Source organism: Triturus cristatus, chromosome 11, assembly GCF_964204655.1.
Source record: "Triturus cristatus chromosome 11, aTriCri1.1, whole genome shotgun sequence".
Classification (NCBI taxonomy): Eukaryota; Metazoa; Chordata; class Amphibia; order Caudata; family Salamandridae; genus Triturus; species Triturus cristatus.
The window spans coordinates 1,145,091,842-1,146,191,265 of NC_140594.1; the positions used below are offsets into that span (position 1 = coordinate 1,145,091,842).

Consider the following 1,099,424-nt stretch of genomic DNA (forward strand, 5'->3'; position numbering starts at 1 on the left):
GCAGACCTTCAGTTTATGAGCACACATTTGGTTTGCCTGCTGTTCTTATGACCTTGAGCGGTGGAGTTCAAGGTTATATTGGTGAGATGTATCAAAAAACAAGTCTGCACTACCTATCTGTTTTCAAACAAACGCAATTAAGTCGTCTAATATAATGCTCCAGCTATACCATGGGCTCAAGACAAGAAAAGGAGGATAGTTGTTTAATCAAAACATTTTATTTTGGTTTTGCTATTATCATCATAAAATATATCCAACGAAATGAGATTAATCCTCGAAAATGAAAATTCCCATGAACTACCTTGCATACCATTCATTCATACACACTAACACGCACATAACCCATTCTGACTGTGGAAACACATTTAACTTTCATCAAACATGATACACTAAATTAGTATCAATTCCCTATACAGATACAACGTAGCAGGAACTTTTTTTTAAAGTTTATCTGTATATATCCTTTTGTCAATCGATTAGATTTCTGATTCATGATCCACCATTGGTGCGTACTGACATCAAAGGTTACAAAAAGGCTAGAATAAATGGGTAAAAGAGGAGGTGATCAAATCAATGTGGATATATAATACTTGATTCAAACAATGAAATGCATAGGGAACAGGGGATTTTATTTCCCAGAGACACGCCGACGCGCGTTTCGGTGTTGCCACCCCCAAACTCGAGGTGTCACCTTCTTCAGGGCGTAACTGTGAAATCAGAGCAGGAGTCCATGGGGGTCTGGTGAATAAAGAAAGACCGAACAGGATATATTCGCCTGCTGGGATGGTTAAAGCTGTGTAAAAAGTTCGATGGAATGATCTGAATAGAAGTGATTATAAAGGGCAATCGGAGACAAAAATATTCAAAATAATACTCATGAATTAGAGTTCAAGCTTCATCCACCAGGTGGCATCGGCTACCTAAAAGCGAGCAGGGAACAGCCTTCCAGGTCATGGATCGACGTGAGCCAAGACTGTCAAAGAAAAACGTCAAACCAGCTGGTGCCTTGTGTTCAGCGGTGGCCTGTAATTCTAGATCTTTGATGTGAGACTGATAGAGGGACAATCCGATAGTAAAACCAGTCGGTATAACCGATTCAAATACTCCAAGAGGTCAGGATATTAGGTGTCAGTGCATCGATCAGCCAAAGACGGGAATCCCCGAACGCCCGCGGGAGATATTGGTGAGATGTGCTAGAAGTCTAGTCATTCTTGTTGGTGTGTGATTTCTCCCTAGTCACTTGATACCCTGGATCTTAGAGGAGGACTTGATTTTAGCAAGCTTCAGTTAGTAAGATTTGGCTAGCTCCGCCGCTTCACTCTGAGACATTGTGGTGCTCCTTCTTTTTGGAATCTGAGCTTTGTAGTTGAGGGGCATTGTGGTCCAGCTGACCGGTTGTGTCTTGGCTTTTCTTAGGAGTAGTGTGTTGGAACATGTGTGGGGGTATAAGGGTGGGGGCAGGGTATGGATGCATGTTTAGGTTCCTTGTTACAATTGTTAAAACCCTTTATAAACTTTTCTAGCTAGTTTTCCAAACAAATTAATCCCTTGTTTACTTTGGATATGGGTGTGTGATTTGAAGAGGGGTGAGTATGGGTGTTTTGCTTCAGATTGAATGGGGAATGCGATCCCGCGTCCGTGAGTGTTTGTCGGTGGGAATGAGATTCAGGATGTCGGTGGAAGTGCAATTAGAGATCTCAGTGGGTTCTTTATTTTCAATGGCGTGTCTGGGGGGTGAGTAGTGTAGGACCCTTTGAGATGGGGTCATCAGCATATTGATGAATGTGGAGGGTAGATAGTGGGAGTTTGGAGCCAGGGTGCCTCAGTCAATGTCCCTAGAGGTCTGTGAGGCAGGAGAGGAGGGTGTGATTTGTGTGGGAGGGTGTTCGCCAGGGGATTTGTTGTGTTAGGGGATGGAATTGGTATGGGTATTCTGAGCTGAACTGCTGTTCTGAGCTGTGTTAGTGAGAGTGTTGGTGTGTGAGTGGGCCATATTATGTGAACAGGAGTTAGTGGTGTGGATCAGTGGGCTACCAGGAATGTAGGTTTCGGCACCGGTAGTGGTGTGGACCTGTGGGCTACTGGGTCTGCTAGTTTCAGTATCGGCTGGGGTGAGGGCAAGGGGAGCTGTGAGTTAGGGAGTAGAGTTTGTGGTGTAACTAATGCTTGTTTCATTTTGTGTAGTGCCCTATGGGAGGAGTTGGTTGGGGGGTATGAGGTTAATGTCAATGATAGGGCACTTTTTAGTGTAAGGAAAATGGATTCCAACAAGCGTAGGTTTGCATCATTGGCTAGTAACATGATAGTTCCATTTCTGAAGATGGTAGTGGTAGTATTGTCTTTGAATGTGGGGAGTTGTAGATAGTATGTTTGTGTTGGTGCAGGATGTTGGTGGATTTAGTAATGTGAAGGTAGTTCGTTAGGAATGTGTTCCATTTCATAGAGCATGTAGTGTAAATGAAGGGATCTGTTCACTTTAGGCCTTTGGATGAATTGTAATGGATACCAGTGATAAGCAGGTATCATATAGTGACCCCTGATGAAGGGCGCTTCGCAGCCCGAAATGCATTGGGATTTTAAAAAAACACTGCTAGTAATGAACTTTGCATCATTCGTATTCTTTCAAGAAAACCTGGATGGGCACAGTTTGAATATTAGAAACCTGAAAATAGGCAATATTTTCCGAAAGTGGATTCAAATTACAAAAAGGAAATGAAGGTTAAAAGACGATTAATATAGAGTGAAATTATTACATGGATTAACTTAATAGGCATATATGATCGCCAAAGAAGGCGGTATTCAGCTGTGCGTCTGGTTAGGGGCAAGAGGTTGCCCCATTTCAAGTAGTCAGCCCAATGAGCCATGCTGCATTGCCGACAATCAGTCAGAGGGCTGTTGGCAGCCACCAAGTAGACCTGCAGCCATCCCTTGAGTCCTTTCAGTCCATAATACTGGCAATCAGTGAAAGGGCTGTTGTTAGTGGTCAAGCAACCCTGCAGCCACCTGAAAGACTCACTCCTGCTGTGTTCCATGAGAGTCGTAGCACAGCTTGACTCTGCGGCTCTTCCTCACACCATAGAAGCACTGTTGATCTCTTTGCTGGAGCAGCTTTGGATTGCTCATTTCATCGTAGCACCTGTGGAGTCTGCAGAAGTCAATTCTCACCGGCCATTGTCGGATCTGCTGCAGAACCATCTTATTGCATACAGCGCTCCTCCCAAAAAGACAGATTGGGGGGTTGCCCCCTATCTGTCCCCCCCATCCCCCAGAAGGTGGTGGAAAGCCCACCAGATGCCCACTGGTACTTACTGGGAGAAAACAAAGGGATGAGGTTAGACCGCTATGGTACAGGGCTATGCCTCACCCCAAAATGGAATGATACAGTGTTGTTGCCACCCCTAGGAGGCAGACTGGGTATTTGCCAACCAAAGCTAAAGAAAAGGGTGCCAGCATCCCACCCTGACATTGGGCCATACCCTTACCCCAAAATGGGCACACCAGTCTTTCTGCTCCACAGTTGGTGGGCCAGAGAGGAGGTTGCCCCCCAATTTGCCCTCAGGTGCACAAGGCCTACTAGACACCATTCTGGTGCCAAAACTAACAAATGTATGGCGGTTGCTTACCCTGGCATCGAGCCATACACTTACCCCAGAAGAGGAAAATTTGTATTTCTGCCCCCACCCCAGGGGGCAGACGGGAGATTTTTCCCAATTAGGGAGTGTGTCTCTAATCAGCCCCCTGGGGTAGTAAAAAGCCCACTGGACATCAGGGATTTGCTCTATGGGCAAAAGAAAGTGATACAAGTGTCACCCATTCTGCCATACCCCCCACCCCATAAGGGCCAAACAAGTCTTTCTGCCTACCCTGGGGGGAGGCAGAGTGTGGGTTTGCCCCAAGTTTCCTTCAGGAGTAAAACAACCAGTAGACACCAAGGATTTCAAAGTGGTGCCAAAACAAACAAAAGGATGTGGCTGGCCTCCCCTGACGTGTAGCTCAGCGCATTAGGGGTAATAGAGTCATTATTCTCCCCCAGGGACAGATAGGAGGTTTGTTCCCATTAGGAAGGTTGCCCCTAATCAACACCCATGGAGGAAACCACTAGACACACGGAATTGTACATTTGATCAAAATAAAGGGATGAGGGCATCCCACCCTGCCTCTTGGCCACACACTGAACCCGAAATGGAAAAACCAAGAGGCAGAGAGGTTGTGTTCCTCGATTGGCCTTATGGAGGGCAGAAAGCCCACTGGATGCCAAGAACCAATGGGCCAGAAGAGTGGGGTCAAATCCCAATATCGTCCCACTTGCCAGGCTACATTTCTGTACATTTCAGACTTGGGTCAGCCGCACACCTGGGAAAACCTACCAAACCAAACATTTCTGCAAACTAGGAACCAAGGGGTGTTGTGCTTCGCACGGATCCCACATCAGGATGTCCTGTAACTCTCAACCTTTGCCCAAAATCATGCATTAACATTGAATTTCTGTGATGTAAACTTCCAGGACCCACAGGTATCGACATACTTCCTACCACCCAGCATTTCCCCACTTATCCCAATAGAAATGTGGCCCTATTTGTGTTCCCGGACCTATGCCCGCCGCAGGAAGAGTTTAAACCAGGGACGATATGAGTCTTCTCAGAGAAAACACACTGTCCACAGTTTGACAGCTGCCTGGGAGAAGAGCCATTTCCTGTCAGGGGGACACTGCAAAAGGCCAGTTTGGCCGAGACAGAGTGAGACCTAGGAAGGTGGGGACAGAGTCAGCCTCAGAAGGATGAAACCTTACGCAGCCCTCCTCATTCAGATGCATCGTGCATTGACTACGGTGAAATCTCCCTGCTTTATCGTACACCATCCCCATCTGTGGATGGTGTATCATAACATTTGCCATGTGGCCTATTCCAGCGCAGTACCTTTTGCGCTTCGGTGTCAAAATTTGAATGTGAGATGCGGTAGGTAGACAGGTGAATCGTTTACACTTTGGGTGTTTAAATCCACTGAATAACAATAAAGACACGTAGTAACTTTAATCGAATTAGTTTTGGCGTTAAAACCATGGGATGGGCCTGGTGCAAGAAGAAACATCTCCGCGACGCGTCCGGAGCAGACTTATGCGCCAGAAACCAAGTTCCAAGAGCTTTGTCCTATAACGTAGCCATGTCACGGTCAACATCTGGCTTTTTCCAGCGGTGTCTGGTTCCCCAGAGGTGAGTGAGGCGGATGTACAGTGCTCGCTTGAATAGATGGCGGCGGGTGAAGTCGGCGTGCAAGTACAGGGACAGGCCGGTGCATTCCTGAGAGCGCAGGTGGACGGGCAGACTCCGCCTTTCAGCCGGGAGCCAGTTTCTCAGTTTCTAGAGCAGACTTTCAGGTTTGTGACCCGCATTCTGAGGTGGAAGCGAAGGAGGCGACGGGGCCCGGAGTGCGGAAGACGGACTCCCAGACCCCACTCCAGCACTGCAGGTAAGTGGCCGCAGGGTACATGCTTCCCGCCTCACTGACCGGTGTCGTTGGTCTGAATGGAATCGCCTCTCAGAAGTTGAACCTGACTTCTCTGCTGCCCCTCAAGTCTTTGTGATTATAACGCGCTCTGAAGCGACTGCGCGGCGACATCGTGGCGCCGTGCGCACAAGCTGTAAAAAAACATAGGAAACGATCGGGCCACAGGAGCACGGGGATGGGGTCTGTGTCACTGAACTAAAGTACATGGCACCGGGGATTGATGCTAAAAAGCCGCCAATGCCCCGGAAGTGCATCTTTTAATAGGTTGTGAAGAAACCTGAATTGTATTCGACGCTTCAAGCAAGGGCCGCTGACATATTTCGGATCCACACCCGTCTTTTTGTTATCAAAGAACATTTGAAATTCCTAATTTACCCGGGTTCACGTGATACTCAGGACGGAGCCCGGGTGACTGTTTGCAGTTCCCGAATTACCTTCGTGTTTTCTGTTTTACATTCAGCAGACACTTTTTAGAATCGGTTTTTGTTTGGATTAGACACGACCAGGATATGATTCATAGTTAGGATTAGTGTCTTTGAGAGCGATTAGTCGCGATAGTTTATTTTTAGCGAGCGTTGTCTAGTTTTCACGAATCGACTTTGCACTTTAAAGCTCCTGGCCTTGACTCCCTGTGACACTGCTTTCGTAATGTGTGTTCTTGGGCACCGAATGCATTTTAGCTCATGATCCACTTGGTCGGACTAGGAAGGGATATACTGCCAGTAGTTAATAAATTCCTTCTTGCCCTGGACTGGGTGCAAATGCTTTATCTCCCCATCTTTGCACTTCTAGGCACTAGGAGAGGTACTCAGTATCACACGCTCCTATGTGTTTTAGTGTCTGTCATCTTACTGTGGGGGCACACAAAATGTGGAAAATATATTGGTACTGGGTATGGGCCTGATCCATGGATTGGCAGAGAGGGGCTCCCTCCCCGCCAACACAGAGAGCCATCCGCCCGATTAGATGCAGGGGTGCCTTAAGTTTGGCTAGGGAGGAGACTGTTCCATCACCACTGTAGCCAAACTTCTCTGATGGCCCGGCTGAGCAAGGGCCGTCAAAGAACTGGGGGGCCGATTCACAGAACTAACTTAAGACAAAATCCTAAACTTACTACTTTTGGTATTCACAGAAGTTACGATTTTGTCTTAAGTTTGTCTTAAGACTTACTTAAGACAGACTTAAGACAGACTTAAGACAAAATCCTGTCTTAAGTCTGTCTTAAGTCTGTCTTAAGTCTGTCTTAAATCTGTCTTAAGTCAAACTTAAGACAAAATCGTAACTTCTGTGAATACCAAAAGTAGTAAGTTTAGGATTTTGTCTTAAGTTAGTTCTGTGAATCTGGCCCTGGCCATCTGTCTGCCTGCCCAATTAGGATAAGTGGACATGTAGCTGTTTAGGTCTCGCTGAGCCCAGCGCTTGCGCTGGGTCGGAGAGACATTTTGTAATGGATTTTTCAAAGTGCTACCGCTGGCATAGAGCTACAGTGCACGAGGCGTGCACGCGCGCAAAGCAGCCATATGGCTTTACGTAGCTCTCCCTCATTCCCACCTCTCCGCCCCCTTCCCTGCTGCTATTTCGCACCAGTTGCACAGAACTCCCGCTTCTCCCCCCCCCCCCCTTCCTCCCATCGCGTCTCGCGGCCGCTCGCGGGTCAATGCTTGTTTATTTGTTTTATTTCGCGGCCGCGCGGTGTTCCTGTTATGGCCGCGCATTGCACAGAACTCCCGCTTCTCCCCACCCCCTCCCCCCACTCCCTCCCATCGCGTCTCGCGGCCGCTCGCGGGTCAATGCTTGTTTATTTGTTTTATTTCGGGCCGCGCGGTGTTCCTGTTACGGCCAATGCTTGTTTCAATTAGTGCTCGTAATGTTCATCTATATTTACCAGTATCTAGGCTTCTTAGTTCCATGCTTATCTACAGAGCACTTCTGCTCAGCGGCTGCCAGGAAATAATAATCATAGCGACATCGAAAGATTTCATTGGATTGCACTTATGAAAGCAGCTTTTAAGGTACGGTAAATGTGCAACTCTTTCAAATAATATACTCTTTTACTTGTAGAGTAACAATGAACCCATTTTGATGTGCTTTGCTTACGGTTTTAAACATTAGGCTTTGCAATGTGGAGTTTGCACATGCCAACAAATGCATAACAAACGCACAGGAGGAGGGTGGGCAGGTGCCTTGTGTGTCAAAATGTCAGAAACAACAGAATGCCAGCTGAGAATGATGACAACGGGGTTTATTTGTGTAGCGCCTCGAACCCCTACTGCTCCAAAGTTCAATTTGCCAGAGCCTTACCAGCCAAGCCTTCTGATGTAACCTCTTTTTGGAGTGGAGGGGTCTTGGAGCAGTTCTTTTGTTTAAGTCCTCTGGAGTGTACACGCCACTTATGCTCTCATAATTTGTCTACGATACTGGGGCACCTTTTTACATGGTTAAAGTTGCTGTCACACCCCTTCAGTGAAAGAGAGCCGGGGAGAGGGATGCGCTGGTTTCACTCCTCTTGGACGCCGCAGGATTCTAGGTGCTAAGATGGACATTAGCGCCCCAAGGAGACGTTTCGGCAGTTGTCACTCTTGAGTGATGCCCTGTGCTCCCCTATTGGGCACTCTCCAGAGGCGCAACTAGAGCCAAATTTCGGGGGGGGGGCTAAGAAAAAAATTCGGGGGGGGGGGGCTGAATCTTTATGCCATAGGCAGAGTGGAGCTGCAGGGGCTCTTAGAAGGGGTGAAACACCAGCGAGGCCTCATTAACATGCAAATGGTCTTTTAAAGACCCGTGAAGTGCTCGGGTGCGGCTGTGTGTGCGCCGGGAAGCTGTCTCATCCCGGGCTGCCACACACGATGGGGGGGGGGGGGGCTGAAGCCCTGTGAGTCCAATGGGTGTTGCGCGCCTGGCACTCTCCGTTCCGCTCATCTCAGCTCCTCTTTCTTTCTTAAACGGCCCTGTCAGTGTGGAGATCTCAGACCGGCACAGGGAACAGTGAAAGCGCTTGATTCATCAGTGCACACTACCTCCCCCTGCACAGCTGCTAGTACACACCAGACTGCAGCCCTGTTAGCAGCATTCGTCTACTTGGCAAACTTCCCTATGGGCTTCCTGTGCTCACAGCATACAACCAAGGCCACAGGCAAGTACACTAACTCAGCTCCATGGCTACTGAAACAAGCATTTGCAATGCAATAGGTCTCGCATTACGCGAGTATGGGCTATTGACATTGCAAATAACAATGCCTTTTATTTTTGTTTTCGTTTTCGTTTCTAAAACAAATAAAAGGCATTGTCATTTACAATGCGAATAGCTTAAACTCGCGCAAATGCGAGACCTATTGCATTGCAAATGCTTGTTTTAGGTTTCGCCTTAGCGGTGTAAAACAGATGCATTAGCCTTCGAACGTTTGTGGCCTTCCCTATCCATGCCTCAGGACCTTTCATTGCACTTTGTGGGGATTGTCTGATTGTTTTTTTCAATGTAATCTATTTGGTCATTATGATCAAATTCTAATTATTGTAATAAACATTGCATGTTAAAAATAAAGTTAATATACAAGAGCTCTGCTATATTTTGCTACTAAACAAGCAGTCTCAATTGCAGTTACTTTGTAGTTAAAAGGGAATTGATTTGAATGGTGCAGCAGGTGCAGTGGCACCGGGGCCAAACGTTTTCAGAACTCCTCTAAGCACCTAATATTGCCAAGTCGCTGGGTTCAAAAGCTCTAGAAACCCCACTAAACCCATATTATTGCTAAAATGTAAAACAAAACAGGCCGTCACAACTGTAGTTACCTTGCAGACAACAAGGTCCTGATTTCAATGGTGCAGCAGGCGCAGTGACACCAAGACCAAAAAATTTAGGTATCCCAGTAAACACCTAAAATTGCTATATTTTACTACTAAACTGGCAGTCGCGACTCGCAAGTGGTTACCTTGCAGACAACAGGGTCATGATTTGTATGGTGCAGTGGCACCGAGCCCAAGAGTTGTCAGAACTCCTCTAAACACCCAATATTGCTAGATTTTACTACTATACAGGCAGTCACAATTGCAGTTGAAAGTGCCTTGATTGGTGCATCAGGTGCAATGGCACCAGGGCCAGAAGTTGTCATAACTCCACTAAATACCAAGTATTTATATATTTTACAACTAAACAGTCTGTTGCAAGTGCAGTTATTTTTCAGGCAACAATGTCATTATTTGAATGGTGCAGTGGCACCGGGCCCAAAAGTTGTCAGAACTCCTCTAAACACCCAATATTGCTGTATTTTACAACTAAACAGGCAGTTAAATAACCTTGCACTTGAAAGGAGCTTGATTTAAATGGTGCAGCAGGAGTAGAATCAGGGCCAAAAGTTGTCATAGCTCCCCTAAACACCAAATATTATTATCACTATTAGTAATGGCCCGGCATTTTTGAAGAACACTCAAGATAGTGCATCCAACGGACAAAAGCCTTGGGAGAACTCTCCCATACACGTGAGGGTAAGCAGGGCTGTGCCCTCCACTACATTTAAGATGCACTATCTTGAGTGTTCTTCCAAAATGCCGGGCCATTACTAATAGTGATAATGATTTTTAATTGAACAATCCAAGGTGGTTCTAGCACTGGTTACGTGTCGCACCTACGGAGTCCGCTCACATCCTCGACTCTTCCCGGGGTGTAACGCACACCAGACAGAACACCGGATTGTTCGCCTGGGTTCTCCTACGGCTGACAGACACAACCTTTTACAGCAATGATCACCAGGGGTGTGGGCAGGGGCCCGCAGACGCTAATCATACAACTGGAACACCGTTGATGGCATTATCTCCTGTGGTACCTCTGCACGCCTTATCTGGTGCTAGGCTGCATTTTGGTGTCGCAGCAATATCTGTGTAGTTGAATCACTCTGTTCAAATGTTTTTCTGGTCACATTATGCTGTTCTGGACGCTACCTCATGTGATGCACTAAGGTTAAATGGACAGATTTGCCATGCAACGTCAGACACATAAGTTCTATTCTTTTTTCTCCTTTTTAGGATTCGGCTAGCGAAGGCTGCACTTGCGCAGTCTCGCTCGCGAGATTTAATGACTTGGAGAAGAGGGGCTTGAACCCGCCCCTCTTCTCTCCTCTTCTCCATTGGCTGGCCTCTTAAATGCTGGCCAGCCACGTTACACATTCAGGCACGGGGAAATCCAAATCTCCCGTGCCTGAATGTGTAATGTAAATACGGGGTTATGTAAAGTGCTCCAATAACTTCCGGGCGAGTTTGCGCCATATAAATATATAACTCTGCCAGCTGGTGCTTTCGTTCTACTGCTGCCTACATGAATGGGTGACATAACCGGCGCTCATGTAAGGCGCTACTAATCTCCCCGTGCCGAGATGTGTAATGAAAAAACGGTGCTATGTGGCACGCTCCAAAACCTTCTGGTCGAGTTCACGCTATATCATTGCTTTGGCCGTCGACTAGACTGCCGACTTTTGTGCTGGAAGCCAGAGTTCGTCCCTCGGGGTCGCGTCCACATCCTTCCCCGTGCTTGAATATGTAACGTAGCCGGCACTCATGCGGTGCGCTCCAAATCTCCCGTGCCTGAATGTGTAATGTAAATACGGGGTTATGTAAAGCGCTCCAATAACTTCCGGGCGAGTTCGCGCCATATACATATATAACTCTGCCAGCTGGTGCTTTCGTTCTACTGCTGCCTACATCGGGAGAATAAAGGGGGTTAAGAGAGCTGGTTAAGTGTTGTGTTGAAGATTTGTGGTGGGGGTTATGAGCAATGCCAATAGCTCTAACTTTAACAATGCCGAGACCATTGCATTGTAAATGCTTGTTTTCTGTTTTGTCATCCCTGCTAGGTATCTTTGAGTCTTGGGTAGATCTACAAAGTCGAGAGTCACACCACACATTAGGCAATCTAGCTCTGTGGTCACACCCAAGTCACCTTACACTTATGTGGGTTACCAATTTCACTCCAGAACCCCACTTTTATCATGCACAACTATCACATCAGCTAGGTCCTGAAGAAACGCCATTGATCTCGCAGACTAACCAGGCGTGAAACATGTTGACCTTTTGTTAGTTACACGGGCACATCGAGCCCTACAGTAACTCACCAACCTTTTGGTTTTTTAATCTACCAGGGGCACTGCACTATTAAAATATTTCCTTTGGATACCCCCAGGTATTATTATTTACTCACTCCTGCACGCACTTCACTACCATCCATTTGGATCCACCCCACACACCCGCACTCACCTAACGGCTTTTCTCTTAAAAGATCTCAGCGAAAGTGACCCTTCAGGGGACTGTCGGGCATTGCAGCCACTGCCCGACGAGGAGCAAAAGCCCGATTGATTGAGTGATTGATGTGAAACTTATATAGCGCAACTGTCACCCTACGGGCATCCTGGCGCTTTAGACTGGAGAGACATACCAAGGGGATAGTGGGAGAATCAGGGGAAAGGCGCAGGTTTATACTTTGGGATACAGCCAGGTTTTAAGCCCCTTGCAAAATTCGAGTAGGGAATTGCACTGCCTCAGATTCTGAGGGAGTTTATTCCACATGCCAGAAGCCACTATGCTGAAAGCCCTTCCGCCCACCCTGGAGCGTTTAAATCTCGGGACTACCAGTAAACCAGCTGTGGAGGAACGGAGCTGCCTGATGGGTTGATGATGAGCAAACTTTGCCTGTAGGGGGACTGGACCCAGTCCATGCACTGCTCTAAAAACCAGACACAAGGACTTAAAGGAGACCCTTTCCTTCAGAGGTAGCCAATGTAGGTCCCTCAGTGCTCTAGTAGCCGAAGAGCTACGTCGCCTATCAAGAACCAATTTGGCTGCAGCTGACTGGATCCTTTGCAATCCCTGGAAGATATACTGCGGGGCCCCCAAATATAGGGAATTGCAATAGTCCAGCCTGCTTAGCACCGTACTGCGTACCACCGTAGCTCGCGACTCCCTAGGAAGTAAGGGTAGAATGCTGCGTAGCAGACGTAGAAGGGCAAAGCAAACGTTAGCGGTCTTATTGGCCTGGGATACCATCTGGAGGTCATCATCAATAATCACCCCGAGATTGCGTACCTTGCTGACCGGAATCAGAGGTTCTTCCTCTGGAGTAAGTCTGAACTCAGAGGGAAGATGTTTAGGTATCCTGGTTGGCGAGCAGAAGACCACCTCCGTTTTTCCACTATTGAACTGTAGAGAGTTCTTTCTTAGCCAGTCCGTGGTCTGCTGCATACATTGCTGGAATAAATCCATAGACAGTGCGTCATCCCCTTCTAAGGAGAAGGCCAGCTGCGTATCGTCAGCATAGTTCACCAGGCTGACTCCAAAGGATTTAATTAGAGGGAACAGGGGCCGCAAGTATATATTAAAAAGGATAGGACTAATCACAGATCCCTGCGGCACCCCGTGCACAACTGGAGACCTGCTGGAGGAGAAAGGTGTTAAGGTGACTACCTGCTGTCTGCCTTCTAGGTAGGATTGAAGCCATTGCAGCGCCCTGCCCTTAACACCTATCAACTTTAGTCTCTCCACTAGAACTGGGTGGCTCACCGTGTCGAACGCGGCCGCCATATCGAGAAGCACTAGGATCATGGCATTCCCGTTGTCGGCACGCATTCGAAGGTTGTTCAGCATGGTAGTCAGAGCCGTCTCAGTTCCATGGCCAGGACGAAAGCCAAACTGATCACTGTCAAGTAGGTGGTTCTCCTCCAGAAAGCAGGACAATGTCTTGCTCACAGTTTTTTCTAGGATTTTCGCCGGATATGGTAAAAGCGAAATAGGCCTAAAGTTAGCTGGTATCAAGGGGTCCATATTCGGTTTCTTAATCAGTGGGGTCACCACTGCTAGTTTCCAGCAATCCGGCACAGATCCAGCCTCCAAGGACTGGTTACAGATCAGCCTCAGCCATGGAAAGGTATTACGACCATATGATTTCTATATTTTGTGAGGGAAAGGATCTAAAGGGGAGCCAGAGGACACACTTTGTACCAGGTTGTCAAAGGCCACTTGAGATAGAGTTTGCATGACATCCTTCGGGGTGTGTGAGGGCAACTAAGAGGCAAGACTTGGCCCTCCCCTTCGGGACTGGATCCTTGATACCGGGGATAAACCTCTGCCTCTCTCTTTTTCATTCTTCTCTTGCTTTCTATTCTACTCTTAATCTCTCTATCTCCCCCGCTGAGCAGGTGAGATTTTCCACCCTCAACTCGGAACAATGTCCTTAATGATTTGACGGTACATTGTGGAGCACGGACATTGGACCTGAATAGGCTCCTGGTCCCCCCTCTTTTTTGTTGACTTAGCATTATTTGAATGTTACAACAGGTGCAGTGGCAACAGGCCCAAAAGCTTCAGGCACCCCACTAAACACCTAATATTGCTATATATTTTATTCCTAAACAGACAACCACATGTGCAGTTACCTTGCAGATAACAGGGTCATGATTTGAATGGGGCAGCAGGTGCTGTAGTACCTGGCCCAAAAGAGGTCAGAACGTCTCTAGACACATCATATTGCTATACTTGACCATTTCCTGAGTAATGTAATGAGTGAAGTCATAAGCAGTGCATTGCCGGGGGTGTAAGTTATAGTTATCTCAGCTAACAATAGCTGCTGAATTTTACTGGTTTTGAATGAGTGAACTCTGAACCTAACTATAACGTCCCTGAACCCTTGTTTTTTCCAGTCATATACACACACACCTACACACACACACATATATACTGGCGGCCGCCAGTAGCTAGTGATAGTTAGGACCTAGTTTCCATAGTTTTGAAACTTGTACTTTCTGATTGGCTGAGGCGGTGCCCAAGCCAGGCAGAACCAGGCCAGGCAGCACTCGTTCCTGAGGCGGAAGCCGGGAACAACTACGTTTCAGAGCTGGTATTCGATAGTTTTAACGATTGTTTTTACTTGTGTTGCTGCTAATTCTTGTTATAAACTTATGTGCTTTTAAATATAGTTGTGCCACTGATCTCTCACCGCATTACTGAAGCACCTCGGGGGACCCGCTATCCTTGGGAACCGGGGGTAGACCGGACTCCTCCTTGGGACAGCCGCCATCTTGGGGCTACAAGGAGGAGGCGGTCTAGTGGTTAGCCAATCAGTACAAAACGCCGACCCTGCAACGCTCGCGTAGCACTCGTTCCTGAGGCAGAAGCCGGGAACAACTACGTTTCAGAGCTGGTATTCGATAGTTTTAACGATTGTTTTTACTTGTGTTGCTGCTAATTCTTGTTATAAACTTATGTGCTTTTAAATATAGTTGTGCCACTTTTGTCTCACCGCATTCCTGAAGCACCTTGGGGGACCCGCTATCCCTGGGAACCGGGGGTAGACCGGACTCCTCCTTGGGACAGCCGCCATCTTGGGGCTACAAGGAGGAGGCGGTCTAGTGGTTAGCCAATCAGTAAAAAACGCCGACCCTGCAACGCTCGCGTAGCACTCGTTCCTGAGGCGGAAGCCGGGAACATCTACGTTTCAGAACTGGTATTCGATAGTTTTAACGATTGTTTTTACTTGTATTGCTGCTAATTCTTGTTATAAACTTATGTGCTTTTAAATATAGTTGTGCCACTGATCTCTCACTGCATTACTGAAGCATCTCGGGGGACCCGCTATCCTTGGGAACCGGGGGTAGACCGGACTCCTCCTTGGGACAGCCGCCATCTAGGGGCTACAAGGAGGAGGCGGTCTAGTGGTTAGCCAATCAGTACAAAACGCCGACCCTGCAACGCTCGTGTAGCACTCGTTCCTGAGGCGGAAGCCGGGAACAACTAAGTTTCAGAGCTGGTATTCGATAGTTTTAACGATTGTTTTTACTTGTGTTGCTGCTAATTCTTGTTATAAACTTATGTGCTTTTAAATATAGTTGTGCCACTGATCTCTCACCGCATTACTGAAGCACCTCGGGGGACCCGCTATCCTTGGGAACCGGGGGTAGACCGGACTCCTCCTTGGGACAGCCGCTATCTTGGGGCTACAAGGAGGAGGCGGTCTAGTGGTTAGCCAATCAGTACAAAATGCCGACCCTGCAGCGGACACGCGCAGCGGGCGCGCCACAGGCGCGCCAAAGGCGCGCACAAGGCAAGCCCGTCCGCGCCCGTCCACGCCTTGTACAGCCCCAGGCCCGAAACCTCTGCCCAATTCTCCGGCTTTCCCCCTTTGCCACCACGCCTGAGTTATTCCTCAAAGGTTCTAATGGACCATAGACTCTCATGCATGCTACAGTCTATGTGTAGAGATGCATGCCTGGAATCCTTCCCGCATAACCTGGAGGGTCCGGTATCATGCAAAGCGTGTTCCTTTAGTTGTAAACTAAACCTCTCAACCAGCCCGAAATGCGATGCCTTGCTAGACGCAAGCTGCCCAAGCCCAATTTTCATTCTATGCAACACCAGGTCTTTAGCCAAACACCCTATTGAAATTTGGGATATGCTCAACTCATACTCCCCAAACCTCTGTTTCTTTACGGAAACCTGGCTAAACCCATCCAACCACCCCCAGATCAGTTTAGCTATTCCAGACGGATATAAATTCATTCATTCAGACAGACAGGGGAAAACGGGGGGTGGAATTGCAATCGCTTTTAAAGATCACTTAAAAGTCCAGTGGACAGCCACCCACTTTTCGGCTACGCTAGAAGCAGGCTTTTTCAAGCTGATCATATCTCCATCTGAGACTTGGAATGGGGCCCTGATTTACCGCCCGCCGGGGCCTAGGACAAACTTTGCTAATGAACTAGTAGAGCTGATCGCTCTTCAAACAATAGCGTCCAGCAACTTCATCCTGCTCGGAGATTTCAACTTTCATGGGGAGGCCTCAGAAAACCCTGAGACCGATAATCTTCTAATAAGTCTAAAACAAATTGACCTCTCCCTTCTCTCAAACGCCCCTACGCATAGAGCAGGCCACGCTCTTGATTTGATCTTCTCTACTATGGCTAATCTCATCAACCCCCCCCCCCCCTAACATGGTATGACCATTTTATGGTCCCTTTCACTCTCCGACAACTGAACTCTACCAATCCACCCGAATCTGAACCTCGCTCCTCTCAATTTCGGAGACCCTGGAACAACCTATCGCTAGAAGCCTTTACGACTGCCTACGATGCCCTACCTCCGGCACCCCCTACATCAGGCTAAGACACGTCAGAGCTGCTGAAGTCTTTTTCGACCAAACTTACCACAGTCTTTGACTCTCTAATCCCTATAAAAAAGTTTGGTCCTTCCAAACAACGCAAATCTGCCCCATGGTATACAGAAGAACTTAGGTTTGAAAAATCAAGGTGCAAAGTCTTAGAGAGATACTGGAGAACCAGCCAAACTCCTTCGGATCGAAGGACGTATAAACTTTCTTTGACAAAATACCACCAGAATATAAAATCAGCAAGGAAAGCGTTTATACTAAAACAAATTGACCAAGCGTCCAACTCCTCAAAATCCCTTTTCACCATAGTTAAAGACTTTGTTAATCCTCAGGCGTGTAGATTGCCTCAAATCGAGTCACAAACCCTATGTGACTCATTAGCAACCCACTTTGAGGAAAAAATCAACCTGATCTACGCTAATCTCGTTCCTACACGAACTCACACCAATATCCCACTCACAAGCTATGCCGAACCTAATCCACAGTCTTCGAGCAAGCTCAGACAATTTGAACCGTTAACTGTCGCGGAAGTACACTCCTTGCTCTCATCGGCTAAATCAGGGTCACCTAGTGACCAGTGCCCTCCGAGGGTGATGGCCCTTATTGAACCATGCTGTGCCTCGGAAGTCCGAGCTATATTCAACAGCTCCCTAGAAACAGGCTCTATCCCCCTCAGCTGGAAGGAAGCCTTCGTCCGCCCTATTTTGAAAAAAACAACTGCAGACCCCCTCACGTTCGCTAACTACCGACCCGTATCACTGCTTCCTTTGTTGGCAAAATCACTGGAAGCAGCCATAAACAAACAGCTGAGCCATTATCTTGAAGCTAACGATCACTTAGATCCTTCGCAATCAGGTTTCAGACCAGGCTTCAGCACGGAAACTGCTATCCTTGCGGTCACAGACTCCCTGAGGCTAGAAATAGATGCGGGAGGATCAGCCATTCTGGTCCTCTTAGATCTTTCCGCTGCATTTGACACAATATCACACCCTAAGCTGCTAGAGAGACTGAGATATTGTGGCATTCAAGATCAAGCCCTGAAATGGCTTACAAATTTCCTGAGAGATAGAAACCAAACAACTATGCTTGGGCCATTTAGATCAAGCAAACATGGTCTCGATAAAGGTGTCCCTCAGGGTTCATGCTTCAGTCCTACCTTGTTTAATCTTTACATGTCCCCGTTAGCCAAAATTACTGAATCAAGCGGGTTTGAGATTATCTCATACGCGGACGATACCCAGCCTATTTTTAAAATCGACCCTAATGCCACGTCAGAAAACCTACGTTTCGCAGCAGGAATGTCTTTAATCTCAAACTGGATGACAGAGAATCTCCTCCAGCTGAACCCTAGCAAGACGGAGATCCTGTTAGTAGGGAAAGCCTCTCTTTCCTGGTCCATAGAATGGTGGCCTAAGGAACTTGGAACTGCCCCGGTCCCGAAGAAAATTGTGAAGAACCTAGGGTTCACACTAGACCAGGCACTCTCTATGAAAGACCATGTTGCCACTATCACTAGCTCCTGTTACTACAGCCTGCGACTGTTGCGGAAGATGCTCCCTTATCTCCCCATTAAGCACCGTAGAACGCTAGTGCAGGCTATGGTGATTTGTCGTCTCGACTACGGCAATGCGATGCTCGCAGAACTCGGTCCTTCTCTGCTAAGAAAATTGCAGGTCATCCAGAACACGGCTGCCCGAATGATTCTTCATCGTCCGGCTGGCTCACCTTCTGCCCCCATCCTATTAGAGCTCCATTGGCTTCCAATCAGGAAGCGCTCCCAGTTTAAGACCTGCTGTCTTACTTACAAAGCCCTGAACGGCTTGGGCCCCAAATACCTGGCTAACAAATTTATAAATAAGACCCCGATTTTTAACTTACGGTCCAATGACATGGAACTGCTAAAGACTCCTAGAATCCGCCGCGCCTGCTCATGGGCTAAGTCCTTCTCTTGTCTTGCGCCGCGCTACTGGAACTCGCTTCCTATCGCCATCAGGAAATGCCCCTCTCTCGCTGTTTTCAGGAAAAAACTGAAAACCTTCCTATTCCTAACTCCCTAATGCTGGACGTGGGCCTTTCCCTCCTTCCTCTCTCAGTGAACTACTAAGCAAGCGCCGAGATGCCCCCGGGTGATTCGCGCGCTATAGAAATTCTCATAACATAACATAACATAACAACCTACCACTCCTGTCAGGTTTAGGTGATTACACTCACTGTATAACCTACGCTCACCCTTGGTAGCTTGGCACTGAGCAGTCATGCTCATCACAGAGGAAATGTGTAAACCATTGGCACATCACTCACTCACAGTAAATATATTGTACATCACAAAAGAGACTTCACACATGGTGTATGTAAATAAAGATTGTATTCAACACACACATTACTTAACACAACATTAACATCATGTATTTCTGGGCATAAATCACACTTGGAAATATTAATAGCAGACCTAGGCCCAACAGTGTTAAAATGACATCAGTAACATGGACACTTGGGAAAGATCCTATTTTACTCCAGCACCCTTATGCGGCACGATATGTTGTCAGAACTGGGACCACCCTGGCAAATAACACAAATCAAATCCACACCTTTCTAGGGTACACCCCAGGTCATTACAATATTGGGCATGTGTGCACACAGGAATTTATAACACTTTTCAGCAGCACTGTGGGCCAAGGACGCTCAGGTAAAACTAATGTCAAAACAGAATATTCCCTGGGTAATGAACCAAGTAAAACAACACCTCTGTGTGGTGTCACTGTTAGCAGGCTGTTCTCATGCAGTACACTGTCCCACACTCACACAGCACCATAACAAAGTGCAAAGGATCTCTGCAAGTCCGTATGAAGCACACACACGCATACACTCTGCACCGTAATGCAGTGCAAATGATGTCCAGCAGGTCAGTTGCTAATATGATTGTAGACCCCGTAGCACAATCCGTCCCTCACCTCTCAGTTAACATCCACTACTCTGCCCACAGGTTAGAGTCAAAAACTCCCACACCTTACTATACCAGTTTAAGTCCAGAGTCACACTTAGGGCCTTATTTAGATGTTGGCAGACGGGTTACTCCGTCACAACAGTGATTGACATGCCATCTGTCGTAATATAAATCACATAGGCTAATGTGTCAGCTGAATTTAGTTCCATAGATTGTGATTTTTGTTACTTGGTGTAAATCCATTCAGTAGTTCTTGAGAAATGTAAGTTGAAAAATATAGTGATATCTGTGTTTGAGGATATTTGCGTGGCACTATTATGTATAATCTCAAATGCACACACCAACAGCAATGCTGTGATTGACTCACCTGAACGGAAAGTTGTGGCTGCCATTTTATCGATCAGGGAACATTTCCCGGAGCTGAAAATGTCTGTGACAGCTGACATAAGGGGTCAGGGTGGTGGTACTCTGATCCCCATATATCAGAAATAGGGTTGGTAATGACACAAGTTATGTGACCATAATAGATGTTTTTATTCACGAACGATATTTGTGACAATGACCTAACCACTAGCGCGGGTCCTGTATAATGTCACGGGGATATCGTGAAGATCATGGTGACGTGGTGAATGTTGATTAAAATAGGAAACATATATATATATATATATATATATATATATATATATATATATATATAATATATTATCTACTGGCGGTCCCCAGTAGATAGTTATAGTTAGGACCGTGTTTCCATAGGAAATCCGCAACATTCTATTTGGAATAACTTTGGCGCCGATTGATGAATCCTCGCGAAATTTTCAAAATAGGTGGGGCGCTCCGCTCCTACCCTGAAAGTCTCGGGGGGATTCGTCAAGCGGGGGCTGAGAAAAAAGGGGGGTCCCAAAACGCATTTTTCCCATGCATTTTTCCATAGGGACCTTTAGTCCAAGGTACAGCCCAAACGGCTGAACAGAATTACTTTAAATTTGGCAAAGAGGTAGTCCTCAGGTCAGGGATGTGCCTTTTGCAGGTCTGGAGTCAATCTGTTCATTAGTTCCTGAGAAAATAGCAGTTAAAAGTACATACATATCTATAGGTGCGCACCATGCGCGCACGGTGCGCGCACGGTGACGTGCACGAGCGCAATTCTGATTGGTTGTTATCTGACGTCATCAGCAGTGGATTTCGGTCGCGTGAGTTATAGTTGCTTGCACTAACTATAATGGGGGAATTTCATTTGTTTTTTACGAGGGAAATGTCCAGCTAACTATAACATGTGTGAAACCTATGGTTTTTTAAGTGAATATATATGTATATATATATATATATATATATATATATATATATATATATATATATATATATATATATATATATATATATATATATATATATACACACACACTCACAGGTCACAGTCGCAGACTCGTACCCACACACATACCCACTGAGACACTCAGACACCCACTCACAAACTCACTCAGAGACTCATGTGCCTACTCGCATACCCACTCAGAAACTCGTACACCCACTAACAGACCCATTCAGACATTTATGCACCCAGTCACAAACCTACTCAGAAAACTGATATACCAACTCAGCAACCCACTCAGACACTCATGCCCCCACTCACAGACCCACTCAGAGACTTATGCACCCACTCACAGACCCACTCAGAAACTCACACACCTATTCACAGACCCATGTAGAGACTTGTGCACCCACTCACAGACCCACTCAGACACTTATGCATACACTCAATCACCCAGTCAGAGACTCACACACTCACTTGCAGAGCTACTCTGAGATGCATGGCCCACTCTGAGACTCCTACACCCAGTCAGAGACCCAGTAAAAGCCTCGTACACCCATAGAAACAGTTAGGCACCCACTCATAGATCAAGTCACAAACTCATATATCCACTCACATACCCATTTGAACACTCATGCACCCACTCGCGCCAATATAGCTACTCATGCACCCACTTGCATACCCATTCATACACTCATGCACCCAGTCACATACCCACTCAGAGATTTTTGTACCCAATCGCAGACTCAATGAGAGACTCATACACTTACTTACAGACCCAGTCAGATATCTACACACCTAGTCACAGACCCACTGAAAGAGTTATGCACCCAGTGACAGTCACTTAAACCCTCATGCACCCATTCAAGGACCTACTCAGAGACTCAAGTAGCCAGTAATAGACCCACTCAGAGACTGATTTACCCAGTCACAGAACCACTCAGAAATGTATGGACCCACTCACATAACCCAGTAAATTATTAATACACACTGTTGTAGAGATATTGAGAGACTGATAAATGTTTTTGAGTTATTTAGATAGTGATATAGTTAGTGTGATTGTAATAATTATATAATTAAACATTTGTAATGTGGTGGTGGATATTGAATTCCTGCTTTTGCTTGGCATTTTTGTGATGTATTCGCGATCGTCGTGGTTACTGACATCTTCACAACTCCTGGCGTTACAGCTAAAACAGAAAAAAAGGTTTTAGAGGTGGTTTTTATAGAAACTCACTAGAAAAAATATGAGTGTGAACTGTAGAGTAATGAACCCGTAGTGTCCAAAATACTGTAAAATGTGTGCATATATGTGTTTACTTTTACACTGTATGAAAAAGGCGAGGTAGTCGCAGTTACCTATGTCATTGTGACTCCCAGTGTCACAGCGAAAACAGAAAATAGGTTTTAGAGATGGTTTTTATAGAAACTCACTAGAAAAACATGAGTTTCAACTGTATAGTAATAAGCCCCTAGTGCTTAAATACTATAATATGTGTGCATATATGTGTTATTATACGCCTGTAAAAAAGGTGAGATCGTTGGGCTTACCAATGTCATCGCACATCACACAAAGATGAAAAATTGGTTTCAATGTTGGTTTTTATGAAACGTAGTATAAAAACATGATTTTAAAAAAGGTTTTTAAACAGCCATGTATATAGTAATGTATGTAGTGCAATGCGTAAAATTATTTTTTTAAGTCCTATTTTTTGAATGTGCTCGTGGCCCTTGAAAGTTTGCAGCGAAAACGGAAAACAAGTTAACGTGTTTTCCTGGAAAAATTATTACAGAGATACAGCTTTAAAGAGCATATTACTAAACAACTAGTGTCAAAGATCAATTAAAATATGTCTATATATGTGTTTCAGGGAATCACACGCTCCTCGTGATGTTGCCGCAGAGACCACATAGACATGGCAACGATAAAAAAATGAAAACCTTTGTAAGACACACCTCCGGCATGTTCTCAAAAAATGTTGTTAGGTGTTCTTCATGGCTGCGAATACACCTGCACCACACAAACAAGCACTTACTTGTGCAAATAAGAAATCAGCAAGTGTGTTTTCATACCAGTACCATTTTGTACAGCTATTAGTTAGACGCTTGAGAAACAATCACAATAGCACACTTTCACACACAAAACCAATGGACACATTTAGTTAATTATCTCTACACTATTGTAGTGTAGGAGATACACTGTAGAATAAATGAGCTCAGTACCACTTAGTAATTAGCCATTAAAATTTAGTCTAGTTAGATTGAGGTGTTGTACAAAACAGTCAGCTGGTCTTCAATAAATATAGAGGCACTATTCATTAAGATACAATAATGATTTTACAGAAAATACATGTTAACAGATTACAGTTCGAAAATAAAATTTATGAAAAGGTTGACATTTGCTCAAAACAAGTAACAATTATATTGAGAATATAGATTTGAAAAAATACCTTTGAAATTGACTAAATAAATCATTGGTTACAAGGATCCCCTCTTTCTCCAACACTCTGCAAACATACCTCCTGGCATTCTTCTAGTTGGGGGATGGAGTCCCCTTGGTTGCTGGGGGTCCTTGGAGGCAAACAACCTCTTATGTTACCTCCCATAAGTCCCACACAGTGGGATTTCTAAGAGGTCTTCAGAGGCTATGCCCTCTTTCTCCACGATTCTGCAAACGTGCCTCCTGGTGCACTACTGGTTGGGAAATCAAGTCCTCTTGGATGCTGAGTGACCTTGGGGGCTAAGCAGCCCTTTTGGTACCTCCTGTGAGTCCTACACAGAGGGATTCCTCTGAGCTGATCAGAGGCCCTGCCCCTTTTCTCCACCACTCTGCAAACGTGATTACTACTAAAAAAAACTGCGAAATTCACTGAAAAAACCAAAGGTTACAGGGACATTATAGTTAAGAAATGGAATTAAAAAAAACATAGAAATTTACTGAAAAAAACCAAAGGTTACAGAGACATTATAGTTAGGCTCAGGTTTCACTTATACAAAACCAGAGAAATGTAGCAGTTATAGTTAGCTGAGATAACTATAACTTGCACACCCGCAATGCACTGATTATGACCTCACATATTACATCACTCAAGACATGGACAGTGTCCTCCCCGATAACATCATCCCCAGAATCTCTGACTCACCCACTCACACCCCAATATAACCTTTCATACCAATCCAACTTCCACACTACTATTCACAAAACCATTGACACACCCATACCAGTAGTTAAACACCCACTCACTGATTCATAGGTCTACACACACATCCACTCAGTCACCCATACAGCCACTAATACACCAACTTACTCACTAATACAGCCACTGATATATCCACTCATGCACCCATACAACCACTCACACACTGTCAGTCACCAATAGATCTACTCACACACCTACTCACTCATCCATAGAGTCAATCACACAGCCACTTACCTATACAGTTATATACACACACCAACTCACTTATTCACACAGATACTAACACATACTCACTCACCTATACTGTCAGTGATACAAGCACACACTCACCCATATAGCCACTCTCACAATCACTCACTCACACATACAGTGACCCATATTCTCCAAAACTCACCTATACTGCCTTTCACATATGCAGTTACTCACCCATATACCACTGACACACCCATTCACTCACTGACACAGCCATACACACACTCAGTCATCCACACAGCCCCTCACCAATGCACTCATTAACCCATACAGCCACTGCCTCACCCACTCACTCATCCATGCAGGCAGTTACACACCCCCTGACCCACCCACACAGACATTCATACACCCAAACAGGTACTCAGACAACCAATCAATCACTCATGCAGCCACTCATGTACTCACTAACTGACACATACAGCCACTTAGACACCAACTGACCGATTGATACAGACTGTCACACAACCTAGTCACTCACCCATACATTCATTGAGACACCTAATCACTCACTTATACAGCCTGTCATGCACCCACAGAATCATCCATACAGGCACTTATACACCTACTGATTCATCAATACACCTTGGTATATATATTTAACACTCAAACATTTTAAAAACACTCAGTCACTGGATAATGTAATCTGTAAAGTCATCAGTGATGTCATTTGAGATGTCATCAGTGATGTCATCAGTGGTGTTACTGACCATGTCATGTGTGATGTAATATGTGAGGTAATAATCAGTGTATTGCAAGGGTGCAAGTTATAGTTAGCTCAGCTAACTATAACTGCTGAATTTCACTGGTTTTGTATGAGTGAAAGCTGAGCCTAACTGTAACGTCTCTGTAACCTTTGTTTTTTACAGTGAATATATTGTCTCTTGTACACCTTGTTACAACTCACACAAATAAGACCGCTCTTGTTGAGAAGTTTCAGCCTTTATTCACATAAAGTGCTCATGCTATCCTGAAGCGTTTCGGCTACACTGATACATTTGGGCTATATCATAGCCTTGTTCACAGGAGAACCAGGCTATGAGGTAGCCAAAACATGTCAGGGTAGCAGGAACACATAATATTTTACATTTACTACTTTAAAGTGTATTCACATTTTAAAATAACAGTATTTACCTGTTTTTTGATGATATTACCTTTCACAATATTTTTGGGTATATATTTTTGTCAATTCCATTATATGGATAGGAAAACCATATTGTGGTTATTGATATTTTGGACACAATATTTTTGGCAACAATTTGTTTTCTCCATAATATTGCTTCAGTGAAGCCTTCCACTTGTAGTGCTCTCTCCCCTATTGAGTCTTTAGCTGCTTTCCTTGTCTGGCATGCCGCATAGTTGTTCAGCCACCTCCTTTAACAACTCATCTGTGCTGACACAAGTAAAAAGGAGATCAGTGAGCAGGATTCAGCAGAGCCTAGTCTTTTGAGCTTGATTGAAAGTACAGGCATCTTATTGTTGCTGTGACCCGGTACACACCCACGCTGATGCATCAAGAAAACATGAGGTGAGGGTGCCATTGAGCATACTGACATGAAGCCTAGCTTTTGGCCCTTTGGGCAGTCCTGTCATTCTCTTAAGGTGATGAGTGAGCTTGGCATATGGACAGCAGCATTTCTTTCAGTTGAGTTAGTTGGGATGACTCAATGGTGCCCACATCCCAAGACTTGTATGGCAAGCAAACTGCACCAGCAGTGACGAGGACTAGAACTGATAATGAAGCCATCGTTGCAGTGGATGAGGTTCAATATGCAATGGTGAAAGTTAAAAAGACATGGAGATGTTGGATTACTTACTATCACAGTTATAATTTGAACAATTGCAAATATACAACAACGTTAGGAATTAAGTCGATTATGGACTTCAATATAAAAATGAGATATGCCAATGCAATACTTTTGAGCCTAAATTACAATATGTAAGTGGCCAAGCAGGAACTGCAAAAAGCTTTCTTACCAAAGTAATTACTGCATCTGTGAGTAAAGCTACACATCCAAATTTATTGTGTGTAGTTACTGCTCCTATTGGATTTGCGGTGCATAACATAGAAGGAATTACATTGCACCACTTGCTGTTACTGCATGTGGAGCATTATAACAACTTAGAGTACTGGAAATTAAATACTGATACATGTCAGGAACTAGGTCATTTTGATCATAGATGAAGTCAGCATGGTTTCAAACTTAATGTTGGCTTTTGTTCATTTGTAAATGCAAGAAGGACGAAGAACATTACATGAACTCCTGGTTGAAGGGAAACACATTATTGTTTTTAAAGACTTATTACAACTTGCACGTGTAAAAGAGGAACCAATTTCTAAAAATACTTTGGAATAGCAAACTCAAAATTCATTGGGAAGTATAGGGAATGTCATAATTTGGTTGAATTTTACATACGTAGAACAAACACAAAATATGGGACAAGCTAATGGGGTACAATATGCTAAAATATTAGACTTTCCCTGTGGCATTCTCGCAAAAGGCACAAAAGTCATCCTAAAGCAACAAAGTACTAGTACATGTTTTCACACCTTCAGTTTCCTGCCGCAGTAATGCATTATCTTTTTTCACAATTGCAACTCATGGTTTGTTTAATGCCAACTCTTCAAAAATGTACTGAAATCAATAATGAGATGCTTCAAAAAATCGTAAATCTCTTATGTAAGGACAAACTTGAGAGACATGGACTAAGCATATCTAATAGCATATGTTTAGCTGCAAAATTACAAAATGTGGAAAACTCTGTCCCCCGTACAGGAGGATTAGAGAAAGATTTACATCTGTGTAAAATTGTTGTGTAATTTTACCTCCTAATTTACAGTTAGATGAAAAACTTATAAATGGAACCATGGATTTGCAGTAGACTTTTTAATGCCTGCAACAATTGAAAAAATTATTGTGATCAAAATTGATCACATTACAGAGCCGAACAAATGTTGCGCTGCACAGTAAGATTCTTACTTATCACAGACTTATATATTTGAAAAGAACAGTTTCTGGTTTATATGGCTTATCCGGTTTCAATACACATATCACAAGGACTAAGCTTGCACTATGAAATTATTAACATTGGTCTACAGTATTCAAGGATGGAATGGTATACGTTGCATTGTCTCGTAAAAAATTAATAAGCCTATATTGTATCGATTTAGATGACACAATGATTAATGCAACCCTGTTGGGCATATTTAGGATAGCTTTGCATCATGCATGTACCACACAATGTGATGCATGCATGACGCAACCCTCTAAGTCATATTTATGAAGCCAATACTTCTGTGGCTTTGAATGTTTTCAAAAGTATGGAGTAAAGCAACACAGCTCAAATCGATGCGTTGCACTGCTCTGTGCAAGGGAGGCATTCCATGTGCGTTGTGGTGGGTGTTCCCATGCAAATCCAATGGTTTGCGATCCATTCATAGATTTCCCAAACCTGGTAAACCAGGGAATGTGACAAAAACGTATGCCTCCCCAGGTGAGGCATAACGAGGAGAAATATCTTTATTTCTCCTTGTTGCCTCCTCTTTCTACGTGTGCAGCATTCTGCAGCACGCACTGAAAGAGTAAAAAAACCTCTCAGGACACAGACATCCTTGTACCTTAGTGCAAGGGTGCCTGTGTTGGCGCTAGGCTGACAAAATGGTTTCAGCGTGGGGGGAAAGAACAGGAATGTATTGTATTGGATAAACACTGCACATTCCTGCCCTTTCCCTGTGACACAGGGCAGCATAGCAAGGTAACCTGCTATGTTGCCCTGCTCCACAATTCTCCTTAAGCTCCTGGTCCTCCTTTGCGCATGTCCCATCTTCTAGAGTGCATGGACAACAGGTGTTGTTTCATGCTTGTTGCCAACAATAAATATTGCTGCCTTGTTCCATGGGAGATCACTTTCTGGCACAAGTTGCATGTTACCATGAAGGCAAACTTTCTTCTTCCCTGGTGACAAAATGAAAAACTGCCAGACCACCGACTTACGGAGCTTCCATTGCCTGTTCTCCTCTTACTCCTCTTGTGCCAGCACTTCTCCCTCTTCCTCTCCCTCCTCCTGGTCCTAATGGTGGTCAACATCATTTAACTCTGCCATTTCGAACAACTACTCCAACAGAGCCTCACAAAATATGAGCACAACACAGGACAGCACATTACCCTTTGAAGTACTCACTAAAATTGTTGAGTCAGGGTTAACAACATCCTGTTTTCTGTGGCTGGCTGTGTTTGTAGCCAATCACATTCTTATTTGCAATTAAAAAGTACAGCAGAAATACAACAAATATTTCTAGGTTGTACTGCGGTATCGACAAAATGTAAATAAAAATATTGGCTTCTATTTCGCACAAACATATTTTAGGAGCACTGCAACACAGCAAAAGTTACAAATAAGTAGCTTATGGTTACAATTTATAAACACCTTCTAAAGTTGAACTAACTTTTCATTTGCGCTACATAAAATGCCCCAGAAAATATAAAATTTATAGCACAATAAAACACAACCATACTGTACAAAATTCACTTCACTACCCTATTAACATAGCACTATAACATTATGTCATAGCAAAAAGCATACACATTGTCGCAATTACAAATTTAATATTATTTAAAATGTACTTTATAAAAAAATACCTATAGATGCATATTTATATGTATATATGTGTTGGACTTGGCCCTTTTTGCAGGGTCATCCCTGAACTTTTTGCCTTCCTTCTGTATTTTGTCTGACCTGTTTTTGTTGGTTTTAGGACTCTGGGCACTTTACTACTGCTGATCAGTGCTAAAGTGCATATGCTCTCCCTATTGTAAATTGATGTATGAATTAGTGAATCCCTGATTAGCTGGTTTGGTTTACTTGTCAGATCCTAGTACAGTGCACTGCATGTGCCCAGGGTGTGTAAATCAAATGCTGCTGGTGGGCTTGCAGCACTGGTTGTGCCACCCGCAGAAACAGCCTGTAAAGTGTGTCTCAGGCTTGCCATTGCATAGCCTGTGTGCAGTCCAGTACTGCCATGTTGACGGGCATGTGCACCCACTTGCCAGTCCCTAAACCTTCCCTTTTCTGCATATTAGTCACGCCTATGGTAGGCCCAAGGGCAGGATGCATTGTAGGTAAAAGGTAGGACATGCCCTGATGTGTGTGGCATGTCCTAATAGTGAATAACAGCCATTTTCGTTTTTCACTATTGCAAGGCTACCTGTTCCCAATAGGCCAGAATGGGCAGTTTGATTATTACATCTTATAATGCTAACTGACTCAGGGAACTAGGTAGAAATTCGAGTTTAGTATGCCTGAACTCAGAATGATAAAATGCATCTTTTACTGAAGTTGGTTTTAACATTCTGTGTTTGAAAATACCACTTTTAGAAAGTAGGTATTTTCTTGTCTAACCATCCAAGCCTGCCTCTCCTAGGTCGTGTATTCCTTGTTTGGAGTTTGAGTGACAGGGGCTGGGGGATTCCCGGAGACAGGATGAGTCAGCACAGGGCTGAATAGAGAGACCTGCATGCAGATGGTTGAGAGGAGTTGCACCTGGGACCTGAATAGGGCTGTGCCTTCCCTCCACAATTCTGGCTCCGCCACCTGTAGTGCGTCTGATGTCCCTGCCCTGCACTGTGAAAGGAAAGAAGCAGTCATGTAAACAAATTGCTCCAGGGCTGACCAGAACTGGTTTGGACTAGGCAAGGGCCTCACTGCCTTCAGAGAACAAAGAGAAAATGTGGATAAAAGGGGGGACCCAGACCCCAGAACTTTAGATCACTTGTGGGAAACAATAAGAAACCTTTGCTGAGGAGAGGAACCAGAGAGACTAAGGAGAGACTATCCCTAAGCGTGAGGGATTGGCCTGCAGTGGTTGCCTGACCGCCAAGAGAGGAGAAGGGACTTTTGTGCTACTTTCATTCCACTTGTGAAGTATCTCCAAGGGCTTGAGATAGAGCTTGCCTCCTGCAGAAGTTTCAGGGACCACAGACTTCCACATCCAGCTCCCCAAGAGTTCTTTGGAAGTGCCTGCTGTTGTGTTGGGCTCTCTGAGGGACTTCGTGTCGCAAGGAGCTGGAAGCGCAACTCACGAAGAAGAAGCGTGTCGCAGCCGCTGTCGTCGCATGACCGGAGAAGAGGATCGACATCGCATCAGACGCCGCCGCACCAATGGAGCAGCGTTTCGCCGCCGCTGCTGCTGTTGCATCATCTCCGAAGCACCTCGCATCGCAGGAGAAGAGGATCGATGTCGTCCCAGACGCCGCCACATCACTGGGAAGCATGTCGCAGGGCCTGTTGCAGCTCAGAAGAATCGTTGAGCCGCCGCACGGCCATCGGGCATTCACGCAACGTGTCGCATCAAGAAGAAGACGCCATCTTTGTTTCATTGCTGTTTTACAGACCTGCTGCAGCGTCAACCGGCACTGTGGCCGAAGGAACTGGTAGTTGCATCTTGGGGGAGATATTTGCGGGTGAAAGGAGGACTGATGTACTGCAACCCACTTGGGAACATTGGTGTTAATTGGTAGCACGAAACGCGTCGGGGAGCAGGACTATTTACAAGTGTGCCATTGCGAATTTCTGCATACAGCACCTCCAATAAAGATTTGTCAGCCATCAATTTCCAGTTGTGGGCTCTTTCCTCAGCAGGCACCTTGTGAATTAGATTTTAGCGTTCGCGCCTGGACCACGTTAAAGAACCCTGCTGTTTTACAGACCTGCCGCAGCGTCAACCGGCACTGTGGCTGAAGGAACTGGTAGCTGCATCTTGGGGGAGATATTTGCGGGTGCAAGGAGGACTGATGTACCTCAGCCCACTTGGTAACATTGGTGTTAATTGGTTTAGGAGACGGCATGCAACCCACTGTGGATGACGAAGACACCACAAGGACCAGGATGCCACTTGCTGTGGTGACGCCCACTGAGGTGGGGTCCTAGAATATTCAGGTGCTTCAAAACAATGCACGGCCGTCTCACTGAGCTACAAGCCTGCAGCCCATGATTAAGTGCAGGTAGCACAAAACGCGTCGAGGAGCAGGACTATTTGCAGGTGTGTCATTGCGAATTCCTGCATACAGCACCTCCAATAAAGATTTGTCAGCCATCAATTTATCAATTTCCAGTTGTGGGCTCTTTCCTCAGCAGGCACCTTGTGAATTGGATATCTATATCAATATATATATATATTATCTACTGGCGGTCGCCAGTAGATAGTTATAGTTAGGACCGTGTTTCCATAGGAAATCCGCAACATTCTATTTGGAATAACTTTGGCGCCGGTTGACAAATCCTTGCGAAATTTTCAATATAGGTGGGGCGCTCCGCTACGCTCCTACCCTGAAAGTCTCGGGGGGATTTGTCAAGCGGGGGCTGAGAAAAAAGGGGGGTCCCAAAACGCGTTTTCCCCATGCAATTTTCCATAGGGACATTTAGTCCAAGGTACAGCCCGAACGGCTGAACAGAATTACTTTAAATGTGGCAGAGAGGTAGTCCTCAGGTCAGGGAAGTGCCTTTTGCAGGTCTGGTGTCAATCTGTTCAGTAGTTCCTGAGAAAATCAAAAGTAAAATCATATATATATGTGGGCGGAGCCTAACCACACATCTCATCCTGAGATCTGATTGGCTGTCAGCACTTCATCCAAGAAGTGTTGGCAGCCATCTTGGGACCAATATACATGATAGCACCTCATTTAAAAGCATTGCAGTTAATAGAAGGTTTTAAGACTTTAGTTATATTATAAATCATTTGTTGATGGTACCATACTCATTTTAGGAATTGTGGTATGTTCTAAGGTGATTTCACCATGTGAAAAAGCCTTCTACTGGGATATCATGATTGAGAGAAAAATATTTTCTCATGCTTTTCCCACAGAGGTTTGGAAGGTGATCTATAAGCTAAACTGAGAGCTTATTTTCTGTAAATTCACATTATCTTTCTCAGTCATGTAAGAATGAAGTCTGACATTCTCAGTAAAACATGTACTTCCAACAAGGGCAGAGACTGTCAGTTGATTCCTTTGTGTTCTACTGCAGCTTCCCAGAGTGTTCCAAAGAACAACTAGAGCGCTAACAGTCCTACTTATGATAAACATATGGCACACCTGAAGCCATCTTGCTTGGATTGAAGTGGTAACTCTTAAAACATTTAATTTAAAAAGGAACAAAATGAGGGGGTTCATTTTTCCATAAAAAGTATGATTAGTGCTGCAGAAAGAAAAATGAGGGCACATTTTGAGTGACTTCTCAAATCCTCTTCTATTTCATTAAAAATTTCTGACATGCAGACTGAAACATGCACTTTCAATACCAGCAGCAGTTTTCCCTGGTGAGCAGTAGCTTTACTACAGTGATCTAATGAGCAAAAAGAGTGCTAACATTCTGAATTCATGGCAAATGTGTGACACATCTGAATGCCTTCTTGATGGAATCAAAGTAAAAAACTGAAAGTATTTCCTACTGAGGAGACTGCAGTAAATGAGGAAATTAGGAAACTTCATAACAAATAAGTCTCCCAAGATGGCCACCAGAGAGAAAAGAGCCCAAATGTAGCCCAAACATCACCCAGATGTAGCCCAAGTATAGCCCAATGACAGAATGTCACAGAGTGTTCTTAAAAACAACTAGAGCGCTTACTGTCTTCATTATGACAAAAGTATGGCACACCTGAAGCCATCTTGATTGGAATAAACTGGTAACACTTAAAACATTTAATTTAAAAAGGAACACAATGAGGGGTTTCATTTTGCCATAGAAATTATGATTAATGCTGAAGGATGAAAATGAGGGCACATTTTGAGTGACTTCTCAAATCCTCTTCTATTTCATTAAAAAATTCTGACATGCAGACTGAAACATGCACTTTTAATAACAGGAGCAGACTTCCATGGTGAACAGTAGTTTTACTACAGTGATCTAATGAGCAACTAGAGTGCTAACATTCAGAATTTATGGCAAATGTGTGACCTATCTGAATACCTTCATGATGGAATCAAAGTAAAAAACTGAAAGCATTTCCTACTGAGGAGAGTGCAGTACATGAGGAAATTAGGAAACTTCATAACAAATAAATCTCCCAAGATGGCCACCGGACACAAAAGAGCCCAAATGTAGCCCAAAATCACCCAGATGTAGCCCAAATATAGCCCAATGACAGAAGTGTGCAAAACACTTAATATTTTGTGTTTTTGCAGTGTTATATAGTGCAGACTTGTCAGGTATTGGAGTGCTTTACATGAGCATTGGTTACATCACACAAGAACAAATTCATTTTGGTTGTAGACATGGGGAGACTAAGTGATTTGACCAGAATCACAGAATGTCGAGCTGAAGCACAAACTCCAACCTGGTTCCCCAGTTGCAAAGTCTGCAGTTCTGGAAGTAACACCACATCCTCTCCCCTAAGTGCAACATTTAATCAAGTGGTCAACTGGATAAAAAAACATAAAGATAACAAATAATTTAAAAGTCCTTTGTCGCTATTTGAAAACTCAGAAAATATGTCCTTATTTTAGTCTTTTAGAGCACTAACCATAATTTTGATGCCAATAAGACCCTCTCATATATGTAATTTCTAAAGGAAATGCTCTAGGTATTACAGTTTTGATTACATCAAGATGACGTCAGGCGTTCCACACTTTTGTAATAAATATAGAATGTTAGCAATCTAGTTGTTCATTAGGATACTGTTGAGAGGCAGAGGCCAGGGGCACGGACTCTGAAAATTGAAGGCAGGTAGGAGGGTGCAAAGGCAACAATTTAACCACACTGAGCAGGCAGGAAGGGCCGTGGCAGCACAACAGACTATGGAGGGCAGTGGAAAGGGGGGCAAGGGCAACAAACCAACAATACAGGACTTGCAAGAGAGGCTGTGGCAATGTAATAGACCATTGTGGGCAGAAGGAAGAGGCAATGATAGTACAACCATACATGCCAACAGACCCGATTCAGCCAGGAAACGTCCAATGTTTTTAAGCTCAAACGGGCTTTATTTGATCTGTCTCCTGTCTACAATCTCCTCTTTTTCAATGTAACTCAAAGGGGAAAATCAATACCCCAGTTTTTTTTCAAAATCTCCCTCTTACCAAGTTAAAAATGTTCGCAAGTATGGTACATTGGATCATGGAAGGAAATGGGGTAGGGACATGGACTTGGATAACAGAGGACAGGAGGGACATGGAGAGGTGCACCAAACTGACCCTGCAGGGCAGGCATCAGGGTTTGCAGCAGCACAATACACCACACAGGGCATGCGGGACGGGAGTGCAGCACAACAATCCATAGAAAGCAAGAGGGAGGGGACAGGACCATGCACATGGACAACAGAGAACAGAGGGGCAAGAGGCAATGGTAGCTAGCTGACCATAATGGACAGACAGGAGAGAAAGCTGCAGCATAACAGACCATAAAGGGCAGGAGGGACGGATCAGGGGCATTACAATGGAACAGACAAGCAAGTAGGGAGGGAGTAGGGGTCTGCACATGTAAACAGAGGGCTGGGGGCAAGGGGGCAGGGCAGGAGCAGCAAGATAGCCATGGAGGTCAGGCAGGATGGGCACTAGAAGCAAGACACACCATGAAGAGCAACACTGAGACTGTGATGGCATACACACAGACCATGGAGGGAAGGTGGGAGGGGTTCAGGGGCAGCTAACCGACCACACAAGGAAGGTGGGAGGGGCCATGGCAGCACAGAAGACCAGGGAGGGTTAGTGGCAGCACAATGGCTATGATGGGCAAGAAGGAGGGTGCAGGGGCATGCACAAAGGACGATGGAGGATAGAAGGGAGGGTCAGGACCTGTGCACAGACAAGAAAGTTCAGGGGAAGGGGCCTCACAACAGACCGCACGGGGCAGGCAGGAGGAGCAGTTGCAGCACAACAGACCAGGGAGGGCAGAAGGGTGTGGCAGTACAATGGACCATGTAGGACAGGAGGAAGAGGATAGGGGCATGGCATGTGGACAGGCAGGGTGGAGGTGGCAGGGACAGGTTACAGTCATCTGACAATGCTAGGCAGGTGGAAGGGGAGTGGCAGCTCAACAGAACACTCAGAGTAGATAGGAGTGGCAGGTCCATGAAACATGGTGGGCAAAAAGGATGGAGCAGGGGCATGCACAACGACATCGGAGGGCAGGGGGAAGGAGAATAGGGGCAGCAAGCTAAGCACAGAGTTAAAGCAGGAGGTCAATGATGGGGCATAGAATTGGGCAATGGAGGGCAGGAGGAGTGGACTTGTACATCATACTAAATTGAGGGCAGTGGCAGCACATCAGACCATGCATGGCAGGAGGGAGGAGGCTAGTCCATGGATTCACACAACAGAGGATAGGGAGGAGGGGGATGGGGCAGCAAGCTAACTGTTCAGAGAAGGCGGGTATTAGGAACTTTATTGTTTTTAAAACGTGTGTCTGTGCGAACTACTTAAAATACGAACAAGTATGCAGCATAATCTCACTTTTATTCAGGAAGAAGAGGACGTTTGTGACTGTGACTCTGGGCTCACTTGGCAGAAACACCCCCTGACCCCCCACCCCCTATCGCAAAATGTAATGCCCGTGAAAAGGGTAGGTGAACATAGTGTTATATATAACATAGTCCTGAGAGCACGATTGAAAATGAAAACTAGATATAGTGTATATAAACTATGCACCAAAAAGTGTGATATAAGATGAACCAGGCGTGAAATATAATATGCAATACATTGTGCGCAATTACAGATTCATTGGAGAGCGCGAGATAGCACATGCACTAGCGCGTGCTATGCGATATGCGCCTTGGAGTGTAATATGCACAGGACAGTGTTGTGTAACCTAACTAGTCTCGAAAGTTGAAATATACAATATGTGCTGGGGAGTGTAACGTTGCATATGCACTGTGACAAAGATGTGGATCCCAGATTGTAATATGTATGGCATAGCACTGTGCGTTATAACATAGGCATCAAGGAAGGCACGTTAGATGGGGCAATATAACCCGTGCAAAGACAAGTGTGGCATGACATATTCACGGGGTGGTGTTACAGTGCACATGGGCTAGAGAGTGTCATAGCATATGCACTAGCTAGTGGAATACAACACAGAGGTGTGTGGCACTCAGCAGGCAATGGTGGGTGTAACACAGCATTGGGCTCTGCCAGGAGCGCGCTGTGACTCTCAAGTGATGTTCCTCCCCTTTCCAGAGAGTAAAATAAAAAGTATTACACATCCTGCAGTGGATGTGTGTTTTATTAACCGTGAGGGGGGTTTCTTGCATAGTTTTGGTTGAATTTTTGTCGAATCCCCTTTGAATGGCTTGGTGTGCATGTGTATTAAATGTGCCCGTCAATAGCTACCCATGTTTGTATAAATAAACGACAAGGGTGTCTATCGGGATTAGGCACTGTAGGGCATCAGACATGTCAGAGCTTCACTAGTGGTGTAAATACATTTCACGTGGATTCATTGTATGCATAGTCGCCTTTTAATGAATATCACGCAAATCGTCATGGTGATAGGTGCGTACAGTTTGTCCAGCATGTCCTAGGTGTGTCTATAAATATATATTTTTAAAAAATAATAAAAAACAGTGGCCGGCCCTGGGGATTGGGGTCAAAAAAATATAATTAGGAGACAGGCCCTGGGGGATGGGGTCATCAGGGCCAATAAATTAGAATAAGAAGGGGAACCACACAGCCCCCCTTCTTAAAAAATTAAAATAAATAAAAGACTGGCATCGTGCCGGAGGCCACGCCCCCTCCTTGCAGCAATCTGCAAACGCGCCCCCTGGCGAATTGTAAGTTGGGGAATTAATTCCTCTTCAATACTGAGGGACCCTGAGGGCCAACTAGCCCAACAGGCATCTCCAGTATGCGCCAGGGAGCTGCGCTGCAGACAGGTGTTCTGAGGCCAAGCCCCTTTTTACACCTCTCTGCAACGCAGCTCTGTGGCGCTTACTGGAGGTACCTAGTGGTCTAGTTTGACCCTAGGGACCCTCAGGATTCAAATGAACTTAATCTCCCAACTAAAAACGGACACAGGGCGTGTTTACACAGTGGTGAAGGGAGGGGACGGGGCCTGAGTTAACGTGTGCAAAAACACCCTGTGGCCTGTTTTAAGAGGTAGTTTTAATCCCCCTGCCCTATTATATACTAGGGGCTTACAGAGGAGGTCATGCTAATCACAGGGGGACCCCAACGCATAATGTTCCCTAGTGTATGTAGGTGTTTTCACTGTATTCTAAGTGTCTTTTAACATAGCACTGGCTCTAGGACTGGTTAGTCAGACTCAGTTACCACCAGTATCCGTCTGAAAAAGTTGAGGGTACAGGATGATTTTGCAACAAGGCTTCTTTCTGCTCTTCTTTTTGTTCTTTCTGCACGTTATCCTTCTTCCTGCACTTTTCTTGGTCTTTGAGGACTTCTGTTGCTTCTTTCTGCACTTCTTTTTTTTCTTTCTGTGCATTCTTTCTTCTTTCTTCACATGTCCTATCTCTGTAGGCATAGTTAGAAATTAGCATTTAAAAAACCTTTGAAATTCACAGAAAAAAACATAGGTTTCAGGCACGTTATAGTTAGGAATTAGCATTTAAAAAACCTCAGAAATTCACTGAAAAAACCATAGGTTTCAGGTGTGTTATAGTTAGCTGGACTTTTTACTTGTACAAAACCATTGAAATTCCCACGTTATAGTTAGTTCAGCTAACTATAACTCGCGCGCCCGCAATGCACTGCTGATGACGTCACATATTACATCACTCATGACATGGTCAGTGACATCACTCATGACATCACTGATGACATCTCAAATGACATCACTGATGACATCACTGATGACATCATCCTTGTGATAGAGTGGCAGACCTCCTCTCACCCTAATATAACCTTTGATACACACATTCAAAAATAGAGACTAACATTTTCAAAACAATGGACATACCAATACCAGTTACAACAACCTCTTCAGTAATTCTAAGATCCACATACACATCCACTCATTCACCAACAGTCCTATACAGTCACTCATACATGTACTCACTCATCATATGTACTCATACACCTATACATCCTGTTACACAATGCCACTCATCCATAGAGTTACTCACACACATAGTCACTCATGCTAATAAAGAATCAAACATACATTTACTTGCATATACAGTTATACACACACCACCACACTTACTTCTACGGAAACTTACACATACTTAGTCTTTTAAACAATCACTTATAGAAACACATACTTATTCATACAGGAACTCTTTCAATCTCTCACTGTTATGTTATGTTATGTTATGTTATTTATTCTTTTGTATAGCGCACGGCTACTCAAAAAGAGTGTCCCGGCGCTTTTTGGAAAAGGAGGGCTGCAACACAATAACATAACACCGTTAAAAAAAAAGGACAGAATGCCAGACAAATACATGCAGGAAAAACAGGCTACTGGGTAAACAGCCAGGTTTTAAGGCCTTTTCTAAAAACTAGTAGGCTGGTAGCTCCCCGTAGAGTGAACGGCAGAGAGTTCCACAACTGTGGCGCCAGTAGTCCAAAAGAGCGGCCTCCCAGGCGAGCTCTCTTCACACGCGGAACAACCGCCAAAAACAGGGATTCCGACCTCAAAGACCGGGTCGGCTGATAGAAGACCAGTCTCTTTTGAAGATACTTTGCTCCCACCGCGTGGAGAGCTTTGTAGGCCAGAGTCAGAGCCTTGAAGGCGATCCGTTTCCGGATAGGGAGCCAATGCAAGGTTTTCAACAGGCCCGATGCACTGGCCCGTCTATTTAATCCAAAGATTGCTCTCGCAGCAGCGTTCTGCACCACTTGGAGCCGCTGCAGCAAATACTCTAGCAGGCCCAGGTAAAGAATGTTAGAATAATCCAACCTGGACCCGATCAGAGCCTGCACTGTCAGTTTCCTATGCTCCTCAGACAGCAGGGGAAGGAACCTCCGCAGCATCCTAAGGATGCCGAAGCAGGTGCCCGACACCCCGAGGATCTGGGATTTCAATGTTAGCCCCTTATCCATCTTGACCCCCCAGATTCTTGGCGACTTGGGAGGAGCAAGACGGAGGAAACATATTAATCGGCCACCAGGCCTGCCAGTCTGGCTCTGTGTCGCACCCAAAGAAGAGTACCTCAGACTTATCGGAATTGCACTTGAGGCTGTTCAGTTGGAACCATTGGAAAACAGCCCCAAGGCAATCCCGGATACTCTCCCCGTCAAAGTCTTCTCCTCTCTTACACGAGAAGAGGAGCTGGGTGTCGTCGGCGTAGGATACGATCTGGGCCCCATACGACTCCGACAATGCCGCCAACGGGGTCATGAAGATGTTGAATAGGGTCGGGCTCAAGATAGAGCCCTGTGGGACCCCGACTCCCAGAGGCGGCATCACGGCGGAATCTGGCGAGGCCCAGACCGTTTGCCGGCGGCCGGCTAGAAAGGAGGAAAACCAGCCGAGCACCGTCCCCCGCAGACCTATCTCAAAGAGTCTTGCGAGAAGGCCATCATGGGGGACGGTGTCGAACGCTGCCGACAAGTCCAACATCACCAGCATGGCTTTGCCCCCAGAGTCCAGAACCCCTTTAATGGTTTCTGAGACCTCAAGGAGCGCAGTCTCTGTGCTGAGATGTGGACGAAAACCCGACTGGGTGGCGTGCAAGATCTCGTTGGTCTCAAGAAAATTGGAAAGCACAACCTGAACGTGCTTTTCCACAATCTTCGTGAGAGCCGGCAGCAGAGAGATGGGCCTATAATTGACCGGGGCCTTCGGGTCTAGGACTGGCTTTTTGAGCAATGGAATCACCATCGCCTGCTTCCAGGCGTGCGGGACCACTCCCTGACTCAGCGAAAGATTCAACAGCGGGTTCGCCAGTGGATTGATCACCTCCGCAACTTTCGCTAAAAATTTAGCAGGGCATGGGTCGAGGGGCGAGCCCGATTTGAGATTGCCCATTAGCGCTAAAGAGTCAGGGGCAGAGAGCGAAGGAAACACACTCAGCGTCACACCAGGCCAAGCCCGCGGGGATAAAATGGCCTCAGGATTAGTCTGGCCCGTGGGCCCAGGCGATGGAAAAGAATCCTGTATGCGTTGGATCTTGCTCGTAAAGAAATCAGCAAGGTCCGAAGCCCAGGTACCAGACGGTTTTTCGTCCGAGGTGTTAGACCATGGGGAAATAAATTCTCTCACAATGGAGAAAATCTCCTTGCAGGAGTTAGAAGCAGCTTCTATTCTCCTAGCTAGATATGCTTTTTTTTCCAGGCGAATGTCCCGGTGATAGGCCTTGACCACCGTTTTATAGGTCAGCTTGGCTACAGTATCATATTGTGCCCGCCAAGCTCTCTCGGCCACCTTACACTACTGCCGCGTAGCCGACAGTGCTGCGGTAAACCAAGGCGCAGAGACCCGTTTCGGTGTCAGGCGGGGTGTCAGTTCCGGGGCAAGATCATTCAGCCTGTCTAGGAGCCAAGCTTGCAGGGTCTCCAAGTCCCTATCCAGATCGCCAGAGAGGGAACATGGGTGATCCACAGCAGCCTGGACCAGCATCTCTGGGGTCACACGATGATATGCCCTATGGACACGACCCTGTTGCTGTGCCAAGGCAGCCACCGGTTTAACTGTGCCTTTGATCGTAAATTTGGCAAGCAAGTGGTCTGACCATAGTACTGGTATAATCTCAATCACCTCGAGAGGGGAAGACGAGAATACCTGGTCAAGAGTGTGCTCCTTCTCGTGCGTAGGCTCCTGCAAATGAGGAATCAGTCCCAGCGGGGCCATAGCCTCAGAAAGTTTGATGGCAGCAGGGTCAGACGGATCATCCATCCGAAAGTTAAAATCCCCTGCCACGATGCAATGTTCCGCTTTCAGGGCCAGCCCCAACAACACGGAGTCCAGATCTTCAAAGAACGTACCGGGTGAACCAGGTGGTCTATACACGAGTAATCCCTTAACAGATTGATGTGGAGACAAAGTGATAGAAAAAGCGAGGGTCTCCGAGCCTCGGATGTCCATCACTGGCAGGATCGCACAGGGCGTGCCTTTCTTGACCACCAATGCCACTCCACCACCCCTTCCCTTAGCTCTATCCTTCCTGAAGATGTTATAATCAGGCGGGATTGCCGTAGCGACATCTGGGTTGGAAAATTCACCCCACCACGTCTCAGTAAGCATAAGACATAGTGGCTTCACTGTATCTAGAAGCTCAAATATGTCTTGCGCATGTTTACACGCCGACCTGGTGTTTAATAGCATGCAGCGATAACCCACACAAAGGGTGTTATTGTTGGGACGTGATAACTGAGAGCGGTTAGGGCGCCAGCCACAGCCAGGGCAGCAGAGTTTCCCGCGATGGCGTCCGGGAAAGACAGTGCGACAGCCTGTGACCAGGGTGTCCAAAGAGCGAAGTACCCCAGGGGAATAATGCAGCACTGGTGTCCCTGGGGGACACATCCCTGGTGTTTAGAACCCTACCCGCCGCTCCGATCGCCTCCGGGACGCTGACGGGCGCAGACGGGCAGGACTCTGGCTTGACTCCGGCGCGAGTCCGGCGCTACCGCTGCGCGTCACCGCTGCGCGCAGAAAGCGAGCATTAAGTAGGGCTCACCTGTGGTCCTAGTGAGCGCTAGAGCGCTCAAACAAGTGGCACACTCGCTACTCGCCACCCCCAAGATGGCGACCAGGCGCCAAACACGAAGGCAAGAGGAAAGATGAAACAGATCCGCGAAAAGCGCGGTGGGGGGCCCAATTTAAGGTGCAAGTATGTGGGCACACAAAGATTGACTTAAAAGCAGGGGAAAATACCATTTTGAGCAAACGAAATACAAAAACGGTATTTTTAAAATATAAGCAGCGCTGTAGATTATAATTCCAGCAGCATAGCGCGCGTGCATGCTATTACCTTCTCACTCTCACATATACTCACTTATATACAGCAATAGTCACATATACACACACTCATCCACCCATACAGTCCTGTACACATGCTGTCTTCAACACATACAAACAGTGAGTCACTCATTCATGCACCTATGCACTACGTAATACCCCCCACCGAACCATGCAGACACTCAGACTGATACTCAAAAAACCAACTAATAACCTATATAAACACCCATGTAGCTACTCACCAGCCCATGCAGCCACTTATACACAAAGTGAGAGACTGATACATATATTTACATATTTAAACATTACTCACTAAGCCATGTATTCACTATGGTATACTTAATCAGTCAGTTACACAATCAATTTTTCAAAAACAAATCATCCATTTAGACACTTATATACCCATTTATTCTTCCATCGACCTAGAGATATACATATATAAAACATATTTAATTTTCAGAAAAACACACATTCGCTGGATGATGTCATCAGTGATGTCATCAGTGATGTCATTTGAGATGTCATCAGTGATGTCATGAGTGATGTCACTGACCATGTCATGAGTGATGTAATATGTGACGTCATCAGCAGTGCATTGCGGGCACACGAGTTATAGTTAGCTGAACTAACTATAACGGGGGAATTTCAATGGTTTTGTACAAGTGAAAAGTCCAGCTAACTATAACACCCCTGAAACCTATGTTTTTTTCAGTGAATTTCTGAGGTTTTTTAAATGCTAATTCCTAACTATAACGTGCCTGAAACCTATGGTTTTTTCTGTGAATCTATAAATATATATATATATATATATATATATATATATATATATATATATATATATTATCTACTGGCGGTCGCCAGTAGATAGTTATAGTTGGGACCGAGTTTCCATAGGAAATCTGAAAATTCTATTTTGAATAACTTTGGCGCCGGTTGACGAATCCTCGCGAAATTTTCAAAACTAATGGGGCACTCCGTTCAGCTCCTTCCCTGAAAGTCTCGGGGTGATTCGTCAAGCGGGGGCCGAGAAAAAAGGGGGTCCCAAAACGCATTTTCCCCAAGCATTTTTCCATAGGACCTTTAGTCGAAGGTACAGCCCGAACGGCTGAACAGAATTACTTGAAATTTGGCAGAGAGGTAGTCCTCAGGTCAGGGAAGTGCCTTTTGTAGGTCTGGTGTCAATCTGTTCAGTAGTTCCTGAGAAAATAGCATTTAAAAGCATATAAATAACTATAAATAACTATAGGTGCGCACCGTGCGCGCACTGTGCGAGCACCCTAACGTGCGCGAGCGTAATTCTGATTGGTGGTTACATGTTAGTCAACGTTCGAATCGGTCTAAATCAGGAAGTGTCGGCCGCCATTTTGTTTGTTTTCAGTGCGAGAGTGATAAAAAGGAAGGTGGCGAACGTGAAAAGGGGGCAGGGCAGAGAGTTCCTGACCCCCTAGCCTTTGTCAGGGGGTCCCTGAAGGACCCCGATGGCAGAAAATATTTTTTAAATTTTTTTTTTTTTTTAAATCACGGGGGTGCCCCCTCCCAAAAAAATAAAATAATTTAATACGTAGTTTATTGTAAAATAAATATATAAAAAAAATAATAATACATAAATAAATTAGCATTTAAAAAACCGTACAAATTCACAGAAAAAACCATAGGTTTCACACACGTTATAGTTAGGAATTAGCATTTAAAAAACCTTGCAAATTCACTTAAAAAACCATAGGTGTCACACATGTTATAGTTAGGTGGATATTTCACTCGTAAAAAACCAATGAAATTCCCCCCGTTATATTTAGTTCAGATAACTATAACTCACGCGACCGCCACTCTATCACAAGGATGATGTCCTCAGTGATGTCATGAGTGATGCCACTAACCATGTCATGAGCGATGTAATATGTGACGTCATGAGCAGTTGATTGCGGGCGCGCGAGTTATAGTTATCTGAACTAACTATAACGGGGGAATTTCATTGGTTTTTTTCGAGTGAAATGTCCAGCTAACTATAACATTTGTGAAACCTATGGTTTTTTAAGTGAATTTGCAAGGTTTTTTAAATGCTAATTCCTAACTATAACGTGTGTGAAACCTATGGTTTTTTCAGTGTATATATATATATATATATATATATATATATTGAGTGATTAGCTTAACTCATATTATTACAGCAGGGGATGACGAATATCAGCTGAATATGATTAGGCAGTTTGTGTATGCATATACTTTTTTCCTCGCTGTATTTTAATTTATGCACTTTAATCACGGTGAAACTTCTATGTCTATAAAAATGTTTGGTCACCATGGTAACCAAGGGTAAATGGTGGTTGTGCTTTTAAGTCTGACACTGACAGAACTGTTTATGCAGTGAACAAGGCGGTTTTGCCGCCGAAACGTGTCTGACCGGGTTTGGAATAAATCGTCCTCTATGTCAAAATTACTCACGGAGTTGGTGCCTGTTTGTTGAAGAGACTCTCAGGATGTTAATATATATTCTTTGATGTTTTACACATGAACAAACAATAAAAAAAATAGTTAAAGCTTAGTTATAGTCAGGAAAACATACTTTTAAAATTATAATAAAAACCAGAAATGTAAACGAACAAAACAATTGACAGTTGGAATTTTATTACACAATAACAATTTTTCACAATCACTATCAATCAATATATTCTTCATTTGATTTTAGAAGATAAAATAATAAAAGTCAAGCACAGTACAATACATTTCAGAAAAATAAAAAACACATAGGTTACAATTAGACTGACATTAAAATGCCAGAAAGACAGCGAGATAAAAAATAACACACAGTGGGGGTGGCTAAAAACTGATGGAACAATAATGCAGGTCCCACTTGGTTAAAATTCATAGTCTTCGGGAGCGGAAGTATATATTTAGAATGCAAATAATTATATTTCGGACAGATCATGACTATATGAAAGTTATCATTAATGGAAACATTATCGCAATCATCCACGGGCAGCCTCGAGTCATTAAAGAAACCATGATTAAAGGGCACAAGCTGTGGGAATGAATTAAATCTAACAAAATTCAGCAATCGTCGCAGGTGACGGTGCATGTCCAAGGTAAGGTATGGCTCCAAGCCACTTACAGTTCTCACTAAAAGTGCATGATGTGCTAAAAGCTTGATCAGTCCTGAAGCCTCACAATCTGCTACCATCTTATCTCTAAACTCTTCTTTAACCCATCCTATAAAAGTTTGGAGAATGCCACTTGGATCATGATAAAGTTCTGGTCTCCCTAAACTTTTCATGGTGGAGGAGACATAGGTCATCCAAGGGATCAGAGAAGAGTTATCCAGGTTCATGCAATCTTGCATGATCAAGTCTGTTGAGGCCTAGCTTCTCCTTGCACCAGACTGAAAGCCAAAGCAACAAGGGGCATATCCAGATAAAATCAATCACATGGCTCATGCACAACTCTTCATGAACAACCTCAGAAGGTGTACTTTGTGGGACCCCTAAGAGGCCCAAAGGAATTTGTTGTCTGCCCCTTGAATCAGAGTAACTGGCCCATATCCCCAAATACCGCACCCATAGCTAGCTATTGGGATGCACTTAGCCTTGAATATGTCCAAAACTGTTTTTATGTGGGTGCGTTCCAGCCGCTGGGAGAAGTCTCTAATACTAAAGATTACCCTATTGAAAGCCGCCACGTTATGGTTTATTAAAGGATGCCAATTGAGACCAGAGTCTAATTGGACACCCAAATAATAAAACTTATCAACCTGGCTAATATGGTGACCTTCTACTGTAAATGTTATAGTTTTTGTCTTGGGCGGGCCAATCTTCATCACGTGTGATTTAGAGAAATTGATGGACAGGTCAAGGTTGTTCATAAAATCAATAAATAGATTTAGAGGTTTCTGTAGCCCCCTGGCCGTACGAGCGATTGATACTGTGTCATCTGCATAAAGCAGAGCAGGGATCCAGCAGCCACCAGCCATAGGGGTGTCCAGGTGAGGCTCTGTGAGAACTGGTTCTAATTGATTGATATAAAAAATAAATAAAAATGGCGCAAGTATGCAACCATGAAGAACCCCATGCTTCAATTTAAAGTGCAGTGTGTATTCCCCATTGGGGCCATAACTGATAGATGTCGAAAGATCCCTGTGCAAATCACACAAAAAATAAACTAAGGCGGGCTCTATGTCCATCTGAGCCATCATTGACAACAACTTGGACAGGTTAACTCTATCGAAGGCTGAGCTGAGGTCCATGAAGGCCAGATGGATTGCCCTCCTCTATGCCTTGATATGCTTGCAAATCAGAAAATAGAGGTTTAATGGTGCCCTGTCCCAACCTGAACCCGTTTTGCAGGTAGGACAAGATTTTATGCTCCTCTGGCCAGTTTGAGAGCCGCTCCAACAGGATCCGGCCAATGATTTTCACCAACGAATCAATGAGGCCTTTAGCAGGCCGGATGTGACCTATTTCCCTTTTTAAAAATAGGGACTATAACGGATTGACGCCAAGTCGGTGGAAAGGAAACTCTGACAGCTGCATTCATATGCTGGGTTATTAAGGGAGCCCAGAGATCAAGAGAGAATATAAAACGATCCCCAGGGACTCTGTCAGGCCCTGGGCCTTGTTAGAGGAAAGATTAGAGATCGCAGAGGCCCCCTCAGTCAATTGAAATATAATAATATAATCCTCCTTGCTACCATCTGACAGGATGGCCTCTTCCTCTTGGCTGTAAATAGCCTTAAAGTGCTTAACCCAGGCTTTTGAAGTAATGGTTGACATTTGGATAGAAAGTTGGTTGCTTTTGAACAAGGGGAGATTAACCACACTCCAAAAGGCAGCACTATCCCTCAACATGCTAGCGATGAGCGATTTGTCCCAGACCTCATATTTCAGCTGGATCTTATGCTCCTTGCAAGACATACAATATACCGCCATGGCTCTCTTCACCTTTTCCTGACACTGAGGTGTTTCATGCAGGGATTTCAACAGATCCTTGTGAGCCTTCGAGCACGTTTTGTTGAACCATCTAACTAGTCGAGGCGTTGAAGGGACACCTGGTTTACTAAGGGCTGATTTGATAAACCTGCAAATATTTGAGAAGGACAGCATGGTACTATGAGTCGAGGTGTCCTCCGTAAGACATGGAAGGAAATCAGACTGCAATGCAAATTGGAAGGGTATTGAGGCAGAACAGATTGCACCTATCTTTTAGTGGAGTATTTTATATCAAAATACGCAAGGTGCTAGGGACCGGAGACTCAATACCCCTAAGCCTCCAGAGATGCACAAAATCTCCTAATTTCAAAGCAACACAATCGTCCAGCACACTTAATTCAGATTTATAAATTAATTAGCAGTAGTTTTTCAGAAGTGATCCTTGTTATAACTTAAACAATCATTGCACATGTTCAGATCTCGTAATTAAACAAAAGGGCAGTTCAGCAGAGTTGTTCAGTAAATTCTTTATTGAATACTTCTTTTTTCAGACAGGGTAAAAAACCGTTGCCAACACGTTTCGTCCTCATGGACTTCTTCAGGGCCAAAACAAAACACTCTGTTCTTATCCTTGGTTGGGTTGTAGCGTTGTGCACTTTTTCTTGCTATAGTTGGACAATTTGTGATTGCATCTGTTCTATTACTTGGTTTGTCTGACAAGTGTGAACACGAACATTAGTTACCGCGCTGTTCGGAACTCAACTTAGAATGTGACAAATGGAATCACATGGATGATACTCTCTATTGGACCCACGTGTCACTTGTATTTGGTTAATGATGAAAAACTGAATTGCCTCAATCACTTGTCAGACAAACCAAGTCATATAACAGATACAATCCCAAATTGTCCAGCTATAGCAGGAGAAACTGCACAACGTTACAACCCAACCAAGGATAAGAACATTGTGTTTTATTTTTGCCCTTTCCGCTTTGTCTTCAGCAAATAATTTAAAGAACAACTCTGCTGAGTTGCTCTTTGTTTAATTACGAGATCTGAACATGTGCAAAGATTGTTTAAGTTATAAAAAGGATCACTTCTGTAAAACTACTGCTAATTAGTTTATAAATCTGAATTAAGTGTGCTGGACCATTGTGTTGCTATGAAAGGAAATCAGCACTACAGGAGGTAACCAGGTTGGAGAAGAAATCAGAAGGGACAACTGAAGCTCACCACACCCATCGGCCCTGATCGACAAGGAGTACTGGTTCCTTGTAGGAATAGGCCACATCATTGGGCCTTTTATCTCACAAAAAGTGTGGCTGATAAAGGATTGTCCCATGTCACCTTGAAATTTACGAGGGCTAAGAATAAACAAAAGCTTACAAAAATATAGTCTATGGTTATACTGAAACCACTCCACTTGAACGTGGGAATTCTCTCAGTTGAACCCTCTGATCTTGGGTCCATTAAATTGACCACATTATACTCCGCAATTAAACTATTAACATTATCCCCTTGCTGTGTGTGAAGATAGTGCACCTGATCAATGCCTGGGTTGGCTTCCTCAAATACATCATTGACTTGACAAGACAAATAAGGATGCAAATTAAAATCCCCCACAGCATTATCGCAGTGAATAGGGATTCCAAGTGAAAAAAATCATCAATAATGTTTTATAAACTAGAAACAGCGTCTACTTTAGACCTGTGTATAGGTGCATAACATAATTTTATGACCAGGATTATTCATTTGTTTTTAAGGGTTAAAAGAGTACCCAGGACCTCCTTCGACTTAGACCTAACAGGTTCAACATTACAGTTAAGGCCTAAATTTACAAGTGTGTTGAGGTCACCGCTTGCATGTCCACTGGGCAATAAAGTGGCTAGTAGAGTGAATTAGGAAAAAACATTCAGCTGCAGACAGCCACCGGCATCCCACATCTCCTGTCGACATCCAATGTCCTAGGTAGCCAAAATGTTAATCCAACCAACATCGGCAAGCTTATCCCCCACAACAACAATGTTTCAACTGAGAGCTTTTAGGACCGAGAACTACTGAGTACCGTAGACTTGGGCAAGTCCTCGTCAACGGGGGCAGGACCCAGTCAGTCAGCATCTTCCAACTGCCTCATGGGTTTGAAGCGGTTACTGAGTGGTATGCTTGCGGTTTTACTGTGACATACGTAATTGACCGATCAGTCTTGTGATCTGTGCTGACCAGAATGCTATTCTCCCCATTCCAAAGGTCTTATTGTGTGAGTAGGATAAAAAAGTGCAAAGGGAGCACTGAAATGCGGTCCTTGGGGGAACCATTAAGACCCAAAGTATGAAGGATACGTCTAGCCAGTTCAATGTTATTAAAGTTGACGATGATACAATCATCTGGGAACATCTTCTGGGGGAGGCCAACCCAATCTATTCTACGTGCCATGATGATTTAATTTGACGAGAAATGGGCTACGGGCAGGGGCGAATAAGCCCTGAACAACAGGCAATGCACTATTTTGTTCTTCAGTTGACCGTAAGTTTCCTGAGTCTCCTTTCTTAAGGGGGACGTCAGTCATAATAAGAACATAGGGGGTTGCTGCTGGGGGCCGCTGGATTACATCGGGACAGGGGTAGACTTTAGGTGAAGGCTTATGTGCTGCTATTGGGCCATTGGTAGAGTTGTGATCAGGTGGCTGTGCAGAATGAGGAGACCACTGGTTTCGCTGGAGCATATGGATGGTGTCGTGAATCGTATCGGACAGACAGCCTCATATACAGGATCGTTATTAGCTGCATGGGACAGAAGGGGCTCCGGGCAGTTTAGGAGCCCTTAATAGGGCCTATTGTAGTGTCTGTAACTGTGAGAGTGCGAGAAATGGGGCCAGAAAAACAGGGCAATTTTTCAAAATATGTATGAATAGTGTCCAATGAGCAGTAAGCCGGGTTCCCAAAGCCTCAAGGGCTGAAAGAAACCTAAATTCCAAATTGTGGATCAACTCTATGAAATTGTTCTCAGTCTTGTTGGGTCCAGGAGTGATATGATTGTCGATGTTATTAACAATTGGGGGCTTTGAGAGAGCCTTCCTTGAGGCGGTGTCATACTTTCTGCTAATTGTTGGGGGGAGTAACTGCCCTGGATTTTTAGCTTTGATTCTGGCTCCTAGCCTCTGGGTGTCATCAAGCTCCTTGTCGGTGTGGGGTTCCTGAGTCTTGGAGTGAGCCACTTCGGTTGTAGAATTTGTGGGCTGATGTACGCAAAGGGGGGATGGATTAGGTAAAAGGTCAAGGGTTATAGTACTAGGGGTAGCTTCCCCCTCCTCATGGGCATCTCTAGATAAGATAATGGCTTGGTGGTTCGAGGCCAATTCAACCTGCTCATGAGATTTAATCTGAGAGCACACCTACTGCCTGATTAAGAAAGAACAGGATGGATTGTCTTGTTCTGGGTCTTTTGTCCAAGCCATTAGTGGATTCAGCTTTCATATTCCCCATACTCAAGGTAGCTTGCTGCTCCTGAGTATTAACTATTCAAGAACCTAATATAAAGCAGTCAGTGTCCAGTTGAAAAATCCACAAAAAGCCCACCAAAATAGATGTAAGCAACACTCACCAACTCCAGAGAAAGTTTCTATGGGAAAAGTATGCGGAGGTCCCAGCCCATCCTGCTCTGCGGGACCCGTGGCAATAATTTATGTGCCTCTTGGCGTGGAAATAATGCAGCAGGCGGCCGTGAAGCAGTCTCGGGGCTAGAGCCCTCGGCCCTCCTGTGTCTGGGTCCCGAGCTGAGGGACCCGCGACAATAATTCATGCACCTCCAGGCATGGAAATTATGTGGCAGGCAGCCGTGAAGCGATCTGGGGGCTGGAGTCCTCGCCCCTCCTGTGTCCGGGTCCCTACCATTATTATAAGTACTCACTCTTATGCTCAGTAACTACACAACTATTACTATAGCTCTCTATTGTAGTAGACACTAATTACACCCTCTACTATTATATCAGTCATACCATCTAAAAACATAACATATTTAATAAAACATATAATCTTTTACATAACATTCTAACCGATAACACACTATTTAGTGTTAGAGTTATAGTTGTGTGGCTACTGAGCAAAAGACAGTGAGTGTGGTTTTACAGTACTTGTGATAATGGTAGTGAGTGCTATCACTTTATCGTATATCAATTAATTACATGTGGAAAATGCACTGTTAACTGCAATTAATGTGCAGTTATTGGAAATGTAATACAATATTAATTTTCAATATTGTTGCATCAAAAAATCTCTTATAATGGATTTATTGTATGACATATGCTATATTTTCAAGAATACCTCTTGTAATGTTTGTAACTTTGTATGTTATTCCCAGTACAATCATGATTTTGTGAAGATTTAAACCAGCATTTGCAATGCAATCAGTCTCGCCTTTGGGACCTTATATATATTTAGCTATGCAGCACATTAGCCTGGGTGTTGAAACATCTACTGTTCTTTAACATGGAGGGAAAGTAAGCACCAAACTGTGTGACACACCAGGTATGGGGACACATGGAGAGAAATATTGCCCTTCAGCGGGAAATGGTATATTCCAAAGCTCTGTTTTTAATATAAAATCAGGGCCTTCGGTGGTCATATCACTGAAAATACGGGGGCTCGTGGAAGACAAGTTCTATGGACTGGAATCTAGGGAATGCTAAAGTGATTCTGGTATTTTACTGACCTATACTGGTCGTTTTCTATCAAGATAGTTAAATAGAGGCAGTTGAACAGAAAAAAAGTCCCTAAGCGGAAGCTGACAAGTCCTAGGGCTGATCTCCAGAGCCCACAATGTACATAGACATATAAGTTTATGCTATACCGGCTATTATAGGCCCGCTGCATCGTTAAAGGCCCAAGTCGAAGGCGAGGGACTTTAACAAGGCAGCGGGACTTTAATAGCCGGTATAGCCCTGTTACGAAGGGCTATAAGGCTATTAGAACATTCTGCCACAAGAGGGCAGAATGTTCTAACAACAACAAAAAAGGCTTCAGGTAGCGCAAGGGGATTGAAATCTCCTCAGGCTCTATGAAGCCTTTGTTCACAGCCACAAAGAAGCATTGGAATGTTGGCGCTCCAGGCTTATACCAGCCATTATAAGCCCGGAGCACTCAATGGAGCTTCCAACATTCCAATGTTCTAATATAGCCTTATAGCCCGCCGTAGCGGGCTATACCGGCTATTAAAGGCCCACTGCAGCGTTAAAGGCCTGAACCGAAGGCGAGGGACTTTAACAAAAGCTGCGGGACTTTAATAGCGGTATAGCCCTGCTACGAAGGGCTATAAGGCTATTAGAACATTCTGCCACTAGAGGGCAGAATGTTCTAACAAATTAAACAAAGGCTTCTCGAAGCTCGAGGGGATTTAAATCCCCTCGCGCTTCGAGAGGCTTTTGTAAAACATTGGAATGTTGCTCTGCGGGCCTTTACCGGCCCGTAGAAGCATGGAGCACTCCATTGTCTACAATGGAGTGCTCCACATTCCAATGTTCTAATACGGTATATACAAGAGGTCTTGAATGCTCGATCTAAAAATATTTTAGTGATGAATTGTGTCCTAAGAACAACATGATTCTATGGTTTGAAACTATCAGAGCCCTTGAATGTGTTGTTTATTGCATGCTTATCTTGTAAATTTAATCCTGTTAATTAAAAGCAGGATTTACAGTGTAACTAGAGATTATAATTTCTCAAATGAAAAATGATTATGGTTAGACTATGATTTGTTTATATTTGTATGAATGTTGAAATATTGTACAGTTGAAATAGTTGTCCTCATTTGTGAGTGTTTTGCTATTATTGGTCCCAAGTGTGCACAAAAGGTCCTCTGGCTAGTGCCATCTCGCCACCAGCCCTCATCACTCCTCTAGCTCCTTTTCTCTCTCTCCTCCTCCTTTGCCACTTCTCCATCCTCTGGCCTGCAGGCATAGTTGTGAGCAGGTCAACGCTGCTTCCTTCAACCTCCCAGTGGAATACCCCCACTTAGTTCCATATTTTCATCTGAGGAGCTAAGAGATACTCTGTGCTGCCTCCCTCAATACCACAATGGTCTTTTGCATCTGCACTGACAACCTCTTTTCTATATTACCCCTTACTCTGAACTTAACATTTGACACCTCAAAATCTAATCCTCTACCCCTTGGCTTTAGGGTCATACCATTCCACCAAATTGCCTGCGTGAGGTTGAGGGTCCCTTTTCTCCCTAAAACAAAAGGAGATCTTTAAGTTGATGGATATTTATTTGAGGGCGTGGATCCTGGAAAAGAAGTCACTGTCTCTAGATGGGTAGGCACTGTAATATTCTCCAGAGCAATTCTAATAATCTAATTAAGAATTTGGTGTTGATTATTGTGTTCTAACAGATTGGTGTATGAGCTGAAACCTTCAACATCGAAGCTCCCAAACCTCCAGTGCTTCTCAACAGTGACTGTTCCAATGCAGGAATCACAAGTTATGAACCTGCAGCAGAAAAATGTACGTATTTCTATTTATGTTTCGATGTGTCACAAATATGCACTTCTTTAAGGGGAGGCTAAAAGTGTGTAAGCATATCGTATTTAGGTCTGGCATTAGCCAAGACTTTTTGAAGTTGCAAAAATTATGTGGAAAATGTATGCACTTAAAGGAGCTTTCAGCCACATCTCCTCATCAATTGGTCAGTTATTGTCTCATTCACATTTTGCAGCCTCCCAGTACAGAATAAACCATGCAGGCAGTGTGTCAGCCTACTTCAGCCATTGGCTAATGTCACTTTCAGTGACTGCCTTTTGGCCTTTCATAAGGAGCACATCCGCACACAAGGTAGTTCCCCTCAGTGCCAGTGTTTTTGTTTTTCTTTAGTGATACCTTTGTATTTTATTTATTTATTTATTTATAAAGTTTTATATAGCACGTAGAGCCTTATGTGAGAGCAGGCCACTTCCTAACTCATTGGAGTGCATTCCAGCTTCATCAGTTCCTGGCTCTTGCTAATACTATTATAATTCCTTTTGGAATGGCCTTGGTTTATCTGACTGCTACTATTTCCCAGCATAACAAATGGTGTCCATTTCAAACAGCTCTTTATAAATGTTTCCTCTTTTTAGTGTGCCGCACTGAAGTGCATCTATAACTCTACAACTGAATGCCATTCTGTTGAGGACCACAGAACTACTTGTAAACCAATGTAGTTTGTATTTCCTTCTTGTATGACTTTCAATATTTTGGCATGTTGTGCTTAATATAGACATTTAACTAATATATGAATACTTGAAGTTGTCATTTATTCCAATTATCTATCTATCTATCTATCTATCTATCTATCTATCTATCTATCTATCTATCTATCTATCTATCTATCTATCTATCTATCTATCTATCTATCTATCTATCTATCTATCTATCTATCTATCTATCTATCTATCTATCTATCTATCTATCTATCTATCTATCTATCTTTGCCACCATTTCTATATTCTCAACCCTAGTTATTTACCTTTTCAAACCTCTTTACTATTTGTAATATAGATTCGCAAAACAAATTGCAAAGACAAGAGGCTGGCAGCGAATATAAGACTAATTGGCTTTTTTAGGGCTGCTATTTGCCAAGCCCTTTTGTTGTTACTAAAAGTGTGTGTATAACATAGTAACATGTAGGGGTTCTCAGTCAGATCACATCCATTAGTCTTTAGTTGAGTCATTTCAGATTTTTCTTGCACCCACTCGAGCATGCATCGTAGGCAATGGGTCAGTCCACTTCAGTTGTTGGCTGACTTCACTGTGAGTTATGGCATGCTGACCTTTCAAACGAAACACATGCACACACAAAATAGTTACTTTGAGTGGCAGAGACTATTATTGTAATTTGTGCTTTTTTTCTATAGCCAATGTTTTTGTTTAGATTGACAATGGGCTGGCAGCCTCCACACCAATAAAGTTTTGCAAAAACCATGACATAACAAAATAAGAATGGCAAAGCCACAAGACTGGTGGACAATGCCAGACCTATTGGCTTTGCCAATGCTTGTTATTATTTGAAGTTGCTAATTCTACAGAAATAAAAGTGTGATTTGAATATGCTGATATTAGTCTTTTAATGGACTTGAAATATGCTTGTTCTTCTTATATGAGGGTCTAAAGATGTATTATTAGAGGTGTATATGGAGGATTTCATTGGGAAGAGAATGTGGTCTAATGGCTAGGGCTGTCAACCTGAAAGCTGCGGAACGGGGTTCAAGTCTTGGCAGGGACGCTCAATATTCTGTGAATCTGGGTAAATCACAAATCTCCCCTTGCCTAACAAAAATGAATCTGTTTGTCTGTAACATACCTTGTGCTTATGTAAAGCACTGTGATACCTTTCAGTCTAATTCTCACTATATAAAACTCCGCAAAAAAAACTTGAATAAAAATAATGTGGTTGCATAGTTGCTGCATATGTTATTGTTGCCACTATTTTTAATTTCAGTGGCAAGATCTCATGTATCATGAAATTGTATTGCACCTCACCACCACTGCAAATAAAAAACATGTCATTGCACGGTAGGTGTAAAGAAGTGTAAAAAATATGGCAACTTTGATACCTTACATTATTCCTCAAAGGCCCTTACAACTGAAATACAGACATGGTATTATGGCAAGGTAATTAACAGTTCTGATGTTCTCCTGATTCTAAATGAAAGTTCAGTGACCTCCAGTGTGGTCTTTTCTAATATATTGCAATATACTCCGGGCCACTCGAACTATGCAGCAGCAGAGGACCAAATTTAGCAGTAGAGTTGACAAAATAATACAGCAAGAAAAGCCAAGTTATGCAGCATAATGTGGCACATTTTGTGATGGTATTACTTTATTATTTTGTCATTTTTAAACTAGGTTAGCACACATATACAGTCTATAAGCAATAGCAAGGTGAGCAATCAATGTGCAATTGCGTTGATTATATGAATATATAAAATGTTACTGCACCTATCCTATGGAGCATAGGGTGTGCAAGTCTGACAGAATACCTTAGAGAGGTCTAACTCCCCATTTACCTGTGGGTGTGTGTCAGCTGGGTGCCACTCTTGGTGTACAACAGGCCGCCGTCCTTCTCAGGATGGTAATGGGATTCAACTGGGCTAGAATTCTGGCAAGGGGCGACCTCTACAATCCCTTCAAAATGCTCCTCTGTCTAAAAAACGGCTGGGTACAGTTCAAATATTAATCTTGAACCATTCTCTCTATACCAGAGGTCTGGTCTGGCTGTCATTGCTGATTCTACCCACCCAGAGCTGTCACAGTACAGACAACAACAAGTAACAACATTTTGTACAGTCAAATTAGTCCTTTTACAGAATGTTCCAGGGTATGATAATGTGGCTGAAAGACGTGTAAGTGTAAGCAAACCATTTTCTGAGAACATTATCTAATACAGGCACGCAAGCAAATGTATGTTAAAAGTCATTTTAAAAGGATGTCAACTTTAAGGGTGAAGATGTAAACTGGAGGTGTTTTGTGCCCAAGTCTATGTAACCTCACAGCAAGACCTATGCGGAAATGGTGCAACAAAAAACACCTCCTAAGGCACATGCTCACTGTCAGCTTAGAGCATAGAGTAGTGATTTGTGAGACACACAAATCACTTGTGTGCTAAATTTGTACAAGAACCCTGAAATGTATAGTTTGATGCAGACACCCAGTGCATCTTTAAGGCAGCTTCAATTTCACCAAGGAAAAGGTGCGTTAGCACAGTCAAATTTGCCCAATTTAGAGGAGAGTGTGTACTAATCCTTTGCCCAAAACCTACTGTATTGCCATCTATATAATATACATCACCCTACCTTAATATGAGAGTGGGAGGAGGCTGCCTGTCCTATCGCAGAGCCTTTTGGTGCTTTATCTTCAGAAATGCGATGCCTACTAAAAATTGTGACATGAACTGGAGGTGGGCTGGCTGGAAAGAATGGCAGAAAGGTGTCCCGGATATGCAGGAAAAAAACAACATGTGGGGAAGACTAGCTATTTGGAAACTGGAAATCTCCCAGCATGTTGTGGCAGCGGTTCCAACAAGCTGCCAATGCATAGCGATGCGGCTCTTAACGCACTAGTGGAGGCCACCTGAAGGGAAAATACCCGCCTCTGTTGCTGTCATTTGAAAATAGGGTAGCCCTTCCTCTGCTGCTGTTGTGAAGTCTCCCTTCCCCCCAGTGCTAATGGATTGAATATCTGTTCCCAAATTATAATGTTATAAATGTGATTTCTGCTGAACTTGGACAGATTTTAGCAAGAAAACAGTGTGCCTCTGAAGCTGTTCCTACAGATCAGATATAGCCCTAATATCTATTGGAACCACAATCTATTGTGAACCCAGACACACACTTTACCTGGTATTGGGCTATTTTTTGAAAATAGTCACTGTCACACCAGGTAGGCTTTACCCAGACAGTGGACGCCCCCAGTAAAGCATGGGTCTTTAGTCATGTGCATCAATAGTTCAGATCGGCCCAGTGCATTGAACAATTACATTCCAATCAGTGGTGGGGACTCAAATTCATTTTCTCTCATCGTGAAAAATAAAAAAAGAGTCCATGCACATCTCTCGTACAATATATATGACACAGTTTCATACAGGAAATTAAGTGCGTCCTCCCACCCCCAGGCATTTTAAATGGTTTTCTTCCCATGCCTGCTGTCTTTTTTCTTGGGCGTCAATTCTTTGAATATAATTACTTTTTCTTTCTATCCTGCAGGGCAAATGAACGCAAGTAGCCATGCATGGGTGACCAGCTGGATGCTACAGTACTTCATGCTACCATTGTGAAACTTCTCACCACGACACTACACCAAACCGAAGTGGAATGGTGTGCACAATCAAGATGGACTGGGATGCGGCCAGAGTCATTGCCAGTGGTTTAGATGGATTTAAGCATTCTATCTACAACAAATGCCAATTTGTTTATACTTCAGTGTGACGCCCTAACTGGGATGGGATGCCCCAATGTGGGTCCTGTGCACACTGTGCAGTTGGAACCAAGCTACACTCAACTAAGGAACCCTAATAAGGGTGAATCCAGTTTTGGGGTGTTTAGGTTCTGTTTCAGGGTGGCATGGTCTGCAAAGTAATGATGAGCTGGGATGCAGCCCTGTGTAAGTATCAGTGGATGAGATTAATTCAAACATTCCACAAATCACTTTTTTGGCTACTTCACCACTATACCACGCAACACCTTCACACATGTTCGGTGAGCTGATCTATCTAAGAGCAATTCCTTTGCTTAGAGAAAACCTTATTCCCACTGCAGAGCACACACAACATGAAAGGAATAGGAGCAGAACTGTGTTGGTCAACAGTTCCTGTTGAATCAGTTGGTGCAACATCACAGCTTATTGCAATCAAGCTTCTGCGATTCGTTGTAGACCAGATGGGAAGTGTGTTTTTTGAACTCACTGTCATCAGCGGGATTAGAACTCTACAGCTCACACACCTGTTGCTCCGAAAACGGTAATCCCTGGAGGAATATAAGCTTTCATGGCTACCATGCTTTCCCTAGAATTTCAGATTCAGTAGGTCTACACGACTCCAAACGTAACTCTGAAAGTATACTTCTACCAATTCTCATGATTCTAATGATTTTCATTGTTACTATTGCTATCATGTACACTATTGGTATGCATATTGATGAGGGACCATTCTTTAATACTTTATATATAATTATAATTTACCCTGTCAACCGATGTAGATGGCACATCTTGAATTCCAGGATTCTTGTCCATTGCAAACATTTTGGATAAAATAACACAGTCTCTAAACAATCAGAAGGGCAGCTCATAGTTGAGGGCTCAGCAAGGCACCCAAAACATGGTTGTGATCGAATGCATTTCAGGTGTGGTGCGATGCATACACAGCCAAGGATCACGAGGTGGAGTCAAGTTGATAAAATGTAACATTATGCTCCAATAGTGGAGTGGACACCATTGACATCCTACACACGTTTGGATAAATGATATATAAAAAATTTAACAAAACATTACTTGAAATGTTTTATTGCATGATATACCTCCTCAGGAACAACAAGAAGATCAAGGGAGCACATGCTTCTGTTTCAAGACACTTCTCAAACCTGGGGAAATCAGCACCTCTTTAAAGTCAAACATAAAGGTAAGAGTCCAAGAGCACTATTATGAGTTGGTAGAAACAATCATTTGAATGGCAAGAACTTTTTCAATCACTTTGCCAAAGTAAAATCCATACAAGATATGTGAGCTACTTTACTGCTTTCTGTATATATTGTACGAATATCTTTGTAGATATGATTAATTTACAATTATTCTCTTTCTAGGTCTTTCTTTGATTCAGTGGAAAACATTGTTCAATACATTTTGATGTTAACCTTACTGGAATTATTCTTTGCCATTTGGGAAGTACAGATGGATCCACTTTTCAGTTTACTCATCAAGCCCAACCCTTCTGGTACTCCCAATGTATTGGAATGAAGCACATTGAAGTTCAAATGCTTCCCAGAGTTATGATGCTCAGGTATTGGTCTTCCTGCCTAACCTCCAGTTCATCACCATAGGATCAGTGCCAGCAGAGTGTGTATGGCTCCTTGTCAAGGTTCCAGTAAAGGCAGTACGCCGGTATTCAGGAGTTTTGCAAGAATGGGACAGATTTCATTGGTTGAAAACTTTATGCGGCCAAGCCATCTGCACTAAAAGGTGTTTAAGAAGAGGCCTTAATTGTGCTTGAATGGTATAATTGATAATATTCGGCTATCGCACAGCCGTCAAGTTGGTCAGTCTAACAAATCCTTCAACTTCCTTTAAATCCATTATATTCTTCCACCTGAAGACATCCTCCTGATTGTGAAGGCCAGCAATGTAAGGCAGCCTATAAAGCTTGCAGAATCTATCATAAAGGCTGAAAATCATCAATCTTTGATGAGCACTTTGGAAACTTACCTGCTGAAGAACTCCTTAACAACTGGAAAGTTGTGATAACCCTACCACTAAAGTACTCAAGAGCTCTGTTTCGGGAATGTAGTTAAAATCCATCCTGTTTCCCTTCTTTGTGCCTTTTACTCTATTACATTCTTCTTCTTATAACATCTGTTGCTGTAATACACATAGATGACATTAAGTGCATTACAGTAAGGTCTTTTCCTAAGCTGCTTAACCTCTGTCCACTCTAATTAAATAAAAGAGCAAACCAATAAATTTGGTGTGTGTCAGTTCTGTTGTTGAGCCAGTGTCTTGACTCAGATGTATGGGTTTGTACTTTTCCGAGAGGAAAAGGAGGGTCTCTGTGACCTCGCTGTACATAAGCAACATACATTCATACACTGGAGGGTTACAGGAAAATACATTATAAGGTCTGGGTGAATGAATGATTTAATTGGAAGCTTGTTCAGTGTGCATTGCATAGGATCTGCTGCTAAATGATATAGCTTTGATTTTTTGTAGTCACTGCTACTGCCACAAAGGATAGAACACAGGTGTTTCTATTATTACTATTAATATAGAGCATTTAGAAACCACAGATCCTTGCTCTTCAGGTGCAGAGTATTTGGAAATTAAATTTGTTTTACAAAGCCCTATGGTAATGAGTCTAAAAGAAGGAGTGGTCTACCAGCTAATTTATGCATCTTTATTCAATGAATAATACTTCACTGGGCCAAAAGATGTGCACAAGACACCAACCACACTGTGCAACAAATATGAAAACAATAGATGTACTAAAATACATACAAAAGTCTATGCCAAAGTTACCATAGATGTCCCAAATTAGTTACCGAAAGATGTCCCAAGATATGTATGAAAGTATCAAAAAGAACAATTGATGGACAGAATGCAAAACAATGTCATACATTCACCCCAGTACAGAGATCTGGGCCTAAATCCATCGTTTTTTTGCTCACCATGCCATTCCAGTTTGGACCCAGCCATATGCAAATCAGCCTTGACCCTGCACCCAATGGGAACAGTCCAGCCCGAAATGGCAGGCAAGGTCCTCCCTGGACTTTAAACAAGCATCCTAGGACAGGTTTCGGGGTTTCAGCAGCCCTCAACAGCCAGGATAGCTTGACCCCAGTGGCATGGAGAGTACGGGACCCACGTCTGGGCATACCCATCCCACTCGGGGTGACAAATGCAAAAACAACAATTGATGGACAGAATGCAGAACAATTTCATGCATTCACCACAGTACAGAGATCTGGGCCTAAATCTATCATTTTTTTGCTCACCATGCCATTCCAGTTTGGACCCAGCCATATGCAAATCAGTCTTGACCCTGCGACCAATGGGAACAGTCCAGCCCGAACTGCCATGCCAGGTCCTCCCTGGACAGGAAACAAGCATCCTTGGACCGGTTTTGGGCTTTCAGCCCTCATCAGCCAGGATAGCTTGACTCCAGTGGCATGGAGAGGATGGGACCCACGTCTGGGCATACCCGTCCCACTTGGGGTGACAAATGCAAAAAGATCAATTGATGGACAGAGTGCAGAACAATGTCATACATTCACCCCAGTACAGAGATGTGGGCCTAAATCCATTGTTTTTTTTTCTAACCATGCCATTCCAGTTTGAACCCAGCCATATGCAAATCAGTCTTGACCCTGCGCCCAATGGGAACAGTCTAGCCTGTACTGCCAGGCCAGGTCCTCCTTGGACTGGAATAAGCATCCTAGGACCGGTTTCGGGCTTTCAGCCCTCCTCAGCCAGTGTAGATTGACTCCAGTGGCATGGAGAGGATGGGACCCACGTCTGGGCATACCCGTCCCACTCGGGGTGACAAATGCAAAAAGAACAATTGATGGACAGAATGCAGAACAATGTCATGCATTCACCCCAGTACAGAGATCTGGGCCAAATCCATGGTTTTTTTGCTCACCATGCCATTCCAGTTTGGACCCAGGAATATGCAACTCAGTCTTGACTCTATGCCCAATGGGAACAGTCCAGCCTGAACTCCTTGTGTTTGCTTTGTTTGCCCTAAGTTGGCAGAGTATGCCCAGACGTGGGTCCCTTGCTCACTTTGCCACTGGATTCAAGCTAGCCTGACTGATGAAGGGTGTTACCCAGAAACCGCTCCCATGATGCTTGTTTCTGGTCTAGGGAAGACCTGGCTTGGCAGTTCAGGCTGAACTGTTCCCATGAGGCACAGGGTCAAGACTGAATTTCAGCTAGCTGTGTCTGAACTGAGGTGGCAAAGTGAGCTAAAGAATGATGATGGATTCAACCCAGATCTGTGACTGGGGGTGAGTGTCTGAAAAGTTTCAGCACTCCTTCCATCATCTCCTTGTGTTTGCTGTGTATGAAAGTATCAACATTATTATGAATTAACCAAAAAAACGTAACAAAAGGCATATCCACTGAGGCACCAAATGAACCAAATGAAATAGCAAAAGCAATACCACACAATGTAACAAAATGTGCACCACTTGCTGTACCAAACAACTTACTAAAGTATCTACTCAAAAGTGCCTACATATGCACCCAAAACTTTACTGATAGAAATATCAAGATGTATATCTAATGAGGTACCAAAAGATATGCAAAACAATGTTACCATAGTTGTACCTCTTGTTGTAGCAAATGATGCCCCAAATGGTGTCCCAAGACATGTTCCAGAAGATGTTCTAAAGTATCTAGCCAAAGTGTACCTATATATGTAGTCAAAGATGTACCAAAAGACTTAACCAATATACAGACTAGAAGATGTCGTAAAGTTTCCATTAGATATGTAGCAAAGGATGCACCAATGTAGGTACCAAGATTAGTACCAAAAAATGTGCTAAAAGTTCTCAAACATATACGATAAGTTTAACTAAGATACTTGCCAAAGGTTGTACTGATTACTGATCAATAATAGGTAACAAAGGATGCACAAAAAGACAAAGCAAAGAGAAAATGTTGTCGTCTGTAAAATCTGGAAAAAGGTTGTGATTGAAGTGTGGACTTGAGTCTGGGGTAGATCAGTAGAGAAAACAACATGCATACAGGAAGACTAACAGTGAAGAAACAGAAAAAGTTTTCCAAATGACAAATTTAATTGTTCAGAATGGGATGAATGTGAGAGCATAATAACATGTTAACAGGGCTGTTGTCATTCCAATGCATTTTCTGGACAAGCACATGACTGCACAAGTGTCTGAGACTGTTGTCATTCCAGTGTTTAAGGCTAATGTTATCATTGCAGCTGCACAGCCATTGCAGATAACTTGCTTGTTATTTTGATCATGACCAATCAGAAGTCGTGGTACTGCCAATGCTGAAATAACTAACCCTGTTGTCTTGTTTTTCCTCCAGTGTCAGGGCTTTGGATTTCATTGGCTGATTTCACCACTTGGGTCCCTGAAGGAAAGAGTGGGCTTTGGATCGACACCAATGGGCAACATTAGTAAACTTGATTAGATCAGAAACATGTTTGGAGAAAGAGCCTGGTGGCCCTTCGATGGAAGAGAGGCAAATACTAGGCAGAACAAATGCGATGCTGAAATGAAATGCATTATCTCCAGGGTGGCAATCATGAAGTATTGATGTAGGACTAAGAAGATCATATGCAGGTTTTTTTAGGAGTAGGTCTTGGTTCATAATTGTAGCCCACAAAAGGGTTTTGAATTCTGGTGGCAATGCCAGTAAAAGTTCTTCATATGTGATTAGTACAAATATGAAATTTCCATGAATATGTTCAGACTGGTACAATCATCTCAGAAAACGGTCTGGCTCTTCCATAACTTGGAATAGGTTCTGAATAAGCCATGACACAGAATAGGTTCTGATTCCTTCTTGACTCTAAATACATTCAAAATTATGACTCAGAATAAACAAACATGACCCATATTATGTAATGAATTAACCGTGACTCAAAACAAATTCTGACTGAGTCATGAACCAGACTAGGCTGAGAATAAACAAGACTGTGTCACTCTTTTGTTAGGTTCAAAGTATCCTGAATGTCCGGGCTTCCTCCTCAGAGAACCTCCTCCAATTATGTTTTCAAAAAAAGACACCGACCCCTTCCCCACACTTGGTGGCATGCTTCAACATAGGGATGAAGATTCACCAGCAACATTTGTTGCTATGCAGGCTCATCCACAGCTTTTATTGAGAGAGGTTGTAGGTACATATATCTCAGAAGAGTTGCATTAGTTAAATGTGTATTAAGTGGAAGATTGGACTTATTTATTGGTTGATTGTCCTCACTAAGGCAAGGCTAAAATGGTCAAGGATGGCGTAATGGGTGAATCAGGACTCATCCCTCATCACTTCAAGGCCTGCAGGTCAAAGCGGTTTCGGCAGGACCACAGTACCCTCCCCCGCAGCTCACCTAAATTTGATAATCGCACATATAGTGTCTTGTGGTAGGAACTGTACAATAAACCTATGTGTCAGGACAAAGCAATACATTTGGAATTGTCAGTATTTTATTCTGAAGAAATCAAACAGCCATACATTACTTCAAGCAACTGAGCCTGGCGCTTAATAGTAAGTGACATGTGGGTATCAGTGGCAATTACCTAATAAAATTCAGATGAGTTTTGAGACCCTCACAAGTTTGTGATTGTATTGTTAACACAGGTTGTTGTATTTTTTTGGTCATCAACATAAACAGGCACCAGGAGTATTAGTCCTGGATACAATTCTGTTGTAGTATTCCACCTATAAAATGTGGTACCGGCCTGCACTTTTGAAGGCTCAAATAAGTCAGGTCTCCGATTGTCGTAAAGATCTTAGGCCTCTGTTGACTTTATCATCACATTTTTTATCTCTTGTCAGCTGTATAGGCAAGGCTTCAAGTTACTCTGCTTTGAGGCGGTCAAACCCCAGATAAGCATAAAGCTTTGTAGTCTGTGCTGTGTTTTTCATTGAATCAGGCACCTCTTGTTGACTGTGGGGAAGAGCTCAGTTGAGTATGTGCCACTTTCACATGGCAAATCCCCGATAACCTTAGAGGTCTTTAGACGCTGATTATATTTCTCATTGTGTCAGTTAGCTGTGTGGGAGAGCTTCTCAGATCCTAGCCTGAGTCTGTGCTACCTTGAGACTGTCATGTCTCCTGTGGTCTTTGAAGTCTTTGGCAGGGCTTAATTTGAGAAATTGTTTGCAGGTGGGGCACACCGGCACTGATTATTGAGGACTGGCACTTATTTCTCCTCAACCAATATTGACTGTAAGCAGGAGAGAGAAAAATACAAAGGGAGGGAAGAAAGAGGAAAAGAAGATCGAAAGCCAGTGACAAACAAAAAATCAGAGATCAAAAAGATACTGTCGGAGTAAGATAAAAAGGCAGAGAGAGTCTGGTGGTGGATTGAAGAGGCAGGCATAACGTGGAATCAAGACTGAGCAGTCTTGAAATTCTGCACTCTTATATTTTATAGCACCAGCTGTGGGCTCCTGAGCGAATCGTTACACTCCAGCACTTACTATTTTACAAATTAAGTTCTGGTCTTTAGTTTATGCTGTATCTTTCCTCATATTTGGTCCTTTTTGTTGACTGGTGAGCCAGGACTTTAGGTTTCTTGGCAGGGCATGTGCAGCTATGAACAGCATGTCAGGTCCCAGTTAAACGTATGGATCTTTGCTGTTTGCTGAGGTTCTCTTCATATTTATACCTCTTTTTAAATGCAGATGACATCCAAGTATCTCAGCAGATTATGTGCTTATTTGTGCATGTCAAGTCTCAGGAAACTGCAGAGGTTTCTATTCTTTGATGTGCTTTTCATTGTGTTTGGTACCCCTGGATGACCTATTGGTGAGAGCTTTCAAGTGGCTCAGCTGACTGTACTTACATAAGAATTTAAAAACCTCCTCTTGAATGTGCCAATCAATACTTACACATTCTACCTCCCCACCTTCGGAGATGAAGGCATAGAAGCAATGGGAATGGAATTAATTATGATAGTGGCATGGAACATGTGAGGGTTCTAGCTCCCATTCATGAGGATCCTATTGGAGATGGGCAATTTTGTGCTATCCTAACACTTTAACCGAGAAGATAAAGCAAGTGCTATTACAATAATTGGTCAAGTATTCAGGGCATTAGGTTGTAGTGAAAAATAGGGTAGACAGCGTTTAGTTCGCAAGCGGAACAACGCATGCCATAACAACGTGGTCGTTACAACGACGGCGTTGTTATTTCGCATACCATTACAACGCAAGTCGGAAAAACGACTTGCGTTAACCCCTTCGATGCGGCGCCGATTCCCGCTGAGCGCTGACCGTTTCTTGCGCGGGCGTGGTCATGACGGAACGGTTCCGTCATGAGCACAGCTCAACCGACGCTCATGACGGAACCGTTCCGTCATGAGCGCCGAAGGGGTTAAAGGGGAAGAAGGTTTTGGATTCAAACACCTTCCCTAGTGTCCGCACAGACTGGAGTTGGAATAGTAAATTCTACTATTCCAACATTCAGTGCCCCCTACAGCAAGTCATTTTTCTGAGTTTCGTTGTAACGGTATGCGAAATAACAACGCGGCCATTGTAACGACCGCGTTGTTATGGCATGCTTTGTTAAACGCATGCGAAAAAAAGGTATATATTCGAAAAATAGTCCTTCAGTTAGACGCAACTTGCAAAAGAGTGTCCTTTAAAAAAAGAGTAATTTAAGATACATTGAAAAATCAAAGAGTCTCCACACTTGTGGCAGCGACCCCGCGGTCTTGCATGAGTCTCCGCACTTTGAGTGCAATCTCCGCAGTGAGAAATCACATTGCGGAGATTCCCCCTGACTGCTGAGACTACCTCACAACTGTGGGGCCTCTGCTACGAGTGCGGACGCCCTTTGTGAATAAGGTCCAAATTGTCCTGTGTGCATGGAAAGTGTGAATGCTGTTATTACTGCCTTTACTTTTCAGATATGTTCAGTGTGACACTGCTATATTTCTTCCAGATCCTGGCCTTGTCAGAAACCTAACTTTAAGCGAAGTGTCTAACACAACAGTGTTTATTGATTGGTCTGCACCAGAAGGAGGCGCAAGTTCCTACGTCGTGAAGGTTCGTGGTTTCCCTGCAGTGAACACGCAACTCACTACAGACAACGTCAATATTACAGGCCTGACGCCTGGGAACTACTACACTATCCAGGTGTTTGCACAAGATGGTGTACGTCTGGGGGAAGCCTCAACAATATCTGCTTTTACAGGCGAGTGACACAAAATTATTGAAAGTCTAGGATAAATTCTTTAGTAGTTCTTGTAACGCACGACATTGTTACTTTACAGTTTCTTCTGTGTGCCAAGGAAGTAGAACATGAACTTTGCAAAGGTCCTTTCTATCACTCTTCAGAATTATAGAAAATGTGCTTCATTTTTGCTTTCCTAACTGCTGATTGTGTGCTGTTTATTAAAATGTTGTTCTGTGTTACATCAATTGACATCCTACAGCCTTTCCTTTCACCCTCTCTGTACCCAAGGAAGATGGTCACATAAATCACTTTACTTTTTTTTCTCTGACTGCAAAGTGGCTGGACAGTTTTCAGAAGACATGGCCTGATATTTACCTCAGTCTTTGAAGTGCAGCAAAAATGACAAGATAAGTCTTGACTTTAAAGACGTCTTTAATTATTGCTTGGACTTTCGCGACTCACCAAAATTTGGCTTGGTTGCGACCTTTACTGTGGGAAACACTGTCCCATATCTCCTATTTTCATACAATAATCCTGTATTGCCAGCAGTGGTGTCTCCACAAGGGCAAAGGAGCATCGCTCCTCCGCTGAAAGTTAATTGAAACATGAAAAATAAAATGGTAATACAACATATTTATTATCATTTTCTTTTTCACCCTGGAAGCAGCTGAGTCTACGAGGGCTTGGCCGGCAGCAGGGAGGAACAGTGGGCACAGCGCACTTCAGTTTAAAGTGCGCATGTCACTTTGGCCAGCTGTCTTGCGATGGGCAGCCTGACGTGCACTTTAAACACTCTAAACTGAGCTGCCTTAGACAGCCGGTGGAGAATGAGTGCAGACCTGTAGAGCCTGAAGGAGCATCATACAAGGGTGCTCCAGCCAGTCTTTGAGACTCAGATCCTACCATATTCTGCCAGAGACAGCCTGCCTTGAAAGAGAGTCAGCCTGTCAAACATCTCCCCACCTCACTGTTTGATCGCACTGAAATACAGGAACTATTGAGGGAGGCATGGAACACGCTGCAGCATGGTCTGAGAAACCAGCTGGACAAGCACCACGGAGCAAGCATCGCTTGATGTTTGAATTACGCTCAGGGTTTCCCAGTAACAACGGGACTGGTGTGGCAGATTGAAGGACTGGGCTATTCTAAGGCCCAGCGGTGCCAGGGGACAACACCTGAAACCTTCGTGGGTTACCTGTTCCGGCGTACAAAACACAGAGACACGGGACACTTCCGGCGGCGTCAAAGATCAGCGTTTATTACTGCAGGGATACAGGAGTCGCAAGAAGTACACGATGTGTAGGTTCTGGGAGACTGCTTCAAATTGCACAAGTGGATCGGTCCTTTTATACACATTTTCGTCATTGCACAACATGACGAACAAAAGGTTACAACTCAGTTCCCACAATAAACTTCAAGAGGGTCGCATTCATGTTTCAGAAGCCCGGAACATAATTACAGCAGCATTGCCGGTTCCCAACTGTAAAAGCACACTATCCCCACATTAAGCACATTCCATTCTGGCTGTAAACGAATTAGGAGAAAGGACAGGAACAGATGCAAAGGAAAAACAAGGATGCACAACAGATTGGAAAAGAGTGTAAAGAGCAATATCGGAAACTCGATTGCAGGATCAAAGGACTCGTGCCTAATGCATGCATGACTGAAACAATACACTGGCACGGCAAGATGACCCTCGAGCGGAGCCATCTGCCTTTGCCGTGTCATCCCCCTCATCATAAAGACACCTTCAAAAGAACACTTGTCCTCCACGAAAGCTTGGGAATCCCAGGGTCACGAAGCGGACAGCGTCCGTTCGCTGGCTACTTGAGGGCAAGAAACAAAATGGATGCCGTATCTAAAATGGAACCCGAGGGTTCAGATGGTCATACCCAGAAATGAGATGAACCGTGCATAGTAGCGTAGCGAAAACGCGTACACCCACTAAACTCGTCATTTGCGGTTCGTAGATACCAAACTCGTCCATATTCGAACACACCCAAAAAGTGCCATTACGATTCTCACGGAACCTCAGACGCTCCTTTTGCCCTCATGTAGGCAAGCACTAGTCGAGATCAGAATTGATTTCGATATTCATCAAATCGTTTAGTTGTTGCTGGAACATCATTCTATCCATCAATGTCTCCTTGGTAACAGATGGCCGTCTTATACACGTTGTGGCACAGAGACCACATAAGGCAGGACCACACTGCACACAAAGACAACACGTGAACAGAAACGTTACAACAACCCCTACGATCATCAGAATCTTCCAACCCCAAGTTGATATCAGGCCCCAAAACCATCCTAGAAGTTTCCAACCACCTTCGTCCACGTGTATGGACTCGGAGATCTTATGTAACTTCGAGATGGCTTGGTAAACAGTTGGAGCATTGTCAGGAATGAAAATGCAAAAACTCGAATGGATCACTTTGCACACACCACCTCTATCTGCTAGAACAACGTCTAGAACCATACGGTTCTGCAACGTCATAAGTCTATCCGCCTGAAGTTCTGCTGTTAGATTACCAAGAGCACTCGCAGTTATGTTAGCAGTCGACTCTACCACACGGGTCAACTGTCTCAGGTTCCTACTATTAACCATAGGTCCCCAAAACGGCAAGAAACCCTTAAAGAAGTCTCCTGCTTCTTGAAAGGCAGTGTCCTCTTCACTAATAACGCCTCTCACAACTCTAGTCTTGTGATAGTCTGAGGCAACTGTAAAAGTTGGTGGCAAAAGGTTCGCAATATAACAGGTACCCGAGAAGTCACGGGGCAACCATGTATATGCACGCTCATAACATATGAAATAGGTACCCTTGGCAGTCAAGAAAACAGGGGAAGAGAGCGTTGGTAAAACATACGTATCAGTACAAGCACTCTCCCCAAGTTGTGCTCTCGGATTTCGACCAAGACCTTTCAAGCAGAAGTTACCGAGGTGGGGTACGATCCATATTGGAGATGAGCTCTTGAGCTGTCTATCACCCACTGACATACTATACTCAGCCTTACTCAGATCTCTATAGGCTTGCACCTCTTCCTCTGGAATAAGCGATGCATCAAAAATATCTCTATCTGGGGGGGCGTGGCTTGGATGCCGCGCAAGATGGCCGGCTAGGTACGGAGCTCCGCCGCATCGACCACCTCACGGCGTTTTTTCCCGATGTAAACGGGATCGCTACTGAGCACCGTTGCCGGATTTGGCTGGCGGAACATTAGCGAAATCGGCGGAGCAGCTTTTCATCGCTTATGGAGCCGTTTTTGCCCCTCTCCGCGATGGATTCCCTGCCCCTCACGGAGCCGCCATTTTGAAGCTCTTTCGAGCATCGGAGCCTCTGCTGACAGGAGCTGTCACTACACGACGTGCCACTGGACACCAATGAACTTTCAGACACCGACTTCACTTCAGGGGTGAGACTTATATATATTGTGCAAGACACCTTTACTGCGTTTTTTCTCTCCTCCTCCACATTAGAGGAAACGTCCAAATACGCAGTTTTACGGCGCTTCACCCCTGACAACTGGATGTTTCCCGCCCTAACATGCTCACTGCTCTGAAACACTTTTTATCCTAAATTTCCTCCTCATGGCGCTATGATAACAACGTTCTCTGAGACTTTTTGCCCGTTTCTCCTGCGCCTCAGCTACTTCAGGATGCTCCTTCCTGTGCTTCCATTTTAGTCATTCTCCCCTTTTTGTACTCGTTATTTAGCATACTCTAATTCCCTGTCGCCTTTTCCACTGAGTTACGTCTGGGTGCTTCTCCCTCTCTTTGGAGATATTTCTGGAACATTTCACATGCACCTTTAGTCGTCTCACAGGGAATTGAGACTATATTGTCGCACGTTCATTTCTTTCTATGGTCAACTTACGCAAACCTAAATTTGTCTTCATACCATCGAGGAGTACTTCAGGTGCATCTTCATCTGGTACAAATAGAGCCACTGCATCTGCGAAAATGACGACCCCAAAATCATCATTGGTTCATACTAACACCAGTAAGTCTTCCCCACCCGCTCCGGCGGGCAAGCGCCTCAAGCAAAATTCTCCTACGCCAGAAGACAATCCTTCTCATTCTTCTATTGACCAAATTCTAGAGGAATTGCGTGCGCTGCGCCCATTTATTGAAAAGACGAGTACAGATATGCAGCTTTTAAAAGATAAATGGGAAAATATGGATGCCCGTCTCTCTACTGTTGAACACCACCTTCCTGAAGTTCAGTCCAACACACAACGTATAGACTCTTTAGAAAAAACGGTCCTCTCACTCCAAAAGCATACAGAGGATTTGGAAAATCGAAATAGGAGGAATAACCTCCGTATTTACAATTTGCCGGAAAATCTTGAAGGGGATAATCCAGTAACTTTCTTCACCACTTTCTTGCCGAAACTTCTGGACCTACCACCTTCCTCCATTAGTATACAAAGAGCCCATAGACTAGGTGCCAGAACGGGCTCCTCCTCAAAACCTCGTGGAGTCATTATTTTATTTCTGAAATACACAGATCTTTTATTGATTCTCTCAGCCGCGAGGAGTAAAAAACAAGTGTCTTGGCAAGGTCAACGAGTATATCTTTCTCAGGATGTCTCTAATGTCACCGCCTCCAGACGTAAAGAATTTCTGGCTATGCGTCCCTCTCTGCGCGCCTTGGCTTGTTTCATCCTTGTACTCTCAGAGTCACCTATCGAGAAAAGACTTGGTCATTTCAGGAACCTGGAGAATTAAGGAACTTTCTTCTTCTACACAGTGGAGAAGGGATGGACGCCTCCTCTTCTGCTTCGACCAGTGGCTGAAATTGGACTTTTATTGTTTAACTTGTTTGTCTTCCTAATGGCTTGTCTTTGACTTCGTGTATTCTCCTTACTTCTCATCTCAGTTCTTACACTCTCTTTTCGCATCTCTTCTCTCCTTTATCTGTTTCTGGCATCTCCTATATATCCCTCTATTTTCTTTTCCTACTCTCTGGACTTCTATGTTTACGTCTACATGTTATGTATGTTAACATTTTTCCCTTTTTTCCTCCCCAGACGGATATGTATCGGATACTCCTCTCAACACCTTGTCCCATTCCATGTTCCTTTTGTGCGGTCTCGATGTGGTTCTCCTCCTGATCCTGGTCCGTACGTCTTGTAAAGCATCATCACCTCCCCACCTTCCCTATGTGTATTTTTTCTCTTTCAGGTATGTTTAATACAGTCATCCTTCTGGATTTGTACTGTCTTCTATGCATTCTCTCTTCTCTTCCTTCTTCCTTCCCCACTGGTCTCCCTTCCCTTTTCCCATCCCTCCCCTCCTCCCTTTTCCTTTTTCTTCTTCCTTTTCTACCTGTTCTTCCTTCTTCCTTTTTGAAGAGTTTTATGGTTAATACTTCTATACAGTTTGAATTATTATTACATGTACAGTATGTTTTTGCAAATCTTGATTTAGATCAGTTTAGTAAGCTTTCACCTTCAAAGTTGTTTCATGGAATGTGAAAGGATTTAATCACCCTATCAAAAGGCAAAGAGTACTCTCCCACCTTTCCTCTTACAATCCAGATATCGTCCTTATCCAAGAAACTCACCTATCTGACATCGAATCTTTAAAGCTAAAGCGATTATGGGTTGGAACTGTTTTATTTTCTTCTGCTCCCCAAAAAAAGAATGGAGTAGCCATTTTGATTCATAAGCGTCTCCAGTGTAAAGTAGTTCTAGAAGAAAAGGATGACGAGGGACGCTGGGTCTTAGCTAAACTACTAATTAACAATATCCCACTTACGATACTCAATGTTTACGGTCCCACATGTTTTGACTCCTCTTTTTGGCCCTCCATTACAGCAAAATGTATTCAGCGTAAAGGTGATGCTTTTCTATTGGGTGGAGACTGTAACCAGATCATTGACCCATTTTTAGACCGAAGATCCTCTGTTCGTTTTTCTCCTCATAAACCACATAAACAATTCCTTGACACTATCACCCAAACTCATCTGGTAGACTCATGGAGACTCACCCACCCAGACGTTATGGATTTTTCCTTCTTCTCTCCTCCTCATGCTTCCTTCTCCCGTTTAGACTATATCTTTCTCTCTTCATCTCTTTCTCAACACCTTATTTCTTCCTCTATTGAACCAATTGTTATCTCTGACCATGCTCCTATTATTACTGTTTTTGACCTTCTTCCTCCTACTCCTAATTCTTCTCGCTGGCGCTTCAACCCTTCTCTTCTTACTGATCCTCTTTTTTCCTCCTCTTTTCGTGCTTTTGCTTCTGAATTTTTTCATCTTAACTCTACGCCTGATACCCCACCTCATACTCTTTGGGATTCCTTCAAGGCCACAGCCCGAGGTTTTATTATTGATTTTGTCTCTAAAAAAAAGAAAAAATTCCTTCAAAAGCGTAAAGTCACCCTTGCACATATTAAATCTCTGGAACATCAATTCTATACTTCCTCTGATAAGATTATGTCTCCTGAATTGCTTAAGGCTAAGATTGCCTTTAACAAACTTACCACAGACTCTGCCTCCTCTTTTCTTCTCCGGAGCAGCGCGCGATTTTATGGAGGTCGAAATAAATCAGGTAAACTGTTAGCTAATTATTTAAAATCTCGTAAAGAACGTACTAATATTGATTCTATTTATTCCCCCTCTAATGTACTTCTTCATACCAATTCAGAAATTTTGGAACAATTCCACTCTTTTTATGAAACTTTATATACTCCGGAAAACCCTCCCACCCCAGAGCTTATTCAATCCTACTTTGACAACATACCTCAACCAGATACTTCCCACCTTAATATTTCGGCTGTTGATTCTGATCTTACGATTTCGGAACTGTCCTCTGCTCTATCCTCTCTCACTAAGGGGAAAACCCCAGGACCGGACGGCTTCCCAGTTGAATTCTACCTACATTTCTCAGACCTTCTTTTGCCCCACCTTCTATCTCTATTTCAATCTTTTTGTTCTACTGGATCAGCCCAAGGTTCTTTTCAGGACGCTACCATATGCCTTATCCCTAAAGATGGTAGAGACCCTAAGTTCTGTAAAAATTATCGACCTATATCTCTAGTTAATGTTGACTATAAAATTTTTGCGAAACTATTAGCTCTTCGCCTTGACCCGCTCCTACCACATCTTATAGGGAAAGAACAATGCGGCTTTGTTAAGGGCCGCCTGACCTCGGATAATTCTAGACTCTTCCTTAATGTTTTAAGTAAAGCCCCTTCACTATCGATTCCCCTTGCAGCCATTTCAGTAGATGCTGAGAAAGCCTTTGACCGGGTTGACTGGTTTTTTCTTCTGGCCTCCCTAAAATGGCACGGCTTTAACCCTAAATTCATTTCTTATATTTCTTTGATATATTCTATGCCCAAAGCGTCTGTTCTCGTTAATGGTCAACTCACTTCCCCATTCACACTTCAACGTGGTGTTCGTCAGGGCTGTCCCTTATCACCTCTTTTATTTATTTTAGCGCTTGAACCTTTTCTTACCTCCATACGCAATAATCCATCCATCTCTGGCTTCCCGTACGGTAAACGTCATCTTAAATTGTCTGCATATGCTGACGATATTCTTTTATTTATTTCTGACCCGCCTACCTCAGTCCCCGCATTACTAAACGAATTTCAGAAATTCTCCTTGGTCTCCGGTTACAAAATAAACTCGGACAAAACAGAGATTCTTCCTTTAACCAAACTTTGTCTCCCCCACTTTTTCACGGCTACTGGCTTTGCTTGGAATTCTACAAAAATTAAATATCTCGGCGTTCTTTTTTCTAGCTCCATATCCTCCTCCATTCAACTCAACATGAATGCAGTCATATCTAGGATAGACTCATTACTCACCTCTTGGAATCCACTATTTCTTTCCTGGTGGGGCCGTCTTGACTCCATCAGAATGATGATTGCCCCTATTTTGATCTACTTATTATCCATGCTCCCACTTCGTATCCCAAACTCCTATTTCCGTCGCATTGATTCTACGTTGTCCAAATTTCTTTGGAAGCAGAAAAAAGCCCGCATATCGCTTTCCAACTTACGTAAATCTAAACTTAATGGTGGTACCAACTTTCCAGACTTTCGCCTCTATCATAAGTCCTTTTCCCTTCGACAGGCTTCCCGCTGGTTATCTCAGGAACCCTCCCCTTTTTCTCCCCTCTGGCTTTCTGTTGAACAGGAACTACTGCTTCCGTACTCTTTTCAAGAAGTAATTCGTTTTACCTCTAAAGCCCCATGCCTTAATCCCCTTTTATTCAAACATACTTCTTCTCTTCTGCGCCCTTTAGTTTCACCTTCCTCAGTAACGCAGGAATCCTTCCTACTATTGCCTATATGGTACAATTCACTTCTATTAATTAACAACCGACCTATTGCATGGCCCTCATGGAGAGCAAAAGGTATCATTTGGATACGTCATCTTTTTGATGGGTCATCCCCTTGCTCATTTCCTGCATTTCGGTCTCAATTCCACTGCCCTCCTTCTTTTGTAAAGAAATTCCCTATCCTTATGGAAACCATTCTAGATCGTTATTACTCTCTCCCCTCTGAAGACCTACCTACCTCATCTTCCTCTCTACTCACTGTCCTTTCTACAACTCCTAAAGCTTCCATCATTTACCGGTACTTTTCAGCCCCCAATCCAGATCGTCTCAAATCAAAATTAGAATTGTCCTGGGAGACAGACTTACATTCTTCATGGCCGACTTCTCTCTGGGACAAAATATGGGCTCGATCCTTGAAGATTTCCCGTACTGCCTCTCTCACTCAATCCCTATTTTTCTTTTACCACAGACTATACCTTTCTCCTCTTTCTATCTCTCGCTTTCAACCTGATGCTGTATCTAACTGTTGGACCTGTAATGCCCCTTCTGCGGATCTTTTCCACCTCTTCTTCTTCTGTCCTTCAACTCGTATTTTCTGGTCTCAGCTATTCTCTCGCCTTTCTCGCATTTTCAACCTCTCTATTCAATTTTCTCCTTCTTTAGTATTTCTTGGTAGCCTTTCAGAGGATTTAGACCTCCCCCCACATTCTCGCGGTCTTTTTGACCTTATGCTGGCTCTGGCATTACAGCATACTGTCTCTAATTGGAAATCTCTGAACAAATTGTCTCTCAATTGTTGGTGGAATCTTGTATGTCACTCACACAGACTTGATGTTGCCTTTGCTTCCTCCTGTAAACCCTCCCGAAATGTTGAATTTTACTGGCTACCTCTTACTCTATACCTTGATCAATCCGCCAAAAAGAGTTACTCTCCACTATCTTCAGATAATTTCAAGCCCCCCTGAACACATGTACTCTTGCCTGCAGTTTTTCATGATATTTTTCAGTCTCAATATTGTTATTATTTAGCTTTATATTGACCTTCTTCATACTTCTTTTTCATTCATGCAATTACTCATATGATGGTCTTTTACTGTACTTTTTGATTGCCATTGACTGTATTTCCTATTATTGCTTACCCATCTTCTACGATCAATACCATGTTTTTGTTTTCTTCTCTCCTCCCTCCCCCCCCCTCCTTCCCTCCCCATCATTTAAAATGCTTTGTTTTTCATTGTGATATTGGCTGCTTCTATTTTCTTTGTCCCATCTTATACCTTTGTTCTCATATTGGCTGATGTCACCTTATTGTAATACTTATTTTTCTCTAATAAAGCTTTCAAACATAAAAAAAAAAAAAAATATCTCTATCTAAATCAGCAATCGCTATCGCCAAAGGCTTGTGGTACGGACCAGGACCAAAGGTTGCAGAACGTGGCTCTCGACTGGGGTAGGAATCTAGTGCACTACGAAACATAGTTTGGAATGCTCGAGCTGACCCTTTGGGAGCTATAAGGGAGAACCAAGTACGGAATACCCCTATCCATGGTATGTGGCATTAACCCACACACCCAACAATTGGTAGTATTCACCACCAACTGATGCTGATGTAGGAGTTGAACAAAGGAATTATTCATAAATTCCGCACGCCTAACCTGTTCATGTTGGGGCAGAGGATGAAAGGAATGTGGAGAAACAGTGGTGACAGCACTTAGTTTAGGAGAAAAAGTAGGTGAAATGGAAGGCAATAACGATTGTATTCCAAAATACACTCCACCCACCAACAACATAGATACAGTCAGAAACAGCAGGAATACCTGAAACAAAAAACATTTTGTCCGTATGATCTTATGCAATTTTGATCTTTGCGCCGACATCCTTTCTTCTTCCAACAGCTTAGAGAATGCCATCCTCTAGAAACCGTCCGTGACGTCCTTGACGCACTTCGTTCTGAGTAGCGATTATCAATTCCCAGGAGTTCCCAGGAGTCGACAAAAGTAACCAACCTAGTGTCAGGAACCTGCTAAACAGAAAGGAGTACCCGCACGGCCCTACGGTTAACCCGGATGATAGGTTTCCCTAAACAAACACTCAACTTTATAAGAAATCTCTCAGCTGTAAAGAGTACACATAAAAGGAACTCAAAAATCAGAAAAGGATGTAATTATTCATAATGTTCGTGGCAACAGTAAAGGAAAAGATGAGGAAAAATGTATTAGTCTTTGTTACGTGGGCGAAGAAAATATCGATTTCTTCCAGATCGAGTCTGCTCCTCAAATAATTGTTCAACCGGTGTAACAGTGTTCAGTCGATCAGATGACAATGCAGACCTTGAGTTCTCCAAAACTGATGACTCAACAGATGTGTCTGACCGCGATGAATTGTCTCTTATAGGTTGAGCATCACTGAACGGCACAAAGCATTGTGGGGTCTCAGTTTCCGTTGCCGCAATACCAGTTCTCACCCAACTGTCTGCTGGTAATGGGATCGGAACTTTCTTGGTATGAGTGGCGTGAACCCAGTTCTTTCTGCCTTCCAACCGAACTGCAGTCCTTGTCGCCAGCAGCACTTGGTAGGGTCCCACGAATCTCGGCTCCAGGTTACGCTTTCTGCCGAAATTACGGGTAACAACCCAGTCACCCGGTTGAAGCCGATGTCCAGGACCCTCTGTCTGTGCCGGTAAAGCTTCAAAGACCTGTTGATGAATTAACCTTAGTTTAGCAGTCAGATCATGAAGATAATCAATTAACATTGGATACTCAAGACTGTCAAAGGCCTTAGGCCTCGGGACTCCCCAAATGTTCGCAGGGCGGCCGAACACAATCTCATATGGGCTGAGCCCTACTCGAGAGTGCACAGTCGCTCTGGTCGATAAGAGAGCCAGAGGCAAGGCATCGGGCCATGACAAACCAGTCGTAGCTTGTATCTTCGCAAGTTTCAGCTTCAGAGTACCATTGTACCCCTCAACCAAACCCGCTGCCTGGGGATGATTGGCGCTATGGAATTTCTGTCGAATTCCAAGGCCCTTACACACAATCTGCATCACACTTCCCACAAACTCGCTTCCATTATCTGACCACACAATCCGTGGCATTCCATACTGAGGAAAGTATTCTTTCAATAGGACTTTCGCTGTGGACAGGGCAGTATTATCCTTAAGAGGATAGGCCTCGATCCATCTGGAGAACGCACAAACCACAACCAAAACGTACTTCAGATTATTGCATCTCTCCATATGGATGAAGTCCAGTTGGATAACCTCAAAGGGACAGGCAGGAGGAGCAAAATGACCAGGTGGAGTGGGGGTTCCCTTGCCAGGATTATGCATCAAACACACCATACAACTCTTAACCACCCTCTCAGCACATTTAGCAATACCATCGTTCTTCCATACAGGGGACAATAACTTACATATACCTTTCGCACTAATGTGTGACAAACCATGAGCCATAGTCACAACAGCTAGCACATATGCATCCGGTAACATCCACCTCTGATATTCTGACAAGTCAACCCAACATCCATGCGTGTCTAACTTCCCCGTGCTTTCTTTCCACTTAATCTTTTCAGTTTCAGTGGCCTCATTCTGAATTGCTTTCACGCTCTCAACAGTGTCTTCACACATACTAGTCTCCGTCGGCCACCTTACTGAACTCGTAACATACATTCGGGTTGCAAGGTTCTTAGCCGTTTCCTTAGCAATCTCGTCCGCAAATGCATTACCACGACCAACGTCATCCGTAACCTTTCGATGCGCACTACATTTAATGATCGCCACTTGTTTAGGCAATGTAAGTGCATCCAAAAGATCGCTCACGAGCTGTCCGTGTTGGATCTTCGTACCATGCAATGTCATAAATCCTCTTTCTCTCCACAATCGTCCAAAACTATGTGCAACACCAAAAGCATACTGACTATCGGTAAACACATTCACTCGCTTTCCCTTAGATAAAACACACGCTCTTGTCAACGCAATCAATTCTGCCGCTTGTGCTGAATTTTGGCTCAATCTCGCAGTTTCCACAACCGTGTTCAATGTCACTACAGCATACGCAGTCGTCACATCACCATTCGGCAACTTAAAACATGAACCATCAACATACAAAGTGCCATCAGGGTCCGTCAATGGAGTGTTTTTCAGGTCCACATGACCCTTCGTTTCTTCCTCAGTTCGTAAATAACAATCATGTGGTGGTACATCATCTGATTCCATATTAATCGGCAACAATGTCGCCGGATTCAGCACATTACAACGCTTGATCTGTATATGACTTGCCAAAAGCGTCAACTCATATCCGGACAACCTTGCACTCGTCAGATGTTGAGTCTTTGTCCGATTCAGAAGAGTGTCAACTGCATGCGGAACCATCACTATGAGCATATTATCCATGACCAGACCTGCGGATTGCCGAATAGACACCGCAGCTGCCGCTGTCGCTCTCAAGCAACTTGGCAACGCTCTAGCTACCGGGTCTAAGGTCGAGGAAAAATATGCACATGGACGCTGCTTACCACCAAAGTGTTGCGTCAAAACACTCAACGCACAACCTTCTCTCTCGTGAACGTATAATGTAAATGGCTTACTGTAATCAGGAGTACCTAACACAGGAGCCGAACACAGCGCATCACGCAGTTCAGAAAAACTTTTCTGACATTCTTCCGTCCATGGCAAAGGAGTCGAAACATCCTTGCACGTGAGAGCTATCAATGGCTTCGCTAACAGTGAAAAGTTCGGAATCCACTGCCTGCAGTATGACGTGATACCGAGAAAGGCACGCACATCTCTCTGAGTTGTTGGCACAGTCATTCGAGCAATTGCTGCGATTCTTTCAGGGGTCAACCTTCTTCCCGCCTTTGACAATAAGTGACCTAGATAGGTTACTTCTTGACAACAATATTGTAGTTTAGAAGGCGACACCTTGTGATGTAGGTCACATAGATGCTGTAACAGTGATACTGTAGCAGTTCTGCAAATCTGTTCAGTGTCAGTAGCTACTAACAGATCATCAACGTACTGAATCAAGGCCGCACCAGCCGGCAACACAAATGCATCAAGTTGACTCTTAAGAGCTTGGCTGTAGATCGATGGACTCTCACAGTAGCCCTGAGGTGTGCGTTTGAACCTGAAGCTGCGACCACCTAATGAGAAACCAAATAGATCTCTGCTTTCCTCAGCAATTGGAATGCTAAAGAAAGCATTCTTCAGATCAATTACCGAAAACCATGATGCAGAAGCTGGAATCAGAGTCAGCAAAGCCGTAATGTCAGGCACCACAGGAAACTGTGGAATAACAATTTTATTTACCTCCCGTAAATCAATAACAAAACGATACACAGGAGGCTTGGATGGATCAGTTAGTTTCAAAATAGGTAACACAGGACTATTACACACGTTACCCCGAGTTTCTTCAATGACATCTTTATCGATCAAATCATAAATGATCGCTAATAATGCTCGTTCTCCATCAAGAGAGATACGATACTGGGGAATGCGTGGCAGTCGCACGCTGGATTTCAATTGAACAACATAAGGTGGTATATCCAGCAGGCCCACATCATTGGGACCTGTCGCCCACAAAGACTCAGGAAGAGAACTCAATTCCGGTGGGAGCTTATCAGTCGACAAATACATAGGAGAGATCACTCTCTGACCCAACGTAAGCTCCACTCCCGCAGGAGAACAGTACAAAGTCGCATATAACCGCTTCAACAAATCCAGGCCCAAAAGATTCTCACCACAACCAGTAGTCAAAATCAAAGGAGCATCTAACTCACAAGACCCAATTGTAAGAGGCAAAGGGCTAGAAACTGGATTGCTAACGGGGGCGCCAGAGAATCCAACGGAAACATTCGTTAAGCCAGACAAAGGCGCGCCAGGGAGTTTCGAATGCATGATGGAACTTTTAGCTGCACCAGTGTCCAACAGAAAAGGCTCAATTACGCCCGATGTGGCAACTGCGACATAAGGCCCTCTCTGATCAACCGGAACTGATACTACTCCCCTTCTTTGTCCAAGGCTGTCCTAGTAATTACCGTCAGCATCAACATCATGCTCGACATAATAGTCGTCCACATGATACTGTGCAGATCTACCAGACGATGGATCGCGCCGATCAAAACAATTTTGCGAGTCTGATGAAGTGGCAAAACGCTCAGTCTGATTCTGAGTAACACCACGACCTCTACCCCGTGATGCCTGTTGAGGACCACTACGACCTCCTCGAGCCAAAACACCATTGTTTCGGTCACGCAAAACTGGACAATTAAACTTCAAATGGCCCTCACCCCTACAATATGCGCATTGAGTATACCCCAACACAGAGCGAGGTGTAGAAGAGTTAGTTCGCAACTGCGATCTCGAAAACTGCGATTGTAATCGATTTGGCTGTTGCGAGTCATTTTGATTCGAGCGCGGAGGATACGCTTGCTGCAACAAGACCTTAGTTTTAAGATCCTTCGTTTTCTTATCTGCGCGCTCGCTTTCTTCCTTCTCTCTATTTTCGTAGTACTGGGCCGTGGCTAATATCTGAGCAGTGGTAGAAACGGCCCACGAACTTTCGGAATGCTTCAACTTGTTGCTTAGTTCAGGCAACAAATTCGACACAAATTTATCAACAAACAATCGCTGACCTCCTTCAGAGCTCATATCCTGACCCCTATGATCGATAAATGCCTCCTCAAATCTCGTAAAGAAATCGGAGACACTCTCGTCCTTCTTTTGTTTGCACGCAGACAATTTGTCCCAATTAACGCGTATTGCTGGCATAAGTGTCTTCATAAGTGTAATTATCCTCTGGGGCAGATTCTCAATGATCTGTTCAGGTTTAGCCCCACCAATTTGCCGTCCGTCTGCCGCCGCAAGAGCAGCCCAATAACCGCCTAATTCAGCTGCGTGATTCTCTTGACGGATTTTCGCCCAAATCGGTTGAGGCACTACATTACCAAACAACATGTCAATATCGGCAAGGTTCATAATAGTAGCATCCACTAATTGGGACAACTCCTTGTAATAACCTGCAGGATTCTTGCGGGGTCAGGCAAAGTTTGCTTTACCTGCAAAACTTCTGATCGCTTCCACGGGAGGTGTATCCAGACTCTCTGAAAGTGCGGTAGAACAACAGGTTTGGCAGCAGGATCACCTGGCATCCATACTGGGGAAAATTCCTGCATAGGATACTGACCAGGTTGACCCAACCGCTCCTCAGTGTCGTCCTTAAACAATGTGCGAGGTTGCACTATAGATCGAAAAGATAGCAGACGCTCTAGAGCACGTCGGACATTACCACCCACAATCATACCAGTCGAAAACTGATTCTGAAGCTCAGTCATCTCGGGCGGGACATTGTCAACCTCCTCATTATCCCACTCTTCTCTCAAGAATTTACACATTTCCTCGAACACGAACCTTTGTGTGGGCTCATTGAACTGGGAAAATGTCTCAAAAACTATACGCGAAGTGTACTTCGCAGGATGCCTAACCCATTTACGCGCCAGTTTCACTAACGACTCACGTTCTCTACCATCAGGAATTTGACTGCGCCTCTGAGCGACATCAGAAAGATCAGACCCGAGTATTGGTCCGAAAAGTGGAGAATAGAGATTAGCGACAGCATTAAATATACGACTACGAACAGAAGGAGAAGAAGAAGGAAGCACAGGAGTAACGACATTCGGAGTAAACACAGAAGTAGTAGCTGTAGTCGGGGTAACGGGAGTAGTAGCAAGATTGGGCTGATGAGATACTGACAAAGGAGCAGTAGGAAAAAGAGCGGGTAAAGGAGGATGAACAATTTGTGGCACAAGGGGATTCGGAAGGACAGGAGGAACGACGGGCTGACCAGCAGCCGCCAGAACAACAGGTTGAGGAACAGGAGGAATCACAGGACCCACAGTATCTGGTGCATAAGGAGGTGGTGATTTCAATAGATAAGACAATATGGGATCTTCTATCGCGTCTTCTCCCGTCTTATCAGAACTAGGCGGTAAAACCGGATAACATTTATCCACCGCCATATGATGCAGTCTAGCACAAACTTCCTGCTCCTTCTCGTTTTTGTCTCGCTGATACTGTTCTGCATTTTGCATCACCGTAATAACACCTTCTCTCTTATTTTTCTTAATCTGTTTGATTTCTTTCTGCTTGGCCTCTTTACGCCATAACCGAAAGGAATCAAACATGGCCGGCCTAACCTTCTTTTTAAACAATTTAGCTTCAAGATTATCTAATATTGCAGTTTCGAAACTACCATGTGATGGCCAACTAAGAACACCATCATTTTTAGTATAACAAATCCAATAGTCATTGTATACAATAGGACCTACTCCATGATGACTATAGAGCTCATAAATTGGAGTTCCAACTGGAGGTATCGGACATGAATCCTCCAATCGGGAATCCGTGCTGCAACATTTAAGGAAACCAAACAAAGTACTACGGCCAGGCATCGTGCACACTAACCGAGTTTACAAACTTCAAGGGCTATCGAAGTACGATGTCCTCGCAAAAAAAATGCAAGACCCTCGGTTTTTGGCAATTGCAATCGTCAAATAAAACCCAACAACTAAGAACCAACAACTAAGAACCACAAATGCACTGGAACCATGCAAACAACCAGGTTGAACCAAAAACTCTGGGAGCGACCCACAAATACTTAACTGAAAGAGCAATGGCGTCACCAGGAAGGCCCGTCTATCGTCTCGCCGTACAAAGGACTACGCCAGGCGCCAAAACAGGTCGACAGTCAGGGCATCAGTCCGTCGCAGCCGTCAGGAGGCGGGAATCTTCGCGGGAAAAGTCTTCGGGCCACTTATTTCGACAACTGGATCGATGAAGCGGGGTGCACCTTCCCTCGGAGATTTCACACAAAAGTTCCTCACGATCGTTGGGCTTTGGACCGGTACCGCTGATGTCGCCCAACGTTGGGCGCCAACTGAAGGACTGGGCTATTCTAAGGCCCAGCGGTGCCAGGGGACAACACCTGAAACCTTCGTGGGTTACCTGTTCCGGCGTACAAAACACAGAGACACGGGACACTTCCGGCGGCGTCAAAGATCAGCGTTTATTACTGCAGAGATACAGAAGTCGCAAGAAGTACACAACGTGTAGGTTCTGGGAGACTGCTTCAAATTGCACAAGTGGATCGCTCCTTTTATACACATTTTCGTCATTGCACAACATGACGAACAAAAGGTTACAACTCAGTTCCCACAATAAACTTCAAGAGGGTCGCATTCATGTTTCAGAAGCCCGGAACATAATTACAGCAGCATTGCCGGTTCCCAACTGTAAAAGCACACTATCCCCACATTAAGCACATTCCATTCTGGCTGTAAACGAATTAGGAGAAAGGACAGGAACAGATGCAAAGGAAAAACAAGGATGCACAACAGATTGGAAAAGAGTGTAAAGAGCAATATCGGAAACTCGATTGCAGGATCAAAGGACTCGTGCCTAATGCATGCATGACTGAAACAATACACTGGCACGGCAAGATGACCCTCGAGCGGAGCCATCTGCCTTTGCCGTGTCATCCCCCTCATCATAAAGATACCTTCAAAAGAACACGTGTCCTCCACGAAAGCTTGGGAATCCCAGGGTCACGAAGCGGACAGCGTCCGTTCGCTGGCTACTTGAGGGCAAGAAACAAAATGGATGCCGTATCTAAAATGGAACCCGAGGGTTCAGATGGACATACCCAGAAATGAGATGAACCGTGCATAGTAGCGTAGCGAAAACGCGTACACCCACTAAACTCGTCATTTGCGGTTCGTAGATACCAAACTCGTCCATATTCGAACACACCCAAAAAGTGCCATTACGATTCTCACGGAACCTCAAGATGGAGCTATCACGAGGCCCCCCGGGCGGAAACCATGAATATTGCACTTACTGTGGAGACTGAGCGACATGGCCGATGCCCGGTGGAGCTGTTTAGGCAGCTATAGAGGAGTTTGGCTCTGGTTCACCCCCTCGGCCGTCACCTATCCAGCCGGACATTGGACATTGTTTTTTTACGTCTCCCCATTGTGTTTCCTTCCCTACACCACCTCTTCCCTCCGTGATCCTGTGGCTACCTCCCCTTTCCAGCTGATACGTTAATATCTCTCTTTACTGTGTAATCACTGTTTGTCTCCTTACATTTATTCTTGGCTCCTGTATCTGATGTAATTTTGTAACCTGTAACTCGCTGATACTCATGTAAAGCTCCGGTGCCTGAGCAACTTTGGCTGATGCTCGGTGGAGCTGTCATATGCAGCTAAAGAGGAGTTTGGCTCTGGTTCACCCCTCGGCCACCACCTACCCAGCCGGACATCGGAACATCGTTTTTCTCGCCTCCCCGTTGTGTTTTCCTACTTGCATTCCCTACCCCCGTTTACCATTCCCCCTCTACCTCTTCACTCCCCATAAGACATGTGTACGCGCTAATAATCTCATGTTTGTTCTTTTCTCCTATGTCTATACTGGTCTATATAATTATGGAGCCTGTAACTCACTGATCCTCATGTAAAGCTCTCTGATACCTTCGGGTCTAGCCTAGCCTAGAAATCTTGGTGCTTCTCTCATACTGCCTGGACAGTATGAGAGCAGTGCTAGGATTGGTAGAGGGGAGTAGGATGAGGCTCTGGGAGCCTGCTTCCTGTACTGCAGGAGCCACCAGCTGCCAAGAAGAAGAGGAGCAGTAGGTTTAATAATCATTTGATTCAACGCCCTGACAGGCACTGTGAGAAACTTGCAGTGCCTTCAGGTTCAAATCCAGAGCCCTCAATCGTGGCCCTGTTTAAAACAGACCTTACTGAGCTTAAGGGCACTGTTGTGTTTTTTAGCAATGCCTGTCAGTGGCTTAAATATCTGTGCCACCAGTTTTGTTTGCCTCTGGCCACTGTTTATTGCAACTTTTTCACCTGTATCGACAAAACGAATCGATCTTGCTTCAACATGATGAACAATGTTTGTACATGTTTGTGTTAGTATTTTAATCCACAACCACTGGCTTTGCCATTGCTTGTGGTAAATCATGAAAATTCATCTTGGTCATTGATGTCTTGGCAGATTGCAGAAAGCTCAACATTCTCTTAGATTTCAAACCACTCCCCTCTGGTATCCTCGCATCATATCAGGCTTGTCTTTATCTTCTGCTTTTTTTATTCTTCTTCACAGAAGCTTTGCAACTTACTAGAATAAAATCGCGATCAAATCAGCATGAGAGTTGATTATGCCATCTAGCGCAATCAAGGATCAAAAAGGATATGCTGTGTTTGCAATGCATACAATAAATGTACTGATATGTTGTAGAACAAAATTGACGTTTAGTAGATTAACCTTCAGGCAGCCTCTTCAATTCAGTTTCTTTCTCTAGCCTGACAAAACAGGGCATGGGTTTGTGTTTAGAGAATCACTTTGCCTTCCAAGGGCATTCTCTTTTTCCTCAAAAGAGCTTTTTCAGTTTTTGGCTACCTGTTGGAAAGACCTATTGTTCCCAACATGCATAGAGCAGGCTTTGGCTCAGCCCCTGGTTCATGATTGTTTAGCTTTTTTGTGTGTCTCAGGTTTCTCTTCTTTATTCAATGGCATGACTTCCCTGTTTTTGTGTTTGTGTTTGTCTTGCCCAGGAGCATTTTGCTCTCACACTGTTCTTTTTGGTTGAATTTAATTCTTCGTCTATTGATGTTTCATTCAGGGCTCAATTTTGGTATTTTTCTTAAGCACTCTCCATATTGCTCTCCTCCTTTCGCCATTGTGTACCCATTCCTTCCCCATCCCATAATTTTTATGTTTTTTTTAATATAGATCCACCTAATGTGTGCATTGTGACGCACGACAGCAATCTGAGAAGGGGTTTTCTTTAACAAGAAATGTTTTTAAGATTTTCATGCCAGCATGTGCATGTGTCTTGATGCGTGATTTTGCATTGCAGTTTGTACAAGCATTCGAAAAGCCAATATCTCTGGTATTTGAAGCTGAGGTATATTGGCTTACAATTATCTTACAATTCTTTCGTACTTTGTATGAGGAAAGCCTGCCTGCCCTTTTCTGCGTCCTCTGTGGCAAAAAGGACTTGGCAAGGACTTCACGTGGTGTTTCCAGAGAATATATAAGAAAAATATTGTGATGCAAAAATATTGTTAAAGGAATGTCTTGATGTCAAAAATATTGTGGACATAAATATCAAAGGATTTTAGTTATGTTTTTAATATTTTTATAAAATATATCATTTTTGAAAATATTATTGTCTATATTGTTGTTTATAACAACATTTGCATTAAATTGTGTTGGATTTTAAATGGATTATTTATAGTTAATTTAAAAATAAGTTGATGTTGCTCTAGCCCTTATCCGGAGGCGCGCCCACCTTAAAGTCGAGGTGCATCGTGCCCATAAAAGAAAACTGTTTCAAATACCTCGGTATCCATATAATGAGAGATGCCCAAGTCTTCTACCGCCAGAACATGTGCCGGCAGCTCGACAGACTCATGAGAGACACGAGGCATTGGCGGACCCTCCCTCTAACCATGATCGGTCGGGCGGCCATGTTTAAATTGTTGCCACTCCCTAGAATGCTAGATGCACTTCAGAGCACCCCATATGAGGTACCACCCTCATTTTTCAAGTAAGTAGACTCAGAACTCTGTGCATTGCTGTGGAGTGGAGTGGCCCCATAAATTGTGTTGACTAAACTGCAGAGAGGTATAAATGAAGGAGGCCTAGTGGTTCCAGATGTTCGTACTTATTATTAGGCGGCACAACCGGCCAATGTCAATGGGTGGATGCTTGACGACAGAGAAGACACGGCATATAGGGCTGATAGAGAGACCATGGGTGAGAAGGAGTCAAGGGCACTAATGTACACCAAACACATAGATAAAACGCTCCCGCATCACACGAAGACAGTAGTTAAAATAAGGGAAGCAGCAACAAAGTATTTGGGCTGGGAGAACAAACTCACGGGGATGGCACTCCTCTGGGCGGGAGACCAGCTAAAAGAAATAAACCAATTAGTGGACTTTGCCAAGTGGGATCTACTAGGGCTAGAGACGCTGGGAGATAAATGGAGAAAGTGGGCATACATAACGTTTGCCGATTTGCAGGCAAAAAACAACCTAGGGAAAGGGGAGTGGCTCAAATACCTCAAACTTGGTCAAGCCATAAGGAAATATATGAGAGGAGGGGACAGGCTGGAAGTCTCGTCACCGCTGGACGATAGGGTCCTGACAGAGCACATAGAGGCCAAAACTGTTTTCCTCTTTTATAAAAAAACTTTTAAAAAATGCCCCAGACCCACTAGGCACACTACGGGCGGCTTGGGAAGAAGACTTGGGCTCCCTGGAGGATGAAGAATGAATGGAGGTGCTCCAGGACCCAGGGGAGGTGGTAATAAGGTCTCGCTTTAGACTTATACAGCTGAAGGGCTGCACAGAGTGTATTACCATAGGACAGTCCTGCATCGGATGGGGAGATGCGAGCATGCATTGTGCCACAGGGAATGTGGTTCAGAGGGTTCCTTTTACCATCTTATATGGGAATGTCCACTCCTACAAGTATACTGGCAGTCGATCGCCAACACTTTGGCGACTGTGGTCGGCTCCGATGTCCCAATGGAGCCTAAGTGGTTCTTACTAGTAACCTTAGGGAATGAAGACTGGCAGAGGCATACAAATCGTTGGCTAGCCCTAGCAACGGTTGTGGCGAAATGGGGGGCGATCAATGTCCGGACATTGGAGGAGTGGGCAACAGACCTAGACTGGTTCTGGCAAGCAGAATGTGTGATTCATAAGAGCAGAGGGTGCCCCAATAAGGGGCGAAAATATGGGAGGCCAGGCAGGCTTACTGAGCAGTGTAATATTGAAAATGAAATAACATATGTTTGTCTTCATGAGTAAATGTAATGTAAAATTAAATGATTGCAGAATTGTAAAACAAAAAATGGCACAGATATACTTTCTCCATGTTGATCTCATCATCATACAAGTGCCAATAAAAAGAGTTTTAAAAAATAAAAAATAAGTTGATGTTACATTTATTTATTTTAAAAAGTAATCTTAATATTTATTGTATTTAATTTAAATATGTATTTGTTGAAAATTTTGTAAATAAAAAATAGCTTAATTAAATGTCTAATAACGGGATGTTGTGTTTACAGGGGAAAAGGGTGGGGAGACTTTTGACGTATGATTAGTTAAATATTTTATGTGCTGTGTTTGATTGAAATTACAGTTTTGTAATTAGTAATTATATATTTTATAAATTGTAGTTTTTATAAATTTATATGTAAAGTTTAAAAAATGTGTGCTGTTTTTGATAGTGTCTGAATTGTTTTTCATAATTTAAGTTAAAGCTTTTTTCAAATATCTTTTTAGATACATTTGGGGCATGATTACTATGTTGGGCGGACTCACGTCTGCCTGACACCGCAATTGGTGCAGTCACAGACTCTCATTTATCAATGGAAGCATGGGCTGCTGCCGTAAACCGGCCTTAGAACAAGCTCCCATAGAGAAATGGGAACCTGTGTAAATCCCTGCATCATGCGGCAGGCTCTGTGTGCCCATACGAAAATGAGGTGCTAGCTGAGGGAGGCAAAATGCTCACTTCAACAACTGAGGGCCTTATTATGATGTTGGTCAGAGTTGCCTCTGACCGACACCGTCTCAGTGCGGGAACTGGCCGACCATGGGTTGGCGATTCCGCACACCTAACTGGGATGCAACCACACATGATGCAGTCACAAACACCCATTTCTCTTTGGGAGCTTGTGTGGTGGGCAGTAACCACCTACAGCACAAGCTCCCATTGAGAAATGGGAGTTTGTGAAAATCCCTGCACCATATAGTAGCAGTCGGAGGCTTTCCAACTGACATTGTAATGAGACCCTTAGATCTCATAATCTTCTCAAGGCCCTACAATAAAAAATATGTGTGCAACTATAAATAATAGCAATTATATAGTTGAATCCCTGCATTTGCTAGAGGTATGCCGCAGTGCCACTATTTTCCAAATGTTTGTCTGCACCCTTTGCCTGATTTCAAAATGGGCCTGTAGCCAACCACACAGCATTAGTCATAGCTCCATATTTCTTCCTTTGCGTAACTGGAGAATTCCTGGATATGTTACTCATAATCAGAATTTTGGGGCAATTCTTGGGCAGATATATTTGAGCTTGACTACCAGTACCATTGTACACCTCCCGTAATCACTTGACTGACTTCTGTCTCACCAGATATATATATACAAGTGTAATTGCACCTTTTGTGTCTTTTCATTTTAGTGCCAGATGTAGTGAAGAATCTAAGTTTCTCCAATATCACCACCCAGTCTGTATTCCTGAGCTGGCTACCTCCAAAAGGAAACATGAGCTATTACGTGATAAAAGTCATGGGAAAACCATCAGGCACTATTGAGGTGCAATCAGAGTCCGTGCTCATCAACGCCCTAAAACCAGGAAATCTGTACACCTTTGTGGTCTCTGTCCTGGTGACAGACAACCCTTGGAGAGGGGAAAATGTGACAATTTCTGAATACACAGGTGAGGAGATGGGAGTCATTCATTTTACACCTCTGATTAATGATACTGTAGTTTTCAGTAATTTTCCTGAGTGTGTTAAAGCAGTGCAAGAGGTTAAATGTAAACGTCCCTCTTTCTGGAATGTCAGGACCCAACTGTGAGTGAAAACAACCTTAACAACGCGGTCAAAACACCGCAATACATTTACATCGCTGCTTTTACAACGACTTGCACTAGATGGCGCTATAGACTAAGGAATAGTGTGATTTACTATTCCAACACCTTCCCTGCTGTACATCGGCTGGAGTTGGAATAGTAAACCATACTGTTCCTAAGTACAGACGCTCTCTCTGGGTTTGCTATTGTATCGATACATTTCTGTAAATATTGTTACGGATTCATAAGAGAGTCCTTTTGTTAGCACAAGGAAGAAAAGTCATGAAAAGTTCTCATTGCGTCTAAAATAACTACTTCAGCTAGATTCTGCGTTTGAATTAGGAAAAAGAAGCATTTGAGGCCTACATGAAAACTTGCTTACTCATTGCCACATTATGGCTAATATAAAACACACATTAATATGAATTATTTCAATATTCTTAGTAAATGCAATCATTATTCTTCTTTCAAATGTTATATGTCAATATTAGGTACTACCGAAAAATGTTTCACATGTTATTTATTTTCAAGCAAATTAATCTATGTCTCACTTTTTGATTATACACCTTTGTATCACACAATAATAACTGTAAAAACTGCGAGTCTTCATATTATTAAGCATCTTTAAACTAAGCACTTTAATCGTTTCAAGTGTTTTATCATGAAAGCATTCATTTCTCTTTTCACCTTTTAATAGCCAACATCAGCACATTTTCTAGGTTAACTATGTTTAGTTTCTCAAACACATGACTACATTGCAAAAGCGAATAAGATTTTTCCGGCTATTTATTTACATTTTCACTTTTTCATGTTACAACATATTTCTGCATGCTTTTACGATGCAATAGGAAACTGCAACGTTTTCATCAAAAATTATTGTTGTAGATCTCTTTTAATGATGAGAATTGATAGAGGCAATCGTCATTAAACCTTTAGGCTCCATCAGTTCCCCCTTTTATGGAGAATCAAGCCATCACATAATCTTATCTTATCAATTGATCTTGATCTGATGTCACATTAGAAAGCAGTTGTCTTAACTTGTTTCAAACTTATTTATTCCAGACTTCTCTTTTCATAATAAAAAACACTCTTTCTATCTTCTAGTTAAACTTCTGCTCTATTTATTCATAACTTTTCTTGTGTTTACAATATCGATACATTAGTATTATAATTAGTAAGCCAATAGCAATTGTTATTAATGGTGTTGGTATTTTCCCTACTAAACAAGTGCTGCAAACCAATTTTCCACAGAAGAAAATCCTTTCCCAGTTTTCTCCCAAGCAAAATCTGCTTTTAGTTCAGTTAATTATTTTCCTAAACTAGTAATATTGCTTATAAATCTCTTCAAATCTTTATGTCCGGGATATAAGTGCAACATTGTTGGACTTTCAGCATGTGACAGACTCCACTTCTTTTGCTAAAAGTACATATAAAGCAAGTTGATTTAGCAAAACCATAGACCTAATACCTACCATTTCCTTAATAAATTTCTAGAAACCCACCAGCAGTATCTGTTGTTAATTGATCTACTACTGTTGAAAATTTTCAAATTTTATGAGAATTTAACATTACCCCAACTGAAGGTATTATAGCTCTAAAGATATTCCCAATAATTTCAGCAGCACTTTTTCCTCTTCTAAAGTGTATGTGTTTTTTTAACTGATTGCATTGTTTTCATCTACATCATCAAATTTGGGAAAACTATTCCCATATAACAACTCCATACCAATGTTTAGAACATTTGTAATACACTCCAGGAAATACTGGATTCAATCCTGCCAAATATAATCCCCATTCACCAATTAATGGTAAGGTATGTTCATATTCACTAGAACCAATTAATGTATTATTATGTTCTGCTTCTTAACCCCTTCCCCGCTCATGACGGAACCGTTCCGTCATGAGCCACGGTTGGCGTGTGCTCATGACGGAACGGTTCCGTCATGACAATCCTGTTGGCGGCCGCTCCGCCTGCGCGGCGCTGTTTCCCCGCCTGTGCGGGGCGACAACGCAAATGGGCGGAGTCATGACGGAACCGTTCCGTCATGAGCACAGCTCAACTGTGGCTCATGACGGAGCGGCTCCGTCATGAGCACAGGCCCACCGCGCTGCCCCCCTGACCCCCCCAGCGCTGCAGCGGAATGTCCGCAGCAGCGAAGGGGTTAATATGCAAACCTTTCCTTTGTGTTGCCAATCTAGAGTCATTGCAGCATATGTCTCTACTTTTTTATAATCACCCTCCCTATGTGCCCATTGGGGTATTCTCATCTGCTTTTCAGATTTATTCTTTATTTCCTCTCTACAATCTTCTACTGAATTTATAAACTATTTTTCTACACTATGTAAAGCACAGGTTAAATTATGTCGATGCGCATATACAGTATCTGTAGGTGATACAGGATGAAAAAATTCTCCCATTATCTCAGCATCTCGTGCATCTGGTACTATGTTAAATTTTTTCTTTACTGGGGCTTCTGAGAAAATCAAATCAAAATTTTAATATTAATATTGAAATTGCCCTTTGCCATAAAACAAACTTGTAAGTACACTACAAGATATACAATATATTAAAGGAAGGTGATGGTACGTCGCCCCTTAAGACACAGAAGTAGGTAATTGCATGCACACATAACAATCTCTTGTATCCATGGTATTTACATATTCATGAAGCAATTTAGTAAACACATTTACTGAAAAATTGTTAATTGAGTGATCATAATGTAACTCATCACTTGTTAAATCTTTAGCTACTACTACTCCTTGTACTTTAGTCACTTCAGTAGTCGTAGTCATATGCAAATTAGTATCTACTTAACTAAACATGATGAGGTAGATTTAGTATTATCAGTAAGAAGACACGGATTGGAGCAAAAGCAGTTCAGGAGCAAGCACACACAGGCTTACGTTTTAGTGAAACTAGATTTTGGTTTTCCATCTCCGGATTAGAGGCATTCATTTTTTATATTTTTTTATTACTAAACTATAGCAATTGGCTTTGTGTGGAGGCTTTTGAGCAGCGTCTGATCACACTTTTATCTCTTCATTTCTCCTTTGGCCTTTCGTTTCTCCTTTTTCACAACAGTTTTTTTATGGCGGTCTGTATGAATTGTAATTTTTAGAGCAAAACGTGTAGAACTCTTTCTCCCAGTTGTTTGCAGCAGCTAAATATGTCCACTCTGGAGCTGCATATCCTTGACTTGGTGTCCATGCTCTTTTTGTCTTCCGGACTGTAGATTCTTCTCCGTCTGTGTCACTTTGCGCAGATTGACTAGAGACTTCAATCACAGTAGTAGGTATTCTTCCTGCAGTCAGTATGTGTCTCAATCTTTACAATCTTTACAATTTTTTGAGCCAACAGTCTCCTTTTCATGCTCGTTTCTCTGGTACACTGTTCACATCATTCAAGTCGATGTTTCTCTTAGTTGGATCCCCTTCACTCTGACCATCGATACTAACTGGGAGCAACTCTCCCTTACAACAGTGTCCCAAGACCCAGTAGCTGGCTCCCTCTCTATCTGTGCTCAGTCTGAACAGGACATTTCTCTGTTACCACCAGTTCTTCCATCACAGACCCCACACTTTCAAGAGGACATGGGACTCGATGAGTGTGGGCTACATACACCCAACTAAGTAGACCACCAAATTTAACAGCATTTGTGGTTGCAAGTGATCCAGCGCGCATTCTTGGGTAACGGGGAAACAGGACAAGACCCGTACCTAATATCCTCCCTTCGTCACAGACGAAATATTACATTAACACATTCACTCCTACAATCATTGGTGGGGCCCATAACACCAACATTCCCACTTCATTTCTCATTGGCCTGTACTTGCAGGAGAGATATATGTTCCAAGCACTGACATGAAAGGAATACCTTATAACCTATAGAGAGAAATTTATTTACACATTTATACACTAATATCCTTACCCTTACAGATCTCAATCCTAAACATCCAGATACTCCTCCCATGTGATCAATGGATCATTTAGTTGGATTAGTAAGATGATTTAGGCCAGCTAAACACACATTTTACTATCTTGATATTTACCGCCCTCAATAAATGACAAAACGCATTTTCTTATTAATCAATATTTGTTTATCTAATTATTGCAAGGATTTAGTTCCATCTAATAAATTTATTAGATTTTACGCTAATCACAAAACACCATATTTACCTAATCTGGCTATTTGTCGTCCTCCAAGTCATCAAATTTAGCCGTCAATCAGTCGGATTTCGAAAGTTCTTCATGTAGCACGCTACAGTCCCAAAGATGGACAAGGACCAGAGACGTGCAAGCATCTATCTGTGCCCATAGATTTTATAAAGTTCGCAGTTCATCAAGGAAATGGGCAGCAATTCAGTCTGTCAAAGATTCAGGAATGCAGCCGTCACGTAGCGTCACCGTCGTCTTCGTCAGCAAAAGGAAAAGCACGCAATGCCCTCTCTATTACACAGTCATTTTTATAATAAAGTAACGTCAAAAAGTAAAACTTTGCAGGGTTTGGGCTTCTCTCATTGGTCAATTGGGATCGTCCGATGAGGTTTCACACAGTTCAGGAGGTTATGTCATCCAACATGATCTGTCCGGTTCCTTGTGTCTGTCCATTGTCAGTGCACTTGGCGGGCTTCCCACCGTGACCTTGCTTGGGTTATATGAGTAGGGTCATGTCGAGGCCACAGGAACAAGTCGTGGCACAGGCGCACTTCGCCCAAAACCTCGTGGAATGGTGGCCATCGCGTCGAGTTAGTCGGCGACCATCTTTACTTTAGGCCCAAAGGTCAACTTAAGCGAAACAAACACAAAAGAGTAATTAATACATAGAAATAATTAATAAAATGTTAAACCCTCACTAATTTCCATATGTGCTTGTAATTATCTAGCGTATAGCGACATTTAAAGCATTCATATTCACCCATTGATGTCATCTGGGGCGACATTACGAAAACATCACAAAAGCAACATATACCATGAACTATTCTATTTTCTACTGTTAGTATGCGTACATATGTTAATAATAACAATTATTCAGCCATGCAAAATGCAAATCCCACGTATATTTCATATATGAATAAGTTTGATTAATTAACATGCAAACACATTAATAGTATTATAATTAATAGATTATTCTAATTAGTATAGGCATGCAGATTAGGGGGGTATACAAAATTTTGTACTACCCGCTCCATCACAAGAATCACTTGATAAGGCTCATGCCAACGAGGTTCCAAACAAGGTTTTTGCACATGCTTCTTGACAAGTACTCAGTCTCCTGGGCACAGATAGTGGTACTGCTCCTGTTGAATGGTACTTGTGACTTCTCTAACCTGGTGAGACACGGAACGCACCACCTCAGCCAGTCCTTAACAGTAATCCAATACTAAGTCAACAGAAATTTTCACAAACTGATTTGCTGGGACTTTAGGCTGCCTCATAGCCCTCCCCATAATTATCTCGTGAAGGGACAGTCCAGTTCTTCTTTCTGGGATGTTTCACAAACTCATCAATACCAAAGGCAATGCATCAGGCCATTTCAGGGAAGTGGACGCACACATTTTTGCTAGTCTGGACTTAATGGTTCCATTCACCAGTACAACAACACCCGGTCGATATGCACAGTGTAGCCTTTGCTCAATTTGTAGTGCAGCACAAACATTCATATTACTTCAATATTAAAGTGAGTACCTCTATCTGATTCCAACGAGACTGACAAACCAAATCTCAGTACCAACTTGCTAAGCAGCAGTTTCGCTACAGTTAAGCTGTCATTGTGCCTTGTGGGTAAGCTTGCGACCTAAAGAGAAAACAAACAGACAATCACAAGGACATATTTCAGTCCGTTACACGGAGGCATCTCAATGAAGTCAAGCTGCATGGGGGTAAGGGGACCTCCTGATTTTACAATGTGACTCTAACTGACCACTGTCTTTCTCCCTGCATTTTGTTGTTGACAGATTACACATCTTTGACACAGACTCTCTGCATTGGCTTTAAATAGGGGATTGTACCAGGTTTGACAAAAGAGATGCAGTATAGCATCTCTACCTACATGTGCAGGTCCATGACAAATCCTTGCCATCGGAGACAGTAGGCTATCTGGCAATACAGGTCTCCCATCTGTAAACACCAAAACCTTATTTTCCTGTCTGTGATAATATCCTGTTTTCATCCACTCTTCTCTCTCTGCCTGTGGTAGTGAATCTTGTAATTCTCTGATTTCTTCACATGTCTCAACAACAGAAAAACATTAGCCTGCATTCTGTGTCATCCGACTGCTTCTTTAAATATTCCCTATTGAATGCATAAGAATTTAGGGCGCAATAACGCGCGGTCTCATCAGCGTAACAATTGCCAACTGTGACATAATCATGTCCACTTTGGTGGGTGGAACACTTTACCACCACAATCTAAGCCCATAGTTGTAGTACCATCAATAGGTTTTTTACACATTCTCCATTTCAGATAGGTGAACCCAAAGAGGTCATAAACCCACGTTGAGACCACAACTGCCTGAAATCATGCACCACCCCAAAACCATATTGACTGTCTGTGAATATGGTTACTCTCATTTGTTCGGTAATGCTGCAAACTCGGGTAAGTGTGATCAATTCAGCCACTTGTTCTAAATACACTCCTTTCAACCACAATGCTTCAACCACACCCACTACAGTACAGATCATATGTGCCGCTCGCAAGGTACCTCCTGAATCTCTCAAACATGCACAATCAGCACATTGTGTGACTCTGGTAATGGAATATCTTGTTTATCAGGACGCTGTTTGGTACATAACTCAGTCACATCAAGACAATCATGATCAGCTTCTTCCATAACAACTTCATGTCCTGGCAATGGCATCAAGGTAGCTGGCTTCAAACTTGTACATCTTGACACAGTTACATTCTCTGCACCCAAAACCATCTGCTCATACAGCTTTCCAACATCCAGTTAAAGCAGCAGCCAAAGGGTCCAATGTAGCTAAAAAATATGCAACTGTCACGATCTGCAGAACTCCTCAGGATCCGAGCGATGATATAGAGTTCCACCTCCCGATCTCCCCGGACTCCAACCAAAAGGTTACGGAGCCCAGAAGGGATCAGGCGAGGGAAAGGAAAGGGGTGGGGGTCAGCAGGGATTGGGTTCTGAAACGAGAAAACAAGTACAAACAAATATATAACAACAGTCTACTCTCTGTCGGTCTCGCTACCTGAAATCGGAAGCCTCTCCAAATACCAACTTATCATAGCATAACAACAGTCTACTCTCTGTCGGTCTCGCTACCTGAAAACGGAAGCTATCCAAATACAAACTTATCATAGCATCACAACAGTCTACTCTCTGTCGGTCTCGCTAATTGAAATCGGAAGTTCTCAGATGCACGGGTAGACTCTATTACTCCATAGGAAGCCACCCAGAACCCCTTTAGTCCTTTTCCACTTCACACAGTCACGGATACAGTCAACCTCGGATGATCGGCTTCCACGGTGACTACAACGCTGCCGTAAATACCTACGTTGCAGCGCTCCTTCCCACCGGGGAGATCAACACACTTTGACCTATACCCTTCTCCGTGGCCTGTTGATTGGCGCGCTCCCAGCGCTACCATGTACTAACGGTCGGATAACGTTGCTCCACGCTTATCTGCCTACCTTCACCTTATACCCAACTCGATACCCGCTCCCAGGAGCTGTACCACAATAACAAAGTTAACAGCTCATGGGTGGAGCCTCCTCTCGTCTAATCTCCCTCCGGAACTTTTCGAAATCAGGGAAGGAGGGTCTTGAGGTTTGCCAGGACCAAAACCTCTCACGGGTAGCTCAGCCGAGCTGCAAAACTCTCACCTGCTTCCTTCTACGGAAAAAGCCTCCGAAACCTGCAAAGCCTCTCCCCGCCTGGTCGCCAAGCTCCGAGGGACGGGGAAGAGAAATTTCTAGTCCTCTTTCCTGTTTCGCCGGGACGCCTAGCTCCGAGCGGCGAACAGGGTGTTCTCCATAGATTCAAAATAACGCACGTCGGGAGGCGTGCGTGACGGACTTAAGTAGCCGCCCACTTCCTGTTTCTGTGTTTGCTGGGACGTGTAGTCCTGCGACGCTCGGTAGGCGCCTTGGATCCTGAACCCTTACAGTAGGTCCCCTCCCCAAGCGCCTCCTAGAGCCTGGTTTCTCCGGATGTCTGTCATAAAACCTTCTCACTGCCGCAGGGGCATGCACCGCGTCCGAAGGTTCCCAGGAATCCTCCTCCATAGAGTACCCCTTCCAAGATACCAGGAACCATAACCGGCCCTTCCGTAGTCTGGCATCCCGTATGCTGCTCACCACATACTCCAAGCTCCCATCCACCCATACGGGCGGGGGAGGCCTACTGGCTGCTGACAACGCCGGTTTCAACAAACTGCAATGGAAGACGGGGTAAATGCGCATGGAGCTCGGCAGTTTGAGCTTGTATGCCACTGGGTTGATCCTCCGCAGTACTTGGTAAGGTCCTATGTATTTCGGGTGGAACACACTTCGTAGCTTAAAACGAATATATCTCGTGGAGAGCCACACACGATCGCCCACTCCATACTCCGGACCATCGCTCCTCCTCTTGTCCTCCCATTTTTTGTACTTCAATTTGGCTTCCCTCAATGCCCCTTGCGTTTGCTTGTGAAGCCGGTGTAGGGCTTGTAGTCTGGAGTGGACCGGTGGCTGATCCCCTAAGTTCTCGGGTAAGGTCACCGGTAGGGTTTTCGCCTCATACCCAAAGTTGGCCTTAAAAGGGGACATTTTGATAGAGCTATGCCACACCCCGTTATAAGCCAGTTCGGCCATCCATAGCATCGACACCAATGCCTGCTGCGAATGCGACACATAACACCTCAGATATTGTTTTAATGTTTGATTCAGGCGTTCGGTTTGTCCGTCCGATTGAGGGTGGAAACTGGTGGACGTAGCGGATTCGATCATCAGCGCCTTGCACCACGTCTTCCAAAAGCTGGCCACAAATTGGGGGCCTCTATCTGACACGATCACTCCGGGCAATCCATGTAAACGTACCACGTGGTTCAACAATAGTTGTGCAGTTTGTCCTGCCGTAGGCAGTGTGTGGCAAGGGATGAAATGACCCATTTTGGTCAGGCTGTCCACTACCACCAAGATAGCAGTATGCCCACTGTCTCTTGGAAGTCCCGTAATGAAATCGACGCAACAGGCTCTCAATTCCAATGGGGAATTGAGAGCCTGTTGTGATTATAGAAACTTAAACAAAAACACCGTAAGAAACAGATACCCGTTGCCCCTGATCAGTGTCCTGTTGGACCAAGTGCGAGAAGCAGTGGTTTACACCCGTTTAGACTTAAGGGGTGCTTACCATTTAGTAAGAGTAAGACAGGGGGATGAGTGGAAGACCGCGTTTAAAACCAGGTTTGGTTTATATGAATACTTGGTGATGCCGTTCAGCGCCAGATTCATCAGTGCCGCACATGTTGCGGGTTGGGGGTCTATCTGTGCGACTACATCTTTTAGCTCTTCGCAGAGCCCCTGATAAAACAAAGACATGCGTTTCTCTTCTGGCCAAGCGGATTCCGCCACTAACCTATTAAACGCCGTGAGGTAGGTCACTAAATCAGTCTTACCTTGTCGTAACGCCAGCAACTCCTTGTCTGCACTAAAGGTGGTTGTGCGTCGATCGAACACCCCCTCGAACGCTGTTCGAAACGCTTCCCAGTCTGAAAGAATAGCGTCATTATTCCGAACCAAGGGGACTGCCCAGGAAGCCGCATCGCCCACCAAGTACGAGGTTGTGAAAGCTACTCTCGAATGATTAGTGGGGAACGACGATGGTTTGCAGGAAAAATGTAACAATACTTGCGTGAGGAAAATTTGCACTTTTTGCGGATCTCCCGCATACCTTTCCGGGCTGGTCAACGGAATGGGTGGGGGTACCGTCACATGTATCTGTTGCCCTACGGGTGAGGATACATCAAACGGATTATGTGCCATCCTTTCCACCCTATCGCGTAAAGAGGCCGCCTCTACCCTAGAAGCCACCAGTTCTTGCTGAACCAATGCCAACGCCTGTACTACTTCCTCTAAGGTGGCCATACTTAATACCACCCACCCGGACCGGGAGGAGCACCAAACGTGGGTGCGTTATTCTGTCACGATCTGCAGAACTCCTCAGGATCTGAGCGATGATGTAGAGTTCCACCTCCCTATCTCCCCGGACTCCAACCAAAAGGTTACGGAGCCCAGAAGGGATCAGGCGAGGGAAAGGAAAGGGGTGATACCCGCTCCCAGGAGCTGTACCACAATAACAAAGTTAACGGCTCATGGGTGGAGCCTCCTCTCGTCTAATCTCCCTCCGGAACTTTTCGAAATCAGGGAAGGAGGGTCTTGAGGTTTGCCAGGACCAAAACCTCTCACGGGTAGCTCAGCCGAGCTGCAAAACTCTCACCTGCTTCCTTCTACAGAAAAAGCCTCCGAAACCTGCAAAGCCTCTCCCCGCCTGGTCGCCAAGCTCCGAGGGACGGGGAAGAGAAATTTCTAGTCCTCTTTCCTGTTTCGCCGGGACGCCTAGCTCCGAGCGGCGAACAGGGTGTTCTCCATAGATTCAAAATAACGCACGTCGGGAGGCGTGCGTGACGGACTTAAGTAGCCGCCCACTTCCTTTTTCTGTGTTTGCTGGGACGTGTAGTCCGGAGACGCTCGGTAGGCACCTTGGATCCTGAACCCTTACAGCAACAGGTCTGCGTGCAGTACCATGCACAACATTCACGCTCACTGCAAACTCTTAAAGTCCGAGCATTTCCAATGAAGGAGCTCGACACAAACTGTCCTGCAATTCAAGAAAAGAGCGCATGTCTTCTTCATCCCTTGGAACAGGATCTGACATGTCTTTGTGTGTCAATCTCTGTAGTGGCTTTGTTATCCGAGAAAAATTCAGTATGTACTGACTGCAGTTGCCAACCATTCCTCAAAACATTTGAACTTCCTTTTGTGTACTCTGTGGAATTCATCTGCGTTATAGTTGTGATTCGATCTTGTGACACTTTTCTGACTCCCTTTTCAGTGTGATTTCTCTGATAGAGAACTTCTCTCTTGCAAAACTGAAGTTTTGCTGGTGGCAACTTATGCTCACTTACTGCCAAATGATTCAGTAGGGCAACAGTATCCGAAACACAAACTTCTGTAGTTTCAGATGCAACCAATAAATTATCAATGTACTGCAACAGCACAGAATGATTCAGCATTTCTAATTACTCCAAATTTCTTCTAAATCTGATTAAAAATTGAGGGGCTTTCCGTATACCCTTGTGGATCTCAGCACCATGCCAAGACACAATTTCCGGACCGGAATACAAATAAATATTGGCTGTCCGGATGCAAGGGAATTGAGAAAAACACTTGACACAAGTCAATCAGCAAAAACCATTCAGCTTCACAAGGAATCTGATATAGAATTACAGCATGAGTTGGTACTATTCAACAACAAGGTATCACAATCTGATACATTTTCCTCAAATCCTGAACTATTCTATATTTTTCGTATGCCCATGAAAGGGGAATTACATGGATTGCCCAAAATCTCTACTGAAATTCCTTGTTCAATAAGAGTCTCAATCAATGGGGTTATTTCAGCAATAGTTTCAGGACCAAGGGCCAGATGTACGACCCTTACATTTTGCAACTCAAAAATTGTGTCACTTTGTGACTCGCAATTTGCGACTCGCAAAATGCAATGTACAGCAGTGTCACAGACACTGTTAGTGATTCCTAATGGGGTTTTCAAATTGCCTGCCTTAATGGAAAACTGGATGCATTTAAAAAAAATATGAAGCATCCCTGGGACCACTGCCTGCTCGCAAAAAATATTTTCGCACACACTCACAAAGGGTAAGGGGTCCCCTGGGGACCCCTTCTCGTTTGCGAATGGATTAGCACCTACAAGAAGTTGGTGGTAAACTGCAAGTGTCTTGTGACCGCAAATGCGGTTGCAAAATAATTATTAATTGCAGGTAGACTCGCTATTAGGAAGGGATGCCCTTGGCATGCCCCTTCCCAATAGCGAGTTGCAAACCATATTTTGTGAGTCAGTAATAGGTTACTGCCTCACAAAATAGGGTTTGTACATGGAGCAGACCAATTATGCAGCCGCAAACGGGCAGAATTCCTGTATGCGACCCCCAAGATTGTATGCTGTAGTTCACTTTGACTTGAATTGGAGCTGCTCCTTTCATTAACCCTATATCTTTTCCTAAAAAATCCTACACTTCAGGCAGGACCATCTCTCTCAACACAGGTAAATCCCCTTCAGTAGGTAAGGTATACAAACTCTTTACTTCTGTCTTTTGTCTAGCCATTTTAAACCCTACATCCTCATCTTTGGTATGGAATTCTATTCCCCCAGGTGCACAATAAATGGAACAATTCATTTTGCATAAGAAATCTCGTCCCAACAGATTTACTGGATTAGTGTCACACACCACAAATGTATGCATATTCTTAAATGTTCCAATCTGTACTTGCACAGGTCCTGTCACTGGGGTGGGGATCAATTGATATGATACTCCTACTACTTGGATTGTTTCTCCCAAGAGGGGTTGGTTGGGAATTTCACAGTTCTCACAGTGGATTGGGTGGCACCAGTATCAAGGAATGAAATAGGTGTTTCATTTACCTTGCCATCCACATATGTACCATTCCAATCTACCTCTAAGGATGTGCCAATCACAAATTCCTCATCCCCTCTCAGGCACCGTCATTGGATAGTATCTGAGTCACTGTTGTCCATCTGTAAAAGATATTGTGAGGCCACTTGCACATTTGGATTTACTTGATCATTGGTATGAAAACCCATATTCACATTGTATTTCTGCACTTGTCATTAAAATTTTGCATTGGAGCTCGAATCATATTCTGATTCTAACCCTGTACGTTTAATGTAGACTGATTCAACATATCACTGGTCACCTGTGATTGTATCAATCCATGTGCACCTGTCACAAATGCCTGTCCAGTCACCTGGCTACCAAATTGGACTTACACTTGCGCACCCAATGTCTGAACTTGCCGCAACATTGACAAGGGAAAGTCTTTTTCAATTATTCAATATTTAATCCACTCCCCTTCCTTGAGGCATCAAATTTGCCAAGGGATTCACCATCACACCTTTCATTCCAGTGGTAGTCGGACCATATCCTTGTATCATGCCTGTAAAATCTGAATGAAAACCCACATAGCCTTTCTTGGCTGCTCTCATCTGTGCCAACATCAATTTTTACTTCAACTTTTTGTGTCGCATCTCGATGTCGTTCCACAATACTTTGCCTAATGCAGTATTTCATCAGTTGACTTGCTCTGCCAACAAATCAAATGCTGTTGAATCATGGCACTAATCTCAAGCCTTAAACTATAAACAAATCGATACACAAAATGTCCCATATCTTTCTCCGACACATTTTCAATTCCTCTACACTGTTTAAATGCCTGCAAAACGCTCTCATAATAGGCATGTACTGATTCTTTTTATTCTTGGGTTAGTCCTATCTATTTTTACCCAATCTGTTTCTTTCAGCAAAATCTTTCCTTTTATATATGTAATAACCTGATTGTATTTTTGCATCAGTTCTGCTTATGGCGTGCCTGTTTTGGGATCTCTAACATGTTTTGTTTCTGGCCAATAAATCGCAATCTTACATTCCACCCACAAATCTGTAGGGACCACAATATCGAACAAAGCATTCAAATCCTTTAGCAAGACCTTTGAAACCTTCACAAACCTTTCCACGTGCCTATACCACTCAACTGGTTTCTCCCTTAACCTCGGGAAATCATTTGTAAAGGACAACATGTCTTGTCTACTCCAAGCAACATGTACATACCTTCCTCCTGGGACTTCTCTCATAGGAAAAGCCAATGCATCTGCCTCATTCTTTTCTTTTTCCATCATCGGGTACAGAGGCAGGACTACTGTAGTATTTTCTTTCTTTTTAGCCCATCTGCCTTTCTATTTCTCCCCATTGCTTCAGGGTTGTTATTAACTCTTTAATTTTCAGGTTTTTTTTCAGAGGGATTCAGACTCTCCAAATCTTTGTCACTAAAAACTAATCGATGTGTTTTCTGTAATGCCTTGGACTTTTCTACATCCACCCCATATTTCTGTGCTACTGCAGAACATTTCTCCTGCGTATTTCTCACTTTCTGGGCTATATCATTACGAATGAATAATAATTCCTCATCACGATATTTTGATAGTCTCTCCGGACTAATTTTTCCCAAAATCCTTTCTTTTAATTCTATCTTTAGTTTGCCAACATCTATATTCAGTTTTCAATTTGCATTATCCAATGCATTACCAGTAGAGGCTATGTCTCTAATCCAATCATCAAGTTCTTCTGGAGGTCGCCCTATTAAAGTACTCGTCTCCGAACTCTGCGTATCTCCTCTAGTCTCACCTGTCTTTAGCATTATTCGGGAATCTGTCTTCTGACCTGCCATCTGCAAAACTCTCCCAGTAATCATTTGCTTTCCTCTATTTGGTGTGTCAAGACTCTTCGCTGAAATACTTATTAATACCTCTATTCCCTCTTCCATGGTGGAATTCATTCTATTGCACCACTCTGCACTATTCTCATGAGTTTCCATTCTCACTTGTGTAAACATCATTACCCTGTCTCTCACAACCTCTCCCGCTCAAGGCAAAGAATGTATTTCTCCTATTGTTTCACTTGGGGCTGCTATTACAGGGATCAGTTAGGCTCCTTGCCGTGTCTGATAAAGAGGAACGATCGGACTAATAGTTACAGGAACTGATAATGCATCAGTATCATTTGTCATGACTTAATTTTAAAAAAGCTGCTCCCTCACGGGTCTGGGTTTCATCCAGGAAAATTCATATATTAGCCGGATTTAAATCTGCAGGTGGGGTTTCTGGTCTTAAACCTACAAATGGATTAATCTCTGGATTATTCTGTTCTTCATTAGAAGGTGGGGTGTCTATTCAGTAAAAGTTCAGTCAACAATTCATCATCTATGTCTTCTAGATTTTCATCTGCTACAGGAAGTACTAGAACCTTTAGTTCCTCTGCGTGTTTCCTTTTTGTCTTACATTTTTGTTTTGTTTTGCTAGCATTACTGGATACATTCGGGCTCCCAAAGCAACATTTTGCCTCCATAACGTTTTTGGGAATCCCATTTTGCCTGTTCATATCAATTTAATGTATTTCTATATCTTCCCTGATATTTCTCCTTTTCTCTCCAATTTCATGTTCCTACTCTTCAAGGGCTGTGTATTGCATGGGTCTAGGACTAGATTTCAAATCATTAATCTCGCTTCTCAAATATTCTAAAATTCTAACATTAAATGTCCTGTACTGTGGAAACGCTAAAGGGCCAACTTTCTTGGTGTATTTTACCCAGTTCGCTAACCAAGTACAAGTGTTATATGCTCTCTATAATGACATATACAAGGCAGGTGTACCTTCTGGAGCCACAGAAACTCCTTCCCTTGTTGGTATAGGCTCATCCTTGTGCATTAAAGCTTTTAGCAACTTAGAGAATCTCATGATTTCTTTCCTCTAACTCAATCTATTTTTTATACCTGTAAACTCTCTTCCGTATTATCATTTCTTCCTCCAATCACTGTTCGTCCTCGTCCACCAATACCAGCACAGCTTCATACCAACCACCAATACCAGTGCCGCACTTTTATCACTGTAACTGATCCTTCCCTCACAATTTGTTAATCGTTTTTTCTTTTGTCCTTTAAACAAGCTCCACAAAACAATACCACATAAAACAACTTTGTCTGCTCAACTAAAAGAATTTATAGATACCCACTCATTCAGAAAATTCCATTTGCTTCCTGTAAGAGCCTCGACCAGCACAATTCTACTTCCATTAAGTAGAAAGTCCTTAAGATCTCCTCTGGTGCGCTTCCTGAAAAACTCTCAACAATTCCCACTTGTCATGCAATAAGTTCCCTTTCTCAGGACTGGTAATGACGTGTCATGCACAGTACTCACAAAACAGCCGACAAACACAGTTAGGGGCCGATTCCGATGTCGTCCGGAATGGCTCTGTACGGCATCCGATTCGGTTGAATCTGAATCGAAAGCCTTGTTTCCGACGACTTGGACACATTTCTGGACAACCGATCAAGATGTCCAGAAACTGTTCGAACTGTCCAACTCGTACAGGTCTACGGGCCGCGTTTCCTAAGGAGTGGTTAGGATGGGCAGCTTTTCTGAACTGGGGTTTCTGACACAAAGCAGCTGCCAGAATCTGCATTGGGGGCCCGTTGCAGGCCTCCCTTCACCTGTGGACCTCCAAATTGGACCCGTTGGAATACCCATGGGTCCCCCCTTTCAATGCCTGCACAGTGTGGCAAGCACCATGGGGTACCTGCCACAGGGTGCACGGTTTTCCCCAACCAACCCTTTTTTCAATTGGAGCCTGTGCTCTCATTCGGGACACATGCTCCCATTGAAGTCAATAGGGGTCCGACCAACTGGTGTCCAGACACACCGTAATCGGTTGGTCGAACTCCCCGTATCCGAGTCATTCGGAAAGCATTCCAGAACTGATTTGGTAGGATTGTTTTCTGGACAACATCGTAATTAGCCCCTTAGTGTATACCTCACTAAGACTGCCATAGACTTATCCAGACCCATACTAACTTAGACCTCGACTGACCTAATTCAATACAACATAGACATACAATTTTCACAATTTTCACAATGCAACAATTTTCCGTGATCACAAGTCCATTTTAACTTTTCGTTAATGTCCCCCAATGGATCTTTTATGTGAGCTAACAGGGACTTGGATAATCAGAGAACGTGAGGCAATTCCTTACAGGGACCTGGAATAAGAAAATGCCAAATACATGCTAACAATCCAACATTTCTTCAAATATCATTAACTATTGAACTTACAACAAGAAGGTTCACTCCAAGAATGACTCAAATACGAGAAAGATTACTCATTCAAGCCATTTATCCAAGTCTCAATTTGAATTGTCAAGAACATAAATCACGTTTTATAATCTACCATTTAATAGGAATCGTTCAGTACAATTAGTCACACAATGCCATACAGATTCAAAAAGAAAGCAGTTGCAGGTTTCCTAGGGAAAGAAGTGAGAGAGAGAGAGACATAGGGAATAAACAAGTTTCAGCATTTAGTTTAAACAAACCAAAAATGATATACTGGGATAACAACTTTGACAATTGCTGAAATAAATTCTTAAGGTTGTTACTAAATTTACCCAAGAGTACCCCAATGCTCACACTGCTGTTGGACACGGGCATAAATCCAATTACGAGCAAGGCCAAATTATATGCCATTCTATACTGATGGAGTTTAAAGAATACCCCAGCTTTGGAAAATTATCTATGTGCCTTCAAGGAAATTGCAGACAAGGATAAAGGCAGGAAAACGAAATGGGTAACTGACCTAAAAGCATCCTTGACATTATTGGGCATAGAGGAGCACTAGGGTACTGAGATGCAATTGAAATCTTTAACTGGATCCTGTGTGATGGAATTATATTGGGCTCATATTTGGGCCTCGGATATAAGCAGAAAGAATTTAGGCACCCTCACTTCAGATTTTATGCATCGTATAAAACATAGTGGGTTTGAAGATTTTCTTGATTAGGTCCCACTTGCGAGACAACTGTACTTCAAGTTCCGACATGGTACCCTGTCCATTAAGAGTTTTTGTGCCCGAGGAAGCAGTGGATAGTCCGAATCTGAAGGCAACTGCGAACTAGACAATGTGACATGGCACTTACACTGTTGCGTGCAGAGACTTGCAAGTCTTATTTCTGTGCTGTAGCTAACGTTTTACCTTGGTGCTGGTGTATAAGAGCAAATATTATGAGCCAATTATAATGGAATTTGATGGGGTGTCTTTTGGTGTTCTCTGAATATACAGTAATTAATGCCATTCTGTTCTTTGGCCCAACCCCCTCGTTTCCCATGACTATACTAGGGGAAGGTACTTATAAAAGCTTCTACAGTCTCTTATTTTATATAACAATTCCTCTTTTTATGGTATGAAGTTATTTGCACTCTAGTCTTTGCACTTCATGATCATCTTTGGAATTTTACAAATTACCTAGGGTTTTTGAAACTCAATCCTTTTTGGGCTAGTTGCAATCCACCTCCAGCACTTTACGATGCCTTTTGTTTGTTTGTTATTACTTCTATGGTCTCTCAAAATCTATACTTTTGTGCAATCTGGAATTTTAATATGTGATAACATCGACCTGAAGGAGCATTATAGATATTGAACTGTTCATTCATCATGTGTTGGACTGATTCTTTTAATCTTTTATTGATTTTATCTGTGCTATTATGGTTTTTAACCAAAATAAAGTTTATTGATGTTGATTTCCAAAATGAAGCCATGTAAAGATGTATATCTGACTGGACATAAGCCTGCAGTTAAGGATTAGCTGGTGGTTCCCTGGCCGAACAGGTCAATGGAGACAAAGACCTCTGTTGCCCTGGTGAAGGACTAGCGCCTTGACACCCTTGGGCAACAGCTGCGCTTTATAAATTTCAAAACACAATAAAATCAATCAGTTACATGATTCAGAAACCCCTGCCTGGCTAGGATAATCTTTGAGCCTCTAGCCCACAGTGCAGCAGACCTAGTGACTCTACTGGTTACCACAAGGGGCACTGTTGAGTAGTCACTGGCTGCCCAGGTACCTGGAGAAATGTCTGACATCAGTGAGGCACATTGTGAATTGTTCAGTGTGGCTGTGATATTTAATTATGTATCTGTGATATTCAGCCTGGAATCATCTAATGGTAGACAGATCACTGTAAATATTTGCGCAAATAAATTGCTACAATCTAACTGTGTCCTTTCCTTTACAGTACCAAATGTTACCAACAATCTGATTATCAGCAGTTTCACCAACGATGCAGTGTCTCTGAGCTGGCTCCCACCAACAGGCAACAAAAGCCACTATTCGGTCCAGGTATTGGGGATCCCTGCCTCAAACTGGACAACAGTCGATGAATCTCTGACCATCACTATGCTGATACCCGGGAATGCCTACACTTTCCTGGTCTCTGCTGTGGCTGGAAATGGACTAAAAGGAGAGGACAGTTGGATCAGGTTTTTAAGTACGCATTTTCTAATCTTTTATTAACATATATGTTCAGGGTGTTTTGTTTTTGTTGGTTAATGCATATCAATTATACTCTAGGTGACAATGGAAATGTGCTTAATTTGACTTCCCTCTGCTGAGCAGGCACATGCTTACCACAAACTATGACAAGCTCACCAGACCTGGCCTTCTTAAAATGTGCATGTGTTTGTGAGTTTGGATGGATGAGAGTGGGGAGATGGATGTACAGAAACACAGAAGACTGATTAAGGCCTCAATTATGAGCAGGCAAAGAAAGGTTTGATTTTTCCTGCCTTACTCATCATCACCTTGTTCTGCAGATTCTTTGTAAATCAAGTTTTACCCATGAAAAGTATGAATTACCTGTGGAGTGTGACGTTTTCTACACTGAACTCTGAACTTATGGACAGGCTCCTGTATATATTAAGGAACGTTTGGAGCTCTACAGGCCCAAACGAGCTCTCAGATCTGGGAATGCTCAGTTGCTGGTTTGTCCTCGATACAAGCTATCAACTAAAGGAGGCAGATCCTTCTCGGTACTGGTCCCACAATTATGGAACAGACTACCGGAATCACTCCGGAGAGAAGGAAACCTCTTCTGCTTTAGGAAGCAGCTAAAAACACTCCTTCTTGAAGAGGCTTTCGGCCTACTTAAATAGTTTCTTGCAGGGTATCTCCCTCGCTTTTTATGCTTGAATTATAGTTGTTGGCTAGAGGTTCTAAGCGCCTAGAGACCTGTAGGTGAGTTGGCGCTATATAAACCGAAGGTAACATAACATAACATGCACCTGATTGTATGGTGTGTTTTTACTATGTAAATTTCAGCTTTTCCGACTAGCTAAACCTACCAAACTCCATAATAAAAAATCTGAGTATGGATATAAGGATGAATGGATGACTGACTGAAAGAGATTGGAGGGTTGTTTGAAAGAATAAATGACTGTGTATGGATGAATGGATAGACAGATTAATAAGTGGGTAATGATAGGTGTGAGAAGGAATCTGTGAATAAATGAATGACCCTTTGAGATTAACACCATGGACGGTTGGATGGATGTATTGATGCATAGATGAGCGGGAGAATTAGAGGATGTAAAAAAGTGCAAGCCGGTGAATCAGCTTTTGGGGATGGAGTTGGGTAGATGAGAGAATGAAAATGTGAGAATGAGTGGATGGATGAACAGTTGAGTATTGGGGGAGTAAAATTAAAAATGAGTTCACCTATGTGCTCTATTCCCAGAGACTGTGCATAAGTTTATAAAAGTCAAAGTTTAGCAATCTAAGTGCACAGCTGAGCTTAATCTGTGATTAATCATTAGCTTATTGTCCAAATTGCTTCTTCATTGTAAAACCTCCTTGAAACTATTTAAGGAAAAAAACTAGTTGATACCAAGACAGGGGGCTATGGAACAATTGTTGGAGGAGTAAAACAGTTAATTTCAATCATTGAGGCATTCGAACACCTGAACATAGGGGTTATGGGACATGGAGGGCATAGGAGCAGAAGGACAAAGATGAGATACCTAATTGATTACATTTCCAAAATAGCATGGTTTTTGGAACTGAAGTTCAAATTCAGTATATTTCAGGTAGTAACCACAGAGCTCTAAGAGTTACCTGGTAACTGGAAGAGATCAATTCACATGAATGATGTGGCCTGCTGTTATCTGCCCCCCCCCCCATTTTTAAAAAGGCAACACAGATCTAGCAAACCTGGTATAAACAATGCCACATAGTAGTGGTTTAAAAATGGAGGGGCCTGGGAGATGAACTACCTATTGAATCACACAGTCCAAGAAATACAGCCTCCTAAGATGGAAAGGAGCAAACTACCGGAGTGGACAAACATATTGTGGAATAACTGCCTACATTTGTACAACGGACAGCATTGTTTCTCTGAATACCTCCCAACATCTTGAGCTGTGTCAGAATAGCAACAACAAGAGCCTGCTCCTGTGACAGAGGTCTGGATGATGATAAGCAACAGCTCATAAACAAGCTAAACTGACACCATTGGCTCAGCAACCCACCAATTAGTTGTAGCAAGGACAAAAGGTAATCAAACATACACATCTCTGACAGGAAATACAGCCATGTAGTCCACAAGCCTTGGCTTTGTATGTGGATTAAGGGGGAATAGCGGATCCTAAATTACAACACAAAATAAGCCACATGGGAAATAAAGCCCTCGATGTTACTGCCAGATCATATTGCAATGAGAGAAGAAGGAACACATAAAGCAAATGTTTGCTATGCCAAGCATCACAATGTAACATCATGACCCCCTTTGGCAGAACACTGGCTGTCACAACTTGAACTGGACTAATATCCCCTAACAAATAGACTGCAAAGGGGAATGCAGACGGTAAGCAAGCAAAACGATTGTTTAATGCGAGATGAACAGGAGGGTTTTTAAATATGGAGTAATCACGTGGCTGTGAAGATTCCAGTGAAATAAAGGAGTGATGCAGAACATTCTGAGATGAAAATGCTGCCCCACACAATGCAGCAGAGGGTGCTGTCCATACATAGGAAACTGGGGGGGCATATTTACACCGGAGTGTCATTTTTTGTGACACTACAGTGGCGCAAACTGCCCAATCATATCGATGAGGTCATGCAAAGCCACTTTGCGTGGCTTTGAATGGCCTTAAGGATATAGAGCAAGGCAAGGCAGCTGAAATCACTGCATTGCCTTACTCTGCCCTCAAGAGGCGTTCCATGGGCATTGGGATTAGGTGTTCCCATGCAACACCCATGGATTTTTATGCTTCCCCAGATTTACAAGACCATGTAAACCTGGGATACACCAAAACCTTACGCTTCCCAAGGTGAGCCATAACGAGGAGAAATAACTTTATTTCTCCTCATTTATTCCTCTGTCAATGTATACTGCATTCTGCAGCACACATAAAAAGAGGAAATTCCTAACAGGATTTTCTTATGTGCAGGGAGGTGCCCCTTAATACACAAAAACAATCCTGCAAACAACACAGGCACCCTTGCAACATGGTGCAAGAGTGCCTGTGTTGGCGCTAGACTGCTGAAACAGCACTAGCTCTGGGGGAAAGGACATGAATGCACCGCACCATATTAGATCATTACAGTGCAATCCTGCCCTTTCACTTTGCTGTAGGGAAGTGCAGCAAGGTGACTTGCTGTGTGGTGCTGCCCTACATCAAATCCCCATAAATCAGGTCATGAATGTGCTGACTCCTTGGATGGACATCATGTCCCAAAATCTTGATAAGCAGGAAGGACAGAGCGGCAAGGCTGAGCAACGTATGCCCACCACAGAAGTTGACCTACATTTCACTTAAGATCAATTTCAAAATATGAACAAGGTCAATGCTATTAAAACAGCCAAAAAGGAAGATCTGGAAGCCAGATTATGGTATAACAATCTTAGAATACTAGGAATCACAGAATCAACCAACACAGGCTAAATGAAGACCAATGTAGAGGAGATGGCCTCATTATTTGGCGTGGACAAATTCTCCAAATGATTTATTGTTGAAAAAGTCCATAGAGCCTGCGCCTGGTGCCCACCGACCAGACCGATAATTACCAGACTTCTCAACATGGATGTAGCCCTCCAGCTGGTAAGAGAGAAAACAGACCTGCATTACCAAGGGAAAAACATCTCCTTGTATTTAAACTTCACGTTTACAGTCCAGGAAGCAAGATGAACCTACCTTAAAATGAATACATGTCTGCAACAAACCGGTATACAAAACACCAGGCTTTATTCAGCATGACTGCATATGTATTATCCACCTTAGGAAACAAACAATTTTCAATACCCTGCAAGAAGGATTGGCATTTGTTAAGAAAGTGAATGAGCCGTCTGAGAAAGTACTATGCAAGGGAGGTGAGACCGAGCTGGTCCAACTGCACAGGGGTTTGGACTTATCCACCATCTGCATGGCAGCCCCATAATGTATAGTCAATAGCAGCCCACATAAACAACTCTACTATGGCCTTTTTACAACAGAAACAGAATTTTAAGTAACCTGAAATGACCCCCTTATAGCAGCTGGTGTCTTCAGTGGCAAAAAGAGATCTGTGACTTGGGCTGAGTGTCTGAAAAGTTTCAGCACTCCATCCATCATCTCTTGTGTTTAAAAAGAGATAGTTCCCCACTTGTAGTTCTTGTAATATACTATCCAACTCTCTACTACAAAGATGCTGCTAGCTCCCTCCAGTTGGACGATAACACCATAACACCATCCCTGTCTCTGATCACTGGCCACTCATCTCTGGATGCTGAAATATCACTCCTTACCCTGAAAGACTTGCATCTATTGTTAACACCTGTGGTGGAGGAAGGTGAAAGGATGGTCTGTTCATTTGGTTGATTTCAGGCAACCAGAACTGGAGGTTCTGACACTATCAGGGTAGAGACTGAAACATACACTCAAAATGTTGTGATGCCTGGTCCCAGTAACTGAGGAGATGATTCCCCAGAGGCTTCAGCTGAAAATCCAGCCCTGGGAACTATTGCTGCGGCTGCAGCCATGAATCCTAGTCTGAGCTGCTGTTCAAACAAACTGAGTCATTTGGCTGAAGATATAGAGCTCTTTTCTGTGCAAGAAAGGCTTTAGCCTCTTGCATAGCGAAAACTGCTCCTATAAACGTGACCCACTGTACTGGAATCAAGTGAGACTTCTTCTGAAGGATAACCAGTCCCAAGTGATGAAGAAAGCTGCAGAATGTATGTCCTGCGTAGCCTTAGAATAGGGTGGAAGCACACAAGAGCCAATCATCAACATAGGGAAATACAGCAGTAACTCTTGGTGAAGTGCAAAGGCTGAACTGGAAAGCCTGAAATTGAAAGTGACTATTCAGGATCACTTACTTCAGATATTTCTGACTGGCTAGGTGAATCAGTACATGAAATACACATCCTGTTGTTGAGAGTTGCCAGAAAGATGCACTCTTTAAATCAATGGCATAATTTTCCACAGTGTTGCCATTCTAAAGGTCTTGGGAAGAGGAAAATTGTTTAGATTTTTGAGATCGAGCACTGGTCAACATGATTCATCTTGTTACAGGACTAAAACCTTTGAAAATGCTGGTCATGTGGAAACTGCAGTTATTAACGAATCTGTAAATGAAGTATCAGAGAACCTAACCAAAGGGAAGGGATTCCACTAAATGTGTGAAACAATGCCCCGAAATTAAGAAGAGAAAATTCTCTTCTTGAGTCCCCTCACTCACCAAGGGTTGCCCCTAGGTGACGCGCTTCATCATTGGGGCCATCCCAAACAGCTACTGTCTGGGGCGTGCTGCAACTTGCGGAACTACGTAGGACATTTTTGTAAAAAAATGTGTAGTGCAGTGTTTGGGGGAGTGGTGATGGTGATGCTAAAAATTCCTAGCTAGTGAGCGATTAATTTACTCCTGCTCCTAGTTGGTATGGATAAAAAGGGGTTAATAGTAGGGAGGAAGTGTAACTGTTATTTGTATACTATCCCTAGTATTTGGTCTACATGTTTCGAGGTATCCCCTAAACCTCTTCTTCAGGACCACATGGGGACCAGCCCCATGCGTACCACACCGTGAGAAAAAACAATCCTATACTAAAGAAATAATATAATAAAGAACACATGCACACCTAATGTGTGAGCACCAAAGTTAAATACATACGGTTGAAATTAGACTCATAGTATTTCTGTTTTGGCAACGCTGTGCCTCATGGACTGCCAGGGTGGAATAATATGCGGTCAGCCAGTGTACGAGTAAGTGTCATTGATGGTGAAGGAGAAGAGCTAAGGTTACTACAAGCCCCTTCCAGTCCAATGTGCTTCTGTGGGATTTTCACCATCCCATTAGGTGAAATCTGACAATTTTCCTATTTCTCTTCTCTGCCTACCCCTGCTTTTTTGATGCACACACGTCTCTGACCAGATAGCTAACTCTAACTCTGTTAAGAGATGAGAAAGAGAAATGGGAGGGGATGAAAGACAAACGAAGGAAGGAGAGATAACGAGAATGGTAAAGAAGAGGAAGAAAAGAGGTAGAGACAGAGCTGTGTTTATGGAGATAGAGAGAGACATAAGGTAAAGAGAGAGAGGTGAAATAGCCATAAATGCAGATACAAAGAGGTAGAAAGAAAAAGAGGTAGATAAAGCAAGAGAATAAGAGAGGTGGTTATTGTTTTTATAGTAACGTAAAGAGATAGAGAGAATAAAATCTAGAGAAGGCAGGTGGGGCACACTGAGTGAGAGCTAGTGAGAACACTGGAGGCAGTTGCAAGGTAGAGAGGGGTGATGTAGAGAGAGAGAGGGCAGCATGAGAAAATATTTTGAAAGACAGCCCAAGTATGGAGTCAAGAGGCAAAGCAAAAGTAAAATGCAGTCAGATAAACAAAGGTATAGGGATGAAGGGTAGAAAGATGAGATGTAGAGATAGATGAACTAGATAGACAGTGGTGGGTAGAGAAATGAAGGAAAGTTTGATAGGCAGGGAGAGAGGCTGAGGTAGGGAATGAGAGGGGTGAGGTAGAGAGGTGGAGACAGAGAGCAGACATTTAGAAATGCATTAGGAGAGACAAGTAGACGAGTGATAAGAGGATGTGAGATGGAATAAAGAGGGTGTACAGTGAGAGATGGGAGAGGGAGAGACAGGAGGTAATGACCAAGAACATGAATTAGAGGTAGTGGAAGATGGTAGGGTTTAGAGATAAGAACATGAGAGAGAGATAGCTAGCAACGTATGCTTGAGAGAAGTGTATTAAGAAACGTTAACATAGATGAGATATTGAGAACTGAGCTAGAAAGGGAGAAGTACATAGTGATGTAGGGAGAGCAGTAAAAAGAGAGAGGTGAAATAGATGAGGTGAAGTAAGGGCAACTATGTGACACAAAAAGAACCTTTTTTAACTGTTTTGCCACCAGCTGCTTCAAAGCTCAAGGTTCCTAGCGTGCATATTAAGATTCTGTGATCTATGCAAACTCTGATGTTACATTAAACAATAATCTGTGTTTATACTCACTGTTAGAAATGAGATTTCTGGTTGGCTAAGGCTTGCGCCAAAGCCAGACAGAAACCACCACTCTAGTCAGGGCAAGGGAGTGACACGCTGAATATAACCCCTGCTCACCCCCTTGGTAGCTTGGCACGAGCAGTCAGGCTTATCCCAGAGGCAATGTGTAAAGCGTTTGCGCAGCCAACTAGACACACTACAAAAGGAACTCCACACAAGGGTATATCAAAAATAGCCTTTGTATTGTCATAAACACATAGAATAGTAATCACACAATATACACTGTGCCAACTGACCCTGGGCAATATTTACAGGTGATTATATACACCTGACAGGGCCAATTGGACCACTGTCAGAACCATCACATGTGAAAATAGTAGATGTAGAACATATCATAAAAGTAGAACAAATGGTGGATGTAGAATACAACCAGTAATTACTGGCAAAACCTCGTACTCAGCATCATCCTGCAATCATAAATCATATTATGCAGTCATCATCACATTAGGCGTGAACTATATTCTGCGCCAACCTCCTGAGCCTAAACACATTAGACCCTAACCTCCTAAGCATAAATCACATTAGGCAGAAAACTACATTATGCGCCAACCTCATAAACCTAAATCACATGAGGTAATAAGCATTACCAGTATAAACACATTAGACCTCACATTAGGACCTTGCCCCCTAAAACTTGCACTTGGGATGCTTTTAAGCTGTGGGATAAAGGCGCCTCTTAAGTAAGCGTGATTAAAAAATTCCTCTTCTTAAGGCAGTGCAGTAGATGAGGGAAAGCACCCTGAGCCCTCCAGGTGGACCACAAAGGATCAAACTAATGAACTATATACCAGGCTACGCACACGCTATTACATTTCGTATACAATTATAAGTCAGTACATAATATTCAAAATCAAAATATCTTGAGCTCTTTAAATTAATACGGTCGTGATTTTATGATGTTCCTGGTTTCTTTAATAGATTTTGCTCAGCCAACACGTGTTTCGTCGAGGTGAATAATCCCACTTGACTTCTTCAGGGCTGTCCGCAAAATAAACAAATCTTGTGTGTTCTCCCTGCCGGTTCTACTTCCGTCCCGGCTAATGTGTAGTTCTCTCTTCCTCACGTCAAAGTTAATGACCTTGATAAGTTGACGAATCTTTACTTAGTGTCTCAGTGTTGAGACGCTTTATTCCTTTTCAATGGATACCTCTTAACAGTAAGTTACCCGATCCAGTAAGTACCGCAACTCTCGGATTCTTAGCGAGTACGCTTTCATCCTATTCCGTCTTCGCGAGCACCCGTATGACCCGGAAGGACCTTGCGCCATACCAACACTCAACTGACCCCCTGGCCAACTGACCTTCCAATGGAGCTCAAATGCCCTTTTGTCCAGAAGTGTCAGGGCGTAATCAGAGGACCTCTCAAGGGCCCTCGGGCTGCGTCAGCAGCGAAACCAATGGGCACAAAGCACTGTGCACGTGGGAGTCCCGCTCTGGGACTCTGAAAATAAACTATGCCCAAACGTTGCAGCCGCTTGTGTTCTCGCAGGGCGACTGGGAAATTAGCAATGGCACCCGTGGTGCCTCTGGAGCCCCACTCCGGGAATCCTATTATCAAAAATGCCCCCCTCTGTGCAGTTGCCCGCAACTGCGGCGCAGCTGTGAAACTGACTTGGGCACCACTGTGCCTCAGGGAACAATGATCACTGCGCAATGGAGGGGGGGCAAGCACCGAAAATGTGCCTCGAAACACCCCCTGAGAACAGGACTAGAGCCCCACTGACAGGGGCTCTGCAGGAATCCTCCGGACTCTGCAGACACACGTGGGGCTCTCCTCATGGTTACAGGAGCCCCGCCACCAGAAAGGCTGCTTTTCCCCTTTCGGCGCCACTCACCCGAGTTCTGCAGGACTCCACCGGACTCTGCCGTGGATGCGCAGGACTCCGTCTCCTGGAGCCCATGAGGCTTCGGACTCTGCAGCCACACACGGGCCCTCCCCGGCACGGAAGCGCCGCCTACCGACAGGCTGCTTCCTGACTCCGGCCGCGCTGCTTCTCTTTCTTCCGGCTGGCCTTGGCTTCCGTCTTGCGGCCCCGCCCACTGTCAGGCAGCCTGCCTTGCTTCCCACTTTCGCCGGTCTCGGCGGTGGGGATTCTTTGGTGCTTTTGAAAGTGTGGCGGCAATGCAGGGTGGGCACCTGCCAGTTAGCACCACATGCGGGGTGGCACCCGCATTCTAATATAACAGAAAATTGGCACAAATACGCGGGGTGGGCACCTGCTTCCTAATCATAATGAAAATGGGCACCAATACGCGGGGTGGGCACCCGCTTCCCCCGGCAGCTCGGGGGGAATCCCCACATCGGGATTCCCTCCAGAATCACGACAGCAGCGCTCTGCACGCAGCCAGCTCCTCACTCTCCTCTGGGGCAATAATAAAAACACTCACAAGGTGCTGGAGAGCCAGCACAGGCTGGGATAAAACTGTAGGCTCACGAGGCGCTAGAAGCTAGGAATTTTGGAGGGGCAAAGCTGGGCACAGGGGCCACCACGCAGAATCCTGCGGCGGTTCCTCTTGGCAGAGTGTCCCCTCCAAGTCAGCACAAGCACGCCTTCATGGGGTCACAACCCCTTCCTTTATAGGACACGTTTCTTTTGTCTGTAGGACAGGGCATGGGGGAACCAGATGCAACTGGTTCAGGGGGGAATTTGGAGCACTTTGTTTTTCAAGCTCCTCTTCCCCTTTGTCAGGTAGGGGCTAGGTGCTCAGACACACCACAGCGGGCGGAGCCAGCATTGTACAGGGCAGGCACACTTCTATTCAGTCAGGGGATTACTCCTCCCACTACTCCCAGCTCAGGTGTCCCATTCAGCTCAGCGCTGACTCACCCTGTTCCTCCTGGAGCCACACACATCTCCCTGCCCCTGTCACTCACAAGCCAGACATACAATTCACATCAGGCAGGCAGATACATAGCACACAGAAATTACAACTTCTAAACGTGGCATTTCTAAAATACCCACAATAAATCTGCGCACACCATTGCGCAGCATTTATTCTCACAATTTCATACATACCAGACTTGACTACACTAATCCTCTCTTAACAGGAATTACCACTGACACACACTGATCAGGGAATCCCTAATGCATTCCTATGGTAGGGCAGGCCAATCTCACTAATGTAACACAGTGAGCGCACGCACTTTACACTGGACCACAGTGCTAAAGTGCCAAGAGGCCAAAAACCACCAACACTACACAGAGAAAAGGCGAGGAGATAGGCAAAAAGTTTAGGGGTGAACCTGCCAAAAAGGGCGAAGTCCAACACTCACTATCATTATTGCTAGAACGTTTAGGACTCTCTCAACATGTTGCTTTGTGCCCCTTAGACGGAGGTGGCCCGAGCAATTACCTACTTTGTTCTACTTTAAAGTTTTTCTTCATATTTTTTGTCAACAACTTTGTCATCCCAGCTATTCAACAATAAATGGATGTTTTGACTGTCGCTTTGCACCCAATGGACAACCTGATCGGTGGAAACTCCTGCAGTGTCCAGTCTTGCTAGAAGCATTTCCATGCGTGTGTGCAGATACTTCAAATATACCTTTAATGACAAGGAACACTGCCAATATCAATACTTGTTATATTTATCTGATGTTAGCACCATTTTCCCACAGCAACCACTTTTGGTTGGGAATCCTTCATTAACCTAGAAGATTTTCAGCCCTCGATATAGCAGATTTGCCACCAACAAGTGTTTTGGTTCTATCTTTATTTAGGGAAAGAAGTACAAAGTACTCCATCAACCTCTAAATTTACCTCTAAATGAAGTTAATGTTTAAAAAAAAAGTGAGTGATCAAACTCTTCTAAGAGAACAAAACAGAGCTTAGGGCATGATTTTGAATCTTGTGGCTGCCAAACTTGTGGTGGCGTAGGCCCATCCGCTGTATTACGCTTTGAAAAGTCTTTGCGCCAGAGGACTACGGGCTGTGCCGGGGAACAGTCACTCCCTGGCATTGGCGCAGCACAATGTAAAATGCACAGCGGGGCTGGTGCGGTGTTTTCCAGGCACCGCCATGGGAAAGTTGTAGGACCGTCTGCCGTACATGAGTTCAACTCTTAATACGGCGGGTGGTCCTTGTGCGGGTTTGGCTCCGCTGTGCCGGCGGAGAGCCTGCACCAAACTCGTAATCATGCCCATTGTGTTTCTCACAAGGAAACTATTTTGAAGGTGAAAAAAATCCCTTCCTTGAGAAGCTCTTAAAATAAGTTGGTGGTTTGCAACACCTCTATTATGAATTTTACACACACTTGGAATACGTTTTGAGTAGCAATATGAGTAAAAGAGGCATTGCAAACATTTGTAAATCACAGATTTACAAATCTTGGTCACTGCCATGTTGTCTGCATCAACTCCAGAGAAGTTCTCATGAGATCAGCACAATTCCATCCATATCCAACCTAAAATACTCTCCTCACTGAGTGGGTTTTCTGAAGTTCTCCATTACCAGAAAATCCAGGCAATCCTTATTAAATTAACCGAATTCTGGGATTGTTTTGCGCCCATCATTTTTGCTTATGGGTGAAATTATTGACTGTATGTCAATAACCTGGGAACATATCATTTGATGAAGTCTGAAAGCAGTGACATTTAAAAGCCTGATGAATAGTTTTTGTGAAGTACAATCACATATGCTTCTAATGGCAATTCACAAAGGTGCATGCATAAATTACCTCTTATATAAGGATTAAACCGCACATTCAAACCTACGACTGAGGTATCAATGTGCCATTCATAAGTGGAGATGGCAGAAAAAATTTGGAATATCGACTCCAAAATGGTTAGGGCAATAAGGGATGGAAATGCAAACACAAGAAAAAACCAATATACATGTATGTGTCTAACACAATTCCAAATGTTACACTCAGAAGTAGTGCTACAGGCTAACCAGGCCCAAATCTACTCTATTCCAGACCTGAATTAAGTCATTCATTGTGCCAGGCTCTTCACAAGACTGGCAGTGGTACTTCTAGTAGCAATAATAACTTGTTTTGCTCCCTATTTACAGCAGTGAATGCTAGATAATTTAATATTTGAGTTGGGTCATATGAAGGAAAAATATACTAAGAGATGCATTTGGGTACACAGAGAGCCCTTAGCATGTAGACCTCCCATTGGCTATATCACCGCTTACATGCATAAGGCCAATTGTGGCTAAAGAGTTTAAATGAACAATGTAAATCATTATGTATTCTTTTTTTTTCAGTTACCGGGCGGCTCTTTCTGTCTTTGAACATTTCCACAAATCTCCCTGAAAATGAGAGCAAAGAATATATATTATCAAAGGTAAGGAAATCATTATGATGAATGTACACATATAAAGTGCTAAACCCACAATGAAGTGGCATTTTGTGAGTAGGTACCTTCGGATACAATAGCTTATGGAAGACTCAAACTTCATGTTTTTAGAAGTGCAGGGTGGAAGTATGTATGTAGCATTTCTATAGCTTGTACCTAACCAAAAGCCAGTGGAGCACTGTAAGGGATCAAATGCAAACATACAGTCAACACATGACAGAAGGTGTAGCAAGGTACTAGAAGCATAAGGGGCCTGTTACCACATTGTGATGTAATGTTCTTAAAAGAGCTCTCCCCTAAACTGGAGCAGGTTTGGGGTGGGTTGACATAATATAGAACTGCGAATTATGAAGGAAAAAAAAGCTACACAGCACATGCAAATGTACCTTTGTGACTCAGGCCCTCCGTAGTTATATGCCAAAATATTGTTTCCAATAATATCGTGATCCAAGAATATCATGTCAAAAATATTACCAACCAAAATTTAGAGTATACATACTTTGCATGCAAACCACCAAAATAATGTGCCAGAAATATTGTGAAACAGAAAATGGCAAAAAACTGTAGACAAAATATCAAAATATTTATATATATATATATATATATATATATATATATATATATATATGTATATGTATATACATATATCTATGTGTACAGAGCCCGATATTGGTAGAGGCTGTCTGTTAGGGCGGTCCTCGCTCAGGGTATCGACGCCCTGCAATATATAACACCCAATTTCGTTGTTTATGAAAAAATGCCAGGACACCTTAGAAATGCAGTGCAAATAATACTGACTGCACCAGCAACGCGTTTCAGCTTTCGCCTTGGTCACGCTGAGGGTCACGTAGTAACAAAATCTTTTTTATTTCTTTAGTGCAATGAACATAGTGAAAGGACAAATATATTCTACATTGAATTTCACTCAAAAATATTTCGGCCATCTTAGTACTGTCAAATCTTCATGGATAATGATTATGAACATCCGTACTTGTAAATGAAAAGAAAGACAAAGTGCATTCTAGCCCCAGTGGGCCAATAAATCTTGTATATATACTTCTTATACACATGCTCAACAAACGATTCCGGCCCAATGGGCATTAATTTCCACAGTACTGTTTTCAAATGTCTGGCCTGAATTTTGAGAGAACTACACCTCACCTAAAATGTGAAAAAAGAAATTTTAGTGATAATAAAACAGTTAAAAAGCAGACATTTTTCAGCAATAATTACAGTAACAATAAAAAGGGCTTTTTCTTTCCCCTTTGCTTTATAATTCATTTGCCATATTTATATACAAATTAAAGATAGCCACATTGCCAATTTATTCAATAATGGAGATGCACCGCTAGCTCTTCACTTGAATTCAATCCCAAAGGGGTCATAGTTTCCAGATCAATAATATATCTAGATTCTAGCCAGCATAATGCCAGTTGTCTATTTCCACCCCTTGCCTTGATTGGAACCGCATCAATAACCAGCATTCTCAAAAGCTTTTCGTCTTGAAAATGATGTTCAAAGAAATGTTGGGCGACTGGATATTGCCTATTGTTATGTCGTATCGCTCTGACATGTTCCAATACTCGTTTCTTTGCACAATGAATTGTACTGCCGATATAGGCCTTGGTGCAAGGACAAATCAATGCATAAATGCAATATGTGGTATTACATGTTAGGGCTTTTTTAATTTTAAATTCCTTCTCAATGCTAGCTATGATAAGTGTAGTGCAATCAATACTATTGCTGCACGCCTTGCATTTTTTACAGCATCGAAAGCCCAATCGGCTAGTGCAAATCTTCTCACCCTTGCTAGTCACATGATTAGAGCATATCTCATCTCGAAGTGATTTGCTTTTTTGAAAGGTAATCTGTGGACAACTGCTAAGATGTTTTTGAAGATTAACATCAGTTAGCAAGACATGCCAGTTCTTTTTAAGTATTTGGCGAATATCTTGAGCTTGCCCCCGAGTAAGTGGTAATAAACCTCAATGTTTCAGCATCGGTTTGCCGATTTTTTTGATGGAAGAGTTCTGTGCGAGTTACTGATTCCACTCTGGTACATGCCTCTGATATAGTTCTATTATTGTATCCTCTTGCTTTAAAGCGCTGGACCATTACTTCCTTCTCTTTTGTGTAGTAACTTTCTGGACAACAATTACGTTTAGCGCGTAATAGTTCTCTATAAGGGATACTATAAATGAGTTTCTGAGGATGAGCAATCGCAGCATTCAGAATACTGTTACCTGCAGTAATCTTTTGAAACAGTTGTGTCTGTATGGTATTATCCACAATATGTACCATCACATCCAAAAAATCTATTTCAGTCTCACTTATATGTTCCGTGAAAGCGATGTTGTACTGGTTTTCATTAAGTTTAATAATAAACCTTTTGGCTGATTCAACATCACCATTCCATATGAAGAAAATATTGTCAATAAACCAGACCCACAATGCACAGCGATCAAAATCTGGGATTGATGACACTACCTGCTCCTTCCACCAGCCCATCACCAAATCGGCATAGCTGGGGGCGAAGCAGGTTCCCATCGCTGTGCCCTGTGACTGCCGGTAAATGACATCATCAAACATGAAAAAATTATTTGTCAAGCAGAATTGAATCATAGCCAGAAGCATTTCAGAATGTGACCATAATGAAATCGAACGAGTTTTCAAATAATGTCTGATGAATGCATGTGTATAAATTGCATACATCAAGGGTAACCAAGATGTAATTAGGTTCCCAATGGATGCCATCAATGATTGTCAAAAAATGAGTTTTATCCCTCAAATAAGTTGGTAAGCTGACCACAAATGGTCTAAGATAATGGTCAATAAAACGGGAAGTATTTTCAAATAAGGATCCAATCGAAGAAACAATAGGTCTCCCCGGAGGGTTCACTCGGTCCTTATGCAGTTTCGGCAAAAGGTAGAGTATGGGGATTCGAGGATAGGGGCACCTAAGATAATTATACTCCTCCCATTCCAATAATCCTCGCTCTCTCCAATCCACAAGCAACTCTCCATATTCCATATTAGATATGGCTGTGGCTTTCCTGTCTGAAACACTGTAACAAACTTCATTGGTCAGCTGTCTATAACCCTCCATTAGGTAAGCTTGTTTATCCTGTAACACAACATTGCCGCCTTTGTCGGACTGGCGTATTACTATGTTGTTATCCTGTTTTAAGTTCTCTAATGCCCTGATCTGCTCTGGGTTTAAATTCTTCTTGCAAAATGGAGTTTTTTTGTGTCTGTGGGTATGAATCTTACTTGCTGGTGCGTAAAACGCTGCCTGACTCCGTGCGAATGTCACGTACGCGGTGTCCCGGATCGGAATTGTGGGTATATTTTAGCCGGTCGGTGTTTTTTACGATTCGTACGGAAATGGTGTTTCTGTACGAATCGTACTTGCGGGATTGTAAGGTGGTTTTCCTGGGTACGAGTCTGACGGAGAAAACGCTCCGTCCGACGATTCGTACCCGGTTTTTCCAGGATCGTAATCGGCCCCTAAATATACATGCACAGTTTGCAAAAAAAATACATATTTAACCATTGATAAAATGCATTTAAAAAAATACCAATAACTTAAAAACAATAAAAAAATAAAAACTGAACAACAGTGCAAAAGAAACAGCGCTATCAAAATGTGTGGTTTTGAAGCAGTCCTATTTAATATACTAATACTCCAATTTAAGCAAAAGTAGGGAAAGTGTTGCACTTTGGAGGGGTGGATTAAAATATTCCCTCTCCAACATAAGCAAAATTAGGAAAATAATTGGACTAGGAGTGGATAGATTTACTATTTCTACTCTAAACTTCAGCAACAGTATGAAAAGTGATGGAGTTTGGAGGGGGTACATCTCCAGGATACAATTGTATTTTCACCTGTTATTACTCAATGAGTTAAGACAGGAGGTGGACATGGATATTGCAAAGCAGGCAACAATGAGAGTGCAATGTGGCACTCAGAATTACATTTTGTGAGATTAACACTCCACAGTTCTAATCCTAATGTCAGCTGCACACACAAAAGGAAGGATCCATTCTGTACCTTGGCAGAGACAGACACACAAGTCTATTCCTTGAGCGTTTTTAGTAGCATGTCATGGTCCACAATGTCATGGGGTCTTCTCTGACCTTGGCAAGGGTGCCCATCACAAATTCAAAACTAAACTCAGGTTGTACAGGATGTGAGAAAATTCCACTTATTAACTCAGTTTCTATCAATTTTCTGGGATAGGTAAGATTGAAGATTAGCCGATAGTAAGTCAGACATTTGGGGAGCTTTTAGTTTCTTCAGAGGCCAGCACTGACTCCTTTGAAGAGGAAAACATTAAACATGAATGGAAGAGAGCAGTAAATGATGGAAGGAATTACTTCAAGTAAGCCACTGGGCATGGCTCTGTGGACAGTTTATTTTTATATTTTTTTTAAGAAACACCTGCTAACTTGTCCTTGGCCATAAGAAGGATTTTAGTGACTGTTTACTGAAGTCAGATTCTCAGATTGCATATTTACCTAATGGGGCCATATTGCACAATGTGTGTGCTCATGTTATGTGCCACAGGGCAATGTAGTATTACAGAAGAATATACAGACATATGTGTGCCCTCTACTGTAATAAGGGAAACACTTTGTTTCTGTGCTTGTGCCCTATTAAGGACAAAGGCACAAAAGCCATCAGTAGTCTCCAAACATGTAGTGCACAGTCAGTGTCCCCCAAATGCAACCTCAACAAAGGGTGAAAGGGGTCCCATAGACCACCCAGATAACCCACTTTAGGCAGGTCCAGTCACTTACTGCACTTGCCTGTAGGGAGATCTCAATTCCCTCTTAAAGTGCAGACGGGTGCTGCCTTCACAGAAAAAGACCCCCAGTGATTCAAACCACTGCTTTTTAGTTCACTAATGCACTCCCTCTGGGCAGCGCGAGTTCACGACTCCTCTGTGAGCTCCAAATTACTTGTAACAGGGTGCACTGACCCTGTTTGTGCACACACAGGGACAGTGTGCCAGTTACATAATACAGGCCCAGATGATTTATTGAGGAAACCTTCATTTCAGATAGGATGCTTTAGAATAGGGAAAAACAGCTTCCTGTTAGGTCATCCACTTGACTGAAATTGATTGGCCTTTTTGTAACAGATCATATAACATCAGCAATGATAGCTTTCTTCTCCCAGTCACCCAGGATTTTCCTGGTACTTAGTTTTGGCTGAATATGAACTCAGCTTCCTGCAAATGCTTCCTTCCTTCTTTCTGTCTCTCAAAACCAAGCGACAGATATCCCACCCCTTTCATCCTTCCAGGCAAATCTTATCTAGGCTCCGTAGCCTCTCTTAGTTCTATCAACAGTGAAGATACACCTTTTACCTGCTGTCTTCCTACATCTTCCTCTACATATTGGTAAAATTATAAACTAAAAACCTTTCCCTCCTTCTTTCTGAAGGAGATCTAATTCTTCAAAAAAGGGGAAGAATATGCTTCTTTTCTCAGCTAGCTAAAAATTATCATTAAAATATTCAAAAGATTATCTTAACACAGTTCTAGAATTATTACCTCAAGCTTATTTTAGTCCTCACTGCGCTCCCTGAACAAATACAAGATAAAATTGTGTTCCTAAGTCTAAATGCACAAAAGTCCAGATGTTCTTTCTTCCAGTTTGTCCTTTCTTTATTTTTCTAGTTTTAAATAGAGGATGTCAGAACTTACAAGCAGAATAGAGGTCCACAGATATAACAGCAGGCCAGAAACAAAGTTCCATTTAAGGTACACCATCAAGGGCTTTGATGACTATGGTAAGCAGAACATAATTGGAGCTCATGGTCAGCTTTTTCCCCTTCCAAGTTAGTCAGGCTTATTTATGGAGTCGTTGAGTGTTACAGCCCTAGCACCCAATCCATGATGGCACCCATAGCACAGGTCATGACAACAATTTCTCATCCGGGTCATTCTAGGCAATGGCACTACAGAAATCTGAATGAAGCAAACACACATTTGCTGACAAAGTTGGGTCTTTTTGGGTTCTCCCAAGTCTCGCCTTAGTTCACACCTGGGAAATATTTTTTGTGGGAAGAACTACAAGAGCATGATTTTTCCACTGTGAAAAATGCTTTTGCTACTGTACCAATATTTAACACCCTGCCATATTTCTATATTTTATCCTAGAAATAGAAGCTTCTGCCACACCTAGAGGAACAATGCTCTCGCAATGCCATCAGGACAATTAAGCACTACATCCCATTGTTTTCGATTCTAGAACTCTTAAGCCTATTAACCAACATAACACTATCCATGATCAAGAGTTGATAAATATGAAGGGTGGCTCTTTGCTCACCGGTAACATTATTTAAAAAGAGAATAACTTAAAACTATAGACTGGACTGATCATAAACATTTGAGATACTTGAGATCCATGAGATGTGAGGACCATAGTAATGCATGATGGACGTCTTCTCTTTTAGATAAATTATTGACCAGGAAATAGATACGGAAAAGCAGACAACCTTTCGAGATATAAAGATCATGTCAACAGTAAAATTTCTTCACCACATATATTATCTCTGACTGCTAGTGTACAATCAGTCTTAAATCTATTCATAATAAATATTTTTCAAGGTTGGCAGCATCATGTTTTTCAATAATGGTTACAAGCTGAACAAACACAAAGGCAAGAGATACAAGGACTTTTATTCAAAAGTAGAAAATTGTATTGGCACACTTCTAACTTATAAAATGAATTATTAAGGTGACATAGCAACGCACCTGCAGTAGGTACTTTAGGAACCCAGAGTGCAGAATAATTAGATGCAATATTGTAAATCATGTGAAATTCGGTATAGTATGTCTGCAATCAACTCATTGCGTACCTATGGCCCTTATGCTTTTCAAATCATCTTTGATCTGATATATCCATAGATTTCATTGTGAACTTAATTAAATCTTAATCCAGTGATACTATCTTGGTTGTCATTGACTTATTTACCAAATTAGGACATGACAGACCTTTGACAAACATACCTACATCCACAGCCCTAGCAGATATCTTTATAAAAGAGATTGTCAAGTTTTATGGTTTACCAATGAAGAGCATTGCTGATAGAGGAAAACAGTTTACATCAAAATTATGACCTTTGTTGTTACTGAATCTGGGCATTCAGGGTCAAAGAACCTGCAGCTACTACCCTTAGACCCATGGGCAGATTGAGAGAGTAAATCAGACTGTGGATCACCGATCTTTCCTAACTTAACGTTGTGAGGTGGCAATGTTAGCTGCCTGTTGCTGAGTCTGTGTACAGTAATCACCTGCACAGTTCTCTTAGATCTTTTTAGAGCGTCTTTTGTTTCTATGGTTTCCATCCACTTATACTACCCATTACATTTACTCACAGTCAGGTTCATTTTCTCTCTACAAATTGTATCCCATATTATGGCTAATGAAGCTGCTCAGAAAAGATAAGCCAAAGCCCATAGAACACCTGCTTTAAACTGTACGACTGGGGACACTGAATGAGGATCAACTAGATACTTATGTTTACCTGTGACCTATGCCAATTTTAAACCTTGAATTGTGGGTCCTTCCCAAATTGAATCTGCTGTAAACCCGGTGGCTGTTCATCTTTCATTACTTGATCATTTGCATATGCATTCTATTTCCTCATGTTTCTTTATTCTGATGATCTTCCACTGTACCTTTACATTCTTTACTAATTCATGCCCCAATAGTTGTGCATGAAAACCAAGAAAAGGAGGTTGAAGAGAGACTAGATTCCTTTTTTCCAGAGGGCAACTTCAATTCCTCATGGATTGAAAAGCCTATGGTCCTAAAGAAAGATCTTTGGAACCTTCTTAGTTTCTCCATATATTTAGTTTGATCTGGTACCTTTTAAAATGCCCCATTCCTAAACCAGGGCCATCTGAGATGAGTGGAGTACTGTCAGACTTAACAAGATGTCAGGGGTCTAATAACACCACAATATGCTATAGACATAGGTCAACATTTTCTAGTAAGAGTAAGACGCCAGGGGTATTGAAGGCTATGGCAACCAGGAGAAAGTCTTATGAATCATGGTCTGCTTGTTTCACATTCCTAGATGGTGGGGCTTATTTATGGAAAACTGACTGTGACCACACCATCACCCACTCCAAGATGGAGCCCAGCACTACACGTTGTGAGATTACTTTGTCTTCCATATCATCTAGGCATAGATGTACTATAAAAGTCAGCATAGGTATGCACTCATTGACTGGCAACTTTGCATATTGTTGAGTTCTCCATTTAGTTCTTAACCGGTTTCCCCCTCATTACACCTATGTTGTTTTTGTCTGATTCTCTTTTGGTTCCCCTGTGTTGAACAAATTCTGTGTTGGATCTATTGCATGTAGTCCTTCTGTAGGTGTTGAGACGGTTCCATCAATTGCCAGGTTATGGTGGAGGTAAATGTATTAACAATACTATTCTGAATGAAATATTTCTACTATCATGTAAATACATTGATATCAACCAGTTCATTCAGATGCGGGTTGGTCTCCAGTTTTTATACGCATACTTGCTTTTTTCCCTTGTCCCCTGCACAATTTAGCTACTTTATTGTATTCGTATTAGTACTCTTGAGGGGTTGGATTTAGGGACGTTGAGAGTTTGCAGCTTGAAATCCTTGTTACCACTGTTATTTGCTACAGAGCATGTTTGTCCCGGTTATTACATTCGTAAAGATTCTTCCACAAGGATTTGAGAGCTACATCAGTGTTTTATCATTAAAGCATAACAAGTGCATCATCTGTTAGGGCTAGCTTTATCAACATTTTTGCACACCTGTACAGGATGTATAAACACCTATATTAGTATAAATCACATTTGGTATACAACAAACTAGAATGTACGATAAATTGATGGGCTCACAAGCAATATTGTAGACATACATGACCAAATTTGCTCCAAAAGATGGCTTGTGGTATTTTTAAGGTGAATATGTGAGTTTTGTATACCACAGTTCCCCTGTGTCCATTATCACTACAAAGGCTGGGCTGAAATGAGGATGCGAGAAACATAATTAGTGGGAGTGTAAGAAAAGGGGTTTCTAAGAGGAAAAATATTTTCACAAATGAAGAAAATAGAAATAAAAAGTACATTGAACTCATGCTAGTACCTTGAAAATAATAACTGTGACTATCACAGCTTTGCAGTTGCACTCGTGCACAAAAGTAAAATATCAACCCTTTGGGGCTCATGACTGAATGGCTCATGACTGAAACTTAGTTTCAGTTTCTCAGTTTCGGTGCTTGTGGGGCAATCTCAGCCTCCTGAGCACCGACACAGATGGGAGAGGTATCAATGGAAAGGGGAGAATCTTCCCTTTCCAATGGTACCCTTCCCTAGTGGATCCCTGCTTAGGGATCGCCCCAGGAGGGCGATCCCCAAGCAGTGATCCACCCACTAGCCACCAGGGAGGGGGGTGCAGCCCAATGGGCAAGGGCCTTTGCTCCCCCCATTTAATTTCCCTAGACAGCCTTTCTGCCCCTCCTGGGAGGCAGATGGGGCAATATCCCCAATCTGCACCCGGGGGGCAGAAAGCACCCTAGATGCCAGGGATTCTTTTTTTATATGCCATGGGTGGAGGTTGCCCAGAATGGGCATTTCAAAGTACCCACCCTACCCCCCGAAGTAGTAGTAAGACTTTATGCCCCCCAGTAGGCAGATGGGGGTAATAGCCCCTAATATGCCCTCGGGAGGGAAGAAAGCCAACTAGGCTGCAGGGATTTTTTTTTTATATCTACGTAGGGGTGGGGGCTGCCCAGAATTGGCATGCAAATACCCCCACCCCAAAAAAATGCTACAGTCTTTCTGCCTCTCCTGGGAGGCAGATGGTGGCAATAGCCCCAATCTGCCCCCCGGGACGGCAGAAAGCACCCTACACACCAGGGAATTTTGTTTTTTGCCAGGGTGGGGGCTGCCCAGAATGGGCATGCCAAAGACCCCACCCTACCCCCTCAAAGAAGGAATAAGACTTTCTGCCCCCACATGAGGTACATGGTGGCAATAGCCCCTGATCTGCCCCCCCCGGGGGGAGCAGAAAGCCCACTAGGCCCCAGGGATTTTTTTCTATATATGTAGGGGTGGGGACAGCCCAGAATGGGCATTGCAATACCCCTACCCCAAAAAAATCTGCCCTCCCTGGGGGGCAGAAAGCACCCTAGACACCAGGGACTTTTTCATGCCAGGGGTGGGGGCTTCCCAGAATGGGCATGCCAAAACCCCCACACTACCCCCCAAAGTAGGAATACGACTTTATGCTCCCCCAGGAGGCAGATAGGGCAATAGCCCCTGATCTGCCCCCCCCCCCCCCCCCAGGGAGACAGAAATCCCACTACGCCCCAGGTATTTTCTTTTCTTCCAAAGTTCGGGGTGGGGACTGCCCAGAATGGGCATGCCAATGCCCCCACCCCCCCCAAAAAAATGCCAAAGTCTTTCTGCCCCCATTCAGTAGGCATATGGGGACAGTAGACCCTGCTCTTTCCCCTTGGGGGGCAGAAAGCTCACTAGGCCACAGGGATATGTTGTTTTTAAACGTAGAGGTTGGGGATGCCTGGAAAAGGCATGCCAATGCTCCACCCTCAAAAAATTGTCACAGTTTTTCTGCCCCCATGGGAGGCAGATGGGGGCAATATCCCCCTATCTGCCCCATCGGGGGGCAGAAAGCCACCTAGGCACCAGGGGTCAATGTTTTTCAAAAAGATACCACTGTCTTTATGTTCCCCCCAGGATGCAGATGGGGGCAGTAGCCCCTGCTCTGCCCCCGGGGGGGGGACAGAGAGCCCACGAGGCGCAAGTGATTATGCTGCCTTTTTTTATACATAGGGGTGGGGGCTGCCCAGAATGGGCATGCCAATGTCCCCACCAGCTCCATAAAAATAGCCACAGTCTTTATGCCCCCCTTGGGAGCATATCGGATCACTAGCCCCCAATTACCCCCCTCCCCAGGGCGGCAGAAAGCCCACTAGGCACAGACTTTGTTGCGGAATGTGCCTACCTCTGGATTTTGGGTCCTAGCGCAGCTGGCACACAAGGAAACCGAGCAAACCCATACATTTTTTAAAACTAGACACCCAGGGGAATACAGGATGTGGTGACGTGTGGCTCCCACTCGGTTCTGTTACCCAGAATCCCTTGCAATCCTCAAACTTTGTATAATTTCCACCGACCCCGCATTCCCCAAAGTCTTCCGATAAAAATTATACCTCACTTGTGTGGGTAGGCATAGTGTCCCCGACAAGAAATGGCCCAAACCGCAACATGGACACACCACATTTTTACTGTGAAAACTGACCCTTTGTTTGTAAAGTGCCTAGCTGCAGATTTTGAACCCTAGCTCTGCTGGCCCCAAGGGAAAACTAGCAAGTCTATACATTTTGAAAAGTAGACACCCGAGGAATTCAGGATGGGGCAACTGGTCTGGCTCTCACCAGGTTCTGTTACCCAGAATCCTTTGCAAGCCTCAAAGTTTGTCACAAAAACCACATTGTCCTCACATTTCTGTGGTAGAAAGTTCTGGAGCCTGCGTGGATCCACAAGATTCAACACACCCCGCATTTCCCAAACTCTTCTGAAAAAAATGGTACCTCACTTTGTTGTAAATTGAAACAGAATGTGATTAAGCATTTACTGAAGACATTAATGCTTTCCCTTTAGATCATGTTTTCTTCGTTATGTTGACCGAAGTCCGGACTCCATTTTGTATTGACATGCTGCCATGTGTTCACCACGAGGAGAGTCCGACCTCTGTGTTAGTTGCTCTTGTAATCTGTCTAGCAACAGTTTATAAATAGCTCTCTCTTGTCCGTCTGGCGCATGCCCAGACTTGACCACATCTGTTATAATTAGCCTTGCTTGACCATGTGTTTTCGCGGGCTCAAGGAGTGTGTTGGCTCCGCCCATGTATTGATTCAGTATTGAGAATGACCATAAATGGTAATGTTCTTCGGCCTCATGTTGTATCCACCCACTTATGAGCCCCTCTGTTGTGTATAAGAGGGGACTGTGTACGAATGTTCTGTGTGCTACTCCATGCAATACTGAAGAGTGTTGTGTGGATTGTAGGACCACCCTTAAGGGTTAATAAACGTTGTTTTTGTACTTTGCAGTTTCCGTGCCAACTTCCTTATAGATTCCGTTACAGGAGAGCGAACCCTTGTGCCTTGCGGGCCTAGCTGGGGCCTGTATTCATCAATTGGCGCCCGTCACGTGGGGCTCATCGGCGACTCGGATGCTCGAAGGACTGGTCGCGACGAAGGTGAGGAGTTTGGCCGGGGACGTGATCACTGCCAGCGGCGTCTTAGCCCTGGCATCCCGAGGTTTTTCTTCCTTCCCTTCCGAGCTGACCGTCTGGGTGGCGCCGGTCATTGACTGAGACCTCTTCTGTCGGTCCTGCCGTGAGAGCCGTTTGGGCGATTGTGGAGCTTGGCAGTTGGAACCTGGACTCTTGATTGGTAAGAACCGTTGTACGGTACTTGCTCCGAGTTTTTGAAGCCTGGGTTGGCTATTTGAGTTTGATTGTTGATGACTAGTCATATTTTGAATTTGTCTTTGTGAAAATATATGCGTTGCAACACATATAGGCAGGTAATGTGGAGAGATTTCTCCGGAGCTGTGTAAACTTTGAACGGCGCAACGATTAAGTGCCATTTTTTCCTTATAATATTGCATATTTTGCATTATTCCTAGCATGCCTGCTTTTAGCGCACTCCGTAAGTGGTGCTGCTGTTTTGGTAACCGGTTGAACCTCGAGGAATCTGCTCCGGCTCCCCCAGAGGGGACTCCTAATAGGGATATGTATGTGAAGCATGGTCTTTCTTCCATAATGTACAGCACGCTATGGAGGAAATACACGAAGAAGGATCCTGAGTTGCGATGGCCTTTGTATGGATCGTTTGATATACGTAAGATTGAGTATGTGGAACAGTGTATGTGTAAGCGACGTGCTCGTCAGGATATGTTTGAGTGTGTGCGATTATGGGTGAAGGAAGTGCGTGAGCGAGAGAAACGTGAGAAAGCGCTGTTTGATAAAGAGCAACGGAAGAATGATCATGTGCGAGCACAGGAAGCGAAGCGTCGGGAGGACAAAGAGCAAACGGATAGACAAGAGAAAGAGCGTAGGCTACAGGTCTCGGGTCAATATGTTGTTCGTCAGCCACTTTATCCTGTCCTTAATAATCCTGATGATGATTTTTATTTACTAGATCGCTCTCCGCCCCCTTATGTTGGCGCATCTGCTCCGCGGCCGCAAGATTCTGGCCCGGCTCCGGGTAAGGTCGACACACGGTCCATGTTATCGGCCGAGCATATGGCTGACCTTCGGCAAATTTCCTTCCGTGCGCTTAAGGGCAAGGTGTCCATGGAGGAATTATTCCGGACTTGGGGGTCATGGCAGGAGAGAGAGAGAGTGTATTTTCTGGGTCATTTCGCGGATGAAGTGATCACTGCTTTCCGAAAATATTCTAGTGTCTTTGAGCCTGACGAAGTGTCTTCGGACGCCACAGCATTACGTAATGGTGTTTTTTCTCCCCCTAAGGCTCCTGAGGCGGCTCGGCGGCTGTTCGCTTTGCGGGACGAGGTGCTGGCCCTTAGAGAGAAAGCACGCCAACAAACGGAGGAGGAGAAGCAGTCGGATTCGTCTGCAGCAGGGGGCCACCCATCCGCCTCCCAGTCAGATAAGGATGACATAGTGCATGCTAAACCAATGCGAGAGGCGGCGCCTTTGTATGTTCCTCCTAAGGGAGCAGGGACTAGCTCGGATATTAACTCCGCCGATGCAAGGGGATATTTTGTATATAATTGGGTTTACACTCCATGGCATAGGGCCGATGTTATGGCATTAAAAAATGCGCTGCCTGACCCCCGCAAGAATCCAGCGGCCTTCTATGAAGAAGTCGAGGGGGCCTTGAATTCTTGCATTATGACCTTAGCGGATATAGACCTGTTCTTTGGCCTTATCCTACCGCCGGATACGTGGCGCTCTGTCCGAAAGGTAGATGATGCGGTTGCCTTCAAGGCCCGGTGGTCTGACCTTGAGGATGAGGATAGGGAACGGAAGCCCGCACAGAAACCACCCCAGAATATTTTAGATCTCCCTGCGGCTATTGTGGCTAAGTTGAAGACGATTATCCCCCCTAAAAAGATTGACTGGAATATGTTAGCTGCATGTAAACAGAAAGTTGACGAGTCAGTTGCGGACTTCTTTACGCGCTTTGAGGAGACGTTTCATGATTTTAGTGGCCAGTCGCTTACTGACGACACGGGCCGCCACCTTTTCGCGGACAAATATGTGGCTAATCTGCTACCGGCAGTTGCGGCCCGGTTAAAAGCGAGCGAGAGTTCCTGGTCCTCCGCGACGCCGACGGCCCTTCTGACTATCGCTCAGTATTATGAGCGTCAGGAGCACGAGGCGAAGGGCCAGGAAGAGAAGAAATCGAAAGACCTCAAGACTAAGGTGATGTTAGCACAAGTATATGGCCCGCCCCGACGGGGTAATAATAGAGGAAGGGGCGGATCTTATGGTCCCCCTTCGGGCCGATCTGATTTGAATAGGAACCAGTGTGCGTATTGTAAGCAATTGGGCCATTGGGCCAGGGATTGCCCAGTGTTGCGTGCTTCACGTCAGGGGCATACTCCGGGTGGCCCGAGAGGTAGAGGGGGTTCCTCGAACTTTAGAGGGAATTCTAATGATAATGCCCGTTTCGATACTGCTGGGCAGCACCGAGATAGCTCAAATGTTTTCGATCGCCAGCACCAGTATCATGTATCGGACATCGATCGCTCGGGATATCACGATTCGCTGCATGCATAGGAATGCGTTGGATGGGGGTCTGAATCAGTTGAGGTGCCGGTCGATCAGACGGGTCCTTATTTATCGGCTGAGGTTTTAGGTTCTACTGATCAGTTCCTAGTAGATACAGGAGCGACACGTAGTGCATTGTCTAGGTACTTGGTTCCGGGGGCTCCCCCATCCGGCTCAGTGGTTACATCGGTAGGGTTTGACGGTACACTCTCCCGAAGCCCTCTTTCACAGCCCCTTACATTTAAGGTTGATTCTTTTTCTGCGCCCTGTCCGTTTCTGCTTGCTCCGTACACACCGGATAACATTATGGGCCTTGATATGTTAAAGTACTTTAGGGCTACAATCCGCTGCTCCCCTGAGGGTGTGAGGGTGATCTTAAATGACAACTACCCCCGGTCTGGGCGGATGTGTACGATATCAGAGGATGCGTTGTTGGCTACCCTCCCCCGAGCTTTATGGGCGACTTCGGACACAGATGTGGGACAAATGGTGATTCCTCCGGTCCACATTAGTGTCCAGGAGGGGGCGGTGTTACCACGCCTCCCGCAGTATCGTATTTCCCAGGAGGGCGAGGAGGCTCTCATACAGATTGTGCAAGACTTGATCGCAGTAGGGGTAGTGGAAGAAGTTCCCTATAATATCTGTAACAGTCCGATTCTCCCTATTCTGAAAAAGGACACGGATGCAAAGGTCTATCGGTTTATAATTGATTTGAGGGAGGTGAACAAGATCGTGATACCTCAGTACCCGGTGGTTTCTGATATCACGACGTTGCTTACCTTGGTCCCGCCTACGGCGACCATGTTCTCGGTGATTGATTTGAAAAATGCCTTCTTTTCTATTCCCATTCACCCTGATAGCCGATTTCTTTTTGGGTTCACATTAAACAACAGATCTTATCGTTTTTGTAGAATTCCCCAAGGCTATACAGAAAGCCCTAGTATTTACAGTCAGGCTTTGAAACGACAGTTGGACTCCTTTGTCTTACTCGAGGGGGTCGCCCTCATTCAATATGTCGATGACATCTTGTTGGCGGCTGACACCCTGGAGTTGTGTGAGAAAAGCACGTTATCCTTACTTTCCTTTTTAGCATCCCACAATCATAAGGTATCTAGGAAGAAATTGCAATTCTGTAGACCAAAGGTGACTTATTTGGGTCACCTTTTGTCTAAGGAGGGACGTGCACTCACATCAGATCGTATCCAAGTAATTTTGGACACACCGAGACCATCCACGCAGAAGGATGTGCGTGCATTTTTGGGTCTTGTTTCTTTTTGTAGACAGTGGATATTGGGGTTTTCACACATAGTTAAGCCATTACTAGCTCTTTTGACAAAAGACACGCCTATCCCAATCCCTTGGTCAGATGAGTGTGATGCTGCTTTTCAGCAACTGCGACAGGCCCTTTGTTCAGCACCAGTGTTGGGGACCCCTGATTATGCAAAACCCTTTTCGTTGTATGTGCATGAGAAAGATGGATGTGCATTGTCAGTTTTAGTGCAGATGCACGGCGATAAGCAGCGCCCTTGTGCATATTTTTCGGCTGTGCTTGATCCTGTCGCCCGAGCATTACCAGGGTGTTTTCGCTCGGTAGCGGCGACAGCTGTGTCAATACGCCAAAGTGAAGGAATTGTGTTGTCCCATAAATTGTTGGTGTTAGTTCCCCATGCTGTGGATGCCCTGCTCAATCAAACAAAGACGCAGCATTTGACAAGTGCCCGCTTAACGGGATATGAGTTGACGCTTTTGGCTCCTCATATTACGTTGAAAAGGTGCGTGACATTAAACCCGGCCACATTGTTGCCATACCCCGAGACCCAGCCGGAGGCACAGAAAGCGCATGACTGTATTCTTGTGACTGAGGAACAAACAAAGGGTCGTATTGATCTCCAGGATACGCCCTTTTCAGATGTAGATGGAGAGTTGTGGGTAGACGGATCATGCCTGAAGCTACCAGATGGTACGACTTCAGCAGCGTATGCAATTACCACATTCCACACGATAGTGGAGACGGCACGCATACCACAGAAATCAGCTCAAGCAGCGGAACTGATAGCATTAACACGAGCATGTGAGCTCAGTACAGGATTATGTGTGAATGTTTATACAGATAGCCGCTATGCCTTCGGAGTAGCGCATGACTTCGGCCTACTCTGGAAGGAGAGAGGGTTTTTAACGTCACATGGAGTACAGATAATGCATGGAGAGTTAGTTCATAATCTTTTAACTGCATTGACATACCCAAAGAAAATTGCTATCGTTAAGTGTAGCGCCCATAGGAAAGTGGTTGATAAAGTTGGAGAAGGGAATGCGTTAGCGGATCGAGTAGCACGGGAGACTGCGATGCAGCCCGGCGCTACTGCCATGTATGTAGTAAAATCACAGGTGGAGAGATGGCGTGATGCGAAGGAGGAAGTGCGAGAAATGCAAAGGACCGCTTCTGATAAAGAGCGGGAGAAATGGGCTAGCGAGGGAGAGTTGGATGATGAGGGTTGTTGGAGAAATAAACAGATGGATAGATGGAAGTTACCCACGGCTTTCGTACAACCTATGGTTCAGATGGCACATGGGCTAGCACATGTTGGAGCTTCCGCAATTGTGAAATTGCTTACCCAAGTCTGGGAGCATCCAGAGATTGCTAGCACGGCAAAGAGGGTGGTGCAGACCTGTATGATCTGTCTGAAGTATAATCCAGGGAAAGGCACTCGAACTCCAGCAGGAGGATTTGCGACACCCACTGCACCCTTTGAGGTTCTGCAGATGGATTACATCCAGCTTGAGCGCTGTAACAATTTGAAGTATGTTCTAGTAGTGGTTTGCGCTTTCAGTAAATGGGTTGAGGCGTACCCCACGAAAGATAATACTGCAATGACCACGGCGAAGCTACTGCTAAAAGAGTTTTTCCCTCGATACGGCGTCTGTAGACTTCTGTGGAGTGATAATGGCCCTCACTTTGTAGCGGATGTTATAAAGTATGTCTTGAAGGGCCTAGGCATCACCCAGAAGTTCCACGCCGTGTTCCACCCTCAGTCTGCAGGACTAGTCGAGAAATATAATGGTACACTGAAGCTTAAGATCGCCAAAATCCAAGCTTCAACGTCTTTGACTTGGCCAGACGCCCTGCCACTGGCGTTATTGTCAATTAGGTCAGTGCCACACTCTCGAACCGGCCTTACGCCATACGAAATAGTATTCGGACGCCCAATGAACATTTGGGGTCCACCAAGGCCTAAGGCTGTGTATGATGTACCTTGTGTAATGATGAGCGATTATCTGGCACAGTTAACGGATAACTTGGTTTCTATTCATCAACAGGTCCGAGAGGCGCTCCCTGATCGGTCTACCGGCGAAGGACATGGTCTCCGGCCTGGAGATCATGTTATGGTGAAAGTCTTCGACAGAACGAACAGTTTGGAGCCGAGATGGGTAGGACCTGAACAAGTCCTCCTTGCAACGAGGACGGCTGTGCGAGTCTCGAACCGAAAGAATTGGATCCATTCTTTGCACTGTCGAAAGGTACCGCCCGGATTGGTGGAGTCTGCCGTGCTGACCGATCAACGAGAAATCCTAGCAGCAGAGACAGGCCGTGCTGCTGAGCCACGAGACACTGAGGAGCTCTTTCCGGACCACACGACTTCTGGAGGAAGGCGATATCATCTTCGACCAAGGAAGTAAGGTTTCCAGTGCCGGGACATACTGTCAGAACGGCCCTTGGGTTAGTGAAACGGAGAGCCGATGAGGCAAGGGGGGGGGATCAGCCCTGCATTAGTGTAGTGACACCCGTCTTGGCCCGCTGGTGAAGAAATCAACCGCTGCCCAAGGGGAAGAGTTCTGACAGACTTTTTAGTTTCAGGAAGATATCAGGGTATTGTTTCTTTTGACATGGAGAAGAAGAAAATCCTTTGTGCGTTGGGGTTCATGCTAACAGTAGCTATTGTTGGGATAACCACATGGTTTGTGGAGGAGGTGACTCCTGCTCGGAAAACACTTGTGTTGACAACTCCGGTGCCCGAGGAGCACTACTTTTATACATTACCGTATCAAGAGTTGAAGCATCGACAGTCCTATTTGAATAACACTTTCATTCAGATGCTGCATCATACCCACGTTGCTACGAATGCTACGAACTGTTGGATATGTGGGATGATGCCAGCCCATCAGAAGAAAGGAGGAACGCCATTCATACCACTTCCTTTCTCTCATAATGGCTCTTGTAGAGCATGGTACACTTTGCTTTTTGCCACTCGGAAACCGACAGTGGGACGATTGCTTTTTAGACTTAATAAAGAATGCCATCAGGACAAGAATGGGTATCCACAAGCGAATGGGACAATTTGGGAATGGGAAGAGTACCGACCGGACAATGAATCCATTCCCTATATCTTCACGAACACCAGAGACACTGTGGGGAAGGACAAATTCGTAATCCAAGTAGCACAAGCTCAAGCGGACCTGTGTGTCCAGAGTGTGGGTTTTATCCCTGTTGGTGTCAGTGATTGCATAACCGTATTGAACATTGACGGGTTGAATAACAGTTTCTGGATGGTTTTGGGCGTTGGTTACTGCCTGGGGATGGAAGGTCTTAACTGGTCTCTGTATTATTATAGCAATTCTGTTCTTTTTCTGTATGTGTGTTCAATGTGGACCATTGTTCTGTTCTGTGTGCATTTCATTCTGCATTCCGGATAAGAAAGCTATTGCCGATGTTGCTCATCAGAAGCGTCTAGCTAAAGAGGTTAAAGGAATGATGATAATTGACATATATGATGATTTTTGGAGACCGGATGTCTTCAGTAAATGCTGAAAGGGTCGTCTGTTGTAAATTGAAACAGAATGTGATTAAGCATTTACTGAAGACATTAATGCTTTCCCTTTAGATCATGTTTTCTTCGTTATGTTGACCGAAGTCCGGACTCCATTTTGTATTGACATGCTGCCATGTGTTCACCACGAGGAGAGTCCGACCTCTGTGTTAGTTGCTCTTGTAATCTGTCTAGCAACAGTTTATAAATAGCTCTCTCTTGTCCGTCTGGCGCATGCCCAGACTTGACCACATCTGTTATAATTAGCCTTGCTTGACCATGTGTTTTCGCGGGCTCAAGGAGTGTGTTGGCTCCGCCCATGTATTGATTCAGTATTGAGAATGACCATAAATGGTAATGTTCTTCGGCCTCATGTTGTATCCACCCACTTATGAGCCCCTCTGTTGTGTATAAGAGGGGACTGTGTACGAATGTTCTGTGTGCTACTCCATGCAATACTGAAGAGTGTTGTGTGGATTGTAGGACCACCCTTAAGGGTTAATAAACGTTGTTTTTGTACTTTGCAGTTTCCGTGCCAACTTCCTTATAGATTCCGTTACAGGAGAGCGAACCCTTGTGCCTTGCGGGCCTAGCTGGGGCCTGTATTCATCAACTTGTGTGGGTAGGCATAGTGCATGCCACAGGAAAAGGCCCAAAACGCAACGTGGACACACCACTTTTTCACAGTGAAAACTGACCCTTTTTTTTGCAAAGTGCCTACCTGTAGATTTTGAACCCCAGGAAACCTAGCAAACCTATACATTTTTGAAAACTAGACACCCAGGGGAATCCAGGCTGGGGTGACTTGTCTGGCGCTCACCAGGTTCTGTTGCCCAGAATTCCTTGCAAACCTCAAACTTTGGGGAAAAAAACACATTTTCCTCAAATTTCTGTGGTGGAAAATTCTGGAATCTGTGTAGATCCACAAATTTCCTACCACCCAGCGTTCCCCCAAGTCTCCCGATAAAAATGGTACCTCACTCATGTGGGTGCCCCAAGTACCAGGAATAGGCAAGGGCCCAAAATGTATTGAGGAGATATCAAAATTATCACAAAACAACCTGGTTTTGCAAAGGGAGTCACCTGGGTTTTAGGCCCCAGGCTCGGCGGCCATCTTGGGAAATTTACCAAACCCACACATTTCCTAAAACTAGACACCCGGGGTAGTCCAGCAAGGTATGGCTTGTGTGGGTCCCCCAACGTTTTCCTACCCAGAATCCCCCGCAAACCTCAAATTTAGCTGAAAAAAATCACTTTTTTTTCAAATTTCTGTGTGGGAAAGTTCTGGAATCTGCGTGGATCCACAAATTTCCTATCACCAAGTGTTTTCCAAGTTCTCCCAATAAAAATGGTACCTCACTCGCGTGGGTGGGTCAAGTACCTGTGACGGACAAGGGCCCAAAACGTATTGAGGAGATTTCAAATGACCTTTCACAAAACAACCTGTTTTTCCAAGGGGGGTCACCTGGGCCATCGGCAGCCATCTTGGGAAGCCTACAAAACTCACACATTTTTTAAAACTAGACATCCGGGGGAGTCCAGTGAGGTATGGCTTGCGTGGGTCCCCAAACGTTTTCCTACCCAGAATCACTTGCAAACCTCTAATTTAGCTGAAAGAAATCCCTTTTTTCGTCTCAAATTTCTGTGTGGGAAAGTTCTAGAATCTGTTTGGATCCACAAATTTCCTACCATCCAGCGTTTTCCCAGGTCTTCCGATAAAAATGGTACCTCACTCGCATGAGTGGGTCGAGTACCCACGACAGGCAAGGGCCCAAAACGTATTGTGGAGACATCAAAATGACCTATCACACAACAACCTGGTTTTGCAAGGGGGGTCACCTGGGTTTTTGGCCTCGGGCTCGGCAGCCATCTTGGGAAACTACCAAACCCACACATTTCTGTACACTAGAAACACGGGGGAGTGCAGCGAGGTATGGCTTGTGTGGGTCCCCCAACGTTTTCCTACCCAGAATCCCCTGCAAACCTCAAATTTAGCTGAAAAATACACATTTAGCACATATTTTTGCATGCAATCACCGTCCCGGTACAAATAATAAAATGATGATTAAATTTAAAAACTCTCCATAAAAAGCCTTCCAAGGTGATAAAACAAATGAAATAACCTTAAGTATGTGTGGTGGACAGGAGATGGACAGGAGGTTGGGAATGTGCGACATTAGGTGGGGCCTCTCATTGAAGACATTCCATAAAACAGGTTTGATTGCCCGATGGGTTTTTGAGTAGCGTTTGGTCAAGAACCTCATATATGCATTGCCTACCAATTTCAACTTTGAGTTTAGCTACAGGCTTTTCATATTTGCTTCCTGGTTTGAGTGCAGGTGGGACCAGCCCTGCAGATGGAATCATAGCTTATGTTGTTGGTAGGGATGGCAGAATGTTCTGATCCAGCTTCAAGATGTTTTATCCAGGACACCCAAATTCAGCATTCTGACATCTTTTTAGCCACCAATGTCAAGAATTGTAACAGTTGGCAATTCAGCTTGTGGCAACCAGGTCAACACGGTCTGCCTCCGAGTCTGAATCCCTGTTTGATTTGAAATAAGCTTTGAACAGCTGCCTCCATTCCTTCAAGATCTCTTTACAGGCACTACGGAGGTGCAACAGAACTTCCCTGGTCATGCCCCATTAGCGGCAAGCCGTTTCTGTGCAATCTCTTTGCCAGTGCAGAAGGTGCTGGGTGCATGATAACAACCTCAAATGATATTTCAGAAATGTTTCCTTAATGGTTTTTGAATAATCTAGGCTGAAGTATTTTTGATGTGCCAGTGCGCTACAGGTGCTCAGTGTCATCAGGCCATGTGCCCTCTTTTCTAATGTGGCTTTGTCTTCCGCCAGCAACAGAGATTTAACAGATTGCCACAATATCTTTTTAAATACAGCATTGCTGATGGTTGATTCCCAAGGTGAGATAGCCCTACATAGTAGAAATATTCGCTGAGGTAAATCATAGTCAGTGATGAGTCTCTCTGTTGCAGCTCTAGCCATAGGTAGTGATTGAGATATCGGGGGGATCGTTTCGGATTTTGTCCCTGCTGATTATGAAGGCTCCTTGCCCTGCCAAGGTCTGCCTTTGTAGTCCAAACTCCAGCCTGATATATGCTCATTGAGATGTAATTTGGCAGGGTGAAGATTATTCTATACTCTCTTATTATGGTAGTGTCCAAGATTTTAGCATCCCTGTCCCTCTGTGGTTTACTGCCTTATGCAATTGTTGGTGTAAGTTTTGCTTGTATTACTCAAACTAAGGAGAGTCGTGTTGGCCTTTTCAATTTTACCTTGGGGTCCTTTAATGTGACTGCCAATGCAGGACCTCTTCTCTTAATTGATGCCCTCTGGCAAGCAAAACGGCCACCCTTATCTTTGATTACCCCTAGGTATTTGTATTCTGTCACTGCTCATACACGTGTTTTGCCCCATTGGTTTCTTGTACTTTTTGCCGATCGTCATGGTTCGTGTCTTTGCAAAATTGATGTTTAGGCCATTTGCCTCAGAGTATTCTTGTGCTGTGGGGAGAAGATGCTGTAGGTCGACCTATGTGTGACTGACCAGGACTGCATCATCAGCATAGGGGAAACTCGACAGCACTAGGCCTCAAAGCCTTGAGGCATGAGAGTTACAGGCATTAAGTGATGGTACCAAGTTTGCCAAGAAGAGATTGAATTGGGTCGGGCCAAGACACATCCCTGCTTGAGCCCCTTACTCTTTGCTATACATCTTGTTGAGAATGATCCATCATTAAGCCTTACCTATACCTGTGTGTCTGTTTGGAGGGTAATTAGTAGGTTTAGCATAGTCCGTGGAATCCCCTAGCTTGCCAGTTTACTCCAGAGTCTGACATGATTCACATTGTGGAAGTCTGCCTTGAAGTCAATAAAGCATAAATGTAATGGCATTTTTAATCCTTATCAATTAGCAATAACATAGCCAAGATGTTTGTACCGGCGTACTTTTGAAAACCCTGTTTGATTAAGCGGTATAATTGATCTCTTGTTGGCCCACAACAAGAGTTCCTCTAATAATGTTACTGCAAAGTATTTCACCTCATTGTCTTTAAGGTCAACTAGGCAGTAGTTTTTTGGCAGGGACTTGTCACTTTTGAATATGGGAGAGATTATTGAGCCCCTCCAGGAAGGTGAAATTGTACCAAATTCCCTTATTTTGGAGAGGATTGGCTACAATGCTTCAGGCCAAAATTATGCATTCTGTTTGAATAATGCCTGGGGGGATCCTGTTGGGCCCTGGGGCCCTATCTCTTTTACCTTTGCCTTCTAATCAGGTGGAATGGTGATTTTCATCAGGATTTTTCTGGTTCTAGGCTAATAGTTTGACGGGTGCAATCCTAGTAAAAGTGGTCCCCTGAGTATGTTACCCAAACTTCTTCAGAGAATCGAGAGTTAATCATCCCCCAAAATCTAGAGCTGTTGTTGTGCTTGATATCAGCAAAGAGCTTTGCCCAGACCTCTTCTTCTCTTTGTCTGTTGGAGGCCCATTTCAACCTCTTAAGATGGACTTTTTGGTGCCGCAGTAGTGTCTTAGAAGCGTTGTCCATTGGGTTGTGGTAGGGAGACCCTAGAATACGATCGATAATTCTTTTGGTGTGCTTGATTTGGATCCATTGCTTTTGGGGAATGCATTCCATCCGTTAGTAATTTGAAGCACCTTTGGTTTGAGTGGAGCTGCAAAGGTCCCGCCCATGTTGTCAATGAAGGACTCCCATCTCTTTCAAATAGAATCTCCTCCGCGGATAATAAGTCAAAGGAGGTCTTCAAAATCATGAACGAACTTACCTCAGACGACAGAACTCTCCCGGGTCAGACCCCCATCCAAGAGACCTGCGATGCTCTTAATCTTTTCTTTATCGAGAAAATCAATAAAATTAAGGACTCCATCCCCCCCTCCCTCAGATACTCCCCCCAGACACCCCTCCGAACAACTCATCGACCCTCACCCACTTTCCCACCCTCAACCCCAACTCACTAGCTGAACTCGCGACCCGGGTAAAATCAGGCTCTCCGAACGACTGTTGTCCTCCTTCGGTCCTACGGGACGTCTGTCTCAAACTACCCAACTGCATTTTACCCCTACTGAATGGCTCTCTCAGCACCGGTATTGTCCCCAGCTCCTGAAGAAACCTGGTGCAGACCCGGCAGAACTATCTAACTACCGTCCCATATCGCTTTTGCCCTACTTTTCCAAATTAATGGAGGCCCACGTCACCCAGTGTCTCTCCAACTTCATCGAGACCTCCTGCCACCTGCAGCCTAATCAGGCCGGCTTTAGGCCAGCCCATTCCACCGAGGCCGTCATCCTAGCAGTCTTGGACACGCTGAGGAGGAATGCTGACACAGGGATCCCCCAGGCCCTCGTACTCCTGGATCTGTCGGCCGCATTCGACACGGTTGACCACAACATCCTCCTTCACCGTGTCGAGCGGGCAGGCATCCAGGGTCCTGCCCTCAAATGGACCCAGTCCTTTCTGACCGGCTGAACACAAGCCGTCCGCTTGGGCCCCTATACAGCATCCAAAACCCCCACGACCTGTGGAGTCCCTCAGGGTTCTTCCCTGTCACCTCTATTATTCAACCTCTACCTTCGTCCCCTGATTCACTCGCTTCAGAGCTGGGACATCACAGTGTACAACTACGCTGACGACCTGCAGATCATCTTCCCACTCAACTCCTTGGATGCTGTGAACAACTTCCATTCCGCCATGATACACATCCAGGAGTGGATGAACTACAACCAATTAAAATTAAATCCTGGTAAAACTGAGCTCTTTCTCCCCGGCTCCAGCCCCTCCCACTGGGGTCCGCAGTTCTGGCCTAATAATCTAGGCCCCCCCCCCCCCCGGTCCCTGCGAAATCAGTAAAAAGTCTTGGTGTGACCATCGATACCGAACTCTCCCTCAGATCTCATGTGGGCACTGTGATCTCCTCATGTACGTTCCAGCTCCTCAAAATCCGTAAAGTCAGTCACCTATTACCACCAGCCGCTCTGGTCCAGGTTATCATCTCCCTGGTACTATCTCGCCTGGACTTTTCAAACTCCCTGTACTACGGACTCCCAAAATCACTGCTGCATCGCCTTCAGGTCGTGCAGAACCAAGCAGCCCGTCTCATCTACAAAACTCCCAAATGGCAATCGGCCAAACCTCTGATACACATACTGCACTGGCTACCTATTGAACAAAGGGCGGCCTTCAACCTGGGCTGCCTCACGTTCAAATCCCTCCACTGTTCCAGCCCCGCCTTCCTGACAACACTCATCAATCCACACCGTCCAACGCGCAATCTTCGTTCAGCTCTCCTCAACCTGCTTGCTGTCCCCAAAACCAAAACCAACAAATTCGGCAGCCGTCGGTTTGCCCACCTTGCCCCCAAATTTTGGAATCTTCTTCCCCTGACCATCAAATCTAGTAGCTCCCTCCTTCATTTCAGAAAACTGCTCAAAACCTTCCTTTTTCCCCCACTCGGCTAATCTCCGCTTCCTCTGACCCCAGACTCACCTCTGTCTTACAGCGCCAGGAAACCCACGGTGTCAGTGCGCTCTATAAATTCCACTTAACATAACATAACATAACAAATCTCTATTTCACTTGTTCTAGTCTGTGCCTGGAAAAGCAATACAGCAGACTGCAAGAGGTGCCCAATTATTGCCCGTCCAAATTTAATCTTCTTATAGTTGATAGTAAAGATCGACTCAGGTGCAGCCCATGACTGCTCGAAAATGGGCATAGTTGTTTTTATTGAAATCTCTTGGGGGCAGGATTCACCATCACCTTTGTCTCGGAACTGAAATGAAACCACTTGTTTGAACAATGAAAGTGAGACAATGGTAGATTCTATTGTTGTCCATGTTGGAGAATAGCAGGTGGCTGCCGGAGCGGTGTCTTCTGGGAACCTCTCATTGGTGGCTCTTAGATTAGTGGCTCAAGGTCCTCCAGTAAGCACATGCCTGTTCTAGTTAGGCAGCCCTGTGTGTTTTTTCCCTGTGTGGATATGTCCGAGAACAAAGTTTGAGGAGCCACAGCGTTTTCTGAAGTGGACCAGAGCATAAAAAGATTCAGGTCACAAGTGAAGATGTCACACCGTATGTGTGCCTCAAGCTGATCTATCAATTGCCGTAATGCCTTGATTTTTTTTTTAGGTGGATATAAACACTGATGAGTGTTATTTTAGAGGTCCTGTTCTGTGGTCCATGGATGCCAGTTTTATTTTTATTGCATTGATTTCTGATGAGGCAGAGCAAAGGAAGTGAGTCAAGGCTGTTCAAGCGATGGAAAAAGAAGTTGCCAGTCTGCCTTGTAGGTGGCCATATTTTGCTCCCTTGATTGCTGGTGTGGTGAAACACAAAAAACATTGGAGATGCGGTGGTTCTGTCTGCCAAGTTTCCTGCAGCTCAATGATGTAAAATGTTAATAAATAGTCAAATCTGGATCTGACAGCTTACTGGCTAAACCAATATTATTCCAAGAGCACAAATAAAGTAGATTGTTGCTTAGTATGCAACTGAAGTTTTTTTGCTCTTTTCATTTGCTGCCAGGTTGATTGTTAATTGTTCTAGAAATACACCTAAGGTCATTGTACGGCTAGTAGGGATCGGCTATCTCCTCACAATATCTGATTGAGTCTTGAGAAGTCTCCATCTTAGTCCGTGAATGCCCCTTTGCTCCTCTAAGCACAGAGCTAGTGGTGTTGTTTGAGCCAGCTGAGGGCTTGCCCCTGCACTGAGAGCACAGGTGCAGGATAGGCGGGTTTGGAAAAGGGGTAATGTTAATCCCTCAGTTTCCAAAGGCAAAGCTTTCCTGAAAGACTTTCTGTGCAGTATTCAGTATTCTCCAGGTTGTCTTTGTAACTTCTCCCATCAGCAGGGATTCAAAGCGGATACATTCTATCGACTCTAGATCTGTTTAGGACAGACCTGTCGAGGATGGACTGTTTGCCAGCAGCCAAAGTATATTCTCTCAGTTCAGGACCTCGGAATTTCCTCTGGATCTATATTCAGGTCTGAAGAATGGATGTTTGTGGCCCACTGTGAATTTACCACTGTCAGGGGCTGGTGTGTCATAGTTACAGATGGGCAGCAGGCTGAGTTTTGGCCTTCAGACGATGTTTGAGTCCTTTCAACCGTCCTTCTTCCTTTATCAGTTTGGTCAAGGGCATTAAAATCCACATGGGTCAGCTGAGCTTTGATACCTGGATAGTGCCATGTCTGGGCTCTTCAGGCTGAGTTTGGGCTGCCTCACCTTACCTTCCCTGGCATGGCAGTGGTTAAGTGAGTTTAGTGAGGTTTGTAATATTTTCTGGCCAGCTTCCCCGCTCGTCAGGTGGCCGAAGGCGCTGGCCTGTCACCCTTGGCTGGTGGTACCAAGACGCCCATGTTCATTGGCTGTGTCATTAGACAAGGCTCCTGTCCTAATGGCACTTGTTTCCGAGATCATTCCACCGATTTTGATTTCTTTGCTCCCTGCCTTAGGTGTTATGTGGGTCAGGTATCGGAGCCCCTCCTCTCACTGGAGTAACGAAACTTGAGGAGGCACCCCTGGAAGGTACGTGAAAGGGCCCCCCATGAGAAAATCAGGAGCTCTACAGCCAGAGTGTTGTGCTGAGGGGTCCTTTGGAGCTTGGGCCCCCCTCCCACACTGGGGGGGGGGCTTAAGGGGCCTGTGTTATACCATTTCCTCCTCTGCAGTGTGGCTTGGTGGGAGACTACTCTGATAAGCTGGTGGCTCAATGATTGTCCATCCCTCGCGGGTAAAGAGGGGGTAAACGTCTGCCTGGTTTAGGGCGGCCTTTCTGTTCCCACCTTTCCTCTTTTGGGCATTTCTTTGCCTTGCATTTGTTTTTAATTCAGGGCAATCTGGTGGCGAGATTGTTCCTGTCCTGGGGTCTGGAAGGGCCTTATTGTCTGGTTGGGTTGTAGCTGTTTTATGGCACACTTCATGACTAGGGACAAAATTCGTCAAATGTTCATTGAGGATTTGGTGCAGGCTGTTGGAAGGGCAAATTCCTGCAGAGGTTGCTCCCTCGGAAAAGTACTGTTGGTGCCTCAAATTTCTTTTTTTGAGTTTATTACAGGGATTGCCCAGCATTGAGGGGTGAGCGGATAGTTTATCCACTATCGGACCAAACCCACAGCTAGTTTTGGCTTCATACAGCCCAGTCTATGCACATTGGAGTAGTGAGTTTAAATCCCCTACCTTCCCATCGATGCCTGTGACAAAGATTGCCAGGGTTTTGAGAAGGGTCAAGTGTACATCCATTTTGTCCAATTGGTATTGGAGAGTCCCCACAAAGAGCTCCACTGTTTTTAGCAGACATTTCCCAGCGCATTCTGTATTGGTTTTGCCAAAGGCCCCTGCCCTATCCTGGTTTACGACTGCTTCAGGAATGCTGCCCGTGGATGTGTCCTGAGTCTCCTGAGTATAGCCTGTTAACATATCTTCCCATTCTTGTGTGCTGAGATATGAGAGCTGCCCAGGAGGTTCTGGTGGGTGTCCTTGAGCTCCTTCCAGGGGAAGGGAAAACAAAGGAAACAAGTGACTTGTGTTGTCACAGTTTTAATGCGAAGAAAGTGATGTAATTTGGAGAGCCTGGGGCCTTGAATCTTTGGAAGGATTGTGGTCCAGGTTTGGAGACATCGAGCTGTCCAGCTGTGATATAGATAGGGGTTTGTTTATTTTGCAGCTCTTCCACTTAGTACTGGTGTCTTTTCTCACCCACGTATTAGGTGGTTCTGTGCTTTAGTTTTGAGCCCACTGAAGGGGGCAGGCTGAGACTAATCCTGGATCTTGCAGGTGTGCTGCATTGACCTCCACTTTGATCACCTGGGCCGTGTGCCCTGTTTGCTGTAGTGTAGGTGCAGTGTGTCTCGTCGGTGCCAGACCCATGGCAGATACTTGCTTAGTCCCTACTCCTGTTTTCGGGTTTTACGGCGGTTAACTGCAGACTATCTTCTTCCATATGACTGCCGCCTTCTAGTGGTTGAAGGGGGGTTTGCAAGCCCCTAACCCCGGAGCTACTTGAAAAGATAGCAGATCCTGCATCTTTCAAAAAGCAGAATTTAGTGTATATTTTTGGTTAGAAGAGAGTGGTGCAACATATTTTGGCACTGTCTTTTCTCTCTCTTGGGGTGCTGATTAATGGGTCCTCCTTGTCAGAGTCAATATCAATGAGGGGGAGATCTAGTTAAGCTTGCACAGAAGGTTAAGCTGATTACAGCTTGATTTTGCACTTTTTTCCCTCTGTCTTATGCAAGGGGGGCCCCTTGTTCACCCAGACCTCATTTCTGAAGCTGTACTGGCTGAGGTTACCTAGCCATCCCTGATGATCCCTTCCTTGGCTCTAGGTTTGTGAGTGTAGCCTTCTGGTGGACAGTGCTGCTACACCCGCCTGTTGGTTTTGGTTTTTGACGGGGCTCACATCCCTTAAACAGCCCTCTTCCTGAGTTTGTAGTTTGGGACCGTAGCTTTCCCGCTAAACCTCTGCCTCTCGCCCACCCATAGAGGTAGTTACTTAGTAGGGGAGGAGGCATGAGTGCACATCTGACAGCGGTAGCAGAGGAGAGTTCCACCTTGCATGTGGCTTCATGCTATGCACTAGTCGCTCATTAATCTCTTTACCGACGATATGCCATTCTATTTGCCAGTATGCAATAGAAGGGAGGTTTTACCTGTGCTCCGCCACACCCTCCTATACAGAGGAGGTTCAAGCACGCTTTTAGTTTCCAATGTACAAGAGTGCCTACTGAGGACCGAATGCTGAAGAAAATCAGGTAAGTACAGTGAAAAGCAAGGCAAGGCCAGATATACCCCCTTATGTTATTTCAAAGGACAGCGGGTCAGAAGAATGTTCTGAATTTCAGTTTTTAAATTCCAAGTCTCATGTTTTCAATTGCCCTCCTTTTCCTTACCTCCCACTGTGGGGTAGCAAGGGAGCAGGGGGCGCTAGTTGCAAGAGTGTGCGAGGGTGTTGTCCCACAGATGAGGCAAGCTGTCCCGGCCTAACGCCATCTGCTTCTGTCCCAGAAGGGGTACCACAGCTCTAGCCTTACCCACTTCCAGTTGCACTGTCCTCCTGTTCTTTATCTGCTCTTTATATTCAAGCCTCCCCCTGGCTGCTTCTCCATCTGGGGTGAAGGGAGTTTAGTTAATGGTGTCTACGTTTGTGCCCACGGCTGCAGGTATCAGTGGAGGCAAAGGAAGTGGCAGTGGCGTTGTGGGGTGGCTGGGGCGTTTAACAATAGCTGCCATCAGGTTATCAGATTTCTTTCCTGGCTGCACTCCGACTCTGTTTGTAGCCAGCTCCAACTTGACTATGGCCCGACACGCCGGTTCACTTGGGCTGGTCAGACACAGCGGATGCGCCACCCCAGCTTTCACTTTCCTTTCCCTCGGGCCTTGGTGTGTGACATCACTTGGCATCGTGAAGAAAACAGCAATCAGAGAAAAGACCTCATAGACGGGTCTCCACTAAAAGCACAAGTAGCTAGTTCCTTGATTTAGAGCTTGGCCACCAAACTCTCATCTCATTTAGAGATAGGCAGACTGTATGGTTTCCTTGGGTGAAGCCCCCTTTTGGTCTGCCCACAGCCATTACATCATCCGCTCTATTTATAGCAGATGGTGTAAAAATGTTCCCTGTCCGTTACCGCCAAGAAAACCCTGGCAGTGAGGGATGGGAAAAACAATATTCCCAAAACCCAGGGAAAAAACACACAGGTTGTGGGCTGGAGGTCATCAGTTTTTGTTTTTTAAAGACTATCTCCTGTGCTGGGAATTTGTTTCTGGAAAATAAATGTTAAATGTTTGGTGAATTGTCAGCAAAACTAATGGTGACCATCCACCAAAGATTTTGTACCTAAAACTGAACCACATTGAAGACAGTCCCTTTCATGGTAGAACGCCAGCAAAAAGTCAGTAATAACACTAATTCACCGCACCAGTGAGTGTTATTTCAAATTACACAATTGCAGTGATTCTACCCTTGAGGCCCTCCCACCCGAGAACCCCCTTAATAGTTCAAAGGTTAGCACAGTAACAAGGGGAGCACTCACAAAATCATATAGACACACTTAAATTCATAACCATAGTAACACAACTATTATATCAAAAGTCAAAATGTGCATTTCTTCTCGAATCAGTCCATTGATTCAAGGAAGCCGATAAATGTTGTATTCAACCTAATTATTTGAAAGTCAGTTTTCAGCCCAGCCTTACAACAGGACTTCATCAGGGATCCTATTCTCAGAAGCCGGTTAAAAAATGACACTTCGTCATTATCTATCAATCCGTGTCTCTGACATGATCCAGTCCTCTTGTATTGAGCAACATAACGCCTGCAATGAAAGTGGGCACTCCAGTTATTTCTCCTCTTGGTTTATTGGGCTTGAACATAAGCAACTACATATTTCCTGGGGGCCAAAATTTAAATTGTCTTCTTTCTTTCAGTTCAACCATTGGATTCAGGACCATTTTCCAGATGAGAAATTCGCTTTACGGTGAAACAAAGAAATTGATATGGATGGACACCAAACTGTGATGGAATAGGCTCATGACTTCGCATTATCACTTGATGTCATTGTGTTGAACTGGAAGAAGATGTTGCTTAAAGAATATCGCACTCATAAGTGTTATGTAGTACCTTTTGGAGTGTCTTCAACCTTCATCCTTAGCCTATCTGTCCACACGCTACAATAGGTAGAACTGCAGAGTTCGACAAAGATCGCAAAAAGGAATCCAGTGGAAATGCTTTCTGTTAAATGACAATAGCATCAAACAAGGAAGACTGCTGTAATTCACTGCACTCACATGGGTGGTTATCAGGATGTAATGATTATAATTGTGTATTAGTGCCGCACTGACCAAGGAGAAGCATACATTACCTGACAAAACCCATCAGGAAGCTGAAATCCATCTGTATGTTCACATAATTTATACAAAATAAACAGCAGGATGTAAGGAGATAACAAAAGATGCAGAAGATTACTAAATGCACCCGTTATATCTGTGAAGATGCCAGACAGATGTAGATGTGGTAGTTAGAACTCAAGTCAGATAGATTTTCTTATTAAGCAAAGGAGAGTGAGGTGTGGAATATGTATGAATCCTAATAACCTTTCACATTGAGCATCCAAACAAAAGGGATGAGATTTTAAAGGGTCATAATAGCTTATAAGGGTGCCAAATATTTTACATAACATTTCCTCGAAGTTAATTGTCTTCTTCGCTCTTAAGGTGCGAGCAGCTCTTAAGGGTGAGTTTCTTTCAGGCTACTGTAGAGCAACCAATGATCCAGTAGTCAGTGAAGAAAAAAACATAAAATCATTGTATTTAATTGGAGCTGAGGTTTTAGTGTGTGTGCTGAAAGGGCTAAACTTTGCTCAAACTAAAAAGATATTTCTAACACTAAGCCCATATATCGATAAATCCCTGCTTAACATTTGGACAACAGCTGTATGAGGTAGGAGAGATTAGTCGTACACTGCTGGCCTGGTGATCTAGAACATGTAAGATTCAGAATATGGTTTCTAAAATTAAAGACATTAACTCTAGAAACCTACTTACAAAATGGCAACAAATTTAGACTACATTTTATGAAGATTTTTCTATAATTTATAAAGAAGCACATTGCTGTGGCATTGCTGAATCTCTAGCTCACGTCTAAATCACCTCACTGGGTCGAAGCAGTTGATAATCGTATCTGCCCTATGGAGCTGGATGAACTTGAATCAAGTCCCATCCTAAATGCAAATCTGCAGGCGAGGAGGATGGATTTTTGTCACAGTGATTTCAACTTCTGTTGCCTCAGCTAAAAATCCCCTTATTTGAACTTTTTGCCACATTTTGACGAGGAGTAGTATCCCACCCTGTAAATCTTGATAACATGAATAGCCTTAAGAACTGCAGGGGTAATGCTGAGTCTAATAAATGAGCATCCGAATGGCTTTATACCCATTCGCCAGCTGCATTTTATTATGCATTTCTTAGAGGAACCCATAGACCTTTCAACAAACTATAGTTCTGCAACAATATTGTTTATAGTCGCAGAGAATGCATTTGACCAGTGACCTGGTATTATTTACTTACATTTTTAGATAAAATGGGGTTTCCACTCCTGTTCATCTGGGTAATACCCACGATAGATGAGAGGTCATCCGCTTCTCTAGTTTGGAATTGCAGAGCTTCGGATCCAATAAAGAATACTTGATGTACCAGACAGGGGTGACCACTTTTACCAGCTCTTTTTGTGATGTTTCTTGAACCATTTGCCTGTTTTTTAAGGGTAAATTTGGTAATTAAAGCACCAATTCTTGAGGCTCTCAATTTAAGTTATATGCTGATGATCTGGCATTTTCCTTCAACGAGAAGCAAACATTTTTAATGAACTATGTGATATCTTTTCATGCTTTTTGGCTATCTCTGCATATCGGGTCTTTATTTCCAAAGCCGAAATCCTACTTTTTAACACTACAGTCATTTAATTACTCCTTTATTTACAGGCACCTTATCATAAAAAGTAAATAAAGTATTTAGGATTCAGAGTGTATGAGACCTATGATGAACTATATAGCTTAAAATACTCCTCTCTTATTTTTAAGATCACATTTGTGCTACAAAGGTAGGATAAGCTACTGAATTCCAATATTTGTGGCAATGATGTAAATGCAGATATATCCCCCTTTAAAATGTTTTGCCGCAGTCCCATGCTCTTTAATGAATACGTTTAAATTCATATTTATAATTATAAGACATTCACAAATGAATAGTTTCATAAGAAAAAACAACAAGATCGGATAAGCATTCTAAAACTAAATTGGACTTGTGAAGAAGGAGGACTCTCTCTCTGATTGGAAGATTTGTTATTCAGCAGCCTTCCTGAGATTTTATGCTAGATTGTATAACATTAATGCTTCTTCTAAGACTATTCCAACACTAAACCCATATTTTCCCAAATCTCTGCTGAGAAAATGGGAACTGCAGGGTGCCCCCACATCGTATGATTCCAAGTACTGACTTCCTGATGACACCTAGCATACATAGTGCTAGTTTCAGTTGCCATTTTGTGAATTTGGCAGCATTTTGAATTGATACGTAGATTGTGCATATGCCCGATTTAGTTTTCTGGTCAAATTCCTATAGCTTTATATTCCATGTTTGGTTGGAATTGTAACTAATTTCCTTTATTTAAGTGAAATAAATCCTTCTGCAGAGTTCATCAGAAGGCAAAGTTGAACAGAGATGAGTCATTTTATTGATGAGGCAAAGAAACTACAAAACTGTAAATATTTGAAGAATCCCCTCTAAAAAGTATTACAATTTATATCTCTGGCAGTTTCATGAAGGGGGAGAATCCTCATGGTCTAAAATGTTTCAACTCCCATAACCCTTTTTTTTCCAATTCTGATATTTACTGACACAGATCCAACCTCACAAGTACTCATTCATTTCCATGTAACCTCCAGAGATGGCCTGCAGAATCCTAAATCCTATATTTTCTAAATGTGGAATGTTATCATTTACAGCCAAAGCCTGACAGTTCATTCTCCTAGATAATTTTTTACAGTAGGCCTGGAAAGAATGACTATCTTCTTCACATCACTCTAGGGGACTTTCCTGTTCATATAAAGTATGAGATTAGAAAATGTATGATTATTAGAGGTTAGATCCATTGTGTTATAATTGTGACAATCATTTCATCGTTTGATATTATACGTGAATCTTTTTGTATTTACATGCTGTGTTAATCTTGATAAGAGGTTCACTCAGGTATTATCCTTTTTCTTTTCTGTTTTTGAAAAAACAATAAAGCATTTGAAATAAAAAAATAGTTGACTTTGCACACATAGAACACTCTGTGAGACAAAACTTTACTGCCTATACGTGACTATTTTAATTAGATTAATTATGCCAAATAAGGAAAGAGAAATGTGATACTTTTTAAACTATTCTTGTATTTTTTTAATAAGCAATCCTAATTTAGCTGATACATAAGGCAAATTCTGCCATGAACCTGAATCCCTAAATATCTCACTGCGCCATAATTCACCCTGGATTGAATTTCAGGGGTGAATTTCTCCTAATTCCCATTAATTATTATCTATTCTGTTGCAGCTCAATTACTTTTGTTGCCTGAAATGTTGACAAAATGATCAAAAATTTCAAATACCCCATACAAATTATTTTTATCTGCTTCTACGAAAAGGGCAAAATCATAAGCATAATGCAATAATTTATATGTTCCTTCTAAGTTCGGACTTGGATGCACTCTTGTACCTCTAGATATTAACCTCAACTATGGTTCACTAAAAAGCACAACAGTGAATTCAGATAGGGGGCAATCCTTACTTGTCCTATGTTCAATGTGCACTTAATCAACAGAATGACCTTCTAGCATTAAATCATTCTTAGCTCCTTCACTAAGTGCTCTTAACCATCTGGTAAATTTGACCGGAAGTTTTATTTTTTCCTCTGAATTTTGCCTTTGACTTTTGCGCAGTGAGGAACCAGACTGTTAATGAATATGATTCTGTCTCGTTTTAGCTTATTGCTTCCAAGTGATGATGGATATTCGTTTCCAAAAGTGTACCTGATATAAACCCCATATGGTTCAGAAGAATTGAGTGATGAACAAAGCTGGTCAACAATTTACAAAAATGTTCAGCAAAATGTTTCTAATCAGTATTTCATGGACTGATAGTTATTCATCTGAGGTCTTCTTTTCCCTTCTTAAAAAGGTCTGTTCCGGCTCCCCTACGGACAGCGGCCCCCCCCCACATCCTCCAGGAAGTCTTTCTTCACTGTCCCGAGCCCCCATTGTCGCTCCTTAACAATTCCCTCACCAAGGGTATTGTCCCCAATCTATTTAAGAGTGCAGAAGTCGTACCCATCCTGAAAAAAATCAGGCACTGATCCTTTAACACCTAGCAACTTCTGCCCTATATCGCTGCTGCCCTTCCTGGGAAAAATTCTAGAGGCCCATGTTGCAAACTGCCTTAGCACCTTTGTAGAGCATTCTCACTACCTAGACTCACACCAAGCAGGCTTTCGACCCGAACATTCTACAGAGTCCGTCATCTTAACAACTCTCGACGAATTAAGAGGGGCAGACCAGAACACCACGCAAGCCCTAGTGCTCCTTGATCTATCGGCCGCTTTCGACACGGTCGACCACCATCTGCTGGTCGACCGGGTCGAAAGGGCCGGGATCCGGGGCCTTTCACTGAAGTGGATCTCTTCTTTTTTCAGTGACCGCCATCAAGCAGTCCGCCTCGCCAGTTTTTCTGCTGAGAAAAGAATACTGACATGCGGGGTACCACAGGGCTCATCCCTTTCCCCTCTCCTCTTTAATCTGTATATCTTTCCCCTGATTCCGGCCCTTCGCAAGAGAGAGGTCGTTACCTTTAACTATGCTGACGATCTCCAGCTAGTGTTTAACATCGATTCATCGCCATCATCTAGGGAGAACTTTCAGTCTACAATGAATTTCATTAGCAACTGGATGAACATTAATCAGCTCAAACTAAATCCTGATAAAACCGAGCTGATTCTCACTGGGGGCTCAGACAAACCCCTGGAATTTCAATTTCTGGCCTCAAATCAAAGCCTGGGAATCTTGATCAGCAATGATCTTACCATGAAAGCCCAGATAAACTCAGTGGTCTCTGCTTGTTTCTTTCACTTGCGAAGAATTTGGAAAATAAGCAGATATCTAACCACTGAGGCCTTGATCCAAGTCATTCTTGCCCTGGTAATGTCGCATATTGATTACGCTAACTCTTTGTATACTGGCATTCCAGCCTACCAATTACGCCGGCTACAATTGGTGCTGAACCAAGCCGCAAGGCTTGTTTATGGTCAGCCAAAATCTCACCATGTGAAACCCTTGTTGAAGAGCCTCCATTGGCTCCCCGTGACTGAACACTGTCTTTTCAAACTAGGCTGTATGATTTACAAAGCTCTTTCGGATCGCGTCCTGGCCTTTATCTCCACCAAAATACAGCGCTATGTCCCCTCCCATGACCTACGCTCTTCAAACATGAACGTACTGACCCCCTGCCCATTCAAACGGAAAAAACACGGCGGTTTAAGATTCTCGACTCTTGCACCTACAATTAATTCCACTGCCTTTGTCCTAGTAACCGATCCCGCTCAGAGCCAAGAAACCGTCCGGTGAACGTGCGCTCAATAAATTATTTTAACATAACATCACATTCACCTGTGTTTTGGCCCATTATTTTAATGGCTAGTTTCCCCTCCCTATATGAGATGTGTGGAATTCCATCATCCATAAATGAAAATACTATTCACAGCAGAGGTGGCTCCTCCTTTATGGCGGAGGAGCGTCGTCCCACCTGCTATGAGAGTAGCAGGCACACACATTAATAAAATGGTAATAAATAGCATTTTATTAATGTGTCCCAGGCTCGCGCTGTTACAACGCAAGGGAAGGGGGCAGGGCTGATTAGTGAATTTGCACTATTAATGAGCCAGCACTCTGTCAGTGCGCATGTGAGATTGGTGGGATGCCTACAGTGGACCAATCTGACCAGCGTACTTCAGAGCTTGCAATCCCAATTATGAGAAACAGACAGCGAGGGACTGCAGCCTTAAAATGAGCACTGGGTGAGCTTGCTCCAACCAATCCTGGAGGTGATTAGTTGTTTTTGGGTTGTACAAGAGAGGAAGTTCCTCCCTTTCTGTCCGAGACAGCGCCTGGATGTTAGGACAGAGACCGCATTCAGACCCTGCGGCAGGCATACATGATTAGTGTTTTGGGCATCGCTCCCCACCATATTGTAATGTTGCCAGCTGCAGCAGATTTTCAGATGAGGTACACAAAAATCTGAAAATTATTTGTAAATGCCATCTCGTAGGCCATTAGACCTAAGTGCCATCCCAGTGGGATGAGATTTCAGAATCCCATCATGTTAGATGTGGGGACAGGATTTCCTGTTTTATTGAAAGTATCATACTGAATTTGTCCTTTTTGAAGAATGTAACTGTACACTTATATTATGAAGGACTGCAGAAAGATCAGGGCAATCTGTTCAGAATTATTCTTACCTAGGCCAAATATTGACCTATTATATTACCCTGTTCGTATGTCTGTTGATCATCATTTGCCTTTTAGATTTTTGATCTATCCTAATTCGCTTGACTTTTTCTAATACCTCCTAATTTGTAATATCTTTTAATGGGATAGTCTTTAAGCCACTTCCAACTGAGCACTTATTAATGCCCTGTTTTTTTCTTGTTGTATCTGAACTTCAGTTTGCCATTTATGTATGAATACTCCTTGATAAAATGCTTTACAACTATCTCAATTCATTGTTATACATTATAATATTATACAATTTGATTGATAATGAATACTCTACTAAACTTCCTTGATCTGCTAGTAGTTTTAAATCAGTTGACAAGAATCTGCTACTCAAATTCAAAGATCAGGGGACATATTCCTGTTCAATACATGAGGGATTGTGGACTAAGTACACCAGAGGACGCTTTCTTGAAGATGTAGGCTTTCGGGTTGAGGACACCAAAATATATCCTATGCATGCTTGGCTATATGCATTTTCTGAGTAACTGTGCTATCCTCCTGATGCTTCATTACTCACCAAACATTTTCTTAGTCATGATCTGAGGGGCTTTGCATGCCTCTCACATTCTGATCCCGTTTCTCATTGTGTGTGCTAGTATGCATTTTCTGTCCACTTCTTAAAAAGCAACTTTAACATACCATAGCATAAAGTGTATTTGTAAAGCACATGTACAGATTTTCTCTGTGAAGTATGAGTAATGAAAAATCCACCAGTTCTAGAACCATTTCCTAATGGTTGTGGATTATGTATCTGAAGGTGATAATGACTGACTATTTTACAGACATGTTGCTTCTGTCAAAGGTTTCCTTTAACCCATCACCCAATTTTATCCCTGGAGACTTTCACAATTGCCCAGTCAGAATTCATTCTGATTATGACTACCGCCTCCCTGATGGCCACTGAAGAGCTGGAATCAACAATGCAGACAGTGGGTCAGATTGGCCCTTATTAAAGTGGGTCTCTTGGAGAATAATAAATTCTGTTTTGGTTATCCTAATATATGCATGAAAGAATATATTTTTCTAATCTTACCTAAACCATTACAAATAACTGACATGATTTTACCCATAGTCCATTTCTAGGTTTAAGAAAGTGCCTCTTTTTGCATGCTAACCCCCAATTTTTTGGGCTGATGCGGCTGGTTTTTGTCTCTGCGATTGCACTGAGGCATGCTAACCAGACCTCCGTGCCAGTGCTTTACTTACTTATAAGTCCCTAGTATATGGTACCACGGGTACCCAGGGCCTGTGAGTCAACGTGTCCCATCAGGGACGCAGCACTGATTGTGCGCCCTGGATGTGACCGTGTGAAAACATGTCTCCCAGTCTGCCACTGCAGACTAGGAGAGCAGTTTTAATCTTCTCACTCAACGTTACCATTTAAACTAATGGAAAAGCTCAAACCTCCCTTTTTAATATATCTGTCACCCCAATAGCAGGCTTATCGACTCCCAAGACAGGATACTGAATATTAACAATCATTGGCAAAGCCAATAGGCCGCGCATTTGCAAGAGTTAGAGCTATTGCCGTTGCAAATTACAATGTCTTTTACCTATGTGTTTTGATTTGGAGTAGAGTGGATGTATGTGGTGTGGAGAGGAGTGGAATTATGTGGGTTGGATTGGAATTGTTAGTTGTTGAATTGTGTACTGTGGAATTCTGTGGTGTGGAGTAGAATTGTATAGTAGAAATATTTGGCATGGTGGATAGATGGGGGGAGAGCTGCACAGAACAGATAGCCCATATCAGAATGTCTAGACGCTAGTATATACTGATGTCAAGATAAGTTGATGTCAAGATACTCCTACATTAAGGTATGCCGATGTCAATATTGGCGTCAAAATATGGCAATATCAAGATATGCCAACTACAGCATAGAGCAACTTCAGAATATGCTGATGTCAAAGCCTGAAGAGGTTGTAGTGTTAGCGCCTGCATGTCACTTATCTTCAAGCCCCATTAGGTACGTATTTATATTTGAATATTATATATGGGAAATAGATGACGGACGGAGGTGGGTGTTGGATAGACAGTGGGTGGGTAAATGGACAGATGGCTGTAGATGCTTGCTGGAAGGACAGTGCATGGGTGGACCAATGGAGGGAGTTGGGTGTTTGAAGGACAGTGGGAGGGTGAATGGACAGAGGTGTTTGTTGGAAGGACAATGACTGGACAGACGGACAGGCAGAGATAGGTTTTGGAAGGACAGAGGATGGGTGGATGGATGAGAGGGTGAATGGATGGGTAACAAAGGTTGGAAATTGTAACATAAAGCATGTGTGTGTGTGTGTCTGCCTCAATATATGAGTCATTGAGAAAGTGAGAGCCAATTTGACACTCTTTCGTTGCACGCCACAGCACGTACTGCCTCTACTTCACATCTATTTACTATTCCGAGTTATCACACCTGCTTCTTTAGCTAGTAAGGTCTATACCCACAACGGTGTGTGCACTATATACATAAGATGCTGGGAGAAGAAGGAGCTCATGACGTATTGATCCAATCAGTACCGCTTGTCTCTCTAGAATCTGTGGGATCCACCACCAGCGTGTTGGCTCTGCGGACTCCTTGCTGCAGGGAGTGGAGATGTTCACTTTGTGTGCACATATTCCACCCTGAAAAGCCGGTCAGTCTACAGGTCCCTTTGACCCATGACGTGGGCCTTGTAAACCACTGCAGACGCCTAGCTGCTGTACTGTCACTTGCTAAGCATCCATATGCATTGTACATTAGCGCTGAGATACCCCTACGGGGTTGAGTTGTTTTGCTCTAAATGAAATGCCCATTAACATAACATAACATTACATCACATTGCCTTGTTTATGAAAAAAATCATTATTAAATATAAGACAAAACAAGTGATTCAGAGAGTTCTGCATCTCATCTCACAATACACTAACTGGGATGTTACAGAGCAACCAGATTTTTATGTAAAAACACAAAAGATGCTAGGAAGTTTATGATTTGGAACGCAGCATGTATCCGTGGTGATATTTTTTATCATGAAAACATAATATGAAGCAAGTGCCATTTAGACCCGCGCGGGCAGTGCAATCGCTCATCCGGTCATTGGAGGGTTTGGCCTCTGCTCCTATGGTGGAGAACCTGCGTGCCTTCAGTGGGCCCACCGCAGGCGCAGCACATTGTTGAGCGGCAGCCATGTTTGTTGCATCAAGTGAGAAAATAAGCTCCCTAAGTTGTAGTTTGTTTCTTGAAAACAAAAAAAGGCCCCAATGCATTGAGTCATCACTTGATTACTCTGCCCTGGACCACCATTCCTTGAACGACTGTCCACGACATGGAAATGTAGACCTGGTTGGCAGTAGGGAGAAGTGACCACCACAATGACCTTGCGGCTTAGTGGCTCAGCCCTGGTGACACTAAATGATACCCAAAGTGTCATAACAGTATTTGTTGGTTGTAAATCCCCTTGTATGAATAGAAGTATTATTCTGAATTGTATTATATTTTCATCTTTAGTCTGTCGACATGTTTAATTCTTGTCTTAACTGCAACTTTTAGATATTTAATGGATGATTTTATGTATTTTAGAGGAAATTGACTTGTGATACTTTTGTGTTTTTACATGTTTGTGTCTTGTATGAATTTTTTTTAAATTCGAATAAAGACTATGATGATAGTATTTATCAAGCGGAAATAATAATAATAATTGTGGGGCTGCTGAGTGATAAACTCTTCCTCCTCTATAGATCTGGTCAGTGGTTGAGCTTTCTTGATTATCTGTGTGATAGAAAGGGCACATTGGATGTTGACACCTTGACCTCTACCGGGTGCCCTGTCGCAGACCGTCATAGTGAAGGTGCTCAATATCCTTCAAGGGGCCCAGACACATGGGGATCCTGACCATCCAGATATTCTCTGAGGTGCTTGTTCATGGCGGACAAACAACAGCTTCATTAGTTGGGCATGAAATACATGCTGCTTTCCCCGCCAAGCTCTGGGTGGTGCACCATGACCAGTCCAGATTCTTCTCTAGCCTGGAGGATGTGTGGCTATTGCTGGATTTGGAGAGCCCGCAGGATGGGGATGGGGCACCTGAGAGACCTGCTGGCCCGTGAAGTAGCAGAAGGGTCAGACCTGGTGGCTCAGCTGAAAGGAGACGTTGGGGCATGAAGACTATTACTGACCCCCATGAGTGGATGTGCAGGGAGATTGAAAGTTGGGCATTTTAGGAGCAGATTCCTGGCTGGACGTTTTGGACAGCAGTGCTGAAGAAGAAGCCCAGTAGCAAACTGCTGCCCCCGATGCTTGTGCGACAAGGACCATAAAGGGGGCCCTTGTGCTCAGTGCCTCACCTGAATAAGGTTTTGTGAAGCGCTAAATATGCCCCTCACCACCAGGCTGCTTGGGCAGGTGTCTGCCTGTGATTGGACTCCTACCTGCTGAAGGGGTGTCATGCTTTTATTTGTGAATTACTACAGGGGTGTGGTAGGAACGCTAAGCTGGGCCACGCATTTTCACTAGTTAATTGTATTTTTATTTTTGCTGTTGCCTTGGTTTTCTTTTTTACTTATGGTTTACTATTAGGGACCCCTTATTGGGTTTGGCTTAGGCATTTTGGGGGATCTGGGATGCGGGTTCGCTGTTGTCCTAGACTGGCAGGTGTACTGTGCCCTTGTGGGGTCCCCAGTCTCCTACAGAGTTTTGCTTAGACACTCCAATGTTTTCCTGGCTGGATGGTGGGTTGGGATTATTCTGTTTTTATAATTGTTTTTGATTTAAACTGGTTACTGGATAGAGAGAGCTTACAGACACAACACATGCACAACAATGCCTTAGGAGAGGGCGGAGCAGCGGAAGATTGGATCCTCCACTGGAAGGGAAAATGGGAGCATGAATACATATGGCAGGAGAGTTAAAAAATTAGATGGGAATTAGTTAGAGGCCTGCAGGGCTACACAAAGCGATACAGGGTCCCCACCTACCTTAGACGGCATTGGGGAGGAATTGCACTTCTCCAGGAGACATCTCACACATTCTGAGGCAGATAAGTTGAGGAGGAAGTGGAGAGGGCAGTTGTACGCCAGCCGCAGCCCATAGAGGTAAGAGGGGTGGGGCGGTGGGGCCGGGTTGGGGGAGGGGGGAATCGACAGATGACCATGAGGGAAAATTCAATAAATAACATTCATTTAATTTTCCCTCATCGTCGTCTGTTGAATTCCCCCCCACCCGGCCCCACCGCTCTTACCTGCATGGGCCGTGGCTGTTGATCGCCTCCACCTATTCTTCCTATTTGAGGGGAGTTGCCATATGGATAGCTTCTGGGGTACATTTCAGAATGCCGGAGGTGTCCCAGATATTGAAGGTCGATAACCGTTCCATTCAGGGGCGCTGGATAAAAGGGATATTAGCTTCCTGGTTATATACGCTCCTAACAGTGATGATTGAGGAGGTTTTGGGCAGGTGTTAGACATACTTCTGCCGAGCCTGGAGAGACCCCTTCTTTCGGTCAGCAACTTTAACTGTATTCTGGATGGAGACATGGACAGGTGCCCCCCCCAAACATAACATAAAACCAGGCATTACGGAGACGCTGAAGAGGGTGATGAGTAAGGGTGGCCTGTATTGATGTGTGGAGAGCAACATATCATGGGAGTAAGGAGTATCATGCCGAAACGTATGGCACATTTAGCAGGTTGGACTAAATCCATATAGTGAGCAAACTGGCTGCGCTCCTGACCCTGGCGGACCATCTGGGGTGGTTTTTGTCGGCTCATGCTCCAGTGCTCTTGACATATTCGTGGAGACGTGATGTCCCACCTATGCCCACGTTGAGTCTGCTCCTTGAGGCATTGCTCAGTAGTGTATTCAGAGCAGAGATCCATGAGACCCTGGAGCTCTAGAGGGCAACTGGGGGTCCACTGCTACCAAATCTAATGAGTGGGGTGCCCTAAAATCTGTGTTGGGTGAAGAGTGTCTCTTTTGGGTTTATTGCACAAACAGACGACTGGAAAGAGAGTTCAAAGATCAAGAGAGTGTGCTGGCTGCTGCCAAATGGGGGGCTCAGGGGGATCTGTTATTGCAGGATAAACTGGTGGAGGCTAAGTGGGTAGTGGGGGAGACCTGGGACAGACGTATGCTGAAGGAATACAAGCGTTGGTCCATAAGGAGGGTGATAGTCCTGGCCGCCTCCTGGCTTTGCTACTCCACAGGGCGAGACAGAATTCCCTGATTCTGTCACTGAAGCTGGAGAATGGCAGAACTGTCATGACCCAAGCTGTGATTACTAGAGCGCTGCAGCAGTACCTTGCACAGTTATATCAGCGGTGGGGGGACTATGAAAAGAGGAGTTAATGGCAGGCTTAGGAATGCCAACATTGGAGACCGAACAACAGGAGATCTTGAATATGGCCCTGACCAAGGCGGAGGTTAAGGAAATGATCAAGGCTATGCCGAGATATAAAGCCCTGGGTTTGGATTGCTTCCCCACGAAGTTCTATGTCACCTATTCAGATATGCTGGCCGAGCATCTGCTTGAGATCTATAACGAGGCGGGCGAGAGGGGCGTACTACCCCAGACCATGCCGGTAGCTCTTATAATTATGCTCCCTAAGTCGGAATGTGACTCAGAGGAACTAGGCTCCTACATTCTGCTGTCCATAATCAATGTAGATTTGGAAATCCTCACCAAGATTTCAGCTAATAGACTGCGGGGGGGTCATTTGTCAGCTATTACATGAAGATCAATGTAGATTTATCCCCCAGAGAAGAATCCTTATGGCCATCCACAGGCTCACACATGTAGGACTCACAGACGAAGGTGGCAGCGGTAGCACTAGACATTGAGAAAGCATTTGACACAGTCGGTTGGAAATACCTGTGGGCAGTGTTCTCTCATGTTGGCTTTGGGGCACAAGTATTAAAATGGATAGCCTTACTGTACTCAGAGTCATCTTCCAAGGGTTCGCTCCAGACAGCTTGACTCCGACAGGTTGGAGCTACGAAGGGGAAGAAGCAGGGCTGCCCCCTGTCACCCCTCCGGTTTGCGCTGCCTAGAGAGCCATTGGTGCTATATCTACAAATGGTACGGCAGGGTTGGCAGGATGCATGTGGGTGACACTGAGCACATTGTATTCTTATACATGGATAATATCTTGGTGCACCTACAGAGCTGCCGCATGCTGTACCGCTCCAGCTGAATGCACTGCACACATTTGAGAAACTGCCAGGCCTCTGAGTGTATGTTCTTTCCTATTGTGGGATGGGTTGGGGACATTAGGGACCCTTTCCTGGAATTGGGTCTATGATGAGAGATGGAGAGCTTCAGCTACCTGGTCATCCAAGTGACGCACATGGCCGTGAAGCAGTATGGATACAATATGAGATGAGGTTTGACAGGCCTGGAGACTTCAGTGGGTTTGTGGAACAATTTACCGCTTTTGGTTGCAGGTAGGGTGGGGGTTGCCAAAATAGTGTTCCTGTTCCCCTGTCTGTATGTACTACAGAACATGCAATGCCCCATAGCCCATTGGACATTAAAAAAACTGGATAACCTCTTGGTGGCCCAAGTATGGACCAATAAAGGCAGTCGAATAGCGCTCTGGGTGCTTAAGCTGGACATAGAGAAGAGGGGGGCTGGTGTGATGAGGGCCCTAACGGTAAGAAGAGGATACTGGCAGGCACGGTGGCAGTGGCTAAACTGCCCCTGTGTCTTACGGAGGGGCCTTGTTATATTAACACTGCCCGTACATAGTGTGGCAGACCACACATGGGAGTCAGCGATCTTTTGGGTACTGCACCGGTACCCAATCTCTACGCGGTTACTGCTTTGGTGGTTGATTTAATTTTTGCAGATTGAAGAGGTCATGTCCATAACAAAATGGATTGAGGGCAGTTGTGAAACATTGGGGACCTGTACTCTTGAGAGAAGTGCATGATGTTTGCGAAGGCACAAAACATGTTTGGGAAGGGACCTGGCCAGTATTTACACTTTGCCAAACTTACTCAAATGGCCAGTGACATCTGGATTGACTTCCCACAGACCCCAAGGCCCACACTCACGTTGGAGGTGCTACTAGATGGTGGAGCTACCTGAAGGCTAATCTCCTACTTATATGGAGTGTTGCTGGCAACCAGGATGGTGGCTAGTCAAAGTTGGGTCGGAGACCTGGGAGACTCCTCAACTGGCAGGGACTGGATGAAGACTTGCGTACTATTGCGGGGAACCTCCAGTAATGCAAGATTCAAATCGATGCACATTTATGTCTTGCACCAAGCCTATCTCTCACCAAGGAGCATATAAAACCAGGTCGGTGCCTGCCCCAGGTGTGCGGTGGCTGGGGCAGACTACCTGCACATGGCATGGGGGTGTCCAGGTCTGATGGCTTACTGGAGAATCGTTACACGCAGTCTCAGGGAAGCGACTGACGTATATATTGAAGGAACAGTGCAACACTGTTTGCTACACTTAATACCGAGCTGGAATGGGAGTAGGCTGTACAGTAAGTTTGCATTGTTGGGGCTTGTGCTGGCTAATAGAAGAGTTGCTATTAGATGGATGTCTTCTCAGTGTCCTACCTATGAGCAATGAAGTAGAGATATGGGTGAATGGGCACTGGCAAAGCAACGTTGGATACAGGAGATCAGGACAAATGACAAGATGGAGGAATGTTTTTATTGGGCGGGGCTGTTGCATGAGTTGTTGGCCCCGCTCATGCAGCCTGATGGATGGAGCAGCAGTTCCATGGGCGTTATGGGCCTGGATAACTAATACGAAGTAATGAGGTCTCCTTGGTTGGGGGAGGAATGGGACCAGGGGTGATGTGTGGCTGTGCCCATACTAGACAGTTGTTTATTCTAACCCCAATATAACAAACATGGGGAAAGTGCATACATTTTATGTCAAATTTACTATCTTAAATTCTGTCTAACAAACAATGGGGAAAGTGCAGACATTTGGGTGTGTGGGAGGATCAAATTTACAATTGTAACTCCAGTCTGACAAACACTGGGGAAAGTGCATACACGGATGTGAGGAGGGAGATACTATTCTAAATGTGGTCTAACAAAATATTAGGTAAAGTTTAAACATTGAGGCGGTCAGGTTTAGTATATTCATGCTAATCCAATAAACATGCAAGTAAGTGCATACATGGGGTGGCCGATGTACTATTCAAAGACCAATATAATAAAAACTGAGACATGTGCAATGTGGGTTAGTTTCAATACACCCAAATAATAGTAAGTCATAATTATCATTTTAAAAATGCCCTTTGGAGTTAATAATAAAAAATGCACCTGCTCCATCATGCCTCTGTCCCTCTGACATTCAGTCAGCATAGACATGGAGAAGCCACTGCCTGGTGCTTGGCAAGCTGACCCCCTCAGAGGGCAAGAAAAGAAACTTATTCAAGCATATTCATTCACTCATGGACAGGTAGTAGGGCTTGACTGCAAGTACATCTGAATGTCATAAGCACAGGAGGAAAAGAATTGTTGAAGCTTTTTCAGAGGAGACATTTTAGAACTATTTCAGAGAAGACATGCTGGAGGTATTTCAGAGAATGCAAGAGATGGAACATATCTACAATATAACATGCCTAGTTCACACGGTATACAATGAATCTCCTCTGACTGCATATTATCCATTTTCAAGAAGAAGGGTTAGGTGAAAGCAAGATGTTTAAGATAACTTTAAACAAAAACAGTGGGCTAGACCGTCAGGTTGCCACTGGTTGCAGTAACTTAGTCAAAGATGAAAGTCCTTGATTTGAGTTGTTCACTCTGACTATGATGAATGACCTGATGATGGCACCTATGCTTGGTGTCTCCAGTAGAAATGTGTTGTCTCTGTATGAGGTTGTGGTAGGTGACATTACTTTAAATTATATTCTTTGTGTGCATCTTATTGTGCAAAATATGTGTTACCTTGTACCTTCACCTCTCATTCACCCCTGTCCACTCACATTACCCTCTTGCATTAACCATTCTCTCTGACATTTAGTCACCATTTCACACTAACCCATATTCTCCCATTGGCTCTTTCAATCCATGGTTTCACAAATTAGCATATTCATTTAACCCCACACAAACTTGCCCATTAATTACCAGGCACTTTCACTAATGAAGCCCAGTCCTATTTGCTTTGCAAATGCTTGCTTACTTTGCATTTTGTATTTGTAGTTTTCTCTTTCTAATAGGAAAAGTAAATCAAACATACAAATATCCTTTTTGTTAATATGTTTTTTAGCAAATAAATGTACAAAAATGCAGTCGCTGACACTGTTTACACATTTTCTTGATAAAGTGCACCCCACTGAGTTCTTCTTGAGATGGTCAAGCTCACTCATTTTGCTCGCTCACTATTCTTCAGCACAGATGTTGCTTCCCGCCTCTTTTGAAGGGGTAGATTTTCAAACATTTTGCACTGGGTTAGAGTCACAAAAGTGATGCTAACGAGTACAAAATGTTTTTTACCAATTTACTTTGCAGCTCAAGGCCTGTTTTCTGTTAGTAGTACCCTACAAGTAATGCAAGCAGCGCGAAGAACGCTTTGAGTTACTTAGGGCCAAGGGGGGACATTACATGGGTGGTACATGGGCATTCCCATGGAACCACCCATGCCTTTTGATGCAAACCCCTATCTATTAACAATTGCATACAGGGTTTAGTGCCAAAAGTTAATGCCAACTGATAGGAGGCGATAAGAGGAGAAATGTTTTCATTTCTCCTTTCTTTTCTTACTTTGCATGCTGCACTGTGCAGCACACATACAAAGTGGGGAAAGTGTTTGAACTTGTCTAGCCATGGTGTTTTGCACAGGAAGGGTACCCTTCCTGTTCAAAACCTATGCTCGATTCAGGCACGCACTTTAGCGCTTCATGCTAAGTTGTGTGCCTGGGGCACGGCAGCTGAAATCAGCACCATCGCTATGGAGAAGGGATGACAGAGCCATATCTCTGTAGATATGGTGCTCCTCTGCTCCCTCCCTGTTACGCAGCGCTGGATCTTTGGGGGCGGCGCTGCATTGCGAGCCTTTTTTGAAAATCTGGCCGCATGAGCACTAGCTAGTTGATGGAAGTGGGCTGCATTCGTGGTGAAAATGAGCAGCAATTACATATACAAATTTTGGACACGTACCCCTATTGATTTTTACCTTTTTACAAACTATGCACTGCTCCACCCCATAATTAACATTCCAATGAAATAGCTGTTTTCAGGTAATATGTCATAAATCATACTAGCCGCTCAGACTCCACCCTTACAGACATTTGCTCATTCAAAAAGTCATTTTATGTGTAAAACGCTCCAGCTACTAACAGAAGAACCTGCCATTGAATGCCTTTGGCTGTGCTCTCTGCATGTGACACTAGGCTCCAGGCTACAGTACCAGGAAGAATTCTTTCAGAAAAACCCCACCTGAGAAACGCCTCAGGTGAGGCTTTTTGACAAAATCTCACACTCCTGGCAGCCATCCCTTCCATGCCCTCTGCCCACACCATGCCACCCTTGTGAGAAGCAGATGAACTAAAGAGGTTTACGGAGGACTTGAACCAGAACTAGGCAGCTAGCTATGTAAAAGGTTTCCTCCCTCCTGAGGTTTCCGAACAGTTTGAGCCTCTGACCTGAGGTACCTGCAGGACGATGCCTTTCCCTCATACTTAGAGTTTCAGCCATTACCGCTGGTGTCCGGGCACTGCCTGTCACTCATCCTTGGTTCCCCCTCTCTCTGCTGTCCAGACACTGCCTGTCACCCATCATCAGGCCCCACCCTCTCTCTGGTGTCCAGGCACTGCCTGTCACCCATCCTTGCGTCCCACCTCTCTCTGGTGTCCAGGCACTACCTGGCACTCATCCTTGGGATCCCCTCTCTCTCTCTGGAGTCCAGGCACTGCCTGCCATGCATCCATGGGTGTGCCCTCTCTGGTGTCCAGGCACTGCCTGTCACCCATCCTTGGGCCCTTCTCTCTCTGGTGTCCAGACACTGCCTGTCACCCATCATTGGGCCCCACCCTCTCTCTGGTGTCCAGGTACTGCCTGTCACCCATCATTGGGTCCTCCCTCTCTCTGGTGTCCATGCACTGCCTGTCACCGATCCTTGGGCCCCCCTCTCTCTGCTGTCCAGACACTGCCTGTCGCCCATCCTCAGGCCCCGCCTTCTCTCTGGTGTTCATGCACTGTCTGTCACTCATCCTTGGGTCACCCCTCTCTCTGGTGTACGGGCAATGCCTGTCACCCATCCTCGGGCCCTGCCCTCTCTATGGTGTCCAGGCACTGCCTGTCACCCATCCTCGGGCCCTCCTCTCTTTGGTGTACATACACTGCCTGTCACCTGTCCTTGGGTGCCGCCCTTGCTCTGGTGTCCACGCATTGCCTGTCACCTATCCTTGGGTCCCTCCTTTCTCTGGTGTCTGACACTGCCTGTCACCCGTCCTTGGGTCCTGCCCTCTCTTTGGTGTCCATGCACTGCCTGTCACCTGTCCATAGGTCCCCCCTCTCTCTGGTGTCCAGGCAGTGCCTGTCATCCATCCTTGGGTCCCCCTCTCTATGGTGTCCAGGCACTGCCTGTCACCCATTCTTGGGTCCTGCCCTCTCTCTGGTGTCCAGGACCTGCCTGTCACCCATTCTTGGGTCCTGCCCCCTCTCTGGTGTCCAGGCACTGCCTGTCACCCATCCTTGGGTCCTGCTCTCTCTCTGGTGTCCAGGACCTGCCTGTCACCCATTCTTGGGTCCTGCCCCCCTCTCTGGTGTCCAGGCACTGCCTTTCATCCATCTAGGGTAAAGCCCTCTCTCTGGTGTCAAGGCATTGACTGTCAACGATCCTTGGGTCCTGCCCTCTTTCTGGTGTCCAGGCACTGCCTGTCACCCATCCTTGGGTCCTGCCCTCTCTGTTGTGTCCAGGCACTGCCTGTCACCCATTCTTGTGTCTCCCTCTCTCTGGTGTCCAGACACTGCCTGTCACCCATCATTGGGCCCCACCCTCTCTTTGGTGTCCAGGTACTGCCTGTCACCCATCATTGGGTCCCCCCTCTCTCTGGTGTCCATGCACTGCCTGTCACCGATCCTTGGGCCCCCCTCTCTCTGCTGTCCAGACACTGCCTGTCGCCCATCCTCAGGCCCCGCCTTCTCTCTGGTGTTCATGCACTGTCTGTCACTCATCCTTGGGACACCCCTCTCTCTGGTGTACGGGCACTGCCTGTCACCCATCCTCGGGCCCTGCCCTCTCCTTGGTGTCCAGGCACTGCCTGTCACCCATCCTCGGGCCCTCCTCTCTTTGGTGTACAGACACTGCCTGTCACCTGTCCTTGGGTGCCGCCCTTGCTCTGGTGTCCACGCATTGCCTGTCACCTATCCTTGGGTCCCTCCTTTCTCTGGTGTCTGACACTGCCTGTCACCCGTCCTTGGGTCCTGCCCTCTCTTTGGTGTCTAGGCACTGCCTGTCCCCTGTCCATAGGTCCCCCCTCTCTCTGGTGTCCAGGCAGTGCCTGTCATCCCTCCTTGGGTCCCCCTCTCTATGGTGTTCAGGCACTGCCTGTCACCCATCCTTGGGTCCTGCCCTCTCTCTGGTGTCCAGGACCTGCCTGTCACCCATTCTTGGGTCCTGCCCCCTCTCTGGTGTCCAGGCACTGCCTGTCACCCATCCTTGGGTCCTGCCCTCTCTCTGGTGTCCAGGACCTGCCTGTCACCCATTCTTGGGTCCTGCCCCCTCTCTGGTGTCCAGGCACTGCCTTTCATCCATCTAGGGTAAAGCCCTCTCTCTGGTGTAAAGGCATTGACTGTCAACGATCCTTGGGTCCTGCCCTATTTCTGGTGTCCAGGCACTGCCTGTCACCCATCCTTGGGTCCTGCCCTCTCTGTTGTGTCCAGGCACTGCCTGTCACCCATTCTTGGGTCTCCCTCTCATTGGTGTCCGGGCACTGCCTGTCATCCATCTTGGTTCCTGCCCTCTCTCTGGTGTCCAGGCACTGTCAGTCACGCATCCTTGGCTCCTCCATCTCTCTGGTGTCTGGGCAATGCCTGTCACCCATCCTCGGGTCCCTCCCTCCCTCTGGTGTCTAGGCACTGCCTGTCACCCGTCCATGGGTCCCCCCTCTCACTGGTGTCCAGGCACAGCCTGTCACCCATCCTTGGGCACCCCCTCTCTCTCTGGTGTCCATGCACTGCCTGTCACCCATCCTTGGGTCCTCCCTCTCTCCAGTGTCCAGGCACTGCCTGGCACCCATCCTTGGCACCCCCTCTCTCTCTCTCTGCAGTCCAGGCACCTCCTGGCACCCATCCTCAGGCTCCTCACTCTCTCGGGTGTCCATGCACTGCCTGTCATCCATCTAGGGTAAAGCCCTCTCTCTGGTGTCAAGGCACTGCATGTCAACCATCCTTGGGTCCTGCCCTCTTTCTGGTGTCCAGGCACTGCCTGTCACCCATCCTTGGGTCCTGCCCTCTTTGTTGTGTCCAGGCACTGCCTGTCACCCATCCTTGGGTCTTCCCTCTCTCTGGTGTCCAGGCACTGCCTGTCACCCATCCTTGGGCCCCCCCTCTCTCTGGTGTCCATGCACTGCCTGTCACCCATCCTTGGCCCCCGTCTCTTTGGTGTCCAGGCACTGCCTGTCACCTGTGCTTGGCTCCCCTTCTCTTTGGTGTCCAGGCACTGCCTGTCACCCGTCCTTGGGTCTGCCCTCTCTCTGGAGTCAAGGCACTGCCTGTCACCTATCCTTGGGTCCCCCCTCTCTCTGGTCTCAGGCACTTCCTGTCACCCGTCCTTGGGTCCTGCCCTCTTTCTGGAGTCTGGGCACTGCCTGTTGTCTGTCCATAGGTCCCCCCTCTCTCTGGTGTCCTGACACTGCCTGTCACCCATCCTTGGGACACCCTCTCTTTGATGTCCATGCAATGCCTGGCATCCGTCCTTGGGTCCCCACTCTCTCTGGTGTCCAGGCACTGCCTGTCTGCAATCCTTGCCCCCTCCTCTCTCTGGTGTCCAGGCACTGCCTGTCGCCCATCCTTGGGTCCTCCTCTCACTGGTCTCCAGGCACTGCCTGTTACCGTCCTTGGTCCCCCCTCTCTCTCTGTAGTCAAGGCACTGCCTGTCACCCATCCTTGGGTCTGCCCTCTCTCTGGTGTCCTGGCACTGCCTGTCACCCATCCTTTGACCTCCTCTCTCTCTCTGGTGTCGAGGCACTGCTTGTCACCCACCCTTGGGTACCCCCTCTCTTTGGTGTCCAGGCACTCCTTGTCAACCATCCTCGGGCCCCGCCCTCTCTCTGGTGTCCTGGCACTACCTATCACCCATCCTTGGGTCCTCCCTCTCTCTGGTGTACAGGCATTGCCTGTCACCCATCCTCAGGCCCCGCCCTCTCTCTGTTGTCCAGACACTGCCTGTCACCTGTCCTTGGGTCCTCACTCTCTCCGGTGTCCAGGCACTGCCTGGCACCCATCCATGGGACCCCCCCTCTCTCTGGTGTCCATGCAATGCCTGTCACCCATCCTTGGGACTACCTCTCTCTGGTGGCCAGACACTGTCTGTCACCCATCCTTGGGCCCAGCCCTCTCTCTGGTGTCAGGCACTGCCTGTCATCCATCCTTGGGTCCTTCCCTCTCTCTGGTTTCCGGGCACTGCCTGCCACCCATCCTTCGGACCCCCTCACTTTCTCTGGAGTACAGGCACTGCCTGTCACCTATCCTTGGGACCACCTCTCTCTGGTGTCCAGACACTGCCTGTCACCCATCCTTGGGGCCGCCCTCTCTATGGTGTCCAGACCCTGCCTGTCACCAATCCTTGGTTACTTCCTCTCTCTGGAGTCCAGGCACTGCCTGTCTTCCATCCTTGGGTCCCTCCCTTGCTCGGATGTCCAGGCATTGCCTGTCACCCGTTCTTGGGTCCCCCCTATCTCTGGTGTCCAGGCACTGCCTGTCACTAGTCCTTGGGTCCCACCTCTCTCTGGTGTTCAGGCACTGCCTGTCACCCATTCTTGGCCCCCTCTCTCTCTCTCTCTCTCTCTCTGTTGTCAGGCTCTGCCTGTCACCCATCCTTGGGTCGGCTCTCTCTCTGGTGTCCAGGCACTGCCTGTCACCCATTCTTGGACCCCCCTCTCTCTGGTGTCCAGACACTGCCTGACACCCATCCTCGGGCCCGCCCTCTCTCTGGTTTTCAGACAGTGCCTGTCACCCATCCATGGACCCTGCCCTCTCTCTGGTGTCCAGGCACTGTGCATCACCCATCCTTGGTCCCCCCTCTCTCTGGTGTCCAGGCACTGCCTTCACCCGTCCTTGGGTCCCCCCAACTATCTGGTATCCGGACACTGCCTGTCACCCATCCCTGGGCCCCCCCTTGCTCTGGTGTCCTGGCACTGCCTGTCACCCATCCTTGGTACTGCCCTCCCTCTCTCTGCTGACAAGGCACTGCCTGTCACCTTTCCTTGGGTCCTCCTTCTCTCTGGTGTCAGGCACAAGCTGTCAGCATTCCTTGGGACCCCCTCTTTCTCTCTGGTGTCAGGGCACTACCTGTCACTCATCCTTGGGTCTACCCTCTCTCTGGTGTCCAGGCACTGCCTGTCATCCATCCTTGGGCCCCCCCTCTCTCTGGTGTCCAGACACTGCCTGTCATCCATCCTCTGGCCCCGCCCTCTCTCCGGTGTCTAGACACTGCATGTCACACATCCTCGGGCTCTGCCCTCTCTCTGGTGTCCAGGCACTGCCCATCACCCATCTTTGGGCCCCCTCTCTCTGGTGTCCAGGCACTGCCTGTCACCCGTCCTTGGGTCCCCCCCTCTCTCTGGTGTCACAGCACTGCCTGTCACTCATCCCTGGCAGCCCCTCGCTCTGGTATCCTGGCACTGCCTGTCACCCATCCTTGGTCCTGCCCTCCCTCTGGTGTCCAGGCACTGCCTGTCACCCATCCTTGGATCCTCCCTCTCTCTGGTGTCAAGGCACTGCCTGTCACCCATCCTTGGGTCCCCCTTCTCTCTGGTGTCAAGGCACTGCCTGTCACCTATCCTTGGGACCCCCCTATCTCTGGTGTCAGGTACTACCTGTCAACCTTCCTTGGGACCCACTCTCTCTCTCTCTGGTGTAGGGGCACTGCCTGTCACTCATCCTTGGGTCTGCCCTCTCTCTGGTGTCCTGGCACTCCCTGTCACCCGTCATTGGGTCCCCCCTCTCTCTGGTGTCCGGGCACTGCCTGTCACCCGTCCATGGTACCCCCTATCTCTCTCTGGTGTCAGGCTCCTGACACCCATCCTTGGGCCCTCTCTCTCTCTATGGTGTCCGGGCACTGCCTGTTGCCCATCCACAGACCCCGCCCTCTCTCTGGTGTCCTTGCACTGCCTGTCACCCATCCTTGAGTCCTGCTCTCTCTCCGGTGTCCAGGCACTGCCTGTCACCCATCCTTGGGTCCCCCTCTCTCTGGTGTCCAGGCACAGCCTGTCACCCGTCCTTGGGTCCCCCCTCTCTCTGGTGTCCAGGCTCTGCCTGTCATCTGTTCTTGGGTCCCCACTCTCGCTGGTGTCCAGGCACTGCTTGTCACCCATCCTTGGTCCTGCCCTCCCTCTGGTGTCCAGGCACTGCCTGTCACCCATCCTTGGATCCTCCCTCTCTCTGGTGTCAAGGCACTGCCTGTCACCCATCCTTGGGTCCCCCTTCTCTCTGGTGTCAAGGCACTGCCTGTCACCTATCCTTGGGACCCCCCTATCTCTGGTGTCAGGTACTACCTGTCAACCTTCCTTGGGACCCACTCTCTCTCTCTCTGGTGTAGGGGCACTGCCTGTCACTCATCCTTGGGTCTGCCCTCTCTCTGGTGTCCTGGCACTCCCTGTCACCCGTCATTGGGTCCCCCCTCTCTCTGGTGTCCGGGCACTGCCTGTCACCCGTCCATGGTACCCCCTATCTCTCTCTGGTGTCAGGCTCCTGACACCCATCCTTGGGCCCTCTCTCTCTCTATGGTGTCCGGGCACTGCCTGTTGCCCATCCACAGACCCCGCCCTCTCTCTGGTGTCCTTGCACTGCCTGTCACCCATCCTTGAGTCCTGCTCTCTCTCCGGTGTCCAGGCACTGCCTGTCACCCATCCTTGGGTCCCCCTCTCTCTGGTGTCCAGGCACAGCCTGTCACCCGTCCTTGGGTCCCCCCTCTCTCTGGTGTCCAGGCTCTGCCTGTCATCTGTTCTTGGGTCCCCACTCTCGCTGGTGTCCAGGCACTGCTTGTCACCCATCCTTGGGCCCCCCCTCTCTCTGGTGTCAAGGCACTGCCTGTCACCCATCCCTGGGTACTCCCTCGCTCTGGTGTCCTGACACTGCCTGTCACCCATCCTTGGTCCTGCCCTCCCTCCGGTGTCCAGGCACTGCCTGTCACCCATCCTTGGGTCCCCCTCTCTCTGGTTTCCAGGCACAGCCTGTCACCCGTACTTGGGTCCCCCTCTCTCTGGTGTCTGGGCAATGCCTGTCACCCATCTTTGGGCCCCACCCTCTCTCTGGTGTCCAGGCTCTGCCTGTCATCTGTTCTTGGGTCCCCGCTCTCGCTGGTGTCCAGGCACTGCTTGTCACCCATCCTTGGGCCCCCCTCTCTCTGGTGTCAAGGCACTGCCTGTCACCCATCCCTGGGTCCCCCCTCGCTCTGGTGTCCTGGCACTGCCTGTCACCCATCCTTGGTCCTGCCCTCCCTCTGGTGGTCAGGCACTGCCTGTCACCTATCCTTGGGTCCTCCTTCTCTCTGGTGTCAGGCCCTACCTGTCAACATTCCTTGGCACCCCCTCTTTCTCTCTGGTGTCAGGGCACTACCTGTCACTCATCCTTGGGTCTGCCCTCTCTCTGGTGTCCAGGCACTGCCTGTCATCCATCCTTGGCCCCCCTCTCTCTGCTGTCCAAACACTGCCAGTCATCCATCCTCTGGCCCCGCCCTCTCTCCGGTGTCTAGACACTGCATGTCACACATCCTCTGGCTCTGCCCTCTCTCTGGTGTCCAGGCACTGCCCATCACCCATCTTTGGGCCCCCTCTCTCTGGTGTCCAGGCACTGCCTGTCACCCGTCCTTGGGTCCCCCCCTCTCTCTTGTGTCACAGCACTGCCTGTCACTCATCCCTGGCACCCCCTCGCTCTGGTGTCCTGGCACTGCCTGTCACCCATCCTTGGTCCTGCCCTCCCTCTGGTGTCCACTCCAGGCACTGCCTGTCACCCATCCTTGGATCCTCCCTCTCTCTGGTGTCAAGGCACTGCCTGTCACCCATCCTTGGGTCCCCCTTCTCTCTGGTGTCAAGGCACTGCCTGTCACCTATCCTTGGGACCCCCCTATCTCTGGTGTCAGGTACTACCTGTCAACCTTCCTTGGGACCCACTCTCTCTCTCTCTGGTGTAGGGGCACTGCCTGTCACTCATCCTTGGGTCTGCCCTCTCTCTGGTGTCCTGGCACTCCCTGTCACCCGTCGTTGGGTCCCCCCTCTCTCTGGTGTCCGGGCACTGCCTGTCACCCGTCCATGGTACCCCCTATCTCTCTCTGGTGTCAGGCTCCTGACACCCATCCTTGGGCCCTCTCTCTCTCTATGGTGTCTGGGCACTGCCTGTTGCCCATTCACGGACCCCGCCCTCTCTCTGGTGTCCTTGCACTGCCTGTCACCCATCCTTGAGTCCTGCTCTCTCTCCGGTGTCAAGGCACTGCCTGTCACCCATCCTTGGGTCCCCCTCTGGTGTCCAGGCACAGCCTGTCACCCGTCCTTGGGTCCCCCCTCTCTCTGGTGTCTGGGCAATGCCTGTCACCCATCTTTGGGCCCCACCCTCTCTCTGGTGTCCAGGCTCTGCCTGTCATCTGTTCTTGGGTCCCGCTCTCGCTGGTGTCCAGGCACTGCTTGTCACCCATCCTTGGGCCCCCCTCTCTCTGGTGTCAAGGCACTGCCTGTCACCCATCCCTGGGTCCCCCCTCGCTCTGGTGTCCTGGCACTGCCTGTCACCCATCCTTGGTCCTGCCCTCCCTCTGGTGTCCAGGCACTGCCTGTCACCCATCCTTGGATGCTCCCTCTCTCTTGTGTCAAGGCACTGCCTGTCACCTATCCTTGGGACCCCCCTATCTCTGGTGTCAGGCACTACCTGTCAACCATCCTTGGGACCCACTCTCTCTCTCTGGTGTCTGGGCACTGCCTGTCACCCGTCCATGGTACCCCATCTCTCTCTCTGGTGTCAGGCTCCTGACACCCATCCCTGGGCCCTCTCTCTCTCTCTGGTGTCAGGCTCCTTGGACTTCCCCCTCTTTCTGGTGTCTGGGCACTGCCTGTCACCCATCCTCGGGCCCCACCCTCTCTCTGGTGTCCATGCACTGCCTGTCACCCATCCTTGGGTCCTCCCTCTCTCTGGTGTCGAGGCACTGCCTGTCACCCATCATTGGGTCCCCCTCTCTCTAGTGTCCAGGCACTGCCTGTCACCTGTACTTGGGTCCCCCCTCTCTCTGGTGTCTGGGTACTGCCTGTGACCCATCCTTGGGCCCCACCCTCTCTGGTGTCCAGGCACTGCCTGTCACCTATCCTTGAGACCCCCCTCTCTCTCAGGAGTCCAGGCACTGCCTGTCACCCATTCTTTAAACCCCCTCTCTGTGGTGTCAGGCACTGCCTGTCACCCATCCTTGGGCCCCGCCCTCTCTCTGGTGTCCAGGCACTGCCTGTCACTCGTCATTGGGTCCCCCCTCTCTCTGGTGTCTGTGCACTGCCTTTCACCTATCCTTGGGTCCCCCCTCTGGTGTTCAGGCACTGCCTATCACTTGTCCTTGAGTCCCGCCCTCTCTCCGTTGTCCAGGCGCTGCCTGTCATCCGTCCTTGGGTCCTCCCTCTCTCTGGTGTTCAGGCACTGCCTGTCTCCCATCCTTGGGCCTCCCCTCTCTCTGATGTCCAGTCACTGTCTGTTACCCATCCTCAGGCTCTGCCCTCTCTCTGGTGTCCTGGCACTGACTGTCACCTGTCCTTGGGTCCCCTTCTCTCTTGTGTCCTGGCACTGCCTGTTACCCATCCTTGGGCCCCTCTCTCTCTCTGGTGTTCAGGCACTGCCTGTCACCCGTCCTTGTGTCCCCCCTCTCTCTGGTGTCCATTCACTGCCTGTCACTTGTCCTTGAGTCCCACCCTCTCTCCGCTGTCCAGGCACTGCCTATCCTCCGTCCTTGGGTCCTCCCTCTCTCTGGTGTCCAGGCACTGCCTGTCGCCCATCCTTTGGTCCCCCTCTCTCTGGTGTCCTTGTACGACCTGTCACCCGGCCTTGATCCCCCACTCTCTTGTGTCCTGGCACTGCCTGTTACCCATCCTAGGGTCCCCCCTCTCTCTGGTGTCCATGCACTGCCTGTCACCTATCCTTGGTTTCCCCCTCTCCGGTGTTCAGGCACTGCCTGTGACACGTCCGTGGGTCCCCCCCTCTCTCTGGTGTCCGTGCACTGCCTGTCACCCGTCCTTGGGTCCCCCTATCTCTGGTGTCCAGGCACTGCCTGTCACTTGTCCTTGAGTCCCGCACTCTCTCAGGTGTCCAGGCACTGCCTATCACCCATACTCAGGCCCCGCCCTCTCTCTGGTGTCCAGGCACTGCCAGTCACCCGTCCTTGGGTCCCCCTCTCTCTGCTGTCCTGGCACTCCCTGTTACCCATCCTTGGGTTCCCCACTCTCTGAGTGTCCAGGCACTGCCTGTCACCCATCCTCAGGCCCCACCCTCTCTAGTGTTTAGGCACTGCCTGTTACCCATCCTCGGGCCCCGCCCTCTCTCTAGTGTCCATGCACTGCCTGTCACCCATCCTTGGGTCCCCCCTCTCTGGTGTTCAGGCTCTGCCTGTCACTTGTCCTTGGGTCCTCCCTCTCTCTGTTGTCCAGGCACTGCCTGTCACCCATCCTCGGGCCCCCCCTCTCTCCAGTGTCCAGGCACTGCCTATCACCCGTCCTTGGGTCCTCCCTCTCTCTGGTGTCCAGGCCCTGCCTGTCACCCATCCTTGCCCCCCCCTCTTTCTGATGTCCAGTCACTGCCTGTTATCCATCCTCATGCCCCGCCCTCTCTCTGGTGTCCAGGCACAGCCTGTCACCTATCCTTGAGTCCCGCCCTCTCTCCGGTGTCCAGGCACTGCCTATCACCCGTCCTTGGGTCCTCCCTCTCTCTGGTGTTCAGGCACTGCCTGTCACCCGTCCTTGTGTCACCCCTCTCTCTGGTGTCCATTCACTGCCTGTCACTTGTCCTTGAGTCCCACCCTCTCTCCGGTGTCCAGGCACTGCCTATCACCCGTCCTTGGGTCCTCCCTCTCTCTGGTGTCCAGGCACTGCCTGTCACCCATCCTTTGGTCCCCCTCTCTCTGGTGTCCTCGTACGACCTGTCTCCCGGCCTTGATCCCCCACTCTCTTGGTCCTGGCACTGCCTGTTACCCATCCTTGGGCCCCCCTCTCTCTCGTGTCCAGGCACTGCCTGTCACCCATCCTAGGGTCCCCCCTCTCTCTGGTGTCTGTGCACTGCCTGTCACCTATCCTTGGGTCCCCCCTCTCCGGTGTTCAGGCACTGCCTGTGTCCCGTCCTTGGGTCCCCCCTCTCTCTGGTGTCCAGGCACTGCCTGTCATTTGTCCTTGAGTCCCGCACTCTCTCAGGTGTCCAGGCACTACCTATCACCCATACTCAGGCCCCGCCCTCTCTCTGGTGTCCAGGCACTGCCAGTCAGCCGTCCTTGGGTCCCCCTCTCTCTGCTGTCCTGGCACTTCCTGTCACCCATCCTCGGGCCCGCCCTCTCTCTGGTGTCAAGGCACTGCCTGTCACCCATCCTCGGGCCCAACCCTCTCTCTGGTGTCCAGGCACTGCCTGTCACCCATCCTCGGGCCCCGCCCTCTCTCTGATATTCAGGCACTGCCTGTTAGCCATCCTCGGGCCCGCCCTCTCTCTGGTGTCCAGCCACTGGCTGTCACCCGTCCTTGGGTCCCACCTCTCTCTGGTGTCAGACACAGCCTGTTACCCATCCTTGGGCCCCCGTCTCTCTGGTGTCCATGCACTGCCTGTCACCCGTCTTTGGGTCCGCCCTCTCTCTGGTGTCCGTGCACTGCCTGTCACCTGTCGTTGGGCCCCGCCCTCTCTCTGGTGTCCATGCACTGCCTGTCACCCGTCCTTGGGTCCCCCTCTCTCTGGTTTTCAGGCACTGCCTGTCACCCATCCTAGGGTCCCCCCTCTCTCTGGTGTCTGTGCACTGCCTGCCACCTATCCTTGGGTCCCCCCCTCTTTCTGATGTCCAGTCACTGCCTGTTATCCATCCTCATGCCCCGCCCTCTCTCTGGTGTCCAGGCACAGCCTGTCACCTATCCTTGCCCCCCCTCTTTCTGATGTCCAGTCACTGCCTGTTATCCATCCTCATGCCCCGCCCTCTCTCTGGTGTCCAGGCACAGCCTGTCACCTATCCTTGCCCCCCCTCTTTCTGATGCCCAGTCACTACCTGTTATCCATCCTCATGCCCCGCCCTCTCTCTGGTGTCCAGGCACAGCCTGTCACCTATCCTTGAGTCCCGCCCTCTCTCCGGTGTCCAGGCACTGCTTATCACCCGTCCTTGGGTCCTCCCTCTCTCCGGTGTCCAGGCGCTGCCTGTTACCCATCCTCGGGCCCCGCCCTCTCTCTAGTGTCCATGCACTGCCTGTCACCCATCCTTGGGTCCCCCCTCTCTGGTGTTCAGGCTCTGCCTGTCACTTGTCCTTGGGTCCTCCCTCTCTCTGTTGTCCAGGCACTGCCTGTCACCCATCCTCGGGCCCCCCCTCTCTCCAGTGTCCAGGCACTGCCTATCACCTGTCCTTGGGTCCTCCCTCTCTCTGGTGTCCAGGCCCTGCCTGTCACCCATCCTTGCCCCCCCTCTTTCTGATGTCCAGTCACTGCCTGTTATCCATCCTCATGCCCCGCCCTCTCTCTGGTGTCCAGGCACAGCCTGTCACCTATCCTTGAGTCCCGCCCTGTCTCCGGTGTCCAGGCACTGCCTATCACCCGTCCTTGGGTCCTCCCTCTCTCTGGTGTTCAGGCACTGCCTGTCACCCGTCCATGTGTCCCCCCTCTCTCTGGTGTCCATTCACTGCCTGTCACTTGTCCTTGAGTCCCACCCTCTCTCCGGTGTCCAGGCACTGCCTATCACCCGTCCTTGGGTCCTCCCTCTCTCTGGTGTCTGGGCACTGCCTGTCACCCGTCCATGGTACCCCATCTCTCTCTCTGGTGTCTGGCTCCTGACACCCATCCTTGGGCCCTCTCTCTCTCTCTGGTGTCAGGCTCCTTGGACTTCCCCCTCTCTCTGGTGTCTGGGCACTGCCTGTCGCCCATCCTCGGGCCCCACCCTCTCTCTGGTGTCCATGCACTGCCTGTCACCCATCCTTGGGTCCTCCCTCTCTCTGGTGTCCATTCACTGCCTGTCACTTGTCCTTTAGTCCCACCCTCTCTCCGGTGTCCAGGCACTGCCTATCCTCCGTCCTTGGGTCCTCCCTCTCTCTGGTGTCCAGGCACTGCCTGTCACCCATCCTTTGGTCCCCCTCTCTCTGGTGTCCTCGTACGACCTGTCTCCCGGCCTTGATCCCCCACTCTCTTGTGTCCTGGCACTGCCTGTTACCCATCCTTGGGCCCCCCTCTCTCTCGTGTCCAGGCACTGCCTGTCACCCATCCTAGGGTCCCCCCTCTCTCTGGTGTCTGTGCACTGCCTGTCACCTATCCTTGGGTCCCCCCTCTCTGGTGTTCAGGCACTGCCTGTGACCCGTCCTTAGGTCCCCCCCTCTCTCTGGTGTCCGTGCACTGCCTGTCACCCGTCCTTGGGTCCCCCCTCTCTCTGGTGTCCAGGCAATGCCTGTCACCCATCCTTGGGTCCTGCCCTCTCTCTGGTGTCCAGGCAGTGCCTGTCATCCATCTTGGGTCCTGCCCTCTCTGGTGTCCAGGCACTGCCTGTCACCCATACTCAGGCCCCGTCCTCTCTCTGGTGTCCAGGCACTGCCTGTTACCCATCCTTGGGTTCCCCACTCTCTGAGTGTCCAGGCACTGCGTGTCACCCATCCTCGGGCCCCGCCCTCTCTGGTTTTCAGGCACTGCCTGTTACCCATCCTCGGGCCCCGCCCTGTCTCTAGTGTCCATGCACTGCCTGTCACCCATCCTTGGGTCCCCCCTCTCTGGTGTTCAGGCTCTGCCTGTCACTTGTCCTTGAGTCCCGGCCTCTCTCCGGTATCCAGGCACTGCCTGTCACATGTCCTTGGGTCCTCCCTCTCTCTGTTGTCCAGGCATTGCCTGTCACCCATCCTCGGGCCCTGCCCTCTCTCTAGTGTCCATGCACTGCCTGTCACCCATCCTTGGGTCCCCCCTCTCTGGTGTTCAGGCACTGCCTGTCACTTGTCCTTGAGTCCCACCCTCTCTCCGGTGTCCAGGTACTGCCTGTCACCCATCATTGGGTCCTCCCTCTCTCTGGTGTCCTGGCACTTCCTGTCACCCATCCTCGGGCCCGCCCTCTCTCTGGTGTCCAGCCACTGGCTGTCACCCGTCCTTGGGTCCCACCTCTCTCTGGTGTCAGACACTGCCTGTTACCCATCCTTGGGCCCCCGTCTCTCTGGTGTCCATGCACTGCCTGTCACCCGTCTTTGGGTCCGCCCTCTCTCTGGTGTCCGTGCACTGCCTGTCACCTGTCGTTGGGCCCCGCCCTCTCTCTGGTGTCCATGCACTGCCTGTCACCCGTCCTTGGGTCCCACCTCTCTCTGGTGTCCTGGCACTTCCTGTCATCCGTCCTTGGGCGCCGCTCTCTCTCTGGTGTCCATGCACTACCTGTCACCCATCCTTGGGTCCCCCCTCTCTCTGGTGACCATGCAGTGCCTGTCACCTGTCCTTGGGTCCCCCTCTCTCTGGTATCCAGGCACTGCCGTCACCCTTCCTTAGGTCCTACCTCTCTCTCTCTGGAGTCCAGGCACTGCCTGTTACCCATCCTTAGGCCCCCGTCTCTCTGGTGTCCAGGCCCTTCCTGTCACCCATCCTTGGACCCCGCCCTCTCTCTGGTGTCAAGGCACTGCCTGTCACCCATCCTTGGGTCCCCCCTCTCTTTGGCATCCTGGCACTGCCTGTCACCCATTCTCGGGCCCCGCCCTCTCTCTAGTGTCCATGCACTGCCTGTCACCCTTCCTTTGGTCCCCCCTCTCTCTCTGGTGTCCAGACAATGTGCGCAAAAACCAAAGCAACACCAACAAACCTGCGACGGTGAAGCCAGGAGGCGGCATCGGAAATGAACATGTGTGACTGGTAGTCATTCACAACCGAACTACAGGGAGAGGGCGAGCTTCGAAAACTGTCACAAATGCAGCGGGAGGGACAGAATTTTTAGGGACTTTACATCAAGGTGAACACTACAGGAGCCTTCTTGTAAACACAGGGTAGCTCCAATGCCTGCACCGCGTGATACAGGTGGACCCAGGGGGTGCTTGGTGGAGGAGTTAAAAAACAACTACAGCTCAAGGGTGAGACAGATTCAAGAGCACAAAGGGACGTGTACCGGTGGAACGGGCTCACGTGTGACTGCGACCCTTGTGATGAGACACGAGACAAAGCGGGGTCAGCTCCAGTGATGCATGGATGCATGCGGAGGGCGGTCAGCTCCAGTGATGCATGGACGCATGAGGAGAGGGGTCAGCTCCTGTGACGCATGGACGCATGAGGAGAGGGGTAAGCTCCTGTGACGCATGGACGCATGCGGAGAGGGGTCAGCTCCTGAAATGCATGGACGCATGCAGGAGGCATCAGATCACAGTCACCGTGAGAGGCAGCGTGTCCCAAAGTGCAGTGTCCGTCCTGGTTCTCATGGTCTTTGTGGCGCTGGTGACGCCCACGCTCACTCCCTGAGCTGCCGGCTCAGTGACAATCTGTCAAGGAGGAATTCTATGCATTTGAAAATCTGTCAAGGAGGAATTCTATGCATTTGACAAAACTCCACATCCATTGATGAACCAACATCTTTCCGCGCCACCATCAGAATCACAACATATTACAGCAACAGCAGATGCAGGCTATTTGTCATTTTTTTGCCACATAGCAGAGTCACATGGATCTGAGCGTTAAGAAGGAAGAACAGCTAAAGGATGCCAGCATCTGCTCCATTGAACTTGATTGTGGTGGGGGTAGAGCATATGAAGGAATGCATCTGCCCGCGGCCCACGCAGGGGGCCACCCTAAGTGGGCGGCCCCTTTTGTGCCATTTGGGCACCAATCCACCCCCTTGATGTTGGGACTCAGGGAGGAGTTCCCCTTTGCTAGGTACGTCACTTCCTGCGCGACAGAGAACTGGGGAGGGTATATATGCCCCCCCGGCCTTACTGGCATCCTCTGTTGCGTCAGGCACGCCGTTGCTTCGGGTGTAAGTGTCCATGTTGGCCAGGCAAGGTGTCAGTTAAAGGTTTTAATTCAATGTGAAGGAAGCCTCACTGTGCGCCCTCCAAATCATTAAGACATGGGGTGGCTTTATTAAGTATTTCAGCGTGCATGTGGCACATTTGATAATGGAGCAGGACACCTATTGTTTACTTTTTGAAACTGGGATCTTATGCCAAGGTTCTGTCTTGCTTTGCTGTTGGTCACCAGCCCAATGGTGGGAAAGTACAATTTTACACGTCCTCCGTTATGTGCCCCCCCCGGATGTTTGCCAGGTGGCCCTCCAGGGCGAGGGTTTCCATATTCCGTTTAGATGACTGTAGATTGTTGGAGGGGTCCCCAGGCCCAGAGGTACTACATCACACCACTATCACAAACTGAAGGAAGTCCACCATTCCTTTCGGATTGCTCACTTAATGTGTTACTCTTTCAAAATATTGGTAAAAGTTACACCCTATATGTCAGGCAACGAAGCCATAATGGGGGCTTCCTGATCTAAGGCAACTAACCAGAATCATCGAAGCCAGTATTATTAGCTTGCAGGTATAGGTATTTTGTGGATACAGCTGGGCAATATTCTTACCACGAAGTCACTAGCTGTGGCCTTTCCCTTAAGCAACTTACAAGGTCAACAGCCCTGGCTTGCTGTGGAAGTAATGTTTAGGGTTGATTACAATATAGGGATACATATTCAGAGTGAACCATGCGGGCCATAATCGTCAGGCCACCTGGTGGAATGACAAACTACTTTTATAGGGCACTGCTCAATATACCATCGGCACCTCGTGGCAGTCAAATGGGGAGGAAGTGTACAACAGGCAAGTTGGATGGCACGAATCATACTTGTTTCACTTAGAAGGGATGTTTTGCTTAAGTCATAGTTACCCCTGACAATTTTTCTTCGGCTTATAATTGGTTATTTAAGCAGAGTTGGGGCAGGTTAGCTACTTTGCCTTGTCTCTGCGGGATTGAGGTGTCTTTTGGGGTCGTTATGACCGGGTAGTTCATTATCGCTTTGTATTTCTGGGCATGAAAGAATGCCAGGCAAGAATACAGGGGACTCTACGGCACGATTTGCCTATTCCGTGCATAGTATATGCAGGCATGAGTAACGTTAATGGCCACCAGTTCAACTGTGCATCATTCTCCCTCAAGAGAGCAGTAATTTCCTGAAGCCCTCATCCATCGAAGGTGTATATTTAATTTTATACACTTCTTGATCTGATAAAAGTATCACGGGTAGGGGGCAGGGTAGTCTGCAAGCGGTTGTGGCCTCACACCCAAATCACATCAGGGCACCCAGTGGAAGAAGCATGATAGACATACATTCACACAAATTGAATAGTTTACACCGGTGGTATTTGTTTTAGGTAAAGGCGCCACAGAGAATGTTCACATATATAGTTGTCCAGAACTAAGTAATCAACGGTGCTAAAAGGTGAGAAGAACCACCCTACTTCCCAGAATCATGGGCCTTGACCCTGTACAATATAAAACAATCCTTAGCACACGTAATAATTTTCAATGCCAATACATATAGCGTGTTTCCACATAAACTTCAATCTTGATTGTAGCATTTAATAGGCCAAATGTGACGCCTGTCCATAGTCAGTGCTGAGCGCACTCGCCACTGACTATGGACAGGCGTCACATTTGGACTACCTTACCAGTCGAATAAGCACTGAAAGGTAAACTGAATTTACAAGGACAGGATTACAGATTCTTGTGGTTACGTGTGACGCCGCCACACCAGAAACCATTGGCAGTTTGGAATTATCACCGCCTATTAAATGCTACGATCAAGCAGGAAATAGCCTTGAAAAAGTCGCGGGACAACATTCCCCAGTAGCGACGAAACACGTGTTGGCTTGTGGCTGTTTTGAATAACTGAGAAGACTTGCAATTAATAAAAGAACAACCAAGAAGAAGAAAGACAAATTCATTCTTATGTTCATTTGATTGAAGCTTATGTGGAAACACGCTATATGTATTGGCATTGAAAATTATTACGTGTTGTTTTATACATTCACACAAACCAGAGGGACACCATTCATTTGTTTGCCACAGTTCAACAACAAAACTGCCTGTGCAAATGTGTGGCCGATGCAGCAGAGGAGCTGCACTCTATATACAAGGGCATGTTACCAGTTGCTCATTTGAGGCAAAAAACACCCGCTCTATAGCCACGGCAGCCAGGCATGTTGTGGAAGTTGTCATCTAACAAGTGGGTTGCGGTGCAATAAGCTGGGAGGAACATGGGGTCAGAGCAAACATCGGCTACAATGTATTGAAGAACATTTGTCATTCCCACTACTCAAGAAAGGGCAGGTATTCGTACATGTTGTTCCCCTCTTATACGTCAGGTACACAAGGACACCTGTGCTTAATGTCACATATCCCATGGCAGGATAGTCATCAAGGGGGGACAGGTTAATGGCATGCCTTGCCAGGACAGTGATAGACACTGCACACTAACTGGAGCCTCTAGGGAGGATAAATGCTGGAAACACAGACTGGGGTGTGCTGGGCCCAAAATCCCCTCACCAAAGCTGTGGGGGCATCATGCTGCTAGGTGTCTATGAGGGACGGGCAAGGGCATTAAAGGGCTCTATTTCATGACAAGGCATTTGCAGGGATGCAGAAGGGTCCCAGCGGATCCACCAAAGGTTGTCTGCAGCGAAACAGGTAACTAGGAATCTTGGAGTCCAGCACTATTACTGGTGTAAGTATCAAGGGTCACAGGTGGATAGCAGGGACTGTGCAGCTGTGACCGGATGACAGTTCAGCAAGCATGATGCGCTGCGTAAATTGTCACTCCACGAAAGGGTGCGGTGTCTCTAATAACGGGCACCATACACATATTCTCTCAAACCAGTTTTGACACCATTACTGTGTTCGCCAAGGTTTAGCAATCAGAAAGGTCTGTGAAATTGTCTGGTCAATGTGGCGAACTAAGTGCACCCTAGAACCAAGGGTAAGTTGCATGATGCTCAAGTTAATGCTGATGCCCCGCCCAGATAGCGGTAGTAGCCAGGATCGTGGGGGTCACGTCGGCCAACATAGGGTGCCGCTACCCCATGAACTGGGGAAGCAAGGTGCAAAGCACATTGGCTACCATGTGAGAAGAACATTTCCACGTCCAATATCCAAGGAATTTGACAATCTAATGGAGCAGGTAATTCTCTACTCCTGAGGCCGTACACGGTTGGCAATGTGAACCCCAATTTTGGGAATAATCTACTACGGGGGTAATCAGGGACTTTGTCAATCCTGAATGTTATGGCACCTTTTGCAGACAGTCCAAACTGTTCACCATCAGGCAGAATCACATACTGGAAGGCCCAGAGGGTTTCACAGGACAGGTGGATTTCCCATAAGGGATAAGGGATACATGGCAAGCGCATAAGCACACACTCCAGCATTGTCACATAGTCCTAGTTATGGACATCCCTGTTCGTCATGATTTAGCAAGCAAGGTCTGGGTGTATGCTGGTTCACCCTCAACAGAGCATGTGCACTCTTGTCCATGGGCAGATTACAGGTGCCCCAGTAAAGCATAAAATGCTTCGCCCTGATAGCCAAAGTAGACAGGCTGGTTGCGAGTGCAGTCACCCAACAAGTGCGCTGCGGTTCCGCAAAATTGGGGACACAGGTGTTAAGGCATGAGCATTGGATAATCTATTCTGGTCCTGATGAGAATCCCCACATTTGGAGGGGTTCGAAACGCGTAGACCACTGTGCTCAGGCCAATCAAAGACCAAATTTGTACATGCCTTTGATTTAGAGACTCTATGTTGCTAATGGCCTTGTTGTTTATTGCTTATTTCTTTTCTGTGATCTTCTGTTCATATCTTTGAAATCAGTTTGGGTATGTGTATGTCGGTATGTGAAGAGTGTGTTTTGATGGAATGAGTGAGGTGGTGAATCTGATAGATTAAATGGAGTGTGGAGAGTGTGCTTAAGTGAGGTTTGTATGGAAGCAAAGGTGTCTTATTCTTTTTTTTCTGTGAGGGTAAAGGGTGTTCGGAGATATATGTGTTTCTAAACATTCAAAGATGTTTGTATTGTGTTGTTGATAAATCTTTAATGTGAATTGTGTGTAAAAAAATTGTGATTAAATCAATGGGAAAAGTGGTTGATGTGACATTGTTCCTTTTCAATGCACTGCGAATAGAATTTGAGTGCAGTAGCAGCACTGGCATTTTCTTTGTTATTTGATTGAAGTAGGCTCGGCCTTACTGTTTGGGAGCCAAACCCTTCATTGGTCTCTTGTAGAGAAGTCTGCAGCATGCTGAAAAGTTATACTAAAGAAGTGTCAGAAGCATTTTTGTTACCTTAGATATGACCAAGAAAGCATTATGTACAACTGAACTACAATATCAAAAAAGTATTACAAATAATTAACGTCTCGAGTTTTTTTTGTCCTTTCAATGCTGGCAACTTGAATCTGCCTGTACCAATGGTTGCTTGTTATGGTTTTTAATGTTATGGGGGGGGGGGGCATAAATAACAGGAGGGTGAAGGTCAGTTAGTGAGAGTGAGAGACTCAGTCAGTCAGTCAGTCAGTGAGAGACAGTGATGGAGTCAGTTAATCCGTGAGAGAGTCAGTCAGTTAGTGTGAGAGAGAGTCAGTCAGTGAAAGTGAGAGTCAGTCAGTGAGAGTATGAGTCAGTCAGTGAGAGTGAGTCAGTCAGTTAGTGAGAGAGTCAGTCAGTGAGAGTGAGAGTCAGTCAGTGAGAGTGAATCAGTGATAGTGTGAGTCAGTCAGTGAGAGTGAGAGAGTCAGTCAGTGAGAGTGACAGTCCGTCAGTCAGTGAGAGTGAGAGTCACTCAGTGAGAGTGAGAGTCAGTCAACGCTTTATGTGGCGATAGACTGAACTACTAATTAACCAGGCTATATATAATATTTTTCAATTCATAGCACTATCTTCTATTTCCCAAAGCTCAACTGGTACTCGGCCACCGTCGCATGATATATGTATTTCTGTTTATCAAACAAACCAGTTTTTGATCTTAGTGCTGTAAACACATCAAGTCCAGCAGTCACAAATAAGTAAAATACATATCTATAAGCACATAACCCCAATTTACATAATATTTGTTAAAGTTGTTTGTTTTTTTGCTTTGGATATAGCTCAGATTTGAGCATGAGGAATGAAGCCATCCACAGAAATAAAAAGTTGTACATCCATTATGGGGTTGGCCTTGTGATAACCATTCAGTCCTGGCTCTGGTGGAGAAGCCAGTATGAAGCTTGACTCACTCAGTAAGTTGTAGTCTACCTATAACTGGACTACAAATAAGCAATGCCTTTTACCCCCCCCCCCCCCAGCCTTACCATAGAGTGTGCAACGACAGTCTCTTAAAGTCCTGGGCTAACTCAAGACTATACAAGGGCGTGTCCTGGGAGGTTAGTCCAGCTAAGGCGAAAAGGGCAGCAAGCATGGCGCTGTGTCTTAGCAGACAGCTGAGCACTGCCTGAGGAAAGATGGTTCTGTTAGTGCTGTACAGAGAACTAAGCATGTGATCCGTGAGCAGTCACAGAGGTTTACCCATTTCATCTCCGATAGTGCTCAACGCCACTTCCCCTTTGTGAGTAGAGTTTGGGGCTTGCAGACCCAACTCATCAAATGCATCAACGTCAACTGGCAACAGCTGACACACTAGCGATTACAACTGAGAATACGTGTATTGAGAACTCTCCTGTATCTCTTTCTTTCCTTCACAGCCCGTTACTAGATGCCTCTGCATGCCCTCGCTCTGCCAATCTAAGTCACTCTATCCCTACCTCCCCTCCAAACCCCGCGACACGCCTGTTCTCCGCTGTAACTTGGCATTCGTGGCGCCCTCTATCTGCCCAATGCACACCAAGACCTATATCTGGATAGATTGGCTATAGAGTGCCCATCTTTTGGCATTCATGGCGCCCTCTATCTGCTCATTGCACACCAGGACCTATATCTGGATAGATTGGCTATAGAGTGCCCATTTTTTGGCATTCATGGCGCCCTCTATCTGCCCCAATGCGCACCAGGACGTATATCTGGATAGATTGGCTATAGAGTGCCCATTTTTTGGCATTCATGGCACCCTCTATCTGCTCCAATGCACACCAGGACCAATATCTGGATAGATTGGCTATAGAGTGCCCATCTTTTGGCATTCATGGCGGCCTCTATCTGCCCAATACACACCAGGACCTATATCTAGATAGATTGGCTATAGAGTGCCCATCTTTTGGCATTCATGGCGCCCTCTATCTGCTCAATGCACACCAAGACCTATATCTGGATAGATTGACTATAGAGTGCCCATCTTTCGAATACCCCAATGCATTTGAATTGCGCTCAGTTGGTTTTTGTCTGCACATTTCATTGCTGAACCGTTGCGTCCATCTCCCCAGCGGTCTCTCCATACGGAATGCCACATCAACTACCATTATAACAACAAATAAAACAAACACAAAGAAAAAATATCTCTATTAAAATATTATTCATTAGCCTGTTAATATTTTAGTTTAGTCATTAATACTTCAAACGTAAACATTTACAGTTTTTGGTTGTCTATTTTGTTTTCATTCAGAGGTGAAATTTTAAAATGGTTTGGAAAAGATAACATTTCAGTGTTAAGTGGAAAACAAACTTGTTTTTGCCTTTATGAAGGATTTTCAGAAATAATCAAATATGATACGTGTTTACATTGTCATTGTTACTCATACTTTGAACACATCTGCCAAGTTATTATAGAAAGCAATAAAAAACTTTTTTTAAAAATGTTGTAAACTATATTATATAAACTCGTCTTAATTTATTGGTCTCCCCCGAATACTGGGTGCTGCATCCACCATTCCCTGTGAATGAGGAACTACCTTTAATTATCAGCTTACTTGCAAAATATGGGGGCTTTGAAAGTTAAAGAGCACAATGCCAGAAAATACTGTTAAAAACAGTCTTCGGGGGGGCGTGGCTTGAGCCGCTACTAAGATGGCCGCCCTTTGCTAGAGCTCCGTGACGCCGTCGGAGTTCCGAGACTTTTTTCAGTCTCATTTGACACCATGGACTCCAAATTCCTCAGTACTTAAAAGGCGGGCGCGGTGGGAGCAGGTAGCTACTTTCATTTCTCTATTTTTTTGCTGCATTTCGCTCTGTCCCCGCCGTGCTCCGACCTCCGTATCTACTCGGCGGCGCCCGCCATTTTGAATCGGCGGAGCGCTGCCTTTCCCCTCAGTTTTTCCCGCGTCGCATGGGCAGCAGCGCGGGACTCTGTGGCAAATTCTTCTCATCTTCTTGAGTGGGAGATGAGTGTTTGACTTCTTTTTTTTTTTTTTATGTTTATGAGAGAATATTTTTCACTCAATGCGCAATGCCTAACGTTTTTTTCAACCTGCCTCCACACAGCCATATGTGCAGCAGCTGGCTTTGGTCCTTGCCCTCGTTTTTTATATAATCCTATTGCTCATGTGGGGGAACGTACTAATTTTTCCAATGCTGCTCTAGACTATTAACTCACCTTTGGTTATTATATAATACAAAGCAGCCTTCCTTCTGTTTTGGTTTTGCACTTTTTTCAACCTCTGCGAGCTATAGCTGCGAGTTTGTCTGTTGCTTATTGCTGCCCATTTCTTAATTCCCTTTCTTATGGAACCTACTTCAACAGCTGGGCGGACAGACTATAGCAGTATGTCGTCCTCTCGCAAAGAATCTAACTCTAATAATACTCTTAAGCGCAATAAGAAGGAGCCTACTTCCCCCACTAAATCTCCTCTGCCCATCACGCTAGAGGACCTCATGGAGGAAATAAAGGCCATGAAACCTTTTGTAATGGAAACTAACGCTACTCTTCAGAAAATGGATGAAAAATGGTCAAACCTTGATACTAAAATGTCTGCGGTGGAACAGAAAGTTAGCGACGTCCAGGATGTTCTACCTCAGGTTGCAGAAATCTCTAAGGAAATTGCACTTCTTAAGTCTCAAACAGAGGATTTAGAAAATCGAAATCGCCGCAACAAATTTCGCATTTTTGGCATTTCTGAGGGTGAGGAGGGGTCCGATATGCTAGACTTTTTAAGAACTCACATTCCTAAAATGGTCGGACTGAAAGATGGCACAATTTTAAACCTACAACGCGCTCATCGCATTGGTTCTAAATCTGCTGTTTCGGCTGCCTCGACATCTTCTATTCGTCCCAGATGGATCATTGTTCTATTTTTAGAATATACTGACTTGTTACTTGTTCTTTCGGCAGCGTAACAAAGAAAACAGATATTATGGTCTGGACATAAGGGTTTTTTTTCACAGGATGTCGCTCGTGCTACAGCCGCGCGCCTCAAGGAGTTTCTGTCTCTTCGACCGGCTCTTCGCTCCATGAACGCACGATATGGTCTAGTTCATCCTTGTTTCTTCAAGATCACCTTCAAGGGAAGATCCTACTCCTTTGATCGTCCGGAGGATTTACGTCAGTTTATTCCTCATCATAAAGGGGAGGAGATGGACTTTGGAGGGGCCTGAATTGCTTTTACCATTTAAGATGCTGATTCCTTAATTCATTGCCCTTTGCTTGCCATTTGGTTGTTTGTTTCGATTTGTTGCAGTTCGTTCTCTCCAGGTCCTTTGTAGTTTATGTTCGCACTGTTCAGATGTTTCTTACTTATGTTCCTTTTTGCTTCTTCTCGCAGCTGTGTTTTTCCCTCCTGTTATATCCTTACCCCAGAGCCCCCATCTTCCCTACATGTTTATCTCATCCCTACTCATCTGTTGGTAAGTGATTTGTACGTAATTTGTAATGTTCTCTTACTTTTGAGTCAATGTATTTTTGCGATCTGTTTTCTTTTCTCTTTATATTTCCATGGTGTTTAATCTTTCCCAGGTTTTTTTTTTCTGTTTATACTATGGTTTAACTCGTTTGTCTAACCTCATTAGCTCTGATCGTTCTCGTTGCTCTGGCTTGTCTGGCCATCTTTCCCTTTCTTGCGGCTTCCCGCTTCCTGGTATGTATTTTTCATCTTTCTTTTAATATACCTTGTCATCCTTGACTAAAGTCATTTGGTTTTTTGGCAACTTTTTTTTATCTCTAGTGTCTTTTCCTTCTCGGCCCTTCTTTCCCTTTTTTCTCTCTTTTGGTTTCTCTATTCTATTTTTATTTCCTCTAATGTCATTCGATTTTTGCTCTTCTGCACTGTGGGTCGCAACCTGCATTGTTTCTTTCTTTATTTTGTGCATCCTTTATTTCTTGTTCCTTTCTTTATTCGTTGCTATAGCTATTCTGCTTTCCTTCTTTCTCCGGTGTTCGCTACACTTCTCTCGTCTTTCTTATTCCTCTTATGCTTATTTTGCTGCTTTATTATGTTACTTTCTGCTTGCTATGACTGAAAATGTTCGCATAATTTCAAGGAAAGTGAAAAGTTTGCGTAACCCTGTGAAAAAACAGAGAGTTCTTACACATCTATCCAGGCTCAAGTGTAAAATAGTGTTGCTCCAGGAGATGCGTCTTAATGACTCGGAGATTAATTCCCTTAAAAAACAATGGGTTGGCCATGTCTTTTGCTCCCCAACTAAGGACAGGAAGAATGGTGTTATTACCTTGATACATAAATCACTCTCACTTGTTCTTGAAGGGGAGGAGAAAGATGCAGAAGGTTGTTGGCTTTTATTGCACCTACTTATCAATGGTTCCCCCATTTCCCTACTCAATATTTATGACCCTACTGGTGTGGATTTCCTCTTTTGGAAGGATATGTCACGTACACTTCACTCCTGTCCTGATATCAATTTTGTGGTGGGTGGGGATTGTAATCAGATAATGGACCCTTTCATAGATAGGAAATCAAATGTGAGATATATTCCACACAGAATGCAAAAAACTTGTTACACTACTATTCACAAGAGAGGTTTAGTAGATGCTTGGAGAATTCAACACCCGGACACGCTAGAGTACACTTTTTACTCCCCATCTCATAAATCCACTTCTAGAATTGATTACATTTTTCTAAGCCCTCCACTCGCTACCAACCTGACATATTCTGATATTGGCTCTATCCTTATCTCTGATCATGCTCCAGTTCCTATTAATCTAGATCTTCCCTCTGATGTCCCTAGATCACGCAGATGGCGCTTTAATAATTTCCTGCTTAAAGATAATACCTTCATAGAACGCTTCAAAGCTTTCTTGACAGACTTCTTTTCTAGGAATACTTCCCCTGACATCTCCTTTTGTACCAATTGGGAGACCTTTAAGGCTACGGCAAGAGGGTTTATTATAGATTATGTGGCGGCTAAAAAGAAACAACTCTCCAAAGAATCTGCTGACTTACTTGCTTCCATTAAGCTTCTGGAACATACATATTTTACATCCCACACCGAAGACAACTTAAAAAAGCTGATTCGGGCAAAGCTGTCTTTCAACAAGAAATCCACTGAAGAAGCCTCCGGTACATTGCTTAAAATTAATTCCAAATTCAATGGGGGGCGTAACAAAGCTGGTAAGCTATTAGCTAACTATTTCAAAGTTAAATCCCAACGCTCTAGGGTCGTTAAAATCACAGACTCTAATGGGGTAGACCATTTTAAAGATGATGAAATATTAACTTGTTTTACAGATTTTTATAAGACACTATATACCCCGGAATCCTCCCCATCTGAGACAGAACTTGATTCATTCTTTGACTGTCTTCCTCCCCGATCCTCTGACCCTCCTGACTGTTCATTCTTAGAGGCTGATTTATCACTCTCTGAACTCAAGTCCGCTTTGCGTCTTTTGCCTAAGGATAAATCTCCTGGCCCTGATGGCTTCACTGCTGAATTTTATTCTTGTTTCTCGCAGTTATTACTCTCTTACCTTTTGTGTTTATTTCAGCATTTCTTGTCCCGCAAGGAAGCTCGTGGCTCCTTTTTGGAGGCTATGATATGTTTAATTCCAAAGAAGGGCAAAGACCCTTCTTTCTGTGCTAATTATTGTTCCATTTCCTTGATTAATTTAAGATTGTAAAATTTTTGCTATGGTTCTTGCTCTTCGCATTAATAATGTCATTCCTGAGTTGGTGGGATATGAGCAAACCGGCTTTGTTAAGGGTAGGACTATAACAGATAACTCTATAACTTTTCTGAATATTATACACCTCGTCTCTAAAAGCTCTACTCACTTAGCCGCTATTACTTTAGATGCGGAGAAGGCTTTTGATCGGGTTCACTGGCTTTTTATGATGCGTGCCCTTAAATGGCATGGTTTTGGCCCTGCTATTCTCTCCCTTATTAGTCTATTATATTCTTCGCCTTCTACCTCAGTTTTTGTTAACGGATCTCAATCTTCATATTTTACTCTTCAACGTGGTACCCGTCAAGGTTGCCCCCTCTCGCCCCTGCTCTTTATTTTATCTTTGGAGCCTTTCCTTCATTCCCTTAGACATTCCCCCACTTTCCGTGGCTTCACTCACAGATCCGTCGAAATTAAGTTTACTGCTTATGCAGATGATATTCTTTTATATGTTTCTAATCCTTCTGCATCTTTGCCCGCCTTTATTGATCTTTTATCCTCGTACGCTTCTATCTCTGGGTATAAGTTAAATTTTTCCAAATCTGAAATCCTCCCCTTAAATAATTATTGTCAGAAAAGCATGTTTGAGGGAATGGACTTTGCGTGGAACACTAGTTGCATCACTTGTTTAGGGATTAAATAGTCTGCTTCTATTGCCAAAACCGTTCAGCTAAATTTAGATGATGTCATATCAAAAATTTCTGCAATGTCGGAGAAATGGTCCCCTTTATTTCTGTCTTGGTGGGGTAGGTTAGACACCTCTAAAATGATGATGTTGCCGGTAATTAATTTTTACCTTTCTATGTTACCGGTTAGACTCCCTGCTAAATTTTTCAAAAAGCTTAATAGTATTATAAGTAAGTTCCTCTGGTGCAATCGCAAAGCTCGCATTTCTCTTTCTGTTCTTTCAGCCCCTAAGGGCAGAAGTGGTGTTCATTTTCCCAATTTTCGTCAATACCACTCTGCATTTCTACTACGTCAAGCTATCCCCTTTCTCTCATCTACCGAACACCGTCCTCTGTCAATTTGGCAAAGGTTAGAGGAATGCATCATTTATCCCTTTCCTTACTCCTCGTTAGAGAATTTTCTTCACCCTCCCCGCTCCTTTAATTCCCCCACGATTTCATATCTTATTTCTATTCTTCACCCGATTTGCAGCAAATTATGTTCTCCTTTTCAGTCTTTTTTAGATTCTTCTATCTGGCACAATAAATCTATTAAACTCTCTAATCGTACCATCTTCTGGAAGGATTGGATTTCCAAAGGAGTGTTGCAGGTTAAACACTTATTGCTTGATAAGCAATTTCTTTCTATTCAGGAATTTCAGTCTAAATATAATATCCTGGTTGCTTCTCCTTCAAAATTCGAGTCTCTGAGACAGACCGTATCACAACAAATCTCTATTCTTGTGGATTCTTCTTCTTCTGCCTCTGATTCCTATCCTCAAGCTTTCCCCTTTTCCCCTGTTCTTAGGGCATCTCATATTTATAAATTCCTCTTTTTCCCTCTCTCCCCTCGCCCTAAGACCAGGGTTGAACTTTTATGGGAGACAGACATTCAACATACTTTTCATACTCACACTTGGGACTCTCTCTGGACTCGGATTCATCGCACTTCCTACAATGCTAGCACCACTTAAACACTCTATTACTTCTATCAGAGACTTTTTCTCACCCCGCTAACTTTATCCAAATTCAGTTCTGCCCTGTCTCCTAATTGCTGGTCATGTCAAAACTCTCTTGGTACATTTCTACATGTTTTTTTATCTGCCCTAATATTTCCGCTTTCTGGACAAAAGTTTGTAGTTCTATTGCCTCAATTTGTTTTTTAATTTTTCCCTTTGATATCATCTCAATTTTTTGGGCAGTTCCTCCATGCGTTTGGTTGGTAATCGACATGTAGGCAGTTTCATAGATTTAGCTATTGCAATTGCGCTACAAGTTATAACATCAAACTGGAAGGATGCCTCCAAAGTTTCTTTCACAGCTTGGTGGAATCTACTCTGCCAACACCATAGGTTAGATAGAGCTTTTGTGACTACATCTCAGCAGCTTATTCGCAAGGAGACGTTTTGGTCTCCTCTCACTAATTATGTTTCCACTTCTGCATTACATGCTTCTGCTAGTAGTTTTGTTTTTAAGCCTCCTTGAATAGAGTTGTTTTTTTTTCCACATTTGCCTTTTATAATTATGCATTACTTATTTTTTATTGCATTGTGCGATCCTATGTACTATTAGTTACTGGAATAGCCTCATTTTAAGTATTCCTTTTCTGAATGACATTACTCATCTCATTTTCTTATCTTTTATTTTCTTCTCTTCTACTGCTGCTTTCTTTTCCCTCTTCCTTCTTTTCTTCCTCTCTCTTCTTTTTTTTTTGTTTACTCTTATCTTTCTTGCTTCTCCTCACCCCACATACAAGTAAAATCAAAAATGCTATGTTCAATATGGTACTCTGCGATTAAGTTCTCCTTTTGTATTTATCACTTTTCAGTATGTCAAGATGTATTAGCTTGATACTTCTTTCTTCTTCATCAGTCGATTTATTTGTTATTTGATGGATTTGCTCATATTCTCAGCATTATGTCTTTGTACCATGCTTTCTTTCTTGCTTAGTAAAGCTTTCTAAACTAAAAAAAAATATACAATATAATGCATGATATAAGACAGGTATTTCTGTTCTGTCGCTCATTGCGGTTGTATACACACCCTTTCATAAATGAGTTCAGTTTAGATGTATAGACGTCACATAAAAGCTTGGTGCATCGCAAATGTACTTTGGCCTTCACTGCAAGCCTCCCGAATTACGCGGGAGACTCCCGAACATGGACCTTACCGCCTGTCTCCTGACAGAAGATGTTGATCATTCGATTGCCTCTACCTCTTTCCACTGGAAGCAAAGTTAAAATGCGGAGCCGATAGGTATTTGGGAAGCAGATTTTAAACTGATTGACAGACTACAGGGTGGTACTACAAGAGACTATGTGGCTGGGCATCCCGTTGAGCACTTCGATTGGTTAGAACATTGATGCCCGGAGGAGACTACCTCTCCTACTGCACCGGAAGAAAAGTTCCATCTGCTGTGCTCCGGAATGCATGCATCAGCAGCAAGTGAGCCGGTGTTGTCTGATCATTGGTATTCCAAGAAAACTTGTTTAGTTTTCTCTTCGGCTCTTTTTGGAGTTCTTGCCCCATTGCACACCTCCAATGGCTCATCTGACAGACCGCCCGCCAACCCAAGGAGAGGCAAACGAGCCAAAGCCCTGCTTCGGTAGGTGGAGACAGAAGCAGCGCCCCAACAAGAAGACACCCCAACAAGGAGCACTGAACGGATTCCATTTGCATACCGTTCCCGCAGCGCTGACTACAAGCGCCGACGACATTCGTGATACTCTCGCAAAAATAAATACATGCAAAAAAAACAAAGAAATCAAACAGATCTGGAATGTGAAAATAAAATATAAGGGTTAACGAGAGCGGAGGAGACAAGTGGACCGCGGGACTGCTTCTCCCTGACCGACCCCTACAGGCCTTTGCCACTCCCAGAAGCACTGTGTAGTCAGGCAGGTGATCTGTGGGTGGGGAGGATGGAGTGGAACCCGGCCGCGCTTCACCTCGTCCTGCTTCACTGCTTGTGCTGTCTCTGCCTCCCTTTGTCTAGCATGGGCACGATGTAAGGAATTACGCGCATGCCAGACAAAGAGTGCGAATTCGCCCACTAATGAGACGGCAAACAAGCACTGAAAATGCAATAGGGCTCGTATTTACGCGAGCCCTTATTGCATTTTACACGAAAGTGCAGGGGTAAAAGAAGGCACGAACGGGAGGAGATGAGGGGGTGGTTGTTGTGTAAGAAGTTACACACTACAGGAGGGAATGGGGAGAGGCAGGGGAACAAAACTGTTTTTCTAGTAAAGGGGCTGATAGCCTCCTAAGGATAAAAATGATGACATGGCAGTCATAAGGCAGGGGAACAAAACTGTTTTTCTAGTAAAGGGGCTGATAGCCTTCTAAGGATAAAAATTATGACATGGCCGTCATGAGGCGGGATTAAGAAGCCAAGCACCAATGAGAATGCAGGAATTATGATTCAGGCCAATTAAAAATAAGGCTGGAAAGTGGGTGGAGCTTCCCACACTATAATGTATACAGCATCTCTAGACGAGACTGCGCATGTGCTGCCTAGCCGAGACCTAAAAATGAGGTACAATCAAGGAAAAAGCACTCAAAGATGGGGAAAGTATAGAGAAGACAGGAGCAAGAGCGATGCAGCAGCAGGGGGAGAGATGGGCCTGGGTCCTGCTCCCATGTAGACAGCTATGTCATCCAGGTAGGCATCAACCTGAACTGAAAGTGTCCCTCTGGGGTTGAGAATGCAGACCTTTGTTTTTGTCCCCTCAGTCAGAGTGATCTGCGAGTATCCTGATGTTAAATCAAAGGTACTGAGAAATTTGGCAGCACTCAGCCTGTCTATGGCTCATCCTCTCCGAGGATGGGATGGCACCAGTATTCGTGATGGAATTGAGATCCTATAGTGGCACCTGGTGGGACGCCCTTGGGTAACAGCACTACAGGGCGGGTCCAGGGACAATTGGAGAGCTCAATCATCCCTAATGTTAGCATCTTGGAGGCCTCCTCCTTATACTGGCCCTCACTCTGTCTGACAACCTGCAAATCCTATTTTTAACAGGTGGGCTGTCTCTAGTCTCTGTGTCATTGATGCACAGATGGGTGAGTTCAGGGGTGAGGGAGAACAGAGAGGTGAACTGCCCCAGTAACTGGAGACAGTCCCTCTGCTTTTCAGGGGTCGGAGTAGGTGAGAACTTGACACCTTCTACTGACCCATTGCATTCCTAGGCAGACAGGAGGTCAGAGAGAGGCTCACTCTCCTCTTCCACTCCCTCATTAGTCACAAGCAGCTCTTAAAGTGTGGTTTGAGGCGGTTCACATGGAGTACCCTTTAGGGATTTCTAGGGGTCTGGAGATGAACCAGGTAAGTGAACTCCCTTTTCTGCTTCCTCACCTCATTTGGTCCTGTCCAGCACTCCTAGAGAGCTCTGGGCTCCACAGACTACATAATCCACACCTCTGGCCAGATTGAAACTCTACCAGAGTGGCCTTCTGGTCATACCAGAGTTTCATAGCTTCTTAACTGGCCTTAAGAATGCTTTTTGACTTTTTTCAGAAGTGGTGCATCTGGTTGCGGAGGGCCAGCATGTAGCTGACCACACCCTGAGGAGGTTTTCAGGGAGCTTGCTTCCACCCCTCTCTCACAAGGCTAAGAGGTCCCCTAACAGGGTGGCCATAGAGGAGTTTACACAGGCTAAACCCCCCTCCATTCTGTGGAATCCCAAATGGGTAAAAAATCCCCATCAGGCCCTGGCCACCGCAGGTGCAGCTACCAACCTCAGAGGGATGGCCTCTGGGTAGCAAGTGGCATGGTCCACCAAGACCAGCATGACCCTATTGCCTAAAGCTGAATTGGGGTCAAGGGACAAATAATGTCTATGTCTAGCCTCTTAAAGGAAGTGCCATCAACAAGTAATGGGGCCAGGGGAGCCTTGAGCCTTTTCCCCAACTTCCTATTGGCCTGGCAGGTGGGGCAGGACCTACAGAATGCATCTGTGGCTGTCTTCATCCGTGGCCAATAGGAGCAGGCAACAAGCTTGACAAAGGTATTTTCTGGTCCTGCCAGAGCTATGTCATGAGCCAAACCCAGTAGGAAGGTCCTGTCACACTGGGGAACCACCAGCACATGGGCTGCCTCAGTGCCAGGATCCTTAGACTCGCTATATAGGAGGTCATTCTCCCAGTAGATCAGAAGCTCTCCAGAGGTGTCACCCGCTACCTGGGCCTCAGCTTGCCGCTTCAAGCCTTCTTGAGTAAGGCACTAATTTTGGACCTTGCAGAATTCCTCCCTGGTGGGTCCACCATCAACTTGCCAGCCAGCAAGCTCAGGCAGGTCACTCAGGACTGCAGTGTCCTTGCTGGTTGGCTCAGTGGCATCATCATCAGGCTCCCCATCAACCTTGAACACAGGGACTTTAGGGGCTAATTTCCCACACCCCCTGCCCCTCTCCTTCTTGGCAGCTGTCTAGGCCATTGTCCAATGCTTCAGACACCCTTGACTCCCTTCCAGGGCAGCCATGGATGTTGTGGTCATACAGACTCATTCAGGCATTCACAACATCTCCAAGTGGGACCTGAGCTCTACCTCCCTCCAGATAGTGTGCTCCAGATTGTTGCCCAACAGAAAAACCACAGGCATGGCAGGGTTCACAGCAACTTTCAGAGAACCTGAGACTCCCCTCACCCAAAGGGAACCAGAGCCACTGATTGTCAGCGACCATGACTTGGTGGAATGTGTTAGGGAGAACCTGCTCTGAGGACACCAGCTGACACCTCACAGTAGTCATGCTGGCTCCTGTGTCCCTCAGAGCCTCCACCCATTGCCCATTGATGGTGACCCACTGCCTGTACTTATAGGCATTGGCAGGCATATGGGCTTTGGCACCATATCCTTTGCCCCTAGAAACACTAGGACCACCTCTGTCTGCTCTCCAAAGCTATCTGGAACTACCTCCTCTACGACCGCTACACTCGATAACCCAGGTGTCTGCCCATGGGTGAGGGGCTGTGCCCTCTTGGGACATTTGAAGTTGCCCTTGGAGTGTCCATACTTGCAGCACTCTGTGCCTTAGGGTGCAAACCTCCCTGTCTGCTTGTCAAAGAACTCCTTCTTTTTAGGCTCAGATAGGTGCTGGTTACCACTGTTGCCTTGGGAATTATTTTGGGGGCTTTCTGATAACTTTTTATTTTTTAAGTTTTTCTTCTGCTGGAGCCCCTGACCACCCTTGTGGGAGTCACCCCAGATACCTTTTTGGACACTCTGGGGCTGGCACAGAGGCCCACATCCAGAGCAAGCTTCCTGGGGTCAGTCCGCTTGCTGTCCACCAGGTGCTGGCACTGGTCTGGAAAACAATCACTGAGCATGTGATCTCCCAAATTTAGATTGTACAGCCCATTGTAATCATTACCTTTCCTGTCCCATTCCCAACCTTTCAGTGCTTTCCTATCAATTCATTCTGTCCATGAAACTGCTGTCACAGCTAGCAGTAAAGTCACACACAGGCTTGGTCTTACAAGAGGAATTGCCCTGTAAATACCTGACAAAGGGTTGCAAGATCCAAGGTCTGCTTGCAAGGCTGGGCTGCAGAGTATCTCTTAAAATTAACCACTCCATCTAAGCAATTGCTGCTGCACAGGACTCTCTGCAAACAGGTGCATCCCACAGTGACTGAATCATGAATCCCCAACCAGTCAATCCTATCCTACGCAGACGATGAGCACTATGGACAAAGCCTCCCTGCCACTCACGGAGGTAATTTTGGCCCACAATGTGTCAGGTCATGGTGCCCCGAAAAGACCTGCATGAAAGTCAGACTCCCTCAGCTATACATGCAGATGAATCTGGTGGATCTCGCACACAAACTCCTTAACTCTCATAGGTAAGATGCCTTTGCATATTTGGTGTTGGAATTCTTTTGCTTTGGAATGGGGAAGGGATACTAAGGCTTGTGTGTGTGTGGGGGGGTGTGTTTACACAATTTGAGCTCAGTTGTTAACAGCGAGTCATCCCATACTGTCACCCGTACATTTCTATCGGTTAGACTTCAGTCCTCTGCTGAAGATCATAGATCAACAACATCCGCTATGATCCTGGACAGTTTGGAGTTGAGGGACCTGAGGATTGAGGCTTCTGTGGGTGGAGCACATTACACCACATACCTTTAGCAAAGACAAAAACCTTAATTCTGCAGAGGGCGTCATATAAGTCACAATCACTGCCATAGATTGCAGGCAACGCAGGAATAGTGGCACACAATCCCTGCATGCTCAAGCATATTCCAAACTACAACCAAGGAACTTTGGAAAGCTCAAACCCAGGAGACTGCTGCCTAGAGGATGAGCATGACTGAGAAATGTATGACCACTCCTAGGACCCAAGAAGGACAGAAAACTGTCTGGGCAAAGTAAGGAGTCAAACCTGATATAGCAGAACTAGTATTCCCAAACACACAGTCAAGACCAGACCAATGCAACTCTGGGAAGCAAACACCCAACCTCATGGAACTATAAATGCCCTTCATATGGGCACACAAGGAAACTACGTATGATTACAAAAACAGTAATCCAGCCATCACAGGTGAAGAGTGCCTCACATTGTCAAGGATGTCCAGATGTCCATCTAATCTTCAACTCGAGTAGCACGAGCACAAGGGTGGAACATCAACAAGGGAAGGCGGGCATAGAACTGGGACCTGCAGCACAGCTACCCATTCAGGAAGTTGAAGGCATCAATCAATGCAAACAATTGGAAACTTTGCAAATGACAAATAGTGAATATGCATCCCAAGAGGTGGGTATACAGTCAGATCTCCACACTCCAGCCAAACCATGAGCAGTATCTCACATTTTTGTTAGTAGACCAGTAACCAAACTTCAAGATAAACACCACCAGAGGAACATATGTAAAATTATTATGAACTGGATTGCACAACTCTTGATACTGTAACCTGTAACAGCCCTCTTTTATTGACAATGCTGAAACATGTTAACCAGAGGTTCCTACCACTAATCCCAGAAGCAGGGGGGGCGGCTGGGCACGTGGTGCAACATTCTTCATAAACCACTGGTAACCTAGAGACTCTACATGTATGTTGATACTGTTAAAGTTTGTATATTCTTACTCTCATGAGCTCACCATTGCACTTGCTCATTAATGACATGTGACAAGCTCTACACAGTTCAGCATTAGGGTATAATCGTCCACTTCACCTCTTCTTTGGGTGCTTCACTTCTTGACTGATGTCGAGGGATCTCCCTAATACATTTTTCTGTGATTCATAATTTTTTTATGGATATATTTTAATACTCCAACAAAAGTTGGAGCCTAAGAGTCAAATTTATCAAGGGTTGCATCGCTTTTGCACCACGCAATGGGGTGCAAAGAAGCGGCAACCCTTGAGAAGCGATTTATCTTACGTGGCTCTGAGTGGCTTGAGAAATTCAAAGTAAAGCACAATCGCCGCGTTGCATAACTCTGCCCTAGCGAGGCATTCCATGAGTGGAGCGTGGGTTCCCCATGCAAGCAGGGGCGGCTCCTTCACTAGGACGGAGGAGCATGGCCCTACTGCTCTTTGAGCAGGAAAAATAAAATGATGATAACGTAGTTATTATCATTTTATTTTTCGCAGTTTCTGGGGTGGGATGGGCCTAGAGGCACAGGGAGAGGAGTGGTTTGCGCACACTATGTGCACATGACTGCTTTTCGGCAGTCTGGGACAGGCCAAACAGTCATGCGCACTTAGTATGTTCCTACCAGGCTGCATTACACAGTCTGGTGGGGAACACTTCCAGGATCCCAGGCCCCCAGTGCCCATCTGAGCACCAATCCACGGCACTCAGACCAATCACAACCCTGCATTGCAGCATTGCGATTGGCTATGGGGAGTCTGGGTGCTTCCTGGTTCCCGGACTCTGGAGAAGCGAGGAGAGATGGTCGGCGGAAGAAGTAAGTGGTAGTTTTTTATGTGTCATGTCCCCCCCCCTCTACCCCTTCCTCTCACCCCTCCACCCTCATTACCTGCCAGCCGCTACTGCTTGCAAGACCCATACATTTTGACGCATACCCAGATTTGCCATAAGTGGTAGACATGGGAAAACATCAAAACTGCAACGCATCCCCAGGTGAGGCGTAACCAGGAGAAATATCTTCAGTTCTCCTTGTTCCCCCTCTTTCTGCATTGTACAGCACACATAGAAAGAGGAACATGCCTCAGGGGGTGTTTTTGTGTCGGAAATAGTGCCTTCCTGCGCAAATAAATCCTGCTTACAATGCAGGCACTCTTGCACCATTGTGCAAGAGGGCCTGCGTTGGCACTAGGCAGCAGATTGTGCACCAACGCTAGGAAAAGGCAGAAATGCGCCATATTATTTAAAATATGGCGCATTACTGCTCTTTATCTGTGACACAATGCAGCGACACAAGCTGGCTTGCTGCATTACGTGAGATATTGGTACATATGCCCCTGGGTTTTCTTCCACACCTGAATTTGAGAAGTGCATGCATCAGAGAAACCAGCTGCAATTGGAAAGACTGCTAAGGCAGGAGGCGGCACATGGGGGCCAATGACCCAACGGACCCCAAGGGCCCCTGTGACCGCAAGGGTCCAACCATCCACTCCAGACCCTGTGTTCCGAAGCGCTGCACCACGGGCACCCCACATGACGTCATCAGAAGTCCCACATTAGCTGGTTACTTCTCAATTTGCCAACGCTGGATGAATGAAAGGAAGAGGCGTCCCCTATGGAGACCACCAGATTAGTCCTGTGTTAGGGGTGAGCAGGTACTGTCCGGAGGCCCCTGACTTGGCCATGACTTTGCATTTGTGGCTAGTGCAACTAGCAGAACACAGGCCAGTGGCAAGTGCAGCATGCAGAGGTGTGCCAAGGAGCCAGGTCAAAGGCCCTGGAGGAATGTAGGACAAGCAGTGCGGGTGGACACATGACGCAAAGTGGGCGACCATTAACTAGCGGGGTATGCCCAGATGAGGTCAGCCGCCCTGTGCCATAGGACGAAACTCACCCCACAGAGTTCCCTTTGGGGTAGTGCTGGTCCAGAGCTGCTTGTGGTCCCGCTGAGAAGGACCCTGAGCGGACACTCCAGGCCGGACTCGTCCCACTGAAGCAGGAGACGTGTCATGGTTCTGAGGTGGTCCTTGAGCGGACACTCCGGGCCAGACTCGTCCCACTGAAGCAGGAGACGTGTCATGGTTCTGAGGTGGTCCTTGAGCGGACACTTCGGGCCGGACTCGTCCCACTGAAGCAGGAGACGTGTCATGGTTCTGAGGTGGTCCTTGAGCGGACACTCCGGGCCGGACACGTCCCACTGAAGCAGGAGACGTGTCATGGTTCTGAGGTGGTCCTTGAGCGGACACTCCGGGCCGGACACGTCCCACTGAAGCAGGAGACGTGTCATGGTTCTGAGGTGGTCTTGAGCAGACACTCCGGGCCGGACTCGTCCCACTGAAGCAGGAGACGTGTCATGGTTCTAAGGTGGTCTTTGAGCGGACACTCCGGGCCGGACACGTCCCACTGAAGCAGGAGACGTGTCATGGTTCTGAGGTGGTCTTGAGCGGACACTCCGGGCCGGACTCGTCCCACTGAAGCAGGAGACTTGTCATGGTTCTGAGGTGGTCTTGAGCGGACACTCCGGGCCGGACTCTTCCCACTGAAGCAGGAGACGTGTCATGGTTCTGAGGTGGTCCTTGTCTGGAGAAGAGCTGGACCGCGCCCCCAGGAGCTGCCACTGGGCATTCTGTGAGCATTCCAGCCCTCTTTTGTTTATTTTTTGTGCTTTAGATTGAATATTCCTTTTACTTATATTTGCAACACATTGACTGAATGATTAGAAACATGCGGAAATTACTCACATAAAAATAAAAAAAGAGAAAGTCAGAGAGGAGCTTCTAGTTACATTTCTAGTAAATCTTTATGTTCGTAAAGCATTACATAACATGAAAAGACATTCCTGGATAATGAGTGAAGACACCTCTGCAGGCGCCGAACTCGAGAGTTTGTGACACACGATACGACACGAACATCTTTCAGGGATGTGAAACCCTGGCGAAGGCGCCTCGAACTATTCAAAGCAGCAGCGTGTGAGAGTGAATCTCGCCGAAAGCAGAAGTTCCGGTTTGGGCCGCACTGTCCCTTCAGTGAGGATGCGGGGCGTGCGCTGGAGCGCTCCGGTGTGCGGGGAGTCGCCCTCCTTTGCTGGGAGGAGAGGGGACTGCACACCTCCGGGAGGGGGTCGCCGGTTCCTGCACACGTCCAGGAGGGGTCGCCGGTTCCTGCACACGCCCAGGAGGGGTCGCCGGTTCCTGCACACGTCCGGGAGGGGTCGCAGGCTTCCCGGTGAGTGCTTCGTGTACTTTGATCCGCAGACCTGTGATAGAGGAGTGATGGAGAGTGTTTCTTGTCTGCTTCAAGCCCCCTCTAATGTCAGCCTCACTGTGGCCTTGGTTACGCCCTGCGGTTTGCGGTGCTTGGCAGACCCTGGGGTGGGCAGGCCGGGAGCGGTGTGCAGTGGGCTCTCTGCAGAGACCTCCCCAGGTTCCGTTGTGTTCGAGACGCCAGGGGTGTTGAAGGGATTCCGGCTTATAAGGCGCTCTCTTCATGGCGCTATGTTATGCGCTCACGATGGTGAAGGAACATGAAAATCCAGCCTTGTGGCGGCACTCTGATCTTTTCCTGGGAGGGCAGGCTGGCATTCTGAGGGCACACTGGAGGGTAAGGCTGTGCCCGTCCTTTCACTGCACTGCATGCCAGTTTGGTGTGTATATGTGTGTATGCAAGTATTCTTGTGTCAGTGTGTGTCGATGAATGTAAATCTTGTGTCATCATTGCATGTGTGCGTGTACCGATGTGTCCTCGTGCCTAGCCGTGTCTGTGTGAGTGCTTGTGCTAATGTGTGTGCGTGCCTGTGCGTCTACCTGTGTGTGTATCTGTGTCTGGTTTATTGCATACGCCTGTGTGCATGCCTGTGTGTTTATCAGTGTGGGTTTCTCTGTGAGCGCATGTATTTTCGTGTCTGTGTGTTGGCGTGCGCGTTTCTGCGCATCTGTGTGTGCGTGTGTTTATGTGTGTAGTGGTGTTTACACTCATCTGTGTGTGCCTGTGCACCTGTGAGTGCCTGTACAATGCATGTGGGGTGGTGAAGTTTGGTTCTGTACAATTCCCACGGGACTGCTGAGAGCCTTACATAGCTCCTAGAAGTACTCTGTGGAAAGCAGGGGAGGACATACAGCCGCGGTAGAAGTCCCTCTGGGGTGGGGGCTCGTGTTTGCTTTGCTGTTCCCCCTCACAGGGAGTTACCAGACTGTAATGGTCATGAGGCCGCTCGCGCACATGCCATCAGCGCTGCGGCCGTAATAATTGCCTGGGACACTCGTTCTGGTCTCAGCGTGGTCCCGACTGCTTTTCACTGGCCACGCCCCTTTATTTGTAGTAAGCGCGTGACGTCACACGCCAGCGCTAGCGCAACACCTCCGACGCGGGTAGACTGCACCGCTACCTCACGTCGGAGAATACTACATTCCCTCTAACCTTTATTAAACAACAAACAAACATTGATCATGTAGATCTGTTACCAGTCACTGGAATTCCAGTCCCAGGTCCATCACACCGTGAAGTCGGCCAGCCGGGAGGATGGAGCCGGGTTTCTTCTCAGGCCATATCTGGAGTGCTGTCCCCGTGATGACGGCAATGATGGGGTTATCCCCTGCGAGACTTCGCTCCCAGGGGATTTCACCGGGGAGCTTGGCAGACCTCCGATTGGTGTTCCCGGCAATGAAGGGGCGCCCTGGTCGGATCGATTCTCATCTTCGGTGGGGGTCGTCCCTTGATCACCTTCTGGGCCTTCCTCCACTGGCGGATGACGTGGTCTGGCGTCCAGGTGTTCTGACAATTGCAGGTCCGGAGTTCCAGCATGCACCTTTTTGAAGAAAGAGATGTTGCGTGTGACTTCCTCGGTTCCTCTTCTTGCTGTTATCATGGTGCCGGTTCGGCGGACGACTGTCCAGGGCCTATGTTCAAATGGGAGCCGGAATTTGCTCCGAGGGTACCTGTCCTTGATATAGACTCTATCTCTCACTTGAATGGCTGACATTCGGGCTCGTCAGTCGGTGCTGGCCTGGTCATTGGAGTTGGTCCTGTTGGCTAGGACCTTTCCGGCGTCAATCTGAGACGGATGTATGTTCATACATCGCACACGATTCCAACGCGTGCTTTTACCATGCGTGTAATACATCGCAAACACCATTACCCCCGCAATTTTCACAACGCACAGCGTTGCAATGCCAATGCAGTGTTTCCTATTGCCGAGTACATTACATCGCATAGTGCTAAAGCGCACGTCATTACAACGCATAATGTCCGTGTATACCCGTTGTTTGTGCGTTGGCCGTCCTACATGTAGAAGCTCTTTACTTTTATGCAGTCTGTCGTTTTTACTGATATCGGTACTGACGCCGGAACTGGAGTGGGGCTCCAGCTTACATCTTCAGTGTCTGGCACTTGGGGAACAGTCCTCTCTCAATCCTTTCCGGTTTATTTCTTCAGTCTGTAAACCCAGCCAGTCCGGCTGTGCCGCCATTATTCCAGGTTTGACATTTTTGTCTCTTAAGTGATCGGTGAGTCAGGAATTGTCCCTTTTGGATGGGGAATGCCTGGTGCAGGCTTGTGTATCTGCGTATGTTACCACTATCTAAAAGTTAACCTACTGCGTAAACCTTTGCTCTGGTCCGCGCAGCTGCACCCATTCACACCAGGTCTTTAAACCACCACAATGATATCGCCGGCGCGTTCTATCCTTGAGTATTTCAGACACTAATCTAGCATTATCAGAAACTGAATAAAACCTTTTCTGTGGTTTTCAGTGTAGCATATGGACTTCCCACAGACCTCTTACATGAATTGTTAAACTGAACTGGGAAATACAGAACGCTCAGGATATAAAGGGATTATAATTCTTGCGGACTGCGTCACTCTGCGCCAGCAGATAAGGCATAATTTGTGTAGAGGGATGCAAATGGTGGCACTAGGACACATTTTTGGGAACCAGGATTCGTAAACATATTTCGACCCATTTGGAAACGGAAGAAGACCGAACAGGTAGGTCACAGGAGGAAGAGAAAAGCAGTGACGTAGACAGAAAGCAGAGATGAAGACAACCTGCAAGAGAGAGAAAGTGGCAAGAAGGGTAGGGAGATGGAAGAAAGGGGCAGGAGATCTACTTCACATGCTCCTAAAAAGTTTTTTTCTTCTTTTTACCCGTGACTTTATCACTTTTCTTCCCGCCCACACACAGTTTATGCAGGTTACAATTTGCTGCCGAACAGAAACCGACCTGGTAAAACCTGACATTTCTGCTGGGGGCAGGGTGGGTCAAAGTTCATGGACAGCTTTTAAACTGTCATTATCCTTTCAACAGTCACCAAGGGTGCTCCTCCGTTGGAAGTGCTCAGCAGATCTCTATGTTTACACAACACCATTTAAACGCAGCTGAAGTAGCATCCTTTGGGACTAGCAGGTTCTCAAGCAGTTGAATAACTGCACTAAACATAATTAGGGACGTTATAAGAAAGGGATGCATGATCGGACATCGCAACTTACCCATGTTTGCGTTGTATTAGCATGCGATGTGCAAAACCCTGCGATGTAAGAGCATGCGCTGTAGAGCCATACTATGTAAACGTTCCCGCGATGTAAAATTTGCGTTGTAGTGCCACCGCGATCTGAGCCCATCGTTGTAATGGGTGTTCGCCATCTGAGACGGGGTCCAGCTTGGGTGATGCGGGATGGTGTCTCGCACTACTCGGCCCATGCTTGCCGGTCCTGGAGCTGACTCTGTCGTGAGATGAGGCGTCAAACGGTATTCTCTCAGGAAACTATAGATGGCTCTCTCGAGCGGTGATCCATCCGCATGCGCGATGCGTATTACTTTGTTGAGAGTACGCATGAACCTCTCTACTTCCCCATTTGCTTGAGGCCAGCGCGGGGTCACTTTCCGGTGTTGAATCCCCCAAGCCTTGAGATAATAAGCAAACTCTTGCCCTTGGAAGGGTGGGCCGTTGTCTGTTTTCACCACTTCGAATATTCTGTGGGTGGCGATGGTCTTTTCGAATTTTGTAATGACCTCTGCGGCTGTCTGACTTTCCACGACCTCGACCTCTGGGTACTTCGTGTAGTCATCGATGATCACTAGGGCATAGCGTTCATTGGGGAGGTGCCCAAAGTCTGCACTCACCCGCTCCCATGGCCGTTGGGGGTTTTCTTCGGTGATGAAGGGGGATAGGGTGATCCGGTTGACCCGACGCCTGGCACCACAGGCATGTTCTGACTGTTTGCTCAACCAGTGGGTCCATCCCTGGGAACCATACTTTAGCCCTCAGCCGACTCTTCGTCTTCACCATGACGTGATGTCCCCGGTGTGCGAGGTCCACCGCTTGTTGAGCCAGACTTGATGGGATCATCAGTCGCAGGCCTCGGAGCAGACAACCACTGTTGTCAACTGAGAGTCGAACCTTGACCCGCACAATTGACTCCAGGACGGTCTTTGCTTGCGGCATTTGTCTGGCCATGGTGGACTGAATGGGGCACCAGTCATTCGATTGGACCGCCGTTAGGGCCAGTTGCAGGCATTCATCCCTCCGGGTGGCTTCTACGATCGTCCCAAGGCTCATGGGAAGTGGTCGGGATCTTTCCGATACAAGCCGGACATATTCCTCTGTGTCTTTGGCGTCCTCTTCTTCTGCTTTGGTGGCCACCCTGGGATGCCTCGAAAGATAGTCCGCTGGATGAGCCTGGTTTGTATTCCACCCGATAGTCATACTCCTGTAGTTGAAGGATCCATTTTTCAATCCTCGGCGGAGGCTTAGACGCTAACCCTTGAAACAGGGGAATGAGGGGTTTGTGGTCTGTGGACACTGTGAAAGGATGGCCGTACACGTAGACGTGGAAATGCCGGCAGGCCCAGTGGATGGCGATCGCTTCTCGCTCTATCTGCGAGTATCTCTGTTCTATGTCCGTCAGGGAGCGGCTCGCATATGCTATTGGGGCCCACTCTCCATTTCCTTGCATTGTGTGAGCACAGCTCCTAGCCCATATGGGCTGGCGTCCACAGCGACATTGGTGGATCGGGCCGGGTCAAGGTATGATAGTGTTGTGTCTGCCGACAGGGCTGCCTTGGTATCTTTGAAGGCTTGTTCCTGTTCGGGCCCCATTGCCATGTAGTGGTGGATTTCGTCAGTTCCCTGAGGGGGTTTGTGAGGTTAGACAAATCCGGGACAAACCGCCCACAGAAGTTCACCATCCCTAGGAAACTCCTTATTTCCGAAATGTTGGAAGGTGCTGGGGGCTTCCTGGACATCTCTCACCTTGTCGGGGTCCGGGGCAACTCCTTGGTCGGAGAATGTTTAGCCAAAGAAACTGATCTTTCTCTTTAAGAACTGGCACTTCTCTCTGTGTAGGGTCAGTCCGGATTCTTTGATCCTCTGGAGGACCCCGCGAAGTCTCCGGTGGTGATCTTCTATCGACGATGCGTATACGTGTAGATCGTCGCAAACGTTCAAGACCCCTGGTAGCCCGCTAAGGACTTCACGAATGGTGTTTTGGAATACCTCCGCAGCACTTGAGATCCCGAAATTGAGGCGTCGGTAGCGCCTGAGGCCGACATGCGTAGAGAATGTGGTGATGTAGCGAGAGTCCGGGTGTAGCGGCAGTTGGTGATATCCGGACCGGAGGTCCATCTTCGAGAACCATTTTGCGCCGTTCAGTTCTCCCAAGATGTCGTCAATGGTGGGGGTTAGGTGACGTTCCCTTTTCACTGCGGCGTTTGGGAGTCGCATGTCAACGGCTGTTTCGGTTTCCGTGCCACTGCGACGGGGACACCCAAGAGGTGGGTCCACTGACCTTTTCTATAATCCCTTGCTTCTCCAGTGCCTCCAGCTCTTCTTCGACTTTCTTGCGCAAGTGGAACGCAATGCACTTGTGTCTCAGCGACACCGGTTGGACTGACTGGTCAATGTGGAGAGAGACTTCTTTCCCTTTCAGGCATCCGATGCCTTTGAAGACGTCTTCGAACTCCTCCATGATGGCCTCCAGTTCTTCCTCTTGTACCGCCATGGTGAATGATATCAGCCTCAGCTCTTCTGCTGATTGTCTGCTTATCAGCATACCGCTTCCTTCTGGAGTCACGTACACTGTGGTGGGGATCTTGAGGTCTTGGTGTCTCATCTCAGTCTTGAAACACCCCAAGAGCGGGATGGGTGTCTTTTGTCCGTAGGCGAATACCCTGATCCTTGCTTCGCATAATGGTGGACGTGGACTTAGTTTATTGTACACATTGGCAGCCATTAGCTCGATCGAAGCCCCAGTGTCCATGGTTGCTCTCACATCCTGGTGGTGGATCTTGATTCTGCACCTTGGATGTAGTCGTCTCTTCCGTCGTGGCTGATCTACTGCGAATACGTAGTGGACCGGGTAATCTCCCGCGTCATCATCCATGTCTTCACTGTCCCGCTCTTCAGCCACTGTCTGAGCTGCCTCCTTCCGTGACTTCGTGACATACCGCCGCGAAATGGTTCATCCACCCGCAGGCACTGCACCTCTTCCCTCTCGCCGGGCAGTCTTGCATGCGATGGGGTGTGCCTCCGCAGTAGCCACATCCCTTTTTCCTGTCTTGCGGTTTTCTCCCTGTGTTTTGGCGCACTTTGGGCCTCACCACGTTTGGAGAGCCGCCTCCATGTGGGATGCTCTGGCTTGCGACAGTTCATTTGACCGGCCCAGGGTGAGGATGTCCGCTAGAGATTTGCCATCCTCCTTAAGAATGTTAACCCTGAGTTTGGACGAGTAGCACCCTTGTATTGTTTGACCTTGGATTTCTTCCTGTTCGTCCCTAAATCCGCACGTGCTGGCCAGTTCTTTCAGGCGCCCGTGGAACGCGTCTAGCGATTCCTCTGCCTCTTGCTTGGACTGGCGAAAGATGAATCTTTCATAGTCCCTGTTCGCCATCGGCTCGAAGTGCGCATTTAGGGCGTTGAGAAGCGTGACATACGTTTTGGGTGTGGCCTCCACCAGGATCTTGTAAATGCGATGGAAGTCTTTGCCTCCGAGGTGGAGGAGTAGGGCTCTGCGCCTGTCCCGGGCTATGCCCGCCCCTTCAAAGTAGATCTGGAGGCGATCGGTCCAGTCTCTCCATCGCGGGGCAAGGGATGAGGGGGCCCCGTCCACCACAAAGGGCTCAATGGCGGGAAACAATGCCATCTTGGCGCAGCCGCAATCACACCTCGCAGCACGTGCGCTGCTTACCACCTGGGCGCAATAGCAGCCGCCCGGCGGAGGGCGATGAAAGTGCTGTCAGGGTCCTCTCCTGTGGCCTGTATGCCCTAGGCCTCACCGTAGGTCCCTCCCCAACCAGGATGCTGGGCACACTCCTCCGTGGGCTCCACCGGGTGTGTGGGAAAGGCCTCCCTTCCCTCCAGGCACTCTTTGGGGTTGCAGGGCTTCTCTAGGATGCAGCAGACTCGCTTGGGGGCACACAGCAGGTCAGCACAGGCCAGGCAGCACTTCGTGGGTTGTGGGCTGTGATCAAAGGCTCACTCGTCACCATTTAGCTTAGGCTCATTAAACTTCTCTGCATGCTACACAGACCACCCAATAGCAGCCATTTCAGAGACGTAAAAACAAAGGGGATTTTTCCAGGTCTCTCATAAAGAGGCCCTTAGGGGCTCGTGCTCTGCTTCACAAGTTCTCTCCGATGAAGCTGCTAACAAGAGCCCCCGATTCCACTGGGAGTCTGAGATCTGAAGAAAGATGACAGTCCTGTTTACTTTCACCCAGAGATTTAAGCTGCTGACAAACTGTGAATTACTGCAGGAATCAGAGGCAAAATGACCGTTTTTTCAAAATATCCTCATTTTTTAGCACACTCTTTGGGTCCAACTTGTAAGGAACTTAAAATAACATTTAATTTCTTAACTATTTATTGCCTGTTGACACGATTTAGCTTCAATCCTCTTCTGTCTCTTCACTGTCCTACAACTCTTGTCTCTTCTTAAATTCCAGTTTTTAAATGTTGATCCTCGGTTTTATGAAAACACGGTGGTACGCCCACCCTTTTATGATTTTAATGAAATCAAATAAAAGTATTATTGATTGATTGTAACGAATGGGATTTTTCCAACCCCTGGAGTTACCAGTACCCCGGTATTGGTGACTTCGATGCTGTGGAAATGCAGGCCATTTGCAGGTCCACTCATAAGGACCCGTGGGACGAGAAGCAGCGGAAGTCACTGCTTATGTGGGAAACATGTGTACAACTGATCATCACAGCGGACCGGCTGAGTTACCTTCCATTTCATCAGACGGGTGACTGGACCCTACTAGAGAAGCTAAAAGCGGCCCCCACCGAAGAGGACTGGGGTAGAAGAGGGCCACGAGGCGTCCATGGTTGGGTCATGACACCCCCTTCAGCTCTGGAAGGAGCCCCCTCGCCTGCAGCCCACCAGGGCAATGCCAGGGCGCCACCCATCTCCATTCACAGTACAGCTCCATGCCCCTCAGACTGCCAACTAGACAGGTGATGCTCCTAATGCAGTTACACACGCCTTAGGGACTCTGATGGAGCCTACGGGGGAGGGGGGGGCAGTGACATAATCGTGTAGGTTAAAGGCTTATGGCTAACCACTACTGAAGTGTGCACAAACTACGTAGGCCCTCACTCATTACGAGTAGCACGGCACTGAGGGAGAGTGTTATCAAACCCTTTAAAATCCGATACCACGTGGGTCACAATTTAAAAGGGGTGACAACTTTCACCTGTTACAAGTTGTGTTCTTTAAAATGGGGCCTAAAATGGATTTCGGTGCTTTGTGCACCGAATGCTGCATGTACCGTATTTATCGGATATTTCTCCCCAGGAAAATTCAGCAGAGCCTACCTGCTGGATTGTACCTGCGAAAAATGACAAGGCATGTGTCAACCATCACAAAACCCATAATTCAGAATCCTGTGCACACAGTAGTTTTCTCAGGGATCTAAAGAAAACGGGCCACTTGTACTGGGGGCCACAGACATTCATCCTTCAAAGCTTCTGATATGAAGTCACTTTAAAAAAGCAAATCTTAATAAAGTAACAAAGAAAACAACCTTAATAACCCAAGTGCTCTCAAGAGCGCTCAACAAGCCTCTCATTAAAATGTAGGAGGATCAGGGGAGGTGTTTACCAAATGTGGTAAATACTATTACTCCAAAATAAGGTGTTTACAACCTGTGTTAAAAATCTCTTATTCAAACTTTTTATCTTGAAAGTGAGGTATGATATGTGGAATAGGTATTTAACACACCAGATTGCATAAGTTTGACCTGCTGAAATTTATCAGGGGAAAACTGCAAGGCTGTGATGACTATCATATAAGTCATAATTCCGATCCTTGTGCATCCACGCGATTGCACAGGGATCAAGAGTTATCCCTGCATTTGTTCTTGGGGCCTAAATATTGAACATTGAGCTCAAGGCGGATTGTGCGTGAGGTTTGATTAATAGTTCATTTCACTTTGTTAGAACAATCCTCTACGGGGATTTATACTTTTGTGTTACTCCCTATTCTATGTTTGTTATATTATGTTTGATTCTTAGATTTAACCGGTTTGTTGCATCTTTGTTGGAAATGCCCCTCTCTACAGGGTCACCCCCAAACCTTTTGCCTTCTACCTCCTGTTTTTTTCTGGATTTTTGCTTGTTGACCGTAGGACTCTGTGCACTTTACCACTGCTCACCAGTGCTAGGGTGCTTGTGCTCTCTCCCTAAAACATGGAAACATTGGTTTACACCTGTTTGATTTATTTGATTTACTTATAAGTCCCTTGCAGAGTGGAATGCCATATAATCAGGGCCTGTAAATTAAATGCTACCAGTGGGCTTGCAGCAGTCAGTATGCCACCCACTTATGTAGCACCTTAAAACACGACCCAGGCCTGCAATTGCAGCCTGAATGCAGTGCCTCACTGCCATTTTGACTTGACATTTAAAACCTCTTGTTCCCTTTTATTACATATTTGTCACCCCTAAGGTAGGCACTAGGTAGCCCATAAGGCAGGGTGCTGGGTAATTATAAGGTAGGACATATACTTTTAAGCTTTGCAGGTCCTAGTAGTGAAACACTCCAAATTCGTTTTTTACTACTGTGAGGCCTACCCCTCCCATAACATAACACTAGAGATTCCTTATTACATTTAATAACGTGTAATTCCTTAATGAGAGCAGGTGATTGTATTATATTTGGTATCTATGAACGTGCGATGATAAACCCTTTTTAGTGGTAAAGTCAAATTTATCATTACCAGTTTAAAAATGCCACTTTTAGAAAGTCCGCATTTTCCTGCCCTTAGCCCTTCATGCCTGCAGCCTGTCTTGGGTCACATGACTTTGTGAATTCCCTCCGGACAGTCTCACAATAGTTGGATTAACAGAGCATGAATGGCCAATTAACTGGCTTGATGGGGCATGGCGGAGCTAAGCACAGCCACACTTGCACCTGATTAGACTATGCCCTGACTGTCAGTGTTGTCAGCTTGGAGCCAGGTCATGGGAGGCAGGAAACTCGCAGAACTTGAAGGAATTTTCCAGAAACTTCTCCCCCCTTCTGGGATCAGGACACTAGGGTTTAAAAATAGGGCTCTCAGCCCCGCTCTTCAGTTCACTACTCGACCTGTGGAAGGACTCTCAGAGGACTGCCTGCTGCTGTTATCTGCTGTGCACTCCATCAGACTGCTGTTGTACCTGGAAGGCCTGCTGAATCCTCAGAGGCCAGCCCTGCTGTTGAGCCATGCATCTTCACCAGGACTTCCAGAAGTGAGTTCGAGGGCTAGTTTGCTGTCCTCCTGTTCAGAGCCACAGGTACATAACAGGCTCCCACCTGGACCCAGCCTGAGTGAGTCCTGATCCTCCAGGAGGTCTCTATCCACTCCTGGACTTTTGGTTGTGTTGCTAAAGGTGGCCAGGTGACCAATGTTGCAAACTGAGGACCTAGCCAAAATTTGACCAAAAAGTGCTTTGAGACCCAGGAGGAGACTGGGACCAACCCTATTGCCTATCTGCCCAAGGTGCATCGCTGGTTGAATTGACTTTGCAGCTTTTCCCACTACGTTCTTCTCCACAGAAGCAAATCCGTTTCAGTGCTCATTCGCAAAGGGGTATCCGACCTAGTGGAACTATCTTCAGCTACAACCATCAGCTTCGTCCTGCTGCAAATTGTCAACTTCCATCTTGACGACTAAGTCTGAAGGTAAAAATCTTCATCATGGCTTCACTTCATGGCCTTCTGTTGATGACCTCCCTCCTCAGACACTCCTGCAGCCTTGCGCCGCTGAACTTCTACCTTCTCAGAGACTTTTTCTTCCAAAACGTTCTAAGGCCGAAGGTAAGCACTGACCGGGCCCTATCCACTTTGCGTATCTGAACCGTGCTCCATTGCGGTACACTTTAACTTTTAACTCTGGTCTAGCACAACCAGCTATCTGTAGTTGGCACTTTTTGCTTTATGCTCTATTTTGAACCTAAACTTTAAAAATTCATAACTCTGGTTCTACAGGTTGGATTTTTGTTGTTTTGGTGTCAATTAATTCATTAAAATGGACTCAATTGTTCTAAATTGGTTTAAGATTTTTATTGTGTTGTGTTTTCACTTTATTGCTGTTTGTGTACTGCATAAGTACTTTACAGATAGCCTCTAAGGGATCACACCCCAGCCAACCAACAACCCAATTTTTCACAATCATGTTTGCCTGTGCTTAAATGTGGTGTTTATGTAGCACACTTCTTCCATTTTATTGCCTTCTCTGCACAGGTAGCTGTCTGGGCAAGCAGAGATTTGACTGCTAGTTTTGGTTTCCTTAAGGAGGGACCAGTAGGCGATTGGGACTAGCAATCATCTCCTCCCACAAAACAGGGTAATTTATATGTTCTGAATTTCCAGAGTCGAAGTCAGACATGCATGTCTTCCTGTGACAGTGCAGGAGTAGCCTGTTAGTACTCTCTTTCCTGTGTGAGAGTTTTTCTGCTGAGGCATTTTAGAGACTGAAGTTCTATCTCTCACTGTCACTATCTGCGTTTATGAGATTCAGATTCTGTGACTTCCTTTTTCAGCTTTAGAGAATCCCTGTGTCAGTGGATTCCAAACAAACTGTCAGTGAATCCACGGCAGATGTCAGTAGGACAGTTTTCCTGTCATAGTACCACTCCCGGTGACGGCCAGACGCGGGTAGGTCCCGTGTCTCAGAGAACCTCAAATCGAGTACCTTTCCTCTCGCCATTTAGCGAGTATCCTGGACGTCACGGTTGGGGCCAATAGACCCCCCCTTTGGTGTTTCTCCAGGAGGTATACATCACTTTATCTCCTTTTAATTAATACATTTTTTCACTTTCAGACAGGACTACAGCCCAAGTCCAGATTGCAGGGGGTGTGACCTCTCTCACACATACCCATTCTGCCCCCTTGGAGTAGATGAGGATCCCCGGCCTGATGAAATGCCTAAATCCGCCTGGACAACATAGGGCATGAAACATGTCAACCTCCTGCACACCTTATACATCACTCTGAAGTAGGTATAATTTTACCTCTTCAGCCATGACTTTTTAGTCGTTTTTATTTACTCATAGCACAGGAACCCAGTGAATAAAATGATTTTTTGAGATTCCGGTAGCTATTTTCCACATTCTCCTACTTCTACTCATTACAGATAGGCCCAACTATTATTTTTTAGCTTCACGTCGGCAACCATAGAATACCTGTGGCACAGAGCCCACCTGCGGGGCCCCTTGGGCATTGCAGCTCCGGCCCAACAAGGTGCTGCCCAATGATGAAGCATGACAACCTCCAGGGTGTGTGAGGGCCCTTGCTCCTAATTTGAGCTATTCCTTTTTCACCCTCTTTTCCCCTTACAAACACCTGGTTTCATCTAATAGATACCCCCTTCCTCCCTTCCTTCTCCCTTTAGTACACCTGTCCTCTACATAAGGCCTGACCCACAAAGGTAAAGTTATACTTTTGTGTATGTTTACTTTTTTTTGGTATTCATAAACTACAAGTTTAATTTTGCTAATAATAATTTTACAACAGCAGAGACTCGCGCCTGAGGTTCGCTATCAACCATAGTGTCAGTGTATTTCTAATGCACCGTGAGTGCGGCTATGCTCAAATGTCAGTATGTCCCTATCTACGTATGTGTTTCCCCATCATAGTATCAATGAATACCTGACCCAGTGAGTGTGTTTATTATTAGAACATTGGAATGTTGGGAGCTCCATTGAAAACAATGGAGTAGCTCCGGGCTTATAATGGGTGGTATAAGCCCGGACTGCAACATTCCAATGTTTCTTTGTTCACAGCTCTGGCTGTGAAAAAAGGCTTCAGGGAGCCTGAGGGGATTTCAGTTCCCTTGCGCTCCCTGAAGCCTTGTTTATTTGTTAGAACATTCTGCCCTCTAGTGGCAGAATGTTCTAATAGCATTATAGCCCTTGGTAGTTGGGCTATACCGGCTATTAAAGTCCCGCTCCTTTGTTAAAGGCCCTCGCCGAATGCTGGAGCGGGCCTTTAATAGCCGGTATAGCTCGCTACGACGGGCTATAAGGCTATATTAGAACATTGGAATGTTGGGAGCTCCATTGAAGACAATGGAGTGCTCCTTGCTTTTACGGGCCGGTAAAGGCCCGCAAAGCAACATTCCAATGTTTTTTTCAAAGGCCTCTCGGAGCCCAACGGAATTTAAACCCCTCGAACTCCGAGAGGCCTTTGTTTTATTTGTTGGAACATTCGTCCCTCTAGTGGCAGAATGTTCTAGTAGCCTTATAGCCCTTTGTAGCTGGGCTATACCGGCTATTACAGTCCAGCTCCCATGTTAAAGTGCCTCACCTTCGGCGAGGGCCTTTAACGCTTGAGCGGGCCTTTAGTAGCCAATATAGCCCGCTACGGCGGGCTATAAGGCTATATTTTAACATTGGAATGTTGGGAGCTCCATTGAAGACAATGGAGTGCTCCATGCTTTTACGGGCCGGTAAAGGCCCGCAAAGCAACATTCCAATGTTGTTTTCAAAGGCCTCTCGGAGCCCGAGGGAATTTAAACCCCTCGAACTCCGAGAGACCTTTGTTTTATTTGTCGGAACATTCTTCCTTCTAGTGGCAGAATGTTCTAGTAGCCTTAAAGCCCTTTGTAGCTGGGCTATACCTGCTATTAATGTCCAGCTCCCATGTTAAAGTCCCTCGCCTTCGGCTAGGGTCTTTAACGCTTGAGCGGGCCTTTAATAGCCGGTATAGCCTGCTACGGCGGGCTATCAGGCTATATTAGAACATTGGAATGGTTAGAGCCCCATTGAAGACAATGAAGCAGCAGCAGCCTAAATAAACTGGTATAGGCCTGCTGCTCTCAACATTTCAATGTCCTAATACACAGCCCCTGCCTTTCTCTTTCCCCGCCTCTCAAAAAAGAAAGACAGTGGCCATTCAGGAGAACACATGCAGCTTTCACCCATCACTCCTCCTGTAGCTCACTGGTACTAGAGCTTGCGATGGTGAGAGGGGTGAATGCTGCTCAGCTCATTGTTCTCCTTGGCTTGGCTGAACTACAAAAAGCATTTCATCTAAGCCAGGGAGAACTAGGGGCTGCCTCCAGCCCCTTCTCAAAGCTTTTGCAGTGAATGTTCAAAAGCTAACAGCAGTGACCTTGCTCACAGATGTTAGCTGTAGAGCATTCACAGCAACAGTTGTGAGCAAAGGCTTCAGAGCCAGGGGGCTTTCAGTCCCCTCGGGCTCCGTGAAGCCTTTGGTTTACTGATTAGAACATTCTGCCCTGATGGGGTGGAATATTCTACTAGCATTATAGCCCGCCATAGCTGGGCTATATTGCCCATTAAAGGCCTGCTCCCTTGTTAAAGGCCTTTGCCTTTAGCTCAGACATTTAACGCTTGAGAGGGTCTTTAATTGCTGGTATAGCCCACTACAGCAGGCTATAAATGTATGTTATGGTGTCACCATTATCCACAAAGAAACAATCCACTCTTCCACCACCAAAGATGATGAAACGCTGATCATGGCTCACCTGGACCGACCATGCCATTGCCCACTTCACCACCTCAGAATCCCTGAGCACTGCGACAGGCCTCCCACCTCTACCCTCCATAACCGGAACAAAGTGACACAGACCCAATGGATGGACGCGCTCAACACCACCCAGCCTGGCAACGCAAACAACCTGGAACAGGCTGTCCAGAACTTCACCACCTGGATTACCAACTGCACCGACAGTCACCCCATCAACCCATCCAAGACCGACAGACCCACCAAACAAGCCAGCTGGTACACACTAGAACTCAGAACAATGAAATGCAGCTGCAACGACTGGAGAGAAGATGGCGCACCAGCAGAGACCCCATAGATTGAGCCACCTTTAAGTCGACCCTCAACAAATTCCACCAATGCCTCAAGGACATGAAAAAAGGCACCCCGCATCAGAGCAAGCGGCAACCACACCAAGGATTTCTTCAGCATTGTCAGAGAGTTCACCTTCCCAGCAGCCACTGAGATCATGATCTCCCCTTCTCAGGAACTCTGCGACAGACTAGTGAACTAATTCCACAACAAGATATCCACCAGCTATAGGAACTTCGAAGTCCAACCCACCTACCTCAACAGCCTCATCACACAAATGGATGCCACCCTTGACTAACCGTTCACCGCATGGGAACAGCTCACCACCCAGGAGACTAAAGCCATTATGAAGTCCATCCACTCTGGAGCACCCCTGGACTCCTGCCCTTACCACCTCTTCAACCTTGGAAGCAGGGAAATCAGCTGCCAACTCACCACCATTCTCAACACATCCATCATCACAGCCACTTTTCCCAATGTATGAAAACATGCAGAAGTCAGACCCCTCCTCAAGAAACCCTCCAACAAATCCCTGTGAACTCAAAAATGACTGCCTCATCTTGCTGTTCCCATTCCATGCCAAAGTTCTGGAGAAGGCCATCAACCGTCAGCTCACCGAACACCTGGAGAGAAACAACCTACTTGATACATTTCAATACAGTTTCCATGCCAACCACATCACCAAGACCACCCTGATTGCCACTACAACGACATCCGCACCCTCCTTGATAGGGGAGACTCAGCTGCCCTGATCCTACTCGACCATTCAGCAGTGTTCGACACCATATTTGACAGTCTGTGTAGTAGCAACGCGTCAGAGGAATAAGTAATCAGGACCCCCTGCGTAGGTGAGCCAGGGGTTCTGGCCGACGGCCCGAACTCTGCGCGGACGGGCGCAGACGGGCTTGCATTCATGAATAATATAAGATATGAAACAATGAGAAAGGAAACTAAAAACATTACTGTGGCATTAGTCAATGCGCGCTCTGTTGGAAGACACAGACAGGAAATAGCAGATTTAATTTTGGATCATAACATAGATATTTTATTCATGACAGAAACCTGGCTTAATGACTCCTCAGACCCAGATTTAATTATTGCAGTCCCACCAAACTACTCTATGCAGAGAATGGATAGGCAAGGAAGAAATGGGGGTGGTGTAGCAATAATATTGCGGTCACAGTTCCCTACTAGGACTAAACCTATTCAGTCCTCGTTCTGTGAAGCACTATACTTTAACATCTTGCTCACACCTACATTCAAACTCAAAGGTATACTCTTATACCGACCACCGGGCTCCCGTAATGATTTTTTATCTAATTTTAGCTCACTGCTGGAAACCCTAGCTATTGAGGATGAATGTATGATACTAGGGGATTGGAATTTCCATCTCGATAACATAAGTGATACAGACACGCAAATGCTATTGGCAGATCTCGATGCCTTTGGCCTCTCCTCGGAGATTACCACACCCACACACGAGGCTGGCCACACGTTGGATGCTATGTTTTCTAACATTAAGGAGCTAAAGATTTTCGATATTCTGCCACTGGAGTGGACTGATCACTATGTTATATTAGCTGGGATTGTTGTCAACATTGTGTATGGTAGGAAGCACGCGCCTACAACCCAAGAGTATTTCAAGAATTGGAAAGACTTAAATTATGTAGCCTTCCAACAACACCTAGAAAGATCACGTCCCGTGACTTCCTCTGAAGCTAATACAGCAGCCGTTCAATATACATCTTGGATTGGAAATGCGATCGACACTCTTGTGCCCATAAAATCAATATCTAGAAATAGATCTACACCATCTGCCCCTTGGTTCAACGAGGATTTGAGGAAAAAAAAGCAACAATGCAGAGTGCAGGAACGTTGTTGGCGCAGATCGTATGATAGTGAGAGCAGAGAAAAATCTAGAAATACTCTACATGACTATAAAAGGATGATTAATGAGGCAAAGAAAAAGTTCTATACACATCAAATAGAAAATGCAAAAAACTCCAGCAAACAATTGTTTGGAGTAGTACAGCAGTTGGCTGGTAAAGTGGTAGATTTAGCACCCCCGCCTCCCAGAGCTTTTGTGACTCCATAGCAACATTCTTCTTTACAAAAGTTAATGATATTTATTCAGAATTTACATCTAAAATTAATGCAGACCATAATATTGCTAATCAGGGATTGTTGCACTGCTCTCTAGATCAATTTACAGATATAGACACTGCATTTATGAGGACCATTATTCAGCAGATAAAATCAGGATCGGCCCTGGATCCTTGCCCTCCAAAGATTCTTCTCCCAGTTTTGGAAACAATTATAGAGACTATCACCACAGTTTGTAATACCACATTTAAAACTGGTATTTATCCTGACAGCCTTAAAAAAACGACAATCAAACCGTTGCTGAAGAAACCCTCTTTGGATAAAGAGGAACTTAAGAACTATAGACCTATTGCAGGCCTACCTTTCTTGGCAAAGGTACTCGAGAAAGCCATAAATTTCCAACTGGCAGAATATATAGAGCAAAATAAACTGCTTGATGACACTCAATTTGGTTTTCGGAAGCTACACGGTACGGAGACCGCCTTGATTAAAGCCGCTGATGAAATCAGAGTCATCAAAGATCAAGGGGGGACCGCAGTCTTAATACTACTGGACCTCTCGGCAGCATTCGACACGGTCAATCACTCTATTTTGATTGACCGTGTTGGAAATCTAGGCATTCAAGCAAAAGCCAAGGACCTGCTTACCTCTTTCTTATCGGGCAGAACACAGGTGGTAACAATAGGCCCTTTTAAATCTGTTAGCCTGGCGTTGCCTTGTGGGGTTCCGCAGGGCTCATCCCTTAGCCCGACACTATTTAATATCTATGTGTCTGATTTGGCTAGGGTTATTAAACAACATCGGATGAGCCTGACCTCTTATGCAGATGATACCCAGCTTGTGCTTGCCATTAAGAACGATGGGAAGGAGGTAGCAGGAAGGTTCCAGGAAGGTATGCTGGCAATCAGAGACTGGATGGCAGGAAATTGCCTCAAACTAAACTCGGAGAAAACAGGGGTGATCATTTTTGGAAAACTAGTGCCTGATTGGTCCTCCGTCTGGTGGCCTCCTTCTATGGGCACCCTACCGACTCCGGTATCTAAAGTTAGGAACTTGGGTATCATCTTTGATGATAAACTCAATTTTGCCTTACATGCAAATCAGACCGCTTCATCTGCTTTTCAGAAATTGAGGACTATTAAGAAGGTCATCCCGTTCCTACCTGAAAATGTGGCAAAAATAGTTGTGAGCACTTTAGTACTATCTTCCTTGGATTATTGCAATGGTCTTTTTGCTAATGCTCAATTCCGGGTGATAACAAAATTGCAATCAATTCAGAATGCAGCGGCAAGACTGCTTTCCAAAACATCTAAATTTGATCCCATTAGTCAAACTATTAGGGACTTTCACTGGCTTACTGTCAGGAATAGGATTAGATTCAATACCTTATGTCTCACGTTTAAAGCTTTAAATAAGCAAGGTCCACAAGTTTTTCAAGACCAATTGTTTCTATATCAACCCCCAAGATCCTTGAGATCAACAACAAGTTTCCAAATTTCGGTCCCGCGCACAAAAACCGTGTCTTGGGGAGATAGACGCTTTGTGGTAGCGGCCGCAAAAATGTGGAATGTGTTACCGTTACATATTAAATTAAGCCACACTCTGCTTCAGTTCAGAAAATTATTGAAAACATGGCTTTTTAATCAATAATCATTGTTAACCCCCTGCCTTCCTTTCCAGTAATGATAAGTCCTTTTATCTGGATTCTGTTAAAGTCTCAGCGCCAAGACGCCCAAGGGCATACGTACGCGCTTAATAAATTGCAAAAATAAATAAATAAATAAATATCCCACCACACACTCATTAAGAGACTTCACCACACCGGGATCCAAGGTGATGCCCTCAGATGGATTGCATCCTTCTTTGTAGGATGAACTCAGAGAATCTGCCTGCCACCCTTCACCTCGGAACCAAGAGCACCATCTACGGTGTCCCTTAAGGCTCATACCTCAGTCCTACCCTCTTTATTACGTAGATGTCAGAACCTATAACCTCAACATTATATCCTATGATGATGACACACAGCTCATTCTCTCAACAGACCCCTTCATCATGAGGACAACTTGCACAACTGCATGACGAACATTGCCAACTGGATGAAGACCATTTGTCTGAAGCTCAACACTGTGAAGACAGACATGCTCATATTTGGGAACAACGCCTCCCTGTGGTATGACATCTGGTAGCCCGCTGAACACGGACTACTCTCACACTGAGACCACGTCTACAACCTTGGCATCATTCTAGAAAACAAACTCACCATGAAATACAGATCAGGGCAGTCTCCTCCGCCTGCTTCCACACTCTCCGCTTGCTCTAAATGATAATCAAATGGCTTCCCATTGGCTCAAAGAAAACCATCACTCAAGCACTAGCCACCAGTTGACTGGACTATAGCAATGCACTGTACGCAGGAACCATCACCCAACTCATGAAGAGACTACAGATGATACAGAACTCAGCTGCCAGACTCATCTTAAACCTGCCCAAATGGACACACATCACCCCCCACCTCAGGAACTTCCACTAGCCCCCCATCCGGAAACAATGGCAATTGAAAATGCTGACACATGCCTACAAAGATCTCCACGACCAAGGACCGGCATATATCAACCTCTGCCTGTACTTAGTTCCACCAACCATCCAGAGACCTTCTCTCCGCCTCCCTCACACAGACACCGCATATTCGCCGAAGCTTCAGTGGAGGTCATTCCTTTTCCTACCTCACCGCCAAGTCCTGCAATGGCCTCCCTTTCCATCTCCTGTCAGCACCCTCTCTGGCAGAACTCAGGAAGACACTCAAGACCTGGCATTTTGACTGAGCCCAGCAACCTAGTCCCTGGATACCTTTGCAGGTGATTAGCTATGCTCTAAAAATACGGATTGATTGAAAGTTTGTTTCTAAAGTGTCAGTGAGGCTGTAACAACGTGCAGCAGTTGGCCAATCAAGAGAGCCTCCTGCATTCACCACTGAATCTCTGTGGAGACCACAGTGAGGAAAATGCAGATGATACCATCAGTGACCATTCTGAAGCATCACTCGGGTCCCTGGAGCCACAGGAGGAAGGGGAGTAGGGCACACTATGGAAGTGAGCATTTCCTCTGGAAACATCCCAGCAGTGACCAACTTGTTTGTGTTCCACTGCCCTGTGATCGTGGCAGTGAATAACTACATTTAGAATTCAGCATTCAAACAACTGCCTGTCAATAAGAGCCAATAATTCCTTTGACGTCACTGGAATCAGTCAGAAAAGAAAAATAATCACTTTCATCTGGCCTGACCAGACTTTAACCAGGCAATTATGTGAGCATCATCAGGAGAGAGGCTTTGGCTCCGCCCATATGTTTGGAGCCAGGTGTACAGTATTTGATCTGACAGAAGTTGTGTGCCTTCTCAGGGAAAAAAGTGCTTCTTGCACTCTCATTGGCTCTGAGGGAGCTTTCATCACCCAAGATGGCCCCCATTACAAATCAAATGACTGCGGCAACTTATTTAACAATGTTAATTGATTATTAATCACATCTGCTGACATTTATAAAAACAAAGAGTGAAAGTGTGCTTAAAGAATGTCACACACTTTCCTTAAATAAATGAGCTACACACAAACAAGGAAGGAATGCTGCAAATGAAGACAATTGTGTATTTACCTCAGTAAACCACCTCTGTCGGCCACCGCATGTGGCTGGATGCACACTGGCACACTTCCCATTGGCTAACGGAATGGGGGATGAGGAGGATGTTGTATGCATTAAGCCTGAAAGGTACTTCGTAAGGATAAGAACTTCCTTTACTTCCCGTGAACGTTTGCTATAGCACTCAGTGCTTAATCAAAAATAAGTGCCAGGGCTCTTGTCAGGAGACCACTGAAACTTGCACCACACATCACCCATGCTAGGCTGCCAATAATACTAACAACCCAACTACTAACCGTCACACTCCTACACATGTGACAATTCAGACTATTTCAGGCCCCCCAAAGCTATAAGAATGGTTTGGGTGGCAGGTAATAGTAATTTTTAAATGTATATTGAATTAATAATTAACTGTTGTTGTGGTCATCTCTAAATAAGCCTGAGAGCGCCACCTTGAGGCAGACTGTCACAAACCCCGGTGTTGATAAATAAGTGCAGTGCTGAGCACCAGAAACCACCGGCTCAAATTAAGCACTGAGAGCCCCCCAGTCAGCGTGGAAGACCAACTGCAATCTGCCTTCTGTTCTTTCCAATGTTACCCTGCATGCCCTCTTGCCACTCTGGATGCATTCTGCTGCGGATGTTCAGTGAGACTTTAAGAGCTTTTCCTCTTTGCCCTCACAAGCGCCAGGCAGGACCCCATTTTTCTCACCCAGCGGATGGCAGGCAATGCTAGTAAGTGGCCTCGGAATCTGGTTGCCTGGCTCGGGGACAATGACGGGCACTGCAGGTTGAGTACTGGGCACCCCGTGAACCGTAGCTTGTCTGCAGCTGTCGGTGCACACGATTGGCAGGTGTATAGACCTGCATGGAGATGTGTGGAGAGTGTGTGTGTCAAGGCTGAACTGGCCGCACTGGGCATCGGGTGGAAGGGTGGGGGCTGGTTTTGTTACTGGGAGGCTGTTTTGGCATCAATATCGGCCCCCAGTAACAAAATCAGCAGGTCAGCAGAATCCACTCAGCACTTACTTGAGTTTCCAGCCCCCCTGTGTTTTGAAGTATGTTATGGTTTTAAAAGTACCCACTGCTCAGTTCCTTGCATAGCCAGTAGGGTTCAGCAACATTGAGTGTCAAGATATCTCTGGCGATCAATGGTCCTGCTGGGGAGGAATCAGTGTTGTGTCTAGCGGCTGTTTTGACTCTTCTAAGGTAGCGCAGAGGGTTAATATGCTTGCTGCATAGAGCGTGTACCACGCAGATCACAGAACTGTATTTTATGTGCATAGCTCAGTGGGTCACTGCTTTTGTCACAGAGACACTTTCGTCGCTTTGAAATTCCTAATTTACAATCGTGATCGAGCGCAGAACTGCGATCAAAGAGAAGCGAACTGTGTGAAACAGGTGATGACGTTGTATTTTTCCCGGTCTTTCATTATCCTATTGTTGCTAAAAAGGATTTGTTTGGGTAGAAATGAATTCTTATGAGTAAAGCCAACCTTAAATCCCTGTGTTACATTCTGTCTTATGTAACAGTTTTTATCCACTGATTCACACATGTACGATTCATTGTCTCTGTGTGTTTGTGTGATGTAAAGTGCTCCAACACCCAACACTGGTATAAGAGGCGCTATAGAACATATGAAATACATGTGAGAGAGGAGCTATGGAGAGATGAGAGTCACTTTTGGAGGGTGATAGTGGGGGAATCATTGTAGATGCCCAACATAACCTAGTGCACTGTATGCAATTATTTACTATGCTTCAAAAGCTAATAAAAAATCCAGTGTAGAATGCCTAATGTTTGTCATTTTGTGTTGGGGGGGATGGTCCAAACAAGCCCTCCTTGTAGTGGTCAGGCTCACTTGCTGTGGAGTGTGTGAAAGCTGCTCTGGGGTGACTGCCATGCAGACACAGGGCTGTGAGCATACTAAGAGAACTCCCTCGTGACCTATATTTCTTTTCATACAATTCAATTGGATGCAGGGAAAAAGGGCCCTAAAAACAGTGATACACTACACAATCAAATTGATTATTATTTTTTAATTTTTATTTTCTATTTACTCCTTTTCTTAGATGATTCAATACATTTCTTTTAATTTTCAAAAATAATTTACTTTATAATTTCTTTATACATGACAGTCAATGATTGTATTCGTCACAATAATAGTGCATCATATCAATTTTTTTCAAACAGTAGTCCCTGGGACACACTAAAACAAATTGTAAAAAGATATATATTTTCTCACAAACTCATATCTATCCACACCAAATCACTCCACAATCATACCACTTTCATACACAGATAGAAAATTCACAAAAAAGGGGAAGAAAGTTTTTTGTAGTAAAGATAGGAGATATAAAAACAAGCAATGGGTTCACAGCCCTGTGTCTGCATGTGATGGGTCTGTGTGCATGGCAGTTCTGTATGTACATGCTGGTCTGAGTGTGTGTGATGGGTCTGTATGTGTACAGTGACAGGTCTGTGTCTTGATCTGATACATTTGTATGTGTTTGCTTTACATGTGCTCATTAATAACAAAGTGGCATGTGCAAAGAGAAATTAAACATTTTTACCTAAAAAAAAAACCTCCTACTCCTGTAAATACTAGAAAAAGTACACGTGTGTGTAAAACCTAGCGGGTTTCAAAGCAGTGGTGCTTGTTTTACAAGAATTTAGAAGCAAAATAGTTTTAGTTAAAGTTATTTAAAAAACTTGTAGCACATTTTTATTAGAATCTCTCGGCTAACCGAGGGTGAACTTTGAGGGACATTGGGCCATGTGCCATGAAGGTCACTGGTTGGGCTATGATGATTGCCACTGTCACTCATTTAATAGTTCTGCTCAGTTATTGTGGGTGTCCGGTTTTGTAATTGGCCCATTCTTTTCTACAATAATATCCCCCAGAGAGAACGAGATTTCCAGGGATATTAGATTTGCATATGGTCGATGAGTGGAACGCCAAAGTCCCTAGCTGGCCGAGCTCAACTCTTCCCAGTTCCTAGACTGATGGAAGCCATGTGATCAGTGGCAAATGGTAATTTTAGCAGGGAGGAGGGGTTTGGGGGGCCACACATGCATACATACACACTCACATGCATGCATTCACAGATGCTCACACACACCCATTCACAACACTCACTCACTCAAATACACATACATACATACATACATGCAGGCACACACCAAGCATAAACAAACAGAACTTACCTTCACTGCAGCTCTCCAAGAGGGAAGCTTCGAAGGTCCCAGGAGGGTTCCAAATGCTGCCTTAACTTAGGTCAGCCAATGAGGGAAGGCTGCAGTCCCTCACTGGTAACAGAGTTGGTTGGAGTCAGTGAGACTGCTGACCCCACCTGACTCTATGACAAAGTGTCACTGATTGACACTTGGCTCTGGGCACTCCAAGGGCTCTGGGCACATCAGGGGCCTAAAACTGTAGCTACCTGTGAATGCGGCAATCAGTGGCGTTCCACCTCATCACGAGGAGGAGGGTCTCAAAGCACTTTTTCCAGGTTGAGGAGGTTTACGCCCATAGGGCTGTCAAATCCTCAGCTGGCAAAGTTCAACTCAGGCAGCCAGGAGCCTGCACATTTAGCACATGTCTAGCTCTTGCCTTCCTGACCTTTGCAAGAAGAGTGTCTGTCAGGCTGAGAGGGTAGAAAGAATTCTGTGACACCTGTCACTAAAGACTCAATAGAAGTGCAGTGAGATTATGGTACATTAACTTTCAAGTGCCTTGTTTCACCCAGTATTTCACCAAGTGCCTTGTTTCACCCAGTATTTCACCAAGTGCCTTGTTTCACCCAGTATTTCACCAAGTGCCTTGTTTCACCCAGTATTTCACCAAGTGCCTTGTTTCACCCAGTATTTCACCAAGTGCCTTGTTCCACCCAGTATTTCACCTGATTTTCTGTAGCTATTGCAAATGTCTTCAGCACACTTTAAGACAGCGCATGCGTCTATATTCAAGAGTACTTCCAAAGCCACATTTTGGGTAAAAACCGAGGGGCATGTGTACAAGCCCCTATCACCACTACAACATCACTTTTACCGACGTTGTGGTGGCGATAACAGCTGCGCCTTATGTACTAGGCAGCGTTAAGCCACTTATCGTGACTTAACGCTGCCTAGTACATAAGGGCCCCTTTCACGCTATGGTTAGCGTGAAAGGGGCGTGCAGTGGGTGTTGTGGTGGGCGTTCCACCGCAACATCCAATGTATTTGACGCTGCCCCCTATGTAAAAGAGTGGCGTACGTAGGAGGAAGCGCCAAAATTAAGACCAGGAAAACCCTGGTCTTAAGTTGGCAAAACGAGGAGAAATGCATTTCATACATATTTTTGCTTTTGAGCAAAATACCATGGTTTGTTTATGTGCAGGAAAGTGTCCCTTCCTGTACATAAACAAACCTTTAAACAAAAAGCCATTGTGTCACTTTAATATGCGCTGCATGTAGCACCACACATGAAAGTGACAGAATAGCATCTTAGGATTGTTTATGTGCAGGAAGGGACACCTTCCTGCACATAAGCAATCCTACCCTGCACACAGACTCCCTTGCACTCTGGTGCAAAGGTGCCTGCGTTGGCGCTAAGTTGGTAAACTTAGCGCCATCGCAGGGGGAGACGCAAGGCTGCGCCACATTTTTGTAAATATGGTGCAGCCTTGCGTCTCAGAAGTGGCAGAGCATGTTGTTAAGTTAAGGAGGCTAAGGACACGCTCCACCACTTCCTTGTACATATCCCCCTGAGTTTTTGCACCCTATATCGGATGGGTGCCTTTTATTCCAGTACGGTTTCGAATATAACCTTTGAGCCAACATATATAGGATACAAAGCAAACAAACATAGTTTGATAATACCCTAGTGCCGTGAGACACACCGGTACAAAAGGGGGTGGTGATGGACGGAGCATCTGAACCAATCAAACACTCACACCCAGTCAACAGATCTGGGTTTGATCCATCACCGTTCTTTAGCCCACTCTGCCACCCCAGTTCATACATGGCCATATGCAAATCAGTCTGACCCTGTGCCTCATGGGAACAGTCCAGCCCGAACTGCCAAGCCATGCCTTCCCTGGATCGGAAACAAGCTTCCTAGGAACGGTTTCTGGCAATTCAGCCGTCTTCAGCCAGGCTTGCTTGAATCCAGTGGCAAAGTGAGCAAGGGACTCAACGTCTGAGCATACCCTGCCAACTTAGGGCGTTCAAAGCGGTACAAAAGGAGGTGGTGATGGACGGAGCATCTGAACCAATCAAACACTCACACCCAGTCAACAGATCTGGGTTTGATCCATCACCGTTCTTTAGCCCACTCTGCCACCCCAGTTCAGACATGGCCATATGCAAATCACTCTGACCCTGTGCCTCATGGGAACAGTCCAGCCCGAACTGTCAAGCCATGCCTTCCCTGGATCGGAAACAAGCTTCCTAGGACCGGTTTCTGGCATTTCAGCCGTCTTCAGCCAGGCTTGCTTGAATCCAGTGGCAAAGTGAGCAAGGGACTCAACGTCTGAGCATACCCTGCCAACTTAGGGCGAACAAAGCGGTACAAAAGGGGGTGGTGATGGACGGAGCATCTGAACCAATCAAACACTCACACCCAGTCAACAGATCTGGGTTTGATCCATCATCGTTCTTTAGCCCACTCTGCCACCCCAGTTCAGACATGGCCATATGCAAATCACTCTGACCCTGTGCCTCATGGGAACAGTCCAGCCTGAACTGCCAAGCCATGCCTTCCCTGGATAGGAAACAAGCTTCCTAGGACCGGTTCCTGGCATTTCAGCTGTCTTCAGCCAGGCTTGCTTGAACCCAGTGGCAAAGTGAGCAAGGGACTCAACGTCTGAGCATACCCTGCCAACTTATGGCGAACAAAGCGGTACAAAAGGGAGTGGTGATGGACGGAGCATCTGAACCAATCAAACACTCACACGCAGTCAACAGATCTGGGTTTGATCCATCACCGTTCTTTAGCCCACTCTGCCACCCCAGTTCAGACATGGCCATATGCAAATCACTCTGACCCTGTGCCTCATGGGAACAGTCCAGCCCGAGCTGCCAAGCCATGCCTTCCCTGGATAGGAAAAAAGCTTCCTAGGACCGGTTCCTGGCATTTCAGCCGTCTTCAGCCAGGCTTGCTTGAATCCAGTGGCAAAGTGAGCAAGGGACTCAACGTCTGAGCATACCCTGCCAACTTAGGGCGAACAAAGCGGTACAAAAGAGGGTGGTGATGGACGGAGCATCTGAACCAATCAAACACTCACACCCAGTCAACAGATCTGGGTTTGATCCATCACCGTTCTTTAGCCCACTCTACCACCCAATTTCAGACATGGCCATATGCAAATCACTCTGACCCTGTGCCTCATGGGAACAGTCCAGCCCGAACTGCCAAGCCATGCCTTCCCTGGATTGGAAACAAGCTTCCTAGGACCGGTTTCTGGCATTTCAGCCGTCTTCAGCCAGGCTTGCTTGAATCCAGTGGCAAAGTGAGCAAGGGACTCAACGTCTGAGCATACCCTGCCAAATTAGGGCGAACAAAGCGGTACAAAAGGGGGTGGTGATGGACGGAGCATCTGAACCAATCAAACACTCACACCCAGTCAACAGATCTGGGTTTGATCCATCACCGTTCTTTAGCCCACTCTGCCACCCCAGTTCAGACATGGCCATATGCAAATCACTCTGACCCTGTGCCTCATGGGAACAGTCCAGCCCGAACTGCCAAGCCATGCCTTCCCTGGATTGGAAACAAGCTTCCTAGGACCGGTTTCTGGCATTTCAGCCGTCTTCAGCCAGGCTTGCTTGAATCCAGTGGCAAAGTGAGCAAGGGACTCAACGTCTGAGCATACCCTGCCAACTTAGGGCGAACAAAGCGGTACAAAAGGAGGTGGTGATGGACGGAGCATCTGAACCAATCAAACACTCACAACCAGTCAACAGATCTGGGTTTGATCCATCACCGTTCTTTAGCCCACTCTGCCACCCCAGTTCAGACATGGTCATATGCAAATCACTCTGACCCTGTGCCTCATGGGAACAGTCCAGCCCGAACTGCCAAGCCATGCCTTCCCTGGATCGGAAACAAGCTTCCTAGGACCGGTTTCTGGCATTTCAGCCGTCTTCAGCCAGGCTTGCTTGAATCCAGTGGCAAAGTGAGCAAGGGACTCAACGTCTGAGCATACCCTGCCAACTTAGGGCGAACAAAGCGGTACAAAAGGAGGTGGTGATGGACGGAGCATCTGAACCAATCAAACACTCACAACCAGTCAACAGATCTGGGTTTGATCCATCACCGTTCTTTAGCCCACTCTGCCACCCCAGTTCAGACATGGCCATATGCAAATCACTCTGACCCTGTGCCTCATGGGAACAGTCCAGCCCGAACTGCCAAGCCATGCCTTTCCTGAGTGGGACGGGTATGCTCAAACGTGAGTCCCGTGCTCTCCATGCCACTGGAATCAAGCTATCCTGGCTGAAGAGGGGTGAAACCCCGAAACCAGTCCTAGGATGCTTGTTTCCAGTCCAGTGAGGACCTGGCTTGGCAGTTCGGGCTGGAATGTTCCCATGAGGCACAGGGTCAAGACTGATTTGTATATGGCTGGGTTCAAACTGTAATGGAAGGTGAGCAAAAAAACGATGGATTTAGGCCCAGATCTCTGTACTGGGGTGAATGTATGACATTGTTCTGCATTCTGTCCATCAATTGTTGTTTTTGCATTTGTCACCCCGAGTGGGACGGGTATGCTCAGACGTGAGTCCCATGCTCTCCATGCCACTGGAATCAAGCTATCCTGGCTGAAGAGGGGTGAAACCCCGAAACCGGTCCTAGGATGCTTATTTCCAGTCCAGTGAGGACCTGGCTTGGCAGTTTGTGCTGGACTGTTCCCATGAGGCACAGGGTCAAGACTGATTTGCATATGGCTGAGTTCAAACTGGAATGGCATGGTGAGAAAAAAAACGATGGATTTATGCCCAGATCTCTGTACTGGGGTGAATGTATGACATTGTTCCGCATTCTGTCCATCAATTGTTGTTTTTGCATTTGTCACCCCGAGTGGGACGGGTATGCTCAGACGTGAGTCCCGTGCTCTCCATGCCACTGGAATCAAGCTATCCTGGCTGAAGAGGGGTGAAACCCCGAAACCGGTCCTAGGATGCTTGTTTCCAGTCCAGTAAGGACCTGGCTTGGCAGTTCGGGCTGGACTGTTCCCATGAGGCACAGGGTCAAGACTGATTTGCATATGGCTGGGTTCAAACTGGAATGGCATGGTGAGCAAAAAAATGATGGATTTAGGCCCAGATCTCTGTACTGGGGTGAATGTATGACATTGTTCTGCATTTTGTCCATCAATTGTTGTTTTTGCATTTGTCACCCCGAGTGGGACGGGTATGCTCAGATGTGAGTCCCGTGCTCTCCATGCCACTGGAATCAAGCTATCCTGGCTGAAGAGGGGTGAAACCCCGAAACCGGTCCTAGGATGATTGTTTCCAGTCCAGTAAGGACCTGGCTTGGCAGTTAGGGCTGGACTGTTCCCATGAGGCACAGGGTCAAGACTGATTTGCATATGGCTGGGTTCAAACTGGAATGGCATGGTGAGCAAAAAAACGATGGATTTATGCCCAGATCTCTGTACTGGGGTGAATGTATGACATTGTTCCGCATTCTGTCCATCAATTGTTGTTTTTGCATTTGTCACCCCGAGTGGGACGGGTATGCTCAGACGTGAGTCCCGTGCTCTCCATGCCACTGGAATCAAGCTATCCTGGATGAAGAGGGGTGAAACCCCGAAACCGGTCCTAGGATGCTTGTTTCCAGTCCAGTAAGGACCGGGCTTGGCAGTTCGGGCTGGACTGTTCCAATGAGGCACAGGGTCAAGACTGATTTGCATATGGCTGGGTTCAAACTGGAATGGCATGGTGAGCAAAAAAATGATGGATTTAGGCCCAGATCTCTGTACTGGGGTGAATGTATGACATTGTTCTGCATTTTGTCCATCAATTGTTGTTTTTGCATTTGTCACCCCGAGTGGGACGGGTATGCTCAGATAAACACTCGCGCACATAAAAGCACCGTGATTTGAGTGCTCGCAAAGATAAAGGGTCGACTCCTGAGGCGGAAGCCGGGAGAAAGATCATTTGATTTTTTAAACTTGTGTGTCACCGAATAACTTGTTTTAAATTACTGTCACTGTATATTTGTGTGCCCAATCCACTTACCGGACAGAACTGCCGTGTACTCAGCGGAGCCAGCGCTGACGTCACACGCGTTCCCCCCCTCGCGACCTCCCGCCACGAGCCGAGGCCACGCCCCTTTTTCAGGCCACGCCCCCAACAAATAAACACTCGCGCACATAAAAGCGCCGTGATTTGAGTGCTCGCAAAGATAAAGGGTCGACTCCTGAGGCGGAAGCCGGGAGAAAGATCATTTGATTTTTTAAACTTGTGTGTCACCGAATAACTTGTTTTAAATTACTGTCACTGTATATTTGTGTGCCCAATCCACTTACCGGACAGAACTGCCGTGTACTCAGCGGAGCCAGCGCTGACGTCACACGCGTTCCCCCCCTCGCGACCTCCCGCCACGAGCCGAGGCCACGCCCCTTTTTCAGGCCACGCCCCCAACAAATAAACACTCGCGCACATAAAAGCGCCGTGATTTGAGTGCTCGCAAAGATAAAGGGTCGACTCCTGAGGCGGAAGCCGGGAGAAAGATCATTTGATTTTTTAAACTTGTGTGTCACCGAATAACTTGTTTTAAATTACTGTCACTGTATATTTGTGTGCCCAATCCACTTACCGGACAGAACTGCCGTGTACTCAGCGGAGCCAGCGCTGACGTCACACGCGTTCCCCCCCTCGCGACCTCCCGCCACGAGCCGAGGCCACGCCCCTTTTTCAGGCCACGCCCCCAACAAATAAACACTCGCGCACATAAAAGCGCCGTGATTTGAGTGCTCGCAAAGATAAAGGGTCGACTCCTGAGGCGGAAGCCGGGAGAAAGATCATTTGATTTTTTAAACTTGTGTGTCACCGAATAACTTGTTTTAAATTACTGTCACTGTATATTTGTGTGCCCAATCCACTTACCGGACAGAACTGCCGTGTACTCAGCGGAGCCAGCGCTGACGTCACACGCGTTCCCCCCCTCGCGACCTCCCGCCACGAGCCGAGGCCACGCCCCTTTTTCAGGCCACGCCCTCTATCCCACAACTCCAGGGCACTATAAAGTATGTGCAACCCCCGGTCGCGCAGCGGGCGGGCGCAGCGGGCGCGACGATGGCGCGCCGAAGGCGCGCCTAAGGCAAGCCCGTCTGCGCCCGTCCGCGACCGGACGGGACTAGGGGCTATACCCCCTACTGGTTCCAGCCCAGCCATGGCTGATATTATTCGCTATAACCGCAAGGAATTGCTAGCTCTTAACAAAACAACCATAGCGGTCAAACCGCTCCCATGCATTCAAACTGGCCCTGGCCTATCCTATGGACCTATCTCATGCCGCTCATGTCGATGGGCCAGCATGGGTCAACTTTCAATGGAACATCATACACTCTCCCCCAGTTACCAGCGGGAACTAAAATGCCTATATTTTAATGCCAGATCTCTACCCAAACATGCTTTAGACATCTGGGACATATTAACATCTAAGAGCCCGGATCTGGTTTTTGTCACAGAAACATGGCTAACCGACGCCAGTGCTCCAGACCTGGCCAACGCCCTCCCCCCTGAATATAAAATAATCACACAAAACAGACAAGGCAAAAAGAAAGGAGGTGGAGTTGCCGTGATTTTCAGAGACCACCTAACATGTCTCACGGATACAATTACTGTCCATCCCGAACATGAGCTACTATCATTTAAAATTCTCGCAGAGAATTCTATCATATTAGCAGGTGCAGTCGTCTATAATCCGCCAGGACAACAAACCAGCGTTAGCGCCAAATTACTGAACCAGCTGCTCCCATCGTGCCTGAAACACAAAAATTACATGGTCATTGGGGACTTCAACGTCCATTACGAAAACACCGATGCCCCTGGATCAACACAGCTAAAGTACGACATGGAAATCCTGCAACTTAAACAGCTGGTCGAGGGCCCTACGCACATAGCAGGGCATACCCTGGATCTCCTTTTCACTAACATTGAGTCCACCTGCATCAAAGAAATCCTCCCCCTGCCCTGGTCCGATCACTCCATGCTTTCATTCTCTTTTAAACTCCCCGGTAAACCCGCAAAGACTAGATTTACCCCCATCACCACCAACAGAGCCTGGAGATTGATCAATGACTCCAACTTCCAAAAACACTTCAGTGAAATAGAAGTCTCACTACCAGACGATTCACCTATCTGTAGCAACGTCGTTTTGCTAGAAACCGGCATCCGCCAAACGCTGGACAAACTAGCACCCCTGCGGGAAATAAGGACAAAAATATCCATCAATGAAAAATGGTACACCCCCATCCTCAAAAGCCTTAAAAGGGAATGTCAAAAAACAGAACACCAATGGAGACAAACTAAAGACTCCGAAACAAGAGCCAACTACATCACTAAGCGGAGACAATACATCTCTGCCATTCGAGATGCAAAAAAAGCATTCTTCACACAACGAATTTACGATAATCACAACTCCATTAAAGAGCTGTTCAAAATCGTAAAAGAGCTCAGCAATCCATCCAGCACCTCACAAACCCTCACCCCCTCAACTGAGGCATGCGAACGGATTAGCACCTTTTTTTCTGAAAAGGTTAACAAAATTTATTTTACCTTTACCTCCTCCCATATCATGACCCCATCGGACAGCCCTGACGAAAACTTGCCTACATCCGACAAAGATAACATCTATCTAGACGTAGGCAACTCCCCATGCCTAACCAACTTCCATCCACTCTCCGAAGAGGAGGTGTTAGCGGTTCTCAAAACAATTAAATCCGGTTCTCCTGCAGACCCCTGCCCATATTTTGTATTTTCAGAAATCGTACCAACACTCTGCCCCCTCATCACCAAACTTTTTAATCAGTCCCTCACCTCTGCGTCCTTTCCAGAATCCTGGAAACACGCATTTGTAACCCCCCTCTTGAAGAAAGCCGGATCCGACATTCTTAACCCAGAGAACTACAGGCCAATTTCCCAGCTCCCCTACCTCTCCAAGGCTTTGGAGAAAATGGTCAACTCACAACTGTCCAAATACTTGGAGGACAACTCACTCCTGGACCCCACCCAAACTGGCTTTAGAGCAAACAACAGCACCGAAGCAACGTTGCTGGCAGTGTCGGACAGTGTCAGATGCATCACAGACCAAGGAGGATCTGTGGCTCTGATACTGCTAGACCTGTCAGCGGCGTTTGACACGGTATCGCACAAATGCCTACTAAAAACCCTCCAGAGTAAAGGAATACAAGCCACAGCGTTAAAATGGATCAAATCATTTTTAAGTAACCGCACCCAAGCAGTGCATATGGGTCAATTTCATTCACAACTCCGTCCTATTGGCTGTGGGGTCCCACAAGGGTCCTCACTAAGCCCCACTCTCTTTAATGTCTATGTTTCATCTCTAGCCGACATTGGAAGAAAGTGGGGCATCGGCATATGTTCATATGCCGACGATACACAGCTGATAGTGACTATGGACGAAGGGCTGGAAACAACTAAGAAAAAACTACACAGTTGTCTCTCCGAAATGGCAGAATGGATGAGCAACCATTGCCTTAAACTCAATGCCGGAAAATCCGAAATATTACTGTTCGGAAGAGCCAAACTATCATGGAACGATACGTGGTGGCCATCGTCACTGGGAACAGCCCCCACCCCAAAACAGTACGCCAGAAACCTTGGCATCATGATGGACGACGCATTGTCCATGAAAGACCATGTACGCATACTCTGGGGCAAAGGCTTCGCAATCTTGAAACTCCTGGCCAAAATCTTCTCTTGGATCCCATTGGACTGCCGGCGCACAATCACCCAGGCCCTTCTGGTCAGTCGCCTGGATTATGGCAATGCCTTATTCGAAGGGATGAATGAGCAACTGTTCTCCCGCCTACAGGTCTTACAAAACCAGGCAGCCAAATTGGTATGCAACAAAGGCAAACGAGACTCGGCAACCGCATGCCTGAGAAAACTCCACTGGCTACCAATGCGTCAACGAGCCACCTTCAAAATACTTTGTCACGCGCATAAAGCCCTCCACAAAACAGGCCCCACAATCCTGCAAGGTAAAATCGAATTCTATATTCCAAACAGAAACCTAAGGTCCAATAACTCAGCCCTGGCAAAACCTAAGCGCATTTTCAGGGCAAGGACAGGTGGACGAGCCTTTTCATATCTGGCGGCTAAAAGATGGAACGAGCTACCCATGGATCTTAGACATACTACAAACCTTCTACAGTTCCGGCAAAAACTAAAAACCCACCTTTTTCCACAAAACTAACTCCCTCTGCATAAATCTCAATAGTCCCCCTTTTTTCTTATAGCGCCTTGATATCCTATGGGATGAGTGTCGCGCTTTATAAATACCAGAAATAAATAAATGTGAGTCCCGTGCTCTCCATGCCACTGGAATCAAGCTATCCTGGCTGACGAGGGCTGAAAGCCCGAAACCGGTCCTAGGATGCTTGTTTCCAGTCCAGGGAGGACCTGGCTTGGCAGTTCGGGCTGGACTGTTCCCATGGGGCACAGGGTCAAGACTGATTTGCATATGGCTGGGTTCAAACTGGAATGGCATGGTGAGCAAAAAAACGATGGATTTAGGCCCAGATCTCTGTACTGGGGTGAATGTATGACATTGTTCTGCATTCTATCCATCAATTGTTGTTTTTGCATTTGTCACCCCGAGTGGGAAGGGTATGCTCAGATGTGAGTCCCTTGCTCTCCATGCCACTGGAATCAAGCTATCCTGGCTGACGAGGGCTGAAAGCCCGAAACCGGTCCTAGGATGCTTGTTTCCAGTCCAGGGAGGACCTGGCTTGGCAGTTCGGGCTGGACTGTTCCCATGGGGCACAGGGTCAAGACTGATTTGCATATGGCTGGGTTCAAACTGGAATGGCATGGTGAGCAAAAAAACGATGGATTTAGGCCCAGATCTCTGTACTGGGGTGAATGTATGACATTGTTCTGCATTCTATCCATCAATTGTTGTTTTTGCATTTGTCACCCCGAGTGGGAAGGGTATGCTCAGACGTGAGTCCCTTGCTCTCCATGCCACTGGAATCAAGCTATCCTGGCTGACGAGGGCTGAAAGCCCGAAACCGGTCCTAGGATGCTTGTTTCCAGTCCAGGGAGGACCTGGCTTGGCAGTTCGGGCTGGACTGTTCCCATGGGGCACAGGGTCAAGACTGATTTGCATATGGCTGGGTTCAAACTGGAATGGCATGGTGAGCAAAAAAACGATGGATTTAGGCCCAGATCTCTGTACTGGGGTGAATGTATGACATTGTTCTGCATTCTATCCATCAATTGTTGTTTTTGCATTGGACTGTTCCCATGAGGCACAGGGTCAAGACTGATTTGCATATGGCTGGGTTCAAACTGGAATGGCATGGTGAGCAAAAAAACAATGGATTTAGGCCCAGATCTCTGTACTGGGGTGAATGTATGACATTGTTCTGCATTCTGTCCATCAATTGTTGTTTTTGCATTTGTCACCCCGAGTGGGACGGGTATGCTCAGATGTGAGTCCCGTGCTCTCCATGCCACTGGAATCAAGCTATCCTGGCTGAAGGGGGGTGAAACCCCGAAACCGGTCCTAGGATGCTTGTTTCCAGTCCAGGGAGGACCTGGCTTGGCAGTTTGGGCTGGACTGTTCCCATGAGGCACAGGGTCAAGACTGATTTGCATATGGCTGGGTTCAAACTGGAATGGCATAGTGAGCAGATCTCTGTACTGGGGTGAATGTATGACATTGTTCTGCATTCTGCCCATCAATTGTTGTTTTTGCGTGAGACACACAGCATAGTGTACCTGCTGTTTAAAAGACGAATAAACCTAACATTGGTGTACACTGCCTCAGTTTTCAAGGAATCCTGTAACTGACCAGCAAAGCAAAGCATGACAAACAAACAACATGGCAAAACATATGTTTTCTACTCATGGAAAATGGACATAAGGTTAGGCTCACATATGAAATGTTTGTTTTGTTACAGAAATCTCTTGAGGATCGCATGTACTTGTAAACTTCTGAAATATGATTCTCCAGTGCTGAAACATCTGTATGACTGTAATACAATGATTTGAAAATCACTTCGCTTTTTAGGTCGAAGCTGCGCTGTCTGGTTTGTTAAAGAAATCTTGGAGACACTCAGAAAGGTGACCTAGGATTGCATTCCGCCCGTTGCTTACCATTGGCTTTGTGGTTTGTTACTCACATTTCCTGGCTTTCCATCTGCTGCCTTTATTTGCTTTAGGCTGTCGAGCTTACATTAGTCCCTCCCGTTGCTCACACCTTGTTTACTGTCTTCTTCTCCAATTTCGCTCTGTAAACAGGTCTTTAAATCTTGTTCTTATCCTGTCACATTTGCTGTGCATTCAAAGACAGAGGTTAAATGTCAATCTCTCACTTTCAAGGGGGATTGGTGTTTTCTTTTCTTTCTCTGATGTTAAAGTGAGGTAATTTATGTGACAATCCTACTAAGTGTCCATATATGAGGAGAGGGTGTGGAATGTTTTTTGTTTTATAGCACACAACAAAAAAATGAACTGTACTGATGTTTCAGAATATGTCAGAATTAGTAAAAATGAAGCACACTTTTTTTTGTAATTCTGAAGTGTGGAGAAAACACATCAATACACTAGATGATGACATTTGCACACACGTGTGCAGTAAAGTGTATTTCGGTGCAAATGCAAAGGTCATTTCAATTGAAAATGTGTTGTCTGTAATGGCAGTGTGCTACCACATCATGCCTACTCCACACTACGCCACTCCACTTTATGCCTCACCACTCTATTCTATGACACTCCACTCCTGTCCACAACACAACAGGCCACTCCACTCTATGCCCCTCCACTCCACATCACTTACCCCACTCCACCCTACCCGATTCCAATCTTTCCCACTCCACTCAAATGTCACCCAACCTACCCTACCCCACCCCACTCCAGTTTGCTACAATCTACCACAATCTACTCCACTCCATCCAATATATTGCACTCCAATCTACCACATCTAATTAACCCCCCAAACTCCTCCCCAATCCAATTTACTCCACCCACTCCGATCTACCCAACTTCGATCTACCCCACTCTAACCCAGTCTACCCCACGCCACTCCAATCTACCCTAATCCACTCCCCTACTATATAATCTATCCCAATCCACTACAATCTACACCACTATACTACAGTCCACCCTACTTAATTCAACCCATTCAACCCCACCCCATTCAAATCTACCCCACTCCACCTCAGTCTACCCCACTCCACCCAAATCTATGTCACTCTGCTCCAATCTACCCCAGTCTGCCCACCCCACTCCAATCCACTCCAATTTACCCATCTCCAATCTACCCAAATCCACCCCACTTCAATCTAACCTAGACATGTTTATCCCACTCCGTTCCATTTTACCCCTCCACCTCAATCTATCCAACCCCTCTCCACTCTAATCTACCCCACTCCACTCCGATGTACCCCACTCCATCACAATCTACCCCACTCCAATCTACCACAATCTACCTCACTCCACTCCAATCTACCACAGTCCAATCCACTCGAGCTACCCCACTCCAATCTAATCTACCCCACTCCACATGACCACACTTCCCGCCAATCTACCCTACTTCAATCTACTCCCCACAATCTACCCCACCCCAATCTAGGACAATCTACTCCACCCAAATCTACCCCACTCCACCATACCCCACTGCAATCTACCCTACCCCACTCTAACCTACCCCAATACAACCAACTCCAATTTACTCCATTCTAACCCACTCCACTCCAATCTACCCCACTCCAAATTACACCACTCCAATCTTCCCTTTTTTGTCCTATTTTAATCTACCCCTCTCCATACCAATCTAAAATCCACCCAATCTACCCGACTCCACTCCACCCTAATCTACACCACTCCACTCTACCCCACTCCACTCCACTCTTCCATCATGGATCTCACTGCACTCCAATGTTGACTCTACTTCAATCTGTTAAACTCCACTCCACACCACCCCAATCGACCCAATCTACTCCACTTCACAGTACCTCAATCTACCAAACTCCATTCCACTCTACCCAATCTACCCCACTCCACTAAACTCCAATCTACCACATGCCCTCCGAATTTACCCTATTTCAGTCCGATCTACCCCACTCCACTAAACTCCAATCTACCACATGCCCTCCAAATTTACCCTATTTCAGTCCAATCTGACACACTCCACCCCAATCCACCCCACTCCATTCCATTCCAAATTACCCTACCCCACTCCACCCCAAACTACCCTACTCCAATCTACCCCACTCAACCCTCCTCACTCCAATCTACCCGAATCTATTCCACTCCAATCGACCCCACCCTAACCCAATCTACCCCACTTCAATTTACCCCACTGCAATCTACCCCACCCAATTCCAATATACCTCACACCACTCTATACAACTCCACTCCATTCTACCCTACTCCACTCCAATCTACCTCACTCCTATCTATCTCACTCAAATCTACCCCACTTCACTCCAAACTATCCCACTGTACTCAAATCAACCCTACCATATTCCACCCAATATATTCCACTCCAGTCTACCCTACTGCACTCTACCTCACTCCACCCTAATGTACCCCAGTTCAGTCTACCCCACTCTACTCCAATCTACCCCAAGATATCCTACTGCACTCAACCCCACTCTGATCTACCCCACTCCAATCTACCACACACCAATCTACCCCACTCCAATCTATCCCACTCCTCCCCAATTTACTCCATTTCACCATTATATACGCCAATCCAGTCTACCTTACTTCCCCACTCCAAGCTACTCCAATCTACTCCACTCCAATCTACCCCTCTCTGCCCAAACCTACCTCACTACACCCCACTCCAATCTACCCTACTCCATACCAATAAACTCCACACCACTCCAATCTACCCCAGACCACTACAATATACCTCAATCTACCCCACTCCACAAACTACTCCACTCCACTCTACCCAATACACCCCACTCCAACCTACTGCAATCTACATTGACTCCATTATATTATACCCTAATATATTCAGCCCAATCTACCCCAGTCCAATCTACCCAACTCCACACCAATGTATACTACTTCACTCATGACTAACCCACTACACTTCAATCTACCCCAATCCACTCTTTAGTAGAGTGGACAAAGATTACCAATAACAATTATATACGACAGCAGAATGGATTAAGTGCCATATGTACAACCATCCTGGTTTGAGGCTTGTAAAGTGAGTTTTTAGTGACTCGCAAATTGCAAGTCGCAAAACCTGATGTACAACAGAGTCTTAGACACTGTTTGCGATTCCGAGATGCGTCGCAAGGGACCTGCCTCTTTAATATTCATGAGGCAGGTATCAATTTGCAACCCATTAGGAATGGCCGGCACTCACCATGTCTGTCTAAAATTGGCACCCCCATTCACAAAGGCCATTTGCAAATGGAAAAATGTGTAGTTCATCTGGCCCTAAGAGTTTTGTAGAGTGGGAGGGAGGCTTGGTCAGGCAGGAAGAGTTCATGGGAATTTTGTCATTTGAATAAGGAGCTGACATAGCCTTGGCCTACTGCCCATGATGGACTGATGAATGTTACCTTCCTGGGAGGTCCCCCCACAGTGGGTTAGTGGATTGACTTTCTGGTTTTAAACTGCAGCTAGGATCTTCAGCTGAACTGAGAGAGTCCATACTCGACTGTATCCATAAACGCTGCACGAAGCTCAATAACTGGAATTTTAGTTTGCTGGCAATGTTACATCAGTCTTCCCCACTAGAGTGGGGGGTGAGTGGTCCATGGCCAGATCTAATTTGGTTGATTCAGAGGCAACTAGCAAGGTCAGTCAATAGCATCACTGGCCCATCCTTTGCTTCTATGAGATGGCTATGATCCAAGCTGGGGTTCAGGAATCTGGTAAAACCCAAACAAGGTTCTGCAGCTACAGCGGATCCTGACAATTGTAGAAAACATACGTCCTCATAATCGTAAATGGGTGGGATTCTATACTTTGTTCAGCCCTAACATATCTTCCCGAGCGCCCTTTATTTGGGAAACAAGCTAGGTTTGGAGTGATATCATGTGCATGCCTTGACAGTGACAGTGCTTGTTTGTGGCTAGAATGAGAAGAGGGAGCTGGCAGCCCATGGTCTGGACACCATTGCTCAGGGTCCTAGGAATGCACTCTGATAAGGCTCTTTTATTGGTTTTCTGAGGAGTCTACCTGGCTGCCCTTTGTTAGAAGGGACTGATGTAAACACATTGTTAATGATCCCTGTGAATAGGAGTGCAACCATTAGGTTAATTAAATCACTAGGTTGTTTGTATCGAAAGTATATTCTTCTTCTTGTAATAATGGTTTATATTGTTTATTTCAAACTGCAGATAAACCATAGTGACAATAATTAAAATAATTAAACAGCAACTAATATGTTTGTGTCTGCATGTCAAATTAACTTGTTTTATCATTTACTGCACACAAAGTATACATGGTAAATACATAAGTAAACAGTAGGTGTTATTGGTACTTAACTTTGTGGCCCTCATGCTATAATCCTAAAAGGGATAACATGCTGTGTCTTCTATGCTAAGAGGAAATCAGTGAGTGTCATGCAACACAGACATCTCTCCCATAGGAGCTTAACTCATTGTCCCATCTTGGCACTTTATGTTGAGTACAGTATATTACCTGTATTATTTTCATTAAGTTGCTTCCAGTTTAGCTGATACATTCAAAATATAAAATGCCATGTTTCGCTGTAAAGTAACATTGCAAAGAGCTAGCATTAATCGTTTTGCAGCATGCACCAATGGGGTAAATGATGCCAGCTATGTTTCAGTAACAGAGGGCCGTGCTCAAGGCGGTGAAAGTCCCATCACATATCCTGCCTTGCTTGTTTCCTACACCCCTGCAGAGTGCTGCCCTGCCACCTGCCACCTGCCACGGTGCCTATCTGCATGGGCTCAGTGATTCTGTTCATGCCAATCAAAGCATCTGCACTGGAAGGGACAGCAGCACTGTTTACTTTTGCCTGGGGATGATGGCAGAGCCATGCCAGTACAGACCACAAATGCTCAGCTGGTGGCCAGGCCCATGGGCATGGCCATTCTCAAAAGGAGACCCACCTAGCCCAGGTGTAGAGGCCAACCAGACAGGTCAAGTGAAACAGGCTAGCCAGAGTAGGAAGGTGGGCTGGGCACAAGGGAAGACAGCACCCGATTGGGCTGCAGCAACAGCCCACCGGGAACACCACTCATCAGGTGGTAGGATGGTACACGCAGCAGTCAGCGGCTACTAGCGAGCACACATCGGGCGGTGAGCAAGGAAGCAGCCTAAATGAGGCATCGAGGTAACAGATCCTAAAACGGCATGCTCTTGAAGGGTAGCACAGGCTCTTGCACCAAGCAAGCTGGCTTGCACATATGTGAGGCCATCCAAAGGGGACCCGCCCGCCTATGATAGCAAGAGAGACAGGGCTTTCCAAACTGGGCCTAATAGTGGTGAAGGAGAGGATATGGAGGAAAGAGTTCATAGATATCTTCTCGCTATTGGAGATCAGGTGGGGTGTTTTGGACCTGGTAACGCAGGAGAAGAATGAGGAGGACACGAAGGAGAGACGTACGTCAAGAATAGAGCGTTCCATCGAAAAATCTCTGGACACATTTAGGGCACTGGCATACGTAGTAGTAGAAAAGTTCCAACAGAGCACAACGTCGCTGTTTCTATATGAGCATCCATGATGTGCAGCGAACAGGTAGTGGATTTGGCTGCGGTGTGGGAAAGAGAAAGAGAAAAATGTAGGGATCCCACAGCCATCAGGGTGGCCAAACTTCAACAGTTGTTCAGTGGATATCATAGATAGGATGATGTCCAGCTGCCGGTGTAAGGATTTGAGGAGGCCTTCTTTATTCCCTACTTGGGCATGCAAGCCAGCAACATTAGCAAGAATCTGAAATCTAAGCATTTTTTTGGCTGTGTCTTGGTGCTACAGTGTATTATGTTTACTTTGTTTGCTTTACCTGCAGGAAAAAGAGTTATGAAAAAAGAATCTGACATCTATGGCCGAGACAAAAAGTGTCTAAGGAGGTGCTGTTAGGGCGAGTAGCAGGCCCTTTCCAGAGCCCCCCATAAAAACCTTCAGGGTTTCGCCCTTGGGCATGGTGCCCATGAAAGAGCCAAGGAAGTTCAGGCTGATTCACCACCTTTTGTACTCAGAATGAGGTGTGGTCAGTGATGGCCTAGGCCATGAATGGTGCTCAGTTGCATATGCTACCATAGAAGGGTTGTTGACCTCTTGAGGGTAGCTAATAGAGAGGCCCGATGCTAAGGGCGATATCAAATGGGCATTCAGGTTGTTGCTGGTACACCTGCAGAGCCTTCACCTGCTAGGCTTCAAGTTTGATGGTCAGTATTATTTTGACAAATGCCTTGCAATGGGTTGTGTTATATCTGTGCGTATTTGAGGCATTCAGCACATTCCTGGAATGGGCACTCAATGAACGCCATTTCGGGCGGTTAGCTGCATCACTTCCTGTTCATCTGCAATCTGCATTCTGACCAATGCCAAATGCTGTTAGGGCACTTTGTGCTGCTAACGGAGCAGCGGGATGTTCCACTGGCTCATGACAGAACAGCAGGACCCGTCACAGAGTTCACTTTCTTAGGCATAGAACTTGACTCTGTGGCAGAGGTGTGCAGGCTGTAAGTGGAAAGGGTACCGGATTTGAGGGCTGTACTACAAGGACTATGTGAAAAGAAGAAAGCCATGCTTGGTGAGCTATGACAGCTGCTTGGGAAATAGAACTTTGCAGGGATGGTAATCCCGGCTGAAAGGGCATTTGTCAGGTGGCTGACCTGGTTGATGAGGGAAATGACAAAGAAGCACCACAGAGTGTGGTTGTCCAGTAGGGTGAGGCAGCACATCCGAGCTATGGCTTGGTTTCTTGGCAATCTTTATCAGCAGGTTAATCTTGAGGGAGCTTTAGTTAACGGCAGGCATAGGTAGAGCTTTACACTGATGCAGCAGGGGAAAAAGGTTTAGGTGCAGTGCTAGGAACCGCATTGTGTGCAGTGCTTGGCCAGACAGCTGGCAGGATAGAGGCATACCAACGAACATAACACTGCTCGAGATGTTCCCCATAGTGGTAGCCTTCTCCTTGTGGGAGGACAGGTTAAGGAATAAGAGGGTGACACTATGGTCCAACAATATGGGATGGTGCAACTGGTGAATCACGTGGCAGCCTTCAGAGTCAGGGTCCTTGGTTTTCTGCAGCAGCTGGTTCATGCCATTTCAGTGGGAACGTGGCTTTACAGGTGGGGCATGCCCCAGATTGAGAGAACCGCATGGGTGATGCATTGTGTCGTTTTAAGTGGTCCAGGTTTCAGTAGTTGGCTCCATGGGCAGGTAGAGAAATGACACCGTTCCCACTAGATCTTTGGCAGCTGGTGGAGATGACCTAGGTATCCCACTAGGCAAGGCACTGGTTCCCACAATGGATAGTAAATATTGTAAGTCCTTTGGGGTATTCCAGCAGGTGACAGGAGTGGAGGTCCTTAGATGGAGTAGCGAGTCGGTCACAGTTGTAAGCTTCATCATGTAGGCATTCACCAACAAGAAGAGTAAGGCATGGGCCCAATCACACCTAGTGGCTACTGCTTACTTTGCAAAACTCTAAAATCGATGTGACTCGACCAATTCCTTCAGATGTAGGGCAGCGATGAAGGGCTAGGGGCGGTTACTAATAAACATACATAGAGCCCTTGCGGGATTATGCGGTGACCCCTTTAAAGTAGCCCTCTTCAAGGCAGTGCTTACACTGGCATTATTAGGGGCTGTTAGGGTCAGTAAGGTGGTTTCTCCTTCAAAAACAGACACCGGCACAACATGCCTGTGATGGACATTCTTGTTCCCAGGTCCAGCTGTGGAACCGCAGCTACAACATTCCAAGAGGGGTCAAGAAGCTAATGGAACTTGGTCATACATAGACATATCTGGGGCCTTATAATGCATTTTCATTGTTTGCGCTGGGTGCTCCTTTTAAGAAATGCGCTCTATTACAATGAATGCGCTGCCCCAGGGCAGTCGCAAACTCGCGCTGCCCTGGGGGCAGAGCATTCATGTGGAAACACAGAGCGGCAGCTTGCAGCCAGTCCATGTTTTCACAGTGCAGGCGGCAATCCCCCTGCACTTTTGAATGGGATTAGCAATCCCCTTGCAGGTGGGTGCAGTCAGTGACTGCATCTGTCTGCAAGGGGATGTCTGGGGAGTCCATAGGACCCCCTTTCCCCTCTCCAGTGGGCTGCTCTCAGGGGGCGCACTGTGAGTGCGCCCCCTGAGAGGTTCCTTGCCTCTACACCCGCGTCTCTAATATTGCACGGACGCAGAAGCAAAGGAATCCCCTCATTTGCATTGGACACACCCCTATGCAAAGGAGGGAACGCCCCCTGAAGGTAGCTCTGTTGTTTTAAGTGCAACAGTGCTATCAGTATTACTGAAGGGGACGCACAAACACCTGCGCACCCTTCTGTAATACCGAAGTGCCCCTGGGATGCACATAGCAGGCGCAAACACCTGTTATGCCCCTGGGGCACTTACTGTTATACGGTCCCTGGTGCGCAGAGCGTCTCCATCTGCCTAATGATCGACTAGGTGCAGCAGAAGCCACCTATTGAGACAGAGTTATTCAACCATAGGGACGGGACCTATTTGTGCAGTGTCCAGTGTACGGCCATGATGTGGAGGGTGCTGGGCAGCCCATGGAGGGCTTTGGAACAGACTCCTTCAGGATACGGGATGGCCACTGTAGCAGCGAAGCACGGGTTGGGCAAACAAGAGATAAAGAAGCTGGAGAGATTGAGGTCAAAAGCATACAAGGCTTATATCAGGGCTGACAGGTTTTTTTCTTTGTTTCTTTGCAGTTTTATATAGCACAAACCCGACCCGAAGGTATCAGAGCGCTTTACATGAGCACCAGTTGCATTACACATGGACACACTCATTTTGTTAGGCACAGGAAGATTAAGTGATTTGCCCAGCATCATAGGATGTTTGAGCCTCCCGCCAGACTCAAACCTGGTTCCCCAGCTTTAAAGTCAGCTGATCTAGCCGTTAAGCCACCTCATGTCCCCAGTTGCTAAGATCCTGTTAATTCTCTGTTCCAGGGATGACGAATGGCGCCCAGACTGTCTGGCTGGTCAGGCACTCCTACATAGCTAGGGCCCAACATTGGGAAAATGCCCAGAAACAATACAAAGGGCAGTGACTGAAGAAGACAAGTGCTGGTTGCTTGGGGAGGCCGGGGAGGAAATGGGCTTAGCTGCTGCCGCTGGTAACAACTATGGAGGCAGAGAGAGGGCTGCCGGATGCCTAGGTGGTACTCTTAGGGGACAACAACCTAATCACTCTGGGCATTGCTAGCTGACATGAAAGCAGATCAGGTCAAGGTGGCTAACCTGGTGCAACTCACTGGGGTGTTCTGGGCCTCAATTATTGTGCTCTATGAATGGCCTGGGGGCTAAGCACAGAGAAGGGGAGGGGTTTTGAAGTAAGCTAAACATTTCCATGAGTAAGTTCTGCAAAGGCATGGGATGGGAATTTGGCAGACGTAGCCTCATTAATTTGAGGAAGCCCAATTAATATGATGGAGATCGGGTACACCTCTCGGGGTTTTGGACAGATATGTTCCTGCTTAACATTGAATGGGCCTTCGAGTGCTAAAGGGAGCCATCATCGGTGGTTTAACCACCTGCACAGTACAGGGTTGGCACCATTTTAACCTACTCTAGGAAATCTTGAAGGGCCAAAGGTAGGCCAGCACAGGCAAGGAATTGCGAGCGAGGTGGTACTTGGGATGCCTCACAGCAGGGTCCCCAAGGAGCAACAACAGAGCCTCAGAGTAAGGCAAAGCCGGCACAGCACTTGCAGCCTCGGCATGGCCAGAGAAGACTGCCAATCCCGCACATCAGTAGCAAGGGAAGCCTAGACCTGCGCCACGGGAATCCTGAGCATCAAAATGATTTACAGTTGACAAACAGCTCCTAGCCGGGAGCAGCATACTATGTGTTTGCTGAGGTATATGAATAACAGTTATGTACAAATTATGACAAATTAGTGAATGACTAATGTCGTGATGTGTCCAATTGCACTTACTGGTTGTTGTCAATAAACTGCGGTCTTTTTCCGACACCCGTAGTCTTGTTGGTCTTACTATGGTGGGCTTGGGTAAAAGGGGTGGTGGTTACGCTCAGAGGCAGGGAGACGGGATAGCTCATCTGGGGCAAGTTGAGGAGAGGGCCGCTGATAACCGGCACCGAAGTGACCTGCAAGCAAGCAGATACAGCTTATAGGGGATGGAGGCAGGACAGGTAGTTTTCCTGCCTCAACCCAAGCAATCCCGCATAAGAGTTGGTATGCACAGGAAAGCCGACGTGCGATACTGGAGGAAGATCATTAGAGCAAGGTAGTGGTGGAGATGAGGGTAGGCCCTCATTTATGTTTTTAAAGGGGTGGGAAAGGGAGCATAGACAGATCTCACCACAATTATCACCACAGTTTTCCAATCCACTCAAGCTGACACAACAGGTGGGGGTGGCAGCAGCCGGACAGGGCTGGCACCATTTTCATCTGCGCTAGGAAATCTTGAAGGGTGGATGGTACGCCAGCAAGGGCAAGGAATTGCTAGCAAGGTGCTCCTTGTGATGCCTAATGGAAGGGACCTCAAGGGGTGGTGCAGGGATTCTGCTCAGGACCTCAGTGAATTGTGGTGCACCAAAAACTCACCTCAGTACCCAGAACCCCTATCCGACTAGCATCAGTGTCTCATTCATTCTCCGTACTACAGCGAAGCTACCAATGATTAGACAACTCAGAACAAGCGACTTAGGGTACTCTCAGGAATAGTGGGAATCAAGAACACTCTTTCGTTTTTATTCTCATACAAGTCCACAACGTGAGTAATCAGAGACACGGAAAAGTTTAAAATGTTTATTTTTATCTACGTGCTCTAAAATGCAGTATTTTGGCTAACATAAGCAGGCAAATGATTAGAAATAAAACAATCAGCATTGTTACAATTCCATTAAACACAAAGGGAGAAATCATGTTATAACGATAGTGGAAACAGGTCTTATAGCGCCCTGTGTACAACCCTCCCCTGGCTAGGAGCTAGTTTTATAATAATAGAAGGTCTCTAGGTTTGAATGGGGAACCCCATACTTTCAAGATCAGCTTAGGTGAATCACATCACAGGATCAGCAACGCTCTCTGTAGATGGAAAGGTTTTCTCCAAGTGCCAGCATCATGCATGCAATGCAATATCAAAGGCACCTGAGTTTCAGATATTTGCAGCTGTGTATGTGTTGTGTCTAGAGCGTGGGCCGATCAACCTGAAGCAACAGCATACATTTTATTTGACCTTGAAGACTTCTGCACACAGTGTACAGACTAAGGTTGCGGTGTAAGTCTAGGGATGTGAAAAACAGACCGTTCTCAGGTGAAGAAAAGCAAGCAGTTTAACTTACAGTAACAGATACACGTAGTGTCGTGTGCAAAAGCGACCAAGTGGCAAAATGACGTTTAAACTTCTAATATGCTTATGCTAACATAGCAATGTGTGCAAGGAGAACCCTGTCTTCACTACAGGGGCAACACAGCACTTGCAGCCTGGGCACATCTGGAGAGGGCTGTTTATGCCTCACATCGGTAGCACAGGAAGCCTAGAACTGCACCACTGGAATCATAAGGCTTCAAGATGATCTATGGTTAACAAACAGCTCCTAGCCAGTAAAATGCTATGCTTTTGCTGAGGTATATGAATGACAGTCATTTATGAATTATGGCGAATTAATGACCTATAAACTTCGTGATGTATTACATCCAACTCCACAAACTGGTTGTTTTTAACAAACTATGGCTTTTTTCCGTCAGCGGAGTCTTGTTGGTCTTTTTATGGTGGGCTTGATGGAAAGGGATGGTGGTTCCGCTCGGAGGCCCGGATCCCAGGGAGCAGGTATTGCTCACCTGGGGCAGGTTAGCACACACTGTTGGGAATGTAAGATTTAGAAACATGTGTGAAATGTAAACAGGAACTACAACACTGACAAAGATTACCTTAACGCTTTTTACAATCACTCATTTCAATGTCCTTTTTTTTGGTTTTATGTGCACAGTGGTTTCACTGTGCTTGCAAAATCTCTTGTATTTAAAAAAAAATCTTAAAAGGGGCTTGGAGCCCGCCATTACTTACCTTTACTTACCATTGGCTGGCTCCCATGTAGCTCTCATATCACTTTACTTATCATAGGCTGGTTCACACATGACTCCAGAGTCACTCTTGTTTCCTTGCTTCCTATTGGTCAGTGCCTCCTCCTTGCCTCAGTCTTCCTCCTGTCTTCGAGTCTTTGCATCTTCTTCCGTGGAGCTGAGACCAAGGACTGTGTCTGTGGCCTGTGTCATTCCACTGCAGGCTTGTACAGTGCTGCACTCTTTATCTGTTTACTTCTGACCTTTTTCCTTCCTGGGCACTGCAGATGTGAGTAGCAATGTCTTGAACTCAGAAAAACAGTCTCAAAGTGCAACTGTGTGGCTTCTGATATTTACGAAGACTACACCTTTGAGACCGCAGACAGCGCATGTAAACTGCACTTTTGCCATTACATATACTGTACATGGACTGGAATGAAAGGGTTTCCCATACTGCATTTTTTTGTATCTACATCCTGCAGCATGGGTACAGCTTCTAGGTTTGTGTACTCTGAGCAGGCTGCCCTTTCTCGGTGGCCACCAGGAAAATTACACAGGTGTTGAAGGTGTGATGGCGTTAAGGCCACCGTGTGTGCCATAAATGGCACACCTATTACATGGTATATGTGACCGCTAGCACGTGGACTTTAGACGTACAGTTGTACCATTTTTAAGACTGCACAGGAAGGTTGCAGTTAATGTTTTTTCCAGTAATGTCTATTTTTGTGACAGCATACGGCACAGATGTGCCAGGTGCAGAAGATGGACATCCTTTCACTTCCAGCACAGACTGAGGTTTTTGTGTGGATTTCGTTCCTCCCCTACACTTATTTATTTATTTTATTAATATTATACATAATACCTGGCAATGGTTATAGATAGTAGAGCCTTTTAAAAACAACAACCTTGCCCTTGGGGATATGCTTTATTAACAGTCTGTCACTGTTTTATTCAGTGTACGTTCTCGGTGGGACGCTGGGCCTCAAACAGCTTACATAGTACTGGCGGCCCAGAGTGTTTACTGAATTAAAACTATTTCCATTCTTTTCTCACTTTTTCATGCTGGCGACTTGGATATAATGTGTCTCCTTTGGGCTATTGGTGCCCTTCTTGGCCTGCCAACAATCTTTGGGGCATATTAACAAGGCGTCGATAAAAAATTATCGCCACTTTTGCGGCTGTTTTCGGCCGAAAAGCGGTGATAATTGTATTGCTATATCAGCAAGGTCACGCTATCACGTGAATCCTTGTCTTAGCACCCTTTCCCGTAACGCCCACCTTTGCATCTCTAATGAGATGCAAAGAGGGCGTTACAGCTAAAAATAACTGGAGAAATGTCGCTAACCGACATTTCTCCAATTATCAATGGGCACGCTAACAAGCATAGCGATAAGAAAAGTAGCGGTGACCTTGGTTATCGCTACTTTCCTTACGCCTGCTTTCAGGTTGACTCAGCCATGACATCCAATGGAAGGTGGATATCATGGCTGAGTCTGCCCTGCCCTATCAGCAAGCTGTCGCCAAACGTTGTGCGATTATCGCTGTATTTCCAGCGATAATAGCAGAATTGGCAGCTTGCGTCTGGAATTTTATCACTTCTGAGATAAGCGTTGCTAATAGCACGCTATCTCAGTGATAAAATTCGGCGATAGCCGGTGATAATTATCCTAGCGCTAAGTGCGCTTAGCGATAATTATCGCCGTTTGTTGCTGATATGCCGCTATGTTCCTCTTTCCAGGCTCTTACTTGTGCCTGTGGACACTACACGCAAAGAGCTCTGGAAATGGAGGGTTGTGTTTGAGAACATCAGCTCTGGAAGACGGTGCTAGGGGCAGTCTCCGGGTCACCCCACATCTCCATCGGTCCCTTTCTGGAGCAGCCTTCAGCTGTGACAGGTGTGTGGGTTGTCAGGGAGGCCTGGCTGATGGTTGGGGTGTTTTTCCTGCCCCCACATACCTCCAGTGGTGTTGAGGGGTCCCTTTCTTCATCTAGTAATCTCTGATGGAGCATATATGGCTTCCTGCACCACTCTCTTCTGCATGCCCTCCTTTGTGGGGCCGCCATGTTTGCTGCTCTGCTTCTATTGTTCCTGGCAGAGTGGTGTGTGCCCCATGCCTGTCTCCAGCACTTCGCTAAGGCAGAAGATGCGTTTCATGCACAGTTCAACATTAGCGTGAAGAGCCAAAAACCTACCAAAAAACCCTTCTTCCTTAAAAGTGGTGCAATTATATTAGCATTTTCAATTATTCAATTCACCTAATAAAAATGTTGTGGTAATGATAACATTAAAAAATTATATAAAATGTTAAGCTTGTGCATAGAATCGAGATGTCAGTTTTCATGAGTGATATATAAATAGTCATTACATTTAAATAGGAGACATTGGTGCACATGAAAGAGCAATACATTATAAGGCTGCAGAGTAGACATTAAGTAGCAGAACTGAACCCCATTATTTGAGCTTAAAGTGGTGTGAGCAGCCATCCCACTCGAAGGGGCATATCAACAAGGGCTTTATCTCTGCTTTTTTGGCTTTAAAAGCCAAAAAAGGAGCGATAAAACTAGCGCCCTATCAACAACAGGGTGCTAACATGCAAATTTGCATGTTAGCACCCTTTTACTCTACGCTTCCCCTTGCATCTCTAATGAGATGCAAAGGGGGCGTTCCAGAGTAAAATAATAAGAGAAATGTTGCTAAGCGACATTTCTCCTATTATCAAGAATGTCGCTAACCCTGTTAGAGACAAAAAAAGCAGCGCTAACCGCGGTTAACGCTGCTTTTTTACGTCTGGTATTTTTCTGACTTAGCCATGATATCCTATGGAAGGAGGATATCATGGCTAAGTTTGCCTGTCCCTATCAACAAGGTAACGTGAGATTATCGTTGGGTTTCCAGCGATAATCTCATGTTAGCCTGTTAGCGTGAGGATTTTTATCGCTATTGAGATAAGCGTTGCTAATAGCACGCTATCTCAGCGATAAAAATTCACGCTAGCCGGCGATAATTATCCTAGCGCTAAGTGCGCTTAGAGATAATTATCGCCGGTTGTTGTTGATATGCCCCGAAGTCTCTTCAGTGTGGTGCTGTGAAACACAGAGGTGCGAACCCGAAAGTGAAAGCACCGTCTGCGACTCCCGCTTCCCTCGGGCCACGAGTGTCTGTGTCCGCCATACAGGAGGCTGTTCAATGCACAGACACACCACCATCTAATCCCTGCCCTTCGGATCCTCTTAACTAGAGAATGAGTGCTTTGGGCAAGGAATCTGAAGAATGAGTGTGTGGGTGTATGCATGCGCGCGGATGCACACACACACACTCACACTCACACATCCTTTCAGATTCCTTGTCATTTTTGTGTGGGTATGTGCACACGCGCCTGCAGTAATAGCAACATTGCCATGCGAGAAACACTGTTTTACTACCTCACAAATTCCAGTTAACAGTTACCTTACACAGAGAAACACATATCTTAATAGGTGCATGGACTCTTCAATGTGATCTCGCTATAGTGCACATATTTAACCCCTTGAACCCTAGTTTTGGTTAAATATCTTTCCTTAACACCATGATCGGACTGACCTGTAAGGTAATCAAGCAATGTTAGAAGGGCTGGTCTGAAAGGTCAATGCGTGGGTTGTGTTTAGGTATAGCCTGCACAGCGCTTGCAGAATCTATTGTATTTTTTAAAAAGTCTTAGAAGGGGCTTCGAGCCTGCTTATTTTTAACCTTTACTTACCATTGTTTGGCTCCCCTGTCACTCTCCATTCTAGTCTTCCTATTGGTCAGCTGCTGCTTCTGGCCTCCCACTTCCTCCTGGGCTGCTGAGTCTTCGTCCATGCCGAGGAACATGGACCAAGTACTGCTTCCCGTGGCAAATTCCTTCCACTGGCTTTTGGCATGCACTTTAAAGAGAGTGCATGCATCGGCTTTAGAGTGCATGCATCTGCCAGTCCCTCTTCTTCACCTTGTCTCCCCGCTCCCTGTGGTTTCATCAAAACTCCCCTCACACTCTCCAATGTCTTCGTACCTGTACCTCCCTCATGTTGCTTGACCCCCCTTAACTCCCATTCAATTTCTAGGTTTCGGCTGCACAACTCTTGTGCTGTGCCTGTGAAATCTATTATATTAAATATATCTTACATCTTGCCCCATTGCTTACCTTGCTTTTCATTAGTTCTTGTGCTTGCCACTTACTTTTTCTTCATTTCTATTGGCTTTAACATACTGTTTCATGTTGTTCATGCATTGTTTCTACTCTTTCTCTCTTATCAGTTTCCTGGGGCCGAAGTAATGTTTCCATCCAATTTTGTTTAACTATTTTTGTTAAGGCTTTGCATGCACAGTACTTGTTCGATTTTTTGATTTATTTCAATTATTTAAATAATACTGCACTATATAGACCACTTCTATGTCTAATATTATCAGGACGATTACTTTTGTAAACCATCCTAGTCGTTATGCAAATTAAGGGGAACTTTTAGACCTTTTTCTCACGGTTAGCCTGTCCATACCTCACTCCAGATACCACTTCAGAAGTAATTATGCAGGGCTTAAATAGCAGCGATTTTCAACAACATGTTCTCTCTTTAGGACAGATGAGGATGATCTAGGTTGGTACGCCGAGGGCGCACAAATGACAAGTAAGTTATCAAACAGCAGAGACTTAGTCTCTTTCACTGTGTTTTTTACTACAGCTAGATCACCGTAATGCACTGCCTACAAGTGATCGCTATCATATAGAAATGAGAGTAGAATGCAATATATTTATGTTCTTCTTTTACACACACCATTACCTTATATGCCCCTTAATACAAAACGTAAAATTGACACATTACCAATGCATATAATAGTTGCCACTCACACATTGTGAAATCTATTGTATTAATCACTTAGGTGAAACCTAATGCATTTACCAATGCTTGTTTTAAATGTGTGTCACCCTTGCAGTAATTTCACTACACCCACCTGCCGCTTCCTGTGTTTTCCCCCAACTGCCCACTCCCCTCTGTCTTCCCGCCCTCCTCCTTCGTGTTGCTTTACCACCCCAAACTCCCACACAATTATTTTGGCATGTTGCACAGTAGCACAGGCGGCTGTGCAACATGCTTTAAGTAACAGAAAAAAGCCCTATGAGGTGGTTGATGCTGGCTACATCATAGTGTTTTTTTTTTTACTTTAAGCCATCTTGTACAGCAGCAGTTGCACAACAGCTCACACTGCTTGCAGCATGTACAAAAACTTTGACAAAGCGAAAAGAATGGGTATAGGCAAAACCTATTGGTTTTGCCAATGCTTGCAAATTATTGCCTGGTCTGCGATCCAGAGACACCTGACCCACTTAAAACGATGCTACATTTCTTCTTTAAATCCCAGCTGTGCCTCTTGCAATTATTGTCGGCCTAAAGAGAAAGCTACATACTTACTGGCCCTGGACCTTCAAAAATCAGCATCTGATTGGTCCAGCCCTGGCCCCCCTCCAGGGAAATGGCCGACGCCGTAAACGTTCAGGGCATCACTGCGTGAAAGCAGCAATGCGGCACCTCTCATTGCGTCCTCCTAGCGATACCAATGATGCGTCATATTTACTGTATGATGCATCACGTCGCAAGGAATGACAGATACATCAGTATTTCTGACACATCTGTAGTGCAAGAGTGGTGCATTGCTACAGTTGTGTTGAAAGTGTGATACAGCTCCAGCAATGTTCCTTTCACATGGAGCAAGCCCCATTTGAAAGGGCCTGCGTCACCCTTACGCCTGCTGTGAGGCAGGCATAAGGTTTTGACCCATTGGGGTCCTAGAAGTGGCGCAGCAAAATCTGTTTCTTGCGGGGGAGCGCCCCCCGCATACATTATGCCTGACACAGGTATCATGTAATGCAGGGGTTTACGAAGTGACGCATCTGCCTAGATGCTTCACTTCATAAATATGTCACAAAATGGCACATTATTTACGCCGCAACATGGCGCATTATTTACGCCGCCGTCCGGCCTCAGTCCGGCCCTGGAAATGTTTGCTTTGAAATGTTTGTAAGGTCAAACATGGTGGTGTAGTGACTGACCCTGTTAAGATATATAACCGCATTACTCTTGTTAAGTTAATTTTGACGCTCATGTTTTTGAATCTACCGTTTGTGCTGTTGCACCTTCAAAATATGAGCGTCAAAATTAATTTAATAGGAGTAAAACGGTTTTATTTCTTAACACCGACTTGAGATTCATAACGCCGCAATATGAAACTGAAACATTTGCAAGACGCCTCCTCAAGAATCTGCACTCAACAAGGCAAGCCTTCCGTGTTCGTCCCTGTCAAAGAAATACCAAATCTGCCTTTAAATTTAGCATCCAAGGTGATGCCCGGAAGTACCGCGGGTTTTTTGCTTGCATGCACACGGTGTCAAAACACCTGCTGCTTTGCATTGGCTCGGCTTGAACCCCCCCCCCCCCCCCCCCCTCCCAGGAAAGGTTGCACAAGAGGATCAGGAAGGCTTCTCCTGTGTTTGTCAGTAAACATCTCCCCTCGCAGGTATGTAACAGGAATCAGTGTTTCCGCATTTATAGGACTGCGGTCTACATTCCATCAACAAGGCTGCCTGCGATTAATTGAGTTGGGGCTCATGTAAAGCGCTTCGGGCCGAGTTAGCTCTATATAAAACTGCAAAAAAAGAATTGAGCCCCCCCCCCCCCCCCCCAACCCTCCACCTCGCCCCCGCTTCATAATCCTTGTTCTCAGGCAAGACGAACAGAAACAGCGCTGACCCACCTGACTTCTCGTTTATTTATATTTTTGTAGTTTTTTAAAGTGCCAATAAGGCCCAAAGGTATCAGAGCGCTTTACAATGAAAATTCTTAGATACATCAACAGCACAGTGCTAAGAAGCGAGAAACAATTGGTGAGCGAACATCAGCTTGAGAAGGAGCATCGAAAGTTAAACAAGCAGTAAGGTGATATCTAGAATTACTTTAGTGTGCATTTGTCACTTGACAGATGTTTTAAGTTCCCCTTGAACATCTGGAATGAGGGATCCATCGGCATCTCCGATGGGACTGAGTTCCAGGCTCTGGGAATGTTCCCCCAGAATGCCCGGGAGATGGTTCCTTTTGTTTTTAAATCTCGATGGTTCCAGAGGCAGAGGAGGGGGAGGGGCCCTCAGACAGGGTGAGATCTTGAGCAAGATATTGCAGTGCTCCCCAGGGCAGAGCTCTGTGTAGGATGAGGGCCAGGTCGAAAGGTCTTCTTGCTTCTATTGGGAGTCAGTTCAGAGAGACCAGTGCAGGTGTGATGAGGTCAAAACCCCAACTTCCCATCACCAACTGGACTTTCTGTTCTGAGCACGGCTCTCATTGGCATTAGATGTGTGCTTGGAGCTCACCCTGCTTGCAGCATGTCCTCTGAGTAAGGTAATTCTATAATATAATATAATTCCATAGTATAATCCAGAGATACCTACATATTGATCTATATTTATAAAGCTTAGTTCTGGAATGAAGGGTTTGATGTTTCTGAGGGGTTTACGGTGGTTTGGGGTATTTTTACTGGAGGAGTTTATGTGGGATTGAGCACGTGTTGGCGATAGGGGCTTTGATTTATTTACAAGGCAGTGTTAAGCCATTGAACCTGGATTAACGCTGCCTTACAAATAAGGCCCCCTTTCATGCTATACGTAGCGTGAAAGGGGAGGGCAATGGGTGTTGCGGCGGGCGTTCCACCGTAACACCCATTGATTTTGATGCTGCCCGCTATTTACAAGGGCGGCGTAAATAGGAGGCAGCGCCAAAATAAGGCCACGAAAAACCTGCTCTGAAGTTGTCGAAACGATTTTTGCTTTTTCCATGTGTGCTACCTTGTGCAGCACACATGGAAAAAAGCAAAGCACCTCGGAGTGTTTATGTGTCCCTTCCTGCACATAAACAGTCCTTTAAAAAAATGCCATTTTGTAACTCCCCTGTGTGCTGCATTAATCAGCTCCCATAGAAGTGGCGAAATGGCGTTTCAGGATTGTTTATGTGCAGGAAGGGGCACCTTTCTGCGCATAAACAATCCTCCCCTGCTAAGTGTATTTGCCGGCATAGGGGGAAACGCAGGGCTGCACCATATCCTTGTAAATATGGTGCAGCCGTGCGTTTCTGAAGCGGCGGAGAGAGGTGTTCAGCCATGACCGCTAATGCCTCTCTCCCTCACTTCATTGCAAATATGCCCGTTGAGTCTTGTCAAGGGAGGTTCTGTGTGATCTGGTGCATTCAATGGTTTTCATATCACAATTCAGAACATTGAGTGAATCCGCCGGTCTTGTATCGGGGTTGAACTGTCAGGGAGCGGGGTGGGGAGTTGGGGGGGGGGAACAATCCCGTCTTCAGTGGCCCTCATTACGGGTTAAGGGCTAAATTCCCGTCCCTGCGCAGGGACCGGAATTATGAGTTGTGTGATAATGATCACACCCACACAGGTTTCCCCTGAAAAATTTATTGGGGAAAAGGCCAGAAAAAAATGAGGAATTCGGTGTGTTAAAAAACAATTCCACGCTATGCCCCATTTTCTTTTTAAAAAACAACTAGTAAATACCTCACCCAGGGTATCAGGCTTTACCATAGGTGGCAAATACCCCACCATATTTACGTCACACCAGTGGTTGAATGCTTGAAGTGCATCAAAGAAAGTATGGGAATTGTGAGGCTATGCGCAAAGGGGGACGGGTGAGTGATCACGGGGTGGGTTCAAAGGTGTGGCTAAAAAAAAACATTCTGTAACTTTTTTCGATTTTTCACCTTCAGACAACTACACTTAAAGTAAGGCACAATTTAAATGAAAAATAAATGCAAGTTAAGTTAATCCGTGGGAAATGCACTTTCATCCATTGTGAAACCTCTATTAGTTAATGCACTGCAGAGCTAAGAGGCTGTAACCACAGAGCCTCAGAAATGAATCCTGGTTGGTGCAGTGGAGAAAACTGACTTGTGTATGTTGAGGGCTACGAGGTCCCAGTCTGTGACAGTAGGCACTGTGAATATGAAAGCCATTATGTTAAATTTGCATTACACACTATAAGATAGACTGCTACAAAATGTGCAAAAAGGTTTAAGATAAAAAAAGTGCTTCCAAAATATAGATTTTTGTAATATAATACCCATACTGTACATAGTGCAATTTTTTTGTAACTATCCTTTAAAAGCACACACTTCACAGCTCTGCTGGTAACTCCCTTGCAATACCTCTCAAAAGAAATTAGAGTTGTGGCGCAACGGCCAGAGTAGCTGACTCCGGAGCACCAGGTTCATGGTTCACTCTCCGGTGGCAGCTCAGCTCAGCATCATGTGACTCTGGGCAATAGGTCACTTGATCTCCCCAGGCCCCCCAGCGCCTGGATACCCTTAGGGGTGATACATTTGCTCTTTTCAAATGTGAAATTATTATTAAGACTCTTTAAGTGATTCCATCAGTTAAAGTCAATACCGGTTTCCAAGCACCCTTTATATTTGCAGATTATCTAGTTGTGTACATTTGCATTTCTTTAAGGCAAGCATGCTCCCTGGCAGGAAGACTTGTTTAGCTGCCTGCCCCTCCCTCTGTTTCACAGCACCGGAGACTTCCTGCCTTACACTTCAGCTGAAGCATTTTAAATTTCAGAATCAACCGTCCCGGGACAGCTGTCTCTTCACAAACAGTAGGGGAACTATTTTACTTAAATATAAAAGTATGGGCGTGTCGTGCCTCTCAGATTCTACCCACTTTGACCACTGCATCACACTTGGAATGAGGGCCAGTGTGTTTAGCTCAAGCGGGTTGACGGATAACCAGTACAGGGTCAGACTGGGACAGAAAATAGGCTGCGAGACATGGCGATAAGGTAAGTGTTTTTTTTAGGTATTTTTTACATTCCCCTTCCATCTCTCCATACCCCTCCCCCGCCCCTGGCCCATACCGGCTGCTGCTGTACATTAGGAAATATTGAAGGGTGATATTTGTATCATGCTGAAAGCAGTGGTTGGAAGTTGAAGGTTTGTGCTGAAGAGTTGAACATAATTTTGCGTTGGGTGGCATTAGAAAGAAAGGACAAGTGGCCAGATGTACCAAGGTAAGTGTTTGCGATTACGAAATAGCAAATGTTTGTGATTCGCTATTTGGTAATAGCAAACAGCAATGAACAAATGTGTGCTTAACACATTGCTATTCCCAGTGGGTTTGAAATAGACCTACATCATTAATATTCATAAGGTAGGTCTCGGTTTGTGGTCCATTGGGAATAGCAAAAATCCCCGGGATGGTGGCCTGCTGGGGTCAGAAGACCACCATGTCTGTGATTGCTTTTTAGCAAAGCATTTTTTTTCAAAGGCAGCCCGTTTTCCTTAAACAAAAACAGGATTTGTTTCAAAAAGAAAAATTATACATTTTATTTTGATTTTTTTAAGAATAGGCAGTGGTCCACTGAATGCTCCTAAAAATAAATGTTTTTACAAACCTTCACAAAGTGGAAGGTTTAGGACCCCTTCTCGTTTGCAAATGGGTCGCCACCTACTTGAAGTAGGTAGTGAAATGTAAATGTTTTGTGACCGCATTTCAATTGCGAAACATTCAGACATGCCACTACGATTCAGTATTAGGAAGGGGCATGTTTATGGCTTCCCTTCCTATACCGAATCGTAGTGGTATGTGTTAATGTTTCGGAAGGGAAGCCCTAAACATGCCCCTACCTAATAGTCAACCGCAAACCAAATTTGTGATTCGTTAATAGGTTACTGAATTGCAAATTGTGGCCTCGTACATTGAAAAATGCCTTTTTTTGTTCACAAAAGGACAGATTCTGCAAATCAAGCTGTTTTTTAATGAAAGAAAAGCTTTGTACACCTGGTCCAAGATGAAGAAAGGGCAGTTCGCAAACAAGTCAGTATTTTTGCCCACTGACTAGTTTACATCCTCTCTTTAACTTGTGATGCAACTGATGTACGAAACAGTTGTAATGCAAAATTAACAATCCCAGGAGGCCTGCAAACCTCCTGTCTTAACATGTATGAAGCTGGAGGTATTTTGCGACCTGCTGCAAATAAATACACATGAAGGGATGGAAGCCTTCAAGAGATAGCAGACCTCCACCCCTCCACTCATATTTCTTGCATTGTAACATCTTTATTTTTAAGATTTACCTTTGGCCCTTAGTGAGACAGTATGCTTTTTTAAAAACAAATTGTGATTCAGGGATGAGCTTTCTCTGTGGATGGGTTAATGTCTCATGTCAGGTGTCAGTAACCTGGAAAGCCCTGATATATCACTGATCCCCACAATGAGGAAGAAAATGTCAGTTTTTCAACCTCTTCTCTTTAGACCTGGGAATGAGTCGCAAAAACTGCTTCTTGAGCCACAAAGACTTTTCCAACTTGCAAAGTACCCCTGGTACATTGTGACTTGTGCCGCTGCAAGGCCTGTGATTTTGTGACTGGTAGGCTGTGCGACTGTTAAAGCAAATTGTACACCAGGCCCTAACTTTCTCCTGATGGAATTGGCAGCAATGTATGAATGTATTATGCATGTGGTACTGGTGTAGAGCAAACATAGGCAAAAGATAGTAGATATGGTCAAAGCCAAACAAAGTCAATGAGTGATTGGAGGGGAAGCTGGATTCTGAAAGCAAAGGTGGCCTGTCGCGTTACGGTGATGTAGTGCTTTTTGAAGAGACAGCATTAAGCTCTTTCCTCTACTGGAGAAGAGATGGGTCGGTTACGATGGATGCAGGTACCTGGCCACATAGGTCTAGTCCAGTTGCCTAGTTTTTTTGCTCTTCTTTATCTCCAGTTTGAGGTTGTTCTTGATATTTGTGTGCTGAGAACCACTGGAGGTGGTGCAGTAGTCAACCCCCTTCACGAGTTGTGGGTCATGATGGTTTTATTGATGACTCAGCTGATTTTGAAGCTGGTGTGTGCCGGCAGCTGGCACAATGGACTGACATTCGAGTGCGCTTGATGACGTTGTATTTCTTCAGACCCTTGATGGAGCATGCTGTGGCATGTAGGATGCTCTTTAGTGGCACATGTGTGGTGTGTAGGAGACCATGGAATAAGACATTGCCACAATCCAGATGGTGAAGGCTTGAATGGCGGGAAACATCGTTTACAATGCGGGGATTACATCGCGATGCCATTACATCGCGGTTTTTACAACGCAAGTCGTTACAACGACTTGCGCTAGATGGCGCTCTAGGACAAGGAATAGTATAATTTACTATCCAACACCTTCCCTACTGTACGTAGACTGGAGTTGGAATAGTAAATTATACTACTCCTAAGTCCTATTCCTTGTCCTAGAGCGCCATCTAGCGCAAGTCGTTGTAACGACTTGCGTTGTAAAAACCGCAATGTAATGTACCGCGATGTAAATGTATGCGTTGTAACGTCATACATCCTTGAATGGCAGTTCTAAGGTCACTTTCTGGGAGGAATGGTTTCACCTTCCCCAGCGGGGAAAACTGGTGCCATACCTTCTTGATTACCTAGGAGATGTATTCCTTGAGGGTCAAGTCAGTGTCCAGGGGTAAACGAGATTGGTTTCTAATCGGATTCTTTGTAAAACAAGGTTTGTACTAGTTGTTGCTTGTTATTCTTGTAAATAGCATGGATTCTGTCTTGGTTGTGTTGCTCCTCTAAAGGCAGAGATGTTGCCTACATGTCAGGGATGTCTAAATAAGGCAGCAGTTATCTGCCATGGAAGAGGGAAGGATACAGCCTCCAGTCACTTAGCAGGCCATCAGGTTGTACATCAGATTTTAACAGAACACTTCTGTTCCTATTGCTGTTTATCCTACAATCCATCAGGTGAACTCACCTTCATCTGCTGCATGTGATCTTATAAACATTTAGACAAACAGTGATACAGTTAGGGTAGAAATGCTCCAGGTTGGGAATAACCCTCCATCCTCTCATCCTGAGACCAGTGGTTCATAGACAGATCTCTGTTTCGGTGATTGAGAGTCAGGGACACAGGGAATGGTCTTACTGCAAGGGGTGACAACGCATGCTGTAAGCAATGGGAGATGCTTTCCAATACAATGAACACAGAATTGCAGGTGGGATGGCCAGCTGTGTCAATGGAAGCCCCTGAATTAACACTTTCTTTTTTACATCTCATAGGTAAATTGATGGAAAGGACTTCACACAATGGGACACAGGAATGGACTGCAGTTGGGGTCAAGGTAAGACATGGCCAAGTATATATGTAGGTGAATTATGATTCAGTTTCACATGCCTGGCTCCTATACTTACAGTTCTTTCAAGGTAGAGAATAACAGCCAATGAATCAAGGCCTATAAGAAATCGACGGTAAATGAATCTGTAGTTGGGCATCTAGATTCGGCTAACACGGAGAAGATCACTTACATATGTCATCCGGCAGTGGAGTGAAAGTTCTACAAGAACAGAGGAAAAAGCAGTAAGGTTGATTGGGTTGAAAAAATCATTTTAAAAAATAGGACCAAGGAAGCTAATAACAGGCCTAAACTCATTTTTCAAACCATCTAATTATACACTTGCCTGATCAGACAACTAATGATTCAAACTTTAGGGCATGATTACGATCTTGGCAGATGGGATACTCCATCACAAACGTGACAGATATCTCAGATATATTACAGGTTCCTTAGGTTATAATGGAATTGTAATATGGTGGACGGGATATCCACCACATTTGTGCCAGAGCAACCCTGTCCGCCGAGATCGTAAACACGCCCTTAGTAGACAAATCATGGGAGTAACAAAAGTCTTCAAAAATAAAATCCAGAACATACGTAAGAAATGAGTACAAAGACTCCTTCTCCCCTCCATACTGATAGACATGTAACTTGGCCTTACTTTTAAACTTTAAATACTGAAGAACTCCATAAAATCATTATTCCAAGCAATCAATCCACACATTCAGAAGAAGACATTCTAAGTATACAGATCATGCGCAGAACCATTACTGAAAAAACAGAGCCAACAGCCTGAAAATCATTCGAACCTTAGACCAGTCACAATTTTACACCTCCTTAGCAAATTTAAGTCTGGATTCAGGGTCAAATACAGCACAGAATGAGCTGAGTTTTGCATTATTGATGACATCCTCAAATTATTAGATGAAGGCGCCTGCTGTCTAATAGTGCATATAGACATAACAGCAGTCTTTGACATGGTAAAACAAGCAAACTTACCAAACATCCTCTCTACCAGAATGGACATTGAAGGCACTGTACTCATTTGTCTACAGCCCTTCCTGACAGTCCCAAAGCGATTCATTAAACTTGATGTAGTCAAATCACCTTTTTAGGCCTCGCCTACGCAGCCCGCATGCGATGCAGCGCTTGCGCTGCATAGGCAAAAAGACCTTTTGGAATGGCTTTGGCTTTTCAGCCAAAAACGTGCATGCGTTCCATTGCCTTCAATGGCAACGCGTGCACGTGTGGCGATTCCCTTGCGGGAGTGAGCTTGACACCATATGTTTGTAATTAACTTACAAACACATGGTGCCCGTGGCTCGCTCCTGCAAGGGAAACTCTTTGTGTGCTCTCGCACTCCCCCACCCCTCCCACTTTCAGCGCGAGGCACGCACTGGTTTTTCTTTTTTCCGTCAACAATGAGAAACGAGCGTTTAAAAATCAGGCCAGCTTGTAATCGAATCCCCTGCTCACCCTGACTGGTGGAGCCCATCTAAAAGATGCTTGAAACAAGAAGCTGCCTAGGCCTGCGGCACTCCGATGCCGCCCTATGCCAACAAAGGGGAGAAGCTGATCCAAGGGACTGGTCCAATTGTTTACAATTGTGTTTTAAACCCCCTTTTCAAGAACAAATGTCTTCATAAGAAGAGAGATCATGATTTTAAACCATTCTGTTTCTTGTAGGGGCGCAGAAAGTTGTTTTTCAGAAATGTCTGTAAAACTTAGCCTAGGTCGCAACTTTTTCACTTTCCTGCATTTGCTTAAAAACATGGGCCTTTGCAACAATTTACTTATTGTCAACTTCCGACATATTCTTTTCTAGGGGTCAGGCAGTTTTCTTTACATAGTTCTGCATTACTATTACTAACAATATACATTCCAGAAAGTTCCTTTGTTTGATGTCGGCTCGGGTTCTGAGATGTTTTGTGACATCACTCGCAGGGAGGCCCCTTTAACTCTGATTGCATTAGAGAAGCATGGAGGCAGATCTGAGCACAAGGTCCAACCCTGTGGAATGCTCTAAGCCCCCCTTTCAGTCTGAACCTAGTCACGTGCTTCAGGAAACGTTTCACGACTGAGCGAATCCGCCTCTTATTGAGCCTGAGCCCACGCATACTTCCTCTCCTGGGATTCTTCCAGCAGCTGTGCTTTATTCTCCTGCTTTTAAAGCTCTGATGTAACTGAAAGGACACACGAAGCACAACAATATCACTCCCAAATAAATACATATTCATAGCAGAAATGTCAGCCATCTCCTGTGCATTGTGCCTATACAGCTGCCTCAAAAGGCAGGTTCAGACATTTCTACATAAATGTACAAGAAATTACATTTCTATTCCACTAAAATGTACAGCTTAAAACAGCACATATTTGCAAACATAAAAGTAGAAACTTCGCAAAACATTGCCAGGGTAGTGGTGGGTGCAGTCCTTAATTTGTAAAATAATAAGTGCCAGGTCCCTGACCAGGAGGCCACTGCCGCTTGCCTCACCCACAGCTCCTGACATCGCTGCCAATGGCAGGACCAAAACAACTATTAACCATCTCTCTCGCCTGCAAGTGCGACAGTGCAGATTATTCCAGGCACCCAAAGCTAAAGGAATGGCTGGGGAGGCAGGTATTAGCAATTTTTAATGTGTATTGTATTCATAAGCAACCGTTGTTCTGCTCATCTCTAACTTTTATGAGCAGCGCCACCATGTGGCAGACTGTCATAAGTGTGGTGTTGACAATTAAGTGCCGGTGCCGAGCACCGGAAACCAATTAAGTGCTGGTGCTGAGCACTGCTAACCCACGGCTCAAATGAAGCACTGGATGAGTGGGTAAACTGCATACCCTTATCTTTCATAAAGCATGCAAGATATCAAAGTATTTGAGCAGTTGAGTAAGAAATAGCCAGCCTTTGTGTAGACGATGGTCTGTGATCCTGTTCCAATAACGTAAATTTCACTTGACTGCAAAGTACCAAAAATGTTAATAAAATAGTTGCTGAAATGTACTGCGGTAAAGAAACAAATCTGCATAAGGCTTTCTGGAGCTAAGTCTTTGGTTCCAATAAAATTATAGAAATATATTTACAGATAGGAGATGAAACGATTACATTGCAGACATTAACCTTGTAACATGGTAAATAGCTATAATATTAAAACACAATAGTAAACCAGTCAAAATGAAGCACGAGGATAAGAACTAGAAGTTCCTGGCACTGGGGTGTCCATTCTGAGTCCAGACGGGCTGGATCAAGGCCTCGTTTTCGGGATACATCAGATATCTTCACCTAAAATGAATCTAAAGGGAAGTCATTTACTGGGAAGTGGCTAGCCTGGATTTCTTACACTCCTCCAGCTTTCCTGGGTCTATGTCGGGCCCTCCTGCCTTGCATAAACATAAGAGAGCTAAATAATCTGTCAAAAATATAGGGTTCGGATTATAGGGCCCTATTTACAGAGGGACTTGCGGCTCGTAAAATTACGAGTACGGAGTCTCTGCATTTGGGGTGGAATCTCCACACTGCAGTGCTCAGTGCGAAAAATCCTGGCACGAGTGCTGAGAATCCACCCGAGTGCGCAGACTCCGCACTCGTAATTTAACGATCGTAAGTCCCTATGTGGTTATGGCCCACAAAGAGAAGTCGTTCCTAAGCTTAGCTACACCAACCACTCGGTTAGCCTTCATGTTCGAACAACAGTGGTTGTAGTGTATTGAAAAATGTCTGGGAACTATGATACTTATTCAAATGGGGGCGGGATCAAAGGCGTGGCTAAAGAACAAAATATTCTCACCCTCAAGTAACTGCATATGTAATAGAACACATATTAAACATAAAATAAATGCAGGTTAAATTAATCAGTGAGAGATACACTTTTTATATTGTTAAACCTGCATTACTTAATGCGATCGCTGCAGGTATCTATGTGTGTAGCCAGACAGGCACAGAACTGAATTCTGGTTGGTGTAGTGGGGAAATGTTTTTAGTGTTACATAGGCCCAGTCTGTGATAGAAAGCACTGTGAATATGTACGGCATTACACACAGGATCAGCTGCCACAAAGTGAAGAAAAAGATTTAGGCATAAGATTAAAAAACAAGTGCTTCCAAAATATAAATCTAAGTAATATCTAGATTATACTTAGTGCAAATGTTTTTAATAACAGTCCATTAAAAACACACACTCCACAGCTCATCTTGTCACCTTACAATACCTCACAAAAAGAATACTCTGGGAGTCATTCCATCAATTGAAGCCCATACCGGCTTCTAAGCAGCCTTTACATTTGCAGATTAACCAAATGCACACTTTTACATTTCTTTCAGGCAGCAGACACCCTGGCAAGAAGGCTTCCCATTTTGTGGCCACTGAGTTTCTTGCAAAAGAATGGATTTACCATATTTGTCACACAATACATCTGCTGCATAATCTGCAGATTTGTTTCTAGCTAAAAACGGATCAAAAGTTACTAAAAACACAGCGACACGTTGCTGTGCAGTGGAAAGTCCTTTGCAAAAGTTGACTGGTCCCCTTTTTGGTGCTTATTGTTTATTTAGGGGTTAAACTGGTACTTGACCACTTCTCTCATATTTCTGGAGCTCTGAGTGTGTCCTGGGTCTCTCACACCTATATGGTCAAACGTTTTCGATCTACTAAGCAGGTCTGTGTCACTGGATCTACTGGTCACTATCTCAAGGCATCTCAAGGGTGATTCCAGGGCTTCAGGGGTGCAAAGGATCCTGGGTGCAGAGAGGCTGAATCTGCCAATAGGGGTCACCGCTCAGGCCTCTCATCTGCATCGGTACATGGCGCAGCTGGTAAGCAAGTGTCCTCTGTGGCTGAGCAGACTGTCCTCATCTGCGCCTCTGCAGTATCAGAAGGCTGGCATTGCAGTCCCGGAATTGGGGCTGGTGTCTTCCTATGCTTGGGGTACTTTGTAGTCAGTGGTAATTTCATGCAGGCAGAACATGGTTTAGCAGATACCATTGTACAGCTTGGTCTCAGCTGGACTGGAAATGGGCATTATTTCGGTACATACTGAAGGAGGTGCTTGTCTGTTCCACATCGGTTATTGGAGTGATTCAACATACTAGCTGAAAGGATTCACTACTTATATTGTCCTGTGGAACTGGAAAATGGATGGCTCCCAGTCAAAGAGAAGCTTTATTTGAAATCTGGACATTTAGAGAAAGGAGCTTTTGCACAGGGTCCTTCCTGGAAAACAAGGGGTTGGTGGTTTGGTGCAGATGTTTGTGTATTCCAGCCAGCAGCTGTATGGAGAAAACCAACTCCATATAAGGCATGAAGGCTTTCCAGAAAGACTCAGTTTGGGGTGTGGTAGCACACAGATCACCTCCTACCTTTATGCTTTAGCAACCATAAGTAAAAGCAAGGAAGCCCCCTTGCAGTGATTTGATAAAGAAGAGTGAAAACACACATGGAGGGAGGAGTGATGCACAGATGTTCTGGTAAACAGGTTTTAGTATGAACTAGACAACATGGCTGTTACAGGTTCCAATAGTCCAACATTATTCAGGACAATCGGTGTTTGTTTTTCAGGAACTGAAAAGGTGCCATACAAGGAGGTCAGCAAGCTTAAACGTCATGGTACAATAAAAAGGCTGAACCCTAACTACTTAATAGACTGCCCCCAACCAGGTAGTTTCCTACAGCCTATCGTGGAAGAGTATTACACTGAGGAGTGAGAAGTGGGCACCACCAATACTGCAGAAATGCAGGCCTCAGCTGGGGAGCAATAGAGTCCCCTGCCCCCAGGGTCTCTGGTGACCACAGGGTGAAAAAAATCTAACCAAAGTAATTTCAATTAAAATAAACCAAGCATTGCATAGCCAATAGGTCTCGCCTTTGGGACCGTATAAGTGTTTAGCCATGCAGCAGTTGATGTTGTTGCACCAAGGATATTATGCTGCATAACTAAATACTTATAAGGTCCCAAAGGCGAGACCCATTGGCTATGCCAATGCTTGTTAAGTTACCTGGGGTGTCCTGCAAGGATCATCCCTATGTGGATCCCCTCTCTGAAATTTTACAAGGAGCAAACTTATCCTGTCTTCTCCCCTAAACAAAACCCAGACATGACTGAACTCTTATTTGTAGATCCAAACAATCCTCACCAGACAATACAAAGATGGCTGAATGCATTAGCCTCCTTAGTTATAACACCCAGCCTCCCATCAGAAGCCTAATCTCTTGGATCTTCCCTTGAGAGCTCTATGAACTTCGCCAGTCTTATAAAAAATGTCGCAATAGCATATGAGCACAATCAAGGGACACACGTAGAGTTTTGAACGTTGTATTCACGATCTGTTCCTTTACTTCTTCAAAGCATCTAGCCAACACGCTTTGTCTGGTATCATCGCGTAGACTTCCTCAGGACTTAGAAATAATAATTCTCACAAATATCTTTGATTTCATCGCAGAAGCCACGCTCCCACAGGAATTCAAAAGGATTACCAGTCTAAGAATTTTAATTTGCGATCAAAGGGTATTGGCAACGTCATAGTGTGAGCCAAAACCAAAGGATCCATTAAATATACGTACAGTGTGTGTCAGGTACAGTGTGGACAGTTTGTGTCAGGTACAGTGTGTACAGTGTGTGTGAAGTACAGTGTATGTCAGGATGGAGTGACTGGCAGCACGACTATAACTAATGGTACCCGCTTAGGGAATCAAATGGAAGGGTATGATCCCCAGGTGGTACAATTATCCAACATACCCACAACACAGGTAGTCGACACTCTAGAGATCCAAGAAAGAAGCCCCAGTGAATTAAACTCCTTAAGAACAAAGAATAACAAATCTGCAAATATGGTCTGTGGAATTTAGCAGGGTTAAAAAGTAAACTCCGTGACCCTGGATGGCACGAATATATAGAACACTTCAAACTTTGTCTTTTTCAACAGACATGGGCAATAGATGCCCCATAAAAGCTCAGATATAAGACCTATTGTGTTGAAACCATTCCTCATCAAGTGGTAGACCTTCAGGAGGATTGGTTATATGGATGACAATCACCTTAGATGTTGAAGTAAGAGTTCATCAAATAGATTCGCCTGATATCCTCGGAGTGATCCAAAATTCAAAGAATGGTAAATGTTTACATCTTTTTAATGTTTATATGAGGCCAAGAAGAAGTAATCTGGGGGCACTCATTGTAGAAATATTTGCCAACGCCCCAGGATGTGTAGCTCTAAACAATATAGTTATAGTGGTCGGTGATTTTAACTGTACATAGAAACCTATTATTGGATTGGAACTAGTCATGGAGGAGGAAGACATAGCCGTTGGGGTCTAACAATTGGTTACAGGGCCATCGGTCCCATGTTCTAAAGCAGCTATGCAACTGCTACTTCTTATGTTAGAACATTGGTTAAGGGCATGTAATGGCCGAAACATGCCCGAAAGTAAAGATGGGTCATCATTATATACCTTTAAAAGTGGGAACTAAGATAGATTACATCCTACATAGTACAGACAAATGGCATAGAATTACGGCCTCTAAAATTGATGATAAAGAATATACAGGCACATGCATCAAAAGAAAAACCAGTCGCAAACGGGCAGATTCTCAGAATCTGCCCCTTAGCGACCGGTATTTTTGCATTTGGGATGCATCATTCCAAATGCAAGAATCTTCGCAAATTAAGTAATCTCTAAATTGCGATTACTTAAATTGCGATTGCATTTAAGGAATCCCAAATTGAGAGTCCTTAAATGCAATGCATTAAAGTAAAAAAATCAGCGATTTCCCTAATAGGGTGCGCAAATTACCATGAAGTTGAACTTCATGGTAATTTGCAAAACCTTTGAAAAAGCACTTTTGTGCATTTTTCAAAGTTTCATGTTGTGCACACATATGCCCTTAGGGAATGTGTGTGCGCAACATATGTGCACAGGTGAATTCTCAACAATTGCAGTCATAACTCCCTGAAGTCTCCAGTTCCAGCACTTATTTTTGCTGAGGATACTGTTCTGGTCTCTCACACGTTGAGGAGTCTCCAAAACCTTTTAGATAGCTTCAATGGATACTGCGCTGGAATAGGACTGGAGATAAACATTAGCAAGACAAAATGTATTTTCTTAAAGCCTCATAGGTCCTGTAAGAAAAACACCCATGTTGGTAAGGAAAATCTTGAAATGATCTCACATTTTAATTATCTGGGTATTAAAATATATCTATCTATCTATATCTATATATATCTATATATGTATTCACTGAAAAAACCATGGGTTTCACACACGTTATAGTTAGGACTTAGCATTTAAAAAACCTTAGAAATTCAGTGAAAAAACCATAGGTTTCACACACGTTATAGTTAGGAATTAGCATTTAAAAAACCTTAGAAATTCAGTGAAAAAAACCATAGGTTTCACACATGTTATAGTTAACTGGACATTTTACTCGTAAAAAACCATTGAAATTGCCCCGTTATATTTAGTTCAGCTAACTATAACTCGCGCGCCCGCAATGCACTGCTGATGACGTCACATATTACATCACTCATGACATGGTCAGTGACATCACTCATGACATCACTGATGACATCTCAAATGACATCACTGATGACATCACTGATGACATCATCCTTGTGATAGAGTGGCAGACCTCCTCTTCCCCTAATATAACCTTTGATACACACAATCAAAAATAGAAATTAAAATTTTAAAAACAATGGACATACCAATACCAGTTACAACAACCTATACAGTAATTCTAAGATCCAAATACACATCCACTCATTCACCAACAGTCCTATACAGTCACTCATACATGTACTCACTCATCATATGTACTCATACACGTATACATCCTGTTACACAATGCCACTCATCCATAGAGGTACTCACACACATAGTTAGTCATGCTAATAAAGAATCAAACATACATTTACTTGCATATACAGTTATACACACACCACCACACTTACTTCTACGGAAACTTACACATACTTAGTCTTTTAAACAATCACTTATAGAAACACATACTTATTCATACAGGAACTCTTTCAATCTCTCACTCTCACATATACTCACATATATACACCAGTAGTCACATATACTAGTTTAAAACATATGTAGTTACACATAAAGACACTATTGAGACAGTCATTCACTCACTAACACACCCATACATACACTCATCCACCCATACAGTCCTGCACACATGCTGTCTTCAACACATACAAACAATGAGTCACTCATTCATGCACCCATGCACTACGTAATACCCCTCACCGAACCAGACACTCACACTCATACTGATACTCAAAAAAACAACTAATAACCTATTTAGACACTCATGTAGCTACACACCAACCCATGCAGCCACTTATACACAAAGTGAGAGACTGATACAGATATTTACATATTTAAACATTACTCACTAAGCCATGTATTCACTAAGATACACTTAATCAGTCAGTAATACAATCAATTTTTCAAAAACAATTCATCCATTTAGACACTTATATACCCATTTATTCTTCCATCGACCTTGAGATATACATATATAAAACATATTTAATTTTCAGAAAAACACACATTCACTGGATGATGTCATCAGTGATGTCATCAGTGATGTCATTTGAGATGTCATCAGTGATGTCATGAGTGATGTAATATGTGACGTCATCAGCAGTGCATTGCGGGCGCGCAAGTTATAGTTAGCTGAACTAACTATAACGGGGCAATTTCAATGGTTTTTTACGAGTAAAATGTCCAGTTAACTATAACATGTGTGAAACCTATGGTTTTTTTCACTGAATTTCTAAGGTTTTTTAAATGCTAATTCCTAACTATAACGTGTGTGAAACCTATGGTTTTTTCACTGAATTTCTAAGGTTTTTTAAATGCTAAGTCCTAACTATAACGTGTGTGAAACCCATGGTTTTTTCAGTGAATTTGCAAGGTTTTTTAAATGCTAATTTTGTTTTTTTTCTTCTATTTTTTTAAACATATTTTTATTTAAATTTTCTATCCTTTTTTAAAGACTATGGTTAAATTTTTAAAATTCTATAATATGTTTTTTTTAATATATTTTATAAAATAAACATGTAAAATTTATTAGCAATACATTTTTTCCTTTTTTTTAAATTTTTTTTTAGTACGCGTACCGTAAGCTTACGGTAAGCGTACGGTTTACGCAACGTCCGTAATTTATCTACGCTGTTTGCGTATAGTTACGCAATTTGCGTAGCCGCGCTTCCTCCGCGTGGGCTTACTGCTCTTTTTTTTGGGGCAAGTGAAAATCACTTTTACAGACTGTCACATTATGAAACCACTTTTTTCGATTTTCTTAAATGCACATGTCCAAACTTCTTTTTCAGACCACCTCCATGTGTAACCTGGGTGGCTGCCTACACTCCAGCAAGGGCAACCAGCCTTAGTGATGCTGAATGTATTTGCATTACAGACTGAAACCTGAAAACCCCACTCGCTTGTAAATACTGTGCATGATTATACATGGCAAGCACATGGGTGTGTGCTAAGAGTCTGCTTCTTCCCCCAAAAAATCGCTCCCCCTTTCCATCTAATGCAACTGTGAAATCACCAGAGCAAAACGCAATAAATCTCTGCCTATAATTCCTCTCTGCACACAGAGTCATGTTTTCACATTAGTCCCAAAACGAAATTTCTTTGCCAATTTGAAAGCACACTTACTGCTCTTTTTTTTTTGGGCAAGTGAAAATCACTTTTACAGACTGACACATTATGAAACCACTTTTTTCGATTTTCTTAAATGCACATGTCCAAACTTCTTTTTCAGACCACCTCCATGTGTAACCTGGGTGGCTGCCTACACTCCAGCAAGGGCAACCAGCCTTAGTGATGCTGAATGTATTTGCATTACAGACTGAAACCTGAAAACCCCACTCGCTTGTAAATACTGTGCATGATTATACATGGCAAGCACATGGGTGTGTGCTAAGAGTCTGCTTCTTCCCCCAAAAAATCGCTCCCCCTTTCCATCTAATGCAACTGTGAAATCACCAGAGCAAAACGCAATAAATCTCTGCCTATAATTCCTCTCTGCACACAGAGTCATGTTTTCACATTAGTCCCAAAACGAAATTTCTTTGCCAATTTGAAAGCACACTTACTGCTCTTTTTTTTTTTGGCAAGTGAAAATCACTTTTACAGACTGACACATTATGAAACCACTTTTTTCGATTTTCTTAAATGCACATGTCCAAACTTCTTTTTCAGACCACCTCCATGTGTAACCTGGGTGGCTGCCTACACTCCAGCAAGGGCAACCAGCCTTAGTGATGCTGAATGTATTTGCATTACAGACTGAAACCTGAAAACCCCACTCGCTTGTAAATACTGTGCATGATTATACATGGCAAGCACATGGGTGTGTGCTAAGAGTCTGCTTCTTCCCCCAAAAAATCGCTCCCCCTTTCCATCTAATGCAACTGTGAAATCACCAGAGCAATACGCAATAAATCTCTGCCTATAATTCCTCTCTGCACACAGAGTCATGTTTTCACATTAGTCCCAAAACGAAATTTCTTTGCCAATTTGAAAGCACACTTACTGCTCTTTTTTTTTTGGGCAAGTGAAAATCACTTTTACAGACTGACACATTATGAAACCACTTTTTTCGATTTTCTTAAATGCACATGTCCAAACTTCTTTTTCAGACCACCTCCATGTGTAACCTGGGTGGCTGCCTACACTCCAGCAAGGGCAACCAGCCTTAGTGATGCTGAATGTATTTGCATTACTGCGTCCAACCTCAAACCCTTAAACTATTCTGTTTTTTTTCCAGTACACCTTAATTTATTGTGAAAACATACTCCATATTATTTTACATGTTCCTCACATTTAAATTTCTCCCAAAACAGAAAATGATAAACGCAACTACAACAAAAAGAATTTCCATTTCTATTATTCATTTCTTAAGTTACCACATACATCCCCTCTCAAACTCTAAACTCACCTTTAAAATTAGTTAGTTGTGAAAGAAATGTGACACTCAAACAGCAGATTATCAGAGCCAGGATCTATGTTGTGTTCACCTCTCTCCTCTCAGCAGAACCAGATAATGGCAAACTTTCCCTCTATTTTTCCACACATATACATGTAAGTTTCAAATCTCAGTGCTTCCCCCTTTTTTTCAAATGTAATCACACATTTCTATTGGTTGAAAACCAACCCTTTTCCAAAAGTACCCTGCCCCCAACTTGACTTCTGCCTAGTACCCTTCCCCCAACTTGACTTCTGCCTGCTACCATAGCAACAGCTCATGGAACACTGCTGTGTGGAGTTAGGTCAGAAGTTCGCCACACAATGTTTCAATTCTACAGAGCAAGAGTGCTTGACTTTTCAAACCTAAAGAGAAAATCCATAGTACTGTTCTTTGGTAACACATTTTTTTGTACCAATACAAAACATGCTTCTATTAGTTTACACATACAGCCTAGTTTGTATTCTAGAATGGTATGAAACAGCCAATCAGTTCTTTTTGTTTTGAAAAAAATATGTATGCCTCCATTTCCAAACTGTCTTTCTTTTCATATTGCCATTCTACTGAAAGACACCTCCTGAGTGCATCCAGTTCTCCTTTGAAGATGTTCACAGTGTGGATTGTAGGGCACAGCTATGTCTTCTGGAGTGAAAAGTTTGCAGAGAAAACAGATATGGTGAGAGACCTTGCTTTGCCAAATGTAGACATTAAATGGATTGGTCAGAGAGGGTTAAAGTGGCACCAATTGATGCCATTGGTGAAATCCTTCATGCAAATCCAACACCCTGACCTCATAATAGTGCACTGTGGTGGCAATGACCTAGGCACTTTGACTGGGGTAGGTCTGGAAATGCTTATGAAGGACACCTTTGCACAACTGTTTTCACTTTTCCCTAAAACTGCCTTTGTGTTTTCCAACATATGCCAAAGGCAAAAATGGAACTGGTCCAATCATTTCTGTCCGCAGATTGACAAAGCAAGAAAGCACGTCAACAAATCTGTTTCTGCTTTCCTCCGTGACTATGGTATGGGTGCCATTTACCACAACAACTTGCGTTTTGACATGCAAGACATTTATAGAGGAGATGGTGTGCACTTCAATGATAAAGGGAACCGAGTCTTCCTCTTGAACCTTAGACTCTGCATCGGTACTTACTTGTAGGTACCACTAAAAAATCATTTCATAAACACAACGGCTCTTTTTAGAGCCCCCTAATATCTAAACACTTAAATCTGAATTTCATTTATTTTTTTATTTTTTTTCTACCGTACGCTTACCGTAAGCTTACCGTACGCGTACCCCGTGATTTTTTAAAAAAATCAATAAATGTTTTCTTTGTACTTTACAGTCCTTCTTTGACCCCCTCACAAATGTAAGGGGGTCTGTAACTCTCCTCATTGCCCCCTTTTCTTGTTTTCACTCTTTTTTTTCTGAGTGAAACACACAAAATGGCGGCCGCCGCTTCCTGGTTTCGGCCGATTTGAATGTTTACTAAGATCTAACAGCCAATCAGAATCGCGCTCGCGCACGCCACCGTACGCGTACCGTAAGCTTACCGTAAGCGTACGGTAAGCGTACCGTAAGCGGGCTCAGATATATATATTGATTTAAAGGCTATTTTCTCAGAATCTACTGAACAGATTTACACCAAACCTACAAAAGGCACTTCCTTGACATAGGGACTACCTCTCTGCCAAATTTCTAGTAATTCTGTTCAGCCGTTCGGGCTGTAGCTCGTTCTAAAGGTCCTGTGGAAAAATGCATGGGAAAAACGCGTTTTGGGACCCCCCTTTTATCTCAGCCCCCGCTTGACGTATCCCCCCGAGACTTTCAGGGTAGGAGCGGAGCGTAGCGCCCCACCTATTTTGAGAAATTCGCGAGGATTCATCGACCGGCACCAAAGTTATTCAAAATAGAATGTTGCGGATTTCCTATGGAAAAGGGGTCCTAACTATAACTACCTACTGGCGACCGCCAGTAGGTAATATATATATATTCTTACACATGGTGCAAGGGTGGTCTACTGTAAATATCATACGTTTACAATGCAAGCTGTTACACCAGCTCAAGAGACATACAAGTATTATGCCCAGGCTGCAGCGTTGTATAGGGCTGAGCTGTGGGGCATAGAAAATACGAATACACAAAAGGGGGGGAACAAGAGGCTATGGGGTAGGCAGGGTAAGCTGGCCTCCAACCAACAGATATCACCCTGACCCAGAGTCTGATTCCTAGTAGAAGATGAGGCACATTATGCCGATGAATTGGGTGGTGTAGGACATCTCAAAAAAATGTAAGGACTGGCCTCACACACCACCAGGTGTCATGCTTCATCATTGGCTGTCCTCACCCTTTAAAAATCACATTTGATAAAGGGCGGGCCTACACCTGACGACAGGGAGGCACTTCTACAACTAAGTGGGGGCTGTGCTGAAAAAGTGAGTGAGTGATGTTAAAAACCGATGCAGGGTCCTGCGGGAGACTTTAATAGTCCACCAAAAGGCTCAATCGCTCAACCATTCATCTCCATAAAGCTATTTGCGAGTGTGTTTTCTTTTAAACATCTCTACACTGGGGAGTGACAATCAAGGGACAGGTAGCTAACGGTGATGGATCAAACCCAGATCTGCTGGCTGGGTGTGAGTGTTTGATTGGTTCTGATGCTCCGTCCATCACCACCGCCTTTTGTACAGCTACACTACAGCATACTGCTTCCTGCCTGCACTCGTTTAGGGCTGTAAACACTTACGCTACACCCGGAACTCTCCGGTGTCTTCTGCGCATGCGTGGCTCATAAAATACTACTGGGCAACATAAGAGCGCACTATCTCTTAGCTCCGACTACAGCCTCACACAATTTTTTAGCTCCGACCACAGCCACACACTCATGACGCATAAGTCAGGCTGGTACATAAGGACAACGGACGCACTACGTATTTCCACAGCGCTCGGCACTGTTTCCTTTCGTGACACAGGTGTGGTTCATTTAGACATCAACAAGTCAATTAACCATCAGACCGCTCATATATAAGCTGCGCTGCCTCCCCAAGTCATTTACCAGTGGGGAAGCAGAGAGGAAGGTCCTTAGGAGCATCGCGAGGGACGCACCTTGGAGTAGTAAGATTGAAAATTAAAAATTAAAAAGGGGAAAAGAGAAATGCATACTATTCTTAATTGTGGTGGTTGCTGGGTCCACCAAAAGGCTTAATCACTCAACCATTCAGCTCCTTACTACTCCAAGGTGCGTCCCTCACGATGCTCCTAAGGATGTTCCTCTCTGCTTCCCCGCTGGTAAGTGACTTGGGTAACTCTAGCTGCACAGTTTTGGAACTTTTGTAATTTAGTCATGACCGCCGCTGACTTACAGCATAGTAACCAAAGGGCAGGCAGGTTAACCACACAATGTTTTGAAGTTTAACCTCGTCCAGGGATTGAGGAGTTGTTCGATGTTATTAATCCTCTCCTGGCAGCATATTTGAGGTTCCGTTATGGTACCCTTCAAATTAAATCCTATACAGTAAAATGGAATACGCATAATGGGCTAAACGCTGAATCCCTCTGCACTTTATGCCCTTCGGAAATGTAGAAAGTATTGCACATATGGCAAGATTAGGAAGAAGTGGATTCTCCCTCTCTGTCACAAGTCGGTCTGTAGAAAGCACCGGGGAGCTCTGTGAGTTTTGAGGTATGAAACGCGGTCTTATGTTGTTTTTAGCTTGAGCAGGTATTTATTCGAAGTTGCAATTGCACGGACAAAAATAGGTCTAACGTTTATTCATTTTTTCTCTTATTAAATAATGTATTAATTGTTTATCTGAATTTGTTTTTATTTTTTTCCTATTGTTTAAATGGAGAAATTTATTTTAATGTAACTTTTATGGTTAATAACCAAAATCAAGTTTGAAAGAAGGAAAGAAACCAATGGTGCCTTGGATGTTTTGCAGAAATAAATAAAGCAACAGATGACAAATATAGCGGACAAGACTCTACCTGTGCTCCTCGACTGAGCTGATAGAGACAGAACAGTAACGTACAAAGCTGCTTAGACAAGGATTACTTTATACCACACAGATAAACTGAACACACTGGGGGCCTAAGTGAAACAGGAGGGGAAGAAACACTAACCCTAGAGAATTTGATTATGCAAATAAAAAAGCAAACCAGACACGCCTTCTCTTGCCTAGCACCGAAACTATAGAAATAAATACTGGACAACATAAAAACCATCCCTAAGCTACTTACCTTCCAGAGCAGCACATAGCACAAGCTCCAGATTCCATGGCATCCCTCAGTCCTTCTAGGCACCCATACTCTTATGTTACTTAATGTTCTGATGTGTTAGGTATGTAGGGTGGTCTGTGCAAAGTCCCCCAGGGCACAAGTGGCCAGTGCTGTGCTAATACAATAAATAATTTAATACATTGGTGTGGGTATTTCTGGAAACCCTTACCCCCCTTAGCAGATCATTAAGGAAGCTGAACACTTCAATTATCACTTCACTTTTAGATATTAATCGGATTAAGAAGTTACCATAAGGGAGATCTGGGGTTAAAGAAAAGTCCCTACTGTTTGAAGATGATATTTGAATGCAGAAATTCCCTTCCTGCTCGCTGCCAGGGAGATGGCACTAAAGCTTTAAACAGAGCTGATCCCTCCATTGTGTGGCTTCTCTGCCACACATACTTTACCTGAGATGCTTTGCAAAGCTGGTATGAGTGAGTAAACAAAAGACTTGGCTGCTATTTGTGAACATGATGAAGGCTGCCTCCAGAGCAGAATCTGGATCTGAAATAGGAGCTGGCTCTGAGGGAGACACCTACAAACAAGCATTTGCAATGCAATCGCTAAACATTTTTCCAAATCTTCTACCAACAAACAAGCTTCATTGTTGAGCACTGAGAAAAATATGTCTGACAGTGGTTACCCCTGCATGCCTTGCACAACACACAGCAAAGGGCAACTTTCCACTAAACAAATCAGACCCACAGGCAGTGCTAGTCGCATCCAGGCATCACTTCAATATGGTTACCCTGAATGAACAGCACACACCAGTACATGGGAAAATGCGCTGATTGGCTGACGTACAGGGTCACATGGCGCTGCACACTGCATGCCAATTCCCTCGCCTTGTGTCCAATCAAAACCAAGTGACAATAACTACGTTGCCAGAATGTGGATATGAAATCCATTCCATTGATTTTAGAAGACAGACAGATTATGAAGCAAATGCCTCTTTAATGGCCCTTTTTCAAACACAGGAAAGCATAATATTGTCAGTAGCCTCTGGATATCTTATAATTAAGGGCCTGATTCCGATGTCGTTAGGAAGGCCTCCAAATCGGATTTGGCTTTCCCGGATCCAATTCGTAGCCTTTGTTTACGACCGAATCGTACACAGGTCTGAACGACCAAGTACGATGCGAAGATCACGTACGCGCCGGCCAAAACATTTCCGGACCTGCCCATACGACTCGTTCGCAGTCGAATTGTGTTACGCTATGGAGCCGAATTCGTACGGAGCAAATATGATTCACAAATCGGACAACTGCTTCACCTTGATTTCAGTGAGACACGGCTGTCGGAATCATTCTTTGGAGGGCCGTAGCAGGCCCCCCTTCACCCAGGGCCCTCCGAATCTGTCACAGGGTTGTGCCCATGGGTCCCCCCGGTCCAGACATGCACAGTGTGGTGGGCACCATGGGGTGCCCACCACAGGGTGTACACTTTTTCCCACCCACCCCTTTTTGCTATGGGAGCCTCTGTACGCGTCTGTACACAGGCTCCCATGGAGTTTAATGGGAGTCCGAGTGAACCGAGTCCGTAAGCATGCGGCTGCATCGTACTCGCTCTTCCGGACTCCCGGTGCATGTTTCCCTCAGAAAGCCCTCCAGATCCAGGTCGTACGCAGGGCTTTCCTAGCAAGATTGGAATCGGGCCCTAAGAGTAGAGGCTTCTCTAAACAGCTTTATGTGACAGGGAAGAATGGAATATCTGCCCCATTTCTAATATGACAAAATGCTCCTTTGCATTGCATTGCAAATGTACCCAGCAAGGCCAGTACTTTGGTGCCCCAGACCGACCCATTCTCCTTTCTTGCCCTCCGGTCAGCACACGACCCTTGAACCAGGAGAGAGGCGAGACCTCCGAATAGTAACAGCGGGCCACCCGGGCGCCGTTAATGAGCACTGAGAGCAGACACAGGAAGCCCGCTGGAATCGAGAAAATGACCATCATAATGGCATCTACGGCTCGTTTAAACTCCGCTGACCTGAAACTGTGACAAGTTAGTAGAGTCACTATCTATTTAGAAACCCATGAACTTGGTTGTTTGGTTGGTTTACATTTTAGAGAAAGTTCCATGATACGGTAGTACTTGCCAGTCAATTGGGCTTATAAAAGGCGATTGGGCCATTGTGATAAAAGAAGGACCTTAGTTAATTGGTGTTTACCACACAGCCCATTTCAAGCTCAAGGAAACCGTTTTAAATCGCAGCATAGCGAAAACCATTTTGCTTGCACATGTGCACTACCGCATGTGCTTCAAGAAAATGCATGAACGACATGAAATGAACATAACTTTGCCGGTATGCGTCAATAAAACCAATGTTTTTAAGATGTAGCTTACAATTCTTGTAATCATGATTTAATTAATCTATTTGATCATCTAGATTTGGTTCATATGTAAGCCAATCACTGTCTATATCTATGGTCTTAAGCCACTCACTTCACTTGTTGAAGCAGATGCTCCTTGTACAGTAGCATCTTCAACATTGGGAAAGCATGGCTTACAAAGGGATTTAGTTGAGGTTCATGAAGGAGGGAGACCAGGGAATCGAGCTTCCGAACTGCATGCGGATTTGTTCCACGGCGAAGAACCTCATTGAATATACGATGACTGTACCAGGTCTTGGAGGTAGTAAAGGAGCGCTACGCTGCAACAGACTGCCTCTCTCTCGATTTTCTGCAAGCATTCGACACATTGGGACGGGAATCTCTAATTTGACAGCCAGATAGCCAGTCTTGGCGGGGTCTGCTTTGGCATTTTAAAAATGATACGCACAATCTTAGGTCACCTCCCAGGAGCCTCCAGGAAGATGGTATTCCAGTCCCTTTTGTTTTTTAGACTGAACTACTGCAATGTGATATCTAGGGGCCACCCAAGGCAAATTAAGGATGCTTCAAAGGGTACAGAATGCTGCAGGACAAGTGCTGCTGAACATCCCTAGATGCTCTTCCCAGCCCTCACTAAACTCCACTGGCTCTCAATCAGGACAAGCATTGGCATAGCCAATAGGTCTCGCCTTTGAGACCATATAAGTGGTTAGCTATGCAGCACAGAAGCTGTGTGTTTACAAACATTAGAAAGAAGACAGAGCAACTAGTCACATTTCGTTTAACAGTGGTAGTTGCTCTGGAGAATATTTTACTATGTGTGCTTGAAGCTTTGCGCTTATAAATTGATCTTAATTTTAATTATAACATATTCAGCTATTTTTAAGGGCATTTATCTGAAATAGGGCATTGGTAACTTGTAAAGATGGCGCCTGTAAAAAGCAGCGGTGCACTATATTTATGACCTTAATGCAAAAGTATCGTCTTATGGAAGCCGGTCGCCCCTTTAATTATTTTGCAGACATATGAAGTAGAAGAGCTATGATTTAACCCCTTGCATGCCCTTGATGGAACCACTCCGTCATGGGCCAAGGGCGCCGTGTGCTCATGACGGAGTGGTTCCGTCATGCTGCAGCCGTTGGCGGCCGCTCCGCCCACGCGACGCTAATTCCCCGCCTGTGCGGGCGATTAGCGCAAGTGGGTGGAGTCATGACGGAACCACTCCGTCATGAGCACAGCTCGCCCGTGACTCATGACGGCATGGTTCCGTCATGAGCATAGCGGCGCCGCAAACCCCCCCAGCGCTGCGGCGGAATTCGCGCCGCAGCGAAGGGGTTAAATAGTTGATAGTAGGCCTTCCAAGTTTTTGCTTAGTCCACATATGTCTCGCTTTGAAAGGATTGAGAGTTCCACTAGACCACAGAGTTTTAACACGAATCAGTGGCTTTTAGCACAAACACAGTTTTCAACAGCAGGTATTATTTATGTGTATTCTGTTTCCTTATGTAGTTTTAAAAAGGCAAATAAATGAAGCCTGTAACTTTTACTTTTAGTCTAATAAGCATGGTGATGTGGAGTTGCGTCCATGCTGTAGATAGTGCAACCCCTGTGGAATTATAGCAGAGGGAGCAGCAAACGTATAAAGAAACATTGGGCAGTGAAATTATATCAGAGCAGCATAAACAACGCATCGTGAATGTAAGGCATAGCATTGAATTTATGACAGCAGAAGCAGACCCCTAAAGACATATTTTATATTTTGAGTGCACCGTGTGAGAAACGCAAACTTGTGGACTGCATACATTCAGAAAATGATTTAGTATTAGCAGAGGAAATTAAAAATATGTAAAACTGTTCCTGTTTTGAAAACATGTACTTAAACATCTAATTTTTATAATAGACCGAATGGAATATACATAGACATTTCTATGAGTTTTGAAAAAAGCATTGGTATAGCCAATAGGTGTTGCCTTTGGGCCCCTACAAGTGTTTAGCTCTAGATATCGAGTTTGCGTAAGTGTTAAAGCTGTCTAAATGCTTGTAAGTTGTATGTACCTGTGTGAATGTTTGCTTGTTATGGTTTTTATGTTATGGGGGGGTATGAATAATTGGAGGCTGAAGGTGTGTTTGTTAGTTAGTGAGAGTGAGAGAGTTATTAAGTCATTGAGAGAGAGTGAGAGTAAGTTAGTTAGTGAGAGAGTTAGTTAGTGAGAGAGTTAGTGAGTGAGAGAGTTAGTTAGTGTGAGAGAGTGCGAGAGTTAGTTAGTTTGTTAGCTAGAGAATTGAAATACAAAAAAGGATTTCACTATCAGATAGATGGCGGTTGTCTCAGACCTCAATGTTTGACCTTAAGAGGCTTTGCAGTTCGTTCCCGGGTCAGACCGGAGATGCCCCTATGTAGTCAAGCGCACAGATGTGAAGAGAAACGCAGCTCGTCATCCTGATTGCAATATGATGCTCGAAACCTAAATGTGAAATAATTCAATTTTTTGCGTTATGAAACTTAAAATGCAAAAATGGATGACATCGAAATTTCCCTTGTAATTTCATTTGACTTTGTGCGTCCATGTTATACAATTAAAACGATGAGTCCTGAAAGAGTTAATCACTGGCCTGTACGCAGAAGGGATGGTCATGTTGCAACTGACACGACCCTGCCGGGCCAACAGGTGAAAGTGTTTTGTTGTTCCGGGACACGGCAAATAAATAAAAGATTTCATGGAGTCGATAGCTGAGGAAATAGCTGGAAATCACGGAAGAAGGTCTGAAAAACAACATGTGATGGGAAGGGCAAAACAAGCACCTGGCTGGGACTAGGGTGGTACTAGCTGAACAGGGGGAAATGGAGACGACATGGAGAAAAGAGTTCGAAAAAAAGAGTGGAGTATTGAAACCGAAAAAGAGTAAAAGGAAGAGAAGCAATGTGTTGGGAGAGGCGGAAATGAAGTAAAATGAAGTGAGGAACAAGTTTTCCCTCTTTTCACAGTTTGGGGTATACCAAGATGTTTTCAAGCACTCATGCTTGTGCTGGCATTGCGGGAGCGAGCAGCGGCACGCTGGCCATCTGCTTTCAATTAGCTTGCAGGCCGCTGCTCGCTCCCGCAAGGCGGATGCCAGCACAAGCACGAGTGCTTAAAAAGAGCTGACCAATTTCTAAGGTCATCTCCTAGTGCAGCGTATGCGTGCTGCCTAGGTGAGACCTAAAAAGCGTATCCTTCAAAGCTCTATGCTTCTGTCAAAAAATCTTAAATTTGAAAGGCCCTCGTTATCTTCATCCCTTGATCAAGCTGTAGAAGTAGCACTCACTGTGAGTCCAAGGGTAGAAAGAGAACTTTTGGGAGGCTGTTCATACAGTTTTCTGGCCGCCAAGCTGTGGAACACCCTTCCTGCTGATTTGAGACAGGAACGCCCAGAGCTGTTTTTTAAAAAAAAAGCTCAAGACTTGGGCTCTAGGCTATTGTGGTTCTGAAATCCTAGCATGGGGACAATCCGAATGGTGTAACCAGGTGCTCTCCAAATTCCTTTATTATTAATATTATTATTATTTTTTATACCTGTGTGCAACACTAGTTCAATCCAATATTCCTCCCACCTTCATCAGATGATTCAGACTCTTATACACTAACCCCACTGTGAAAGCTACGACAGGAGCACATATGTTGTTACAATACCCGATATTTCGTGGGACCAGGCAAGAATGCCCCTTATCACCTCTCTCATTCATTTTAACAATGGAACCCCTGGGACAGATACTCAGGCAAATGGCTGGTGACTTGGGCATACCAGGAGGGGGTTAGCTTTATGCCGTCTCCATATATGCAGATATTATGATTGCGTACTTTTGTGACCTTCATATAGATTTAACACCCATTTACTTCACTCATTTGGTAACTTGTCTGACCTCCGGTCAATCACACTAAATCCCATTCATTTTCATTCCAGGAAGACATAGTCAGTAATTCATTTCTCTTGGGCATGCAGCATATACAAGTAGCACAGCATAAGATTGATACTTGGTAATCCAGATCTACAGAACCATCATGGATGGAATAGACCGAAACTTAATAAAAGCGATCACATCGCTAAAATCCCAAATATGTTTTTGGGTGACACTGCCTCTGTCGGTAACAGGCTAGTAAGTGATGCAGATTGGGGTTACAAAATCTCCCTACTTCCACGGATAGAGTAATTTCACAGTTACATGCACATACATTCACCATACACTAGGGCCCATTTCACTAACATACACTCAAATACTCTACCAGCATTGAACCTGTGGAAAGAAACCTCCTAAACTCCTAAACCCCACATCTACACCGAGGTCGATAAGACCTAGCTATTGCAATTGTCATAATCTAAACAATCTATACATTAATAATCAAATAGAGTACTCAATAATTGACAAGAAATAATCACCAACACCGTATTTAAAATTATGATTCTTTATCTAAAATTAGTCAAAAGAAATTAATCAGAATAAATCATTTTCTCATAATTACCTATTCTAGCTAAATGTCAGAATGGGTCATCAGGACAAGTCTCTCAGTAGAAATCTCCCAAGTCACCGTCCTCACAGCATCGATCCTCACCAACGCAGGTTTGGGAAGAAAATGGCAAAGTGGCAAAACGCAATGGAATGAAACCCTCTCTAGTCTAGTATATTTATAATAATTCAGACAAAGGAAAGAAACATTTAATATTACTTCATCCGCCGAACCGCTGAGCAGAGCGAGAAGGAAAGGATGTAGCATCGCTACATTTGGAAAAATCTCCGCTCAGAAAAAGTCACAAAAATAAAAAGACAGAACAGGAACTAAATCTTAAAATGTATCTTCTCAACTTCCACACATTTCCTCTGGTGAGCTCAGAGTTTAGAGTCTTTCTTTAAAGCTCCTTTGTTTTCCAAGGCTGCCAAGGCTGCTGTCCCAATGCATCTGGAGACATGCCCAGATCTGCTGCTGTCCTCACGGAAAGTTTTAACCAGGCAAGGACTGTGGACAGATGACTCGCGTCCATATTCAGCAAGGCCTTTTCCATCACAAATTCTCACTCGAAACCAGGCTTCAAAAGTCAGCCATCTTTTAGTAGGCCACAATAGGCCACAATAGACCATCTTAATTGAAAGAGACAAAACAACGTTCCCACAGCATAGTGATTAAACAGTGTTAACCCCACTAATACCCTTATGTGTAAGTAATTATCTAGCCTTAGCAACACAGAAAAGCATTAATTCAAAAGCGTTTCGTGCTTAAAATAAACAGCACTCAGCAACGTTTATTTAATAAAACATGCACATTGTTAATAGCAACACATAAGCGTTCCCTCGTGTCGGTTTTCTCTTGTTAATACATACATATTGATTAATAAAAAACATTTACACAAAACAAATAATTAATGATTAAAATTAGTAATTTTATTTTTACCACGTTTACAACTGAAGCTTCAAAACCCGATGAATTTTCAACAGAAAACTCTGCTCCAGCAATCCCCCCTTTGGTGATTTTATCACCAAATAATCCACACAAAAAAAATTTAGTGAAATTTAGTCCCATTTTAGGAGAAATTGGAAATGTCTTTTTCCTCCTTACACAACACTACACACCAGACATTCTTTCATCATCCCTCTTTGTTTCTAAGTAGACACTCTCCCTTAATTCTTCTAATTCAATTTCTTGTGGTTCTCTTTTCAACCTTTTATTTCTCTTTTCATTGTTTCTTTTAATTAACTTCTTTTTCCCTCCCCTGTTTTTACAACACAAACACACCAATCTCAATATCAATAAAGCAACAATTATACAAGTTAAAGGAAACAATATCTTACCTATAATAGTACTACCTATTTTTGCAATAAAACTCTTAACAGCTATCACCTTATTAGCTATTTTAGTCCAGATACTTTCAGCTTCAAGTGGTACTAATTCTTCATGCAAATCAGTAATATTTTTGATATAGACCTTCAGGTCTTTGCTTTGGTCTGGAATGTAAGTACAACAATGTTGAACTTTCAGCATTCCACAAACTCCACCCTCCTTAGCCAATAGAATATCAAGAGCAAGTCTATTTTGCATAGACATAGCACGCACGGCAATTAATTCCGTATTCACCAAAAGAAACCCTCCAGCGGTATTTGTCGATAAGCGATCCACCACTGTTGACAGTTTCCGAATCCCATTAGCATTTAAAGAAATTCCCACTGCTGGAATTAAAGCTCCAAAAATGTCACCCACAATTTCAGACCAAGTTTCCCTCTTGAAGCGCATTAGTAAATTAATATGTTCTACATCTTCTATTCTATCTATATGAAAAATCTTTGGAAAAACCAGGCCCACATAACACGTGCCATACCAATGGTCAGGCAACTTGTAATAAGCCTTGGTCCCACAAACATAATACACTCCTGGAAAAATTGTATCTTCTCCACCTCTGAAACCCCATCCTGTTGCAATGAAGTATGTATCATGACATTCACTAGTCCCAACAAAATATGTATCATATTGGGATTTCCCTCTTGTAATGCACAGCTTACCCTTCTGTGGTGCATCTAAAGCTAAAGTTGGACTAGCTCCATTTCTCAATTATTTTCCCATCTCAATGTCCCAAATTGTCTCACTCACTTTATATTTCCCTGCCTTTTCATGCATACTCAATCTCCTTTCCTCCACCATGTTCAGGAAAGCTTTCTCCTCTTCTTCCAAACTACAAGTTAAATTATTCTTAAAAATGTAATCTAATGTTAATTCTTCTTTTTCAATAAAAATCTCACCAAAAATGTTAGCTTCTTTAGCTGGATTCAGCTCTTTGTTCATTGGCAAATGCCCAAAAATACTATCTTTGTTAGACATCTTATAATCTATTTTCCCTAACAAATAAAAAACACTACTTAATACACTACAAGAAATTCCATACGTAGCTGGTAAATGGTGATAAGTAACACCCTCTGAAACGGATGCAGGTAATTGCATACAAACGGAGCAATCCCTTACTTCCATTGTTTTCACATATTCGTATAACAACTTTGAAAAAACATTACTAGAAAAATCATTAATTGACCTATCTTTATGCATGTAAGTATTACTAATTCTAGTTGGAACTACTTTTTGCGAATTCTTTTCTACATTTGTCTCATTCTCAGTATGTATTCCAAATGTACCTATTGAAACTCTAAATGTAACTAATAAAGCTAAAATACCCCATAGTAGCATTAATAATCCAGTACAGCAGCAGCACATTCTACACCATCTTTTTAAGAAGGCACATCTACTTTGATTATTCTCCATGTTAGCCATTTTACTACTTTGACCTTGTCTTTTGACTTAGCCTCTACTACTCCACTACTGTAATTTCTCAAACTTTGGATTACTTCAGACAGCTGAATTTCAGACTTTCTCCTTTTCACTTTTTCCAAGTGATTTCTTCAGTTCACTCAATTTGGATATTCATCACTTTTCACTCCTTCTTCTTCAGCAACATCAAATTGTATCAGATCATCAACAACATCCTGTGCATCTGACTCTTCTCCAATGTCAGTCAGGATAACTTTTAAGATTCCAACAGATTCTTCCTTTTCCTCAACCACTTTTCTCAAGATCCCCTCCGGATTATCTCGAGTCACTGTTTCTTCTTCTCCTTCTTCAGACAGTGTCACATAAGACCATTCCGGTGATCTGTACTTTTGGTTGGGTCTTCTTATTCTTTTTATTTCCTCAGGTTCTCTTGATTTTTCTTGCTCCTTTCTTTTTACTTCATTTTGACTCGATACTTCATTCACTTGTTCAGCTTTCGATGTATTTCCTCTTATCAGTCTGTATCTCAGCCTCTTTACTCAGTTATTAGGCCAAAAATCTCCTCTTATGACCTTTTTCGGTCTTATTTCTGTATTATTTCTTTCTCCAATCCAAGTTCTCTTTCTCAGAACTCGACCCTTTGATTTTTCACTTTCACTTTCATCCGATTCTGTTTCAAATGCCTCTTGTTCTTCAGCAGTTTTCTTTCGCTCTTGTTCTTCAGCAGTTTTCTTTCGCTCCACAGTCTTTTTCACCACTATTTGAGACTTCCCTACTTCTTTCCCTCCTCGGGTCTCCGACACGCAATCTTCTTGCTGTCTACTTGTCCCTTCACCTAGCTTATTAGAAGTGTTCCCTACACCTCCTCGGGGGTCTTCCGCAATCTGTCCCTCTCTATCTTCTTCTGACCCTACTTCTTCAGAAATAATCTCAAGTGGTTCTTCAATCTCCTCCTCTTCTGATTCAGGAGTAATTTCTGTGGAACTGTTCTTTTCTTTTCTTTTTCCTCCACTGCTTTTTGGAACTTCAGGCTCTCTCTCAGAATCAGATCTCCTTTCTGAAATTCTCAATGATTCTCTTGAACTTGAAGAAAAGACTTCTTTTCCTGAACCTTGATTCTTTCTCACTGGTTCTGGGTCTTCATCATCACTGGAATCTGACTCTTCAAAATACTCTCTACCAGTCCCATCCTTTGGGTTTGGAACTCTCAGAGTATGACTCGCATGCACCCAGTTTTTCACACCAGCACACTTCACTGCAGTTGTCGTAGTTAGAATGACTTGTCTTGGTCTTCCCCACCTTGGAACCAAGCAATTTCTTCTTCTGTGCACTTTAATCCTCACCCAGTCCCCTGGACTCAGATCATGAGCTTGCTTCTTCTCAAGTGTAGTAGCTTCTTCTCCAATCTGGTGAAACACAGAATGGACTGCGTCAGCCAGGCCTTTACAGTAATCCAAAATCATGTCATCAGTTATTGTCATCAACTTATTGACAGGTACATATGCATGTCGCATTGCACGTCCCATGATTATCTCGTGCGGACTTAAACCAGTAGTTCTATCTGGAGTAGATCTGATAGTCATCAGCACTAGAGGCAAAACATCGGGCCATTTCATGCCAGTGGCTAAGCACATCTTACCAATCCTGTTCTTAATTGTGCCGTTTATCTGCTCAACAACACCAGAAGCCTCTGGTCTCGATGCACAATGTAGCTTCTGCTGTATGCTTAATGCTTCACAAATCAAACTCATGAGTTCATTATAGAAGTGTCCACCTCTATCCGACTCAATCGTTACCGGAAATCCGTATCTAGGAATCAATTCTCTTAACAGTAATTTTGCCACTGTTACTCCATCATTTCTCCTAGTCGGATAGGCCTCAACCCATCTTGAAAACAAACAGACTACCACTAGTACATATCTCAGTCTGTTCACTTGGGGCATTTCAATGAAATCAATCTGCATTCTTGTAAAAGGACCTCCTTCTCTGCCTATTATTCCCAGACTCACCACTGTCTTCTTCCCAGTGTTAAATTGCTGGCAAATCAAACATCTTTGACAGATACTCTCTGCAATTGTCCTGAACTTTGCATTGTACCAAGTCTGTTTAAAAGACCTGATCATCGCATCCCTCCCCAAATGTCCCTGGCCATGATACATCCTTGCCATTGCTGACAGCATGGAGTTGGGCATTACTGGTCTGCCATCTCTATAGACCCAAACATGGTCTGTCTCTCTCGGGGCACAACCTGCCTTAATCCAATCTTTCTTTTCTTCCTCCTCTGCCTCATCCTGCAACTGTTTCACTTCATCCCATGTCTCTAAGACATTAGTAAACATCACAGAACAAAAAGACATTTCACTCTCTCGTTCCCGATTAATAGATTGATTATTCTTTGCACAATATTGTGCAATGTCGTTTGCGTATCTGTTGCCAACTGTCACAAAATCTTCTCCTTGTCCATGAGCAGCACATTTCACAACTGCTAATACTTTAGGCAGCTGTATCGCCTCAAGCAATTTCCCAATCACTTCAGCATTCTTTATTGGAGTCCCACTCGACGTCAAGAAACCTCTTTGTAGCCAAAGTTGGCCAAAGTCATGCACAACTCCAAATCCATACTGACTATCAGTCATCACAGTCGTTCTCAAATCTTTCCCAATTTCACAAGCTTTTGTCAATGCAATTAATTCAGCAACTTGCGCAGATTTCACTCCTTTCAATGATGATGCTTCCATTACTTCTGAAACCTTACACACTGCATATGCTGCACATAGCACACCCTCATCATTCCTCAGGCATGATCCATCCACAAACAACACATGATCACTCTCATGCAAGGGAAGATCCCTTATGTCTGGTCTCGGTTTTGTACAGTAATCAAGCACATCCAAACAATTGTGATCATCTTCTGTTTTCACACCCACATTTTCAATATCCGGCAACAATGTCGCTGGATTCACATTCACACATCTCTCAAGAGTCACATTTGATGCTCCCAGAATGACTTTTTCATATTTAGTCAACCGACTATGTGAAATGTACTGAGTTCTGCTTCTCGTCAAAAGAATTGCCACATTATGAGGTACGAATACCCTTACAGGATATCCCATTATGATTCCCTCACTCTGTTCTAGACTTCTGCATGTTGCAGCCACAGATTTCAGACAACCTGGTAAACCCACAGCTACAGGGTCAAGTGTCGATGAGAAGTACGCAATAGGCCTTCTCAGTAATCCATGCTTCTGAATTAACACTGAAAGTGCACATCCATTTCTCTCACTGCAGTACAATTCAAACTCCTTTTCATAATCAGGCATACCCAAAGCAGGGGCTTCACACATTCTGCTTTTCAGCTCTTCGAATGCTGCCATTTGTTCTCCATCTAGTTCCAATGGGTCTGTCATCTCACTTTTAGTCAGCTTAATCAGTGGCTTTGCTATCAGCGAAAAATTAATTATCCACTGACGACAATAACCCACCATTCCCAGGAACATTCTCACTTCCCTCTGGGTCTTTGGGGCTTTCATTTCCCTGATAATTTTGATCCTGTCATCAGTCACTTTTCTCAGACCTTTCTCAATATTGTGTCCAAGATAATGCACCTCTTTCTTGCAGAACTGCAATTTAGCTGGAGATACTTTTAACCCTCCATCTGCCAGATGATTCAGTAAAGCTATAGTATCTACTTCACAAGCTTCACGTGTCTTTGATGCCACAAGTAGGTCATCGATATACTGCACTAATACTGAGTTTTCAGGCATGATCAAACTCTCCAATGACTTTTTCAATAACTGATTGAATATTGAAGGACTCTCTGTATACCCCTGTGGGATACGACACCATGCTAAAATACGCTGGCCAAATCTAAATGCAAAAATCGGCTGGCTGTCATGATGCAATGGAATTGAAAAGAAAGCATGACACAAATCAATCACTGTATACCACTCAGCATCATGTGGAATCTGATACAAAATCACTGATGGATTTGGCACAATAGGACAACATGCCACCACAATTTGATTAACTTTTCTCAAATCCTGTACGATCCGGAATTTCCCATTAGGCTTCTTTAGCCCCATTATCGGTGAATTACACAGACTACTCAGTAGTTCTCTCAGAACTCCCTGCTGAATCATTTTCTCAATTATAGGAGTTATTCCCTCAATTATTTCTGGTGTCATTTTGTACTGAGGAATGTTAGGATAAGTAATTCCCTCTTTCACTGAAATTTTCACAGGATCTACATTATTCATCAATCCCACATCCTCTCCAGTAAAATCCCAAACTGTCCTTTTCACTGTGTCTCTCAGCTCTTGAGGCAAATCCTCTGGATCAAACACAGCATATGCACCAATTAACTCACTTTCTCTATTTTCTAGAGTCATTCGGTACAAAACATCCTCATCTGGTGTTTCAAAAGCTATTCCATCTGGTGTACAAAAAATTGTACAATTCATCTTACAGAGTAGATCCCTACCTAACAGGTTCACTGGACTTGTGTCACAGACGATAAATCTGTGCATGTCTGAAAATTTCCCTATTTGTACTCTTACTGGTTCAGTAAGACGTGTTCTGATTTGTGTATTGGCTACACCAACTACTTGGATTGCTTCATCCGAGAGAGGAAGATTTCTAATATCTGTTGACCTGACAGTTGATCTTGTCGCACCTGTGTCTACTAAAAAAGTAACACCTTCTTCATTTATTTTTCCATCCACAAATGGTCCTGCCTGGTCTATTTCTAGAGTTGCACCAAGTATGCACTCTTCCTCCTCTCTTCGGCACCGTCAATAATCACCCTCAGATTCACTCCCTTCATTCTTTAACAAGTACTGTTGTACCTGGTTAGAACGCCTTGGTTTGTTTACCTGCTCATCATTGTATAATCCCGAATCCGGATTATACTTTTGTGCTCCTCTATTCTGCGGCAAGGGCGGTTTTGGCTCTTGACTCTGCTGTCTCACAACTTTCTGCTGTTGCTGCTGTTGATTATTCCCCTCGTTCTGCACCTGTTGATTTAAGGATTTTCCCTCATTATTCACTAATGGTGAATTGGTACATTCTGATCTCCAATGTCCCAGTTGGCCACAGTTGTGACATGGGAACTTCTTCTTAGCTTCCTCAAGATTCCCCTTTCCTTTCCCTGCATACCTAGGTCTATTCCCTGCATTATTTCCTGCATTATTCGCCTGTTCCACCAACTGTGCTTCCTGTCTTTCCGCAACTTTCACCTGTGCCCACATTGCTTTCTATTTCAGCTTTCTTTGTTTTGCTTCAATCTCATCACTGAAGTATTTTGCATGTCTCAGAATCTCATCTATTTTCTTACTCTGCCAATCCACAGTATGCTCACGAATTCTTTCACTAATCTCAGGTCTCAGGCCATATACAAATCTGTATACAAAATGACTCAAATCCTTGTCACCCAGGTGTTCATCTCCACTGAATTGTTTAAATGCCAGTATCAGCCTCTCGTAAAAAGCATGAACTGATTCTTTTGCTTCCTGATGTGTTCGATCTATTTTAACCCAGTCTGTTTCTTTTGGAGGTACTTTATTTTTCAGATATACAATCACCTGCTCATACTTTCTCATTACTTCTGGATCTGGTGCTCCTGTTCTCTGATCCCTTGGATATTCCTCAGTAGGCCAACTCACAACTATTTTACACTCAGCCCACAAGTCTGCTGGAACAATTATATCAAACAGACTATTCAGGTCAATCCACAGCACTTTTGACAATTTCACAAACCTGTCTACCTGTCTGTACCACTCGACGGGCTTTTCTCTTAATCGAGGGAAATCATTCGTAAATGATAAAATATCCTGTCTGGTCCATGGAACATGTACATATCCTCCTCCAGGTATTTCTCTCATAGGATAAATATCCACTGGTTTTTCCTTTTCTCTCACAGGAAATGCTGAATAAGTCCTATCCCCTGATTCTTCTCTCTTTTTGTACCATCTATCCTTCCACTTTTCAACATCACCCCATTTCCGCAATAAAGCGATCATCTCTTTAATCTGTCCTGTTCTACCAGTACCATTCAAATTTTCAATCTCCTTGTCTGTGAAATCCATCCTGTAAGACTTCTGCAAAACTTTCACTTTATCAATATCAACTCCATAGTCATTTGCTATTGCTCTTAATCTGTCATGTGTATTTCTCGCTCTCCAGGTGATATTCTTGCACATGAATAATAATTCACCATCATGATGATTTTTTAGAATTTCTGTTGGAACTGTCCCTGCAACAAGCTCTTCTAATTCTACACGTAACCTAGCAACATCAATTGCTTGTGAATCTTTATCCCTCTTTTGAAGAACTTTCATCCATTCATTCAAATCCTCAGCTGTTATTTCAGTAGATTTTCTCACTGGAACCACTTTCTTCTGCGGTTCTAAAATCGGCATCCCTGAACAACTAGCTTCACCAGTATCCAGTCCTGAATTAGACTCCTCTAATCCTTCATTACAGGTGTCATGTCTCAATTTTCCTGCCCTTTTTCCTGAATCTCCTGAAGGACCAGCCAAACCTGTCAATCTATTCCCAACATATGGAATAACCAAACCATTCTCACCCTTCCTCTGCTTATCAAAAACAGGCATAACCGGACCTATGGTTACGGGTACCGTAACAGCGTCTAGATTTTTTGTCAGTTCTTTGATCTTTTCAGTCAACTCCGATGTAGTTCTGGCTAATTCTCTCGTATTTTCGCCACTGCTTCTATTCTCTCTCTCCCTGAAAGGATTACCACTTCTTAACTCAGGTGTCACATTTTCTGTCTCAATGATACGATGCGTATCTCTTATCGGAGAAACAATTGGTGTACTCTCTTCTGGTTCCGGTCTATATGGAGGTGGTCTTTTGTAAATCATGTCATTTAAAACCTCATCCTCATATTCATTAACTCCATATCTTCTCACTTCTGCCTCAGGAACCCTTTCTGCTCCCTCTTCAACTGTTCTCACAGGATATAATCCCTCTGACATACTAGCATCTCGCCATCTTGTCATTCGATCATGATGAGTTTCACGACCATGTCTTCTCCCGAACATATACCTATAGTTGCCTCCAGACCTCTGTTTCTCTCGCTCATGTACTTCCTCTTCCCATTCCACTAAAGCCTCGAATTGTGTCGGTCTTGGTCTTGGGTCAAGACATAACATCTTTTCCCGTAAATTTTTCAACACGGCCAGATTAAATGAACCATGTTCTGGAAATGCTAAAACTCCATCTTCTTTGGTATACCTAACCCAATTCTCCAACCATATACAGGTATGATACCCATATCTCGCAGCCATGAAGGATGCAGGCGTTTTCGATGGAGGTAACAATTCACCCTCTCTCGTTTTAACATCTTTATCCTTGTCGAACCAATTTTTAATCTTTCTGAACAAAGATTTTTTCTTTTTCTCCTCTTGGTAATACATTTTAACGCTTACCAAAACTTTCTAATCCCTTCCGTAATACAACTACACAATATGATTTTTCAACCAATAACAGCGCGACTCACACTAACGCACCAATCCTGGAACGTTAAGTCACTAGAATAGCTCCACCAATCCTTGCGTGGCTCACACCAATGCACCAATCTCAGCGCGAGCACTATCCTGATCTAATATCCAATGAGAGCGCGGTCTGTTTGACGTCACCAGTCGCTGCAGTTTCTCGCTCCTGTCTCCTGTCAGTCGTCTACCCCTCCTTTACAAAATTTCTCAGTAGACTTCGTGTCCAATTTCTACAAAATCTATTAGTAACAACATATAAACATCTCCATTGTCTGCTTCGCTAACCAAAGAATAATAAAGAAAATCTATTTCACAAGAAACCTCTCGTTGACACAGTAGCACATCCCTCTACTCTGCCCTTCTAACATACATTCATTAACTGTTTCCTCTAAGACTTGTCCAAAGAGTCTTACAATCAACTAAATGTATAAACATTCACGCACATTCATACAAGAAAATATAGTACATACACACAGAATCCTGCTTTTCCCGAGAACAGCGGACAATCTGCTCCACTACAGAATTATAACACACATCAACCAAGCAGCTTACTTCTACCCAGTTTCTCAAACAAGCTCAGAGAATACCTATTACTTCTCCCGCGATAAGCTTTAACGGCAAACCTTACGGATCCCTGGGACTTAAAACCAGAGTTTCATAGATAACCTTCACTACCATACGCACTCCTTATATTCCAGAAATATCTCTAATAGTAACATAACAATGTCACTGATTCCGAACCCAGACAATGTGAATTTTCCTGCATACGTACAGGACCAACAATCCCGTCTTTCCCGAGAGCAGCATATACTTCCCTCTGCCCTACTACGGAACTGCTACTAGCTCCCAAGTTCCAGAAGCAATACATATAACTCAACATGACGACTCCAACATATAGTATTAGTACATATACCAACATCAATCAATAATCAATAATCAATAAGCTAATGTACAAGCAATCTAATCAGATCAAGACAATCATCAATAACCATCATCACTCTGCTACCAGGAACTTGATGCAGATTGGGGTGTACAAAATCTCCCTACTTCCACGGATAGAGTAATTTCACAGTTACATGCACATACATTCACCATACACTAGGGCCCATTTCACTAACATACACTCAAATACTCTACCAGCATTGAACCTGTGGAAAGAAACCTCCTAAACTCCTAAACCCCACATCTACACCGAGGTTGATAAGACCTAGCTATTGCAATTGTCATAATCTAAACAATCTATACATTAATAATCAAATAGAGTACTCAATAATTGACAAGAAATAATCACCAACACCGTATTTAAAATTATGATTCTTTATCTAAAATTAGTCAAAAGAAATTAATCAGAATAAATCATTTTCTCATAATTACCTATTCTAGCTAAATGTCAGAATGGGTCATCAGGACAAGTCTCTCAGTAGAAATCTCCCAAGTCACCGTCCTCACAGCATCGATCCTCACCAACGCAGGTTTGGGAAGAAAATGGCAAAGTGGCAAAACGCAATGGAATGAAACCCTCTCTAGTCTAGTATATTTATAATAATTCAGACAAAGGAAAGAAACATTTAATATTACTTCACCCGCCGAACCGCTGAGCAGAGCGAGAAGGAAAGGATGTAGCATCGCTACATTTGGAAAAATCTCCGCTCAGAAAAAGTCACAAAAATAAAAAGACAGAACAGGAACTAAATCTTAAAATGTATCTTCTCAACTTCCACACATTTCCTCTGGTGAGCTCAGACTTTAGAGTCTTTCTTTAAAGCTCCTTTGTTTTCCAAGGCTGCCAAGGCTGCTGTCCCAATGCATCTGGAAACATGCCCAGATCTGCTGCTGTCCTCACGGAAAGTTTTAACCAGGCAAGGACTGTGGACAGATGACTCGCGTCCATATTCAGCAAGGCCTTTTCCATCACAAATTCTCACTCGAAACCAGGCTTCAAAAGTCAGCCATCTTTTAGTAGGCCACAATAGGCCACAATAGACCATCTTAATTGAAAGAGACAAAACAACGTTACCACAGCATAGTGATTAAACAGTGTTAACCCCACTAATACCCTTATGTGTAAGTAATTATCTAGCTTTAGCAACACAGAAAAGCATTAATTCAAAAGCATTTCGTGCTTAAAATAAACAGCACTCAGCAACGTTTATTTAATAAAACATGCACATTGTTAACCCCTTCCATGCTCATGACGGAATGGTTCCGTCATGACCCACGGTTGAGCTGTGCTCATGACGGAACCATTCCGTCATGAACCCGCCCGCGCAAGATTCCGCCAGCACAGCGGCGGAATCTGAGCAGCATCGAAGGGGTTAATAGCAACATATAAGCGTTCCCTCGTGTCGGTTTTCTCTTGTTAATACATACATATTGATTAATAAAAAACATTTACACAAAACAAATAATTAATGATTAAAATTAGTAATTTTATTTTTACCACGTTTAGACAACTGAAGCTTCAAAACCCGATGATTTTTCAACAGAAAACTCTGCTCCAGCATAAGCACTGGCTAAAATGGTATTGTTATCCCATCTGTTGTACTATTTTGATAATTTACCCATCGTCGTCCCCACAGCAAATTTCAAAACACACAATTCCTTACAGATTGAATTGATGTGGAGTGTGGGACGACGTAGGGTTGGCTTCCTTAAATGCAGTTGCCACCCAGAGAGTCCTTGCGACTATTCAGCTAGGACATATAAAATAAGTAATATGCCAGAATTCTGTCAGTTGCAGGGCGCTCAGGTTATCTATTTACGCTTCTCCCTAGTTTGGCATACGTTACATGCTTTACCAAGGTTCCAATGTAGTCTCTTAGCCTCTGTGACGGCTGCTTCAGGACGGACCTCCCCCCGCAGATTCAGCAGAACCTCTAATCAATTGCGGTGTCTGCTCCCCTTACTTGTTGCGCAAATATGAATCTGTCCAGGCAGGGTCCCCTTCCTTTGGCTGCAGTCAGGTTTGAGGTATCAAGCAGCTGCAATAGTGGCTCACCAAAATGTTGCTTGAACATGAATTACCTTGTAAAAACAAGAATCGTTTGGCAAAACAGGAACAGTTTGTTTAAATAAACAATGTGGCTGGGAGCACTGTCCCAGGCATAGGGTTTGCGAAGTGTCTCAATTTACAATCGATCTAACGCAGACCTTTACACAGTTCATTGAATGCAATAAAATAGTTCCAGCAATAACTTTTTGCTAAGGAATATGAACCTCTGTCTTTGGAGACTTAATTCAGTGCATTGGATGAGGAATCCAGGTGGGCCTCAACCTTGGTTGGACACAATGTGGACAGTGGGTAATGTGTCCAGATGTCCGGCATAAGAATCGCGTGATCACTGCATGTGCTGTGTGTGCTGTGTCCTTATTAGCTATATGTTCCTAACTTCATGTGGCATCTGACTTCATGGTGTTTTGAAAATGAGTGCATCCCTCCTGCCATGTGTGCTTTATTGGGGCCAATCTCCCTGGACCATTGTGGTGTCGCTGCGCCTATCTGTGATATTGATCTGCGGTTTCATGTTCACACGGTCGTCTACTGGGTAGGTGCCTCTCCACCTGTGACCTGTCAATCAGTGACCTCGGGCCTGGGCCTCAGGACCTGCCTAAATGCGTATTTCTTAGTCTGGGTTGCTGTGGAGTTCACAACGGGCAAATTAGTTAATAAAGATGAGATTTTGTTTTTATACATGAATGTTATTCATATTAACATTGACTTTTTCAATATTAACACTTGAGATGTGCTCTCTGGTATGCAAACTCACCCCTCAATTATGCCCCTTATATACCATTGAGGGGTCTGCCCACACCTGCGGGTACGCTAACATCAGTCGGGCTGGAACCCTGGGAAAACAAGGGGATTGCCGCATGGGGGGCCTGTTTACAGGTCTGAGTTACCTTTTCAGGGCTACTCATGTGGGTGGCACAATCAGTGCTGCAGCCCACTAGCAGCATTTGATTAACAGGCCCTGGCACACTCAGTGCACTGTACTAGAGACTGAATAGTAAATCAAATATGCCAATCATGGAAACACCAATCCATAAAACAAATTTCACAGAGAGCATATGCACTTTCACACTGAATAGCAGTGGTAAAGTGCGCAGAGTCCTTAAACCAACAACAGCAGGTCAGGGAAAAACAGGAGGAAGAAGCAAAATATTTGGGGATAACCCTTCAAAAAAGGCCATCTCCAACAATGACCCATCCAGATTTTACACAACTCCATGGTTTGCCAAATGCCCTTTTCTTATTGCATGCCAGTCTTCTTCGTTATGTCCGTAACCACTGGACACAGACGGGGTCGGAACCAAAGACACACACTCAGGCAGTATATGAGATCGGTACTGGCAGATACCTAGTCAGCTGGTTATACAATTGAGTACGTGCCCATTCACATACATCCTTGGCACCTTTACGAGGATTTAGGGCACCACTGAAACTTCTCTTTTTGTTACAGTTTTATATAGCGCGAACTTGAATCGGGTATCAGAGCGCTTTACATAGCACCAGTTGCTCTAGGTGAGGACACATTCATTTCTATTAGCCACGAGGAGATTAAGTGATTTGCCCAGAATCACAGGATGTTCAGTATCATTGCCGAGACTCGAACCCGGTCCCCCAGATTCGAGGTCGACCGGCCTAGCCGTTAAGCCAACTCCTCTCCCAGCTTAATAATTTATTTTCCACTGCATCACCTAATTGCACTTGATGTCAGGCAGACTCAGTGGATTTGCTACATATGTTGTGGGCATGCCCCTCACTAACATCTTACTGGACACAAATAAATAGAGCGCTTTCTGCGCTTACAGGAGTTTCCCACTGGGATAATGTTGAACACTGTACCCAAGGCCCAAGCATGTTAAAACCATGGCGCATTTTGTGGACTTGGCACTACTTTTAGCCAAGCGACAGATTACCTGACATTGGAAATCTCCTCGAGCGCCGGCACATCACACTGGGGAGATGAGGTCATACGTTGGGGTGTTACCGGAAGTTACACATTTGCAGGGAGGAATATCGAGGTTTACGTAACCAGCCTGTCGCACTAGTTTGGCCCTGTTGCAATCAATTTCTATCCCACAATGAGACTGAACCTTGGGAAGGTCAGATGGGATGACCATAGTAATTTCATATGTGATTTCTCTGCATGCCTAAGACAATGACCGGGGAGATTTTTGTAGGAGGAAGCGATGTGCACCTGTTTGTTAATTCCATGAATTGCCTGAAGTAACTTAGCATGTAATTTGAGAAACTGGCAGAGTAAGTGAGAAACTATTTATGTTGAGGCTGCCATTGTGTGTGTGTGTGTGTATGTGTGCAGAGTTTGTGATGTGACTGACAGAGCAGATTTAATAAATAGTGAGTTAAGAGGAACTTCTTCAGGGCTTTTTTTTCCAGTGACGTAGATCTTGTAGGGGGCACACAAATACCTGGTGGGGGCATTGTCTATAAACACATCACATATAGCGTAACATTTTCTTTTGTTTGAATCTTTCTTTATTGCTTTTCATTAACAAAGGAGACATACACATTGCAAATTACATTTCTAGTTTAGCCATCTTTTGCTGGGTATGCAACTCTTCAGATCACTTCTGGACTTAGTCAGAAGAAGGACTGCTCTGCTGTCCTGTTGCCATGCTGCAAGAAGGACTGCCCACCTGCTGTGCTGCTCTGCTGCAAGAGGGATTGCTCTGCTGTCTTATTGCCTGAGGAAACAGACTCAATCTACAAGTTGATCCCAGGACCACCAGTGTGTCTCCAAGGCCTAGTTAGCTGGCCTTCCGCTCTGAGCTACAGGGACATGAGCAGCTTTTCTGCACCAATGCAACCTCATATATCTCAATGCAAGTCCATGCATCTCAGTTCCACTTCGGCAGTCTTACAGCACCAACAGTGCAATGCATCTCAACACCGACAACCGGCCCAGCACGACGCGTCTTGATGTACCCTGATGCTGAATAGTGCATCTCCGCACTAGACTCTACATCACAAGCTTGCATCAATGGCTCCAGCGACCTCGACTCAGCATGACGCACCTTGACACAGGAGGCATCACGGCTTCCGACGATGGCTTCTCAACGCACGTGACAAACAGGCCAACGCAAGGACTTTGTATCTCGATGCACCAGCACACAAGGTACTTTTTACAGCAGACCATTCTCAGTCCTGCATCCAGCCCGCGTGCCATTGCAGTCGGCCTGAACTTGTGGCGTGGACCCAGTTAACTGTGACCAGATGTTCACAATTGGTGCTTCTTGCTTCTAAGCGCTAAGCTTCTTCAAGACCTTTAAAATTACATATCTCTGGTTCTACTTCTTAGTTTTTTTTATTTTGGTGTCCAAGAAGTTATTACATTTTACTCTATTTTTCCAAAATTGGTGTGGGATTTTTCTTGTGTTGTGTTTGTTTTCAATTTATTACTGTCTGTGTGCTCTATACATTCTTTATACATTGCCTCTAAGTTAAGCCCGACTGCTTTTGTGCCAAGCTATCAGAGAGTTAAGCACAGGTTCATTTAGTGACTTTTGTGATTCACACTGACAAGGATTGTGGCTGATGCGTGAGTGGGCTTCCCCCACTCAATCAGCCACCCGATTTCTCACAAATACACAATGTAAATACGCAGTGAAAAAAAGGAGTATTGAGTAATATTGAAATGCACTGTATTACTGTTCCATTTTTCTTTTAACAAAAATAGTGCATTTGTATGGTTGGTTCTAACACATTTCAGCAGCCTATAATAAAGAAATTTTTGATTTTACTGTATCAACTAGTGAATAAAAATGATATTGAACACCATGTATGCCCTTTAAACACATGACCCCCCCCCCCCCCGGTAGCACAGTTGAGTAGTCCGCATCTATTCAGGGAGGTGGTGTGGGATTAGAGAGCCAGAACTCAGTAAAACAGCCAATACAAATGAATAATTCAGTGTCCAGTGACCCAGTGCGCATGTTTGAAAAAGAAGTAGCACTCTGTAATATTGCATGAAATACACTTTTAAAATTTTAGGGCATGTTGTATATAATAGAGTTCAGGAGTGGGCCCAAGCGGAATCCATCTTGCATTCTTTCCAGCATGAGTTCAGAAAAAAGATTGGGACAATCAAGCAATGTGTAAATCTGAATTTGGTAATAGGCAAAAGCACCGTTGCAAATCAAAGGCCCTTGTATCTGGCGTTCATGGACTGCCACTTTCGATTGGGTCAAATGATCCAAATGACAACAAGCGAGGCTTGGGTGTTTCACTTGTTCATTTTCTTGCATATTTGCACATGCACATGAGATATTGGGTCAGAATTAGCAATATGACCAATGATATAGAGATCGGTAGGAGGGTAAGACAAGGGTGTGTGCTGGCCCCCATTTTGTTAATCTTATTTATTAATGATTTCCACCCCTTTTTGTCACCAGTGTTGTTCCCGTAATCAAGGGGGGTTCACCTACCCACACTCTTGTCTGTGGATGACGCTGTGCTTATGGCACGAACACCTAAAGCACTGCGTGTCCTAGTATTTGCCTTTATTGAATTTATGGCCAACCATGATTCATGTACTATTTTCTCGAAGTCTCACATTATGATGTGTAGCACACGATGTATCCATCTCTCCTCTTTGACTGGGTGAAAATCGTTTGACCAGTGTTAATAGCTTCTCTTATTTGGGAGTTATGTTATCTGCTTCTGGTGCTTGGACGCCTGGTATTGCACATCGCCAAATGCAGTTTTCTAAGGCAATCAGTTCTCTTCTTTGTCTCCCTCAACCATGGGGAGGGGGGCACTTGGCATCCGTGTTGCAGATTTACAAATCCCAATGTGTCCCTTTTGCCACTTATGGAGCGGAAACTGCAAAGTCATATAATTTGAATAAAATAGACTTCGCAAGCGCATTCTTGGAGTAGCAATATCTACCCCTCAGATCATCAGCCACAAAGAACTCAATTTACAATAAATCATTGATTACATAATGGTCTGACCTTTAATATCCAACTCACACAAAGAGAAGTAGGAGTAAGCTATAACTTGCTTCTAGAGGCTTGTGGCAAATATAATGTTTGAAAAACTGCCCTCACCCACAACATTGTGGCATGCGTCATCATTGAGCTGCTAAACAACACCCCTGCACAGACCAACTCATGGGGTGGAGCAATAGCAAGGGGGATACAATACAAACATAAAAAAGAGTAGGGACCAAGATAATATGTGAAGAAAATAGATTCTAAAACGAGCTCAGGGATATCCAATTTTCCTATTTTATTCCCGAATTCCCTGGCCAGGATGAAAATTTCAGAAAAGAGGATGGTGGCGACAGAATTGGTTATAAACCATTCACCCGTCCTCTCTGCATGTAAGTCGACATGTTTCTGCCGGTTATTGTGTCTTTTCCAGCTTTTGTCCCCTTTATAATACCATCCTTTCCAACCTTTATATTAGTAGATTGAGGACTGACCTTGTTTTTTCATACAGGATGTGTATTCACACTTCAAACATGATCTGTGGGTTGGAAATATAAACAAGTGAAAAATATGTTTTAAAAAACAGACGTACATATATTAAAAGAAACATATAACCATGCTGTTCTAGAATAAGTTAGCGAGTTTGGGGCTTAACCTATTGAAACAAAATTATCATTTTCACTCGTTCGCCGTATATCAGGACTATACCTTTATAGATTATTCCTACTTCTACACCCTCCCTTAGGTACACAAAACCACTAGACCGCCCCCGGGCAGACCAATTGTGTCTGGTATTGGATCCATTCTGGAACCACTGTCGCAGTTTTGCGATTTCTTTCTCAAGCCATTAGTTCAGAAAATGGAGCCCTATGTGAAGGACACGATGGGTATCCTGAATCTCGTCCAGGACATGCATTTTGACCCTACCAAAGAATTTCTAATGGGTTTGGACATTGAGTCCCTTTATACTAATATCCCCCTGATGGAAATATTAAGGGTGATAGATGAACTGCTCTACACACAGGATTGGACGTACTGCACCCTGAGGTCATTCATACTGCATCTGGTGGAAATTGTACATGTCTGTTTTTGCATTTTTTTCACTTGATTACATTTCCAACCTTTTGTTGTGCTATTCAATGACGTCATTCATCTGGGCTGCATTGAAGAAAAGGCGAGCCAAGACACTTTATGAAATCTGTTCTTAGAGGCTCTTCTATTCTTTTTTACGATATGTTAATCATTTACTTTTGAATGATTGCTTTTAGGGATGAGATAGTTCTAATAAAGCAAGATAACTGTTAAAGATATTTATTGTCAGCTATTATTAATGGTTGATAAATTTAATTGTATTTGTATTCTCATATGAATTTTCTAGTTATTGTACTTTATATGCTGAGAAATAAAGTGAAATAAAGGAAATTGACTGACTGAATAGGAAGGTGTGGCATTAATCACACCCTTCCATTAGGGAAGTTATAAAGAAGGTTGGGTTGCAAACAAATTTTTTTTAGTGTCCTTGTAAGCATCTAGGGCCATATGTATCAAGATTGGGAATAGCAATTCCCAAATAGCGAGTTTTACAAAATCGCTATTAGATAATCACAATTTCCAATGTAACATTGCAAGCAAAAAACCCCCAAAAAACCAATGGTCTTAACCGAGATCTGTGACGGGGGTAAATGTTTGATTTATTCAGCATTCCATCCATTATTTGTTCTTTTTGCATTTGTCGCCCTAAGTGGGAAGGGTATACTCAGAAATGGGTCCAGTGCTTGCGACGCCACCAGATTCAAGCTAACTTGGCTGATGAGGGGTGTTACCCTGAAACCGGTCCCAGGATGGTTGTTTCTGGTCCAGGGAAGACTTGGCCTGGCAGTTCTGGCTGGACTGTTCCCATGGGAAACCGGGTCAGACTGATTTGGATATGGCTGGATCTAAACTGGAATGGAGTGATGTGCAAAAAAACAATGGACTTGACCCAGATCTGTGACTGGGGGTGAATGTTTGATTACATTCAGCATTTCGTCCATTATTTGTTCTTATAACATTGCAAGCGACATCAATTTTGTGGTTCCCTAGGATCTGCAATCGCAGTTTTGAGATGACCAAATAGTGATTACCTAAATAGGTAATTACAAAATGTGAATGTCGCGTTTTGGAGCAGCTTGATGACATCACATTGAGGAAGTGAGCCAATTCATGCAGGTTCCAGAACCCAGAGCCAGAGGAAAAGGCAGGCTGTGGCATCAGAGTGGGTCAGACCTTGTTTGGAGCAATGACATGGAGGTGCTCACTGAGGATTGTGTAAGAACGAAGACAAGCTGTTTGGGAGGAGCTCACTTCGGATTCCAGAGAGTGAGAAACGCAACGTTTTGAATGACATCAGGACAAAGATCAGTGTGGTGGGTGTTACACAGCTGTCATGTGAGGAAATTTGCAAGAGCTGGTATGACCTACAGACATGGGCCAAGGAGAAGGTAGCAAGCAGGCTTGCGAGACACGGTAAACAGGTGGAGGATCATCCACTCAGCCACCGTCTACCCCTCTGGAGGACATGTTAGATTCAACGTTGCAGCCCGAAGCCGTTGTTAGGGGCACAGACATTGACACCAAAGCCACACACACTACCAGCAGAGGTAAGAAATACAATTTGCAAAATGTTGGAGGTCTACGTAAAAGGTTTGCTAATTAGGAAATCACTGTTAAATACAAACAAAATCCACTCCAGGCCACAGTCTTTTATCAACCCACCAATGCAAATGGGAGTTGTATTGTGAAGTGCACTAGTGAATGCATGTCCAATGATACTGCACCGTGCCGTCCCATCTAAAGTGACATAGCAAATGACAAGTCAAAACACAGTGTTAGGTTAATAATTTTATTTCAGATTTGGTAATGTAAACTGATACACACAACAGCATATATTGAACTGAACTCATTATTGTTCTTATCACAGAACTACCTGCACCAAATGCAGGAGAAAATGAATTGGTGGAAACTGAGGACATCCGGCCACAGTTAGAGGCTGAAAACATTTTGCCTCTAACACCCACAACACCTGCATCAACAAGACACGGGAGAACAGTGTCTCGACTGCCTGATTTTGATTCAGAGACTGATAATGTTGCAACAGACATGCCTACACCACCATCTGACGTTAGATCCTCCCACAGACGTCAGTCCCTTGTAATGCGCCAAACCCATCCCCTCAGAAGGCGTAGATTTGCTGTAAGACGTGCATCAGAGGAAGGTGATGATTCACCTGTATTCGGAGGTCTAGAGGCATCAATATTAAAGGTGGAGTGCCTACAATGCAAGCACATGAGGTCAATGCAAATACACAGTTGATGTCACTGTATAAAAACGTGTGGCATCAAAGATGGCATCAAGCAGCTGACCACAACAGTGAAGGAAGTCCAAAAAGCCACTGCAGACAATTTGATGGCGCTAACAAATGTCAATAAGGAATGTTGCCCAGTAATGCAGAGCAATCATGACACACACCAGCGGCGTCATCACCAACTGATGGGCAGATTGGATGGGTTTACAAGATCTGTCCATCGCCTGACAAATGCAACTGCAAGTGCAGATGGCACATTGTATTGGAGACGTCGCACGAGGGTTAATGCAAGTCACCAGTGGAATAGAGAATCGGATCGGAGAAAACAGTGACTTAGGTGGTGGGGAAAGTGAGGAGCTCTCCAGCCTCAGTAGTGTTACTGCCCCTGTAATGGAAAATAGTTGTTAGAGTTCTAGACACATGCAACCTCAGAGTCCAAGACAGTGCTGAGCCCACTAAATGGGCTAGTGAAGTGCATGGAAAGAAAGAATAATTATTGCCATGTATTTCTGTTTGTAGTTTTGGTCCATTTCTTCACATTTGTGATGTCTGAGGTGCATTTTTTATTCTGTTTGCATGTTTTAGCAAAACTTACCTAAAGTTAAGGTAATAAATATCACTATTGGCAAATACATTCCGAAATGCTTTTTTCCACCATTACTTACCTTTAAAAATAATTGCAGGTTATTGCTGCACGCCGTTCTCTGCCTTCTGCTGCCTTGATCCATCTGCTGGTTGATATGGTGGACATGGCTGCTCATTATCTGACGGGTCCAGGGGTATGCCTCTAGATGTTACAATATTGTGCAATATGGCACATGTAGCCATGATTTTGCAACAGGTTTCTTGACGGTATTGTAGTGCTCCTACACTCTTGTGTAGGCATCAAAATGGACTCTTCAGCAGCCCAAAGGTACTCTCTATCACATTTTGTGTAGTTTTATTTGCAGCATTGTAACGGTGTTCGCTTGTAATGGATGGGTTCAAATATGGTGTCAAAATAACCAACGAGAGCAAACAATGAATCACTGAGAAATATGAGTATGACACTAATATATACAGCAAAGTCTTATTTTTTTTATTTTTTATTGATTCTACCCCGTTTTTGTTTTGGTAAGGATAAACACAAACATCTTGAAGCAAGATTACAATACCTGAAATTAGATAAATATGATTAACATAAGTACAGCAAAAGAAATATACAGTCGAAACATATCTCATATACATCAATGGCAGACAAACCGAAAGAGAGAGATTTAACCATTTTCAGTTCAGGATTTAGTCATGCAGCATATGGTCAACCCAGATTACTCCTAGATCCATTCGGTTATGGAAGACCAGATCTTGGCTCCCATTGCACTCGTCCTTATACCTTTGGTTTTATATATTGAAAATTCCAAATTATACATAGCTAATAGCCTTGAGTGCCAGGTCACAAAGGTCGGGGGGTCAGGACTAATCCAATCCCTAGTTATGCAAGCCCGTAACACTGCCATACAAATAAACAAAAAGGATTTAATAGCTTGTGATCTTGTATGTGCTACTGTATCAGACCCCACGCCAATCAACACCAATTCCCCTGTTATACAAACGGAGGCTCCCGTGATTATGCCAAGAAACTGCTCAATTTCCCCAATAAATACCCCTAACTTGGGACATGAAAAAAACATATGAATCGAGTCAGCTGCAAAAAGGCCGCATCTATTACAGGTAATACCCACAGATGTGCCCCATTTAGAGATCTTGCTTGAGGTATAATGCAGATCGTACAGGGCCATATAATGCTGAGTGCGCATCATACCTGTCATCAAAAGTTGATTAGGAAGCCCTAAAGATTCCCTGATATTAACCTCCTCAACCCCTAATTTCCTTCCCCACTTCCCTTGACATAGATCTACATCATCTGGGAATATCTCTAATATATGAGCATAAAATTGGCCGATAGATGTTTTTCTCTTCATTTTTTCGATAAGCCCAATCTTAGCAAACTGATGTGCCAATCCAAACCCTTGTTTAGTTAGGAAACTTCGGATTTGGAGAAATTTGAAAAAATCTTGTTTGACTAGTCCATATTTCAGTTGTAAGTCCGCAAATGACATAAGTTGACCTTCTTTACATAAGTCACCCAACCAATAAATTCCCTTTAATCCCTATCTATAAACCACCTGATCACGGAAGATTAATGGGAGAAGCGTAGGAGCTCAAAATGGGGTGTACGCATTAAGCTTGGCAATACCTAATTTACGCTCCAAACAGAATAGGCTGCACTAAGGACTTTAAATTTGGTTTTCTTAAAATACCTTGGTTCTAAAATTTTTACTAGACAATCATTGGTCTCATCCTCCAGCCCAAATTCATATATTGATGGACTATGGCAAGGCAAAATTACTGCACGATCCCCTATTACCATAGGGCACATATACTGCATCATTGCTGCCCAGTAATACAGTATAAAGTGTGGGATACCCCAGCCACTACGGTCTTTTGGAAGTACCATTTTCTTATAGGCCCTTCTCTGCCGGCTGTACCCCCATAGGAATCTAGAACAAATCCTCTCTAACTGCTTAAAGCAAGATACAGGGAATTCTATCGGGATTGTTCTAAACATATACAAAAACTTAGGCAATACCAGCATTTTTAATACATTAGATCTCCCATAAAGAGATAAATGTAGTTGATCCAACCGCTCCAATGTTGAATTTACTTTAGCCAACACCGGATTGATGTTTAATTCTTGAATATTCCCAACTGACGTTGATCTTTTAATTCCTAAATATGTAACTTCTAACACAATGGGCACTTCAGCCGGAGGATCGGCACCCACATAAAGAACCTGGGTTTTAGAGATGTTTAATTTATAACCAGAAAAGCTTCCAAACTGACTTGCCAATGAATTAATTGCAGGTATTGCCGATACTATATCTTTTGTTATAACAACTATATCATCGGCATATGCCAATGCTCTATACCTCATAAGCCGTAATTGAACTGGTTCTATATCTGTATGTTGATTCAATTTATTCAGAAAAAAATCAATATATAAGACAAATAAAACAGGAGAGGAAGGGCAACCTTGCCGTGTGCCTCTACCTATCTTAAATGAACTGGAATCCTGACCGTAAATTCTAATACTTGCTTCCGGAGAGAGGTATAATGCCCTAATTGCTTGCCGAAACTTAGGACCAAACCCCTTTAAACTTAAAACTTCCCACATATAAGGCCAGAAAAACCTGTTGAATGCCTTCTCGGCATCCAACAGGATTACCCCTAATGTAGTCTCAGTTGCTTGTGCCCAATCCACAAAAGAAATCCCACGTCTCACGTGGTCTGTAGTTTCTCTACCAGGGATAAACCCATGTTGGAAGTTAGAAACCAATCCCGAAATAACACCAGCTAACCGTATAGCTATGATCTTAGAAAAGGCTTTACTATCAGAGTTGATTAATGATATCGGTTTATACGAAGTAGGCAACAGTTCGGGTTTATCCTTCTTCAGAAAAACGATAATAGTAGATTTACACCAGGACATAGGCACCATTCCTCTTTGGGCTGACAAAAATAAAGCCAAAAATTCAGATTTTAAAACTTGGCGAAAGGTCCGGTAAAATTCAAGGGGGATACCATCGGGTCCCACGGCCTTACCTACTGCCAGTGATGTTATTGCCGCTTCCACTTCATCCTAAGTGATATCCTCATCTAATGCTTCCATCTGATCATGTGTCAGTTTTTTAATCTTCATATTGGAACAAAACTCCTTTAGTTTTAGTCCTATAGTAGTATCCGGTGTATATAATTCATAATAAAATTTGCTGAACACATTAAGCACTTCAGCTGAGGTATCCTGTACCTGGCCAGTGGGATCCTGTATCCTATTAATCCTATTAGCTACTTCTTTCTGATGTAGTTTTTTTGCTAGCATTCGACCAGAGTTCTCACCAACCTCATACAATTCAGACTTATTGATTGCAATTTTAGAAGCTAATTTCTCAGCAAAATTCTGGTAAATCTTCATTTTTTGAGAGGCAATATCACTTACAACTTGTGCCGTGGACTTGACCCAGATCTGTGACTGGGGGTGAATGTTTGATTACATTCAGCATTTCGTCCATTATTTGTTCTTATAACATTGCAAGCAACATCAATTTTGTGGTTCCCTAGGATCTGCAATCGCAGTTTTGAGATGACCAAATAGTGATTACCTAAATAGGTAATTACAAAATGTGAATGTCGCGTTTTGGAGCAGCTTGATGACATCACATTGAGGAAGTGAGCCAATTCATGCAGGTTCCAGAACCCAGAGCCAGAGGAAAAGGCAGGCTGTGGCATCAGAGTGGGTCAGACCTTGTTTGGAGCAATGACATGGAGGTGCTCACTGAGGAGTGTGTAAGAACGAAGACAAGCTGTTTGGGAGGAGCTCACTTCGGATTCCAGAGAGTGAGAAACGCAACGTTTTGAATGACATCAGGACAAAGATCAGTGTGGTGGGTGTTACACAGCTGTCATGTGAGGAAATTTGCAAGAGCTGGTATGACCTACAGACATGGGCCAAGGAGAAGGTAGCAAGCAGGCTTGCAAGACACGGTAAACAGGTGGAGGATCATCCACTCAGCCACCGTCTACCCCTCTGGAGGACATGTTAGATTCAACGTTGCAGCCCGAAGCCGTTGTTAGGGGCACAGACATTGACACCAAAGCCACACACACTACCAGCAGAGGTAAGAAATACAATTTGCAAAATGTTGGAGGTCTACGTAAAAGGTTTGCTAATTAGGAAATCACTGTTAAATACAAACAAAATCCACTCCAGGCCACAGTCTTTTATCAACCCACCAATGCAAATGGGAGTTGTATTGTGAAGTGCACTAGTGAATGCATGTCCAATGATACTGCACCGTGCCGTCCCATCTAAAGTGACATAGCAAATGACAAGTCAAAACACAGTGTTAGGTTAATAATTTTATTTCAGATTTGGTAATGTAAACTGATACACACAACAGCATATATTGAACTGAACTCATTATTGTTCTTATCACAGAACTACCTGCACCAAATGCAGGAGAAAATGAATTGGTGGAAACTGAGGACATCCGGCCACAGTTAGAGGCTGAAAACATTTTGCCTCTAACACCCACAACACCTGCATCAACAAGACACGGGAGAACAGTGTCTCGACTGCCTGATTTTGATTCAGAGACTGATAATGTTGCAACAGACATGCCTACACCACCATCTGACGTTAGATCCTCCCACAGACGTCAGTCCCTTGTAATGCGCCAAACCCATCCCCTCAGAAGGCGTAGATTTGCTGTAAGACGTGCATCAGAGGAAGGTGATGATTCACCTGTATTCGGAGGTCTAGAGGCATCAATGTTAAAGGTGGAGTGCCTACAATGCAAGCACATGAGGTCAATGCAAATACACAGTTGATGTCACTGTATAAAAACGTGTGGCATCAAAGATGGCATCAAGCAGCTGACCACAACAGTGAAGGAAGGCCAAAAAGCCACTGCAGACAATTTGATGGTGCTAACAAATGTCAATAAGGAATGTTGCCCAGTAATGCAGAGCCATCATGACACACACCATAGGCGTCATCACCAACTGATGGGCAGATTGGATGGGTTTACAAGATCTGTCCATCGCCTGACAAATGCAACTGCAAGTGCAGATGGCACATTGTATTGGAGACGTCGCACGAGGGTTAATGCAAGTCACCAGTGGAATAGAGAATCGGATCGGAGAAAACAGTGACTTAGGTGGTGGGGAAAGTGAGGAGCTCTCCAGCCTCAGTAGTGTTACTGCCCCTGTAATGGAAAATAGTTGTTAGAGTTCTAGACACATGCAACCTCAGAGTCCAAGACAGTGCTGAGCCCACTAAATGGGCTAGTGAAGTGCATGGAAAGAAAGAATAATTATTGCCATGTATTTCTGTTTGTAGTTTTGGTCCATTTCTTCACATTTGTGATGTCTGAGGTGCATTTTTTATTCTGTTTGCATGTTTTAGCAAAACTTACCTAAAGTTAAGGTAATAAATATCACTATTGGCAAATACATTCCGAAATGCTTTTTTCCACCATTACTTACCTTTAAAAATAATTGCAGGTTATTGCTGCACGCCGTTCTCTGCCTTCTGCTGCCTTGATCCATCTGCTGGTTGATATGGTGGACATGGCTGCTCATTATCTGACGGGTCCAGGGGTATGCCTCTAGATGTTACAATATTGTGCAATATGGCACATGTAGCCATGATTTTGCAACAGGTTTCTTGACGGTATTGTAGTGCTCCTACACTCTTGTGTAGGCATCAAAATGGACTCTTCAGCAGCCCAAAGGTACTCTCTATCACATTTTGTGTAGTTTTATTTGCAGCATTGTAACGGTGTTCGCTTGTAATGGATGGGTTCAAATATGGTGTCAAAATAACCAACGAGAGCAAACAATGAATCACTGAGAAATATGAGTATGACACTAATATATACAGCAAAGTCTTATTTTTTTTATTTTTTATTGATTCTACCCCGTTTTTGTTTTGGTAAGGATAAACACAAACATCTTGAAGCAAGATTACAATACCTGAAATTAGATAAATATGATTAACATAAGTACAGCAAAAGAAATATACAGTCGAAACATATCTCATATACATCAATGGCAGACAAACCGAAAGAGAGAGATTTAACCATTTTCAGTTCAGGATTTAGTCATGCAGCATATGGTCAACCCAGATTACTCCTAGATCCATTCGGTTATGGGAGACCAGATCTTGGCTCCCATTGCACTCGTCCTTATACCTTTGGTTTTATATATTGAAAATTCCAAATTATACATAGCTAATAGCCTTGAGTGCCAGGTCACAAAGGTCGGGGGGTCAGGACTAATCCAATCCCTAGTTATGCAAGCCCGTAACACTGCCATACAAATAAACAAAAAGGATTTAATAGCTTGTGATCTTGTATGTGCTACTGTATCAGACCCCACGCCAATCAACACCAATTCCCCTGTTATACAAACGGAGGCTCCCGTGATTATGCCAAGAAACTGCTCAATTTCCCCAATAAATACCCCTAACTTGGGACATGAAAAAAACATATGAATCGAGTCAGCTGCAAAAAGGCCGCATCTATTACAGGTAATACCCACAGATGTGCCCCATTTAGAGATCTTGCTTGAGGTATAATGCAGATCGTACAGGGCCATATAATGCTGAGTGCGCATCATACCTGTCATCAAAAGTTGATTAGGAAGCCCTAAAGATTCCCTGATATTAACCTCCTCAACCCCTAATTTCCTTCCCCACTTCCCTTGACATAGATCTACATCATCTGGGAATATCTCTAATATATGAGCATAAAATTGGCCGATAGATGTTTTTCTCTTCATTTTTTCGATAAGCCCAATCTTAGCAAACTGATGTGCCAATCCAAACCCTTGTTTAGTTAGGAAACTTCGGATTTGGAGAAATTTGAAAAAATCTTGTTTGACTAGTCCATATTTCAGTTGTAAGTCCGCAAATGACATAAGTTGACCTTCTTTACATAAGTCACCCAACCAATAAATTCCCTTTAATCCCCATCTATAAACCACTTGATCACGGAAGATTAATGGGAGAAGCATAGGAGCTCAAAATGGGGTGTACGCATTAAGCTTGGCAATACCTAATTTACGCTCCAAACAGAATAGGCTGCACTAAGGACTTTAAATTTGGTTTTCTTAAAATACCTTGGTTCTAAAATTTTTACTAGACAATCATTGGTCTCATCCTCCAGCCCAAATTCATATATTGATGGACTATGGCAAGGCAAAATTACTGCACGATCCCCTATTACCATAGGGCACATATACTGCATCATTGCTGCCCAGTAATACAGTATAAAGTGTGGGATACCCCAGCCACCACGGTCTTTTGGAAGTACCATTTTCTTATAGGCCCTTCTCTGCCGGCTGTACCCCCATAGGAATCTAGAACAAATCCTCTCTAACTGCTTAAAGCAAGATACAGGGAATTCTATCGGGATTGTTCTAAACATATACAAAAACTTAGGCAATACCAGCATTTTTAATACATTAGATCTCCCATAAAGAGATAAATGTAGTTGATCCAACCGCTCCAATGTTGAATTTACTTTAGCCAACACCGGATTGATGTTTAATTCTTGAATATTCCCAACTGACGTTGATCTTTTAATTCCTAAATATGTAACTTCTAACACAATGGGCACTTCAGCCGGAGGATCGGCACCCACATAAAGAACCTGGGTTTTAGAGATGTTTAATTTATAACCAGAAAAGCTCCCAAACTGACTTGCCAATGAATTAATTGCAGGTATTGCCGATACTATATCTTTTGTTATAACAACTATATCATCGGCATATGCCAATGCTCTATACCTCATAAGCCGTAATTGAACTGGTTCTATATCTGTATGTTGATTCAATTTATTCAGAAAAAAATCAATATATAAGACAAATAAAACAGGAGAGGAAGGGCAACCTTGCCGTGTGCCTCTACCTATCTTAAATGAACTGGAATCCTGACCGTAAATTCTAATACTTGCTTCCGGAGAGAGGTATAATGCCCTAATTGCTTGCCGAAACTTAGGACCAAACCCCTTTAAACTTAAAACTTCCCACATATAAGGCCAGAAAAACCTGTTGAATGCCTTCTCGGCATCCAACAGGATTACCCCTAATGTAGTCTCAGTTGCTTGTGCCCAATCCACAAAAGAAATCCCACGTCTCACGTGGTCTGTAGTTTCTCTACCAGGGATAAACCCATGTTGGAAGTTAGAAACCAATCCCGAAATAACACCAGCTAACCGTATAGCTATGATCTTAGAAAAGACTTTACTATCAGAGTTGATTAATGATATCGGTTTATACGAAGTAGGCAACAGTTCGGGTTTATCCTTCTTCAGAAAAACGATAATAGTAGATTTACACCAGGACATAGGCACCATTCCTCTTTGGGCTGACAAAAATAAAGCCAAAAATTCAGATTTTAAAACTTGGCGAAAGGTCCGGTAAAATTCAAGGGGGATACCATCGGGTCCCACGGCCTTACCTACTGCCAGTGATGTTATTGCCGCTTCCACTTCATCCCAAGTGATATCCTCATCTAATGCTTCCATCTGATCATGTGTCAGTTTTTTAATCTTCATATCGGAACAAAACTCCTTTAGTTTTAGTCCTATAGTAGTATCCGGTGTATATAATTCATAATAAAATTTGCTGAACACATTAAGCACTTCAGCTGAGGTATCCTGTACCTGGCCAGTGGGATCCTGTATCCTATTAATCCTATTAGCTACTTCTTTCTGATGTAGTTTTTTTGCTAGCATTCGACCAGAGTTCTCACCAACCTCATACAATTCAGACTTATTGATTGCAATTTTAGAAGCTAATTTCTCAGCAAAATTCTGGTAAATCTTCATTTTTTGAGAGGCAATATCACTTACAACTTGTGCCGTGTTTTGACCTCTGGTTACCGCCCCCATAAGTTCAATTTCTAATACCTTTAACGTATTTATCCCCAACTGAATTTCATCACGAACCTTCCGCTGTTTATTAATGGAATAGCTTAACGTTTCCCCACAAACCCCAGCCTTAAATGCGTCCCAAACAATAGAGTCTGAGGTGGACCCCGATTATTTTTAAAAAATTCAGTGATCCATTTACTCATTTGTTCGCAGTATACGGAATCCAACAACAGTTTCCGATCAAAAGTCCAAGCTCATGGTAAACCTCTACTACTACTACAATCCAGATCTAACACAATGGGATTGTGATCTGATATAATTTTGGGCAGGATATGAAAGCTAGCATTTCTTGCTTTCTCAACTGTTAAGAAGAAATAATCTAGACGCAAATGTTTCCTATAGGGTGCAGAATAAAAGGTTTCAACCGTAGCTCCCCTCCCCATAACATACCATGCATCCACTAACCCAAATTCTTTAGCAACCCCTCTAGTAGCTTTAAACACTTTAGTCTTCTTCCCAATATATAATCGATCACTTGTTATGTCAAAGTTACCTTCCAAATGAAGGTTATAATCCCCACACATAAATAGCGGCGATGGCCATGTCGCTAACTAAATATTAAGAAAATGCAACATGTCGGGCCATAAATTGAGCATATCGTCATTGGGGACACCCCCTATCCAAAGTTCAATGATAACCCACCTTCCCGAAACATCTTCTTTAACACGCTTACAGATCCCCCAACCAAATTTTTGCAAAATCGCAACCCCTCTAGTATTCGAACTCTGTTGAGTACAGCCAAGTACTTCCATGCCTAAATCGTTTAAATATTTCCAGTTATTCCAAGCGATGTGGGTCTCCTGTATGCAAAGCAGATCCACCCGCATTGTAGTTAAGATTTGTGCCATAATCCCCCTTTTATTTCTGTCATTGAGGCCACAAACATTCCATGAACATATTGAAAGTTTACCCATCACAATAGAGCTGTAGACAAAAGGAACAGGTCAACTTTAACTTGCTCTCTATCCACCGCTTAAAACGTAATTCGACAATTGACAAAGAACAAATCAAAAATGTTATCGCCATAACCTTGATACCAAACACATAGCCTACCAGTACTGTACTTATCCTTACCCCACCCCCCAGCCACCTCAACCACCCCAGAACCATCCCACCCCCACCCAACACCCCACCCAAAAGAGGCATAAGGACTGAATAGTCCCTTTAGTGATGTAGAGAGAGGGTTATGAACACTCCCCCAGCCCCCCTGCCCCCCGACTTTGAACAAAAACCATAGAAATAGAAAAAAACAGTGAATTTAGAAAACAGACCACCTTCTGAGCAGCAGCAGCATCACTAACACTAACTCATACTAAATAGAAGTTAAAAACTCCTTTGCAGCATTCTCGGAGACAAAAAAAAGCGTTTTGTCTTTGTGGATGATTTTAAGTTTAGACGGGTTGAGGAGGAAGGCCTGTGCACCTTTAGCTTGAAAAAGTGGGATCAGTTGGCGAAGATGCCATCTTTGTTGAACCGTAGCTTGACAAAAATCAGGGCGAACAAAGAATTTGCAGCCCTTCCCACTTCTTTTACGATCGGGCCTTGCTAAATCATATAAAGACTCCCTAAGCAAAAAATTGTTCAGACAAATCAAGATAGCCTAGACTTTGCATCAGGACCCCCCATACCTCCCCGCATATGAAAAGGGAATCTATGGGCATGCTGCAGTTCCAAGTCCCACTTCCATTGACTCAAATCGGGAAAGGCCTCTGTAAATAGATCAATGACGATCTGCCGTATATCTTTGCCCTCCTTTCCTTCTGGAACGCCTAATATACATAGATTGTTCCTTCTTGCGCGATTCTCTAAGTCAGTGAGTTTCCAATTAATATCATCCTTTACAGTTTGTAATGAGGTTATACTTGTTTTCTGCTGCACTATCTCATCCTCAATTATAGATATTCTTGTCTCTGCTTCCCCTATCCGTGCGGATATTTCTGTACAGGACTTGATTACGCGACGCATGGTATTTTGGAGTTTGCGGACCGCGCCCTGTGTGCGCAGACCCTCTGCTTTGGTCTCTTCTCGATGAGTCATAACAGCTTGGTAAATAGTGCTCAGGGTAATTTCATTTTCAGCTGGCACATCGGTACCATTAATCTCTCGAGATGCATTGATGCCACTGCCACCTAAGCCACATAAACCACCATTAGTCTCCCCAAGTTGTGTTGAGAATGAATAATCCCAGACTAATGACCCAGTCTTGGTACACATTTCCTTAGACTTAGAGGCTAAATTAGAAGGATCTCTTGCTTTCCGTACAGTTCCAACGCCAGAGACATCCAAATTTTCTTCATCCTGCAAACCAAAGCTAGCCTCACTTCTATCATCAGCCCAATCTCCTCCCATACTCTCATTCTGGGAAGAGTTAGATGGCTCTGACATTGAATAAAATTTGCCACCAGATTCTCCAGAGTCCATACCTTTTATCAGCTCTTTACCCCCATTCACCCCACTGGGACCAACATCTAGTAATGTTCCTTGAGAATCATCGCAAGCCAAGTCTATAGGTAGTAGTGAGGCTATAGTATGTTGGGATTGCGCTGAATTGCACACACTAGGGGGTACTTTATTTTGAAGAATATTTGCTTCCATACATATGTTACTGTGCACTGAACCCGGTAAGCTAGAGATTTCCCCTTTAGCTGTTACTGCCGTCTCCCCTTGATGTGTCAAAGGTACAGGGGATTTTTCCTTCGCAGTGGACGCATCAGTAGAATTTGTTGGCATTACAGCTTTGTTACCTGGCTGAGTTTTCATTAAGGTCCCCTTTCGGAATATTCCCGGGACCTTAACTAACCTTCCAGAAATAGTATCTGTACTCCTCAATCCCCCGGGAGAAGGATTAGATTTCCCCTGTTCATGCCAAGCATCGAGAATACTGCCCCGTCCATTACCTGGAGGGGAGGTCGAGACCGCAGAAACTGCCAAAGCTGCCGCCCGGGTCTTGGAGCCTTTTGCGGCGTTCTTGAGAGGCATTGCTCTGTAAGTGCAGACACTCCGGTCCTGGATTTCCACCAGACCTTCAACCTGCACCGTCTGAGCCTGAGCTGAAACCTCACACCGCCCGATACTAGCCGCTCCCAAGCTTGCTCCCGAACTCCACCGGCATCCAAACAGTCCCCGGTGCTCGTGAAAGATAGCGCACCGAGACAAAGGAAACCCTTGAGGAAGCAGGTAACGGAGTAGCCACATGTGGTAAATATCCTTTTTACCTTGACTGAATTTCATACGGAATCTAAAATAAAGTAAAATAGCTCAGAATAACAAGAGGCAGAATCCGTGGTATAAGAGATTTTCTGAATGGGCTTTATTCCAAAATGGCCGACTCGAGTGGCGGCCTTCAGGTTCCGTCACCCCGAGGGTTCAGGAAGTGAAGTACAATACTTTATTGACAAGAAGTAACTTTTATAGCTCATACATTACAATGAAATGAATGCAAAAGGCGTAACAATTGATAAGAGAGATGACATAGTGGTACGTAATCGAAACTAGGCGTAATAAGGAGCAGAAAGAAACATGATTGGCTCTGATTATCATGCATAGGTGGATCTATAAGATAATACTTAACATAGATGCGCGCGCAACAGCATGACGTGTGATTGACGTGCAACTAGGGGGTGAAGGGGACTTGACATTTAGCTCTACATGTGGAGACGAGAAGTCTGGGGGGTCAAGTCAACCTAATCCCAAATCATATCTAACATCCTATGTTTAGAGAACTATGTTATCCACAAGAAAAGACTCTCGGACAGAATCTATTCTATACTGACTGTGTGTGCGTGTACAAGCGTCTAAGTGTCTATATGAGATGCGAGGGGCAGAAAACTTTCCATGGCAACAGGGCTATGAATTACTTGCAGGAGGACGGAAAGGCCGAGTCCTTTGCTTGTGAGCTTAGAGGAAATGTTTACCTAAATCACTGAACAGGAATGCATCGGCTGAAGAGCAAAGTAGATAATTCGAAGGTGAAATACAGCTTCTTGGCAGGCAGGCAAAACTGGCCGCGGCAGGCACCGTTAGCTGCACAGGGAGTAGGACAAAGTTCATGGATACAGATGCGAGCTCAAGCTGAAGCTGTCAGAGACAGAGAGCAGGGAAGGCTTTAAGGACAGGATCGGGCCTACTTGCCTGAACTGTAAAAATGGAGTAACTTAGCCATATAAAGTCGGTGGCCTTTCATACTTAGGAATCGAATATCCAGCCCATTGATGGCGGATCTGACAGAGAACATGTTGACGGTGGACGCACATATGTTTGCGTTTTGGAAACTGGAACTGGAGGGAACATACATGTACTTGTGACATGCACATAGAACCGTTGGGGTCCAAGATAGGGGACATAACTGATCAGGAAAATCCACACTTCCACATTCCCTCCTTGTCCCCTACTTGCCCTTCAAGAGATATCAATCTTCATCATTCCATCGATTTGCTCATGGAGCATCATTTCTTCTTCCTTCTTCTTCCGGCATTTTGAACGAGAACCTTGATATGGAATGCATGATGTGGCACACAGACCACAAATCGCTGGTCCACATTGCAGGCATAAACAACAACTGAAGAGCATAAGAAGGCCAATACCTAGGAAGGATAGAACTCTCCATCCCCAGGCTGATATCACACTCCAAAACCACCCGGACCACGTCCAAGTGCCTGGATTTTCGTGTATCTGGCTCACAATCTTATGAAGGCGTGTTATAGCTTTATATACAGATGGCGAATTTTCTGGTATGAATATGCAGCAGCTGGATCCGATGACCCTGCAAGCTCCGCCCCTATCGGCCAGGATGACGTCAAGGACAAGACGATTCTGGAGAACAACAATTCTCATTACTGATTGTTCCTCTGTCAGATTGCCTAGGGCAGCTATAGTCTCGTTTACTACAGCTTCGAGAGTCTTGGTTAGTTTACGTATCAGCTTACTATTTGATATTGTACCTATATAGGGAAAGATACCTTTATTGAAATCTACATACTTGTCCCATGCCGTCTCAGTATAATCGACAACTGGGAGATCTCTTCGCTCTCTATTGTGTACTAAATGAACATTCCGATAATAATCAGGTGGAGCTAGGAAAACAGGTGGCAGAAGGAATGCTATGTAACAGGTACCATCCCAATCTAGAGGCAGACGCATATATGCCGTCTGACCACATATAAAGTAAGAATGGCGAGAAGCTCTAAATGAAGATTTACCTTGATCACTATATTCTACTGTAGTAACGCATTGGCTATGGCCCATATGTATGGAACCAACTTTTCTTACACATAATTCACCCTTAACTGAAAATACTGACATAGTGGGCAGAATTAGTTCAACTTCGGATTTGACATTCAGAATCATAAGATTAGGTGTAAAATTACCTAATTTATACACTTCATTTTCTAGATCAGTTCCTGTTCTACTGGGGCGACCCTCCTTATTAGGATGACAGACTTTGAATAAAACTAGATTCAGATTTCCCCATATCCAATGTTGTTGATAAACTGCTGTGTCTGGGTCTATGGAATTTAGTAAACTAAACCATGCTCCACAGGAGCCATTGTGTGTGAACGGATGTGGAAAGAAAGGCAGAACTCCTTTGTTATTCTGATAGGGAGGGAGTCGGCCACACACCCAACAATTGGTGGCATTACTAGTCTGATGGGAATGATGTAACATACTAATGAAAGTGTTATTGCGCAGCGCAAGTCTATAAGATAATTCATGTGGCGGTAGGTCACTAAAAGAATGTTCAGCAGCAACATTATAAACATGTCTAGAAATAGGATGATATATGTGCAAAATCACACTCGTAATAATTACTAAAACACTCAATAAAAACAAAATTAATAATGTCCTCATACAGTAGCTACGCAGTGATTTACAATACGCCTGTCGTTTCAACATTTCTCGGGTATTTTCTCTACTCAGGTCCAAGGGATACATGTCGGAGACAATTCAACCGCTTCACCTTGGAGAGGACTTAAACAATCAAATTGCTCGACTGTTTGGGCCTAAGCTTTAATTTATAGCACTGAGAGTCATTCTGTTCAACAAAAGGAAGTTTTGAATCAGTCTGTGAGGGAGTGCAGGGCACAGTGTCTATATCCGAGGATAGTCCATGAAATTTCTTAATGTGGCTGGAATGTATCCAGCCCTTGCGGCCCTCAACTTTCACGGCTGTTCTTGTGGTCAGCAGGACTAGCTTCGGTGCTTTCCACCTGGGCTCCAACTGGGTCTTTCGATCAAAATTTCTCACAAACACCAGATCCCCCGGAGCAACGTCATGGGGTTTCACCTCAGTGTTGTCAGGAAAAGCTGCAGTTACCTGTGAACGACAAGATTGTAGTGCAGACATCAAGGAAGCCAAGTAATCTGTCAGCATATTACAATTAACATCAGTTATTTTACGTGGTATAGGCGTCCCCCACATATTTGGTGGTCTTCCGAAGATCACCTCATACGGGGATAGCCCTGTTCGAGAGTGTGCTACCATTCTTATGTAAAATAGTGCAACTGGTAATGCTACTATCCAGTCAACACCTTTCTCCTTACATATTTTAGACAATCTGATTTTCAAAATTTGATTATGTCGTTCCACGAGACCTGCTGCCTCGGGGTGTCGGACACAGTGGAATTTCCACTGATATCCCAACAAAAGTGAGACATGTTTCATTAATTCGGATGAGAAAGGCTGGCCGTTATCTGAATATACAACACGTGGTAAACCGTACCGCGGGAAGAATTCTCGAACTAACTGTTTGGCAGTAGTCGGGGCCGTGTAATCTGATACTGGGTACGCCTCAGTCCATCGGGAGAGAGCGCAGACAACTACCAGAACATATTTGAATCCTCGACATCGTTCCATCTGGATATAATCCATTTGGAGCACTTCAAAAGGATGATCAGGAGTCTGGAATCCACCCTGTTCTACGGGAACACTTTTTCCTGGGTTGAACTGACAACATATCATACAGGTACGGACTTTTTGTTTAGCTGCTGCTCGTAAATGTTTGTTGAACCAAATGTGTTGAATGCTATCTAGCATAGCTTTCTCTCCTAAATGCGCTGGGCTGTGAATTGTAGCTATAATGGCCTGGACCATAGAGTCAGGAAGAAACCATACAGATTTCTCCTTCGTCATCCATCCCTGATCTGTCTGGATCCCTCCTAGTTCAGTCCATTTCTTTAATTCCTCTGCAGTAGCATGTGTCTGTACGTCAATTACGTCAAGTGCGGGATCCTTAATTGTCATACACTGTGTTGGTGTCTGAACTATTGGCTTTGTCATGTCTAATGTGCGATTCTGAGCAGTCTGTTTAGCTGTTCTGTCAGCTAAATCATTGCCTTGAGAAATGATATCAGTAACCTTCGTGTGTGCTTTACATTTCATAATCGATATGGCAGTTGGTAGATGTATTGCGTCTAACAAGGCATGAATGAGGGTTCCGTGCTGAATGTGGGCACCATGGGAGGTTAAATAACCTCTCTCTCGCCACAGCACGCCGAAGTCGTGTACAACTCCGAATGCATAACGTGAGTCAGTGTATACATTAACTTTCTTATTTGTGGCTTGAATACAGGCTTGTGTTAGAGCAATAAGTTCTGCTGCTTGGGCTGACAAAGTATCTATACAATTTGTCTCAATAACTTCAGTGTCTGTTGTGACTGCATACGCGGCCACTAAGTCTCCTGTACTTGCTCTCATGCACGATCCATCTACATACAACGTCAGGTCTGGATCTAACAATGGAACGTCTGTCAAGTCTTGTCTAGGTTTCGTCTTTATTTCAATAATTTCAACACAATCATGAGCTAGTGGGTCTGTTCCAATTACAGGTAATAGTGTAGCAGGATTCAATGTATTACACCGTCGGATCTCTATGTGTGGCTGAAACAATGTCAGTTCATAACCGGTAAGTCTTGCTATGGTCAAGTGTTGTGTTTGTGTTCGGTTCACAAGAACTTCTACTGCATGTGGTACTTGTACTGTCAATGGATGTCCTAACACTATGGCATCGCTTTGTCTGATTGCTAAAGCTGTTGCTGCCACTGATTTCAGGCATGCGGGCAAAGCCTGAGCTACGGGATCTAATGTACTGGAAAAATAAGCACATGGCTTGCGTGATCCTGCTTGTTCCTGTGTGAGTACTGACAAAGCAGTACCTTCGCGTTCTGTGACAAAGAGTGTAAAATGTTTGCTATAACATGGTGTTGCTAAAACAGGTGCTTGACATAAAGCTTCCTTTAAGCTTTCAAAAGCTTGTGTATGTTCCTGAGTCCAAGGGAGAACAGTCGATGTGGCTGCCTCCTGTGTGGTTAACTGAATGAGTGGTTTTGCTAGAAATGCGTACTGAGGGATCCACTGCCTACAATATGAAGTGAGGCCTATGAAAGCCCGCACCTCCTTTTGTGTCTGGGGTATTGACATGTTAGCAATTAACTGGATGCGATCTGGTGTAAGCTGCCTTCCCTCCTTGGACAGCGAGTGACCAAGATAAATAACTCGCTGGGCACAGAATTGCAGCTTAGAGGGAGACACTTTGTGCCCCTTGTCGGCTAGAAAATGTAAAACTGTCAGAGAAGCCTTTTCACATTCAGGTTCGCTTCTCCCGGTGATCAGCAGATCATCGACATATTGAAGCAGTGCAGTATTGACTGGCATGTGGATACTGTCAAGTTCTCGTTTCAGTGCTTGGCTGTAGATGCTGGGGCTTTCTGTGAATCCTTGGGGAGCGCGTGAGAATTTAAAGCTGCGCCCATTTAAACTGAATCCGAACAAATATTGGCTTTCCGGATCTATTGGGACGCTAAAAAAGGCATTCTTGAGATCAATTACAGTAAAGAATGCTGCTTCGGAATCAATTGCTGTCAATAATGATGATATATCGGGGACCACAGGAAATTGTGGCACAATGCACTTGTTTAGTTCCCGCAAATCAATAACCAATCGGTATACTGGCGGAGCAGTAGGGTCAGTTCGTTTAAGAATCGGAATTATCGGTGAATTACATACATTGGAGTCTGTTTCTACAACTACTCCTTGGGCAATTAACTCATCAATGATTTTCAGCAAAGCCACTACAGCATCTTGCGGTAACTTGTATTGTCGCATTCGTGGTAATACCACTCCTGCCTTGAGTGTAACTCGGTATGGTGTAATGTTCATGCAACCAACATCAGTAGGGCCTTGTGCCCATAGATGTGCTGGTAAAGTCTGTAGTCGGGGATCCATGTCTCTAGACACATAGTGACCTTTAAAATCACGTAAAAACAACCTTATTCCTCCCGGAGAACAACATATTATGGCTCCTAGGGCTTTCAGAGTTTTAATTCCTAACAAATTTTCTGGGCATGATTTAGTAAGCAATAAATCTGTAGTTCGTGTCAAAGGTCCTATCGTAAGTGGAAGAGGTTGTGATACTTCGTTAACAATAGGTTTTCCTGAAAAACCAAGGGAAACATTTTGAGAGCCTGAGAGGGGTGCCCCTGGAACTTCACTACGTTTTATAGTTGTACGACTTGCCCCTGTATCGAGTAAGAATTTTCTATCTTGACCTAATAATTCACTATGTACATAAGGTCCTTCTTGATCTACAGGAATCTCGATAAGCGGTAAGTCAACTTCCCTCTCTAGGCTGGTTCATGCGTAACGCTGATACTCAGGATATTCATACTGTGCAGTCTGATACATTTGTCGTGTGGTGGTTTGTGTGGCAGTAACAGGCAACGGTGGTGCAGCTGGCACAAACTGTATTGGCTGTTGTGCGGCTGGCATGGCCTGGGAATGTGGCATAGCTCCTTGTTCATTCTGATCTTGTCTGAGTGGCCGTGATCTTTCTTGTGTTTTACCTATGGCGATATTGTGTTTTAAAACTGGACAATCGTGTACGTAATGACCTGGCTTTTTGCAATAATTGCATGTCCCTTTTACCGGTCCTGCTGAATCGGACTGTGTCATACCCTTTTTATGTCCTTCAGCCGGTACTGTCTGAGACACTAGCATTTTCATTTTTGTATCTTTCATACGTCTTTGTTCGTGTTCTTGTTCATCTCTAATTCTATTGTGATGATACTGTAACATTTGTAGCATTTGTGACGGAGTGTTACTTTGCCAGGTACTCTCGAATTTCAATATTCTATTCTTTACTGGAGGTAATGCATTTTCTACTAATTTTGTCACAAATAAATGTGGATACGACTCACTACTTGTTTTTATACCACTATTTATTCCAAAACATTTTTCAAATCGGGCATAATAGTCACTTGTGTCTTCATCATGCTTTTGTTTACAGGCCGTGATTGCACCCCAATCTTCCTTTTTCGTAGTTAACAAACGTGGCAGTACTTGTACTAGTAAACCTGGTAATGCTTTGACTTTATCCCCGAGCCCTGAACCTGCAGCTCGGGCCCTTTCTTCCGTTTCTAATGCTGTCCAATCTATCTTTTGGTCTCCCACTTCCCACTCTTTTTCTTTCAGTTTTTCATAAATACCAGCAGGTAAGAGCACCTTTAATATCGTCATAATATCAGGATAGGTATACTCTCCCATCAGCAACATGTCCTTAATTTCTCGGTGGAAACCCGCTGGGTCTTTGTCATGACTTGGTACTATTTTCTTCATTTCTAACAATTCAATTTTTGATATGGGTGTGTATACAAATACACGGTGAAACTCATTGTCTTCGCCTTTTATTGGGTGCACTTCTCGTAAGGGATTTTGTCTATCCATATAATACGGCGTTCTTTCTCTGCGGGGCAGCGGGAAAGAATCCGGATTTACAAAAAGGACATACTGTTTACGTGACACTAATATTTCTTTAATCAACTTGTTACTAGAACCTCTCCATCTGTTCGTGAGTAGTTCCGTTAATATATCAGGTAAAGGACCAGGGTCAGCATGTTGGCTTTTATATAATATAAGGAGTTGCTGAATCATATAGATTCCAGCTAAACGTTGTTCATCTGCACTAAGGTTAAAAAACGTGTGTGCTACGGTCTCATCACCGTATTTTTCAGGACTGTCAATCCAGTGAACGGCTGATCTGGCCAATTCTTGCTCATCCATGGAATCGAGGAGGTGGTAACCCCTTCGTTCTCGTAGTAGTTTATCTGCGGCTTGGAACAGATGTTCAGGAGACTTTAAATTTATTACAGGCGTCGGATACGTTCTGCTATTATTTGGACATACAGAGTGTATGGGATCAGAAAAGCATCTAGTATTATCACAGGATCTTCCTCTGCCTACGTATGCTATGGTTTCTGACTGTCTTGCGGAATTCCCTGATTCGGAGACTTCATCTTGCTCGAACTCGTCTGTTTCCAATCTTTCTTCGTGAATGCGTTCTATTTCTCTACGGATTTTTCGGCACATGGCTATTATACAGTTTTTCTTATCGTGTCTCCCTTCTGATATATTCTGGCTCCATCTTGTAAGAATAAGCATTGTATTCGGGTCTACCCCCGGACGGTCTTGATTTCTGATCACGCAGTTTATGAGGAAACGTAACAGTTCCCCCTGTATCTCTACTTTCTGGAATTCCATAGCTCTGTTAATACATTCTGGGTCTCGCCCTGTTTGGACAAAATGATATATGTTATCTAGATGCGTAGTCATTCCTGGTAACCTCGCTAAATACTCTGCAGCTCGTCTGATACGTAATGATGCCAGGACCATTTCGTCCTCTTTACCGACCACCGGGTCATATCTACAATCTATAAGGAGTTCCTTAAGCGTACGTTCACTTACGAATTTGGGTGTACGTGAATGCGCTGATTCTTGAAAAATAAGTTTATTTATTCTAGGTGGCGTAAAAGTATTGCTTGCACCTCCCGTGGCCCCTTCAGGGGCGTCGGGTGTGAATGGATTCGTCGAACGTGACACAGCAACTATAGGTGTCGATACCACTGTAGAATCGACTGCGGGGACAGATGCGGAAACAGACGTGCTTGCCGGAGCTCGCGTCGGGACTTGCTGTTGCACGGGGACAGATACCTGATCCTGACGTTGAACCCCTCCGCCAGACGGTCTATGTGGTGTGGGGTTAGCATACTCGGGAGCTGCGTCATCTAGATATGAGGAAAGAAAAACATCTTCTGCGGTTCTGGGATGCCCTTTTGGATGTACCTTAATTGGAAATAATGGGGGTGGCAAGTCTTTTGGCATCTCTGGAACAGCCTTAGGTAGTCCTTCGGCTAGGAGGGGATACATACCACTCATAAGAGCGTTTCTTTGTCTATCTACTTGTTCTGATTTTACTCGGATACCTTCCTCAATTAATATATTTTCTTGAACTTCCTTTGAACTCTCTTTACTCCTCTCTTCCTGTCTACGTGCTTTTTCTGTACGTCTATGAGATTCTTTACGCCATAACTCAACAGCGTCTTTCTGTGACTGTCTGACTTTTCTTTTCCATAACTCTTCCTCCACTTTCATGATGCACTCTGCATCCCAGGTTCCCGCTGCGGGCCACCTTTGACTTTCCGGCAATCCCTTGGTATAATCTACCCATAGATCAAGAAACAATATGGCATCTAAGCCATGCTTGTGATACATAAAATGCCCTGGGGTGTCCCTAGGAGGAATAGGAACTGCTTCTTCGAGCACCCCTTTTCTGGTAGTAATCTGTCTTAACTTCGAGAAGAGCGGCATCTCGACAACTGATCTGATACTTACTCTTGAATTCACTTAATACGGAAAACACAATAATGAACGGTGAACAATGAACAATCATTCATACCACAATATGCAAGACATTTGAACACTTTAAACATTTAAACATTAAACATTTAAAAAAATGACCGACGATGATGACAGTCTGCATGACTAATCACCAAGCTGAATTCTTGACAATAACTAGATACTTCGGAATACTTGATATACTGCTAAACAGTACATATACACTGCTAGACAGTGCAGACCGGATTTGTGTACCCAAATCCGTCTTGACCGGCACAACCTATGTGCGCGTCAACACGCCTCCCCGGCGATGGTACTCACCGAGTAGCTCCTTGAAACGGAAGGCCTCAGAGAATGAACGGGACTCGATGACTGCGGATAGCGGACCCTCTGGACATCGGGATTTCGAAAACCTGGTGGGCCTCTGTATACCTCGGATCTTGCTCTCTCAGCTAGGCTCTGGTCGGGATACTTCGCACTTCTCACCGCCTCGTCTGGGTTGATCGCAGCCTCAGTCGCCCCCGCTTGACCGGAGGGAGCTTACAGGAAATCCTGCTGGTACGCGTTTATGGTCCGTCCAGCTGTGGCAGGAGACCGGGCCTGCAACGCACCGCCGGCGCGTGAGATGAGAAAGTGTCCCTATTCGGGCGCCATTATGTGGTAAATATCCTTTTTACCTTGACTGAATTTCATACGGAATCTAAAATAAAGTAAAATAGCTCAGAATAACAAGAGGCAGAATCCGTGGTATAAGAGATTTTCTGAATGGGCTTTATTCCAAAATGGCCGACTCGAGTGGCGGCCTTCAGGTTCCGTCACCCCGAGGGTTCAGGAAGTGAAGTACAATACTTTATTGACAAGAAGTAACTTTTATAGCTCATACATTACAATGAAATGAATGCAAAAGGCGTAACAATTGATAAGAGAGATGACATAGTGGTACGTAATCGAAACTAGGCGTAATAAGGAGCAGAAAGAAACATGATTGGCTCTGATTATCATGCATAGGTGGATCTATAAGATAATACTTAACATAGATGCGCGCGCAACAGCATGACGTGTGATTGACGTGCAACTAGGGGGTGAAGGGGACTTGACATTTAGCTCTACATGTGGAGACGAGAAGCCTGGGGGGTCAAGTCAACCTAATCCCAAATCATATCTAACATCCTATGTTTAGAGAACTATGTTATCCACAAGAAAAGACTCTCGGACAGAATCTATTCTATACTGACTGTGTGTGCGTGTACAAGCGTCTAAGTGTCTATATGAGATGCGAGGGGCAGAAAACTTTCCATGGCAACAGGGCTATGAATTACTTGCAGGAGGACGGAAAGGCCGAGTCCTTTGCTTGTGAGCTTAGAGGAAATGTTTACCTAAATCACTGAACAGGAATGCATCGGCTGAAGAGCAAAGTAGATAATTCGAAGGTGAAATACAGCTTCTTGGCAGGCAGGCAAAACTGGCCGCGGCAGGCACCGTTAGCTGCACAGGGAGTAGGACAAAGTTCATGGATACAGATGCGAGCTCAAGCTGAAGCTGTCAGAGACAGAGAGCAGGGAAGGCTTTAAGGACAGGATCGGGCCTACTTGCCTGAACTGTAAAAATGGAGTAACTTAGCCATATAAAGTCGGTGGCCTTTCATACTTAGGAATCGAATATCCAGCCCATTGATGGCGGATCTGACAGAGAACATGTTGACGGTGGACGCACATATGTTTGCGTTTTGGAAACTGGAACTGGAGGGAACATACATGTACTTGTGACATGCACATAGAACCGTTGGGGTCCAAGATAGGGGACATAACTGATCAGGAAAATCCACACTTCCACACACAGCATGCCCAGAGAACTCAGCACTTTGATTCACGCTACATTCATCACCGTCAAAAGGTAGGACAGGGGAAGTAACGCCGAGGAGTGTTGAGCCCGCTCACACGATCGCTGCTGCGATCGCCATCTTGCCTCGCCTCTTACAGCAAAGTCTTAAAGAGGTTTATCGAGTAGATATCCTTCTCCAAACTCACCACCAAGTAGCCCTGTGTAACGTCCATTATGGTGAAATATGAAGGAATCATATGTACTACCAGGGAATCTGGCCACTATATCAGTTATCATATAAAAGGCATTGAATATGACTAGGATGTTCAAAGAATGGCTACATCTTCTATTTCTGAATATGCACTCATTTTCACATGGTGGACATATTGCAGCATGTGTCCCATCAATGCAGGCAATGACATGTGGGAATTGAGCTAACTGGCAACATTTCTATTTAGTGAGCTGCAAGTCCTGTAGTGTTTTCAGAATCTAATATATTCACTGATTTTCAATAACATTGCACCCAGGAATGCATGGAAAAAGCATAACAGTGCTCTTTAGGAAACACCGCCTGCCGCGGTGATCACCCCCCCGGTAGCCCTCTGAGGATAAGAGGTGCAGGGATCATAAAACCTGCACATGGGTGGGAATTGCATTTGCCCTGCGAGTATGTTGCTGCTGTTGTGGTTGGAGATCATCTATTAAATCTAAAATCATAGCGGAATTTAGTCAATACTTTTCAAATATTTTATCCTGTCTCTGATCAAACATGGTAATGCGCTCCTGTCTCCTCCTCCTTCTCCGCAAACCTGCCAGGATCCTCATCCTCTTCACCTTGACAGAGAAGGCAGCCATTCTGGGAACTGCAGGTGCACTCTGGGCCTGTTTATAAAGGTTGCACCTGGTTACCACCTGATTTGAGTTGGTGGTAAATTGCACATGCAAAATCCCCATTTGCGAATGGTTCATACATACATTTTGTGATTAACTATTTGTGAATCACAAATTGTAATTCTCCATTTGGAGTTGCAATTTTAGGTAATCGCAAAAATTGTGAATCCCTAAAAATGGTGCTGTGAATGCCTTCCATACATCAAAAAAGGCTATTTGGCATGTGGAAACAGTCAAATTTAGCGATTTGCACTGTTTGCAAATGCAGAATGGGTAGATACAACTGGCCCTTAGACTGGGAGGAGGCAAAGGGTCCATATGCAAACAGTGCTGTAATAATTCAACATTTTAGAGAGTGCTACAAGTTTTACAGTACAAAGTCCAACAGCCAAAACCCATTGATGCAGTATGAACTGTAATTGTGCTGCGGTTTACAAATCTGCCCCTGCTGGCAGCTTTGTGTGGTTGTCTTTGTATCCACTGAGCTTCTCTCTGTTGAGGAAGTAGTTCCGGAGAGCTGCTTTTGAGCCATCAGAGAGGCACACAACAGGCATGGGGCCTAACTCTCAGCTAAGCTAGTCTTGTAATTTAAGTTTTTAAACAAGCAATGTGAATAGTGAGGGTCTGCATGAGATAAAGCTTTATTAAACATGACCCTCTCGGACCAGTGAACAAGTGTCAACATCACTGGGCGGCATTCCTTTAATCCTCTTTATGTGCATGAGCAGAAGCAACCATAGATCAGGAAAGCTGTGGTGGGCAGAAGGCAGATGTTTCGAACATTTGGCTTCACCGCATATTTCCCAGAAATAAGGACCCCAGGATTAAACTCAAGAGCTGGGTGAAAATCGCTTCCACAGTCAGCATGAGAGACCAGGCTCAAGCAGACACCACCTGCTCCTCCTGGGCCAGCTCATTCAGCCCCCATGTGGCCTTCTCTGCCACAAGAAAGGGGAGCAGTAAGGCAGAAGACATTCAACTTCATTGTACCCAAGTCTGCTACCCATCAGAGTAGAAACACCACCACTAGTTTATGTAGCTGTCTAGCAGCTTACCAGAACACACAGTGATTTTTGTGGTGCAAGGCTGGAATCCGCAGTAGCATAGACATAGCTGATAGACAGGTTCTAACCCCTCCCAGACGGTCGAGCTCCCAGGCCGTTAACATGCACTCCACCTTCCCTTGTGGTAAGAGATGTGATGAGTCGTTGATGGTGCAAAAACAGCTGCAGCTTTTTTAAAATTACGATAAAATGATCTAACCCCACAGTTTAGGTTTTACCAAGCATAAACGTCATTATTGCCAAATTGTCTGTAGATCAAGTCCAGTTATTAAGTCAATTCCATCACCCTGAATGAATGCCCCATTTCAGCAATGGTATAGCACCCCCTGAGATCTCCGGGCTACATATTGCTGCCAAGTGTTGTGGGCAGCCCTTGGCCCTAACCTGGGCTTCAAGTGCTGTGCCTACCCTCTGCTGACCCCTTGCGAACCAATAGCCTGCTCCCCATGTCCCTGCAGTAAGAGATCCCAAGGGCACATGCTTGAGCGGCTCCTCTTCTGGCTATTGCACTCCCTCTACTGTCCCTTGGTGCTGTTCCCACCCTCCGCTGCCTGAGTCCATTTGGAATCCGCTGCTGCAATGCCAGCGTTACAGCCGTCGGTGGGTGGCACATGCTTCCTCGGGGGACCCTTCTCCCTTATAAACTAGTGGCATTCCCAGAGGGCCCCCACCGATTGGCCACTTCAAATCATGCAGACCAGTCGGCACCTGGCATTTTCCCGGGCTTCGCTCCTTCCAGCTTCCTGCTTCCGGGTTCCGCCACTCCAGTAGGGGTTTGTCATGGGCCCCTCAGTGGGCAGGCTGTGCCTCTTTACAGCTGGTGTGCTAACCCATCCCAGATGTGAGATCCCAGGCCGTTAACATGCACTCCATCTTCCCTATTAGTAAAAGATGAGATGAGTCTTTAATGGTGCAAAAACAGCTGACGCTGTTTTTTTATTCACATAAAATTATCAAACCACACAGTTCAAAGATTTACCAAGCATAAATGTCAAAGTGTCTGTAGATCAAGTCCAGTCATTAAGTCCATAACAGCACCCTGTGACAGCACCCTGAGCAAACGCCCCATTTCAGCTAGGTCTAGCACCTTCTGTGATCTCTAGGCTACACCTTGCTGCCAAGTGTTGTGGGTGGCCCTTGTGCCGAACCTGGGCTGCAAGTGCAGTGTCCACTCTCTGCTGACCCCTTACTGACTAATAGCCCGCTCCTTGTGCCCCTGCCATAAGGCAACCCAAAGGCAAGCACTTGAGTGGCTGCTCCTTTGACTATTGCACTCCATTGCTGTCCCTTTGTGTTGTCCCCGCCATGCTGCATGTGGTTTACTGACCTCAGGAAGGCACATACTTTCGCGGGGGCCCCCTCGCTCATATAACCCACTGACATCCCTGGGGGGCGCCCGGAGATTGGTCACTTCAAACCATGCTGACCACTCGGCACCCGCCATTTTGCCGGGCTTTGCTCATTCCCGCTCCCTGGTAGGGGTTGGTGTCAGGCCCCTCAGCGGTTTGGCTGCTCCTCCCCGGCCAGCGTGCTAATCCTTTCACTGTATCTGAACATCTGTGACACAAACAGACACGCAGTTTAAAAAGTTATTTCCCACATGCACATATCTATACACATGCTACAGCCCCTGTCAGTAACCAAGACAACCACCTCTCCTAGCATTCCATGCAGCAGCTTGAAACTCGTCAGCACAGGATTAAATTAACCCTTGAGTATCCAGTGCCGGCCTGCATCCACTCTCAAGAGCCTTTTACATGCTTGATAATTAAGTTAAGCGTTGGAATGCTGTCAAATGACTAAATTTGCATAAGTCTAACCCCTGATGAGTGGCACTTGGCAGGACTGACAGTAAACTCTGAGACCAACTCTAGGCAGTGCTAGCCATTTTGTATATTCCACTCAGAATGGTGCAGTCATACTTTGCTATTAGGTGCTAGCATAGCAAGAAAGTAGGGGGGAGTAATGAATCTCCTGTTAGGAGAGACTTTAAACAGACTGACAAGGAAAGGGGATGTCCCATGTAATCACAGTTTAACATGCAATGGTGGCCCTTCCAGCGAACAACGCCAGAAAAGGACAGAGGAAACGCTCTAAGCTTGAATGGGTTCCTCTGCCTGCTCTCCTTTACACCCAAACGCCTGGCCCAAAGGGTCCGTAAATATTTCAGAGTAGCCCTGCAAATCACACCTGCTGTCTGGGCTCTTTCCAACCTTTCGTCTTAGGTATTGCTTGAATGTTGGTAACATTAAAAGGATTTCAGTGTGTTGAATCACGCACACTCTGCACACCATCCTCTATACATGCGTCAAGGTATACATAGGGCACACCCATGTCCCACATAGGTGGACAAAGGATCCATTTGCAGAGGACTGACAGACCAGTAGGAGACCAGTAATGACTCTTCCTTGGCACAGACAGGTAACAAGGTCTGCCTTTCCACTCTATGCGTTATAGTTGCCTCCACTGTCAGTCCTCTACAGCCTGGCAGGCTGATAGTAGCACTGCACAGTAAGGAGGATGAACATTGCTGGCTCCTCCACTCCACATAACCCACTCTGGCTCTCAATTCCTTTCTCCAAAGTACCTCCAGAGCATTTCCATGATCATAATGTGTGCTGAGGAGGGGATCAAAAATCAACAGCTTGCGATGATGATCCCGAGACGGGGGTGCATACTCTCCAAATCCATGGAGGGGACCTCTCGCTCTCCCAATAGAACTGGATTTAGTTACCGCTTGATAGCAATGTCACCAAGGGATCAACAGACCATCTCATAATTTTAGCTACATTAATGATTTCAAGGTGCATATTAAAACAATAATTCGATACATCCTTGTAACAATAGGAGCATTAGAAATAAAAATCATACTTTCCATCATCTTGCTAACATTATTTCTTGAAAAACACCCAAAGTGGAAACAGACAACAGACTATTATTAGAGCGAGCCAGGTGAATGATAGTGAAATTAGGCCTTTATTTAATAATAAAAACATCTGAAGTAGAAATCAACCACAGAATAGTGCAGGCAAAATGAATAGCACATTAAGTCATGTATCTCTGGCTGAAATCTGGAATATATATATATTCACCCAACTGTTCTAAGACCATTGTTGCATCCCCCTGGTAGTCGTCCAGTTCATAAGTTCCAGAAGAATCTACATACATTAAGATCTCTTAACAGTAGCACATATGCTTGCAATTATCTAAAGGAACATGAACACACCACCCGTGGATTCAGTGTGTTCAAACAGTATTTCATAGCACCCGGGAAACTAGTAAATGCTATTTTATCTAATAACACTTATTAACTGTTTACAATTATTATCTACCAGTTTTCCACTAAGATCAATTTATGAATGCGTGATTAAAAGTTTTTACAATCTGGGTTACATAAGTCACCATAGAGACATTTGGGGGAAATTATAGATATTTAGAAAGTGTATTTTTAGGCTTGTGCAGACGCTCTCTTTTACCCTTGCATAAGATAGAATTGTCACTTTAATGTTGCTGTTGTTATTGCATGTACCCGGGTCCTAATGGGATTCTTTTTTTTTTTTTTGCAGAGCTGCAGAGATGCAAACAAGGTATTGTATCATTACTGTTGTCAACAGTTATTCTTTCTATGTCCTGTTGAAGTTCCAACCTAATCATGTTTTAAATACAAAGTGCTGATCCTCTTGGAAAGAATGCCCTGCATGCAAATGCATCAATACAGAAAGAAAGAAATTGTAACCCTGAAATATTTGTCTATTAATGCCGTGCAATAATCAAAGTATCGATGTCACAGATGCTGTTCAGGAAGAATATGAAATGTGAACAGTGGGTGGTAAAGATTTGAAAATATTGATTGAGAGTAACTATTGACTAAGGTCACCATTTTAGATAGAATCCTGGCAATTATTGAATTGGTATCAGTATAAAATGTAATTTGTAATTCCGGTGCATGAGAATACCCTCTCTACTTTTTTCACTTTCTCTGCACAGACTGTTTTTAAAGTCTGTGCTTTTTACGATGCTGGTGCTCACTGTCTCTCACATATACACTTTAGAAGAAGAGGGAGAGAAAGTTAAAGAGGACGCGAGCATCAGAGAGTGAGGAAGAGAGACTGTGAAAATTGAATTTGTGGATGATGGAAAAGAGATTCTTGAACCTCAAACTCCAGGTGCAATCATACAAACACCACCACTAGTCATATGGACCTCTTTTCATTGACATGGAGAGAAATCTTGGAGTAGTTATTTACATACATTTCCATATACAGTGAAGCCCAATTGGGTTTCAAAGGAAACAACAAAGATAATTAGAGTACGTTTTAAAGGATGTACTAACAAATTCAATTAAATTAAGGTAATTCATTCATTAGATATTTAGATTTAGGCATCATTATTACAGTTTTAAATGATCCATGGTCAACATAAGGAAAAACAGAACCTTCACAAGAACTACATAAACAATACAAAATATCTAAAAAGTTTGTTCCATAAGGGAAACCACTAATCTAAATTAAGCTGGTATAGGTCGGAAAAGGGCATTTGGTTAGGCAAATAAGATAAGGTGTCAGCTTCAGAAATCCAAATAAAGGTTTCTGAAGAGAGAATATGAATGCCTGGGCATGAAGTCTTAGACCTCGTAGAGTGGAGATCAATGGAGGTGAGAAGGAACTTCTGAGTTCGAAGTCAATATCCTCACTTGTCTAAGGAACACACACTATTATTATTCAACAATGCACTAGTGTGCAACATTACAGCTTGTTCTCACTCTTGGAAGTCAATCATATTACTCCAGACTTTGGGAGCAGGTAAACTCCCCTCTTTCTCAGGGCAACACAGTGGTCCATGCATGGCTATGTCCTTGAATTGTTACACTGACAGACTGTCAGGTAAGGTCAGCTTATCCCACGTGCCGCTTTCCCATCCTGGCACCTTCTTATTCTTTCGATGAGAAACTCACTGTTGGAAATGGGATTTCTGGTTGGCTGGGGTTTACGCCTAAGCCAGGCAGTAACCACCACTCTAGTCAGGGGAAGGGAGTTACACGCAGAAGATAACCTTCTCACCCCCTTGGTAGCTTGGCACGAGCAGTCAGGCTTATCCCAGAGGCAATGTGTAAAGCGTTTGCGCAACACACACACAGCACACCACAAAAGGAACTTCACACAAGGTTTTTCTTCTTTTGTTTTTTGTCTCCCCCCTGTCCCATACGCTCAGTTCAACACCGTGCTCCTTTTTCCATCAATAATCTGTCCCCTTTGTTATTCGCCTTCCATGCATTTTGTAAAAACACTACAAATGATGAATGTTACTTATTTTTCTGTCTACCGTTTTCCCGCTGAGTTTTGTTTTGTTTTTTATCCGCTTGGTTGATTGACCTGTCCCTTTCCTGTAATCGTTTATTTCCACGCAATAATATATCGCTCTCACATGTAAACCAATGTCACTTGAAATGTCTTTTGTCACGGTAATTAATCGCATCAAAACCTGTTCTTCACAAACGGCTCGTGTCACATAAATAACTGTAATGTTTATTTACTTTGAAAACCTTGTGCCTCTGTTTTCCATCCTTTGATTCAATTGGCTGCCTCACCCATCCTTTAATCCTGGAATGTTTTGATTCATGCCCATACGTTTTATCATGTTTTTATGATTTCTCACTTGCCTGTTACTATTGAAAAAACATTACCTACCATGATTGGATAACTCGCGATCAATCTCTGAACCGCCTATCCTGACTGCCTTTTGTCTCCTGTCTTGTTCCTTTGTTTTCTGCCTTTTTGATACAATTCCATATAAGGGTACTTTTCATTAATGCTCCATATGTTTCTTTACTTACGATGTTTATATGCAATTATGCTCCATATGCCCCTTGCCTCATATTATGCCCCCTTCTCCCATGTCTGTGTCTTTTCTCTCTTCCTTCTATGTGCCCTTTTTTCCCCCGTCTCTTCCGTCTGTCTTCTCTCCCTCCCACCTTGGTCAATGTACTCTAACTTTTATGTCTTATAAATTCATCATGATGTTAACATGTCTACATGATGCTCGTTGTGTTCCCGTCCTCCTCCTTCCCTTTTGTCTACTTATCTCACTTCCCTATCCTCCATTCCCAATGCCGCATCTTCCCTTTTTTTCCCCTCTTTTGTCTTCTTTTTTCTCTCAATTTTTCTTCTCATGCGCACCATAAATGTATGTACAGCCCTGAGGAAGCCCCAGGCCGGATGACCATTTAAAGGAGTGAAACACTTGTTAGCTGTTTTTCGCACCCACTCTCACCTTAAAATACTACCTACAAAATGATTTTTGTTTGACTGAAATTATTTCCTAAATCGAAAATCAAAAAATCAGTCTTGCAACCACTTTGAACTTTGTCTATATACTAGGGGGTTAGGGTTTTTTTTCCCCCTGTCAAGAGCAAGCACAACTACAAAATCTTTGCTCAACCTACGGTCAGCAAGGGATCGAGAACTTTTTACCCCTTTTCTCACGGAACTATATATAAAAATAGCCTTTCTATTATCATAAACACATTAGAATAGTAATCACACAATATACACTGTGTCAACTGGCACTAGGCAATATTTACAGGGGATTATATACTTGACAGGGCCAGTTTTGCCACTATCAGAACCATCACAAGCACAAATAGTAAATGTAGAACACAACCCGTAATGACTGGCAAAATACTGTACTCAGCATTATACCCTGCAACATAAATCATATTATGCAATCGGTATCACATCAGGGGTCAACCTCATTTTTTTTTTTTTTTGAACAAACAAGATCTTTATTGGTATCGTTGGTCATACAGCTCAACCACTGCCTACATCTCTTCGGGCCGGCAGGGCCAAAGTAACAGTGCTAGGTGGCATGTGGGGGGGGGCGGGGCAAAATACACAGCAAGCCGCCTACAACCCCATATGGGGCCGGCTGCGTCAGGGGGGGCAGCGGCAACTACACAGGGTGACTTAGATCTCGTTTTTATTAGGTTTTTTTCTGAAACAAACATATAACAGAGACAGAACTAGGGAAGGGGAAACCACAAACCTTGAAGTGTGTGCCAGGGTACGTGCACCGAGATAGGTCATGCTAGTATATGCCGTGGGGATGAAGACCGGGGGCGGGTCGGGGACGTCGTTGCTTGTGCAATCATATTGTGTCTAACCTGGTGGGTTTACTCTCCGCCTCAGCGCTAGGGGGGGGCGCACCCGGCCTGTCCAAAAGGATGAATGTGATACGTTGGGTGTTGTGGTCAGAGTATCAGAGTTCGTGGGAGCCATTACCTTCCAAAACCGGGTTGGAGGGGGTGGATGGGGGGGGTGTCCCTGGGCGGCAACAGTGGCACCACATGCGTTCCTGTGGGGGGCCAGGCTTGGGTGAACTGAAAGAGTAGTTGGGTCCATTCCATTGCTAGTGGGTACTTTCTCCGTCCCTGTGCCTCCTCCTCCCTGATTGCTTCCTCCTCCGTCGCCGCCCATTTCCTCCCCGCCCCCGCCCACGCCTCCCCAGTTGGTCCCTGGGGGTCTCGCTACTTCATGGCTATGGCTCTTTTAGCTAGCAACAGTGTGAGGGAAGCAAAGCGGGTGCGGGCTTTGAGTGGTTTAGGTTTGTGGAACAATCCCAGGGCCACCGCCTCCCAGGACTGCAGGTCTGGGAGCTTAGTTATCGCAGCGATCGATGTGAGGACTGCCGTCCAATACCGACCCAGTGACGGGCAGCTCATCAGGCGTCAACCTCATAAGCCTAAACACATTAGACCATAATATCCTCACCGGCATAAACACAGTATGCAATAACCCCACAAGCAAAAATCACATTAGGCAATAACCTCATATGCCTAAAACTCAGATTAGGGAATAACCTCCTAAAGATAAACACAGTATGCAAATATCCTCATAATCATAAATCACATTAGAGGCATAAATCAGGGTGCATAAATCACATTTCCTGGGCACCACATAAATCACATTAGCATATTAGCACATACATCTCATTAGGGCCTGTCACCCTACCCACCTACTGACCCCCTAGCCAACTGGCCTTCTCAAAGGGGCTCAATTGCCCTATGTCCATAATGTCAGGGCGCACTGCCAATGCAGCAGTATGCAAAGTGTGCAATTGCGCTGGCCTAATCGTTGCAGCTGCCACAAATTGCTGTTCAGCTGTGATGAAACAAAATGTGGGCATGGGCACTCACTGTGCCCTCTGGGTTGGTCCCCACGGGGACTAACTAAACCAATATGCCAATTGTTGCAGCTGCCCGCTCTGGTGCGGTGCAGCTGGGGATAAACAAAGAGGCCCTGCTCTGGGGCTCTCTGAACAAATCTGCGCAATGATGCAGCTGCCCGCTGTCAGGCGGGGCAGCTGTGAAAACTGAATCAAAGAGAAGGCACGGGCACCACTGTGCCCTCTGGACCCCACAAGGGCCCTGAAAATACTGTGCCCAGCGTTGGAGCGGCCCGCTACCCTGCAGGACCGCTCAGGTACCGACAATGTGCCTCGAAATGCACCCAAGCCCCACTCCGAGACTTGGTAAAACAAATGACCCCCATTGTAGGAGCGGCCCGCTTTCTTGCGGGTCCGCTCAGAACTAAGAGATAGCACTCTGCCTCGATCGGCACGCACAAAGGACAACTGAAAATCCCCACTCACCGGGGCTGCTGGGGAACTCCTCCACTGGTGCTCCTCTCCTTCGTGACAGGGGAAACTTGGCTCTTTACCCGGTCCCTCTCCTGGGAAATGGGTCTTCATGGTGGAGCCCGCGAGGCTCCGGACGGCCCTAGGTGGCGGGCGGGACTTCCTCCTTTTTGCGGTGGCATTATGGGGTAGGCTCCCATTTCCAATAAAGGACAAAAGCGGGGTGGGCACCCGTTCCCATCCATGGCACAAAGCGGGGTGGGCATCCGCCATCAAATAAAAGCAAAAAGAGGGGCGGGCACCCGCTCGGCGTGCAACAATGCGGGGTGGGCACATGCTTCAAGCAGCATCACAGGGGAGTCCCTAGGATGGTGATTTCCCCTGGAAAGACAGGCAGGTCAGCGCTGCGAAGCCCACAAGTCCCTCTGCTTTCATGGCAATTAAAGTGTAGCACTCAAGAGGCGCTAGAGGCAAGAAGTCCAAGGCAAAGTTCTAGGTCCATGGGGCATAGCTGGGCCCAAGTAGGCCAGCACTCAGGGCCCTCCAGCAAGGAGGCAAGCTCTCGTGGCGGTTCCTCCTGGGCCCCCAGCAGCAGCAAGCCCCCAGCAAGTCCAAAACAGCACAAAAATATGGGGTCACAGCCCCTATACTTATACTCATTTTCTCTTTTGTCTGCAGTACAGGGATTGGGGAACCAGCAAAAACTGGGGGGAATTGGAGCACTCTGTTTACCAGGCTCCTCTTCCCCTTTGTCAGGTGGGGGCTCGGTGATCAGACACACCACAGAGAAGAGCCAGCATTGTACAGGCTAGGCACAGACCTATTCAGGGTCAGGGGATTACTCCTCTCACTACTCCCAATACAGATGTCCCATTCAGCTTAGTGCTGACTCACCCTGCCCCTCCAGGAGCCACACACACCTCCTAGCCCCTTTCACTCAAAAGCCAGACATGCAATTCACATCAGGCAGACAGACACATAGCACACAGAAATGCCAACTTCTAAAAGTGGCATTTCTAAAATAGTTATAATAAATCTGCGCACACCATTGCACAGCATTTATTATTACCATTCCAAATATACTAAACTTGACCACGCTGCTCCTCTCATATATGGATTTACCACCGAAACACTTATCAGGGAATCCCCAATGCATTCCTATGGGAGGGCAGCCCCACTGTAGTGAGAAACCAAAATGGCTGATTGTCACTACCAGGACATGTCACACACTTAAGGTACATGTCCTATCTTTTACCTACAATGCACCCTGCCCATAGGGCTAGCTAGGGCCTACCTTAGGGATGACTGACATGCAGTACAAGGGGGGGGTCACAGACAAGGCACACACTTTAGGTGCCACGTCACAGCGGCAGTAACACTGCGCACACAGGCCTTGCAATGGCAGAGGCCTGAGCTAGGTTTGCAAGGCTACTTTGGTGGGTGGCACCATCAGCACTGCAAGGCCACCAGTAGCATTTATTCTACCAGCCCTGGGTATATGAGATACCACTTTACAAGGGACTGACAGGTAAATTAAATAGGCCATACAGGTGTAGACCAATCTTACCATATGTAACACAGAGAGCGCACGCAATTTACACTGGACAGCAGTGCTAAAGTGCCCAGAGGCCTAAAACCACCAACACCATGTCAGAGAAAAGGCTAGGAGAAAGGCAAAATGTTTAGGGATTACCCTGCAAAAAGGGCCAAGTCCAACACTCACTATCAGTCATCTCATACATAAGAATTAGCCACCTGATAGGTAGGAAAAGGTATCTGGAAAATGACAGCACCTGCAGTGGAAAAAACATAATCTGTGAAACAAACAGAAATAAAAAGTGTAGGCCTCTTAGCCTTAAACCTGTAAAATACGACATTCAAAATGACAATAAAATATCGTTAACTTAAGTTAGATAGCATATTTACTCGGGTGTTGCTCATAATAGCTAAATGCTCTCACCTGCTACAAATTACATGCTTAATATACACAAGTTATTTAGCAATGTAAATCACAATTTGCTAACAAATCCATTAATTATGCAAGTATAAAGTTGCGCTCCTCAAATTCTCACTCTGAGGTCCAGAATAGCCATTACATCAACCAAATGAATCTCCAAAGAACACTTTATCACTCTTCTGAGTCCTTTATCTTACTCTTGAAGTTTTGCAACTCCTCCATCCCTTTGTAAGCCTTACACTCTCTCTCTTACATTTCTATTTCCCCCTTCTTTTGCCTTCATCTTTCTTCCCTTTCTTTTCTTGCTTGCATACATCTAAATCCCTTATACAAAGTAAATAAACAAATCAAGCACTAGTTGCTTCTAAATCTCCTAATTCAGGTTTCAAGTCAGAAATGTTCTTTGCAAATTTCTCTTTGGTCTTAATCAGGATATAAGTACATCAGTGCTGCACTTTTAACATCTTACAGACTTCACCTTTCTCTGCTAATAATGGATCTAAAGCTAGTAGATCTTGCAAAACCATAGATCTAAGAGCTATTAATTCAGTGTCCACTGCTAGCAAAGCACCAGATGTACTAGTTGCTAATACATTTTTCCACTATTGTAGAAAGCTTTCTAATCTTCTCATCATTTAAGACTACTCCTACGACAGGAGTAATGCCTAGGGGTGGGCAGTGAACTCTGCTATGTCTGCGAGGTTCGCAGAGTTTACCGGTGCCCACCTCTATGCACCCCAACTAGTACATAGCAAAAGCTGCTGCTGGACGCGATCCCCAGACGTACAATTGCATGAGGGTCTAGATGGCTGCATCCATTTCATTAATGGTGCAGCACTCAAGGGCTCCTGTTGCACAATGATAGCAACATTCAGGGAGCTTGTTGCATTCATCCCCATGCATTACAACAGCAGTTCCCCTTTAACAGCGGCTTCCAGTGACTTAGAGAAGACAGTGTGGCCGATCCAACCCATAAAGTGATCGACTTAGGAGTCTCCCCTTCTGCTTACCGATTGTACTCTCGAATAGTCAGTGTCTCGCAAGAGGTAATGATCAATGACCCACCAACAGCAGCAATAGCTGGACCTGAACAGGAAAGGTGGGAACAGAGAGGGTAGCGGAGCAACTTTGGGCTATGGAGACTGGAGGCAGAGCCTCTGAGCAATAGAGCTCTGAAGAGACGCACTGCAGAGAGCGGACCCTGGGGCTTAATAAACACTGGTCCATGGAAAAAATGAGATTTGGGGTGGACATCACCAGGGAGCACCACTGGAGAGATACCAGGAGCAGCTTTGGGAGAAACCTGGCAATATGGGCCGCAGAGCTGTGCTATCCAGGGAAAGCTGCAGCGGAGGCGGTGACAGCAAGAGACCAGGGGATGCCCGCTGACAACTTCCGAACTGTGCGGCCGCAGGAGGTAAGCAGGGGTTCCAGCTCTTTGGACATCCTATAGTAGAGGCCATTCTGACAGATGCCCTCATGGGGGGACACATCTGCCCATTGGCAGACTCGGGCATCTAACTGTCACAATTAGGGGGAATATCCATTTATGACTTCTCACATGCTAGGACCTAGAAACTGCAGCCCGCACTTGCCTATCCCGCCTCTTGGCAGAATCTGTGTACCGTTATCTCATGAGAATTTCACTAAATCCTTCACTGTATTGTTCAGGCAGAGTAGACATTAGGGTTCTATACAATTTTAGTCAAGTTAACTTTTTAACAAGGTCCTGAGCATGTCCTCAAAATAGACGATACTCAGCACTGGCTATTTATCCAATGGCATCTTTTGCTCTGAGCATATAATGTGTAATGTGCTGAAGATTGAGGACTAATAAATCCATTAATTATACAAATTATGCAAATATAAAGTCGCTCTTGGGGACAGTGGTAGCTTCATTGAAAGAACACTTAAAAGGCTGCCAACTCAGTTTCACTTGTCTTCGTTAAATCCTCACTTGACCCACATCACTATGCCCTAATAGTATGTGTGGGGTAAAATTATACAAAAGCATCAAGAAAGACTGTTGCTAGATAGGCAGAGCAGCTCTGGTATGCAATCTCCTTCTGCTGTTTTCAACTGGATGTTGTTGACCTTTGTAAAGGGCTTTGTCATCCCCAAGGGCTACTGCTCACTCATAAAAGCTAGACAAAAACAAAAATCCTAATGGCATGTGATAGTACTACCGTAGGCACTCTCTGCAGTACTGGACTAGTCTCATTCCGCCTGCGTGCAGAACTCCACAGAATTTGCAGTTTTTCGTTAGCTCCGCGGTATTCCACGGAGTGAAACTCCGCGAGCTCTGCCCAGGCCTAGTAATGACACAAATCATATCTCCGAATAAATTTGAACCACCATTAGAACTACATCTAGATCTGTGAAGTGAATTCCTCTCAAAAACCTCTAAACTATTCAGATGATAGATTTTCAGGAATGCAAAAGCCAAGGAGCATCTGCCTTCCCAGTCAGCAGACAGTTGAAAATAGGCATTCTGTCCAAACATTAGTTTCACACACGCTGAGGGCTTACCGGCGTTTCTCTGTAGCTGTTGGACTTTTGCTCACAACTACCCGCACCCGCTCCGCGGGTGCCGCGTCGCAGTTCTGGGCTTGTGTTGCTGTTGGGAGCACGTTTGCTCACAGCCATCAGGAAGGTCTCGAGGAAGCAGGGATTGAGCCTGTACTATCAGCGCCGCCGCAGGGACTCATCTAACCAGGAGCCCCTGCTTTCCGGCACACCTGCTGACCTGCTGCCCCTCCCACCCCTCGCTTTACGCCCCCATAAAGGGACGCCCCCTCCCCGCTGTGCGGGAGCACGCGGGAGTATCCGGGAGAAGCCCGGGACAAGGGCGGGACCATCTTTGGCCATCAGTGGCCAGAAGAGGCCGGGCCGGGCCACATCTCTTGGCTCTGCTAAGTGGGTACGAGAAAAACGGGAGTATGGCCACAGGCACTAGAGCTAGTAAATCTAGGAAAGCTGCGGGAAACACAGTCATAGGCACAATGGACCAATTTATATCCCGGGCAGTCTCCATTGTAGAAAAGGAGATAGTTCTAGCTGAACGAAGACTATCCCGGGACCCTATGGGCCTGATACACAAGCGCTCATCTTTGGGCACCCTCGCCCTAGCCCCTAGCCCAGTAAACGTACCACCTACACCACTTGTGGTAGTCGACTCACCGGTCACTGTCGAGAGGATGAGTCGGAGTAGGGTAAGCTCTGAAACGGTAACGACTATTGCACCAGACATTGCTCATGACTCAACACATTCTAACCTACTCGACTCATGCAATCCCTTGCTGGGGGTCCAATACGACGACCCTGAATCTGAGATTAACAACGCCCAAAGCCCTCTTGTTACATCTAACAAGGCTTTACACCTTCCCTTTACAGCTGCACCTACCGAAGTTGGTACCTCCTTAGTAGCGGCTTTAGCGACTGTTCCATCTGGGAAACCAGTTTCAGGTTCTGCAGTACCCAGGAAAAGAAAGCGCCCTGTTAGCCCTTACAGGGGGGGTCCTCTAAAACCACGTAGTAAATTAAGCAGGCACAACGCGACCAAAGGGGGTATCTCTAAAACAACTAATGCTCATACTAGAGTCTCACTACCCAGGGGCCTGGTTTGTCCGCTAGGCACACCTGTCCCGCCAGCGTCTCCTGGCACCACCCCAGTTCCTCAGGTAGCGCACACTGATACTGTCCTCCGACCTCTAGACGTTGAGGGCCTACTTAGATCTGTGGTGATGCCCCTTGCAGACAAGATTGATTGTCTCACACGGAAATTAGCCACCCTTGAGCAATCAATGTTGGATAACTTCTATGCTGTGAAATCACTGGTTAAATTCCACTCCAAGAGGCAGGGAGAAGACAACGGAGGGTCAAGGTGTGGTACAGTAACACCAGTAACACTAGTACCCTCGGAGTCAATGTCTTGCCATACAGTACCTATACCTGGGAAGGCCCCACAGTCACTGCAACCAAATACAGGTATCAGTCCTGCTCCACAAACTTCTAATCTTATACCTAGTTTGGGCCCCCCAAGGAAAAAATCAAATAGTCAAGCAGCAAAGACCTCCAAAGTTAAAGTTAATTTTGCCCCTAACCCAGAGGATATAGCGTCAACCTCCAAGGTAGCTGAAAATACGCCAACCGTGCCGAATGGAAATATAATTGTACCTATTTCCATTTCCGGCAGTCAGGTTGTGCCTAAACCTCTAGCTAAACCCCCAGTTAAATTACCACCGGGTAGGACAAAAATTAGCACACCCAATGCTAGCCTCCCCCCTGGGTGCCAACCGTATGTGGTAATCCTCACGGGGGTCCCGGAGCTTGAAGAGGGTTCTTGCGAGTTGTACTCTGATCTCAAACACAAGACCCTGTCCTGGCTCAGATTAAATAGACCTCTCCCAGGGCATATTGATGGTAGGATAGCCCATGTCCGCCGTGTGGGGTGGATTGGAAATAGACGCAAGGACTTAACCGGGGACTGCGTGCTAATTAACTTCAGTGATCCCAGAGCAGCAGGTATGATCTGCAGTCAGCAGTCGCCACACAATTTTTGCGACATACAAACCAGGGACTTGGGGTATTTCTATCGTCCCCCTCCGTTATCTGGGTTTGAGAAGCCTTTGCCGGATGAGGGCAGAGGTGTATGGTATCCTCACTATCCAACCTTGGATGCCAGAGTAAGGGCAAGGACGCCGACTCAAGCGGCTCCACCCCATGGATGGGGTTGGTGACTCGATAATCAAGTTGCATTAAACGCCCCTCCACCCAAGGCAAATGGGTTGTACACAGCAGTGAGTGTCCCCTCGTCATTAGTTACCCCCCACACGTTCCAGCCAACATCCTTCACCACCATCTCCTCTCCTTCAGGCAGTCGATCTGAGTCTACTGAGCTCATGGAAGGAGTAGAATACTTGGGGTCCCCGAGCAGGGTTGCTGGATGTGCAGGGCCACTGATTCGTCCTATCCTGAAGGCTATCAGTTGGAATGTGGCAGGCCTGAATAACAAGTTGGACGCCCCGGACTGGGTGGCGCTTACAGAGCCCCACGCCGTCTGTGCCTTTCAAGAAACGTGGTGCGTGGAACCAAGGCACAGAGTAGGATATGCTTCCTTCTCTGTCCCGGCAGGTATACCAGTATCAGGAAGAGGGCGCCCATTTGGAGGTCTTTTAGTCTGGGTCGATATAACATTAGGTTGGCGAGTGTATCACCATCCCCAAAAATCACCAGATTTGATGTGGCTCACTGTAATATGTCCAAATAAAGTTGAGCAGCTGGAGATTTTTAACATTTATACACGAGGGGCTTCTGGGAGGGCCTCGTCACCAACCCTCCTGGCTCTAGAAGCAGCCCTGGGGGAGTGTCGTGGCGACTCATTAATTTTGGTGATGGGGGATCTTAACTGCACATTCGAGCCTTTGATGGCCGACGAATCCTTGGACCTGTTTGACGAAGATTCGAGGAGAGGCGTTCCGCCCCTCGATCTTCCAATTGTCAAAAGGTGGACACCCAGAATCGTCCAACTGAATTCCCTTACACTTGAGTTTGGCTTGAGAGCAGCAAACGGGAGAACACGGTCAGACCCAGAGGGTGCACATACGTATAATAGGGTGGGTCACTCATCTAGGATAGATTATATCCTCTTAAACTTTTCCTTGTGGGCCCACTTGGAGGATATGATAGTCTTGCCTTCCTTGGAAAGTGATCACAATGCACTCTCATTATCCTTAATACATTGGTGGAGGGCCAGTGGCTTACTAACTGGAGCTCCCGCGGCACTCGAGCAGAGGTCATTGGGGGGGGTGGTCCCTTCCAATTGTCTCAGACGTTTAAAATGGGACAAAGTGGCCATTGATGAAGAAAAACTATCTTGCATCAGAGCCGTTATTGCCGCAGCCTCTGAAACCCTGGAAAATCAACCTCCTAGCCCGCATAAGACAGCAGCCATGTTCAGTGAGGTTTCGACAGCGATAGGGGACTTGTTCCTGGTCAAACCAAATCCCAAGGTAAACAAAAACCATGTTAAGCGACAGGGCAAATTAGGCTGGTACTCACAGGCGTGCCGCGCTGGAAAAAGAGCTCTAATCATGGCAGTAAAGAGTGGTGATGCCCTAGCAATAGCTGCTAAACGTAAGTCCTACAAATCCTCAATTAATATAGCCAGGAGAGACTGGGAAGACACCTTCTGGCAGGAGCTTCGTGCAGCAAGCATAGAAAAAAATGCAAAAGGTTTTTGGGACCTGTTACGAAAAAAACATAGACCCCTGGACACCGTTATTACATGCAATATAACCGAGGACCAGTGGCACTCACACTTCTCGAAGCTGTATACTGCACCTGCTGCAGAAGCGATGGTCCTCCCTTTACCTCAGATTCTTCAAGGTGCCGGCAGCTATGAGGAGAGTCTATTTTCCAGGAAAGAGGCTGAAATTGCCATAAAATCCCTGGTTCCTCGCAAAGCAGCTGGACCTGATGGCCTACCTGGCGATCTTATCCGCATGGACATAAGCGAATGGGCTATGATGATTGCCTCGCTATTGAACGCAGTCATGGCAGGCGCCCCCCTCCCTGCTTCTTGGATGGCAGCTGAGGTGGTTCCCCTGCACAAGAAAGGTTCAAGAGATGACCCAGCTAATTATAGACCGATTAGCTTAATAGACTGTTCCCAAAAAGTGGCGGGCAAGGTCCTCTTATCTAGGGTCCAGCAGTGGGCTGACGAGAATAAGATACTCTCGGATTTTCAGGCTGGGTTCAGATCCGGGACAGGGACGATAGAACAATCGCTAAGGCTACTTATGATCTACTGGAAGGTCGTCACAATTGGAAAGGGTACCTTATATCTGGCCTTCATCGACCTCCGCACGGCCTTCGATTTGGTGCCTAGAAACAACTTGTGGAAAGTGTTGTGCGACCTGGGTATGCCACCCTACTTGCTTCATTTGATCATGAGATTCCACGAAAATAACTATGCCCAAATACGTTGGGGGTCAAATGGTCAAAAGACCTCAAGAATAGAGGTGAACAGAGGTGTACGACAAGGTTGCGTACTTGCCCCAACCCTGTTCTCCTTATACGTAAATGGAGTGGTGGATTTTTTGACTCAGACTCCAGCAGATGCACCCCGTCTGGCAGGTCGCCTAATTCCTACCTTACTCTTTGCTGACGATACTTTACTTTTGTCAAAATCTCCGATGGGCCTCCAGCAGCTTCTTTCTGGATTTGACACCTTCTGTAAGCAGCGAGGCCTTTGTATTAATACAGACAAAACTAAGTATCTCATTTTGAATCCCCCACACAAGCTTGGCCCCCCTCCAACATTGGGGCACGTTGCTCTAGAAAGAACTAAAACGTTTGACTATCTGGGCATTCGCTTGGTGGATACAATGAAATGGGACTGCCACTTGACCAAAATGTTGTTGAGCTTAAAAAGAGTGACTGGGGCCCTGTTGAAAGAACAGAGAGCAGCATCTACAAGACCAATAGTGGCAGTAATGGATATTTACTCCGCCAGAGGAGTAAGTGCAGCACTTTACGGGGCGGAGCTCTGGGGGATGTCAAATATGAAAGTGCTAACTCGAGCTGAGAATGCCTTCCAGAGAAGCCTAATGTCTCTCGGTCCTTCTGTTCCCATTTTACCCCTGCAATTGGACATGGGTTGCCGGGCGATTGAAGATCAAGCAAAACTACGCCCCCTGTTACTGTGGGCCCGCATCTGGAGAGTGCCAGAGCTCTCAAGTTATGCGGATGGCCTACGGGAGATAATTAATTGCCCCGGCTGGGCAAAAATAAAATGGCTAAGGGACGTCAAGGCTCTATTTATAAATCTGGGGCTGGAAGAAGCATGGCACCAACAGTCAGCCCCGCCCAAATCCATGCTAAAACAAATTTATTGGACATGGGTGGCAAGTAAAAGGAATTCTTCCTCAACGATCTGCAAATCCACCAGAAATTTTGTGGAGCATAAAGATGTCCCTATCAGAGAACTGTACCTGGACATTGTTACTGCCCCATGGGATAGATCTCTGTATTTCAAATTCAGAATAGGTCTTCTCCCGGTTATGGAACTCACATGCCACTGGAAAATACCACACCAGACTGCGCCATGGTGTCCATTTTGCCCTCAGCGTTATGAATCTGTCCCCCATCTGTTATTCGAGTGCCCCGCCTATAAGGTTCCCCGAATGAAATGGTTAAAACCGATGTGCCTTACTTTGGGCACTAGACATTGTAACGTGGCATTACGAATTTTACTTACAGACACCCGCCCATTCTTCGCATGCGCCACCTCGAAGTATTTAGGTTGGGCATGGCGAATACGGTCAAAAAGACTTAGGCAAATTGTTTAATCATGATTTTAATTCTTTTAGCTAATTTAAATAATTTTCCTTTTAGACAAATGTAGAAAAAATGTTGAATTTTAGAATATCTAGGGTTTTTATGTTTTCTATTTAGTAAATGCTCTAAATGACCTTTAATGTATGTACGCTTTTTAAGATATTTTATGTCGAAATAAAGCCTATTTGACTTGACTTGACTTGAGATATACTCCAGGAATAATGGAATCATCTCCAACCAGAATCTGAACAAGGCCTTGTAAGTGCGTAACTTTCCTTTCTGTCATCTGTCTAGTTACAATCTAGGATACACCCTTGCTTCTTTATATTCATCTTCCTTCTTTTCCCACACATTCTTTAAAACCTCTCCCATTTTTGTTGTCTTATAAAACACATGAGCTGTCCTTTCTTCAAACTCTGAATACATATCATCTTTAGGGGATATATGGATCATGTCAAATTGCTTTTGTATGTTTTAACAGTGTCTATTCTATTAGGTGACCTAAAGAAATACCAAACTATTTGCATTTCCTTAGTTTGTGAGTGAGGGTCCATTCTCTTATGAAGGGTAAATATGAAAGATTAAACCCATAATTGGAATATAATATTCAAAAAGTTACTTTCTATAAAATAAGCTATATGATAGGAAACAATGGTCCTTTAAGGGGGAAGTGCAAACCTCAATGTCCATGGTAACCTAGTGAATAACCATCAATAGGTTGGTTTTACTAGAACAAATACATTTTATTTGATCACTCAACACTTGGAGTCTCAGTAAAACTAACTCATTCAGCTCTGTAAACTTATACATTCAGAATTAAAGAGCTGCTCCAAAATGACACAGCGGCACAGTGGAAGTGAGGTAGGTGAGTAAAAGGTGCCCTTCTGCTAAACTGGATGTGCATAAATAGAGACTGTGGAGGATGCACAGCTGTATGTTCTAGACTCTAACACAGACTTGCAGGCTCCTGAATTACACAAACAGTACGCGTTCGGCCTGTCATCCTTTTTCCTTTCATTTTTGCTGATTCTTTTTGTTGGTACTTGTAACTAGTGCTAAAGGGCATGTGCTTCTCCCCTAACCATGATGACATTGGTATATACCTGATTGACATATTTGTTGTACTGGTAAGTCCCTTGTAAAGTGGTATACCATATCTCCAGGGCCTGTACTTCAAATGCTACTAGTGGGCAGCAGCACTGATTGTGCCATCCACAGAAGTAGCCTTTCAAACCTCTCTCAGGCGTACCACTGCAGTGCCTGTGTGTGCAGTTTATTGTCATTTCAATTTGACATTTAAAACTACATGCCAAGCCTCAAACTCCCGCTTTATTGCATACACATCACCCCTAAGGTAGGCCCTAAGTAACCCTAAGGGCAGAGTGCTACGTAAGTAAAAGGTAGGACATGTACCTACAACAGCCTATTTCGTTTTCAGTACTATGAGGTCTACTCCTCTCATAGGCTAGAAGTGGAAATTGCTAAAATACACTTTTAAGCTGTAATTCCTGATCAGAGAGGGGTAGCCTTTTCATGTTTTATATGTTTGGAATGGTAATAATAAATCCTCCTAACTGGTGAAGCTTGATTTAGCATTACTGTTTTAGAAATGCCACTTATAGAAAATTGTCATTTCTCTGTACTTACTGCTCTTTGTGCCTGACAGACTCACCAACATACGTCTGAGTTGCATGACAGCTACACTTTGTGCATTCCATCTAGACAGCCACAAACACAGAAAGGTGAGGTTTCAACTGTATTCCTGGGAGGGGCTGCCTCTTACACTTCAATAGGTAGGGTCCTATCCACACATAAAGTACTGATTGACCCCCACAGGTAGCTTGGCAGACAGGACTGGGCTGTAAGGGATACGTGTGCACTCCAGAGAGTTCCTTTGAAGTTACCCTCAAAAGGCCCTTTGGGTCAAAGTACTTGGTCTCTTATCCTCTAAAAGCCCAAACTTCTGGATCTTGAACTTAATCTCTGTCAGAAGGACTGTGGTGCTGCTTACAGGACTCAATTGTACCGTTTTCTGGAAGGATTGCTTTTTTGCTTGTTGTCTTGCTGCCTGCTGTTAGCTGCTCTCTGACTTTGCTGGAAGAACTCTGCCTTCCCTCCAAGTGATCTCCAAGGGCTGGCTGGCTTGCCTCCTGCTTTCTTGAAGTCTAAGGGACACAAATGACTTCCTATACATCTGCTGGTGTTGCTTTGTGAGACCTATCCTTGCCTGAGGTGCCTTCTGCAAGCTTCGGGCATCAGATGTGGGTTCTGCAGCTGTTTTAGTTAAAAACTGACGCATTGGGGGGCGTGGCTAACGCCCGAGAAGGTGGCGGCTCGACCGTGACTCTCCCGAGACGGCGGAGAGAAAGATGAACATGATGTAGCTATTGCCTGCATTTGGATCCCCAGAGTAGCGGTTTTTAACTCGGAGTTACTACAGCATCACCGGAGCTAGTTTTTATTACTCGTGGTGCCCCGTGACGACGACTACCTTTCAACCGCACTGTAACGCGCTTCTGTGACGGAGCACCCGCCATCTTGCATCGCGCCTGACGCACTTCGGCGCGCAACGAAGCTTCACCGGTAATTGCCCTATTCATGACCGGCAGTCACTTGACTTGAATGTCTGGAATAAGCGCTACTTGTTAACCAACTACTCCTTTCTGAATGCTTGTACTTGGAAGCGGCAATTTTCTTTCCTGTCATCATTTTTCTTTCTATGAGGAACTGTTTGACCTTCAAGGTTTTATATGCCGCCTACACTTTCTATACGGGCTAACTTCATGCAGACATTTGGTTTCTTCTGGGATTAATGCAATGTGAATATTATTTATTAACCAGCTTCTCTTCTTGCAAATAACTGTGCTTATTTCCTGCCTGTCATGCCGTGAACTTTCCTCAGCCTCTCTTAGCACATTTGAAACAGTTGTTTTGTTCCTCAAATTTTTCTATTTATATCATGCTGAGACATTATTTTAACACAAGGCGAGCATAACAATTATTACTTTTAAACATTGCCTGACTCTCAACATTACCTGAGGGAATGTTATTATGAAATATGGTTGAATCTTGCAGACGATGATTTGTGTGCCTGTAACTTTTGACGCATTAATATAGTGACGCTGAGAAGACGTGGTTGGCGTCCGAGGAGTATGGCGAAGTCGGAGTGACATCCCCGAAGCTGGAGCTGGCGCGACGAGCTTGAGTTTACAGGCTGTTTTGATATGTAGCTAATCAGTGACAGACTTCGCTGAAGTTTCACGCATCCTCAAGAATCATAGTTGGATGCTCCTCGAGACAATAATGTGTTGTTTCTGCAAGGCGTAAACACCATTTTGGAGAGAGTTTTTCACATTCAGGCACTTTGTGAGGGGAATTCACTTTCAAGGCTACAACCGTGTCTCCTCTCACACCTTTTATTATTTGAGTCTATTTTTGCATGACCAGGCTTGCTTTTGCTTCGGCTTAGCATTGCTCTGCCTTAGGGGACTTCAATCTATCTTCTGCGTTTGCCTGTTCTCTTTGGTCTCAGATCTCCTATATTTTTCATTATTGTCCTATTGCTTCCGTCCAACGGTTTCCTGACTCCTCATGGGAAAACTCCGGAATTTGGGACTGGCTGCTTCCTCTCAATTGCCTGTGGACTCGAATTCGGATCCTTCTCCTCAGGCCATGGTAGATACCACGGCACCAAAATCAGATTTAATACGAGGAGCCATCCCAAAAGCATGCAACAAAGGGAAGTTGCCATCCTCTCTAGCCTCCTCTAAGCGCCTGAAAAAGGATCCACCTTCTCCAGGAAGTAATTCCTCATCAACTTCCATGGATCTCATTCTGGAAGAAATTTGTGCGCCCAAACCTTTTATGGAAGCTACAACAAAGAGCATGCAGGCTATGCAGGAAAAATTGTCGTCTTTGGAGTCACGTGTTCAAACTCTGGAAACTTCCGCAGATTCTTTGCAATCCTCTTGCTCCCATATTCCGTCAATGGAGGCGGAGATACGTCTACTTAAACGTCAGACAGAGGATTTGGAAAATAGGAACCGTAGGAACAATCTTCGCCTTTATGGTCTTCCGGAACTCACAGAGGGGTCAAATCCCACCGTTTTCTTCCAATCCTTTCTTGCCAAGATCTTAGATGTTCTAGCCTTATCTTCTGTTAACATCCAAAGAGCCCATCATCTTGGCCCGAAGGTTGCCAGTAAGCCCAGAGGTGTCATTATGTTATTCCTGCAATTCACCGACCTCCTACAGGTCCTTTCAGCCGCCAAGCTCAAGAAGCAAATTATGTGGGAAGGTCATCGCCTCTTTCTTCCACAAGATGTCTCCAAGGCCACTGCGGATCGAAGGAAGAAGTTCTTGGACATGCGACCTCAACTACGGGCCCTGAATGCTAGATATGGACTACTACATCCTTGTCTCTTTAAGGTCACATATAAAGATAGAACAACCACGTATGAAGACCCGGCAGCCCTGCAAGCGTTTCTCCAACGGCATGGCCCAGATGTTATGGATGTATCCAGACCTGGTTGACAAGACTTACTATTTCTTCCTGGATCTCGTTGTGTTATGATTCTGTTGTTTTCTCCATTATCGCTGATGCTGGGAATCTCCTACTTTCTCTTCTTCTGACAGCAGGTTCCACTCTCATGTATCCCCTCTGTGGTTCATTTGTAGTTTGTTTTCTTCTGTTTTCTTATGACACATCTTTCCCTTTAATTGTTAATCTCTCTTGTTTTTACAGACATCTTCTTCCTCCCTCATATCCCGATATGATTTGCTACTTTCTTTCTGCTGCGTTTTTGGATCCCTGGTATTTGAGGTTTGATGTCTACTCTGGATGTCGTCGTCGTTGTCTCCTGGCGTCCTCACCCCATCCTCGTTCTTGAGTTTTCTTTTTCATTCCGTAAGTATGTTTCTCAGTCGTTCATTTCAAACGTGTACTGTCTCTTTGTTGGTTTTTGTCTCTGTCCTTTTTTCTACACCTGATCCCTTCCCTTTTGCTTTTTCCTCTCCTTTTCCACTTTTTTTCACTCTCTTTCACTGTCCCTTTCTTCCTCTTGTTCCTACCTTTCCTTGGATTCAGTATTATATTCATAGTGGTCCCTTCCTTCCTTTCCTTTCCTTTTCTTCCTCTTTATTCTCTCTCCTTCTGCCCTCTCTCCTTCATCAATTCGTTACAATTTCCTTAGTTTTCTCAAGTTATTTTTCTGTCATAATAAGCATGTTGCTATTAGTTGTTTTTCTTTGCTGTTCCATTCCGTGTTACATCGTGGAACGTTAAGGGTTTAAACAACCCCATTAAAGGCAAAGGGTTTTATCTCATTTAGCGAGACTTAAATCCGATGTTGCCCTCCTTCAGGAGACTCATCTCTCGGACACGGAGGGCCCGATTCACAGAACTAACTTAACCTCTTCTGTGCCCATGACGAGATAGTCTCGTCATGGAGCACGGTCGCGCTGTGCCCATGACGAGACTATCTCGTCATGAACCCCATCCGCGTGTGGAACGCCCGGCACAGGAGGGGGAAAGGGCGTGGCACAGAAGGGGTTAAGACAAAATCCTAAACTTACTACCATTTTCGTATTCACAGAAGGCACTTACTCATTTTGGTATTCACAGAAGACACTTACTCACTTCGGTGTTCACAGAAGTTAGGAGTGCTAACTTTAGGACTCCTAAATGCCTTCTGTGAATACCGAAAGTCTTAAAATTAGGATTTTTCTCAGTTTAGGAGTCCTAAAGTTAGGACTCCTAACTTTACTACTACTAAAACTGAGAAAAATCCTAATTTTAAGGCTTTCGGTATTCACAGAAGGCATTTAGGAGTCCTAAAGTTAGGAGTCCTAACTTTACTACTACTAAATTGAGAAAAATCCTAATTTTAAGACTTTCGGTATTCACAGAAGGCATTTAGGAGTCCTAAAGTTAGGAGTCCTAACTATACTACTACTAAACTGAGAAAAATCCTAATTTTAAGACTTTCGGTATTCACAGAAGGCATTTAGGAGTCCTAAAGTTAGGACTCCTAACTTCTGTGAATACCGAAATGAGTAAGTGCCTTCTGTGAATACCAAAATGGTAGTAAGTTTAGGATTTTGTCTTAAATTAGTTCTGTGAATCGGGCCCGAAGGCTCTGAAACTCAAGCGTTATTGGGTGGGTCATGTTTTCTGCTCCCCCACAGGTTCCAAGAAAAATGGTGTTGTGATTTTATTACATAAAAAGTTAAATGTTTCCTCAATTTCTTATGAATGTGATGATGATGGCCGATGGGTTATTGTTACACTGCTTATAGATAATATTCCTATCACTCTTTTTAACGTGTATGCCCCAACTGGAACTGACAGATTATTTTGGCCCTCTATTTCAACTAAGCTGTCTTCCCTTTCTGGAGATTACATACTCCTCGGGGGAGATTGTAACCAAGTTGTCGATCCCTTCCTCGACCGTCATTCCAATGTTAAATTTGTCCCTTCTAGGATGCACTCCCAGTTTGTTAACACCTTTCAAAACAATGCCTTGGTAGATATCTGGAGATTATGTAATCCCGATTTTAGAGAATACAGTTTTTATTCCTCTCCCCATCAATCACAATCCCGCATTGATCATATCTTCCTTAGCAAATCCCTTTCCCAACACGCCATTCGCTCTGATATTGGTTCCATCCTAATCTCGGACCATGCTCCAATTCATGTAGACCTTGACCTACTTCCTTTTTCCCCTCACACTGGCAGATGGCGTTTCAACAATGCTTTACTTTTGGAACCAACTTTTTGTTCCGAATTTAATGCCTTTGCCACTGAATTTTTCCTTCTTAACAATACCTCTGATTCCTCTTTTGTCACTGTCTGGGATTCTTTTAAAGCAGCCTCTATGGGTTTTATTATTAACTTTGTAGCCCGGCGGAAGAAACTTCGAGTAGCCGAGTCCGAACGCTTTTTAGCTACTATTAAGACTCTAGAGCTAGATTACCATGCTTCTAAATCTGAGATTTCTCTTAAAAAGCTGATTGATGCGAAACTTTCCTTCAATAAATTTACAATGGATGCAGCTTCAAACCTTTTGCTAAAATGTAATTCTAGGTACTATGGAGGTAGGAACAAGATGGGGAAACTTTTGGCCAATTACTTAAAGATAAGGAAGGAGCGAACAAAGATTGAGTCCAGTGGAGAGGTGTGGCTCACTGGTTAGAGGTGGCAGATCCGCAAGCAGAGAATTGGCCAGGGACCAGGGTTCAATTCCCGACGCGGCAGGGTTGTGGACCAGGGTCAAAACGGACTCGATAATTCTCGCCTCGGTACCTACTCTAACCAGGAACACACTCGGCAACTCTGGGCATTAGCTTGCCTCATCTCCACAACGGCCCCCCACATTCGCCGGGGATGCCTGCTTTCACCTTGGAGATACCCAGGAGGGACCATCTCACAGGGATAGCCAGGACGGGTTCCCCAGCGGTCTACAGCGCCACGACGCCTCAGGGCAGCAGTGCGCTTTACAAGACACATACATTTACATTAAGACTATCACTGGGAACTCTTGCTTTAAAGATAAAGACATTCTTTCGGAGTTTGTTAAATTCTATGACAATCTTTATACTCCCGAACATGTCCCGGAGGCCACGGATCTCCTCTCATATTTTCAATCGCTTCCCTCCCCCCCAGCCTCTCACGTTGATTTTATTGCCCTAGAACGCGACATTTCGCTTTCTGAAATCTCCCATGCTGTTTCTAAATTACGACATGGTAAATCTCCAGGTCCTGATGGCTTCACTATTGAATTTTACAGCCACTTCGCTTCTCTACTTCTTCCTAAACTATTACTATTATTCCAACCCTTCTCTACAGCGGGTTCTTCAAGTGGTTCCTTCCAACAAGCTTTAATCTGTTTCATTCCCAAAGAAGATAAGGACCACTCGTTATGCAAAAATTACAGACCAATTTCCCTGGTCAATACGGATTATAAAATTTTGGCTAAAATTCTGGCATTGCGCATGGATCCCCTCTTACCTGATCTCATTGGCCCTGAACAATAAGGTTTTATCAAAGGTCGTCTCTCATCTGACAATTCCCGTGTTTTTCTTAATATTCTTAGCAAGGCTTCCTCTATATCGCTTCCCTTCGCGGCTATTTCTTTAGACGCGGAGAAAGCCTTTGACAGGATTGGGTGGGATTTTATGTTTCAAGCTTTACGCTGGATCGGCTTTTCTTCCAAATTCATCTCTATTATTTCTTTACTCTATTCTAACCCCCAGGCTTCCATTTTTGTCAACGGGATGACCTCGGATTATTTTTCGTTACATAGGGGAGTGCGACAAGGCTGCCCCCTATCCCCCCTACTTTTTGTTTTAGCCCTGGAACCCTTTCTTACCAAAATTCGTCTGGACAACAGTATTTCTGGTTTTAAATTTGGTTCACATCAGGTTAAACTCTCGGTTTATGCTGATGATATTCTTCTTTATTGCTCTGATCCTGCCTCCTCTATTCCCTCTTTTCTCCAACAGGTGTCTTCCTTTTCCGCGGTCTCTGGTTATCGCCTAAATGCTGATAAGTGTGAGATTCTACCTTTAAATCCTATTTGTCAAAAACACCTTTTTTCCGAAACAGGTTTCTCATGGCAACCATCGAAGATCAAATATCTGGGTGTTTGGTTCGCTCCTCTCCTGTCCGATACGCTCAAATTTAATTTTTGATTATGTCTTCAAGAAAATGGACACGGCTATTCAACGTTGGGACCCGCTTTTTCTGTCCTGGTGGGGTCGGCTCAATTCTATAAAAATTATGTTATCTCCCCTTCTGCTTTATACCATTTCCATGCTTCCAATACACATTCCAGTTTCTTTTTTTAAACGGATTGATACTTTGCTGTTGAAATTTTTATGGAATGGCAAGAGGTCTCGGATAGCTTTGGTTTCATTGCGCAAGGATAAGTCCCAATCTGGTGTGCGCTTTCCGGATTTCAGAGAATATCATCGGGCTTTCACCTTGAAACAATCGACCCGTTGGCCCTCTTCTGATCTCCCGCGCTATCCGCCTGTCTGGTTAAATATGGAATCTTCCTTTTTATCCCCCTTTACCTTTCGCGAGTTCTTATCCTTCTCGTCTTCTTTAGTTCGCTTTCTTACGCCTGTTATCTCTCACTCCCGTACTCTTCTTCTCCCTTACATAACTTCATCTTACCCCTCCCTCCTTTCTATTCACAACCAACCGATATGGCACAACTCTCTTCTCAAAATCCGTAATCGCACCATATTTTGGAAGTCATGGCACTCTCGAGGACTATGTTGGATCTCTCAATTACTTTCCCAGGATACCCCACTTTCTTTCCAGGAACTTCAATCCGGTTTCTCACTGCCCTCTTCTGCTCGACCGCAATATCTTGCTCTTCTCCCAGTCCTGATCTCATACCTCCATTCCTTAGTGCCTCTTACCGATATCCCTTCGGACCGCAAAGCTACTTCTTTATTATTGGAAGCGTCTCCCTCAGCTTCTGCCATTTATAACTCTTTCCGTCACTCCACCGACAGACCAAAATCTAAAATTGAGAATACATGGGAACAGGATCTTTCTCGGGACTGGCCAATACCCCTCTGGGACAAACTATGGGCTAAGCTTCATAAGACTTCTAGAGCTGCTAACACTACCCAAACCTTATATTTCATTTATAATAGAACGTTATGTACTCCACTTACTTTATCCCGTTTTTCATCAAACACATCCCCTATTTGTTGGTCCTGCTCTTGTCCTATTGCAGATCTCAAACACATGTTGTTTGAATGCCCTCATATCTCCAAATTTTGGCACCTAGTATGGACGCAAATACAAAAGATATTCCAATTTCAAATCCCTTTTTCCCCTCCGCAAGTTTTTCTAGGTTCCCCATCACCATCCCTTCCACGATCTCCTTCCCATTATCTATTACTTGACCTTCTAATCGCTGTGGCTTTCCATACCATTACTTCTAATTGGAAGCAGGCTGCAAATGTCTCCTATCAATCTTGGTGGAATGCAGTTTGCTTCCATCATCGCCTAGATACTAATTACGTATCCCCCATTTCTCTAGCAATTAAACGCGACCTGATTTGGCTTCTTTTGGTATCCTATCTCTCCCCCTTTGCTCCAGCACACGTCCCTCCAGACCCTGACACAGTTGAGGTGCGTAAACCACCATGATCTCCTTGTTTCTTTATGGCCTTTTTGATATGATATTGCGTTCTACTATATTATATGGTATTTTTTGTTTCTATACAAAAGTTTGGTTATGTAGACTTCATGCTTGTTATGTTTGCTTTTAATGAGAGTTTTTATTGAACTGCTTATTCTTTGTACATGCTTATCAAGATGTCTTTACCCCTTTCCCTCCCCCCTCCTTTCCTTTCTTTATCTTTTCAATAAACTCAAACTTAAAAAAAAAAACTGACGCATTGCATCGACTGCGTGAGAAATTCCACCACATTGCCCTTTGACACCAACGCAGAGGATGCCCAACAGTGGTTCCACAATGTGTGCAGCTCAACTACGACAAACTGCGTAGCTCAACAACGCATTGCCTTCACTTCACTGAAGCTCTATGACGACACACAGATCCGACTGCGTGGAAAAGATCAACGCATCAAACCCTTAGAGTCGATGCTTTGCTTCATCCAGGGTAAATACTCAGCGGTCTTGCGTGGGTCCTGTAGCTGGACCACCCTCCATTGCAGTCGGCCTGATCAATGGATTTGCATTGGTCCCTTGCAACCTCAAGTAACCTTTTGAATGCTATCTTTAAAAAATCATATCTGGAATTCTACGGATTGGATGTTTGTAGTTTTGGTATTAGACTATTCAGATTAATATTCTCTATTTGTGTATGCCTGTGTGGAGTCTTTTTGTGCTGTATTCATTGTGTTACTTTGCACATTGCCTTTGTAGATAAGCCTGAATGCTCTGTGCCAAGCTACCAGATGGTGAGTACAGGTTATTTTATTGTGCATCTAGCTTACCCCGACTAGAGTGGTGGTTCCTTTTCCTAGAATTCCACTTCGAACAGTACACTATTATTGTGTCACCATTTTGACCCCTTGAGGTTATCATCAGCATGAGAAATGGAAGGAATGGAAGACACCTATAATGAGGAAACCACCTATCAGTGGTTTGGGATAATTTGCATGCATTGTCAATTTAAAAAGGGTGAAGAAAAATGTACCTATTAGATAGCACTCATGAGGCAAATTATAAAAAGTACATTCAGGATCTGGGTCCACAAATCATAGGTCTTAAAATCGAGATATCGAAAATAAATGAATTACTGACTGGACTAAGTTAGGGGTTAAACCTAGTTATAACACAATGTGGTGTATGCCTCACCTAGAGGAGTTAACTCAAGACCCCTACAAATATTGGAAGACTATATGATGCAGGGGTGAGCCAAGGTCCATAGACTGTAACGTGATCAACAGTCTCGTAAAATATCTTCTGGGGGTACTAAGAAGGAGATGGGATGAATGATTACAAGCCCCTAAACAAGAAATTTGAATAAGTACTACTGATCCTGATGTGCAGACTGACTGCATGAAAATCACAAACCCCCGAGAGGTGGGGTGTAGCTGGTGGATTCAGTCTATATTCCCCAGGAATAGTATCCCTAAATTAAGAAAGATACTGACATGTTGACTAAACAAAATTAAATTAAACATTTTCCTATTTTAAATAGAAGATATCCTTATTTAATCTATGATCTGTATTTAAGGACAATTATATGAATAAGGGAAAGGAAATCCTTAATTATGAATGGTATATAAAGTGAGAACAGTGTACATATCTGTTTCTGACATGTTGACCAAACAAAATGAAAAATGTTCCTTATTTTAGGTCGAAGACATTGTTAATCAATTGATGAGCTGTACTGAAGACCAATTATATGAACAAGGGACATATCACATAGATTACGTGGCAAAATAGGTAACCAAACTTGATTGAAAGTCTCACCCTAATACGCAAATGATCCAGTTTGACAAATGTTGTGTTGGGCAGGGCGCAAAACCTATGTTGTGGGGCGAATAGACATATGCATTAGGCTCAAAAATGCTCAAACTATTTGAGGTAATTCATTCATTGAAAGGACATCCAGGTACATGCATCAATGTAGGCTTTTGCGATTCCTTAATTGCGATTATTAAGGAATCGCAATTAAGGAATTTCAAAAGCCTATGCATGTAGGAATCGCTATAAAATTAGCGATTCCCAAACATTGCGAGTCGCAATTAAGGAATGTCTTCCCAGGCATTCCTATGGGCCTACAGGCCTATAGGAATGAATGGGAGATTGCATGGTCAATTTGCGAGTACCAATAGGTACTCGCAAATTGCGCATGCAATTTCAAGGGTGCAAGGGTCTCAAAAGGACACCCGGTTGCACCCCTGAAAATGATCTGTGCACACATGTTGTGCACTCACATGCCCCAAGGGCATGTGTGTGTGTAACCTACAACTTTGAAAAATGCACTTTAGTGCATTTTTCAAAGTTTTTACAAATTACCATGAAGTACAAATTGATGGTAATTTGCGCCCCCTATTAGCAAAATCACAATTTGCGATTCCATCATGCATTGCATTTAAGGAATCGCAAATTGCGATTCCTTAAATGCAATCGCAATTTAGGAAATCTCAGTAATTTGCGATTTCTTGAATTGCCAGAGGCTGACAGGTTGATGCATCGCAGAAGCCCTTTTTGCTGGCACAAACGGACGATTTTTGCGAATCACACCGTTTGCGCTCGCAAAAATGGTTGCTGAATGTGCCTGTTACTCCGCAAGGTCATGCTGCCACAGTGTCAGCCAATGAGAAACAGAGATTATTGACCTGACTATACATTGTATTGGTTTTAATAGTGTATCAAAACGTAAATTTGGTTCGCTGCATCAGTCTGTAAAAGTTCAATAAATGGAAAATGTCTGCTTAGCTTTATATATATATATAATTAAACAAAAACGCGTGCCATATATATGACCATGACTGGACTGAGAATGCAAACCAACCTGCCAATTAATTTGGACTGGCAGGGCGTCTGGTGGGAAACACTACTGCTGCAAAACCAGCCCCCAGTAACAAAACAAAACAAAAAAGTGAGGCACACATTTCAGAAACAAAGGAAGAACAGCATGGGAAGCAACAGGGCATGTTTTCTTAACTCCACAGTTACAGTGCAGGCAGCTACTGTGTACCTTCCCTCACACACAGACAAGTTAGTCAGAGCTCTAAGTGGGTGTCACACACAGAAGTAAGAAAAAAAATGACTTTGAGATGGGTACCTATTGGGCCATATATTCATGTCTTTAAATTTATAGTCAAAAGCTACCGATTTCTAAACAGTGACTTTAAAACCGGTCAGCTGATCCATGTCAGTGGTGCAGTTGTCTAGATTCCATGTTTAACTTCATCTTGCATTCCCTAAGAGTATTTGAATTTTCCCGGAGTTGTGTTACTGTAGGTTTTTTGTTCTGGCAACATATTACTCAGTAGAGCACATATGGTAAACTGTCACCTGTAAGTGACTGGTCAATGTCATGGTGTGAGTGGGATGTTTTGCTTACAATGGGGCATGAAGGAGAGCTCTTGGGTTGAGGCTGAATACAATGCAAGCTTCCACCACTGCCTCTCGGTTGGTTGTAAAGATGTTCAAACTAGATGCTCATGTAGTCATTGGTTTCTCTGTAAAGCCCACAAAGCAATTATCACACATGTGCCAACTGTAATTACCATTTTATGGGAAAGTGTATGAAGGAGAACAGCCATTACAACGCGGTTATTACCACGCTGTGCAGTTACATCGCATGCGTTACAACGCATGCGATGTTACAACGCTATGCCATTAGAACGCAAGTCTGTACATCGACTTGCGCTAGATGGCGTGCTAACATTACAAATAGTGTAGTTTACTATCCCAACACCTTCTCTACTGTTAAGTGGACTGGAGTTAATTTGTAAACAAATAAGTGCTGGGGCTCTCGTCAGGAGGCAGCTTGCACCAGCCCATTTCTCCTGTTAGCGCTGCCTAAAACACAACCAACTACTAACCATGAAAGTAGGGAGAGGATGTGGCATAATGGCCAGAGCTGCTGGCTTCAGAGCTGGGGAACTAGGTTCAAGTCTTGGTGTTGGCTCAACATCCTGTGATTCTGGGCGAATCACTTAATCTCCCCATCCCTACCATAAAGGAAGGTGTCCTTAACTGGTGATCATGAAAAGCGCCAGTGTTGATTAAGTGCCGATGTTGAGCACCAGGAACCACGAACTCAAATTAAGCACTGCCTTGAGCCAGTCTTGGATATTTTACCAATATCACGTTGTATCCCATAACTTTTTATTTTGCTTTTAAAACGATAATATCAACTTGAAACCAGCCGGCAGTGTGCAGTTGCTGAAAAATCAGGACTGCCTGCAGGGGTCACCCATAAAACGGACACACCTGACATCTGTGGTTTGATGCCCAAGTGTGCAGAATGTTCAGGGTGTCTGGGTGCTGGTGTACCCGTGTATTATTGGTGGTTTATGGTAAAGGGGATCGTAAGACAATATTGATTCTGCCAGACCTGCAGGTTGGGAGTAACGTCCTACCTCTGTTCTCAACTTCATTTGCTGGTTATTCACAGTTTGTGAAGATAGATTCTCATATGTCCTCTGCCTCCCACGTGATGGTTGTGGTACCTCATGGGTCTATTTCATCCGGTGTTGTTTTTTTAACTCTAATAGGTTGCTGCCTGGTGTAAGACATTTAGCCACCCAATAGCGAGCTGACTGTCAGTCTTTTTCTCCATGTCCCAGGCCAGTGGGGACACAAGGCAGCGCAACCGCTGTGTTTTGTGTTGTTCCTCTCCATGCTTGCAAAGGCTCTCCAGTCCTCCCTTAGTTCAATCGACTCTCCAGTGGTACCTGTTTTGAAGCAGTCAAGGCTTACTCTACAAAGTGGTTTGGGGCCAGCCCTCAGAAACCAAGGGGCACATGCATCAAGCCTGCAATTTGCAATTGACAAAAACACACACCTAAAGTTAATGACACAATTACCATAATTAATTACCAAATAATTAATTAATATTAATTAACAACTAATTATTACTAATTAATCACAGGGGTACCCCAACCCATAGTGTACCCTAGTGTATGTAGGTGTTTTCATTGTATTCTAAGTGTCTTTTAGCATAGCACTGGCTCAGGGCCTGGTTAATCAGAGTCAGTTACCACCAGTACCAACCAGCAAAAAGTTGGGGGCACAGAATGACTTTGCAACAAGGCCTCGTTCTGCACCTCTGTTGTTTCTTTCTGCATATCTCTTGCTTCTTTCTACACTTTTCTTCGTCTTTCTGGAGTTCTGTTGCCTCTTTCTGCATTTCTCTTGCTTCTTTCTGTGCCTTTCTTCCTCTTTCTGCACATGTCTATCCTCTGTAGGCATAGTTAGAAATGAGCATTTCAAAAACCTTTGACATTCACTGAAAAAAAACATAGGTTTCAGGGATGTTATAGTTAGTTGGGTATTTCACTCGTACAAAACCAGAGAAATTTGGCAGTTACAGTTAGTTCAGCTAACTATAACTCGCGCCCCTGCAATGCACTGCTGATGACGTCACATATTACATCATTCATGACATGGTCAGTGACATCACTGAGGACATCACCGATGAAAATTACATTCCGGGCTAAAAGAAAGTCCTAAAACTAATTTCTTTCTTTCATCTTCGCTCAGTCATGCGTTGGACAAATTGATCATTGTTTGGGAATCCATACCAGCTGTCTGCGTCATTACTTGTGTTGCCACTTGTTGTTTACTCGCTTTTCGTTGTTTGGCTTGCCGCTGGAGCCATCGCTGGTGTCTCGCCCGGCGCTTTTTGTTGTTTCTTTGTTCATACTTGCATTTTCCGCACGTGGAGGTAGCGTTTGCCTCCTATCCTGCCGCAGGTAATCCTCTTCTTGGGCTAGGGAAAGCTTCTGAAACCCCAACCTGCAACCAGATCTTGTTTGTTCGTTGTCCGATTCGCTCTCCAGCGCTGAACTAAGGTCTGATGCGGATGTGGACATTAATGCATTGCCGCTTATGCTGGGTTGTGCGCTGGGGAGGGAACCTCCCTTATTGGCTGCTTTCACTGAGTCATATTTTCTAGAAAAAGTGAAAACACGTCCTTGTTCATAATCCAACTTATCCCGTTGGAATTTGAAGGTTTTTTGTTTCTTTATGACTTCCTCCTCCCTCCTGTAAGCAAATCAACGTGTCTTCCCGATGTTTTTGGATCACAGCCGTGACTTCCAGGTGCCAATTTCTTCATTCAGCTCGTCAATTTTAACCTGGAGGGCTGCACGGTCACTTGCCGCGTATTTGGCAAGAATCTGAACCAATTTACAAGATGATTCCAAGTTACAGTCCGCCCACTCAGCAAGCATGTGAGGGTCAGGATTCTCATAACTCAGGGTCAAAATTATTCGTAACCCCCTGGGGATTCTCCCCACCTCCAGATATCTTGTCATGGATTTATGATCCCACCATTTTCACCGTTCTGATTTCATAAGCTTTTCCAGCTTTTTGAAAAGATCCTTAGTGCTCGAATTCCCTGGTTGTGACGTGCTAACCTGCGCATTAGTTGCTGTCTCCCCACTTAGAGAGTCATCGAACATCTCGCTGGCTGCTGCTTCGTGACTACGCAGCGCGTCAGCGGACATGGTGCCTTTGTTGGGGCCATATCACAGTTCGGAACAAGCAGTTAGATAAATGCCAGTGCTTGTGCCTGTCACACTCCTTCACCAGACTCTTGGTGAGTCCTTAACTTCGTGCGGTGCCTGGCGCCATTCGCGTCTTCTGATACGAGCTGTACCTTCCGCTCCAATTGCAGGACAATTCCGCTTTCCTGGGGGTAACTGGTAACTGGTGATTTCCGGTGTGAAACAGAAAGGTGCTTATACATATATAGTTTGAAGTGTGCAGTAATGAACCTCTAGTGTGTAAAATACTGTGAAGGGCTGTTGTTTAAAAAAGAAATGTAAGAAATGTAATACAAACATTGATATGCTTTTGAGTCTGTGGGGTAAACCACACCTGCTGTATATATAAATATATAATACACAATATCCAATTACAGAAAGAAAGTACGAAATCAAAGAGGTTCACTTACAAACATATGGACATTACAATTAAGAAATAGAATTTTTAAAAAACCTTAGAATTTGTAAAAACGAAAGGGTATAGGAATGTTATAGTTAATAATTAGCATTTAAGAAACCTTCGAAATTATATATATATATATATATGTGTATAAATATATATATATATATATTCACTGAAAACACCATAGGTTTTACCGATGTTATAGTTAGAAATTAGCATTTAAAAATAAAATTCCACTGTTATAGTTAGTTCAGCTAACTATAACTCGCGCCCCCGCAATGCACTGCTCATGACGTCACATATTACATCATTCATTGCATGGTCAGTGACATCACTGATGACATCACTGATGATATCTCAAATGACATCACTGATGACATCACCGATGACATCATTTAGTGACTGTGTGTTTCTGTAATTTTTAAATATGTTTTATATATATTCCTAAGTGAGTCATTTAACGTGTCTTACTGAATGCATGGTTTAGTGACTAAACTGTGTGAATGTCTGTATCAGTCTGTTGTTGTGTAAGCTGCTACATGGGTTGGTCAGTAGCTACATGAGTGTCTATATGGGTTATTGATTGTTTGTCTGAGTAGTTGTATGGGAGACTGGGTATGTGTTGGGGTAGGTTGGAGGTATGTGACTCTGTGCATAGATGTGTGAGTGGTTGATTCACTGGGTGTATGGGTTCAAGAGTGCATGTGGAAACAGCTGTATGGGTGGGTGTGTGTGTATATGGGTGTGTTGGTGAGTGAATGGATGCCTCAGTGGTACATGTGTGTCAGGTCTCAACTCCTCAGGATCGGTGTGATGCTCAAAAATGGTCCACCTCTCGACAGCTTCAAGTCTGTTTGCTGTTATAGCACAGATCAGTGAAGTGGTCGAGCGAGGGAAGGAAAGGATGGGGACAGCGGGGAGGGAGACCTGAAATGACAGTAACAATAATGCAAATATCTATAAAGAACTATTTATCGTATGCAATATACAACTACTCCTATAAGCTGTCTAAGTACCTGTAATGAAAAAGAACATGATCATGCATAAGAGTTGTTAGCGATGACCACAGTTCCTACTAATTCTGCATAGGACTTAGAACCATGCACCATCAAAGCAGAACTCTAAGCAGTGAATCTGAAGAATGAACAAAGCAAAAGACAACACCATAAATGCAACAATCATGTTTTCTTTTGTAGACATTCAATGACATTTCAATAAACAGCTATACACTAGAACCTACTTATCTAGTGCCAAGCTTGGCATCACAGGGTAATCAGAGAAACTGCCAACCGACTCTTCTATTATGCCCTGCTACAATATATGGCCTGAATTTAGGGAAGAAACAATACTCATTCAGAAATGCAATGTCAAAAACATGTTCAAATAACTCCCACACGTTTTGACTGAACCTTGCATATACTCTGTAACTGGAGCAGCCTGGTTACTTCACCAGGAGTAACCTTCTTAGACCATATGGCGTCTAATACATACACATGCAGGAGACATACAATAAACGCACGTACATATAACATCGAAAGAGGTGTGCTTGTTTGCACATAAGTAGACACAATAAACCCAGTTTGTAGTGAGCACCACGCTTTTCAAAATAAGTGGGTAGAAATGGCACACACAAAAGATATCCGGTATCCCTACAACCTGCAAGAGACAACAAACGTGTGTCTCACCAACTGGGAGGGACACCACAATGTTAACATGAGGTAGAACCCAATCTCCTCAAGACCATGTGAATATGGGCGAGGAACCACTCTGTAATCGTTTGTAGAAAAATAGAATGTTGCTTAAGGTGTACACGACGCCCTTACCAGATACCGGCTAACAAGAAACTTAGCCTCCGAGGACCATGTAGAAATGAGCGTGGACCCGCTCATTGAACCTCCGGGGGAAGTAACATGAAAACGCTCTACCAGCTGCCAAGAATCCAAGTGCCCAAATGAGGATTATCCAAGATACAATGCCGAGCGTTCAGAATTAGCAGTAGCGTTCTCCCGAAAGCGGAGTCCTTTTTATCTCTCCGCTTGCCTCCTCCTGGAAGGCGCAAGCACGTCCCGGCAACATGCGTGGCGCTCCAGGAATCATGGGAGTTGTAGTCTTTTGGTCTGTAGTGTCTAAATGCAGGAACGCAAGTAGCGCGCGTCTGTCTTACCGTCCTGGGGCTGTGCAGCGCGAGAGACAGGGTGACAGGAAGAGAACGGGGGTGAGTTGTGATAATGTGTGAGTAACTACATATGTAACAGGCAGTATATGTGAGTGATGGTGTATATAAATAACTATATGTGAGAGTGAGAGATTGTAAGAGTGCCTGTAAGGATGAGTGTGTACTTGTATCAGTGATTATATAAGAAAGTAAGTATACGTTAGTATCTGTATGAATTAGTGAGGTGGTGTGTGTGTAACTGTATAGGTGAGTAAATGGGAGTGTGATTGATTATTTGCATGACTGACTAGGTGTGTAAGTAACTCCATGGATGAATGGTGGTGTGTGAGTGTCTGAATAGGTGTCTGAGTGCATATGATAGTGTTGTATTGATGAGTGACTGCATGTATAAGTAATTGTATGGGTGAATAAGTTGATGTGTGTGTAGACCTAGGAATCAGTGAGTGTGTATGTAGTAACTGGTATTGGTGTCTCGATGGTTTCGAAAATGGTAGTCTGTATTTTACAGTGGGTGTATCAAAGGTTATATTAGACTTTGAGGAGGTGCATCAGATTTCCACGTGGATGATGTAATCAGTGATGTCAGATTTTTATGGCTTCGCTCTGAAAATAAACATGTAGAAATCCTTTTACTGATGAGATTACATAGCACATCACCATTACCACTTTGATAGAGATACTGTGAATATAGTGTGATTTATTGGTTTAGGTATGTGTTGATTTTTATTTACATTTTGCATGTAGGCATTATTATTTATTGTTGTAACTATTGATTCATAAACAATGAATTTGGTGTGTGAGGTATGGTTATCATGGATGTTGTGCATGTTATGGATTGTGGTTTTAAACATAACTTGTGAATATTCATGTTTTTTCATGTGCAGTTCATTTTTTGTGATCATACACCATGTAGAAGAGTGTTCTGAAACCCACCCTGAGCAGATGGCCAATCCCAGCTTTACACAGCCTTCGGCCATGTGCTGTGAGGGTTGGCCACAAGGCCTCGGGCCAGGGATCTGTCCAATCTGCTTCAGGCTTCAGCCATCATTTCACAAAGCTTTTTGCCATGCAGAGCGATGGGTTAGATAGCCAGGCCCTGTAAATCACTTTCGACATATGGCTGATCCCCGCCACATACATACAAAGGCAATGCTCAACAGGGGTTGGCTGCAGGGCCTGGTCTACTGCCGGCCCTGCTTGCTAAACCTCTTTAAAGGTTCCTAGCTCTGAAAATGGTATTTATTTATAGTCCCCATTGATGCACTATCTCCAAGGTGCCTGCAACAGTTGTAGTATATGAGCGGCATTGTTCTTTCTTTAGGGCAGCAACTATTTGTTTGTGCTTAAAGTTTGCTTTGGTTAGATGCGGTTTTCAAGACACATCTTTGATAAGTTTGATGCCCAAGTATTCAAAGCTCACCACCCTCTGTAGAGGAACATCACCTCGAGTCCGTCGCCCTCTAAATGATTTGTGCAGGTTTAGCTTCATTTTTTTTATTAATCTCAAGGCCTTGTAAGTCAGAAAAACTTTGAATTGATTTAAAAGCGTCTGGAGGCCCCCAGTAGGTTTTGATACGAAAAGGGTGTCATCCGCAAACAAAAGCATTATAATTGTTTCCTGCCCTAACATTGGTGCATTTGCTGGGATCGTAGGTAGATAGTCAACTTCTTGGTTAATGTAGAGCTAGAATAAGGTAGGTGCCAAAACGCATCCTTGGCGTACACCACTATTGATTTGAGTACCATTGGTGAGTAGACCTTGTTCGCCCCAGCTCACTTTAGCATAGTTACCCTCATGGAGGCAGATGATTTAAGTCAGAATTTCCATGGGCATCTCCATATCTCTTAGTACTTGCCAAAGGGTGTTTCAAGGCACAAGGTCAAAAGCTGTCTTCAAGACAATGAATGCAACATAAAGACTACCCTTGCCAATGGTCACTACATTCCAATATAGGTGAATGAACTGAAATACCTGGTCTGTTATCCCTGTCTTCTGATGAAACCCCGCTTGGAAAGGAGACAGGATGTTGGTGTCACATATCCATTCCTGAATCCTGGCCAGAAGGGTGTGACTGAATACCTTCTGTATGGAATCTATGAGGCTAATGGGCCTCAAGTTGTTCGGGAAGGCTCCTCTCACCTTTCTTAAAGATGGTAATAACTTCTGCTCCCTTCCATTAATCGGGGATTGGGGCGCCACCTGCAATGGCGTTTGAGAATGCCAATAGATAGTTGGACCAGTTATCTTTATCATATCGGAATAGATTGCCTGGGATTCCTTCATGGCCTGTGGCTTTTAATGAGACGATTGACTTAACTGAGGTCAAAATTTCAGTTTTGGTAAATAGGTCCACAGTTTAGTTATTTCTAGGTGGGTTGCCTGCGTGATGGAATAATGTGGGCTGGTATACAAGATATTGAAGTGTTCTTGTCAAGCGTCGGCTGAGATGTTATAGGCAAGCGGTTTTTGGGTCTCCAGATCTCCCCTTGCCACTAAGGTCCAAACTTGTTTTAATCTTTAAGGATACATGCTTCTCAAATTTGAGTCCATTTGGCCTCGTCCCATTCCCTCTTTGCTCTATTTATGTCTAGGACGTTCTTAGGACTCGCACAGCAACCGTGCTCTTTGTTCGAGTTGACGTAGCAAGTTGACTCCTTAGGAGTCTGAACTCTCTTGCGAACCAGGATTGCTGCTTCTCTTTCCCCAATCTACTCTTTGAGCAGTGTGAGCGAATGACACAATGTTGTGGCAACTGTTCAAAATAGTGAGCATACATGTCGCTAATCGCATCCCTCCCCCTCGGGTTCTCTAGTTGGGATTCGATCTCTGCTGCATAGGCTAGTAGGTCCTGCTTGATGATCTCAAGTTTACTTTTGTCCCCACATATGCTATGCCCATTGAGGCGACGTTCATCATCCGTTGGGTAAAGCTCTTTGGTTATAAGGTGATTCCTTGGCGCACTCAATGGGTTTCTCCAGGGGGATGCCAGGCTCAGACTTAGGGGGTTGTGGTCACTGTCGGTGCTTTTTCCCATGGGCATGTCCATTAGACTTGTTCAAAGCCTTAGGTTAAGTAAAATGTAGTCAATGCAACTTGTGTCTGTAAGGCCAATAAAGGTGTTCTCTCTTCCTTTGTCTGATTTTGACCTACCATTGGTAGCTCTCAGCCTATACTCTGGGACACAGACAGGCATTTAGTTGTAAGGCTGGCTCGGTGCAGTTCTTGATGGGGGTAAGTCGAGAGGTGGAACGGACCAGGGTTCAGCCTCCTTTTTGACTTCACAAATGTCAACCGTGTTTTAAGGTTACATTAAAGTTACCCGCCACAATCAACGGGTATGGGATCCCCTATTGTCAAGGAGCTCTTCGAGAGATTACAGGGTGGCTGATCTCCCCCCTCTAGTTCCTCTAGTATAGACTTTTTAGATATCAAAGGTATAGCCTTAGTCGCCATTCAATTGGACTGCAAGAATATCTGAACTGTCAGTAGGTGGCTCTAGAATTTTACATCAGAGTGTGATTCTAATCCATGTCAGTAATCTGCCTGAAGGGTGCCCAAGTTTGGAAGTAGTTGCTGGGTGATGGAATGTTACATAACCCAGCATATATACTGGAGTTACACTCCAAGTTTATTGAAGAATTCAAATGTTGAATGAATTGATGAAATCTACCCAGTCTGAGTGGCCCATTTTCCTTCTGACCCATGCCACATTTCATGAAACCAACTTGAGTGTGGGGGGCTTGCAAATGGTCCACGAATGAGGGGAAGAGGATCAGTGTAGAGGTCTCCTTGTAAAGGAAATGGGTTGGGGAGACCAATGGTGGATAATTTCGAGTGGGCCGCTGCTCCGTATTTCTCCCTTTGGCTGTCTCGCCATTTGCCATCCCCAATAATTTCCTGTACAAGTGGCCCACCTAGCGATTGAGTTTCTAGTTTTGGAGTAAGCATGGGTGCGTGAGACTCTACATCTATGGGAGCAGTTTAAGACTGTAGTCAATCAATGTCTGCCAGGGGGTGACATTCGGTCTGGCTTAGTAATAAGGGCATTACGGGTAAATAGGGATGAATTATAGACCACCTGGTATTTGTATTGTATATTAGATGTTGCGAGGGCAAGTTCTAGCATCTAAGGTTATTAGATTGTGCGCTAGCCTCCAAGCCACGGTATACCGTGAGAAAGAACATTTCTTGTTCGAAACGTTGGTGGGTGGTGAATGGATTTGTGCTTAAAATAAATTAAGCTATCACGATCATTTTCTGGAGTGCAGTGCATCTTTTTGTTTGAAGAATTACCTACGAGGTATTGTCTGACCTCGACACCGGCACACACAGGAGTGCATCAGCTACAGACTATTTGTTTTAAATATATATATATATATATATATATATATACACACACACACACATATCACCCTCAGCTCCTTTCTGGAAAGCTTGGGGTAATTGCTGAGGCCAAGAGGAGCTCCACAATGTCAGATGGGTGTCGGGCGAGGTCCCGGTGAAGTGGTTGAGTTTAGACAGGAAAGATCAGAGTGGAAGAATTTCAAAATTCATGCTTGAGGAAGGCCCCCTGCTGGCCATATACGTTTGGTGACTTTGTCTGGTGAAGATTTCTACTTTAGACTTTGAGGCTAGTAGGACTTCCAAACCCGCGGTGGTGTTGCATCTACCACCCCACATGCGGTCTGACCTCCGTATTCTGACTTTGGCAGGTCGGACCGCCATGAGACCGCTGCTATTGCTGGGGATCCCTTATCCCTCAGCGGTCTTGCAGCGGTCTGAGGCTGCAATATGATGGCAGTGCCCTGGGGCACCGCCAAGCATATTATAAGTTGCCTCAATGCCACAGTTTTCATGGTGGTGAGCCCGCCATGAAAAGTGTGGTAGTGAGAAAACTAAGGGGGCCCTACAGAGCCCCCTGGTGCCTCTGTGGACAGGAGTGCATTCAGGGGGGCACATGATGTGCCCCCACTGTCTGTGTGTACCCCCAGTTCCAGTACGGCACTGGACATCACAGTTCATGCCATACAAGAATGTGCTTTGGATGTCCAATGATGTTGCCTTTCTAAGGCTCTGCTATGAGCCTTCCAAAGGCACCACAGTGGACTGCCACTGGAGAACTACTCACCATATATTAACTGGTAATCCAGCAGGTGGTGTGTGGACAACTTTGGTGGTCTTGGAGTGGGGCACTGGCATGGCAGCCAGCTCCAAAATGACAATAGTTGTAATCAGGTCTTTAGCCACTTTTTCGGGGCTTGGATTCCTGCAGCTTGGCAAGGATGAATGCTGTAGCTAAACAGTACTTCAAAACTCCAGATAATCACTCCATTACATCCAATGAAAGGTATGTCTAAAGTTTTGGCACAGCAGCAAAACACCTTCATAGAAATGACTTGCCAGGTTTGTCCGGGTCTTCCAGAGGTCTTTTGGCTCAAAATATTTTCAAGTCCCAGGTTTCCCAGGCTGTTAGGCAGGGTCACCTTGACACAGCAAGGGTCTTGGGATTTCAGGCACAGCACTTGGGGGCAAGATTTACTCCAGCTGATGCCACCACCAGGATCTAGAACAAGTCCTGTTTGAACTGGTCAGCTGGGATCTTCAGAAAAAGGGCTCTAGCAACCTGTGTCCCTGTAGCTTAACAGAAGGTAAACCAATTGACCGTTGGATTCTACTTCTTTGTCCTGGGTAGAAGTGGGAGCAGGTCCAACCTTCCAGGTCTCCTAACTGACCTTAGCTGCAGGTGCAGTCCTTTTTCTGTTATCCTCATGTCTGATTAGGGTGCCTGGGGTATCATGTTTATGTCTGTCATGAGACTGTGGGTGGTGGTGACTCCTGGCCTCTCTATGACAAATGGAGAACAAATTATTAGGGGTAACTCTACCATCTTTTGCAGTAATTCCTGTGTGCCCTACTGCAAACAATTTCACAGTGCGCTCTGTACCTAAAACGAAGATGTCAGAACTTTCCCCAAGCAGAACTCCTGTGCCCACACTAGCGGTGTGGTCAGTTAAATGAGCAAACCTTCCCCAGTGGTCACCTAAAACTCGTCCTGGGAGCAGCTCCTCTGCCACTGGGATTAATGCTTGGCTAACTAGAGGGACCATAAATGGGGGGTGACTCTGGTGTGAGTTACATCTGCCTGTGGCAGGGCATGGCCCTTTGAAGATAATTAAGTTCATGGGCACAGCCCAGATGGTCATCCTGTCAGAAGTACATGACTTCTCCCCAAATCCAAGTCCTTTTTCTCAGCTCTAGAAGCCAATTCCCTCCTAATCCTGGAGCTATTGAGCTTCTAGCTGATGTTTGGAATCTAAGGCAAATGGGATTCTCTCTACTCCAAGCAGGCTAAACGTACGTTTTGATAAGTATCTTTGTGAAATGTTTGTTATAAATTAGACTTTACCAATAATTTGGATGTATAAAAAATAGTTTACCAAGTCTAAGAATGAAATTTATATCTAGTTTCTAGCCAGAAATAACATTATTAACTTTGATAAAGTTTTCCCAGTGCTTTCCTATGAAACACCCAATCTTGCTATAGGGAAAATAGGCTATAGGGTGTTGTCACTGTAAGGACATGTTTAACTTGACACTTTTACATGTCCTACTTTTAAATATCTTGTACCCTGACGTATGGGCATTTAAGGGCTTATTATTGGAGACTTATTAATATTTGTAAGGAACGTAGGCATGTTAAAAGTCGAAATTGCAGTTTAAACCTGCCTAACCAAGTTTGTTGCAGGCCACTGGTGACATTTAACTCACATTCCCTGGGTACACTCTATGCCATGTACTAGTGTCTGATATGCAAGTTAAGTTAATATGTCAATTAAGAGTATAGACAGTTTCAACAAAGTTTAGGATTCAGAGCATGTACACTAGGGTCTGGTTAGCGGAGTCCCAGTGCACAGTCAAAAAAAAAACAGCAGCATCAGTCTAACAAAAGGGGGTTATTTTGCTACACAAGCCTAATACTGTTAAACCCATCTTGATAATATGTTATATTACACTTCGGTGGGAAGAAGATTCTAACCTTTGTAAAGTTGAGACCTATTTTAAGAAATTGGCAAAATGATTTGGAAAGCACCCCAGGGTTGCCTTAAGTTTGGAGACCTGCATACTGTCTACATTGATAAGCATTAGATCCAAACTGAGACTTTGTTTGTTAAGTTAAATTTGGTCTCTATGATTAATACTTTTGGATTTTAGATTGAAAATGGCAGTAGAGGGAAACAAATATTGACCTTTATTATTCATGAGTGCTGAATTTGAGGTTGCCTATTGTGATGATTTGGCTGTGAGGGAAGGTAAAGGACGTTCTAAGACTGTTGTTTATTTTTGTATATTTAGAATTATAATTGTTTTGAAAACATGATGTTTAAAATTATTATTCTGATATTTTAAGAAAGTCAAGTAAAATTGTTAACATCCTTGTTGTTTTTTGGCACCCCAGCATCACAGAAGCATATCATCACTCAGCTATGCGACAGATTGCATTTACAACTCTGTTTAAAATATAAGTATCTTTGATGTCATCATGCCCGCAGTGCCGGCAAAACATATGGTTTTAAAATTTATTTCCAATGTTGTTTCTTTGAGCACGTATGAAGGCATCTACCGAAAGGGCATCAAAAAGGAGGGACATATCTGAAGTATTCAGGCATTGTGAGTTATTTGGTCCCTCATAAAAAGAGCTTGTCAAAAGAGTCCATTAGTGGCCCAATTTAATGAGTTATGACTTGTCACTACTGAAAAAATTCAAGTTGTATACTAATCATATTTCTTCAAAAGTTTCTGTATTTTCAGGGAAAGGTCTGCAGTGAACTGTTTGCACAGCGAACCCTCATGTAAGATCGGTTCTGATATCATCATAAAGTGCTTGGTGTAAGGGTAGCCAAGAAGGTAACACAGATACTTGAGCATGTCATTGGCCTGTCATGATAACCATATTATTTCATTTTAAATAAGGTACAGTATAATTTTATTACTTCTTTGAAATCTCTCTGCAGACAATCAGTTCAGTTTGGAATGAATACAAATTGCAGTCACAGAAGGGTTAAAGATAAGACTGGGTAGTGATATTACAGTTATGGCAGCCACTAAGGGTTGACAGACTGGTAGGCACATTGGGATGAGTGTTGCCTGCTTGAGTACCAACACTTACATGGCTGCCAGAACACCACATGTGACCATTGCTCACCTCACGTTTAGGGGTATATTCAGCTATTTATAATCTGTTGATGATGAATTACTTGCAAGTTTGTGATGTGATATGTTCCTTGTCATTAGACGTGTCCATTGATTTGCTGATGGCCCATCTAGAATGCAAAAGCACTGAGCGACTACCTTGTCTGGTTCCTTTCAGATCCTGGTCTGGTTAGAAATCTCACTGTCCTCCCTATATCCCTCACAACTTTGTTCATTAGCTGGTATCCACCTGAAGGTGGTGCTGGCTCCTACGTGGTAACAACTTTGGGCACTCCTTCACTGAATGCAACTGTTACCGAAGAGCATGTGAGCATAACAGACCTAGTCCCTGGAAACAGGTACACTGTTAAAGTGTCAGCACAAGATGGACCAAGACAAGGAGAAACAGTGTCTCTATCTGGTTTCACAGGTGAGCATATTTTCAATAGTCCAGCTAATGACAGCACTGTTTATGCATTACAATGAAATCATCATTAGTGACTTTGGATATATTGTGAACTTGAGCAAAATAATTTAAGTTTTTCAAGTATGGAGCTGTTTACTAATATTGGCTGAGGGAAAAAAACACAACTGTGCTTGTCTTTAACATTTGTTTAAGATTAAGACCAGTTTTTCTCTTGTTGGCAATTGTACAGTGTTGGGAAGTAGATTATGAAACACTTAAAACCATTAGATAATTCAACATTTTTAACCTTCTGGTTTTTATTGGAACGCTGCTGTGAATAAGACTCTCAACAAGGGGTGAGCAAAACATGTGTAATTTGCGGTAGCGTAGTGTTCTAAAATGAGTTTGGTATTATTATCTTCACGAGAATATACCTTTAGCTTTAAAATTGCTGAACACAATATCATGGTTGCAATTTAAATCTCTGTACATGTGATTATTTGAATCTCAACCCATATAGTATTAGCTTAGTGCACATTTGAAATGCAATGGAAAAACATTGTTTGCTGGTTTCATCATTATATGAAAAGTTAAACCTGTGATACTGTTGGAAATATCAACATGGATTCTAGTAATTATGACATAAGACAAAATATTTCTGTGAAAATGTTATGTAAATACAACACAGTATTTTCAATATTTAAAATTAATTAGCTGTAGTACTTAGTCACTTCTTGTTGAATGAAAATAGTTGTTGCATGCTTTCTTCAGAGAAATTAGGGAAAATGAAACTTCATATAATACCAAGTTATGAAAAAAACATCAATCATAGTTAATCTGCTATAAAGTAACAGAGCTGACATTTAAACAAACAAGCAAAATGTGTTTTGAGAACAAGTGATCAGAAATATCTAAAATCAAATCAATCCATTTTGATCCCAAATCTAAAATATAAGTTAACTAGTGAAAATGGATAAAAGCTATCATCTCACTGTTCCAAGAGTTCATTTGAACAAATAAAAGGCCATATAAAATGTGTGAACTGGATGCTATATATAGTTTTAGTAGTATACATATTAATAATATAATAGGAGTAGTTGAAACAATATGCTCGCCCTGCTTTGTAAAATTCCATCATATCTGAATATTACATCATACATAAAATCAAAATGTATGTGTACTCATTTTATTTAAGAATATAAGCTAATCTCTGATTAGCACATATTTTGCAATACAAGCTGTCTGTTAAGCTTATATTACAACTGTGCTTTAATACTGAATCTGTTATCAATTTTGGGAAACATTTTTTTAGAAATAATGAGATTAAGTTACATTTACTTACAGTTGAGTGTTGTGAATAAGTTATCATAACGGAAGAGATGACATTGGAAACCTTTTTATTTCTCTTTTGGGAATGTATATTTTTTAGTACAAGTCTTATTTTTCAAATCTCAAATCAAAGCGGCAATGGTGTTAGAAAGTATTTCATTCTATTAGAGAGCTATAATGCCAATTCTTTCCAATGACAGGTAACTTTTAAATGTTTTTTCTGTTAGGAAAAATATTTATGCCAATTATGTAAAATGTTCTGCGAGTGATACTTCACATTCTTTTTTCCTATTTTAGTACCCAATGTAACCAACAATCTAAGTGTGACAGACATCACGATTGATTCAATTTCTTTGAGATGGCTACCCCCGACTGGCAACAAAAGCTCCTATTTAGTGCAAGTTTTAGGAAATCCAGACTCAAGTGTGACAACATTGTATGAAAATGTGTCCATAACTTATTTAATACCTGGCAACCTGTACACCTTCAAAGTCTCTGCTGTGGGTGGAAATGGTGTACCTGGAAAATATAGTATATTATCGGAATTCACAGGTGAGTGTCTTCTATCTCAACTATGTATATTTTGATATATGTGGCATTATTACTTGTAATAACACTACTTTCAATTTTATAAAATGCCAGTGTTAGCTCCTTATATACCTGTAACTGCTGAGGATGATCTAACTTCAGCAAGCAGAGACAATGCCATCTCACTTTCTCAAAATAAGAGACAACAAATGTGCTATTTGTCTGCTAGCTTGAGGTTTTCAGTTTTTGAAATCTATCCTCAAGGAAATTCCCAGTTACATTTCTATACAACAGAGATTGACAGGCCACACAAACTGGACTTTTTAAGCAAGATTCTGTTTAGGCTTTGAGTTTAAGCTATTTGATGTAATTTCACAAGAAATGATCTTGCGTGATTGAGAAAGTTACCGATTTCCCAGGTATTCTAAAATAGTCCTTGTTGTGTGCCTGATTAATGTACAATATTAATAGATTTTAAGGAGTAATCAAAAGAATAATGTTTAACCACGAATTATACAGAGATATGTTATCTATGCTTCTTTCCTGGAAAACAAAGGGATCACAATCATGTCAGGAGTTCATTTTCATGCCTTCCCAACATGTGAATCTATTGATCTAAGTGAATGAGCACATATGTCTGAGAGTAGGAATATATTGTTCAATTTCAAACCCCTGAAGGCACACACACCTTCCCTGCTAGTATATTTGAACTCAGTCAGATAATCCACATTTGCAAGCCCCTTTACTGAAATGGACTTTTCACCAATTCTGGAGTTTATACTTTTAAATTATTTGTTTGGCCGACTGTGTTGAGTTTTTTATTATCATTTTCATGATAATACCTCTTTAGCTTTAAAATTGCTGAACACAAAGTCATGGTTGCAATGAATCTCTGTACATGTGGTTATTTGAATTTGAACCCACATAAGATTATCTCAGTGCACATTTGAAATTGAATAAAAAAACTGTTTTTACTGGTTTCATTATTATATGTAAATAACAACCTGGGATACTTCTGGAAATAGCATGTATTCTTCTAATTATGACATAGGATAAATGATTTCAGTGATAATATTTTGAATATGCTGCAATGTATTTCGTAATTCCTTAGCTATAGTACTTTGTCATTTCCTGTTGCATGCTGTTGCATGCTGTCTTCAGAGAAATCAGCAAAAATGAATAATCATATAATTCCTTTTTTTTTTAAATACCCAGAGAAACGTATTATAAGTTATACAGAATAAAGCCTGACATATACAAGTATCATGGATAAGACAATATGGTTACATATCATTCATAAATTAGCAATAAGAAAATAGCGATAAGAACATCATAAATAAAACATTTCATCCTTATTTATAACAGAATATATGCCAGTCGCTACTTATGAAGAGCTGAGGATAACTGCCAGAGAAAATATCCTAAATGTAGCTAACAACCCTTCCGGTGCCTGCTAGCTATCATTTAAAACAGTATTCTCCATTGGTAAATCGGAGCTAATAAAGATTATGGATGGTCAGCAAGTAAACTGATTACGCAGTCGGTGTTGTTCTTCCAATAAATAATAGGAAACCAAATTGTTTTTCCCACCTTCCTAGCCTCTCTGCCCCTACATTTATACAATGCCATCTCTTGATTATTGATACCCAACAGCCGGGCAAGCCAGGCTTGAAACGTCAGGGGTCTTGATCCTTCCATCTGGCAGCAATTAATATCCTAGCAACAGCTGCTGTAACAAATATAAAATACAACTGCGTGGTACCCATGCGGCTGTTGCTATCATGACCTAGAATCATCAAGGTTGGGATTGATCCTGAGCCCCCATAATCCTTCAAAGAAGAGCCTCAGCCTATTCTTAAGAGGCATTAACCTGGTGCAGTCATAAAACATGTGCTCCAGCATGGACGGGGCTTCCACACACCTAGGACACTATCATCCATTCTTTTGCCTCACTCAAACAATTTGGCAGTGGTAAAATACAGATTAAATAGCGTTTTATAATGCTGTGCCTGAAGGTTTGCTGACAAGAAGATCTTTGCAGCTAATTCTGTTGCCTTGTCTAAATCGACATCCGGGTAGCCTAGCTTCCTGGCCCAGTTTGCCTCTGTCTTCTCAAGTTCATCCAGGAGACTGTCCAGCAGCATACTATAGATATTTGTTATTTTGCAGTCGGCCTGGACAATTGCCTCAACAAGTGGTATTCTATTTAGGGATATTGCCGCCCTAAAACTGTTGAAGTGTTCCCTAATTTGCACGTATTTAAAATAATGATTGTTAGGGATGTCAAACCCTTGCTGCATATGGGTAAAAGGACATATCTGATCAAGGAGAAAGAGATCCCCTCTTACTGTCAGTCCAAGCTGCTTCCACTGTCTTCCCATAACATCAAAAAATAAAGGCGGAAAAAGAAAGGAATGCCACAGCGGTGTATATCTGCTATATTTCGGGATCTTTAAAGCTTTACGAGCCTTTCTCCAAGCATTAAGTAGTACCTTGAACCAAACGTTTTTATAAGGCTAGGCTCCAGCTGTCGCAGCAGGAGTCCCTCAGCCTTTCTCCCAGGAGTTAATTCCTAGATTGCAGGAAGTGCACTATGACTTTCCTGATCTGTCCTTTCACCATTATCTATAGTAAATAATATTTGCATTTGCTGTAGTAGCGTTGCCTAATAATGAAACATAATATTATGGACCAACAGCTCACCCCGTCCCAGTGAGAGAGACAGATACTTTAGCGATCGTCTCACCTTCCCATATTGCTAAATAAAATGTATAAAAATGGACTCAAGAGTTTTCAATATTGCTTCATCTACAGCCACTGGCAGCGACTGAAAGAGTTAGAGAATCTTTGGAAGCACAGTCATTTTCAAGATGTTGCCTCTACCAATGTTGTTAAATGAAGCCCATTTATGCGTTTCAAGTCTGTAGATATTTTTTAACCAGGGGATTAAAGTTGATCCTACCTATCGTGTCTACCTTGGGACTTATGTGAACATAGAGATACACAGCTGTATCCACCCGCCTTGGATTTGGAAAAAAATATTGTCAGTACATATAACTTCCCTTTATTCAAAGTGTAGCCTGAGGTTTGGCCAAACTCTCCAGCCACGACTTTGATTTCCCTGACTGTTCCTTCCGAGTCAGTGGTAGTGGTAGCAATGTCATCTGCTTATGCAAACACCTTAGATTCGTATCCTCCGCAGATGATCAGTTTTTTCCCCTGGTTATTTGAGATCTTTTCAATTAGTGGGTTTATATAAAGGGCAAACAAGATGGGTGACCAAGGGCACCCCTTCCTGGTCCCCCTTGACACATTTATGATTTCCGACTCTTCCCCCAGATGTTGGAGCCATGCATATGGTTTGGAGTAAATATTAATTCCGGTGATCATTCGGGGGCACAACCCTTTAATTAAAGTATCCCCCATAGAAACCCCATGCCACCCCATCAAAAGCCTTCTCGGCATCAAGGAGGACCATAGCCATCTGTCCCCCTGTTTCGGCTGTGATATCAAATAGGGTCATAGCCCGCCTTATATGGTCCGTTGTTCCTCTGCCTGGTATGAAACCATGCTGCCAGGGTGACACCAGATGGGCTATGACCATCTCCAGCGGCACACCAACATTTTAGAGTAGGTCTTAGTGTTGGAATTTATCACTGATATCGGCCTATATGAGGCTGGCTTGTCCAGAGGTTTGCCATTATTGGGAAATATAATAATATCAATGCCTTCCCAGGACTAAGGTAGAAACCCATTGTGCTGTACCCCCAGGAACTAATCTAATAAAATAGGAGTTAGCTGAGGTTGGAGTATCTTTTAGAATTCAAAGGGTATTTTATCAGGACCAGCAGCTTTCCCTGAAGGAAGATAGTTTAAAGCTGCTAAAACCTCTCCAAGTGTTATATCTTATTCCAGCTCATTCCTGTTGGTTTGATCTAATATGGCCCCAAGATCTGCCTCTGACACTACTCGAGAGTTATCCAGGGGTACCCCAACATTTCTTTTGAATAATGCCTGATAAAATTCCTGAAACACTCGGAGTAAGTCGCTAGTTTCTGAAAAAATTCTTCCATCCTTCCTAATAGAGTTTATCATACTTCTAGCTGCTTTCTGTTGAGTGCGCAGCGCAAGCCTTTTCCCAACAGATCCTCTGTACTTATATGTCTCGTTCTTATTAAGTCTGGGCATAATTCGCGGAGTTTTGCTAAGCAGAACTCGCGAAGTTAAAAAAAAAAAATCTGCGAAGTTCCACAAGTGGCAGAGTGTAGTGCGAACTGCTGTTCGTGCTGGTCTTCCTGCCGCTCGAGTAGAAATTAGTTCACGAGTTTGAGCGGGGAAAAAACTCCAATGCACTACGCAAAGGGGAGTTTTCTGAACTCCGCGAGCTCTGCGGAGCACGGAGTGCAGAAAACTCAGCGAACCAAGCAGAGTTCACCACCCAGGCCTAGTTCTTATGAGTTTGGAATTCGTCGGCCAATCTGTGGGTGAGCCAGCTGCTGATCTCCGCTTTTAAGGTGATAATTTTAAGCTGGGTTTGTGCCACCCCTTGTCCACGTGCAATATGATTCACATGCTCTTCTCTGCCTTAGCCAGTTCCCTCAGCAGCCTCTCGTTCTCAGCCTCGCACTGTTTTCTCTCGTGGGCAACAAAGCTAATAATCTCACCCCTCACAGGGGCCTTAGAGGCATACCAAACATTACCTTGTGACGCAATATACTTTTAATATCGGAAAACCTCTGCATCCAGTTCCTAATATACTCGACAAAGGATATATTCGCCAACAGTTTCCTATCGAATGTCCACCTATAGGGGCGCTTAGTGGCCGTTTGAACCTCAACCTCCAAAATCAGCGGACTATGGTCAGAGATTACCTTTAGGAGCTTCCTAATATCAGTTTTACTTCTCAAAAAATAATCAAGCTGAACCAATTTCTTATGAGGACAGGATGTCAGGAATCAGATTAGTGCTGTGTCCTTAGTTCAGTTTGGGTTGAGGAGAGGTCCGGGAAAAAGAAGAAGAATCTTAGTGAAACGCCCAGTGATTAATCACTGGGAGAATCTGCAAGTTTAGTTAAATTTGATACACTGCAAGATGGCTGCCGCATTGTTTAGATTCTTGCAGCCATGCTCTGAAGAACACTCTCGTGAGACTTCGGGAGTTCTAGTGGAGTGCGCACGTTCTACACGGCACACTTCAATTTGAACCTGACTCAAGAAAGAGCGTTCAGAGTCCGTTCCTCTCTCACGGACTCAGTGGTTTGGCAAACGTCTCAGGAAGCCTTAATTACAGTCCCTGTTGGGCTTCATTAATTTTCTGGTTCCCATTGGTGTGGAAAGAGTGACGTTAGTGCTACGTCTACCGTTAGCTCTGCCATTTAGTACGGAGCTCTTCCCACCTCTCAGTCTACGTTCCTGGCATGAATTCAGCAATTTAAAGTAGACTTTCAGCTCCTGCAGACATCGTCTCCTTGAATTCTGTCACAGCTGTTTGAGACTAATTCTTTGGCATTGGAGAAGTCAGTAAGATTTCGAACCTCCTTGGATATCATTCTAACTGTCTCCTCCTTGCCTCCCATTTGGTGTGCTCTCCCTTTCCTTTCCTCCCTATCTTACCTTCTCCTGTACCTTTTTGCATGCTTCAAGTGACTCAATTGACCCTCAAAGCTAGCTAACAATTACTCAAACTGAAAAAGTCATATGGAGATAAAGAAAAGACTTGACGCCTCTTCTCCATTGTTCAAAATGTTTGCTGGATGAACTGTTGTTCCTTATTACTGTGTGGGATTAGCACTGTTAGTCTCATGCAGTATACTTGACAAAAAGCTAAAGCTCCAATACGCCTTGGTAAGATTACCCACAGAGATAGATAGGGAAGAAGAGAGTAGAGTAGTGGGACTTACTTGTTATCTCCCTCTTCTGTGCATTAGGTGCTCCCTTTTCCTGGACTTGTTCCACAATACAGTGTTAGACTCACGTAGTATACTAGAAGAGAAGCTGTAACTCCAGTATGCCTTGGTAAGAATTCGCTTTAGAGATAGTTAGCAAAGAAAAAAGTAAAGTAGTGTGACTTATTTGTTATTTTCCTCTTCTGTGCATTATGTACTCCTTCCACCTGGGATTTATACGGGTTGCAAAGAAGACAAAATACCTAGTGTGGATCCTGGTCAGCAAGAAGGCAGTCACCAATACGGAGTTGTCTCTTCTCTGTCCCAATCCCCTTTCCCCCTCGCTGGTGATGTTACCCAATTCCATTGGTGAGGGCACTGGTGGGTAGGCATAGGGAAATATCGTCTATTCTGCATCCGTGGAGGGTCAGGTACTTCTTGAGACAGGAGTAGTAGGTATATCCTGGATCATTTGGATGCTTCATGTTCCATATGTCTACTACGCCATGACAATCCATAAGGAAAGACAAAGCTCCATTTACACAAGGTTTTTTCCCCTGATATTGATTGTGTCGTCAATTCTCAACTTCTTTGTGTATGTTGAGGTCTCCACATATAACCAACGGGTATTGCCAGGAAGCTAACTCAATCTCAAGATCTTCGAATATCGTCGGATCATCCTGATTTGATCCATATATTACACAGACTGTAAGTCCTAACTCGACCTCAACCAATGCCCACCTCCCCAGCGAGTCTGAGATCCTACTCCTAATCGGCCCTATTTAGTATTTTGGCTAATATTACTACCCCCCAAATATTGGAACTCTGAGAGGAACAGGACAACAAGTTATATCCCCATATTGCCATTAACTCCCTCTTATCCAATGGGATATGTGTCTCCTGCATACAAACAATATATGGGGCAATAGACCTCACAAATTCAGCCGCCCTTAATCATTTTGCCCTATCATTCAACCCTCCAACATTTACTGAGCCAATAACTATTTTACCCATCTATTCAATTCTAAAATAACCTGTCAGTCCTTAATCACAACTATACCAAATACTTGATACACTGTATTTATTTATTTTATTTATTTATTTAGAAGTTTTATATAGCGCTGGCCTGACCCGAGGGTATCGGAGCGCTTTACAGAGGATACATTGCAGGGATTAAAACAAACGAGACAGGAGAGTGACACAATAATAATGCAGGGCGATGTAGAGGGGTCTGCTTCGTAGTCCAGGGAACATCTGCTTCGTCGTCTTGCGGACATGATGTTGGAGCAATGCTGGGTGTCTGTTACCCCCATTCTGAGTGCTCCTATCTACTCCCTAGGGCACGATTAAGGAATAGGATTTTGAGTTGGCCTTTGAATTTTACAAAAGAGGGATTGGTTCTGATGTGAGGGGGAATGGAGTTCCAGATTTTGGGCACGCTTCCGGCGAAGGATCGAGCCGCAGTTTTTAGTTTTCGAGTTTTAGGCGGGATGAGAAGGAGAGAGTTTGAGCTTCTGAGGTTCCTGGCCTGACCAGCTTTTATGAGTTTGGCCGCCAGGTATTCGGGTTTGCCGGTATGTAGGGCTTTATGAGTGAGGCAGGCTGTTCTGAAGCTGATCCGCATTTCAACTGGGAGCCACTCAAGATCTCTGAGTGCAGGAGAGATGTGGTCAAATTTCTTGATTCCAGTGACCATTCTGGCTGCCGCATTCAGAGTTGTTCTGATGGGAGCTAGGTGTGACTTTGCAATTCCTGAGAGGACTGCGTTCCCATAATCCAGTCTTGACAGTACCAGTGTTTGAGTGGCCTGTTTGAGATCATTAGGCGGAATGAAGGGTTTTATTTTGTTCAGTAGTTTAAGGTTGAGGAAAGCGTTCTTGGCCGAATTCTTGATATGTCTGGTCATGTTTAGTTTCGGGTATAGTGTGATGCCTAGTGATTTGACAGAGTCAGCTAGGGTGAGAGTCCCGTTGAGCGCGTCCACGGCCTTTAGCCATTCAACAATTTGAGGGTTCTCCTCCTTGTTCGAAATGAGAAGTATCTCAGTTTTGTCGGGGTTTAGTTTAAGGTGATTCGATGACTGCCAGTGTTGGACATCTCTCAGCACGTCATTGAGTCTTTGAATGTCACTTAGGGAGGTGGTTTCCAGATATATCTGAGTATCGTCTGCATAGAGGTGGAAACTGATGTTGGCTGCTCTGAGTAGTTTGGTGAGAGGTTCCATGTAGATGTTAAAGAGTTGTGGGGAGAGCACTGAGCCTTGAGGGACTCCCTTGTTGACAGGGTGCAAGTCAGAAGCAAAGTTTTTAATTTTTATTTTTTGAGTGCGATTGTGTAGGAATGAGGAAAACCATTGGAGGACCGCCTCACCAAGACCTGATGAGGAGTTTGTGGTCTACTGTGTCGAATGCTGCCGATAGGTCAAGGAGAATGAGGAGGCAGCATTTATCAGAGTCAAGTGAGTGGTGGATATCGTCGATGATGTTGAGGATCGCGGTTTCTGTGCTACAGCCTTTTCTGAAGCCGGATTGGTGGGAGTCCAAGAGATTGATGTTATCCAGGTGTTGGGTTAGTTGTTGGAGTACGCACTTTTCTAGGATTTTGGACAGAAGGGGAAGGTTATATACAGATCCGTTGTGTCAAGGCCGGGTTTTTTCAACAGGGGTGTGACTTGACCTACTTTAAGGCAGTCTGGGACGTCTCCATTTTTCATGGAGCTGTTTATTATCGCGCACCAATGCGGTGCTATGGAGTGCTTCAGCTTTTTGGTTAGTAGGGGTGGATTGAGATCGAGGACATGGGAGGAGGGTTTGGAATTGGAAATCAGCGTGGTTATCTCATGTTCCTCAATAGGGCGGAAGCTTAGCCAAGAATTGGAGGAGGGGCAGGGCGTGACAACGACCGCCCCGGGCATGGAGCTCTTAGGGGATCGAGTGTTAGTGGTGTCCAGAGAGTGCTCGATCTTTGTAATCTTGTCGTTAAAGAAGTTGGCGAAGTTATCACAGAGATCTTTGGACGCCTGAATTGAGGAGGTCACGGGTTTGGAGGTTTGTTGCCTGATGATGCTATAGAGCTCTCTAGGTCTATTTTTTGCACTGTCCAGTGCAGAGCGGAAAAATGCAGATTTTTTGTTTTTGATGTGATTGTTGTATTTCCTGCGGGCTGTTTTGAGTTGTTCGCGGAGAGAGGAGGTAGGGTTCTTCCTCCAGTTTCTTTCTTTGGCTCTTAGGTTTCTCCTTTTGGTATTAGAGTCAGTGTTGAACCAAGACCTGGACGGAATGGCTCTGCTTTTTTTCAACTTTCGAGGAGCGAGTTGGTCTAGCATAGTCACCAAGTTAGCGTTGTACCGCATAGTGAGTTCGGTAGTGGAGAGGTGGTTGTTGGGGCAGGGAAGGAGCGAGCTTATCCTTTCTTCGAGGACTTCCATGGGAATCTGGGAGAGGTTTATGATCCATTTGGGGGGGTCTTGCAACGGGGGTTGAGAGAGAATTTGTTGGTTGATATGGAATAGGATCATGTGGTGGTCCGACCAGTCCACGGGGTATATGTGTTCGATTGAGATTGCATCTCGTTGGGTGATGATGGCATCTAAGGTAGCTCCTTTGTAGTGCATCTCCTCTGTGCAATGTTGGGTTAAGTTATTGTCACCGAGAAGATTGGATAGCGTTTGAATAAGCGGATTATGTGTTTCGTTCTATCGCAGGTTAAGATCACCAAGAATTAGGTTGTTGGAGTCTCCGAGAGCACAGTGAGCAATCAGGTCTGATAGTTGTTCCCCAAATGCTGAGGTGTTGCCTAGTGGGTGATAGAGAGGTGACAGAGAAGTGTTCCATTATCTTTGGTCTTTATGTTAGCGGTAAGACATTCAAAGGTGTTGTATTTGCATGAGTCTGCTTCCAGGATGGAGATGCTGTCCTTATGGATGATGGCTACGCCACCCCCTCGTTGGTCTTTTCTGTTTTTGTTAATAATGGAGTAACCTGGGGGCACAAGCATGTCTAAGCAAGGTGAGGAGAGCTCATTGAGCCAGGTCTCCGTGATGAACGCAATGTCAACGTCTTGCGAGAGAATGGCTTCTGCTAGTTCGGTAGCATGCATGGATGCCGAGCTGCAGTTGATTGGCATGCAGTTGGTGGAAAGCTCTTTTTTGCTAGGGCTCAATTCCTTGAGTGCCCTGGGAAGGGCAGTGAGGAAAGGTGGTCTGGGGAGTTTAGTTCACGGGGGGTCTCTTCCGAGACCTGTGATCACTTGGATCTTGGATTTTGGCTAGTCAAAGGGGGGTGCATCATACGAGGAGGCTAGATTTGCCGCTTCTTGGTCGGACATCGCGGCTTCAGTCCTGGTAGGTCTAGAGGAGACGGTCCCGATGTCGGTATATGAGAGACTCTGAGCTCTAGTGATGCAGGCTGTGTTTCTTAGGATTTTTTGAGACAAGTCCACCTTATTCCGATCTTGGGGGTCTCTGTACCTGTGTCATGGGGGATGCTACGGGCCTAGTGGGGCACTGGTGGTGGTTGGAGTTGAATGGAGATGGTGACTTGGAGGGGGATTGTTGGGGCCTTCGGTCCTTATCGAGGTTGGTGAGGATTTCTTTCAAGCCCCGGGAAATTGTTTCTAGTTGGTTTTCAAGTGAAGTGAGACGCTGCGCCATGGTGGTGTGGGAAGGGGTGAGGGCAACATGGGACGGGTCGAACTGTGTAGTGACGGTCGTGTTTATGATGCAATGTCTATTACTACTGGAGTAGAGCATGTTGTTCCCTTTTTTTACCCTGGGAGGAGGGTGCGTGTAATCGACCTTCTAAGATCTGGGTGAGTACTAGTGTTATTAGGGGACGATGGCGGCTGAGCGGGTTCAAGGAGATGTGGAGGGTGGATCAAATTAGGGAGTCGAGTTTGACGTTCTTTTGAGAGTTGGGGAACACTCTTAGTGGGGGCACTAGAGTGGGGGGTGGCTCGGAGGTGGCTGGAAGGGGAGGTGTGGTGCTAGGCGGGGACAGTTTGTGTTTCCTGTTGGGGTCGGTTATCTGTAGGTGGGAACTGGGTCGGGAAGGAATGAGGCATGTGCGGAAGAGTGGAGCAGAGTGTGGGGAAGAGGGAGTCGAAAGCCTCTAGGTTCTCATTATTTGCTTGGATCAGGACGGTACCATTCGTGTAGATGGTCACAGACGTGATCCCATCCCTTGACAAACGGTTAGGGAGTGAAGTGGTTAGTTTGCAGCTATGTGAGGTAGTTGTGGTTTTGGAGATGTAGAGTTGTGTTCTGAGGGAAGTGTTCCATTCCTCTGGTCTTTCAGTGTGAAAGATTAAGTCCATCTTAATCTGTCCTTTAGAGGGGCAGTGATATGTGTCCGTATATAGAATTTCTTTGTGTTGTCTGATCAATTTCTGCTTGAAATTTCATCTCGCTTTAGGAGAGAGGTTGGGGGGAAGCTAATCGTGAATGCGTTCGCGCTATGAGGTTTCAAATGGGTCGATGGGGGTTGGGTGAAGTGGTATGGCATGCCCGGAGCCATTGTGGGAATTTCTAAGAGAGGGGGGCTTAGTGTCAGAGAGGGAGTCAAGGCTGATTGAAGAGGTAGGGAGGATCAGCGTGAGTGAGATGAGTGTGGTTGCCTAGGTTCGTGCCAGGGTGGGAAAGAGTGGGATTGAGTGATCCCTTACTAGCCCGCCGGAGAAGATCAGGGGGGGATCACTGTGGTGACATGGGAGGTCATCATGGAGCAGGCGACGTGAATTGCATGCTGGGGAAAGGGAGGCTACGTGGAGCCAAGATACTCCGGAGTAATGGGCGGAGGCCCAACTAAAGCCCGGCTTAGTTAAGCGAGGGAGAGGGGCTCCGAGTGGGGCTAGGCGCTGAATTTGGCAACTCCTTTGGTTTGAGTGGGAGGTCGTAGGGAACTCCTTAGTAGGTGATCCTTGTAGCTGAAGTTAGAGATTAGAGATCCTATCTATCTCTTAGATGGGTCGGGGTCTGCCATCTTGAGGCCCAGTGGAGTCGGCTGAGTGAATGGGGCTCAATGTAGGAGAGGCGCGTTGTTGTTAATAGCTTTTTGTTGTGCAGAGGTACGTATGGCCCTTTAGACATGAAGATCCTTTCATCGTTGCAGTGTCGATATGGAGTCGGGGTTAAGTTAACAGTAGATCCCTAGGCATCGGGGATCGGCCATCTTGCAGCCAGGCAGAATCAAATGGTAGGGCGCTGCTCCGGTAGGGACTTGCGCGCTCTGTTTCGTAGCCCCAGGTACTCTGTGGACAGTTAACAGACGTGGGAGACCTCGCTCGGTATCGCTGGGGGCCCCGGTGCTTGGCGAGCCCTAGTAATCAATGTTAGAGGGGACCAGGGGGAAGAGCAGTGGCCATCTTGAAGTCAGGCTGAGTGCAAGGGGTTTAAAGTAGGAGGTGCACATAGCTATTAGCAGACTACTTGGTGGGCAGAAGAATGTTGGGTCCTATAGGTAATTTGACCCTTGCAGCGCTTCTGCATCATTGTAAAGTCAGAAGGTTATTTTTTTTAATTAAAAGCGGATTCCCGAGAGTCGGGGATCAGCCATCTTATAACCAGGCGCAGTGGAATGGAGGAGCGGGGCTCTGTTACGGTCTTGCAAGCTTAGTTGTGGATTCCAGGTCACCTATGTGCAATGGTAGAATGTGGGAGGCCTCACACGGTATCGCTGGGGGCCCCGGGGCTCGACGACCCCTAGCAATCTGAAGTAATAACAGAAGCGTGTGGTGAGTAAGATCTTCTTTATTCATTTACTAGAACAACTGCATCTTCAGCTTGCCGCAAACGCTTCGTGCTAGTCAAGATCTCTGTCAACGTTCCATGAGAGCCTTCCTTACAACATTCTAAGAAGGAACCATCTGGACAATAGGGGAGGGGGTGAGGGGATCAGACCAAGAGGGAAGGATACAACACATCTTCCTCTCCAAAGGAAAAGGACGGGGAGGGGGCAGAACTGGGAGAAGGTGGGGTGTGGGAATGACATGCCAGGGGGGATGAAGACAAGAAACCACCCCTCAACCAGGATGGCAGGCAAGCGATGAAGGGAATAATAACATAGGGTAAATGTTGCCCTTCAACACATCTTGTAGTCTTTGTGCCAAAGCGGAGAATTTCTGGGTCTTTGCCTTCTTCTCTCCTGCTCCTCCACAAGTCTGCTACCATGACCATGTGACTTGTCTGCCTCTCTAGTACTAGAACAAACGGGACCCGTGGCAACTCTATCCATACTCCACATTTTCCCATTCTCTAGTATGAACACATTACTCTTAACCTCTTTGATCTTTTCAGGAGGAAAGAATTTGTCACCTTTGTTGCCAACGCCATAGGGTTTTCTAATCCATACCCTTTGCCCTGGGACTAGTGACTTGTTCCTGGTACCCCACTTCTTGTCATACCACTCCTTGTATTTTTGTTGTTCATCTGAAACTTTCTTTCTGAATTCAACCGGATCGACAACCACTTCTTTTTTCTTAGGCAACCAACTGGGAGATAACTTTGAGCCCGTCTTCTTCCCCCTCAACAGCTCAAACGGGGAATACCGAGTGGCCAGGTTGGGAGAGGTATGGTATGACCATAGCATATCTCTAACAGCCGGTTCACTAGGCCTACGTGATGTGGCAGCCAACTGAATGCATCCTTTTAACAATCTATTAGCTCTCTCCACCTTTCCATTGGCTTTAGGGCAATATAAAGGTGTGCGTATGTGAGCAATAGACATGTCTGCAAGAAATTCCTTCATTTTGTCTGATGCAAACTGAACTCCATTATCTGTGACGATAGTGGTCGGAATACCCTCTTTGGAAAACACCTCTGTTAAGAACTCTATGAGCGACTTTGTGTTGATCTTATTCACAAATTTGTGTGTAATCCAGTTGGAATAATAATCAATTAGGACCAACAGATACATCTCCTGTGAACCGAACCCATACAGGGGGCCCGCTATGTCCAAGCCCAGTTTGTTCCAGGGATCCTCAGGTACCTCTACCGGTTTCAGAGGAATGCGCCTAGTAATCTTGCTTTTGTCACTCATGCTGCATGCCTCACATTCACTTACTTTCTCCTCCATCAGTTGATCCATGTATGGAAACCAAAAGTCTGATCTTAGTCTCGCTTTACACAGACTTTTCCCTAAGTGTCCCTCATGCGAGAGATCTATAATGTGGTTCCTGAGACCACCCGGGGGAACTAGCTTTGCTGACTTGAGAAGAACATTCCCTTCCACAGACAACTCATCTCTTACATTCCAAAAGGGATGTACTTCCTCAGGAAGTGTTTTGCATTCGGTTGGCCACCCCTTAATCACATAGTTTTTTACTGACTTAATGGTACCATCTTGTTCCATATGGAGATCCCATTGGCTTTGTGAAACTGCTTTAAGGGAAATCTCCAGAATGGCCTCTTTCAAATCTGGAACCCCTTCTTCTGATTCAATGGGAGACCTTGATAAAAAATCTGCCACATTATTCTGCGGACCTGGTATATACACCATTTTGAAATTGTAACCTTGGAGACCAAGCACCCATTTTGCAATTCGAGGTGTCATGTTCTCCATGTCTTTTTTTGTGAAAATGGCCAGTAGGGGTTTGTGATCAGTACACAATTCGAATGGTACACCCCACACAAAAAACTTGAAGTGTTGTATGGCCCAATAAACCGCTAACGCCTCCTTTTCCACAGTAGAATAGTTTGACTCCGCAGCTGTCAGGGTTCTAGAAGCAAATGCAACCACCCGTACTTTATTGTCAATCCTTTGAGCTAGGGTGGCCCCTATCCCCTTGCTACTAGCATCCATTGAGATTAAAGTATCCCTTGCCACCTCAAAGTTACCTATGAAAGGGGCCGAAATTATGGATTCCTTTATCTGCTTGAAGGCCTCTTCTTGATCTTTTCCCCAGGTGAAGGTGGAATTTTTCTTTACTAAATCCCTTAGGGGTTGAGACAACGTAGAAAAGTTCTTTATGTACTTTGACATGAATTCAGCCAAACCCAGAAATGACAAAACATCTTCCCTACAGGTGGGAGTAGGCGCTTTTCTAACCGCCTCCTCCAAATCAATTTTAGGCTTAATGCCTTCCTCCGATATTGTGTGCCCCAAATAGTCAACTGATGTTACACCCAATTTACATTTACTTTCTTTCGTAGTAAAACCTGCCTCCTTCAACTTGCTGAGTCCCATTTCTACATTTTTACCATGTTCATGCTCACTTGAACCATACACCAAAATGTCATCCCGAAAACACATTGTTTTCTTACAATCTTTCAGAATATGTTGCATTATCCTTTGGAATGCTGAGGCGGCAGACGCCAAACCAAAAGGCATCCTCAAGAACTTATAATTGCCAAATGGGGTGGTGAAGGCTGTCAAAAGCTGAGAATCTGGATGAAGATCCACCTGGTGGTAGGCCGATGAAAGGTCAAGCACACTAAAAAAAATTGCACCATGGACTGTGCTTAACATTTCATTTATCCTTGGTAAAGGATGTCTATCAACAAGGATATTTGCATTCAAGTCCCTCAAGTCCACACACAACCTGATACCGTCCCCCTTATCCTTGGTTGTGAGAACTATGGGTGCCAACCACTCTGAACTCTCTATTTCTTCTATAACACCCTGCTTTACCAATTTTTTGAGTTCCTCCTTTAAAGGTTCTCTCATGAGCAGTGGAATCGACCGGGTTTTGTGCACAACCGGGGTTGCTCCTTCCTTTAAGACAATTTTGTGCATGTAATTCTTTAACTTACCCAGTTTATCAGAAAACACCTCAGGGAATTCTTTAATGAAATTACTGCCCACCTCCTGTGGTTCTACCAACATGACCTGTTCTTCATTGTTTGGATCCAAAGTGATGCCCAAATCCTTCTGGTGCTTCCACCCTAGAAGACTCCACCCTTTTTTTGTGATGTATACCTTGCCTACCGTGTGTCTATCCTTAAAAGTAATTCTCATTCTCACCATCCCAACTAAAGGAATGGGTTCCTTGTTGTACCCTGAAGTACTGATGTCTGCACTTTCTAACTCTATTTGTTTTCCCTTGAACTTTTCCTTAAATACCCTCTCCTCAATGAGTGTGAATGGTGAACACAAGTCAGCATACATTTTAAATGTCTCCCCATCCAGGATAACATCGCAAGAGTGATATTGTACTTTCTCAACCATACTTCCTTGACCAATCTGAAAAATATACGTTTTACCTTCACCAATCTCAGCCTCTGCACAGCCAATTTCATGTACTTTAGGTATGAATGCTTTGCACACTTTTGACAGGTGTCCCCTCTTGTTACATTTCCTGCAAACAATGTTCCTAGCTGGGCATTTCCAATTATTTGCCAAGTGATTGGGACTACCACATCTAAAACACACCAAACCCTCCTTAATTCTGCTGGGAACATCTTTAATTCTATCCCCCACCTTACATACAGCCTCCTCAGCTTGGACAGGTTTGGTTTCACCTTTTTCTCTACTCTCCCCAGAGGATGCTCTCATCTCCTTCTTGCACATAGCTGTGTGTTCTAAACCCTTCGCAATGCTTATCGCCTCCTCTAGATCCGGGTTCCTGGTCAATAATTCCTCTTGAACCTTCATGTCATTTGTACACCTAACCAACTGGTCCCTGATAAGGGAATCCGTTAACCCACCAAATTCACAGGTTGCTGACAATCCCCTTAAAACCGCTACATATGATGAAACCTTCTCTTCCTTCCTCTGACTTCTTTTAAAAAATGTGTGCCTCTCCAAAACCACATTTATTTTATGTTTGAAGTGCTCTTCCAACTTCCTTAATGTATATTCGTATACGTCCCCTCCTACGTCTTCATCATCCGTTTCATCATCAACTAATCTTCCTGTGATGTCCTCAAAAACCTTCCTTCCCTGGACACCTAGATTGTGCAATAGAATGTGCTGCTTCCTCACATTTGAAAAATTTCCCCCACCAATGGCAATGAGATATGATTTAAAAATACCCTCCCACCGGTGCCACGGTATATCTGGTTCTCCTACTTCATTCAAGAACGCAGGTGGTTGACTCATGCCTGCTCCTGCCGTCTTCGCTGGAGGAAATGACAAAAAAAAAAAAAATAGAAAAAAAAATACACTTGTGGCTAAATTATACATTCCTCTCCATTTTATGCTATGCTACGTGCGAAAGCCCAGAGAAAGTACTTCTTTTAAACTGTGGAAAGACCCCTTTTATCAAACATATAGATGAAAACAAAACATTTCAATACTCTGCCCTGAATGTCCATCTGAAAAGCAAGGGGTAAATGCAACACACCACATGTATTAAATATGCTCTCCACATAGATTGAAATTACTCGTGAGTTTCACCAATCCCACATGAATACTTCAAATAACTGGCTGTTCAGTCCTCAGAGTAGCCACTGTATCTCTTGACACGAAGAATACCCTCTGCTGCCGGAATCACTCGTGGAGCATCAATACGAAAACAGTATTTTAAACTCAAAAGCCGATTGCTTCCACACAGAAAAAACGATGCGCAGCCTCCATAGCCATATTCAGTTCAGTGAATCTGCCGCTGAGCACAACAAACTTGGTTCCCTTGACGAACGCTTCCTCCGGAATCTCGTAGATCATATGGTTAATATTCACCAATTCCTCTTCCCACGGAGTTTCCTTTGGTCCCACACCAACGCTCCCCGCCAATGCACTGCGGAAAGCCCAGAAAGGACCTCGGGCAAAAGCTACCAACACTAGCACAAGGAACGCGACCGCCGAATCGCCCTAACTACACTCCGTGTCTCGTCAGTAGAGCACCAGCCCCGTCGTCACTTGAAGAATTCCGAAAGTGACAGGAGTCCTCAAAATACTTCCACACCAGCACCGGCGCTGCTTTAAAGCTCAGAACTTGACCGGAACCTTCGCCTTGCCTAACACATTCAGACTGCCAAAGGTGAAAGAGGCTTCGGGTAAGTGATAGATGCTGATTATTTTGAAGACGACTCACCCTCATTCAAATGAATCGGAAGTCCGTGCTGCGATAGCGGTTACAGGATTCTTATCTCCTTCTTGAGAATGGGGCTACCAACAGCTGGCAAGACGAATCTCACAGAGCAAGATGCAGAGCTGTCCCTGACACAGCATCCCGTCCTCGTCGCCAATAAATGAAGTAATAACAGAAGCGTGTGGTGAGTAAGATCTTTATTAATTTACTAGAACAACTGCATCTTCAGCTTGCCGCAAACGCTTCGTGCTAGTCAGGCTCTCTGTCAACATTCCATGAGAGCCTTCCTTACAACATTCTAAGAAGGAACCATCTGGACAATAGGGTAGGGGGTGAGGGGATCAGACCAAGAGGGTAGGATACAACACAATCATACTTGGAGGGGGCAGTGGCGGCCATTTTGGGGACAGGCATCGGTGTCGTACCTTAACAGAGGAGCTTTGCCGGTTTCTAACCCAGTTCTGGTTCTGCTGACCTTAGAAGACGCGCACCGACGTCAGGCTGGTCCGGGAGGTGCTGACTGGGTTCCTTCGTGAAGTGAGACCTGTCGGGGCAGCTTGCTGTCCTGAAGGTATCAGCGAGGGACGATCACTGAGCACTGCGATCTCCGCCGTTTGATCTGTTTCTCTCCGGTGAGTCCCGCTTTGCCACCATATGTTATCATCAAGCGGCAGCTGCGGCGGGGCTTGGCATCCGCTCCAGTCTAGAATCGGGGCGCATCGATCCCCACTTGAAACGGAGGTGGTCCCAGGGGAGCGTCGTCGTCGCAGAGGGTCTTCAGGTAGGTTTCACTTCTATTCTTTTTGCGGGGGTGTCGCGTGGACAGTTTCGTTGTAGACGAGTTTCTTTAAGCTGGGATGGCGAGTAGAAGGGTGGATGGGGACATGAGCTGGGATAATCACAAAAGAGAGATCCCTAGCCCCGGAGCTTCTATGTCGAACTCCAGCATGGCGGCCATCTTCAGATCTAAGTATTCACCCTAATTCCATCTCTGGGTAATTTTTCAAGTTTGCATGTGCCCCCCAACCTACCTCTCCTCTCCCCTCTTCACCCTCCCACCCCAGGTCTACCACTCAGAAGCCCTCTCCCTCCCCCCACCCCACCTCCTCTCCACCAACCCTGAGAAGGTAGCAGATTGCTGAGGTGTAGTCTGAGGTGAGATAGATGCAGCTTGTGTGACCCGTGGAGCATACTAACATTTCTTTCCAATGAATACAAACAAATTATGAATATAGCTAAGTAAAAAAGAGAAATAAAGGAAGGAAGAGAAAAAAGAAAAATAACAGATACCACCTCCTAATCCTAGCCCTAACTCTTATGTCTAATACCCATTAAAAGCGTACATTGGTTACAGGCATATCACTATTCTTACTGATCTTATGGTTTAATGCAATCTAGGAACTCCTTAGCCTTAATCTCAGAGACGAAAAATGGTATCTGCTTTCCCCAGGCCACTTTTAAATGTGCAGGATTAACCTAATAGGCCTGTGCATGTTTGTCCTGAAAAGGCTGCATTAGTTGCCGCAGCCACTATAGTCGCTCAACAGTTGTGTGGCAAAGGTCCGGTTGCACAAAAAACGAAACATCGCCACTGGAGCGCCTTGCTTTGGACCTCGCTTTCTTGAAGATTTCTTGGTTTAGAAGAAAGTTTCCAAAGTTGATGAGAATAGCCCGTGGTTTAAAAGCCCTCGTTAAGTGGTTGCCTCAACACAAATGGTACTCTATGGACCCGCTGAACTTCTTGTGACCAATTCCAGCCCGTTAGCTCGGGGAGGGCTGTACATAATAGTTCCACCACATTGCCCGAATGTCTAAACCCTCAAACCCTTTCTGGGACCCCTAACAATTATTGCGCCTCTGCCGGTTCTCCTGCTCTACCAGCTTCCATTGTATGTCTACCAGTTGGGATTCATGAGCCTCCGATTGCGCCCGAGTGGTGGCAAGATCTGCCTCAGTCCAGGTAATTCTTGTTTCTAAATTGGTCAGATAATCCTGAATGGCATTGCATGCCTTTGAGAGTTTTCTTACCACCCCTTGCACTTTCCTTAATGCAGACTGAGCCTTGCGGCTATCCTGGCGTATCTCATCATGAAGCATTAAAATTGCCTGCTAGATAACATTCAGTGTAGTGGAGTCAGAGCCGCCCATGCCTTGTGGAGTCCCAGAAGGTGAGCCGGTTAAATATTATGTCGGTGTATAATCCCAGGCTAGCTCCTTGCCCTCTGATACTCGTCGGCCAGCCTTCTTGCCTGCGTTACGGGCTGTCAAGGCTCACCCCCTTTGACCCTCCTCAGATGAGGAGTCAGACCTATCCACTGACCACTCAGCCCTTCAGACAAAGAGAAAAAGCAGTCACTGGGCTCCTTTTCCGGGTCACTTTCACCAGGTGTTTTCCCCCCTGATGCTGCTGCCCTCACTACATGGAGCTTAATTCTTGAGCATTCATAGCACACATTTTCTGTTCCTGGGAGCTATCATTTTGCAAAGCCTGTGGGGGTAAACTCAGGGGTGCAAAGTTCATAGCAGCCCTTGGAAGGGATTCAGCTGCATCTGTGACTCCCACTGGGCAATCCGAGCCCTCACTGGTTGCTAGGAGCCCAGCCCCAGAATTTTGCCCATTACGATCCTAGTTTTTAGCCTCATCACCCGTAGCAATGCCTGGTACAGTAAGGCCTCCTTCCCCTTAGTAAGGGTCATTGGCAAAAAGAGAAATGACGTAGGAGTACCTTCATCTTTATGAAGAGTGAAGAGCCCTGCTGCTTTTCATCCTGAGTCTCTGGCTTGAGTACATCCTTCAACATCTGAGGCACAATGAATGCAGTGTCTGGCTGATCCGATTAACTTGATTCCGGGAAATCCCACATTTGCTGGTCATGTCCCTTCTCAGCTACCCTCAGGAGATCACCCACAATAGGGCCGGCCGGACATGGATTGCCGGCAGTCCCACCTCTCACCCTACTCTCTGGCTCCACTTTGTAGGTCAGCAGGATGCATTGTCCACCTGGCCGTGGGATCGACCCTCCTGGATTCTCGCTCCCTTGTGCTCCCGAACCCGATGCAGCCTACGTGGGGGGGCGAGCGATGATCCCCTTCAGAGCTCCACCGGTACCTTTAGGCCCCACCTCTGCCATGGTAGCCACAAAAAAGCAAATAGAGTAGCCTGCGTATCTCAAAATGGCTGCCACAAGATATCTGAAGACGAAGAAGCTTCCCAGAATTAAAGCCACTTGGGAACGATTCCTGATCTGTGGTAAGAATCAAGGGCCATCAATGCATCAGATCAGTCCATCAGGTCATTTAGTTAGAAAACAACCATGGGTCAGCGTGCTGCTGTCAGCCACCTACGCGACCGCATCTTGCTTCTCCTCTGGAGCTCAGAATCATATAATTCCAACATAGAGAAAAACATCAATAACAGTTAAACTGCTATAAAGTAATGGAGTTGTCATTTAAAAAAAATAAAAGACTAGCAAGAGGTATTTTCAGAACAAGTGATCAAAAATGTTAGAAATCAAACCAGTTTCGATACCAAAATCAAAATATTTGTCAACTAGTGAAAATGAATGAAAGTATTAACTCATTAGAGTTCACTTGATAAAATAGAAGGCAATATAAAGTGTGCAAACTGCATTCTATGTAGGGATTTAGTAGAGTACAAATTTAGAAAATAACTGGAGCAGTTGGAACAATCTGCCCTCACTGATTGTTAAAATTTCAACGCTCGAAATATTACATCATGCATGAAATCACAATGTATATGTACTCATTTTATTGAAGAAAATGAGATAATCTCCTAATAACACTATTTTGCAAGGCAGGCTAAATGTTTGGTAAGTATAAATTACATCTCATCTTAATTACAGAATCAGTTATCAATTTTGGGAAACATTTTTCTAGAATGAATGGGATTAAGTTACAGTTGCTCACAGTTGGGGGTTGTGAATAAGTTATCATAACTGAAGAGATGTCATTGTTAAAAAATGTATTGCTCTTCTGAGAATTAATATTCTTTAGTACAAGTCTCATTTTTCAAATAAGAAATCAATGCGGCAAAGGTGTTAGAAAGAATCTCACTCTATTAGAGATCTATCATGGCAATTTTTTCCAATGACAGGTACATTTTCAATGTTTTTTCTGGAGTTTGTATGGTATGAAAAATATTTCTGACAAATATGTAAAAGGTTCTCTGAGTGATACTTCGCATTCTATTTTCCTATTTCAGTACCCAATGTAACTAACAATCTAAGTGTGACAGAAATCACCATTGATTCAATTTCTTTGAGGTGGCTACCACCTACTGGCAACAAAAGCTCCTATTTACTGCAAGTTTTAGGAAATCCAGCCTCAAATGTGACAACATTGTATGAAAATGTGTCCATCGCAAATTTAATACCTGGTAACCTGTACACCTTCAAAGTCTCTGCTGTGGGTGGAAATGGTGTGCTTGGAAAAGACCGTGTATTATCAGCATTCACAGGTGAGCGTCTTCTCTATAAACTATGTATATTTTGATAGATGTGCCATTATTAATTGTAATAATACTGTTCTAATTTTTTTTTAATTGCCAGTGTTAGATGCCTATATACCTGTAACTGCTGAGGATAATCCAACTTCAAGAAGCAGAGACAATGCTATCTCACCATCTCATAATAGGAGATACAAAAGGTGCTATTTGTCTGCTGCTTTGAGGTTTTTAATTTTTTTAATCTATTCTGAAGGAAATCCTCAGTTAAAATTCCATACAACAAAGATTGACAGGCCATACCAAACTGGAGCTTTTTAAGCAAAGTTCTGCTTATGATTTGAGTTCAAGCGATTTGTTGTAATTTCACAAGAAAAGATCTTGCGTGTTTGAGAAAGTTACTGATTTCTCAGGTATTCTAAAATAGTCCTTGTAGGGTGCCTGATTAATGTTCATTAGCAATAGATGTTCAGGAGTAATCAAAAGAATAATGTTTAACCACAACTAATATTTCCTATTTAGAAAGTTTTACATGAAGATATGTGATTATATGCTACATTGAAAAGCATCTCCTATGTTTTTTTACATTTTAGGCATCATTAAATTATACACAAAGATATGTTAGCTATGATTCTTTCCTGGAAACTAAAGGTTTCACAATCATGTCAGGAGTGCATTTTGATGTCTTCTCAACATGTGAATCTATCGACAAAAGTGAATGACCAGAAATGTCTGAGAGTAGGAATATATTGTTCAAGATCAAACTCATGAATGCATACACACCCTCTATGCTAGTATATTTGAACTCGGTCAGATAATCCACTTTGCAAGCCCCTTTCCTGAAATGGACTGGACTCCTCACCAATTTTGGAGTTTTTACTTTTAAATTATGTTTTTTTGAAGACTGTGTTGAGTTAGAAAGATTTATTTTTGGTAAGCTGGTTTCCTCAGCAGAAAAGTTCTAAAATGAGTTTGTTATTATTATTTTCATGATAATACCTCTTTAGCTTTAAAATTGCTGAACCCAAAGTCATGGTTGTAATTTGAATCTCTGTATATGTGGTTATTTGAATTTAAACCCATATAAATTTAGCTTAGTGCATATTTGAAAATCAATGAAAAAACATTGTTTACTAGTTTTATTAATATATGTAAATATCAACCTGGGATACTGCTGGAAATAGCATGTATTCTAATTATGACATAAGACAAAAGATGTTGGTGAGAATATTTTGTAAATACAGCAATTGTTAGAAATTGGATTTCTGGTTAGCTAGGGCAAGCGCCTAAGCCAGGCAGGAACCACTACTCTAGTCAGGGCAAGAGAGTTACACACCGAAGATAACCCCTGCTCACCCCCTTGGTAGCTTGGCACGAGCAGTCAGGCTTATCCTAGAGGCAATGTGTAAGGTGTTTGAGCAACACACTCACACAGCAGCGACACACTAGGCACACCACAAAAGAAGCTCACACAAGGTTATAAAAAATAGCCTTTGTATTACTCATAAAACACATTAGAGCGAATCACATATATGCACTGTGCCACCTGGCACTAGGTATTACTTTACAGAGGATTATATACAGGACAGGGCCAATCGGGCCACTGTCTTCACCATTAGCACTCACAAGTAGGGAAAATAAAACAACCAGTAACTACTGGCAATAGGGGATTCTGCATCAACACATTAGGCAGAAAACCATCAAATTAAATAGAATAGCCTATTATGCATCCAACATAATCACATCAGGCCCTCCTTAGACCTAAACCTCACCAGCAGTGGTGTACCCTATCATTATTACTGCACATGGGGGTATTCAGCTTAATACATTATGCCCTAGCATCAGGAACCATGCACTAAAGTAAACACTGGCAAAGTGCACACATTTTATCTCCACCAGCCAAAGCCAGCAGTACCCCACAGTACAACATAAGCCCCTTACCTAGTGCGGTACCTGTGCTCTATAACACGGGGCCCCTCAAATGGGGATCGGGCGCCACAGTATCTGTGTTCCCCCAACTGGGAATACCATATTCCCAGTGACTTTGTCCCCAATTCAGGACACTCTAAAGGGGGCCCTGTCCTGGGCTCCCTCCGCAAGGCCTCAAGAACAGTGCCCGTGATGTGAGGGGGCGGGGTGCAAATCACCCCTGTCTCCTTCCTTAGAGACTGTCCCCGACGTTGCAGCTGCCCACGAGCCTGCGGCACAATTGTGACAATATTTAGGCAGGAAACAAGTATGCCTCGCTGGTCCTACTCACCAGGGCCTCTTCAGTCTCCTCGGGTCACTCAAGGGAGACTGTCCGCTATGGGAGAAAGGCTACTTTGGTGGGTGGCACAATCAGCACTGCAAGCCCACCAGTAGCATTTAGTTTACTTACCCGGGTATATGAGATATCAGAGATACCACATTACTGGGGACTGATTGGTAAATTAAATTAGCCAAACAGATGCAGACTAAGCTTACCATGCTTCACCATAGAGAGCACATGCCCTTTACACTGGGCAGCAGTGATAAAGAGCCCGGAGTCCTAAAACCACCAATGCCATGTCAGAAAAAAAGACTAGGAGGAAGGCAAAAAGTTCAGGTATGACCCTACAAAAAGGGCCAAGTCCAACAGCAATGTATTTTAGATATATTTCTAATTCCTTAGCAATATTACTTTGTCACTTCCTGTTCAATGAAAATAGTTGTTGCATGCTGTCTTCGGCGAAATCAGTGAAAATTAAGAATTCTATCATTCCAATTTATGAGAAAAACATCAATAACAGTTAATCTGCTATAAAGTAACAGAGTTGATTTGATCAAATAGAAGGCCATATAAAGAGTGCAAACTGCGTGCTATATGGGGATTTAGTAGAGTACACATTTAGAAAATACCTTGAGCAGTTAGAACAATCTTCCCTCACTGATTTGTAAAATTTCATCACATTAAAATAGTATATCATGCATGAAATCCCACTGTATATGTCCTCATTTTATTTAAGAATATGAGATGATTTCTTATTAACACGTATTTTGCAAGGCAGGCTAAATGTCTGGTAAGTATAAATTACATCTCGACTTAAATACAGAATCAGTTATTAATTTTGGGAAAAGTTTTTCAAGAATTAATGGGATTAAGTTAGAGTTGGTTACAGTTGGGGGTTGTGAATAAGTTATCATAACTGAAGAGGTGTGATTGGAATTTTTTTTATTGCTCTTCTGGGAATTTATATTCTTTAGCACAAGTCTCAATTTTCAAATACGAAATCAATGTGGCAGAAATGTTAGAAAGTGTCTCACTCTATTGGAGATCTATCATGGTAATTCTTCCCAATGACAGGTAACTTTTAAAAAAAATTCTGTAGTTTGTCTGGTGTCAACAATATTTCTGACAAATATGTAAAGGGTTCTCTGAGTGATACTTCACATTCTATTTTTCTATTTCAGTGCCCAATGTAACCAACAATCTAAGTTTGACAGACATCACCATAGATTCAGGTGCCAATTCCGATCCGGTAAAAACCGGGTACGAACCGTCGGACGGAGCCTTTTCTCCGTCCGACTCGTACCCGGTGCGAAATCCATCCGAAAATGCAAGTACGATTCATACGGAAACACCATTTCCGTACGATTCGAACAAAACACCGACCGAACAGAAACTAAACACAATTCCGATCCTGAAAGGAGCCGACGTGACGTCGGTACGCATCCAGCCTACGTTTCACGAACCAGGAAGTACGATTCGAACCGACGTCATCCCGCACGGAAAATATTTACCGGCTGCCAAAAACTGCCGGGAAATCAGGACGACACACGCAAGGAGCAGCTGGACGCGACGAACAGACATGGACCCGAACCTACGTGCCATCCCTGCCCTCCTAGCAGTCCACCTGGCGTACAGGAACCGACGCAGACGCCGCAGAAGGTCAGCACAACAACCAGGGGCAAAGGGGGGGGCAGGGGCAGGACACACAACACCAACACATGGTACCAAATCACACATGGCCTGGACATACCTGACCATCAGGGCCTGGTCACTTCCAGGGGGTGGGGGCAAGGCCAGCAACGCAAGCGTCCGCCACAACGGAAGTGGATGGTCACGCGAACCGGTACGTACCCTACCCAGGCCGCAAGAGCGTGGGTACGGAACGTACCACGCGTCCCCCTACGTCACTCCAACAATAGCGGTACGGCCCGTACCCACGTCAGAAAGGCCTTGGTACAGCTCGTACCAGCATTGCTGGGGTCATGTAGGGGTACGCGTGGTACGACCCGTAGCCACGCCCCCAAGGCCTGTGTACGGTGCGGACCCCACGGCCCGCAACAATGGTGGGACGCACCGTACCCACACACCAAAGGCATGGGTACGGCCCGTACCCAGGCACGCAGAGCGTGGGCAGGGGTATGTACGGACCGTACCCCCACCCGTGGAAGTACGGCCCGTACCCCCACCCGTGCATGTACGCCCCGAACCCCCACTCGTGTATGTACGCCCCGAACCCCCACCCGTGTATGTACGCCCCGAACCGCCACCCGTGTATGTACGCACCCAAGCGCCACCCGTGTATGTACGCCCCGAACCCCCACCCCACCCTGGTATGTACGCCCCGAACCCCCACCCGTGTATGTACGCACCCAAGCGCCACCCGTGCATGTACGCCCCGAACCCCCACCCCACCCTGGTATGTACGCCCCGAACCCCCAGCCGTGTATGTACGCACCAAACCCCCACCCGTGTATGTACGCACCAAACCACCACACCAGCCGTGTATGTACGCACCAAACCCCCACCCCAGCCGTGTATGTACGCACCGAACCACCACCCGTGTATGTACGCACCGAACCACCACCCGTGTATGTACGCCCCCGAACCCCCACCCCAGCAGAGTATGTACGCCCCGAACCCCCACCCGTGTATGTACGGACCGAACCCCCACCCCAGCCGTGTATGTACGCCCCGAACCCCCACCCGTGTATGTACGGACCGAACCCCCACCCCAGCCGTGTATGTACGCACCAAACCACCACCCGTGTATGTACGCCCCCGAACCCCCACCCGTGTATGTACGCACCAAACCACCACCCCAGCCGTGTATGTACGCACCGAACCACCACCCGTGTATGTACGCACCGAACCACCACCCGTGTATGTACGCCCCCGAACCCCCCCCAGCCGTGTATGTACGCACCAAACCCCCACCCGTGTATGTACGCACCTAACACCCACCCCAGCCGTGTATGTACGCACCGAACCACCACCCGTGTATGTACGGACCGAACCCCCACCCCAGCAGAGTATGTACGCCCCGAACCCCCACCCGTGTATGTACGGACCTAACCCCCACCCCAGCCGTGTATGTACGCACCAAACCACCACCCGTGTATGTACGCACCAAACCCCCACCCGTGTATGTACGCACCAAACCACCACCCCAGCCGTGTATGTACGCACCAAACCACCACCCGTGTATGTACGCACCAAACGCCCACCCGTGTATGTACGCACCAAACCACCACACCAGCCGTGTATGTACGCACCAAACCCCCACCCCAGCCGTGTATGTACGCACCGAACCACCACCCGTGTATGTACGCACCGAACCCCCACCCCAGCAGAGTATGTACGCCCCGAACCCCCACCCGTGTATGTACGGACCGAACCCCCCCCCAGCCGTGTATGTACGCACCGAACCACCAGCCGTGTATGTACGCACCAAACCCCCACCCGTGTATGTACGCACCTAACACCCACCCCAGCCGTGTATGTACGCCCCGAACCCCCACCCGTGTATGTACGGACCGAACCCCCACCCCAGCAGAGTATGTACGCCCCGAACCCCCACCCGTGTATGTACGGACCGAACCCCCACCCCAGCCGTGTATGTACGCACCAAACCACCACCCGTGTATGTACGCCCCCGAACCCCCCCCCAGCCGTGTATGTACGCACCGAACCACCAGCCGTGTATGTACGCACCAAACCCCCACCCCAGCCGTGTATGTACGCACCGAACCACCACCCGTGTATGTACGCACCGAACCACCACCCGTGTATGTACGCCCCCGAACCCCCCCCAGCCGTGTATGTACGCACCAAACCCCCACCCGTGTATGTACGCACCAAACCCCCACCCCAGCCGTGTATGTACGCACCGAACCACCACCCGTGTATGTACGCACCGAACCCCCACCCCAGCAGAGTATGTACGCCCCGAACCCCCACCCGTGTATGTACGGACCGAACCCCCACCCGTGTATGTACGCACCAAACCCCCACCCGTGCATGTACGCACCGAACCTGCTATAAGAATGGGGTGTGCAAAACACCCCCAGCAGTGCCCAGACACAGGAGGGGTGGGTGCAGGGTCCTCCCAGCAGTGCCCAGACACAGGAGGGGTGTGTGCCTATCACTCCCAGCAGTGCCCAGACACAGGAGGGGTGTGTACCTATCACTCCCAGCAGTGCCCAGACATCGGACAATATACCCCATCAACAAGTTCAGTGACCTACAAGGGTGATACCCCAGATGCAGGCGGAGCCATCGCTGAGCCAGCATGGCTATATTGAAAGGCAACCCTCACACATCCAGGAAATGTAGACACAGCACAGCACAGCATTTGGGAGACACCCTGCAGGAAAAATGGCCTGGGCCACAGAGGACGGAACACACCTTGGGACAATGTCACCATACAGTGAGAGCAAACATGACCAAATACCATTTGCAGAGACCTTTGTGATGGCACGCAGATGGCAGGGTACACCCCATGAGCAGCACACTCCAACATTTCACAGACCCCTAACACATTATCACCACCCCAACGCAGGGAGCACCAGCACCAACAGCAAGTCCAGGAAAGCATCAGTGTGCAAAACAAAAAGAAAAGGCTTTATTCAGCAGGAAAATATATCAGAGAAAATGTCCACTATGTACAAGGGCCATGGGCCAGCCCAGCAGCAATGTCCGGGGGGGGGGTACACATCGGGACGTGTGTCCCCTAGCTTGCCTGCACAGTTCACAAGTCCATTTCATCCACAGAAGAGGGGGCATCAGGGGGGAGGGTGGAAACAGGCACCGCAGGGACAGGAGGGGAAAGGGTAGGTGTTGTGGGTGCAGGGAGGGATGAATCTGCCACAGGGGGGGTGCCAGCGCCAAAGGTGGAGGACAGAATGGCGCTGCACACGTCGGCAAGTTCCCCCAGCGACTCCCCCGTACCCAATCCAACCACAGGCCCCAAGGAGGGGGGGGGGGCAAAGGGATGGGTCGCAGCGCCACTGGGGGAGGGTGTGGACAGGGTGGGGGACTCAACTCCCCTGGCCGGGTCCCGCCTCCACCGCTTGCGGGGTGGTGTCATCCTGGGGCTGGGGGGCACACTCGCAGTGGATGATGCTGTCACTGACTGTTGGCCAGGAGAGCTAAGGGGAGTGGATTTGGAGGGAGTGGGTTGTGTGGAATGCGGACTCCCACTGTGGCTGCGTGTTCTACGTTTCCCCCCCGACCCAGTGGGTGTGCCTTCCTCACCCTGTGTGTGCGTGACAGGAGGTGTGCGCTTCGACTTCCCTGGTGGTGTGGTGCCTGTGTCTGTTGGGGTGCGTGCACGCTGACGTCTGGATGTGCGTGGGACAGGCACGGGAGTGGGAATTGTGGATGGGGCAGGGGTAGGGGGTGTTACGCAGCGCTGCAGGAGATCCAGTGCTGCAGTCAGTGTGGAGTCTATGGACCTCAGCAACTGCCGTTGGTCAGACTGCGCAGCCGACATGCCCTCCATGTATGCCTCCATCTGGGTCAGCACCTGGGTGTGGGCATGGAGGACATTTAGCATCGCAGTCTGACCAACCTGCAACTGCCTCAGGATGTCCACAGACTCCGCACTCACCGCAGCAGTGGTGACAGGGGCAGGGGGTGCGGTGCCTGGCAGGAAGGAGACATGTGGGGACCGAGCACGGAGGGAAGGGCCACGAGCATGTGGGAGGCCGGTGATGGAACCTGAGGTGGCGGGGGGATGTGGAGGGCTGCCATCAGCTGGGGGGGCAGACTCCGCCACCTCTGGGAGCTCAGCCTCGGACCCGTCTGCGTCATAGTCTGTGTTGGCAGTCAACAGGTCCTCCGCCTCACTCCCTTCGGCCTCCGTGCCACTCCATGTGCCAGACAGGACAGCACTGCTGGTACTGGTGCTCAATCTCTCCTCCCGGTCCGTGCTAGTGTCTCCTTCCGTGTCCCCCGGCGATGCTGTGGGCAAGGTGAAGAGACAGGAGAAAATCAGACACCTGTACACTTATGTCACATGAGTCAAATATACATAGGTCACATTGCATAGCCTGAAAAGCAACAGGAGTAACACCTACAAAACAATGTACACATGTAGGCCATGGAACACACAGTTTTTCTACCCACCATGCCACTGAGACACAATGGAGATCATGACACAACAGCAAATCACTGCACCTGAAATTTTAGAGAGGAGTCAGCCTCTGGGGACAAATGTGCACAGCACCTGCACCACACTGCGTCGTCAAAAAGGGATGAGCATGAATCATATCCATTTACTCTTGCCGCATGCTGCAAAGGCAATACATGAAACCAGGCCACACATGACAGGGTCACTGCACCTTGAGCGTATGTCCAGTCAAACATCACACACAGGCTAAACCCAGCAAGGAGGATGAAGCTTCTGACATGTAGGCCTTGTACGCACAAACCACCCACACCTGAGACAATCTCATTGAGACGGAGAAAGTATGTACACCTCTTACTCTGGGATGGAAACACATGGCCTCCACTAATTCATGACTGTAAACACACAGCCCCTGGTGGCCATGTCCACACATCATTGACAGGCAAACATCATCAGATTGTCTCAACAACACACACAGGTAATGCCCACTGTGAGTATGCACAAGCAAAATGGGTCCCCCTGTACAGTGGACACATGTAGCAACCTGTAGGTCCTAACAGTTGAGCCCAGGGTACAATGCCACCCTACGCAACCCATGGCAAAGACACAGTGAATGGCCATATTGTTGGATGACGCACATGATACCTAGGAAGAGGTGCCCCAGGGCACAGTAGTGCCCACACTCCTCCATGGTCCAGGATGGACATGACTGCAAATTAAGCAACCGTCCCTGCACTTAGCAGGCCTCCCACTCAGGCACATCATGTCAGAGGGCACACAATTGGACATGCATGCTGGAAGGCTGTACATTTTGGAGACACACCCCTATGTCGTGATTCACAATCAGTGCCAAGTGACATGGACACCACAATGACTGAAATTGGCCATGGCACACGCAAGGTCCCCATACCTGTGGCACATCACCCCCACACATGATGCTGATAGCATAGGGCACCTGCATGAACTGCCTGCATAAATAACCTTGTGCAAGAGTGGCGACAGACCAGGGAACACATTGCAAGGAGGGGAAGGGAGGGAGTGAGAACAGCACTGTGCTACTTTGTGGAGAAGTTGACGCACTGCACAATCAAACCCTGGCAGTGTATCCATGCAACTGCACACTTACATTGGCTGGGGACACACAACTGACACACATGTACCTACCCCCTTCCTGCTGCTGCCTCTCCTGTAGGCGCCTGTCCATATCGGGGAAGACCACCGCCAGCACACGCTTCTGGATGTGGGTCAGACGACGGCGGCCACGGTTCTTACGGCTCTCAGGTGAGTCCCCCAGCAGGAGCCGTGCAATCCTCCTCGTCCAGCACCGGATGTCCTGCCAGCGTTTCCTCACCTGAGACAGGCTCCGCCTCCGACCCTCTGTACCCCTCACGGCACTGACGGCTTCCCTCCAGATCTCCCCCTTGGCAATGGCGCCTACCTGTGAGGATGCAAAAGAGAGAATACATTAATCCACATGAGCAAAGACACAGAGACACACATATAGAACAATCCTCATTATGAACAGGCCATGGTATGCATGCAACTAATTGCACCTTTGTCATAGGGACATTATCCACTGTGGAAGGCCAAATGCACTACGTGCCAGTGGAAGCACACGGGTGGCATGAGGGGTACCACACACTCACTGACCAGGGATCACACTGTGCCTCACAGGCTACACCAGGATTATGTACAGCACCTCACAGCAGTCACCTGCCCCAGCACACTGATGCTACCTCAGCAGAGTACACAGACACACACAGGTACAGGACAATCACATGGCATTGCCAACTGCGGGTACACACCTCACTCTGCCCATGTGCCAGTAGACGGGGGTGTCACAGGTGTGGGGCTGGCTCAGCACGGCATGCACACAGCACTGCTCCCTGCTCACATCCGATGGCCAGGCCATATCCATCCCTCATGCTGCTTGTGTGCAACACTCCCCATATGCACTCACCCACATGACAGGGGACTAACACACACACCAATGTGCAGGGGACGAACACGGCCTTTGGACACTCACAGCACAGGTACACTGAACAAACACACATCCATGGGTACTGACACCTGTCACACTGGGGGGAACACAGGATCACATCAGGACTGTGGAAACAACATCCCCAGGAGGAGTATGCAGGCAGAATGTGCCATGCACCTTGCATTCATTGTCACAGTAGGCACTATGCAAGTGAGGAGTGCACACAGGAAACACAGCATGCTCTGCATGGGTGACATGAGGCCTTCCACACCCTGGGACCCACTCCAAACAACAGTGCATGTCTGTCACACATGGACACAATGCCAGAAGTCACTGTCACACAAAAGGGGCACAGTCTAAGCTAGTGGAGTCTGCACTCACCTGAACCCCTGGTCGACCATACAGGCTCTGGAACTGTGGGAGGATCACATCTATCAGGGCAAGGTTCTCCTCCTGGGTGAATGGCTGTGACCTCTCCACAGTCCTGGACATGGTGCCAGAGGAATCACTATCAGCAGCAGTGGTCATGGATGAATGGATGTGCAGGCAAGTGCTCTCTCATGGGACCTGGCTGCCTTATATATGCCTGGCTGGCCTGTTCATGTATAGGAGTACAGATTGATTGGTCAGTCACATTAGCATCCTACGTTTCATCCAATCCCTTCAAACCTACCCCAGTGTGTGGCTTTGCATGGTTTCAGTTTTGATAATGATGTCAAGTCAACATCCACATTGCAACAATGTAGATTCTTTCAAACTGACTTCTGCTGTGCACCTGGTGCTCAAATTCAAAAATTTAACTCAGTCTCCATGGCAACCATCAGGCATTTCGGCCCTTATACTTGTCCCTCATGTGTCCCCTATGTGTTTTCATACATTTACACACAGGTACGGTGCGTTCCACGCCCTAGGGCACCCCACAAGCAGTGATACCGACCGTACATGCGCTTGTACGGTCCGGATCACAATATTGCCGCTGGCGTATGCGTACGCCACAGTAGTACGGACTGTACACGCGCTTGTACGGTCCGGATCACAATATGGGCGCTGGCGTATGCGTACGCCACAGTAGTACGGACTGTACACGCGCTTGTACGGTCCGGATCACAATATGGGCGCTGGCGTATGCGTACGCCACAGTAGTACGGACTGTACACGCGCTTGTACGGTCCGGATCACAATATGGGCGCTGGCGTATGCGTACGCCACAGTAGTACGGACTGTACACGCGCTTGTACGGTCCGGATCACAATAAGGGCGCTGGCGTATGCGTACGCCACAGTAGTACGGACCGTACAAGCGCGTGTACAGTCCGTACTACTGTGGCGTACGCATACGCCAGCGCCCATATTGTGATCCGGACCGTACAAGCGCGTGTACAGTCCGTACTACTGTGGCGTACGCATACGCCAGCGCCCATATTGTGATCCGGACCGTACAAGCGCGTGTACAGTCCGTACTACTGTGGCGTACGCATACGCCAGCGCCCATATTGTGATCCGGACCGTACAAGCGCGTGTACAGTCCGTACTACTGTGGCGTACGCATACGCCAGCGCCCATATTGTGATCCGGACCGTACAAGCGCGTGTACAGTCCGTACTACTGTGGCGTACGCATACGCCAGCGCCCATATTGTGATCCGGACCGTACAAGCGCGTGTACAGTCCGTACTACTGTGGCGTACGCATACGCCAGCGCCCATATTGTGATCCGGACCGCACAAGCGCGTGTACAGTCCGTACTACTGTGGCGTACGCATACGCCAGCGGCAATATTGGCCCAGGGACCCTATACACGCGCTCCGAGCGTATGTACGGTGCGTATAACAACTGTCAGTGGTGACAGGCGGCACACAGACAGGAATGGAGCGGACAGGTATTGCCAAGGGTGGACACCAATGCATTGTCTGTGCAATACCACCTGTGTGTGACACAGGTGTGTCAGGATGTGATGTGGCACTTTACCCCTGAGGTGTGGGCAAAGCACATGTACGATGAGCTGTGTACACATGTCGTGTGTGATGGTGCGCATTGTACCACACATCCCCTGCACTCCTTTGACATGTGTGCATGTCGTACACACTAGTGGAGCCATGAGTCACTTGCATGTCCCAGTCACGGACACCCGCACCTGTCCCCTGATGCCAGGTACACGGAATATTACATATGACACGTGTATGGCTGCGTTGCATGCTGCAACCATGTCATGTGTGTGGCATGTCTTTCCATGATTTTGCTGTAGGTGTGTGATTCAATGTGTCAGCAGTTGCTGCTGCCAACATGTGTCTGTGTGTCGATGGGCATGGCACACTGTTCCGCACACCAGCCCACATATGTGATTTGCCATGAGGTGTGTATGTATCCAACTACACGGAGTATCAACACAAGTACATATCCACATGCTCCCTATGTATGTTCTGTCTCGACATGTACTCCTCAAAGGCAATGTGTGTGGCCTGTCCTATTCCTATGACATGTGACCAGTGCATATCGCATCCAACTACCTGTCTGTACCATACGCATACTACTTCTGCACATGTGTGGATGTCTGTGAATCCTGTGATGCGTGTGCATGTTCACTTACACTGGCCCACAGCTAGTCTCATGCCATGTCATCGTGATCTTGCCCCCCTCCGTTAGTGGCTGTCCCTTGGTAGGAGTGTAACCTGACTGGCGTTCGTGTCCAGGAACTGTGGCACAGACCTGACTCACAACGTGGCATATGTGTATTGGCTGTGTAACATGTGCTCAGTGCATTGACGATGTTGTTGTACAGTGCTCACTCTTAGGTGTTCCTTCCATTTCACTGCAGGGCTCCGCCTCTCCCTCGACGTATGCCAGACATTGCTGCCCTGCATGAACGGGACTGTATACGCCGCTACAGATTCAGCCAACGGTTGATTGATGAGTTGACTGGCCGGCTGGAAGCACAACTCCTCCCGCGCCACAGGTATCCAAGTGCACTGACACCCAAGTTGAAGGTGATGGCAGCCCTACATTTCCTTGCCACGGGTACGTTCCAACATACCATTGCTGATGTCGGGGGCATGTCCCAGACGATGTTCAGCCGTGTTCTGCATGATTTCTTAGAGGCCATGTTGGTTCACCTGGATGAGTACATTAAATTCCCAAATCGTGAGCAGTTGACAGATGTCAAGCGTGAGTTCTATGCCCTGGGAGGGATGCCCCATGTCATTGGGTCCATAGATGGGACACATGTTGCGTTGGTACCACCACAGGCACAGGAGGTGGTGTATAGGAATCGCAAACATTATCACTCCATTAATGCCCTTGTGGTGTGTCTGTCCAACATGGTGATTTCACATGTCTGTGTTCGCTTTCCAGGATCAGCACACGATGCCTTCATCATGAGGCGTAGCAGGGTGCCAGAAATGATGCTGCAGCTGCGGAACGAGCGAGCATGTATTGTTGGTGGGTAGACTCTGGCAGTTCAGTGTTTGGCGTCATCTTCCAATCTCACTGCCTGTGCTGACACACTTCTGTCCATGATGTTTCCTTGTAGGGGACGCTGGCTATCCCAACATGCCATGGCTGATGACGCCTGTCCGCAACCCCAGCACGGCTGCCGAGCACCTCTACAACAACGCACATGGGCGGACCAGGAGAGTCATTGAGAGGACGTTTGGACTTCTGAAGAGCCGATTCCGGTGCCTCCACAAGACCGGCGGAGCACTCCCATATGCCCCGGTGAAGGTGTGCAAGATCATCATCGTCTGCTGCATGCTGCACAACATGGCAGTGGAGGAAGCTGTTCCACTCATACTGGATCAAGATGACCAGGACCATCCACCCGTGGAGGATGAAGGGCTTGGTGACGGGGCAAGTGATGTGGAGGAGGAGGAGGCTGTGGAGGACATGCGGAGTCGGCTCATACGCAACTTCTTTGCTTAGTGGTGAGTTCCAGTGTCTGAGTGTGCACGCATTGGGCCGTGTGTGGCATGTGTTGCAATGTGTGTGTCCATCTGCATGTCTGCCAAGTGAGTCAGTGGTGTGTATTGAAGTGTCACTCAAGTGATGGCGCAATGGAAGGATGTTGTCTGAGGGTCATCATTGTCACCTGTCATGTTAACAACATGATACGTGTTAAGTACATGCTTGCGGATGTGCTCCTTTGTGCTGAATCCTTGTGTGTCTCTCTTCCACAGGTCCATGTGCATGCTGTCTGCTGGTGGCATTGTTGTGCTCCTGCTACTCCTCATGAACACAGCGACATGTGCTGATTCAGCGTCACATGCACGGGCAAGTGTTGAAATCTCCTCAGGGTAAGGGATGCCTCACGTCGTTTTGGGTGTGTGAATTGTTTGTAGTCTGTGTGCACTTCTCCGGTTCATGTGTGTTCCATTTGCATACATGGTGATCCTACATGGGGAACATGACATGGGGCAGGCTTCACCTGGAGCCATGCTCAGACTTGGTGACTGTCATGTGGCAGGGGATTGGGGATTGTGATGAGGCCATCATTGTGTGTAACACTGGCCTCGGAAACATACAGGTTGCACCGGGTTGACATGGTGTGTGATTGCCCCATCAGGGCCTCAATGGTGTATAGCGGCCTCTCCGTGGCAGCAGGGGGTGTTTAGCTGTTATCCGTCACTTGTGTGCCAGGTCAATGGGATGCCAGCATCTGTGTTGCAATGGGGGGTGCCAGTGTTGCTCCCACATGTACATCCACATGACCTGTGTATGTGTTGACAGAGTATCATTGTCATTCCAACACACATGACTAATAAATTTGTCCCTCTGTCTCCAAGGTGCCTCTTCCCTGTCAATGGTGCCCTGTTGCCACTGTGCGTGCCGCAGGTCTGGCATAGTTTTCATAGGTGGTGCATATGTGTCTATGTGTAGAGTGACAAGATGCTAGGGGTTTGTCAGGGAGTGGGAACTGTATTATGCACAAGATGCACAGTTCCATCCACCTCAAGGCAAGAGAGACCATCCCCCAGGGAAACTACAACATCTGTGTAGAATCCTACCCTGCAGTCTACGGACATGTGCCTCACGACTCCCATGGTACTTGTCCATATCCGGAGTGCATCTGCACAGCTCTGCTACTGCGTCGGGCAACCAGGCCACATCAACGTCCTAACGGGATGGGGGGAATGTTTCACAGCCAGCTGCAGGATGACCTTCTAGATCCACGCCCACACTCATGATGCAGCCCACAACCCCAACACAACCATGTGGCACAGTGATCCTAAACTGCATTCTGGCATCTCCATGCATCCAACCTTGGCCTAGCCACCATTCTCAACATCCGCCTGACGCAAGCATGCTGCACATTGTAGGGACACATGTCTAGACATACCTGGGAGCGGCAAGCCAGGTCACTCCACATGATCCCTGACCTCTGCGCATGACTGTTGCTCCCCTGAATGTGTCTGTAGCCACAGTTGTGCGGGAACCACTCAGCTGGTTGGGCCCAGCACAGGTGAGTTTGGTACTCCATGTCTGTATCAGATGAGACATTGGGACCCATGTGTGTCCTGGGCAAGACTGCGACCCCACGGTTTGGATGGTTGGAGTTAATTCTGAGATCAGGCATGCTTTGACTGTACGACACACACATGTATTGTAATAATGTAGAATCACGGCATCATCTTGTAAGTGTGATTAATTTATTTGTGGTGGGGTACGGGTTTGTGGGGATGACAAGAGGTGCACAGCGGGAGTGTAGAATCCAAAGTTCACTGGGGGAGTTGGTATCCTTGTCGTAGCAAAATGTCAGAGTCCATGCCACAGTCTTCGTCAACATAGGTCAGACAGTGACCAGCAAGTCCATGTGGCAGAGAATGTCATGTGCTGCTATTGGGCCAGAGGGCCAGGTGCCAGGCCAGGTGACCTGGGAGATGGTGATGTTCTGCTGACTCTCACAGTCTTTTTCGTGGACGACCCACCTTCCTGCGGGGACCCTCGGAAGCAGTCCGTGACGATGTCTGTGACGCTCCGTCGGATGAATCCTCCTCCTCCTGATCCCTCCCTGTGTCTGGTAATGGCCTTCGCCTGGTGCCACAGGGAGGGTTGCCCATGTTGTCGGCAATCCGACGGAGTACACCGGTCATTTGGGTTTGCACCGCCACGAGCTCAGCCTGTCTATCCTCCATCCTTCCTTGGTGTTGCAGTTGACAGGCATGTTGCTGGGACTGCAGGGTCTTCATCTCCTGGAGGGTCCCCTTGATGTCATTGAGGGTGGACGCAATCTGGTCCATGCCCCTGGTGTCACGCCGGTATGTATCCAGGATGTTGCTGACCTGGGACACTACCGGGTCCTGAGCTGCCTGGTCAGGTTCGCGCCTCCGCCGTCCTCCACTCCCGCCACCCCTGCCCACGTGCACCTGGCCTGCCGTTGTGGGTGCATCGGGTCTCCGGGACCCCTGAGGGATGGCATCTGCGTTGCCGCCTGCCTCCTCCTGGGTGCCCGGAGGACCGTGTCCCTCCTGGGCAGACTGGCTGGGTGGTCGTGTGCGGGCAGGGCTCCTGGACGTCTCCTGGGATGTGGCAGGAATGGGGGTGGTGGTTGGCACAGTTGTACCTGACGCAGGTGCTGCAGGTGGTTGGACACCAGAGGGGCCAGGTTGGTCTGGGTCATCCACGGAGTGGTGAGAGTCATCGCTGGCGGTGGGGTCATCATCCCGCGGAGCCTGGTCCTGTGTGACTTCCCCCCCAGTGTTGGGGGGTGTTCGTCGACGTTGACCTGTGTGTGAGAGAGACAATGTTAACAGTGTCACATGTGGCATCCATGTTGCATGCATTTCTGATTTGGCACTCTTCCTCTGGGTAGTTGGATCTGTCCTGCATTCCTCTCACAGTGCACTTGTGCATGGCTATGTCCCTTGGCCACAGCTGTCAGGGCTTTACGCATGTGTGAGACACAATCTTAGTTGATGCATCTATTTGGGTACACAGTCAGCAGTGTGGTGTGCGGGCGTAGCGAGCCATGCAGAGGCGCCTTACGTGTTGCACTGTACGTGGCCAAATGGTGTTTTGGCAAGGCAATTTGATGTTGCAGGTAGGGGACTGAAGCATTTGTGACAGGGTTCTTACCGACACGGTGGGTGGGTATACTGGGTGTGTGGTTAGGTCGGTGCCTGCAGCACGGATGGACTCGTGCACAGATTGACACATGGACCGGTCTTCATCTACGGAAGGGGGGGTTGAGGCACTGCCAGACCTGGTCTGCATGCACACAGTCCACCGGCTGACGAGTGGACATGGCCACACCACCCAAGGGTGATTTAGTCTCCCTGTGTCTCCCTTCCTCCCTCCCTCTGTCACCCTCCTCCCTCCCTCTGTCGGTCTCCCTCTGTCACCCTACTCCCTCCCTCTGTCTGTCTCCCTGTGTCCCCCCTCTGTCTCCTTCCCTCTCATTCCCCCTCTCCCTCCCTCTCTTTGTCACTCTCTGTCACCTCAGGCCAGCTTCCTGGGCACACACAGTTAGCCGGTCTTTGAATGGCCATTGGCTTGTTCATGTGAGTTAGTCCCTGTTCTCCGGGCACCCATTGGGCAGTGTGTCTGAGTGTAGGCTGCTGCTGTGGCGGTGTGTGCTGAGACTCTATCAGAGCGATGCATCTTCATTGTCTGCTGTTATGTGCAAATTGTGCCTTCAGACCCATGGCATCCTGCATGGCAGCCATCATTTGCAGGCAAGACAGTACTGTGTGGGTACACACAGTTTGTATGTATGGCTGTGCCCTGGGCCATATGGGCTGAGGGCATTGTTGTGTGCTTGTGAGTTGCTCAATGTTAGTTTTGCTGCCCCCACTCCCAGCATCGACCACATCCTGTGTTGTGTTGGTGTTTTGTGTGGCCTGTGACTTGGCATGGCCCTGATTGATGCATGGGGCATGGAGGTGCCAGTGGCATGTGTGTGTTTGTGGAGTGTTGTTGTGTCCGGTGGTGGCTTGGGGGGGTGGCATGCATGATTGATTGTGTATGGCATCCCCCCCATGTGAGGTGAGTTGTTTGTGTACTCACCAGGGTCTGGGAGTCCTGGCAGTCCGTGTAGTCCCTCCACCGCCAGCGTGGACATCACCTTCTCCTCCCAGGGATGGTATTGTACCGGTCTGGGGGGCGGCCCTCCTCCAGTGATGTTCCCCTGGTTGTGATTGTCAGTCATCTTCCTCTTGACCGTCCTCCGCAGATCGTACCACCTGGATTGGCACTCGTGCCTGGTCCTTCTGGTTGTCCCAACAGCATTCACAGAATCGACGATCCTCTGCCACATGGCGGTTTTTTCGGATATGCTGGTCTGTCTGACCAATGTCCCAAAGAGCTGTGGCTCGACTCTGAGGATTTCGTCGACAAGGATCTCCAGCTCCTCCTTTGTGAACTTTGGATTCTTGGTGGTGGACATGGCGTGGGGTGTGGTTGTGGGGGTGTGGGTGTGGATGGCTGTGGGTGTGTGGGTGTGGTAGTGGAGGTGTGTGTGTGAATGTGATGAGGGGGTGTTTGTGTAGGTGGTTGTGTGAAGGTATGCAAGTGTGAGGTTCAAGTATGGTGGTGTGGGTCGTCTGTGGGCTCTGGCAGCAGTGGGTCTGTTGCAAAGGCTCATGGTTTGTGTGTGTGGTCCATTTTTATTGGTCCATTTGTGGGTGTGGCTGTGTTTGAAATTTGTGTGGGTGTGTTATGAGGAGTGATTGAGTTTTGGGCCTCTGTTTGGCAGTTTGGCAGTTGCAGGTGAGTGTATGTGATGTTTGTGGGGTTGTTGGGCCTGTTTGGTGGTGTGGGGAAACTCTACTTGACTCTCCTTGTGTAAATATGGTTTGTCCGGGTTCAGTACGTGTTTTTTTGGCGTCAGTACGGTCCGTACATGCACTGGTGGGGGTGCGGTCCGTACATTCCCTGGTGGGGTGGTGGTTAGGTGCGTACATACACGGCTGGGGTGGGGGTTTGGTGCGTACATACACGGCTGGTGGTTCGGTGCGTACATACACGGCTGGGGGGGGTTCGGGGGCGTACATACACGGCTGGTGGTTCGGTGCGTACATACACGGCTGGGGGGGGGTTCGGGGGCGTACATACACGGGTGGGTGTTTGGTGCGTACATACACGGCTGGTGGTTCGGTGCGTACATACACGGCTGGGGTGGGGGTTTGGTGCGTACATACACGGCTGGTGGTTCGGTGCGTACATACACGGCTGGGGGGGGTTCGGGGGCGTACATACACGGCTGGTGGTTCGGTGCGTACATACACGGCTGGGGGGGGTTCGGGGGCGTACATACACGGGTGGGTGTTTGGTGCGTACATACACGGCTGGTGGTTCGGTGCGTACATACACGGCTGGGGGGGGGATTCGGGGGCGTACATACACGGGTGGGTGTTTGGTGCGTACATACACGGCTGGTGGTTCGGTGCGTACATACACGGCTGGGGTGGGGGTTTGGTGCGTACATACACGGCTGGTGGTTCGGTGCGTACATACACGGCTGGGGGGGGGTTCGGGGGCGTACATACACGGCTGGTGGTTCGGTGCGTACATACACGGCTGGGGGGGGGTTCGGGGGCGTACATACACGGGTGGGTGTTTGGTGCGTACATACACGGCTGGTGGTTCGGTGCGTACATACACGGCTGGGGGGGGTTCGGGGCGTACATACACGGGTGGGTGTTTGGTGCGTACATACACGGCTGGTGGTTCGGTCCGTACATACACGGCTGGGGGGGGTTCGGGGGCGTACATACACGGCTGGTGGTTCGGTGCGTACATACAGGGCTGGGGGGGGGGTTTGGTGCGTACATACACGGCTGGTGGTTCGGTGCGTACATACACGTGGGGGGGGTTCGGGGGCGTACATACACGGCTGGTGGTTCGGTGCGTACATACACGCTGGGGGGGGTTCGGGGGCGTACATACACGGGTGGGTGTTTGGTGCGTACATACACGGCTGGTGGTTCGGTGCGTACATACACGGCTGGGGGGGGTTCGGGGGCGTACATACACGGGTGGGTGTTTGGTGCGTACATACACGGCTGGTGGTTCGGTCCGTACATACACGGCTGGGGGGGTTCGGGGGCGTACATACACGGCTGGTGGTTCGGTGCGTACATACAGGGCTGGGGGGGGGGTTTGGTGCGTACATACACGGCTGGTGGTTCGGTGCGTACATACACGGCTGGGGGGGTTCGGGGGCGTACATACACGGCTGGTGGTTCGGTGCGTACATACACGGCTGGGGGGGGTTCGGGGGCGTACATACACGGGTGGGTGTTTGGTGCGTACATACACGGCTGGTGGTTCGGTGCGTACATACACGGCTGGGGGGGGGATTCGGGGGCGTACATACACGGGTGGGTGTTTGGTGCGTACATACACGGCTGGTGGTTCGGTGCGTACATACAGGGCTGGGGGGGGGGTTTGGTGCGTACATACACGGCTGGTGGTTCGGTGCGTACATACACGGCTGGTGGTTCGGTGCGTACATACACGGCTGGGGGGGGTTCGGGGGCGTACATACACGGCTGGTGGTTCGGTGCGTACATACAGGGCTGGGGGGGGGGTTTGGTGCGTACATACACGGCTGGTGGTTCGGTGCGTACATACACGGCTGGGGGGGGTTCGGGGGCGTACATACACGGCTGGTGGTTCGGTGCGTACATACACGGCTGGGGGGGGTTCGGGGGCGTACATACACGGGTGGGTGTTTGGTGCGTACATACACGGCTGGTGGTTCGGTGCGTACATACACGGCTGGGGGGGGGATTCGGGGGCGTACATACACGGGTGGGTGTTTGGTGCGTACATACACGGCTGGTGGTTCGGTGCGTACATACACGGCTGGGGTGGGGGTTTGGTGCGTACATACACGGCTGGTGGTTCGGTGCGTACATACACGGCTGGGGGGGGGTTCGGGGGCGTACATACACGGCTGGTGGTTCGGTGCGTACATACACGGCTGGGGGGGGGTTCGGGGGCGTACATACACGGGTGGGTGTTTGGTGCGTACATACACGGCTGGTGGGTCGGTGCGTACATACACGGCTGGGGGGGGTTCGGGGGCGTACATACACGGGTGGGTGTTTGGTGCGTACATACACGGCTGGTGGTTCGGTCCGTACATACACGGCTGGGGGGGGTTCGGGGGCGTACATACACGGCTGGTGGTTCGGTGCGTACATACAGGGCTGGGGGGGGGGTTTGGTGCGTACATACACGGCTGGTGGTTCGGTGCGTACATACACGGCTGGGGGGGGTTCGGGGGCGTACATACACGGCTGGTGGTTCGGTGCGTACATACACGGCTGGGGGGGGTTCGGGGGCGTACATACACGGGTGGGTGTTTGGTGCGTACATACACGGGTGGGGGTTCGGGGCGTACATACGCGGGCGGGGGGTGGTGGGGTGTTCGGCGCGTATGCGGGCACATGTCTCCATGGTTGCTATGGGAGTTCGGTTCGGACGGTGTTTTTTGCGTACGGTTGTGAAATGGGGAGGACGGGAGGGATCGTACTTGCGCAGTCGGACTTTATTTTTCCGCACGGTGGGTTTCTCGCCCGGGGACGTGTCGGTGACTTTTCCCGACCCGAGGACGTGTGGGGAAATCTTCCCAATGCGATTCGTATGGACTTTTTTCCGTTCGAATCGTACTTGGCAGTTTGTACGCTACTTTGACGATTCGGACGGAAAAAAATCCGGATACGAGTCGGACGGGGAATTTTTTTACCGGATCGGAATTGGCACCTCAATCTCTTTGAGCTGGCTACCACCGACTGGCAACAAAAGCACCTATTTAGTACAAGTTTTAGGGAATCCAGCATCAAATGTAACAACATTGTATGAAAATATGTCCATCACAAATTTAATACCTGGCAACCTGTACTCCTTCAAAGTCTCTGCTGTGGGTGGAAATGGTGTACTTGGAAAAGACAGTGTATTATCAGAATTCACTGGTAAGCGTCTTCTATGTAAACTATGTATATTTTGATAGATGTGCCATTATTAAATTTAATAACACAATTGTGAATGTTTTTAAATGCCAGTGTTAGCTGCCTATATACCTGTAACTGCTGAGGATAATCCAACTTCAACAAGCAGAGACAATGCCACCTCACCTTCTCAAAATAAGTGATACAATAGGTGCTATTTGTCTGCTGCTTTGAGGTTTTCAATTTTTGAAATCTATCCTCAAGAAAATTCCCAATTAAAATACTGCACCAGAAAGACTGACAGGCCACACCAAATTGGAGTTTTTTAAGCAAAGTTCTGCTTAGGCTTTGAGTTTAAGCTATTTGAAGTCATTTCACAAGAAAAGATCTTGCGTGTTTGAGAAAGTGACTGATTTCTCAGGAATTCTACAATAGTCCTTGTAGTGTGCCTGATTATGAACATTAGCAATCGATTTTCTGGAGTAATCAAAAGAATATTGTTTAACCACGAATAAAATTTCCTATATTGAATGTTTTACATGAAGATATGTGATGAAATGCTCAATTGAAAAGCATTTTCTATGTTTTTATAAATATTACGCATCATTGAATTATGCACAAAGATATGTTATCTATGCTTCTTCCTGGAAGCTTAAGTGATCACAATCATGTCAGGAGTGAATTTTCATGCTTTCCCAACATGCAAATCTATTGATCTAAGTGAATGACTACAAATGTCTGAGAGTAGGAATATATTGTTAACACATGGATGCATACACACCTTCCATGCTAGTATATTTGAACTCAGTCAGGTAATCCACATAAGCAAGCCTCTTTACTGAAATGGTCTCCTCACCACTTTTGGAGTTTTTACTTTTAAATTATTTTTTCTGCTGACTGTGTTGAGTTATAAAGATTTATTTTGGTAAGCTGCTTTGCTCAGCAAAAACTTTTTACAATGAGTTTGCTATTATTATTTTCATGAGAATACCTCTTTAGCTGTAAAATTGATGAACACAAAGTCATGGTTGCACTTTGAATCTCTATACATGTGGTTATTTGAATTTAAACCCACATAAGATTGGTTTAGTGCACATTTAAATACAATGAAAAAGCATTGTTTACTTGCTTCATTATTATGTGTAAATATCAACCTGGGATACTGCTGCAAATACCATGTATTCTTCTAATTATGACATAAGACAAAAGATTTCTGTGAGAATATTTTATAAATACAGCTATGTATTTTAAATATATTCGTAATTACTTATCTATAGTACTTTGTCAGTTTCTGTTGAATGAAAATAGTTATTGCATGCTGTCGTCTGCGAAATCAGTAAAAAAGGAAGAATCATATAATTCTTACTGATGAGAAAAACATCAATAACAGTTAATCAGCTATAAAGTAACAGAGTTGTCATTTTTAAAAAAAAGACTAGCAAAATGTATTTTCAGAACAAGTGATCAGAAATATCTGAAATCAAATCATTCCCATTCCAATACAAAAATCAAAATACAAAATATATGTCAACAAGTTAAAATGGATAAAATCATTAACTCATTATTCTAAGAGTTCATTTGATCAAATGCAAGGCCATATAAAGTGCATAAACTGCTAGCTAGAAAGGGATTTAGTAGAATAGACATTTAAAAAATAACCGGAGCAGTTGGAACAATCTGCACTCCTGATTTGAAACATTCCATCTCATCAACATTTTACATCACACGTGAAATCACAATGTATATGTACTCATTTTATTTAACAATATTAGATAGTCTCTGATTAACACATATTTTGCAAGGGAAGCTAAATGTCTGGTAAGTATACATTACATCTGTACCTAAATACAGTATCAGTTATAAATTGTGGGATTTTTTTTTCTAGAATTAATGGAATTAAGTTACAGTTGCTCACAGTTGGGGGTTGTGAAAACGTTATTATAACTGAAGAGATGTCATTTGAATTTTTTTTATTGCTCTTCTGGGAATTTATATTCTTTAGTACAAGTTTCAATTTTGAATACCAAATCAATGCACCAGAGGTGTTAGAAAGTGTCTCACTCTATTAGAGATCTATCATGGCAATTCTTCCCAATGACAGCTACATTTTAAAAAAAAATCTGTAGTTTGTCTGGTGTGAAAAATATTTCTGACAAATATGTAAAGGGTTCTCTGAGTGATACTTCACATTCTATTTTTCTATTTCAGTACCCAATGTAACCAACAATCTAAGTTTGACAGACATCACCATAGATTCAATTTCTTTGAGCTGGCTACCACCGACTGGCAACAAAAGCACCTATTTAGTACAAGTTTTAGGGAATCCAGCATCAAATGTAACAACATTGTATGAAAATGTGTCCATCACAAATTTAATACCTGGCAACCTGTACACCTTCAAAGTCTCTGCTGTGGGTGGAAATGGTGTACTGGGAAAAGACAGTGTATTATCGGACTTCACAGGTAAGCGTCTTCTATGTAAACTATGTATATTTTGATAGATGTGCCATTATTAAATGTAATAACACAATTGTGAATGTTTTTAAATGCCAGTGTTAGCTGCCTATATACCTGTAACTGCTGAGGATAATCCAACTTCAACAAGCAGAGACAATGCCACCTCACCTTCTCAAAATAAGTGATACAATAGGTGCTATTTGCCTGCTGCTATGAGGTTTTCAATTTTTGAAATCTATCCTCAAGAAAATTCCCAATTAAAATGCTACACCAGAAAGATTGACATGCCACACCAAATTGGAATTTTTTAAGCAAAGTTCTGCTTAGGCTTTGAGTTTAGGCTATTTGAAGTCATTTCACAAGAAAAGATCTTGCAAGTTTGAGAAAGTGATTGATTTCTCAGGTATTCTAAAATAGTCCTTGTAGTGTGCCTGATTATGTACATTAGCAATCGATTTTCTAGAGTAATCAAAAGAATATTGTTTAACCACAAATAACATTTCCTATATTGAATGTTTTACAAGAAGACATGTGATGAAATGCTCAATTGAAAAGCATTTTCTCTGTTTTTCTAAATATTAGGCATCATTGAATTATGCACAAAGATATGTTATCTATGCTTCTTCCTGGAAACTTAAGTGATCACAATCATTTCAGGAGTGCATTTTCATGCTTTCCCAACATGCAAATCTATTGATCTAAGTGAATGAGTACAAATGTCTGAGAGTAGGAATATATTGTTAAATTTCAAACACATGAATCCATACACACCTTCCATGCTAGTATATTTGAACTCAGTCAGGTAATCCACATTTGCAAGCCCCTTTACTGAAATTGTCTCCTCACCACTTTTGGAGTTTTTACTCTTAAATTATTTTTTCTGCTGACTGCGTTGAGTTATAAAGATTTATTTTTGGCAAGCTGCTTTCCTCAGCAGAAAAGTTTTACAATGAGTTTGTTATTATCATTTTCATGAGAATACCTCTTTAGCTGTAAAATTGATGAACACAAAGGTGGCGATCACGATCCGGTAAAAAAATTCCCCGTACGACTCGTATCCGGTCTTTTTACCGTACGAATCGTACAAGTGCCGTACAAACTGGCAATCACGATTCGCATGGGAAAAAGTCCATACGAATAGCATTGGGAATCATTCCCGACACGACCTCGGGTCGGAAAATGTGTCCGACACGTCCCTGGACGATTTACCGTACAAATGTGAAAAGTGAAGTCCGACCGCGGAATTACGATCCATCCCGTGCGTCCGATGTTACAACCGGATGGAAAAAACACCGTCCGCACCGAACTCCCATAGCAACCATGGAGACATGTGCCCGCATACGCGCCCAACACCCCCCCAGCCCTCCTATGTACGAGTCGTACCCCCCCCAGCCCCCGTGAGTATGCGCCGTACCCCCCCAGCCCCGTGAGTACATGCTGTACCCCCCCAGCCCCCGTGAGTATGCGCCGTACACCCCCAGCCCCCGTGAGTACGTGCCGTACCCCCCCAGCCCCCGTACGTTCGAGTCGTACCCCCGTGTATGTACACCCATGTACGTGTCGAACCCCCCGTGTATGTACACCCGTGTACGTGTCGAACCCCCGTGTATGTACACCCGTGTACATGTCGAACCCCCCGTGTATGTACACCCGTGTTCGTGTCGTACCCCCCGTGTATGTACACCCGTGTAGTGTCGAACCCCCCATGTATGTACACCCGTGTTCGTGTCGTACCCCCAGTGTATGTATACCTGTGTACGTGTCGAACCCCCGTGTATGTACACCCGTGTTCGTGTTGTACCCCCTGTGTATGTACACCCGTGTACGTTCGAGTCGTACCACCACCCGTGTATGTACGGTGCGTACCCCCAGCGCGTAGGGTGGGGGTACGACTCGAACGTACACGGGTGTACATACACGGGGGGTTCGACACGTACACGGGTGTACATACACGGGGATACGACTCGAACACGGGTGTACATACACGGGGGTACGACTCGAACACGGGTGTACATACACGGGGGGGTACGACTCGAACACGGGTGTACATACACGGGGGTATGATTTGAACACGGGTGTACATACACGGGGGTACGACTCGAACATGGGTGTACATACACGGGGAGTTCGACACGTACACGGGTGTACATATGCGGGGGTTCGACACGTACACGGGTGTACATACACGGGGGTACGACTCGAACACGGGTATACATACACGGGGGGGTACGACTCGAACACGGGTGTACATACACGGGGGGTACGACTCGAACGTACACAGGTGTACATACACAGTGGGTTTGACACGTACACGGGTGTACATACACGGGGGTACGACTCGAACGTACGGGGGCTGGGGGGGGTACGGCGCGTACTCACGGGGACTGGGGGGTACGACTTGAATGTACGGGGACTGGGGGGGTACGGCGCATACTCACGGGGGCTGGGGGGGGAACAGCGCGTACTCACGAGGGCTGGGGGGGGTACGGCGCGAACCGGGCCCCCTATTCTGGTCGTTTCGCGGCGTACTTCGCATTTCGGGCACTTTTTGGGTGCCGTGAAAATATTGCCGTCCGGACTGCTGTCGGTTCGAATCGTTCTTCCTGGGTCGTGAAACGCTGCCTGACAGCGTCCCGACGTCACGTCGGCGCATTCCCGGATCACATTGGTATGTATAATTTCATCGGGCGGTGTTTTTTACGATTCGTACGGAAATGGTGTTTCCGTGCGAATCGTACTTGCATGTTTGTAAAGTTTTACGACCGGGTAAGAGTCGGACGGAGAAAATGCTCCGACCTACGGTTCGTACCCGGTTTTTCCAGGATCGTAATCGGCACCAAAGTCGTGGTTGCACTTTGAATCTCTATACATGCGGTTATTTGAATTTAAACCCACATAAGATTGGTTTAGTGCACATTTAAATACAATGAAAAAGCATTGTTTACTTCCTTAATTATTATGTGTAAATATCAACATGGGATACTGCTGCAAATACCATGTATTCTTCTAATTATGACATAAGACAAAAGATTTCTGTGAGAATATTTTCTAAATACAGCTATGTATTTTAAATATATTCGTAATTACTTATCTATAGTACTTTGTCCGTGTCTGTTGAATGAAAATAGTTATTGCATGCTGTCGTCTGCGAAATCAGTAAAAAAGGAAGAATCATATAATTCCTACTTATGAGAAAAACATCAATAACAGTTAATCTGCTGTAAAGTAACAGAGCTGTCATTTTTTTTAAAAAAGACTAGCAAAAGGTATTTTCAGAACAAGTGATCACAAATATCTGAAATCAAATCATTCCCATTCCGATACAAAAATCTAAATATATGTTACCAAGTTAAACTGGATAAAATCATTAACTCATTATTCTAAGAGTTCATTTGATCAAATGCAAGGCCATATAAAGTGCATAAACTGCTAGCTATAAAGGGATTTAGTAGAATAGACATTAAAAAAATAACTGGAGCAGGTGGAACAATCTGCACTCCTGATTTGAAACATTCCATCTCATCAACATTTTACATCACACATGAAATCACAATGTATATGTACTCATTTTATTTAACAATATCAGATAGTCTCTGATTAACACATATTTTGCAAGGCAGGCTAAATGTCTGGTAAGTATAAATTACATCTGTACCTAAATACAGTATCAGTTATAAATTGTGGGATTTTTTTTCTAGAATTAATGGGATTAAGTTACAGTTGCTCACAGTTGGGGGTTATGAAAACGTTATTATAACTGAAGAGATGTCATTGGAAATATTTGTATTGCTCTTCTGGGAATTTATATTCTTTAGTACAAGTTTCAATTTTGAATACCAAATCAATGCACCAGAGGTGTTAGAAAGTGTCTCACTCTATTAGAGATCTATCATGGCAATTCTTCCCAATGACAGGTAATTTTTAAAAAAAAATCTGTAGTTTGTCTGGTGTGAAAAATATTTCTGACAAATATGTAAAGGGTTCTCTGAGTGATACTTCACATTCTATTTTTCTATTTCAGTACCCAATGTAACCAACAATCTAAGTTTGACAGACATCACCATAGATTCAATTTCTTTGAGCTGGCTACCACCGACTGGCAACAAAAGCACCTATTTAGTACAAGTTTTAGGGAATCCAGCATCAAATGTAACAACATTGTATGAAAATGTGTCCATCACAAATTTAATACCTAGCAACCTGTACACCTTCAAAGTCTCTGCTGTGGGTGGAAATGGTGTACTTGGAATAGACAGTGTATTATCGGAATTCACAGGTAAGCGTCTTCTATGTAAACTATGTATATTTTGATAGATGTGCCAATATTAAATGTAATAACACAATTGTGAATGTTTTTAAATGCCAGTGTTAGCTGCCTATATACCTGTAACTGCTTAGGATAATCCAACTTCAACATGCAGAGACAATGCCATCTCACCTTCTCAAAATAAGTGATCAAATAGGTGCTATTTGTCTGCTGCTATGAGGTTTTCAATTTTAGAAATCTATCCTCAAGAAAATTCCCAATTAAAATGCCACACCAGAAAGATTGACATGCCACACCAAATTGGAATTTTTTAAGCAAAGTTCTGCTTAGGCTTTGAGTTTAAGCTATTTGAAGTCATTTCACAAGAAAAGATATTGCGTGTTTGAGAAAGTAACTAATTTCTCAGGTATTCTAAAATAGTCCTTGTAGTGTGCCTGATTATGTACATTAGCAATCGATTTTCTGAAGTAATCAAAAGAATATTGTTTAAGCACGAATAACATTTTCTATATTGAATGTTTTACATGAAGATATGTGATGAAATGCTCAATTGAAAAGCATTTTCTCTGTTTTTATAAATATTAGGCATCATTGAATTATGCACAAAGATATGTTATCTATGCTTCTTCCGGGAAACTTAAGTGATCACAATCATATCAGGAGTGCATTTACATGCTTTCCCAACATGTGAATCTATTGCTCTAAGTGAATGAGTACAAATGTCTGAGAGTAGGAATATATTGTTAAATTTCAAACACATGAATGCATACACACCTTCCATGCTAGTATATTTGAACTCAGTCAGGTAATCCACATAAGCAAGCCCCTTTACTGAAATGGTCTCCTCACCACTTTTGGAGTTTTTACTTTTAAATTATTTTTTCTGCTGACTGTGTTGAGTTATAAAGATTTATTTTTGGTAAGCTGCTTTCCTCAGCAGAAACATTTTACAATGAGTTTGTTATCATCATTTTCATGAGAATACCTCTTTAGCTGTAAAATTGATGAACACAAAGTTATGGTTGCACTTTGAATCTCTATACATGTGGTTATTTGAATTTAAACCCACATAAGATTGGTTTAGTGCACATTTAAATACAATGAAAAAGCATTGTTTAATTGCTTCATTATTATGTGTAAATAACTACCTGGGATGCTGCTGAAAATACCATGTACTCTTCTAATTATGACATAAGACAAAAGATATCTGTGAGAATATTTTATAAATACAGCTATGTATTTTAAATATATTCGTAATTACTTATTTATAGTACTTTGTCAGTTTCTGTTGAATGAAAAAAGTTATTGCATGCTGTCGTCTGCGAAATCAGTAAAAAAGGAAGAATCATATAATTCCTACTTATGAGAAAAACATCAATAACAGTTAATCTGCTGTAAAGTAACAGAGCTGTCATTTTTTTAAAAAAAGACTAGCAAAAGGTATTTTCAGAACAAGTGATCACAAATATCTGAAATCAAATCATTCCCATTCCGATACAAAAATCTAAATATATGTTACCAAGTTAAACTGGATAAAATCATTAACTCATTATTCTAAGAGTTCATTTGATCAAATGCAAGGCCATATAAAGTGCATAAACTGCTAGCTATAAAGGGATTTAGTAGAATAGACATTTAAAAGATAACTGGAGCAGTTGGAACAATCTGCACTCCTGATTTGAAACATTCCATCTCATCAACATTTTACATCACACATGAAATCACAATGTATATGTACTCATTTTATTTAACAATATTAGATAGTCTCTGATTAACCCATATTTTGCAAGGCAGGCTAAATGTCTGGTAAGTATAAATTACATCTGTACCTAAATACAGTATCAGTTATAAATTGTGGGATTTGTTTTTCTAGAATTAATGGGATTAAGTTACAGTTGCTCACAGTTGGGGGTTGTGAAAACGTTATTATAACTGAAGAGATGTCATTGGAAATATTTGTATTGCTCTTCTGGGAATTTATATTCTTTAGTACAGGTTTCAATTTTTGAATACCAAATCAATGCACCAGAGGTGTTAGAAAGTGTCTCACTCTATTAGAGATCTATCATGGCAATTCTTCCCAATGACAGGTAACTTTTAAAAAAAAATCTGTAGTTTGTCTGGTGTGAAAAATATTTCTGACAAATATGTAAAGGGTTCTCTGAGTGATACTTCACATTCTATTTTTCTATTTTAGTACCCAATGTAACCAACAATCTAAGTTTGACAGACATCACCATAGATTCAATTTCTTTGAGCTGGCTACCACCGACTGGCAACAAAAGCACCTATTTAGTACAAGTTTTAGGGAATCCAGCATCAAATGTAACAACATTGTATGAAAATGTGTCCATCACAAATTTAATATCTGGCAACCTGTACACCTTCAAAGTCTCTGCTGTGGGTGGAAATGGTGTACTTGGAATAGACAGTGTATTATCGGAATTCACAGGTAAGCGTCTTCTATGTAAACTATGGATATTTTGATAGATGTGCCAATATTAAATGTAATAACACAATTGTGAATGTTTTTAAATGCCAGTGTTAGCTGCCTATTTACCTGTAACTGCTTAGGATAATCCAACTTCAACATGCAGAGACAATGCCATCTCACCTTCTCAAAATAAGTGATCAAATAGGTGCTATTTGTCTGCTGCTATGAGGTTTTCAATTTTAGAAATCTATCCTCAAGAAAATTCCCAATTAAAATGCCACACCAGAAAGATTGACATGCCACACCAAATTGGAATTTTTTAAGCAAAGTTCTGCTTAGGCTTTGAGTTTAAGCTATTTGAAGTCATTTCACAAGAAAAGATATTGCGTGTTTGAGAAAGTAACTAATTTCTCAGGTATTCTAAAATAGTCCTTGTAGTGTGCCTGATTATGTACATTAGCAATCGATTTTCTGAAGTAATCAAAAGAATATTGTTTAAGCACGAATAACATTTTCTATATTGAATGTTTTACATGAAGATATGTGATGAAATGCTCAATTGAAAAGCATTTTCTCTGTTTTTATAAATATTAGGCATCATTGAATTATGCACAAAGATATGTTATCTATGCTTCTTCCTGGAAACTTAAGTGATCACAATCATATCAGGAGTGCATTTACATGCTTTCCCAACATGTGAATCTATTGCTCTAAGTGAATGAGTACAAATGTCTGAGAGTAGGAATATATTGTTAAATTTCAAACACATGAATGCATACACACCTTCCATGCTAGTATATTTGAACTCAGTCAGGTAATCCACATACGCAAGCCCCTTTACTGAAATGGTCTCCTCACCACTTTTGGAGTTTTAACTTTTAAATTATTTTTTCTGCTGACTGTGTTGAGTTATAAAGATTTATTTTTGGTAAGCTGCTTTCCTCAGCAGAAACGTTTTACAATGAGTTTGTTATCATCATTTTCATGAGAATACCTCTTTAGCTGTAAAATTGATGAACACAAAGTTATGGTTGCACTTTGAATCTCTATACATGTGGTTATTTGAATTTAAACCCACATAAGATTGGTTTAGTGCACATTTAAATACAATGAAAAAGCATTGTTTAATTGCTTCATTATTATGTGTAAATATCAACCTGGGATGCTGCTGAAAATACCATGTACTCTTCTAATTATGACATAAGACAAAAGATATCTGTGAGAATATTTTATAAATACAGCTATGTATTTTAAATATATTCGTAATTACTTATTTATAGTACTTTGTCAGTTTCTGTTGAATGAAAATAGTTATTGAATGCTGTCGTCTGCGAAATCAGTAAAATGGGAAGAATCATATAATTCCTACTGATGAGAAAAACATCAATAACAGTTAATCGGCTATAAAGTAACAGAGATGTCATTTTTTTTAAAAAAAGACTAGCAAAAGGTATTTTCAGAACAAGTGATCAGTAATATCTGAAATCAAATCATTTCCATTCCAATACAAAAATCAAAATACAAAATATATGTCAACAAGTTAAAATGGATAAAATCATTAACTCATTATTCTAAGAGTTCATTTGATCAAATGCAAGGCCATATAAAGTGCATAAACTGCTAGCTATAAAGGGATTTAGTAGAATAGACATTTAAAAAATAACTGGAGCAGTTGGAACAATCTGCACTCCTGATTTGAAACATTCCATCTCATCAACATTTTACATCACACATGAAATCACAATGTATATGTACTCATTTTATTTAACAATATTAGATAGTCTCTGATTAACCCATATTTTGCAAGGCAGGCTAAATGTCTGGTAAGTATAAATTACATCTGTACCTAAATACAGTATCAGTTATAAATTGTGGGATTTGTTTTTCTAGAATTAATGGGATTAAGTTACAGTTGCTCACAGTTGGGGGTTGTGTAAACGTTATTATAACTGAAGAGATGTCATTGGAAATATTTGTATTGCTCTTCTGGGAATTTATATTCTTTAGTACAGGTTTCAATTTTTGAATACCAAATCAATGCACCAGAGGTGTTAGAAAGTGTCTCACTCTATTAGAGATCTATCATGGCAATTCTTCCCAATGACAGGTAACTTTAAAAAAAAAATCTGTAGTTTGTCTGGTGTGAAAAATATTTCTGACAAATATGTAAAGGGTTCTCTGAGTGATACTTCACATTCTATTTTTCTATTTCAGTACCCAATGTAACCAACAATCTAAGTTTGACAGACATCACCATAGATTCAATTTCTTTGAGCTGGCTACCACCGACTGGCAACAAAAGCACCTATTTAGTACAAGTTTTAGGGAATCCAGCATCAAATGTAACAACATTGTATGAAAATGTGTCCATAACATATTTAATACCTGGCAACCTGTACACCTTCAAAGTCTCTGCTGTGGGTGGAAATGGTGTACTTGGAAAAGACAGTGTATTATCGGAATTCACAGGTAAGCGTCTTCTATGTAAACTATGTATATTTTGTTAGATGTGCCAATATTAAATGTAATAACACAATTGTGAATGTTTTTAAATGCCAGTGTTAGCTGCCTATATACCTGTAACTGCTGAGGATAATCCAACTTCAACAAGCAGAGACAATGCCATCTCACCTTCTCAAAATAAGTGATACAATAGGTGCTATTTGTCTGCTGCTATGAGGTTTTCAATTTTTGAACTCTATCCTTAAGAAAATTCCCAATTAAAATGCTACACCAGACAGATTGACATGCCACACCAAATTGGAATTTTGTAAGCAAAGTTCTGCTTAGGCTTTGAGTTTAAGCTATTTGAAGTCATTTCACAAGAAAAGATCTTGTGTAATTGAGAAAGTGACTAATTTCTCAGGTATTCTAAAATAGTCCTTGTAGTGTGCCTGATTATGTACATTAGCAATCGATTTTCTGGAGTAATCAAAAGAATATTGTTTAAGCACGAATAACATTTTCTATATTGAATGTTTTACATGAAGATATGCGATGAAATGCTCAATTGAAAAGCATTTTCTCTGTTTTTATAAATATGAGGCATCATTGAATTATGCACAAAGATATGTTATCTATGCTTCTTCCTGGAAACTTAAGTGATCACAATCATGTCAGGAGTGCATTTACATGCTTTCCCTACATGTGAATCTATTGCTCTAAGTGAATGAGTACAAATGTCTGAGAGTAGGAATATATTGTTAAATTTCAAACACATGAATGCATACACATCTTCCATGCTAGTATATTTGAACTCAGTCAGGTAATCCACATAAGCAAGCCCCTTTACTGAAATGGTCTCCTCACCACTTTTGGAGTTTTTACTTTTAAATTATTTTTTCTGCTGACTGTGTTGAGTTATAAAGATTTATTTTTGGTAAGCTGCTTTCCTCAGCAGAAACGTTTTACAATGAGTTTGTTATCATCATTTTCATGAGAATACCTCTTTAGCTGTAAAATTGACGAACACAAAGTTATGGTTGCACTTTGAATCTCTATACATGTGGTTATTTGAATTTAAACCCACATAAGATTGGTTTAGTGCACATTTAAATACAATGAAAAAGCATTGTTTAATTGCTTCATTATTATGTGTAAATATCAACCTGGGATGCTGCTGAAAATACCATGTACTCTTCTAATTATGACATAAGACAAAAGATATCTGTGAGAATATTTTATAAATACAGCTATGTATTTTAAATATATTCGTAATTACTTATTTATAGTACTTTGTCAGTTTCTGTTGAATGAAAATAGTTATTGAATGCTGTCGTCTGCGAAATCAGTAAAATGGGAAGAATCATATAATTCCTACTGATGAGAAAAACATCAATAACAGTTAATCGGCTATAAAGTAACAGAGATGTCATTTTTTTTTTAAAAAGACTAGCAAAAGGTATTTTCAGAACAAGTGATCAGTAATATCTGAAATCAAATCATTTCCATTCCAATACAAAAATCAAAATACAAAATATATGTCAACAAGTTAAAATGGATAAAATCATTAACTCATTATTCTAAGAGTTCATTTGATCAAATGCAAGGCCATATAAAGTGCATAAACTGCTAGCTATAAAGGGATTTAGTAGAATAGACATTTAAAAAATAACTGGAGCAGTTGGAACAATCTGCACTCCTGATTTGAAACATTCCATCTCATCAACATTTTACATCACACATGAAATCACAATGTATATGTACTCATTTTATTTAACAATATTAGATAGTCTCTGATTAACCCATTTTTGCAAGGCAGGCTAAATGTCTGGTAAGTATAAATTACATCTGTACCTAAATACAGTATCAGTTATAAATTGTGGGGTTTGTTTTTCTAGAATTAATGGGATTAAGTTACAGTTGCTCACAGTTGGGGGTTGTGAAAACGTTATTATAACTGAAGAGATGTCATTGGAAATATTTGTATTGCTCTTCTGGGAATTTATATTCTTTAGTACAGGTTTCAATTTTTGAATACCAAATCAATGCACCAGAGGTGTTAGAAAGTGTCTCACTCTATTAGAGATCTATCATGGCAATTCTTCCCAATGACAGGTAACTTTAAAAAAAAAAATCTGTAGATTGTCTGGTGTGAAAAATATTTCTGACAAATATGTAAAGGGTTCTCTGAGTGATACTTCACATTCTATTTTTCTATTTCAGTACCCAATGTAACCAACAATCTAAGTTTGACAGACATCACCATAGATTCAATTTCTTTGAGCTGGCTACCACCGACTGGCAACAAAAGCACCTATTTAGTACAAGTTTTAGGGAATCCAGCATCAAATGTAACAACATTGTATGAAAATGTGTCCATAACATATTTAATACCTGGCAACCTGTACACCTTCAAAGTCTCTGCTGTGGGTGGAAATGGTGTACTTGGAAAAGACAGTGTATTATCGGAATTCACAGGTAAGCGTCTTCTATGTAAACTATGTATATTTTGTTAGATGTGCCAATATTAAATGTAATAACACAATTGTGAATGTTTTTAAATGCCAGTGTTAGCTGCCTATATACCTGTAACTGCTGAGGATAATCCAACTTCAACAAGCAGAGACAATGCCATCTCACCTTCTCAAAATAAGTGATACAATAGGTGCTATTTGTCTGCTGCTATGAGGTTTTCAATTTTTGAACTCTATCCTTAAGAAAATTCCCAATTAAAATGCTACACCAGACAGATTGACATGCCACACCAAATTGGAATTTTGTAAGCAAAGTTCTGCTTAGGCTTTGAGTTTAAGCTATTTGAAGTCATTTCACAAGAAAAGATCTTGTGTAATTGAGAAAGTGACTAATTTCTCAGGTATTCTAAAATAGTCCTTGTAGTGTGCCTGATTATGTACATTGGCAATCGATTTTCTGGAGTAATCAAAAGAATATTGTTTAAGCACGAATAACATTTTCTATATTGAATGTTTTACATGAAGATATGCGATGAAATGCTCAATTGAAAAGCATTTTCTCTGTTTTTATAAATATGAGGCATCATTGAATTATGCACAAAGATATGTTATCTATGCTTCTTCCTGGAAACTTAAGTGATCACAATCATGTCAGGAGTGCATTTACATGCTTTCCCTACATGTGAATCTATTGCTCTAAGTGAATGAGTACAAATGTCTGAGAGTAGGAATATATTGTTAAATTTCAAACACATGAATGCATACACACCTTCCATGCTAGTATATTTGAACTCAGTCAGGTAATCCACATAAGCAAGCCCCTTTACTGAAATGGTCTCCTCACCACTTTTGGAGTTTTTACTTTTAAATTATTTTTTCTGCTGACTGTGTTGAGTTATAAAGATTTATTTTTGGTAAGCTGCTTTCCTCAGCAGAAACGTTTTACAATGAGTTTGTTATCATCATTGTCATGAGAATACCTCTTTAGCTGTAAAATTGACGAACACAAAGTTATGGTTGCACTTTGAATCTCTATACATGTGGTTATTTGAATTTAAACCCACATAAGATTGGTTTAGTGCACATTTAAATACAATGAAAAAGCATTGTTTAATTGCTTCATTATTATGTGTAAATATCAACCTGGGATGCTGCTGAAAATACCATGTACTCTTCTAATTATGACATAAGACAAAAGATATCTGTGAGAATATTTTATAAATACAGCTATGTATTTTAAATATATTCGTAATTACTTATTTATAGTACTTTGTCAGTTTCTGTTGAATGAAAATAGTTATTGAATGCTGTCGTCTGCGAAATCAGTAAAATGGGAAGAATCATATAATTCCTACTGATGAGAAAAACATCAATAACAGTTAATCGGCTATAAAGTAACAGAGATGTCATTTTTTTTTAAAAAAGACTAGCAAAAGGTATTTTCAGAACAAGTGATCAGTAATATCTGAAATCAAATCATTTCCATTCCAATACAAAAATCAAAATACAAAATATATGTCAACAAGTTAAAATGGATAAAATCATTAACTCATTATTCTAAGAGTTCATTTGATCAAATGCAAGGCCATATAAAGTGCATAAACTGCTAGCTATAAAGGGATTTAGTAGAATAGACATTTAAAAAATAACTGGAGCAGTTGGAACAATCTGCACTCCTGATTTGAAACATTCCATCTCATCAACATTTTACATCACACATGAAATCACAATGTATATGTACTCATTTTATTTAACAATATTAGATAGTCTCTGATTAACCCATTTTTGCAAGGCAGGCTAAATGTCTGGTAAGTATAAATTACATCTGTACCTAAATACAGTATCAGTTATAAATTGTGGGGTTTGTTTTTCTAGAATTAATGGGATTAAGTTACAGTTGCTCACAGTTGGGGGTTGTGAAAACGTTATTATAACTGAAGAGATGTCATTGGAAATATTTGTATTGCTCTTCTGGGAATTTATATTCTTTAGTACAGGTTTCAATTTTTGAATACCAAATCAATGCACCAGAGGTGTTAGAAAGTGTCTCACTCTATTAGAGATCTATCATGGCAATTCTTCCCAATGACAGGTAACTTTAAAAAAAAAAATCTGTAGATTGTCTGGTGTGAAAAATATTTCTGACAAATATGTAAAGGGTTCTCTGAGTGATACTTCACATTCTATTTTTCTATTTCAGTACCCAATGTAACCAACAATCTAAGTTTGACAGACATCACCATAGATTCAATTTCTTTGAGCTGGCTACCACCGACTGGCAACAAAAGCACCTATTTAGTACAAGTTTTAGGGAATCCAGCATCAAATGTAACAACATTGTATGAAAATGTGTCCATAACATATTTAATACCTGGCAACCTGTACACCTTCAAAGTCTCTGCTGTGGGTGGAAATGGTGTACGTGGAAAAGACAGTGTATTATCGGAATTCACAGGTAAGCGTCTTCTATGTAAACTATGAATATTTTGTTAGATGTGCCATTATTAAATGTAATAACACAATTGTGAATGTTTTTAAATGCCAGTGTTAGCTGCCTATATACCTGTAACTGCTGAGGATAATCCAACTTCAACAAGCAGAGACAATGCCATCTCACCTTCTCAAAATAAGTGATACAATAGGTGCTATTTGTCTGCTGCTATGAGGTTTTCAATTTTTGAACTCTATCCTTAAGAAAATTCCCAATTAAAATGCTACACCAGACAGATTGACATGCCACACCAAATTGGAATTTTGTAAGCAAAGTTCTGCTTAGGCTTTGAGTTTAAGCTATTTGAAGTCATTTCACAAGAAAAGATCTTGTGTAATTGAGAAAGTGACTAATTTCTCAGGTATTCTAAAGAAGTCCTTGTAGTGTGCCTGATTATGTACATTAGCAATCGATTTTCTGGAGTAATCAAAAGAATATTGTTTAAGCACGAATAACATTTTCTATATTGAATGTTTTACATGAAGATATGCGATGAAATGCTCAATTGAAAAGCATTTTCTCTGTTTTTATAAATGTGAGGCATCATTGAATTATGCACAAAGATATGTTATCTATGCTTCTTCCTGGAAACTTAAGTGATCACAATCATGTCAGGAGTGCATTTACATGCTTTCCCAACATGCGAATCTATTGCTCTAAGTGAATGACTACAAATGTCTGAGAGTAGGAATATATTGTTAAATTTCAAACACATGAATGCATACACACCTTCCATGCTAGTATATTTGAACTCAGTCAGGTAATCCACATAAGCAAGCCCCTTTACTGAAATGGTCTCCTCACCACTTTTGGAGATTTTACTTTTAAATCATTTTTTCTGCTGAGTGTTGAGTTATAAAGATTTATTTTCGGTAAGCTGCTTTCCTCAGCAGAAACGTTTTACAATGAATTTGTTATTATCATTTTCATGAGAATACCTCTTTAGCTGTACAATTGATGAAAACAAACTCATGGTTGCACTTTGATTCTCTATACATGTGGTTATTTGAATTTAAACCCACATACGATTGGTTTAGTGCACATTTAAATACAATGAAAAAGCATTGTTTACTTGCTTAATTATTATGTGTAAATATCAACATGGGATACTGCTGCAAATACCATGTATTCTTCTAATTATGACATAAGACAAAAGATTTCTGTGAGAATATTTTCTAAATACAGCTATGTATTTTAAATATATTCGTAATTACTTATCTATAGTACTTTGTCCGTGTCTGTTGAATGAAAATAGTTATTGAATGCTGTCGTCTGCGAAATCAGTAAAATGGGAAGAATCATATAATTCCTACTGATGAGAAAAACATCAATAACAGTTAATCGGCTATAAAGTAACAGAGATGTCATTTTTTTTTAAAAAAGACTAGCAAAAGGTATTTTCAGAACAAGTGATCAGTAATATCTGAAATCAAATCATTTCCATTCCAATACAAAAATCAAAATACAAAATATATGTCAACAAGTTAAAATGGATAAAATCATTAACTCATTATTCTAAGAGTTCATTTGATCAAATGCACGGCCATATAAAGTGCATAAACTGCTAGCTATAAAGGGATTTAGTAGAATAGACATTTAAAAAATAACTGGAGCAGTTGGAACAATCTGCACTCCTGATTTGAAACATTCCATCTCATCAACATTTTACATCACACATGAAATCACAATGTATATGTACTCATTTTATTTAACAATATTAGATAGTCTCTGATTAACCCATATTTTGCAAGGCAGGCTAAATGTCTGGTAAGTATAAATTACATCTGTACCTAAATACAGTATCAGTTATAAATTGTGGGGTTTGTTTTTCTAGAATTAATGGGATTAAGTTACAGTTGCTCACAGTTGGGGGTTGTGAAAACGTTATTATAACTGAAGAGATGTCATTGGAAATATTTGTATTGCTCTTCTGGGAATTTATATTCTTTAGTACAGGTTTCAATTTTTGAATACCAAATCAATGCACCAGAGGTGTTAGAAAGTGTCTCACTCTATTAGAGATCTATCATGGCAATTCTTCCCAATGACAGGTAACTTTAAAAAAAAAAATCTGTAGATTGTCTGGTGTGAAAAATATTTCTGACAAATATGTAAAGGGTTCTCTGAGTGATACTTCACATTCTATTTTTCTATTTCAGTACCCAATGTAACCAACAATCTAAGTTTGACAGACATCACCATAGATTCAATTTCTTTGAGCTGGCTACCACCGACTGGCAACAAAAGCACCTATTTAGTACAAGTTTTAGGGAATCCAGCATCAAATGTAACAACATTGTATGAAAATGTGTCCATAACATATTTAATACCTGGCAACCTGTACACCTTCAAAGTCTCTGCTGTGGGTGGAAATGGTGTACTTGGAAAAGACAGTGTATTATCGGAATTCACAGGTAAGCGTCTTCTATGTAAACTATGAATATTTTGTTAGATGTGCCATTATTAAATGTAATAACACAATTGTGAATGTTTTTAAATGCCAGTGTTAGCTGCCTATATAACTGTAACTGCTGAGGATAATCCAACTTCAACAAGCAGAGACAATGCCATCTCACCTTCTCAAAATAAGTGATACAATAGCTGCTATTTGTCTGCTGCTATGAGGTTTTCAATTTTTGAACTCTATCCTTAAGAAAATTCCCAATTAAAATGCTACACCAGACAGATTGACATGCCACACCAAATTGGAATTTTGTAAGCAAAGTTCTGCTTAGGCTTTGAGTTTAAGCTATTTGAAGTCATTTCACAAGAAAAGATCTTGTGTAATTGAGAAAGTGACTAATTTCTCAGGTATTCTAAAATAGTCCTTGTAGTGTGCCTGATTATGTACATTAGCAATCGATTTTCTGGAGTAATCAAAAGAATATTGTTTAAGCACGAATAACATTTTCTATATTGAATGTCTTACATGAAGATATGCGATGAAATGCTCAATTGAAAAGCATTTTCTCTGTTTTTATAAATATGAGGCATCATTGAATTATGCACAAAGATATGTTATCTATGCTTCTTCCTGGAAACTTAAGTGATCACAATCATGTCAGGAGTGCATTTACATGCTTTCCCAACATGCGAATCTATTGCTCTAAGTGAATGACTACAAATGTCTGAGAGTAGGAATATATTGTTAAATTTCAAACACATGAATGCATACACACCTTCCATGCTAGTATATTTGAACTCAGTCAGGTAATCCACATAAGCAAGCCCCTTTACTGAAATGGTCTCCTCACCACTTTTGGAGATTTTACTTTTAAATCATTTTTTCTGCTGAGTGTTGAGTTATAAAGATTTATTTTCGGTAAGCTGCTTTCCTCAGCAGAAACGTTTTACAATGAATTTGTTATTATCATTTTCATGAGAATACCTCTTTAGCTGTACAATTGATGAAAACAAACTCATGGTTGCACTTTGATTCTCTATACATGTGGTTATTTGAATTTAAACCCACATACGATTGGTTTAGTGCACATTTAAATACAATGAAAAAGCATTGTTTACTTGCTTAATTATTATGTGTAAATATCAACATGGGATACTGCTGCAAATACCATGTATTCTTCTAATTATGACATAAGACAAAAGATTTCTGTGAGAATATTTTCTAAATACAGCTATGTATTTTAAATATATTCGTAATTACTTATCTATAGTACTTTGTCCGTGTCTGTTGAATGAAAATAGTTATTGCATGCTGTCGTCTGCGAAATCAGTAAAAAAGGAAGAATCATATAATTCCTACTTATGAGAAAAACATCAATAACAGTTAATCTGCTGTAAAGTAACAGAGCTGTCATTTTTTAAAAAAAAGACTAGCAAAAGGTATTTTCAGAACAAGTGATCACAAATATCTGAAATCAAATCATTCCCATTCCGATACAAAAATCTAAATATATGTTACCAAGTTAAACTGGATAAAATCATTAACTCATTATTCTAAGAGTTCATTTGATCAAATGCAAGGCCATATAAAGTGCATAAACTGCTAGCTATAAAGGGATTTAGTAGAATAGACATTAAAAAAACTAACTGGAGCAGGTGGAACAATCTGCACTCCTGATTTGAAACATTCCATCTCATCAACATTTTACATCACACATGAAATCACAATGTATATGTACTCATTTTATTTAACAATATCAGATAGTCTCTGATTAACACATATTTTGCAAGGCAGGCTAAATGTCTGGAAAGTATAAATTACATCTGTACCTAAATACAGTATCAGTTATGTATTGTGGGATTTTTTTTTCTAGAATTAATGGGATTAAGTTACAGTTGCTCACAGTTGGGGGTTATGAAAACGTTATTATAACTGAAGAGATGTCATTGGAAATATTTGTATTGCTCTTCTGGGAATTTATATTCTTTTGTACAAGTTTCAATTTTGAATACCAAATCTATGCACCAGAGGTGTTAGAAAGTGTCTCACTCTATTAGAGATCTATCATGGCAATTCTTCCCAATGACAGGTAACTTTTAAAAAAAAATCTGTAGTTTGTCTGGTGTGAAAAATATTTCTGACAAATATGTAAAGGGTTCTCTGAGTGATACTTCACATTCTATTTTTCTATTTCAGTACCCAATGTAACCAACAATCTAAGTTTGACAGACATCACCATAGATTCAATTTCTTTGAGCTGGCTACCACCGACTGGCAACAAAAGCACCTATTTAGTACAAGTTTTAGGGAATCCAGCATCAAATGTAACAACATTGTATGAAAATGTGTCCATCACAAATTTAATACCTGGCAACCTGTACACCTTCAAAGTCTCTGCTGTGGGTGGAAATGGTGTACTTGGAATAGACAGTGTATTATCGGAATTCACAGGTAAGCGTCTTCTATGTAAACTATGTATATTTTGATAGATGTGCCAATATTAAACGTAATAACACAATTGTGAATGTTTTTAAATGCCAGTGTTAGCTGCCTATATACCTGTAACTGCTGAGGATAATCCAACTTCAACATGCTGAGACAATGCCATCTCACCTTCTCAAAATAAGTGATCAAATAGGTGCTATTTGTCTGCTGCTATGAGGTTTTCAATTTTAGAAATCTATCCTCAAGAAAATTCCCAATTAAAATGCCACACCAGAAAGATTGACATGCCACACCAAATTGGAATTTTTTAAGCAAAGTTCTGCTTACGCTTTGAGTTTAAGCTATTTGAAATCATTTCACAAGAAAAGATATTGCGTGTTTGAGAAAGTACCTAATTTCTCAGGTATTCTAAAATAGTCCTTGTAGTGTGCCTGATTATGTACATTAGCAATCGATTTTCTGAAGTAATCAAAAGAATATTGTTTAAGCACGAATAACATTTTCTATATTGAATGTTTTACATGAAGATATGTGATGAAATGCTCAATTGAAAAGCATTTTCTCTGTTTTTATAAATATTAGGCATCATTGAATTATGCACAAAGATATGTTATCTATGCTTCTTCCTGGAAACTTAAGTGATCACAATCATATCAGGAGTGCATTTACATGCTTTCCCAACATGTGAATCTATTGCTCTAAGTGAATGAGTACAAATGTCTGAGAGTAGGAATATATTGTTAAATTTCAAACACATGAATGCATACACACCTTCCATGCTAGTATATTTGAACTCAGTCAGGTAATCCACATAAGCAAGCCCCTTTACTGAAATGGTCTCCTCACCACTTTTGGAGTTTTTACTTTTAAATTATTTTTTCTGCTGACTGTGTTGAGTTATAAAGATTTATTTTTGGTAAGCTGCTTTCCTCAGCAGAAACGTTTTACAATGAGTTTGTTATCATCATTTTCAAGAGAATACCTCTTTAGCTGTAAAATTGATGAACACAAAGTTATGGTTGCACTTTGAATCTCTATACATGTGGTTATTTGAATTTAAACCCACATAAGATTGGTTTAGTGCACATTTAAATACAATGAAAAAGCATTGTTTAATTGCTTCATTATTATGTGTAAATATCAACCTGGGATGCTGCTGAAAATACCATGTACTCTTCTAATTATGACATAAGACAAAAGATATCTGTGAGAATATTTTATAAATACAGCTATGTATTTTAAATATATTCGTAATTACTTATTTATAGTACTTTGTCAGTTTCTGTTGAATGAAAATAGTTATTGAATGCTGTCGTCTGCGAAATCAGTAAAATGGGAAGAATCATATAATTCCTACTGATGAGAAAAACATCAATAACAGTTAATCGGCTATAAAGTAACAGAGATGTCATTTTTTTTTAAAAAAGACTAGCAAAAGGTATTTTCAGAGCAAGTGATCAGTAATATCTGAAATCAAATCATTTCCATTCCAATACAAAAATCAAAATACAAAATATATGTCAACAAGTTAAAATGGATAAAATCATTAACTCATTATTCTAAGAGTTCATTTGATCAGATGCAAGGCCATATAAAGTGCATAAACTGCTAGCTATAAAGGGATTTAGTAGAATAGACATTTAAAAAATAACTGGAGCAGTTGAAACAATCTGCACTCCTGATTTGAAACATTCCATCTCATCAACATTTTACATCACACATGAAATCACAATGTATATGTACTCATTTTATTTAACAATATTAGATAGTCTCTGATTAACCCATTTTTGCAAGGCAGGCTAAATGTCTGGTAAGTATAAATTACATCTGTACCTAAATACAGTATCAGTTATAAATTGTGGGATTTGTTTTTCTAGAATTAATGGGATTAAGTTACAGTTGCTCACAGTTGGGGGTTGTGTAAACGTTATTATAACTGAAGAGATGTCATTGGAAATATTTGTATTGCTCTTCTGGGAATTTATATTCTTTAGTACAGGTTTCAATTTTTGAATACCAAATCAATGCACCAGAGGTGTTAGAAAGTGTCTCACTCTATTAGAGATCTATCATGGCAATTCTTCCCAATGACAGGTAACTTTAAAAAAAAAATCTGTAGTTTGTCTGGTGTGAAAAATATTTCTGACAAATATGTAAAGAGTTCTCTGAGTGATACTTCACATTCTATTTTTCTATTTCAGTACCCAATGTAACCAACAATCTAAGTTTGACAGACATCACCATAGATTCAATTTCTTTGAGCTGGCTACCACCGACTGGCAACAAAAGCACCTATTTAGTACAAGTTTTAGGGAATCCAGCATCAAATGTAACAACATTGTATGAAAATGTGTCCATAACATATTTAATACCTGGCAACCTGTACACCTTCAAAGTCTCTGCTGTGGGTGGAAATGGTGTACTTGGAAAAGACAGTGTATTATCGGAATTCACAGGTAAGCGTCTTCTATGTAAACTATGTATATTTTGTTAGATGTGCCATTATTAAATGTAATAACACAATTGTGAATGTTTTTAAATGCCAGTGTTAGCTGCCTATATACCTGTAACTGCTGAGGATAATCCAACTTCAACAAGCAGAGACAATGCCATCTCACCTTCTCAAAATAAGTGATACAATAGGTGCTATTTGTCTGCTGCTATGAGGTTTTCAATTTTTGAACTCTATCCTTAAGAAAATTCCCAATTAAAATGCTACACCAGACAGATTGACATGCCACACCAAATTGGAATTTTGTAAGCAAAGTTCTGCTTAGGCTTTGAGTTTAAGCTATTTGAAGTCATTTCACAAGAAAAGATCTTGTGTAATTGAGAAAGTGACTAATTTCTCAGGTATTCTAAAATAGTCCTTGTAGTGTGCCTGATTATGTACATTAGCAATCGATTTTCTGGAGTAATCAAAAGAATATTGTTTAAGCACGAATAACATTTTCTATATTGAATGTTTTACATGAAGATATGCGATGAAATGCTCAATTGAAAAGCATTTTCTCTGTTTTTATAAATATGAGGCATCATTGAATTATGCACAAAGATATGTTATCTATGCTTCTTCCTGGAAACTTAAGTGATCACAATCATGTCAGGAGTGCATTTACATGCTTTCCCAACATGCGAATCTATTGCTCTAAGTGAATGACTACAAATGTCTGAGAGTAGGAATATATTGTTAAATTTCAAACACATGAATGCATACACACCTTCCATGCTAGTATATTTGAACTCAGTCAGGTAATCCACATAAGCAAGCCCCTTTACTGAAATGGTCTCCTCACCACTTTTGGAGATTTTACTTTTAAATAATTTTTTCTGCTGAGTGTTGAGTTATAAAGATTTATTTTCGGTAAGCTGCTTTCCTCAGCAGAAACGTTTTACAATGAATTTGTTATTATCATTTTCATGAGAATACCTCTTTAGCTGTACAATTGATGAACACAAACTCATGGTTGCACTTTGATTCTCTATACATGTGGTTATTTGAATTTAAACCCACATAAGATTGGTTTAGTGCACATTTAAATACAATGAAAAAGCATTGTTTACTTGCTTAATTATTATGTGTAAATATCAACATGGGATACTGCTGCAAATACCATGTATTCTTCTAATTATGACATAAGACAAAAGATTTCTGTGAGAATATTTTCTAAATACAGCTATGTATTTTAAATATATTCGTAATTACTTATCTATAGTACTTTGTCCGTGTCTGTTGAATGAAAATAGTTATTGCATGCTGTCGTCTGCGAAATCAGTAAAAAAGGAAGAATCATATAATTCCTACTTATGAGAAAAACATCAATAACAGTTAATCTGCTGTAAAGTAACAGAGCTGTCATTTTTTTAAAAAAAGACTAGCAAAAGGTATTTTCAGAACAAGTGATCACAAATATCTGAAATCAAATCATTCCCATTCCGATACAAAAATCTAAATATATGTTACCAAGTTAAACTGGATAAAATCATTAACTCATTATTCTAAGAGTTCATTTGATCAAATGCAAGGCCATATAAAGTGCATAAACTGCTAGCTATAAAGGGATTTAGTAGAATAGACATTAAAAAAACTAACTGGAGCAGGTGGAACAATCTGCACTCCTGATTTGAAACATTCCATCTCATCAACATTTTACATCACACATGAAATCACAATGTATATGTACTCATTTTATTTAACAATATCAGATAGTCTCTGATTAACACATATTTTGCAAGGCAGGCTAAATGTCTGGTAAGTATAAATTACATCTGTACCTAAATACAGTATCAGTTATAAATTGTGGGGTTTTTTTTCTAGAATTAATGGGATTAAGTTACAGTTGCTCACAGTTGGGGGTTATGAAAACGTTATTATAACTGAAGAGATGTCATTGGAAATATTTGTATTGCTCTTCTGGGAATTTATATTCTTTAGTACAAGTTTCAATTTTGAATACCAAATCAATGCACCAGAGGTGTTAGAAAGTGTCTCACTCTATTAGAGATCTATCATGGCAATTCTTCCCAATGACAGGTAACTTTAAAAAAAAAAATCTGTAGTTTGTCTGGTGTGAAAAATATTTCTGACAAATATGTAAAGGGTTCTCTGAGTGATACTTCACATTCTATTTTTCTATTTCAGTACCCAATGTAACCAACAATCTAAGTTTGACAGACATCACCATAGATTCAATTTCTTTGAGCTGGCTACCACCGACTGGCAACAAAAGCACCTATTTAGTACAAGTTTTAGGGAATCCAGCATCAAATGTAACAACATTGTATGAAAATGTGTCCATCACAAATTTAATACCTGGCAACCTGTACACCTTCAAAGTCTCTGCTGTGGGTGGAAATGGTGTACTTGGAATAGACAGTGTATTATCGGAATTCACAGGTAAGCGTCTTCTATGTAAACTATGTATATTTTGATAGATGTGCCAATATTAAATGTAATAACACAATTGTGAATGTTTTTAAATGCCAGTGTTAGCTGCCTATATACCTGTAACTGCTGAGGATAATCCAACTTCAACATGCAGAGACAATGCCATCTCACCTTCTCAAAATAAGTGATCAAATAGGTGCTATTTGTCTGCTGCTATGAGGTTTTCAATTTTAGAAATCTATCCTCAAGAAAATTCCCAATTAAAATGCCACACCAGAAAGATTGACATGCCACACCAAATTGGAATTTTTTAAGCAAAGTTCTGCTTAGGCTTTGAGTTTAAGCTATTTGAAGTCATTTCACAAGAAAAGATATTGCGTGTTTGAGAAAGTAACTAATTTCTCAGGTATTCTAAGATAGTCCTTGTAGTGTGCCTGATTATGTACATTAGCAATCGATTTTCTGAAGTAATCAAAAGAATATTGTTTAAGCACGAATAACATTTTCTATATTGAATGTTTTACATGAAGATATGTGATGAAATGCTAAATTGAAAAGCATTTTCTCTGTTTTTATAAATATTAGGCATCATTGAATTATGCACAAAGATATGTTATCTATGCTTCTTCCTGGAAACTTAAGTGATCACAATCATATCAGGAGTGCATTTACATGCTTTCCCAACATGTGAATCTCTTGCTCTAAGTGAATGACTACAAATGTCTGAGAGTAGGAATATATTGTTAAATTTCAAACACATGAATGCATACACACCTTCCATGCTAGTATATTTGAACTCAGTCAGGTAATCCACATAAGCAAGCCCCTTTACTGAAATGGTCTCCTCACTACTTTTGGAGTTTTTACTTTTAAATTATTTTTTCTGCTGACTGTGTTGAGTTATAAAGATTTATTTTTGGTAAGCTGCTTTCCTCAGCAGAAACGTTTTACAATGAGTTTGTTATCATCATTTTCATGAGAATACCTCTTTAGCTGTAAAATTGATGAACACAAAGTTATGGTTGCACTTTGAATCTCTATACATGTGGTTATTTGAATTTAAACCCACATAAGATTGGTTTAGTGCACATTTAAATACAATGAAAAAGCATTGTTTCATTGCTTCGATATTATGTGTAAATATCAACCTGGGATGCTGCTGAAAATACCATGTACTCTTCTAATTATGACATAAGACAAAAGATATCTGTGAGAATATTTTATAAATACAGCTATGTATTTTAAATATATTCGTAATTACTTATTTATAGTACTTTGTCAGTTTCTGTTGAATGAAAATAGTTATTGAATGCTGTCGTCTGCGAAATCAGTAAAATGGGAAGAATCAAGTTAAAATGGATAAAATTATTAACTCATTATTCTAAGAGTTCATTTGATCAACTGCAAGGCCATATAAAGTGCATAAACTGCTAGCTATAAAGGGATTTAGTAGAATAGACATTTAAAAAATAACTGGAGCAGTTGGAATAATCTGCACTCCTGATTTGAAACATTCCATCTCATCAACATTTTACATCACACATGAAATCACAATGTATATGTACTCATTTTATTTAACAATATTAGATAGTCTCTGATTAACCCATATTTTGCAAGGCAGGCTAAATGTCTGGTAAGTATAAATTACATCTGTACCTAAATACAGTATCAGTTATAAATTGTGGGATTTGTTTTTCTAGAATTAATGGGATTAAGTTACAGTTGCTCACAGTTGGGGGTTGTGAAAACGTTATTATAACTGAAGAGATGTCATTGGAAATATTTGTATTGCTCTTCTGGGAATTTATATTCTTTAGTACAGGTTTCAATTTTTGAATACCAAATCAATGCACCAGAGGTGTTAGAAAGTGTCTCACTCTATTAGAGATCTATCATGGCAATTCTTCCCAATGACAGGTAACTTTAAAAAAAAAATCTGTAGTTTGTCTGGTGTGAAAAATATTTCTGACAAATATGTAAAGAGTTCTCTGAGTGATACTTCACATTCTATTTTTCTATTTCAGTACCCAATGTAACCAACAATCTAAGTTTGACAGACATCACCATAGATTCAATTTCTTTGAGCTGGCTACCACCGACTGGCAACAAAAGCACCTATTTAGTACAAGTTTTAGGGAATCCAGCATCAAATGTAACAACATTGTATGAAAATGTGTCCATAACATATTTAATACCTGGCAACCTGTACACCTTCAAAGTCTCTGCTGTGGGTGGAAATGGTGTACTTGGAAAAGACAGTGTATTATCGGAATTCACAGGTAAGCGTCTTCTATGTAAACTATGTATATTTTGTTAGATGTGCCATTATTAAATGTAATAACACAATTGTGAATGTTTTTAAATGCCAGTGTTAGCTGCCTATATACCTGTAACTGCTGAGGATAATCCAACTTCAACAAGCAGAGACAATGCCATCTCACCTTCTCAAAATAAGTGATACAATAGGTGCTATTTGTCTGCTGCTATGAGGTTTTCAATTTTTGAACTCTATCCTTAAGAAAATTCCCAATTAAAATGCTACACCAGACAGATTGACATGCCACACCAAATTGGAATTTTGTAAGCAAAGTTCTGCTTAGGCTTTGAGTTTAAGCTATTTGAAGTCATTTCACAAGAAAAGATCTTGTGTAATTGAGAAAGTGACTAATTTCTCAGGTATTCTAAAATAGTCCTTGTAGTGTGCCTGATTATGTACATTAGCAATCGATTTTCTGGAGTAATCAAAAGAATATTGTTTAAGCACGAATAACATTTTCTATATTGAATGTTTTACATGAAGATATGCGATGAAATGCTCAATTGAAAAGCATTTTCTCTGTTTTTATAAATATGAGGCATCATTGAATTATGCACAAAGATATGTTATCTATGCTTCTTCCTGGAAACTTAAGTGATCACAATCATGTCAGGAGTGCATTTACATGCTTTCCCAACATGCGAATCTATTGCTCTAAGTGAATGACTACAAATGTCTGAGAGTAGGAATATATTGTTAAATTTCAAACACATGAATGCATACACACCTTCCATGCTAGTATATTTGAACTCAGTCAGGTAATCCACATAAGCAAGCCCCTTTACTGAAATGGTCTCCTCACCACTTTTGGAGATTTTACTTTTAAATAATTTTTTCTGCTGAGTGTTGAGTTATAAAGATTTATTTTCGGTAAGCTGCTTTCCTCAGCAGAAACGTTTTACAATGAATTTGTTATTATCATTTTCATGAGAATACCTCTTTAGCTGTACAATTGATGAACACAAACTCATGGTTGCACTTTGATTCTCTATACATGTGGTTATTTGAATTTAAACCCACATAAGATTGGTTTAGTGCACATTTAAATACAATGAAAAAGCATTGTTTACTTGCTTAATTATTATGTGTAAATATCAACATGGGATACTGCTGCAAATACCATGTATTCTTCTAATTATGACATAAGACAAAAGATTTCTGTGAGAATATTTTCTAAATACAGCTATGTATTTGAAATATATTCGTAATTACTTATCTATAGTACTTTGTCCGTGTCTGTTGAATGAAAATAGTTATTGCATGCTGTCGTCTGCGAAATCAGTAAAAAAGGAAGAATCATATAATTCCTACTTATGAGAAAAACATCAATAACAGTTAATCTGCTGTAAAGTAACAGAGCTGTCATTTTTTTAAAAAAAGACTAGCAAAAGGTATTTTCAGAACAAGTGATCACAAATATCTGAAATCAAATCATTCCCATTCCGATACAAAAATCTAAATATATGTTACCAAGTTAAACTGGATAAAATCATTAACTCATTATTCTAAGAGTTCATTTGATCAAATGCAAGGCCATATAAAGTGCATAAACTGCTAGCTATAAAGGGATTTAGTAGAATAGACATTAAAAAAACTAACTGGAGCAGGTGGAACAATCTGCACTCCTGATTTGAAACATTCCATCTCATCAACATTTTACATCACACATGAAATCACAATGTATATGTACTCATTTTATTTAACAATATCAGATAGTCTCTGATTAACACATATTTTGCAAGGCAGGCTAAATGTCTGGTAAGTATAAATTACATCTGTACCTAAATACAGTATCAGTTATAAATTGTGGGTTTTTTTTTTCTAGAATTAATGGGATTAAGTTACAGTTGCTCACAGTTGGGGGTTATGAAAACGTTATTATAACTGAAGAGATGTCATTGGAAATATTTGTATTGCTCTTCTGGGAATTTATATTCTTTAGTACAAGTTTCAATTTTGAATACCAAATCAATGCACCAGAGGTGTTAGAAAGTGTCTCACTCTATTAGAGATCTATCATGGCAATTCTTCCCAATGACAGGTAACTTTTAAAAAAAAATCTGTAGTTTGTCTGGTGTGAAAAATATTTCTGACAAATATGTAAAGGGTTCTCTGAGTGATACTTCACATTCTATTTTTCTATTTCAGTACCCAATGTAACCAACAATCTAAGTTTGACAGACATCACCATAGATTCAATTTCTTTGAGCTGGCTACCACCGACTGGCAACAAAAGCACCTATTTAGTACAAGTTTTAGGGAATCCAGCATCAAATGTAACAACATTGTATGAAAATGTGTCCATCACAAATTTAATACCTGGCAACCTGTACACCTTCAAAGTCTCTGCTGTGGGTGGAAATGGTGTACTTGGAATAGACAGTGTATTATCGGAATTCACAGGTAAGCGTCTTCTATGTAAACTATGTATATTTTGATAGATGTGCCAATATTAAATGTAATAACACAATTGTGAATGTTTTTAAATGCCAGTGTTAGCTGCCTATATACCTGTAACTGCTTAGGATAATCCAACTTCAACATGCAGAGACAATGCCATCTCACCTTCTCAAAATAAGTGATCAAATAGGTGCTATTTGTCTGCTGCTATGAGGTTTTCAATTTTAGAAATCTATCCTCAAGAAAATTCCCAATTAAAATGCCACACCAGAAAGATTGACATGCCACACCAAATTGGAATTTTTTAAGCAAAGTTCTGCTTAGGCTTTGAGTTTAAGCTATTTGAAGTCATTTCACAAGAAAAGATATTGCGTGTTTGAGAAAGTAACTAATTTCTCAGGTATTCTAAAATAGTCCTTGTAGTGTGCCTGATTATGTACATTAGCAATCGATTTTCTGAAGTAATCAAAAGAATATTGTTTAAGCACGAATAACATTTTCTATATTGAATGTTTTACATGAAGATATGTGATGAAATGCTAAATTGAAAAGCATTTTCTCTGTTTTTATAAATATTAGGCATCATTGAATTATGCACAAAGATATGTTATCTATGCTTCTTCCTGGAAACTTAAGTGATCACAATCATATCAGGAGTGCATTTACATGCTTTCCCAACATGTGAATCTCTTGCTCTAAGTGAATGACTACAAATGTCTGAGAGTAGGAATATATTGTTAAATTTCAAACACATGAATGCATACACACCTTCCATGCTAGTATATTTGAACTCAGTCAGGTAATCCACATAAGCAAGCCCCTTTACTGAAATGGTCTCCTCACCACTTTTGGAGTTTTTACTTTTAAATTATTTTTTCTGCTGACTGTGTTGAGTTATAAAGATTTATTTTTGGTAAGCTGCTTTCCTCAGCAGAAACGTTTTACAATGAGTTTGTTATCATCATTTTCATGAGAATACCTCTTTAGCTGTAAAATTGATGAACACAAAGTTATGGTTGCACTTTGAATCTCTATACATGTGGTTATTTGAATTTAAACCCACATAAGATTGGTTTAGTGCACATTTAAATACAATGAAAAAGCATTGTTTCATTGCTTCGATATTATGTGTAAATATCAACCTGGGATGCTGCTGAAAATACCATGTACTCTTCTAATTATGACATAAGACAAAAGATATCTGTGAGAATATTTTATAAATACAGCTATGTATTTTAAATATATTCGTAATTACTTATTTATAGTACTTTGTCAGTTTCTGTTGAATGAAAATAGTTATTGAATGCTGTCGTCTGCGAAATCAGTAAAATGGGAAGAATCAAGTTAAAATGGATAAAATTATTAACTCATTATTCTAAGAGTTCATTTGATCAACTGCAAGGCCATATAAAGTGCATAAACTGCTAGCTATAAAGGGATTTAGTAGAATAGACATTTAAAAAATAACTGGAGCAGTTGGAATAATCTGCACTCCTGATTTGAAACATTCCATCTCATCAACATTTTACATCACACATGAAATCACAATGTATATGTACTCATTTTATTTAACAATATTAGATAGTCTCTGATTAACCCATATTTTGCAAGGCAGGCTAAATGTCTGGTAAGTATAAATTACATCTGTACCTAAATACAGTATCAGTTATAAATTGTGGGATTTGTTTTTCTAGAATTAATGGGATTAAGTTACAGTTGCTCACAGTTGGGGGTTGTGAAAACGTTATTATAACTGAAGAGATGTCATTGGAAATATTTGTATTGCTCTTCTGGGAATTTATATTCTTTAGTACAGGTTTCAATTTTTGAATACCAAATCAATGCACCAGAGGTGTTAGAAAGAGTCTCACTCTATTAGAGATCTATCATGGCAATTCTTCCCAATGACAGGTAACTTTAAAAAAAAAATCTGTAGTTTGTCTGGTGTGAAAAATATTTCTGACAAATATGTAAAGGGTTCTCTGAGTGATACTTCACATTCTATTTTTCTATTTCAGTACCCAATGTAACCAACAATCTAAGTTTGACAGACATCACCATAGATTCAATTTCTTTGAGCTGGCTACCACCGACTGGCAACAAAAGCACCTATTTAGTACAAGTTTTAGGGAATCCAGCATCAAATGTAACAACATTGTATGAAAATGTGTCCATAACATATTTAATACCTGGCAACCTGTACACCTTCAAAGTCTCTGCTGTGGGTGGAAATGGTGTACTTGGAAAAGACAGTGTATTATCGGAATTCACAGGTAAGCGTCTTCTATGTAAACTATGTATATTTTGTTAGATGTGCCATTATTAAATGTAATACCACAATTGTGAATGTTTTTAAATGCCAGTGTTAGCTGCCTATATACCTGTAACTGCTGAGGATAATCCAACTTCAACAAGCAGAGACAATGCCATCTCACCTTCTCAAAATAAGTGATACAATAGGTGCTATTTGTCTGCTGCTATGAGGTTTTCAATTTTTGAACTCCATCCTCAAGAAAATTCCCAATTAAAATGCTACACCAGACAGATTGACATGCCACACCCAATTGGAATTTTGTAAGCAAAGTTCTGCTTAGGCTTTGAGTTTAAGCTATTTGAAGTCATTTCACAAGAAAAGATCTTGTGTAATTGAGAAAGTGACTAATTTCTCAGGTATTCTAAAATAGTCCTTGTAGTGTGCCTGATTATGTACATTAGCAATCGATTTTCTGGAGTAATCAAAAGAATATTGTTTAAGCACGAATAACATTTTCTATATTGAATGTTTTACATGAAGATATGCGATGAAATGCTCAATTGAAAAGCATTTTCTCTGTTTTTATAAATATGAGGCATCATTGAATTATGCACAAAGATATGTTATCTATGCTTCTTCCTGGAAACTTAAGTGATCACAATCATGTCAGGAGTGCATTTACATGCTTTCCCAACATGCGAATCTATTGCTCTAAGTGAATGACTACAAATGTCTGAGAGTAGGAATATATTGTTAAATTTCAAACACATGAATGCATACACACCTTCCATGCTAGTATATTTGAACTCAGTCAGGTAATCCACATAAGCAAGCCCCTTTACTGAAATGGTCTCCTCACCACTTTTGGAGATTTTACTTTTAAATAATTTTTTCTGCTGAGTGTTGAGTTATAAAGATTTATTTTCGGTAAGCTGCTTTCCTCAGCAGAAACGTTTTACAATGAATTTGTTATTATCATTTTCATGAGAATACCTCTTTAGCTGTACAATTGATGAACACAAACTCATGGTTGCACTTTGATTCTCTATACATGTGGTTATTTGAATTTAAACCCACATAAGATTGGTTTAGTGCACATTTAAATACAATGAAAAAGCATTGTTTAATTGCTTCATTATTATGTGTAAATATCAACCTGGGATACTGCTGCAAATACCATGTACTCTTCTAATTATGACATACGACACAAGATATCTGTGAGAATATTTTATAAATACAGCTATGTATTTTAAATATAGTCGTAATTACTTATTTATAGTACTTTGTCAGTTTCTGAGAATGAAAATAGTTATTGCATGCTATCGTCTGCGAAATCAGTAAAATAGGAAGAATCATATAATTCCTACTTATGAGAAAAACATCAATAACAGTTAATCTGCTATAAAGTAACAGAGATGTCATTTTTTTTTAAAAAAAGACTAGCAAAAGGTATTTTCAGAACAAGTGATCAGTAATATCTGAAATCAAATCATTCCCATTCCAATACAAAAATCAAAATACAAAATATATGTCAACAAGTTAAAATGGATAAAATCATTAACTCATTATTCTAAGAATTCATTTGATCAAATGCAAGGCCATATGAAGTGCATAAACTGCTAGCTATAAAGGGATTTAGTAGAATAGATATTCAAAAAATAACTGGAGCAGTTGGATCAATCTGCACTCCTGATTTGAAACATTCCATCTCATCAACATTTTACATCACACATTAAATCACAATGTATATGTACTCATTTTATTTAACAATATTAGATGGTCTCTGATTAACACATATTTTGCAAGGCAGGCTAAATGTCTGGTAAGTATAAATTACATCTGTACCTAAATACAGTATCAGTTATAAATTGTGGGATTTTTTTTTCTAGAATTAATGGGATTAAGTTACAGTTGCTCACAGTTGGGGGTTGTGAAAACGTTATTATAACTGAAGAGATGTCATTGGAAATATTTTTTTGCTCTTCTGGGAATTTATATTCTTGGGTACAAGTTTCAATTTTGAATACCAAATCAATGAACCAGAGGTGTTAGAAAGTGTCTCACTCTATTAGAGATCTATCATGGCAATTCTTCCCAATGACAGGTAACTTTTAAAAAAAATTCTGTAGTTTGTCTGGTGTGAAAAAATATTTCTGATAAATATGTAAAGGGTTCTCTGAGTGATACTTCACATTCTATTTTTCTATTTCAGTACCCAATGTAACCAACAATCTAAGTTTGACAGACATCACCATAGATTCAATTTCTTTGAGCTGGCTACCACCGACTGGCAACAAAAGCACCTATTTAGTACAAGTTTTAGGGAATCCAGCATCAAATGTAACAACATTGTATGAAAATGTGTCCATCACAAATTTAGTACCTGGCAACCTGTACACCTTCAAAGTCTCTGCTGTGGGTGGAAATGGTGTACTTGGAAAAGAAAGTGTATTATCGGAATTCACAGGTAAGCGTCTTCTATGTAAACTATGTATATTTTGTTAGATGTGGATTATTAAATGTAATAACACAATTGTGAATGTTTTTAAATGCCAGTGTTAGCTGCCTATATACCTGTAACTGCTGAGGATAATCCAACTTCAACAAGCAGAGACAATGCCATCTCACCTTCTCAAAATAAGTGATACAATAGGTGCTATTTGTCTGCTGCTATGAGATTTTCAATTTTTGAACTCTATCCTCAAGAAAATTCCTAATTAAAATGCTACACCAGACAGATTGACATGCCACACCAAATTGGAATTTTTTAAGCAAAGTTCTGCTTAGGCTTTGAGTTTAAGCTATTTGAAGTCATTTCACAAGTAAAGATCTTGTGTAATTGAGAAAGTGACTAATTCCTCAGGTATTCTAAAATAGTCCTTGTAGTGTGCCTGATTATGTACATTAGCAATCGATTTTCTGGAGTAATCAAAAGAATATTGTTTAAGCACGAATAACATTTTCTATATTGAATGTTTTACATGAAGATATGTGATGAAATGCTCAATTGAAAAGCATTTTCTCTGTTTTTATAAATATTAGGCATCTTTGAATTATGCACAAAGATATGTTATCTATGCTTCTTCCTGGAAACTTAAGTGATCACAATCATGTCAGGAGTGCATTTACATGCTTTCCCAACATGCAAATCTATTGCTCTAAGTGAATGAGTACAAATGTCTGAGAGTAGGCATATATTGTTAAATTTCAAACACATAAATGCATACACACCTTCCATGCTAGTATATTTGAACTCAGTCAGGTAATCCACATAAGCAAGCCCCTTGACTGAAATGGTCTCCTCACCACTTTTGGAGTTTTTACTTTTAAAATATTTTTTCTGCTGACTGTGTTGATTTATAAAGATTTATTTTTGGGATGCTGCTTTCCTCAGCAGAAACGTTTTACAATGAGTTTGTTATTATCATTTTCATGAGAATACCTCTTTAGCTGTAAAATTGATGAACACAACGTCATGGTTGCACTGAATCTCTATACATGTGGTTATTTGAATTTAAACCCACATAAGATTGGTTTAGTGCACATTTAAATACAATGAAAAAGCATTGTTTAATTGCTTCATTATTATGTGTAAATATTAACCTGGGATACTGCTGCAAATGCCATGTACTCTTCTAATTATGACATAAGACAAAAGATATCTGTGAGAATATTTTATAAATACAGCTATGTATTTTAAATATATTCGTAAATACTTATTTATAGTACTTTGTCAGTTTCTGTTGAATGAAAATAGTTATTGCATGCTGTCGTCTGCGAAATCAGTAAAATAGGAAGAATCATATAATTCCTACTTATGAGAAAAACATCAATAATAGTTAATCTGCTATAAAGTAACAGAGATGTCCTTTTTTTTAAAAAAAGACTAGCAAAAGGTATTTTCAGAACAAGTGATCAGTAATATCTGAAATCAAATCATTCCCATTCCAATATAAAAATCAAAATACAAAATATATGTCAACAAGTTAAAATGGATAAAATCATTAACTCATTATTCTAAGAATTCATTTGATCAAATGCAAGGCCATATGAAGTGCATAAACTGCTAGCTATAAAGGGATTTATTAGAATAGACATTTATAAAATAACTGGAGCAGTTGCAACAATCTGCACTCCTGATTTGAAACATTCCATCTCATCAACATTTTACATCACACATTAAATCACAATGTATATGTACTCATTTTATTTAACAATATTAGATAGTCTCTGATTAACACATATTTTGCAAGGCAGGCTACATGTCTGGTAAGTATAAATAACATCTGTACCTAAATACAGTATCAGTTATACATTGTGGGATTCTTTTTTCTAGAATCCATGGGATTAAGTTACAGTTGCTCACAGTTGGGGGTTATGAAAACGTTATTATAACTGAAGAGATGTCATTGGAAAATTTTTTATTGCTCTTCTGGGAATTTATATTCTTTAGTACAAGTTTCAATTTTTGAATACCAAATCTATGTACCAGAGGTGTTAGAAAGTGTATCACTCTATAAGAGATCTATCATGGCAATTCTTCCCAATGACAGGTAACTTTTTAAAAAAATTGTGTAGTTTGTCTGGTGTGAAAAATATTTCTGACAAATATGTAAAGGGTTCTCTGAGTGATACTTCACATTCTATTTTTCTATTTCAGTACCCAATGTAACCAACAATCTAAGATTGACAGACATCACCATAGATTCAATTTCTTTGAGCTGGCTACCACCGACTGGCAACAAAAGCACCTATTTAGTACAAGTTTTAGGGAATCCAGCATCAAATGTAACAACATTGTATGAAAATGTGTCCATCACAAATTTAGTACCTGGCAACCTGTACACCTTCAAAGTCTCTGCTGTGGGTGGAAATGGTGTACTTGGAAAAGAAAGTGTATTATCGGAATTCACAGGTAAGCGTCTTCTATGTAAACTATGTATATTTTGATAGATGTGCCATTATTAAATGTAATAACACAATTGTGAATGTTTTTAAATGCCAGTGTTAGCTGCCTATATACCTGTAACTGCTGAGGATAATCCAACTTCAACAAGCAGAGACAATGCCATCTCACCTTCTCAAAATAAGTGATACAATAGGTGCTATTTGTCTGCTGCTATGAGGTTTTCAATTTTTGAAATCTAACCTCAAGAAAATTCCCAATTAAAATGCTACACCAGACAGATTGACATGCCACACCAAATTGGAATTTTTTAAGCAAAGTTCTGCTTAGGCTTTGAGTTTAAGCTATTTGAAGTCATTTCACAAGAAAAGATCTTGCGTGTTTGAGAAAGTGACTAATTTCTCAGGTATTCTAAAATAGTCCTTGTAGTGTGCCTGATTATGTACATTAGCAATCGATTTTCTGGAGTAATCAAAAGAATATTGTCTAAGCACGAATAACATTTTCTATATTGAATATTTTACATGAAGATATGTAATGAAATGCTCAATTGAAAAGCATTTTCTCTGTTTTTATAAATATTAGGCATCATTGAATTATGCACAAAGATATGTTATCTATGCTTCTTCCTTGAAACGTAAGTGATGACAATCATGTCAGGAGTGCATTTACATGCTTTCCCAACATGCAAATCTATTGCTCTAAGTGAATGACTACAAATGTTTGAGAGTAGGAATATATTGTTAAATTTCAAACACATGAATGCATACACACCTTCCATACTAGTATATTTGAACTCAGTCAGGTAATCCACATAAGCAAGCCCCTTTACTGAAATGGTCTCCTCACCACTTTTGGAGTTTTTACTTTTAAATTATTTTTTCTGCTGACTGTGTTGAGTTAATAAAATTTATTTTTGGTAAGCTGCTTTCCTCAGCAGAAGCGTTTTACAATGAGTTTGTTATTATCGTTTTAATGAGAATACCTCTTTAGCTGTAAAATTGATGAACACAAAGTCATGGTTGCACTTTGAATCTCTATACATGTGGTTATTTGAATTTAAACCCACATAAGATTGGTTTAGTGCACATTTAAATACAATGAAAAAGCATTGTTTAATTGCTTCATTATTATGTGTAAATATTAACCTGGGATACTGCTGCAAATACCATGTACTCTTCTAATTATGACATAAGACAAAAGATATCTGTGAGAATATTTTATAAATACAGCTTTGTATTTTAAATATATTCATAATTACTTATTTATAGTACTTTGTCAGTTTCTGTTGAATGAAAATAGTTATTGCATGCTGTCGTCTGCGTAATCAGTAAAATAGGAAGAATCATATAATTCCTACTTATGAGAAAAACATCAATAACAGTATGGTGGCGATTACGATCCTGTAAAATAATTCCCCGTACGACTCGTATCCGGTCTTTTTACCGTACGAATCGTACAAGTGCCGTACAAACTGCCAACTACGATTCGCATGGGAAAAAGTCCATACGAATCGCATTGGGAATAATTCCCCACATGTCCCCGGGTCGGAAAATGTGCCCGACACGTCTCCGGACGCATTACCGTACAAATGTGAAAAGTGAAGTCCGACCGCGGAAGTACGATCCATCCCGTGCGCCCGATGTTACAACCGGATGGGAAAAGCACGGTCCGCACCGAACTCCCATAGCAACCATGGAGACATGTGCCCGCATACGCGCACAACACTACCCCCAGCCCCCGCATGTACGCGCCCAACCACCCCCCCAGCCCTCCTATGTACGAGTCAAACCCCCACCCGTGTATGTACACCCGTGTACGTACGAGTCAAACCCCCACCCGTGTATGTACACCCGTGTACGTACAAGTCGAACCCCCACCCGTGTATGTACACCCGTGTATGTACGAGACGTACCCCCACCCGTGTATGTACACCCGTGTATGTACGAGACGTACGCCCACCCGTGTATGTACACCCGTGTATGTACACCCGTGTATGTACACCCGTATATGTACGAGACGTACACCCACCCGTGTATGTACACCCCCGTACGTACGGCCCGTACCCCCACTCGCGTATGTATGGAGCCTACCCCCACCCCAACCATGTATGTACGGCCCGTACCCTCACCCGCGAATGTATGGAGCGTACCCCCACCCCAACCGTGTATGTACAGCCCATACCCTCACCCGCGTATGTATGGAGCGTACCCCCACCCCAACAGTGTACGTACGGACCGTACCCCCACCCGCGTATGCATGGAGCGTACCCCCACCCCAACAGTGTACGTACGGACCGTAACACCACCCCCGTATGCATGGAGCGTACCCCCACCCCAACCGTGTATGTACGGCCCGTACCATAACCCGCGAATGTATGGAGCATACCCCCACCCAACCGTGTATGTACGGCCCGTACCCTCACCCGCGTATGTATGGAGCGTACCCCCACCCCAACAGTGTACGTACGGACCGTACCCCCACCCGCGTATGCATGGAGCGTACCCCCACCCCAACAGTGTACGTACGGACTGTAACACCACCCCCGTATGCATGGAGCGTACCCCCACCCCAACCGTGTATGTACGGCCCGTACCCTCACCCGCGTATGTATGGAGCGTACCCCCACCCCAACAGTGTACGTACGGACCATACCCCCACCCGCGTATGCATGGAGCGTACCACTACCCCAACAGTGTACGTACGGACCGTAACACCACCCCCGTATGCATGGAGCGTACCCCCACCCCAACCGTGTATGTACGGCCCGTACCCTCACCCGCGAATGTATGGAGCGTACCCCCACCCCAACTGTGTATGTACGGCCCGTACCCTCACCCGCGTATGTATGGAGCGTACTCCACCCCAACAGTGTACGTACGGACCGTACCCCCACCCGCGTATGCATGGAGCGTACCCCCACCCCAACAGTGTACGTATGGACCGTAACACCACCCCCGTATGCATGGAGCGTACCCCCACCCCACCCGTGCATGTACACCCGTGTACATACGAGTCGAACCCCCACCCGTGTATTTACACCCGTGTACGTACGAGTCGAACCCCCACCCGTGTATGTACACCCGTGTATGTACGAGTCGAACCCCCACCTGTTTATGTACACCCGTGTATGTACGAGACGTACCCCCACCCGTGTATGTACACCCCCGTACATACGGCCTGTACCCCCACCCGCATATGTGTGGAGCGTACCCCCACCCCAACCGTGTATGTACGGCCCGTACCCTCACTCGCGAATGTATGGAGCGTACCCCCACCCCAACCGTGTATGTACGGCCTGTACCCTCACCCGCGAATGTATGGAGCGTACCCCCACCCCAACCATGTATGTACGGCCCGTACCCTCACCCGCGAAAGTATGGAGCGTACCCCCACCCCAACCGTGTATGTACGGCCCGTACCCTCACCCGCGTATGTATGGAACGTACCCCCACCCCAACAGTGTACGTACGGACCGTACCCCCACCCGCGTATGCATGGAGTGTACCCCCACCCCAACAGTCTAAGTACGGAGCGCACCCCAGGCCCCAACACCAGCACCTTCACCCAACATCGCGCATGTACGAGTCGTACCAAGCCAGAGACAAGGACAGCACTGTACAACAAAATGGCCGATGTACACACCGTACACACGCTAAAAACACACGTACACAACCAGGACAAAGCAAAACAACACAAGAATACTCTATTCGAATCGCACAAAGCCACAAAACATGTCCAACAAGCACAAATACAACACATTCACTGACCTGCAACTGCCAAACTCCCAAACAGAGGCCCAAAACACAACCACTCCTTATAACACACCCACCCAAAGTTCAAACACAGCCACACCCACCAATGGACCAATAAAAAGGGCCCACACACACAAACCATGAGCCTTTGCAACAGACTCACTGCTGCCAGACCCTACAGACAACCCACAGCACCATACTTGAACCTTTACTACACCTTACACTTGCTCACCTTCACACAACCACCTTCACAAACACCCCCTCATCACATTCACACACACACCTGCACAACCACACCCACACACCCACAACCATCCACACCCACACCCCCCACAACCATCCACACCCACACCCCTCACCATGCCCACTAACAAGAATCCAAAGTTCACTAGCCAAGAGTTGGAGGTCCTTGTCGACGAAATCCTCAGAGTCGAGCCACACCTCTTTGGAACATTGGTCAGACAGACCAGCATTTCCGAAAAAACAGCCATGTGGCAGATGATTGTCGATGCTGTGAATGCTATTGCGTCCACCAGAAGGACCAGGCATGAAAGCCAAGCCAGGTGGTACGATCTGCGGAGGAGGGTCCGAGCCAAAATGACCGACGACCACAACCAGGCCAACATCACTGGAGGAGGGCCGCCCCGCAGACGCGTACAATACCATCCCTGGGAGGAGAGGGTGATGGCCATACTGCCGGTGGTGGCAGTGGACGGAGTAGAAGGACTCCGAGACGAGAGCCGGGTGAGTACACAAACAACTCACCTCAAATGGGGGGAATGTCATCCACAACCAAACTCACAATCATGCACGCAACCACCCCAAGCTATCGCATGACTCAACCACACTCCATGAACACGCACATGCCACAAGCGCCACCATGCCCCATGCACCCAGCTGGACAATGCCAAGTCACAGGCCACAGAAAACACCAACACAAGACACGGTAAGCCGGATGGCGGGAGTGTGGGCCCCAAAAATCACATAGTGCAACTCAGAAGCAGACAACAATGCCCTCTGCCCATATGGCCTAGGTCACAGCCAGACAAACAGTGTGTCCCCACACAGGAAAGACTTGCCAGCAAATGGCGGACGCCTTGCATTAAGACATGGGGGTGAAGGCACGTTTTTGCACATGACAGCAGCTAATGAACAGCCAACACTGTGAAAGAGTGGCAGCACACACCACCACAGCAGCAGCGCAGACACAGACACTACACCCAATGGGTGCCTGGAGATCAGAAACAAACTCACATGAACAAGCCAAGGGCCATTCAAAGATCTGCAAAAAGTGTGTGCCTAGGAAGCTGGGCTGAGGTGACAGAGGGTGACACACAGAGAGAGGGAGAGGGGGAGAGAGAGGGAGGGAGACACAGGGAGACGGACAGAGGGAGGAGGCTGACACAGGGAGGGAGGGAGAGGGGGACAGAGAGGGAGTGAGAAAGGGAGACACAGGGAGACCAATTCAGCCTTGGGTGGTGTGGGAATGTCTGCTCGTCAGCAGGTGGACTGCGTGCATGTAGACAAGGGTGGCCAGTGCCTGAATCCCCCTCTCTTCTCCATGGCAAAACACTGGGCCATTTCTCAACCTGTGCACGAGCACAACAACAGCTACCTGCATTATATAAGTGTGTGGAACAACTCCATGTGCCCACGTACAGTGCAACACGGAAGGCGCCAATGCATGGCTCACCACACCTGCTCAGTCCACTGCTGACTGCAGTCACAATTGACGCAGCAAGTAAGACTGTGTCACACATAGGTAAAGTCTCAAAAGCTGTGGCCAAGGGACATACCCATGCAAAAGTGCACTGTGAGTGGAATGCAAGACATATCCAAATACCCAGAGGAAATGTGCCAACTTAGAAACTAATGAAACATGGATGTTGCATGGAATAAAAATAACATTGTCTCTCTCACACACAGGTCAACGTCGTGGATCACCCCCAACACTGGGGGGGAAGACTCACAGGACCCGGCTCTGCAGGATGACGATCCCCCCGGCAGCGACGACTCTCACCACTCTGTGGACGACCCCGACCAACCTGGCCCCTCTGGTGTCCAACCACCTGCAGCACCTGCGTCAGGTACAACTGGGCCAACCACCACCCCCACTCCTGCCACATCCCAGGAGACACCCAGGATCCCTGCCCCACCACCACAATGCAGCCAGGCTGACCAGGAGGGACACGGTGTACCGGGCACCCAGTAGGAGGCAGGCGACAACGCTAATGTCACCCCTCAGGGGTCCCGGAGACCCGATGTGCCCACAAGGGCAGGCCAGGTGCAAGTGGGCAGGGGTGGTGGGAGTGGAGGACAGCAGAGGCACGAGCCTGACCAGTTGGCTGCGGAACCGGTATATTCCCATGTCAGAAACATCCTGGACACATACCGGCAGGACACCACGGGCATGGGCCAGGTTGTGTCCACCCTCAACGAGATGAAGGGGACCCTCGAGGAGATCAAGACCCAGCAGGCCCAGCAACATGCGGAGCAACATGCCTGTCTACTGCGACACCAAGGGCGGATGGAGGACAGACAGGCTGAGCTCGTGACGGTGTTCACGGGAATTCACCGTACACTCCGTCGGATGGCCGACAACATGGGCAACCCTCCCTGTGCCACCAGGCCAAGAACATCACCACCCACAGGGAGGGATCAGGAGGAGGAGGAGACATCCGACGGAGCATCCCAAACATCGTCACGGCCTGCTTCTGAGGGTTCCCGCAGTAGGGCGGGTCGTCCACAGAAAAGACCGTGAGGGTCGGCGCAACAGCACCATCTCCCAGGACACCTGGCCTGGCACCTGGCCCACTGGACCAACAGCAGCACATCAGCAAAAGACATTCTCTGCCACATGGACTTGCTGGTCACTGTCTGACCAATGTTGACAAAGACTGTGGCATGGACTCTGATGATTTCCAATGGCAAGGACACCAACTCCCCCAGTGAACTTTGGATTCCACACACCCGGAAAGCCCCTCTTGTCATACCCCCCCACGTACCACAACACAAATAAAAAGTTACACGATAAAGAGATGATGCCTACATTTTTCATTATTACCTTACATGTGTCTTGTAAAGTCTAACCATGCCTGAGTTCTCATATGACTTCAACCATCCATACCCTGGGGCCTGAGTCTGGCACAGGACACACACGGGTCACAATGTATTAGGCAAGACAGACATGGAGCACCATACACACCCGTGATGGGCCCAACCAGCTGAGGGGGTGGCCGCACAACCGTGCCGACAGACATATTGAGTACAGCAACAGTCATGCGCTGAGGTCAGGGATCATGTGGAGTGTCCTGGGGGGCACCCAGGTATGTGTAGACAGGTGGCAGAACCATGTCCTGCAAGCTTGAGTCAGGTGGATGCAGAGAATGGTGGCCTGGCCAACGTTGGATGCATGGGGATGGCACATGTCACAATACCCACACAGTCATGGACATCATGCACAATACAGAGTCTAATCCCACACAAACAGCTTGCATCTTGCTACTCTACACATAGACACATAGCCACTATCACGGAAAACCATGCCAGACATGCCGTATGCACCGTAGCAACACACCAGCATTCACTGAGAAGAGGCACCTTGGAGGCATAGGGACACCTTTATTAGTCATGTATTCGGGAATGCAGAGGCAACTCGGAGTAGACATACACAGGTCATGTGGAGTAACATGTGGGTCCAACACTGGAACCCCCCTTCTGCAGCACAAATGCGTGATAGCCATGGAACTGGCACACAAGTGTCGGGTAACAGCCAAACACCCCCTGCTGCTCACGGAGAGGCTGCCATACACCATTGATCCTCTGATGTGGAAGTCCCACACCATGTCTAGCCAATGCAAACCGTATGTGTCCGAGGGCAGTGTTACACACATTGATGCCATCATCACAATCCACTATCCCATCACAGATGACTGTCAACAAGTCTGACCACCTATTCAGGTGTACCCAGCTACATGTAATGTGTCCCATGGTGATGCGACATGTCTGCAGAGGAACCAAACATCGACAGGGGCAGTGTGCACACATCGTAAACAACTGCCACACCCAATACACCCCTGCTGCATCCCTTACCCTAAGGAGACTTCCAAACTTGTCCGTGCGTGTAACGCTGAGTCAGCACACGATGACGTGTCCATGAGGAATAGCAGTGCCACAACAATGCAACCAGCAGACGGCATGCGCAAGTACCTGGAGATGAGAGACACACAAGAAGTCAGCCACAAAAAGCACAGCCACTTGCATGTGCATGTACTCGACACATGTAAGGATGACAACATGCTAGGTCACAATTATGACTGGGGAAATACACTCATCACTGGCACCATCACTCGAGTGACACATCCACACACACCTCTGACTCACGTGGCATACATGCAGATGGACACACACATCGCAACACATGCCACACGGGGACCAATGCGTGCACACTCAGACACTGGTACTCACCACTAAGCAAAGAAGTCACGTATGAGCCGACTCCGAATGTCCTCTTGTGGAACCACATCCTCCACATCACTAGCCCCATTGCCAAGCCCTTCGTCCTCCACGGGTGGATGGTCCTGATCATCTTGATCCAGGATGAGTGGCACAGCTTTCTCAACTGCCATGTTGTGCAGCATGCAGCAGACCATGAAGATTTTGCAGACCTTCGCCGGGGCATATGGGAGGGCGCCGCCGGTCTTGTGGAGGCATCTGAATCGGCTCTTCAGGAGGCCAAATGTCCTCTCTATCACTCGCCTTGTCCGGCCATGGGCGGTGTTGTAGCGGAGCTGGGCTGGCGTGCTGGGGTTGCAGAGAGGTGTGATCAGCCATGGCATGTTGGGCTAGCCAGCGTCCCCTACATGGAAACCACATGGACATAAGTAGGACAGGAGAAGCGGTCGTGCTGGAAGTCTACGCAAAATACAGTACAGACAGAGTGTACCCACCAACAACACATGCTCGTTCGTTGCGCAGCTGCGTCATCATTTCAGGCACCCTGCTACGCCTCATGATGTAGGCATCGTGTGCTGATCCTGGAAAACGAGCACAGACATGTGAAATCACCATGTTGGACAGACACACCACAAGGGCATTGATGGAGTGGTAGTGTTTGCGATTCCTGTACGCTACCTCCTGTGCCTGTGGTGGTACCAAAGCCACATGTGTCCCATCTATGGACCCAATGACATGGGGCATCCCTCCCAGGGCATAGAATCCACGCTTGACCCCAGTCAACTGTTCAGGAGTTGGGAAATGGATGAACTCATCCAGGTGAAGCAACATGGCCTCTAAGAAATCATGCAGCACACGGCTGAACATGCTCTGGGACATGCCACCAACATGAGCTATGGTATATTGAAAGGTACCCGTGGCAAGAAAATGTAGGGCTGCGATTACCTTCAGCTTGGGTGTCAGTGCCGTAGGATACCTGTGCAGCGGTTGCAGGTGTGGTGCCAGCCTTGCCGTCAACTCCTCAATCAACGGTTGGGGGAAGCGGTAGCAGCGTATACAGTCATTCTCCCGCATGTTAGCCAAGTCCGGAATTGGTCGGGGAAGAGGCGGCGCTCTGCAGTAATTTGGAAGTGACAAGGAAGAGTGAGTGCACTACAACAACAATTTATATGTACTGAGCACATGTTAATCTGTCAATACACATATGCTACATACAGAGTCTGGTATGTGCTACATGCCCTGGACACGTATGGCTGCCAGGTGACACTCCTACCAAGACCCAGCTACACACGGAGATTGTGAACCTCCACATGCCATGTCATGGGACTAGCTGTGTCCCAGTGGAAGTGCACAGCCAGACGCAACACAGGAGTGACATACATCAACACATCAGCAGAAGTAGGATGTTGATTGCAGAGACAGGTAGCGGAACACTAGAGCCACAGGTCACATGAAATTACACTAGGACAGCCCGCACACTTTGCCATTAAGGTGTACATGTCATGACTCACCACACATACATTGAGAGGATGCAGACAGGTCCTTGTTACACTACTCCGTGTCCCATGCATACATACACACCTCACATCCGATACCACATGTGGCCTGGTGTGCGTAACAGTGTGCCATGTCCATCTACACACAGACACATGTTGGTTGCTGCAACAGCTGATGCTTTTGAGGGAACACCAACATCAAGCTAATGGGAACACACCACACATACATGACATAGACACATCATGCACCGTGGGTAGTCACATGTCTGGTGTGGTAACCCCTGTAGCGGGCATCAGGGGACACTTGCGTGTGTTGTTGACTGTGCCATGCCAGTGACGCTCATCCCAAGTGTGCAGTACGACATGCACACATGTCAAAGGAGTTAAGGGCATGCCTGGCACATATTGCACCGTCACACATAACATCTGTACACATCTCATCATACATCTATTGGCTTATCGACTCAGGAGTAATGTGCCACATCACAGCCTTTCACACCTGTGCCCCACACATGTGGTACTGCCCAGACAATGCCTTGATGTCCATCCATGGACAAGTATGTCAACTCTATTCCTTCCTGTGTGCTGCCTGTCACCACTGTGATGTGTGAAAGGCACCGTACATTCGCTCAGAGGGCCTGTGTATGTTCCCTATCACTATGGGAGTGCTGCCGTAGGCCTACCCATAGTGATAGTGAGCGTAGGCGTGCGTGTACGGTCCGTATCACTATGGGTACGCATACGCGAGCACACCCATAGTGATAGTGAGCGTACAGGCGTGTGTACGGTCCGTATCACTATGGGTACGCATACGCGAGCACACCCATAGTGATACGGAGTGTACACACGCGCGTACGCCCACTATCACTATGGGTGTGCTCGCGTATGCGTACCCATAGTGATACGGACCGTACACACGCCTGTACGGGCCGTTGCCATGCATTTGGGGTGCCCTAGGGCCCCGGAACGCACCATACCTGGGTGTGAATCTCCAAATTACATAGGGGACACATGAGGGACAAGTATAAAGGCCTACATGCATGCTGGTTGTCATGGAGACCAAGTTTAAAGTATGAGTTTTTTTCTGCAGGTGCACAGCAAAAGTCAGTTTGAATGAATCTACTTTGTTGCAATGTGGTTGTGGAGTTGACATCATGCTCAAGGAAAAAACAATAAGAACCCACTGACTGTGCTAGGTTTAAAGGGATTGGAGGAAACATAGGATGCAAATGTGAGTGACCAATCACTCTGTACTCCTGTGCATGAAACAGGCCAGCAAGGCAGATATAAGGCAGCCAGGTCCCATAAGAGAGCACTTGCCTGCACATCTTTGGATTCTAAGACCCAGCTGCTGCTCGTGATTCCCTGGAACCATGTCAAGGTCTGTGGAGAGGGCCCAGCCTTTCACCCTGGAGGAGAACCTGGCATTGCTGGATGTGATCCTCCCACAGTACCCCCTGCTGTATGGGCGACCAGGGTATCAGGTGAGTGCAGAGTCCACTAGCACAGACTGTGTCCCTTTTTTGTGACTGTGACTTCTGGCATTGTGTCCAGGTATGACACACATGCAATGTACTGTAGGGGGGTTCCGGGGGGGGAATGCCTGATGTCTCCCAGCCAGAGCATGCTGTGGTGCATGTCTGCCGTCCTCACTTGCATTGTGTTTACTGTGACAATCACTGCATGGTGCATGCCACATTCTGCCTGTCTTATCCTCCTGGGAATGTAGCCTCTACAGTCCTCATGTGATTATGTGGTCAGCCCAGTGTGACAGGTGACTGTACCCACAGATGTGTGTTAGTTCTGTGTACCTGTGCTGAGAGTGTCCACATGATGTGTTCGTACCCTGGACATGGGTGTGTGTGTAAGTCCCCTGTCATGTGGGTGGGTGCATATGTGGAGTGTAGCACCCAAGCTGCATGAGGGATGGATTTACCCTGCCCATCTGATGTGAGCAGGGAGCAGTGCTGTGTGTCTGACGTGCAGAGCCAGCCCCACACCTGTGAGCCCCCCCCCGTCTAGTGGCATATGTGCAGAGTGAGGTTTGTAGCTGCATTTGGCAATGGTACATGAATGTCCTGTGCCTGTGTGTGTCTGTGTACTCTGCTGAGGTAGCGTCAGTGGCCTGTGACTGCTTTGAGGTGCTGCACATAATCCTGGTGTAGCTTGTGATGCACAGTGTGAGCCTGGATCATTGATTGTGTCGTTGCCCTCATTCCACCTGTGTACTTTCAATGGCACGTACTGCTTTTGCCCTTCCCCAGAGGATAATGTCCCTTTGACAAATGTGCAATGCATTGGATGCATACTATGCCTTGTTGTAAACAGCAAAATTGTTCTAATATGTGTCTCTGTGACATGTGCCAGGTGTATTGATGTAGTGTCACTTGTTCATCCTCACAGGTAGGTGCCTCTGCCAAGAAGCAGATCTGGATGAATGCCGTCAGTGCCGTGAGGAGGATGGAGGGTCGCAAGCGGCGCCTGGCCCAGGTGAGAAAACGCTGGCAGGATATCCGGTGCTGGACGCGGAGGATCGCACGGGTCCTGCTGGGGGACTCACCTGAGACCCATAAGAACCGCAGGCGCCGCCGTCTGACTCACATCCACAAGCGTGTGCTGGCGGTGGTCTTTCCAGACTTTGACAGGCGCTTACAGGAGAAGCAGCAGCAGGAAGGGGGTAGGTACATGTGTGTTTGTTGTGTGTCACCAGCATTAGTAAGTGCGCAGTTGCATGGATACACTGCCAGGGTTTGAAGGTGCTGTGCAGATCCTGTTACCCACAGTATAGCGGTGCTCTCCTGCCTCCCTCCCCCTCCTTGCAATGTGTTCCCTGGTCTGTGTGTAGTCACTCCTTCACAAGGTTATCTAGGCTGGCAGTTTATCCATGTGAACAATGCCTGTAGCATCATGTGTGGGGGTGGTGTGTAACAGGTTTTGGGACCTTGCCTGTGCCCTGTCCAGTTCAGTACTTGTGGGTTCCATGTCAGTTGGAACTGATGCTGAGTCCAGACATGGGAGTTAGTCTCTCAAGTGTCATGCCTTACAGCACGCATGTCCTATGTTGTGGCCTGTTACATGATGTGCATGAGTGTGCGATATGCATAGTGCAGGGATGGTGGCATGTGTTGCAGTCATTCCCGTTCAGGACCATGGAGTTGTGTGGCCACTACTGTCCCCTGGGGCATATTTTCCTAGCTGTCATGTGTGTCATCACAAAATGTGGACACTCTCAGTGTCTACAGCATAGGTTGTGCTCTGTGCCATTGTCCCCTGGCACCATGTATATTGACGTAAAATGTAGTACAAGTGTCCACTGTACAGCCTGACCTGATTTTCCTTGTTTATACTCACGGTGGCCAGTGCCTGTGTGTCTTGTCACAATCATCTGATGATGACCATTTGTACATGATTATTTGGACAGGCGCACCTTGGGTATTTTGTGTCCAATATTGCATTTATCCAGCCCATGTGTATTTCACCCAGACTAAGAGATGCAAGTGCTTCCTGTGTCTCAACAAATTGTCTCATGTAGGGGGTGGTTGGTGCGGGCAAAGCCTACATGTCAAAACCTGATATCTCCTTGCTAGGTCTGGCCAGTGTGTGATGTTTGTCTGGACATACACTCAAGGTGCAGTGAGCCAGGCATGGTGGGCATGTTTTCAGTATTACCTATGCAGCTTGTGCCTAAAGTTCATGGATATGGTCCCTGCTCATCCCTATTTTTGGCAACGCTGTGTGGTGCAGATGCAGTGCTGGATTGTCCCCAGAGCCTGGCTCCTCTGTCAAAATCCATTTCATGTCATTTGCTATTGTGTCATGCTCTCCATAGTTTTTCAGTGGCATGGTGGGTCAACCAACTGTGTGTTGCGGGGCCTACATATGTACCTTCTTTTGTAGATGTTACTCATCTTTCTTTTCAGGCTATGCACTGTAACCTATGTAGATTGGACTCATGTGACATATGTATACAGGTGTATGATTAATTCCTGTCTCTTCACCTTGCCCACAGCATCGTCGGGGGACACGGAGGGAGACATCAGCACAGACCGAGCGGAGGGACCGAGCACCAGTGCCAGCGGTGACATCTTGGCTGGCACATCGAGTGGAACTGAGGCGGAGGGGAGTGAGGCGGAGGACCTGTCCACTGCCACCACAGAATATGAAGCTGACGGGTCCGAGGCTGAGCTCTCCGAGTGGGCGGAGGCTGCACCAGCAGCTGACAGCGGCACAACATCTCTCCCCGCCCCTCCAATGCCATCAGCCGCCTCCCACTTGCTTGTGTCCCTTCCCAGCGTGCCCGGTCACCACATGTCTCCTTCCTGCCAGGCACCGCACCCCCTGCCCCTGTCTCCACTGCTGCCGCCAATGCCGAGTCTGTGGACATCCAGCGGCAGTTGCAGGTTGGTCAGGCTGCAATGCTTAATGTCCTCCATGGCCACAGCCAAGTGCTGAACAACATGGAGGCATACTTGGAGGGCATTTTCTCATCGCAGGCTGACCAACGCAACTTGCTGAGGTCCATTGACTCGACACTGACTGCAGCAGTGGGTCTCCTGCAGCGCTTTGTCCAACCCCCTACCCCTGACCCATCCACTCCCATGCCTGTCCTACATACACCCAGACGTCAGCATGCACCCACCACAACAGACACAGGCACCACACCAGCAGGGAAGGTCAAACGCACACCTCCTGGCACGCACACACAGGGTGAAGTAAGCACACCCACTGGGTCGGGGGGCAAACGTAAGACACGCAACCAGAGTGGGAGTCCGCATTCCACAAAATCCACTCCCTCCAAATCCCCTCCCCTCAGCTCTCCTGGCCAAAAGTTGGATACCGGGTCAGTCCTGCCCAGTCTGTCCATCAGCCCCAGTGTGGCACCACCCTGCAAGCGGTGGAGGCAGGACACCGGCAGGGGAGTTGAGTCCCCCCCCTGTCCACACCCTCCCCCAGTGGCGCTGCAACCCATCCCTCCGACACCCCCCCCTCCTTGGGGCCTGTGGTTCCTTCGGGTGCAGGGGAGTCGCTGGAGGACCTTGCTAAGGTGTGCAGCGCCATCCTGACCTCCGCCTTTGGCGCTGCCCCACCCCCTGTGGTGGAGTCCTCCGTCCCTGCACCCACAACGCCTACCCTTCGCCCTCATGTCCCTGCGGTGCCTGGTCCTTCCCCCCCACATGATGCCCCCCCCTCTGGAAGACAAAGGAGTCTGACTGTGCAGGCAAGCTAGGGGACACGCATCCCACTGTGTTCCCCACCTGGATTTGAACTTTGGTTTGCCCTATGGGCATTGTACATTTTGAACTTTCAAGGGACAAACAGATTTTTGGATGCTGAATAAAGCAATTTATTTTTCCTTAGTACACTACTGTCTATCTGGTATTGCTGTTGGTGGAACTGCTCCATTATTTTGGGTGGTGATAATGTGTTGGGTGTGTGGGAATTGTCGTCTTGTGCTGGTCATAGGGTGGACCCTGGTATCTGTGTGCCATCACAAGCTGTTGGCTACATAACTGTGTTCATGTAAGCAGTTACTGCATGGTGACATCGTCCCAAGGTGTGTTCCTTCCTCTGTGTAACCTGCCATCTTCCCTGCAGGGTCATTCCAATATGTGGTGCTGAGCTGTGTCTACATTGGCTGGGTGTGTGACGGACTCGTTAGACTTTGGCCGTGCATGCTGAGCGATGTCTCCACCTGCATCATTCGTGGTGTCCTTGGTGGTCACTGTACTTGTGTATGTAGACTGTTGACATGACTTCATGAGGACATGTTTTCTTTTCGGCGCTATGCATGCTTATACTCCCAGCCTCGCACACATGTGGTACATGTACTGCAGGATCTTTGTGCACCTGACTGACATTGGTGGGCATTGGATCTGTGGGTACTCCACCCTTTTCTTTGCAGGGGCACTGCTGTGAGTGTTATGCACCCACCCCTCCTGTGTCTGGGCACTGCTGGGAGGACTCTGCACCCACCCCTCCTGTGTCTGGGCACTGCTGGGAGGACTCTGCACACACCCCTCCTGTGTCTGGGCACTGCTGGGAGTGTTAGGCACCCACCCCTCCTGTGTCTGGGCACTGATGGGAGGACTCTGCACACACCCCTCTTGTGTCTGGGCACTGCTGGGAGGACTCTGCACCCACCCCTCCTGTGTCTGGGCACTGCTGGGAGGACTCTGCACACACCCCTCTTATGTCTGGGCACTGCTGGGAGGACTCTGCACCCACCCCTCCTGTGTCTGGGCACTGCTGGGAGGACTCTGCACACACCCCTCCTGTGTCTGGGCACTGCTGGGAGGACTCTGCACCCAACCCTCCTATATCAGGATATGTACGCTTAGAACATACATGGGTGTGGGTTCGCTCCATGCATACGCGGGTGGGGGTACGGTCCGTACGTACACTGTTGGGGTGGGGGTACGCTCCATACATAAGCGGGTGAGGGTACGGGCCGTACATACACGGTTGGGGTGGGGGTACGCTCCATGCATACGGGGGTGGGGGTACGGTCCGTACGTACACTGTTGGGGTGGGGGGTACGCTTCATGCATACGGGGGTGGTGTTACGGTCCGTACGTACACTGTTGGGGTGGGGGTACGCTCCATACATACGCGGGTGAGGGTACGAGCCGTACATACACGATTGGGGTGGGGGTACGCTCCATGCATACGGGGGTGGGGGTACGGTCTGTACGTACACTGTTGGGGTGGGGGTACGCTCCATGCATACGGGGGTGGTGTTACGGTCCGTACATACTCTGTTGGGGTGGGGGTACGCTCCATGCATACGCAGGTGAGGGTACGAGCCGTACATACACGGTTGGGGTGGGGGTATGCTCCATGCGTACGGGGGTGGGGGTACGGTCCGTACGTACACTGTTGGGGTGGGGGTACGCTCCATACATGCGCGGGTGGGGGTACGGTCCGTACATACACTGTTGGGGTGGGAGTACGCTCCATACATATGCGGGTGGGGGTACGGTTCGTACATACACGAGTGGGGGTACGGTCTGTACATACACTGTTGGGGTGGGGGTACGCTCCATACATATGCGGGTGAGGATTCGGGCCGTACATACAGGGTTGGGGTGGGGGTACGCTCCATATATTCGCGGGTGAGGGTACGGGCCGTACATACACGGTTGGGGTGGGGGTACGCTCCATGCATACGGGGGTGGGGGTACTGTCCGTACATACACTGTTGGGGTGGGGGGTACGCTCCATGCATACGGGGGTGGTGTTACGGTCCGTACGTACACTGTTGGGGTGGGGGTACGCTCCATGCATACGGGGGTGGGGGTACGGTCCGTACATACACTGTTGGGGTGGGGGGTACGCTCCATGCATACGGGGGTGGTGTTACGGTCCGTACGTACACTGTTGGGGTGGGGGTACGCTCCATGCATACGCGGGTGGGGGTACGGTCCGTACGTACACTGTTGGGGTGGGGGTACGCTCCATGCATACGCGGGTGGGGGTACAGTCCGTGCATATCCATACCCACGCTGTGGAATGCTTGTGCGGGCCGTACCCAGGCCTTTGCCACGTGGGTACGAGCCGTCCCGCCATTGTTGGGGTGACGTAGGTGTGGGCGTGGTACAACTCGTACCCACGCTCTTAAGGCGTGGGTACGGGACGTACCTGTATTGTTGTGTTACCGGTTTGCGTCGTCATCCACTTCCATTGTGGCGGACGCTGGCTTTGCTGGACACGCCCCCACCCCCTCGTAGTGACCAGGGCCTGGGGGTCAGGTATGTCCAGGGCATGTGTGCTGTGTGTCTTGGGTGGGGGTTTAGTGGCCTGCCCCCGCTCCTGCCCCCCCCTTTCCACCTCCCTTTGTTGTTCTGACCTTCTGCGACGTCTGCGTCGGAACCTGTAAAGGAGGTCGACTGCTATGAGGGCCGGGATGACACGTAGGTTCGGGTCCATGTCTGTCCGTCGCGTGCAGGTACTCCTTGTTTGCGTCGTCCTGATTTCCCGGCAGTTTTTGGCTGCCGGAAAATATTCTCCGTGCGGGATGACGTCGGTGCGGATCGTACTTCCTGGTTCGTGAAAGGCAGGCTGCGTGCGTCCCGACGTCACGTCGGCGCTTTCCCGGATCAAATTTGTATGTATATTTTCGTCGGACGGTGTTTTGTACGACTCGTACGGAAATAGTATTTCCGTGCGAATCGTACTTCCATGTTTGTATATTGTTCCGACCGGGTACGCGTCGGACGGAGAATATGCTCCGTCCGACGGTTCGTACCCGGTTTTTACAGGATCGTAATCGGCACCTTAATCTGCTATAAAGTAATAGAGATGTCATTTTTTTTAAAAAAAGACTAGCAAAAGGTATTTTCAGAACAAGTGATCAGTAATATCTGAAATCAAATCATTCCCATTCCAATAAAAAAATCAAAATACAAAATATATGTCAACAAGTTAAAATGGATAAAATCATTAACTCATTATTCTAATAGTTCATTTGATCAAATGCAAGGCCATATAAAGTGCATAAACTGCTAGCTATAAAGGGATTTAGTAGAATAGACATTTAAAAAATAACTGGAGCAGTTGAAACAATCTGCACTCCTGATTTGAAACATTCCATCTCATCAACATTTTACATCACACATGAAATCACAATGTATATGTTCTCATTTTATTTAACAATATTAGATAGTCTCTGATTAACACATATTTTGCAAGGCAGGCTAAATGTCTGGTAAGTATAAATTACATCTGTACCTAAATACAGTATCAGTTATAAATTGTGGGATTTTTTTTTGTAGAATTAATGGGATTAAGTTACAGTTGCTCACAGTTGGGGTTGTGAACACATTATAGTAACTGAAGAGATGTCATTGGAAATATTTGTATTGCTCTTCTGGGAATTTATATTCTTTAGTACAAGTTTCAATTTTTGAATACCAAATCAATGCACCAGAGGTGTTAGAAAGTGTCTCACTCTATTAGAGATCTATCATGGCAATTCTTCCCAATGACAGGTAACTTTTAAAAAAAATTCTGTAGTTTGTCTGGTGTGAAAAATATTTCTGACAAATATGTAAAGGGTTCTCTGAGTGATACTTCACATTCTATTTTTCTATTTCAGTACCCAATGTAACCAACAATCTAAGTTTGACAGACGTCACCATAGATTCAATTTCTTTGAGCTGGCTACCACCGACTGGCAACGAAAGCACCTATTTAGTACAAGTTTTAGGGAATCCAGCATCAAATGTAACAACATTGTATGAAAATGTGTCCATCACAAATTTAATACCTGGCAACCTGTACACCTTCAAAGTCTCTGCTGTGGGTGGAAATGGTGTACTTGGAAAAGACAGTGTATTATCGGAATTCACAGGTAAGCTTCTTCTATGTAAACTATGTATATTTTGATAGATGTGCCATTATTAAATGTAATAAAACAATTGTGAATGTTTTTAATTGCCAGTGTTAGCTGCCTATATACCTGTAACTGCTGAGGATAATCCAACTTCAACAAGCAGAGACAATGCCATCTCACCTTCTCAAAATAAGTGATACAATAGGTGCTATTTGTCTACTGCTATGAGGTTTTCAATTTTTGAAATCTATCCTCAAGAAAATTCCCAATTAAAATACTACACCAGAAAGATTGACATGCCACACCAAATTGCAATTTTTTAAGCAAAGTTCTGCTTAGGCTTTGAGTTTAAGCTATTTGAAGTCATTTCACAAGAAAAGATATTGCGTGTTTGAGAAAGTGACTAATTTCTCAGGTATTCTAAAATAGTCCTTGTAGTGTGCCTGATTATGTACATTAGCAATCGATTTTCTGGAGTAATCAAAAGAATATTGTTTAAGCATGAATAACATTTTCTATATTGAATGTTTTACATGAAGATATGTGATGAAATGCTCAATTGAAAAGCATTTTCTCTGTTTTTATAAATATTAGGCATCATTGAATTATGCACAAAGATATGTTATCTATGCTTCTTCCTGGAAACTTAAGTGATCACAATCATGTCAGGAGTGTATTTACATGCTTTCCCAACATGCGGATCTATTGCTCTAAGTGAATGACTACAAATGTCTGAGAGTAGGAATATATTGTTAAATTTCAAGCACATGAATGCATACACACCTTCCATGCTAGTATATTTGAACTCAGTCAGGTAATCCACATAAGCAAGCCACTTTACTGAAATGGTCTCCTCACCACTTTTGGAGTTTTTACTTTTAAATTATTTTTTCTGCTGACTGTGTTGAGTTATAAAGATTTTTTTTTGGTTAGCTGCTTTCCTCAGCAGAAACGTTTTACAATGAGTTTGTTATTATAATTTTCATGAGAATACCTCTTTAGCTGTAAAATTGATGAACACAAAGTCATGGTTGCACTTTGAATCTCTATACATGTGGTTATTTGAATTTAAACCCACATAAGATTGATTTAGTGCACATTTAAATACAATGAAAAAAGCATTGTTTAATTGCTTCATTATTTTGTGTAAATGTCAACCTGGGATACTGCTGCAAATACCATGTACTCTTCTAATTATGACATAAGACAAAAGATATCTGTGAGAATATTTTATAAATACAGCTATGTATTTTAAATATATTCGTAATTACTTATTTATAGTACTTTGTCAGTTTCTGTTGAATGAAAATAGTTATTGCATGCTGTCGTCTGCAAAATCAGTAAAATAGGAAGAATCCTATAATTCCTACTTATGAGAAAAACATCAATAACAGTTCATCTGCTATAAAGTAACAGAGATGTCATTTTTTTAAAAAAAAGACTAGCAAAAGGTCTTTTCAGAACAAGTGATCAGTAATATCTGAAATCAAATCATTCCCATTCCAATACAAAAATCAAAATACAAAATATATGTCAACAAGTTAAAATGGATAAAATCATAAACTCATTATTCTAAGAGTTCATTTGATCAAATGCAAGGCCATATAAAGTGCATAAACTGCTAGCTATAAAGGGATTTAGTAGAATAGACATTTAAAAAATAACTGGAGCAGTTGAAACAATCTGCACTCCTGATTTGAAACATTCCATCTCATCAACATTTTACATCACACATGAAATCACAATGTATATGTTCTCATTTTATTTAACAATATTAGATAGTCTCTGATTAACACATATTTTACAAGGCAGGCTAAATGTCTGGTAAGTATAAATTACATCTGTATCTAAATACAGTATCAGTTATAAATTGTGGGATTTTTTTTCTAGAATTAATGGGATTAAGTTACAGTTGCTCACAGTTGGGGGTTGTGAAAACGTTATTATAACTGAAGAGATGTCATTAGAAATATTTGTATTGCTCTTCTGGGAATTTATATTCTTTAGTACAAGTTTCAAGTTTTTGAATACCAAATCAATGCACCAGAGGTGTTAGAAAGTGTCTCACTCTATTAGAGATCTATCATGGCAATTCTTCCCAATGACAGGTAACTTTTAAAAAAAATTCTGTAGTTTGTCTGGTGTGAAAAATATTTCTGACAAATATGTAAAGGGTTCTCTGAGTGATACTTCACATTCTATTTTTCGATTTCAGTACCCAATGTAACCAACAATCTAAGTTTGACAGACATCACCATAGATTCAATTTCTTTGAGCTGGCTACCACCGACTGGCAACAAAAGCACCTATTTAGTACAAGTTTTAGGGAATCCAGCATCAAATGTAACAACATTGTATGAAAATGTGTCCATCACAAATTTAATACCTGGCAACCTGTACACCTTCAAAGTCTCTGCTGTGGGTGGAAATGGTGTACTTGGAAAAGACAGTGTATTATCGGAATTCACAGGTAAGCGTCTTCTATGTAAACTATGTATATATTGATAGATGTGCCATTATTAAATGTAATAACACAATTGCAAATGTTTTTAAATGCCAGTGTTAGCTGCCTATATACCTGTAACTGCTGAGGATAATCCAACTTCAACAAGCAGAGACAATGCCATCTCACCTTCTCAAAATAAGTGATACAATAGGTGCTATTTGTCTACTGCTATGAGGCTTTCAATTTTTGAAATCTATCCTCAAGAAAATTCCCAATTAAAATGCTACACCAGAAAGATTGACATGCCACACCAAATTGGAATTTTTTAAGCAAAGTTCTGCTTAGGCTTTGAGTTTAAGCTATTTGAAGTCATTTCACAAGAAAAGATCTTGCGTGTTTGAGAAAGTGACTAATTTCTCAGGTATTCTAAAATAGTCCTTGTAGTGTGCCTGATTATGTACATTAGCAATCGATTTTCTGGAGTAATCAAAAGAATATTGTTTAAGCAGGAATAACATTTTCTATATTGAATGTTTTACATGAAGATATGTGATGAAATGCTCAATTGAAAAGCATTTTCTCTGTTTTTATAAATATTAGGCATCATTGAATTATGCACAAAGATATTTTATCTATGCTTCTTCCTGGAAACTTAAGGGATCACAATCATGTCAGGAGTGCATTTACATGCTTTCCCAACATGCAAATCTATTGCTCTAAGTGAATGACTACAAATGTCCGAGAGTAGGAATATATTGTTAAATTTCAAACACATGAATGCATACACACCTTCCATGCTAGTATATTTGAACTCAGTCAGGTAATCCACATAAGCAAGCCCCTTTACTGAAATGGTCTCCTCACCACTTTTGGAGTTTTTACTTTTAAATTATTTATCTGCTGACTGTGTTGAGTTATAAAGATTTATTTTTGGTAAGCTGCTTTCCTCAGCAGAAACGTTTTACAATGAGTTATTATCATTTTCATGAGAATACCTCTTTAGCTGTAAAATTGATGAACACAAAGTCATGGTTGCAATTTGAATCTCTATACATGTGGTTATTTGAATTTAAACCCACATAAAATTGGTTTAGTGCACATTTAAATACAATGAAAAAGCATTGTTTAATTGCTTCATTATTATGTGTAAATATCAACCTGGGATACTGCTGCAAATACCATGTACTCTTCTAATTATGACATAAGACAAAAGATATCTGTGAGAATATTTTATAAATACAGCTGTGTATTTTAAATTTATTCGTAATTACTTATTTATAGTACTTTGTCAGTTTCTGTTGAATGAAAATAGTTATTGCATGCTGTCGTCTGCGAAATCAGTAAAATAGGAAGAATCATATAATTCCTACTTATGAGAAAAACATCAATAACAGTTAATCTGCTATAAAGTAACAGAGATGTCATTTAAAAAAAAAAAAGACTAGCAAAAGGTATTTTCAGAACAAGTGATCAGTAATATCTGAAATCAAATCATTCCCATTCCAATACAAAAATCAAAATACAAAATATATGTCAACAAGTTAAAATGGATAAAATCATTAACTCCTTATTCTTAGAGTTCATTTGATCAAATGCAAGGCCATATAAAGTGCATAAACTGCTAGGTATAAAGGGATTTTGTAGAATAGACATTTAAAAAACTAACTGGAGCAGTTGGAACAATCTGCACTCCTGATTTGAAACATTCCATCTCATCAACATTTTACATCACACATTAAATCACAATGTATATGTACTCATTTTATTTAACAATATTAGATAGTCTCTGATTAACACATATTTTGCAAGGCAGGCTAAATGTCTGGTAAGTATAAATTACATCTGTACCTAAATACAGTATCAGTTATAAATTGTGGGATTTTTTTTCTAGAATTAATGGGATTAAGTTACAGATGCTCACAGTTGGGAATTGTGAAAACGTTATTATAACTGAAGAGATGTCTTTGGAAATATTTGTATTGCTCTTCTGGGAATTTATATTCTTTAGTACAAGTTTCAAGTTTCTGAATACCAAATCAATGCACCAGAGGTGTTAGAAAGTGTCTCACTCTATTAGAGATCTATCATGGCAATTCTTCCCAATGACAGGTAACTTTTAAAAAAAATTCTGTAGTTTGTCTGGTGTGAAAAATATTTCTGTCAAATATGTAAAGGGTTCTCTGAGTGATACTTCACATTTTATTTTTCTATTTCAGTACCCAATGTAACCAACAATCTAAGTTTGACAGACATCACCATAGATTCAATTTCTTTGAGCTGGCTACCACCGACTGGCAACAAAAGCACCTATTTAGTACAAGTTTTAGGGAATCCAGCATCAAATGTAACAACATGGTATGAAAATGTGTCCATCACAAATTTAATACCTGGCAACCTGTACACCTTCAAAATCTATGCTGTGGGTGGAAATGGTGTACTTGGAAAAGACAGTGTATTATCGGAATTCACAGGTAAGCGTCTTCTATGTAAACTATGTATATTTTGATAGATGTGCCATTATTAAATGTAATAACACAATTGTGAATGTTTTTAACTGCCAGTGTTAGCTGCCTATATACCTGTAACTGCTGAGGATAATCCAACTTCAACAAGCAGAGACAATGCCATCTCACCTTCTCAAAATAAGTGATACAATAGGTGCTATTTGTCTGCTGCTATGAGGTTTTCAATTTTTGAAATCTATCCTCAAGAAAATTACCAATTAAAATGCTAAAACCAGAAAGATTGACATGCCACACCAAATTGGAATTTTTTAAGCAAAGTTCTGCTTAGGCTTTGAGTTTAAGCTATTTGAAGTCATTTCACAAGAAAAGATCTTGCGTGTTTGAGAAATTGACTAATTTCTCAGGTATTCTAAAATAGTCCTTGTAGTGTGCCTGATTATGTACATTAGCAATCGATTTTTTTGGAGTAATCAAAAGAATATTGTTTAAGCACGAATAACATTTTCTATATTGAATGTTTTACATGAAGATATGTGATGAAATGCTCAATTAAAAAGCATTTTCTCTGTTTTTATAAATATTAGGCATCATTGAATTATGCACAAAGATATGTTATCTATGCTTCTTCCTGGAAACTTAAGTGATCACAATCATGTCAGGAGTGGATTTACATGCTTTCCCAACATGCGGATCTATTGCTCTAAGTGAATGACTACAAATGTCTGAGAGTAGGAATATATTGTTAAATTTCAAACACATGAATGCATACACACCTTTCATGCTAGTATATTTGAACTCAGTCAGGTAATCCACATAAGCAAGCCCCTTTACTGAAATGGTCTCCTCACCACTTTTGGAGTTTTTACTTTTAAATTATTTTTTCTGCTGACTGTGTTGAGTTATAAATATTTTTTTTTGGTAAGCTGCTTTCCTCAGCAGAAACGTTTTACAATGAGTTTGTTATTATCATTTACATGAGAATACCTCTTTAGCTGTACAACTGATGAACACAAAGTCATGGTTGCACTTTGAATCTCTATACATGTGGTTATTTGAATTTAAACCCACATAAGATTGGTTTAGTGCACATTTAAATACAATGAAAAAGCATTGTTTAATTGCTTCATTATTATGTGTAAATATCAACCTGGGATACTGCTGCAAATACCATGTACTCTTCTAATTATGACATAAGACAAAAGATATCTGTGAGAATATTTTATAAATACAGCTATGTATTATAAATGTATTCGTAATTACTTTTTTATAGTACTTTGTCAGTTTCTGTTGAATGAAAATAGTTATTGCATGCTGTCGTTTGCGAAATCAGTAAAATAGGAAGAATCATATAATTCCTACTTATGAGAAAAACATCAATAACAGTTAATCTGCTATGAAGTAACAGAGATGTCATTTTTTTTAAAAAAAGACTAGCAAAAGGTATTTTGAGAACAAGTGATCAGTAATATCTGAAATCAAATCATTCCCATTCCAATACAAAAATCAAAATACAAAATATATGTCAACAAGATAAAATGGATAAAATCATAAACTCATTATTCTAAGAGTTCATTTGATCAAATGCAAGGCCATATAAAGTGCATAAACTGCTAGCTATAAAGGGATTTAGTAGAATAGAGATTTAAAAAATAACTGGAGCAGTTGGAACAATCTGCACTCCTGATTTGAAACATTCCATATCATCAACATTTTACATCACACATTAAATCACAATGTATATGTACTCATTTTATTGAACAATATTAGATAGTCTCTGATTAACACATATTTTGCAAGGCAGGCTAAATGTCTGGTAAGTATAAATTACATCTGTACCTAAATACAGTATCAGTTATAAATTGTGGGATTTTTTTTCTAGAATTAATGGGATTAAGTTACAGTTGCTCACAGTTGGGGGTTGTGAAAACGTTATAATTACTGAAGAGATGTCATTGGAAATATTTTTATTGCTTCTCTGGGAATTTATATTCTTTAGTACAAGTTTCAAGTTTTTGAATACCAAATCAATGCAGCAGAGGTGTTAGAAAGTGTCTCACTCTATAAGAGATCTATCATGGCAATTCTTCCCAATGACAGGTAACTTTAAAAAAACATTCTTTAGTTTGTCTGGTGTGAAAAATATTTCTGACAAATATGTAAAGGGTTCTCTGAGTGATACTTCACATTCTATTTTTCTATTTCAGTACCCAATGTAACCAACAATCTAAGTTTGACAGACATCACCATAGATTCAATTTCTTTGAGCTGGCTACCACCGACTGGCAACAAAAGCACCTATTTAGTACAAGTTTTAGGGAATCCAGCATCAAATGTAACAACATTGTATGAAAATGTGTCCATCACAAATTTAATACCTGGCAACCTGTACACCTTCAAAGTCTCTGCTGTGGGTGGAAATGGTGTACTTGGAAAAGACAGTGTATTATCGAAATTCACAGGTAAGCGTCTTCTATGTAAACTATGTATATTTTGATAGATGTGCCATTATTAAATGTAATACCACAATTGCGAATGTCTTTAAATGCCAGTGTTAGCTGCCTATATACCTGTAACTGCTGAGGATAATCCAACTTCAACAAGCAGAGACAATGCCATCTCACCTTCTCAAAATAAGTGATACAATAGGTGCTATTTGTCTACTGCTATGAGGTTTTCAATTTTTGAAATCTATCCTCAAGAAAATTCCCAATTAAAATGCTACACCAGAAAGATTGACATGCCACACCAAATTGGAATTTTTAAGCAAAGTTCTGCTTAGGCTTTGAGTTTAAGCTATTTGAAGTCATTTCACAAGAAAAGATCTTGCGTGTTTGAGAAAGTGACTAATTTCTCAGGTATTCTAAAATAGTCCTTGTAGTGTGCCTGATTATGTACATTAGCAATCGATTTTCTGGAGTAATCAAAAGAATATTGTTTAAGCAGGAATAACATTTTCTATATTGAATGTTTTACATGAAGATATGTGATGAAATGCTCAATTGAAAAGCATTTTCTCTGTTTTTATAAATATTAGGCATCATTGAATTATGCACAAAGATATTTTATCTATGCTTCTTCCTGGAAACTTAAGGGATCACAATCATGTCAGGAGTGCATTTACATGCTTTCCCAACATGCGAATCTATTGCTCTAAGTGAATGACTACAAATGTCTGAGAGTAGGAATATATTGTTAAATTTCAAACACATGAATGCATACACACCTTCCATGCTAGTATATTTGAACTCAGTCAGGTAATCCACATAAGCAAGCCCCTTTACTGAAATGGTCTCCTCACCACTTTTGGAGTTTTTACTTTTAAATTATTTATCTGCTGACTGTGTTGAGTTATAAAGATTTATTTTTGGTAAGCTGCTTTCCTCAGCAGAAACGTTTTACAATGAGTTATTATCATTTTCATGAGAATACCTCTTTAGCTGTAAAATTGATGAACACAAAGTCATGGTTGCAATTTGAATCTCTATACATGTGGTTATTTGAATTTAAACCCACATAAAATTGGTTTAGTGCACATTTAAATACAATGAAAAAGCATTGTTTAATTGCTTCATTATTATGTGTAAATATCAACCTGGGATACTGCTGCAAATACCATGTACTCTTCTAATTATGACATAATACAAAAGATATCTGTGAGAATATTTTATAAATACAGCTCTGTATTTTAAATTTACATGTATAGAGATTCAAAGTGCAACCATGACTTTGTGTTCATCAGTTGTACAGCTAAAGAGGTATTCTCATGTAAATGATAATAACAAACTCATTGTAAAACTTTTCTGCTGAGGAAAGCAGCTTACCAAAAAAAAATCCTTACAACTCAACACAGTCAGCAGAAAAAATAATTTAAACGTAAAAACTCCAAAAGTGGTGAGGAGACCATTTCAGTAAAGGGGCTTGCTTACGTGGATTACCTGACTGAGTTCAAATATACTAGCATGGAAGGTGTGTATGCATTCATGTGTTTGAAATTTAACAATATATTCCTACTCTCAGACATTTGTAGTCATTCACTTAGAGCAATAGATCCGCATGTTGGGAAAGCATGTAAATGCACTCCTGACATGATTGTGATCACTTAAATTTCCAGGAAGAAGAATAGATAACATATCTTTGTGCATAATTCAATGATGCCTAATATTTATAAAAACAGAGAAAATGCTTTTCAATTGAGTATTTCATCACATATCTTCATGTAAAACATTCAATATAGAAAATGTTATTCGTGCTTAAACAATATTCTTTTGATTACTCCAAAAAAATCGATTGCTAATGTACATAATCAGGCACACTACAAGGACTATTTTAGAATACCTGAGAAATTAGTCACTTTCTCAAACACGCAAGATCTTTTCTTGTGAAATGACTTCAAATAGCTTAAACTCAAAGCCTAAGCAGAACTTTGCTTAAAAAATTCCAATTTGGTGTGGCATGTCAATCTTTCTGGTGTAGCATTTTAATTGGGAATTTTCTTGAGGATAGATTTCAAAAATTGAAAACCTCATAGCAGCAGACAAATAGCACCTATTGTATCACTTATTTTGAGAAGGTGAGGTGGCATTGTCTCTGCTTGTTGAAGTTGGATTATCCTCAGCAGTTACAGGTATATAGGCAGCTAACACTGGCATTTAAAAACATTCACAATTGTGTTATTACATTAAATAATGGCACATCTATCAAAATATACATAGTTTACATAGAAGACGCTTACCTGTGAATTCCGATAATACACTGTCTTTTCCAAGTACACCATTTCCACCCACAGCAGAGACTTTGAAGGTGTACAGGTTGCCAGGTATTAAATTTGTGATGGACACATTTTCATACAATGTTGTTACATTTGATGCTGGATTCCCTAAAACTTGTACTAAATAGGAACTTTTGTTGCCAGTCGGTGGTAGCCAGCTCAAAGAAATTGAATCTATGGTGATGTCTGTCAAACTTAGATTGTTGGTTACATTGGGTACTGAAATAGAAAAATAAAATGTGAAATATCACTCAGAGAACCCTTTACATATTTGACAGAAATATTTTTCACACCAGACAACCTAGAGAATTTTTTTAAAAAGTTACCTGTCATTGGGAAGAATTGCCATGATAGATCTCGAATAGAGTGAGACACTTTCTAACACCTCTGGTGCATTGATTTGGTATTCAGAAACTTGAAACTTGTACTAAAGAATATAAATTCCCAGAAGAGCAATAAAAATATTTCCAATGACATCTCTTCAGTTATAATAACGTTTTCACAACCCCCAACTGTGAGCATCTGTAACTTAATCCCATTAATTCTAGAAAAAAAATCCCACAATTTATAACTGATACTGTATTTAGGTACAGATGTAATTTATACTTACCAGACATTTAGCCTGCCTTGCAAAATATGTGTTAATCGGAGACTATCTAATATTGTTAAATAAAATGAGTACATATACATTGTGATTTAATGTGTGATTTAAAATGTTGATGTGTTGGAATGTTTCAAATCAGGAGTGCAGATTGTTCCAACTGCTCCAGTTATTTTTTAAATGTCTATTCTACAAAATCCCTTTATAGCTAGCAGTTTATGCACTTTATATGGCTTTGCATGTGATCAGATGAACTCTTAGAATAATGAGTTAATGATTTTATCCATTTTAAATTGATGACATATATTTTGTATTTTGATTTTTTTATTGGAATGGGAATGATATGATTTCAGATATTACTGATCACTTGTTCTGAAAATACCTTTTGCTAGTCTTTTTTTTTTTAAATGACATCTCTGTTACTTTATAGCAGATGAACTGTTATTGATGTTTTTCTCATAAGTAGGAATTATAGGATTCTTCCTATTTTACTGATTTCGCAGACGACAGCATGCAATAACTATTTTCATTCAACAGAAACTGACAAAGTACTATAAATAAGTAATTACGAATATATTTAAAATACACAGCTGTATTTATAAAATATTCTCACAGATATCTTTTGTCTTATGTCATAATTAGAAGAGTACATGGTATTTGCAGCAGTATCCCAGGTTGATATTTACACATAATAATGAAGCAATAAACAATGCTTTTTTCATTGTATTTAAATGTGCACTAAACCAATCTTATGTGGGTTTAAATTCAAATAACCACATGTATAGAGATTCAAAGTGCAACCATGACTTTGTGTTCATCAGTTGTACAGCTAAAGAGGTATTCTCATGAAAATGATAATAACAAACTCATTGTAAAACGTTTTTTGCTGAGAAAAGCAGCTTACCAAAAAAAAATCTTTATAACTCAACACAGTCAGCAGAAAAAATAATTTAAAAGTAAAAACTCCAAAAGTGGTGAGGAGACCATTTCAGTAAAGGGGCTTGCTTATGTGGATTACCTGACTGAGTTCAAATATACTAGAATGGAAGGTGTGTATGCATTCATGTGTTTGAAATTTAACAATATATTCCTACTCTCAGACATTTGTAGTTATTCACTTAGAGCAATAGATTCGCATGTTGGGAAAGCATGTAAAAGTTTGAATTTGGAGACCTGTCAATCGACGAGAGCCTGATTTGCGACGGGGAAACGGCTGGTGTCCTGCCCTCCCTTGCTCACCTCGGAGTTCCGCTGCTGCTTTGCCGTGTCCAACCCTGCCGTTGCTGTTGCCGCTGTGTCATCTTGCGGCCCCGGCGACAGGAGACTACAGCTCCCAGGCGCCCTAGCGCCCCACCGACGTCACACAAGCGCCCGGAGGCGCTCAAAAGAACGCCGCTCCCTCGGTGGAGCGGGAAGTTTGAATTTGGAGACCTGTCAATCGACGAGAGCCTGATTTGCGACGGGGAAACGGCTGGTGTCCTGCCCTCCCTTGCTCACCTCGGAGTTCCGCTGCTGCTTTGCTGTGTCCAACCCTGCCGTTGCCGCTGTGTCAACTTGCGGCCCCGGCGACAGGAGACTACAGCTCCCAGGCGCCCTAGCGCCCCACCGACGTCACACAAGCTCCCGGAGGCGCTCAAAAGAACGCCGCTCTCTCCGCGTCGCGGGACGCGCGCGGGTGGGCGCCGGACGAAGCCCGGACAAAGGGCGGGCCGTCTGAGGCCGTCAGGGGCCAAAGGAGGCCGGGCTGGGCCACCCCTCTTGCTCCCACAGCATACCCCTGACTGGTACGTTAACATTGCTGCTGGACATACCTGGTGTAGTGTTTTTATAACAGACTGGTTGTTTACATCTCCCGCTGTGATTATTCCTTTTACCTGGTAGCTATGGCTATGTTCACACGCTCGGGCAGGGGAAGCACACTGAGTGGAGGTTCTGTAAGTGGCACTCTTGACCACTTTATAATTCGTGCCTGCTCTGTATTAGAGAAGGAAATTGCAATTACAGAGCAATGACTTTCCCTGGACGCTATAAAAGATAAGCGTTCCTCAATGGGCGCATTTGCGCTAGCTGCTTCACCCGCACAAGCCAACACCCAAGCGGTCGACATCTTAACAGGGAATTTACCACACCTACTGATGAGTGTAGACACAAATTCTCCTGGTCCTAGCGATCCTGCCCCTGTGTCATTGCTGGACCTTTCATACTCTCCCCTGTTAGTTGCTTCTCAAGTTACACCTAATACTGCTAATACTGCCACTCCATCTCTTGCAACCCCTGCGATTACTGAGCCACCCACTGTAGTGGACCCAAAAATTGTTCCAAACAAAAGGAAAAGAGTGGGTAGCGGTAACAGGGAGGACCAGACAAAAGCTCATAAGAAAAGTAAAGGTAAATCACGTACTGGTACGGGTAAGAAAGTGGGCCACACAGCTTCACCTACACACCATCCTCTCAGGATAAGATCGTCCCCTGTTCACCTGGCTAATCTAACCACTGATACTGTTGCAGAACAACTCCCTCAACACTCTGCATCCCAAAATGACCTTGATCCTCAGCTTGCACTGATTGGTCAACTTGAAAAAACTATTAAATCCTTTTTACTTCCCATGATGGAAAGAGTAAAGTTATTGTCTGAGAGGCTCGAGAGATTTGAGCAGGCCTCTCTTGACAATTTCTTTTCTCTTAAATCCCTAATCAAGTTGCATTCAAAGCTTGGTAAGGATCATGATACTACTACTGATCCATCTTTAATTACCTCTAACGAACCTATACCCCAAGCTGTATTGTCGAAACCAAATGCTGCCTCAAATCTGGGCTCAAAGAATGGAGCTACTTCATCTAACTTAAGGCCTCCATTACCCACGCTATCCTCGGGTAGCTCTCCTCAAAATAAAAAATCAGCCTCTGGCTCGACCAATAGTTATCCAACCCCCGGGGAATTGGGAAACATTGCTGAATCTGCTCAGAATCTCCAAAAACCATCTACCAATGAATCCTTACAAATTCAATCTAAAACCCCCCCTACTGGTTTTGAACAGTCCCTACCTTGTATTGATCTTCCACCGGAGTGCCTACCATTTGTTGCCATTCTGACTGGAGTCCCGCGCCCTAAAGCCGCCAAGCCAGAATCCTACACTGAATTACATAATAAATCAATACACTGGCTGAATGCCAATAGGCCACTCCCAAAACACCTAAATGGGCAGGTTCTTCATGTCAGAAGGGTATCCTGGGTGGGCAAAAAACCGAAAAATATGTCTGGTGACTGTGTCATCATAAATTTTAGGGACCCCCGGGTCACAAGATTAATTTGTAATAGCCAACAACCCACTATGAGTGGCATAAGATGTCTAGACCTAAACCACTTTTATTCTGATATTTCTTACCCTCATTATTTGTACCCTTCTTTTTTCCAATCATCCTATGATGGTTATCTTAAGGGAGCTGGAAACGCCAACGAAAAAGCTTTTCCCATTTTTGCTCCCAGCAGATATTATGATACCTATAGCTGCTATGAGCACTATTGACATGGAATCCCAGCAGTGATAGCTACTCCTCCAGTTGCTGGAATTAATGCCATCTCAAGAGATCTCGAAGTAGTTTTTGATCCTGATAGGGATCCTTCTCAAACTGGTTCAAGTCCTCATACCCAACAGCACTGCCCCAATCACACCTTAACCTTCCAGGATACTAGCCACTCTCTACGGACTTCTTCTTGTACCCCGATCCTGGTTACTTCTAATTATTCCACCTCACCTGCATTGCAAGACACATCTACTATCTCTCCTTCTCTCAGGATCTTAAATTGGAATGTAGCTGGCCTTGCCAACACATTAGACCTCCCAGATTGGAACTCCTTCATAACAACTTACAGCATCTGTATCTTCCAGGAGACTTGGGCAATAGAGCCGCACCACATGATTGGCTACACCACCTTTTGCATACCAGCCACTCCCTCCCTGTCGGGAAGAGGACGCCCCTTGGGCGGCCTGTTGATTTGGGTTAGTACTTCACTTGGGTGCACCATTAGGCAGGCCCATATTGCCTCCCCAGACCTATTACGTCTAACCCTCAAGGGAGCCCAGGGGAATAAGTCTCTTGATATATTTAATATTTACGCAAGAGGCCTTAGTGGAGGAGCTTTATCACCCACACTTGTACTCCTAGAGGACGAACTGCGAAAGTGCCATCACGCATCTTACGTCCTGGTAGCAGGAGACTTCAATTGCTCCTTCGAGCCCCTAGCCTCAGTAGATCTTCCTGATCTACTAGAGGATGACGCTAAACGTGGCATTCCGTCATTAACGTTGCCTCCTATCAAGAGATGGACTAAGTCTGTTGTATTCTTGAAAACCATGTCCTTGGAATTCGGCCTAAGGGCGGCCAACGGGAGAACACCCTCTGACTCTCAGGGTGCGCACACCTACAACAGGCCTAATCATACCTCAAGGATCGATTATACATTTCTCGACCTTAAACTCTGGGCATTCATGGAGGACATGGAAATAATCCCCTCTCACGATAGCGACCATAATCAGCTATCTCTTTGTATTAAATCACTATGGGTAGATCAACAAGGGTCCTTGATTCTTCGAGCAGCCAGCTCTCTGCAAACCTCTGAGGTTTTCCCTGCCAACTGTGAGAGGCGCCTCAAATGGCACAAAGTCATGTTGAATGATGACAAGGTTGAACTAATAAGGTCAATCTTATATGCTTCACAGGTCGAGTTGGTTCAACCAAATACCCATCAGGTTGCCCTCGATAGGGCTCCCTTTGTCTTTCAAGATACTATTTCCAAACTGGGAAATATATTTCGAATACACAATATGGGTGGCCCATCGAAGGGAGGGCTTAAAGCTATCCCCAAGAACGGCTGGTATACGCAAAGTTGCAGAATTATGAAATCTGCTTTAATAGTGGCCCTAAAAAGTGGGATTGCATCTGCGATTCAAAAAGCTAGGAAAGACTATAAGACTTCCGTCTCTAATGCCAAAAAGTCCTGGGAGGAGCAGTACTGGCAGACCTTAAGAGAGGCCTCCCTCAAGCGCAATCCCGGTGTCTTCTGGGACGCAATTAGATTAAAGAACAGACCAGCCCACGATCTCTTGACATATAATATCACTGGTATAGCATGGTACGAGCATTTTCATAAACTATACTCTACTGGTTCTGAGAATGTGGCAAAGTTTCCGCCCGAGGACCTACTCCCCCTCGTGGACGCCTTGAATGCTGACCCCTTCACGGAAGGAGAGGTTCATAGTGCTATCAAGTCCATCATCCCGCAGAAAGCAGCTGGCCCGGACGGCATTCCTGGAGATGTCCTCAAGCTTGATCCATCTAACTGGGGGAAGCTACTTTCTACCCTTATCAATGCTATCCTAAATGGCGCCCCGGTCCCCGAATCTTGGAAGGGGGCCGAGGTCGTTCCCATTTTCAAAAAGGGTGCCCGTGACGATCCTGCTAATTACCGGCCAATTAGCCTGATCGACTCCTCCCAGAAGGTCATCGGGAAAGTGATACTGGAGAGGGTACTAGCTTGGGTGCATGATAATGGCATCCTCTCTGATTATCAAGCAGGTTTTAGGGCCGGAACAGGCACTATAGAACAGGTCTTTAGGTTGTTTCTTATCTATTGGAAGGTCGTCCTCCTCGGAAAGGGCAGTCTCTATCTAGCCTTCATAGATTTAAAAACAGCATTCGACCTTGTTCCCCGAGATAATCTTTGGCGTGTCCTGGCCTCTATGAACATCCCCTCTTATCTGTTGGCCCTGCTAATAAAACTCCATGATGGTAATTACGCCCAAGTACGCTGGGGTCCCCAGGGCCAGAAAACTGAGAGAATCCCAGTAAACAGGGGCGTCCGCCAGGGATGTGTTCTCGCTCCCACCCTTTTTTCACTTTATGTGAATGGGGTGGTGGACCATCTGCGGGAAGTTCCGGCTGATGCACCTTCCCTGGCGGGCGAACGTGTTCCAACTCTCCTGTTTGCTGACGATACCCTCCTTTTGTCTAAGACACCTATGGGCTTGCAAACTCTTCTCGACAGTTTTCAATCTTTCTGCAACGACAGAGGCCTTACTATTAATACCACCAAAACAAAATACCTAATTTTGAATCCTCCGAAGAAATTAGGTCGGCCTCCAGTCTTAAATGCAGTTCCTCTTGAAAGGGTCAAAGAGTTCGATTATTTGGGCATCCGCATTACAGACACCATGCGCTGGGTATCCCATGTACAAAAGATGCTCTTAACCCACAAGAGGGTCACTGGTGCCCTTCTTAGAGAGCACCGTTCCTCCTCAACTAGGCCAATAGCCCCAGCACTGGATATATACAAGGCAAAGGGCGTGAGCTCTGCACTCTACGGTGCTGAACTATGGGGCTCAAATAATATTGAGGCACTGGCTAAATCCGATTCCAGCTTCTACAAGGAACTGATGGCACTTCCACAGAGTACACCTATAGTGCCTTTATTGTCGGACTTAGGGTGCCATGCACTGTCAGACCTGGCAAAAGTACGCCCCCTACTTCTTTGGGCACGGCACTGGCGGACCACGGAGCTAACTAAGTATGCGGAGGGCCTGACTGAAATACTTTCTATGCCTTCTTGGAATAAAATTAAATGGCTGAAAGATGTCAAGACCCTTCTCTACGATCTTGGTCTTAAAGATGCTTGGATAAACAGAACTTCGCCCCCGAAAGCTGAGTTAAAGAAAATCTACTGGAGTTGGGTTATAGGTAAAAGGAACTCTAGCTCCCAACTAGGTAGATGCACCACTGAGTTCCTTCTTCTTAAAGATGTAGTTTGCTTCGAGCCTTACCTTGATATTATTCAGAAGCCATATGACCGTGCCCTCTACTTCAAATTTAGGGTTGGTACCCTCCCGGTGCGTGAGCTGACCGCTCGCTGGAAATTTCCCTCCCAAACTTCACCTTTCTGTCCTTTCTGTAAAACCAAAATTGAATCTATTGCACACGTGCTTTTCGCATGCCCAGAATATAAATTCCCCAGATCATATTGGCTCAAACCTCCAAGCAGAACCTTGGGCACACGTGACCACCTTACAGCGCTGCGTATCCTTAAATCAGACACGCGATCTATGTACGCTTGCGCTCTATCAAAATTTCTAAGGTGGGCCTGGCTCCTAAGATCCAAAGCTCTTGCAGTTCTTGGCTAAATAGCCTGGCTGTTTCTTTTACTTGTTTGCGCATGTTTTTTTAATATTGTCCTATTTATAATGTTTGCATGTTTTTTATAGAAAACCTCGTAAGATCTTGGGAATATGAAATATGATATGATGAGTTTATATGTATATGGTTCTTATATTGGTGTCACATGTCTGTACATTTTTATATTTGTATGTGCTTTTTAAGATATCCTTTATCGAAATAAAGCTTATTTCAAGTCACTCTATACATGTGGTTATTTGAATTTAAACCCACATAAGATTGGTTTAGTGCACATTTAAATACAATGAAAAAGCATTGTTTAATTGCTTCATTATTATGTGTAAATATCAACCTGGGATACTGCTGCAAATACCATGTACTCTTCTAATTATGACATAAGACAAAAGATATCTGTGAGAATATTTTACAAATACAGCTATGTATTTTAAATATATTCGTAATTACTTATTTATAGTACTTTGTCAGTTTCTGTTGAATGAAAATAGTTATTGCATGCTGTCGTCTGCGAAATCAGTAAAATAGGAAGAATCATATAATTCCTACTTATGAGAAAAACATCAATAACAGTTAATCTGCTATAAAGTAACAGAGATGTCATTTTTTTAAAAAAAAGATTAGCAAAAGGTATTTTCAGAACAAGTGATCAGTAATATCTGAAATCAAATCATTCCCATTCCAATACAAAAATCAAAATACAAAATATATGTCAACAAGTTAAAATGGATAAAATCATTAACTCATTATTCTAAGAGTTCATTTGATCAAATGCAAGGCCATATAAAGTGCATAAACTGCTAGCTATAAAGGGATTTAGTAGAATAGAGATTTAAAAAATAACTGGAGCAGTTGGAACAATCTGCACTCCTGATTTGAAACATTCCATATCATCAACATTTTACATCACACATTAAATCACAATGTATATGTACTCATTTTATTGAACAATATTAGATAGTCTCTGATTAACACATATTTTGCAAGGCAGGCTAAATGTCTGGTAAGTATAAATTACATCTGTACCTAAATACAGTATCAGTTATAAATTGTGGGATTTTTTTTCTAGAATTAACCCCTTGAGTGCCCGCCCCTTTCCCCGCCCTGTGCCGGCCGTTGCATTAGCGGGCGGGGTCTATGACGAGCTGGACTCGTCATGGGCACAGCGCCACCGCTGCCCATGACGAGTCCAGCTCGTCATGGGCACTCAAGGGGTTAATGGGATTAAGTTACAGTTGCTCACAGTTGGGGGTTGTGAAAACGTTATAATTACTGAAGAGATGTCATTGGAAATATTGTTATTGCTTCTCTGGGAATTTATATTCTTTAGTACAAGTTTCAAGTTTTTGAATACCAAATCAATGCAGCAGAGGTGTTAGAAAGTGTCTCACTCTATTAGAGATCTATCATGGCAATTCTTCCCAATGACAGGTAACTTTAAAAAAACATTCTTTAGTTTGTCTGGTGTGAAAAATATTTCTGACAAATATGTAAAGGGTTCTCTGAGTGATACTTCACATTCTATTTTTCTATTTCAGTACCCAATGTAACCAACAATCTAAGTTTGACAGACATCACCATAGATTCAATTTCTTTGAGCTGGCTACCACCGACTGGCAACAAAAGCACCTATTTAGTACAAGTTTTAGGGAATCCAGAATCAAATGTAACAACATTGTATGAAAATGTGTCCATCACAAATTTAATACCTGGCAACCTGTACACCTTCAAAGTCTCTGCTGTGGGTGGAAATGGTGTACTTGGAAAAGACAGTGTATTATCGAAATTCACAGGTAAGCGTCTTCTATGTAAACTATGTATATTTTGATAGATGTGCCATTATTAAATGTAATACCACAATTGTGAATGTCTTTAAATGCCAGTGTTAGCTGCCTATATACCTGTAACTGCTGAGGATAATCCAACTTCAACCAGCAGAGACAATGCCATCTCACCTTCTCAAAATAAGTGATACAATAGGTGCTATTTGTCTACTGCTATGAGGTTTTCAATTTTTGAAATCTATCCTCAAGAAAATTCCCAATTAAAATGCTACACCAGAAAGATTTACATGCCACACCAAATTGGAATTTTTTAAGCAAAGTTCTGCTTAGGCTTTGAGTTTAAGCTATTTGAAGTCATTTCACAAGAAAAGATCTTGCGTGTTTGAGAAAGTGACTAATTTCTCAGGTATTCTAAAATAGTCCTTGTAGTGTGCCTGATTATGTACATTAGCAATCGATTTTCTGGAGTAATCAAAAGAATATTGTTTAAGCAGGAATAACATTTTCTATATTGAATGTTTTACATGAAGATATGTGATGAAATGCTCAATTGAAAAGCATTTTCTCTGTTTTTATAAATATTAGGCATCATTGAATTATGCACAAAGATATGTTATCTATGCTTCTTCCTGGAAACTTAAGTGATCACAATCATGTCAGGAGTGGATTTACATGCTTTCCCAACATGCGCATCTATTGCTCTAAGTGAATGACTACAAATGTCTGAGAGTAGGAATATATTGTTAAATTTCAAACACATGAATGCATACACACCTTCCATGCTAGTATATTTGAACTCAGTCAGGTAATCCACATAAGCAAGCCCCTTTACTGAAATGGTCTCCTCACCACTTTTGGAGTTTTTACTTTTAATTTTTTTTTTCTGCTGACTGTGTTGAGTTATAAAGATTTTTTTTTGGTAAGCTGCTTTCCTCAGCAGAAACGTTTTAGAATGAGTTTGTTATTATCATTTTCATGAGAATACCTCTTTAGCTGTACAACTGATGAACACAAAGTCATGGTTGCACTTTGAATCTCTATACATGTGGTTATTTGAATTTAAACCCACATAAGATTGGTTTAGTGCACATTTAAATACAATGAAAAAAGCATTGTTTATTGCTTCATTATTATGTGTAAATATCAACCTGGGATACTGCTGCAAATACCATGTACTCTTCTAATTATGACATAAGACAAAAGATATCTGTGAGAATATTTTATAAATACAGCTGTGTATTTTAAATATATTCGTAATTACTTATTTATAGTACTTTGTCAGTTTCTGTTGAATGAAAATAGTTATTGCATGCTGTCGTCTGCGAAATCAGTAAAATAGGAAGAATCATATAATTCCTACTTATGAGAAAAACATCAATAACAGTTCATCTGCTATAAAGTAACAGAGATGTCATTTAAAAAAAAAAAGACTAGCAAAAGGTATTTTCAGAACAAGTGATCAGTAATATCTGAAATCATATCATTCCCATTCCAATAAAAAAATCAAAATACAAAATATATGTCAACAATTTAAAATGGATAAAATCATTAACTCATTATTCTAAGAGTTCATCTGATCACATGCAAGGCCATATAAAGTGCATAAACTGCTAGCTATAAAGGGATTTTGTAGAATAGACATTTAAAAAATAACTGGATCAGTTGGAACAATCTGCACTCCTGATTTGAAACATTCCATATCATCAACATTTTACATCACACATTAAATCACAATGTATATGTACTCATTTTATTGAACAATATTAGATAGTCTCTGATTAACACATATTTTGCAAGGCAGGCTAAATGTCTGGTAAGTATAAATTACATCTGTACCTAAATACAGTATCAGTTATAAATTGTGGGATTTTTTTTCTAGAATTAACCCCTTGAGTGCCCGCCCCTTTCCCCGCCCTGTGCCGGCCGTTGCATTAGCGGGCGGGGTCTATGACGAGCTGGACTCGTCATGGGCACAGCGCCACCGCTGCCCATGACGAGTCCAGCTCGTCATGGGCACTCAAGGGGTTAATGGGATTAAGTTACAGTTGCTCACAGTTGGGGGTTGTGAAAACGTTATAATTACTGAAGAGATGTCATTGGAAATATTGTTATTGCTTCTCTGGGAATTTATATTCTTTAGTACAAGTTTCAAGTTTTTGAATACCAAATCAATGCAGCAGAGGTGTTAGAAAGTGTCTCACTCTATTAGAGATCTATCATGGCAATTCTTCCCAATGACAGGTAACTTTAAAAAAACATTCTTTAGTTTGTCTGGTGTGAAAAATATTTCTGACAAATATGTAAAGGGTTCTCTGAGTGATACTTCACATTCTATTTTTCTATTTCAGTACCCAATGTAACCAACAATCTAAGTTTGACAGACATCACCATAGATTCAATTTCTTTGAGCTGGCTACCACCGACTGGCAACAAAAGCACCTATTTAGTACAAGTTTTAGGGAATCCAGAATCAAATGTAACAACATTGTATGAAAATGTGTCCATCACAAATTTAATACCTGGCAACCTGTACACCTTCAAAGTCTCTGCTGTGGGTGGAAATGGTGTACTTGGAAAAGACAGTGTATTATCGAAATTCACAGGTAAGCGTCTTCTATGTAAACTATGTATATTTTGATAGATGTGCCATTATTAAATGTAATACCACAATTGTGAATGTCTTTAAATGCCAGTGTTAGCTGCCTATATACCTGTAACTGCTGAGGATAATCCAACTTCAACCAGCAGAGACAATGCCATCTCACCTTCTCAAAATAAGTGATACAATAGGTGCTATTTGTCTACTGCTATGAGGTTTTCAATTTTTGAAATCTATCCTCAAGAAAATTCCCAATTAAAATGCTACACCAGAAAGATTTACATGCCACACCAAATTGGAATTTTTTAAGCAAAGTTCTGCTTAGGCTTTGAGTTTAAGCTATTTGAAGTCATTTCACAAGAAAAGATCTTGCGTGTTTGAGAAAGTGACTAATTTCTCAGGTATTCTAAAATAGTCCTTGTAGTGTGCCTGATTATGTACATTAGCAATCGATTTTCTGGAGTAATCAAAAGAATATTGTTTAAGCAGGAATAACATTTTCTATATTGAATGTTTTACATGAAGATATGTGATGAAATGCTCAATTGAAAAGCATTTTCTCTGTTTTTATAAATATTAGGCATCATTGAATTATGCACAAAGATATGTTATCTATGCTTCTTCCTGGAAACATTAGTGATCACAATCATGTCAGGAGTGCATTTACATGCTTTCCCAACATGCGAATCTATTGCTCTAAGTGAATGACTACAAATGTCTGAGAGTAGGAATATATTGTTAAATTTCAAACACATGAATGCATACACACCTTCCATGCTAGTATATTTGAACTCAGTCAGGTAATCCACATAAGCAAGCCCCTTTACTGAAATGGTCTCCTCACCACTTTTGGAGTTTTTACTTTTAATTTTTTTTTTCTGCTGACTGTGTTGAGTTATAAAGATTTTTTTTTGGTAAGCTGCTTTCCTCAGCAGAAACGTTTTAGAATGAGTTTGTTATTATCATTTTCATGAGAATACCTCTTTAGCTGTACAACTGATGAACACAAAGTCATGGTTGCACTTTGAATCTCTATACATGTGGTTATTTGAATTTAAACCCACATAAGATTGGTTTAGTGCACATTTAAATACAATGAAAAAAGCATTGTTTATTGCTTCATTATTATGTGTAAATATCAACCTGGGATACTGCTGCAAATACCATGTACTCTTCTAATTATGACATAAGACAAAAGATATCTGTGAGAATATTTTATAAATACAGCTGTGTATTTTAAATATATTCGTAATTACTTATTTATAGTACTTTGTCAGTTTCTGTTGAATGAAAATAGTTATTGCATGCTGTCGTCTGCGAAATCAGTAAAATAGGAAGAATCATATAATTCCTACTTATGAGAAAAACATCAATAACAGTTCATCTGCTATAAAGTAACAGAGATGTCATTTAAAAAAAAAAAAGACTAGCAAAAGGTATTTTCAGAACAAGTGATCAGTAATATCTGAAATCATATCATTCCCATTCCAATAAAAAAATCAAAATACAAAATATATGTCAACAATTTAAAATGGATAAAATCATTAACTCATTATTCTAAGAGTTCATCTGATCACATGCAAGGCCATATAAAGTGCATAAACTGCTAGCTATAAAGGGATTTTGTAGAATAGACATTTAAAAAATAACTGGATCAGTTGGAACAATCTGCACTCCTGATTTGAAACATTCCAACACATCAACATTTTAAATCACACATTAAATCACAATGTATATGTACTAATTTTATTTAACAATATTAGATAGTCTCTGATTAACACACATTTTGCAAGGCAGGCTAAATGTCTGGTAAGTATAAATTACATCTGTACCTAAATACAGTATCAGTTATAAATTGTGGGATTTTTTTTCTAGAATTAATGGGATTAAGTTACAGATGCTCACAGTTGGGGGTTGTGAAAACGTTATTATAACTGAAGAGATGTCATTGGAAATATTTTTATTGCTCTTCTGGGAATTTATATTCTTTAGTACAAGTTTCAAGTTTCTGAATACCAAATCAATGCACCAGAGGTGTTAGAAAGTATCTCACTCTATTCGAGATCTATCATGGCAATTCTTCCCAATGACAGGTAACTTTTTAAAAAAATTCTGTAGGTTGTCTGGTGTGAAAAATATTTCTGTCAAATATGTAAAGGGTTCTCTGAGTGATATTTCACATTTTATTTTTCTATTTCAGTACCCAATGTAACCAACAATCTAAGTTTGACAGACATCACCATAGATTCAATTTCTTTGAGCTGGCTACCACCGACTGGCAACAAAAGTTCCTATTTAGTACAAGTTTTAGGGAATCCAGCATCAAATGTAACAACATTGTATGAAAATGTGTCCATAACAAATTTAATACCTGGCAACCTGTACACCTTCAAAGTCTCTGCTGTGGGTGGAAATGGTGTACTTGGAAAAGACAGTGTATTATCAGAATTCACAGGTAAGCGTCTTCTATGTAAACTATGTATATTTTGATAGATGTGCCATTATTAAATGTAATAACACAATTGTGAATGTTTTTAAATGCCAGTGTTAGCTGCCTATATACCTGTAACTGCTGAGGATAATCCAACTTCAACAAGCAGAGACAATGCCATCTCACCTTCTCAAAATAAGTGATACAATAGGTGCTATTTGTCTGCTGCTATGAGGTTTTCAATTTTTGAAATCTATCCTCAAGAAAATTCCCAATTAAAATGCTACACCAGAAAGATTGACATGCCACACCAAATTGGAATTTTTTAAGCAAAGTTCTGCTTAGGCTTTGAGTTTAAGCTATTTGAAGTCATTTCACAAGAAAAGATCTTGCGTGTTTGAGAAAGTGACTAATTTCTCAGGTATTCTAAAATAGTCCTTGTAGTGTGCCTGATTATGTACATTAGCAATCGATTTTTTTGGAGTAATCAAAAGAATATTGTTTAAGCACGAATAACATTTTCTATATTGAATGTTTTACATGAAGATATGTGATGAAATACTCAATTGAAAAGCATTTTCTCTGTTTTTATAAATATTAGGCATCATTGAATTATGCACAAAGATATGTTATCTATTCTTCGTCCTGGAAACTTAAGTGATCACAATCATGTCAGGAGTGCATTTACATGCTTTCCCAACATGCGGATCTATTGCTCTAAGTGAATGACTACAAATGTCTGAGAGTAGGAATATATTGTTAAATTTCAAACACATGAATGCATACACACCTTCCATGCTAGTATATTTGAACTCAGTCAGGTAATCCATGTAAGCAAGCCCCTTTACTGAAATGGTCTCCTCACCACTTTTGGAGTTTTTACGTTTAAATTATTTTTTCTGCTGACTGTGTTGAGTTGTAAGGATTTTTTTTTGGTAAGCTGCTTTCCTCAGCAGAAACGTTTTACAATGAGTTTGTTATTATCATTTACATGAGAATACCTCTTTAGCTGTACAACTGATGAACACAAAGTCATGGTTGCACTTTGAAACTCTATACATGTGGTTATTTGAATTTAAACCCACATAAGATTGGTTTAGTGCACATTTAAATACAATGAAAAAGCATTGTTTAATTGCTTCATTATTATGTGTAAATATCAACCTGGGATACTGCTGCAAATACCATGTACTCTTCTAATTATGACATAAGACAAAAGATATCTGTGAGAATATTTTACAAATACAGCTATGTATTTTAAATATATTCGTAATTACTTATTTATAGTACTTTGTCAGTTTCTGTTGAATGAAAATAGTTATTGCATGCTGTCGTCTGCGAAATCAGTAAAATAGGAAGAATCATATAATTCCTACTTATGAGAAAAACATCAATAACAGTTAATCTGCTATAAAGTAACAGAGATGTCATTTTTAAAAAAAAAAAGATTAGCAAAAGGTATTTTCAGAACAAGTGATCAGTAATATCTGAAATCAAATCATTCCCATTCCAATACAAAAATCAAAATCCAAAATATATGTCAACAAGTTAAAATGGATAAAATCATTAACTCATTATTCTAAGAGTTCATTTGATCAAATGCAAGGCCATATAAAGTGCATAAACTGCTAGCTATAAAGGGATTTAGTAGAATAGAGATTTAAAAAATAACTGGAGCAGTTGGAACAATCTGCACTCCTGATTTGAAACATTCCATATCATCAACATTTTACATCACACATTAAATCACAATGTATATGTACTCATTTTATTGAACAATATTAGATAGTCTCTGATTAACACATATTTTGCAAGGCAGGCTAAATGTCTGGTAAGTATAAATTACATCTGTACCTAAATACAGTATCAGTTATAAATTGTGGGATTTTTTTTCTAGAATTAACCCCTTGAGTGCCCGCCCCTTTCCCCACCCTGTGCCGGCCGTTGCATTAGCGGGCGGGGTCTATGACGAGCTGGACTCGTCATGGGCACAGCGCCACCGCTGCCCATGACGAGTCCAGCTCGTCATGGGCACTCAAGGGGTTAATGGGATTAAGTTACAGTTGCTCACAGTTGGGGGTTGTGAAAACGTTATAATTACTGAAGAGATGTCATTGGAAATATTGTTATTGCTTCTCTGGGAATTTATATTCTTTAGTACAAGTTTCAAGTTTTTGAATACCAAATCAATGCAGCAGAGGTGTTAGAAAGTGTCTCACTCTATTAGAGATCTATCATGGCAATTCTTCCCAATGACAGGTAACTTTAAAAAAACATTCTTTAGTTTGTCTGGTGTGAAAAATATTTCTGACAAATATGTAAAGGGTTCTCTGAGTGATACTTCACATTCTATTTTTCTATTTCAGTACCCAATGTAACCAACAATCTAAGTTTGACAGACATCACCATAGATTCAATTTCTTTGAGCTGGCTACCACCGACTGGCAACAAAAGCACCTATTTAGTACAAGGTTTAGGGAATCCAGAATCAAATGTAACAACATTGTATGAAAATGTGTCCATCACAAATTTAATACCTGGCAACCTGTACACCTTCAAAGTCTCTGCTGTGGGTGGAAATGGTGTACTTGGAAAAGACAGTGTATTATCGAAATTCACAGGTAAGCGTCTTCTATGTAAACTATGTATATTTTGATAGATGTGCCATTATTAAATGTAATACCACAATTGCGAATGTCTTTAAATGCCAGTGTTAGCTGCCTATATACCTGTAACTGCTGAGGATAATCCAACTTCAACAAGCAGAGACAATGCCATCTCACCTTCTCAAAATAAGTGATACAATAGGTGCTATTTGTCTACTGCTATGAGGTTTTCAATTTTTGAAATCTATCCTCAAGAAAATTCCCAATTAAAATGCTACACCAGAAAGATTGACATGCCACACCAAATTGGAATTTTTAAGCAAAGTTCTGCTTAGGCTTTGAGTTTAAGCTATTTGAAGTCATTTCACAAGAAAAGATCTTGCGTGTTTGAGAAAGTGACTAATTTCTCAGGTATTCTAAAATAGTCCTTGTAGTGTGCCTGATTATGTACATTAGCAATCGATTTTCTGGAGTAATCAAAAGAATATTGTTTAAGCAGGAATAACATTTTCTATATTGAATGTTTTACATGAAGATATGTGATGAAATGCTCAATTGAAAAGCATTTTCTCTGTTTTTATAAATATTAGGCATCATTGAATTATGCACAAAGATATGTTATCTATGCTTCTTCCTGGAAACATTAGTGATCACAATCATGTCAGGAGTGCATTTACATGCTTTCCCAACATGCGAATCTATTGCTCTAAGTGAATGACTACAAATGTCTGAGAGTAGGAATATATTGTTAAATTTCAAACACATGAATGCATACACACCTTCCATGCTAGTATATTTGAACTCAGTCAGGTAATCCACATAAGCAAGCCCCTTTACTGAAATGGTCTCCTCACCACTTTTGGAGTTTTTACTTTTAAATTTTTTTTTCTGCTGACTGTGTTGAGTTATAAAGATTTTTTTTTGGTAAGCTGCTTTTCTCAGCAAAAAACGTTTTACAATGAGTTTGTTATTATCATTTTCATGAGAATACCTCTTTAGCTGTACAACTGATGAACACAAAGTCATGGTTGCACTTTGAATCTCTATACATGTGGTTATTTGAATTTAAACCCACATAAGATTGGTTTAGTGCACATTTAAATACAATGAAAAAAGCATTGTTTATTGCTTCATTATTATGTGTAAATATCAACCTGGGATACTGCTGCAAATACCATGTACTCTTCTAATTATGACATAAGACAAAAGATATCTGTGAGAATATTTTATAAATACAGCTATGTATTTTAAATATATTCGTAATTACTTATTTATAGTACTTTGTCAGTTTCTGTTGAATGAAAATAGTTATTGCATGCTGTCATCTGCAAAATCAGTAAAATAGGAAGAATCATATAATTCCTACTTTTGAGAAAAACATCAATAACAGTTAATCTGCTATAAAGTAACAGAGATGTCATTTTTTTTAAAAAAAGACTAGCAAAAGGTATTTTCAGAACAAGTGATCAGTAATATCTGAAATCAAATCATTCCCATTCCAATACAAAAATCAAAATACAAAATATATGTCAACAAGTTAAAATGGATAAAATCATTAACTCATTATTCTAAGAGTTCATTTGATCAAATGCAAGGCCATATAATGTGCATAAACTGCTAGCTGTAAAGGGATTTTGTAGAATAGACATTTAAAAAAATAACTGGAGCAGTTGGAACAATCTGCACTCCTGATTTGAAACATTCCATCTCATCAACGTTTTACATCACACATTAAATCACAATGTATATGTACTCATTTTTATTTAACAATATTAGATAGTCTCTGATTAACACATATTTTGCAAGGCAGGCTAAATGTCTGGTAAGTATAAATTACATCTGTAGCTAAATACAGTATCAGTTATAAATTGTGGGATTTTTTTTTCTACAATTAATGGGATTAAGTTACAGTTGCTCACAGTTGGGGGTTGTGAAAACGTTATTATAACTGAAGAGATGTCATTGGAAATATTTGTATTGCTCTTCGGGGAATTTATATTCTTTAGTACAAGTTTCAAGTTTTTAAATACCAAATCAATGCACCAGAGGTGTTAGAAAGTGTCTCACTCTATTAGAGATCTATCATGGCAATTCTTCCCAATGACAGGTAACTTTTAAAAAAAATTCTGTAGTTTGTCTGGTGTGAAAAATATTTCTGACAAATATGTAAAGGGTTCTCTGAGTGATACTTCACATTCTATTTTTCTATTTCAGTACCCAATGTAACCAACAATCTAAGTTTGACAGACATCACCATAGATTCAATTTCTTTGAGCTGGCTACCACCGACTGGCAACAAAAGCACCTATTTAGTACAAGTTTTAGGGAATCCAGCATCAAATGTAACAACATTGAATGAAAATGTGTCCATCACAAATTTAATACCTGGCAACCTGTACACCTTCAAAGTCTCTGCTGTGGGTGGAAATGGTGTACTTGGAAAAGACAGTGTATTATCGGAATTCACAGGTAAGCGTCTTCTATGTAAACTATGTATATTTTGATAGATGTGCCATTATTAAATGTAATAACACAATTGTGAATGTTTTTAAATGCCAGTGTTAGCTGCCTATATACCTGTAACTGCTGAGGATAATCCAACTTCAACAAGCAGAGACAATGCCATCTCACCTTCTCAAAATAAGTGATACAATAGGTGCTATTTGTCTGCTGCTATGGGGTTTTCAATTTTTGAAATCTATCCTCAAGAAAATTCCCAATTAAAATGCTACACTAGAAAGATTGACATGCCACACCAAATTGCAATTTTTTAAGCAAAGTTCTGCTTAGGCTTTGAGTTTAAGCTATTTGAAGTCATTTCACAAGAAAAGAACTTGCGTGTTTGAGAAAGTGACTAATTTCTCAGGTATTCTAAAATAGTCCTTGTAGTGTGTCTGATTATGTACATTAGCAATCGATTTTCTGGAGTAATCAAAAGAATATTGTTTAAGCACGAATAACATTTTCTATATTGAATGTTTTACATGAAGATATGTGATGAAATGCTCAATTGAAAAGCATTTTCTCTGTTTTTATAAATATTAGGCATCATTGAATTATGCACAAAGATATGTTATCTATGCTTCTTCCTGGAAACTTAAGTGATCACAATCATGTCAGGAGTGCATTTGCATGCTTTCCCAACATGCAAATCTATTGCTCTAAGTGAATGACTACAAATGTCTGAGAGTAGGAATATATTGTTAAATTTCAAACACATGAATGCATACACACCTTCCATGCTAGTATATTTGAACTCAGTCAGGTAATCCACATACGCAAGCCCCTTTACTGAAATGGTCTCCTCACCACTTTTGAAGTTTCTACTTTTAAATTATTTTTTCTGCTGACTGTGTTGAGTTATAAAGATTTTTTTTTGGTAAGCTGCTTTCCTCAGCAGAAACGTTTTACAATGAGTTTGTTATTATCATTTTCATGACAATACCTCTTTAGCTGTACAACTGATGAACACACAGTCATGGTTGCACTTTGAATCTCTATACATGTGGTTATTTGAATTTAAACACACATAAGATTGGTTTAGTGCACATTTAAATACAATGAAAAAGCATTGTTTAATTGCTTCATTATTATGTGTAAATATCAACCTGGGATACTGCTGCAAATACCATGTACTCTTCTAATTATGACATAAGACAAAAGATATCTGTGAGAATATTTTATAAATACAGGTATGTATTTTAAATATATTCGTAATTACGTATTTATAGTACTTTGTCAGTTTCTGTTGAATGAAAATAGTTATTGCATGCTGTCGTCTGTGAAATTAGTAAAATAGGAAGAATCATATAATTCCTACTTATGAGAAAAACATCAATAACAGTTAATCTGCTATAAAGTAACAGAGATGTCATTTAAAAAAAAAAAAGACTAGCAAAAGGTATTTTCAGAACAAGTGATCAGTAATATCTGAAATCAAATCATTCCCATTCCAATACAAAAATCAAAATACAAAATATATGTCAACAAGTTAAAATGGATAAAATCATTAACTCATTATTCTAAGAGTTCATTTGATCAAATGCAAGGCCATATAAAGTGCATAAACTGCTAGCTATAAAGGGATTTTGTAGAATAGACATTTAAAAAATAACTGGAGCAGTTGGAACAATCTGCACTCCTGATTTGAAACATTCCATCTCATCAACATTTTACATCACACATTAAATCACTATGTATATGTACTCATTTTATTGAACAATATTAGATAGTCTCTGATTAACACATATTTTGCAAGGCAGGCTAAATGTCTGGTAAGTATAAATTACATCTGTACCTAAATACAGTATCAGTTATAAATTGTGGGATTTTTTTTTCTAGAATTAATGGGATTAAGTTACAGTTGCTCACAGTTGGGGGTTGTGAAAACGTTATTATAACTGAAGAGATGTCATTGGAAAAATTTTTATTCGCACTTCTGGGAATTTATATTCTTTACTACAAGTTTCAAGTTTTTGAATACCAAATCAATGCACCAGAGGTTTTAGAAAGTGTCTCACTCTATTAGAGATCTATCATGGCAATTCTTCCCAATGACAGGTAACTTTAAAAATAATTTCTGTAGTTTGTCTGGTGTGAAAAATATTTCTGACAAATATGTAAAGGGTTCTCTGAGTGATACTTCACATTCTATTTTTCTATTTCAGTACCCAATGTAACCAACAATCTAAGTTTGACAGACATCACCATAGATTCAATTTCTTTGAGCTGGCTACCACCGACTGGCAACAAAAGCACCTATTTAGTACAAGTTTTAGGGAATCCAGCATCAAATGTAACAACATTGTATGAAAATGTGTCCATCACAAATTTAATACCTGGCAACCTGTACACCTTCAAAGTCTCTGCTGTGGGTGGAAATGGTGTACTTGGAAAAGACAGTGTATTATCGGAATTCACAGGTAAGCGTCTTCTATGTAAACTATGTATATTTTGATAAATGTGCCATTATTAAATGTAATAACACAATTGTGAATGTTTTTAAATGCCAGTGTTAGCTGCCTATATACCTGTAACTGCTGAGGATAATCCAACTTCAACAAGCAGAGACAATGCCATCTCACCTTCTCAAAATAGGTAATACAATAGGTGCTATTTGTCTGCTGCTATGAGGATTTCAATTTTTGAAATCTATCCTCAAGAAAATTCCCAATTAAAATGCTACACCAGAAAGATTGACATGCCACACCAAATTGGAATTTTTTAAGCAAAGTTCTGCTTAGGCTTTGAGTTTAAGCTATTTGAAGTGATTTCACAAGAAAAGATCTTGCGTGTTTGAGAAAGTGACTAATTTCTCAGGTATTCTAAAATAGTCCTTGTAGTGTGTCTGATTATGTACATTAGCAATCGATTTTCTGGAGTAATCAAAAGAATATTGTTTAAGCACGAATAACATTTTCTATATTGAATGTTTTACATGAAGATATGTGATGAAATGCTCAATTGAAAAGCATTTTCTCTGTTTTTATACATATTAGGCATCATTGAATTATGCACAAAGATATGTTATCTATGCTTCTTCCTGGAAACTTAAGTGATCACAATCATGTCAGGAGTGCATTTACATGCTTTCCCAACATGCAAATCTATTGCTCTAAGTGAATGACTACAAATGTCTGAGAGTAGAAATATATTGTTAAATTTCAAACACATGAATGCATACACACCTTCCAAGCTAGTATATTAGAACTCAGTCAGGTAATCCACATAAGCAAGCCCCTTTACTGAAATGGTCTCCTCACCACTTTTGGAATTTTTACTTTTAAATTATTTTTTCTGCTGACTGTGTTGAGTTATAAAGAATTTTTTTTGGTAAGCTGCTTTCCTCAGCAGAAAAGTTTTACAATGAGTTTGTTATTATCATTTTCATGAGAATACCTCTTTAGCTGTACAACTGATGAACACAAAGTCATGGTTGCACTTTGAATCTCTATACATGTGGTTATTTGAATTTAAACCCACATAAGATTGGTTTAGTGCACATTTAAATACAATGAAAAAGCATTGTTTAATTGCTTCATTATTACGTGTAAATATCAACCTGGGATACTGCTGCAAATACCATGTACTCTTCTAATTATGACATAAGACAAAAGATATCTGTGAGAATATTTTATAAATACAGCTGTGTATTTTAAATATATTCGTAATTACTTATTTATAGTACTTTGTCAGTTTCTGTTGAATGAAAATAGATATTGCATGCTGTCGTCTGTGAAATCAGTAAAATAGGAAGAATCATATAATTCCTACTTATGAGAAAAACATCAATAACAGTTAATCTGCTATAAAGTAACAGAGATGTCATTTTTAAAAAAAAAAGACTAGCAAAAGGTATTTTCAGAACAAGTGATCAGTAATATCTGAAATCAAATCATTCCCATTCCAATACAAAAATCAAAATACAAAATAAATGTCAACAAGTTAAAATGGATAAAATCATTAACTCATTATTCTAGGAGTTCATTTGATCAAATGCAAGGCCATATAAAGTGCATAAACTGCTAGCTATAAAGGGATTTTGTAGAATAGACATTTAAAAAATAACTGGAGCAGTTGGAACAATCTGCACTCCTGATTTGAAACATTCCATCTCATCAACATTTTACATCACACATTAAATCACAATGTATATGTACTCATTTTATTGAACAATATTAGATAGTCTCTGATTAACACATATTTTGCAAGGCAGGCTAAATGTCTGGTAAGTATAAATTACATCTGTACCTAAATACAGTATCAGTTATAAATTGTGGGATTTTTTTTTCTAGAATTAATGGGATTAAGTTACAGTTGCTCACAGTTGGGGGTTGTGAAAACGTTATTATAACTGAAGAGATGTCATTGGAAATATTTTTATTCGCACTTCTGGGAATTTATATTCTTTACTACAAGTTTCAAGTTTTTGAATACCAAATCAATGCACCAGAGGTGTTAGAAAGTGTCTCACTCTATTAGAGATCTATCATGGCAATTCTTCCCAATGACAGGTAACTTTAAAAATAATTTCTGTAGTTTGTCTGGTGTGAAAAATATTTCTGACAAATATGTAAAGGGTTCTCTGAGTGATACTTCACATTCTATTTTTCTATTTCAGTACCCAATGTAACCAACAATCTAAGTTTGACAGACATCACCTTAGATTCAATTTCTTTGAGCTGGCTACCACCGACTGGCAACAAAAGCACCTATTTAGTACAAGTTTTAGGGAATCCAGCATCAAATGTAACAACATTGTATGAAAATGTGTCCATCACAAATTTAATACCTGGCAACCTGTACACCTTCAAAGTCTCTGCTGTGGGTGGAAATGGTGTACTTGGAAAAGACAGTGTATTATCGGAATTCACAGGTAAGCGTCTTCTATGTAAACTATGTATATTTTGATAGATGTGCCATTATTAAATGTAATAACACAATTGTGAATGTTTTTAAATGCCAGTGTTAGCTGCCTATATACCTGTAACTGCTGAGGATAATCCAACTTCAACAAGCAGAGACAATGCCATCTCACCTTCTCAAAATAAGTGATACAATAGGTGCTATGTGTCTGCTGCTATGGGGTTTTCAATTTTTGAAATCTATCCTCAAGAAAATTCCCAATTAAAATGCTACACCAGAAAGATTGACATGCCACACCAAATTGCAATTTTTTAAGCAAAGTTCTGCTTAGGCTTTGAGTTTAAGCTATTTGAAGTCATTTCACAAGAAAAGATCTTGCGTGTTTGAGAAAGTGACTAATTTCTCAGGTATTCTAAAATAGTCCTTGTAGTGTGTCTGATTATGTACATTAGCAATCGATTTTCTGGAGTAATCAAAAGAATATTGTTTAAGCACGAATAACATTTTCTATATTGAATGTTTTACATGAAGATATGTGATGAAATGCTCAATTGAAAAGCATTTTCTCTGTTTTTATAAATATTAGGCATCATTGAATTATGCACAAAGATATGTTATCTATGCTTCTTCCGGAAACTTAAGTGATCACAATCATGTCAGGAGTGCATTTACATGCTTTCCCAACATGCAAATCTATTGCTCTAAGTGAATGACTATAAATGTCTGAGAGTAGGAATATATTGTTAAATTTCAAACACATGAATGCATACACACCTTCCATGCTAGTATATTTGAACTCAGTCAGGTAATCCACATAAGAAAGCCCCTTTACTGAAATGGTCTCCTCACCACTTTTGGAGTTTTTACTTTTAAATTCTTTTTTCTGCTGACTGTGTTGAGTTATAAAGATTTTGTTTTTGGTAAGCTGCTTTCCTCAGCAGAAAAGTTTTACAATGAGTTTGTTATTATCATTTTCATGAGAATACCTCTTTAGCTGTACAACTGATGAACACAAAGTCATGGTTGCACTTTCAATCTCTATACATGTGGTTATTTGAATTTAAACCCACATAAGATTGGTTTAGTGCACATTTAAATACAATGAAAAAGCATTGTTTAATTGCTTCATTATTATGTGTAAATATCAACCTCGGATACTGCTGCAAATACCATGTACTCTTCTAATTATGACATAAGACAAAAGATGTCTGTGAGAATATTTTATAAATACAGCTATGTATTTTAAATTTATTCGTAATTACTTATTTATAGTACTTTGTCAGTTTCTGTTGAATGAAAATAGTTATTGCATGCTGTCGTCTGCGAAATCAGTAAGATAGGAAGAATCATATAATTCCTACTTATGAGAAAAACATCAATAACAGTTAATCTGCTATAAAGTAACAGAGATGTCATTTAAAAAAAAAGACTAGCAAAAGGTATTTTCAGAACAAGTGATCAGTAATATCTGAAATCAAATCATTCCCATTCCAATACAAAAATCAAAATACAAAATATATGTCAACAAGTTAAAATGGATAAAATCATTAACTCATTATTCTAAGAGTTCATTTGATCAAATGCAAGGCCATATAAAGTGCATAAACTGCTAGCTATAAAGGGAGTTTGTAGAATAGACATTTAAAAAATAACTGGAGCAGTTGGAACAATCTGCACTCCTGATTTGAAACATTCCATCTCATCAACATTTTACATCACACATTAAATCACAATGTATATGTACTCATTTTATTGAACAATATTAGATAGTCTCTGATTAACACATATTTTGCAAGGCAGGCTAAATGTCTGGTAAGTATAAATTACATCTGTACCTAAATACAGTATCAGTTATAAATTGTGGGATTTTTTTTTCTAGAATTAATGGGATTAAGTTACAGTTGCTCACAGTTGGGGGTTGTGAAAACGTTATTATAACTGAAGAGATGTCATTGGAAATATTTTTATTCGCACTTCTGGGAATTTATATTCTTTACTACAAGTTTCAAGTTTTTGAATACCAAATCAATGCACCAGAGGTGTTAGAAAGTGTCTCACTCTATTAGAGATCTATCATGGCAATTCTTCCCAATGACAGGTAAGTTTAAAAATAATTTCTGTAGTTTGTCTGGTGTGAAAAATATTTCTGACAAATATGTAAAGGGTGCTCTGAGTGATACTTCACATTCTATTTTTCTATTTCAGTACCCAATGTAACCAACAATCTAAGTTTGACAGACATCACCATAGATTCAATTTCTTTGAGCTGGCTACCACCGACTGGCAAAAAAAGCACCTATTTAGTACACGTTTTAGGGAATCCAGCATCAAATGTAACAACATTGTATGAAAATGTGTCCATCACAAATTTAATACCTGGCAACCTGTACACCTTCAAAGTCTCTGCTGTGGGTGGAAATGGTGTACTTGGAAAAGACAGTGTATTATCGGAATTCACAGGTAAGCGTCTTCTATGTAAACTATGTATATTTTGATAGATGTGCCATTATTAAATGTAATAACACAATTGTGAATGTTTTTAAATGCCAGTGTTAGCTGCCTATATACCTGTAACTGCTGAGGATAATCCAACTTCAACAAGCAGAGACAATGCCATCTCACCTTCTCAAAATAAGTGATACAATAGGTGCTATTTGTCTGCTGCTATGAGGTTTTCAATTTTTGAAATCTATCCTCAAGAAAATTCCCAATTAAAATGCTACACCAGAAAGATTGACATGCCACACCAAATTGGAATTTTTTAAGCAAAGTTCTGCTTAGGCTTTGAGTTTAAGCTATTTGAAGTCATTTCACAAGAAAAGATCTTGCGTGTTTGAGAAAGTGACTAATTTCTCAGGTATTCTAAAATAGTCCTTGTAGTGTGCCTGATTATGTACATTAGCAATCGATTTTCTGGAGTAATCAAAAGAATATTGTTTAAGCACGAATAAGATTTTCTATATTGAATGTTTTACATGAAGATATGTGATGAAATGCTCAATTGAAAAGCATTTTCTCTGTTTTTATAAATATTAGGCATCATTGAATTATGCACAAAGATATGTTATCTATGCTTCTTCCTGGAAAGTTAAGTGATGACAATCATGTCAGGAGTGGATTTACATGCTTTCCCAACATGCGGATCTATTGCTCTAAGTGAATGACTACAAATGTCTGAGAGTAGGAATATATTGTTAAATTTCAAACACATGAATGCATACACACCTTCCATGCTAGTATATTTGAACTCAGTCAGGTAATCCACATACGCAAGCCCCTTTACTGAAATGGTCTCCTCACCACTTTTGAAGTTTCTACTTTTAAATTATTTTTTCTGCTGACTGTGTTGAGTTATAAAGATTTGTTTTTGGTAAGCTGCTTTCCTCAGCAGAAACGTTTTACAATGAGTTTGTTATTATCATTTTCATGACAATACCTCTTTAGCTGTACAACTGATGAACACAAAGTCATGGTTGCACTTTGAATCTCTATACATGTGGTTATTTGAATTTAAACACACATAAGATTGGTTTAGTGCACATTTAAATACAATGAAAAAGCATTGTTTAATTGCTTCATTATTATGTGTAAATATCAACCTGGGATACTGCTGCAAATACCATGTACTCTTCTAATTATGACATAAGACAAAAGATATCTGTGAGAATATTTTATAAATACAGGTATGTATTTTAAATATATTCGTAATTACGTATTTATAGTACTTTGTCAGTTTCTGTTGAATGAAAATAGTTATTGCATGCTGTCGTCTGTGAAATTAGTAAAATAGGAAGAATCATATAATTCCTACTTATGAGAAAAACATCAATAACAGTTAATCTGCTATAAAGTAACAGAGATGTCATTTAAAAAAAAAAAGACTAGCAAAAGGTATTTTCAGAACAAGTGATCAGTAATATCTGAAATCAAATCATTCCCATTCCAATACAAAAATCAAAATACAAAATATATGTCAACAAGTTAAAATGGATAAAATCATTAACTCATTATTCTAAGAGTTCATTTGATCAAATGCAAGGCCATATAAAGTGCATAAACTGCTAGCTATAAAGGGATTTTGTAGAATAGACATTTAAAAAATAACTGGAGCAGTTGGAACAATCTGCACTCCTGATTTGAAACATTCCATCTCATCAACATTTTACATCACACATTAAATCACTATGTATATGTACTCATTTTATTGAACAATATTAGATAGTCTCTGATTAACACATATTTTGCAAGGCAGGCTAAATGTCTGGTAAGTATAAATTACATCTGTACCTAAATACAGTATCAGTTATAAATTGTGGGATTTTTTTTTCTAGAATTAATGGGATTAAGTTACAGTTGCTCACAGTTGGGGGTTGTGAAAACGTTATTATAACTGAAGAGATGTCATTGGAAATATTTGTATTCGCACTTCTGGGAATTTATATTCTTTAGTACAAGTTTCAAGTTTTTGAATACCAAATCAATGCACCAGAGGTGTTAGAAAGTGTCTCAGTCTATTAGAGATCTATCATGGCAATTCTTCCCAATGACAGGTAACTTTAAAAATATTTTCTGTAGTTTGTCTGGTGTGAAAAATATTTCTGACAAATATGTAAAGGGTTCTCTGAGTGATACTTCACATTCTATTTTTCTATTTCAGTACCCAATGTAACCAACAATCTAAGTTTGACAGACATCACCATAGATTCAATTTCTTTGAGCTGGCTACCACCGACTGGCAACAAAAGCACCTATTTAGTACAAGTTTTAGGGAATCCAGCATCAAATGTAACAACATTGTATGAAAATGTGTCCATCACAAATTTAATACCTGGCAACCTGTACACCTTCAAAGTCTCTGCTGTGGGTGGAAATGGTGTACTTGGAAAAGACAGTGTATTATCGGAATTCACAGGTAAGCGTCTTCTATGTAAACTATGTATATTTTGATAAATGTGCCATTATTAAATGTAATAACACAATTGTGAATGTTTTTAAATGCCAGTGTTAGCTGCCTATATACCTGTAACTGCTGAGAATAATCCAACTTCAACAAGCAGAGACAATGCCATCTCACCTTCTCAAAATAGGTAATACAATAGGTGCTATTTGTCTGCTGCTATGAGGATTTCAATTTTTGAAATCTATCCTCAAGAAAATTCCCAATTAAAATGCTACACCAGAAAGATTGACATGCCACACCAAATTGGAATTTTTTAAGCAAAGTTCTGCTTAGGCTTTGAGTTTAAGCTATTTGAAGTGATTTCACAAGAAAAGATCTAGCGTGTTTGAGAAAGTGACTAATTTCTCAGGTATTTTAAAATATTCCTTGTAGTGTGTCTGATTATGTACATTAGCAATCGATTTTCTGGAGTAATCAAAAGAATATTGTTTAAGCACGAATAACATTTTCTATATTGAATGTTTTACATGAAGATATGTGATGAAATGCTCAATTGAAAAGCATTTTCTCTGTTTTTATACATATTAGGCATCATTGAATTATGCACAAAGATATGTTATCTATGCTTCTTCCTGGAAACTTAAGTGATCACAATCATGTCAGGAGTGCATTTACATGCTTTCCCAACATGCAAATCTATTGCTCTAAGTGAATGACTACAAATGTCTGAGAGTAGAAATATATTGTTAAATTTCAAACACATGAATGCATACACACCTTCCAAGCTAGTATATTAGAACTCAGTCAGGTAATCCACATAAGCAAGCCCCTTTACTGAAATGGTCTCCTCACCACTTTTGGAATTTTTACTTTTAAATTATTTTTTCTGCTGACTGTGTTGAGTTATAAAGAATTTTTTTTGGTAAGCTGCTTTCCTCAGCAGAAAAGTTTTACAATGAGTTTGTTATTATCATTTTCATGAGAATACCTCTTTAGCTGTACAACTGATGAACACAAAGTCATGGTTGCACTTTGAATCTCTATACATGTGGTTATTTGAATTTAAACCCACATAAGATTGGTTTAGTGCACATTTAAATACAATGAAAAAGCATTGTTTAATTGCTTCATTATTACGTGTAAATATCAACCTGGGATACTGCTGCAAATACCATGTACTCTTCTAATTATGACATAAGACAAAAGATATCTGTGAGAATATTTTATAAATACAGCTATGTATTTTAAATATATTCGTAATTACTTATTTATAGTACTTTGTCAGTTTCTGTTGAATGAAAATAGTTATTGCATGCTGTCGTCTGTGAAATCAGTAAAATAGGAAGAATCATATAATTCCTACTTATGAGAAAAACATCAATAACAGTTAATCTGCTATAAAGTAACAGAGATGTCATTTTAAAAAAAAAAGACTAGCAAAAGGTATTTTCAGAACAAGTGATCAGTAATATCTGAAATCAAATCATTCCCATTCCAATACAAAAATCAAAATACAAAATATATGTCAACAAGTTAAAATGGATAAAATCATTAACTCATTATTCTAGGAGTTCATTTGATCAAATGCAAGGCCATATAAAGTGCATAAACTGCTAGCTATAAAGGGATTTTGTAGAATAGACATTTAAAAAATAACTGGAGCAGTTGGAACAATCTGCACTCCTGATTTGAAACATTCCATCTCATCAACATTTTACATCACACATTAAATCACAATGTATATGTACTCATTTTATTGAACAATATTAGATAGTCTCTGATTAACACATATTTTGCAAGGCAGGCTAAATGTCTGGTAAGTATAAATTACATCTGTACCTAAATACAGTATCAGTTATAAATTGTGGGATTTTTTTTTCTAGAATTAATGGGATTAAGTTACAGTTGCTCACAGTTGGGGGTTGTGAAAACGTTATTATAACTGAAGAGATGTCATTGGAAATATTTTTATTCGCACTTCTGGGAATTTATATTCTTTACTACAAGTTTCAAGTTTTTGAATACCAAATCAATGCACCAGAGGTGTTAGAAAGTGTCTCACTCTATTAGAGATCTATCATGGCAATTCTTCCCAATGACAGGTAACTTTAAAAATAATTTCTGTAGTTTGTCTGGTGTGAAAAATATTTCTGACAAATATGTAAAGGGTTCTCTGAGTGATACTTCACATTCTATTTTTCTATTTCAGTACCCAATGTAACCAACAATCTAAGTTTGACAGACATCACCATAGATTCAATTTCTTTGAGCTGGCTACCACCGACTGGCAACAAAAGCACCTATTTAGTACAAGTTTTAGGGAATCCAGCATCAAATGTAACAACATTGTATGAAAATGTGTCCATCACAAATTTAATACCTGGCAACCTGTACACCTTCAAAGTCTCTGCTGTGGGTGGAAATGGTGTACTTGGAAAAGACAGTGTATTATCGGAATTCACAGGTAAGCGTCTTCTATGTAAACTATGTATATTTTGATAGATGTGCCATTATTAAATGTAATAACACAATTGTGAATGTTTTTAAATGCCAGTGTTAGCTGCCTATATACCTGTAACTGCTGAGGATAATCCAACTTCAACAAGCAGAGACAATGCCATCTCACCTTCTCAAAATAAGTGATACAATAGGTGCTATTTGTCTGCTGCTATGGGGTTTTCAATTTTTGAAATCTATCCTCAAGAAAATTCCCAATTAAAATGCTACACCAGAAAGATTGACATGCCACACCAAATTGCAATTTTTTAAGCAAAGTTCTGCTTAGGCTTTGAGTTTAAGCTATTTGAAGTCATTTCACAAGAAAAGATCTTGCGTGTTTGAGAAAGTGACTAATTTCTCAGGTATTCTAAAATAGTCCTTGTAGTGTGTCTGATTATGTACATTAGCAATCGATTTTCTGGAGTAATCAAAAGAATATTGTTTAAGCACGAATAACATTTTCTATATTGAATGTTTTACATGAAGATATGTGATGAAATGCTCAATTGAAAAGCATTTTCTCTGTTTTTATAAATATTAGGCATCATTGAATTATGCACAAAGATATGTTATCTATGCTTCTTCCCGGAAACTTAAGTGATCACAATCATGTCAGGAGTGCATTTACATGCTTTCCCAACATGCAAATCTATTGCTCTAAGTGAATGACTACAAATGTCTGAGAGTAGGAATATATTGTTAAATTTCAAACACATGAATGCATACACACCTTCCATGCTAGTATATTTGAACTCAGTCAGGTAATCCACATAAGAAAGCCCCTTTACTGAAATGGTCTCCTCACCACTTTTGGAGTTTTTACTTTTAAATTCTTTTTTCTGCTGACTGTGTTGAGTTATAAAGATTTTGTTTTTGGTAAGCTGCTTTCCTCAGCAGAAAAGTTTTACAATGAGTTTGTTATTATCATTTTCATGAGAATACCTCTTTAGCTGTACAACTGATGAACAAAAAGTCATGGTTGCACTTTGAATCTCTATACATGTGGTTATTTGAATTTAAACCCACATAAGATTGGTTTAGTGCACATTTAAATACAATGAAAAAGCATTGTTTAATTGCTTCATTATTATGTGTAAATATCAACCTCGGATACTGCTGCAAATACCATGTACTCTTCTAATTATGACATAAGACAAAAGATGTCTGTGAGAATATTTTATAAATACAGCTATGTATTTTAAATTTATTCGTAATTGCTTATTTATAGTACTTTGTCAGTTTCTGTTGAATGAAAATAGTTATTGCATGCTGTCGTCTGCGAAATCAGTAAGATAGGAAGAATCATATAATTCCTACTTATGAGAAAAACATCAATAACAGTTAATCTGCTATAAAGTAACAGAGATGTCATTTAAAAAAAAAAGACTAGCAAAAGGTATTTTCAGAACAAGTGATCAGTAATATCTGAAATCAAATCATTCCCATTCCAATACAAAAATCAAAATACAAAATATATGTCAACAAGTTAAAATGGATAAAATCATTAACTCATTATTCTAAGAGTTCATTTGATCAAATGCAAGGCCATATAAAGTGCATAAACTGCTAGCTATAAAGGGAGTTTGTAGAATAGACATTTAAAAAATAACTGGAGCAGTTGGAACAATCTGCACTCCTGATTTGAAACATTCCATCTCATCAACATTTTACATCACACATTAAATCACAATGTATATGTACTCATTTTATTGAACAATATTAGATAGTCTCTGATTAACACATATTTTGCAAGGCAGGCTAAATGTCTGGTAAGTATAAATTACATCTGTACCTAAATACAGTATCAGTTATAAATTGTGGGATTTTTTTTTCTAGAATTAATGGGATTAAGTTACAGTTGCTCACAGTTGGGGGTTGTGAAAACGTTATTATAACTGAAGAGATGTCATTGGAAATATTTTTATTCGCACTTCTGGGAATTTATATTCTTTACTACAAGTTTCAAGTTTTTGAATACCAAATCAATGCACCAGAGGTGTTAGAAAGTGTCTCACTCTATTAGAGATCTATCATGGCAATTCTTCCCAATGACAGGTAAGTTTAAAAATAATTTCTGTAGTTTGTCTGGTGTGAAAAATATTTCTGACAAATATGTAAAGGGTGCTCTGAGTGATACTTCACATTCTATTTTTCTATTTCAGTACCCAATGTAACCAACAATCTAAGTTTGACAGACATCACCATAGATTCAATTTCTTTGAGCTGGCTACCACCGACTGGCAACAAAAGCACCTATTTAGTACAAGTTTTAGGGAATCCAGCATCAAATGTAACAACATTGTATGAAAATGTGTCCATCACAAATTTAATACCTGGCAACCTGTACACCTTCAAAGTCTCTGCTGTGGGTGGAAATGGTGTACTTGGAAAAGACAGTGTATTATCGGAATTCACAGGTAAGCGTCTTCTATGTAAACTATGTATATTTTGATAGATGTGCCATTATTAAATGTAATAACACAATTGTGAATGTTTTTAAATGCCAGTGTTAGCTGCCTATATACCTGTAACTGCTGAGGATAATCCAACTTCAACAAGCAGAGACAATGCCATCTCACCTTCTCAAAATAAGTGATACAATAGGTGCTATTTGTCTGCTGCTATGAGGTTTTCAATTTTTGAAATCTATCCTCAAGAAAATTCCCAATTAAAATGCTACACCAGAAAGATTGACATGCCACACCAAATTGGAATTTTTTAAGCAAAGTTCTGCTTAGGCTTTGAGTTTAAGCTATTTGAAGTCATTTCACAAGAAAAGATCTTGCGTGTTTGAGAAAGTGACTAATTTCTCAGGTATTCTAAAATAGTCCTTGTAGTGTGCCTGATTATGTACATTAGCAATCGATTTTCTGGAGTAATCAAAAGAATATTGTTTAAGCACGAATAAGATTTTCTATATTGAATGTTTTACATGAAGATATGTGATGAAATGCTCAATTGAAAAGCATTTTCTCTGTTTTTATAAATATTAGGCATCATTGAATTATGCACAAAGATATGTTATCTATGCTTCTTCCTGGAAAGTTAAGTGATGACAATCATGTCAGGAGTGGATTTACATGCTTTCCCAACATGCGGATCTATTGCTCTAAGTGAATGACTACAAATGTCTGAGAGTAGGAATATATTGTTAAATTTCAAACACATGAATGCATACACACCTTCCATGCTAGTATATTTGAACTCAGTCAGGTAATCCACATACGCAAGCCCCTTTACTGAAATGGTCTCCTCACCACTTTTGAAGTTTCTACTTTTAAATTATTTTTTCTGCTGACTGTGTTGAGTTATAAAGATTTGTTTTTGGTAAGCTGCTTTCCTCAGCAGAAACGTTTTACAATGAGTTTGTTATTATCATTTTCATGACAATACCTCTTTAGCTGTACAACTGATGAACACAAAGTCATGGTTGCACTTTGAATCTCTATACATGTGGTTATTTGAATTTAAACACACATAAGATTGGTTTAGTGCACATTTAAATACAATGAAAAAGCATTGTTTAATTGCTTCATTATTATGTGTAAATATCAACCTGGGATACTGCTGCAAATACCATGTACTCTTCTAATTATGACATAAGACAAAAGATATCTGTGAGAATATTTTATAAATACAGGTATGTATTTTAAATATATTCGTAATTACGTATTTATAGTACTTTGTCAGTTTCTGTTGAATGAAAATAGTTATTGCATGCTGTCGTCTGTGAAATTAGTAAAATAGGAAGAATCATATAATTCCTACTTATGAGAAAAACATCAATAACAGTTAATCTGCTATAAAGTAACAGAGATGTCATTTAAAAAAAAAAAAGACTAGCAAAAGGTATTTTCAGAACAAGTGATCAGTAATATCTGAAATCAAATCATTCCCATTCCAATACAAAAATCAAAATACAAAATATATGTCAACAAGTTAAAATGGATAAAATCATTAACTCATTATTCTAAGAGTTCATTTGATCAAATGCAAGGCCATATAAAGTGCATAAACTGCTAGCTATAAAGGGATTTTGTAGAATAGACATTTAAAAAATAACTGGAGCAGTTGGAACAATCTGCACTCCTGATTTGAAACATTCCATCTCATCAACATTTTACATCACACATTAAATCACTATGTATATGTACTCATTTTATTGAACAATATTAGATAGTCTCTGATTAACACATATTTTGCAAGGCAGGCTAAATGTCTGGTAAGTATAAATTACATCTGTACCTAAATACAGTATCAGTTATAAATTGTGGGATTTTTTTTTCTAGAATTAATGGGATTAAGTTACAGTTGCTCACAGTTGGGGGTTGTGAAAACGTTATTATAACTGAAGAGATGTCATTGGAAATATTTGTATTCGCACTTCTGGGAATTTATATTCTTTAGTACAAGTTTCAAGTTTTTGAATACCAAATCAATGCACCAGAGGTGTTAGAAAGTGTCTCAGTCTATTAGAGATCTATCATGGCAATTCTTCCCAATGACAGGTAACTTTAAAAATATTTTCTGTAGTTTGTCTGGTGTGAAAAATATTTCTGACAAATATGTAAAGGGTTCTCTGAGTGATACTTCACATTCTATTTTTCTATTTCAGTACCCAATGTAACCAACAATCTAAGTTTGACAGACATCACCATAGATTCAATTTCTTTGAGCTGGCTACCACCGACTGGCAACAAAAGCACCTATTTAGTACAAGTTTTAGGGAAACCAGCATCAAATGTAACAACATTGTATGAAAATGTGTCCATCACAAATTTAATACCTGGCAACCTGTACACCTTCAAAGTCTCTGCTGTGGGTGGAAATGGTGTACTTGGAAAAGACAGTGTATTATCGGAATTCACAGGTAAGCGTCTTCTATGTAAACTATGTATATTTTGATAAATGTGCCATTATTAAATGTAATAACACAATTGTGAATGTTTTTAAATGCCAGTGTTAGCTGCCTATATACCTGTAACTGCTGAGAATAATCCAACTTCAACAAGCAGAGACAATGCCATCTCACCTTCTCAAAATAGGTAATTCAATAGGTGCTATTTGTCTGCTGCTATGAGGATTTCAATTTTTGAAATCTATCCTCAAGAAAATTCCCAATTAAAATGCTACACCAGAAAGATTGACATGCCACACCAAATTGGAATTTTTTAAGCAAAGTTCTGCTTAGGCTTTGAGTTTAAGCTATTTGAAGTGATTTCACAAGAAAAGATCTAGCGTGTTTGAGAAAGTGACTAATTTCTCAGGTATTTTAAAATATTCCTTGTAGTGTGTCTGATTATGTACATTAGCAATCGATTTTCTGGAGTAATCAAAAGAATATTGTTTAAGCACGAATAACATTTTCTATATTGAATGTTTTACATGAAGATATGTGATGAAATGCTCAATTGAAAAGCATTTTCTCTGTTTTTATACATATTAGGCATCATTGAATTATGCACAAAGATATGTTATCTATGCTTCTTCCTGGAAACTTAAGTGATCACAATCATGTCAGGAGTGCATTTACATGCTTTCCCAACATGCAAATCTATTGCTCTAAGTGAATGACTACAAATGTCTGAGAGTAGAAATATATTGTTAAATTTCAAACACATGAATGCATACACACCTTCCAAGCTAGTATATTAGAACTCAGTCAGGTAATCCACATAAGCAAGCCCCTTTACTGAAATGGTCTCCTCACCACTTTTGGAACTTTTACTTTTAAATTATTTTTTCTGCTGACTGTGTTGAGTTATAAAGAATTTTTTTTGGTAAGCTGCTTTCCTCAGCAGAAAAGTTTTACAATGAGTTTGTTATTATCATTTTCATGAGAATACCTCTTTAGCTGTACAACTGATGAACACAAAGTCATGGTTGCACTTTGAATCTCTATACATGTGGTTATTTGAATTTAAACCCACATAAGATTGGTTTAGTGCACATTTAAATACAATGAAAAAGCATTGTTTAATTGCTTCATTATTACGTGTAAATATCAACCTGGGATACTGCTGCAAATACCATGTACTCTTCTAATTATGACATAAGACAAAAGATATCTGTGAGAATATTTTATAAATACAGCTATGTATTTTAAATATATTCGTAATTACTTATTTATAGTACTTTGTCAGTTTCTGTTGAATGAAAATAGTTATTGCATGCTGTCGTCTGTGAAATCAGTAAAATAGGAAGAATCATATAATTCCTACTTATGAGAAAAACATCAATAACAGTTAATCTGCTATAAAGTAACAGAGATGTCATTTTTAAAAAAAAAAGACTAGCAAAAGGTATTTTCAGAACAAGTGATCAGTAATATCTGAAATCAAATCATTCCCATTCCAATACAAAAATCAAAATACAAAATATATGTCAACAAGTTAAAATGGATAACATCATTAACTCATTATTCTAGGAGTTCATTTGATCAAATGCAAGGCCATATAAAGTGCATAAACTGCTAGCTATAAAGGGATTTTGTAGAATAGACATTTAAAAAATAACTGGAGCAGTTGGAACAATCTGCACTCCTGATTTGAAACATTCCATCTCATCAACATTTTACATCACACATTAAATCACAATGTATATGTACTCATTTTATTGAACAATATTAGATAGTCTCTGATTAACACATATTTTGCAAGGCAGGCTAAATGTCTGGTAAGTATAAATTACATCTGTACCTAAATACAGTATCAGTTATAAATTGTGGGATTTTTTTTTCTAGAATTAATGGGATTAAGTTACAGTTGCTCACAGTTGGGGGTTGTGAAAACGTTATTATAACTGAAGAGATGTCATTGGAAATATTTTTATTCGCACTTCTGGGAATTTATATTCTTTACTACAAGTTTCAAGTTTTTGAATACCAAATCAATGCACCAGAGGTGTTAGAAAGTGTCTCACTCTATTAGAGATCTATCATGGCAATTCTTCCCAATGACAGGTAACTTTAAAAATAATTTCTGTAGTTTGTCTGGTGTGAAAAATATTTCTGACAAATATGTAAAGGGTTCTCTGAGTGATACTTCACATTCTATTTTTCTATTTCAGTACCCAATGTAACCAACAATCTAAGTTTGACAGACATCACCATAGATTCAATTTCTTTGAGCTGGCTACCACCGACTGGCAACAAAAGCACCTATTTAGTACAAGTTTTAGGGAATCCAGCATCAAATGTAACAACATTGTATGAAAATGTGTCCATCACAAATTTAATACCTGGCAACCTGTACACCTTCAAAGTCTCTGCTGTGGGTGGAAATGGTGTACTTGGAAAAGACAGTGTATTATCGGAATTCACAGGTAAGCGTCTTCTATGTAAACTATGTATATTTTGATAGATGTGCCATTATTAAATGTAATAACACAATTGTGAATGTTTTTAAATGCCAGTGTTAGCTGCCTATATACCTGTAACTGCTGAGGATAATCCAACTTCAACAAGCAGAGACAATGCCATCTCACCTTCTCAAAATAAGTGATACAATAGGTGCTATTTGTCTGCTGCTATGGGGTTTTCAATTTTTGAAATCTATCCTCAAGAAAATTCCCAATTAAAATGCTACACCAGAAAGATTGACATGCCACACCAAATTGCAATTTTTTAAGCAAAGTTCTGCTTAGGCTTTGAGTTTAAGCTATTTGAAGTCATTTCACAAGAAAAGATCTTGCGTGTTTGAGAAAGTGACTAATTTCTCAGGTATTCTAAAATAGTCCTTGTAGTGTGTCTGATTATGTACATTAGCAATCGATTTTCTGGAGTAATCAAAAGAATATTGTTTAAGCACGAATAACATTTTCTATATTGAATGTTTTACATGAAGATATGTGATGAAATGCTCAATTGAAAAGCATTTTCTCTGTTTTTATAAATATTAGGCATCATTGAATTATGCACAAAGATATGTTATCTATGCTTCTTCCCGGAAACTTAAGTGATCACAATCATGTCAGGAGTGCATTTACATGCTTTCCCAACATGCAAATCTATTGCTCTAAGTGAATGACTACAAATGTCTGAGAGTAGGAATATATTGTTAAATTTCAAACACATGAATGCATACACACCTTCCATGCTAGTATATTTGAACTCAGTCAGGTAATCCACATAAGAAAGCCCCTTTACTGAAATGGTCTCCTCACCACTTTTGGAGTTTTTACTTTTAAATTCTTTTTTCTGCTGACTGTGTTGAGTTATAAAGATTTTGTTTTTGGTAAGCTGCTTTCCTCAGCAGAAAAGTTTTACAATGAGTTTGTTATTATCATTTTCATGAGAATACCTCTTTAGCTGTAAAATTGATGAACACAAAGTCATGGTTGCACTTTCAATCTCTATACATGTGGTTATTTGAATTTAAACCCACATAAGATTGGTTTAGTGCACATTTAAATACAATGAAAAAGCATTGTTTAATTGCTTCATTATTACGTGTAAATATCAACCTGGGATACTGCTGCAAATACCATGTACTCTTCTAATTATGACATAAGACAAAAGATATCTGTGAGAATATTTTATAAATACAGCTATGTATTTTAAATATATTCGTAATTACTTATTTATAGTACTTTGTCAGTTTCTGTTGAATGAAAATAGTTATTGCATGCTGTCGTCTGTGAAATCAGTAAAATAGGAAGAATCATATAATTCCTACTTATGAGAAAAACATCAATAACAGTTAATCTGCTATAAAGTAACAGAGATGTCATTTTTAAAAAAAAAAGACTAGCAAAAGGTATTTTCAGAACAAGTGATCAGTAATATCTGAAATCAAATCATTCCCATTCCAATACAAAAATCAAAATACAAAATATATGTCAACAAGTTAAAATGGATAAAATCATTAACTCATTATTCTAGGAGTTCATTTGATCAAATGCAAGGCCATATAAAGTGCATAAACTGCTAGCTATAAAGGGATTTTGTAGAATAGACATTTAAAAAATAACTGGAGCAGTTGGAACAATCTGCACTCCTGATTTGAAACATTCCATCTCATCAACATTTTACATCACACATTAAATCACAATGTATATGTACTCATTTTATTGAACAATATTAGATAGTCTCTGATTAACACATATTTTGCAAGGCAGGCTAAATGTCTGGTAAGTATAAATTACATCTGTACCTAAATACAGTATCAGTTATAAATTGTGGGATTTTTTTTTCTAGAATTAATGGGATTAAGTTACAGTTGCTCACAGTTGGGGGTTGTGAAAACGTTATTATAACTGAAGAGATGTCATTGGAAATATTTTTATTCGCACTTCTGGGAATTTATATTCTTTACTACAAGTTTCAAGTTTTTGAATACCAAATCAATGCACCAGAGGTGTTAGAAAGTGTCTCACTCTATTAGAGATCTATCATGGCAATTCTTCCCAATGACAGGTAAGTTTAAAAATAATTTCTGTAGTTTGTCTGGTGTGAAAAATATTTCTGACAAATATGTAAAGGGTGCTCTGAGTGATACTTCACATTCTATTTTTCTATTTCAGTACCCAATGTAACCAACAATCTAAGTTTGACAGACATCACCATAGATTCAATTTCTTTGAGCTGGCTACCACCGACTGGCAACAAAAGCACCTATTTAGTACAAGTTTTAGGGAATCCAGCATTAAATGTAACAACATTGTATGAAAATGTGTCCATCACAAATTTAATACCTGGCAACCTGTACACCTTCAAAGTCTCTGCTGTGGGTGGAAATGGTGTACTTGGAAAAGACAGTGTATTATCGGAATTCACAGGTAAGCGTCTTCTATGTAAACTATGTATATTTTGATAGATGTGCCATTATTAAATGTAATAACACAATTGTGAATGTTTTTAAATGCCAGTGTTAGCTGCCTATATACCTGTAACTGCTGAGGATACTCCAACTTCAACAAGCAGAGACAATGCCATCTCACCTTCTCAAAATAAGTGATACAATAGGTGCTATTTGTCTGCTGCTATGAGGTTTTCAATTTTTGAAATCTATCCTCAAGAAAATTCCCAATTAAAATGCTACACCAGAAAGATTGACATGCCACACCAAATTGGAATTTTTTAAGCAAAGTTCTGCTTAGGCTTTGAGTTTAAGCTATTTGAAGTCATTTCACAAGAAAAGATCTTGCGTGTTTGAGAAAGTGACTAATTTCTCAGGTATTCTAAAATAGTCCTTGTAGTGTGCCTGATTATGTACATTAGCAATCTATTTTCTGGAGTAATCAAAAGAATATTGTTTAAGCACGAATAAGATTTTCTATATTGAATGTTTTACATGAAGATATGTGATGAAATGCTCAATTGAAAAGCATTTTCTCTGTTTTTATAAATATTAGGCATCATTGAATTATGCACAAAGATATGTTATCTATGCTTCTTCCTGGAAACTTAAGTGATGACAATCATGTCAGGAGTGGATTTACATGCTTTCCCAACATGCGGATCTATTGCTCTAAGTGAATGACTACAAATGTCTGAGAGTAGGAATATATTGTTAAATTTCAAACACATGAATGCATACACACCTTCCATGCTAGTATATTTGAACTCAGTCAGGTAATCCACATACGCAAGCCCCTTTACTGAAATGGTCTTCTCACCACTTTTGAAGTTTCTACTTTTAAATTATTTTTTCTGCTGACTGTGTTGAGTTATAAAGATTTTTTTTTGGTAAGCTGCTTTCCTCAGCAGAAACGTTTTACAATGAGTTTGTTATTATCATTTTCATGACAATACCTCTTTAGCTGTACAACTGATGAACACAAAGTCATGGTTGCACTTTGAATCTCTATACATGTGGTTATTTGAATTTAAACACACATAAGATTGGTTTAGTGCACATTTAAATACAATGAAAAAGCATTGTTTAATTGCTTCATTATTATGTGTAAATATCAACCTGGGATACTGCTGCAAATACCATGTACTCTTCTAATTATGACATAAGACAAAAGATATCTGTGAGAATATTTTATAAATACAGGTATGCATTTTAAATATATTCGTAATTACGTATTTATAGTACTTTGTCAGTTTCTGTTGAATGAAAATAGTTATTGCATGCTGTCGTCTGTGAAATTAGTAAAATAGGAAGAATCATATAATTCCTACTTATGAGAAAAACATCAATAACAGTTAATCTGCTATAAAGTAACAGAGATGTCATTTAAAAAAAAAAAAGACTAGCAAAAGGTATTTTCAGAACAAGTGATCAGTAATATCTGAAATCAAATCATTCCCATTCCAATACAAAAATCAAAATACAAAATATATGTCAACAAGTTAAAATGGATAAAATCATTAACTCATTATTCTAAGAGTTCATTTGATCAAATGCAAGGCCATATAAAGTGCATAAACTGCTAGCTATAAAGGGATTTTGTAGAATAGACATTTAAAAAATAACTGGAGCAGTTGGAACAATCTGCACTCCTGATTTGAAACATTCCATCTCATCAACATTTTACATCACACATTAAATCACTATGTATATGTACTCATTTTATTGAACAATATTAGATAGTCTCTGATTAACACATATTTTGCAAGGCAGGCTAAATGTCTGGTAAGTATAAATTACATCTGTACCTAAATACAGTATCAGTTATAAATTGTGGGATTTTTTTTTCTAGAATTAATGGGATTAAGTTACAGTTGCTCACAGTTGGGGGTTGTGAAAACGTTATTATAACTGAAGAGATGTCATTGGAAATATTTGTATTCGCACTTCTGGGAATTTATATTCTTTAGTACAAGTTTCAAGTTTTTGAATACCAAATCAATGCACCAGAGGTGTTAGAAAGTGTCTCAGTCTATTAGAGATCTATCATGGCAATTCTTCCCAATGAGAGGTAACTTTAAAAATAATTGCTGTAGTTTGTCTGGTGTGAAAAATATTTCTGACAAATATGTAAAGGGTTCTCTGAGTGATACTTCACATTCTATTTTTCTATTTCAGTACCCAATGTAACCAACAATCTAAGTTTGACAGACATCACCATAGATTCAATTACTTTGAGCTGGCTACCACCGACTGGCAACAAAAGCACCTATTTAGTACAAGTTTTAGGGAATCCAGCATCAAATGTAACAACATTGTTTGAAAATGTGTCCATCACAAATTTAATACCTGGCAACCTGTACACCTTCAAAGTCTCTGCTGTGGGTGGAAATGGTGTACTTGGAAAAGACAGTGTATTATCGGAATTCACAGGTAAGCGTCTTCTATGTAAACTATGTATATTTTGATAAATGTGCCATTATTAAATGTAATAACACAATTGTGAATGTTTTTAAATGCCAGTGTTAGCTGCCTATATACCTGTAACTGCTGAGAATAATCCAACTTCAACAAGCAGAGACAATGCCATCTCACCTTCTCAAAATAGGTAATACAATAGGTGCTATTTGTCTGCTGCTATGAGGATTTCAATTTTTGAAATCTATCCTCAAGAAAATTCCCAATTAAAATGCTACACCAGAAAGATTGACATGCCACACCAAATTGGAATTTTTTAAGCAAAGTTCTGCTTAGGCTTTAAGTTTAAGCTATTTGAAGTGATTTCACAAGAAAAGATCTAGCGTGTTTGAGAAAGTGACTAATTTCTCAGGTATTTTAAAATATTCCTTGTAGTGTGTCTGATTATGTACATTAGCAATCGATTTTCTGGAGTAATCAAAAGAATATTGTTTAAGCACGAATAACATTTTCTATATTGAATGTTTTACATGAAGATATGTGATGAAATGCTCAATTGAAAAGCATTTTCTCTGTTTTTATACATATTAGGCATCATTGAATTATGCACAAAGATATGTTATCTGTGCTTCTTCCTGGAAACTTAAGTGATCACAATCATGTCAGGAGTGTATTTACATGCTTTCCCAACATGCAAATCTATTGCTCTAAGTGAATGACTACAAATGTCTGAGAGTAGAAATATATTGTTAAATTTCAAACACATGAATGCATACACACCTTCCAAGCTAGTATATTAGAACTCAGTCAGGTAATCCACATAAGCAAGCCCCTTTACTGAAATGGTCTCCTCACCACTTTTGGAGTTTTTACTTTTAAATTATTTTTTCTGCTGACTGTGTTGAGTTATAAAGAATTTTTTTTGGTAAGCTGCTTTCCTCAGCAGAAAAGTTTTACAATGAGTTTGTTATTATCATTTTCATGAGAATACCTCTTTAGCTGTACAACTGATGAACACAAAGTCATGGTTGCACTTTGAATCTCTATACATGTGGTTATTTGAATTTAAACCCACATAAGATTGGTTTAGTGCACATTTAAATACAATGAAAAAGCATTGTTTAATTGCTTCATTATTACGTGTAAATATCAACCTGGGATACTGCTGCAAATACCATGTACTCTTCTAATTATGACATAAGACAAAAGATATCTGTGAGAATATTTTATAAATACAGCTATGTATTTTAAATATATTCGTAATTACTTATTTATAGTACTTTGTCAGTTTCTGTTGAATGAAAATAGTTATTGCATGCTGTCGTCTGCGAAATCAGTAAAATAGGAAGAATCATATAATTCCTACTTATGAGAAAAACATCAATAACAGTTAATCTGCTATAAAGTAACAGAGATGTCATTTTTAAAAAAAAAAGACTAGCAAAAGGTATTTTCAGAACAAGTGATCAGTAATATCTGAAATCAAATCATTCCCATTCCAATACAAAAATCAAAATACAAAATATATGTCAACAAGTTAAAATGGATAAAATCATTAACTCATTATTCTAAGAGTTCATTTGATCAAATGCAAGGCCATATAAAGTGCATAAACTGCTAGCTATAAAGGGACTTTGTAGAATAGACATTTAAAAAATAACTGGAGCAGTTGGAACAATCTGCACTCCTGATTTGAAACATTCCATCTCATCAACATTTTACATCACACATTAAATCACAATGTATATGTACTCATTTTATTGAACAATATTAGATAGTCTCTGATTAACACATATTTTGCAAGGCAGGCTAAATGTCTGGTAAGTATAAATTACATCTGTACCTAAATACAGCATCAGTTATAAATTGTGGGATTTTTTTTTCTAGAATTAATGGGATTAAGTTACAGTTGCTCACAGTTGGGGGTTGTGAAAACGTTATTATAACTGAAGAGATGTCATTGGAAATATTTTTATTCGCACTTCTGGGAATTTATATTCTTTAGTACAAGTTTCAAGTTTTTGAATACCAAATCAATGCACCAGAGGTGTTAGAAAGTGTCTCACTCTATTAGAGATCTATCATGGCAATTCTTCCCAATGACAGGTAACTTTAAAAATAATTTCTGTAGTTTGTCTGGTGTGAAAAATATTTCTGACAAATATGTAAAGGGTTCTCTGAGTGATACTTCACATTCTATTTTTCTATTTCAGTACCCAATGTAACCAACAATCTAAGTTTGACAGACATCACCATAGATTCAATTACTTTGAGCTGGCTACCACCGACTGGCAACAAAAGCACCTATTTAGTACAAGTTTTAGGGAATCCAGCATCAAATGTAACAACATTGTTTGAAAATGTGTCCATCACAAATTTAATACCTGGCAACCTGTACACCTTCAAAGTCTCTGCTGTGGGTGGAAATGGTGTACTTGGAAAAGACAGTGTATTATCGGAATTCACAGGTAAGCGTCTTCTATGTAAACTATGTATATTTTGATAAATGTGCCATTATTAAATGTAATAACACAATTGTGAATGTTTTTAAATGCCAGTGTTAGCTGCCTATATACCTGTAACTGCTGAGAATAATCCAACTTCAACAAGCAGAGACAATGCCATCTCACCTTCTCAAAATAGGTAATACAATAGGTGCTATTTGTCTGCTGCTATGAGGATTTCAATTTTTGAAATCTATCCTCAAGAAAATTCCCAATTAAAATGCTACACCAGAAAGATTGACATGCCACACCAAATTGGAATTTTTTAAGCAAAGTTCTGCTTAGGCTTTAAGTTTAAGCTATTTGAAGTGATTTCACAAGAAAAGATCTAGCGTGTTTGAGAAAGTGACTAATTTCTCAGGTATTTTAAAATATTCCTTGTAGTGTGTCTGATTATGTACATTAGCAATCGATTTTCTGGAGTAATCAAAAGAATATTGTTTAAGCACGAATAACATTTTCTATATTGAATGTTTTACATGAAGATATGTGATGAAATGCTCAATTGAAAAGCATTTTCTCTGTTTTTATACATATTAGGCATCATTGAATTATGCACAAAGATATGTTATCTGTGCTTCTTCCTGGAAACTTAAGTGATCACAATCATGTCAGGAGTGTATTTACATGCTTTCCCAACATGCAAATCTATTGCTCTAAGTGAATGACTACAAATGTCTGAGAGTAGAAATATATTGTTAAATTTCAAACACATGAATGCATACACACCTTCCAAGCTAGTATATTAGAACTCAGTCAGGTAATCCACATAAGCAAGCCCCTTTACTGAAATGGTCTCCTCACCACTTTTGGAGTTTTTACTTTTAAATTATTTTTTCTGCTGACTGTGTTGAGTTATAAAGAATTTTTTTTGGTAAGCTGCTTTCCTCAGCAGAAAAGTTTTACAATGAGTTTGTTATTATCATTTTCATGAGAATACCTCTTTAGCTGTACAACTGATGAACACAAAGTCATGGTTGCACTTTGAATCTCTATACATGTGGTTATTTGAATTTAAACCCACATAAGATTGGTTTAGTGCACATTTAAATACAATGAAAAAGCATTGTTTAATTGCTTCATTATTACGTGTAAATATCAACCTGGGATACTGCTGCAAATACCATGTACTCTTCTAATTATGACATAAGACAAAAGATATCTGTGAGAATATTTTATAAATACAGCTATGTATTTTAAATATATTCGTAATTACTTATTTATAGTACTTTGTCAGTTTCTGTTGAATGAAAATAGTTATTGCATGCTGTCGTCTGCGAAATCAGTAAAATAGGAAGAATCATATAATTCCTACTTATGAGAAAAACATCAATAACAGTTAATCTGCTATAAAGTAACAGAGATGTCATTTTTAAAAAAAAAAGACTAGCAAAAGGTATTTTCAGAACAAGTGATCAGTAATATCTGAAATCAAATCATTCCCATTCCAATACAAAAATCAAAATACAAAATATATGTCAACAAGTTAAAATGGATAAAATCATTAACTCATTATTCTAAGAGTTCATTTGATCAAATGCAAGGCCATATAAAGTGCATAAACTGCTAGCTATAAAGGGACTTTGTAGAATAGACATTTAAAAAATAACTGGAGCAGTTGGAACAATCTGCACTCCTGATTTGAAACATTCCATCTCATCAACATTTTACATCACACATTAAATCACAATGTATATGTACTCATTTTATTGAACAATATTAGATAGTCTCTGATTAACACATATTTTGCAAGGCAGGCTAAATGTCTGGTAAGTATAAATTACATCTGTACCTAAATACAGCATCAGTTATAAATTGTGGGATTTTTTTTTCTAGAATTAATGGGATTAAGTTACAGTTGCTCACAGTTGGGGGTTGTGAAAACGTTATTATAACTGAAGAGATGTCATTGGAAATATTTTTATTCGCACTTCTGGGAATTTATATTCTTTAGTACAAGTTTCAAGTTTTTGAATACCAAATCAATGCACCAGAGGTGTTAGAAAGTGTCTCACTCTATTAGAGATCTATCATGGCAATTCTTCCCAATGACAGGTAACTTTAAAAATAATTTCTGTAGTTTGTCTGGTGTGAAAAATATTTCTGACAAATATGTAAAGGGTTCTCTGAGTGATACTTCACATTCTATTTTTCTATTTCAGTACCCAATGTAACCAACAATCTAAGTTTGACAGACATCACCATAGATTCAATTTCTTTGAGCTGGCTACCACCGACTGGCAACAAAAGCACCTATTTAGTACAAGTTTTAGGGAATCCAGCATCAAATGTAACAACATTGTATGAAAATGTGTCCATCACAAATTTAATACCTGGCAACCTGTACACCTTCAAAGTCTCTGCTGTGGGTGGAAATGGTGTACTTGGAAAAGACAGTGTATTATCGGAATTCACAGGTAAGCGTCTTCTATGTAAACTATGTATATTTTGATAGATGTGCCATTATTAAATGTAATAACACAATTGTGAATGTTTTTAAATGCCAGTGTTAGCTGCCTATATACCTGTAACTGCTGAGGATAATCCAACTTCAACAAGCAGAGACAATGCCATCTCACCTTCTCAAAATAAGTGATACAATAGGTGCTATTTGTCTGCTGCTATGAGGTTTTCAATTTTTGAAATCTATCCTCAAGAAAATTCCCAATTAAAATGCTACACCAGAAAGATTGACATGCCACACCAAATTGGAATTTATTAAGCAAAGTTCTGCTTATGCTTTGAGTTTAAGCTATTTGAAGTCATTTCACAAGAAAAGATCTTGCGTGTTTGAGAAAGTGACTAATTTCTCAGGTATTCTAAAATAGTCCTTGTAGTGTGCCTGATTATGTACATTAGCAATCGATTTTCTGGAGTAATCAAAAGAATATTGTTTAAGCACGAATAAGATTTTCTATATTGAATGTTTTACATGAAGATATGTGATGAAATGCTCAATTGAAAAGCATTTTCTCAGTTTTTTTAAATATTAGGCATCATTGAATTATGCACAAAGATATGTTATCTATGCTTCTTCCTGGAAACTTAAGTGATGACAATCATGTCAGGAGTGGATTTACATGCTTTCCCAACATGCGGATCTATTGCTCTAAGTGAATGACTACAAATGTCTGAGAGTAGGAATATATTGTTAAATTTCAAACACATGAATGCATACACACCTTCCAAGCTAGTATATTAGAACTCAGTCAGGTAATCCACATAAGCAAGCCCCTTTACTGAAATGGTCTCCTCACCACTTTTGGAGTTTTTACTTTTAAATTATTTTTTCTGCTGACTGTGTTGAGTTATAAAGAATTTTTTTTGGTAAGCTGCTTTCCTCAGCAGAAAAGTTTTACAATGAGTTTGTTATTATCATTTTCATGAGAATACCTCTTTAGCTGTACAACTGATGAACACAAAGTCATGGTTGCACTTTGAATCTCTATACATGTGGTTATTTGAATTTAAACCCACATAAGATTGGTTTAGTGCACATTTAAATACAATGAAAAAGCATTGTTTAATTGCTTCATTATTATGTGTAAATATCAACCTGGGATACTGCTGCAAATACCATGTACTCTTCTAATTATGACATAAGACAAAAGATATCTGTGAGAATATTTTATAAATACAGCTATGTATTTTAAATATATTCGTAATTACTTATTTATAGTACTTTGTCAGTTTCTGTTGAATGAAAATAGTTATTGCATGCTGTCGTCTGCGAAATCAGTAAAATAGGAAGAATCATATAATTCCTACTTATGAGAAAAACATCAATAACAGTTAATCTGCTATAAAGTAACAGAGATGTCATTTTTTTAAAAAAAAAGACTAGCAAAAGGTATTTTCAGAACAAGTGATCAGTAATATCTGAAATCAAATCATTCCCATTCCAATACAAAAATCAAAATACAAAATATATGTCAACAAGTTAAAATGGATAAAATCATTAACTCATTATTCTAAGAGTTCATTTGATCAAATGCAAGGCCATATAAAGTGCATAAACTGCTAGCTATAAAGGGATTTTGTAGAATAGACATTTAAAAAATAACTGGAGCAGTTGGAACAATCTGCACTCCTGATTTGAAACATTCCATCTCATCAACATTTTACATCACACATTAAATCACAATGTATATGTACTCATTTTATTGAACAATATTAGATAGTCTCTGATTAACACATATTTTGCAAGGCAGGCTAAATGTCTGGTAAGTATAAATTACATCTGTACCTAAATACAGTATCAGTTATAAATTGTGGGATTTTTTTTTCTCGAATTAATGGGATTAAGTTACAGTTGCTCACAGTTGGGGGTTGTAAAAACGTTATTATAACTGAAGAGATGTCATTGGAAATATTTTTATTCGCACTTCTGGGAATTTATATTCTTTAGTACAAGTTTCAAGTTTTTGAATACCAAATCAATGCACCAGAGGTGTTAGAAAGTGTCTCACTCTATTAGAGATCTATCATGGCAATTCTTCCCAATGACAGGTAACTTTAAAAATAATTTCTGTAGTTTGTCTGGTGTGAAAAATATTTCTGACAAATATGTAAAGGGTTCTCTGAGTGATACTTCACATTCTATTTTTCTATTTCAGTACCCAATGTAACCAACAATCTAAGTTTGACAGACATCACCATAGATTCAATTTCTTTGAGCTGGCTACCACCGACTGGCAACAAAAGCACCTATTTAGTACAAGTTTTAGGGAATCCAGCATCAAATGTAACAAAATTGTATGAAAATGTGTCGATCACAAATTTAATACCTGGCAACCTGTACACCTTCAAAGTCTCTGCTGTGGGTGGAAATGGTGTACTTGGAAAAGACAGTGTATTATCGGAATTCACAGGTAAGCGTCTTCTATGTAAACTATGTATATTTTGATAGATGTGCCATTATTAAATGTAATAACACAATTGTGAATGTTTTTAAATGCCAGTGTTAGCTGCCTATATACCTGTAACTGCTGAGAATAATCCAACTTCAACAAGCAGAGACAATGCCATCTCACCTTCTCAAAATAAGTGATACAATAGGTGCTATTTGTCTGCTGCTTTGAGGTTTTCAATTTTTGAAATCTATCCTCAAGAAAATTCCCAATTAAAATGCTACACCAGAAAGATTGACATGCCACACCAAATTGGAATTTTTTAAGCAAAGTTCTGCTTAGGCTTTGAGTTTAAGCTATTTGAAGTCATTTCACAAGAAAAGATCTAGCGTGTTTGAGAAAGTGACTAATTTCTCAGGTATTTTAAAATATTCCTTGTAGTGTGTCTGATTATGTACATTAGCAATCGATTTTCTGGAGTAATCAAAAGAATATTGTTTAAGCACGAATAACATTTTCTATATTGAATGTTTTACATGAAGATATGTGATGAAATGCTCAATTGAAAAGCATTTTCTCTGTTTTTATAAATATTAGGCATCATTGAATTATGCACAAAGATATGTTATCTATGCTTCTTCCTGGAAACTTAAGTGATCACAATCATGTCAGGAGTGCATTTACATGCTTTCCCAACATGCAAATCTATTGCTCTAAGTGAATGACTACAAATGTCTGAGAGTAGGAATATATTGTTAAATTTCAAACACATGAATGCATACACACCTTCCATGCTAGTATATTAGAACTCAGTCAGGTAATCCACATAAGCAAGCCCCTTTACTGAAATGGTCTCCTCACCACTTTTGGAGTTTTTACTTTTAAATTATTTTTTCTGCTGACTGTGTTGAGTTATAAAGATTTTTTTTTGGTAAGCTGCTTTCCTCAGCAGAAAAGTTTTACAATGAGTTTGTTATTATCATTTTCATGAGAATACCTCTTTAGCTGTACAACTGATGAACACAAAGTCATGGTTGCACTTTGAATCTCTATACATGTGGTTATTTGAATTTAAACCCACATAAGATTGGTTTAGTGCGCATTTAAATACAATGAAAAAGCATTGTTTAATTGCTTCATTATTATGTGTAAATATCAACCTGGGATACTGCTGCAAATACCATGTACTCTTCTAAGTATGACATAAGACAAAAGATATCTGTGAAAATATTTTATAAATACAGCTATGTATTTTAAATATATTCGTAATTACTTATTTATAGTACTTTGTCAGTTTCTGTTGAATGAAAATAGTTATTGCATGCTGTCGTCTGCGAAATCAGTAAAATAGGAAGAATCATATAATTCCTACTTATGAGAAAAACATCAATAACAGTTAATCTGCTATAAAGTAACAGAGATGTCATTTTTTTAAAAAAAGACTAGCAAAAGGTATTTTCAGAACAAGTGATCAGTAATATCTGAAATCAAATCATTCCCATTCCAATACAAAAATCAAAATACAAAATATATGTCAACAAGTTAAAATGGATAAAATCAATAACTCATTATTCTAAGAGTTCATTTGATCAAATGCAAGGCCATATAAAGTGCATAAACTGCTAGCTATAAAGGGATTTTGTAGAATAGACATTTAAAAAAATAACTGGAGCAGTTGGAACAATCTGCACTCCTGATTTGAAACATTCCATCTCATCAACATTTTACATCACACATTAAATCACAATGTATATGTACTCATTTTTATTTAACAATATTAGATAGTCTCTGATTAACACATATTTTGCAAGGCAGGATAAATGTCTGGTAAGTATAAATTACATCTGTAGGTAAATACAGTATCAGTTATAAATTGTGGGATTTTTTTTTCTAGAATTAATGGGATTAAGTTACAGTTGCTCACAGTTGGGGGTTGTGAAAACGTTATTATAACTGAAGAGATGTCATTGGAAATATTTGTATTGCTCTTCTGGGAATTTATATTCTTTAGTACAAGTTTCAAGTTTTTGAATACCAAATCAATGCACCAGAGGTGTTAGAAAGTGAATCACTCTATTAGAGATCTATCATGGCAATTCTTCCCAATCACAGGTAACTTTAAAAAAAAATTCTGTAGTTTGCCTGGTGTGCAAAATATTTCTGACAAATATGTAAAGCGTTCTCTGAGTGATACTTCACATTCTATTTTTCTATTTCAGTACCCAATGTAACCAACAATCTAAGTTTGACAGACATCACCATAGATTCAATTTCTTTGAGCTGGCTACCACCGACTGGCAACAAAAGCACCTATTTAGTACAAGTTTTAGGGAATCCAGCATCAAATGTAACAACATTGTATGAAAATGTGTCCATCACAAATTTAATACCTGGCAACCTGTACACCTTCAAAGTCTCTGCTGTGGGTGGAAATGGTGTACTTGGAAAAGACAGTGTATTATCGGAATTCACAGGTAAGCGTCTTCTATGTAAACTATGTATATCTTGATAGATGTGCCATTATTAAATGTAATAACACAATTGTGAATGTTTTTAAATGCCAGTGTTAGCTGCCTATATACCTGTAACTGCTGAGGATAATCCAACTTCAACAAGCAGAGACAATGCCATCTCACCTTCTCAAAATAAGTGATACAATAGGTGCTATTTGTCTGCTGCTATGGGGTTTTCAATTTTTGAAATCTATCCTCAAGAAAATTCCCAATTAAAATGCTACACCAGAAAGATTGACATGCCACACCAAATTGCAATTTTTTAAGCAAAGTTCTGCTTAGGCTTTGAGTTTAAGCTATTTGAAGTCATTTAACAAGAAAAGATCTAGCGTGTTTGAGAAAGTGACTAATTTCTCAAGTATTCTAAAATAGTCCTTGTAGTGTGTCTGATTATGTACATTAGCAATCGATTTTCTGGAGTATTCAAAAGAATATTGTTTAAGCACGAATAACATTTTCTATATTGAATGTTTTACATGAAGATATGTGATGAAATGCTCAATTGAAAAGCATTTTCTCTGTTTTTATAAATATTAGGCATCATTGAATTATGCACAAAGATATGTTATCTATGCTTCTTCCTGGAAACTTAAGTGATCACAATCATGTCAGGAGTGCATTTACATGCTTTCCCAACATGCAAATCTATTGCTCTAAGTGAATGACTACAAATGTCTGAGAGTAGGAATATATTGTTAAATTTCAAACACATGAATGCATACACACCTTCCATGCTAGTATATTTGAACTCAGTCAGGTAATCCACATAAGCAAGCCCCTTTACTGAAATGGTCTCCTCACCACTTTTGGAGTTTTTACTTTTAAATTATTTTTTCTGCTGACTGTGTTGAGTTATAAAGATTTGTTTTTGGTAAGCTGCTTTCCTCAGCAGAAAAGTTTTACAATGAGTTTGTTATTATCATTTTCATGAGAATACCTCTTTAGCTGTACAACTGATGAACACAAAGTCATGGTTGCACTTTGAATCTCTATACATGTGGTTATTTGAATTTAAACCCACATAAGATTGGTTTAGTGCACATTTAAATACAATGAAAAAGCATTGTTTAATTGCTTCATTATTATGTGTAAATATCAACCTCGGATACTGCTGCAAATACCATGTACTCTTCTAATTATGACATAAGACAAAAGATGTCTGTGAGAATATTTTATAAATACAGCTATGTATTTTAAATTTATTCGTAATTACTTATTTATAGTACTTTGTCAGTTTCTGTTGAATGAAAATAGTTATTGCATGCTGTCGTCTGCGAAATCAGTAAGATAGGAAGAATCATATAATTCCTACTTATGAGAAAAACATCAATAACAGTTAATCTGCTATAAAGTAACAGAGATGTCATTTTTTTAAAAAAAGACTAGCAAAAGGTATTTTCAGAACAAGTGATCAGTAATATCTGAAATCGAATCATTCCCATTCCAATACAAAAATCAAAATACAAAATATATGTCAACAAGTTAAAATGGATAAAATCATTAACTCATTATTCTAAGAGTTCATTTGATCAAATGCAAGGCCATATAAAGTGCATAAACTGCTAGCTATAAAGGGATTTTGTAGAATAGACATTTAAAAAATAACTGGAGCAGTTGGAACAATCTGCACTCCTGATTTGAAACATTCCATCTCATCAACATTTTACATCACACATTAAATCACAATGTATATGTACTCATTTTATTGAACAATATTAGATAGTCTCTGATTAACACATATTTTTCAAGGCAGGCTAAATGTCTGGTAAGTATAAATTACATCTGTACCTAAATACAGTATCAGTTATAAATTGTGCGATTTTTTTTCTAGAATTAATGGGATTAAGTTACAGTTGCTCACAGTTGGGGGTTGTGAAAACGTTATTATAACTGAAGAGATGTCATTGGAAATATTTTTATTCGCACTTCTGGGAATTTATATTCTTTAGTACAAGTTTCAAGTTTTTGAATACCAAATCAATGCACCAGAGGTGTTAGAAAGTGTCTCACTCTATTAGAGATCTATCATGGCAATTCTTCCCAATGACAGGTAACTTTAAAAATAATTTCTGTAGTTTGTCTGGTGTGAAAAATATTTCTGACAAATATGTAAAGGGTTCTCTGAGTGATACTTCACATTCTATTTTTCTATTTCAGTACCCAATGTAACCAACAATCTAAGTTTGACAGACATCACCATAGATTCAATTTCTTTGAGCTGGCTACCACCGACTGGCAACAAAAGCACCTATTTAGTACAAGTTTTAGGGAATCCAGCATCAAATGTAACAACATTGTATGAAAATGTGTCCATCACAAATTTAATACCTGGCAACCTGTACACCTTCAAAGTCTCTGCTGTGGGTGGAAATGGTGTACTTGGAAAAGACAGTGTATTATCGGAATTCACAGGTAAGCGTCTTCTATGTAAACTATGTATATTTTGATAGATGTGCCATTATTAAATGTAATAACACAATTGTGAATGTTTTTAAATGCCAGTGTTAGCTGCCTATATACCTGTAACTGCTGAGAATAATCCAACTTCAACAAGCAGAGACAATGCCATCTCACCTTCTCAAAATAAGTGATACAATAGGTGCTATTTGTCTGCTGCTATGAGGTTTTCAATTTTTGAAATCTATCCTCAAGAAAATTCCCAATTAAAATGCTACACCAGAAAGATTGACATGCCACACCAAATTGGAATTTTTTAAGCAAAGTTCTGCTTAGGCTTTGAGTTTAAGCTATTTGAAGTCATTTCACAAGAAAAGATCTAGCGTGTTTAAGAAAGTGACTAATTTCTAAGGTATTCGAAAATAGTCCTTGTAGTGTGTCTGATTATGTACATTAGCAATCGATTTTCTGGAGTAATCAAAAGAATATTGTTTAAGCACGAATAACATGTTCTATATTGAATGTTTTATATGAAGATATGTGATGAAATGCTCAATTGAAAAGCATTTTCTCTGTTTTTATAAATATTAGGCATCATTGAATTATGCACAAAGATATGTTATCTATGCTTCTTCCTGGAAACTTAAGTGATCACAATCATGTCAGGATTGCATTTACATGCTTTCCCAACATGCAAATCTATTGCTCTAAGTGAATGACTACAAATGTCTGAGAGTAGGAATATATTGTTAAATTTCAAACACATGAATGCATACACACCTTCCATGCTAGTATATTTGAACTCAGTCGGGTAATCCACATAAGCAAGCCCCTTTACTGAAATGGTCTCCTCACCACTTTTGGAGTTTTTACTTTTAAATTATTTTTTCTGCTGACTGTGTTGAGTTATAAAGATTTTTTTTTGGTAAGCTGCTTTCCTCAGCAGAAAAGTTTTACAATGAGTTTGTTATTATCATTTTCATGAGAATACCTCTTTAGCTGTACAACTGATGAACACAAAGTCATGGTTGCACTTTGAATCTCTATACATGTGGTTATTTGAATTTAAACCCACATAAGATTGGTTTAGTGCACATTTAAATACAATGAAAAAGCATTGTTTAATTGCTTCATTATTATGTGTAAATATCAACCTGGGATACTGCTGCAAATACCATGTACTCTTCTAATTATGACATAAGACAAAAGATATCTGTGAGAATATTTTATAAATACAGCTATGTATTTTAAATATATTCGTAATTACTTATTTATAGTACTTTGTCAGTTTCTGTTGAATGAAAATAGTTATTGCATGCTGTCGTCTGCGAAATCAGTAAAATAGGAAGAATCATATAATTCCTACTTATGAGAAAAACATCAATAACAGTTAATCTGCTATAAAGTAACAGAGATGTCATTTTAAAAAAAAAAGACTAGCAAAAGGTATTTTCAGAACAAGTGATCAGTAATATCTGAAATCAAATCATTCCCATTCCAATACAAAAATCAAAATACAAAATATATATCAAGTTAAAATGGATAAAATCATTAACTCATTATTCTAAGAGTTCATTTGATCAAATGCAAGGCCATATAAAGTGCATAAACTGCTAGCTATAAAGGGATTTAGTAGAATAGACATTTAAAAAATAACTGGAGCAGTTGGAACAATCTGCACTCCTGATTTGAAACATTCCATCTCATCAACATTTTACATCACACATTAAATCACAATGTATATGTACTCTTTTTATTGAACAATATTAGATAGTCTCTGATTAACACATATTTTGCAAGGCAGGCTAAATGTCTGGTAAGTATAAATTACATCTGTACCTAAATACAGTATCAGTTATAAATTGTGGGATTTTTTTTTCTAGAATTAATGGGATGAAGTTACAGTTGCTCACAGTTGGGGGTTGTGAAAACGTTATTATAACTGAAGAGATGTCATTGGAAATATTTTTATTCGCACTTCTGGGAATTTATATTCTTTAGTACAAGTTTCAAGTTTTTGAATACCAAATCAATGCACCAGAGGTGTTAGAAAGTGTCTCACTCTATTAGAGATCTATCATGGCAATTCTTCCCAATGACAGGTAACTTTAAAAAAAAATTCTGTAGTTTGTCTGGTGTGAAAAATATTTCTGACAAATATGTAAAGGGTTCTCTGAGTGATACTTCACATTCTATTTTTCTATTTCAGTACCCAATGTAACCAACAATCTAAGTTTGACAGATATCACCATAGATTCAATTTCTTTGAGCTGGCTACCACCGACTGGTAACAAAAGCACCTATTTAGTACAAGTTTTAGGGAATCCAGCATCAAATGTAACAACATTGTACGAAAATGTGTCCATCACAAATTTAATACCTGGCAACATGTACACCTTCAAAGTCTCTGCTGCGGGTGGAAATGGTGTACTTGGAAAAGACAGTGTATTATCGGAATTCACAGGTAAGCGTCTTCTATGTAAACTATGTATATTTTGATAGATGTGCCATTATTAAATGTAATAACACAATTGTGAATGTTTTTAAATGCCAGTGTTAGCTGCCTATATACCTGTAACTGCTGAGGATAATCCAACTTCAACAAGCAGAGACAATGCCATCTCACCTTCTCAAAATAAGTGATACAATAGGTGCTATTTGTCTGCTGCTATGAGGTTTCAATTTTTGAAATCTATCCTCAAGAAAATTCCCAATTAAAATGCTACACCAGAAAGATTGACATGCCACACCAAATTGGAATTTTTTAAGCAAAGTTCTGCTTAGGCTTTGAGTTTAAGCTATTTGAAGTCATTTCACAAGAAAAGATCTTGCGTGTTTGAGAAAGTGACTAATTTCTCAGGTATTCTAAAATAGTCCTTGTAGTGTGCCTGATTATGTACATTAGCAATCGATTTTCTGGAGTAATCAAAAGAATATTGTTTAAGCACGAATAACATTTTCTATATTGAATGTTTTACATGAAGATATGTGATGAAATGCTCAATTGAAAAGCATTTTCTCTGTTTTTATAAATATTAGGCATCATTGAATTATGCACAAAGATATGTTATCTATGCTTCTTCCTGGAAACTTAAGTGATCACAATCATGTCAGGAGTGGATTTACATGCTTTCCCAACATGCGGATCTATTGCTCTAAGTGAATGACTACAAATGTCTGAGAGTAGGAATATATTGTTAAATTTCAAACACATGAATGCATACACACCTTCCATGCTAGTATATTTGAACTGATGAACACAAAGTCATGGTTGCACTTTGAATCTCTATACATGTGGTTATTTGAATTTAAACCCACATAAGATTGGTTTAGTGCACATTTAAATACAATGAAAAAGCATTGTTTAATTGCTTCATTATTATGTGTAAATATCAACCTGGGATACTGCTGCAAATACCATGTACTCTTCTAATTATGACATAAGACAAAAGATATCTGTGAGAATATTTTATAAATACAGCTATGTATTTTAAATATATTCGTAATTACTTATTCATAGAACTTTGTCAGTTTCTGTTGAATGAAAATAGTTATTGCATGCTGTCGTCTGCGAAATCAGTAAAATAGGAAGAATCATATTATTCTTACTTATGAGAAAAACATCAATAACAGTTGATCTGCTATAAAGTAACAGAGATGTCATTTTTTAAAAAAAAAGACTAGCAAAAGGTATTTTCAGAACAAGTGATCAGTAATATCTGAAATCAAATCATTCCCATTCCAATACAAAAATCAAATACAAAATATATGTCAACAAGTTAAAATGGATATAATCATTAACTCATTATTCTAAGAGTTCATTTGATCAAATGCAAGGCCATATAAAGTGCATAAACTGCTAGCTATAAAGGGATTTAGTAGAATAGACATTTAAAAAATAACTGGAGCATTTGGAACAATCTGCACTCCTGATTTGAAACATTCCATCTCATCAACATTTTACATCACACATGAAATCACAATGTATATGTACTCATTTTATTTAACAATATTAGATAGTCTCTGATTAACACATATTTTGCAAGGCAGGCTAAGGTGCCGATTACGATCCGGTAAAAAAATAGCCCGTACGACTCGTATCCGGTCTTTTTACCGTACGAATCGTACAAGTGCCATACAAACTGCCAATTACGATTCGCATGGTAAAAAGTCCATACGAATCGCATTGGGAAGTATTCCCCACACGTCCTCGGGTCGGAAAATGTGTCCGACACGTCCACGGACGATTTACCGTACAAATGTGAAAAGTGAAGTCCGACCGCGGAATCACGATCCATCCCGTGCTTCCGATGTTACAACCGTATGGAAAAAACACCGTCCGCACCGAACTCCCATAGCAACCATGGAGACATGTGCCCGAATACGCGCCTAACACTCCCCCCAGCCCCCGTACGTTCGAGTCGTACCCCCGTGTATGTACACCCCCACCCGTGTATGTACACCCGTGTACGTGTCGTACCCCCCCTGTACGTTCGTGTCGTACCCCCCGTATTTACACCCGTGTAAATACGTGTCGTACCCCCGGGTATGGACAGCCGTGTAGGTGTCGTACTCCCCGTGTATGTACACCCGTGTACGTGTCGTACCCCCCGTGTATGTACACCCGTGTACGTGTCGTACCCCCCGTGTATGTACACCCCTGTACGTGTCGTACCCCCCCATGTATGTACACCCGTGTACGTGCCGTACCCCCCCTGTACGTTCGTGTCGTACCCCCCCGTATTTACACCCGTGTAAATACGTGTCGTACCCCCGGGTATGGACAGCCGTGTAGGTGTCGTACTCCCCGTGTATGTACACCCGTGTACGTGTCGTACCCCCCGTGTATGTACACCCGTGTACGTGTCGTACCCCCGTGTATGTACACCCCTGTACGTGTCGTGCCCCCATGTCTGTACACCCGTGTACGTGTCGTACCCCCCGTGTATGTACACCCGTGTACGTGTCGTACCCCCATGTATGTACACCCGTGTGCGTGTCGTACCCCCCGTGTATGTACACCCGTGTACATGTTTTACCCCCGTGTATGTACACCTGTGTCGTACCCGCCCCCTGTATGTACACCCGTGTACGTGTCATACCCCCGTGTATGTACACCCGTGTACGTGTCATACCCCCGTGTATGTACACCCGTGTACATGTCGTACCCCCGTGTATGTACACCCGTGTACGTGTTGTACCCGCCCCCTGTATGTACACCCGTGTACGTGTTGTACCCCCATGTATGTACACCCGTGTACGTGTCGTACCCCCGTGTATGTACACCCGTGTACGTGTCGTACCCCCATGTATGTACACCCGTGTACGTGTCGTACCCCCCCGTGTATGTACACCCCTGTACGTGTTGTACCCTCCCGTGTATGTACACCCGTGTACCTGTCGTACCCCCATGTATGTACACCCATGTACGTGTCGTACCCCCCGTGTATGTACACCCGTGTACGTGTCGTACCCCCGTGTATGTACACCCGTGTACGTGTCGTACCCCCGTGTATGTACACCCCTGTACGTGTCGTACCCCCCGTGTATGTACACCCGTGTACGTGTCGTACCCCCCGTGTATATACACCCGCGTACGTGTCGTACCCCCCCTGTATGTACACCCGTGTACGTGTCGTACCCCCGTGTATGTACACCCGTGTACGTGTCATACCCCCCCCTACGTTTGTGTCGTACCCCCGTGTATCTACACCCGTGTACCTTAGAGTCGTACCCCCACCCACGTATGCATGGAGCGTACCCCCACCACAACATTCTAAGTACGGAGCGCACCCCAGGCCCCAACATCACAACCGCATGTACGAGTCGTACCAAGCCACACACAAGGACAGCACTGTACAACAAATTGGCCCATGTACACACCGTACACACAAAAAAAACGCACGTACACAACCAGGACAAACCAAAACGACACAAGAATACACCATTCGAATGGCACACAGCCACAAAACATGTCCAACAACCACTAAAACAACACATTCACTGACCTGCAACTGCCAAAAACAAACAGAGGCCCAAAACACCACCACTCCTTATAACACACCCACCCAAAGTTCAAACACAGCCACACCCACCAATGGACCAATAAAAAGGGCCCACACACACAAACCATGAGCCTTTGCAACAGACTCACTGCTGCCAGACCCCACAGACAACCTACAGCACCATACTAGAAGCTTTACCACACCTTACACTTGCACACCTTCACACACACACCTTCACAAACACCCCCTCATCACATTCACACACACCTGCACAACCACACCCACACACCCACAACCATCCACACACACCCCCTCACCATCCACACCCACACCCCTCACCATGCCCACTAACAAGAATCCAAAGTTCACTAGCCGAGTGTTGGAGGTCCTTGTCGATGAAATCCTCAGAGTCGAGCCACACCTCTTTGGAACATTGGTCAGACAGACCAGCCCTTCAGCAAAAACTGCCATGTGGCAGACCATCGTCGATGCTGTGAATGCTGTTGCGGACACCAGAAGGAACAAGCAGGAATGCCAAGCCAGGTGGTACGATCTGCGGAGGAGGGTCCGAGCCAAGATGACGGATGAACACAACCAGGCCAACGTCACTGGAGGAGGGCCGTCCCGCAGACCCGTACACTACCATCCCTGGGAGTAGAGGGTGATGGCCATACTGCCGGTGGAGGCAGTGGACGGATTAGAAGGACTCCGAGACCCGGGTGAGTACATAAACAACTCACCTCACATGGGGGGAACGTCATCCACAACCAAACTCACAAACAGGCACGCAACCACCCCAAGCAATCGCATGACTCAACCACACTCCATGAACACGCACATGCCACTGGCGCCACCATGCCCCATGCACCCAGCTGGACAATGTCAAGTCACAGGCCACAGAAGACACCAACACATGACACGGTAAGCCGGATGGCGGGAGGGTGGGCCCCAAAAATCACATAGTGCAACTCAGAAGCAGACAACAATGCCCCCTGCCCATATGGCCTAGGTCACAGCCAGACAAACAGTGTGTCCCCACACAGGAAAGACTTGCCAGCAAATGGCGGACGCCTTGCATCAACACATGGGGGTGACGGCACGTTCTTGCACATGACAGCAGCTAATGAACAGCCAACACTGTGAAAGAGTGGCAGCACACACCACCACAGCAGCAGTGCAGACACACACACTACACCCAATGGGTGCCTGGAGATCAGAAACAAACTCACATCAACAATCCAAGGGCCATTCAAAGATCTGCTAACAGTCTGTGCACAGTAAGCTGGGCTGAGGTGACAGAGGGTGACACACAGAGGGAGGGAGAGGGGGACAGAGAGGGAGGGAGACACAGGGAGACGGACAGAGGGAGGAGGCTGACACACAGAGGGAGGGAGAGGGGGACAGAGAGGGAGGGAGACACAGGAAGACGGACAGAGGGAGGAGGCCGACACACAGAGGGAGGGAGAGGGGGACAGAGAGGGAGGGAGACACAGGGAGACGGACAGAGGGAGGAGGCCGACACACAGAGGGAGGGAGAGGGGGACAGAGAGGGAGGGAGACACAGGGAGAGCAAATCAGCCTTGTGGTGTGTGGGAATGTCTGCTCGTCAGCAGGTGGACTGCGTGCATGTAGACAAGGGTGGCCAGTGTCAGCACCCCCCCTCTCCTCCATGGCAAAACACAGGGCCATGTCACAACCTGTGCACGAGCACAATGACAGCTACCTGCATCATATAAGTGTGTGGAACAACTTCATGTGCCCACGTACAGTGCTACACGGAAGGCGCCAATGCACGGCTCGCCACACCTGCCCACTCCACTGCTGACTGCAGTCACACTTGACGCAGCAAGTAAGACTCTGCCACACATAGGTAAAGTCGCCAAAGCTGTGCCCAAGGGACATACCCATGCACAAGTGCACTGTGATTGGAATGCAAGACATATCCAAATTCCCAGAGGAAATGTTCCAACTTTGAAACTAATGAAACATGGATGTTGCATGGAACAAAATTAACATTGTCTCTCTCACACACAGGTCAACGTCGTGGATCACCCCCCAACACTGGGGGGGAAGACTCACAGGACCCGGCTCGGCGGGATGAAGGAGCCACCGGCAGCGACGACTCTCACCACTCTGTGGACCAACCCGACCCCGACCAACCTGGCCCCTCTGGTGTCCAACAACCTGCAGCACCTGCGTCAGGTACAACGGGGCCAACCACCACCCCCACTCCTGCCACATCCCAGGAGACACCCAGGATCCCTGCCCCACCACCACAAAGCAGCCAGGCTGGCCAGGAGGGACACGGTGTCCCGGGCACCCAGGAGGAGGCAGGCGACAACGCCAATGCCACCCCTCAGGGGTCCCGTAGACTCGATGTGCCCACAAGGGCAGGCCAGGTGCAAGTGGGCAGGGGTGGTGGGAGTGGAGGACGGCGGAGGCGCCAGCCTGACCAGTTGGATGTCCGAAACATCCTGGACACATACCGGCAGGATACCACGGGCATGGCCCAGGTTGTGTCCATCCTCGAGGGGATCAAGACCCAGCAGGCCCAGCAACATGCGGAGCAACATGCCTGTCTACTGCAACACCAACGGAGGATGGAGGACACACAGGCTGAGCTCGTGACGGTGTTCACGGGAATTCACACTACACTCCGTCGGATGGCCAACAACATGGGCAACCCTCCCTGTGCCAGAAGGCGTAGAACATCACCAACCACAGGGAGGGATCAGGAGGAGGAGGAGGAAACATCCGATGGAGCATCCCAAACATCGTCACGGCCTGCTTCTGAGGGTCCCCGCAGGAGGGCAGGTCGTCCACGTAAAAGACCGTGAGGGTCGGCGCAACAGCACCATCTCCCAGGACACCTGGCCTGGCACCTGGCCCACTGGAGCAACAGCAGCACAGCATCAAAAGACATTCTCTGCCACATGGCCTTGCAGGTCACTGTCTGACCAAGGTTGACAAAGACTGTTGCATGGACTCTGAGGATTTCTAATGGCAAGGACACCAACTCCCCTAGTGAACTTTGGATTCCACACACCCGGAAAGCCCCTCATGTCAAACCCCCCCCCCCCACTAAAATAAAAAGTCACACCATGAAGAGAAGATGCCTTCTGGTTGCATTATTACCTTACATGTGTCTTGTAAAGTCTAACCATGCCTGAGTTCTCATTTGACTTCAACCATCCACACCCTGGGGCCTGAGTCTGGCACAGGACACACGGGTCACAGTGTATTAGGCAAGACAGACATGGAGCACCATACACACCCGTGATGGGCCCAACCAGCTGAGGGGGTGGCCGCACAACCGTGCCGACAGACATATTGAGTACAGCAACAGTCATGCGCAGAGGTCAGGGATCATGTTGAGTGTCCTGGGGGGCACCCAGGTATGTGTAGACAGGTGGCAGAACCATGTCCTGCAAGCTTCAGTCAGGTGGATGCAGAGAATGGTGGCCTGGCCAACGTTGGATGCATGGGGATGGCACATGTCACAATACCCACACAGTCATGGACATCATGCACAATACACGGTGTAATCCCACACAAACAGCTTGCATCTTGCTACTCTACACATAGACACATAGCCACTATCACGGAAAACCATGCCAGACATGCCGGATGCACCGTGGCAACACACCAGCATTGACAGAGAAGAGGCACCATGGAGGCATAGGGACACCTTTATTAGTCATGTATTTGGGATTGCAGAGGCAAGTCGGAGTACACATGAACAGGTCATGTGGAGTAACATGTGGGTCCAACACTGGCACCCCCCTTCTGCAGCACAAATGCGTGATATCCATGGAACTGGCACACAAGTGTTGGCTAACAGCTAAACACCCCCTGCTGCTCACGGAGAGACTGCCATACACCATTGATCCGCTGATGTGGAAGTCCCACACCATGTCAAGCCAATGCAAACCGTATGTGTCCGAGGGCAGTGTTACACACATTGATGCCATCATCACATTCCACAATCCCATCACTGATGACTGTCAACAAGTCTGACCATCTATTCAGGTGTACCCATCTGCATGTCATGTGTACCATGGTGATGCAACATGTCTGCAGAGGAAACAAACATCGACAGGGGCAGTGTGCATACATCGTGAACTACTGCCACACCCAATACACCCCTGATGCATCCCTTACCCTAAGGAGACTTCCAAACTTGTCCGTGCGTGTAACGCTGAGTCAGCACACGATGACGTGTCCATGAGGAATAGCAGTGCCACAACAATGCAAGCAGCAGACGGCATGCGCAAGTACCTGGGGAAGAGAGACACACACGAAGTCAGCCACAAAAAGCACAGCCACTTGCATGTGCATGTACTCGACACATGTATGGATGACAACATGCTAGGTCACAATTATGACTGGGGAAATACACTCATCACTGGCACCATCACTCCAGTGACACATCCACACACACCTCTGACTCACGTGCCATACATGCAGATGGAGACACACATCGCAACACATGCCACACGGGGACCAATGCGTGCACACTCAGACACTGGTACTCACCACTAAGCAAAGAAGACGCGTATGAGCCGAGTCCGGATGTCCTCTTGCGGCTCCACATCCTCCACATCACTAGCCCCATTGCCAAGCCCTTCGTCCTCCACGGGTGGATGGTCCTGGTCATCTTGATCCAGGATGAGTGGCACAGCTTTCTCAACTGCCATGTTGTGCAGCATGCAGCAGACCATGAAGATTTTGCAGACCTTCGCCGGGGCATATGGGAGGGCGCCGCCGGTCTTGTGGAGGCATCGGAATCGGCTCTTCAGGAGGCCAAACGTCCTCTCTATCACTTGCATTGTCCGGCCATGGGCGGTGTTGTAGCGGAGCTGGGCCGGCGTGATGGGGTTGCGGAGAGGTGTGATCAGCCATGGCATGTTGGGATAGCCATCGTCCCCTACATGGAAAGCACATGGACATAAGTAGGACAGGAGAAGCGGTCGTGCTGGAAGTCTACGCAAAATACAGGACAGACAGACTGTACCCACCAACAACACATGCTCGTTCATTACGCAGCTGCGTCATCATTTCAGGCACCCTGCTACGCCTCATGATGTAGGCATCGTGTGCTGATCCTGGAAAACGAGCACAGACATTTGAAATCACCATGTTGGACAGATACACCACAAGGGCATTGATGGAGTGGTAGTGTTTGCGATTCCTGTACGCTACCTCCTGTGCCTGTGGTGGTACCAAAGCCACATGTGTCCCATCTATGGACCCAATGACATGGGGCATCCCTCCCAGGGCATAGAATCCACGCTTGACCCCAGTCAACATTTCAGGGGTTGGGAAATGGATGAAGTCATCCAGGTGAATCAACATGGCCTCTAAGAAATCATGTAGCACACGGCAGAACATGCTCTGGGACATGCCACCAACATGAGCTATGGTATTTTGAAAGGTACCCGTGGCAAGAAAATGTAGGGCTGCCATTACCTTCAGCTTGGGTGTCAGTGCCGTAGGATACCTGTGCAGTGGTTGCAGGTGTGGTGCCAGTCTCGCCGTCAACTCCAGAATCAACCGTTGGGGGAAGCGGTAGCACCGGATACAGTCATTCTCCCGCATGGCAGCCAAGTCCGGGATTGGTCGGGGAAGAGGCGGCGCTCTGCAGTAATTTGGAAGTGACAAGGAAGAGTGAGTGCACCACAACAACAATTTATTTGTACTGAGCACATGTTAATCTGTCTATACACATATGCTACATACGGAGTCAGGTATGTGCCACATGCCCTGGATACGTATGGCTGCCAGGTGACACTCCTACCAAGACCCAGCTACACGCGGAGATTGTGAACCTCCACATGCCATGGCATGGGATTAGCTGTGTCCCAGTGTAAGTGAACAGCCAGACGCAAGACAGGAGTGACATACATCCACACATCAGCAGAAGTAGGATGTCGATTTCAGAGACTGGTAGCGGAACACTAGAGCCACAGGTCACATGACATTACACTAGGACAGCCCACACACCTTGTCATTAAGGTGTACATGTGATGACTCACCACTCATTCATAGAGAGGATGCAGACATGTCCTTGTTACGCTACTCCATGTCCCATGCATACATACGCACCTCACATCCGATACCACATGTGGCATGGTGTGCGGAACAGTGTGCAATGTCAATCTACACACAGACACATGTTGGTTGCTGCAACAGCTGCAGCTTTTGAGGGAGCTCCAACATCAAGCTAATGCGAATCCCCCACACATACATGACATAGTCACATCGTGCACCGTGGGTAGTGACATGTCAGGTGTTGTAACCCCTGTACCGGGCCTCAGGGGACAGTTCCGTGTGTTGGTGTCCGTGCCATGCCAGTGACGCTCATCCCAAGTGTGCAGTACGACATGCACACATGTCAAAGGAGTCAAGGGCATGCCTGGCACACATTGCAACATCACACATTACATGTGTACACATCTCATCATACATCTGGTGCCTTCTCGACTCAGGAGTAATGTGCCACATCACAGCCTTTCACACCTGTGCCCCACACATGTAGTACTGCCCAGACAATGCCTTGATGTCCATCCATGGACAAGTATGTCAGCCCAATTTCTTCCTGTGTGCTGCCTGTCACCACTGTGATGTGTGAAAACCACCGTACTTTTGCTAAGAGGGCCTGTGTACGTTCCCGTATCACTATGGGAGTGCTGCCGTATGTGTACCCATAGTGATGGTGAGCGTACAGGCGTGTGTATGGTCCGTACCACCATGAGTACGCATACGCAAGAACACCCATAGTGGTACAGCCCGTACACACGTGCGTACGTTCACTATCACTATGGGTGTCCTCGCGTATGCGTACTCGTAGTGGTACGGCCCGTACACACGCCTGTACGTTCACTATCACTATGGGTGTCCTCGCGTATGCGTACTCGTAGTGGTACGGCCCGTACACACGCCTGTACATTCACTATCACTATGGGTGTCCTCGCGTATGCGTACTCGTAGTGGTACTGCCCGTACACACGCCTGTACGTTCACTATCACTATGGGTGTCCTCGCGTATGCGTACTCGTAGTGGTACGGCCCGTACACACGCCTGTACGTTCACTATCACTATGGGTGTCCTCGCGTATGCGTACTCGTAGTGGTATGGCCCGTACACACGCCTGTACGTTCACTATCACTATGGGTGTCCTCGCGTATGCGTACTCGTAGTGGTACGGCCCGTACACACGCCTGTATGTTCACTATCACTATGGTTGTTCTTGCGTATGCGTACTCGTAGTGATAGTGAGCGTACAGGCGTGTGTACGGGCCGTACCACTACGAGTACGCATACGCGAGGACACCCATAGTGATAGTGAACGTACAGGCGTGTGTACGGGCCGTACCACTACGAGTACGCATACGCGAGGACACCCATAGTGATAGTGAGCGTACAGGCGTGTGTACGGGCCGTACCACTACGAGTACGCATACGCGAGTACACCCATAGTGATAGTGAACGTACAGGCGTGTGTACGGGCCGCACCACTATGAGTACGCATACGCGAGGACACCCATAGTGATAGTGAACGTACGCACGCGTGTACGGGCCGTACCACTATGGGTGTTCTTGCGTATGCGTACTCATAGTGGTACGGCCCGTACACACGCCTGTACGGGCCATTGCTATGCATTTGGGGTGCCCTAGGGCCCCGGAACGCACCGTACCTGTGTGTGAAGCTCAAAATTACATAGGGGACACATGAGGGACAAGTATTAAGGCCTACATGCATGCTGGTTGTCATGGAGACCAAGTTTAAAGTTTGAATTTGTTCTGGAAGGTGCACAGCAGAAGTCAGTTGGAATGAATCTACTTTGTTGCAATGTGTTTGTGGGGTTGACATCATGCTGAAGAAAAAAACACAATAAGAACCCACTGACTGTGCTAGGTTTGAAGGGATTGGAGGAAACATAGGATGCAAATGTGAGTGACCAATCACTCTGTACTCCTGTGCATGAAACAGGCCAGCAAGGCAGATATAAGGCAGCCAGGTCCCATGAGGGAGCACTTGCCTGCACATCTCTGGATTCCACGACCCAGCTGCTGCTACTGATTCCCTGGAACCATGTCAAGGTCTGTGGAGAGGTCACAGCCCTTCACCCTGGAGGAGAACCTGGCTTTGCTGGATGTGATCCTCCCACAGTACCCCATGCTGTATGGGCGATCAGGGTATCAGGTGAGAGCAGAGTCCACTAGCACAGACTGTGTCCCTTTTTTGTGACTGTGACTTCTGGCATTGTGTCCAGGTGTCTCACACATGCTATGTACTGTAGGGGAGGTCCCAGGGGGGGGGAATGCCTGATGTCTCCCAGCCAGAGCATGCAGTGGTGTATATCTGCCGTCCTCACTTGCATCGTGTTTACTGTGACAATCACTGCATGGTGCATGCCACATTCTGCCTGTCTTATCCTCCTGGGAATGTTGCCTCTACATTCCTCATGTGATTATGTGGTCAGCCCAGTGTGACAGGTGACTGTACCCACAGATGTGTGTTAGTTCTGTGTACCTGTCCTGAGAGTGTCCAGATGATGTGTTCGTACCGTGGACATGGGTGTGTGTGTAAGTCCCCTGTCATGTGGGTGGGTGCATATGTGGAGTGTAGCACCCCAGCTGCATGAGGGATGGATATACCCTGCCCATCTGATGTGAGCAGGGAGCAGTCCTGTGTGTCTGACGTGCAGAGCCAGCCCCACACCTGTGAGCCCCCCCCCAGTCTAGTGGCACATGTGCAGAGTGAGGTTTGTCGCTGCATTTGGCAATGGCAGGTGAATGTCCTGTGCCTGTGTGTGTCTGTGTACTCTGCTGGGGTAGCGTCAGTGGCCTGTGGCATGTGACTGCTTAGAGGTGCTGCACATTATCCTGGTGTAGTGTTGCCGGGATTCTGCTTATACACAGAACTATGCGTAGAACCCCAGGACCTCAGTGAATGGTGGTGTACCAGAAACTCACCTCAGAACCCAGAACCCAGTATCCGGCTAGCATAAGTGTCCCATTCGTTATCCGAGATTTGGCTCGGCGGTCCCAATGAAAAGACAACCCAGAACAAGCGACTCAGTGTACTCTCAGGAATGGTGGGAATCGGAAATACCTGTTCGTATATTATTCTTACATCAGTCCACAACAAGAATCAACAGAGACACGGTGAAAATAAAAAGAGTTTATTTTTATAAAACACGTGTCCTCAGATGCAGTACTTTGGCTAATACAAGCAGACAAATGATTATAATTAAAACCATCAGCATCGTTACAATACCATAGAATATAAAAGGAGTGATCATGTTATAATGACAGTGGATACTACCACCTTCCCTTTACTAAGAAGCTAATTTTATTATTATGCTAATAGAAGGTCTCTTAGGCTTGAATGGGGGACCCCATACCTCAAAGATCAGCTTAGTGAGATCACATCACAGGAGCATCAGGAGTCTTCTCGCAGGAAGGCTCGTCTTCGGTCTGAATATTAAACATGATGTCTGCAATATTAAAAGCACCAACTTTCAGGTATTCGCAGCTGCCTGTGTGTTATGGCTAAATAGTGGGTCGATCAACCTAGAGTGGAAAACATGCATTGTCTAACAACCCAGACTGTTTGTCACATCATGTACAGACCAAGGTCGCTGCGCAGAGCTCGGGATGGCAACAACAGATTGCTCTCATGTGAGGCAAAGCGCGAGGCAGCAGTTTGTTTTAAACAATAACATGTAGACGCAGTGTCGTGTGCAAAAGCAGCAAGATGGCTTTCTAACATCTAACGTGGTTATGCTAACTTAACAATGTATGTACGTATTAAGGGAGTCCTTACTACATGCCCCCTTAATCGAAGCACTAACCAGTAGGCAAGAAAATAGAGTACGCAGAGTTCAGTTGCGACAGAGCAGAACAAGGCGTACTCAATTTAAAAAACAAGTTTCAGTTCAGGCAAAGTCCGAAAATGAAACACGAAAAGGGGAGAAAAAAAATAAAAAAAACCTCAAATGTGTAATGGGAAAAAAAAAAATGAAAAAACGCTGCGCCGGGCAGCAGTCCAAAGGCACAGGTAATGTTCACGACATGGGAGTAAAAACATAGTGGACGACAGTTCACTCAATTCATGAACGTATATGCAGCATACGTGGCGACTGCTTCCAACAGGAAATCGTTTGCAGAGCCACCAAAAGTTTCAGCCATCCAGTTAATCAAAGAAAAGGAACATACATGTTCTTCAATAAGCGGAGCCTCTAGCACGATCAGAGGGCAACCGACGTGTTCCTCCAGATAGCTCATATTCAAGAAGTCATAGGCAGCCCTTGCGATGTCCCAATTACCCAGGATACCATGCGCCGCACCACAGGCCATAATCCGAACACCAGAACAGGGAAACTCGTGGGACACTAAGGGCCTCATCAGTCGATCCTAATCCGGCACTGGAGACACCGTGTTGGTCAAGCACAAATCCAGAGGCCATTCAAAGGGACAATCTAGGCAGTGAAAGACAGGTTGCACGCAGGCGAAGTAGGAATACCGGAAGGATAATCCATACGCCAGGCTTAAAGTCGCCAATGGCAGCGTACCATAATAGTCAAGCATCCTGTCACGAAGAAGATGCAGACGGGACAGGCTGTCATGTGGCACAGAAAGAGCAGCCATTCCGTAGTATGAAAAGTAAAAGTAGCACACCTGCCACCAGCGCCAGAATCAGCGGGACACCTCCAAAGACGCTCGAGAAAATAGAATGAAAAAATGCCGGAATCACACCAAAAATAGTTTGGAAGGAGGTCACGAGGCCTGAGCCCACAAGTTTAAAAAAATGTGCCAGGCCGGTTGTGGACGAGGCATTGAAAATTGTTTGGATCAAAGCTCCAAAATGCAGGGGGAGGTCAGTATTCAAAAGCGCCTGTACCTCAGTGCGCGTATTTGCTACGTGAAGGACAAATGTTTCTCGGGAGGAAGTCAATGGCACCTCCTTTTGGGACAATAGGGCTTATTCTGCTCATCTTGTTGAACTCTGCTTTCAAGGTCGGAATCGAAGGCCAGATGGAAACATCCAGCCGCCCATGCGGGGGTGGAAAGAGAACATTATTGCAGCAGACTACTCTCTGCGATACAGTTACTATATATGGGATTCCCACTAACATCCCGCAGCAAGCTTCATTATTCAAAATCAAATAACTACCGTTTGCAAGCAGCGTGAAAGATGGTGTAATCACTGGCACCGGGATACCTTTGAGGACGCAGGCCAAATTCGGGGCGTGTACATGGCAAGCACCGTGCAACTGAATGTGCCTACATACGACAGAATGATCAGGTGTCGTGGTACATTCCTCACCTTTCAGATAAACCTCAGTACCGTCTCTTGTACATCTATACGTAAAAGGGAGGGACCAAACCTCATGTATGAAAGCGGTACCCAGCTGTTCATATCTACCCAGAGCATAGTGTATCATACAGGACGTAAACTTAAAAAGTGCAAACGGGAGAGTGATCAACCCATGTACTAACCACACGGCTGAATTCAATTACGCCACAGAGAAAGGTAACGGCTCTAACTTTTCAATGTGTAACAATGAATATGTAGCATCTTTCATGGACATGAACTGTTGCTTTACAGTAAGGTTAAAGGGAAGGAATAATGATGTCGTAGTCAGATAGTCCCAGGGGACCTTTCCTGCCTTCAACGTTTGCAAAGTCCATGCAAACTGCATAACAGAACGCAACTGGTTTTGACCATGGTACAATACAGACATATCATCATGTACAATATCAACAATTGAAGAAACAATATTGTCTAATGTATAAATTCTAGAAGAAAGAGTGTCAATGCTGTTATCTATAACGGCCAAGACCTTTTCCATATTTGCTTGATCAATGGCTCTCAATCTGGAAGCCGCCTCAATTTGCGACAATTTCCATACTTCGTTGTAAATAGCATACGCCCACCTTTTGGATCTGCCACCCACAGGACCTTTAACAAAATCATTCAAATCTATTTTGTCATGTAATCTTGATAAATGAACTTTGACAGATGCCAAGGTGGAATGTCGCAGCCAGGACTGACATAGTTACTGTATGAGATGACTCAAACCGAGGGTCTACGCGTTGCTGCGTATACCCCGGTTTCAGACCTAGAAAACGACGTTGACAGGTATCGGAACTGCTTTGCCAAATCAACCATCCTTCACTACTAAATTTCGAAACATTGAAAGATGTATTAGAAACCAATGCCTGCAAAGCAGGAAGGGACAGATCTGTGTGGTTATCCCAATTTGGGTAAGCGCCCAGATCTGGAACAGAAGGGGAATTTAGTTTTTTAGAAGTTGCCAATCCCAAACAGGTGGTCTGGAAAATGGTTGAATTTTAAAATAACATATGATTTGGTACAAGACAGGCACGATGTAAGCTTCAGTTCCCTGAACCTGCCACGGTTTGGAACCCCAAACCGATTTAATATCAATAGTAGTCTTCCATAGATCATAACCCTTGATTGACAACTCATCCATAAAGGATTTAGAATAGAGCAGTTTGGTGTGTGTCAGTCTAACCTTCGAGGCAGACTCAGGCATAACTTTAAAATAAAAGGATGCCGGGTCGGAAACACTGAAATCAGTAAAATAAGTATACTTATCAACTAATGTAGGTGAACTGCCGAAAGAGGGGGTGGGACAGTGTTCCCATTGGGTAAAATTTACAAAATTACGAAAAGTGTTTGCTTTATGCAGGAAGTGATTGCCATAATGCTGAAAACAATACTGTTCCGCATAGTTAGCCTCATTCTCATATAAATCTTCTGCATCAAACGCGGCATAATATTTCAAATCAGAAAACAGTGCTTCAATGGCATGAACATCCCAATCATCAGAACGAATGTTCTGCTTAACCACATCACCCATAGAAACACGAAATACATTAGGTACATTGATGACCTCTGTAGGACCATGAATTTTCAATTTAACAGCATCCCACGCAATTCCATCCAAAACGGGCCAGGCAGTAATATTCACAAAAGTCTGGTCCCTTTTCATGATGTGGGACAATGAGTGGGGGGCCAAAGTTCCATTGATAAGTCTAATCGTAGATCTTTCTTTAAGATAGTGGCCATCCACCAGACGGAAAAACACTATCACAAATCCAATGGACATAAACAAAAAAATACTGAAAAGCAACAGCCAAATGTATGTCCAAGGGGTTATCAAAAAATGTCTTTTAAACCAGCTTGCAAAAACAGCAATGCTCGAAGGGGGAGTGGAGGGCAATGAGTTAGTGTCAAAGGAGAAACGGGACTGATCAATCGCCGTCGATTGTAAAACAGGCGAGTGACCATTTGTAGGATAAGCGTACTCAGTCTCGTCGGGCAGACCACCAGCCGGTGGTATTAACAAGGGATCAGTAACTGACTGCATCTCGATGGCAACGACAGACAAGGTGTTAGAAGCAGGAACCAACATTGAATTTCTTTGCATCGTCTGGCATGAAACTGCTGGAGTCAGACTAAGAAGTATCGGCCACTCGCTGAAGTTTGACATTGTCAATAGAGATGTACCTGTTTTCTTTTCGACCAGGAAGTGGAGGTAAAATGACTGTTCTTGTACCCTGCACTCCAAGCACTGGAACCGGTGCACGATAAGAGGGGCCGAACTCCTTCTTGTTCTCCACCTTCTCACGGACCAGGTCTCCAACTCGGGGTAGCCAGCCGACTACCGGAATCTGAACCTCAGCTTCAGACGTGGAGGGCAAGTGTTCCTTCGAAAGAGTGTCTCTGGCTTCTTGTAGAGTCTGCAAAACAGCACAGTGATCATCTACGTCAAAGGGTGCGGTCGACGCCGCCATGTCTAGACCATCAAGGTCTGGAACAAACATTCTGATCCTGAAGAGCATCATGTACGGGGTCCGCCCACCCAGAGACCTTCTAGGGAGATTATTAAGTGCACGTTGGACGTTATACAAATGGGCTAGCCAGTTCCAGCCTGTGCCTAAAACACGTGCTGTCAATGATTGCTTTAAGTCACGGTTCATTCGCTCCACCACACTATTACCCTCAGGTCGGTAGGGGGACGAAAATTTGACCAGGGCCCCCAAATTTCTCATAGCCTCCTTGTAAGCCTTAGAGGCGAACGCAGGGCCTTGATCAGAATGGAAGGTACCACACGCAAAAGTTCCCACAAAGACACGCAAATCCCTGATGACAGTCCGCGAGTCAGCACTCCTTTGTGGCCATACCCAAAGAAAACGTGTGCACGAATCCACTGCAACCAAGATATACTTGTACGCAGTATCAGAAGAAAAAGGACCGCAGTGATCTAAATAAACACAACCAAATGGCTTATTTGATATGTACAACTGTGTTTGTGGTGGGCGCGCAACAGTGAAAGGTTTAATCTGTTGGCAAATGTCACAATCAAGAACATAAGCGCGCGCTTGTTTATATAAACCAAACCACCAGTAACGTTGTTGTAACAGAGATATAGTAGCGGACACGCCGGCGTGGGCTGACGCCAACCCTTCGTGCGCTGCTAGTATCAGAGCTGGTCTGCAGTCCGCGTTGGGAATAATTCTGTCACCAACGTCGTTAATCCTCACTAACGGGACGTTATCAGGACTTAAGTGATAAATATAACGAGAAGGAAAACCCTTCGGGTAATCACTTCCCTTCTCTGTAGCAGCAATAGCTGCCAAGATGTCATCATCAATCTTACTTTTGGATCTTGTAACTGCTGCCACTAAGTATGTAGCCACCGCAGTTTTTGCTGCCTCGTCAGCCAAGCTGTTACCGACAGCATGGACACCAAGTCGTTGGTGACCAAGAGTGTGAATAACATTCACAAGAGGGAGACGTTCTTTAAAGTCTGCCACTCGAACCCAAAGCAGTTTATGCTTAATTGTGCTACCTTTGGTATCTCGATAATCGTTTTGAGACCAGAAGTGTAAATTGTCATTGTAGGACTGGACACAATAAAAGGAGTCACTTACTATAAGAGTCGTGACTCGGGGATCAGCAAACTCCAGTGCAAGCACCAGAGCTCGAAGCTCCGCCAATTGCGCGGTACAATCACCCAATGACTGCGTATGCACTGCATCAGATTGGAATTCACCATTTACGAATGTACCCACGACAATTGCGCAAGCCGCAGAATAGGCGTGCTTTGATCTAACGTGGTTATGCTAACTTAACAATGTATGTACGTATTAAGGGAGTCCTTACTACAGTAGCTTGTGATGCACAGTGTGAGCCTGGATCATTGATTGCCCTTCCCCAGAGGATCATGTCCCTATGACAAAGGTGCAATGCATTGGATGCATACTATGCCTTGTTGTAAACAGCAAATGTGTTCTAATATGTGCCTCTGTGACATGTGCCAGGTGTATTGATGTTGTGTCACTTGTTCATCCTCACAGGTAGGCGCCTCTGCCAAGGAGCAGATATTGCTGACCGCCGTCAGCGCCGTGAGGAGTGCGGATGGTCGGAAGCGGCGCCTGTCCCAGGTGAGGAAACGCTGGCAGGATATCCGGTGCTGGACGCGGAGGATCGCACGGGTCCTGCTGGGGGACTCACCTGAGAGCCATAAGAACCGCGGGCGCCGCCGACTGAGCCACATCCACAAGCGTGTGCTGCCGGTGGTCTTTCCAGACTTGGAGAGGCGCTTACAGGAGATGCAGCAGCAGGAAGGGGGTAGGTACATGTGTGTTTGTTGTGTTTCACCAGCATTTGTAAGTGCACAGTTGCATGGATACACTGCCAGGGTTTAAAGGTGCTGTGCAGATCCAGTTACCCACTGTATAGCTGTGCTCTCCTGCCTCCCTTCCCCTCCTTGCAATGTGTTCCCTGGTCTGTGTGTAGTCACTCCTTCACAAGGTTATCTAGGCTGGCACTTTCTCCACGTGAACTATGCCTGTAGCATCATGTGTGGGGGTGGTGTGTAACAGGTTTTGGGACCTTGCCTGTGCCCTGTCCAGTTCAGTACATGTGGGTTCCATGTCAGTTGGCACTGATGCAGAGTCCAGACATGGGAGTTAGTCTCACAAGTGTCATGCCTTACAGTGCGCATGTCCTATATTGTGGCCTGTGACATGATGTGCATGAGTGTGCGATACGCATAGTGCAGGGATGGTGGCGTGTGTTGCAGTCATTCCCATTCAGGACCATGGAGCTGTGTTACCACTACTGTCCCCTTGGTCATATTTTCCTAGGTGTCATGTGTGTCATCACAAAACGTGGACCCTCTCAGTGTCTACAGCATAGGTTGTGCTCTGTGCCATTGTCCCCTGGCACCATGTATATTGACGTGAAATTTAGTACAAGTGTCCACTGTAGAGCCTGACCTGATTTTTCTTGTTCATACTCACAGTGGCCAGTGCCTGTGTGTCTTGTTACAATCATCTGATGCTGGCCATTTATATATGATTATTTGGGCAGGCGCACCTCGGGTATTTGGCGTCCAATCTTGCATTTATTTCACCCAGACTAAGAGGTGTACGTGCCACCTGTGTCTCAACAAATTGTCTCATGTAGGGAGTGGTTGGTGCGGGGCAAGCCTACATGTCAAAACCTGAAATCTCCTTGCTAGTTCTGGCCAGTGTGTGATGTTTGGCTGGACATACACTCAAGGTGCAGTGAGCCAGTCATGTTGGGCATGTTTTCAGTATTACCTATGCGGCATGTGCCTCAAGCTCATGGATTTTGTCCCTCCTCATCCCTATTGTCGGCAACGCTGTGTGGTGCAGATGCAGTGCTGGATTGTCCCCAGGGCCTGGCTCCTATGTCAAACTCCATTTCATGTCATTTGCTATTGTGTCATGCTCTCCATGGATTTTCATTGGCATGGTGGGTCAACCAACTGTGTGTTGCATGCCCTACATCTGTACCTTGTTTTGTAGATGTTACTGATCTTTCTTTTCAGGCTATGCACTGTAACCTACGTTGATTAGACTCATGTGACATATGTATACAGGTGTGTGATTAATTGCTGTCTGTTCACCTTACCCACAGCATCGTCGGGGGACACGGAGGGAGACATGAGCACAGACGGAGCAGAGGGACCGAGCACCAGTGCCAGCGTTGACATCGTGGCTGGCACATTGAGTGGTACAGAGGCGGAGGAGAGTGAGGCCGAGGACCTGTCCACTGGCACCACCGAATATGAAGCCGACGGGTCCGAGGATGATCTCTCCGAGTGGGCGGAGGCTGCACCACCATCTGACAGTGCCACAACATCGCACCCCGCCCCCTCCATTGCCATCAGCCGCCTCCCACTTGCTCGTGTCCCTTCCCAGCGTGCCCGGTCACCACATGTCTCCTTCCTGCCAGGCACCGCACCCCCTGCCCTTGTCTCCACTGCTGCCGCCAATGCCGAGTCTGTGGACATCCAGCGGCAGTTGCAGATTGGTCAGGCTGCGATCCTTAATGTCCTCCATGGCCACAGCCAGGTCCTCAACAACATGGAGGCATACTTGGAGGGCATTCACTCATCGCAGGCTGACCAACGCAGCTTGCTGAGGTCGATAGACTCGACACTGACTGCAGCAGTGGGTCTCCTGCAGCGCTACGTCCAACCCCCTACCCCTGCCCCATCCACACCTCCCACTCCCATGCCTGTCCCACGTACACCCAGACGTCAGCATGCACCCACCACGACGGACACAGGCACCACACCAGCAGGGAAGGTCACCCGCACACCTCCTGGCACGCACACACAGGGTGAAGTAGGCACACCCACTGGGTCGGGGGCAAACGTAAGACACGCAGCCAGAGTGGGAGTCTGCATTCCACCAAATCCACTCCCTCCAAATCCCCTCCCCTCAGCTCTCCTGGCCACATATCACACAAAGACTCCTTCATGGCCGCTCTGTCCCTGAGCCCCACAGTGACACCACCCCGCAAGCGGTCAAGGGAGTCCCCGGTCAGGGTGGTTGATTCCCCCCCCTGTCTACACCCTCCCCCAGTGGCGCTGCGACCCATCCCTCTGACCCCCCCTCCTTGGGGCCTGTGGTTCCTTCGGGTGCAGGGGATTCCCTGGAGGACCTTGCTAAGGTGTGCAGCGAGATCCTGGCCTCCGCCTTTGGCCCTGCCCCACCCCCTGTGGTGGAGTCCTCCATCCCTGCACCCACGACGCCTACCCTTTGCCCTCCTGTCCCTGCGGTGCCTTGTTCTTCCCCCCCACATGATGCCCTCACCCCTGTGGAAGACGACGGAATTTAACTGTGCAGGCAAGCTAGGGGACACGCATCCCACTGTGTCCCCCATCCAGCTGTGACTTCTGGGCTGCCCTATGGGCTTTGTAAATATTGAAGTTCCTACAAACAAGACTTTTTTGGTTCATGCTGAATAAAGCAATTTATTTTTTCCCCTTGGAACACTACTGCTTTGCTGGTATTGCTGTTGGCGGGGCTGCTACATGGTTTTGGGTGGTGTTCATGTGTTGGGTGTGTGGGAAATGTAGTAGTGTGCTGGTCATAGGGGGGACCCTGGGATCTGTGTGCCATCACACGGTGTTAGCTAGGTTTCTCCGTTCATGTAAGCAGTTGCTGCATGGTGAAATTGTCCAAAGGTGTATTCCTTGCTCTGTGTACCCTGACATCTTCCCTGCAGGGTGTTCACAATATTTAGCGCTGAGCTGTGTGTATATTAGCTGGGTGTGTGACGGACTCCTTCAACTTTGCACATGCATGCTGAGCAATGTCTCCACCTGCATCATTCGTGGCATCCTTGGTAGTCATTGTACTTGTGTATGTGGACTATTGACATGACTTCATGTGGACATGTTTTCTTTTCTGCGCTATGCATGCGTATACTCCCAGCCTCGCACACATGTGGTACATGTACTGCAGGGTCTTTGTGCACCTGACTGAAATTTGTGGGCATGGTATCTGTGGCTACTCCACCCTTTGCGTTCCATGGGCCCTGCTGTGAGTGTTAGGCACACACCCCTCCTGTGTCTGGGCACTGCTGGGAGAACTCTGCACCCACCCCTCCTGTATCTGGCCACTGCTGGGAGAACTCTGCACCCACCCCTCCTGTCTCTGGGCACTGCTGGGAGGACTCTGCACCCACCCCTCCTGTCTCTAGGCACTGCTGGGAGGACTCTGCACCCACCCCTCCTCTGTCTGGGCACTTCTGGGAGTGATAGGCACACACCCCTCCTGTCTCTGGGCACTGCTGGGAGGACTCTGCACCCACCCCTCCTGTCTCTGGGCACTGCTGGGAGGACTCTGCACCCATCCCTCCTGTCTCTGGGCACTGCTGGGAGGACTCTGCACACACCCCTCCTGTGTCTGGGCACTGCTGGGAGTGATAGGCACACACCCCTCCCCTCCTGTCTCTGGGCACTGCTGGGAGGACTCTGCACCCACCCCTCCTGTCTCTGGGCACTGCTGGGAGGACTCTGCACACACCCCTCCCGTGTCTGGGCACTGCTGGGAGTGATAGGCACACACCCCTCCTGTCTCTGGGCACTGCTGGGAGGACTCTGCACCCACCCCTCCTGTGTCTGGGCACTGCTGGGAGGACTCTGCACCCACCCCTCCTGTCTCTGGGCACTGCTGGGAGGACTCTGCACCCACCCCTCCTGTCTCTGGGCACTGCTGGGAGGACTCTGCACCCACCCCTCCTGTCTCTGGGCACTGCTGGAGGACTCTGCACACACCCCTCCTGTGTCTGGGCACTGCTGGGAGGACTCTGCACACACCCCTCCTGTGTCTGGGCACTGCTGGGAGTGATAGGCACCCACCCCTCCTGTGTCTGGGCACTGCTGGGAGGACTCTGCACCCACCCCTCCTGTCTCTGGGCACTGCTGGGAGGACTCTGCACCCACCCCTCCTGTCTATGGGCACTGCTGGGAGGACTCTGCACCCACCCCTCCTGTCTCTGGGCACTGCTGGGAGTGATAGGCACACACCCCTCCTGTGTCTGGGCACTGCTGGGAGTGATAGGCACACACCCCTTCTGTCCCTGGGCACTGCTGGGAGGACTCTGCACCCACCCCTCCTGTGTCTGGGCACTGCTGGGAGGACTCTGCACACACCCCTCCTGTGTCTGGGCACTGCTGGGAGTGATAGGCACACACCCCTCCTGTATCTGGGCACTGCTGGGAGGACTCTGCACCCACCCCTCCTGTCTCTGGGCACTGCTGGGAGTGATAGGCTCACACCCCTCCTGTGTCTGGGCACTGCTGGGAGGACTCTGCACACACCCCTCCTCTGTCTGGGCACTGCTGGGAGTGATAGGCACACACCCCTCCTGTCTCTGGGCACTGCTGGGAGGACTCTGCACCCACCCCTCCTGTGTCTGGGCACTGCTGGGAGGACTCTGCACCCACCCCTCCTGTCTCTGGGCACTGCTGGGAGGACTCTGCACCCACCCCTCCTGTCTCTGGGCACTGCTGGGAGGACTCTGCACACACCCCTCCTATTTAACAATATGTACGCTTAGAACATACACGTGTGTGGGTTCGCTCCATGGGGGTACGGGTCGTACTTACACTGTTGGGGTGGGAGTACGCTCCATACGTACGCGGGTGGGGTACGGGTCGTACTTACACTGTTGGGGTTGGGGTACGCTCCATGCATACGAGGTGGGGGTACGGGTCGTACTTACACTGTTGGGGTGGGGGGTACGCTCCATACGTCCGCGGGTGAGGGTACGGGTCGTACTTACACTGTTGGGGTGGGGGTATGCTCCATACGTACGCGGGTGAGGGTACGGGTCGTACATACACTGTTGGGGTGGGGGTACGCTCCATGCATACGCGGGTGAGGGTACGGGTCGTACATACACTGTCGGGGTTGGGGTATGCTCCATGCATATGCGGGTGAGGGTACGGGTCGTACATACACAGTTGGGGTGGGGGGTACGCTCCATGCATACGCGGGTGGGGGTACGGGTCGTACTTACACTGTTGGGGTGGGAGTATGCTCCATACGTACGCGGGTGGGGTACGGGTCGTACTTACACTGTTGGGGTGGGGGTACGGTACGTACATACACGGTTGGGGTGGGGGGTACGCTCCATACGTCCGCGGGTGAGGGTACGGGTCGTACTTACACTGTTGGGGTGGGAGTACGCTCCATACGTACGTGGGTGGGGTACGGGTCGTACTTACACTGTTGGGGTGGGGGTATGGTACGTACATACACGGTTGGGGTGGGGGGTATGCTCCATACGTCCGCGGGTGAGGGTACGGGTCGTACTTACACTGTTGGGGTGGGAGTACGCTCCATACGTATGCGGGTGGGGTACGGGTCGTACTTACACTGTTGGGGTGGGGGTCCGGTACGTACATACACGGTTGGGGTGGGGGGTACGCTCCATACGTCCGCGGGTGAGGGTACGGGTCGTACTTACACTGTTGGGGTGGGGGTATGATCCATACGTATGCGGGTGAGGGTACGGGTCGTACATACACTGTTGGGGTGGGGGTATGCTCCATGCATACGCGGGTGAGGGTACGGGTCGTACATACACTGTTGGGGTGGGGGTACGCTCCATGCATACGCGGGTGAGGGTACGTGTCGTACAGACACGGTTGGGGTGGGGGGTATGCTCCATGCATACGCGGGTGGGGGTACGGTCCGTACATATCCGTACCCACGCTGTGGAATGCTTGTGCGGGCCGTACCCAGGCCTTTGCCACGTGGGTACAGCCGTCCCGCCATTGTTGGGGTGACGTAGGTGTGGGCGTGGTACGACTCGTACCCACGCTCTTAAGGCGTGGGTACGGGACGTACCTGTATTGTTGTGTTGCCGGTTCGCGTCGTCAGGCACTTCCGTTGTGGCGGACGCTGGCTTTGCTGGACACGCCCCCACCCCCTCGTAGTGACCAGGGCCTGGGGGTCAGGTATGTCCAGGGCATGTGTGCTGTGTGACTTTGGTGGGGGTTTTGTGGCCTGGCCCTGGTCCTCCCCCCCCCTTTCCACCCTCCCTTAGTTGTTCTGACCTTCAGCAGCGTCTGCGTCCGAACCTGTAGAGGAGGTCGACTGCTATGAGGGCCGGGATGACACGTAGGTTCGGGTCCATGTCTGTCCGTCGCGTACAGGTACTCCTTGTTCGCGTCGTCCTGATTTCCCGGCAGTTTTTGGCAGCCGGAAAATATTGTCCGTGCGGGATGACGTCGGTGCGAATCGTAATTCCTGGTTCGTGATGGCAGGCTGCGTGCGTCCCGACGTCACGTCGGCGCTTTCCCGGATCGCATTTGTATGTTTATTTTCGTTGGTCGGGGTTTTGTACGATTCATACGGAAATGGTGTTTCCGTGCGAATCGTAATTCCATGTTTGTATATTTTGGCGACCGGGTACGCGTCGGACGGAGAATATGCTCCGTCCGACGGTTCGTACCCGGTTTTTACAGGATCGTGATCGGCACCTAAATGTCTGGTAAGTATAAATTACATCTGTACCTAAATACAGTATCAGTTATAAATTGTGGGATTTTTTTTCTAGAATTAATGGGATTAAGTTACAGTTGCTCACAGTTGGGGGTTGTGAAAACGTTATTAACTGAAGAGATGTCATTGGAAATATTTTTATTGCTCTTCTGGGAATTTATATTCTTTAGTACAAGTTTCAAGTTTTTGAATACCAAATCAATGCACCAGAGGTGTTAGAAAGTGTCTCACTCTATTAGAGATCTATCATGGCAATTCTTCCCAATGACAGGTAACTTTTAAAAAAAATTCTGTAGTTTGTCTGGTGTGAAAAATATTTCTGACAAATATGTAAAGGGTTCTCTGAGTGATACTTCACATTCTATTTTTCTATTTCAGTACCCAATGTAACCAACAATCTAAGTTTCACAGACATCACCATAGATTCAATTTCTTTGAGCTGGCTACCACCGACTGGCAACATAAGCACCTATTTAGTACAAGTTTTAGGGAATCCAGCATCAAATGTAACAACATTGTATGAACATGTGTCCATCACAAATTTAATACCTGGCAACCTGTACACCTTCAAAGTCTCTGCTGTGGGTGGAAATGGTGTACTTGGAAAAGACAGTGTATTATCGGAATTCACAGGTAAGCGTCTTCTATGTAAACTATGTATATTTTGATAGATGTGCCATTATTAAATGTAATAACACAATTGTGAATGTTTTTAAATGCCAGTGTTAGCTGCCTATATACCTGTAACTGCTGAGGATAATCCAACTTCAACAAGCAGAGACAATGCCATCTCACCTTCTCAAAATAAGTGATACAATAGGTGCTATTTGTCTGCTGCTATGAGGTTTTCAATTTTTGAAATCTATCCTCAAGAAAATTCCCAATTAACATGCTACACCAGAAAGATTCACATGCCACACCAAATTGGAATTTTTTAAGCAAAGTTCTGCTTAGGCTTTGAGTTTAAGCCATTTGAAGTCATTTCACAAGAAAAGATCTTGCGTGTTTGAGAAAGTGACTAATTTCTCAGGTATTCTAAAATAGTCCTTGTAGTGTGCCTGATTATGTACATTAGCAATCGATGTTCTGGAGTAATCAAAAGAATATTGTTTAAGCACGAATAACATTTTCTATATTGAATGTTTTACAGGAAGATATGTGATGAAATGCTCAATTGAAAAGCATTTTCTCTGTTTTTATTAATATTAGGCATCATTGAAATATGCACAAAGATATGTTATCTATGCTTCTTCCTGGAAACTTAAGTGATCACAATCATGTCAGGAGTGCATTTACATGCTTTCCCAACATGCGGATCTATTGCTCTAAGTGAATGACTACAAATGTCTGAGAGTAGGAATATATTGTTAAATTTCAAACACATGAATGCATACACACCTTCCATGCTAGTATATTTGAACTCAGTCAGGTAATCCACATACGCAAGCCCCTTTACTGAAATGGTCTCCTCACCACTTTTGGAGTTTCTACTTTTAAATTATTTATCTGCTGACTGTGTGAAGTTATAAAGATTTATTTTTGGTAGGCTGCTTTCCTCAGCAGAAACGTTTTACAATGAGTTTGTTATTATCATTTTCATGAGAATACCTCTTTAGCTGTAAAATTGATGAACACAAAGTCATGGTTGCCCTTTGAATCTCTATACATGTGGTTATTTGAATTTAAACCCACATCAGATTGGTTTAGTGCACATTTAACCCCTTCAGCGTGGCGCGGATTTCCGCGCCACGCTGAAGGTTCCGTGCGCGGGCGGGGCCATGACGGAACGGTTCCGTCATGCGCACAGCGCAACCAACGTGCATGACGGAACCGTTCCGTCATGCGCGTCGAAGGGGTTAAATACAATGAAAAAGCATTGTTTAATTGCTTCATTATTATGTGTAAATATCAACCTGGGATACTGCTGCAAATACCCTGTACTCTTCTAATTATGACTAGGCCTGGGCGGTAAATTCCGTTCCGCTCGCGGAATTTGCGGAATTTGCGTAATTTCGCGTTCCGCGGAGAACGCGAAATTGCTCGAAAGTCTGCTTTCCGCGATTTCGCGAAATTTTTGCTTGTTCGCGTTCTCAAAATGCGTGTTCGCGAGATATTTCTCCCCGAGCACGCAAACAGCAATTGTGAACAGGAAAAAAGCATCGCGAACAAGCAATTCCGCATGCTCGCGAAATTTCTGCGTGTTCGCGGAGATTTTTTACCGTTTCGCGGAGATTTGCGTAACGCAATTACGCAAATTCCGCCCACCCCTAATTATGACATAAGACAAAAGATATCTGTGCGAATATTTTATAAATACAGCTATGTATTTTAAATATATTCGGAATTACTTATTTATAGTACTTTGTCAGTTTCTGTTGAATGAAAATAGTTATTGCATGCTGTTGTCTGCGAAATCAGTAAAATAGGAAGAATCATATAATTCCTACTTATAAGAAAAACATCAATAACAGTTAATCTGCTATAGAGTAACAGAGATGTCATTTAAAAAAAAAAAAGACTAGCAAAAGGTATTTTCAGCACAAGTGATCAGTAATATCTGAAATCAAATCATTCCCATTCCAATACAAAAATCAAAATACAAAATATATGACAACAAGTTAAAATGGATAAAATCATTAACTCATTATTCTAAGCTTTCATTTGATCAAATGCCAGGCCATATAAAGTGCATAAACTGCTAGCTATAAAGGGATTTAGTAGAATAGACATTTAAAAAATAACTGGAGCAGTTGGAACAATCTGCACTCCTGATTTGAAACATTCCATCTCATCAACATTTTACATCACACATGAAATCACAATGTATATGTACTCATTTTATTTAACAATATTAGATAGTCTCTGATTAACACATATTTTGCAAGGCAGGCTAAATGTCTGGTAAGTATAAATTACATCTGTACCTAAATACAGTATCAGTTATAAATTGTGGGATTTTTTTTTCTAGAATTAACAGGATTAAGTTACAGTTGCTCACAGTTGGGGGTTGTGAAAACGTTATTATGACTGAAGAGATGTCATTGGAAATATTTGTATTGCTCTTCTGGGAATTTATATTCTTTAGTACAAGTTTCAATTTTTGAATACCAAATCAATGCACCAGAGGTGTTAGAAAGTGTCTCACTCTATTTGAGATCTATCATGGCAATTCTTCCCAATGACAGGTAACTTTAAAAAAAAATTCTGTAGTTTGTCTGGTGTGAAAAATATTTCTGACAAATATGTAAAGGGTTCTCTGAGTGATACTTCACATTCTATTTTTCTATTTCAGTACCCAATGTAACCAACAATCTAAGTTTGACAGACATCACCATAGATTTAATTTCTTTGAGCTGGCTACCACCGACTGGCAACAAAAGCACCTATTTAGTACAAGTTTTAGGGAATCCAGTATCAAATGTAACAACATTGTATGAAAATGTGTCCATCACAAATTTAATACCTGGCAACCTGTACACCTTCAAAGTCTCTGCTGTGGGTGGAAATGGTGTACTTGGAAAAGACAGTGTATTATCAGAATTCACAGGTAAGCGTCTTCTATGTAAACTATGTATATTTTGATAGATGTGCCATTATTAAATGTAATAACACAATTGTGAATGTTTTTAAATGCCAGTGTTAGCTGCCTATATACCTATAACTGCTGAGGATAATCCAACTTCAACAAGCAGAGACAATGCAATCTCACCTTCTCAAAATAAGTGATACAATAGGTGCTATTTGTCTGCTGCTATGAGGTTTTCAATTTTTGAAATCTATCCTCAAGAAAATTCCCAATTAAAATGCTACACCAGAAAGATTGCCATGCCACACCAAATTGGAATTTTTTAAGCAAAGTTCTGCTTAGGCTTTGAGTTTAAGCTATTTGAAGTCATTTCACAAGAAAAGATCTTGCGTGTTTGAGAAAGTGACTAATTTCTCAGGTATTCTAAAATAGCCCTTGTAGTGTGCCTGATTATGTACATTAGCAATCGATTTTCTGGAGTAATCAAAAGAATATTGTTTAAGCATGAATAACATTTTCCATATTGAATGTTTTACATGAAGATTTGTGATGAAATGCTCAATTGAAAAGCATTTTCTCTGTTTTTATAAATATTAGGCATCATTGAATTATGCACAAAGATATGTTTTCTATGCTTCTTCTTGGAAACTTAAGTGATCACAATCATGTCAGGAGTGCATTTACATGCTTTCCCAACATGCGGATCTATTGCTCTAAGTGAATGACTACAAATGTCTGAGAGTAGGAATATATTGTTAAATTTCAAACACTTGAATGCATACACACCTTCCATGCTAGTATATTTGAACTCAGTCAGGTAATCCACATAAGCAAGCCCCTTTACTGAAATGGTCTCCTCACCACTTTTGGAGTTTTTACTTTTAAATTATTTTTTCTGCTGACTGTGTTGAGTTATAAAGATTTTTTTTTTGGTAAGCTGCTTTCCTCAGCAGAAACGTTTTACAATGAGTTTGTCATTATCATTTTCATGAGAATACCTCTTTAGCTGTACAACTGATGAACACAAAGTCATGGTTGCACTTTGAATCTCTATACATGTGGTTATTTGAATTTAAACCCACATAAGATTGGTTTAGTGCACATTTAAATACAATGAAAAAGCATTGTTTAATTGCTTCATTATTATGTGTAAATATCAACCCGGGATACTGCTGCAAATACCATGTACTCTTCTAATTATGACATAAGACAAAAGATATCTGTGAGAATATTTTATAAATACAGCTATGTATTTTAAATATATTCGTAATTACTTATTTATAGTACTTTGTCAGTTTCTGTTGAATGAAAATAGTTATTGCATGCTGTCGTCTGCGAAATAAGTAAAATAGGAAGAATCATATAATTCCTACTTATGAGAAAAACATCAATAACAGTTAATCTGCTATAAAGTAACAGAGATGTCATTTTTTTAAAAAAAAGACTAGCAAAAGGTATTTTCAGAACAAGTGATCAGTAATATCTGAAATCAAATCATTCCCATTCCAATACAAAAATCAAATACAAAATATATGTCAACAAGTTAAAATGGATAAAATCATTAACTCATTATTCTAAGAGTTCATTTGATCAAATGCAAGGCCATATAAAGTGCATAAACTGCTAGCTATAAAGGGATTTAGTAGAATAGACATTTAAAAAATAACTGGAGCAGTTGGAACAATCTGCACTCCTGATTTGAAACATTCCATCTCATCAACATTTTACATCACACATTAAATCACAATCTATATGTACTCATTTTATTGAACAATATTAGATAGTCTCTGATTAACACATATTTTGCAAGGCAGGCTAAATGTCTGGTAAGTATAAATTACATCTGTACCTAAATACAGTATCAGTTATAAATTGTGGGATTTTTTTTTCTAGAATTAATGGGATTAAGTTACAGTTGCTCACAGTTGGGGGTTGTGAAAACGTTATTATAACTGAAGAGATGTCATTGGAAATATTTGTATTGCTCTTCTGGGAATTTATATTCTTTAGTACAAGTTTCAAGTTTTGGAATACCAAATCAATGCACCAGAGGTGTTAGAAAGTGTCTCACTCTATTAGAGATCTATCATGGCAATTCTTCCCAATGACAGGTAACTTTAAAAAAAAAATTCTGTAGTTTGTCAGGTACGAAAAATATTTCTGACAAATATGTAAAGGGTTCTCTGAGTGATACTTCACATTCTATTTTTCTATTTCAGTACCCAATGTAACCAACAATCTAAGTTTGACAGACATCACCATAGATTCAATTTCTTTGAGCTGGCTACCACCGACTGGCAACAAAAGCACCTATTTAGTACAAGTTTTAGGGAATCCAGCATCAAATGTAACAACATTGTATGAAAATGTGTCCATCACAAATTTAATACCTGGCAACCTGTACACCTTCAAAGTCTCTGCTGTGGGTGGAAATGGTGTACTTGGAAAAGACAGTGTATTATCGGAATTCACAGGTAAGCGTCTTCTATGTAAACTATGTATATTTTGATAGATGTGCCATTATTAAATGTAATAACACAATTGCAAATGTTTTTAAATGCCAGTGTTAGCTGCCTATATACCTGTAACTGCTGAGGATAATCCAACTTCAACGAGCAGAGACAATGCCATCACACCTTCTCAAAATAAGTGATACAATAGGTGCTATGTTAGACGGCGACCTCAGAGGAGCCCGGAAAGGGTCCTGACTACCCCGAGACCCACCCTCGAAGTATCGTAGCCGGGCACTGGCGGGAGACTCCCCAGGGGGAGGAATCTCGTATCTAGGATCGTACTTCTGGCACCACACGACACAGAGGGACCACACCGTGTGTTCTTAGAAATCAATTTTTATCAATTAGGTTATCACTGCAAATATGTACCAGGAGAGCACGGGCTCAATGAGTCTCGGAAGGTATAGGGGGTAGCGGGACAGTCTCTGGCAAAGGTTCAAGGCAGGGACGTAGCCGGCGCACAGCTCACAATCCTCGAGCTGGGGGATACGTTGTTGCAGTCGGGGTCCGGCGGGACCGTGAGAGTCTGTCGGAGCCGCGAGTCACTCAGCGGGCTCAGGTACAAGTTCGGAGGTCTTACGATCTTCAGGGAGCCGCGAGTCACTCAGCGGGCTCAGGTGCAGGTTCGGAGGACTTACGATCTTCAAGGAGCCGCGAGTCACTCAGCAGGCTCAGGTACAAGTTCGGAGGTCTTACGATCTTCAAGGAGCCGCGAGTCACTCAGCAGGCTCAGGTACAAGTTCGGAGGTCTTACGATCTTCAGGGAGCCGCGAGTCACTCAGCAGGGCTCAGGAGGGTCCAAGTTCCAGGAGCCGCGACCACGTCGGCAGGCTCTCGTTGTTCCAGCGTCGAATCTTCCGGACAGACCCAGAGCACCCCTTGTTATAGGCCGACCCCTCTTTGATGTCCGGAGTCTGTGCAGGCAGGGGTCTTGTCACCTGGGGGTCGCTTGTCGGGATTTCCTGTCATTGTCTTTTGATCCTTTCAGGGCCGGGTCGGGAGGAGTCCCAGACACCCAGCAGGCATGGAGCCAGCCCTCAGGGAGGCCGGAGGGCCGATCGAAACCCATCGTCCCAGGGGAGTTCAGAGGTGCGATAGAAACTGCTCCTCCCTCTCTCATCCCCAGGAAGCGTGATGTCCTCCAGCCGGAGTGGCGCCTCTAGGCCCGGGTCGCGCTGGGGCCGGGCGGCCATCTTGGTGCATGAAGTGGGCACGCGGGCCCGGGGTGGCCGAAAGGAGAGAGGCCATGGACGGGGATGTCCGGGTCGGGTGCGTGTGTCCTGGTGGGGAGGGTCGGCTGGGCCGTGTGCTTGGGGCTGCAGGTACCAGGTTTCGGTGGTGCGGGGGTACGTAGGGCCATACTACGAGGCCGGGTCCAACACGCGTCCCCCCCAGCTGAAAGCCGGAGAGAACTGCCCATCATCTTGGGGGGTTCTCTTCGCTGAGGCGGAAGAACCGGGAGAGGCCGTCAGCGTTGGCGTGGTCCGTACCAGGGCGATGTTCTACGGTGAAATCCATCCCCTGGAGGGAGATTGACCACCGCAGTAGCTTGGGGTTTTCTCCTCGCATCTGCATGAGCCATCGCAAGGGCCGATGGTCAGTTTGGACTCTGAAATGGGTGCCGAACAGGTAGGGTCGTAGCTTTTTGAGTGCCCAGACCACGGCAAAGGCTTCGCGCTCAATGGTGCTCTATCTCTGTTCTCGGGGCAACAGCCGCCGACTGAGGAAGGCGACGGGCTGGTCTAGGCCTTGGTCATTCACTTGGGACAGGACGGCCCCAATGCCATGCTCGGAGGCATCGGTCTGGACTATAAACTCCTTGGAGTAGTCGGGAGCCTGGAGGACGGGGGCAGTACACATGGCTTTCTTTAGGGCATCGAAAGCTTCCTGGCAGGCAGCCGTCCACTGCACTTTCTTTGGCTGTCTTTTAGACGGGAGTTCTGTGAGGGGGCCGACAAGGCTGCCATACCCCCGAATGAATCTTCGGTAGTAGCCAGTGAGTCCCAGAAAGGCTCGGACCTCCGTTTGGGTGATGGGTGGTTCCCAGGCCAGGATGGCGTCGATCTTTGGCTGTAGAGGGGCGACCTGGCCGCTCCCGACCTGGTGCCCCAGGTAGACTACGGATCCTTGCCCGATCTGGCACTTGCTGGCTTTTACTGTGAGGCCTGCCTGGCGCAGGGCGGTTAGCACCCTCCGGAGGTGCTGGAGGTGCTCACTCCATTCTGAACTGAAAACAGCGATGTCGTCCAGATATGCCGCGCTGAACTGCTCTAGCCCGGCCAGGACTCTATTCACCAGTCGGTGGAAAGTGGCCGGGGCATTTTTCATTCCGAAGGGCATTACGCGGAAGCAGTAGTGCCCATCGGGGGTGGAGAAGGCGGATCGTTCCTTGGCCCCCTCGGTGAGTGCAATCTGCCAGTATCCGCAGGTGAGGTCGAATGTGCTGAGGAACCGGGCTGTCCCTAGTCGGTCAATGAGTTCGTCGGCTCGTGGAATGGGGTGGGCATCGGCTCGGGTAACGTCATTGAGCCCCCGGTAGTCCACGCAGAATCGGAGCTCGGGGGCGACACCGGGGGCCGCTGCCTTCGGGACCAGGACCACGGGGCTGGCCCAGGGACTGTCAGATGGCTCAATCACCCCCAGGGTCAACATCTTCGAGACTTCAGCTTGAATGCAGGACCGGACCCGATCAGGAACTCGGTAGGCTCGGTGTCTCACCGGCGGGCTGTCCCCGGTGTCCACGTCATGAAAACACCAGTCGGTGACCCGGGGGGTCAGGGAGAAGAGGTCGGAAAATTGTCTTAGGAGCTGGCGGCAGTCCGCTTGTTGCTGGGCAGTGAGGGCTAGGGAGAGGTTCACTCCTTCCACGGAGCCATCCGGCTCCTTGACACACAGGAGGTCCGGGAGGGGATCAGACTCATCTTCGGCCCCGTCATCGGTGGCCAGCAGGAGGCTCAGTTCTGTCCGCACGAAGTGCGGCTTGAGGCGGTTCACGTGAAGGACCCGGAGGGGATCCCGAGGCGACTGGACGTCCACCAAGTATGTGACTTGACTCTTTCGCTCAACCACTTTGTAGGGACCAGTCCACCTGTCCTGGAGGGCGCCAGGCTTCACGGGGGCCATGACCCACACCTGCTGGCCCGGCTGGAACTCGACCAGAGTGGCATTATGGTCGTACCAGCGCTTCATCTCTTCTTGGCTTGCCTCCAGGTTGGCCTCGGCCAGTTCTCGGAACTTCCTGGTCTGGTTCCGGAGGGCCAGGACGTACTGGAACACATCTCGGGGGGTGGTCTGGGGTGCTGCCTCCCACCCCTCCTTAACCAAACTGAGGGGACCTCGGACGGGGTGTCCATAGAGTAATTCAAACGGGCTGAACCCTAAGGACTTCTGGGGGACCTCCCGGTAAGCGAACAAGAGGCAGGGGAGCAGGACGTCCCACTTACGCCGGGGGGGCTCTTCTAGGCCAGCGATCATCCCTTTCAAAGTCCTATTAAACCTTTCTACTAGGCCGTTCCCTTGGGTATGGTACGGGGTGGTGAACTTATAGGACACCCCACATTGTTGCCACAGGGACGTCATATATTTTGAGATAAAATTAGTGCCGCGATCGCTCACGACCTCGCGGGGAAAACCCACCCTGGAAAAGATCCCCATCAGGGCCCGGCCCACCACGGGGGCCGTGATGGTGCGTAGGGGAATAGCCTCAGGATAGCGGGTGGCGTGATCCACTAGGACCAAGATGAAACGGTGACCTTGGGAGGTGGGGGGGTCCAGTGGTCCCACGATGTCGATTCCGACTCGTTCGAAAGGGGTACTGACGACCGGGAAGGGTTGGAGGGGAGCCTTGCGCTTCCCCCCACTCTTCCCACTAGCCTGGCACGTGGGGCAGGACTTGCAGTGGGCTTCTACCGCTGCTCTCATTCTAGGCCAGTAAAAATGGGTCACGAGACGGCTGTAGGTCTTGTCCTGACCCAGGTGGCCGGCGAGGGGGACGTCGTGGGCTAAGCCCAGGAGGAAGTCTCGGAAGCGGAGGGGTACCACCAGTACCCGTCCGGATCCTAGCTCCACCGACTTCTGCTCACTGTACAGGATGTTATTTTCCCAATAGATTCGGTGCGTCCCGGTCTGGTCACCTGCGGCTTGGCCCTCGGCCTGGCGCCGCAGCCCGACCAGGGAAGGACAAGTGGCTTGCTCCCGGCAAAATTCTTCCCGGGTGGGCCCGCCCTCGTGGCGCCAATGGGCCAATTCGGGTAGATCTCCCAACTCGGGGACCGGGGCGGGGTCGGATGGTGCGGGTTCGTCGCTGGCGACGGACCCTTCTGAATGGGGGGCGGGAGGACCCTCGGCAGGGACTGTTCTGGTCTCTTCGATCGGGGTGCTTTCGACTTCGCTCCGGGTAGTGAGTCGGGCTGACATAGATCGGGTGGTGGCGCACACCCACTCGGGAAGTCCCATCATTCCTAGGTGGGCCTTGCGCTCGACGTGCTTCCAGGGAGAACTCTCCAGGTCGTTCCCTAAGAGGCAGTCGACCGGCTGGGAGGTTCTTACGGCAACCTTGAGTTTACCTATCACCCCTCCCCACTCAAACGGCACCAGGGCTACCTGACACATACTTTCTCTATTGTCTGCGGAAATTACGGGGCAAAAGACGTTGGGGAGGATCTGCTCTTCGGGGACTATGTGCCTGAGGACACCGGTGATACTGGCCCCGGTGTCCCGCAGGGCCTCTACTTGGTGGCCATTGATCTTGACGAGCTGCCCGTATTTCTTTGTGTTGGAGGGTAGGAGGCTACCAGGGATCATCTCCCTATCTCCCAGGGATACTAGGGCCATCGCTGCGGGTTCCCACTCCTCGGTTTCCTCAACCTCCTCCCCCAGGGCTACGTTGGCTATCTGTCTCGCAGGGGTGGTAGGGGAGACTTGGGTGGCCATGGGGCACTCTGGGTCATTGGCGTAGTGCCCGGGTTTCTGGCAACGGAAACACGTGACGGTCACCCGGTGTCCCTGTCTCCCAGGGGGCCCTGTCACTGGTGGGGGGGGCGCCGGGAAAGGTGGAGGTTGTGTCTTCGGGGGGCTAGGCTGGGACTCTCTCGACCCTCCCTGGTTCCCTCCCCCTCTCTGGCGGGGTGGTCCCTGACTGGCTCGGGGGTACTCTCCTACCATGCCCCGGGAGACCCGGGTGTTGGTCCAGCGGTCGGCCTCCACAGCCAGCTTCCTGGGATCTGTGAGCTTGCTGTCAAGCAGATGCTGACGTAGTTCTATGAAGCAGTTCGCAGCCAGGTGTTCCCACAACATGAGGTCGGTGAGTTCAACAAGGGTGGTGACTTTGCTGCCCTTGATCCACCCATCGAAGGCCCGACTGAAAAAGTGTACATACTCCACCCAGGTGGTGCCCGGGATCTTCCTGCAGTCCCGGAATCGCTGACGGTACATTTCTGGGGTGAGGCCGTATCTTGTGAGTAGAGCCTCTTTCATGTGGCTGTAGGAGGTCTGCAGGTCGAGCAGGGTGTCCCTTCCTTCGCTCAGAAACCGCCCCCACAACCCCGCCCCCCAGTCCTTCTGCGGGACCCGATGGGAGGTCATGGCGACCTCGTAGGCCCTGAACCATTGTTGAATGTCATCGTTTTTATAATATTCTTTGACCACGTCCTTGGGGATGTGGACCTTCTGTTCCGCTGGGGAGGCCGTCTCTCGGTTTCCCGGGGGCCTCCCTTCCTCGTTTCTGGCCTTGAGCTCGAGTTCCTTCAAGCTGCGTTCGTGCTCCCGTTGGAGCTTCTTTTCTTCCAGTTCGCCTTGTACACGCATTTGCTCTACTGCTAGCTTTTTTTCCGCTAACTTCAATTCGCCTTCGATTTTGAGTTTGGCTAACTCGAGTTCATGGTTGCGACTTCTCTCTCTGTCCGCGAGTTCTTCCGGGGATAGGCCCCCGTCTGGTACGATGCCTCGCACCTGATTGCTGCTGCTTTCGCTTTGGGGGGGTTCGGCTTCGTCAGGGCGCTCCCCCGTGCCTTCTGGGCGGGAGGCCCCGGTATCCACCCAAGTTTTCAGTGCTTTCTGCAAATCTTCTTTCGTGTTGAGACCGGTGGTAGCGATTTTAAGTTCTTTGCAAAATTGCTTTAGCTCTTTGTGTGTGTATTCTTCTAGATGCTCCACCTGGAACACCCTGTTGGCGTTGGTTTCTGCGGGGCTCATGGCGCTTCCTTCTGCCATCTTTGTCGGTAGTGCGTCCGTCGTTCACGGTACGATCTCTAGGTGATGGGCCCGAATCCCGTCGCTTGCCACCAATGTTAGACGGCGACCTCAGAGGAGCCCGGAAAGGGTCCTGACTACCCCGAGACCCACCCTCGAAGTATCGTAGCCGGGCACTGGCGGGAGACTCCCCAGGGGGAGGAATCTCGTATCTAGGATCGTACTTCTGGCACCACACGACACAGAGGGACCACACCGTGTGTTCTTATAAATCAATCTTTATCAATTAGGTTATCACTGCAAATATGTACAAGGAGAGCACGGGCTCAATGAGTCTCGGAAGGTATAGGGGGATAGCGGGACAGTCTCTGGCAAAGGTTCAAGGCAGGGACGTAGCCGGCGCACAGCTCACAATCCTCGAGCTGGGGGATACGTTGTTGCAGTCGGGGTCCGGCGGGACCGTGAGAGTCTGTCGGAGCCGCGAGTCACTCAGCGGGCTCAGGTACAAGTTCGGAGGTCTTACGATCTTCAGGGAGCCGCGAGTCACTCAGCGGGCTCAGGTGCAGGTTCGGAGGTCTTACGATCTTCAAGGAGCCGCGAGTCACTCAGCAGGCTCAGGTACAAGTTCGGAGGTCTTACGATCTTCAAGGAGCCGCGAGTCACTCAGCAGGCTCAGGTACAAGTTCGGAGGTCTTACGATCTTCAGGGAGCCGCGAGTCACTCAGCAGGGCTCAGGAGGGTCCAAGTTCCAGGAGCCGCGACCACATCGGCAGGCTCTCGTTGTTCCAGCGTCGAATCTGCCGGACAGACCCAGAGCACCCCTTGTTATAGGTCGACCCCTCTTTGATGTCCGGAGTCTGTGCAGGCAGGGGTCTTGTCACCTGGGGGTCGCTTGTCGGGATTTCCTGTCATTGTCTTTTGATCCTTTCAGGGCCGGGTCGGGTCGGGAGGAGTCCCAGACACCCAGCAGGCATGGAGCCAGCCCTCAGGGAGGCCGGAGGGCCGATCGAAACCCATCGTCCCAGGGGAGTTCAGAGGTGCGATAGAAACTGCTCCTCCCTCTCTCATCCCCAGGAAGCGTGATGTCCTCCAGCCGGAGTGGCGCCTCTAGGCCCGGGTCGCGCTGGGGCCGGGCAGCCATCTTGGTGCATGAAGTGGGCACACGGGCCCGGGGTGGCCGAAAGGAGAGAGGCCATGGACGGGGATGTCCGGGTCGGGTGCGTGTGTCCTGGTGGGGAGGGTCGGCTGGGCCGTATGCTTGGGGCTGCAGGTACCAGGTTTCGGTGGTGCGGGGGTACGTAGGGCCATACTACGAGGCCGGGTCCAACATGCTATTTGTCTGCTGCTATGAGGTTTTCAATTTTTGAAATCTATCCTCAAGAAAATTCCCTATTAAAATGCTACACCAGAAAGATTGACATGCAACACCAAATTGGAATTTTTTAAGCAAAGTTCTGCTTAGGCTTTGAGTTTAAGCTATTTGAAGTCATTTCACAAGAAAAGATCTTGCGTGTTTGAGAAAGTGACTAATTTCTCAGGTATTCTAAAATAGTCCTTGTAGTGTGCCTGATTATGTACATTAGCAATCGATTTTCTGGAGTAATCAAAAGAATATTGTTTAAGCACGAATAACATTTTCTATATTGAATGTTTTAAGTGAAGATATGTGATGAAATGCTCAATTGAAAAGCATTTTCTCTGTTTTTATAAATATTAGGCATCATTGAATTATGCACAAAGATATGTTATCTATGCTTCTTCCTGGAAACTTAAGTGATCACAATCATGTCAGGAGTGCATTTACATGCTTTCCCAACATGTGAATCTATTGCTCTAAGTGAATGACTACAAATGTCTGAGAGTAGGAATATATTGTTATATTTCAAACACATGAATGCATACACACCTTCCATGCTAGTATATTTGAACTCAGTCAGGTAATCCACATACGCAAGCCCCTTTACTGAAATGGTCTCCTCACCACTTTTGAAGTTTCTACTTTTAAATTATTTTTTCTGCTGACTGTGTTGAGTTATAGAGAGTTTTTTTTGTTAAGCTGCTTTCCTCAGCAGAAACGTTTTACAATGAGTTTGTTATTATCATTTTCATGAGAACACCTCTTTAGCTGTAAAATTGATGAACACAAAGTCATGGTTGCACTTTGAATCTCTATACATGTGGTTATTTGAATTTAAACCCACATAAGATTGGTTTAGTGCACATTTAAATACAATGAAAAAGCATTGTTTAAATGCTTCATTATTATGTGTAAATATCAACCTGGGATACTGCTGCAAATACCATGTACTCTTCTAATTATGACATAAGACAAAAGATATCTGTGAGAATATTTTATAAATACAGCCATGTATTTTGAATATATTCGTAAGTACTTATTTATAGAACTTTGTCAGTTTCTGTTGAATGAAAATAGTTATTGCATGCTGTCGTCTGCGAAATCAGTAAAATAGAAAGAATCATATAATTCCTACTTATGAGAAAAACATCAATAACAGTTGATCTGCTATAAAGTAACAGAGATGTCATTTAAAAAAAAAAAGACTAGCAAAAGGTATTTTCAGAACAAGTGATCAGTAATATCTGAAATCAAATCATTCCCATTCCAATACAAAAATCAAATACAAAATATATGTCAACAAGTTAAAATGGATAAAATCATTAACTCATTATTCTAAGAGTTCATTTGATCAAATGCAAGGCCATATAAAGTGCATAAACTGCTAGCTATAAAGGGATTTAGTAGAATAGACATTTAAAAAATAACTGGAGCAGTTGGAACAATCTGCACTCCTGATTTGAAACATTCCATCTCATCAACATTTTACATCACACATTAAATCACAATCTATATGTACTCATTTTATTGAACAATATTAGATAGTCTCTGATTAACACATATTTTGCAAGGCAGGCTAAATGTCTGGTAAGTATAAATTACATCTGTACCTAAATACAGTATCAGTTATAAATTGTGGGATTTTTTTTTCTAGAATTAATGGGATTAAGTTACAGTTGCTCACAGTTGGGGGTTGTGAAAACGTTATTATAACTGAAGAGATGTCATTGGAAATATTTGTATTGCTCTTCTGGGAATTTATATTCTTTAGTACAAGTTTCAAGTTTTGGAATACCAAATCAATGCACCAGAGGTGTTAGAAAGTGTCTCACTCTATTAGAGATCTATCATGGCAATTCTTCCCAATGACAGGTAACTTTAAAAAAAAAATTCTGTAGTTTGTCAGGTACGAAAAATATTTCTGACAAATATGTAAAGGGTTCTCTGAGTGATACTTCACATTCTATTTTTCTATTTCAGTACCCAATGTAACCAACAATCTAAGTTTGACAGACATCACCATAGATTCAATTTCTTTGAGCTGGCTACCACCGACTGGCAACAAAAGCACCTATTTAGTACAAGTTTTAGGGAATCCAGCATCAAATGTAACAACATTGTATGAAAATGTGTCCATCACAAATTTAATACCTGGCAACCTGTACACCTTCAAAGTCTCTGCTGTGGGTGGAAATGGTGTACTTGGAAAAGACAGTGTATTATCGGAATTCACAGGTAAGCGTCTTCTATGTAAACTATGTATATTTTGATAGATGTGCCATTATTAAATGTAATAACACAATTGCAAATGTTTTTAAATGCCAGTGTTAGCTGCCTATATACCTGTAACTGCTGAGGATAATCCAACTTCAACGAGCAGAGACAATGCCATCACACCTTCTCAAAATAAGTGATACAATAGGTGCTATGTTAGACGGCGACCTCAGAGGAGCCCGGAAAGGGTCCTGACTACCCCGAGACCCACCCTCGAAGTATCGTAGCCGGGCACTGGCGGGAGACTCCCCAGGGGGAGGAATCTCGTATCTAGGATCGTACTTCTGGCACCACACGACACAGAGGGACCACACCGTGTGTTCTTAGAAATCAATTTTTATCAATTAGGTTATCACTGCAAATATGTACCAGGAGAGCACGGGCTCAATGAGTCTCGGAAGGTATAGGGGGTAGCGGGACAGTCTCTGGCAAAGGTTCAAGGCAGGGACGTAGCCGGCGCACAGCTCACAATCCTCGAGCTGGGGGATACGTTGTTGCAGTCGGGGTCCGGCGGGACCGTGAGAGTCTGTCGGAGCCGCGAGTCACTCAGCGGGCTCAGGTACAAGTTCGGAGGTCTTACGATCTTCAGGGAGCCGCGAGTCACTCAGCGGGCTCAGGTGCAGGTTCGGAGGACTTACGATCTTCAAGGAGCCGCGAGTCACTCAGCAGGCTCAGGTACAAGTTTGGAGGTCTTACGATCTTCAAGGAGCCGCGAGTCACTCAGCAGGCTCAGGTACAAGTTCGGAGGTCTTACGATCTTCAGGGAGCCGCGAGTCACTCAGCAGGGCTCAGGAGGGTCCAAGTTCCAGGAGCCGCGACCACGTCGGCAGGCTCTCGTTGTTCCAGCGTTGAATCTTCCGGACAGACCCAGAGCACCCCTTGTTATAGGCCGACCCCTCTTTGATGTCCGGAGTCTGTGCAGGCAGGGGTCTTGTCACCTGGGGGTCGCTTGTCGGGATTTCCTGTCATTGTCTTTTGATCCTTTCAGGGCCGGGTCGGGAGGAGTCCCAGACACCCAGCAGGCATGGAGCCAGCCCTCAGGGAGGCCGGAGGGCCGATCGAAACCCATCGTCCCAGGGGAGTTCAGAGGTGCGATAGAAACTGCTCCTCCCTCTCTCATCCCCAGGAAGCGTGATGTCCTCCAGCCGGAGTGGCGCCTCTAGGCCCGGGTCGCGCTGGGGCCGGGCGGCCATCTTGGTGCATGAAGTGGGCACGCGGGCCCGGGGTGGCCGAAAGGAGAGAGGCCATGGACGGGGATGTCCGGGTCGGGTGCGTGTGTCCTGGTGGGGAGGGTCGGCTGGGCCGTGTGCTTGGGGCTGCAGGTACCAGGTTTCGGTGGTGCGGGGGTACGTAGGGCCATACTACGAGGCCGGGTCCAACACGCGTCCCCCCCAGCTGAAAGCCGGAGAGAACTGCCCATCATCTTGGGGGGTTCTCTTCGCTGAGGCGGAAGAACCGGGAGAGGCCGTCAGCGTTGGCGTGGTCCGTACCAGGGCGATGTTCTACGGTGAAATCCATCCCCTGGAGGGAGATTGACCACCGCAGTAGCTTGGGGTTTTCTCCTCGCATCTGCATGAGCCATCGCAAGGGCCGATGGTCAGTTTGGACTCTGAAATGGGTGCCGAACAGGTAGGGTCGTAGCTTTTTGAGTGCCCAGACCACGGCAAAGGCTTCGCGCTCAATGGTGCTCTATCTCTGTTCTCGGGGCAACAGCCGCCGACTGAGGAAGGCGACGGGCTGGTCTAGGCCTTGGTCATTCACTTGGGACAGGACGGCCCCAATGCCATGCTCGGAGGCATCGGTCTGGACTATAAACTCCTTGGAGTAGTCGGGAGCCTGGAGGACGGGGGCAGTACACATGGCTTTCTTTAGGGCATCGAAAGCTTCCTGGCAGGCAGCCGTCCACTGCACTTTCTTTGGCTGTCTTTTAGACGGGAGTTCTGTGAGGGGGCCGACAAGGCTGCCATACCCCCGAATGAATCTTCGGTAGTAGCCAGTGAGTCCCAGAAAGGCTCGGACCTCCGTTTGGGTGATGGGTGGTTCCCAGGCCAGGATGGCGTCGATCTTTGGCTGTAGAGGGGCGACCTGGCCGCTCCCGACCTGGTGCCCCAGGTAGACTACGGATCCTTGCCCGATCTGGCACTTGCTGATTTACTGTGAGGCCTGCCTGGCGCAGGGCGGTTAGCACCCTCCGGAGGTGCTGGAGGTGCTCACTCCATTCTGAACTGAAAACAGCGATGTCGTCCAGATATGCCGCGCTGAACTGCTCTAGCCCGGCCAGGACTCTATTCACCAGTCGGTGGAAAGTGGCCGGGGCATTTTTCATTCCGAAGGGCATTACGCGGAAGCAGTAGTGCCCATCGGGGGTGGAGAAGGCGGATCGTTCCTTGGCCCCCTCGGTGAGTGCAATCTGCCAGTATCCGCAGGTGAGGTCGAATGTGCTGAGGAACCGGGCTGTCCCTAGTCGGTCAATGAGTTCGTCGGCTCGTGGAATGGGGTGGGCATCGGCTCGGGTAACGTCATTGAGCCCCCGGTAGTCCACGCAGAATCGGAGCTCGGGGGCGACACCGGGGGCCGCTGCCTTCGGGACCAGGACCACGGGGCTGGCCCAGGGACTGTCAGATGGCTCAATCACCCCCAGGGTCAACATCTTCGAGACTTCAGCTTGAATGCAGGACCGGACCCGATCAGGAACTCGGTAGGCTCGGTGTCTCACCGGCGGGCTGTCCCCGGTGTCCACGTCATGAAAACACCAGTCGGTGACCCGGGGGGTCAGGGAGAAGAGGTCGGAAAATTGTCTTAGGAGCTGGCGGCAGTCCGCTTGTTGCTGGGCAGTGAGGGCTAGGGAGAGGTTCACTCCTTCCACGGAGCCATCCGGCTCCTTGACACACAGGAGGTCCGGGAGGGGATCAGACTCATCTTCGGCCCCGTCATCGGTGGCCAGCAGGAGGCTCAGTTCTGTCCGCACGAAGTGCGGCTTGAGGCGGTTCACGTGAAGGACCCGGAGGGGATCCCGAGGCGACTGGACGTCCACCAAGTATGTGACTTGACTCTTTCGCTCAACCACTTTGTAGGGACCAGTCCACCTGTCCTGGAGGGCGCCAGGCTTCACGGGGGCCATGACCCACACCTGCTGGCCCGGCTGGAACTCGACCAGAGTGGCATTATGGTCGTACCAGCGCTTCATCTCTTCTTGGCTTGCCTCCAGGTTGGCCTCGGCCAGTTCTCGGAACTTCCTGGTCTGGTTCCGGAGGGCCAGGACGTACTGGAACACATCTCGGGGGGTGGTCTGGGGTGCTGCCTCCCACCCCTCCTTAACCAAACTGAGGGGACCTCGGACGGGGTGTCCATAGAGTAATTCAAACGGGCTGAACCCTAAGGACTTCTGGGGGACCTCCCGGTAAGCGAACAAGAGGCAGGGGAGCAGGACGTCCCACTTACGCCGGGGGGGCTCTTCTAGGCCAGCGATCATCCCTTTCAAAGTCCTATTAAACCTTTCTACTAGGCCGTTCCCTTGGGTATGGTACGGGGTGGTGAACTTATAGGACACCCCACATTGTTGCCACAGGGACGTCATATATTTTGAGATAAAATTAGTGCCGCGATCGCTCACGACCTCGCGGGGAAAACCCACCCTGGAAAAGATCCCCATCAGGGCCCGGCCCACCACGGGGGCCGTGATGGTGCGTAGGGGAATAGCCTCAGGATAGCGGGTGGCGTGATCCACTAGGACCAAGATGAAACGGTGACCTTGGGAGGTGGGGGGGTCCAGTGGTCCCACGATGTCGATTCCGACTCGTTCGAAAGGGGTACTGACGACCGGGAAGGGTTGGAGGGGAGCCTTGCGCTTCCCCCCACTCTTCCCACTAGCCTGGCACGTGGGGCAGGACTTGCAGTGGGCTTCTACCGCTGCTCTCATTCTAGGCCAGTAAAAATGGGTCACGAGACGGCTGTAGGTCTTGTCTAGGGGTGGGCGGAATTTGCGGAATTAACCTTCGCAAATTATCGCGAGAATGTTTAAAATTATCGCAAACAAGCAGAAATATCGCGAAGATGCGGAAGTTTTTTTCCGGCATGTTCGCGCGATTTTCTGCATGGTTGCGGGTCGCCAACTTACCCATGTGGCTGCTTGCGGGCGCGGCCATCTTGTTTTGAGTTGTTCTCGCGGTGCATGATCGCGAGAAGAAAGACGTGATCGCGCGACGCATGACGTCACTGCGGGCGCGAACTGTCGCGAGACAGCGCAAATGGCTAAAAACAATACAACATCTCATGGAGAACGCGACCGGATCAAGAAAACTTGTCGGCGAACGCAGGGATTCAGGTAAGGCGATCGCGCGCGCGCGAGAATGTATCATTTTACAGCGCGAGCAAGAAACAAATTATCGCCAAGCTGCGGAAACCGGAATTTTTGACATTTTCGCGCTCTCCGCGGAACGCAAAAATGTCAAATTATCGCAATTTCCGCGAACGGAACGAAATTTTTGCCCAGGCCTAGTCTTGTCCTGACCCAGGTGGCCGGCGAGGGGGACGTCGTGGGCTAAGCCCAGGAGGAAGTCTCGGAAGCGGAGGGGTACCACCAGTACCCGTCCGGATCCTAGCTCCACCGACTTCTGCTCACTGTACAGGATGTTATTTTCCCAATAGATTCGGTGCGTCCCGGTCTGGTCACCTGCGGCTTGGCCCTCGGCCTGGCGCCGCAGCCCGACCAGGGAAGGACAAGTGGCTTGCTCCCGGCAAAATTCTTCCCGGGTGGGCCCGCCCTCGTGGCGCCAATGGGCCAATTCGGGTAGATCTCCCAACTCGGGGACCGGGGCGGGGTCGGATGGTGCGGGTTCGTCGCTGGCGACGGACCCTTCTGAATGGGGGGCGGGAGGACCCTCGGCAGGGACTGTTCTGGTCTCTTCGATCGGGGTGCTTTCGACTTCGCTCCGGGTAGTGAGTCGGGCTGACATAGATCGGGTGGTGGCGCACACCCACTCGGGAAGTCCCATCATTCCTAGGTGGGCCTTGCGCTCGACGTGCTTCCAGGGAGAACTCTCCAGGTCGTTCCCTAAGAGGCAGTCGACCGGCTGGGAGGTTCTTACGGCAACCTTGAGTTTACCTATCACCCCTCCCCACTCAAACGGCACCAGGGCTACCTGACACATACTTTCTCTATTGTCTGCGGAAATTATGGGGCAAAAGACGTTGGGGAGGATCTGCTCTTCGGGGACTAGGTGCCTGAGGACACCGGTGATACTGGCCCCGGTGTCCCGCAGGGCCTCTACTTGGTGGCCATTGATCTTGACGAGCTGCCCGTATTTCTTTGTGTTGGAGGGTAGGAGGCTACCAGGGATCATCTCCCTATCTCCCAGGGATACTAGGGCCATCGCTGCGGGTTCCCACTCCTCGGTTTCCTCAACCTCCTCCCCCAGGGCTACGTTGGCTATCTGTCTCGCAGGGGTGGTAGGGGAGACTTGGGTGGCCATGGGGCACTCTGGGTCATTGGCGTAGTGCCCGGGTTTCTGGCAACGGAAACACGTGACGGTCACCCGGTGTCCCTGTCTCCCAGGGGGCCCTGTCACTGGTGGGGGGGGCGCCGGGAAAGGTGGAGGTTGTGTCTTCGGGGGGCTAGGCTGGGACTCTCTCGACCCTCCCTGGTTCCCTCCCCCTCTCTGGCGGGGTGGTCCCTGACTGGCTCGGGGGTACTCTCCTACCATGCCCCGGGAGACCCGGGTGTTGGTCCAGCGGTCGGCCTCCACAGCCAGCTTCCTGGGATCTGTGAGCTTGCTGTCAAGCAGATGCTGACGTAGTTCTATGAAGCAGTTCGCAGCCAGGTGTTCCCACAACATGAGGTCGGTGAGTTCGGCAAGGGTGGTGACTTTGCTGCCCTTGATCCACCCATCGAAGGCCCGACTGAAAAAGTGTACATACTCCACCCAGGTGGTGCCCGGGATCTTCCTGCAGTCCCGGAATCGCTGACGGTACATTTCTGGGGTGAGGCCGTATCTTGTGAGTAGAGCCTCTTTCATGTGGCTGTAGGAGGTCTGCAGGTCGAGCAGGGTGTCCCTTCCTTCGCTCAGAAACCGCCCCCACAACCCCGCCCCCCAGTCCTTCTGCGGGACCCGATGGGAGGTCATGGCGACCTCGTAGGCCCTGAACCATTGTTGAATGTCATCGTTTTTATAATATTCTTTGACCACGTCCTTGGGGATGTGGACCTTCTGTTCCGCTGGGGAGGCCGTCTCTCGGTTTCCCGGGGGCCTCCCTTCCTCGTTTCTGGCCTTGAGCTCGAGTTCCTTCAAGCTGCGTTCGTGCTCCCGTTGGAGCTTCTTTTCTTCCAGTTCGCCTTGTACACGCATTTGCTCTACTGCTAGCTTTTTTTCCGCTAACTTCAATTCGCCTTCGATTTTGAGTTTGGCTAACTCGAGTTCATGGTTGCGACTTCTCTCTCTGTCCGCGAGTTCTTCCGGGGATAGGCCCCCGTCTGGTACGATGCCTCGCACCTGATTGCTGCTGCTTTCGCTTTGGGGGGGTTCGGCTTCGTCAGGGCGCTCCCCCGTGCCTTCTGGGCGGGAGGCCCCGGTATCCACCCAAGTTTTCAGTGCTTTCTGCAAATCTTCTTTCGTGTTGAGACCGGTGGTAGCGATTTTAAGTTCTTTGCAAAATTGCTTTAGCTCTTTGTGTGTGTATTCTTCTAGATGCTCCACCTGGAACACCCTGTTGGCGTTGGTTTCTGCGGGGCTCATGGCGCTTCCTTCTGCCATCTTTGTCGGTAGTGCGTCCGTCGTTCACGGTACGATCTCTAGGTGATGGGCCCGAATCCCGTCGCTTGCCACCAATGTTAGACGGCGACCTCAGAGGAGCCCGGAAAGGGTCCTGACTACCCCGAGACCCACCCTCGAAGTATCGTAGCCGGGCACTGGCGGGAGACTCCCCAGGGGGAGGAATCTCGTATCTAGGATCGTACTTCTGGCACCACACGACACAGAGGGACCACACCGTGTGTTCTTATAAATCAATCTTTATCAATTAGGTTATCACTGCAAATATGTACAAGGAGAGCACGGGCTCAATGAGTCTCGGAAGGTATAGGGGGATAGCGGGACAGTCTCTGGCAAAGGTTCAAGGCAGGGACGTAGCCGGCGCACAGCTCACAATCCTCGAGCTGGGGGATACGTTGTTGCAGTCGGGGTCCGGCGGGACCGTGAGAGTCTGTCGGAGCCGCGAGTCACTCAGCGGGCTCAGGTACAAGTTCGGAGGTCTTACGATCTTCAGGGAGCCGCGAGTCACTCAGCGGGCTCAGGTGCAGGTTCGGAGGTCTTACGATCTTCAAGGAGCCGCGAGTCACTCAGCAGGCTCAGGTACAAGTTCGGAGGTCTTACGATCTTCAAGGAGCCGCGAGTCACTCAGCAGGCTCAGGTACAAGTTCGGAGGTCTTACGATCTTCAGGGAGCCGCGAGTCACTCAGCAGGGCTCAGGAGGGTCCAAGTTCCAGGAGCCGCGACCACGTCGGCAGGCTCTCGTTGTTCCAGCGTCGAATCTGCCGGACAGACCCAGAGCACCCCTTGTTATAGGTCGACCCCTCTTTGATGTCCGGAGTCTGTGCAGGCAGGGGTCTTGTCACCTGGGGGTCGCTTGTCGGGATTTCCTGTCATTGTCTTTTGATCCTTTCAGGGCCGGGTCGGGTCGGGAGGAGTCCCAGACACCCAGCAGGCATGGAGCCAGCCCTCAGGGAGGCCGGAGGGCCGATCGAAACCCATCGTCCCAGGGGAGTTCAGAGGTGCGATAGAAACTGCTCCTCCCTCTCTCATCCCCAGGAAGCGTGATGTCCTCCAGCCGGAGTGGCGCCTCTAGGCCCGGGTCGCGCTGGGGCCGGGCAGCCATCTTGGTGCATGAAGTGGGCACACGGGCCCGGGGTGGCCGAAAGGAGAGAGGCCATGGACGGGGATGTCCGGGTCGGGTGCGTGTGTCCTGGTGGGGAGGGTCGGCTGGGCCGTGTGCTTGGGGCTGCAGGTACCAGGTTTCGGTGGTGCGGGGGTACGTAGGGCCATACTACGAGGCCGGGTCCAACATGCTATTTGTCTGCTGCTATGAGGTTTTCAATTTTTGAAATCTATCCTCAAGAAAATTCCCTATTAAAATGCTACACCAGAAAGATTGACATGCAACACCAAATTGGAATTTTTTAAGCAAAGTTCTGCTTAGGCTTTGAGTTTAAGCTATTTGAAGTCATTTCACAAGAAAAGATCTTGCGTGTTTGAGAAAGTGACTAATTTCTCAGGTATTCTAAAATAGTCCTTGTAGTGTGCCTGATTATGTACATTAGCAATCGATTTTCTGGAGTAATCAAAAGAATATTGTTTAAGCACGAATAACATTTTCTATATTGAATGTTTTAAGTGAAGATATGTGATGAAATGCTCAATTGAAAAGCATTTTCTCTGTTTTTATAAATATTAGGCATCATTGAATTATGCACAAAGATATGTTATCTATGCTTCTTCCTGGAAACTTAAGTGATCACAATCATGTCAGGAGTGCATTTACATGCTTTCCCAACATGTGAATCTATTGCTCTAAGTGAATGACTACAAATGTCTGAGAGTAGGAATATATTGTTATATTTCAAACACATGAATGCATACACACCTTCCATGCTAGTATATTTGAACTCAGTCAGGTAATCCACATACGCAAGCCCCTTTACTGAAATGGTCTCCTCACCACTTTTGAGGTTTCTACTTTTAAATTATTTTTTCTGCTGACTGTGTTGAGTTATAGAGATTTTTTTTTGGTAAGCTGCTTTCCTCAGCAGAAACGTTTTACAATGAGTTTGTTATTATCATTTTCATGAGAACACCTCTTTAGCTGTAAAATTGATGAACACAAAGTCATGGTTGCACTTTGAATCTCTATACATGTGGTTATTTGAATTTAAACCCACATAAGATTGGTTTAGTGCACATTTAAATACAATGAAAAAGCATTGTTTAAATGCTTCATTATTATGTGTAAATATCAACCTGGGATACTGCTGCAAATACCATGTACTCTTCTAATTATGACATAAGACAAAAGATATCTGTGAGAATATTTTATAAATACAGCCATGTATTTTGAATATATTCGTAAGTACTTATTTATAGAACTTTGTCAGTTTCTGTTGAATGAAAATAGTTATTGCATGCTGTCGTCTGCGAAATCAGTAAAATAGAAAGAATCATATAATTCCTACTTATGAGAAAAACATCAATAACAGTTGATCTGCTATAAAGTAACAGAGATGTCATTTAAAAAAAAAAAAGACTAGCAAAAGGTATTTTCAGAACAAGTGATCAGTAATATCTGAAATCAAATCATTCCCATTCCAATACAAAAATCAAATACAAAATATATGTCAACAAGTTAAAATGGATAAAATCATTAACTCATTATTCTAAGAGTTCATTTGATCAAATGCAAGGCCATATAAAGTGCATAAACTGCTAGCTATAAAGGGATTTAGTAGAATAGACATTTAAAAAATAACTGGAGCAGTTGGAACAATCTGCACTCCTGATTTGAAACATTCCATCTCATCAACATTTTACATCACACATTAAATCACAATCTATATGTACTCATTTTATTGAACAATATTAGATAGTCTCTGATTAACACATATTTTGCAAGGCAGGCTAAATGTCTGGTAAGTATAAATTACATCTGTACCTAAATACAGTATCAGTTATAAATTGTGGGATTTTTTTTCTAGAATTAATGGGATTAAGTTACAGTTGCTCACAGTTGGGGGTTGTGAAAACGTTATTATAACTGAAGAGATGTCATTGGAAATATTTGTATTGCTCTTCTGGGAATTTATATTCTTTAGTACAAGTTTCAAGTTTTTGAATACCAAATCAATGCACCAGAGGTGTTAGAAAGTGTCTCACTCTATTAGAGATCTATCATGGCAATTCTTCCCAATGACAGGTAACTTTAAAAAAAAATTCTGTAGTTTGTCAGGTGCGAAAAATATTTCTGACAAATATGTAAAGGGTTCTCTGAGTGATACTTCACATTCTATTTTTCTATTTCAGTACCCAATGTAACCATCATTCTAAGTTTGACAGACATCACCATAGATTCAATTTCTTTGAGCTGGCTACCACCGACTGGCAACAATAGCACCTATTTAGTACAAGTTTTAGGGAATCCAGCATCAAATGTAACAACATTGTATGAAAATGTGTCCATCACAAATTTAATACCTGGCAACCTGTACACCTTCAAAGTCTCTGCTGTGGGTGGAAATGGTGTACTTGGAAAAGACAGTGTATTATCGGAATTCACAGGTAAGCGTCTTCTATGTAAACTATGTATATTTTGATAGATGTGCCATTATTAAATGTAATAACACAATTGCAAATGTTTTTAAATGCCAGTGTTAGCTGCCTATATACCTGTAACTGCTGAGGATAATCCAACTTCAACGAGCAGAGACAATGCCATCACACCTTCTCAAAATAAGTGATACAATAGGTGCTATTTGTCTGCTGCTATGAGGTTTTCAATTTTTGAAATCTATCCTCAAGAAAATTCCCAATTAAAATGCTACACCAGAAAGATTGACATGCAACACCAAATTGGAATTTTTTAAGCAAAGTTCTGCTTAGGCTTTGAGTTTAAGCTATTTGAAGTCATTTCACAAGAAAAGATCTTGCGTGTTTGAGAAAGTGACTAATTTCTCAGGTATTCTAAAATAGTCCTTGTAGTGTGCCTGATTATGTACATTAGCAATCGATTTTCTGGAGTAATCAAAAGAATATTGTTTAAGCACGAATAACATTTTCTATATTGAATGTTTTAAATGAAGATATGTGATGAAATGCTCAATTGAAAAGCATTTTCTCTGTTTTTATAAATATTAGGCATCATTGAATTATGCACAAAGATATGTTATCTATGCTTCTTCCTGGAAACTTAAGTGATCACAATCATGTCAGGAGTGCATTTACATGCTTTCCCAACATGTGAATCTATTGCTCTAAGTGAATGACTACAAATGTCTGAGAGTAGGAATATATTGTTATATTTCAAACACATGAATGCATACACACCTTCCATGCTAGTATATTTGAACTCAGTCAGGTAATCCACATACGCAAGCCCCTTTACTGAAATGGTCTCCTCACCACTTTTGAAGTTTCTACTTTTAAATTATTTTTTCTGCTGACTGTGTTGAGTTATAGAGATTTATTTTTGGTAAGCTGCTTTCCTCAGCAGAAACGTTTTACAATGAGTTTGTTATTATCATTTTCATGAGAACACCTCTTTAGCTGTAAAATTGATGAACACAAAGTCATGGTTGCACTTTGAATCTCTATACATGTGGGTATTTGAATTTAAACCCACATAAGATTGGTTTAGTGCACATTTAAATACAATGAAAAAGCATTGTTTAAATGCTTCATTATTATGTGTAAATATCAACCTGGGATACTGCTGCAAATACCATGTACTCTTCTAATTATGACATAAGACAAAAGATATCTGTGAGAATATTTTATAAATACAGCTATGTATTTTGAATATATTCGTAATTACTTATTTATAGAACTTTGTCAGTTTCTGTTGAATGAAAATAGTTATTGCATGCTGTCGTCTGCGAAATCAGTAAAATAGAAAGAATCATATAATTCCTACTTATGAGAAAAACATCAATAACAGTTGATCTGCTATAAAGTAACAAAGATGTCATTTAAAAAAAAAAAGACTAGCAAAAGGTATTTTCAGAACAAGTGATCAGTAATATCTGAAATCAAATCATTCCCATTCCAATACAAAAATCAAATACAAAATATATGTCAACAAGTTAAAATGGATAAAATCATTAACTCATTATTCTAAGAGTTCATTTGATCAAATGCAAGGCCATATAAAGTGCATAAACTGCTAGCTATAAAGGGATTTAGTAGAATAGACATTTAAAAAATAACTGGAGCAGTTGGAACAATCTGCACTCCTGATTTGAAACATTCCATCTCATCAACATTTTACATCACACATTAAATCACAATCTATATGCACTCATTTTATTGAACAATATTAGATAGTCTCTGATTAACACATATTTTGCAAGGCAGGCTAAATGTCTGGTAAGTATAAATTACATCTGTACCTAAATACAGTATCAGTTATAAATTGTGGGATTTTTTTTCTAGAATTAATGGGATTAAGTTACAGTTGCTCACAGTTGGGGGTTGTGAAAACGTTATTATAACTGAAGGGATGTCATTGGAAATATTTGTATTGCTCTTCTGGGAATTTATAGTCTTTAGTACAAGTTTCAAGTTTTTGAATTCCAAATCAATGCACCAGAGGTGTTAGAAAGTGTCTCACTCTATTAGAGATCTATCATGGCAATTCTTCCCAATGACAGGTAACTTTAAAAAAAAATTCTGTAGTTTGTCAGGTGCGAAAAATATTTCTGACAAATATGTAAAGGGTTCTCTGAGTGATACTTCACATTCTATTTTTCTATTTCAGTACCCAATGTAACCAACATTCTAAGTTTGACAGACATCACCATAGATTCAATTTCTTTGAGCTGGCTACCACCGACTGGCAACAAAAGCACCTATTTAGTACAAGTTTTAGGGAATCCAGCATCAAATGTAACAACATTGTATGAAAATGTGTCCATCACAAATTTAATACCTGGCAACCTGTACACCTTCAAAGTCTCTGCTGTGGGTGGAAATGGTGTACTTGGAAAAGACATTGTATTATCGGAATTGGATCACTGACATAATATCGACTACAAAAATATAGACTTACAAAAATATCGATGCCAAAATATAGAATGCCAAAATATCGAAGTCCTATCTCCAAACAGGAAATTACAAAAATATCGAATCCAAAATGTCGTTGTAAATAATATAGTTAGTCAAAATATCGAATTTTTTAAATGTTTTAAAAGTAATGTTAAATAAATGAAATAATACATATAATTAACTGACACATACTTAAAAATACTTAAATACCAGTAAACTTAATGAATAATTAAAGTAAGTAAAAAAAAAATTCATACATATATCTTAACGTGATATTAATTAAAAATATTCAATATTTTCTGTGTAGGATAGCGGGCGCGTAAAATTTACTATTACCACTCCAGTAAGTGCAATAGTAGGGAAAGCGTTGGATAGCGGGAGGGTAAAAATTACTATTCCCACTCCAGAGAATGCAACAGTAGGGAAAGCGTTGGATAGCGGGAGGGTAAAAATGACTATTCCCACTCCAGAGAGTGCAATAATAGGGAAAAGATTGGATAGCGTAGGGGTAAAAATTACTATTCCCACTCCAGAGAGTGCAACAGTAGGGAAAGCGTTGGATAGCGGGAGGGTAACATTTACTATTCCCACTCCAGTGAGTGCAACAGTAGGGAAAGCGTTGGAAAGCGTAGGGGTAAAAATTACTATTCCCACTCCAGAGAGTGCAACAGTAGGGAAAGCGTTGGATAGCGGGAGGGTAACATTTACTATTCCCACTCCAGTGAGTGCAACAGTAGGGAAAGCGTTGGATAGCGTAGGGGTAAAAATGACTATTCCCACTCCAGAGAGTGCAACAGTAGGGAAAGCGTTGGATAGCGGGAGGGTAAAAATTACTATTCCCACTCCAGAGAGTGCAATAATAGGGAAAACATTGGATAGCGTAGAGATAAAATTACTATTCCCACTCCAGAGAGTGCAACAGTAGGGAAAGCATTGGATAGCGGGAGGGTAAAAATTACTATTCCCACTCCAGAGAGTGCAATAATAGGGAAAACATTGGATAGCGTAGGGGTAAAAATTACTATTCCCACTCCAGAGAGTGCAACAGTAGGGAAAGCGTTGGATAGCGGGAGGGTAACATTTACTATTCCCACTCCAGTGAGTGCAACAGTAGGGAAAGCGTTGGATAGCGTAGGGGTAAAAATTACTATTCACACTCCAGAGAGTGCAACAGTAGGGAAAACGTTGGATAGCGGGAGGGTAACATTTACTATTCCCACTCCAGTGAGTGCAACAGTAGGGAAAGCGTTGGATAGCGTAGGGGTAAAAATTACTATTCCCACTCCAGAGAGTGCAACAGTAGGGAAAGCGTTGGATAGCGGGAGGGTAAAAATTACTATTCCCACTCTAGTGAGTGCAACAGTAGGGAAAGCGTTGGATAGCGGGAGGGTAAAAATTACTATTCCCACTCCAGTGAGTGCAACAGTAGGGAAAGCGTTGGATAGCGGGAGGGTAAAAATTACTATTCACACTCCAGAGAGTGCAATAATAGGGAAAGCATTGGATAGCGTAGGGGTAAAAATTACTATTCCCACTCAAGTAAGTGCAATAGTAGAGAAAATAATAAATGTATTTTTATTTTTAAATTAATTAATTATTAATACAAAAACAAGTATTACCATTAATTACCAATCACACAATAATTGATCATTTTTAAATACCAATACATTTTTGTTTAATTAATTAACAATTAATAATTAATTAACAAACAATTGTTTTTCAATAACAAACATTAATAAATGCAAATAATACCAATTAATAATTAATTTATAATATATTAATTAAGGATATACACAAATTATTTAAATACATTTTTTTTTCCAATTATATTACTTCCCACCATATTCCCGTATAAACACAATACCCGCTACAAATATTAATTGAATACAATTAACATAATTATCAATTTACCTATTAATACTAATTAATTACCAATTAATACTAATTATTTACAAATTAATAATTAATCAACAAACAATTAATTTGCAATACCAATTAATAATTAACTAATAACAATTAAATTACTTCCCACCCTATTCCCCTATAAACCCACAACCCGCTACAGAAGTAAAATGCAAAATTAAATTAAAGATATATTAATTAACAATATACACAAATAAATTACATAATTATTTATTTACAATTATATTACTTGCCACCATATTCCCCTATAAACACACTGCCCGCTACAAATATTAAATGAATACAATTAACATAATTATCAATTAAACAATTAATACAAATTAATTACCAATTAATACTAATTATTTACCAATTAATAATTAATCAACAACCAATTAATTTGCAATACCAATTAATAATTAACTAATAACAATTAAATTACTTCCCACCCTATTCCCCTATAAACCCACAACCCGTTACAGAAATAAAACGCAAAATTAAATTAAAAATAATTAATAATTCCTATAAATTATTATTTAATAATATATAATTAAATTACTTCCCACCCTATTCCCCTATAAACCCATAACCCGCTACAGAAGTAAAACGCAAAATTAAATTAAAAATAATTAATAATTCCTATAAATTATTATTTAATGTACTATAATTAAATTACTTCCCACCCTACTCCCCTATAAACCCACAACCCGCTACGGAATTAAATTACAAAAAAATAAAAAAACATAAAATTCAATAATTTAAAAATATTCTAACATACATTCCAATAATAATACATACTTTTAACACATATACTAACACTTAAAACACTATAAAAAAATCGATATTTTTAACAACTATATTATTGCAATCGATATTTCTTACCTGTTTTTCGATATTCTTCACCACTATATTTTTGCAAGTCGATATTCTGTCCATTCGATATTAAAAACTCGATATTCTTGCTACTCGATATTTTTTTTTCGATATTATGTCTAGTTACCATCGGAATTCACAGGTAAGCGTCTTCTATGTAAACTATGTATATTTTGATAGATGTGCCATTATTAAATGTAATAACACAATTGCAAATGTTTTTAAATGCCAGTGTTAGCTGCCTATATACCTGTAACTGCTGAGGATAATCCAACTTCAACGAGCAGAGACAATGCCATCACACCTTCTCAAAATAAGTGATACAATAGGTGCTATTTGTCTGCTGCTATGAGGTTTTCAATTTTTGAAATCTATCCTCAAGAAAATTCCCAATTAAAATGCTACACCAGAATGATTGACATGCAACACCAAATTGGAATTTTTTAAGCAAAGTTTTGCTTAGGCTTTGAGTTTAAGCTATTTGAAGTCATTTCACAAGAAAAGATCTTGCGTGTTTGAGAAAGTGACTAATTTCTCAGGTATTCTAAAATAGTCCTTGTAGTGTGCCTGATTATGTACATTAGCAATCGATTTTCTGGAGTAATCAAAAGAATATTGTTTAAGCACGAATAACATTTTCTATATTGAATGTTTTAAATGAAGATATGTGATGAAATGCTCAATTGAAAAGCATTTTCTCTGTTTTTATAAATATTAGGCATCATTGAATTATGCACAAAGATATGTTATCTATGCTTCTTCCTGGAAACTTAAGTGATCACAATCATGTCAGGGGTGCATTTACATGCTTTCCCAACATGTGAATCTATTGCTCTAAGTGAATGACTACAAATGTCTGAGAGTAGGAATATATTGTTAAATTTCAAACACATGAATGCATACACACCTTCTATGCTAGTATATTTGAACTCAGTCAGGTAATCCACATACGCAAGCCCCTTTACTGAAATGGTCTCCTCACCACTTTTGAAGTTTCTACTTTAAAACTATTTTTTCTGCTGACTGTGTTGAGTTATAGAGATTTTTTTTTGGTAAGCTGCTTTCCTCAGCAGAAACGTTTTACAATGAGTTTGTTATTATCATTTTCATGAGAACACCTCTTTAGCTGTAAAATTGATGAACACAAAGTCATGGTTGCACTTTGAATCTCTATACATGTGGTTATTTGAATTTAAACCCACATAAGATTGGTTTAGTGCACATTTAAATACAATGAAAAAGCATTGTTTAATTGCTTCATTATTATGTGTAAATATCAACCTGGGATACTGATGCAAATACCATGTACTCTTCTAATTATGACATAAGACAAAAGATATCTGTGAGAATATTTTATAAATACAGCTATGTATTTTAAATATATTCATAATTACTTATTTATAGAACTTTGTCAGTTTCTGTTGAATGAAAATAGTTATTGCATGCTGTCGTCTGTGAAATCAGTAAAATAGAAAGAATCATATAATTCCTACTTATGAGAAAAACATCAATAACAGTTGATCTGCTATAAAGTAACAGAGATGTCATTTTAAAAAAAATAGACTAGCAAAAGGTATTTTCAGAACAAGTGATCAGTAATATCTAAAATCAAATCATTCCCATTCCAATACAAAAATCAAATACAAAATATATGTCAACAAGTTAAAATGGATAAAATCATTAACTCATTATTCTAAGAGTTCATTTGATCAAATGCAAGGCCATATAAAGTGCATAAACTGCTAGCTATAAAGGGATTTAGTAGAATAGACATTTAAAAAACTAACTGGAGCAGTTGGAACAATCTGCACTCCTGATTTGAAACATTCCATCTCATCAACATTTTACATCACACATTAAATCACAATCTATATGTACTTATTTTATTGAACAATATTAGATAGTCTCTGTTTAACACATATTTTGCAAGGCAGGCTAAATGTCTGGTAAGTATAAATTACATCTGTACCTAAATACAGTATCAGTTATAAATTGTGGGATTTTTTTTCTAGAAGTAATGGGATTAAGTTACAGTTGCTCACAGTTGGGGGTTGTGAAAACGTTATTATAACTGAAGAGATGTCATTGGAAATATTTGTATTGCTCTTCTGGGAATTTATATTCTTTAGTACGAGTTTCAAGTTTTGGAATACCAAATCAATGCACCAGAGGTGTTAGAAAGTGTCTCACTCTATTAGAGATCTATCATGGCAATTCTTCCCAATGACAGGTAACTTTAAAAAAAAACTTCTGTAGTTTGTCAGGTGCGAAAAATATTTCTGACAAATATGTAAAGGGTTCTCTGAGTGATACTTCACATTCTATTTTTCTATTTCAGTACCCAATGTAACCAACAATCTAAGTTTGACAGACATCACCATAGATTCAATTTCTTTGAGCTGGCTACCACCGACTGGCAACAAAAGCACCTATTTAGTACAAGTTTTAGGGAATCCAGCATCAAATGTAACAACATTGTATGAAAATGTGTCCATCACAAATTTAATACCTGGCAACCTGTACACCTTCAAAGTCTCTGCTGTGGGTGGAAATGGTGTACTTGGAAAAGACAGTGTATTATCGGAATTCACAGGTAAGCGTCTTCTATGTAAACTATGTATATTTTGATAGATGTGCCATTATTAAATGTAATAACACAATTGCAAATGTTTTTAAATGCCAGTGTTAGCTGCCTATATACCTGTAACTGCTGAGGATAATCCAACTTCAACGAGCAGAGACAATGCCATCACACCTTCTCAAAATAAGTGATACAATAGGTGCTATTTGTCTGCTGCTATGAGGTTTTCAATTTTTGAAATCTATCCTCAAGAAAATTCCCAATTAAAATGCTACACCAGAAAGATTGACATGCCACACCAAATTGGAATTTTTTAAGCAAAGTTCTGCTTAGGCTTTGAGTTTAAGCTATTTGAAGTCATTTCACAAGAAAAGATCTTGCGTGTTTGAGAAAGTGACTAATTTCTCAGGTATTCTAAAATAGCCCTTGTAGTGTGCCTGATTATGTACATTAGCAATCGATTTTCTGGAGTAATCAAAAGAATATTGTTTAAGAACCAATAACATTTTCTATATTGAATGTTTTACATGAAGATATGTGATGAAATGCTCAATTGAAAAGCATTTTCTCTGTTTTTATAAATATTAGGCATCATTGAATTATGCACAAAGATATGTTATCTATGCTTCTTCCTGGAAACTTAAGTGATCACAGTGATGTTAGGAGTGCATTTACATGCTTTCCCAACATGTGAATCTATTGCTCTAAGTGAATGACTACAAATGTCTGAGAGTAGGAATATATTGTTAAATTTCAAACACATGAATGCATACACACCTTCCATGCTAGTATATTTGAACTCAGTCAGGTAATCCACATACGCAAGCCCCTTTACTGAAATGGTCTCCTCACCACTTTTGAAGTTTCTACTTTTAAATTATTTTTTCTGCTGACTGTGTTGAGTTATAGAGATTTTTTTTTGGTAAGCTGCTTTCCTCAGCAGAAACGTTTTACAATGAGTTTGTTATTATCATTTTCATGAGAACACCTCTTTAGCTGTAAAATTGATGAACACAAAGTCATGGTTGCACTTTGAATCTCTATACATGTGGTTATTTGAATTTAAACCCACATAAGATTGGTTTAGTGCACATTTAAATACAATGAAAAAGCATTGTTTAAATGCTTCATTATTATGTGTAAATATCAACCTGGGATACTGCTGCAAATACCATGTACTCTTCTAATTATGACATAAGACAAAAGATATCTGTGAGAATATTTTATAAATACAGCTATGTATTTTCAATATATTCGTAATTACTTATTTATAGAACTTTGTCAGTTTCTGTTGAATGAAAATAGTTATTGCATGCTGTCGTCTGCGAAATCAGTAAAATAGAAAGAATCATATAATTCCTACTTATGAGAAAAACATCAATAACAGTTGATCTGCTATAAAGTAACAGAGATGTCATTTAAAAAAAAAAAAGACTAGCAAAAGGTATTTTCAGAACAAGTGATCAGTAATATCTGAAATCAAATCATTCCCATTCCAATACAAAAATCAAATACAAAATATATGTCAACAAGTTAAAATGGATAAAATCATTAACTCATTATTCTAAGAGTTCATTTGATCAAATGCAAGGCCATATAAAGTGCATAAACTGCTAGCTATAAAGGGATTTAGTAGAATAGACATTTAAAAAATAACTGGAGCAGTTGGAACAATCTGCACTCCTGATTTGAAACATTCCATCTCATCAACATTTTACATCACACATTAAATCACAATCTATATGTACTTATTTTATTGAACAATATTAGATAGTCTCTGATTAACACATATTTTGCAAGGCAGGCTAAATGTCTGGTAAGTATAAATTACATCTGTACCTAAATACAGTATCAGTTATAAATTGTGGGATTTTTTTTCTAGAAGTAATGGGATTAAGTTACAGTTGCTCACAGTTGGGGGTTGTGAAAACGTTATTATAACTGAAGAGATGTCATTGGAAATATTTGTATTGCTCTTCTGGGAATTTATATTCTTTAGTACAAGTTTCAAGTTTTGGAATACCAAATCAATGCACCAGAGGTGTTAGAAAGTGTCTCACTCTATTAGAGATCTATCATGGCAATTCTTCCCAATGACAGGTAACTTTAAAAAAAAACTTCTGTAGTTTGTCAGGTGCGAAAAATATTTCTGACAAATATGTAAAGGGTTCTCTGAGTGATACTTCACATTCTATTTTTCTATTTCAGTACCCAATGTAACCAACAATCTAAGTTTGACAGACATCACCATAGATTCAATTTCTTTGAGCTGGCTACCACCGACTGGCAACAAAAGCACCTATTTAGTACAAGTTTTAGGGAATCCAGCATCAAATGTAACAACATTGTATGAAAATGTGTCCATCACAAATTTAATACCTGGCAACCTGTACACCTTCAAAGTCTCTGCTGTGGGTGGAAATGGTGTAGTTGGAAAAGACAGTGTATTATCGGAATTCACAGGTAAGCGTCTTCTATGTAAACTATGTATATTTTGATAGATGTGCCATTATTAAATGTAATAACACAATTGCAAATGTTTTTAAATGCCAGTGTTAGCTGCCTATATACCTGTAACTGCTGAGGATAATCCAACTTCAACGAGCAGAGACAATGCCATCACACCTTCTCAAAATAAGTGATACAATAGGTGCTATTTGTCTGCTGCTATGAGGTTTTCAATTTTTGAAATCTATCCTCAAGAAAATTCCCAATTAAAATGCTACACCAGAAAGATTGACATGCCACACCAAATTGGAATTTTTTAAGCAAAGTTCTGCTTAGGCTTTGAGTTTAAGCTATTTGAAGTCATTTCACAAGAAAAGATCTTGCGTGTTTGAGAAAGTGACTAATTTCTCAGGTATTCTAAAATAGCCCTTGTAGTGTGCCTGATTATGTACATTAGCAATCGATTTTCTGGAGTAATCAAAAGAATATTGTTTAAGAACCAATAACATTTTCTATATTGCATGTTTTACATGAAGATATGTGATGAAATGCTCAATTGAAAAGCATTTTCTCTGTTTTTATAAATATAAGGCATCATTGAATTATGCACAAAGATATGTTATCTATGCTTCTTCCTGGAAACTTAAGTGATCACAGTGATGTTAGGAGTGCATTTACATGCTTTCCCAACATGTGAATCTATTGCTCTAAGTGAATGACTACAAATGTCTGAGAGTAGGAATATATTGTTAAATTTCAAACACATGAATGCATACACACCTTCCATGCTAGTATATTTGAACTCAGTCAGGTAATCCACATACGCAAGCCCCTTTACTGAAATGGTCTCCTCACCACTTTTGAAGTTTCTACTTTTAAATTATTTTTTCTGCTGACTGTGTTGAGTTATAGAGATTTTTTTTTGGTAAGCTGCTTTCCTCAGCAGAAACGTTTTACAATGAGTTTGTTATTATCATTTTCATGAGAACACCTCTTTAGCTGTAAAATTGATGAACACAAAGTCATGGTTGCACTTTGAATCTCTATACATGTGGTTATTTGAATTTAAACCCACATAAGATTGGTTTAGTGCACATTTAAATACAATGAAAAAGCATTGTTTAAATGCTTCATTATTATGTGTAAATATCAACCTGGGATACTGCTGCAAATACCATGTACTCTTCTAATTATGACATAAGACAAAAGATATCTGTGAGAATATTTTATAAATACAGCTATGTATTTTCAATATATTCGTAATTACTTATTTATAGAACTTTGTCAGTTTCTGTTGAATGAAAATAGTTATTGCATGCTGTCGTCTGCGAAATCAGTAAAATAGAAAGAATCATATAATTCCTACTTATGAGAAAAACATCAATAACAGTTGATCTGCTATAAAGTAACAGAGATGTCATTTAAAAAAAAAAAGACTAGCAAAAGGTATTTTCAGAACAAGTGATCAGTAATATCTGAAATCAAATCATTCCCATTCCAATACAAAAATCAAATACAAAATATATGTCAACAAGTTAAAATGGATAAAATCATTCACTCTTTATTCTAAGAGTTCATTTGATCAAATGCAAGGCCATATAAAGTGCATAAACTGCTAGCTATAAAGGGATTTAGTAGAATAGACATTTAAAAAATAACTGGAGCAGTTGGAACAATCTGCACTCCTGATTTGAAACATTCCATCTCATCAACATTTTACATCACACATTAAATCACAATGTATATGTACTCATTTTATTGAACAATATTAGATAGTCTCTGATTAACACATATTTTGCAAGGCAGGCTAAATGTCTGGTAAGTATAAATTACATCTGTACCTAAATACAGTATCAGTTATAAATTGTGGGATTTTTTTTCTAGAATTAATGGGATTAAGTTACAGTTGCTCACAGTTGGGGGTTGTGAAAACGTTATTATAACTGAAGAGATGTCATTGGAAATATTTGTATTGCTCTTCTGGGAATTTATATTCTTTAGTACAAGTTTCAAGTTTTTGAATACCAAATCAATGCACCAGAGGTGTTAGAAAGTGTCTCACTCTATTAGAGATCTATCATGGCAATTCTTCCCAATGACAGGTAACTTTAAAAAAAAATTCTGTAGTTTGTCAGGTGCGAAAAATATTTCTGACAAATATGTAAAGGGTTCTCTGAGTGATACTTCACATTCTATTTTTCTATTTCAGTACCCAATGTAACCAACATTCTAAGTTTGACAGACATCACCATAGATTCAATTTCTTTGAGCTGGCTACCACCGACTGGCAACAATAGCACCTATTTAGTACAAGTTTTAGGGAATCCAGCATCAAATGTAACAACATTGTATGAAAATGTGTCCATCACAAATTTAATACCTGGCAACCTGTACACCTTCAAAGTCTCTGCTGTGGGTGGAAATGGTGTACTTGGAAAAGACAGTGTATTATCGGAATTCACAGGTAAGCGTCTTCTATGTAAACTATGTATATTTTGATAGATGTGCCATTATTAAATGTAATAACACAATTGCGAATGTTTTTAAATGCCAGTGTTAGCTGCCTATATACCTGTAACTGCTGAGGATAATCCAACTTCAACGAGCAGAGACAATGCCATCACACCTTCTCAAAATAAGTGATACAATAGGTGCTATTTGTCTGCTGCTATGAGGTTTTCAATTTTTGAAATCTATCCTCAAGAAAATTCCCAATTAAAATGCTACACCAGAAAGATTGACATGCCACACCAAATTGGAATTTTTTAAGCAAAGTTCTGCTTAGGCTTTTGAGTTTAAGCTATTTGAAGTCATTTCACAAGAAAAGATCTTGCGTGTTTGAGAAAGTGACTAATTTCTCAGGTATTCTAAAATAGCCCTTGTAGTGTGCCTGATTATGTACATTAGCAATCGATTTTCTGGAGTAATCAAAAGAATATTGTTTAAGCACGAATAACATTTTCTATATTGAATGTTTTAAATGAAGATATGTGATGAAATGCTCAATTGAAAAGCATTTTCTCTGTTTTTATAAATATTAGGCATCATTGAATTATGCACAAAGATATGTTATCTATGCTTCTTCCTGGAAACTTAAGTGATCACAATCATGTCAGGAGTGCATTTACATGCTTTCCCAACATGTGAATCTATTGCTCTAAGTGAATGACTACAAATGTCTGAGAGTAGGAATATATTGTTATATTTCAAACACATGAATGCATACACACCTTCCATGCTAGTATATTTGAACTCAGTCAGGTAATCCACATACGCAAGCCCATTTACTGAAATGGTCTCCTCACCACTTTTGAAGTTTCTACTTTTAAATTATTTTTTCTGCTGACTGTGTTGAGTTATAGAGATTTTTTTTTGGTAAGCTGCTTTCCTCAGCAGAAACGTTTTACAATGAGTTTGTTATTATCATTTTCATGAGAACACCTCTTTAGCTGTAAAATTGATGAACACAAAGTCATGGTTGCACTTTGAATCTCTATACATGTGGTTATTTGAATTTAAACCCACGTAAGATTGGTTTAGTGCACATTTAAATACAATGAAAAAGCATTGTTTAAATGCTTCATTATTATGTGTAAATATCAACCTGGGATACTGCTGCAAATACCATGTACTCTTCTAATTATGACATAAGACAAAAGATATCTGTGAGAATATTTTATAAATACAGCTATGTATTTTGAATATATTCGTAATTACTTATTTATAGAACTTTGTCAGTTTCTGTTGAATGAAAATAGTTATTGCATGCTGTCGTCTGCGAAATCAGTAAAATAGAAAGAATCATATAATTCCTACTTATGAGAAAAACATCAATAACAGTTGATCTGCTATAAAGTAACAGAGATGTCATTTAAAAAAAAAAAGACTAGCAAAAGGTATTTTCAGAACAAGTGATCAGTAATATCTGAAATCAAATCATTCCCATTCCAATACAAAAATCAAATACAAAATATATGTCAACAAGTTAAAATGGATAAAATCATTAACTCATTATTCTAAGAGTTCATTTGATCAAATGCAAGGCCATATAAAGTGCATAAACTGCTAGCTATAAAGGGATTTAGTAGAATAGACATTTGAAAAATAACTGGAGCAGTTGGAACAATCTGCACTCCTGATTTGAAACATTCCATCTCATCAACATTTTACATCACACATTAAATCACAATCTATATGTACTCATTTTATTGAACAATATTAGATAGTCTCTGATTAACACATATTTTGCAAGGCAGGCTAAATGTCTGGTAAGTATAAATTACATCTGTACCTAAATACAGTATCAGTTATAAATTGTGGGATTTTTTTTCTAGAATTAATGGGATTAAGTTACAGTTGCTCACAGTTGGGGGTTGTGAAAACGTTATTATAACTGAAGAGATGTCATTGGAAATATTTGTATTGCTCTTCTGGGAATTTATATTCTTTAGTACAAGTTTCAAGTTTTTGAATACCAAATCAATGCACCAGAGGTGTTAGAAAGTGTCTCACTCTATTAGAGATCTATCATGGCAATTCTTCCCAATGACAGGTAACTTTAAAAAAAAATTCTGTAGTTTGTCAGGTGCGACAAATATTTCTGACAAATATGTAAAGGGTTCTCTGAGTGATACTTCACATTCTATTTTTCTATTTCAGTACCCAATGTAACCAACATTCTAAGTTTAACAGACATCACCATAGATTCAATTTCTTTGAGCTGGCTACCACCGACTGGCAACAAAAGCACCTATTTAGTACAAGTTTTAGGGAATCCAGCATCAAATGTAACAACATTGTATGAAAATGTGTCCATCACAAATTTAATACCTGGCAACCTGTACACCTTCAAAGTCTCTGCTGTGGGTGGAAATGGTGTACTTGGAAAAGACATTGTATTATCGGAATTCACAGGTAAGCGTCTTCTATGTAAACTATGTATATTTTGATAGATGTGCCATTATTAAATGTAATAACACAATTGCGAATGTTTTTAAATGCCAGTGTTAGCTGCCTATATACCTGTAACTGCTGAGGATAATCCAACTTCAACGAGCAGAGACAATGCCATCACACCTTCTCAAAATAAGTGATACAATAGGTGCTATTTGTCTGCTGCTATGAGGTTTTCAATTTTTGAAATCTATCCTCAAGAAAATTCCCAATTAAAATGCTACACCAGAAAGATTGCCATGCCACACCAAATTGGAATTTTTTAAGCAAAGTTCTGCTTAGGCTTTGAGTTTAAGCTATTTGAAGTCATTTCACAAGAAAAGATCTTGCGTGTTTGAGAAAGTGACTAATTTCTCAGGTATTCTAAAATAGCCCTTGTAGTGTGCCTGATTATTTACATTAGCAATCGATTTTCTGGAGTAATCAAAAGAATATTGTTTAAGCACGAATAACATTTTCTATATTGAATGTTTTAAATGAAGATATGTGATGAAATGCTCAATTGAAAAGCATTTTCTCTGTTTTTTTTAAATAATAGGCATCATTGAATTATGCACAAAGATATGTTATCTATGCTTCTTCCTGGAAACTTAAGTGATCACAATCATGTCAGGAGTGCATTTACATGCTTTCTCAACATGTGAATCTATTGCTCTAAGTGAATGACTACAAATGTCTGAGAGTAGGAATATATTGTTAAATTTCAAACACATGAATGCATACACACCTTCTATGCTAGTATATTTGAACTCAGTCAGGTAATCCACATACGCAAGCCCCTTTACTGAAATGGTCTCCTCACCACTTTTGAAGTTTCTACTTTAAAATTATTTTTTCTGCTGACTGTGTTGAGTTATAGAGATTTTTTTTTGGTAAGCTGCTTTCCTCAGCAGAAACGTTTTACAATGAGTTTGTTATTATCATTTTCATGAGAACACCTCTTTAGCTGTAAAATTGATGAACACAAAGTCATGGTTGCACTTTGAATCTCTATACATGTGGTTATTTGAATTTAAACCCACATAAGATTGGTTTAGTGCACATTTAAATACAATGAAAAAGCATTGTTTAATTGCTTCATTATTATGTGTAAATATCAACCTGGGATACTGCTGCAAATACCATGTACTCTTCTAATTATGACATAAGACAAAAGATATCTGTGAGAATATTTTATAAATACAGCTATGTATTTTAAATATATTCGTAATTACTTATTTATAGAACTTTGTCAGTTTCTGTTGAATGAAAATAGTTATTGCATGCTGTCGTCTGTGAAATCAGTAAAATAGAAAGAATCATATAATTCCTACTTATGAGAAAAACATCAATAACAGTTGATCTGCTATAAAGTAACAGAGATGTCATTTTAAAAAAAATAGACTAGCAAAAGGTATTTTCAGAACAAGTGATCAGTAATATCTGAAATCAAATCATTCCCATTCCAATACAAAAATCAAATACAAAATATATGTCAACAAGTTAAAATGGATAAAATCATTAACTCATTATTCTAAGAGTTCATTTGATCAAATGCAAGGCCATATAAAGTGCATAAACTGCTAGCTATAAAGGGATTTAGTAGAATAGACATTTAAAAAATAACTGGAGCAGTTGGAACAATCTGCACTCCTGATTTGAAACATTCCATCTCATCAACATTTTACATCACACATTAAATCACAATCTATATGTACTTATTTTATTGAACAATATTAGATAGTCTCTGTTTAACACATATTTTGCAAGGCAGGCTAAATGTCTGGTAAGTATAAATTACATCTGTACCTAAATACAGTATCAGTTATAAATTGTGGGATTTTTTTTCTAGAAGTAATGGGATTAAGTTACAGTTGCTCACAGTTGGGGGTTGTGAAAACGTTATTATAACTGAAGAGATGTCATTGGAATTATTTGTATTGCTCTTCTGGGAATTTATATTCTTTAGTACAAGTTTCTAGTTTTTGAATACCAAATCAATGCACCAGAGGTGTTAGAAAGTGTCTCACTCTATTAGAGATCTATCATGGCAATTCTTCCCAATGACAGGTAACTTTAAAAAACAAATTCTGTGGTTTGTCAGGTGTGGAAAATATTTCTGACAAATATGTAAAGGGTTCTCTGAGTGATACTTCACATTCTTTTTTTCTATTTCAGTACCCAATGTAACCAACAATCTAAGTTTGACAGACATCACCATTGATTCAATTTCTTTGAGCTGGCTACCACCGACTGGCAACAAAAGCACCTATTTAGTACAAGTTTTAGGGAATCCAGCATCAAATGTAACAACATTGTATGAAAATGTGTCCATCACAAATTTAATATCTGGCAACATGTACACCTTCAAAGTCTCTGCTGTGGGTGGAAATGGTGTACTTGGAAAAGACAGTGTATTATCGGAATTTACAGGTAAGCGTCTGCTATGTAAACTATGTATATTTTGATAGATTTGCCATTATTAAATGTAATAACACAATTGCGAATGTTTTTAAATGCCAGTGTTAGCTGCCTATATACCTGTAACTGCTGAGGATAATCCAACTTCAACGAGCAGAGACAATGCCATCACACCTTCTCAAAATAAGTGATACAATAGGTGTTATTTGTCTACTGCTATGAGGTTTTCAATTTTTGAAATCTATCATCAAGAAAATTCCCAATTAAAATGCTACACCAGAAAGATTGACATGCCACACCAAATTGGAATTTTTTAAGCAAAGTTCTGCTTAGGCTTTTGAGTTTAAGCTATTTGAAGTCATTTCACAAGAAAAGATCTTGCGTGTTTGAGAAAGTGACTAATTTCTCAGGTATTCTAAAATAGCCCTTGTAGTGTGCCTGATTATATACATTAGCAATCGATTTTCTGGAGTAATCAAAAGAATATTGTTTAAGCACGAATAACATTTTCTATATTGAATGTTTTAAATGAAGATATGTGATGAAATGCTCAATTGAAAAGCATTTTCTCTGTTTTTATAAATATTGGGCATCATTGAATTATGCACAAAGATGTGTTATCTATGCTTCTTCCTGGAAACTTAAGTGATCACAATCATGTCAGGAGTGCATTTACATGCTTTCCCAACATGTCAATCTATTGCTCTAAGTGAATGACTACAAATGTCTGAGAGTAGGAATATATTGTTAAATTTCAAACACATGAATGCATACACACCTTCTATGCTAGTATATTTGAACTCAGTCAGGTAATCCACATACGCAAGCCCCTTTACTGAAATGGTCTCCTCACCACTTTTGAAGTTTCTACTTGAAAATTATTTTTTCTGCTGACTGTGTTGAGTTATAGAGATTTTTTTGGTAAGCTGCTTTCCTCAGCAGAAACGTTTTACAATGAGTTTGTTATTATCATTTTCATGAGAACACCTCTTTAGCTGTAAAATTGATGAACACAAAGTCATGGTTGCACTTTGAATCTCTATACATGTGGTTATTTGAATTTAAACCCACATAAGATTGGTTTAGTGCACATTTAAATACAATGAAAAAGCATTGTTTAAATGCTTCATTATTATGTGTAAATATCAACCTGGGATACTGCTGCAAATACCATGTACTCTTCTAATTATGACATAAGACAAAAGATATCTGTGAGAATATTTTATAAATACAGCTATGTATTTTGAATATATTCGTAATTACTTATTTATAGAACTTTGTCAGTTTCTGTTGAATGAAAATAGTTATTGCATGCTGTCGTCTGCGAAATCAGTAAAATAGAAAGAATCATATAATTCCTACTTATGAGAAAAACATCAATAACAGTTGATCTGCTATAAAGTAACAGAGATGTCATTTAAAAAAAAAAGACTAGCAAAAGGTATTTTCAGAACAAGTGATCAGTAATATCTGAAATCAAATCATTCCCATTCCAATACAAAAATCAAATACAAAATATATGTCAACAAGTTAAAATGGATAAAATCATTAACTCATTATTCTAAGAGTTCATTTGATCAAATGCACGGCCATATAAAGTGCATAAACTGCTAGCTATAAAGGGATTTAGTAGAATAGACATTTAAAAAATAACTGGAGCAGTTGGAACAATCTGCACTCCTGATTTGAAACATTCCATCTCATCAACATTTTACATCACACATTAAATCACAATCTATATGTACTCATTTTATTGAACAATATTAGATAGTCTCTGATTAACACATATTTTGCAAGGCAGGCTAAATGTCTGGTAAGTATAAATTACATCTGTACCTAAATACAGTATCAGTTATAAATTGTGGGATTTTTTTTCTAGAATTAATGGGATTAAGTTACAGTTGCTCACAGTTGGGGGTTGTGAAAACGTTATTATAACTGAAGAGATGTCATTGGAAATATTTGTATTGCTCTTCTGGGAATTAATATTCTTTAGTACAAGTTTCAAGTTTTTGAATACCAAATCAATGCACCAGAGGTGTTAGAAAGTGTCTCACTCTATTAGAGATCTATCATGGCAATTCTTCCCAATGACAGGTAACTTTAAAAAAAAATTCTGTAGTTTGTCAGGTGCGAAAAATATTTCTGACAAATATGTAAAGGGTTCTCTGAGTGATACTTCACATTCTATTTTTCTATTTCAGTACCCAATGTAACCAACATTCTAAGTTTGACAGACATCACCATAGATTCAATTTCTTTGAGCTGGCTACCACCGACTGGCAACAAAAGCACCTATTTAGTACAAGTTTTAGGGAATCCAGCATCAAATGTAACAACATTGTATGAAAATGTGTCCATCACAAATTTAATACCTGGCAACCGGTACACCTTCAAAGTCTCTGCTGTGGGTGGAAATGGTGTACTTGGAAAAGACATTGTATTATCGGAATTCACAGGTAAGCGTCTTCTATGTAAACTATGTATATTTTGATAGATGTGCCATTATTAAATGTAATAACACAATTGCGAATGTTTTTAAATGCCAGTGTTAGCTGCCTATATACCTGTAACTGCTGAGGATAATCCAACTTCAACGAGCAGAGACAATGCCATCACACCTTCTCAAAATAAGTGATACAATAGGTGCTATTTGTCTGCTGCTATGAGGTTTTCAATTTTTGAAATCTATCCTCAAGAAAATTCCCAATTAAAATGCTACACCAGAAAGATTGCCATGCCACACCAAATTGGAATTTTTTAAGCAAAGTTCTGCTTAGGCTTTGAGTTTAAGCTATTTGAAATCATTTCACAAGAAAAGATCTTGCGTGTTTGAGAAAGTGACTAATTTCTCAGGTATTCTAAAATAGCCCTTGTAGTGTGCCTGATTATGTACATTAGCAATCGATTTTCTGGAGTAATCAAAAGAATATTGTTTAAGCACGAATAACATTTTCTATATTGAATGTTTTAAATGAAGATATGTGATGAAATGCTCAATTGAAAAGCATTTTCTCTGTTTTTATAAATATTAGGCATCATTGAATTATGCACAAAGATATGTTATCTATGCTTCTTCCTGGAAACTTAAGTGATCACAGTGATGTTAGGAGTGCATTTACATGCTTTCCCAACATGTGAATCTATTGCTCTAAGTGAATGACTACAAATGTCTGAGAGTAGGAATATATTGTTAAATTTCAAACACATGAATGCATACACACCTTCCATGCTAGTATATTTGAACTCAGTCAGGTAATACACATACGCAAGCCCCTTTACTGAAATGGTCTCCTCACCACTTTTGAAGTTTCTACTTTTAAATTATTTTTTCTGCTGACTGTGTTGAGTTATAGAGATTTTTTTTTGGTAAGCTGCTTTCCTCAGCAGAAACGTTTTACAATGAGTTTGTTATTATCATTTTCATGAGAACACCTCTTTAGCTGTAAAATTGATGAACACAAAGTCATGGTTGCACTTTGAATCTCTATACATGTGGTTATTTGAATTTAAACCCACATAAGATTGGTTTAGTGCACATTTAAATACAATGAAAAAGCATTGTTTAAATGCTTCATTATTATGTGTAAATATCAACCTGGGATACTGCTGCAAATACCATGTACTCTTCTAATTATGACATAAGACAAAAGATATCTGTGAGAATATTTTATAAATACAGCTATGTATTTTGAATATATTCGTAATTACTTATTTATAGAACTTTGTCAGTTTCTGTTGAATGAAAATAGTTATTGCATGCTGTCGTCTGCGAAATCAGTAAAATAGAAAGAATCATATAATTCCTACTTATGAGAAAAACATCAATAACAGTTGATCTGCTATAAAGTAACAGAGATGTCATTTAAAAAAAAAAAAAGACTAGCAAAAGGTATTTTCAGAACAAGTGATCAGTAATATCTGAAATCAAATCATTCCCATTCCAATACAAAAATCAAATACAAAATATATGTCAACAAGTTAAAATGGATAAAATCATTAACTCATTATTCTAAGAGTTCATTTGATCAAATGCAAGGCCATATAAAGTGCATAAACTGCTAGCTATAAAGGGATTTAGTAGAATAGACATTTAAAAAATAACTGGAGCAGTTGGAACAATCTGCACTCCTGATTTGAAACATTCCATCTCATCAACATTTTACATCACACATTAAATCACAATCTATATGTACTCATTTTATTGAACAATATTAGATAGTCTCTGATTAACACATATTTTGCAAGGCAGGCTAAATGTCTGGTAAGTATAAATTACATCTGTACCTAAATACAGTATCAGTTATAAATTGTGGGATTTTTTTTCTAGAATTAATGGGATTAAGTTACAGTTGCTCACAGTTGGGGGTTGTGAAAACGTTATTATAACTGAAGAGATGTCATTGGAAATATTTGTATTGCTCTTCTGGGAATTAATATTCTTTAGTACAAGTTTCAAGTTTTTGAATACCAAATCAATGCACCAGAGGTGTTAGAAAGTGTCTCACTCTATTAGAGATCTATCATGGCAATTCTTCCCAATGACAGGTAACTTTAAAAAAAAATTCTGTAGTTTGTCAGGTGCGAAAAATATTTCTGACAAATATGTAAAGGGTTCTCTGAGTGATACTTCACATTCTATTTTTCTATTTCAGTACCCAATGTAACCAACATTCTAAGTTTGACAGACATCACCATAGATTCAATTTCTTTGAGCTGGCTACCACCGACTGGCAACAAAAGCACCTATTTAGTACAAGTTTTAGGGAATCCAGCATCAAATGTAACAACATTGTATGAAAATGTGTCCATCACAAATTTAATACCTGGCAACCTGTACACCTTCAAAGTCTCTGCTGTGGGTGGAAATGGTGTACTTGGAAAAGACATTGTATTATCGGAATTCACAGGTAAGCGTCTTCTATGTAAACTATGTATATTTTGATAGATGTGCCATTATTAAATGTAATAACACAATTGCGAATGTTTTTAAATGCCAGTGTTAGCTGCCTATATACCTGTAACTGCTGAGGATAATCCAACTTCAACGAGCAGAGACAATGCCATCACACCTTCTCAAAATAAGTGATACAATAGGTGCTATTTGTCTGCTGCTATGAGGTTTTCAATTTTTGAAATCTATCCTCAAGAAAATTCCCAATTAAAATGCTACACCAGAAAGATTGCCATGCCACACCAAATTGGAATTTTTTAAGCAAAGTTCTGCTTAGGCTTTGAGTTTAAGCTATTTGAAATCATTTCACAAGAAAAGATCTTGCGTGTTTGAGAAAGTGACTAATTTCTCAGGTATTCAAAAATAGCCCTTGTAGTGTGCCTGATTATGTACATTAGCAATCGATTTTCTGGAGTAATCAAAAGAATATTGTTTAAGCACGAATAACATTTTCTATATTGAATGTTTTAAATGAAGATATGTGATGAAATGCTCAATTGAAAAGCATTTTCTCTGTTTTTATAAATATTAGGCATCATTGAATTATGCACAAAGATATGTTATCTATGCTTCTTCCTGGAAACTTAAGTGATCACAGTGATGTTAGGAGTGCATTTACATGCTTTCCCAACATGTGAATCTATTGCTCTAAGTGAATGACTACAAATGTCTGAGAGTAGGAATATATTGTTAAATTTCAAACACATGAATGCATACACACCTTCCATGCTAGTATATTTGAACTCAGTCAGGTAATACACATACGCAAGCCCCTTTACTGAAATGGTCTCCTCACCACTTTTGAAGTTTCTACTTTTAAATTATTTTTTCTGCTGACTGTGTTGAGTTATAGAGATTTTTTTTTGGTAAGCTGCTTTCCTCAGCAGAAACGTTTTACAATGAGTTTGTTATTATCATTTTCATGAGAACACCTCTTTAGCTGTAAAATTGATGAACACAAAGTCATGGTTGCACTTTGAATCTCTATACATGTGGTTATTTGAATTTAAACCCACATAAGATTGGTTTAGTGCACATTTAAATACAATGAAAAAGCATTGTTTAAATGCTTCATTATTATGTGTAAATATCAACCTGGGATACTGCTGCAAATACCATGTACTCTTCTAATTATGACATAAGACAAAAGATATCTGTGAGAATATTTTATAAATACAGCTATGTATTTTGAATATATTCGTAATTACTTATTTATAGAACTTTGTCAGTTTCTGTTGAATGAAAATAGTTATTGCATGCTGTCGTCTGCGAAATCAGTAAAATAGAAAGAATCATATAATTCCTACTTATGAGAAAAACATCAATAACAGTTGATCTGCTATAAAGTAACAGAGATGTCATTTAAAAAAAAAAAGACTAGCAAAAGGTATTTTCAGAACAAGTGATCAGTAATATCTGAAATCAAATCATTCCCATTCCAATACAAAAATCAAATACAAAATATATGTCAACAAGTTAAAATGGATAAAATCATTAACTCATTATTCTAAGAGTTCATTTGATCAAATGCAAGGCCATATAAAGTGCATAAACTGCTAGCTATAAAGGGATTTAGTAGAATAGACATTTAAAAAATAACTGGAGCAGTTGGAACAATCTGCACTCCTGATTTGAAACATTCCATCTCATCAACATTTTACATCACACATTAAATCACAATCTATATGTACTCATTTTATTGAACAATATTAGATAGTCTCTGATTAACACATATTTTGCAAGGCAGGCTAAATGTCTGGTAAGTATAAATTACATCTGTACCTAAATACAGTATCAGTTATAAATTGTGGGATTTTTTTTCTAGAATTAATGGGATTAAGTTACAGTTGCTCACAGTTGGGGGTTGTGAAAACGTTATTATACCTGAAGAGATGTCATTGGAAATATTTGTATTGCTCTTCTGGGAATTTATATTCTTTAGTACAAGTCTCAAGTTTTTGAATACCAAATCAATGCACCAGAGGTGTTAGAAAGTGTCTCACTCTATTAGAGATCTATCATGGCAATTCTTCCCAATGACAGGTAACTTTAAAAAAAAATTCTGTAGTTTGTCAGGTGCGAAAAATATTTCTGACAAATATGTAAAGGGTTCTCTGAGTGATACTTCACATTCTATTTTTCTATTTCAGTACCCAATGTAACCAACATTCTAAGTTTGACAGACATCACCATAGATTCAATTTCTTTGAGCTGGCTACCACCGACTGGCAACAATAGCACCTATTTAGTACAAGTTTTAGGGAATCCAGCATCAAATGTAACAACATTGTATGAAAATGTGTCCATCACAAATTTAATACCTGGCAACCTGTACACCTTCAAAGTCTCTGCTGTGGGTGGAAATGGTGTACTTGGAAAAGACAGTGTATTATCGGAATTCACAGGTAAGCGTCTTCTATGTAAACTATGTATATTTTGATAGATGTGCCATTATTAAATGTAATAACACAATTGCAAATGTTTTTAAATGCCAGTGTTAGCTGCCTATATACCTGTAACTGCTGAGGATAATCCAACTTCAACGAGCAGAGACAATGCCATCACACCTTCTCAAAATAAGTGATACAATAGGTGCTATTTGTCTGCTGCTATGAGGTTTTCAATTTTTGAAATCTATCCTCAAGGAAATTCCCAATTAAAATGCTACACCAGAAAGATTGACATGCCACACCAAATTGGAATTTTTTAAGCAAAGTTCTGCTTAGGCTTTGAGTTTAAGCTATTTGAAGTCATTTCACAAGAAAAGATCTTGCGTGTTTGAGAAAGTGACTAATTTCTCAGGTATTCTAAAATAGCCCTTGTAGTGTGCCTGATTATGTACATTAGCAATCGATTTTCTGGAGTAATCAAAAGAATATTGTTTAAGAACCAATAACATTTTCTATATTGAATGTTTTACATGAAGATATGTGATGAAATGCTCAATTGAAAAGCATTTTCTCTGTTTTTATAAATATTAGGCATCATTGAATTATGCACAAAGATATGTTATCTATGCTTCTTCCTGGAAACTTAAGTGATCACAGTCATGTTAGGAGTGCATTTACATGCTTTCCCAACATGTGAATCTATTGCTCTAAGTGAATGACTACAAATGTCTGAGAGTAGGAATATATTGTTAAATTTCAAACACATGAATGCATACACACCTTCCATGCTAGTATATTTGAACTCAGTCAGGTAATCCACATACGCAAGCCCCTTTACTGAAATGGTCTCCTCACCACTTTTGAAGTTTCTACTTTTAAATTATTTTTTCTGCTGACTTTGTTGAGTTATAGAGATTTTTTTTTGGTAAGCTGCTTTCCTCAGCAGAAACGTTTTACAATGAGTTTGTTATTATCATTTTCATGAGAACACCTCTTTAGCTGTAAAATTGATGAACACAAAGTCATGGTTGCACTTTGAATCTCTATACATGTGGTTATTTGAATTTAAACCCACATAAGATTGGTTTAGTGCACATTTAAATACAATGAAAAAGCATTGTTTAAATGCTTCATTATTATGTGTAAATATCAACCTGGGATACTGCTGCAAATACCATGTACTCTTCTAATTATGACATAAGACAAAAGATATCTGTGAGAATATTTTATAAATACAGCTATGTATTTTCAATATATTCGTAATTACTTATTTATAGAACTTTGTCAGTTTCTGTTGAATGAAAATAGTTATTGCATGCTGTCGTCTGCGAAATCAGTAAAATAGAAAGAATCATATAATTCCTACTTATGAGAAAAACATCAATAACAGTTGATCTGCTATAAAGTAACAGAGATGTCATTTAAAAAAAAAAAAGACTAGCAAAAGGTATTTTCAGAACAAGTGATCAGTAATATCTGAAATCAAATCATTCCCATTCCAATACAAAAATCAAATACAAAATATATGTCAACAGGTTAAAATGGATAAAATCATTCACTCTTTATTCTAAGAGTTCATTTGATCAAATGCAAGGCCATATAAAGTGCATAAACTGCTAGCTATACAGGGATTTAGTAGAATAGACATTTAAAAAATAACTGGAGCAGTTGGAACAATCTGCACTCCTGATTTGAAACATTCCATCTCATCAACATTTTACATCACACATTAAATCACAATGTATATGTACTCATTTTATTGAACAATATTAGATAGTCTCTGATTAACACATATTTTGCAAGGCAGGCTAAATGTCTGGTAAGTATAAATTACATCTGTACCTAAATACAGTATCAGTTATAAATTGTGGGATTTTTTTTTCTAGAATTAATGGGATTAAGTTACAGTTGCTCACAGTTGGGGGTTGTGAAAACGTTATTATAACTGAAGAGATGTCATTGGAAATATTTGTATTGCTCTTCTGGGAATTTATATTCTTTAGTACAAAGTTTCTAGTTTTTGAATACCAAATCAATGCACCAGAGGTGTTAGAAAGTGTCTCACTCTATTAGAGATCTATCATGGCAATTCTTCCCAATGACAGGTAACTTTAAAAAACAAATTCTGTGGTTTGTCAGGTGTGGAAAATATTTCTGACAAATATGTAAAGGGTTCTCTGAGTGATACTTCACATTCTTTTTTTCTATTTCAGTACCCAATGTAACCAACAATCTAAGTTTGACAGACATCACCATTGATTCAATTTCTTTGAGCTGGCTACCACCGACTGGCAACAAAAGCACCTATTTAGTACAAGTTTTAGGGAATCCAGCATCAAATGTAACAACATTGTATACAAATGTGTCCATCACAAATTTAATATCTGGAAACATGTACACCTTCAAAGTCTCTGCTGTAGGTGGAAATGGTGTACTTGGAAAAGACAGTGTATTATCGGAATTTACAGGTAAGCGTCTGCTATGTAAACTATGTATATTTTGATAGATGTGCCATTATTAAATGTAATAACACAATTGCGAATGTTTTTAAATGCCAGTGTTAGCTGCCTATATACCTGTAACTGCTGAGGATAATCCAACTTCAACGAGCAGAGACAATGCCATCACACCTTCTCAAAATAAGTGATACAATAGGTGCTATTTGTCTGCTGCTATGAGGTTTTCAATTTTTGAAATCTATCCTCAAGAAAATTCCCAATTAAAATGCTACACCAGAAAGATTGACATGCCACACCAAATTGGAATTTTTTAAGCAAAGTTCTGCTTAGGCTTTTGAGTTTAAGCTATTTGAAGTCATTTCACAAGAAAAGATCTTGCGTGTTTGAGAAAGTGACTAATTTCTCAGGTATTCTAAAATAGCCCTTGTAGTGTGCCTGATTATGTACATTAGCAATCGATTTTCTGGAGTAATCAAAAGAATATTGTTTAAGCACGAATAACATTTTCTATATTGAATGTTTTAAATGAAGATATGTGATGAAATGCTCAATTGAAAAGCATTTTCTCTGTTTTTATAAATATTAGGCATCATTGAATTATGCACAAAGATATGTTATCTATGCTTCTTCCTGGAAACTTAAGTGATCACAATCATGTCAGGAGTGCATTTACATGCTTTCCCAACATGTGAATCTATTGCTCTAAGTGAATGACTACAAATGTCTGAGAGTAGGAATATATTGTTATATTTCAAACACATGAATGCATACACACCTTCCATGCTAGTATATTTGAACTCAGTCAGGTAATCCACATACGCAAGCCCCTTTACTGAAATGGTCTCCTCACCACTTTTGAAGTTTCTACTTTTAAATTATTTTTTCTGCTGACTGTGTTGAGTTATAGAGATTTTTTTTTGGTAAGCTGCTTTCCTCAGCAGAAACGTTTTACAATGAGTTTGTTATTATCATTTTCATGAGAACACCTCTTTAGCTGTAAAATTGATGAACACAAAGTCATGGTTGCACTTTGAATCTCTATACATGTGGTTATTTGAATTTAAACCCACATAAGATTGGTTTAGTGCACATTTAAATACAATGAAAAAGCATTGTTTAAATGCTTCATTATTATGTGTAAATATCAACCTGGGATACTGCTGCAAATACCATGTACTCTTCTAATTATGACATAAGACAAAAGATATCTGTGAGAATATTTTATAAATACAGCTATGTATTTTGAATATATTCGTAATTACTTATTTATAGAACTTTGTCAGTTTCTGTTGAATGAAAATAGTTATTGCATGCTGTCGTCTGCGAAATCAGTAAAATAGAAAGAATCATATAATTCCTACTTATGAGAAAAACATCAATAACAGTTGATCTGCTATAAAGTAACAGAGATGTCATTTAAAAAAAAAAAAAGACTAGCAAAAGGTATTTTCAGAACAAGTGATCAGTAATATCTGAAATCAAATCATTCCCATTCCAATACAAAAATCAAATACAAAATATATGTCAACAAGTTAAAATGGATAAAATCATTAACTCATTATTCTAAGAGTTCATTTGATCAAATGCAAGGCCATATAAAGTGCATAAACTGCTAGCTATAAAGGGATTTAGTAGAATAGACATTTAAAAAATAACTGGAGCAGTTGGAACAATCTGCACTCCTGATTTGAAACATTCCATCTCATCAACATTTTACATCACACATTAAATCACAATCTATATGTACTCATTTTATTGAACAATATTAGATAGTCTCTGATTAACACATATTTTGCAAGGCAGGCTAAATGTCTGGTAAGTATAAATTACATCTGTACCTAAATACAGTATCAGTTATAAATTGTGGGATTTTTTTCTAGAATTAATGGGATTAAGTTACAGTTGCTCACAGTTGGGGGTTGTGAAAACGTTATTATAACTGAAGAGATGTCATTGGAAATATTTGTATTGCTCTTCTGGGAATTTATATTCTTTAGTACAAGTTTCAAGTTTTTGAATACCAAATCAATGCACCAGAGGTGTTAGAAAGTGTCTCACTCTATTAGAGATCTATCATGGCAATTCTTCCCAATGACAGGTAACTTTAAAAAAAAATTCTGTAGTTTGTCAGGTGCGAAAAATATTTCTGACAAATATGTAAAGGGTTCTCTGAGTGATACTTCACATTCTATTTTTCTATTTCAGTACCCAATGTAACCAACATTCTAAGTTTGACAGACATCACCATAGATTCAATTTCTTTGAGCTGGCTACCACCGACTGGCAACAAAAGCACCTATTTAGTACAAGTTTTAGGGAATCCAGCATCAAATGTAACAACATTGTATGAAAATGTGTCCATCACAAATTTAATACCTGGCAACCTGTACACCTTCAAAGTCTCTGCTGTGGGTGGAAATGGTGTACTTGGAAAAGACATTGTATTATCGGAATTCACAGGTAAGCGTCTTCTATGCAAACTATGTATATTTTGATAGATGTGCCATTATTAAATGTAATAACACAATTGCGAATGTTTTTAAATGCCAGTGTTAGCTGCCTATATACCTGTAACTGCTGAGGATAATCCAACTTCAACGAGCAGAGACAATGCCATCACACCTTCTCAAAATAAGTGATACAATAGGTGCTATTTGTCTGCTGCTATGAGGTTTTCAATTTTTGAAATCTATCCTCAAGAAAATTCCCAATTAAAATGCTACACCAGAAAGATTGCCATGCCACACCAAATTGGAATTTTTTAAGCAAAGTTCTGCTTAGGCTTTGAGTTTAAGCTATTTGAAGTCATTTCACAAGAAAAGATCTTGCGTGTTTGAGAAAGTGACTAATTTCTCAGGTATTCTAAAATAGCCCTTGTAGTGTGCCTGATTATTTACATTAGCAATCGATTTTCTGGAGTAATCAAAAGAATATTGTTTAAGCACGAATAACATTTTCTATATTGAATGTTTTAAATGAAGATATGGGATGAAATGCTCAATTGAAAAGCATTTTCTCTGTTTTTTTTAAATAATAGGCATCATTGAATTATGCACAAAGATATGTTATCTATGCTTCTTCCTGGAAACTTAAGTGATCACAATCATGTCAGGAGTGCATTTACATGCTTTCCCAACATGTGAATCTATTGCTCTAAGTGAATGACTACAAATGTCTGAGAGTAGGAATATATTGTTAAATTTCAAACACATGAATGCATACACACCTTCTATGCTAGTATATTTGAACTCAGTCAGGTAATCCACATACGCAAGCCCCTTTACTGAAATGGTCTCCTCACCACTTTTGAAGTTTCTACTTTAAAATTATTTTTTCTGCTGACTGTGTTGAGTTATAGAGATTTTTTTTTGGTAAGCTGCTTTCCTCAGCAGAAACGTTTTACAATGAGTTTGTTATTATCATTTTCATGAGAACACCTCTTTAGCTGTAAAATTGATGAACACAAAGTCATGGTTGCACTTTGAATCTCTATACATGTGGTTATTTGAATTTAAACCCACATAAGATTGGTTTAGTGCACATTTAAATACAATGAAAAAGCATTGTTTAATTGCTTCATTATTATGTGTAAATATCAACCTGGGATACTGCTGCAAATACCATGTACTCTTCTAATTATGACATAAGACAAAAGATATCTGTGAGAATATTTTATAAATACAGCTATGTATTTTAAATATATTCGTAATTACTTATTTATAGAACTTTGTCAGTTTCTGTTGAATGAAAATAGTTATTGCATGCTGTCGTCTGTGAAATCAGTAAAATAGAAAGAATCATATAATTCCTACTTATGAGAAAAACATCAATGACAGTTGATCTGCTATAAAGTAACAGAGATGTCATTTTAAAAAAAATAGACTAGCAAAAGGTATTTTCAGAACAAGTGATCAGTAATATCTGAAATCAAATCATTCCCATTCCAATACAAAAATCAAATACAAAATATATGTCAACAAGTTAAAATGGATAAAATCATTAACTCATTATTCTAAGAGTTCATTTGATCAAATGCAAGGCCATATAAAGTGCATAAACTGCTAGCTATAAAGGGATTTAGTAGAATAGACATTTAAAAAATAACTGGAGCAGTTGGAACAATCCGCACTCCTGATTTGAAACATTCCATCTCATCAACATTTTACATCACACATTAAATCACAATCTATATGTACTTATTTTATTGAACAATATTAGATAGTCTCTGTTTAACACATATTTTGCAAGGCAGGCTAAATGTCTGGTAAGTATAAATTACATCTGTACCTAAATACAGTATCAGTTATAAATTGTGGGATTTTTTTTCTAGAAGTAATGGGATTAAGTTACAGTTGCTCACAGTTGGGGGTTGTGAAAACGTTATTATAACTGAAGAGATGTCATTGGAATTATTTGTATTGCTCTTCTGGGAATTTATATTCTTTAGTACAAGTTTCTAGTTTTTGAATACCAAATCAATGCACCAGAGGTGTTAGAAAGTGTCTCACTCTATTAGAGATCTATCATGGCAATTCTTCCCAATGACAGGTAACTTTAAAAAACAAATTCTGTGGTTTGTCAGGTGTGGAAAATATTTCTGACAAATATGTAAAGGGTTCTCTGAGTGATACTTCACATTCTTTTTTTCTATTTCAGTACCCAATGTAACCAACAATCTAAGTTTGACAGACATCACCATTGATTCAATTTCTTTGAGCTGGCTACCACCGACTGGCAACAAAAGCACCTATTTAGTACAAGTTTTAGGGAATCCAGCATCAAATGTAACAACATTGTATGAAAATGTGTCCATCACAAATTTAATATCTGGCAACATGTACACCTTCAAAGTCTCTGCTGTGGGTGGAAATGGTGTACTTGGAAAAGACAGTGTATTATCGGAATTTACAGGTAAGCGTCTTCTATGTAAACTATGTATATTTTGATAGATGTGCCATTATTAAATGTAATAACACAATTGCGAATGTTTTTAAATGCCAGTGTTAGCTGCCTATATACCTGTAACTGCTGAGGATAATCCAACTTCAACGAGCAGAGACAATGCCATCACACCTTCTCAAAATAAGTGATACAATAGGTGCTATTTGTCTACTGCTATGAGGTTTTCAATTTTTGAAATCTATCATCAAGAAAATTCCCAATTAAAATGCTACACCAGAAAGATTGACATGCCACACCAAATTGGAATTTTTTAAGCAAAGTTCTGCTTAGGCTTTTGAGTTTAAGCTATTTGAAGTCATTTCACAAGAAAAGATCTTGCGTGTTTGAGAAAGTGACTAATTTCTCAGGTATTCTAAAATAGCCCTTGTAGTGTGCCTGATTATATACATTAGCAATCGATTTTCTGGAGTAATCAAAAGAATATTGTTTAAGCACGAATAACATTTTCTATATTGAATGTTTTAAATGAAGATATGTGATGAAATGCTCAATTGAAAAGCATTTTCTCTGTTTTTATAAATATTGGGCATCATTGAATTATGCACAAAGATGTGTTATCTATGCTTCTTCCTGGAAACTTAAGTGATCACAATCATGTCAGGAGTGCATTTACATGCTTTCCCAACATGTCAATCTATTGCTCTAAGTGAATGACTACAAATGTCTGAGAGTAGGAATATATTGTTAAATTTCAAACACATGAATGCATACACACCTTCTATGCTAGTATATTTGAACTCAGTCAGGTAATCCACATACGCAAGCCCCTTTACTGAAATGGTCTCCTCACCACTTTTGAAGTTTCTACTTGAAAATTATTTTTTCTGCTGACTGTGTTGAGTTATAGAGATTTTTTTGGTAAGCTGCTTTCCTCAGCAGAAACGTTTTACAATGAGTTTGTTATTATCATTTTCATGAGAACACCTCTTTAGCTGTAAAATTGATGAACACAAAGTCATGGTTGCACTTTGAATCTCTATACATGTGGTTATTTGAATTTAAACCCACATAAGATTGGTTTAGTGCACATTTAAATACAATGAAAAAGCATTGTTTAAATGCTTCATTATTATGTGTAAATATCAACCTGGGATACTGCTGCAAATACCATGTACTCTTCTAATTATGACATAAGACAAAAGATATCTGTGAGAATATTTTATAAATACAGCTATGTATTTTGAATATATTCGTAATTACTTATTTATAGAACTTTGTCAGTTTCTGTTGAATGAAAATAGTTATTGCATGCTGTCGTCTGCGAAATCAGTAAAATAGAAAGAATCATATAATTCCTACTTATGAGAAAAACATCAATAACAGTTGATCTGCTATAAAGTAACAGAGATGTCATTTAAAAAAAAAAAGAATAGCAAAAGGTATTTTCAGAACAAGTGATCAGTAATATCTGAAATCAAATCATTCCCATTCCAATACATAAATCAAATACAAAATATATGTCAACAAGTTAAAATGGATAAAATCATTAACTCATTATTCTAAGAGTTCATTTGATCAAATGCAAGGCCATATAAAGTGCATAAACTGCTAGCTATAAAGGGATTTAGTAGAATAGACATTTAAAAAATAACTGGAGCAGTTGGAACAATCTGCACTCCTGATTTGAAACATTCCATCTCATCAACATTTTACATCACACATTAAATCACAATCTATATGTACTCATTTTATTGAACAATATTAGATAGTCTCTGATTAACACATATTTTGCAAGGCAGGCTAAATGTCTGGTAAGTATAAATTACATCTGTACCTAAATACAGTATCAGTTATAAATTGTGGGATTTTTTTTCTAGAATTAATGGGATTAAGTTACAGTTGCTCACAGTTGGGGGTTGTGAAAACGTTATTATAACTGAAGAGATGTCATTGGAAATATTTGTATTGCTCTTCTGGGAATTAATATTCTTTAGTACAAGTTTCAAGTTTTTGAATACCAAATCAATGCACCAGAGGTGTTAGAAAGTGTCTCACTCTATTAGAGATCTATCATGGCAATTCTTCCCAATGACAGGTAACTTTAAAATAAAATTCTGTAGTTTGTCAGGCGCGAAAAATATTTCTGACAAATATGTAAAGGGTTCTCTGAGTGATACTTCACATTCTATTTTTCTATTTCAGTACCCAATGTAACCAACATTCTAAGTTTGACAGACATCACCATAGATTCAATTTCTTTGAGCTGGCTACCACCGACTGGCAACAAAAGCACCTATTTAGTACAAGTTTTAGGGAATCCAGCATCAAATGTAACAACATTGTATGAAAATGTGTCCATCACAAATTTAATACCTGGCAACCTGTACACCTTCAAAGTCTCTGCTGTGGGTGGAAATGGTGTACTTGGAAAAGACATTGTATTATCGGAATTCACAGGTAAGCGTCTTCTATGTAAACTATGTATATTTTGATAGATGTGCCATTATTAAATGTAATAACACAATTGCGAATGTTTTTAAATGCCAGTGTTAGCTGCCTATATACCTGTAACTGCTGAGGATAATCCAACTTCAACGAGCAGAGACAATGCCATCACACCTTCTCAAAATAAGTGATACAATAGGTGCTATTTGTCTGCTGCTATGAGGTTTTCAATTTTTGAAATCTATCCTCAAGAAAATTCCCAATTAAAATGCTACACCACAAAGATTGCCATGCCACACCAAATTGGAATTTTTTAAGCAAAGTTCTGCTTAGGCTTTGAGTTTAAGCTATTTGAAGTCATTTCACAAGAAAAGATCTTGCGTGTTTGAGAAAGTGACTAATTTCTCAGGTATTCTAAAATAGCCCTTGTAGTGTGCCTGATTATGTACATTAGCAATCGATTTTCTGGAGTAATCAAAAGAATATTGTTTAAGCACGAATAACATTTTCTATATTGAATGTTTTAAATGAAGATATGTGATGAAATGCTCAATTGAAAAGCATTTTCTCTGTTTTTTTTAAATAATAGGCATCATTGAATTATGCACAAAGATATGTTATCTATGCTTCTTCCTGGAAACTTAAGTGATCACAATCATGTCAGGAGTGCATTTACATGCTTTCCCAACATGTGAATCTATTGCTCTAAGTGAATGACTACAAATGTCTGAGAGTAGGAATATATTGTTAAATTTCAAACACATGAATGCATACACACCTTCTATGCTAGTATATTTGAACTCAGTCAGGTAATCCACATACGCAAGCCCCTTTACTGAAATGGTCTCCTCACCACTTTTGAAGTTTCTACTTTAAAATTATTTTTTCTGCTGACTGTGTTGAGTTATAGAGATTTTTTTTTGGTAAGCTGCTTTCCTCAGCAGAAACGTTTTACAATGAGTTTGTTATTATCATTTTCATGAGAACACCTCTTTAGCTGTAAAATTGATGAACACAAAGTCATGGTTGCACTTTGAATCTCTATACATGTGGTTATTTGAATTTAAACCCACATAAGATTGGTTTAGTGCACATTTAAATACAATGAAAAAGCATTGTTTAATTGCTTCATTATTATGTGTAAATATCAACCTGGGATACTGCTGCAAATACCATGTACTCTTCTAATTATGACATAAGACAAAAGATATCTGTGAGAATATTTTATAAATACAGCTATGTATTTTAAATATATTCGTAATTACTTATTTATAGAACTTTGTCAGTTTCTGTTGAATGAAAATAGTTATTGCATGCTGTCGTCTGTGAAATCAGTAAAATAGAAAGAATCATATAATTCCTACTTATGAGAAAAACATCAATAACAGTTGATCTGCTATAAAGTAACAGAGATGTCATTTTAAAAAAAATAGACTAGCAAAAGGTATTTTCAGAACAAGTGATCAGTAATATCTGAAATCAAATCATTCCCATTCCAATACAAAAATCAAATACAAAATATATGTCAACAAGTTAAAATGGATAAAATCATTAACTCATTATTCTAAGAGTTCATTTGATCAAATGCAAGGCCATATAAAGTGCATAAACTGCTAGCTATAAAGGGATTTAGTAGAATAGACATTTAAAAAATAACTGGAGCAGTTGGAACAATCTGCACTCCTTATTTGAAACATTCCATCTCATCAACATTTTACATCACACATTAAATCACAATCTATATGTACTTATTTTATTGAACAATATTAGATAGTCTCTGTTTAACACATATTTTGCAAGGCAGGCTAAATGTCTGGTAAGTATAAATTACATCTGTACCTAAATACAGTATCAGTTATAAATTGTGGGATTTTTTTTCTAGAAGTAATGGGATTAAGTTACAGTTGCTCACAGTTGGGGGTTGTGAAAACGTTATTATAACTGAAGAGATGTCATTGGAATTATTTGTATTGCTCTTCTGGGAATTTATATTCTTTAGTACAAGTTTCTAGTTTTTGAATACCAAATCAATGCACCAGAGGTGTTAGAAAGTGTCTCACTCTATTAGAGATCTATCATGGCAATTCTTCCCAATGACAGGTAACTTTAAAAAACAAATTCTGTGGTTTGTCAGGTGTGGAAAATATTTCTGACAAATATGTAAAGGGTTCTCTGAGTGATACTTCACATTCTTTTTTTCTATTTCAGTACCCAATGTAACCAACAATCTAAGTTTGACAGACATCACCATTGATTCAATTTCTTTGAGCTGGCTACCACCGACTGGCAACAAAAGCACCTATTTAGTACAAGTTTTAGGGAATCCAGCATCAAATGTAACAACATTGTATGAAAATGTGTCCATCACAAATTTAATATCTGGCAACATGTACACCTTCAAAGTCTCTGCTGTGGGTGGAAATGGTGTACTTGGAAAAGACAGTGTATTATCGGAATTTACAGGTAAGCGTCTTCTATGTAAACTATGTATATTTTGATAGATGTGCCATTATTAAATGTAATAACACAATTGCGAATGTTTTTAAATGCCAGTGTTAGCTGCCTATATACCTGTAACTGCTGAGGATAATCCAACTTCAACGAGCAGAGACAATGCCATCACACCTTCTCAAAATAAGTGATACAATAGGTGCTATTTGTCTACTGCTATGAGGTTTTCAATTTTTGAAATCTATCATCAAGAAAATTCCCAATTAAAATGCTACACCAGAAAGATTGACATGCCACACCAAATTGGAATTTTTTAAGCAAAGTTCTGCTTAGGCTTTTGAGTTTAAGCTATTTGAAGTCATTTCACAAGAAAAGATCTTGCGTGTTTGAGAAAGTGACTAATTTCTCAGGTATTCTAAAATAGCCCTTGTAGTGTGCCTGATTATATACATTAGCAATCGATTTTCTGGAGTAATCAAAAGAATATTGTTTAAGCACGAATAACATTTTCTATATTGAATGTTTTAAATGAAGATATGTGATGAAATGCTCAATTGAAAAGCATTTTCTCTGTTTTTATAAATATTGGGCATCATTGAATTATGCACAAAGATGTGTTATCTATGCTTCTTCCTGGAAACTTAAGTGATCACAATCATGTCAGGAGTGCATTTACATGCTTTCCCAACATGTCAATCTATTGCTCTAAGTGAATGACTACAAATGTCTGAGAGTAGGAATATATTGTTAAATTTCAAACACATGAATGCATACACACCTTCTATGCTAGTATATTTGAACTCAGTCAGGTAATCCACATACGCAAGCCCCTTTACTGAAATGGTCTCCTCACCACTTTTGAAGTTTCTACTTGAAAATTATTTTTTCTGCTGACTGTGTTGAGTTATAGAGATTTTTTTGGTAAGCTGCTTTCCTCAGCAGAAACGTTTTACAATGAGTTTGTTATTATCATTTTCATGAGAACACCTCTTTAGCTGTAAAATTGATGAACACAAAGTCATGGTTGCACTTTGAATCTCTATACATGTGGTTATTTGAATTTAAACCCACATAAGATTGGTTTAGTGCATATTTAAATACAGTGAAAAAGCATTGTTTAATTGCTTCATTATTATGTGTAAATATCAACCTGGGATACTGCTGCAAATACCATGTACTCTTCTAATTATGACATAAGACAAAAGATATCTGTGAGAATATTTTATAAATACAGCTATGTATTTTAAATATATTCGTAATTACTTATTTATAGAACTTTGTCAGTTTCTGTTGAATGAAAATAGTTATTGCATGCTGTCGTCTGTGAAATCAGTAAAATAGAAAGAATCATATAATTCCTACTTATGAGAAAAACATCAATAACAGTTGATCTGCTATAAAGTAACAGAGATGTCATTTTTTTAAAAAAAAAGACTAGCAAAAGGTATTTTCAGAACAAGTGATCAGTAATATCTGAAATCAAATCATTCCCATTCCAATACAAAAATCAAATACAAAATATATGTCAACAAGTTAAAATGGATAAAATCATTAACTCATTATTGTAAGAGTTCATTTGATCAAATGCAAGGCCATATAAAGTGCATAAACTGCTAGCTATAAAGGGATTTAGTGGAATAGACATTTAAAAAATAACTGGAGCAGTTGGAACAATCTGCACTCCTGATTTGAAACATTCCATCTCATCAACATTTTACATCACACATTAAATCACAATCTATATGTACTCATTTTATTGAACAATATTAGATAGTCTCTGTTTAACACATATTTTGCAGGGCAGGCTAAATGTCTGGTAAGTATAAATTACATCTGTACCTAAATACAGTATCAGTTATAAATTGTGGGATTTTTTTTCTAGAAGTAATGGGATTAAGTTACAGTTGCTCACAGTTGGGGGTTGTGAAAACGTTATTATAACTGAAGAGATGTCATTGGAAATATTTGTATTGCTCTTCTGGGAATTTATATTCTTTAGTACAAGTTTCAAGTTTTGGAATACCAAATCAATGCACCAGAGGTGTTAGAAAGTGTCTCACTCTATTAGAGATCTATCATGGCAATTCTTCCCAATGACAGGTAACTTTAAAAAAAAATTCTGTAGTTTGTCAGGTGCGAAAAATATTTCTGACAAATATGTAAAGGGTTCTCTGAGTGATACATCACAATCTATTTTTCTATTTCAGTACCCAATGTAACCAACAATCTAAGTTTGACAGACATCACCATAGATTCAATTTCTTTGAGCTGGCTACCACCGACTGGCAACAAAAGCACCTATTTAGTACAAGTTTTAGGGAATCCAGCATCAAATGTAACAACATTGTATGAAAATGTGTCCATCACAAATTTAATACCTGGCAACCTGTACACCTTCAAAGTCTCTGCTGTGGGTGGAAATGGTGTACTTGGAAAAGACAGTGTATTATCGGAATTCACAGGTAAGCGTCTTCTATGTAAACTATGTATATTTTGATAGATGTGCCATTATTAAATGTAATAACACAATTGCGAATGTTTTTAAATGCCAGTGTTAGCTGCCTATATACCTGTAACTGCTGAGGATAATCCAACTTCAACGAGCAGAGACAATGCCATCACACCTTCTCAAAATAAGTGATACAATAGGTGCTATTTGTCTGCTGCTATGAGGTTTTCAATTTTTGAAATCTATCCTCAAGAAAATTCCCAATTAAAATGCTACACCAGAAAGATTGACATGCCACACCAAATTGGAATTTTTTATGCAAAGTTCTGCTTAGGCTTTGAGTTTAAGCTATTTGAAGTCATTTCACAAGAAAAGATCTTGCGTGTTTGAGAAAGTGACTAATTTCTCAGGTATTCTAAAATAGCCCTTGTAGTGTGCCTGATTATGTACATTAGCAATCGATTTTCTGGAGTAATCAAAAGAAAAATGTTTAAGCACGAATAACATTTTCTATATTGAATGTTTTAAATGAAGATATGTGATGAAATGCTCAATTGAAAAGCATTTTCTCTGTTTTTTTTAAATAATAGGCATCATTGAATTATGCACAAAGATATGTTATCTATGCTTCTTCCTGGAAACTTAAGTGATCACAATCATGTCAGGAGTGCATTTACATGCTTTCCCAACATGTGAATCTATTGCTCTAAGTGAATGACTACAAATGTCTGAGAGTAGGAATATATTGTTAAATTTCAAACACATGAATGCATACACACCTTCCATGCTAGTATATTTGAACTCAGTCAGGTAATCCACATACGCAAGCCCCTTTACTGAAATGGTCTCCTCACCACTTTTGAAGTTTCTACTTTTAAATTATTTTTTCTGCTGACTGTGTTGAGTTATAGAGATTTTTTTTTCGGTAAGCTGCTTTCCTCAGCAGAAACGTTTTACAATGAGTTTGTTATTATCATTTTCATGAGAACACCTCTTTAGCTGAAAAATTGATGAACACAAAGTCATGGTTGCACTTTGAATCTCTATACATGTGGTTATTTGAATTTAAACCCACATAAGATTGGTATAGTGAATATTTAAATACAATGAAAAAGCATTGTTTAAATGCTTCATTATTATGTGTAAATATCAACCTGGGATACTGCTGCAAATACCATGTACTCTTCTAATTATGACATAAGACAAAAGATATCTGTGAGAATATTTTATAAATACAGCTATGTATTTTAAATATATTCGTAATTACTTATTCATAGAACTTTGTCAGTTTCTGTTGAATGAAAATAGTTATTGCATGCTGTCGTCTGCGAAATCAGTAAAATAGAAAGAATCATATAATTCTTACTTATGAGAAAAACATCAATAACAGTTGATCTGCTATAAAGTAACAGAGATGTCATTTAAAAAAAAAAAAAAGACTAGCAAAAGGTATTTTCAGAACAAGTGATCAGTAATATCTGAAATTAAATCATTCCCAATCCGATACAAAAATCAAATACAAAATGTATGTCAACAAGTTAAAATGGATAAAATCATTAACTCTTTATTCTAAGAGTTCATTTGATCAAATGCAAGGCCATATAAAGTGCATAAACTGCTAGCTATAAAGGGATTTAGTAGAATAGACATTTAGAAAATAACTGGAGCAGTTGAAACAATCTGCACTCCTGATTTGAAACATTCCATCTCATCAACATTTTACATCACACATTAAATCACAATCTATATGTACTCATTTTATTGAACAATATTAGATAGTCTCTGTTTAACACATATTTTGCAAGGTAGGCTAAATGTCTGGTAAGTATAAATTACATCTGTACCTAAATACAGTATCAGTTATACATTGTGGGATTTTTTTTCTTGAAGTAATGGGATTAAGTTACAGTTGCTCACAGTTGGGGGTTGTGAAAACGTTATTATAACTGAAGAGATGTCATTGGAAATATTTGTATTGCTCTTCTGGGAATTTATATTCTTTAGTACAAGTTTCAAGTTTTGGAATACCAAATCAATGCACCAGAGGTGTTAGAAAGTGTCCTACTCTATTAGAGATCTATCATGGCAATTCTTCCCAATGACAGGTAACTTTAAAAAAAAATTCTGTAGTTTGTCAGGTGCGAAAAATATTTCTGACAAATATGTAAAGGGTTCTCTGAGTGATACTTCACATTCTATTTTTCTATTTCAGTACCCAATGTAACCAACAATCTAAGTTTGACAGACATCACCATAGATTCAATTTCTTTGAGCTGGTTACCACCGACTGGCAACAAAAGCACCTATTTAGTACAAGTTTTAGGGAATCCAGCATCAAATGTAACAACATTGTATGAAAATGTGTCCATCACAAATTTAATACCTGGCAACCTGTACACCTTCAAAGTCTCTGCTGTGGGTGGAAATGGTGTACTTGGAAAAGACAGTGTATTATCGGAATTCACAGGTAAGCGTCTTCTATGTAAACTATGTATATTTTGATAGATGTGCCATTATTAAATGTAATAACACAATTGCGAATGTTTTTAAATGCCAGTGTTAGCTGCCTATATACCTGTAACTGCTGAGGATAATCCAACTTCAACGAGCAGAGACAATGCCATCACACCTTCTCAAAATAAGTGATACAATAGGTGCTATTTGTCTGCTGCTATGAGGTTTTCAATTTTTGAAATCTATCCTCAAGAAAATTCCCAATTAAAATGCTACACCAGAAAGATTGACATGCCACACCAAATTGGAATTTTTTAAGCAAAGTTCTGCTTAGGCTTTGAGTTTAAGCTATTTGAAGTCATTTCACAAGAAAAGATCGTGCGTGTTTGAGAAAGTGACTAATTTCTCAGGTATTCTAAAATAGCCCTTGTAGTGTGCCTGATTATGTACATTAGCAATCGATTTTCTGGAGTAATCAAAAGAATATTGTTTAAGCACGAATAACATTTTCTATATTGAATGTTTTAAATGAAGATATGTGATGAAATGCTCAATTGAAAAGCATTTTCTCTGTTTTTTTTAAATAATAGGCATCATTGAATTATGCACAAAGATATGTTATCTATGCTTCTTCCTGGAAACTTAAGTGATCACAATCATGTCAGGAGTGCATTTACATGCTTTCCCAACATGTGAATCTATTGCTCTAAGTGAATGACTACAAATGTCTGAGAGTAGGAATATATTGTTAAATTTCAAACACATGAATGCATACACACCTTCCATGCTAGTATATTTGAACTCAGTCAGGTAATCCACATACGCAAGCCCCTTTACTGAAATGGTCTCCTCACCACTTTTGAAGTTTCTACTTTTAAATTATTTTTTCTGCTGACTGTGTTGAGTTATAGAGATTTATTTTTTGGTAAGCTGCTCTCCTCAGCAGAAACGTTTTACAATGAGTTTGTTATTATCATTTTCATGAGAACACCTCTTTAGCTGTAAAATTGATGAACACAAAGTCATGGTTGCACTTTGAATCTCTATACATGTGGTTATTTGAATTTAAACCCACATAAGATTGGTTTAGTGAATATTTAAATACAATGAAAAAGCATTGTTTAAATGCTTCATTATTATGTGTAAATATCAACCTGGGATACTGCTGCAAATACCATGTACTCTTCTAATTATGACATAAGACAAAAGATATCTGTGAGAATATTTTATAAATACAGCTATGTATTTTGAATATATTCGTAATTACTTATTTATAGAACTTTGTCAGTTTCTGTTGAATGAAAATAGTTATTGCATGCTGTCATCTGCGAAATCAGTAAAATAGAAAGAATCATATAATTCCTACTTATGAGAAAAACATCAATAACAGTTGATCTGCTATAAAGTAACAGAGATGTCATTTAAAAATAAAAAAAAAGACTAGCAAAAGGTATTTTCAGAACAAGTGATCAGTAATATCTGAAATCAAATCATTCCCAATCCAATACAAAAATCAAATACAAAATGTATGTCAACAGGTTAAAATGGATAAAATCATTAACTCTTTATTCTAAGAGTTCATTTGATCAAATGCAAGGCCATATAAAGTGCATAAACTGCTAGCTATAAAGGGATTTAGTAGAATAGACATTTAAAAAATAACTGGAGCAGTTGAAACAATCTGCACTCCTGATTTGAAACATTCCATCTCATCAACATTTTACATCACACATTAAATCACAATCTATATGTACTCATTTTATTGAACAATATTAGATAGTCTCTGTTTAACACATATTTTGCAAGGTAGGCTAAATGTCTGGTAAGTATAAATTACATCTGTACCTAAATACAGTATCAGTTATAAATTGTGGGATTTTTTTTCTAGAAGTAATGGGATTACGTTACAGTTGCTCACAGTTGGGGGTTGTGAAAACGTTATTATAACTGAAGAGATGTCATTGGAAATATTTGTATTGCTCTTCTGGGAATTTATATTCTTTAGTACAAGTTTCAAGTTTTGGAATACCAAATCAATGCACCAGAGGTGTTAGAAAGTGTCTCACTCTATTAGAGATCTATCATGGCAGTTCTTCCCAATGACAGGTAACTTAAAAAAAAAATTCTGTAGTTTGTCAGGTGCGAAAAATATTTCTGACAAATATGTAAAGGGTTCTCTGAGTGATACTTCACATTCTATTTTTCTATTTCAGTACCCAATGTAACCAACAATCTAAGTTTGACAGACATCACCATAGATTCAATTTCTTTGAGCTGGCTACCACCGACTGGCAACAAAAGCACCTATTTAGTACAAGTTTTAGGGAATCCAGCATCAAATGTAACAACATTGTATGAAAATGTGTCCATCACAAATTTAATACCTGGCAACCTGTACACCTTCAAAGTCTCTGCTGTGGGTGGAAATGGTGTACTTGGAAAAGACAGTGTATTATCGGAATTCACAGGTAAGCGTCTTCTATGTAAACTATGTATATTTTGATAGATGTGCCATTATTAAATGTAATAACACAATTGCAAATGTTTTTAAATGCCAGTGTTAGCTGCCTATATACCTGTAACTGCTGAGGATAATCCAACTTCAACGAGCAGAGACAATGCCATCACACCTTCTCAAAATAAGTGATACAATAGGTGCTATTTGTCTGCTGCTATGAGGTTTTCAATTTTTGAAATCTATCCTCAAGAAAATTCCCAATTAAAATGCTACACCAGAATGATTGACATGCCACACCAAATTGGAATTTTTTAAGCAAAGTTCTGCTTAGGCTTTGAGTTTAAGCTATTTGAAGTCATTTCACAAGAAAAGATCTTGCGTGTTTGAGAAAGTGACTAATTTCTCAGGTATTCTAAAATAGCCCTTGTAGTGTGCCTGATTATGTACATTAGCAATCGATTTTCTGGAGTAATCAAAAGAATATTGTTTAAGCACGAATAACATTTTCTATATTGAATGTTTTAAATGAAGATATGTGATGAAATGCTCAATTGAAAAGCATTTTCTCTGTTTTTTTTAAATAATAGGCATCATTGAATTATGCACAAATATATGTTATCTATGCTTCTTCCTGGAAACTTAAGTGATCACAATCATGTCAGGAGTGCATTTACATGCTTTCCCAACATGTGAATCTATTGCTCTAAGTGAATGACTACAAATGTCTGAGAGTAGGAATATATTGTTAAATTTCAAACACATGAATGCATACACACCTTCCATGCTAGTATATTTGAACTCAGTCAGGTAATCCACATACGCAAGCCCCTTTACTGAAATGGTCTCCTCACCACTTTTGAAGTTTCTACTTTTAAATTATTTTTTCTGCTGACTGTGTTGAGTTATAGAGATTTTTTTTTGGTAAGCTGCTCTCCTCAGCAGAAACGTTTTACAATGAGTTTGTTATTATCATTTTCATGAGAACACCTCTTTAGCTGTAAAATTGATGAACACAAAGTCATGGTTGCACTTTGAATCTCTATACATGTGGTTATTTGAATTTAAACCCACATAAGATTGGTTTAGTGAATATTTAAATACAATGAAAAAGCATTGTTTAAATGCTTCATTATTATGTGTAAATATCAACCTGGGATACTGCTGCAAATACCATGTACTCTTCTAATTATGACATAAGACAAAAGATATCTGTGAGAATATTTTATAAATACAGCTATGTATTTTGAATATATTCATAATTACTTATTTATAGAACTTTGTCAGTTTCTGTTGAATGAAAATAGTTATTGCATGCTGTCATCTGCGAAATCAGTAAAATAGAAAGAATCATATAATTCCTACTTATGAGAAAAACATCAATAACAGTTGATCTGCTATAAAGTAACAGAGATGTCATTTAAAAATAAAAAAAAAGACTAGCAAAAGGTATTTTCAGAACAAGTGATCAGTAATATCTGAAATCAAATCATTCCCAATCCAATACAAAAATCAAATACAAAATGTATGTCAACAAGTTAAAATGGATAAAATCATTAACTCTTTATTCTAAGAGTTCATTTGATCAAATGCAAGGCCATATAAAGTGCATAAACTGCTAGCTATAAAGGGATTTAGTAGAATAGACATTTAAAAAATAACTGGAGCAGTTGAAACAATCTGCACTCCTGATTTGAAACATTCCATCTCATCAACATTTTACATCACACATTAAATCACAATCTATATGTACTCATTTTATTGAACAATATTAGATAGTCTCTGTTTAACACATATTTTGCAAGGTAGGCTAAATGACTGGTAAGTATAAATTACATCTGTACCTAAATACAGTATCAGTTATAAATTGTGTGATTTTTTTTCTAGAAGTAATGGGATTAAGTTACAGTTGCTCACAGTTGGGGGTTGTGAAAACGTTATTATAACTGAAGAGATGTCATTGGAAATATTTGTATTGCTCTTCTGGGAATTTATATTCTTTAGTACAAGTTTCAAGTTTTGAAATACCAAATCAATGCACCAGAGGTGTTAGAAAGTGTCTCACTCTATTAGAGATCTATCATGGCAATTCTTCCCAATGACAGGTAACTTTAAAAAAAAATTCTGTAGTTTGTCAGGTGCGAAAAATATTTCTGACAAATATGTAAAGGGTTCTCTGAGTGATACTTCACATTTTTTTTTTCTATTTCAGTACCCAATGTAACCAACAATCTAAGTTTGACAGACATCACCATAGATTCAATTTCTTTGAGCTGGCTACCACCGACTGGCAACAAAAGCACCTATTTAGTACAAGTTTTAGGGAATCCAGCATCAAATGTAACAACATTGTATGAAAATGTGTCCATCACAAATTTAATACCTGGCAACCTGTACACCTTCAAAGTCTCTGCTGTGGGTGGAAATGGTGTACTTGGAAAAGACAGTGTATTATCGGAATTCACAGGTAAGCGTCTTCTATGTAAACTATGTATATTTTGATAGATGTGCCATTATTAAATGTAATAACAGAATTGCGAATGTTTTTAAATGCCAGTGTTAGCTGCCTATATACCTGTAACTGCTGAGGATAATCCAACTTCAACGAGCAGAGACAATGCCATCACACCTTCTCAAAATAAGTGATACAATAGGTGCTATTTGTCTGCTGCTATGAGGTTTTCAATTTTTGAAATCTATCCTCAAGAAAATTCCCAATTAAAATGCTACACCAGAAAGATTGACATGCCACACCAAATTGGAATTTTTTAAGCAAAGTTCTGCTTAGGCTTTGAGTTTAAGCTATTTGAAGTCATTTCACAAGAAAAGATCTTGCGTGTTTTAGAAAGTGACTAATTTCTCAGGTATTCTAAAATAGCCCTTGTAGTGTGCCTGATTATGTACATTAGCAATCGATTTTCTGGAGTAATCAAAAGAATATTGTTTAAGCACGAATAACATTTTCTATATTGAATGTTTTAAATGAAGATATGTGATGAAATGCTCAATTGAAAAGCATTTTCTCTGTTTTTTTAAATAATAGGCATCATTGAATTATGCACAAAGATATGTTATCTATGCTTCTTCCTGGAAACTTAAGTGATCACAATCATGTCAGGAGTGCATTTACATGCTTTCCCAACATGTGAATCTATTGCTCTAAGTGAATGACTACAAATGTCTGAGAGTAGGAATATATTGTTAAATTTCAAACACATGAATGCATACACACCTTCCATGCTAGTATATTTGAACTCAGTCAGGTAATCCACATACGCAAGCCCCTTTACTGAAATGGTCTCCTCACCACTTTTGAAGTTTCTACTTTTAAATTAATTTTTCTGCTGACTGTGTTGAGTTATAGAGATTTTTTTTTGGTAAGCTGCTTTCCTCAGCAGAAACGTTTTACAATGAGTTTGTTATTATCATTTTCATGAGAACACCTCTTTAGCTGTAAAATTGATGAACACAAAGTCATGGTTGCACTTTGAATCTCTATACATGTGGTTATTTGAATTTAAACCCACATAAGATTGGTTTAGTGAATATTTAAATACAATGAAAAAGCATTGTTTAAATGCTTCATTATTATGTGTAAATATTAACCTGGGATACTGCAGCAAATACCATGTACTCTTCTAATTATGACATAAGACAAAAGATATCTGTGAGAATATTTTATAAATACAGCTATGTATTTTGAATATATTCGTAATTACTTATTTATAGAACTTTGTCAGTTTCTGTTGAATGAAAATAGTTATTGCATGCTGTCATCTGCGAAATCAGTAAAATAGAAAGAATCATATAATTCCTACTTATGAGAAAAACATCAATAACAGTTGATCTGCCATAAAGTAACAGAGATGTCATTTAAAAAAAAAAAAAGACTAGCAAAAGGTATTTTCAGAACAAGTGATCAGTAATATCTGAAATCAAATCATTCCCATTCCAATACAAAAATCAAATACAAAATATATGTCAACAAGTTAAAATGGATAACATCATTAACTCATTATTCTTAGAGTTCATTTGATCAAATGCAAGGCCATATAAAGTGCATAAACTGCTAGCTATAAAGGGATTTAGTGGAATAGACATTAAAAAAATAACTGGAGCAGTTGGAACAATCTGCAATCCTGATTTGAAACATTCCATCTCATCAACATTTTACATCACACATTAAATCACAATCTATATGTACTCATTTTATTGAACAATATTAGATAGTCTCTGTTTAACACATATTTTGCAGGGCAGGCTAAATGTCTGGTAAGTATAAATTACATCTGTACCTAAATACAGTATCAGTTATAAATTGTGGGATTTTTTTTCTAGAAGTAATGGGATTAAGTTACAGTTGCTCACAGTTGGGGGTTGTGAAAACGTTATTATAACTGAAGAGATGTCATTGGAAATATTTGTATTGCTCTTCTGGGAATTTATATTCTTTAGTACAAGTTTCAAGTTTTGGAATACCAAATCAATGCACCAGAGGTGTTAGAAAGTGTCTCACTCTATTAGAGATCTATCATGGCAATTCTTCCCAATGACAGGTAACTTTAAAAAAAAATTCTGTAGTTTGTCAGGTGCGAAAAATATTTCTGACAAATATGTAAAGGGTTCTCTGAGTGATACTTCACATTCTATTTTTCTATTTCAGTACCCAATGTAACCAACAATCTAAGTTTGACAGACATCACCATAGATTCAATTTCTTTGAGCTGGCTACCACCGACTGGCAACAAAAGCACCTATTTAGTACAAGTTTTAGGGAATCCAGCATCAAATGTAACAACATTGTATGAAAATGTGTCCATCACAAATTTAATACCTGGCAACCTGTACACCTTCAAAGTCTCTGCTGTGGGTGGAAATGGTGTACTTGGAAAAGACAGTGTATTATCGGAATTCACAGGTAAGCGTCTTCTATGTAAACTATGTATATTTTGATAGATGTGCCATTATTAAATGTAATAACAGAATTGCGAATGTTTTTAAATGCCAGTGTTAGCTGCCTATATACCTGTAACTGCTGAGGATAATCCAACTTCAACGAGCAGAGACAATGCCATCACACCTTCTCAAAATAAGTGATACAATAGGTGCTATTTGTCTGCTGCTATGAGGTTTTCAATTTTTGAAATCTATCCTCAAGAAAATTCCCAATTAAAATGCTACACCAGAAAGATTGACATGCCACACCAAATTGGAATTTTTTAAGCAAAGTTCTGCTTAGGCTTTGAGTTTAAGCTATTTGAAGTCATTTCACAAGAAAAGATCTTGCGTGTTTTAGAAAGTGACTAATTTCTCAGGTATTCTAAAATAGCCCTTGTAGTGTGCCTGATTATGTACATTAGCAATCGATTTTCTGGAGTAATCAAAAGAATATTGTTTAAGCACGAATAACATTTTCTATATTGAATGTTTTAAATGAAGATATGTGATGAAATGCTCAATTGAAAAGCATTTTCTCTGTTTTTTTAAATAATAGGCATCATTGAATTATGCACAAAGATATGTTATCTATGCTTCTTCCTGGAAACTTAAGTGATCACAATCATGTCAGGAGTGCATTTACATGCTTTCCCAACATGTGAATCTATTGCTCTAAGTGAATGACTACAAATGTCTGAGAGTAGGAATATATTGTTAAATTTCAAACACATGAATGCATACACACCTTCCATGCTAGTATATTTGAACTCAGTCAGGTAATCCACATACGCAAGCCCCTTTACTGAAATGGTCTCCTCACCACTTTTGAAGTTTCTACTTTTAAATTAATTTTTCTGCTGACTGTGTTGAGTTATAGAGATTTTTTTTTGGTAAGCTGCTTTCCTCAGCAGAAACGTTTTACAATGAGTTTGTTATTATCATTTTCATGAGAACACCTCTTTAGCTGTAAAATTGAGGAACACAAAGTCATGGTTGCACTTTGAATCTCTATACATGTGGTTATTTGAATTTAAACCCACATAAGATTGGTTTAGTGAATATTTAAATACAATGAAAAAGCATTGTTTAAATGCTTCATTATTATGTGTAAATATTAACCTGGGATACTGCAGCAAATACCATGTACTCTTCTAATTATGACATAAGACAAAAGATATCTGTGAGAATATTTTATAAATACAGCTATGTATTTTGAATATATTCGTAATTACTTATTTATAGAACTTTGTCAGTTTCTGTTGAATGAAAATAGTTATTGCATGCTGTCATCTGCGAAATCAGTAAAATAGAAAGAATCATATAGTTCCTACTTATGAGAAAAACATCAATAACAGTTGATCTGCCATAAAGTAACAGAGATGTCATTTAAAAAAAAAAAAGACTAGCAAAAGGTATTTTCAGAACAAGTGATCAGTAATATCTGAAATCAAATCATTCCCATTCCAATACAAAAATCAAATACAAAATATATGTCAACAAGTTAAAATGGATAACATCATTAACTCATTATTCTTAGAGTTCATTTGATCAAATGCAAGGCCATATAAAGTGCATAAACTGCTAGCTATAAAGGGATTTAGTGGAATAGACATTTAAAAAATAACTGGAGCAGTTGGAACAATCTGCAATCCTGATTTGAAACATTCCATCTCATCAACATTTTACATCACACATTAAATCACAATCTATATGTACTCATTTTATTGAACAATATTAGATAGTCTCTGTTTAACACATATTTTGCAGGGCAGGCTAAATGTCTGGTAAGTATGAATTACATCTGTACCTAAATACAGTATCAGTTATAAATTGTGGGATTTTTTTTCTAGAAGTAATGGGATTAAGTTACAGTTGCTCACAGTTGGGGGTTGTGAAAACGTTATTATAACTGAAGAGATGTCATTGGAAATATTTGTATTGCTCTTCTGGGAATTTATATTCTTTAGTACAAGTTTCAAGTTTTGGAATACCAAATCAATGCACCAGAGGTGTTAGAAAGTGTCTCACTCTATTAGAGATCTATCATGGCAATTCTTCCCAATGACAGGTAACTTTAAAAAAAAATTCTGTAGTTTGTCAGGTGCGAAAAATATTTCTGACAAATATGTAAAGGGTTCTCTGAGTGATACTTCACATTCTATTTTTCTATTTCAGTACCCAATGTAACCAACAATCTAAGTTTGACAGACATCACCATAGATTCAATTTCTTTGAGCTGGCTACCACCGACTGGCAACAAAAGCACCTATTTAGTACAAGTTTTAGGGAATCCAGCATCAAATGTAACAACATTGTATGAAAATGTGTCCATCACAAATTTAATACCTGGCAACCTGTACACCTTCAAAGTCTCTGCTGTGGGTGGAAATGGTGTACTTGGAAAAGACAGTGTATTATCGGAATTCACAGGTAAGCGTCTTCTATGTAAACTATGTATATTTTGATAGATGTGCCATTATTAAATGTAATAACACAATTGCGAATGTTTTTAAATGCCAGTGTTAGCTGCCTATATACCTGTAACTGCTGAGGATAATCCAACTTCAACGAGCAGAGACAATGCCATCACACCTTCTCAAAATAAGTGATACAATAGGTGCTATTTGTCTGCTGCTATGAGGTTTTCAATTTTTGAAATCTATCCTCAAGAAAATTCCCAATTAAAATGCTACACCAGAAAGATTGACATGCCACACCAAATTGGAATTTTTTAAGCAAAGTTCTGCTTAGGCTTTGAGTTTAAGCTATTTGAAGTCATTTCACAAGAAAAGATCTTGCGTGTTTTAGAAAGTGACTAATTTCTCAGGTATTCTAAAATAGCCTTTGTAGTGTGCCTGATTATGTACATTAGCAATCGATTTTCTGGAGTAATCAAAAGAATATTGTTTAAGCACGAATAACATTTTCTATATTGAATGTTTTAAATGAAGATATGTGATGAAATGCTCAATTGAAAAGCATTTTCTCTGTTTTTTTAAATAATAGGCATCATTGAATTATGCACAAAGATATGTTATCTATGCTTCTTCCTGGAAACTTAAGTGATCACAATCATGTCAGGAGTGCATTTACATGCTTTCCCAACATGTGAATCTATTGCTCTAAGTGAATGACTACAAATGTCTGAGAGTAGGAATATATTGTTAAATTTCAAACACATGAATGCATACACACCTTCCATGCTAGTATATTTGAACTCAGTCAGGTAATCCACATACGCAAGCCCCTTTACTGAAATGGTCTCCTCACCACTTTTGAAGTTTCTACTTTTAAATTAATTTTTCTGCTGACTGTGTTGAGTTATAGAGATTTTTTTTTGGTAAGCTGCTTTCCTCAGCAGAAACGTTTTACAATGAGTTTGTTATTATCATTTTCATGAGAACACCTCTTTAGCTGTAAAATTGATGAACACAAAGTCATGGTTGCACTTTGAATCTCTATACATGTGGTTATTTGAATTTAAACCCACATAAGATTGGTTTAGTGAATATTTAAATACAATGAAAAAGCATTGTTTAAATGCTTCATTATTATGTGTAAATATTAACCTGGGATACTGCAGCAAATACCATGTACTCTTCTAATTATGACATAAGACAAAAGATATCTGTGAGAATATTTTATAAATACAGCTATGTATTTTGAATATATTCGTAATTACTTATTTATAGAACTTTGTCAGTTTCTGTTGAATGAAAATAGTTATTGCATGCTGTCATCTGCGAAATCAGTAAAATAGAAAGAATCATATAATTCCTACTTATGAGAAAAACATCAATAACAGTTGATCTGCCATAAAGTAACAGAGATGTCATTTAAAAAAAAAAAAAGACTAGCAAAAGGTATTTTCAGAACAAGTGATCAGTAATATCTGAAATCAAATCATTCCCATTCCAATACAAAAATCAAATACAAAATATATGTCAACAAGTTAAAATGGATAACATCATTAACTCATTATTCTTAGAGTTCATTTGATCAAATGCAAGGCCATATAAAGTGCATAAACTGCTAGCTATAAAGGGATTTAGTGGAATAGACATTTAAAAAATAACTGGAGCAGTTGGAACAATCTGCAATCCTGATTTGAAACATTCCATCTCATCAACATTTTACATCACACATTAAATCACAATCTATATGTACTCATTTTATTGAACAATATTAGATAGTCTCTGTTTAACACATATTTTGCAGGGCAGGCTAAATGTCTGGTAAGTATAAATTACATCTGTACCTAAATACAGTATCAGTTATAAATTGTGGGATTTTTTTTCTAGAAGTAATGGGATTAAGTTACAGTTGCTCACAGTTGGGGGTTGTGAAAACGTTATTATAACTGAAGAGATGTCATTGGAAATATTTGTATTGCTCTTCTGGGAATTTATATTCTTTAGTACAAGTTTCAAGTTTTGGAATACCAAATCAATGCACCAGAGGTGTTAGAAAGTGTCTCACTCTATTAGAGATCTATCATGGCAATTCTTCCCAATGACAGGTAACTTTAAAAAAAAATTCTGTAGTTTGTCAGGTGCGAAAAATATTTCTGACAAATATGTAAAGGGTTCTCTGAGTGATACTTCACATTCTATTTTTCTATTTCAGTACCCAATGTAACCAACAATCTAAGTTTGACAGACATCACCATAGATTCAATTTCTTTGAGCTGGCTACCACCGACTGGCAACAAAAGCACCTATTTAGTACAAGTTTTAGGGAATCCAGCATCAAATGTAACAACATTGTATGAAAATGTGTCCATCACAAATTTAATACCTGGCAACCTGTACACCTTCAAAGTCTCTGCTGTGGGTGGAAATGGTGTACTTGGAAAAGACAGTGTATTATCGGAATTCACAGGTAAGCGTCTTCTATGTAAACTATGTATATTTTGATAGATGTGCCATTATTAAATGTAATAACAGAATTGCGAATGTTTTTAAATGCCAGTGTTAGCTGCCTATATACCTGTAACTGCTGAGGATAATCCAACTTCAACGAGCAGAGACAATGCCATCACACCTTCTCAAAATAAATGATACAATAGGTGCTATTTGTCTGCTGCTATGAGGTTTTCAATTTTTGAAATCTATCCTCAAGAAAATTCCCAATTAAAATGCTACACCAGAAAGATTGACATGCCACACCAAATTGGAATTTTTTAAGCAAAGTTCTGCTTAGGCTTTGAGTTTAAGCTATTTGAAGTCATTTCACAAGAAAAGATCTTGCGTGTTTTAGAAAGTGACTAATTTCTCAGGTATTCTAAAATAGCCCTTGTAGTGTGCCTGATTATGTACATTAGCAATCGATTTTCTGGAGTAATCAAAAGAATATTGTTTAAGCACGAATAACATTTTCTATATTGAATGTTTTAAATGAAGATATGTGATGAAATGCTCAATTGAAAAGCATTTTCTCTGTTTTTTTTAAATAATAGGCATCATTGAATTATGCACAAAGATATGTTATCTATGCTTCTTCCTGGAAACTTAAGTGATCACAATCATGTCAGGAGTGCATTTACATGCTTTCCCAACATGTGAATCTATTGCTCTAAGTGAATGACTACAAATGTCTGAGAGTAGGAATATATTGTTAAATTTCAAACACATGAATGCATACACACCTTCCATGCTAGTATATTTGAACTCAGTCAGGTAATCCACATACGCAAGCCCCTTTACTGAAATGGTCTCCTCACCACTTTTGAAGTTTCTACTTTTAAATTAATTTTTCTGCTGACTGTGTTGAGTTATAGAGATTTTTTTTTGGTAAGCTGCTTTCCTCAGCAGAAACGTTTTACAATGAGTTTGTTATTATCATTTTCATGAGAACACCTCTTTAGCTGTAAAATTGAGGAACACAAAGTCATGGTTGCACTTTGAATCTCTATACATGTGGTTATTTGAATTTAAACCCACATAAGATTGGTTTAGTGAATATTTAAATACAATGAAAAAGCATTGTTTAAATGCTTCATTATTATGTGTAAATATTAACCTGGGATACTGCAGCAAATACCATGTACTCTTCTAATTATGACATAAGACAAAAGATATCTGTGAGAATATTTTATAAATACAGCTATGTATTTTGAATATATTCGTAATTACTTATTTATAGAACTTTGTCAGTTTCTGTTGAATGAAAATAGTTATTGCATGCTGTCATCTGCGAAATCAGTAAAATAGAAAGAATCATATAATTCCTACTTATGAGAAAAACATCAATAACAGTTGATCTGCCATAAAGTAACAGAGATGTCATTTAAAAAAAAAAAAAGACTAGCAAAAGGTATTTTCAGAACAAGTGATCAGTAATATCTGAAATCAAATCATTCCCATTCCAATACAAAAATCAAATACAAAATATATGTCAACAAGTTAAAATGGATAACATCATTAACTCATTATTCTTAGAGTTCATTTGATCAAATGCAAGGCCATATAAAGTGCATAAACTGCTAGCTATAAAGGGATTTAGTGGAATAGACATTTAAAAAATAACTGGAGCAGTTGGAACAATCTGCAATCCTGATTTGAAACATTCCATCTCATCAACATTTTACATCACACATTAAATCACAATCTATATGTACTCATTTTATTGAACAATATTAGATAGTCTCTGTTTAACACATATTTTGCAGGGCAGGCTAAATGTCTGGTAAGTATAAATTACATCTGTACCTAAATACAGTATCAGTTATAAATTATGGGATTTTTTTTCTAGAAGTAATGGGATTAAGTTACAGTTGCTCACAGTTGGGGGTTGTGAAAACGTTATTATAACTGAAGAGATGTCATTGGAAATATTTGTATTGCTCTTCTGGGAATTTATATTCTTTAGTACAAGTTTCAAGTTTTGGAATACCAAATCAATGCACCAGAGGTGTTAGAAAGTGTCTCACTCTATTAGAGATCTATCATGGCAATTCTTCCCAATGACAGGTAACTTTAAAAAAAAATTCTGTAGTTTGTCAGGTGCGAAAAATATTTCTGACAAATATGTAAAGGGTTCTCTGAGTGATACTTCACATTCTATTTTTCTATTTCAGTACCCAATGTAACCAACAATCTAAGTTTGACAGACATCACCATAGATTCAATTTCTTTGAGCTGGCTACCACCGACTGGCAACAAAAGCACCTATTTAGTACAAGTTTTAGGGAATCCAGCATCAAATGTAACAACATTGTATGAAAATGTGTCCATCACAAATTTAATACCTGGCAACCTGTACACCTTCAAAGTCTCTGCTGTGGGTGGAAATGGTGTACTTGGAAAAGACAGTGTATTATCGGAATTCACAGGTAAGCGTCTTCTATGTAAACTATGTATATTTTGATAGATGTGCCATTATTAAATGTAATAACACAATTGCGAATGTTTTTAAATGCCAGTGTTAGCTGCCTATATACCTGTAACTGCTGAGGATAATCCAACTTCAACGAGCAGAGACAATGCCATCACACCTTCTCAAAATAAGTGATACAATAGGTGCTATTTGTCTGCTGCTATGAGGTTTTCAATTTTTGAAATCTATCCTCAAGAAAATTCCCAATTAAAATGCTACACCAGAAAGATGCACATGCCTCACCAAATTGGAATTTTTTAAGCAAAGTTCTGCTTAGGCTTTGAGTTTAAGCTATTTGAAGTCATTTCACAAGAAAAGATCTTGCGTGTTTTAGAAAGTGACTAATTTCTCAGGTATTCTAAAATAGCCCTTGTAGTGTGCCTGATTATGTACATTAGCAATCGATTTTCTGGATTAATCAAAAGAATATTGTTTAAGCACGAATAACATTTTCTATATTGAATGTTTTAAATGAAGATATGTGATGAAATGCTCAATTAAAAAGCATTTTCTCTGTTTTTTTTAAATAATAGGCATCATTGAATTATGCACAAAGATATGTTATCTATGCTTCTTCCTGGAAACTTAAGTGATCACAATCATGTCAGGAGTGCATTTACATGCTTTCCCAACATGTGAATCTATTGCTCTAAGTGAATGACTACAAATGTCTGAGAGTAGGAATATATTGTTAAATTTCAAACACATGAATGCATACACACCTTCCATGCTAGTATATTTGAACTCAGTCAGGTAATCCACATACGCAAGCCCCTTTACTGAAATGGTCTCCTCACCACTTTTGAAGTTTCTACTTTTAAATTAATTTTTCTGCTGACTGTGTTGAGTTATAGAGATTTTTTTTTGGTAAGCTGCTTTCCTCAGCAGAAACGTTTTACAATGAGTTTGTTATTATCATTTTCATGAGAACACCTCTTTAGCTGTAAAATTGAGGAACACAAAGTCATGGTTGCACTTTGAATCTCTATACATGTGGTTATTTGAATTTAAACCCACATAAGATTGGTTTAGTGAATATTTAAATACAATGAAAAAGCATTGTTTAAATGCTTCATTATTATGTGTAAATATTAACCTGGGATACTGCAGCAAATACCATGTACTCTTCTAATTATGACATAAGACAAAAGATATCTGTGAGAATATTTTATAAATACAGCTATGTATTTTGAATATATTCGTAATTACTTATTTATAGAACTTTGTCAGTTTCTGTTGAATGAAAATAGTTATTGCATGCTGTCATCTGCGAAATCAGTAAAATAGAAAGAATCATATAATTCCTACTTATGAGAAAAACATCAATAACAGTTGATCTGCCATAAAGTAACAGAGATGTCATTTAAAAAAAAAAAAGACTAGCAAAAGGTATTTTCAGAACAAGTGATCAGTAATATCTGAAATCAAATCATTCCCATTCCAATACAAAAATCAAATACAAAATATATGTCAACAAGTTAAAATGGATAACATCATTAACTCATTATTCTTAGAGTTCATTTGATCAAATGCAAGGCCATATAAATTGCATAAACTGCTAGCTATAAAGGGATTTAGTGGAATAGACATTTAAAAAATAACTGGAGCAGTTGGAACAATCTGCAATCCTGATTTGAAACATTCCATCTCATCAACATTTTACATCACACATTAAATCACAATCTATATGTACTCATTTTATTGAACAATATTAGATAGTCTCTGTTTAACACATATTTTGCAGGGCAGGCTAAATGTCTGGTAAGTATAAATTACATCTGTACCTAAATACAGTATCAGTTATAAATTGTGGGATTTTTTTTCTAGAAGTAATGGGATTAAGTTACAGTTGCTCACAGTTGGGGGTTGTGAAAACGTTATTATAACTGAAGAGATGTCATTGGAAATATTTGTATTGCTCTTCTGGGAATTTATATTCTTTAGTACAAGTTTCAAGTTTTGGAATACCAAATCAATGCACCAGAGGTGTTAGAAAGTGTCTCACTCTATTAGAGATCTATCATGGCAATTCTTCCCAATGACAGGTAACTTTAAAAAAAAATTCTGTAGTTTGTCAGGTGCGAAAAATATTTCTGACAAATATGTAAAGGGTTCTCTGAGTGATACTTCACATTCTATTTTTCTATTTCAGTACCCAATGTAACCAACAATCTAAATTTGACAGACATCACCATAGATTCAATTTCTTTGAGCTGGCTACCACCGACTGGCAACAAAAGCACCTATTTAGTACAAGTTTTAGGGAATCCAGCATCAAATGTAACAACATTGTATGAAAATGTGTCCATCACAAATTTAATACCTGGCAACCTGTACACCTTCAAAGTCTCTGCTGTGGGTGGAAATGGTGTACTTGGAAAAGACAGTGTATTATCGGAATTCACAGGTAAGCGTCTTCTATGTAAACTATGTATATTTTGATAGATGTGCCATTATTAAATGTAATAACACAATTGCGAATGTTTTTAAATGCCAGTGTTAGCTGCCTATATACCTGTAACTGCTGAGGATAATCCAACTTCAACGAGCAGAGACAATGCCATCACACCTTCTCAAAATAAGTGATACAATAGGTGCTATTTGTCTGCTGCTATGAGGTTTTCAATTTTTGAAATCTATCCTCAAGAAAATTCCCAATTAAAATGCTACACCAGAAAGATTGACATGCCACACCAAATTGGAATTTTTTAAGCAAAGTTCTGCTTAGGCTTTGAGTTTAAGCTATTTGAAGTCATTTCACAAGAAAAGATCTTGCGTGTTTTAGAAAGTGACTAATTTCTCAGGTATTCTAAAATAGCCCTTGTAGTGTGCCTGATTATGTACATTAGCAATCGATTTTCTGGAGTAATCAAAAGAATATTGTTTAAGCACGAATAACATTTTCTATATTGAATGTTTTAAATGAAGATATGTGATGAAATGCTCAATTGAAAAGCATTTTCTCTGTTTTTATAAATATTAGGCATCATTGAATTATGCACAAAGATATGTTATCTATGCTTCTTCCTGGAAACTTAAGTGATCACAATCATGTTAGGAGTGCATTTACATGCTTTCCCAACATGTGAATCTATTGCTCTAAGTGAATGACTACAAATGTCTGAGAGTAGGAATATATTGTTAAATTTCAAACACATGAATGCATACACACCTTCCATGCTAGTATATTTGAACTCAGTCAGGTAATCCACATACGCAAGCCCCTTTACTGAAATGGTCTCCTCACCACTTTTGAAGTTTCTACTTTTAAATTATTTTTTCTGCTGACTGTGTTGAGTTATAGAGATTTTTTTTTGGTAAGCTGCTTTCCTCAGCAGAAACGTTTTACAATGAGTTTGTTATTATCATTTTCATGAGAACACCTCTTTAGCTGTAAAATTGAGGAACACAAAGGTGCCGATTACGATCCGGTAGAAAAAATCCCCGTGCGACTCGTATCCGGTCTTTTTACCGTACGAATCGTACAAGTTCCGTACGAACTGGCAATCACGATTCGCACGGTAAAAAGTCCATACGAACCGCATTTGGAATCATGCCCCACACGTCCTCGGGTCGGAAAATGTGTCCGACACGTCCTCGGACGAGTTACCGTACAAACGTGAAAAGTCAAGTCCGACCGAGGAATCACGATCCCACCCGTGCGTCCGAACTCACAACCGTATGGTAAAAACACCGTCCGCACCGAACTCCCATTGCAACCATGGAGATATGTGCCCGCATACGTGCCAAACACTCCCCCCAGCACCCATACGTTCGAGTCGTACTCCCCGTCAATGTACACCCCCCCTCCTGGATGTACACCCCAGTACGTTCGAGTCGCACCCCCACCCCTGTACATGTCATACCCCCGTGTACTTACACCCCAGTATGTTCGAGTCGTACCCCCGCCCCTGTACGTGTCGTACCACCGTGTACCTACACCCCAGTACGTTCGAGTTGTACCCCCACCCCTGTACGTGTCGTACCACCGTGTACCCACACCCCAGTACGTTCGAGTCGTACCCCCACCCCTGTACGTGTCATACCCCCGTGTACCCACACCCCAGTATGTTTGAGTCGTACCCCCACCCCTGTACGTGTCGTACCCCCGTGTACCCACACCCCAGTACGTTCGAGTCGTACCCCCACCCCTGTACGTGTCGTACCACCGTGTACCTACACCCCAGTACATTCGAGTCGTACCCCCACCCCTGTACGTGTTGTACCCCCGTGTACCCACACCCCAGTACGTTTGAGTCGTACCCCCACCCCTGTACGTGTCGTACCACCGTGTACCCACACCCCAGTACGTTCGAGTCGTACCCCCACCCCTGTACGTGTCATACCCCCGTGTACCCACACCCCAGTACGTTCGAGTCGTAGCCCCACCCCTGTACGTGTCGTACCGCCGTCTATGTACACCCCAGTACGTTCGAGTCATACCCCCACCCCTGTACGTGTCATACCCCCGTGTACCTACACCCCAGTACGTTCGAGTCGTACCCCCACCCCTGTACGTGTCGTAACCCCGTGTACCCACACCCCAGTACGTTCGAGTCGTACCCCCACCCCTGTACGTGTTGTACCACCGTGTACCCACACCCCAGTACGTTCGAGTCGTACCCCCACCCCTGTACGTGTCGTACCACCGTCTATGTACACCCCAGTACGTTCGAGTCGTACCCCCACCACAACCTCCTAAGTACGGAGCGCACCCCAGGCCCCAACATCACAACCGCATGTACGAGTCGTACCAAGCCACACACAAGGACAGCACCGTACAACCAAATGGCCCATGTACACACCGTACACACGCTCAAAACGCACGTACACAACCAGGACAAAACAAAACAACACAAGAATACACCATTCGAATGGCACAAAGCCACAAAACATGTCCAACAAACACTAAAAAAACACATTCACTGACCTGCAACTGCCAAAAACAAACAGAGGCCCAAAACACCACCACTCCTTATAACACTCCCACCCAAACTTCAAACACAGCCACACCCACCAATGGACCAATAAAAAGGGCCCACACACAAAAACCATGAGCCTTTGCAACAGACTCACTGCTGCCAGACCCCTCAGACAACCTACAGCACCATACTACAAGCTTCACCACACCTTACACTTGCACACCTTCACATAATCACCTTCACAAACACACCCTCATCACATTCACACACACACACACACACACACCTGCACAACCACACCCACACACCCACAACCATCCACACACCCCCCCCACCATCCACACACCCCCCCCACCATCCACACCCACACCCCTCACCATGCCCACTACCAAGAATCCAAAGTTCAGTAACCGAGAGTTGGAGGTTCTTGTCGATGAAATCCTCAGAGTCGAGCCACAGCTCTTTGGAACATTGGTCAGAAACACCAGCATGGCAGCAAAAACAGCCATGTGGCAGACCATCATCGATGCTGTGAATGCTGTTGGGGACACCAGAAGGACCAGGCAGGAATGCCAGAACAGGTGGTACGATCTGCGGAGGAGGGTCCGAGCCAAGAGGCAGGAGGAACACAACCAGGCCAACGCCACAGGAGGAGGGCCCTCCCGCAGACCCGTACACTACCAGCCCTGGGAGGAGAGGGTGATGGCCATACTGCCGGTGGAGGCAGTCGAAGGATTAGAGGGACTCCGAGACCCGGGTGAGTACACAAACAACGCACCTCACTTGGGGGGAACGGCATCCACAACCAAAAAACACTAACAGGCACGCAACCACCACAAGCCATCGCATGACTCAACCACACTCCATGAGCACGCACATGCCACTGCTGCCACCATGCCCCATGCACCCAGCTGGACAATGTCAAGTCACAGGCCACAGAAGACACCAACACATGACACGGTAACCCGGATGGCGGGAGGCTGGGCCCCAAAAATCACTAAGTGCAACTCAGAAGCAGACAACAATGCCCTCTGCCCATATGGCCTAGGTCACAGCCAGACAAACAGTGTGTCCCAACACAGGAATGACTTGCCAGCAAATGGCGGACACCTTGCATCAACACATGGGGGTGAAGGCACTGTTTTGCACATGACAGCAGCTAATGAACAGCCAACATTGTGAAAGAGTGGCAGCACACACCACCACAGCAGCAGCGCACAGACACACATCACACCCAATGGGTGCCTGGAGATCAGAAACAAACTCACATCAACAAGCCAAGGGCCACTCAAAGATCTGCTAACAGTGTGTGCCCAGGAAGCTGGGCTGAGGTGACAGAGGGTGACACACAGAGGGAGGGAGAGGGGTCAGAGAGGGAGGGAGACGGACAGAGGGAGGAGGCTGACACACAGAGGGAGGGAGAGGGGGACAGAGAGGGAGGGAGAGGGGGACAGAGAGGGAGGGAGAGGGGGACAGAGAGGGAGGGAGAGGGGGACAGAGAGGGAGGGAGACGGACAGAGGGAGTAGGCTGACACACGGAGGGAGGGAGAGGGGGACACAGAGGGAGGGAGACACAGGGAGACGGACAGAGGGAGGAGGCTGACACACGGAGGGAGGGAGAGGGGGACAGAGAGGGAGCGAGACACAGGGCGAGCAAATCAGCCGTGTGGCGTGTGCGAATGTCTGCTCGTCAGCAGGTAGACTGCGTGCATGTAGACAAGGGTGGCCAGTCCCAGAACCCCCCCTCTTCACCATGGCAAAACACAGGGCCATGTCACAACCTGTTCACGAGCACAACGACAGCTACCTGGATCATATAAGTGTGTGGATCCACTCCATGTGCACATGTACAGTGCTACACGGAAGGCGCCAATGCATGGCTCGCCACACCTGCCCACTCCACTGCTGACTGCAGTCACACTTGACGCAGCAAGTAAGACCGTGCCACACATAGTGAAAGGGGCCAAAGTTGTGCACAAGGGACACACCCATGCACAAGTGCACTGTGAGTGGAATGCAAGACAGATCCCAATTCCAAGAGGACAAGTGCCAACTTTGACACTGATGAAACATGGATGTTGCATGGACCTAAATTAACATTGTCTCTCTCACACACAGGTCAATGTCGTGGTTCACCCCCCAACACTGGGGGGGAAGACTCACAGGACCTGGATCTGCAGGAGCCCGATCCCACCGGCAGCGACCACTCTCACCACTCTGTGGACGACCCCGACCAACCTGGCCCCTCTGGTGTCCAACCACCTGCAGCACCTGCGTCAGGTACAACTGTGCCAACCACCACCCCCACTCCTGCCACATCCCAGGAGACACCCAGGATCCCTGCCCCAACACCACAATGCAGCCAGGCTGACCAGGAGGGACACGGTGTCCCGGGCACCCAGGAGGAGGCAGGCGACAACGCCAATGCCACCCCTCAGGGGTCCCGGAGACCCGATGTGCCCACAAGGGCAGGCCAGGTGCAAGTGGGCAGGGGTGGTGGGAGTGGAGGACAGCGAAGGCGCCAGCCTGACCAGTTTGCTGGGGAACCGGTATTTTCCCATGTCCGTAACATCCTGGACTCATACCGGCAGGACACCACGGGCATGGCCCAGGTTGTGTCCGTCCTCGAGGGGATCAAGGCCCAGCAGGCCCAGCAACATGCGGAGCTACATGCCTGTCTACTGCAACACCAACGGAGGATGGAGGACAGACAGGCTGAGCAAGTGACGGCGTTCCAGGGGATTCACGATACACTCCGTCGGATGGCCGACAACATGGCCGACCCTCCCTGTGCCAGAAGGCGGAGAACATCACCCCCCACAGGGAGGGATCAGGAGGAGGAGGAGGAAACATCCGATGGAGCATCCCAGACGTCGTCACGGCCTGCTGCTGAGGGTCCCCGCAGGAGGCCGGGTCGTCCACGGAAAGGACCGTGAGGGTCAGCGCTACATCACCATCTCCCAGGACACCTGGCCTGGCACCTGGCCCACTGGAGCAACAGCATCACAGCATCAAGAGACATTCTCTGCCACATGGCCCTGCTGGTCACTGGCTGACCAATGTTGACAAAGACTGTGGCATGGACTCTGAGGATTTGCAATGGCAAGGACACCAACTCCCCTACTGAACTTTCGATTCCAAAATCCCGGAAAGCCCCTCACTTTGTCCCCCCCCCCCAATAATAAATCACACTATGAAGAGTAGATGCCTGCTGGTAGCATTATTACCTAACATGTGTCTTGTAAAGTCTAAACATGCCTGAGTCATCTTTTGTCTTCAACCATCCACACCCTGGGGCCTGAGTCTGGCACAGGACACATGGGTCACAGTGTATTAGGCAAGACAGACATGGAGCACCATACACACCCGTGATGGGCCCAACCAGCTGAGGGGGTTGCCGAACAACCGTGCTGACAGACACATTGAGTACAGCAACAGTCATGCGCAGAGGTCAGGGATCCAGTCCAGTGTCCTGGGGGCACCCAGGTATGTGTAGACAGGTGGCAGAACCATGTCCTGCAAGCTTGAGTCCGGTGGATGCAGAGAATGGGGGCCTGGCCAACGTTGGATGCATGGGGATGGCACATGTCACAATACCCACACAGTCATGGACATCATGCCCAATACACAGTCTCAGCCCACACACACAGCTTGCATCTTGCTACTCGACACATTGACACATAGCCACAACCAGGGAATACCATGCCAGACATGCTGGATGCACCTTGGCAACACACCAGCATTGACTGAGAAGAGGCACCTTGGAGGCATAGGGACACCTTTATTAGTCATGTTATCGGGATTGCAGAGGCAACTCGAAGTACACATGAACACGTCATGTGGAGTAACATGTGGGTCCAACACTGGCACCCCCCTTCTGCAGCACAAATGCGTGTTCGCCATGGAACTGGCACACAAGCGTCGGCTAACAGCTAAACACCCACAGCTGCACACGGAGAGCCTGCCATACACCATAGATCCGCTGATGTGGAAGTCCCACACCATGTCAAGCCAATGCTAACCGTATGTGGCCGAGGGCAGTGTCACACACATTGATGCCATCATCACAATCCCCTATCCCATCACTGATGACTGTCAACCAGGCAGACCATCTATTCAGGTGTACACAGCTGCATGTCGTGTCCCATGGGGATGCGACATGGCTGCAGAGGAACCAAACATCCACAGGGGCAGTGTGCATACATCGTGAACAACTGCCACACCCAATACACCCCAGATGCATCCCTTACCCCATGGAGACTTCCAAACGTGTCCGTGCCTGTAACGCTGAGTCAGCCCACGATGTCATGTCCATGAGGAATAGCAGTGCCACAACAATGCAAGCAGCAGACGGCATGCGCAAGTACCTGGGGAAGAGAGACACACAAGAAGTCAGCCACAAAAAGCACAGCCACTTGCATGTGCATTTACTCGACACATGTATGGATGACAACATGCTAGGTCACAATTATGACTGGGGAAATACAACCATCACTGCCACCATCACTCCAGTGACACACCCACACACACCTCTGACTCACGTGCCATACATGCAGGTGGAGACACACATCACAACACATGCCACATGGGGAGCAATGCGTGCACACTCAGACACTGGTACTCACCACTAAGCAAAGAAGTCGCGTATGAGCCGAGTCCGGATGTCCTCTTGCGGCTCCACATCCTCCACATCACTAGCCCCATTGCCAAGCCCTTCGTCCTCCACGGGTGGATGGTCCTCGTCATGTTGATCCAGGATGAGTGGCACAGCTCTTTCAACTGCCATGTTGTGCAGCATGCAGCAGACCATGAAGATCTTGCAGACCTTCGCCGGGGCATATGGGAGTGCGCCGCCGGTCTTGTGTAGGCACCTCAATCGGCTCTTCAGCATGCCAAACGTCCTCTCTATCACTCGCCTTGTCCGGCCATGGGCGGTGTTGTAGCGGAGCTGGGCCGCCGTGATGGGGTTGCGGAGAGGTGTCAGCAGCCAAGGCATGATGGGATAGCCAGCGTCCCCTACATGGGAAGCACATGGACATCGTTAGAAGTGGTGAAGCGGTCGTGCTGGTAGGCTATACAGAATACAGGACAGACAGACTGTACCCACCAACAACACATGCCCGTTCGTTGCGCAGCTGCATCATCATTTCAGGCATCCCGCTACGCCTCATGATGTAGGCATCGTGTGTTGATCCTGGAAAACGAGCACAGACATGTGAAATCACCATGTTGGACTGACACACCACAAGGGCATTGATGGAGTGGTAGTGCTTCCGATTGCGGTACGCCACCTCCCGTGCGTGTGGTGGTACCAAAGCTACATGTGTCCCATCTATGGACCCAATGACATGGGGCATCCCTCCCAGGGCATAGAATCCACGCTTGACCGCAGTCATCTGTTCAGGGGTTGGGAACTTGATGAAGTCATCCAGGTGAATCAACATGGCCTCTAAGAAATCATGCAGCACACGGCAGAACATGCTCTGGGACATGCCACCAACATTAGCTATGGTATATTGAAAGGTACCCGTGGCAAGAAAATGTAGGGAAGCCATTACCTTCAGCTGGGGTGTCAGTGCCGTAGGATACCTGTGCTGCGGTTGCAGGTGTGGTGCCAGTCTCGCCGTCAACTCCAGAATCAACGGTTGGGTGAAGCGGTAGAGCCGGATGCTGTCATTCTCCTGCATGGCAGCCAAGTCCGGAATTGGTCGGGCAAGAGGCGGCGCTCTGCAGTAATTTGGAAGTGACAAGGAAGAGTGAGTGCAGTACGACAACAAATCATGTGTACTGAGCACATGTTAATCTGTCAATACACATATGCTACATAGGGAGTCAGGTATGTGCTACATGCCCAGGACACGTATGGATGCAAGGTGAAACTCCTACCAAGACCCAGCTACACACGGAGATTGAGAACCTCCCCATGCCACGCCATGGGAATAGCTGTGTCCCAGTGCAAGTGAACAGCCAGACGCAAGACAGGAGTGGCATACGCCCACACATCAGCAGCAGTAGGATGCCGATTGCAGAGACTGGTAGCGGAACACTGGAGCCACAGGTCACATGACATTACACTAGGACAGCCCACACACCTTGCCATGAAGGTGCACATGTCATGACTCACCACACATTCCTTGTGAGGATGCTGACATGTCCTTGTCACGCTACTCCGTGTCCCATGCATACATGTGCACCTCACATCCGATACCACATGTGGCATGGTGTGCGGAACAGTGTGCAATGACAATCTACACACAGACACATGTTGGTTGCTGCAACGGCTGCAGCTTTTGAGGGTGCTCCAACATCAACCTGATGGGAAGTCCCCACACATACATGACATAGTCACATTGTGCACCATGGGTAGTGACAAGTCAGGTGTCATAACCCCTGTACCGGGCATCAGGGGACACTTCCGTGTGTTGGTGTCCGTGCCATGCCAGTGACGCTCACCCCAAGTGTGCATTACGACATGCACACATGTCAAAGGAGTCAAGGGCATGCCTGGCACACATAGCACCATCACACAGTACATCTGTACACATCTCATCATACATCTGGTGCCTTCTCGACTCAGGAGTAATGTTCCACATCACAGGCCGTCACACCTGTGCCCCACACATGTAGTAATGCACAGACGATGCCTTGATGTCAATTAATGGACAAGTATGTCCATTCATGGACAAGTATGTCCATCCATGGACAAGTATGTCCGCCCTATCCCTACCTGTGTGCCGCCTGTCACCACTGTGATGTGTGAAAACCGCTGTACTGCTGCGAAGAGGGCCTGTGTACGTTCCAATATCACTATGGGAGTGCTGCCGTATGTGTACCCATCGTGATGGCGAGCGTACAGGCATGTGTACGGCCCGTACCACTACGAGTACGCATACGCGAGGACACCCATAGTGGTACGGGCCGTACACACGCCTGTACGCTCCCTATCACTATGGGTGTCCTCGCGTATGCGTACTCGTAGTGGTACGGGCCGTACACACGCCTGTACGCTCACTATCACTATGGGTATCCTCGCGTATGCGTACTCGTAGTGATAGGGAGCGTACAGGCATGTGTACGGCCCGTACCACTACGAGTACGCATACGCGAGGACACCCATAGTGGTACGGGCCGTACACACGCCTGTACGCTCACTATCACTATGGGTGTCCTCGCGTATGCGTACTCGTAGTGGTACGGGCCGTACACACGCCTGTACGCTCACTATCACTATGGGTGTCCTCGCGTATGCGTACTCGTAGTGATAGGGAGCGTACAGGCGTGTGTACGGCCCGTACCACTACGAGTACGCATACGCGAGGACACCCATAGTGGTACGGGCCGTACACATGCCTGTACGCTCCCTATCACTATGGGTGTCCTCGCGTATGCGTACTCGTAGTGGTACGGGCCGTACACACGCCTGTACGCTCACTATCACTATGGGTGTCCTCGCGTATGCGTACTCGTATTGATAGGCAGCGTACAGGCGTGTGTACGGCCCGTACCACTACGAGTACGCATACGCGAGGACACCCATAGTGGTACGGGCCGTACACACGCCTGTATGCTCCCTATCACTACGAGTACGCATACGCGAGGACACCCATAGTGATAGTGAGCGTACAGGCGTGTGTACAGCCCGTACCACTACGAGTACGCATACGCGAGGACACCCATAGTGATAGTGAACGTAGGCACGCGTGTACGGGCCGTTGCAATGCATTTGGGGTGCCCTAGGGCCCCGGAACGCACCGTACCTGTGTGTGAAGCTCCAAATTACATAGGGGACACATGAGGGACAAGTATTAAGGCCTACATGCATGCTGGTTGTCATGGAGACCAAGTTCAAAATTAGAATTTCTTCTGGAAGGTGCACAGCAGAAGTCAGTTGGAATTAATCTACTTTGTTGCAATGTGTTTGTGGAGCTGACATCATGCAGGAGAATGAAACCAATAGAGTACACACAGACTGCTAGGTTTGAAGGGATTGGTGGAAACATAGGATGCAAATGTGAGTGACCAATCACTCTGTACTCTTGTGCATGAGACAGGGCAGAAAGGCACATATAAGGCAGCCAGGTCCCATGAGGGAGAACTTGCCTGCACATCTTTGAATTCGTCGACCCAGCTGCTGCTACTGATTCCCTGGAACCATGTCAAGGGCTGTGGAGAGGACACAGCCATTCACCCTGGAGGAGAACATGGCATTGCTGGATGTGATCCTCCCACAGTACTCCATGCTGTATGGGCGACCAGGGTATCAGGTGAGTGCATAGGCCACTGGCACAGACTGTCCCTATGTTGTGATTGTGACTTCTGGCATTGTGTCCTAGTGTGACACACATGCTATGTACTGTAGGGGGGGTCCCGGGGGGGGATGCCTGATGTCTCCAAGCCAGAGCATGCTGTGGTGCATGTCTGCTCTCCTCACTTGCATTGTGTTTACTGTGACATTCACTGCATGTGGCATTACACATTGTGCCTGTCTAATCCTCCAGGGTATGGAGCTACTACAGTCCTCCTGTGATTCTGTGGTTACCCCAGTGTGACAGGTGACTGTGCCTACAGATGTGTGTTTGTCCACTGTACCTATGCTGAGAGTGTCCACATGATGTGTTCGTCCCCTGGACATCTGTGTGTGTAAGTCCAATGTCATTTGTGTGGGTGCATATGTGTAGTGGACCACCCCAGATGCATGAGGCCTGGATATGCCCTGCACTTCTCATGTGAGCAGGGAGCAGTGCTGTGTGTCTGACGTGCAGAGCCAGCCCCACACCTGTGAGCCCCCCCGATCTAGTGGCACATGTGCAGTGAGGTTTGTATCTGCATTTGGCAATGGCAGGTGAATGTCCTGTGCCTGTGTGTGTCTGTGTACTCTGCTGAGGTGGCGTCAGTGGCCTGTGGCATGTGACTGCTTTGAGGTGCTGGCCAGACACAGGAGGTGTGTGTGCAGAGTCCTCCCAGCAGTGCCCTGAGACAGGAGGGGTGGGTGCAGAGTCCTCCCAGCAGTGCCCTGAGACAGGAGGGGTGGGAGCAGAGTCCTCCCAGCAGTGCCCTGAGACAGGAGGGGTGGGTGCAGAGTCCTCCCAGCAGTGCCCTGAGACAGGAGGGGTGGGTGCAGAGTCCTCCCAGCAGTGCCCTGAGACAGGAGGGGTGGGTGCAGAGTCCTCCCAGCAGTGCCCTGAGACAGGAGGGGTGGGTGCAGAGTCCTCCCAGCAGTGCCCTGAGACAGGAGGGGTGGGTGCAGAGTCCTCCCAGCAGTGCCCTGAGACAGGAGGGGTGGGTGCAAAGTCCTCCCAGCAGTGCCCTGAGACAGGATGGGTGGGTGTGATGCACAGTGTGAGCCTTGATCATTGATTGTGACATTGCCATCATTCCACCTGTGTACCCACAATGGCACGTACTGCTTTTTCCCTCCCCAGAGGATCATGTCCCTATGACAAAGGTGCAATGCGTTGGCTGCATGACATGCCTTGTTGTAACCAGCTAATTTGTTCTCATATGTCTCTCTGTGACATGTGGCTGGTGTATTGATGTGGTGTCACTTGTTCTTCCTCACAGGTAGGCGCCACTGCCTAGGAGCAGATCTGGCTGACCGCCGTCAGTGCCGTGAGGGGTGTGGATGGTCGGAGGCGGAGCCTGTCCCAGGTGAGGAAACGCTGGCAGGATATCCGGTGCTGGACGCGGAGGATTGCACGGGTCCTGCTGGGGGACTCACCTGAGAGCAACAAGAACCGCGGGCGCCGCCGTCTGAGCCACCTCCACAGGCGTGTGCTGCCGGTGGTCTTTCCAGACTTGGAGAGGCGCTTACAGGAGATGCAGCAGCCGGAAGGGGGTAGGTACATGTGTGTTTGTTGTGTGTCACCGGCATTTGTAAGGGCACAGTAGCATGAATTCACTGCCAGGGTTTAAAGGTGCTGTGCAGATCCAGTTTGCCCAGTATAGCGCTGCGCTCCTGCCACCCTTCCCCTCCTTGCAATGTGTTCCCTGGTCTGTGTGTAGTCACTCCTTCACAAGGTAATGTAGGCTGGCGCTTTGTCCACGAGAACTATGCCTGTAGCATCATGTGTGGGGGTGGTGTGTAACAGGTTTTGGGACCTTGCCTGTGCCCTGTCCAGTTCACTGCATGTGGGTTCCATGTAAGTTGGCACTGATGCTGAGTCCAGACATGGGAGTTAGTCTCTCAAGTGTCATGCCTTACAGCGCGCATGTCCTATGTAGTGGCCTGTGACATGATGTGCATGAGTGTGCGATACGCATAGTGCAGGGATGGTGGCGTGTGTTGCAGTCATTACCATTCAGGAGCATGGAGTTGCGTGGCCACTACTGTCCCCTGGGGCACCTGTTCCTCGGTGTTGTATGTGTCATCACAAAACGTGGACACTCTCAGTGTCTACAGCGTAGGTTGTGCTCTGTGCCATTGTCCCCTGGCACCATGTATATAGACGTGAAATTTAGTACAGGTGTCCACTGTGCAGCCTGACCTGAATGTCCTTCTTCATACTCACAGTTGCCAGTGCCTGTGTGTCTTGTTATACTCATCTGAGGATGGGCACTGGTACCTCATTATTTGTACAGGCGCACCTTGGGTGTTTGCCGTCCAATCTTGCATTTTGCCTGCCCCTGTGTTTATCACCCAGACTATGAGATGTTGGTGCCACCTGTGTCTCAACAATTTGCCTCGTGTAGGGGGTGGTTGGGGCGGGCAAAGCCTATATGTCAAATCCTGATTTCTACTTGCTGGGTCTGGGCAGTGTGTGATGTTTGTCTGGACATACACGCAAGGTGCAGTGACCCAGTCATGTTGGGCATGTTTTCAGCATTACCTATGCAGCATGTGTCTCAAGTTCATGGATATGGTCCCTGGTCATCCCTATTTTCGCCAACGCTGTGTGGTGCAGATGCAGTGCTGGATTGTCCCCAGGGCCTGGGTGCTATGTCAGACTCCGTTTCCTGTCATTTGCTATTGTCTCATGCTCTCCATGGTATTTCAGTGGCATGGTGGCTCAACCAACTGTGTGTTTCATGCCCTACATCGGTACCTTGTTTAGTAGATGTTAGGGATCTTCCTTTTCAGGCTATGCAATGTAACCTATGTAGATTGGACTCATGTGACAGATGTGTACAGGTGTCTGATTAATTTCTGTCTCTCCACCCTGCCCACAGCATCGTCGGGGGACACAGAGGGAGACATGGACACAGACCAGGCGGAGGGACCGAGCACCAGTGCCAGCCGTGACATCGGGGCTGGCACATAGAGTGGGACAGAGGCGGAGGAGAGTGCGGCCGAGGACCTGTCGACTGGCACGTCAGAATACGAAGCTGACAGGTCCGAGGAGGATGTCTCCGAGTGGGCGGAGGCTGCACCAGCAGCTGACAGCGGAACAACACCTCGCACCGCCCCCTCAGTTCCCATCAGCCGCCTCCCACTTGCTCGTGTCCCTTCCCAGCGTGCCCGGTCACCGCATGTCTCCTTCATGCCAGGCACCGCACCCCCTGCCCCTGTCTCCACTGCTGCCGCCAATGCCGAGTCTGTGGACATCCAGCGGCAGCTGCAGGTTGGTCAGGCTGCGATCCTTAATGTCCTCCATGCCCACGGCCAAACCCTCAACAACATCGAGGCATACTTGGAGGGCATTCATTCATCGCAGGCTGACCAACGCAACTTGCTGAGGTCCATAGACTCCACACTGACTGCAGCAGTGGGTCTCCTGCAGCGCGACCTCCCACCACCTACCCCTGCCCCATCCACACTTCCCACTCCCATGCCTGTCCCACGTACACCCAGATGTCGGCATGCACCCACATCAACAGACACAGGCACCACACCAGCAGGGAAGGTCCACCGCACTCCTCCTGACACGCACACACAGGGTGAGGTAGGCACACCCACTGGGTCGGGGGGCAAACGTGTGACACGCAGCCAGAGTGGGAGTCCGCATTCCACCCAGTCCACTCCCTCCAAATCCCCTCCCCTCAGCTCTCCTGGCCACATCTCCCCCAAGGACTCCTTCATGGCCGCTCTGTCCCTGAGCCCCACAGTGACACCACCACGCAAGTGGTCAAGGAAGTCCTCGGTCAGGGTGGTTGATTCTCCCCCCTGTATACACCCTCCCCCGGTGGCGCTGCGACCCATCCCTCTGCCCCCCCCCTCCTTGGGGCCTGTGGTTCCTTCGGGTGCAGGGGACTCCCTGGAGGACCTTGCAAAGGTGTGTAGTGCCATCCTGGCCTCCGCCTTTGGCCCTGCCCCACCCCCTGTGGTGGAGTCCTCCATCCCTGCACCCACAACGCCTCCCCTTTGCCCTGATGTCCCTGCGGTGCCTGGTGCTTCCCCCCCACATGATGCCCTCACCCCTGTGGAAGACGAAGGCATGTAACTGTGCAGGCAAGGTAGGGGACACGCATCCCACTGTGTCCCCCATCCAGCTGAGACTCATTGACTGCCCTATGGGCTTTGTGAATATTGAACTGCCTGCGATCCACGGACATTGTGATCATGCTGAATAAAGCTTCATTTTTTTTTCATTCTCACACTACTGCTATGCTGGTATTGGTGTTGGTGGGGCTGCTACATGGTTTCGGGTGGTGTTTATGTGTTGGGTGTGTGGGAAATGTAGTAGTGTGCTGCTCATTGGGGGGACCCTGGGATCTGTGTGCCATCACAAGGTGTTAGCTAACTTTCTTTTTTCATGTAAGCAGTTACTGCATGGTGCAATTGTCCCAGGGTGTATTCCTTCCTCTGTGTACCCTGATATCTTCCCTGCAGGGTGTTCCCAATATTTAGCGCAGAGCTGTGTCTACATGAGCTGTGTGTGTGACGGAGCCATTCTACTTTGGCCATGCATGCAGGGCCATGTCTCCACCTGCAACATTCGTGGCATCCTTGGTGATCACTGTACTTGTGTATGGAGTCTGTTGACATGAGTTCATGGGGACATGTTCCCTTGTAGGCAGTATGCATGTGTGTACTTCCAGCCTCACACACATGTGTTACACCCCTCCTGTCTCAGGGCACTGCTGGGATGACTCCACACCCACCCCTCCTGTCTCAGGGCACTGCTGGTAGTGATAGGCACACACCCCTCCTGTCTCAGGGCACTGCTGGGAGGACTCCACACCCACCCCTCTTGTCTCAGGGCACTGCTGGGAGGACTCTGCACACACCCCTCCTGTCTCAGGGCACTGCTGGGAGGACTCCACACCCACCCCTCCTGTCTCAGGGCACTGCTGGGAGGACTCTGCACCCACCCCTCCTGTCTCAGGGCACTGCTGGGAGGACTCTGCACCCACCCCTCCTGTCTCAGGGCACTGCTGGGAGGACTCCACACCCACCCCTCCTGTCTCAGGGCACTGCTGGTAGTGATAGGCACACACCCCTCCTGTCTCAGGGCACTGCTGGGAGGACTCCACACCCACCCCTCCTGTCTCAGGGCACTGCTGGGAGGACTCTGCACACACCCCTCCTGTCTCAGGGCACTGCTGGGAGGACTCTGCACCCACCCCTCCTGTCTCAGGGCACTGCTGGGAGGATTCTGCACCCACCCCTCCTGTCTCAGGGCACTGCTGGGAGGACTCTGCACCCACCCCTCCTGTCTCAGGGCACTGCTGGGAGGACTCTGCACCCACCCCTCCTGTCTCAGGGCACTGCTGGGAGGACTCTGCACCCACCCCTCCTGTCTCAGGGCACTGCTGGGAGGACTCTGCACCCACCCCTCCTGTCTCAGGGCACTGCTGGGAAGACTCTGCACCCACCCCTCCTGTCTCAGGGCACTACTGGTAGTGATAGGCACACACCCCTCCTGTCTCAGGGCACTGCTGGGAGTGATAGGCACACACCCCTCCTGTCTCAGGGCACTGCTGGGAGGACTCTGCACACACACCTCCTATTTCTGGATATGTACGCTTGGAACATACACGGTGGGGGTACGCTCCATGCATTCGAGGTGAGGGTACGAGTCGTACTTACACTGTTGGGGTGGGGGTACGCTCCATGCATACGGGGTGAGGGTACGAGTCTTACTTACACTGTTGGGGTGGGGGTACGCTCCATGCATACGGGGTGGGGGTACGTGTCGTACTTACACTGGTGGGGGTGGGGGTACGGTCCGTACGTCCGCGGGTGAGGGTACGAGTCGTACTTACACTGGTGGGGTGGGGGTAGGCTCCATGCATACGGGGGTGAGGGTACGAGTCGTACTTACACTGTTGGGGTGGGGGTACGCTCCATGCATACGCGGGTGAGGGTACGAATCGTACTTACACTGTTGGGGTGGGGGTAGGCTCCATGCATACGGGGTGAGGGTACGAGTCGTACTTACACTAGTGGGGTGGGGGTAGGCTCCATGCATACGGGGGTGAGGGTACGAGTCGTACTTACACTGTTGGGGTGGGGGTACGCTCCATGCATACGCGGGTGAGGGTACGAGTCGTACTTACACTGTTGGGGTGGGGGTAGGCTCCATGCATACGGGGTGAGGGTACGAGTCGTACTTACACTGGTGGGGTGGGGGTACGCTCCATGCATACGCGGGTGAGGGTACGAGTCGTACTTACACTGTTGGGGTGGGGGTAGGCTCCGTGCATACGGGGTGAGGGTACGAGTCGTACTTACACTGCTGGGGTGGGGGTACGCTCCATGCATACGCGGGTGAGGGTACGAGTCGTACTTACACTGTTGGGGTGGGGGTACGCTCCATGCATACGGGGTGAGGGTACGAGTCGTACTTACACTGTTGGGGTGGGGGTAGGCTCCATGCATACGGGGTGAGGGTACGAGTCGTACTTACACTGGTGGGGTGGGGGTACGCTCCATGCATACGCGGGTGAGGGTACGAGTCGTACTTACACTGTTGGGGTGGGGGTACGCTCCATGCATACGGGGTGAGGGTACAAGTCGTACTTACACTGTTGGGGTGGGGGTACGCTCCATGCATATGGGGTGAGGGTACAAGTCGTACTTACACTGTTGGGGTGGGGGTACGCTCCATACGTACGCGGGTGGGGGTAGGGTCCGTACATGTCCGTCCCCACGCTATGTGATGCTTGTGCGGGCCGTACCCAGGCCTTTGCCACGTGGGTATGATCCGTCCCGCCATTGTTGGGGTGACGTGGGTGTGGGCGTGGTACGTCTCGTACCCACGCTCTTCAGGCGTGGGTACGGGACGTACCGGTCTGGTTGTGTTGCCGGTTCGCGTGGTGACGGACTTCCGTTGTGGCGGTCGCTGGCTTAGCTGGACACGCCCCCACCCCCTCGTAGTGACCAGGGCATGGGTGTCAGGTATGTCCTGGGCATGTGTGCTGTGTGACTTTGGTGGGGGTTTTGTGGCCTGCCCTGGTCCTGCCACCCCCACCCCACCCCACTTTCCCCCCTCCCTTAGTTATTCTGACCTTCTGCGGCATCTGCGTCGGAACCTGTAGAGGAGGTCGACTGCTATGAGGGCCGGGATGACACGTAGGTTCGGGTCCATGTCTGTCCGTCGCGTACGGGTCCTCCTTGTTCGCGTCATCCTGTCTGTCCGTCGCGTACTGGTCCTCCTTGATCGCGTCGTCCTGTCTGTCCGTCGCGTACTGGTACTCCTTGATCGCGTCGTCATGTCTGTCCGTCGCGTACTGGTCATCCTTGTTCGCGTCGTCCTGTCTGTCCGTCGCGTACTGGTGGTCCTTGTTCGCGTCGTCCTGATTTCCCGGCAGTTTTTGGCAGCCGGAAAATATTCACCGTGCGGGATGACGTCGGTGGGAATCGTAATTCCTGGTTCGTGAATGGCTGGCTGCGAGCGTCCCGACGTCAGGTCGGCGCTTTCCCGGATCGCATTTGTAGGTTTATTTTGTTCGGTCGGGCTTTTTTACGATTCGTACGGAAATGGTGTTCCCGTGCGAATCGTAATTCCTTGTTTGTAAATTTTGACGACCGGGTACGCGTCGGACGGAGAATATGCTCCGTCCGACGGTTCGTACCCGGTTTTTACAGGATCGTGATCGGCACCATAGTCATGGTTGCACTTTGAATCTCTATACATGTGGTTATTTGAATTTAAACCCACATAAGATTGGTTTAGTGCCCATTTAAATACAATGAAAAAGCATTGTTTAATTGCTTCATTATTATGTGTAAATATCAACCTGGGATACTGCTGCAAATACCATGTACTCTTCTAATTATGACATAAGACAAAAGATATCTGTGAGAATATTTTATAAATACAGCTATGTATTTTAAATATATTCGTAATTACTTATTTATAGTACTTTGTCAGTTTCTGTTGAATGAAAATAGTTATTGCATGCTGTCGTCTGCGAAATCAGTAAAATAGGAAGAATCATATAATTCCTACTTATGAGAAAAACATCAATAACAGTTAATCTGCTATAAAGTAACAGAGATGTCATTTTTTTTAAAACAAAAGACTAGCAAAAGGTATTTTCAGAACAAGTGATCAGTAATATCTGAAATCAAATCATTCCCATTCCAATACAAAAATCAAAATACAATATATATGTCAACAAGTTGAAATGGATAAAATCATTAACTCATTATTCTAAGAGTTCATTTGATCAAATGCAAGGCCATATAAAGTGCATAAACTGCTAGCTATAAAGGGATTTTGTAGAATAGACATTTAAAAAATAACTGGAGCAGTTGGAACAATCTGCACTCCTGATTTGAAACATTCCATCTCATCAACATTTTACATCACACATTAAGTCACAATGTATATGTACTCATTTTATTTAACAATATTAGATAGTCTCTGATTAACACATATTTTGCAAGGCAGGCTAAATGTCTGGTAAGTATAAATTACATCTGTACCTAAATACAGTATCAGTTATAAATTGTGGGATTTTTTTTCTAGAATTAATGGGATTAAGTTACAGTTGCTCACAGTTGGGGGTTGTGAAAACGTTATTATAACGGAAGAAATGTCATTGGAAATATTTTTATTGCTCTTCTGGGAATTTATATTCTTTAGTACAAGTTTCAAGTTTTTGAATACCAAATCAATGCACCAGAGGTGTTAGAAAGTGTCTCACTCTATTAGAGATCTATCATGGCAATTCTTCCCAATGACAGGTAACTTTAAAAAAAAATTCTGTAGTTTGTCTGGTGTGAAAAATATTTCTGACAAATATGTAAAGGGTTCTCTGAGTGATACTTCACATTCTATTTTTCTATTTCAGTACCCAATGTAACCAACAATCTAAGTTTGACAGACATCACCATAGATTCAATTTCTTTGAGCTGGCTACCACCGACTGGCAACAAAAGCACCTATTTAGTACAAGTTTTAGGGAATCCAGCATCAAATGTAACAACATTGTATGAAAATGTGTCCATCACAAATTTAATACCTGGCAACCTGTACACCTTCAAAGTCTCTGCTGTGGGTGGAAATGGTGTACTTGGAAAAGACAGTGTATTATCGGAATTCACAGGTAAGCGTCTTCTATGTAAACTATGTATATTTTGATAGATGTGCCATTATTAAATGTAATAACACAATTGTGAATGTTTTTAAATGCCAGTGTCAGCTGCCTATATACCTGTAACTGCTGAGGATAATCCAACTTCAACGAGCAGAGACAATGTCATCACACCTTCTCAAAATAAGTTATACAATAGGTGCTATTTGTCTGCTGCTATGAGGTTTTCAATTTTTGAAATCTATCCTCAAGAAAATTCCCAATAAAAATGCTACACCAGAAAGATTGACATGCCACACCAAATTGGAATTTTTTAAGCAAAGTTCTGCTTAGGCTTTGAGTTTAAGCTATTTGAAGTCATTTCACAAGAAAAGATCTTGCGTGTTTGAGAAAGTGACTAATTTCTCAGGTATTCTAAAATAGCCCTTGTAGTGTGCCTGATTATGTACATTAGCAATCGATTTTCTGGAGTAATCAAAAGAATATTGTTAAAGCACGAATAATATTTTCTATATTGAAAGTTATGTTATCTATGCTTCTTCCTGGAAACTTAAGTGATCACAATCATGTCAGGAGTGCATTTACATGCTTTCCCAACATGTGAATCTATTGCTCTAAGTGAATGACTACAAATGTCTGAGAGTAGGAATATATTGTTAAATTTCAAACACATAGGAGGAGCCTAGCGCGCAACCAAGATGGCCGCGTAGGTGCGAGGCTCCCGAGGACCTCCGCGACCTCCTGAATTAATCCTGGCTATATCCTGTCCTTTTTGAGGGGACTGTGTCGGTGAACCCGAGCGGAGGCGCCACCCGTTTTCCGTGTTCGAATCGGACCCTGAACACCGGCGGGAGCGCCGATCGAAGGTTGAGGCCTTCCCCGTGCCGGCCCCCCGGATTGGAGTAGTGGGGCGATCCGGGGACAAAGTGAACAACAGCGGCGGGCACGGCTGGGTGACTCGCGTACCCCGCGCTTTCACTTTCACTTTTGCGCCCTCCTCGCCTCCAGCGAGGTAGGGTCGCGAAGCGGGGTGCGGTGGTGTGGTCTTGTCCAGGTGCCCAGCTGACCCGCCTGCTGTGGATCGTCCTGCGGTGCGGTGGCCGCCCTCCCCCCCCGGGCCCCGTGAACGGGTCTATCGGCCCTTTTGAGGAGATTGGCACGACGGTGGGAAAGCAAGCATGTCCACCAAACAAGATGGCGACCGGGCGAAGGTGAAGACGACCCGCCGTGGCCCGGCGCACCAATCCAATAGTATGGACCGCTACACTCTCCAGAAGGGATCTCCGGAGACATCGCGCACGTCCCCGGCGGGCCTGACGGAGACGCCTGCCCAGCCGGTGGACCTGACCCTCCGGGACGTCATGGGCGCCATCGCGGAGATGAAGGCCTCGGTGGACCAGCGCTTCGACACCCTAGCGCAAAAAATAGACTCGGTCCTTGTGGATGTGAGCCTGGTGAGGGCCGACCTGTCTAAGACGAATGACCGGGTCGATTCCCTGACCCACACCACAGCGGGCCTTGAGACAGATGTGGCCGCCCTCCAAAAGGAGGTGCGCCGGCTTGGCCAGGCGAGCGCCCTGATGGACCGGCGACTGGAGGATTCCGAGGGTCGGACCAGGAGGAATAATGTTCGTATTGTGGGGGTGCCGGAGGGACGAGAGGCGGAGGCCGCCGACCTTTTTGTGGAAGATCTAATCCTTACCCATCTGCAGCCCCGGGGCCTGAGTAAGCTTTTTGCGGTTGAGCGTGCTCACCGGGTCCCTGGGGGCAGGCCGAAGGCCGGTGCCCCGCCGCGGCCTCTCATTGCCCGGATTTTCAATTTTCGGGACAGGGACGCTATCCTGCAGACCTCCAGGCAACAGGGACCGGTCAAGCTTGACAACATGGATGTGCGTTTCTACCCAGACTTTACTCCGGCGGTCCAAAAGCAGAGACTCAGTTTTCTCGGTGTTAAACGTCGCCTGCGGGACCTGAATCTAAAGTACTCAATGCTCTTTCCAGCTAAGCTAAGGGTGGAGGTGGAAGGTCGCACACACTTCTTTGATCGCCCCGAGGCGGCTGGGGACTGGTTGGACACTCTGCCTGATGATCGGGGCCGGGGGGGTGGGGGGGGTGCGAGCGGTGGAGAGGGCCTGCCGGATCAGAATTAAGGGGTGAATAATAGGCCCTGCTCGGGACAATACTTCTTTACCATTTCTCGATCGTGTATGTTCCCCTCCTATGGAGGTCGTACGGGGTCTGTTGGGGGCTTCCCTCCTCCTCTGGGGCTAGTTAGTCTTTCTCTATGGGGCGACAGGCACACTGCACTTTGGGGGGGCTGACTGGGCTCATGCAGGGGTGCAGGGAGGGGGGAGTTCTGTTGGGATGGGGGGGGCGGGGGTGTGTTGTTTGTTTGCACCGCAAGGCAAACCCTTTACTGTATTGCTGTTCTTGAAATGCTCTGTGGGGGACGACTGATTGCTTCTACGTATGATGGGGGGTAGGGACTTGGCTGTGTTGTCCTGGAATGTTAACGGCCTGGGGGATCGGATTAAGCGTGGTGTGGTCCTGCAGTTCCTGAAACGTATATCGCCAGATGTTGTCTTCCTGCAGGAGACACACCTTATAGGTAACTCCTTCCATGCCATGAATCGGCGGGGCTATCGTCTGGTGGCCCACTCGGGCTTCACTTCGGGGTCGCGGGGGGTGGGTATCATGATCAAGAACTCGCTTCCGCTGGAGATTGATGAGGTGCGCCATGACGAGAGGGGACGTTACACTGTCCTGGTGGGTAGAATGGAGGGTAGAGTGATTGTTTTCATGTCAGTGTACGTCCCGCCTGGGTTACAAGCTACTATATTTGCGGACCTGGGGCGCCTCCTCCTGGACCTCCCGGGTGGCCTGCTGGTGGTTGGGGGGGACCTCAATGCGGTAGTTTCTGGGTCTATGGATCGTCACCCCCCTAGGGACCTCCCCCGGGCACAGGCGTGGCTGTCCGGCCTTTTAGACACACTGGGCCTGGTGGATTGCTGGCGACTAAAGCACCCTACGCAGCTGCAATACACTTTCCACTCGGGCGCCCATGGTAGCCTCTCGCGACTTGACTACATCCTGGTCCCGGCGGCCCACGCTGGGAGGGTAGGAGAGGTGTGCCATCTGGCGCGGGGTATTTCGGATCACTCCCCATTATTGTTACATTTTGATGTCTTCCCGAGGGGGGAGGGCAGGGTGGCCCCAATCAATGCATGGTACTTACGAGACCCCACTATTCGTGCCGACTTGATTAAATCCTTACAGCGCTATTTTGACGAGAATGTGGGGTCTGTCCCTTCGGCCATCTCCCTGTGGGAGGCCTTTAAGGTAGTCCTCAGAGGGGAGGCCCTCTCCTTTATCTCCCATGCCCGGAGGCGTGAGCGGGAGGAGGTGACCCGGGTGGAGGCCGAGATTGTGGAACTGGAGGGTGACCTGGGGAGCGGGGTAACGGATGCCAAGTTGCATGTTTTGCACCTCAAGCAGGCGGCCTATAGGGCCCTCGTCACGGAGGCGGCCAGGGGCCTCAGTAGAGAGCAACAGGGACGATTGTATGATGTGGGCGATAAGGCGGGTAAATTGATTGCGTGGTTGGATAAGAGGGAGAGAGCGAGTCGTGTGGTTCCTTTGATTGATAGGATGGATGGTACGCGTGTCACCGAGCCGGAAGCCATCGTCTCCTGCTTCGCGGATTACTTCCGCGAGGTGTACTCCCCGGTTTCCCCTTGCTCGGAGGAAGATTCCCATTCCCTGCTTCGGGACATAGCGCTGCCCTCCCTTTCGGTGGAGGACAGGGATTCGCTGGACGCTCCTCCCACCTCGGACGAAATTGCCCTGGCTATTCGCTCGGTCGCGTCCGGCAAGGCCATGGGCCCTAATGGTCTCCCCATCGAGCTTTACAAGCTGCGCCCGGATGTACTAGCGCCCCACCTGCGAGCGATGTTCCTGGCGGCCCACTCGCAGGGTTCCCTCCCGCCGGACCAGCGCCTGGCCACGATTGTGGTGATACACAAGGAGGGGAGACCCCGTGAGCGGGTCACATCCTACAGGCCAATTTCGCTCTTGAACGCGGAACCCAAAATCCTCGCCAAGGTGTTGGCCAACCGGCTGGTCGGTGTGGTGGGTGACTTGGTCCACCAAGACCAATCTGGATTTATACCCCATCGCAACACGGCTCTTAATCTGCGACGCTTGCACGGGGTGCTCGCGCGTGTCCCGTTTGTGCGGGAGCCGGCCATCTTGGCGTCCTTAGACGCCACCATGGCGTTTGACACGCTTGAATGGCCATACATCTGGGCGATGCTGGCGAAATTCGGATTTGGCCCGGGGTTCATTAGCTGGGTCAAATTGTTGTATTCGGGCCCATTGGCGCAGGTGGTGGTGAATGGGCGAGTCTCGGCCCCATTCGAGCTGGGGCGGGGCACGCGCCAGGGTTGCCCCTTGTCGCCGCTCCTGTTTGCACTGGCCTTGGAGCCCTTGGCGGAGTGGCTACGGTGGCACCCTTCTATCCGTGGTCTCCGCTGGACCCCTGAGTATGAGGACCGCGTGTCCCTCTACGCCGATGATATCCTTTTGTATCTCGCCTCCCCGCGCAAATCGCTGATTGTCCTGGTTGATGTTTTGCGCTCCTTCGGGCGTAACTCAGGCCTTGTCATCAACTGGGCAAAATCCTGCGTATATGTGCTTTCCGGGGAGGCTCCGGCCCTACCGCGTGACTGCCCGATCCAGATTGCCTCCCAGGGGTTCCGGTACCTGGGTATATATATCACTCTAGACCCGGAGGCCCGCTATGAGCGGAACTTGTTGCCCCCCCTCCAGCGCTTGCGAGAGGATGTCGCGCGTTGGCGGCGTCTTCCGCTCTCGCCACTTGGCCGAGCGGCCTTGTTTAAGATGATGTCCTTGCCGCGCTTTCTGTACGCCCTCCAGAACACTATGGACTTGGTACCAGCGCGCTACTTCCGCGAGGTGGAGGGCCTGCAGCGGCGCCTGTTCTGGGACGGGAGGCCGCGTATTGCTCTGGCCAAATTGACGCTCCCGTGGTACGATGGGGGGGTCGCCCTCCCGGACATTAAACGGTATTACTGGGCCTCCCAGCTAGCTGCAATCAATCATGGCCTTTACGGGCCCGCCTTGAACCCGGCATTTGAAATGGACAGGATGCTCCTGCCCGGTGGCGATTCTAATCGAGCGCTCTATTCTGGCACGCCCGACTCCCGTCTGACGGGACCGACGCGTGTCATGGTGCGTGTATGGCACGCGGCTAATGCAGCTCTGGGATGGAAGGACCGTTTGACCCGGGCGTCACCGCTATATGCGTCTGAGAGGTTGGGCTCCTTGTGGACATCGAAGGGCTTCGAGAAGTGGGACACGATCGGAATCAGCACGGTGGGAGATCTCTGGACGAGGGGAGGTTTCAAGACTTTTGAGATGCTGCAGACGGAGTTTCAGCTGCAAGGCAGTGAGTACTTTCGATACTTACAAGTCCGCCACGCGCTGGCCTCCGTCTTCCCAGATGTTGCGTCCATTCCGGAGTCTTCCCCCCTAGAGGACAGGGTGCTGGATGGCCATGTACCAGACAGCACGATCTCCCTTATATATAAAAAACTGATCAATGACAGATCGTGCCTGCTGACTGGCCTCCGCGAGGCCTGGGTTGCCGATGGGCTGGAGCTGGACGACGAGGATTGGATCTCCGCGGTGGCCTCTCCGAAGGAGGTGGCCATCCCGGCTCGCCTTCGTTTCGTCCAGCTTAAGATCCTTCACCGGGTTTACGTCACGGGGCCGAGGCTTCTACGTATGGGCTTTGCTGGTGACGGATTGTGTAGGCGCGGCTGTGGTGCTTTGGCAACTTTCATGCATATATTGTGGGAGTGCCCGAAAGTGGAGCGATTCTGGCGTGGTGTGCATGAGGTTTTGCGTGTGGTTACGCGTGTTGCACTGCTGCCTGAAGCGAGGAGATGCTTGCTGAATGTGTGGGAACCAAATGATTATTCGGTCCCGCAGACGCGGTGGGTGACTCTGGGATACATGATAGCGAAGCGTGACATTGCCCAATTGTGGGGATCCCAGAGGCCCCCGGCGGTGTTGGCCTGGAAAGAACATATGGATTGGTGTATGTTTCGTGAAAAAGTAGTGTATGTGACGAGGGGTAAGCCTGGGGCGTGGGTGAGAATCTGGAGCCCCTGGAACGCCTACCGTGGGGGTATTTGTGAGCCGCCACTCCTACCGGCAGCCTCGCCAGCCCCATCTCCTTAGCCGACCCCCTCCCTCAGCCGTGGGCACGTGGCTCCCCAGTCCCTGCTATACTCCCATTCCCCTCTTCAGAGTTTTGCTGCTGGTTAGGATCCCCCATTTACGGAGCATGTACTGTCACTTGGATCGCGGGTTGCCTTGCGGGTGTGGTTTTTTTGTGTTGTTCTGTTTGACAAAAGGAAACCGTATTGTGGGCTAGGAGTTATGCGGCCTACGCTATTGATATCACCTGATTTGCCAATCTGCTCCGCCAAGAGACTCTCACTGTATGTATGTTATATGCCTTTTGTTACTCTAGCGGCCGGCCGGATGGTTGTAGGCCCATGCCTGTAACTTTTTCATCGTGCAATAAACGGTTTCAAAAAAAAAAAAAAAAAAAAAAAAAAAAAAAAATTCAAACACATGAATGCATACACACCTTCCATGCTAGTATATTTGAACTCAGTCAGGTAATCCACATACGCAAGCCCCTTTACTGAAATGGTCTCCTCACCACTTTTGAAGTTTCTACTTTTAAATTATTTTTTCTGCTGACTGTGTTGAGTTATAGAGATTATTTTGTGGTAAGCTGCTTTCCTCAGCAGAAACGTTTTACAATGAGTTTGTTATTATCATTTTCATGAGAACACCACTTTAGCTGTAAAATTGATGAACACAAAGTCATGGTTGCACTTTGAATCTCTATACATGTGGTTATTTGAATTTAAACCCACATAAGATTGGTTTAGTGCACATTTAAATACAATAAAAAGCATTGTTTAATTGCTTCATTATTATGTGTAAATATCAACCTGGGATACTGCTTCAAATACCATGTACTCTTCTAATTATGACATAAGACAAAAGATATCTGTGAGAATATTTTATAAATACAGCTATATATTTTAAATATATTCGTAATTACTTATTTATAGAACTTTGTCAGTTTCTGTTGAATGAAAATAGTTATTGCATGCTGTCGTCTGCGAAATCAGTAAAATAGAAAGAATCATATAATTCCTACTTATGAGAAAAACATCAATAACAGTTGATCTGCTATAAAGTAACAGAGATGTCATTTAAAAAAAAAGACTAGCAAAAGCTATTTTCAGAACAAGTGATCAGTAATATCTGAAATCAAATCATTCCCATTCCAATACAAAAATCAAATACAAAATATATGTCAACAAGTTAAAATGGATAAAATCATTAACTCATTATTCTAAGAGTTCATTTGATCAAATGCAAGGCCATATAAAGTGCATAAACTGCTAGCTATAAAGGGATTTAGTAGAATAGACATTTAAAAAATAACTGGAGCAGTTGGAACAATCTGCACTCCTGATTTGAAACATTCCATCTCATCAACATTTTACATCACACATGAAATCACAATGTATATGTACTCATTTTATTTAACAATATTAGATAGTCTCTGATTAACACATATTTTGCAAGGCAGGCTAAATGTCTGGTAAGTATAAATTACACCTGTACCTAAATACACTATCAGTTCTAAATTGTGGGATTTTTTTTCTAGAATTAATGGGATTAAGTTACAGTTGCTCACAGTTGGGGGTTGTGAAAACGTTATTATAACTGAAGAGATGTCATTGGAGATATTCTAATTGCTCTTCTGGGAATTTATATTCTTGAGTACAAGTTTCAATTTTGAATACCAAATCAATGCACCAGAGGTGTTAGAAAGTGTCTCACTCTATTAGAGATCTATCATGGCAATTCTTCCCAATGACAGGTAACTTTAAAAAAAATATATTTTGTTTGTCTGGTGTGAAAAATATTTCTGACAAATATGTAAAGGGTTCTCTGAGTGATACTTCACATTCTATTTTTCTATTTCAGTACCCAATGTAACCAACAATCTAAGTTTGACAGACATCACCATAGATTCAATTTCTTTGAGCTGGCTACCACCGACTGGCAACAAAAGCACCTATTTAGTACAAGTTTTAGGGAATCCAGCATCAAATGTAACAACATTGTATGAAAATGTGTTCATCACAAATGTAATACCTGGCAACCTGTACACCTTCAAAGTCTCTGCTGTGGGTGGAAATGGTGTACTTGGAAAAGACAGTGTATTATCGGAATTCACAGGTAAGCGTCTTCTATGTAAACTATGTATATTTTGATAGATGTGCCATTATTAAATGTAATAACACAATTGTGAATGTTTTTAAATGCCAGTGTTAGCTGCCTATATACCTGTAACTGCTGAGAATAATCCAACTTCAACAAGCAGAGACAATGCCATCTCACCTTCTCAAAATAAGTGATACAATAGGTGCTATTTGTCTGCTGCTTTGAGGTTTTCAATTTTTGAAATCTATCCTCAAGAAAATTCCCAATTAAAATGCTACACCAGAAAGATTGACATGCCACACCAAATTGGAATTTTTTAAGCAAAGTTCTGCTTAGGCTTTGAGTTTGAGCTATTTGAAGTCATTTAACAAGAAAAGATCTTGCGTGTTTGAGAAAGTGACTAATTTCTCAGGTATTCTAAAATAGTCCTTGTAGTGTGCCTGATTATGTACATTAGCAATCGATTTTCTGGAGTAATCAAAAGAATATTGTTTAAGCACGAATAACATTTTCTATATTGAATGTTTTACATGAAGATATGTGATGAAATGCTCAATTGAAAAGCATTTTCTCTGTTTTTATAAATATTAGGCATCATTGAACTATGCACAAATATATGTTATCTATGCTTCTTCCTGGAAACTTAAGTGATCACAATCATGTCAGGAGTGCATTTACATGCTTTCCCAACATGTGAATCTATTGCTCTAAGTGAATGACTACAAATGTCTGAGAGTAGGAATATATTGTTAAATTTCAAACACATGAATGCATACACACCTTCCATGCTAGTATATTTGAACTCAGTCAGGTAATCCACATAAGCAAGCCCCTTTACTGAAATGGTCTCCTCACCACTTTTGGAGTTTCTACTTTTAAAATATTTTTTCTGCTGACTGTGTTGAGTTATAGAGATTTAGTTTTGGTAAGCTGTTTTCCTCAGCAGAAACGTGTTACAATGAGTTTGTTATTATTATTTTCATGAGAACACCTCTTTAGCTGTAAAATTGATGAACACAAAGTCATGGTTGCACTTTGAATCTCTATACATGTGGTTATTTGAATTTAAACCAACATAAGATTGGTTTAGTGCACATTTAAATACAATGATAAATCATTGTTTAATTGCTTCATTATTATGTGAAAATATCAACCTGGGATACTGCTGCAAATACCATGTACTCTTCTAATTATGACATAAGACAAAATATATCTGGGAGAATATTTTATAAATACAGCTATGTATTTTAAATAAGCCTGGGCGAAGCACTACGCTACGCTCGCGTAGTTTGCGAAGTTCGCGCTACTTCGCACTACGCGAACTGCACGTAGCACAGTGCGAACAGGCGTAGCGTAGTGTTGCGTAGTGCTGCGGTCATTTTTTGCTTGCTCGCGGTCCTCAACGTCAAGTTGGCGACCGCGAGCAAGCAAAATGACATCCCGGCGAGACTTTTTCCTTGTTCGCGATCAGCAACTTCAAGTTGGCGATCGCGAGCATGGAAAATAAACCTCCCGGCGAGATTCCCAACGTGAGGAGGTCAGGTTTCTCATTGCGAGTGGTCGCGTATGCTCGCGACCACTCGCGATGAGAAACTACCAGTTCGCGTTGAGAAAGCTGAAGCTCGAGTAAAAATCTACTCGAGCAGCAAAAAACTACTGCTCGCACTGTGCAAGATGCCATTTTCAATGATTGCACAGTGCCGGTTGCTTGTCCGCACTGTGCAATCATTGAAAACGACATCTGGCACAGTGCGAACAAGGTACTACGCAGTTCGCGAAGTGCTACGCGTAGCTTGTGTAGTGCGAACTTCACTTTGCGTAGCTTCGCGAAGTGCTACTTCGCAAACTACGCCCAGGCCTAATTTTAAATATATTCGTAATTACCTATTTATAGAACTTTGTCAGTTTCTGTTGAATGAAAATAGTTATTGCATGCTGTCGTCTGCGAAATCAGTAAAATAGAAAGAATCATATAATTCCTACTTATGAGAAAAACATCAATAACAGTTGATCTGCTATAAAGTAACAGAGATGTCATTTTAAAAAACAAAAAAATACTAGCAAAAAGTATTTTCAGAACAAGAGATCAGTAATATCTGAAATCAAATCATTCCCATTCCAATACAAAAATCAAATACAAAATATATGTCAACAAGTTAAAATGGATAAAATCATTAACTCATTATTCTAAGAGTTCATTTGATCAAATGCAAGGCCATATAAAGTGCATAAACTGCTAGCTATAAAGGAATTTAGTAGAATAGACATTTAAAAAATAACTGGAGCAGTTGGAACAATCTGCACTCCTGATTTGAAACATTCCATCTCATCAACATTTTACATCACACATGAAATCACAATGTATATGTACTCTTTTTATTTAACAATATTAGATAGTCTCTGATTAACACATATTTTGCAAGGCAGGCTAAATGTCTGGTAAGTATAAATTACACCTGTACCGAAATACACTATCAGTTATAAATTGTGGGATTTTTTTTTCTAGAATTAATGGGATTAAGTTACAGTTGCTCACAGTTGGGGGTTGTGAAAACGTTATTATAACTGAAGAGATGTCATTGGAAATATTTGTATTGCTCTTCTGGGAATTTATATTATTTAGTACAAGTTTCAAGTTTTTGAATACCAAATCAATGCACCAGAGGTGTTAGAAAGTGTCTCACTCTATTAGAGATCTATCATGGCAACTCTTCCCAATGACAGGTAACTTTAAAAAAATAATTCTGTAGTTTGTCAGGTGCGAAAAATATTTCTGACAAATATGTAAAGGGTTCTCTGAGTGATACTTCACATTCTATTTTTCTATTTCAGTACCCAATGTAACCAACAATCTAAGTTTGACAGACATCACCATAGATTCAATTTCTTTGAGATGGCTACCACCGACTGGCAACAAAAGCACCTATTTAGTACAAGTTTTAGGGAATCCAGCATCAACTGTAACAACATTGTATGAAAATGTGTCCATCACAAATTTAATACCTGGCAACCTGTACACCTTCAAAGTCTCTGCTGTGGGTGGAAATGGTGTACTTGGAAAAGACAGTGTATTATCGGAATTCACAGGTAAGCGTCTTCTATGTAAACTATGTATATTTTGATAAATGTGCCATTATTAAATGTAATAACACAATTGTGAATGTTTTTAAATGCCAGTGTTAGCTGCCTATATACCTATAACTGCTGAGGATAATCCAACTTCAACAAGCAGAGACAATGCCATCTCACCTTCTCAAAATAAGTGATACAATAGGTGCTATTTGTCTGCTGCTATGAGGTTCTCAATTTTTGAAATCTATCCTCAAGAAAATTCCCAATTAAAATGCTACACCAGAAAGATTGACATGCCACACCAAATTGGAATTTTTTAAGCAAAGTTCTGCTTAGGCTTTGAGTTTAAGCTATTTGAAGTCATTTCACAAGAAAAGATCTTGCGTGTTTGAGAAAGTGACTAATTTCTCAGGTATTCTCATATAGTCCTTGTAGTGTGCCTGATTATGTACATTAGCAATCGATTTTCTGGAGTAATCAAAAGAATATTGTTTAAGCACGAATAACATTTTCTATATTGAATGTTTTACATGAAGATATGTGATGAAATGCTCAATTGAAAAGCATTTTCTCTGTTTTTATAAATATTAGGCATCATTGAATTATGCGCAAAGATATGTTATCTATGCTTCTTCCTAGAGACTTAAGTGATCACAATCATGTCAGGAGTGCATTTACATGCTTTCCCAACATGCGGATCTATTGCTCTAAGTGAATGACTACAAATGTCTGAGAGTAGAAATATATTGTTAAATTTCAAACAGATGAATGCATACACACCTTCCATGATAGTATATTTGAACTCAGTCAGGTAATTCACATAAGCAAGCCCCTTTACTGAAATGGTGTCCTCACCACTTTTGGAGTTTTTACTTTTAAATTATTTTTTCTGCTGACTGTGTTGAGTTATAAAGATTTTTTTTTTGGTAAGCTGCTTTCCTCAGCAGAAACGTTTTACAATGAGTTTGTTATTATCATTTTCATGAGAATACCTCTTTAGCTGTACAACTGATGAACACAAAGTCATGGTTGCACTTTGAATCTCTATATATGTGGTTATTTGAATTTAAACCCACATAAGATTGGTTTAGTGCACATTTAAATACAATGATAAAGCATTGTTTAATTGCTTCATTATTATGTGTAAATATCAACCTGGGATACTGCTGCAAATACCATGTACTCTTCTAATGATGACATAAGACAAAAGATATCTGTGAGAATATTTTATAAATACAGCTATGTATTTTAAATATATTCGTAATTACTTATTTATAGTACTTTGTCAGTTTCTGTGAATGAAAATAGTTATTGCATGCTGTCGTCTGCGAAATCAGTAAAATAGGAAGAATCATATAATTCCTACTTATGAGAAAAATATCAATAACAGTTAATCTGCTATAAAGTAACAGAGATGTCATTTTTTTTAAAAAAAGACTAGCAAAAGGTATTTTCAGAACAAGTGATCAGTAATATCTGAAATCAAATCATTCCCATTCCAATACAAAAATCAAAATACAATATATATGTCAACAAGTTAAAATGGATAAAATCATTAACTCATTATTCTAAGAGTTCATTTGATCAAATGCAAGGCCATATAAAGTGCATAAACTGCTGTCTATAAAGGGATTTTGTAGAATAGACATTTAAAAAATAACTGGAGCAGTTGGAACAATCTGCACTCCTGATTTGAAACATTCCATCTCATCAACATTTTACATCACACATTAAGTTACAATGTATATGTACTCATTTTATTTAACAATATTAGATAGTCTCTGATTAACACATATTTTGCAAGGCAGGCTAAATGTCTGGTAAGTATAAATTACATCTGTACCTAAATACAGTATCAGTTATAAATTGTGGGATTATTTTTTCTAGAATTAATGGGATTAAGTTACAGTTGCTCACAATTGGGGGTTGTGAAAACGTTATTATAACTGAAGAGATGTCATTGGAAATATTTGTATTGCTCTTCTGGGAATTTATATTCTTTAGTACAAGTTTCAAGTTTTGAATACCAAATCAATGCACCAGAGGTGTTAGAAAGTGTCTCACTCTATTAGAGATCTATCATGGCAATTCTTCCCAATGACAGGTAACTTTAAAAAAAAATTCTGTAGTTTGTCTGGTGTGAAAAAAATTCTGACAAATATATAAAGGGTTCTCTGAGTGATACGTCACATTCTATTTTTCTATTTCAGTACCCAATGTAACCAACAATCTAAGTTTGACAGACATCACCATAGATTCAATTTCTTTGAGCTGGCTACCACCGACTGGCAACAAAAGCACCTATTTAGTACAAGTTTTAGGGAATCCAGCATCAAATGTAACAACATTGTATGAAAATGTGTCCATCACGAATTTAATACCTGGCAACCTGTACACCTTCAAAGTCTCTGCTGTAGGTGGAAATGGTGTACTTGGAAAAGACAGTGTATTATCGGAATTCACAGGTAAGCATCTTCTATGTAAACTATGTATATTTTGATAGATGTGCCATTATTAAATGTAATAACACAATTGTGAATGTTTTTAAATGTCAGTGTTAGCTGCCTATATACCTGTAACTGCTGAGGATAATCCAACTTCAACAAGCAGAGACAATGCCATCTCACCTTCTCAAAATAAGTGATACAATAGGTGCTATTTGTCTGCTGCTATGAGGTTTTCAATTTTTGAAATCTATCCTCAAGAAAATTCCCAATGAAAATGCTACACCAGAAAGATTGACATGCCACACCAAATTGGAATTTTTTAAGCAAAGTTCTGCTTAGGCTTTGAGTTTAAACTATTTGAAGTCATTTCACAAGAAAAGATCTTGCGTGTTTGAGAAAGTGACTAATTTCTCAGGTATTCTAAAATAGCCCTTGTAGTGTGCCTGATTAAGTACATTAGCAATCGATTTTCTGGAGTAATCAAAAGAATATTGTTAAAGCACGAATAATATTTTCTATATTGAAAGTTTTACATGAAGATATGTGATGAAATGCTTAATTGAAAAGCATTTTTTCTGTTTTATGAATATTAGGCATCATTGAATGATGCACAAAGATACGTTATCTATGCTTCTTCCTGGAAACTTAAGTGATCACAATCATGTCAGGAGTGCATTTACATGCTTTCCCAACATGTGAATCTATTGCTCTAAGTGAATGACTACAAATGTCTGAGAGTAGGAATATATTGTTAAATTTCAAACACATGAATGCATACACACCTTCCATGCTAGTATATTTGAACTCAGTCAGGTAATCCACATACGCAAGCCCCTTTACTGAAATGGTCTCCTCACCACTTTTGAAGTTTCTACTTTTAAATTATTTTTTTTGCTGACTGTGTTGAGTTATAGAGATTTTTTTTTGGTAAGCTGCTTTCCTCAGCAGAAACGTTTTACAATGAGTTTGTTATTATCATTTTCATGAGAACACCACTTTAGCTGTAAAATTGATGAACACAAAGTCATGGTTGCACTTTGAATCTCTATACATGTGGTTATTTGAATTTAAACCCACATAAGATTGGTTTAGTGCACATTTAAATAAACTGAAAAAGCATTGTTTAATTGCTTCATTATTATGTGTAAATATCAACCTGGGATACTGCTGCAAATACCATGTACTCTTCTAATTATGACATAAGACAAAAGATATCTGTGAGAATATTTTATAAATACAGCTATGTATTTTAAATATATTCGTAATTACTTATTTATAGAACTTTGTCAGTTTCTGTTGAATGAAAATAGTTATTGCATGCTGTCGTCTGAGAAATCAGTAAAATAGAAAGAATCATATAATTCCTACTTATGAGAAAAACATCAATAACAGTTGATCTGCTATAAAGTAACAGAGATGTCATTTAAAAAAAAAAGACTAGCAAAAGGTATTTTCAGAACAAGTGATCAGTAATATCTGAAATCAAATCATTCCCATTCCAATACAAAAATCAAATACAAAATATATGTCAACAAGTTAAAATGGATAAAATCATTAACTCATTATTCTAAGAGTTCATTTGATCAAATGCAAGGCCATATAAAGTGCATAAACTGCTAGCTATAAAGGGATTTAGTAGAATAGACATTTTAAAAAAAACTGGAGCAGTTGGAACAATCTGCACTCCTGATTTGAAACATTCCATCTCATCAACATTTTACATCACACATGAAATCACAATGTATATGTACTCATTTTATTTAACAATATTAGATAGTCTCTGATTAACACATATTTTGCAAGGCAGGCTAAATGTCTGGTAAGTATAAATTACACCTGTACCTAAATACACTATCAGTTCTAAATTGTGGGATTTGTTTTTCTAGAATTAATGGGATTAAGTTATAGTTGCTCACAGTTGGGGGTTGTGAAAACGTTATTATAACTGAAGAGATGTCATTGGAGATATTCTAATTGCTCTTCTGGGAATTTATATTCTTGAGTACAAGTTTCAATTTTCAATACCAAATCAATGCACCAGAGGTGTTAGAAAGTGTCTCACTCTATCAGAGATCTATCATGGCAATTCTTCCCAATGACAGGTAACTTTAAAAAAAATATATTTTGTTTGTCTGGTGTAAAAAATATTTCTGACAAATATGTAAAGGGTTCTCTGAGTGATACTTCACATTCTATTTTTCTATTTCAGTACCCAATGTAACTAACAATCTAAGTTTGACAGACATCACCATAGATTCAATTTCTTTGAGCTGGGTACCACCGACTGGCAACAAAAGCACCTATTTAGTACAAGTTTTAGGGAATCCAGCATCAAATGTAACAACATTGTATGAAAATGTGTCCATCACAAATGTAATACCTGGCAACCTGTACACCTTCAAAGTCTCTGCTGTGGGTGGAAATGGTGTACTTGGAAAAGACAGTGTATTATCGGAATTCACAGGTAAGCGTCTTCTCTGTAAACTATGTATATTTTGATAGATGTGCCATTATTAAATGTAATAACACAATTGTGAATGTTTTTAAATGCCAGTGTTAGTTGCCTATATACCTATAACTGCTGAGGATAATCCAACTTCAACAAGCAGAGACAATGCCATCTCACCTTCTCAAAATAAGTGATACAATAGGTGCTATTTGTCTGCTGCTATGAGGTTCTCAATTTTTGAAATCTATCCTCAAGAAAATTCCCAATTAAAATGCTACACCAGAAAGATTGACATGCCACACCAAATTGGAATTTTTGAAGCAAAGTTCTGCTTAGGCTTTGAGTTTAAGCTATTTGAAGTCATTTCACAAGAAAAGATATTGCGTGTTTGAGAAAGTGACTAATTTCTCAGGTATTCTCATATAGTCCTTGTAGTGTGCCTGATTATGTACATTAGCAATCGATTTTCTAGAGTAATCAAAAGAATATTGTTTAAGCACGAATAACATTTTCTATATTGAATGTTTTACATGAAGATATGTGATGAAATGCTCAATTGAAAAGCATTTTCTCTGTTTTTATAAATATTAGGCATCATTGAATTATGCACAAAGATATGTTATCTATGCTTCTTCCTGGAGACTTAAGTGATCACAATCATGTCAGGAGTGCATTTACATGCTTTCCCAACATGCGGATCTATTGCTCTAAGTGAATGCCTACAAATGTCTGAGAGTAGGAATATATTGTTAAATTTCAAACAGATGAATGCATACACACCTTCCATGCTAGTATATTTGAACTCAGTCAGGTAATTCACATAAGCAAGCCCCTTTACTGAAATGGTCTCCTCACCACTTTTGGAGTTTTTACTTTTAAATTATTTTTTCTGCTGACTGTGTTGAGTTATAAAGATTTTTTTTTGGTAAGCTGCTTTCCTCAGCAGAAACGTTTTACAATGAGTTTGTTATTATCATTTTCATGAGAATACCTCTTTAGCTGTACAACTGATGAACACAAAGTCATGGTTGCACTTTGAATCTCTATATATGCGGTTATTTGAATTTAAACCCACATAAGATTGGTTTAGTGCACATTTAAATACAATGAAAAAGCATTGTTTACTTGCTTCATTATTATGTGTAAATATCAACCTGGGATACTGCTGCAAATACCATGTATTCTTCTAATTATGACATAAGAGAAAAGATTTCTGTGAGAATATTTTATAAATACAGCTATGTATTTCAAATATATTCGTAATTACTTATCTATAGTACATATAATTCCTACTTATGAGAAAAACATCAATAACAGTTAGGTGCCAATTACGATCCGGTAAAAAATTTCCCCGTACGACTCGTATCCGGTCTTTTTACCGTACGAATCGTACAAGTGCAGTACAAACTGCCAATTACGATTCGCATGGGAAAAAGACCATACGAATCGCATTGGGAATCATTCCCCACACGTCCTCGGGTCGGAAAAAGTGTCCGACACGTCCTCGGATGAATCACCGTACAAATGTGAAAAGTGAAGTCCGACCGCGGAATCACGATCCATCCCGTGCGTCAGAAGTTACAACCGTATGGAAAAAACACCGTCCGCACCGAACACCCATAGCAAACATGGAGACATGTGTCCGCATACGCGTCGACCCCCCCAGCCCCCGTACATACGCGCCGACCCCCCCCCCCGCAGCCCCCGTACATACGTGCCGACCCCCCCCAGCCCCCGTACGTACGTGTCGAACCCCCCGTGTATGTACATCCCTGTACGTGTCGTACCCCCGTGTATGTACACCCCTGTACGTGTCGTACCCCCACCCATGTATGTGCACCCATGTACATTAGAGTCGTACCCCCACCCGTGTATGTACACCCGTGTACGTGTCGTACCCCTCCGTGTATGTACAACCCTGTACGTGTCGTACCCACCGTGTATGTACACCCCTGTACGTGTCGTACCCCCACCCGTGTATGTACACCCGTGTACGTGTCATACCCCCGTGTATGTATACCCCTGTACGTGTCGTACCCCCCCGTGTATGTACACCCCTGTACGTTTCGTACCCCCGTGTATGTACACCCCTGTACGTGTCGTACCCCCACCCGTGTATGTGCACCCGTGTACATTAGAGTCGTACCCCCACCCGTGTATGTACACCCATGTACGTGTCGTACCCCTCCGTGTATGTACACCCCTGTACGTATCATACCCCCCGTGTATATACACCCCTGTACGTGTCATACCCCCCGTGTATGTACACCCCTGTACGTGTCGTACCCCCGTGTATGTACACCCCTGTACGTGTCATACCCCCGTGTATGTACACCCCTGTACGTGTCGTACCCCCCGTGTATGTACACCCCTGTACGTGTCGTACCCCCACCCGTGTATGTGCACCCGTGTACATTAGAGTCGTACCCCAACCGTGTATGTACACCCGTGTACGTGTCGTACCCCTCAGTGTATGTACACCCCTGTACGTGTCGTACCCCCATGTATATATACCCCTGTACGTGTCGTACCCCCCGTGTATGTACACCCCTGTACGTGTCGCACCCCCACCCGTGTATGTGCACCCGTGTACGTGTCGTACCCCCCGTGTATGTACACCCCTGTACGTGTCGTACCCCCGTATATGTACACCCCTGTACGTGTCGTACCCCCCGTGTATGTACACCCCTGTACGTGTCGCACCCCCACCCGTGTATGTGCACCCGTGTACGTGTCGTACCCCCCGTGTATGTACACCCCTGTACGTGTCGTACCCCTCCATGTATGTACACCCCTGTACGTGTCGTACCCCCCCTGTATGTACACCCGTGTACATTAGAGTCGTACCCCCACCCTTGTATGTACACCCGTGTACGTCAGAGTCGTACCCCCACCACAACCTCCTAAGTACGGAGCGCACCCCAGGCCCCAACATCACAACCGCATGTACGAGTCGTACCAAGCCACACACAAGGACAGCACTGTACAACAAAATGGCCCATGTACACCCCGTACACACGCTAAAAACGCACGTACACAACCAGGACAAACCAAAACAACACAAGAATACACCATTCGAATGGCACAAAGCCACTAAACATGTCCAACAACCACTAAAACAACACATTCACTCACCTGCAACTGCCAAAAACAAACAGAGGCCCAAAACACCACCACTCCTTATAACACACCCACCCAAACTTCAAACACAGCCACACCCACCAATGGACCAATAAAAAGGGCCCACACACACAAACCATGAGCCTTTGCAACAGACTCACTGCTGCCAGACCCCACAGACAACCTACAGCACCAAACTAGAAGCTTTACCACACCTTACACTTGCACACCTTCACACAACCACCTTCACAAACACCCCCTCATCACATTCACACACACACCTGCACAACCACACCCACACACCCACAACCATCCACACACCCCCCCATCCACACCCACACCCCTCACCATGCCCACTAACAAGAATCCAAAGTTCAGTAACCGAGAGTTGGAGGTCCTTGTCGATGAAATCCTCAGAGTCGAGCCACACCTCTTTGGAACATTGGTCAGACAGACCAGCATTTCAGCAAAAACAGCCATGTGGCAGACCATCGTCAATGCTGTGAATGCTGTTGCGGACACCAGAAGGAACAAGCAGGAATGCCAAGCCAGGTGGTACGATCTGCGGAGGAGGGTCCGAGCCAAGATGACGGATGAACACAACCAGGCCAACGTCACTGGAGGAGGGCCGTCCCGCAGACCCGTACACTACCATCCCTGGGAGGAGAGGGTGATGGCCATACTGCCGGTGGAGGCAGTCGAAGGATTAGGAGGACTCCGAGATCCGGGTGAGTACACAAACAACGCACCTCACATGGGGGGAACGTCATCCACAACCAAACTCACAAACAGGCACGCTACCACCCCAAGCTATCGCATGACTCAACCACACTCCATGAGCACGCACATGCCACTGGCGCCACCATGCCCCATGCACTCAGCTGGACAATGTCAAGTCACAGGCCACAGAAGACACCAACACATGACACGGTAACCCGGATGGCGGGAGGGTGGGCCCAAAAAATCACATAGTGCAACTCAGAAGCAGACAACAATGCCCTCTGCCCATATGGCCTAGGTCACAGCCAGACAAACAGTGTGTCCCCACACAGGAAAGACTCGCCAGCAAATGGCGGACGCCTTGTATTAACACATAGGGGTGAAGGCACTGTTTTGCACATGACAGCAGCTAATGAACAGCCAACACTGTGAAAGAGTGGCAGCACACACCACCACAGCAGCAGCGCAGATACACACACTACACCCAATGGGTGCCTGGAGATCAGAAACAAACTCACATCAACAAGCCAAGGGCCATTCAAAGATCTGCTAACAGTGTGTGCCCAGGAAGCTGGGCTGAGGTGACAGAGGGTGACACACAGAGGGAGGGAGAGGGGGACAGAGAGGGAGGGAGAGGGGGGCAGAGAGGGAGGGAGACACAGGAAGACGGACAGAGGGAGGAGGCTGACACACAGAGGGAGGGAGAGGGGGACAGAGAGGGAGGGAGAGGGGGACAGAGAGGGTGGGAGACACAGGAAGACGGACAGAGGGAGGAGGCTGACACACAGAGGGAAGGAGAGGGGGACAGAGAGGGAGGGAGACACAGGAAGACGGACAGAGGGAGGAGGCTGACACACAGAGGGAGGGAGAGGGGGACAGAGAGGGAGGGAGACACAGGAAGACGGACAGAGGGAGGAGGCTGACACACAGAGGGAGGGAGAGGGGGACAGAGAGGGAGGGAGAGGGGGACAGAGAGGGAGGGAGACACAGGAAGACGGACAGAGGGAGGAGGCTGACACACAGAGGGAGGGAGAGGGGGACAGAGAGGGAGGGAGAGGGGGACAGAGAGGGAGGGAGACACAGGAAGACGACAGAGGGAGGAGGCTGACACACAGAGGGAGGGAGAGGGGGACAGAGAGGGAGGGAGAGGGGGACAGGGAGGGAGGGCGACACAGGGAGACGGACAGAGGGAGGAGGCTGACACACAGAGGGAGGGAGAGGGGGACAGAGAGGGAGGGAGAGGGGGACAGAGAGGGAGGGAGACACAGGAAGACGGACAGAGGGAGGAGGCTGACACACAGAGGGAGGGAGAGGGGAACAGAGAGGGAGGGAGACACAGGGAGAGCAAATCAGCCATGTGGTGTGTGGGAATGTCTGCTCGTCAGCAGGTGGACTGCGTGCATGTAGACAAGGGTGGCCAGTGCCAGCACCCCCCCTCTCCTCCATGGCAAAACACAGGGCCATGTCACAACCTGTGCACGAGCACAACGACAGCTACCTGCATCATATAAGTGTGTGGAACAACTTCATGTGCCCACGTACAGTGCAACACGGAAGGCGCCAATGCACGGCTCGCCACACCTGCCCACTCCACTGCTGACTGCAGTCACACTTGACGCAGCAAGTAATACTGTGCCACACATAGTTAAAGGTGCCAAAGCTGTGCCCAAGGGACACACCCATGCACAAGTGCACAGTGAGTGGAATGCAAGACAGATCCAAATTCCCAGAGGAAAGTTCCAACTTTGAAACTGATGAAACATGGATGTTGCATGGACCAAAATTAACATTGTCTCTCTCACACACAGGTCAACCTCGTGGTTCACCCCCCAACACTGGGGGGGAAGACTCACAGGACCCGGCTCTGCGGGAGGCCAATCCCACCGGCAGCGACGACTCTCACCACTCTGTGGACGACCCCGACCAACCTGGCCCCTCTGGTGTCCAACGACCTGCAGCACCTGCGTCAGGTACAACGGGGCCAACCACCACCCCCACTCCTGCCACATCCCAGGAGACACCCAGGATCCCTGCCCCACCACCACAAAGCAGCCAGGCTGGCCAGGAGGGACACGGTGTCCCGGGCACCCAGGAGGAGGCTGGCGACAACGCCAATGCCACCCCTCAGGGGTCCCGGAGACCCGATGTGCCCACAAGGGCAGGCCAGGTGCAAGTGGGCAGGGGTGGTGGGAGTGGAGGACGGCGGAGGCGCCATCCTGACCAGTTGGCTGGGGAACCGTTATATTCCCATGTCTGAAACATCCTGGACACATACCGGCAGGACACCACGGGCATGGCCCAGGTTGTGTCCACCCTCAATGAGATGAAGGGGACCCTCGATGAGATCAAGACCCAGCAGGCCCAGCAACATGCGGAGCAACATGCCTGTCTACTGCAACACCAACGGAGGATGGAGGACAGACAGGCTGAGCTTGTGACGGTGTTCACAGGAATTCACAGCACACTCCGTCGGATGGCCGACAACATGGGCAACCCTCCCTGTGCCAGAAGGCGTAGAACATCACCACCCACAGGGAGGGATCAGGAGGAGGAGGAGGAAACATCCGATGGAGCATCCCAAACATCGTCACGGCCTGCTTCTGAGGGTCCCCGTAGGAGGGCGGGTCGTCCACGGAAAAGACCGTGAGGGTCGGAGCTACAGCACCATCTCCCAGGACACCTGGCCTGGCACCTGGCCCACTGGAGCAACAGCAGCACAGCATCAAAAGACATTCTCTGCCACATGGCCTTGCTGGTCACTGTCTGACCAATGTTGACAAAGACTGTGGCATGGACTCTGAGGATTTCAAATGGCAAAGACACCAACTCCCCTACTGAACTTTGGATTCCAAACCCCCGGAAAGCCCCTCATGTCATACCGCCCCCCCCCCACTAAAATAAAAAGTCACACCATGAAGAGAAGATGCCTGCTGGTTGCATTATTACCTTACATGTGTCTTGTAAAGTCTAAACATGCCTGAGTTAGCTTTTGACTTCAACCATCCACACCCTGGGGCCTGAGTCTGGCACAGGACACACGGGTCACAGTGTATTAGGCAAGACAGACATGGAGCACCATACACACCCGTGATGGGCCCAACCAGCTGAGGGGGTGGCCGCACAACCGTGCTGACAGACATATTGAGTACAGCAACAGTCATGCGCAGAGGTCAGGGATCATGTCCAGTGTCCTGGGGGGCACCCAGGTATGTGTAGACAGGTGGCAGAACCATGTCCTGCAAGCTTGAGTCCGGTGGATGCAGATAATGGGGGCCTGGCCAACGTTGGATGCATGGGGATGGCACATGTCACAATACCCACACAGTCATGGACATCATGCACAATACACAGTCTCATCCCACACACACAGCTTGCATCTTGCTACTCGACACATAGACACATAGCCACTATCAGGGAAAACCGTGCCAGACATGCTGGATGCACCGTGGCAACACACCAGCATTGACTGAGAAGAGGCACCTTGGAGGCATAGGGATGTATTTGGGATTGCAGAGGCAACTTGAAGTACACACGAACAGTTCATGTGGAGTAACATGTGGGTGCAACACTGGCACCCCCCTTCTGCAGCACAAATGCGTGATAGCCATGGAACTGGCACACAAGTCCTCCCTCGGCATTGGCGGCAGCAGTGGAGACAGGGGCAGGGGGTGCGGTTCCTGGCAGGAAGGAGACATGTGGTGACCGGGCACGTTGGGAAGGGACACGAGCAAGTGGGAGGCGGCTGATGGCAATGGAGGGGGCGGGGCGAGATGTAGTGCCGCTGTCAGCTGCTGGTGCAGCCGCCCCCCACTCGGAGAGATCATCCTCGGACCCGTCAGCTTCATACTCTGTTGTGCCAGTCAACAGGTCACCGGCTTCACTCTCCTCTGCCTCAGTCCCAGTTGATGTGCCAGCCCCGATGTCACCGCTGGCACTGGTGCTCGGTCCCTCTGCTCCGTCAGTGCCCATGTCTCCCTCCGTGTCCCCCGACGATGCTGTGGGCAGGGTGAAGAGACAGAAATTAATCATACACCTGTATACATATGTCACATGAGTCCAATCTACATAGGTCACAGTGCATAGCCTGAAACAAAAGAAGAGTTACATCTACAAAACAAGGTACATATGTAGGGCATGCAAGACACAGTTGTTTGACCCACCATGCCACCGAAAAACTATGGAGAGCATGACACAATAGCAAATGAGATGGAATGGAATTTTGACTGAGGAGCAAGGCCCTGGGGACAATCCAGCACTGCATCTGCACCACACAGCGTGGCAGGAAATAGGGATGAGCAGGGACCATATCCAGGAACAAGAGGCACATGCAGCATAGGTTATACTGAAAACATGCCCACCATGACTGGCCCACTGCACCTTAAGTGCATGTCCAGACAAACATCACACACTGGCCAGTCCTAGCAAGGAGATATCAGGTTGTGACATGAAGGCCATGCCCGCACCACCCACCCCCTACATGAGACTATTATTTGGAGACACAGGAAGCACTTACATCCCTTAGTCTGGGTGAAATACACATGGGATGCAACAAATCAAGGTTGCACACAAAATACCCAAGGTGCGCCTGTCCAAATAATCATGTACAAATGGGCATCATCAGATGATTGTAACAAGACACACAGGCAATGTCCACCGTGAGTATGAACAAGGAAAATCAGGTCAGTCTGTACAGTGGACACTTGTACTACATTTCACGTCAATATACATTTGGCCAGGGGACAATGGCACAGAGCACAACCTATGCTGTAGACACAGAGATTGTCAACATATTCGGATTACACACATGATACCTAGGAAAATATGCCCCTGGGGACAGTAGTGGCCACACAACTCCATGCTCCTGAATGGGAATGACTTCAACACACGCTACCATCCCCGCACTATGCGTACCGCACACTCATGCACATCATGTCACAGGCCACCACATAGGACATGCGTGCTGTAAGGCCTCACACTTGAGAGACTAACTCCCATGTCTGGACTCAGCATTAGTGCCAACTGACATGGAACCCACAAGACCAGAACTGGACAGGGCACAGGCAAGGTCCCAAAACCTGTTACACACCACCCCCGCACATGATGCTGCAGGCATTGTACACGTAGAGAAGGTGCCAGGCTACATAACCTTGTGACGGAGTGACTTCACACAGACCAGGGAACACATTGCAAGGAGGGGAAGGGAGGCAGGAGAGCACTGCAATACTGTGGGTAACAGGATCTGCACAGCACCATTAAACCCTGGCAGTGCATCCATGGAACAGTGCACTTACAAATGCTGGTGAAACACAACAAACACACATGTACCTACCCCCTTCCTGCTGCTGCATCTCCTGTAAGCGCCTGTCAAAGTCTGGAAATACCACCGCCAGCACACGCTTGTGGATGTGGGAGAGACGGCGGTGCCCGCGGTTCTTATGGCTCTCAGGTGAGTCCCCCAGCAGGACCCGTGCGATCCTCCGCGTCCAACACCGGATATCCTGCCAGCGTTTCCTCACCTGGGACAGGCGCCGCTTCCGACCATCCGCACTCCTCACGGCACTGACGGCGGTCAGCCAGATCTGCTCCTTGGCAGAGGCGCCTACCTGCGAGGATGAACAAGTGACACTACATCAATACACCTGCAACATGTCACAGAGACACATATGGGAACAAATTAGCTGGTTACAACAAGGCATGTCATGCAGCCAACGCATTGCACCTTTGCCATAGGGACATACTCCTCTGGGGAAGGGCAAAATCAGTACGTGCCAGTGAAAGTACACAGGTGGAATGAGGGCAAAGACACAATCAATTATAAACAACCGCAATGGACCGCACTCCGCTAGCCCCTCCTCCGGGTCGCCCCAAGGGAAGCTGGTACATGAAGTTCTTGAGTGGTTCACCCCAATGGGTGCAAGTAAGTACTTGTTGAACTGATGATCTCTGATGGAGTTCTTGAGTGGTTCACCCCAGTGGGTGCAAGTAAGTACTTGTTGAACTGATGATCTCTAGACCCGATACATGTCCCGGGTTTTAAAATATCGCCCGAGACATGGCTCGGGTTTCGGGATAACTTCCCTCCTCAGTAGAGAAAATAGTTAGGGGTGGAAGAGAGGGCCGCCAAGCAACCGTCAAGGGCCTCAATGCCCGCACAGGCACGCAGGTGCGTCGTCCAGGAGCTCGTCAGCTCAAAGCTCGAGGGAGCCATTTTTATAAACAACCGCAATGGACCGCACTCCGCTAGCCCCTCCTCCGGGTCGCCCCAAGGGAAGCTGGTACATGAAGTTCTTGAGTGGTTCACCCCAATGGGTGCAAGTAAGTACTTGTTGAACTGATGATCTCTGATGGAGTTCTTGAGTGGTTCACCCCAGTGGGTGCAAGTAAGTACTTGTTGAACTGATGATCTCTAGACCCGATACATGTCCCGGGTTTTAAAATATCGCCCGAGACATGGCTCGGGTTTCGGGATAACTTCCCTCCTCAGTAGAGAAAATAGTTAGGGGTGGAAGAGAGGGCCGCCAAGCAACCGTCAAGGGCCTCAATGCCCGCACAGGCACGCAGGTGCGTCGTCCAGGAGCTCGTCAGCTCTAAGCTCGAGGGAGCCATTTTTATAAACAACCGCAATGGACCGCACTCCGCTAGCCCCTCCTCCGGGTCGCCCCAAGGGAAGCTGGTACATGAAGTTCTTGAGTGGTTCACCCCAATGGGTGCAAGTAAGTACTTGTTGAACTGATGATCTCTGATGGAGTTCTTGAGTGGTTCACCCCAGTGGGTGCAAGTAAGTACTTGTTGAACTGATGATCTCTAGACCCGATACATGTCCCGGGTTTTAAAATATCGCCCGAGACATGGCTCGGGTTTCGGGATAACTTCCCTCCTCAGTAGAGAAAATAGTTAGGGGTGGAAGAGAGGGCCGCCAAGCACCCGTCAAGGGCCTCAATGCCCGCACAGGCACGCAGGTGCGTCGTCCAGGAGCTCGTCAGCTCAAAGCTCGAGGGAGCCATTTTTATAAACAACAGCAATGGACCGCACTCCGCTAGCCCCTCCTCCGGGTCGCCCCAAGGGAAGCTGGTACATGAAGTTCTTGAGTGGTTCACCCCAATGGGTGCAAGTAAGTACTTGTTGAACTGATGATCTCTGATGGAGTTCTTGAGTGGTTCACCCCAGTGGGTGCAAGTAAGTACTTGTTGAACTGATGATCTCTAGACCCGATACATGTCGCGGGTTTTAAAATATCGCCCGAGACATGGCTCGGGTTTCGGGATAACTTCCCTCCTCAGTAGAGAAAATAGTTAGGGGTGGAAGAGAGGGCCGCCAAGCAACCGTCAAGGGCCTCAATGCCCGCACAGGCACGCAGGTGCGTCGTCCAGGAGCTCGTCAGCTCAAAGCTCGAGGGAGCCATTTTTATAAACAACCGCAATGGACCGCACTCCGCTAGCCCCTCCTCCGGGTCGCCCCAAGGGAAGCTGGTACATGAAGTTCTTGAGTGGTTCACCCCAATGGGTGGAAGTAAGTACTTGTTGAACTGATGATCTCTGATGGAGTTCTTGAGTGGTTCACCCCAGTGGGTGCAAGTAAGTAATTGTTGAACTGATGATCTCTAGACCCGATACATGTCCCGGGTTTTAAAATATCGCCCGAGACATGGCTCGGGTTTCGGGATAACTTCCCTCCTCAGTAGAGAAAATAGTTAGGGGTGGAAGAGAGGGCCGCCAAGCAACCGTCAAGGGCCTCAATGCCCGCACAGGCACGCAGGTGCGTCGTCCAGGAGCTCGTCAGCTCAAAGCTCGAGGGAGCCATTTTTATAAACAACCGCAATGGACCGCACTCCGCTAGCCCCTCCTCCGGGTCGCCCCAAGGGAAGCTGGTACATGAAGTTCTTGAGTGGTTCACCCCAATGGGTGCAAGTAAGTACTTGTTGAACTGATGATCTCTGATGGAGTTCTTGAGTGGTTCACCCCAGTGGGTGCAAGTAAGTACTTGTTGAACTGATGATCTCTAGACCCGATACATGTCCCGGGTTTTAAAATATCGCCCGAGACATGGCTCGGGTTTCGGGATAACTTCCCTCCTCAGTAGAGAAAATAGTTAGGGGTGGAAGAGAGGGCCGCCAAGCAACCGTCAAGGGCCTCAATGCCCGCACAGGCACGCAGGTGCGTCGTCCAGGAGCTCGTCAGCTCAAAGCTCGAGGGAGCCATTTTTATAAACAATCGCAATGGACCGCACTCCGCTAGCCCCTCCTCCGGGTCGCCCCAAGGGAAGCTGGTACATGAAGTTCTTGAGTGGTTCACCCCAATGGGTGCAAGTAAGTACTTGTTGAACTGATGATCTCTGATGGAGTTCTTGAGTGGTTCACCCCAGTGGGTGCAAGTAAGTACTTGTTGAACTGATGATCTCTAGACCCGATACATGTCCCGGGTTTTAAAATATCGCCCGAGACATGGCTCGGGTTTCGGGATAACTTCCCTCCTCAGTAGAGAAAATAGTTAGGGGTGGAAGAGAGGGCCGCCAAGCAACCGTCAAGGGCCTCAATGCCCGCACAGGCACGCAGGTGCGTCGTCCAGGAGCTCGTCAGCTCAAAGCTTGAGGGAGCCATTTTTATAAACAACCGCAATGGACCGCACTCCGCTAGCCCCTCCTCCGGGTCGCCCCAAGGGAAGCTGGTACATGAAGTTCTTGAGTGGTTCACCCCAATGGGTGCAAGTAAGTACTTGTTGAACTGATGATCTCTGATGGAGTTCTTGAGTGGTTCACCCCAGTGGGTGCAAGTAAGTACTTGTTGAACTGATGATCTCTAGACCCGATACATGTCCCGGGTTTTAAAATATCGCCCGAGACATGGCTCGGGTTTCGGGATAACTTCCCTCCTCAGTAGAGAAAATAGTTAGGGGTGGAAGAGAGGGCCGCCAAGCAACCGTCAAGGGCCTCAATGCCCGCACAGGCACGCAGGTGCGTCGTCCAGGAGCTCGTCAGCTCAAAGCTCGAGGGAGCCATTTTTATAAACAACCGCAATGGACCGCACTCCGCTAGCCCCTCCTCCGGGTCGCCCCAAGGGAAGCTGGTACATGAAGATCTTGAGTGGTTCACCCCAATGGGTGCAAGTAAGTACTTGTTGAACTGATGATCTCTGATGGAGTTCTTGAGTGGTTCACCCCAGTGGGTGCAAGTAAGTACTTGTTGAACTGATGATCTCTAGACCCAATACATGTCCCGGGTTTTAAAATATCGCCCGAGACATGGCTCGGGTTTCGGGATAACTTCCCTCCTAGGCCTGGGCAAAAATTTCGTTCCGTTCGCGGAAATTGCGATAATTTGACATTTTTGCGTTCCGCGGAGAGCGCGAAAATGTCAAAAATTCCGGTTTCCGCAGCTTGGCGATAATTTGTTTCTTGCTCGCGCTGTAAAATAATACATTCTCGCGCGCGCGCGATCGCCTTACCTGAATCCCTGCGTTCGCCGACAAGTTTTCTTGATCCGGTCGCGTTCTCCATGAGATGTTGTATTGTTTTTAGCCATTTGCGCTGTCTCGCGACAGTTCGCGCCCGCAGTGACGTCATGCGTTGCGCGATCACGTCTTTCTTCTCGCGATCATGCACCGCAAGAACAACTCAAAACAAGATGGCCGCGCCCGCAAGCAACCACATGGGTAAGTTGGCGACCCGCAACCATGCAGAAAATCTCGCGAACATGCCGGAAAAAAACTTCCGCATCTTCGCGATATTTCTGCTTGTTTGCGATAATTTTAAACATTCTCGCGATAATTTGCGAAGGTTAATTCCGCAAATTCCGCCCACCCCTATTCCCTCCTCAGTAGAGAAAATAGTTAGGGGTGGAAGAGAGGGCCGCCAAGCAACCGTCAAGGGCCTCAATGCCCGCACAGGCACGCAGGTGCGTCGTCCAGGAGCTCGTCAGCTCAAAGCTCGAGGGAGCCATTTTTATAAACAACCGCAATGGACCGCACTCCGCTAGCCCCTCCTCCGGGTCGCCCCAAGGGAAGCTGGTACATGAAGTTCTTGAGTGGTTCACCCCAATGGGTGCAAGTAAGTACTTGTTGAACTGATGATCTCTGATGGAGTTCTTGAGTGGTTCACCCCAGTGGGTGCAAGTAAGTACTTGTTGAACTGATGATCTCTAGACCCGATACATGTCCCGGGTTTTAAAATATCGCCCGAGACATGGCTCGGGTTTCGGGATAACTTCCCTCCTCAGTAGAGAAAATAGTTAGGGGTGGAAGAGAGGGCCGCCAAGCAACCGTCAAGGGCCTCAATGCCCGCACAGGCACGCAGGTGCGTCGTCCAGGAGCTCGTCAGCTCAAAGCTCGAGGGAGCCATTTTTATAAACAACCGCAATGGACCGCACTCCGCTAGCCCCTCCTCCGGGTCGCCCCAAGGGAAGCTGGTACATGAAGTTCTTGAGTGGTTCACACAATCAATTATCAAGGCACACCCACCCCTCCTGACTCTGGGCACTGCTGGGAGGACTCTGCACACACCCCTCCTGCCTCTGGGCACTGCTGGGAGTGATAGGCACCCACCCCTCCTGTCTCTGGGCACTGCTGGGAGTGATAGGCACCCACCCCTCCTGACTCTGGGCACTGCTGGGAGTGATAGGCACCCACCCCTCCTGACTCTGGGCACTGCTGGGAGTGATAGAAACCCACCCCTCCTGTCTCTGGGCACTGCTGGGAGTGATAGGCACCCACCCCTCCTGACGCTGGGCACTGCTGGGAGGACTCTGCACACACCCCTCCTGTCTCTGGGCACTGCTGGGAGGACTCTGCACACACCCCTCCTGTCTCTGGGCACTGCTGGGAGTGATAGGCACCCACCCCTCCTGTCTCTGGGCACTGCTGGGAGGCCTCTGCAAACACCCCTCCTGTCTCTGGGCACTGCTGGGAGTGATAGGCACCCACCCCTCCTGTCTCTGGGCACTGCTGGGAGTGATAGGCACCCACCCCTCCTGTCTCTGGGCACTGCTGGGAGGACTCTGCACACACCCCTCCTGACTCTGGGCACTGCTGGGAGGCCTCTGCACACACCCCTCCTGTCTCTGGGCACTGCTGGGAGTGATAGGCACCCACCCCTCCTGTCTAAGGGCACTGCTGGGAGGCCTCTGCACACACCCCTCCTGTCTCTGGGCACTGCTGGGAGTGATAGGCACCCACCCCTCCTGCCTCTGGGCACTGCTGGGAGTGATAGGCACACACCCCTCCTGACTCTGGGCACTGCTGGGAGGACTCTGCACACACCCCTCCTGCCTCTGGGCACTGCTGGGAGTGATAGGCACACACCCCTCCTGTCTCTGGGCACTGCTGGGAGGCCTCTGCACACACCCCCCCTGTCTCTGGGCACTGCTGGGAGTGATAGGCACCCATCCCTCCTGTCTCTGGGCACTGCTGAGAGTGATAGGCACCCACCCCTCCTGTCTCTCGGCACTGCTGGGAGGACTCTGCACACACCCCTCCTGACTCTGGGCACTGCTGGGAGGCCTCTGCACACACCCCTCCTGTCTCTGGGCACTGCTGGGAGTGATAGGCACCCACCCCTCCTGTCTCTGGGCACTGCTGGGAGGCCTCTGCACACACCCCTCCTGTCTCTGGGCACTGCTGGGAGTGATAGACACCCACCCCTCCTGCCTCTGGGCACTGCTGGGAGTGATAGGCACACACCCCTCCTGACTCTGGGCACTGCTGGGAGGACTCTGCATACACCCCTCCTGCCTCTGGGCACTGCTGGGAGTGATAGGCACTCACCCCTCCTGACTCTGGGCACTGCTGGGAGGCCTCTGCACACACCCCTCCTGTCTCTGGGCACTGCTGGGAGGACTCTGCACACACCCCTCCTGTCTCTGGGCACTGCTGGGAGGACTCTGCACACACCCCTCCTGTCTCTGGGCACTGCTGGGAGGACTCTGCACACACCCCTCCTGCCTCTGGGCACTGCTGGGAGTGATAGGCACACACCCCTCCTGACTCTGGGCACTGCTGGGAGGACTCTGCACACACCCCTCCTGCCTCTGGGCACTGCTGGGAGTGATGGGCACACACCCCTCCTGTCTCTGGGCACTGCTGGGAGTGATAGGCACACACCCCTCCTGACTCTGGGCACTGCTGGGAGGACTCTGCACACACCCCTCCTGCCTCTGGGCACTGCTGGGAGTGATAGGCACACACCCCTCCTGACTCTGGGCACTGCTGGGAGGCCTCTGCACCCACCCCTCCTGTCTCTGGGCACTGCTGGGAGGCCTCTGCACACACCCCTCCTGCCTCTGGGCACTGCTGCGAGGACTCTGCACCCACCCCTCCTGTGTCTGGGCACTGCTGGGAGTGATAGGCACAAACCCCTCCTGACTCTGGGCACTGCTGGGAGGACTCTGCACTCACCCCTCCTGACTCTGGGCACTGCTGGGAGGACTCTGCACACACCCCTCCTGTCTCTGGGCACTGCTGGGAGTGATAGGCACCCATCCCTCCTGACTCTGTGCACTGCTGGGAGGACTCTGCACACACCCCTCCTGTCTCTGGGCACTGCTGGGAGTGATAGGCACCCATCCCTCCTGACTCTGTGCACTGCTGGGAGGACTCTGCACACACCCCTCCTGCCTCTGGGCACTGCTGGGAGGACTCTGCACACACCCCTCCTGCCTCTGGGCACTGCTGGGAGGACTCTGCACACACCCCTCCTGCCTCTGGGCACTGCTGGGAGTGATAGGCACACACCCCTCCTGACTCTGGGCACTGCTGGGAGGACTCTGCACACACCCCTCCTGCCTCTGGGCACTGCTGGGAGTGATAGGCACACACCCCTCCTGACTCTGGGCACTGCTGGGAGGACTCTGCACACACCCCTCCTGCCTCTGGGCACTGCTGGGAGTGATAGGCACACACCCCTCCTGTCTCTGGGCACTGCTGGGAGGACTCTGCACACACCCCTCCTGTCTCTGGGCACTGCTGGGAGGACTCTGCACACACCCCTCCTGTCTCTGGGCACTGCTGGGAGGACTCTGCACACACCCCTCCTGCCTCTGGGCACTGCTGGGAGTGATAGGCACACACCCCTCCTGACTCTGGGCACTGCTGGGAGGACTCTGCACACACCCCTCCTGCCTCTGGGCACTGCTGGGAGTGATGGGCACACACCCCTCCTGTCTCTGGGCACTGCTGGGAGTGATAGGCACATACCCCTCCTGACTCTGGGCACTGCTGGGAGGACTCTGCACACACCCCTCCTGCCTCTGGGCACTGCTGGGAGTGATAGGCACACACCCCTCCTGACTCTGGGCACTGCTGGGAGGCCTCTGCACCCACCCCTCCTGTCTCTAGGCACTGCTGGGAGGACTCTGCACACACCCCTCCTGTCTTTGGGCACTGCTGGGAGTGATAGGCACCAACCCCTCCTGACTCTGGGCACTGCTGGGAGTGATAGGCACACACCCCTCCTGACTCTGGGCACTGCTGGGAGGCCTCTGCACACACCCCTCCTGTCTCTGGGCACTGCTGGGAGTGATAGGCACACACCCCTCCTGCCTCTGGGCACTGCTGGGAGTGATTGGCACACACCCCTCCTATTTAACAATATGTACGCTTAGTCCATACACGTGTGTGGGTTCGCTCCATGGGGGTACGGGTCGTACTTACACTGTTGGGGTGGGGGTATGCTCCATACGTACGCGGGTGAGGGTACGGGTCGTACTTACACTGTTGGGGTGGAGGTACGCTCCATACGTACGCGGGTGGGGGTACGGGTCGTACTTATACTGTTGGGGTGGGGGGTACGCTCCATACGTCCGCGGGTGAGGGTACGGGTCGTACTTACACTGTTGGGGTGGGGGGTACGCTCCATACGTCCGCGGGTGAGGGTACGGGTCGTACTTACACTGTTGGGGTGGAGGTACGCTCCATACGTACGCGGGTGGGGGTACGGGTCGTACTTACACTGTTGGGGTGGGGGGTACACTCCATACGTCCGCGGGTGAGGGTACGGGTCGTACTTACACTGTTGGGGTGGGGGTTACGCTCCAGACGTCCGTGGGTGAGGGTACGGGTCATACTTACACTGTTGGGGTGGGGGTACGCTCCATACGTACGCGGGTGAGGGTACGGGTCGTACTTACACTGTTGGGGTGGGGGTACGCTCCATACGTATGCGGGTGGGGGTACGGGTCGTACTTACACTGTTGGGGTGGGGGTTACGCTCCATACGTCCGTGGGTGAGGGTACAGGTCGTACTTACACTGTTGGGGTGGGGGTACGCTCCATACGTACGCGGGTGAGGGTACGGGTCGTACTTACACTGTTGGGGTGGAGGTACGCTCCATACGTACGCGGGTGGGGGTACGGGTCGTACTTACACTGTTGGGGTGGGGGTACGCTCCATACGTCCGCGGGTGAGGGTACGGGTCGTACTTACACTGTTGGGGTGGGGGTTACGCTCCATACATCCGCGGGTGAGGGTACGGGTCATACTTACACTGTTGGGGTGGGGGTACGCTCCATACGTACGCGGGTGAGGATACGGGTCGTACTTACACTGTTGGGGTGGAGGTACGCTCCATATGTACGCGGGTGGGGGTACGGGTCGTACTTACACTGTTGGGGTGGGGGTACGCTCCATACGTATGCGGGTGAGGGTACGGGTCGTACTTACACTGTTGGGGTGGAGGTACGCTCCATATGTACGCGGGTGGGGGTACGGGTCGTACTTCCACTGTTGGGGTTGGGGGTACGCTCCATGCATACGGTGGTGGGGGTACGGTCCGTACATATCCGTCCCCACGCTATGTGATGCTTGTGCGACCCGTACCCAGGCCTTTGCCACGTGGGTACAGCCGTCCCGCCATTGTTGGGGTGACGTAGGTGTGGGCGTGGTACGCCTCGTACCCACGCTCTTAAGGCGTGGGTACAGGACGTACCTGTATAGTTGTATTGCCGGTTCGCGTCGTCAGGCACTTCCTTTGTGGTGGACGCTGGCTTTGCTGGACACGCCCCCACCCCCTCGTGGTGACCAGGGCATGGGGGTCAGGTATGTCCAGGGCATGTGTGCTGTGTGACATTGGTGGTGGTTTTGTGGCCTGCCCCTGGTCCTGCCCCCCCCCTTTTCCCCCCCTTTCCCCCCCTCCCTTAGTTGTTCTGACCTTCTGCGGCATCTGCGTCGGAACCTGTAGAGGAGGTCGACTGCTATGAGGGCCGGGATGACACGTAGGTTCGGGTCCATGTCTGTCCGTCGCGTACAGGTACTCCTTGTTCGCGTCGTCCTGATTTCCCGGCAGTTTTTGGCAGCCGGAAAACATTCACCGTGCGGGATGACGTCGGTGCGAATCGTAATTCCTGGTTCGTGAATGGCAGGCTGCGTGCATCCCGACGTCACGTCGGCGCTTTCCCGGATCGCATTTGTATGTTTATTTTCGTCGGTCGGGGTTTTGTACGATTCGTACGGAAATGGTGTTTCCGTGCGAATCGTAATTCCATGTTTGTACATTTTGACGACCGGGTACGCGTCGGACGGAGAATTTGCTCCATCCGACGCTTCGTACCCGGTTTTTACTAGGCCTGGGCAAAATTTCCGTTCCGTTCGCGGAATTTGCGATAATTTGGCATTTCCGCATTCCGCGGAGAGCGCGGAAATGTCAAAATTTCCGCATTCCGCAGCTTTGCGATAATTTGGTTCTTGCTCGCGCTGTAAAATAATACATTCTCGCGCGCGCGCGATCGCCTTACCTGAATCCCCGCGTTCGCCGACAAGTTTTCCCGATCCGGTCGCGTTCTCCATGAGATGTTGTATTGTTTTAGCCATTTGCGCTGTCTCGCGACAGTTCGCGTCCGCAGTGACGTCATGCGTCGCGCGATCACGTCTTTTTTCTCGCGATCATGCACCGCGAGACAACTGAAAACAAGATGGCCGCGCCCGCAAGCAACCACATGGGTAAGTTGGCGACCCGCAACCATGCAGAAAATCTCGCGAACATGCCGGAAAAAAACTTCCGCATCTTCGCGATATTTCCGCTTGTTTGCGGAGATTTTTAACATTTTCGCGATCATTTTCGGAAGTCGCTTTCGCAAATTCCACCCACCCCTAGTTTTTACAGGATCGTGATCGGCACCTTAATCTGCTATAAAGTAACAGAGCTATAATTTTTAAAAAAAAGACTAGCAAAAGGTATTTTCAGAACAAGTGATCACAAATATCTGAAATCAAATCATTCCCATTCCGATACAAAAATCAAAATATATGTTAACAAGTTAAACGGGATAAAATCATTAACTCATTATTCTAAGAGTTCATTTGATCAAATGCAAGGCCATATAAAGTGCATAAACTGCTAGCTAGAAAGGGATTTAGTAGAATAGACATATAAAAAAAAATAACTGGAGCAGTTGGAACAATCTGCACTCCTGATTTGAAACATTCCATCTCATCAACATTTTACATCACACATGAAATCACAATGTACATGTACTCATTTTATTTAACAATATTAGATAGTCTCTGATTAACACATATTTTGCAAGGCAGGCTAAATGTCTGGTAAGTATAAATTACACCTGTACCTAAATACACTATCAGTTATAAATTGTGGGATTTTTTTTCTAGAATTAATGGAATTAAGTTATAGTTGCTCACAGTTGGGGGTTGTGAAAACGTTATTATAACTGAAGAGATGTCATTGGAAATATTCTAATTGCTCTTCTGGGAATTTATATTCTTGAGTACAAGTTTCAATTTTGAATACCAAATCAATGCACCAGAGGTGTTAGAAAGTGTCTCACTCTATTAGAGATCTATCATGGCAATTCTTCCCAATGACAGGTAACTGTAAAAAAAAATTCTGTAGTTTGTCTGGTGTGAAAAATATTTCTGACAAATATGTAAAGGGTTCTCTGAGTGATACTTCACATTCTATTTTTCTATTTCAGTACCCAATGTAACCAACAATCTAAGTTTGACAGACATCACCATAGATTCAATTTCTTTGAGCTGGCTACCACCGACTGGCAACAAAAGCACCTATTTAGTACAAGTTTTAGGGAATCCAGCATCAAATGTAACAACATTGTATGAAAATGTGTCCATCACAAATTTAATACCTGGCAACCTGTACACCTTCAAAGTCTCTGCTGTGGGTGGAAATGGTGTACTTGGAAAAGAGAGTGTATTATCGGAATTCACAGGTAAGCGTCTTCTATGTAAACTATGTATATTTTGATAGATGTGCCATTATTAAATGTAATAACACAATTGTGAATGTTTTTAAATGCCAGTGGTAGCTGCCTATATACCTGTAACTGCTGAGGATAATCCAACTTCAACAAGCAGAGACAATGCCATCTCACCTTCTCAAAATAAGTGATACAATAGGTGCTATTTGTCTGCTGCTATGAGGTTTTCAATTTTTGAAATCTATCCTCAAGAAAATTCCCAATTAAATTGCTACACCTGAAAGATTGACATGCCACACCAAATTGGAATTTTTTAAGCAAAGTTCTGCTTAGGCTTTGAGTTTAAGCTATTTGAAGTCATTTCACAAGAAAAGATCTTGCGCGTTTGAGAAAGTGACTGATTTCTCAGGTATTCTAAAATAGTGCTTGTAGTGCGCCTGATTATGTACATTAGCAATTGATTTTCTCGAGTAATCAAAAGAATATTGTTTAAGCACGAATAACATTTTCTATATTGAATGTTTTACATGAAGATATGTGACGAAATGCTCAATTGAAAAGCATTTTCTCTGTTTTTATAAATATTAGGCATCAATGAATTATGCACAAAGATATGTTATCTATGCTTCTTCCTGGAAACTTAAGTGATCACAATCATGTCAGGAGTGCATTTACATGCTTTCCCAACATGCGGATCTATTGCTCTAAGTGAATGACTACAAATGTCTGAGAGTAGGAATATATTGTTAAATTTCAAACACATGAATGCATACACACCTTCCATGCTAGTATATTTTAACTCAGTCAGGTAATACACATTTGCAAGCCCCTTTACTGAAATGGTCTCCTCACCACTTTTGGAGTTTTTACTCTTAAATTATTTTTTCTCTTGACTGCGTTGAGTTATAAAGATTTACTTTTGGTAAGCTGCTTTCCTCAGCAGAAACGTTTTACAATGAGTTTGTTATTATCATTTTCATGAGAATACCTCTTTAGCTGTAAAATTGATGAACACAAAGTCATGGTTGCACTTTGAATCTCTACACATGCGGTTATTTGAATTAAAACCCACATAAGATTGGTTTAGTGCGCATTTAAATGCAATGAAAAAGCATTGTTTACTTGCTTCATTATTATGTGTAAATATCAACCTGGGATACTGCTGCAAATACCATGTATTCTTCTAATTATGACATAAGACAAAAGATTTCTGTGAGAATATTTTATAAATACAGCTATGTATTTTAAATATATTCGTAATTACTTATCTATAGTACTTTGTCAGTTTCTGTTGAATGAAAATAGTTATTGCATGCTGTCGCCTGCGACATCAGTAAAAAAGGAAGAATCATAAAATTTCTACTTATGAGAAAAACATCAATAACAGTTAATCTGCTATAAAGTAACAGAGCTGTAATTTTTTAAAAAAAGACTAGCAAAAGGTATTTTCAGAACAAGTGATCACAAATATCTGAAATCAAATCATTCCCATTCCGATACAAAAATCAAAATATATGTTAACAAGTTAAACTGGATAAAATCATTAACTCATTATTCTAAGAGTTCATTTGATCAAATGCAAGGCCATATAAAGTGCATAAACTGCTAGCTATAAAGGGATTTAGTAGAATAGACATTTAAAAAAAAAATAACTGGAGCAGTTGGAACAATCTACACTCCTGATTTGAAACATTCCATCTCATCAACATTTTACATCACACATGAAATCACAATGTATATGTACTCATTTTATTTAACAATATTAGATAGTCTCTGATTAACACATATTTTGCAATGCAGGCTAAATGTCTGGTAAGTATAAATTACACCTGTACCTAAATACACTATCAGTTATAAATTGTGGGATTTTTTTTTCTAGAATTATTGGGATTAAGTTATAGTTGCTCACAGTTGGGGGTTGTGAAAACGTTATTATAACTGAAGAGATGTCATTGGAAATATTCTAATTGCTCTTCTGGGAATTTATATTCTTGAGTACAAGTTTCAATTTTGAATACCAAATCAATGCACCAGAGGTGTTAGAAAGTGTCTCACTCTATTAGAGATCTATCATGGCAATTCTTCCCAATGACAGGTAACTTTAAAAAACAAAATTCTGTCGTTTGTCTGGTGTGAAAAATATTTCTGACAAATATGTAAAGGGTTCTCTGAGTGATACTTCACATTCTATTTTTCTATTTCAGTACCCAATGTAACCAACAATCTACGTTTGACAGACATCACCATAAATTCAATTTCTTTGAGCTGGCTACCACCGACTGGCAACAAAAGTACCTATTTAGTACAAGTTTTAGGGAATCCAGCATCAAATGTAACAAGATTGTATGAAAATGTGTCCATCACAAATTTAATACCTGGCAACCTGTACACCTTCAAAGTCTCTGCTGTGGGTGGAAATGGTGTACTTGGAAAAGACAGTGTATTATCGGAATTCACAGGTAAGCGTCTTCTATGTAAACTATGTATATTTTGATAGATGTGCCATTATTAAATGTAATAACACAATTGTGAATGTTTTTAAATGCCAGTGTTAGCTGCCTATATACCTGTAACTGCTGAGGATAATCCAACTTCAACAAGCAGAGACAATGCCATCTCACCTTCTCAAAATAAGTGATACAATAGGTGCTATTTGTCTGCTGCTATGAGGTTTTCAATTTTTGAAATCTATCCTCAAGAAAATTCCCAATTAAAATGCTACACCAGAAAGTTTGACATGCCACACCAAATTGAAATTTTTTAAGCAGAGTTCTGCTTAGGCTTTGAGTTTAAGCTATTTGAAGTCATTTCACAAGAAAAGATCTTGCGTGTTTGAGAAAGTGACTAATTTCTCAGGTATTCTAAAATAGTCCTTGTAGTGTGCCTGATTATGTACATTAGCAATCGATTTTCTAGAGTAATCAAAAGAATATTGTTTAAGCACGAATAACATTTTCTATATTGAATGTTTTACATGAAGATATGTGATGAAATGCTCAATTGCAAAGCATTTTCTCTGTTTTTATAAATATTAGGCATCATTGAATTATGCACAAAGATATGTTATCTATGCTTCTTCCTGGAAACATAAGTGATCACAATCATGTCAGGAGTGCATTTACATGCTTTCCCAACATGTGGATCTATTGCTCTAAGTGAATGACTACAAATGTCTGAGAGTAGGAATATATTGTTAAATTTCAAACACATGAATGCATACACACCTTCCATGCTAGTATATTTGAACTCAGTCAGGTAATCTACATAAGCAAGCCCCTTTACTGAAATGGTCTCCTCACCACTTTTGGAGTTTTTACTTTTACATTATTTTTTCTGCTGACTGTGTTGAGTTATAAAGATTTTTTTTTTGGTAAGCTGCTTTCCTCAGCAGAAACGTTTTACAATGAGTTTGTTATTATCATTTTCATGAGAATACCTCTTTAGCTGTACAATTGATGAACACAAAGTCATGGTTGCACTTTGAATCTCTATACATGTGGTTATTTGAATTTAAACCCACATAAGATTGGTTTAGTGCACATTTAAATACAATGAAAAAGCATTGTTTAATTGCTTCATTATTATGTGTAAATATCAACCTGGGATACTGCTGCAAATACCATGTACTCTTCTAATTATGACATAAGACAAAAAAATATCTGTGAGAATATTTTATAAATACAGCTATGTATTTTAAATATATTCGTAATTACTTATTTATAGTACTTTGTCAGTTTCTGTTGAATGAAAATAGTTATTGCATGCTGTCGTCTGCGAAATCAGTAGAATAGGAAGAATCATATAATTCCTACTTATGAGAAAAACATCAATAACAGTTAATCTGCTATAAAGTAACAGAGATGTCATTTTTTTTTTAAAAAGACTAGCAAAAGGTATTTTCAGAACAAGTGATCAGTAATATCTGAAATCAAATCATTCCCATTCCAATACAAAAATCAAAATACAAAATATATGTAAACAAGTTAAAATTGATAAAATCATTAACTCATTATTCTAAGAGTTCATTTGATCAAATGCAAGGCCATATAAAGTGCATAAACTGCTAGCTATAAAAGGATTTTGTAGAATAGACATTTAAAAAATAACTGGAGCAGTTGGAACAATCTGCACTCCTGATTTAAAACATTCCATCTCATCAACATTTTACATCAGACATTAAATCACAATGTATATGTACTCATTTTATTTAACAATATCAGATAGTCTCTGATTAACACATATTTTGCAAGGCAGGCTAAATGTCTGGTAAGCATAAATTACATCTGTACCTAAATACAGTATCAGTTATAAATTGTGGGATTTTTTTTTCTAGAATTAATGGGATTAAGTTACAGTTGCTCACAGTTGGGGGTTGTGCAAACATTATTATAACTGAAGAGATGTCATTGGAAATATTTGTATTGCTCTTCTGGGAATTTATATTCTTTAGTACAAGTTTCAAGTTTTTGAATACCAAATCAATGCACCAGAGGTGTTAGAAAGTGTCTCACTCTATTAGAGATCTATCATGGCAATTCTTCCCAATGACAGGTAACATTTAAAAAAAATTCTGTAGTTTGGTGTGAAAAATATTTCTGACAAATTTGTAAAGGGTTCTCTGAGTGATACTTCACATTCTATTTTTCTATTTCAGTACCCAATGTAACCAACAATCTAAGTTTGACAGACATCACCATAGATTCAATTTCTTTGAGCTGGCTACCACCGACTGGCAACAAAAGCACCTATTTAGTACAAGTTTTAGGGAATCCAGCATCAAATGTAACAACATTGTATGAAGATGTGTCCATCACAAATTTAATACCTGGCAACCTGTACACCTTCAAAGTCTCTGCTGTGGGTGGAAATGGTGTACTTGGAAAAGACAGTGTATTATCGGAATTCACAGGTAAGCGTCTTCTATGTAAACTATGTATATTTTGATAGATGTGCCATTATTAAATGTAATAACACAATTGTGAATGTTTTTAAATGCCAGTGTTAGCTGCCTATATACCTGTAACTGCTGAGGATAATCCAACTTCAACAAGCAGAGACAATGCCATCTCACCTTCTCAAAATAAGTGATACAATAGGTGCTATTTGTCTGCTGCTATGAGGTTTTCGATTTTTGAAATCTATCCTCAAGAAAATTCCCAATTAAAATGCTACACCAGAAAGATTGACATGCCGCACCAAATTGGAATTTTTTAAGCAAAGTTCTGCTTAGGCTTTGAGTTTAGGCTATTTGAAGTCATTTCACAAGAAAAGATCTTGCGTGTTTGAGAAAGTGACTAATTTCTCAGGTATTCTAAAATAGTCCTTGTAGTGTGCCTGATTATGTACATTAGCAATCGATTTTCTGGAGTAATCAAAAGAATATTGTTTAAGCACGAATAACATTTTCTATATTGAATGATTTACATGAAGATATGTGATGAAATGCTCAGTTGAAAAGCATTTTCTCTGTTTTTATAAATATTAGGCATCATTGAATTATGCACAAATATATGTTATCTATGCTTCTTCCTGGAAACTTAAGTGATCACAATCATGTCAGGAGTGCATTTACATGCTTTCCCAACATGTGAATCTATTGCTCTAAGTGAATGACTAAAAATGTCTGAGAGTAGGAATATACTGTTAAATTTCAAACACATGAATGCATACACACCTTCCATGCTAGTATATCAGTCAGGTAATCCACATAAGCAAGCCCCTTTACTGAAATGGTCTCCTCACCACTTTTGGAGTTTCTACTTTTAAATTATTTTTTCTGCTGACTGTGTTGAGTTATAGAGATTTATTTTTGGTAAGCTGCTTTCCTCAGCAGAAACGTTTTACAATAAGTTTGTTATTATCATTTTCATGAGAACACCTCTTTTGCTGTAAAATTGATGAACACTGAGGTGCCGATCACGATCCGGTAAAAAATTTCCCCGTACGACTCGTATCCGGTGTTTTTACCGTACGAATCGTACAAGTGCCGTACAAACTGCCAATTACGATTCGCATGGGAAAAAGACCATACGAATCGCATTGGGAATATTTCCCCACACGTCCTCGGGTCGGAAAATGTGTCCGACACGTCCCCGGACGATTTACCGTACAAATGTGAAAAGTGAAGTCCGACCGCGGAATCACGATCCATCCCGTGCGTCAGATGTTACAACTGTATGTAAAAAACACCGTCCGCACCGAACACCCATAGCAACCATGGAGACATGTGCCCGCATACGCGCCGACCCCCCCAGCCCCCGTACGTTCGAGTCGTACCCCCCCGTGTATATACACCCGTGTACGTGTCGTACCCCCCCGCGTATGTACACCCGTGTACGTTCGAGTCGTACCCCCACCTGTGTATGTACACCCGTGTACGTGTCGTACCCCCGTGTATGTACACCCATGTACGTTCGAGTCGTACCCCCACCCTTGTATGTACACCCGTGTACGTGTCATACCCCCCCGTGTATGTACACCCGTGTACATTCGAGTCGTACCCCCACCCGTGTATGTACACCCGTGTACAAGTTGTACCCCCCGTGTATGTACACCCGTGTACGTTCGAGTCATACCCCCACCCGTGTACGTGTCGTACCCCTAGTGTATGTACACCCGTGTATGTTCGAGTCGTACCCCCACCCGTGTATGTACACCCGTGTACATGTCGTACCCCCCGTGTATGTACACCCGTGTACGTTTGAGTCGTACCCCCACCCGTGTATGTACACCCGTGTACGTGTCGTACCCCCGTGTATGTACACCCGTGTACGTTCGAGTCGTACCCCCACCCGTGTATGTACACCCATGTACGTGTCGTACCCCCGTGTATGTACACCCGTGTACGTTCGAGTCGTACCCCCACCAGTGTATGTACACCCGTGTACGTGTCATACCCCCGTGTATGTACACCCGTGTACGTGTCGTACCCCCCGTGTATGTACACCCGTGTACGTGTCGTACCCCCCCCGTGTATGTACACCCATGTACGTTCGAGTCGTACCCCCACCCATGTATGTACACCCGTGTACGTGTCGTGCCCCCGTGTATGTACACCCGTGTACGTGTCGTACCCCCGTGTATGTACACCCGTGTACGTTCGAGTCATACCCTCACCCGTGTATGTATGACCGTACCCTCACCCGCGTATGTATGGAGCGTTCCCCCACCCCAACCGTGTATGTACAACCCGTACCCCCACCCGCGTATGTATGGAGCGTACCCCCACCCCAACCGTGTATGTACGGACCGTACCCTCACCCGCGTACGTATGGAGCGTACCCCCACCCCAACTGTGTATGTACGGACCGTACCCCCACGCCAACCTTGTATGTACGACGCGTACCCCCACCCGCGTATGCATGAAGCGTACCCCCACCCCAACATTCTAAGTAGGGAGCGCACCCCAGGCCCCAACATCACCACCTTCACACAACATCGCGCATGTACGAGTAGTTCCAAGCCAAACACAAGGACAGCACTGTACAACAAAATGGCCCATGTACACACCGTACACATGCTAAAAACGCACGTACACAAACAGGACAAAGCAAAAAAACACAAGAATACACCATTCGAATGGCACAAAGCCACAAAACATGTCCAACAACCACAAAAACAACACATTCACTGACCTGCAACTGCCAAAATCCAAAACAGAGGCCCAAAACAAAACCACTCCTTATAACACACCCACCCAAAGTTCAAACACAGCCACACCCACCAATGGATCAATAAAAAGGGCCCACACACACAAACCATGAGCCTTTGCAACAGACTCACTGCTGCCAGACCCCACAGACAACCTACAGCACCATACTAGAACCTTTACTACACCTTACACTTGCACACCTTCACACACACACCTTCACAAACTCCCCCTCATCACATTCACACATACACCCAAACAACCACACCCACACACCCACAACCATCCACACCCCCCCCACCATCCACACCCACACCCCTCACCATGCCCACTAACAAGAATCCAAAGTTCACTAGCCGAGAGTTGGAGGTCCTTGTCGAAGAAATCCTCAGAGTTGAGCCACACCTCTTTGGAACATTGGTCAGACAGACCAGCATTTCAGAAAAAACAGCCATGTGGCAGACGATCGTCGATGCTGTGAATGCTGTTGCGGACACCAGAAGGACCAGGCATGAATGCCAAGCCAGGTGGTACGATCTGCGGAGGAGGGTCCGAGCCAAAATGACTGACGAACACAACCAGGCCAACGTCACTGGAGGAGGGCCGCCCCGCAGACGCGTAGAATACCATCCCTGGGAGGAGAGGGTGATGGCCATACTGCCAGTGGTGGCAGTGGACGGATTAGACGGACTCCGAGACCCGGGTGAGTACACAAACAACTCACCTCACATGGGGGGAACGTCATCCACAACCAAACTCACAAACAGGCATGCAGCCACCCCAAGCTATCGCATGACTCAACCACACTCCATGAACACGCACATGCCACTGGTGCCACCATGCCCCATGCACCCAGCTGGACAATGGCAAGTCACAGGCCACAGAAAACACCAACACAAGACACGTAAGCCGGATGGCGGGAGTGTGGGCCCCAAAAATCACATAGTGCAACTCAGAAGCAGACAACAATGCCCTCTGCCCATATGGCCTCGGTCACAGCCAGACAAACAGTGTGTCCCCACACAGGAAAGACTTGCCAGCAAATGGCGGACGCCTTGCATTAAGACATGGGGGTGAAGGCACTTGTTGCACATGATAGCAGCTAATGAACAGCCAACACTGTGAAAGAGTGGCAGCACACACCACCACAGCAGCAGCGCACACAGAGACACTACACCCAATGGGTGCCTGGAGATCAGAAACAAACTCACATCAACAAGCCAAGGGCCATTCAAAGATCTGCTAACAGTGTGTGCCCAGGAAGCTGGGCTGAGGTGACAGAGGGTGACACACAGAGGGAGGGAGAGGGGGACAGAGAGGGAGGGAGACACAGGGAGACGGACAGAGGGAGGAGGCTGACACACAGAGGGAGGGAGAGGGGGACAGAGAGGGAGGGAGACACAGGGAGACGGACAGAGGGAGGAGGCTGACACACAGAGGGAGGGAGAGGGGGACAGAGAGGGAGGGAGACACAGGGAGACGGACAGAGGGAGGAGGCTGACACACAGAGGGAGGGAGAGGGGGACAGAGAGGGAGCGAGAAAGGGATACACAGGGAGAGCAAATCAGCCTTGTGGGGTGTGGGAATGTCTGCTCATCAGCAGGTGGACTGCGTGCATGTAGACTAAGGGTGGGCGTAGTTCGCGAAGTAGCACTTCGCGAAGCTACGCAAAGTGAAGTTCGCACTACGCGAGCTACGCGTAGCACTTCGCGAACTGCGAAGTAACATGTTCGCACTGTGCAAGATGTTGTTTTCAATGATTGCACAGTGCGGACAAGCAACCGGCACTGTGCAATCATTGAAAATGGCATCTTGCACAGTGCGAACTGTAGTTTTCTGCTGCTCGAGTAGATTTTTCCTCGAGCTGCAGCTTTCTCAACGCGAACTGGTAGTTTCTCATCGCGAGCGGTCGCGAGCATACGCGACCCCTCGCAATGAGAAACCTGACCTTCTCGCGTTGGGAATCTCGCCGGGAGGTTTATTTTCCATGCTCGCGATCGCGAACAAGGAAAAAGTCTCGCCAGGATGTCATTTTGCTTGCTCGCGGTCGCCAACTTGACGTTGAGGACCGCGAGCATGCAAAAAATGACCGCAGCACTACGCAACACTACGCTACGCGTGTTCGCACTGTGCTACGTGCAGTTCGCGTAGTGCGAAGTAGCGCGAACTTCGCAAACTACGCGAGCGTAGCGTAGTGCTTCGCCCAGGCCTAATGTAGACAAGGGTGGCCAGTGCCAGAACCCCCCCTCTTCTCCATGGCAAAACACAGGGCCATGTCACAACCTGTGCACGAGCACAACGACAGCTACCTGCATCATATAAGGGTGTGGAACAACTCCATGTGCACACGTACAGTGCTACACGGAAGGCGCCAATGCATGGCTCGCCACACCTGCCCACTCCACTGCTGACTGCAGTCACAATTGACACAGCAAGTAAGACTGTGCCACACATAGGTAAAGTCGCAAAAGCTGTGGCCAAGGGACATACCCATGCACAAGTGCACTGTGAGTGGAATGCAAGACATATCCAAATTCCCAGAGGAAATGTGCCAACTTTGAAAACAATGAAACATGGATGTTGCATGGAACAAAATTAACATTGTCTCTCTCACACACAGGTCAACGTCGTGGATCACCCCCCAACACTGGGGGGGAAGACTCACAGGACCCGGCTCGGCGGGATGACGGAGCCATCGGCAGCGACGACTCTCACCACTCTGTGGACGAACCCGACCAACCTGGCCCCTCTGGTGTCCAACGACCTGCAGCACCTGCGTCAGGTACAACTGGGCCAACCACCACCCCCACTCCTGCCACATCCCAGGAGACACCCAGGACCCCTGCCCCACCACCACAATGCAGCCAGGCTGGCCAGGAGGGACACGGTGTCCCGGGCACCCAGGAGGAGGCAGGCGACAACGCCAATGCCACCCCTCAGGGGTCCCGGAGACCCGATGTGCCCACAAGGGCAGGCCAGGTGCAAGTGGGCAGGGGTGGTGGGAGTGGAGGACGGCGGAGGCGCGAGCCTGACCGGTTGGCTGGGGAACCGTTATATTCCCATGTCCGAAACATCCTGGACACATACCGGCAGGACACCACGGGCATGGCCCAGGTTGTGTCCACTCTCAACGAGATGAAGGGGACCCTCGATGAGATCAAGACCCAGCAGGCCCAGCAACATGCGGAGCAACATGCCTGTCTACTGCGACTCCAACGGCGGATGGAGGACAGACAGGCTGAGCTCGTGACGGTGTTCACGGGAATTCACAGTACACTCCGTCGGATGGCCGACAACATGGGCAACCCTCCCTGTGCCATCAGGCGTAGAACATCACCACCCACAGGGAGGGATCAGGAGGAGGAGGAGGAGACATCCGATGGAGCATCCCAAACATCGTCACGGCCTGCTTCTGAGTGTCCCCGCAGGGGGGCGGGTCTTCCACGGAAAAGACCGTGAGGGTCGGCGCAACAGCACCATCTCCCAGGACACCTGGCCTGGCACCTGGCCCACTGGACCAACAACAGCACAGCAGCAAAAGACATTCTCTGCCACATGGACTTGCTGGTCACTGTCTGACCAATGTTGACAAAGACTGTGGCATGGACTCTGAGCATTTCAAATGGCAAGGACACCAACTCCCCTAGTGAACTTTGGATTCCACACACCCGGAAAGCCCCTCATGTCAACCCCCCCCTACCCCAACCAAAATAAAAAGTCACACCATAAAGAGAAGATGCCTACTGATTGCATTATTACCTTACATGTGTCTTGTAAAGTCTAAACAACAAGTGACAAAGCTGTTCCTAAGAGGGTTGGGGGAAGGGGTACCATGTATGAAGATATCTGTTATGGATATTGGAGCCCTCACACAGCCATCGGGATATTGTGAATCACATACCCCTCAGGATGTAATGTAACATCATCGGGCTGCTCCTACGTCGAGTCGGCTGGTGCAATACCCGACGGGCTCTTGTTTAGAGAGCACTCTTATGGAGATCTTCTATATCCACGATAGCCGATTGTTCGACTGTAACGAGTGTGGGGCTTGATGAAGGTGTAGATGAATGTTAAAAAAGGGGAGAGAGTACTATCTGAACAATTTTATTACGATGTCTCCTCGCCTGATTAAAAATATGAGGTAAAGTAATAGTAGCTCAGGTCTATGTTCTGGGTTAACTATACTACCTCGTCTTGGTCAACATGTTTCTCACTATTGTAGAGCTGTACTCAAGTGATTCGTCAGGACCATGAAATTCTATCTACAAGTCTATCCAGGAGAATCAAGTGATAGACAACTGGCGTTAATATAAAACTGGTATTATTACCTGCTCCTCGGTCTACCCTATCTACTCCATAGGATAAACCTCAGCAGTTCCTGGTAGGCTTGCGCAAGGAGTTCCTTGCGTTTGACACGCCGAGTCCGTGTCGCTCACAGACCTACCCCGCTCTACCAGGACTGTAAAGTCTAACCATGCCTGAGTTCTCATTTGACTTCAACCATCCACACCCTGGGGCCTGAGTCTGGCACAGGACACACATGGGTCACATTGTATTAGGCAATACAGACATGGAGCACCATACACACCCGTGATGGGCCCAACCAGCTGAGGGGGTGGCCGCACAACCGTGCCGACAGACATATTGAGTACAGCGACAGCCATGCGCAGAGGTCAGGGATCATGTGGAGTGTCCTGGGGGGCACCCAGGTATGTGTGGACAGGTGGCAGAACCATGTCCTGCAAGCTTGAGTCAGGTGGATGCAGAGAATGGTGGCCTGGCCAACGTTGGATGCATGGGGATGGCACATGTCACAATACCCACACAGTCATGGACATCATGCTTAATACACAGTCTAATCCCACACAAACAGCTTGCATCTTGCTACTCGACACATAGACACATAGCCACTATCACGGAAAACCATGCCAGACATGCCGGATGCACCGTGGCAACACACCAGCATTGACTGAGAAGAGGCACCTTGGAGGCATAGGGACACCTTTATTAGTCATGTATTCGGGATTGCAGAGGCAACTCGGAGTACACATGAACGGGTCATGTGGAGTAACATGTGGGTCCAACACTGGCACCCCCCTTCTGCAGCACAAATGCGTGGTAGCCATGGAACTGGCACACAAGTGTCGGCTAACAGCTAAACACCCCCTGCTGCTCATGGAGAGACTGCCATACACCATTGATTGGCCGATGTGGAAGTCCCACACCATGTCAAGCCAATGCAAACCGTATGTGTCCGAGGGCAGTGTAACACACATTGATGCCATCATCACATTCCACAATCCCATCACTGATGACTGTCAACAAGTCTGACCATCTATTCAGGTGTACCCAGCTACATGTAATGTGTCCCATGGTTATGCGACATGTCTGCAGAGGAACCAAACATCGACAGGGGCAGTGTGCACACATCGTAAACAACTGCCACACCCAATACACCCCTGATGCATCCCTTACCCTAAGGAGACTTCCAAACTTGTCCATGCGTGTAACGCTGAGTCAGCACACGATGACGTGTCCATGAGGAATAGCAGTGCCACAACAATGCAACCAGCAGACGGCATGCGCAAGTACCTGGGGAAGAGAGACACACAAGAAGTCAGCCACAAAAAGCACAGCCACTTGCATGTGCATGTACTCGACACATGTAAGGATGACAACATGCCAGGTCACAATTATGACTGGGGAAATACACATCACTGCCACCATCACTCCAGTGACACATCCACACACACCTCTGACTCACGTGGCATACATGCAGATGGACACACACATCGCAACACATGCCACACGGGGGCCAATGCGTGAACACACAGACACTGGTACTCACCTCTAAGCAAAGAAGTCGCGTATGAGCCGAGTCCGGATGTCCTCTTGCGGAACCACATCCTCCACATCACTAGCCCCATTGCCAAGACCTTCGTCCTCCACGGGTGGATGGTCCTGATCATCTTGATCCAGTATGAGTGGCACCGCTTTCTCAACTGCCATGTTGTGCAGCATGCAGCAGACCATGAAGATTTTGCAGACCTTCGCCGGGGCATAGGGGAGGGCGCCACCGGTCTTGTGGAGGCATCGGAATCGGCTCTTCAGGAGGCCAAATGTCCTCTCTATCACTCGCCTTGTCCGGCCATGGGCGGTGTTGTAGCGGAGCTGGGCCGGCGTGATGGGGTTGCGGAGAGGTGTGATCAGCCATGGCATGTTGGGATAGCCAGCGTCCCCTACATGGAAAGCACATGGACATAAGTAGGACAGGAGAAGCGGTCGTGCTGGAAGTCTACGCAAAATACAGGACTGACAGAGTGTACCCACCAACAACACATGCTCGTTCATTGCGCAGCTGCGTCATCATTTCAGGCACCCTGCTACGCCTCATGATGTAGGCATCGTGTGCTGATCCTGGAAAACGAGCACAGACATGTGAAATCACCATGTTGGACAGACACACCACAAGGGCATTGATGGAGTGGTAGTGCTTGCGATTCCTGTACGCTACCTCCTGTGCCTGTGGTGGTACCAAAGCCACATGTGTCCCATCTATGGACCCAATGACATGGGGCATCCCTCCCAGGGCATAGAATCCACGCTTGACACCAGTCAACATTTCAGGGGTTGGGAAATGGATGAACTCATCCAGGTGAAGCAACATGGCCTCTAAGAAATCATGCAGCACACGGCAGAACATGCTCTGGGACATGCCACCGACATGAGCTATGGTATTTTGAAAGGTACCCGTGGCAAGAAAATGTAGGGCTGCCATTACCTTCAGCTTGGGTGTCAGTGCCGTAGGATACCTGTGCAGCGGTTGCAGGTGTGGTGCCAGCCTCGCCGTCAACTCCAGAATCAACGGTTGGGGGAAGCGGTAGCACCGGATACAGTCATTCTACCGCATGTCAGCCAAGTCCGGAATTGCTCGGGGAAGAGGCGGCGCTCTGCAGTAATATGGAAGTGACAAGGAAGAGTGAGTGCACTACAACAACAAATTTTTGGGGCTGAGCACATGTTAATCTGTCAATACACATATGCGACATACGGAGTCAGGTATGTGCCACATGCCCTGGACACGTATGGCTGGCAGGTGACACTCCTACCAAGACCCAGCTACACACGGAGATAGTGAACCTCCACATGCCATGCCATGGGATTAGCTGTGTCCCAGTGTAAGTGAACAGCCAGACGCAACACAGGAGTGACATACATCCACACATCAGCAGAAGTAGGATGTCGATTGCAGAGACTGGTAGTGGAACACTAGAGCCACAGGTCACCTGACATTACACTAGGACAGCCCACACACCTTGCTATGAAGGTGTACATGTGATGACTCACCACACATTCATGGAGAGGATGCAGACATGTCCTTGTTACGCTACTCTGTGTCCCATGCATACATACGCACCTCACATCCGATACCACATGTGGCCTGGTGTGCGGAACAGTGTGCCATGTCCATCTACACACAGACACATGTTGGTTGCTGCAACAGCTGATGCTTTTGAGGGAGCTCCAACATCAACCTACATACATGACATAGTCACATCGTGCACCGTGGGTAGTGACATGTCTGGTGTGGTAACCCCTGTACCTGGCATCAGGGGACACTTGCATGTGTTGTTGACCGTGCCATGCCAGTGACGCTCATCCCAAGTGTGCAGTACGACATGCACACATGTCAAAGGAGTTAAGGGCATGCCTGGCACACATTGCACCGTCACACATAACATCTGTACACATCTCATCATACATCTGGTGCCTTCTCCACTCAGGAGTAATGTGCCACATCACAGCCTTTCACACCTGTGCTCCATACATGTAGTAATGCCCAGACAATGCCTTGATGTCCATCCATGGACAAGTATGTCAGCCCTATTCCTTCCTGTGTGCTGCCTGTCACCACTGTGATGTGTGAAAGGCACCGTACTTTCGCTAAGAGGGCCTGTGTACGTTCCCTATCACTATGAGAGTGCTGCCGTATGTGAACCCATAGTGATAGTGAGCGTACAGGCGTGTGTACGGTCCGTCTCACTATGGGTGTTCTCGCGTATGCGTACTCACAGTGATAGTGAGCGTACAGGCGTGTGTACGGTCCGTCTCACTATGAGTATGCATACACGAGAACACCCATAGTGATAGTGAGCGTACAGGCGTGTGTACGGTCCGTACCACTATGGGTGTTCTCGCGTATGCGTACTCATAGTGGTACGGACCGTACACACGCCTGTACGCTCACTATCACTATGGGTGTTCTCGCGTATGCGTACTCATAGTGATAGTGAGCGTACAGGCGTGTGTACGGTCCGTACCACTATGAGTACGCATACGCGAGAACACCCATAGTGATAGTGAGCGTACAGGCGTGTGTACGGTCCGTACCACTATGAGTACGCATACGCGAGAACACCCATAGTGATAGTGAGCGTACAGGCGTGTGTACGGTCCGTCTCACTTTGGTGCAATGTGCTTCTGGAGTTGACATCATGCTGCAGAAAAAAACACAATAAGAACCCACTGACTGTGCTAGGTTTGAAGGGATTGGAGGAAACATAGGATGCAAATGTGAGTGACCAATCACTCTGTACTCCTGTGCATGAAACAGGCCAGCAAGGCAGATATAAGGCAGCCAGGTCCCATGAGGGAGCACTTGCCTGCACATCTTTGTATTCGACGACCCAGCTGCTGCTACTGATTCCCTGGAACCATGTCAAGGTCTGTGGAGAGGTCACAGCCCTTCACCCTGGAGGAGAACCTGGCATTGTTGGATGTGATCCTCCCACAGTACCCCCTGCTGTATGGCCGACCAGGTTATCAGGTGAGTGCAGAGTCCACTAGCACAGACTGTGTCCCTTTTTAGTGACTGTGACTTCTGCCATTGTGTCCAGGTGTGACACACATGCTATGTACTGTAGGGGGGGTCCCAGGGGGGGGAATGCCTGATGTCTCCCAGCCAGAGCATGCTGTGGTGCAGGCCTGCCGTCCTCACTAGCATTGTGTTTACTGTGACAATCACTGCATGGTGCATGCCACATTCTGCCTGTCTTGTCCTCCTGGGAATGTAGCCTCTACAGTCCTCATGTGATTATGTGGTCAGCCCAGTGAGACAGGTGATTGTACCCACAGAGGTGTGTTAGTTCTGTGTACCTGTGCTGAGAGTGTCCACATGATGTGTTCGTACCCTGGACATCGGTGTGTGTGTAAGTCTCCTGTCATGTGGGTGGGTGCATATGTGGAGTGTAGCACCCTAGCTGCATGAGGGATGAATATACCCTGCCCATGTGATGTGAGCAGGGAGCAGTGCTGTGTGTCTGACGTGCAGAGCCAGCCCCACACCTGTGAGCCCCCCCCGTCTAGTGGCACATGTGCAGAGTGAGGTTTGTCGCAGCATTTGGCAATGGCAGGTGAATGTCCTGTGCCTGTGTGTGTCTGTGTACTCTGCTGCGGTAGCGTCAGTGGCCTGTGGCATGTGACTGCTTAGAGGTGCTGCACATTATCCTGGTGTAGCTTGTGATGCACAGTGTGAGCCTGGATCATTGATTGTGGAGTTGCCCTCATTCCACCTGTGTACTTTCAATGGCACGTACTGCTTTTGCCCTTCCCCAGAGGATCATGTCCCTATGACAAAGGTGCAATGCGTTGGATGCATACTATGCCTTGTTGTAAACTGCAAATTTGTTCTAATATGTCTCTCTGTGACATGTGCCTGGTGTATTGATGTAGTGTCACTTGTTCATCCTCACAGGTAGGCGCCTCTGCCAAAAAGCAGATATGGCTGACCGCCGTCAGTGCCGTGAGGAGTGCGGATGGGCGCAAGCGGCGCCTGGCCCAGGTGAGGAAACGCTGGCAGGATATCCGGTGCTGGACGCGGAGGATCGCACGGGTCCTGCTGGGGGACTCACCTGAGACCCATAAGAACCGCGGGCGCCGCCGTCTGACCCACATCCACAAGCGTGTGCTGGCGGTGGTATTTCCAGACTTGGAGAGGCGCTTACAGGAGAAGCAGCAGCAGGAAGGGGGTAGGTACATGTGTGTTTGTTGCGTGTCACCAGCATTTGTAAGTGCACAGTTGCATGGATACACTGCCAGGGTTTAAAGGTGCTGTGCAGATCCAGTTACCCACAGTATAGCTGTGCTCTCCTGCCTCCCTTCCCCTCCTTGCAATGTGTTCCCTGGTCTGTGTGTAGTCACTCCTTCACAAGGTAATGTAGGCTGGTGCTTTCTCCACGTGAACTATGCCTGTAGCATCATGAGTGGGGGTGGTGTGTAACAGGTTTTGGGACCTTGCCTGTGCCCTGTCCAGTTCAGTACATGTGGGTTCCATGTCAGTTGGCACTGATGCTGAGTCCAGACATGGGAGTTAGTCTCTCAAGTGTCATGCCTTACAGCGCGCATGTCCTATGTTGTGCCCTGTGACATGATGTGGATGAGTGTGCGATACGCATAGTGCAGGGATGGTGGCGTGTGTTGCAGTCATTCCCATTCAGGACCATGGAGTTGTGTTGCCACTACTGTCCACTGGGGCATATTTTCCTAGGTGTCATGTGTGTCATCACAAAACATGGACACTCTCAGTGTCTACAGCATAGGTTGTGCTCTGTGCCATTGTCCCCTGGCACCATGTATATTGACGTGTGTTAGACGGACCGGGAGGGTCGGCCGAGGACAGGGGGAGAGGTCTCCGGGGAGAGCCGTCTCCAGCGATCGTACAGATAAATAACTTCCCCCCCCACAGACAGACACCACACAAGGAGAAGATTTAGCGTTCTTTATAGGCAATTTCTTAAGGTACGATGAAATGGTACAAGGAGGTCTGGACTCAGGGGTCCCCTCGATTCAAGTCTCTCAAGATGGGGAAAAGGGGGTAGCGGGACAGTCTGGTTACCAGTCTGGTAGTTGAGATGGTATGGTGGATAGCTCACAATCCTCGAGCTCGGTGTTCTAGCTTGGACGGGCCGCGGCAGCGCCAGCAGGTCCCGGTGAAGATGGTCGATACACGGTCCGCGGCAGCGCCAGCAGGTCCCGGGAAGATGGTCGATACACGGTCCGCGGCAGCGCCAGCAGGTCCCGGTGAAGATGGTCGTTACAACGGGCCGCGGCAGCGCCAGCAGGTCCCGACGAGGATGGATGTTGCAGAAGGCCGCGGCAGCGCCAGCAGGCAGGACGATAGTTCACAAGGTAGGGCTACGGCAGCGCCAGTAGTCCGTCAAGGCTGAGTTCTCTCGGTGTCTCTCGACTCCAGGATACAACTCCCGTCCTGCTCCAGAGCTGCCCTAGTTATAGGTCTGGCGCCCTTTGATGTCCGGACCCTCGCACTTGGAGGTCGGAGGGTCCGGGATGAAGGTGTCCAGACACCCAGCAGGGGGTGGAGCCAGCGCCTGGGGGAGCTGGAGGCGATCGGCACCTGGCGGGGGAGAGCCCTTGACGCTTCGTTCTCCCATTGACCTGCCAAGTGGTCCGTTCACCTCCTGGGTGGATGGTGGTGCCGGGATGTCGGGCCCGGCCAGGCCCAGGGTTAGGGCCGGGTGGAGGCCACGCGGCCTCGTGGCGCAGGGCCCAAGATGGCTGCTTGATCCGGCCGGGGGAGCCGGTGGTGGCTCGGTCCCGTGATACATGGAGGTCCGGGGGCAGGAGTTCCGTCGGGAGACGGGGTGCGGGTGATTCTTGTGGGTCACGCCTGGCGGGCCGGGGCTTGGGCCCTGTCATGCGGGGAGGGAGCAAGCCCTTCGTGTGGCCTGTCCAACAACGTGAAATGTAGTACCACTGTACAGCCTGACCTGATTTTCCTTGTTCATAGTCACAGTGGCCAGTGCCTGTGTGTATTGTTACAATCATCTGATGATGGCCATTTCTACATGATTATTTGGACAGGCGCATCTTGGGTATTTGGCGTCCAATCTTGCATTTATGCAGCCCCTGTGTATTTCACCCAGACTAAGAGATGTAAGTGCCACCTGTGTCTCAACAAATTGTCTCATGTAGGGGGTGGTTGGTGCGGGCCAAGCCTACATGTCAAAACCAGAATTCTCCTTGCTAGGTCTGGCCAGTGTGTGATGTTTGTCTGGACATACACTCAAGGTGCAGTGAGCCAGTCATGGTGGGCATGTTTTCAGTATTACCTATGCAGCATGTGCCTCAAGTTAATGGATATGGTCCCTCCTCATCCCTATTTTTGGCAACGCTGTGTGGTGCAGATGCAGTGCTGGATTGTCCCCAGGCCCTGGCTCCTATGTCAAACTCCATTTCATGTCATTTGCTATTGTGTCATGCTCTCCATGGATTTTCATTGGCATGGTGGGTGAACCAACTGTGTGTTGCATGCCCTACATCTGTACCTTGTTTTGTAGATGTTACTGATCTTTCTTTGCAGGCTATGCACTGTGACCTATGTAGATTGGACTCATGTGACATATGTATACAGGTGTGTGATTAATTGCTGTCTCTTCACCTTGCCCACAGCATCGTCGGGGGACACGGAGGGAGACATAAGCACAGACGGAGCGGAGGGACCGAGCACCAGTGCCAGCGTTGACATCGTGGCTGGCACATTGAGTGGTACTGAGGCGGAGGAGAGTGAGGCCGAGGACCTGTCCACTGGCACGACAGAATATGAAGCCTACGGGTCCGAGGATGATCTCTCCGAGTGGGCGGAGGCTGCACCAGCAGCTGACAGCGGCACAACATCGCACCCCGCCCCCTCCATTGCCATCAGCCGCCTCCCACTTGCTCGTGTCCCTTCCCAGCGTGCCCGGTCACCACATGTCCCTTTCCTGCCAGGCACCGCACCCCCTGCCCCTGTCTCCACTGCTGCCACCAATGCCGAGTCTGTGGACATCCAGCGGCAGTTGCAGGTTGGTCAGGCTGCGATCCTTAATGTCCTCCATGGCCACAGCCAAGTGCTGCACAACATGGAGGCATACTTGGAGGGCATTTTTTCATCGCAGGCTGACCAGCGCCAGTTGCTGAGGTCCATAGACTCGACACTGACTGCAGTAGTGGGTCTCCTGCAGCTCTACGTCCCACCCCATACCCCTACCCCATCCACACTTCCCACTCCCATGCCTGTCCCACGTACACCCAGACGTCAGCATGCACCCACCACAACAGACACAGGCACCACACCAGTAGGGAAGGTCATACGCACACCTCCTGGCACGCATACACAGGGTGAAGTAGGCACACCCACTGGGTCGGGGGGCAAACGTAAGTCATGCAGCCAGAGTGGGAGTCCGCATTCCACCCAATCCACTCCCTCCAAATCCCCTCCCCTCAGCTCTCCTGGCCACATATCCGGCAAGGACTCCTTCATGGCCGCTCTGTCTCTGAGCCCCACTGTGACACCACCCCGCAAGCGGTCAAGGGAGTCCTCGGTCAGGGTGGATGAGTCCCCCCCCTGTCCACACCCTCCCCCAGTGGCGCTGCGACCCATCCCTCCACCCCCCCTCCTGGGGGCCTGTGGTTCCTTCGGGTGCAGGGGAGACGCTGGAGGACCTTGCTAAGGTGTGCAGCGACATCCTGGCCTCCGCCTTTGGCCCTGCCCCACCCCCTGTGGTGGAGTCCTCGATCCCTGCACCCACGACGCCTACCCTTCGCCCTCATGTCCCTGCGGTGCCTGGTCCTTCCCCCCCACATGATGCCCTCCCCACTGTGGAAGACGAAGGGGTCTGATTGTGCAGGCAAGCTAGGGGACACGCGTCCCACTGTGTCCCCCATCCAGCTGTGACTCATGTACTGCCCTATGGGCTTTGTAAATATTGAACTTTATCCACACACACTTTATTTGGAAATGCTGAATAAAGCCTTTTTTTTCCTTAGACCACTACTGCTTTTGTGGTATTGCTGTTGGTGGGGCTGCTACATGATTTTGGGTGGTGATCATGTGTTGGGTGTGTGGGAAATGTAGTAGTGTGCTGGTCATAGGGGGTACCCTGGTATCTGTGTGCCATCACAAGGTGTTAGCTAGGTTTCTCTGTTCATGTAAGCAGTTCCTGCATGGTGAAATTGTCCCAAGGTGTGTTCCTTCCTCTGTGTACCCGGACATCTTCCCTGCAGGGTGTTCCCAATATGTTGCGCTGAGCTGTCTACATTAGCTGGGTGTGTGATGGACCCCTTCAACTTTGGCCATGCATGCAGAGCGATGTCTCCACCTGCATCATTCGTGGCATCCTTGGTGATCACTGTACTTGTGTATGTAGTCTGTTGACATGACTTCATAAAGACATGTTCCCTTTTAGGCTGTAGGCATGTGTGTACTCCCAGCCTCGCACACATGTGTTACATGTACTGCAGGGTCTTTGTGCACCTGACTGACAATTGTGGCAATTGGATCTGTGGGTACTCCACCCTTTTTTTTCCATGGGCACGGATGGGGGCCTCTGCACCCACCCCTCCTGTGTCTGGGCACTGCCGGGAGGACTCTGCACCCACCCCTCCTGTCTCTGGGCACTGCTGGGAGGACTCTGCACACACCCCTCCTGTGTCTGGGCACTGCTGGGAGGACTCTGCACCCACCCCTCCTGTGTCTGGGCACTGCTGGGAGGACTCTGCACCCACCCCTCCTGTCTCTGGGCACTGCTGGGAGTGATAGGCACCCACCCCTCTTGTGTCTAGGCACTGCTGTGAGGACTCTGCACACACCCCTCCTGTCTCTGGGCACTGCTGGGAGGACTCTGCACCCACCCCTCCTGCGTCTGGGCACTGCTGGGAGGACTCTGCACACACCCCTCCTGTGTCTGGGCACTGCTGGGAGGACTCTGCACACACCCCTCCTGCGTCTGGGCACTGCTGGGAGGACTCTGCACCCCTCCTCCTGCGTCTGGGCACTGCTGGGAGGACTCTGCACACACCCCTCCTGTGTCTGGGCACTGCTGTGAGGACTCTGCACACACCCCTCCTGTCTCTGGGCACTGCTGGGTGGACTCTGCACCCACCCCTCCTGTCTCTGGGCACTGCTGTGAGTGATAGGCACCTACCCCTCCTGTCTCTGGGCACTGCTGGGAGGACTCTGCACACACCCCTCCTGTCTCTGGGCACTGCTGGGAGGACTCTGCACCCACCCCTCCTGTCTCTGGGCACTGCTGTGAGTGATAGGCACCCACCCCTCCTGTCTCTGGGCACTGCTGGGAGGACTCTGCACACACCCCTCCTGTCTCTTGGCACTGCTGGGAGGACTCTGCACACACCCCTCCTGTCTCTGGGCACTGCTGGGAGGACTCTGCACACACCCCTCCTGTCTCTGGGCACTGCTGTGAGTGATAGGCACCCACCCCTCCTGTCTCTGGGCACTGCTGTGAGTGATAGGCACCCACCCCTCCTGTCTCTGGGCACTGCTGGGAGGACTCTGCACACACCCCTCCTGTCTCTTGGCACTGCTGGGAGGACTCTGCACACACCCCTCCTGTCTCTGGGCACTGCTGGGAGGACTCTGCACACACCCCTCCTGTCTCTGGGCACTGCTGTGAGTGATAGGCACCCACCCCTCCTGTCTCTGGGCACTGCTGGGAGGACTCTGCACACACCCCTCCTGTCTCTGGGCACTGCTGTGAGTTATAGGCACCCACCCCTCCTGTGTCTGGGCACTGCTGGGAGGACTCTGCACACACCCCTCCTGTCTCTGGGCACTGCTGTGAGGACTCTGCACACACCCCTCCTGTCTCTGGGCACTGCTGGGAGGACTCTGCACACACCCCTCCTGTCTCTGGGCACTGCTGGGAGGACTCTGCACCCACCCCTCCTGCGTCTGGGCACTGCTGGGAGGACTCTGCATACACCCCTCCTGTGTCTGGGCACTGCTGGGAGGACTCTGCACACACCCCTCCTGCATCTGGGCACTGCTGGGAGGACTCTGTGCACACCCCTCCTGCGTCTGGGCACTGCTGGGAGGACTCTGCACCCACCCCTCCTGCGTCTGGGCACTGCTGGGAGGACTCTGCACACACCCCTCCTGTGTCTGGGCACTGCTGTGAGGACTCTGCACACACCCCTCCTGTCTCTGGGCACTGCTGGGAGGACTCTGCACCCACCCCTCCTGTCTCTGGGCACTGCTGTGAGGACTCTGCACACACCCCTCCTGTCTCTGGGCACTGCTGGGAGGACTCTGCACCCCCCTCCTGTTTCACGATATGTACGCTTAGAACATACATGGGTGTGGGTTCACTCCATGCATACGAGGTGGGGGTACGTGTCGTACATACACGGTTGGGGTGGGGGTACGCTCCATACGTCCGCGGGTGAGGGTACGGGTCGTACTTACACTGTTGGGGTGGGGGTACGCTCCATACGTCCGCGGGTGAGGGTACGGGTCGTACTTACACTGTTGGGGTGGGGGTACGCTCCATGCATACGCGGGTAGGGGTACGTGTCGTACATACACGGTTGGGGTGGGGGTACACTCCATACGTCCGTGGGTGAGGGTAGGGGTCGTACTTACACTGTTGGGGTGGGGGTACGCTCCATACGTCCGTGGGTGAGGGTACGGGTCGTACTTACACTGTTGGGGTGGGGGTACGCTCCATACGTCCGCGGGTGAGGGTACGGGTCGTACTTACACTGTTGGTGTGGGGGTACGCTCCATACATCCGCAGGTGAGGGTACGGGTCGTACTTACACTGTTGGGGTGGGGGTACGCTCCATACGTCTGCGGGTGAGGGTACGGGTCGTACTTACACTGTTGGGGTGGGGGTACACTCCATACGTCCGCGGGTGAGGGTACGGGTCGTACTTACACTGTTGGGGTGGGGGTACGCTCCATGCATACGGGGGTGGGGGTACGGTCCGTACATATGCGTCCCCACGCTATGTGATGCTTGTGCGGGCTGTACCCAGGCCTTTGCCACGTGGGTACAGCCGTCCCGCCATTGTTGGGATGACGTAGGTATGGGCGGGGTACGACTCGTTCCCACGCTCTTAAGGCGTGGGTACGGGACGTACCTGTATTGTTGTGTTGCCGGTTCGCGTCGTCAAGCACTTCCGTTGTGGCGGATGCTGGCTTTGCTGGACACGCCCCCACCCCCTCATAGTGACCAGGGCCTGGGGGTCAGGTATGTCCAGGGCATGTATGATTTGTGACTTGGGTGGGGGTTTTGTGTCCTGCCCCTGCCCCCCCCTTTGCCCCTGGGTGTTGTTCTGACCTTCTGCGGCGTCTGCATCCGAACCTGTAGAGGAGGTCGACTACTATGAGGGCCGGGATGACACGTAGGTTCGGGTCCATGTCTGTCCGTCGCGTACAGGTACTCCTTGTTCACGTCGTCCTGATTTCCCGGCAGTTTTTGGCAGCCGGAAAATATTCACCGTGCGGGATGACGTCGGTGCGAATCGTGATTCCTGGTTCGTGAATGGCAGGCTGCGTGCGTCCCAACGTCACGTCGGCGCTTTCCCGGATCACATTTGTATGTTATTTTTTCGTCGGTCGGGGTTTTGTACGATTCGTATGGAAATAGTGTTTCCATGCGAATCGTAATTCCATGTTTGTATATTTTGACGACCGGGTACGCGTCGGACGGAGAATATGCTCCGTCCGACGGTTCGTACCCGGTTTTTACCGGATCGTGATCTGCACCAAAGTCATGGTTGCACTTTGAATCTCTATACATGTGGTTATTTGAATTTAAACCCACATAAGATTGGTTTAGTGCACATTTAAATACAATGAAAAAGCATTGTTTAATTGCTTCATTATTATGTGTAAATATCAACCTGGGATACTGCTGCAAATACCATGTACTCTTCTAATTATGACATAAGACAAAAGATATCTGTGAGAATATTTTATAAATACAGCTATGTATTTTAAATATATTCGTAATTACTTATTTATAGAACTTTGTCAGTTTCTGTTGAATGAAAATAGTTATTGCATGCTGTCGTCTGCGAAATCAGTAAAATAGAAAGAATCATATAATTCCTACTTATGAGAAAAACATCAATAACAGTTGATCTGCTATAAAGTAACAGAGATGTCATTTTTTTTAAAAAAAGACTAGCAAAAGGTATTTTCAGAACAAGTGATCAGTAATATCTGAAATCAAATCATTCCCATTCCAATACAAAAATCAAATACAAAATATATGTCAACAAGTTAAAATGGATAAAATCATTAACTCATTATTCTAAGAGTTCATTTGATCAAATGCAAGGCCATATAAAGTGCATAAACTGCTAGCTATAAAGGGATTTAGTAGAATAGACATTTAAAAAATAACTGGAGCAGTTGGAACAATCTGCACTCCTGATTTGAAACATTCCATCTCATCAACATTTTACATCTCACATGAAATCACAATGTATATGTACTCATTTTATTTAACAATATTAGATAGTCTCTGATTAACACATATTTTGCAAGGCAGGCTAAATGTCTGGTAAGTATAAATTACATCTGTACCTTAATACAGTATCAGTTATAAATTGTGGGATTTTTTTTTTCTAGAATTAATGGGATTAAGTTACAGTTGCTCACAGTTGGGGGTTGTGAAAACGTTATTATAACTGAAGCGATGTCATTGGAAATATTTTTATTGCTCTTCTGGGAATTTATATTCTTTAGTACAAGTTTCAATTTTTGAATACCAAATCAATGCACCAGAGGTGTTAGAATGTGTCTCACTCTATTAGAGATCTATCATGGCAATTCTTCCCAATAACAGGTAACTTTAAAAAAAAATTCTGTAGTTTGTCTGGTGTGAAAAATATTTCTGACAAATACGTAAAGGGTTCTCTGAGTGATACTTCACATTCTATTTTTCTATTTCAGTACCCAATGTAACCAACAATCTAAGTTTGACAGACATCACCATAGATTCAATTTCTTTGAGCTGGCTACCACCGACTGGCAACAAAAGCACCTATTTAGTACAAGTTTTAGGGAATCCAGCATCAAATGTAACAACATTGTATGAAAATGTGTCCATCACAAATTTAATACCTGGCAACCTGTACACCTACAAAGTCTCTGCTGTGGGTGGAAATGGTGTACTTGGAAAAGACAGTGTATTATCGGAATTCACAGGTAAGCGTCTTCTATGTAAACTATGTATATTTTGATAGATGTGCCATTATTAAATGTAATAACACAATTGTGAATGTTTTTAAATGCCAGTGTTAGCTGCCTATATACCTGTAACTGCTGAGGATAATCCAACTTCAACAAGCAGAGACAATGCCATCTCACCTTCTCAAAATAAGTGATACAATAGGTGCTATTTGTCTGCTGCTATGAGGTTTTAAATTTTTGAAATCTATCCTCAAGAAAATTCCCAATTACAATGCTACACCAGAAAGATTGACATGCCACACCAAATTGGAATTTTTTAAGCAAAGTTCTGCTTAGGCTTTGAGTTTAGGCTATTTGAAGTCATTTCACAAGAAAAGATCTTGCGCGTTTGAGAAAGTGACTGATTTCTCAGGTATTCTAAAATAGTGCTTGTAGTGCGCCTGATTATGTACATTAGCTATCGATTTTCTCGAGTAATCAAAAGAATATTGTTTAAGCACGAATAACATTTTCTATATTGAATGTTTTACATGAAGATATGTGATGAAATGCTCAATTGAAAAGCATTTTCTCTGTTTTTATAAATATTAGGCATCATTGAATTATGCACAAAGATATGTTATCTATGCTTCTTCCTGGAAACTTAAGTGATCACAATCATGTCAGGAGTGCATTTACATGCTTTCCCACATGCGGATATATTGCTCTAAGTGAATGACTACAAATGTCTGAGAGTAGGAATATATTGTTAAATTTCAAACACATGAATGCATACACACCTTCCATGCTAGTATATTTGAACTCAGTCAGGTAATCCACATTTGCAAGCCCCTTTACTGAAATGGTCTCCTCACCACTTTTGGAGTTTTTACTCTTAAATTATTTTTTCTCTTGACTGCGTTGAGTTATAAAGATTTACTTTTGGTAAGCTGCTTTCCTCAGCAGAAACGTTTTACAATGAGTTTGTTATTATCATTTACATGAGAATACCTCTTTAGCTGTACAACTGATGAACACAAAGTCATGGTTGCACTTTGAATCTCTACACATGCGGTTATTTGAATTTAAACCCACATAAGATTGGTTTAGTGCACATTTAAATACAATGAAAAAGCATTGTTTACTTGCTTCATTATTATGTGTAAATATCAACCTGGGATACTGCTGCAAATACCATGTATTCTTCTAATTATGACATAAGACAAAAGATATCTGTGAGAATATTTTATAAATACAGCTATGTATTTTAAATATATTCGTAATTACTTATTTATAGTACTTTGTCAGTTTCTGTTGAATGAAAATAGTTATTGCATGCTGTCGTCTGCGACATCAGTAAAAAAGGAAGAATCATATAATTTCTACTTATGAGAAAAACATCAATAACAGTTAATCTGCTATAAAGTAACAGAGCTGTAATTTTTTTAAAAAAGACTAGCAAAAGGTATTTTCAGAACAAGTGATCACAAATATCTGAAATCAAATCATTCCCATTCCGATACAAAAATCAAAATATATGTTAACAAGTTAAGCTGGATAAAATCATTAACTCATTATTCTAAGAGTTCATTTGATCAAATGCAGGGCCATATAAAGTGCATAAACTGCTAGCTAGAAAGGGATTTTGTAGAATAGACATTTAAAAAATAACTGGAGCACTTGGAACAATCTGCACTCCTGATTTGAAACATTCCATCTCATCAACATTTTACATCACACATTAAATCACAATGTATATGTTCTCATTTTATTTAACAATATTAGATAGTCTCTGATTAACACATATTTTGCAAGGCAGGCTAAATGTCTGGTAAGTATAAATTACATCTGTACCTAAATACAGTATCAGTTATAAATTGTGGGATTTGTTTTTCTAGAATTAATGGGATTAAGTTACAGTTGCTCACAGTTGGGGGTTGTGAAAACGTTATTATAACTGAAGAGATGTCATTGGAAATATTTTTATTGCTCTTCTGGGAATTTATATTCTTTAGTACAAGTTTCAAGTTTTTGAATACCAAATCAATGCACCAGAGGTGTTAGAAAGTGTCTCACTCTATTAGAGATCTATCATGGCAATTCTTCCCAATGACAGGTAACTTTAAAAAAAAATTCTGTAGTTTGTCTGGTGTGAAAAATATTTCTGACAAATATGTAAAGGGTTCTCTGAGTGATACTTCACATTCTATTTTTCTATTTCAGTACCCAATGTAACCAACAATCTAAGTTTGACAGACATCACCATAGATTCAATTTCTTTGAGCTGGCTTCCACCGACTGGCAACAAAAGCACCTATTTAGTACAAGTTTTAGGGAATCCAGCATCAAATGTAACAACATTGTATGAAAATGTGTCCATCACAAATTTAATACCTGGCAACCTGTACACCTACAAAGTCTCTGCTGTGGGTGGAAATGGTGTACTTGGAAAAGACAGTGTATTATCGGAATTCACAGGTAAGCGTCTTCTATGTAAACTATGTATATTTTGATAGATGTGCCATTATTAAATGTAATAACACAATTGTGAATGTTTTTAAATGCCAGTGTTAGCTGCCTATATACCTGTAACTGCTGAGGATAATCCAACTTCAACAAGCAGAGACAATGCCATCTCACCTTCTCAAAATAAGTGATACAATAGGTGCTATTTGTCTGCTGCTATGAGGTTTTCAATTTTTGAAATCTATCCTCAAGAAAATTCCCAATTACAATGCTACACCAGAAATATTGACATGCCACACCAAATTGGAATTTTTTAAGCAAAGTTCTGCTTAGGCTTTGAGTTTAGGCTATTTGAAGTCATTTCACAAGAAAAGATCTTGCGCGTTTGAGAAAGTGACTGATTTCTCAGGTATTCTAAAATAGTGCTTGTAGTGCGCCTGATTATGTACATTAGCTATCGATTTTCTCGAGTAATCAAAAGAATATTGTTTAAGCACGAATAACATTTTCTATATTGAATGTTTTACATGAAGATATGTGATGAAATGCTCAATTGAAAAGCATTTTCTCTGTTTTTATAAATATTAGGCATCATTGAATTATGCACAAAGTTATGTTATCTATGCTTCTTCCTGGAAACTTAAGTGATCACAATCATGTCAGGAGTGCATTTACATGCTTTCCCACATGCGGATGTATTGCTCTAAGTGAATGACTACAAATGTCTGAGAGTAGGAATATATTGTTAAATTTCAAACACATGAATGCATACACACCTTCCATGCTAGTATATTTGAACTCAGTCAGGTAATCCACATTTGCAAGCCCCTTTACTGAAATGGTCTCCTCACCACTTTTGGAGTTTTTACTCTTAAATTATTTTTTCTCTTGACTGCGTTGAGTTATAAAGATTTACTTTTGGTAAGCTGCTTTCCTCAGCAGAAACGTTTTACAATGAGTTTGTTATTATCATTTTCATGAGAATACCTCTTTAGCTGTAAAATTGATGAACACAAAGTCATGGTTGCACTTTGAATCTCTACACATGCGGTTATTTGAATTTAAACCCACATAAGATTGGTTTAGTGCACATTTAAATACAATGAAAAAGCATTGTTTACTTGCTTCATTATTATGTGTAAATATCAACCTGGGATACTGCTGCAAATACCATGTATTCTTCTAATTATGACATAAGACAAAAGATATCTGTGAGAATATTTTATAAATACAGCTATGTATTTTAAATATATTCGTAATTACTTATTTATAGTACTTTGTCAGTTTCTGTTGAATGAAAATAGTTATTGCATGCTGTCGTCTGCGACATCAGTAAAAAAGGAAGAATCATATAATTTCTACTTATGAGAAAAACATCAATAACAGTTAATCTGCTTTAAAGTAACAGAGCTGTAATTTTTTTAAAAAAGACTAGCAAAAGGTATTTTCAGAACAAGTGATCACAAATATCTGAAATCGAATCATTCCCATTCCGATACAAAAATCAAAATATATGTTAACAAGTTAAACTGGATAAAATCATTAACTCATTATTCTAAGAGTTCATTTGATCAAATGCAAGGCCATATAAAGTGCATAAACTGCTAGCTAGAAAGGGATTTTGTAGAATAGACATTTAAAAAAAAACTGGAGCACTTGAAACAATCTGCACTCCTGATTTGAAACATTCCATCTCATCAACATTTTACATCACACATTAAATCACAATGTATATGTTCTCATTTTATTTAACAATATTAGATAGTCTCTGATTAACACATATTTTGCAAGGCAGGCTAAATGTCTGGTAAGTATAAATTACATCTGTACCTAAATACAGTATCAGTTATAAATTGTGGGATTTGTTTTTCTAGAATTAATGGGATTAAGTTACAGTTGCTCACAGTTGGGGGTTGTGAAAACGTTATTATAACTGAAGAGATGTCATTGGAAATATTTTTATTGCTCTTCTGGGAATTTATATTCTTTAGTACAAGTTTCAAGTTTTTGAATACCAAATCAATGCACCAGAGGTGTTAGAAAGTGTCTCACTCTATTAGAGATCTATCATGGCAATTCTTCCCAATGACAGGTAACTTTAAAAAAAAATTCTGTAGTTTGTCTGGTGTGAAAAATATTTCTGACAAATATGTAAAGGGTTCTCTGAGTGATACTTCACATTCTATTTTTCATTTCAGTAACCAATGTAACCAACAATCTAAGTTTGACAGACATCACCATAGATTCAATTTCTTTGAGCTGGCTACCACCGACTGGCAACAAAAGCACCTATTTAGTACAAGTTTTAGGGAATCCAGCATCAAATGTAACAACATTGTATGAAAATGTGTCCATCACAAATGTAATACCTGGCAACCTGTACACCTTCAAAGTCTCTGCTGTGGGTGGAAATGGTGTACTTGGAAAAGACAGTGTTTTATCGGAATTCACAGGTAAGCGTCTTCTATGTAAACTATGTATATTTTGATAGATGTGCCATTATTAAATGTAATAACACAATTGTGAATATTTTTAAATGCCAGTGTTAGCTGCCTATATACCTGTAACTGCTGAGGATAATCCAACTTCAACAAGCAGAGACAATGCCATCTCACCTTCTCAAAATAAGTGATACAATAGGTGCTATTTGTCTGCTGCTATGAGGTTTTCAATTTTTGAAATCTATCCTCAAGAAAATTCCTAATTAAAATGCTACACCAGAAAGATTGACATGCCACACCAAATTGTAATTTTTTAAGCAAAGTTCTGCTTAGGCTTTGAGTTTAAGCTATTTGAAGTCATTTCACAAGAAAAGATCTTGCGTGTTTGAGAAAGTGACTAATTTCTCAGGTATTCTAAAATTGTCCTTGTAGTGTGCCTGATTATGTATATTAGCAATCGATTTTCTGGAGTAATCAAAAGAATATTGTTTAAGCACGAATAACATTTTCTATATTGAATGTTTTACATGAAGATATGTGATGAAATGCTCAATTGAAAAGCATTTTCTCTGTTTTCATAAATATTAGGCATCATTGAATTATGCATAAAGATATGTTATCTATGCTTCTTCCTGGCAACTTAAGTGATCACAATCATGTCAGGAGTGCATTTACATGCTTTCCCAACATGCGAATCTATTGCTCTAAGTGAATGACTACAAATGTCTGAGAGTAGGAATATATTGTTAAATTTCAAACACATGAATGCATACACACCGTCCATGCTAGTATATTTGAACTCAGTCAGGTAATCCACATAAGCAAGCCCCTTTACTGAAATGGTCTCCTCACCACTTTTGGAGTTTCTACTTTTAAATTATTTTTTCTGCTGACTGTGTTGAGTTATAGAGATTTATTTTTGGTAAGCTGCTTTCCTCAGCAGAAACGTTTTACAATGAGTTTGTTATTATCATTTTCATGAGAATACCTCTTTGGCTGTAAAATTGATGAACACAAAGTCATGGTTGCACTTTGAATCTCTATACATGTGGTTATTTGAATTTAAACCCACATAAGATTGGTTTAGTGCACATTTAAATACAATGAAAAAGCATTGTTTAATTGCTTCATTATTATGTGTATATATCAACCTGGGATACTGCTGCAAATACCATGTACTCTTCTAATTATGACATAAGACAAAAGATATCTGTGAGAATATTTTATAAATACAGCTATGTATTTTAAATATATTCGTAATTACTTATTTATAGAACTTTGTCAGTTTCTGTTGAATGAAAATAGTTATTGCATGCTGTCGTCTGCGAAATCAGTAAAATAGGAAGAATCATATAATTCCTACTTATGAGAAAAACATCAATAACAGTTAATCTGCTATAAAGTAACAGAGATGTCGATTAAAAAAAAAAAGACTAGCAAAAGGTATTTTCAGAACAAGTGATCAGTAATATCTGAAATCAAATCATTCCCATTCCAATACAAAAATCAAATACAAAATATATGTCAACAAGTTAAAATGGATAAAATCATTAACTCATTATTCTAAGAGTTCATTTGATCAAATGCAAGGCCATATAAAGTGCATAAACTGCTAGCTATAAAGGGATTTAGTAGAATAGACATTTAAAAAATAACTGGAGCAGTTGGAACAATCTGCACTCCTGATTTGAAACATTCCATCTCATCAACATTTTACATCACACATGAAATCACAATGTATATGTACTCATTTTATTTAACAATATTAGATAGTCTCTGATTAACACATATTTTGCAAGGCAGGCTAAATGTCTGGTAAGTATAAATTACACCTGTACCTAAATACACTATCAGTTATAAATTGTGGGATTTTTTTTCTAGAATTAATGGGATTCAGTTATAGTTGCTCACAGTTGGGGGTTGTGAAAACGTTATTATAACTGAAGAGATGTCATTGGAAATATTCTCATTGCTCTTCTGGGAATTTATATTCTTGAGTACAAGTTTCAATTTTGAATACCAAATCAATGCAAAGGAGGTGTTAGAAAGTGTCTCACTCTATTAGAGATCTATCATGGCAATTCTTCCCAATGACAGGTAACTTTAAAAAAAAAATTCTGTCGTTTGTCTGGTGTGAAAAATATTTCTGACAAATATGTAAAGCGTTCTCTGAGTGATACTTCACATTCTATTTTTCTATTTCAGTACCCAATGTAACCAACAATCTAAGTTTGACAGACATCACCATAGATTCAATTTCTTTGAGCTGGCTACCACCGACTGGCAACAAAAGCACCTATTTAGTACAAGTTTTAGGGAATCCAGCATCAAATGTAACAACATTGTATGAAAATGTGTCCATCACAAATTTAATACCTGGCAACCTGTACACCTTCAAAGTCTCTGCTGTGGGTGGAAATGGTGTACTTGGAAAAGACAGTGTGTTATCGGAATTCACAGGTAAGCGTCTTCTATGTAAACTATGTATATTTTGATAGATGTGCCATTATTAAATGTAATAACACAATTGTGAATGTTTATAAATGCCAGTGTTAGCTGCCTATATACCTGTAACTGCTGAGGATAATCCAACTTCAACAAGCAGAGACAATGCCATCTCACCTTCTCAAAATAAGTGATACAATAGGTGCTATTTGTCTGCTGCTATGAGGTTTTCAATTTTTGAAATCTATCCTCAAGAAAATTCCTAATTAAAATGCTACACCAGAAAGATTGACATGCCACAGCAAATTGTAATTTTTTAAACAAAGTTCTGCTTAGGCTTTGAGTTTAAGCTATTTGAAGTCATTTCACAAGAAAATATCTTGCGTGTTTGAGAAAGTGACTAATTTCTCAGGTATTCTAAAATTGTCCTTGTAGTGTGCCTGATTATGTACATTAGCAATCGATTTTCTGGAGTAATCAAAAGAATATTGTTTAAGCACGAATAACATTTTCTATATTGAATGTTTTACATGAAGATATGTGATGAAATGCTCAATTGAAAAGCATTTTCTCTGTTTTCATAAATATTAGGCATCATTGAATTATGCACAAAGATATGTTATCTATGCTTCTTCCTGGCAACTTAAGTGATCACAATCATGTCAGGAGTGCATTTACATGCTTTCCCAACATGCGAATCTATTGCTCTAAGTGAATGACTACAAATGTCTGAGAGTAGGAATATATTGTTAAATTTCAAACACATGAATGCATACACACCGTCCATGCTAGTATATTTGAACTCAGTCAGGTAATCCACATAAGCAAGCCCCTTTACTGAAATGGTCTCCTCACCACTTTTGGAGTTTCTACTTTTAAATTATTTTTTCTGCTGACTGTGTTGAGTTATAGAGATTTATTTTTGGTAAGCTGCTTTCCTCAGCAGAAACATTTTACAATGAGTTTGTTATTATCATTTTCATGAGAATACCTCTTTGGCTGTAAAATTGATGAACACAAAGTCATGGTTGCACTTTGAATCTCTATACATGTGGTTATTTGAATTTAAACCCACATAAGATTGGTTTAGTGCACATTTAAATACAATGAAAAAGCATTGTTTAATTGCTTCATTATTATGTGTAAATATCAACCTGGGATACTGCTGCAAATACCATGTACTCTTCTAATTATGACTTAAGACAAAAGATATCTGTGAGAATATTTTATAAATACAGCTATGTATTTTAAATATATTCGTAATTACTTATTTATAGAACTTTGTCAGTTTCTGTTGAATGAAAATAGTTATTGCATGCTGTCGTCTGCGAAATCAGTAAAATAGGAAGAATCATATAATTCCTACTTATGAGAAAAACATCAATAACAGTTAATCTGCTATAAAGTAACAGAGATGTCATTTAAAAAAAAAGACTAGCAAAAGGTATTTTCAGAACAAGTGATCAGTAATAACTGAAATCAAATCATTCCCATTCCAATACAAAAATCAAATACAAAATATATGTCAACAAGTTAAAATGGATAAAATCATTAACTCATTATTCTAAGAGTTCATTTGATCAAATGCAAGGCCATATAAAGTGCATAAACTGCTAGCTATAAAGGGATTTAGTAGAATAGACATTTAAAAAATAACTGGAGCAGTTGGAACAATCTGCACTCCTGATTTGAAACATTCCATCTCATCAACATTTTACATCACACATGAAATCACAATGTATATGTACTCATTTTATTTAACAATATTAGATAGTCTCTGATTAACACATATTTTGCAAGGCAGGCTAAATGTCTGGTAAGTATAAATTACATCTGTACCTAAATACAGTATCAGTTATAAATTGTGGGATTTTTTTTCTAGAATTAATGGGATTAAGTTACAGTTGCTCATAGTTGGGGGTTGTGAAAACGTTATTATAACTGAAGAGATGTCATTGGAAATATTTTTATAGCTCTTCTGGGAATTTATATTCTTTAGTACAAGTTTCAATTTTTGAATACCAAATCAATGCACCAGAGGTGTTAGAATGTGTCTCACTCTATTAGAGATCTATCATGGCAATTCTTCCCAATGATAGGTAACATTAAAAAAAAAATTCTGTCGTTTGTCTGGTGTGAAAAATATTTCTGACAAATATGTAAAGGGTTCTCTGAGTGATACTTCACATTCTATTTTTCTATTTCAGTACCCAATGTAACCAACAATCTAAGTTTGACAGACATCACCATAGATTCAATTTCTTTGAGCTGGCTACCACCGACTAGCAACAAAAGCACCTATTTAGTACAAGTTTTAGGGAATCCAGCATCAAATGTAACAACATTGTATGAAAATGTGTCCATCACAAATTTAATACCTGGCAACCTGTACACCTACAAAGTCTCTGCTGTGGGTGGAAATGGTGTGCTTGGAAAAGACAGTGTATTATCTGAATTCACAGGTAAGCGTCTTCTATGTAAACTATGTATATTTTGATAGATGTGCCATTATTAAATGTAATAACACAATTGTGAATGTTTTTAAATGCCAGTGTTAGCTGCCTATATACGTGTAACTGCTGAGGATAATCCAACTTCAACAAGCAGAGACAATGCCATCTCACCTTCTCAAAATAAGTGATACAATAGGTGCTATTTGTCTGCTGCTATGAGGTTTTCGATTTTTGAAATCTATCCTCAAGAAAATTCCCAATTAAAATGCTACACCAGAAAGATTGACATGCCACACCAAATTGGAATGTTTTAAGCAAAGTTCTGCTTAGGCTTTGAGTTTAAGCTATTTGAAGTCATTTCACAAGAAAAGATCTTGCGTGTTTGAGAAAGTGACTAATTTCTCAGGTATTCTAAAATAGTCCTTGTAGTGTGCCTGATTAAGTACATTAGCAATCGATTTTCTGGAGTACTTAAAAGAATATTGTTTAAGCACAAATAAAATTTTCTATATTGAATGTTTTACATGAAGATATGTGATGAAATGCTGAATTGAAAAGCATTTTCTCTGCTTTTATAAATATTAGGCATCATTGAATTATGCACAAAGATATGTTATCTTTGCTTCTTCCTGGAAACTTAATTGATCACAATCATGTCAGGAGTGGATTTACATGCTTTCCCAACATGCGAATCTATTGCTCTAAGTGAATGACTACAAATGTCAGAGAGTAGGAATATATTGTTACATTTCAAACACATGAATGCATACACACCTTCCATGCTAGTATATTTGAACTCAGTCGGTAATCCACATAAGCAAGCCCCTTTACTGAAATGGTCTCCTCACCACTTTTGGAGTTTTTACTTTTAAATTATTTTTTCTGTTGACTGTGTTGAGTTATAAAGGTTTATTTTTGGTAAGCTGCTTTCCTCAGCAGAAACGTTTTACAATGAGTTTGTTATTATCATTTTCATGAGAATACCTCTTTAGCTGTAAAATTGATGAACACAAAGTCGTGGTTGCACTTTGAATCTCTATACATGTGGTTATTTGAATTTAAACCCACATAAGATTGGTTTAGTGCACATTTAAATACAATGAAAAAGCATTGTTTAATTGCTTCATTATTATGTGTAAATATCAACCTGGGATACTGCTGCAAATACCATGTACTCTTCTAATTTTTACATAAGACAAAAGATATCTGTGAGAATATTTTATAAATACAGCTATGTATTTTATATATATTCGTAATTACTTATTTATAGTACTTTGTCAGTTTCTGTTGAATGAAAATAGTTATTGCATTCTGTCGTCTGCAAAATCAGTAAAAAGGAAAAATCATATAATTCCTACTTATGAGAAAAACATCAATAACAGTTAATCTGCTATAAAGTAACAGAGCTGTCATTTTTTTAAAAAAAGACTAGCAAAAGATATTTTCAGAATAAGTGATCACAAATATCTGAAATCAAATCATTCCCATTCCGATACAAAAATCAAAATATATGTCAACAAGTTAAACTGGATAAAATCATTAACTCATTATTCTAAGAGTTCATTTGATCAAATGCAAGGCCATATAAAGTGCATAAACTGCTAGCTATAAAGGGATTTAGTAGAATAGACATTTAAAAAATAACTGGAGCAGGTGGAACAATCTGCACTCCTGATTTGAAACATTCCATCTCATCAACATTTTACATCACAAATGAAATCACAATGTATATGTACTCATTTTATTTAACAATATCAGATAGTCTCTGATTAACACATATTTTGCAAGGCAGGCTAAATGTCTGGTAAGTATAAATTACATCTGTACCTAAATACAGTATCAGTTATCAATTGTGGGATTTTTTTTCTAGAATTAATGGGATTAAGTTACAGTTGCTCACAGTTGGGGGTTGTGAAAACGTTATTATAACTGAAGAGATGTCATTGGAAATATTTTTATTGCTCTTCTGGGAATTTATATTCTTTAGTACAAGTTTCAAGTTTTTGAATACCAAATCAATGCACCAGAGGTGTTAGAAAGTGTCTCACTCTATTAGAGATCTATCATGGCAATTCTTCCCAATGACAGGTAACTTTAAAAAAAAATTCTGTAGTTTGTCTGGTGTGAAAAATATTTCTGACAAATATGTAAAGGGTTCTCTGAGTGATACTTCACATTCTATTTTTCATTTCAGTAACCAATGTAACCAACAATCTAAGTTTGACAGACATCACCATAGATTCAATTTCTTTGAGCTGGCTACCACCGACTGGCAACAAAAGCACCTATTTAGTACAAGTTTTAGGGAATCCAGCATCAAATGTAACAACATTGTATGAAAATGTGTCCATCACAAATGTAATACCTGGCAACCTGTACACCTTCAAAGTCTCTGCTGTGGGTGGAAATGGTGTACTTGGAAAAGACAGTGTATTATCGGAATTCACAGGTAAGCGTCTTCTATGTAAACTATGTATATTTTGATAGATGTGCCATTATTAAATGTAATAACACAATTGTGAATATTTTTAAATGCCAGTGTTAGCTGCCTATATACCTGTAACTGCTGAGGATAATCCAACTTCAACAAGCAGAGACAATGCCATCTCACCTTCTCAAAATAAGTGATACAATAGGTGCTATTTGTCTGCTGCTATGAGGTTTTCAATTTTTGAAATCTATCCTCAAGAAAATTCCTAATTAAAATGCTACACCAGAAAGATTGACATGCCACACCAAATTGTAATTTTTTAAGCAAAGTTCTGCTTAGGCTTTGAGTTTAAGCTATTTGAAGTCATTTCACAAGAAAAGATCTTGCGTGTTTGAGAAAGTGACTAATTTCTCAGGTATTCTAAAATTGTCCTTGTAGTGTGCCTGATTATGTATATTAGCAATCGATTTTCTGGAGTAATCAAAAGAATATTGTTTAAGCACGAATAACATTTTCTATATTGAATGTTTTACATGAAGATATGTGATGAAATGCTCAATTGAAAAGCATTTTCTCTGTTTTCATAAATATTAGGCATCATTGAATTATGCATAAAGATATGTTATCTATGCTTCTTCCTGGCAACTTAAGTGATCACAATCATGTCAGGAGTGCATTTACATGCTTTCCCAACATGCGAATCTATTGCTCTAAGTGAATGACTACAAATGTCTGAGAGTAGGAATATATTGTTAAATTTCAAACACATGAATGCATACACACCGTCCATGCTAGTATATTTGAACTCAGTCAGGTAATCCACATAAGCAAGCCCCTTTACTGAAATGGTCTCCTCACCACTTTTGGAGTTTCTACTTTTAAATTATTTTTTCTGCTGACTGTGTTGAGTTATAGAGATTTATTTTTGGTAAGCTGCTTTCCTCAGCAGAAACGTTTTACAATGAGTTTGTTATTATCATTTTCATGAGAATACCTCTTTGGCTGTAAAATTGATGAACACAAAGTCATGGTTGCACTTTGAATCTCTATACATGTGGTTATTTGAATTTAAACCCACATAAGATTGGTTTAGTGCACATTTAAATACAATGAAAAAGCATTGTTTAATTGCTTCATTATTATGTGTATATATCAACCTGGGATACTGCTGCAAATACCATGTACTCTTCTAATTATGACATAAGACAAAAGATATCTGTGAGAATATTTTATAAATACAGCTATGTATTTTAAATATATTCGTAATTACTTATTTATAGAACTTTGTCAGTTTCTGTTGAATGAAAATAGTTATTGCATGCTGTCGTCTGCGAAATCAGTAAAATAGGAAGAATCATATAATTCCTACTTATGAGAAAAACATCAATAACAGTTAATCTGCTATAAAGTAACAGAGATGTCGATTAAAAAAAAAAAGACTAGCAAAAGGTATTTTCAGAACAAGTGATCAGTAATATCTGAAATCAAATCATTCCCATTCCAATACAAAAATCAAATACAAAATATATGTCAACAAGTTAAAATGGATAAAATCATTAACTCATTATTCTAAGAGTTCATTTGATCAAATGCAAGGCCATATAAAGTGCATAAACTGCTAGCTATAAAGGGATTTAGTAGAATAGACATTTAAAAAATAACTGGAGCAGTTGGAACAATCTGCACTCCTGATTTGAAACATTCCATCTCATCAACATTTTACATCACACATGAAATCACAATGTATATGTACTCATTTTATTTAACAATATTAGATAGTCTCTGATTAACACATATTTTGCAAGGCAGGCTAAATGTCTGGTAAGTATAAATTACACCTGTACCTAAATACACTATCAGTTATAAATTGTGGGATTTTTTTTCTAGAATTAATGGGATTCAGTTATAGTTGCTCACAGTTGGGGGTTGTGAAAACGTTATTATAACTGAAGAGATGTCATTGGAAATATTCTCATTGCTCTTCTGGGAATTTATATTCTTGAGTACAAGTTTCAATTTTGAATACCAAATCAATGCAAAGGAGGTGTTAGAAAGTGTCTCACTCTATTAGAGATCTATCATGGCAATTCTTCCCAATGACAGGTAACTTTAAAAAAAAAATTCTGTCGTTTGTCTGGTGTGAAAAATATTTCTGACAAATATGTAAAGCGTTCTCTGAGTGATACTTCACATTCTATTTTTCTATTTCAGTACCCAATGTAACCAACAATCTAAGTTTGACAGACATCACCATAGATTCAATTTCTTTGAGCTGGCTACCACCGACTGGCAACAAAAGCACCTATTTAGTACAAGTTTTAGGGAATCCAGCATCAAATGTAACAACATTGTATGAAAATGTGTCCATCAAAAATTTAATACCTGGCAACCTGTACACCTTCAAAGTCTCTGCTGTGGGTGGAAATGGTGTACTTGGAAAAGACAGTGTGTTATCGGAATTCACAGGTAAGCGTCTTCTATGTAAACTATGTATATTTTGATAGATGTGCCATTATTAAATGTAATAACACAATTGTGAATGTTTATAAATGCCAGTGTTAGCTGCCTATATACCTGTAACTGCTGAGGATAATCCAACTTCAACAAACAGAGACAATGCCATCTCACCTTCTCAAAATAAGTGATACAATAGGTGCTATTTGTCTGCTGCTATGAGGTTTTCAATTTTTGAAATCTATCCTCAAGAAAATTCCTAATTAAAATGCTACACCAGAAAGATTGACATGCCACAGCAAATTGTAATTTTTTAAACAAAGTTCTGCTTAGGCTTTGAGTTTAAGCTATTTGAAGTCATTTCACAAGAAAATATCTTGCGTGTTTGAGAAAGTGACTAATTTCTCAGGTATTCTAAAATTGTCCTTGTAGTGTGCCTGATTATGTACATTAGCAATCGATTTTCTGGAGTAATCAAAAGAATATTGTTTAAGCACGAATAACATTTTCTATATTGAATGTTTTACATGAAGATATGTGATGAAATGCTCAATTGAAAAGCATTTTCTCTGTTTTCATAAATATTAGGCATCATTGAATTATGCACAAAGATATGTTATCTATGCTTCTTCCTGGCAACTTAAGTGATCACAATCATGTCAGGAGTGCATTTACATGCTTTCCCAACATGCGAATCTATTGCTCTAAGTGAATGACTACAAATGTCTGAGAGTAGGAATATATTGTTAAATTTCAAACACATGAATGCATACACACCGTCCATGCTAGTATATTTGAACTCAGTCAGGTAATCCACATAAGCAAGCCCCTTTACTGAAATGGTCTCCTCACCACTTTTGGAGTTTCTACTTTTAAATTATTTTTTCTGCTGACTGTGTTGAGTTATAGAGATTTATTTTTGGTAAGCTGCTTTCCTCAGCAGAAACATTTTACAATGAGTTTGTTATTATCATTTTCATGAGAATACCTCTTTGGCTGTAAAATTGATGAACACAAAGTCATGGTTGCACTTTGAATCTCTATACATGTGGTTATTTGAATTTAAACCCACATAAGATTGGTTTAGTGCACATTTAAATACAATGAAAAAGCATTGTTTAATTGCTTCATTATTATGTGTAAATATCAACCTGGGATACTGCTGCAAATACCATGTACTCTTCTAATTATGACTTAAGACAAAAGATATCTGTGAGAATATTTTATAAATACAGCTATGTATTTTAAATATATTCGTAATTACTTATTTATAGAACTTTGTCAGTTTCTGTTGAATGAAAATAGTTATTGCATGCTGTCGTCTGCGAAATCAGTAAAATAGGAAGAATCATATAATTCCTACTTATGAGAAAAACATCAATAACAGTTAATCTGCTATAAAGTAACAGAGATGTCATTTAAAAAAAAAAGACTAGCAAAAGGTATTTTCAGAACAAGTGATCAGTAATATCTGAAATCAAATCATTCCCATTCCAATACAAAAATCAAATACAAAATATATGTCAACAAGTTAAAATGGATAAAATCATTAACTCATTATTCTAAGAGTTCATTTGATCAAATGCAAGGCCATATAAAGTGCATAAACTGCTAGCTATAAAGGGATTTAGTAGAATAGACATTTAAAAAATAACTGGAGCAGTTGGAACAATCTGCACTCCTGATTTGAAACATTCCATCTCATCAACATTTTACATCACACATGAAATCACAATGTATATGTACTCATTTTATTTAACAATATTAGATAGTCTCTGATTAACACATATTTTGCAAGGCAGGCTAAATGTCTGGTAAGTATAAATTACATCTGTACCTAAATACAGTATCAGTTATAAATTGTGGGATTTTTTTTCTAGAATTAATGGGATTAAGTTACAGTTGCTCATAGTTGGGGGTTGTGAAAATGTTATTATAACTGAAGAGATGTCATTGGAAATATTTTTATAGCTCTTCTGGGAATTTATATTCTTTAGTACAAGTTTCAATTTTTGAATACCAAATCAATGCACCAGAGGTGTTAGAATGTGTCTCACTCTATTAGAGATCTATCATGGCAATTCTTCCCAATGATAGGTAACATTAAAAAAAAAATTCTGTCGTTTATCTGGTGTGAAAAATATTTCTGACAAATATGTAAAGGGTTCTCTGAGTGATACTTCACATTCTATTTTTCTATTTCAGTACCCAATGTAACCAACAATCTAAGTTTGACAGACATCACCATAGATTCAATTTCTTTGAGCTGGCTACCACCGACTAGCAACAAAAGCACCTATTTAGTACAAGTTTTAGGGAATCCAGCATCAAATGTAACAACATTGTATGAAAATGTGTCCATCACAAATTTAATACCTGGCAACCTGTACACCTACAAAGTCTCTGCTGTGGGTGGAAATGGTGTGCTTGGAAAAGACAGTGTATTATCTGAATTCACAGGTAAGCGTCTTCTATGTAAACTATGTATATTTTGATAGATGTGCCATTATTCAATGTAATAACACAATTGTGAATGTTTTTAAATGCCAGTGTTAGCTGCCTATATACGTGTAACTGCTGAGGATAATCCAACTTCAACAAGCAGAGACAATGCCATCTCACCTTCTCAAAATAAGTGATACAATAGGTGCTATTTGTCTGCTGCTATGAGGTTTTCGATTTTTGAAATCTATCCTCAAGAAAATTCCCAATTAAAATGCTACACCAGAAAGATTGACATGCCACACCAAATTGGAATGTTTTAAGCAAAGTTCTGCTTAGGCTTTGAGTTTAAGCTATTTGAAGTCATTTCACAAGAAAAGATCTTGCGTGTTTGAGAAAGTGACTAATTTCTCAGGTATTCTAAAATAGTCCTTGTAGTGTGCCTGATTAAGTACATTAGCAATCGATTTTCTGGAGTACTTAAAAGAATATTGTTTAAGCACAAATAAAATTTTCTATATTGAATGTTTTACATGAAGATATGTGATGAAATGCTGAATTGAAAAGCATTTTCTCTGCTTTTATAAATATTAGGCATCATTGAATTATGCACAAAGATATGTTATCTTTGCTTCTTCCTGGAAACTTAATTGATCACAATCATGTCAGGAGTGGATTTACATGCTTTCCCAACATGCGAATCTATTGCTCTAAGTGAATGACTACAAATGTCAGAGAGTAGGAATATATTGTTACATTTCAAACACATGAATGCATACACACCTTCCATGCTAGTATATTTGAACTCAGTCGGTAATCCACATAAGCAAGCCCCTTTACTGAAATGGTCTCCTCACCACTTTTGGAGTTTTTACTTTTAAATTATTTTTTCTGTTGACTGTGTTGAGTTATAAAGGTTTATTTTTGGTAAGCTGCTTTCCTCAGCAGAAACGTTTTACAATGAGTTTGTTATTATCATTTTCATGAGAATACCTCTTTAGCTGTAAAATTGATGAACACAAAGTCGTGGTTGCACTTTGAATCTCTATACATGTGGTTATTTGAATTTAAACCCACATAAGATTGGTTTAGTGCACATTTAAATACAATGAAAAAGCATTGTTTAATTGCTTCATTATTATGTGTAAATATCAACCTGGGATACTGCTGCAAATACCATGTACTCTTCTAATTTTTACATAAGACAAAAGATATCTGTGAGAATATTTTATAAATACAGCTATGTATTTTATATATATTCGTAATTACTTATTTATAGTACTTTGTCAGTTTCTGTTGAATGAAAATAGTTATTGCATTCTGTCGTCTGCAAAATCAGTAAAAAGGAAAAATCATATAATTCCTACTTATGAGAAAAACATCAATAACAGTTAATCTGCTATAAAGTAACAGAGCTGTCATTTTTTTAAAAAAAGACTAGCAAAAGATATTTTCAGAATAAGTGATCACAAATATCTGAAATCAAATCATTCCCATTCCGATACAAAAATCAAAATATATGTCAACAAGTTAAACTGGATAAAATCATTAACTCATTATTCTAAGAGTTCATTTGATCAAATGCAAGGCCATATAAAGTGCATAAACTGCTAGCTATAAAGGGATTTAGTAGAATAGACATTTAAAAAATAACTGGAGCAGGTGGAACAATCTGCACTCCTGATTTGAAACATTCCATCTCATCAACATTTTACATCACAAATGAAATCACAATGTATATGTACTCATTTTATTTAACAATATCAGATAGTCTCTGATTAACACATATTTTGCAAGGCAGGCTAAATGTCTGGTAAGTATAAATTACATCTGTACCTAAATACAGTATCAGTTATCAATTGTGGGATTTTTTTTCTAGAATTAATGGGATTAAATTACAGTTGCTCACAGTTGGGGGTTGTGAAAACGTTATTATAACTGAAGAGATGTCATTGGAAATATTTTTATTGCTCTTCTCGGAATTTATATTCTTTAGTACAAGTTTCAATTTTGAATACCAAATCAATGCAGCAGAGGTGTTAGAAAGTGTTTCACTCTATTAGAGATCTATCATGGCAATTCTTCCCAATGCCAGGTAACTTTTAATTTTTTTTCTGTAGTTTGTCTGGTGTGAAAAATATTTCTGACAAATATGTAAAGGGTTCTCTGAGTGATACTTCACATTCTATTTTCTATTTCAGTACCCAATGTAACCAACAATCTAAGTTTGACGAACATCACCATAGATTCAATTTCTTTGAGCTGGCTACCACCGACTGGCAACAAAAGCACTTATTTAGTACAAGTTTTAGGGAATCCAGCATCAAATGTTACAACGTTGTATGAAAATGTGTCAATCACAAATTTAATACCTGGCAACCTGTACACCTTCAAAGTCTCTGCTGTGGGTGGAAATGGTGTACTTGGAAAAGACAGTGGTGCAGATCACGATCCGGTAAAAACCGGGTACGATCCGTCGGACGGAGCATATTCTCCGTCCGACGCGTACCCGGTCGAAAAAATATGCAAACATGGAATTACGATTCGCACGGAAATACCATTTCCGTAAGAATCGTACAAAACCCCGACCGACGAAAATAAACATACAAATGTGATCCGGGAAAGCGCCGACGTGACGTCGGGACGCACGCAGCCTGCCATTCACGAACTAGGAATTACGATTCGCACCGCCGTCATCCCGCACGGTGAATATTTTCCAGCAGCCAAAAACTGCCTGGAAATCAGGACGACGCGAACAAGGAGTACCTGCACGCGACGGACAGACATGGACCCGAACCTACGTGTCATCCCGGCCCTCATAGCAGTCGACCTCCTCTACAGGTTACGACGCAGACGGCGCAGAAGGTCAGAACAACAAAGGGAGGGGGGAAAGGGGGGGGGCAGGACCAGGGGCAGGCCACAAAACCCCCACCAAAGTCACACAGCACACATTCCCTGGACATACCTGACCCCCAGGCCCTGGTCACTACGAGGGGGTCGGGGCGTGTCCAGCAAAGCCAGCGTCCGCCACAACGGAAGTGCTTGACGACGCGAACCGGCAACACAACAATACAGGTACGTCCCGTACCCACGCCTTAAGAGCGTGGGTACGAGTCGTACCACGCCCACACCTACGTCATCCCAACAATGGCGGGACGGCTGTACCCACGTGGCAAAGGCCTGGGTACGGCCCGCACAAGCATCACATAGCGTGGGGACGGATATGTACGGACCGTACCCCCACCCCCGTATGCATGGATCGTACCCCTCACCCCAACAGTGTAAGTACGACCCGTACCCTCACCCGCGTACGTATGGAGCGTACCCCCACCCCAACAGTGTATGTACGGACCGTACCCCCACCCCAACCGTGTAAGTACGACCCGTACCCTCACCCGCGTACGTATGGAGCGCACCCCCACCCCAACAGTGTAAGTACGACCCGTACCCTCACCCGCGTACATATGGAGCGTACCCCCACCCCAACAGTGTAAGTACGCCCCGTACCCTCACCCGCGTATGTATGGATCGTACCCCCCACCCCAACAATGTAAGTACGACCCGTATCCTCACCCGCGTACGTATGGAGCGTACCCCCATCCCAACAGTGTATGTACGGACCGTACCCCCACCCCAACCGTGTAAGTACGACCCGTACCCTCACCCGCGTACGTATGGAGCGCACCCCCACCCCAACAGTGTAAGTACGACCCGTACCCTCACCCGCGTACGTATGGAGCGTACCCCCCACCCCAACAGTGTAAGTACGCCCCGTACCCACACCCGCGTACATATGGAGTGTACCCCCAACCCCAACAGTGTAAGTACGACCCGTACCCTCACCCACGTACGTATGGAGCGTACCCCCACCCCAACATTGTAAGTACGACCCATACCCTCACCCGCGTACGTATGGAGCGTACCCCCCACCCCAACAGTGTAAGTACGACCCGTACCCACACCCGCGTACGTATGGAGCGTACCCCCAACCCCAACAGTGTAAGTACGACCCGTACTCTCACCCGCGTACGTATGGAGCGCACCCCCACCCCAACCGTGTATGTACGGACCCTACCCCCACCTCGTATGCATGGAGCGAACCCACACCTGTGTATGTTCTAAGCGTACATATCCTGAAATAGGAGGGGTGTGTGCAGAGTCCTCCCAGCAGTGCCCAGTCACAAGAGTGGTGTGTGCAGAGTCCTCCCAGCAGTGCCCAGAGACAGGAGGGGTGGGTGCAGAGTCCTCCCAGCAGTGCCCAGACACAGGAGGGGTGTGTGCCTATCACTCCCAGCAGTGCCCAGAGACAGGAGGGGTGGGTGTAGAGTCCTCCCAGCAGTGCCCAGTCACAAGAGTGGTGTGTGCAGAGTCCTCCCAGCAGTGCCCAGACGCAGGAGGGGTGTGTGCAGAGTCCTCCCAGCAGTGCCCAGAGACAGGAGGGGTGGGTGCAGAGTCCTCCCAGCAGTGCCCAGAGACAGGAGGGGTGGGTGCAGAGTCATCCCAGCAGTGCCCAGACACAGGAGGGGTGTGTGCCTATCACTCCCAGCAGTGCCCAGAGACAGGAGGGGTGGGTGTAGAGTCCTCCCAGCAGTGCCCAGTCACAAGAGTGGTGTGTGCAGAGTCCTCCCAGCAGTGCCCAGTCACAAGAGTGGTGTGTGCAGAGTCCCCCAGCAGTGCCCAGACGCAGGAGGGGTGTGTGCAGAGTCCTCCCAGCAGTGCCCAGAGACAGGAGGGGTGTGTGCAGAGTCCTCCCAGCAGTGTCCAGAGACAGGAGGGGTGGGTGCAGAGTCCTCCCAGCAGTGCCCAGACACAGGAGGGGTGTGTGCCTATCACTCCCAGCAGTGCCCAGAGACAGGAGGGGTGGGTGTAGAGTCCTCCCAGCAGTGCCCAGTCACAAGAGTGGTGTGTGCAGAGTCCTCCCAGCAGTGCCCAGTCACAAGAGTGGTGTGTGCAGAGTCCTCCAGCAGTGCCCAGTCACAAGAGTGGTGTGTGCAGAGTCCCCCAGCAGTGCCCAGACGCAGGAGGGGTGTGTGCAGAGTCCTCCCAGCAGTGCCCAGAGACAGGAGGGGTGGGTGCAGAGTCCTCCCAGCAGTGCCCAGAGACAGGAGGGGTGGGTGCAGAGTCCTCCCAGCAGTGCCCAGAGACAGGAGGGGTGGGTGCAGAGTCCTCCCAGCAGTGCCCAGACACAGGAGGGGTGGGTGCAGAGTCCTCCCAGCAGTGCCCAGAGACAGGAGGGGTGTGTGCAGAGTCCTCCCAGCAGTGCCCAGACACAGGAGGGGTGTGTGCCTATCACTCCCAACAGTGCCCAGAGACAGGAGGGGTGTGTGCCTATCACTCCCAGCAGTGCCCAGACACAGGAGGGGTGGGTGCCTAACACTCACAGCAGTGCCCAGAGACAGGAGGGGTGGGTGTAGAGTCCTCCAAGCAGTGCCCAGTCACAAGAGTGGTGTGTGCAGAGTCCTCCCAGCAGTGCCCAGACGCAGGAGGGGTGTGTGCAGAGTCCTCCCAGCAGTGCCCAGAGACAGGAGGGGTGGGTGCAGAGTCCTCCCAGCAGTGCCCAGACACAGGAGGGGTGTGTGCCTATCACTCCCAGCAGTGCCCAGAGACAGGAGGGGTGTGTGCCTATCACTCCCAGCAGTGCCCAGACACAGGAGGGGTGGGTGCCTAACACTCACAGCAGTGCCCCTGCAAAGAAAAGGGTGGAGTACCCACAGATCCAACGCCCACACATGTCAGTCAGGTGCACAAAGATCCTGCAGTACATGTACCACATGTGTGCGAGGCTGGAAGTATACATATGCATAGCGCCTAAAAGAATACATGTACACATGAAGTCATGGCAACAGTCTACATACACAAGTACAGTGACCACCAAGGACGCCACGAATGATGCAGGTGGAGACATCGCTCAGCATCCATGGGCCAAGTCTAACGAGTCCGTCACACACCCAGCGAATGTAGACACAGCTCAGCACCACATATTGGAAAGACCCTGCAGGGAAGAAGTCAGGTTACACAGAGGAAGGAACACACCTTGGGACGATGTCACCATGCAGTAACTGCTTACATGAACAAAGTTATGTAGCCAACAGCTTGTGATGGCACACAGATACCAGGATCCACCCTATGACCAGCACAGGGCCCAAGATGGCGGCTTGACCCGGCCGGGGGAGCCGGTGGTGGCTTGGGCCCGTGATACATGGAGGTCCGAGGGCAGGAGTTCCGTCGGGAGACGGGGTGCGGGTGATTCTCGTGGGTCACGCCTGGCGGGCCGGGGCTTGGGCCCTGTCATGCGGGGAGGGAGCAAGCCCTTCGTGTGGCCTGTCCAACATGCGTCCCCCCCAGCTGAAGGCGGGGAGAGTCTCCCATCTTCTTGGGGACTCTCCTCGTCGAGGCGGAAAAAGCGTGACAGGCCATCTGCGTTGGCGTGGTCTTGGCCCGGTGGGTGCTCCACGGTGAAGTCCATTCCCTGCAGGGAGATGGACCAGCGCAATAGTTTTGGGTTCTCCCCCCGCATCTGCATCAGCCACTGCAGGGGTGGATGGTCGGTTTGTACCCGGAAGTGGGTACCGAAGAGATAGGGCCGGAGCTTTTTGAGGGCCCACACCACTGCGAAGGCCTCCCTCTCGATTGTGCTCCAGCGCTGTTCTCGGGCCAGGAGACGTCGGCTGATGAAGGCCACCGGCTGGTCATGACCCTCGGGGTTCAATTGGGAAAGAACCGCTCCGATGCCGTGGTCGGAGGCGTCTGTCTGTACAACGAATTCCCGACTGTAATCGGGGGCCTGGAGCACAGGGGCGGTGCACAGGGCGGCCTTCAGCTTTTCGAAGGCCGTTTGACAATCGGGGGTCCAGTTAATCCGCTTCGGCTGGTTTTTGGACGTGAGACCCGTGAGGGGCCCCACAATGCTGCCGTAGTCCCTCACGAACCGCCGGTAGTAGCCGGTGAGCCCCAAGAAGGCTCGGACCTCGGTCTGGGTGACGGGGGGCTGCCAGGACTGGATGGCAGCAATTTTAAGTTGCAGCGGGGCCACCAGCCCGCTTCCCACCTGGTGCCCAAGGTAGGTCACGGACCCTTGACCAATTTGGCATTTGCCGGCCTTAATCGTGAGGTCGGCCCGCTGGAGGGCCTGTAGGACCTCTTGGAGGTGGAGGAGGTGGTCAGACCAGTGGCGGCTGTATACAGCGATATCGTCCAGGTAGGCAGCGCTGAACTCTTCGAGCCCCGCCAAGACCTGGTTCACAAGACGTTGAAACGTAGCGGGGGCATTCTTCATGCCGAAGGGCATGACCTTGAAGTGGTAGTGGCCATCGGGGGTAGAGAAGGCGGACCGTTCCTGAGCCCGGGGTGTGAGACCGATCTGCCAGTAGCCCGCTGTTCGGTCGAAGATACTGAGGTAGCGGGCGGCCCCCAGCCGGTCGATCAATTCATCCGCTCGGGGGATAGGATGAGCGTCGGTCCGGGTGACAGCGTTCAAGGCCCGGTAGTCGACGCAGAATCTCAGTTCAGGTGTGGTGCCGGGGGCAGCGGCTTTGGGGACCAATACAACCGGGCTGGCCCAGGGGCTGTCCGAGGGCTCGATGACCCCGATCGTGAGCATTTTGGCCACTTCCTCTTGTATGCAGGCCCGTACCCGATCTGGTACGCGGTAGGCCCGGTGTCGGATAGGGGGACTGTCCCCGGTGTCCACGTCGTGCAAGCACCAAGGGGTGACCCCGGGGGTGAGGGAGAACAGTGTAGCGAACCGCAGCAGGAGGTCCCGGCAGCCCTGGCATTGCTCTGGGGTGAGGGCATCGGAGAGCCGGACCCCGTCCACGGAACCGTCGTTCTCCTGAGTCTTCAGGAGATCCGGGAGGGGTTCGGAGTCCTCCTCTGCCCCACTGTCCGTAGCCATCAGGAGGCTGAGTTCTGAGCGCACAAAGTGTGGTTTGAGTCTGTTGGTGTGGAGGACCCGAAGGGGGTTCCGGGGGGTCCCCATGTCGATGAGGTAAGTGACGGGGCTTTTGCGCTCGACCACTTTGAAGGGCCCCGTCCACTTATCTTGCAAGGCACATGGTTCGGTGGGGGACATCACCCACACTTGTTGACCAGGTTCGAACTCGACGGAGGAGGCATTGTGATCATACCATCTCTTCATGTCCTCCTGGCTGGCCTCGAGGTTCGCCTTGGCCATCTCCCTGAAGCGCCGGGTCTGATTGCGTAGGGCCAGGAGGTACTTGAAGACGTCTGGAGGGGTCTTTAGGGGGGCCATCTCCCAACCTTCTTTGACTAGGCTGAGGGGCCCTCGCACAGGGTGCCCGTACAGGAGTTCGAAAGGGCTAAAACCGAGGGACTTCTGGGGAACTTCTCGGTAGGCGAAGAGGAGGCACGGCAGTAGTACATCCCACTGGCGACGGAGGGGCTCTTCCAATCCCCCAATCATCCCCTTGAGAGTGCGGTTGAATCGCTCCACTAGTCCGTTCCCTTGGGGGTGATAGGGGGTCGTGAATCGGTAGGTGACCCCGCACTGTTGCCAGAGGGACTTCATGTATTTTGAGATGAAGTTCGTGCCTCGGTCGCTGACGACTTCTCGGGGGAAGCCCACCCTGGAGAAGATCCCCATTAGGGCCCGGCCAACCACCGGAGCTGTTACAGTTCGTAGGGGCACCGCCTCGGGGTAGCGGGTGGCGTGGTCCACCAGTACCAGGATGAACCTATGTCCTTGTGCCGTGCGGGGGTCCAGGGGCAACACAATGTCTATTCCTACCCTCTCGAACGGGGTGGTGACCACTGGGAAGGGTTGCAGAGGGGCTTTCAGCTTACGGCCACTCTTCCCGCTGGCCTGGCACGTGGGGCAGGACCGGCAGTGGTTAAGGACGTCGTTCCGCATCTTCGGCCAGAAAAAGTGAGTCACTAGGCGACTGTAAGTTTTGTCCTGGCCCAGGTGTCCAGCCAGGGGGACATCGTGGGCCAGAGTGAGCAGGAAGTCTCTGAAGCGGAGAGGTACCACCAGCACTCGACCGGCCCCTAGCTCTGCGATTCTTTGTTCGCTGTATAGCAGGTCGTTGTCCCAATAGACCCAGTGAGTTCCGGTGGAGTCCCCTGCGCTCTGGGCGCTGGCTTGCTGGCGGAGTCCCTCGAGGGAGGGGCAGGTCTTTTGCTCCTGGCGGAATTGTTCTTGGGTGGGCCCCCCTTCTTGGCGCCACTGAGCCAGGCCGGGAAGGTCCTGGGGTTGCGCGTCCTCTTCGGTCGTTGGTTCCGGGGGGTTGGCCTCGTCGTTGTCCTCTACTGGAGCGACCGGGGGCGGAGGTGCTGGCCATTCCGGTTCTTCTGGTCGGGGGACGGCACGGGCGGCCATGGACCGGGTGGTTACGCAGGCCCAATCCGGGAGGCCCAGCATCCCCAGGTGCTCTCTTCTTTCGACGGTGGCCCACGGGGAACTCTCAAGGTCATTCCCCAGGAGGCAGTCCACGGGGGCATCATCCCGGACCGTCACCTTCAACAGGCCGGAGACCCCCCCCCCCATTCGAAGGGGACGCAGGCCATTTGACACAGACTTTCGGAATTGTCGGCTGAGCGGACGGGGCAGAGAATGTTCGGCAGGATCTGCTCGGGCTTCACCAGGTGACAGCGGACGGCTGTCACACTGGCGCCTGTGTCACGTAGGGCCTCGGCCCGACGCCCATTAATGGTCACCCACTGGCCATATTTCCGGGTGTTGGCGGGTAGGGGAGCCCGCGGGACCATGTCTTTTCCCCCTAGGCACGCTAGAACCATGGCGGCCGGTTCCCACTCTTGCTGGGCCGGCTCATACTCTTCCTGTTCCTCTGATAGTCGTTCTTCCCCCAGGGCGGCGGCAGCTACCTGGCGGGGCTTGGGCGTTTGTTTCTGCGGGCAGCTCGGGTCATTGGCGTAGTGGCCGACTCGCTGGCATCGGTGGCACGTGACGTTGGCTCGGAACCCCGGACGCATCGGGGGGTTGCCCCGGCCGGCCGGGGGCGGGGTGCTGGCCACGGGTGTTGCCGGGAGGGTGTCTCTCCCTCGCCCCTGGCCTCCTCCCCCATCCCCGAAGACGGTGCTGGCCTTGGTTGCTTCGGTTTTGCTCGTGTGGTCCTCTCCGGCCCACTCGGGTGTTTTCCCATCGGTCAGCTTCAGCGGCGAGCTGCCGGGGGTCAGTCAATTTACTGTCGAGGAGGTGCTGCCTGAGCTCGACGAAACAGTTGTTCGACAGGTGTTCCCATACCATAAGGTTAAAGAGTTGCTCGTAGGTCGTTACATGGCTCCCCTTGATCCACCCCTCGAAGGCTCGGCTGAAATAGTTGACGTACTCCACCCAAGTTGTACCCGGGATCCGGGTGCAATCTCTGAACCTCTGGCGGTACATCTCAGGTGTGAGGCCGTAGCGGGTGAGGAGGGCAGCCTTCATGTGGTCGTAGGACGACATTTGGTGATCTGGGAGCTGCAACAGGGCATCGCGGCCTTCGTTGACGAACCTCCCCCATAGTCCGGCTCCCCAATCACTCCGGTCGATCCGGTGGGAGGTCATGGCGATCTCGTAGGCTTTGAACCACTGTTGTATGTCGTCTTCTCGGACATACTCTCGGACAACATCCTTGGGGATGTGGACTTTTTTCTCGGTTGCCCCCGGGGTGTGCGGTCGCTCAGGCACCCCCGGTTCTTTATTCTGTTTCCGAAGTTCTATTTCCGCCAGTTTGCACTCGTGTTCGAGTGTTATTCTTTTTTCCTCAAGCTCTCTCTGTCTCTGTTTTTCTTCTCATTCTTCTCGGAGCCGCAGATGCTCTAGATTTAGTTTCTGCTCGGCTAACTTTAGTTCACCGTCCATCTTGAGTCGTGCCATTTCCAACTCGTGTAATCTGGTTCTTTCTCTTTCTTGGATCTCCTCCTGCGAGAGGCCCGTTCCCCGCTCCTCGGGAGCCGTGGCGTTCCCCTCTGGTGCGACACTGTTTTGGTCGGAGGATCCGGCGATCCCAGTTTCTGCCCACGACTCAAGGGCGCGCTTCAAATCGTCTTTGGTACTCAGGCCGGTGGTAGCAATGCCTAGTTCCATGCAGAATTGTTTAAGTTCGCGGTGGCTATATTCTTCCAACTTATCCATTTGGAACTTTTCAGTGGAACCGCTATCTTTGGCTGACATCGTGGTTTTGTCGTGGGGTGAGCTACTCTCTGTACGATTACGCGTTGATTCGGATCGCGCCGCTGGCCACCAATGTTAGACGGACCGGGAGGGTCGGCCGAGGACAAGGGGAGAGGTCTCCGGGGAGAGCCGTCTCCAGCGATCGTACAGACAAATAACTTCCCCCCCACAGACAGATACCACACAAGGAGAAGATTTAGCGTTCTTTATAAGCACTTCTTAAGGTACAATGAAATGGTACAAGGAGGTCTGGACTCAGGGGTCCCCTCGATTCAAGTCTCTCAAGATGGGAAAAGGGGGTAGCGGGACAGTCTGGTTACCAGTCTGGTAGTTGAGATGGTATGGTGGGTAGCTCACAATCCTCGAGCTTGGTGGTCTAGCTGGTACGGGCCGCGGCAGCGCCAGCAGGTCCCGGTGAAGATGGTCGATACACGGTCCGCGGCAGCGCCAGCAGGTCCCGGTGAAGATGGTCGATGTACGGTCCGCGGCAGCGCCAGCAGGTCCCGGTGAAGATGGTCGTTACAACGGGCCGCGGCAGCGCCAGCAGGTCCCGACGAGGATGGATGTTGCAGAAGGCCGCGGCAGCGCCAGCAGGCAGGACGATAGTTCACAAGATAGGGCTACGGCAGCGCCAGTAGTCCGTCAAGGCTGAGTTCTCTCGGTGTCTCTCGACTCCAGGATACAACTGCCTTCCTGCTCCGGAGCTGCTCCAGTTATAGGGCAAGCGCCCTTTGATGTCCGGACCCTCGCACTTGGAGGTCGGAGGGTCCGGGATGAAGGTGTCCAGACACCCAGCAGGGGGTGGAGCCGGTGCCTGGGGGAGCTGGAGGCGATCGGCACCTGGCGGGGGAGAGTCCTTGGCGCTTCGTTCTCCCATTGACCTGCCAAGTGGTCCGCTCACCTCCTGGGTGGATGGTGGTGCCGGGATGTCGGGGCCGGCCAGGCCCAGGGTTAGGGTCGGGTGGAGGCCACGCGGCCTCGTGGTGCAGGGCCCAAGATGGCGGCTTGACCCGGCCGGGGGAGCCGGTGGTGGCTTGGGCCCGTGATACATGGAGGTCCGAGGGCAGGAGTTCCGTCGGGAGACGGGGTGCGGGTGATTCTCGTGGGTCACGCCTGGCGGGCCGGGGCTTGGGCCCTGTCATGCGGGGAGGGAGCAAGCCCTTCGTGTGGCCTGTCCAACAGCATCCAACGCATTGCACCGTTGTCATAGGGACCTGATCCTCTGGGGAAGGGCAAAAGCAGTACGTGCCATTGAAAGTACACAGGTGGAATGAGGGCAACGACACAATCAATGATCCAGGCTCACACTGTGCATCAGAAGGTACACCAGGATAATGTGCAGCACCTCTAAGCAGTCACATGCCACAGGCCACTGACGCTACCGCAGCAGAGTACACAGACACACACAGGCACAGGACATTCACCTGCCATTGCCAAATGCAGCGACAAACCTCACTCTGCACATGTGCCACTAGATGGGGGGCTGCTCACAGGTGTGGGGCTGGCTCTGCACGTCAGACACACAGCACTGCTCCCTGCTCACATCACATGGGCAGGGTATATCCATCCCTCATGCAGCCCGAGTGCCACACTCCACATATGCACCCACCCACATGACAGGGGACATACACACACACCGATGTCCAGGGTACGAACACATCATGTGGACACTCTCAGCACAGGTACACAGAACTAACACACATCTGTGGGTACAGTCACCTGTCACACTGGGCTGACCACATACTAAAATGAGGACTGTAGAGGCTACATTCCCAGGAGGACAAGACAGGCAGAATGTGGCATGCACCATGCAGTGATTGTCACAGTAAACACAATGCAAGTGAGGACGGCAGACATGCACCACAGCATGCACTGGCTGGGAGACATCAGGCATTCCCCCCCCTGGGACCCCCCCTACAGTACATAGCATGTGTGTCACACCTGGACACAATGCCAGAAGTCACAGTCACAAACAAGGGACACAGTCTGTGCTAGTGGACTCTGCACTCACCTGATACCCTGGTCGCCCATACAGCAGGGGGTACTGTGGGAGGATCACATCCAGCAAAGCCAGGTTCTCCTCCAGGGTGAAAGGCTGTGACCTCTCCACAGACCTTGACATGGTTCCAGGGAATCAGTAGCAGCAGCTGGGTCGTCGAATCCAAAGATGTGCAGGCAAGTGCTCCCTCATGGGACCTGGCTGCCTTATATCTGCCTTGCTGGCCTGTTTCATGCACAGGAGTACAGAGTGATTGGTCACTCACATTTGCATCCTATGTTTCCTCCAATCCCTTCAAACCTAGCACAGTCAGTGAGTGGGTTCTTATTGTGTTTTTTTCTTGAGCATGATGTCAACTCCAGAACCACATTGCAACAAAGTAGATTCATTCAAACTGACTACTGCTGTGCATCTGCTGAAAAAAATTCAAACTTTAAACTTGGTCTCCATGACAACCAGCATGCATGTAGGCCTTTACACTTGTCCCTCATGTGTCCCCCATGTAATTTGAAGTTTCACACACAGGTACGGTGCGTACCGGGGCCCTAGGGCACCACAAATGCATAGCAATGGCCCGTACAGGCGTGTGTACGGTCCGTATCACCATGGGTGTGCTCGCGAATGCGTACCCATAGTGATAGTGAGCGTACGCACGCGTGTACGGTCCGTACCACTATGAGTACGCATACGCGAGAACACCCATAGTGAAAGTGAGCGTACAGGCGTGTGTACGGTCCGTATCACTATGGGTGTTCTCGCGTATGCGTACTCATAGTGGTACGGACCGTACACACGCCTGTACACTCACTATCACTATGGGTGTTCTCGCGTATGAGTACTCATAGTGGTACGGACCGTACACACGCCTGTACGCTCACTATCACTATGGGTGTTCTCGCGTATGCGTACTCATAGTGGTACGGACCGTACACACGCCTGTACGCTCACTATCACTATGGGTGTTCACGCGTATGTGTACCCATAGTGGTACGGACCGTACACACGCCTGTACGCTCACTATCACTATAGGTGTTCTCGCGTATGCGTACTCATAGTGGTACGGACCGTACATGCGTGCGTACGCTCACTTTCACTATGGGTGTTCTCGCGCATGTGTACCCATAGTGATACGGACCGTACACGCGTGCGTATGCTCACTATCACTATGGGTGTTGTCGCGTATGCGCACTCATAGTGGTATGGACCATACACGCGTGCGTACGCTCACTATCACTATGGGTGTTCACGCGTATGTGTACCCATAGTGGTACGGACCGTACACACGCCTGTACGCTCACTATCACTATGGGTGTTCTCGCGTATGCGTACTCATAGTGGTACGGACCGTACACGCGTGCGTACGCTCACTATCACTATGGGTGTTCACGCGTATGTGTACCCATAGTGGTTCGGACTGTACACACGCCTGTACGCTCACTATCACGATGGGTGTTCTCGCGTGTGCGTACTCATAGTGGTACGGACCGTACACGCGTGCGTACACTCACTATCACTATGGGTACACATACGGCAGCACTCCCATAGTGATAGGGAACGTACACAGGCCCTCTGAGCGAATGTACAGTGCCTTTCACACATCACAGTGGTGACAGGCAGCACCCTGGAAGGAAGAGGGCTGACATACTTGTCCATGGATGGACATCAAGGCATTGTCTGGGCAGTACTACATGTGTGGGGCACAGGTGTGAAAGGCTGTGATGTGGCACATTACTCCTGAGTCGAGAAGGCACCAGATGTATGATGAGATGTGTACAGATGTTATGTGTGACGGTGCAATGTGTGCCAGGCATGCCCTTAACTCCTTTGACATGTGTGCATGTCGTACTGCACACTTGGGATGAGCGTCACTGGCATGGCACAGTCAACAACACACGCAAGTGTCCCCTGATGCCCGCTACAGGGGTTACCACACCAGACATGTCAGTACCCACGGTGCACGATGTGACTATGTCATGTATGTGTGGGGTGTCCCCATTAGTTTGATGTTGGTGCTCCCTCAAAAGCATCAGCTGTTGCAGCAACCAACATGTGTCTGTGTGTAGATGGACATGGCACACTGTTACGCACACCAGGCCACATGTGGTATCGGATGTGAGGTGCGTATGTATGCATGGGACACGGAGTAGCGTAACAAGGACATGTCTGCATCCTCTCTATGAATGTGTGGTGAGTCATTACATGTACACCTTATTGGCAAGGTGTGTGGGCTGTCCTAGTGTCATGTCATGTGACCTCTGGCTTTAGTGTTCCGCTACCTGTCTCTGAAATCGACAGCCTACTTCTGATGATGTGTTGATGTATGTCACTCCTGTGTTGCGTCTGGCTGTTCACTTACACTGGGACACAGCAAATCCCATGCCATGGCATGTGGAGGTTCACAATCTCCGTGTGTAGCTGGGTCTTGGTAGGAGTGTCACCTGGCAGCCATACGTGTCCAGGGCATGTGGCACATACCTGACTCCGTATGTCGCATATGTGTATTGACAGATTAACATGTGCTCAGCGCCAAAAAATTGTTGTTGTAGTGCACTCACTCTTCCTTGTCACTTCCAAATTACTGCAGAGCGCCGCCTCTTCCCCGAGCAATTCCGGACTTGGCTGACATGCGGGAGAATGACTGTATCCGGTGCTACCGCTTCCCCCAACCGTTGATTGAGGAGTTGACGGCGAGGCTGGCACATCACCTGCAACCGCTGCACAGGTATCCTACGGCACTGACACTCAAGCTGAAGGTAATGGCAGCCCTACATTTTCTTGCCACGGGTACCTTTCAAAATACCATAGCTCATGTTGGTGGCATGTCCCAGATGTTCTGCCGTGTGCTGCATGATTTCTTAGAGGCCATGTTGCTTCACCTGGATGAGTTCATCCATTTCCCAACCCCTGAAATGTTGACTGGGGTCAAGCGTGGATTCTATGCCCTGGGAGGGATGCCCCATGTCATTGGGTCCATAGATGGGACACATGTGGCTTTGGTACCACCACAGGCACAGGAGGTAGCATACAGGAATCGCAAGCACTACCACTCCATCAATGCCCTTGTGGTGTGTCTGTCCAACATGGTGATTTCACATGTCTGTGCTCGTTTTCCAGGATCAGCACACGATGCCTACATCATGAGGCGTAGCAGGGTGCCTGAGATGATGACGCCGCTGCGCAACGAACGAGCATGTGTTGTTGGTGGGTACACTCTGTCTGTCCTGTATTTTGCGTAGACTTCCAGCACGACCGCTTCTCCTGTCCTACTTATGTCCATGTGCTTTCCATGTAGGGGACGCTGGCTATCCCAACATGCCATGGCTGATCACACCTCTCCGCAACCCCATCACGCCGGCCCAGCTCCGCTACAACACCGCCCATGGCCGGACAAGGCGAGTGATAGAGAGGACATTTGGCCTCCTGAAGAGCCGATTCAGATGCCTCCACAAGACCGGCGGTACAAAAGGGGGTGGTGATGGACGGAGCATCAGAACCAATCAAACACTCACACCCAGTCAACAGATCTGGGTTTGATCCATCACCGTTCTTTAGCCCACTCTGCCACCCCAGTTCAGACATGGCCATATGCAAATCAGTCTGACCCTGTGCCTCATGGGAACAGTCCAGCCCGAACTGCCAAGCCACGCCTTCCCTGGACCGGAAACAAGCTTCCTAGGACCGGTTTCTGGCATTTCAGCCGTCTTCAGCCAGGCTTGCTTGAATCCAGTGGCAAAGTGAGCAAGGGACTCACGTCTGAGCATACCCTGCCAACTTATGGCGAACAAAGCGGTACAAAAGGGGGTGGTGATGGACGGAGCATCAGAACCAATCAAACACTCACACCCAGTCAACAGATCTGGGTTTGATCCATCACCATTCTTTAGCCCACTCTGCCACCCCAGTTCAGACATGGCCATATGCAAATCAGTCTGACCCTGTGCCTCATGGGAACAGTCCAGCCCGAACTGCCAAGCCACGCCTTCCCTGGATCGGAAACAAGCTTCCTAGGACCGGTTTCTGGCATTTCAGCCGTCTTCAGCCAGGCTTGCTTGAATCCAGTGGCAAAGTGAGCAAGGGACTCACGTCTGAGCATACCCTGCCAACTTATGGCGAACAAAGCGGTACAAAAGGGGGTGGTGATGGACGGAGCATCAGAACCAATCAAACACTCACACCCAGTCAACAGATCTGGGTTTGATCCATCACCGTTCTTTAGCCCACTCTGCCACCCCAGTTCAGACATGGCCATATGCAAATCAGTCTGACCCTGTGCCTCATGGGAACAGTCCAGCCCGAACTGCCAAGCCACGCCTTCCCTGGACCGGAAACAAGCATCCTAGGACCGGTTTCTGGCATTTCAGCCGTCTTCAGCCAGGCTTGCTTGAATCCAGTGGCAAAGTGAGCAAGGGACTCACGTCTGAGCATACCCTGCCAACTTATGGCGAACAAAGCGGTACAAAAGGGGGTGGTGATGGACGGAGCATCAGAACCAATCAAACACTCACACCCAGTCAACAGATCTGGGTTTGATCCATCACCGTTCTTTAGCCCACTCTGCCACCCCAGTTCAGACATGGCCATATGCAAATCAGTCTGACCCTGTGCCTCATGGGAACAGTCCAGCCCGAACTGCCAAGCCACGCCTTCCCTGGACCGGAAACAAGCTTCCTAGGACCGGTTTCTGGCATTTCAGCCGTCTTCAGCCAGGCTTGCTTGAATCCAGTGGCAAAGTGAGCAAGGGACTCACGTCTGAGCATACCCTGCCAACTTATGGCGAACAAAGCGGTACAAAAGGGGGTGGTGATGGACGGAGCATCAGAACCAATCAAACACTCACACCCAGTCAACAGATCTGGGTTTGATCCATCACCGTTCTTTAGCCCACTCTGCCACCCCAGTTCAGACATGGCCATATGCAAATCAGTCTGACCCTGTGCCTCATGGGAACAGTCCAGCCCGAACTGCCAAGCCACGCCTTCCCTGGACCGGAAACAAGCTTCCTAGGACCGGTTTCTGGCATTTCAGCCGTCTTCAGCCAGGCTTGCTTGAATCCAGTGGCAAAGTGAGCAAGGGACTCACGTCTGAGCATACCCTGCCAACTTATGGCGAACAAAGCGGTACAAAAGGAGGTGGTGATGGACGGAGCATCAGAACCAATCAAACACTCACACCCAACCAACAGATCTGGGTTTGATCCATCACCGTTCTTTAGCCCACTCTGCCACCCCAGTTCAGACATGGCCATATGCAAATCAGTCTGACCCTGTGCCTCATGGGAACAGTCCAGCCCGAACTGCCAAGCCACGCCTTCCCTGGACCGGAAACAAGCTTCCTAGGACCGGTTTCTGGCATTTCAGCCGTCTTCAGCCAGGCTTGCTTGAATCCAGTGGCAAAGTGAGCAAGGGACTCACGTCTGAGCATACCCTGCCAACTTATGGCGAACAAAGCGGTACAAAAGGGGGTGGTGATGGACGGAGCATCAGAACCAATCAAACACTCACACCCAGTCAACAGATCTGGGTTTGATCCATCACCGTTCTTTAGCCCACTCTGCCACCCCAGTTCAGACATGGCCATATGCATATCAGTCTGACCCTGTGCCTCATGGGAACAGTCCAGCCCGAACTGCCAAGCCATGCCTTCCCTGGACCGGAAACAAGCTTCCTAGGACCGGTTTCTGGCATTTCAGCCGTCTTCAGCCAGGCTTGCTTGAATCCAGTGGCAAAGTGAGCAAGGGACTCACGTCTGAGCATACCCTGCCAACTTATGGCGAACAAAGCGGTACAAAAGGGGGTGGTGATGGACGGAACATCAGAACCAATCAAACACTCACACCCAGTCAACAGATCTGGGTTTGATCCATCACCGTTCTTTAGCCCACTCTGCCACCCCAGTTCAGACATGGCCATATGCAAATCAGTCTGACCCTGTGCCTCATGGGAACAGTCCAGCCCGAACTGCCAAGCCACGCCTTCCCTGGACCGGAAACAAGCTTCCTAGGACCGGTTTCTGGCATTTCAGCCGTCTTCAGCCAGGCTTGCTTGAATCCAGTGGCAAAGTGAGCAAGGGACTCACGTCTGAGCATACCCTGCCAACTTATGGCGAACAAAGCGGTACAAAAGACCGGCGGCGCCCTCCCATATCACCCGGCGAAGGTCTGCAAAATCTTCATGGTGTGCTGCATGCTGCACAACATGGCAGTTGAGAAAGCTGTGCACTCATCCTGGATCAAGATGATCAGGACCATCCACCCGTGGAGGACCAAGGTCTTGGCAATGGGGCTAGTGATGTGGAGGATGTGGTTCCGCAAGAGGACATCCGGAGTCGGCTCATACGCGACTTCTTTGCTTAGTGGTGAGTACCAGTGTCTGTGTGTGCACGCATTGGTCCCCGTGTGGCATGTGTTGCGATGTGTGTGTCCATCTGCATGTATGGCACGTGAGTCAGAGGTGTGTGTGGATGTGTCACTGGAGTGATGGTGCCAGTGATGAGTGTATTTCCCCAGTCATAATTGTGACCTAGCATGTTGTCATCCTTACATGTGTCGAGTACATGCACATGCAAGTGGCTGTGCTTTTTGTGGCTGACTTCTTGTGTGTCTCTCATCCTCAGGTACTTGCGCATGCCGTCTGCTGGTTGCATTGTTGTGGCACTGCTATTCCTCATGGACACGTCATCGTGTGCTGACTCAGCGTTACACGCATGGACAAGTTTGGAAGTCTCCTTAGGGTAAGGGATGCATCAGGGGTGTATTGGGTGTAGCAGTTGTTTACGATGTGTGCACACTGCCCCTGTCGATTTTTGGTTCCTCTGCAGACATGTCGCATCACCATGGTACACATGACATGCAGCTGGGTACACCTGAATAGATGGTCAGACTTGTTGACAGTCATCAGTGATGGGATTGTGGATTGTGATGATGGCATCAATGTGTGTTACACTGCCCTTGGACACATACGGTTTGCATTGGCTTGCAAAGGTGTCCCTATGCCTCCAAGGTGCCTCTTCTCAGTCAATGCTGGTGTGTTGCCACGGTGCATCCGGCATGTCTGGCATGGTTTTCCGTGATAGTGGCTATGTGTCTATGTGTAGAGTAGCAAGATGCAAGCTTGACATGGTGTGGGACTTCCACATCAGAGGATCAATGGTGTATGGCAGCCTCTCTGTGAGCAGCAGGGGGTGTTTAGCTGTTAGCCGACACTTGTGTGCCAGTTCCATGGCTATCACGCATTTGTGCTGCAGAAGGGGGGTTCCAGTGTTGGACCCACATGTTACTCCACATGACCTGTTTATGTGTACTCCGAGTTGCCTCTGCATTCCCGAATACATGCATAATAAAGGTGTCCCTATGCCTCCAAGGTGCCTCTTCTCAGTCAATGCTGGTGTGTTGCCACGGTGCATCCGGCATGTCTGGCATGGTTTTCCGTGATAGTGGCTATGTGTCTATGTGTAGAGTAGCAAGATGCAAGCTGTTTGTGTGGGATTAGACTGTGTATTGTGCATGATGTCCATGACTGTGTGTGTATTGTGACATGTGCCATCCCCATGCATCCAATGTTGGCCAGGCCACCATTCTCTGGATCCACCTGACTCAAGCTTGCAGGACATGGTTCTGCAACCTGTCCACACATACCTGGGTGCCCCACAGGACACTCCACATGATCCCTGACCTCTGCGCATGGCTGTCGCTGTACTTAATATGTCTGTCGGCACGGTTGTGCGGCCAACCCCTCAGCTGGTTGGGCCCATCACGGGTGTGTATGGTGCTCCATGTCTGTCTTGCCTAATACAATGTGACCCATATGTGTCCTGTGCCAGACTCAGGCCCCAGGGTGTGGATGGTTGAAGTCAAATGAGAACTCAGGCATGGTTAGACTTTACAAGACACATGTAAGGTAATAATGCACAATGTAGGCATCTTCTCTTTATGGTGTAACTTTTTATTTTGGTTGGGGTACGTGGGGGGGGGTATGACATGAGGGACTTTCCGGGTGTGTGGAATCCAAAGTTCACTAGGGGAGTTGGTGTCCTTGCCATTGGAAATCCTCAGAGTCCATGCCACAGTCTTTGTCAACATTGGTCAGACAGTGACCAGCAAGTCCATGTGGCAGAGAATGTCTTTTGCTGTTGTGCTGCTGTTGGTCCAGTGGGCCAGGTGCCAGGCCAGGTGTCCTGGGAGATGGTGCTGTTGCGCTGACCCTCACGGTCTTTTCCGTGGATGACCCACCCTCCTGCGGGGACCCTCAGAAGCAGGCCCTGACGATGTTTGGGATGCTCCGTCGGATGTCTCCTCCTCCTCCTCCTGATCCCTCCCTGTGGATGGTGATGTTCTACGCCTGATGGCACAGGGAGGGTTGCCCATGTTGTCGGCTATCCGACGGAGTGTACTGTGAATTCCCCTGAACACCGTCACAAGCTCAGCCTGTCTGTCCTCCATCCGCCCTTGGTGTCGCAGTAGACAGGCATGTTGCTCCGCATGTTGCTGGGCCTGCTGGGTCTTGATCTCCTCGAGGATGGACACAACCTGGGCCATGCCCGTGGTGTCCTGCCGGTATGTGTCCAGGATGTTTCTGACATGGGCATATACCGGTTCCGCAGCCAACTGATCAGGCTCGCGCCTCCGCCGTCCTCCACTCCCACCACCCCTGCCCACTTGCACCTGGCCTGCCCTTGTGGGCACATCGGGTCTCCGGGACCCCTGAGGGGTGGCATTAGCGTTGTCGCCTGCCTCCTCCTGGGTGCCCGGTACACCGTGTCCCTCCTGGTGAGCCTGGCTGCATTGTGGTGGTGGGGCAGGGATCCTGGGTGTCTCCTGGGATGTGGCAGGAGTGGGGGTGGTGGTTGGCCCAGTTGTACCTGACGGACGCAGGTGCTGCAGAAGGTTGGACACCAGAGGGGCCAGGTTGGTCGGGGTCGTCCACAGAGTGGTGAGAGTCGTCGCTGCCGGTGGGATCGGCATCCCGCAGAGCCTGGTCCTGTGAGTCTTCCCCCCCAGTGTTGGGGGGTGATCCACGACGTTGACCTGTGTGTGAGAGAGACAATGTTAATTTTGTTCCAAGCAACATCCATGTTTCATTCGTTTCTAAGTTGGCACATTTCCTCTGGGAATTTGGATATGTCTTGCATTCCACTCACAGTGCACTTGTGCATGGGTATGTCCCTTGGCCACAGCTTTTGCGACTTTACCTATGTGTGGCACAGTCTTACTTGCTGCGTCAATTGTGACTGCAGTCAGCAGTGGAGTGAGCAGGTGTGGCGAGCCATGCATTGGCGCCTTCCGTGTTGCACTGTACAAGGGCACATGGAGTTGTTCCACACACTTGTATGATGGAGGTTGCTGGCGTTGGTCTCGTGCACAGGTTGAGACATGGCCCTGTGTTTTGCCATGGAGAAGAGGGGGGGTTCAGGCACTGGCCACCCTTGTCTACATGCACGCAGTCCACCTGCTGACGAGCAGACATTCCCACACCCCCCAAGGCTGAATTGGTCTCCCTGTGTGTCCCTTTCTCACTCCCTCTCTGTCCCCCTCTCCCTCCCTCTGTGTGTCAGCCTCCTCCCTCTGTCCGTCTCCCTGTGTCTCCCTCCCTCTCTCTCCCCCTCTCCCTCCCTCTGTGTGTCACCCTCTGTCACCTCAGCCCAGCTTCCTAGGCACACACTTTTAGCAGATCTTTGAATGGCTCTTGGCTTGTTGATGTGAGTTTGTTTCTGATCTCCAGGCACCCATTGGGTGTAGTGTCTGTGTCTGCACTGCTGCTGTGGTGGTGTGTGCTGCCACTCTTTCACAGTGTTGGCTGTTCATTAGCTGCTGTCATGTGCAAAAACGTGTTGTCCCCCCATGTGTTAATGCAAGGCGTCCACCATTTGCTGGTAAGTCTTTCCTGTGTGGGGACACACTGTTTGTATGGCTGTGACCTAGGCCATATGGGCAGGGGGCATTGTTGTCTGCTTCTGAGTTGCACTATGTGATTTTTGGGGCCCACACTCCCGCCATCCGGGTTACCGTGTGTTGGACACGGCCTCGTAGCATGGCTCCACTTGCCCCCGCATCACCTAACCTGGTACCTACAGCCCCCAAGCACACGGCCTAGCCGATCCTTCCCACCAGAACACACGCATCCGACCCGGACACCCTCGTCCATGGCCTCTCTCCTTTCGGCCACCCCGGGCCCGCGTGCCCACTTCATGCACCAAGAGGGCCGCCCGGCCCCAGCGCGACCCGGGCCTAGAGGCGCCACTCCGGCTGGAGGACATCACGCTTGCCAGGGGATGAGAGAGGGAGGAGCAGTTTCTATCGCACCTCTGGACTCCCCTGGGACGATGGGTTTCGATCGGCCCTCCGGCCTCCCTGAAGGGCTGGCTCCATGCCTGCTGGGTGTCTGGGACTCCTCCCGACCCGGCCCTGAAAGGATCAAAAGACAATAGCAGGAAACCCCGACAAGCGACCCCCAGGTGACAAGACCCCCGCCTGCACAGACTCCGGACATCAAAGAGGGGTCGACCTATAACAAGGGGTGCTCTGGGACTGTCCGGCAGACTCGACGCTGGAACAACCTGAGCCCTGCTGAGTGACTCGCGGCTCCCTGAAGATCATAAGACCTCCGAACTTGTACCTGAGCCCTGCTGAGTGACTCGCGGCTCCCTGAAGATCGTAAGACCTCCGAACTTGTACCTGAGCCCTGCTGAGTGACTCGCGGCTCCCTGAAGATCGTAAGACCCCCGAACTTGTACCTGAGCCCTGCTGAGTGACTCGCGGCTCCCTGAAGATCGTAAGACCTCCGAACTTGTACCTGAGCCCTGCTGAGTGACTCGCGGCTCCCTGAAGATCGTAAGACCTCCGAACTTGTACCTGAGCCCTGCTGAGTGACTCGCGGCTCCCTGAAGATCGTAAGACCTCCGAACTTGTACCTGAGCCCGGCTGAGTGACTCGCCGCTCCCACAGACTCTCACGGTCCCGTCGGACCCCAACTACAGCAAGCGTACCCCCCAGCTCGAGGATTGTGAGCTGTGCGCCGGGTACGTCACTACCTTGAACCTTTGCCAGAGACTGTCCCGCTACCCCCTATCCCTTCCAAGACTCATTGAGCCCGCGCTCTCCTTGTACATATTTGCAGTGCTAATCTGATTGATAAAGATTGATTCCTAAGAACGCACGGTGTGGTGTCTCTGTGTCGTGTGGTACCAGGGGTACGATCCTAGATACGAGATTCCTCCCCCTGAGGAGTCTCCCGCCAGTGCCCGGCTACGATACTTCGAGGGTGGGTCTCAGGGTAGTCAGGACCCCTTTCCGGGCTCCTCTGAGGTCGCCGTCTAACATTGGTGGCAGCGGTGGGATTCGGGCCCATAACCTAGAGATCGTACCGTGAACGCCGGACGCACTACCGACAAAGATGGCAGAAGGAAGCGCCATGAGCCCCGCAGAAACCAACGCCAACAGGGTGTTCCAGGTGGAACAACTAGAAGAATACACGCACAAAGAACTAAAACAATTCTGCAAAGAACTTAAAATCGCTACCACCGGTCTCAACACCAAAGAAGATTTGCAGAAAGCACTGAAAGCCTGGGTGGATGCCGGGGCCTCCCGCCCAGAAGGCACGGGGGAGCGCCCCGACGAAGCCGAACCCCCCCAAGGCGAAAGCAGCAGCAATCAGGTGCGAGGCATCGTACCAGACAGGGGCCTATCCCCGGAAGAACTCGCGGACAGAGAGAGAAGTCGCAATCACGAACTCGAGTTAGCCAAACTCAAAATCGAAGGCGAATTGAAGCTAGCGGAAAAAAAGCTAGCAGTAGAGCAAATGCGCGTACAAGGCGAGCTAGAGGAGAAGAAGCTCCAACGGGAGCACGAAGAAAGGAAGCTCCAACTAGAGCACGAACGCAGCTTGAAGGAAATCGAGCTCAAGGCCAGAAACGAGGAAGGGAGGCCCCCGGGAAACCGAGAGGCGACCTCCCCAGCGGAGCAGAAGGTCCACATCCCCAAGGACGTGGTCAAAGAATATTATAAGAACGATGACATTCAACAATGGTTCAGGGCCTACGAGGTCGCCATGACCTCCCATCGGGTCCCGCAGAAGGACTGGGGGGCCGGGTTGTGGGGACGGTTTCTGAGCGAAGGAAGAGACACCCTGCTCGACCTACCCATCTCCCTGCAGACCTCCTACAGCCACATGAAAGAGGCTCTACTCACAAGGTACGGCCTCACCCCTGAAATGTACCGTCAGCGATTCCGGGACTGCAGGAAGATCCCGGGCACCACCTGGGTGGAGTATGTAAACTTTTTCAGTCGGGCCTTCGATGGGTGGATCAAGGGCAGCAAAGTCACCACCCTTGAGGAACTCACCGACCTCATGTTGTGGGAACACCTGGCTGCGAACTGTTTTGTGGAACTACGCCAGCATCTGCTCGACAGCAAACTCACCGATCCCAGGAAACTGGCTGTGGAAGCAGACCGCTGGACTAACACCCGGGTCCCCCGGGGCATGGTAGGAGAATACCCCCGAGCCAGTCAGGGACCACCCCGCCAGAGAGGAGTAGGGAACCAGGGAGGGCAGAGAGAGTCCCAGCCTAGCCCCCCAAAGACCCAACCTCCACCTTTCCCAGCGCCCCCCCACCAGTAACCGGACCCCCGGGAGACGGGGACACCGGGTAACCGTCACTTGTTTCCGTTGCCAGATGCCCGGGCACTACGCCAATGACCCAGAGTGCCCCATGGCCACCCAAGTCACCCCTGCGAGACAGATAGCCAACGTAGCCCTGGGGGAGGAGGTTGAGGAAACCGGGGAGTGGGAACCCGCAGCTATGGCCCTAGTATCACTGGGAGATAGAGAAATGGTCCCTGGTAGCCTCCTGCCCTCCAACACGAAGAAATACGGGCAGCTCGTCAAGATCAATGGCCACCAAATAGAGGCCCTGCGGGACACCGGGGCCAGCATCACCGGTGTCCTCAGGCACTTAGTCCCCAAGGAGCAGATCCTCCCCAACGTCTTTTGCCCGGTAATTTCCGCAGATAATAGAGAGAGTATGTGTCAGGTAGCCCTGGTGCCGTTTGAGTGGGGTGGGGTGATAGGTAAACTAAGGGTTGCAGTAAGAACCTCCCAGCCGGTCGACTGCCTCTTAGGGAACGACCTGGAGAGTTCTCCCTGGAAGCACGTCGAGCGCAAGGCTCACCTAGGAATGATGGGACTCCCCGAGTGGGTGTGCGCCACCACCCGATCTATGTCAGCCCGACACACCCCCCTGGGAGAAGTCGAAGACGCCCCGACCGAAGAAGTCAGAATAGTACCCGCCGAGGATCCTCCCGTCCCCCCATCGGAAGGGTCAGTCGCCAGCGACGAACCCTCCGACACCGCCCCGGTCCCCGAGTTAGGCGACCTACCCGAATTGGCCCAGTGGCGCCACGAGGGCGGGCCCACCCGGGAGGAATTTTGCCGGAGCAAGCCACTTGTCCTTCCTTGGTCGGACTGCGGCGCCAGGCCGAGGGCCAAGCCGCAGGTGACCAAACCGGAACGCACCGAATTTATTGGGAAAATAACATTTTGTACAGTGAGCAGAAGTCGGTGGAGCTGGGATCCGGCCGGGTGCTGGTAGTGCCCCTACGCTTCCGAGACTTCCTCCTGGGCTTAGCCCACGACGTCCCCCTCGCCGGCCACCTGGGTCAAGACAAGACCTACAGCCGTCTCGTGACCCATTTTTACTGGCCTAGAATGAGAGCAGCTGTAGAAGCCCACTGCAAGTCCTGTCCCACGTGCCAAGCTAGTGGGAAGAGTGGGGGGAAGCGCAAGGCTCCCCTCCAACCCTTCCCGGTCGTCAGTACCCCATTCGAACGAGTCGAGATCGACATCGTGGGACCCCTGGACCCCCCCACCTCCCAAGGTCACCGTTTCATCTTGGTCCTAGTGGATCACGCCACCCGCTATCCTGAGGCTATACCCCTACGCACCGTCACGGCCCCCGTGGTGGGCCGGGCCCTGATGGGGATCTTTTCCTGGGTGGGTTTTCCCCGCGAGGTCGTGAGCGATCGCGGCACTAATTTTATCTCGAAATACATGACGTCCCTGTGGCAACAATGTGGAGTATCCTATAAGTTCACCACCCCGTACCATCCCCAAGGGAATGGCCTAGTAGAGAGGTTTAACAGGACTCTGAAAGGGATGATCACCGGCCTAGAAGAGCCCCTCCGGCGTAAGTGGGACGTCCTGCTCCCCTGCCTCTTGTTCGCTTACCGGGAAGTCCCCCAGAAGTCCCTAGGGTTCAGCCCGTTTGAGTTACTCTATGGACACCCCGTCCGAGGTCCCCTCAGTTTGGTTAAGGAAGGGTGGGAGGCGGCACCCCAGTCCACCCCACGAGATGTGTTCCAATACGTTCTGACCCTCCGGAACCAGACCAGGAAGTTCCGAGCGCTGGCCGAGGCCAACCTGGAGGCAAGCCAAGAAGAGATGAAGCGCTGGTACGACCAGAATGCCACTCTGGTCGAGTTCCAGCCGGGCCAGCCAGTATGGGTCATAGCCCCCGTGAAGCATGGCGCCCTCCAGGACAGGTGGACCGGGCCCTACAAAGTGATTGAGCGGAAGAGTCAAGTCACATATTTGGTGGACGTCCAGTCGCCTCGGGATCCCCTTCGGGTCCTTCACGTGAACCGCCTCAAGCCTCACTTCGTGCGGACAGAACTGAGCCTCCTGCTGGCCACCGATGACGGGGCCGAAGATGAGTCCGATCCCCTCCCGGACCTCCTGTGTGTCAAGGAGCAGGATGGCTCCGTGGAAGGAGTGAACCTCTCCCCAGCCCTCACTTCCCAGCAACAAGAGGACTGCCGCCGGCTCCTGGGACAATTTTCCGACCTTTTCTCCCTGATCCCCCGAGTCACCGACTGGTGTGTCCATGACGTGGACACCGGGGACAGCCCGCCGGTGAGACACCGGGCATACCGAGTCCCTGACCGGGTCCGGTCCTGCATTCAAGCTGAAGTCTCGAAGATGTTGACCCTGGGGGTGATCGAGCCATCTGACAGTCCCTGGGCCAGCCCCGTGGTCCTAGTCCCGAAGGCAGCGGCCCCCGGTGTTGCCCCCGAGCTCCGATTCTGCGTTGACTACCGGGGACTCAATGATGTCACCCGAGCCGATGCCCACCCCATTCCACGAGCCGACGAGCTCATTGACCGACTCGGGGCAGCCCGGTTCCTCAGCACATTCGACCTCACCTGCGGATACTGGCAGATTGCGCTCACCGAGGGAGCCAAGGAGCGGTCCGCCTTCTCCACCCCAGATGGGCACTACCGCTTCCGGGTAATGCCCTTCGGAATGAAAAATGCCCCGGCCACCTTCCAGCGACTGGTGAATAGAGTCCTGGCTGGGCTGGAACAGTTCAGCGCGGCCTATCTAGACGACATCGCCGTTTTCAGTTCCGAATGGAGTGAGCACCTCCAGCACCTCCGGAGGGTGCTAACCGCCCTGCGCCAGGCCGGCCTCACAGTAAAAGCCAGCAAGTGCCAGATTGGGCAAGGATCAGTAGTCTACCTGGGGCACCAGGTCGGGAGCGGCCAGGTCGCCCCTCTACAGCCGAAGATCGACGCCATCTTAGCCTGGGAACCCCCCACCACCCAAACAGAGGTCCGAGCCTTTCTGGGCCTCACTGGCTACTACCGAAGGTTCATCCGGGGGTATGGCAGCCTTGTCGGCCCCCTCACAGAACTCACGTCAAAAAAACAGCCAAAGAAGGTGCAGTGGACGACTGCCTGCCAGGAGGCGTTCGATGCCCTAAAGGAGGCCATGTGTACGGCTCCCGTCCTCCAGGCGCCCGACTACTCCAAGGAGTTTGTAGTCCAAACCGATGCCTCCGAGCATGGCATTGGGGCCGTCCTATCCCAGATGAATGACCAAGGCCTAGACCAGCCCATCGCCTTCCTCAGCCGGCGGCTGTTGCCCAGAGAACAGAGATGGAGCACCATTGAGCGCGATGCCTTTGCCGTGGTCTGGGCACTCAAGAAACTACGCCCTTACCTGTTCGGCACCCATTTCAAAGTCCAAACCGACCATCGGCCCTTGCGATGGCTCATGCAGATGCGAGGAGAAAACCCCAAGCTACTGCGGTGGTCAATCTCCCTCCAGGGGATGGATTTCACCGTAGAACATCGCCCTGGTACGGACCACGCCAACGCTGACGGCCTCTCCCGGTTCTTCCGCCTCAGCGAAGAGAACCCCCCAAGATGATGGGCAGTTCTCTCCGGCTTTCAGCTGGGGGGGACGCGTGTTGGACCCGGCCTCGTAGCATGGCTCCACTTGCCCCCGCATCACCTAACCTGGTACCTACAGCCCCCAAGCACACGGCCTAGCCGATCCTTCCCACCAGAACACACGCATCCGACCCGGACACCCTCGTCCATGGCCTCTCTCCTTTCGGCCACCCCGGGCCCGCGTGCCCACTTCATGCACCAAGAGGGCCGCCCGGCCCCAGCGCGACCCGGGCCTAGAGGCGCCACTCCGGCTGGAGGACATCACGCTTGCCAGGGGATGAGAAAGGGAGGAGCAGTTTCTATCGCACCTCTGGACTCCCCTGGGACGATGGGTTTCGATCGGCCCTCCGGCCTCCCTGAAGGGCTGGCTCCATGCCTGCTGGGTGTCTGGGACTCCTCCCGACCCGGCCCTGAAAAGATCAAAAGACAATAGCAGGAAACCCCGACAAGCGACCCCCAGGTGACAAGACACCTGCCTGCACAGACTCCGGACATCAAAGAGGGGTCGACCTATAACAAGGGGTGCTCTGGGACTGTCCGGCAGACTCGACGCTGGAACAACCTGAGCCCTGCTGAGTGACTCGCGGCTCCCTGAAGATCGTAAGACCTCCGAACTTGTACCTGAGCCCTGCTGAGTAACTCGCGGCTCCCTGAAGATCGTAAGACCTCCGAACTTGTACCTGAGCCCTGCTGAGTGACTCGCGGCTCCTTGAAGATCGTAAGACCCCCAAACTTGTACCTGAGCCCTGCTGAGTGACTTGCGTCTCCCTGAAGATAGTAAGACCTCCGAACTTGTACCTGAGCCCTGCTGAGTGACTCGCGGCTCCCTGAAGATCGTAAGACCTCCGAACTTGTACCTGAGCCCTGCTGAGTGACTCGCGGCTCCCTGAAGATCGTAAGACCCCCGAACTTGTATCTGAGCCCTGCTGAGTGACTCGCGTCTCCCTGAAGATCGTAAGACCTCCGAACTTGTACCTTAGCCCTGCTGAGTGACTCGCGGCTCCCTGAAGATCGTAAGACCTCCGAACTTGTACCTGAGCCCTGCTGAGTGACTCGCGGCTCCCTGAAGATCGTAAGACCTCCGAACTTGTACCTGAGCCCTGCTGAGTGACTCGCGGCTCCCTGAAGATCGTAAGACCCCCGAACTTGTACCTGAGCCCTGCTGAGTAACTCGCGTCTCCCTGAAGATCGTAAGACCTCCGAACTTGTACCTGAGCCCTGCTGAGTGACTCGCGGCTCCCTGAAGATCGTAAGACCTCCGAACTTGTACCTGAGCCCTGCTGAGTGACTCGCGGCTCCCTGAAGATTGTAAGACCTCTGAACTTGTACCTGAGCCGGGCTGAGTGACTCGCTGCTCCCACAGACTCTCACGGTCCCGTCGGACCCCAACTACAGCAAGCGTACCCCCCAGCTCGAGGATTGTGAGCTGTGCGCCGGGTACGTCACTACCTTGAACCTTTGCCAGAGACTGTCCCGCTACCCCCTATCCCTTCCAAGACTCATTGAGCCCGCGCTCTCCTTGTACATATTTGCAGTGCTAATCTGATTGATAAAGATTGATTCCTAAGAACGCACGGTGTGGTGTCTCTGTGTCGTGTGGTACCAGGGGTATGATCCTAAATACGAGATTCCTCCCCCTGAGGAGTCTCCCGCCAGTGCCTGGCTACGATACTTCGAGGGGGGGTCTCAGGGTAGTCAGGACCCCTTTCCGGGCTCCTCTGAGGTCGCCGTCTAACACCGTGTCTTGTGTTGGTGTTATCTGTGGCCTGTGACTTTGCATTGTCCAGCTGGGTGCATGGGGCATGGTGGCGCCAGTGGCATGTGCGTGTTCATGGAGTGTGGTTGAGTCATGCGATAGCTTGGGGTGGTTGCGTGCCTGTTTGTGAGTTTGGTTGTGGATGACGTTCCCCCCATGTGAGGTGAGTTGTTTGTGTACTCACCCAGGTCTCGGAGTCCGTCTAATCCGTCCACTGACACCACCGGCAGTATGGCCATCACCCTCTCCTCCCAGGGATGGTGGTGTGCGGTTCTGCGGGGCGGCCCTCCTCCAGTGACGTTGGCCTGGTTGTGGTCGTCGGTCATTTTAGCTCGGACCCTCCTCCGCAGATCGTACCACCTGGCTTGGCATTCATGCCTGGTCCTTCTGGTGGCCGCAACAGCATTCACAGCATCAACAATCCTCTGCCACATGGCTGTTTTTTCGGTCATGCAGGTCTGTCTGACCAATGTTCCAAAGAGGTGTGGCTCGACTCTGAGGATTTCGTCGACAAGGACCTCCAACTCTCGGCTAGTGAACTTTGGATTCTTGTTAGTGGGCATGGTGAGGGGTGTGGGTGTGGATGGTGGGGGGGGTGTGGATGGTTGTGGGTGTGTGTGTGTGGTTGTGCAGGTGTGTGTGAATGTGATGAGGGGGTGTTTGTGAAGGTGTGTGTGTGAAGGTATGCAAGTGTAAGGTGTAGTAAAGGTTCTAGTATGGTGCTGTAGGTTGTCTGTGGGGTCTGGCAGCAGTGAGACTGTTGCAAAGGCTCATGGATCGTGTGTGTGGGCCCTTTTTATTGGTCCATTGGTTGGTGTGGCTGTGTTTGAAGTTTGGGTGGGTGTGTTATAAGGAGTGGTTGTGTTTTCGGCCTGTTTTTGATTTTGGCAGTTGCAGGTCAGTGAATGTGTTGTTTTTGTGCTTGTTGGACATGTTTTGTGGCTTTGTGCCATTCGAATGGTGTATTCTTGTGTTGTTTTGCTTTGTCCTGGTTGTGTACGTGCGTTTTTAGCGTGTGTACGGTGTGTACTTCGGGAATTTTGTTGTACAGTGCTGTCCTTGTGTCTGGCTTGGTACGACTCGTACATGCGCGATGTTGTGTGAAGGTGCTGGTGTTGGGGCCTGGGGTGCGCTCCGTACTTACAATGTTGGGATGGGGGTACGCTCCATGCATACGCGGGTGAGGGAACGGGTCGTACATACACTGTTGGGGTGGGGGTACGCTCCATACGTACGCGGGTGAGGGTATGGGTCGTACATACACGGTTGGGGTGGGGGTATGGTCTGTAAATACACGGTTGGGGTGGGGGTGCGCTCCATGCATACGCGGGTGGGGGTACGGGTCGTACATACACTGTTGGGGTGGGGGTACGCTCCATACGTACGCGGGTGAGGGTACGGGTCGTACATACACGGTCGGGGTGGGGGTACGGTCCATACATACACGGTTGGGGTGGGGGTATGCTCCATGCATACGCGGGTGGGGGTACGGGTCATACATACACTGTTGGGGTGGGGGTACGCTCCATATGTACGCGGGTGAGGGTACGGTCCGTACATACACGATTGGGGTGGGGGTACGCTCCATGCATACGCGGGTGGGGGTATGGGTCGTACATACACTGTTGGGGTGGGGGTACGCTCCATACGTACGCGGGTGAGGGTATGGTCCGTACATACACAGTTGGGGTGGGGGAACGCTCCATGCATACGTGGGTGGGGGTACGGGTCGTACATACACTGTTGGGGTGGGGGTACGCTCCATACGTACGCGGGTGATGGTACGGGTCGTACATACATGGTTGGGGTGGGGGTACGGTCCGTACATACACGGTTGGGGTGGGGGTATGCTCCATGCATACGCGGGTGGGGGTACGGGTCGTACATACACTGTTGGGGTGGGGGTACGCTCCATACGTACGCGGGTGAGGGTCCGGGTCGTGCATACACGGTTGGGGTGGGGGTATGCTCCATACGTACGCGGGTGAGGGTACGGTCCGTACATACACGGTTGGGGTGGGGGTACGCTCCATGCATACGCGGGTGGGGGTACGTGTCGTACATACACTGTTGGGGTGGGGGTACGCTCCATACGTACGCGGGTGAGGGTTCGGGTCGTACATACACGGTTGGGGTGGGGGTACGGTCCGTACATACACTGTTGGGGTGGGGGTACGCTCCATACGTACGCGGGTGAGGGTACGGGTCGTACATACACTGTTGGGGTGGGGGTACGCTCCATGCATACGCGGGTGAGGGTACGGGTCGTACATAGACGGTTGGGGTAGGGGTACGCTCCATGCATACGCGGGTGAGAGTACGGGTCGTACATTCACGGTTGGGGTGGGGGTACGCTCCATACATTCACGGGTGGGGGTACGTCTCATACATACACGGGTGTACATACACGGGTGGGGATTCGACTCGTACATAGGAGGGCTGGGGGGGTGTTTGGCACGTATGCGGGCACATGTCTCCATGGTTGCTATGGGAGTTCGGTGCGGACGGTGTTTTTTCCATACGGTTGTAACATCGGACGCACAGGATGGATCGTAATTCCGCGGTCGGACTTCACTTTTCACATTTGTACGGTAAATCGTCCGGGGACGTGTCGGACACATTTTCCGACCCGAGGACGTGTGGGGAATGATTCCCAATGCGATTCGTATGGACTTTTTTCCATGCGAATCGTGATTGCCAGTTTGTACGGCACTTGTACGATTCGTACGGTAAAAAGACCTGATACGAGTCATGCGGGGAATTTTTTTACCGGATCGTGATCGGCACCAGTGTGTTATCGGAATTCACTGGTAAGCGTCTTCTATGTAAACTATGTATATTTTGATAGATGTGCCATTATTAAATGTAATAACACAATTGTGAATGTTTTTAAATGCCAGTGTTAGCTGCCTATATACCTGTATCTGCTGAGGATAATCCAACTTCAACAAGCAGAGACAATGTCATCTCACCTTCTCAAAATAAGTGATACAATAGGTGCTATTTGTCTGCTGCTTTGAGGTTTTCAATTTTTGAAATCTATCCTCAAGAAAATTCCCAATTAAAATGCTACACCAGAAAGATTGACATGCCACGACAAATTGGATTTTTTTAAGCAAAGTTCTGCTTAGGCTTTGAGTTTAAGCTATTTGAAGTCATTTCACAAGAAAAGATCTTGCGTGTTTGAGAAAGTGATGATTTCTCAGGTATTATAAAATAGTCCTTGTAGTGTGCCTGATCATGTACATTTGCAATCGATTTTCTAGAGTAATCAAAAGAATATTGTTTAACCACGAATACAATTTCCTATATTGAATGTTTTACAAGAAGATATGTGATGAAATGCTCAATTGAAAAGCATTTTCTCTGTTTTTCTAAATATTAGGCATCATTGAATTATGCACAAAGATATGTTATCTATGCTTCTTCCTGGAAACTTAAGTGATCACAATCATGTCAGGAGTGCATTTTCATGCTTTCCCAACATGCAAATCTATTGATCTAAGTAAATGACTACAAATGTCTGAGAGTAGGAATATATTGTTAAATTTCAAACACATGAATGCATACACACCTTCCATGCTAGTATATTTGAACTCAGTCAGGTAATCCACATTTGCAACCCCTTTTACTGAAATTGTCTCCTCACCACTTTTGGACTTTTTACTCTTAAATTATTTTTTCTGCTGACTGCGTTGAGTTATAAAGATTTATTTTTGGTAAGCTGGTTTCCTCAGCAGAAAAGTTTTACAATGAGTTTGTTATTATCATTTTAATGAGAATACCTCTTTAGCTGTAAAATTGATGAACACAAAGTCATGGTTGCACTTTGAATCTCTATACATGCGGTTATTTGAATTTAAACCCACATAAGATTGGTTTAGTGCACATTTAAATACAATGAAAAAGCATTGTTTACTTGCTTCATTATTATGTCTAAATATCAACCTGGGATACTGCTGCAAATACCATGTATTCTTCTAATTATGACATAAGACAAAAGATTTCTGTGAGAATATCTTATAAATACAGCTATGCATTTTAAATATATTCGTAATTACTTATCTATAGTACTTTGTCAGTTTCTGTTGAATGAAAATAGTTATTGCATGCTGTTGTCTGCGAAATCAGTAAAAAAGAAAAGAATCATATAATTCCTACTTATGAGAAAAACATCAATAACAGTTAATCTGCTATAAAGTAACAGAGCTGTCATTTTTTTTAAAAAGACTAACAAAAGGTATTTTCAGAACAAGTGATCAGAAATATCTGAAATCAAATCATTCCCATTCCGATAAAAAATCAAAATATATGTCAACAAGTTAAAATGGTTAAAATCATTAACTCATTACTCTAAGAGTTCAATTGATCAAATGCAAGGCCATATAGCGCATAAACTGCTAGATATAAAGGGATTGAGTTGAATAGTCATTAAAAAAAAACATGGAGCAGTTGGAACAATCTGCACTCCTGATTTGAAACATTCCATCTCATCAACATTTTACATCACACATGAAATCACAATGTATATGTTCTCATTTTATTTAACAATATTGGATAGTCTCTGATTAACACATATTTTGCAAGGCAGGCTAAATGTCTGGTAGGTATAAATTACATCTGTACCTAAATACAGTATCAGTTATCAATTGTGGGATTTTTGTTTCTTGAATTAATGGGATTAAGTTACAGTTGCTCACAGTTGGGGGTTGTGAACACATTATAACTGAAGAGATGTCATTGGAAATATTTGTATTGCTCTTCTGGGAATTTATATTCTTTAGTACAAGTTTCAATTTTTGAATACCAAATCAATGCACCAGAGGTGTTAGAAAGTGTCTCACTCTATTAGAGATCTATCATGGAAATTCTTCCCAATGACAGGTAACTTTTGAATTTTTTTCTGTAGTTTGTCTGGTGTGAAAAATATTTCTGACAAATATGTCAAGGGTTCTCTGAGTGATACTTCACATTCTATTTTTCTATTTCAGTACCCAATGTAACCAACAATCTAAGTTTGACAGACATCAACTTAGATTCAATTTCTTTGAGCTGGCTACCGCCGACTGGCAACAAAAGCACCTATTTAGTACAAGTTTTAGGGAATCCAGCATCAAATGTAACAACATTGTGTGAAAATGTGTCCATCACAAATTTAATACCTGGCAACCTGTACACCTTCAAAGTCTCTGCTGTGGGTGGAAATGGTGTACTTGGAAAAGACAGTGTATTATGGGAATTCACAGGTAAGCGTCTTCTATGTAAACTATGTATATTTTGATAGATGTGCCATTATTAAATGTAATAACACAATCGTGAATGTTTTTAAATGCCAGTGTTAGCTGCCTATATACCTGTAACTGCTGAGGATAATCCAACTTCAACAAGCAGAGACAATCCCATCTCACCTTCTCAAAATAAGTTATACAATAGGTGCTATTTGTCTGCTGCTTTGAGGTTTTCAATTTTTGAAATCTATCCTCAAGAAAATTCCCAATTAAAATGCTACACCAGAAAGATTGACATGCCACACCAAATTGGAATTTTTTAAGCAAGGTTCTGCTTAGGCTTTGAATTTAAGCTATTTTAAGTCATTTTACAAGAAAAGATCGTGCGTGTTTGAGAAAGTGACTGACTTCTCAGGTATTCTAAAATAGTCCTTGCAGTGTGCCTGATTATGTTCATTAGCAATCGATTTTCTAGAGTAATCAAAAGAATATTGTTCAACCACGAATAAAATGTCCTATATTGAATGTTTTACATGAAGATATGTGATGAAATGCTCAATTGAAAAGCATTTTCTCTGCTTTTATAAATATTAGGCATCATTGAATTATGCACAAAGATATGTTATCTATGCTTCTTCCTGGAAACTTAAGTGATCACAATCATGTCAGGAGTGCATTTTCATGCTTTCCCAACATGCGAATCTATTGATCTAAGTGAATGACTACAAGTGTCTGAGAGTAGGAATATATTGTTAAATTTCAAACACATGGATGCATACACACCTTCCATGCTAGTATATGTGAACTCAGTCAGGTAATCCACATTTGCAAGCCCCTTTACTGAAATTGTCTCCTCACCACTTTTGGAGTTTTTACTCTTAAATATTTTTTCTGCTGACTGTGTTGAGTTATAAAGATTTATTTTTGGTAAGCTGCTTTCCTAGACAGAAAAGTTTTTAAATTAGGTTGTTATTATCATTTTCATGAGAATACCTCTTTAGCTGTAAAATTTATGAACACAAAGTCATGGTTGCACATTTAATCTCTATACATGCGGTTATTTGAATTTAATCCCACATAAGATTGGTTTAGTGCACATTTAAATACAATGAAAAAGCATTGTTTACTTGCTTCATTATTATGTGTAAATATCAACCTGGGATACTGCTGCACATACCAAATATTCTTCTAATTATGACATAAGACAAAAGATTTCTGTGAGAATATTTTATAAATACAGCTATGTATTTTAAATATATTCGTAATTACTTATCTATAGTACTTTGTCAGTTTCTGTTGAATGAAAATAGTTATTGCATGCTGTTGTCTGCGAAATAAGTAAAAAAAAAAGAATCATATAATTCCTACTTATGAGAAAAACATCAATAACAGTTAATCTGCTATAAAGTAACAGAGCTGTCATTGTTTTTTAAAAAGACTAACAAAAGGTATTTTCAGAACAAGTGATCAGAAATATCTGAAATCAAATCATTCCCATTCCGATACAAAATCAAAATATATGTCAACAAGTTAAAATGGATAAAATCATTAACTCATTATTCTAAGAGTTCATTTGATCAAATGCAAGGCCATATAAAGTGCATAAACTGCTAGCTATAAAGGGATTTAGTAGAATAGACATTTAAAAAATAACTGGAGCAGTTGGAACAATCTGCACTCCTGATTTGAAACATTCCATCTCATCAACATTTTACATCACACATGAAATCACAATGTATATGTACTCATTTTATTTAACAATATTAAATAGTCTCTGATTAACACATATTTTGCAAGGCAGGCTAAATGTCTGGTAAGTATAAATTACATCTGTACCTAAATACAGTATCAGTTATAAATTGTGGGATTTTTTTTTCTAGAATTAATGGGATTAAGTTACAGTTGCTCACAGTTGGGGGTTGTGAAAACGATATTATAACTGAAGAGATGTCATTGGAAATATTTGTATTGCTCTTCTGGGAATTTATATTCTTTAGTACAAGTTTCAATTTTTGAATACCAAATCAATGCACCAGAGGTGTTAGAAAGTGTCTCACTCTATAAGAGATCTATCATGGCAATTCTTCCCAATGACAGGTAACTTTTAAATTTGTTTCTGTAGTTTGTCTGGTGTGAAAAATATTTCTGACAAATATGTAAAGGGTTCTCTAGTGATACTTCACAATCTATTTTTCTATTTCAGTACCCAATGTAACCAACAATCTAAGTTTGACAGACATCACCATAGATTCAATTTCTTTGAGCTGGCTACCGCCGACTGGCAACAAAAGCACCTATTTAGTACAAGTTTTAGGGAATCCATCATCAAATGTAACAACATTGTATGAAAATGTGTCCATCGCAAATGTAATACCTGGCAACCTGTACACCTTCAAAGTCTCTGCTGTGTGTGGAAATGGTGTACGTGGAAAAGAAAGTGTATTATCGGAATTCACAGGTAAGGGTCTTCTATGTGAACTATGTATATTTTGATAGATGTGCCATTATTAAATGTAATAACACAATTGTGAATGTTTTTAAATGCCAGTGTTAACTGCCTATATACCTGTAACTGCTGAGGATAATCCAACTTCAACAAGCAGACACAATGCCATCTCACCTTCTCAAAATAAGTTATACAATAGGTGCTATTTGTCTGCTGCTTTGAGGTTTTCAATTTTTGAAATCTATCCTCAAGAAAATTCCCAATTAAAATGCTACACCAGAAAGATTGACATGCCACACCAAATCGGAATTTTTTAAGCAAAGTTCTGCTTAGGCTTTGAGTTTAATCTATTTGAAGTCAATTCACAAGAAAAGATCTTGCGTGTTTGAGAAAGTGACTGATTTCTCAGGTATTTTAAAATAGTCCTTGTAGTGTGCCTGATTATGTACATTAGCAATCGATTTTCTAGAGTAATCAAAAGAATATTGTTTAACTCCTTGTATGCCCATGACGAGCTGGACTCATCATGGAGCACAGTCGCGCTGTGCCCATGTCGAGTCCAGCTCGTCATGAGGCATACCCTAGGGAATCCCTCTGGTGCGGGCACCCGAGGGATTCCCTTTCTGCAAAAATAGCCTCGGGAGCTGGGGAAGAGCTTCGCCAGCACCCGATGCCCCCCCCCCCTTTCACTGTAATGACGATCGGCGCGCACGTCGCTTCGACGTCATTACAGTGAAAGTGAAACTGAAATGAGCCAAGAGGCTCATTTCAGGTTTCACTTTTTACATGCTCAGGGGGCTATCTCAGCCCCCTGAGCACGTAGAAAGACGGGAGAGGGAAAAGTTGGAAAGGGTAGAATCCCCAGTGGATCCCTGCTTGGGGATCGCCACAGGAGGGCGATCCCCAAGCAGGGATCCACCCACTGGACACCAGGGAGGGGGGAGCGGCCCCTTGGGCAAGGGCCTTTGCTCCCCCTGATTATTTTTGGCAATTTTAGTCTTTTTGCCCCCCCTGGGGGGCGGATGGGGGCATTAACCCCCAATCTGCCCCCCCGGGGGGTAAAAAGCCCACTAGACACCAGGGAAGTTTTGTAAAAAACAAAAGAGGGGTAGGGGCTGCCCAAAACGGGCAGGCCCATGCCCCCACCCCCCCCCAATTACTACAGTCTTTCTGCTCCCCCCGGGGGGCAGATGGGGCATTGGCCCCTAATCTGCCCCTCCGGGGAGGCAGAAAGCCCACTAAACACCAGGGATTAGTTTTTAGTTTTATTTTTAGGGTGGGGGCTGCACGCAACGGGCACACCAATGCCCCCACCCACCCGCCACCATTACAGCCTTTCTGCCCCCCCTGGGGGGCAGATGGGGCAACGGCCCCCAATCTTCCCCCTCGGGGGGGGGTAAAAGGCCACTAGACACCAGGGAATTGTAAAAAAAAAAAAATAGGGGTGGGGGCTGCCCAAAACGGGCAGGCCCATGCCCCCCCCCAATTACTACATTCTTTCTGCCCCCGGGGGCATTGGCCCCTAGTCTGCCCCTTCGGGGGGGCAGAAAGCCCACTAAACACCAGGGATTCGTTTTTAGTTTTATTTTTAGGGTGGGGGCTGGACGCAACGGGCACACCAATGCCCCCACCCACCCGCCACCATTACAGCCTTTCTGCCCCCCCTGGGGGGCAGATGGGGCAACGGCCCCCAATCTGCCCCCTCGGGGGGGGCAAAAAGGCCACTAGACACCAGGGAATTGTAAAAAAAAAAAAATAGGGGTGGGGGCTGCCCAAAACGGGCAGGCCCATGCCCCCCCCCAATTACTACATTCTTTCTGCCCCCGGGGGGGCAGATGGGGCATTGGCCCCTAGTCTGCCCCTTCGGGGGGGCAGAAAGCCCACTAAACACCAGGGATTAGTTTTTAGTTTTATTTTTAGGGTGAGGGCTGCCCGCAACGGGCACGCCAATGCCCCCACCTACCTGCCACCATTACAGCCTTACTGCCCCCTGGGGGGCAGATGGGGCATCGGCCCCCAATCTGCCCCCCCGGGGGGGCAAAAAGCCTATTAGACACCAGGGAATTGTTAAAAAAAAAAAAGGGCAAGGGTCCAAAACGTAGTGCACCTCAACAGGCAAGGGTCCTAAACGTAGTGCGTCTCACTACGTTTTAGGCCCTTGCCTGTCACGGGTACTTGGGCCTCCCACACGAGTGAGGCACCGTTTTTATCGGGAGACCCGGGGGAATGCTGGGTGGTAGGAAATTTGTGTCAGCCCGGTGATGCCTCAACTTTCCCACACAAAAATGTGTGAAAAAGGTGATTTTTTCAGCTAAATTTGAGGTTTGCAGGGCATTCTGGGTAAGGAAACGTTGGGGGATCCACGCAAGCCATACCTCATTGGAATCCCCTGGGTGTCTAGTTTTCAGAAATGTGTGGGTTTGGTAGGTTCCCCTAGGTGGCCGCTGAGCACCGGCCAAAAACCCAGGTGACCCCCCTTGCAAAACCAGGTTCTTTTTGAGGGAGGCAATTTTCATGTTGCCTCAATACGTTTTGGGCCCTTGCCTGTCGCGGGTACTTGGGCCTCCCACACGAGTGAGGCACCGTTTTTATCAGGAGACCCGGGGGAACGCTGGGTGGTAGGAAATTTGTGTCAGCCCGGTGATGCCTCAACTTTCCCACACAAAAATGTGTGAAAAAGGTGATTTTTTCAGCTACATTTGAGGTTTGCAGGGCATTCTGGGTAAGGAAACGTTGGGGGATCCACGCAAGCCATACCTCCCTGGAATTCCCCGGGTGTCTAGTTTTCAGAAATGTGTGGGTTTGGTAGGTTCCCCTAGGTGGCCGCCGAGCACCGGCCAAAAACCCAGGTGACCCCCCTTGCAAAACAAGGTCGTTTTGAGGTAGGCAATTTTCATGTTGCCTCAATACGTTTTGGGGCCTTGCCTGTCGCGGGTACTTGGGCCTCCCACACGAGTGAGGCACCGTTTTTATCAGGAGACCCGGGGGAATGCTGGGTGGTAGGAAATTTGTGTCAGCCCGGTGATGCCTCAACTTTCCCACACAAAAATGTGTGAAAAAGGTGATTTTTTCAGCTAAATTTGAGGTTTGCAGGGCATTCTGGGTAAGGAAACGTTGGGGGATCCATGCAATCCATACCTCCCTGGAATCCCCCGGGTGTCTAGTTCTCAGAAATTTATGGGTTTGGTAGGTTCCCGTAGGTGGCCGCCGAGCACGGGGCCAAAAACCCAGGTGACCCCCCTTGCAAAACCAGGTCGTTTTGAGGTAGGCAATTTTCATGTCGCCTCAATACGTTTTAGGGCCTTGCCTGTTGCGGGTACTTGGGAATCCCACACGAGTGAGGCACCGTTTTTATTGGGAGACCCGGGGGAACGCTGGGTGGTAGGAAATTTGTGTCAGCCCGGTGATGCCACAACTTTCCCACACAAAAATGTGTGAAAAGGGTGATTTTTTCAGCTAAATTTGAGGTTTGCAGGGCATTCTGGGTAAGGAAACGTTGGGGGATCCACGCAAGCCATACCTCCCTGGAATCCCCCGGGTGTCTAGTTTCAGAAATGTGTGGGTTTGGTAGGTTCCCCTAGGTGGCTGCCGAGCACGGGGCCAAAAGCCCAGGTGACCCCCCTTGCAAAACCAGGTCGTTTTGAGGTAGGCAATTTTCATGTCGCCTCAATACCTTTTGGGGCCTTGCCTGTCGCGGGTACTTGGGCCTCCCACACGAGTGAGGCACCAATTTTATCGGGAGACCCGGGGGAACGCTGGGTGGTAGGAAATTTGTGTCAGTCCGGTGATGCCTCAACTTTCCCACACAAAAATTTGTGAAAAAGGTGATTTTTTCTACTAAATTTGAGGTTTGCAGGGCATTCTGGGTAAGGAAACGTTGGGGGATCCACGCAAGCCATACCTTCCAGGAATCCCCCGGGTGTCTAGTTTTCAGAAATGTGTGGGTTTGGTAGGTTCCCCTAGGTGGTCGCCGAGCACGGGGCCAAAAACCCAGGTGACCCTCCTTGCAAAACCAGGTCGTTTTGAGGTAGGCAATTTTCATGTTGCCTCAATAAGTTTTGGGCCCTTGCCTGTCGCGGGTACTTGGGCCTCCCACACGAGTGAGGCACCGTTTTTATCAGGAGACCCGGGGGAACGCTGGGTGGTAGGAAATTTGTGTCAGCCCGGTGATGCCTCAACTTTCCCACACAAAAATGTGTGAAAAAGGTGATTTTTTCAGCTACATTTGAGGTTTGTAGGGCATTCTGGGTAAGGAAACGTTGGGGGATCCACGCAAGCCATACCTCCCTGGAATCCCCCGGGTGTCTAGTTTTCAGAAATGTGTGGGTTTGGTAGGTTCCCCTAGGTGGCCGCCGAGCACCGGCCAAAAACCCAGGTGACCCCCTTGCAAAACAAGGTCGTTTTGAGGTAGGCAATTTTCATGTTGCCTCAATACGTTTTGGGGCCTTGCCTGTCGCGGGTACTTGGGCCTTCCACACGAGTGAGGCACCGTTTTTATCAGGAGACCCGGGAGAACGCTGGGTGGTAGGAAATTTGTGTCAGCCCAGTGATGCCTCAACTTTCCCACACAAAAATGTGTGAAAAAGGTGATTTTTTTCAGCTAAATTTGAGGTTTGCAGGGCATTCTGGGTAAGGAAACGTTGGGGGATCCACGCAAGCCATACCTCCCTGGAATCCCTCAGGTGTCTAGTTTTCAGAAATGTGTGGGTTTGGTAGGTTCCCCTAGGTGGCCGCCGAGCACGGGCCAAAAACCCAGGTGACCCCCCTTGCAAAACCAGGTCGTTTTGAGGTAGGCAATTTTCATGTCGCCTCAATACGTTTTAGGGCCTTGCCTGTCGCGGGTACTTGGGCCTCCCACGCGAGTGAGGCACCGTTTTTATCGGGAGACCCGGGGGAATGCTGGGTGGTAGGAAATTTGTATCAGCCCGGTGATGCCACAACTTTCCCACACAAAAATGTGTGAAAAAGGTGATTTTTTCAGCTAAATTTGAGGTTTGCAGGGCATTCTGGGTAAGGAAACGTTGGGGGATCCACGCAAGCCATACCTCCCTGGAATCCCCCGGGTGTCTAGTTTCAGAAATGTGTGGGTTTGGTAGGTTCCCCTAGGTGGCTGCCGAGCACGGGGCCAAAAGCCCAGGTGACCCCCCTTGCAAAACCAGGTCGTTTTGAGGTAGGCAATTTTCATGTCGCCTCAATACGTTTTGGGGCCTTGCCTGTCGAGGGTACTTGGGCCTCCCACACGAGTGAGGCACCGTTTTTATCGGGAGACCCGGGGGAATGCTGGGTGGTAGGAAATTTGTGTCAGTCCGGTGATGCCTCAACTTTCCCACACAAAAATTTGTGAAAAAGGTGATTTTTTCTACTAAATTTGAGGTTTGCAGGGCATTCTGGGTAAGGAAACGTTGGGGGATCCATGCAAGCCATACCTTCCTGGAATCCCCTGGGTGTCTAGTTTTCAGAAATGTGTGGGTTTGGTAGGTTCCCCTAGGTGGTCGCCGAGCACGGGGCCAAAAACCCAGGTGACCCTCCTTGCAAAACCAGGTCGTTTTGAGGTAGGCAATTTTCATGTCGCCTCAATACGTTTTGGGGCCTTGCCTGTCGCGGGTACTTGGGCCTCCCTCACGAGTGAGGCACCGTTTTTATCGGGAGACCCGGGGGAACGCTGGGTGGTAGGAAATTTGTGTCAGCCCGGTGATGCCACAACTTTCCCACAGAAAAATGTGTGAAAAAGGTGATTTTTTCAGCTAAATTTGAGGTTTGCAGGGGATTCTGGGTAAGGCAACGTTGGGGGATCCACGCAAGCCATGCCTCCCTGGAAGCACACAGGTGTCTAGTTTTCAAAAATGTATAGGTTTGCTAGGTTTCCCAAGGTGCCCGCAGAGCTAGGGTTCAAAAAGTACAGCTAGACATTTTGCCAAAAAAGGGTCATTTTTCACTGAGAAATTGAGGTGTGACCACGTTGCGTTTTGCGCCGTTTCCTGACGCGGGCACTAGGCCGACCCACACAAGTGAGGTACCGTTTTTCTCGTAAGACTTTGGGGAATGCGGGGTGGGTGGAAATTTGTGGATCCACGCAGATTCCGGAACTTTCAACACAGAAATGTGTGGAAAATGTGTTTTTTTTGTCAATTTTTTAGGTTTGCAAGGGATTCTGGGTAACGGACCCTGGTGGGAGGCAGTCAAGTCACCCCATCCTGGATTCCCCTGGGTGTCTAGTTTTCAAAAATGTATAGGTTTGCTAGGTTTCCCATGGTGCCCGCAGAGCTAGGGTTCAAAAACTACAGCTAGACATTTTGCCAAAAAAGGGTCATTTTTCACTGCGAAATTGAGGTGTGACCACGTTGCGTTTTGCGCCGTTTCCTGTTGCGGGCACTAGGCCGACCCACACAAGTGAGGTTCCGTTTTTCTCGTAAGACTTTGGGGAAAGCAGGGTGGGTGGAAATTTGTGGATCCACGTAGATTCCGGAACTTTCTACCACAGAAATGTGGGGAAAATGTGTTTTTTTTGACAATTTTTTAGGTTTGCAAGGGATTCTGGTTAACAGACCCTGGTGGGAGGCAGTCAAGTCACCCCATCCTGAATTCCCCTGGGTGTCTAGATTTCAAAAATGTATAGGTTTGCTAGGTTTCCCAAGGTGCCCGCAGAGCTAGGGTTCAAAAACTACAGCTAGACATTTTGCCAAAAAAGGGTCATTTTTCACTGCGAAATTGAGGTGTGACCACGTTGCGTTTTGCGCCGTTTCCTGTCGCGGGCACTAGGCCGACCCACACAAGTGAGGTACCGTTTTTCTCGTAAGACTTTGGGGAAAGCAGGGTGCGTGGAAATTTGTGGATCCACGTAGATTCCGGAACTTTCTACCACAGAAATGTGGGGAAAATGTGTTTTTTTTGACAATTTTTTAGGTTTGCAAGGGATTCTGGTTAACAGACCCTGGTGGGAGGCAGTCAAGTCACCCCATCCTGGATTCCCCTGGGCGTCTAGTTTTCAAAAATGTATAGGTTTGCTAGGTTTCCCAAGGTGCCCGCAGAGCTAGGGTTCAAAAACTAGAGCTAGGCACTTTGCCAAAAAAGGGTAAATTTTCACTGCGATATTGAGTTGTGACCACGTTGCGTTTGCGCCGTTTCCTGTCGCGGGCACTATGCCTACCCACACAAGTGAGGTACCATTTTTATCGGGAGACTTAGGGTAATTCAGTTTTGTAAAGAAACTGTTATTATCTATTGACTTTCGATGCATTTCTGCCTTCCAAATGAAAGATATTGTGTAAAAAAGAAGTCATTCTAAAAAATGACTGATAATTCTCATGCTAGTATGAGTATTCCCAATTTCAGAAATGTGCAAATATCTACTGTTTCTAAACTCTATATTTCAGAAATACATAGGTGTCTTTCATACTGATTTTTCCATGTACACATTTTTACAGAATAATTACTATATACCCGGTACATAATAAAAAACCATTGCAAGTTGCTGCTCAGTTTTTGGCTCTGAGTTCGTCGGGTTCTTGGTGAACCTACAAGTCCTATATATCCCCACAACCAGTAATGTCCAGCGGATGTAATGGTATATTGATTTCAAAGAGCTGTCATAATTAGAAGAAGTTACAGGTGAAAATGTTGACACGAAAGGCTTTTTTTTTTTAAAAAAATTCAATTTATCCTATATTCAACTGTTAGTTTCTATAAAAAAACCTTGATGGATCTACACAAATGACCCCTTCCTGAATTCAGAATTTTGTCTTCATCTCGAACATGTATAGCTTTCCAGGATCCATTATTGCGTTTGTACCCATTTCTGCCATTAACTGGAAGGAGGTCAAAAGCACAAAAAATAGCAAAATTAGGCTATGTCCCAGAAAAATGCCAAAACTGTGTAAAAAATGTTGGGTTTCTGACAAAAGTCTGGTATCCCCGAAAATCTGGGAAAATGGTGATTTCAACCCCACAATCCCTTTTTTGATAACATTTGCAGGGAAAAACCCAGATGCTTTCATTTGCAGCCCGTTTTTCCAATTTTTCCGAAAAAAAACAAAATGTTGCTGTATTTTGGCTCATTTCTGTGACACCTCTAGGAAAATCCACAAACCCTGAGTTTATTTAGAATCCCCATGATGTTGGAAGAAAAGGATGCAAATTTGGCGTGGATACCTTATGTGGTCAAAAAGTTACAGGGGCCTCAGCACGCACTACCCCAAATAGCCAAAAAAGGGCGTGGCACAGGAGGGGAAAGGGCCTGGCAGCGAAGGGGTTAACCACCAATAAAATTTCCTATATTGAATGTTTCACATGAAGATATGTGATGAAATGCTCAATTGAAAAGCATTTTCTTTGTTTTTATAAATATCGGGCATCCTTGAAATATGCACAAAGATATGTTATCTATGCTTCTTCCTGGAAACTTAAGTGATCACAATCATGTCAGGAGTGCATTTTCATGCATTCCCAACATGCAAATCTATTGATCATATTGAATATATTGTTAACACATGGATGCATACACACCTTCCATGCTAGTATATTTGAACTCAGTCAGGTAATCCACATTTGCAAGCCCCTTTACTGAAATGGTTTCCTCACCACTTTTGGAGTTTTTACTCTTAAATATTTTTTCTGCTGACTGTGTTGAGTTATAAAGATTTATTTTTGGTAAGCTGCTTTCCTCAACAGAAAAGTTTCACAATGAGTTTGTTATTATCATTTTCATGAGAATACCTCTTTAGCTGTAAAATTGATGAACACAAAGTCATGGTTGCACTTTGAATCATTATACATGCGGTTATTTGAATTTAAGCCCACATAAGATTGGTTTAGTGCACATTTAAATACAATGAAAAAGCATTGTTTACTTGCTTCATTATTATGTGTAAATATCAACCTGGAATACTGCTGCACATACCATGTACTCTTCTAATTATGACATAAGACAAAAGATTTCTGTGAGAATATTTTATAAATAGAGCTATGTATTTTAAATATATTCGTAATTACTTATCTATAGTACTTTGTCAGTTTCTGTTGAATGAAAATAGTTATTGCATGCTGTTGTCTGCGAAATCAGTAAAAAAGAAAGAATCATATAATTCCTACTTATGAGAAAAACATCAATAACAGTTAATCTGCTATAAAGTAACAGAGCAGTCATTTAAAAAAAAAAATAACAAAAGGTATTTTCAGAACAAGTGATCAGAAATATCTGAAATCAAATCATTCCCATTCCGATAGAAAAATCACAATATATGTCAACAAGTTAAAATGGTTAAAATCATTAACTCATTACTCTAAGAGTTCAATTGATCAAAGGCAAGGCCATATAAAGTGCATAAACTGCTAGATATAAAGGGATTTAGTAGAATAGACAATAAAGAAAAACCTGGAGCAGTTAGAACAATCTGCACTCCTGATTTGAAACATTCCATCTCATCAACATTTTACATCACACATGAAATCACACTGTATATGTACTCATTTTATTTAACAATATTGGATAGTCTCTGATTAACACACATTTTGCAAGGCAGGCTAAATGTCTGGTAAGTACAAATTACATCTGTACCTAAATACAGTATCAGTTATCAATTGTGGGATTTTTTTTTTCTAGAATTAATGGGATTAAATTACAGTTGCTCACAGTTGGGGGTTGTTAAAACAGTAATATAACTGAAGAGATGTCCTTGGAAATATTTGTATTGCTTTTCTGTGAATTTATATTCTTTAGTACAAGTTTCAATTTTTGAATACCAAATCAATGCACCAGAGGTGTTAGAAAGTGTCACTCTATTAGAGATCTATCATGGCAATTCTTCCCAATGACAGGTAACTTTTGAATTTTTTTCTGTAGTTTGTCTGGTGTGAAAAATATTTCTGACAAATATGTAAAGGGTTCTCTGAGTGATACTTCACATTCTATTTTTCTATTTCAGTACCCAATGTAACCAACAATCTAAGTTTGACAGATATCACCATAGATTCAATTTCTTTGAGCTTTCTACCACCGACTGGCAACAAAAGCACCTATTTAGTACAAGTTTTAGGGAATCCAGCATCAAATGTAACAACATTGTATGAAAATGTGTCCATCACAAATTTAATACCTGGCAACCTGTACACATTCAAAGTCTCTGCTGTGGGTGGAAATGGTGTAGTTGGAAAAGACAGTGTATTATCGGAATTCACAGGTAAGCGTCTTCTATGTTAACTATGTATATTTTGATAGATGTGCCATAATTAAATGTAATAACACAATTGTGAATGTTTTTAAATGCCAGTGTTAGCTGCCTATATACCTGTAACTGCTGAGGATAATCCAACTTCAACAAGCAGAGACAATGCCATCCCACCTTTTCAAAATAAGTTATACAATCAGTGCTATTTGTCTGCTGCTTTGAGGTTTTCAATTTTTGAAATCTATCCTCAAGAAAATGCCCAATTAAAATGCTACACCAGAAAGATTGACATGCCACACCAAATTGGAATTGTTTAAGCTAGGTTCTGCTTAGGCTTTGAGTTTAAGCTATTTGAAGTCATTTTACAAGAAAAGATCTTGCGTGTTTGAGAAAGTGACTGATTTCTCAGGTATTCTAAAATAGTCCTTGTAGTATGCCTGATTATGTACATTAGCAATCGATTTTGTAGAGTAATCAAAAGAATATTGTTTAACCACGAATAAAAATTACTATATTGAATGTTTTACATGAAGATATGTGATGAAATGCTCAATTGAAAAGCATTTTCTCTGTTTTTATAAATATTAGGCATCATTGAATTATGCACAAAGATATGTTATCTATGCTTCTTCCTGGAAACTTAAGTGATCACAATCATGTCAGGAATGCATTTTCATGCTTTCCCAACATGCGAATCTATTGATCTAAGTGAATGACTACAAATGTCTGAGAGTAGGAATATATTGTTAAATTTCAAACACATGAATGCATATACACTTTCCATGCTAGTATATTTGAACTCAGTCAGGTAATCCACATTTGCAAGCCCCTTTACTGAAATGGTCTCCTCACCACTTTTGGAGTTTTTACTCTTAAATATTTTTTCTGCTGACTGTAAAGATTTATTTTTGGTAAGCTGCTTTCCTCAGCAGAAAAGTTTTACAATGATTTTGTTATTATCATTTACATGAGAATACCTCTTTAGCTGTACAACTGATGAACACAAAGTCATGGTTGCACTTTGAAACTCTATACATGTGGTTATTTGAATTTAAACCCACATAAGATTGGTTTAGTGCACATTTAAATACAATGAAAAAGCATTGTTTACTTGCTTCATTATGTGTAAATATCAACCTGGGATACTGCTGCAAATACCATGTATTCTTCTAATTATGACATTAGATAAAAGATTTCTGTGAGAATATTTTATAAATACAACTATGTATTTTAAATATATTCGTAATTACTTATCTATAGTACTTTGTCAGTTTCTGTTGAATGAAAATAGTTATTGCATGCTGTCGTCTGCGAAATCAGTAAAAACGGAAGAATCATATAATTCCTACTTATGAGAAAAACGTCAATAACAGTTAATCTGCTATAAAGTAACAGAGCTGTCATTTTAAAAAAAAATACTAGCAAAAGGTATTTTCAGAACAAATGATCAGAAGTATCTGAAATCAAATCATTCCCATTCCGATACAAAAATCAAAATATATGTCAACAAGTTAAAATGGTTAAAATCATTAACTCATTATTCTAAGAGTTCAATTGATCAATGCAAGGCCATATAAAGTGCATAAACTGCTCGCCATAAAGGGATTTAGTAGAATAGACATTAAAAAAATAACTGGAGCAGTTGGAACAATCTGCACTCCTGATTTGAAACATTCCATCTCATCAACATTTTACATCACACATGAAATCACAATGTTGATGTACTCATTTTATTTAACCCCTTCGCTGCTAGGCCTTTCCCCCCCTGTGCTAAGCCTTTTTTGGGCTATTTGGGGTAGTGCCCGCTTAGGCCCTGGAACTTTTTGACCACATAAGGTATCCACGCCAAGTTTGCGTCCTTTTCTTCCAACATCATGGGGATTCTAAATGTACCCAGGGTTTGTGTGTTCCCCTGGAAGGGTCCCAGAAATTAGCCAAAATACAGCAACAATTTGTTTTTTTTGTGAAAAATGGGATATACCGGCTGCAAATGAAAGCGTCTGAGATTTTCTCTGCAAATTGTATCAAAAAAGGGTTTGTGGGGCTGAAATCACCATTTCTCCAGCTGTTAGGGAATGACAGAATTTTGTCAGAAAACCAACATTTTTTACACAGTTTTGTCATTTTTCTGGGACATAACCTATATTTGCTATTTTTTGTGCTTTCAACCTCCTTCCAGTTAATGGTAGAAATGGGTACAAAAGCAATAATGGATCCTGGATAGCTAGACATTTTGAAAAGTATACAAAATTCTGAATTCAGCAAGGGTTCATTTGTGTAGATCCATCAAGGTTTCTTTATAGAAACTAACAGTTAAATATAGGAAAAATTAAAAATTAGTTGAAAAAAGCAGCCTTTTGTGTCAACGTTTTCACCTGTAACTTCTTCTAATTATGACATCTCTTTGAAAGCAATGTACCGCTGGACCTTCCTGGTTGTGGGGATATATAGGACTTGTAGGTTCACCTAGAGCCCAACGAACCCAGAGTAAAAAATTGAGCAGCATTTTGTAATGGTTTTTTATTATGTTCCGGGTATATAGCAATTATTGTGGGAAAATTTATACATGGATAAATCGGTATGAAAGACACCTATGTATTTTTGAAATGGGAACAAATTACAGAGTTTAGAAACAGTGCATATTTGCACATTTTCGAAATTGGGAATACTCATACTAGCATGAGAATTAATTGTCATTTTTCAAAATGACTTTTTTTTTACACAATGTCTTTCATTTGGAAGGGAGAAATGCATCAAAAACCATTAGGTAATAACAGTTGCTTTACAAATCTGACCTACCCTAAGTCCCCCGATAAAAATGGTACCTCACATGTGTGGGTAGGCATAGTGCCCACGACAGGAAGTGGCTCAAAACCTAACGTGAACACACTACATTTTCACAATGAAAATTTACACATTTTTTGCGAAGAGTCTAGCTGTAGTTTTTGAACCCTAGCTCTGCCGGCACCTAGGGAAACCTAGCAAACCTATACATTTTTGAAAACTAGACGCCCAGGGGAATCCAGGATGGGGTTACTTGACTACCTCCCACCATGATCTGTTGCCCAGAATCCCTTGCAAACCTAAAAAATTGACAAAAAAAACACATTTTCCCCACATTTCTGTGGTGGAAAGTTCTGGAATCTGCATGGATCCATAAATTTCCACCCACCCCATGTTCCCCAAAGTCTTACGAGAAAAATGGTACCTCACTTGTGCAGGTTGGCCTACTGCCCGCGACAGGAAATTGAACAAAATGCAATGTGGTCACACCTCAATTTCGCAGTGAAAAATGACCCTTTTTTGGCAAAGTGCATAGCTGTAGTTTTTTAACCCTAGCTCTGCCGGCACTTAGTGAAACCTAGCAAACCTATACATTTTTGAAAACTAGACACCCAGGGGAATCCAGGATGGGGTGACTTGACTGCCTCCCACCATGATCTGTTACCCAGAATCCCTTGCAAATCTAAACAATTCAAATACAATAAAGAAATCCGAGGTCTATACCTAAGCAACTCTTGATACAATTCAAGAAGGTTGCTATTTAGCAATTGCTCCAAAAAATAAAATAATAGGTAAGCATGCAGAATATCAGATGCAAAAGGTGAAGAACAAAGCAGGTGAGAGAAAAGAACTTGATAAGGATAATCTGCATCCCATCATTACACTCTCAAAGTGCCCAGTGTCATCATCTGGGGTACCAAACAACTCTTCTCAACAACCTCTTATGACATAGAGGAGATATGAACGAGTTGAGTCCTCTTACCAAGTATGAATGAAAGAAAAGAGGAAAGGACTGTTAAAGTATAGTGCAAATTTCTGGGAAAGAATATTTAGTGTTTTTTTAAAATAGAATAAGCAAAAGACAAACAACAAGTATATATTTCTTGCTTGTGTCTAATCAATCGCATTCCTGTCTAAAAGCTGTGTATGGAAGAAAATAAACAAGAAGGAACAGTTGAAAACGATTACTGCTCCTATTTGCTGGTCGACATGTTTCAGCCTTCGGGAAGACTATCCCTGGCTTTCTTCAGGACCTCATAACCAAAGCTTCTAGTAGTAGGCTTCGCAAGAAATAATGGGTTATTACTATACCCTCATAGCTGTTTCCAATTCCTCACTGTGAATATTGATGTATTATGACATCTAAAAACAACAGAGAGACGTGTATTAAAATTTAAGTTGTGCAGATAATCACATGGCATTTTGTGCTTACACCTTTTGACCCCATTTATCAAAGTATCTAAAAAGAATAGTGATAATAATGCTTACCAATACATTTTGAGGAAAAGACCTCACCTCGCTTGGCACCAGCTCAAGTCAAGAAAAAGGCCCCGCGCTGGAAATAAACGTGAGCCAATAAGGAGAAAAGAAAAAGAAAAATGCAGTCTCCTAACTCAAAAAACAGAATGCAAAACAAAACAAAAACGCTTGGCCAGGTCCCTTACTATTTCAGTATTTGAATGTGGAGCCTGTCAGCAAAGCAACAAATGACATTTAAGGACCAAAGTCCGCGGTATGGCACAGTGGACAATGCAACAATTTTTCGTAGTCAAAAGACACCCAAGGTAAAAGAGCTCATCTGGCTTATGATGTAATAGCAGTCCTAGCAAACTGGCAAAACACTGCTCAAGTCGGAGCTGCATCTCTTAATCTTAGCAACATGCTGACATAGTTGACAATAATGTAATTTAGAGCAGTAATATAAAAGTAACTAGGACAGTGATTTTCTGTGGCATAGTAGATGTTTATAATCGACAGAGTTCAAAACGTAAGTTCAAAAGCATGTCCTTATCTCTAAAACGGCAAAAAAGTAAGTCATTTACGAGAGCCACAAAGGAAAGCTATGTGTCCGTACCTGTCCGTCAGTACCTCCGACAGGGACTCGTGCTGGGATGGAGGTACCGAACGTGACCAAACAGCTTACGTTTATACCGTTTGCAAATAATCATCAGCTGTAAGCAATCCGGAATAGACCGCCGTTGAGACTTCCGGCGCTTAAAGCATTACGTACTTCAGAACTACAAAAAAACGTCATAATGGCTGGTAGTTGTAGTTTTCTATGTCACTACGTGTTGTTAACGATATGTTTGTAGGACATCTATATAGTTGTAACAGTATTTGCACAGTGGCATCAAAAAGGGTGTGATAACTATCATGCTAGGCTTAATTTGGAGAAGTGTGGCTCAATGATTAGAGCGGCAGACCCTGATGCAGAGGTCTAGGCCGGGACCAGGGTTCAATTCCCCGCCTCGGCGGGTCTTGGGCTCAAAAATTCCACGGACTTGATCATTCTCGCCTCGGTGCCATTCCAATCATGGAGTCCCACTCTGCAACTCTGGGCAATAGCTTGCTTAATCTCCACAACGGCCCCCACAACGCTAAGGATGCCTGGCCTCCACCTTGGGGTTGCCCAGGAGTGGACGCCTCACAGGGAAAGCCAGGATGGGTTCCACAGCGGTATTCGTACAAGCGCCTTGAGACCCTTGCGGGTGAGTAGTGCGCTATACAAGTATCAATTTACTAATTTAAGAAAAATGCCCATTAATGATCGAAAAAAATTTTTTAATTTTATTATTTGCAAGCAATGTTGATACGGCACTCGTCCTGTCTGTGGATGCCTGTAGGACTAAGTGCGGTGGGGAAAGCAGGATCTGACGTGTATCATTATCATCTAGTCTCCGCGTAGGCTAATGTAAATACTGAAAAAATAAAGCGTTGCTGCTATCAACTAGTAGCTGAGACATGATCGATCTGCATGCTGTTTGCCACATGACAAAATGTCAATAGATGTACGAGTACTATATAGCTCAAAAGGCAATGAAGGGACCCTCTGTCAGTTTTTAATTACATTATGAAGTATGATAGTATTCTCAATGGTGCAATCTCTTGGGCATTTATATTAATACCATGTAAAAGACAATTTACTAGATACAAAAATGCTTTTGTCAGAACTATAATGCAGTTTTTTAGGACAACTGCAACTCTTACTTCTTGCTGAGAGACATCCATGGTATTGCGTCATTCAGACCGCATACATCACTGGACAATTTGAATATCCATCTCTGCTCTCATAGAAGCAGAAAATTGGACACATCACTAACATGTGGTGGGATGTAAGGTTTCTCTAACACAGTCCAATTAAAATCTTCTGCATTGTGGCCCTTTTCAAAGAAATGTTTGGTGAGTTTAGTCATGTTTTTTTTGCATCTAAATGTGCTTTTATGTTCCTGCATCCGTAACTTAACTTTCCTCGTTGTCATGCCAATGTATTGAAAAGGGCACGGGCATGTAATAAGCTATATTAAGTTTTCACTGTTACAATTCGTGAAACTCTTTTGTACCCATGGTTTAGTAGTGCCAATGTCAACAGTTTTTGACGCTTGAGTCTGTGGACAGATGGCACAGGAGCCACACGGATAGTGGCCCTGTACCGGAGGTAGGCCCCATAGAGTAACATCTGTTGTATGTCTCTGTTAGCATGGTCGAATGTGGACCAATATATCCTTTAGATTGGTACTCCTTTTCAAGGAAAACAATGGTAATGGTATCTTATCTGTATGGCTGTTCAAAATCCGCCAATGTTTGCGAACACTTTTTTGAATGCCATTTGTTAAAGTGCAAAAGGTAGTCACAAAAGTCAAACGCTCCAGTGGAGGTTTACTCACTGAGGGTTCTAAAAGGGCCTCACGGTTGTTGTTGGAGGCTCTTTTATATGCTCGTTTGATCAGTTTCTTGGGATACTCTTTCTCTTGTAGTTGTTGTTTGAGACTGTTGGAATGTGCCTCAAATTTATCACGAGTAGAACAGTTCCTCCGAATGCGAAGGAACTGACCGTAAGGTAAGTTCTCTCGGAGTGATTTGGGATGTTGGCTGTCAAAGCGAAGTAGCGAATTCCGTGCCATTGGTTTACGGTATAGCTCGCTTTGTAGACCTGTAGAAGTGGCGAAAATGGAGAGGTCTAGAAAAGTTATCCTGTCTTTTCCCACTTCTACTGTAAATCTCAGAAATTTGTTTCTAGTATGTAGCCACTCTTTGAATGTAGTTATGGACTCAGGACTACCACGCCACACAATTAAAATATCATCGATATACCGTTTCCAAAAATGGATTGATTCAAAGAATGGATTAGATGTGGTCAGGACATGTTCCTGCTCAAAAGTATGGACGTAAAGGTTCGCCAAACTAGGCACAAAAATACTGCCCATACTGGTCCCAGAGGTCTGTAAATAGATGGTATCCTCATATTTGAAAAAATTGTCCTTCATAGCCAGTTGGGCCAAAGACATTATGAATGGGACTGGTGTTATAGAGTTCAAAGTAGCATTAGTCAAGATGTTGAAAACAGTGTCTAAGCTCTCATCTTGTGGTATTGACGTGTAGAGTGATTCCACGTCAAAAGACACTAAATTGTCTTGGTCCAAGTCAAAATCAATCTCTGGCAACAAACGCAGAACATCCTTAGTGTCCTGTAAGAATGTCGGCATAGTCTTGACTATTGGACATAAAAAATAATCTACAAAAGTAGATAGAGGCTCCAGAAGTGACCCAATGCCTGAAATTATGGGTCTCCCCGGTGGCGGTCGTTGTGATTTATGTATTTTTGGAAGGCAATAGAAATAAGGCATAACTGGATGGCTCGTATGCAAAAAAGCTGCTTCTTGTGCAGTAATCCAGCCTTCCGAAATGCCTTCTTCCACAAGATTTCCAATAATCTTTTTGATCCGTTCAGTAGGGTCTTCTTTCAACGGTAAATAAGAGCTCCTATCTGACAATTGACGCAGACACTCTTCCTTGTATGTTATAGTATCTCGGATAACAATCGCCCCGCCCTTGTCGGCGGGCTTAATTGTTATCGTGTGGTCCTTCGTTAGCGTCTGAAGTGCATTTTTTTCTCTCTTAGATAAATTGTGAAACTGAGATTTTTGATTTTTGCATAGCCGCATTACCTCTTCTTGTACCGCTTTTTCAAATGTAAGTACTTTATGAGGAACACTAGTGATAGGGGGATTGAAAGAGGAGCGTTTCTTAAGGCCAATATTCTTACTCTCAGTCTGATCAGAAGAGGAATCTTTATCACGAAAAAAAATAGAAAAGGCGAATTTTCCGAAAAAACTGTGCTAATTCACAATTTACCTGGAAAGGATCGCCTGAATTGGTTTCTACAAAGCCTAGACCTCTATTGAGGACTAGGGTTTCATCTTCAGTTAGCTGTTTTTGACTGAGGTTCACTATCAAGCTTGATCTGCACTAGACCCTGGTTGTGCATTCTTTTTCTTTTTCAAAGCCTAGTCCTCCCCAAGAGATTGCACCATTGAGAATACTACCATACTTCATAATGTAATTAAAAACTGACAGAGGGTCCCTTCATTGCCTTTTGAGCTATATAGTACTCGTACATCTATTGACATTTTGTCATGTGGCAAACAGCATGCAGATCGATCATGTCTCAGCTACTAGTTGATAGCAGCAACGCTTTATTTTTTCAGTATTTACATTAGCCTACGCGGAGACTAGATGATAATGATACACGTCAGATCCTGCTTTCCCCACCGCACTTAGTCCTACAGGCATCCACAGACAGGACGAGTGCCGTATCAACATTGCTTGCAAATAATAAAATTTTTAAAAAAAATTCGATCATTAATGGGCATTTTTCTTAAATTAAGCCTAGCATGATAGTTATCACACCCTTTTTGATGCCACTGTGCAAATACTGTTACAACTATATAGATGTCCTACAAACATATCGTTAACAACACGTAGTGACATAGAAAACTACAACTACCAGCCATTATGACGTTTTTTTGTAGTTCTGAAGTACGTAATGCTTTAAGCGCCGGAAGTCTCAACGGCGGTCTATTCCGGATTGCTTACAGCTGATGATTATTTGCAAACGGTATAAACGTAAGCTGTTTGGTCACGTTTGGTACCTCCATCCCAGCACGAGTCCCTGTCGGAGGTACCGACGGACAGGTACGGACACATAGCTTTCCTTTGTGGCTCTCGTAAATGACTTGCTTTTTTGCCGTTTTAGAGATAAGGACATGCTTTTGAACTTACGTTTTGAACTCTGTCGATTATAAACATCTACTATGCCACAGAAAATCACTGTCCTAGTTACTTTTCTATTACTGCTCTAAATTACATTATTGTCAACTATGTCAGCATGTTGCTAAGATTAAGAGATGCAGCTCCGACTTGAGCAGTGTTTTGCCAGTTTGCTAGGACTGCTATTACATCATAAGCCAGATGGGCTCTTTTACCTTGGGTGTCTTTTGACTACGAAAAATTGTTGCATTGTCCACTGTGCCATACCGCGGACTTTGGTCCTTAAATGTCATTTGTTGCTTTGCTGACAGGCTCCACATTCAAATACTGAAATAGTAAGGGACCTGGCCAAGCGTTTTTGTTTTGTTTTGCATTCTGCTTTTTGAGTTAAGAGACTGCATTTTTCTTTTTCTTTTCTCCTTATTGGCTCACGTTTATTTCCAGAGCGGGGCCTTTTTCTTGACTTGAGCTGGTGCCAAGCGAGGTGAGGTCTTTTCCTCAAAATGTATTGGTAAGCATTATTATCACTATTCTTTTTAGATACTTTGATAAATGGGGTCAAAAGGTGTAAGCACAAAATGCCATGTGATTATCTGCACAACTTAAATTTTAATACACGTCTCTCTGTTGTTTTTAGATGTCATAATACATCAATATTCACAGTGAGGAATTGGAAACAGCTATGAGGGTATAGTAATAACCCATTATTTCTTGCGAAGCCTACTACTAGAAGCTTTGGTTATGAGGTCCTGAAGAAAGCCAGGGATAGTCTTCCCGAAGGCTGAAACATGTCGACCAGCAAATAGGAGCAGTAATCGTTTTCAACTGTTCCTTCTTGTTTATTTTCTTCCATACACAGCTTTTAGACAGGAATGCGATTGATTAGACACAAGCAAGAAATATATACTTGTTGTTTGTCTTTTGCTTATTCTATTTTAAAAAAACACTAAAAATTCTTTCCCAGAAATTTGCACTGTACTTTAACAGTCCTTTCCTCTTTTCTTTGATTCATACTTGGTAAGAGGACTCAACTCGTTCATATCTCCTCTATGTCATAAGAGGTTGTTGAGAAGAGTTGTTTGGTACCCCAGATGATGACACTGGGCACTTTGAGAGTGTAATGATGGGATGCTGATTATCCTTATCAAGTTCTTTACTCTCACCTGCTTTGTTCTTCACCTTTTGCATCTGATATTCTGCATGCTTACTTATTATTTTATTTTTTGGAGCAATTGCTAAATGGCAACCTTCTTGAATTGTATCAAGAGTTGCTTAGGTATAGACCTCGGATTTCTTTATTGTATTTGAATATTCGGAAAGGGGGATTAAGAATCCGTTAAGGTCTTTAAATATTTTCCCACAGACCCTATTTGTTTTTGTTTAAATCTAAACAATTGACAAAAAAAAAGATTTTCCCCACATTTCTGTGGTGGAAAGTTCTGGAATCAGCGTGGATCCACAAATTTCCACCCACCCCGCGTTCCCCAACGTCCTACGAGAAAAATGGTACCTCACTTGTGCGTGTCAGCCTAGTGCCCGCGACAGGAAACGGCACAAAACGCAACGTGGTCACACCTCAATTTTGCAGTGAAAAATGACCCTTTTTTGGCAAAGTTCCTAGCTGTAGTTTTTTAACCCTAGCTCTGCCGGCACCTAGGGAAACCTAGCAAACCTATATATTTTTTAAAGCTAGACACGCAGGGGAATCCAGGATGGGGTTACTTGAGTGCCTCCCTCCAGGGTCTGTTACCCAGAATCCCTTGCAAACGTAAAAAATTGACAAAAAAAACACATTTTCCCCACATTTCTGTGATGGAAAGTTCTGGAATCTGCGTGGATCCACAAATTTCCAACCACCCCGCGTTCCCCAAAGTCCTACGACAAAAATGGTACCTCACTTGTGCGGGTCGGACAAGTGCCCGTGACAGGAAACGGCACAAAACGCAACGTGGTCACACCTCAATTTTGCAGTGAAAAATGACCCTTTTTTGGCAAAGTGCCTAGCTGTAGTTTTTGAACCCTAGCTCTGCGGGCACCTAGGGAAACCTAGCAAACCTATATATTTTTGAAAACTAAACACCCAGGGGAATCCAGGATGGGGTGACTTGAGTGCCTCCCACCAGGGTCTGTTACCCAGAATCCCTTGCAAACGTAACAAATTGACAAAAAAAACACATTTTCCCCACATTTCTGTGATGGAAAGTTCTGGAATCTGCGTGGATCTACAAATTTCCACCCACCCCGCATTCCCCAAAGTCCTATGAGAAAAATGGTACCTCACTTGTGCGGGTCGGCCTATTGCCCGCGACAGGAAACGGCGCAAAACGCAACGTGCTCACACCTCAATTTTGCAGTGAAAAATGACCCTTTTTTGGCAAAGTGCCTAGCTGTAGTTTTTGAACCCTAGCTCTGCCGGCCTCAAGGAAAACCTAGCAAACCTATATATTTTTGAAAACTAGACACCCAGGGGAATCCAGGATGGGGTGACTTGAGTGCCTCCCACCAGGGTCTGTTACCCAGAATCCCTTGCAAACGTACAAAATTGACAAAAAAACACATTTTCCCCACATTTCTGTGATGGAAAGTTCTGGAATCTGCGTGGAGCCACAAATTTCCACCCACCCCGCGTTTCCCAAAGTCCTGCGGCCTCCCACACAAGTGAGGCACCATTTTTACCTGGAGACCTCAGGGAACACTGGGTGGTGGTAAATTTGTGTGAGCCCGGTGATGCCACAACTTTCCCACCCCAAAATGTGTGAAAAAAGTGATTTTTTCAGCTAAAATTGAGGTATGCACGGGATTCAGGGTAAGGAAACGTTGGGGGATCCACGCAAGCCATACCTCCCTGGAAGCCGCCGGGTGTCTAGTTTTTAGAAATGTATGGGTTTGGTAGGTTTCCCTAGATGGCCGCCGAGTACCGGGCCAAAAACCCAAGTGACTCCCCTTGCAAAACCAGGTGGTTATGCGATAGGCCATTTTGATGTCGCCTCACTACGTTTTGGACCCTTGCCTTTCGCGGTTACTAGGGCCTCCCACACGAGTGAAGCACCATTTTTATCTGGAGACCTGGGGGAACACTGGGTGGTGGGAAATCTGTGTGAGCCCGGTGATGCCACAACTTTCCCACACAAAAATGTGTGAAAAGAGTGAATTTTTCAGCTAAAATTGTGGTTAGCAGGGGATTCTGGGTAAGGAAACGTTGGGGGATCCATGCAAGCCATACCTCCCTGGAAGTCCCCGTGTGTCTAGTTTTCAGAAATGTGTGGGTTTGGTAGGTTTCCTGTTAGACCTGGTACCTTGGCGTGAGTCTCCCTTCCTCTTTTTGTCGCTGTGCCTCATGTGTTTTTAGGGTGTTGGCTGCTCAGCGCGCTGTGCCACTGCCAACCAGTGTCGCGGTGCGAGTGCTCCCTATGTAAATTGTATATGTTGGTTGGATTCCATGATTGGATTGTTTGGTTTACTATCAGACCCCAGTAAAGTGCGCCAGGAGCGCCAGGGCATGTAAATGCAAACACCGCTGGTGGGCTTGCAGCACTGGTTGTGCCACCCACAGAAGCGGCCGGTAAAATATGTCTAAGGTCTGCCATCGCAGAACCTGCGTGCAGTCTGGTACTGACATGCTGACTGGCAAGTGCCCACGCTTGCCGGTCCCTAAACCTTCCCTTAACTTCATGTTAGTCACCCCTCTGGTAGGCAAGCATAAGGTAGGACAAGCCTGGATGCGTGGCATGTCCTAGTAGTGAATGACCGCCATCTTGTTGTTCACTACTGCAAGGCTACCCTGTTCTCATAGGCCAGTATGGGCGGCTAGGATTGTTACATCCTATGATCTTAACCGACCCAGGGAACATGGTAGAAGATCGAGTTTAGTATGCCTGAACTCGGAATAATAAGGTACATCTTTTCGTAAGGTTTATTTTAATATTCCGCGTTTGCAAATGCCGCTTTTAGAAAGCTGGCCTTTGCTTGCCTAAACATTTCAGCCCGCCTCTGCGTGATGTGTATCTGATGTCTGGCTGGTGCGAGTGACAGGGCTGGGGGAACCCAGATGGGCAGGCCTAGGTAGCCTGGTGGTGAATAGGACGATCGACAGGTAGATGGGTGGGAGGAGTACTCCTAGGCTCTGAATAGGACAGTGCTCTGCCACCTCAATGCCGGCTCTGCCCCCTGTGGAGCGTCTGATGACTCTGCCCTGCACTCTGAAAGAAGAAGCCTGCATTGCGTAAACAAAGTGCTCAGAAACCGGACTGGACTAGGCAAGGGCCCCCCTGGCCTGGGAGAACAAAAGATTTGCTGTATAAATGTAGGAGCCCTGCTCCTAAGACACTAGATCCGCTTTTGACCAAGAAGAATCTCTGCCTGAGGAGGAGGCACCGGGAAAGCTGTAGGAGGAAGACTATCCCTGTCCTGGGGGATTGGCCTGCAGTGGTGACCTTGCTGCCAAAGGGGAGAAGAGAAACTGTTGCTGAAGACTTTGCTTTATTTTGACTCTCAAGAACTTGTGCTTTCCAAAACGATCTCCAAGGGCTTGGAACTGAGCTTGCCCCCTGAACTGAGCCCCAGGACCATTGGGCTCTACCTGATCTTCACTCGCCTGCCGCTGGACTGTGGTGTCCTTTCCCTCGCCGGAATGTGACCCTCGTGCCCCAGTCCCTCCCTGAGCCGTGACCAGGACTGCTTAGCCGCCCCCGCCTTGGGAAGAGCCTCGCTCGATCAGAGCCGCTCCCCCTAAGCTGTGCTGGGCTGCCCCTGTCACCTCGCTCGCTGGAGGCTCGCTGTGCACCTTCACCCTCCCGCCGGAATCGGCGTTGTGAGCATCTCCAAGCCTCGGACGGCCCGGACGTATCTGCGTGCCCGGCTGCCCCGCTTTGTTCACCCGCCACCTGCAAACACCCCGCTCTTGCCGTGAGCCTGAAGATCAGACCCCCATCGTGAAGTGTGGGAGCCCCGGACGCCGCCTCGCCCTTCTGTCTAAGAGCCGCTGAAATCCCGCACCCGCCTTCGCTTCAAGAAACAAGGTACTGTACTTACGAACTCGACCGCAAGCTCGCATCGGATCCAGGGTCCGCAACGTTCTGATTTCCCTGTCATCTGCCATGTGCTTCCCGGGCGCCGCCTCAGCACGAAGTGCGCTGAGGCCCACAGTTACCTTGTGCCCGCCTAAAGAACTTTCCGTAACAAAGAGACTTTACCGTATTCCTAAGAATTGTGGCCCCATCAGTTTAACGTTACTGGGCCTTGTATTGAATCTGCTGAATCTACATAAAAGCTTATTTTGATATACTTCCTGATTGGTGTACGTTTGTGGTGCATGCAAGGGGTTTACTGTATGTGTAATTGCACTTGCTTAACCGTGTACGCCTGAGACATAGCCTAGACTGCTCGCGCCACGCACCTAGAGGGGGAGCAGGGGTTATTCTGATGAGTCATCCTTTGCCCTGACAAGAAGTAAAGGGTCCCTGCTTGTTGTGGGTACACACCTGTGTCAACCAGAGCCCCCGCATTTCTAACATTGGTGGCAGCGGTGAGGATTTACGGATTTGCATTTGTGGTTTGCGTATAGTGAACCACTGATCACCACGTAGTGAGAGCAGACCAGTAACATAGCCACAAGACTAGCAATTGTTTTTGTTTTGCCAAGAATCTCCGTTGTTAGAACCATGCCTGGTTCACTTCCCGCCGGAAGGGCAGCTTCTATAATCTCTGGATTTGAGGACATAGATTGGGAAGAAAGCGCACTTCAGAATCATACCAATGAAGAGTTGAGAGGTTTTTGCTCCAAGTTCAGAATTGCCCAAACTGGATTGAAAAAGAAGGACCAACTCGTGAAGTCGCTGAGGGCCTGGTATGAGTCAAAGGCACCAGAGAGTCAGGTGGAAATGGTTCCACCAGAAAGTGTCCATGACTTTAGCAGAGGCCTGTCGCCAGAAGAGTTGGCAGACAGGGCAGCAACCCGGGCACACGAACTGGAGATGGCAAAACTTCATGGGCAGATGGATATGGAAAAACAAACATTAGCCATGGAAGAAAAGAAACTACAATTAGAGCATGACATGAAGCTGAGGGAGCTGGAGCTGAAACAAAAAGTTTGGAGCTTAATCCCTCTGGTGGCAGCACACCGCCAGTACCGGCGGAACCAAGAGTTTATATTCCCAAGAATGTAGTGAAGGAGTTCTTCAAGAATGACGACATCGGACAGTGGTTCAGAGCCTACGAGGTAGCCATGTCTTCCCACCGGGTCCCTGAGAGAGATTGGGGAGCGGGGTTGTGGGGACGGTTCCTGAGTGAAGGGCGGGACACACTGTTAGATTTACCTGCTGATGTTCATAATTCTTACGCCCATATGAAGGAAGCCTTGATGACTAGGTATGGGTTGACCCCTGAGTTATATAGACAGAGGTTCAGGGGTTGCACTAAGATTCCCAATAGTACGTTGTTAGAACTGGGATATGTGACTTTCTTTTGCAGAGCGCTGGATGGTTGGGTAAAGGGTAGTAAGGTAAATGATAATCAAGGGCTTCTTGATTTAATGGCATGGGAGCACTTGTCCAGTAATTGTTTTCCTGAGCTACGCCAGCACCTGATAGATAGTAGGCTGACTAACCCTAGGAAGCTTGCTGAGGAGGCGGACCGCTGGGTCAGTACCAGGGTCCACAAGGGTCCCGTGGGAGATTCCGCCAAAGGTGGGCAGGGTCCCCAGCACAAGAGTGTGGGGGACAGGGGTAAACAGAAGCAGTTCCCAAAAGGGCCCCAAAGTAGTCCCCAAGGGAACCAAGGGAAGGGTTCTCAGCCTCCCCCACCCCAGAAACCGACCGGGGCCCCGACAGGTCCTCCTGTTCAGAAGGGGCCCGTCAGATGTTACAGGTGCAACAATTTGGGGCATTTTGCCTCTGATGTAAAGTGTCCATTGTTTGGTAAACCAGCACCCACTGGTGCTCCACCCCGGCAGGTGACTAGTGTAGCCTTGGGGGAGGAGAGGGATGTCCAAGGTGGGTGGGGTCCCGCAGAGATGTCCCTGGTCTCGCTAGGAGACCGTGAAGTGGTCCCTCCAACCCAGCTGCCTGAGAACACTAGGCCAGGGCGGCAAATTCCGTTCCGCTCGCGGAATTTGCGAAATTTCGGTAATTTCGCGTTCCGCGGAGAACGCGAAATTGCCCAAAATTCTGCTTTCCGCGAGTTCGCGAAATTTTTTCTTGTTTGCGTTCTCAAAATGCATGTTCACGAGATATTTCTCCCCGAGCCCGCAAACAGCAGCTGTGAACAGGAAAAAACCATCGCGAACAAGCAATTCCGCGTGTTCGCGGAATTTCTGCATGTTCGCGGAGATTTTTTAGCGTTTCGCGGAGATTTGCGTACCGCACTTACGCAAATTCCGCCCACCCCTAGAGAACACTAAGAAGTACATGCAGTGGGTGACCATAAATGGCCATAGAGTGGAAGCTCTTAGAGATACAGGAGCCAGTGTGACAGCTGTCAGGTGTCACCTGGTGTCTCAGGAGCAGGTGGTCCCCAATGCATTCTATCCCGTTGTTGCCGCTGACAACACAGAGAGGCACTGCAAGGTGGCTCAGGTTCCCTTTGAGTGGGGGGGGGTCTCTGGTACTCTTCAGGTAGCTGTGAGGCTCGCCATGCCTGTAGACTGTTTGTTAGGGAACGATTTGGAGAGCTCACCTTGGGCTAAGGTGGAGCGGAGTGCTCACCTGGAGATGTTGGGTATGCCGGATTGGGCGTGTGTCACCACACGGTCCATGGCAGCCAGTAGAGGTACTCAAGAGGTCCTGGAGCCTGAGAGGGAGGCCCAGGAACCGGCCTCAGAGAGAAGGAGCAAGGGGCGCGGGAAGCCGGCCCCTGAAGTTCCCACGGTCCAGGAGGAAGCAGACCTTGAGGGGGATGCCCTGGAGCCTACAGGGGAGCAGATAGCTGAACTGGGAGACCTGCCGGAGCTGACCCATTGGCAGCAGGAAGGGGGTCCCACCAGGGAAGACTTTTGCAAGGCACAGAAGGATTGCCCTTCTCTCGTGGGTATGCGGCAGCAGGCTGCAGACCAGGCCGCAGGTGATCAGTCAGGATCACATTTTGTTTACTGGGAGAACGACCTCCTATATACAGAGCCTAAGGTTGCTGAGCCTGGGTCAGCCCGTGCGCTGGTGGTACCCCAGGACTTCAGAGCCTTCCTACTGGGGCTGGCTCATGATGTGCCATTGGCAGGGCATTTGGGGCAGAACAAGACCTTTGAAAGGCTTGTCGCCCACTTTTATTGGCCTCAAATGCGCAGGAGTTCAGATACTCACTGCAGGACATGCCAGACTTGCCAGGCAAGTGGAAAGAGTGGGAGGAAGCAGAAGGCTCCACTCCAGCCATTCCCTGTGGTCGGTACCCCATTCCAGCGAGTGGGGATTGACATTGTAGGGCCACTGGACCCCAGGACAGCGATGGGCAATAGGTTCATCCTGGTCCTGGTGGACGATGCCACCCGGTACCCGGAAGCCATTCCTCTGAGGACAGTGACGGCCCCCGTGGTGGGACGTGCACTGATGGGAATTTTCTCCCGAGTGGGATTCCCTCTAGAGGTGGTGTCTGACCGCGGTACTAACTTCATGTCCAAGTACATGAAATCTCTTTGGCAAGAGTGTGGTGTAACCTACAAGTTCACCACACCTTACCACCCCCAAGGAAACGGGTTGGTTGAGAGATTCAACCGAACCCTCAAAGGCATGATAATGGGCCTAGAAGGACCCATGAGACGTAAGTGGGACGTCCTCTTACCATGCCTTCTCTTCGCTTACCGTGAGGTGCCACAGAAGTCTCTGGGGTTCAGTCCCTTTGAGCTTCTGTATGGTCACCCAGTCAGAGGACCTCTAAGTCTGGTCAAGGAAGGCTGGGAGCAATCTCCCAGGAAACCTCCCCAGAATGTATATAGTTACATGTTGGCCTTCAGGAATCAGACTAGGCGATTCAGGCAACTTGCTGAGGCAAATCTGGAAGCCAGCCAGGAGGAGATGAAGCAGTGGTACGACCAGAATGCCACTCTGGTAGAGCTTCAGCCTGGACAGAAGGTATGGGTCTTGGCCCCCGTGGAGCCGTGTGCGCTCCAGGAAAGGTGGACCGGTCCCTTTGAGGTGGTGGAGCGCAAGAGTCCTGTTACCTACGTGGTGGACCTGAAGTCTCCTAGGAACCCCTTAAGGGTCCTACATGTCAACCGCCTCAAGCCCCACTTGGAGAGGTCCCAAGTGTGCATGCTCTTGGCAACAGATGCTGGGATGGAAGAGGAGACAGAACCTCTTCCTGACTTCCTGACCTCCTGTCAGCCAAGGAGCAAGATGGGTCAGTGGATGGTGTCATCCTCTCTTCCACCCTGACCCCTGAGCAACAGAATGATTGTCGCCAGTTGCTGGGACAATTTTCTGATCTGTTTTCCCTGGTCCCTGGTGTCACTGATTGGTGCGTCCATGATGTGGACACTGGGGATAGTACACCTGTGCGGCACAAGGCCTACAGGGTGACTGACAGGGTGAGGACATGCATCAAGGAGGAGGTCTCCAAGATGTTTGCACTCGGGGTAATTTAGTCTTCTAGCAGTCCTTGGGCCAGCCCCGTGGTCTTGGTCCCAAAGGCTGCAGCGCCGGGAGCCACACCCGAACTCCGGTTCTGTGTGGACTACAGAGGACTCAATTCGGTCACTAGGACCGACGCACACCCCATCCCCAGAGCTGATGAGCTCATAGATCGGCTAGGGGCTGCCAACTACCTCAGCATGTTTGATTTAACATCTGGGTATTGGCAGATCGCCTTGACCGAGGGGGCCAAAGAGAGGTCAGCATTTTCCACCCCAGATGGGCACTACCAGTTCCGGGTTATGCCCTTTGGGATGAAGAATGCCCCTGCCACCTTCCAGAGATTGGTCAACCAGGTGTTGGCTGGGCTGGATTCGTTCAGTGCAGCCTACCTGGATGACATTGCGGTGTTCAGCTCCACTTGGGAAGAACACCTGCGCCACCTCTGGGAAGTGTTGATGGCGCTGCGCAAGGCAGGCCTCACGATCAAGGTGAGTAAGTGCCAGATCGGGCAGGGTTCCGTGGTGTACTTGGGGCACCAAGTTGGGAGTGGCCAGGTGGCACCCCTTCAGCCCAAGATACAAACCATCCTGAATTGGGAGGCGCCCAAAACCCAGACAGAGGTGAGAGCCTTCCTAGGTCTCACTGGGTACTACAGGAGGTTTGTCAAGGGGTATGGCAACATGGTTGCCCCCTTGACAGCGCTCACTTCGAAGAAGCAGCCCAGGAAAGTGATTTGGACTGACACCTGTCAGAAAGCTTTTGAGGCCTTGAAAACTGCTATGTGCACGGCGCCCGTGCTCTTGGCTCCCAACTTCTCCAAAGAGTTTATCGTTCAGACAGACGCTTCAGAGCATGGTGTGGGGGTTGTTCTTTCACAGATTAATGAGGAGGGCCTAGATCAACCCGTAGCCTTTCTTAGCAGGAGGTTACTTCCACGGGAACAGAGGTGGAGTGCTATTGAGCGTGAGGCATTTGCTGTGGTCTGGGCGCTGAAGAAGCTAAGACCCTACCTGTTTGGGTCTCACTTCCGGGTTCAGACGGACCACAGGCCCCTCAGATGGTTGATGCATATGAGGGGTGAGAATCCAAAGCTGTTGAGGTGGTCCATTTACCTACAGGGTATGGATTTCACGGTGGAACATCGCCCTGGTACAGATCAGGCCAATGCTGACGGTCTGTCCAGATTTTTCCGCCTTAGTGATGAGGAACTCCCTGGGGTAGGGTAGTTCTCCCCACTTTTCAGCTGGAGGGGACACGTGTTAGACCTGGCACCTTGGCGTGAGTCTCCCTTCCTCTTTTTGTCGCTGTGCCTCATGTGTTTTTAGGGTGTTGGCCGCTCAGCGCGCTGTGCCACTGCCAACCAGTGTCGCGGTGCGAGTGCTCCCTATGTAAATTGTATATGTTGGTTGGATTCCATGATTGGATTGTTTGGTTTACTATCAGACCCCAGTAAAGTGCGCCAGGAGCGCCAGGGCATGTAAATGCAAACACCGCTGGTGGGCTTGCAGCACTGGTTGTGCCACCCACAGAAGCGGCCGGTAAAATATGTCTAAGGTCTGCCATCGCAGAACCTGCGTGCAGTCTGGTACTGACATGCTGACTGGCAAGTGCCCACGCTTGCCGGTCCCTAAACCTTCCCTTAACTTCATGTTAGTCACCCCTCTGGTAGGCCCACGGGCAGTGTGCGTTGCAAGCATAAGGTAGGACAAGCCTGGATGCGTGGTATGTCCTAGTAGTGAATGACCGCCATCTTGTTGTTCACTACTGCAAGGCTACCCTGTTCTCATAGGCCAGTATGGGCGGCTAGGATTGTTACATCCTATGATCTTAACCGACCCAGGGAACATGGTAGAAGATCGAGTTTAGTATGCCTGAACTCGGAATAATAAGGTACATCTTTTCGTAAGGTTTATTTTAATATTCCGCGTTTGCAAATGCCGCTTTTAGAAAGCTGGCCTTTGCTTGCCTAAACATTTCAGCCCGCCTCTGCGTGATGTGTATCTAATGTCTGGCTGGTGTGAGTGACAGGGCTGGGGGAACCCAGATGGGCAGGGCTAGGTAGCCTGGTGGTGAATAGGACGATCGACAGGTAGATGGGTAGGAGGAGTACTCCTAGGCTCTGAATAGGACAGTGCTCTGCCACCTCAATGCCGGCTCCGCCCCCTGTGGAGCGTCTGATGACTCTGCCCTGCACTCTGAAAGAAGAAGCCTGCATCGCGTAAACAAAGTGCTCAGAAACCGGACTGGACTAGGCAAGGGCCCCCCTGGCGTGGGAGAACAAAAGATTTGCTGTATAAATGTAGGAGCCCTGCTCCTAAGACACTAGATCCGCTTTTGACCAAGAAGAATCTCTGCCTGAGGAGGAGGCACCGGGAAAGCTGTAGGAGGAAGACTGTCCCTGTCCTGGGGGATTGGCCTGCAGTGGTGACCTTGCTGCCAAAGGGGAGAAGAGAAACTGTTGCTGAAGACTTTGCTTTATTTTGACTCTCAAGAACTTGTGCTTTCCAAAATGATCTCCAAGGGCTTGGAACTGAGCTTGCCCCCTGAACTGAGCCCCAGGACCATTGGGCTCTACCTGATCTTCACTCGCCTGCCGCTGGACTGTGGTGTCCTTTCCCTCGCCGGAGCTGTGACCCTCGTGCCCCAGTCCCTCCCTGAGCCCTGACCAGGACTGCTTAGCCGCCCCCGCCTTGGGAAGAGCCTCGCTCGATCGGAGCCGCTCCCCCTACGCTGTGCTGGGCTGCCCCTGTCACCTCGCTCGCTGGAGGCTCGCTGTGCACCTTCACCCTCCCGCCGGAATCGGCGTTGTGAGCATCTCCAAGCCTCGGACGGCCCGGACGTATCTGCGTGCCCGGCTGCCCCGCTTTGTTCACCCGCCACCTGCAAACACCCCGCTCTTGCCGTGAGCCTGAAGATCAGACCCCCATCGTGAAGTGTGGGAGCCCCGGATGCCGCCTCGCCCTTCTGTCGAAGAGCCGCTGAAATCCCGCACCAACCTTCGCGTCAAGGAACAAGGTACTGTACTTACGAACTCGACCTCAAGCTCGCATCGGATCCAGGGTCCGCAACGTTCTGATTTCCCTGTCATCTGCCATGTGCTTCCCGGGCGCCGCCTCAGCACGAAGTGCGCTGAGGCCCACTGTTACCTTTTGCCCGCCTAAAGAACTTTCCGTAACAAAGAGACTTTACCGTATTCCTAAGAATTGTGGCCCCATCAGTTTAACGTTACTGGGCCTTGTATTGAATCTGCTGAATCTACATAAAAGCTTATTTTTATATACTTCCGTTTGTGGTGCATGCAAGGGGTTTACTGTATGTGTAATTGCACTTGCTTAACCGTGCACGCCTGAGACTTAGCCTAGACTGCTCGCGCCACGCACCTAGAGGGTGAGCAGGGGTTATTCTGAGGAGTCATCCTTTGCCCTGACAAGAAGTAAAGGGTCCCTGCTTGTTGTGGGTACACACCTGCGTCAACCAGAGCCCCCTCATTTCTAACATTTCCCTAGATGGCCGCCGAGCACGGACCAAAAACCCAGGTGACCCCCCTTGCAAATCCCGGTGGTTTTGAGAGAGGCAATTTTGATGCCGCCTCACTACGTTTTGGGCACTTGCCTGTCGTTGGTACTTGGGCCTCCCACACAAGTGAGGCACCATTTTTACTGCTAGACCTAGGGGAACACTGGGGGGTGGGAAATTAGTGTGAGCCCATTGATGCCACAACTTTCCCACACAAACATATGTGAAAAAAGTGTTTTTTTCTGCTAAAATTGAGGTTTGCAGGGGATTCTGGGTAAGGAAACGTTAGGGGATCCACGCAAGCCATACCTCCCTGGAAGTCCCCGGGTGTCTAGTTTTCAGAAATGTGTGGGTTTGGTAGGTTTCCCTATGTGCCGGCTGCGCTAGGGCCCAAAATCCACAGGTAGGCATATTGCTAAAAACAACTCTTTGCCTAGTTGGCTTTCTGCCACCCGGGGGGGCTTTGGGGGGGAGGGGGTTGCCCCGATATGCCCCCAAGGGGGGCAGAAACACTGTAGCTATTTTATGGGGGGTGGGGGCATTGGTATGCCCATTCTGGGAAACCCCCACCCCCACACATAAAAAAGCCAGCGTAATCGTTAGTGTTTAGTGGGCTTTTTGCCCCCCAAGGGGGGCAGATTGAGGGCTACTGCCCCTATCTGCCCCCCGGGGGGGCAGAAGGTCCACTAGATGCCAGGGATTTTTTTGGGCAAATTTTAATTAGGATGGGGGCTGTTCAAAACGGGCATGCCAATGCTCCCACCCTAATTAAAATTTGCCTAAAGAAATCCCTGGTGTCTAGTGGGCTTTTTGCCCCCCGGAGGGGCAGATTGGGGACTACTGCCCCATCTGTCTCCCAGGGGGGCAGGAAGGCTGTAATTTTTTCGGGGAGGGGGTGTGGGCATGGGCATGTCAGTTTTGGGCAACCGCCAACCTAATTAAAATTTGCCCCAAAATAATCCCTAGCGTCTAGTGGGCTTTTTACCCCCCCCCCCAACAGGGCAGATTGGGGTCTGATGCTCCAATCTGCCCCCCAGGGGAGGTAGAAAATCCACTAGATGCCAGGGAGTTTTTGGGGCAAATTTTAATTAGGTTTGGGGCTGCCCAAAATGGGCATGCCAATGCCCCCACCCTAATTAAAATTTGCCCCAAATAATCCCTGGCGTCTAGTGGGTGTTTGTTTCCCAAATGTGTGAAAAAAGTGATTTTTCAGCTAAAATTTAGGTTTGCAGGGGATTCTGGGTAAGGAAACGTTGGGGGATCCACGCAAGCCATACCTCCCTGGAAGCCGCCGGGTGTCTACTTTTCAGAAATGTATGGGTTTGGTAGGATTCCCTAGATGGCCGCCGAGCACCGGGCCAAAAACCCAAGTGACCCCCTTGCAAAACCAGGTGTTTTTGCGATAGGCCATTTTGATGTCGCCTCACTATGTTTTGGGCCCTTGCCTGTCGCGGGTACTTGGGCCTCCCACACAAGTGAGGCACCATTTTTACCTGGAGACCTCGGAGTATGCTGGGTGGTGGTAAATTTGTGTGAGCCCGGTGATGCCACAACTTTCCCACACCAAAATGTGTGAAAAAAGTGATTTTTTCAGCTAAAATTGAGGTATGCAGGGGATTCTGGGTAAGGAAACGTTGGGGAATCCACGCAAGCCCTACCTCCCTGGAAGCCGCCGGGTGTCTAGTTTTCAGAAATGTATGGGTTTGGTAGGTTTCCCTAGATGGCCGCCGAGCACCGGGCCAAAAACCCAAGTGACCCCCCTTGCAAAACCAGGTGGTTATGCGATAGGCCATTTTGATGTCGCCTCACTACGTTTTGGGCACTTGCCTGTCCTTGGTACTTGGGCCTCCCACACAAGTGAGGCACCATTTTTACTGCTAGACCTAGGGGAACACTGGGTGGTGGGAAATTTGTGTGAGCCCATTGATGCCACAACTTTCCCACACAAACATATGTGAAAAGAGTGTTTTTTTCAGCTAAAATTGAGGTTTGCAGGGGATTCTGGGTAAGGAAACGTTGGGGGATCCACGCAAGCTATACCTCCCTGGAAGCCCCCGGGTGTCTAGTTTTCAGAAATGTGTGGGTTTGGTAGGTTTCCCTATGTGCCGGCTGCGCTAGGGCCCAAAATCCACAGGTAGGCATATTGCTAAAAACAACTCTGTGCCTAGTTGGCTTTCTGCCACCCGGGGGGGCTTTGGGGGGGAGGGGGTTGCCCCAATATGCCCCCAAGGGGGGCAGAAACACTGTAGCTATTTTATGGGGGGTGGGGGCATTGGTATGCCCATTCTGGGCAGCCCCCACCCCCACACATAAAAAAGCCAGCGTAATCGTTGGTGTCTAGTGGGCTTTTTGCCCCCCAAGGGGGGCAGATTGAGGGCTACTGCCCCTATCTTCCCCTCGGGGGGGCAGAAGGTCCACTAGATGCCAGGGATTTTTTTGGGCAAATTTTAATTAGGGTGGGGGCTGTTCAAAACGGGCATGCCAATGCCCCCACCCTAATTAAAATTTGCCTAAAGAAATCCCTGGTGTCTAGCGGGCTTTTTGCCCCCCGGAGGGGCAGATTGGGGACTACTGCCCCATCTGTCTCCGGGGGGGGCAGGAAGGCTGTAATTTTTTCGGGGAGGGGGTGGGGACATGAGCATGTCAGTTTTGGGCAACCCTCAACCTAATTAAAATTTACCCCAAAATAATCCCTAGCGTCTAGTGGGCTTTTTACCCCCCCCCCCCCAACAGGGCAGATTGGGGTCTGATGCCCCAATCTGGCCCCCAGGGGAGGTAGAAAATCCACTAGACGCCAGGGAGTTTTGGGGACAAATTTTAATTAGGGTTGGGGCTGCCCAAAACGGGCATGCCAATGCCCCCACCCTAATTAAATTTTGCCCCAAAAAATCCCTGGCATCTAATGGGCTTTTTGCCCCCGGGGGGGCAGATTGGGGGCTACTGCCCCATCTGTCCCTCACGGGGGGGCAGAAAGGCTGTAATTTTTGCAGGGAGAGGGTGGGGGCCTGAGCATGTCCATTTTAGGCAACCCCCACCCTAATTCAAATTTGCCCCAAAATAATCCCTGGTGTCTAGTGGGCTTTTTGCCCCCCTGGCAGGGCAGATTGGGGGCTGACGCCCCCATCTGCCCCCCAGGGGAGGCAGAAAGTCCACTAGATGCCAGGGAGTTTTTGAGGCAAACTTTAATTAGGGTGGGGGCTGCCGGGTATGCCAATGCCCCCACCATAATTAAAATTTGCTCCAAAAAATCCCTCGCGTCTAGTGGGTGTTTTGCCCCCCGGGGTGGCAGACTGGGGGCAACTGTCCCATCTGCCCCCAGGGGGGCAGGAAGGCTGTAATTTTGGTGGGGGCATGGGCATGCCTGTTTTGGGACCCTCCACCCTAATACAAATTTGCCCCAAAAAAATCCCTGGCGTCTAGTGGGCTTTTTGCCGCCCCGGTGGGGAAGATTGGCAGCTAAGGCCCCCTTCTGCCCGGGGGGGGGGTAGAAAGTCCATTAGATGCCAGGGAGGTTTTTGTGCAAATTTTTATTAGGTTGGGGGCTGCCCAAAACGGGCATGCCAATGTCACCACCCTAATTAAAATTTGCCAAAACCATCCCTGGCATCTAGTGGGCTTTTTGCCCCCCCTGGGGGGGCAGATTGGGGGCTACTGCCCCATCTGCCCCCCAGGGGAGCAGGAAGGCTGTTATTTTTGTGGGGGTTGGGGGTGAAGGCATGGGCATGCCCGTTTTGGGAGCCCCCACCCTATTTCAAATTTGCCCCAAAAAAACTCCCTGGCGTCTATTGGGCTTTTTGACCCCTGGCATGGCAGATGGGGGCTAATGCCCCCATCTGCCCGCAGGGGGGGCAGAAAGTCCACTAGACGCCAAGGAGTTTTTGGGCATATTTTAATTAGGTTGGGGGCTGCCCAAAATGGGCATGCCAATGCCCCCACCCTAATTCAAATTTGCCAAAAAAATCCCTGGCCTCTAGCGGACTTTTTGCCCCCCCAGGGGGGCAGATTGGGGGTTACTGCCCCATCTGCCCCCCAGGGGGTAGGGAGGCTGTTATTTTTGCGGAGGAGGGGGTGGGGGCATGAGCAAGCCCGTTTTGGGAGCCCCCCACCATAATTCAAATTTGCCCCCCCAAAAAAACACTGGCATCTAGTGGGCTTTTTGTTCCACCCCGGCAGGGCAGATTGGCGGCTAATGGCCCCATCTGCCCCCCAGAGGGGCAGAAAGTCAACTAGACGCCAGGGAGTTTTTGGGACAAATTTTAATTAGGGTGGGGGCTGCCCAAAACGGGCAGGCCAATGCCCCTACCCTAATTAAAGATTGCCTAAAATATCCCTGGTGTCTACTGGGCTTTTTGCTCCTCCGAGGAGGGCAGATTGGGGCTACTGGTCCATCTGCCCTCCAAGGGGCGCAGGAAGGCTGTTATTTTTGCGGGTGGGGGCATGGGCATGCCCGTTTTGGGAGCCCCCACCCTAATTCAAATTTGCCCCCAAAAAATCCCTGGTGTCTTGTGGGCTTTTTGCCCCCCCGGCGGGGCAGATTGGGGGCTAATGCCCCCATCTGCCCACCAGGGGGGGGGCAGAAAGTCCACAAGACGCCAGGGAGTTTTTTGGGCAAATTTTAATTAGGGTGGGGGCTGCCCAAACGGGCAGGCCAATGCCCCCACCCTAATTAAAATTTGCCTAAAATATCCCTGGTGTCTACTGGGCTTATTGTCCCCCCGGGGGGGCAGATTTGGGGCTAATGCCCCATCTGCCCCCCAGGGGGGGCAGAAAGGCTGTCATTTTTGCGGAGGGTGGGTGGGGACATGGGCATGCCCATATTGGGCAGCCCCCACCACAAATTACAAGAAAAAATAAATCACTGGCGTATAGTGGGCTTTCTGCCCCCCGGGGGGGCAGATTAGGGGCTACTGCCCCCAACTGCCCCCCAGGGGGGGCAGAAAGGCTATACATTATGCCGGGTTGGGACATGGACATGCCCTTCATGGGTGGGTGGGGACATGGGCATGCCCATTTTGGGCAGCCCCCACCACAAATTACAAGAAAAAATAAATCACTGGCGTATAGTGGGCTTGCTGCCCCCCGGGGGGGCAGATTGGGGGCTACTGCCCCGATCTGCACCCCAGGGGGGGCAAAAAGACTAAATTACACTCCAAATATTTCGGGGAGCAAAAGCCCTGATCCACTGGGGAGGGGTACCATTGGAAAGGGGAGATTCTCCCCTTTCCAATGATACCTCTCCCGTCTTTCTATGTGCCCGGGGGGCTGAGATAGCCCCCTGAGCACATACAAAGTGAAACTGAAATGAGCCTAATGGCTCATTTCAGTTTCAGTTTCTGTGTAATGAAGACAGCGCGACGTGCACGCTGATCTTCATTGCACAGAAACCAGGGAGGGGGCCTCGGGAGCTGGGGAAGCTCTTCCCCAGCTCCCAAGGTCAAAGGCATGAAATAGAAATCCCTCTGCTGTCTGCAGCAGAGGGATTTCGTGCCCCTGGCCTCATGACGGAATGGTTCTGTCATGAGCACAGGGGCACCGATGCTCATGACGGAACCATTCCGTCATGAGCATCGAAGGGGTTAACATTACATCTGTACCTAAATACAGTATCAGTTATCAATTGTGGGATTTTTTTTCTAGAATTAATGGGATTAAGTTACAGTTGCTCACAGTTAGGGGTTGTGAAAACGTTATTAGAACTGAAGAGATGTCATTGGAAATATTTTTATTGCTCTTTTGGGAATTTATATTCTTTAGTACATGTTTCAATTTTTGAATACCAAATCAATGCACCAGAGGTGTTAGAAAGTGTCTCACTCTATTAGAGATCTAACATGGCAATTCTTCCCAATGACAGGTAACTTTTGACTTTTTTTCTGTAGTCTATCTGGTGTGAAAAATATTTCTGACAAATATGTAAAGGGTTCTCTGAGTGATACTTCATATTCTATTTTTCTATTTCAGTACCCAATGTAACCGACAATCTAAGTTTGACAGACATCACCATAGATTCAATTTCTTTGAGCTGGCTACCACCGACTGGCAACAAAAGCACCTATTTAGTACAAGTTTTAGGGAATCCAGCATCAAATGTAACAACATTGTATGAAAATGTGTCCATCACAAATGTAATACCTGGCAACCTGTACACATTCAAAGTCTCTGCTGTGGGTGGAAATGGTGTACTTGGAAAAGACAGTGTATTATCGGAATTCACAGGTAAGCGTCTTCTATGTTAACTATGTATATTTTGATAGATGTGCCATTATTAAATGTAATAACACAATTGTGAATGTTTTTAAATGCCAGTGTTAGCTGCCTATATACCTGTAACTGCTGAGGATAATCCAACTTCAACAAGCAGAGACAATGCCATCTCACCTTCTCAAAATAAGTGATACAATAGGTGCTATTTGTCTGCTGCTTTGAGGTTTTCAATTTTTGAAATCTATCTTCAAGAAAATTCCCAATTAAAATGCTACACCAGAAAGATTGACATGCCACACCAAATTGGAATTTTTTAAGCAAAGTTCTGCTTAGGCTTTGAGTTTAAGCTTTTTGTTGTCATTTCACAAGAAAAGATCTTGCGTGTTTGAGAAAGTGACTGATTTCTCAGGTATTCTAAAATAGTCCTTGTAGTGTGCCTGATTATGTACATTAGCAATCGATTTTCTAGAGTAATCAAAAGAATATTGTTTAACCACGAATAAAATTTCCTATATTGAATGTTTTACATGAAGATATGTGATGAAATGCTCAATTGAAAAGCATTTTCTCTGCTTTTATAAATATTAGGCATCATTGAATTATGCACAAAGATATGTTATCTATGCTTCTTCCTGGAAATTTAAGTGATCACAATCATGTCAGGAGTACATTTTCATGCTTTCCCAACATGCAAATCTATTAATCTAAGTGAATGACTACAAATGTCTGAGAGTAGGAATATATTGTTAAATTTCAAACACATGAATGCATACACACCTTCCATGCTAGTATATTTGAACTCAGTCAGGTAATCAACATTTGCAAGCCCCTTTACTGAAATGGTCTCCTCACCACTTTTGGAGTTTTCACTCTTAAATATTGTTTCTGGTGACTGTGTTGAGTTATAAAGATTTATTTTTGGTAAGCTGCTTTCCTCAGCAGAAAAGTTTTACAATGAGTTTGTTATTATCATTTTCATGAGAATACCTCTTTAGCTGTAAAATTGATGAACACAAAGTCATGGTTGCACTTTGAATCTCTATACATGTGGTTATTTGAATTTAAACCCACATAAGATTGGTTTAGTGCACATTTAAATACAATGAAAAAGCATTGTTTAATTGCTTCATTATTATGTCTAAATATTAACCTGGGATACTGCTGCAAATACCATGTATTCTTCTAATTATGACATAAGACAAAAGATTTCTGTGAGAATATTTTATAAATACAGCTATGTATTTTAAATATATTCGTAATTACTTATCTATAGTACTTTGTCAGTTTCTGTTGAATGAAAATAGTTATTGCATGCTGTCATCTGCGAAATCAGTAAAAAAGGAAGAATCATATAATTCCTACTTATGAGAAAAACATCAATAACAGTTAATCTGCTATAAAGTAACAGCTGTCATTTTTTTAAAAAAGAGTAGCAAAAGGTATTTTCAGAACAAGTGATCAGAAATATCTGAAATCAAATCATTCCCATTCCGATACAAAAATCAAAATATATGTCAACAAGTTAAAATGGTTAAAATCATTAACTCATTATTCTAAGAGTTCAATTGATCAAATGCAAGGCCATATAAAGTGCATAAACTGCTAGATATAAAGGGATTTAGTAGAATAGACATTAAAAAAAACCTGGAGCAGTTGGAACAATCTGCACTCCTGATTTGAAACATTCCATCTCATCAAAAATTTACATCACACTTGAAATTACAATGTATATGTACTCATTTTATGTAACAATATTGGATAGTATCTATTTAACACATATTTTGCAAGGCAGGCTAAATGTCTGGTAAGTATAAATTACATCTGTACCTAAATACAGTATCAGTTATCAATTGTGGGATTTTTTTTTCTAGAATTAATGGGATTAAGTTACAGTTGCTCACAGTTGGGGGTTGTGAAAACGTTATTATAATTGAAGAGATGTCATTGGAAATATTTTTATGGCTCTTCTGGGAATGTATATTCTTTAGTACAAGTTTCAATTTTTGAATACCAAATCAATGCACCAGAGGTGTTAGAAAGTGTCTCACTCTATTAGAGATCTATCATGTCAATTCTTCCCAATGACAGGTAACTTTTAAAAAGAATTCTGTAGTTTGTCTGGTGTGAAATATATTTCTGACAAATATGTAAAGGGTTCTCTGAGTGATACTTCACATTCTATTTTTGTATTTCAGTACCCAATGTAACCAACAATCTAAGTTTGACAGACATCACCATAGATTCAATTTCTTTGAGCTGGCTACCACCGACTGGCAACAAAAGCACCTATTTAGTACAAGTTTTAGGGAATCCAGGATCAAATGTAACAACATTGTATGAAAATGTGTCCATCACAAATTTAATACCTGGCAACCTGTACACCTTCAAAGTCTCTGCTGTGGGTGGAAATGGTGTACTTGGAAAAGACAGTGTATTGTTGGAAATCACAGGTAAGCGTCTTCTATGTAAACTATGTATATTTTGATAGATGTGCCATTATTAAATGTAATAACACAATTGTGAATTTTTTTAAATGCCAGTGTTAGCTGCCTATATACCTGTAGCTGATGAGGATAATCCAACTTCAACAAGCAGAGACCATGCCATCTCACCTTCTCACAATAGGTGATACAATAGGTGCAATTTGTCTGCTGCTTTGAGGTTTTCAATTTTTGAAGTCTATCCTCAAGTAAATTCCCAATTAAAATGCTACACCAGAAAGATTGACAGGCCACACCAAATTGGAGTTTTTTAACCAAAGTTCTGCTTAGGCTTTGAGTTTAAGCTATTTGAAGTCATTTCACAAGAAAAGATCTTGCGTGTTTGAGAAAGTGAATGATTTCTCAGGTATTCTAAAATAGCCCTTGTAGTGTGCCTGATTATGTACATTAGCAATCGATTTTCTGGAGTAATCAAAAGAATATTGTTTAACCACGAATAAAATTTCCTATATTGGATGTTTTACATGAAGATATGTGATGAAATGCTCCATTGAAAAGCATTTTCTCTGTTTTTATAAATATTAGGCATCATTGAATTATGCACAAAGATATGTTATCTATGCTTCTTCCTGGAAACTTAAGTGATCACAATCATGTCAGGAGTGCATTTTCATGCTTTCCCAACACGCAAATCTATTGATCTAAGTGAATGACTACAAATGTCTGAGAGTAGGAATATATTGTTAAATTTCAAACACATGAATGCATACACCCCTTCCGGTTCTATGACATAATTTCGACAGACAGAAAATCGACCTACAAATATATCGCAACAAAAATATCGATGTCAAGAATATCGACATCCTATCTACAACATGGTAAGTACAAAAATATCGAAAATTAAATATCGATGTCAAAAATATCGTTATTAAAAATATCGTTTATCTTTTACTTTAAAAATATATGTAAAATAAACCAAATTATACTTAGAAATTAAATAAACATAATTAAATATATTGTATAATATTTAAAATGTATAATTAATATATATATTTTAATAAAACTTTAATTAAACATATACATATAATATATAATATATATACCTACTTAATAATTAATTTTAATAATAATTTCTGTAACGTATAAATTATTAAATGTTTTTAAAAATTACCAATACATCTATACACATAAAACAATAACATTAATACATATTTAATAATTACATATAGCAAATAATAATCAATATTTTTAATGTGAATAATTTTTATTATTAATGATATATTACAATAGCAAAAATCATACAAAACATATTAAATATCAGACACAATAAAACTACTAGTCCAACTCCAACAAAAACAACAGTAAGGAAAATGTTGGATACCGTAGGGGTAGAAATTACTATTCCAACTCCAAAGAGTGCAACAGTAGGGAAAGCGTTGGATAGCATAGGGTTAAAATTACTATTCCAACTCCAGAGAGTGCAATAGTAGGGAAAGCGTTGGATAGAGTAAAGGTAAAAATTACTATTCCCACTCCAGAGAGTACAACAGTAGGGAAAACGTTGGATAGCGTAGGGGTAAAAATTACTATTCCAACTCCAAAGAGTGCAACAGTAGGGAAAGCGTTGGATAGCGTAGGGGTAAAAATTACTATTCCAACTCCAGAGAGTGCAATAGTAGGGAAAGCGTTGGATAGCGTAAGGGTAAAAATTACTATTCCCATTCCAGAGAGTGCAACAGTAGGGAAAGTGTTGGATAGCGTAGGGAAAAAAATTACTATTCCAACTACAGAGAATGCAACAGTAGGGAAACCACTGGATAGCATAGTGGTAAAAATTACTATTCCCACTCCAGTGAGTCCAACAGTAGGGAAAGCGTTGGATAGCGTAAGGGTAAAAATTACTATTCCCACTCCAGAGAGTGCAACAGTAGTGAAAACGCTGGATAGCTTAGGAGTAAAAATTACTATTCCCACTCCAATGAGTGCAACAGTAGGGAAAAAATTGCATAGCGTAGGGGTAAAAATTACTATTCCCACACCAGAGAGTGCAACAGCAGTGAAAACGCTGGATAGTGTAGGGGTACAAATTACTATTCCCACTCCAGTAAGTGAAACAGTAGGGAAAGCGCTGGATAGCGTAGGGGTAAAAATTACTATTCCAACTCCAGAGAGTGCAACAGTAGGAAAAGCGCTGGATAGCGTAGGGGTAAAAATTACTATTCCAACTCCAGAGAGTGCAACAGTAGGGAAAGCGTTGGATAGCGTAGGGGTACAAATTACTATTCCCACTCCAGTAAGTGAAACAGTAGGGAAAGCGCTGGATAGCGTAGGGGTAAAAATTACTATTCCAACTCCAAAGAGTGCAACAGTAGGGAAAGCGTTGGATAGCGTAGGGGTAAAAATTACTATTCCAACTCCAGAGAGTGCAATAGTAGGGAAAGCGTTGGATAGCGTAAGGGTAAAAATTACTATTCCCACTCCAGAGAGTGCAACAGTAGGGAAAGTGTTGGATAGCGTAGGGAAAAAAATTACTATTCCAACTCCAGAGAGAGCAATAGTAGGGAAAACGTTGGATAGCGTAGGAGTAAAAATTACTATTCCCACTCCAGTGAGTCCAACAGTAGGGAAAGCGTTGGATAGCGTAGGGGTAAAAATGACTATTCCCACTCCAGAGAGTGCAACAGTAGTGAAAACGCTGGATAGCATAGGGGTACAAATTACTATTCCCACTCCAGTAAGTGAAACAGTAGGGAAAGCGCTGGATAGCGTAGGGGTAAAAATTACTATTCCCACTCCAGTAAGTGAAACAGTAGGGAAAGCGCTGGATAGCGTAGGGGTAAAAATTACTATTCCAACTCCAGAGAGTGCAACAGTAGGAAAAGCGCTGGATAGCGTAGGGGTAAAAATTACTATTCCAACTCCAGAGAGTGCAACAGTAGGGAAAGCGTTGGATAGCGTAGGGGTACAAATTACTATTCCCACTCCAGTAAGTGAAACAGTAGGGAAAGCGCTGGATAGCGTAGGGGTAAAAATTACTATTCAAACTCTAAAGAGTGCAACAGTAGGGAAAGCGTTGGATAGCGTAGGGGTAAAAATTACTATTCCAACTCCCGAGAGTGCAATAGTAGGGAAAGCGTTGGATAGCGTAAGGGTAAAAATTACTATTCCCACTCCAGAGAGTGCAACAGTAGGGAAAGTGTTGGATAGCGTAGGGAAAAAAATTACTATTCCAACTCCAGAGAGTGCAATAGTAGGGAAAACGTTGGATAGCGTAGGAGTAAAAATTACTATTCCCACTCCAGTGAGTCCAACAGTAGGGAAAGCGTTGGATAGCGTAGGGGTAAAAATTACTATTCCCACTCCAGAGAGTGCAACAGTAGTGAAAACGCTGGATAGCGTTGGGGTAAAAATTACTATTCCAACTCCAGAGAGTGCAACAGTAGGAAAAGCGCTGGATAGCGTAGGGGTAAAAATTACTATTCCTACTCCAGATAGTAAAACAGTTGGGAAAGCACTGGATAGCATAGGGATTCTATAAACATAATAACCAATTAAATAATTAGTTATAAAAAAATAGCATATTAATAATTATTTACAAAATATTTATTCTTAAACACCAATTATTTAAAATAAATATTTATATAAATAACTTTAAATTACATCCCACACTATTCCCCCTTTAACACACAACACACTACACATACAAAATACACAATACATTTAAATATCAGTTTATCTATTATTTACAATTAATAATACATTCTTTATAATTAATATACTTATTATTTACTAATTTATACATATTAACTACCAAATTACAATTATTCACAAATTAATTATTAATTAACAATACATTAATTAGCAATAACAACAAATAACATGAAATAATAAATTATTTATATTTACTATATTTAACGTACTAATACCAATTAATTACCAATTAATAATTAATTAACAATTAATTATTATTAATTACAAGTAAATAAAAATTATCAGTAATTATTTGAATTTAATTACATCCCACCCTATTCCCCTATAAACCCACAGCCCACTGCACATGAAAATTCACATAATTAATTTAATCATCAATTAATCACTTAATAAAATTAAATCAGAAATTAATTAGTAATTAACAATTAATTAATTAACAATACCAATAAATAAATATTAATATTAAACTAATTATAACTTATATAATTACACAATTAATAAAATTAATTTACAATTAATAATTATTAACAATTAATTAATCAATTAATATATTTAATTTACAATTAGTAATTAATTAACAATTAATTAATCATAAATACCAATTAAACAATACATATTAATTAATTAATTATAATTAAATTAATTCCCACCCTATTCCCCTATAAACCCACAACCCGCTCTGATACTAAAACGCTAAATTATATTTTAAATAATTATTAATCTCTAAACATTTATTTTTAAATGTATTAAAATACATTACAATAATCTTTAACATACAAATAAAATACATATTAAAATACATTACACTAATAAAATATCGATATTATTGACATCGAAATTTTTCATTACGATATTACTTACATCTATATTAATGACTTCGATATTATTAACTTCGATAATACTTACCTTGGGGTCGATATTCTGTCCATCGATATTCTTGACTTCGATATTCTTTACCTACGATATTCACAACTCGATATACTTGTAGGTCGACATTTAAAACTCGATATTTAGACTAACCACCCACCTTCCATGCTAGTATATTTGAACTCGGTCAGGTAATCCACATTTGCAAGCCCCTTTACTGAAATGGTCTCCTCACCACTTTTGGAGTTTTTACTCTTAAATATTTTTTCTGCTGACTGTGTTGAGTTATAAAGATTTATTTTTGGTAAGCTGCTTTCCTCAGCAGAAAAGTTTTACAATGAGTTTGTTATTAGCATTTTCATGAGAATACCTCTTTAGCTGTAAAATTGATGAACACAAAGGTGCCGATCACGATCCGTTAAAAACCGCGTACGAACCGTCGGTCGGAGCGAATTCCCCGTCCGACTCGTACCCGGTTGTAAAACTTTACAAACATGGAATTACGATTCGCACGGAAACACCATTTCCGTACGAATCGTAAAAAACACCGACCGACGAAAATATACATACGAATGTGATCCGGGAATGCTGCGACGTGACGTCGGGACGCTTTCAGGCAGCGTTTCACGAACCAGGAATTACGATTCGAACCGACAGCAGTCCGGACGGCAATATTTTCACGGCACCCAAAAAGTGCCGCAAAAGCGAAGTACGGCGCGAATCGACCAGAGTAGGTGGCCCGGTACGCGCCGACCCCCCCCCCAGCCCCCGTAGGTATGCGCCGACCCCCCCTCCCCAGCCCCCGTAGGTACGTGCCGACCCCCCCTGTGTGTACACCCGTGTACGGTGCGTACCCCCCGTGTACGCTCGAGTCGAACCCCCCCGTGTACGCTCGAGTCGGACCCCCCGTGTACGCTCGAGTCGGACCCCCCCGTGTACGCTCGAGTCGAACCCCCCCGTGTACGCTCGAGTCGGACCCCCCAGTGTACGTTCGAGTCGTACCCCCACCCGTGTATGTACGGTGCGTACCCCCCCGTGTACGCTCGAGTCGAACCCCCCCGTGTACGCTCGAGTCGGACCCCCCCGTGTACGTTCGAGTCGTACCCCCACCCGTGTATGTACGGTGCGTACCCCCCGTGTACGCTCGAGTCGAACCCCCCCGTGTACGCTCGAGTCGGACCCCCCCGTGTACGTTCGAGTCGTACCCCCACCCGTGTATGTACGGTGCGTACCCCCAGCGCTGGGGGTACGCACCGTACATACACGGGTGGGGGTATGACTCGAACGTACACGGGGGGGTCCGACTCGAGCGTACACGGGGGGGTACGCACCGTACATACACGGGGGGGGTACGACTCGAATGTACACGGGGGGGTCCGACTCGAGCGTACACGGGGGGGTACGCACCGTACATACACGGGGGGGTTCGACTCGAGCGTACACGGGGGGTACGCACCGTACACGGGTGTACACACAGGGGGGGTCGGCGCGTACCTACGGGGGCTGGGGGGGGGTCGGCGCGTACCTACGGGGGCTGGGGGGGGGTCGGCGCGTACCTACGGGGGCTGGGGGGGGTACGGCACGTACCGGGCACCTGTTTGGACGTCTCCATGGTTGTTATGGGAGTTCGGTGCGGACGGTCTTTTCACCATACGGTTGTACATTCGGACGCCCGGGATGGATCGTGATTCCCCGGTCGGAGTTCACCTTTCACGTTTGTACGGTGAATCGTCCGAGGACGTGTCGGACACATTTTCCGACCCGAGGACGTGTGGGGAAATATTCCCAGTGCGGTTCGTATGGACTTTTTACCATGCGAATCGTGATTGCCAGTTCGTACGGCACTTGTACGATTCGTACGGTAAAAAGACCCGATACGAGTCGTACGGGGACATTTTTTACCGGATCGTGATCGGCACCAAAGTCATTGTTGAACTTTGAATCTCTATACATGTGGTTATTTGAATTTAAACCCACATAAGATTGGTTTAGTGCACATTTAAATACAATGAAAAAGCATGATTTAGTTGCTTCATTGTGTGTAAATATCAACCTGGGATACTGCTGCAAATACCATGTATTCTAATTATGACATAAGACAAAAGTTTTCTGTGAGAATATTTTCTAATTACAGCTATGTATTTTAAATATATTCGTAATTACTTATCTATAGTACTTTGTCAGTTTCTGTTGAATGAAAATAGTTATTGCATGCTGTCATCTGCGAAATCAGTAAAAAAGGAAGAATCATATAATTCCTATGTTAGAAAGGCTAGCCTCAGGGACGGACAGAACAGGTACCTGACCCCCCTGCGCCTCACCCTTCTGGGAGAAGTAACCGAGCACTGGCCTGAGACCCCCTCAGGGCTGGGTCTCGTACCTAGGATCGTACACGCTGATTTAGTACCAGGCAACACAGAGACACCACACCGTAGATTCTGGAGTACGTATGCTTCATCTAGAGATATCAGGATCTTTATGATCAGCAGAGGCGTATATACAAGTAGAGCAAGGGCTCACAAAGTCTCGGTTGGGGTAGGGGTAGCGGGACAGTCTTAGGCTTTGGGTCAATGCAGGAGCGTATCCGGCGCACGGCTCTCAATCCTCGAGCCGGGGGATACGAGACGATCTTTGGGACCCTGCCGGACTGGAAAGTCTCTTGAGTGGGTCCCAAATCTGCAGGGCTCGAGTCCGGGTGTCGGAGGTCGGACAATCTTTCAGGAGCCGCGAGTCACTCAGCAGGGCTCAGAGTTCTCTAGGGAGCAAGGTGAGCCGCGACCGCGTCAGCAGGGCTCGGATGTTTTTAGGCAGAAGTCCGTCTCTGCCAGGGGGAGCCGCGACGCTGTCTGCAGGGCTCACCGAGGTTCCAAGAGTTCCGTCGGATTTTGGGGGGATGTTCTTCAGCCGCGACCACGTCAGCAGGGCTTGTTCTGTTCCAGGATTCAACTGCCAAGGGTCCCAGGGCGCCCCTTGTTATAGGTCGACTCCTCTTTGTCCGGAGTCCTCACGGGCAGGGGTCTTAGCGCCTGGGGGTTGGTTGTTGGGGGGACCTTGCCCCGCGGCCCTTTGATCCTTTCAAAGCAGGGTCGGGAGGGATCCCAGACACGCAGCAGGCGTGGAGCCAGCCCTCAGGGTGGCCGGAGGGGCGATCGAAACTATCTCTTGGGAAGAGGCCAGGTGTGAATGAAACAACTCCTCCCTCTCCTACTCGCCAGGAGCTGTCTCTCCCCCAAGCCGGTATGGCGCGGCTAGGCCGGGGTTGCGCTTGGATCGAGGGCGGCCATCTGGGGTACTGGGACGGGTCACTGGAGGCCGCGAGGCTGATGGAAGGGGAAGGGTGCCCGGTGTCGGGAAGATGGAGGGGAGGACGGGGGTGACCCCGGGTTCTGGGTCGGGTAGGCTACATTAGTCAGGGTCGTGTGGGGTGTAGGGGTTAGTCTGGTGTCGCTACGGGTCTGAATGGGCCACGCCACGAGGCCGGGTCCAACATGCGTCCCCCCCAGCTGAAGGCCAGAGGGAACTACCCATCCTCTTGGGGGTTCTCTTCGCTGAGGCGGAAGAATCTGGAGAGGCCGTCAGCGTTGGCGTGGTCGTTGCCAGGGCGATGCTCTACTGTGAGTCCATCCCCTGGAGGGAGATGGACCATCGTAGCAATTTGGGGTTCTCCCCCCTCATCTGAATGAGCCACCGTAAAGGTCGATGATCCGTCTGGACTCGGAAGTGGGTTCCGAAGAGGTAGGGTCGCAGTTTCTTTAGAGCCCAGACTACGGCGAACGCCTCGCGTTCAATGGGGCTCCATCGTTGCTCTCGGGGCAGTAACCGTTGGCTAATGAAGGCCACGGGCTGATCTAAGCCCTTCTCATTGAGCTGGGATATGTCGGTCCCAAAGCCATGCTCGGAAGCATCCGTTTGTACCACAAACTCTTTGGAGTAATCAGGGGCTTGGAGCACAGGGGCCGTACACATGGCAAGTTTCAGGGCGTCGAACGCCTTTTGGCAAGCAGGTGTCCACTGTACCTTTTTAGGTTGTTTTTTGGACGTGAGCTCTGTGAGGGGTCCTACGAGGCTGCCGTAACCTTGGATGAACCTCCGGTAGTAACCAGTGAGGCCCAGAAAGGCGCGGACTTCGGTTTGGGTAGTTGGTGGTTCCCAGGCCAGGATGGCGTCAACCTTAGGTTGGAGGGGGGCGATCTGCCAGCTGCCGACCTGGTGCCCCAGGTAGACCACCGATCCTTGCCCAATCTGACATTTGCTGGCTTTTACTGTGAGGCCGGCTTGGCGCAGGGCCCCCAAGACCCTCCGGAGATGCTGGAGGTGCTCACCTCATTCGGAACTGAATACCGCAATATCATCCAGATAGGCGGCGCTAAACTGTTCCAGCCCGGCCAGGACTCGATTCACCAGTCTCTGAAAGGTGGCCGGGGCGTTTTTCATCCCGAATGGCATCACTCTGAAGCGATAGTGCCCATCTGGGGTGGAGAAGGCGGACCGCTCCTTGGCGCCTTCCGTGAGTGCAATTTGCCAGTATCCGCAGGTCAAATCGAAGGTGCTGAGAAAATGAGCAGACCCAAGGCGGTCAATGAGCTCATCTGCGCGGGGGAGAGGGTGAGCGTCGGCTCGGGTGACCGCATTGAGCCCCCGATAGTCCACGCAGAACCGTAGTCCGGGGGCAACCCCAGGGGCAGCTGCTTTCGGGATAAGCACCACAGGGCTGGCCCACGGACTGTCTGTGGGCTCGATCACCCCTAGGGATAACATCTTCGATACTTCCGCCTGGATGCAGGCCCAGACTCGGTCGGGGACGCGGTAGGCTCAGTGCCGTACCGGTGGGCTGTGTCCGGTGTCCACATCGTGGACGCACCAGTCGGTGACCTTGGGAACGAGGGAGAACAGGTCGGAGAACTGGCCCAAGAGCCGGCGGCAGTCCTCGTGTTGTTGGGGTGTGAGAGAGGGGGTGAGGATCACCCCCTCCACGGAGCCGTCCTTTTCTTTGGCCCACAGGAGGTAAGGAAGAGGCTCCGTTTCCTCTTCCGCCCCGTCGTCTGTGGCCAGGAGCAAGCTCAACTCCATCCACACGAAGTGAGGCTTGAGGCGGTTCACGTGGAGGACCCGAAGAAGGTTGCGAGGGGACTGGACGTCCACCACGTATGTCCCCTGACTTTTCCGTTTGACCACTTTGAAGGGCCCGGTCCATTTGTCTTGGAGGGCGCACGGCTTCACTGGGGCCATCACCCAGACCTGCTGGCCGGGCTGAAACTCGACTAGCGTGGCGTTCTGGTCGTACCAGCGCTTCATTTCTTCTGGCTCGCCTCGAGTTTGGCTTCGGCCAGCTCTCGGAACTTCCGAGTCTGGTTCCTGAGAGTCAACAGGTACCGGAACACGTCCTGCGGGGGGTTCCGGGGTGCTGTCTCCCATCCCTTTTTGACTAGGCTCAGGGGACCTCTGACTGGGTGCCCATACAGTAATTCAAACGGGCTGAACCCCAAGGACTTCTGGGGGACTTCCCGGTAGGTGAACAGGAGGCAGGGGAAAAGGACGTCCCACTTATGACGCAGGGGCTCCTCAAGACCCATGATCATTCCCTTCAGAGTCCGGTTAAACTGCTCCACTAGGCCATTGCCTTGGGGATGGCAAGGGGTAGTGAATTTGTAAGCTACTCCACATTGTTGCCACAGGGATTTCATATATTTTGAGATAAAATTGGTGCCCCGGTCGCTCACGACCTCTCGGGGGAACCCTACCCGGAAGAAGATCCCTATTAAGGCCCGGCCCACCACGGGGGCCATGACGGTGCGGAGGGGGATGGCCTCTGGGTATCGTGTGGCATGGTCCACTAGGACGAGGATAAAGCGGTGACCCTGGGTGGTCTTGGGATCCAGGGGCCCCACGATGTCAATTCCGACCCGCTCGAAGGGGGTACTGACGACTGGGAAGGGTTGGAGGGGAGCCTTGCGCTTCCCTCCACTTTTACCACTGGCCTGGCACGTGGGGCAGGACTTGCAGTGGGCCTCTACGTGGGCTCACATTTTTGGCCAGTAAAAGTGCGTTACTAGGCGGTGGTAGGTCTTGTACTCTTGTCCTGGCCCAAGTGGCCGGCCAGGGGTACATCATGGGCCAAGCCCAGGAGGAAGTCTCGAAAGCGTAGGGGGACCACCAGCACCCGGGCTGATCCTAGCTCGGCAGCCCGCTGTTCGCTATACAGGAGGTCATTCTCCCAATACAATAAGTGGGTTCCTGTTTGGTCGCCCGCGGCTTGGGCAGCGGCCTGCTGCCGGGGTCCGACCAGGGAAGGACAGGTCGCTTGTTCTCTGCAGAACTCCTCTCGGGAGGGGCCCCCTTCGTGGCGCCACTGGGCCAACTCGGGCAGATCACCTAACTCCGTGATCTGCGCGTGGTCGGGCTGGACGAGCCCGTCGTCGGTGAAGGGATCTTCTCCTGGGGATAGGGCGTGAGATTCAACAGGGTTGTCTCTGGTTTGGTCAACGGAGGTGGTGCTGGGGGGTTCGTCCTTGACTCCCCCGTGGGGGGGTAGTTGGGCCGCCATGGATCGGGTGGTTGCGCACACCCATTCTGGCAGTCCCATCATCCCGAGGTGGGTCTTGCGCTCGACCTGTCTCCAGGGGGAACTTTCCAGGTGGTTTCCCAGGAGGCAGTCTACCGGTTGTGCGGTTCGGACAGCTACCCGTAATGTTCTGGTTACTCCCCCCCATTCGAATGGTACCAAGGCCACCTTACACAAACTCTCAGTGTTGTCGGAAGCTATCACAGGGCAAAAGACATTTGGGATGATCTGGTCCGCCTGGACTAAGTGGCTGAGGACACCAGTGATGCTCGCCCCGGTGTCGCAAAGGGCCTCCACCGGGTGGCCGTTAACCTTTACTAGCTGGCGGTACTTCTTGGTGTTTGCGGGTAGGGGTGACCCGGGAATCATATCTCGATCTCCTAGAGAGACCAGGGCCATGGCTGCAGGTTGCCATCCCTCGGGGTCCTCAAACTCCTCCCCTAGGGTTACGGTGGCCATGTGTCGGGCTGGGGGAGCTGTCGTGGGGGGTTTCTGGGCCATGGGGCACTGAGGGTCGCTGGCGTAATGCCCTAGCCGTTGACAGTGGAAACATGTCATATTCACCCGGCGTCCTTGCTTGCCTGGGGTGGCGGCACTGCCTGGCGGAGGAGCTGGGAACATGGGGGTGGGTTCCTCGGGGGGCTACGTGGGGGCCCGGATGGAAACTCCCTCTGTTTCCCTTGAATTCCCCCCCTCTCTGACGGGGAGGTCCTTGATGGCTGCGGGGGTAGTCCCCGACGGGGTTCCGGGGGACCCGGGTGTTTACCCAGTGATCTGCTTCGACGGCCAGCTTCCTCAGGTCTGCGAGCTTGCTGTCGAGCAGGTGCTGGCGTAGTTCTACAAAACAGTTTATGGACAAGTGCTCCCAGGCAATGAGGTCGGTCAATTCATCGAAGGTGGTTACCTTGCTGCCCTTGATCCACCCTTCCAGCGCTCGGCTGTAAAAGTTTACGTATTCCACCCAGGTGGTGCCTGGGATCTTTCGGCAGTCCCGGAACCGCTGCCGATACATTTCGGGGGTGAGGCCGTATTTCATGAGGAGGGCCTCCTTCATGTGGCTGTAGCATGTTTGCACAGAGGCCGGTAGGTCGAGGAGGGTGTCTCGTCCTTCGCTCAGGAATCGCCCCCACAACCCGGCTTTCCAGTCCTTCTGTGGGACGCGGTGGGAGGTCATGGCTACCTCGTAGGCTTTGAACCACTGCTGGATGTCATCATTCCGATAGTACTCTTTGACCACATCCTTAGGGATGTGGACTTTCGGTTCCCCCAGGGGTGCGGGTTCCTGGCCCCCGAGGGTCGAGCTCCCTCGCTCCTTGCTTGGAACTCCATTTCTTTCAAGCTGCGTTCGTGCTCAAGCTGAAGTTTTTTTTCCTTGTGCTCCCATTGCAACTTCTTTTCTTCTAGCTCTCCTTGTATTCGGAGTTGTTCCACTGCTAGCTTTTTTTCGGCTAGCCTTATCTCGCCTTCTATTTTCAGTTTGGCCATTTCTAGTTCATGACTTCGGTCCCTTTCCCTGTCTGTGACGTCTTCCGGGGACCAGCCCCCACTCGCTGCATTGCTTTGCGCTTGGGGGTTATTGCTTGTTCTCGGGAAGTTTCTGAGCTCGTCCGGCCGCTCTGTCTCCTCACCGACTTCGTCCAGTCGGGGAAGGAAGGCTCCGGACTCCACCCAGGCTTTCAGGGCTTGTTGCATGTCTTCCTTGGTGTTCAGACCAGTGGTAGCGATCTTTCGTTGTTTGCAAAATTGTTTCAGCTCCTTGTGTGTGTATTCTTCTAATCGCTGCACACAAAACGTAGCACTCGCGTCGGTTTCAGCGGTGCTCATGGTGGTTTTTTCTGTCGTCTTTGTTCGGTAGTGCGTCAGCCGTTCGTTGTATGATCTCTAGATTGTGGGCTCGGATCCCGTCGCTTGCCACCAGTGTTAGAAAGGCTAGCCTCAGGGACGAACAGAACAGGTACCTGACCCCCCCCTGCGCCTCACCCTTCCGGGAGAAGTAACCAAGCACTGGCCGGAGACCCCCTCAGGGCTGGGTCTCGTACCTAGGATCGTACATGCTGATTTAGTACCAGGCAACACAGAGACACCACACCGTAGATTCTGGAGTACGTATGCTTCATCTAGAGATATCAGGATCTTTATGATCCGCAGAGGCGTATATACAAGTAGAGCAAGGGCTCACAAAGTCTCGGTTGAGGTAGGGGTAGCGGGACAGTCTTAGGCTTTGGGTCAATGCGGGAGCGTATCCGGCACACGGCTCTCAATCCTCGAGCCGGGGGATACGAGACGATCTTTGGGGCCCTGCCGGACCGGAAAGTCTCTTGAGTGGGTCCCAAATCTGAAGGGCTCGAGTCCGGGTGTCGGAGGTCAGACAATCTTTCAGGAGCCGCGAGTCACTCAGCAGGGCTCAGAGTTCTCTAGGGAGCAAGGTGAGCCGCGACCACGTCAGCAGGGCTCTGATGTTTTTAGGCAGAAGTCCGTCTCTGCCAGGGGGAGCCGCGACGCTGTCTGCAGGACTCACCGAGGTTCCAAGAGTTCCGTCGGATTTTGGGGGGATGTTCTTCAGCCGCGACCACGTCAGCAGGGCTTGTTCTGTTCCAGGATTCAACTGCTAAGGGTCCCAGGGCGCCCCTTGTTATAGGTCGACTCCTCTTTGATGTCCGGAGTCCTCACGGGCAGTGGTCTTAGCGCCTGGGGGTCGGTTGTTGGGGGGACCTTGCCCCGCGGCCCTTTGATCCTTTCAAAGCGGGGTCGGGAGAGATCCCAGACACGCAGCAGGCGTGGAGCCAGCCCTCAGGGTGGCCGGAGGGGCGATCAAAACTATCTCTTGGGAAGAGGCCAGGTGTGAATGAAACTACTCCTCCCTCTCCTATTCGCCAGGAGCTGTCTCTTCCCCCAGCCGGTATGGCGCGGCTAGGCCGGGGTTGCGCTTGGATCGAGGGCGGCCATCTGGGGTACTGGGCCGGGTCACTGGAGGGGAAGGGTGCCCGGTGTCAGGAAGATGGAGGGGAGGACGGGGGTGACCCCGGGTTCTGGGTCAGGTAGGCTACATTAGTCAGGGTCATGTGGGGTGTAGGGGTTAGTCTGTTGTCGCTACGGGTCTGAATGGGCCACGCCACGAGGCCGGGTCCAACATCCTACTCATGAGAAAAACATCAATAACAGTTAATCTGCTTTAAAGTAACAGAGCTGTCATTTTTAAAAAAAGGTATTTTCAGAACAAGTGATCAGAAATATTTGAAATCAAATCATTCCCATTCCGATACAAAAATCAAAATATATGTCAACAAGTTAAAATGGTTAAACTCATTATTCTAAGAGTTCAATTGATCAAATGCAAGGCCATATAAAGTGCATAAACTGCTAGATATAAAGGGATTTAGTAGAATAGACATTAAAAAAAACCTGGAGCAGTTGGAACAATCTGCACTCCTGATTTGAAACATTCCATCTCATCAACATTTTACATCACACTTGAAATCACCATGAATATGTACTCATTTTATTTAACAATATTGAATAGTCTCTATTCAACACATATTTTGCAAGGCAGGCTAAATGTCTGGAAAGTATAAATTACATCTGTACCTAAATACAGTATCAGTTATCAATTGTGGGATTTTTTTTACTAGAATGAATGGGATTAAGTTACAGTTGCTCACAGTTGGGGGTTGTGAAAACGTTATTATAATTGAAGAGATGTCATTGGAAATATTTTTATTGCTCTTCTGGGAATGTATATTCTTTAGTACAAGTTTCAATTTTTGAATACCAAATCAATGCACCAGAGGTGTTAGAAAGTGTCTCACTCTATTAGAGATCTATCATGTCAATTCTTCCCAATGACAGGTAACTTTTAAAAAAAAATCTGTAGTTTGTCTGGTGTGAAAAATATTTCTGACAAATATGTAAAGGGTTCTCTGAGTGATACTTCACATTCTATTTTTGTATTTCAGTACCCAATGTAACCAACAATCTAAGTTTGACAGACATCACCATAGATTCAATTTCTTTGAGCTGGCTACCTCCGACTGGCAACAAAAGCACCTATTTAGTACAAGTTTTAGGAAATCCAGAATCAAATGTAACAACATTGTATGAACATGTGTCCATCATAAATTTAATACCTGGCAACCGGTACACCTTCAAAGTCTCTGCTGTGGGTGGAAATGGTATACTTGGAAAAGACAGTATGTTATCGGAATTCACAGGTGAGCATCTTCTATGTAAACTATGTATATTTTGATAGATGTGACATTATTAATTGTAATAACACAATTTTAAATGTTTTTAGATGCCAGTGTTAGCTGCCTATATACCTCTAACTGCTGAGGATAATCCAACTTCAACAAGCAGATACAATGCCAACTCACCTTCTCAAAATAAGAGTTAACAAATCGTGCTTTTTGTCTGCTGCTTTGAGGTTTTCAATTTTTGAAATATTTCCTCAAGGAATTTCCCAGTTAAAATGCTATACAACAAAGATTGACAGGCCACAACAAACTGGTGTTTTTTAAGCAATTTTCTGCTTAGGCTATGAGTTTAAGCTATTTGATGTCATTTTACAAAAAAAGATCTTGCGTGTTTGAGAAAGTTACTGATTCCGCAGGTATTCTAAAATTGTCCTGGTAGTGTGCCTTATTATTGTACATTAGCAATCGATATTCTGGAGTAATCAAAAGAATAATGTTTAACCACGAATAAAATTTCCTATATTGAAAATTTTAGACAAAGATATGTGATGAAATGCTCTATTGAAAAGCATTTTCTCTGTTTTTATAAATTTTAGGCATCATTGAATTATACACAAAGATATGTTATCTATGCTTCTTTCCTGGAAACTCACTTGATCACAGTCATGTCAGGAGTGCATTTTTATGCTTTCCCAACATGTGAATCTATTGATCTAAGTGAATGACTACAAATGTCTGAGAGTAGGAATATATTGTTCAATTTCAAACACATGAATGCATACACACCTTCCATGCTAGTACATTTGAACTCAGTCAGGTATTCACATTTGCAAGCCCCTTTACTGAAATGGTCTCCTCACCAGATTTGGAGTTTTTACTTTTAAATTAGTTTCTTCTGCTGACTGTGTTGAGTCAGAAAGAATTTTTTGGTAAGCTGGTTTCCTCAGCAGAAAATTTCTAAAGTGAGTTCGCCGTTATAATTTTCTTTAGAATACCTCTTTAGCTGTAAAATTGCTGAACACAAAGCCATGGTTGCACTTTAAATCTCTGCATGTACTTATTTGAATCTAAAACCAGAAAAGATTGGTTTAGTGCACATTTAAATTCCATAAAAAACATTGTTTACTGGTTTCATTATTATGTGTAAATATAAACCTGGGATACTGCTGCAAATACTATGTATTCTTCTAATTATGACATAAGACAAAAGATTTATGTGAGAATATTTAGTAAATACAGATATCACTTCCTGTTCAATGAAAATAGTTATTGGTTGCTGTCTTCTGTGAAATCAGTAAAAATGAAAAATCATATAATTCCAATTTATGAGAAAAACATCAAAAACAGTTCATCTTTTATAAAGTAACAAAGTTGTCATTTTTTTTTTTTTAAAAGACTAGCAAAAGGTATTTTCAGAACAAGTGATCAGAAATATCTGAAATCAAATCATTCCCCTTCCAATACCAAAAACCAAAATTTGGTGCCGATTCCGTTTCCGGCCGCAAAACGTACCGACCGACACAGACCCGGAATGGAGACCGACCGACACGGACCAGCGCCGTACGTCCCGTGCAGTGCGATGCAACACGTGTGAATTACCATTGACTCGTACGGAATACAAGCCGTACGACCGAGCCATAGGGAAAACAGTGATTCACCCGGAAAACAGACACGATTAGCACTGACCTACACGCTCCAGGAATGAACCTGACCGACACGTACCCGTGATGTCCAATCCGCGCAGTACGATGCATTGCATGTAAAACAGACCGACTCGCACGGAGCCCAAGCCGCATGACCGACACTCACAGAAACCAGGGACCTGAAGCAGTAGAGATCTCCGCAACTGTCGCGTATGATACACAGAAGAAAGTCAGCGTGAAAGACCCAGAGAAGCCCGCACGAGCCAACATCAGCGTCCGTCTCGGTCAGAAGAACATCTCCTTCATGCCTAGAAAACCCAAAGGAAAAAATAAAAAAAAGTACCAAACAAGCAATGACAACGTAAATAAATATAAAAAAAAACTTTGAACAAAGACACACCCACAACTGCACCTATATCAAGGACACCAATCACTACCATGATCCTTTTCAAATTGAATATGACAGCCAGCAGAGAACACCATCACACAGCAACCACAGACACACTCACAACTCACCCATCACGCAACTTTCACACCATTATCACCTCACCAAAAGCACTCACACATACACCTAGCAAAACCGACACTCACCCACCCTCACTTGCACCCTCGCACACACATCACTCACCACCACCACCCATCACCATGCCCCCAAAGAAGAAGCCAAAGTTCACAGATAGTGAGTTAGAAGTGCTGGTAGACGAGATCATCAGAGTAGAGCCACATTTGTTTGGTACATTGGTCCCAAGAACCCCCATGTCACAGATAACAAAGATGTGGGTGAGAATTGTGGGCAAGGTGAATGCACAAGCACCAATGTTGCGCACAAAGGATGATATCCAGAGCAGGTGGTATGATGTGCACAGGATGGTCAAGAAACTCATCGAGAAAGATCACGCCTTGAGTCAGCGCACTGGTGGTGGCCCTCCTGCCACACCAGTATACTTCAGGTCCTGGGAGGAGAAGGTGCGGGACATCCTACCACCAGAGAGCGTCCATTGTCTAGCAGACATTCCAGAGCCTGGTGAGTACACAACCAACATACTCAATATTGTGTGGCAAGGGGACAGTGAAACCATGCACACAAAGCCACAGTAACCAATAGATAATCATCCCAAGATGTGTATGCTAGGCAGACAAACACAATACCTGCCATCTCATAGTGACTTGTAACTGTGTCATGACATGTACAAACCTACCAACAAATAGAGCAAGGCAGTGGCACAAACCTAAATAAACACTGTCAGACAGTTTGCCACCACAAACACACTATCTCACAGTGCAGCTGATTGACAGGAAGGAATAGTGGGTATGCAGGTGAAGTGAGTGTATCCAAAAGCATGATGGGGTTTGTAGTCACAGATAATGCTTCCCCTCCCAGTTGGTCCATCAAGACCTCTCTGAACCATGCCCACATCACAGGAAGTGGAACATGACTGACAAGATGTCTGACACTGGGTCCTGCTGTGGGGAGCACAAGGCCGTGGTAGGGGTTGTGCGCAAACCAAAAGCAGGACACCACTGCCTGACATCCTGAAAGACAACTTGCATGCCCTCCAATGGAAGCACGTTTCATGGTGGGATGTCTGGCTGGGTGGGAAGGAGGACTGACAGCTCTGACCATACTTACCAGCATGTGGAGACACACACACCCCTCAACACAAACTCCACACAACTCACAGAGTAGAATGCATTGACTCACACTGTAGTGAAATATCACCCAAAGATACACGACACTGGGTGCTGCTGTGTGAAGCACAGGGGCTCTCTTTGGACTTGTAGCCAAACAAACACCACGACTTCACAGTCAGCCATCTTGCCATTGCTGTCACACTCCCTCACAGAGAAGCAGAGTCAAAAGGAAGGAAGTATGGGCATGCTGGGAAGGGGGTTGTAGCCAAAAGCATGATGGGAGTTGCAGTCACAGACATTCCCCACCCACCCACATGGCCCAGCAAGCTCACACTTAACCATGTTCGCCTCACAGGGAGTGGGAATAGACTGACAAGATGTCTGACACTGGGCTCTGTTGTGGGGAGCGCAAGTCCATGCCGGGAACTGGGCACCAACAAACACCAGGACTGCACTGACTGACATCCTGAAAGTTAACCTGCACCCACTGCAATGGTGGCATGCTTCATGATGGGATAACTGGCCTGGGGGAGAAGGAGGTCCTGACTTGAAAACAAATAACACCGATGCTGGCCATACACACACATTCTATGCTAAAATACATTGCACACTTGGTACCAGTCACTCACAAAGATAATGTCCGGGCAAGATGTATGACACATGGGCCTGATAAATGATGTGGCTGAAAATCACACATATGTACTGGCCAACCCAAACACAGTCGCGCTCACACAGTCATTGCAACTGTATGTTCAAAGTCACTGTCTGGCGATGCAGTGTCCAGGGGTGCCCCCTTGCCTGGCTGTGGAGGTGTGTCTTGCAGATGACAAGTGTGGAGAGCCATATATAGTATATTGCACAAAACACACAGGAACTCACAAATACATCATCGACAGGGGACATCTGACAGAGAATGGAATGGACACACCAATATAGCCGACTCCATAGCATGGTCTCATTCACACTCGGTGCTGTTGTGAGCTGCATTCCACTCCTACATCGTGCTGCAACATATGCATCCTTCACACAACACACCACTCACTGACATAGACACTGTAGACACAAGGTCTAACCTGGACTGCATTGGAGGAGACATGCTACTCACAGCAGCCAAACTGCAACACACACACCACCGGCTCTCACTGTCATGAGCATGGAAAAGCCAGAGTGCTTCCTTGCCCAATCCATGTCCCAATGGAGAACATTGACAAGTCAAATCACATATGCACGTTCAAAACTCAGCACCAGACTCATTAACGATAGTGACATCATCACTTGTTTGAAATGAGATGGGAACTAGGAACACTGTAACAAAACACTTTCTCACAAGAGATCACAGGCATACCGGACTGTGACCATGTCGTACCAATACACCAATGTGAAACACAAAGACTAGCAAAATCTGCTACCACACATGCCCCAATCTTACAACATATCCACAGTGGAATTGCACGTATTTCCTTGTTAAAGGTCAAATGTGTACAGGGATGACACACCTGTGTCAGCAACGTGATGGCCCTTGAGTAGTAATGGCCATGTACAGCCAAATCTATACATGAGCTGGGCATGCACACACTTCGACATGCACATTGAAATGTTTCATTTTGGCTGGGCAATGTGTCACAACAATATAAATCTCTGTCCGTGACAACTTTGGACAAAGCAGTGTACAGGCACGCATCCTGACATACAGTAGAAAATGTCATGTATGTGAACCATTGATGCCTGTAGAAACATAGTGGGATGCACTTACTATGGTACTTCGGGACATACTCCAAAGCCTCTGCCAGATAAGCACCAACATGTCCACACCTCCCTGTGTGGCCACAACATCTGTTGCCACACGATCTGCCAGTGCCACAGGGAGGGAGGATGACTCTGGCGGACAGTCCTCTGACACCTGCACCTGAGGATCCCCAGGAAGAAGAAGAGGGGTCGTCCGAAGAAGGACAAGTGAGACGCAGATGTCCATGCACATCCCCCAGGGGCTCTAAACCTGCTCTGGACAATGTTCTTTGTGCGCAAACCGTTCACCTTGTCGTATCTAACACAACTCACCTACATGACATGGAGGGTTCATGTTGGTCCAATGTAGCAGATGACCGTGGAATTTACTCTGGACATTTCAGCTACCAGCACTTCCAACTCTACTGTGAACTTTGAATTCAAAACCCAATGCACAGCACCCACCATCCTGTGCACTATCCTCACACATGTGTGCAAATAAACTCACCAGTACACTATACTTGCCTCTGTTGTGATTCCAACTTGTTATGTGTCATGGAGATGTTGATCTGCTAAACAACACAGTGCATGCCAAATACTACAACAATGTGATCACTGTTATGTGAGTAATGGTGATGTGACATGTGAGGGAGACACACCACTATGGCACCACAACACATCTTCACCATGTCCATGTAACTCATCCCATACAATGATGTTGACCTGAAATACATTGGAATGCACAGACATCACACCTATCCACAGGTGAGATAAGCAAATGTCAGTCAGATGTGGGAAGACAGACACCACACATAACAAAGCGTAGCACAGGTTCATTACACATCAGCAACATGTTTATTCCACAATAGTTGCAAGGTAATTCTACGTTACAGTGGACACACGGTCACAAAGTGTTGGGGAATTGAAGTCCAGGGGTGTGTGGTACATCACTTGATGGGAATTGACAACTTCCACACTGGTGTAGGATTCTGGGTGTTGGGGGTCAGTGTTGACCAAACAACAGGCAAAGTACCCTGGGAAGGACAGACACAAGACACAGTCAAAAGCACAGCAGAACAGGAGAGAAATGCAATACACATGCACAAAACATGTCAAAATAAACCTACACAGAAACAAGTTAACAGTTCAACACTTTTGTAGAGTACAGACCACCTGAAAGGACACATCACTGCATGCATCCAGTCAAGTGGCACACAGACACACTCAAACAGCAACAGAGCAGCCCCAACACATTTCAGGCTAACTCAATACATTGACATAACAACCCTGTAAACACACATTCAGTTGAAGAAGTTGATGAGCTGTGTGCGGACGTCACCCTCATCATCATCATCACTGGCATCGTGGCCCAGTCCTGGATCCTTCACAGATGGCGGAGGTAGGTCATCGTCATCCTGGATAAGAGGTAACTTCTTCCGTACAGCCATTTTGTGTAGCATACAGCATACAAGGATAATTTTGCACACCTTTGCAGGGTTATATGGGAGGGCCCCTCCGGTCTTGTCCAGGCAGTGGAAGCGACTTTTCAGGAGACCAAATGTGCGCTCAATCACCCTCCTGGTCAGACCATATGTCTCATTGTAGCGCATCTCGGCTGGTGTTACAGGGTTCCCGAGGGGTGTCAGCAACCACAGCATGTTGGGGTATCCGGAGTCACCTACATACAAACAATTGAACAATTAGCTGAGTTTTGAAAGAGGGTGGAATACAACATTGCCAAACACACACAATGGCAAACAGTCAGTACACACCAACAAGCCAGGCACGCTGGTCTGGCATCTGTGAAATCAGCGTTGCATTGCGACTATTCCTCATGATGTAGGCATTGTGTGCAGAATTGGGGAAACGTGCACACACATGTTTGATACACATGTCTGCAAGACATACCACCAGAGCATTGATGGAGTGGAAATGTTTCCTGTTCCGGTATGCTTGCTCATGTGCCTGTGGTGGTACCAGGGCCACATGTGTACCATCAATAGCACACGACTGAACACAGTTTGTGACATACCACCAGCAGTAGCCTCAGTGAACTGGAAGGTACAAGCAGCAAAGAAGTGCAGGGCTGACATCACCTTCACCTCTGTGGTCAGTGCTGTAGGGTATGTCCGGCCAGGTAGCAGATGTGGTGCCAACTGCTCTGCCAACTCCTCAATCAGTGGCCTGGTGAATCGGTACCGTCGGGTGCAGTCACGTTCCTGCATGGTTTCAAGGTCTGGGAATGGTCTATGGACAGCTGGTGCCCTGCAGTACAGAGATGAACAAAGGAAGATTGTTGATTCATCCACTCATGTGGCTATGACCAAGCAACATATCACATGATACATCATGACAATACATAATGTACTGAGGTGTGTGCTGTTGGGTATGGACACATATGTCACCTACATGCACATCACCTCACATCTCAAGTCCACATGCCTACATAAGTTCCATGTAGTGCAATGGCCAATCATTGGGCTGTATCACAGTACCTATGTACCACTGTCACGTTACAAACACACACCACAGTGACAAGTGAGGCCTGATGTCTCCCAGGCATCACCGCTCTTTGACATGCAGATACCCAGGGTCCCTGTATTGCCACATGGACACTGGCATGACATGGCGTATCATGTACACGCCACAAAACAACCGTGAGTCCCACAGGTAGTGGCCACTGTTGTCTCTGCAGGCCCTATATGGACGTCTCGTAGACACACACACAACATCAATGTTGATGCACAAACAAAATAGATGTGGAGACTGTCTCCCATTGGGCACATTTGATCAGCCACATCTGAAACACAACATGCACACAGACTGTGGGTGTACATCAGAATTGGGGCTATAGGTATCACTGTGACGTATATACCATCACACCCAGGACTCAGGGTGTATGTGACATGTCCTAAACATATCCACCCTGCAACTGTGTCCATGACTCATGACCATAACTGTACAGTTGCACATCACAGTGGTAATGTGCACAACTCACAAAGGATTCTGGCCCCATGAACACATGCAGAGCCTGGGAGTGGCTGCACAAAAGCGCCACACAACAAACCAAATGTTGCCCCCCCAAAACACACAGGTAATGAAGCCTTACATGCCATGGGACACAGTGTGGCACATGCTGTAGTGTGGTAGGTGTGCACCTGAGTCCCTGGCAAGTAATTGTGTGTGGAAGCCATCAAAAAGTCACACCAATGTCAACCGACGTGGGTGACTTCTACAGGGACGCATTGCACAGTCCAGGACCAAGCCATGCGTACGCTTAGCCATTGACAGCAATGCGAACCGACGCGGGTGACTATCATGTGTATGCATTGCACAGTTCAGGACCGAGCCGTGCGTACGCTTAGCCATTGACTGCAATGCGAACCGACATGGGTGACTATCATGTGTACGCATTGCACAGTTCAGGACCGAGCCGTGCGTACGCTTAGCCATTGACTGCAATGCGAACCTATGCGGGTGACTATCATGCGTACGCATTGCACAGTTCAGGACCGAGCTGTGCGTATGCTTAGCCATTGACTGCAATGCGAACCGATGTGGGTGACTATCATGCATACACGTCGTGCAGACAGGGACCGAGCCCTGCGCTAAAATTCCGTTCCGGTCACGGAAATTGCGATAATTTGACATTTTTGCGTTCCGCGGAGAGCGCGAAAATGTCAAAATTTCCGCAATCCGCATTTTACCGGAAATTTTTTGCTTGCTCGCACTGTAAAATAATACATTCTCGATTGCGGGCGATCGCCTTACCTGAATCCCCGCGTTCGCCGACAAGTTTTCCCGATCCGGTCGCGTTCTCCATGAGATGTTGGATTGTTGGTAGCCATTTGCGCTGTCTCGCGACAGTTCGCGCCCGCATTGACGTCATTTGTCGCGCAATCACGTCTTTCTTCTCGCGATCATGCACCGCGAGACAAGTGAAAACAAGATGGCCGCGCCCGCAAGCAAACACATGGGTAAGTTGGCGAGCCACGACCATGTAGAAAATACCGCGAACGGGCGGGAAAAAAACGTCCGCATCTTCGCGATATTTCCGCGTGTTTGCGGAGATTTTTAACATCTACCCTGCGCACTCCTTGGCCATTGTATCGTATGGAGACGGGTGCGTGTGTATTTTCAAACTACGCGTTGTACCGTCAGTTGACCGAGCCGTGCGCACCCATTGGCTCTGGACTGTCATGGAGACGGATGCGGATTCAAAACTTGTACGAGTTGTGTGCTGGAAATCCAGTTGGATGCCTACAACAATGTTGCAATTACTAGGGTTTAATGAAGGTGAAGATTTGAACGATGCGGAAGACGTGTACGAGTCGTACAATTCCATGGATTGCCCAGATTCATAGAATGCAACCGTTTTGGACCTATCACTTGGGACACATGGCACAGATTTTGCCTCTGCAGCACAGATATAAGGCTGGCTGCCCCCCAGGGAGCTCACTTGCCTGCACTACATGCTACTGGACCACATTTCTGCTACCACTGCTGCTGTCTCTGCATCCTCTGGCTACTGCTATGGCACGTACTCTGGAGAGGGCACCAGTCTTCACTGAGGAGGAGAACCAGGCCCTGCTGGACGGGCTCCTTCCACAGTACAGCAAGATGTATGGAAAACCAGGGGAGCAGGTGAGTGTGCAGTCCACTGTCTTCCTAATTGTGCATGTTGTCTGACTAGCAGTACTAGCAGTGTGTACACCAGTGGCAAGCGTTCTCACTGAGTACTTTCATCCCCCAAAGTGTGTAGGTACATGTAATAAACAGGTGTTCTGCAGCTTAAGTGCATTTGTGCAAGTTTAAACCTTTTCCTTTGTGATGATGACATGTATATCCAACTGTGTGCAGCACAAATATGGGGCATGTGTGTTAATAGACTTTTAACTTTGTCATCCTCACAGGTTGATGCCCACCAGAAGCAGGAGATATGGCTGACCATCGACCGCGCAGTTTGATCAGTGGGGGTCTACAAGCGCTGGATCCGCAACTGCCAGAAGAGGTGGCAGGACCTTCGTGGCTGGACCTGGAGGATAGCAAGGGTCCAGCTGAAGCTGTCGCCTCCTCGCAGTAGGGGCGGACACGGAACCCTCACCCCCCACATGCTCAGGATATTGGCGGTGGTCTTCCCGGACCTGGATGGGCAGCTGAAGGCCAGACAGCAGCAAGGAGGGGGTAAGTCTAATCTTTGTACTATGTCTGACATGCTATTTGCAGTCTTTTGGCCTGGTCACACTTCCACATTACGTAGGTCTTGTAGTCCAGGACTCATGTCCCTCAATTGTGTGATGCACCCTTCTCATCTGATCCACAGGTGTGGACCCTACAGTCTGTGGCCTGTGTCACTAGTTCACTGTGTCCCTGCAGTCAGCTATGCTTCAGGTTCCAGACAGCATCTTTTACCGTGACTCTGTTGTGTGTCTCATGGGTGGGTCAATTGTTTACACAATGCCTGAGATCTGACATGTGATCTGCGTGTGCCCTTTTGTTCCAATTGCTGGTCTCACTCGCCACATGTGCCTGGGGTATTTCAAACACACCCATGCAGCAGGGGACTCTAAATTGTGGGCCTCATGAGTATGTATATCAAGTGTGTCACACTTGCTTAGCCACCTGACTACTGTCCAGGAGTATAGACTGTTTCTAAATGCCCACTCAAGGGCATTTAGAAACACTCTGTAATCCCACTCCTGTGTATCAACTTACAGGTTGTGCTTAGGGACATGTGCATTCAGGTGTCTGCCTCTGTGTCATTGTGTTGTGGCTGCCTTTTCTGGACAACTGGGGTGTTCATGAGTGTGAGGGTCAGCAGGACATCTGAGATGTGACTATAAGAGACAAGACCTGTGTGACATATAGGTGTGTGATTGCTTGACAGTGCACAATGGTGTATGCAACTGTGAACTTCAGGCAGCTGTGTTTCATGCACACCAGACAGTAATGTGCTCATGTACAGGGAGTTGTGTTCGCAGAGACTCATATGTCTGTTTTGCATGATGTGGGGTCATCTGGGTCTGGGAGATGTTGTTTGCAGGGGATGGACAAGTGCACTTGTCAGCTGCAGAGTTTGCTTTACCCATGACCTATGATTGTGACACAGTGCATACTGTTGTTGTCTGGATGCCCTGCCCCTGTGACAGCAGACAGTGATGACTTAATTTCCAGGCATGCCAGTGCCATGGCATTTAACTTGATATGAGTGATCCTGCATTGGGGTCAAATGTGCTCCATGCACCCCATTGTGGCATTGACTATCAGGACATGAGAACATCATAGTGTGTGTTGCTGGTATGCATCACAAGCATGTGAAATGAGACTCTGGCCATCCCTTCAACCTGACACCTGTACTGAGGCAGTGGCAAGAGATGTGATGTGTGTATAGTGACATACTCCTACATGTTCACTTGCATGTCCATCAAATGTGTAGGTGGTGCATGTCTACACATTGGGGTATTAGCATCCAACATGCAACAGACATATGGGTGCAAGTCCAGGAGGGATATGAGTGCCATGGTTGATGGTGAGACTGACAATTGGCTTATTCAAAACAGTGTGTGCACTTTGAGCAGTGTTCAGCTGATGATGCCAGGGCTTGCCCTGTGATGTGCTGTACCCATGGTGGTGTGTGCGGTCAGTGCAGGTGACTGATGTTGTTCTTTTTTTCCTAATTCTATCCAGATACATCCACGGACGCAGAAGGGGACAGCTTCACGGACCAGGAGGAGCCACAGAGTCTGACTGGGACAGAAGGCGAGGAGTTGGAGGGACCCAGTGGCACGGAGGGCGAGTGGAGCCACACCGAGGAGTCCTCAACACCATCCACCCCAGCTGAGGGCCACAGCAGCTCGGAGGATGACTCCCTTGTGGAGGCAGGTGTCAGCAGCCACCAAACCCCAGCTAGTGAGGCTGTCCCCGCCACTGCCACCACCACCACCACCACCCTTCCATTGGCTCCCATCCCAGAGGTCCGTGGAGACTCCCGTGTTCGGGAGCATGTCTCCTTTGTGCCAGGCACCGCACCCCCTGCCCCTGTGTCCCCTGCTGCCCTGAGTGAGGAGTCTGTGGACTTGCTTCAACAGATCCATGTAGGGCAGACATCAATGCTGAGTGTCCTCCATGCACACACCAGTCTGTTGACACAACTGGTGTCATTCATGGAGGGCATTTCATCAGGCATGTCTGCCCTACAGAGGACCAATCAGTCCGTGGTCTCCTCCCTGACGGCAGCAGTGTCCCTCCTCCAACAGTCCCGCAGCCCTCCTACCCCTGCCCCACCCACGAATCCTAGCACCCTACCTGTCCCAAGCACACACACACCAGCACATTCACCCAAACCCAAAGACATGGGCGGCACACAAACACCTGTTGCAGATGCCACTAACCTCAGTTCCAACGGGGCTCAATCCATGGGAGCGACGATAATGTCCCCACTCTCCTCCAACCACAGTATGTATGGGACCCTTAATACATTTCCACATGCATAAACTGATTTGAGGAGATGTGGGGATGAAGTATCTGGAGGTGTTGAATGTAAATTCCCCAGTCGACTGTACAGATATGGTCTTTATAACAGGAAGAGTGACAACCTATAAAAAGAAGAATAGGATAATTACTATATGTGTTCCTTCCCCTATTCTTGACTGAACAGTACTACTAAGCGTGAGGTATAGAGGTATTTGCTCTCTGGAAATGAAAACCACACTCACCAATATGATATCTCCTGAGGAATAAAGGCAGCCTCCAGATTCAGTTTGTCGAATGAAGGAAGAACAGTAGAATCCAGCTGTAGCATTAAAAGTCAAAACACAGGAAGGGCAACTGAAGTTTGATAAGGCAAATACCTGCCCGATGTGCCAAAAGAAATGCTGGTTTCTGTCCTCCTTATATTGAGCGATACTTCTCAGGGGCGAAGAGTCGTAGCTTCCCAAATATACAAAATCAAAATAAAATAATCCGCTCGGGAAGCGAGAGTACAGAGATACAATGTAGCACCAAAGCACTCGGGAAGCGTGCGTGGAGCGATACAATGTATATGTTGAAATTGAAACAAAACCAATGATCGCGTCTCGTACCTTGAGACGAAATTGGAAAAGGAAAAAAAAACAGAACAGTCCATTTCACTTTGATTTTGGAATGTTTTCTTAAACGACAAGGCTGTCGGACCAATACTGGAAACGCCGAGAATCCGGAGATCGTTGGTCGCTTCAATAGTTCAAAAGAGCGACGCTGGCCGTAACATATGCTGATATTCCCGTGAACGTCAGAAGTGGATTTCTTAGATTTGCACAGTCTCAGTGCAAGGAAGTGTGGGTAGAAGATTTATCGTTCACGGAACTTCACCACAACCGGAAGGTATTTGACAGCAGAGAACTCGCGTACTGGAGGCACCCGGTCGGAATGCGAGTTACGAGAATGTCTTAATGAAGAGGCGGCGTTCTGCATGTACCGCTTCAAGGATTAGGGAAACAAGGCGGGAAACAAGGCAGGAGAAATTCAGGTTCAGAGCTTCATAATAGCAGGATGTACATGACGTGACTCGAAAGCCAAGCAACGGCTTGCCGTCGTGCCTTTTGAAGGTTAGGGAGTATCCACAAACTCGGCCTCGAAAACAACGTTCAGGGACCATCGGAAAAGTGCAGCAATTTCTCAAAGAGCAAAACCTCTATATCGTCCTCCCTCTACCCTCTACACTGTATGGTGCAGCTTGCTTGGTGTCTAACAACACCCAAACCAAGGTCTAGACGTGCACACAAGCAACCTCAGGGAACTGATACCACACTCACAGGGGATGGTTTGCAAACACACACACAGTCATCCACAACCACTCTGCAGTCCTCAGATACCTCTCCCTCCAAGACCCTGCCCTTGCCTCACCTGCAACCTCATCTCCCAAGAAGCTCTTCCTCTGTGACCTTGGCCTCTTCCCCACCGAACCAGCAGAATGAGCTTACATGGGGAAGAGGAAGTCCCCACACACAGAGGGGAGTACCCCTCACACCCGGACACCCTCCCCCAGGTGCAGTCAGACTGAGGCCCCCACCCGCAAGTCTCCCCGGAGCCGGAAGAGCAAGACCCCACCCCTGCAGCTCCACAACAAAGTCTCCATTCTCCATCACTCAGGCCACCACTCTAGAGGTTCCCCCACCACAACCTGCCCCAGGTTCCCCCACCCACAGATACACCATCCCCAAAATGCTCCGACCCTCCCCAACCACTTGCTTTTCCACCCCCACCACCCCCGGTCAGACTGTTTGTGCCACTGATGTGGAGACCGTGGCCCCCCTCTGTCCTGCCGACCTCACCTGAACCTTTTTCCACTCCCATGGAGTTGGACACTGCAGTGGAGTCCACAACTACCCAGTCTGACTTGGGCACTGCAGTGGGGACCCAGTCTACTCCATCTGACCTACCCACTGCAGTTGTGCCGGCACCCACCCCATCTGACTTGTGCCCCACAGTTGTGACTGCACCCACTATGTCAGACACCTCCACTGCAGTTGCCAGTGATTCTCCTTCATCCACCACCCCTTCACTGCCTCCTTCTGCTGAGCCCTGATCCTGTCCCTGCGGTGCCTGGTCTGCCCCCATGTATGCCCTCCGAGTGGATGTCCCCTGTCCTCAACAGTGCAGGCAAGCAACGTGTGACAGTTGTCACTCAAATCACATTGTTGACATTTGGATATGGACTGGCCATTGGCCTTTGTTTTGAAAGGACATTTGCATTTGCATTGAAATGTGGCTGTATAAAGCAATTGTATTTATCCTTGTATATTTGATTTAGCTGTACATTATGTTGATGATGTTTACCATGACCTTGCAGTTATAATGCTGGATTTACATTGTTGATGTGAGGTACTCCTTGTGGTCCATGAGATATGTATCCTATTCTGGTCGGTATCCATGTCATCCTTTGCAGCTAAATGGGTGTGTCATGATTGACAATTTGTGAACATCTCTATAAACATTTCATGTGCATGGTCACATCTGTGGCTTGCACACATGCACATATGATGTGCTTCCCATTATCCAATTTGTCTATTTCCCTGACTGTGGGCGCATCTCTACTGGACATGCAGGTGTGGGCATCATTGGTGTAGGAGCAATTGGGTCCTCTGTGCAACTTGCTTTACATATGTATTGAGTATGTGCAGATGACTTAAGGGACACTCCCGTACCCAGGCTGTTGTGACCAGAGCCTTCATTGGGTGACAACTGATGGCTGACTGACCAAGTGATCTGCTGACATGACTGAGACCTGCTGGGACTATGTTTGGCACAGCTGAGCTTCCACAGGAGTTGAGTCCCTCAAGTAAGTGTGTTGTTCCGTGACATTGCCTGGGCCCATGGTGTGTGTTGTGTGAGCATGTGTGTGTGTGTCCATATCCCTTTTCATATACAGGCAGTGTTCCCTTGATATGTTCCTGTTGTTGATGCTTGCTGAGTTGTACTGTGTTCATCCTAAATCTTTGGCCTGGGCTACCAGATGTGTGGACACATGACACACTACTGTTAATTGGTGTTTCATCATTGGGATTTGTCAGTTCTGAGTTGTGATGATGTGGTCAGACGCAGATGGGACACAGTCAGGGGTCCCCAATTCACTTCTTTGTTCGCAATATCATGTAGTTGTCCCTAGGTGGTACCTTTCAGTGATTGAGACATGTGTATGTGTGTGTGACTGCTCCCACTCGTCCGGTTCAGGGCTGCAATGTTGGCAGGTGTCAGCATGTGTGCCTTGTGGTTCTCCTTGGCTTCTGCATTGTCCTAGGACTGTGGCAGGGATTCTGATGTTTACGGGAGCTTTGACGTCATGGCCATGTACCGCATACTGTGCAGTATGTCTGCCATTCACCAGGATTGTTGACTGTCCTTGTGTGATGAGTCTATGCAACTTAGTTCCTCCCAACATTACTGTGTTTGTCATGGGTGTATGTGCAATGTCACCTGTGCATGTGGGCTTCACAGATGCACATTGGTACAGTTCAGGGTGTGTGGTGTTGAGGGTGGACAGATGTGAATGTTTGCATGGATTGGCCCCTAGCTCCTGTTTGTCAATGGATGACGGGCTATGCTCAGTGATTTGTGTTTGTGTAGGTGTGATGTACGTTTGTGGCACAGGACACATGTCTGGGTTTCACAGTTTGTACGACATCTACCTTTGTCATCACAGTGGTTGTATCATACATGCTTGTGTCACCCCAATGTATGGTCCCTGGGGGTAGTGCTGTTGTGTGTCAGTCTCTTGCCGTTAGTTGCTGTTCATTCCAGCTTGTGTCACATGTCTCCCTCTCATCTCACAATGCCTGATTGCCCACTAAGGGGGACCCAAGGATGGGTTACTTTTGTATGGCACTGTGTCCGCATCTGTCTCACTGTGGTTCAGCCCCCCTCATGCGTTGTGTAGTTGCCTGGGGATACTGAGACACACACACACATGTTGTGTCACATGTGCAGTGTGAGGTTGCCTGTTTGTGTTTGTGCATCTGCACCAGTGCATTGGTATTGCTGTTGTGGGCCATTGTCTGGATGTTGTTTTTGTGATTTTCCCTGCTGTCCCTGTGAGTCATCATATCACATCATTCTGCACATTCATCCTGGTTGTTAGGTACCATTGCTGCCATGGAATGGGAGTTTGTGACCTGACGCCTACAGTCTACACAGGATGTTTTGATTTGTGTGTCTATTTTCGAGATGTGTGTATGCTTTGTGATGGTCAATTCAGCTTTCCTGTCATTGTACACTGTATGCAATGTCAGCCCCCATGGGTGGTGCTTGTCTGCACATGGCTGAGAGTATGTTAGGTTTTCACAGCACTGTTAGCCTCACCACATCTCTGTGGGTATGGGCCAAAACCACTGCTTTGCCCCAAAAGTGTTTCATGTGTTGGGACCGGGAATCATACATGCTGTTTCGCATTTGCAGCTTTGACCATGATGACACTTCCATTTTGGTCACTGTGATGAGGGCGGTTTTAGACCCCATCACCATAATGCTCAACATTTGCTGCAGTTTGGAACCACACACTTGACTTTTGTTCTACACAGTGAGGGGGTGTTAGTTTTACATTGACACAGTGCTATTGTGATGCTTGCCTTGTGTAGGCCACACTTAGTTTTTGGTCACTCATGTGATGGTAGTTACATTGTATGTTCGAAGTCATAATCACTGTTGTGGGCATTTGTCACAGACTACACACTGTTGTCATGTTAGGAGGATGTATTTTGCTGACATACCTAATGTTGGTGTATGATGGATGTGTGGCGCATCACCCATCCTATGGGTGGAGGTGGCAGGAGTGCTGGGCAACATAGTCCCTATGGGTGGGGGTGGCAGGAGTGATGGGCAACATAAGCCCTATGAGTGGGGGTGGCAGGAGTGATGGGCAACATAGTCCCTATGAGTGGGGGTGGCAGGAGTGCTGGCCAACAGGTCCCCTATGGGAGGGGTTGGCAGTAGTGATGGGCAACATAAGCCCTATGAGTGGGGGTGGCAGGAGTGATGGGCAACAGGTCCCCTATGAGGGGGGCAGGAGTGATGGGCAACATAGTCCCTATGGGTGTGGGTGGCAGGAGTGATGGGCAACATAGTCCCTATGGGTGGCAGGAGTGATGGGCAACAGGTCCCCTATGGGTGGGGGTGGCAGTAGTGATGTGAAACATAAGCCCTATGAGTGGGAGTGGCAGGAGTGATGGGCAACAGGTCCCCTGAGAGTGGGGGGGCAGGAGTGATGGGCAACAAAGTCCCTATGGGTGGGGGTGGCAGGAGTGATAGGCAACATAAGCCCTATGGGTGGGGGTGGCAGGAGTGATGGGCAACATAGTCCCTATGGGTGGGGGTGGAAGTAGTGATGGGCAACAGGTCCCCTATGGGTGGGGGTGGCAGGAGTGATGGGCAACATAACCCTATGAGATGAGTGGGGGTGGCAGGAGTGAGGGCAACATAGTCCCTATGGGTGGGGGTGGCAGGAGTGGTGGGCAACAGGTCCCCTATGAGGGGGACAGGAGTGATGGGCATCATAGTCCCTATGGGTGGGGGTGGCAGGAGTGATGGGCAACATAAGCCCTATGGGTGGGGATTGCAGGAGAGATAGACAACATAAGCCCTATGGGCGGGGGTGGCAGGAGTGATGGGCAACATAGTCCCTATGGGTGGGGTTGGCAGGAGTGATGGGCAACTTAAGCCCTATGGGTGGGGGTGGCAGGAGAGATAGGCAACATAAGCCCTATGAGGGGGGTGGCAGGAGTGATGGGCAACAGGTCCCCTATGGGTGGGGGTGGCAGTAGTGATGGGCAACAGGTCCCCTATGAGGGGGGCAGGAGTGATGGGCAACATAGTCCCTATGGGTGGGGGTGGCAGGAGTGATGGGCAACATAAGTCCTATGGGTGGGGGTGGCCGGAGTGATAGGCAACATAAGCCCTATGGGTGGGGGTGGCAGGAGCGATGGGCAACATAGTCCCTATGGGTGGGGGTGGCAGTAGTGATGGGCAACAGGTCCCCTATGGCTCGGGGTGGCAGGAGTGAAGGGCAACATAGTCCTTATGGGTGGGGGTGGCAGGAGTGCTGGGCAACATAGTCCCTATGGGTGGGGTTGGCAGGAGTACTGGGCAACATAGTCCCTATAAGTGGGGGTGGCAGTAGTGATGGGCAACAGGTCCCCTATGGGTGGGGGTGGCAGGAGTGATAGCCAACATAAGCCCTATGATGGGGGTGGCAGTAGTGATGGGCAACAGGTCCCCAATGTGTGGGGGTGGCAGTAGTAATGGGCAACATTGTCCCTATGGGTGGGAGTGGCAGGAGTGATGGGCAACATAGTCCCTATGGGTGGGGGTGTCAGGAGTGCTGGGCAACATAGTCCCTATAAGGGGGGTGGCAGGAGTGATGGGCAACAGGTTCCCTGTGGGTGGGGTTGGCAGTAGTGATGGGCAACATAAGCCCTATGAGTGGGGGTGGCAGGAGTGATGGGCAACAGGTCCTCTATGATTGGGGGTGGCAGGAGTGATGGGCAACGTAGTCCCTATGGGTGGGGGTGGCAGGAGTGATGGGCAACATAAGCCCTATGGGTGGGGGTGGCAGTAGTGATGGCCAGCATACCCCCTATGAGTGGTGGTGGTAGTGGTGATGGCCATGCAACCCCTATGGTGGCCTGTTGCTAGTGGCCAGGATATGGGTCCCCTGGGTGTGTTTGACATTACCGTCCGCGTCTGTTACTGATCCGGTCATAGATGTACAGTACTGGTATGACCTGATGGGATTCATGATGTGTTCATCTCGTACATGCGGCTTGTTGCTCTGTCTTGAACCCGTTGCTAGCTGGTCCGTCTCGTAGCCATGCATTGTGTTCTGGGGAGCATCTTACCTGATATGCTTCTTTTCCGGATGCTATGACGTGCTGTACGTAGCGACCTGTCCGGCGCGTATGATTTGCGCATCATACTTATCCGGCCGGAAACAGCTGTGGGTACTGCTTCCAGGCGACTCGGTTCGGCATTCAGAGGCTCGGGCGGAAAATGAAGCTTGAATCACAGCCTACGTGTGGGTCGGATTTGTGTCAGTTATGTGCATCGTACTTCATCGCCCGGACAGACCGGCTCCGGGTACGAGTTGGTCGCAAGGTAAGGCTACGAACAGCTCTCGGAGAGCTGTCCGACCCGGATCGGAATCGACCCCTATATTTCAACTAGTTAAAATGGATAAAATCATAAACTCATTATTGTAAGAGTTCATTTGATCAAATAGAAGGCCATATAAAGTGCATAAACTGCTAGCTATAATGGGATTTAGTAGACAAGACATTTAAAACATAACTGGAGCAGTTGGATCAATCTGCACTCACTGATTTGAATAATTCCATCTCATCGAAATTTTAAATCATACATGAAATCACAATGAATATGTACTCATTTTATTTAACAACATTCGATAATCTCTGATAAACATATTTTGCAAGGCAGTCTAAATGTCTGGTAAGTATAAATTACATCTGTACCTAAATATACTATCAGTTGTCAATTTTGGGATTTTTCTTTCTAGAATTAATGGGATTAAGTTACAGTTGCTCACTGTTGGGTGTTGTGAATAAGTTATGATAACTGAAGAGATGTCATTGGAAACATTTTTATTGCTCTTCTGGGAATTTATATTCTTTAGTACAAGTCTCAATTTTCGAATACGAAATCAATGCACCAGAGGTGTTAGAAAGTATCTCACTCCATTAGAGATCTATCATGGCATTCTTCCCAATGACAGGTAACTTTTATATGTTTTTCTGTAGTTTGTGTGGTGTGAAAAATATTTCTGACAAATATGTAATCGGTTCTCTGAGTGATACTTCAAATTCTATTTTTCTATTTCAGTACCCAATGTAACCAACAATCTAAGTTTGACAGACATCACCATAGATTCAATTTCTTTGAGCTGGCTACCACCGACTGGCAACAAAAGCTCCTATTTAGTGCAAGTTTTAGGAAACCCAGAATCAAATGTAACAACATTGTATGAAAATGTGTCCATCACACATTTAATACCTGGCAACCTGTACACCTTCAAAGTCTCTGCTGTGGGTGGAAATGGTGTACTTGGAAAAGACAGTGTATTATTGGAATTCACAGGTGAGTGTCTTCTATGTAAACTATGTTTATTTTGATAGATGTCTCATCATTAATTGCAATAAAACAATTTAAATGTTTTTAAATGTCAGTGTTTGCTGTCTATATACATGTAACTGCTGAGGTTAATTCAACTTTAACAAGCAGAGGCAATTTGTCTGCTGCTTTGAGGTTTTCAATTTTTGAAATCTATCCTCAAGGAAATTCCCAGTTAAAATCCCATACAACAAAGATTGACAGGCCAAAACAACTGGAGTTTCTAAGCAAATTTAAGCTATTTGATAGCATATTACAAGAAAAGATCTTGCGTGTTTGACAAAGTTACTGATTTCTCAGGTATTCTAAAATAGTCCTTGAAGTGTGCCTGGTTATTGTACATTAGCAATCGATTTTCTGGAGTAATCAAAAGGATAATATTTAACCATAAATAATATTGCCTATATTGAAAAATGTACATGAAATTATGTGATGAAATGCTCTATTGAGAACAATCTGCTATGTTTTTATACATTTTAAGCATCATTGAATTATACACAAAGATATGTTATCTATACTTTCCTGGAACCTAAAGTGATCACAATCAATCAAGTCAGGAGTGCATTGTCATGCTTTCCCAACATATGAATCTATTGATCTAAGTGAATGACCACAAATGTCTGAGAGTAGGAATATATTGTTCAATTACAAACACATTAATGCATACACACCTTCCATGCTAGTATATTTGAACTCAGACAGGTAATCCACATTTGCAAGCCCCTTTAATAAAATGGTCTCCTCACCACTTTTGGAGTTTCTACTTTTAAATAATTTTTTCTACTGACTGTGTTGAGTGAGAATGATTTATTTTTGTTACGCTGGTTTCCTCAGCAGAACAGTTCTAAAATGAGTTGGTTATTACCATTTTCATGAGAATACCTCTTTAGCTGTAAAATTGCTGAACACAAAGTTAAGGTTGCATTTTGAATCTCTATACATGCGGTTATTTGAATTTAAACCCACATAGGTTTGGTATAGTGCACATTTAAATGAAAAAACATTGTTTACTGGTTTCAGTATTATGTGTAAATATAAACCTGGGATACTGCTGCAAATACCATGTATTCTTCTATTTATGACATAAGACAAAATATTTCTGTGAGAATATATTGTAAATACAGCTATGTGTTTTAAATATATACACCATCATAGTCTCTAGTGTGGGTGGAAATGGTGTACTTGGAAAAGACAGTGTATTATCGCAATTCACAGGTGAGCGTCTTCTATGTAAACTATGTTTATTTTGATAGATGTGCCATTATTAATTGGAATAACACAATTTTAAATGTTTTTAAATGCCATTGTTTGCTGCCTATATACCTGTAACTGCTGAGGTTAATCCAACTTCAACAAGCAGAGACAATGCCATTTCACCAACTCAAAATAAGAGATAAAATAGGTGCTATTTGTCTGCTGCTTCGAGGTTTTCAATTTTTGATATCTATCCTCAAGAAAATTCCCAGTTAAAATTCTATAAAACAAAGATTGACAAGCCACACCAATTGGAGTTCTTTAAGCAAAGTTCTGCTTAAGCTTTGAGTTTAAGCTACTTGATGTCATTTTACTAGAAAAGAGTGTTTGAGAAAGTTACTGTTTTCTCAGGTGTTCTAAAATAGCCCTTATAGTGTGCCTGATTATTGTACATTAGCAATAGATTTTCAGGAGTAATCAAAATAATAATGTTTAACCACGAGTGATATTTCCTCTATTGAAAGTTTTACATGAAGATATGTGATTAAATGCAAAATTGAAAAGCATCTTCTATGTTTTCATGAATTTTAGTCATCAATAAATAATACATAAAGATATGTTATCTATGCTTCTTTCCTGGAAACTAAAGGGATCACAATCATGTCAGGAGTGCATTTTCATGCCTTTACAAACATGTGAATCTATTGACCTTAGTGACTGACCACATATGTCTGAGAGTAGGAATATATTGTTCAATTTCAAACCCATGATTGCATACTCACCCTCCAAGCTAGTATATTTGAACAGTCAGATAATCCACTTTGCAAGCCCCTTTCTTGAAATGGACCCCTCACCAATTTTGGATTTTGGACAAAGGGGCCGCACACCCCCTCGCAGGGCCCCGGAGACAGGTGCGGGCCGGTATGGACCGGTTTAGGGTGGCGGACCAAAGGTGGTCACATGTTTAAATTTTCGCTGTCAGTTTTCCCGTGGGTCCTCCTGATTGGTTGCCTGGGGAGGCAGCGGGGCTACCCGGGCGGCTTGCAGGGGCGGCACGTCAGGTTAAAAGGCTGTAGTCCAGCCTGATGAGCACCTTTGTGTCCTGCCTGCCCCTGAGGTTTTGCGGAGCACGCTGCCCCATCACGGACAAAGGAGTTTCTTCTTCTGAGGATATGAGGGCAAAAATAAAAGAGTGCATATGATGATGTTTTTGAGCTGATTGTGGTCAAAACTCCTGATGAGGATAACATGGAGCCCAAGGACTCTTCACATAAATTAAAGAAGCCTAAAGTAAAGGAAACAATTATGAACTGGATTAAAGGTTTTGCTAACTATCAGTCAGTCCTCCTTGAAAAGTATCCGAAGTGGGGCCCCCAGATTTCCTTTTATATGAACAAAATAGTTGGTGCCTACGAGGAATTTGGGCGGTCCTGCTGGAAAGAATACGATAAGGCATTCAGGTAAAGAAAGCCATGAACACGGGAATGTTTTGGGATCAGACTGATGTGAATGCTTGGTTGCGGTGTATGATGCTGAAAAAACCAGAGGGCAGCGGCCAGATGCCCTTTCGTCAGGGTTCAGGAGAGAGAGAGTAAAAAGGGGTGTTTTGGGCCTATAATAAGAAAGCATGATCAAATCCGCAAGGCAAGTGTAAATTTAAGCACAACTGATCCGGAAAGTGGACCAAAATGAGGGAGCCCTCTCCTTTGGTTTTGATAATCCCTCACCGGTCTCCCTACTGGCTATAAACCCTTGGTTGAATATGTACCCCCTCCAGAAAAAGGCTTCCCAACTGTATACTGGTTTTCAATTTGGTTTCAGGATTCCCACGGTGGGATTGCATGGCCCAACAAGTTGCAGAAACCAACAGTCTTTAGTTTAGGGAATGGAGGTGGCAAGGAAGAAGATTGACAAGGAATCAAGATTAGGAAGTGTGGCTGGGCCATTTGATAGACCTCTATTTGCTAATTTTGTTTGCTCCCCCCTTGGTTTGGTTCCCAAAAAAGAGCCAGGGGAATTTAGGTTGATCCACAATTTGTCAGCCCCTAAAGGGGCCTCTGTTAATGGCGCCATTGACCCTACTTTGTCCTCAGTCAGTGACGCGTCCCTGGATGGGGCCCTGGAGCTCTTGAAGCAGCTTGGTCCAGGAGCCCTCCTAGCTAAAGCAGATATAAAATCTGCATTCCGTCTGTTACCAGTCCCCCCGGACAATTACCACTTGTTGGGTTTCCAGTTTGAAGGAAAGTTATACTACAACAGATGTATGGCCATGGGCTGCTCAGTCGCCAGTGCTTATTTTGAACAATTAAGCACCTTCCTGGAATGGGTCTTTACACAGAGGTCTGCTTCTACCTATGTCATTCATTATTTGGATGACTTTCTCTTCTTGGGGCCAAGCGACTCAGACCTCTGTGCCAAGTCCTTAGCAACCTTTAAGTGTTTGATGTCTGACTTTGGTGTACCCCTTGCTCATGAGAAGACTGCTGGGCCAGCATCGACATTGATGTTCCGAGGGACTGAGATTGATTCTCAAAAAGGGGAATGTAGATTGCCAGCAGAAAAGGTGCAGGCCTTCAGGGCTTCACTTGAATCTTGTTTACAGGCTCGGAAGGTATCCTTGCATCAGTTGCAGGTACTGGCGGGGAAGCCTAATTTCGCCTTGCGTATAATACCGATGGGCCGATCCCTTCTTACACTCCATAGCCCAGGCTATGTCTGTTTTGAAGGAGAAACATCATAGGGCACGCCTGTCAGCACACCAAAAACAGGATTTGAGGATCTGGTTGTCATTTATTTCAAGTTTTAATGGTTCCAGGGTTTGGCCAGCTCCTCTGCGTTCCTGTCATGATTTTGGGGGTTGTATGACATAATTTCGAAAGACAAAAATTCGACCTACAAAAATATCGCAACAAAAATATCGTGGTCAAGAATATCGACATCCTATCTACAACATGGTAAGTACAAAAATATCGATAATTTAATATCGATGTCAAAAATATCGTAATTCAAAAATATCGTTTTTTTTTTACTTTAAAAATATATGTAAAATAAACCAAATAATACTTATAAATCAAAAAAACATAATTAAATATATTTTATAATATGTAAAATTTATAATAAATATATATAATTAAATAAAACTTTAATTAAACATATATATATAATATATAATATATACACTTACTTAATAATTACTTTTAATAATAATGTCTGTAACATATAAATTATTAAATATTTATTTTAATTACCAATACATGTATACACATAAAACAATAACATTAATAAATATTAAATAATTACATATAGCAAATAATAATCATTATTTTTAATTTGAATAATTTTTAATATTAATTATATATTACAATAGCTAAAATATTACAAAACATATTAAATATCAGACACAATAAAACTACTAGTCCAACTTCAACAAAAACAACAATAAGGAAAATGTTGGATAGCGTAGGGGTAAAAATAACTATTCCAACTCCCAAGAGTGCAACAGTAGGGAAAACATTGGATAGCGTAGGGGTAAAAATTACTATTCCAACTCCAAAGAGTGCAACAGTAGGGAAAGCGTTGGATAGCGTAGGGGTAAAATTTACTATTCCAACTCCAGAGAGTGCAATAGTAGGGAAAGTGTTGGATAGCGTAAGGGTAAAAATTACTATTCCCACTCCAGAGAGTGCAATAGTAGGGAAAGTGTTGGATCGCGTAAGGGTAAAAATTACTATTCCCACTCCAGACAGTGCAACAGTAGGGAAAACGTTGGATAGTGTAGGGGTACAAATAACTATTCCAACTCAAAAGAGTGCAACAGTAGGGAAAACGTTGGATAGCGTAGGGGTAAAAATTACTATTCCTACTCCAGAGAGTGCAATAGTAGGGAAAGTGTTAGAAAGCGTAAGGGTAAAATTTACTATTCCCACTCCAGAGAGTGCAATAGTAGGGAAAGTGTTGGATAGCGTAAGGGTAAAAATTACTATTCCCACTCCAGACAGTGCAACAGTAGAGAAAACGTTGGATAGCGTAGGGGTAAAAATAACTATTCCAACTCCAAAGAGTGCAACAGTAGGGAAAACATTGGATAGCGTAGGGGTAAAAATTACTATTCCAACTCCAGAGAGTGCAATAGTAGGGAAAGTGTTGGATAGCGTAAGGGTAAAATTTACTATTCCCACTCCAGAGAATGCAATAGTAGGGAAAGTGTTGGATAGCGTAAGGGTAAAAATGACTCTTCCCACTTCAGACAGTGCAACAGTAGAGAAAAGGTTGGATAGCGTAGGGGTAAAAATTACTATTCCAACTCCAAAGAGTGCAACAGTAATACATTAATTAGCAATAACAACAAATAAAATACAATTATAAATTATTTATATTTACTATATTTAACTAATAACAATTAATTAATAATAATTACAAATAAATAAAAAATATCATTATTTATTTTATTTTAATTACATCCCACCCTATTCCCCTATAAACCCACAACCCACTACACATAAAAATTCACATAATTCATTTAATTATCAATTAATCACTTAATAAAATTAAATCACCAATTAATTACTAATTAACAATTAATTAATTAACAATAACAATAAATAGATATTAATAATAAACTAATTATAATGTATATAATTACCAATTCATAAAATATTTTTACAATTAATAATTATTTAACAATTAATTAATCAATTAATATAATTAATTACCAATTATTAATTAATTACATATTAATTAATCCTAAATACCAATTGAACAATACATATTAATTCATTAATTATAATTAAATTACTTCCCACCCTATTCCCCTATAAACCCACAACCCACTACACATAAACATTCACATAATTAATTTAATTATCAATTAATCACTTAATAAAATTCAATCACAAATTAATGACTAATTAACAATTAATTAATTAACAATAACAATAAATAAATATTAATATCAAACTAGTTATAATGTATATAATTAACCAATTAATAAATTATTTTACTATTAATAATTAATTACCAATTAATTAATCAATTAATATAATTAATTACCAATTATTAATTAATTACCAATTAATTAATCATAAATACCAATTAAACAATACATATTAATTCATTAATTATAATTAAATTACTTCCCACCCTATTCCCCTATAAACCCACAACCCGCTCTGATACTAAAACGCTAAATTAAATTTAAAATAATTATTAATCTCTAAACATTTATTTTTAAATGTATTAAAATACATTACAATAATGTTTAACATACAAATAAAATACATATTAAATTACATTACACTAAATAAATATCGATATTATTGACATCGAAATTTTTGCTTACGATATTACTTACATCGATATTAATTACTTCGATATTATTAACTTCGATATTACTTACCTTGGGATCGATATTCTGTCCATAGATATTCTTGACTTCGATATTCTGTACCTACGATATTAAAAACACGATATTATTGTAGGTCGAAATTTAAAACTCGATATTTTGGCTAAACACCGATTTTGGGTTGTTCATAGATACAGCAGGCAGCATCGGCTTTGGGGCAATACTGGGCAACAGGTGGTGTGTTCAGGCCTGATCCCAGGCCTGGTTTGAGTCAGGTTTGGTAAGGAACATCACCTTCTTAGAACTTTTTCCAATCTTAGTGGCATTGCATATTTGGACTGACCAGTTTTGTGATCAATCTGTTGAATTTTGGTCCGCTAATATGGTGGTAGTGCAAAGTATTAACTGTCAGCATGCGAAATGCAAGAAAGTGCTCATGTTGTTAAAATAATTGGTCTTGATTTGTTTAAAGAATAACATCTTGTTGAGAGCAAAGCTTGTGCCCAGAGTCTTGAATAATGCTGCTGATGCATTATCTCGTCCCAAGCTGCAGGAATTTCGGCGCTTCCATCCACAGGCAGAGGCGGAACCCATGCACTTCCTGTCACATCTCTGGAACCTTGGAACACAACTATTCCTGGTCTAATCACTGCCAGCCTTGCTCTCAAGACCCTAGGAGCCTACAAAAGGGCTTTGAGTCTTTATTTTGCTTACAGTGCAGCTAATCCACAAGTGCAGCTTTTTTGCTTAGATAACTGGCTGGGTTTTATCGAACACATGAGGGTTCAGGGTAGTTCGGCATCCTCTGCTAGGCGTCACCTGGCAGGAATTGCATTCTTCACCAATCTGTGGGGGGAGATGGATCATTCTCAATCCTTTTTAATTAAGCAGGCCTTGAAGGGATGGGAGAGGTTGGAAGGGTACACCCCACACAAGAGGTGTCCTCTCGATGTTGATAAACTGGAAAAGATATACAGCAGCCTTCTCACTGGCATTTTACGGAGCCTTCAGGGTTTTGGAAATTGTGGCGAGATCCAAACAAGACATCCACGGGGGTATTTTACTCAGTGATATTTCTTGGTTAGGGGACACCCTGGTAGTCACCATTCCACACTCAAAAACAGACCAATGCGAGAAAGGGGACCTGGTGCTTCTGAGGAGAGCTGACAGTTTTTTAGGGTGCCCAGTTAGGGCGACTCATGCATACTCGCAGAAGCGACCTAAGGTGGCATCAGCTTCTTTACTGGTCCATGCTACTGGTGTTCCCTTGACAAAATACCAGTTTTCTCATGTCCTACGGAAAACCCTCATGGCAGCGGATATTCAGGGTACCTTCAGCACACAATTCTTTTAGGATAGGGGCAGCAACATCTGCAGTAGGAGCAGGGTTTAACACAGAAACAGTAAAAAGGATTGACAGGTGGAAGTCAGATTGCTACAGTCCGGCTCAATCTGTTATATACTCGGGGGTTTTCACTGGGCCATTGCAGTAATGATAATTTTTCTGTTCCCTCCCGTTATACGCATTAGGGCACATGGCTACCGCCGGTATGTGGGTCGTTGGTCATTGCTTTGTGTGTCGAGCAAGGTCTATGTTCAGTCGGAGTTGTTTGTGCAAGCAGGCGGCGGCAACAGGTCTTCAATTTGACTGGGTCGGTAGGGGTGGTCTTCGTCTGGAGGGCCTACGCGGGGTCATCGAGGAGGTCACAACCTGGGTGCTACTGCCTCCAGCACTCATCATTCTGCATATCGTCGGCAACTATTTGGCGGCGAGGGGCAGAAGGGCCCTTTTTGAGGACCTGATGATAGAAATCACCTGGTTTGCTAATAAATTCCCAAATGCAACATAGCATGGTCACATATAATTCTGAGGAGAGTATGGAAATTTGGACAATCCGTGAACGGCCTGAAGGAATCCGTCAGGCGTTTAAACAGCAGATTAAAATGATTACTCAAAACAGCACGGCTAACAACAATTCCTCATGGTTGCCTGCGTGGTGAGGAATTCTTTCACAGAGACGGGGTTCATTTGTCCGCTCGTGGGAATGACCTTTTCTGAAAACTTGGTTGCTTTCTCCATGCAACATTTCTCTCATCACTAGGTGGTCATATTTGTGGGCAGTTTTGGTTGGTCAGGGAACCAACCATTCCTGTGGCAGTTAAGGAGTCATGTTTTGACCACAAAACGGGTTGCCAACGTGGGGCATCACAGATCTAAGTGCAAGCGGCTTCAAGATTTTAGTGGTTTTGAATGACCTGGGGAAGGGTTGGCACGGTCACTGGTGAAGGGGTGAGGCATCCGCTACCGCAATTGTCCCTGGCCCTAGAGGGTACCCTATGATATACCCCGTGGGAATGGGGAGATGATGACTGCTCCAGGGGACCAAGATATGGCCCGGTTGCCCAGGCTCATCCCTCCATTTGGGTGCCAGGGGGTGTCCCTGCATTGGGTTGCTCTGGCATGATTCTTTTGGGGGGCCAGCTGCCTTGCTGGCCCTAGCTCCCTCTATCTTGAGGGAGGGGAAGTCCGCCTTGTAAGTGATGCCACTAGGAACCGAGAGGTGGTCAAACATGGCTCCTAATGGAGTATTGGAACATACAAGAAGGAGATCACTTGTATTAGTAACGTTTTGCAGTATTAAACTTGTATTTTGTTTGTATATATGAAGCTGTTATGCAATATGAATATGGAGATAACATTGAATTGTTTATGTTGTGTTTATGATGTGTAATAAATACGGCCAGAGAATGGTTACATTCTCAAACGCAAATATGGTTGTCTTTGTGGTTTTGTATGGAGGATGCCGGTGCGATTTGTTCTGGTCTGGGGAGGGGAATCTTGGTCTTCCTGTTCATCACACCGGTCTCGTGACAGTCCCTCACCTGTTTAATTTTAATTTTTTTTTTTTGCCGACCATGCAGAGTTAGAAAGATTTCTTTTTGGTAAGCTAATTTCCTCAGCAGAAAAGTTCTAAAATGAGATTGTTATCATTTTCATGAGAATACCTCTTTAGCTGTAAAATTGCTGAACACACAAAGTCATGGTTGCAATTTGAATCTCTGTACATGCGGTTATTTGAATTTAAACCCACATAAGATTAGCCTAGTGTCCATTTGAAATTCATTGAAAAAACATTGCTTAATGGTTTAATTATTATATGTAAATATCAATTCAATCAATGTTATTTATTTATTGATATGGAACTCCAACGGAGGTCCACAAAGTACACCAATAGATTAAAAAAGACATACTTTATATACAATACAGAGTTTTTTAAATATACACCAATAGATTAAAAAGAGATTTACTTTATGTACAATACAAAATTCTTCAATATCCAACCACCAGGTATTACAACAAACAAAGTACATTAAAAAAATTACCTAATAAATAGCCACAAATGTTTTAAAACATTGATATACCTTATAGCAAACCATTTCATTTGGTGGGCACAAAACAAATGTGCGGGCCTCCTGAGCAGACTGGATATTACATTTGAAAAATGATGCTCTTAAAAACATAAACCTGGCCCTTTGTAGTTCGGGGCACACGAATAGCACATGATTAAGATCTTGAATTTGTAAAGAACACATTTCACAAATTCTCTCCTCTTTTGGTGTTTTGTCCCATATACCAGTAACTTCTTTTAGGGGCAACAAGTTAATTCTCAATAGGAGTATCAGCCTTTCATCCCGTGGGGAAGGTTCCAGGGTAAATAAAGCTGTGGTCTATTCCCCAAAGCACTCTCACAGACCACCTTGTTACGGGACTTGGACTGATTTAAAGCAGTGTCTCTAGCCATGCTAATAGAGGTCGCGGACTTCTTTATAAACAGCTTCAGTTCAGACTTTGGCATAGGGGAATCAACATTTAAGCTCAGCCCAACTAGATCATTTGCAAAGGACCTAAAGAATGTCAATTGTTCTTTCAATTTATGAAAGCTTTCTATTCTCAAGGCAGCCCTAAGAGTGCCCTCACCCCCCCAACAGAGGGAGTTACCCCACCGCCGGACTGCAGCCATGGATAAAATATATGAAGAGACCAAATTCCAGACGTAATACATGTGGGGCAGCCAAAGAATTTAAGTTACATATTTGGCATAAGATTCTGCCTTCAGCCTTATCCAAAGAGAGCCAGTGATTCATATCCAGTACTTCAGCAGCATATGTTAATGAAGGGGGGGTTTTAACCTTAAATACTGATAGAACATGACTGAAGTGGCATCTCCCACAAGTTTTATAAACTCTGTTTAAAGCTCCGGCCTGGGAGACCGCCTTACTAACACAAAGTTTATTTTTGCTCGATATCTCGTCCAGTTTTTTTAAAAACCTTCGCCAAATATAAGTACGAATCAATTTCTTCGCACCACAACTTCCACTTCCACTTTCTCTTTATTCTTAGCCCTTTCTTGCGGAGAACCAGGATTTTGCTTTTAGCGATATCAATTTTCAAAAAGTTGTCTTCCGCATATTTAGTTAGTGCATCCAGACGACATTGCAATCCAATGGGCTTTAGATAAAACATTGCCACATCATCCATGTATAATAAAGAGCCAACGGACATTGTACCAATTTTGGGGGCATGCCCCCTAACTGAGTTCAAAGCGCTGGGGAGATCAGATATATACAATGAAAACAAAAGAGGGGCCAGCAGGCAGCCCTGCTTAAGCCCATTATATTTTTTGATCTTACATGATAACTCCAGTGAACCTCCCATCAGAACTTGGCACCAGGTGTCTGTATGTAATTCTATGATGAGACCCAAAAGGTGGTGTGGTATAACAAGATGGGAGAGTTTTGTCCACAGCGTTTGGCGATCCACTTTGTCAAACGCCGTGGAGAAATCGATAAATGCCGTATAAACTGGCATACTTCGTGAAAAAAACATATTTCTCTACAATGGTCTGGACGACCGCGATGTTGTTCAGAGTACCATGGATCTTTCTAAAACCAGCTTGTTCTGGTGGTAAGATATTCTGGTCATGGGCACACTGCTGCAGATTTTGCAAATATTTTGCCTGAAGCATCCAACAGTGAAATATGTCTGAAGCTAGTTGGTAAAGTTTTTGGGCTCTTTTTATACAAAGGGACTATAATACTCCCCTTCCAGGAGGGGGGAGTATTACTCGTTCGAAAACAGAAATTAAACAATGGTGCTAAAAGTGCTCCCCATGCAGCTGACTCCTTTTTAATTAACACAATCAGGATTCCATCTGGCCCTTGTGTGCTGGAGGTTCTGGCGTTCTTTATAAAACCCACTATTTCATCCCCTGATGGGGGACCATATTCAAGAAAGGAAGACTCCCTAAGCCAAGCTGACACATCTGGGCTATTGTTTTTATATAATAAGGAAATATAATCCACCCACTTCTTTTCTGGGGTTGGTATAGGGAGAGCCCTCTGCCTTGAGTCACAATATTCCGCAATCAAATACCAGTACTTTCTTGAATCCTAGGCCCTTGCGGCTTCCCTCAACCCGATCCACTTAGCGTCAAGCTCCCTTCTCTTTTTGCTAAGTTTACGACAGCTTCTTACTCGCTTAAGGCGGTTAATTCCCTGCAGTTAACCCATAGAGAATTGTATATGGTGTTTTCAAACTACCCGGTTAATTTCTAAATTTAGCGCTTTCAGCAAGAACTTACCCTGTTTAGATCTTAAATTACGTATCTCTTCCATCTGGGCCTCAAAAAACTATATAATATTAGCGAAAGCATTACCCTGCTGTTCTACATAAGTCTTCTTCACTATTGAACCTACATCGGAGATATTTTTTAACGTCCATTTGCCTTATATTTGCTTATTAAAAACCACCATGCACTGGCCCTGGGTCCCAGGATCCAAGTTCACTCCAAACCGACGGAAGGACAAATAGATTTTCACAGGCCCCAAACATTTGGTAAGAGACAGCCACATAGTCTAAGAGGTTCTGTGTGTGGTGGGAGAGAAAGGTAAATTATGCTATTTTATCAACAGGCACCCTCCCATTTAAAATAACCAGATCTGTACTTCTAATACTATCAAGCACGGAAAACCCTCATTTGTCCGTTTTTATTTTTTTCGGCAGTAAAGATTCTGGGATGTGCCAAATTTCCTCTTTATCCATATTGGCATAAATTTCCAGATCAGAGTTGGAGATTTTAGCATTTAAATCTCCCACTAATACTACAAAGTGACATTCTTCCGTGGTAGCTATCTCATGAATTCATAAAAAGTGCACACCCAACAAATGATCAAAATTTCTCCCAGGAGGGATATATAGATTTGCCACAAGGAAAAAGTTAAACCTGCCTGAATCTCCCGAACATGCCAGCTTCAGGCATACACAAAGATTTGATGGGTGGCAAAAGACCTTCTGGTTCCATTTAATTGAGTTCTTAAGCAGAATGGAGACCCCCTCCCACTAGTGTGCCCCCTTTCAGAGCGCTAATCCTGACAGGAAAAAACTAAATAGCCATCACAATCAAACTCTTTGCAAGACCAAGTTTCTTGTAAACATGTAATTAAAGGGCTCATAGATTTAAAAAAATTCAATTTCGTCTCGATATGGCCCAAACCGGCCATATTCCAAGAAAAAAGTAACCCCCCCAGGCTATCTCAGAAGAGCTCACCTTTCCGCTACCGGATAAATGTTATTCAGAGCTCTTGCAACCCAGCTCCACTTGGCCAATTCATCTTCTGTATCTGGGGCCTGGGAAGCAACTGCCGCATCTGACACCAGATTTATTAAACGACCCCGTTTGTTTAAGGAGACCACAATATTTTTAGCATTACTCAAAGAATACTCAAAATTGGGGCCCATCGCATCCAGCACCACAGAATTAACGGCCCTGGAGGTTTTCGGAACCCTGAAATATGGGACACATAGTAGGATGTTCCTCAGGTTATATCGAGCCCTTGTTTCAGAAAATGCTCACTGTTCTGCATAGCCAAATTGGCAACAATCGGGGAGCAAATAGTAACTCTAGAGTAAGAAAAAGTATCATGTAGATTAATCTTTACAATTAAAATATTCCTACTTGCTATCAACTTTAGTGCCTCTATTTCTGAAAAATAGTTAAGGATGAATCCTCTATTTACCGGAAAGGATTCATTATCAAATAGCTAAGTAAAATCCGCAATGGGGGATGGAACATTCTGCACCACACTGACTTTCTTTATAGCATCCCTTGAGGAACACTATCGATACGACTAACAATTTGTGCCCCGCCATTGGGCTGAATGTTCGAGGTGGAGGTTGGGACCTCTAAATTTCTATTAGAGAAAGATGTGATCCCTGTAAGATTTCTGATTAACCCATTCTATGTAATACTCATTGTTTGGGGACCCGCCTCTAGGTTGCCATCTACCCTGGCCGCAGAAGCCCCAGACCATGTTTGGTGTGTAGGAACCCCGCCTCCCATTTGCAATTCCCTTCCCAGGGGATCGACCTGCTCGTTAGTCAGGGGAGGAAGAGACACTTGAGGGGACTGCAACATCATATTTGATGGGGATACTACTGTTCCAGAAATCCCTAGTCTCCCAGCCGGTATCATATACGCTGTGAGGGGGACCCTAGGGGCACCCTCATCAGATGGGGGTTGAAGACTTCCCTCCCCCAATGTAATTTCAGTGTCATTTTGACTTTCGGTGAACCGTGAAAAATGCAGTTTTAATGCTTTTCGTTTAAAAAATTGTCTTGTGTTTTTATATTTCTTTTTCATATTTCCCCCTTGTGATTTATTACGGGGCTACCCCTCTTACCTACTTTGACCCTCCTTTTTCTGACAGCTTTGGGAGCTGGACCTGAGAGTTAGATGGAGTTGGGAACTCCCCCTTCCCCCTCCCCTGCCCGCCTGACTAACTTGACCCCTAATTTTCTCAGTTTCTCTAGTGCTCCCTTTTTTACCGTTATTGAACAAAGGGAAGGATTTTAATATGGATTTTCCTGAAAGAGGATCCAATTCAGCCTCCCCAAAAAGTGTGCTTAAGCAAAGCTCTTCCTCTTCAAGATCACACGTAGGATCAATGGGAGGCAATAAATAGAGTGGTATTCCCGCTTTAATGGAGTCATTTCTTGACTCTCCCAAAGGGACAGATGGGATAGGCCTGTCATTTACCAGTTCTTCCATATAGTAATGTATCGTGCATAGGTTTGATGGTATCGAACGTAGTTACCTTTTGCACTTCTAACAACATTACAGAGATCATTTCCAGTATATGACCAGAACTTAATACAGATTTCTTTTGTAAAGACAAAATAGAATTTACATTTTTTTCATAGAAACAAGATATTCTGAAGGAACACCCTACCTCTCATTTCCCAACTTCGGTTGTGTACAAGGCAGAAATACATCATGGGCAACCTCCAAAGAGGTAACAGTCAGATGGCTTGTGCTACATTTTAAAAAAGGCAAAGAAAAATGCCTAGGAGAAGAGCTTACAATTGGGGTGTTTTTCTCCCTGAATCTACTCATTAGGGGCCATATGTAGGTAGCCTAATACCGGTCGGTAACGGCCGGTTTTCGGTAAAAATCCCGTTACCGACCGGTATTCAGGCTTTTGGTATGTAGGGGGGACATTTCAGGATTCGGTAAAATTACCGAATCGGTAAGTTTACCGATTCGGTAAATACCGAATCCTGAAATGAGATGTAGGGGGAGTGTGTGGGTGTTGTGTGGATTCGTTATTTACCACCAACTAAAAGTTGGTGGTAAATGACGAATGGCTTAGAAAAAGCATTTTTTGGCACTTAGAAGTGTGCAATGTGGCAGACATACATGCCCTTAGGCATGTATGTGTGCCACATGTGCACACATGCAGGTATCAGGGGTGCAACAGGGTGTCACTGTGACACCCTGCCACCCTTGATTGTGCTCCCCCCATTACCGAATTGGTATTTACCGATTCGGTAATGGTAACTGGCTTCACATTGATTCCTATGGGCCTCCTGGCCCATAGGATTCAATGGGAAGCCAGTTACCATTACCGAATCGGTAAATACCGATTCTAAATTACCGACCAATTCCGATTCAGTAATTTTTACCGACTGATTACCTACATAGCATTTACCACTTCATAAATACCGAATCGGTAAAATTCGGTATTTATGAAGTGATAAATGTTGGGCTACCTACATAAGGCCCTAGATGTCCATCCTTATCGGTATGATCATGTGAGACTCCCAGGCCCTTATGTGGGCTTCTATATCAATTTCAGGTAGAGTAAAGTCTTACCCTGGGTTTAACTTTTCACATGCCATGGCCTTCTCAACCATCGAAGAGACATCTCCTCGGGGTTCATCCGGAGCAACATCATCACTTGTTCCCTTGCCAATATCCCCTTGAACAGGCGAGACAGCAGGTGTAACCACAGTCATACAGTCTGACTTTAACCTGTTCGAGGAAATATGATGCTGACTCTGTCGGTTGATGAGGGATTTTGAGCCCAGAATTGCACATAAGGCAGCATCAGGTGTAACAGGTGTAACAGCAGACATACAGTCTGGCTCTAATCGGTTCAAGGAAATATGTTGCTCGCTCTGTTGGCTCTGCTGGTTAACACGAGAATCGGGGCCCAGTTTTGCGCATAAAAAAGCATCAGATGGCAGCCCACTTAAACCATCCTCAGCACCACATTTATTTGGGCCCGGGCCCCTTCGCAGACCTGGGTCTGCCCCCACAAGACCACAGGGGACTCCCTATGATTCCACAACAAACGGGAGAGGAGGCGTTGCTGAATGAAAGTTGGAGATCAAACCATCTTGAATCAACGTTACCGCCTTAGGTGCAGTCCGTGGCATCTTTCAAAAGAAACCAGTGATGGCCAGGTGGGATTTATAGCAGAGTTGCTGTAGATGTCTGGTACCGCTATACGATCTCCTTAGTTTATGGGATCGACTTGGTGACGAGGAGAGCACACATCCAAGCGTAATTTTTTAGAAGTCATCTCACACAGGCTTACTTGTCTTACTTATCTTGCTTGTCTGGCTGGGTAGCTCCCACTCCACTTGCTCACAATGGGGTAATTCAGTGATTCAGCTATACAACCTCGCCAGGCCTTTCAGAGCTTTAAGACCTCAGAGCTTCTGAACTGGTTAAGCCGACCGGCTAGGGTGCTGACTAAGTTGCTGTAACCAGGCATGTTTACTAGTGCTGTTTCAGTGGACACAGTAATAGTCACAGTAATAGTCATAGTAGACGTCAGCAATGTCAGTAAGTGCTGAAGTGGGAATAGCTAGATTGGCACACTACGGCAGTATGACACTTAGCACAGGACTGATGCACTGCTGAACAGGTGATGAATGATGAATGACGAATGACGAATGATGGAGTGAGAGGGACCGGGACATGCTTCACCCCTCACAACTCCTCACCTCCTCTCACAGCTCACAGCCACGTGCACCATCATGTGATTTGTAAAGATGGTAAAAGATGTTTGAGAAATGGTGAGTGGGGCTCTACAGGCAGACGCAGGCTGTACCCAGCGCTACCCGGGCCGCCCCTGCCCCTCCCTGTGGCACACTCTTTTCGCAGCCACCGTCCGACAGAGCTGCGCTCACCTGCACTTACCAGCGATATCCAGCCTTAAGCTTAAGCTCAAAGCTCCTGGCCAGGCGCACACAAAGTCAGTCCACTGCCTCGGACCCTCTTGCACTCTCTGCTCTCGTCACTGCAGGAAATTGGAGATGGGTGCATAGCTGGGTGCGGGCTAATGCGGCAGAGTGCTACTAATTAGAACCAGGCTGCTGGAGGATACGCCAAGTGTACTGCAGGCTGTCGTGGCAAGGAGTTTTGAAAATGGGAGCCAGAATGGTCGAAACGACCGGAGCAGTCTTAGCAGTCTTAGGGGCTCGTATCGCCAAGCTCCGCTGCCGGCTCCCGCGTCTCCAGTGGCTCCTCCTCCTCTCACGCCTGACGGTTGATGTCAGTGCAGAACTCTCTCAGAAACACGGGAGACTGCTGGAAATAGCATGTATTCTTCTAATTATGACATAAGACAAAAGATTTCTGTGAGAATATTTAATAAATACAGCTATGTATGTTAAATATATTTGTAATTCCTTAGCTATAGTACTTTGTCACTTTCTGTTGAATGAAAATAGTTGTTGCATGCTGTCTTCGGTGAAATCAGTAAAAATGAAGAATCATAATTCTGAATTATGAGAAAAACATTAATAACAGTTCATCTGCTATAAAGTAACAGAGTTGTCATTTTATTAAAAAAAACTAGCAAAAGGTATTTTCAGAACAAGTGATCAGAAATATCTGAAATAAAATAATTCCCCTTTCCATACCAAAATCAAAATATATGTCAACAAGTGAAAAAGGATAAAAGTATTAACCAATTCTGAGAGTTCATTTGATCAAATAGAAGTCCATATAAAGTGCGTGAATTGCATGCTATATAGAGATTTAGTAGAATAGACATTTAGAAAATAACTGGAGCAGTTTGAACAATCTGCCCTCACTGATTTGAAAAATCTCATCAAAATATAACATCATATATGATTTCACAATGTATATGTACTCATTTTATTTAAGAATATTTATTTAGTTGAAGAGTTTTATATAGCGCTGGCTAGACCCGGTGGTATCAGAGCACTTTACATGAGGATTAGAGAAAAACAGTGTTACTTCACTACATCAGTTACTAGAGCATAGCATAACATAGACACAAAAACAGTGTTGCATAGTTCCATCAGTTAATAGAGCACTCACTCAGAAACAAAATGAAAAACAAGCTCAATGGCACAGGGCAGCAGCGTCGTGGCATTCTCGTTGCTGCTTTGTCGGGGGAGTATAACCATTTTTATAAGGGAAATTCGACCGGCCATCGACAGCAGCAAGGTCAGCCACCAAACCACATGCGAGCGTACGGATTCGAGCGCCCTACCATAATTCATGCGCATCACCTCATGTCGGTCCCTGGAGACCCATACTCCCGTACTTCACGTTCTCGTCGCACCACTCCAGTGGGAAGTCAAGCGGGACTCTGTCAATGCCATTCGTAAGAGGGAATACTGCGGATTTACCCCAATTGATATGGATCCCCGAGTACAACGCGAATCGGACGAATTCTCTAAGTATAGGATTCAGGTTGTCCCGCGGGTTCTTGATATAGAGTGTAAGATCATCCGCATAGAGTGACAGTAGGATTTGCCGCCGTTGACATCTAAGGGATGCCGCGAGGTAATTCTGCCGCAGACGAAGCTCCAGAGGCTCTATCGCCAAGGCAAAAAGGAGTGGCGACAGTGGGCACCCCTGTCGAGTACCCCTGGATACCGAAAACGGAGCAGAGACACGACCGTTGATAAAGATTCGCGCCGTTGGGCAACAGTACAGGATTTGAATCCATCTGGAGAAGGCCACTGGCATGCCCATATTTTTGAGGATCAGGTGTAGATAGTCCCACTCGACCGAGTCGAACGCCTTGGTGGCATCCAGAAATACCGCCACCAGGGCGAGGGAAGGATCCGCATTATTCAAGACCGAGAAGAGCGTCCGCAAGTTGTGGGAGGTAGAGCGGCCCGGAATAAACCCCGCCTGATCCGGCAATATCAGCCCGCCAATCGGGAGGTTAACACTAGGCCTGGGCGGTAAATTCCGTTCCGTTCGCGGAATTTGCGGAATTTGGGTAATTTCGCGTTCCGCGGAGAACGCGAAATTGCCCAAAAATCTGCGTTCCGCGACTTCGCGAAATTTTTTGCTTGTTCGCGTTCTCAATATGCGTGTTCGCGAGATATTTCACCCCGAGCACGCAAACAGCGATCGCGAACAGGCAAAAAGTATCGCGAACAAGCAATTCCGCGTGTTCGCGGAATTTCTGCGTGTTCGCGGAGATTTTTTACCGTTTCGCGGAGATTTGCGTAACGCGATTACGCAAATTCCGCCCACCCCTAGTTAACACGATTCGCTAGCACCTTGGCCAGGATTTTCACGTCGCTATTGATGAGGGAAAGAGGGCGGTAAGAATCGCAACTGTCCGGGGGCTTCCCTGGTTTAAGCAGGGAGACGATGAGAGTCTCCGACATGCTGGGCGGCAAGAAGCCGGTCTCGTTAGCCTCCTCAAACACCTCTCGCAGAACCGCCGCCAGTGGGTCGATGAAAGTTTTATAGTATTCAATAGGAAAGCCGTCCAAACCCCGCGACTTACCCGACGCTGTTTGCATTATGGCTTCCTTAATTTCGGCTACCCCAATAGGAGCCGCCAAGAGTTCCCGCTGTGCATCAGAGAGCCAACCAAGGGTAAGCTCTGATAAGTACTCGTACATCTCCAAGGGCGATTCACGTTTGGGTGTGTACAGGGCGGAATAGTGAGACACGAAGGTGGACAGTATAGAGGGCTGCATAGTACCATCCGGGGCCCGGACCTCTAGTATGTGGTTGACGCCACGCTGAGGACGAACCGCTCCCGCCAGAAACCTGCCAGGTCGTTCCCCCTCGCCATACGCTCGCGCAGTGAAGTACTTACCACGGAAACGTACTTCTCTCTTCACCGCGGACTTGAACTCAGTGAGTTTGGTACAGTAGTCCAGTTGTGCCGCAGGGTCAGTCAAAAAATTTGGGCCAGTCTCTAGGGCCTGCAGGGCTCGCTCCAGAGTGGTCAGCGTAGCGCAGAGTGAGTGCAGGACTCCTGAGCCCTTAGAAATAGCAACCCCCCCCGCATGGTGGCCTTAAAGGCCTCCCACACCGTCGCCACACAGGCCACCGACCCCGATTCCGATTTATAAACTCCGCGATCTCCTGCGCCATCTCAGACTTAAACAAGTCATCCAATAGGATGTTAGGCTGCATGCGCCACGGAAGCGGGTCACCTACCAGCCCAGTCCTAGCCAGGGTGATCAGCACAGGTGCATGATCAGAATAGGTGCGAGGCAAGTGTCGCGCCCCCAATAGGGAGGGTCCTAGTGTCCTCGGCAGAAGCAGATAATCTAACCGAGCCCATGTGGAGTGCAATGTCGACCAGTGCGTGCCCTCCTGCGTATCCGGGTGAATATGGCGCCACGCGTCAAGCAGCGAGTGATGCGCTATGAGGTCAAGAACATAAGCCTGTGAGTGAGGGTGATGCGCAGTAGCAGCATTAGAGCGATCCAGGGCAGGGTCCAAGGTGACATTGAAGTCCCCTCCCCAAATCAAGTGTGTAGACCCGATGTCCAGTACAGCTTCCCACAGGGAAATGAAGTGCGTGGGTCTGTCCACGTTAGGCCCATAGGAGGATACAATGGTGACAGTAGTGTTACCCATCCGTCCCCACATAGCACAGAATCGTCCCTCAGTGTCAGTTTTTTCCCCCAGAGGCACAAACGGGATATGTTTTTTAACAAGAATGTCCGTTGCCCTGGAGTATGTGGAATATGAAGAAAAAAGACTATATGCCGCCCACCGTGATGCAAATGTAGGTGCCCTACGGGGATCCATATGGGTTTCCTGCAGTAGTGCTATGTGGATTTGGTGGCGGTCTAAATAACCCAAGACCTGACGACGCTTGCGCGGGTCTCCCAGTCCCTGTATATTCCACGTCAAGACATTGAGCTTACTGTCCGGGTCATGTTGTTCCCGTCGCTCCCCCATTGTCATTACACGAGGGAACACCAATGGAGAAGGCCAGGCAGGCCCCGTAGACGAGCCTCCACGCCTCACTCTCCAACCCACTGCGCGTTAGGCAGACGCCATACCCCCACCCCTAGGCCCCGATGCAATGGTTGCCAAGATTCCAGCCCGAGTATGGAGCAGTGTGTGAGCCAGTGTTCAAGTGTGGTGTCACAAATACAAACCCCTCCTCTCCCAGCCCAACCGACTCCCCAAACTCGCCGGAGGGAACCCTCCCCAAATACCAGTCCCCTGCAAACACCTCCATCCCCATCCCGCCCCCTCCCACCGCAGCAGACCAATCCTGCCGGGATCCAAATCCCCTCCCACCCCATTCAGGGAACATAACTGTTAAAGTGGGGTATACCCTCTACGGGAGACACCAGTGTGCCGGACCTACCCTCCCCAACCCCATCTTGCACCCACAGCACCTACACCCCGGCGGGCGAGGAGTCTACGTGGGATAGGGGGGGAGGGGGTGCCAAGGCGAATCACAGCATCAAGATCCAGACCAGTACATCAGAAAACATTGAGCTGCAGCAAATTTGGACCCCCAGAGTGTAATGTCTGCTCATCCCCCACAACTGGAAAAGAGGTCCAAAGGCGAAAGTAGCCCCTGCCGCGGCGGGAATGATCACCCCCATGAGGGAAGCCAGTCCAGATCCGCCACCGAAGGATGGCCCAAGCAAAAGGGAAAGAACAGAAGCAATGAAGAACAGGCAGAGTGAAGCGAGATAAGAGGAACAGACACAAGAGAGGAAATATAGAAGCGAACCCATGTCAGCAGTACTCTTCAGTCCGGAGCAGACGTCGGAGAGCGGGACCCCGATCGTGTCCCAGGGCTGCGCCGCTGAGAGGCCGCAGGAGACTGTTCTTTGAGGAAGTCCTCCACCTGCTGCGGGCTGCTGAAGAAAAGAGGCTTGCCATGATGAGTGATCTTGAGCTTGGCTGGGTATTGCATGGAATATGGAATGTCTCTCTGTTGCAGTTTCTTCTTCACTCCTACAAACTTGCGGCGGGCCTCCTGCACCATCTGGGTGAAGTCTGGATAGAACGAGAGAGTGGTGTTTCCATACAGAATCGGTTGCTTCTCCCTCGCCAGGCGCAGTAGGGTGTCGTGGTCCCTGTAGTTGAGGAATCTGATGATAACAGGGCGCGGTGGGGCCCCAGGGACCGGCCGTGGCCCCAATGAGCGGTGGGCACGCTCTACCACCAACTGCGGCGAAAAAGAGTCTCGGCCAAATTTGTCAATCAGCAGCCGTTCTATGAACTCCTCCATGCGGCCCCCACCACTGGACTCTGCAAGACCAAGCAAGCGGACGTTGTTTCGTCGGGAACGCGCCTCTAAATCTTCGTTTTTCTCAGCAATGACCCTGAGCAGCCGATCCATCTGAGACTGCTTAGCTGTGCCAGTCACCGCACCGTCCTCCAGTGCCGATATTCGCCCCTCCGCCTCCTTCAGACGCTCCCCATGCTGGTCCAGCCTATGCACCACCGCATCCAGGCGCGTATTCATGGAATCGATTTTGGCGTCGATGGATGTGAGGCTCTTCTGCATGCCCACCAGGATCGTCTTCCAGTCTACCTCCTCCTCCTCCCCAGGGCCCATCTCCCCGCCATCCGCAGGCGGCGCTCGCGTTTTCTTTTTGGGGGGGTTGAAGTGGAGCGTCGACTGCTTTGCATCAGATTTGCCCATATTAGCCGCAGACGAGAGCATAGGTCACCCACAGCCAGGCCATCCGATGATTTCTATGGCCGAACAGGTATGTAAGCGACAACGCCAAGGGCCAACCACAGTCCGCACCAGCACCACCAGGCCCCAGTAGAGTCCACCAGGTGACCAGTCCCCTCAGACCACCAGGATTAGTCTGCCCAGGCGTCCAGACGCGCAGCCAAGCCCCCAGCAGGAGCCTCAGCGCCCCCCTAATCCCCCACGGGGACCGGGCCGCAATCTCACCACGCCTCCGGCGCCGGTATCACAAGGCAGGCAGTGAACCACGCGGGTGGCCAAGAAGTTCACCGTCAAGGCAGGTCCGCGGTCGCCTCCCAGCGCAGACACAAAGGGGCGGCCTCACCTCCAGTCCTCGCCCCGATGCAGTTCAGGGTATTCCAGTCTGCGGATCAGGCGCGCGTCGGCCCCAAGGTGCGCAGGCCCGGCCAATCGACCCGCGACCGGCACTCCGCCCACACCTCTGGCCCAGCAAGGCACAGGGCCCGTGTCCTCAGCACGATCACCACTCCGAGTATTTGCCAGCAGGATCCTCCAGGGGGGGGAGGCGCAGGCCCTCCACCAGCGCCCAACGGGGTGGCAGCGGCGCCGATCGCGGCCAGCCTCTCACTTGCAGTCCATAGGGCCCAACAGATCCCCAGGCTCAATTAGTCCGGGGCCGCCGCTCCACAGCTCCACGCGACGCGGTACACCGCGCCCGGCGCTAACAACGGACCATCTCTCCGCCGCCGATTCACCGACAGACTGCAAACTAACGCTGAGTGTGCCCGCAAGGTTGGTCTGCTCGTCGGCGGTGCTGGAATAGTAGAACTGGCCTGGAGGATGGTGCTGTAACGTTTAATGTCACCCGGCCGGCAGGAGCCCCACTACAGTGCGGCCATGACGGTCCGGCACCACCTAGCGCATTCCTTTTTAATTAAGCAGGCCTTGAAGGGATGGGAGAGGTTGGAAGGGTACACCCCAGACAAGAGGTGTCCTCTCGGTGTTGATAAACTGGAAAAGATATACAGCAGCCTTCTTACTGGCATTTTACGGAGCCTTCAGGGCTTTGGAAATTGTGGCGCGATCCAAACAAGGGGGGTATTTCTTTGTTAGGGGACACCCTTGTAGTCACCATTCCACACTCAAAAACAGACCAATGCGAGAAAGGGGACCTGGTGCTTCTGAGGAGAGCTGGCAGTTTTTTAGGGCGCCCAGTTAGGGCGACTCATGCATACTCGCAGAAGCGACCTAAGGTGGCATCAGCTTCTTTACTGGTCCATGCTACTGGTGATCCCTTGACAAAATACCAGTTTTCTCATGTCCTACAGAAAACCCTCATGGCAGCGGATATTCAGGGTACCTTCAGCACACATTCCTTTAGGATAGGGGCAGCAACATCTGCAGTAGGAGCAGGGTTTAACACAGAAACAGTAAAAAGAATTGACAGGTGGAAGTCAGATTGCTACAGTGCGGCTCAATCTGTTATAGACTCGGGGGTTTTCACTGGGCCATTGCAGTAATGATAGTTTTTCTGTTCCCTCCCATTATACGCATTAGGGCACATGGCTACCGCCGGTATGTGGGTCGTTGGTCATTCCTTTGTGTGTCGAGCAAGGTCTATGTTCAGTCGGAGTTGTTTGTGCAAGCAGGCGGCGGCAACAGGTCTTCAATGTCACTGGGTCGGTAGGGGTGGTCTTCGTCTGGAGGGCCTACGCGGGGTCATCGAGGAGGTCACAACCTGGGGGCTACTGCCTCCAGCACTCATCATTCTGCATATCGTCGGCAACTATTTGGCGGCGAGGGGCAGAAGGGCCGTTTTTGAGGACCTGATGATAGAAATCACCTGGTTTGCTAATAAATTCCCAAATGCAACATAGCATGGTCACATATAATTCTGAGGAGAGTAAGGAAATTTGGACAATCCGTGAAAGGCCTGAACGAATCCGTCAGGCGTTTATACAGCAGATTAAAATGATTACTCAAAACAGCACGGCTAACAACAATTCCTCATGGTTGCCTGCGTGGTGAGGAATTCTTTCACAGAGAGGCGGTTCATTTGTCCGCTCGTGGGAATGACCTTTTCTGAAAACTTGGTTGCTTTCTCCATGCAACATTTCTCTCATCCGTAGGTGGTCATATTTGTGGGCAGTTTTGGTTGGTCAGGGAACCAACCATTCCTGTGGCAGTTAAGGAGTCATGTTTTGACCACAAAACGGATTGCCAACGTAGGGCATCGCAGATCTAAGTGCAGGCAGCTTCAAGATTTTAGTGGTTTTGAATGACCTGGGGAAGGGGTGGCAAGGTCACTGGTGAAGGGGTGAGGCATCCGCTACCGCAATTGTCCCTGGCCCTAGAGGGTACCCTATGATATGCCCCATGGGAATGGGGAGAAGATTGCTGCTCTAGGGGACCAAGATATGACCCGGTTGCCTAGGCTCATCCCTCCATTTGGGTGCCAGGGGGTGTCCCTGCATTGGGTTGCTCTGGCATGATTCTTTTGGGGGGCCAGCTGCCTTGCTGGCCCTAGCTCCCTCTATCTTGAGGGAGGGGAAGTCCACCTTGTAAATGATGCCACTAGGAACCGAGAGGTGGTCAAACATGGCTCCTAATGGAGTATTGGAATATACAAGAAGGAGATCAATTGTATTAGTAACGTTTTGCAGTATTAAACTTGTATTTTGTTTGTATATATGAAGCTGTTATGCAATATGAATATGGAGATAACATTGAATTGTTTATGTTGTGTTTATGATGTGTAACAAAGACGGCCAGAGAATGGTTACATTCTCAAACGCAAATATGGTTGTCTTTGTGGTTTTGTATGGAGGATGCCGGTGCGATTTGTTCTGGTCTGGGGAGGGGAATCTTGGTCTTCCTGTTCATCACACCGGTCTCGTGACAGTCCCTCACCTGTTTAATTTTAAATAATTTTTGTTGCCGACTATGCAGAGTTAGAAAGATTTATTTTTGGTAAGCTGATTTCCTCAGCAGAAAAGTTCTAAACTGAGTTTGTTATCATTTTCATGAGAATACCTCTTTAGCTTTTAAATTGCTGAACACACAAAGTCATGGTTGCAATTTGAATCTCTGTACATGCGGTTATTTGAATTTAAACCCACATAAGATTAGCCTAGTGTCCATTTGAAATTCATTGAAAAAACATTGTTTAATGGTTTAATTATTATATGTAAATATCAATTCAATCCATTTTATTTATTTATTGATATGGAACTCCAACGGAGGTCCACAAAGTACACGAATAGATTAAAAAAGACATACTTTATATACAATACAGAGTTTTTTAAATATACACCAATAGATTAAAAAGAGATTTACTTTATGTACAATACAAAATTCTTCAATATCCATTCATCAGGTATTACAACAAACAAAGTACATTAAAAAATTACCTAATAAATAGCCACAAATGTTTTAAAACATTGATATACCTTATAGCAAACCATTTCATTTGGTGGGCACAAAACAAATGTGCGGGCCTCCTGAGCAGACTGGATATTACATTTGAAAAATGATGCTCTTAAAAACATAAACCTGGCCCTTTGTAGTTCGGGGCACACGAATAGCACATGATTAAGATCTTGAATTTGTAAAGAACACATTTCACAAATTCTCTCCTCTTTTGGTGTTTTGTCCCATATACCAGTAACTTATTTTAGGGGCAACAAGTTAATTCTCAATAGGAGTATCAGCCTTTCATCCCGTGGGGAAGGTTCCAGGTTAAATAAAGCTGTGGTCTATTCCCCAAAGCACTCTCACAGACCACCTTGTTACGGGACTTGGACTGATTTAAAGCAGTGTCTCTAGCCATGCTAATAGAGGTTGCGGACTTCTTTATAAACAGCTTCAGTTCAGACTTTGGCATAGGGGAATCAACATTTAAGCTCAGCCCAACTAGATCATTTGCTTATGCAAAGGACCTAAAGAATGTCAATTGTTCTTTCAATTTATGAAAGCTTTCTATTCTCAAGGCAGCCCTAAGAGTGCCCTCACCCCCCCAACAGAGGGAGTTACCCCACCGCAGGACTGCAGGCATGGATAAAATATATGAAGAGACCAAATTCCAGACGTAATACATGTGAGGCAGCCAAAGAATATTAGTTACATATTTGGCATAAGATTCTGCCTTCAGCCTTATCCAAAGAGAGCCAGTGATTCATATCCAGTACTTCAGCAGCATATGTTAATGAAGGGGGGGTTTTAACCTTAAATACTGATAGAACATGACTGAAGTGGCATCTCCCATAAGTTTTATAAACTCTGTTTAAAGCTCCGGCCTGGGAGACCGCCTTACTAACACAAAGTTTATTTTTGCTCGATTTCTCATCCAGTTTTTTTAAAAACCTTCGCCAAATATAAGTACGAATCAATTAGTTCAATTTCTTCGCACCACAACTTCCACTTCCACTTTCTTCTTTATTCTTAGCCCTTTCTTGCGGAAAACCAGGATTTTGCTTTTAGCGATATCAATTTTCAAAAAGTTGTCTTCCGCATATTTAGTTAGTGCATCCAGACGACATTGCAATCCAATAGGCTTTAGATAAAAAATTGCCACATCATCCATGTATAATAAAGAACCAACGGACATTGTACCAATTTTGGGGGCATGCCCCCTAACTGAGTTCAAAGCGCTGGGGAGATCAGATATATACAGTGAAAACAAAAGAGGGGCCAGCAGGCAGCCCTGCTTAAGCCCATTATATTTTTTGATCTTACATGACAACTCCAGTGAACCTCCCATCAGAACTTGGCACCAGGTGTCTGTATGTAATTCTATGATGAGACCCAAAAGGTGGTGTGGTATAACAAGATGGGAGAGTTTTGTCCACAGCGTTTGGCGATCCACTTTGTCAAACGCCGTGGAGAAATCGATAAATGCCGTATAAACTGGCATACTTCGTGAAAAAAACATATTTCTCTACAATGGTCTGGATGACCGCGATGTTGTTCAGAGTACCATGGTTCTGGTCGTAAGATATTCTGTAAAGAACAATGGGAAAACTAGGGGGGTTGTGTCCGTATCCCCTGGATTTAGATAAGCTTTGTCAAAGGTGGACAAACCCAATGTAGTGTGGTACGGTCAAAATGAAGCAATGTTTGGGAACCCACCAAGTGGGTTAAAAGGCCCCTCACACACCAACCTGGTTGGTGTCATGCTTCATCATTGGGGCCCCAACCGGGTGGCCGAATGCCTCCCGGTTGTGCTGCGACGCCTGACTACAGCGGAGCTGGTGTAGTGCAAAAATGTGAAGTGGTGATAATTAAAAAAATACCGCTGAGAATCCTTGCCATTGGAAGATTTATTATTGGCGGCTCAGGGTATTGATTAAAAAGATATGTGATGCAACTAAATGGAGAAATAATTATCTGTTAGTTGGCTATGTGGTGGGTCTACATGTTTCAGCTCACGAATAAAAGTAGTAAGGAGCTTTCATCCAGTGTGAAGTGAGTGGCAAAAGGTGATGTGCCACGTGGTGAAAAAAATTAAAAATATAAGTTCTGGTCGTGGGCACACTGCTGCAGATTTTGCAAATAATTTGCCTGAAGCATCCAACAGTGAAATATATCTGAAGCTAGTTGGTAAAGTTTTTAAGCTCTTTTTATACAAAGGGACTATAATACTCCCCTTCCAGGAGGGGGGAATATTAATATTACTCGTTCAAAAACAGAAATTAAACAATGGTGCTAAAAGTGCTCCCCATGCAGCTGACTCCTTTTTAATTAACACAATCAGGATTCCATCTGGCCCTTGTGTGCTGGAGGTTCTGGCGTTCTTTATAAAACCCACTATTTCATCCCCTGACGGGGGATCATATTCAAGAAAGGAAGACTCCCCTAAGCTAAGCTGAAACATCTGGGCTATTGTTTTTATATAATAAGGAAATATAATCCACCCACTCCTTTTCTGGGGTTGGTATAGGGAGAGCCCTCTGCCTTGAGTCACAATATTCCGCAATCAAATACCAGTACTTTCTTGAATCCTTGGCCCTTGCGGCTTCCCTCAACCGGATCCACTTAGCGTCAAGCTCCCTTCTCTTTTTGCTAAGTTTACGACGGCTTCTTACTCGCTTAAGGCGGTTAATCCCCTGCAGTTAACCCATAGAGAATTGTATATGTTGTTTTCAAACTAGCCGGTTAATTTCTTAATTTAGCGCTTTCAGCAAGAACTTACCCTGTTTAGATCTTAAAGTATCTCTTCCATCTGGGCCTCAAAGAACTATATAATATTAGCGTAAGCATTACCCTGCTGTTCTACATAAGTCTTCTTCACTATTGAACCTACATCGGAGATATTTTTTAACGTCCATTTGCCTTATATTTGCTTATTAAAAACCACCATGCACTGGCCCTGGGTCCCCGGATCCAAGTTCACTCCAAACCGACAGAAGGACAAATAGATTTTCACAGGCCCCAAACATTTGGTAAGAGACAGCCACATAGTCTAAGAGGCTCTGTGTGTGGTGGGAGAGATAGGTAAATTGTGCTATTTTATCAACAGGCACCCTCCCATTTAAAATAACCAGATCTGTACTTCTAATACTATCAAGCACGGAAAACCCCCATTTGTCCGTTTTTATTTTTTTCGGCAGTAAAGATCCTGGGATGTGCCAAATTTCCTCTTTATCCATATTGGCATAAATTTCCAGATCCAAGTTGGAGATTTTAGCATTTAAATCTCCCACTAATACTACTAAGTGACATTCTTCCGTGGTAGCTATCTCATGAATTTATAAAAAGTGCACACCCAACAAATGATCAAAATTTCTCCCAGGAGGGATATATAGATTTGCCACAAGGAAAAAGTTAAACCTGCCTGAATCTCCCGAACATGCCAGCTTCAGGCATATACAAAGATTTGATGGGTGGCAAAAGACCTTCTGGTTCCATTTAATTGAGTTCTTAAGCAGAATGGAGACCCCCCCACTAGTGTGCCCCCTTTCAGAGCGCTAATCCTGACAGGAAATAACTAAATAGCCATCACAATCAAACTCTTTGCAAGACCAAGTTTCTTGTAAACATGTAATTAAAGGGCTCATAGATATAAAAAAATTCAATTTCGTCTCGATATGGCCCAAACCAGCCATATTCCAAGACAAAAGTAACCCCCCCAGGCTATCTCAGAGGATCTCACCTTTCCGCTACCGGATAAATGTTATTCAGAGCTCTTGCAACCCAGCTCCACTTGGCCAATTCATCTTCTGTATCTGGGGCCTGGGAAGCAACTGCCGCATCTGACACCAGATTTATTAAACGACCCGTTTGTTTAAGGAGACCACAATATTTTTAGCATTACTCAAAGAATACTCAAAATTGGGGCCCATCGCATCCAGCACCACAGAATTAATGGCCCTGGAGGTTTTCGGAACCCTGGAATATGGGACACATAGTAGGATGTTCCTCAGGTTATATCGAGCCCTTGTTTCAGAAAATGCTCACTGTTCTGCATAGCCAAATTGGCAACAATCGGGGAGCAAAAAGAAACTCTAGAGTAAGAAAAAGTATCATGTAGATTAATCTTTACAATTAAAATATTCCTACTTGTTATCAACTTTAGTGCCTCTATTTCTGAAAAATAGTTAAGGATGAATCCTCTATTTACCGGAAAGGATTCATTATCAAATAGCTAAGTAAAATCCGCAATGGGGGATGGAACATTCTGCACCATATTTATAGCATCCCTTGAGGGAATCCATAGAGGAACACTATCGATACGACCAACAATTTGTGCCCCGCCATTGGGCTGAATGTTCAAGGTGGAGGTTGGGACCTCTAAATTTCTATTAGAGAAAGATGTGGTCCCTGTAAGAGTTCTGATTAACCCCTTCTGTGTAATACTCAGTGTTTGGGGCCTCTAGGTTGCCATCTACCCTGGCCGCAGAAGCCCCAGACCATGTTTGGTGTGTAGGGACCCCGCCTCCCATTTGCAATTCCCTTCCCAGGGGATCGACCTGCTCGTTAGTCAGGGGAGGATGAGACACTTGAGGGGACTGCAACATCATATTTGATGGGGATACTACTGTTCCAGAAATCCCTAGTCTCCCAGCCGGTATCATATACGCTGTGAGGGGGTCCCTAGGGGCACCCTCATCAGATGAAAAATGCAGTTTTAATGTTTTTCGTTTAAAAAATTGTCTCGTGTTTTTATATTTCTTTTTCATATTTCCCCCTTGTGATTTATTACGGGGCTACCCCTCTTCCCTACTTTCGACCCTCCTTTTTCTGACAGCTTTGGGAGCTGGACCTGAGAGTTAGATGGAGTTGGGAACTCCCCCTTCCCCCTCCCCTGCCCGCCCGACTAACTTGACCCCTAATTTTCTCAGTTTCTCTAGTGCTCCCTTTTTTACCGTTATTGAACAAAGGGAAGGATTTTAATATGGATTTTCCTGAAAGAGGATCCAATTCAGCCTCCCCAAATAGTGTGCTTAAGCAAAGCTCTTCATCTTCAAGATCACACGTAGGATCAATGGGAGGCAATAAATAGAGTGGTATTCCCGCTTTAACGGAGTCATTTCTTGACTCTCCCAAAGGGACAGATGGGATAGGCCTGTCATTTACCAGTTCTTCCATATAGTAATGTATCGTGCATAGGTTTGATGGTATCGAACGTAGTTACCTTTTGCACTTCTAACAACATTACAGAGATCATTTCCAGTATGTGACCAGAACTTAATACAGATTTCTTTTGAAAAAAGACAAAATAGAATTTACATTTTTTTCATAGAAACAAGATATTCTGAAGGAACACCCTACCTCTCATTTACCAACTTCCGTTGTGTACAAGGCAGAAATACATCATGGGCAGACTCCAAAGAGGTAACAGTCAGATGGCTTGTGCTACATTTTAAAAAAGGCAAAGAAAAATGCCTAGGAGAAGAGCTTACAATTGGGGTGTTTTTCTCCCTGAATCTACTCATTAGGGGCCATATGTAGGTAGCCTAATACCGGTCGGTAACGGCCGGTTTTCGGTAAAAATCCCGTTACCGACCGGTATTCAGGCTTTTGGTATGTAGGGGGGACATTTCAGGATTCGGTAAAATTACCGAATCGGTAAGTTTACCGATTCGGTAAATACCGAATCCTGAAATGAGATGTAGGGGGAGTGTGTGGGTGTTGTGTGGATTCGTTATTTACCACCAACTAAAAGTTGGTGGTAAATGACGAATGGCTTAGAAAAAGCATTTTTTGGCACTTAGAAGTGTGCAATGTGGCAGACATACATGCCCTTAGGGCATGTATGTGTGCCACATGTGCACACATGCAGGTATCAGGGGTGCAACAGGGTGTCACTGTGACACCCTGCCACCCTTGATTGTGCTCCCCCATTACCGAATCGGTATTTACCGATTCGGTAATGGTAACTGGCTTCACATTGATTCCTATGGGCCTCCTGGCCCATAGGAATCAATGGGAAGCCAGTTACCATTACCGAATCGGTAAATACCGATTCTAAATTACCGACCAATTCCGATTCAGTAATTTTTACCGACTGATTACCTACATAGCATTTACCACTTCATAAATACCGAATCGGTAAAATTCAGTATTTATGATGTGGTAAATGTTGGGCTACCTACATAAGGCCCTAGATGTCCATCCTTATCGGTATGATCATGTGAGACTCCCAGGCCCTTATGTGGGCTTCTATATCAATTTCAAGTAGTGTAAAGTCTTACCCTGGGTTTAACTTTTCACATGCCATGGCCTTCTCAACCATCGAAGAGACATCTCCTCGGGGTTCATCCGGAGCAACATCATCACTTGTTCCCTTGCCAATATCCCCTTGAACAGGCGAGACAGCAGGTGTAACCACAGTCATACAGTCTGACTTTAACCTGTTCGAGGAAATATGATGCTGACTCTGTCGGTTGATGAGGGATTTTGAGCCCAGAATTGCACATAAGGCAGCATCAGGTGTAACAGGTGTAACAGCAGACATACAGTCTGGCTCTAATCGGTTCAAGGAAATATGTTGCTCGTTCTGTTGGCTCTGCTGGTTAACACGAGAATCGGGGCCCAGTTTTGCGCAGAAAAAAGCATCAGATGGCAGCCCACTTAAACCATCCTCAGCACCACATTTATTTGGGCCCGGGCCCCTTCGCAGACCTGGGTCTGCCCCCACAAGACCACAGGGGACTCCCTATGATTCCACAACAAACGGGAGAGGAGGCGTTGCTGAATGAAAGTTGGAGATCAAACCATCTTGAACCAACGTTACCGCCTTAGGTGCAGTCCGTGACATCTTTCAAAAGAAACCAGTGATGGCCAGGTGGGATTTATAGCAGAGTTGCTGTAGATGTCTGGTACCGCTATACGATCTCCTTAGTTTATGGGATCGACTTGGTGACGAGGAGAGCACACGTCCGAGCGTAATTTTTTAGAAGTCATCTCACACAGGCTTACTTGTCTTACTTATCTTGCTTGTCTGGCTGGGTAGCTCCCACTCCACTTGCTCACAATGGGGTAATTCAGTGATTCAGCTATACAACCTCGCCAGGCCTTTCAGAGTTTTAAGACCTCAGAGCTTCTGAACTGGTTAAGCCGACCGGCTAGGGTGCTGACTAAGTTGCTGTAACCAGGCATGTTTACTAGTGCTGTTTCAGTGGACACAGTAATAGTCACAGTAATAGTCATAGTAGACGTCAGCAATGTCAGTAAGTGCTGAAGTGGGAATAGCTAGATTGGCACACTACGGCAGTATGACACTTAGCACAGGACTGATGCACTGCTGAACAGGTGATGAATGATGAATGACGAATGACGAATGATGGAGTGAGAGGGACCGGGACATGCTTCACCCCTCACAACTCCTCACCTCCTCTCACAGCTCACAGCCACGTGCAACATCATGTGATTTGTAAAGATGGTAAAAGATGTTTGAGAAAGGGTGAGTGGGGCTCTAGAGGCAGACGCAGGCTGTACCCAGCGCTACCCGGGCCGCCCCTGCCCCTCCCTGTGGCAAACTCTTTTCGCAGCCACCGTCCGACAGAGCTGCGCTCACCTGCACTTACCAGCGATATCCAGCCTTAAGCTTAAGCTCAAAGCTCCTGGACAGGCGCACACAAAGTTAGTCCACTGCCTCGGACCCTCTTGCACTCTCTTCTCTCGTCACTGCAGGAAATTGGAGATGGGTGCATAGCTGGGTGCGGGCTAATGCGGCAGAGTGCTACTAATTGGAACCAGGCTGCTGGAGGATACGCCAAGTGTACTGCAGGCTGTCGTGGCAAGGAGTTTTGAAAATGGGAGCCAGAATGGTCGAAACTACCGGAGCAGTCTTAGCAGTCTTAGGGGCTCGTATCGCCAAGCTCCGCTGCCGGCTACCGCGTCTCCAGTGGCTCCTCCTCCTCTCACGCCTGACGCTTGATGTCAGTGCAGAACTCTCTCAGAAACACGGGATACTGCTGGAAATAGCATGTATTCTTCTAATTATGACATAAGACAAAAGATTTCTGTAAGAATATTTAATAAATACAGCAATGTATTTTAAATATATTTGTAATTCCTTAGCTATAGTACTTTGTCACTTTCTGTTGAATAAAAATAGTTGTTGCATGCTGGCTTCGGTGAAATCAGTAAAAATGAAGAATCATAATTCTGAATTATGAGAAAAACATTAATAACAGTTCATCTGCTATAAAGTAACAGAGTTCTCATTTTATTAACAAAAACTAGCAAAAGGTATTTTCAGAACAAGTGATCAGAAATATCTGAAATAAAATAATTCCCCTTTCCATACCAAAATCAAAATATATGTCAACAAGTGAAAAAGGATAAAAGTATTAACCAATTCTGAGAGTTCATTTGATCAAATTGAAGTCCATATAAAGTGCATGAATTGCATGCTATATAGAGATTTAGTAGAATAGACATTTAGAAAATAACTGGAGCAGTTTGAACAATCTGCCCTCACTGATTTGAAAAATCTCATCAAAATATAACATCATATATGATTTCACAATGTATATGTACTCATTTTATTTAAGAATATTTATTTAGTTGAAGAGTTTTATATAGCCCTGGCTAGACGCAGTGGTATCAGAGCACTTTACATGAGGATTAGAGAAAAACAGTGTTACTTCACTACATCAGTTACTAGAGCATAGCATAACATAGACACAAAAACAGTGTTGCATAGTTCCATCAGTTAATAGAGCACTCACTCAGAAACAAAAGGAAAAACAAGCTCAATGGCACAGGGCAGCAGCGTCGTGGCATTCTCGTTGCTGCTTTGTCGGGGGAGCAAGACCTATAATATAATTTAAATAAATCTCTGACTAACACATATTTTGCAAGGCAGGCTAAATGTCTGGTAAGTATAAATTACATCTGTACTTAAATACAGAATCAGTGATCAATTTTGGGAAAAGAATTTCTAGAATTAATGGGATTAAGTTACAGTTGCTCACAGTTGGGGGTTGTGAAAAAGTTATCATAACTGAAGAGATGGCATTGGAATTTTTTTTATTGCACTTCTGGGAATTTATATTCTTTAGTATAAGTCTCAATTTTCAAATATGAAATCAATGCACCAGAGGTGTTAGAAAGTATCTCACTCTATTAGAGACAGCAGAAATATATTGCTAAACACATGAATGAATACACACCTTCCCTGCTAGTATATTTGAACTCAGTCAGATAATCCACATTTGCAAGCCCCTTTACTGAAATGGACTTCTCACCAGTTTTGGAGTTTACTTTTAAATTATTTTTTTTCGCCAATTGTGTTGATTTAGAAAAATTTATTTTTAGTAAGCAGGTTTCCTCAGCAGAAAAGTTCTAAAATGAGTTTGTTATTATCATCTTCATGAGAATACCTCTTTAGCCATTGATTCAATTCCCATGAGCTGGCTACCACCGACTGGCAACAAAAGCTCATATTTAGGTTAAGTTTTAGGAAATACAGAATCACATGTGACATCATTGTATGAAAATGTGTCCATCACAAATGTAATACCTGGCAACCTGTACAAATTCAAAGTGTCTGCTGTGGGTGGAAATGGTGTACCGGTAAAAAACAGTATATAATCGGAATTCACAGTTGAGAGTTTACTATAACTAATAGGTATATTTGGATAGATGTGCCATTACTGCACGCAATAACACTATTTTTAAGTTTAGAAAATGGCAGTGTTAGCTGCCTACGTACTTGTAACTGCTGAGGATAATCAAACTTGAACAAGCAGAGAATACTATCTCACCTCAAGACAGAGATAAGAAATTATGTATTTGTCTGCTAGTTTGAGTACTTCAATTTTTGAAGTCTATCTTCAAGGAAATTACCAGTTAATATTCTTTCCAACAGAGTTTGACAGGCCACACAAGACTGGATTTTTTTAGGAAGGTTCTGTTTTGGCTTTGAGTTTAAGTTATTTGATGTAATTTCACAAGAAAATATCTTGTGTGTTTTACTACGTTCTCAGATATTCTTAAATAGTCCTTGTAGTTTGCCTGATTAATCTACATTAGCAATAGATATTCAGGAGTAATCAAAGGAATAATGTTTAAGCATGAGCAATGTTTCCGATATTGAAAGTTTTACATGACAAAATGTGAATAAATGCTAAATTCAAAAGCAGATTTTTATGTTTTCAAAAATATTAAGTACCATTGAATTATACACAGAGATATGTTATCTATGCTTCTTTCCTGGAAACTAAAGGGATCACAATCATGTCAGGAGTGCATTTTCATGCCTTCCCAACATGTGAATCTATATATCTAACTAAGTGAAGGACCACAAATGTCTGAGAGCAGGAATATATTGCTGGATTTGAAATGAATATGAAATAATAGTTTGAATGTCAGGTATGAATTAATGTAAATGTTTGTATAAAACAGGCACTTGGATTTTTTTGAGGGATTGGGTATTTTAGTATTCGAATGGTTGATTTAAATAAATATTGGGTGACTAAGATGTCAACAATATGTTTCAGTAGTATAAATTTGAAATGTTTTTTAAATGTAATTTAAATAATAATTTTGTTCAAAATGTAAGTTTCGTTTTATGACAAAGCGCTGATGGGTGATGTTACTGCCCAACTAGCAGAGTATACTGTAAAAAAGGAACTGTGTCAGCCTAATATTGGTCGCATAACGAGATACAATTTGGGCAGGTCTGCTGCCAAGTTTAGAGACCTGGCCCTTGCCAAGCGAAATATAGCCATTAATAGGGTATCTTTCTACTCACCTTAACTAGGCCATTGGTGTTGTATAAAATATGCTTATTGTAGTCCTGACCCATCTTCCTGCCTGGCTAACACTGCAGCCATGCCTACATTGATACCTAATTCGGAACAATAACTACAGGCCCTAAATGTAAGCCCTAACTGCAGGCCCTATCCCCTAAATCTGATGAATAGCCCCCCCAGATGATTAGCTCCCCAACTCTAATGGGTATGTATATGTATATATAGTGACTGACAGCCAAGTATGTGTGAGTGATTGACCTTTAGTACCAAATGAAATGAAGAAATGCATTTCTGTTTCTAGTGGCATGCTGTCAATTTTTAATTTGCTTGTAGTTTTTTTGTATCAACTCTATAGAGATGATAAAAAAAATGTATTAATCGGCTGGTGATGTATTATGTGGAGGTAGGGGGGATTCAGTTGGGATTTATTCTTGCTGGATCACTTGCAGTGTTCTCTCAAAATGTTAATAAAAGTGAATTTGAATTTTTTTTTACACTTTAAGTTTTATAGCGAGAGTTTGAGAAATTAAAAAAATATATGTATTGTTGTTAAGCAGCTCTGAGTAAAAATCATCGCAACTTGAAAACTGCATGGCACACTATCTATTCTAAAAAAATCAAAAAAACTAACAACACTAAGCATTTTTTTTTTAATTGTCTCGAGTTTCATTTAGCTAAAAGCTCAACTCCCCCACTTAAGAAAAGCGCATCCCTTTGTTCACATCTGAGCATATTCTTTGAGGAGAAACTACAAAAATCCAATATAACCTCACTCTAATGCATGATAAAACTCCCACGATCAGCATATGTCCCACCTTGTCCAAAGCATATGATAAATTATCACAATTTATCCCTCCAATGACTAATGCACTGGACAATTCTTTCTCCAAAATTAAATCAGGTTCACTACTGGACCCCTTCTTGCTCCTAGTTATGAGGTCGATAAGGACCATTCTTGTTCCAATCTACAAGAAACTCTTTTCCAATTCCCTGGAATCGGGCATTGTACCCCCCCAGTGGAAAAAGGCTAATATCATACCTCTCCTAAAAAAATTAACGCTGACCCAAAAACGTTCTCAAACTTCAGACTCATTTCCCTACCCCCAGGATATCTAAAATAATTGAAAAATCAGTAAACACTCCGTCCTTTCTAGAAACCTCTAAGCTCCTTCACCCTTCTCAATCAGGTTTAGAGCACTCCATAGTACAGAATCAGCACTCATGGAAATCACTGACTCCATTAAATTCTCGCTTGATGCAGGACGCAATGCCCACACTGTCTCAATGATAAAATGCCTTGCCTACATTGGGGTAGAAGGAAAGGCACTAGTCTGATTAAGGTCCTTTCTTGAACACAGGGAACAAACTATGTGGCTCAAACCATTCTTCTTTGAACCCAAAACTATCAAGTGTGGAGTGCCTCAGGGTTCAGCTTTACCCCTACTCTTTTTTACATAGATATGACCCCACTAGCCTATCTTATTGAATTCTTTGGCATCCGGGTAGTCTCCTACGCAGATGATACCCAATTACTACTGACATACAATAATAACAATGACGAGGCTAAAACTAAATTTCCTACCTCTACTACAGCAGTGATCGGTTGGCTCAGTTCCAGCTTCCTACAGTGCAACCCTAACAAAACTGAGATTTTGCTTCATGGAATAGATCCCCTTTCTGGCTGGTTGGGGTCCTGGCCATCCAGTCATCCAGAACCCTCCCCGCCTACTGGAATGGCCAGAAACCTAGGGGTGCTAGTGGACACCCATCTTTACCTCAAACCTCAGTTCGCGGAAGTGGTAAAAAATGCATGTTGCATACAGAGGATGTTGAGGAAGTTTCTTAAACTTCTTCTTTGGGATGCTCAGAAGACGGTGGTACAGGCATTGTCCTAGTCTAGGCTGAACTATGCGAATGTCTTGTAGATTGGAATCTCAGACTACCTGATCCATAGACTACAACAAGTTCTGAACTTGGCCGTCCGTCCGTCTACTCTTTACCCTCTCAAAACATACCTCTCTCACTCAATACCGTAAACAGTTGCACTGGCTACCAGTAAAGGAAAGTGTCATCTTTAAAGCTTCATTAATAGACCATTCAGCATTCTATAAAACTGGTTTCTCCTACCTTTAAAATAGACTCCCCCTGCTACTGCCCTCAAAGGTCCTCACATTCACAATCAGCACGCCTGTTGTCCATCCCCTTCACGCAAAAAGAAAAGGTGGGGTGGCTTAGCCTGCTCGGTGCTTGCCACTAAATACTGGAACAATCTTTCTCTCCCACTCAGCGGCATTTTGGACCTAAAACTGTCCCGCAAATGAATAAAAACCCACCTATTCAAGGACTTGCTTGTTATTACTTCCGGTCACGTACCTCAGCGCCGGAACACCCTCGTAGTAGCTCTGCACTTTGAGAATTCTCTCATTCATTCATTTATTTATTGTATTTTTGTGCATGGATATAATTTATTTAATTGCAAAAAAGAGCACTATTGTTTCTCACCGACCACACTGGTGTTTTGTATTGTTACTATGTATGCAATAGCCTTCAACTTTCTAATGATCCTACTGCTTCAAAATCATAAATCAAAGTGAAAAACAATATACAAAAGGGAGTGCTTAGTATGTCCAATGTTTTACTGAAAGTACACTTAATCACATATCAATCCAGATTATTCAAACATATGAATTCTTCTTATAGATCAAATATAATGCTGGAGCCATGATATGATATTTCAAGATAGATTTTCTTTATTCTTCACAATATCAAACTGCAGCCCAGCCAACGTATTTCATCCCAACAAGGGACGCCATCAGGGTTTCATTATTGACAAGTGTAAGCCACACATAAGAAGAGGGGGCCAAGGCCCTTCAGTGGCGGTCAGGACTAAACTCCTGACCTGCCCTTTGCACCACCACAGCATAGGACGCTCCCTCCACTGTAACCACAGTAGGGGGAGAAAGCATGCCACGGTCTGGAGAAGTGTCCAGACCACTTGTGTCACCAAGGTACTCTCTCCAGTCTGGCTCTTCAAGCTGGTCTGCTAAAGGGTCAGAAGAATGCTCCCAGTCCTCATCACCACCCTCTGGGTGATAGGGAACATCAGGGATGAATGGGGGAACAAAAATACCCTCTGGCATCGGGTTTGATGTCGGCCAATGTCGGTTCGGCTCTGGGTCCATCTCTGGGATGAGGATAGGGATGGCATCGGCTGGCGCCGGTAGCATTTTTGCCGGGATCGGTGCTGAGGAAGATCGATTAAGATCGACCAGCATCGATCCGGATCCAGGCTTGGATCTATGGGGGCCCTCCGGCACTGGAGCCGGAGCCGCCGGTATTGAAGACCCATAAACCCCGACCGGCTCCGTGGGGTCCGAAGGCATGCCGGCTGAGTCAGGCTGCCCAAAGATGCTGTGGAGGGCTTTGGAAAATGTACAAAGTTGGCCAGGGGATGCCCTGGCTCCCGGAAAGGGGGGAAGGCACAGAGTGGCTCCTGAATCAGGCACTGGAGATGGAGCCTTAGAGTGACGACGCTCCGGATCCCTCGTCGCATCAGCCGACCGACGGGGAGAAGATGAAGAGCGCTGGTGCTTCTTTACCTTCTTCTTGTGCTTTGACTTACCCGAGGACTTAGAAGACATGGAGAGGGAAGAAGTGAGGGGGCTCTGCAACTGGTCTTGAGACCTTCCCCTCAAATGAGACCAGGAGTGATGCGGAGCCAACCGGCGGGCCTCCCGCAAAGACTTAGGACTCATTGCCCGGCAGTCGGAGCACGACTTCGGGTCATGGTTGCGCTCCAGACACCAAAGGCACACGAGGTGCGGGTCCGTCACCGACATCAGCCTGTGACAGGCCCCACAAGGATTGAAGTCGGTTCGATGATGGGACATCCCTCGCGCACCAGGAGTCAAAGGCTTGAAAAAGAGGTTCACAAAATGTAAAAAAAAGTTAGTCAAAAAGTGACTAAGGGGAAGGTCTCTCCAGATCTGTGCTAGGCTGGCATGGAAAAAGAAAGAACTGACGTCGTCCCAGCGACCACGATGCCGACAATGGATGCAGAGTTGACCGATGCCAACTACCGACATGCAGGGGTACTGCTAAGACATTTTTTCCAGATCCAGTCTGTCACATGGGGGTAATTCTAAGGTAGGGAATCTAGAACTAACTGTCTCTTTCAGATATGTATTTTAAAAAATCATGGGCCCACTTCACAAAGGCAATCTGAGATAAAAGTCTAACCTTCGACTTTTGGTATTCACCGAGGTCATTTACAAGTCGTATCTTTACGTCACCAGTCGGGCCAGAATCTCTGACTCAAGCTGTACTCTCTAGCTCACGCTATACTCTCGGCCCAGAATCTCTGCACTCATGGCAGAATCTCCAGCTCGGTCCAGACAATGCAATTTTTACAAAAAGGAACATTAGGAATGTGAGATAAATGGTACAGGAGGTCATGAAAATCAGTTTGGGCAAGGAAAAGGGTGTGGCCAGACACTGCATCACATCCCAGAGAAGTTTGCTCCTTTGCTTCCCGTTATTGAAACTATGATTTACCCTTACAAGCTTGTGGTCTTATTCCCTGTGATGGGCTCACATAGACCCCAATTGATAACCCTCTTTCCAACATGCCCCATCCATGGTAGTGGAATATTTCAAAGATTTAGAAGATGCACTCTCATTTAGGGTCTTCATAAATGTAAAATAGCCGATATACATGGCCTCCACTCTGAAACATCTGAAAGAACAAATATGGCCCATACGGGGAGTGTACTGAAAACTTCCCTACCTAGATTGGTGTGGGCCAGGGATGCATATTGGCTCCAATAATCTTCACCTATGTTGGTGGGTAAATTGCAAGGCTAAATCTGTATGCCCCCATGCTATGCAGTATGAAAACACTTTGTAATATCATGTGGTCTTAGTAATGATCAGCTTTTTCCTGGTGTAGAATGTTTATGATGTCATGCTTTAGAATGTTGCCTTTTGAGAAGTTTGGTGTAGAGACAAAGAAAGAGATGCTGCCTGTACTCCCTGGTGCAGCTCCATACAATGTAACATGATGAATAAAACAGGTGTTGAAGATCCTTAAACACTCATATTGTTGTCTAGGGGTGATGGTGTCTCTTCTGTTTGACTGAATATACCTACTAATTCAAACTTTTGCTGACTATTACGCAAAGAGGCAGCTAATGATGAATATGTTCAAAATCAAGGTTATTATCCTGAAGCCTATTATTCCCTGAAAGAGTTGTTCTTTGTTTGATATCAATTTCTAGAATGTGTAAACAACTTTGAATATGAGGGCGTTTTTGATTCTAAGTTTACTTGACTAAGGACAAACAGCTGCTACCATTTAAGGATGCAAGCAAGCTCATAGTTGGCTTCTAAACATGGTCCTTGTATAGGAAGAAGAAAGTGGCAATAGCTATGTGCATAGAAGAGCTGTAGGGGCACATGTCACAGAGCTGCAGAAAATTAAAAGAACATTTTAATATCACACATGTCACTGACATTTGACCCCCCTAATTGCCTCTAGTATTTTGAATTTGCTCTACTATCTTAGCTAATGTTACTGTCCTTGGTGCTATATTGTAGTGGGTTTGGTTGCCTAGGAAACCCAGCAAGTAACAACCTTAGGTTCATGATGCATATGGCAATTTATGACAGAGCTGCTGTAAATTGGTGGCTATCATGCATTTAGAACATCCACAAGAAACTAAGGCATAGCCAGCTGTGGGTTAATCCCATTCCTATTAATATATTCCCAATTGGGGCAATTAAGGAAGAATTTGGTTTTTCAAAATATAGGTGAGCTATCGGAGATATGACTCCTTGATGCCAAATGCCTTTCTTATAAGGGAAGGCCTGGTTTAAAAACATATTTATATTGGATCCAACTCAAAGAACAACATACTCTGTACCTTAAATTTAGGCTTGACACTTTTTTCAGCAAGTGAGGATATGGGCAAATTGGATCCGCTACAATCTAGTGACAGTGCGCCAAGTAATTAATCGCTCATTGCTATGGTGCCCCAAGAGAGCCTTTATTTTGCACTGTGCCACATACTAAAATAAGCATCAAACTATTTCCAATATTTGGTGTGCATCTCCTATTAGTCTTAATAACAAAACAGAGGCAAAGATAGATCCTATAGCACAGTGGTTTGTGTAAGCTGTACATAGTATAATATATTATGATATGGGCTGCTGGTAGGGATTGTAGTCTCATGTTTAACACCTGTGCCCAGAAGTACTTATATTTGAGTTATTTAGCTGAAGGAGTTGCAGCAGCATTCGTTTTACTTTTCAATCATTACTTTTTAAATATGCTATTTTTGATTGTTTTTGTATCAATCTTAATTTATCATATGACAACATTGTTTGTATTGTTATGGAGTAAGCTAACAATTATAAAGTAGTGACATCTTTTGCATCTTCTGAGAGACATTTTCAAATATGTTTCAAATGTATGTGTGTGTGTGTTAGACTGTTTAGCTTTAGTTTAGATTAGAGAAACAGGGGCCGATTCACAGAACTAATCTGAGACAAAATCCTAAACTTTCTACTTTTGGTATTCACAGAAGGCATTTAGTAGTAGTAAAGTTAGGATGTTGTCTTAAGTTTGACTTAAGACAGACTTGAGAAAGACTTAGGACAGACTTAAGACAGACTTAAGACAGACTTAAGACAAAATCCTAACTTTACTACTACTAAATGCCTTCTGTGAATATCAAAAGTAGTAAGTTTAGGATTTTGTCTCCGATTACTTCCGTGAATCGGGCCCACAGTGTCAGTGACACGAAGAAGACTGAGAGATGGTTGTCGTTGTCTGCTGTCTCCTTTATATTCCTCTTGATCAATAAGTCGCCACAGAGTGTTCCTGGAAAAATCTGTAAAAATACCCATTCATTTAACTCTTGAATCTAAAATTAAGTTTGGATGTTGAATATGTCTAGAATCCTATCTATTCCTGTCTCCAGAACTTCTTAAATATGTGCTTATGAAAAAATACATTCAGTTTGAAAATCGAAATGATTGTAAATGTATGGCGTCTTACACTTTTACTCTACATGAAAAACTGGGAGGCCTGTGTACTTCATTTACATAACAAAGTGAGTTATTCTCAGTTTCAGTAAAGCTACTTTTTGTGATAAGTTACTATTTTAACCACTTTCCACTCATTGACAAATTTCAAAAGGTTGTCTGAAATCATGGCTATAAGCTTAAATGCTCACAAACTAGAATTTGATCTGTATATCACTTTCAGACAGTTAGGCCTTTAAATAAAAAATTGTGTTTGATCACGGAGGTCGATGAAGCAGTGGTTGCAGAAAATTATTAATTCACTTGAGATGCCTTTTATACTGTATATATATGTGAATGTCTTCTGACCTTAGGAAAGCGAACCTCAGTGATTGTCTTGACATAGAATCCTAGATGTGAATGACATTAATATACATGCTCTGGGTGCCATTATCACACAGTAGAACTTGACTCCCTTCATCTGGGAAGAAATTTGTAATAGGCTTCCATTTTTTTTATTTTTAGCCAATTACACAGGGCCTGCATTTCGGGGCAAAGATTTTGCAAAGCTTTGTACCACTTCAGAATGTGTTAAAGATCATTACCATGCTGAGAAGAGAGAAATAATTCCTAGTTTTTATTTTTTCTGGAATTTCTCTTGGGAAAACATTTTATATGACTAATAACTCTTATTTTATTTTATTTCAGTACCCAACGTAACTAATACTTTAAGTATCTCTGATGTCTCCATCAATTCAATTTCTCTGAGCTGGCTACCACCGACTGGCAACAAAAGCTTCTATTTAGTGCAAGTTTTAGGAAATCCTGCCTCAAATGTGACAACTTCCATTGAAAATGTGTCCATCACAAATTTAATACCTGGAAATACCTACATATTTTTAGTCTCAGCTGTGTCTGGAAATGGCATATTGGGGAAAAGCAGCACAATATCCGAATTCACAGGTGAGCATGTTTTTCAGTAGAATAATTGGGGAAACCTGCTATTTTAGCTATAATATCAATGTTTCTGAAGTTAACAAAGTAGTATACCAGGAGCTGAGATATGTTTCAGTTTCAACAATCAGACACCCCTCCTTGTCATTGTCTTCAAATATCATAATCATTATATACTACTTGTTTTAGGTTTTTGGAGATTTCAGACCCTTAAATTCTATCTCATATGGACACTTATTTTGAAACTTTTACATGAGAATATTTTACAAAGCATGAAAAGCTGGAGTCTAAGTTTCCAATTTAGATTTGAAAAATATGCACTAATATTTTTATTCACAACAAATAGGAAGGACAGTGCAGAATTGAGCTCTTTTAATAATGTTCTGTTTGAGCAAATTTCTAAAATCACACATCGCTGCAGTACTCATGGGAAGCCTAAGCTTGTCATAGATGTTCATGAGCTATCACATGAATATGTAACATCCAAGTGGAATTCCAGTCGGTATGGATTTTAACATGATGAAATGTGACAGAAATGTGCATTTGGAAAATGTTCATTTGTACCGGGTGTATCCATTTCACCACACCCTTATTAAAGCATGTATGTGTCTCTCAACAGTCCCAACCTAAAAACTCACTAACCCTAGACATCAATAAATATCAAGGCGTGTAAAGGGTATAAGTATTGACTGGTTGGTCAACTAAATTACTCCCATTACCCAATTCCTTCTATTACAATTGCTCATTGGAAGATATACCAAGTTTACAAATCTCCTTTTGTTTGGTAAAAAAAATGCTCATCCTGATATTATAAATCACAGCAGGAAATTTGATCTTGCAAATGAAATGTTTGTGCATCAACATTGGCCTGAATTGCTTACTTTAGGTCTGCAGTGACTACAATTGCCCCTTCTTGCACAACTGGTGTTTTGAGCAAATGTGTTTTTTTCTGTGAATTGATGTATTACACAGTATTATGATTGGCATATTGTTTCTGGTAAATACATAGCCTTTGTCAGCAACTACCTGACTTGATTACCCTTATGAACATTTAAATCCTTTGAGTTTTTTATTCAAATTGGCAGCTTAATATGGATTCACTAGATGTAGTAGTGAGGGAAAACAGATGCCCTGTCCTGTAAGTACTCTTAAGCATAATACTATATTGATCTAGGGCCATTCTAAGGGAGCTTTAAAAATGTTGTCATTTAAGAGGGTGCAGCAGGAGGTATCTCGGAACTGGTGCTGCACTGAAGAATAGTAACCCAATGAAGGAAACGTTTTTCTTCTTAGTTATTGAAATGTGATCTATGTTTTGAAATGGCCGCATGGCTTCAGACAGCCCATTTTCCAACCCTAGGCTTGGAAATAGGAGGACAAGCCTGACTGATGATTAATCCTGGGCATAGTTTGCATAGTACATCTACACATAGCTACGCGAAGTACACTTTGAACTACGCTCAGCTATGCAAAAACTGCGTAGTGCGTAGCTGTTAGCACTGTGTGCTTGTCTGCTCTGAGCAATAATTGCAAACAGCATGTTAATGCATATAGTCATTTCACAAAAGTGAAAATGATAAATTAGCAAGCAGTGAGAGAGGTGATGATTTTGGGATCCTCCTTAACCTAGGGAGAGAACCAAGCAGATGCCTTGAAAACAAAGAGCACATCTTCTTGAACGATTCGGTGGTGGTCCCATCCTCTTAGGACCACCACCGAATCGTTCAAGAAGGTTCATGAAGCTTCATGAAAGGATTTGAATGCTTTTGCATTTGACTCGTGAGGGACATCTAGTAACGACTAGTGGAGCTGCTGCTTGATGTAATAATAATTTCAATGTTTTTGCATTTGACTCGTGAGGGACATCTAGTAACGACTAGTTGAACTGCAGCTGTTTGTAGAATTATTTTGATATTGGACACTATAATATTCACTGCCCACTGCTAATCTCATCCCATAATGCTTTGCAGGGCCTTTGGTTGTGATTGTATTTTTGCCCATAACTGTGCTTGGGGTGGTCCTAGGAAGAAGGGACCACCACTGAATCGTTCACCAGCATGATATGCTCTCTGTGTTCAAGGCATCTGCTTCGTCCTCCCCCTAGGTTAGGTCGGAACCCCAAAATCATCACCTCTCTCATTGCCTAATATTTTCATTCACAGTTAACTTTTGTGAATTGGTTATATGCTTTTTAGCATGTTAAATTGCTTTATCAAAACATTTGTGGGTATTGTTGATATTGTTGTTACACTACGTGTTGTAGCACAATTTTTGCACTGACATGTAGCTCAGTTTTTGCACTGTGCTACGTCCTTTTTGCGTAGCAGTGCAAACTACTCATGCTCCGTGAGCCTTTTGTAGTTCTAAATTAACTACTAATGCATCACGATCACTCCTTAGATGTTGAATTACCTTCATATACAAAACTTTCTTCTAAAACTCAAAATTCATAAGGCCTAAGTTTTGTATATGAAGGTAATTTAACATCTAAGGAGTGATCGTGATGCTTTAGTAGTTAATTTTTTTAACTACCAACTACAAGCACAAATGGAAAAACCATCTTCACAGAAGGTGTTCAATCCAACAACAAAAGGGCAGTAAAGTGGAGTTTGGGAATTTGCCATAGATTGGCACTTTATCTAATGGAAAGCCAGCTGATAATCTAAATGCTGTACTGTTAGCAGAGACAGGTGAAGATGAAATAATCCTAGAATTATTTGAGCAAGTGATTTTGAAGGCCTCTATATTCTCAACAACCTCAAAACCATACAGGAGAAGAAGAATTATTAGCAGTTACAAATGATTCAACATGAAATGTTTGAAAAGAAATGTAATTTCTCTGCTAGTAGAAAAGCAAAGGATGCTTTAGAGCAGTGGTACTTCACCTTTTGACTTCTTTGGACCTCATTTAATCATTACTGGAATCCCGGTTCCCTAACTAAATCATTATTGGGATCCCAGGACCCACACTGAGTCATTACTGGTAGCCAATGTGCATTCCGATGATTTGAACCACAAAACAATATACAAAAATACAGAAACAAATAGACAAATGATTAAATATTTTATTTAATTCACAAATATAAAACAAATTGTATTTTAATGGGAATGTTTTCTAAATTCATTAATGCGACCCTTCATCCATACTATATATTTTTTGATGTACATGCACTGCTGCCATGTATCAATCTGAGGATGCCAACTCTAATTTTTAGCCACCGGTTTTAAATCCCTTGACATTTACTAAAGGTTTTTACATTTAAAATGTTGCTTCTTTATTTATATGCACTTTATTAATCTGTTATTAATATTTAATGTTGCTGAACCACTGAGCAGGTGTTGCAGACAAATAGTGGTCCCTGGACTACCCTAAAGACTGCTTTAGAGTCCCTACCAAAACTTATAACTAGGAAAAAGCTATTATGGAATGAGCTGCACATAACAATACCTAAAAATAAGGGTTAACAAATACTAGCATCATTTTGAAGCAAATGCAGGAGGCAGAGAAGCTGGTCAACTTACTGATGCTATCACTATGGCATGTCAGGAAGGAAGCGTTGACTCTAATATTTATCTGTCAGTATTATCCCAGAGGTACAGAGAGCTATCATGTGCCAAAAAACATATTAAGCCCCTGTCCCACATATTGTCCTTGTGGGCATGTATCATGCAGAACATACATTGTGAGCACATGTTTTAACAAAGATTTTCAATGTAGAGGTGGTATCAAATTCTATATCCCTCTTTTGGTGGTCAGGTATTATTGCTTCCCTATACAAGAAGGGTAGCAGGGAATCCAGCCATTAAAAGGCAAACCTCTTTATTAGTTTGAGCCGGCAATATGTTCAACCGAGTCCTGCTTCATCACTTTCAGAGGTTGGACCTTGTCATACAACAGCCTAGTGGATGGAAAGTCAGCTTTAGGTGGGGACTGGGAACTGTTGACCAATCAATTTGGATGCAAATATGCAGGAGCAAAAGATTTCCTTAATATTCAGCATTTGTAGATCTAAATTCAAAATGTGTTCCTGTCAAGAGGGTTAAATTATGGCATACATTATGGGGCTGATTTGCTGAAACCGATCCAGATCCCATGTTCCCAACCGAATCGTCCCCTGTTCCGAACGACCAAGTACGTTGCGAATATCTCGTCCGCGTTGACCAAATCGTTGCCAAACCTGATCCTGTCCTTAAGACTCGGTTGCAGCTGAATGGTACATTGCAATGGAGCCTGCTTCCGAACGAGCGACTACGATGCATGATTCGGACAGCCGTATTGACTTGGTTTTGCCAGGACAAAACGGCTGTCGGAAGTGGACTTTGGGGGGATGTAGCAGGCCCCCCTTCACCGAGGGCCCTTCGGATCAGTCCCATGAGGGTACCCATGGGTCCCCCTTTCAGGCCTTGCACAGTGTGGCAGGCACCAAGGGGTGCCCGCCACACGGTGCAGGCTTTTCCCCACCCACCCCTTTTTGCTATGGGAGCCTGTGCATGTGTACAGTATACAGGCTCTCATAGACTTCAATGGGAGTCTGAGCGAACTGAGTCCGTCACTATACGGATGCAGGGGAATCAAGAGACCACTTTTTGAAGCAATTGCTTAAGTCCATTAGGGGTTCCCTGGGAATGGGGTGGAACAAAGGCTTTGTAATACATACAGTTGTTTGCCTAGCTTGTATTTTAGCTCTGTTATTTTTCAGACTGTTCCTAAATTATGCTGTAGTCTAACTGGGGGCATCCAAACCTAGATGTTCCTAAGTTATGTAATATAACAAAACCCGCAAAGCTTTACTGATGATGACGTTCTGTTATCTCGGACTGCACAGATTGATTGATAGATTTTTGAATACTCCATCGAAAAGGACCTGATTGTAAATGTTTCAAAAACAGAATTAATATTAATGAAGTTCACTCCCCAACCAGACAATTTTTGGTGAGTAGACAACTCCCCAAAGGTGTGAGCAGTGTACACTACTTAGGTATACATTTTAAACAGAAACTAGACTGGCATCTGCATGCAGGGAAGGCTACCATTACAAGTAGGGAAACTACTAATGCGGCACCGAGAAGTAAACAAAAGATTGTCAGTCAACCATTTAGCATCCAAGTATGCAGATAAAAGTTGCTTGCTGCAGTTATACACGGTGCTGAACTTTGGAGTTGTAACAATGTAAAGAGTTTGCAAATAATTTAAATAAAGCTTTTCAAGTAAGATCTTTACATAGTTTAGGACCTGGTGTTGCCTTAGTGCCTCTGTTTCTAGGGTTAGACATCACTATAAAGCATTTTATAGCTTTTATGATGCAGTAAGACACAGGCTCCCGCTCCTCACTGGAAATGGATTTTACCTTTATTTAAGTGTTTCGCTGTAAAGAATTACATTGAAGCCTTTATGTTTCATTTCAGAGCAGAAGTAAATTGTATTTACTTTTTGATAGTATCTTGTATATTCTCTATTTGTTCTGGGAAAGGACTTCATAGATGCATTAATATTATCACTATTGTTGAAATATGATTTATTAATTTATATGTGTTTATTGAACCTGGACTTATGGTAGCTATCGGACATGGACCATTTTGCAGGGTCACCCACAGATTTTCGCCTCTGTTGCTGAACCCGTTTTTGATGGAATAAAGACTGTGTGCACTTTCCCAACTAATCACTGGTAGCATGCTTGTGCACTCTCCCTAAAACTTGGTACAATTGGCATATCTGAATGGTACCATTAATTTACTTATATGTCCCTGATAGATGGTACTACATATACCCAGGACCTGTAAATTTAATGCTACTAGTGGGCCTGTAGCACTCATTGAGCCACCCACAGAACTGCCACTTTAAACATGTATCAGGCCTGTCACTACACCTTATAGTGCAGTTTTGAAATCTGGTAACTATTTTTGCCAGGCCAAAACCTTCTTGTATAACACATATGTCACCCCTGAGGTAGGCTATAAAGGCTCATAAGGTAGGGTGCCTTGTATTTGATACGTAGGGCATGTGTACTTAGGTTTTACACTTCCTGGTACCGAAAACTCCTAAAGTTGTGTTTCACTGCTGTTAGGCCTATCTCTCCTAAAGCCTAACACTGGGTTACCTTATTACAGTTAATAAAGGGTAACTTTCGATTTAGAGCAGATACAAAAAACTACTGATAACACTAAAATAAATTGTAATTTAAAATCCTCTTCAATGATGAAGTTGGATTTTAAGTTAAAATTCTGAAAATTCCACTTTTAGAAAGTTGGCGTTTTTCTGTCCTAATCAGTTGTGCCTTTCTGTCACTCTCCTGGATCACATGACTATGACTGGACCAGGGTAGCAGGAAGAACAGGAGATTTCCGTACACAAAGGCTGCCACCAAGTTTAAACGTGGGACCTTCATAACGAATCTTCAGAACTCTCCTGGGCCTGTGAATGATTGAGAAGGACTTGCCTGCTACCGGAATGACTGCCTTGATGCTTGAAGAACTGCCTTGCTGTCCAAAAGAAGGAAGATTGTGCCTGCTAGCCTTGATACTAGGCTACCCAGAGTGACTCCGAGGGTCAATTTTGTTGTGTCACAACAAGCTTTCAGAGACCCCCCTTGCAACTACACAGAAGACCAGCTGCAACTGGCCCTGCCCTCAATGCTTGAGCCCTGCTGCTGGCCTCTATTGGAGTGAGTCCTGATCCCCAAGAGGTGCCAACAAGGTACTGGATCCTTATCTGGCATCAGTGAGAGCTGCTCTGTTGCTTAAACAGAGTCTCTGGCTCAGCTCTACAATGTTTGCTTTCATACCCACGGGTGACACTTAGTTCAAACCACCAGTGCCAAATGTAAAAGGTGGTGTCAATGCTTTGGGTTACTAACTGAGCACTAATAATCCAAATGATGATTCAGGCCCAAGGCCTTGATCTCCTGTGCTGCTGCACTGCTCTGCATACTCCCCATTTTTCTGAGTGCTGCTTTTCCCTTGTTTTTTACTGCTTTCTCCTTTTTTTACCTCTGTTTTCTGAGAGTTTACTCCTACTTTTGCCTAGTTTTGCACTGCTTTCTCCTTCCTTCCCCCTCATTTTCCTGCCCCTGTTTTTCACAGGTTCTCCTTGTTATTTTCTCATTTGCTGCTACCACCTGCAGCCTGTTTTCCTGCCTCCCACCTAGTGCCGCCACCACCTCCCAGTGCCGCCACCACCTCCCAGTGCCCCTCCCTCCTCCCAGGACCTACTCAATGGAGGCAGCAGTGCAACCCCTTTGAGAAGGACCCAGGCCCAGCTCTCCAGTGCTGCTTCACCACTTTTCTTCCTCCCCATTTTTCTGAGTGCTTTCTCCTGCTTTTGCCTTGTTTTTTACTACTTTTCCTTCCTTTCTCCTCATTTTTCCACGGGGCATTTTCCTGCCCTTGTTTTTCACAGCTTCTCCCTGTGTTTTTCTTATTTGCTGCTACCACCTGCAGCCTGTTTTCCAGCCTCCCACCTAGTGCCGCCGCCCCCTCCCAGCGCCCCTCCCTCCTCCCAGGACCTACTCAATGGAGGCAGCAGTGCAACCCCTTTGAGTAGGCCCCAGGCCCAGCTCTCCCGTACTGCTGCACCTCTCTGCTTCCACTCAATTTTTCTGAGTGTTTTCTCCTGCTTACACCTCAACCATGCTTTCTCCTTCCTTTCCCATCTTTTTCCTGAGTGCTTTCTCTTGCTTTTACCTCAACCATTTGGTGCCTGCAGATTGAATCCTGGGTCACATGACTAAGTGTAGCTGGTAATTGGTCTTTGTGTATTGCTCCCATACAGTGACACAATAGAGGGATTATAGGCTCTTGGATGGCCATCAACTGGCTGGATGGGGGCTGGAGCTTGGCATAACAGCACTTGCAACTGCATGAGCTTTGTCCTGCCTTCATTCAAAGGACTTGTCACCACTCCGCTGTCTATGCAGCCAGAATGGCGCCAGGGCAGGGGAGGCAAGAAACTTAAAGGCAATTCTCTAGAACCTTCTCCTACTTCATAGGATGTACCAGGAATAAAAATAGGACCCTCAGACACACTCTTCAGTACGTCTGGACCTGTGGAAGACTCAGAAGCACTGCTGTGCTGCTCTGCAAGAAGGACTGCTACTCTGCTGCCCTGCTGCTTGAGTGGAAGAATTGGACCTGCATTTTGAACCCAGGACCACCAGAGTGACTCCAAGGGGTAGTTGGCTGGCCTCCTGATCAGAGCTTCGGGGCAGAAAAGGCTTCAACCAACTTGAACCCAGCACCTGGATTCTGTCTGCTGTGAGCCCTACACCTAAACTGGTGTCGCCCCAGTCCTGGACTCTTGGAATTGTGCCTGAAGGTGTTCTACCAGCCAAGATGTCATCCAAGCAGAACCGATGCAGCACGACAAATTGCAAGACTCCGAGCTAGAAGCAATGAGCAACCCATCGCCAAGCAGGACCTCTCATCGTCACCGCTCCTTGGACTCACCGCTGTGGGAAGCAACTCGTCTCGCATCACCGCCCATCAGAACTGCCGCTGTGTGACGCATTTCCAATGCAAAGCCTTGCGTCACTGCTGCTGCATGACACATTCTCAACGCAGGACTTCACATCGCTCCGCAACCAAGATTTTTTAAGGTACTCTGTTCAGCCTGCCTAAATATGCCCTTGTAAACAACCCGCGCTCCTTCATGTGTGGCCTGAATTTGTGACTTTGTCCCCGCCTGGTGCGACCAGATAACCAAGGTTTGCGCTTTGCATTTTTTGGCGCTATAGTTACTTTTATTTTCTAAATTGCAAATCTCTGGTTCTACTGATTGGACTTCTGTCATTTTGGTCTCAAATAATTTATTGTTTTACACTATTGTTCTAAATTGGTGTAGGATTTTTCTTGTTTTGTGTTTTCACTTTAATACTGTTTCAATTGGTGCATCAATACCTTACACATTGTATTTAAGTTCAGCCTGACTTATTTAGTGCCAAGCTACTAGAGGATTAAGCACAGGTTAATTTGGGGTTTGCTTCTGTTTCACTGACAAGAGTTGTGGTTGCTGCTTCAGTAGGGTTTAACCCCCCTCTGCCAGTAACCCAGTGTTCAACAACTTAAAAAATCCACTATCTCTGGTACTACTCATTGGATTGTTTGCATTCTGGTATTATTATATTTAACAAAATGTACTCTATTTTCCTAAATTGGTTTGGGATTTTCCTTGTGTTGTGCTTTCACTTTATTGCTGCTTGTGTGCAGCACAAACACTTTACACATTGCCTCTAAGTTAAGCCAGATTGCGTTTGTGCCAAGCTACCAAAGTGTTAAGCACAGGTTAATATGTGTGGGTCACAGCAACAAGGATTGCGGTTGTTGCCTGAGTGGGGATTCCACCCCTCCTCAACCAATAATCACATTTCTTAAAATAATTAAGTATAATTTAACACTAATATGAATGTTGTGTGTGTGTTTCTGTGTGCATGTGCATGTATTAGCATGTTCTTCCCTAAACCTCACCTTAAAGTTCCCTAAACCCCTGCCATTCCCCTTGGTGTGCAAATACTGCCTCCTGTGGTTAAACAGTCCTGAATGTGTGAAGGAAACCTATGCTGTGGACCTGTTCTTGCAGTGTGTCCTTGCTGTTTATTTCCTCCATTAGTCCTGCTTCAGAGTTCATACATATTGTCAAATTAGTAGATAGGGAAGAGGGTCAAACTGCTTCTTGCTGTAAAGGTTATACACTTAATTATAGCCACACACGTATTAAAAGCTGATACATTGATTTTAAGTACTCCCAATCCTGTCAAAAGGGAACAGAGTAATATGATCAAAAAGTGATTGCCCCTGTGTTTGACACAATTAGACCAAATGGGGGGCTAGGGTTAAAAATCATCTCTCCTAATGCCATATGTCTAACTATTCCACTAGACCACAGCTGGATGGCAGTGATTTGGACAGCAAGGCCAAGAATTACATTTCACATAGACCCTGTCCAGCTTTAGAATAAAACTTTGATTCTCAGTACTTAGGTGAATTGATAAAGCTGAGATTAAATGACACATATCCTGGTTGCATGGCTAAAACATACATAGAGGAGCAAGGATAAAATATACTCAGTGCACCAGGGTCACCTCCTTTGATGAAGTGAGAAAGCAGAGTTTGAAATTCAGGCATTCCACAAAGTCCCTGATAAGCTTGGAAATGACTTCTCCTGCATTGCCCTCTGATGCACTCCTTAAAACCCACAAAGAAGTGTGGAAATGAGAGCACAGGAACTGCTTATACCTTGTATGCATGATAATATGAAGCATATGACGAGTTATGTAAACTTATTACTGACCTGTAAATGTGGAGTTGGCAAAGAGGAGTGACTGTAAAATGTAAATATCACCACCAAAATGGGAGGGGCAAAGGAAAGAAATGACAAAGGGACACAGAAAGGTTTAAAAAATACAAGAATGCCTATAAAGAAGTGTAAGTCGGAGTAAAATATTCAAGGACTGCATCAGCATTAACTCAAATAGTCCAACCAGGCTCCAATGTTTCCAGCCTTGAAACATGTCACACTCCTAACCAGCCTGAGCACAGGAACTGCACACATCTTGCTGGTCACACTTTAAGATAAAATATGCGCATTGGACACAGACAGTGTCCTCATGGTGTTCACTTTCCATAGGCCATATTACTGCCTATGGATTACTGCTCTTGTGGCTTCAGAGTTTGAGTGAGGAAAGTCAATTAATATGTATTTTTTCCTTTCAGTTAATGGACGGATTTCTCTATCTTTACAATTTTCTACAAATCTCCCTGAAAATGAAAGAAAAGCATACATTTTATCACAGGTAAGAAACTGTTATGCGGTATGTACATTTACACAGTATGTCGGTGCTAAAGAAGGAACAAAGGGGCTTTTTTATGAGGATGTGCTACGGTGCAGCGCAGCAAGTCACTTTGCTGCCCTGTGCTGCATCACAGGGAAAGGGCAGGACTGCAGGGTGTTTGAAAGAATACTGTGCATTCCTGTGCTTGTCTCTGCACTGCCACCATTGTGGCTGCCTAGGGTCAATGCAGACACTCTTGCACCATGGGGCAAGGGTGCCTGTGTTGTGTGCAGGATTGTTTTTGTGCAGGAAGGGTCACTTTACTGGCACAAAAACAATCCTGAAAGGCACATTCCTTCATCTTTGTGTGCTGCAGAATTCAGCACACATAGAAAGAGGATAGAAATTGGAAGACATTAGGATATTTCTCTTCGTTATGCCTCCCCTGGGAAGGCGTATCTTTTTGGCGCATTCCCAGGTTTACCAGTTCTGGTAATTCTGGGACTGCATCAACAACCATGGGAGTTGCATGGGAACACCCATGCAATGCCAGTGGAACACATTTCCAGGGCAGAGTAATGCAACACAGCCATTCGGGATACATGTTCTTACTCCAGATTTCTGAAGCCACTCAGGGCAGTGCAACAGGACTCATAAATATTGCCCCCTGTGATATTCGTGCTGTTTTCTGAAGGCCAACAGCCCTATCATGATGTGCTCTGCTGGTGCAAAGCTGAGCCCCCCACTTGTTTTAATGCAGTGTGCATTGTGAAGTCATTTAACCTAATAATTCTCTAGGTTTGTGCTTTATTTTATTTATCACAGCTCAGAGAGGAAAACCTTGCTCACTAAAATGTACTGTCTAATAACAAGGCCCATACTCAAAGAAATAACTGGTTAAATTAATCCATTTAAATGCATTGCAATGTAGATGTGGGTCTTGAACAGATGCCTCACCTTTCATTTTTTTCAATTTAAATAAATGCACTCACACTTTGAGAAAACAATTTATGAACATTGTTTTAAGCAGAAAGCCTAATCTACAGAAATTTCAGAGGCAAAAAAAATGTGCTTTCTCTTTTTCAATCATAGATTTTATTTATAGTATCACTCTGATCAGTAGTCTCAGCACCCCACATGAAAATGTAAGAAAGAAAGAAGGAAACAAAGAAAGAAACAAACAAAAAAGAAACAAAGAATACTCTCCACTATCCTGCAGGTTCTTTGTCCAGTAATGGATTTTATGAGGCAGTCCAACAAGTGCGCACGCACCAGTCGTACTTACTTAGGGGCGGATTTACCATTCTTTCATGCAACGCCTCAGAGCAAGGAAACTGCATTGCGTGAAAGGAAGGGAGCAGAAATGCTCCATATTTACAAAAATATAGAGCATTTCTGAGCTCTCCTTCTGCATCTGCACCATGTGCTTCCTAATGCCAAAGCAGGCACTCTTGCACCATATTTCTAGAGTGTCTGCCTTATGGGTAGGATTGTTTTTGAGCATGAAGGGACATATTCCTCTTTCTATGTGTGATGTAATATGCAGCACACATGGAAAGTGGAATTAACATCAGAGAAATAAAGCTACATCTCCTTGTAACTCCTCTGTCAGGTGCAATCCCAGGTATACAGTTCTTCGGAAATCAGAGTTTGCATCAAAATACATGGGTAGATCCATGCGAAAATGCACTATTTTCGTTGTTCTGCATTTGCACTTTGAACCTGATTAGGAGTAAGGCAGAGTGTAATTACCCTATGGTATTCTGCTCTGTCTTTTGTTCCCTCACCCATTTCTCCAGTTGATGGAACATGAAACATCATTTTACAAGCTGGTAATTCAGCCTGGTAAAATTGCAAGAGGCTTTAGCTGCACCAACAGCAAAGTCTCGTCATCTCATCCTTGACAAAGTTTTTATGCAATGTTCCTCCACCGCAAAAAACATTCTTCCCTTTCCATCCTTTACCCTCACTGCTTCCTTCTTCTCCTCTCTCCTGCAGGAAAGACACTGTTCATATTTAGCACCCAAAGAGCATCACACCTCCTGCATAAGGAATGCCTTGAGGAACTCCATATTGTAGTTCTGTGTCTGCACAGTTATGCCTCATTCCAAGGGGTCTGATTCATATTAGCTGGACCTCCACATAGAAGCAATGCTAGGTAGCAGAAATTCAGGCCGCTGGGAATCTCTGTTAATATATAAAAGGGCCTTTCCATGCATACATTACTAGTGGCCCAAAGCATATTTCTCTTTCCTCTTATTTATTCCTCTTATTTATATCTCTATTCCTGTGTTGTTGGACTTGGGTAAACAGATATCTTCCTCAACTAAAATGTCAATTGTTTTCTTTGTTTCAGCTGCAACAGAAGTTAAAAGATCGATTTCTACATGAGAAATTCACCTTACTCTGGAAAAAAGAGTCTGAGAAGTAACAAGAAACTTCATATGGATGCACTACAAAATATGAAGGGCCAAGCTCATTGCTTTGCACTGTTACCTGGTGGATCTGTGCTTGACTGGAAGGAGATGTTCCTATGATGGCACCACCCACATGAAGTGTTATGAAGAACCCTTTACAGGGGCTTCCAGCTACATCCACTTCCCATGTGTCCACATGCTGCAACCAACAGGACTGCAAACTCAGGCAAAAATCCCAAAGAGCACCGGAGGTGGAAGCGCCTTCTCTTCAGGCAATGGCTGGAGTATGAAAAAGGGGGACAATGCTAGAAAGCACTGCAAGAACCCTGGTGGTTTTCAGGAAGCTCTGACTTTAGAGATGTTGTGCACGGAGCCTACACTGACCATGGAGAAGGTTATGTTTTCCCAAGGACCCAGCAGAAAAGGGACACCTCAACTGAAATCAATTAGCAAATCACATCAAAAGCTATTGAAACTTGCTGTTCACAAAGCAAGGAAGCTGTGAACTATATGTGCACTTATTAATGTGCAATGTGGTTATGAAATCTTGAATGCTGATGTTATAGGGGAGTGCCTCTGTGCTGGTGTTAATACAGTGTTACCTCCCTGGAGCATGGATTAACTTATTCTTATGTAAAGTGTGCCTGTGTGTTAGGAAGTCAACCTTTTGCCCTGTTCACCCCCATTTCTTTGTTGAATGATAATGGTCGTAACTGACTCTGAATGTACCATAGGCTCTACTAACCAGGCCCAGGTCCAGTGCTATTTTTAAAAAGGTACATGTTTGGGGTACACATACAATTGCCAATGAAAGCCCCTATGAGTCCCTCGTAGGTAAGAGGGCCAGGGGGTGCAATCTACCTATAAGTCCCTAGTATATAATGGGGCATGGAAGATAAGAGGTCCAGCAGATTTGATACACTTTCTTTAAGAAGGACTAAGGAGTGGATTCCATTGCAATCTACAGGTTAACAGAGCCCACCTGCATTATCTCCACCAAGAGTCTCCATCCTGGAGTTCGTACAGTCGGCCTTGCAGTCTGTCTTTAAAAGTAAATTCTCACAATTGGTATTGGCAGACCCTATAAGTCCCTAGTACATAGTAGGGCTAGGGAGTTCAAACTACCCATAAGTTCTGACTATAAAATAGGGCGTAGAAGTTAAGAGGTCCAGCAGATTCCCTGCACTTTCATGGGTGTCTGCTGTCATTTTAAAGGCTGGCCTTGTAGACTGTCTTTGAAAGTAAATTGTGTGCAAACTCGACTTTGGTGGTATGGGCAATTTAAAAGTGATAAACTACCTTATGTTTTAAATATTAGGCTCCCCTAAGTTCTCCCCTAGGTGTTTCAGGGGTGGGGGGCATTTAACTATAACAAAGGACCTTATAAAAGATGTTTAAGATGCCCTGGTGAGGAAAAAACAGCTCATTTCATTTTTCCCCATCCTAGATACTTAGCTCAATATGCAGACATTGCAATATTTTATCTAGGTGTATCTATTGCTAGGTAGGGACTAAATATCATCCAAGGAAATAGAAGACTGGCATTGATAAATTCAATAACTTGCCACTGTTGAATTTATCAGAACTGGCACAGATGGGAAATTATAGAACTTTGTCTTCTGTAAGCCAAAATCTGGACTTCTACTGGTCTCTGCTGATTGGTCAGCCTTAGCAGGTTTAGGCAGGCTGCTTTGATTAGGTGATAAGTGCTGCACAATCTGGTACTACAGCCCCTGGGACTGTGCCTTGCTTCAAGAAGGATTAAGGAGTGAACTCCCTGAAAGCTACAGGTTAGCAGAGCCCACCTGCATCATCTCCACCAAGAGTCTCCATCCTAGAGTTCGTACAGTGGGCTTTTAGGGTTTTTGCCAGGTGAATTGTGTGAATTGTAGTCCAGACATCCCAGAGACCATCTAGGAGATTCCAGACCTTTGAATTGGTGTGGTGTTTAGGACACTTGGAACTTACAAGGATACCTTCAAGAAGCACCTCCTAAAGTTTGGAGAACTATGGAGGACTTTTGTGAAAACTCTGCATGACTTTACCGACCCAAAGTCAAGAGTGAAGTCGACTACCTTCAACTGCAACCCGGCCAGGATTTCAGGTTTGTCCCGCTGACAGCTCCAGAGCTCCAGACTTCCAGGATTTGACTGGGGCCTCCCAGAAAGACAAGCTGGCAAACTCTCATCAAATCTGTCACACTGTGGAGGGTGAAGCGACTTCGAATGAAAAAACTCCAGAAACGTTTTTGTGTGCTGTGTCTTACTTATTTGATATATTGGTGTTTTTGAATTATTTACACTCCTGTCTCCTAAGTTATGCCTGACTGCTCACTGTCAGCTAGCAAAGGTTGAGCAAGAGGTTAATTTACGGACACCTTTACTGGACCTCATACCATTTTGGTGTCCTTATTTCTAGTGGTAGGTGCATACAGACTCCTAGCAATAACCCACTTTCCAACACTGTGGTTAGTTGACCTGTGTGGAGTGGAAATGCATTGATCATGTAGAATTTCACCCTAAAACTCAGAATGCTTTGCCTAAGTTTTGATGCAAATATTAAACCCTGTAGGATTTGTAGCTATGATTCATCCAAACTAATTTTGTGTTAGGCATTGACTCATACATTAGAGTTTGCAAACCATTGTGCCACCGCTTTCTTGACTACTAATAATAATCTATACTCAGCCTAACCACCACAGTTATTGAGAACCTCACCCTGCAGTGCCTTTTATCTCAAATGATATCACTGCCCTGTCCTAGTGTCCTTGGCCCATAAACTAACCACATCCCCTAAAACCAGAAGCCTCTCATTTGTGTAAAAACAATGTCCCAGAAATATTAATTCTAACACCAGACAGTTTTGTTCTTAAATATTCCTACACCAGTCTTTCAAATGCCTTTTCAGAGCATTGCTAAATACACTCTAGCTAGGATGAGTTGTGCCCTGCACATAATGTCAAAGTACACTGCACAAGTTATATGTTAACAACACAGTCTTCAGCTAGAGTTCAAGTTTATTCATGGGCCAGAACTCTGAGGAGGTCCACACAAATCAAGTTAAGACAAAAGGCACTTTTCCATTAAAACATTGGAGTAGAAAAATTAATAACATTCATTTAAGGCATACAAATATGAACATCACTGATTCAGTATAAAAGCAATATAAATTTAAGAAACATTTCAAAAAGTAACAAATTCAACAGCAAAATAATTTGTTAGTGGTATCGTTTAAATCTGTAAGACTTCCGACAATGATCGCACCAATAATTTCAGAAAGATAGGTCTCATCCTTTTGCGGCAGTGCAATATAAGAGCAGGGAGATAAATAAGACACGATTCAAGTCTTGAACACCACTCTGACAAAAATTACAAATTTCAGAGGTTCTATACCATTTGGATGCAACACAGTTTAAAGGCAACATATCCAATTGCAACAGTGTCCAAAAACGTCTAACCCCGTAGTAGGGCATATTGCATGCTACATACAGTTGCACTTTTTTCATTAAAATTGTGTCTTTTATCCTTTTGTAGCCCTTTTTATTTCCACAATCCTTGTTCCCCCGGCAACAACTCTGACCTGTGAAGCTTTTATTAAGCAGGCCTTTACTAAAGTACAAAACTTTGATCAACCTCAAGGTGGACTGTGGCATATTTGAAGTTCCTATAGAATAACGTTTTGTCCTTCTCCTCCATAAGAATTTCCCTTCTCATGCAATGCCTTCAGTTATCCTCTTCACTCTTCTCAAGGCAGGCAGCCCACTGGACGATCCCCGCCAAGCCTTGGACATAGGCACTTTTAATTCTTAATTCCACCCTTAGTGCCGCCACAGATACTGCAAGAAGTAAGTCTTCTAAAGATCTGCCCCTCTATTTTATTCAAAAAGCCCCATTTAGAGATATCTATGAACTCCAATACATTTACTAGAGTAGCTGGGGTTTTAGCTCTATAAATGGTTACAAGGTGGGAGAAGTGTCTTTTATCTGTGACCCTATAGAATGCAGCCAACCCTTAGCCTGGGACTGAGATTTACACATGTTATTTGAAATATGATCACTATCCCGCGAGTTGCTGTGAATTATTTCCCCCCAAAAAGTAAATGTCTTAACCACTTTCACTTTTGGGGAACCCAATTGTGGGAAGCTGGCATGTTCGTTTTTTTTACCCAGGGAAGCAGAGTATTTTGCTTTTAGAGGTGTTAGTTTTTGAATAGTGTATATCAGCATAATGTTGCGATGCTCCAATATACTTTTGAGACCGTTGGCGGTAAGACTCTGATTTCAGGTCAGACCGCTCCCCCACCGCGCTAGCTCACCCTGCTAGTGTTGTGTCCATTGCCCTGCTACTGCCGTGAGTTCAAGGCCCTCCTCCACCCGCAGGCTCCCGCCTGCGCCTCATCCGTGGTGGCCCAGTGGTGGGCTTGTAAGTATCCTTGTCTGCCCCTGACTGTGTGTCTGATTGTGCTCCGTGTGTTTTTTTCGTTTTTCCACTTCTTCTCGTTTTTATTCCTTTTTGTTGTTACTGTTGCTAACTGTACCCCCTCTGTTGCCCCTTGCGCCCCCTTTGCTCTGTTAGCCTGTTTGTTGCTCCCCTCTTTGCCCCGTCCGCTTGTTCCTCCACACCCCCTCCCGCCGCCCCGCGTTTCCCGCCGTTGCCTCCCCTGCGGCCTGCCCCCCCTGTGTCCCGATTCGTCCCGCTCCCCCCTCCCAGCTGCTCCTCCCTCCCTCGTCCCCCCTCATAATGCAGACCGGTGCGCGGTGAAGGAGCGACCCTAGACCCTGATTTCAGGTCAGGTCAGGCCTCTCCCCCACCGCGCTAGGTCACCTTGCTAGTGTCGTGTCCATTGCTCCGCTAATGCTGTGAGTTTGAGGCTCTCCTCAAACCGCAGGCTCCCGCCTGTGCCTCATCCCTGGTGGCCCAGTGGTGGGCTTGTAAGTATCCTTGTCTGCCCCTGACTGTGTGTCTGATTGTGCTCCGTGTGTTTTTTTTGTTTTTCCACTTGTTCTCGTTTTTATTCCTTTTTGTTGTTACTGTTGCTAACTGTACCCCCTCTGTTGCCCCTTGCGCCCCCTTTGCTCTGTTAGCCTGTTTGTTGCTCCCCTCTGTGCCCCGTCCGCTTGTTCCTCCACACCCCCTCCCGCCGCCCCGCGTTTCCCACCGCTGCCTCCCCTGCAGCCCCGCCCCCCCTGTGTCCCGATTCATCCCATTCCCCCCTCCCAGCTGCTCCTCCCTCCCTCGTCCCCCCTCATAATGCAGGCCGCTGCGCGGCTGTGGCGCACCGGAGGCGAGCCTGGATACCCGTAGGGTCGCAGCTGCGCTTTATAAATACTAATACAATTACAATTACAAGTCTGTGCCCATCCACGTCTGGCCCGCGCCCAGCGCCAGAACCCCTTGACCCCACGAACACCACTACGCCAGACACCGCTACGACGACACCACCCTCCACGCACTCCATACCGGCCGAAACCACAGCAGCTTCCAGGCCACCCCGAAGCGCACCCACGGACCTTTCTCCTGCCGCAGCTGCAGCTTCACCTGCGACAGAGCCAGCAAACCTCCAAAGACCAGACCCAACCACCTCCGCTGCATACTCCTCAACACCCGCTCCGCACACAGACATGCCGTCGAGCTCTGGGACCTGCTCGACACCGCCGCCCCCGACGTGGCCTTCCTGACCGAGACCTGGTGGAACGACTCCTCGGCGCCCGACATCACAATAGCCATCCCTGACTGTTACAAGATCACCCGCAGAGACCGCACCAACGGAATCGGAGGAGGAATAGCCATCGTCCACAAGTCCACCCTCAAGGTCTCTACCCATGCAGGGGACACCATCAAGACCGCCGAACACCTGCACTTCCAAATCCACACCGACCCCAACACCACCCTCAGAGGAATGCTCATCTACAGACCCCCAGGACCCAGGGCGCCGTTCAGCGACTCCATCGCCGACCTCGCCAGCACCCACGCACTCGCCTCCACGGACTACATCCTCCTCGGGGACCTGAACTTCCACCTCGAGAACAACAACGATGCCAACTCTACCACCCTGATCGACAACCTGGCAAACCTCGGCCTCAGACAGCTCGTCACCACACCCACCCACGCCGCCGGCCACACGCTGGACCCCATCTTCTCCACAGGCACCCACGTCGCCTTCGACCACACCACCGAACTCCACTGGACCGACCACTGCTGCATCCACTTCACCTTCAAGAAGGCAACCACGCACCACCACACCCAACAACTCCCACGTCGCTGCTGGAGCAAAGTCACCAAAGACCAACTGACCTCCACCCTCGCCCAGAACCCACCTGCGGCCTCCACCAACCCAGACACAGCAGCCCGCAACCTCAGACAGTGGATTGAAGACTGCGCCAACACCCTTGCACCACTCAGGAAGCCCTCCATCAACCACCCAGCAAGAAAGCCACCTGGTTCACCGATGAGCTACAGACCTCCAAACGCGCCTGCCGGAAACTGGTGAAGAAATGGCTCCACGATCGCACACCTGACAGCCACGCAGCCCACAAGGACGCCACTCGTAGACACCACCACCTCATCAGAATGGCCAAAAGATCCTCCTTCAAAAACAGACTGGACAACAATGCACACGACAGCAAAGAGCTCTTCAGCATCGTGAAGGAACTCTCCAACCCCAACGCCAACACCAAAGACGTCCCGCCTTCACAAGAACTGTGCAATGCTCTGGCAACCTTCTTCCACCAGAAGATAGCAGACATCCACAACAGCTTCAACATCCCGATCAACCCGACCACGCCAGACTCCTCCCCCGCGAACACCACCTGACCTCCTGGACCAACGTCAACGACGAAGAAACACGCAATGTCATGAACTCCATCCACTCTGGATCACCGTCAGACCCTTGTCCTCACCACGTGTTCAACAAAGCCGACGCAACCATCGCATCTCAACTACGGAAGGTCATCAACGCCTCCTTCGAGACAGCCACATTCCCAGACAGCTGGAAGCACGCAAAAATCAACGCCCTCCTCAAGAAGCTGAAGGCGGACCTCAAGAACTTCCGACCCATCTCCCTCCTCCCGTTCCCGATGAAGGTCATCGAGAAAATCGTCAACGCGCAACTAACCAGCCACCTCGAAGACAACAACATCCGGGACCCGTCCCAGTCCGGGCTCAGACGAAACCACAGCACTGAAACAGCCCTTATCGCCGCCACAGATGACATCAGACGACAACTCGACAATGGCGAAACTTCAGCCCTCATCCTCCTGGACCTTTCGGCCCCCTTCAACATGGTCTGCCATCGCACCCTAAAAACACGCCTTCAAGAAGTCGGGATCCATGAGAAAGCCTCAGCTAGACCACATCCTTCCTTTCCGGCAGAACCCTGAGAGTCCGACTCCCACCCTCCTATCCGAAGCCACCAACATCATCTGCGGCGTACCCAAGGGATCATCACTCAGCCCGACGCTGTTCAAGATCTACATGGGCCCCCTCGCACAAGTAGCGCGTCAGCACAACCTCAACATCATCTCCTACGCCGACGGCACCCAGCTCATCCTCTCCCTCACCAAGGACCCGCACACCACCAAAACGAACCTCCCCAAGGAAATGAAGGCCGTCGCCGAAACACCGCCAAAATGAACCTCCACGAGGGAATGAAGGCCGTCGCCGAATGGATGCAGAGCAGCCGTCTGAAACTGAACTCGGAATAGACGGAAGTCCTCATCCTCGGATCCACCCCCTCGGCCTGGGACGACTCGTGGTGGCCTACAATGCTGGGAATGGCACCCACACCTACCAACCACGCACGCAACCTTGGATTCGTCCTCGACTCCTCCCTCTCCATGTCGAAGCAGATCAACGACATCTCCTCCTCCTGCTACAGCACCCTCCGCATGCTCCGCAGGATCTACAAGTGGATCCCGTCCGAAACAAGGAGAACTGTTACACAGGCCCTCGTCAGCAGCAGGCTGGACTATGGCAACGCACTCTACGCAGGAATCCCAGCCAAACACCTGCATCGACTACAACGCATCCAAAACACCTCCGCACGTCTGATCCTCGACGTACCCCGACGAAGCCACATCACCCCCCACCTGAAAGACCTGCACTGGCTCCCCGTCGACAAGAGGATCACCTTCAAACTCCTCACCCACGCACACAAAGCACTCCACAACACCGGACCAGCCTACCTGAACGACAGACTTAACTTCTACACCCCCACCCGCCTGCTCCGCTCAGCAAACCTCGCCCTCGCGGCCGTCCCCCACATCCAACAAAAGACCACCGGCGGCAGATCATTCTCCTACCTCGCCGCTAAAGACCTGGAACACCCTCCCCACCCACCTACGGCAGACCCAGGACCTGCTCACCTTCAGAAGACATCTCAAGACCTGGCTCTTCGAGCAGTAGCGGTTCCTCCCTCCCTTCAGCGCCTTGAGACCCTCACGGGTAAGTAGTGTGCTTTACAAATTCCTTGATTGATTGATTGATTGATTAAGATCAATAATCACTATGTCATCCATGTAGAGGAGACATGAAATTGATCATCCTCGATAGCAGAGGTAAATCCATACTTTGTGGAAGGGAAGAGGGCAGGTCTGAGCTATATACAGAGAAGTGCAGCAGGGGGAGGCGACAACCTTGCTTTAGGACATTCTTCATTGGGATTACCCTGTAGAAAACTCGCTCACCATTAACGGAACATGGCACCATGTGGCAGAGTGGAGGGCAATAATTAGGTGCAATTAGGTTCCTGGCATACCGAGTTCTGACAACTTTTTCTACAGCACAGAGCGATCCACTTTATCGAAAGCCATGGAGAAGTCTATACACACTGCATATATCAAACATCCTCTAGTGACCACATACTTCTCATTAATGAATTGAAGAGTGGCCATGTTGTGTATGGTCCCATGTTTTTTCCTGAAGCCTGTCTGCTCTAGAGGCATATTTATTTTGTCCTCCGCCCAGGTGTTTAAGTGTGCCAACAGACATTTGGAAAAACACTTTGCCCAATGCATCTAATAGGGTAATCCGGCTATATTTACAGGGTTGTTGCTGTCCCTCTTTTTGTAAAGGGGACAATAATGCCTCCAGACCAAGAAATGGAAACTGTCCTATTCACATAACAAGATTTAAAAGCCTAAAACAAAATATGGCCCAGAGGGTACCTTTCTGGTTTACTACAGAGATTGAAACTTCATCCGGACGCACAGCAGCGGAGGATCAGATTTCTAAGAAAGCAAACTCAATCTCCTTTATAGTAGGTGAGTTATAGATGGATATACAGGGTTCTGGAATGGGGGGGGCCTCTCTATCTCACCATTTGCTGCATATAATGCAGAACTGAAGTTAACCCAACTGTCTTCTCTAATTGGAGAGGAGTAGATCTAGCCCTTGAACTGCAACCCTCTGCAACTATTTGCCCAAAAATTCTCATATGGTTCTTAAAGGCAGCCTCTCTTAGATCTATCCACATACAGTCAATAGCTTGATTTTTTAGTCTTCTCTTTATGCTACTTCTACGCCTTTCCATGTGAGACAGGCAACTATTTCTCTCATTTGAGACAAGATTGAATTGTTTCCTAACTAATGTATTTATTTATTTGTTCAATTAAAGAATCAGGAGTGGGATTGACTTTAGGGGGGCCTTGGGCAGTCCATAGAGAAAGTTTTTTACAATCTGCTTCTTGAATGCAGAACATCAGCCTCCGAAGAGCCTAAGTCCTTAAGTGCTATCTCTAATTTATCCTTTAAAATAGTTATCATTCTAGGATCCCACAGGGTTCTACCTGATTGTTTATTTAATTTTGAAATGTAACCTTATGCGCAAGGGTATTATAAGAGACACCAGGTGGAATGTACATTCCCACCCCTCCATTAGGGAACAGTGTTACTGCTAAGAACCAGTTTGAAACATCCTTAAAACTCTCATATTTAAAATTAATCTTATAGGTTAGGAGAATAGCTATCCCCACTTGTGCATGTCCTTTTCTAATAGGCTTTACAATCTATAGAGAAGAAACCGTCACACTGAAGCTGGGTAGAGCACCAGGTTTCCTGGAGGCAGATTATGTCAGCATTCAAAAAGTTCAATTTCTCTTTACTTTTCTTTATTCCTGCCATATTCTGGGAAACCACTTTTAATTCATTGCTAGTTGTGATGTTGAGTAATGGGTGGTGGTGCACAAACACTATTTAAAGCTCCCGCCAACCAGTTCCATTTTAGAAGTTCATAATTTACACAACCAGAGTGGGCATTGATAGGTTTCCCATAGATCACACTTCTCCCATTAGTTCCTGTATAAACTTGCAGCCCTCTCGGATCAACCACAGCAACCCCATTAGAAGATCGAAAATGCCAGTCTCCATCATGATTATACAAATTATATAATCATGTTCACAACAATTTTAGAGTAGAAAATTACCCTTGTTTTCCCAATATGGGTCAAGGAAACCAATGAAACATAACGGCTTTGAATTATATTCAAGTTCTTAATGTCTGCAAAACATGCAAGTATAGCAGGAGGATTCTGGATCGAATCAGCGTCAAAGAGGGGGACAAAATAAAACAGAGGGGGAAAAAGGGCGCACAACGAAATTCGTTTTATTCATTTAATTGTTTACTTACCTCCAATTATCCATATTCCGGTTTTTAGTACCCTCCACCATGCCCCTCCCCCGCCCCACATTTCTGCCCCACGGAACTCCCTCCACGGGCCGCGGCTGCTTGTAGGGCCCCCCTAACAAGGGGCTCATGCAATGCACAGGAGTCTCATCACCTCCTTACTTCTTTCCTCCTCCTTCCTCTAACCAGCAATCCACACCACCACACCCCAGGAAGAAATACTTGGTGAATGAGCAAAGATCAGAAGCGCTGCTGCACTGGAGTTAGGTGGCCGAAATGAGCAATCGTAGCAGTGAAGAGTGAGTACTCCTGTAACTTATCCCGCTGGGGGTCTCACATACAGCCTCACTGGCCTCACTGTTGGCCTCACTGGTGGCCTCAGTCACTGCCTCCCCAGGTGCATCGTGAGGCCAGCAAGGCAAGAGTCAGAAAGCAGGAATCTGGGAGCGGGCAGTGGGTGAGGGATAAGCGTGTTCACCCTCTCAACCCACGCTGCACCGCTGCGTACCTCGCCCTGCCATGAGTTTGCTGAGCTCAAAGCTGGGCTCAGTGTGTCAATCAGCACCGCCTCAACGCGAGAAGAGAGAGCCTTGCCTTGTAATACTAGCCTCACCTTGCTTCGCTTCTCAGTGCCAAGCCCACACTACAGAACTACTTACTGCTACACTAAAGCCAGACTATAATGCTGTGTGCAAAATCCTCAATATCACCCAGGTAAACTTCAATAAATTACACTAGAATATTTTAGTGCACTGCACAGGACATGGGGCAGGGGATGCTGAGTTGGCAGCCAACAGAAACTGACCTTACCTGGCATGTAGATGGTAAGTGTCGCAATTATTGTTGTTTCGCAGACTAAGAGGCAAAGGGGCATATTTACAATAACTGGCGCATCCCTGCATATCAGCAGGGATGCGCCAGGTATTGTGCTCCACAGCTCCGCCACCATGGATGCGCCGCATTTACAATGCGGCGTACCATGGGGCAAAAACGGCCCAGATGCGTGACGTATCTGTGCCGTAAAAGTGGTGCATTGCTGGAGTTGCGTCGCAGGTGCGACGCGGCTCCAGCAATGGTCTGGGGGGCCCTATATTGTTAATGCTGCGTCAATCCTTACGCCTGCTTCAGGCAGGCACAGGGTTTCAACGCAGCATGGGCCTAAAAGTGACTGAGTGAAATCTTGTAGATTTCACTCAGCCACTTTTAGGAGGCGTTCCTGCGCCAGAACGCCCCCCCCCCTGCGCAGGAACACCTACATGTGGCGCAGGGCTTTACAACGTGACGCATCTCCCAGATGCGTCACGTTCTAAGTACCCCGCACCATGGCGCAGGATTTCCGCCGCCGCTGCGTCACAAAAGTGATGCAACGGCGGTATAAATGAGGCACAAGGGGCTTGTAAATCTGCCCCAAAATATTGACTTAAATGTTGCTGGAAAGATAGCTCAGCAAGTTGGTTGCTGGTTTTTGAGATTTGTGTTCGTTATATGGTCATAAGGTAGAGTCCTGGTCTGAACAGCTCAGCCTCTTATCTTTCCAAGGTAAATAAATTGAGAGCAATTTTGAGTAAGCAAAAATATTTCTATATAAAGATGTTCTATGCAAATTATTTTGGTATAAAGTGCTACATGAAATGGGTTTTCTGTAAGTGCATGGCTTGTTTATTTGTTTCATGATTGGTCATACATTTTGTTACTATTATCCTTCATAATATGTGTGGTTCGTGAGCAGCACACAAGGTACATTTCTGTTCATTTTAAACAAAAAGTCAGTTTTTTTTAGAGGTTTACAGTGTACACTCTCGAAAACAGTAATTTCGAAAACCCACTTTTTAATTGCAAGGCTTCACCAGGAAATACATGTGCATATCTATATCCCTTGCAAAGTCAATTGCTTAGTGGAACCCTATACAAAGAAAATACTATAACCACAAAGAGTGACAGCCTGAACCTTGCAGTTAATGCTAATTGGTATTGATGATAGGCGTGTAAGGGGTGGATTCCAGGGGTAAAACACTGCGGGGCAGATTTACAAGAAAGTGACACATCTGTACAGATGCGTCACTTTCCTTGCGCCACCCTTAGAAACCCTTGCGCCACCATAGATGCACCATATTTACAATACGGCGCACTATGGCGCAAGGATTGACAGATGCTTCAGAAATTCTGACGCATCTGTTGGCGGAAAAGTCACGCATTGCTGGAGTCGTTTCGCAAGCACGACGTAACTCCAGCAATGCGTGTTGAGGCCTATTCCCACTACACTGCGTCACTACTTATGCCTGCTTGAAGCAGGAGTAAGATTTTGACGCAGTGGCGTCCTAAAAGTGGTGCAGTGATATCTTGTAGATTTCACTGAGTCACTTTTATGAGGCCTTCCTGCGTGGGAACGCCCACTCTGCATACATTATACCTGACGCAGGTATAATGTGACGCAGGGCTTTACAACGTGACACATCTCCCTAGATGCGTCACGTTATATATAGGCCGCATTGTTTGCGCCGCTGTTGCGTCAAGAAAGTGAAGCAACTGCAGCGCAAAAGTCACGTAAGGGGCTTGTAAATATGCCCCTTACTCTGTTGTACACAACACACCTCTTTCACTTGCAACAACCCTTATGTTTACTAAAATTTAGAAAAATTATTTGTGGAACTTTGTGGAATGCACTTATAAGGTGGACTACAATTCAACTGAAGATTTTAGATCTGATAAATTAGCAAAATCCTACATTACTGATATTGTGAACACTATACATTTTGGGGCAGATTTACAAGGACTGGCGCATCCCTGCATATCTGTAGGGATGTGCCAGGTGAGATGCGTCACGCAAGTTTACCCTTGCGCCACCACATATGCGCCGCATTTACAATGCGGCGCATCGTGGCCCAAGGATAAACAGATGCGTGATGCATCTGATGGCGTAAGGGCGGCGCATTGCTGGAGTCGTGTCGCAAGAGCGACGCAACTCCAGCAATGCTCACGGGCTGCCCATATCTAACATGCTGCTTCACGCCTTACGCCTGCTTCAAGCAGGCGCAGGGTTTTGACACAGCGGTGTCAGAAAAGTGACTCACTTTTCCGAGGCTTTATCCGACGGAACGCCCACCCTGCATACATTAAACCTGACGCAGGTTGAATGTGGCGCAGGGCTTTACAACGTGACGCATCTCCCTAGATGCGTCACGTTGTAAATAAGGCGCAAGATTGCGCATGATTTACGCCACCACTGCGTCACAGAAGTGACGCAACGGCGGCGTAAATGTATTGCAAGGGGCTTGTAAATCTGCCCCTTGACCCGGTACACCGGGTCAACGAGGGCAGAGTCAGCACAGAAGCCTCGTCCAGCGCTGAAGAGAGCGTGAGTGACTGCCCTACTCCATACCCGCTGTTGCCCACAGTAACGGGAAACAGGTTCAAATGAACAGTTACTTTTGGGATTAATTAACCCAAAAAACATTTCACCTTAAAGATCCTGTGAATTTTCAGGTCTTTGTCTCACCTCCTAGGTCCTGAAGAAAGCCCGTGTGACCCTTCGGGGCACAACAAGGGCTGAAACATGTCGACCTTTTTAACGGCACTTTTTTAGAATGCACAGGGTCCTAACTCACCCCTGAGTGCACACTGACTAAACCCTTCCAACACCTAGTACAATTAAAGATTTTTTACTAGCTCTGTTGGTTTTTAATTATTTTTAATTATTTCCATTTTTTCACCACTGAACACTTCACCAAACTCACTCTTTTTCATTTACAATCACTACCAAAACAACCAGTGGTACGATCTCCAGGTGGAGAAAGCATGACAACAAACCCAATGATGATGCTGTCACGTTACCAATAACGAAGCGGAGAACGAAAATATACCGCTAACATCCGAAACGTTTATAACGTGATTGAGGGTTTTTTTAAACAGTACCTTTACTGCCTTTGCACACCCTGGTTCTTTGGGACTAGTGATCCACTCCCTTTTGATTTACTAGATACTTATAACAAGGAAGCTGAGTGGATCAGCAGCTCTTCCTTCTCCCTCCAGTTTGATTATTATAATGTCACCTGAGTTGTCACGTGAAACACTCTAATGTCCTTCACGCTATAAAATTTGTGCTTTGTAAAAACTGCAAAAATAAAAAGACTTGTAGACACCAGAGAGACAGCATTTCGGTGTTTTGCCTTCAATGATGCACTGAGGTTGAGCCTCTCCTGAAACTGGTACCTTTGGTCTGGCAGAGGAAGCCATTGATAATCAGCTTCAAAACATATGGAGCACACAGGGTTGGATTGGCAGGTTTGGCAATCGCCGTTGCCCGAAGGGCCTATGGAACCCGGCAGCTAGTGAGCGGGTTTTTAGGTCTCGCTTGCAGCCTGGCCATTGCTTAGCATTTATAGACTTCATTGTCACTCTTATTTGCTGCTTTTTAATTAGCCAGCACATTCTGGCTTCACATCTGCTTCTTTTGGCTGAAGCATGGACCAAGTACTGAGTGCTACAACTTGATTGCTCTCCTTCTTCTTACTACGCTGCGATTTAGGTATAACTTTTTCTTTTCTTCTATCTTGTCCTTGTTGAACCTCCTACCATTTATAGCTATGGTATACACCATTTAAAGAAGCCTTTTTCTTATTTGAAAAGGATTTTTATTGTGACAAAAGATATTATCTGCGCTTCTTGTGACAACAGAAGTTTTTTTCTCACATATGTATTTGAGGCATGGACATGAGTGCAATTGCTTTCTCTGTGACCAGATTTTCTGTAATATGTCATATTTTTTCTTTCTTTTTACACTTTGGGAGATTAATTGATTTGGTTATAATCACAGGAGTGTTGTGCTGAGACCTAACAGACAGTGGTAAAACCAATAGGTCTTTCTTTTGAGACTATTGGATCCGCCATTGTCTTTTTTCATGCTGTACAGCATGGCTAATAATAATTATTATAATGAAAAAGGACTATGATGCATCCAGCACTAATGCATTTTCTAAATAGTACATTACCACGGCATGCATCATAGCAGTTTAATAAATTTATTTTAGCCATGCTACAAAGCATCAGAGCTGCTATACAGCATGGTTACAAAACATTGACCAATCTAATGCCTCACATTAGTGAGATCTATCGGCTTTACCAATGTTTGTTATACTAAGGTTTTCAGCATTTGCCTGCCTTTTCAGTGTTAAACGTCCTTAGTGCAGACTAAGATGTGGACCACAGAGGGTATCCGAGGTGGGCAACTGACATTACGTGGCCTGAGTTTATTATGTGTGATGTGCTTTGTACCATGAAGGCATTCTGTCTGCTGATGCTCCTTAGGGACAGCCTTGGGAGCATCTTTATATCCTTTGTTTGTGTGATGTGTAGGGGCTGCTGTAGTGCAGTTCTGGTCTTGTTGCCTTGCTCTAGCCGATGACACCTGTGTCAGTGTAGCTAGTCATTTCACTGGTCCTTGAAGGACATCTGTGTGAGCACATTCCAGGTGTCTTTTGGGAGTGTTTCACAGAGGTCACATGGTTCAGAGTAGTGGAACTCACCATATCCTTGTCTGTAATGTTAGATTATTTTACGGCCACTGTTATCCGCTCTGTTTCCATGTTTCTTTGTATTTGTTTCACATGGTCAATTTGCTTTTTCAGCTGGGGTTGGCTGCTACGGTTATGCCCAAAATGGAATGTAAGGTAATCCAAATACAGACCTTGGGGGTAGAAGATGTGCCTTCCCTGTGGCTGAATATGCCAGCTTCTGCTTGCATAGAGGCAGCTTAAGGACAGGCATATTGCCACTCCAAAAAACTTTGACCATAGTAAGACTTAAAAAGCGTTGACAGACTATGTCTAGTGTCTGCCACAGACAAAGGCTCCCAGAAAGAAAGAGTCAGAACACTAAACCAAACTGTGTCATTCCAATGTTTTGGATTTACAAGCAATCTGTGTTGCTGTAATTATTGACTACCAGAGAAGACTTGATCAACTGATACAATTGTTAAAATTCTGTTAAGACAAGAACATTATATTCAGGAAATTTGTGGTAGACTCAGTACAGTTCTGATCTTCTGGTTAAGGCCCAAGCCTTTAGATTTCCTGCTTGCTGATGTAATGTTTCAATAGATGAAGATTTCAAAAAGATCATAGCCCACCACAATTCATCAGCTATTTTACTATTGCCTGAATGTTGGATTGTGGTGGTCTGTTTAACTGGAAAGGGGCATGACAGTTTCACCCAGACCCATAAGTACATTTGGAGAGAGTGAGGGAGCGAGAGGCTGGTCTCTGCTTTGCTCCCAGATTTGCTTTTGCTTCACTTTAGACTCTCCGCTCAGGCCGTTCTTCTGGTGGAAGGAGCAAGCTGTCAGCCCGTGCACAGTGAAAGGCCAAGGGGCCATGCACTGCGCAGTCAAGTACCCAGCCAAGCACCCCATGGAGAGCCTACAGAGTGGTGTGCGGAGCTGGCTTCAATGGAGGTGGGTGAGGCGCCCCACCACAGCTGTGTTAGAGGAAGGGGAGGAACCAGCAGTAAGCCAGCAAAGAGCGGGTAAGTGGCTAGAAGCAGGGGCCAGAGGGGCCTGTGGGAGTGTGAGATAACAGGTTTAGGTCCAGCTGCAGGTGGTTTGAGCTGCCAGTCTACGGAAGCAGTCCATCCAGGATTGAGTGTGGCCAGTGTGAGCTCACCTTTGCTAGCCCACACCTGCCCACAGCACACCTGCTGTTGTCTAGCATTCACACCACACATCCTTACAACCAGGCACCACTTGGCCAGCTGTGCAGCAAAACAGAAGCCTGCCCAATTCACTGAACAGTATCCGCAGCATGCTCGTGCCCCTCCCCTTTGCGGCTGAGGTAGCAGCCGTAACTGTGTACCTCATGAACCATGGGAGGTGAGACTGCGCTTTTGGAATGACCCTCCACCGCCAGCTATACTTCCGGGAATGGGTTCCCGGGATTTGATAAACAGCAAACTCCCACTAAGGCATATATAAGCATCCGTTCAACCGGCAATAGCGAGACAGAAACTACTGCAGTCCAACAGAAAATCAGCAGGATGGGAACCAGACAATTCACTGCAAAAGCAGCAGAACAGGAGCAAGAATTCCACTGGCCCACTGGGTCAGATGACCCGCTCTACTAAAGGGTCGATTAGGAGCTACTTCATGGGTGCTAGCAAGCACCCCAAACGTACCCCAAACCACGCAACTCTGGTGTCAGATCATATTGGCTTAGGGCCTTCTCACTGCCTGGCAACCAGTCTCCATAACACTAGTCAAAATGCACCACAGGTGGTTGATTTTAACATTTGACGCTCACAGTCATGCCTAAAGTTAACAGCTGTGGAGTTCCTGGAGGAAATACCACTTGACCTGCTACTGCTGCCGGACTCTACACCTATCAGTCTTAGAATCCATAGGGCCAAAGGAGAGCATAAAGGCAGTAGTATGCCCAATGCGAGTAGTATGATCGTTAGCAGAGGCAGAGACTTATTTATAGAACCTATAACTAATAAATCATGGTAGCGTCCTAAGTTTGTCAAGCCAATGAACAAGGGAGCCCCCGCCTAAATACAGCTTTCTAGTGCTAAACATTCTCTAGTAATACATTCCCCAATTATCACTGCAACAATGGGCAGTTGGTAGAGCATTACTTACCAGGAGCTGGGCAACCCCTCAGATTGCTTCTTAACCTCCATTGAGGCTCAAATAAATGACTCACTCAACCAGACTCTGATATTTGGACGGAGGATGGTCAACAACATTTCAGACCCAGTCTTTTTTCTTCAAAGATCCCAACATTGGCGGACAGAAGTGCTTTCCAGGACACAATAGCCAGGGCTCGTCTCTGGCAATCCAGTAAAATGGAACTATAAATTGATTTGTTATACTCACTAGCAACACATTTGGTAGATCTAATGAATAAATTATCAGACTGGACACTAAATTATGCACACTTGAGAAGGACAAACCCTGCCCAAGTTCTCCCATTATAAACAAGCTAAGCTCCCTACCAGAGGTCTTGGGTTCACTTGTGGAGACTGCCAAAGCTAACACAGCAAGATTTGTGACAACACCTCAGGAAATAATCTTTGATCTGGGAGAGCTAGCAAGCTCATTGAAGGACAGACAGGGTGGCTCTTGAAGACTCATTAGTGGGAACCTCGGCAGCGGTGGCCAAGCTACTGTTCATCCAGTTGGGGGGAGATTAGGGGAATTCAGCGCATCGAGACACAGTGCACAAAAAATGCTGTGATGTGTTATAATGGGGCGGTGCTAAAAGAGAAAGGATGTCATCCCTGCATACCTAACACAGAAGTGAGAGCACAAACACAAGTCTCCTAGCACACGCAATGTTATATAAACACAATTGAGTCATTTCATTATTCTTATGTTCTTCAATCTTTTACTTTATTGGATTCAAATTCTTCTGCCAGCCAAAACGTGTTTCATCAATCGGTGTGTCATCTGATGACTTCCTCAGGGCTGGAAAATCAAAGTAAACCTATCTTACAATTTTATCCACTGCATTTAACTTTGAATTTTACATCACATATTTATCCCAGTTAATTCCCAAAATACAGTTTGGGGTGATTGTGAGATTGTGAGTATAATTAAACATCTGAAACACTATTCCCACGTGATTCATGCTGCTTTATGTACATATGGATTTCATATGTGAAGATGCTTTGTCTCATCTGAGCATCTCTCTTCTTTGAGTGCCACTATGCCCAGTTTGTGTGTCCATAAAATTTACATGGTGTAAACTGAGTACAAACATCCCATATTGTGACACTAATAATTGTCCATAATTATCCATCATTGTGTCATGCTAATGTGACAATTGTCCAGTGTCTAATCCGTACATATGTCCTTTACCAGTGTATAATATGTACCTGTACTCCATCGTATTTATCTGTGAAAGGATAAAATAGTGAGATTATAATATTCTGACATAATCTTGAATAGGTAAGATCTATAAATTGTAGCCTTGCATACCTCAAACAGATGGTTGCTTCATGTGTGAGGATCTAAATATGTCAACACTGGATAATTTTCTTGATAATCATAGGAGCTCCTTACTTCAGCATCTTCTGTGCCCGGATAAGGACCAGAGGTGCCTTGTATATATCTCGCTGTTATCAACCTATCAAGAAAGTATGGGGGATACCAAGTTAATCAGGTTCGCCTCCCAAGTATGACTAGCAGTCAGCCTCTACTGTGTATTCTACATAACTCACCTGTGTATAGGTCAGCAAATCCTCAGCCGAAATCTGAGCGTGTGCGTTGTTCTGGCATTGAAAGCAAAGGCCATCTTGGTTTTATATTTATGCTGCCCTAAACAGATATTCTCTTTATAAGAAGACCGGCCAACTGTGAGACAGCAGCCGCACCATCTTGGAATATGTTCCTGAACCTATGTTCAGCGTGTTGATGGGCATTGCTGGTTAACTATAGTTTCTATTCCTATTCAATTTTGGAATCAAATATTGAATATATGTATATACATATTGATGTAACCATCGATGTGTAAATGTCACACAGTATGTGAGAGGTAGTGAGCACCATCTTGTTATTTTATTCATGCTACCCTAAACAGGAATTCTTCTCATAAGAAGACAGACCAACTATAATCTAGCAGCTGCTCCATCTTGGAATATGTCCACAACCTTTTTGTCTGACTTAATGTTGGGCGCAATAATAAAATTATAATATCCATTCCTATTTGAATATGGGATCAAATATTAATTATATGTGTGTATAAATATTGATATATCACTCAGTGTGTAACTATAAAACTGTATGTGAGAAGTATTAGCAGAGAGTACCTATTCATCTGAATGTGTTCTTTACAGACCTCATCCCTGTAATACATAAATAATATTGTCATCCTTCCTCATATGTCGCATTTAGCATAATCCAGTCAGGCGGCTGGTATAAAACCTTGAATGTTTAGAGACCCAGGACTCTCTACTGACCAAATCTCTGTATTGGAATTGTAGTGGCAAGCAATCACAATTTGAAGTACTTATATTAAGATGCCATTAGTGAATATTAACCTGCGGTGGGATTGTCAATTGGAATAACTTTCTTGTATGTCAGTTCATTTTCAATTACAGATCAATTGTAGAGTGATGCATTTTCAAAGCATCAAACAATGGTTGGATTCTTCATTTTAATTTAATTCTAGCAGATAATAACATGTTAAGCAAACAAGAAGTTGTACATTAAGTCTTGCTTTGCTGCACAGATAGGTATATAAAATGTCACCTTCGTGTTCACTTATATTCCTAAAAATAGTGCAGATCGTGATCTATGTTCAACCTACATTCCACAGTATGTAGTCACATGATCCACCTTGCTAAAAATCTTCATAGAGACAATTCTCTATTCCCTCCTTTGTGATCCCTTGGTGCATGGCTAATTCCACAAAACAGAAAGTTTCTGTGTGACCCTTGTGACCGTTGTGACAGACATTCAGTCATCTGCATTACCACTGGATATCTGGTGTCACATGTTTTATCACTCTCAAATGCTCACTCATTCTCTCTTTGAGAGCGCAAATCCTGCTTCCTGCATACAGACTTACTTTAAATACCATAGACTACAAATTTGGCCTGACATGTAATTTTCATTCGTATGCTGTACTCATTGCCTCTACTGGTCATCCAGTCCCACTCGATCAGTATTGAGAAAGGATCTCAAGTGATCCCTGAGCAGAAAAGGCCTTTGATGGCTAGTGACTAACCAGACACAAGAGGCCAAGCCCCCGCCGTTCAGATTTCTATTTCATCCATTCCCCCTGCAACTGAAATTCTCTAGAGGAGGGCAACAATAAATCAGAGGCAACCCGAGGTGATGCGAAACCAACCACTGGGGATGGTCCTGAACCCTTCTTAAAGACGCTAATATGAGGCCCTGAGCCTAGTACAACATTGTAAAAGGCAATGTTGCCTATACACATATATTTTTATATATAAATATATATTCACTGAAAAAACCATAGGTTTCAGGGACGTTATAGTTAGTTGGACATTTGACTCATATAAAACCAGAGAAATTCGCCAGTTTTAGTTAGTTGAGCTAACTATAACTTGCGCGCCCACAATGCACTGCTGATGACGTCACATATTACATCACTCATGACAAGGTCAGTGACATCACTCATGACATCTCAAATGACATCACTGATGAAATCATCCACGTGATAATCTGATGTACATACTGATGCCCTAATATAAACTATGATACACACACTCTAAAACACAGACTACTATTTTTGAAACCATACACACAAGATTGCCAGATACTACATAGCACTGACTATTTCCTAGGTCTATACACATATCCAGTGTCTTACACATACAGTTACTCATCAATACAGTACTACAATATGTACTGATACACCTATACATAATCACACTATACCACTCATCCATAGAGTTAGTCACACACCTAGTTGGTCAGGCAAAGAATGAATTACATACTCATTTACTCATGTATATACACCAACTGAGTTATTTATACACACACCACATCACTTATTTATGCAGATACTAAGACATACGTATTGTCTTATACAATCAGTGAAACAAGCAGACACTCATTTATACACCCACTCTTCAAATAACTAACTCTGACATATAGTCATTTATATACTCCAACACTCACATATACTGCCTTAACACATATGTAGTTACTCACACATATACCACTGAGACATTCATTTACTCACCACATACCCATACACACACTAAGTGACCCATACAGCCCTTCCCAGATGCACTTTTGAATCCATACAACCAGTGAATTACCCACTCAGACATCTGTGCACAGAGTCACACCCCCCTCCAACAACCCACACAGACACTCAGGCACTCATACAGATACTCAGACAAGTAATCAACAACCCATATAGACACCTATGTAGATACTTACCAACACATGCAGCCGCTTACACACCAACTGAGAGACTAATACAGACTTTCACACAGTTTAGTCACTAACCCATGCATTCAGTAAGACACGTTCAATCACTCACTTATACAGTCAGTCATGTGCCTACTAAATAAACCCTTCAGGCACTTGTAAATCCACTCATTCTTCAATACACCTTGGCATAGATATATATGAAAAATATTTAAAGTTTAGAGAAACACACATTCACTGGATGTAATATCTGACGTCATCAGCAGAGGATTGCGGTCGCATGAGTTATAGTTGCCTGCACTAACTATAACGGGAGAATTTCATTGTTTTTTTACAAGTGAAATGTCCAGCTAACTATAACATGTGTGAAATCTATGGTTTTTAAAGTGAATTTGCAAGGTTTTTTAAATGCTAATTCATAACTATAACGTGTGTGAAACCTATGGTTTTTTCAGTGAATTTCAAAGGTTTTTTAAATGCTAATTTTAATTTTCCGTTAAAAATTTTAGAAAAAAATGTTACGTGTATTTTTTCAGCGTGCGCGCGCAGTGCGCGCACTCCGCGATTTTTCGAAAAAAAAAAAAATCTTTTTTTTGCGACCCCCTGACAAAGGCTAGGAGGTCAGGAACTGTCCACCCTGCCCCCTTTTCACGTTCTCCACCTTTGTTTTTCACCCCCTCAGACTGCGAGAGACAAAATGGCGGCCGACACTTCCTGGTTTCGACCGATTCGAATGTTTACCGACATCTAACAACCAATCAGAATTGCGCTCGCTCACGGCAGGGTGCGCGTACAGTGCGCGCACGGTGCGCGCGTATAGATATTTATATGCTTTTAAATGCTATTTTCTCAGGAAATACCGAACAGATTTACACGAGACCTTCAAAAGGCACTTCCTTGACCTTATGGCTACCTCTCTGCCAAATTTCACGTAATTCTGTTCAGCCGTTCGGGCTGTACCTTCGACTAAAGGTCCTATGGAAAAATGCATGGGGAAAACGTGTTTTGGGATCCCCCCCTTTTTCTCGGCCCCCGCTTGACGAATCACCCCGAGACTTTCAGGGTAGGAGCTGAACGGAGCGCCCCATTTGTTTTGACAATTTCGCGAGAATTCGTCAACCGGCCCCAAAGTTATTTAAAATAGAATTTTGAGATTTCCTATGGAAACTAGGTTGCTATAACTATCTACTGGCGACCGCCAGTAGATAATATATATATATATATATATATATATATATATATATATCCACCATACGATTTCTGCACCTCCTGCCCTTGATGCTTTGGCCACTTGGCCACTTGACAGGGGGGTCCCTCGAGCGTGCCCGAGGCCAGCACGCAAAATATCCACCATACGATTTCTGCACCTACTAGAAATCAGAGGGACACAGAAGGAATACCAGGGATCTGTTGTTTATTAAAAACCAGATCGGCATGATGCGTTTCGGCGGATTGCCTTAATCATATGCCTTAGACACTGTTATACTGCATCAGTCCGTCTTTTAAACTTTACAATCATGCTCCCAATTGGTAGGAGCCCAGCTGTGTCAGGTTAGGTGATACGTCATGGCAGCCCACATCCGCGAACTGCAAATCCCAGAGAGCACCATCTTGGCTGTCCAGGAGGCGTCTTCACATTGGCACATTAAAACTCATGGTGAGTGCTGGTAAAGTTCAAGTCGTAAATACGTGCAGTTAAAATTATTCTGGTGCGCACTTAGCCTCAACAAACCCCAGTCCTGGCCTGCCATACGCCATACCACAACATGTGAGTCCTGCGGTGCTTGGGATTATGCCAGAGTAAGCAGGTCCCTCCGTGAAATCACAGACCGGGTTTCTTCGCAGCAGTACACGCTGACATCTGTTGCAGGGTTCAAAGTAAATCCAATCCCTTGAAACCACGAAAAAGGAGCTGAAAGCTCCTGCCCTTGATGCTTTGGCCACTTGACAGGTGGGTCCCTCGAGCGTGCCCGGGGCCAGCAAGCAAAATATCCACCATACTGAGGTTCTGGACTTTTAAGAGTCCAGAGGTGTCAGGGAAACAACACCCGAAGACCCCTGAGTTCCTTCCTGTCTCGGTGCACAAATAAACAGAGACGCGGGTTTCTCGATGGTGGTGTCAGAGACCAAGATTTATTCACTGCAGGGACACAGAAGTCATAGGAACCACACAGAGGCAGAATCTACGAGACTGTTCAAATTGCATTAAGTGGGTTGTTCCTTAAATACATGAAAAATGTCTTTAGGCAACATTACACGAATATTTCTCATGCCCAACCCGGTATCCCAAACAAACAGTAAATAGACATCAAACAATAACTAGTCGTAGGTTTTCGGTATTCGATCAGGTCCCCTTGTCAGTTTTCCATTCTTTGCCCGATCCTCCCCATCATAAAAATCGTAACCTCCCCATTGTAAAAGCCCAGAAGGAGAGGAGCAGAGCCAGGTGCAAAGGATTGAAAAGTAGGATAAGAGGTGTTTATGGATCATAAACAGGCATGGCTACCGTCTTCGGCCTTTCAGTCAGGACAATGGACACGAGAACCAGTATAGCAGGACTAGCCAAACGACCAAACAATCCGTGGCATACCATACTTGGGGAAGTATTCTTTGAGGAGGATTTTGGCAGTGGACATAGCAGTGTTATCCTTTAATGGATATGCCTCAATCCATCTTGAAAAGGCACAGACTACCACTAGGACATATTTAAGATTGTTACACCTGTCCATGTGGATAAAATCCAACTGAATCACTTCAAAGGGACAAGAAGGGGGAGCAAAATGACCAGTTGGGGTTGGGGTTCCCTTGCCAGGATTATGCATCAGGCATATCATGCAGTTTTTCACCACTCTTTCCGCACACTTAGTAATTCCATCATTCTTCCATACTGGAGCTAACATTTTACAGATCCCTTTCGAACTGATGTGCGCCACTCCATGCGCCATCGTGACTACTGCGAGCACATACGCATCAGGTAACATCCAACGCTGCTGTTCAGACAAATCAACCCAACATCCACTTGAATCCATTTTACCCATTTTCTCCTTCCATTCATTCTTCTCATTTTCAGTTGCTTCATTCTGGATTGCCTTTACACTTTCAATCGTATTCTCACACATCCCTGATTCAGCAATCCATCTTGCAGACGTTGCAACGTACATTCGGCTCGTCATGTTCTTGGCCGTTTCTTTGGCAACCTCATCAGCGAACGCATTCCCACGGCCAACATCATCCGTAATCTTTCGATGTGCACTGCACTTCACAATCGCAACTTCATTCGGTAGGGTCAGAGATTCCAATAGATCGCTGACTAACTGTCCATGTTGGATCTTAGTCCCATGGGACGTGAGAAAACCTCTTTCTTTCTACAGACGTCCAAAACTATGTGCTACGCCGAAGGCGTATTGGCTATCAGTAAACACATTCACTCTCTTTCCCTCAGCTAAAACACACGCTCTTGTTAATGCAATTAATTCTGCAGCTTGGGCAGAATTCTGACGTACTCTTGCGGTCTCAACAATCGTACTCAAAGTCGTAACTGCATACGCGGCCGTCACATCACCATTCTGTAGTTTAAAACATGACCCATCGACGTACAAAGTGCCATCTGGATCTAGTAACGGAGTGTCTTTTAAATCAATCCTACCTTTTGTCTCTTCCTCAGTTCTGAAACAACAATCATGGGGCTCTGAATCACTCGACTCCTGAGTAGTCGGCAACAGCGTTGCTGGATTCAATATGTTGCATCGCTTGATCTGAATGTGACTTGCCAAAAGCGTCAGCTCATAGCCTGATAGTCTAGCACTGGTGAGGTGCTGAGTTTTTGTTCGATTCATGAGTGTATCCACAGCATGTGGAACCATGACTACTAACATGTTGTTCATGACTAGTCCAGCAGACTGTCGAATAGACACTGCAGCTGCTGCTGTAGCTCTCAAACAACTTGGCAATGCTCTGGCTACCGGATCTAATGTGGATGAGAAATATGCACAAGGCCGCTGTTTGTCACCAAATTGTTGCGTTAATACACTCAACGCACAACCTTCTCTTTCATGGACATATAAAGTAAACGGCTTACTGTAGTCAGGAGTACCCAACACAGGAGCTGAACGCAGCGCATCACGTAAGTCGGAGAAGCTCTGTTGACATTCATCAGACCATGGCAAAGGGCTCGGAACACCTTTTCCAGTCAGGGCCACCAATGGTTTCGCCATGAGAGAAAAATTTGGGATCCATTGCCTGCAGTATGACGTAATACCCAAAAACGCACGCACTTCTCTCTGTGTGCTTGGTACAGTCATCTGTGAAATTGCTTTGATTCTCTCTGGGGTCAACCTTCTTCCCTCCTTTGACAAAAGATGACCTAAGTAGGTCACTTCTTGGCAACAATATTGCAGTTTAGAAGGTGAAACCTTGTGATGTAAGTCTGACAAATGACGTAATAAAGAAATTGTAGCTATTTTGCAAGTTTCCTTGTCATCAGCAGCCAGTAAAAGATCATCTACATATTGGATCAGAGCAACACCAGGAGGAAGTACAAGAGCATCTAATTGACTCTTCAATGCTTGGCTGTAAATTGAGGGGCTCTCACAATAACCTTGTGGAGCGCGTTTGAATCTGAAACTGCGACCTCCTAAGGAGAAACCAAAAATGTCTCTACTTTCCTCGGCTATCGGAATGCTGAAGAAGGCATTCTTCAAGTCGATCACTGTAAACCATGAGGCTGAGGCAGGAATCAACGTCAATAATGCAGTGATATCTGGTACCACAGGAAACTGTGGAATCACTATTTTGTTAACTTCTCTGAGGTCAATCACAAATCTGTAGATTGGAGGTTTAGACGGGTCAGTGCGTTTTAAAATCGGCAGAACAGGATTATTGCAGACATTTCCTCTAGTTTCCTCTATCACATCTTTCTGTATTAAGTCTTTCACAATCAGCAAGAGTGCACGTTCACCTTCATTCGAAATCCGATACTGTGGGATTCGTGGGAATCTAACATTCGCTTTCAGACTTACCACATAAGGGGGGATTTCCAAGAGGCCTACGTCGTTAGGACCAGTCGCCCAAAGAGTATCAGGGAGAGAACGCAGCTCCGGTGGGAGCTTATCCATCGACATATGCATTGGAGAGATTACTCTTTTGCCTAATGTGAGCTGTGCTCCTGAAGGAGAACAGTACAGTGTCGCATGCAGGCGTTTCAACAGATCTAAACCAAGCAGATTCTCATTACAACCGGTTGTTAGGATAAGGGGTGCTTCTAGTTCGCATGGCCCAACAGAAATTGATAAAGGACTAGAAACAGGATTGTGAACAGGGGCGCCTGAGAAACCTACTGAAGTGTTCGTTAAGCCAGACAAAGGTGCGCCAGGGAGTTTCGCATGCATAATTGAACTTTTTGCCGCACCAGTATCCAACAGAAACGGTTCGACCACGCCTGATGTAACTACTGCGACATAAGGTCGACTCTGATCAACTGGAACTGATACTACTCCCTCTCTTTGCCTGTGGCTGTCCTAGTACTCGCTTCTCTGAATCTCTTCATTATGATCATAGTAATCTTCAACATGATACTGTGGAGATCTACCTAGTTGCGCAGGTTGTACATTTCGCTGATCGAAATAATTTGATGGGCGATCGGCCTGTGTTGTCATTGTACCACGTCCTCTACCTCTAGGAGCTTGCATAAACCCAACATTACCTCTCTGAGCTGGGACACCACTAGTCTGTGTGTGCAGTACCGGACACTCATTCTTATAATGACCCTCCTTTTTACAATAGGCACACTGATTCCATGCTAACTGTTGTCAGGAAAAACCATAATTAAATCTTTGGGACGTCCCTTGCTGGAATTGTGGCTGTTGCTGAAACTGGGGTCGCTGCTGTGAATCTGACTGATTCGAGCGAGGCGGATACGCCTGTTGCAATAGTACTTTAGTCTCGCCGATTTTCGAGGTGCAACGTGTGCGACGACGCGCTGACCGCGCCGCCGCTTTCCCGGAGTCTGAGCCCGCCCGGATGCCGGAGTTCTTGGTGCCTTTGTTCTCCGCACTGGACCCCTGCTCTATTGTGGCCTTGGCCGGCCCCCTGGAAGCTCCGCAGTCACTGGACCCGCCGGCGCAAACCTGAGCCCCGCGGCCCCGACCCCGCCTCACACCACGGACTGTCGCCAGATGAGCCGGGGGAGAGACATCCGGACACCTCCTGCACCTTGCACCTGACGGGCTGGAGCTATAGGGTAAGCCCCGGTGTGGCGGGTCTCCTGCCCCGCTCTGTGGACCGCGCTGTGGAAGGCTGCAGACCCCCTTCTTCTATTGCCTAGTCGGCTGCAAAGAGAGTCCGAGGGAGGGGAAGCGACTGTTGGCTTTCACCTGTTGTGGCGCAGACCTGAGGGGAATTGCCTCCTTGTTACGACCCCCCCCCTGGCCTCTGTACCGTTCAGCGGTAAAACATGGCGTTGATTGCCTGCTCGCTGCTGGGGGGTGATGCTCCGGTCTCGCCCGCTGCCCGCTTCGCCCTCCCTCTACCAGACTCCAGCTCCACAGTGCCGTCCCGGATTGCTGCCGATGTGGGGGCGCAGCTTCCGCTGACATGCGGCTCCGTTCTGGCTGCCCTGCGGGACTTTCGTCTGCAATTGTGTGTTGGCTTGCAAACGCTGAGTGAGCGGTTCGACTCCATACTGTCGGCTGCGGGTCGTGAGCGCCCCGTTTGTTATCAACAAGACGTGGGTCTGCCAGTGCTTCTGTCCTCTTGCGGGGACGCAACGACTGTGTATAACCGTGCTACACTGGTGTCTGCATCTGGCTTTCCCGGCACCCAGGATCAATCGATCTCCTGCTCAATTGCGGATACTTTGTTTCCTCGTTTATTGCTGCCTGCTTTGTTGTTGCCTGCCTCACCGCGTCCGCAAGAGTATCCAGCTGAGCGACACCCGACGTCCTCGAGGAACCGTTCACGGTGGCCTACGGCTTCTTTTATGTGGAACTCCTGTACTTTACAGGCCAGGTCTGGATTTTATATGGTGCACAAGGGGACCTCAATAGATGATCGGCGGCCATTTTGTGACTCTACTTCTCCATCTTCCCCCAAGCGGCCATATTGTCTTTGTCTGCACGGGATGCGGGGCCTTCATGTGGGGGCTGGTCTAATCTTAAGCCCGCGATCGGGCCAGGGCTAGATTGATTTCTATCACCATGGTTTCACGGATGGGCTGGACTGGGACTGGAACTGTTTGCATATGTTGTGCGCACTCGTCGCGATTTGTCTGCCTTCATTTAAATTGTTGTGACACGTTATCTTCACACGACCGCTTTTGGGTGTAGTGGGTTCTCAGTGTGTGGAGGCGTAGCTGGCCGGTGGTTTCGGGCGCTCCGAGGTTACGTGGGCTCCTCCCCGCTTTCTTCTTTCTTCTTTGTTTTCTTATTTTCTTTACTCTATTCCTACTTTCTCTCTTGTCTATATTTCGGGTTCATTGGGCGACAGGCACTATGCTGGGGGGGGGCAGGCCGTAGCCTCCGCATTGGTGTAGGGTGGGGGGGTAATTTACTGTTTCTTTTTAGTTCTATGGGCCTTTTTCTTCTATGTCTCTGCGCTATACTTGTTTCGATTCGGGGTCCGGGTGTGGGGTGGATTGAGTGGGGGCGGCTTTGGAGGGGTGCGCATTTACTCATGTGACTATCCTGTTATATAACTGCATCGCCTCACTGTCTGAGATTTTCTATGGCCGTTTTAATGATGCTGCTGCTCTCCCGTGTGGTGAAGCCATCTTGCGGACTCGAATCTCCTTGGTTCTATCCTCTACTGGCTTTTTCCTTGTAAAATTATTTTGAAAACCTTAAAATTAACCTTCACTTCTCCTTCCCCTGGTGTCAAGGATCTCCCCAGTGTATAACTCCTGAATCGTTGCTAATCTTGACCATTGATGCACAGGGGATGTAATGTTTGTCTCAGTGCTTAACCGTATTGTGGCCGGCCTGATGGTTGTAGGCCCGTATTTGTTCTTTTAATATGCACAAATAAAGGTTTTTAAAAAAAAAAAAAAAAAAAAAAACCCCAGTCCCTGGCCTGCCATACGCCATACCACAACATGTGAGTCCTGCGGTGCTTGGGATTATGCCATATATATATATATATATATATATATATATATATATATATATATATAAATATATCTCCTTAGTGCCGTTGTTTTCTCTAGATTCCCCCTACAAACGGGCAAGGACCACCGAATCTGTACATAAAGTTTTTTATTCAGATGTCGCCATTACGCGTTTCGGCTCTTTCAAGGCTTGATCACATGACAAACGCCGCGGATTCAACTCATTCTTTTTAAAGTGCAAAGTGCAACGTGCAAACAATACACAATCATAGACATGGAAGAAACTATAGTGCATTATGGATAAATTCTTGACACTGGTGTTTGTAAAACTGTAAAAGCATTAACATCGGGTCAAAAACCTCTGTAACACATAAATGTTCAATATTTGCTTTCTGAAAATCGACTCAGAGATAAAGACATCATTCAAGTGATATTTAAATATAATTATATAGTGGGAGGAGCCTAGCGCTTGACCAAGATGGCCGCGTGAGCTTTGAGCTCCCGAGACCCTCGTGCCCTCCGTCGACTATCCTGTCTCTAATCCTGTTAGCATGCATGGCATCGTGCAGATGACTTGTCAGGGAGGCGATTGATGCTACCCGCGGTCGGATCGCCCACCGGGAACCGGAGTTATGCATGGCGGAAGATTGAGGCCTATCTCCGAGGGATGCCAGGGGCTAGAGTTGGCAGGATGCCCGACCTCTAATTGAACAACAGCGGCCAGGCGAGGTGTGAACTACCGGACGGAGGTCCCTATCCTTTCACTTTCACTTTCTCGCCCTTTGTTGGTCCTGCCCAGGGAGTGCTCTCGGCTGCTTTATTATCGTTTGGACGCTCTGCACGCTACTCTGGCGGCCCATCGCAGGACTGCGCACTCCTGCCTCCTTTCGCTGAGAGAGGGTCGTCCTGTTTGAACCGACCTGCTTGAGCCAACCATGTCGGGCAAAGCAGAGGTGGATCGGCTGAAGCCTAAGGCCACCAGGCGGGGAGCCTATATTCAGGCCAATAATATGGACCGCTACGCCCATCAGAAGGGGTCACCGGGTGGACCGAGCCAGTCGCCGGATGCACAGAAGACTGCCTCACCCTTGGCCCCGGAGCTCTCGCTCCAGGATGTCATGGGCGCGCTCGAAGGGCTGCAGACTTCGATTGGGAGACAGTTTGATGCCCTGGCGCACAAAGTGGATGCCATCTTGGTGGACGTTAATCTGATCCGCGCGGATTTGGGCAAAACGAACGAACGAGTTAAAACCCTGGACCTCAAGACCACGGGCCTCGCTGATGATGTCTCGGAACTACAGACCGAGGTCCGTAAGTTGCGGACCGAGAGTGATCTCGCCGCCCGTCGGCTGGAGGACTTTGTGAGCCGGGCCAGGCGCAACAACGTGCGCGTTATCGGGGTCCCGGAGTCCTCGGACGAGACTTCTGTAGACCTGCTAGTGGAGGACTTGGTGCTTAACCATCTGCAGCCTAAGGGTCTTGGAAAGTTTTTCGCAGTTGAGAGGGCCCATAGGGTGCCGGGTGGTAGGCCCAAGGTGGGAGCCCCACCGAGGCCGATTGTCGCCCGGCTCTTTCATTTTCGAGATCGGGACGCTATCCTGCAAGCATCGAGGGTGACGGGCCCGGTCCCCTTCCAGAACGCGTCGGTGAATTTCTATCCTGACTTCACCCAGCAGGTGCAGAGGCAGAGGCAGGGCTTCCTGGGGGTGAAGAGGCGGCTTCGGGAGAGGGAACTGAAATATGCCATGCTCTTCCCTGCCAGACTACGTGTGGTGTACGAAGACCGAACATTCTTTTTTGAGTCGCCTGTCATGGCCGATGAATGGCTGGACGCTCTGCCCCGACGACGGACGGGAGAGGACACTGCCGCAGACGGGGACAGTGGCCGGGATGAACAAGGTTGATGTCTTCGGAACCGGATTGACTCGATTTGACTCTAGCTAATGACTTGAACAGAATGTAGTAACTACGGAGGGTTGTGGGAGGACGAGGGGAGCTCTTTCCTCCCTTAGGGTACTTTTTGTAGATTTTGGGTTTGGTAGGGCGACAGGCACACTGCAAGTTGGGGGGGCTTTGTAAGCTGCAGCAGGGGTGCAGGGTGGGGGGGATAGTTGGGGTTCTGGGTTTGTTGTTGGGGGGTTTGTTTCTGCAAGGCGTATTGATTATTTTCAGGACTGTTCCATGGTGGCTCTTCGGGTGTGGGGTGGGCCTCCTTACGTTTGGGGATGGGGGGTAGGGGTTTAAGTGTTCTTAGCTGGAATGTTAATGGTTTGGGGGATCGCATTAAGCGCGGGATTGTTTTGCAATTCTTGAAACGGTCATTGCCGGATGTCGCCCTACTGCAGGAGACGCACCTTATAGGTAACACGTGCTATGCTCTTAATAGGAAGGGTTATAAATTCATAGCTCATTCGGGATTTTCCTCTGGGTCCAGGGGTGTGGGCATCCTAGTCAGAGCCTCGCTACCATTTGAGGTGGACTCCACCATTGTTGACGATAGGGGGAGGTTTGTGGCGGTGGCGGGCGGTGGGAAGGAAGAACTTTGGTTTTAGTTTCGGTTTATGTCCCGCCGGCCCTGCAGGCCTCCACGTTTACAGATCTGGGTAGGGCCTTGCTGGATCTCCCGGGGGGTATGCTTGTGGTGGGGGGTGATTTCAATGCTGTCGGCTCTGGGCTGCTGGATAGATACCCGCCCAGAGACACAGGGGGGGCTCAGAAGTGGCTTCCAGACTTTCTTGACACACTTGGCCTGATAGACTGCTGGAGGCTCCGGCACCCCACACAGAGCCAATACACCTTCCACTCCGGAGCGCATGGTAGCCTCTCTAGGATTGATTACCTGCTCACTCTGGCTGCGCACGCCTCAATGGTGTCCGAGGCCAGGCACATGGCGCGTGGTATATCGGACCATTCGCCAGTGTGGGTCAGGCTGGATGTTGGCCGTGAGGGAGGGGGAAGGGTGGCTCCTATTAACCCTTGGTACTTCCGAGACCCCAAGATGCGCAGCGCACTGGTGAAGACAGTTGATAATTTTTTCAAGGACAATCAGTGATCCGTGGTCTCGGCAGTGTCGCTGTGGGAAGCATTTAAGACCGTGCTGCGGGGGGAGGCCCTCTCCCTTGTAGTGGCGGCCAAGCGGCGGAGAGATGGCGAGGTTATGCAGGTTGAGGAGGAGATCGTGGCTTTGGAGGGAGCGCTAGAGGAGGAGGTTATAGAGGCCTCACTGCATGAGCTGAGCTTGAAGCAAGCCGAGTATAAGGACCTGGTGACGAATGCCGCTAAGACCCTCAGTAGGGAACAGCACGGCCGCTTGTATGATGTTGGTGACAAGGCCGGGAAACTCCTAGCTTGGCTGGACAAAAAAGAACGGGTTAATAGAGTAGTGCCGGAGTTGACGGGAGAGGGGGGAGAGGTGATTGTGGAACCTGAGAGGATTGTACAGTGCTTCACGGACTATTTCCGTATGGTTTATGCCTCAGTGTCGGATAGGCCGCCCGAGGACTCGCGTGACCTCTTGCGTGATATCGCTTTGCCCTGTCTTTCCGACGTAGATAGGGACGATCTGGATGGAGACATAACAGTCGATGAGGTGGCGGGAGCTATCCGCGCGCTGAACTCGGGCAAGGCCTCGGGCCCGAATGGCTTGCCAATTGACCTGTATAAGCTGTTTCCGGATAGGGTTGCCCCTCACCTGCGCGCCATGTTCGTGGAGGCGCGGGGGAGTGGGACCCTCCCGTTGGATCAGCGACTGGCGACAATTGTTGTTATACACAAAGATGGTAAACCCTGAGATAAGTGTGCCTCATATAGGCCTATCTCACTTCTTAACGCCGAGCCGAAGATTCTGGCTAAAGTCCTTGCGGCCCGATTGATCAGGGTACTTGGAGACCTGATCCATCCGGATCAATCCGGTTTTATTCCGCATCGTAACACTGCGTTAAACCTTCGGCGCCTTCATGGTGTAATCGCCAGGGTGGGCACGCTGCGTGAACCAGCTGTTGTGGCGTCTCTCGATGCCACGATGGCCTTTGATACGGTGGAATGGGCATATTTGTGGGCTGTGCTGGCCAAGTTCGGCTTTGGCCATGGTTTTGTGAGCTGGGTGAGGTTGCTGTATGAGGGACCCCTTGCGAGTGTGGTGGTAAATGGCCGGGCGTCGACTCCGTTTCAGCTTGGGAGGGGCACTCGGCAAGGTTGCCCCCTGTCGCCATTGTTGTTCACCCTCGCCCTTGAGCCACTGGCGGCGTGGATACGCTGGAACCCGGATATACGGGGACTTAGATGGTCGCCCGAACACGAGGACCGCATTTCGCTATATGCTGATGACATCCTGTTGTATCTTGCCTCGCCCAAGAAATCACTGATAGTGGTCTGTGAAGTTCTTACATCTTTCGGTAGGAATTCGGGTCTCGTCATCAACTGGAGTAAATCGTATCTATATGTTCTGAGTGGCGAGGTTCCACCGATCCCGCAAACTTGTTCGATCCAGATCGCTCAGCAGGGCTTCGTGTATCTGGGGATCTTTATCTCCACGGACTCCGCTTTGCGGTATGAGAGGAACCTGCTCCCCCCCCTAGCGTGCCTGCGGCGGGATGTAGAGGGCTGGCGGAGGCTGCCGCTCTCCCTCGTTGGGCGCGCTGCCTTGTTCAAAATGATGTCTCTTCCCCGGTTCCTCTACGCATTGCAGAATACTCTAGATTGGGTACCGGCCAAATACTTTCGGGAGATCGAAAGCCTCCAACGAACATTGTTGTGGGACGGGCGGCCGCGAATAGCAATTGCTAAGTTGACGCTTCCATGGTATGATGGGGTATTGCGCTTCCAGACATCCGACGCTACTATTGGGCCACCCAGCTGAGCGCGATTAATCATGGTCTCCATGGCCCTGCCCTCAGCCCTGGTTATGCCATGGATAGGTGGTTGCTGCGTGGTGGTAATTATCACAGGGCATTGTACTCGCGGTCCCTGGACTCGTCCCTCACGGGGCCCACTGGGGTGGCGGTGCGTGTGTGGAAGATGGCAACTGACTCGCTGGGCTGGAAGGATAGGCTCACCCTCGCTACCCCGCTGTTTGAATCTGAAAGATTGGGTAGGCTTTGGCATACAAAAGGTTTTGATAAATGGGACCTGATCGGCATCTCCAGGGTCGGAGATGTGCTGATTAAGGGGAGGGTGAAGTCCTTTGAAGAGTTGCAGAAGGAGTATGAGCTGGGGACTTCCGAGTTTTTCCGCTATGTTCAGGTGCGTCATGCCCTCCGGTCAGTCCTCGTGGAGGGTGAGAAGGTGCCTGAGTCCTCCCCTTTGGAGGACCGGATCCTTGATGGCCATATGCTTGAGAGCACGATCTCGCTCATCTACAAGAAATTGATAAACGTCCGGGCGGATACGCTTCTGGGGCTGCCGGACCAGTGGACTAGGGATGGACTCGAGTTGGATGACGAGGATTGGCAGTCTGCTGTTTCCTCTCCCAAGGAGGTTGCGATCAAGTCGCGTCTGAGGCTGGTGCAGCTCAAAATACTGCATCGAGTGTATGTGACGGGGCCAAGGCTGGTTCATATGGGATTCTCTGAGGAAGGCCTATGTAGGAGGGGATGTGGTATGGTGGGTACTTTCCTGCATATCATCTGGGAATGTGGTGTCATCACGGAATTCTGGAGGAGAGTCCATGCAGTGATGGGGGAGGTGACGGGCATTGCTATGCAGCCGGAAGCGCGGTGTTGTCTCCTGAATGTCTGGGGGCCCACTGATCACGATGCGGCACAGACCCAATGGGTGACTCTGGGTAACATGGTCGCTAAGAGAGACATCGCGCAATTGTGGGGCTCCGTGGGGCCCCCCACACTGACCGCGTGGAAAGAAAATATGGATTGGAGTATGCTCAGGGAAAAGACAGTATATTGCGCTAGAGGCCGCCCTCGGAAGTGGCACGCCATCTGGGGGCGGTGGAATCAATACAGGGGGGGAATTTGTCTTGCCCCTGATTTGGATCCCCCCGAGGAACAGCTTTCTTCTTGACATTCTTTCCAGCCCAGTATATAAGATGTGATGATTAACTGACTTCTTGGGCCTCTGCTGTCCCCCTTCTTCCTCTTATCACAGTACTGTGACTGTTAGATGATTGGGGTCCGGCCTCCCCTGGGGGGCTATCACCATGGGCATTCAGTGTTCTTGCCTTGCTGGGGTTTGTTGTGTGTTTGTGTTTACTTAAAAATGGAATCTTTTCACTGCTCCTTTAATGCAATGTGGACGCTTCTTTGTCCTTCTCTATCGAAGCTGCCGAACCTCCGGGTTGTCGGCTGAATAGCTGTGTCCAGACTCTTGAGAAATAAAGGTTTTTAAAAAAAAAAATATATATATATATATATATATATATATATAATTATATATCTATATCTATATTAATATCTATATCTATATATATCAGAACAAAATCCTTGCAGGCAAAAAGCGCCACATAAATTAAGCAAAAAAAAGCACAGAGAACTCTGGGTAGTTCCCAAGTTAAGGTGGAGAGCAGCTCCTCTATAGAGCACCCTTCAACACCAGCGACTCTCTGAAATTGCTCACCTCAAATGTCTACTTTTCTATCAAAGTCTTTAGGCATAGGAATAGCACAATGCCATTCATGTCGAGATAGAAAGGGACAAAGTCTTTTGCCATTTCTACAGCAAAGTCTTTAAGAATAGGACTAGCACAGTGCTGTCCATGCCAAGCTATAAAATGACAAAAGCCTTTTAGCACTCCAGACACAGTATTGCAGCTTTGGATCACACACAAGTGACCGCATGTGCAATTGGGCTGATCAAACTCGCAACTGTCATGATCATCATCATAATCATAATAATATGTAGTCCAGCATGTGAATAATGTGATGATAACCACACCAGGCTCCAGTTACTTACAAAAACAGGCCCCCCCACCCAACCACCACATAGTTTCAAAATCATGCAAGCCAGCAGCATAAATACTCAGCAACATTGAATTTCCCAAATCAAGTAAAATCAACGCACCTCCCTCACCACCACTTCTCAAAGTTGAGTAGTACTCTTAGAGACATTATCACCAAATGTTGGTTTCTGTTAAGTTGATAACCTCTTTCTACTGGTGGCAGTGGGCTATTTTGGCAGATCCTTCTCCTTCCTCGTGGCCAAGACCTGGAACACCCTCCCAACCCACCTACGGCAGACCCAGGACCTCCTCGCCTTCAGTAGGCTCCTCAAGACCTGGCTCTTTGAGCGGTAGCAGCAGCCCGCCCCCCACTTTTTTAGCACCTTGAGACCCTCACGGGTATGCAGCGTGCTCATTATAAATTCTGTGATTGATTTATTGGCCTCTGGTATGATAGTTTATACAAAGCTTACCTCAACTAACACTTGCTCCGCAAATGGAGCATATGGCAATATTTGGCACCTTCTTGCTAACTGTAAAGAATTCCCAAACTGGGGAGGTCCACTTTCTGATGCTGGTGGCACTGGCAATGTTGGATAAACTGTCAGTAGCTGGGCGTTTTGATGTTTGTCTCTCTGCAGTACCTACTTCTACTGAGGTGGTTGTGGGTGTAGGTCACTGCCGGGGCTTTGCAAATATGGCAGCTGGCGGTGGTGGTATCTGTGCCACATCCCTCAGCGCAGTTTGAGATGGGGTAATGTCGGTCTCTGCTGGGGCTAGGTGAGCATCCATGATGAATGGGTCATCATCATCCTCCTCTTCTACATCCATAAGTCTAAATCTTTTGGGAATCTTCCTTTTCCCTTGCCTCTCCTGGCCTGTTTCACTCTCTGACTGAGGCAGATTCCAACTGCAGTCTTGATCATCAGAAGGGGGGCTTGGAGAAGAAGATCGTGGAGTAACCCTCCTTTTTCTAGCTAGAGATCTGAAAGGCAATGGATCTTCTGAAAGAGTGGCTTATTCTACTTCCTCAGCATGAAACTCAATCTTCTGAACTGCTCCTAATTTCGGAGGACCTGCTGTTGCTGGCTGCGGTTGTTGTCCACTTATCTCATTTTCCTGCAATCATTGGGTACTACTTTGCGAAAGAGATAAGTCAATTTCAACGTCACTGCTCATCGCCATTGCAGTGATTAGTCTGGCTGCCTCTGTGACAGACATGGGCTTTGAACTAGGTTGGGTGGGTCCACTGATGCGGAGGTGCTGCTCCGAGCTTGCTCCCTGGAGGCCAGAGTGGCAGGCACACATTTGTTTGTACAATAAAAGGTCTGGGTTGATATACCAATGGTGGTAAGCTGCTTCTTATATCTAGCCACTTGTTGGTAGCACCTTTCTTTGAGGCCATCTTGAAGCTGTCAGTTAACTTCATATGCTGAAGAGATGTCCATGATGTGTGGTCACGCATCACATTGTGCACAGGCATTCTGTCTGGCAGTAGGGCAGGTGATGTTGTCTCCAAGCAAGTAGAACATCAGAGAAATATGGCATTGTTGCACTTCAATTAATAGTATGAACAAACATTTAGTGTGATCACTGGAGTCTTAAGTTATTTTAAATAATTAACATTACAGTGTATCTATTGTAAAACCCCACCGACATAAACTTTCATGGTGTACATTCAGGAAGGATAAGAAAAAGCAACAACAACAGCATACAGAGGTAAGTGTTTGCTTTATGTGCATCATACCATCCAAGCCAACATGGAATGAATAAATGCAACCCCTGAGACGTGTTTCACTTTCATTATAGCTCTTCAGAGTGGTTTAACTTTGTTCAGACACAAGGAAGCACCCAGTTTAAGTCAAAATAAAATCCTTTCGGGCATAGAGTGCTACATAAATTAGTTAAGCACCCTCGATAACTCGGGACTGAAGTGCCTCTCACCTAAATTCCAAATGGATGTTTTTTAAAGAATAAAATACTGGCCTTATCTCATTTAGCAAGAGACACAGCAAAGCAGCTTCACTCTGGGTAAAAGAGTTGTCTCCCACAAGCACAAAACAAAGCAAGGTTCTCGCATTCTAGTATGTGTCTCTGAAAATAACAGTCCAGACTACAGAACAACAATGTCTAACTATATAACATGTATGTGTTGCATTTTCTCATGTTAGAGAAAAATATGTTCAAACCACCATCACAGAAACATGCTAAGTTAGAATAGAAAACTAAAATGGAGACAAAAATGAATGCCTATAATAGTAATGCACAGATTTCCATAGCTTTCTCAGGAAGGTATGGGAGGTTTGAAAGACAGAACTGCAAAATGCACACATTAATACTCCAAAAATCATTGTCCAGTCAGTGTTTTTACTTTTTAAGCTTAAATACAGAAAGTACTTTAACTCTTTTCATGCGCATGAAAGAATGGTGCCACAGTGCTTGTGTGTGCGGGGTGGAACCATTCCGTTATCTGCACATGAGCACTAAATCCCTCTGCTGTAAAGAACAGAGGGATTTCCTTTTCTTTTTTGCCTTGGGCGGTGGGGAAGAGCTTCCACAACCTCCCGAGGCATTTTTTTTTTAATGTAATGACGGTCGATAGCATTACGCACTGACGTCATTACATTGGGTGGAGAGGTGTGGTTCAGCGGCCAGGGCAGCTGACTTCAGAGCACAGCGCTCATGGTTCGATCCCCGGTCCGGCGGCAGCTTAGCACTAGGAGACACTGGGCAATAGCTCACTTCACTTTCCACAAGGGCCCCCAGCGCCTTGAGACCCGTAAGGGTGAGTAGTTTGTGCTTTACAAATACGGATTTACATTGAAAAGAAAACTGAAATGGGCCAATCGGTCAGCCTAGAAAATGTGGGGCAGATTTATGACGACTGGCGCATCCCTGCATATCAGCAGGGATGCGCCAGTTATTATGCGCCACAGCTGCGCCACCATGTATGCGCCGCATTTATAATGCGGCGCACCATGGGGCAAAAACGGCACAGATGCGTGACGCATCTGTGCCGAAAAGTGGCGCATTGCTGGAGTTGCGTCGCAAGCGCGACGCAGCTCCAGCAATGATCTGGGGGGCCCTATCTGCACAATGCTGCGTCAATCCTTACGCCTGCTTCAAGCAGGCGCAGGGTTTTGACGCAGCATGGGCCTAAAAGTGACTGAGTGAAATCTTGTAGATTTCACTCAGCCCTGCCCTGGAACGCCTACAAGTGGCGCAGGGCTTTACAACGTGACGCATCTGGGAGATGCGTCACGTTTGTAAATGCCCCGCACCATGGCGCAGGATTTGCGCCGCTGCTGCGTCACAAAAGTGACGCAACGGCGGCGCAAAAGTGGCGCAAGTGCTACATAAATCTGCCCCTGTGTTTTTAGGCTGGTGGGAGGAACAGGTTGAGTGGGTGGATTAAAATGATTTGTATACGGAACACATCCCAATCTGGATCAGGTACATAGATGACATTTTCTTCTTATCTGGGATGGGCTTCTGACTTTAGCAGTGGAGTTCATCAACAAATTAGGAATCAATGATCTACACCTAAGTTTCACCCATAAAATCAGTATTAGCTACAGTGAATTCTTAGATGTGGCGGTTACAATCGAGAACAACAAAATAATTACTAGTCTGTTCAGAAAAGAAAGAGCGGGCAATGCCATCTTGCATGCCTCAAGTAACCATCCAACACCTCTGGTCCACAGCATTCCTTATGGTGAGTTCCTCCGATCCCCTCGCAACTACAGCACTAATGCAGGTTTTTCCAAAGAGCAGACCATCATGGAAACAAGATTCAGACAACGAAATTATAGCAGGAAAGCACTCTAGTTAGCCAAAAAGGTCATTAGGAGAAAACAGAATGAGGTATTATTTGACAACAGAAGCAAAGCTAAGAAAGAGGAAACAGGAATACAGAGAATGATTACCACCTTTAACTGTAGATCCATATGGCTTAAAAAAGCGATGCCATTGGAGTCTCTTAGAAGCAGATCCAGTTATAGGCAAACACATAGACAGCTCTCCAAGTATCACATACAGAAGACCGAGATCTGGGAAGGATTGTTTAATTCATAGTTACCAGCAAGAACCCATCTCTAGAAATTGGTTTGACTCGTCTAAGGGGTTCACAAAATGTAACTCATGCGAAGCCTGTAGGAAGAGCAGGAGTCGAAGCAGTTACACTACCGATCTGGGTATGAGGAAGAGAATCACAAAACCCATTACATGCACTAGTGATTGTAGGAGAGTAGGATCTGCTTTACATGGGCACCCCCACTTTTTGCTGGTGTTTCACTGTTTGTCTACCTTAGTCTGGATGTGGCCCTGCTAATCAGGACCACAGCCTAGTTGCTTCATCTCTAAAATGGTTTCCATGCACCTTAGGTACATATCTAATTAGATTTCTGGAGTACCTTATAAGCCCCTAGTATATGGTATACTATGTACCTAGGGCATAGGTACCTCAGAGGCCTACCAGGGGCCGCTGCATATATTATGCCACCCCTGGGAAGCACTCCAAAATGGCACCACAGGTCTGCTACTTCAGCTTGGGTAAGGGTGTGCTTGCACCCCTTACTGTGGTATAGGCTACCTATATCACTACCCTATACAGACACATATAAACCTATAAGCTGCTCCTATGGCAGGCCTTGACAATCCTGAAGGCAGAGTGCTTGGTTTTATGTGAGAGGGTGCCCAGGCATGAGCTGAGCCACTCTGCAGCTTTCGGAAATACTTCCTTATGGCTGTTCTGTGATACAGCCATACCATATACTCTTAAGTGCATTATAACCTCGTGGTACATGCTAACTTTGGAATGGCTGCATCAAAACATGTCGTGTTTGGTGTCAAACGCTTTGGAATACTACCCCCGCCCCCGCCAGTTCTGGTGGCAGGGGTAGCATTCCACCCTTCAAGAGGGAAAGACATGTTGTTGTAAATTGAAACAACGATGTGATTAAGCATTTACTAAAGACATTAATTCCCCCTTTTATAGATCGTGTTTTCTCTGTTATGTTGACCGAAGCTTGGACTCCATTTTGTATTGTCATGCTTCCACGTGTTCCCCACGAGAAGAGTCCAACCTCTGTGTTAGTTGCTCTTGCAATCTGCCTAGTAACAGTCTATAAATAGCTCCTTTGTCCATCTGGCACATGCCCAGACCTGACCACATCTGTTATCAGTTAGCCTTGCTTGACCATGTTTTCGCGGGCTCAAGGAGTGCGTTAGCTCCGCCCACATATTGATTCAGTATCGAAAATGACCATAAATGGTAATGTTCTTCGGCCTCATGTTGTATCCACCCACTTATGAGCCCCTCTACTGTGTATAAAAGGGGACCATGTACGTAAGTTCTTTGTGCTACTCTATGCAATACTGAAGAGTGTTGTGTGGATTGTAGGACCACCCTTAAGGGTTAATAAATGCTGTCTTTGTACTTTGCAGTTTCCGTGCCAACTTCCTTATAGATTCCATTACAGGAGAGCGAACCCTTGTGTCCTGCGGGCCTAGCTGGGGCCTGTATTCATCAATTGGCGCCCGTCACGTGGGGCTCATCGGCGACTCGGATGCTCGAAGGACTGGTCGCGACGAAGGTGAGGAATTGGGCCGGGGACGTGATCACTGCCAGCGGCGTCTTAGCCCTGGCATCCCAAGGTTTTTTCTTCCTTCCCTTCCGAGCTGACCGTCTGGGTGGCGCCAGTCCTCGACTGAGACCTCTTCTGTCGGTCTTGCCGTGAAAGCCGTTTGGGCGATTGTGGAACTTGGCAGTTGGAATCTGGACTCTTGATTGGTAAGAACCGGTGTACGGTACTTGCTCCGAGTTTTTGAAGCCTGATCTGGCTATTTGAGTTTGATTTGTGATGACTAGTCATATTTTGAATTTGTCTTTGTGAATATATGCGTTGCAACACATATAGGCAGGTAATGTGGAGAAATTTCTCCAGAGCTGTGTAACTTTGAACGGCGCAACGATTAAGTGCCATTTTTCTATAATATTGCATATTTTGCATTATTTCTGAGCATGCCTGCTTTCAGCGCACTCCGTAAGTGGTGTTGCTGTTTCGGAAACCGGTTGAACCTCGAGGAATCTGCTCCAGCTCCCCCAGAGGGGACTCCTAATAGGGATATGTATGTGAAGCATGGTCTTTCTTCCATAATGTACAGCACAGTATGGAGGAAATATACGAAAAAAGATCCTGAGTTGCGATGGCCTTTGTATGGATCGTTTGATATACGTAAGATTGAGTATGTGGAACAGTGTATGTGTAAGCGGCGTGCTCTTCAGGATATGTTTGAGTGTGTACGGCTGTGGGTGAAGGAGGTGCGTGAGCGAGAGAAGCGTGAGAAAGCGCTGTTTGATAAGGAACAACGGAAGAATGATCATGTGCGAGCACAAGAAGCGAAGCGACGGGAGGACAGAGAGCAGACGGACAGGCAAGAGAAGGAGCGTAGGCTACAAGTTTCGGGTCAATACGTTGTTCGGCAGCCACTTTATCCTTTCCTTAATAATCCTGATGATGATTTTTATTTACTAGATCGCTCTCCGCCCCCTTATGTCGGCGCATCTGCTCCGAGGCCGCAAGATTCTGTCCCGGGTCCGGGTAAGGTAGATACGCGGTCCATGTTATCAGCCGAACAAATGGCTGAGCTTCGGCAAATTTCCTTCCGTGCACTTAACGGCAAGATATCCATAGAGGAATTATTTCATACTTGGGGGGCGTGGCAGGAGAGAGATAAATTGTATTTTCTGGGTCATTTCGCGGAGGAAGTGATTGATGCTTTCCGGAAACGTTCTGGTGTTTTTGAGCCCGACGAAGTATCATCGGATGCTAAAGCATTGCGTAATGGTGTTTTCTCTTTTTCTAAGGCTCCAGATACGGCTCGGCGGCTGTTCGCCTTGCGGGACGAGGTGCTGGTCTTTAAAGAGAAAGCGCGCCAGCGAGCAGGGGAGGAGAAGCAGTCGGATTCGTGCACAACAGAGGGCCACTCATCCACCTCCCAGTCAGATAAGGATGACATAGTGCATGTTAAACCAATGCGAGAGGCGGCGCCTTTGTATGTTCCTCCTAAAGGAGCGGGGACTAGCTCGGACATTACCTCCGCCGATGCTAAGGGATATTTTGTGTATAATTGGGTTTACACTCCGTGGCATAGGGCTGATGTTATGGCATTGAAGAATGCGCTGCCCGACCCCCGCAAGAATCCAGCGGCCTTCTATGAAGAAGTCGAGGGGGCCTTGAATTCTTGCGTTATGACTTTAGCAGATATAGATTTGTTCTTTGGGCTTATTCTACCACCAGATATGTGGCGATCTGTGCGAAAGGTAGATGATGTTGCCACTTTTAAGGCTCGATGGTCTGAATTGGAGGATGAGGATAGGGAGAGGAAGCCCGCGCAGAAACCGCCCCAGAATATTTTAGATCTCCCTGCTGCTATTGTGGCTAAGTTGAAGACAATTATCCCCCCTAAAAAGATTGACTGGAATATGTTAGCTGCATGTAAACAGAAAGTTGATGAGTCAGTTGCGGACTTCTTTACGCGCTTTGAGGAGACGTTTCATGATTTTAGTGGACAGTCGCTTACCGACGATACGGGACGCCACCTTTTTGCGGATAAATATGTGGCTAATCTGCTGCCGGCAGTTGCGGCCCGTCTAAAAGCGAGTGAAAGTTCTTGGTCCTCCGCTACACCGACGGCCCTCCTGACTATCGCCCAGTATTATGAGCGTCAGGAGCAAGAAGCAAAGGGCCAGGAGGAAAAGAAATCGAAAGATTTGAAAACAAAGGTGATGTTGGCACAAGTCTATGGCCCGCCTCGACGGGGTAGTAGTAGAGGTAGGGGAGGATCTTATGGTCCTCCCTCGGGCCGGTCTGATTTGAATAGGAATCAATGTGCGTATTGTAAGCAATCGGGTCATTGGGCTAGGGACTGCCCGGTGTTGCATGCATCGCGCCAGGGGCATACCCACGGTGGCCCGCGAGGTAGAGGGGGTTTCTCGAACTTTCGAGGGAATTCTAACGAACAGGCTCGTTTTGATTCTGCTGGGCAGCACCGAGATAGATCAAATGTTTTCGATCGCCAGCATCAGTATCAAGCGTCAGGGATTGACCGGTCGGGGTACCATGACTCTCAGCATGCATAGGATTGCGTTGGATGGGGGTTAGAATCAGTTGAGGTGCCGGTCGATCAGAAGGGCCCTTATGTATCGGCTGAGGTTTTGGGCTCTACTGATCAGTTCCTAGTGGATACAGGAGCGACACGTAGTGCGCTATCTAAGCAATTGGTTCCGGGGGCTTCCCCATCCGGCTTAATGGTCACATCGGTAGGGTTTGATGGTACACTCTCCCGAAGCCCTCTTTCACAGCCCCTCATGTTTAAGGTTGATTCTTTTTCTGCACCCTGTCCGTTTCTGCTTGCCCCGTACACACCGGACAATATTATGGGTCTTGATATGTTAAAGCACTTTAGGGCTACTATCCGCTGCTCCCCTGCTGGTGTGCGGGTAATATTGAATGACAATTACCCCCGATCTGAACGGATGTGTACGATGTCAGAGGATGCGCTGTTAGCTACCCTCCCTCATGCTTTGTGGGCAACTTCGGATACTGATGTGGGACAAATGGTGATTCCGCCGGTCCACATTAGCGTCCAGGAGGGGGCGGTGTTACCACGCCTCCCACAGTACCGTATTTCCCAGGAGGGTGAGGAGGCTCTCATACAGATAGTGCAGGATTTGATAACGGTTGGGGTAGTCGAGGAAGTCCCCTACAACATTTGTAACAGTCCGATTCTTCCCATACTGAAAAAGTATACGGATGCCAGAGTTTATCGGTTTATAATTGATTTGAGAGAAGTGAACAAGATCGTGATACCTCAATACCCAGTGGTTTCCGATATCACGACGTTGCTTACCTTGGTCCCGCCTACGGCGACCATGTTCTCAGTGATTGATTTGAAAAATGCCTTCTTTTTCCATTCCCATTCACCCTGATAGCCGATATCTTTTTGGGTTTACATTAAATAATAGATCTTATCGTTTTTGTAGGATTCCCCAGGGCTACACAGAAAGCCCTAGCATTTACAGTCAGGCTTTGAAAAGACAATTGGATTCTTTTGTTCTGCTCGAGGGGGTCGCCCTCATTCAATATGTTGATGACATCTTGCTGGCGGCTGACACCCTGGAGTTGTGTGAAAAAAGTACGTTATCCTTACTTTCCTTTCTAGCGTCCCACAATCATAAGGTATCTAGGAAGAAATTGCAATTCTGTAGACCAAAGGTGACTTATTTGGGTCACCTTTTGTCTAAGGAGGGACGTGCACTCACACCGGATCGTATCCAAGTAATTTTGGATACACCGAGACCGTCCACACAGAAGGATGTGCGTGCATTTTTGGGCCTTGTTTCTTTTTGTAGACAGTGGATATTGGGGTTTTCGCACATAGCTAAGCCATTGTTAGCCCTCTTGACAAAGGACACGCCTATCCCAATCCCTTGGTCGGATGAGTGTGATACTGCTTTTCAGCAACTCCGGCAGGCCCTTTGTTCAGCACCAGTGTTAGGGACCCCTGATTATGTAAAACCCTTTTCGTTGTATGTGCATGAGAAAGATGGATGTGCATTGTCAGTTTTAGTACAGATGCATGGCGATAAGCAGCGCCCATGTGCATATTTTTCGGCTGTACTTGATCCTGTCGCCCGAGCATTACCCGGGTGTTTTCGCTCGGTGGCGGCGACAGCTGTGTCAATACGCCAAAGCGAGGGAATTGTGTTATCTCATAAGCTGTTGGTATTAGTCCCCCATGCTGTCGATGCCCTGCTTAATCAAACAAAGACGCAGCATTTGACCAGTGCCCGTTTAACGGGATATGAGTTGACGCTTTTGGCTCCTCATATTACGTTGAAAAGGTGCGTAACGTTAAACCCGGCAACATTGTTGCCATACCCCGAAACCCAGCCTGAGGCGCGGAAAGCGCATGATTGTATTCTCGTGACTGAGGAACAAACAAAGGGTCGTATTGATCTCCAGGATACGCCCTTTCCAGATGTAGATGGGGAACTGTGGGTGGATGGATCCTGTCTGAAGCTACCAGATGGTACGACTTCAGCAGCATATGCAATTACCACATTACACACGATAGTGGAGACAGCACGCATTCCACAGAAATCAGCTCAAGCAGCGGAACTGATAGCATTAACACGAGCATGTGAGCTCAGTACAGGACTATGTGTGAATGTTTATACAGATAGCCGCTATGCCTTCGGAGTAGCGCATGACTTCGGCCTACTCTGGAAGGAGAGAGGGTTTTTAACGTCACATGGAGTACAGATACTGCATGGAGAGTTAGTTCATAATCTTTTAACTGCATTGACATACCCAAAGAAAATTGCCATCGTTAAGTGTAGCGCCCATAGGAAAGTGGTTGATAAAGTTGGAGAAGGGAATGCGTTAGCGGATCGAGTAGCACGGGAGACTGCGATGCAGCCTGGTACTACTGCCATGTATGTAGTGAAGTCACAGGTGGAGAGATGGCATGATGCGAAGGAGGAAGTGCGAGAAATGCAAAGGACCGCTTCTGACAAAGAGCGGGAACAATGGGCTAGCGAGGGAGAACTGGATGACGAGGGTTGCTGGAGAAATAAGCAGATGGATAGATGGAAATTACCCACGGCCTTTGTACAACCTATGGTTCAGATGGCACATGGGCTAGCACATGTTGGAGCTTCCGCAATTGTGAAATTGCTTACCCAAGTCTGGGAGCATCCAGAGATTGCTAGCACAGCAAAGAGGGTGGTGCAGACCTGTATGATCTGCCTGAGGTATAACCCAGGAAAAGGTACTCGAACTCCAGCAGGAGGATTTGTGACACCCACTGCACCCTTTGAGGTTCTGCAGATGGATTATATCCAACTGGAGCGCTGTAATAATCTGAAGTATGTTCTAGTAGTGGTCTGCGCTTTCAGCAAATGGGTTGAAGCGTACCCTACGAAAGACAATACTGCAATGACTACTGCGAAGCTGCTGCTGAAAGAGTTCTTCCCTCGATATGGCGTCTGTAGACTTCTGTGGAGTGATAACGGCCCTCACTTTGTAGCGGATGTTATAAAGTATGTCTTGAAGGGCCTAGGCATCACTCAGAAGTTCCACGCCGTGTTTCACCCTCAGTCTGCAGGCTTAGTTGAGAAGTATAATGGTACACTGAAGCTTAAGATCGCCAAAATTCAAGCTTCGACGTCTTTGACTTGGCCAGACGCTCTGCCACTGGCGTTATTGTCAATTAGATCAGTACCGCACTCTCGAACTGGCCTTACGCCATATGAGATCGTTTTTGGACGCCCAATGAATATTTGGGGTCCACCAAGACCTAAGGCTGTGTATGATGTACCTTGTGTAATGATGAGCGATTATCTGGCACAGTTAACGGATAACTTGGTTTCTATCCATCAACAGGTCCGAGAGGCGCTCCCTGATCGGTCTACCGGCGAAGGACATGGTCTCCGGCCTGGTGACCATGTCATGGTGAAAGTCTTCGACAGAACGAACAGCTTGGAGCCGAGATGGGTGGGCCCTGAGCAGGTCCTCCTCGCAACGAGGACGGCTGTGCGAGTCTCCAACCGAAAGAATTGGATCCACTCTCTGCACTGTAGGAAGGTGCCGCCCGGATTGGTGGAACCTGCCGTGCTGACCGATCAACGAGACATTTTGGCTGCAGAGACAGGTCGTGCTGTGGAGCCAAACGCCACTGAGGAGCTCTTTCCGGACCACGCGACTTCTGGAGGAAGGCGATATCATCTCCGACCAAGGAAGTGAGTTTTCCGGTACCGGGACATACTGTCAGAACGGCCCTTGGGTTAGTGAAACGGAGAGCCGATGAGGCAAGGGGGGGGGATCAGCCCTGCATTAGTGTAGCGACACCCGTCTTGGCCCGCTGGTGAAGAAATCAACCGCTGCCCAAGGGGAAGAGTTCTGACAGACTTTTAGTTTCAGGAAGATATTGGGTTTTATTTTTGCTTTGATATGGAGAAAAAGAAAATCCTTTGCGCATTAGGGTTCATGTTGACAGTAGCCATTGTTGGGATAACCACATGGTTCGTGGAGGATGTAACTCCCGCTCGGAAGATTCTTGTGTTGACAACTCCGGTGCCTGAGGAGCACTACTTTTATACATTACCGTATCAAGAGTTGAAGCATCGACAATCTTACTTGAATAACACTTTCATCCAGATGCTGCATCATACCCACGTTGCTACGAATGCTACGAACTGTTGGATATGTGGGATGATGCCAGCTCATCAGAAGAAAGGAGGAACGCCATTTATACCACTTCCTTTCTCTCATAATGGCTCTTGTAGAGCATGGTATACTTTGCTTTTTGCCACTCGGGAACAGTGGGACGATTGCTCTTCAGACTCAATAAAGAATGTCATCAAGACAGAAATGGGTATCCACAAGCGAATGGGACAATTTGGGAGTGGGAAGAGTACCGACCAGACAATGAATCCATTCCCTACATCTTTCCGAACACAAGAGACACTGTGGGAAAAGACAAATTTGTGATTCAAGTAGCACAAGCTCAAGCGGACCTGTGTGTCCAGAGTGTGGGTTTCATCCCTGTTGGTGTCAGTGATTGCATTACTGTTTTGAATATTGATGGGTTGAACAATAGTACCTTCTTAGCCTCCCATAATACGTACTTTGTGTGTGGAAATAAAGGTTATTACCGTCTGCCGGCTGGGTGGTCTGGGGTATGCTATGTATCATTTCTATTACCTCCTGTATTCCTAGCTCCTGCATCTTATCATAAGGATCTGAAATTATTGAATAATGTGACTGTAAATAGGTATAAACGTACTTTATCAATTGACGATGTAGATCAGACTGACACCAGTCTGCAACAGTATATTGATTTTAACTTAGGCCTGTTTTTCTTTGTTGGAGCCGCCCTGAACAGTAGGAAGATCCGAAGATTAACAAGAGTGGTAGAAGCTGTGACAAATCAGACTGCTGCTGCTCTTGGGAATCTTACGGAGGAATTGCAGATTACTAGAATTGTTGCATTGCAGAATCGTATGGTATTAGACGTTATGCTAGCTGACAGAGGAGGAGCATGTAAAATTATTGGAAGTAGCTGTTGTGTGTTTATCCCTGATCATACGCCATCAGTTTATAATGCCATCAATAAACTGCATAAAATTGCAGCTGAGATCCATACAGAAAACGGCACTTGGTCCTTTTCTGGATGGTTTTGGGCGTTAATTACCGCCTGGGGATGGAAGGTTCTAACTGGTCTCTGCATTATTGTGGCGGTTCTGTTTTCGTGCTGTATCTGCGTTCAGTGTGGTCCCTTGCTCTGCTCATTATGTGTATCATTCTGTATCCCTGATAAGAAAGCTATTGCTGATGTTGCCCACCAAAAACGTTTAGCTAAAGAAGTTGAAGAAATGATGACAATTGACATATATGATGATTATCCTAACAAACCGGATGTCTTCAGTAAATGCTGAAAGGGTCGTCTGTTGTAAATTGAAACAACGATGTGATTAAGCATTTACTAAAGACATTAATTCCCCCTTTTATAGATCGTGTTTTCTCTGTTATGTTGACCGAAGCTTGGACTCCATTTTGTATTGTCATGCTTCCACGTGTTCCCCACGAGAAGAGTCCAACCTCTGTGTTAGTTGCTCTTGCAATCTGCCTAGTAACAGTCTATAAATAGCTCCTTTGTCCATCTTGCACATGCCCAGACCTGACCACATCTGTTATCAGTTAGCCTTGCTTGACCATGTTTTCGCGGGCTCAAGGAGTGCGTTAGCTCCGCCCACATATTGATTCAGTATCGAAAATGACCATAAATGGTAATGTTCTTCGGCCTCATGTTGTATCCACCCACTTATGAGCCCTTCTACTGTGTATAAAAGGGGACCATGTACGTAAGTTCTTTGTGCTACTCTATGCAATACTGAAGAGTGTTGTGTGGATTGTAGGACCACCCTTAAGGGTTAATAAATGCTGTCTTTGTACTTTGCAGTTTCCGTGCCAACTTCCTTATAGATTCCATTACAGGAGAGCGAACCCTTGTGTCCTGCGGGCCTAGCTGGGGCCTGTATTCATCAATGTTCACTCTGGTCAAACCCGGTAGGACTTTCCTGAGCCCTGGCATCACAAAATGGATGCCTCTGCCACAGACACAAGTCTGGCCTCCTGCTGCTGACCGAAACTCCATCAGGGGAGGCCTGGACTATAGGTTTCCTGTCGAAGGGAGGTGTGTCCACCTCCCCAAACAGGCAGATGTGTATTGGGGCTGGGCGGGAGCACTCTCTGGTGCTTTGAAGTCCTGCACTGGGGGCACACTTGGTATCCCTGTGCATAGTCCAGCTCAAACCGGTTGCAGGGGCTACCTGCCCCTGCTCTGGTGCAAAACTGAACAAAGGAAATGTGTGTAACCACAATTCTTTACAGGCCCACCCATAGGTGGGACCTTAGACTTATTCCATCCCCTAAACTTACTATAAGTATAGGAATCCAGTCCCTAGGACTTTAGATTTCTCTGGACGAAACTCTGCAATGTACCTCCTGGACCTTCGATGTTCTATCCTGACTAGAAGACTGAAGAGATCTCCCTTGGGGTCAAGGAGTGACTCCCCTGCTTGGCAGGCACCGAAGAAGAAACTGGCCGGTCTGCATCGCTGAAGCTCCCGCTAGACACCAAAGTCTTTGCATCACCAGAGGTGGATTTCCAGACCTCCCCGAGGCTACCCTGAGTCCACAGCAAAGCTGAGGCCCGTGGCTATCGTGGGTGATGTGGAACCATGACCCCTGGACACCGTGAACTTTTGCAGCAACACTATCTTCCTGGTCCTCCTTGAAGTTGTGCTTTGGGCTCCGAGTAGCCCCAGCCTTGAGCACCTCCTGCACTGAAGATTGTTGGCCTCCACTCCACGAGTGATCCGTGGGCCAGCTTCAAGTGCGACCACTCAAGGCTCTTACGCGATCACTAGCCCGTTGGCTAGCAGGTCCCCATGAAGACAACTCCTTTTCTGCTTGGGCTTTCCTGGTTGCTCTAGACGTGCCCTGACTTACCTTTGCTGGGTGAGTCCCTCAGACCTTGCTGGTCTGCACCGCAGTCCTTTCTCTAAATTCCAGTGACTTGCCGTTGCCAAGGCTTGTTGGGTCCATTCTGGTCGCCGACACCTCAGCACTCGACAGACTTTATGGGACAGCTCGAATCTGGCTCATGGACTTCGTTGACACCTCCTGGACCTCTTGGCTGAAGAGTCAAGACACCCATCAACTCACCTGAAGCACCCGACATCTGTGGGCATTGGTCCATCCTGCCCTAGGTCACAGGCAAGTGACCCACACTCTGTCCCCTCTGCTTTTAGGTTTCTTCCATCCCCGATCCAGGCTTAGATCTCTTCGGACACTTCTCCATTTCACGGCAGCAGCAGTTCTTTGCAGGCTCCCATTGAAATCGGCGACGCGACCCGACACCAAAAGACACCTATGCACCTGGCTTCCCTGGGTGAGGTAACTCGAGTACTCCGGTGCTCTCGTGGGTGCTAGTCCTAGAACTTCTTAAATCCAAAAGGGTTTGGTCCTGATTCGATTAGAAGTGTCCCTAATCTTTAAATTTCCAACCGCGACATTGGCCATAGAAGATAACGGGAACCCGCGGTTGTGTTTACACACTGCATACAGTCCCCGTGGGTCCCCTGTGTCACTACCTTTGGTGGTTCCTTGGGGTCCCAGCGATTCTAGAGGCTCTAGGCCTAGTGTCTATTCCAGTCATGGTTCTTATTCCACTTTTTTGGTATATGGTTTGGTACGCCCCTTGGGCCCAAACGTGTATTTGTGCTATTACTGATAATTGCCGACTTATAAACTAAGTACTTCAAACTCCAGTCTCATAAAGAGACTAGAGGGGTGTGTTGTATACTAAATACATATATTTTAAATATATACCTGTTGTGGTTGTCTTTTCATTTGATCATTCAAGAGATTATAGACTGGTAAAACAAGCAGCTTTACATTCCTTCAAGACTTAGCCTGAAGGCTGCTCTCCATAGCTACCACTAGGATAGCTTTCAATAAAGGTTGTCTTTAACCTATCACCATAAGGGGTTGTTTGGACTGATACAAGGTGCCCACTAGTACTAGTGGACAGCATATATCAGCCCGCCTTCTCACATTGGTGTGCAGCATGTGGGATTCCAGCTTGCTATTGTTTTACCAGATAATCTCAATTGAATTGATCAACTGAAAACCACTAAAGGTACCTAAGGTACATATAATATCAAGTTTAGCTACAGTAAGTTCTACTGAACTTAGAGTTGTGTGTTAAGCGATAGCACACCCTTTCTACAACTCAAGAGAGTTTAGTAGGCCACACTAGTGTAGGTTGGGCAATACACCACACCACATTAGTAATGTCTAACCAGCCAGGAACCAGTGGGTCCCTACCAGGAACCAGTGAGCCCCTTCCCTATAAATATGAGGATTTCACCTTTGCTCAGCTTAGGGCCTTATGTTCCATTAGGAAGCTGAAGACAGGCACAAATCCATCCACCCAGCATCTCATAAAGATACTGAAACTGGATGATATCAGAGGGCCTAGTGGGCCTGATGATGTAGACAGTGTGGGTGGGGCAGCACTTGAGGGTGGGTCTAGGGGTGGAAACTCCCCTGACCCTAACTCTAATGCTGACCAGACTGGTGACAATGACCAGACTCTGGTGAACACAGACCACCAGGATGAAGATGAGGAGGATGACAATAATGCCACTTCCTTTATCCCTCCAGGTAGGCCTGACAACAGGACTAGAAGGGATAGATCTCTGTCAAGGGGATCTATCCAGTCTAACTCATCTATAGAAACCCCCGTTTCTTCTCACAGAGGGAGGGAAACCTCCTAGGAGAGGAGAGAGAGACTGTTGAAGTATGAGCAAGACAAGTTCAACCTCAGAAATCAGCAGATGGCATTAGATAAGGAAGCCCTGGAGCTCTACTGAGCTAGTAAAGAGGAGGGACTAGGTGACAGCAATATCCCTAGAGAGGTCTTATGACCATAGAAACCTAAGTAAGATTGTCCCTCCCTACCAGAGTGGAGATGGCATCCACAAATGGATAACTGCCTTGGAGATGGCATGTAAAGTACAGAAGGTCCCACAAGGTCAGTGGGCAGCAATCTTATGGCTCTCCTTTGCAGAGAAAGGTAGAGACAAGCTCCTCACTGTAAGAGAAGAGGATGCTGATGACTACAAAGTCTTGAAAATTGCACTGATAGATGGGTTTGGCCTAACCACTGAACAATACAGGTTAAAGTTCAGAGACACCCAAAAAGGCACAAAATCAGGACTGGGTTGACTTTGTTGACTGTGCTGCTAAGGCTCTGGAAGATTGGTTATTGGGCAGTAAAGTGTGTGACTTCATAGGATTGTACAATCTGATCATGAGGGATCAGATTCTTAATAACTGTCAAAATCAGCTGTTGCACCAGTACCTGGTAGACTCGGATCTGACCTCTCCCCAAGAAATGGGAAAGAAGGCAGACAAATGGGTCAGAACCAGGATGAGGCAGAAGGTACCGAACCAAAGTGGTGACCCAAAGAAGCAAGATTCCAAAAACTCTGACAAGGGTGGGGACAAGGGTAAAGACCAGAAGTCTTCTCAAGGGCCCCAAAAATCTTCTTCAGGTGGGGATTCACAGTCAGGAAAGGGTAAAGGCCAAAATAAACCTTGGTGCAAAATCTGTAAACAGGACACTTACTGGACTAGTGACTGCACCAAGGCCAAAGAAAATACTCCAGCCCCCACCAATGCCCCTAAGGCACCTGCTCCCCCTAGTGCAGTTACAATTGGGGGTGGGAATACACAGAATAAGGGTGTAGTAGGGTTGACCCTGGGTTCTGAGATGTATTCTGGCCTAGTCAGAGTACCAACTCAGGCTGTGCTTGTCAGTGATGGAGGCATGGATATGTCCCCCTTTGTGAGTCCCAGTAACTTGGGCAAATACAGACAGCAGCCTTTAATTATTGGAGTAGAAGCTTGGGCATTCAGGTACACCGGAGCAAGTGTCACCATGGTGTAAAAGATCGTGTGGATCCTGGGCAGATTATACTTGGTGAAATGTACCAAGTGACCAATGCTGGCAATGTCAGAACAGACCATTCTCTGGCAGTTGTTAACTTCTCCTGGGGAGGGGTAACTGGCCTTAAGAAGGTTGTGGTAAGTGCAGACCTACCAGTACAGTGCTTGCTTGACATTGATCTAGAGACTTCAGCTTGGGCTGAAGTGGAGCTCAGGATGCACGCAGAAATGTTAGGGATCCCTGCACATGTCTTTGCTGTGACCAGGTCACAGGCAAAAATGTCAAAAGCTGGACAGGCCCTGGATTCTGGAATAATGGACCAGGTGCCTCTCAAGAGGAGGAGCAGTAGGGTTAAGGCAGAGCCTTCCAACCTGTCTCAGGATACTGATCAGTCTCCTCAGGGAGATGATCTCGAGCCTGCAGAAGGGACTGTCCCAGAGGAGCTTGAACCTGACCAGGTTGAGTTCTTGGGGACAGGGGGCCCTTCCAGGTCTGATCTGAGCCAGGAGCAGAAAACCTGCCCCTCTCTTGAAACTCTCAGACAGCAAGCTGCTGATGAGGCTGCTGGGAATGCTAGTGGCATCCATAAAGTTGATTGGGATGATGGACTCCTATACTCAGAGAGTAGAGACCCCAAGCCTGGTGCATCCAGGAGGTTGGTTATACCTCTGAAGTTTAGTGGTTTCCTATTGACACTAGCACATGATATTCCCCTAGCAGGACACTTAGGCCAGAACAAGACTTGGGACAGAATTGTTCCTCACTTTCACTGGCCCCACATGTCTGAAGACACAAAGGAGTTTTATCGCTCCTATGTAACCTGCCAAGCCAGTGGTAAAGCAGGTGGCACTACAAAGGCCCCCCTGATACCACTACCTGTGGTGGGGGTGCCCTTTGAAAGGGTAGGGATTGACATTGTTGGTCCCATGGATCCCCAAACAGCATCTGGGCTCAGATTTATACTGGTGAGGAATAGAATCACAAAACCCATTACATGCACTAGTGATTGTAGGAGAGTAGGATCTGCTTCACATGGGTACCCCCACCTTTTGCTGGTGTTTCACTGTTTGTCAACCTTAGTCTGGCTGTGGCCCTGCTAATCAGGACCACATATCTAATATCTAATTGGATTCTGGAGTGCCTTATAAGCCCCTAGTATATGGTATACTATGTACCTAGGGCATAGGTGCCTCAGAGGCCTACCAGGGGCTGCAGCGTATATTATGCCACCCCTGGGAAGCACTCCAAAATGGCACCACAGGTCAGCTACTGCAGCCTGGGTAAGGGTGTGCTTGCACCCCTTACTGTGGTATAGGCAACCTGTATCACTACCCTATACAGACACATATAAACCTATAAGCTGCTCCTATGGCAGGCCTTGACAATCCTGAAGGCAGAGTGCTTGGTTTTATGTGAGAGGGTGTCCAGGCATGACCTGAGCCCCTCTACAGCTTTCGGAAATACTTCCTTATGGCTGTTCTGTGATACAGCCATACCATATATTCTTAAGTGCATTATAACCTCGCGGTAAATGCTAACTTTGGAATGGCTGCATCAAAACATGTCGTGTTTGGTGTCAAACACTTTGGAATACTACCCTCCTGCCAGTTCTGGCGGCGGGGGTAGCATTCCACCCTTCTAGAGGGGGAGACATGTTCACACTGGCTAAACCCGGTAGGACTTTCCTGAGCCCTGGCATCACAAAATGGTGCCTCTGCCACAGACACGGGTCTGGCCTCCTGCTGCTGACCAAAACTCCGGCAGGGGAGGCCTGGGCAATAGGTTTCTTGTCAAAGGGAGGTGTGACCACCTCCCCAGACAGGCTGATGTGTATTGGGACTGGGCGGGAGCACTCTCTGGTGCTTTGAAGTCCTGCACTGGGGGCATGTTTTTCTGTCCCTGTGCATAGCCCAGTTCAAACCGGTTGCAGGGGCTACCTGCCCCTGCTCTGGTGTGAAACTGGACAAAAGAAATGGGTGTAACCACCCCTCTTTCCAGGCCCACCCATAGGTGGGGCCTTAGAGATAGTCCATCCCCTAAACTTACTATGATTATAGGAATCCAGTCCCTAGGACTTTAGATTACCCTGAACGAAACTCTGCAACATACATCCTGGACCTTTGACGTTCTATCCTGACTAGAAGACTGAAGAGATCTCCCTTGGCGTCAAGGAGTGACTCCCCTGCTTGGCAGGCACCAAAGAAACAACTGACCTTGAATCGCTGAAGCTCCCGCCGGACACTGTCTTTGCATCACCAGAGGTGGATTTCCAGACTTCCCTGAGGCTACCCTGAGTCCACAGCAAAGCTGAGGCCCGTGGCTATCATGGGTGACATGGAACTGTGACCCCAGGACACCATGAACTTTTGCAGCAACACTATCTTCCTGGTCCTCCTCGAAGTTGTGCTTTGGGCTCTGAGTAGCCCCAGCCTTGAGCACCTCCTGCACCGAAGATTGTTGGCCTCCACTCCACGAGTGGCCCGTGGGCCAGCTTCAAGTGCGACTACTTGAGGCTCCTTCATGATCACTAGCCCGTTGGCTAGCAGGTCCCCATGAAGACAACTCCTTTTCTGCTTGGGCTTTCCTGGTTGCTCCAGACGTGCCCTGACTTACCCTTGCTGGGTGAGTCCCTCAGGCCTTGCTGGTCTGCACCGAAGTCCTTTCTCTAAATTCCAGTGACTTGCCGTTGCCAAGGCTTCTTGGGTCCATTCTGGTCGCCGACACTGCAGCACTCGACAGACTTTGTGGGACAGCTCGAATCTGGCTCATGGACTTCATCGACACCTCCTGGACCTCGTGGCTGAAAAGTCAAGACACCCATCAACTCACCTGAAGCACCCAACATCTGTGGGCATTGGTCCATCCTGCCCTAGGTCACTGGCAAGTGACCTAGACTCTGTCCCCTCTGATTTCAGGTTCCTTCAATCCCCGATCCAGGTTTGGATCTCTTCGGACACTTCTCTTCTTCACGGCAGCAGCAGTTCTTTGCAGGCTCCCATTGAAATCGACGACGCGACCCGACAACAAAAGACACCTATGCACCCTGCTTCCCTGGGTGAGGTAAGTTGAGTACTCCGGTACTCTTGTGGGTGCTTCTTAAGTCCAAAAGGGTTTAGTCCTGACTCGACTAGAAGTGTCCCTAATCTTTAAATTTCCAACCGCGACATTGCCAATAGAAGATAACGGGAACCCGCGGTTGTGTTTACACACTGCATTCATTCCCCGTGGGTCCCTTGTGTCACTTCCTTGGGTGGTTCCTTGGGGTCCCAGCGATTCTAGAGGCTACAGGCCTAGTGTCTATTCCAGTCGTGGTTCTTATACCACTTTTTTGGTATATGGTTTGGTAGAACCCTAGGGCCCAAACATGTATTTGTGCTATTACTGATAATTGCTGACTTGTAAACTAAGTACTTTGAACTCCAGTCTCATAAAGAGACTAGATGGGTGTGTTTTATACTAAATGCATATATTTTAAATATATACCTGGTGTGGTTGTCTTTTCATTTGATCATTCAAGAGATTATAGACTGGTAAAACAAGCTGCTTTACATTCCTTCAAGACTTAGCCTGAAGGCTGCTCTCCATAGCTACCACTAGGATAGCTTTCAATAAAGGTTGTCTTTAACCTAACACCATAAGGACTTGTTTGGACTGATTCAAGTTGCCCACTAGAAGTAGTGGACAGCATATATCAGGCCACCTTCTCACAGTGATTATGTCATATATGTGTTGGAATGCCCCTGTGGTCTGTAATATATTGTCAGCACCAAGCTGCAACTAAAAATCAGAATCCTTCAGCACTTATGTGCCATAGGCAATCAAGATTTCAGTTATCCCACAGCAAGCGATTTCTATGAAAAACATGAGAGCAACAGTAGTTTGCTGCAGTTTTATGTAATAGACAGGGTCCTACCACACCGGAGGGGAGGAGACAGAGAAAAACGCCTCCGCATATTGGAATTGAGATATATAATCAATCTCAATACCAAAATTCCAAATGGTTTGAACAATGGGGAGGAATTGGCCACTCATATAGGGTGCTAATTCCGTCCATACCATCAGCAGAGACATTTTCCTTCGGTATGAATTTAGATAGATTCACTTTTTTAAATAGGGTTTTATCAGGGGACTCTCACACAGATGCAAACACTTAGGAAGGGCCATGTCAGGGCTCCTAAGTATATGAGCACTCACCCACAGCCACTTTTGGTCTTGATAATAAAATGGATTAGATAGATTTGAAAAATGGTGGAAAGTGGTTTTGCCTCCAAGCAAAAAAACCTCCCCTTGAGATCCCCTTTTTTCTTTTCACTTTTCACTTATGAAATCCTATTTTATTCATTCTTATTTCACCAATGTTTTGCACAAACATGTGATCATCCCTCACACAATGAAATTTATTAGTGGTATGATGGAGAAGTAGTATTGAAATGTGTTCTTGAGTGCAGAACTCAAGCTCTAGTATTTTACTGAGTTGGAATCATCAAAAGTTTGAATTGTGTAACTTTGATTGATTTACTCACAAATATTTTCATTGATTTTACCATTACGAATATTAATTTCTTTATATTTGTTGACATTGCTAAACTACAGAATGATAAAAATCTGGCATATTCAGATGTCCGCTTGAATTACACCAGTGATTGAGTATAGTACATTACTAATAATATTAATAACAATGATGCAAGGACCGAAATCACACTTATATATAAAAAATGTTCCCACCCTGACAGAAAAATAGACGATATCACAATTTATTTTTTTTAATTGTTACATTTTGACTTTATATAGAGCCAATCGATGGTACCTTTGCAGTTTCAAAACTAACCTGAGATAAATTTATTGCAGTCTGGAACAATTGAGATATGTACACAGTATTTCTTCTCTGCCTATGAATTGTATGTTTATTTCTATGGGCGGTGGCGCGCATAAACTCACTCGAAAAAGTCTGTCTTAAGCCAAAACACGTTGTCTTTGTGCCCAATAAAGCATTTTGCAGTCCTAAGGTGTGCCGCTGGTTTTTTTTCTTCTCGGATTCCTGGGAAGTAATATGGGTGACAATACGTATACGACAGCTTCGCAGGCACCGGCACAACAGGAGAAAGAGCTGCCGGGTGCAGCAAAAATGCTGTTTTATATATAAAACAGCACACCTTAGGACTGCAAAATGTGTATATCAAGGACAAGTGGTGTCCAAAATGCGTAATTTTGAGGTGCAATAAAGATTAGTGCTAACATTTCCAGTGGTTCGTGGTTCTCTGTTCGCCTAACGTGAGTGAGGAAGTGCGGAGAATTAGTGTGGTCTTTGGGATATATATATCTGCTCAATGCTTGATGCGTTTTGGACCTGATGTCCTTTCTCAAAGGCGGCACATGAGGTACTGCAACTCTGCTCCCGATTTATCCCCATGATTCCACATCAATCTCAAGTGAGCACATGATATATATATATTCACTGAAAAAACCATAGGTTTCAGGCACGTTATAGTTAGGAATTAGCATTTAAAAAACTTTAGAAATTCACTGAAAAAACCATAGGTTTCAGGGGCGTTATAGTTAGCTGGACTTTTCACTCGTACAAAACCATTGAAATTCCCCCGTTATAGTTAGTTCAGCTAACTATAACTCACGCACCCGCAATGCACTGCTGATGATGTCACATATTACATCACTCATGACATGGTCAGTGACATCACTCATGACATCACTGATGACATCTCAAATGACATCACTGATGACATCATCCAGTGAATGTGTGTTTTTCTGAAAATTACATATGTTTTATATATGTATCTCAAGGTCGATGGAAGAATAATTGGGTATATAAGTGTCTAAATGGATGATTTGTTTTTGAAAAATTGATTGTATAACTGACTGATTAAGTGAATCTTAGTGAATACATGGCTTAGTGAGTAATGTTTAAATGTGTAAATATCTGTATCAGTCTCTCACTTTGTGTATAAGAGGCTGCATGGGTTGGTGAGTAGCTACATGAGTGTCTATATAGGTTATTAGTTGTTTTTTTGAGGATCAATATGAGTGTCCAGCGGCGTCACTAGGGGGGTGCGGGGGGTGCGGACCGCACCGGGTGACACCATCGTATGGGGTGACACCAGGGCCGGCTTTAGACGCCGTGTTCGAAAGTTTATTATGCTTTTGAAGCACCTGCTGCAGCGTTTCTTCTCCCCACCCCCGCAATTACCAGGCCTCACATAAATGTCAAGAAAACTCGTGTGATTAATTATCTTCCTGAAGAGAGAGATCAGCATTTTGTATAGATGAGGTTTTGACTTCGGTGAAGTTAGTGCAGCGGGTTAATGTGCCTGCTGCAAAGAACGTGTACCAAGTAGATTACAGAGTGCGTATGATGTAAACAGATCTGCAGGTTACTGCTTTCCAAAGAGACATCCTTTTGTTACTTGCAATTTATAACTTAAAGTCCTAATATAGGATAGTGAGCTATTAACTTTCATCCTAGAACTGCATACACACCGCAAAATATACATTATTAGAGCATTGATTAATGTTGCAAAAAGGGTTAATTTGGCTAGAAATCGATTCTTATTTTTAAAGAAAACTCCCAACTAGGCTGTTTCTTTTTTGACTCTGAGTTTGTGCTTCTCCACACCAAGCACTCTTAAACTATACTGCCTACCAGTATGGATGACATGTGACTCCTACACTTTTAGTCCTTTGGCTTATGTAACATTGCCTATACACTGATTTACACACGTATGATTGATTGTCTCTGTGTAATGTGTGTGTGATGCAAAGTGCTCGGACACCCTACACTGGTATGAGTGGTGCTGTATAACTAATTCAATGCATCTGAGAGGGTGTGGTTATGGAGACTTGGTCACTGTTAAAGGGTGCTAGTGAGAGAATCCGAGGTGGAGGTGGTCATTGGGGGGGTGCCAACAAACATTGTCGCACAGGGCGCCACCAGCCCTAAAGCCGGCCCTGGGTGACACCAATCTGGTTACGCTGTGTAAGTGTAACACAGCTCTGCAGCCTTGCCTCTGACTGCTTTATAATTAGGACTCAGAGGAACAAATACTGCAGTGCACGCCAGCGCCACGCACGCACCACCTACTAGCATAGTGGTGATGGTGCGGCGGTGGCGTACCCAGTTTGTGGGTGCCAGGGCCGTCAATCTTATAGCGCTACCAATGACGGCCCTGGGCCAGCCCCCGGGCTGTGCTCCTCTGACGCGCACCATCACCACACGCTTAGACTGCGTGAAGACAGAGACAGTCTCGGCAGGGGAGGGCTGCTGGGCGATTTGCAGAAGCAGAACCCATACGGTAGGGGCCCAGCCACCACCACAGTGAAGTCTTAAAAGGTAAGATGTTTCGTGTAATCCAATCAGGCTGCTCGTAGTACCCGGAAGACCACACACACTGCAGTTACAGTTCATGTAACATTACAGTGATTCACCTGGAGTCAGCTTGGATGCCCCTGGGAAGAGATGCATGCATGAGGGCTGCTGTCTGACAAAGGCAATGTCACCCACTCACGAGTACCCCTGCATCCACCCACTCACAAGTACACCTGCATCACATGCTGATAGGTACTGAGAAAGGACAGGGCGGTTGCGCCACTGTGCCATGCACCTCTTGTTATTAAACTACCCACTGTAAAAACGTCATGAAACGTATGCCTTTTAAACGTAAACACCGCATACCTAAGGGGTTTATGGCGTGATTAACCACATGCATATAAGGATTTTCCAGCAAATTTCAAGTCAGTTTATTTACTTTTGCTGGACCTATTAAAACGAGCGTTGACAAAGTCAGCAAGTCTGACTAGAACTTGCTAACGTATGTAAACAGAGGCATGCATAAACGAACACAGACAATGTATGTGGTCTCTCAGTGGAGCATGATTCTTTCTAGGTCACCCCAGACTGGACATTTTTTTATGCAGTTTTTTTATAGCGTGAAACTGTCCCAAGGGCATTAGTGCACTTAACAACAAAACCATACTACGTACACATTTTTTCATTTTTTAAGCAGCGAAAGATTAAGTGATTTGCCCACAAAAACTGCTAAGCCTAGACAAGGATTCAATCCCTGCTCCCTAGGTCAGCAGCTCAGTTCCACTAGGTATTCACCCCAACCCCATCATGTGGCAAGGCACTTGCACTGTAAACTGAGGAACAAAAAGAAAAGCAGCACCAGATGTTTAGGACAAAAAATCCAGGGCACAGACAAAAATACAAACAGAAAGTGACAGGTTACACAGAGGCACCGCACAAATAGTCTGTCTGCATTTGTGTTTCCCTACCTGTGGTTGCATGCCTTAGCAGCAAAGTGTTTCCCAAACTGTGGCTCAGGACCCACTGGAGGGTCGAGCTTACTTTTGGTGGGTCTTGAAAGTTAGTCCGAGCAATATACAAAGATGCTTGTAAATTCTGTATTTATCTTGCCACATTTCCTATGCTTCAAAGATAGAGGACATGACCTGACATTTGACTTCTGACAAATTGCTTCTTATGTTTTTTTCAACGTGAAGGATTGGTATTTACAAACTTCTCTCATGTTGTGGTCAGAGAAAGTAAAGTGAATTATATGACAATATTGCCAGGCACAGGGAGTGCGAAAGGGAAGGCTATCATTTTTTGTAACCCACAACAAAATGTAGATACCTGTAAATTAAATGTACACATTCACCTGTGAGAAAACCAAGCACAAAGCCCATTTAGTTCTGAAGAGTTATGGAAACACAGATTTAAATAGGGTTAAAACAAATCAGAACACGCAACTCATTGATGCACAAATGATGAATGGTCACAGAAACCCAAGCTCCACACATCATCATTTGTCACCAATATAGTTTTATCAGTAAAACTGAATGTCTGTGCAAATTTAGTGGCCATTTCAATGGGCAAACTAAAATGACACCCAAAGAAAACAAACAATAAGAATGGGGTTTTGTGACATCTCACTGAGTGCAGTGGGCACAGTGTGGTTTGGTGACATAAGGCCACAACAAGGAAGCATTTTCGGAGATGAGTCCGTGTGCATTGGGATGTTAAGCTTTAGAACATGACGGATGCCAAGCATATAATGCTGCATGTCTGCACGTGCCTCCACAATAAAGCAACATGTTATTGAGCAGACATTGCCTCTGGGAGTTTTTTGGTGCCCCAAGGTAAGACCTTCCTCCTGATGACCTAAACAACATGAAGAAAAAACCTTCAGCAGAAGGCACAAAGTTTTTTATATGGCTCAATACATACATGTGGGCCCTCTTCCCACCCCTCGGTACTCACTGTGGTTCATGGGGTTATCCTCAGGTGATGCCACCAGGTGCAGGTAGGTGGTCCAAAACCCTTCTATGGCCTTTGTAAATAGAGGACCTAAATTTACAAACGTTACTAAGGATTCTGTATGGTTCCGTTATTTGCCAACTGTGTCCACTAGTGGACTCGGAGCGGAGGAGGTCCATGCGGTAAGTCGTGATGGGGTGACACCATGAGTTACCCGCACCGGGTGACACCAACCCTAGTGACGCCACTGTGAGTGTCTGAGTGCCTGAGTGTCTGTATGGTTCGGTGGGGGGTATTATGTAGTGCATAGGTGCATGAATAAGTGACTCACTGTTTGTATGTGTTGAAGACAGCATGTGTGCAGGACTGTATGGGTGGATGAGTGTGTGCATGGGTGTGTTAGTGAGTGATAGACTGTCTCAATAGTGTCTTTCTGAGTAACTACATATGTTTTAAACTAGTATATGTGACTATTGGTGTATATAAGTGAGTATATGTGAGAGTGAGAGATTGAAAGAGTTCCTGTATGAATAAGTATGTGTTTCTATAAGTGATTGTTTAAAAGACTAAGTGTGTGTACGTTTCTGTGGAAGTAAGTGTGGTGGTGTGCGTATAACTGTATATGCAAGTTCATGGATGTTTGATTCTTTATTAGCATGAGTGACTATGGGCCATATGTAGGTAGCAACACATTTACCGATTCATAAATACCGAATTTTACCGATTCGTTATTTATGAATCGGTAAATGTGATGTAGGTAATGATTCGGTAATATTTACCGAATCGGAAAAATTCGGTAAATATGAATCGGTATTTACCGATTCGGTAATGGGGCATACCTTCCCATTGATTCCTATGGGCCTGGAGGCCCATAGGAATCAATGGGAAGCCAGTCACCATTACCGATTCGGTAAATACCGATTCGGTAATGGGGGGAGCATATACAAGGGTGGCAGGGTGTCACATTGACACCCTGTTGCACCCCTGATTCTTGCATGTGTGCACATGTGGCACACATACATGCCCTAAGGGCATGTATGTCTGCCACATGGCACACTTACATCTGCAAAATATTGCGTTTTGCAAGGTATTCGGTATTTATCACCAACCTATATTTGGTGGTAAATACCGAATTCTAATTCCTACTCATCACTCATTAGAGTGTTTCCTACATATCATTTCAGGATTCGGTATTTACCGAATCGGTAATTTTACCGATTCGGTAATTTTACCGATTCGGTAAATTACCGAATCCTGAAATATGCCTCCTACATCTCAAATAGCTAAATACCGGTCGGTAACGGGATATTTACCGAATTTCGTCCGTTACCGACCGGTATTTAGCTACCTACATGAGGCCCTATGTGTGTGAGTAACTCTATGGATGAGTGGCGTTGTGTAACAGGATGTATAGGTGTGTGAGTACATATAATGAGTGAGTACATGTATGATTGACTGTATAGGACTGTTGGTGAATGAGTGGATGTGTATGTGGATCTTAGAATTACTGAATAGGTTGTTGTAACTGGTATTGGTATGTCCATTGTTTTGAACATTGTAGTTTCTATTTTTGAATGGGTATATCAATGGTTATATTAGGGGAAGAGGAGGTCTGCCACTCTATCACAAGGATGATGTCATCAGTTATGTCATTAGTGATGTCAGTTGAGATGTCATCAGTGATGTCATGAGTGATATCACTGACCATGTCATGAGTGATGTAATATGTGACGTCATCAGCAGTGCATTGCGGGCGCGCGAGTTATAGTAAGCTGAACTAACTATAACGGGGGAATTTCAATGGTTTTGTACAAGTGAAAAGTCCAGCTAACTATAACGCTCCTGAAACCTATGTTTTTTTCAGTGCATTTCTAAGGTTTTTTAAATGCTAATTCCTAACTATAACATGCCTGAAACCTATGGTTTTTTCAGTGAATTTCAAAGGTTTTTTAAATGCTAATTTCTAACTATGCCTACAGAGATAGGACATGTGAAGAAAGAAGAAAAAACGCACAGAAAGAAAAAAAAGAAATGCAGAAAGAAGCAACAGAAGTCCTCAAAGACGAAGAAAAGTGCAGGAAGGAGGATAACGTGCAGAAAGAACAAACAGAAGAGCAGAAAGAAGCCTTGTTGCAAAATCATCCTGTACCCTCAACTTTTTCAGACAGATACTGGTGGTAACTGAGTCTGACTAACCAGTCCTAGAGCCAGTGCTATGTTAAAAGACACTCAGAATACAGTGAAAACACCTACATACACTAGGGAACACTATGCGTTGGGGGTGTTTGCACACGTCACCTCAGGCCCCGTCCCCTCACTTCCCCACTGTGTAAACACGCCCTGTGGCCGTTTTAAGTTGGGAGATTAAGTCCCCTTGAATGCTGAGGGTCGCTAAGGGTCCAACTAGACCACTAGGTACCTCCAGTAAGCGCCACAGAGCTGCGTTGCAGAGAGATGTAACAAGCATTTGCAATGCAAATTGGTCTAGCATTTGTCAGAGTTAGAAATATTGGCGATGTAAATGACAATGTCTTTTACCTATGTGTTTTGGATTGGAGTGGATGTATGTGCTGTGCAGTGGAATTCTGTGGGTCGGATTGGAATTGTTAGTTGTGGAATTGTGTATGGTGAAATGTGTGGAGTGGATTTGTGTAGTGGAATTATGTGATATGGTGTGTAGTGGAAAAATGTGGATAGTAATTATGTGGTATTGACTGTACTGGAATTATGTGGAGTGGGATTGTGTGTGAGAGTAATTATGTGGAATTGCATTTTGTGTTGTAGAGTTTAACTATGTGGTGTGAATTTTGTATCATGATGTGGAATTCTGTGGTGTTAATTGGACGTATATGGTGTGTTGCAGAATTGTGTTGTTGAGTTGAAATATGTGATTTGTTGTCTAATTATGTGGTGTGGAATGGAAATGTATAGAGTTGAATTATGGGAAGTGGAAGTGTGTGGCGTTGAGTAAAATTAGGGCAGATTGGAATTATGTGGCAAGGTATGAAATACATAAAAACATGGATCCTCTACATTGAGATACACGCACACATATATCTCACCATATTAAGTGGATTTCAAACACCACCACGGTAGCCGCTCACGAGCATTGAAGAAATATACGATTCCAACAAACGAAGCGGGTACAGTGGGCTGCGGGTAGTAGTTTTTTTTTTTTTTAAAGCAGCGTACAAGCAGGAAACTACCAACTGATCTCTATACATTCCCTGAAAGAAAGAAAACAGGACAACAGGAAACTCTAGGCAGTGACCAGCATAAAGGTTTAACTCAAGCTGTGCCGATCAGCGAAGGCACACCAACAGACACAAGCTGTGATTAGCAAGAAAGTGTGACCCACAGCAATGATAACCGTGCATACACTCTGCCAAAAGCTAGCTGAAGGTGAAATAATGGCCGTGCTCAAGTTTAACAAGCGCAGCCTTTAAGATAATGAATCTCTGCCAGTTGTTGAGAGCGCATGGGCAATATCAACAGTTTTAAAAAACTCTCGTAGAGAGGCAGAACAGGTGATTATGCCAGTGCTAGCAGCCCTTAACAAGTTTAAGCTATTGGCATTGTAAATAACAATGCCTTTTATTTATGTTTTAAAAAAGGAAGAAAAAAAAAGAGTTGTTATTTGTAATATCAGTAGCTTAAACATGCCTAAATGCGAGACCTAATGCTTTGCAAATGCTTGTTATTGTTTACAACTTCCAACTTTGCCCAGTGTATTTTCCCATCTATTTAAGAATGACTTCAGACTGTTTTTTTATGATACATTCCCACCTTATCCATTACATTCAAAACCTACGCATGGAGACACGATCAATGGCAAAATACATTATCGTTACAGGGAAGATAAATGATGGCAGAAATAACAGAGACCATCAGTTAGGTGATGATTGATAGCCCTCTAAGAGTCTCACAGATTCCCTCAACACTAAAGATATCTGCGGTCGTGAGCAGGCGGGAAGACGCTTGCAGTATTCCACAGCCCGTGCCAATATGATGTAATCACGTTCGGGATAAATGAAGTGCAGCTGTTTATTCAACTTCAGCTTATCCTGTCTTCCATTTCAACATCTGCTGTTACAGCAATAAGTGCACTCACGTGAACTCATTAAAGGTCACTGCTCAGCCAACTGATGCGCGCAGGGAAAGTGCAAGCTGAACAGCAGTGCAACATGTTAGTGCTAAAATAAGATAGTCAATCAATTAGGTAGCTCAACATTCATGGGCAGCGATTATCATTTTAAAGCATACCCAGCAGCAAGGACCCGATTTTTTTATATACATAGTTATTTTTATACCACAAATACAAAGCAACATATCTTGTGTAAGGCTGCCCGGGGGGGGTTGCGCAGCGGCCCGCCCCTTGGAGGGCGGCCGCCTTAGTGCCACAGGAAGGCACAGGGGTGGGAGGTCGAGTCCCTGGGCTAGTCCGGGGGAGACCCCAACAGATAGCTGTTTCCGGCGAGGGCGGGGAGGAGACAGGGGTACATATACTGTCTCCGCCCCCTCCTCATCCTCTCGTCCGCTCGTTCGCCTTGCAGCTCGGTCCTCGCGTGCCCAGCAGCCTCGGAGCCCCTCGCTTGCGGTGAGTTTGCCTGTCTCCCCTCCCCGCCCCGGCCCTGTCCCTGGGCAGCACCAGGTGACGGGGCCCTGTGGTCGGAATACCACGGGCGGGGGGGTTGCGGGCACAAAGCCAGGCCCAAGCGCCGGCTAGAGAGGTTGCGGGTGCTGCGGGGTTGGGACGCGCGTGTGTTAGTATCGGTCGGGCATCGGCAGGCCATCGTGTAAGGATTTAGCGTTGCGGCTAGAGCGGTGGACTTACCAGCTCGGGAACCAGGTTCGAGTCTGGGCAACGGCGCTTAGCATCCTGCGAGTTTGGGCAGATCGCTTAAGCTCCCTGTGCCCAACAAAAATGAATGTTTTCATTGGTAATGGTGCGCATGAGCGCTCTGATACCTGATACAAATATCTCCCCGTGTAGGAATCGTAATGTGATACAAATGTCGTTGCGGCTGCAGTGCAATGTCTCTGCCATCTGCCCCCATCTCCCGTCCCACAGGCTCGGCCTCACACGCGGTCTCCTCCAGGCGGCTAGTCACTGCTCTGATTTCGGCAGCTTGCGGGGTTTCCAGTCAGCGACTACTGAATCCTCACAGATGGGCACTTATCTGGTACGTCTCGGCGATTATTGCCGCGGATGAGGATCCTTTATTCCCGGCAGCAAGATGGCGCAACGAATTAAGTGCTTCCCACTGACATCTATTGTGACCTCTGGGTCACAAGTTCGAATCGGGTAAGCCAACTCCCATCTCATTCTCTCAAGCTCAATGTGATGCGTGTTATTTTTGGACAGAGATCAGGTGCGGAGTGGTGAGCACGCTACATCCGCAGCTGTGAAACCAGGGCGCACACGAGTTCAAATCGTGGCATCCCAAATCGATGATTTTAGGATTATGGCAGGATTTCCCTGGTCTGGGCACGGAGCTCTCTTACTTAATACCTCACTTAATTTCAAGATATCTCGTGTGATTAATTTTCTTCCTGAGAGAGAGATCAGCATGTTGTACAGTTGAGGTATTGACTCCGGTGAAGTTAGTGCAGAGGGTCACTGCGCCTGCTGCAGAGAACGTGTGCCAAGTAGTCCAGAGTGCATAGGATGTAAACAGGTCTGCAGGTTACTGTTTTGGATCGCGTCGTTTGCTGGACTCGCATCGGTCGGGGATCCGCGATTGCGAAGTGAGCCCCCCCCCCCCTCCACCCAGATCCCATTCGCAGGCCACCAGTGGTAACCTCGTCCCAGTGGTATTTCCCCCCACCCTTGGCGTTGTCGTGCGGCACCGAGGGGTGTCTAGGGCCTGCGTGCAGAGTGGTATCGGCCAGGGGTCTGGGTGAGGGCTCTCCCTTCAGTGTCTAACCCGTGCCGTTCTAGGCAGGCTCTCTGCCTCCCGCCCCGAAGGTGCTGGCAGCGCTAGTGCCCCACTGCTGCGCAGCCTGGCGCGACGCACTAAGGGTGGGGGGGTCGAGCCACGTGGCTAGAGGACCGTGCCTCGGCACCCTCGCGGACATGCCAACCCTCCCGACTCAGGCGGGAGACTACCGATTGCTGGGCTAGTCTCCCGCCTCCCGATCCAAGCACCCAGAAACCCGATTCCTCGGGGTTTCAGCTGACAGGGCCTTGTATTAGGTAACGTGCTAATTCTAACAGCAATAGTCAGAGTGGCGTGGCAGGGGCGCTAGAAGGGGTAAAATTATGCAACAAAGCCTCATTATTAAGCGTATCGTTTCCAATGTCCGATCCTGCAGCAGCACTCTTCCAAAGCCCATACTGTCAGTAACCCGGGCCAAGGCCTCACCCTCCCGATTTTCCTATAAAAATCTCACTCTGTGCTCTTCTGATATGTTGGCATGTAGGCCCTCGGCCTCCGGGTACATCTCTCCTTTCACGGGCCCGGCCTGCCCGGGGGACAAGGCGCATGGACTAGATGGGCAGTGCGTCTAGGGAGGCTATCCATCTGCTGCGCTCCTGGGGGCGGGCGCGGATACAATTTTGCTCGTTCCAGTATTCAGCGCATACAACCACGTGACCTAATTTGGTGTATCCCCCTTGTGTGCTCGATGCTACTCGCGGCCCATGTAGCTTATGTGTTATTAACAATGCGCAGGTGTACCATGATTGATGGTCCGTTCCGTGGGGTATGGCCCGTCCGCCTAGTGCAAGTCGCCGCGCGACCAGACTGCGACCCCCCACCCCTTGCGGGGATGCTGCTCGTGGCCCGTGCAGCTTTGACGTTGGCAGCAACTAGAGGCTGCCCGGGAGGCCACGTCTGCACGTTAGCTCCCCTTTTCCTATGACTCTGGGCAATTCATTACGCTCCTATACCTGTCTGTGTTATAACAGATGACATCGGTGCCAAGCTCACTGGGCAATTTGGGGCATGGGCATGCTTACTCCGGAGCGAAGGGTGGTACCTGGTGTGCGCTCGCGGGACGTCCCCTTCGCGTGCCCTGACTTCATCTGCAATGTAAGCTTGGCATGCATTGTGCTACCCCCCTCCCTCCCACGGGGGCTTCTTCAGCGAAGGGGGCGGTAGTTCCACTAACTGTTGAACAGGGTTATACATTGCCAGGCGGCGTCTGCCTGTTGGCATTGGGAGAAATTATTTTGGGGCATTGGTGCATTCACGCTCCAGTTTGCACGGAGTTCAGTAATTCTAAACCCTATAGAGGGCAGTTCTTAATTTGAGCAGGTGCTTTCCGGGGCTCGGCACCAACACTTACAAGTGGGCACCGGCACTTAGAACAGCTGCACACAAATGGAGTAGAATTCAGTTGTTCGATATTTGAAAACATGTGCATAACAACTAATCCTGCCACCCAGACAGTTATTAAGAGGTTGGGGAGGACGTCAGTCCTACTCGTTACAATGGTAGCAGTGGGATGGTTAGTAGAGGGGTACCCTCTGTCATGGGCCGCGCTGACGGTGGCAATGTGGGGTGCATACTGCGGTGGCCTCATCAAATATGCCCGGGCACTTACTCCTTTGCAAATCCTGCAGTGGGTGAACAATGGCTAAAGGGGAAAGAAGCAAAAAGAATATCTGCCGGTTTCACACAGCTTTGTGTAAAATTAGTCTTTTCAAACCGCTGAGGGCGCCTGGCTGGCAGACGCGGCACAGTGCCGCGGAGCCCCCTAGGCAACGCAACCACTGCACGGGTGGGCAGTTACGTGACACAGAGAGTTAATTTCACTAGCTATACAGCTTAGAGACTGAACTGCTGGCTCTGGTTTGGACACAGGCGGAACCAGAGCTCCGACAGTGTATAGGGCCTTCCTTCTCTGCCTGCTGGGGCTTTTCCTCCGCAGCTGCTTGGGGTATCTTCGGCTTTTCTTGGTGCCAGTAGGGCTGATAGTGGTCCTGGGTTCCGCTGTTAGCATTCTGTTACCCAGAAACCTTTAGATCTTGTTGTTATGCTCGGCAGTGCTTTGAGAGACAGCTCATGTCACTCTGCCGATCCGGGATGCTTCTTTCTGTCTCTGAAATATAACTATAGAGATACACTGGGTTTGGCCATGAGCGTACTAGGGATGAAATATATAGATACACTGGGTCTGGCCACGAGTGTACTAGGGATGAGGGCCACAGTGGAGTGTGGCCGGCAGGACTGGATCTCAGTACCGGGATCTCGTCCCTTGGTGTTGAAAGTATGAATTCTTGCAGTATGTATGCGAACTTATAGGATGCTCTCTAGCTCTATGAGATGCAGGCAAGGCGTCCCATGTTGGCACCTTATACTTCTGATTGTGCAGTTTTAAGTTTAAGAGGACACAGCCCCCCTGATTTACAATTTACCTGATTTCCCCCGTAGGGGAGGTCGATTGTTTGTATTTCACGCCACAACCGGGGACTGGATCTGGTTTTGGGGGCCGTAGTTGCAGGGCCGCAGTAGGGGAGGTCTTTTGATTGTATTTTCGTGCCGCAGCGGGGGACTGGATCGGGTTCTGGAGCCTTAGTTGCAATGTTTTGTTCATTGGTAACTGAGGCGAGTGGCCTTGGCTTGTTCTTATTTAGTGGTTTGGGACTCTGGGTGGAACGCAAGAGCAAGGAGTGGGGGCGGCTAGCTCTCGGTTGTCTGCAACTGAGTTATAATGTGGCTTATCGCACTTTAGGCAAATAGACACATACAATTACATGTGTATAATTGTGATGTATTTCTCAATGCGCTTTAGATTAACGCTGGGTTTGTTGATCAGCTACGCTTCTCAGTGAGCTGAACGCCTAGTAGCTGCGCGGGTCCTAGTGGCCGGTCTGAACCCTTAGTCATTGCCGGGGCGAAGCTGGGTAGTTGTGAGGTGTCACTTTGCATCCAGCACCTAGGCTAAGCAAAGAGTTACGCCTAATGTTGAGTGAGTGTTAATTTTACCTGGTCGTTCAGTGGGGCTCCTTAGGGTAGGATGACCTAGCGGCAAGGAACAGCTAGGGTGGTTTACGTGTGCTTCAGTGATCAAAAAGTATGCATCGCTGGCCCTGGTTCACACGGAAGTGGGCAAAATCACGCACACCACAGGTGCCGAGGCCTGCTCTGATGCCTGGCATTGGGGTCCCAGGTTACTTCTGAAGGGCTAGGCCTTTCAGATGCTGAAAGGATGTCCGTTGTTAGTTACTCGATTGTTAAACGATTGGTTATTTTCCTGGGTCATCCGCGGGTGTAGAGCGTTAGGCGCTTGTTGTCTTTCCATCAGGTCGGTTTGATGCGGGATGGTGTTTTTTTGGGCACAGCCACGTGGTGGGGCTTTCTGTGTCTGACTGCGGTTAGCCTTCCTTTAATCTCCCTGTTTGTCACACACGGTTGTAAGACGGGGGGCTACTGGCCCTGTGCTGATTGAGTTGTTACTACTGTTATTAGTATTATACACATCAGGTACTCGTTTGCACCCAACAAGTGGTACTCTAGGACGCATGTCCTCCATTACACACATCTCCAAACAGGACTGCCCCTCCTCCCCCCCTCCAATTCTTGGAGCAATAGGGGTCCAAATACTTGTGGGGTTGGCAGGCTTGGACAGAGGTTGGTGGCAAGCCCCCACATCATTCGGTAAGAGGATTTCGTGGAGTCTTGGGGCAGGTCACGGGCCGCTTCCTCTCGCTGTGTTTGTTCTTCTAGGTGTGGTCGGGTCAAGTGACGGAAGAGAGCAACCATCGCATGGTATATCTGGGCATGAAGGAACGCCAGGCAAGATTGTAGCGTAGGCAGATGGTGGCACTTATTGGGGACTGGATTTTGGTCTCAATGGCTTGCCGCCATGCAAGGGGACCATGTACCTAGGTCACGTACATCAGGCAGTGACAAGTGAACTGGGACCATTTGTACTAGAATAGCCAGGAGTGGTTCCCACCACGGTTGGTCAGATGGGAAGCTGTCATCTTTATTCTCACTGGAAACCCTTACTCCATCACGCCTATTGTAAGCTGAGGATGCATGTTGACGCTGTTAAACCTGCTATGAGTCATTACACACACCTGTGTGCCTTGGCATGGTTTGTCTCGCACCAGGGCCAGTTTGGGATTACTGGCGAATTATTTGCGCTAGGGCTGAAGCGGGCGCGTCTAGAGTAGGGCAAGATTGATTAGGCCAGGCAGCATGACAAAGGTCTCTTCGGCACTGGCAGAATGGTGCAGGCTGCGAAGTAGAGCCATTGCAGAACATAGATTTGTTAACTTTCGGCTAGGGAATGATTAACAGCAGGAAGGTATTGAACCATGGTGAGCAATTGGTTTTGGGTTCGTGCTCAACAGGAGCAAGGGAATTGCATTCTGTTCCATCAGGGTACGGGGACCGTCTATAGCACCAGATACTGTAAAGCTGCCAATTTTCGCCCTGGGCTGGGGTGTCAACGTCATCCAACTTTGCAGCCAGACTCTGAGCAGGCAAAGGCATACTTGCGAAGGTGCAATGGGCACTCAGCAGTAGAGTTAGATGTGTCATCATACCCCCGATATAACGTCAGTGATGAAACATAGGTTGTGGCTACACACGACCAGGCACCCTAGCCAGCTGGGGCGGGGGTGTGCCAGTGCCAAGAGGGTGCGGGTTGCCTGGGTAGGGCTGCTGGCTTGGAGGGAGCACTACTCGGATCGCCACAAGGGCACGTTTTGTTGCATAGAAGGCTGAATTGATACTTTTATGGCATTGTGCCAGTTGCTTTAGTTATGCGCATGTTTCTTGGCAGTGTCAGAAACATTCAGAACGCAATACTGGTGGTTAGCCTGTTGGCATGCTGTTCAGAGGTATTTTTAGCTCAGGCATGGCCAAGCATGGGGTATAGGCCGGTGGTCTGCCCTGGGATTCGTGTTAACAGGCAGGTGAAGCAGCAGAACTTGGAGGGGCTTGGGTTTGACCTCTGGATACTAGGGCGGAGCCTGGTTGCTCACTTAGTAGCCCGCCCTTGAGTTCGATGAAACAGGTACCTTTATGTGAGTATCGGTACCGGGTAACTTTCCCCGCCCTCCAGTACTGGCTGGCAGCTATGCAGGTTGGGGAAGCCGGCCATCCAACGGGGGCTTATGGTCCAGATGATTAAGGGAAACACCGGGGTAACACTTTTTGGGCTACAAATCAGCAGGAGAACTATTGGCTTTCCCAGTATTTAAATAGAGAAGAATTTCACACGTTGTTCTCCTCTGTGGTGACTCTGTCCTGTCTCTCCCTGGTATACTAGCAGAATTTTGGGAGGGTAAGGCTTTACATTTGGTGGTGACTGATGGAATACGATGGGCGTACTCCAACGGAGTGAAAGAGGAAGTAAGGTGGGCTTGTCGACTCTTACCTCCCGCATTGGCACCGCCAGGCAGGAGTGTCTTGTCAAAGGGATTGTTCTTCAGCCATGCAAAGGCAACATTGGTTCAACGCCTTGTTTAGGTTTAAGGTCATCTCAGTCAACTCCACTGGGGAGTGAGAAAGGATGGGGGAACCTGTCCTGATTGTGCCCGCTGGCCGCCGGCCCGGTTGGACGTAGACTTGTTTTGGCTGGACCTGGGAGAAGCCCGGTGTCAGTATGCTGTAGGTATGAAGGCCTATCGGGAGCCATGCGCAGTTGCGCAGAGCAAAGAGGTCTTGACTTCATCAGGCATGGTCTTATACACGCCAAGTCCACAGGGTGCCTGGGGGGAGATGGGGTGCACTTCTCTAGTTTAGGCATGGACCTTTTCCTACTGGACCTAGGGGAAGCTTGGGCTGCAGCAGGTTGTAAGTAAACAGGTCTACCTTGGTGGGGGGCCCTGGTAGTGACGGGGGCCACTCCCAAGGCTGTGGAGGAGTTACAGGGCGATCCAGGGTCTGCACATACCAAGGGGTACAATCAATCAATCAATCATGGAACTTATATCGCGCACTACTCACCCGTAAGGGTCTCAAGGCGCTTGGGGAAGGGGGTCTGCTACTGCTCGAACAGCCAGATCTTGAGCTGTTTCCTGAAGGCCAGGTGGTCCTGGGTCATCCGCAGGTGGACGGGTAGGGAGTTCCAAGTCTTAGCTGCCAGGTAGGAGAATGACCTTCCTTGGTACATCATGCAGCAGCACCGCGAGGTGCTAAGCCAGGATACCCAGGGATGTTTTAGCGTGTCCCCTGGAAGAACGACGGCGCCCCGTTAACCGAAAGGCGGTTGTGGGTCTGAGCAACCGGGGGCTGCCATGTATGCTCCGCCCACCCATCACGGGGGGGCGTGTGAAGCAAGTGGACTGGTGGTCCACGGATGGGAGGAGTGGACCCTCCCAATATTTGGTATACACCAGTTGGCGTTGCCATGGTGACTCTAGGCTTATCAGACGGGCAGGCGGCATAGGGCTGGCCTGCCCTAGGATCGCCCGTAAGATAACCCACCTTGTTTGCATAATGGTTATGCTAATAAACCTGCAGCAATATTTCTCCACTTACATTACAGTGTCGTGTGTTTTATTTATGTACTTATGTGCTTTGTGATAACTGTTGCCGATATTGGCACTATTGCTTTGGTGCTTTCTTTTATGTTGTTTTTCGCTATATTCCTTTTCATTCCCGTTAGACAAAGTGACCGGATTGGCGGCTACACTGCCGACTTTGGTGCTGGAGAGACCAGGGTTTGAGCCTCGGAGTCGGTCCACATTCTGTGATTTTCGGCAAATCACTTTATCTCCCAGTCCCTGAATGTGTCATTGCGTAATGTAATCGGTGCTCATGTAAAGCACTTCAATACCTTCGGGTCGAGTTTGCGAGTTTGCGCTATATATCTATACAAGGCCACTGTTTCCCCGAGTGAAAACACGCCGATGCGGCTTGCATTTTCCTATGAACCATCGTTAACGCGATGACTGTTAAAATTAAACAAACACATGTGTATGAAAAGAATGCAAAATCTTTATTATTAGAAAAAAGCATTTTTTATGTAACTTGGAAACGATTTAAATCGAAGCAGACAGAGAGGTTCAGTGGTGCTTTCTTTTATTTTGCTTTTGGCTATATTCCTTTTCATTCCCGTTAGACAAAGTGACCGGATTGGCGGCTAGATTGCCGACTTTGGTGCTGGAGACCAGGGTTCGAGCCTCGGGGTCGGTCCACATTCTGTGATTTTCGGCAAATCACTTTATCTCCCAGTGCCTGAATGTGTCATTGCGTAATGTAATCGGTGCTCATGTAAAGCACTTCAATAACTTCGGGTCGAGTTTGCGAGTTTGCGGTATATATCTATACAAGTCCACTGTTTCCCCAAGTGAAAACACGCCGATGAGGCTTGCATTTCCCTATGAACCATTGTTAACGCGATGACTGTTAAAATTAAACAAACACATGTGTATGAAAAGAATACAAAATCGTTATTATTAGAAAAAAACATTTTTTACTTAACTTGGAAACGATTTAAATCCAAGCAGACAGAGAGGTTCAGTGGTGCTTTCTTTTATGTTGTTTTTGGCTATATTCCTTTTCACTCCCGTTAGACAAAGTGAGCGGCTGTGGTCTGATGGCTAATTTGCCGACTTTGGTGCTGGAGACCAGGGTTCGAGCCTCGGGGTCGGTCCACATTATGTGATTTTCGGCAAGTCACTTTATCTCCCAGTGCCTGAATGTGTCATTGCGTAATGTAATCGGTGCTTATGTAAAGCACTTCAAAACCTTCGGGTCGAGTTTGAGAGTTTGCGCTATATATATCTATACAAGTCCACTGTTTCCCGGAGTGAAAACATGCCGATGCAGCTTGATGGGCATGCGCGAACATGCAGGGGTAGCGCTTACAGACCGGGAGCTGGAAACAACATCGTGTGAGCCCCGTTGTGATTAGGCTGGGCGCCAGAAGAAAGTGCGGTGAGTAAAGGGGGCAGTAGCCTTGGAAGGTTACAAATGACGACATAATCGTCATGAGGCGGGACTACCAAGCCGTAAACAAATCGGAGAGCAGCATTTACTGACCTAAGCCAGTGGGTGGAGCTTCCAAGAAGCTTCCCAACTAAGGTGTATACTGCATGTCTCGGAGAGAAAGTGCAAGCACGGTCTAGGCGAGACCTAAAAAGGGGCACGGCCTAGACCACCTCTCTGCAACGCAGTGGAGTGGTGCTTACTGGAAGCCCCTGGTGGGCTAGTTGGCCCCCAGGGTCCCTCAGGATTGAAGGGGAATTATTTTCCCAATTTAAAACGCGCCACAGGGCTTGTTTGCACACGTTAACTCAGGACCCGTCCCCTCCCTTCACCACTGTGTAAACACGCCCTGTGGCCGTTTTTAGATGGGAGATTAAGTTCATTTGAATCCTGAGGGTCCCTAGAGTCCAACTAGCCCACTAGGTACCTCCAGTATGCGCCACAGAGCTGCATTGCAGAGAGGTGTTAAAAGTGGCACCGCCTGGACCACCTCTCTGCAACGTAGTTCAGTGGCGCTTACTGGAAGCACCTGGTGGGCTAGTTAGCCCCCAGGGGCCCTCAGGATTGAAGGGGAATTATTTCCCCAACTTAAAACGCGCCATAGGACGTGTTTGCACACGTCACCTCAGGCCCCGTCCCCTTCCTTCCCCACTGTGTAAACATGCCCTGTGGCCGTTTTTTAAGTTCGGAGATTAAGTCCCCTTGAATCCTGAGGATCCCTAGGGGCAAAATAGCCCACTAGGTACGTCCAGTAAGCGCCATTGCAGAGAGGTGTAAAAAGGGGCACAGCCTGGACCACCTCTCTGCAACGCAGAGCAGTGGCACTTACTGGAAGCACCTGGTGGGCTAGTTGGCCCCCAGGGTCCCTCAGGATTGAAAGGGAATTATTTCCCCAACTTAAAATGCGCCACAGGGCGTGTTTGCACACGTCACCTCAGGCCCCGTCCCCTCCCTTCACCACTGTGTAAACGCACCCTGTGGCCACTCTAAGTTGAGAGATCAAGTCCCCTTGAATCCTAAGGGTCCCTAGGGTCAAACTAGCCCACTAGGTACCTCCAGTAAGCGCCACAGAGCTGTGTTGCATAGAGGTGTAAAAAGGGGCATGGCCTCAGAACACCTGTCTGCAACGCAGCTCCCTGGCGCACACTGGAGATACCTGTTGGGCTAGTTGGCCCTCAGGGACCCTCAGTATTGAAGGGGAATTAATTCCCCAACTTACAACTGGCCAGGGGGCGCGTTTGCAGAGTGCTGCAAGGTGGGGGCGTGGCCTCCAGCGCGATGCCGGTCTTTTATTTATTTAAGTTTTTTTGAGAAGGAGGGCTGTGTGGCCCCCCTTCTTTTTCTAATTTTCTGGCCCTGGGGACCCCATCCCCCAGGGCCGGCACCCTAATATTTTTTGTTGAAAAAAATAAATTTGGCCAACCCAAGGCCTTAATCGGCCCCGGGGACCCCAACCCCCGGGTCATGGCCTTTTTTTAATTTAAATTCTTTAGGAGGGGGCTGCGTTGCCCCCCTCCTCAGGCCACTTATGGCTCCGGGGACCCCATCCCCCGGGGCCGGCCTTTGTTTTTTATTATTTTAAAAATATATATATTTATAGAAACACCTAGGACATGGTGGACAAACCGTATGTACCTATCACCATGACAATGTGCGTGATATTCATTAAAAGGCGACTATGCATAGAATGAATCCACATGGAATGTATTTACACCGCTAGTGAAGCTCTGACATGTCTGACGCCCTACCGTGCCTAATCCCGGTGCCCCCGCTGGTGGGTACTCTCCAAGTAGACACCCTTGTCGTTTATTTATACAAACATGGGTTGCTATTGACGGGCACATTTAATATTCACGCACACCAAGCCATTCAATGGGGATTCGACAAAAATTCGACCAAACTATGCAAGAAACCCCCCTCACGGTTAATAAAAAACACATCCACCGCTGGATGTGTAATACTTTTTATTTTACTCTCTGGAAAGGAGATGAACCTCACTTGAGAGTCACAGCGTGCTTGTGGCTGAGCCCAATGCTGTGTTACACCCACCAGTGCCCGCCGATTGCCTCACACCTCTGTGTTGTATTCCACCAGCTAGTGCGTATGCTATGACACTCTTTGGCCTATGTGCACTGTAACACCACCCCGTGAATATGTCATGCCACACTTGCCTTCGCACGGGTTATATTGCCCCATCTACCGTGCCTTCCTCGATGTGTATGTTATAACGCACAGCACTATGCCATACATATTACAATCTGGGATCCATATCTTTGTCACAGTGCATATGCAACGTTACACTCCCCAGCACATATTTTATATTACAACTTTAGAGACTAGTTATGTTACACAACACTGCCCTGTGCATATTACACTCCAAGGCGCATATCGCATAGCACGCGCTAGTGCCTGTGCTATCTCGCGCTCTCCAATGAATCTGTCATTGCGCACAATATATTGCATATTATATTTCACGCCCCGGTTCATCTTATATCACACTTTTTGACCATATACTACATCTAGTTTTCATTTTCAATCGTGCTCTCAGGACTATGTTCTATATAACACTGTGTCCACCTACCCTTTTCACTGGCATTACATTTTGCGATGGGGTGGAGGGTCAGGGTGTGTTTCTGCCAAGTGAGCCCGGAGTCACAGTCACAAACGTCCTCTTCTTCCTGAATAAAAGTGAGATTATGCTGCATACTTGTTCATATTTTAAGTAGTTCGCACAGACACACATTTTAAAAACAATAAAGTTCCTAATACCCACCTTCTCTGAACAGTTAGCTTGCTGCCCCATCCACCTCCTCCCTGTCCTCAGTTGTCTGAATCCATGGACTAGCCTCCTCCCTCCTGCCATGCATGGTCTGATGTGCTGCCACTGCCCTCCATTTAGCATGATGTACCAGTCCACTCCTCCTGCCCTCCATTGTCCAATTCTATGGCCCATCATTGACCTCCTGCTTAGCCTCTGTGCTTAGCTTGCTGCCCCTATTCTCCTTCCCCCTGCCCTCCGATGTCTTTTGTGCATGCCCCTGCTCCATCCTTTTTGCCCACCATGTTCCATGGACCTGCCACTCCTATCTACTCTGAGTGTTCTGTTGAGCTGCCACTCCCCTCCCACCTGCTTAGCATTGTCAGATGACTGTAACCTGTCCCTGCCACCTCCACCCTGCCTGTCCACATGCCATGCCCCTATCCTCTTCCTCCTGTCCTACATTGTCCATTTTACTGCCACACCCTTCTGCCCTCCCTGATCTGTTGTGCTGCAACTGCTCCTCCTGCCTGCCCCGCGGGGTCTGTTGTGAGGCCCCTTCCCCTGAACTCTCTTGTCTGTGCCCAGGTCCTGACCCTCCCTTCTATCCTCCATGGTCCTTTGTGCATGCCCCTGCACCCTCCTTCTTGCCCATCATAGCCATTGTGCTGCCACTAACCCTCCCGCTTGCCATGCATGGTCTTCTGTGCTGCCATGGCCCCTCCCACCTTCACTGTGTGGTCAGCTAGCTGCCCCTGACCCCCTCCCACCTTCCCTCCATGGTCTGTATGTATGCCACCATAGTCTCATTGTTGCTCTCCATGGTGTGTCTTGTTTCTAGTGCCCATCCTGCCTGACCTCCATGGTCATCTTGATGCTCCTGCCCTGCCACCTTGCCCCCAGCCCTCTCTTTCCATGTGCAAACCCCCTATTCCCTCCCTCCTGGCTTGTCTGTTCCATTGTAATGCCCCTGATCCGTCCCTCCTGCCCTTTATGGTCTGTTATGCTGCAGCTTTCTCTCCTGTCTGTCCATTATGGTCAGCTAGCTACCATTGCCTCTTTCCCATCTGTTCTCTGTTGTCCATGTGCATGGTCCTGTCCCCTCCCTATTGCTTTCTATGGATTGTTGTGCTGCACTCCCGTCCTGCATGCGCTGTGTGGTGTATTGTGCTGCTGCAAACCCTGATGCCTGCCCTGTAGGGTCAGTTTGGTGCACCTCTCCATGTCCCTCCTGTCCTCTGTTATCCGAGTCCATGTCCCTACCCCAATTCCTCCTGCCTACCATGATTCAATGTACCATACTTGCGAACATTTTGAACTTGGTAAGAGGGAGATTTTGAAAAAAAAATTGGCTATTGATTTTCCCCTTTGAGTTACATTGAAAAAGAGGAGATTGCAGACAGGAGACAGATCAAATAAAGCCCATTTGAGCTTAAAAACATTGGACGTTTCCTGGCTGAAACGGGTCTGTTGGCATGTATGGTTGTACTACCACTGCCTCTTCCTTCTGCCCACAATGGTCTATTATATTGCCACAGCCTCTCTTGCCAGTCCTGTATTGTTGGTTTGTTGCCCCTGCCCCCCTTTCCACTGCCCTCCATAGTCTGTTGTGCTGCCACTGCCCTTCCTGCCTGCCCAGTGTGGTCAAATTGTTGCCTCTGCACTCTCCTACCTGCCTTCAATTTTCAGAGTCCGTGCCCCTGGCCTCTGCCTCTCAACAGTATCCCAATGAACAACTAGATTGCTAACATTCTATATTTATTACAAAAGTGTGGAACACCTGACGTCATCTTGATAAAATCAAAACTGTAATACCTAGAGTATTTCATTTAGAAATTACATATATGAAAGGGTCTTATTTGCATCAAAATTATGGTTAGTGCTCTAAAAAACTAAAATGAGGACATATTTTCTGAGTTTTCAAATAGCGACAAAGAACTTTTAAATTATTTGTAATCTTTATGTTTTTTTATCCAGTTGACCACTTGATTAAATGTTGCACCCTGGCGAGAGGATGTGGTGTTACTTCCAGAGCTGCAGACTTTGCAACTGGGGAACCAGGTTGGAGTTTCTGCTTCAGCTCAACATTCTGTGATTGTGGTCAAATCACTTAATCTCCCCATGTCTACAACCAAAATGAATTTGATCTTGTGTGATGTAACCAATGCTCATGTAAGGCATTCCAATACCTGACAAGTCTGCACTATATAAAACTGCAAATACACAACAAATAAGTGTTTTGAACACTTCTGTCATTGGGCTACATGTGGGCTAAATCTGGGTGATATTTGTGCTGCATTTAGGCTCTTTTGTGTCTGGTGGCCATCTTGGGAGATTTATTTGTTATGAAGTTTCCTAATTTCCTCATTTACTGCAGTCTCCTCAGTAGGAAATTCTTTCAGTTTTTTACTTTGATTCCATCAAGAAGGCATTCAGATATGTCACACATTTGCCATAAATTCTGAATGTTAGCACTCTAGTTGCTCATTAGATCACTGTAGTAAAGCTACTGCTCACCACGGAAGTCTGCTGCTGGTATTAAAAGTGCATGTTTCAGTCTGCATTTCAGAATTTTTTAATGAAATAGAAGAGGATTTGAGAAGTCACTCAAAATGTGCCCTAATTTTTCTTTCTTCAGCACTAATCATAATTTCTATGGCAAAATGAACCCCCTCATTGTGTTAAATTAAATGTTTTAAGTGTTACCAGTTTATTCCAATCAAGATGGCTTCAGGTGTGCCATACTTTTGTCATAAGTAAGACAGTAAGCGCTCTAGTTGTTCTTAAGAACACTCTGGGACATTCTGTCATTAGGCTATACTTGGGCTTCATCTGGGTGATATTTGGGCTACATTTGGGCTCTTTTGTCTCTGGTGGCCATCATGGGAGATTTATTTGTTATGAAGTTTCCTAATTTCCTCATTTACTGCAGTCTCCTCAGTGGGAATACTTTCAGTTTTTTATTTTGGTTCCATCAAGAAGGCATTCAGATGTGTCACACATTTGCCATAAATTCTGAATGTTAGCACTCTAGTTGCTCATTAGATCACTGTAGTAACACTACTGCTCACCAGGGAAGTCTGCTTCTGGTATTCAAAGTGCATGTTTCAGTCTGCATGTCAGAATTTGTTTATGAAATAGAAGAGGATTTGAGAAGTCAAAATGTGCCCTAATTTTTCTTTCTGCAGAACTAGTCATAATTTCTATGGCAAAATGAACCCCCTCATTTTGTTCCTTTGTAAATTAAATGTTTTAAGTGTTACCACTTTATTCCAATCAAGATGGCTTCAGGTGTGCCATACTTTTGTCATAAGTAAGACTGTTAGCGCTCTAGATGTTCGTTAGAACACTCTGGGACATTCTGTCATTGGGCTATACTTGGGCTACATATCGGTGATATTTGGGCTACATTTGGGTCTTTTGTCTCTGGTGGCCATTTTGGGAGATTTATTTGTTATGATGTTTCCTAATTTCCTCATTTACTACAGTCTCCTCAGTAGGAAATACTTTCAGTTTTTTACTTTGATTCCATCAAGAAGGCATTCAGATGTGTCACAAATTTGCCATAAATTCAGAATGTTAGCACTCTAGTTGCTTATTAGATCACTGTAGTAAAGCTACTGCTCACCAGGGAAGTCTGCTGCTGGTATTGGAAGTGCATGTTTCAGTCTGCATGTCAGAATTTTTTAATGAAATAGAAGAGGATTTGAGAAGTCACTCAAAATGTGCCCTAATTTTTCTTTCTGCAGCACTAATCATACTTTCTGTGGCAAAATGAACCCCCTCATTTTGTTCCTTTTTAAATTAAATGTTTTAAGAAATACCACTTTATTCCAACCAAGATGGCTTCAGGTGTGCCATACGTTTGTCATAAGTAGGACTGTTAGCGCTCTAGTTGTTCTTTAGAACACTCTGGGAAGCTGCAGTAGAACACAAAGGAATCAACTGACAGTCTCTGCCCTTGTTGGATGTACATGTTTTACTGAGAATGTCAGACTTCATTCTCACATGACTGAGAAAGATAATGTGAATTTACAGAAAATATGCTCTCAGTTAGCTTATAGATCACCTTCCAAACCTCTGTGGGAAAAGCATGAGAAAATAGTTTTCTCTCAATCATGATTCATGATATCACAGCAGAAGGCTTTTTCACATGGTAAAATCACCTTAGAACACACCACAATTCCTTAACTGCAATGCTTTTTAATGAGGTGCTATCATGTATATTGGTCCCAAGATGGCTGCCAACACTTCTTGGATGAAGTGCTGACAGCCAATCAGATCTCACGATGAGATGTGTGGTTATGCTCCACCCAGATATATATGTGATTTTACTTTTGATTTTCTCAGGAACTACTGAACGGATTTACACCATTTAAGCAAAAGGCACATGCCTGACCTGAGGACTACCTCTTTGCCAAATTTCAAGTAATTCTGTTCAGCCGTTCGGGCTGTACCTTCGACTAAAGGTCCTATGGGAAAATGCATGGGGAAAACGCGTTTGGGGACCCCCTTTTTTCTCAGCCCCCGCTTGACGAATCACCCCGAGACTTTCAGGGTAGGAGCTGAGCGGAGCGCCCCATTAGTTTTGAAAATTTCACGAAGATAAGTCAACCGGCGCCAAAGTTATTCAAAATAGAATTTTCAGATTTCCTATGGGAACTCGGTCCTAACTATAACTATATATATATATATATATATATATAATATCTTTACAAAACAAACAAATTAAAAAAGTAAACAACTTAGTAAAAATAGTTTACACATTAACAACATTAAAATAATTATAAATATTATAATTTTAATTAAACAAAAACATAATAACATAAATTATGACAAAATAAAATCAATTAGAAAATATACCATTGACTACATATACTGTTCATACTACAATTTATACAAAACTAGACAAACTATTATAGCAAATATATGAAAATGTACTACTTCCACATCATGGAACGCAAAAATAATAAAACTGGATACAATTTACAAATCTTCCTCCAGTAAATACACCAGTAGGAAGGGTGGTGGATTACGGAGGGGTAAAATTTACTATTTCCACTCCAGTCAGTACAACAGTAGGAAAAATGTTGGATAGCGGAGGACCAAAATGTACTACTCCTACTTCAGTCAGTACAACAATAGGGAAAGTGGCGGATTGCAGAGGGGTGAAATGTACTATTCCCACTTCAGTCAGTACAACAATAGGGAAAGTGTTGGATTGCGGAGGGGTAAAGTTTACTATTCCCACTCCAATGAGTGCAACAGTAGAGAAAGTGTTGGATTGTGGAGGGTACAAATTTACTGTTTTCACTACAGTCAGTACAACAGTAGGGAAATTGTTGGATAACGGGGAGTAACATTTACTATTCCCCCTCTATTCAGAACAACAGTGGGGAAAGTGTTAGATTGCAAAGGGGGAAAACGTACTAGTCCCAGTCAGTACAACAGTAGGGAAATTGTTGGATTGTGGAGGGGTAACATTTACTATTCCCACTCCAATCAGATCAACATGAAAAACAAATAAAATATATTGAACAAATGCAATTATTTAATTAACAAATTAAATAAAGAAAAAATATAAATATGTGCAAGAAAACTACAAATGTATTTAAGATTTAAAATCTAAAAAAATGTAAACATAGTACAATGTAAAATACATATCACAAATACATACAGACATTATTATAAATAAAATACAAAAGTAATTTACATACAAATAGACATTTTATTTAGAAATTATTTTTAACAAAATATTGTTAATACATATATATAATTTAGTTACTTTCCACTTTATACCCCCACAAAACTCACAAGCTGCACCTAAAACTTAACTAAAAAAGAAAAATATTGACACTATTAATATAAATATGTATCAACAAACGAATTATCATTGATTAAACATTAATTATTAATTATTTTAATTAATTTAATTCCCCCAATATACCTCCACAAAACACACAACACACCCAGAAAATTATTAATTGCTTAAAATTATTTTACTCTCCACCCCATGCCCTAACAAGACCCTCAACCAGCATCTAAAAGCTTTTTTTTTTTAAACTGCACAATTAACATAATTAATTTCCAATGGAACAAATATTACTAATTAAAAACTAAGGCCCTGATTATATGTCTGGTGGTAACAAGACCACCAGACTTGCAGTGGCGCAGCAGTGGCGTCCACCGCCGGCCATATCATGACTTACAAAGGGAAATACCGTTCCCTGGCAGACACGCTGCTGTGCCACAATGCAATTTGCTGAGCAGGGACTGGTGAAGTCCCACTCAGCAAATTCCGAGTTTGTTCACCATCAGCATTTCGTGACAAGAGCCCCACCATGAAAAGGATGGTGGTGGAGGAACAAAGGGGGCCCTGCAGGGCCCCCACGGCCAGCCCCCATTGGGATACATTCCCTGTCTGGTCCCCCCACTTCGTTCTAGCATGGCATGGACATCACCGACCACGCCGTTCTGAAACTTTATGGGTGTTTCCATTGCAATGCCTGTGTTCAAGGCACCGCCAAAGGAAAGGCCATAAGACTGCCGACTGGATTATTATTGTGCATTTCCAACTCGTAATATGGTCGAGTCCTTGAGCAGCCTTCCACGGGTTTGCCGCAGCGGAGGCGGCGTTATGACGGCTTCACTGCGCCAAACTTGTAATCATGCCTAAAATGTTTATTCATTAACTTCACACCCTTTGCCCCTATAAACCCGTGGGTTATGCCTAAAATCAACTTAAAAAAATCAATTACACAACTAAAGTAATTAATTATCAATTAAATAATTAATAGTTTTAACAACCAACTATTAATTCATTTAATTTAATTTACTCCACACCATTATCCCCTGTAAACCCCACAACCCACAATTAACATAATTAATTATCGATTAATTAATCAATATTAATTAACAACTAAGGGCCTCATTATGATGTCGATCAGAAAGTAAATCGCCCGATTCCTTGTCAGATTTGATTCCGAACACCGTTCGAAAGGACTTCCATTGACTTAAATGGGAGTCTGTGTTCTGACAACAACACAGGCTCCCATTGCAAATAGGGGTAGTTGCGGGAAACCTTGCACCCTGTCGCAGGCACCCCACACTATGCATGATTTTACGGGGGTGCCTTGGATACCCCCACGGCTCCCAACTGTTGAGGGGGCCAATTCCTCAGGGGCAAAGAGGGACCACAACTCCCCCTCTGGGTACAACCAAATCCGTTTTTATAACAGGATTGCTCGTTTCCACCCCTAGGGAGAGAAGAGTCAGCTCGGGACTTCCACGGCAAAGGGAAGTTGACTATGTCTCAGAGGGGTTGGAGTGTAGTATGGAATCCATCATAGTCAACGTAAGAATTTAGGACCTCAGGAACAGGAATTCAATCAAGAAGAACTTGATGAAGTGAAGTTAAAATCACTCGGGAAGAATCTTGATGTCTCATGTCACTAAATCCCGCAGACACCAAAAACGGTGTAAATTATGACTGGTCGATAGTTCATGCAGAATTGATAGCAACAATACATCCACAGAGTTTCTTTGCAGATCCGAGGTTGACAGAGCTTGCTCCAAAAAAAACCCAAAAAAATTACCTTGCGGCACACAAAAATGAAATAGGCTGAGATACAACAGTGTTCGGAAAAATAAACAGGTAGCAGCAGACATTAAGGAAATGGTGCTGCTTAGAACACAGTAACCGCAAGGAAGTAGCTCCGCTTTTCTAGTTTGCAAAAATAAACGGTAACCGATAGCCAGTAATAGAAACGGCTCGTCAGTGTCTGAGGCGACTAATACTGGCGTAGCGTCCGCCGCAAAAAAAAAGGGAAAAGCCCCACACAAAAAAAGAAGACGTCAATAACCTCCTCCGTAGAAGGCTCAAAAAGTTTTAAAGTGCGCGCGCACGTGCAATCAATAAAACAAACAAAAAAAAAATTTGGAGGAGGATCCAAGTTACCGAGATTCACTATCCAGGCCAGGGAATCCAGAAGGGTCAGGAGAGGAGAAGATTTGTGAGAGTCCAAACAGTGTTCCACGAAGCATGAACTACAGGTTAGGAGGCGTGGTCTGCTGAGAAGTCAGTTGCCAAGCACCTGCACTTGGGGGCAGGTCACTGTATGTTTGAGGTCACATGATGAGGAGGTCACATGACGAGGTTGAGGTCACATGACAAGGTTGAGGTCACATGATGAGGTTGATCACTTTGTAAATCCCTCTGAGGCGGAAAGCCGGAGGACAGTACTTTCGTTCATTTTTAAAAAAATCACTGTATTCTTGTGTTTTTGGCCATTTTAACCTCACCTGCACTAAAAAGCGCTGCCCTCACGCGCCTAGCAGACCCTCTGAGGCACTCCTGAGACAGCGGCAACCAGCGCTGAGACAGGATCCACAAACACACCGCCATCGCGGTCCGAAGGCGAGCCACGCCCCCTGCGAGGCCACGCCCACCCAGGATCCCTTATAAACGCTGATCGCAGCGCAACAAACCATCACTTTGTAAATCCCTCTGAGGCGGAAAGCCGGAGGACGGTACTTTCGTTCATTTTTAAAAAAATCACTGTATTCTTGTGTTTTTGGCCATTTTAACCTCACCTGCACTGAAAAGCGCTGCCCTCACGCGCCTAGCAGACCCTCTGAGGCACTCCTGAGACAGCGGCAACCAGCGCTGAGACAGGATCCACAAACACACCGCCATCGCGGTCCGAAGGCGAGCCACGCCCCCTGCGAGGCCACGCCCACCCAGGATCCCTTATAAACGCTGATCGCAGCGCAACAAACCATCACTTTGTAAATCCCTCTGAGGCGGAAAGCCGGAGGACGGTACTTTCGTTCATTTTTAAAAAAATCACTGTATTCTTGTGTTTTTGGCCATTTTAACCTCACCTGCACTGAAAAGCGCTGCCCTCACGCGCCTAGCAGACCCTCTGAGGCACTCCTGAGACAGCGGCAACCAGCGCTGAGACAGGATCCACAAACACACCGCCATCGCGGTCCGAAGGCGAGCCACGCCCCCTGCGAGGCCACGCCCACATCACTGCCATAAATGTGTCGGCCACACAAGCGCAGCGGACGAGCGCAGCGGGAGCGCCGTTTGCGCGCCGAAGGCGCGCTTAAGGCAAGCTCGTCTGCGCTCGTCCGCGCCTCGGCAGCGCCCGGTGCGCCACCCGCGGCCTCGATCCCCCCGTCCACCAGTAGCTCTCCACATGTGACGCGTGAGGCTCTACTCCATCTCAGAGACTTCGCTCATGAAGGACAATTGACCTTCCAAGACACCGCCTATCCTCTGCACGATTTTGCGCGCAAAGGCTTATTTACTGGTGGCCTGCTGAATGTCAGGTCCCTGCCAAAACACGCTCACGAAATCGCCCAGCTCATAGATAATCATCATCTTGATGCTTTATTCCTGACGGAAACTTGGACCCACTCTGACTGCAATATAGAACTGGACTGGGCTTGCCCACAAGACTTCAAAATCCTGCATCTCCCACGACCGAAGGGGCGGGGCGGTGGTGTCGGTGTAATCTATAGAGCGTCCTGGTCAGTAAAATCTATTGCTATGGACCCAGTGGTCGGGACCGAAATACTTGGCCTTTCCATCGACTGTCACCTTGGTACTACCTTTACGGCGGTGATTTGCTACCGCCCGCCGGGAGCTTTTAATTCTACTCAGCAGCAGTCGCTCCTCACCACCTTCACTAATATGGCTACCTCTCACAACAACCTGATTGTTTTGGGCGATTTCAACCTTTGGCCCAACGGCAGCCTAGATTCTGCACTCAACAATCTCCTACTCTCCTGTGAAGGAATGGGACTTTCCCAGCTAGTGAACAAACCCACACACGCAGCAGGGCACCAGCTCGATTTAATCTTCTCCTCCCCCCAGCTAGCACTTCTGAGCGACATTCTGCCAATGTGCTGGACTGACCATGCACTCATCAAATTTCATATAGTAGGTAACAGGTCTTGCAGACCGGCATTCCACGGCCATGTACCCCCGTACAGAGACTGGAAGGCTCTGGACAAACTCAGACTGAATGGCCCAGTATTTGAAGTGGAAGACAGTTTCTCCATTACTCAACCAGTTGAGGCCAATTATCTATCCCTTTGTACAAGGATCTCCAGCACCTCGGAACGCCTCGTCCCTCTGAAAAAGGGCAAACCACAGAGACGAGCGCCGGCCCCATGGTTTGATGACTCCTTAAGAGCTCTCAAACTAGCATGCAGACAAGCAGAGAGAAAATGGAGGCAGGGTTACTCTGACACTCACAAAACCCTCTGGAAAGAAAACCTCCGGGAGTATAAAACTGCCATCGCCCAAAATAAGGCTAAACATTATTGCTCCATCATCACCAACGCCACGAACAGCTCAAAAAGTATTTTTCAAATACTCAAAAACCTAACCAACCCGGACTGTGTCACCTCTACACAGCCTCCTACCCAAGCCCTCTGCGACAACCTTGCAGTGTTTTTCATTAACAAAATAAACACCATTATTCACAACCTGAAAACACCTCCCTCTTCAGAAACAGCTAACACGCAGAGACCAGCCACCAGCTCGCGAAACTTGTCGTCTCCAGGCTCTGTCCTCTTGGCTAGACTGTGGGAATTTCCTCCAATCCCGGCCGTCGAGTTTGAAAGACTTGCGCTTGGTATCACCTCGGGTTCTCCACTCGACCCCCTACCTCCAAAAGTCTGGAAAAATTTTGGTAATGAACTTTTTGACACCATGCGCTTAATATGCAACCAGTCTTTGCACAGTGGCTTTGTTCCAACCCCTTGGAAACAGGCACTAATCACCCCTCTCTTGAAGAAACCCTCCCTGAGCCCAGACTGTCTTTCCAACTACCGACCCATCTCTCTGCTGCCTTTCCCAGCGAAGGTCGCCGAACGATGGGTCAGTTTGTGCCTGTCCGCCCACCTAGAACAAAACAACCTTCTAGACGATCACCAGTTCGGGTTCCGTCCTGCCCACGGCACCGAAACAGCGGTCTTAACTGCCATGGAGGATCTTCGCATGCGTGCAGACAGGGGCCAGCCAGTGGCATTGATACTGTTGGACCTGTCTGCCGCATTCGACACGGTCAACCATGGTAGGCTGCTGCAGAGACTTGGTGAAGTGGGAGTGGAAGGCACTGCTTTGCTCTGGTTTCACTCCTACCTTCGGGACAGAAGACAGGCTGTCTCCCTTCCCCCTTTTCAATCCGCCTTTGCACCAGTACCCCAGGGAGTCCCTCAGGGCTCCTCCATCAGCCCTATCCTTTTTAATGTGTACCTCATCCCGCTAATCAAACTGATCCAATCCTTTGGGGTCAAAACAATAAATTACGCGGATGACACACAGCTCATCCTCTCATGGGAAGGTGAAGATGCTATTCCTCTTTCCACCTTCCACGACTGCCTAAGAGAGACGGCTGGATGGCTACACAGAAACTCCCTCCAGTTCAACTCCGCTAAAACGGAGGTCCTGTTTTGCTCAGGCACTAAGATACCCCGTCAGTTTCCGAATGAATTTTGGCCCCCGGAGTTTAGAGACAACCCTCTGCCAGTTCCCTCGGTGCGCAACCTGGGAGCCATGCTGAACAACAAATTAAGTATGGAAACCCAGGTGATGAAAACTGTGGGGATCTGCACAGCCCTGCTTCGATCACTGCGGTAAATCATGCCTCTTCTCCCGGCACAAGCCAGGGCGTCGATAGTCAGGTGCACGATACTCAGTCGCCTTGACTATTGCAACGCCCTGCTCCTGGAGTCTCCAGTCACGATGATGGACCGACTACAGCAAATTCAGTCTGCCGCCGCCAAGCTGGCTCTTGGCTGGACGAGGAGGGCCTCGGCCACAGCGGCTCTGGCTGAGCTACACTGGCTACCCTTAAAACAACGAGTGGCCTTCAAGTCCCTCTGCATTGTCTTTAAGGCTCTGCACGGACTTGGACCCAAACCTCTGCAAGCCCTGTTTCTGTGGTACACTCCTGCCAGAGACCTACGTTCATCCTCTGCCTGTCTGGTAAAGGTGCCCAGATTCAACAGAACCAGAACAGGGGGCAGATCCTTCAGTGTTGCTGCGGCCAAGCTGTGGAACAGCCTGCCCACTGACATGCGTCAGATATCACAGCTTCTGCCATTCAGGAGATGTATCAAGACCTGGCTCTTCCCCAAATAAATTGTCCGTCTGACCGTTCTCCCGGTTATCCGTTAACAGAGTAATTTCCAGCGCCAGGAAGCCTGCAAGGTGTCAGTCGCGCTTTACAAATTCTCAAAATAAATAAATAAATAAGTTGAGGTCACATGACGGGGTCTAGAAGCCTACACAACCATTTGACTAACATGTTGCATTCTGGGTCTTGTAGTATCTGATCCAAACAAGCGCTACTTCGTAACACCAACTGGAGGCCTCAGGATGAAGGGGGGCCTGCTAGGGGCCCCCAAAAGCAGTTTCCAACAGCCTTTCCGTGTTGGACAGACTGAGCAGGAATGGCTGTCCAAATCCAACATGGTGATAGCTCAGTCAGAAACGCTGTCCGTAGAACTGTACAAATCGTCTTGAACCGACTCAGATTCTCCGAATGCCTGTCGGAACCGATTCGAAATCTTTGAACTGTATCCTTTCTGACTGAAATCATCATAATCGGTCAGTCAGAATTGTTTCCAACCGAGTCGGTCGGAAGGGTTCCGACACGGTCTAGGGAAAACTGACTGTCAGTCAGAGGCTTTCCGACCAATATCGTAATCGGACTCTAAATATTAATTAATTAAAAATAATTCACTTCCCACCCTTTACCCTTATAAAGCCTACAACCCACACATAAAATTGTAATAAAAAAATTAGTAGGACAATTAACATAATTAAATATCAATTCAATAAAAAACATTAAAAAATAAACAATCATTAATGTGATATAATTAAATTACTTCCCTCCATATACCTCTATAAACCCACAACCCGCTATGGCATAAAAATCACAAAAATGAATTGAATTAAATTGAATTACATTTAATAACCACTAAAAATGCTACAAATATATTAAAAAACATAAACAATAATTATACAAAAACAGCTATATTTTTTTAAATTATATTAATGACCAATATTTTAAAAATCGATATTATTGATGACAATATTTTCACATCACAATATTTTGGACATGATATTTTGTTATGGCTATATTTTTTTCAATATTTTGTCTGAATACCAGTACTGACCCAAGGGCCCTTAGGATATTATTAATAGAGGGAGTTTGTTTGCCACATCCCTGCACTCAATCAAATTACCTCTGAGAATCTTGAATGGGTCAAATTCATGCACCACTCTTAAACTCCACTGGGAATGTTTGTGGCATGGCATGGAGGAGTGAGGCCCTGAGACAAAAAAATACCTTTGCAAACTGGGGGATTGACCTGCACACACCTATTTCCCCAAAACACCCATTGTCCTGCTGAATTTGCCCTTACGGCAATCAGCTCTAAGTATCCCTGATAGGTTAGGTGGAAACAGATGCTGGAAAAGAGAGGATATCAAAAGTTCTAGAACCTTAATAATTGTACACACACACAATCAGAGAGCGATGCGCTTTGCAATTACAAGGGGTTCATACTTTAAGGCGGGGTTGCAGGAGAATCATACAACCAAGAGATCGGGTCTCCTGCCTCTGCCATGAGAGGAGCTCACAACAAACATTATGGATGAAAAAACACAAATTCTCTATAATTTCATCAAACATGGAGGGTCTTAAAAAAATCAGTGCAAGCAGGGAAGTACAGTCTTACCTGAATGGAGGTGACATCCTCTTCCTCCCAAAAACTTGGGCTTTGGCCCATATGACCTTGCCAGGTTTTCATGAGATCTTTACCACTCCAACCTGCAAAAGTCTCTTTGGGCACTCGTTGGGGACTTTATGTATGTTCATTAAGCATGCCACAAAATTAGATGCCACTCTACTTGATTGCAACTGTAGGACAGCCCAAGCAATCCTAATTCAGGGTTTGATAATCAACTCTAAACATATGGCCTTGATGCTCCAGGGAAAGCAATGCTGGAGATGCTATGTGTAGTAATCTGCTGAACTCTTACCTGCTTGACTGAGCTGTGATGTCATATATAGAGCTTTGGAATATTACTGCTTAAATCCAGGGGCTGCGGTGACAGTTCCCTGGAAGCTGTGGAGATGAGCGGTCTTTAAACATCGTGTTCCCACACTTACTTGTTCTGTGGTGATTACTTCAAATTTGGTGATGAGTTGGCTTGACCGTTCGACGTCTCCACCCATGTGTGCAGCAGTCTTGCCTGGTTCCAATGTGCAGCAGCTGTCAATTCAGCTGAGGAGCGACAGCTGATGGATTCATTTTTTCAAGCTATCCTCTGGCAGTGGTTTATGTATGTTTTGACATCAGTGGGACGTCGGTCCTGGTGTGGGGTGAACCATTTCTTCTGCGCCCCTCCTGGAAATTCGTGCCAAACCAGCTTCTCCTGTGCATCCGAAAAGACTGACTGCTGTTTTTGTTTGGTACCTCATGTGCATCCCCTGAGCGTCGTTGGAGTTCGGGTGGTAGGAGCGGAGTGTCACACTACTTGTCTGTTGGTGTCCTGAGTGATACTGCGTGATTTCTTACCTTCCCCATCGGGAACCAGCTCGTTCTGTGGTGATTACTTTACTATGGTATGTTATTCAAATCTTATACAGTGCAGGTCTTGTCCCTGAGGGGACATCTCGGTGCTCGAGGTAGCACACTGTCCGAAGCTGCTAATTAAAACAAGCAGGTTTTAAGCTGTTTCTTGAAGCCAGCAAAGTCTGTGCACACTCTAATGGTCGAGGGGAGTTTGTTCCAATGGAACGGTGCCAGATAAGAAAAGGCACGTACTCCGTATTTAGATGTGCGCATGCGTAAAGGGCAGAGAAGGAGTTGATTTATTGAACTCTGGTTCCTGTCAAGGCAGTAAGGTCCCAATTTATCTTGTAAATATTTGGGTCCTCTACCTGCCCAGGCCTTGTGTGTCAAACAGAGAAGTTTGAATATTGCTCTCTTTTTTAAGGGGGCCAGTGCAAGGCTCTAAGCAAAGGGGCAGACGGAGTACCCGATGGCTGTTTATTAATCAGTTAAGCTGCAGTGTTCTAAACCACCTGCAGCTTAGCATGGAGAGATGTGTAGGATGTTGCTATGAGCGAATTACCATAGTCAAGGTCACTAATAATTAGGACCTGGACGAAGGTCTTGCGAGAATCTAGTGGCAGCCACTGGAAGATTCTCTTGAGGAGGCACATTATCCTGAAACATGTGCCACATGTGGAAGTCACATGTTCCTTCGTTGAGATCTTGTTGTCATAGAGAATGCCCAAGTTCCTCCCCATGCTTCTAGGAGCAGGGGCAGCGCTCAGCTCCGTCGACCACCAGTCCTCATCCCAATAGAGATGAGCTTTTCCAAGAAGTAGTATTTCGGTCTTGTCTCCATTCAGTTGCAGACAGTTTGAGGACATCCAGGTAGCAAGGTCCCTCATACAGGAGATGTAACGCTGTTTAACATCCTGACAATCCTGTTCAAGAGAGATGACCAGCTGGGTGTTATCAGCATAAGAGACTATCTCAAAACCATACGATTTGACTAGCCAAGGGGAGACATAAATATTGAAGACTATTGGGCTCAAGGCAGCTCTCCGAGGGACTTCCTTGTTCAGGCATACCGCTGTGGACAGGAAGGGACCTATAGTAATAGTTTGAGATCTATCTTTTAAGACATCAGTCAGCCAGTGTACGGCAGTGTCATGTATGACCATGTCATGCAAGCATTGAATTAGAATAGGGTGCGATACAGTGTCAAATGCCACCAAAAGGTCTAGCAGGACCAGCATAGCTGGTTTGCTGGCGTCCAAAGCAAGACTGAGAGTCACTGCCACGAGAGTGGTCTCTGTGCTGTGTTCAGGGCCTGATTGTGAGATCTCCATCAAGGAGTGAGTCTCCAGGTAAGCTGTCAGCTGTTTGTTTACATGAGATTCCAGCAGTTTGGCCGATATTGGGAGAAGCAATATGAGACAGTAATTGACGTGGTCGGAGGGATCAATGTGAGATTTTTCAGAATGGGTGTTACAAATGGGATAAATCAGGGTTGTGTTTTGGCCCTCCATGCTGTTCAACCTCTAAACGGCTGACTTAGGGAAATCACTACACCCCAGTAGTTCAGCCCCTCCAAAATTAGGTACTATCGCTCTGCAAACAATCCAATTTGCTCATGATATTGTGCTTATGGATCATACAAAACCTGGTTTGCAACGGACCTTTGATGCCTTAAACAGATTCAACATAGCCAACCACCTATTAGTTAACCAAGAAAACACAAACGTCTTGAATTTAGGCAGATACCGGCACAAGAAGTTGGCGACATGGTGTCTGGGCTGCAAGACAATTACCACATCCAGGCAGAACAAGTATCTTGGTGTGTGGTTCAGAGAAAGTTGTTCAGCTGTGATTCAAATAAAATAACTCAAAAAGAAAGCAGCCACTATTACATTCGGTATTGGCTAAGTAAATCATTATTAAGTAGTGCCTCTGCGGCCCCAATTTTAAGAGTAATGAAGGCGACCTTAACCCCAGATCTACAGTATGGCCATCACACCTATCCAGGTGCATTGAAAGCTACCCTGAAGCAATGTCACTGCAGAGCATATAGAAAAATATTTCGCAAACCACAATATGATCATCGTTCAATACTAAGGGGCTTGTTACGATGTCGAGCGGACTTACGTCTGCCCAACACCGTCGTGGATATGGGTCTGACCGACCTCTGGTCGGCGATCCCAACCGCCTAATTACAATGCAATCTCACATGGTGCATTCGCAGACACAGATCTCTCAATGGGACCATGTGCTACACCCATGAACTGGCAATAGCACAAGATCCCATAGGGCAATGGGGGGTTTTGTTAATACCTGCACCGCGTGGCAGGCACCTCAGGCAGACTGGCTCCTTGAGCCCGTCAGAAACCAGTCGGAATGTCTGCCAGTTTCAAAACTGACAGCTTCCATTGTAGTGATGCTGTCGGTTTTGAAACCGATGATCTCGGTCGAACGCCTCCGACCTAAGGTTGAAGGGTTTCTGACCGAGGTCGTAATTGGGCCCTAAGACTAGAACTGGGACTAGTTCATCAATCTCTAGAACGTAAAGCCTCCTTGCTAAAATATTAAATTAAGACCAGGATGGACCCCACACACTCTTTAAAAAGCCTTCTAAAATCCATTTATGAAAGCTCTGGTAACCCATGGTCTAACCAATTAGGAGAAGCGATCCTGAGTCATAAGATTGAAGGAACTGCTTTAGGGGAGGGTGCCATTCCATATTCCACATGGAAAATAGCAATTAACAAACAACTGAAAGTGGCAACTTGTGAACAAGATCTATCAATGGTTGATAAATCAGCACTGGTTCAGCCTTTGAATGTTTCCTACCTCGATGGCAAACAAGAATCTTATTTAATGGATGTCATCAACGCGGATACATGAGGTAAGATTCTTTCCATGAGATTACTAGCTCTACCAATAAAAGATTTTAACCCAGTATGGGTGGGATCGGGAGACAATAGTGCCTGAAGGTCACAACAAATAAGAATCATGGGCACACCTGTTTTTTACCTGCCCCGTCCTAGACTATCAAAGAAGACTTTTACTTAAACCAGTCTTCTCGGCTGAGGTGGCCCGCTCCTGCGCACAGGCATCTTTTATTTGCTTTAGTAGCATGACCCCCTCGGTGCTGGCGAGATGTGGTAAATTTGTTAAACTTTTTAAGGCATTAGCTCTTCCAATTAGAGGCAGCAGAACCCAATCAGAATCAAGGACAGACTCTAATAACGACATACATTTTATAAATGGGGATGGTGGGACAGGAGCAGTATAGCAAGGCTCACCCCCCCCCCCCCCTGAAAAGCCTTGAGAGCTTTCAACTAGTTTTAACTGTTTTATTCCCCAAAAATTTTTTTACTTTGTCGAATCCTGGTGGCTCTGATTTTCCTGTGGCTATTTGCTACTTGCAGTTGGCACTTTGATTGCTCCAGTCATGCACTGAACCATAGCCATTGGTAAGGTCCCTACTAACCACTGCATTTTATATTTGCTTCTGTTTTTCTCTTTTTGCACACATCACTTTGAACAATGACTGCCTTCTTCCCTTGGCTTTAACGCCCAAGAGGTAACTTGCCGGTTGCATTTTAATCAATTTAGTCTTCTTTGAATTTTATTCATTCCTTACTAACCACTGTATTTGTACATTGGCCTTGTATTGAATCCCTGCCTGTCCTTCCCTTTTTATTGTGGCAGGCTATTTGCTATGGCTTTTAGTAGCCAAACAATAAAGAATTGAATTGAATTGGTATGTGTCTATGATAGTGGAGTGATAAGTCTTATGAATGATGGTTGAGATAGATACCCAATGACACTAATCTATACACTCTGGTTGATGTTTCAATTAGTAGAATGGTTCTGTTTTAACTCATTCTGGGTGGAAATATAAGCATTTAAGCACCTTGCAACCCTTCAGTGTGAAGTAGGTTCTCTGATTTTGCTATATAAAAAGTCATGAAATGCGGGTGCTTGGGGCAAATCGATTGTTTCTCTGCTGAGAGACCATTCTTTGTTGCTGTGTAAAGGTATTTTTAGAGCGTAAGCATACCTGTGTATCAATGGAATGTTGTATAACATGATGAGTTGTAGATGAATGATTGTGTACAAAAAACTGCAGAGAGAGACGATCTTATCTGAGTGCTGCCTCACTGTGGACTTGGGATGAGATGTTTTGCAAAAGCATTCTTTTAAGTAAGTAAGTAATCTTGATGTGTATCAGTCTGTCGAAACCCATACAAAAAAAGTTATATTCAGTAAATTATCTAATTTCCATGTATAGATATAAATTGAACATAATTTTAGCTGCAAAAACTTGACAGATTCATTATCAGTAACAGGGGCTCCATTAATTTTTTAAGACACATGTATCTCTAAAGTGACTGAGTGTATAGGCAACGTGCACAGTTCCATCAGTTCTGTAGGCTGGGGAGGATTCATTTATGCTCACCTCTATAATCGATTACTGTCCCTCATTTCACAACATTAGTCAAAACCTAAGGAAACATATATGTTTTTAACTTAGGAGACCAATACTTGAACCTAAATCTCAATAAAAAAAAAAGATATATACATGTCATTGTAATACGTACTGTATATTTAATAGCTGAATAGTGGTCTCTTGATGAATTAATACATTAATTAATGCTCTCATTATCTAGTAGCAGCCTGAGCCTTGATTTTCACTTTCCCAATGTTGTATAGCGTGATGAGGGGAAGATTAATGACTGTTCTTAACATACTGCAGAGAGGGAAGATCTTATGTGAGTGCTGCCTCACTGTGGACTTGGGATGAGAAGTATTACAAAAGCATTTTTTTAAACTAAGTTGGTAATCTTTATTTGTATCAGCTAGTTAAAACCCAAACAAAAATTAAAACACTTTTAAAAAAAGTGAATTATCTCACTTCCATATATAGATATACATTCAACATAATTTTTGCTGCTAAAAACTTGACAGATTCATAATCAATAACACAGACTTTATTAATTGTTTCAGACGTGCATCTCTAAAGTGACTGAATGCATAGGCAACGTGCACAGTTCCATCAGTTTTGCAGGTTGGGGAGGGTTCATGTATGCTCACCTCTATAATCAATTACTGTCCCTCATTTCACATTATTCAAAACTTAAGGAAATCCAATAAAACATATATGTTTTCAACTTAAGAGACCAATACTTGTACCTAAATCTCGGTAAAAAAGTTCTAAAAATACATGTCATTCTAATACGTAGTGTATATTTAATAGCTGAATAGTGGTCTCGTCATTAATTAATGCATTCATTAATGCTCTCAATACCCTGTAGCAGCCTGAGCCTCGATTGTCGCTCTCCCATTTGTCTCTTCACATGGATTTATCATTTAGTCGCAGAAGTTGCCAATTCCAGTACCTTCTAAAAGTAATTAGAGAGGTGCAAACACTGATAATATTCGAAAAGACACAGACTGCGCGGCACAAGAGTGTTCCGCTGGGACTTTAATACGTCCAAAACGATATTCGTTCAGTGGAATCAACCCACATCGTAGGTGTAGAGAACTTTGCTTCATTGGGATTTTCCAGGGCAGAAACAAAAACCCTGAAACTCCAGTTTTGTTGCATAAAAACAATCCTGGGAGGCATATTTCTCTTTCTATATGTGTTACAGAGTGCAGCACACTTAGAGGACGAAACAAGGATGAATAGAGGTATTTCTCCTCATTATGCCTCCTCTGGGAAGGCCTTAGATTGTGTCTCATTCCCAGGTTTACAAGTCCTTGTAAATCTGGAAATGCATCAAACACTATGGGCATTGTATGGGAATGTAGCCATTTATATCAATGTCTAATTCCAACTCTAACAACCTTTGATGGCCGCGGACTCTCACTGGACACCATTTTGGACCTTCGAACTAAATGTTTTGAGGGTTTGAGGAACTGTTTCTTCAACAAACCCTTTGCCACACACAGAACCCCAAATTCAATTAATCCAACATGGTATAACAGGAATTGTAGGGAAGTTAAAAACTGCCTGATTACACCCTACATCTCAGCATGTATGTAGGTCACTGCATAGTTTTCATATGAGTTATTTCATTAGATGCCTCTGGGTCACTGTTTAATTTATCAATAACAATATGTAAATATTATCATAACTATTTTATCTACAAGAACTTCTCAATCGAAATATTGCAGAAAATTTAAAATAAAACTAAAAAAACATTGTAATGCACAAATAAATTAGCTTTAAGTACAGCAACACTTCTGAAAGTCTGAGTTTATACAAATACAACTTTGAATCTCGATATATTATCTTCCTTATGCATGTATACTCTTTCTGTGTAGCTTTTATTACGTTTATTACTTTACTCCTACTGTAGAAAAAAAGTTGACTCTCTCCAATGCACTACTCTATGTCTCACCCTATACCTTTCTCATTATATCCTCTACCTCAACTCTCTGACTCATCCCACATCTGATTCGCAACACTCTTCTCTCCTCTATCCCTCCGTGACTCAACCGAAACCCCATTTTACTACATTGATCTCTCAAGCAACCCATTCTCAATTCTTCCCTAATGTATTCCTCCTTTGACTCATCCGAAACCTCACTTTACTATTATGATCTCCCTAATCCCTTCCCAGAGACTCTTCCTTTCTCCAGCTCTCCTTGTACTTATCCCAAACCTCCATCTGCCATCGAACTATGGAACCTCATCGACTCAACAAACCCGGACATCGCCTTCCTCACCGAGACCTGGATGAACCCCTGCTCGACACCCGACATCGCCATAGCCATCCCCGACGGCTACAAAATCATCCGGAAAGACCGCACCAACCGCGCAGGAGGAGGCATCGCCATCGCCATCGCACACAAAAGCTCCATCCGCATCTCGACCCACGTCGACAACTCACTCCCCGACGCCGAACACCTCCACTTCGCGATCCACAGCGACCCCAAGACCACCCTCAGAGGCACCCTCATGTACAGACCACCAGGACCACGCACTAAGTTCAGCGAAGACATCGCAGACTTCGTCAGCCCACACGCACTCCTGTCCACCGACTACATCCTCCTAGGGGACCTCAACTTCCACCTGGAGAACCACACCGACAACAACACCACCGCCTTACTGGACAACCTCGCCAACCTGGGACTGAAACAGCTAGTCAACACCACCACCCACTACGCCGGACACACGCTCGACCCCATCTTCTCCTCCAGCAAACACATCTCTTTCAGCCACACCACCGAACTCGCCTGGTCGGACCACAGCTGTGTCCACTTCAGCTTCAAGAAGACCACCGTGCACCACCACACCCAGCAACCACCAAGAAGACAGTGGAATCGAATCACCACGGAACAACTCACATCGACCCTCTCTCAGAAGCAACCCACCAGCACCACAGACCCCAACGAAGCCACCAACAACCTCACGAGCTGAATCTCCGACTGCGCCAACCTCCTGGCCCCCCTGAAGACCCAAGCAAACACCAACAACCACAAGAAAAACTCCTGGTTCACCCCCGACCTCAAGGACTCCAAAAAAGAATGCCACACCCTCGAAAAGACTTGGCGCCTCAACCAGACCGAGGAGAACATGTCTGCTCTCAAGAACGCCACCCGCCAACACCACCAACGCCTCCGCGCCGCACGAAAATCAGCCTTCCAGAACAGACTAGACAACAACGCCCACAACAGCAAGGAACTATTTGGCATTGTCAAAGAACTCTCCAACCCCGACGCAGAAAACAACTCCATCCCTCCCTCACAGGACCTCTGCGACTCCCTTGCAGCCTTCTTCCACCACAAGATCACCGACATCTACAACAGCTTCACCACAACCAACTCGAACCCACCACTGGAACCCGCCACCGAGAGCACCACCATCCTCACCTGGAACCCAACCACCACCGAGGAAACCACCCGCATCATGAACTCCATCCACTCAGGATCACCATCCGACCCCTGCCTGCACCACATCTTCAACAAAGCCGACAACATCATCGCACCCCACCTCCGAGACATCATCAACGCGTCTTTCACCACCGCCACCTTCCCGGAGAAATGGAAACACGCCGAACTCAACGCCCTCCTAAAGAAACCAACAGCAGACCCCACCGAACTCAAAAACTTCCGGCCCATCTCGCTCCTACCGTTCCCCGCCAAAGTGATTGAGAAAATCGTCAACGCTCAACTCACCACCGCCCTGGAAATCAACGACTCACTCGACCCCTCACAGTTCGGCTTCAGAGCTAACCACAGCACCGAGACCGCCCTCATCGCAGCCACGGACGACATCAGATCCCTGACCGACAAAGGAGAAACCGTGGCCCTCATACTCCTGGACCTCTCTGCAGCCTTCGACACGGTATGCCACCATACCCTGATACGTCGCCTCAGCAACGCCGGCATCAGAGGCAAGGCCCTGGAATGGATCATCTCCTTCCTCTCCGGAAGAACCCAGAGAGTCCACCTCCCCCCCTTCAGATCCACAGCCACAGAGATCATCTGCGGCATCCCCCAAGGATCCTCCCTCAGCCCCACCCTCTTCAACATCTACATGACCCCCCTGGCGAACATCGCACGAAAACACGGACTCGACCTCATATCCTACGCCGACGACACCCAGCTCATCTTATCCCTCACCAACAACCCCACCTCAGCTAGAACCAGACTACACAAAGGCATGAAGGAAGTAGCGAACTGGATGACAGACAGCCGGCTTAAACTGAACACAGAGAAGACGGAGGTCCTCATACTCGGCCCTACACCCTCCGCCTGGGACGACTCCTGGTGGCCTCCCGCCCTGGGCAGCACTCCCCAACCCACCGACCACGCACGCAACCTCGGCTTCATCCTGGACTCATCCCTCTCCATGACCAGACAGGTCAACTCGGTGACCTCGGCATGCTTCAACACCCTCCGCATGCTCCGCAAGATCTTCCGCTGGATCCCCACCGACACCAGGAAGACCGTCACCCATGCCCTCATCACCAGTCGCTTGGACTATGGGAACACTCTGTACGCCGGCATCACCATCAAGCTGCAGAGGAAACTGCAACGAATCCAAAACGCTGCCGCACGACTCATCCTGAACATACCCCGCCACCACCACATCTCCGGACACCTGAAGAAACTTCACTGGCTCCCAGTCAACAAGAGGATCACCTTCAGACTCCTCACCCACGCACACAAAGCCCTGCACAACCTCGGACCAAAACTCATCAACCACCGCGTCTCCTTCTACACTCCTCCGCGCACCCTACGCTCGACCGGACAAGCCCTGGCAGCCGTACCCCGCATCCGCAAAGCCACCGCCGGAGGAAGATCTTTCTCTTTTCTGGCAGCGAAGACCTGGAACTCCCTTCCCAGCCACCTTCGCGCCATACAGGACCACCTCTCCTTCAGAAGGCAGCTCAAGACCTGGCTCTACGAGCACTGACCCCCCCCCTCCCCCCAGCGCCTTGAGACCCTTACGGGTGAGTAGCGCGCTTTATAAATGTAACTGATTGATTGATTGATCTTACAACTATGATCTCCCAAAGAACACTTTTAGACTCTTCCCCATTCTATCTCTCCATTATCCTATTCAATCCAACTAACAGACTTGCATGCCCACTGCTCAATTTAACCTATATTTCCATATACTAATCCAACACGAATCCTTTTTGCCCTCTGGAGTAGCTGGCTGCTTGCCAAACAGTGCGTTGACACCTCGTCAGCAGTAAAAAACACTATATTTAAATACGATTACAATTACAATATGAAAATACAGGCTGCCAGAGCAAAATACAATAAGGCCCAAAAAAGGAAAATATAAACTGGGATACATTAGTATGGTGGGACATACAGGATCCTGTTCGGAATGGGAACCAGGCAACTTTTTGGCATTTGATCAGCCATGGAGGTAAAATTAAAATAATGAGACCTGAGCCCAATATACTACCTAAGGACTGGGTCGGCCATTTTCAGTCTCTTTACAGTAAGGAAAACGCTGCCAATGTATCCCATAGGGTACTAGATATAGAGGTGCTGTCCACCGAATTAGATAGTGATTACCTTGGAGAAGTTATTGAGCACCCCCTAGAGGTATCATAGTGCACCTCCACACTGATAACTTTAAACAAATGTTGGGATGCTAATGGGGAAATAACCAAACGACTAATGGTCAATAAGGGGGTTAGGCAAGGCTGCGTCCTTGTTCCCACCTTATTCCTAATATTTATAAATGGGAGTGTAGATTTACTTATGGGTTGTAAAATTGATTCACCAGTATTGGGCGGAATAAAAACCTCTGCCTTACTGTTCGCTGGTGACACCCGATCGGTATTGACAACTTTAAAGAGAACCGAGACCCTTCTTGCCAGATTCAATCTCTTTTGGACTGAGCATGGCTTAGTGGTGATTGCACATAAAACAAGATTCATGACAATAAATCCCCATAGACATTTTAGAGGGTCTTTGAGATTGGAGGGAGTAAAACTGGAGAGAGTACCGGACTTCAGCTACTGTCATGTCCTTTAGGCTAGTCCCATCATGTACATACTGATTACATACATTTTGTCCCATCCACATGACATAACAGTTCTGCACAAGTTAGAAACTCGAGATGTGGACAGTGGACCAAACAAAAACAAATGCAGCACCAATCACAAAAAATCACCAATATATTCAAAATGCTAAACTGTCTTGTGTGCAGACTTCCAAATGTGCCCCCTGTCCAAGAGCACCTCCCTTCACAAGGGGATATACAACTGAAAAACTAGATTGGAGCCGCAAATGTATCTATCCGATTTCAGATTGGATTACTAATCCTACACATGGATCAGATGACAGATAACAACTTCTGTTCAGGATAATTCAACTATAAGGTCACAACCCAGCCGACCGGTTGTCGCCTTTTATTGATAGTGCCCTGAAGAAGTCCTATGTTATAGGATGAAACACGTTGCCTGTTTATGGATGAAAAATAAAGAAGAAAATACCTCACTTCTTGCTTCATTGAACAATGATTTTCTACAAGGACTTGTTTGCTCAATATTGGTGCAGCTCTGATCTAGTTTTTCAGTTCTGCACAGGTGACCTTTTACCTAGCAGCTTACTTCTGTCTCTTGAACATCAGGCTCTCGGTACCCTAACTTAATCCCTGTACCTGACGTACATAAACATGTCAGGAGGCACGGCAGATTTATTCACCACTTTTTTTTCATCCATGGCCCACAGTCAGCTGTGCATGATCATGTTTGTATAGAAAAGTATTAGCAGAGGATTAGCGAATTTTTTCAAAACATATTGATTCTAGAAGAAACTCTAGAGTGACCACTTTAGTATAAAAGACCCATACTCCCTCTTACAAAACAGAAGAGAATACCTTCCAGGCTAGACCGAGACTTTGCAGGCTGATTGTACGATAAGCAGAGAACAGACATCCCTTGTGGGGTGCCATCCTTGACACAGAGATGGGGTCCTTCATTCAGAACCATCAGGTGAGGGGTTAGCACTTCCCAGGGGGATTCTTGGCTCCATTAGGATATTTCCAAGCATTTACATACACATGCTTCACCTACATATCTAGGCTTGGTACATTTAGGTGGGCTACGCATCGTAGGAGTACGCCAATGCTATTGTTTTATATAATCTGCTTTTATTAATCTTATTAGCACTATGGTAGAAATGTATCTGCTATTTACGATATTGGTGCTAGCGATCACATTTACCTGCCCCATCTTTTTATTGTGGCAGCAAATATGTTTCACACTAGACTGACGCTTGACCAATAAATAATTATTGAAACTGTTCCAATCGTCATTCTATGTGTATTCTGAGAAAAGTAAGCACGAGTGACTGAGCGGAAGCTATCATATTGTTTTCCACGATACCTGAGGAATCAGGGTTGTCATGTTCAGTAGTTGCCAGTAACGATACACACCACTGTAGAATACATGGGGGTGGTAGTGGCACCATAGAGCTATCTGGTCTACCGGCTGACTCATCCTGTGTGGCTGTCCAGAGTCTGTCTCCACACCAAGCCCTCAGGTTAGCTCATCCAAAACGCGCAGGTTCTGGGGTCCTAGAAACTACACAACACTACCTGGGTGTCCTTCTTTCGTGCAGTAAATCTTGGGTTAGTCAAATAACAACGAGCATGCTCCTGCTTCACCATAGAGCTGCAGCCACACCAAGCTTTGCAAAGAACAATTTTTTCAACTCAATATCTCCTCTTATGGAAATTTGGAGAGCTCAAGCAGTGGTTGCTACCATATACAGCTCTGAACTTTGGGGCCATAGCAACGTTGAGCCATTAAGGGTTGCCGAGAATAAATTCTTGCGGCCGCACTACAACTTCCTCAAAGTAAACCATCATTTTTTTTTATGGAATTGGCTATGCAACCAATATTTGCTACAGATAGGGCTCAAGCCAATCTTGCATCGGTTAAGGATGTGGCTAATTGGTGAGCTAGAATGGTCAGAGCTTAAAGCTCCAGCGGCTGAAATACATTAAAATAATAATAAGGAAAGAAATAATAATTCATGAAACAGAATCTATTCAACCTGGATTTGCCAGATCTGTAGAAATATCCCACATCCATCAGTTCCTCTATTGAACTAGTGAAGTTGATTTTCAGGGAAAATGAAAGGTGGAAAACTACTCAATCATACATCATGGTAGATTGACGGAGCAGTTCTTAAAAATAAAGCCTACACCAATGTTTGAGATGTTCCTTGATGAATTGACCTACCTCACATTCCCGATATCCCTTGATTTAAGATTCAGGCAGGGACATTACCCCTTGCAATCGTCACTAGCAAATGGAGGCATTCTTCAGAGGGTTGCACCCTCTGTCTTGTGTGCAGGGAGTCAGATGAGTCAAAGGAACTTATTTTGTTCCTCTGCCCTGCGTACATAACAGTGCCGGCATTGGATTGTGCTGCTCTGCCAATTCCTGAGAATTATAGCACAAGTTGGCACTAAGGATCTGTAGGTTTGACACCACACCGTGCATAGTTTTGTCTATCGTGAATTATCCTGTATCTATATGGCCTATCCTAACTACGATCCTAGTCCTTTGGCATCTTACTCTGATCTAACTTAGAAGCATTATAGGCCATTAGATATATCTGGGAACCTCAGCACATTCAACCCTATTAGCGTAGGCTGTTTTTACTACTGTTAGTGACTTTAACACTGTTGCACTAATTTTTAACTTTGAATACTCCAATTTACTTCTACATTGTACTTTATGTTAGATTCCAATGCAAACATTATAAAAGTGTGTATTAAACCTGCATTTGGTCGTACAATCTGCAATTAGGCTAAAATAAAATTGCCCTGTAAGCATAAATGAACTATATATAATTTTTATGAACATGTTGCTAATATGGTCTTTGATCAAAATAAAGTATATTTGAACTTAAACATGAATGAAACATGGAACTCCTACATTGCACAGCACATACATATAAAAACTTAGGGGCATATTTATAATAACTGACGCATCCCTGCATATCAGCAGGGATGCGCCAGTTATTTTGCGCCCCAGCTCCGCCACCATGGATGCACCGCATTTATAATGCGGCGCACCATGGGGCAAAAATGGCACAGATGCGTCACGCATCTGTGCCGTAAAAGTGGCGCATTGCTGGAGTTGCGTCGCAAGCGCGATGCAGCTCCAGCAATGCTCTGGGGGGCCCTATCTGCACAATGCTGCATCAATCCTTACGCCTGCTTCAAGCAGGCGCAGGGTTTTGACGCAGCATGGGCTCAAAAGTGACTGAGTGAAATCTTGTAGATTTCACTCAGCCACTTTTAGGAGGCGTTCCTGCGCCGGAACGCCCCCACCTGCCCTTGAACGCCTACATGTGGCGCAGGGCTTTACAACGTGACGGATCTCCAAGATGCGTCACGTTGTAAATACCTCGCACCATGGTGCAGGATTTGCGCCGCTGCTGCGTCACAAAAGTGACGCAACGGCGGCGTAAATGAGGCGCAAGTCAAACATAAATCTGCCCCTTATTTTTTCCATGCTCATCTAGGAGCACACACCTGCCTTGATTAATTCAATACAGTGATGTTTTCCACAACTGTTTTCATTGTGGTGTTATAAATAGACTCTACATACTTGACTCTCGAAAGTTGGAAATCATGCGAGGCAACAGAATGCACAGATACTTAGGATCATGTTTTCAAAAAAACTGCTGTCTAGTCATGCGGTACAAATTCACTTTTATAAAACTATTTCAAACTGCATGTGCAAAAGACGCTCTTGTTTAAAAAAGATACACTTTAAATATTAAAATGGTAAAGTTGTATTTACTGTATACTGCTTGTGTGTGCTTTATCTATCCAAGACACTATAGGGCCATATGTATGAAACTTTGGTTTTGCGATTCTCAAATAGCGATTTTTAGAGAATCCCTATTTGAGAATCGCAAAATGCTATGTATGTAGGATTTGCAAATAATTTTGCGATCCTACATATTCCTTAATTGCGCATTGCAAATTGCAATTCGCAATTAAGGAATACCTCCCCATTCATTCCTATGGGCCTAGAGACCCATAGGAATGAACGGGAAGTCATTCTCAATTTGCGATTCTCAATTAGAGAATCGCAAATTGAGAATGCAATTTCAAGGGTGCCAGGGTGTCAAAAGGACACCCTGTTGCACCCCTGAAATGAGTATGGGTGCACATGTGGTGCACATACATGCCCTAAGGGCATGTGTGTGCGCCACATGTCACTTTGAAAAATGCAAAAATATGCATTTTTGAAAGAAATCGCAAATTACCACCAACCTGTAGTTGGTGATAATTTGCGATTCCTTAAGGCCAAATTGCACTTTTTTGGTGCTTCTTACATTGCATTTAAGGAATCGCAACATTTGTGATTCCTTAAATGCAATTGCAAAATAAGGAATCGCCAATCTTGCGATTCCTTATTTTGCACGCAGATTTGCCTTCATACATACCACTTAGCAAAATTTTGGCGTTTGCAATCGCAATTTTGCTTGATACATATGGCCCTATGCCCTTTGCGCGTTTCTGTCCTATTTACAAGCACCTTAGATCTTCCTTTCTGATGCCAATCTCAGTGGAAGAAATGTTATCCAAGTCAAGGCCGCCTCACTGTTTTTAAAGTTACTAAGCGATCCTTTTATCGATTTTTCTGTCGATACCTATTTAAACTGTGCTATGAGACTGAGGAACTCCATTGTTGATGACTCCGAGGGTCCCATTTACAATATTTTGGCACAGCATGCCTTCCTGCTTTGCTGCCATGCGTCAAAATAAAAGCGCAGGGATGTGCCCTATCTGCAAGATGCGGCCCTTTCCTGCTCTTCTCCCCTGCACTGGCACACAAACAGCAGCTGTTCGCCAGCATAGACACCCTTGTGTCATTTTGCAAGGGTGCCTGCGCTGAAGGGATGAATGTTTTGAGCAGGAACGGACACCTTCCTGCACAAAAACAATCATTAAAGTCATTTTCCTTTTTCTATGCATGCTTCAGAATACAGCACCAAAGAAATAGGAAAGAACAGGGAGAAATGTAAGTATTTCTCCTCGTTGCGCCGCTTTACGCCTCCCCTGGAGAGGCGTAGGATTGTGAAGCACTCCCAGGTTCACAAAATGTTATAAATCTGGGAATGCATCAAGTTCCATGGAGGCTGCGTGGGAACATATTTACACGCCCATGCCGGTGGCTTTACATGGCCTTGTAAATATGTGGAAGTTCATTGCGCTGCTGGCGCATCAATAAAAGCGAGCACCAGCAGCACAATGGGCTCGCAAATTAATCCCGGATTGCCTTGCTTTTATATTTTATATTTACTATTTTAAATCGAAATAAAGTTTATTTTGATTGACAGATTGTGTGTGTGCACAAATGCAAGCTGGTCATGTGCATATGGTGTGCTCTGGAACATAGATAGGAGTGTAGTGGGCACATGGGTGGGAGCATGTTTCATTCTCAGGGGAATACCTGCAAATGTGGCTATGTCAGCTATTCATTCTGAGCCTGTTTCACAAAGGTAAAAGTACACTTTTGTGCAAGTTTATGATCTTTGGCAAATCACAAAGAAATTTTACAAATGGTCTTTACGACTGCAAAGTCTACACCCTCATGCCGGAGACTCCATGTTTAAAGTCATAAAGATACTACTCGTAAAACTGCTTTGTAAATTGTCAAAAATCATCAACATACACAAAAGTATACGTTTACCTTTATGAATCAGGCCCATAGAGTAGAAATATGGTTGCTATATGCATTCACTTTTACGTGCATTCACTATGCATAATAAACCAGAGCTTGTGCCAAGCATTTTCAGTGTTGTACTGTATGCACTTCTACTTTCCTACTAAAGATATGCATTCACTCCAATGCCTTTTTCTGAAATGCCTCTTTGAGACCCTTCCTAATAAATGCCCTTCCACACCAATGTGGGTAGAGTTCTAGCGGCATTCTCACACAAACACAATCCTGTCCTTATGCTGTCTTGGCAGAAGCAGACAGCCCATCCCTTATAACACATGGCCTGTGTGCCAAGAAGGAGCAGCTGGATTATTGATGAACACAGAGGATGACCAAGATGGATACTTCTAAGAATATTTCCAAATGTAACATCTCTATTATTGCAATAAGGACTTTGCAACCAGTGTTTAACACAACTTACCCTTAGAATCTGATTGGGTTTAATGCAATTTAAAAGCGAAATCTTTGTCCTCTGCTTCTAGCTATGGCCCAAGAAGAAGAGAAAGAAAATTGTAAATCAGACATTCAGGCAGCACCAAAATAATATTTAATTGAAACTCCTAAGTAACATTTTCAAACCAATGTATTAACAAGAAGTAAAGAGAAGTCTCCATTACAGGCAGATTAGTGAGGGGACATCTAGGTGAAGATGATTGTTTTAAGGTCAGAGTCCCCAATGCAACTTCAAACAGACTGAGAAGGTTTCTGACAAAGAATCTGGAGCCTAAATATGTAATCAACAATATCAAATATAAACTATTGACAGGTAAGTAAATCTAGATTTTCCATACCTAGCTTCACATATATGTATCCATGTGGTACTTATGGGATTAGCAAAGACATCCAGGACATATGACGGAGATGTTCTGTCCATAAAGCACAAACAAGTCCAATGTATCGAGCCAAAGATGCAAATGAGAAGGGTAAATATTAATGACAGAAAATAATGGTTCAGAATGAATCAATCGGAGGAGTGAATGACCAGCTATGAAAAACAAGACATTTTAGAAGGAACAATGTCTGTGTTGTGTCCATCAACTGTTGTTTTTGTCTGTGTGGTGTTCCTGGCAGAACAGTATCTAAGCAGAGGTGCACGTGCAGACATGGGGGATTTCCAGGACCTCCCAGGATAACAAAGCAGGTCTCTGTATCTCAGTGAAGCAATGCTATTCACAATGGCCCTCATTCGAACGGTATAATTAGGCACCACATTCTTCTCTACATTCTTCTCTCTTGAGAGCCGGAAATGGGTCACTAAAATGTACAGGTATTTCACATTTCACCTGCTGAGTTGTTCTGCTTGCTGACTGCTAACACAGAGCTAGATAATGGAAAAGTAACCTAACAGTGAAATCTTATGGCCCAACCTTTTCAACTATTTAGATCTCCATGTGGACCAACGTTGCCATCGTTGAAAATAATTAGCATTTTACACAATTCAAAATTAATGAACGTTATTCCTTGTATATTCATATGTGTGTGTTTACATGAAGAACTTAATCTATGCATGCAAGACAATAATGTATAAAAGGTGTACTCTGGGGCAAGGGTGAGTCTGCTATGGTAAAAGCATATTGATTTCCACTGCAACAGGATGGAATGTTTTCTGGGAAAGGGGAATGTACAATGTATGCAGGGGAAACGTATGCCTACTAACTGCACTCAGTGTAAAAGGAATTCATAGATAGGGATTTGTGAAATAAATCTTACGCTATCTCAAGGAAAAATGCTTTAATGTCTCCTCATTTTGCCTACTTTGCATGTGTGCTGACTTGTACAGCAGATATACAAACCAGGGAAATGTTGAAGCATAATGTTTGCATGTGAAGGGTCCTCTTCCAGTACAAATGATTCCTTACAGAATGCACAAACCCTTACCCTATGACGCAAGGGTGGGTGTGTTGGCGCATGGCAGCCTAAAGTGGCCCAGGGCCTGGAGAGAAGAAAACAGTGCTACATCTTAGTAGATATGCACTGCCCTGCCCTCTGCCTCACACACAACACAGAGCAACAGCTTTGGTTGCTGCGCTGCGTTAAAAGATCTGTTTCTAAATATGGGTCCATATTGTTCTGTTTCTAAATATGGGTCTAGATATTGCAAGAATTAAACAAATCAGATCTGCATGTGTTCATGAGTCTCTACTACAATCATGAGTGCAGTAGCATTCATCGGCACCTCTAAAAACATATCCCTAATGTGGGGGACAATCAACAATAACGAATCTGCTGATACTTTATTGGCAGAGAAAACCAAATAAAAAAAGCAAAAACTTTTTATTTGCTTTTTAGATCTAAAGGCAGCTTTTGATTCTGCTCCGCGTAATCTTCTTTGGGCAAAGTTATCATAATGCGTCGTACCAAAAAATCTTTTAGATATGATTGTATTATTGTATACAAATACGTGGGTATAGGTTAAAGTGGGGGATGGAAGTAGTACCACTCCTCGCCTTGAAACATATAATGGCCTTAAACAGGGCTTCGTATTTGCCCCCTGTCTTTTTAACCTTTTTATGGCTGATTTGTCTCATCGTTTACATAGTGTCAATGCACACTCGCCAATCCTTGCAGGTCAAAGTGTAAAATATTTGCAATATGCAGATGATACTATTCTGCTAAGTAACACGCAAGTAGGGCTGCAAAGATTGATAGAGTCATTTGATCAATATATATTGGCGAATGGTTTACAAATAAATACCAAAAAAATAAAAATTATGATAATAGGATCAACAAAATCAGATAAAACATTATGGAAAATGAAGGATTTATCTATTGAAACAGTAAAGCAGTATAAATACTTAGGAGTTACGCTGGATGATAGAATTACTTTTAAACCACACTTTGATAACTTAAAGGCCAAGGCAACTTCATTGTCTTTTGCCTTTAGATCATTGCATGATAAACTTTCATGCCCAAGTTACAGCCACTTATTAAAAGTAATGAATGCGAAACGTATCCCTGCGCTTACATATGGGTCAATAATTTTCAGAGGAAAAGATAGCAAATTGTTGGATAAATTACAAATAAAAGTTTTTGAAGCAATTTTTAGGATTTCCAAAAATGGTGGAGATGCTATATTTGGACTGGAATTCGGTTTGCTAAACCAAATATTGATAAGAAAAGCTGCATTTTAAAATGTCTATTTTCACTTTATTTATTGGACCCTGAGTCCCTTGCTTATATGTGTTGGCAAGAAATGAATAAGAGGGAGTATACCAGCCCATGGAGGTCATACTTAACGGAAAGTTTGAATACTTTTAAGCTCCAATCTTTTGACAATACGATTAGAAATAAAACGATTTTAAAACAGATTTTAAATCAGTCAATTAAAATGGTCTCATTGATATTGAATCAGGAGCAGACTCTAAAAAAAAGCACTCCTAGTCAGTTAATAATTTGTATAATAAAATTGAACCCCAATTCTATCTAATTTCTTGCTTGAAACCGGCGGTAAGGGATATATTGCTTAAGCTTAGGTTTGGACATTACCCAACAAAAGATGATACACCTAGTTGGGTACAAGTTTGGAAATTACAAAAGTGTAGATTATGTGGTTATATAAATGAATCGTTATTGCACATTGTATGTATTTTCCCCAAATTGTGTCAAGAAAGATTAACACTTTTAAAACCAATATTTAACAAACAATTTTCTCAGTCACTCCAAAAGTGGACGAACAACCAGGGGGTTTAATCCTGGATTCCTTACCGGTGTACACCCTGAAATTAGAGACATATCCAGTCCTACTGTCACACAGCATATACAGCTTAATTTCATGGCGTGCCCTCTAACTAGGAATGTATTGCCTAAAAACCAAGCGGCCCTTGAACAACACCAAAGACTCATCCACTGCAATTTCTTTCCCTGGAGCATAGAACTCAGAAAATCGATCAACAAAAGTGATCAATGACAGGCCGAATCTTAAAAAGATGGTCACAATCAGGGTGATCTTGTGGCAACGCTAAACCATTATCGACAAAATGCATCATCCGAAGCAGAAGCAAATACCTGTCACGACTCATGACTGCCGGAAATACAGCAGTTGCCATCAAGGGACTAGTAGATCAATATGAAGACATTGATGGCTTCCTTAGCAAGCCCATCAAATATTTAAACCCACAAACTTCTTCATCTCTTCCAGATTTGTGGGAGTCCACCGGGTAGCTCTGGAGTGGGGCTTAAGGCTGGCACTGTTGTCCCTCAAAAACTGTTCGGCATACAAATTAGTCTGTTCAACAATCTCTGCCAAAAATACATCATCCATAAACAACTGAAAAAAATGTATTGGCAAAAAGTTTTCAGTATTCACTCTACACCCTGGAACACCAGTAAAGTCTGGCAATGCCGGCTGCACCATCCCTGGGGCAACCCAGACGTCAGCACTTTCAACGGGAAGCTTTGCAGCCCCAGGCTGCAGCCCAGATGCCTCTTGCTGCACTACATCAACTGGAAGCCTTGCAGCCCCACGCTGTAGCCCAGATGCCTCTTGCCGCACTATCGGCACATCAATGTCCTCTTCTAACACAGGCACTTCATCCACACTGAGAGTAGCTTCATCATCTGATGATGCCATGTGGAGAGAAAACTTACTGCCTGAATCTTCCCCTCCCACCTCTGCCTCAGAATCAGAGTCAGTCTCTGGACCATGGTCAGAGGAAGACTCAAAAAGCATACCAACAACCTGCTGAGCAGTAATCCTACAGCTAGCCATTATCCTTACTAAGAAAGGAAACTGCACAAACAAGTCAACAACAACCAACACTATGCAAAATAAGCAAGTAAAAAAAAATGTGTGCCTTTATCACAAAGATCAATATACTCAAAAACTATACTATTGACTTGCAAGAGACCGCTACACTCACCAGCACCTACTCTGCAGAGAGACAGCAGAAACGATATCCCACTAGAAAGAAAAAAACAAAAACGATTACTCACAAAACAACAAAATACACATCGAGCACAAATGCAAAAAGTTTTTGACACTCAAAAAACAGAAGCCAAACATACTGCAATTCTTACACCATTTGCAAAAAACACATTCATGCAGAGAAATGAAAAACATTTACATTGTACAAAAAAATGTCTCTTACCAAACACAAGCAACTACACAAACAGCAGAACCAAAAGTAACAAAACCGCAACCTGGAACAGTCTAAAGAGCAAAAGCTTTCAACTAGAACAAAAAGGGAGAAAAAAAGCATTACAATTGCAATTCACAAAAAAATAAAAGAATTAACATTATAACACACTATGTCACGACCCAATTGATCAATCTGCCAGATGGGCCTCTAATAGGGCTGTGGAAAAATGGGGGTGAACTTGCCCAAGGGATCGGGTGAGCTTGTCTGAGGGTGGGGCAGAAAACAGCAGACAGAAATATGCCCCCCTTGCAAATGAAATAAATCCCTGGTGTCTAGTAGGGTTTTCTGCCCCCCTCCCGCCTAGGGCAAAAAGGCCACACAAAAAAGGGGCAAATCTGTCCCCAGGAGGGGCAAAAAAAAATTACCCAAATTTTTTCAAAAAATCTGCCCCCTTGGAGCAACCCTTGCCCAAGGGATCACTTCCATTTCAATTTCAAATAAGTCCCTGGTGTCTAGTGGGATACTCTGTCCCCCCCTGGGGGCAGAAATACCAAATACACAGGCCGATCTGCCCCCAGGGGGGGAAGAATACACATTTTCTAAAAATGAGGCCCCGGGAAGTGACCCTTCTGCAAGAGGTCGCTTCCATTTAAAAAGGAAAAATCCCTGGCTCTAGTGGGCTTTTCTGCCCCCCCCCCACCCACTGGGTCCAGAAACTCCAAAAAAAACCAAGGCAAACAGTCCCCGGGGGGGGGGGGGCAGAAAATACTTTTTTAAAATGTGCCCCCTAAGGAAGCAACCCTTGCCCAAGGAGTCGCTTCCTTTAGATAATAAAAGGACTCCCTGGTGTCTAGTGGGGTATTGCCAAATACATGGGCCGATCTGCCCCCAGGGGGCAGGGTACACATTTAAAATAAATTAGGGGACTGGAAGCGACCCTGTCCCAAAGGGTCGCTTCTGTTTTTATAAATAAAAATCCCTGGCTCTAGTGGGCTTTTCTGCCCCCCTTGGGGCTAGAAACGCCAGAAAACCGAGGCGATCTGGCCCCAGGGGGGCAGAAAAGTCTTTAAATTATTTGCCCCTTTTAGAAAGCGACCCTTGCTCAAGGAGTCGCTTCCTTTTCAACAAAAAAGCATCCCTGGTGCCTAGTAGGAGCATTCCTGCAGCACGATCGTGACACTGTGCGCGATCGTGCTGCAGGAATGCCCTGTATTGAGACATCAGGGGAGAGGAAATACTCTTTCCTCTCCCCCGATGCCTCAATACTTTAAAAAAGCCCCACCGGAGACCAAAACATACCTCCTCCTGCTTGTAACGCCTGGAAGCATATGGCTTCCAGGCGTCCCAGCGCTTCCTGATGACGTCGGCGCGCACTGTGCTCATGACGGAACCGCTCAGTCATGAGCATCAAAGGGATTCATATTATTCTTGGTATTATTGTTATTGTTATTATTATTATTGTTCTTATTGTTCTTATTGTTGTTGTTGTTCTTCATATTATTATTACTATTGTTCTTCTTATTGTTGTTGTTATTATTATTATTATTATTGTTGTTGTTGTCATTACTACTAGTAGTATTATTATATTACCATTACTACTGATTAATATTACTGTATTTTATAACTGAAGCAGCAGTCAGGTGGTCCGTTTCCTTTCTGGAGCCCATGACACACTGGCTACGCTACTGTTCAGTTGAAGGCCAGGGCATGATGCAAACTCAGACAGGTGTGCTGCTCGAAGTCTGTACACGTCACGATACTTGTTTACTAATGCAGGATGCAGGTCAATATTCAGGTGCATGCTACTAGTGTGACATGGTGTGCTGTGGGTCTGATCACAATAGATGGGTCTAATCAGAGCTCTGTGGATGTCTCAGCAGTGTAATGTCGGCACATGGTGTAAGGCAAAATAATATGGTTCTCTCTGGAGCCCAGATTTTGCGTCCCCCTTGCACCATGCAAGGTGACACAGGATTTACCATTCCACGGAGAGACACCCAGCATTACCCTGTGTGGCTTGGTAAACCTGGTGTAGCACAAAGCAGGGCAAATCACTGTCTTGCATTACACTGTGCCGGGAAACCTTTACATGGGTGGAGAGTGGGTGTTCCCACACATCCACCAATGCATTCTGATGCATTCCTAGAATTACCAACACTAGTAGACTTGGGAATGTATCAGAATTGTATGTCTTTCCAGTAGAAGCACAACAATGAGAAATATCTTCATTTCTCCCTGCGATTTCCTATCTCTACATGTGTTGCACAATTTAGAAAACGGAAGGTGACTCTAAGGACTGTTTTCATGCTGGAATGTGCCATTCCTGCACAAAAACAAATCTGCCTGTAACAGAGGCACTTTTGCACCAAAGCACAAGGGTGCCTAAATGCACCAGTGAAGGAGAGGACAGGAATGTGACATATCTTGATAGACCTCTGGTGATGTGCCTAAGTATCTAAGGCTGTGCATGTCCACATAATGGCAAATCCATCACTTCTGGTAAAGTGCTGAGATTTACAGACTCAGATGGGCATTTGATTGTTTACTAGGGAACATCATTATTATTACATACTGATGGTAACAGAACTACTCCTTTGTGGCCTTTGTTTACATGTTTTGCCAGTGACGTCATTTCTTGTGATGTCATCAAGATCAATGGGCATGTGATGTAATTTCTCTGATATCATACAACTTTGCATCCTGTTATGCCATTGGAGTTTCAAAGGAATGTCAATTCCATAACCTCTGTCATATTGCTCAATTATCCTCCAACTGGGGACCCTTAAAGATGGAAACCCAGACCAGTGTTCTTGAATTCAAATGTCTCTGCTACCAATTTCTGTTTAAATTGATAGCCACACTCTCAACTTCCAACAAGGGTGCCTCAAGCCTCCATTCTAGCTTGAGTTTTGTTTATATTAGGTTTACATACCATGGCACTGCCCAAGAATGTAGCTGAGCAACTTATATTAGACAGGTCTGTGCATGACTGGGTTACAGGGATGTGATGGGCACACGCAGTAGAGAACATCAATGAGCTGCATTAGCAAAGCAAGAGCAGATGAAGGACTATGCACACAAGTAGAACAATTATTCACTGTGATGGTTTGATAGAGGTGCATTCGATAGCTTGGAAAAGTCTTTCAAGCGTTTTCTGAAGAAGCAAAGTGAAGGGGATCAGACTACAACAATGGAAGATTACACCACAAGCAAGGAATGAATGATGATAGCAGCTACATTCCTTTGCTCTCCTTTAGATGTTAATAATTTGTGGTATCACTTTGGGAGGAACATTATGTTGGGGAGAATAACTCCTTTTGGGTAGACATTTGTGAGAAATTGGGTTTCTGGTTGGCAGTATGCACCTTGTCCAAGCAGGAACCACATCTAGTCAGGGTAAGCTAGATACACACTAAAAGATAACTTGTGCTCACCCTCTGGTAGCTTGGCACAGAGTAGCCAGGCTTATCTAAAGAGGCAACGTGTAGAGTATTTGTGCAATACACACATATACAATGAGAACACCCCAAAAAAGATTTCCACACAGTGTTAGAAAAATAGATACTTATATGAGCAAATCAAGACCAAAACAACAAAAATCCAATCAGTAGAACCGGAGTTAGAACGTTTAAAGATTTAATGAAATTTCAGTGCTTAGAGTCATAAAGCGCCAACAGGGAGCACCTGGTCATGCTTGACCAGAGTAAACCCACAGTGTAGGCCGATCGCGATGGGCCGTGGGTCGGATACAGGGACCAACCTTGGCCCACTGAAAAAGTGTCTTTGATGGAGGATGCGTCAATGTCAAAGACCCGATGTGAGGAGCAGACGAGATGATGTCTCTGTCAATCCAGTGAATTGAGGCAATGACATGGTTCCCATCCGCGCAGTCGCTGAAACATCGTCGGTGAACCCCTCTGCAATGCAGGCAATACATTGTCAACCTGCGCAATCCATTGTCTTTGAGCCACGCAGTCATCAAAACGATTCCCTTGAGTGGTAGTGCATTGTGTCGGAGTAGATTACTTAGTTTGGATGGGCGCAATGGAGATGATGAATCGATTCTGCTGGGTCAGCACAGAAAACTCACTTCCAAGGGCCGAGGACTGGGTTGACACCACTTGGCAGGTTGGGGACTTACAGATGGCAAAGTCCAGGTGAGGTATTTGATGTCTCCGAGACGTCAGAAAAGGGAGCAAGCCATAATGCCCTTGGAGTCACTCTGGGTTCAAGTAAGATGAGCCCAGTCCTTTTCCTCAGCAGGGCAGAGGGTAGCAGGCAGTAGGGCGGCACAGCAGAGCAGAAAAGCAGTCCTTCCAGAGCAGCAGTCCAGCAGAGTGGCAGTCCTTGTAGCAGCACTGCAGTCCTTCCTCCTCGCAGAGTTCTTCACAAGTCCAGTAGTGTCTAGTTTGGAAGTGTCATAGACCCATAACTTATACCCAGTTGTGCCTTTGCAGTGGGGGTGACTTAAAGGAAGGGTCTTTGAAGTTCACAGAAACCTGGCTCCAGAATAACAGTAGAGGGCAATCATCCATCTGTGTGGCGGCAGGACCTTTCACATTCAGACGTAAGTGTCAGTCTTTCCCTCACTTCCTTCCCATTATAATGCAGATGAGTGTTCAGACACATCTAACCTTCCTGTGCTTGTGGCTGCCTTTAGGGAATGCATAATACCCAACTCAATGGTACTCCTATTATCAACCTCAGAAGGATGAAAGACTAAGTGGACCCACCAGGATTTGAACCTGTGATCATGAGGTTGAACACAGACCCCTACAGCTGAAAAGTGTATTAAGGAATTCCCAATGTTAACCTATGAGAGTACTAGGCCTCATAGTAGTGAAACAAAATGTAATTAAAAACGAATCTGGGTTTTTGTCTCTACATGGAGATGTAAAACTTAAAAGTACATTTCATACATTTCATTTACACAGCACTCTGCCTATGGGCTACCCAGGGCTTACTTTAGGGTTACTCATTTGTAAAAATGGAGGTTTAAGGCTGGCAAAGCGTTCTAAATGCCAAGTCAAGGTGGCAGTAAACTGCACACACAGGCTCTGCAGTGGCAGACCTGAGACATGTGTAAAGGGCTACCTGTGTGGGCGGCACTCACAGTGCTGCAGGCCCACTAGTAGCATTTAATTTACAGGCCTTGGGTATATGGTATACTACTTTACAAGGGTCTTACAAGTAAATTAAGTATGCCAAACAGGTGGAAACCAATGAAACCATGTTTAGAGAAGAGAGCACATGCACTTTAGCACTGGCTAGCAGGGGTAAAGTGATCAGAGTCCTAAATCCACCAAAAGGAATTCAGCAAAAAGAGGAGGAAAGAAAAACGTTTTGAGTGACCCTTCAGAGAGGGCCACTGTGCAACAACATTCAACACATCTGTTTGTAGCCGACACTCTAATGCAAGATCTGATCCTACTGCCAAGGTAGTGTCTCTCGCCTACAAGAATCTCTGAACCAGGCTTCCAAAGTGTGACCACGCTTCCATTAGTTAATCTGCTCAGACTAGTACCCAGAGTGGCAGGGGTCATATATTGGCCCTATCACTGCATGGAGGTTTATCACTTTTGAGACTTCCTTGTCATCGATGTAGGTCTCATTCTTTGAGAGCTGATCGAAGTCAAACTCTTGGTTATGTAGTGACCCTATTGAGACAACTTAAAGGTACATTTTCTTGCCCCAAGTCACAAGTACTCCTGCCATTACAGCTTAATATTTTACATTGACTGCAGACCTGCCCCCTTTCACGCCAGCAGTTGATATGCCGGACATATACCGGAGGGCTGCTTAGTAAAGATTTTTCTAACTTTAGTAGGAGAGGGAAACTACTTACATAGTGTCCTGAGCATTTGGATGCCAGACAGAAACTTTTACAAATGTTTACATTATTGTTATAAAAGTAACAACAAGGGCCTCATTAACAATATTTCGACACATGGAAGCGCAGCAAGCCTTCCTGATGCGCTGCCGTGCATCAAAAGAAAAGGGCAGAAAGGAGCTGTATCTACAAGATACAGCACATTCCGGTCCTTTTCCCCTGCGCTGGAGCACAAAGGGCTGCCATGCGCCGGCGGAAGAACCCTTGCGCCATGGTGTAAGGGTGTCTGCATTGTAGGGGTGATTATTTTGTGCAGGAAGTGACACCTTCCTACACAAAAACAATCAAGAGGAGTGTTTCTCTTTTTTCATGTGTCCTGCAGAATGCAGCACACATAGAGAAAGGAAACACGAGGAGAAATAAAGGTATTTCTCTTTTTTCTCCTCCCATATGTCTCCCCTGGGGAGGGGTAGGAATCTGACGCAGTCCCAGGTTTACGAAACTTCGTGAATCTGGGAATGAGTCAGGTTCCAAGGGTGTTGCGTGGGAACACCCAGAGCAACACCCATGGAACGCCCCTTTCATGCAGAGTAATGTGTGAAAGGTGGCCATATTTACAAGGCCATGGAAAGCCACGCAGGGTGGCATTAAATAGCCTTGTAAATATGGGCATGCACCCTGTGCCACCGGGGCGTCCAAAAACATGACACACCGGTGGTGCAATGGGCTTGTAAATAAGCACCAAACTGTTTTGTAAGCACATGATGGTGATCGGATCGGTACTACACTTTCATTGGGCACTAACCATAAAAGACACAAGAGTAAGTTATGCTTTTTTACCAACTTAGCTGTGCTCTTTTCCTTGGAAGCATTAAATCAAAGGTATGTCAGCTCAAGGTATGCTTTGCGTAAACCTGAATAAGGGTAAATGAAAGGCATAAGTCAAACACAGTCAAACACAGAAGCCATGTGCCAATGAGTGTCATGAATGTAGGTAGCCCTGTGACTCGAGGGATGCGGAGAAGTCAGGGGAGGGCGCAGTTAAACCAACGGGTCTCTGTTCTTGTTCCATAGGCAGCAGTCCTCTCTATCCTTATTTCATTGGTATCCCCCAATTCTGCTCTCTCTTCTTTTGTTGCCATCTCCAAAGGACCCCTTTTGGGTCCACATGGACCCAGGAGATGGTTTTCAGTTATAGAACTGGCTTGGGGCCTGTGTTGCTTCTGTGAGGGTTGTTGTTTGACTCCCACAGAGGTTTTTGCAGATTTCGCTAGTAGTGCCTAGAAGTGAGCTATCGATGCTGTCAGGGTACATAAGGATGACACCACACACAGAGGTTTGTAAAACCAGGTCCTACATGCAAAACACTACTTTCATAAATGAGAACTCGAGCTAAACAAGAGACAAAAATGATATTCCCACGTTGGCGAATGGAGGTGGGTGGAGAAGTGATAGTTAAATAAATAAAAAAAATGCAGACGATTACGCTTATGTTAGAGGCAAAATGTGTATGTAAGCAGGACATATTTAGCATATTTTTAAAAATAAGGACATATCAGCCTTTCTATTTTGCTTCAATATTGCCAGCATGTCAGGAGCTTCAGTTTTACATTTTCTGAGAAGAGACCCCCCCCCCAATTCTTTGGAAAATACAAGTGTAACCATTTTTAATTTTAATACTGTGCTCCTGGATGATTATTTTACAGAAAAGGGAATTCATTAAAATTATTTGTGTCTTTAGCTAGTGACTGCCTTTTTCACTATTCGTGTTTAGGTAGTTCAAAAACCTCTTTGAGAGAGAACGTTATGTATTTATTATTTAACAAAGTGACTTTGAGAAAGATGCAAAGTTCTTTGCTTCCAAGACAAGGCTGGGATAGAACTTTGTCTCTCCTATTCGACCAAGTGAACTGATGAAACATTTGTGCAGTAGGTGTTAGGGGTGAAGCAGGCCAAGAACAGTGGCATTAAGATTAGTGACCTTGCAGTTCACGATGGGGCCAAAAGCCAGAAGTAGTAGCAGAAAAGTATTATATCTATGGTTTTCTTACGGAGTTTTATATAGCGCGAACTTGACTCGAAGGTATCAGGTATCAGAGTGCTTTACGTAGCAGCAGTTGTGTTACATGAGGACACATTTTTTTTTTGTTAGGCACGGGGAGATAAAGGGGCATATTATCAAGAAACTGCGTTAAAATTATCGCCGCTTTAGCAAACTGTTCTGGTGTGAACATGAGCGTTTATTGGAATTCTCTGCGGCATATTATCAAGCCCATTATCACCGCTTTAGCGGCAGTTTCTGATCATTTTAACGCCATGCTTGATAATATGCCCCTAAGTGATTTGCCCCGAATCACAGGATGTTCAGCGTCATTGCCGAGACTCCAGCCCGGTTCCCCATATTCGAGGTCGACCATCCTAGCCTTTAGGGCAGCTCCTCTATTCCTGTTCTTCCATGACAATCTCCTGCCATCCCAGCTAAACTCACCAGTGCAGCAGTTCACGCAACAGGATGCAGAATTTGCAGAGCACAATATCTTGTTGGACATTTTGATGGCTAAAAAAGCCCCTTTCTTTCCAACGGCTGTTTTCTTCCCACGTGGGGGTCTGGTTCACAAAGGTAAACATCAACCTTTGTGGAACTTTACTATTTTTTCAATATGACTACAGAAAGTCCATAGTCGGGCGGAGCAGGGCCAGACTGGGAACTGCAACCAGCCCTGGCAGATTGCTGCTCGACCAGCCCTGGCAGTGGGGGGGGGGGGGGGCAGGGGTGTGCTAGCAAGAAGCACTGCTCCCAGTGGCAAAACCGGCCACCGCAGGCACAAAACTTGCCCCCACCCATCCGGCCCACCGGGGAGATGCCTGGTGGTCCTCGCTACGGCCAGACTGACCCTGGGGCGGAGTACTCCACACATATAAAGATAGGCCCATCCTCCTGTCTTTTCAAGTGCAACGTTCTACCACCTCCCACCCTGCTAAACGCCCCCATTTCAGACTCTCCATAGTCGTAAGCTTACTATTAACTCTGAGTAGGGAAAGGTTTGCGGAGGCCAAGGGTCACAAAGGAGACGACTCACAAATCGTATTTTCCCTTTCTAATAGTGACAACGATTCCCCCTCCCTCCTGCAGACAGGCCTCAGGAACATCGCCACCTGGATGAGCACTAATATGCTTAAACTCAACGGCAGCAAAACAGAGGTCTTAATAGTAGGTCCTAACCAAAACCTGTGGAATTCTAGACACTGGCCATCTGAAATGGGCCCCTTACCAACCCCGTCGCAACAAGTCCGTAATCTTGGCATTACCATTGATAATGGCCTAACTATGGAGCCCCAGGTCAACAACCTCACAGCTACCTGTTTTACAATTCTGAGATGGCTCAGAAAAATCATGTGGATGCTCCTGGACGATACACAAAATACTGTGGTCAACGCACTAATCACCTCCCGTTTAGATTACGGTAATGTCCTCTATTTAGGGGCATCACAGGCAGTCATGCGACGCCTCCAACTGGTACAAAACGCTGCAGCCAGACTGCTATGTAAATGCAATAGGAGGGAACGCATGTCCGGTCACCTTAAAGCGCCCCACTGGTTAAGAATCGAAAATAGGGTCAAATTCAAAACTCTTAGCCTCATGCATAGAATAAAATGGGGCAATGCCCCCGGATACCTCCAAACCCTCGTGCACACTTACACGCCTGCTCGATGCCTGAGGTCCTACACTCAAGGCCTTTTCTGTGTCCCCAAAACACGCCCAGCGAGGATGGGAGGAAGATCCTTCTCCCTTCTAGGCCCAAAGCTCTGGAACTCCCTCCCGCAACCTCTCCGTTTGGAAACTCGCTACACTTATTTCCGCAAAGCCATTAAGACCTGGCTTTTCAACCAGTAACCTGCTCCGGTCTCTTTCCTGAGACTTTCTCTTGCCTTTATGGTTCAGTATCTTCTAGCGCCGGGAAACCCTTTTTGGGTAGCTGTCGCGCTCAATAAGCCCAATAAATAAATAAATAAAAATCGAATTAAAATAGTAGACCTACGCAAAAGTGTAAGTTTATCTTTGCGAATCAGGCTTGGGAGTCTTCAGCAGCGGCCCTGCGACAATTGGGTGTGGCTTCTGGATAGCCTTGCTAGCAGTACAGTCTTTTCCCAGCAAGGCCAGTATTTCTTTGCAGGTTTTTATAGCGTGAACTCGACTCAAAGGTATCACAGCGCTTTACATGAGCAACAGTTGCATTAAACACAGAGACATTCGTGCTTTTAAATAAAGCAAACATTTGTTTTGAATGCAGCCCATTTTTCTTGGAGGAAAATGGATTACATTCTAAAAAGAAAAATTAAATGTTTTCCTTTCATTTTTTAAGAGCAGGCAGCAGCAGCAGAGCAGAGATGCTCCCCACTTGACCACCGTGGATGAAGCACAGGCGGGTGCCTGTGGGTGGAGGAGGGCTTCAAACTCGGGACCTGGAAGGGTCAGGGGGCAACAGATACTAGTTCCTCTGCTTTCTGAAATATTGGAACGTTATTGCAATGTGTATTGGCTGGAATACCTTTTTTTATTGTTAAGCATAATGGTTTTAACCATTTGCAATAATCACTGACTTGACAATGGAAATGTATAATTCTGCTTAGTTTTCTTCAATAGCCCCAAATGTGTTGTTCATTTTGCCTTTGATTTTGTCAACCATCTGTTTATACATATTGTGTTTCAATGGAAGTAATTTGAGGGTAACCAGGGGTCGCAGCTGGGACCGCTGGCATACCCCTTGTGACACCTGGAATCTCCTTTGTGACCCTTGGCCTCATAGGTGACAAAATCAATACCAAAAATATAGGGGCTGCTTCTCGTATAAGCATATCGGCTCCACCCTCCCTTTTTTCTGCTGGATTTAATAAACAAGTAGTGGTTACTAGTCCATTATTCACTCTTAGTGGAGCCCCAAGAGCTGGAACAGGCCCTTCACAGGCAGCTAAGGTAAGTAAAATAAAATAATTTAAAATGTATGTTGTGCGCAAGTATGTGATTGAAAGTATGTTAACGCATGGGCATGTGTGTCTGTATGTGAGCATGTCTGTGAGTGAAAGTGAATGCAGGCCAATGAGAGGAACTGAGTAAGAATGGGGGAAGTTGACTGCTGGTAAGAATGAGTGAGTCTGAATGAGAGACTTAGATAAAGAGTGACTACATGTGAATGAGAATGAACGAATAACAATGAGAGTGATGTAGTTTGAGTGAAAATGGGTGCGAGTGAGAATGAGTGACAGTGGGTGACAATGAGTGAATGTAACTTTGAGCGAGAACGAGGGAGTCAGAGGGAGCGACAATAAGTAAGAGTTAGTGTAAGGGAGAGTGCAAGTGAGTGTGAGTGACAATGTGACGTTAAGTGAGTGTGAATGAATGAGAATGAGTGAGTCAAAGTGATATATAACAAGCGAGAACAACTGAGAATGAGTGAGTCAGAAAGTGAATGGAAGTGGGTGTGAGTGAGAGAGTATGAGTGGGTCAAATTTCAACTAGAAAATTCTGCCGGACGGCCATCTGGTCCAGGTGTCTTTCCTCTGGCCATTTCCTTAACCCCTTTGCCGCGGCGCGAATTCCGCCGTGGCGCTGGGGGGGTTTTCGGTGAGCGCGGCACCACTGTGCTCATGACGGAACCACGCCGTCATGAGTCACGGGCGAGCTGTGCTCATGACGGAGTGGTTCCGTCACGGCGCCGCCCACTTACGCTACATGCCCGCACAGGCGGGGAAAAGGCGCCACGTGGGCGGAGCGGCCGCCAACGGCCGTGGCATGACGGAACCACTCCGTCATGAGCACAGCGCGACCGTGGCTCATGACGGAGTGGTTCCGTCATGAGCAGGGAAGGGGTTAACTGCTGTGCTGATCTCTTATGCCTTGACCGCTACCCCCAGATTCTCCCGCGCTGTCTGGTCTACCTCCCTTATCTCCAAGCCCTCTAGATACGCTACCAAATCACCTTCCTCTATTTCCCCTGGTCCTCCGTACAACGCTACATGATAATCCCTGAATTTATCGTTGATAGTTTTAGGCGAAAAGAGTGTGAGCCCCTCAGGTGTCATAGTCATATATAGCTTTATTCGGAGTCACAACAAACATCCATAAAAGCAATTACACAGGTAAAAACAACAGACATCGAATTAATTTCATTACATATAAAAACTAGTTAAAAACGGCTTCTTCATAAGATCAAACTACTAAAAAATCAACTGATTAAATTCATTGAAGTACGTATAAAAGGATTGTGAACATAAGGACACATTGCTAAAAAACCACAACTGCTTATGGTTCCATTAAACATTTACTCACATATAATCCTAAAATGGTGAAAGTGCCTTAGTACAGCATTCCTCATGTTCCCTTCCAGATTTTGTTGTTCCCAGAGACCTTGATGACCATGGCTCATTGATGTATAATCCCATTGCTATAATCTGTGTGGTACCTGTTGTCATCTTCTTTCTGCCTTAGAATTGGAAAAATACACCGCTTCCTATATTTAGAGAAACATTTACACAAAAGAACCACGTGAATGGTATTCTGCTACAGCCTACAATCGCAGGGACAATTTACCAGTTCCGTCTACCACTCATTCACAGTTGGAAAAGTACATAATCTGTGAAATATATCCAACCTTAGACATGTAAACACAAATCTATGCAGCGCGTTTAAAACAGCTGTAAGGTAAGGCTGCATATTAAAAGTGATTAGGATCAATTGATTGTGTAAAACAGAAGATTTAGGGAGTTCGGCTGTCACACAAACTTTTTCCAAGTGAGCCACCACCTCTGTTTTCAATGTCTTTCTGCTAATGGTAACTAGTGTCTCTGGGTTATCAAAACATTCTGGATAGGCCATGCCACCAAGGAATCGCTGGACATACATCAGCCATGGAATGGATTTATGTGCACTTAGATTCAAACAGTCGGCAATTATCGTTTGGTTGAGAGCAGTGTAGTCTGAAGTCCATAGTTTGTGCCACAGCAGAATTGGTTCTACCTTAATTAAATTAGTAAGAAAGGGGGCGCCGAGTTTGGAGTGGAGTACATATGCTGACATGCTTTTAGGGGTTGCTAAGAGATATCTAAAAAAAATATTTTCTGTTACTTGCTTCTCGTCACATCTCTTGTCTCCCTATATGCCCACCCCAAAAAGTGCTATACTAGTGCATTTAGCTTTATAAATGTTCATCATAATTTCTGGGGATTAGTGCCATGTCTACTTGCAAAGCCTCCAAAGGCCCAACAGGCCCTACTAAAAAGAATATTTCTATTCTCGATTGCGTTGTTCTCTGACCCATCTTTGTCAAATAGGACTCCAAGGTAAGAGAAAGTGATGGTAAGGCTAATCTTCATTCCAATTATTGCTAAGTTTCTACATTTCACAATGTTCCTACCACACTTCATAATGAAGGTTTTCGATTGGTTAACTTGGAGTCCTATATTACTCATATATTCGGCAAAGTTAGTAAGGAGCTGCTGTAGGGCCAATGGGTACGTGCCATTAATACGGCGTCATCGGCATAGAGGAGGGCCGGGACAGGGCGTGTGCCTATTTGTGGGAGATCTTTGGAAGTAGCCACAAGCTCCTCCCCCACATTTTTTATATAGAGTGAAAACAAAAAGGGAGCCAAGACATACCCCTGTCTCACCCCTCTCTCCATGCCGAAGGCCTCAGTACATTCTCCACCCGCCCGTACCTTACCTTGGATCTGCATCCTGTATATAAACCCCTTAAAAAGCTAATGATAGGTGCCTCCACCCCCATTTCTTTCAACTTTGACCACAACCTAGCATTTATTTTGCAATAGAATGCCGATGTGATATCGACGAAGGCTAGGTACAGCATCCCATTCTTTAGGAGTATGCTTGATTGTCCAACCCCAGATCTAAATACATATTACAGGTCTGTAAATTTCCCATTACTTTCAGCCCACTGCTGTAATCTCTCCAGGATTATACTTCCTGCTATTTTCGCTAGGGAGTGAATCAGAGAGATTGGCCTACAACATGCTGGATTTAGGTGATCCCCTTTTAATAAATAGGTACTATGATTGACTTTCCCCATGACGGGAGGAAGCTTACTAAACAACAAGCCCTTATATAGATCGACCCGGATTGAATATGGCCCTGGTGCTTTCCTACCCTTGCTCGATTGAATCACTTTGTTGGCTTCCCCTTGAGAGAATGGGACAATGGACGAGGTTTGGGAGAAGATTTCATTCTCTTTTGTCACTAGTCCCTGGGCTTGTGACTTTATTATGTCGGGTGCAGAATGAATACCAATAAAATGCTCAATCCATTCTTACTCCAGGATTGCGGTCTCGATTTTAGGGAACACCTCTTTATTCCATGGTGAAGAATTAATTATCTTCCAAAACATTCTCTTGTCATTTCCCGCACTAGCCTCCTGGAGGGACTCGTACGCAGACTCTCATAGATATAATTTTCTCCTCTTTACTGCCTGTTTATATTCTAATCTGCATTGCTGGACTTCTCTATCGCACCTAGGTGTTTTGCGTAGTGCTTCCTTCAAGATTGTATGTGCTTTAGTGCAAACGGTGTCAAACCACCCTTTTTCTCTCTTTTTTCTCTCCCCCTTGGAGGCAGAAAGTCTCTCTTTTACGTCCTTTGCAATAGCCAGGAATGCCCCAATAATGTCCTTTGAAGATGTGTTTTCATTCAGGCATAGGTCAAAGTCATCTTTATTAATAGTTATTAACTGTCTAAGGAGATATTCTGGGTTGATCTGTGTCCAGCGCACGGTGTATCCATTGTGCCTTACCATTTCAATGCTCTCTACCTGTGATATTACATTATTGAGGCTTTGTTAAAAAGGTTGCAATTGCTAGTTGAAGGCTCAATGGGAAGTGTTTGCTTATAGCAATCTCTTGTGTCCAAAAATTAAAAATGGAGCCAGCGCAGTGGTTTGACAATAAAACATGGTCCATGATGCTATTATTAGTGGACCCATTAAAAGTTTTCTTTCTATGCACATGGGGTATTGCAATTTAATTTAAGAATGACTAATCGAATTTAACTATTAATTCATTTAATCTGTTACTATATATGCTATGTACAAAGTGAGAATGGTCTTTGTCTTCTATATTTGTCATTCCGCTGATTTTCCCTGACTGTACGTGGCACTGACGTTTATTGAAACCCCCCATAGCGTTTGAGTTATTACTCTCAAGTTGGCATTATTGTAAAAGTTAATTATTACTAAGCTAGCGTCGCCTTTTGTACTACACACCATTACTTGATAGAATGGGTTGTTTGTCATAAAGTCAATTTTAGTCAATTCTAGAGGGTTCGCTATATAGATACACAAACCCCCCTCGTAGCCCTTCCAATTAGGAGAAGGTATTGCTTGAGTAAAATATGACCTATACCCATTTATATGGATAACCTCAGTGAGCCATGTCTCTTGCAGACCCCTCAGGTGTCAATTAACTAGGGATAAGGGATCCATTGTTTTCAAGCCGGATCAGCCAGGCCAGCATTTTCTCGGCCTTCCCTCCTTCTACATGTTGTTTTTCTTGATATGCTCGCAGATCCAGTAGTCACAATCTTTCCCAGGTCTCACTGTAGTTGCTTTTTAGTTCCGATAATCATTTCCTGTTCTCCAAGTCATTCTTGGTAGCCCTGTCTAGTGTCTGTATTTGTGTTTCTAGCATCTGGAGCTCAGTATTAATTTCTCGTCTGGCAACCACAGTCTGACTCATGCCTTGCCCCCTGATTACCACCTTAAATGCATCCCATTCTATCAGGGGGTGCTACCAGTACCCTGATTGGTTTCAACATAATTTACTAGAGGTAGTTCATGGCATATGGGAGGACGACTCCGAAATATTGGAGGGGAACACCCATGGTAAAATGCTGGCCATGGTATCCTAGAGGTTTATTTTAACAGAAGGGTAATACATGATATATGAACAGCCCTAATTGTAAGATTCTGGAACTGGCATACAGTACATAATTTTGGCCTAAAGGGGTAGCCATGGTATTTAGGGGCACTCATCACAAAACACTGGCCCGTTGACATACGGGACACACTTTTGAAAACAATTGTGTCAACTCATGGTGAGCATCCGACTTCATTAAATTGGTAACCAAGGAAAAGTCTTCAATATTAAAAAAGTGCCCTCACAGAGTTTTTAGCAAATGTACGTGAAAACTGTGCTTTAAATACTTATGTGAGCCAATGTTTTTCACATTTTTCACAGAGGGACAGCAAGCATGAACCATACTCTTAAGAGGCAAACTAACACACCTATTTTACTCTCTTGCTACAAATCTTGGCAAGAGTTATGCCCTACCCCTTTTAACCCGTTCCGTGCTCATGACGGAACCACTCCGTCATGAGCCACGGGTGCGCTGTGCTCATGACGGAGTGGTTCCGTCATGCTGCGGCCATTGGCGGCCGCTCCGTCCACGCGGCGCTAATTCCCCGCCTGTGCGGGCGATTAGCGCAGTGGGCGGAGTCGTGACGGAACCACTCCGTCATGAGCACAGCTCGCCCGTGACTCATGACGGAGTGGTTCCGTCACGAGCACGGCGGCACCGCAACTGCCCCCAAACCCCCCCAGCGTCGTGGCAGAATTCCTGCCGCGGCGAAGGGGTTAAAGATCACCATCCACTCTTGAAGAACAGAAGGTAAACAGTGTCTTGCTGTTTACATTCTGCAGTTTCCACTGGGACTGGAATATTTCACTTTGGGCCACATGTATTAAGCTATTTTGCGTTTGCAAACAGGCCGATTTGCAGACTGTTTTCAAATGCTAAAAAAGCCTTTCCTAGTGTCAAACCCCATTTTACGATTCAGTAACCTGTTACCGTATCACAAAATGTAACCCCCTAGAAATTGCTAAATGTAACTCTATGAGTTTCATACATTAGGAATAGCGATTACCTAATTGTGTTTCGCAGAAAATCACAATTAGGTAATGGCTATTCCTAATGTTGATACGTGTGGCCCTTTATGTTTTGAATAATTAGTAAATGCACAGCACAAGGAACATTCTTCTGAGTAAAACAATTGAACTAAAAAGCAAGTTATTGCCATGAATACCTAAAAAATGATGCTTTGAATAACACTCAGCCCCTGTGCTTCAAATGAGCCGCAGTGCCCTGCAAATGACCAGTACACAATGTATTGGCACTAGGGAATAATTCAAGCCACTAACATATTCCATATATTGTTTCTATCAATTAATAGATATCGGCTTGACTACTAATGTTTTTTACATTTTCTTTTTCCTATTCCTATGGCTTTTTTTTAATGTATTCCTTATTACAATATACCCTAGGGGACCTTATAAATCATGATATGTTATGGTATGGATAATTTAGGATCCCAGGGCTGCTCTGTATTTTTTGGCACAATATATTCTTTTTAAATAACACGTATATGTCTTGCAATATACATGGAACTGAGTAATGTACACAGGCATATCATGTCAGCCCCCGATTAATGGTGGTTTCTAAAATAGATATTTGTCTATGCTGGGTTTTTATATTTATATACAGTTAATGTGCAACTTCAGTGATGACAATTATTGTGATGTCATCAGGATTTACATATGAGACATCAATTCGGGGTCAAAGGTTATACGATTCCACTTCATGTTGTTTCATTAAAGCCAAAGAGTGTGTGATGTCACTTCAACTACCTCTGCAATTTTGCTGAATTTTTTCTCCTGTGGGTAACCTAAGGTTCTCAAATTGAGTTGAGGGTTCAAAGAGAATTGCAAAAACCTTTTAATCTGGGAGTGCAGTAACTGTCTAATGCCTAAAGGGCCCACACCTGGCACTTTTTATTAACATTGAAGTAACTTGTGCTGGTGCCTGTTGCATGTATCAAGCAATTGAGTCTGGCCGCAGATGTTTGCCTTACACTTTCCAAGAGTGTGCAAAGTTTGGCAGCGTGTTCATTCCTATATATTCTCTCAAATCCTCGCCGATCAACAGATTTGCACGCAATACCAAACCTTTGCCTGCATATTTAACTGGCAATTTTACATCTATTCTGAAAAAAGCTGTATCTGACATACAAATGTAATATGTTTGTTGGAAAACACCTAAAAACAGGGAGAGATTTTTTCGAGATCTCTCTTTTCAGAGGGCAATTTTTCTGCACTTTCACCCATCCAGACCTAGAGCCCACTGCCATTGGCTAACTGGCTTTCAACTTTAGCCTGTTACACAAGAGGTACTTGGCAAAGTTAGATGTGATTCTAGAGAAAATCACAATTAAGAAACTTAATTCTGGACAAAGCTTTCAACTAAAGTTTGCCTGAAATATTTTATAATGTTTGGCATTCTCAGGACGTTAAATCCAACCTGCTGAATTCCCCTTGTTCAAATAATTCCCAATTCTGCTCATTTCTCCTAACTCATAAAGATACTCATGTCCTTTTTCCCCTTCCTGTCCACTACCTTTTCTTCTTCCTTTCTTCATTGATATTTGTGTATCTGCTGTGGCTACCATTTCTCTGCTTTCTTTACTCCTGGTCTTTACTCTGGCTTATACCCTTGTATGAGTACCGGGGAACAACCTTTACAACGCAACTTTTACAACGCACTACCATTACAACGAAACTGTTACAACGCGAGTGCATTGACAACGCAGGACATTACAACGCAAGTCTTTACATCGACTTGCACTAGATGGCGTGCTAACATTAAAAATAGTGTAGTTTCCCTTCCCTACTGTTACGTGGACTGGAGTTGGAATAGTAAATTACACTTTTTTAATGGTAGCACGCCATCTAGTGCAAGTCGATGTAAAGACTTGCGTTGTAATGTCCTGCGTTGTCAATGCACTCGCGTTGTAAAACTTTTGTTGTAGCAGAATGCGTTGTAACAGCATGCGTTGTAACGTCATACATCCATGAGTACCAGTACTCATACCCTTCTATATCAGCCCCTACCACTATTTCCTGTAAAAATGCACTAAAACCTCCCTCCCTAATTATTTTCTCCTACATCTCCCACTCTCTATATACTTGCCTTCCATACTTACACCCAGTTTATCTGCCCCTGCTTCTACCTTCTCACCACTATGCACACCCTGGCATCTCCCTTCCTGCATGCGTCTTAGAATCTCTATCAATACCTACTCTACCTTTCCTTCTACCTATATGCAGCATTGCTTCTCATGCCTGTACCATTTTCCTGGTGTTGTATTTTGCTTGTTGGATTTTCTCAATGTGGTTATTGATGTTTGGGCCACTAGACACACTTCACGAGAATCAACTGGAGACCCAGTCTTTTCAGCGCTGTTGGAAAGTCAGAAGACTCCCCATTGGGCACCAATCTTGAAAATGCCAGTCACAGTTAGTCTGCTGGTGGTCAGGGGAATCCATGGAGCCTTGACCACCAATTGCACCCACCAGTTACCTAATAGCAAGTAGAACTTAGCAGTTGGCGCTAAACTATGAATGTCTCTGAGACTCTAAGGACTACAGAAAAGCTTCAGACGTCCCTGGAATCAAGGAGACCAGCCACAGCCAAAAGATCACTTCCCTAAGAAATTTACTCCAGCACCCATTATTAAGCTTCATATAGGAGATGCTGCTAGTGGGGTTGCGGGCCACCGCAGAGTCACTGCAAGGCACAGTCCTTTGGAGATATATGCATGTACTCAACTATTAGATGCAGCAGGTGTGTTGGGTCTTGGACATTTATTTATAGCAACAAGTAAAACAAATAGGTGAATCTTTTTATCCTCCCTGGTCTCTTTGTTTATATGATCAGTTGTGAAATGTTAATAGCTCTAAGTTTCCTAGTCTTTTCCATCTGGAATGGTGGCTCAGAAATGTAGTCCCCGCTGATAGGAAACTCGCCGGTTTTCAGTTCAGAATTTTGAATCTTAGTTTTCCATCCTTGTGAGGTTGGTAAATTGAATGGCATTACATTGGGTGGAAGTAATGTCTGTTAGAAAAGAGTGGGGAATACCTGAACACTGCCTGCCAGCCTGTCCCAGCTCTACCAATGCATTTTGGTGGATTCAGTCATTAATAGTGTTCCTACTCACAGTCAATCACATGTTTGCACCCAGTGTTGGCAAATTATGGCCCTCTTTTAGTGCAGAACATTAGGTCTACTGGCTGTGCTGCCCTATGCCAAATGAAAGGGCAGGAATGCACCCTATTTATACAATACTGTATATTCCTGTCCTTTCTCCCTGCACTGGCAATGTTTCCGCAGCCTAGCGCCAAAATAGGCACCCTTGCACCATGGTGCCGCTGCTGCACGGAAACAATCCTAAGTGGCTTTTCCGCATTCTATGTATGCTGCCGAATGCAGCACACATAGAAAGAGGAAGCAACAAGGAAAAATAAACATATTTCTCCTTGTTATGCCTCACCTTGGGAGGAGTAAGGATCTGGGGAATCCCAGGTTTACATGATTTTGTAAATCTGGGGCAGCGTCAAAATTCATGGGTGTTGCATGGAAACACCCAACGCAATGCCCATGGAACACCTCCTGCAGCATTTTGCATGGCATCGCCTTACTCAATATTTATGAGGCCACTCAAAGCCACACAGGGTGGCTTTGCGTGGCTTCATAAATTTGATTCAGAGCCCTGCGTCACGCATGTACCACTTTATGTGGTACAAAAGTGACTCAAGGCTCTCATAAATAACCCCCTATTTGAAGACATTATTTAAAAATTAGTATACAGCAAGAGAATTTAACATTATAATTAAAGCATGAATCTATCACTTGGTACAAGAACATTATAATAAATAAATAAAATCTTTATGATTTTAAAGGGGGAAAGATGGAGGAAGAAGAAAATAGATGAAAAATACATAAAGAAACCATCACTTAAACGTGTAAGAAGTAATGTCCTCACAAACTGTAAATAAGTATGGGCCAGATGTACGACCCTATTTTGCATGCGCAAACGGGTTTGCAACCCATATGCGCATGCAAAATCTAATAGGGCCATGTACAATCCCTATTTTGCGAGTCACAATTGTTTTGCGACTCGCTAAATAGAAATTGCGAGTTGCTATTAGGAAGGGGCGTCCCTTCCTAATAGCGAGTCAGAGGCCTATGTAAAAATGTTTTGCAATTGCAGTTGCAAAACACGTGCAATTTACTGCCCTCTTCAAGAGGGTGGTAAAGCACTTGCAAATGGGAAGGGGTTCCCACTACCTGCTCTTAAAAAATGAAACGAAAACGTTTGATTTTTCTTTTTTAAATGCATCCCGTTTTCCTTTAAGGAAATTGGGCTGCAATTTTTTTAAAAAAATGCTTTATTTAAAAGCAGTCCCAGACATGGAGGTCTGCTGAGCCTAGCAGGCCACCATACCTGAGAGGGCTAGCGATCCCTAATGGCGTTACAATTTGCGAGTGCCTCATTAAAATGAATGAGGCATGCAATTTGCGACTCCATTAGCAATCGCTAACAGTGTCTCAGACACGCAAATTTCGACTCGCAATTGAGCGCAGTTTGCAAGTCGCTAAATGACATGGTCGGACATCTGGCCCATAGTCCTGTAAAGATAAGGGACAATAAAGAAGTATTGCATTCAGGGAGCCTGAACATTTTCAAAGTACAATTGGTAGATGATACACAATTTTTTGTATGATCATTTAAGGCTGTCAAAAGCAACCATAACAAAAGAGCATTTTGAGAAGTGGAGCATTGGGAGATAATTCATATCTAACGCATGATGTGAACAAACAAAATCCTACCAAGTTTTTTATGACCATTTATAGGAGCATTGTGAGAAAGTGCCCCTTTTGCATGGTTAGCCTCCCACTTTTTGCCTGGTATTGATGTTGTTTCAAATATAAGGCACAGGGTTCCTGCCAACCAGGTCCCCTGTGCCAGTGCTCCTTCCTTGAACCAAACCCCCAATTCATACTTCTGCCTCCTGTACGCCCCTACTAAATGGTACCCTGGGTACGTAAGCCCTGGAAGCAGAAGATGGTCCCTTCAGACCACCCTCATTGGGACCATGCCACTGCCCTTGCAGCCTGCATGCCCCTGGGAGGGAGAAAACAACAAAGTTGACATGGCACCCTGTCTGTTTGCCATGCCAACTAGCCCTTCCTGATAGTAGAGGTACGTCACCCCTCTAGCAGGCCTCACAGCCCTAAGGCAGTGTGCACTGTACTCAAGGGGAGGGCATATTTGCATGAGCAGATGTGCCCCTACAATATTGGGCACCATTTCCTAACATTGTAAGTGCCAGTGAAGCCATAGAGAGTACATGCTGCTGTGGAACTCGACAACTCGAGTTCCACAGCAGCATGATGGCTCCACAGAATGCAGGGGTGTTTGGTACCACACTAGTCTGTTTCAATGAACCCACACTGATACCCTTGTGGGATTAATTGTGCCATGTACCCAGAGGGCACATCAGAGGTGCCCTCTGAATCTCTACCAATCCATGTTGTGGTCTCTGACAGGCTCTAGGCGGCCAGCCACAACCAGACATGTTTGTGGACCCCATGGTAGAGAGCCCCTGCTCTCTGGGACCAGAAACAATGCACATCCTGGGCAGAGGTGTCCTGCCTCCTCCATCAGGGTGGACCAGTGCTCAAAGAGGGGATCTTTTAAGACCTACTGCCTTTATAATGCGACAGCCAGCCTCTGCTGCTAGCATCAGATAGCAGCCCATCGTTTACACCTCCACTTAGGGTGGGAAAACCGGTGGGAAAATTAAAAAAGATAGGAGGTGTGCCCACCTTGGACAACCCTACCCTTAAGGTGGGGGGAAGTGAGGTGGAGAACAACTTTCAGACCCTACCATCTTGAGGATGGGGGGACCCCTCCAATCAAGGCTAGGTCTATGCCCCATCCAACATGAGGGTGGCATACTAGAGGGTGTAGTCACCCCAGGTAAGGTGCCCATTGGCCATATCTGCGACTCCCCTGAAACGCTTCAAATATTTAGTATTTAGGTGGCTCCCCCAGACCTGACCGTCAGATCTGCGATGACCTAAGTTACAAGAAGACGACCCTGCAGAGAAGACTGAAGATGACAACTGCTTTGGATCCAACCGTACCAGCCCGTCTCCAGCTTCTGTAAACCTGCGACCCGTCTTGCAACCAGCAACCATTGAAACTCTGGGAGGAGTGCTGCCTTCGACAGAGACTCCAATCACTCGAAGAAACAAACTCAAAGAAACGCCACAGAGATGACCGACACTTGTTGACTCTACTCTCTGCTACAAAAGAACTCCAAGACCTACCTAGGTTGAGGACCGACACTGGTGTCAACACGACTCACTGCTAACAATGATCTCCCGAAGACCGCTGTGCTAGAGGACCTGCACTTGTGTTGACGCGACTCTACCCTGCCCGAAGAAAGCCCCACAACTGGATGACCTCCACGACCTTGAGGAATCCTCTCAGCCCCACAACCTAATTTGCTTACAGCTCCATGCCCGAGACCTTGTACCCTCCTGCTAGTGGCCCTGTTGGTCACCTTCTGCACCGCCTGCCCAACCGCGATCTCCCCAGGATGATTCTATGGAGCAGTACCCTCAAGAAGCCCACCTTCCGACAGCTCTGACTCTGAGTTTAATATACCAGAGGATCAAAGTGGCCAGATGAGGGGATGAGAATTAGGGAGGGTACTGCGGGAGGGAGATCTGGAACAGAGAAGAATCAACAGGTGAGGGATGACGCTTCTGCTACTTCATATTCACGTAATTGACATATGACATAAACAGTCTTTATATAAAAACAAGGGCTTCAAAAGGAGAACAAAAGGGTGAATGTCACCAACATGATGGATGTTCTTGAAATGGTTTCTTTATGATTTTCCTTAAATATGTAGTTCAACAAGTTAAATTGCTGTCCTGAAAAGATGTTTTAAAAAATGATTCATTCTGGAATGTTGAGATCCATATGCCGGGGGAGTGTTTTATCTTTCTGGTGTATTCACAGTTTTATTTAAGAAAATCCTTGTTGATTAATATCTCAGATTTTTGTAAATAATGAGCCTTTCATTGGTTAATTACTATAAATATCACAATATTGTTATTCACAATTGTTTTTGCTGTTCAGTCCTTTTTAGGGAACATTGTACGGTAAAGTGCAGTTAAAATACCCTTGTGTACTTTGTACTATGATTTCTCTTCTTGACACAGGTTCTCTCATAATGTGTATGTCACCATGATACTCCGTATCCTAAAAAAACATAAATAATATGTTGAATTCTAGCCAAGGATCTTTAAAACTTGCAGGAAACACTATCTCCTACCTGTCAAGAAGAAACTCTTCGGGACGCCTTCACAAACGAGAATCCAGCCGATCGGAAACTAAGGACTTCACCGGCTAGTCGTTGCAGAGGAATAATCCGCAAGGGGCGAATGGATGTGGTCTGCTTTTATAGTGGCAGTTCGATGTATGGCAGCTGCAATGTACCACAAAACCGTGGATCGTGAACTGGCTGCAACTTCAAACATAAAGAGATTAATATGGGCACACGTGGTTACCAAATATCGTACCATATGGGATTATTGTTCATGTGGCGGCAGGTTATGTAACACTGCTATAATACTGGTGCAATAGTCTGGGCATTATGCAATTGGCAGAAAAGGCAGTATGCAAGCTGTGATACAGCATTACCATATTTGACAGCATGCTACAGTAGGTCCAGTAGTCCGGGCATTACTCCTCCCATACTTGGCAGCATGCTACGGGCAATATGCATGCTGTGATACAGGTTCAGTAGTCTGGGTATTATCCCTCATACTGCATGTCACATTTCCAGTATGTTATGTAGCTCTATGTAGCTCTAGAGAGGTTCAGCAGTCATGACAGCCTGGGCAGGGTTCTGCAGTCATGCGGTCATGACACCGATCTACAGCCACCGACTGCCACCGACCACGACGGTAACTGTTTTAGCCACCTGCTGAAACCTATCCCACTCATTGCCTCCCCAACCGCGAGGGTACACATTTTTGCCGGTATTGACCGCCTTGGTTAAGATACTGAAATTGGCACCTTAAGGTGGACCCATTCCTCAATGACCAGCCTGCACTCAGTGTTGGTCTGACCACCCAAATACTGGAACTGTAACTGTAAATTCTATACTCGCTTGATATATCCCTCAATTGACTTCCCCCACAGGATAATCTTGAATGGTTCGAATATTGCACTGTCGACTTTTGAACATGAAAAGTATCTTTAATTGACATACTTGCCTCAGCAAGAAGGTATTGCTCTTAAAATGAAATACAAACAAAATAAAATTTTTCTTAAATTGGTATGGATCTCCTTCTTGAGTCATGTGTCCATTATTGATCACGATTGTGCAATAAATGTCTTACACTCCTCTGTGTTAGGCCTAAGGCTGCTCGCCCACACTACCACTAATAGAGCATTATGTGTTTAGCATTGAGCCCTGTTCTCTTTTGGGGAACCCCTGGACTCGGTCACCCAGTGGCGATATCATATACAGAGTCATATTCCTACAAACATTTCCAATAAAAAGCAATTTGTTGATAAGCACTTACCAGGAAAATATCCAACAATTGACAGTCAGAGAAGGAAGGGGAAAACTGACTACTTACAGTACATAAAAATCGTTTGAGAATGTTAACAGAATATTGTGTGTTAAATGTTTTTCTGATCTGGCGCCAAACTTTGTGCCAAAAGGAAAGTGTGTTTGGGCATCTAAACAACATATACATAATGTTACTGTTAGGGAAAATCACAAGACCAGCATTTAGACAAGGTATCAGGTGAAAATTTTGACCATTGTGCACGGGTGAAGTGTAATCTAGGGTATAGAAAAAGATGGATGTGTAATAATTAAGGGTGGGCGTAGTTCGCGAAGTAGCACTTGCGAAGCTACGCAAAGTGAAGTTCGCACTACGCGAGCTACGCGTAGCACTTCGCGAACTGCGTAGTAACATGTTCGCACTGTGCAAGATGTTGTTTTCAATGATTGCACAGTGCGGACAAGCAACCGGCACTGTGCAATCATTGAAAATGGCATCTTGCACAGTGCGAGCTGTAGTTTTCTGCTGCTCGAGTAGATTTTTACTCGAGCAGCAGCTTTCTCAACGCGAACTGGTAGATTCTCATCGCGAGCGGTCGCGAGCATATGCGACCCCTCGCAATGAGAAACCTGACCTCCTCGCGTTGGGAATCTCGCCGGGAGGTTTATTTTCCATACTCGCGATCGCCAACTTGATAATGCTGATCGCGAACAAGGAAAAAGTCTCGCCGGGATGTCTTCTTGCTTGCTCGCGGTCGCCAACTTGACGTTGAGGACCGCGAGCAAGCAAAAAATGACCGCAGCACTACGCAACACTACGCTACGCGTGTTCGCACTGTGCTACGTGCAGTTCGCGTAGTGCGAAGTAGCGCGAACTTCGCAAACTACGCGAGCGTAGCGTAGTGCTTTGCCCAGGCTTAGTAATAATAGCTGTTCTGGAAATTTTGCAAATACGTGACCAACCCTTATTCCAAAGGGAAGTCTGCCAGTGTACACCAAGATTTTTTTTCCCAAAGGAGTTCAGTTTTCGACTTGATTCGAGGAGCATCTGAAAGGAGATAGTTATATAAATTGTAGCCACTCTAAGGGAAGCAGCAGTAAGTTTGGTTAAGTCAGATGTATGGGGAACATAGAGGAGAGCATGTTGTAAAGAGAAACAAGCATCCAAAACAGTATTTAATAGCAATAAAAAAATAATGTGATAAGATTGAGGACAGTGGAAATGGAAAATATATCCATAACGAGGGACCGAGAGGCATCTTTGTCAAATTGATGCGTCTTTCCCATTATTCCTTTATTTTTCCAAGATTGCCAAAAAAGGGTATTTTATTAACTTTTACAAACTTTTTATACCATATAGACATATTGAGAGATGTAGAAGGTGTCAATTGAATTGGAGCGAATATAGATTTATTCCAGGAAGTAGAGTGTTGAAAAAAAGGGGAAGTAAGATTTGAAGATTTGGAGGAAAAAGGTAACACTTCCATTGGCGAAAGGGGATGAAGGAGAGCTCTCGCCACATCCAACTCTAAGGATGAAAAGGAAGCATGACGTAAGGGAAAAGCTTTATGATGATGACAAAAGTCTGGAAAATGTACTTCCCCTTCAAGTTTTGACTTTTGTAAAGCGACAGAGAGCTCTTGCTTTCTCATTATTCCACTTGAATTTGGTAAGTATCGTATTAATTTTTTTAAAGGTAGTTATGGCAATATGGACCGGCATCATAGAAATAAGAAGGAGCAAAAGAGGAGATATCATCATTTTAAAATATAATCACCGCCACCAAAAAAGAAATAATGGATTCAAGAAGAAAATAGATTCTCAATTTTAGTGAAGAGCTACTTAAAATTAATTGTAACGGATTCCTGTATTCACTTTGTAAACCAAATACCAATGTATTTAATCTTGGAAGATGTTGCCTACTGAAAACCAGTCTCCTTTAAAGACAGTTTGACAGTATATTTAGTAAGTGGAAGAATTTCAGCTTCATCTTTATTGATTTTATAACCTGAAACTTCAGAAAAGGGGGCAATCTCATGCAGGAATGCAGATATGGACGTTTCTGGGGAGGAAAAAAAACTTCATCTACATAAGTTGCTAACTTTAGAAGATGTTCTCCATAATGAAAACCAAATATAGACAAGTAAGATGGGTATGGGAAAGGAAAGGTTCAAGTGCCAGAACACCACATTGGAGAGGAAAATACACATAAAACTTACCATGAACAAGGACAGATTCAAGTGGGCATGGATGAAGAAGGGTAATTAGACCTATTAATTAAGGGCCCAAAACCATGCCAAGGTAAAGATTTTAATATAAATTATGATTTTATCCTTTAATGTAAATTGATACTTGTATAGCGCACTACTCACCCGCAATGGTCTCAAGGCGCTTGTACAAATACCACTGTGGAACCCATCCTGGCTTTCCCTGTGAGGTGTCCACTCCTGGGCACCCCCAAGGTGGAGGCCAGGCATTCTTAGCGTTGGGGAGATTAAGCAAGCTATTGCCCAGAGTTGCAGAGTGGGACTCCATGATTGGAATAGTCACCGAGGCAAGAATTATCGGGTCTGTGGAATTTTGAGCCCAAGACCCGCCGAGGCAGGGAATTGAACCCTGGTCCCGGGCCAGACCTCTGCATCAGGGTCTGCCGTTCTAACCATTGAGCCACACTTCTCCCCATGGAGCCACACTTCTCCCCATTGAGCCACACTTCTCCCCATTGAGCCACACTTCTCCTTTCAAATGGTTTCTCTACATCTGTTGTTATTGTTGCAAGAGGAGTTTTTAGAATGGGACATTTACTAGGTACATTGGGAAATAATCTAGTATTATCTGAAGCTAATCTGACTTTAATGAATCCTGACTGCTCTTTTCCCATAAAATGAGTAAGAAATGATTCTAATTGAGAGAGAGAGAGAACGAGAGAGAGAGAGAGAGACTGACAGAGAGAGAGAGACTGACTGACTGACTGACTGAGAGAGAGACCGACAGAGAAAGAGAGAAACTGACTGAGCGAGAGAGACTGTCTGAGAGAGAGTGTCTGAGAGAGACTGACTGACTTAGAGAGAGACTGACTGACTGAGAGAGAGAGACTGACTGACAGAGAGAGAGACTGACTGACAGAGAGCGAGAGACTGACTGACTGAGAGAGAGAGATAGAGAGAGAGCGAGACTGACTAGCTGAAAGAGAGAGCGAGACTGACTGACTGAGAGAGAGACAGACTGACTGACTGAAAGAGAGAGACTGACTGACAGAGAGAGAGAGAGAGTGGCTGACAGAGAGAGACGTTAGTACTTTGTGTAGTAAGGACTTTGTGCCAGAGGGATGAAACAACAACAGATTACTGTAGGGGAGAAGCGAGGGAAAGAGCATGAGCTAGAAAAGGGCAAATCTAAACAAAGAGAGAAATATAGGGGAGAGAGCAGGACATGCCCTTCCCTGGAGAGGAAAACACAAATGGTAAAGAAACGAAACAAAAGTTGTTAGCTGATATCTGCATTTCAAGGAAACAACTCAATCAATCAGGGTAAAGCCAAATACCTCCCGGAGTGGGACCCGCACAGTGGAATGGAATGGACAAGAAGCCTTGCATGAGCAGGGGCTGAAGCAAGGCCCACTCTATGTAACACGGCATGCAAAGCTGTGATAAGCGTCTGACACTCTCTGTAACACGGCATGCCAAGCTGTGATAAGCGTCTGACACTCTCTGTAATACGGCATGCAAAGCTGTGATAAGCATCTGACACTCTCTGTAACACGGCATGCAAAGCTGTGATAAGCGTCTGACACTCTATGTAACACGGCATGCAAAGCTGTGATAAGCGTCTGACACTCTCTGTAACACGGCATGCCAAGCTGTGATAAGCGTCTGACACTCTATGTAACACGGCATGCAAAGCTGTGATAAGCGTCTGACACTCTCTGTACACGGCATGCAAAGCTGTGATAAGCGTCTGACACTCTATGTAACACGGCATGCAAAGCTGTGATAAGCGTCTGACACTCTCTGTAACACGGCATGCCAAGCTGTGATAAGCGTCTGACACTCTCTGTAATACGGCATGCAAAGCTGTGATAAGCATCTGACACTCTCTGTAACACGGCATGCAAAGCTGTGATAAGCGTCTGACACTCTATGTAACACGGCATGCAAAGCTGTGATAAGCGTCTGACACTCTCTGTAACACGGCATGCCAAGCTGTGATAAGCGTCTGACACTCTCTGTAACACGGCATGCAAAGCTGTGATAAGCGTCTGACACTCTATGTAATACGGCATGCAAAGCTGTGATAAGCGTCTGACACTCTCTGTAACACGGCATGCAAAGCTGTGATAAGCGTCTGACACTCTCTGTAACACGGCATGCAAAGCTGTGATAAGCGTCTGACACTCTCTGTAACACGGCATGCAAAGCTGTGATAAGCGTCTGACACTCTCTGTAATACGGCATGCAAAGCTGTGATAAGCGTCTGACACTCTCTGTAACACGGCATGCAAAGCTGTGATAAGCGTCTGACACTCTCTGTAATACGGCATGCAAAGCTGTGATAAGCGTCTGACACTCTCTGTAACACGGCATGCAAATCTGTGATAAGCGTCTGACACTCTCTGTAATACGGCATGCAAAGCTGTGATAAGCGTCTGACACTCTCTGTAACACGGCATGCAAAGCTGTGATAAGCGTCTGACACTCTCTGTAACACGGCATGCAAAGCTGTGATAAGCGTCTGACACTCTCTGTAACACGGCATGCAAAGCTGTGATAAGCGTCTGACACTCTCTGTAATACGGCATGCAAAGCTGTGATAAGCGTCTGACACTCTCTGTAACACGGCATGCAAATCTGTGATAAGCGTCTGACACTCTCTGTAACACGGCATGCAAAGCTGTGATAAGCGCCTGACACTCTCTGTAATACGGCATGCCAAGCTGTGATAAGCGTCTGACACTCTATGTAACACGGCATGCCAAGCAGTGATAAGCGTCTGACACTCTATGTAACACGGCATGCAAAGCTGTGATAAGCGTCTGACACTCTCTGTAACACGGCATGCAAAGCTGTGATAAGCGTCTGACACTCTCTGTAACACGGCATGCAAAGCTGTGATAAGCGTCTGACACTCTATGTAACACGGCATGCCAAGCAGTGATAAGCGTCTGACACTCTATGTAACACGGCATGCAAAGCTGTGATAAGCGTCTGACACTCTCTGTAACACGGCATGCCAAGCTGTGATAAGCGTCTGACACTCTCTATAACACGGCATGCAAAGCTGTGATAAGCGTCTGACACTCTATGTAACACGGCATGCCAAGCTGTGATAAGCGTCTGACACTCTCTGTAACACGGCATGCAAAGCTGTGATAAGCGTCTGACACTCTCTGTACACGGCATGCAAAGCTGTGATAAGCGTCTGACACTCTCTGTAACACGGCATGCAAAGCTGTGATAAGCGTCTGACACTCTATGTAACACGGCATGCAAAGCTGTGATAAGCGTCTGACACTCTATGTAACACGGCATGCAAAGCTGTGATACGCGTCTGACACTCTCTGTAACACGGCATGCAAAGCAGTGATAAGCGTCTGACACTCTCTGTAACACGGCATGCCAAGCTGTGATAAGCGTCTGACACTCTCTGTAACACGGCATGCAAAGCAGTGATAAGCGTCTGACACTCTCTGTAATACGGCATGCAAAGCTGTGATAAGCGTCTGACACTCTATGTAACACGGCATGCACAGCTGTGATAAGCGTCTGACACTCTCTATAACACGGCATGCAAAGCTGTGATAAGCGTCTGACACTCTATGTAACACGGCATGCCAAGCTGTGATAAGCGTCTGACACTCTATGTAACACGGCATGCCAAGCTGTGATAAGCGTCTGACACTCTCTGTAACACGGCATGCAAAGCTGTGATAAGCGTCTGACACTCTCTGTACACGGCATGCAAAGCTGTGATAAGCGTCTGACACTCTCTGTAACACGGCATGCAAAGCTGTGATAAGCGTCTGACACTCTATGTAACACGGCATGCAAAGCTGTGATAAGCGTCTGACACTCTCTGTAATACGGCATGCAAAGCTGTGATAAGCGTCTGACACTCTCTGTAACACGGCATGCAAAGCAGTGATAAGCGTCTGACACTCTCTGTAACACGGCATGCCAAGCTGTGATAAGCATCTGACACTCTCTGTAACACGGCATGCAAAGCTGTGATAAGCGTCTGACACTCTCTGTAATACGGCATGCAAAGCTGTGATAAGCGTCTGACACTCTCTGTAACACGGCATGCAAAGCTGTGATAAGCGTCTGACACTCTCTGTAACACGGCATGCAAAGCTGTGATAAGCGTCTGACACTCTCTGTAATACGGCATGCAAAGCTGTGATAAGCGTCTGACACTCTCTGTAACACGGCATGCAAAGCTGTGATAAGCGTCTGACACTCTATGTAACACGGCATGCAAAGCTGTGATAAGCGTCTGACACTCTCTGTAAAACGGAATGCAAAGCTGTGATAAGCGTCTGACACTCTGTAACACGGCATGCAAAGCTGTGATAAGCGTCTGACACTCTCTGTAACACGGAATGCAAAGCTGTGATAAGCGTCTGACACTCTATGTAACACGGCATGCAAAGCTGTGATAAGCGTCTGACACTCTCTGTAACACGGCATGCAAAGCAGTGATAAGCTTCTGACACTCTCTGTAATACGGCATGCAAAGCTGTGATAAGCGTCTGACACTCTGTAACACGGCATGCAAAGCTGTGATAAGCGTCTGACACTCTCTGTAACACGGCATGCCAAGCTGTGATAAGCGTCTGACACTCTCTGTAACACGGCATGCAAAGCTGTGATAAGCGTCTGACACTCTCTGTAACACGGCATGCAAAGCTGTGATAAGCGTCTGACACTCTAGTTAACACGGCATGCAAAGCTGTGATAAGCGTCTGGAGCCGTCCATAGCGAGCCCACAAAAAGCATCAGAACAGTCAGCTACACTGATAGTGCCTATGGGTAGCAGATCCAGGGTGTGTGATGGCAGTGCTCTAGCCCCCCCCCCCACTGACCCCACCCCTACCGGTGCGGCCCTCGGCCACAACCCACACTGTCATTTTGCGCCCAACAGAAAGTTTGTGAGTACCCATGACTTAAACCATTTGTGCCAAGCTACTGGAGGGTTAAGCCCAGGTTAATTTGTTGACTTCTGTGGTTCACCCTGACAAGAATTGTGGTTAAAGCTTGAGAAGGGGTTTCACCCCCTCAATCAAATACCGAATTTCTATCAAATAGCATAAAAAAACACTAGTGCCTGGAAAAACAGCCCCTCGCGTTCTTGCCGTTTTGAATTGTTCTTGTGTTTCGTCCTAACTTTTTTGTAACTGTACCATGAGCCATAATGGTTTAGTAGCGGACATTTTGTGTAAGAAGCATAAGGCCAAATTCACAAAGTTATGTAGGATTACATCAGTGTGGCAGAAACTTGCAATGGGTCTGATTGTGACCCCCGGGAGGTAAGAGTTCGGCCATCTCCAGTCTAAGACCAGGGGACCACATTCACTCACCTCTTCCCAGCCAATCACAGAGCTGCATT

General features: G+C 44.2%; 3 protein-coding genes and 2 long non-coding RNA genes across 6 annotated transcripts; all 5 read left to right on the forward strand.

The window, feature by feature from the left end:
* The first annotated feature begins 5,382 nt into the window (after nucleotides 1–5,382).
* On the forward strand, nucleotides 5,383–66,194 carry LOC146788600 (uncharacterized). 2 transcript variants are annotated; one of them, XR_014970873.1, is made up of 5 exons: nucleotides 5,383–5,466; nucleotides 53,494–53,605; nucleotides 57,841–58,237; nucleotides 59,157–59,249; nucleotides 59,431–66,194. It is a non-coding gene; the product is annotated as an uncharacterized LOC146788600 (long non-coding RNA). The 2 variants fall into 2 exon arrangements; XR_014970872.1 differs by having other exon boundaries at nucleotides 57,841–59,249.
* Nucleotides 66,195–66,575: 381 nt separating this feature from the next.
* Nucleotides 66,576–551,161, forward strand: LOC146788601 (receptor-type tyrosine-protein phosphatase beta-like). Its single transcript, XM_085633174.1, is given in 24 exon segments — nucleotides 66,576–66,975; nucleotides 66,978–67,232; nucleotides 90,773–91,030; nucleotides 448,353–448,607; nucleotides 450,804–451,058; nucleotides 453,255–453,509; nucleotides 455,705–455,940; nucleotides 458,154–458,400; nucleotides 460,596–460,850; nucleotides 465,307–465,561; nucleotides 470,018–470,253; nucleotides 472,474–472,720; nucleotides 493,960–494,214; nucleotides 496,412–496,666; nucleotides 501,312–501,566; nucleotides 518,242–518,496; nucleotides 523,293–523,528; nucleotides 525,766–526,000; nucleotides 528,199–528,453; nucleotides 533,101–533,216; nucleotides 542,919–543,165; nucleotides 547,818–548,072; nucleotides 550,271–550,398; nucleotides 551,102–551,161. Coding segments are annotated over 24 exon segments (5,334 nt in total). The 5' UTR covers nucleotides 66,576–66,947.
* On the forward strand, nucleotides 211,498–367,543 carry LOC146788602 (uncharacterized). Its single transcript, XM_085635162.1, has 4 exons — nucleotides 211,498–211,690; nucleotides 273,018–273,079; nucleotides 347,309–347,329; nucleotides 367,415–367,543. Exons 1-4 carry the CDS (start codon nucleotides 211,498–211,500, stop codon nucleotides 367,496–367,498), a joined length of 360 nt encoding a protein of 119 aa, XP_085491288.1. The 3' UTR covers nucleotides 367,499–367,543.
* Nucleotides 551,162–588,689: 37,528 nt separating the features above from the next.
* On the forward strand, nucleotides 588,690–772,954 carry LOC146788603 (receptor-type tyrosine-protein phosphatase H-like). Its single transcript, XM_085633175.1, has 8 exons — nucleotides 588,690–588,696; nucleotides 589,086–589,340; nucleotides 629,830–630,084; nucleotides 702,244–702,498; nucleotides 710,212–710,466; nucleotides 762,738–762,992; nucleotides 772,521–772,775; nucleotides 772,866–772,954. The coding sequence occupies exons 1-8, from the start codon at nucleotides 588,690–588,692 to the stop codon at nucleotides 772,952–772,954; spliced, it is 1,626 nt and encodes a 541-aa protein (XP_085489301.1).
* Nucleotides 772,955–935,677: 162,723 nt separating this feature from the next.
* Nucleotides 935,678–952,043, forward strand: LOC146788604 (uncharacterized). The gene is made up of 3 exons (XR_014970876.1): nucleotides 935,678–935,906; nucleotides 946,602–946,681; nucleotides 949,017–952,043. It is a non-coding gene; the product is annotated as an uncharacterized LOC146788604 (long non-coding RNA).
* Nucleotides 952,044–1,099,424: the final 147,381 nt, after the last annotated feature.

Bases quoted from the DNA above. Each gene is read 5' to 3' on its own strand.
- LOC146788602 (XM_085635162.1), top strand. From the start codon at position 211,498: ATGCGGGGCGTGCGCTGGAGCGCTCCGGTGTGCGGGGAGTCGCCCTCC. The intron at 211,691-273,017 runs GTGAGTGCTTCG...TACATCTCATAG, and splicing joins GAGGGGTCGCAGGCTTCCCG to GTAAATTGATGGAAAGGACT. The intron at 347,330-367,414 runs GTATTGTATCAT...TTGTTTTTACAG, and splicing joins GCTGCAGAGATGCAAACAAG to ACATCTTCTTCCTCCCTCAT.
- LOC146788603 (XM_085633175.1), top strand. The intron at 630,085-702,243 runs GTAAGCGTCTTC...TTTCTATTTCAG, and splicing joins TGTATTATCGGAATTCACAG to TACCCAATGTAACCAACAAT. The intron at 710,467-762,737 runs GTAAGCGTCTTC...TTTTCATTTCAG, and splicing joins TGTATTATCGGAATTCACAG to TAACCAATGTAACCAACAAT.